The sequence below is a fragment of the Ranitomeya variabilis genome, chromosome 6 (assembly GCF_051348905.1).
Source record: "Ranitomeya variabilis isolate aRanVar5 chromosome 6, aRanVar5.hap1, whole genome shotgun sequence".
In the NCBI taxonomy this organism is placed as follows: domain Eukaryota; kingdom Metazoa; phylum Chordata; class Amphibia; order Anura; family Dendrobatidae; genus Ranitomeya; species Ranitomeya variabilis.
The window spans coordinates 464211466-465364898 of record NC_135237.1 but is presented as its reverse complement, the minus strand read 5'-3'; the positions used below and the strand labels follow the sequence as shown (position 1 = coordinate 465364898).

The 1153433-nt window shown below is 43.5% G+C and overlaps 3 protein-coding genes across 3 annotated transcripts; 2 read left to right on the top strand and 1 right to left on the bottom strand.

The window, feature by feature from the left end:
- Positions 1 to 50944: 50944 nt before the first annotated feature.
- TTPA (alpha tocopherol transfer protein) lies at positions 50945 to 88012 on the top strand. The gene is made up of 5 exons (XM_077270571.1): positions 50945 to 51581; positions 74171 to 74324; positions 79498 to 79691; positions 80551 to 80661; positions 84750 to 88012. The coding sequence occupies exons 1-5, from the start codon at positions 51378 to 51380 to the stop codon at positions 84921 to 84923; spliced, it is 837 nt and encodes a 278-aa protein (XP_077126686.1). The 5' UTR covers positions 50945 to 51377; the 3' UTR covers positions 84924 to 88012.
- A 77887-nt stretch (positions 88013 to 165899) lies between these two features.
- On the top strand, positions 165900 to 207341 carry GGH (gamma-glutamyl hydrolase). The gene is made up of 9 exons (XM_077270569.1): positions 165900 to 166287; positions 186171 to 186285; positions 189411 to 189461; positions 195986 to 196070; positions 200030 to 200168; positions 202754 to 202860; positions 204778 to 204868; positions 205244 to 205381; positions 206968 to 207341. The coding sequence occupies exons 1-9, from the start codon at positions 166017 to 166019 to the stop codon at positions 207084 to 207086; spliced, it is 1116 nt and encodes a 371-aa protein (XP_077126684.1). The 5' UTR covers positions 165900 to 166016; the 3' UTR covers positions 207087 to 207341.
- Positions 207342 to 244491: 37150 nt separating this feature from the next.
- NKAIN3 (sodium/potassium transporting ATPase interacting 3) lies at positions 244492 to 1109089 on the bottom strand. The gene is made up of 6 exons (XM_077270570.1): positions 1108734 to 1109089; positions 630641 to 630778; positions 626628 to 626708; positions 442438 to 442635; positions 291232 to 291292; positions 244492 to 245123 (listed from the first exon to the last, which is right to left on the bottom strand). The coding sequence occupies exons 1-6, from the start codon at positions 1108785 to 1108787 to the stop codon at positions 245110 to 245112; spliced, it is 546 nt and encodes a 181-aa protein (XP_077126685.1). The 5' UTR covers positions 1108788 to 1109089; the 3' UTR covers positions 244492 to 245109.
- Between the last annotated feature and the right edge of the window lie 44344 nt (positions 1109090 to 1153433).

The window sequence follows — 1153433 nt, the reverse complement described above, 5'->3', positions numbered from 1 at the left end:
TCCCCATCCTGGTTCCAGTACCGTCAGCTGGTTCCGGGCAAAGCCTTTGGCTTAGGTGCCTCCCTCTGGGTATCCGAGTTCCACCAACGTCAGGTGGTCCTTGGTAGTGCTTTCAGGCACGGGTACCTCCTGCTTAGTAACCTGGTTCCAGTAACGTCAGCTGGTCCTCGGTAGTTCCATTGGCTCTTGGACCTTCGGGTAGCCATCCGAGTTCCAGTTCCATCAGCTGTTTCTCGGCATTTTCTGAGCCTTCTTGTACCTTCTGCTACATTTCCAAGTTCAAGAGACTAAAGACGATGACCCGGAAGACCACCCCTAAGATGACGACGACACCAGAGACGACAACCACTGAGATGACGACGACCCTGGAGACAATGACCCTGAAGACCACCCCGATGACGACGACCCCGGAGACGACGACCCTGGAGACGACGATGACCTGGAAGACCGAGAAGCAGAAGAACAAGAGGCTGCAGAACAAAGAGCAGAAGAACATTAAGCATAAGACTAAATATCAGAGCAAAAGATATTATCTAAATTATAAGCAGAAGAAGACTAAGCAGTGTATGGGGGTGAGTCCGTTCCTCCTCGTGGTACCCCTGGATAAAGCCTGATGCTGCAGGCCAAACTGAACGCGGACAAATGTAACTCTTTTGTGACAGGCAGAACGGAAGGTGTAATCTTCAAACTTTTATAGATAACAACTACGGGAATGCCTGTCACAAATAAGAATATCATGAAGAAGTTGAATATGAAGAAGATAATAGTAAAATAAAAAGAATATGAACAATGTAACAAAAAAAATAATAGGTAGAAGATGAAGAAGAAGATGAATAAGGTGAAGAAGTTGATGTCAAAGAAGCTGATGATGAGGATAATGAAGAAGAAAGTGTGGGAGAAGTAAAAAAGAAGGTGAAGGGCGTGGAAGTAGTGAAACATCAATATCTGACAAAATAAAAAAAAAAATAACAGTCAAAATCTTTCTAACGCCGAACGTTATAAAAAAAAATAAAATTCCTGCTATTCTATTTGATTGGGCTAAACCTCTGTGCCTTTAATGTCTCCGCCACCTCCCCCAATACATCCTACATTATTCTTAGTTGTTTTCCTTCATGTAGAATGAACCTACAAGGAAAGAAAGGGTTTATTTTAATTCCGATATTTTCGTCCCATTGACTTGCATTGGGATCGGGTATCGGTATCGGATTAGATCCGATACTTTGACGGTATCGGCCGATACTTTCCGATACCGATACTTTCCGATATCGGAAGGTATCGCTCAACACTACTTAACTCCCATTAAAAACTTCATCATTGCAATTGGATGTTTCCATAGCTCCCAACCATCTCCGATATAACAGGAATGTCCTGGGATGTCAGGACTGTGTCTCTACTTCCAATTTGTTCTGCCCTCCTTTCGTCTTCATTACTCCATAGCGCTTCTTCCTTGGGGGATGGGACTGAAATCTCTCTATTTTCTACATACTTACAAAGACAGAAACATAATGATTAAATACCCTGCAGTAAATAAATAACATGATGCATGGAAATAACACAGGGTATTTAGTTAATATGTTTTTTGATTTTAAAAAAAAAGTGAAAGCCATCCCACCACTTCACGGTGACCCTAATTGGGGCAGTCCTAACTGTAATATTAAAACCCTTACCGTTTGTCAAGTAATATGCATTTGGATAAGGGCTGAGAAGGACTGGGCCCAGGAAGTAGACACACAGCCATGGGGAACCACATCAATATACCACAATGCTCAGCTCAAAGGAAAAGGCAGGCCACACCTTTTATATGCATATGGTGCAAACAGACTGGAAAAAAACTAAAAGTATGAACTGGTGTGTATGCAGCATGTAAGCGCAAGTTCACATCGGCCACTGAACAGAAAAAAAATTAAGACAAAAATAATGAGTGAATACCCTGCAGTAAACAGCAATAGTGCATGAAAATAATATAGGGTACTTAGTTAACATGTTTTTTGATCAAAAAAGTACTTACATTCAAGTATGATCTGGTTTCCACGGGATTCAAACACCCAACCTGTATCACTGTCGGCAGCGAGTGCTCCTAAATTAAAGGCAGATTGTACTGGTACATAGAGCTATATATCTATATACTAGTGAATTTCTTCGTCCCTATATTCTAGAAGTAAAATAAAAGTCAGACTTTTTTTTCATATAAAATTGCTAAAAAAATAATGAAAAACAATTACAATAATGAGATTTTTAATGCACTTAGAAAAAAATAAACATCATAAACCCTATATTAAGGGTCATCAATCTAACCCAAGAAGAGGTGCGAAACCCGCTAAATGAGATTAAAATAGATAAATCTCCGGGTCTGGATGGCATACACCCACGAGTACTAAGAGAGCTAAGTAATGTAAAAGTCAAGCCATTATTTCTTATATTTAGGGACGCTATAGCGACGGGGTCTGTTCCACTGGACTGGCGCATAGCAAATGTGGTACCAATATTCAAAAAGGGCTCTAAAAGTGAACCTGGAAATTATAGGCCAGTAAGTCTAACTTCTGTTGTTGGTAAAATATTTGAAGGGTTTCTGAAGGATGTTATTCTGGATTATCTCAATGAGAATAACTGTTTAACTCCATATCAGCATGGGTTTATGAGGAATCGCTCCTGTCAGACCAATCTAATCAGTTTTTATGAAGAGGTAAGCTATAGACTGGACCAAGGTGAGTCATTGGACATGGTATATTTTGTTTTTATAAAGCATTTGATACCGTGCCGCACGAGGTTGGTACACAAAATGAGAATGCTTGGTCTGGGGGAAAATGTGTGCAAATGGGTAACTGGTAGTGTTGAGCGATACCGTCCGATACTTGAAAGTATCGGTATCGGAAAGTATCGGCCGATACCGGCAAAGTATCGGATCTAATCCGATACCGATACCCGACACCAATACAAGTCAATGGGACTCGAGTATCGGACGGTATCCCTCATGGTTCCCAGGGTCTGAAGGAGAGGAAACTCTCCTTCAGGCCCTGGGAACCATATTAATGTGTAAAATAAAGAATTAAAATAAAAAATATTGATATACTCACCTCTCCAACGCAGCCTGGACTTTACCGCCGTAACCGGGAGCCTTCTTTGCTTAAAATGCGCGCGTTTAATGGTTTCCGTGATGCCATGGCTTCTGATTGGTCACGTGCCGCCCATGTGACCGCGACGCGACCAATCACAACAAGCCGTGACGTAATTTTCAGGTCCTGAATGCCTAATTCTAGGCATTCAGGATTTGAAAATTACGTCACGGCTTGTGATTGGTTGCGTCGCGGTCACATGGGCGACGCGACCAATCACAAGCCGTGACGTCACGGGAGGCAGTAAACGCGCGCATTTTAAATTTACGTCACGGCTTCTGATTGGTCGCGTGCCGCCCATGTGACCGCGACGCTACCAATCACAAGCCGTGACGTAATCTTCAAATCCTGAATGCCTAGAATTAGGCATCAGGACCTGAAAATTACGTCACGGCTTGTTGTGATTGGTCGCGTCGCGGTCACATGGGCGGCACGCAACCAATCAGAAGCCGTGACGTCACGGAAACCATTAAACGCGCACATTTTAAGCAAAGAAGGCTCCCGGTTACGGCGGTAAAGTCCAGGGGCCTCCGGACAGGTGAGTATATCCCTATTTTTTATTTTAATTCTTTATTTTACACATTTATATGGATCCCAGGGCCTGAAGGAGAGTTTCCTCTCCTTCAGACCCTGGGAACCATACACTGGAAACTTCCGATTCTGATTCCCGATACCACGAAAGTATCGTATCTCGGTATCGGAATTCCGATACCGCTAAGTATCTGCCGATACCCGATACTTGCGGTATCGGAATGCTCAACACTAGTAACTGGCTTAGTGATAGAAAGCAGAGGGTGGTTATAAATGGTATAGTCTCTAACTGGGTCGCTGTGACCAGTGGGGTACCGCAGGGGTTGGTGTTGGGACCTCTTCTCTTCAACATATTTATTAACGATCTGGTATAAGGTTTGCACAGTAAAATATCGATATTTGCAGATGATACAAAAATATGTAAAGCAGTCAATACAAGAGAAGATTGTATTCTGCTACAGATGGATCTGGATAAGTTGGAAACTTGGGCTGAAAGGTGGCAGATGAGGTTTAACAATGATAAATGTAAAGTTATACACATGGGAAGAAGGAATCAATATCACCATTACACACTGAACGGGAAACCACTAGGTAAATCTGACATGGAGAAGGACTTGGGGATCCTAGTTAATGATAAACTTACCTGGAGCAGCCAGTGCCAGGCAGCAGCTGCCAAGGCAAACAGGATCATGGGGTGCATTAAGAGAGGTCTGGATACACATGATGAGAGCATTTTACTGCCTCTGTACAAATCCCTGGTTAGACCGCACATGGAATAGTGTGTACAGTTTTGGGCATTGGTGCTCAGGAAGGATATAATAGAACTAGAGCGAGTACAAAGGAGGGCAACAAAATTAATAAAGGAGATGGGGGAACTACAATTCCCAGTAAGATTAGCAAAATTAAGATTATTTAGTCTAGAAAAAAGATGACTGAGGGGCAATCTAATAACTACGTATAAGTATATAAGGGGACAATACAAACATCTCTCCGAAAATCTGTTTATAGGAAAAAGGAAAGTGACGGTCACAAGGGGGGATTCTCTGCGTCTGGAGGAGAGAAGGTTTTCCCACCAACATAGAAGAGGATTCTTTACAGTCAGGGCAGTGAGAATCTGGAATTCCTTGCCTGACGAGGTGGTGATGGCGAACTCAGTCGTGGGGTTTAAGAGAGGCCTGGATGTCTTCCTGGAGCGTAACAATATTGTATCTTACAGTTATTAGGTTCTTTACAAGGACGTAGATCTGGGGATTTATTCTGATGGAATACAGGCTGAACTGGATGGACAAATGTCTTTTTTCGGCCTTGCTAACTATGTTACTATGTTATACGTCCAGATCACATAGTACATAGCAGTCTTGAACGTATGAATACTTCCTGCCGATTTTGCGCACACAGAGGCTGTGTGTGCGCGATTGCCGCCAGCTGTCAGTGCCAGCTGTGGTGCCCGCACTTTAACCCCCTAAATGCTTTGATCACTGCGATCTCAGCATTCGACGAGCGCGCAAAAAGAAGAAAGCCCCTCTGCCCTTGAATTGGTGCTCCCGCGACGTCATAGCGGGGGCCGATCGTTGGCATGGTGACACGATGTCATGATGACATCCGGGTCACCAGGCACTAGCAAGTTAGTTAGACCATTCGTGAACACAATAAAAAACTAAATAACAAATGTGGCAAAAAAAAAATGCTTTATCATCAAACCGCTGAACAAAAAGTGGAATAAAGCGCGCTAAAAAAGAATGTAAATAAAAATGGAATAGCAGAAAACGTAATCTTGTCCCACAAAAAATAAGCCACCATACAGCTCCATCAGCAGAAAACAGAAAAATAAAAAGTTATAGCTCTCAGAATAAAGAAGTGCTAAAATAATTATTTTTTTCTATAAAATAGTATTTGTTGTGTGAAAGCGCCAAAATATAAAAAAAACTATATAAATGAAGTTTCGTTGTAATCATACTGACCCGAAGAATAAAGCTGCCTTATCAATTTTACCATACATGTATCGGCAAAAAAAATAAAAACAATTCCTGAATTGTTGTTTTTCATTTATTCTGCCTTCAAAAAATTGGAATAAAAAGCGATCAAAAAATGTCATGAGCCTGAAAATGGTACCAATAAAAACGTCAACTCGTCCCACAAAAAAACAGCCCTCACATGACTTTGTCAGCAGACATATGGAAACATTATTACTCTCAAAATGTGGTGATGCAAAAACTAGTTTTGGAAAAAAAAGCGTCTTTTAGGGTGTGACAGCAGCCAAACATAAAAACCAAATATAAATCTGTAATCGCACCCACTCAAGGAATAAAGTCTTCTAATCACTTATATCACATGAGGAACAGCGTAAAAAATAAATAAAATGAAGTTTTCACCTGCTGTTGATTTGTTCATTCTGCCTTCCAAAGATAGCAGTAAGGCTCTGCTCATATTTATCTTGCGCTCTGCACTGAGCACTTACACCAGGGTTTCCATGTAAATTTCTGAAAAATGTTATTCAGACAGAACCTCCAGCTGAAGATTCCTTATAACGAGGCAGATGGAGACACCCTGGACGCCGTCTGACCAGTGATCCGGCAGTGTCCATCTTTTTATTAGGAGTGTATAAAAGTGCTGTCTGCCACAGTTTTGTGCGCCTCTGAAAAAGGACATCACTGAACAGAGACCAGACAGACTCCAGAGTAACTCTGCTGCTGCATTATAGTGAATAGATCCCTTGGGGGTTTCATCTGAATTACCAGACTTCTCTTGGAGATTTAAAGGGAAGCCCCAACGTAAGTGCTCAGTGTAGAGCGCCGGATAAATGTGATACACAATGTTATGTTAAATGTTCCAAATAAAAGCTTCAACTCAATCTACAAAAAAGCAAGTCCCCACTCAGGTTGGTCATCTGTTTACAGAAATATAGGGGGCTTCCATGTTACTGGTAGCACAAAGGCTCTATAACAGTGAAATGGCCCTCGTCCAACAAAAGAAATTCAGCAAATTCTGTGATCTTGAATCTAAATGCTCCCTCCTTACTGAGCCCTAGTGTGTCTAAACCGCAGTAAGTGTCCACATAATTGGCATTTCTGTAGTGATGAAAGCCCGCCTAATTTATAGGTGCATGAGTTGGTCACAATGTACTGGCACTACAACTTACTGATCACTACAACGTACTGGTCAAAACGGCAGTTTGCAATTTTCACTCAGCAACATCCACTGCTGCTTGTTTCTGGAAAACACCCATGGAGTCAAAATCATAATGACACTTGGAGATAAATTCCCAAAGGGGTATAATTTCCAAAATGGGGTCACTTGAGGGGGGATTCTGCTTTTCTAGCACATAGGGGCTCTTCATATTGAGTTTGCAAACTATTTTAGCAAATTCGGCGCTCCATGATGCCTCCTGTATAGCTTTGCCAATAGCGCTCCAAACCTCCCGAGCCTCCCTGTATAGCTAAGGAGTACTGTACAGCCACAAACAGGGTATTTGTACATTGAGCAAATTTTAGTGCCATTTTTTACCCATTTTTGAGTGTGAAAATGTGAAATCTGGGGCTAAAGCAAAATTTTGTTGGTAAAAATGTAATTCTTTTTTTCTTCATTGTCCAATGGTATAAAATTCTGTGACCCACCAGGGGTGTGAATATGATCCCTGCACCCCTAGATTAATTCATTGAGAGATGTAGTTTGTAAAATGGGTTCTCTTGTGGGGGTTCTGTTGTTCTAGCACCTCACGGACTCTACCAATGTGATATGGCACACTCAAACCAGTCCATCAAACTGTGAACTCCAATATGGCGCTTCTTCCTTTGCTGAGCTTTGCACTGTGCCTCAAATGTAGTTTTTAACCACATACGGGGTATCAGGGTACTCAGGAGAAATTGCACAACAAATTTTGGGGTCTATTTTCTCCTGCTATCCTTGTGAAAATAAAAAATGGGGCTAAAATAACATTTTTGTGGGAAAAAATGTGATTCTTTTATATTCACGGCTCTATGTTTTAAACTTCTGTGAAGGAGCTGGGGGTTCAAGGTACTCACCACAAATCTAGATACATCCCATGAGGTGTATATATTCCAAAAAATGATGTCAATTGTGTGGTTTTCCACTGTTTAGGCACTTCAGGAGCTCCTGAAATGAAACATGATGCTGGCAAACCATTCCATCAAAGCCTGCATTACAAAATGTCACTTCTTCTTTTCTGACCCATGCCATGATCCCAATCAGTAATTTACCCCCACACATGGGGTATCAGAGTACTTAGGAGAAATTGCACAACAAATTGGTTGCATTTGTTTGAAAAATTTGATTTTATTATTTTCACTGCTTTTTGTTAGAAACTTCTGTGAAGCAGCTGGGGGTTAAAAGTGCTCATCACAAATGTAGATACATTCCTTGAGGTGTCCAGCTTCCAAAATGGTGTCACTTGTGAGAGTTTTCCACTGTTTAGGCACATTAGGGCTTTTGAAACAAGAAATGAAACTAGCAGACCATTCTATCAAAGTCTTCGTTCCAAAATGTCACTCCTTCCTTTTTGAGCCCTGCCATGAGGTCAAACAGTAGTTTTTCCGCACATATGGGGTATCTGCCTACTCAGGAGAAATCGCACAACAAATTTTGTGGTCCATTTTCTCCTTATAGTCTTTCAATAAAAAAAAATTGGTGCTAAAATAACATTTTATGGGAAAAATTGGATTTTTTTACTTCAATGCCTCTACGTTATAATTTCCTGTGAAGCACCTGTGGATTCCAGGTGCTTACCACACATCTAGATAAGTTCCCTGAGGGATATAGTTTCCAAAATGAGGTCACTTGTGGGGGGTTTCCACTGTTTAGGTATATCAGGGGCTCTACAAATGCAACATGGCATCTGCTAATTATTCCAGCAAATTTTAAATTTGAAAAGTCAAATGGTGCTCCTTCCCTTCCAATCCCTGCTGTGCGCTCCAACAGTAGTTTTTCCCCACATATGGGGTATCAGACAGAGTACTCAGGAAAAATTGCGCAACAAATTTTAGAGTCTATTTTTTTTCCTGTTACATTTCTGAAAATAAAAAAAATTGGGTCTAAGATAAAATTTTTGTGACGAAAAGTTAAATGTTCATTTTTTCCTTCCACATAACAAAAATATTTGTAAAGCACTTGAAGGGTTAATAAACTTCTTGAATGTGATTTGAGCACCTTGAGGGGTGCAGTTTTTAGAATAATGTCACTTTTGGGTATTTTCTGTGATATAGACCCCTCAAAGTCACTTTGTATGTGATGTGGTTCCTAAAAAAATAGTTTTGTAAATTTTGTTGGAAAATTGAGAAATCGCTGGTCAACTTATAACTTCCTAACAAAAAAAAATATGTTTAAAAAGTTGCACTGATGTAAAGTCAACATGTGGTAAATGTTATTTATTAACTGTTTTGTGATTTAACTCTCTGATTTAAGGGCATAAAAATTAAAAGTTTGAAAACTACAAAAGTTTTGCCAAATTGTATGCAAATATACACCCAAAATTCATCAAATATTGGGGAAAAAGTATTAAAAAATATAGCAAAAATGCGATAACCATAGAAGATTGTTGCAGAAAAAAAAATCAGTAATTACACTATGTATGAAGCCAGATGTCATATAGTGAAGTGTTCGATGACCGGCCGAATTTTGAACAGTCTATCAAAATTTGGGTCATCGCGATGAAGGATGTCCATATTGTCCCTAAAATGGAGAAACTTATGAATCACCTCAATACGTTTGTGATATAAAATATCAGTACTCCTTTATTGGGGAATTTCTGGTTTCTTCACAATCCCCATGTGAAGGACCAGTCCAATGTTTCATCATTTCTACTGAGTCAACGAGACTCCATGTAGAAAATGATGAATTAGGGTTTTCGGCAAAAAATTGCAGGGCATACAAGTTGGTTTGAATGGTCCTCAATACAAATGCACAAGCAGGGTGCAGCTGACCCAAACAAAATAGCAAATGCACAGGTGCAATACCTAATGAAACAGCCAGCCTTCAATCAGGGTTTGGCCGTGTGGTACACCAATGCACTGAGATACATATGTATCTCAGTGCATTGGTGTACCACATGGCCAAACCCTGATTGAAGGCTGGCTGTTTCATTAGGTATTGCACCTGTGCATTTGCTATTTTGTTTGGGTCCGCTGCACCCTGCTTGTGCATTTGTATTGAGGCCCATTCAGACAGGTAAGCATCTCTGTCTGTTTTTGGTGTATTTTCTCGAATTTTTCCTTTTTTGGTGTTTTTCATACAAGTTGGTTTGCTCCACCATAAGACTGACAATTGACTCAGAGAAAAAGTCTGTTTCCCTAAGGCTAGCAGTCTCGAACTGGATTCCTGATCGGGGAAGGAAATCAGGAATTCGTGGAGCAAATTTTTCAGGGACAGAGGTCCAGATGGGGGGTACTATTGCTAGGTTGGGCTGACTAGCACTAGGTTGGGCGTTACTCACACTTGGCTGTGGGTCTTCTCCCCCGGCCTCCAGCTCTTCTTCTCTGGGCTCCGGACGAATAATTGTTCTGTGACATCTTTGTGGTGGCGAATCCGTGTCATTGGAGGAGGAAAAGTGGGAGGAATAGAGAAAGGTGGGGTTCTCTCCCTCACTATCAGCTTTGGAGGCAATAAAGGAATATGCCTTCTCAGCTGAGTACACCCTTTGTGACTGGGATGAGCGGGACATTGTGTGTGTGGTGTGTGTGCATGTGTAAAAAAAATCGAAACTTTATTATAGTGTGCGTGTGTATGTGCGAGTGTTTGGTGAAACTTTCTACTACAGGAGGGGGCTGTCAGGCGCGGGGGGCAGGAGGGGGCTGAGGAGATGCAGGAGCCGGCAGCAACCGCAGCAGGGGGGTGATCAGGGGGGCAATCAGCGGGGCACGGGGGTGATCAGCGGGGCACGGGAGGCTATCAGGCGCGGGGGGCTGAGGAGATGCAGGAGCTGGCAGCAGCAAGGGGGCGATCAGCAGGGCAGGGGTCGATCAGCGGGGCACAGGGGCTATCAGCGGGGCAGGGGGGGCTGTCAGGCGCAGGGGGCTGAGGATATGCAGGAGCTGGCAGCAGCAGCGAGGGGGTGATCAGCAGGGAAGGGGGTGATCAGCGGGGCACGGGGGCTATCAGCGGGGCAGGGGGGGCTGTCAGGCGCAGGGGGCTGAGGAGATGCAGGAGCCGGCAGCAGCAGCAAGGGGGCAATCAACGGGGCAGGGGGGTGATCTGCTGGGCAGGGGGCAATCAGCAGGGCATGGGCGTGATCACCGGGGCAGGGGGGCTGAGGAGATGCAGGAGCCGGCAGTAGTAGCAAGGGGGGCGATCAGCGGGGCAGGGGGGGATCACGGGACAGGGGGCGATCAGCGGGGGGCTGTCAGGCGCCGGGGGCTGAGGAGATACAGGAGCCAGCAGCAGCAGAGGGGTGATCAGGGGGGCAGGGGGTGATCAGGGGGGCAGGGGGTGATCAGGGTGATCACTGGGGCGGGGGGTGATCACCGGGGGCAGGAGGGGGCTGTCAGGAGTGGGGGGGCAGGAGGGGGCTGAGGAGATGTAGGAGCCTGCAGCAGCAGGGAAGGATGATCACTGGGGCAGGGGGTTATTACCGGGGCGGGGGGAGGGAGCGGAGGTCAGGGGGGAATCGGACAGCGAGGACAGCGGGGGGCAGCAGAGGGGAGTACTGGATGGCGGACAGGCGGCAAACAGGTGGCGGCGGTCAGGCAGCAGTCAGGTGGCGGCAGCAGGCAGGAACCTCACTCTTCAGCTTCATCCCTTCCGTGGAGAGATGACAGCCATATTTCACTCCGCCCCTCCACATCTGATTGGAGGGATAGTGTCACATGGACGCTAGCTCCAATCAGATCTGGGGGGGGTGAAACAGATCACGGGAGCGATTGTGGCCACCCCCCTGGGGTCAACTAGAGGTCCTCACGTACCTGCGAGTCAGGTGACATTTCAGTGACCCCGGTCACCCGACACGCAAGGAACGTGATCCAACCATGACGCATATGCTGCTTCACAGGTCGGATTGGAACCGACTTTCATGACGCATGCGCTGCATCATAGGTTGGGAAGGAGTTAAAAGAAAGTGAGGAGCATGCAAATGTGCAATCACCCAGTGAGTTCATGAATCCAGGGTCACCACTACTGGGGCACTTCTGTACCTCGGGCTCTGAAACTATACAGCCCATGAGTTTGAACCTGGGGGTTGGGGTCTCCTGACAGGATGACTATTTTAGCGAGGCAAAAGCCTAAGTTCCTTTGCAGAATTCCAAGAAAAAAAAGAGTAGAAATATAATACAGCAGACTGAAAAAAAAAGTAATGATTAGCTTTTAGCCTAGTGAGATTCTGGATGTTCTTTTCTAAATTGGATATTGGCCAATAACATTAATGTGGTGGGTCTGTCACACTACAAACTCACAAGTGAACTGATTATATTAATTTATTGACTTTAGGCCATTTTACACAGCGTTTTCTTCTACGCTCAGTGGCCCCATATGGTGCTTACCTCCTGCAAAATGGGATTTGGTTGTATGCGCTGACGAGTCCGTTGACTATAATGGTGCAGACAGAGTCACCGTGTGCTCTGTTGTGAATGACTTTCTGCCATGCGTCTTACAGCCCATCTCCGGTAGGTATATATGGCCTAAAATGATGTACGACAGAGCACATGATGACTCTGTCTGCACTATTATAGTCAAAGGACTCATCTGCGCATACAACCAAATTCATTCTTGCAGGGAGTTTGGACATAAGCGCATACTGGGCCAATGAATATAGGACAAAACTCTGTGTCAAAGGGCCCACAGAAGTGCTTTACATTACTTGTTTCCCACGTCATCATAGTAACATTGGCACTAAGCATGTCTGAGAATTTGTGACACTTGGCAACTTTTGCAGCACTGTTATCACCATATGTAACATTACCCTTCCTTCCAGAGTTCAGACACAATAACAGGTCACTTGGATTCTGAAATAAAATTACCCGTATATACTCGAGTATAAGCCGATCCGAGTATAAGCCGAACCCCCTAGTTTTGCCACAAAAAAACTGGGAAAACTTAATGACTCGAGTATAAGCCTAGGGTGGAAAATGCAGCAGCTACCGGTAAATGTCAAAAATAAAAATAGATACCAATAAAAGTAAAATTAATTGAGACATCAGTAGGTTAAGTGTTTTTGAATATCCATATTGAATCAGGAGCCCCATATAATGCTCCATACAGTTCATGATGGGCCCCATAAGATGCTCCATACAAAATACGCCCCATATAATGCTGCACAAATGCTGATTATGGCCCCATAAGATGCTCCATACAGTCATTTGCCCGATGTAATGCTCCATAAATGCTGATTATTGCCCCATAAGATGCTCCATACAGACATTTGCCCCATGTAATGCTCCACAAATGCTGATTATGTCCCCATAAGATGCTCCATACAGTCATTTGCCCCATGTAATGCTCCACAAATGCTGATTATGTCCCCATAAGATGATCCATACAGTCATTTGCCCCATATAATGCTGCACAAATGCTGATTATGGCCCCATAAGATGATCGATACAGTCATTTGCCCCATGTAATGCTCCATAAATGCTGATTATGGCCCCATAAGATGCTCCATACAGTCATTTGCCCCATGTAATGCTCCATAAATGCTGATTATGGCCCCATGAGATGCTCCATACAGACATTTGCCCCATGTAATGCTCCATAAATGCTAATTATTGCCCCATAAGATGCTCCATACAGACATTTGCCCCATGTAATGCTCCATAAATGCTGATTATGGCCCCATAAGATGCTCCATACGGTCATTTGCCCCATATGCTGTTGCTGCGATAAAAAAAAAAAATCACATACTCACCTCTTGTCGCTCAGGCGCCCGGCACTTGCTATATTCACCTGCTCCCCATTCCACCATCGCCGGCCCCCGCTACGTTCCCCGTCCACTGCACTGACTGCTCAGGCAGAGGGTGGCACGCACTAATCGCGTCACCGCGCCCTCTGAACTGAGCGTCAGTGCAGAGGACGGGGAAGACGCAGCGGGGGCCGGCGATGGTGGAACGGGGAGCAGGTGAATATCGCGCACTGCTTATACTCACCTGCTCCTGGCGCGGTCCCTGCTTCCCCGACGCCGGAAGCTTCTTCCTGTAGTGAGCGGTCACATGGTACCTCTCATTACAGTAATGAATGTGCGGCTCCACCCCTATTGGAGTGGAGTGGGGTCCATATTCATTACTGTAATGAGTGGTACCATGTGACAGCTCACTACAGGAAGAACCTGCCGGGGAAGGAGGGACTGCACCAGGAGCAGGTGAGTATGCTTAGACCACTGCCACTCCCCCTCCCCTGCCAACCTCTGCGTATGACTCGAGTATAAGCCGAGAGGGGCAATTTCAGCCTAAAAAAATGGGCTGAAATTCTCGGCTTATACTCGAGTATATACGGTAGCTATAATTTATTGGTCTTGAACATTCTGACCTTCTCTAAGCGCTCAAGGAGTTTACAGCGGCATGCATGCAAACATATGTTTTTAATAGAACATTGTAACATGGTGCCAGGGAAGCGAATAATAACCGGAATGTTAAAAAATAAGTCCACAATAGAAAGTGAGATGATGTAAAATGTGACATTAGAGGTCATAGCTTAATATTTAAACCAATTGCAGGGCATTGACAGGAACAGAATCAATCATTTATCTACAGACTGTTGACCAATACTATGCTAGGTTGATCATCTTTAAAGGAACCTGTCACCAGGTTTTTCCCATATAAAGTAGGGCCAGTACCTGTACGCCCTCATACACAGCATTCTATAAAGCTAGATATGTCCACAATGCACTCTACATAATACAAAAAAGTAAGCACAATGCAACAACCCATTTCCTTTATACCAAGGATGAGCAACACTCCAATCTTAATGAAAACATACTGACAATAGAGTTATTAGACTCCACATAGTCATGAAGCGTTAAACTTTGAAAAATACCTTTATTAACATACAAAACACACACAATTAAAAAATGCCTCACAATCAGAAATAATAATGACATGACAGAGAACAGCGGAGAAAGGGCTATACCCATCCAGACAAAAATCAATCCTGTTACGCTGTATACATAACATGCACTTCTCCCACTATAATATAGCAAAAATCGGTTTGTTAAAGTGACAGTGCAAACTAATAACTACAGGGCCACATCACCTGAAGGTGCCAGCACATACTAATTATTCATGTCTCCTTCTAGTGACGCCAGAAAACTTGTCCCGAAGAAAAATGATTATTCCTCCATTATATAGGGCAACTGCCCAGCATAAAATGTTCCACCACTAATCTAAATATATTGTGCTCCTGAGCCCCATAACCGCTCAAAAGCCTGGCCAAGTCACCAAAGAATCACCCGCTAATTGCGCGTGCACTCGCAGGGCAAAAAATTCACCCAGACGCAGGAAAAAACCAACCAGGCTAAAGCTCTAACCCGTCCCCTATTGCACCTTCCGTTCGGCCCACGCACCAAACACAGTGGAGAGTGAAGAAAAATCAGTATAATATCCTGTCTAATACATAATACCTGGATGTGTCCGCCAATATACCAGCCTCGTGGCACGATGAAGCTCCATTACCCCGACGCGCGTTTCGCATCTGCTTCCTCCTGGGGGAGTGTCTCAGGTAAGGCGTCACTATGTTCTTATGAGCTAAGACAACCAATCAGGTTGCCCGCACGGGGCTTCCCCCAATGAGTCATATTACACCAGAATCCTCCACCAGTCAGATATTGAATGCACGGCACCTCCCAGAACGCCTTCAGAACCGCAGCTGACAAAACAGCGTGAACATTCCCAAAGCTCATGCATATTGTGGCTATACCGAAATTAGACACAGCCCATCCGACTTGTCAATGCTAAATGAGGCGTGGAAAGCGCCGATGGTAACCAATGGGTGGTGATAAAACCTCACCTGCAGAAATATAGCGCAAGAACCCGGAGTCACGCAATGGACAGCGAGGTACGGCCGGAACCTCCCCTGCAGCATGGGGTGCCAGCAGTCACCATCGCCCCCTGCATGATCCCACAAGTTCACATATGTGCAACGAATATGATACCCAAACTCAAATATAAACGCACAGAAATCTGATGCCAGTATAAAAACACGGATCCACAGTATACCCCTCCATTTCAATAGTGATGATGAATCTGACATCTCTGAATGTAGCCTGCCTTTAAACGCTGTATTCCATTCACTTTCTATTACATCACCCCCAAGGAGCTGAAGGAGAAGAACTCTAAGATCCTGTGTTCAGGACAGTGGATTTCCAGTTCAGCTACAATTGACTCTGGTGCAGGTGGCAATTTCATGGATATCGCATTTGCCAAGGAACATGGTATTAAAATTCAGCAAAGAGCCTCTCCAATTACCATGGAAACAGTGGATGGGTCACCTTTAATCTCTGGGCCTGTGGATCAGGAGACCTTACCCTTGAAATTTTGTTGGAGCCTAATCATCAGGAGCAACTTTCTTTCTTGCTAATTTCTTCTCCTAATTTTCCTGTGATTTTAGGCATTCCTTGGTTGCGTTCTCAGAACCCAATTATCAACTGGGAGACCAAGGAGATTTTCTTTCCAACAAGGAGCAGCTCAGCGTTAACAGAAGCTGTCCCTGAGTCCACGGCTACGGAACCACATGTACAGGTATTTTCTTTACCTCCAGCATATAAAGAGTTCTCTGACATCTGTGACAAGAAGAATGCAGATCAGCTTCCTCCACACAGGCATTATGACTGTCCCATTGAGCTGCTTCGTGGGGCAGCTATTCCTTTTGGTAACGTATACCCTTTGGCGGCACCTGAGCTTCAAGCCATAAAGGAGTATATTGATGAAAATCTGGCCAAAGGCTTCATACGTCCTTCTTCCTCACCAGCAGGGACACCTATCTTTTTTGTAAAGAAGAAGGATGGGACCCTAAGACCCTGTGTTGACTATCGGGAACTCAATAAGGTAACCGTACGAAACCGTTACCCTTTGCCTCTGATTCCCGAATTACTGGAAAGAGTCCGCCATGCTAAGGTGTTCTCTAAACTGGATCTTTGTGGGGCTTATAATTTGGTGCGTATTCATCCAGGGGATGAGTGGAAGACAGCATTCAGATGCCGGTATGGACACTTTAAATCTCTTGTGATGCCCTTCGGGCTTTGTAACGCCCCTGCAACATTTCAGCACCTTGCTAATGACATTTTCAGAGATTTGTTGTACCAGATTGTAGTGATCTATTTGGACGATATACTAATCTTTTCTGACTCTCTACAGGAACATGAAGAACATGTCAAAACTGTTTTAAGATGTCTGAAAGAGAACTATCTGTATATTAAGCAGGAGAAATGCGAGTTCCATCGTTCTGAGATACAGTTCTTAGGTTATATCATCTCTCCCCAGGGGCTGAACATGGAATCTGGTAAGATTCAGGCTATCCTTGACTGGCCGGTACCCAAGAACGTTAAGGAGGTCCAACATTTTATTGGTTTTGCAAATTTCTACAGACGCTTCATTCAAAATTTTTCTGATATTGTCCGTCCCATTACTTTCTTGACAAAGAAGGAAAAGCCCTTTAAGTGGTCATCACAGGCTCAAGAAGCTTTTGATCGGCTTAAGATCTGTTTCACATCAGCACCGCTATTGATACATCCAGATCCAACACTTTCTTTCATTGTGGAGGTGGACGCTTCTGATAATGGTTTGGGGGCTATTCTCTCCCAAAGAACTGGAGAGAAGGGTCTGCTACATCCTTGTGCTTTCTTTTCCCATAGACTAACCTCAGCAGAGAAGAATTATGACGTGGGAGACAAGGAATTGCTGGCTATTATTGCGGCTTTCAAAGAATGGAGGCATCATCTGCAAGGAGCTGCACAACAGATCATAGTGCTAACTGACCATCGCAATTTAGAGTTCCTCAGATCCGCTAGATGTCTTTCTCCTCGTCAGGCTCATTGGAACTTATTTTTAAATCAATTTAACTTTGTTATCTCGTACCGTCCAGGTTCTCGTAATGGGAAGGCAGATGATTTATCCCGAATCCATGCTGCGGATTCCGTACCTGGAGCCCTGTCCAAGACCATTCTAGCTGATGCCAATTTCATCGGAGTTATCCACGATCAGGACTTGTGGAAGGAGTTCAGGGAGGCCTATGGCGGTGATGTATTTCTGGCCAACCCACCTGTGGATATTAATCTTGTCTTTAAGGGTGGCATGTGGTTCAAAGATTGACGTATCTACGTCCCTGAGGTCGTCCGTCTGCAGATCCTCAAGTTGGTACATGACTCCAAGTTGGCTGGTCACAGGGGGGTACAGAAGACACAAGCGTTCCTGAGCCGATTCTTCTGGTGGCCAACTTGCCTGAAGGATACCAAGGACTATGTTCTCTCTTGCGAGGTATGTGCTCCTTACAAGACTCCTCATGTGGCACCTACGGGTCTTCTACAACCATTACCTGTTCCGTCCTGCCCTTGGGGGTCTGTTGTGGATTCTGTTTGTGGGCTCCCTCTGGTGGTTACTGCTGGTACTGGGTGACTTTGGTGGGTTGCGGCCTTTGGTTTCCACCTGTCCATCAGAGGCTGGGTGTTTCCTATTTTACCTGGCCTTTCTGTCATTCCCTTGCCGGCTATCAATGTATTCAGATGTGCTCTGTTTGGTTCCTGCCTACCTGCTCCCAGATCTTTCAGGATAAGCTAAGTGCTGATTTTCAGTTGTTGGTTTTTTTGTCCAGCTTGCTTATTATGTCTCTATGCTAGCTGGTAGCTCTAGTGGACTGAGGTTCTCCCCATGTGCCATGAGTTGGCACATGGGTTCTTGTAATCTCAGGATGGTTTTTTGATTAGGGTTTTTTGCTGACCGCTCAGACCCCTTTTGTATCGTTCTGCTTTCTAGTTTACAGCGGGCCTCAATTTGCTGAACCTATATATATCATCTCTATGTGTGTGCCTTCCTCTCATTTCACCGTCAATACATGTGGGGGGCAACTATACCTTTTGGGGTTCATTCCTCTGGAGGCAAGTGAGGTCTTTATTTTCTCTGCAGTACTAGTTAGCTCTTAGGCTGGTGCGTGGCGTCTAGAACCAACGTAGGCACGCTCCCTGGCTATCTCTAGTTGCGTTTGTCAGGCGTAGGGCAGCGGTCAGCCCAGGTTCCATCACCCTAGAGCTCGTCCGATATTTTGTATTACTTTGCTTGTCCCTTGCTATCCCTAGCCATTGGGATTCATGACAGTATAGCCGGCCCACAAAGTGTTAATTGTTTGGGCTGAAGCAGGAGAAAAAGAAGTGTTTAAGGGAATTTTTTTTTTTTTATTTATTTTTTATTTTTTTTTCCTTCAGAGTTTTGCTGCCTAGCCCTTAATTGCTGTCTAGCTGCTTCTTACCTCCTCTTAACCCTTGAATGGCTCTGATATTAGCTGTTTAACATGGATGTCCAGAGTTTGGCTTCCAGCCTGAGTAATCTCGCGGCAAAAGTTCAAAACATACAGGATTTTGTTGTTCACACTCCCATGTCGGAACCTAGAATTCCTATTCCAGAGTTCTTTTCTGGAGATAGATCTACCTTCCTGAATTTCAGGAACAATTGTAAATTGTTTCTTTCTTTAAAATCTCGCTCCTCTGGAGACCCTGCTCAACAGGTCAAGATTGTAATATCTTTCCTGCGAGGCGACCCTCAGAATTGGGCATTTGCATTGGCACCAGGGGATCCTGCATTGCTCAATGTGGATGCGTTTTTTCTGGCATTGGGATTGCTCTATGAGGAACCCAACCTGGAGATTCAGGCTGAATTAGCCCTCTCTCAGGGGTATGATGAAGCGGAAATATATTGTCAAAAATTTCGGAAATGGTCGGTGCTTACTCAGTGGAATGAGTGCGCCCTGGCTGCAAACTTCAGAAATGGTCTTTCCGAGGCCATTAAGGATATTATGGTGGGGTTCCCTACGCCTACAGGTCTGAATGAGTCGATGGCTATGGCCATTCAGATTGATCGGCGTTTACGGGAGCGCAAACCCGTGCACCAGTTGGCGGTGTCTTTTGAACAGGCACCTGAGACTATGCAATGTGATAGAATTCAGTCCAGAAGTGAACGGCAAAATTATAGGCGGAAAAATGGATTGTGTTTTTATTGTGGTGATTCAGCTCATGTTATATCAGCATGCTCTAAACGCACAAAAAGGGTTGATAAATCTTTTGCCATTGGTACTCTGCAGCCTAAGTTTATTTTGTCTGTGACTCTGATTTTTTCACTGTCTTCCATTTCCGTCGATGCCTATGTGGATTCGGGCGCTGCCCTGAGTCTTATGGATTGGTCATTTGCTAAACGCTGCAGTTTTAGTCTGGAACCTCTGGAAGTTCCTATTCCTCTGAAGGGAATTGACTCTACACCATTGGCTATGAATAAACCGCAGTATTGGACACAAGTGACCATGCGCATGACTCCCGTTCATCAGGAGGTGATTCGCTTCCTTGTACTGTATAATTTACATGATGTACTAGTGCTTGGTCTGCCATGGTTACAAACTCATAATCCTGTCCTGGACTGGAAAACAATGTCTGTGTTAAGCTGGGGATGTCAGGGGGTTCATGATTATGCACCTCCGATTTCAATCGCTTCATCTACTCCTTCTGAGATCCCTGCGTTTTTGTCTGACTATAGGGATGTTTTTGAGGAGCCTAAGCTCAATTCGCTCCCTCCGCATAGAGATTGTGACTGTGCTATAGAATTGATTCCTGGCAGTAAGTTCCCTAAGGGTCGTTTATTTAATCTGTCACTGCCAGAGCATACTGCTATGCGGAATTATATTAAGGAGTCCTTGGAAAAGGGACATATTCGTCCATCTTCGTCCCCTCTGGGAGCAGGTTTTTTTTTCGTGGCAAAAAAAGATGGTTCCCTGAGGCCTTGTATAGATTATCGCCTTCTGAATAAGATTACAGTCAAGTATCAGTATCCATTGCCATTATTGACTGATTTGTTTGCTCGCATTAAGGGGGCTAGGTGGTTCACTAAGATAGATCTTCGCGGTGCGTATAATCTGGTGCGGATAAAACAGGGTGATGAGTGGAAAACCGCATTTAATACGCCTGAGGGCCATTTTGAGTATTTGGTAATGCCTTTTGGACTCTCCAATGCTCCGTCAGTCTTTCAGTCCTTTATGCACAATATTTTCCGTGAATATCTGGATAAGTTTATGATTGTGTATTTGGATGATATTTTGGTGTTTTCTGATGACTGGGAGTCTCATGTTCTACAGGTCAGGAAGGTGTTTCAGGTTCTGCGGGCCAATTCTCTGTTTGTGAAGGGCTCAAAGTGTCTCTTCGGAGTCCAGAAGATTTCTTTTTTGGGGTACATTTTTTCTCCTTCTACTATTGAGATGGATCCCGTCAAGGTTCAGGCGATTTGTGACTGGACACAACCTACATCTGTTAAGAGCCTTCAGAAGTTCTTGGGGTTTGCTAATTTTTATCGTCGGTTCATTGCTAATTTTTCCAGTATTGTTAAACCTTTGACTGATTTGACTAAAAAGGGTGCTGATGTTGCTGATTGGTCTCCTGCGGCCGTGGAGGCCTTTCAGGAACTTAAGCGCCGGTTTTCTTCTGCTCCTGTGTTGTGTCAACCAGATGTTTCACTTCCTTTTCAGGTTGAGGTTGATGCTTCCGAGATTGGAGCGGGGGCGGTTTTGTCACAGAGAAGTTCTAATGGCTCGGTGATGAAGCCATGTGCATTCTTCTCTAGAAAATTCTCGCCCGCCGAGCGCAATTATGATGTGGGTAATCGGGAGCTTTTGGCCATGAAGTGGGCATTTGAGGAGTGGCGTCATTGGCTTGAGGGTGCTAAACATCGTGTGGTGGTCTTGACTGATCACAAGAATCTCATTTACCTTGAGTCTGCCAGGCGTTTGAATCCTAGACAGGCTCGTTGGTCGTTGTTTTTTTCTCGTTTCAATTTCGTGGTTTCATACCTGCCAGGTTCAAAGAATGTGAAGGCAGATGCTCTTTCCAGGAGTTTTGTGCCTGACTCTCCTGGAGACTCTGGGCCTACTGGTATCCTTAGGGATGGGGTAATATTGTCCGCCGTATCCCCAGACTTGCGACGTGCATTGCAGGAGTTTCAGGTGGATAAACCGGATCGTTGTCCACCAGAAAGACTGTTTGTTCCGGATGATTGGACCAGTAGAGTCATCTCCGAGGTCCATTCTTCTGTGTTGGCTGGTCATCCTGGAATATTTGGTACTAGAGACTTGGTGGCCAGGTCTTTTTGGTGGCCTTCCTTGTCTAGGGATGTGCGTACCTTTGTGCAGTCTTGTGAAGTGTGTGCTCGAGCTAAGCCTTGCTGTTCTCGGGCCAGTGGGTTGTTGTTATCCTTGCCCATCCCGAAGAGGCCTTGGACGCACATTTCCATGGATTTTATTTCTGATCTCCCGGTTTCACAGAAAATGTCCGTTATCTGGGTTGTGTGTGACCGCTTTTCTAAGATGGTTCATTTGGTGCCCTTGCCTAAGTTGCCTTCCTCCTCTGAGTTGGTCCCTTTATTTTTTCAGAACGTGGTTCGTTTGCATGGGATTCCGGAGAATATCGTTTCTGACAGGGGATCCCAGTTTGTGTCTAGATTTTGGCGGACGTTTTGTGCCAAGATGGGCATTGATTTGTCTTTCTCGTCTGCATTCCATCCTCAGACGAATGGCCAGACGGAGCGAACTAATCAGACCTTGGAAACTTATTTGAGGTGTTTTGTTTCTGCTGATCAAGATGACTGGGTTGCTTTTTTGCCACTGGCCGAATTTGCTCTTAATAATCGGGCTAGTTCTGCCACGTTGGTCTCTCCTTTTTTTTGTAATTCGGGGTTTCATCCTCGTTTTTCCTCTGGTCAGGTGGAGTCTTCGGATTGTCCTGGAGTGGACGTGGTGGTGGACAGGCTGCATCAGATTTGGAACCAGGTAGTGGACAATTTGAAGTTATCTCAGGAGAAGACTCAGCAGTTTGCTAATCGCCGTCGCCGCGTGGGTCCCCGACTTCTTGTTGGGGATTTGGTGTGGTTGTCTTCTCGTTTTGTCCCTATGAAGGTCTCTTCTCCTAAGTTCAAGCCTCGGTTCATCGGTCCTTATAGGATCTCGGAGATTCTTAACCCTGTATCTTTTCGTTTGGATCTCCCAGCATCGTTTGCTATTCATAATGTGTTCCATCGGTCGTTGTTGCGGAGGTATGAGGTGCCCGTTGTTCCTTCGGTTGAGCCTCCTGCTCCGGTGCTGGTGGAGGGAGAATTGGAGTATGTTGTTGAGAAGATCTTGGATTCTCGTGTTTCCAGACGCAAACTCCAGTATTTGGTTAAGTGGAAGGGTTATGGTCAGGAGGATAATTCCTGGGTGGTCGCCTCCGATGTTCATGCGACTGATTTGGTCCGCGCCTTCCATAGAGCTCACCCTGATCGCCCTGGGGGTTCTCGTGAGGGTTCGGTGACCCCTCCTCAAGGGGGGGGTACTGTTGTGGATTCTGTTTGTGGGCTCCCTCTGGTGGTTACTGCTGGTACTGGGTGACTTTGGTGGGTTGCGGCCTTTGGTTTCCACCTGTCCATCAGAGGCTGGGTGTTTCCTATTTTACCTGGCCTTTCTGTCATTCCCTTGCCGGCTATCAATGTATTCAGATGTGCTCTGTTTGGTTCCTGCCTACCTGCTCGCAGATCTTTCAGGATAAGCTAAGTGCTGATTTTCAGTTGTTGGTTTTTTTGTCCAGCTTGCTTATTATGTCTCTATGCTAGCTGGTAGCTCTAGTGGACTGAGGTTCTCCCCATGTGCCATGAGTTGGCACATGGGTTCTTGTAATCTCAGGATGGTTTTTTGATTAGGGTTTTTTGCTGACCGCTCAGACCCCTTTTGTATCGTTCTGCTTTCTAGTTTACAGCGGGCCTCAATTTGCTGAACCTATATATATCATCTCTATGTGTGTGCCTTCCTCTCATTTCACCGTCAATACATGTGGGGGGCAACTATACCTTTTGGGGTTCATTCCTCTGGAGGCAAGTGAGGTCTTTATTTTCTCTGCAGTACTAGTTAGCTCTTAGGCTGGTGCGTGGCGTCTAGAACCAATGTAGGCACGCTCCCTGGCTATCTCTAGCTGCGTTTGTCAGGCGTAGGGCAGCGGTCAGCCCAGGTTCCATCACCCTAGAGCTCGTCCGATATTTTGTATTACTTTGCTTGTCCCTTGCTATCCCTAGCCATTGGGATTCATGACAGGGGTCTATATCAATGGACTTTATTGTGGAGCCGCCTACATCGGGGGGCATGAATACAATCATGGTGGTAGTTGATCGCCTGACTCTCCTCAGCTAAAGATACAGTGAACTTGGTTATACAGAATGTCTTTCGGTTGCATGGGGTTCCGGATGAGATTATCTCTGACCGTGGAGTGCAGTTCACTTCAAGATTCTAGAAGGGGTTTTGCTCTGCACTCAATATTAATGTCTGTCTCTCTTCCACTTACCATCCCCAGACAAATGGTCAGACTGATCGTACCAACCAGACGCTGGAACAATATCTAAGATGCTATGTCAGCCGTCTCCAGGATGATTGGTTGGAGTTGCTGCCGTTAGCCGAATTTTCATATAACAATTCTCAGAGCGCCTCCACTAAATTTACACCTTTCTTTGCCAATCTGGGTTATCATCCGTGTATCTTAACTAGGTCTCCAATTAATTCTCCAGTTCCGGCAGTGGAGGAAAGGCTGAGTGCGATGAGACAAAATCTGGAGGTTCTGAAGGAATCCCTGACCACAGCTCAAGAACGTTATAAGAGATCGGCTGATAGATTCCGTAAACCTGCACCCATGTTCAAGGTAGGAGATTCCGTGTGGTTAGCAACTAAGAATCTGAAGATAAACATTCCATCACAAAAACTTGGACAGAAATTCATTGGCCCTTTCAAGATCAACGGTATTGTGAGCTCTGTGGCCTGTCAGCTGAAGCTGCCTAGGACTATGAAGGTACACCCAGTTTTTCATGTATCTTTACTAAAGCCTGTATCTCCTAATATCTTCCAGGGACATGTTATGCCACCTCCGCAGCCTGTGGTGATTGATGGGCAAGAACAATTTGTGGTGGAGGAAATTATTGATTCCAGGATTCGCAGGAATCGGCTCCAATATCTGATAAGATGGCAGGGATATCCCCCTGAGGTTTTCATCCAGGATATCTCTGTACTTGGCAGTATTCATGTTTCTTTCAATGACAACCAGTCGTTCTGTCCCTGCAGCTGAAAAACACCCCCCATAGCATGATACTGCCACCACCATATTTCACGGTTGTGATTGTATTGGGCAGGTGATGAGCAGTTCCTGGTTTTCTCCACACATACCGCTTAGAATTATCACCAAAAAGGTCTATCTTTGTCTCATCAGACCAGAGAGTCTTATTTCCCATAGTCTGGGAGTCCTTCATGTGTTTTTTTTAGCAAAGTCTATGAGGGCTTTCATATATTTTGCACTGAGGAGAGGCTTCCGTCTGGCCATTCTAGCATAAAGGCCCGACTGGGGGAAGGGCCGCAGTGATAGTTTACTTTGTGGAACTTTCTCCCATCTCCCTGCTGCATTTCTGGAGCTCAGTCACAGTGATCTTGTGGTTCTTCTTTACCTCACTCACCAAGGCTCTTCTCTCACAATTGCTCAGTTTGGCTGGACAGCCAGGTTTAAGAAGACTTCTGGTAGTCCCAAACTTCTTCCATTTAAGGATTATGGAGACCACTGTGCTCTTAGGAAAACTTGAGTACTGCAGAAATTCTTTTGTAACCCTGGCCAAATCTGTGCCTTGCCACAATTCTGTCTCTGAGCTCTTTGGTCATTTCCTTTGACCTCATGATTCTAATTTTGTCTGACATGCACTGTGAGCTGTGAGGTCTTATATAGACAGGTGTGCGCCTTTCCAAATCAAGTCATATCAGTTTAATTAAACACAGCTGGACTCCAAAGAAGGAGTAGAACCATCTCAAGGAGGATCACAAGGAAATGGACAGCATGTGCCTTAAATATGAGTGTCTGAGCAAAGGGTCTGAATACTTATGACCATGTGATATTTCATCTTTTTCTTTTTTCATAAATATGCAAAAATGTCTACATTTCTGTTTTTTTTCAGTCAAGATGAAGAGCAGAGTGTACATTAACGAGAAAAAAATGAACTTTTTTGAATTTACCAAATGGCTGCAACGAAACAAAGTGTGAATACTTTCCGTACCCACTGTATGTTTTGTAACATGGCCGCCGGACAGGTCCTTGAGGGGAGATATGTATCATTGAGCTTGGTAGCTTCGGTGGTGTAAGCCCAGGAAAAGCATGCTCCAGCATGTATAGGGCTGAGAGGGTTAATAGGGCGTTTCAGGGCCGGGTTTTACGAGCAGTCAAAAGATATACAGTAGATGGGAATTATTGCTTACATATTCCCACCCCGCAGACGTGGTTTGGCAGATAGAATGGAGACCAAGCATCTCATTTAGTGTCTGTAGATGTGTGTATCTCCTGTGTTTTAGTCTGTGCTAAGGCCTTAAGAACAGAACACTAACCTGAGCGGGCGAACCTGCAATATTGTATGGACTTTTTACTTTGTGTTTTCACTTTGTGCTGGAAAAAGCTGATCTTTTGTTTGGTTTCCTGAGCAGTTTACTCAGTTCTACTAAACCTGCCTTGACATTTTAACGAAGCCGCTTCCTGTCCCTACCTCATCCGCTGCTGAGCGAGAAGAAAACCTCTAAATATAAGTATATATATATATATATATATATATATATATATATATATACACATATTAAAAATAAGGATGGGAGGTGGCACAGTCCAAGTCTTGCACTAGGACTGATGAGACTCCAGTTACTCCACTGTGAGTGGGCACATAGTGAGTGGTTTAATGGCTGTTTGTCATCCCCAAAATGACAATAAAAGCACTTATACAGGTACTAGATGGTGGCCCGATTCTAACGCATCGGGTATTCTAGAATATGTATGCGTAGTGTATAGCACAGCCCATGTAGTATATTGCACAGCCATGCAGTACATTGCGCAGCCCACGCAGTACATTGCGCAGCCCACGCAGTACATTGCGCAGCCCACGCAGTACATTGCGCAGCCCACGCAGTACATTGCGCAGCCCACGCAGTACATTGCGCAGCCCACGCAGTACATTGCGCAGTCCACGCAGTACATTGAGCAGCCCACGTTGTACATTGCGCAGCCCACGTTGTACATTTTGCAGCCCACGTTGTATATTGCGCAGCCCACGTTGTATATTGCGCAGCCCACGTTGTATAATGCGCAGCCCACGTTGTATATTGCGCAGCCCAAGTAGTACATTGCGCAGCCCACGTAGTACATTGCGCAGCCCACGTAGTATATTGCCCAGCCCACGTAGTATATTGCACAGCCCATGTAGTATATTGCACAGCCCACGTATATAGCAATGTGGGCATGATATCCCTGTTAAAAAAAAGAATTAAAATAAAAAATAGTTATATACTCACCTTCCATTGGCCCCTGGATCCAGGAAGCGGTTACCGATGCTCCTCGTGTGCTCCGGTCTCAAGAGTGCATTGCGGTCTTGTGAGATGAAGACGTAGCGGTCTCGCGAGACCGCTATGTCATCATCTCGCGAGATTGCAATGCATGGAGCGGTTACCGAAGCGTTGCAAGGAGCGGGAAAGGCGCCGGAAGGTGAGTATATGATGATTTTTTATTTTTTTATTATTTTTAACATTAGATTTTTTTACCATTGAAGCTGCATCGGCAGCCTCAATAGTAAAAAAGTTGGTCACACAGGGTTAATAGCAGCGTTAATGGAGTGCGTTACACCGCGGCGTAACACGGTCCATTAGCGCTGCCATTAACCCTGTGTGAGCGCTGACTGGAGGGGAGATTGGAATGGGCACTGACTGCGGGGAGGAAGGAGCGGCAATGTTGCCGTCGGACTGTGCCCGTCGCTGATTGGTCGTGGCAATGGTCGTGGGCGTTTTGCCACGACCAATCAGCGACTTGGATTCCATGACAGACAGAGGCCGCGACCAATAAATATCTATGACAGACAGAAGGACAGACAGAAAGAAAGACGGAAGTACCCCTTAGACAATTATATAGTAGATGTAGAGGACTTAGTCCCTATAAAAATCATACCTGAATTAAAATATTAGCAATCATTCTATACATCATTCTATCCATTGGTTTGTCTAAATAAACCAGTAAAGTACCGCTGATTGGCTAAATACTAGCCAATATATACTATTTGATGGCCTATATTTGCTCATGTAAAAAAATATAAGTACAGGTACATGCAAAAGATTAATCTGAAGATGAGGGTGGCAAACTCTTTCCTTTATTTTGAAATTTGGAAGGAAAAATCTGCGTTTCGTTCACTGCATGTGAAAATGTATTTATTTATTTAATCGTATGAACATATATTTAAACATCATGTAAGAATAAATAAATGATAAACAGTGATTGAAAAGAACAAAGGAACAGAAATCAGAGTCGGATATCAAGATTTTCTATGTATGCAATAACATTGTCATTTCCAGTATAGAAATCATTCTTGTCACCAGTATAAGATCTGAGGGGACATTCCTCGACAATGTGCTGAATTGTTTGATGGTCAGCTCCACAGTCACAGGCAGGAGAGTCAGATTTCCCCACTTATGCATAAGATTTGCACAGACACCAAAGTTTGTTCTGATACGATTCAAAGTGACCCAGGTTTTCCTTGGCAGATTGAAGCCTGGTGGTGGATTTTAAAAGTGAGGAAACATTTGAGGCTCACCGTCTACTGCACTGACCCAAAGTTCACGCCATTTCTCTTCTAAATTGAAATCATGTTCATACGGGGTAATTGCTGTTCGGATGGGTGGATGTCTTGATTTCAGTTGCTGTATTTGAACATCTTGGATATTTTGATGTATTGGTAGATTTTCATTATTCACTACTTTGGTGTATTCTTTAAGTAGGAGCTTTTGTCTTCTCAGATTTGCAGTTGCGATATGGGTCAAGACAGGTAACCAGTGGACGGGCGTAGGTCTGATAGCACCAGAAATTATGCGCATAGAGTTGTTCAACTAATTGTCGATTGCATTCACATGACAACTATTCAGCCATACTGGAGCACAATATTCTGCGGCAGAGTACACCAAGGCAAGGGTAGACGTTCGCAAGACAGGTGTGGAGGAACCCCAGGAGGATCCGCAGAGTTTCTGAATAATATTATTGCGTGCTTTCAGTTTCTGTGCTGTCTTTTCCAAGTGAGATTTGAAGGTTAGGCTTCTATCAAGGATTATGCCTAAATACTTGGGATTGAAGTTGTGTTTGACAAGTTGACCTTCAAAATGTACTTTGAGTTCAGTCTTAGCACTTGCGTTGTGTAAATGAAAGCAACATACTTCCATTTTTGATGGATTGGGCTTTAGCCTCCATTGCCGAAAATACTTTCCCATTACACTAAGATCTTCTGTTAGAACCTCCTCTGCTTTCTCCATTGTTTTGCTCACTGTAGCAAGTGCCCAGTCATCGGCGTATCCAAATTTCCATGATATTGTGTCAGGAATGTCAGCTAGGTACAAAGCAAACAGGAGAGGTGGCAGCACTGATCCCTGGGCCAAACCATTGTTTAAGGTTTTCTTACAACTGGTTGAATCACCCATGATAAGTTGAAAGGTTCGATTTGCAATCATATTATTCAAGAGGTACATAATTTTCTTACATGGAATCACCTTCAGAAACTTATATAGAAGTCCTTCCCTCCACACAGTGTCATATGGGGCAGAAAGATTGATGAACGCCACTGAAACCTTCTTGTTCTTTTGAAATTCAGCTTCAATTAAAGTTGTCAAGGCTAAAACTTGGTCACTGCAGTTTCGAGCAGGTCTAAAGCCGGCTTGCTCTGTAGGTATTGAGTCAAAAATCTTTAAATTGATCCTGTTATAGATTAAGCGTTCTAACAGCTTGTAAAATTAATGTGAAATGTGAAAATTACAGGTGCTTCTCACAAAATTAGAATATCATCAAAAAGTTAATTTATTTCAGTTCTTGAAACTCATATATTATATAGAGTCAATACAAACAGAGTGATCTATTTCAAGTGTTTATTTCTGTTAATGTTGATGATTATGGCTTACAGCCAATGAAAACCCCAAAGTCATTATCTCAGTAAATTAGAATACTTTATAACAGCAGCTGGCCTACTGCAATGTATGTTCAGTAAATGAACTCAATAGTTGGTTGGGGCTCCTTTTGCATAAATTACTGCATCAATGCGACGTGGCATGGAGGTGATCAGCCTGTGGCACTGCTGAGGTGTTATGGAAGCCACGGGTTGCTTTGATAGCAACCTTCAGCTCGTCTGCATTCTTGGGTCTGGTGTCTCTCATCTTCCTCTTGACAATACCCCATAGATTCTCTAGGAGGTTAATGTCAGGCGAGTTTGCTGCCAATCAAGCACAGTGATACTGTTGTTTTTAAACCAGGCATTGATACTTTTGGCAGTGTGGACAGGTGCCAAGTCCTGCTGGAGAATGAAATTTCCATCTCCAAAAGGCTTGTCGGCAGAGGGAAGCATAACGTGCTCTAAAATTTCCTGGTAGATGGCTGCACCAACTTTGGTATTGATAAAACAAAGTGTATCTACACCAGCAGATGGCATGGCTCCCAAAACCATCGCTGATTGTGGAAACTTCACACTAGACCTCAAGCAGCTTGGATTGTGGCCTCTCCACTCTTTCCCCAGACTCTGGGACCTTGATTTTCAAGTGAAATGCAAAATGTACTTTTATCTGAAAGCAACACCTTGGACCACTGAGTAACAGTTTTTTTTCTCCTTGGCTCAGGTAAGAAGCTTCTGGCATTGTCTATTGGTCATGAGTGGCTTGACACAAGGAATGCGATACTAGTAGCCCATGTCCTGGATACGTCTGTGTGTGGTGGCTCTTGAAGCAATGACTCCAGCAGCAGTGTACTCCCTGTGAATCTCCTCCAAATTTTTGAATCGCCTTTTCTTTACAATCCTTTCAAGGCTGCAGTTATCCCAGTTGCTTGTGCACCATTTTCTACCACACTTTTTCCTTCCACTCAACTCTCCATTAATATGCTTGGATATAGCACTCTGTGAACAGCCACTTCTTTAGCAATGACCTTTTGTGGCTTACCCTCCTTGTGAAGTACTGTATGTCAATGACTGCTTTCTGGACATCTGTCAAGTCAGCAGTCTTCCTCATGATAGTAGAGCCTACTGAAACAGACTAATGGACATTTTTAACTGCTTAGGAAGCAGGTGTTTTAGTAAATTTTTCTACTTTACTGAGATAATGACTTTTGGGTCTTCATTGGCTGTGTCACGACATAGGGCCAGAGGCTCCTTCTCTGTCGCTAACACTAGGGGGCGCCCTAACTCGACCTACTCCCCGGGATACTGGGATACTTTTGAAGGTGAAGATGCTCGGGCTGCCACCCTTTGCCTTATCTCCTGAGTTAGCCCTCCATCTGTTATCTTCCCCCACCCAGGGAAGAGGGGCACTACTGTGCATCATAGCACACCAACTTGACAAACAAGGCAACACAAACAAGGGTTCAACAGAAACTCCAGGCATGCAAAATATTCACTCACATATAACAGAGGAATGCACCCGGGCGTAGAGGTAGGGGAATAAACCAAAATAGAGAAGGATAGGGAATTACCAAACATATAAACCAAGCAACAGTTACTGATAACTCCTCCAACTTTACTTCTCATATGAACTCCTCTACTATCGTTAGCCATGCAGCAAAAGCTAGCTCTGATAAGGATTTGTAGCAGTGCTAAGTTTATAAAGGTGAAAGGATTGGCTAACTGAGCTTAGGTGTGAGCACACAGATTTCAAAGATGGCTGATTAACCCCTGTTTTGCCAGAAGGAATAAACACATTTAAAGTGAAGGAGGAGTGCTTCTTCTCAGCGCCAGAGTAGGAGCAATCAGATGCTGTGGTCTTCTGGCTCCACACTGTCGCAGTAACCCTGTGACAGGCTATATAAGTCATAATCATCATTAACAGAAATAAACACATGAAATAGATCACTCTGTTTGTAATGGCTCTATATACAGTGGATACGGAACGTATTCAGACCCCTTTACATTTTTCACTCTTTGTTTCATTGCAGCCATTTGGTAAATTCAAAAAAGTTCAATTTTTCTCATTAATGTACACTCTGCACCCCATCTTGACTGAAAAAATACCAGAAATGCAGAAATTTTTGCAAATTTATTAAAAATGAAAAAATATCACATGGTCATAAGTATTCAGATCCTTTTCGGGTCTCTCCAGAGATGCTCAATTGGGTTTAGGTCAGGGCTCTGGCTGGGCCAGTCAAGAATGGTCACAGAGTTGTTCTGAAGCCACTCCTTTGTTATTTTAGCTGTGTGCTTAGGGTCATTGTCTTGTTGGAAGGTGAACCTTCGGCCAAGTCTGAGGTCCAGAGCACTCTGGAAGAGGTTTTCATCCAATATATCTCTGTACTTGGCCGCATTCATGTTTCCTTCAATGACAACCAGTTGTCCCGTCCCTGCAGCTGAAAAACACCCCCATAGCATGATGCTGCCAACATCATGTTTCTGTGTTGGGATTGTACTGAGCAGGTGATGAGCAGTGCCTGGTTTTCTCCACACATACTGCTTAGAATTATCACCAAAAAGGTTTATCTTTGTCTCATCAGACCAGAGAATCTTATTTCTCATATAGTCTGGGAGACCTTCATGTGTTTTTAGCAAACTCTATGCGGGCTTTCATATGCCTTGCACTGAGTAGAGGCTTCCATTGGGCAACTCTGCCATAAAGGCCCATCTAGTGGAGAGCAGCAGTGATAGTTGACCTTGCGGGACTTTCTCCCATCTCCCTAGTGCATATCTGTAGCTCAGCCACAGTGATCATGGGGTTCTTCTTTACCTCTCTCACCAAGGCTCTCCTCTCACGATTGCTGTTTGGCTGGACGGCCAGGTCTAGGAAGACTTCTGGTGGTCCGAAACTTCTTCTATTTAAGGATTATGGAGGCCACTGTGCTCTTTGGAACCTTGAGTACTGCAGAAATTCTTTTGTGACCTTGGCCAGATCTGTGCCTTGCCACAATTCTGTCTCTGAGCTCTTTGGTCATTTCCTTTGACCTCATGATTCTCATTTGGTCCGACATGCACTATGAGCTGTGTTATCTTATATAGACAGGTGTGTGCCTTTCCAAATCAAGGCCTATCAGTTTAATTAAACACATCTGGACTCCAATAAGGGAGTAGAACCATCTCAAGGAAGATCACAAGGAAATGGACAGCATGTGCCTTAAATATGAGTGTCTGAGCAAAGGGTCTGAATACTTATGACCATGTGATATTTAAGTTTTTCTTTTTTAATACATTTGCAAAAATTTCTACATTTCTGTTTTTTTCAGTCAAGATGGGGTGCAGAATGTACATTAATATGAAAAAAAACTTTTTTGAATTTACCAAATGGCTGCAATGAAACAAAGAGTGAAACATTTAAAGGGGTCGGAATACTTTCCGTACCGACTGTAATATATGAGTTTCACTTTTTGTATTGAAGAACTGAAATATTAACTTTTTGGTGATATTCTAATTTTGTGAGGAGCACCTGTATATGCAGTGCCCCAGAGTCCTGGTTGTTGCAGTAATGTCGCTCTGCCACTAAGGGGAGTGATGGTACGTCTGATTGCACTAAAGGAGTTCACCTGGCCAGGTATCACAGTCACACATTACACTTCACACTCTGGCCACCAGGGGGAGCAAAGGTGCTATGTATTAGGCCACTCCTCACACTCTGGTAAAACTGGGGGTTGGATAGGAAGTTAGAGAAAAGCTGACTGGGTTTTACCCGGGCAACATCTAGTGAGAGGAGAGCGTTGCTTGGGAAGATTCAGGGGGGTCCCTGTCAGGGGTGGGATCCTGGCAGTGGCCTAGCAAAAGGACATATCGTTACGGAGCCGTGCCTGCACCTCATTGCGGCGGCATCTTAAGAAAGGACACGAAGCGAAGTATATTGTGGAGAAGTGAGAAACGAGATCACAGCACAAAGGCGATAGAACCAGAAGGAGATCGGCATCAATCTTCTGAGGCGCGTAGCCGGTGGCCGGAACGCCGAGGAAGTATTAGGCTCTACGCATTACTTCAAACCAACGGCAGGGCAGTTAACTTTAGGTTGGCTGCCTCACCTTAATCACCTAATGAAGACAACGGAGGCAATTGTGGGAGAGGGGCGTCTCTAGGGTCCCAGAATAACTCCAGGCCTACCCCGTCATACGGGTGCGTCCTATCCATATCATCTGGGGGACGGAGAGAAAGAACATCAGAAACAGATACAACAGTTGTGAGGACTATCCCGTGGTGCTCAGCAGGGAAGTACTACAACACGCAGGCGCTAGTAGGTAGGCACAGATTTCCACCTGCAAAGGGAACTCTGGATGTGCCTTCGGACCGGCCGGTCTCAGCCAGCCCTGTTAGCAGTGCTCTGGATTGCGGATGCCGAAGCCTTCAGTAAAGAGGTAAAGAGACTGCAACCCTGTGTCCTCGTTATTTACTGCGACCTACACCTGCACCTACATCTTTAATTGGGCGCCCCTTAGCAGGGCCACGGACCGGGTCAGGCCACCGTGACATCCCCAGAACCGAGAGAGACCCGGTACCGAGTACCCCGCTGCCCTGCGTTTGGGGGCCGCTCCATATATCTATACATCTCATGCTTCTGCCACCTACAAAGCCTTTGCAGAATTCTATGAACAAGTAAAGGCCCACTATCCATAAGTAATGCAGGTGACTGAATGCAATGCACAGAAAACGCAAGGAAGGAATGTTCAGCGAACAATATAATTCTGTTTAAATACAATAGTAATTTACAGTAATTCTAAACAGTTTGTAATAACAAGGCAAATCAACAATAAACCAAATAACGATATGAGTGAAATTGAAACGAAAGTTCTTCACTATATAATACTAATATTCTCTTTCCGAAGGTGGTATGCCCTTTCAAGGGAATTACCACTTAGGTTCTCTCTTTAACTCTGGCCCTAGTGGGGGGTCACCGAGTCTTCTCTTTAGGCTGTAAGTCTTTCTGACAAAGTCTATTTTAGTGCGTTGAACCTCCCACACACCAACCTGCCCCCTTCCAACCTGTTGTCCTTACCCCAGCCTGTCCCGGAGCCATATGTTAAAACTGCTCACTCACGCTGTCCCCCTGCAATTGCAGGCCTTTCCCTTTGTTGTTTTCTTGCGGATCTTCGATGTTAGTACGTCTCCTCGGCATGGAGCGGAGAGGACTGGGGCTCGGCTCTTCACAGGCAACATCTTGTCTTTACGTCTTGACCGGCATAGGGCGCAGGTCCTGGTCTTGACCGGCTTAGCTGGAATTCTGGATCTTCCCAGACGTAGTCTGAACCTTCAGCCTGGAACACTATTAAGAAAAGAAATCCTCACGAAGGACAACATGATAACCAACCACCTTCTAAAAACATATCCCACCAATTCCGAGACGCACGAACCAAAAACCGCCTACCAGGATAAACTATTCAGGATATACACAATAGGAGATTATAATCAATATTTAATCCACCCGGCTGGCGAGAACCCAACCTAGAAATTCATTTAAGTTCTTTCTTTTTAAGTAACTTAACCCTATCCCCACCTCTACGGAGAGGAGGTACACTATCGATAACTCTAAAACGTAATTGACTGACAGAATGTCCACATTCTACAAAATGTTTAGGTACCGGTAATTCCACTTTTTTTGTTCTGATAGTGCTCTTATGCTTGCCAATCCGAGATTTAATCTCCATAGTGGTCTCACCCACATAGGTGAGTCCACAAGGACAAACAATAAGATAAACAACAAAACTAGAGGTACATGTATATCTCTCTCTAATATAAAACCTCTGTCCCGTGTGTGGGTGACTAAAATAATCTCCCTTAATCATATTCCCGCAACATGCACATCCCAAACAGGGAAAGTTACCTAATCTCGGAGGGCCCAAAAGTCTCTGTATCCCACCTACTGACGACCCAATATCAGACTTTACAAGTTTGTCCTTTAAATTATGTCCTCTCTCATAGGATAGAATCGGTGGTAAAGCAAATTCCTCAATATTAGGTAAACCTTGATGTAAAATATGCCAGTGCTTAAAAATCATATTTTTCACATATCCACTGGCCGTATTAAATGTAGAAACAAAGGGAATTCGCTTTTGCTTTACCCTCACCTTCTTTTCCCTTACCAAAGCTCTCGGTGTCTCCTTAGCCCTGTTCACAAAATTTTTTACACCATACTCAGGATACCCCCTTCTCAAAAATTTATTGCACATTTCATCAAGTCTAATGTCCAGACGAGACTCATCCGAAACTATTCTCCTTACTCTGAGCATCTGACTCCAAGGTAGTGACTCCAGCATATTCCTCGGGTGGTGACTATTGAATTGCAACAAGCTATTCCTGTCCGTCGTCTTCACATATAAATCCGTTTTTACAGAAGACCCATCCTTGTACACCATTGTGTCCAAAAATTGAACCTGCTCTTGAGAGTGTGTTATAGTAAAGCTGAGTTCTGGAAATATGTCATTGAGTTCATTATGAAAATCTAAGAGTTCCTTCAGTGATCCCTCCCAAACTACAAACACATCGTCAATGTAGCGCCACCAGGCCCGAACCTGGGGCCAAAACCGGGAGGCATACACGTACTGGTCCTCAAGCACCGCCATATAGATGTTAGCATAAGTGGGGGCCACAATTGCGCGATAGGGGACATGCGCTAGGGGACATGCGCGATAGGGGTGAGTCCTGTTCTTGGATTAGAACAGTCATCGCTGCCGACGCTGCGGCGCTGTTTTTGTTTATATACAGCGCTGCCATGGAGACGGTGGGCGTGCGCGTTAGCGATAGTTCCTGTTTCCGGCTCATGGTCAGTCATGTGAACGCTCGCTGACTCCGTCATCAGGTCCTGCGGGCCGCTGGTTATAATGCAGGTATTGAGCCATGATTGGCTGTAGGGTTAAATAACAGACCATATGATTGGCCTTCTATATTGGCGGGCTATCTGGGGGGGATAAACAGATGCTGCTATTGGCGGTTTAAACTTATGGGTGATTATGCTGATAGGTTTGGAACTGACAGCTAACATTGTTTATTTATGTTGAACCTGATACATGTGCTCACTAAACTGATCATGGATGGATTTTCCAACTAATGTATTTCTTACGGACATCATGATGTGTTTTTAATCATGTATATGTTATTATTTGCACAATTTTGTATTTTGATCACTGGTTATGTTATATGTAAATTTTTATGGGCGGACCTAATTGGGGATAGGTGTCTACTCCCTATATAAGGCCGCCATGATCACTGTTATGTATGCTTGACAAAGACCCTTAGGGGTTGAAACGTTGCATTATGGCACAATAAAATATCTATGATCTTCACCTGGATTGGATGCTGTCCTTCACTTTGAACTAGTAGTCTGAACCTTGTCAGGTGGTGACTGGCACCCTGATGGCTCAGCACCATCCCTGGTCCATGTTTGCTCCTCTCTCTCTTGGCACCAAATCTGCCTGCGGTTTGGCACACATGGCTTTTAGATTTCAGATTTCAGAACTCTTTCCTGCGAGTCACCTTGTCCAGCACAGGAAGCTGCTCCTCCTGCAATTCTTCTGGTACAAATTGGTTCCACCTGATTGCACCCGGCCAGCAGATGGCAGTTTTTCCTCACTATAGTCACATCCTGCAAGGGCTATTCAGGGGTATCACTGCTTCCTCTTACACATACACCAATAAAAATCCTCCCACCTATCATCACAATTTCAGCAGTATCCACATCCTCAGGAAGCTGGCTGATATTGTTGAATTGAATGGTGGATCAGGGCTCCCTGATATACTCTCCTGCCTGCACCCGTTGATCTAAGATTCCGGGCACTACATGCGCAATTACATCAACAGATATCGTGTGCAGTGTGGTACATCATTGCTGCACAGACCACAGCTGTATGCTGGGGGAACAGAGTGAGGTGAGTATCATTTAGTGTTTTTTTTATGTCAGTACCCGTGGGGACCCCTATACTAAGTGGGGGATATGGGGAACCTTATACTGCATGGGAGGCTGTGCGGACCTGCATTCTGGTTGAGGGATTGGCATTAGGGGCCATCATGCTGAGTGGGAGACTGGCATTGGGGGCCATCATACGGAGTGGATGGCTGGAATTAGGGCCATCATACTGAGTAAGGGACTGACATTGGGGGTTATCATACTGAGAGGAGGGCTGGAATCGGGGGCCAGCTTATAGAGTGGGGACCTGGAATTGGGGTTCACCATTCTGAGTGGAGGGCTGTGAGAGCACAATAATGAGTGGCCATCATGCTGTGTAGGGTGATGTGTGGACCATGATATTGTTTGAGGTGGGGGCTGAGGGGTGGGCAATTATACTGTGTAGTGGCTTCATACTGAGTGGGGCCCATCATAATTGGTGTCTGTGGGTGCATCTTATTAACAGGCAGCGTCAATAGTACAAAGTTGGGGACACACAGAGTTAATAGCGGCGGTAATGGAGTGCGTTACCCGCGGCATAACGCGGTCCGTTACCGCCGGCATTAACCCTGTGTGAGCGGTGACCGGAGGGGTGTATGCGGGCGCTGGGCAGTGAGTGCGGGGAGTAAGGAGCGGCCATTTTTTCCCAGACTGTGCGCGTCGCTGATTGGTCGCGGCAGCCATGACAGGCAGCTGGCGAGACCAATCAGCGAACGAATAACTGCGACAGACAGACAGAAGGACAGACGGAAGTACCCTTAGACAATTATATAGTAGATGTCATGTTTATTGGTCTCTTTATTTGGCGCCTAGGGATGTTTTTGTATTCTTCGTTTATGACAATATATGTATTTATGACTATAAATTGGGATATAGTCGCACCTACACTTAGTAATATTTTTCCAAGGATTTTCTACAAGGATCTTCAAGATATTTTTCTTTCCTGTTTTCTTACAAACTTGGAGGCAAAAATGGTGATGTAACTGAAATGATCCCTAAGATCACAATACTTCATGACTATTTCAATTCCACATATCTGATGTGGATAATCTCTGTATAATCTCTCGTTCTGAGCTCTCATTTGGCTCAGAGAGCGGGAGCTGTTCTCTCTATGTGCTTCCTAATGATGGATGCACAATAATCATTCTTTCTGTCTTGAAATGCAAGGCATCTGTCAAGTTGTATATTTTTGGGCGTTTCTGTAGCTGCATTTTTTGCTGCACTGTAGTATTTGTTGCAGTTAGAGGTTATTTTTAGTGATGAGCGAACGTGCTGGGATAAGGCGTTATCCGAGCATGCTCGGGTGCTGGGTATCTTCAGTGTGCTCGAAAAATATGTTTGAGTCCCCGCGGCTGAATGTCTCGCGGCGGTTTGATAGCTGCAACATATGTATGGATTGCCTAACAGACAGGCAATCCCCTGCATGTGTTGCGGCTATCTAACAGCACGAATCATGCAGACGCGTGGACTCAAACATATTATTCGAGCACACCAAAGATACCCAGCACCCGAGCATGATCGAATAACGCCTTATCCCAGCACGTTCGCTCATCACTAGATATTAGAACTATTGCATGGTGGCATTTGCTTGGCACTGCTGGGGAAATATTGGCAATGTACAGCAGTATTTTCTAGTTTGGCCAAGTAAGCCCAGCATTAATGGCCCCAATATACTGTACATCAGAGAAAAGTGTTCAAATTAATGTGCATTGGGTCTTCTCAAGGGAAGAATTGGCTTTTTAAAATCCTAATCTTTTTGTTCTTGCAGGTGATAAGCGCCTGTCAGAGCTATTGTTTCACAGTGCCTTAGGGTGGATATACACTGGCCAATTATTGTGCATAATCATTCCTAGGAACACTCATTTCGCATGTAAATAAGTTGCCAAACGCCCAATGAATGAGCAAAAGGCTAATTTTTCGGAGGCACATTGTCCTGTGTAAATAGATATGCTGCCGAGAACAATGGAGGTCTATGCTAATAGAGCGGTCTATTATTGATCATTGTGTGTGAATGGAAATGTGGACGGCCTGTATAAACAGTCTATTAATTGACTGCTAATCAGATTATAGGTAGCTGATCAGTAGTTGGTTAATGACCACCATTGATCCTTAGGGTATATGTCCACGAGGCGTAATGGCTGCGCTTTGGACGCAGCGGAAACCCCGCTCCGCTCAAAGCGCCACCCCCTTTGTACGCATGGTGATTCCGCATGTGTTCATTGAACACATGCGGAATCACCGCATCCTATCCATAGACTGGGTTATTTATATTGCGGAGACAGAGCATTTCCGCAAGATAAATAGACATGCTGCGGTCTAGAAAGACGCGCTGCATGTCCGGCTACACAGGGCCGCTGGATGCGGCCGTGCGCACATAGTGGAGACAGGATTTCATAAAATCCCCTCCACTATACTGTAACATCTGAATGCTGCGGATTGGACGCTGCGGCTGTACGCAGCGTCCAATCCGCAGAAAATCCTGATGTAATACGTCCAGTGGAAACATACCCTTAAGCCACCTTCACACTTTCAGTATTTGGTCAGTATTTTACCTCAGTATTTGTAAGCCAAAACTAGGAGTGGAACAATCAGAGGAAACATATCATAGAAACACATCACCGCTTCTGTTTTTTTCACCCACTTCTGGTTTTGGCTTACAAATACTGAGGTAAAATACTGACCAAATGCAGAACTTGTCAGGCCAATGGTTATTATGTAAGCTGAGACTACTCATTGACTATGGCAGCAAAACACGTCATGTGGCCAAATATTGCGCTATACCGTCAATATTTAGCAAGATGTGCTCTATGTGTGGACTGGAAGTCTCTGCCCTAACTCTGAGAGCTCTCATAGCACTGCACCAAGAACATAACTTGTAATCCCCAGAGAAGAGGGTGCATGATTCGGGGAGTCAAGGGCTGGTTTCCATGGTACAGCGGAGGACCAAAACAGAGCACATAACGCAGGGATTAAGCCATCAGAAAGCAGATTAATGTCAGTACTAGAGATGATCTTTTGAAATTCAGTCTCGCCAGCTTCACTACATTTTCCCAAAAATTAGATTTGCGAATAAATTTGCTTGGATTAGAGAAAGATCTCAAAATGTATAAATTTGCACGAGAACCGCAAATGTCAGGAAATTCGACTCTGCGGATCAATCCACTCATATCTAGTCACTACTAATCTTAGTTACATTACAAAGCACCTTACAAGATCATGTCTTGTCTGCTAGTGCTTCTTTCATTTAACGGGTTTGTCTTCTAGTAAAATAAAATCATCCTTTATAAACCTAAACTTCAAACTTTTACATTTAAGAGGTGAAGGAGCAAATTCCTGCACAATCTGAGCCCCTCTAATCTTACGTAACCACCCGCTGCTTGTATCTACTGTATGTTTGGTTTGAAGTCCAGCTTTTTTGTTGTCCTGTTATTTGCAGAAGTGAATTCCTGGAAGACAAATATACCTTTACCCAGCAGTGGTGATCCGGGGCTTGTGGTGTCAGTGTTGCTGTTACCAGGCATCTGATTTATGTTTGTTTTATTGGAATATACAGGATAGTAAAGACTTGTCTTTAATAGAGATGAGCGAATCCGAACTTTAAAGTTTAAGGTCGTCCAATGCTGAACTCTGAACACTGACATCTCTCCGAAGTCCTTTTTACAGTTGGGGAGTCTGGAGAAAGAGACAATTCCCAGCTCCAAAGTTCAGGTCTACATTGATTTCAATGGGGTTCGGGTTCAAGTTTGGGTAACCAAACTTTGGACTAAAGTTCGGTTGGGTACCAGAACCCGAACTTCCACTGGACTGCTCATCCCGAGTCTTCATCTTTCTTTAGGTTTTAAAATTGGTTCTATCAGGTGCATATTCCAGGCAGTGAAGAAATTGTGTTTGGATCAGGGCACCCTGCATCAGAGCCCAACGTGTAATGGCATGAACACTCCTTGTATTTATGTCAGAATGTCCTGTTTGCGTCTATTCACCTGATTGTGGCCAAAACAGTGGTCTCCATCAGGGTCGTATGCAACAATTACAACGTAAAAAAAAGTGCAGCAATCTTAATTTTCTTACATAGATGCAGAAATATATATCCCATGCAGTATACGTTTTCTCATATCGTTAGCCTATCAGTGATGTATGCCACTTTATGCTTATATGGGGGCACATGACTGAGCCATCACTCGGAGGTCTATGACATGAGTGTATACTGTATATTCAATAGAAGGAATGAACGCTGTTTATGCAGAACCCAAAATAAGTTCATAGAGTATTTAGAGTGTTTCTGAACGATCCTTCAGTGTTCTGTTCTCCGGCTCCACTTCATCTCCTCTTCCTCTTACTGTCGGGGTACCTCAGGGCTCAGTCCTTGGCCCCCTTCTCTTCTCCCTCTACACGGCCCCAATTGGACAGACCATCAGCAGATTTGGCTTTCAGTACCATCTTTATGCTGATGACATACAACTATACACGTCATCCCCTGACCTTACCTCCCGCTGTACTACAGAACGCCAGTGACTGTCCGCAGTCTCCAACATCATGTCCTCTCTCTATCTGAAAATCAACCTCTCCAAAACTGAACTTCTGCCCCTGCCATCTACCAACCACCCTAAATCTGACATTTCCCTCTCCGTGGGTGGCACCATAATAACACCCTGGCAGCAGGTGCTGTCTGGGTGTTATGGTTGACTCTGATCCCTCCTTCACCTCCCACATACAATCTCTTGCCCGCTCGTGCCGCTTACACCTAAAGAACATCTCTAGAATCCGCCCTTTACTCACCATGGAGACATCAAAAACCCTCACTGTCGCCCTGATCCACTCCCGTCTGGACTACTGTAACGCTCTATTAATTGGCCTCCCCCTCACGCGACTTTCCCCTCTCCAGACTATCCTTAATGCAGCAGTCAGGGTCGTCCATCTGGCTAATCGTTACTCGGACGTGTCCACTCTTCGCCAGTTGTTACACTGGCTGCCCATTCATTACAGGATACAATTCAAAGTACTTGTTCTCACCCACAAAGCTCTCCACAGTGCGGCACCCCCTTACATCTCCTCCCTCATTTCTGTCTATCGGCCTAACAGACCGCTGCGCTCTGCAAACGCCTTTCGACTAACCTCTGCACTAATCCGTACCTCCCACTCCCGACTCCAAGACTTCTTCCGTGCTGCGCCAATCCTCTGGAATGCTCTACCCCAAGATATTAGGACCATCCACAACTTGCATAGTTTTAGGCGCTCGCTCAAAACTCATTTGTTCAGAGCGGCCTATCACGTTCCCTAATCAAACTCATTTTATGTTTGTGTGTGTGTAGCCCATTCACTATCTCCATCTACTACCCACTCCCTGAAGATGGCTGGACCATCATTGTAAATACATCATTGTAAATACACACCTGTACTTTGTATCTCCCCCACCTCATTGTAGATCGTAAGCTCTCACGAGCAGGGTCGTCTTATTTTGCTTTATTACTGTATTGTTATCATTGTTACCTATGACTGTTGTGTTTGAAACTGTTAAACTGTAAAGCGCTGCGGAATATGTTGGCGCTATATAAATAAAGATTATTATTATTATTATTATTATTTGTCTGGTTTAGGTTGGAATGGAGGTAAGTTAATAATTGTGCACCGAAAGGGGAACCAAGCAAGAGTCATAGCAGAGGAAATCCCAAAGGTCTAGAAATAACATGGGGAGCGTCCGACTGGGCTGAGACAGATTCCTAATGAGTGACAGATAGTGGACCTACATTGGATAAGGGAGGGAGGCAGGGACACTTTGTCGCCCGCCAGACACTTGGCGTCTTAGAGCGCAAGGAATTAGTACGTTATCCGTTAAGGAGCACGATCAGCGACATCAGTATAATAGCAGCAGTCGTATTGGGGGTTGGTCAAAACTGGCAACAGAGTCACTTTAAAGGGAACCCGTCACCTGAATTTGGCGGGACCGGTTTTGGGTCATATGGGCATGGTTTTCGGGTGTTTGATTCACCCTTTCCTTACCCGCTGGCTGCATGCTGGCCGCAATATTGGATTGAAGTTCATTTTCTGTCCTCTGGAGTACACGCCTGCGCAAGGACATATTGCCTTGCGCTAGTGTGTACTACGGAGGACACAGCATGAACTTCAATGCAATATTGCGGCCAGCATGCAGCAGTGGCTAAGGAAAGGGTGAATCAAACACCCGAAAACCCCGCCCATATGACCCAAAACCGCTCCCGCCAAATTTAGGTGACAGGTTCCCTTTAAGAAATCCCAAGAAAATGCACATCGATGAACAATAAATACTTTCAGAACACTAAGGGTATGTTTCCACGTTCAGGAAACGCTGCGTTTTTGACGCTGCGTTTTTCTGCTGCGTCAAAAACGCAGCGTCCAGATGTTACAGCATAGTGGATGGGATTTTATGAAATCCAGACTCCACTATGCGTTTAAAAACGCATGCGTTTTTGCCGCGAAAACGCATGCGTTGTGCGTTTTTCCAAAACGCTGCATGTTGCTACTATGAGCAAAACACGCAGGTACACCACAGGTGACCTGCCAGTGACCTCAGGTGCAGTTTTGGTCAGGATTTTACTTGCATAAAATCCTGACCAAAGACTGATGCAATCCTGAACGTGGAAACATACCCATAGGGTATGTGTCCACGTTCAGGATTACATCAGGATTTGGTCAGGATTTTTCATCAGTATTTGTAAGCCAAAACCAGGAGTGGGTGATACATACAGAAGTGGTGCATATGTTTCTGTTATACTTTTCCTCTAATTGTTCCACTCCTGGTTTTGGCTTACAAAAACTGATGAAAAATCCTGACCAAATCCTGATGCAATCCTGAACGTGGACACATACCCTCAGGCATTGTGCACAGGTTGCGGGTTTTTTTGCTGCATTTTTATGCACATTTTCAGCTGCGTTTCACAGTACCAGCAAAATCTATGAGATTTCAGAAATCGCATGCACTCACCTGTGTTATTTTTCCTGACTGTTTTGTCAAAGAGCTGCATTTTTTCAAAGTGCAGCATGTCACTTTTCTCAGCGTTTTATCAGCGTTTTTCACCCACTGAAAGCAATGGGTAATGCAAAAAATACTGCAAAAAAGGCAGATATCAGGTTTTACTGCATTTTTGGTGCCAAAACCTGATGACGTTGAATGAGATTATTTTTTATGCACTAAACATCATCAGCATGGACAAGAGACAAATGGACCATGACAAAAACTCTGGAAAAAAGCACCAAAAACTCGGCCAACACTCAGCAATATCTGCTTTTTTACGTTGCTTCTTTACTGCCAAGAGAGCAGGTTTTGCCTCCGGAAAAAAAAAGCATAAAAAACGCAATGTGTGAACATAGCCTTAGAGCCAGATGCAGACGGCCATAGATCTTCTCATCAGAGAGAATCAGGACAATTATGCAAATGACGCTCTGATCAGAGTTTGTTCAGTGTGATCCAATTCTCTCGGATAAGGAGACAATGGTGAAAAAAATGTTTCTATCTTCCCCATTGTGCCAGTCCATGGAAATCAGACTACACTCAGATGTCATGCGAGTGCAGTCCTATGATTTCTATGCACTCATTCATTTGCATGGCTGGGTGCCATCAGAATTCAGAATGAACTCAGACATGCAGCGATATTTTTCCTCGGAACAACTGTCCAAGGATAAAAATTGGGCATATGAACAGTATCATAGAATAACACTGGTCTTTTGTCGTATCACACTCCTATGGAAAATACAGTGGTGTGAGCGAGCCCTGAGGGCGGATGGAGATGACTGTATTAGGCTTCTTTCACACTAGCGTCGGTCTGACGTGCCAACGCACGTTGTGAAAGTAATACCCGACGTGGACAGCGGAAGCAATCTTACGACGCTTCCGCTGCCCCATTGTAAGGTCCAGGGAGGAGGGGGCGGAGTTTCAGCCGCGCATGCGCAGTCGAAAATGGCGGACACGACGCGCAAAAAAAGTTACATGGAACGTTTGTTTGTGCCGACAGTCCGCCAAAACACGACGCAACCGTCGCACGACGGTTGCGACGTGTGGCCATACGTCGCAATGCGTCACTAATGTAAGTCTATGGGGAAAAAACGCATCCTGCAGACAACTTTGCAGGATGCGTTTTTTCTCCTAAACGACGCATTGCGACGTATTCAAAACGACGCTAGTGTGAAAGTAGCCTTATCCCATCATCAAACATTGGATCCCACCCAGACCAATGTTAGTCTATGGGGCCATGCACTTGGCCGTTTTTTTTCCTCAGAGTTGGTCTGATGAGAAAATTGCTGCATGTCTGAGTTTGATGCAATATTCTGGTCACACTCGGCCATGCAAGTCAATGAGTGCGAGGAAAACATAAAAAGAAATATTAACCCCTTTCTGTCATTGGACATACTATTCCGTCCACGTGGGGTGGGTCCTACTTCCCAAGGACGGAATAGTACGTCCAGCGCGATCGGCCGCGCTCACGGGGGGAGTGCAGCCGGGTGTCAGCTGACTATCGCAGTTGACATCCGGCACTATGTGCCAGGAGCGGTCACGGACCGCCCCCGGCACATTAACCCCCGGCACACTGCGATCAAACATGATCGCAGTGTTCCAGCGGTACAGGGAAGCATTGCGCAGGGAGGGGGCTCTGTTGTGAATTCTGCTCTTGGGCTCCCTCCGGTGGTTATAAGTGGTAGCGCTGCTGTCTTTGGATTTCAGCATTCATCAGGTGTGTCCACTTTTTGCAATTCTGACTGGGCTATTTAGTCTTGCTTGACCCTTTAGTCAGTGCCAGTTGTCCATTGTTCCTGGAGGATTCACATCCCTGCCTGGTCTCTCCTGCTTTGCTGTTCATTTCAACAAAGATAAGTTCTGCTTTGTTTTTTGCAGTCCACATGCTGTGGGCCTTATAGTTCAGTTCTTTTCCATGTTTTGTCTTGTCCAGCTTGGTCTGTATAAGGATTTGATCAGCCAAGCTGGTATCTCTGGAGATGCAGATATACCCTCCATATCTTTAGTTAGATGTGGAGATTTTGTATTTTCTGTGGTGGATATTTTCTTGTGTTTTAATACTGACCGCATAGTACTCTGTCCTATTCTTTCTATTTAGCTAGAGCGGCCTCCTTTGCTAAATCCTGATTTCAGTCTGTGTATGTTATTTCCCTCTCCTCTCACAGTCAATATTTGTGGGGGGCTGTCTATCCTTTGGGGATTTTCTCTGAGGCAAGATAGTTTTCCCTTTTCTATCTCTAGGGGTATTTAGTCCTCCGGCTGTGTCGAGGTGTCTAGGGAGTGTTAGGTACATCCCACGGCTACTTCTAGTTGCGGTGTTAAGTTCAGGGTCTGCGGTCAGTACAGGTACCACCTTCTCCAGAGTACGTCTCATGCTGCTCCTAGGCCACCAGATCATAACAGGGCTCCCTGCGTGCTTCCCTGAGACGATCGGTACAAGGCGATGTGCTCACCTTGTACCGAGCATCTCCTCCCTGCAGTCCCCGGATCCAAAATGGCCGCGGGGCGGCATCCGGGTCCTGCAGGGAGGTGACGTCACAGCGCCTGCTCAGAGCAGGCGCTGGGAAGCCTCCCTGCTGTGCTGTGTGATCGCCGATCTGACACAGTGCACAGCAAAGTGTCAGATCGGCGATCTGTCACTTTACTGTGATGTCCCCCCCCCCCGGGGCAAAGTAAAAATGTAAAAAAAAAAAAATTACATGTGTAAAAAAGAAAAAAAAATATTAATAAAAAAAAATATTGTTCCAATAAATATATTCCATTAGCTAAATAAAAATAAAAAAACAATAGAAGTACACATATTTAGTATTGCCGCGTCCGTAACGACCCGACCTATAAAACTGTCCCACTAGTTAACCCTTTCAGTGAACACCGTAAAAAAAAAAAAAAAAACGAGGCAAAAAACAACGCTTTATTATCATACCGCCGAACAAAAAGTGGAATAACATGTGATCAAAAAAACAGATATAAATAACCATGATACCGCTAAAAACGGCATCTTGTCCCGCAAAAAATGAGCCACCATACAGCATCATCAGTGAAAAAATAAAAAAGTCCTCAGAATAAAGCGATATTTTTCTATAAAATAGTTTTTATCGTATAAAAGCACCAAAACATAAAAAATGATATAAATGAGGTGTCGCTGTAATCGTACTGACCCGAAGAATAAAACTGCTTTATCCATTTTACCAAACGCGGAATGGTATAACCACCCCTCCAAAAGAAATTCATGAATAGCTGGTTTTTGGTCATTCTGCCTCACAAAAATCGGAATAAAAAGCGATCAAAAAATGTCACGTGCCTGAAAATGTTACCAATAAAAATGTCAACTCGTCCCGCAAAAAACAAGACCTCACATGACTCTGTGGACCAGAATATGGAAAAATTATAGCACTCAAAATGTGGTAACGCAAAAAGCATTGCAATAAAAAGCGTCTTTTAGTGTGTGACGGCTGCCAATCATAAAAATCCACTGGAAAACCCGCTATAAATAGTAAATCAACCCCCCCCCCCTTCATCACCCCCTTAGTTAAGAAAAATTTAAAAAAATTATTTATTTCCATTTTCCCATTAGGGCTAGGGTTAGGGCTAGGGTTAAGGCTAGTGTTAGGGTTAGGGCTAGGTTAGGTCTAGGGTTAGGGTTGGGGCTAGGGTTAGGGCTACAGTTAGGGTTAGGGTTGGGGCTAAAGTTAGGGTTAAGATTACATTTACAGTTGGGAATAGGGTTGGGATTAGGGTTAGGGGGGTTTCCACTGTTTAGGCACATCAGGGGCTCTCCAAATGCGACATTGCGTCTTATCTCAATTCCAGCCAATTCTGCGTTGAAAAAGTAAAACAGTGCTCCTTCCCTTCCGAGCTCTCCCGTACGCCCAAACAGGGGTTTACCCTAACATATGGGGTATCAGCGTACTCAGGACACATTGCACAACAAATTTTGGGCTCCAAATTCTCCTGTTACTCTTGGGAAAATACAAAACTGGGGGCTAAAAATTAATTTTTGTGTAAAAAAAAATATTTTTTATTTTCACGGCTCTGCGTTATAAACTGTAGTGAAACACTTGGCGGTTCAAAGTTCTCACAACACATCTAGATAAGTTGCTTGGGGGGTCTAGTTTCCAATATGGGGTCACGTATGGGGGGTTTCTACTGTTTAGTTACATCAGGGGCTCTGCAAATGCAACGTGACGCCTGCAGACCAATCCATCTAAGTCTGCATTTCAAATGGCTCTCCTTCCCTTCCAAGCTCTGCCATGCGCCCAAATGGTGGTTCCCCCCCCCCACATATTGGGTATCAGCATACTCAGGACAAATTGGTCAACAACTTTGTGGTTCAATTTACACTGTTTCCCTTGGAAAAATACAAAACTGGGGGCTAAAAAATCATTTTTGTGGAAAAAAAAAGGATTTTTAATTTTCACAGCTCTGCGTTATAAACTGTAGTGAAACACTTGGGGGTTCAAAGTTCTCACAACACATCTAGATAAGTTCCTTGGGGGGTCTAGTTTCCAATATGGGGTCACTTGTGGGGGGTTTCTACGGTTTAGGTACATTAGGGGCTCTGCAAATGCAACGTGACGCCTGCAGACCATTCCATCTAAGTCTGCATTCCAAATGACGCTCCTTCCCTTCCGAGCTCTGCCATGCGCCCAAACGGTGGTTACCCCCACATTTTGGGTATCAGCGTACTCAGGACAAATTGGTCAACAACTTTGTGGTTCAATTTACACTGTTTCCCTTGGAAAAATACAAAACTGGGGTCTAAAAAATCATTTTTGTGGAAAAAAAAGGATTTTTTATTTTCACGGCTCTGCGTTATAAACTGTAGTGAAACACTTGGGGGTTCAAAGTTCTCACAACACATCTAGATAAGTTCCTTGGGGGGTCTAGTTTCCAATATGGGGTCACTTGTGGGGGGTTTCTACGGTTTAGGTACATTAGGGGCTCTGCAAATGCAACGTGACGCTTGCAGACCATTCCATCTAAAGTCTGCATTCCAAATGGCGCTCCTTCCCTTCCGAGCTCTCCCATGCGCCCAAACGGTGGTTCCCCCCACATATGGGGTATCATCGTACTCAGGACAAATTGCACAACAACTTTTTGGGTCCAATTTCTCCTGTTGCCCTTGAGAAAATACAAAACTGGGGGCAAAAAAATAATTTTTGCGGGGATAAAAAAGAATTTTTATTTTCACGGCTCTGCGTTATAAACTGTAGTGAAACACTTGGGAGTTTAAAGCTCTCACAACACATCTAGATGAGTTCCTTAGGGGGTCTACTTTCCAAAATGGTGTCACTTGTGGGGGGTTTCAATGTTTAGTCACATCAGGGGCTCTCCAAACTCAACATGGCGTCCCATCTGAATTCCAGTCAATTTTGCATTGAAAAGTCAAACGGCGCTCCTTCCCTTCCGAGCTCTGCCATACGCCCAAACAGTGGTTTACCCCCACATATGGGGTATCGGCGTACTCAGGACAAATTGTACAACGACTTTTGGGGTCCATTTTCTCCTGTTACCCTTTGTAAAATAGAACAAATTGGAGCTGAAGTAAATTTTTTGTGTAAAAAAGTTAAATGTTCATTTTTATTTAAACATTCCAAAAATTCCTGTGAAACACCTGAAGGGTTAATAAACTTCTTGAATGTGGTTTTGAGCACCTTGAGGGTATACAGTTTTTAGAATGGTGTCACACTTGTGTATTTTCCATCATATAGACCCCTCAAAATGACTTGAAATGAGATGTGGTCCCTAAAAAAAATGGTGTTGTAAAAATGAGAAAATGCTGGTCAAATTTTAACCCTTATAACTCCCTAACAAAAAAAAATGTTGGTTCCAAAATTGTGCTGATGTAAAGTAGACGTGGGAAATGTTACTTATTAAGTATTTTGTGTGACATATGTCTGTGATTTAATTGTATAAAAATTCAAAGTTGGAAAATTGCAAAATTTTCAAACTTTTCGCCATATTTCCATTTTTTTCACTAATAAACGCAGATAATATCAAAGAAATTTTACCACTATAATGAAGTACAATATGTCACGAGAAAACAATGTCAGAATCACAGGGATCCTTTGAAGCGTTCCAGAGTTATAACCTCATAAAGGGACAGTGGTCAGAATTTTAAAAATTGGCCCGGTCATTAACATGCAAACCATCCTTGGGGGTAAATGGGTTAATATTTTCCTAAAATTAGGAAGGATAAACCAAGATCAAACTCCGCCAAACTGGTCACGTCGTTGTATGCTAAACCTGGAGACATTCATCAGACATTGTTCTTCCTTCTCACCAGCTCCTGCCGCCACTAAAACCGCTGCAGTCTGCATCACTTCATAACCGCGCGACTTTTTCTAAACACAATTTCTGAGAAACTTCTTCTTTGCAGAACATAATTGTCTCTTTGTTTCTTATCCTCTATATGAACAAATGCCTCCAGTAAGAGCATATGACCGTGATGTTAGTAGCTGTCCCCAGCCCCCCAGTCACAGTGTACTCCCACCGGGGATCTCTGGGCTCACAGCACTGTCTGCAGCAATGTGTGATGAGGCTCTGCTGGGACATCGCACTGGTCACTGTGCACACAGGTCTCTGTCGCTTTAACAGCGGGCGCACAGGTCCCAGCAGCAGAGGGCACAGCCCAGCAGAGCTGCCTCCCTCCCTGCAGCAGGAGGAGGATCGTTCCAAACTTCTCCGGGCTCTGCTGGAACATGTCGGAGGCTCAGGAGGACTATGAGAAAGGGAATCCAGCACTGAACGAGCTGCCCGACCATTCCCCGGTGGTGGCAGAAGCCATCGGGATCATCCGGCGGAGGGCGGAGGCTGAGAGCGGGCACTGGCCCCTGGGGCTCTCCGACCACTTCTTACTCAGGTTTCTCCGAGCCAGAGACTTCTGCATGGAGCAGGCACTGAGAGTAAGTGTCCGTGTGTGCCGGGTGTAGTGTGTGCTGTGCTGGGTGTACTATGTAGTGTGTGCCAGGTATAGTGTGTGTGTGCTGGGTGTAGTGTCCATCTGTGCCTGGTGTGCTATGTAGTGTGTGCTGGGTGTAGTGTCTGTGTGTCGGGTGTAGTGTGTTTGTGTGTGTGTGTGTGTGTGTGTGTGTGCTGGATGTGCTATGTAGTATGTGCTGGGTGTAGTGTGTGTGTGCCGGGTGTAGTGTGTGTGCCGGGTGTAGTGTGTGTGTGCCGGGTGTAGTGTCCATGTGTGCTATGTAGTGTGTGCTGGGTGTAGTCCGTGTGCCGGGTGTAGTGTGTGTGTGTGCTAGGTGTAGTGTGTGTGTGCCGGGTGTAGTGTGTGTGTGCCGGGTGTAGTGTCCATGTGTTCCTGGTGTGCTATGCAGTATGTGCTGGGTGTAGCGTGTGTGTGCCGGGTGTAGTGTCCATGTGTGCCTGGTGTGCTATGTAGTGTGTGCTGGGTGGAATGTCTGTGTGCCGGGTGCAGAGTGTGTGTGTGTGTGTGTGCCAGGTGTAGTGTGTGTGTGTGTGCCGGGTGAAGTGTCCTTGTGTGCCTGGTGTGCTATGTAGTGTGTGCTGGGTGTAGTGTCTGTGTGCCGGGTGAAGTGTTTGTGTGTGCCGGATGTGCTATGTAATATGTGCTGGGTGTAATGTGTGTGTGCTGGGTGTAGTGTGTGTGTGCCGGGTGTAGTGTGTGTGCCGGGTGTAGTGTGTGTGTGCCAGGTGTAGGGTCCATGTGTGCTGGGTGTAGCGTGTGTGTGCCGGGTGTAGTGTCCGTGTGTTCCTGGTGTGCTATGTAGTGTGTGCTGGGTGTAGCGTGTGTGTGCCGGGTGTAGTGTCCGTGTGTGCCTGGTGTGCTATGTAGTGTGTGCTGGGTGTAGTGTCTGTGTGCAGGGTGTGTGTGTGTGTGTGTGTGTGTGTGGCGGATGTGCTGGGTGTAGTGTGTGTGCCGGTTGTAGTGTGTGTGTGCCGGGTGTAGTGTGTGCTGTGTCGGGTGTAGAGTGTGCCCGGTGTAGTGTGTGCTCTGCCGGGTGTAGTGTGTGCTGTGTCAGGTGTAATGTGTGTGTGCTGGGTGTAGTGTGTGTGTGTGCCGGGTGTAGTGTCCATGTGTGCCTGGTGTGCTATGTAGTGTGTGCTGGGTGTAGTGTGTGTGCCGGGTGTAGTGTCCGTGTGTGCCTGGTGTGCTATGTAGTGTGTGTGTGCCAGATGTGCTATGTAGTGTGTGCTGTGTAGTGTGTGTGCCGGGAGTAGTGTGTGCCGGGTGTAGTGTGTGTGCCGGGTGTAGTGTGTGTGTGCGGGGTGTAGTGTGTGCTGTGCCAGGTGTAGTGTGTGTGTGCGCCGGGTGTAGTGTATGCATGCCGGGTGTAGTGTGTGTTTCGAGTGTAGCATGTGTGTGTCCCGGGTGTAGTGTGTGCTGTGCCGGGCGTAGTGTATGTCGGGTGTAGTGTGTGTGTGTGCGCCGGGTGTAGTGTGTGTGTGCTGGGTGTAGTGTGTGTGTGTGTCGGGTGTAGTGTGTGCTGTGCCGGGTGTAGTGTGTGTCGGGTGTAGTGTGTGTGTGTGTGCGCGCCGGGTGTAGTGTGTGTGTGTGTGTGTGCTGGGTTTAGTGTGTGCTTTGCCGGGTGTAGTGTGTGCTGTGTCGGGTGTAGTATGTGTTTGGTGAGGCAGCTGCTATCATAGAAAGGGTTGTTCTCCGGCTGCAAGAATGCAGACATTGCTGAATTTTCATCACTTCTGGGACAGAAACATCGCATTTGAGATGGGTAAAGAAACTACTGCACTTTTCTGTACCTTTTATTTGTAGTGCTGCCCGACCCTGTATATAGTGCACACAGGTCTGTGTCTAGGGACATGCACCCCATAGTCTGCAGTTCTTTCTTTATTTCTTCTCTCTATCTTTCTTACTTTGTCTTTCTGTCTTCTTTGTCTTTTTCTTTCTGTCCGTCTTTCTTTCTTTTTACTTTCTTTCTTTTTGTCTGTTGTTCTTTCTGTCTTCTTTCCCATACAGTTCAATGTTCAAACGTTTACATACCCCGGCAGAATTTTTGTTTTCTTGGCCTTTTTTCAGAGAATATGAATGATAACCCCAAAACTTTTTCTCCACTCACGGTTAGTGGTTGAGTGAAGCCATTTATTGTCAAACTACTGTGTTTTCTCTTTATAAATCATAATGACAACCCAAAACATCCAAATGACCCTGATCAAAAGTTCACATACCCTGGTGATTTTGGCCTGATAATATGCACAGAAGTTGATGCAAATGGGTTTGAATGGCTACTAAAGGTAACATCCTCACCTGTTTGCTTGTAATCAGTGTGTGTGCATAAAAGCTGAGTGAGTTTCTGGGATCCAGACAGACTTTTGCATCTTTCATCCAGCCACTGATGTTTCTGGATTGTGAGTCATGGGGAAAGTAAAAGAATTGTCAATGGAACTACGGGAAAAAGTAGTTGAACTGTATAAAACAGGAAAGGGATACAAAAAGATATCCAAGGCTTTGATAATGCCAGTCAGCAGCGTTCAAACTGTGAAAATGTAAAATCAGTGGCTCTGTAAAAACAAAACCATGATCAGGTAGACCAACAAAAATGTCTTCCACAACTGCCAGGAAAATTGTTTGGGATGAAAAGAAAAACCCAGAAATAACATCAGCTGAAATACAGGACTCTGAAAACCAGAGGTGTGGCTGTTTCAAGATGCACAATAAGGAGGCACTTCAAGAAAAATGGGCTGCATAGTCGAGTCGCCAGAAGAAAGCCATTACTGCGCAAATGCCACAAAGTATCTCACAAAACAGCACAGAGACAAGCCTCAAAACTTCTGGAACAAGGTAATTTGGAGTGATGGGACCAAAATTGAACTTTTTGGCCACAACCATAAACTTCACATTTGGAGAGAGGTCAACATGCCATCTATGATGAAAGGAACACCATTCCTACTGTAAAGCACGGAAGTGGATCGCTGATTTTTTGGGGATGTGTGTGTTACAACCGCCACTCTCCTGCGGCGCGGTTCTCACCTCTCCAGCGTTGCGCCTGTTACAACCGCCACTCTCCTGCGTTCTCATTCCACCTCTGCTGCGTCCCGGTTTGCACGCTCCTCCGCCTTCCCGGCACTTCCGGTCTCCAGGTCCTCGGCTGGTGTCCTGTCTCAATGCAGGCGCTCTAGCTTCTCTCCTGGACGCAGGTACAGCCTCTCGGCCACCGCCCCCTGAGGTCATGGGGTCTCTCTCATCCTATCCTGTTCTTGCTCCTGCTACAAAAGGCTGCTTCACCTGTTCCTCTGTGCCTGATTGTCATTAGCTTTTGCTTGTGCGTCTGGCCCCTTCCGCTACTGTGCTGTGTACCTACTCCGTTTGGTTCCTCGTCTAGTCTCACCATTGCCCTCCTTTCCCTTCCAGTACCCGCTCCTTCCTTCCCTTGTCTTTGTTCCTTTGTTTCTTTCCTTCAGTCTCCCTGCTCCGGTTTCCAGCCTTTCAAAACACCTTCAGCCTTGTTCTCCTCCAGCCTCTCCCGTCTTCCTTCCTGGAGCCGTCCCTCTTGGTACTCCACCGTGGGTAAGAGACCTCTGGGCTTGCTCCTAAACGATCCCTGTATAGGGGTTGGTTTCCTATCTAGGTCCGCTCGCCCAGGGGTAGTTCCCCCACGGTCCAGAGGGTCCACTCTTGTTTCGTTCCTGCTCGTAATAGTACAATCAGGCCATGGACCCCGCAGGTACCGCTTTTTCGGCCCAGAAGGAACTGGCCCATTTACGTGACAACCAGCAGCGTATCATGGCTTTTTTGAAAACTATGGAGTCACGCTTATCCGCTCTGCAAGCTGCTGATCCCGTAAATGCCGCTCAGCTTACTAGCCTCCAACAGGAGCTCTCGCAGCAGCGAGATACTCAGTCCCGCATGCTTAGCTACATGGCGTCGATTGATGACCGCCTCTTTAATTTACAGTCCGCTCCCACTGCCTCTGCTCAGAATGACTCCAGTCCCTCGGGCACCCCTCATCCCCCTCCTCGTCTGGGAAAACCTCCTAGGTACGGTGGCGACCCTAAGCTCTGCAGAGGGTTCTTGAACCAATGCCGCCTCCATTTTGAGCTTCTGCCCCAGCAGTACCCATCCGATCGAGCCAAAGTGGCATTTATTGTATCTCATTTGGAAGGAGAGGCCCTAGCTTGGATTAATCCTTTGTGGGAACGTGATGATCCCGTTGTTTCCCACTTAGAGAATTTTCTCGAGACCTTTCGCAAGGTCTTTGACGAACCCGGACGTTTGGCCTCTACCACGGAGTCCCTCTTTAATTTACGCCAGGGACCCTTATCCGTCGGACAATATGCCATACGTTTTCGTACTTTGGCTTCAGAGCTTGGGTGGAACAATGAGGCTCTAGTGGGTGCCTTCTGGCGGGGTTTGTCCAGCCGAATTAAAGATGAGCTTGCCGGGCGTGACACTCCGACCACTCTAGAGGATCTTATCTCCCTCGCCACTCGGATTGATCTCCGCTTCCAAGAGCGGTCTCGTGAGTCCGCAAGAGAGAAGAGACCTAATTCCTCTGCTTCCACCTTTTGCCAGCCTAGTAGTCCTCGTGCTCCCGTCTCTCCCTCTTCTACCCCTCCTGCTTCTGAACCCATGCAAGTAGATCGAGTAAAGATGGCAGAGCAGCGCCGTAAGGAGAGACGTACCCAGGGTCTCTGTTTTTACTGTGGTAGTGCCGCTCATTTGCTTCGCAGTTGTCCTGATAGGCCGGAAAACTCCTCCGCCTAGGGCAGGTAAGAGAGGCCCCCCTAGGTGATCCTGTTTCCTCTCTACCTTTGACTCTTTCAGTTTTACTTGTTTCCAACCAGGATCGGTTCTCCGAGGTCGCGTATGTGGATTCGGGCGCGGCAGGCAATTTTATCAGTCTTGAGGCGGTTCGGAGGCTTCGCATCCCAGTAATCTCGTTGGACTTCCCTCGCCTGGTTGCATCGGTGGACGGAAGACCGCTACAGGAGACTATTTCGTTAGTCACTGAAGAAGTTGAGCTACAGATCGGCGCTCTTCATCAAGAGAAAATTGCCTTTTATGTTTTACCAAGTCTTTCCCACGCCTTTTTGCTTGGTCTTCCGTGGCTCAGACTTCATGAGCCCACTCTCAATTGGCGGTCCGGAGATGTTCTACGATGGGGTCCTTCTTGCCATGATCGATGTCTTCGGTCGGTGCGTCCTGTGCTCCTTACTCAATCCACTAGTGTTCCGGTTGGTTTACCTTCACCCTATTGGTCGTATGCTGATGTCTTCGACAAGAAAGAAGCAGAGAGTCTCCCGCCACATCGCTCCTACGACTGTCCGATTGATCTCCTCCCTGGCTGCTCTCCTCCAAGAGGAAGAATTTACCCTCTCTCTGCTGTAGAAACTAAGTCCATGTCCGAGTATATTCAAGAAAATCTTACAAAAGGATTTATCCGAAAGTCTTCCTCCCCTGCAGGAGCAGGTTTTTTCTTTGTAAAGAAAAAAGATGGTTCTCTACGACCTTGTATAGACTATCGTGGGCTAAACAACATCACAGTCAAGAATAGGTATCCTCTGCCTCTGATACCCGAGCTCTTTGACCGCCTTCGAGGAGCCCGCATCTTTACTAAACTTGACTTGCGTGGAGCTTACAATTTAGTCCGAATCCGCTCCGGCGACGAGTGGAAAACCGCCTTTAACACTCGGGATGGACACTACGAGTACTTGGTCATGCCTTTCGGCCTGTGTAACGCTCCCGCGGTTTTTCAGGAATTCGTTAACGATATCTTCCGAGACCTCCTCTACATATGTGTAGTGGTTTATTTGGATGACATTCTTGTATTTTCTCCAGACCTTCCATCTCATCGAAGGAGTGTGCGCAAAGTTCTGCAACGTCTGCGAGATAACCGCTTGTATGCTAAGTACGAGAAATGCGTCTTCGAGCAAACTTCCTTGCCTTTTCTTGGATACATCGTTTCGGATTCTGGTCTCAAGATGGATCCCGAGAAGGTGAATGCCATTCTCAACTGGCCACAACCCTGCGGAGTAAAAGCCATCCAACGCTTTATTGGTTTCGCTAACTACTACCGGCAATTCATTCCGCATTTCTCTTCAATCATCAGACCTCTTTCTGCTCTCACTCGAAAAAACTCCAGCTCCAAGAAGTGGTCACCAGAAGCTGAAAAGTCTTTTCTGTTGCTTAAAAAATCTTTTTCTTCCGCTCCAGTTTTGCATCACCCGGAGGTAAACAAGCCCTTCGTCCTGGAAGTAGACGCCTCTTCTTCAGGTGCTGGAGCTGTGCTCTCTCAGAGGACTTCCGAAGGTCAAATGGTTCCCTGCGGTTTCTTCTCTAAGGTCTTTTCGACTTCAGAACGGAACTATACTATAGGAGATCGAGAGTTGTTAGCCATCAAGTTGGCCTTGGAGGAATGGAGATATCTTCTTGAGGGATCTGTACATCCGTTCGTAATCTATTCCGATCATAAGAACCTTGCTTATCTGCAAACTGCGCAAAGATTAAACCCCCGACAAGCCAGATGGTCCCTGTTTTTCGCCCGTTTCGAGTTTGAGCTGCGCTTCCGGCCTGGCTGTAAGAACATTAGAGCGGATGCTCTGTCAAGGTCTTTTCAGCCACCTGATACTGAGGAGGAACCTTCATACATCATAGATCCTTCTAAGGTCTTAACTGTTGCTCCTGTACAGTTGATTCACCCCCCACCGGGAAAAACCTTAGTCTCGGAAGCAGACACAAGAAGAGTGTTAACTTGGGGTCATTCTTCTAAACTGGCGGGGCATGCTGGTTCCAAAAAGACTTTTCTCCTGATCTCTCGGTACTACTGGTGGCCTACTCTGCGTCAAGACGTCAAAGAATTTGTCGCTTCTTGTCCCTCGTGTGCCAGAAACAAGGTGCCAAGACAACTACCATTTGGAAATCTGCTTCCTCTTCCTGTGCCATCAGCACCTTGGCTACACATTGCCATGGATTTCATTACCGACTTACCCACCTCTTCCGGATGTACAGTCATACTTGTTGTGGTGGACAGATTTTCGAAGATGGCTCACTTTATTCCGCTGCCCGGTTTACCCTCTGCTCCTGACTTGGCGGACATTTTCATCCTGAACATCTTTAAACTACATGGTCTACCACTACACATTGTGTCTGACAGAGGTGTACAATTTACTTCCCGTTTCTGGAGAGCTATGTGCAAACTTCTAGGAGTGACTCTGGACTTTTCTTCCGCGTATCACCCTCAGACTAACGGTCAAGTTGAACGGACCAATCAGACTCTAGCCGCCTATCTACGACATTTCACTAATGCTCATCATAACGACTGGGTAAACCTTCTTCCTTGGGCTGAGTTTGCCTACAATAACCATTCCAGCGAAGCCTCTGCGAGAACTCCCTTCTTCATTGTATTCGGACAACATCCTGGTGTGCCTCTACCTGTTTCCTCTACCTCCGGTGTTCCGGCAGCCGATTCTCTGGTCTGCGAGTTTTCTACTATCTGGAATGAAGTCAAGGAAACGCTCGACAAAGCATCTTTAAGAATGAAAAGGCAAGCAGACAAAAGGCGTTTAGATCCACCTTCTTTTCTACCAGGTGACAAGGTCTGGCTCTCCTCAAGGTACATCAGACTCAAGATTCCGTCCTACAAACTTGGGCCACGTTTTATAGGTCCTTTCGAGATTCTGCGTCGAGTCAACGAAGTCGCTTACAAGCTGAAATTGCCTGCCTCGCTCCGTATACCCAATACTTTTCATGTCTCTCTTCTCAAACCCACTGTCTTTAACCGCTTTCATCCCTCATCTCGCACGTCCCCTCTACCAGTTAGCTCTGACAACGTCTTTGAGGTAAAGGATATTTTGGCTGTTAAAAAGGTTCGGGGTAAAGAGTTTTTTCTGGTGGATTGGAAGGGGTTTGGTCCAGAGGAGAGGTCCTGGGAGCCCTTGGAGAACATTGATGCCCCCCGTATTCTTAATAAATTCCTTGCTACTCTTCGTAAAGGGGGGCGTAAGAAGGGGGGTACTGTTACAACCGCCACTCTCCTGCGGCGCGGTTCTCACCTCTCCAGCGTTGCGCCTGTTACAACCGCCACTCTCCTGCGTTCTCATTCCACCTCTGCTGCGTCCCGGTTTGCACGCTCCTCCGCCTTCCCGGCACTTCCGGTCTCCAGGTCCTCGGCTGGTGTCCTGTCTCAATGCAGGCGCTCTAGCTTCTCTCCTGGATGCAGGTACAGCCTCTCGGCCACCGCCCCCTGAGGTCATGGGGTCTCTCTCATCCTATCCTGTTCTTGCTCCTGCTACAAAAGGCTGCTTCACCTGTTCCTCTGTGCCTGATTGTCATTAGCTTTTGCTTGTGCGTCTGGCCCCTTCCGCTACTGTGCTGTGTACCTACTCCGTTTGGTTCCTCGTCTAGTCTCACCATTGCCCTCCTTTCCCTTCCAGTACCCGCTCCTTCCTTCCCTTGTCTTTGTTCCTTTGTTTCTTTCCTTCAGTCTCCCTGCTCCGGTTTCCAGCCTTTCAAAACACCTTCAGCCTTGTTCTCCTCCAGCCTCTCCCGTCTTCCTTCCTGGAGCTGTCCCTCTTGGTACTCCACCGTGGGTAAGAGACCTCTGGGCTTGCTCCTAAACGATCCCTGTATAGGGGTTGGTTTCCTATCTAGGTCCGCTCGCCCAGGGGTAGTTCCCCCACGGTCCAGAGGGTCCACTCTTGTTTCGTTCCTGCTCGTAATAGTGTGAGCTACAAAGGCACAAGAAACTTGGTCAAAGTTGAAGGAAAGATGAATGCAGCATGTTATCTGCAAATAATGGAGGCAAATTTGCAATCATCAGCACGGAAGCTGCGCATGGGACAGACTTGGACATTCCAACATGACAACTATCCAAAATACAAGACTAAGTCGACCTGTCATTGGCTACAGCAGAACTAAGTGAAGGTTCTGGAGTGGCCATCTCAGTCTCCTGACCTCAGTATCATTGAGCCACTTTGGGGAGATCTCAAGCGCGTATTTCATGCTAGACAGCCCAGGAATTTACAGGAACTGGAGGCTTTTTGTCAAGAAGAGTGGGCAGCTTTACCATCTGAGAAAATAAAGAAATAAAGAACATCACCCACAACTACCACAAAAGACTTCAAGCTGTCATTGAATGTTAGAGGAGGCAATACACGGTATTAAGAAATGGGGTATGTGAACTTTTGATCAGGGTCATTTGGATGTTTTGGGTTGTTATTGTGATTTAAAAAGAGAAAACACAGTAGTTTGACAATAAATGGCTTCACCCAACCACTAACCATGCGTGGAGAAAAAGTTTTGGTGTTATCATTCATATTCTCTGAAAAAAGGCCAAGAAAGCAAAAATTCTGCCGGGGTATGTAAACTTTTGAGCACAACTGTATGTCATCTTTCTATTTCCTTATATGAGGATTTTAAAGTCATACCGACAGATTTTTAGAATAAGTTTAATCGCCTCATCAGGTCTGATATATATTTTTAATAATATATGTAGTCTCTATTATTAAATGGTGATGGATCCGCTTTATGGGGTTGTCCAGCACTATGGGCATTCGCCTGTTTCAGATCGGGGAACAGTCTCCATACACTTGTATGGAGTGAGGCTACGCCCTCTAGTCGTATACGCAGACTGCTTGGGGCGCGGCCTCGGCTCAATACAAGTGTATGGAGTGAAGCTGCGCTCACTGGCTAGGGGTATCTATAACTCATATATACCCTCCATTCCCTGGTCTGAAACCATAGAGTGACTGACCGGACAACCCCTTTAAGGAAATGAAGAATAATGTTGCATGACACAGAATGTACAGCTGTCAGTGAATCAATCAAAAGTAAGTTCGCAAGTATGTAGAACAGTGTAAATTATGAGAACCAACTTCTCTGGTGGTACGTACTTTTTGTAGATAGAGAGTGACATGGCGTTGGTGCCGCTGCTGTAGGGATGCACTGCCTATTTGCTGAGGTGAAATTTGCCTTATAATGTCTTTGCTTTTCAGATTTTTTCAGTATGTAAAGATCCATGCAAGATTTTCTTTTAAAGAGAACAGTCAGGTCCGATAACGCTACTAATGTGTAGATATAGAAGTAATGTGCAGGTTAGTAGCATTACAGAGGTGCCTGGCCGCTGTACTGCAAGTGCGGCACCCGGGAGAAAATGAATGTTATTTCTCCTGTCAGCTTTCAGTAATGCAGGCGTGCCCGGAGTAATTACAGTCACCGCTCGGTATACTGTGAGTGTGGCAACAGTACGCACGCCCAGGCTCTGACTGACGGCTCTGCATAGATGCACTGCACCTCGGCCTGTCAGTCAAAGTCCCGGGGCGTGCTTTATAGCATTATCAGACATGATAAATTACCTTTAATGAATTGCCATGTATGCAGTGGCCCTTATAGGGAATCTGTCGCCACCAGTCTGAGGCAGCATGAAGTAGTGACAGACTCCCTGATTTCAGCACTATGTCCATTATTGGACGCAATTCTGTCTTAGGCTGCTTTCACACTAGCGTTGGTAAGGGGCCGTCGCGCTGCGTCGGCCCGACGTACCGACACATACTGTGAAAAAAAATGCCAGACGTGGGCAGCGGAAGCAGTCTTATGACGCTTCCTCTGCCCCATTGTAAGGTCCGGGGAGGAGGGGGCGGAGTTTCGGCCGCGCATGCGCGGTCAAAAATGGCGGTCTCGACGCACAAAAAAAGTTACATGTAGCGTTTTTTGTGGCAACAGTGCGCCAAAACGCGACGCAACCGTCGCATGACGGTTGCGACGTGTGGCAATACGTCGCAATGCGTCGGTAATGTTAGTCTATGGGGAAAAACGCATCCTGCAGACAACTTTGCAGGATACGTTTTTTTCTCCTAAATGACGCATTGCCACGTGCAGCCAAAAACGCTAGTGTGAAAGTAGCCTTAGTCACAGCAATGTGATGCCAGGAGTCTGATGTATTCATGAGACACGGGCTCCGCCAACCCACCCAGTGCTGACTGACAGCTTCCTTCCTATGTACAGTAATAGAAGACAGCTGTCCATCATCTATGGGTGGGTCGGGGGAGCCCACTTCTCACGAGTACATCTTACTCCTGCCTCACAGCACTGGCATCACATTGCTATGATTAAACTCGTATTCTCAAGTAACGGACATGCTGCTGAGGTCGGGGGTCAGTCACCGCTTCCTGATGCCCTCAGACTGGTGGTGAGAGGCTGCTATCGGAGCAGTGTGTCTGCAGACAGCATGAGACTAATCTGGTACAGAGGTTGCATCATATGCTGTGCTGCACTGTTAATACTGGGAGCAGGAGAAAACCTTAGTAACTCCAAACACTGGAATACATAGGCAGAGAAAGTCATTTTTGTCAGTTGTTAGAATTAGGTCTGCACTAGCCATTTACAGTGGCTTGCGAAAGTATTCACTCCTGTGGCTTTTTACCTATTTTATTACATTATAACTTGTGTTTAAATATTTTTGTAATCCGATTTGTGTGCAATGCATCAGCACTAAATAGTCTCAGTTGGTGAAGTGAGAAAAATATTGGCATAAATTAAATTTCTGGGATCAATTAACTAAAAATTGACATGTGCATATGTATTCACCTCTTTTGCTATGAAGGCCCTAAAAATTTTTGGTGCAAGCAATTACCTTCTTGAGTCACATGCTTTGTCACAGAAAGTTCACCTGTGTGCAGTCTAAGTGTCACATTGTCTGTCAGTCTATACACACCTTTTCTGAAAGGCCACAGAGGCTGCAAAACCATTAAGGTGAACATGTCTGTAGCATTGTGCTGAGTTACGCACAGACAATGTCAGGTTGCCGCTGTTACACTTATTAATATGATACCTTGGCTGATGAAATACGTCTTGTGGTTCTTGTTTAATTTGTGTTACAAGTTTTGAGGTAATGAGATGCTCGTGTTTAGGGGCGGCTTGTGTGTGGCTCCTTTTCCTGCCTGTGGGCAGCTTTTTTCCTGCTCTGGCCTTCTCATCATCATTGTGGCTTAAATGACAGGCCTGCCTCCTATTTTAAATACTGCGCTTGCATGGTTAATAAAAAAAATATATAACTCCAGCAAAATGGCGTAGGCATCGTCACATGCACAGTAGCATCTATCAGCTAGCGATGTTCTCACTCTGCACAATCGCTGCCCACCAGTTGGTGAGGTTTGCACAGATTATGAGCATTGCTTGCCGATAGATGCTACTGCGCATGCACCGCTGCCATTTTGCTGGAGCCAATTTTTTTTTGCTCCAACAACATGGTGGTGGTGCATGAGCAGTAGCATATATCTGCAAGTGATTATCTTAATCTGGTGGGAAGTGCTTGCACAGATTGAGAGCATCTCTAGCCAATAGATCCTACTGTGCATGTGCCACCTCCATTTTGTTGGAACAAAAATTTTGGCTCCACCATGTTTCACACCATCCTCACAGTGAAACATGGTGGTGGCAGTATTATGCTGTGGGGATGTTTTTCGGCAGCAGTGACAGGGAATACCATCCAAATTGAGGGGGAGATGGATGGTGCGAAATACAGGGATAATCTTCAGCAATACCTGGTTCAGTCTGTCAGTTATTTCAGACTGGGACAGAGGTTCACCTTTCAACAAGACAATGACCCAAAGCATACTGCTAGAGCAACACTCGAGTGGTTTAAGGGGAAACGTGTAAATGTTTTGGAGTGGCCTAGTCAAAGCCCAGACCTTAAAGGGAACCTGTCACCTCGTTTTTTCAGTATGAGATAAAAATACCGTTAAATAGGGCCTGAGCTGTGCTTTACAATTAGTGTATTTTTTGTCCCCTGATTCCCCACCTATGCTGCCGAAATACCTTACAAAAGTCGCCGTTTTCGCCTGTCAATCACGCTGGTCTGGTCAAAAGGGCGTGGTGAAATGGCTGTTTCTCCCCCACCTCTTGCTTATCTTCCCGGCGTTGGCGTAGTGGTTCGCGCATGCGCAGCAGCCAAATGCACTGCGCAAAGGCCGAAAAAGAGCGCGATGTGTGCTATTCCCCTGGTTATCGGTGGGGGCGGCCATCTTCCTGAGGCCGCGCGTGCGCAGATGGAGTGCTCTGCTTCCCGGGGCTTCAGGAAAATGGCCGCGGGATGCCGCGCGTGCGCAGATGGAGATCGCGACGGCCATTTTCCTGAAGCCGAGTTCTGGGGTGAAGCCGAGGTGGGGGTGAAACAGCCATTTCACCACGCCCTTTTGACCAGACCAGCGTGATTGACAGGCGAAAACGGCGACTTTTGTAAGGTATTTCGGCAGCATAGGTGGGGAATCAGGGGACAAAAAATACACTATTGTAAAGCACAGCTCAAGCCCTATTTAAAGGTATTTTTATCTCATACTGAAAAAACGGGGTGACAGGTTCCCTTTAATCTAATTGAGAACCTGTGGTCAAACTTGAAGATTGCTGCTCACCAGAGGAAACCACCTAACTTGAAAGAGTTGAAGCAGTTTTGCCTTGAGGAATGGGCAAAAATCCCAGTGACAAAATGTGGAAAGCTCAAAGAGATATATCCAAAGCAGCTATAATTGCTGTAAAAAGAGGCTCTACAAAGTACAGGTCCTTCTCAAAAAATTAGCATATAGTGTTAAATTTCATTATTTACCATAATGTAATGATTACAATTAAACTTTCATATATTATAGATTCATTATCCACCAACTGAAATTTGTCAGGTCTTTTATTGTTTTAATACTGATGATTTTGGCCTACAACTCCTGATAACCCAAAAAACCTGTCTCAATAAATTAGCATATTTCAACCGTCCAATCAAATAAAAGTGTTTTTTAATAACAAACAAAAAAACCATCAAATAATAATGTTCAGTTATGCACTCAATACTTGGTCGGGAATCCTTTGGCAGAAATGACTGCTTCAATGCGGCGTGGCATGGAGGCAATCAGCCTGTGACACTGCTGAGATGTTATGGAGGCCCAGGATGCTTCAATAGCGGCCTTAAGCTCATCCAGAGTGTTGGGTCTTGCGTCTCTCAACTTTCTCTTCACAATATCCCACAGATTCTCTATGGGGTTCAGGTCAGGAGAGTTGGCAGGCCAATTGAGCACAGTAATACCATGGTCAGTAAACCATTTACCAGTGGTTTTGGCACTGTGACCAGGTGCCAGGTCGTGCTGAAAAATGAAATCTTCATCTCCATAAAGCATTTCAGCCGATGGAAGCATGAAGTGCTCCAAAATCTCCTGATAGCTAGCTGCATTGACCCTGCCCTTGATGAAACACAGTGGACCAACACCAGCAGCTGACATGGCACCCCACACCATCACTGACTGTGGGTACTTGACACTGGACTTCAGGCATTTTGGCATTTCCTTCTCCCCAGTCTTCCTCCAGACTCTGGCACCTTGATTTCCGAATGACATGCAAAATTTGCTTTCATCAGAAAAAAGTACTTGGGACCACTTAGCAACAGTCCAGTGCTGCTTCTCTGTAGCCCAGGTCAGGCGCTTCTGCCGCTGTTTATGGTTCAAAAGTGGCTTTACCTGGGGAATGCGGCACCTGTAGCCCATTTCCTGCACACGCCTGTGCACGGTGGCTCTGGATGTTTCCACACCAGACTCAGTCCACTGCTTCCTCAGGGTCCGGTCACCTCTTCTCGTTGTACAGCGTTTTCTGCCACATTGTTTCCTTCCAACAGACTTACCATTGAGGTGCCTTGATACAGCACTCTGGGAACAGCCTATTTGTTGAGAAATTTCTTTCTGGGTCTTACCCTCTTGCTTGAGGGTGTCAATGATGGCCTTCTTGACATCTGTCAGGTCGCTAGTCTTACCCATGATGGGGGTTTTGAGTAATGAACCAGGCAGGGAGTTTTTAAAAGCCTCAGGTATCTTTTGCATGTGTTTAGAGTTAATTAGTTGATTCAGAAGATTAGGGTAATAGGTCGTTTAGAGAACCTTTTCTTGATATGCTAATTTATTGAGACAGGTTTTTTGGGTTATCAGGAGTTGTAGGCCAAAATCATCAGTATTAAAACAATAAAAGACCTGACAAATTTCAGTTGGTGGATAATGAATCTATAATATATGAAAGTTTAATTGTAATCATTACATTATGGTAAATAATGAAATTTAACACTATATGCAAATTTTTTGAGAAGGACCTGTACTTACTTTGGGGGGGGGGGGGAGTGAATAGTTATGCACACTAAAGTTTTTTTTTATTTTGTCCTATTTGTTGTTTGTTTCACAAAAGAAAGAAAACCAAATGTTCACAGTTGTAGCCATGTTCTTTACATGAAATGATACAAACCCTCAAAAAAACGAGTAAAACTTCAGGAAGTGAGGAAACAAAACACGAAATATGCAAAGGGTGTGAATACTTTTGCAAGCCACTGTATGTAGGTTGTCTAATAGTATATTATTGCAGTGTTAGTGTAATATTTTAATGCAGTAAAAATAATAACATGTTACTTTGGGTGTTATGGTTACACCTGGAACAAAGCAATGAATAGTCAGTCAATAAGTAATAGTAATACATGTAAATAACACTTAGTTGACACTATTTTGATGAAAAGAGTGTAAAATCTCTAATAATAATAATAATAATAATAATAATAAAATCTCACCCATCTGTCACACACCTGTCCTGGGTCCGGGCTCCCTTCACCCCGTTCCTCTGACCTGTGTTGTTTTCCACGTCAAGGTTGCTCGGCGTGTGACATCCCTAGACCCATTAGGACACACACTTGTGTCTTCGTATTGTTAGACTTGGTTTGTTTTCTCTCCAGTGCACACCCACCATGTTTTTTGTTGTCTGCAGACTTCACTGCATTCGTCCACCTCGTTGCTCCACAGGCGTGTGTGCCTCTTCCTTGCTCCCTACTTACTGTCCTGCCTGCCGCATCGATGCCCGGGAACCGTGTCCCCACGCGGACGTGGATTTAGTGTGTCCACTTCACAAAGTGAGCCTAACACCACTGTGACTCGATGTACCCAATCAGGATGGTCCATCGTCTCACTTTGTGCCAGCAGGCCTCAAAATATGCGAGGCTAGCAGGACCTAGACCTGACTGTTACACCTGCCTTGTGCACAACCCCAAACTCAACCGTCTAATAGTATTTTAATTCAGTATTAATGCAGTAAAATTCATGAAATTTTACCCTCTACATTACAGTGACAAAGATTTGGGAAAATATTTGAATGTAAAGGATGTGACTATTTTAACTTTACTTGCGAGGCCATAGCATTGGACGACTTGTCTGATCAAATGATATTGATGAGCGAAGTCATCAGTATTAGATTGCTGGGAGTCACACTGATCAGCTGTTACAGGCTTTGGCAGCGCTGTACTGCACACTCCGTGAATTCTGTGCGGTGGTTCCTGCCGAGCACTGAAGATCAGCTTTTACTACAGACAACAGGGAGCTGTTCTGCAGTAACCGACAGCGGCTGCTACACAGTGATTTGGAGCGGCACAGTGCATCTACAGTATGTTCCATGATTACATCCGGATGGATCCTGCTGGTCGGTGGGGTACTGGGTGCCAAACGCCCACTAATCCAATGTTGAAGACTTATCCCATGTGATGTGATGTTCAGGTATGAAGTGATCCAAGGATGGACATTCCATTAACTTCTAATGGGATCATAGGCGACCGTGAGTCATTGACATATTTAGAGAGCTAAGGCTACTTCATCTTGTCTTATCAGAGTGCCATTTTTGACCTCTGTCCAACATCAAAAGTGCATTAAATAGGTATGGGAGAATCAGCAGTAGACCACGGAGCAATGCAATGTGGTGGCCTGGTCTGATGATCATGTGAATGACACATGTGCATCACTTACCTGGCAAAGAGTTAGCACCAGGATGCTCTGGGTAATGTTTTGTTGAGAAATTAAGGGTCCGAAAATTCATGTGGATCCTACTTGGATACTACTGCGACACATATTAGCCAAGCATTGTTCTAGACCAAGTACACTCCTTCTCGGCAGGGCTATTCCTTAGTTGCAGGGGTCTCTTTAACACTGTAAAATTGAATTCAAGCTGTTGACTTGGCCTCTAATTTACTCAGATCTCAATTTCATCATGTATCTGTGTGATGTGCAGAAAAACAAGTTCACTTCATGAAGGTCGCACCCCAAGATTACAAGACGTAAATGGGTTATCCGGGACCTTTGTATTTTTTTTCTTATGGGGTTAAGAACTTACAGGCAGTACGTTCTTATCCCCAGAAGAAAAAAAATACAAATGTCTTGGATAACTCCTTTAAAGGATCTGGTGAATGTGATGGGCTTGTAAATGCTCAACAGAGCATAGGTGAAAATGTCTGTGGTGGCTGCAAGATCCTCATCATGTGTTTTATATTGGAGAACTTGGCGAAATCTCCAATGGTGGACAAGTGGCCGTGAGCTAGTAATGAGGAGCATCTTCAGTAAATAAAGCAAAAACACAGAATCCTCCGGTGGCCCCTATGCAGGGGTGCGCCATCACCCTCTTATATGAGCAGTGTTTGGCACAAATGAACAAAAAGGTCATTGTTATAGAAATCGGTACTTCTTGTTTCATTTTCTTACTTACTGTTTCTAAATTAGTGATCCTGTGTAGATCCTAATATTACGTAGATCCTAATCCTGATCCTGATATTACTTAGTCCCCAGACCATCACAGGATATAAATAAAATAACATACAAAATAGACTGATCTGCAGTTACTTTCCCGTCACAACTTTACACTACAGCCGGTGCTGTCTATTTAAGAAACTAGCTTTTCGCTTTTCTCCCTGTAGGGATATCCTTGGGAAAGTCATGTGGATGCTTATACTATATCAAGGGTTAATAAATCACATGCAAACACAAGACAGCGTGCTGCTAAGAATGGCATTGTACTACAGGATAAGGCTGTATATAGAGGAGAAGAGTCATATAATGCAGGATGGGGCTGTATGTACAGGAGAGAACAAAGAGACATGACATACTGTAGGGTAGGGTGTATACAGAGAGGAGAGATATACTGCAGGATGGAGCTCTGTGTTCAGGGGACAGAAAGGAGGATATAATGAAGGATGGGATGCATATTGAGGGGCCCCAGAGGAGAGATATACTACAGGATGGGCTATATATTGATGGGACTAAAAGGAGAGATATGCTTCAGAATTTACTGTATATAGATGACACCAAAAGGAGAGATATAGTGCAGGATAATCTTTATATAGAGGGCACAGAAATGAGAGATTTAATCTCAAAATTAACTGTTTACAGGGGTCTGAAAGAAGAGGTATATGGCAGTATGGGGCCCTGTGTACAGAAGCTGAGATTATTTGAGCCGTGTTTGTTGCCTGATGCTGAGTGTTCATTGATGTGGTACTGCACATTTTGCTCTATTGAGGCATATGACACAGGCTTTATCCCTTCACCCCCAGCCTGTTTTCACCTTCCTGATCAGCCCAAATTTTACAATTCTAACCAGTGTCACTTTAGGAGGTAATAGCTCTGGAACCCTTCATGAATCCCAGTGATTCTGAGACTGTTTTGGTGACAATTTATGTTAGTGGTACAAAACAGTTTTGTTTAGGGACCACATCACTTTTGAAGTGACTTTGAAGGGCCTATATGACAGAAAATACTCAAAGTGACACCATTTAAAAAACTGCACCCCTCAAGGTGCTCAAAATCACATTCAAGAAGTTTATTAACTCATTTGATGCTTCACAGTAATTAAAGCAATGAAGAAGGAAAAAAGGGACATTTTCATTTTTCCAACAAAAATGTTGCTTTAGACTCAAATTTTTCATTTTCACAAGGGTAACATGAGAAAATGAACTGTACAATTGCTCCCATATGTGGAGGAGGAATGCTACTGTTTGGGTGGTCGGCAGGGCCCAGATTGAAGGGGCGCCATTTGACTTTTGGAGCAAAAAATTGGCTGGAATAGCAGATGCCATGTCGTGTTTGCAGAGCCCCTGATGTGCCTAAACTGTGGAAACCCCCACAAGTGACCCCATTTTGGAATCTACACCCTCAAGGAACTTATCTAGCTGTGCAGTGAGCACCTTGCACCCACAGGTGCTTTACAGAAATTTATAATGCTGAGCCGTGAAAATGAAAAAATACATTTTTCCAGCAAAAATGTTGCTTTAGCCCCCAATTGTTTTTTTATATTCACAAGGGTAACATGAGAAAATGGACCATACAATTTGTTGTGCAGTTTCTCCTGAATATGCCGATAATCCGTTTCTGGTGCAAAACATGTGACGGACAGTATGCAGATGTCATACGTGTGGTCACATGACTGCCCGCCCACAGGCGGAATCCCGGGGAATCGTGACAGTGTGCAGCGTGCTTGGGTTTCCAGTCTGCAGTCACATACTGGAGGGACATGGTATCCAACACATATGGATGACCATCTTGTTTCACACCAGGAAATACATTTCAGTCTTAGGGTATGTGTCCACGTTCAGGATTGCATCAGGATTTGGTCAGGATTTTCCATCAGTATTTGTAAGCTAAACCAGGAGTGGAACAATCAGGAAAAGTGTAATAGAAACATATGCTCCACTTTTGCATTTATCACCCACTCCTGGTTTTGGCTTACAAATACTGATGGAAAATCCTGACCAAATCCTGATGCAATCCTGAACGTGGACACATACCCTAACACTGCGAGAAAGGAGTGGCACGCTGGCAATAATGCAACACATACATGTGAAGCCAGCAAACAAAGGTGGAGCTGGGCAGACGCAAACACTGTACCTCTGTCGGAGACATCCGATCCTAAGCTGGAGTGTGTGATTGTAGAACCAAAGATTCCAGCGGTGTCATATAACAGCGCTGGAAATGGAGCTTTATTATCCTGGAGCAGATTAGTACACTCTATAAATGATCATTTATGTTGCAGCCGATCTGGGGCTGCTATAACTGTGACACAGGCTTAGGCCGGGGTCACACTTGCGTGTGCAATGTGAGAAACTCGCACAAGTCTCTGGCATCAATACCGGCACTGCTGCGGCACTCGGGTCCGGAGCGTTCAACTGCATAGAAATACATACAGCCACACACTCAGTCCCGAGTGCCGGCAGCAGTGCCGGGTATTGATGTGTGAGTTTCTCACATTGAACTCACAAGTGTGACCCCAGCCTTAGAGTTACATACAGACACGTGGTTGGTCACGGTATCTGGTGCATGGTGCCCACTGAGCCCCGTGTATTTAGTAGTTGGAATAGTAGAGATGGTACGAAACCACTTCTGACGTCTCTATGGGGTGAATTTAAAGGGAACCTGTCAGCAATAAAAACAAACGGTATTTACCTGCTGCTATAGTGGTTAACCGCAGGTAAGTACACTTTTAGACATGTGTAATGCCACATCCAGAATATGGGATCCAGTTTTAGGCTCCACATTTTAAGGGCTGCGTAACATGGACAATGATCACATCGCAGTGCTTCGACTGGCCGGTGGATCTCCTGACCGAGTGTGACAGTATGTGTTTCTATGTACCATATTTTTCAGACTATAAGACGCACTTTTTTTCCCACAATTTTTTGGGGAAAATGGGGGTGCGTCTTATAGTCGGAATGTACTTACCAGTAGTGTTGCAACAGCAGGAGTCGGGCAGTTCTGCGGGGGTCCGACGCCGCAGGGCGATGATCTCACTGCTATCCCAGGCTGGTGCTCGGTGGTGCAGGGGCTCCGTCGACATCTTATGAAAGCTCAGAGCCCCCGTACTTCCATTACGGTGATGCTGCAACTAGATAGTTACAAGGGATGGAAGGCCTCTCACCTGATGAGAGGTTGGAAAAGTTGGCCTTGGGTAGCTTACAAAAAAGGCGTCTCAGAAGAGATCTCATTTATATGTATAAATACATGAGTGGTCAAACAGTCACATGGATTATTCTTTCCAAAGACCATACTAAGGACAAGGAAATTTGGAGAAAAGGCGATTCCGGCAGCTAAATAGGAAAGGCTTCTTTACAGTTAGAGCAGTCAGACAGTGCATTCCTCTACCACAAGAGGTAGTAATGACACTATAACAGATTGGATGCTTTTATTACAATGAATGGGATTGTGGGCAATAAATCTAGCGATAGAGAATGTATAATTGGTGGAGAAAGGTTGAACTTGTTGGTCTTGGACCTTTAGTCTTTTTTCAACTTATGTAACTATGTAACAGTCTCATTATAATTGGAAAAAGTGATAAAAGTTCTATTCTCCATGCAGCTGCTCACTTCTAGCTGTCAGGACAGCACTGGTTCTGTGAATGTCAGCGGTAAGTGATAGAACCTCCCACTGGACTCCTAGGCCCAGAATGAGCAGAGGTGTACTCGCACTCAGTGAGTGCGCAGTAATCATACCCATTCCAACGATTCCGGACTGTCATCCTCTGCTGGGAGAATATAACTTTATTTTCTCACACTTTGAATTCAATACATGCACATGTCTAAAATAGTATTTTCCTGCAGATTACCACTGTAACTACAAGTAAATACTTTTTTTGTATTTCATTTTGCTCATCGGTTCTTGTTAAGCGGTTATAAGACTGATTGTTTTAATTTTGAAAACAGTGATGCCTTTCTCTATGGGCCTCGTCAGGCACTGCAAGTCAGATCAGGGATGAGCTGCAGTATCCAACACAGTCCATGCCAAGCATTTTTTTCAAAAGCATTGAATAATTAAAAATGCCCTCCAAAAAGTTTCTCGCTTGACGTGGAATCTGCAGAGCATGGCTTCTCAACATTTGGCCTTCCTAATCAAAACATGGTGAATGCTTGGGATCAAATGTCAAATGATCTCAGTTTAGCCTTCATTTTTCCCTAGAACCCAATATAACCAACATAAACTAACTTTGATGCTAATCCAGAGATTGGTGCAGCTATCGCTGGCCATTCCTCCCTCCGCAACAACTTCCTTGTTGATGATTTATAATAAATATGTAAAAGTGTGATCATCAGGGCCAAGATGGAAAAATATAACTGTAGTAGGCCTAGGTATACACGGCCCTGATAGTGTTAATGGAACTTGTCACTTAGAAAATGCACTAAATACAGTAAATGATTCTCGTGGACCCAATGGTGGCTCTGTGCTGACTGGCCGTGACCCCCACAGAGTTCAAAACAGTAAAAATTCCACCAAAGATTCGGAGGCGCCAGGAAGTTTGTATTGGGATAAGATGTAGCTTTTAATTCATCCTTAAAATCACGTGAAGAAAATACTAAAATGAGGAAGACAATGCAACGTTTTTGGACATAATAGGCCTTTATCAAGCCAGAAATACAAATGGTAGAATGTACAAACGTAATAAAAGCTACAGGTTATCCCTGGGTAATTTTTGTGGTCCCTCGGAATCTTTGGAATTTTCCTCACTTTGAAAATGCAGCCGTATCTATAGGTAGAATCCTGTAGAGGAGCAAACTAGAGAGATCTCTGCTCGTTCTGGGCCTAGGAGTCCAGTGGGTGGTTCTATTCAGTGATTGGTGGTTTATTTTTCATTGTTTTATGTCAATGAATATTAAGATTTGCTACATTAGAAAGCTGTGAACTCTGAGCCTGTATCACCCCAATGCACAGCAGTGACCTGCCATGCTCTACATTCACTCTTACATTTCTGTTCATGTTTCAGTTGTTGAAAAATTATCACAAGTGGAGGAAAGAATGTCCGGAAATCAGCGCTGACTTGCGCCCATCTCCTCTCCTGAAGCTGTATGGTGCCGGTTACCATGCTGTGCTGAAGTCCAGAGATGCTTATGGAAGCAAAGTTCTTATTTATAGAATTGGTAAATATAAATGCTATATGTGTATAAATATCTATGATATTGATATGTACAGCATTGTCAGATTAATAAGAGACTTATTCATTCTGAAAAATTAAAATAAGGCCATAACTATAAATCACAGCCTAACCATAATTCCCCTAGCCCCACCCAAAAGATATGAAAATGTTTTTCATAAAAAAGCATCTGATCTGTCATTGGGAAAATGTCACTGTCCGGCTGATTTTAAAAGTTTCGTACAGAAGCACAAAATCATGACCAATGCTGTCTAAGAGTAACGAACGTATTCATTTCCATTATGCAAGGAGTTTGGATGTTCTCCCCGTGTTTGCGTGGGTTTCCTCCGGGTTCTCCGGTTTCCTTCCACACATACTGATAGGGAACATAGATTGTGAGCCCCATTGGGGACAGCAATAATAACGTATGTAAAGCGCTGCGGAATATAATAGCTCTTTATAAGAGTGCATAAAAAAATAAAGAAGGTCTATGACATCACATGATTAAAAACAGGAGAGAACAGCTGGGTCAGAGTTGAAGAGGGTGATGACTCATGCAAGGAAAAATGACTGTTTCTACATAGAAAAGAGAATAATTAGCTGGGTAGAAAGGCAAAATGAGCAATTGTAAGTACACAGTGCCATATAATATGATGAGTGCAACATATTTAAAGGATAAAAACTTTGATGGCAGGAGGCGGAGTTCTCCTTTAACATACGTGTACTAAACAGCCAAACCTAGCAAGTGATCATATGATCCCAAAAGTTCAGTTTTTTAAAAAACTAAACATGAGATGTCATCTCATAAAGCATGTGTATGTGTTGGCCCATAATTGTTTTTGCCATCCAACTCATTCCCCCTCCTTGCCTGTCTATTTTTTTTTTTACTTAAGTGACCAACAACGAGGCAAAACATCGGGTCCATTTTTTCTGGCCAGTTGTAAACTGATTCAAACATACAGAAAAATGGCTAAAATGAATGGATCACATGATTGCTTCCCTGATCTGGTGATAAGAACATCTTTGCTAATGAAAACTAATTAGTAAACACTTTAATAACATTGTAAAAGCGACTGTCATGTTTTTTGGCTTCCATATCCCCCGTAAACATTTGTAGGAGCTGAACATTTTTAATGTTAGCTTTCAGGTAAAGTGTTTTTCCCAAAAATCAAGTCATTCCCTATCTGTTGGTGTCAGAGTTTTATTTCGGGAACCCCAGCTTCCATGCATTCCAACCTCCCCTTCATTCAGGATAGGGATGCAGACCCTCGTTCTCATGGCCCCAGAGCTTGATCTCTGCAATATTGGCGTCCCAGCAGTCGGACCCCCAACAATCAACAAGTTATTCCCCGATCTTGTGGAATGGGATAACTTGATTTTTTTGGTATGACTCTCTAAGGGTAATCTGTTGGTAAGATCAACCACCAAAACCACATATGTGGTAATGCAGGTATATGGGATTATGAGATGTAAAGCCATTTACACGATTATATCTTCTATCTGTTACTACTTTCCCAAGTAGTTAGAGTTTTCATTCATATGCAGATGATGCCCTTGAATCTCTTTAATGCTAATCATGCTTAACCCTTTAAGCCAATTTTGCCACAAGTCCACAGGATAGGTGATAAATCCGTGATTGTTAGGGGTCTGCATGTTAGGATCCCCCTTGATCAAGAAAGCGAGATCCTGTTTTCCCATTGTGAATGTTGTGGCAGTGCACATATGTGACTTCTGCTCTACAGTGTGTCCGTAAAGTCATAGTGCACTTTTGACCAGTCACTGGAAAGCAACAAAAAGCAATAGAAATGTGAAATCTGCTCCAAATAAAAGAAAAACTCCCAGTTTCATACCTATTCAGTGTAGTTCGATGTGGGCTCCATTTGTTGCCCTACACACATTCAAACAATAGTGAAGTTCTTGCCACACACGGGTAAGGACGTCTGGTGTAACAGAGTGAATAACGTGTGTGATTCTCTGTTTTAAGTGATTAATGTCGTTGATACGTTCAATGTACACATGTTGCTTCACATAACCCCAAAAGTAAAAGTCTAAGGTTGTCAGATCCGGAGATCGTGGTGGCCCTGGCTTGACAGAACCCCTGCCTGCCTATCCACTGCCGGGGGAATGTTCTATCCATACACTCACGAACAATGGTGGCGTAGTGTGGAGGAGAGCCGTCCTGTTGAAAGATGACACCTTCTGGAAATTGTGACACTGCATACAATTCCAACATGTCACGTAGCACTTTGGTCACGGATTCAAATTTTATCGAGCCACAGAACACACTGAACTTTCCTCTGTACCGTTCACATCTCGACTGGCATGGAAAACGACACAGCTGGCATAAGCTTGTGGTTGCATGATGTCACAGACCTGGCAGTGTATTAATCAGAGTTCAGTTTATCAGGGGTTAATCTAACTAGGGGTTCAGCAACAGCTTAAATGAGTTTGTGTTGTTTGATTGGTTCTTGTTATCTACCCTCATGAACAGGTCTGATATGATTGGGCCAGAGAAAGGGCTCCAAAATGTAAACTATGAATCGATCCTGTGTCTGGTCAAAAGTGCACCATGACTTTACGGACACACTGTATTTACTGTCCATGAGAGCAGTGTTCACGCAAGCACACCAACGTTATTGTGATTGGTCCATCAGTTGGACACTGCGATCTTGAATTTGTCTCCTATTCTGTTCAAAAAATGTCTGTGGGATAACACCTGTAAATCAACCATACTAAGCGTCCTTTTTGGGGTCAATGTGTCTCACTATGTACAGTTAGGTCCAGAAATATTTGGGCAGTGATCGAATCTTCGTGATTTGGGCTCGGTATGCCACTATTTTGTATTTAAAATGAAACAACTGAGATGCAGTTGAAGACTTTGTGATTTAATCAAAGGGGTTGAACAAAAATATAAAAATGAAGCGTTTAGAAATTGCAACCATTTTTCTAGAAAGCCTCCTCAACTCGGGGGCTCAAAAGTAATTGAACAAATTTAGCTTTACCATAAATAGTGTCCATTTTTAATAGTTTGTAGAGAATCCTTTGCAGGCAATGAAACCTACTTCCTAGAGAATATTCTTCACTTGGGTTGATGTTGTCGAGGGGTTTTTCTTCAACATGGAAAGAATTCAGCAATCATCCACCACTGTTGTTGTTCATGGACGTCCAGGATATTTTGAGTTCCCCAGCCTACAGTGCACTATTTATTTGCAGAATGTACCAAGCTGTTGATTTGGTTACTCCTCACATTTCTGTTAACTCTCTGATTGATTTCCTCATTTTTCAGCCTAATGATGGTTTGATTTTTTTTCCGTTGAAATCTACTTTGACCGCATTTTGTGGGTTCACAGGAACAGCTTTGAGATGCAAATGCCACAGCTGGAATCAGCTCCAGAACTTTTACCTTCTTAATTGATGATGGAATAACAATGGAATAGCCCATGCAGCCCATTAAAGAGGTTTTGAGATAATCGTCCAATTAATTTTGGCCCTTTTAAAAAGAGGCAGTTACATATTAGAAAAATCAACTTAGAAAATGGATATGAAATATCCGTATTCGCGCTGATAGAACCCTAATGGTAGAATATAAATAAATGAATGCCAAAAAGGTGCCGCCTATAATCAGTTCATAACCAAAGAGCACACCTCTTCTATCAGCTCGAATACGGATATTTCATATCCATTTTCTAGGTTGATTTTTCTTCACTACACAGTCAATGGTGGTGACTGTTTTATTCGCAGCAGGAATAGTAACCCTTTAATACCGGGCGCCTCTCAGGTTGTTTTTATAGTTACATATTAGAGAACTGTAATTTCTAAACTCTTACTCGTATTAAGATGTGAATAACCTCAAATTAAAGCTGAGAGTCAGCACTTTAAGGCCATATTGATGATATAACTGTATTTTGGATATGTTTTGGTAAACAGGTAAAATGCAAAAACTTGTGTCACTGTCCAAATATTTCTGGACCTAATCGTATGTGGTAATTGTAAGTATATGGGGTATTTGACATTGAAGTATTTGGGAGGCTTTGTAGCTTGCACTACTTTATGGCAGGCACTGAGTGGAGGCTGTAATCAGCTCCTCAGATGCTGGAGATCTTGTCTTACAAATGAACTGGACACTTCATATTATCTATTTAAAGGGAACCTGTCAGAAACGTTAAACCTCCGCCCCAGCACCAGTAATGTGATTGTGACCCCAAAGCAATGACCCCAGAAAAATGCTCCTTCTGCAAGAAATTGTATTTTGAAGATGAGTCTGGAAGTGCATTGGGGCGTGATGATACTCTTCTATCTTTTTAGTTTCATACTGTATTTCCTTTCTAGCAGCGCCCTTCCCTGGCTGCTTGAGAGATCAGATGCTCTGGTATATGGCCACTGACTTGTCAATCACACAGGGGAGAGTGCTGCTAGGTAGGAAATAAAGCATGAGGCTGAGAAGCTAGAAGAGCATCATCACGCCCCAGTGCACTTCCAGACAACACTACAAATTGAGATTTCTCCATGATGGAACATTTCTTTGGGCCATAAAGGTATCAACTGGCCTATGTTTTAAAGGGCTACACAGTCATATAAATGATTTTGAGAGGGTTAAAGTTTCAAACAGGTTCCCTTTTAAAAAGAAGTTTTGTATCACCTGAGTATTTTAAGAGGTAACATACTTCATCCTATAGAATAGTCAAAATATGAGAATTATAAGTGTATGTTCACACGTCGCGTTTTTGCAGCAGTTTTCCTGTGCTAATAACCAGAGTGATGTCGGGAAAAATGCATCATACAATAGGCGCGTTTGTGTTGTGTTTTTTTTGTGTGTTTTTTCTTATGTTTTTTACCCATTGAATGGGTGAAATGTGCTACAAAATCGCTGAAAGAATAACCATACTGCGTCTTGGTAAAAACGTAGCAGGGCTCAGAATTTGCGCAGAAAAAACTGAGCTTGTGCATGAGATTTCACAAATCTTATTGACTATGCTGATACTGTAAAATGCTGAATGCATGAAAAGTGCAGCAAAAACACCACATGTGAACGTACCACCAAGACTTCCCTAAGTTTTATGTGATTCTTGACTTTTAATTTACAGTATCCCATACACAATAGCATTGTACCCTCCCAGAAATATATTACTGTTTATGAAAGGAACTTCTGTTTATAACCATTTTTTTTTTATCTTTTGAAGAAAAATGGGACCCAAAGCAGTTTACAGCATATGAGGTATTTCGGGTGAGCCTCATAACATCTGAGCTTATCGTACAAGAAGCAGAGACTCAGAGGAACGGCATAAAGGCTATATTCGATCTACAGGGATGGAGAATAGTTCACGCATTTCAAATCACCCCAACTATTGCCAAAAGGATCGCCGCAGTCATGACCGTAGGTGGCAAATGGGAAAATAGAAAGAAAGTCTTATAAGGAACACAGAAAGACAAAGACGTATAGACATTCGCATAGCGAGTGAATGTCACTGTAGAAACCAAAACTTGCTTTTTATTTATTAAAATTAGGTTCGCAAGTGCACACATCAGTGCACTTGCAGTCTAGGGCTCACCTTTGCCTAGTCCTGTTGGCGTCACTCCTTGCTTCTTGATTATCCGTGGAGGTAACGTTATGCTGTAAAGTCTCTGTCACCACTGTCAGTCAAGAATCGGACGGCACTGGTTTGGAGAAGCACAGAGGAGCCATATACTGCAAGTGTGCTGATATGCCCAGCCGTGAACTTGCATATCTAATTTATATATCAAAAAATGGTGACTTTTGGTGCAGCAGATGGCGCTGTAATGGGTATCTATGCTACTGTTATGTACTACCCTATTCCGCACTACCTAAGAGTAGTCTTTAGGTTTATGTTTCATTCACACACCTGAAAATACTGACTATTCTGAAAATGATATAACTTTTGGTGGTACATTTAAAGTTTCTGATGGTGAAAGCTGGGGTCACCTGGGGTGGGGTGAGTGAACGTGAGTTGCAGTAAAATCACAGGAATAAAGCAAAAATATCATGACCTCAGTGTCCTTGTGGCCTTGCAATCCGAGTCTGAATTGAGTTAGTGCAGAAAATAGAAAAAGAAATGTCACAAAAGAGTGAAAGAGTGAAAACTGAGTATTTAAGTGATAGAAAGTAGGGGCAAATTGGTGCAGGAAAACTGTACAAGGTGAAATGAGTATGTCTTGTGAAAACCGGCATATGCTGACAAGGTAATTAACATTTTGTGATCTGTTTATTCCGTCAGGACTCTTTCCCACTTAAAGTCCGAGGGATACATCTTCTGAACGAGCCTCTCTTCTTCTATCCTGTATACTCATTAATCAAGCCATTTCTCCCTGAAAAGATCAAGGAAAGGGTGAGTGAGCTGGAATGGCGCAGCAGGGATACCGTATGGCGGACACTAGTCTGAGGACACTGTTGCTGACGCTTAGGTTATGTGCACAGTTTTTTGAGGAGTCATTTGGTCGGGTCCACTCAAAAAAATGTTTGAAGGACTCTTCCTATTGATTTTCTTTAAAAAGCAACTTCCTGGTCATATTCTCATTGTTATGGTTTTTAAATATCTTCAGGTTTTCAAAAAAATGCCAAATGTTAAAAAAAAAAAAAAAAAAACTACTGTGCATGTGTGTTATTGTCATGTTTTTGTTGTGTTTCTTTCAATGCAGATTTGTCAGAAAACTTTATTTCGTAGCACTAGCAAAGTGAATGAGATTCCTGAAGTCTCATGCACACGGTGCTTATTTTTTCCTTGCAGATTTAAGGGTATGTTCACACGATCCTGATTTCAATCCTTTTTTTTTCAGGACAAAAACCGCAGCTCTTGGCAGAAAACGCAGGTGCGTTTTTGGTGCGTTTTTGGCGCGTTTTTGATGCGTTTTTGATGCGGTTTTTGATGCGGTTTTTAGTGCGGTTTTTTATGCAGTTTTCTCTGCAGATTGTCTGTGTTTGACACAAATAAAGCTTTAACTGCAGTGGGGGAAAAAAAAAAAAGAAATGATGTCATTTCCTTGTCCAACCCTTTTCTTCTTCCATCCTCCATTTTGGGACTAAACACCAAAATGAGTGGACGTGTTTTGAATGACAGCGCTCCGCAGAGTGCGGAGCGTAGGCCAGATCACAGCCCGCGGATCCAGCTCTATCCAGCTATGCGTCATGCGCCCCTATATTTAACATGGGGGCGCATGGACATGCGTCGCACTTGCGTTTTGCGCCGCATGCGTCACTGCAGCGCACGCATCCGGGCGCAGAGGACGCAGCAAGTTGCATTTTTGCTGCGTCCAAAATCAATCAAAAAAAGGACGCATGCGGCGCAAAACGCAGCGTTGTGCATGCGTTTTGCTGCGTTTTTGTTTGCGTTGTGTGTTGCGGCGCCGACGCTGCGGCGCACAACGCAAATGTGAACATAGCCTAAGTGCCACGTATTTAAGTGCCACGTATTACGTATTTCAGTGCCACGTATTTAAGTGCCACGTATTTCAGTGCCACGTATTTCAGTGCCACGTATTTCAGTGCCACGTATTTCAGTGCCACGTGCCACGTATTTAAGTGCCACGTGCCACGTATTTAAGTGCCACGTGCCACGTATTTAAGTGCCATGTATTTAAGTGCCACGTATTTCAGTGCCACGTATCACGTATTTCAGTGCCACATATTTCAGTGCCACGTATCACGTATTTCAGTGCCACGTATTTCAGTGCCACGTATTTAAGTGCCACGTATTTCAGTGCCACGTATTTCAGTGCCACGTATTTCAGTGCCACGTATTTAAGTGCCACGTGCCACGTATTTAAGTGCCATGTATTTAAGTGCCACGTATTTCAGTGCCACGTATCACGTATTTCAGTGCCACGTGCCACGTATTTCAGTGCCACGTGCCACGTATTTAAGTGCCATGTATTTAAGTGCCACGTATTTCAGTGCCACGTGCCACGTATTTAAGTGCCACGTATTTCAGTGCCACGTATCACGTATTTCAGTGCCACGTGCCACATATTTAAGTGACACGTATCACGTATTTAAGTGACACGTATCACGTATAAGTGCCACGTGTCACGTATTTAATTGCCACGTATTTAAGTGCCACGTATCCCACGAAGATTTTCCATGGAGAACAGACACATCCAGAGACATGTCTGCTCTCCACGGCTGCAGCAACACACTGACAGGAGCCATAGTTCCTGTCGGTGTGTCACTGCGCATGCGCGAGCGAGTTTACCGGCGGTCATTGACCCCGGCACTCTCGCTTAACGGCAGTGCTGCGTGGGAAAGCTCAACGCAGCTGTACTGCCGTTAACCGAGACGCCGGAGTCATTGAACTCCGGAACAGTACGCGATACACTGCTAGGAGCTTCGCTCCTGGCAGTGTATCGCCGGAGAGCAGGGGATCGGCGTGGGACACTCGTTTTATGGATTCTGCGGACAGGGAGTATGAATTTGATTTTTTATTTTGTGATTTTTTCCTGGAGGATCGAGGGCTTCGCCTACAAGTGTGCTGTTGGTGAGTATATACTCTATGTTATGTGTTGTATGTACTGTACTGTGTGTCATGTATGTGTATTGTGTGTAGGTGTTTTGTGTAACTTTACAACTGTGCTAAGTCGCCGGACACAGGGACAACTCTCCCATCCTAATACCGGATGGGAGTAGTAGTCCCATACGGCGACTTAGCACAATGGTGGCACTAGCGTTGCATGGGGACACACACACACACACACACGCACACACACACACACACACACACACACACACACACACACATACCAATTCAATCAAACGGCCGACACGATCCCCATGCGACGGTACGCCTCCATGTCTCTCCGCCCAAGCACTTCCGCCCACGCACTTCCGGCCGCTTCCCCGCACTTCCGGCTGCATCGGTTCTGCACCACAAACCGCAATAAAACCCGCAGATATATTTTTGATCTGCGGGTTTGACCTCACAATGGAGGTCTATGGGTGCAGAACCGCTGCAGTTTCGGGGAAAGAAGTGACATGCTCCTTCTTTTTTCCCGCACCGATTCATCGCGGCTTTTTAAGGGAAATTCAGGACCGTGTGCACAGTGGTTCCTGTTTTCCATAGGGGTACATTGTATTGTACCCTGCATGGAAAACAGCTGCGGAACCGCAGCGGCAAAACCGCTGCGGTTCTGCAGTAAAAAACGCACTGTGTGAACATGGCCTTAGTCAGTTTTTGCTGCAGATTTCACACGTACTAATGAGTGAGGACAAATCTGTAACAAAAACGGATGTAAAATACACGAGTAAAAATGTAACAAATATTTGGCACTAATGTGCATATTGCGTATATTACGCTGCATTTTTCCTGCCAAGAGCTTCAGAAATGGTGTAGAAATTTCTGCTGCAAATACTTAACCTATGCACATACCCTAACATACCATTTCTGCAGGCATTTTCAGCAATAATAATAATAATAATTTTTATTTATATAACGCCAACATATTCCGCAGCACTTTACAATTAAGATGAAGTTGCTCCATACGTTACAATAGAAATCAATGGGAAGACCACATAAATGCCAAAAACATACCTGAGCGTTTTTTTTAAGCATTTTGGAGCTGCTTTTGCTCCATAAAATGCTTGCGTTCTACTAATTGCTTAATCAAATTTTTTAAAAAGTGAGAAGTTTGCTAAAAAAATGCTTACAAAACATAGAAAAAGATTGAGGAAAATGTTAGCAGAACAGTAACAAAAAACTATTCTGGCAAAAAAAAATCCACAAAAAAGTGCATTTTCTAAAGTGGTTTTCTCTTGAATAACTCACCGTTTTTGGACTGCCTAACAAAAAGCTCCACGTGCACATACCCTTATGGATGCTATTGTGGCATGCGTTCCACCTCACTTTCATTATTGTCAACAGCACATCTCCTGTCTGGACCAGTGATGATTTTTAGACAGTATAAAATAATAGAGCATTTGCACATTTATTTGATCGCTGGGTGGATTTACATTAGGTGATGATCATCAACTTTTTTTCTTGCGATCATTGTCCCCATGCCCATACTCAAATAAGAAGAGTTGGCCTGACCTGCAAATTTCAGCAGAAATAGCAGAGCTTCTGTTGTGTAACTGGGACCTTTTGAAACTTTATACTTCCTATATTTTTCATTTTCCCATCCATTTTTATACCCTTAAATTTAATTAGGCAAATCTATGATTACGGTACATATTGTAGGTAACCCCTACAAAGCGGGAATCTCCTGGGACTCGCAGACCAACTGTGGGTCACAAGGTACAAGAGGTTGGAATCTTGTAGATAACAAGTTTGTAGTTAGACAAAGAGCAAACTGAGTCCCAAGTGCAGATTTTGTTACTGATTTGCTGAGAAAATCTGCAAGAGGAAATATCGGCCACATCTGATCTCACACTAAGAGTAGATATGAAAAATATATTGTCATTGTAATATCCTTTCTTATGTTCTTTTAGGTCCATTTGCACGGTAGCAATTACATACCAACTCTTCATCAACATTTTGCAGAGAATATCCTCCCCCCAGAGTATGGAGGCACGGGGCCGTCAATGGATGACCTTTGTAAGGAGTGGACTGACCACATCATGAACTGTGAAGACTACCTGCTCAGTATATCTGAGACTGTATAGTCTCTGGCTCTTCCTCGGACTTGAAATGGAAGCACAATTCACGGAGGTTTCAGTAAAGATTCCAGAATAGTGGAGAATTCCGGTGCTTTACTCTGTAAGGCCACGTTCACATGTTCAGTATTTTACATTAGTCTTTGTAAGCCAAAACCAGGAGTGGAACAATCAGTGGAAAACTATAATAGAAACACGTCACCACTGCTGGTTTTGGCTTACAACCACTGACGTAAAATACTGACCAAATACTGAAAAGATGGTAACAAAATTAAAAGGTATCAACCACTGAGGACTCTAAATTCTAACTATTTTTCTATCCACTGGCTAACATGGTACCAAGATACATATCTTTCCTGACCAAATGCTGAACATGTGAACATGGCCTAAGAAGAGTAATGATACATTCACATGGTTTCATGTGTCCAGGTCTGGACGTTTCTGTCACATGAAGCCAAGGTGTCACGTATAACATTCCACTGTGGAAACAAGGCTTAGAAACATATTTTTACCAGTGGTAATCGGATCCTAATGTGAAAACATTTGTATTGTGTAGATGTCTTTTCGTTTCCTTATAACATTTCTGTGTTGTTTTTCTATTTTGCATTTGATAGGTGCTTATTCTGTGCCACTAAATCATCTCAATTTTAATAGGATTTTATGAAATCTGAAATGAAGTTACAATCTAATTTATGGTGCTGCAAATTTTGTGCAGCGTTTCTTTTTTTAATTCTTCTACTTTTCTATTTCGTTTTTTACATGCATTTTTATCACATTTTTGACAATACGCTTTTGGTCTCATTTTACGTCTGTCATGTTTTAAACAAAGCTGCTTTGTTTTTGATACTTCCTTGTATCTTGTGACTTTGACAATATTTTATTGATACAGTCATGTGCGGATTACATGCGTTTTTAGTGCTGTTGAAATGCACTAAACTCATATGCATTTTTACCTGTGGATTTTCTGCCTCTAATGAAACACTTTGGGAAAATCCACACCGAAAACTCAACTTAATTGTAAGAGAGATTGACGTGTTATGGATTTCAAAAACGCACACAAAAAAGACTCAGGTCAGTTTACTCTGCGTAAAAAAAGCACAGTGTGTGCAGGAGATTTCTATAAATCCCATCCACTTTGATGGAACTGGAAAAACGCTGCGTTTTTTGAGCAATGGAAGTAAGCAGCGTGAATAATTCAGGGTTGGAAGTCTACCTGAACCTCATGATAGTTGGGGTTTAATGAGCACTATCCTCTAAAATATAACAGAAGACATCATATCTGATTCCGGGTAAGTGACAACCAATATGGATACTCTCGACGGAGCAGATCCTGGTTGGTGGTGTTCCTTCCCTATGGCAAAAATGTGATGGTGGTGTGAAAAGAAGAAGAGCCCTCCAACCCTTAATAATGAAATATTACGATAATTGTGAGCTGCTGGGAAGAGATGGAGGGAAATTGCACTTTTTGACCTTCCTATAATCTATCCGACCCTTTACTCTTGAATGGCAAATCTGCCTGGATAAATAGTGAAATAAACCTGCTCTTGTATAACTAGGCAGAATTATTAACTAATTGGGTGACAACCCCTGAGGGAGCTGTACAATTCTTGACTGTTTTGTCACATGTTTATTAGAACAAATATATTTGGTAATTTTAAAGGATACTATAGGTAAGAATTAAAATTAGTTTTAATTTCTTGCACCCAAAATCATACTTTTTATGTGGCAGAATACAAAAATCCAGGAGTTTCGTTACCTACTTCAGACCATAACAACATAAAAGCCTCTATAGATGTTGGCATGTTTGATGTAAGCCTCTCAAGATACTTTAGTATCCTTGAGGGTGTACTTATCTATACAAAGAATTGGATCATGACCCCATTTTTGTGCATTTACAAAGCATACTTTGGTTTACAATGGTTTCAGTGACACAAGTTGTACAGAAATATGACATAGAGAACAAACAGGGTATCAGTGATAGGACCAGTAAATGACATGTATACAAAAATATATATAAAAAATAATTATCACATGATGAGCTGTGAAAGTGCCTAATAAAGTAAAGCACCTTGTAAGGCAGTGGTCCCTAACCAGGGGGTTACACATGGCTAGAGACCGCCAAATGTTTTGCTTGCCATCATCGGAGAACTCTGCTGATATGTACTATTGCTGATACATTACCCATTCTTACAATATGATACAGACATATATTAACTCCTTAGTGTCATGATCCGTTCCAGGGTTTATTAGTTTCTGCCTTTTTTGGACGGATCATGTCAAGGGTTAACTTTGCTCTGCCTCGTTCTGGGTTCAGGTTGGCTATTTAGCTCCCAGGAATCTTGCTGGCAGTGTCAGCTATAGTTCTGTCTTCGGCTTGTGAACCTGACTCTGGAAACCCTTGGTTTGTCCTGCTGTGAACCCTGACTTGTCCTGTGTCTGTTGTCTCCCTCTGTCTGCCCTTTCCCTGCGTTTGTCTGTTCTGCTTGATTCCCTGATTCTGATCTCCTGGCTTTGCTATTGACTCTGTTTGGATTTGTCCCTTTGGTACCGTATTTTGCTCGTCCCAGTTTACTGATCTCTTGCTACGTCCTGACTATCCTTTCTGTTTTAATCCTTTTTGTACTGACGTGTTATCTTGTGCCCTGACTCGGCTTTTTCTGACTACTCTCTTGCCACTTGGTGGCATCTGTTCAGCTGCTCAGTGTGTGCAGTCTCGCTTGCCGATAAAGCTCCCCCTGGTGAAGGTTGCGCTGTACTGCACTGCAGCTGCATGACATTTAGCCATTCGAAAAGTCTCAATTTGGAAGGTATAAAACCTACATGCCAATATTTAACACCACTACATGCCAATATTTTATTATTTCTTACAAATTCATGTTTAAAATGCATCACCTCCATTTTTATTGAATTATTCAAGGTTCAATTTAGCTTTTAAGGCACAAAAGGTTGGGGACCACTTCGCCAAGGTTTGCTTAAACAAGTGAGTAAGCAAATCATACAATTTGCTATTTGTTGTTACCATTGTGCCTGTAATTTTTAAATGTAGAAATACTGTATTTTATAGAATGAATGAATAAAGATTTTATCATTTGAGAATATTTAACATTTTCATAAATAAAATACAAACGAGACTCCAAAGCTCAATTATAATATGTGATAGGAGCTGTTATAATGTTGTTAGTAATGGAGGCCACATGTGTGAACAGAGCCTAAAAACTGTAGACTATAAATGCTGATATGACCTGATTGGAAAGGTTTAGTCCACCTTGGCTACATTTTAAAATATTCTTGATTTATAATCTACATGTATATACAGTTCCTATGCGGATCTATGTTTTCCAAGGTCACAAACAAACCTTGTGAAGTCAGATCCTCCATTTATACTTCCTTCCATCTGACCACTGCTAACTAATGTACATTTGATAAGTATTGATACTGTACGTACTATCAACTGAGGATGCTGGGACCAGATGCTAAATCCATATTACAGCATTCCACCTACCATACATGATTTATAGTGCCTTAGGTTCCTTCAGATACCAGAGCGTGCATGTGACTGCTCCTCTGCACCCCAGTAGCGATTCTCTGGGTACACTGCCTCCTATTTAGATTCCTAGCTTTTTTCTAGTTGCATGTATAATAACTAATTAGAGATCACAGATAATTTAATAGTAATGGGGCTAGGGTGGTGTAATCCTTGCTTACCAGTTTGGGTCATCTTTCCAGATGGTGGAATACAATCACACAGTGCTGAAGTTTGTATCTCATGGGTGGTGGTGATGACCTATACTTGGGATCTCACCATAATTTCACATGCCTCAGACAGCACTTTAATCATGTGATTTCATTCTATGAATACCTAGTGTGATTGGTCCTCACATCCCTGTCCTTCCTCTGATGACTCTGATCTTATGGTTGAGGCTGGCTTATTGGCCCCTACATTTTGTTGCCTAGATGTGATTGGTACCTCTACAACTCCAACAACTACGCAACAACATCCACCATGGAACAGAAAAGTGATGTAGTAGTTGTATCATTCCCGTAAAGAATTTGGCGCATCTTAATCCGGCAGACTCTGCAAGAAGACTAACGTCTAAATCACCGGTCTTAAAGGGAACCTGTCATGTCCTTTGTAGCATGTAAACTGTCCCCAGTGCGTTGTTAGTGATGCAATCTGCATCACCAACACATTTTTTTTCATTAAACGGTCTAATCATCTGGAAAAAGCATTTTTTACAGTTACATTGTACCTGTTACATCGTGACGAGCGTCTCTCAGCACGTTCGCCCTAAAGCTGTGTGTAGTACCCAGCTTCACTGAGTGTGCAGCGGTAACCACTCGTCACGGCATATGCGCGGCTCCCCAATCAACACTCCGCAAGTTAGGCTCCATGATGCACTGCGCTAGTGCAGGACTTTCAAATCGCATTTGAGTGACGTCGGCACAACCCCGAGAACATCATTCAAATTGCATGGTCAGCAACAACTGTATCTGAACCCAATGAAGCACTTCCCTATGATAAAACGAGCATGTACGATATAACTACTACTCATATAAAGTGCTTTTTCTACATGATTAGACCACCATTTTTGATGAAAAAACGTATTAGTGATGCACATTGCATCACTAACAACACTGTAGGGACAGTTTACATGCTACAAAGGACATGACAAGTTCCCTTTAATAAATTAGCTCCTTAGTGTTTTTAACAATTAGCGGAGACACAGTTCAGCACCTAACTGCTTCACAACATTCACACCCATGAGAAATCAGTATGGTCCTCCCCTATGGAAGGTACATTATTCTATTTAGTTTCTGTGGCTGCTTTCTGTATCTAGCGATTAGTAGTTTTCATCTTTGTTGTCAGGCAGTTTATTTTATTATTTTAAGTTACCGTTCTTCTGATCTGGAACTGACGGAGTTGAGCTTGTAAAGCAAGTTGGTGATCCCAGTAAGGCAGCTTCCCGGGAGGTCAAGATGTATGGGATGGCCATCTGTGTTGGGGGAAGCTACCATCCTTCTGAGGGTCTGGAACTGACTGAGTTGAGCTTGTAAAGCAAATCGGTGCTCCCAGTAAGGCAGCTTTTCTGGAAGTCAGGACCCATGTGATGCCAGCCGGCGAAGCCTGCAATGCTGCCAAGCAAGTAACCCAGAGCATGTGATACTGTGCACTGACGAGTGCCAGTGAAAGAAGTGTGTGGACATAATCGCAGTTGAGAGTGGACTGAATGTAGGTCTGTGATGTATAACATGGCCTACAGTGGTTTATAAGCACATAATAAACCGCATGGACTGATTTAAGTGAAAAATCGTTCCTGTGTGCCTTAATCCCGCTGCCAAGTGAGGGTTTCCCAACACATTCAGTGAGCACTGCACTACAAAACGAATCGGTATATAACATATACATAACATTTCAAGATGCCCAAACAGCAGAAACTGTCACAAGTGGCCACAGTATGGAAGCTACACCTCGCATGGAATTTATCTTGTGGAATAGTGTACTTTTTGGATCTACAGATGTTTTACAAAAGTTTATAACATCGGAATGTAAACATGAAAAAATACTTGTTTTCAACAAAAATGATATTTTAGCCCCAAAGGTGCCAGAAAACAGCTGATACAACCCAAGATGAAGAACTCCGGGACTCCCAACTAAACAGTACAACCCTTGCAGCACCAGAGCAAAGAAAGTCAGAACAGCTAATAGGACGGTGAAGCCATTCAAACTACTGCAGGTGTATGTGTTACCAGACGCTGCGATCTTCTGACCTCATTCGTGATACCCGTGACAGCATCCCCCTTCTAAAAAGGGACTCCAGACACTCAGAACCCAGTTTATCAAGATGAGAGGTGTGATCGCCTGAACCAACCTGGTCGCATGAACATCTGACACTGGTACACATAGTCTTTCCTCTGGACCGTAACCCTTCCAATGCTCTAAATATTGACAAGATCCGAGAACCAAGTGAGAATCAACAATTGTAGCTATATGGAATTCCATGACATCTATTAACAATGACAAGGGAAGGTTGTGGTAGGGATGGTACTGAGGAGGCCTCATTATTTTGAGAAGATAACAGTGAAATACATTATGGATCTTAACCTCTTCACAATATGCGCCGTACATCTACTGCACATGTTATGTCTCCCCCTTTGATGTGGGCTCCGACGCTGAGCCCACATCTTTCCCGGCACATGTCAGCTGTTTTGAACAACTGATGTGCTCTAACAGCCGCGGGTGGAATCACAATCCACCCGCCGCTGTTAACTAGTTAAATGCCGCTGTCAATCTCTGACAACGGCATTTAACTCGCGCTTCCGGGAAGCGCGCCGGAAATCTCACCCATCGGTGACCCTGTCAAGTGATCACGGGTCACCGATGGGTTGGCATGACAACCAGAGGTCTCTAGCAGACCTCTATGGTTGTCATAGCCAGATTGCCAGACCCGTAGTGTCTTCCAGGGAATTGATAGATCGGGCGATTCTGAACTTGGCGATTCGAAATATGTGTAGGTTTGATTTTTTTTTTAATTGTTTTATTTTGGATGGGGCGAAAAGCGGGTTTATTTTTTTCAGATTTTTAAAAACATTTTTTTTAACTTTTGCCATGCTTCAATAGCCTCCATGGGAGGCTAGAAGCTGGCACCATCAGATTGTTGCTATGTAGCTGAAATGCAGGCTTGCTATGAGCGCCGACCACAGGGTGGCGCTCACAGCAGGCCGGCATCAGTAACCATAGAGGTCTCAAGGACCTCTATGGTTACCATCCTGACGCATCGCCAACCCCCGATCATGTGACGGAGGTCGGCGATGCGCTCATTTCCGGCCGCGCGGCCGGAAGCAGTAGTTAAATGCCGCTGTCAGCCTTTGACAGCGGCATTTAACAGGTTAATAGCGGCGGGTGAATCGCGACTTCACCCGCCGCTATTGCGCGCACATGTCAGCAGTACAAAACAGCTGACATGTCGCGACTTTGATGTGGGCTCACCGCCGGAGCCCACATCAAAGGGGAAGACACGTCATGCGCCGTACTAGTACGGCGCATGTCGTGAAGGGGATAATGTCATTGATCACTGTATTACCTGCACACTCTATGCAGAGCTCCTGTGTATATTGTCACTGGTGATCACTATTACCTGTACACTATATACAAAGCTCATGTGTACAATATAATTGGTGATCACTCTATTACTTGTGCACTGACACTATATATACAGAGCTCCTGTGTATAATGCCGAAGCAGATGTTAAAGGGGTTGTCCACTACTTTCAATTAACCCCCCTATGTATCCCCCCGGGGCCCCTGATGATTTGTGTAAATACCTTCTTTAGCCGTTTTCGCCTGTGAGAGGCGCTATGCTGGTGCCTGAGTCCGGGTCACGTGACCCCCAGGCTTCAGCCGCCGCTCATTTCCGCCGACGTCATGTCAATTTCCAGACTCTGGAAATTGACGTGACGTCAGTAGCAGGCGTGTCCCCAGGCTCCACAGACAGCAGTCACTCATAAAGAGTGACTGGGCTGTGGGCGGGGCTGAGGCTGCCTGCGGGGCTGTGCTGGGGGCGTGCGGGGCTAGGCAGAGATGTGCGGGCGGGCGCCGGTGCTGTGCGGTCCCCGGCGCTGTGCAGTCACCGGCGCTGTGCGGTCCCGGGCGCCGTGCGGTCACCGGCGCTGTGCGGTCCCGGGCGCCGGCGATGTGCGGTCACCGGCGCTGTGCGGTCCCGGGCGCCGTGCGGTCTCGGGCGCCGGCGATGTGCGGTCACCGGCGCTGTGCGGACCGGTATGTGCTGGGGGGTGTTGTGTGTGTGTGTGTATGTCTCTGTGTGCAGGCATCGTCCGATGGGACAACAAGTCCCATCGGGCTCTGCCTGCTACAGTGGCAGTGAGTGACACATTAGCCAATGATGGGACAGTAGTAGTCCCATCATCCGGCTAATGTGTTGAATGTAATAAAAAAAAAAAATACACATATACATATACAGTACATACATACAACACACACCATGTGACGACATGCGACAACACTCACCATGCGGCGACATGCGACAACACACACCATGCGACGACATGCGACAACACACTCCATGTGATGACATGCGACAACATGCGACATGCAGCATGCAACGACATGCGCCATGCAACTACATGCACCATGCAACTACATGCAGCATGTGACGACATGCGCCATGCAACGACATGCGCCATGCAACAACATGCGAGACATGCAGCATGCGACGACATGCACCATGCAACGACACTCACCATGCGACGACATGCGCCATGCGACGACATGCAGCATGCAACGACACTCACCATGCGGCGGCATGAGCCATGCGACGGCATGCGACATGTACCATGCAATGCCATGCGGCGACATGCTGCATGCGACGACATGCTGCATGCGACGACATGCTGCATGCGACGACATGCGGCATGCGACGACATGCGGCATGCGACGACATGCGCCATGCGACGACATGCGCATACAGTACATACATACAATACATACATACAGACATACAGTACATACATACATACAGTACATACATATAGACATACAGTACATAAAACATAGAGTACATACTCACCATCACTTGTCACTTTGATCCCCGAAGCCAGTGTCATCTGTAAAAAATATTAAAATAATAACCAAACAATATACTCCCTGATCCGCAGAAATCCAATTAAAACGAGTGTCCCACGACGATCTCCCGTGGAGAGCAGGAGCATCTGCTGACCCAACCACTCTCCAGGGGCTCCAGGAACACAATGAGGGGAGGAAGGTATCCTTCCACAATGTATTCCCCACAATGTATTCCTACGCCCCTGTGAGAAAATAGTCCCTAGTCTCACTTTATGGCATGCTGTATGAGAAAGTTCCCACGCAGCTTTTTGCCATAAAGTGAGACCAGTGAACTTTAGTAACCTCAGTGATGCACTACAGGAGCCATTGTCTCCTGTCAGTGTGTCACTGAGGGTCCTATAGAGCAGTGACATCACCCGATGTCACTGCTCTATAGGGGGGATCGTCGTGGGACACTCGTTATTAATTGGACTACAGCAGACAGGTAGTATACGGTTTATTATTTTACGTTTTTTGCAGGCGCTGAAGTATGGTAAGTATGGTTAAATGAAGAATATTAAAATACTTTTTCCTAATGTGTGTGTGTTTTATTAACCCTTTTTTAGTATTGGATTAATAATGGATAGGCGTCTTATTGACGCCTCTCCGTTATTAACCCGGCTTAATGTCACCTTACAATAGCAAGGTGACATTAACCCCTTATTACCCCATATTCCACCGCTACATGGGAGTGGGAAGAGAGGGTCTAAGGCTGGTTTCACACTTGCGTTTTTATCTGCATGCGTTTTTTTTAAAAACGCATGTGTGAAAAAACGCATGTAAACGCGGTAAAATGCTGCGTTTTTTAGACGCATGCGTTTTTGCATGTAGAAAAAAAAACGCGGCGTTTTGCCGCGTTTACATGCGTTTTTTCATGCGTTTGCGTTTTTAAAACGCATGCTGAGAAGTGTGTGACAGCTGCCAATCATCAAAATCCACAAGAAAACCCACTATAAATAGAAATAGCTAGGGTTAGGGGTAGGGTTAGGACCTAACCCTAACCGTGACAGAAATATGTGGCACTTAAATCCGTGGCACTGAAATACGTGGCACGTGGCACTTAAATCCGTGGCACTTACATACGTGGCACTTACATACGTGGCACTTACATACATGGCACTTATATACGTGGCACGTGGCACTTACGTACGTGGCACTTATATACGTGGCACGTGGCACTTACATACGTGGCACTTATATACGTGGCACTGAAATACGTGGCACTGAAATATCGTGGCACTATGACTGTCAGAAAATGTTCATTAAACGGTTAGGGGTGAGGTTAGGGGTAGGGTTAGGGTTAGGGTTTGGATCCCTTTATCACCCTGATGGTGGTGGGTGGTTTTTCAGTGTTTTTTCTGTTTTTTTCTATAAAAACGCATGCGTTTTTAACGCAAACAAACGCATGTGCTTAAAAACGCATGCGTTTACATAGACAGCAATGCATTTTTTTTGCCGCAAATAAACGCATGCGGCAAAAAAATGCCGCTAAAAATTACTACAGGTTGCATTTCTGCAAATGAACACGCGCGTTCAAAAACGCATGCGTTGCCGAAAACGCGTCAAAATGCATGCGAAAAATGCATGCGTTTTTAATGTTAAGTATAGGGAAAAAAACGCATGCGTTTTTAGCGCTAAAACACAGCGTCCAAAACCGCAAGTGTGAAACCAGCCTCAGTGCCGGAATTGGCGCATCTTACAGATTCGCCATTTCTGGGGTGGCTGCGGACTGGTATTTGTAGCCGGGGGGACCAATATCCATGGCCCCTCTCTAGGCTATGAATATCAGCCCGCTATCTGCGTAGCCTTTCTGGCTATAAAATATAGGGGGACCCCACGTCATTTTTTTTGGGGGGGGTCCCCCTATTTTAATAGCCAGTAAAGGCTACGCAGACAGCTGCGGGCTGATATTCATAGCAGGCTACAAATATTGGCCCCCGGCCGTCGGCTTTCCCCCTCTTGCGCAGAAAATTGCCCGGGAGCCCACGCCGTTTTTTTCAGTTTTTTATTAAATTAAACGCTCATTAAGGCCTGTTTCACACTTGCGTCGGCACGGGTCCATCGCTATGCGTTGGGCCGACGTACCGATGCACGTTGTGAAATTTGTGCACGTCGTGGGCAGCGGATGCAGTTTTTCAACGCATCCGCTGCCCATTCTGAAGTCCGGGGAGGAGGGGGCGGAGTTTTGGCCGCGCATGCGTGGTAGAAAATGGCAGACGCGACGGACGTGCCAACGGTCCGCCAAAACACGACGCATCCGTTGCACGAAGGACGCAACGTGCGGCCATCCGTCGCGATCCTTCACTAATACACGTCTATGGGTAAAAAACGCATCCTGCGAGCACATTTGCAGGATCCGTTTTTTTCCCAAAAAGACGGATTGCGAAAAATGCAAGTGTGAAAGTAGCTTTATAGAAACATCGGCCTTTCTACTATATATCTATGGATATATCTATCTATAGATATATTTATAGATAGATATATCTATAGATACATAGATGTATCTATCCATATATTTGGCTGCTTTCACACATCAGATTTTTGCCGTGAGGCACAATCCGGCGAGTTTTGAAAAAAACGGATCCATTTTTTTCCGTCGGATCCGTTTTTTTCTCATAGAGTTTCATCTGTTTTTTGCCGGATCCGTCAAAAAAGCTGTTTCCGCCGGATGGAAAACACATACAGAGGAACGTTTTTTCTGTCCGGCGAAAAAACGCACAGCGACGGATTGAAATTATGAATCCGGCCTTGGAATCCGTTTTTTCATGCATGTTTCCATTCAAATCATGCACATTTTCCGTTTATTTACTTATTTCCAAAAACGGCATTAAAACCGCGCATAAACCGCACCAAAAAAAGCATCAAAACTGCACCAAAAACTGCATCAAAACTGCACCAAAAACTGCATCAAAACCTGGTGCAGTTTTGGTGCGGTTTTAATGCAGTTTTTGGTGCGGTTTTGATGCAGTTCTTGGTGTGGCTTTTTCCGCAGCATGTGCACAACAAGTCTGCGGCTCCCATAGACTTACATTGGTTGCGCACTACACTGCGGATTTGATGCAATTCAGTGCAGCAAAAAACGCTGCGGATCTGCAATCAGATCCGCAACGTGTGCACACAGCCTTAGCATTTAGCGAACCTAGCAAAAAAGCCAAGCAAAAAACAAGTGTCGGATTGCACTTTTTTGCCATTTCATTGCACTTTGAATTTTTTTCACATTTTCTGCTACACGACATGGTAAAATCAATGGTTTCGTTCAAAAGTAGAACTTGTCCCGCAAAAGATAAGCCCCCACATGGCCATATTGACGGACACATTATGGCTCTGGAAAGAAGGGGAGCGATAAACGAAAACAAAAAAGCTCCAGGGGGTGAAGGGGTTTAGAAACATGGATATGGACATATATATAGAAATAGACATCTATCTATCTATCTATCTATCTATCTATCTATCTATCCATCCATCCATCCATCCATCCATCCATCCATCCATCCATCCATCCATCCATCCATCCATCTATCTATCTATCTATCTATCCATCCATCTATCTGTGTGTAATGGAGTGTGGGTTGGACAAATGTAAAAGAGGAGGTTGGACAGAAATGACATCACAAATCTTTTTGAAGCTAGAGGGGGGAGAGGAGGGAGGGGTTTGGGTGTGTTTTGGAGTGGGTGTGGTAGGTTCGTGCTTAGTAGCAGTGCAATGCATCATGGAACTTGTAGTACTAGAGCACAGTAACTCAGGAGAAAGGAAGTTGTCGATTAACCCCATGAGAGCTGAATCCAGCACTAAAGATGTGCTGCTACAGCATGATAAAAGGTAATATTGCTAAAATAAACACAGTAGATGTTTTCAGTGGCCCATAATAGCAAGATTTATGAAAAAAAAAAAAAAAAGGTTATAGTAGTGGACAACTTCTTTAAATGTCACTGTCAGAGTTGGAACATGATTCCACCCGCAGGTGCTCCGGGCACATGTCAGTTGTTCAAAACAGCTGACATGTGCCCGGAAAGATGTGGGCTCACCGCTGGAGCCAACATCAAAGGGAGAGAGTCCAACATCAGCGTACTATTATGCCCGATGTTGGATAGGGGTTAATGCACAGCCCATAGTCATCCATGTAGTATAATGAACAGCCCGTAGTCATCCATAAAGTATAATGCACCCCATAGTCATCCATAAAGAACAATGCACCCACATAATCATACTTAGTAGTATAATGCACCCCCATAGTAATACATAGTAGTATAATGCACACCCATAGTTATACATAGTAGTCTAGCACACTCCCATAGTCATAGATAGTAGTATAATGCACCTTCATGGTCATATATAGTAGTATAATGCAGTCCCTAGTAATATATAGTAGTATGGCCACTTAATAAAAAAATACATAAATAAATACTCTCGTCAACTTTTCTTTATTCCCATGCTGCGCATGTCCTCTTGTGAAGCTGGCAGTTGACTTCGGCCGACAGAAGCGTATGATGTCACTGCCATGTGCCCCTTCACGTGCACGCTGACGTCAGCTGCTGGTCTCTGATTGGTCAGCAGCATGTATTGTCCCAATGGGTCTGTCCACAACCATACACTGCTTCTGAGAATGCACATCCAGTTGAAGTTTCTACTGGCATTGGCGGGCCTCTAATCCGCGGTCGTTACGCCACTGCAGCCCGCCATACCTGGTGATCCAGAGGCCTTTAATCAGCTTGATATCATCATGGTTGCCATCTGTACAGTGCAATTGAATGGGGCTTCAACAGGTTAATAGAGTCAGCCCAAATCCCTTAAAAAAACCTAGATGCTGTTTTTATTGACAGGTTGTAAGTAGTGGTGACAGGGCTGCCATCAGGGTATTACTGCCTTGACTGATGTATGGGGCCTGATGAGCAGAGGGGGCCCATATTGGGCCCTGTCTCATCTGCTCACTGGGCCCTAGCAGGATTCTGCCAGTGCAAAAACTGAACCTGCATCCGAGTCACAGGTTCAGTTAAACTCTATTGCCGTGCGGGCCAACCAGCCAATCGGAGGCTGGTAGCTGACGTCAGCACCACGTCGCCGGCGTATGACGTCATTGTCATTCACCGGCAACTCCAAGCTGGAAATGCCTGGAGGGAGCATCGCTAGCAGGAACGCGGCCAGGTAAGGAGAAACATTTTTTTACATTTTTATTGAAAGTGGCAAGCCACAATATGTTTCAACAGCAGGATGGAGACACATGGGCCATGCATCTCCATCCTGCCCATGGCACAATGGAGAAAAGGGGCACAATGGAGACAAGGGACAGAATGGAGACAAGGGGTAGGATGGTGACAGGGCCGGACTGGGACTAAAATTCAGCCCTGGCATTTGAAGTCACACAGGCCCACTTGTCACATGGTGACTGTATAATATCTTTGTACACTTGTAGGTTACAAGAAGTGAGGGGAGTATAACACGACTATATAACATATAATCACAGCTGTATCCAGCATTACAGCTCAGCCCCCATAGAATATAATACAGCACAGCCCCCATAGAGTATAATACAGCACAGCCCCATAGAATGTAATACAGCACAGCCACCATACAATATAATGCAGCACAGCCCCATAGAATGTAATGCAGCACAGCCACCATACAATATAATGCAGCACAGCCCCATAGAATGTAATGCAGCACAGCCACCATACAATATAATACAGCCCAGCCCCATAGAATGTAATGCAGCTCAGTCCCATAGAATGTAATGCAGCCCAGTCCCATAGACTGTACTACAGCCAGCCCCTATAGAATGCAATGCAGCACAGCCCCCATAGAATGTAATGCAGCCCAGTCCCATAGACTGTAATGCAGCCGAGTCCCATAGACTGTAATGCAGCCCAGTCCCATAGACTGTAATGCAGCCCAGTCCCATAGACTGTAATGCAGCCCAGTCCCATAGACTGTAATGCAGACCAGTCCCATAGACTGTAATGCAGCCCAGTCCCATAGACTGTAATGCAGCCAGTCCCCATAGAATGTACTGCAGCCCAGTCCCATAGACTGTAATGCAGCCGAGTCCCATAGACTGTAATGCAGCCCAGTCCCATAGACTGTAATGCAGCCAGTCCCCATAGAATGTACTGCAGCGCAGACCCATAGACTGTAATGCAGCCCAGTCCCATAGACTGTAATGCAGCCCAGTCCCATAGACTGTAATGCAGCCAGTCCCCATAGAATGTACTGCAGCCCAGTCCCATAGACTGTAATGCAGCCGAGTCCCATAGACTGTAATGCAACCGAGTCCCATAGACTGTAATGCAGCCCAGTCCCATAGACTGTAATGCAGCCAGTCCCCATAGAATGTACTGCAGCCCAGTCCCATAGACTGTAATGCAGCCGAGTCCCATAGACTGTAATGCAGCCCAGTCCCCTAGACTGTAATGCAGCCCAGTCCCATAGACTGTAATGCAGCCAGTCCCCATAGAATGTACTGCAGCCCAGTCCCATAGACTGTAATGCAGCCGAGTCCCATAGACTGTAATGCAGCCCAGTCCCATAGACTGTAATGCAGCCCAGTCCCATAGACTGTAATGCAGCCAGTCCCCATAGAATGTACTGCAGCCCAGTCCCATAGACTGTAATGCAACCGAGTCCCATAGACTGTAATGCAACCGAGTCCCATAGACTGTAATGCAGCCCAGTCCCATAGACTGTAATGCAGCCAGTCCCTATAGAATGTATTGCAGCCCAGTCCCATAGACTGTAATGCAGCCGAGTCCCATAGACTGTAATGCAGCCCAGTCCCATAGACTGTAATGCAGCCCAGTCCCATAGACTGTAATGCAGCCAGTCCCCATAGAATGTACTGCAGCCCAGTCCCATAGACTGTAATGCAGCCGAGTCCCATAGACTGTAATGCAGCCCAGTCCCATAGACTGTAATGCAGCCCAGTCCCATAGACTGTAATGCAGCCAGTCCCCATAGAATGTACTGCAGCCCAGTCCCATAGACTGTAATGCAGCCGAGTCCCATAGACTGTAATGCAGCCCAGTCCCATAGACTGTAATGCAGCCAGTCCCCATAGAATGTACTGCAGCCAGTCCCCATAGACTGTAATGCAGCCGAGTCCCATAGACTGTAATGCAGCCCAGTCCCATAGACTGTAATGCAGCCCAGTCCCATAGACTGTAATGCAGCCAGTCCCCATAGAATGTACTACAGCCCAGCCCCATAGAAAGTAATGCAGCCCAGTCCCATAGACTGTAATGCAGCCCAGTCCCCATAGAATGTACTACAGCCCAGTCCCATAGACTGTAATGCAGCCAGTCCCCATAGAATGTACTACAGCCCAGTCCCATAGACTGTAATGCAGCCCAGTCCCATAGACTGTAATGCAGCCAGTCCCCATAGAATGTACTGCAGCCCCTCCCCCCCATAGCCCCACAATCCAGTTATCATAGACAGTCAATGATATATAATAATAATAATAATAATAATAATTAAAAAAAAAAACACTCTACTCACCTCTCTCCTTGTGCCCCGCGCTGCTCCTGGCTCCGGTCTCAGCAGCTGCAGTCTGCCCGCCCGGTCACACAGCAGGTGCGCGATGATATGACGTCATCGCGCACCTGCAGTGTCAGCGGCAGGCAGAGTGGGGAATGATGGGAGAGGGGGCGTCAGCAGACGCACTCTCCTCCATCATTGCATTCAACTGTACCGGCGTCATAGACGCCGGTATAGTTGAATGCGGGGCCGGGAGTGTGGGGACAGCGGGGGGAGTGTGCCGACAGCGGCACACTCGAGTGGCCCACTACTGCCATCGGCCCTTCTGGCATTTGCCAGAACTGCCCGATGGCCAGTCCGGCCCTGGATGGTGACAAGGGGCAGAATGGAAACACGGTGTAGAATGGAGACGCAGGGCAGAATGTAGACACGGGGCACTGGCAGAATGGAGACATGGGGCAGGATGAGGATGGAGACACGAGGCAGAATGGAGACATGGGGCAGAACGGAGACACGGGGCAGGATGGAGACACAGGGAGCAGGGTGGAGACACGGGGCAGGAATATGGGGCAGGATGGAGACAGATTGGGCAGGATCATGGAGACAGTTAGGGAAGGATCATGAGACAAATGGGGCAGGATCATGGACAGATGGGGCAGGATGGAACAACAGATGGGGTAGAATGGACACTCATGAGAGCAGAATGGGAGAACATATGGTTGGAGTCAGGAATGAGACACATGGGGGGCCAGGATGGGGGATATTATTACAACAGGGGCTAATTAAGGGATATTATTACTGCAGTGATGTATTTATTTTATTTTTTGAGGATACTGTTTTAAATGGGGAGACGGTCCTGTTACTGTGCAGAGCAGCCTTTTTTCTTCATCTGGTGTAGTTTAGAAGTTGGGAAAAAATTAAGTAATGTGTTCTGCAAGATGTGCTTTAGATTACTGGGATATTTCCTACAGAGACGAGTCCTGGCTGGAAGAAGTGATGCTGGATGAAGATGAAAAGCGAACATGAAGGACTTCACCTAGAGAGATCACTGGTGAGTCCATGTGTTACTTGTACTCTGACACTATACATAGTATACTACATACAGCGGTCCTGTGTACAATGTCACCAGTGATCACTGTATTACCTTCACACTGACACTATATACAGAGCTCCTGTGTATAATGTCATTGATCACTGTATAACCTGTACAATATATACAGCACTCATGTGTATAATGTCACTCTTGATCACTGTATTACCTGTACACTGATATTGTGTACAGAGCTCCTGTGTATAATGTCACTATTGATCACTGTATTACCTGTACACTATATGCAGAGCTCCTGTGTATAATGTCACCGGTAATCACTGGATTATCTGTACACAGACACTGTATACTAAGTGCAGATCTCCTGTGTATAATGGCACTTATGGTGATTTTAGTATTGTGTTTTTTTTATTAATGATCAGTAATGTAGAATTCAGTCACTATGTGGTAATATGTTGTCCGGCCATGGTGTGGCAGTATTTGTTCCTTGTATGTGCTATTATTTGATCACTATGTGGTGGTAATATGTGGTCTGGTCATGGTGTGGTGGTATTTGTTCCTTATATGTGGTATTATTGGTCACTGTGGTGGTAATATGTGGTCTGGACATGGTGTGGCGATATTTGTTCCTTGTGGTATTATAGGTCACTATGTGGTGGTAATATGGTGTCTGGTCATGGAGCAGTATTTGTCCCTTGTATGTGATATTATTGGTCATTTTAAAAATTGAAAAATAAATAAAAATATACCTAAATTTTATTCGATATTTTAACATGTTTAATAGGTTAGAGTAGGGCCCAGCCAAAAGAGTCTACCTTGTCGTGGTGGCAGCTTAAAAAAATCTTTTGACCAAAGCAAAAGCTGCTGACTATATGTGTGATCTGTTGATGGGAACTGTTAATGTGTGATTGGTGAGAAGTGGAGTGAGCGGTGGGACTGTTGACAGTTCGAGGGGTGGAGGCGGGCTGGGGTGGAGCCTGGGCAAAGTCTCAAGGGGACCCCGAAAATTTTGCCAGTATGGGGCTCCGAAATTCCTAGTGGCAGCCATGAAGGGTGAACCAATACATTATTTATAGCCAAAACAGGGTTTGGAAACAAGTCCGTTGGTGGCACAGCTGTGCCTGCAGATCAGGCAGTTTCCCTGGAGTTGCTGCAGGAGCCAGCGTTGGTGGCTAAATGGGAGATACTGACACAGACGTGTCTGAGCAGAAGGAGCAGCTTCTCTCTTTTGGCTATAAATCCTCCTTGCCTTGATATATATCTGAGCATTTCCACTGTATCTCTAATGCCGACCAGCACAGTAACTTCATTTAAACACGGACGTGTCCTTTTTCCAAAACCAAATACCAATCTTATTGACTGTTGGTGCACACTGTATGCATTCCTACCTTGGCATCTTTTGGACCCCAGTGCAAAAAAAATGTTTTTCCCTCAGTGTGGATTGTATTTATACACCCTCATATTTATCTACCTCAACGATACTATATGATCAAATTCTAGAAAAGAACCTACGAAAGGCGACATTGTGATCAAGGCCACTGATTGGCCGAAACGTTACATTTTTTTCCTGTAGCCTCACTTTTCACCAATAAATCATCCACTTGAAGCAAAACTTATCCTGTATGAGTGCAGTGATTATATATTTTATCATTGATGGGACTACTGGCTCTGTTCACTAGCACCGTCACCTCCACAGGAGTCGGGTGCTAGCCTTCTTCTTCTGCCTCAGATTTTCAGTTGACTTCATCATCTTAGTCATATCAGTTAATGGTTTGGCAATCTTGGAAACAATTTTAATAAATTTACTATGGTAGTTACTGAACCCCACAGAACGCTGCAAAGCCTTTGGCAATTTGGATTTCACCCAACCCTTAATACTTTAGACCAAGGGGTGTAATTTAGTCACAGGGAGTGCAACCACGACCGGGTCCGTGCGGGAGGGGTACACACTAATGCCAGCAGCTATTTCAGCTGGATGTGTGTTTGAGGATGTACATTTAGCTGAAAGGTATTGTTGCGCAGAACCACACTGGATCCCTGCACTGCAATATTAGCTGCTGGCAAGTCAGAGGTCGGCAGCTGAAATCAGCATGCAAGTCACTGGCCACACATGGGGGACATATATATCAGGATGGGGGACATATATCCAATGGAGAAAATAAGTATTTGATACACTGCCAATTTTCCAAGTTTTCTCACCTACAACAATGGGGATAATAAGTATTTGATACACTGCCTATTTTGCAGGTTTTCCCACCTACCAAGAATGGAGAGGTCTGTAATTTTTATTTAAGGTACACTTCAACTGTGAGAGACAGAATCTTTAAAAAAAACCAGAAAATCATATTGTATTATTTTTCCATATTATTATGAAGGGCTGAGTCCGGCCCACAACCGGGACCTTGGGAGGTAATCATAGAGGAGTGTGTGGGTGTGACTCACGGTCTCATAAAAGATCGATCCCAATTGTCATCATTGTTCGTACAGAGCGTTACATGCCCTGTGTATGTAGGGACCATGTTGATCAACAGACCAATCGAAGCGTTCTCCTTCAGCTAAACTGAATTGTCTCTGCGATTGGTGTAGTAAGTTCTCCTGTTAATCCCTTTAATTTTATGTAACTGTTTATGCTGTATTGTTTTGTCCCCCTTGTAAAATCTTTTGTATATTTTTCAAAAACACTTGCCTCCCTTTGGATTAAATATAACATTTAATAACTCTGTTCCTTCTGTAAACTACGCCTAGAAGCTATAAGCTACCGTTTATCATTTACGGTTTAATGGTGTCTAATCGACCGAAACAGATTAGTGGTGACGGCGAGTAGTCTGGGGTTGTCAGAGTTAGCTGTGATCGTACCGGAGCATGTAAACATATTCCATGTGTTGGAATCTAGAGGTGTATGCTGTAGCCTCCTCAGTTGATCGTTGGCCAATCGTGTAATTGTCCGAACAATAGGAGGCAGCAGAGAGATGTTTGATCCAAAGGTCACAGCTGGTGGTACTCGTGACATTCCCGGCCTGTAATATCAGGGATTTGTGGGATTAAGAAAGGCCTGACAAATTTTCTGGATTCCTGACAGCAACCATGATGTCATAATAGGTTGCCATGGAGACGCTAATGTGATAATGGTTGCCATGGCAATGATGTCATAATGGTTGGCATGGCGACGATGATGTCATAATTGTTGCCATTGCGATGATATCATAATGGTTTGCCATGGCAACAATGATGCCATAACAGGTTTACATGGCGAAGATGATGTCATAATTGTTGCCATGGTGATGATTATATCATAATGCCTGCCATGGCAACGATGATGTTATAACGGTTGCCATGGCAACAAAGATGTCATAATAGGTTTCCATGCTTACGATGATGTCATAATGGTTGCCATGGGGATGATTTCATAATGGTTGCCATGGCTACGATGATGTCATAATAAGTTGCCATGGCGACAATAGTGTCATAATAGGTTACCATGGCGATGATGATGTAATAATGGGTTGCAATGGTGACATTGATGCCATAAAAGATTGACATAGCGAAGAAGATCTCATAATTGTTGCCATGGTGACGATGATGTCATAGTAGGGTTGCCATGGTGATTATGTCATAATGGCTGCCATGGCAATAATGGTATCATAATAGGTTGCCATGGCCACGAAGATGTCATAATAGGTCGCCATGGTTATGATGTCATAATGGTTGCCTTGGCGAAGATGATGTCATAATGGTTGCCACGGTGATGATTATTTCATAATGGTTTGCCATGATGACAATGATATCATAATAGGTTGGTATGGCAGCGATGATGTCATAATGGTTGACATGATGAAGATGATGTCATAATAGGTTGCCACCATGGCGATGATTATGTCATAATGATTGTCATGGTGATGATGTCATAATGGTTGCCATGGGAACAATGATGTCATAATGGGTTGCCATGGTGACAATGATGCCATAAAAGGTTGACATGGCAAAGATAATGTCATAATGGTTGCCATGACGATTATGTTATGATGGTTGCCATGGCAACAATGATGTCATCATGGTTGCCATGGTGACAATGATATCATAATAGGTTGACATAACAAAGATGATGTCATCATTGTTGCCATGGTGACGGTGATGTCATAACAGGTTGCCATGGTGATGATTGTCATAATCGTTGCCATGGCGAAGATGTCATAATAGGTTGCCATGGTGACAATTGTCATAATGATTGCCAGGGCGACAATGATATAATAATGGATGCCATGACGTTAATGATGTCATAATAGGTTGCCATGGCGATGCTGTTGTCATAATGGTTTGCCACGGTAGCAATGACCCCATAATATGTTTACATGGAGAAGATAAAGTCATAATGGTTGCCATGGTGATGATGATGTAATAAATGGTTGCCATGGTGATGATTATGTCGTAATCGTTGCCACAGCGATGATTATGTCATAATGGTTGACCTGGCGACCTGGCGACAATGATGTCATAATAGTTTGGCATGATGATTATGTCATAATAGGTTGCCATGGTGACGATGATGTCATAATGGTTGCCATGCAATCTTGATGTCATAATAGGCTGCCATGGTGAAAATTATGCCATAATTTTTTCAATGGCAATGATGATGTCATAATGGGTTGCCTTGGCAAAAACGTCATAATAGGTTGTCATGTTGATGATGATGTGATAATGGTTGCCATGGCGATGATGTCATAATGGTTGCCATGGCGATGATGATGTCATAATGGTTGCCATGGCGACGATGATGTAAAAAAAAGGCTGCCATTAGGACGATGTCATAATGGATTGCCTTGGCAACAATGATGCCATAATAGGTTTGCATGATGAAGATGATATCATAATGGTTGCCATGGTGACGATGATGTCATAAGAGGTTGCCATGATGATGATGATGTCAAAATGATTGCCATGGTGACTATGATATAATGGTTGCCATGGCGACAATAATGTCATAATAGGTTTCATGGAGACAGTGATGTCATAATGGTTTGCCATGGTGACACTGATGCCATAATAGGTTTACATGGCGAAGATGATGTCATAATGGTTGCCATGGTGACGATGATGTCATAAATGGTTGCCATGGTGATGATTATGTCATAATGGTTGCCACAGCGATGATGATTTCATAATGGTTGTACTGGCGACAATGATAACCTACAAAATAGTCCTCCAAAAACAAGATAATATAAAAGTAATTTTTTATTGAGCAATATTAAAACATGATTAAAAAAGGGATGACATTTGTACAAAAAGGACAAGCAAACATTGAGCAGAAATATGCACAAGGTCCAAAAGTAATAATATTCAATAATGAGCCATCATAGATAAATAGCACAATGCTAGAGAGTAGAACAAGTGATAGAGTGCATATGCATTTGGACCCATAGCAAAACAAAGATCAAGGTACAACTATTTCTATAATGAAATGTAGTATATAATGAGCACAGTTGCTTAGACGTCCTATATAGAGATATTCCTCTGCACATCATAATCATATATGGACTAGAGTAAGAAAAGAGTATTTAAGCTAATGGAAAACCATAGTTACCCATGATCCAGACTGCCACAACGTACCCCCTGACGCGCGTTTCGAGAATCTCTTCCTCAGAAGGGGTGCATGGTTTACATGGCGAAGATGAGATGATTATATCATAATGGTTGCCACAGCGATGATGATTTCATAATGGTTGAACTGGCGACAATGATGTCATAATAGCTTGACATGATGATGATGTCATAATAGGTTGCCATGGTGACGATGATGTCATAATGGTTGCCATAGCGATCTTGATGTCATAATAGGTTGCCATGGTGAAAATGATGTCATAATGGTTGCCATGGAAATGATGATGTCATAATGGGTTGCCATGGCGACAAAGATGCTGTAAAAGGTTGACATGGCGAAGATGATGTCATAACGGGTTGCACTGGCTACAATGATATCATAAAAGGTTGTCATGTCGATGATGTGATAATGGTTGCCATGGTGATGATGTCAGAATAGGCTGCCATGAGGATGACGATGCCATAATGGGTTGCCTTGGCAACAATGATGCCATAATAGGTTTACATGACGAAGATGATATAATGGTTTCCATGGTGACGATGATGTCATAAGAGGTTGCCATGATGATGATGATGTCATAATGAATGCCATGACCATGATATAATAATGGTTGCTATGGCGATGATGATGTCATAATAGGTTTCCATGGCGACAGTGATGTCATAATGGTTTGCCATGGCGACAATGATGCCATAGTAGGTTTACATGGCGAAGATGTCATAATGGTTGCCATGGCGATGATGATGATGTCATAATAGGTTACCATGGTGACGATGATGTTGTAATGGTTGCCATGGTGACAATGATGTCATAGCAGGTTGACATAATGAAGATGATGTCATAATAGGTTGCTATGGCGATGATGATGTAATATGTTGTCATGGTGACAATGATGTCATAATGGGTTGCCATGGTGACAATGATGCCATAGTAAGTTGACATGGTGAAGATAATGTCATAATAGGTTGACAGGGTGATGATGTCATAATGCTTGCCATGGTGATACTTATGCCATAATGGTTGCCATGGCAACGATGACGTTATAATGGTGCCATGGCGACGATAATGTTACAATAGGCTGCCATGGTGACTATGATGTCATAATGGATTGCCATGATGACAATGATGCCATAATAGCTTTACATGGTGAAGATGATATGATAATGGTTGGAATGGTGATGATGGTGTCATAATAGGTTGCCATGGTGACGATTATGTCATAATGATTGCCATAGCAATGATGATATAATAATGGTTGCCAGGGCGACAATGATGTCATAATAGGTTGTCATGGAGACGGTGATGTCATAATGGTTTGCCATGGTAAAGATGATGTCAAAATGGTTGCCACAGCGACAATTATGTCATAATGGTTGCCATGGCAAAAATGATGTCATAATAGGTTAACATGATAGTAACGATTCAGAAGAAGGGTTTTCCTAGAATGGACCCTCAGGGCCATGGTACCGAACTTCCCCTGGGTGAGACAAACCTAGTGGATCGACCCCTATACAGGAACCATCAGTTCAAATTCAGGTGACTCAAATACCATGACAGTCAGTACCAAGAGGGCGACTTGTAGGGACCGGGGCACTGAGGGTAACAGCTCGTGAATCTGACAAAGAGGCTATGGGTGCAGAGGAATTAGGGATCCAGGAAACGGGCGAGTTCCAAGAGCGAAAGGCGAGAGACTGGAGGCAAAAAGCAGGGTCCGGGGACCACCAGAGATTGGGACGGCAGGAGACACTGTGGAGGAACAAGGGCAAGGCACGGTTAAGCAGGTACTAAGCTCATGGTACAGGGCAGTACAATAGGGGCCTGAGTTAGCAAGAACTAACACAATAGTCAGGCACCACCCAGGGGAGGAAGTGGAAAGAAATACCTCATACGTTACCACCATTGGTGGAAAGGCAAATCCGGGTTAGGGCACATCAGCCCCATAAAGAATGGGGGACGCGCATGGCTGCATGCTTAGCCAACCAGTGAGTGTGCGTGAGCACCGAAACCAGCAGCCGGCTGAGAAACAGGAAATGCGGAGACGTGTGGCAACAGCCCCGACCAGCAGCGCACTGAGATGTCGGAGCAGGCAGCACGGGGTGAGTAGTGGGGGACTGGTGGGCTGCCGCCAGTGTAACAATGATGAAGATGATGTCATAATAGGTTGCCATGGTGACGATGATGTCATAATGGTTGCCATGGCGATGTTGATGTCATAATAGGTTGCCATGGTGATGAAAATGTCATAATGGTTGCCATGGCGACAATGATGTCATAATGGTTGCCATGGGGACAATGATGTCATAATGGTTGCCATGGCGATGTTGATGTCATAATAGGTTGCCATGGCGACGATAATGTCATAATGGTTGCCATGGTGATGATGTCATAATGGGTAGCCATGACGACAATGATGCCATAATAGATTGACATGGTGATGATGATGTCATAATGGGTTGCCATGGCTACAATGATGTCATAATAGGTTGTTATGTTGAATATGTCATAATGGTTGCCATGGTGACAATGATGTCATAATGGTTGCCATGGCAATGACGATGCCATAATAAGTTGACATGGCGAAGATGATGTCATGATGGGATGCTATGGCAACAATTGTGTCATAATAGGTTGCCATGTTGATGATGTCATAATGGTTGTCATGACTAAAAATAATGTCCTAATGGGTTGCCATGGCTACAACAATGTCATAATAGGTTGCCATGTACTGTGGATGATGATGTCATAATGGTTGCCATGGCGACAATGATGTCATAATGGGTTGACATGGCGAAGATGATGTCATAATGGTTGCCATGGCTCAGAGGTTAGCTAGGGCTTAAGCTTGGGGGGCGAAAAACCTGAGTGGTCCCCTAACCAGGTAATCTTGACTACAGCTACGTGGCGCACCCTAATTGTAAGTAAAGGGGAACATCGACAAATGACCGCTCTGTGTTTGAAAATAAATCTATATACAAAAACAAACTCTGATATTACTATATATATATATACACTCACCGGCCACTTTATTAGGTACACCTGTCCAACTTCTTGTTAACACTTAATTTCTAATCAGCCAATCACATGGCGGCAACTCAGTGCATTTAGGCATGTAGACATGGTCAAGACAATCTCCTGCAGTTCAAACCGAGCATCAGTATGGGGAAGAAAGGTGATTTGAGTGCCTTTGAACGTGGCATGGTTGTTGGTGCCAGAAGGGCTGGTCTGAGTATTTCAGAAACTGCTGATCTACTGGGATTTTCACGCACAACCATCTCTAGGGTTTACAGAGAATGGTCCGAAAAAGAAAAAAAATCCAGTGAGCGGCAGTTCTGTGGGCGGAAATGCCTTGTTGATGCCAGAGGTCAGAGGAGAATGGGCAGACTGGTTCGAGCTGATAGAAAGGCAACAGTGACTCAAATCGCCACCCGTTACAACCAAGGTAGGCCTAAGAGCATCTCTGAACGCACAGTGCGTCGAACTTTGAGGCAGATGGGCTACAGCAGCAGAAGACCACACCGGGTACCACTCCTTTCAGCTAAGAACAGGAAACTGAGGCTACAATTTGTACAAGCTCATCGAAATTGGACAGTAGAAGATTGGAAAAACGTTGCTTGGTCTGATGAGTCTCGATTTCTGCTGCGACATTCGGATGGTAGGGTCAGAATTTGGCGTAAACAACATGAAAGCATGGATCCATCCTGCCTTGTATGGAGCATCTTTGGGATGTGCAGCCGACAAATCTGCGGCAACTGTGTGATGCCATCATGTCAATATGGACCAAAATCTCTGAGGAATGCTTCCAGCACCTTGTTGAATCTATGCCACGAAGAATTGAGGCAGTTCTGAAGGCAAAAGGGGTCCAACCCGTTACTAGCATGGTGTACCTAATAAAGTGGCCGGTGAGTGTATATATATATATATATATATATATATATATATATATATATATATATATACTTCCTGGTCTCTTGTCCTGCCCCCCCATATATCCATCCTGGCTTCACATACAGTATATGCAACCTGCCCCCTACATATATCCATCCTGGCCCCTCCCCATATATCTATCCTCCCCCATATATATGCATCCTGGTCCCTTGTCCTGCCCCCTCCCCCATAAATCCATCTTGGCCCCCCCATATATACAGTATGCATTCTGGCTGTACTATATATATGCATCCTGGCTCCCTATATATCCATCCTGGTCAATTAGCCTGCCCCTCCCCACATATATCCATCCTGCAATCTGGTCCCTCCCCATATATCCATCCTGCCCCTCCATATATATGCCTCCTGGTCCCTTGTCCTGTCCCCCTCCCCCATAAATCCATCTTGGCCCCCCATATATATGCATCTTGGCTGTACCAAATATATGCATCCTGGCTCCCCATATATCCATCTTGGTCCCTTGTCCTGCCCCTTCCCCATATACCCATCCTGGCCCCCGATATATTCATCCTGTCCCCCCCACCATATATCCATCCTGCTCCCACCCATATATGTATCCTGGCACACCATATATATGCATCCTGGTCTCTTGTCCTGCTTCCCCCATAAATCCATCCTGGCCCCCATATATATGCATCCTGGCTCCCCCATATGTCCATCTTGGCACCCCATATATCCATCCTGGTCCCTTGTCCTGCCACCCCAATATATCCTTCCTGGCCCCCCATCTGTGTATCCATCCTGGCCCACCATATGTGTATCCATTCTGGCCACCCCCAGTGTTGTGAATTAGACTTTTTGGCTCCCTCTTGTGGTCACTAGTGATATGACACTTTGATATTCATTCCCTTGCTTGGTACCCACCTGGCCTCGTTAGTCCAGGGGTGTCGCTATTTGAACTTCCTGGATTTTCAGTCTGGTGCCTGGCATCGTTGTAATCAGATCCTTCTGTTTGCTTGTTGAGCCTCCTGCTCCGGTGTTGGTTGGGGGCGAGTTGGAGTACGTGGTGGAAAAGATCTTGGATTCTCGTCTCTCCAGGCGGAGGCTTCAGTATCTGGTCAAGTGGAAGGGCTATGGTCAGGAGGATAATTCCTGGGTGGTCGCCTCTGATGTGCATGCGGCCGATTTGGTTCATGCCTTTCGCGCTGCTCATCCTGATCGCCCTGGTGGTCTTGGTGAGGGTTCGGTGACCCCTCCTTAAGGGGGGGTACTGTTGTGAATTAGACTTTTTGGCTCCCTCTTGTGGTCACTAGTGATATGACACTTTGATATTCCTTCCCTTGCTTGGTACCCACCTGGCCTCGTTAGTCCAGGGGTGTCGCTATTTGAACTTCCTGGATTTTCAGTCTGGTGCCTGGCATCATTGTAATCAGATCCTTCTGTTTGCTCCTTTCTGCTGGTCCTGGTTCTTTGCAAAATTAAGCTAAGTCCTGCTTTCTTGTTTTTGGTTATTTACTGTGCTCTTATTTTTGTCCAGCTTGTACTAAATGTGATTCCTGATACTGCTGGAAGCTCTAGGGGGCGGATGTTCTCCCCCCGTGCCGTTAGACGGTTCGGGGGTTCTTGAATATTCCGCGTGGAGTTTTTGTGAGGGTTTTTGCTGACCATATAAGTCATCTTCCTATATTCTGCTATTAGTTAGTGGGCCTCTCTTTGCTAAAAACCTAGTTCATTTCTTGTGTTTGTCTTTTCTTCTTACCTCACCGTTATTATTTGTTGGGGGCTTGTATCCAACTTTTTGGGGTATTTCCTCTGGAGGCAAGAAAGGTCTTTCTTTTCCCTGCTAGGGTTAGTTAGTTCTCCGGCTGGCGCGAGACGTCTAGAATCAACGTAGGTACGTTCCCCGGCTGCTGTTATTTGTGTGCTAGGTTCAGGTATATGGTCAGCCCAGTTACCACTGCCCTATGAGCTGGGTTTTATGTTTGCAGACTTCGCTATTTGTCTTTGAGACCCCCTGCTATTGGGGTCATAACACCCCAGAGAGAGAAGAAAAACAAATTCCTTTTACCTGCCTGCGCTCCCAGCGGCGGCGGCCTCCTCCTCTGCAGGTCCGGCGTGCTCATTGTAAAATGGCCACTGACATAGCAGAGGCCGGCGGTGAATGTGTGCCGGTGAAGACGGGCGCACACTTGCCAGTATCGTTCGGGATGTGCACCGCGGTGGTTCACGTAATGAACACTGCGTGTGCGTGCCCCAGGACATACGTGGCCTGCACTATTAAAGGGCCCGTGCCCCTAAAAACCGCAGCTTTTTTTTTTCTTCTTCTTCGCTTATTCACACAGACAAGGGCCCGCTGGGGAAATCCCCGGTAATCGTACAGGCCAGCCAAAACAATGCTCGTAAACGACCCAGCTGGTAAGCATCAAAAGCCCTCTATCTCCAGCCCCCCAGACAGCAACTATTACATGCAATAGAGTGCATATAATCTCCTAATAAAACAGTATATTAATCAGCCCCCCAGTACCCTGTTGCCCCTCTCACACCTCAGCCCCCACAATAACCCATCCTCTCATATTCATCCCCAGTGCCCTTTCCCCCTCTTCAGCCCCCACAATACCCCATTCTCTCACATTCACCCCCCGGTGCCCTGTCCCCCCTTCCCCACAATACCCCATCCTCTCACATTCACCCCGGTGCCCTGTCCCCCCTTCCCCACAATACCCCATCCTCTCACATTCACCCCCAAGTGCCCTGTTCCCCCCTTCCTCACAATACCCCATCCTCTCACATTCACCCCCCCTGTGCCCTGTCCCCCCTTCCCCACAATACCCTATCTTCTCACATTCAGACCCAGTGCCCTGTCCCACCTCCCTCACTTCAGCCCCCACAATACCCCCATCCTCTGACATTCACCCCACAATGACCATGGCATACCTTCATTTAATCAATCTAATAAATTCCATCCCCACTTACCGATGGAGTTTGCAGGCAGTGAGGCAGGAGCAGGAAGTGTCAGAGATGGCATTAGGACCCAGCGTGCCTGAGCCAATCCGAGCATGCACAAAACTGCAGCCTGACAGAAGCTCCTCAGGTCAGTAAACCTGCACCATACAGTGCAGGAGGGAGACTCTACAACTGGCCATCGTGCTACCAGCATGCAGTCTCTATCAAGTATGGGAGCAGGCATTTTCCTGCTCTCCTCCTGTGCTGTGTTCTGCATTATGACTCCTGGTGGGCCCCTTGATGTGACAGGGCCCGAGGTGATGACCCCCTCTGAAACCCCAGTAGCTACACTACTGCCATGCCTACAATGATGTCATAATAGGTTGCCATGTTGATGATGATGTCATAATAGGTTGCCATGATGACGATTATGTCATAATGGTTGCCATGGTGATGATGTCATAATAGGTTAACAAGGCGAAGATGATGTCACAATGGTTGCCATGGCGACAATGTCATAATGGTTGTCATGGCGACAATGCCATAATAGGTTGACATGACAAAGATTATGTCACAATGGTTGCCATGGTGATAACACAATAGGTTGCCATGGTGACAATTATGTCATAATGGTTGCCATGACAAAGATGATGCCATAATGGTTGCCATGGCGCTGATGTCATAATAGGTTGCCATGATGACGATGTCATAATGGTTGTCACAGCAACAATGATGTCATACTAGGTTGACATGATGAAGATGATGTCATAATAGGTTGCTATGGTGATGATTATGTCATAATGGTTGCCATGACGACAATGTCATAATGGGTTGTCATGCGACAATGATGCCATAATAGGTTGACATGGTGAAGATGTCATAATGGTTGCCATGGTGATGATGATGTCAGAATAGGCTGCCATGGCGACGATGATGTCATAATTGGTTGCCATGATGACAATGATGCCATAATAGGTTTACATGGCGAAGATGATGTCATAACGGTTGCCATGGTGAAGATGATGTCATAATGGTTGCCATGGTGACAATGTCATAATAGGTTGTCATGGTGGCAATGATGACATAATGGTTGCCATGGCAACGATGATGTAATAACAGTTGCCATGGTGACAAAGATGTCATAATAGGTTGCCATGGTTACGATTATGTCATAATGGTTGCCATGACAAAGATGATGTCATATTGGTTGCCATGGTGATGATGTCATAATAGGATGCCATGGCGACAATGATGCCATAATAGGTTGCCATGGTGAAGATAATGTCATAATGGTTCCCATGGTGACAATGTCTTAATAGGTTTCCATGTGTAACAACTCTGCTGGCATCACGGCATGGCCTCGCATCTCTCACACTATCTTACCCACTGCTCCAGGTCATGATGTGGTTTCTGTTTCATGCCAACTCCATATTCTGTGTCTCTGCTCTCTGCATGCTTTCTGGCTGTGTGTATAGGGGGGCGGCGCCTGAACTCTCTGGTTCTTATAGGAATCAGGTGCATCTGTCTAATCTGTTCCTGACCAATTGCCAGGAGGCCTCCAGTATTTAGTGCAGCTCCAGCCAGTGGTCTGGGCCTGTGCAATGTGTTAACTCAGTTAGTGTTTAGCTTCTGAGTTTGCCAGGCCTTGCTCTGTGTTACTCCCTCTCTGGAGGCTTTTCTCTGTGCTATTGCCTTGATCTTGTTGTCCGCCCTCCAGGAGGCAGAATATCCTGGTCCCTGTGTCTTTGTCCTTGTTTCTTGTCTTGCTCCAATTCCTTGTCTGAACTTAAAGGAAAAATAGCACCAGAACAAAAGATTGGACCAATAAGAAAGTGACAGAGAATAATTATCACAAAATTATTTTTATTTATTTATAGCAATAGTGACAAGCATAAAAAAATATATATATAAAAAAAAATGTATTAATCATATATAGTACAATACAAAAATGTGCACAAATAAAGCCGCATATAGTAGGGCAAGCCAGTTAATATAATAAATAATAGTAAAAAGCAATCTATAGCTTGTATTATCCTGACACAATGGACAAAAATATATATATGTGCAGGGTAGCAGCCAGGTAAAAAAATGTGATAAAATAGTGTAAACCAAAATATATATAATTATATGAAAAAAGTGCTATGTGCAATAACTAATTCCCACCAGAAGGTGGTGCTATAGACCGAATCAGGACAAAGTGATAGAAGAAAAAAAGTGCTATGTGCAATGACTAATTACCATCACAAGGGGCATCTCAATCCAAGGGCCAAATAAGGAGACAAGTAAGGTGCTATGTGCAATGACTGGTTACCATCACAAGGTGCATCCTAATATAAGGGCCAAGTAAGGTGCTCAGTGCTGCATTAGAAAATACGCCAGATTACTTACAATTTATCAGGGAAAATTCCAAGGCTGCCAACGGCTAATTATGTGCACCCCGACGCGCGTTTCGGACGCACAGTCCTTCGTCAGGGGGTACCCCCTGACGAAGGACTGTGCGTCCGAAACGCGCGTCGGGGTGCACATAATTAGCCGTTGGCAGCCTTGGAATTTTCCCTGATAAATTGTAAGTAATCTGGCGTATTTTCTAATGCAGCACTGAGCACCTTACTTGGCCCTTATATTAGGATGCACCTTGTGATGGTAACCAGTCATTGCACATAGCACCTTACTTGTCTCCTTATTTGGCCCTTGGATTGAGATGCCCCTTGTGATGGTAATTAGTCATTGCACATAGCACTTTTTTTCTTCTATCACTTTGTCCTGATTCGGTCTATAGCACCACCTTCTGGTGGGAATTAGTTATTGCACATAGCACTTTTTTCATATAATTATATATATTTTGGTTTACACTATTTTATCACATTTTTTTACCTGGCTGCTACCCTGCACATATATATATTTTTGTCCATTGTGTCAGGATAATACAAGCTATAGATTGCTTTTTACTATTATTTATTATATTAACTGGCTTGCCCTACTATATGCGGCTTTATTTGTGCACATTTTTGTATTGTACTATATATGATTAATACATTTTTTTTTATATATATATTTTTTTATGCTTGTCACTATTGCTATAAATAAATAAAAATAATTTTGTGATAATTATTCTCTGTCACTTTCTTATTGGTCCAATCTTTTGTTCTGGTGCTATTTTTCCTTCCAGGTAGTGGTTTTACACTATAATTCTGGCACACGGGTGACCCACTTATTATAAATTTATATATATTTTCTTATATCTTTATTTGGATTTTATATATTGGTGTCATCTCTGTGTCTGTTACTAACTTGTCTGAACTTAGTCTTATCTCGGTCTCCTTGTCTGTGGCTTCCTTCCCTGCTGTGTCTTTCCTCGTGTTCTCAGTCTGCTTACACTCCGCACTCTTGCGGCTCTGCCTGCTCTGTACCTTTGTGGCTTTACCTCTGCTCCGCACTCCTGCGGTTCTGCTCCTTTCTACTCTGCTTATCTTCTGCTGCTGCAGTTATCCCTTGCTGCAGCTCCTCTCCACATTCCTTGTGGCTCCGCTCTGCTTTGCTGCAGAAACCTCTCGCTGCAGCTCCTCTCCGCATTCCTTGCGGTTCCACTCTGCTTAGCTTCTGTTGCTACACTATCTCTTGCTGCTCTACCATTCCTATCCACAGCCTTGCGGTTCTCTTCCTGTGTGAACAGGTCCCTACCTGTTCCTTCATATTTCATAGCCGTTCCTGGCATAGTAGCCAGTCCTGTGTTCCTGCCGTCCTAGCCAGTCCTGTGTTTCCTGCCGTCCCTGCCAGCCCTGTGTTCTCTGCCGTGTCTCTGCCAGCCCTGTGTTCTCTGCCGTGTCTCTGCCAGCCCTGTGTTCTCTGCCATGTCTCTGCCAGCCCTGTGTTCTCTGCCGTGTCTCTGCCAGCCCTGTGTTCTCTGCTGTGTCTCTGCCAGCCCTGTGTTCTCTGCCAGCCCTGTGTCTCAGCCGTGCCAGCCTACTCGTCTGAGTTTCAGCCGTGCTCTTCTGCCAGTCCTGCCTGATGTCCGCACCAATCCCGGTGTTCCTGTCTCCCAAATGGGATCAGCAGCCACAGCCAGACACCACCCTGGAGTAGCACCTGGCAGCTGCCTGCTGCACAAGCCTGACCTCACCATCAGGGGCTCCAGTGAAAACCCAGGCAGCTGTCATAGTCACGCCCCTTCCAGGGTAGTCTGGTTTGTGTCACAGTGGGGTCACAAACCCCCTGAGCTCACGCCTACCAGTCAGGGCGTGAGCGTGACACCATGATGTTATAATAGGTTGCCACGGTGACGATTATGTCAAGAGTGCCATGGCGACGATGATACAATGGTTGCCATGGCGACAATGATGTCATAATAGGTTGCCATGGCGAAGATGATGTCATAATGGTTGCCATGGTGAAGATGATGTCATAATGGTTGCCATGGTGACAAGATGTCATAATGGTTGCCACAGCGATGATGTCATAATGGTTGCCATGGCGACAATGATGTCATAATAGGTTGACATGATGATGATGATGTCATAATAGATTACCACGGTGACAATGTCATAATGGTTGCCATGGCGATGGTGATGTCATAATAGGTTGCCATGGTGACGATGATGTCATAATGGGTTGCCATGGCGAAGATGATGTCATAATGGGTTGCCATGGCTAGAATAATGTCATAATAGGGTGTCATGGTGATGATGGTTGCCATGGCGATTAAGATGTCATAATAGGTTGCCATGGCGAAATGATGTCATAATGGTGTAAGAGCAAATAAAACAGTAGTGCAATAAACGGTGCACACACCCACAACAGAAACATGAAAAAGCCTTTATTGAGATACCAATGAACATGAGCAACGTTAAAAGCAATTACACATGCACGGAGGATCAATGAAAATCTACTGAGGTGGTATATCATTCATATTGCAACACTATATATCTATATATAAAAATTGAACATATATTATCAATATATATTTTTTGTATATGTAATAAATATCAATAATAATAGTGTTGCACATATACAAATGGACAAATAGAAAAATGTGCTAAGGATTAAATGCCAAATGCAGAGAAAATTCATCTCAAATAAGAAATCCACAACATGACCATTGTAGTGAAGGTAAGTAGAAGTGTCTAAAACATGATATAACCAAAATCCATTCTTGCCTCATTGGATAAAAACTTACCAACGTCCATCTGGTCAAAGTAAATGATTGCGCGTGCGCAGTGAGTCAGTCTGTGTTCCAAGAGCGTCACAAGTGAGTAAATGCGCTCCACCGAAACGGAAATCAAAGACTGCGCATGCGCAAGACGGAATCTACCTCCCAGCAACTACGCAGACGCACACAACAGCATGTCTGGAACATTCATTCGGCCAAACAAGATTTGGCCAAGGGTAAAACCATCTCCACGGTTGCGTCTCATTTTTTGCAGGTTCGCTCTGCAATCACACGTGGTCTGAGGGTAGTGGGCTTGCAGAGGATCCCACCCAATATTCACAAAACTGATCGCAGGGGCGAGCTATTAAGGTTGGAGTCCCGCTGGACCTACAGGCTTGATGCCGTCACCCCATAGGGTTTCAACGAAGACCTTCTGTTCACAGGTTTTTTAATGCCTTAAGGTGGGCTTTCTGTTTATTTTCATACGCTTTTAAGTTTAGTATTTTCTTTGGATTTTGCTATTGTAATTTTTTTAGATGTATTTTCATTTCTTTGCTGCTTCATGTGGTAGATTTTCATTGATCCTCCGTGCATTGTCCAATATTTGTTCATTGTACGTTCATTGGAGCCTCATTTTCAATGATATTGTAAAATTAATCTCTGGTTACTTGACCTCTTTTTTCAGCCTGTTTTTTGTGCTCCTTATTACAGATGCACTTTTGTCTTGTGTGTTTTTTGTTTTTAACGTTGTTCATGTGCATTGGCATTTCAATAAAGGCTTTTTCATGTTTTATTGTGGGTATGTGGACCGTTATTGCACTACTGTTTTCTTTGCTGTCACACACATTTTGTAGCGCATTTGGTTGCACCTCCGTTTAATTATTAATTATACATCTCGTGGTGCCCGCCTTTCTTTTGATATTGATGATGTGATAATGGGTTGCCACGGCTACAATGATGTCATAATAGGTTGTTATTATGATGATGTCATAATGGTTGCCATAGTGACGATGATGTCATAATGGTTGCCATGGCAACGATGTCAGAATGGTTGCCATGGAGACGATTATGCAATAATAGGTTGACATGGCGAAGATGATGTCATGATGGGTTGCCATAGTGACAATGATGTCATAATAGGTTGTCATGGCGAAGATTATGTCATAATGGTTGCCATGGTGAAGAAGATGTCATAATGGTTACCATGGTAACAATGATGTCATAATGGTTGCCACAGCGATGATGTCATAATCGTTGCCATGGCGACAATGATGTCATAATAGGTTGACATGATGATGATGTCATAATAGATTGCCATGGTGACTATGTCATAATGGTTGCCATGGCGATGATGATGTCAGAATGGTTGCCATGGAGACAATTAAGCAATAATAGGTTGACATGGCGAAGATGATATCATGATGGGTTGCCATGGTGACAATTATGTCATAATAGGTTGTCATATTAATGACATCATATGGTTGCCATGGCAACCATGGTGCCATAATGGGTTGCCATGTTGATATGTCATAATGGTTGCCATGGTGATGTCATAATAGGTTGCCATGCTGACGATGTTGTCATTATGGTTGCAATGGTAATGTCATAATAGGATAACATGGCGAAGATGATGTCATAATGTTTGCCATGGCGACAATGTCATAATAGGTTGCCATATTGATGATGTTGCCATAATGGTCGCCATGACAACAATGTCATAATGGTTGCCATGGTGACAATGTCATAATAGGTTGCCACGGTGACAATAATGTCAAAATGGGTTGCCATGACGACAATGATGGCATAATTGGTTGCCATGGCAATGATGATGTCAGAATGGTTGCCATAGAGACGGTTATGCAATAATAGATTTACATGGTGAAGATGATGTCATGATGGGTTGCCATGGTGACAATGATGTCATAATAGGTTGTCATATTGATGACATCATATGGTTGCCATGGCAACCATGGTGTCATAATAGGATGCCATGTTGATTATGTCATAATGGTTGCCATGGCAACAATGTCATAATAGGTTGACATGGCGAAGATGATGTCATAATGATTGCCACGACGACGATGATGTCACAATAGGTTGCCATGGCGACGATGATGTTATAATGGTTGCCATAGCGACTTTCATAGACAATATTAAAAATCCTTGATGTTTTTCATGTCACTACCCCCCTCCTTCTTTTTCTTTCATGTACTATTTGTTATGACGAGATATTAGCGTGCCTTTCATGCTGTGTTTATGTAAAATGGCAGGGTACAGAGCTGTGAAGCTGCTTAATTAAAATGTGAGGATCCCTTTGATGTCTATATGATTGACATCCCTCTGATGTCTATTGCCCCAACTGAGAGAGACAGAAAAAGGTAATTAGGATGCAAGTGGCTCAAAGAAGATCTCACACCCTTTACAACTAGCCGCTGTGACAGTACAATAAATCAGCAGACACTATGGCTCCGGGAGAAAATATGGAATATCGGAATTTCTATCTATCCGATATTAATGAGACGTATATTGTCGGCACTAGGACAACCAGGCAATCATACACATAGTTTCTCATAACCACAACCCCCACCAAAGGGCCCCAAATCCATAGGGGCCATATGACCACCAGTAGCTAGGCCATGTTTGGTTTCTAAGCATAGGTAAAATAGAAAAGATGACATCAGTCTCGACCTTCGGTGATCGCTCTATGAGGAGTTATTATATAAATTGGGATTTCCTAAAATAATTAGTTTGCATTTTATTGCATGAAATAAGTATTTGATAAATAGAAAAACAGAACTTAATATTTGGAACAGAAATCTTTGCTTACAATTACAGAGGTCAGACATTTCCTGTAGTTTTTGACCAGGTTTGCACACACTGCAGCCGGGATTTTGGCCCACTCCTCCATACAGATCTCCAGATCTTTCAGGTTTTGGATCTTTCACTAGGCAACATTGAGTTTCAGCTTCCTCCAAATATTTTCTATTGGGTTCAGGTCTGGAGCCTGGCTAGCCTTGAAATGCTTCTTACGGAGCCACTCCTTAGTTGCCCTGTCTGAGTGTTTCAGGTCATTGTCACGCTGGAAGACCAGCCATTACTCATCTTCAATGCTCTTACTGAGTGAAGGTGGTTCTTGGCCAAAATCTCACTATACATGACCCCATCCATCTTCCCTTCAATACGGTGCAGTTGTCCTGTCCCCTTTTCAGAAAATCACCCCCAAAATATGATGTTTCCTCCACCATGCTTCACGGTTGGAAAGGTGTTCTTGGGGTTTTTCTCATCCTTCTACTTCCTCCAAACACAGTGAGTGGTGTTGATATCAAAAAGGTCTATTATGGTCTCATGTGACCACATGACCTTCTCCCATGCCTCCTCTGGATCATCCAAATAGTCATTGATGAACTTCAAGTAGTGCTGGACATGTGCTGGTGTAAGCGGGGGCCCTGTGTGCCCTGAAAAATTATAATCCATGACGACATAGTATGTTACTCTCCAGTCGCACAGTGTCACCTATAATGGTGCCAACCACACATTATATTATTAGCTCTATTTACATGTCAATTTGTCATCCATTGGCAACAGATCTTTAAAAACAGATTCATTGCAAATGGAAAAAAGTAATGGATCATGATGCCAAATGGAAATGGTGTTTGAATGGATCCATCTTTAAAGAAAATGTTTTTTTTTCCCCAACAATACAACCACAGCATAGTTCTATCAGAATAGAAATGAGTGCTATTGTTATTGTTTTGCATCTGTTTTTATTCATTTTCTAATGGATCCGTTTTTATGGAACTCATATAGAGTTCTGAGCATGTGCGGCTCTAGAAAACATATATGTTTCTGGATTACATAATGGATAAACGTGATAAGCATACGTTGTATTCTGTCACAGACAAAAAAGCTGTGCAAACTACATTTTCTGTTGCAGCTAAAAAACGGCGAAAAAATGGAAAGACGGCAAATGGACAATATTTTATGACACTTATGTTTCCATTCAAATGAATAGCTCATGTTCTAGAACAGTTTATTTCAGTTTTTATGATCCCAAAATAGATCAAAAAATGGAAACAACCACTGGACATATCAACAGAGCCTTACGTTTCTCTGCTCCAGTGCTAACTTTCTCACTAACCTGAAAATGCACGAGTAGCCACTAGAGGGCCCCCAAATGTAATCTTCCATTCTGCAGAGATGTTCAGCACACAGAAGAGAATGGAGATGGCGGCTTAGGCCACGTTCACACGTTCAGTATTTTACCTCAGTATTTGCAAGCCAAAATCAGGAATGGAGCTATAACACAGACTCCTGTACAACTTAATGTTTGTCTAAGACACTACAGTGGTTTCCTTTTCTGACACTGACAGAATATGACAAATGTACTCATTAGATCCAATGTTTTTCATGAATAGTGTATTTCTTAAACAAAGAAAGAGAAGGATAATTCCAGTTTCTTAATCAATAAAATATTTTTTCAAGTTTGTTCAAAAGATTAAAAATTCCATGCGGATGCAAGCTGGGGACAGGAAAGCAATATGGCGATGCATTTTGAATGCAGCCAGCGTTCTTCCTCAAGGCCTGGTGGGAATTAATTACCCATGAGCCTTATATACAACTGGAAGTGATTCCAACTGGACAACAAATCACATGACATTTAAGGCCAGTCTCACACGTCCAGATAATTCCGGTACCGGAAAAAAATCGGTACCGGAGGTGTCCGTGAGCTCACGTAGGCCATCCGTGTGGCACATGTGCGGCAGCCGTGTGCCGCCTGGGTACCACACGGACCGTGCAGGAGAGACAGCACTACAGTAAGCGCTGTCCCCCCAGCATGGTGCTGATGCCGCCATTCATCCATTCTCTCCAGCGCTCGCTGGGGAGAAGGGATGAAAAATCTTTTTTGTTTTTGTTTTTCCCATAGGGGTGGAGCCGCATATTCATCACTGTAATGGGCGGCACCACGTGACCGCTCATACAGGAGAAGCAGCGGGGCGGAGAGCAAGCGTCGAGGGAGGCGGGTGAGTATTTTAATGCCGGCGGCCGGGCGCACAGGGGGTGGGAGGGGGGAGGATGCCCGAAAGCTTATTTTAAACACATAAAAACAAAAACAAAAAAGATTTTTCATCCCTTCTCCCCAGCGAGCGATGGAGAGAACGGATGAATGGCGGCTTCAGCACCATGCTGGGGGGACAGCGCTTACTGTAAGCGCTGTCTCCAGTACGGCACACGGACTGCACACGGAAAACATCCGTGTGCGTTACGTGTTTTACACGGACCCATTGACTTTAATGGGTCCGTGTAATATGTGCGCTCCCACGAACACTGACATGTCCGCAAAAAATCAATGACATCTGCACAGATGCATTGATTTCAATGTGTCTACGTGTGTCAGTGGCTCCGGTACGTGAGGAAACTGTCACCTCACGTACCGGAGCCACTGACGTGTGAAACCGGCCTAAAACAGACATTAAACAGTGATGAATACGTTTAACATAAAATGTGTTTTTTTGTGTGTTTCCCATATTTTATGTTACATGCGTTCATTACTGTTTATTGTCTGTTTTAACTATCGTGTGATTTGTTGTCCAGTTGGAATCACTTCCATTTGTATATAAGGCTCATGTGCTGCAATACAATCACAGGCCGGCCGCTGATGTCTGTGTGCCTGTCACAGGCTTCGCATGGCAGTGAGGTCATGCACCATACCAGGAAATCTGACATCAGCTGCTGGGCATTGAGTAGGGCTCTGTGCGGCGCGGGAGCGGAGGAAGGTGAGAAGAATCATTTAAATGTGTTGAAGGGAATATTATTACTAGTGGAGGCCTAGGATGGGGGACATTATTATAGAATGGGATCCAGGATGGGGGACATTATTATAGAATGGGGTCCAGGATGGGGGACACTATTATAGGATCGGGCCCAGGATTTGGATCATTATTATAGAATGTGGCCCTGGATTGGAGACATCATTATAGGATGGAGACCAGATTGGGGGATATTATGCCAGGATAAGGGTCATGATTCTATGGGAGGACGAACAGATATGTCTTTCTAGAATCTACAGTAGAATGCTGTAAGGGCCCATACATCTGACCAACATGCAAGTGGGTGCCTGGGTCCAAATTATGCTAAGTACCTGATAGCATCTTCTCCCATCCTCCAATTCATTTTAAGACCCCCATAATGTTATCTCCCACCTCCTAGTCCATTATGACCATTATAACCCTATCAAGGACTTATAAATGTGTGTGTGTGTGTGGGGGGGGCATACAGGACAGCGACTGAGACTATGTGCACATGTTCAGGATTTGCAGCAGAAAATTCTACTGCAAATATTAATGTATTGGCAGCAAATACTCAGCACAAAATAAGTGTATTTGCTGTGTCTTTTACATGCGCTTTTGTTGCATACTTTTCCCCACTCATTAGTATCGGTGAAATACACGGCAAAAGCTCTGCAAGAATTGACATGTTACAGATTTTAATCTGCTGCAAATCTGCAAGGAAAAACTAAACATCGTGTGCATGAGACTTCAGGAATCTAATTCACTTTTCTTGTAGTCAAAAATGCTGTGTATTTTCTGCAACAAATCAATGGAGAGAAAAAAGCAGAAACACAATGTGTGCACATAACCTTACAATGAAATGGGGGGAGAATCTGATTAATTCATAACTATTAGGATGCAGAAATTATAGTTAATGGGGCTCATAGTGCTGGCTAATCATTTTACACCTTGCATGGTGTGTGGCTAATAGCATATTAACCCCTTAAGCCCCGAGGGTGGTTTGCACGTTAATGACCGGGCCAATTTTTACAATTCTGACAACTGTCCCTTTCTGAGGTTATAACTCTGGAACGCTTCAACGGATCCTGATGATTCTGACATTGTTTTCTTGTGACGTATTGTACTTCATGATGGTGGTAACATTTCTTTCATATTACCCGCGTTTATTTATGAAAAAAACGGAAATGTGGCGAAAATTTCACAATTTTCCAACTTTGAATTTTTATGCCCTTAAGGTCTGTCCCACACGTCCAGATAATTCCGGTACCGGAAAAATCGGTACCGGAGTTATCCGTGTCCGTGTGCTCACGTGGCACATCAGTGTGGCATACGTGCGGCAGCCGTGTGCCGCCCGTGTGCCGACTGGGTACCACACGGACAGTGCAGGAGACAGCGCTAGAGATAAGCGCTGTCCCCTGCATCTGGTGCTGAAGCCGCCATTCATTTCTTCTCTCCAGCAGCGTTCGCTGGAGAGAAGATATGAAAAATCTTTTTTTTTTTGTGTTTAAAATAAAGATCCATGTCACCACCCCCCTCCCACCCCCTGTGCGCCCGCCCGCTGGAAATAAAATACTCACCCAGCTCCCTCGATGCGTCCTCTCCGCGCCGCAGCTTCTCCTGTATGAGCGGTCACGTGGTGCCGCTCATTACAGTGATGAATATGCGGCTCCACCCCTATGGGTGGAGCCGCACGGTGGTGACAGGGATCTTTATTTTAAACACACAAAAAAAAAACAAACAATGATTATTCATTTCTTCTCTCCAGCGAACGCTGCTGGAGAGAAGAAATGAATGGCGGCTTCATCACCACAAGCTGGGGGGACAGTGCTTACTGTTGCGCTGTCTCCTGCATGGCACACGGACAGCATCCGTGTGCGGTAAGTGTTTTACACAGACCCATTGACTTTAATGGGTCCTTGTGATCCATGCGCTCCCACGAACACTGACATGTCTCCGTGTTTTGCACACGGACACACAGTCCGCAAAAAATCAATGACATCTGCAGAGACACATTGATTTTAATGTGTCTACGTGTGTCAGTGTCTTTTTGTTAGGGAGTTATAAGGGTTAAAAGTTGACGAGCAATTTCTCATTTTTACAACACCATTTTTTTTTAGGGACCACATCACATTTGAAGTCATTTTGAGTGGTCTATATGATAGAAAATAACCAAGTGTGACACCATTCTAAAAACTGCACCCCTCAAGGTGCTCAAACCCACATTCAAGAAGTTTATTAACCCTTCAGGTGTTTCACAGGAATTTTTGGAATGTTTAAAAAAAAATTAACATTTAACTTTTGTTCACAAAAAATTTACTTCAGCTCCAATTTGTTTTATTTTACCAAGGGTAACAGGAGAAAAATGGACCCCAAAAGTTGTTGTACAATTTGTCCTGAGTACGCCGATACCCCGTATGTGGGGGTAAACCACTGTTTGGGCGCATGGCAGAGCTTGGAAGGGAAGGAACGCCGTTTGACTTTTCAATGCAAAATTGACTGGAATTGAGATGGGACGCCATGTTGCGTTTGGAGAGCCCCTAATGTGCCTAAACATTGAAACCCCCCACAAGTGACACCATTTTGGAAAGTAGACCCCCTAAGGAACATATCTAGATGTGTGGTGAGCACTTTGACCCACCAAGTGCTTCACGGAAGTTTATAATGCAGAGCTTTAAAAATAAAAAATCATATTTTTTCACAAAAATTATCTCTTTGCCCCACATTTTTTATTTTCCCAAAGGTAAGAGAAGAAATTGGACCTCAAAGGTTGTTGTGCAATTTGTCCTGAGTACGCTGATACCCCATATGTTGGGGTAAACCACTGTTTGGGCGCATGGCAGAGCTCGGAAGGGAAGGAGCGCCGTTTGACTTTTCAATGCAAAATTGACTGGAATTGAGATGGGACACAATGTCACGTTTGGAGAGCCCCTGATGTGCCTAAACATTGAAAACCCCCACAACTGACAACATTTTGGAAAGTAGACCCCCTAAAGAACTTATCTAGATGTGTTGTGAGAGCTTTGAACTCCCAAGTGTTTCACTACAGTTTATAACGCAGAGCCGTGAAAATAAAAATTATTTTTTTTTCTTCACAAAAATTATGTTTTAGCCCCCAGTTTTGTATTTTCCCAAGGGTAACAGGAGAAATTGGACCCCAAACGTTGTTGTCTAATTTGTCCTGAGTACGCTGATACCCCATATGTGGGGGGAACCACCGTTTGGGTGCATGGCAGAGCTCGGAATGGAAGGAGCGCCATTTGGAATGCAGACTTAGATGGACTGGTCTGCAGGTGTCGCATTGTGTTTGCAGAGCCCCTAATGTACATAAACAGTAGAAACCCCCCACAAGTGACCCCATATTGGAAACTAGACCTCCCAACGAACTTATCTAGATGTGTTGTGAGAACTTTGAACCCCTAAGTTTCACTACAGTTTATAATGCAGAGCCGTGAAAATAAAAAATCTTTTTTTCCCACAAAAATGTTTTTTTAGCCCCTCACATTTTTATTTTCCCAAGGATAACAAGAGAAATTGGACCCCAAAAGTTGTTGTCCAATTTGTCCTGAGTACGCTGACATCCCATATATTGGGGTAAACCCCTGTTTGGGCACATAGGAGAGTTCAGAAGGGAAGGAGCACTGTTTTACTTTTTCAACGCAGAATTGTCTGGAATTGAGATCGGACGCCATGTCGCGTTTGGAGAGCCCTTGATGTGCCTAAACAGTGGAAACCCCAATTCTAACTGAAACCCTAATCCAAACACACCCCTAACCCTAATCACAACTCTAACCATAACCCTAACCACACCCCTAACCCAAACATGCTCCTAACTAGGGTTGAGCGACTTTCATTTTTTTAAGATCGAGTAGGGTTTTGGGAAACCCGATTTTGTCCAGAGTCGAGTCGAGTGCAGTCGGCCGATTATCGCTAAAAATCGGGGATCGACCGAAACACGAAACCCAATGCAAGTCAATGGGGAAGCATAGTCGGCAGTGAGTGGAGGCCAGGAAAACACCTACAGTGCCCATTTTAATGCCAAAAACATCCATTCTTGTTTCTGAAGCTTGCCAATCTTAATTAACTGTATAATAATAGTTGGGCATAGGGAATTGGGGGAAAGTTGTGGGGGGAGTAGGGCTGGCTCAAGTTTTTCGTGGGCCCAGGAAATGCGGACTACGTCACGGCGGTGTTGCAGGGAAAGGTAAGTATTTAAAAGTTGCAAGTGCTGTGATCCTGAGCAAGCAGGGGGGGCCCACTCGTTCGCATTGCCACTGGCACAGGGCCCCTCAAAGTACGGCGGTGTGTTTGCATGGCGGGGGCGCCTCCCACCAGCAGCGACACTTTTGCGTACTCTGAGGGGCCCTGTGCCAGTGACGTCGCCAACGAGTATGCCCCCCCACCTGATGAAGGAACCTGCACTTTCATCTGCACCTTCCTCTTTGTCCCTGTGTAAGGTGGTATAACATGCGGGAAGGGGAACCTTACTTTCAGCAGGGACAGATTCTGGCTGTGTAGAGTACAAGGGGAATGTAGTGGTCTAGGTCAATGTACCAGCAGACTCATTTAGCAGTGGCTGGGCAATGGGCAGGATGAGGAGGAAACAGATATAGGGCCAAAGAATAAAGTAGGCTACATGCAGTTCAAAATTGGTAACAGGACTAAACAGGCGGCATTGCTTTGTTCAGTGGAGTAGCAAACCCAAGAGCAGCAGACACTGTTTCAAGGGCCTAACCACACTAGTAGGCCAAATGCAGTTTAATATCTGATAGTATAGGGCGAAAGCCAGAATGTGGAAGCTCAGCTTTGTTCAGTTGAGGACAACACCAGGGAGGGGCAGACACCTTTAGTAGGCCGGAAAAGCCTATTGCATTTTTTAAAATGGTAATTTGGAGCAGAAGGTTGAAGCTCAGCTTTATTTAGTTGAGGGCAACACCAGGGAGGGGCAGAAGCCGTTAGTAGGCCCTAACCACCATTTTTTTTTTTTTTAAAACCACTTAATGAGAGCCGGAAGGTTGAAGCTCAGCTTTATTTAGTTGAGGACAACACCAGGGAGGGGCAGAAGCCGTTAGTAGGCCCTAACCACCATTTTTTTTTTAAAACCACTTAATGAGAGCCGGAAGGTTGAAGCTCAGCTTTATTTAGTTGAGGACAACACCAGGGAGGGGCAGAAGCCGTTAGTAGGCCCTAACCACCATTTTTTTTTTTTTTAAAACCACTTAATGAGAGCCGGAAGGTTGAAGCTCAGCTTTATTTAGTTGAGGACAACACCAGGGAGGGGCAGAAGCCGTTAGTAGGCCCTAACCACCATTTTTTTTTTAAAACCACTTAATGAGAGCCGGAAGGTTGAAGCTCAGCTTTATTTAGTTGAGGACAACACCAGGGAGGGGCAGAAGCCGTTAGTAGGCCCTAACCACCATTTTTTTTTTTTTTAAAACCACTTAATGAGAGCCGGAAGGTTGAAGCTCAGCTTTATTTAGTTGAGGACAACACCAGGGAGGGGCAGAAGCCGTTAGTAGGCCCTAACCACCATTTTTTTTTTAAAACCACTTAATGAGAGCCGGAAGGTTGAAGCTCAGCTTTATTTAGTTGAGGACAACACCAGGGAGGGGCAGAAGCCGTTAGTAGGCCCTAACCACCATTTTTTTTTTTTAAACCACATAATGAGAGCCGGAAGGTTGAAGCTCAGCTTTATTTAGTTGAGGACAACACCAGGGAGGGGCAGAAGCCGTTAGTAGGCCCTAACCACCATTTTTTTTTTAAAACCACTTAATGAGAGCCGGAAGGTTGAAGCTCAGCTTTATTTAGTTGAGGACAACACCAGGGAGGGGCAGAAGCCGTTAGTAGGCCCTAACCACCATTTTTTTTTTTTTTAAAACCACTTAATGAGAGCCGGAAGGTTGAAGCTCAGCTTTATTTAGTTGAGGACAACACCAGGGAGGGGCAGAAGCCGTTAGTAGGCCCTAACCACCATTTTTTTTTTTTTTAAAACCACTTAATGAGAGCCGGAAGGTTGAAGCTCAGCTTTATTTAGTTGAGGACAACACCAGGGAGGGGCAGAAGCCGTTAGTAGGCCCTAACCACCATTTTTTTTTTTTAAACCACATAATGAGAGCCGGAAGGTTGAAGCTCAGCTTTATTTAGTTGAGGACAACACCAGGGAGGGGCAGAAGCCGTTAGTAGGCCCTAACCACCATTTTTTTTTTTTTTAAAACCACTTAATGAGAGCCGGAAGGTTGAAGCTCAGCTTTATTTAGTTGAGGACAACACCAGGGAGGGGCAGAAGCCGTTAGTAGGCCCTAACCACCATTTTTTTTTTTTTTAAAACCACTTAATGAGAGCCGGAAGGTTGAAGCTCAGCTTTATTTAGTTGAGGACAACACCAGGGAGGGGCAGAAGCCGTTAGTAGGCCCTAACCACCATTTTTTTTTTTTTTAAAACCACTTAATGAGAGCCGGAAGGTTGAAGCTCAGCTTTATTTAGTTGAGGACAACACCAGGGAGGGGCAGAAGCCGTTAGTAGGCCCTAACCACCATTTTTTTTTTTTTAAACCACATAATGAGAGCCGGAAGGTTGAAGCTCAGCTTTATTTAGTTGAGGACAACACCAGGGAGGGGCAGAAGCCGTTAGTAGGCCCTAACCACCATTTTTTTTTTTTAAACCACATAATGAGAGCCGGAAGGTTGAAGCTCAGCTTTATTTAGTTGAGGACAACACCAGGGAGGGGCAGAAGCCGTTAGTAGGCCCTAACCACCATTTTTTTTTTTTTTAAAACCACTTAATGAGAGCCGGAAGGTTGAAGCTCAGCTTTATTTAGTTGAGGACAACACCAGGGAGGGGCAGAAGCCGTTAGTAGGCCCTAACCACCATTTTTTTTTAAAAACCACTTAATGAGAGCCGGAAGGTTGAAGCTCAGCTTTATTTAGTTGAGGACAACACCAGGGAGGGGCAGAAGCCGTTAGTAGGCCCTAACCACCATTTTTTTTTTTAAAACCACATAATGAGAGCCGGAAGGTTGAAGCTCAGCTTTATTTAGTTGAGGACAACACCAGGGAGGGGCAGAAGCCGTTAGTAGGCCCTAACCAAAGTTGAAGGCCAAATGCAGTTTAATTTCTGATACTATAGGCCGAAAGCCAGAAGGTGGAAGTTCCGATTTAGACAGTGGAGGACAATTTGAATTAGGGACTGCAGACAGACTTAGTAGGCTGTCCCCTGTGGACCATGCATCCACCACATTAACCCATTGCGCCGTAATGGACACGTAATCTTCCGTGGCCATGCCTACAGGTCCATGCGTCTGTTGTCAGGTGCACCTTTGTACTCACAGATTGCCAGAGTGCATGGACAATGCGGTCTTCTACATGCTGGTGGAGGGTTGGGATGGCTTTTCTCGCAAAAGAAGTGTCGACTGGTTAGCTTGTAGCGTGGTACAGCGTAGTCCATCATGGCCTTATTAATAGTAAATAAAATATATAACTAGGCTCTATGAACTTTTAAATAGGTTCCAGGGGTACACGGGCAGCATTGGTGTGGTCAGTGGAGGAGTATTGCAAGTAGGGGCTGCAGACAGGCTATCAAAGGCCTAAAATAACAAACAGTAGGCAGTCATGGCAGTTTTACATCGGTTACATGGATACACAGGCAGGCACTCCAGGCAGCATTGTGCTCAGTGGAGGAGTATTGCAAGTAGGGGCCGCAGACAGGCTATCAAAGGCCTAAAATAACAAACAGTAGGCAGTCATGGCAGTTTTACATCGGTTACATGGATACACAGGCAGGCACTCCAGGCAGCATTGTGGTCAGTGGAGGAGTATTGCAAGTAGGGGCCGCAGACAGGCTATCAAAGGCCTAAAATAACAAACAGTAGTGTTATGGTTACCCCAATGACCATGGGAAAAAAAATGCAAAACGGACTAGCTCTCGGGTGATGGAAACTAAGGTCGACCGTGACCTGAACCTGACCCAACACTTACAGTAGCCGGGGGATGTACCTACGATGCCCTAGACACCACGCGCCAGCCGGAGATCTAACTACCCCTATAAGAGGAATATACAGGCCTGCCTTACCTCCAGTGAGGAACCCCAAAAGATGATAGTAGGCCCCCACAGATATTGACGGTGAGTTCAGAGGAAATGACATACGTAGGATGAACAGCAGATTTAGCACAGTGAGGTCCGCTTACTAGATAGCAGAAGGACAGGAAAGAGTTACTTCACGGTCGACCTAAAAATCACTATTCAAAAACACCATCCAGAAATTACTTTAAACTCCAGTGACAACTCATGCCACTGGAGTAGTAATTTTCTGTCCACAAGAGCTTCCAGCACTGAAGAGTCACATTGCAGATAGCTGGACAAAAATAGCAAAACAAGAAACAAAATTCAACTTAGCTGAACTGGAACTTGAGGCAGGTGAATACAACAGAATGCTACTAGCACATTGTTGGCCGGCATGTGACTAACAGCCAAGCAGCCTTAAATAGGAAACTCCCCAAGAGGGTGGCGACAGGTAATCAGAGATGGAGGAAGGCACATAAGAGACACTACCATAACAGACCACCGGGGGAGCCCACAAACCGAATTCACAACAGTACCCCCCCCTTAAGGAGGGGGCACCGAACCCTCACCAGAACCACCAGGGCGACCTGGATGAGCACTATGAAATGCACGAACCAAATCGGGAGCATGAACATCGGATGCTGTCACCCAAGAATTATCCTCCTGGCCATAACCTTTCCACTTAACCAGATACTGAAGTTTCCGTCTGGAAACACGGGAGTCCAAGATCTTTTCCACCACATACTCCAATTCACCCTCAACCAACACAGGAGCAGGTGGATCAGCAGAAGGAACAACCGGTACCTCATACCTCCGCAATAATGACCGATGGAAAACATTATGGATATTAAAAGATGCTGGGAGGTCCAAACGAAAGGACACAGGATTAAGAACCTCCAGAATCCTATAAGGGCCGATAAACCGAGGCTTAAACTTAGGAGACGAGACCTTCATAGGAACAAATCGAGAAGACAGCCACACCAGGTCCCCAACACAAAGACGAGGACCAATACGCCGATGACGATTAGTGAACTGTTGAGTCTTCTCCTGGGACAACTTCAGATTGTCCACAACCTGTCCCCAAATCTGATGCATCCTATCAACCACAGCATCCACTCCAGGACAATCCGAAGACTCCAATTGACCGGACGAAAACCGAGGGTGAAACCCTGAATTACAAAAAAATGGAGAAACCAAAGTGGCAGAACTAGCCCGATTGTTAAGGGCAAACTCTGCCAATGGCAAAAAGTCAAGCCAATCATCCTGATCAGCGGACACAAAACACCTCAAGTAAGTCTCCAAGGTCTGATTAGTACGCTCAGTCTGGCCATTAGTCTGAGGATGGAATGCAGACGAAAAAGACAAATCGATACCCATCCTGGCACAGAACGTCCGCCAAAATCTAGACACAAACTGAGTACCCCTGTCAGACACTATATTCTCAGGAATACCATGCAAACGCACCACATTCTGAAAAAATAGAGGAACCAACTCAGAGGAGGAGGGCAATTTGGGTAAAGGTACCAAATGAACCATCTTGGAAAAACGGTCACAAATCACCCAGATGACAGACATCCTACGAGAAACCGGAAGGTCAGAAATAAAGTCCATAGAGATGTGCGTCCAAGGCCTCTTAGGAATAGGCAAGGGCAACAACAACCCACTGGCCCTAGAACAGCAGGGCTTGGCCCGAGCACAAACATCACAAGACTGCACAAACATGCGCACATCTCGAGACAAAGAAGGCCACCAGAAGGACCTAGACACCAAATCCCTGGTGCCAAAAATTCCAGGATGACCTGTCAACGCGGAAGAATGAACCTCCGAGATAACTCTACTGGTCCAATCATCAGGGACAAACAGTCTACCAGGCGGACAGCGATCAGGCCTATCCACCTGAAACTCCTGCAAAGAACGCCGCAGGTCTGGGGAGACAGCTGACAATATCACCCCATCCTTCAGGATGCCGGTAGGTTCGGAATCACCAGGCGAGTCAGGCTCATAACTCCTAGAGAGGGCATCCGCCCTCACATTCTTGGACCCAGGCAGATATGACACCACAAAGTTAAATCGGGAGAAAAACAACGACCAGCGCGCCTGTCTAGGATTCAGACGCCTGGCCGACTCAAGATAAATTAGATTCTTGTGGTCAGTGAGGACCACCACCTGGTGTCTAGCACCCTCAAGCCAATGACGCCACTCCTCAAACGCCCACTTCATGGCCAGAAGTTCCCGATTTCCCACATCATAATTTCGCTCAGCGGGCGAAAACTTTCGGGAGAAAAACGCACATGGTCTCATTACTGAGCAGTCAGGATCTTTCTGCGACAAAACTGCACCTGCTCCGATCTCCGAAGCATCCACCTCAACCTGGAACGGAAGTAACACATCAGGTTGGCGCAACACAGGAGCGGAAGAAAAGCGGCGCTTAAGCTCTTGAAAGGCCTCCACAGCCGCAGAGGACCAATTAGCAACATCAGCACCCTTTTTGGTCAAATCAGTCAAAGGTTTAGCAATGGCAGAAAAACCCGCTATAAATCGGCGATAGAAATTAGCAAAACCCAAGAACTTTTGCAGACTCTTCAAAGAAGTAGGTTGCATCCAATCACAAATAGCCTGGACCTTGACAGGGTCCATCTCCATAGATGAAGGGGAAAAAATATATCCCAAAAAGGAAATTCTCTGAACTCCAAAACTACACTTTGAGCCCTTTACAAAAAGAGAATTAGCTCGCAAAACCTGAAAAACTCTCCTGACCTGTTGAACGTGAGATTCCCAGTCCTCCGAAAAAACAAGAATATCATCCAAATACACAATCATAAACTTATCCAGATATTCACGGAAAATATCGTGCATAAAGGACTGAAAAACGGAAGGGGCATTTGCGAGACCGAAAGGCATTACCAAATACTCAAAATGGCCTTCAGGCGTATTAAATGCGGTCTTCCACTCATCCCCCTGCTTAATCCGCACCAAATTATACGCACCACGTAGATCGATCTTAGTGAACCACTTAGCCCCCTTTATACGAGCAAACAGATCAGTCAGTAAAGGTAACGGGTACTGGTATTTAACTGTAATCTTATTCAAAAGTCGATAGTCGATACAAGGTCTCAATGAACCATCCTTTTTACCTACAAAGAAAAATCCTGCCCCTAGTGGAGACAACGAGGGGCGAATATGACCCTTTTCCAAGGATTCTCTGATATACTCCCGCATAGCAGTATGTTCAGGTACAGACAAATTAAACAAGCGACCCTTAGGAAACTTACTACCGGGGATCAATTCAATAGCGCAGTCACACTCTCTGTGGGGAGGGAGAGAATCAACTTTAGGCTCTTGAAAGACATCATAAAAATCTGACAGAAATGCTGGGATCTCAGAGGGAGTAGATGAAGAAATAGGAACCAAAGGTGCATCCCCATGAATACCCCGACATCCCCAGCTCAACACAGACATAGATTTCCAGTCCAAGACGGGATTATGAATCTGTAACCATGGTAATCCAAGCACTAAGACATCATGTAGGTTATATAATACAAGGAAACGAATAATCTCCTGATGGTCTGGGGTGAGACGCATAGTCACTTGTGTCCAATATTGTGGTTTATTGCTAGCCAAAGGTGTAGAATCAATACCCTTCAGGGGAATAGAAACTTCCAACGGCTCCAAATCAAACCCACAACGCTTGGCAAAGGACCAATCCATGAGACTCAGAGCGGCGCCAGAATCCACATAAGCATTCACAGTCACAGATGATAAGGTACAAATCAATGTCACGGACAAAAGAAATTTTGACTGCAAGGTACCTGTAGAAAAAGATTTATCAACCTTTTTATCAACCTTATTTATACGTTTAGAGCATGCTGATATAACATGAGCTGGATCTCCACAGTAGAAGCACAATCCATTTTTGCGCCTGTAATTTTGACGTTCGCCTCTAGACAAAACACGATCGCATTGCATATGCTCCAATGCCTTTTCAGAGGTCACCGCCAAATGGTGCACAGGTCTTTGCTCAGAAGACACCGCCATATGGTGCACAGGTTTTTGCTCAGAAGACACCGCCATATGGTGCACAGATTCTTCCTCAGAAGACCCCGCCATATGGTGCACAGATTTGCGCTCCCGCAAACGCCGATCAATCTGGATAGCCAATTTCATGGCATCATTCAGACCTGTAGGCACAGGGAACCCCACCATGACATCCTTCACGGCATCAGAGAGACCTTCTCTGAAATTAGCTGCTAAAGCGCACTCATTCCATTTAGTAAGCACCGACCATTTACGGAATTTCTGGCAGTATATCTCAGCTTCATCTTGCCCTTGGGAAAGAGCTATCAAGGCTTTCTCAGCCAAAATCTCTAAATTAGGTTCTTCATAAAGCAACCCCAAAGCCTGAAAAAACGCATCTACATTTAACAACGCAGGATCCCCTGGCGATAATGCAAATGCCCAACTTTGTGGGTCGCCGCGCAGTAGAGAGATAACAATTTTAACTTGTTGAGTCTGATCACCAGCAGAGTGAGATCTCAGAGACAAAAACAATTTGCAATTTTCTCTGAAACTCAAAAACCGGGATCTGTCTCCGGTAAAGTATTCAGGCAGAGGAATCTTAGGTTCAGACATTGGAGCACGTATAACAAAATCTTGTAGGTTCTGTACTTTTGTCGCAAGGTTATTCAAACCCGCAACTAAACTCTGTGGATCCATGTTTCAGATGGGTGTAACCCAAGCATTCAGAGGTTAAGAGGAGAGGAGAAAAAAAAAAGGCTGAAGACTGCAGTTTAAGCAAGAAATACAAATGATCCAACTAAGGTGCACTTTCAAACACAGAAAAAAAACCTTTTCTTCTCCTTCCTACTTTAGTGCATATTTTAACACATAGATTTTTTATATGGCCGGCCAAACTGTTATGGTTACCCCAATGACCATGGGAAAAAAAATGCAAAACGGACTAGCTCTCGGGTGATGGAAACTAAGGTCGACCGTGACCTGAACCTGACCCAACACTTACAGTAGCCGGGGGATGTACCTACGATGCCCTAGACACCACGCGCCAGCCGGAGATCTAACTACCCCTATAAGAGGAATATACAGGCCTGCCTTACCTCCAGTGAGGAACCCCAAAAGATGATAGTAGGCCCCCACAGATATTGACGGTGAGTTCAGAGGAAATGACATACGTAGGATGAACAGCAGATTTAGCACAGTGAGGTCCGCTTACTAGATAGCAGAAGGACAGGAAAGAGTTACTTCACGGTCGACCTAAAAATCACTATTCAAAAACACCATCCAGAAATTACTTTAAACTCCAGTGACAACTCATGCCACTGGAGTAGTAATTTTCTGTCCACAAGAGCTTCCAGCACTGAAGAGTCACATTGCAGATAGCTGGACAAAAATAGCAAAACAAGAAACAAAATTCAACTTAGCTGAACTGGAACTTGAGGCAGGTGAATACAACAGAATGCTACTAGCACATTGTTGGCCGGCATGTGACTAACAGCCAAGCAGCCTTAAATAGGAAACTCCCCAAGAGGGTGGCGACAGGTAATCAGAGATGGAGGAAGGCACATAAGAGACACTACCATAACAGACCACCGGGGGAGCCCACAAACCGAATTCACAACACAGTAGGCAGTCATGGCAGTTTTACATCGGTTACATGGATACACAGGCAGCTAGGTGGTGAGTGGAGGAGTATTTAAAGTAAGGACCGCAGACAGGCTATCAAAGGCCTAACATAACAAACAATAGGCTCATGGCAGTTTTACAGCGGTTACATGGATACACGGGCAGGCAGCTTGGTGGTGGTGAGTGGAGGAGTATTTAAAGTAGGGACCGCAGACAGGCTATCAAAGGCCTAACATAACAAACAATAGGCTCATGGCAGTTTTACAGCGGTTACATGGATACACGGGCAGGCAGCTTGGTGGTGAGTGGAGGAGTATTTAAAGTATGGACCGCAGACAGGCTTCGAAGGCCTAACACAATAAAATGGGCTGGCTGTAGGCACTTTAAAATTGGTTCCAGGGGTACACGGGCAGCAGTGGTCTGGTCAGTGGAGGCCTAGTGGAAGTATGGACCGCAGACAGGCTTCGAAGGCCTAACACAATAAAATGGGCTGGCTGTAGGCACTTTAAAATTGGTTCCAGGGGTACACGGGCAGCAGTGGTCTGGTCAGTGGAGGCCTAGTGGAAGTATGGACCGCAGACAGGCTTCGAAGGCCTAACACAATAAAATGGGCTGGCTGTAGGCACTTTAAAATTGGTTCCAGGGGTACACGGGCAGCAGTGGTCTGGTCAGTGGAGGACTAGTGGAAGGAGGGAGCGCAGAAAGGCTTCAAAGGCCTAAAATAACAAACAATAGGCTCATGGCAGTTTTACAGCGGTTACATGGATACACGGGCAGGCAGCTTGGTGGTGGTGAGTGGAGGAGTATTTAAAGTAGGGACCGCAGACAGGCTATCAAAGGCCTAACATAAAAAAACAATAGGCTCATGGCAGTTTCACAGCGGTTACATGGATACACGGGCAGGCAGCTTGGTGGTGGTGAGTGGAGGAGTATTTAAAGTAGGGACCGCAGACAGGCTATCAAAGGCCTAACATAACAAACAATAGGCTCATGGCAGTTTTACAGCGGTTACATGGATACACGGGCAGGCAGCTTGGTGGTGAGTGGAGGAGTATTTAAAGTATGGACCGCAGACAGGCTTCGAAGGCCTAACACAATAAAATGGGCTGGCTGTAGGCACTTTAAAATTGGTTCCAGGGGTACACGGGCAGCAGTGGTCTGGTCAGTGGAGGACTAGTGGAAGTATGGACCGCAGACAGGCTTCGAAGGCCTAACACAATAAAATGGGCTGGCTGTAGGCACTTTAAAATTGGTTCCAGGGGTACACGGGCAGCAGTGGTCTGGTCAGTGGAGGACTAGTGGAAGGAGGGAGCGCAGAAAGGCTTCAAAGGCCTAAAATAACAAACAATAGGCTCATGGCAGTTTTACAGCGGTTACATGGATACACGGGCAGGCAGCTTGGTGGTCAGTGGAGGAGTAGGGACCGCAGACAGGCTATCAAAGGCCTAAAATAACAAACAATAGGCTCATGGCAGTTTTACAGCGGTTACATGGATACACGGGCAGGCAGCTTGGTGCTGAGTGGAGGAGTAGTGCAAGGAGTGTCTGTCCCAGTACTCCCAAAATATAAATAGATGTTAATGTCTCGCAAAACAACCAAAACAAAAAAAAAGATGGCATACTTAGGTACAGGGGTGGGCTCATCTGCTGTGTTTCTGACATAGTAATTTGGCAGTAACTATTTAATGGTGCCAATATAGGACACAGACACAGACTACTTTAAGTTGCATCATAGATGTCTACAAATTTGTATTGTCAGTGCCAGACATTGAATGATGTCAGCGAATAGACTAAAGATTGGTGGAGCTGTGCGACATAATTTTGCACGTAGTAGAGCCCAGTTTGAGCTGGGGTAGGGGGGAACTCTCTTGAGGCCGGCGGGACCGCCCCAGGGCCACTCATGTTACAACGGTGTGTCTGACGTTGGGTGCGCACCACCACCGCCAGAGACACTACATTGTACTATGAGGGACCCAGTAGCAATGCCGTCAACCAAAAGCGAGCACACCCACCTCTTCAGACAAACAGCAGTCTCACGGGTGCTTGCGCCAAGTCGCGATACCACGGCCCCGTGTGGGGAGTTTGGCCATTTAGGGAGGTGTAAACATGTCGTATGCTGTACAATCTGCAGCAGCAAATTAGACATTAGAAAAGTAATTCACAGGCAAGAGCTTTTCATAGGAAAGCTAGGTGTCGGCCGGGCAAGGTGGGGCAAAAGATTTTGAAATCCAGTTGTGGTTCATTTTAATGAATGTTAGATCGTCAACATTTTGGGTAGCCAGACGAGTCCTTTTTTCGGTTAATATTGACCCTGCAGCACTGAATACTCTTTCTGATAGGACACTTGCTGCCGGGCAAGCAAGCTCCTGCAATGCATATTCTGCCAATTCTGGCCAGGTGTCTAATTTGGAGGCCCAGTAATCAAATGGGAATGACGGTTGAGGGAGAACATCGATAAGGGATGAAAAATAGTTAGTAACCATACTGGACAAATGTTGTCTCCTGTCACTTTCAATTGATGCAGCAGTACCTGTCCTGTCTGCGGTCATAGCAAAATCACTCCACAACCTGGTCAGAAAACCCCTCTGTCCAACGCCACTTCTGATGTGTGCACCCCTAACACTCCTAGTCTGCTGCCCCCTGGAGCTCGTGTGAGAACGATCACGTGCGCTGTGTGCTGGGAATGCCTGAAGCAAACGGTCAACAAGAGTTGATTGTTTGGTTGCTAATATTAGTTCCAAGTTCTCATGTGGCATAATATTTTGCAATTTGCCTTTATAGCGTGGATCAAGGAGGCAGGCCAACCAGTAATCGTCATCGTTCATCATTTTCGTAATGCGTGTGTCCCTTTTTAGGATACGTAAGGCATAATCCGCCATGTGGGCCAAAGTTCCAGTTGTCAAATCTCCGGTTGTGATTGGTTGAGGGGCAGTTGCAGGCAAATCTACGTCACTTGTGTCCCTCAAAAAACCAGAACCCGGCCGTGACACGCAACCAATTTCCTGTGCCCCCGTGAAAGTTTCCGCATTAAAAATATACTCATCCCCATCATCCTCCTCGTCCTCCACCTCCTCTTCGCCCGCTACCTCGTCCTGTACACTGCCCTGACCAGACAATGGCTGACTGTCATCAAGGCTTCCCTCTTCCTCTGGTGCAGACGCCTGCTCCTTTATGTGCGTCAAACTTTGCATCAGCAGACGCATTAGGGGGATGCTCATGCTTATTACGGCGTTGTCTGCACTAACCAGCCGTGTGCATTCCTCAAAACACTGAAGGACTTGACACATGTCTTGTATCTTCGACCACTGCACACCTGACAACTCCATGTCTGCCATCCTACTGCCTGCCCGTGTATCCTCCCACAAATAAATAACAGCACGCCTCTGTTCGCACAGTCTCTGAAGCATGTGCAGTGTTGAGTTCCACCTTGTTGCAACGTCTATGATTAGGCGATGCTGGGGAAGGTTCAAAGACCGCTGATAGGTTTGCATACGGCTGGCGTGTACAGGCGAACGTCGGATATGTGAGCAAAGTGCACGCACTTTGAGGAGCAGGTCGGAGAACCCAGGATAAGTTTTCAATAAGCACTGCACCACCAGGTTTAAGGTGTGAGCCAGGCAAGGAATGTGTTTCAGTTGGGAAAGGGAGATGGCAGCCATGAAATTCCTTCCGTTATCACTCACTACCTTGCCTGCCTCAAGATCTACTGTGCCCAGCCACGACTGCGTTTCTTGTTGCAAGAACTCGGACAGAACTTCCGCGGTGTGTCTGTTGTCGCCCAAACACTTCATAGCCAATACAGCCTGCTGACGCTTGGCAGTAGCTGGCCCATAATGGGACAACTGGTGTGCAACAGTGTCATCTGCCGATGGAGTGGTTGGCCGACTGCGTTCTGTGGAAGAGCTGTAGCTTCTGCAGGAGGACGAGGAGGAGGAGGAGGGGGTGCGAACGCCTACAGCCAACTGTTTCCTAGACCGTGGGCTAGGCACAACTGTCCCTAAATTGATGTCGCCTGTGGACCCTGCATCCACCACATTCACCCAGTGTGCCGTGATGGACACATAACGTCCCTGGCCATGCCTACTGGTCCATGCATCTGTAGTCAGGTGCACCTTTGTACTCACAGATTGCCTGAGTGCATGGACGATGCGCTGTTTAACATGCTGGTGCAGGGCTGGGATGGCTTTTCTGGAAAAAAAGTGTCGACTGGGTAGCTCGTATCGTGGTTCAGCGTACTCCATCAGGGCTTTGAAAGCTTCGCTTTCAACTAACCGGTAGGGCATCATCTCTAACGAGATTAGTCTAGCTATGTGGGCGTTAAAACCCTGTGTACGCGGATGCGAGGATAAGTACTTCCTTTTTCTAACCAGAGTCTCATGTAGGGTGAGCTGGACTGGAGAGCTGTAGATCGTGGAACTTTCGGGTGTGCCGGTGGACATGGCAGACTGAGAGACGGTTGGAGACGGTATTGTTTCCGCCGGTGCCCTACATGCAATATTTCCTCCTACAAAACTGGTGATTCCCTGACCCTGACTGCTTTTGGCTGGCAAAGAAACCTGCACAGATACTGCCGGTGGTGCGGAAAATGGTGGCCTTACAGTGACGGAAGGGATGTTGCGTTGCTGACTAGCTTCATTGGCCGAGGGTGCTACAACCTTGAGGGACGTTTGGTAGTTAGTCCAGGCTTGAGAATGCATGGTGGTTAAGTGTCTATGCATGCAACTAGTATTTAGACTTTTCAGATTCTGACCTCTGCTTAAGCTAGTTGAACATTTTTGACAGATGACTTTGCGCTGATCAGTTGGATGTTGTTTAAAAAAATGCCAGACTGCACTCTTCCTAGACTCTGATCCCTTTTCAGGGATTGCAGACTGAGCTTTAACCGGATGGCAACGCTGTGCTCCAACAGGTTTTGGCTTTGACACGCGTTTTGGTCCAGATACGGGCCCGGCAGATGGAACCTGTTGCGATGTTGATGCCTGCTGCGGCCCCTCCTCCACCTCCGCTTCTGAACTACTGCCGCCTGCACCCTGTTCCCCCAATGGCTGCCAATCGGGGTCAATAACTGGGTCATCTATTACCTCCTCTTCGAGCTCGTGTGCAACTTCGTCTGTGTCACTGTGTCGGTCGGTGGTATAGCGTTCGTGGCGGGGCAACATAGTCTCATCAGGGTCTGATTGTGGATCTGTACCCTGAGAGGGCAATGTGGTGGTCTGAGTCAAAGGAGCAGCATAGTACTCTGGCTGTGGCTGTGCATCAGTGCACTCCATGTCAGAATATACTTGTAATGGGCATGGCCTGTTAAATGTTTCACTTTCTAAGCCAGGGACGGTATGTGTAAAGAGCTCCATGGAGTGACCCGTTGTGTCGCCTGCTGCATCCTTCTCTCTTGTTGTAGTTTTTGCTGAGGAGGACAAGGAAGCGACTTGTCCCTGACCGTGAACATCCACAAGCGACGCGCTGCTTTTACATTTACCAGTTTCGGAAGAGGAGGCAAAAGAGCTAGAGGCTGAGTCTGCAATGTAAGCCAAAACTTGCTGTTGCTGCTCCGCCTTTAAAAGCGGTTTTCCTACTCCCAGAAAAGAGAGCGTTCGAGGCCTTGTGTAGCCTGACGACGAAACTGGCTCCACAGCTCCAGACTTAGGTGGAATATTTTTATCCCCACGACCACCTGATGCTCCACTACCACTACCATCATTACCAGCTGACAATGAACGCCCACGACGACCTCTTGCACCAGACTTCCTCATTGTTTTAAAATCTTAACCAAAGTAACTTTATTTGTTGCTATCAAACAACTTACACGGTGAGCTATAACTTCAGTATGATTTCAATATCCCTTAACAGGTTGGTGAGACCACAAGGAAAATCAGGCACAATGTTACACACTCTGTTTTCTGTGGCACAAAATCACAGAGATGACACACACGCAGGACTGTCACTCAAGCACTAATGTCAATATTAATCTCCCACCTAATTTATTTATTTTTTTTTCTCAGGGAGACTTTAGAAACCAAATAATATTAAAAAAAAAAAAAAAAAAGGCTTTCTATGGCCCACAATTAGAGAGAGAGAGGTGGCACAACCAGGAGTCAAGACTGGCGCACAAGCTGAAAGGGCAATATTACTCTCCCACTGTTTTTTATGTTTTTTTTGTTTTTTTCAGGGAGACTTTAGAAACCAAATAATATTAAAAAAACCAAAAAAAAAAAAGGCTTTCTATGGCCCACTGAATGAGAGGGAGAGAGGTGGCACACCCAGGAGTCAAGACTGGCACACAAGCTGAAAGGGCAATATTACTCTCCCACTGTTTTTTTATGTATTTTTTGTTTTTTCAGGGAGACTTTAGAAACCCAATAATATTTAAAAAAAAAAATAAATAGGCTTTCTATGGCCCACTGAATGAGAGGGAGAGAGGTGGCACACCCAGGAGTCAAGACTGGCACACAAGCTGAAAGGGCAATATTACTCTCCCACTGTTTTTTTAGGTTTTTTTTTTTTTTTCAGGGAGAATTAGAAACCAAATAATATTAAAAAAAAAAAAAATAGGCTTTCTATGGCCCACTGAATGAAAGGGAGAGAGGTGGCACACCCAGGAGTCAAGACTGGCACACAAGCTGAAAGGGCAATATTACTCTCCCACTGTTTTTTTATGTATTTTTTGTTTTTTCAGGGAGACTTTAGAAACCCAATAATATTTAAAAAAAAAAATAAATAGGCTTTCTATGGCCCACTGAATGAGAGGGAGAGAGGTGGCACACCCAGGAGTCAAGACTGGCACACAAGCTGAAAGGGCAATATTACTCTCCCACTGTTTTTTTAGGTTTTTTTTTTTTTTCAGGGAGACTTTAGAAACCAAATAATATTAAAAAAAAAAAAAAAAAAAAAAAAATAGGCTTGCTATAGCCCACTGAATGAGAGATAGCACACACAGCAGTGGCACACAAGCCCTGACTGAGGCCAATATTTTTCTCCCACTGATTGATGTAGTGTTTTTGTGTTGAGGTAGAATTTAGAACACAAATCACGGAAAAAATAAATAGGCTTTCTATGGCCCACTGAATGAAAGGGAGAGAGGTGGCACACCCAGGAGTCAAGACTGGCACACAAGCTGAAAGGGCAATATTACTCTCCCACTGTTTTTTTATGTATTTTTTGTTTTTTTCAGGGAGACTTTAGAAACCCAATAATATTTAAAAAAAAAAATAAATAGGCTTTCTATGGCCCACTGAATGAGAGGGAGAGAGGTGGCACACCCAGGAGTCAAGACTGGCACACAAGCTGAAAGGGCAATATTACTCTCCCACTGTTTTTTTAGGTTTTTTTTTTTTTTCAGGGAGACTTTTGAAACCAAATAATATTAAAAAAAAAAAAAAAAAAAAATATAGGCTTGCTATAGCCCACTGAATGAGAGATAGCGCACACACAGCAGTGGCACACAAGCCCTGACTGAGGCCAATATTTTTCTCCCACTGATTGATGTAGTGTTTCTGTGTTGAGGTAGATTTTAGAACACAAATCACGGAAAAAATAAATAGGCTTTCTATGGCCCACTCAGTGAGAGATGGCACACACAGGGATGGCACTGTAGCAGAAATGCCAATCTTAATCTCCCACAAAAAAAAAACAAAAAAAAAAAAAAAACTGTCCTACAATTACTATCTCCCTGCAGTAATGTAAGCCAGGTATGGCAGGCAGCAATAGGAGTGGACTGATGCACAAATTAAATAAAAAGTGTGGACAAACAAAAAAGATAGCTGTGCAGAAAGGAAGGAACAAGAGGATATGTGCTTTGAAAAAAGCAGTTGGTTTCCACAGTGGCGTACACACAGCAATACAGCTATCACGGAGCCTTCTAGGGCAGCCCAATGAGCTACAGCGCTGAGGGGAAAAAAAAAAAAAAATAGCTTCCACTGTTCCTGCACACCGAAGGTGGTGTTGGACAGTGGAAATCGCTGCAGCACAAGCGGTTTGGTGGTTAGTGGACCCTGCCTAACGCTCTCCCTGCTTCTGATGAAGCGGCAGCAACCTGTCCCTAAGCTCAGATCAGCAGCAGTAAGATGGCGGTCGGCGGGAACGCCCCTTTATAGCCCCTGTGACGCCGCAGACAGCAAGCCAATCACTGCAATGCCCTTCTCTAAGATGGTGGGGACCAGGATCTATGTCATCACGCTGCCCACACTCTGCGTTCACCTTCATTGGCTGAGAAATGGCGCTTTTCGCGTCATTGAAACGCGACTTTGGCGCGAAAGTCGCGTACCGCATGGCCGACAAGCACAGGGGTCGGATCGGGTTTCATGAGACGCCGACTTAGCCAAAAGTCGGCGACTTTTGAAAATGATCGACCCGTTTCGCTCAACCCTACTCCTAACCCTAATCCCAACCACAACCCTAATCCCAACCACACCCCTAACCCCAACACACCTCTAACCCTAATTCCAACCCTGACCACACCCCTAACTCCAACACACCCCTAGCCCTAATACCAACCGTAACCCTAACCACACCCCTAACCCTGACACACCCCTAACCCTAATCCCAAAAGTAAATGTAATCCAAACCCTAACTCTAACTTTAGCCCCAACCCTAACCCTAACTTTAGCCCCAACCCTAACTTTAGCCCCAAACCTAACCCTAACTGTAGCCCCAACCCTAACTGTAGCCCTAACCCCAACCCTAACCCTAACCCTAGCCCCAACCCTAACCCTAGCCCTAACCCTAGCCCAAACAATAACCCTAGCCCTAACCCTAGCCCCAACCCTAAACCTAGCCCCAACCCTAACCCTAGCCCCAACCCTAACTCTAACCCTAGCCCTAACCCTAGCTCCAACCCTAACCCTAATGGGAAAATGGACATAAATACATTTTTTTATTTTAAAATTTTTCCCTAACTAAGGGGGTGATGAAGGGGGGTTTAATTTACTTTTATAGCGTGTTTTTTAGCGGATTTTTATGAGTGCCAGCTGTCACACACTAAGACGCATTTTATTGCAAAAAATAGCTTTTGCATCTCCACGTTTTGAGAGCTATAATTTTTCCATATTTTGGTCCACAGAGTCATGTCAGGTCTTATTTTTTACGAGACGAGTTGATGTTTTTATTTGTACTATTTTTGGCCACAAGACATTTTTTGATCGCCTTTTATTCCGAATTTTGTGAGGCAGAATGACCAAAAACCAGCTAATTATGAATTTCTTTGGGGGGGGGGGGGGCGTTTATACCATTCCACGTTTGGTAAAATTGATAAAGCAGTTTTATTCTTCTGGTCAGAACGATTACAGCAATATGTCATTTATATAATTTTTTAATGTTTTGGCGCTTTTATACGATAAAAACTATTTTATAGAAAAAATAATTATTCTTGCATCACTTTATTCTGAGGACTATAACTGTTTAATTTTTTTGCTGATGATGCTGTATCGTGGCTGTTTTTGGTGGGACAAGATGATGTTTCCAGCGGTACCATGGTTATTTAAATCCGTGTTTTTGATCGCGTGCTATTCCACTTTTTGTTCAGCGGTATGTTAATAAAGCGTTGTTTTTTGCCTCGTTTTTTTATTTGTTCATTTTTTTTACGGTGTTCACTGAAGGGGATAACTAGTGGGACAGTTTTATAGGTTGGGTCGTTACGGACGCGGCGATACTAAATATGTGTATATTTATTGTTTTTTGGGGTTTTTTTTAGATAAAGAAATGTATTTATGGGAACAATATATATATATATTTTTCATTATTTAGGAATTTTTTTTTTTTTTTACATATGTGAATTTTTTTTTTTTTTACTTTACAACATTGCCCCGGGTTCTGGCATCATGTTATAGGGTTTGATCGCTGATCTGACACTTTGCAGTGCACTGTGTCAGATCAGCGATCTGACGTGCACTGCTGGAGGCTTGCAGGCGCCTGCTCTGAGCAGGTGCTTGCAAGCCACCTCCCTGCAGGACCCGGAAGCAGCCCCGTGACCATACTGGATGGAGGGCATGCAGGGAGGAGGAGGTAGGAGACGCTCGGTACAAGGTGAGCACATCGCGTTGCTCCGAGGGTCTCAGGGAAGCACGCAGGGAGCCCCCTCCCTGCGCGATGCTTCCCTGTGCCGCCGGAACGCTGCGATCATCTTTGATCGCAGTGTGCTGGGGGATAATGTGCCAGGAGCGGTCCGTGACCGCTCCTGGCACATAGTGCCGGATGTCAGCTGCGATAGTCTGCGCCTACTGGACACCCAGACGTGGTAGACTGTGCCAGAATCCTGTTTTGTGGGTGTCCGGATGTAAGCCCCGATGGGAGCCACTAACCTAGTGCTTGAATGCTGTGTGAAAGTGTTTTTATTGTGATCTGTGTATTAGGATGAAACTTTAATACTCTTTTGTGTATGAGCAAAATTTTAATAAATATTTTGAATGCAATTTTCATTCATTTTTTGGTCCCTGTGTCACTTTTTACATACAGTGTGCTATCTGTTTCTTACCGACTACAATGTAAAAAGCAGACAGCACTCGGGTGACACACATGGATGACATCCCTGTGATGTCTGGTTTTTTTCCTCACGCTCAATGACCTGAATGAATGATTTTTAACCACAAATTGGATTAAAAAAGGACGTGTATCAGACACGTGAACAGCCATTTACTGTAACAGGTAGGTGCTGTAACCATGAATAAGGCCGGGGTCACTTGTGAGTGTGATGCAAGTCTCTCGCACCACACTCACAAGTGTGACCCGGCCTAAGATGTAGAATGCACAAAACAGTGTTATGTGACACAAAAGACGCCTCAAGGAAAAAAAAAGCATCTTCTGCTTCAAAAACTTGGTGGGTTCACCTCAGATTTAAAGACATTGTTCATTATGCAAATTATCCGTTCAGAGAGGAAGAGAACTAGAACTCTAGTGCCACCTATTGGAGACATTGTTTGCACTTGATCTGCTGCCCTAGGTGCCTGTGTGATCACTATATGGATTGTTTGTAGTCCCTTCTCTAGGATAACAAAGACAAAGAGAAGGCACTGATAGAGGAGAGCCGCCACAGATGGGGAGAGATACCATGAGCTTGCTGGCTCCAATAAATGGATCACTATCTGCTCTACAGCTGGAGACCGGTGCCAGTCTGTCCGGAGCTCCTGTAGACCAGTAGTAGATAGAGGCACATGAAGAGGCTTTAGGCCATGTGCACACGTTCAGTATTTTTCGCGTTTTTTCGGTATAAAAACATGATAAAAACACGAAAAAAACGCTTACATATGCCTCCTATTGTTTACAGTGTATTCCGCATTTCTTGTGCAAATGTTGCATTTTTTTCCGCGAAAAAATCGCATCGCGGAAAAAAAAGCAACATGTTCATTAAAAATGCGGAATTGCGGGGATTCTAGGAATGCATTGATCTGCTTACTTCCCGCACGGGGCTGTGCACATCATGCGGGAAGTAAGCAGATTATGTGCGGTTGGTACCCAGGGTGGAGGAGAGGAGACTCTCCTCCACGCACTGGGCACCATATAATTGGTAAAAAAAAAGAATTAAAATAAAAAATAGTGATATACTCACCTTCGATGGCCCCGGAGGCATGCTGCCGCTTCCGTTCCTTTAGACGGTCTGTGTTCAGGACCTGCGATGACGTCGCGGCCTTGTGATTGGTCGCGTGACCGCTCATGTGACCGCTCAGCGACCAATCACAAGCCGTGATGTCATCGAAGGTCCTGAACACACACAGCATCTATAGGAACGGACGCCTGCAGGTGAGTATAACCATTTTTTTTATTATTTTTAAACATTCTATCTTTTACTATTGATGCTGCATAGGCAGCATCTATAGTGAAAAGTTGGTCACACTTGTCAAACACTATGTTTGAGAAGTGTGACCAACCTGTCAATCAGTTTTCTAAGCGATGCTACAGATCGCTTGGAAAACTTTAGCATTCTGCAAGCTAATTACGCTTGCAAAATGCTAAAAAAAAACGGGAAAAAAACAGAAAAAAACGCAAAAAAAAAAATGCAGATTTCTTGCAGAAAATTTCCGGTTTTCTTCAGGAAATTTCTGCAAGAAATCCTGACGTGTGCACATACCCTTAAGTAGGATTTACTGACAGTATTTCATATCCATTGGTTACACCATGGTAAGTAGCGTATTACATAACGTTTCGTGTGAAAACCCTTCATCAGACTGTACAAAAATGTACACATACACAAGCACATTAATATGGTGGGAGAAGAGTAGTGTTATTTAAAGGGAACCTGTCACTAGGTTTTCCCATATAAAGTATTGCCAGCATCTTTCAATTGTCTATTACAACATTCTAGTATTCTGTACACTGTATATGTCCCCAGTCCCCTATGCAGGCACAAAAAGGCCTTTTATTATACTCGCAGACCCAGTCTGATGGGCGTCTCTGGTCTTGGTCCGATGCCTCCTCTCTTCTTGCGATGCCATCCTCCTTCCCTGCTTCATGTGGATGACGTGTCCTACGTCAGCCACACAGTGTCCAGCATCAAGCTCCTGCGCAGGGGCACTACTCTCTACCCTGCCAAGGACAGAGCAAAATACCCTAGTGAACATGCACCATCTTTACATACGGATCATCTGAGCTCTTTGGCCTTTGCTGGTGCATCCGCACTACAGTACTTTGTTCTGTCCTCTGCAAGGAAGTGTGCCTGAACAGGAGTGCAATGGGGAACACTGTTTGAATGACGTAGGATTTGTCATCTGCATGAAGCAGGGAAGGAAAACAGTGATAACAAAAATAGAGGAGCCGGATCAAGACCAGAGACAGCCATTGGACCTGGCCGCGCCGCCAGTGGGTATAATAAAAGCTATTTTTTGTTCCTTGCAAAGGGGATTAAAGACTTATATACAGCATTCTTGTATGCTGTAACAGAGGGCTTAAATGGCTTTATATGGGGAAGAGCTGATGACAGGTGCTCTTTAAACACCATGAGTAATTTCACATCTAAAGCTAAAGACTGAGGTGGGATGAGAAAAATCCCTAGTGAGGGAGAATTACATATCCAGTCGCAGGAAACGCTCAGTCCATCAAGAATAAATCACACATGAGGAGTTATATTGACTGAATACAAAGTGTGGATAAGGCCTCTTTCACACTAGCGTCGTGCACTGCACGTCGCTATGCGTCGTTTTGTAGAAAAAACGCATCCTGCAAAAGAGCTTGCAGGATGCGTTTTTTCTCCATCGACTTGTATTAGCGACGCAGTGCGACGCATTGCCACACGTCACAACTGTCCTGTTGCGTCAGACCGTCGCCACCAAAAAACGTTACATGTAACTCTTTTTGGTGCGTCGTGAGCGTCTTTTCCGGCCGCGCATGCCCCGCACATCACAATGGGGCAGCGGATGCGTTGTAAAACTGAACCCGCTGCCCCCGTTGTGCGGCGCTTTCACAGCTAGCGTCGGTGCGCCGCAACGTCGCATAGCGACATGCAGTGCTCGACGCTAGTGTGAAAGAGGCCTTACATAGATCGAAAAAAGGGGGTGGAATTTATTTGGGATGTCAGCTCATAGAGAATAGACGTATGGTGGAAGGAAAATACGAGCACATCGGACAGTCAGGAGAAATTCAGTGTATATCTGGCTTCAGAGGTGCAATGACGTGGGTGAAGAAAGACAAGTGAGATTTGCATCGCACTGGTGATTACTCTGGCTCTTGCAAATCATTTTCCAAATATAAAGCATAGCACTCCTATTTCATAAGACAATATATTAAATCAAATATCTCAGACAAAGTAGGGTGGTCTCCGACTATTTGTGACTGCTCGGCGATTTAGTTTTTGTTGACGCAGCTGCATGATTTACGGCTGCTAGCCAGCCTGAGTGCATGTGAGGGTTGCCTGGTTGCTAGGGAATTCCCACATGTAATCAAGCTGGCTAATAGCTGTAAATCATCCAGCTGAGGTGAAGAAAACTAAATCACCGAGCAGTCATAAATACTCGGAGAACACCCGAGCAACGAGTATATTCGCTCATCACTACTAGTAAGGCCAGTCTCACACGTCCAGATAATTCCAGTACCGGAGAAAACGGTACGGAGTTATCCGGGGGTCCCTGTGCTCACGTGGCACATCAGTGTGGCACACGTGCAGCAGCCGTGTGCTGCCCGTGTGCCGCCTGAGGACCACACGGACAGTGCAGGAGAGACAGCGCTTCACTAAGCACTGTCCTCTGCGTGTGGTGCTGAAGGCGGCATTCATCTCTTGTCCCCTGCTGCGCTCGCGGGAGAGAAGAGATGAAAAATCAATTTTTTTTTTGTTAAAAATAAAGTTTTGGGGTCACCTCCCGCCTCCCACCCCCTGTGCGCCCGCCCGCTTGCAAAGAAATACTCACCCAGCTCCCGCGATGCCTCCTCTCAGCGCCGGCAGCTTGTCCTGTGTGAGTGGTCCTCCCTCTGGGAGGGGTGTAGCGCTGTTTCTCCTGCGGCGGTACGTGCACATGGAGGAGAGTGCACACTGTTCTCCGTGTGCACGTGTGCGGGACGCTTTGCGCACCGTGCTGCCAGAGAAAAACAGACATGTCTCCGTGTTTTGCACACGGACACATGGTCCATGAAACCTCACAGGCATGTGCATAGACCCATTCATTTGAATGGGTCTACGTGTGTCAGTGTCTCCGATACGTGAGAAAACTGTCACTACACGTAGCGGAGCCACTGACGATTTAGAAGATTCTTAAATATTCTTGTGTGGCTGTTGCATATGTAGAAAGCATGCCCAAAGGGAATAATTCAAGACAGAGGGGGAAAAAACGGGGCGAGAGGCGGAAGAGGAATGGGGGAGGGGTTGATACACTTTGCATTTATTTCTAAAAATATCATAAATTTGCCAAAAATAAACAAAATGCCAATTTTCAAACATTGAATTATTCCCTTAATCCAGACACTCATACCACAGAAAAACATTAATAAATAACATTTCCCTCATGTCTGCTTTACATCAGCACCATTTGTAACATGTTGTTTTATTTTATTTGCATTTTAGAAGGTTTAATAATGTAGCAGTCATTTTTCATTGTTTCAAGGAAATTTACGATGTACAATAACAAATTGTATTGTGGTACCGTGTTAGCCAGAAAAACTCCTAGAATACTTCTGTCATCATTGGAAAGGAAATTTACAAAACTTATTTTTTTAGTTACCTGTTCAGTTTTGAAGTGACCCTGGGGGTCCTATATATTGGAAACCCCCAAAAGTGACACCATTTTTAAAAACCGCACCCTACAATGTATTCAAAATTGCTTTCTTGTAGTTCATTAACCCTTCAGGTGCTATTCAGGAATTAATGCAAGGTGGCATGACAGGAATTAAAAAGTTTATATTTACCACCTGAATTTTGATAACTTCTGAACAGGCCGCTACTGCTGGCGGACTCTAAGGGTACGTGTCCACTTTCAGGATGGCTGGCGGTTTGGACGGAGCGGCAAACCCGCTCCGCCCCCTTCTGTGACGCGATGATGCCGGATGTGTTCATTGCACACATCCGGCATCATCGCACCCCACACATAGGGCCCTGTGATTTACCTTGCGGCGGCGCAGCGTCGCCGCAAGGTAAACGGACATGCTGCGATCTAAAAAGACGCGCCGCATGTCAGTAATCGCAGGGCCGCCGGATGCGTGGTACCACGCATAGTGGAGACGGAATTTCATAAAATCCCCTCCACTATGCTGGAACATCTGGACGTTGCGTGTTTGACGCTGCGGATCTGCGCAGCGTCAAACACGCAGAGTTTCCTGAACGTGCAAACATACCCTAAGGGCTCATTTCCACATGCGAGGCACACGTCCGTATCTCGCATGTGGAAACCAAGCTGTGGAGCCGGCACTCCAGAGCGGAGCGTGCGGCCGCATAGGAACACATGGAGCCGCACAGCTCCGCTCCAAAGTGCCGGCGCCAGAGCTTGGTTTCCACATGCGAGATACGGACGTGTGCCTCGCATGTGGAAATGAGCCCTTAGGCCGCTATTTGGCCGTGGCAAACATCAGGATCACACGATCAAGATCTCAGGGTGTGAATGGTGTAAAGGTACCTTCACACTAAACGACTTTGCAACGATAACGATAGCGATCCGTGACGTTGCAGCGTCCTGGATAGCGATATCGTTGGGTTTGTCACGCAGCAGCGATCTGGATCCTGCTGTGATATCGCTGATCGTTGCTGAAAGTCCAGAACTTTATTTGGTCGTCAGATCGGCGTGTATCGTCGTGTTTGACAGCAAAAGCAACGATGCCAGCAATGTTTTACAATGGTAACCGGCCTGCGCTCACAGTCAGTGCGGGAAGCAGACGGCCAGGGACCTGACGGACATCAGAAGGTGAGTATGTACTGTTTTTGTTTTTACATTTACAATGGTAACCAGGGTAAACATTGGGTTACTTAGCGCGGCCCTGCGCTTAGTAACCTGATGTTTACCCTGGTTACCCGGGGACTTCGGCATCGTTGGTCGCTGGAGTGCAGTCTGTGTGACAGCTCTCCAGCGACCACACAGCGACGCTGCAGCGATCGGCATCGTTGTCGATATTGCTGCAGCGTCGCTTAATGTGACGGTACCTGTAAAGAGGAAGCCCCCACACTCTGTTAACCATTTAGATTCCGTAGTCACTATTGACAGCAGCATTTAAGGGGTTAAACGGCCATAGTTGGTGCCAACACTGATAGTCGCTGATGTAGCAGGGTGTCGGCTATAGTGTACAGCTGACAGGTACAGAACTGTCACCCGCCGGGGATGCTAGACTCTTTATATGGCAGGTCAGTAAAAAGACGTATTGATGGTCACTGCGGGGCAAGGGTAGCGCTCCCACTGTCGCAGGGCCGAGGGGTACCCGGTACCGGGCCTCTGAGTGTCTGTTCTGGGGTTGTCACGGTGGCTAGACCCGGTCCGTGACCCTGCTGAGGGGCGTACAATAAAGGTGGAGGGAATGGTGATGATGTTGTGGTGGTGCAGCGCAGGTCGGTCGCAGTAAATAACGAGGACACCAGGTTGCAGTCTCTTTACCTCTTTACTGAAGGTCTCAGGATCCTCAATCCGGAATACGGTTAACCGGGCTGCGCAAGTCCGGCCGGTCCGATGGCACCTCCAGAGTTCCCTTTGCAGGTGGAAATCTGTGCCTACCTTCTAGCGCTTGTGTGTTGTGGTCCTCCCCTGCTGTGCTTACGGGATAGTCCCCACAACTGTTGTGTCTGTTTCTGAAGTTCCCTCACAACTCGATTATGATGTTCTGCTTCGTCCCCCAGATGATATGGCTAGGACGCACCCGTATGACGGGTAGGCTCGGAGTTCTTCCGGGACCCTAGCGTCGCCCCTCTCCTATTGTTGCCCCCTGTGTCTTCGTAGGTGATTTGTGTGAGACAGCCCGCCTATAGCTGACTGTCCTGCCGTAGGTTTGAAGTATTGCTTGGAGCCTAGTACTTCCTCGGCGTTCCGGCCACCGGCTACGCGCCTCAGTAGGATGTTGCCTCGTCTTACAGCACGACTCCTACTGGTATTTCTCCTTGTTGCGTTGATCTCGTTTCTCACTCAGCACAATGAACCTCGCTTCCTGTCCTTTCTTGGGGTACCGCCGCTATCTCGTGCAGGCGCGGTCCCGTAACGTTCTCTCTGTTCGCTAGGCCTCTGTCAGGATCCCACCCCTGACAGGGACCCCCCTGAGTCTCTCCCCGCAACACCCTCTGCCACAGGGTGTTGCCTGTTCGATTCCCAGTCAGCTTCTCCCTAACTTTCTGCCTATCCCCCAGTTTTACCAGATTGTGAGGAGTGGCCTAATACATAGAACCCTTAGCTCCCCCTGGAGGCCAGACTGTGAAGTGTATTGGTGACTGTGATACCTGGTCAGAAGAACTCCTTCAGTGCCATCAGACGTACCATAGCCCCCCTTAGCGGCGGAGCATCAGTACTGCAATGACCAGGACTCTGGGGCGCTGCACAAGCATGGTAGTACATTTACCAGTATTATGCTGCCGTCACACGTTCAGTATTTGGTCAGTATTTTACATCAGTATTTGTAAGCCAAAACCAGGAGTGGGTGATAAATCCAGAAGTGGTGACGTGTTTCTATTATACTTTTCCTCTAATTGTTCCACTCCTGGTTTTGGCTTACAAATACTGATGTAAAATACTGACCAAATACTGATAGTGTGACTGTAGCCTTAGACGAGAGCGGCGAGAATTGTGTCATATGTATTGTATCACAGCTGAATTGTATTTTTTTTTAAATTTTAGCGGAATTGCATCTTGTTAATTATTATACTTCCCAATGTTAGAAAAGAGCCGGAGACCAAATGCTGAACATTAAGGGCTCATACTCACTTGCGAGAAACTCGGATGAGTCTCGCATGGCAATACCCGGCGCTGCTGCAGGCACTCAGGAGCGGCGCGTGCGGCTGCATGTATTGCTATGCGTCCGCACGCTCCGATCTGAGTGCTGGGTGCAGTGCCGGGTATTAGGGCTTGTTTCCATTTGCGAGAAACACGTCCGTGTTTCGCATGTGGAAACCAAGCTCTGGTGCCGGCACTTGGGAGCGGAGCGTGCGGCCGCATAGGAACACATGGAGCTGCACGCTCCGCTCTGGAGTGCCGGCGCCAGAGCTTGGTTTCCACATGCGAGACACGGACGTGTTTCTGGCAAGTGGAAACAAGCCCTTAACATAAGACACTCATCCGAGTTTCTCGCAAGTGAGTATGAGCCCTAAAGTAGAATTTCGCACAAATTGCAACCTTCTTATGCTTGTTAAAAATGGTTGTAATTTAAATGTATTAAATGGTGTAAAACATTGATACATTGAAACATTAGGGTTTTTCTATCATACCTGAAAACAGCCCATGATCATTTACTGCTGTTTTCTGTGATGTATTTCTCCATGAAACAGTTTATGAAGCAATAAAGCTGGGAGACGCTCAGAGATGTCCGGACATCTGTTCTCCCTCCCACTGATATGTATTGTGAGGTAGAGAGCGGAGAACTCCTGGAGAACGAGCCACTCACTTCTTTTAGCCACTTGGTGTCTTTGGAAACCTAAAGTGGTTAAAAGGCGCTCAGGAGCCGGAACCTACGAGCAGCGAGTGCTGGATACATACACAGAGAGCGGCGAGTGCTGGATACATACACAGAGAGCGGCGAGTGCTGGATACATACACAGAGAGCGGCGAGTGCTGGATACATACACATAGAGAGCGGCGAGTGCTGGGTACATACACATAGAGAGCGGCGAGTGCTGGATACACACACACAGAGAGCGGCGAGTGCTGGATACACACACATAGAGAGCGGCGAGTGCTGGATACACACACACAGAGAGCGGCGAGTGCTGGATACACACACAGAGAGTGGCGAGTGCTGGGTGCATACACACACATAGAGAGGGGCGAGTGCTGGATACATACACACAGAGAGCGGCGAGTGCTGGGTACACACACACAGAGAGCAGCGATTGCTGGATACATACACATAGAGAGCAGCGAGTGCTGGATACATACACACAGAGAGCGGCGAGTGCTGTGTACATACAAACAGAGAGCGGCGAGTGCTGGGTACATACACATAGAGAGCGGCGAGTGCTGGGTACATACACACAGAGAGCAGCGAGTGCTGGATATATACACACAGAGAGCGGCGAGTGCTGGATACATACACACAGAGAGCGGCGAGTGCTGGATACATACACACAGAGCAGCGAGCGCTGGATACATACACACAGAGAGCAGTGAGTGCTGGGTACATAGACACAGAGAGCGGCGAGTGCTGGGTACATACACACTGAGAGCAGCGAGTGCTGGGTACACACATATCGAGAGCGGCGAGTGCTGGGTACATACACATAGAGAGCGGCGAGTGCTGGATACATTCACACAGAGAGCAGCGAGCGCTGGATACACACACATAGAGAGCGGCGAGTGCTGGATACACACACATAGAGAGCAGCGAGTGCTGGGTACATACACACAGAGAGCGGCGAGTGCTGGATACATACACACAGAGAGCAGCGAGTGCTGGATACATACACATAGACAGCGGCGAGTGCTGGATACATACACACAGAGAGCAGCGAGTGCTGGGTACATACACACAGAGAGCGGCGAGTGCTGGGTACACACATATAGAGAGCGGCGAGTGCTGGGTACATACACATAGAGAGCGGCGAGTGCTGGATACATACACACAGAGAGCGGCGAGTGCTGGGTACATACAAACAGAGAGCGGCGAGTGCTGGGTACATACACATAGAGAGCGGCGAGTGCTCGATAGATACACATAGAGAGCGGCGAGTGCTGGGTACATACACACAGAGAACAGCGAGTGCTGGATACATACACATAGAGAGCAGGGAGTGCTGGATACATACACACAGAGAGCGGCGAGTGCTGGGTACATACAAACAGAGAGCGGCGAGTGCTGGGTACATACACATAGAGAGCGGCGAGTGCTCGATAGATACACATAGAGAGCGGCGAGTGCTGGGTACATACACACAGAGAACAGCGAGTGCTGGATACATACACATAGAGAGCAGGGAGGGCTGGATACATACACACAGAGAGCGGCGAGTGATGGGTACATACACACAGAGAGCGGCAAGTGCTGGGTACATACACACAGAGAGCGGCGAGTGCTGGATACATACACACAGAGAGCGGCGAGTGCTGGATACATACACACAGAGAGCAGCGAGCGCTGGATACATACACACAGAGAGCAGTGAGTGCTAGGTACATAGACACAGAGAGCGGCGAGTGCTGGGTACATACACACTGAGAGCAGCGAGTGCTGGGTACACACATATCGAGAGCGGCGAGTGCTGGGTACATACACATAGAGAGCGGCGAGTGCTGGATACATTCACACAGAGAGCAGCGAGCGCTGGATACACACACATAGAGAGCGGCGAGTGCTGGATACACACACATAGAGAGCGGCGAGTGCTGGGTACATACACACAGAGAGCGGCGAGTGCTGGATACATACACACAGAGAGCAGCGAGTGCTGGATACATACACATAGACAGCGGCGAGTGCTGGATACATACACACAGAGAGCAGCGAGTGCTGGGTACATACACACAGAGAGCGGCGAGTGCTGGGTACACACATATAGAGAGCGGCGAGTGCTGGGTACATACACATAGAGAGCGGCGAGTGCTGGATACATACACACAGAGAGCGGCGAGTGCTAGGTACATACACACAGAGAGCGGCGAGTGCTGGGTACATACACACACAGAGAGCGGCGAGTGCTGGATACATACACACAGAGAGCGGCGAGTGCTGGATACATACACACAGAGAGCGGTGAATGCTGGGTACATACACACAGAGAGCGGCGAGTGCTGGATACATACACACAGAGAGCAGCGAGTGCTGGATACATACACACAGAGAGCGGCGAGTGCTGGATACACACACATAGAGAGCGGCGAGTGCTGGGTACATACACACAGAGAGCGGCGAGTGCTGGATACATACACACAGAGAGCGGCGAGTGCTGGATACACACACATAGAGAGCGGCGAGTGCTGGGTACATACACACAGAGAGCGGCGAGTGCTGGATACATACACACAGAGAGCAGCGAGTGCTGGATACATACACATAGACAGCGGCGAGTGCTGGATACATACACACAGAGAGCAGCGAGTGCTGGGTACATACACACAGAGAGCGGCGAGTGCTGGGTACACACATATAGAGAGCGGCGAGTGCTGGGTACATACACATAGAGAGCGGCGAGTGCTGGATACATACACACAGAGAGCGGCGAGTGCTAGGTACATACACACAGAGAGCGGCGAGTGCTGGGTACATACACACAGAGAGCGGCGAGTGCTGGATACATACACACAGAGAGCGGTGAATGCTGGGTACATACACACAGAGAGCGGCGAGCGCTGGATACATACACACAGAGAGCAGCGAGCGCTGGATACACACACATAGAGAGCGGCGAGTGCTGGATACACACACATAGAGAGCGGCGAGTGCTGGATACACACACATAGAGAGCGTTGAGTGCTGGATACACACACAGAGAGCGGCAAGTGCTGGATACACACATATAGAGAGCGGTGAGTGCTGGATATACACATATAGAGAGCGGCGAGCACTGGATACATACACACAGAGAGCAGCGAGTGCTGGATACACACATAGAGAGCGGCGAGTGCTGGATACACACACAGAGAGCGGCGAGTGCTGGATACACACACATAGAGAGCGTCGAGTGCTGGATACACACACACAGAGAGCGGCAAGTGCTGGATACACACATATAGCGAGCAGCGAGTGCTGGATACACACATAGAGAGCGGCGAGTGCTGGATACACACACAGAGAGCGGCGAGTGCTGGATACACACACATAGAGAGCGTCGAGTGCTGGATACACACACACAGAGAGCGGCAAGTGCTGGATACACACATATAGAGAGCAGCGAGTGCTGGATATACACATATAGAGAGCGGTGAGTGCTGGATATACACATATAGAGAGCGGCGAGCGCTGGATACATACACACAGAGAGCAGCGAGTGCTGGATACACACATAGAGAGCGGCGAGTGCTGGATACACACACAGAGAGCGGCGAGTGCTGGATACACACACATAGAGAGCGTCGAGTGCTGGATACACACACACAGAGAGCGGCAAGTGCTGGGCACATACACATAGAGAGCGGCGAGTGCTGGATACATACACACAGAGAGCGGCGAGTGCTGGATACACACATATAGAGAGCGGCAAGTGCTGGATACACACATATAGAGAGCGGTGAATGCTGGATATACACATATAGAGAGCGGCGAGTGCTGGATACATACACACAGAGAGCGGCGAGTGCTGGATACACACACATAGAGAGCGTCGAGTGCTGGATACACACACACAGAGAGCGGCAAGTGCTGGATACACACATATAGAGAGCGGCAAGTGCTGGATACACACATATAGAGAGCGGTGAGTGCTGGATATACACATATAGAGAGCGGCGAGCGCTGGATACATACACACAGAGAGCAGCGAGTGCTGGATACACACATAGAGAGCAGCGAGTGCTGGATACACACAGAGAGAGCGGCGAGTGCTGGATACACACACAGAGAGCGGCGAGTGCTGGATACACACACATAGAGAGCGTTGAGTGCTGGATACACACACACAGAGAGCGGCAAGTGCTGGATACACACATATAGAGAGCAGCGAGTGCTGGATATACACATATAGAGAGCGGTGAGTGCTGGATATACACATATAGAGAGCGGCGAGCGCTGGATACATACACACAGAGAGCAGCGAGTGCTGGATACACACATAGAGAGCGGCGAGTGCTGGATACACACACAGAGAGCGGCGAGTGCTGGATACATACACACAGAGAGCGGCGAGTGCTGGATACATACACACAGAGAGCGGTGAATGCTGGGTACGTACACACAGAGAGCGGCGAGCGCTGGATACATACACACAGAGAGCAGCGAGCGCTGGATACACACACATAGAGAGCGGCGAGTGCTGGATACACACACATAGAGAGCGGCGAGTGCTGGATACACACACATAGAGAGCGTTGAGTGCTGGATACACACACAGAGAGCGGCAAGTGCTGGATACACACATATAGAGAGCGGTGAGTGCTGGATATACACATATAGAGAGCGGCGAGCACTGGATACATACACACAGAGAGCAGCGAGTGCTGGATACACACATAGAGAGCGGCGAGTGCTGGATACACACACAGAGAGCGGCGAGTGCTGGATACACACACATAGAGAGCGTCGAGTGCTGGATACACACACACAGAGAGCGGCAAGTGCTGGATACACACATATAGCGAGCAGCGAGTGCTGGATACACACATAGAGAGCGGCGAGTGCTGGATACACACACAGAGAGCGGCGAGTGCTGGATACACACACATAGAGAGCGTCGAGTGCTGGATACACACACACAGAGAGCGGCAAGTGCTGGATACACACATATAGAGAGCAGCGAGTGCTGGATATACACATATAGAGAGCGGTGAGTGCTGGATATACACATATAGAGAGCGGCGAGCGCTGGATACATACACACAGAGAGCAGCGAGTGCTGGATACACACATAGAGAGCGGCGAGTGCTGGATACACACACAGAGAGCGGCGAGTGCTGGATACACACACATAGAGAGCGTCGAGTGCTGGATACACACACACAGAGAGCGGCAAGTGCTGGGCACATACACATAGAGAGCGGCGAGTGCTGGATACATACACACAGAGAGCGGCGAGTGCTGGATACACACATATAGAGAGCGGCAAGTGCTGGATACACACATATAGAGAGCGGTGAATGCTGGATATACACATATAGAGAGCGGCGAGTGCTGGATACATACACACAGAGAGCGGCGAGTGCTGGATACACACACATAGAGAGCGTCGAGTGCTGGATACACACACACAGAGAGCGGCAAGTGCTGGATACACACATATAGAGAGCGGCAAGTGCTGGATACACACATATAGAGAGCGGTGAGTGCTGGATATACACATATAGAGAGCGGCGAGCGCTGGATACATACACACAGAGAGCAGCGAGTGCTGGATACACACATAGAGAGCAGCGAGTGCTGGATACACACAGAGAGAGCGGCGAGTGCTGGATACACACACAGAGAGCGGCGAGTGCTGGATACACACACATAGAGAGCGTTGAGTGCTGGATACACACACACAGAGAGCGGCAAGTGCTGGATACACACATATAGAGAGCAGCGAGTGCTGGATATACACATATAGAGAGCGGTGAGTGCTGGATATACACATATAGAGAGCGGCGAGCGCTGGATACATACACACAGAGAGCAGCGAGTGCTGGATACACACATAGAGAGCGGCGAGTGCTGGATACACACACAGAGAGCGGCGAGTGCTGGATACACACACATAGAGAGCGTCGAGTGCTGGATACACACACACAGAGAGCGGCAAGTGCTGGGCACATACACATAGAGAGCGGCGAGTGCTGGATACATACACACAGAGAGCGGCGAGTGCTGGATACACACATATAGAGAGCGGCAAGTGCTGGATACACACATATAGAGAGCGGTGAGTGCTGGATATACACATATAGAGAGCGGCGAGTGCTGGATACATACACACAGAGAGCGGCGAGTGCTGGATACACACACATAGAGAGCGTCGAGTGCTGGATACACACACACAGAGAGCGGCAAGTGCTGGATACACACATATAGAGAGCGGCAAGTGCTGGATACACACATATAGAGAGCGGTGAGTGCTGGATATACACATATAGAGAGCGGTGAGCGCTGGATACATACACACAGAGAGCAGCGAGTGCTGGATACACACATAGAGAGCAGCGAGTGCTGGATACACACACAGAGAGCGGCGAGTGCTGGATACACACACATAGAGAGCGTCGAGTGCTGGATACACACATATAGAGAGCGTTGAGTGCTGGATATACACATATAGAGAGCGTTGAGTGCTAGATATACACATATTGAGAACGGCGAGTGCTGGGTATATACTGCAGTTTCACTTCAATCTTTTTAGTGTTTCTTTTGCTCTTTTTCAGGTGGGTTTCAGAGTGGACGGCTCTGAAATAGACATTGTGGACACACACACTAAGGCCGGCGTCACACTGGCGACTTAAACAGACGAGTGCAATGCGATAAAAAAAATCGCATTGCACTCGGACCAATGTTACACTATGGGGCAGCTCCCAGCAGTCGATTTTTTGTTGGCCGTTTTCCTCGGTCCGAGACAATCGCTGCATGATGTGATTGTCACGGACACTCGGCCGACTCTCTGCTCACTCGCACCCACATAATCGAAAATGGCGGACGCGACGCACAAAAAAAGTTGCATGTAACTTGTTTTGTGCCGACGGTCCGCCAAAACACGACGCAACCGTCGCACGACGGATGCAACGTGTGGCAATCCGTTGTAATGCGTCGCTAATGCAAGAGTATGGAGAAAAAACGCATCCTGCGGGCAACTTTGCAGGATACGTTTTTTCTCCAAAACGACGCATTGTGACGGACATTACCCGACGCTAGTGTGAAAGTAGCCTGAGATATCATCCGAGTGCTGTGCGCTAAACGCTGACCCCGGCAATGGAGGAGATGGAGAAATTAGTTTCACCGCCTCCTCCACAGCTGTGCTCCGATCCTCCCTGCACGAGAGGCTCGGGGCACAGACGCATGACACTCGGCCCCCGCTGACAGCACAGCAGGAGCCGAGGGGCATTAGCATATCGCAGCCGATGCCATACGCTAGTCTGACCCCGGCCTAATAGGGATATCTGTGAATAGCAAACATGGGCACCTGGTGCTGGCACACTGTTATTGGCACACTGTTATGGGGGAACCTGTCCCTGGCATGCTGTTATTGGCACACTGTTATGGGGGAACCTGCCGCTGGCACGCTGTTATGGGGTCACCTGCTGCGGGCACACTGTTATGGGGGAACATGTTGCTGGCACACTGTTATGGGGGCATCTGCTGCTGGCACACTGTTATTGGCACACTGTTATGGGGGAACCTGCTGATGGAACGCCGTTATGGGGGCACCTATTGCTGGCACGCTGTTATGGGGGCACCTGCTGTGGGCACGCTGTTATTGGCACACTGTTATGGGGGAACCTGCCGCTGGCACACTGTTATGGGGGCACTTATTGCTGGCACGCTGTTATGGGGTCACCTGCTGCGGGCACACTGTTATGGGGGCACATGTTGCTGGCACACTGTTATGGGGCCATCTGCTGCTGGCACACTCTTATGGGGGCATCTGCAGCTGGCAGTTATGGGGGTGGGTGGGTTCATGTAACGGTGGGTGGGTGTACTACTTGTGTGACCCTCAGAAGGAGGAAGTGGCCGGCGCCGCCTCAGCCTCCACTTCCTCTGTAGTGCGGGGACCGGACGGTGATGCAATGCGGGCTTTTCGGCTGTGACTCGGGGAGGAGCAGGGGGCGCCGCTGCCCGGTGCCTGCGTGTCTGTCTCCGCACCGCCGCTGCCCCCTCCCCTGGAGGCCGTGCCCGCGGATCAGGAAGGAGACGCTCGTCAGATGCAGTGCTGCCATCATGGGCACAGCTGCTGTGCTGGGGCTGCTGGCGGCTCTGCTGCTGCCCATCACTAGGACACGGGGCTCCACCATCATCAGCGCCAAGCCGTCCATCAATGACAGGCCGGTCATAGGTGAGCGCTCCCCATCCTCTCGTGGGTCGTAGATAGATGCACGTCTGGTAGTGGTGTGGCCACTCTGGGACTTCTAGTTCTCCAGTATACATGGCATATATGTGTAGGTCACACTCCTTATTACCATGGGTAATGTACACACGGCCCTGACTGTGCCAATCCTGGGGCGATGGCAGATCCTGGTCATCTACTGAGCCCCGACACGTCCTTGTGGTTGGATATAATGTGCCGCCTTATGGTACTACAGCTGGGTGTGAACAGCGGCCAATGTGACACGGATCAGTGTTGGCCGAATGTCTCGTGGCTCCGACTCTCAGGCTCCTATTTGTACCAGAAATCATCATTAATACTGAGCCGCTTTATATGGACGATATTCAGCGTTACGTGACATCTCGCCTGCGGTCTGCAGAACCGGACTTTACCGGAAACTTCCATCAATCAGTGCTTTGATCTCTGTACAAAGTGTGAGCCATGTAGATCTGAGGTTTTATCTGCCCACAGTCTCCGACAATGGAGGATTACGTCGTATCTTGACCCATCACATTTGTGTAAGCCGTCCTTCATCACTTCTGCTCCCGGTACGTGTGGCGTGTTCTCACAGATACCGCACGTGCCCGTTATAACCTATGGTGTGACCCGCACTGAGACATGTCTGTGTTTCTCCAGAAGCACGGATGACAAGGGATAATACAAGTCTACGGGTCCCTGAGAAAACACGCACAGCACGTGGATGGTGTCGGTATGCTTATATGTGTGCTGTGCGGGGTTAACATTGCAATGTATAGGGGAAGCTTCGTCATTTCATTCTTTAGCCGTATCGGAAAAATCACTGATGATGCAGTGACCCAAAATACTGATGATAACGGCACTGTTTTTTCCCGGTACCTGCCTTATACGGACGTATGAAGGAGGCCTAAGATTGTATTTGTTTAGGACCTCCGTCACTTCTAAAAATGTATATATAGGGTATATATAGCTTTATGCATTTTCTTTCCTTATCCCGGTGGTGTCCGTCTCCTGTGTCTTGTGTGGCAGCGGGTGTTTGATAAGACATCTAGTCACCCACCCGGTCTGCCCTCCTGCATATAGCGGGGTGACGATGACTTTCAGTCTTCAATCCTTGACAGCTACCAATATAATCACTTCTTCTTCTGTTTTCTCAGAGCTCTAAACCTAGAATCCCATTTTTTCCTGTCAAAGATTTCTCTTGTGTAATCAGTGGGGGACTTTCTAAAAAACCTATGGCTAAGATAAAATATGATTGTTATCCATATTAACCAGCTCTCGCTTCTTATAGGGTTATTTTGCTATCCCTATAATAACGTTGTTCATAATTTTCTCTCATAGCTTGTTGTGGAGATCTTCAAGATCTGCCCGAGTTTGGTCATACATCCTGATCTTCTGACACGCAGACTTATAAAAGTGAACCTTCTCTTTGAAGTTTGTAGTATAGTTTGTTAGAAACGGATCACTAATGGCCACCTTCTCCACCGTCAGGTCAGTAAATGGAGCAGGGTCTTAATAAGCGGTCACCATGGCCGTTAATCATCAATTGAGACTGAGCCATGTTGTGACCAGTATATAGGACCCGGCCCTGAGAACATGGAGGAGGCTTCTAACAGTCCGTGTGGGTGAAGTAACTATAGGTAACCTGAGCCATGCTTGGTTTAGGTCACTGTTAGATGGCCCCTATTATGGCTGCAGTGTCTGGACCAACCTCCTGCAGTTCTACTAAACTGGACCCACCGTCTTCCTGATCTGGTTCGGTCCAGTACTAGAAATATTGTGGCCATAACATAGACGGTCTGGTATCTTATTGGTGAGATATTTGTCGGATTACAACCAAATACAATCCAGGCCCCTTCCTTCTGGTCACTTGCAGGTCTTGGCTTCCACAGTAATGTTATGTTTCTCTGGCCATAAATGACAGTAGATGATGGGACACTCCTTCACGATTGGACATGAACAGTGTTGTCAGAAGTAAATGACGATGTCAGAAGATGTACTAGAAGTGCCACATCAGCCGGAAGAAAACATTTCTGACTCGTGATGACGGAAACAAGTAGAACAGGTTCCAGGAGAGATTCCCATTTCAGGATTCATCTTGATTATTTTTTCACGTCTACACTGTTGGCAGCAAATTACATGGGTATAAATAAATGTCACGTGGATGATTAATCCACTAATTAAGCATTATTTCCATCCTAATAAAACTTAATGAGTAAGATAAGTGACACTTTAACTTTACATAGTCTAGGATAAAAACAAAATGAGCAAATCCTCCTCAGAAAATAAATAGTAATAATACTTGTAAATAACATAGGGGACTTACTTGACTATTTTGTGAAAAAAAAGCATAAAAGCCACATTAATTAGAACCTATCCGTATATGTAGTAGTAATAATACATCAGCATGGCGGCTCAGTGGCTAGCGGGGTCGTGGGTTCAAATCCCACCAAGGACAACATCTGCAAGGAGTTTCTATGTTCTCCCTGTGTTTGCGTGGGTTTCCTCCAAGTTTTGTGGTTTCCTCCCACAAAAGACATAATGATAGGGAATGGAGCTCCAATGAGGACAGTGATAATAAAGTCTGTAAAGCGCTGTGCAATTAATGGAGCTATATAAGTGAGTAAAATAAATTATAATAAAAATAAATAGTAATTTTAGCAAATACCTCCAATTAGAAATGTAATACAGTTTTTCTGATTCACTGTGTCGCTTGCAGGGCATTGCAGTAGCTTAGGTATCCCCGGTTACAGCCACTCATATACAGGTGTTTCTCACAAAATTAGAATATCATCAAAAAGTTATTTATTTCAGTTCTTCAATACAAAAAGTGAATCTCATATATTATATAGAGTCATTACAAACAGAGTGATCTATTATATGTGTTTATTTCTGTTAATGTTGATGATTATGGTTTACAGCCAATGAAAACCCAAAAGTCATTATCTCACTAAGTTAGATTAATTTATAAAAAACACCTGCAAAGGCTTCGTAAGCGTTCCCTAAGTCTGTTTCAGTAGGCTCCACAATCACGGGGAAGACTGCTGACTTGACAGATGTCCAGAAGGCAATCATTGACACACTCCACAAGGAGGGTAGGCCACAAAAGGTCATGGCTAAGGAAGCTGGCAGTTCAGAGTGCTGTATCCAAGTATATTAATGGAAAGTTGAGTGGAAGGAAAAAGTGTGGTAGAAAAAGGTGCACAAGCAACCGGGATAACCGCAGCCTTGAAAGGATTGTTAACAAAAGGCCATTCAAAAATTTGGGGGAGATTCACCAGGAGTGGACTGCTGCTGGAGTCATTGCTTCAAGAGCCACCACACACAGACGTATCCAGGACATGGGCTACAAGTGTCGCATTCCTTGTGTCAAGCCACTCATGACCAATAGAAACGCCAGAAGCGTCTTACCTGAGCCAAGGAAAATAACTGGACTGTTACTCAGTGGTCCAAGGTGTTGTTTTCAGATGAAAGTCAATTTTGCATTTCATTTAGAAATCATTGGTCCCAGAGTCTGGAGGAAGAGTGGAGAGGCCACAATCCAAGCTGATTGAGGTCTAGTGTGAAGTTTCCACAATCAGTGATGGTTTGAGGAGCCATGTCATCTGCTGGTGTAGGTCCACTGTGTTTTATCAAGACCAAAGTCAGCGCAGCCGTCTGCAAGGAAATTTTAGAGCACTTCATGCTTCCCTCTGCTAACAAGCTTTATGGAGATGGAAATGTCATTCTCCAGCAGGACTTGGCACCTGCCCACACTGCCAAAAGTACCAATACCTGGATTAAAAACAACAGTATCACTGTGCTTGATTGGCCAGCAAACTCGCCTGACCTTAACCCCATAGAGAATCTATGGGGTATTGTCAAGAGGAAGATGGGACACCAGACCCAACAATACAGACGAGCTGAAGGCTGCTATCAAAGCAACCTGGGCTTCCATAACACCTCAGCAGTGTCACAGGCTGATCGCCTCCATGCCACGCCGCATTGATGCAGTAATTGATGCAAAAGGAGCCCCGACCAAGTATTTAGTGCATTTACTGAACATACATTTCAGTAGGCCAACATTTCGGATTTTAAAATCATTTTTCAAGCTGGTGTTATAAAGTATTCTAATTTATTGAGATGATGACTTTTGGGTTTTTATTGGCTGTAAGGTATAATCATTAATCATAACATTAATAGAAATAAACACTTGTAATAGATCGTTCTGTTTGTAATGACTATATATAATATATGAGTTTCTCTTTTTATATTGAAGAACTGAAATAAATTAACGTTTTGATGATATTCTAATTTTGTGAGAAGCATCTGTAGTAACAGTTAGTTAGTTGTTTGTGGCCGTAACCATGGATGCCCAAGCTACTGCAATGTCCTGCACATGGGGCAATCGGCATAGCAAATTAGAAAAAGTATACTACATTTTTAATTTGAGGTATTTGCGAATATTATTACTAGCAAAATACCCGCGGCTTCACTCACAGAAAATATGTTATTGTTGGTTACGCTTGCTAAAGCTAATGGGGTTGTCCAGTCCAAGTCAATTAGTCTGCAGTCACTCTGTGTGGCTGCAGATTTAGAGTCCATTCCAGTGGGCGAGACCTCGCTCCATACATTTGGATGGCTGAGTCATTAGTCGAGGCGCTGCCTTGGTCCATACAGATGTATGGAGCGAGGGCATGCCCACTGGATGGGCTCTGGCCGAGAGTATATATAACTCCAACATACCCTCCGTTCCCAGCTCAGCCGGCGAATCTCGTCAGCGCACAATGCATACCGTGGGTATTTGAGACACAGGAGAACATGATCACGGATGGTTTTTACGGCGCTCTGTCTTGTGAATAACAGAAATCACACAAAAATAAATTAAAATTAATTTCTCTCTCCTCTCTGATATGGTAGATCATATCATAAGAGAGAAATGGGGTCCCCCAATACCTCCACCATCCCCGGACCTTCCTGCTCCATCCCTCAGCCCTCTGTGTCATCTTCCTGGAAAAAAACTGCCAAGGTCTGCCGGCCGATACCCGGCAACAATAGGCCATTTTTCCTATTGGTTCCTTTTGATCATTGTGATAGACCTCATCACAGTGATCAAAAGAAAAAATACTAAATAATATCCCTCCTTGTCACCCCCTTAGTTAGAAAAAACATTATAAAAGAAAAAAAATTGTCATTTTTTTTCATTCTTTGAAGTTGGGATTAGAGTTGTGTTGGGGTTACGGTTTGAGTTAGAATTGGTGTTTTTTTTAAAAGTAAAAAATGATGATATGACAACACTGTGTGCAGAATTATTAGGCAAGTTGTATTTTGATCTCATGATACACGGGCAACACGGTGGCTCAGTGGTTAGCACTGCAGCCTTGCAGCACTGGAGTCCCGGGTTAAAATCCCACCATGGACAACATCTGCAAGGAGTTTGTATGTTCTCCCCGTGTTTGCGTGGGTTTCCTCCGGGCACTCCAGTTTCCTCCCACATTCCAAAGACATACTGATAGGGAATTTAGATTGTGAGGCCCATCGGGGACAGCGATGATGATGTCTCTAAAGCGCTGCGGAATATGTTAGCGCTATATAAAAATAACGATTATTATTATTATGATACTTTTTATACATGTCCTACTCCAAGCTGTTCAGGCTTGAGAGCCAGCTACCAATTAAGTAAATCAGGTGATGTGCATCTCTGTAATGAGGAGGGGTGTTGTCTAATGACATCAAAACCCTATATAAGGTGTGCTTAATTATTAGGCAACTTCCTTTCCTTTGGCAAAATGGGTCAGAGAGATTTGACGGGCTCTGAAAAGTCCAAAATTGTGAGATGTCTTGCAGAGGGCTGCAGCAGTGTTGAAATTGCCAAACTTTTGAAGCGTGATCACCGAACAATCAAGCGTTTCATGGCAAATAGCCAACAGGGTCGCAAGAAGCGTGTTGGGCAAAAAAGGCGCAAAACTGCCCATGAATTGAGGAAAATCAAGCGTGAAGCTGCCAAGATGCCATTTGCCACCAGTTTTGCCATATTTCAGAGCTGCAACGTTACTGGAGTAACAAAAAGCACAAGGTGTGCGATACTCAGGGACATGGCCAAGGTAAGGAAGGCGGAAAAACGACCACCTTTGAACCAGAAACATAAGATAAAACGTCAAGACTGGGCCAAGAAATATCTTAAGACTGACTTTTCAAAGGTTTTATGGACTGATGAAATGAGAGTGACTCTTGATGGGCCAGATGGATGGCCAGAGGCTGGACCAGTAAAGGGCAGAGAGCTCCACTCCAACTCAGACGCCAGCAAGGTGGAGGTGGGGTACTGGTATGGGCTGGTATCATCAAAGATCAACTTGTGGGACCTTTTTGGGTTGAGCATGGAGTGAAGCTCAACTCCCAGACCTACTGCCAGTTTCTGGAAGACAACTTCTTCAAGCGGTGGTACAGGAAGAAGTCGGTATCGTTCAAGAAAAACATGATTTTCATGCAGGACAATGCTCCATCAGATGCCTCCAACTACTCCACAGCGTGGCTGGCCAGTAATGGTCTCAAAGAAGAAAAAATAATGACATGGCCCCCTTGTTCACCTAATCTGAACCCCATAGAGAACCTGTGGTCCCTCATAAAATGTGAGATCTACAGGGAGGGAAAACAGTACACCTCTCGGAACAGTGTCTGGGAGGCTGTGGTGGCTGCTGCACGCAACGTTGGTCGTAAACAGATCAAGCAACTGACAGAATCTATGGTTGGAAGGCTGTTGAGTGTCATCATAAAGAAAGGTGGCTATATTGGTCACACTTTTTGGAGGTTTTGTTTTTGCATGTCAGAAATGTTTATTTCTAAATTTTGTGCAGTTATATTGGTTTACCTGGTGAAAATAAACAAGTGAGATAGGAATATATTTGGTTTTTATTAAGTTGCCTAATAATTCTGCACAGTAATAGTTACCTGCACAAACAGATATCCTCCTAAGATAGCCAAATCTAAAAAAAAACCCACTCCAACTTCCAAAAATGTTAAGCTTTGCTATTTGAGTCTTTTGAGTTGATTGAGAACATAGTTGTTGATCAATAATAAAAATAATCCTCTAAAATACAACTTGCCTAATAATTCTGCACCCAGTGTATTGTTGAGCGCAAGTGCTTGCTGCTCGAGTTTGCATCAGGTGGTTGGGTATTCATGGATTATTGCGGATTCTTGCATGTTTTTTTTTTTTTGGTGTCTGATGTTAAAGGTGTGACAGGACTCGATCATGTCACTCGAGCTCCCGCGATATTTGGTGCATACCTGAGCACCCGATGCAAACTGGAGAAGCGAGCCCTTGTGTTCAACACTAATGACAACATATTCAATATGACAATATGTTATCAAATTCTGTGTCGTACCTGTGGGTTCAAAATGCTCACTATATCCCTGGATAAAATCCATGATGGTTGTGGTTTCCAAAATGGGGTCACTAGGGGTTTTTCACTGTTTAGGCTAATAAAGGGCTCTGCAAACGTAACATAACATCCACTCTCGACATTGTTGAGTTCAAAAAGTCAAATGGCGCTCCTTCCCTTCCGAGCCCTGAGGTGAGCCCAAACAGTATAGTTCCTCCATAAACTGGGTATCAATGTACTCAGGAGAAATTGCACGACAAATTTAGGCTTCCATTTTCTCCTGTTACCCTTGTGAAAATAAAAAAAAAAGTTTGGGTCTAAAGTAATTTTTTAGTGAAAAAAAAAAAATTAAATGTTCATTTTTTCCCCACATTGCTTCAGTTCTTGTGAAGCACTTGAAGGATCAATAAACTTCTTGAATGTGGTTTTGAGGACCTTGAGGGTTGCAATTTTTAGAATAATGTCACTTGTGGGTACTTTTTGTCATTTGGACCCCTGAAAGTCACTTCAGGTGTGAGGTGGTCCCAAAGAAAAAAATGGTTCTGTAAATTTTGTTGGAAAAATGAGAATTCGCTGGTCAACTTTTAACCCTTCTAACGTCCTAACAGCAAAAATTTTTTCATAACTGTGTTGATGTAAAGTAGACATGTGGGAAATGTTATTAAATATTCTGTGTGAAAGTTTGAAAATTGCTACATTTTTGCCAAATTTGCATTTTTTTCTCAGAATTGGTGGGATCCGTTGAAGAGTTCCAGAGTTATTACCTCATAAAGTGACAGTGGTCAGAATTGTAAAAATTGACCTTGTCATTAAGTTAAAAATTAGCTCTGTCACCGGTCACTAAGGGGTTAAAAACAGTCCTTAGTATTATGACCCTTAGTAATTAAAGGGAACCTGTCACCACGTTTTTGGAAGATGGGATAAAAATAGCGTTAAATAGGGGCAGAGGTGGGCGTTACATTAGTGTGTTTGTTATGCGTTTATTACCCACCTAAGTTGCCGAAATACCTTTGCAAAGTCTCCGTTTTCGCCTGTCAATCAGGCTGGTCTGGTCAAAAGGGCGTGTTGTCTTCCCCCAGATTTTGCGTAGTTTTCCGTTGGTGGCGTAGTGGTGTGCGCATGCCCAAGGTCCCGAATCCTCTGCCAGGGGATTTAAAAGAGCGCGCTGTTCGTTATTTCATTGGTGATCGGTGGGCGCGGCCATCTTCCTTTGGCCGCGCGTGCGCAGAAGCGGCGCTCTGCTGGCCGCGGCTTCAGGAAAATGGCCGCCGCGATAGCCATCTGCGCACGCGCGGCATCCCGCGGCCATTTTCCTGAAGCCGCGGCCAGCAGAGCGCCGCTTCTGCGCACGCGCGGCCAAAGCAAGATGGCCGCGCCCACCGACCACCAATGGAATAACGGACATCGCTGCTATTTTCACACCCCTGTGCAAGATTCGGGACCTTGGACATGCGCACACCACTACGCCACCAACGGAAAACTACGCAAAATCTGGGAAAAGACAACACGCCCTTTTGACCAGACCAGCCTGATTGACAGGCGAAAACGGAGACTTTGCAAAGGTATTTCGGCAACTTAGGTGGGTAATAAACGCATAACAAACACACTAATGTAACGCCCACCTCTGCCCCTATTTAACACTATTTTTATCCCATCTTCCAAAAACGTGGTGACAGGTTCCCTTTAACCTCACACTGATCAGAGATCTAATAGGTGATTATATACCGTATATACTCGAGTATAAGCCGACCCGAGTATAAGCCGACCCCCCTAATTTTGCCACAAAAAACTGGGAAAACTTATTGACTCGAGTATAAGCCTAGGGTGGAAAATGCAGCAGCTACCGGTGAATTTCAAAAATAAAAATAGATGCTCCATACCGTTCATTATTGCCCCATAGCTGTGCCATATAGTGCTCTGCACCATTCATTATTGCCCCATAGCTGTACCATAGAAAGCTGTGCCATATAGTACTCTGCACAGTTCATTATTGCCCCATAGCTGTGCCATATAGTGCTCTGCACCGTTCATTATTGCCCCATAGCTGTGCCATATAGTGCTCTGCGCCGTTCATAATTGCCCCATAGCTGTGCCATATAGTGCTCTGCACCGTTCATTATTGCCCCACAGCTGTGCCATATAGTGCTCTGCACCATTCATTATTGCCCCCATAGCTGTGCCATATAGTGCTCTGCACCGTTCATTATTGCCCCATAGCTGTGCCATATAGTGCTCTGCACCGTTCATTATTGCCCCATAGCTGTGCCATATAGTGCTCTGCACCGTTCATTATTGCCCCATAGCTGTGCCATATAGTGCTCTGCACCGTTCATTATTGCCCCATAGCTGTGCCATATAGTGCTCTGCGCCGTTCATAATTGCCCCATAGCTGTGCCATATAGTGCTCTGCACTGTTCATTATTGCCCCACAGCTGTGCCATATAGTGCTCTGCACCGTTCATTATTGCCCCCATAGCTGTGCCATATAGTGCTCTGCACCGTTCATTATTGCCCCCATAGCTGTGCCATATAGTGCTCTGCACCGTTCATTATTGCCCCCATAGCTGTGCCATATAGTGCTCTGCACCGTTCATTATTGCCCCACAGCTGTGCCATATAGTGCTCTGCACCGTTCATTATTGCCCCCATAGCTGTGCCATATAGTGCTCTGCACCGTTCATTATTGCCCCATAGCTGTGCCATATAGTGCTCTGCACCGTTCATTATTGCCCCATAGATGTACCATAGAAAGCTGTGCCATTGCTGCTGCTGCTGCAATAAAAATAATAAATGACATACTCACCTCTCTTGCTTGCAGCTCCTCAGCGTCTCGTCCCGGCGTCTCTCTGCACTGACTGATCAGGCAGAGGGTGGCGCGCACACTATATGCGTCATCGCGCCCTCTGACCTGCACAGTCAGTGCGGAGAGAGAGACGCCGGGAAGATGGATCGGCGCCCTGCGTGTGGAACGCGGACAGGTAACTATGAGATACTTACCTGCTCCCGGCGTCCCGCTCCTTCCCCCAGACAGCTGGTCTTCGGTGCCGCAGCCTCTTCCTCTGTCAGCGGTCACCGGCACCGCTGATTAGAGAAATGAATAGGCGGCTCCGCCCCTATGGGAGTGGAGTCCATAGTCATTTCTCTAATGAGCGGTCCCACGTGACCGCTAAACAAGGGAAGAGCTGCGGCACCCGGAGACCGTGGGACGGGCAGGGGGAGCGCCAGGAGCCCCGGAAGCAGGTAAGTATGCCTCAGCGCCCTCTCCCCCTCACCCGCCGACCGTGACTCGAGTATAAGCCGAGAGGGGCACTTTCAGCCCAAAAATTTGGGCTGAAAATCTCGGCTTATACTCGAGTATATACGGTATATATATATATATATATATATATATATATATATATATATATATATATATATATATATATATATATATATTTACTTTTGAGTAAAATGTCAATTGTTCTTTTATTCTATAAACTACTGACATGTTTCCGAATTTCCAAGCAATACATTTTGTATTTATTTTCTGAAAATTAGAAATGGTCAAAATTACAAAAAAATGCATTGCTTGCAGACCTCAAATAGTGCAAAAAACAAGTTCATAATCATTTAGAAACAACAATACTAATGTTTTAACTCAGGAAGAGTTCAGAAATCAATATTTTGTGGAATAACCATGATTTTTAATCACAGCTTTCATGTGTCTTGGCATGCTTTCCACCAATATTTCATACTGCTTTTGGGTGACCTTATGCCACTCCTGGTACAAAAATTTAAGCAATATGAATCAAGCCGCATACAAGGTTATCCTGGAAAAACAGTTGATTCCTTCTGCTCAAGCAATGTTCCCCAACTCCGAGGACTGTTTTTTCCAGCAGGACAATACGCCATGCCACACAGCTAGGTCAATCAAGGTGTGGATGAAGGACCATCACACCAAATCCCTGTCATGGGCAGCCCAATCTCCAGACCTGAACCCCATTGAAAACCTCTGGAAGGTAATGAAGAGGAAGATGGATAGTCACAAGCCATCAAACAAAGAAGAACTGCTTACATTTTTGTACCAGGAGTGGCATAAGGTCACCCAAAAGCAGTGCGAAAGACTGGTGGAAAGCATGCCAAGTCGCGTGAAAGCTGTGATTAAAAATTATGGCAATTCCACAAAATATTGATTTCTGAACTCTTCCTGAGTTAAAACATTAGTATTGTTGTTTGTAAATGATTATGAACTTTTTTTTGCATTATTTGAGGTCTGCAAGTAATACATTTTTTTGTTATTTTGACCATTTCTCATTTTCAGAAAATAGATATAAAATTTATTGCTAGGAACTTCGGAGACATGTTGTCAGTAGTTTATAAAATAAAATAACAGTATGCCTATAAAGCGAAAAATCAGACAAACAAATTTTACAGTGGTCTCTTAATTTTTGCCAGAGCTGTATATATCAGAAAATGTGTGTCCTCAAGGATCTGAAATCTCCGTTTTGAAAACTGCGTCACAGTCAGACTGTTGTAGTTGTCCATAGCAACCAATCAGATCTCAGCTTTCACTTTACCTCAGGAGATTCAATGCTGAAAGATGCACTCTGGTTGCTGTAAGCAGCCAGAACAATCTTACTGTGAGGCAATTCTCATAAATGAGGCCCCATTTACTTCTGCAGCAGCCGTTGCTATAATTACAGATGTTAGAGCAACTTGTCCGGTTGCCCCACCTTAGCGACTATGAGGTTGCTGCCCCTTTAAGTGCGACTCTTCAGGCACTGTCGTTTTAATTCTTTAAGACGCTTTGGGCAAAAACTGTGGTTCTGCATTCAACAGGCAGACACCCATTTTCTCCTTTTTTTCTATAAAACCTGAAGGTCATGAAGGTGTGGATATTTCCAGTTTTAATGTTGGCAGTCTTTTTTGTCTGGTGATAAAGACGGGCTGTGCAAAATTTCACTTAAAATTTTTGGGTCAAAAAATGTGTTTTTTTACTCAATGGGCTACCACATACAAATTCTCTGCTTTATACAAGTGCTTCTCACTAAATTAGAATATCATCAAAACATTATTACCGTACATACTCGAGTATAAGCCGACCCCCTAATTTTGCCACAAAAAACTGGGAAAACTTAATGACTCGAGTATAAGCCTATGGTGGAAAATGCAGCAGCTACTGGTAAATTTCAAAAATAAAAATAGATACCAATAAAAGTAAAATGAATTGAGACATCAGTAGGTTAAGTGTTTTTGAATACCCATATTGAAATCAGGAGCCCCATATAATGCTCCATATAGTTCATGATGGGCTCCATAAGATGCTCCATACAAAATAGGCCCCATATAATGCTGCACAAATGCTGATTATGGCCCCATAAGATGCTTCATAGACACATTTGCCTCGTATAATGCTCCACAAATGTGGATTATGGCCCCATAAGATGCTTCATACAGATATTTGCCCCATATAATGCTGCACATGGCCCCATACAGATATTTTTCCCATATAATGCTGCACATGGCCACATAATTGCCCCATATAATGCTGCACATGGCCCCATAAGATGCTCCATACAGATATTTGCCCCATATAATGCTGCACATGGCCCCATAAGATGCTCCATACAGATAATTGCCCCGTATAATGCTGCACATGGCCCCATACAGATATTTTTCCCATATAATGCTGCACATGGCCCCATAAGATGCTCCATACAGATAATTGCCCCATATAATGCTGCACATGGCCCCATACAGATATTTGTCCCATATATTGCTGCACATGGCCCCATAAGATGCTCCATACAGATAATTGCCCCATATAATGCTCCACATGGCCCCATAAGATGCTCCATACAGATAATTGCCCCACATAATGCTGCACATGGCCCCATACAGATATTTGCCCCATATAATGCTGCACATGGCTCCATACAGATATTTGCCCCATGTAATGCTGCACATGGCCCCATAAGATGCTCCATACAGATATTTGCCCCATGTAATGCTGCACATGGCCCCATAAGATGCTCCATACAGACATTTGCCCCATATGCTGCGATTAAAAAAATCACATACCTCTCAGGCCCCCGGCACTTGCTATATTCACCTGCTCCGCGTTCCACTGCCATCCGCCGCTGTGTCTTCCCGTCGACGTTCAGTCAGAGGGTGGCGCGCTCTAATCGCATCATCGCACCCTCTGATCTGAGCGTCACTGCAGAGGAAGCGGAAGAAGCAGCGGCGCCGACGGTGGAATGGGGAACAGGTGAATATAGTGCACTGAGTTATACTCACCTGCTCCTGGCGCCGTCACTGCACGTCTGTTCCCCGGCGCCAGCAGCCTCTTCCTGTAGTGAGCGCTCATTTCAGTAATGAATATACGGCTCCACCCCTATGGGAGTGGGATCCATATTCATTATGTAATGAGCGGTACCATGTGACTGCTCACTACAGGAATAAGCTGCCGGCGCTGGGGAAAAGATGTGCAGGGACTGCGCCAGGAGCAGGTGAATATTATTACACAGCTCCTCTCCCCCTCCCCTGCCGACTCCTGCGTATGACTCAAGTATAAGCCGAGAGGGTTACTTTCAGCCCAAAAAAGTGGGCTGAAAATCTCGGCTTATACTCGAGTATATACGGTATAATTCAGTTCTTCAATACAAAAATTGAAACTCGTATATTATATAGAGTCATTACAGAGTGATCTATTACAAGTGTTTATTTCTTTTAATGTTATGATTAATGATTATGGCTTACAGCCAATGAAAACCCAGCTTGAGAAATGATTTAAAATCCGAAATGTTGGCCGACTGAAATGTATATTCAGTAAATGTACTCAATACTTGGTCATTGCTCCTTTTGCATCAATTACTGCATCAATGCGGTGTGGCATGGAGGTGATCAGTCTGTGGCACTGCTGAGGTGTTATGGAAGCCCAGGTTGCTTTGATAGCAGACTTCAGAGCGTCTGCATGGTTTGGTCTGGTTTCTCTCATCTTCCTCTTGACAATTACCCCATAGATTTTCTATGGGGTTAAGGTCAGGCGAGTTTCCTGGCCAATCAAGCACAGTGATACTCTTGTTTGTAAACCAGGTATTGGTACTTTTGGCAGTGTGGGCAGGGAGAGTGTGTCAATGACTGTGGTTCTGGACATCTGTCAAGTCAGCAGTCTTCCCCATGATTGTGGAGCCTACTGAAACAGACTAAGGGACCTTTTTAAAAGCTTAGGAAGCCTTTGCAGGTGTTTTTTGTAATTATTCTAATTTAGTGAGATAATGACTTTTGGGTTTTCATTGGCTGTAAACCATAATCATCAATATTAAGGCCGGGGTCACACTTGAGTGTCCAATGCGAGAAACTTCATTGAGTTTCTCGCATCAATACCCGGCACTGCTGCCAGCGGTTCGGACCGGAGCGTTCAGCTGCATAGAAATACATGCAGCCTCACACTCCGATCCTGAGTGCCGGCGGCAGTGCCGGGTATTGATGCGAGAAACTCGCACACGCAAGTGTGACACCGGCCTAACAGAAATAAACACATGAAATAGATCACTCTGTTTGTAATGACTCTATATAATATATGAGTTTCTCTTTTTGTATTGAAGAACTGAAATAAATAACTTTTTGATGATATTCTAATTTTGTGAGAAGCACCTGTAGTAACAGTTACGGTAGTTAGTTGTTTGTGGCCGTAACCATGGATGCCCAAGCTACTGCAATGTCCTGCACATGGGGCAATCGGCATAGCAAATTAGAAAAAGTATACTACATTTTTAATTTGAGGTATTTGCGAATATTATTACTAGCAAAATACCCGCGGCTTCACTCACAGAAAATATGTTATTGTTGGTTACGCTTGCTAAATCTAATGGGGTTGTCCAGTCCAAGTCAATTAGTCTGCAGTGTATATACAGATTATACCTATTACGTGTTGGAATAGGATCTTGGAGATGGGAATACTCCTTAAGTCTATGGGTTGGTGCAATTACAATAATACCAAATTGCGGAATTTTTTATATATATATATATATATATATATATATATATATATATATATATATATATATATATTTCTATTTTTAGGCAATAATATCCTTTTTTTAATGTTTTTGTGTCCAAGAGCCACATTTCTATATTTATTTTTTCATTTTACATTGCTGGGGCTGTATAAGGTCTTGTTTTTTGAAGGATGAGATGTTGTGTTCACTGGTACAATTGCAAATGTGGCATTTTTAAAGCAGGGGTCGTTTATAGATGTGACAATATCAGTTATTTGTGTTTTTTATTTTTTTTTACATAAAAATAGAAATAGAGGGGTAGACGGGGATTTCATTTCATTTTTATTTTCTTTTTTTAACTTGTGCACTTCGGAGTTTGTCGTTGATCTCTTCAATACTCTTGTGATGCAAGTTCACATGAGTCTATAACAAAATGTCCATTTTTTTTCCGTATTGTCTTCTATTTTCAATCTGTCTGCCATTATTTTATTTTTTTTATATAAACTTTACAAAACCAAAGTAATTTTCCTAGGTTAAAGAATTGCAATGCATCCATAAAAATCAGATGCTGCACAGTTGATCATGGTTGATCGGTACGATACTGAGAAGACTAGTGCATGCTGCGATTCCTTTTTATTACTTGGACACTCAGTCCGTGAAAGAAAAACTTATGATTTAATCTGAGCAGCCTATGGAATAACAATGGTCTGACTGCTGTTATTTAATCATGGGCGGTGACTGGAAATATAGTGGTGTGAGTGTAGCCCAGCGCTGACGGGCAGTAGAGTAGACCCAGCCTCTAGTGGGCACAATGTCCTCAGCATCTAGGGGCCTAATCTGCAGGATCAGTGTTTCAGCAGAATCCTGGCTATGTCAGCCATCCTCCTGCAGCGGATCGCATGGATACAGAGGCGGTATCTCCCATCAGCATGACGGATAGATCTATCATGGAACATTAATTTCCCAGCGCTCATGAGGGATATATCCATGATGTAGTGTTAAGGGGCTGTGAAGATCTGTTTTCTTATACTTGTACGACTATGTTCCCACAAGGAGCTTTTGGTGAGGTTTTTTTATGCTGTTTATTTTCAAAAAAATACCTAATTTCCGTAATAGGAGCAGAAAGCCTGCAACATCAAATACTCCCCAATAGCTCATTGTGAGAACGTAGAGATGTTTTGGATCCTTTTCCGCCAGTCACTGTATAGAACAGTTATTAATTTAAAAGATCTGCATGACGCTTAAAGGGATATCCGCGACTTTACAAAAAACAAATCTATCTAAGCACTATCGGGCAGGTAATTGCAGCTTACCTGCCTGTCGTGCCCGGCGCCGTTCTTCCCCGGCACAGAGCGGTCACAGGTCGCTCCTGCCGGGGATTCAGAAGCCTGTGCTGAGCAGAGACTTCTTTTTCACTCCGCTCTGTAGACTCTGCGGGACTCCCTGCGTCATTCTGATTGAGAGCCTGATCCCCCCCTGCCTAACTGGGCGATCCGGCTGTTGATAGTCCCGCCCCATCGCGTCAGCAGAGGTAGCTGAATCCCTGGCAGGACTGCTATGTGACCACTCTATGCCGGGCACAACTGGCAGGTAAGTTGCAGTTATCTGCCTGTTAGAGCTTAGGCCCTTTAACGGGGTTTTCCCATCTCCAAACTCCTATCCCAATAAGTAGTGGTGGTGGTGGTGATGTTAGCAAATACCACCAATTAGAACTGTAGCATAGTTCTTCTGATTCGCCATGTTGCTTACCCCATGTGCGGGGCATTGCAGTAGCTTAGGTATCCATGGTTACGGCCACTCATATAGTGACAATTATTGGCCATGGATACCTAAGCTACTGCAATGCCCTGCACATGGGGTAAGTAACATGGCGAATCAGAAGAACTATGCTACAGTTCTAATTGGTGGTATTTGCTAATATTGTTATTATTACACCTCCTATACATCCCTGTAAAGAGGTTTTCCATATAAATACATGTATCTCCTATCCACACGATCGGTTATAAATATATGATTGCTGGTGTGGCTAACAACCACAGGCTTCTCTGAGCCCTCTGTGACAATGCAGTTCATGTGACCCCTGGGCTAGTCACTTTTATTGTATTGACTGATCTCAGTCCTATAGAAGTGAATGCATTTAGTGGAAATGGTCCCATAGCTTTCAAAGCTGAATGAGTATGTGAGCCTATCCTGACCCTACCCTCGGCTGTGTGCCCGCTAATCCATTGCGTCCAGTACTGGCACCATTCTAACCAGTATTCTCACATAAATCACTTGCAGTCACTGCGTGTTGGCTCCGGGCACATGTTTATTTTTCCATGAATTGTATGGTTTGGTATAAATGGCTCCTGTTGGCGTAATCTATTCATTATTCATTAGTGTATCTAGCTCAGCGCTGTGTGACGTACTCGCCTTATCCAGCGCCGCCTTACACAAACAGACTACATGTTTAGCCTATTGGTAAATACATGTCTTTTAAAGGATTTTTTTGACATCCTTTAAAAAAAAGAAAAAAAAATGAAAGAGGGAATGCTATAAAATAACACCTGGAAGATGCAGACACCTTTTTTTTTCTTTTTCCTTTAGGTTTGTTCATCTCTTACTTCCAGGAGCCACAACTTTTTTCAATTTGTCTTTTTACCAGCCGTATGAGGGCTGTTATTTTTTTTTATTTTGTTGGATGACTTATATTTTTTAGTGGTGCTTTTCAATATACCATGTCATTTATTATTATTAAAAAAAAGAGAAAAAATTGCTTGGTGAGATAGAGGGAGTGATGGTAATTCTGCCATGTTTTTTTTTTTTGGGGGGGGGGGTTACTGTCTTCAAGATGTTGACTGTGATGAAAAGAAAAAGATATTAGGGTAAGTTCACACAGGGTGTTTTTGTTGCTTTTTTATGCTAATTTTCAGCTGCTCTTTACAGTACCAGCAAAGCCTATGAGACTTCAGAAATCTCGGCACACACATTGTTTTTTTGTGTCATCAGTATTTTGTGCTTTGCTGCTTTTTTGAACATAGAGCATGTCACTTCTTTTAGCGTTTTTGCTGCGTATCATTATTTGCTGCGTTTTTGCTGCTGAAAATTCAAGGACATTAGCATGGACAAAGAGAAGAAAAAACGCACCAAATACGCAACAAAACCTGCGTTTTTGGCACAGCTTCTTTCCTGCCGAGAAGATCAGGTTTGCTGCAGAAAAAAAAAGCAACAAAAACGCCCTGTGTGAACTTGCCCTTAACGTTTATTTTGCAGGTCAGCTTGGATTTGATAAGGGGGGGAAAATGTTTTTCTTTAATTTTATTAAAGGGATCCTGTCAGCTGATACATGCTGCCCAAACTAGGTCCCCAGTGACTTCTCCCTCCCACTGCCAATGACTGACAGGTCTCTGCTTAATACACACCCGTAGGCAGAGAGCGGTCAATCCAGGTCAGAGGGTTTTGGAAGCCACCGGGGACCCAACTATCCGCCTAGTCTTCAGCAGCTGTTACAGTATTCTTTCCTCTGTAATGCCTCAGCGCTTCAGAGTCAGAAACACCAGTCTGAGATCACACAGCCGGTGTCTGATACATGATGGCCAAGGATTTAAACACATACATGAAAAAAATGGTACCATCAGTGTCATCAGTGATTTTCATGGATGGATAAATAAATGACAGCACTTCTCCTATACTTTGTAATGTTACATACGGCCAGCACACGGTCTGTACCCTGAAGCCATCCGTGTGCTCTACGTGTTTATCACAGGCCTACAGGCTTGCACTGGCTTTTTTTCAGTACTTGACGGCCCCATGAAAAAACGGACATGTGAATGGCCCCATAGACTATAATGGGTATGTTTTGGATCTGTGAAGTAGAACGGATTGAACACGTATGTGGAACATTGGCGTCTGAATGAGGCCTTGTTGTGGGGGAGGCAGGGTGACAAAAAAGAGCAATTCTGGCATTTTGTAGAATACAGAACATACAGCTGTATCAATTAGGAACTTTACAGATGTGGAAACGTACTTATTTTGTATATAATGTAAATTGTTACACACACTCTTTATATAGAATTATAGCCTTCCTGACTGGGAATAGAGCCCAAGGCTTCAGATCTACCACAGACATTTACATGTCAGCCCAAACGCTGGTTTCTCAGTAATGGAGGAACGGACCGGCCATGTAAAGGTATTGCTGGATTTGTCTAGGAAAGAGCTACATGTACATATTAATAGTTTGTGGTGTGACCCCTGCTTTTAAGCTTTTCCTGATGGGATGATAGGCAGCCTCTCTTTTCCCCTCCCCAAAAACAGACCTGTCTCAGTGATTTTTTTTTTTTTTTTTGCGGACACCGTCAACAAAAAAACCTGGCTTAGGACGATCCTACTGACAGATTTCTTTTAACAGCAAATCAAAACACAGAAATCTGACTTGACATAAGATATCTCTCGGACTTTTTAATTTCTAAGTTATTGTATTCAAGTGTTGCTTCTGCATATAACCAATGACATAAATTTTGTATATAATAGTGTATTGTTTTGTATTTTACACTCGCAGGCGTTTTGGCACAGGAGACTCACTTTGAAAACCTTCAACATTTAGGCTCATCCTATTTGGCTGCTTCTTATGTGAAGACACTTGAATCGGCTGGAGCTAGAGTCATCCCCATAAGGTAACCTGAGCCTGGTTGGAAAGATGTCTGTTTGTCTGTTCTTTGTGACACATAATAGTGCAGTATAGTGATTGTCCTGCCGAGAAACAAGGCCTCCATACAGTTAAGGTACCTTCACACTAAGCGACTTTGCAGCGAGAACGACGACGATCCATGACGTTGCAGCGTCCTGGATAGCGATCTCGTTGTGTTTGACACGCAGCAGCGATCTGGATCCCGCTGTGATATCGCTGGTCGGAGCTAGAAGTCCAGAACTTTATTTCGTCGCTGATCACCCGCTGTCCATTGCTGGATCGGCGTGTGTGACGCCGATCCAGCGATGTGTTCACTTGTAACCAGGGTAAATATCGGGTTACTAAGCGCAGGGCCGCACTTAGTAACCCTATATTTACCCTGGTTACCATTGTAAAAGTTAAAAAAAAACACTACATACTCACCTTCTGATGTCTGTCACGTCCCCCGGCGTCCACAGGGTTACGCGCTGCTGCTCAGAGCTTCCTGCACTGACTGTGTCAGCGCCGGCCGTAAAGCAGAGCACAGCGGTGACGTCACCGCTGTGCTACTGCCGGCGCTGACACATTCAGTGCAGGAAGCTCTGAGCAGCAGCGCGTAACCCTGTGGACGCCGGGGGACGTGACAGACATCAGAAGGTGAGTATGTAGTGTTTTTTTTTTTTACTTTTACAATGGTAACCAGGGTAAATATCGGGTTACTAAGCGCGGCCCTGCACTTAGTAACCCGATGTTTACCCTGGTTACCCGGGTGCTGCAGGGGGACTTCGGCATCGTTGAAGACAGTTTCAACGATGCCGAAGTCGTTCCCCTGATCGTTGGTCACTGGAGAGAGCTGTCTGTGTGACAGCTGCCCAGCGTCCACACAACGACTTACCAACGATCATGGCCAGGTCGTATCGCTGGTCGTGATCGTTGGTAAGTCGTTTAGTGTAACGGTACCTTAAGGTCCTGGCGTATAACACGGCTGAGTGCTATCCAGTGTTTTATCAGATAGTACTTAACCCTATGGGGCAGCGCCGGTCTGCGACTATTTTCTTATGCCGATTCGGCAAAACGATGTATTCAGAGAAACGTCAGAGGATGCGCTGTTAAAGTCCCCAGACCATTGCAGCCGATCACAGGCTTCAGCAGCCCTGTGACATCCGGTCATTGCTTCTGAAGCCAGTGTCATAAACCCAAGCTGCTTGCATTGGACTCATGGGTGTGACAAGAAATTACTATGTCCCCCATATATGTTATTATAGTACACTAGATGGTGGCCCGATTCTAACGCATCAGGTATTCTAGAATATGCATGTCCATGTAGTATATTGCATAGCCCACGTAGTATATTGCCCAACCACGTAGTATATTGCCCAGCCACGTAGTATATTGCCCAGTCAAGTAGTATATTGCTCAGTTACGTAGTATATTGCCCAACCACGTAGTATATTGCCCATCCACGTAGTATATTGCCCAGCCACCTAGTATATTGCCCAGCCACCTAGTATATTGCCCAGCCACCTAGTATATTGCCCAGTGACGTAGTATATTGCCCAGTTACGTAGTATATTGCCCAGTGACGTAGTATACAGCACAGAGCCACCTAGTATATTGGCCAGTCAAGTAGTATATTGCCCAGCCACGTATATCACAGGTTAAAAAATAAAAAATAAACATATACTCACCTTCCGAGGGCCCCTTGTAGTTCTGTCGCCTGTGTTCGGTGCAAGCGGCAGCTCCCGGTCCCAGGGTGTGATGACGTCGCAGTCACATGACCGTGACGTCATGGCAGGTCCTTCTCACGCAGGTGCGCATGACATGTGATGACGTCGCGGTCACATGACCGTGACGTCATGGAAGGTCCTTCTCGCATACCATCCTTGCTACCGGAACGTGCCGCTTGCATGGAGGGGTCACCAGAGCGTCGCGAGGAGCGGGGAAGGTGGCGGAAGGTGAGTTAATAATGATTTTTTTTTTTTTTTTCTTTTTAACCTTATATGTTTTTACTATTGACGCTGCATAGGCAGCATCAATAGTAAAAACTTGGTGACACAGGGTTAATAGCGGCGTTAACGGAGTGAGTTACCCACGGCATAACGCGGTCCGTTACCGCTGGCATTAACCCTGCGTGAGCGGTGACTGCGGGGAGTATGGAGCGGGCGCTGGGCTCTGACTGCAGGGGAGTAGGGAGGGACTAATTTGGACTGTGGCCGTCGCTGATTGGTCGCGGCAGCCATGACAGGCAGCTGGCGAGACCAATCAGCGAATTGGATTCCATGACAGACAGAGGCCGCGACCAATGAATATCCGTGACAGACAGAAGGACAGACAGAGAGACAGAAGTACCCCTTAGACAATTATATAGTAGATGCCTAAAACGAACAGTTAAAAGTTAATACCAGGCAACCCCTTTAAAGTCAGGCAGCCCTGCTGATTTTTGTGGAACCAGCTTGCCATCAAACCAAGTGTGTATGGAGCCCCCTAACTGATGAGATAAGCCACAGCCAAATCGATTTGCAAGTCAAAGTGTATCTGCCATGATGGTGGTCTGTGGCCACGGGACTGGAGCGGGAGAACCTCCTCTTACCTGACGGCATATGCGGCTATTCCTTGATTAGGCAGCTTGGCACAATGTCATCGTTGTGTATCACATATACGTGACGTCTTGTCAGTCTGGCTAATCAGAAGAGCCGCCGATGCCATGAGGTAAGAGATGGTTCTCCCAACCCTAACGATCGGCCACAGACCACTGTTGTGTCCAATGGACTGGGATGTGCACATGCTACTGTGCAGTGCTCCATCTCCAAAACAGACGGCATTTCTTATCGACTTTGTATCTGTAGAGCGTGATCCAGTTTGTGCTGCAGTACACACGACTAGGGCCTGCACCCCATACATTGGGACACTGCGTGATCTCCTCGTCCTGTCCATTGCTTGTACATGTGCTACAATGCTGAGTGGTCTCCATAAGCGGTACAAGAAAGGAAACCCAAACTTGTGCAAGTGCCAATAATGAGAAAGCTTTGTCTTTACATCTGTTCATTTTTATACTTGCAGTTTATATTAATGGCAGGTTCTTCCAGGTGAAAACTAAACCATTATATAACAACTATGTATTTTCCTTTTCAGGATCAATCTTGCTGAAGAAGAGTATGTGAAAATCTTCAATGCCATTAATGGGTATGTGTTACGTATACCAGTTTAGGAAATAGCTCAGGAATCGCATACAATCCTTCTGCTAGTTTGTAGATCAGTCCAATAGTCCAGTTAGTTAGGTATCAGATTATGAGATTTATGTATGAAATATTCTTAGACATTTTCAGTATACATAAATCAAAACCTCTGAAAGCGTAAAAGATCTCATGTTTTCTTCGTATTCTTCCCTCTTTATTATTCCTACGATGTAATTTTGTTACCGATATCTAGGTGACAAATTGTATTGTACAATCACAACTTAACTTTCCAAAGCTAAAGAGAAAATATCCATAATGTGTAATGGTGTATAAGGTTGTTCAGTGAAAACAAGTTATGGCTTCCCCAACTTGCCGATCGGTGGGTGTCCGACCGCTGGTACCCGCATTAGGTATTTGTATCTCTATGACGAAATGGAGTGTCAGGTCATACACCAAAACGCCGCTCCAATCATTCTTTATGGGGCTGCCAGAAAAAGTTAAATCCAGCACTTGGTAGCCCCATAGGGAGGGAATGGAGTGGAGGACGGGCATGTGCACTGTCACTCCATTCTAACGGGGATAAAAGTTCTCCATTTTGCCAATCCGCCGGGGTCCCAGCAGTCGGATCCTATTCTGTGGATAGTTGATAACTTGTTTAAACTGAAGAATCCCTTCAAGGTCGGACTCGCCAATTTCATCAAGACCAGCCAACCATCTGATGTGTATGGAAGCCTTCCGACGGTTCCCTGACTGACGATGTGGAAAGGGAGAAGTATTGGGCAGTTGGAACTGCAGCAGCTGATCTTTTTTTTCCAGTGGAGATAAGCCTCCGTTGGCAGCAATTTTTCTCCTCTCTTCCCATAGAAAAGACATGAGTGCTCAGCCATTCCTTGTGTTCATGTATATAAGCAAGTCAGAGGAGATGGCTGTATGCCGAATGAACTTTCGACTGACAGTTGTCTTGTGTATGACTAGCCTTACAGGTCCCTTCATATCTATGTTATTGTCAGGGAGAGACTAGGTGAGCGAGAGCTAATAACCCGGGCCCCTGCAGATTCCCTCAGACTAGGGAAATCCTGACTGACCCTCTACCTGGAGTTTACACTGAAGGTGTGCATGTCCAGGCCTCGAACCTCACCCTGTCTCTTGAGCTCAGCCCTAGGCTGAAAACTCCGCCCACCACCCAGTGAAGATGTTATTCCCCAATACCCACAGTTAGCACAGACAAGGATAAAGGAAAATATACACCACGCCGCAGTCACTCAGGAATACACTATAAATGTGCAGGGCAAAATAAATACAAATATAGGAAGGAGTAAATAAGACAAAGGAAAATACACCACCAGCAACGAATCTCCAACCACCAGCTCTCCTCACCAGACCGAGATAACAACGCACAAGACAAAAGCTATAATCAGGAGAACTATTTAAAGGCAGTGGGCATGGCCCCGCTTCCAATCCAAGGATTAGGTAAATTAACCCCGGAACAGCTAGATAAAATCTAGCAGACGCCAATGAGCAAATAGTGGTCAAAAGCGGAATTACCGCTGTCTGTCGGACTACCTGATCTGAACAGCGTCCGACATGACAGTACCCCGCCTTCTACAAGGGACCCCAGGGCCCTCACGGCTAATAGGACCCGGCTTGTCCGGATGACGGTGGTGAAACAACCTGACCAGCCGGTCAGCGTGAATGTCCGAGGCTGGTACCCAGGACCTCTCCTCAGGCCCATAACCACGCCAAAGTACCAAGTACTGTAAAGTGCGACGCACTACACGAGAGTCAACCACCTTGGAGACTTCAAACTCCAAATTACCATCCACCAAGACTGGAGGTGGCATAGGCGCCGCGTCCACAGAACCCACCACCTTCTTTAGAAGAAACCTGTGGAACACGTTGTGTATCTTATACACCGTAGGGAGCTCCATTTGGTACGCTACTGGGTTAATGACGGCGGTGACCCTAAATGGACCAGTAAACCGTGGACCCAATTTAAGGGATGGTATTTTGAGTCTTATGTTTTTTGTGGATAACCACACCCAGTCATCCACACTCAGGTCCGGACCTGGCACACGCCTACTGTCAGCCACACGTTTGTACCTAGCACCCACACTCAACAGGCGCTGTTTAACTCTCCTCCAGACTGGTGACAATTGTGTTCCTAACTGGTCCTCCTCCGGAACGCCGGAAGAGCCCCTCTGACTCAAGGTACAAAATTGAGGATGTAGCCCGTAAACACAAAAAAACGGAGACTCCCCAGACGACTCCTGGTGGTAATTATTGATGGCAAACTCAGCCAAAGGAAGAAAGGTAGACCACTCCTCCTGGTTATCAGAGACAAAGCAGCGTAAGTACTGTTCAAAATTTTGGTTCATACGCTCAGTCTGACCATTTGACTGAGGATGAAACGCCGAAGAATGAGAACTTGATTCCCAGCCGTGAGCAAAACGCTCTCCAAAATTTTGCCACAAACTGAGACCCCCTATCAGACACGATGTCAGACGGAACCCCATGAAGTCTGACCACCTCCTGAACAAATACTTGGGCCAGAGTCTTAGCGTTAGGCAACGCAGGCAAAGACACAAAGTGCGACATTTTAGAAAACCGATCAACAATCACCAAGATGACCGTGTTTCCAGCTGATGAGGGTAAATCAGTGATGAAATCCATGGAGATTTCCGTCCATGGCTTACTAGGTACCTCAAGAGGAAGTAGTGTGCCAACAGGACGGAAGTGAGGCGTCTTAGCCCTAGCGCACGTGGTACAAGCTGACATGTATGAGACCACGTCCTGTCGGATCTTAGGCCACCAAAACTGACGTGACACCAACTCCAAGGTACCTCTAACCCCTGGGTGACCAGCCACGACAGCATCATGATGCTCCGCCAAAACCTTTAGGCGGAGATGAAGCGGTACAAAAGATTTGTTGATGGGAAGCTCAGATGGTACCTCCTCCTGAGCCTCGGCAATCTCAGCCTCAACCTCGGTAGTGAGAGCCGAAACCACAACACCCTTTTGGAGGATGGGTACTGGATCTTCCCGAGGCTCTCCCCCCAGAAAACACCTGGACAGAGCATCCGCCTTAGTGTTTTTAGACCCAGGTCTGTAAGTGACCACAAAATTGAACCGCGTGAAAAACAATGCCCAGCGAGCCTGCCTGGGAGACAGACGCTTGGCAGACTCCAAATACAGCAGATTCTTATGATCGGTAATAACAGTTACCTGATGTACCGACCCCTCCAAGAAGTGTCGCCATTCCTCAAAGGCCAACTTAATTGCCAACAACTCCCTGTTGCCGATATCATAGTTACGTTCGGCGGACGACAGTTTCTTAGAGAAATAGGCGCACGGACGTAAACCACTCAAAGATGAGCCTTGAGATAGTACCGCCCCCACACCTACCTCAGACGCATCGACTTCCACAACAAAAGGTTTTGATACGTCTGGCTGCACAAGAATGGGGGCTGAAACAAAACTGTTCTTAAGAAATTCAAATGTGCGCACAGCAGCCTCAGGCCAAATGGAGAAATTGGTACCCTTTTTAGTCATGTCAGTTAGCGGTTTAGCAATGATGGAAAAATCCTTGATAAATTTCCTATAGTAGTTAGAAAACCCAAGGAACCGCTGAAGTGCTTTCAGGTTATCAGCACGTTCCCAACGCAGCACCGCCTGCACCTTAGCGGCGTCCATTTTAAAACCAGAAGCAGACACAATATAACCCAAGAAAGGCAACTCTTGAACAGAAAATACACATTTTTCAAGTTTAGCATACAGCTTATTCTCTCTGAGAATCTGTAACACCTGCCTGACATGATCTAAATGAGTATCACGGTCGCAAGAATATATGAGAATGTCATCTAGATACACGATAACGAATTTCCCCAAAACATGCGAGAACACATCATTGATGAAATGTTGGAACACTGCAGGTGCGTTAGTCAACCCAAACGGCATCACCAAATTTTCAAAATGACCCTCAGGGGTATTAAAAGCCGTCTTCCACTCATCACCTTGACGGACTCTTATGAGGTTGTACGCCCCCCTGAGGTCAAGCTTGGTAAACCACTTAGCACCCGCCACCTGGTTGAACAAATCTGGTATCAGTGGCATCGGGTATGGATCACGAACCGTAATCTGGTTCAACTCCCTGAAATCCAAACACGGGCGTAATCCGCCAACTTTCTTCTTCACGAAGAAGAACCCTGCTGCCACCGGCGAGGATGACGGCCTGATGTGCCCTTTGCTCAAGCTTTCAGCAATGTAATCTTTTAACGCTTGTCTCTCCGGACCAGAGATGTTAAACATCCTTGCTTTAGGCAATTTGGCCCCTGGTTTAAACCTGATAGAACAGTCATAGGGACGATGTGGCGGCAACTCTGAACAACCCTTCTCAGAGAACACATCCACAAAATCCAGAAGTGACTCCGGAACGCTTGAAGTCACCGCAGCCACACATGTGGCCAGGCAATTCTCCTGGCAGAACTCGCTCCACTGAATTATGTCCTGAGTTTTCAAGTCAATTACCGGGTTGTGCATGGACAACCAAGGAAAACCCAAAACCACCTGAGCAGGAAGATTCCTGAGCACCTTACATGTAACCCGCTCGTAATGTAGAACCCCAATGTGGAGTTTCACCTCAGCCACAAATTCAGTAATCTCCCCCTGAGAGAGAGGAGCAGCATTGATGGTGACCACGCGGATAGGATGAGACAGTTTTTCAATCCTAAAACCTGCTGTGCGCGCAAACTCCTCATCAATGAGATTTGTGGCTGAACCACTATCCACAAAAACAGTAATTGGCAGCTCACTGCCAGCAACAAAAACCTTAGCAGGGAGCATGCACTGAGAAACCACCATGGAGGATATACATAAGCTCAGACTGGTCTCCTCCACACCCTCTGAGCTTAGAAGTTTTCCGCCGTTGCTTTTTTCTTAGGCAGCAGAGGACAGATGTTAATAAAATGACCCGTTTTACCACAGTAAAAACAGGCTCCTTGCTTCCTGAGCTCAGGGACTGGACGCTTCACATGTGACACCCCTGCGATTTGCATAGGCTCCGTGGGCTCACCTGCAGCAACCTCACGTGAACCTAAACCCTCTCCCATAGGCGGTGTCACATGTTCCCCCTGACGCAAACGGCGATCAATGCGGACAACCAGACTCATGGCAGAATCTAGAGAAGCAGGAGTCTCGTACATCAGAAGGGCTTTTTTAACCCTTCCAGAAATCCCATGTATAAACTGACTCCGCAATGCTGGATCATTCCATTGTGTATCGATCGCCCAGCGACGAAATTCAGAACAGTAATCCTCTGCAACTCGCTCCCCCTGGCGAATAGAGCTTATCTTAGATTCTGCTAAAGCCATTTTGTCAGGTTCATCGTAGATTTTCCCAAGACAGGAAAAAAATCTCTCCACAGAGTCAAATGCAGCAGAATCAGATGGCAAAGAAAACGCCCATGCTTGGGGATCCCCACTCGACAATGACAACACCAGGCCCACACGCTGATCCTCATTACCTGAAGATATCGGGCGCATACGGAAATATAGTTTGCAAGCTTCACGAAAAGAAACAAATTTACTGCGTTCCCCAGCAAATTTTTCAGGCAAAGGAAATTTAGGCTCAGCAACTCTTCCTGTCGCTCCAGCTTGCACATTAGACACTGCTAGTCCCTGTTGCTGTACTGCCCCCCTTAACTCCGTGACCTGTAGGGACAGCGCCTCCAACTGGCGGGTTATGGAAGTCATGGGATCCATGACAAAACACAAAAAAAAGAACCCCCTTTTTTTTTTTGTGTTGTTGGGCCGATTATAATGTCAGGGAGAGACTAGGTGAGCGAGAGCTAATAACCCGGGCCCCTGCAGTTTCCCTCAGACTAGGGAAATCCTGACTGACCCTCTACCTGGAGTTTACACTGAAGGTGTGCATGTCCAGGCCTCGAACCTCACCCTGTCTCCTGAGCTCAGCCCTAGGCTGAAACCTCCGCCCGCCACCCAGTGAAGATGTTATTCCCCAATACCCACAGTTAGCACAGACAAGGATAAAGGAAAATATACACCACGCCGCAGTCACTCAGGAATACACTATAAATGTGCAGGGCAAAATAAATACAAATATAGGAAGGAGTAAATAAGACTAAGGAAAATACACCACCAGCAACGAATCTCCAACCACCAGCTCTCCTCACCTGACCGAGATAACAACGCACAAGACAGAAGCTATAATCGGCGACACCCAAAGATCAGGAGAACTATTTAAAGGCAGTGGGCATGGCCCCGCTTCCAATCCAAGGATTAGGTAAATTAACCCCGGAACAGCTAGATAAAATCTAGCAGACGCCAATGAGCAAATAGTGGTCAGAAGCGGAATTACCGCTGTCTGTCGGATGACCTGGTCTGAACAGCGTCCGACATGACAGTTATGGGCTGCACAAGGGACTAGTTATCTTGTTTCTTTTTTATATATTGCCTCTTGGGAACTCTGTGTGACGAACACTAATCGGAATATCTGATTTTTTTTTTTATATTCCAGGGTTCTTCTTCCTGGGGGTGGTGTTGACCTTAAAGATTCTGGATATGCGAGAGCCGCCAAGATTTTCTATGATTTAGCGCTAGCGGTAATTTTATTTTTACTTCAATATTATATACAGTATTCTTTTAATCAAGGTAGATTCTCATACAGCAGATATAAAAAAAAAAAAAAAAAAAAAACCTACACACCCCTGTTAAAATGGCAGTTATTTGTTATGTAAAAAAATTATACCAAGAAGAATGATTTCAGAACTATGTCCACCTTTAAAGGGAATCTGTCAGTAGGATAAACCCACTTAATCAGTCTATATGGGAATGTATGTCATAGGAGCCTGAATAAAGGATACCGTGATATCTGTGTTTCTATGTCTTTTTCCAGAGTAATTCACATTTTTCTTATTATATAAATGAGCTATTAAGGTTTATGTGCTGATGTCATAGCAGAGCTGTGTGCGATTATAACTGTCAGTCATTCCATGTCTCACACTGGTAACTTTCCATTTCATTTACAATAATCTCTGGAGGCAGATTCTGAGGCAGATCTCGTCCGGCCAATAGATCATTACACCTCATTTATATATAAGAAAAACGTGGATTTTTTTTGAATGAGACATTGGGTCGCAGGTATCAAGTTTTCATTGTATTCACCTTCTTATGACCTGCTTGTAGACAGCTTGGGGTTGACCCTACTGCCAGATTCCCTTTATTGTCACCCAGAATTTGTACAAATCCAACAGACTAAAATGTTTTGGTGGAAAAACAAAAATTAAGAAATAAAATATTGTGGTTTCATAAAAAAATGAATATATATAGATATCGTTTAATGACCTTTTGGGAAATTAATGTAGCTTAAATATACACTTACATAAGTGTGTACAGTACTTTTTACTTTATTGATTCATAAATATAGATTTATAAACTTTTTTACTTTTGAAATTATTCTATTGCAGTTTTTTTCCTCACCTGCCTAAACTTTCACAGTACTGTATAAAAATATTAATCATTTATTTTTTAATCAATACAACTAGAAAAGCAAGAAAAATCTCCCCCCAATCCCAGTCCTATCTGTCACACACAAACATACTTTGGTAGGCAATCAAAATAAAAGTGTTATGGCTATTAAACTATACATGTGGGATCCACCACTGAGACCTGCATATCTTCCAAAAATTGGGGCCCATGCAAATTGTCTCTTCAGAGAGGACGAGGACTAGCACTCTAGCGCCACCTATATGAAGTAGCAATCCTAAAAGTCAATGTCGACCCTTTAACGAGCCTTGTCACACGACTTAGGACAAAAGCCAAAATCTGAATTTGCAAATACTGTGTCTCTCCTGGTACTGCCTCTCATCAGTGTAAAGTGTGAGATCTGGTTTAACAAGGTAAGAGGCGTCTGACCAGGATCCAAGGGGTAACGTTTCTCCTGGTGAAGAGTGACAGGTCAAGCCTGACATGTCGAGGTGAGGAGACTTTTAAGCCTCAGTGCTTCTCTGGGAAATATGCAAATTGTCTCTTCAGAGAGGAAGAGGACTAGATCTCTAGTGCCACCTATGGGAAGTAGCAATCCTAAAAATCCCTCTGTCTTCTGCTTTCATTGGTCACAAGCACATGCCCGATACTGGGCTATGATGTGCGGTGAAACTCCGCCCACAGCCCAGTCAGTCAGAGGGGTGTTGTGACTGGGTCACGCCTGGGTGATGCAAAGGATTCTGGTACTTGATGCGACGTCAGCGGCAGTTGACGTGATGCGGACCGAGCTGTAAGCAATAGCGCCGCTCAGAAGAACATATGGCAACAGAATGTATTTGCAAAAATACTTATTTACAAGGTTTAAATCGATGGGGGCATTATAAAATATAGTATATTTTTGCTTCTGAGTTTCAAACTCCATCTGAAAGCGATGAAAATACACAAAAAAATCTATTCCATCATTATTTGGTCCTGATGAAGTTTGAAAATCTTGAAATGCTTTGACGTAAACTGCATTCATTCTTCACCTTTGAACCTTGGGCAGCGTGGACTCTGAACCATCGTATTCCTAATTTTTTGCAAAAAACAATTATTCCAGAGCTTCATGGATTGGTGTTTCATGGATAAAAATCCTCCAACAAGTCTGAGATCTCCGTGTGAAGACACAAGCGTTGGTTGCGGCTGTTTATTATACACCACAATTGTACTTTGGAGAAGTGAAAAATGCGCTGTAACAAAATGACGGAAAATCCTAATGTTCCATGTGCAGAAAAGAGGAAGGGCGATACCCACTACAAAGCTACAAACACCGACTGATATTGCTCAACACAAAACGATTCACTTATAAAAAAGCATAACGAAATTCTGGGAAATAGGGAAGTTACATGGTGACGTCGATATTAGTAAAGATATTATGTACTAAAGATAATATTACGTAATTTTTATTTTTTATGAATCTACGTGATGACTATAAAAGATAGTTATGCAGCATACAACATAAATATGGCAGTATAAACTAAACACATAGCCCTGTAGGGACCATATAAAAATAAAAATTGTGGGAATGGACTTGATGACCACCGCTCCATTCACAGAAGCCCCAGTTCTCAGGATTGGTGGGGTTCCAGTGGTTGGATCCCAGCAAAGGAGACGTTGTTCATATCCAATGTATGGACTCAGCAATTGTTACCCACTGAATAGAGAATACAACCACATCTAATGGACCCAACAATGACATGATGGCAGGGTCCCCGATCCTTCCATCTCCTCTAGCACGGCAGAGCTGTTGGGCTTTCCCCAGTAACTAAACTCTCATGGCGAGTTAAAAAAATAGAAAAAAAAAAAACCACCCGAACCACTACAATTTCTTTTTTTACTCCTTGAAGAAGATTTACTCTGAATACAACTGAAAAAAAAATTCTGTAAAAAGAAAACAGATCTACAATTTAGTTTGGTGGCCCAAGTATTTTGGTAGCCTAAGGCTGGCTTCACATGTCAGAGTTTCATAGTCAGTGTACGAAGCGTTATGACCGTACCAGCTTCAGGTCTTCTGAGCTGAACTCCTCATACTCATGTAGATCTGTCAGTTTTTCGAGGTCTGCTCAGAAAACCTGCACCAGGACAAGAAACTAGGATGCATGAAGCTGGCCTAGTCATCCCACAAATAAGAGAGGAACTTGTGGAGTACCTAGTGTCTTATGTAGCTGTTCGGTTTGGGACTTTGAAGCAGTAAAAGCACATTCTCTGGAAAGATGAATCATGCTTGATAGTCTGTTTGGGTTTATATAGGACGTGTTTCTCTTACTATGGTACCAGAGATCATGGACCAGTTTGCATATATTAAATTACTTGAAGAGGTCATGTTGCCTTGAGCTGAATATGCCCTTGAAATAGGTGTTTCAACAAGACAACGACCCTAAACACACCAGTAAACGAGCAAAATCTTGGTTCCAGTCCAACAAAATTGAGGTTATGGAGTGGCCAGCCCAATCCCCGAACCTTAATCCGATAGAACACTTGTGGGGTGACATTAAAAATACCATTTCTGAGGCAAAACCAACAAATACCAAAAAATAGTGGGATGTAGTCCAAGCATCCTGGGCTGGAATAACAGGTGACAGGGGCCAGAAGTTAGATGACTCTAGGCAACATTGATGTGAAGCAGTTCTAAAAAACTGAGTATACAACTAAATATCAGGTTAGTGATTGACAGGAATGATAAATCGTCAAGACAAATGCAGACACAGCTATTTTTTTTAGAAAGCTCAGTGTTCATTTTTTGTTACTTTCTGTAAAGTAATAAAAAAAATCTACATTTCTCTTCATGTTTTGAATTAGAAAACAGCGTGCAATGTTCCCAATGCTGGAAATAATAACTGGTGTAAAGATTTTGTGATGAACTCCTGTTTTTGGACACTACTGTACGTAACTACTCTACACAGACCTCTTACCTCAACCTTCTCTGACGGCTTTTGATTCAGTGAAGATTGTGGAGGACTGTGGTGTGAATGGATCATGACTTGTACAGTAATTTATTTGCTTCTGTTCTAATTCTGGGAATTTTTCTGTCTCTCAGGCTAATGACAAAGGTGATTACTTTCCTATCTGGGGGACCTGTTTAGGATTTGAGCAATTGACTGTACTGACAAGTGGAGAACTGTTACTAACACTGACCCAGACAGAAGACATCTCGTTGCCTCTAAACTTCACTGAGAGTAAGTACATTGTGTAGTATGTGCTATACGTCGTAGCTTATGCGTACACTGGCTTATTAAAGGGATTGTACAGAGTTTGGAAGTTGTCCCCTATCCATAAAGATCTTCAAAGCCTCGTGTAGAGAGCAGTACAGGAGATGGAGCACAGTATTCATCTGTACAATGCCTCAGTGATACGGCCCCATCGATTCTCCACAATTTGCCCTTAATTCACAGGGTTTTTCTGGTTGGCTGAATCCTCCTGTCAGTCATATGCCTCACCAATTGTCACTGTCTGTTTACTGAGTTTGTAAATTGAATGTGGTTTTAGAAGCCTAGGAAAAGCCATTCTACATTTATAAGTCCATCACTTTTTTCACTGGAGGTAAGTGGCAGTAATGATGTTGTATCAGCAGATACTTGCCAAAAATTGTGCGTGTTCGACAAGTATTTTGTACCTGAGCTCAGGGCTGTATAGTTGGGAAGCCATACCACTAATGCCGACTACTCCATTTCCCTGACTCATGACTCCGACCCCACAGTACTTGTCACTACTGAGCATGTGCATGAAGTGCAGCACAGATTCATCACATTCCCAAATTCTCATGAAAACACTTACAGCACATCCTGCACTGTACTACTGTACCCAATTTATTATATATTTTAGGAGTCGGTGTCAGTCCATTTTATACCGACTTATACCGAACTCAGACTCCACCAAAATGGACCCGGATTCCGACTCCACGATTCCGACTCCACAGCCCTGCCTGTGCTATTGATTAGGATGGGAAAAACGCATCCTGACAGGTATTATCAGTGCCATTCACCTGTGTAAGTGAGTGTCACTGAACAACCCTGTTAAGAGCATTGTAAGTTGAAGGATCGATATTCACAGTTCAGTAATCCAAATTATATGAATATCAGTCTGTGATTAAGGGAATCTGTCAGCAGGTTTTTGCCATGTAATCGGAAGTCAGCATGCTTGTAGGGCTTAAAACACAGATTCCAGGGATGCCTCTCTTCTGAAGCTCCATGCTTTTGTGTGCTTGCAATGATTGTTTTAGCACCAGGAGCTTATCATTGCTGGGACACAGCAGCATATGCATGCTACTCTAACACTCCCCCTCCTGTGATGGGTAACTCACAGTCTTTGGTCATTGTATATACAAAAAACCCAAAGGTAAGAACTGGGATGTAAACTGGTGTGCATGCAGCATGTAAGCGTACGTTCACACTGGCCACTGAACTGAAAAAAATAAAACAAAGACAGACATACTGATTAAATACCCTGCAGCAAATAAATAAGCAGCATAGTGCTTGAAAATAATATATGGTACTTAGTTAACATATTTTTTTTATCACAAAACTGTGAACGCCATCCCACCACTCCACGGTGGCCACAATTGGGACAGTCCTAACTCTAATATTAAAAACTTTACCGTTTGTCAAGTGACATGCATGTGGATAAGGGCTGAGTAGCGCTGGGCCTGGTGTGGGCAGAGTTAGCTGTATGGCCAAATCTAAACACTGTGTCAGAACTGCTGCACCCGGTAAACTAATGCATTGTTTGATCCGACTTCTCTTTGCCTGCATTAGGCTGCTTTCGGATGAGGGAGCAAAAACCTGCTGACTGATTTCCTTTAAAGGGAATCTGTCACCCCTAAAAATGGCCTGTAAACTAAGCCCACCGGCATCAGGGGCTTATCTCCAGCATTCTGTAATGCTGTAGATAAGCCCCCCGATGTAACATGAAAGGTAAGAAAAAAAAGGTAGATTATACTCACCTGGGGGGGGCGGTCCCGCTGCCGGCCGGTCTGATGGGCGTCGTAGTCCAGGTCCGGTGCCTCCCATCTTCATCCAATCACGTCATCTTCTTGTCTTTTTTTTTTAAATTCACCGGATTGTGCCTGACGGCAAAAACCTGATGCGTGAAAGTAATGAATCGGGAGCATCTGACTCCATCACGCCTCCTCATCAAGCGTTATACGGAATAGCACTGCTCGCCATGAATTGGACAAGCTGTGGCGTCGCTCCCTCGTCCCTCCCAGGCTCCACTCCCTTCCATATAACTGGGAGAAACTTGTGAAAATGCCAAACATGCAACATATTATGTGACTTTTCAAATCAAAATAGTGGCCAAATTTCTTTTGGTAAAAAAGGCAATGTCTGGGGTTTTATATAATTTATTAGTGCTAACAAATACTGATCAGTCTGGTGTCCTGTACGCTGCCCATGATGGGAGCAACATATGAGCGAGACATAGGGGAGAATTTATTATTCCTCTATGCCAAAAAGTCTCAACATTTGGTGTAAGGGGTGCTTGTGTAAAAATCTTGCTGTTTTTAAAAATTGGGCTAATTGCAGTGTGACAAATTTACTAGAATTTGCCAGAAAACGAGCATAAATTGTAAGTGAAATGTGCGCCAGTTCGTGGCTGCCACGGGTATGTTCCCGTGTACCTATAGCTGAAGCTGCACCTGTATTTCCTACGCTGCCTTCAGGTAGGGTGTAATGGGAGACTTAACTGGTTCGCTTTTCATGCATTTTAGATGAAAATGGAAGGAAATTACATTTCTGTACCCTAAACCTTTTTTTTTCTTTTCTAGATGTATTAAGTAGCAAATTATTCCGGAACATTCCACGTACGTTATATAAAGCCCTCTCCACCATGTTTATTACGGCAAACTTCCACTCCTGGAGCCTCTCCATCCAGGTACAGATATCATTCTATCCAGATAATGACTCGTTAAGCTTGCCCTGATCATTTCTTGTTCTTAGCTTTTAGTTGTCCAGAAATCTGTAATCAAAAGCAGATACCGGTATTTACCAAGAAAAGAAGGAATGGCGGAATATGTTTGAGATTTTCTTACCATAATGTTTTTTATGACCTATCAGTAGGATATAAATGATTATAATTTTTTTATTGTACTAAATGGCTCCATTCTTGGCTGCATGTTGTCTGAACGGCTTCTCTACTTTTTCAGAGTCTGTTAGCACATAACGACCATTCACACCAAGTGCAGGCGCTCGGTGCACTGTGGCGGGGCCAAACATTTAAGTGCAGCCTCCCACCTGCTTGTTTTCATCGCTTTCCTCCCTTCCTTTTCTTTGACAGCTCTGGGTTGATGGAGCCGGAGAAGGGTGGAGGTTGGGAGGAAAACAAATAGGTGGGAAGGTGCACATAAATGTTTGACCAAACCGCGTTGCACAGAGCGCCTGTACTTTGAACACCGGATAACAGTTATATCCGGGTCCCCCTTAAAAATGTGATAGGGTGCTGAGATGAAATACCGCGCCGCCCATGGCAAAGAGGAGCACAGAGGAAAAGCAGACCCTTTTTCTCATTTCAGAAATTTGTGGTGTTCCTACCCCTATTGTTGTTCTCACCAGCTGCTGTCGTCTTCTGTTCTCAGCGCCGCTCCAGTCCATTTACAGCAGTTTGTGACCTACCAGATCTCTCCAGTGTTTGGGCAATTCGGAAGTCACTCCACAATGTAAATCTATGAGACCCACAATGAGGCTGTCATAGAATTACTGTGAGAACTTGTGACCATTACTCTGATTTCCGGAGCGGCGCCAGGAACAGCTGAAGACGGCAGCTGGTAAGTATAAGACTAAGATCAGGAAACTTTCATTAGTGGCACCGCTCCAGCGCTGAAATGAAAACAAACCCTGGAATGGAGCTTTAAATGCACGTTCTTGCAAAAAGCTGATTCACTGTTATACTTCTACCCAGAGATGCAATGACTTCAGCAGCTCAGGCCCTGCAGTAGGCATAAGTGTTTTTTTTTCGTTTTTTTTTCCTACAGCATTACATTTAAAGGGGTTTCCTCATATCACAAATTAATGGCATATCATTAGGATTTGCCATAATTTTATTATTTGTTGGTAACCCACCTTTGGGACCCCTATGATCGCAAGAACAATGGGGACGTCTTTTCTCACCTTCATTGTTTTTTTTTTTTCCTGCACTCCCAATAGTCATCTATGACTTGGACTAAGGGCAGGTGCTGACGACCGTATTTTTGGTCCGAGTGCGAGCCAACAAAACACCGGCTCACACTCCAATCAATGTTATTGTATGGGGCTGTTCACATGCCAAGTCGGTTCGAGGGAAAAAAGTTCCGTATTTCCGAGTTTTGATCAGATATTCAGATCACACGATACAAGTCAATGAATCTGGAAACTATCGGACTGCACTTGGATGACATCTGACTGCAGTCCGATGTCTGAGGTAAACTAAGAGAATCGGAGCACAATATAATCACACTCTAATCAAAGTGATCAGAGTGTGATTTGCATAATTTACCTGATTCTTTCAAATGAGAGAATACAGTCACCTGCACCTGCCCTAACATCGGCCCATCCTTGGGACTCTCGATAATAATTCTCCTATGGCCTTTCCTATTTGTCATGTAACATTGTGATAAGTAAACCCCTTTTAGTTTCCGCTTCCAAGACTTTCTAATAACTGTGTGCACATCGATCAGAATACGACGTGAGGTTGTTACCCGTATCGGATGGCTCAAATCTGCCTGGTTTCTATAGGCAATGGCTAATATTCACTAAACCCCTTATTCTTGTACCCTTCATGTATTCTAACATTATTTTGGTTTCTGCGTTTTTACAGAACTTTACAGCTAATGAGAAGCTACACAAATTCTACAACATCCTGTCCACTAACTCTGACGGTGTTCTGGAATTTATCTCCACATTTGAAGGTAGTAATTGATGTCTCCTCTAGAAATGTCCTTTGTATGTGATATGTGCACAGAGTCTATACTATGGGGGTATTCTTTTTAGTAACTCAGATTTTGTATAAATCTAAAAGAAAAAACCTCTGTATGAAAACCAGAGGATATTGGTCCATAGACGTGTATAAGCGCCATTCCCTGAAGTCGGACATTCTCCTTCTTTTTACACCATTACACTTTATAGCACAAATTCTTTGTTAATCTGAAGAAGGACAAAGATGATGACCAAAACATTATGGATTGGATTGTATGAAAATTCTGACATATTTCACAAGTGCCAAGTCCTGTATTTGATTACCCTATTGAACTCGCTCCTGAGTTTTGCCACGTTGTGTTTTGCAGCGTATCATTATCCTATTTATGGCGTCCAGTGGCATCCAGAAAAAAATCCATTTGAATGGAAAAAAACTTCCGATATTTCCCATGTTGCAGAAGCCGTGCACGTGGCTTTTTATATGGCTGACTTCTTCGTTAATGAAGGTAAGAACGTTATAGAAAAATGGGGTCCACAAGACCCCACTGCCTCCATGGGCACCAGTGAATTTGTAATCACTGCTATGGTCTGATAACAGCTGGAGATGTGAAAAGTGCAAGTCTGCTTTAGTGGCGCTTTATATCTATTGCTTTTCATTATGTAAAAACGCAAACTCGTAAAGTGTATGATGTGTGCTTTGCAGCAGTGGCACAGCGCTCAATGCTATAACTTGTGAGCTCCATTATAGATGGCATGCAGCGCTTCTACATGGCTGTACCCTCATGCATGACTCTGGGGTTGGAAGCACAATTGGCTGCTGTCATCCACTGTCTTAGTGATTTACTCAGTCTGGCTACACATATTACTGTCAGAGCAATGGCAGCCATCTCTCCCAACTCCACCATACACAGAAGCAGTTTCTAACATTCATGTGTTGTCAATGGGGAGAGAGAAGAATGCCACTACCAGATATCTCTAATAGCTTGTAAACTTTCCTGAAAACAGAAGGTTGAGGTGTTGAAATTTCAATGTCCCTATCCTTTTTTTTCTTGCTCTCGATATATGGTCGTCAGATCCCACCAACGTCAGTAGATTTGAACAACTTTTATACTAAGTTTATGGGGGCCGTAAAGGGGCACAATCACACCCAAAACCGCAATTTCAGCTGCTTAAATGTTTATACTGTATAGGGAACACAGCACTTATAAGAATCATACCAGTAACATACATTTTACTGAAAAATTTACTTTTAATCCATATGCAAATAAGGGTACAGGGAGAGATCTGTAAACACAAATCCTTGTTACTGCGCCTGCGCACTGATGCTGGAAGAGCCCAGCGACACCCTCAGAATCAGTGCAGGTCACACTCAATGTAGGTACATGAACATTCTGGTCTACACTTCTGGGTGTAGTGAGCCGCGGCCATATACTGGAAGGAGAAAAATACTCATTCATCAGGTGTAATGGTTGAGTGAATCATCGTTCTCGGTGGCACCTCCTCCTGTTTAAACAGTACAGTATAGATCACACAGTGTGCCTCATTTCATTTGGTCTGCCAGTGTAAACAGGCATTTAAACAACTGCTGACTGATGTAAGTTTACCGATCGGTGGCACGGATTGTGCTGCAGGATGGTCAGTGAAAATTGACCTTCAGTCCATTTTGTAAATAGGTTCTCTTTAAAATTTCACCAAATTTTTCACGGTGAACTAGACACACAATGTAATATTGGCTGCGGAGCGATATGAAACTTTTTTTTTATTTGACCTCTGATTGCTAATATCTTTACAACAAAGTATGTCACCTAAAGAGTTGACACCCACTTGGACTTTACCAAAGTTGTCAGATGGCAGTTCCCTACAGGGACAAGAAGTGCACCCCTCCAGGGTTAAACACCCACTTTCACTTATCTAAATATAACCACTATGGAGGGGTGAAATTAAGAAAAAAAGGTTTTATTCCACTCTTATAACTCTTACAAGAGAGAAGTTTCTGTTTTTTTCCTTTTTTAGAATTGGGTCACTTACTTTTATTGGTGCCTGGAGTTATTGTACATTGTGTCTAATACTTTTTGTTTTTGTACTTTTGCAGCCAGGAAAAGTCAGCACCAGTTTTCTGAGGACGCGGAAGCACAATTCCCACTAATATATAACTACTGCCCAAAGTACACAGGAAATATTTCTGTTTTTGAGCAAATGTATTTTTTCTGAAGACATTTTAAAGCTTAATGTGGTGCAATTCATTCTGAGAATATATTTTTGCTATGCACTTTGTATTGTTTGCAGCTAATGTGATGGCAAAAAAATGTTTTTACTTCACAATTCAATCCGCATTCGCCATTATTGGAACAGATATTAATGTACATGTTGCTCGAATTACACTGAATGTATTTCATCCTTGCCCTGCAGAGTGCGGCGCCTCCTGTTCACTCCTGGAAACTGCATACAATTAAATGTTGACTTGAATATTCTGGCTTTGTCCTCCATGCTCTGGTCTTCACTTCTTAATAGGCATTGCCAGCAATATTGTATATCTAATAAGGATGTATGAAAAGATCTTGATGTGGTAAGAATTCCCTAAGGCTGGATTGAGACGTTTGGTACCATTTTCCGCAATGTTTTCAGTTGGGTTTTCCAACACCTTTTATTGGAAAACCCTTAACACGTGATGTTTCTGGTGGCAGATATCTTGCTGCATCATGAAGTGCCCATACATGATTGGGATGGTGCCCGTTCCATCTTCACTAGAAGCTCTTATTGCAGTTGCCATGGCCATAACTAGTTCTGATCCCAGCAGCTGTACACCTCAGATTCCGCAGTCAATAATGACAATAGCATCTGAAGTGTGACAGAGGATGAGTACTCCCTCTGTTAGCCCATCGCCTCTCGCAGCATGATCTTGAGGTTCATAGTCGAAGGAGATATAAAAAATGCCACAGAATCAAAGAAGTGAACTCAAAGATCCTTATATAATTGTGTTGAATAAAAAAAACATTAAAAATAGGTGTTTCATCAGAAAGTGACATGGACTAAGCCTGATCAGACAAGCGTGACATAATATAGCTGAATGAAGGTACCAGTAAACTAAATAAATTAAATTAAATTTACCACCATTATTTAAGTCTACCAAAGTTCCAAGTACAATGTAGGTGCAGTATAATAATATTCATATATGGGTAGTAATACGTTATAAAATAAATCTTTCTCTACAGCAATGTGTTAGGAACTGCATCTCTCTACCCATTGAGTGTTTCGCCCAGCTTCTTGTGGGGGCATTGGAAGGTGATGTATCTATTGTATTGAAGTGCTATCCAAGACCTTCTTATGATAAGGGCACCTTTTTATTGATTACTGAGCATGAGTGTGCAAATGGCTCCAGAGGTCTGACAATGGCCTCTGGGTCTGTATGGGCCATCAGGATATAGCAATACATAAATACTATATTTGTGTAGCAGGTGAAATGTCTGTGCTCTGTAACTTGCCATCCATTCCTGGACCTTCAGGAGGGGAACACCTGGCATTACCTCCTTGACTAGGTGTCCTTCTCCTGAAGGGGTTAAATGGTGGGAAAGTATCTTTCTCACCAATTCTGCTAAGACACCTACAAGAGTGCCCAACAGGTGATTAGATGATATACCCAGCTAGTCAGGGGGCCATAGCAGGAGAAGGTTAAGTTTTCTTCCCTGTGTACACCCCCTGATTGGATGTAGGTGTTTGTAAATAGACGGAGCGGGGGTTAAAAAAGGGGAGCGCTGGAAGCCCACATCCGATGTCTGGAGTTTTTCTTGGGGAACTGCTGTACGTTTCCATGATGGACGCCCTCCTGGATGAGCTGAGGAAGAAGATGGAGCTATGGCGGGCCTACAGAGATGTCTGGAGTCCCTGCCGTGAGATGCTGTCGGTCCGTTGGAGCGTGAATGAGCGGTGACCAGGAAGCAGGGAGCAATGACTCGGCCGGAGCCAAAGAAGGTTAGATGACGTCATCTGGAGGCGCAGACATGTGTAGTGGTGCTCGCTTGAAGAAAAGGAAGATCTTTTCTCCTTCACCTTTGAGGAGGACCAGGAGAACAGGGCGAAGACGTAAAACAGAGGTTAGCGTGCCAGTCAGGGATTGGTTAACCACCGACTCTTGCTGGTCCTGGGTCAGAAGGCATGCATGCTGGAGGTCTGGACATGAGTCAGCCTTTCGGGCCGAAATGAACACAATAAGAGAAATCGAGTGGCGAGTACAACTCCTTGCATAACCAACTCCCCACTGCCTTATCACAGTTATTTAGATTGTTAATGTTCTTAAAAGGTATGCTAAACCACCCACCCCCTCCCAATCAGACCAGCTGGCTTCTGTCAGTCAATCTTCTCAAGCCCCAGATGTGGCGGAGGTTTGGAAGCACCTTCATGAGTGCCTGGAAGGATCGGCGGGGGAGCGTGACTCAATAGTGATGCCTATAGCCTCAGGTTTTAAAGGGGTGGGGGAGGTGTGCTATAAAGAAGTCATAACCTGTGCGGTTTCCCCGCTAGGTTATCACTTAATTTCTATAAAGGAAAAGATCTGGCACAATGAATTTGTTGATTTACTGTCATTGCTGCCAGCATCAATAGCGTTGTTAGCCAAAATAGAAAGGAAAGAGGATGAGGATAGGCGTAGACCTATACCTAGGTCATTTAACAATGAGGTCACAAAAGGCCCTCAACAACATCGTGGGAAGCATCACCATGGGAAAAAGCCAGTGATTAGGTCACTGCAGTTCAAGCTCAGTGTCTTCACAGCAGATCACGGTGAGAATTTTTCACGGTGGTTCTCGGTCTAGACGGTCGCATCTTGGCACCATCCAGGTTCAAAACTGTGTTTTGTTTTTTTCTTTCTAATAAAAGACTTTATTCTGGCTGTGTGTTTATTTACCATATAGCTATAGGATTAGTAATGGATAGGTGTTTTATAGACGTCTCTTCATTACTAAGCCGTGGGCTTGATGTCACCTGACAATATAAAGGTGACATCAACCCCACAAATATGAACCCCACTCGCAATCGCTACAGGACAAGTGGGAAGAGCCAGGCAAAGAGCCAGAATTGGTGCATCTAATAGATGCGCCTTTTTTGGGCATCTGCGGGCTGTTATTTTAAGGCTGGGGGGGCTATGTCAATGGCCCCTTACCAGCCTGAGAATGCCAGCCCCCAGCTGTCAGCTTTAGCAAGGCCGGTTGTCAAAAATGGGGGGGGACCTCACACCATTTTTAAATTATTTAAAAACTGCATGGGGACACCTCTATTCTTGATAACCAGCCATGATGAAATTGACAGCTGAGGGTTGCAGCCCCAGCTGTGAGTTTTGCCTGGCTGGTTATAAAAAATAAAGGGGAACCCAAGCCCGTTTTTTGATTATTTATAGTACAGGTGGCGGGTGAGGAATACTTCCATCAGCCGCTCCTGCTGTTACTGATATTAGCGGCGTCAGGGGTAGGCTGATGGGAGTAATAGTCCCATCATCCGCCGCCTGCAGTCATTATTCTCACTAGAATATAACTCATCATTTTCCCCTGCTTGCACTGATTGCTAGCAGAGCAGGGGGAAATTATGAGAACTGTCCTCAGCACCCGGCGCCGGGGAACAGCGCTTACTGTAGCGCTTCTTCCCTGGCACCCGTCCGTATGGTACTGATGTGGCACATGGTTGCCACACGTGTGCCGCAAGAATTACACAGACACTGACATCTGACGTTACTGTTTTTTCCGGTACCGGAAATATGAGGAAGTGTGAAAGCGGCCTCAGTTATATTGTGTAATGCCAATTTGTTTTCTCTCACTTCTCAGTATTCACTGATTTTGCCATTGCTGAATGTCTTGCCTGTCTTCAACTGAACTCTGTTACGCCTGTATGCAGTTTGTCTTTGTTTTTTGTCTTATTTTTAGATAAAATGCAAAAGCGTAATAGGGTCTTATTCAAGTAGCACAGAGGAAGAAAGAGGTAAAAGTGCTCACCATATTGGGTTGTGTGTGAAACCACCACTAAAATAACTTACAGTCCAGATGCTGCCGGTTCCATACAGTTGTGTCAGGAAATAAATTGTCAGGGCTTTGGAGGTATTTTGCGCTTACTGGAAAGATGAAACCCACGATCGAATATAGAATTCTGGTTTATTGGCAACGCTTTTCAGTCACACCGCCTCCTTCAGGACACTATACATACATGATTTCACAGCCCTGAGGATTTGCTTCCTGTAGATTTTCTCTGTGCCTCTGCTGTAGAGATGGATTACAATTGACAGCAAGCAGTGGGACAGTAAAGGAAAGGAAACATTGAGTAGAAGTGATTATTTTTTGTTTTTTCTTTTGTTGGGAGTTGAGGGGGGATGATGGAGGTAAAAAATGCATAATTAGCATATTATGTAATTTAGTATCAAATGAGTTTGAGTTACCTGAAAGTGCATTTAACCCCTTCCCAATATCTGACGTATATGTATAGCGTAAGTTGGGTGTCGGGATGTATAGAGTCGATGCAGGAGCTAAGCCCTGAAAGATGCTATGCTAGCTGTGTTAGGTTACTTTCACACTAGCGATATTAGCTGTACGTCGCAATGCGTCGTTTAGGAGAAAAAACGCATCCTGCAAAGTTGTCCGCAGGATCCATTTTTTCCCCATAGATTTACATTAGCGACGTATGGCCACACGTCGCAACCGTCGTGTCGTGTTTTGGCGGACCGTCGGCACAAAAAAAGTTTCATGTAACGTTTCTTGCACGTCGTGTCTGCCATTTTCGACCGCGCATGCGCAGCCGAAACTCCGCCCCCTCCTCCCTGGACCTTACAATGGGGCAGCGGAAGCGTCGTAAGACTGCTTCCGCTGCCCACGTCGGGCATCACTTTCACAACGCGCGTCGGCACGTCGGGCCGACGCACAGCGACGGCCCCGTGCCGACGCTAGTGTGAAAGAAGCCTTACTCAGCCACCATCTGCCTTTAACACCAGAAGCAAGATAAACATATACCCATCTGTAAGTAAATAATAAAAGCAATAGTGCATAAAAATAACAGTGGGTACTTGGTAAACACTGTTTTTTATTTTAAAAAAATGAAAAAGCCATCCCATTAACATCAAAGGGTCCCAAATTCGGGATGGTCTTAACTTCTAGTTTTAAAAACTTGCCATGTGTTATAGTTATGTCTCTGTGAATAAGAGCTGAGCAGGATCGGATCCCGAACATGGACACACAGCAAATGACATGTCGGTAAATGGAAGGAAGAGAGGCCACACCCTTAGGCTATGTTCACATTTGCGTTGTGTGCCGCAGCGTCGGGCGCTGCAGCGTCGCCGCATGCGTCATGCGCCCCTATATTTAACATGGGGGCGCATGGACATGTGTTGTGTTGCGTTTTGTGACGCATGCGGTTTTTTGGCGCAAGCGTCAGGGCGCAGAGGACGCAGCATGTTGCATTTTTTTGGCGCTATAAAAATGAACGCATGCGTCACAAAATGCTGCGTTTTGCATGCGTTTTTGCGTGCGTTGTGCCGACGCAGCACACAACAACGCAAATGTGAACGTAGCCTTACCTGCACTAAATGCAGAAACCTAAAGATAAACCGAAAAAAAAATGAACTACCAGCAGTTGGATGTTAAACCCTTAAATGCTGTTGTAAATCTCTGACAGCAGCATTTTAAGGATCGCAGTCCAAGTTTACATTCTTGTTGTCCATCAGCCATCCTGAGTCACAGTCGCGGGGTGCCGATGGGTTGTCATTAGGGTATGTGCACACGTTGCGGATTTCTTGCAGAAATTTCCTGAAGAAAACCGGAAATTTTCTGCAAGAAATCCGCATTTTTTTTTTTGCGTTTTTTTTCCGTTTTTTTCGCGTTTTTTTAGCATTCTGCAAGCGTAATTAGCTTGCAGAATGCTAAAGTTTTCCAAGCGATCTGTAGCATCGCTTGGAAAACTGACTGACAAGTTGGTCACACTTGTCAAACATACTGTTTGACAAGTGTGACCAACTTTTTACTATAGATGCAGCATCTATAGTAAAAGAGAGAATGTTTAAAAATAATAAAAAAAATAAAAAAATGCTTATACTCACCCAGACATCTCATCAGCGGCGTCCGTTCGTCTTCCTATAGCTGTTGTGTGCGTGCAGGACCTTCCGTGACGGCACGGTCACGTGAGCGGTCACATGACCGCTCACGACCAATCACAGGACAGTGTCATCGGCAAGGTCCTTCGCCGCACATCAGCTACAGGAACCGAAGCGGCAGCATGCAGTGGAGGCGGGAAGACATCGAGGGTGAGTATATCGCTATTTTTTATTTTAATTCTTATTTTTTGACCACTTATATGGTGCCCAGTGCGTGGAGGAGAGTCTCCTCTCCTCCACCCTGGGTACCAACCGCACATAATCTGCTTACTTCTCGCATGGTGTGCACAGCCCCGTGCGGGAAGTAAGCAGATCAATGGACCCCTAGGTGTGCGGAATCCCCTGCAATTCCGCATTTTAATGAACTTGTTGCTTTTTTTTCCGCGATGCGATTTTTTCGCGGAAAAAAAGGCTACATTTGCACAAAAAATGCGGAATACACTTAAAATAATGGGAGGCATATGTAAGCATTTTTTTCGCGTTTTTATCACGTTTTTATAGCGAAAAAACGCGAAAAAAACGCGAAAAATACTTAACGTGTGCACATGGCCTTATAGCCGAGGCCTGATAAAGCTCCAAAAGTTGACATACTGGTATTCCTGTGAAGCCAAGCCACTCGTCATTTTAACTACCATATATACTCGTGTATAAGCCTAGTTTTTCAGCACATCTATTTGAAGAATGCGCCAAAGAAAGTCCATTAAGTACCAAGACTGTGTCCAAAAGAGGATTTAGCTACAGGATCAGTTCAACACCATTGCAGAGCTTGCTCAAGAATGGCAGCAAGCAGATGTCAGTGTTTCTCCATGAACAGTGAGGGCTAAGGCTTATTGAGGTTGGTCTTGTGTCATGGGCATCAAAAAGCCACTTTGTTCCAAGGAAAACATCAATGACCATGACATTCTGGAGGAAGTGCAGGGTTTGGACTACAGAGGACTGGGGTAAAGTTATTTTCTCTGATGAAGGCCCTTTCAGAATGTTTGGGACATTTGGAAGAATGACTGTCTGGAGAAGAAAAGATGAGACGTACCATGGGTCCTGTGTCATGCCAATAGTAAAGCATCTTGAGAAAATTCATGTGTGGGGTTGCGTTTTCTCCAGGGAAGTGGGCTCACTCACAATTTTATAAAAGCACACTGCCATGAGTAAAGAATGGCATTATAAACCTCATAGAGCAACTTCTCCCCATCATCCAAGAGCAACTTGGTGATGATTTAATGCTTTTTCCAGCATGGTGGAGACAATGTCACAAGGCAAAGGTGATAACGAAGTAGCACTGTTAAAACATTGAAATTTTATGTCCATGTCTTAGGAAACTCTCCTGATTTGAGTCCAGTTAAGGCTACTTTCACACTAGCGTCGTGCACTGCACGTCGCTATGCGTCGTTTTGTAGAAAAAACGCATCCTACAAAAGTGCTTGCAGAATGCGTTTTTTCTCCATTGACTTGCATTAGCGACGCAGTGCGACGCATTGCCACACGTCGCAACCGTCGTGTGACGTCGGACCGTCGCCACCAAAAAACGTTGCTTGTAAAGTTTTTTGGTGCGTCGTTCCCATCTTTTCCGACCGCGCATGCCGGCCGGAACTCCGCCCCCGCCTCCCTGCACCTCACAATGGGGCAGCGGATGCGTTGAAAAACAGCATCCGCTGCCCCCGTTGTGCGGCGCATTCACTGCTAGCGTCGTCGTGGGTCGTCCGACGCTAGTGTGAAAGTAGCCTAAAGGTACCGTCACATTAAGCGACGCTGCAGCGATATAGACAACGATGCCGATCGCTGTTTCGTCGTTGTGTGGTCGCTGGAGAGCTGTCACACAGACAGCTCTCCAGCGACCAACGATGCCGAAGTCCCCGGGTAACCAGGGAAACATCGGGTTACTAAGCGCAGGGCCGCGCTTAGTAACCCGATGTTTACCCTGGTTACCAGTGTAAATGTAAAAAAAAAAAACGACAAAAACACTGCGCTCACAGTCAGTGCGGGAAGCAGACGGCAAGGGACGTGACACCGGAATGTGAGTATGTACTGTTTGGTTTTTTTTACATTTACGATGGTAACCAGGGTAAACATCGGGTTACTAAGCGCGGCCCTGCGCTTAGTAACCCGATGTTTACCCTGGTTACAAGCGAACACATCGCTGGATCGGTGTCACACACACCGATCCAGCGATGACAGCGGGAGATCCAGCGACGAAATAAAGTTCCAAACGATCTGCTACGACGTACGATTCTCAGCGGGGTCCCTGATCGCTGCTGCGTGTCAGACACTGCGATATCGTATGGATATCGCTGGAACGTCACGGATCGTGCCGTCATAGCGATCAAAGTGCCACTGTGAGACGGTACCCTAAGGCCTCTAGGCCTCTTTCACACTTCAGTCTTTTTGCTTCTGTCAAAATACGTCGTTTTGTGAAAAAAAACGGATCCAGCTCTATCTCTCTGTCCAGAATTTTGTTCCTTTAAATTCAAGCAGCAACTGCTTCGACGCATCCGTAAAAAAAAAACGATCCAGTGCATCAGTTTTTTACAATCAGCACAGGATCCATCTTTTCAATACTTTGACGGATTGTGACTGATTCTAAAAAACTGATGTGTGAAAGAGGCCTTAGTGTCCCTTGTTTGCATTAAAATTGTCAATTGTGCATTTTTGTTGCGGAATTGATGCAGATTTTGTGCGGATTTCATGCGTTTTTTACCACTGCGGATTTCTATAATGGAAGGGTGCAGAAATGCTGCAGATCCGCACAAAAGAAGTGACATGCTACTTCTTTTGATCCGCAGCATTTTTCATGCGGAATTTTCCGCACCATCAGCACAGCATTTTTTTTTCTATTGATTTACATTGTACTGTAAATCACTTTGCGGATCTGCAGCATTTCTGCGCGGAAAAAAACGATGAGGATCCGCAGTAAATCCGCATCGTGTGCACACAGCCTTACGTTTACACCTGTTTTTTTGTTGAGTTTTTATTGTTTCGGATCTTTCCTTTTAATTGTTCCATATTCAACTTTAAATGTGGTGGGTGCAGCATGTGTCATCTACACAAAAAAACCCTCTAAAAATTGGTACGATACATCACACAGTGAGAGACTTTATAACCTGTAAAAGTAAATTTTTGGTATATGTAATTTTCTGTCCTTGTAACCGATTTTACATCGGGAAGACAATTAGGCCCCTAATGGTACGATTCCGGGAGCACTTCAACTCCATTCTCACAGGGAAGGGAAGAGTGCGTTTAGTCAAGCATATACAAGAAATGCATGGCGGTGATCCAAGCTCACTGAGCTTTGCTGGGCTAGAGATAGTTAAATCCCCTCAGCAAGGCGGTGATCACAATAAGCTTTTGCTACAAGGCGAAGCTCGTTGGATCTTAAGAACAAACGCACAAGGTCCCTGGGGGCTTAATGACAAATTGGATATGGCAGTCTTCCTGTAATCCGCATAGAATGCAGAGATAAAAGTTTGTTGTTGTTTTTAATTGTTTTAATTGATTGCACATGTTATATGTCTGGTGTCTAACCCTACTAAAGGAACTGACCTCATAAGCACAACTCACATGGACCCGTAGAAGCGCCTGAGCGTGAAACGGCCGTCGTCCGTCTTGTCTCTGCACACTCCCCCACTGCTCCCTCCTCATGCCTTAGGCCGGCGTCACACTGGCGAGTTTTACGGACGTAAGAGCGCAGAAACTACGTCCGTAAAACTCGCATTACATACGGCACAATTATTCTCAATGGGGCTGCTCCTATTAGCCGTATATTACGGTTCAGTATTATACGGCTTTCTACCGCCGTACAAAATCGCAGCATGCTGCGTTTGTCAGCGTATTGCGCAAATAATACGCCAATGAAAGTCTATGGGGGCGAGAAAAATAGGGATTCCACACGGACCTGCAGTGTGACTTGCGAGAAATACGCAGCGGTGTTAGTGAAAAGTCGGTAATTCAATTGCCGGCTTTTTCCTTCTCCTTCACAAACCCGACATGATATGAGACATGGTTTACATACAGTAAACCATCTCATATCCCCATTTTTTTTGCATATTCCACACTACTAATGTTAGTAGTGTGTGTATGCAAAATTTGGGCGCTGTAGCTGCTAAAATAAAGGGTTAAATGGCGGAAAAAATTGGCGTGGGCTCCCGCGCAATTTTCTCCGCCAGAGTGGTAAAGCCAGTGACTGAGGGCAGATATTAATAGCCAGGAGAGGGTCCATGGTTATTGGCCCCCCGTGGCTAAAAACATCTGCCCCCAGCCACCCCAGAAAAGGCACATCTGGAAGATGCGCCTATTCTGGCACTTGGCCACTCTCTTCCCACTCCCTGTAGCGGTGGGATATGGGGTAATGAAGGGTTAATGCCACCTTGCTATTGTAAGGTGACATTAAGCCAGATTAATAATGGAGAGGCGTCAATTATGTCACCTATCCATTATTAATCCAATTGTAGGAAAGGGTTAAAAAACACACACACACATGATTAAAAAGTATTTTAATGAAATAAACACAGCGGTTGTTGTAATAATTTATTGTTCTCGCAATCCATTTGCAGACCCTCGCTTGGAAAAATAATAAACGCACAAGATACATACCTTCTGGTGAACCGTCTCGTCCCACGAGGTAATCCATCTGAAGGGGTTAACTAATATTACAGGCAGGAGCCCTGCAAATGCAGCTGTGCTCCGTGCCTGTAATCCCCGGCGAATGAATGAAATGTAGGTCATTGACCTACATTTCCTTCAGTCGCGGTGATGCGCCCCCTGGTGGATGTCCTCATATGACCTGGAGCGTGGGAAAAAGTTCCCAGGCTGCAGTTCATGAGAACATCCAGCAGGGGCGCATCACCGCGACTCAATGTAAGTACAGATCCTGCTTTCCTTTCAGCACCCGGGGATTACAGGCACGAGCGAGTGGTTTATCGCAGCTCTGCCTGTAATATTAGTTAACCCCTTCAGATGGATTACTTCGTGGGACGTGATCTGACATCAGAAGGTATGTATATTGTGCGTTAATTATTTTGCCAAGTGAGGGCCTGCAAATGGATTGCGAGAACAATAAATTATTACAACAACCGCTGTGTTTATTTCATTAAAATCCTTTTTAATGTGTGTGTGTGTGTTTTTTAACCCTTTCCTACAATTGGATTAATAATGGATAGGTGACATAATTGACGCCTCTCCATTATTAATCTGGCTTAATGTCACCTTCCAATAGCAAGGTGGCATTAACCCTTCATTACCCCATATCCCACCGCTACAGGGAGTGGGAAGAGAGTGGCCAAGTGCCAGAATTGGCGCATCTTCCAGATGTGCCTTTTCTGGGGTGGCTGGGGGCAGATGTTTTTAGCCAGGGGGGCCAATAACCATGGACCCTCTCCTGGCTATTAATATCTGCCCTCAGTCACTGGCTTTACCATTCTGGCGGAGAAAATTGCGCGGGAGCCCACGCCAATTTTTTCCGCGATTTAACCCTTTATTTTAGCAGCTACAGCGCTGAAATTTTGCACATACACACTACTAACATTAGTAGTGTGGAATATGCAAAAAAAAAGGGGATATGAGATGGTTTACTGTATGTAAACCATGTCTCATATCCTGTCGGGTTTGTGAAGGAGAAATGAAAAGCCGGCAATTGAATTACCGGCTGTTCACAGATATCGCGCTGAATGAAATATAAATACAGAATATATATACAGTATGTGTCTCAATGACATATATATATATATACATACTGTATATATGTTTTAATGAACATTTGAGCACATAAATCCATTAGATGTCGGTTTTGCAAGCCTGCGCGAAAATCTCGCAGTACGGATGCCATACGGATTACATACGGAGGATGCCATGCGCAAAATACGCTGACACACCCTGCCTACGGATCACTATTTTGGGAACATTTCACCGTATTTCGGCCGTATTACGGCCGTAAAATACGGACCGTATTGTCTTACGCCGAGTGTGACGCCGGCCTTAGCCTGTATTGTGCCGTGTTTAACATGGATTGCCACGCTCAATAAAGAATGAAGTACAGTGGAAGAAACCGGGTGAGTGCCGCATTCTTTCTTTATCTTCATTCTCATGTGAATCATTGACTTTAGCTGCAGAGCACCGCCCCCACTTCACTAGTAGCTGACTCCGTCTGACTTGTGAAGAAGCTATTAGCCTCGCAGCTGGATTGCTTTATGACAGCTCGTTCAGTGCCGATCTGATACTGTCTTTCTTTCTTGCGCTTGTTCCATATTCATGTTTCCATTTGCTCATTTTTTTAAAGTCTATTTTATGTGTTCACTTTTTTAGGTTTGCTATTGTGTACAGAGTTTGGAGGTTTTTAGATTTTTTTTTTTTTTTTGCCTGATCCTTCATTTGTGACTGTTTGGATATGCTGTGAATGTGTGTGTTCCAGTCCCCCCCACCCTCCCCGGAATGATTTTATGTGCACCAATTTAATTTTTGTGCAACTTTCTTGCGCTGTTTGTGAGATGCGCACATTTTTCACTTCAAAGATTTAAACACAAAAATGAAAACCATTTTTGACTTTGCACAAAATTCATGAACGACGTGCGCCATTTTGAAGGATTTGGTGCAAAAAAAATGGCAATGAATCCAAGACAAAAAAATGACTTAACCCCATAAATGATGAAGTGGGGCCAAAGTATGTGCCCTGACCTGAACAGAAGGAATGTCTGTAAATTCATCACCCAGACACCACACTACTGATGATAAAGACCACTATTAAACCTTATCTCAGTAAGCTGAATAGTGCGATCCACAGACTGTAGATTTCACAAATGTGTTAGTGAGAGACAAATTATGCAAGTAATTTTCACTCTATTTTCTTGTGGCATTGGTGTGCGATCATGTGTCTGTTGCAGATTTGTTCGCCTTCAACAGAAGTAACAGCAATTAGACATTTGTGGGATAAACCAGAGTTTACTTGTGACATATAGGATCTGTATACAACATACAGGATCATATAGGACATAAATAGGATCTAGGACATACAGGATCTGTATACAACATACAGCATCATATAGGACATAAATAGGATCTAGGACATATAGGATCTGTATACAACATACAGGATCATATAGGACATAAATAGGATCTAGGACATATAGGATCTGTATACAACATACAGGATCATATAGGACATAAATAGGATCTAGGACATACAGGATCTGTATACAACATACAGGATCATATAGGACATAAATAGGATCTAGGACATATAGGATCTGTATACAACTTACAGGATCATATAGGACATAAATAGGATCTAGGACATATAGGATCTGTATACAACATACAGCATCATATAGGACATATATAGGATCTAGGACATATAGGATCATAGGACATATAGGATCTGTATACAACATACATACATAATATCTGTATACAACAAAGATGACTGCTATACTAGGGAGTGACAGTTTAAACAATGGAAACAGATACATTACATATTATTAGGGATGAGCGAACGTGCTCAGATAAGGTATTATCCGATCATACTCCAATGCTAACCGAGTGTCTTTGGCGTCCACAAAAAATATGTTAAGTCCCTGCGCCTGCATGTCTCGCAGCTGTTCAACAGCCACAACACATTCGGGGATTGCCTGTTATGCAAGGCAATGCAGGCGCGTCGAATCAAGCATATTAATTGAGCACACCGAATTCACTTTGTTAGCACATGGGCATGCTCAGATAACACCTTATCCCAGCACGTTCGCTTATCACTAATAGTGATGAGCGAATATACTCGTTGCTCGGGTGACCTCAGAGTATTTGTTAGTGCTCTGAGATTTAGTTTTCATCACGGCAGCTGAATGATTTACAGCTGCTAGCCAGGCTGAGTACATGTAGGGGTTGCCTGGTTGCTAGGGAATCCTCACATGTAATCAAGCTGGCTGATAGCTGTAAATCATGCTGCTGAGGCGATGAAAACTTAATCTCCGAGTAGTCATAAATACTCGGAAGTCACCCGAGCGTGCTCTGGAAAACCCGAGCAACGAGCACACTCGCTCAACACTAATTATTAAGCATCAACATACAACAGCACCATCTGCTGACACTGCAATGTATCTCCTCCATCGTATAAGTCTGTAGCTTGTTACATGTATTTCAACAGTGTCTATTTCTGATAATTGCAGCAAGGGCTTCCCTACACACAGATTACTATGCAGCAATTTTGATTATCTTTTGAACAGAGGAAAAAAAAAACCTTGGCATCTCCCAAGTGTATCAAGGCTTTAAACTACAGTTTTGTCCGAACCCTGATCCTGTGGGTTAATATTGCCTTAATGCGGAGTATATATGTTCCTTTAAAGGCTTTGATTACATAAGAGTTGTAGCAATTTTTTTTTTTTTTAATGTAAAAAAAAAAATAATAATTTAAACGTGTTCAACTGCCCTAACCCACCCGCCCCCGTCAGTCTATAGAGGATTCTTCCACCACTAATATTTGTTTTATAAACTGGAACAATTATGTGCCCTACTGCTTGGAAACACCAGAACTAATGTGCCCGCTAACTGGCTATAGCGACTGGCATAGAGATGTGCTGTATTAACACAAATTGAAGATGTGAGAAGGCTACAAACAGATAACAAAGGAACTGATTGATCCTAGAGATACAGTTGGAAGCAAAGTTCTCAAGCTCAAAGGAACTCCAGCTACACTATCTGAATGTGGCAGAAATAGGAATCTATCACCCACTGTCTCGACTCCTCAGGAGACAAGTGATCAAAAACCCTTGAGTGATTGCAAAAGACCTGCAGCAAAATTTGGTGTCTGCAGCCACTTATATTTCAGTTTGTACAGTAAGGGTACCGTCACACAGTGCCATTTTCATCGCTACGACGGCACGATCCGTGACGTCGCAGCGTCGTATGATTATCGCTCCAGCGTCGTAGACTGCAGTCACACTTTGCAATCACGGCGCTGGAGCGATGCCGAAGTCCCCGGGTAACCAGGGTAAACATCGGGTTACTAAGCGCAGGGCCGCGCTTAGTAACCCGATGTTTACCCTGGTTACCAGCGTAAACGTAAAAAAAACAAACAGTACATACTTACATTCCGGTGTCTGTCCCCCGGCGTTCTGCTTCTCTGCACTGTGTAAGCGCCATAGCCGGAAAGCAGAGCGGTGACGTCACCGCTGTGCTCGCTTTCCGGCCGGCAGGCGCTCACAGTGCAGAGAAGCTGAGACGCCGGAGGACAGACACCGGAATGTGAGTATGTACTGTTTGTTTTTTTTACGTTTACGCTGGTAACCAGGGTAAACATCGGGTTACTAAGCGCGGCCCTGCGCTTAGTTACCCGATGTTTACCCTGGTTACAAGCGAACACATCGCTGGAACGGTGTCACACACAACGATCCAGCGATGTCAGCGGGTGATCAAGCGACGAAAGAAAGTTCCAAACGATCTGCTACGACGTACGATTCTCAGCAGGGTCCCTGATCGCTGCTGCGTGTCAGACACTGCGATATCGTAACGATATCGCTAGAACGTCACGAATCGTACCGTCGTAGCGATGAAAATGGCACTGTGTGACGGTACCCTAAGGTGTATATAAAATCATGGAGTTCAAGATGTTCACATTTACTGATCCAAAAGCACAAAAAAAGTCATCTCCAATATGTTCTACAGCACATAAAAAGCCACAGAAGTTTTTGGAATCTGTTATATTGTTCAATGAAACAATAATGAAACCTTTCAGGCCTATGGATCTGCAGTAGGTTTGGAGGAGGAATCATATACTGAAAAAACACTGTACATACAGTGAAACGTGATGGTCACTACTTCCGTGAAGCATGGTGGTGGCTTGATGCTGTGGGGCTGCTTTGATTCCTCTGACCCTGGAAAACTACATACATCTGGGGATGCTTCAGCAAGGCTAGAATTGGGCAGGTTGTTCTTTGCGAATTTCCCTGTCATGGCCAGTCCAATTTCCAGACCTGAACCCCATTGAAAATCTCTGGAATGTAATCAAGAGGAAGATGGATAGTCACAAGCCATCAAACGAAGAACTGGTTACATTTTTGTACCATGAGTGGCATAAGGTCACCCAAAAGCAGTGTGAAAGACTGGTGGAAAGCATGCCAAGATGCAAGAAAGCTGTGATTAAAAATCATGGTTATTCCACAAAGTATTGATTTCTGAACTCTTCAGATTACAAAACAACCAATAACATACTCATATTTGGTATCCACATAAATGTAGCACAATGTTATAAATCTAAAACATTTAACATTTATTAATTAGTGTAAAAATAAATAGCAAAAAGTATGGAAAAGATAATTTTTTTTGCTTTTGTGAAAATATAAATTAACTACCATTAAATATGGATCCGAAATGGCACCAAAGTACAGCTAGCTCCACAATAATAAAGCCTCATCAAAGCATCTTAACCTAAAATTAAAGTTAAAATAATTGTCATTTCTATAGCGTCAACATATTCCGCTGCACTTCATAATTCAATTTGTGACCGTTGGTTCCAATGGCCAAGAATTTCTTGATCTTCAGAGGTTTAAATCCTCCCATCAAAGTTTTTATCCACTGACGTCCATGTGTGACAGTCATAACACATGCATGGAGAGCCTGTGTGTTTTGACTGTCATACAGCATCGAAAATGAGAGTAACCGTGGCACAACCGTGCAGGTGCACAAGTAGAGTCCCAAACCAGTGAATATAATATAATAAAACTTGGCACTCAGCTTAGGTTTTTAGAGTACATCTGTTAAACGTTTCAGTCATATAGTGACCTTCCTCAGTGTACCGACTGCTAAGAAATGAATGGCGACGAAGAATTTTGCCAGAACAGGCTTGTAATAATTCTTTTATAGGTGTAATGAACCTCAATAAATATGATGATAGGGATATATGTATCCGGAGTAAGGATCCGGTGATCTATAGCTAGGGGACAAATTGGCAAAGGATTGCACCCTCTGATGTTTTATTTTTAACTGATCCCATACAAGAATGTATACCAAAATCAAAGGCCATCATAGCAAAAATCAATTTCCTGCCTTGAACTCAATGTACTATGTCTTAAAAAAAGTTGTAAATATTCAGCATTCTGTGTTTAGATCGAAAAGATTAGAAAAGGGTAGTCCGATACCTATAATGCCCTTTAAAAATATCTACTTTTAATACCTAAACACTTTGTAATTTGCTTTATAATAAAATTATCTACTATTCTCCCCCTACCGCTATTTGCTATATTTGGCTTTTTTTCTTCACTTCCTGTAACGCTTCATTTTAAAAGAGACGTCATCAGTAGTGATGAGCGAATATACTCATTACTCGAGATTTCCCGACCACGCTCGGATGTCCTCCGAGTATTTTTTAGTGCTCGGAGTTTTAGTTTTTATTGCTGCAGCTGAATGATTTACATCTGTTAGCCAGCATAAGTACATGTGGGGGTTGCCTGGTTGCTGGGGAATCCTCACATGTACTTATGCTGGCTAACAGATGTAAATCATTCAGCTGCAGCAATAAAAACTAAAACTCCGAGCACTAAAAAATACTCGGAGGTCACCCGAGCGTGCTCGGGAAATCTTGAGTGACGAGTATATTCGCTCATCACTAGTCATCAGGAGTCGATGCTACAGTTAGGCCATGTGCACACGTTCAGTATTTTTCGCGGTTTTTTCGCTATAAAAACGTGATAAAAACGCGAAAAAAACGCTTACATATGCCTCCTATTATTTTAAGTGTATTCCGCATTTTTTGTGCAAATGTAGCCTTTTTTTCCGCGAAAAAATCGCATCGCGGAAAAAAAAGCAACATGTTCATTAAAATGCGGAATTGCAGGGGATTCCGCACACCTAGGGGTCCATTGATCTGCTTACTTCCCGCACGGGGCTGTGCACACCATGCGGGAAGTAAGCAGATTATGTGCGGTTGGTACCCAGGGTGGAGGAGAGGAGACTCTCCTCCACGCACTGGGCACCATATAAGTGGTCAAAAAATAAGAATTAAAATAAAAAACAGTCCTATACTCACCCTCGATGTCTTCCCGCCTCCACTGCACGCTGCCGTTCGGTTCCTGTAGCTGGTGTGCGGCGAAAGACCTGCCGATGACGTCACTGTCCTGTGATTGGTCGTGAGCGGTCATGTGACCGCTCACGTGACCGTGACGTCACGGAAGGTCCTGTGCGCACAGACCAGCTATAGGAAGAGGAGCCGGACGCCGGTGAGATGTCTGGGTGAGTATAAGCATTTTTTTATTTTTTTTATTATTTTTAAACATTCTATCTTTTACTATAGATGCTGCATAAGCTGCATCTATAGTAAAAAGTTAGTCACACTTGTCAAACGCTATGTTTGACAAGTGTGACCAACCTGTCAGTCAGTTTTCCAAGCGATGCTACAGATCGCTTGGAAAACTTTAGCATTCTGCAAGCTAATTACGCTTGCAGAATGCTAAAAAAACGCGAAAAAAAACGAAAAAAACCGCAAAAAAAAAAAATGCGGATTTCTTGCAGAAAATTTCCGGTTTTCTTCAGGAAATTTCTGCAAGTAATCCTGAACGTGTGCACATACCCTTACTCACCACAGCTTTCTCACTGCTGTCCCTTGATGACATCCTGAATCAATTGTGGTGAAAGAGGCTGTGGGAGAGGTGATTTTAGCGCCGCCACACTTCATCTGTCCTGTCTGTCCACAGCTTGTTTCTCTAAAACATGATCTCATCAGAGGGCAGGAACAGAAGCAGTGTGACAGCACTGCCATCTCTTGATGACAATTCATTTCAGAGCAGTGATAGAAGCAGAATGAGTGACACCAGTATTGCCATAGAGCTTTCATCACCTTATAAAATCGACATCAGGGTGCCGCGCTGGTGTCACTCACCCTGCTTCTATTACCATCCCCTGATGAAGTTCTGCTTCAGAGAAGAAAGCTGTGAGTCATTTCTCCTACAGTCTCTTTCACCGCCCCTGATGATGTTATTAGTATCGATCAAAACTTTTAATTCTAAGTTAATGATGCATGTCTGTGGATGTAGTCCACGCTGCTGACTAGAAATGAGATGTAGATCCAGGTATGATGAACTGTAAGGTGGTGGTTTATTCAATGCTTTTTAAAGTATACAATTACTTCTTCATCAGGAAATGACCTCATATCCAGCAGCATGGACTACATTCACAGACATCCTTTTAATCTGATTTTGATATGGTCACTTGCTGATCCGTGGATCTGCTGCAGCTGACTTTCCTATTATATACATTTTCACTCTTACAAAGGATTGGCTAGTATAATCTGAGAAATAGTTTAAACTGTCTATCGGATAAGACCCTATTTCGCTATGATTTCTCCTACAGCTTTATTGAAATCTACATGAAGATTATTTGGTGCATTTTGATTAGCAATTCTGCACCAATTAGCATTTATTCACATGCACTTTAATTGTATTTTTAAGTTGCTCTTTTATTTTTCCTTCTTGTTTGTCATAGTTTACATAAAAGTGCTTTGTTTTGGATTCTTCCAGTTAGCACTGATAAAACTTTATTGATAAAGTCATGTGTGGATTACATGTGTTTGTAGGGCATTTCTGCTGCATAAATGTGATAAAAATGCATGTAGACTTTCTGCAGACTTTCCTCATCTGTGTCAAGACTATGAGGAGAAACATGTTGCAAATTTCTAAAATATACTGCGCTGGCAGTGAATATTAATTTATCTGTAATAGCGTGCACAGTGTCACTCGCAGCCGCCGACTTCCTGCAGTGGCCGGGTGATCACAGGTGCCTGCAACTTAAGAGAAATGAATGTTCACTTCTCTCCCCTCCCATAGGTGTGAAGTGCAGTGAATATTCATTACCTTAAGTAGCGTGGACACATGATCGCCCGGCCGCTGCTGGCACTGGAACAAGATGCTGCAAAAGGAGCCCAGGAACTGTAAGTGGGATGGCTTATTTTTTTTATGCTTTTCTGATGGGGGGCATACATACAAGGATAGGAATGAGGAACCATGCATACCAGGATAAGGATGAGGAACCATGCATACCAGGATTGGGATGAGGAGGCCATGTGTGACAACCCAGGGTCCTGGTTGTCACAGTGGCATTGCTTTCCTCACGGCGGGAGTGATGTCTCGCTTGGAGGCGAAGGAAGATAGGAAGATCTTCTCTATCAGGTAGACACAAACATGCAACATGTTCACACTCCAGGCCAGAAGGGGGAGCCCTGAACCCAGTTTTCAGGGGAACTTCCCTATATATATACAGTTAAGTCCATATATATACATATATATGAAATAGCCTTGGAGTCAATTGTCCAATTACTTTGGACAAAAACAGGGTGGCACATGTTAAAGAGCTGAAACTCCTAAACCCTTCATCCAATTTTAATGTGGATACCCTCAAATGAAAGCTGAAAGTCTGAACTTCAACTGCATCTGAATTGTTTTGTTTAAAATTCATTGTGGTAATGTCTATAACCAAAATTAGAAAAATGTCTCTGTCCAAATCTATATTGACTTAACTGTATATTCTGGTCTGGAGGGAAAGTCAGTCAGTTCCTGTCAGAGAGACAGAGCGGAGAGAGAGTTATTTCCAGACAGGTAGTGCCAGACAGCAGACTGGACCAGTCCAGTCTGAAGTAGAAAGACGTGTGGCTTCTAACTCCACCTGGTAGAGGGGACTCTGAATTCGCTTCCAAGCCAGCTGGACCCTGCCTGTACCTGTGATCTGGTGCCCTGGACTGTGGCTGCCTGAAGTCTTCAGTAAACCAAGTAAAGAGACTGCAACCCTGTGTCCTCGTTCTTTATTGCACCACTCACCATCCTAATCTCATCACCACAAGCCCTGGGGACCTACTTCACCTGTGGGGAGTTATACCATCTTAGCTGCCATAACATCACCCCAGTGGATCCCTTTAATCAGCGTCTGTCCCCTCTGACCGAATACCACAGGTGGCGTCACGAACACAAACTTTATACAAAAGCCTTTAAAGACATTCCCTTTTACATGGGCACCCAGAGCCATGGACCAGGTCGCCACCACCGTGATATCCCACTTTAAGTACCGGACCGAGTATCCCCAGGCCCTGGCGGGCGACTCACATGCGTACCAGGATAGGGATGAGGTACCATGCACACCAGGATAGGGATGAGATGGCCATGCATACAGGATAGGGATGACATCGCCATGCAAACAGAAATGGGGATGAAGGGGCCATGCATGCAAGGATGAGAATGAGTAGGCCATGCATACAAGGATGGGGATGAGCAACCATGCATACCAGGATAGGAATGAGGAACCATGCATACCACAATAGGAATGAGGAGGCCATGCATACCAGGATAGGGATGAGAAACCATGTATACCAGGATGGGGATGAGGGGACAATGAATACCAGGATGGGGATGAGGGGACAATGAATACCAGGATGTGGATGAGGGGACAATGTATACTCGGCTTATACTCGAGTCAATAAGTTTTCCCAGTTTTCCCAGGCTCAAAATTAGGTGCCTAGGCTTATACTTGGGTCGGCTTAGGCTACTTTCACATTAGCGTCGTGCACTGCACGTCGCAATGCGACGTTGCAGCACACCGATGCTAGATGTGGAAGCGCCGCACAATGGAGGCAGCGGATGCTGTTTTTCAACGCATCCGCTGCCCCATTGTGAGGTGCGGGGAGGCGGGGGTGGAGTTCCGGCCGCGCATGCGCTGTCGGAAAAGACGCTCACGACGCACAAAAAAAGTTACATGTTACGTTTTTTTGTGCCGACGCAACACGACGCAACCATCGCACGATGGTTGCGACGTGTGGCAATGCGTCACACTGCGTCGCTAATTCAAGTCTATGGTGAAAAAACGCATCCTGCAAGCAATTTTGCAGGATGCGTTTTTTCAACAGAACGACGCATAGCGACGTGCAGTGCACGACGCTAGTGTGAAAGAGGCGTTATATGGTAATTTATTTCATCTTTGAATAAAGAGTGCAGTGAATTACTCTCTTCAATCATAAGCCGCAGACATCATTTAGGGGAGAAAAAACCATGCCCTCTTCTCAATGATCTCTGCAGCTACTGTATAGAGATACAGCATGGCTGAGCTATGTATCATTACAAACACTTCTGGATCTCATGGCAGCCAATATGGGGACAGGATGAGATACTGTAAGATGAGATCTGGAAGTATTTGTAATGATACAGAACTCTGCTCTGCTTAATCACTGCATGGTCAACCTCCAGCTGGCGAAGAAGTGTTCTGTGCAGGTGCAAGTGAGGTCAACAGAGTCATGCACTGTTGATCACCTGTGTGCCTGTGCAGAGAACCTATCTGTGTGCCAGGACACCTGAAAGTCCGGCACATCGCAAAAGGATCAATGATTGAAGTGCGACTGGAGGGGGATCGGGAGATGCAGCGAGGACCAATCGGGTGGTGGTGAGTAAAGGAATGGCCGAAGAGGTAAGCAGTGAGGTGAGTATAATGATTTTTTAACCTTTTAATGGTCCATTAAGGTTTAGAAAAATGGCAGCCAGTGGCCGACATTTTGCTGAATTTGCTCAATAAATTACAAATAATCAGTGTTTTGGCAAATGAAATTTTTTTTAATATTCAAGTAGAATTCAATTACACTCAAATTAACTCACTCATCTGTAAAAACTGCGTTTTATTCTGCTCTGCAGCGACTTTTCCATGGTATGGTCAGATTTATATGCTCAAACTGATTGAAAGGTTCTCTTTAAATGTTAGGAATTACCCTTTAAATCAGTGCTTCCCAAACTACAATTTTCAAGGCCCCCACAGGTGCAATACTAAGGAAATCCTGAAAACATGATGACGTGGGAAGCACTCTCCCATTCACAAAGAACAGTTGTATCCTTTCTATCCATATATTATATACACGTTATATCAGTCATGTAGAAATAGCACTGAACACCAGGTGGCAGCGTTGCTTTGCATACTTTTATTACATTCTCTACAAGGCCTATTTACTGCACAGAGTGCCAAAAGTATTAATTATTTAGATTGGCTGAAAATCCAATAACATGTTGCTGAAAAGAAAAAGTTTGTGACGCAAATGCATCTTTAAGAACATTTTTATTGCAGAAAAAAGGCATCAAGTTCTGGCAAACATTGCAACAAGCCATTGAACAGCATGCATCCAAATATCCCTATGTGCTGTGTCTCTAAAACATGATCTCATTAGAGACAGGGCCGGTTTTAGACAAAATGGGGCCCTGGGAAAATTCTAAGTGGGGCTTCCAATCCTGAAATATTCCACTAACAACACTGTTAGGCCCCCTTCACATGTCCATATAAAACACGTACATGTTACACCAATATCGATGTCACCAGTGTTTTCAATCATTGTGTCGTCCTTGTGCCAACCATGTTTTTCCAGTATGGATACTGGAAATGAAATTACAAAGCGAATCATATACTTTCCATGTTAAACACAGACGGCACTCGTACAGCACACGGATGGCACTCATACAGCACACGTACAGCACACGGATGGCGCTCGTACAGCACACGGATGGCACTCGTACAGCACACGGATGGCACACGTACGGCACACATACAGCACTCGTACAGCACACGGATGGCACTCGTACAGCACACAGACAGCACACAGACAGCACACAGATAGCACACAGACGGCACTCATACAGCACACGGACGGCACCCATACAGCACACGGACGGCACTCGTACAGCACACGGATGGCACTCGTACAGCACACGGATGGCACTCGTACAGCACACGGACGGCACTCGTACAGCACACGGATGGCACTCGTACAGCACACGGATGGCACTCGTACAGCACACGGACAGCACACAGACAGCACACAGACAGCACACAGACAGCACACAGACAGCACACAGACAGCACACGTACAGCACACGTACAGCACACAGACGGCACTCATACAGCACACGGACGGCACTCATACAGCACACGGACGGCACTCGTACAGCACACGGATGGCACTCGTACAGCACACGGATGGCACTCGTACAGCACACGGACGGCACTCGTACAGCACACGTACAGCACACGTACAGCACACGTACGGCACACGTACGGCACACGTACGGCACACGTACAGCACACGTACAGCACACGTACAGCACACGTACAGCACACGTACAGCACACAGACGGCACTCATACAGCACACGGACGGCACTCGTACAGCACACAGACAGCACACAGACAGCACACAAACAGCTCACGGATGGCATGTATACACAGACCCATAGACTTGTATTGGCCCTTGTCTTCTCTGCTGTTAGGAAAACATGGACATGAGTGCATCACCATAGGTTAAATAGGGCACACGTGGCATCCGTGAAAAACATGATGCACGATTGTGTGAAGGGGCCGTACAGTCAAATAATAGAAACATTTGCAGAATTGCCATCTTTTTCTACATTTTACCTCACAAACAGCAGAATAAAAAGCAATTTAAAAAGTCCTACATGTCCCCCAAACTCCTCTTCTAAATCCTCTCTGGCTCCATGGCCGATGGTTCGGGGTCCCTGATGGTTATTATTATTCATTTTGCACCTATAATGTAAGGTGCAGCCACAAGACCCCTGCACCCCAGTGTTAAGACTGGCAGAGACCCCCAGAGCATCAATGCTAGAGCCGCTTGAGATTTATCATTTCATGCTAATTATACATTCTCAGAAAAACCCTGTAGACACAGTTCACACCCACCATTTTTGCTGTGGATTGATCTACAGTGTTGGCAGGAAATATTCTGCTTTTTTGCAGCCTTTTCACTTGCATCTTTGTGTCCCCTTCAATTGAATAGGGAACAAACCCTGCAGAAATGCTGAAAGACGATGTGCAACAGATTTACAGATTTTGCACCGTATATTGGCCGAGAAACGCCAATGAAAGTCTATGGGTGCGAGAAACTCGCACACCACACGGACCATCAGTGTGACTTGCGAGAAATATGCACCGGTGTCTTTTCGAAGAGCAGGCAATTCAGTGCGGTGTACAGTAAAATCACACTGACAGTTTACAATAGAATAGATAAAATAAATGTCTACACATAGTATAGGTAGATAAACAGTACAGACCAAAAGTTTGGACACACCTCATTTAAAGAATTTTCTGTATTTTCATGACTATGAAAATTGTACATTCACACTCTAGGCATCAAAACTTTTGATGCCTTCAGTGTGAATGTACAATTTTCATAGTCATGAAAATACAGAAAAATCTTTGAATGAGAAGGTGTGTCCAAACTTTTGCTCTGTACTGTATATTGCTCCATACAGTATAATGTGCCCCATTGAATGCTCCATACAGAATAATTGGCCTCATACACTACCGTTCAAAAGTTTAAGGTCACTTAGAAATTTCCTTTTTTTTTTTTTAAAGAAAAGCATTTTTTTCCAATGAAGCTAACAGTAAATGATTCAGAAATACATTCTATACATTGCTAATGTGGTAAATTCCGTGTGCATATTCAGAAACTTTCCCACTCTAGTTCATATGAGTTCATGCCGCCAGCGGGTGCAGCTTCGGTGATGGCACCTCTAGAAGCTCCGCCTCCTGCATTTCATTCATTCCCCAGTTATTTACTGCCAGGAGTGGTTGCATTAGCAGCGCTCCCTGTTGTAAATGTAAATTCCCCCAGATATGGATTACTGCATGGGACTGACTGTACGGTGGACAGGTATGGGATATTGTTGCTTTTTTATTTTGGAATTTTTTACAGGAGAAAGGGCTTCGCTTGGATTGAGTGTGCAATAAAGATATTAAAATCCTGTGTGTTTCATTATTTAATTAAAATATTTTTTTTTCTTAGTGTGTGTGTTTGTGCTTTATTAACTCTTTCATAACTCTCCATTACTAAGCCGGATTAATGTCACCTTACAATAGCAAGGTAACATTAACCCCTTATTACTCCATATGCCAATGCCACAGGGCAGTGGGAAAAACCGGGCAAAGCTCCAGAATTGGCACATCTAATAGATGCGCCTTTTCTGGTCAGCTGCGGGCTGCTTTTTTAAGGCTGGGGGGCCCATAGCCATGGCCCCTTACCAGCCTGAGAATAGCAGCCCGCACCTGTGAGTTTTGCGAGGTTGGTTGGAAAATATAGGGGGGGGACCGCACGTCGGTTTTTCTTTCATCCTTTCTCCCCTGCTCGAGCTGCTTTCGACCGAGCAGGGGAGAGCGGATGACAGCCGGCTTCAGCACCACACGCAGAGGACAGCAGCTTACTGTAGCGCTGCTTCCCAGCAGCGATCCATGTGGTCCTGATGCGGCACATGGGCGGCACGATGTACCACATGAGCACATGGACACGGAAATCTCCGGTACAGATTTTTCCAATACCGAAAATATCTGGACGTGTGAAATCGCCCTAACTGTGTAAGAAGGCTAATGGATGGTTAGAATACCCTTGAAAACCCTTGTGAAAGTATGTTAGCACAGCTGAAAACAGTTTGGCTGATTAGAGAACCTATAAACCTGACCTTCCTTTGAGCTAGTTGAGAATCTGGAGCATTACATTTGTTGGTTCCCTTGAACTCTCAAAATGGCCAGAAAAAAATTACTTTCATTAACTTTTATGTTAAACTCGACAGTCTATTCTTGTTCTCAGAAATGAAGGCTATTCCATGCGCGAAGTTGCCAAGAAACGGAAGATTTCCTTCAACGGTGTGTACTACTCCCTTCAGAGGAGAGCACAAACAGAGTCTACCAGAGTAGAAAGAGAAGTGGGAGGCCCAGCTGCACAACTGAGCAACAAGACAAGTAAATTTTTTTACTTTATAGTGCTTGGTAGGACTAGACAGAAGAACTTCAGCTAGGTTCAGGTTCCTTTTAATTAGGCCCAGATCTCATAGAGACTTGTTAATTTCCGCCTAAAATGTTCGCAGCCTAGGACAATGCCAAAAAATATGTGACAGGTTTCCTGTACTGGTACCACCATGTCCAGCACGTATTAGTATCAACGAGGCCAAGGTGGTATAAGAATTCAGGGGTCCTGTACCAATGGGTCCATATCTTGTAGTGGAGAGAAGCTGTGTGAAACACAGAGAATACTACTGACTTCAGTGTCAATAAAACTGATACATAATTATTTTTCCCAGGAAATAAAAAAAGCTGGTTTATAGGGTACATAATTAATGAAAACAAATTTTTATGGTATATTTTTTTTCTGTAAATTCTGACTTATTCCTATATACCATCAATCTTTCATAAGCAAGCTTTGACATATTGCAGCATCTAACTTTTTCATTCTTCAAGAACAACCTATTTTAGAGCCTGAATGCTGGATGGAGAGTGATGCTCAAGTTGTGCCTTCAGAAATCACCATTGGTGTTCGGTTGGGTTCAGATCAGGAGACACTTAGCCACTGAATCACTTTCACTCTGCTCTTCTACAGAAATGGAACATATGTATGTTTTGGATCATTGTCTTGTTTACCAAGCTATATCGAGCAGTATATTTGTGAATTAATAATACCATCAATGAAATGTACCTCTCTGATGCCAGGAACACTCATGCAGCTTTACATAAAGACCCTACCCCCACCATGTTTCACTGTAGGCACCATGCATTGTTATGATGTTAGTTTTCATTTTTTCATGGAATTGTATTAACCTTTTAGGTGCTTTTCAGGAATTAATGCAAAGTGGCATGGCAGGAATGAAAAGCTATATTTTTACCACCTAAATGTTACTAACATCTAAACAGGTTACTTTAGCTGGCAGACTCTAAACCCACTACTTGGCCATGAATTGCCATGAAAACCATCAGGACCACACAATCACGACCACAGGGTGCTGATGGGGTTAATGAGAGAAACCCCATGCTGGATGCTGTAGTTACTATTGTCAGCAGTAATAAGGGGTTAAACAGCCATGGTCGAAGCTATTGTGACTGATGATGAAGCACAGTGCCCTCTGTAGTGTACAGCTGACAGCTGCTGCAATATCACCCATTGGGGCGATGCTAGTCTCTTCTTTCTCAGGTCAGTAAAAAGGCACATTGGTGGAGCAAGATTTGTGGCACTAAGGCAAACGCCACTTGTCAGAAGCTAATTATTCATTAAGAGACATGCGCCTCTTAATGAATCAGGCTTGTATGACTCCTACATGCTTCCTCATCAAGACTGGAGAGAAAATCATCAATCTTGATGAATCGGGGCCAATGTGTCTTTTCTGCCATATAGTTCTATTGAAAAACATAATCTATATTTTACAGCTGAAAAGAATGGTATATTGACAATTTACCACAAAATGTCTGACAAGGGTACACTCTTTTGATGTAGGACTGAACTTTATTCAGAAGTATTTATTGGGAGCATTTCCTAATGTGTACGACAAAATTGTAGTCTGAACATTGTCAGACTGAAGATACAACTGTCACATGCAGAAAAAAGAGAAACAACTCACCTTGGTCAATCATTCTTAAATGGTGGCCCCTGCACAGCGGTCAGATAATTTCCATGAACCTATTAAACTTTGCCTAAATTTAGTTTTTTTGTTCTAATTCTGTATAGCACAAAATGACTGTTCTAACCAGACACAGGCTCTACCCCTTACTTTTCCCTGTAAAGCAAGAAGGAATCAGGGAAGAGATCATTGGATAAAGATGCAAAACACGTAGGTGAGAAGATGCACTGAACGGTTTAGCCATGTTAAGGGTGCTATGAGCACCTGTGCTTGGTTTGAACAGTGATATTCTGCTGGCAGACTCCCTTTAACCCCTTTCTGCCATCTGACTAAGGCTACGTTCACATTAGCGTTAAGCTAATGTGCGTCGGGTTTGCGTCGGCGACGCAGCGGCGACGCATGCGTCATGCGCCCCCTATACTTAACATGGGGGACGCATGCGTTTTTTTGTGTTGCGTTGTGCCACACATGCGTCTTTTTTGCCGCAAGCGTCGGACCAAAAAAACGCAGCAAGTTGCATTTTTCTTGCGTCCGATTTTCGGCAAAAAACGACGCATGCGTCGCAAAACGCAGCGTTTTTGCGTGCGTTTTGCCGCGTTTTTGCGTGCGTTGTGCATTGCGTCGCCGACGCAGCGGCGCACAACGCTAGTGTGAACTTAGCCTTACTATCCCGTCGAGGTGACCTGGGACTTAATTCCCAGGGAGAGGATAGTACGTCATAGGCGATCTGCCGCGCCCACGGGGGGAGCGCGGCTGATCGCGGCCGGGTGTCAGCTGATTATCACAGCTGACATCTGACACTATGTGCCAGGAGCGGTCACGGACCGCTCCTGGCACATTAACTCCTGGAACACTGCGATCAAACATTGCATTCCGGTGGCATAGGGAAGCATCGCGCAAGGAGGGGCTCCCTGCGTGCTTCCCTGAGACCCTCGGAACAACGCTATGTGATTGCGTTGTTCCGAGCGTCTCCTCCGTCCTCCTCCCTGCAGGCCCCAGATCCAAGATGGCCGCGGGGGTCCTTCCGGGTCCTGCAGGGAGGAGGCTTGCAAGCGCCTGCTGAGAATAGGAGCCGGCAAGCCTCCTGCATTGCTTGTCAGATCACAGATCTGACACAGTGCTCTGCAAAGTGTCAGATCAGCGATCTGACACTATACAATGATGTCCCACCCTGGGCCAAAGTAAAAAAGTAAAAAAAAAAATAATTAACATATGTAAAAAAACCAAAAAACCTAAATAAAGAAAAAAAATATATATACCGTATATACTCGAGTGTAAGCCGATATTTTCAGCCCATTTTTTGGGGCTGAAAGTCCCCCTCTCGGCTTATACTCGAGTCATACCCAGGGGTCGGCAGGGAAGGGGGAGCGGGGCTGTCTAATTATACTCACCTGCTCCTGGTGCGGTCCCTGCAGGTCCCTGGCTCCCCGGCGCCCCAGATTCTTCCTGTACTAAGCGGTCACATGGTACTGCTCATTACAGTAATCAATATGCTGCTCCACCTCCCATAGGGGTGGAGCCGCATATTCATTACTGTAATGAGCAGTAACGGTGACCGCTCAGTACAGGAAGAAGCTGCGGTGCTGGGGAACCATGGACTGCACAGAGCCAGGAGCAGGTGAGTATAACGGGGAGGGGGAGCGCTGCACTGCGCAATATTCACCTGCTCCTCATTCCGGCGCCGCTCCGTCTTCAGCGTCTTCAGCAGTGACGCTCAGGTCAGAGAGCGCAGTGACGTGGTTAGTGCACGCCCTCTGCCTAAACGTCAGTGCAGAAGACGCTGAAGATGGAGCGGCTCCGAAACGAAGTCAGGTGAATATTGAAAGTGCCGGGGGCCTGAGCGACGGAGAGGTGAGTATGTGATTTTTTTATCGCAGCAACAGCAAATGGGGCAAGTGTCTGCATGGAGCATCTTATGGGGCCATAATGTTTGTGCAGCACTATATGGGGCAAGTGTCTGTATGGGGCCATAATCAACATTTGTGCAGCACTATATGGGGCAAGTGTCTATATGGAGCATCTTATGGGGCCATAATTAACATTTGTGCAGCATTGTATGGGGCAAATGTCGGTATGGAGCATCTTATGGGGCCATAACGTTTGTGCAGCACTATATGGGTCAAATAGCTTTATGGAGCATCTTATGGGGCCATAATTAACGTTTGTGGAGCATTATATGGGGCAAGTGTCTGTATGGAGCATCTTATGGGGCCATAATCAAGGTTTGTGCAGCATTATATTTGGCAAATGTGTCTATGGAGCATCTTATGGGGCCATTATTAACCTTTATGCAGGATTATATGGGGCATATTTTAATATGGAGCATCTTATGGGGCCATCATAAACTTTATGGAGCATTATATGGGGCTCCTGATTCAATATGGATATTCAAAAACACTTAACCTACTGATGTCTCAATTAATTTTACTTTTATTGGTATCTATTTTTACTTTTGACATTTACCGGCAGCTGCTGCATTTCCCACCCTAGGCTTATACTCCAGTCATTAAGTTTTCCCAGTTTTTTGTGGCAAAATTAGGGGGGTCGGCTTATACTCGGGTCGGCTTATACTCGAGTATATACGGTATTGTTCCAATAAATACATTTCTTTATGTAAATAATAATAAAAAAACAATAAAAGTACACATATTTAGTATCGCCGCATCCGTAGCAACCCAACCTAGAAATCTGTCCCAATAGTTAACTCCTTCAGTGAACACCGGAAAAAAAAAACCGAGGCAAAAAACAATGCTTTATCATCATACCGCCGAACAAAAAGTTGAATAACCCGCTATCAAAAAGACGGATATAAATAAACATGGTACCGCTGAAAATGTCATCTTGTCCCGCAAAAAACGAGCCACCATACAGCATCATCAGCAAAAAAAATAAAAAAGTTATAGCCCTCAGAATAAAGCAATGCAAAAATAATTATTTTTTCTATAAAATAGTTTTTATTGTATAAAAGCGCCAAAACATAACGAAATGATATAAATGAGGTATCGCTGTAATCATACTGACCCGAAGAATAAAACTGTTTTATCAATTTTACCAAATGCGGAACAGTATAAACGCCCCTCCCAAAAAATAAATTCATGAATTGCTGGTTTTTGTTCATTCTGCCTAACAAAAATCGGAATAAAAAGCAGTCAAAAAATGTCATGTACCCAAAAATGGTAGTAATAAAAACATCAACTCATCCCACAAAAAACAGGACCTCACATGACTCTGTGCACCAAAATATGGAAAACTTATAGCTCTCAAAATGTGGTAACGCAAAAACTATTTTTTGCAATAAAAAGCGTCTTTTAGTGTGTGACAGCTGCCAAACATAAAAACCCGCTATAAATAGTAAATCAAACCCCCCTTTATCACCGCCTTAGTTAGGTAAAAATAATAAAATAAAAAAATGTATTTATTTCTATTTTCCCATTAGGGTTAGGGCTACAGTTAGGGTTAGGGCTACAGTTTGGGTTAGGGTTGGGGCTAAAGTTAGGGTTAGGGTTTGAATTAGTATCACAGAAGCAATTAATGTAAGTGCCCACAAAGACAATTATTTCACCGACTAAAGCACTAGATTATCAAATAAGTCCAATACACATTAAAACGTAACATTTACTAATATTAAAGATAAAAATTACAACACACACGACCTAAAAAGGCTACTGCTTGGCTAAATATAGATACAGGGTGCTCCCAGTCCCTAATGCGTGGGCTGTCTAGCCCTACCTTGGTGCGGAGGTTGGCACCCTTATGAAAACCTGCGCAATGGCGCCCCCGCTCAACGTGGACTAACCCTAATTCACCCTAAACAACCCTCAAGTGCGGAGTGATAGGCAAACAGCAGACCATACAAACAGACAAACAAATAACAATGACAAGGCTGAAGGCTGACCTGTACCTGTGGTTCTGGGATGGACATTGTTCTCCACCACTGTACCGCACGTTACTTCTAAGCGGTTTACCTCCTTATTCTTCATTCAGATAAGTGATTGATTTTTTTCTAGTATGTCTCCTGATGAAGCGACCTCGGAGAAACGCGTCGAGATGAACATACTGTTTAACTATATGCCTATATACTAGAGTGTGGGCTTACACTTATTTTGGTGTATTCTTATTTATTTGATTGGGTGCCATAGTCTTTTAGCCTCTAACATGTTCTTCCCTGTCTAGCAACTAGTTTGCAATTTTGCAGTGGTTACCATCTGGCAGAGCTAGGGCACATTAGGGCCAGCCAACGGGAGCGGGGGCGCCAATTGCGCAGGAATTGTAGGGTGCCAACCCCCGCAGACAGGCAGGGCGGACATAGGTACAGTTTATCCCATAGGGATTCTATAGGCTGGATAGGGTTATGTGCAATCATGTACTAAATGTGTTACTGTTGATTCAGAAAGAACACACGTATGCACTAGTTTATGTGCGTTTAGTACAAGACACACCAGTCATTGTTATTTGTTTGTCTGTTTGTATGGTCTGCTGTTTGCCTATCACTCCGCACTTGAGGGTTGTTTAGGGTGAGTTAGGGTTAGTCCACGTTGAGCGGGGGCGCCATTGCGCAGGTTTTCATAAGGGTGCCAACCTCCGCAGCAAGGTAGGGCTAGACAGCCCACGCATTAGGGACTGGGAGCACCCTGTATCTATATTTAGCCAAACAGTAGCCTTTTTAGGTCGTGTGTGTTGTAATTTTTATCTTTAATATTAGTAAATGTTACGTTTTAATGTGTATTGGAATTATTTGATAATCTAGTGCTTTAGTCGGTGAAATAATTAGGGTTTGAATTACATTTACGGTTGGGATTAGGGTTAGGGTTGTGTTGTGAATTCTGTTCTTGGGCTCCCTCCGGTGGTTATAAGTGGTAGCGCTGCTGTCTGTCCTTCACAGCAGTTATCAGGTGTGTCCACTCTGGACTGGGCTATTTAGTCTGGCCTCACCCTTTAGTCAGTGCCAGTTGTCCATTGTATTCTGGAGGATTCACATCCCTTCATGGTTTCTCCTGCTTCCTGGTCTTTTCTCCAAGATAAGTTCTGCTTGTTTTGCAGCCCACATGTTGTGGGCCTCATTGTTCAGTGCATTTCATGTTTTTTCTTGTCCAGCTTAATCTGTGTAAGGATTTATGCAGTCAAGCTGGAATCTCTGGAGAGGCAGATATACCCTCCATATCTTTAGTTAGATGTGGAGTTTTTTTTGTATTTTCTGTGGTGGATATTTCCTAGTATTTTAATACTGACCGCATAGTTCTCTGTCCTATCTTTCCTATTTAGCTAGATTGGCCTCCTTTGCTAAATCCTGTTTTCAGCCTGTGTATGTTTTTTCCTCTCTTCTCACAGTCAATATTTGTGGGGGGCTGCCTATCCTTTGGGAATTTTCTCTGAGGCGAGATAGTTTTCCCTTTTCTTTCTATAGGGTTAATTAGTCCTCCGGCTGTGTCGAGGTGTCTAGGATCAGTAGGTACATCCCACGGCTACTTCTAGTTGCGGTGTTAAGTTCAGGGTCCGCGGTCAGTATAGATACCACCTTCTCCAGAGTACGTCCAATGCTACTCCTGGGCCACCAGATCATAACAGGGTTGTGTTGGAGTTGTGGTTACACCCAAAACAGAGGTTTACCCCAACATATGGGGTATCAGCATACTTAGGACAAATTGGACAACTTTTGGGGTTCAAGTTCTTCTGATACCCTTGGTAAAATAAAAATTGGGGGGCTAAAAAATCATTTTTGTGGGAAAAAAAGATTATCTATTTTCACGGCTCTGCGTTATAAACTGTAGTGAAACACTTGTGGTTCAAAGTTCTCACAACACATTTAGATAAGTTCCTTGGGGGGTCTAGTTTCCAATATGGGGTCACTTGTGGGGAGTGTCTACTGTTTAGTTACATCAGGGGCTCTGCAAACGCAACGTGACGCCAGCAGACCATTCCATCTAAGTCTGCATTCCAAACGGCGCTCCTTCCCTTCCGAGCTCTGCCATGCACCCAAAAGGGGTTTCCCCCCCACATATGGGGTATCAGCACACTCAGGACAAATTGCAAAACAACATTTGGGGTCCAATTTCACCTGTTACCCTTGGGAAAATACAAAACTGGGGGCTAAAAAATCATTTTTGTGAAGAAAAAAAAAGGATTTTTTATTTTCACTGCTCTGCGTTATAAACTGTAGTGAAACACTTGGGGGTTCAAAGTTCTCACAACACATCTAGATAAGTTCCTTATGGGGTCTACTTTCCAAAATGGTGTCACTTGTGGGGGGTTTCAATGTTTAGGCACATCAGGGGCTCTCCAAATGCAACATGGCGTCCTATCTCAATTCCAGTCAATTTTGCATTGAAAAGTCAAACGGCGCTCCTTCCCTTCCGAGCTCTGCCATGCGCCCAAACAGTGGTCTACCCGCACGTATGGGGCATCAGCGTACTCAGGACAAATTGCACAACAAAGTTTGGTGTCCAATTTCTACTGTTACCCTTGGGAAAATAAAAAATTTGAGGCAAAAAGATCATTTTTGTGAAAAAATATGATTTTTTTATTTTTACGGCTCTGCATTATAAACTTCTGTGAAGCACTTGGGGGTTCAAAGTGCTCACCACACATCTAGATACGTTCCTTAGTTCCTTTCAAAAATGGTGTCAATTGGGGGCGTTTCACTGTTTAGGCACATCAGGGGCTCTCGAAACGCGACATGGCTTCCTATCTCAATTCCAGCCAATTTTGTATTGGAAAGTCAAACGCCTCTCCTTCCCTTCCGAGCTCTGCCATGTGCCCAAACAGTGGTTTACCCCCACATATGGGGTATGTGCGTACTCAGGACAAATTGTACAATATCTTTTGGGGTCGAATTTCTCCTGTTACCCATGGTAAAATAAAAAAAATTAGATCTGAAGTACATTTTTTGTGAAAAAAAGTTAAATGTTCATTTTTTTTTAAACATTCCAAAAATTCCTGTGAAACACCTGAAGGGTTAATAAACTTCTTGAATGTGATTTTGAGCACCTTGAGGGGTGCAGTTTTTAGATTGTTGTCACACTTGGGTATTTTCTATCATATAGACCCCTCAAAGTGACTTCAAATGTGATGTGGTCCCTAAAATAAAATGGTGTTGTAAAAATGAGAAATTGCTGTTCAACTTTTAACCCTTCTAACTCCCTAACAAAAAAAAATGTGGGTTCCAAAATTGTGCTGATGTAAAGTAGACATTTGGACATGTTACTTATTAAGTATTTTGTGTGATATATCTCTGTGATTTAAGGGCATGAAAATTCAAGTTTGGAAAATTGCGAAATATTCAAAATTTTTGCCAAATTTCCATTTTTTTCACAAATAAACGCAAGTAATGTCAAGGAAATTTTGCCACTAACATAAAGTACAATATGTCATGAGAAAACAGTGTCAAAATCTCTGGGATCCGTTGAATAGTTCCAGAGTTATAACCTCATAAAGGGACAGTGGTCAGAATTGTAAAAATTGGCCTGGTCATTAACATGCAAACAACCCTTGGGGGTTAAGGGGTTAACGGCTTATACAGACAACCATATTATTGGTCATACTTGGATCAATATTAGTCTATGTGGCTGTGCACATGTCAGAAGTTGCAGCATGATCTGAGTTTTGGATTGTACTCGGCCATGTAAGTCAATGAGTGCATGGAAAACATGCAATGCACTCGGATGACATCTGAGTGCCGTCCGATTTCCATGGACTAACAGAATGGAGAAGATGGAGAATTTTTTTTCTCCATCTTCCCCTTATCCGAGAGAATCAGATCACACTTTAATCACAGTGATCAGAGTTTGATCGGAGTGTGAGTTTTCTAACTGACCCAATTCTCTTAGATGAGAGAATACTCGTGTGACCATAGTCTAAAACATACTAATGTATTCCATTTTTTAAATTGTCCATTAGAGAGACCACAATACACTGACATATCTTGTTTTGTACAGTGTACTTATCAGTTTTGCTGTACAGATTGGGGCAGAGCTCATATTTGCATGTTATGGCACTACAGAGTGCGGCCTTTTTTGTTTGAGTGTATATGAGTTGGTGACTCTAGGTTAGCACCTGTTTACACTTAGTCTATGTTTGGATGTGACGGTCAGTTTTTTGAGGTTTGTATTCATTAGCCTTCTGACTGAGCACTCCGCCTTTTAGCCACAGGTGTTTTTAATCACAGCAGGACCACTACCCCTCCACATAGAGAGAGATTTTAGTCTAAGAGAGGATTCATGTTCCCATACAGATGAAGACTTTATTCTAAGAGAGGAAAGGCATTGTTAGGTCCTGGAAACGAGAAACGCCTTAACATGGCTTCCAGGTACACATAAATTGGCCAATTTATACCCTAAGCTTTCTCAATTTTTCATATTTCTAGTGCAGTAATGCAATCAATTTTCATATTTCATATTTACATGCTATGGCATTACAGAGTGCTGCCTTTTTTGCTTGAGTGTATATGAGTTGGTGACTTTAGGTTCAGCACCTGTTCACACTTAGTCTATGTTTGGATGTGACAGTCAGTTTTTACAATTTTGGGGCACAGTAAGAGTAATCTCGCCAATACCTTCAATAAAGCACACACATAAGGTAAAAAATAGCAACAGCAATTAAAGAGAATCTGTCACCAGGTTTTGCCACCTAATCTGAAAGCAGAATAATATTGAGACAGAGACCCTGATTCCAGTGATGTGTCACTTACTGGGCCGCTTAATATAGTTTTGAAAAAATCACTCTTTTATCAGGAGGAGATTATCATTATAGGACTAGTAAACCTGTCACCATGTAGTCCTACATATTCATGAGCTCTGTATTACCCCCGCCTCCACTACTGATTGGCAGCTTTCTGCATATGCACACTGTTCAGGGGCAGAAAACTTTCAAACAGTGGTGGGGTTGGTGTTATACAGACCTCAGCATTCAGAGAACTGCTAGACCTGCAGCAGATTGAACAGTGATTTTATCAAAATGACAGTTAGCAGCCCACTAAGTGACATAACTGGAATCAGGGTCTCTGCCCCTACATCATAGTGCACTAGATGGGGTATAAAAATCAGGTGACATAATCCCTTTAAGGCAAAAACATAAAACCCATTAATCAAATTTGTCAATAATTTATTTTTTAAATTAAATACAAGAAAGCCGTTTATATTCATTTTATTATTTACAACTATGTCATTAGTCACAGATGTCGAATGATAGAGTCTTAAAAACATGTAAACCTGTGTAGGAAATAAAATGCACCACTTTACTCAGCATACAGATAACTGTACTTGTATTCCGTGTAGTTTTACAGTACACTTGATTTTTTTTCTTTTTTATTATTATTATTATTATTTGTATGTATATTACATTCGGAAAGCATGTGTCTTCCATCACATAAAATAAAAAAAACAACCAGTTTCGTACACTCTCTATGTATCACATTACCTGTATATTTGTGGAAGTAAAAAAGGAAAAAATACCCACCGTCCATACTGAAAACATCACTTTTCACCAGATCCATTGGTTTCATGCTACAAAGAATAAAGAGAAATTGTACAAGTGTGTCCAAGTGTCCGGGTAACTGAAATAATGCTAGAAATCCTAGCCATCATTAGAAAGAGTGCGGCCTTGTATTGTTGCATTGTCAGAAGTCAATCTCCTGAATGTAATGTTCCCATTCACAAAGAAAAATCGGTGACTGTTCTTCCATGGTACAATTTTTTTTCCTTGGTTTGTACGGTAATATTGCAGAAACTTGAAGATTCCTTTCCATGTCACTTGTGCCGACCTAACAGAGAAAAACAGTATAAATGTTAGACACATAACTTAGCATGAGACCTTACAAGTGCTAATTTATCAGCTAATCTGCTTTGTTGTGCTATCACAATCACTGAGTTATGCCAGAAAGCCCCAAAAAGGTTTAAATACTATCCTTATATATTATTTCTAAACACTCTTTTTCGGTGATTACTTTGTATCTCCGTTCATACTGCACCCACACACAAATGATACACCATTTGAAAGGTAAACTTGCCCCCTTCAGCAAGAAAATAGCCAAACAAACCACACATCCACAATGTGATTACAAAATACAGTTTAAACATTAATTTTCATAAACCTGCAGTAAGGAAAAATGACCTGCAGGTGGCACCACACTACCCCAAAGCACACTACCACAAAGCTGCTTGCAGACATCACAAATAAATCCTAACATTTGCCTTGGGGGCTTTCCAGCTTGCCGAACTCCTTGCCCAGCCGATTTCAGGCACACTGGAGGATTGCACACTTCACTGCAGGTGAGTCACATATGCAAACACATTTGTAAACATGCACTGCCTATTCAATTGCATACTTGCTCTGTTTATACTCCACCGACATACACAAATGATACACCATTTCAAAGGTCAAATAACCTGCAGATGGCATTTGCCTTGGGGTCTTTCTAGCTTGCCGAAGTGCTTGCCCAGCCTATTTCAGGCAAATTCGAGGATTGCACACTTCACTGTAGGTGAGTCACATATGCAAACACATTTGTAAACATGCACTGCTTTTTCGCTGATTACTTCGCCCCACACACACAAATAATACACCATTTGAAAGGTAACCTTGCCCCCTTCAGCAAGAAAAGACACAAACAAACCGCACATTCACAATTTGATCAATAAATACAATTTAAACATTCATTTTCAGAAACCTGCAGAAAAAAACAATAACATGCATGTGGCACCACAACCGCAAGACTTTTTTAGCCTCTACTTATCAAACCAATTTATTGTATTACCAGTCTACATATATAAATACCTCTGTGTGTTCATCATCTCATTAAATACATTAACATTTGACCAGCTTGATTTTCCTGAAATTGCTTGCGCCCCTGACAACCATTATGCGAAAATTTTGTACGGGCCAACTAGTAAACTAGAATTTGTAAACCTCAATTAAAGGGAATCTGTCACCAAATTTTTGCTACCACATCTGAGAGCAGAATAATGTAGGGGTAGAGACCCTAATTCCAGTGATGTGTACATTTCTGGTTGCTTTCTGTGGTTCTGATAAAAACACAGTTTTATTTGCTGTTGCAAAAATTTAAGTTCTTTGTTTGGTGGCTTGTGGCTATCCATCTTCCTCTTGATTACATTCCAGAGGTTTTCAATGCCAGTTAATTTTTGCCAGAGCTGTATATATGTTTGCGGACATAGATTCAGCAGATCATGTAACCTGCTCAGTCTGACAGTCCAGCTTGAGAGTCCGGTGGGCGGTCCTATCAGTGATTGATAGAATTTCCTGTTTGATAGACAGCTGTTAATCAGTGAGTAAGACTGCGACAGAACACCATAATCATTAGTTGGCAATTTAAATTAATTGGTTATAGGATTTACTGGATATTTTCCCACTAGATTAATCAATTAACAAATATCAACCTTCTCAGCTAATCCGTCTCTAAACCATGCTGCTAGGAGATCACACTGATTATTTAATATAACAGTTTCCATTTAAACGAGATATTAACCTTTGAAATTATTTTTTTCCTTATTGCTCCAAAGCAGGTGACATTAAAGGGATTTTCCTCTCCTAGGACAACCCCTTCTGGATCTGAATGTTTGCCGACACCGGAGGTGAATATAAGTGTTTTTATTTTCACAGGGGCAAACATTCAGATCCAGGAGGGGTTGTCCTAGTAGTGGACAACCCCTTTAAAAATGTAAGCACATGTGCTATAGGTCTTCATGGAAAATGTCCTATTGTTTCTAATGGCATAGGACAATACAGGAAATTATATTTCTATTACTATTTCCATTATTATTTCCCAAACTACCCACATTTTTGTATTATGGATCAATCAAAATGCCTGAAATATGAACGGGTTTTAAATGGTATTTTGACTTTCCACAACCAGACTGGACAGCCTTTTGGTGGTTAATCCAAAATACTGATGCATCTAAAATGAGAAATGAAGCACCTTTGAAATAGGCCTTAAAGAGATTGTCCTGAGGATAGGCCATCAATATCTTATCCTAGGTATCCCCTTTAATTAAAACTATCTTCAAGGACTCCTACATAGTCATACGAATGTGACTGTAACAAGCAAACTCTGTGATCCTACAGATCTACTAATTCCCTTTGTGAATGTAGCAGTTTATCATGATGTACAGGACAGATGAAAGAGAGTGTGACCATGAAGATGCAGAGGTGGGAATAAAAGCTGCTGAAAAAACTATATTAATTATTATTTTAATTATTCATTTGACATTATTATTCATTTTTTATTTTATTGGTTGTAACTTGGACATAGTTTCATACTGGAAGGTTAGGAAACTAGTTTACAGTAAAAGGATGTTTGCACAGAACAGAGGTTTTTATGCCTCAATATATCTGAAAAATAGTTACTAAGTACTTGATATACTCTATGCAATCAGGACATTTTACAAAACAGTAGAGAACCAGTGGGCAGAGAAGGGATTGCCCCAATTAAGGGGGTTTCCCAGCTTTACGGTACAAGTCTCCCGATGTAACTGCAGATTTGTGAATTCTTCCATGGCTTTCACTGTGCGTTGGGAGGATTCTCCAGTGTCACCTCCATTCCAGGGGAGTCGGCACTGGCTCTCTCCTGGATCCTGTAACATTGTTATGTAATGTGATCCCTATGGACAATCAACGCTGGGTTCACTTTCCAAATCACATACATCTGTAGAAAGTGAGAACTGCTGGTATATATGGTTCATCCTCAGGTGGGAGAGTGAAGCCAGCACTAATTGGCTGAGTATAGGTGTTCTTATCTTACAAGGGGTAAACAGGGATCCACTACTAGGACAACCCCTTTAATAGATCCGGGGTGCAGCAAAAAATAAAAAAATGTTTTATTTACCTCTTGGAGCAGCGCTGAGATCGAAGGAACAGGTCATGTAAAGAATGTCATGTGACCACTGCATCCAATCAGTGGCTACTGATCAACTGCAGCCTTCACATTTTTGTAAGGGCTCATTCCCACTTGCGATGAAATCGGACGAATGCAATCCGCTGCTTGTTATAAAAGTAACCATTACTGACTACCACATTTTTTGTTCTTGATTTCTTTTAGTGTTTATTAAAGCCAGAAAGTTGCCATTTGAAATTACTTTAGTTTTGGGCCATGTCTGTGATCTGCTTTTTTTCTACAAAATTAAACAACTGAATGAACATCCTCCAAGGCCGGTGATTCCATAATTTTTGCCAGGGGTTGTACACATAGAATACATACAGCTCTGGCAAAAATTAAGAGACCACCACATCAAAGCCCTGTCATGGGCAGCCCAATCTTCAGACCTGAACCCCACTGAAAACCTCTGGAATGTAATCAAGAGGATGATGGACAGTCACAAGCCATCAAACAAAGAAGAACTGATTAAATTTTTGCGCCAGGAACTGTGTGAAAGACTGGTGGAAAGCATGCCAAGACGCATGAAAGCTGTCATTAAAAATCATGGTTATTCCACAAAATATTGATTTCTGAACTCTTTCTGAGTTAAAACATTAGTATTGTTGTTTCTAAATGATGATGAACTTGTTTTCTTTGCATTATTTGAGGTCTGAAAGCACTGTTTTTTTTTTTTGCAATTTTGACCATTTCTCTTTTTCAGAAAAAAAATACTAAAAAATATACCTGTAAATAGAAAAATCAGACAAGCAGAACATTTTTCAGTGGTCTCTTAATTTTTGCTAGAGCTGTGTGTATATATATATATATATATATATATATATATATATATATATATATATATATATATATACACACACACACACACGTCAGTGACACATATATTTGTATTTATATTACATACATAGAAGAAAAACCGTTAATTCATCTGCCGGCTTCTGTAGAATCACAGCAGAAGCTGACAGGATAGAAGAGATGGATTACATACAGTAAATATACATAGAATAGGTAGGTATATTGATGTCTGTAACAAATACATACAATTAGTACAGTGTGTGTGCAACTTACTGTATATGTAGTTAATTAAAGGGTTTTTTTCCGGAAAAAATGGCGTGGACTCCCGCCAAAACCAGCAGAGGGAAAGCCAGCTACTGGGGGCAGATGTTTATAGCCTGGGAAGTGGGTAATACCCATGGAGCTTCCCAGGCTATTAATATCAGCTAACAGCTGTATACTTAGCCTTTACTGGCTATTAAAATAGGGGAGCCCCCCAAAAAATGAAAAGGGGTCCCCCCATAATTAGTAACCAGCAAAGGCTATGCAGACAGCTGCGGGCTGATATTAATAGCCTAGGAAGGGGCCACGGATATTGCCCCCGGCTAAAAACATCAGCACTCAGCTGCCCCAGAGAAGGCGCGTCTGTAAGATGCGCCAATTCCGGCACTTAGCCTTGCTCTTCCCACTTGCCCTGTAGTGGTAGGAAGTGGGGTAATAGTTGTGGGGGTTGATGTCACCTTTGTGACATCAATCCCTGAGGTTAGTAATGGAGAGGCATCAATAAGACATCCCTATTACTAACCCCATAGTCAAATTGTTAAGAAAACACAGACACCCAGTAAAAAAATCCTTTAATTTAAATAAAGACACAAACTCCTTTATTATTCTTAATTAAACCATACTTCCAACCACACCCAATTCCCTGACACCCTCGATCTCCAATACTAAAAGTAAAATAATAAACCAACAATATACCCATACCTGTCTGTCATTGTGTCCCACACAGTAATCCATTTCTGGGGAATATACAGTTTTCAACGTAGACGGTGCCAAGATGTGACCGTCCCGGCTGAAAACCACTGGTGAATGAGATGCTGCGAGCGCAGCTTCAGTGATGCCACTGCTAGTCAGTGAAGCTGCCGCTCGCAGCCGTGCTGAACTGGGATGACCTCTGGACCGTGGGAAAATGCCAGTACATTTTCCCACTGTCCAGCGGTCAACGCAGTTCAGGCTGTGAGGGAGCGCATAACACTTGCTTGACAGGAAAAACACATGACACTTGCATTACACACTCGTCCGACTCTCCTGCATCAAAATTGGACCGATTTTAAAATCGCTAGTGTGTCTCCAGCCTTAGAGTGGAAAAAACACCTTTCTTCTGCTGAGATAAAACTGCGAAGGCTGACAGTCGAGGAACTAAGTATATATATTTTTTATTTTATACTGCACCATAGGGCTATTAACAAGGGGGTAGATCAATAGTGGACTCCAGAATCCTTAGACATGTATATCAATATATACTGTACATTTTGCTAGTAGTTATTATTTTGGCCTTGGGTATTTCAGATAGAAAGTAAATAGTGAAAATAGTATCCAAATAAGGTATAAAGTTGTGTTGCGCTGCTTTATCCTATAGTTCTGGTATAATGTGTCGCGGTAACCTCTATTGATCACACACTTGAACCTGATAAAACAAGTTCTGCACAGTATTCCTGAGTACATGATAGTTTTACTGAGCAGTGCCCTGGCATCTGATGTCTGCTAGGATTTATGTGCTTGTTTTAGGATATTACAGTATGAAGGACTTTTACTGATTTATTGATTCACTTGAGGAATCTGTTTGCCTGTAGTGCCAGAGACATCTGCCAGAAAGAAAAAAAACTGTAGGAGATTTCTAATAACTATGTTCAATTTTTCAGCCTTTCATCTACAACTGTAAGGTAGAGTTTCAGAAAGCAGAAAAAAAACCAACTCAACAAAGTTCTTTAATATTTCTCCATGTCCATGTTCACATTTGCAACTTTTTTTCTGAAAGAATACTACATGTAAACGGCAAAGTGTGTGATCATGCATGTACAATTATGGTCCATTCATACAGGATTCCCAGTAAAGCTCCCTTGTTATGACATGCTGCACACGTGATTTATTGGCCACTTAATGCATTGATATTCTTGGGTTTATGTAAGCTCCTTCTGAAAATCTCATTAAAGATTTTCTTTGTGGTTTGGGCTAGCATTGCCCTGTTGAAATGAAAGGTTCGAAGATGCCCAAGCTTCAGCTTCCTCACAGAACGCACAACGTTTACACCTAGGATTTCCTAATACTTGATTGAATTTTTCTTGCCCTCCACACGCTGCCAACTTACAGTACCAAAGCAACCTCAGAGCATCAGTGAAACACCACTATACTTTACGGTAGGCATGGTGATCGTTTCAGTATATGCTTCATTCTTTCTTCTACAGACACATCCAAACACCCATAAAGTTCCAGTTTCGTTTATCACTCTTTAGAACAGAATCCCAAAATGTCTTATTTATATAGTTTTCAGTGTACTAAAGCAGACATTTTTGTGCTTTTGGGTCAATAGAGGTGTACTTTTTGGATATCTGGCATGTAGACCATCACCTGAAATGTCAGTGCCTGCTGCCACCAAAAGCTCCTGCAGGTCTTTGGCAGTCACACATATGTTTTTGACCCTCTGCATCACCAGGAATCTGGTGATAGCTGTACATTTCTGCGACTTCTAGGTTGCATATATCAAAAAATCTGAGGCACCAGATTATTTCTTTTTGGAAGAAAATATACTTTTATTTCCTACTTGTTAGCCACAGTTGCCATTTCTCAAGTAGATATACTGTAGAAAAGATATATTACAGCCAATTCTATTTCTAGTTAGTGTAGCCAGAGTTCGTATTTGCAGAAGTCAGTAAAAGTGGCATTTTGTGTTGAATTTTGAGAAACCACTTGTTACCTTAGTTGTGCTGAGCTATTTACAGTATATTTTGCCAAAGAAACTAATTTGTAATTGAAATATTTTGATTGCAACTGTAATGTCTTCAGAAGAGACTTTTCTTATAAGAGCGTATTTTTATGGTAAAATTATTTTAAAGAGTTGTTATTTATTTAACTCAGATGTTCTATAAAACCATCCATGTGGCTACTTGTCTAGTATTTTTCCAAGCATCGATAAAATGACCAGGGGGTTTTACAGAAAGAGTAAAGCAACATTTTGGCAGAAATATAAGTTGCACACCACACTTTCTGGCACACTGACCTGTGAAGGAGGCCTAACACACATTCTGGTTTGTGTCACACATTTCTTTACTCCTTGTTTCCATATGTGCCCTTTGTGGTTTTGCTGCTTTCAGTCTGAATCTATAATGTGCACTTTCTAAAGGCCCCGTCACACACAGCGACGCTGCAGCGATACAGACAACGATGCTGATCGCTGCAGCGTCGCTGTTTTGTCGCTGTGTGGTCGCTGGGGAGCTGTCACACAGACCGCTCTCCAGCGACCAACGATGCCGAAGTCCCCTGGTAACCAGGGTAAACATCGGGTTGCTAAGCGCAGGGCCGCGCTTAGTAACCCGATGTTTACCCTGGTGACCAGCGTAAAAGTAAAAAAAAACAAACAGTACATACTCACATTCCGGTGTCCGTCAGGTCCCTTGCAGTCTGCTTCCCGCTCTGACTGAGTGCCGCCGTAAAGTGAAAGCAGAGCACAGCGGTGACGTCACCGCTGTGATCTGCTCTTACTTTCCGGCCGGCAGTCAGTCAGAGCGGGCAGCAGACTGCAAGGGACCTGACGGACACCGGAATGTGAGTATGTACTGTTTTTTTTTTTTTACATTTACGATGGTAACCAGGGTAAACATTGGGTTACTAAGCGTGGCCCTGAGCTTAGTAACCCGATGTTTACCCTGGTTACCAGTGAAGACATCGCTGAATCCGTGTCACACACACCGATTCAGCGATGTCAGCGGGGCCTCAACGACCAAAAAAAGGTCCAGGCCATTCCGACACAACCAGCGATCTCACAGCAGGGGCCTGGTCGCTGGTACGTGTCAAACATAGCGAGATCGCTACTGAGGTCGCTGTTGCGTCACAAAACTTGTGACTCAGCAGCGATCTCGCTATGTGAGACGGGGCCTTAATAAGAACAACGTAAACAATTGCATGGAGAGTCCGAACTTTTTTCCGGTACTGTATAAGCCTATGCTTTGTAGGCAATGCAATAGAGTAAAAGCAATTTTTGACCAATTAGCTGCAATGAAGCTTTTTCTCCACCTTCTGTAGATGAAATCCATTATACGTTACAGTACGCTGTATCTGCTTAGAAATTCTTCTATTCTAAGTTCGGTCTCGTACATTAAAACTTCATTTTTTCCTGGTGATTGAACGGATTTCTGCACCAAACGTAAACAATAATTTTCCCTGCAGAACACACCGCTGATTTACAGTGTTAGAAGTTGGACGGTGCAGCAGCAGAAACAATAACCCATATCATCCATCTGTACAATGGCTAATGGAATAGTTTTCTTTTTATCAGTTGCAATATTTGAAAAAGCGTAAACATTTCCTTCCTTATGACATTAACATTTAAAAGCACTTAATGCCGGGAGCGGTACAATCATTATTGCTCTGCGGAATGAGGGATTTCTGTTTTCCTGACTCCTACCTATGGCTGAATCGAGCAGAACAACATAAATCTGAATGTTTTATCGTTTTAACTGTGAAAACGCCTGAAGCACATCTGACTTCAACACAAAGTAAGACTAAACAGGCAAAACTGATCTATAAGCGTTCGCTTGTGGGACCAAAACCAGCCGTTATACAATATATACACATACAGATAAAGAAAGCAAAGCTTCACCTGTCATTCAGCACGACGTATGATATCAGGAATATTATATGAGCGTTATCTCAAAGTCAGGTCCCAAATTCGGCTCTGATACATGTGTTACAGGGTGGAGGTGACCCTAGCACCTCCTGAAGAATGCCTGCATTTCTGTATTCTGTGGACATACCACGGGTGCAACCAGCGACCCAAGAGGTAAGGGGGCCACTTCTACCTCCAGCGCAGGAGGAATGGTGCATTATGGACTGCAAGGGTCCATATATTCTTCCTGTCTGTCTGTGTCCGCTCCCGATTACATGCCTAAAAGAGGTGGCGTTACAATAGAAATTATTCAACCCCCAATCTCCATTGCAGATAAGGTTTATTTGCAAGTGTTCTGCTGTTTGTAATAAGCCAAAAGAAGCAAGAAGTATTTAAATAACTCACAAGTGGTTTGACAAAATTCATCACAAAATGCTGGTTAATGATTGCTGCAGTCTCAGCATTACTCAAATCCTTCAAGACAAAGGTCTCTAATACCATTCTTGTTTGATTAGTTTATTGAAAACAGCAGAAAGTTTGTACTTTTTTCTAATGATCCTAATAAGCAATGGGGGGTGAATAATGGTGCCTGCCACTGCCGCTCCCCATCTGCGGGGCCTGGTAGGGAGGTTTGGGCTCCATCTACTGGTCACTGTAGCACATTGAGGCATGACTTGACAATTACCTACGATCCAGAGAGGGAATTGATTCTGCAATAGTTTCTAGAAGAAGGGCGATGGTTTATGCGATAAATAGACATCTGGTTGAGTTTCACTGTGTGAAATGGATCAGTGGTAGCAAGTCGCTGCAGCTGAAAAGGAGATCAGAGAATTGTAGTGAAGTGAAGGCAGAAGTTGTTGGAGGAGGATACCCGAAAGAAGATTGCGGGGGAATGGAAGTGAAACTGTTAAACCTTGTTCAGCCACCTGAAACCATTAAAGAGGTTGTCCACTACTTTTACATTGATGACCCATCCTCGATGACCGATCAGCTCTTATCAGTGCCGTCACTTGCCGAGTTTTCCGTCTTCTTATAGAGGCCGCCGCAGGGTACTACACATCCACCTCCTTTGATTTGAATAGGAGGTGTAGTACCAAGCCTCGGCCACTACCAGAAGACGGACCAGCTCGGCAACTGAGTATTTCCGGCCTGTGACACCAATAACAGCTGAGTAGCGGGGGTGCCGGACCCCGGCCGATCAGACATTAATGACCTATCCTAATGATAAAGTAGTGGATAATCTCTTTATGCTGGTACATTTATATGTAACAGAAGTTGTTTTTTCAAAGATCTCTGCCTGCCAACTGTGTTTTTTTTCTGATCAAATTCTTCAATACTGGAAAATAGGTATTTAACAACTATGGCGCCTGTCTTGTTCTTTTGAGAGTAACAGCCAACAAGGGATGCCCTGTGCTAGAACAACTGACCACCAACACAGTAGTAATACCACGGTGAAGCCCTACATACATCCACATGCACTTTACCCATAAATGTGGGAGAATTGAAGACTTTCATGGGGAAAGCTAGGAAAACATAGAGAGGATACAATTTTTATGCAGATGTTTCAACTCATGAGTGTTAGCCCCTGAGCCACCAACCTGCATTCCAATACACATATCTAAGGACAGAAAGGGACTTCTGGGATATAGAGCAAGTTCATTCTTATTAGTGATCTTATAAAGAAAAGCATTTATCAACTGAGTGAAATTTAGGTTCTGCTTTGAATGTAAACATGAAGCAATTAGCTGCCGAACAAGCAAGCGTTAGTTCATCAGTTGATCGCATCCTTTATATAGGCTAAAAGATAATCCACCAAGGAAACATCTGTAAGGAGTTTGTATGTTCTCCCCGTGTTTGTGTGGGTTTCCTCCGAGTTCTCCGGTTTCCTCCCACACTCCAGACATACTGATGGGGAATCTAGATTGTGAGCCCCATCGGGGACAGCGATGTAGAATAAGATAACGCTAAGCATAATAAATAAATAATGATTTGGTACAGCACATCTCTCTCTGTAAACAGGGAATGTGCTCCCGACAACATGCAAACTCCATGGGGAACAATTTGTATAAACCGTATACATCAGCCATGTAAAAGGGCCTTACATAAGCACCTATCAACATGCCACTATCAATCAACACCCACTAAAGGGAATCTATCACTGGGTTTTCATTATCTAATCTGAGAGCAGCACAGTATAGGGGCAGAGACTCTGAGTCCTACAATGTGTCACTTAGTGGGCTGTGTGTTGTTTCAGTAATATCAATCTGTGTAACACCACTTCCATCTTTTGTCTGCCTATGCACAGTGTACATGGAAAGCTGCCAATCAGTGATGTGGGTGGGGTTATACGAAGTTCAGCATGCAGAGAACTGGTATATCTGCCACAAAGAAAACAGTAATTAAAAAACTGCAGCAAGCAGCCCAGTAAGTGATACATCGCTGGAATCAGAGTCTCTGTCCCACATTATGCTGCTCTCAGATAGGACAGAAAAAAACTGGTGACAGAGTCCCTTTAAGGGCAGAAATCTGCCACCGTAAACCTGCCTTTTCTTTAAAAAAAAAAAGTCCAAATGATGAACAAAACAAGGAAATGAAGAAAGATGTGCTCAGACAAATTACATTGTATGGTCGATAGGAGAACTACTACAATTCGATATTGCAATGTATTAGTAATGTAATGTTTTATCATTACTTAGAAATAAATTACTAAGAAATACTCGGATTTGAGAATCTTGTTTTTATTACACTACCAAATGATTTTATTTCAACTTCACTTATTAATCCAGTGCATCCCTCTGTGATATGCAGGTTTTGCTCCCACATTAATCTGGTCTACAGATTTGGACCCTGTGACATTTACAGCATTTGCTGATGAGGAATATTTTTTTTCAAATGAATTTGGCAGCTTGATGTAGATGACCTAGGCTCAGTGTTGACAGCAATACCTGCTAGTATGTCACACAGTGTAACATCTTTGGGCCGATTAAGACTGGAATAAAATGCACCAAATTTATTGAGACGCACTTAATGAATTAGGCAAATCTTACAAGTGGTGCGCGTCAGTAATGATTCTCCAGTCAGGGGTCGGCACACGTATCTGGTGTAATGAATGCACCCAAAGTGGCTTACAGTTTTAAAAATTTGCTAGGCGGGCTTTGTCCTGTCCCGCATCAGGTCTGCCCACTTTGGCAAAGTCGACCAGGACTATGGTAAAAAAGGTAAAAATCACAACATTTTTGCACAACTTTCAGTGTTGAAATATTACTAAGTTTTCAGATATGAATTCCTTGAAGAATCAGGCTCCTGTAGACTCTACTCTTCTCTGCTCATGTATTGTTGGATCCCAATTGTTACACAAAGGTACACAAGAATAGCAGAACTTTTTTTACAAGTGGTATTGTATCTAAATAGAAATCCTTGTCTGCAGATAAGAATATTTCTAGACAATAACAAATGTGTGAACTACCAAAATGCAAATGACCATTGGGTTATGTTAGTAGAAGAAGTAATCTTGGCTTAAAATCACTGGATAATGAAATTTATATATGATAAGAAGGTGACTTAAGCTGATGTTCATTTTTCCCAAGCCCAGCAATGTAAAGCAGATAAGAGCTGATATATATATATATATATATATATATACATATATATATATATATATATATATATATATATATATATATATATATATATATATATACAGAGTATTTACCTTTTCTGCTAAGCATTTTCTTATTACATTCTACATCTAATGTAATGATTAGTGTTGAGCATTCCGATACCGCAAGTATCGGGTATCGGCCGATATTTGCGGTATCGGAATTCCGATACCGAGTTCCGATATTTTTGTGATATCGGAAATCGGAATCGGAAGTTCCCAGTGTATGGTTCCCAGGGTCTGGAGGAGAGGAGACTCCCCTTCAGGCCCTGGGATCCATATTCATGTAAAAAATAAAGAATAAAAGTAAAAAATATGGATATACTCACCCCTCCGACGGAGCCTGGACCTCAGACGTGCAACCGGCAGCCTCCGTTCCTAAGAATGAGCGAGTGAAGGACCTGCGATGACGTCGCGGCTTGTGATTGGTCGCGTGAGCGGTCACATGAGCAGTCACGCGACCAATCACAAGCCGCGACGTCATCGCAGGTCTTTCACTCGCTCATTCTTAGGAACGGAGGCTGCCGGTTACAGCGGTTACTACCAGGGCGCGTCAGAGGGTGAGTATATCCCTATTTTTTATTTTTATTCTTTATTTTACACATGAATATGGATCCCAGGGCCTGAAGGAGAGTTTCCTCACCTTCAGACCCTGGGAACCATCCAGGATACCTTCCGATACTTGTGTCCCAAATGACTTGTATTGGTATCGGGTATCGGTATCGGCGATATCCGATATTTTTCGGATATCGGCCGATACCATCCGATACCGATACTTTAAAATATCGGAAGGTATCGCTCAACACTAGTAGTGATACTACTGTAGTTTGTAGGAGGGTTAATATAAGTAAAATATCTTCCTCTTACAAGTGATGTTCTGGTTTATGCACCATTTTTCTCTAATTGCTTTTGAGAGCAATATATTGCCTATTGTGGCATATTGGTATTTCTATGTTGGGCATGCTCCTCTTTGAGATGACGAATAAAGAGTAATGTCTGTGGTGAACTATATTTGCTGTAGGGTGAGTATCGGGCCCGCAGATGATAACAGTAGTGCTGCCTGGCCGCTACAACCTTGGTTAGTTTGCCTCCCAAAGCCCCGAGGAAACTGAACTGCTGCTCTTTAAGACACAAGTTTTTGTTACAAGAGTGAAGGCAGCAAGGATAACGGATTAGCTGGATTCATTTGATGAATCAGGTCCTGGGAAACAAAGGATCGATGTTAGCATGCATTCCAGAACGTGATAGTAGGTGGGAATAGTTCTTCCTTCCATTTGGGGTCAGATTCAGAGAGAATGTGAATAGTGCCCTAGAAAACAGTGCCCATATATTGCCCCCTAGAAAGTAATATTGCCCTGTGTGTGCCCCTTTGACAGTCACAATAACCTGAGTTCCCCTATAACAATAAGTGCTCACTTTACATTTAATAATGTCCCAAGTCTCCCCCCCTGTACAGCTCCCCTATACACAGTATGATGCTCTCTTATACACAATATACTGTATAGTAGCACTCACACAGTATACTGACCCCTTAGTAGCCCCCAAACTGTTTGATGGCTCCAACACTGTATGATGGCCCCTTCAATGTAATCCCCACACTGTGCGATGGCCCCCTCACTGTAATCTCCACACTGTATGATGGCCCCCTAGATAGCCTCCATATAGTATAATGCACCAGATCGTCCTACATATAGTATAATGCACTCCCCATAGGCAGACTCTATAGCACAAGGCAGCACCCATAGGCAGACTCTATAGCATAAGGCAGCCCCCATAGGCAGACTCTATAGCACAAGGCAGCACCCATAGGCAGACCCTGTAGTATAAGACAGCACCCAATAGGCAGACCCTGTAGTATAAGGCAGCACCCCTATCGGCAGACTCTGTAGTATAAGACAGCACCTCATAGGCAAACCCTGTAGTATAAGGCAGCACCCCATAGGCAGACCCTGTAGTATAAGACAACACCCCATAGGCAGACCCTATATTATATGGCAGCACCACGTAGGCAGACCCTGTAGTATAAGACAGCACCCCATAGGCAGACCCTGTAGTACAAGACAGCACCCCATAAGCAGACCCTGTAGTATAAGGCAGCCCCCATAAAAAACAGTAAACAAATACTCACCTCTCTTCCTCCTTGTTCCCGCGGTGCTCCGAGCTCCCGCTCATCTCCTGACAGCGGGCGCCGGGTAGTGATGTCATCGCGCCCTGTTATGACCCCAATGGCGAGGGTCTCAGAGGAACGTGGAAGTCTGCAGAATACAAAAATCCAGCTCATAGGGCAGTGGTAACTGGGTTGACCATATATCTACTCCTAACGCCAACACTAGAAGTAGCCGGGGATCATTCCTACGTTGATTCTAGATGACACGCGCCAGCCGGAGAATCTAGCTACCCCTAGTAGAGGAAAACAAAGACCTTTCTTGCCTCCAGAGAAGGGGACCCCAAAGCTGGATAGAAGCCCCCCACAAATAATGACGGTGAGGTAAGAGGAAATGACAAACACAGAAATGAACCAGGTTTAGCACAGAGAGGCCCGCTTACTGATAGCAGAATAAAGAAAGGTAACTTATATGGTCAACAAAAACCCTATCAAAATCCACACTGGAAATTCAAGAACCCCCGAACCGTCTAACGGTCCGGGGGGAGAACACCAGCCCCCCTAGAGCTTCCAGCAAAGGTCAGGATATAGATTTGGAACAAGCTGGACAAAAATACAAAACCAAAACAAATAGCAAAAAGCAAAAGGCAGACTTAGCTGATATAACTGGAACCAGGATCAGTAGACAAGAGCACAGCAGACTAGCTCTGATAACTACGTTGCCAGGCATTGAACTGAAGGTCCAGGGAGCTTATATAGCAACACCCCTAACTAACGACCCAGGTGCGGATAAAAGGAATGACAGAAAAACCAGAGTCAAAAAACTAGTAACCACTAGAGGGAGCAAAAAGCAAATTCACAACAGCGCCCACTGTCAGTGTCAGCGTTGGTGATGTCAGATGTTGACAGGGGGATGATGGGAGAAGGAGCATAGCGCTCCTTCCCTCATCAATGCAGTCAGCTGTATCAGCTAAATGCTGAAACAGCTGACCTTGCGATGATGGGCGGGGGGCCCACTACTAGCACCGGTGCCCCACCTGCCCAGGGGTCCCAAAGCGGCAGAGCAGGGAGATCGATTCTCCCTGCTCTGCCACAGAATGTAATTGTATCGGCGCGCAGCGTGCCGATACAGTTACAGTAGTGTAGCTCTGGGTGGGCCCCCTCTGAGCACTGGGCCCGGGTCGATGGCCCCATCTGCCCCCTGGTAGCTACGCTACTGGTTCAGGGTCAAGTTAAGGTACTCGAACCGAACTTTGGAATAAATTCAGTTGAACCCGACAAATCCGAACTTCCCTAAATGTGAACATTCTGGACCAGCGCCACTGCCTATTTGGCCTCTGTTTGATAGAAGTGAGGAATAGCCACTTCCATGTTCCCTATTTAGGTCAAAGCAGGATAAAGGAGTGTCAGTGAGACCCATATAATAATGGTTAGACAGCTGGTGATAACCACGGTAAGTGTGCTGAGAGATTGGAGTGATTGCCCCTGAGAGTAACAACTGAGAGCAAGTGGTTGAGGAAAAAAAGGACAGTATGCTATCTAATTGTATCGCCTTGTAAATGGTTGGGTAGCACTTCAATCCCGTACCTCCAATCTGGAGTAACATTTCCAATGAACTGTTCTTCTGATTCCAGTATGTTTTATTCATAAGGCTATGTTGCTTGATGTTTATTGGGGTGTACATCTCCCCTTAGTGCACCCCCTTACAAGTCTGTTAAACTAAGTAAAACAAACATATGACGGTATGGACTTGGCTATAAGGCACAATGGAAACAGATACTAGGCTAAACTTTACTGTAATTATGTGATATACTTTGATTTAATGATTTAAGAACATACATGTCCAACCTGTTGTACACTAGTTGATATCTGATAAATGCATCTATTTTTCTGGGAGGGCTGTAGCTTTAGGTTGCAGTTATGTCAGTGACTTGAAGCCTCAGGGAAGTCGAAAGGTCCCTTTGCCCCTATAATGACGTGATGGTTGGAGAGACCTCTTACAGTTTTTGCATTGAGGCAGATTTGTATGATCAGAGGCATTTCTTCTGTAGCGACACCTGTTTGACAGATAAAATACCTACAGAAAGGTAAGTTTCATTAATATCTACTGTGTGTTGTGGAACTATGTATACATAAGCTTCAGAACACTTGGAAGGGAAGGGTAAAAATCATCATGGCTGATATAACGCGAGGAACTCTAGGATAGCGCATTACATACACAGATGTAGTCATTTGTGAGATATGATACATATTCACTATACACATCTGTATGTAAGTGATCCCCTATTGTAGTTGCAGTTCTGAAATCAACTTTTACATATTAAGGAGAATTTTTGCCTAAAATTTTTGTTTGCTATATCACATTTAAAAAAAAAAAAAAATTTAATTTTTTTTTATTTTATTTTTCATTTGATTATTATTATTGAAATATTTTTTTGTAAAAAAATTGCAATTTATTATACTGGAAATTAGGCATAATATTGGACTCCTATTTCCTGTGGTGCACATGGACATCAGAAGCAATAGACTAACTCAGACCTTGCTGAATTATTATTATTATTAATTTAATTTTAAAGCACACTTAATTCCATAGAGCCGTATCTTTAAAGGGGGTTTACATAAAAAATACACACATAAAATACAGTGAACATTGACAGACTGGTCCAGAGGGGGAGAGGACCTTGCCCTCATGGGTTTACAATCTGCAGGAATTACAGAATATACTGCATTGTATTGAAGTATTTAACCCCTTCACCCCCAAGGGTGGTTTGCACGTTAATGACCGGGCCAATTTTTACAATTCTGACCACTGTCCCTTTATGAGGTTATAACTCTGGAACGCTTCAACGGATCTTGGCGATTCTGACTGTTTTCTCGTGACATATTGTACTTCATGATAGTGGTAAAATTTCTTCGATATAACTTGCGTTTATTTGTGAAAAAAAACGAATATTTGGTGAAAATTTTGAAAATTTCGCAATTTTCCAACTTTGAATTTTTATGAATTTAAATCACAGACATATGTCACGCAAAATACTTAATAAGTAACATTTCCCACATGTCTACTTTACATCAGCACAATTTTGGAACCAAAATTTTTTTTTGTGACGGAGTTATAAGGGTTAAAAGTTGACCAGCAATTTCTCATTTTTACAACACCATTTTTTTTTAGGGACCACATCTCATTTGAAGTCATTTTGAGGGGTCTATATGATAGAAAATACCCAAGTATGACACCATTCTAAAAACTGCACCCCTCAAGGTGCTCAAAACCACATTCGAGAAATGTATTAACCCTTCAGGTGTTTCACAGGAATTTTTGGAATGTTTAAATAAAAATGAACATTTAACTTTTTTTCACACAAAACTTATTTCAGCTCCAATTTGTTTTATTTCACCAAGGGTAACAGGAGAAAATAGACCCCAAAAGTTGTTGTACAATTTGTCCTGAGTACGCTGATACCCCATATATGGGGGTAAACTACTGTTTGGGCGCATGGCAGAGCTCGGAAGGAAAGGAGCGCCATTTGACTTTTCAATGCAAAATTGACTGGAATTGAGATGGGACACCATGTTGCGTTTGGAGAGCCCCTGATGTGCCTAAACATTAAAAACCCCCACAAGTGACACCATTTTGGAAAGTAGACCCCCTAAGGAACTTATCTAGATGTGTTTTGAGAGCTTTGAACCCCCAAGTGTTTCACTACAGTTTATAACGCAGAGCCGTGAAAATAAAAATTCTTTTTTTTTTCACAAAAATGATTTTTTAGCCCCCAGTTTTGTATTTTCACAAGGGTATCAGGATAAATTGGACCCCAAAAGTTGTTGTCCAATTTGTCCTGAGTACGCTGATACCCCATATGTGGGGGGGAACCACTGTTTGGGCGCATGACAGAGCTCGGAAGGGAAGGAGTGCCATTTGGAATGCAGACTTAAATGGATTGGTCTGCAGGCATCACGTTGCATTTGCAGAGCCCCTGATGTACCCAAACAGTACAAACCCCCCACAAATGACCCCATATTGGAAACTAGACCCCCCATGGAACTTATCTAGATGTGTTGTGAGAACTTTGAACCCCCAAGTGTTTCACTACAGTTTACAACGCAGAGCCGTGAAAATAAAAAATCCTTTTTTTCCCACAAAACTTATTTTTTGGCCCCCAGTTTTGTATTTTCCCAAGGGTAGCAGGAGAAATTGGACCCCAAAAGATGATGTCCAATTTATCCTGAGTACGCTGATACCCCATATGTTGGTGTAAACCCCTGTTTGGGCACACGGGAGAGCTCTGAAGGGAAGGAGCACTGTTTTCCTTTTTCAACGCAGAATTGGCTGGAATTGAGATCGGATGCCATGTCCCATTTGGAGAGCCCCTGATGTGCCTAAACAGTGGAAACCCCCCAATTATAACTGAAACCCTAATCCAAACACACCCCTTACCCTAATCCCAACAGTAACCCTAACCACACCTCTAACCCAGACACACCCAACCCTATTCCCAACCGTAAATGTAATCCAAACCCTAACCCTATCTTTAGCCCCAACCCTAACTGTAGCCCCAACCCTAGCCCCAACCCTAGCCCTAACCCTAGCAATAACGCTAGCCCTATCACTAGCCCTAACACTAGCCATAACACTAGCCCTAACCCTAGCCCCAACCCTAGCCCCAACCCTAGCCCTAACCCTAGCCCTAACCCTAGCCCCAACCCTAGCCCCAACCCTAGCCCTAACCCTAACCCTAGCCCTAACCCTAATGGGAAAATGGAAATAAATACATTTTTTTTATTTTTTTATTTTTCCCTAACTAAGGGGGTGATGAAGGGGGGTTTGATTTACTTTTATAGCGGGTTTTTTAGAGGATTTTTATGATTGGCAGCCGTCACACACTGAAAGATGCTTTTCATTGCAAAAAATATTTTTTGTGTTACCATATTTTGAGAGCTATAATTTTTCCATATTTGAGTCCACAGAGTCATGTGAGATCTTGTTTTTTGTGGGACGAGTTGACGTTTTTATTGGTAACATTTTCGGACACGTGACATTTTTTGATCGCTTTTTATTCTGATTTTTGTGAGGCAGAGTGATCAAAAACCAGCTATTCATGAATTTCTTTTGGGGGAGGCGTTTATACCGTTCCGCGTTTGGTAAAATTGATAAAGCAGTTTTATTCGTCGGGTCAGTACGATTACAGCGATATCTCATTTATATCTTTTTTTATGTTTTGGCGCTTTTATACGATAAAAACTATTTTATAGAAAAAATTATTATTTTGGTATCGCTTTATTTTCAGGACTATAACTTTTTTATTTTTTTGCTGATGATGCTGTATGGTGGCTCGTTTTTTGCGGGACAAGATGTCGTTTTCAGCGGTACCATGGTTATTTATATCAGTCTTTTTGATCGCGTGTTATTCCACTTTTTGTTCGGCGGTATGATAATAAAGCGTGGTTTTTTGCCTCGTTTTTTTTTTTTTTTTTCTTACGGTGTTTACTGAAGGGGTTAACTAGTGGGGCAGTTTTATAGGTTGGGCCGTTCCGGACGTGGCAATACTAAATATGTGTACTTTTATTGGTTTTTTTTTTTCATTTAGCTAAAGAAATGTATTTATGGGAATAATAAATATATATTTTTTTCTTTATTTAGGATTTTTTTTTTTTTTTTTTATACACATGTGGAGAATTTTTTTTAAACTTTTTTACTTTGTCCCAGGGGGGGACATTACAGATCATTGATCTGACAGTGTGCACAGCACTCTGTCAGATCTGCGATCTGCTGTGCAGGGCTGCAGGCTTACCAGCGCCTGCTCTGAGCAGGCACTCGGTAAGCCACCTCCCTCCCTGCAGGACCCGGATGCCGCGGCCATCTTGGATCCGGGACCTGCGGCGAGGAGGGAGGTAGGAGACCCTCAGAGCAACGCGATCACATCGCGTTGCTCCGGGGGTCTCAGGGAAGCACGCAGGGAGCCCCCTCCCTGCGCGATGCTTCCCTATACCGCCGGCACACCGCGATCATGTTTGATCGCGGTGTGCCGGGGGTTAATGTGCCGGGGGCGGTCCGTGACCGCTCCTGGCACATAGTGCCGGATGTCAGCTGCGATATGCAGCTGACACCCGGCTGCGATCAGCCGTGCTCCCCCCGTGAGCGCCGCTGATCGGTGATGACGTACTATCCCGTCGGTGGTCATACGGGCCCATCCCACCTCGACGGGATAGTACGTCAGATGTCAGAAAGGGGTTAATGAGCAATGCTTTAATTACAGCAAATGTCATTGTAAAGGGAGAAGGTGGAGGTGAGCTGTAACATTTTCTATTGTGAATGATGGATCCTGTGTTATCAGCTGTATATGATTTGTCATGTACACAATTATGCGGTAAACAGGTATCATTTAGGCTTGGACATCATGAATGTATACTGCCAGGGAAATTTTTACTAATACAGTATATTTCAACTGAAAAAAAAAAAATTCCAAGCATGTAAATTCTGACACAGTGAAACCAATAATAAGACCATAAAGGGAATTGGTCAACATGTTTTTGCTACCTAATCTGAGAGCAGCATGATGTGGGCAAAGAGACCCTGAATCCAACAATGTATCACTTTCTGTACTGGGTGCAGCAGTTTTTACCGTTTTTAGTCTTAGCAATGCAGCAGGGCTGTGGAAGCTGCCCCCACCCACACCACAGATAACCCTGCCCACACAGGCTCTATATGTACATTGTCTATTGACAATGAGCTGCTTATCACAGGAGGGGGCGGAATAATATGAGTGGCCACGCACCAGTTAGTCACAGCAATGATAATGTCCTGGTGATAAAACCATCTCTGTAAGTAAACAACAGCACACAACGTGACACAGGGTTTTAACCCCTACTTCATGCTGTCCTCAGATTACATAACAAAAGCCTGCTGACACATTCCCTGTAATGATCAAGTTATTTATATTTTATTTTGTTGCTTCTGTCTTACTTTCTTTTACCAACCATCAAATGTAGTAAGAAGGATAATGGCGGAGGACATGATAACCCATGTGGAATAACTCTAAAATAGCAGAGGACTTATTTCTGTGTGTGGACTATAAATACCTGGCAGGATATCAGAGCACCTGAAAATGACAGAGATAAAACATCTCTGCTAGAGAGGACGGCGGTAATTCTGTATAACGGAAAGATCAAGTTTTCCATTTTACAACTTAAAGGCTATCTCCTGACCTACTGGACTATGGATGATCTCCAGAGTGTGGGCCATTGTTGACCATGGGTCCAGGTAATGAAGCACTGGGAATAGTCTTGTGAAGTTGCCATAAGGTTTCCGTACGACATATGGTCTTTATTCTTGTTTTCACTGTTGGCCCAAACACTTTGGCAGTCGTCCAAGTTCGTGTAACGTGCAATCTTCCTGCCACAAAAAAATAGTCTGTACTCAATGAATTTTATTGGAATCCAACTTCTTCAACTTTAATCCCAGTAGGTAATCAGTGGTTTATATGATTGATTATATCTATGAAGGCACTATATCTAGGATTTATGGTACAGCTTCCTTGTAAGGACACCGTGTTTTCCAAGAAAGCTTTGAAGACTGCCATCAACCATTCGGTGAAGCTTTGGCGCTAAAGATGATGTGTGTGATAAGTTCTAGAAGAGGTTTCTATGTAATAAATAATCTGATTTCTTATTTCAGTTTTTATAAAGGGACTTTGGAGAAAATAATACATTTATTGCGGCAGTAAAATGTAAACGTAAGGTTTATGTTACTGCAGAAAAATGATGTATGTGATCCGCTCAATACTCCTCAATCTTACAGTAATGGGTGTATATAACACAATAAATTCTGAGTAAAAAATTTTTTTTTACATATGATAGTTGGGGGGTGAATAGATTTTATATCGGGGTCGAGGAGTTACAAATCAAGTTACGTCTCTGCTAAAATTGAATTATTAGAAATATTTACACATTGTGCTGTAGTTTATTATATCACAAAATATTACAGTTGAAAAGGATTGCCCAACACTTTTGTTTTGGAAGTAATGGCCAAGCATGATCCATAAAGACAAATAAGGTATACTCATCTCCTGATGACCTCGGCTCCTCTCATAGATCTGCCCGGGTGTCAGCTTAGTGTGGTAGAAATGTGTAATGTGATGATGTTGACCAAGTGCTTGCTGCCTCTTGTATCATTGCCCTAGGGTGGACGTATGAGCAGCAGATGAGGCCGATTACGTACTGTACATCTCATCGCACAGAGTCGGTAGAATTGGTGTAATACACACGTAAGGGCTAGTGTTGAGCGATACCGTCCGATACTTGAAAGTATCGGTATCGGAAAGTATCGGCCGATACCGGCAAAGTATCGGATCCAATCCGATACCAATACCCGATACCAATACAAGTCAATGGGACTCAAGTATCGGACGGTATTCCTGATGGTTCTCAGGGTCTGAAGGAAAGGAAACTCTCCTTCAGGCCCTGGGATCCATATTAATGTGTAAAAGAAAGAATTAAAATAAAAAATATTGCTATACTCACCTCTCCGACGCAGCCTGCACCTTACCGAGGGAAGCGGCAGCGTTCTTTGTTTAAAATTTGCGCTTTTCTTTCCTTACGTGAAGTCCCGGCTTGTGATTGGTCGGATGCCGCCCATGTGGCGGCGACGCAACCAATCACAGCAAGCCGTGACGTAATTTCAGGTCATTCAGTATTTTAAAATTACGCTCCGGCTTTGTGATTGGTTGCGTCGCAGTCACATGGGCGACGCAACCAATCACAGCAAGCCGTGACGTAATTTCAGGTCCTTAAGGATTTTAAAATTACGTCCCGGCTTTGTGATTGGTTGCGTCGCAGTCACATGGGCGACACAACCAATCACCAGCCGTGACGTCACGGGAGGCTGGACACGCGCGCATTTTAAAATGGGCGCGTGTCCAGCCTCCCGTGACGTCCCGGCTTGTGATTGGTTGCGGCGCGGTCAACCAATCACAAGCCGGGAGGCTGGACACGCGCGCATTTTAAAATGGGCGCGTGTCCAGCCTCCCGTGACGTCCCGGCTTGTGATTGGTTGCGGCGCGGTCAACCAATCACAAGCCGGGAAGCCATTTTAAAATGCGCGCGTGTCCAGCCTCCCGGCTTGTGATTGGTTGACCGCGCCGCAACCAATCACAAGCCGGGACGTCACGGGAGGCTGGACACGCGCCCATTTTAAAATGCGCGCGTGTCCAGCCTCCCGGCTTGTGATTGGTTGACCGCGCCGCAACCAATCACAAGCCGTGACGTCACGGGAGGCTGGACACGCGCCCATTTTAAAATGCGCGCGTGTCCAGCCTCCCGTGACGTCACGGCTTGTGATTGGTTGCGTCGCCCATGTGACTGCGACGCAACCAATCACAAAGCCGGAGCGTAATTTTAAAATACTGAATGACCTGAAATTACGTCACGGCTTGCTGTGATTGGTTGCGTCGCCGCCACATGGGCGGCATGCGACCAATCACAAGCCGGGACTTCACGTAAGGAAAGAAAAGCGCGAATTTTAAACAAAGAACGCTGCCGCTTCCCTCGGTAAGGTGCAGGCTGCGTCGGAGAGGTGAGTATAGCAATATTTTTTATTTTAATTCTCTCTTTTACACATTTTTACATTAATGTTGTTTCGATACCGATACCCGATACCACAAAAGTATCGGATCTCGGTATCGGAATTCCGATACCCGCAAGTATCGGCCGATACCCGATACTTGCGGTATCGGAATGCTCAACACTATTAGTAACTGTTTCTTTTTTTATTATATTCTATATTTTTCTTTTGTAGAGGAAGAGGAGTGACATCTGCCACCAATTAGATTGCTACACTTTTCCCTTGCCGTCTCCGTTACCTCGGCACTACCCCTGGAGCAGACTGAGCACTTTAACTACACAGACTTAGATATTCGTCGATGCCAATAAATAGATGCCTGAAAATATTTTCTTTGTGACCATCTGCAATAATGCTTGGAATTTATGAGAGAAAATGATTTCCCATGTAATCTCAGGAACATTTAACGGGAACCTGTCACCTGAATTTGGCGGGACCAGTTTTGGGTCATATGGGCGGGGTTTTCGGGTGTTTGATTCACCCTTTCCTTACCCGCTGGCTGCATGCTGGCCGCAATATTGGATTGAAGTTCATTCACTGTCCTCCGCCTCCTTGCGCTGGCGTGTACTCCGGAGGACAGAGAATGAACTTCAATCCAATATTGCGGCTAGCATGCAGCCAGCGGGTAAGGAAAGGGTGAATCGAACACCCAAAAACCCCGCCCATATGACCCAAAACTGGTCCCGCCAAATTCAGGTGACAGGTTCCCTTTAAGATGTAAGCTTAATGAAGGGACAGTTTGGTCCTGAACGCTTTTTTATGTTAGCTCACCATTAAACCGTATTGAACTCAAAGTACATTTGTCATCAGTTTGGCAACAAGCATCCAAGAGCTTAGGAAAGAGTCTTCATTAGTTTCTAGTAAGTGCCACCATCATTATATCTGTAACGTCCGGCGCAAGCTTCATAGATTGTGCTTCTAAGGGCAAGCATAGATGAGACTTCATCATTAGCCATCATTATCCTTTGTAAGTGAACCCCGGACCCTGATGTTTAGGTGTTGTCTTCTTTCAGAAAAGTAAGACATAGTAAACATTCTTCACAGGAGGAACACAAGACTTCATTAGTAACTGTCATATACAGGTGCTTCTCACAAAATTAGAATATCATCAAAAAGTTAATTTATTTCAGGTCTTCAATACATAAAGTGAAACTCATATTATATAGAGTCATTACAGAGTGATCTATTTCAAGTGTTTACTTCTGATAATGTTAATGATTACGGCTTACAGCCAATAAAAACCCAAAAGTCATTATCTCAGTAAATTAGAATAACTAACAAAAAACACCTGCAAAGGCTTTCAAAGAGTTTAACCCCTTAACCTCTGGAGCGTTTTTCGGTTTTATGTTTTCGTTTTTCACTTCCCTCCTTCCCAGAGCCATAACTTTTTTATTTTTCCATCAAAATGGCCATGTGGGGGCTTATTTGGTGAAAAAAAATTCCAAACTTTGCTAGAAAAACAAAAAAAAATCGCGCACTTTTCCAATACTCGTAGCGTCTCCATTTTTTGTGATCTGGTGTTGGGTGAGGGCTTATTTTTTGCGTGCCGAGCTGAAGTTTTTAATGATACCAATTTGGTGCAGATACATACTTTTGATTGCCTGTTATTGCATTTTAATGCCATGTCGCAGCGACCAAAAAAAGTAATTCTGGCGATTTGAATTTTTTATCGCTACGCCGTTTAGTGATCAGGTTAATCCTTTTTTTTATTGACAGATTGGGTGATTCTGAATGCAGTGATACCAAATATGTGTAAGTTTGATTTTTTTTTAATGGGGCGAAAGGGGGGTGATTTGAACTTTTATATATTTTTTTATTTTTTTCATATTTTTAAAAACAGTGTTTTTTACTTTTGGCATGCTTCAATAGCCTTCATGGGAGGCTAGAGGCTGCCACAACTTGATCGGCTCTGCTAAATAGAGGAGACGCTCAGATCACCTCTATGTAGCTGAATTGCAGACTTGCTATGAGCGCCGACCACAGGGTGGCGCTCACAGCAATCTGGCATCAACAACTATAGAGGTCTCAAGGAGACTTCTGGTTGTCATGCCGACGCACCGATGACCCCGATCATGTGACAGGGGTCACATTTCCGGCCGAATAGCTGGAAGCGCATGTTAAATGCCGTTGTGTTGTGAACTGTGTTTCTGGGCTCCCTCTGGTGGTCACTAACGGTATTGTGTTAGGTATGTCTTGTTACAGGCTTGAGCTCCAGCTGTGTCGTTAAGCAGCGGGTGTTTCCTATTTGAGTCTCCTCTGGACTCAGTCTCTTGCCTGGCATTGTTGTATCCAGACCTATTTGGTCTCCTCCGGATTCCTTTCAGTCTGCCTCATGCAAGAAAAGCTAAGTCTGTTTTGTACAATTTGGATCGTTTGCATTATTCAGTGTTTTTGTCCAGCTTGCTTTACATTTGATTTTTGACTCGCTGGAAGCTCTAGGGGGCTGATATTCTCCCTCCACACCGTCAGTCGGTGTGGGGGTTCTTGAATGTTCAGCGTGGATGTTTTGTAGGGTTTTCTGCTAACCGCATAGTCCACTATCTATTTTCTGCTATCTAGACTATTGGGCCTCACTTTGCTGAATCTAGTTCATCTCTACGTTTGTGTTTTCCTCTTGCCTCACCGTTATTATTTGTTGGGGGCTTTCTATATCTTTGGGGTTCAATTTCTCTGGAGGCAAGCGAGGTCTTATTTTTTCCCTCTAGGGGTAGTCAGTTCTCCGGCTGGCTCGAGACGTCTAGAACCAACGTAGGCACGTTCACCGGCTACTTTTAGTTGTTTGTGTCAGGATCAGGTATGCGGTTAGCCCAGTTTCCACCTCCCTAGAGCAGTATTTATATTTTTTCTATCTTGCCGGAATATCAGAGATCCTCTGCCATTGGGATCATAACAGAATGCCAGGCCAAAAAGAAAATGTTTAATGCATCGCAGAAGCGGGATTAAAAAGAAGTTCTGAGTTGTTTTTTTTTTGTTTTTTTTTTGCTGCAGTTTGCCTAGCTTCTTCCATCCCCTTTTTCTCTGAGTGGCTGAAACTCTGCTGCAGATATGAATGTCCAGACTCTGACTTCTAGTGTGGATCAGCTTGCTGCTAGGGTGCAAAGCATTCAGGATTTTGTTATCCATAGCCCTATGTCTGAACCAAAAATACCTATTCCTGAGCCGTTTTTTGGAGATAGATCTAAATTCCTGAATTTTAGGAATAATTGTAAATTGTTTCTGTCTCTGAAACCTCGTTCCTCTGGTGATTCCGCTCAGCAAGTTAAGATTGTTATTTCCTTCTTGCGCGGCGACCCTCAGGATTGGGCCTTTCTCTCTGGCGCCAGGAGATCCTGCATTGGTGAATGTTGATGCGTTTTTTCTGGCACTTGGTTTGCTTTATGAGGAGCCTAATCTTGAAAATCAGGCTGAAAAAATGTTGCTGGTTATCTCTCAGGGTCAGGACGAAGCTGAGGTATATTGCCAAAAATTTTGGAAATGGTCCGTGCTTACTCAATGGAATGAGTGTGCACTGGCCGCAAATTTCAGAAATGGTCTTTCTGAAGCCATTAAAGATGTGATGGTGGGGTTTCCTATCCCTACAGGTCTAAATGATTCAATGGCTCTAGCCATTCAAATTGATCGATGTTTGCGGGAGCGCAAATCTGATAATCCTTTGGCGGTGCTGTCTGAACGGTCACCTGATTCTATGCAATGTGACAGAATTCTGACCAGAGCCGAGCGACAAAGTCATAGACGTCAAAATGGGTTGTGTTTCTACTGTGGTGATTCAACACATGTTATCTCAGCATGCTCTAAACGTTTAAAGAAAAAAGTTAATCCTGTCGCCATTGGTACTTTTCAGCCTAAGTTTATTTTGTCTGTGACTTTAATTTGTTCATTATCTTCTTACTCAGTTATGGCTTTTGTGGATTCTGGTGCTGCTTTAAGTCTGATGGATTTGTCGTTTGCCAAGCGCTGCGGTTTTGTCCTGGAGCCTTTGGAAAATCCTATTCCTCTTAGAGGAATTGATTCTACGCCATTGGCAGAGAATAAACCTCAGTATTGGACGCAGGTGACCATGTGCATGACTCCTGTACATCAGGAGGTGATTCGTTTTTTGGTACTGCATAAAATGCATGATGTTGTCGTTTTGGGTCTGCCATGGTTACAGGCCCATAATCCAGTTTTAGATTGGAAAGCTATGACTGTGTCTGTTGGGGGTGTCAGGGGATTCATGGCGATTCTCCATTGGTGTCTATTGCTTCTTCTACTCCTTCTGAGATCCCTGAGTTTTTGTCAGACTTTCAGGATGTATTTAATGAGGCCAGATCCAGTGCCCTTCCTCCTCATAGGGACTGTGATTGTGCTATAGATTTGATTCCTGGTAGCATGTTTCCTAAGGGACGACTCTTTAATTTATCTGTGCCAGAGCATGCCGCGATGCGGAGTTCTATAAAGGAGTCTTTGGAGAAGGGACATATTCGCCCATCCTCGTCCCCTCTTGGTGCGGGATTCTTTTTTGTGGGCAAGAAAGACGGGTCTCTGAGACCTTGTATTGATTATCGTCTTCTGAATAAGATCACTGTTAAATTTCAGTACCCTTTGCCATTGTTGTCTGATTTGTTTGCTCGGATTAAGGGATCCAGTTGGTTCACCAAGATAGATCTTCGTGGTGCGTATAACCTTGTGCGCATAAAGCAGGGAGATGAATGGAAAACGGCATTTAATACGCTTGAGGGTCATTTTGAGTACCTGGTGATGCCTTTCGGATTATCTAATGCTCCTTCTGTGTTTCAGTCCTTCATGCATGACATCTTCCGGAAATATCTGGATAAATTTATGATTATTTATCTGGATGATATTTTGGTTTTTTCTGATGATTGGGAGTCCCATATGAACCAGGTCAGGATGGTGTTTCAGGTTTTGCGGGAGAATGCTCTATTTGTGAAGGGCTCAAAATGTATCTTTGGGGTACAGAAGGTTTCTTTTTTGGGTTTTATTTTTTCCCCTTCTACTGTGGAGATGGACCCAGTTAAGGTCCGTGCCATTCATGACTGGACTCAGCCCACGTCTGTTAAGAGCCTGCAGAAGTTCTTGGGCTTTGCTAATTTTTACCGTCGTTTTATCGCTAATTTCTCCAGCGTGGTTAAACCTTTGACGGATATGACCAAGAAGGGTTCTGATGTTGCAAATTGGTCTCCTGCGGCCGTGGAGGCCTTTCGGGAGCTGAAGCGTCGGTTTACTTCAGCGCCAGTCTTGTGCCAGCCGGATGTCTCTCTTCCCTTCCAGGTTGAAGTTGATGCTTCTGAAATTGGTGCAGGGGCTGTTTTGTCGCAAAAAAGTTCTGATGGCTCCGTGATGAAGCCATGCGCCTTCTTTTCAAGGAAATTTTCACCTGCTGAGCGGAACTACGATGTTGGTAATCGGGAGTTGTTGGCCATGAAGTGGGCATTTGAGGAGTGGCGACATTGGCTCGAGGGAGCTAGACATCGTGTGGTGGTCTTGACTGATCATAAAAATCTGATTTACCTCGAGTCTGCCAAGCACCTGAATCCTAGACAGGCCCGTTGGTCGTTGTTTTTCTCCCGTTTTGACTTTGTGGTCTCGTACCTACCTGGTTCGAAGAACGTGGAGGCTGATGCACTTTCTAGGAGTTTTGTGCCTGATTCTCCGGGAGTCTCTGAGCCGGCTGGTATTCTCAGAGAGGGAGTAATTTTGTCTGCCATTTCCCCAGATTTGCGACGAGGGCTGCAAAAATTTCAGGTTGATAGGCCTGATCGTTGTCCACCAGAGAGATTGTTTGTCCCTGATGGATGGACCAACAGAGTTATTTCTGAGGTTCATTCTTCGGTGTTGGCGGGACATCCTGGGATTTTTGGTACCAGAGATTTGGTGGCCAGGTCCTTTTGGTGGCCTTCCTTGTCGCGGGATGTGCGTTCTTTTGTGCAGTCCTGTGGGATTTGTGCTCGGGCTAAGCCTTGCTGTTCTCGTGCCAGCGGGTTGCTTTTGCCCTTGCCTATCCCAAAGAGGCCTTGGACGCACATTTCCATGGATTTCATTTCGGATCTTCCGGTGTCTCGGAAGATGTCTGTCATCTGGGTGGTGTGCGATCGTTTTTCTAAAATGGTCCATTTGGTGCCCTTGCCGAAGTTGCCTTCCTCCTCTGATTTGGTTCCTTTGTTCTTTCAGAATGTGGTTCGTTTGCATGGCATCCCTGAGAATATTGTATCTGACAGAGGATCCTAGTTTGTGTCCAGATTCTGGCGATCCTTTTGTGCTAAGATGGGTATTGATTTGTCTTTTTCGTCGGCTTTTCATCCTCAGACCAATGGCCAGACCGAGCGAACTAATCAGACGTTAGAGACTTATTTGAGATGTTTTGTTTCTGCTGATCAGGACGACTGGGTTACCTTTTTGCCACTGGCCGAGTTTGCCCTTAATAATCGGGCTAGTTCTGCCACCTTGGTTTCACCCTTTTTCTGCAACTTTGGTTTTCATCCTCGTTTCTCCTCGGGTCAGGTTGAACCTTCTGACTGTCCTGGGGTTGATTCTGTGGTGGATAGGTTGCAGCGGATTTGGAACCATGTGGTGGACAATTTGAAATTGTCACAAGACAAGGCCCAGCGGTTTGCCAACCGCCGCCGCGGTGTGGGTCCCCGACTTCGTGTTGGGGATTTGGTTTGGTTGTCTTCTCGGCATGTTCCTTTGAAAGTCTCCTCTCCTAAATTCAAGCCTCGCTTTATCGGTCCTTATAAGATTTTGGAAATCCTTAACCCGGTGTCTTTTCGCTTGGATCTTCCAGCGTCTTTTGCTATTCATAATGTGTTCCATAGGTCCTTGTTGCGGCGGTACGTGGTGCCTATGGTTCCTGCTGTTGAGCCTCCTGCCCCGGTTTTGGTTGAGGGTGAGTTGGAGTACGTGGTGGAGAAGATTCTGGATTCTCGTATCTCTAGACGGAAACTCCAGTATTTAGTTAAGTGGAAAGGCTATGGTCAGGAGGATAATTCCTGGGTTGTCGCCTCTGATGTTCATGCGGCTGATTTGGTTCATGCCTTTCACGCTGCTCATCCTGATCGCCCTGGGGGTCTTGGTGAGGGTTCGGTGACCCCTCCTCAAGGGGGGGGTACTGTTGTGAACTGTGTTTCTGGGCTCCCTCTGGTGGTCACTAACGGTATTGTGTTAGGTATGTCTTGTTGCAGGCTTGAGCTCCAGCTGTGTCGTTAAGCAGCGGGTGTTTCCTATTTGAGTCTCCTCTGGACTCAGTCTCTTGCCTGGCATCGTTGTATCCAGACCTATTTGGTCTCCTCCGGATTCCTTTCAGTCTGCCTCATGCAAGAAAAGCTAAGTCTGTTTTGTACAATTTGGATCGTTTGCATTATTCAGTGTTTTTGTCCAGCTTGCTTTACATTTGATTTTTGACTCGCTGGAAGCTCTAGGGGGCTGATATTCTCCCTCCACACTGTCAGTCGGTGTGGGGGTTCTTGAATGTTCAGCGTGGATGTTTTGTAGGGTTTTCTGCTAACCGCATAGTCCACTATCTATTTTCTGCTATCTAGACTATTGGGCTTCACTTTGCTGAATCTAGTTCATCTCTACGTTTGTGTTTTCCTCTTGCCTCACCGTTATTATTTGTTGGGGGCTTTCTATATCTTTGGGGTTCAATTTCTCTGGAGGCAAGCGAGGTCTTATTTTTTCCCTCTAGGGGTAGTCAGTTCTCCGGCTGGCTCGAGACGTCTAGAACCAACGTAGGCACGTTCACCGGCTACTTTTAGTTGTTTGTGTCAGGATCAGGTATGCGGTTAGCCCAGTTTCCACCTCCCTAGAGCAGTATTTATATTTTTTCTATCTTGCCGGAATATCAGAGATCCTCTGCCATTGGGATCATAACACCGTTGTCAGAGTTTGACAGCAGCATTTAACTAATTAATAGGTGCAGGTGGATAACGATTCCATCCACGCCTATTGTGGGCACATGTCAGCTGTTCAAAAAAGCTGACATGTCCCGGCTTTGAGGTGGGCTCACCACCGGAGCCCACGTCAAAGTGGGAGACACTGCCATCGGCAGTAAGGGGTTAAAAAGATCCCCTAGTCTGTTTCAGTAGGCTCCTCTATCATGGGGAAGACTGCTGACTTGACAGATGTCCAGAAAGCAGTCATTGACACACTCCAAAAGGAGGGTAAGCCACAAAAGGTCATTGCTAAAGAAGTGGCTGTTCACAGCCTGCTGTATCCAAGCATATTAATGGAAAGTTGAGTGGAAGGAAAAAGTGTGGTAGAAAAAGGTGCACAAGCAACCGGGATCACAGCAGCCTTAAAAGGATTGCTAAGAAAAGGCCATTCAAAAATTTGGGGGAGATTCACAAGGAGTGGACTGCTGCTGGAGTCATTGCTTCAAGAGCCACCACACACAGACGTATCCAGGACATGGGCTACAAGTGTCTCATTCCTTGTGTCAAGCCACTCATGACTAATAGACAACGCCAGAAATGTCTTACCTAGGCCAAGGTGAAAAAGATCTGGACTGTTGCTCAGTGGTCCAAGGTGTTGTTTTCAGATGAAAGTAAATTTTTCATTTCATTTAGAAATCAAGGTCCCAGAGTCTGGAGGAAGAGTGGAGAGTCCACAATCCAAGCTGCTTGAGGTCTAGTGTGAAATTTCCACAATCAGTGATGGTTTGGGGAGCCATGTCATCTGCTGGTGTAGGTCCACTGTGTTTTATCAAGACAAAAGTCAGTGCTGCAGCCGTCTACCAGGAAATTTTACAGCACTTTATGCTTCTCTCTGCCGACAGTGTTTTTGGAGATGGAAATGTTATTCTCCAGCAGGACTTGGCACCTGTCCACACTGCCAAAAGTACCAATACCTGGTTTAAAAACAACAGTATCACTGTGCTTGATTGGCCAATAAACTTGCCTGACCGTAACCCCATAAAGAATCTATGGGGTATTGTCAAGAGGAAGATGAGAGACACCAGACCCAACAATACAGACGAGCTGGAGGCTGCTATCAAAGCAACCTGGGCTTCCATAACACCTCAGCAGTGCCACAGGCTGATCGCCTCCATGCCACATTGCATTGATGCAGTAATTGATCCAAAAGGAGCCCCAACCAAGTGTTGAGTACATTTACTGAATATACATTTCAGTAGGCCAAAATTTCGGATTTTAAAATCATTTTTCAAGCTGGTGTTATAAAGTATTCTAGTTTACTGAGATAATGACTTTGAGGTTTTCTTAAGCCACAATCATCAACATTAACAGAAATAAACACTTGAAATAGATGACTCTGTTTGCAATGGCTATCTAATATATGAGTTTCACTTTTTGAATTGAACTGAAATAAATTAACTTTTTGATAATATTCTAATTTTGTGAGAAGCACCTGTACATTTATATGAATGTCCTTATGTGAAAATCCATGTGAATTTTAGGACTGCTTTTTATGCATGAACACTGACATTGTAGAGAAAGTTACCCATTCCTGCTTGTCCACATCTATATATCAGCCTTATGTCCACTGAGTTTCATTCTTGTCATTCCAGTCTGGATTCATTGGATTTCACACTGGTTTTGTAGCCCATGCATGGATCCATACATCTTTTCGTAGTTCTCCAGAATGTAATTATAATGATATGTAGTATGGACAACTACCAGGTAACCATTACATCTCAAGTTTGGTGTTTCTCACCTGGGAAATGCAACTCATTATCAGAACTAGATTGCATGGAACTCAACACACCATGTCCAACCACATATGACTTTGTGCAAAATTATTAGTCATCCTGTGGTTCCACCCTGTGCACTTTCCCTTTCTGATCTCCGCATCTAATTAGTGAACATGTAGAGATAGAAAAGTTGATGTCTCAATTGTTAAGGATTTAAAGAAATCACTGAAGATATAAAAAATGAACTCATATATAAATATGAATCAAGATGGTGATTAAGTGTTAAGTCATACCTGCTATTGAATTAGAATACTTCTGTGGACTTTGACGTTAATGTTCCAGTGTATCCACTTTTTGCTAATAAAGTATGAGTAATGCATAGAATCATAAAAGGTAATGAATATTGATTAACCCCCTCCTGAGGCAGGAGAAATTACAGTTTTTTTGTAACGATCAAGATGATAAGTGATAATCTATATAAGTATGTGCTTTTTCAGCAATAAACCAGATTTCTGCTTGTGACTATACCAGACAGTCATGCGTGTTTTCTCTGTGTACATTCAACATTTGAAACATAATTTGGCAGCAGACAATTAAGATGATCACACAATGGTAGCGTGACCCTAACACAATGTTTGAAAGCACAAATATTCAAAGAAATGAAAAAGATAATGAAAGTATTTAGGAATGATGTACTGTAGCTGATGATGGAAGTAATCACTCATCCAGTAACATACTCTCAGCTATTTCATTTTGTTAGTAGAAATATACTGTACAGTTGTGCTCAACAGTTTACATACCCCGGCAGAATTTTTGCTTTCTTGGCCTTTTTTTTTTCAGAGAATATGAGTGATAACACCAGAACTTTTTCTCCACTCATGGTTAGTGGTTGGGTGAAGCCATTTATTGTCAAACTACAGTGTTTTCTCTTTTTAAATCATAATGACAACCTAAAACATCCAAATGACTCTGATCAAAAGTTCAGGTGATTTTGGCCTGATAACATGCACAGAAGTTAACACAAATGGGTTTGAATGGCTACTAAAGGTAACATCCTCACCTGTGACCTGTTTGCTTGTAATCAGTGTGCGTGCATAAAAACTGGGTGAGTTTCTGGGATCCAGACAGACTCTTGCATCTTTCATCCAGCCACTGACATTTCTGGATTGTGAGTCATGGGGAAAGCAAAAGAATTGTCAACGGATCTACGGGAAAAGGTAGTTGAATTGTATAAAACAGTAAAGGGATACAAAAGATTTCAAGCTGTCATTGAAGCTAGAGGGGCAATACACAGTATTAAGAAATTAGGTATGTGAACTTTTGATCAGGGTCATTTGGATGTTTTGGGTTGTCATTATGATTTAAAAATAGAAAACACAGCAGTTTGATAATAAATGGCTTCACCCAACCACTAACCATGAGTGGAGAAAAAGTTTTGGTGTTATCATTCATATTCTCTGAAAAAAGGCCAAGAAAGCAAAAGTTCTGCTGGGGTATGTAAACTTTTGAGCACAACTGTATATATACACTCCCTGAGAAAGCTAAGGCGAAACATGTGGTCAATGTCTCTTCATGCATATGGTCAGTTTACATTGGACACTTGTACTGCATTGCTATCTGATTACATAATCATGATAACATGTTATACTACTTAGGGCTTTTTCTATTATTATTATTATTATTATTATTATTATTAACACTGTGTGACTAATGCACAGCCACTTTACTTACTATAGATGTTGGATACTGATCATTTATATTATAACGATATCTGATTTTCTATGTAGTTTTTTTGGGTGACGCTCCCCACATATTTTAATGCAATTTTTGTGATATCACTGATATGTAATACTTTAATAAAACAGAATTTGTACTTATTTTTATGAGCGGCAATTTATTCTTTGTAGGTTTTCATTGAAGTTTACATGTGAACATGACCTAAGTGTAACAAAGTTCTTGGGCCCTGGTGCAAAATCAGTGTAAGGCCACATTCATATGCTCAGTATTTGGTCAGTATTTTACGTCAGTATTTGCAAGCAAAATACTTACAGATACTGATATAAAATACTGACCAAATACTGAACATGTGAAGTATATGGAGAGGGGAGTTGGAATTCAGAAGACACAGAAATTCATAGACCCAAGTGTTTCATCACACCCTAATGCTGTTCAGTACTGCTGTATAATGGTCCTCCTGGCTGCTGCTGTTTCTTCTGAACATGAGCTATATAGAGAGAGGAGAACAGCAATCCCTCGTGTGTATGTATATATATATATATATATATATATATATATATATATATATATATATATATATATATATGTTAGGGTTGGCAGGACGCACCGAGTATAAATATATGTAATAATAGGTGCGTTTGCAACCCGGGGCCCACCGTGCAGGAGAGGAACCTGCTGCTAGCAATAGGCGGCGCTATATGGCGGTATTAGGGAACTCTGTTACTTCACAGAATCGCTAGGATAGGGAAATGTTGTGCCCTGTTAACCTCACAGAGGAACACAGCTACCAAACAGAGCAAAACTGTGGCCATGCAGTCAGCATAGCACACAAACAACTCCTCACCGGAGGTGCCGGTATTCTATAGGCTTATTTCAGCCAAGACCTGAATCCAAACACACACAACTCCTCACCGGAGGTGCTGGTATTCTAGTGGCTTATTTCAGCCAACCCTGACCTCATGCAAACATGACCACACAGTAGCAAGGTTCAAAACATAAGTTGATACTAGCGCATGGCCGTGGGGCCATGTGAACCTTTTATATCTGTAGCAGACATGGACCTTCCTAGTGGTCCAATAGAAGCTGCTACAGGACCTGAGCGTGTGACCCCAGACCGCAAAGAGTGTGCAAAGCAGTCATCAAAGCAAAAGGTGGCTACTTTGAAGAACCTAGAATATAAGACATATTTTCAGCTGTTTCACACTTTTTTGTTAAGTATATAATTCCACATGTGTTAATTCATAGTCTTGATGCCTTCAGTGTGAATGTACAATTTTCATAGTCAAGAAAATACAGAAAAATCTTTAAATGAGAAGGTGTGTCCAAACTTTTGGTCTGTACTATATATATATATATATATATATATATATATATATATATATATACACTCACCGGCCACTTTATTAGGTACACCATGCTAGTAACGGGTTGGACCCCCTTTTGCCTTCAGAACTGCCTCAATTCTTCGTGGCATAGATTCAACAAGGTGCTGGAAGCATTCCTCAGAGATTTTGGTCCATATTGACATGATGGCATCACACAGTTGCCGCAGATTTGTCGGCTGAACATCCCAAAGATGCTCCATACAAGGCAGGATGGATCCATGCTTTCATGTTGTTTACGCCAAATTCTGACCCTACCATCCGAATGTCGCAGCAGAAATCGAGACTCATCAGACCAAGCAACGTTTTTCCAATCTTCTACTGTCTAATTTCGATGAGCTTGTACAAATTGTAGCCTCAGTTTCCTGTTCTTAGCTGAAAGGAGTGGTACCCGGTGTGGTCTTCTGCTGCTGTAGCCCATCTGCCTCAAAGTTCGACGCACTGTGCGTTCAGAGATGCTCTTAGGCCTACCTTGGTTGTAACTGGTGGCGATTTGAGTCACTGTTGCCTTTCTATCAGCTCGAACCAGTCTGCCCATTCTCCTCTGACCTCTGGCATCAACAAGGCATTTCCGCCCACAGAACTGCCGCTCACTGGATTTTTTTTCTTTTTTGGACCATTCTCTGTAAACCCTAGAGATGGTTGTGCGTGAAAATTCCAGTAGATCAGCAGTTTCTGAAATACTCAGACCAGTCCTTCTGGCACCAACAACCATGCCACGTTCAAAGGCACTCAAATCACCTTTCTTCCCCATACTGATGCTCGGTTTGAACTGCAGGAGATTGTCTTGACCATGTCTACATGCCTAAATGCACTGAGTTGCCGCCATGTGATTGGCTGATTAGAAATTAAGTGTTAACAAGAAGTTGGACAGGTGTACCTAATAAAGTGGCCAGTGAGTGTATATATACATACACACATGTAGAAACAGAGAGAACAAAGCATGTCCATCTGTGCAGTGCATGGGGGACACTAGCTCAGAGACAGCTGAACAATAGAAGAGGTACAGCCTTTACTGTTGAAAAATATAGGTTACGAGTCTTATCCTGGCCAGAAATAGTATTATTCCTCAATTACAGATGCATGACAAGCTTATTCTAATAAATGACCTGAAATGACAAGTATACCTGACAGATATAGTTGAATTTAGAATTCTATACAGTGTATTTATTTTATGGCATCACTGCAATATATAAAATCTTATCAGATTGAGTTAATACAGCAATAAATGATAGTATTCTAGATAATTAGAAAGCATTCCCTTGTCTTTTCTGAATTGTTCATATATACTATGTAACATAGAAAGTAAATAAATGCATATATCCCTAAAATGAAGTGCTTTCCTTTTGTTGTTTTGATTTTTCCATATAATTTGTTGCCATGCGTCCAGTGCCCAATTGCAAATAATTTCCTCGTCCTCATTTCTTAATGAGAGAATGTGTACAAGAATAATTTCTGCTTCATTTGTAAAAATAATTGAATTTTGACAATGACATCTTGAGAAAACCCTCAGGTTTCTAGTGGTGGATATGGAGTGAAGTATATAGTACTGAGGATGAGAACAGCTATGCACCATCTGGAGATAGGCATGTAACCTTGAGATTGTTGATATTGTTGAAGAAATTTGGTTCTCAAGTCTTCAGACAGTTCCCTTCTCATCTTTCTGTTTTCCATGCTTAGTGTGACACACACAGACACCCAATGCAAAGACCGAATCAACTTATCTCTTTTTTATCTGGTTTAAGGTGTGAATTTCATATTGTCCACACCTGTTACTTGCCACAGGTGAGTTTGAACGAGCATAACATGCTTGAAACAAAATTGTTTACCCATCATTTTAGAAAGGTGGCAACAATTTTGTCTTGTTGATTTTTGCGGTTTTATCTGAGACTATGTCCAATTTGCCTTTTTTTCTCTGTTTTTTGTGTTGTTTCAGTACACGCAAAGGAAATAAACATGTTTATAACAAAACATGTAATTGGAATAATTTTCTGGGAGAAATACTTCATTTTTTGGAACATTTTCAATTGTGCCAACACTTTTAGCCATCACTGTATATATGTGTATGCATATGTATATAGACAGTGGGGAAAATAAGTATTTGACAAACTGCCATTTTTGCAAGTTTACCCTCCTACAAAATACGTAGTGGTCTATCATTTTTATTGTAGGTACAGTTCAATTGTGAGAGACCGAATCTTAAAAAAAAATGCAGAAAATCACATTGCATGATTTTTACATAATTAATTTGCATTTTATTGCATGAAATAAGTATTTTCACACTGGTACTAGGACTATTTAATATTATAATTTCCTGTTGTCTCAGGAAACAATATGTGTACATAGCCACAAAGAACAGCCTCCAACTCTATCTTTTGTATTGAAGCATCTAATAACCCTGTTCAAAGGCCATTATGAAGGGAAGGGAGGCAGAGTCAAGTGTGAACTCAGACTATTGTGATTGGTGGATCCTGTGTTATTGGCTGTGTATAGAGGTCTTACCTATCAGTGTAATGCAACTTCTGATAATATGGAGCCTTGCTGTAATCTCTTACTAAAAAGATAAAACGTCTGAGTCCAAAAAGCTCCAGTGGCCAGTGTGAAAATTGAAAGATTACTATATATTTTATTTTAAAAATAAAGATACAAAGGACGAAAAAACATTGCCAAATTAAAAAACAAACAAACACGTAACACAAAAATCTGATTTAAACAATAGGTAATTTTGGGATGATAACTTCCCTTTAAAAAATCTTAAATTATACATTTCTGAACTCAGTATAGATTTAATAAACTTTTTCAGAGAAAAAGTGGAAGAGTTGCTCATAGAAACCGATATATTCCATTCTCATGTTTCAGAGACCCTTTGGACAATGAGCGCGGTGACCTGATGACCCAGTTTTTCTCTGTACTTGTTGTTATAAATGTCATTCAATGTATGAAACACATTCACCCACTTAGATAAGCTTTACATTTCCAAGTAACTATATACTTAGGTCTGCAGAAAGAAGAAAATAATATTCTATTATATTTATTGTTTATAAAATAAGGCTTTTATAGGAACATAAAATGATATTGCCTTTTAAATCCATCTTCTTAAAATGGAAATGTGCTGTTTAGTATTCCAATGGAAATGACTTAGATTACTTTTGTAATATCTTGTAAGCTTCCTGTATGATTGGACATACATAAATTATGTAGACGCACTGTTATTTTATTTATCCTAGAACACTGCAGATAATTCGAGTTCAAGATGGGTGCAGAGCTCTGCTTATTACTATCATATTGTCCATTTTCATGGTTGTCATTATTATATTATGATAGTTATTAAGCATTTGTTAGGCTCACATATGCCTAGAGGTCCCCCATGAAGCGGACACTGAGGGGGAACCTTACACTTTATTGTAAAGACTTTATGATAGGATAAAGAGTATATAAAAGAAATTATATGAGCTTTGTGCATCCTTAAAGGAGTTGTCCCTTTAACAATACAGATAGATTATTATTATTATATTATATTAAGGAAAATGTACTGTAAATGTCTAATTGCTTAGATTACCAAAGAGGGATGGTGTGTAAAGACACCAATACACATTAGATGTTGATGTCAAACCCACTCATTTCATCTGACCATACTAATGTGCATGGGGGCCTTCTGACTTTTCCCTGACAGGAAAGGGTCAGGCAGTTGAAATTTCACTTCCAAATCCATTTTCCTTACTAAGTCGGTGGGGAGATTGTCTGGCGGAAGCTCTTTCTTCTCTTTCTCTGTTGAAAATACATCAATGCTCAGTACAGTTGAATGCTCATGTGTATATAAGTCAGGAAAAATAGAGTTGTGTGAAAAAGTGTTTGTCCCATTCCTAATTTCCTATTCTTTTGTATATTTGTCACCTTTAAATGTTTCAGATCACCAAACAAATTTAAATATTAGACAACGATAAAGTAAACACAAAATGCAGTGGTCTTTATTATTAAGGGAAAAAGAAGACCTTGTGTGAAAAAGTGACTGCTCCCTAAACCTAATAACTATGTTGGGTCATCCTTAGCAGCAATAAGTGCAATCAAACATTTGCGATAACTGGCAATGAGTCTTTTACAACACTCTGGAGGAATTCTGGCACACTCATTTTTGCAGAATTGTTGTAATTCAGCCACATTGGAAGGTTTCCAAACATGAACCGCTTTTTTAAGGCCATGCCACAGCATCTCAATTGAACTAAGGTCCTGACTTTGACTAGGCCACTCCAAAGTCTTAATTTTTTTTTTAAAGCCATGCAGAGGTGGACTTCCTGTTAGTATCAACTTTTGGATCCATTCTTTGCACGTATGCCCTTTCCTCGTGGTTTAGAGTGTCTTTTAATTGTCTGTATATCTAATCTAAGTATATATTTATATATACATTTTTTACACCTGTGTGGGTACCTATTCTCTCCATTGCCACCATTTAGCCAATTGTCGGCTAAAGAAAACCTTACTTTGTTCTGACACCTTGCTGACCATTTGTTTGATGTTTTCATTTTTGGGTTTTCTATATTTTCGAATGGTCTGCCATTAACTTCTTAGCAGGTAATGTTGAGACTACCTCTCTCTCATATTTTGTGTATGATTTGATTCATATTATCTGCTCATTTCTGGAATCAGATTGTTTAATTAAAGACATAGGAATAAACGCAATGGTACAAGTGTGTGTCATGATCTAACCCTCCCAAAGGGGACATATAATAAGTGGGAGTCCGCTACTATTCACAGCAAAAGAAGATATGAACACCAACCCTATAAGAAAAGTAATGAAAGATGCATATACAGAAAGCAACATTTGGATACAATGCTTTTATAGACTGGTATAAACAGCTAGTTACTTGCTTACTGTTTTCCTATAATATACTGGCACTTACAGCTGTCATATAATACAGTGGTATCTATACCAAACTCTGGATTTCCATAAAGGTTTATTCCCAAAGTAGCAAGTTATCCCTATGAAAGGTATAAGGAATGCAGCATTGGGGTCCTGGGTGCAAATCCCACCAAGGACAACATCTGCAAGGAGTTTGTATGTTCTCCCCGTGTTTGCGTGTGTTTAATCCGGGTTTTCTGTTTTCCTTTCACATTCCAAAGACATACTGATAGGGAATTTAGATTGTGAGCCCCATTGGGGACAACGATGATAATGTGTGCAAACTGTAAAGCACTGCAGAATATGTTAGGGATATATATAAATAAAGATTATTATTATTATTATTATTATTATTATTATTAAGGAATAATTTGCTGGGGTCCAACCACTGGGAACCTGAACAGTCCTGAGATCAAGGCTTCAAAATCCTGAGAATGGAGCTCTGCACACTGGTCCTGAATGAAGCAGAGGTGCACATGCTCAGCCTCTGCTCCAATAATAATCCATGGAACTGCCAAACATAGTGCTTAGCTATATCTGGCAGTCCCATATACGATGAATGGAGCACAGGCCGTGATGCATGCACACCTAAGCTCCATTCAGGACAAAGCTGCAGGAGCCCAATCTTGGGGTTACAAAGCGACAACACCACCAGTGATCAATAACTTATCCCATATTCTATGGATATGGAATAACCTTTATTTTGGAGGGGGATAAGACTTTAAGGAAAAAGCTTTTCCATTTTTTTCTACAACTATGCCTTTTTCGATTTGTATTCTCCCAAAATACATCCTCTTTGTGTGATGTATTACATTTTGTGATGCAAACTTGTCTTTTAGTAGCTTCATTGATATAATTGGTGTACAGCTGTCGTCTAATACATCAGCATTTACAAATATTTTCTTATGCACTGGTACTTACTGTATAGCAGTCCTCTTACAATATATACAATGCTACTAATAGCTGTCCTTTTATACACTGGTACTTAAAGCAGTTCACTAATATATTTGTACTTACAACTGTCTTCTAACACATTGGTACTTACAGTATAGCTGTGCTCTAATATATTTGTACTGATAGTTGTCCTCTAGTACATTTGTATTTACTGCAGTCCCATACATTGATACATTCTCTTAATACTATTGTATCACTCTGGTCCTCTAATACATTATTACTTTTAGCTGTCCTCTAATACATTGGCACTTAAACGTCTCCTCTAATATATTGATATTTACACACAATACATTGCTTCGTACAGCAGCCCTTTAATACATTAGCACTTACAGCTGTCATCTAATATATTGGTACTTATAGCTGCTGTCTACTAAAGTGGTACTTAAAATAATCCCATTATATTAGAGCACTTATAGCTTACTCATTATATCTCGTAATATACATCCCTGATATATATTAGTACTTACAGTTGTCCTCTAATACATTGGTGCCTATAACCCCCGATAATTCATTGGTTCTTAGACCTGTCCAATAATGCATTAGGTCCAACTCTGTTACATCTGGATGCATTGCTGAGCGGTGGCATGATGTAGCTGCTCAGCCCGACATCCGGGATACACCAAGCAGAGTGTGGGAATGCGGCTGTGTAAGACTGGCGGTAATCTTAATGACGTCACAGCTGGTCACACAAAGCCAAGTTATCACGCTCAGCTCAGTGTTTCCAGGATGTCGGGCTGAGCATCTTGCCATTGCTCAGCAGTGCATCCAGATATAGCAGAGTTGGACCTCGTCGTGGGTCATATGGATATATCAGTAGTCAGGAGATTGTAAGTTTGCTTTTCTACATTAATTTTTTGTGAGTAAATGGGTAAAAGAGGAGTTTTATTTCAAATAAAGGACTTTACTCTGGCTTTATCTTTATTACAATCTGACTAATGGAGACGCTGCCATTACTAACCCCTGTGCTTGATGTCAGGGGTCATAAAGCAGCTGAAATCCACCACAACCCTTTTACCCCACTTGCCACCGCATCAGAGCAAGTGAGAATATTCAAGGCTAGATGCGCCATTTCTGGGGCGGCTTAGAGTTGATGTTCTTAGTCTTGGAGGGGGACAATGTACATGGCCCCTTCCTAGGCTATTATTATTAGGCTGCAGGTGTCTGTTTAGCCTTTGCTGGTTAGTAAATATAGGGGGGACCCTATGTCTTTTTTTGGGGAATTCTCCTATAATAACCAGGCTAAGCAAACAACTGTGAGCTGATATTAATAGCCTGGGAACCTTTATTGCTATTGGCCCTTTCCCAAAATAACAACATCAGCCCCCCAGCCATCGGCTTTCACTCAGCTGCTTGTGAAAATTGCTGGGGACCCCACACCTTTTTTTAATTTTTTTTAATTCATTAACAACCTTAGTTCACAGCCTCCAGGTGTTTCAGCAGCTGGATACTCCAGTGACCTTGTAATGTCCCTCTAAGATTCCCATGAGGTTTCTGGGCCTTGCAGCTGCCAGGAGACCTGGTGACCTTTAAGGTCACCTGAGTTCACAGCCACTGGGTTTCACGGTAGTTCAAGTGCCAGACTGAATACTGGAGTGCTGATTGCCGAACTTGCAGCCGTTCATTAGTCTGGCACTGTCACTTGAAAACCAAGAGAAACAGCTGCTATGAACTCAGGTAACCTTAGTGTAACTTTTTAATCAATAATAAAAAAAGCAGTGTAGAGTTCCCCATAATTTTCATAACCAGCTAAAGGAAAGCCGACGGCTGGGGGCTGATGTTAATATTCTGGGAAGGGGCCAATGGCCATAAAGGTTCCCAGGCTATTAATATCAGCTCACGGGTGTTTGCTTAGCCTTTACTGGTTCTTATAGCAGAGACTGCCCCCCAAAAATGATGTGAGATCTCCCCTATATTCAATAACCAGCAAAGGATAAACAGACAGCTGTGGGATGATATTAATAGCTTAGGAAGGGGCCATGGATATTGGCTCCCTTCCATACCACATTAATGGCGCATCCATAAGATACTTACAGTTGTCCCATAGAATGATGCTTACAGTTGTTTAATAATACATTGATACTTATAGCTGTTCTATAATACATTGGCACTTATGGATATCCTATAATTCAGTACATTCGTCCTTACAGTTGCCATATTATACATTAGTACTTATACTGCAGCTGTCCTATAACACATTGGTACTTACATCTGTCGTATACTACAATGGAACTTACAATTGTCCTATAATACATTAGCAATAACAGTTGTCATATAATACATGAGTCCTTATAGCTGTTCTATAATGCATTGTTTCTTACCACTGTCCTATGATACATTGGTTCTCCAGCTGTCCAATAGTATATTGGTACTTATACTGCCACTATCCTATAATACTTTGATAGTTACAGCTGTCCTATTATACATTGGTCCTTACAGCTGTCCTATAATGTATTGCTCCTTACAGCTGTCTTATAATACTCTGTTGCTTACCTCTGTCCTATTATACATTGGTACTTACAGCTGCCCTATAATACATTGGTTCTTACAGCTGTCCAATAATACATTAGTTCTTATAGCTGTCCTATAATACGTTGGTTCTTACAGCTGTCCTATAATACATTGGTCCTTACAGCTGCCCTATAAAACATTGGTCTTTACAGCTCCCCTATAATACATTGGTCTTTACAGCTGCCCTATAATACATTGGTCTTTACAGCTGCCCTATAATACATTGGTTCTTACAGTTGTCCTATAATACATTGGTCCTTACAGATGTCCTATAATGCATTGGTCCTTACAGCTGTCCTATAAAATATTGGTTCTTAAAGCTGTCCTATAAAATATTGGTTCTTACAGATGTCCTATAATACATTGGTTCCTACAGTTGCCCTATAATGTATTGGTCCTTACAGCTGTCCTATAATACATTGGTCCTTACAGCTGTCCTATAATATATTGGTCCTTACAGCTGTCCTATAATACATTGGTCCTTACAGCTGTCCTATAATACATTGGTCCTTACAGCTGTCCTATAATACATTGGTCCTTACAGCTGTCCTATAATACATTGGTCCTTACAGCTGTCCTATAATACATTGGTCCTTACAGCTGTCCTATAATACATTGGTCCTTACAGCTGTCCTATAATACATTGGACCTTACAGCTCCCCTATAATACATTGGTCCTTACAGCTGCCCTATAATACATTGGTCTTTACAGCTGTCCTATAATACATTGGCCATTACAGCTGTCCTATAATGTATTGGTACTTATACTTTTGTTATCCTATAATACTTTGATAGTTACAGTTTTCCAATTATACATTGGTACTTACAACTATCTTCTTCATCTGTGAAAACACTGATCACGTAACAGGCATAGACAAAACCGATGAGCTGCATAGAGAAAGCAAAAGAGATCTCAGTTAATAGGGCAATTATGAGTAGAATTTATAAAGTGGAGAGAATGAACATTGGCATTGTGAATAAGAAGGTATTAAAAGCTCATTACGAATACTCTGAAACATACAAAAACAATGCTGCACTATAATAAACCTCTGAGAATGGAGATTTAGCTGAAGAGGTTACTTGTTTTCATCATCAAGAAATATAACAAAGACCATGATGAAAAGACATAGGGCCGGATGCAATAAGACTTGCGTTTGTGCACCAGTCCTAATGATGGGCGTACAGGAGTAAGATGCACCAAATTCCTTAAGAAGGCTCTGCGACTCTGAAGACTGGAGACACCTTTCTGGTGAACCTTATGCCAGAAATGTGCTTAATGTATTTGTGTGGGCTTCACCATGCCCCATCTCACCCCAACTCAGCCCAGCCTTATTAGCCTCGTTTTATTTGGACAAGTTGTAGTTGTGACTGACGCCATTCATTTTACCATAAAATATACTGAAAATGGGAAGAAAAATTCCAAATGAGGAAATGGTTAAAATACGCAATTCCGCTATTGTTTTTTGGGTTTCATTTTTACAGCGGTCAGTGTGTGGTAAAAATGACCTGACAATATTATTCTCTGGTCAGTACAATTCCCACAATACCAAACTCAAAGTTTTTCATACAATTTGAAATAAATCTGAAGTTTAGAAAAAAATTGTTTGTGTTGTGAATTTCTGAGACCTATAACTTTTTTATTTTTTCATCATTGGATCTGTACGAGGCTTTGTCTTTTGCTCACTGAGCTGGAGGTTTTATTGATACGATTTAGGTGTGTATACAGCACAAAATTATAATCAATTTTTAGGGCATTTCTTTTTTGGGGGGTTGTATTGCAACGGATAAGTCTGAAATGTTCTTTTTCTTTTTGGTGTAATGTGTAAATAATTTTATATTTGATAGAATGGACTTTTACTACATGATGATTTCAAATATATTTATTTTTGAAAAAAATATATTTTTGAATGAGGAAAAGAGGAGTGATCAAAACTTTATTTTTTTTTATATTTTCATAGCAAGTTTTTTTTTTAAATGTTACTTTTTTAGTCTCTTTAGGAGGCTTTGATCTGAGATTGTTCGATCATCCATACTTTGTACTGCAATGCAATTGTTGTTGCGGTATGTATTGTAACTGCTGCACTAAGATGGCAGCCTACAATTGCATTGTGAGGAGCAGGTGAGCGCACACAAATCACAGCATGCACTAGTTCCTTCCGTAAATTGGATGAGACTCACCCATCCAAGTCAATGGGTGCACAAACAAAAGTTAGATGCCATACGGAACCAACAGTATAACATCCGATTTTTACGGATGCATTGCAATTCTGTAACACAAGAAATATAAATGGTCTTGTAAATGATTAATAGCTGATGCTGAATAAAAATGACTTGTAAACGTATGTACAAGAAGAAAACTGTCCCACTTTTCTGGTTCAAAATCTGACCAATTTTTTTTAAATATAAAAATTGAAAAAAACAAAGCAGCAGCAAAGCAAAAGGGGTGCAAAGCCTCCCTGTCAACAATCAAACCATCCAGACAAGAAAAGTACCTGGAGGCAGCACACCAAAAGTCTTCTTGACTAATGCTTTTGTCAACCTTCTCAATCTCAAATGCCCCTGTCACAGTCTGACAGCATCATATAAATGGTAAACAGCAGCAAGTGGAGCTAGCTCTAGTTGCTGTTACAGGCATGATGGTTGTGTAACAGAGTCAATGTCAGCCTCGTGTGGAGCGCTTGAGCTCACTCCGAACACCTTCACTTAACCTGCGACAAAAATATACGTCACACGTCATCAAAGGGCTAAATTACAAAAATAATAATATTATAATAATTAAAAACCGTAACAGTGTTTAAAAGGGTTGTCTTAAAACATTATCCTATATCCACAGGTTAGTTAATAACTGACCAACTGCTGGTGACCGCAGGACTGAGACCAAAATGGTGATCTAGAGATCCTTGTTTTTACAGAATAACCATAGTGAGGTGCATTTTCTAATGAGTTTGTGTATAATCTCTGCTACTCTATTCAGTGCCTGTGAGATTGCTAGAGTACGTCCTTGACCATCTTTGCATTCCCTTTTGCGATCATGCCGTGTGGAAGAACAGAGGGGATCAGGACCCTGGTCCTAGTGATTGTTAGGGATTAACAAAGTCAATGGTCTGGGATTCTTAGCATTTCACTAGGCATTTCTTATCATACAAAAAAAGGACTATTCAATATTTTTATTTGCCAATTAAAGTTATGTGAACTGTTAGAACCATATAAATATTTTTTTTTAAGTTACTGATCTGTGTATAATAGGGAATAATTACATTATAAAATTGTTTTTGTGAGCATAAAAGACAAACGCACTCACTATGAATGACTTTCCAGCAAGCAATAGTTTATTAACAGCATCAAATAGACAAACATGTAGAATAAAGAGTAATGTCCCTGGAAGAGCATGAAAAATAATAAAATCTCTAACATCATTATCAGAATACAAATTAAATTTTAATTCAGGACATATTTCTTTTATAAAGCGAGGAATTGATAAAAAGTAACTGCTGGGTGCTTTGGGAACTCAATAATATGTATTAGAAATGTGAAAAAAGTTCTATGCTACTTATAGAATTATAAACTATAAAGAAGGTTAAACTAAGAAAAACAAGCAATCCTATAGTTAAGATACTTGCCAATGCTGGTTGGTACTGTTGGTATCATAAGGTGGGTGAGATTATATGGATCACATTTGGGGGGATGCAGCTGCAGTTTCTTATTGAAGTGACATTAAGCAGAAGTAGGAGGAGCAGCAGTAGCAGCAGCAAGGGAATCAACTGATTGGTTCAATGCATACAGTACACCCCGGACATCATAAACATGACAGAGAAAATAAGCAAATAAGCTGTTGAAGATTCCAGTAACGGAAAGATAAAAAATTGCTACATATGCAGGTTAGAAATAAAATTTCTGAATGTTTTTAACCCTTTTACCCCCCCTCCAACCCCCCAAGGTGGTTGGCATGTTAATAACCAGACCAATTTTTGCAATTCTGCCCACTGTCACTTTATGAGGTTATACTCTGGAATGCTTAAACGGATCCCATTGATTGTAAAAATGTTTTTTCAAGACATACTATACTTCATGATAGTAGTACAATTTCTTTGATATAATTTAGCAATTTTCAAACTTTGAATTCATTTGCCCTTAAATCAGAGAGATATGTCACACAAACTAGTTAATAAATAACATTTCCCGCATGTCTACTTTACATCAGCACAATTTTTGATACAACATTTTTTTGTTAGGAAGTCATAAGGGTTAAACGCTGACCAGCGATTTCTCATTTTTGCAACATTTTCCTGAGGGCACCTATACCTTACATGTAATCGGGAAATATTTTTCAGGCACAGTGCAAACCTCAGAAAGGAAGGCACGCCATACTATAGTGCAGATTTTACTGTAATGGTTTGGGGGTGACATGACCCACTGGGAGAGCCCCTGAGTTGCCAGAACAGCAGAAACCCCCATACGTGACCACATTCTACAAATTACATCTCTCAACGAATTCATCTAGGGGTGCAGTGATCACATTGACACCATGAGTGTGTCACAGAATTTTATACTATTGGGCAGTGAAGAAAAAATAATTACATTTTTACCACCCAAATTTTGTTTTAGCCAAAGATTTTAAATTTTCACACAAGAAGTGGGTAAAAATGGCCCCATAATTTGTCCCACAATTTCTACTGAAAATGGCAATACTCCATATGTGGCTGTACAGTACTGCTTTGCCATATGGAGAGACTCGGGAGGGACTGAGTGCTATTTGCCTCCTGAAGCACAGATTTTCCTGGAATAGAGCCCCTAAGTGCTAGAAGAGTAGAATGCCTCTCTCAAATTACCCCATTTTGGAAATTATCACTTTGGGAATTTATCCACAGGTGTAGTGACTATTTTGACTCTGTAATAGAGTGCAGGGTTGAGTATGTCACCACGGAACAGACAGACCAACTGTTGAGGGGAATTTATTAACGGGAGTAAGATTCTCCTCGCAGGGAGTAAACAGGGGGTTAATAGAGATAAATCAAACAGTTAAGCGGAATCAAAAGGGTTAATGATTGTTCTTGTAACTTATCAGTCCAGGGAGGTCCTGACTGACTAATTCCAACATGGGTACAGTCACCAGCAGCGCTTGAGATCCTGAAGTCTCTCCTCTGTCTCCTGGGAACTGGAGACTCCGGGGTTAAATCTTTTCTTCCAGTGAAGCTGAAAGCAGGAAGTAACTCAGCCACTCTGCTGTGAGTCTCTGTATATCAGGCTGGCAGGCTTTCTGCAGTAGCAATGCTACACACACACTGAGCAGTTTACTTGTCACACTCAAGGGTCCTGGCTTGTCACTGCGGGGCTGTGCGCCCAGGTCACTGTCAGGGGATACTGTTATGATCCGGTGACCTTGGAGCCACATGAAAACTTTCTCTGGAGTCAGTGGAACCTGTAGTGACCGCAAATCCTGAACTAACACCGCAACTAGAAGTAGCCGTGGGGTGTGCCTAACAAACCCTAGACACCTCGACACAGCCGGAGGACTAAATACCCCTATAGATGGAAATAGGAATGCTATCTTGCCTCAGAGCAGACCCCAAAAGGATAGGCAGCCCCCCACGAATAATGACTGTGAGTAGGAGAAGAATAGACACACGCAGGTAGAAAACAGGATTTAGCAAAAGAGGCCACTCTAGCTAAATAGGAAAGGATAGGACAGATTACTAGGCGGTCAGTATTAAAACCCTTCCAAAAATATTCACAACAGATAATACAAAAAGTTCCACAATCTAACTAAAGACATGGAATGTATATCTGCCACTCCAGAGAATCCAGCAAGACTGAGAAAATACTGACACAATCTAAGCTGGACAAGAAAACACAAAGAATAGCACTGAATTGTGAGGCACACAGCATGTGTGCCACAGGAAAAAAAAACAGACACTTATCTTTGCTGATTTGGCAGAAAGACAGGAGGAACCAGGCAGAGGTCCACACCTCCCAACAAAAATTGTCAACTGGCAAGGACTAATGAATCCTGCACACCTAAATACCCCAGTCAGAACTGCAATCAGCAGACACACCTGACCAGGACTGCAACCCAGGGACAACTGCATTACCACCTACTACCACCGGAGGGAACCCAAAAGCAGAATTCACAACAGGATACGTCTTCTCTGATTACGGAGGCTTCCAAGTCCACAGTCTCACATCCAGCCTCAGTGCCCTCATGGGGAGCACTCTCTTTCTGGGAGCGCGGTGCTGCAGCCTTCTCTCTGTCTGGCACGTTGTCCCCTCTGTCTGGCGCACTCGGCTCTCCCGCTCTTTTCTGACCACACCCCCCTCTCTTCCTCTCAGTCCCCAGCAGTCACATGGTCCCTTCTTTCCAGGGCAGAAAGTCTTCCCCCCGACAACCCAGCTGTCTGACTAAGTGGTTCCAGGTAAGGAGCAGGGAAAGCAACCTCCATGAGTGCTTTCAAGAAACAAGCAGCAATGAATGTTTCCAAGTGAAAATGGAAATTTGCCTTTGTAGTGACCAGTATGATGTAGTGACCAGTATGTTCTTGTGACCAGTTCCTTATAGTGACCAGTATGTTATCCCCACCTCATGCTTCTGGAGACATGCACCCTTAGGTGGGTTCTCTTTGCTTCAGAAATGTGGATGCTATATGTGGTTTAGGTATAATGTGGGGCACAGAAGGGAGGGATTTGGATTTGGGAGTGCAGAATTTGCTGAATTTCTTTTGAGGGGCGAGGAGCCATTTTGCTTTTCCAGAGCCTTCATGCTACCACTACCGTGGAAGCCCCTATATTTCCGTTACCAGATGGACCTGAGTGGGAACTTGCTTTTTTTGTGGATTAAGTTGAAGCTTTTGTTAGGAACATTCTACATAACATTTGGGATCACATTTATCCAGCACTCTACGCTGAGCACTTATATCAGGGTTTCCATTTAAATCTCTGAGTGATGTGATTCAGATGAAACCTCGGAGGGATCCATTTACTATAATGAGGCTGCAGAGTTACTCTGGCCTCTGTTCAGTGGTGTCATTCTTTTCAGAAGTGCACAAAACTGCGGCCGATGGCACTTTTATGTAATCCTTAAGAGACAGACACCGCTGGATCACATGTCCTATTGCGTTCACATTTCCTCCATCTGCCTCATTATAGGGAATCTTGCTACAGTGGTTTCAACTGAAACATGTATTTCAGAGATTTATAATAATAATAATAATTTTTATTTATATAGCGCCAACATATTCCGCAGCGCTTTACAACTTATTGAGGGGACTTGTACAGACAATAGACATTACAGCATAACAGAAATCACAGTTCAAAATAGATACCAGGAGGAATGAGGGCCCTGCTCGCAAGCTTACAAACTATGAGGAAAGGGGGAGACACGAGAGGTGGATTTAAATGGAAACCCCTGGTGTAAGCACTAGCGCAGAGTGCAGGATAAATGCGTCGTTCCTTGTGTGGTATAAGCGTCTGCAGCTGACTTTGTGGCTGCATCCCGTTCCGGAATTGCGGAGTCCTCTGGACAAAAAGTGAGTGTTATCCGCATCTACCATTCATGGGGAGGAGGTATTTGCCTTGTATTACAAATATACATTGATAAGGCTTGTATAGGGCGTCTGCCACATTGATAAGTAAAAAGCACAGTGTCTGGCTTACAGATTATTGTTGACAATAATACTAATAGATCAGGCATGCTGCCCAGCACTATATAAGTACACTCCACTAGAACAGACACTTTATCGCTGGGGTCTTTGGCATCCAAATTGTACCAAAATAAAAATACAACTCATCCCACAAAGGACAAGCTCTCATATAGTTATATAGCTAATGCAGTTGAAAAAAGATAAGCCCAGCAAGTTCGACCAAGGGATGCACAACCACAATGCATGATCCAATCTGTCCCAAAAGAGCTAATCTTCCTCTTCTGATCCAAATTGTCGACTCGCTGGACCAAATATTCAGAAAAGAACTTTACATATTTACATAAGCATTTATGTTATTATCGTCTAAAAAAATATTCAAGCTTTTTTTAAACCATCTACGGTTCAGTCTGTGACCACGTCTTGAGGTAGACTATTCTACAGATTAATAGTTCTTAAGGAAAAGAAGCATTGTCTCCTCTGGAGATTGAACTTTTCTTTCTCCAGATGGAAGAAGTGTTACATGAAAAAACTTTTGACCATAGTTTATGTATGGGTCATTTATACCCTGTGGTAGAGCATCTTACTCAGCTGACACAGAGATAGACACATTCACCCATACATACAGACATTAGCCTTCGGTAAGTGTTCACATTTAGACAGGGAGATCAGGGACCCATCAGATTAATGAGACCACCTTGACGATGGTTGATGGGCTCACACTATTTGGCCAAATTCTGTGCAAAGCGTCTCATAAATATTTTTTTCTAATGTTCAAAAAGCCATTTTGCTATTCATATTTCATGTATTTCATATTCGACATGCTTTGGCACGATAGAGTGCAACCTGTTTTTGTATATTGTATATGGAGGTAGCTGCTCCTGGTATGCACCTATTCACACTAGTTTGGATGTGCCAGTCGTTTTTCTGTCATTCATATTTAAGCCCCAGACCACATCCTGGGGTGGAAATAAGGTGGACAACCTCCCACCCGCTCTATGGTTGTCCACAAAAAAAAGCCCATCAATAAATGACTAGTTAACCCCTCGCAACACTTAATGTGCTGGAAGAAAAACTTCTGGGTTTTACTTCACTAAATCCATTAGCCTCGACGAAACATATCTCCCCTCCAGCACCTTGCCAGTGACTTTGTCACAACACGTATACAATTTAATCATGCTAACTCCCCCCCTAGATGTTTCTTGTTAGCTAAATACATTTAATTACTTTAATTTTCCTCCTGTGAACAGCAATTTACAAGTCTTGCCACAGATTCTCGATGGAATTTTGATCTTGACATTGACTGGGCCATTTAAACAAATGACTATGCATTGATCTAAACCATTCCATTGTGGCTCTGGCAGTATGTTTACGGCTACGACCATGTTTGACGATGAGGATGGTGTTTTCAGAGTGATGTGCAGTGTTAGTCTTTCACCACACATAGTGTTTTGCATTTAGCCTCCAAAGCTCTACTTTGGTCTCATCTGACCAGAGCACCTTTTTTTACATGCTAGCTGTGTCCGCTACATGGATTTTTGCAAACTGCAAAAGTAAGTTCTTTTGGCTTGCTTTAAAATGGCTTTTTTCTTGCCACTCTTCCATAGTCATCTAGTGAACAGATTATCTCACATGAGCTGTAGATCTCTGCAGCTCCTCCAGAGTGACAATGAGCCTCTTGGCTGTTTCTCTAATTAGTGCTCTCTTTGCTTGAGATGTCAGTTAAGGTGCATGGCCATGTTTTGGTAGGTTTGCAATTGTGCCATACTCTTTCCATTTTTGGGTGATAGATTGAACAGTGCTTTGTGAGATGTTCAGAGCTTGGGCTGTCCTTTTATAACCTAACTCTGCTTTACTGTTTTCCACAAGTTTATCCCTGGCCTGTGTAATGTGTTCTTTGGCTTTTATGATGCTGTTTGATCCCTAATGTTCTCAAACCAACCTCTAAGGCCTTCAGAAAGCAGCTGTAGTTATACTGGAAATAAGCTACACACTGGTGGACTCAATTTACTAATTTCAAAAGACTGACCGTCACTTCCAATCAGAAATCAGGTGTGTACAGGTGCTTACCAAGAGTAGCCATCTCTATATATAACTAACAAAATAAAGTAGCACTCTGTAGCTCTTTAGCATGAAAACCTGAAATATATGAAATTTAAATGTCAATACTGCTCTAGAAAATATGGAAAAGTTGAGAATACTTAGTGCATAAATTGTCTAATTCATGTGGGCCCGGTGTTAGGGCTCGAGTACCCGCCTCTGCACAGGGGGAATCTTGAGCCATCTCCGTTGCAGTCTCCCATTTTTCTCCAGCCGCAGTGGAGCCTGCTCAGCGGAGACGTCGGTCCCAGCATCTGGCTCAGGCAGATACTCTGCATCTGGCTACTGCTGTTCTTCCAGGCTCTGCCATTATAGCTAGTACTGGTCAGCGGCGAGGACTCGCTTCTGGGACTAAGTCCTGCTTTCTCCCTTCTGAGCATGTCCAAACGAAGACCTCTCATTGGAGGTCAGGGGTCACATGCTCAGGTCCTGAAGCAACTCCCATTGGTCCTCTAGGAAGGTCCTGAAGTTACTGCAACTATAAAACGTTTGCACGGTCGCGCGGCCATGCGCTAGTATCAATCTTTGTTATGAGCTTTGCGCCAGTGTGGTCATGTATGCTTGTGGTCAGGGCCCGGCTGAAATAAGTCACTAGAATACCGGTACCTCCGGTGAAGAGATTGTTTGCATGTATTTAGGGCCCGGCTGAAATAAGCCACTAGAATACCGGCACCTCCGGTGAGGAATTGTATGTGTGCTTCTCTGACTGCATGACCACTGACTGCTATCAGCTCAGCAGTTAGCTGTGTTCTGCTGTGAGCTTTACAGGACACAGTGCTTTTCTTTCACGGCTACTCTGTGAAGAAACAGAGCTCGCTTATACCGCCATATAGTGCCGTCATTTGCAGGAGGTTCCTCCTGCACTGTGGACCCCGGGCTGCGAACTCACCAATAATAACATCTATATTTACTCGGTGCATTCCGCCAGCACTAACACTCGGCAGCTGTGATAACGGGATTCTCGTTACTGGGACCCATCCTATTTGAGAGTCCTCTCATGGGCTGATAGCCTACATTTATGTGGGAAGGTAGGATCCTGCTGTAATTAAAACCGACAGTCTGATTATTCTTAATTTTTTCATATTTGCTAGAGCAGTAATGTAATTGAAATTTCATATGTTTCATATTTGCATGCTATAGCGCTACATAGTGCTACTTTATTTTGTCAATTTACAAATTATTTGATGTCTGGAGGCAATTCGTCACTCAGGATTTTGTTTAGGGGCATCAGACTACAGGGGGCTGAATACAAACGCACTACACAATTTTCAGATTTATAAGTTTAAAATAATTAGAAAGTTATGTATCATTTCCTTTACACTTCACAAATACTTCCTACTTTGTGTTAGTATATCACATAAAGTCCCCAAAATATACATTTAAATTTGTCGCTGTAAGTGAAAAAATGTGTAAAATTCCCCACGTCTTATGAATACTTTTTCAAGGCACTGTTTGTTGATTAAAAAATGAATTAAAAATGAAAGCTCTTGAATGATGGGTAGAAGAAAACAAAAGCAAGATTATGAAAATTGCTCATGATGGGAAGAGTATGAAAATTATAATGTACACTGGGCATTTATTTGTTAATGGTGAAAGTGGAACATCATTTTTACATGTAAGCATCAGCAGGTGGCTTCTTCTATTCTACATAACTTAGTTTGGCATTCCACAGCTCATTTGCATTCTCATTAAATATGCAGATGACACCTGTCAGCTACATGCATATTAATAAGGTGATCAGGTTACATTTACACATTCCCAAATGTACAGTACTTGCAAATGGTTGCTGTAAACAGGCAGCACAGAAACATGCTGTGCAAAAGTATCTTATCTCTTCGTTCAAGATATCAGGTTACTGCCTTTACAAGCCAATATATTATTACCACATTTTTGCTATTAACTTTTTTTTAACCAGGCATAGATTAAAACAATATCTGAAGAGTCACATGAACATATGAGCAAATTTGTTAGAGTATTTGAAGCTGCCTCAATTTAAAAAAAATAAAATGTTATTCTCCTGAATACCATTTTTTTAGAATTATCTTTAAAAAAAAAAGAATATTCACTTTGCCAATCAATTGTCTTTGACTTAATCGCATCCGAGGCCTAGTCAGCGCTTCTGTTTGAAGACTTCCAATGCCACCTGGACCTTCTGCAGATTACCCAATCTGGGCTGAGGATCACAATATCATAGAATCATAGAATGTTAAGGTACCTTCACACTGAGCGACTTTACAACGATAACGATCCGTGACGTTGCAGCGTCCTGGATAGCGATATTGTTGTGTTTGACACGCAGCAGCGATCAGGATCCTGCTGTGATATCGCTGGTCGGAGCTAGAAGGCAGAACTTTATTTGGTCGTCAGATCGGCGTGTATCGTTGTGTTTGACAGCAAAAGCAACGATGCCAGCAATGTTTTACAATGGTAACCAGGGTAAATATCGGGTTACTAAGCTCAGGGCCGCGCTTAGTAACCCGATATTTGCCCTGGTTACCATTGTAAATGTAAAAAAAACCAAACACTACATACTCACCTTCTGATGTCTGTCACGTCCCCCGGCATCCGCGCTGCTGCTCAGAGCTTCCTGCACTGAATGTGTCAGTGCCGGCCGTAAAGCAAAGCACAGCGGTGACGTCACCGCTCTGCTTTAGGGCCGGCGCTTACACAGTGCAGGGAAGCGGACGCCGGGGGACGTGGCAGACACCGGAATGTAAGTATGTAGTGTTTGGTTTTTTTTACATTTACACTGGTAACCAGGGTAAACATCGGGTTACTAAGCGTGGCCCTGCGCTTAGTAACCCGATGTTTACCCTGGTTACCCGGGGACTTCGGCATCGTTGGTCGCTGGAGAGCTGTCTGTGTGACAGCTCTCCAGCGACCACACAACGACGAAACAGCGACGCTGCAGCGATCGGCATAGTTGTCTATATCGCTGCAGCGTCGCTTAATGTGACGGTACCTTTAGAGTTGGAAGGGACCTCCAGGGTCATCATATCCAACCCCCTGCTCAATGCAGGATTCACTAAACTATTTCAAACAGATGTCTGTCCAGTCTTTGTTTGAAGACTTCCAGTGAAGGAGAACTCACCTCTCGTGGCAGCTTGTTCCACTCCTTGATCACCCTCACTGGCAAAAAGTTTTTTCTAATATCTAATCTGTATTCTTCTCCCTTTCAGTTTCATTCCATTGCTTCTCGTGTTTCCATGGCAAAAAGTTTTTTCTAATATCTAATCTGTATTCTTCTCCCTTTCAGTTTCATTCCATTGCTCCTCGTGTTTCCATGTGCAAATGATAATAAGGATGATCACTCTACACTGTGTCATCCCTTCAGGTATTTGTAGACAGCTATTAAGCCTCCCCTTAGCCTTCTGTTTTGCAAGCTAAATATTCCCAAAGCCTTTAACCGTTCATCGTAGGACATACTTTGCAGTCCGCTTACCATGCTGGTAGCTCTTCTCTGAACTTGCTACAGTTTTTCAATGTCTTTTTTAAAAGGTGGTGCCCAGAACTGGACACAGTTTTCCAGATGAGGCCAAACCAACGAGGAATAGAGGTGGATAATTACTTTGCATGATCTAAACTCTATGCTTCTCTTAATACATGCTAGGACTATGTTTGCCTTTTTTGATGTTGCATCACACTGTTGACTCATGTGCAGTCTGTGATCTATTAGTATACCCAAGTCTTTTTCACATGTGCTGTTGCATAGTTCTATTTCTCCCATTCTATAGATGTAGTTTTTGTTTTTCTTGCCCAGATGTAGAATCTTGCATTTTTCCCTGTGAAATATCATTCTATTAGTCACTTCCGATTGTTCAAGCTTACCCAGATCCCTCTGAATCCTTTTTCTGGCTTCTCTAGTGTTAGCTATCCCTCTTAATTCTGGATCATCTGCAAATTTGATTAATTTACCTTCAGTTCCCTTATCTTGATCATTTATAAAAATGTTGAACAACACTGGGGCCAGGAGAGAGCCTTGTGGTACCCCACTTGAAACACTTTTCTAATTGGATGTGCAACCATTTAATACCACTCCTTGAGTATGGTCACTGACCCACTTATGAATCGATATAACTGAAGCCTTGTCAATCCCATACTTGGTCATTTTTTCAATAAGGCTAGTATGAGATAATTTATCAAATGCTTTGCTGAATTCGTGATATACTGTATCTACCGCATTTTCCTGATCCACCCTGTCAGTGATTCTATCATAGAAGGAAATTAGATTAGTCTGGCATGATTTGTTTGCTATAAACCTGGCTCTGGTTAACTACTGTATTCTTATCCAAGTACTTACATAAATGCTCTTGAATAACTTGTTCAAATATCTTTCCTGGTATTAAAGGCTCACTGGCCTGTAATTTTCTGGCTCCATCTTCTTTCCTCTTTGAAGATAGGGATAATATTTGCCATACTTCAATCTTCTAGGACTTCTCCTGTTTGCCAGGATTTTTCAAAGATTCTGGCTAGTGGTTCTGAAATTTCCTCTGCTAACTCTTTCAGTACCCTAGGATGTAATTCATCTGGACCAGGAGATTCCAATTCATTTAAATTAGCTAAGTGTTCCTTCACCATCTCTGTTTATTGATAGTGTGTTTTCTTTAATTCCTTCGATGACACCGTGAAGATCAGTTGATGTTACATTTGCTTTCCTAGAGAACATAAATAGATGCAAAATAGGAATTTAAAAGTTCGGCCTTCTCAACATCATTTTTGACCACTTCACCATTTTCATCCTGTAAAAATCCTATAGGATCTATGAATTTTATTTTGCATTTGACATGCCCCTAAAATCCTTTTTTTCTTCTTTTGATCTCCCTTGCAAGCCTTACTTCATCGATCAGTTCAACTCTTCTAACTATTGCCCTGCATTCCTTGCAAACAGCATTATATTTTTCTTTAGATATTCCCCCTCTTTTCATTTGATATACATTTCTTTTTTCCTTTTTAAGAAGTGATAACGTTCTGTGTTCATCCATCCTGGTCTCTTTAAATGCTTTCACTCCATGTTGAAGAAACCTAAAACATTGCTCAAGCCATCATTGACATAGCCAGTTGTTCACACGTAGAATTCTGTTTAATCCCCTTGTCCATGTCATCCAATGGGAGGATGGATGAGAAGATGACCTGCGCTCCCAGTTCCATCACTTTCAGGCCTAGGTCTTCAAAGTCTCTGCCTATAGTTTCCAGGTTCTTTCTTGCTGTGTCATTTGTTCCTACGTGGTAGGATTTTGTGCGTTAGGACCTGTTTGGTAACGTTGAGGTCATGAGTTAAAATCTCGGGAGAGCCTATTTTACATCTACTCACAAAGAAGCTGTCTTTATGGGCAGCATGGTGGCTCAGTGGCTAGCTCTGTTATATTGTAGCGCTGGGGTCCTGGGTTCAAATCCGCTGGGGTCCTGGGTTCAAATCCCACCAAGGACAACAACTGAAAAGCGTTTGTATGTTCTCTCTGTGTTTGTGTGGGTTTTTTCTTGTTTCCTCACACATGCCAAAGACCTGCTGATAGAGAATTTAGATTGTGAGTAGAGATGAGCGAATATTTCAAAAATCAGTTCAGATTATGATCACCGTATTTGCAATATTAGACGAACGCCATTGAAGTCATTGTGAGTGCAGATGAGCGAATATATTCAGAAATGATTGTCAAACATAAATTCAGCACCAATATGGAATGAATATGGCAAATTTGGATTTGACAATCGTTTTCCGAACATATTCCCCCATCTCTAATTGTGAGCACCATTGAGGATTGTAACAACCATGCCGGCATCACTGCATGGCCTCTCATCCTCCACCTGCATTACACACAAACTCACTTACTTCTCTGGGCCATGTTGTGAGTTCTCTCTGCTGCCAGCTCCATGCTGTGTGCCTCATGTCACCTGCTTGCTCTGTGTATGCCTTCTGTCTGTGTGCATAGGGGGCGGCGCTAACAACTTCAGTTTCTTATGGAGACTGTGTGCACCTTGCTAAGGTGTCCCCAGCCAATTGCCATGAGGCTTCCTATACTTAAGACTTCCCCAACTATATGTGGGGGCCTGTGCAACTTACTCCCTCAGTCAGTATCTTGCTGCTGAGGTGCCAGGTCCTGTCTCTATGACTTATGTGTCTGCCACCCAGTGGGGCATTGTACCCTGGTCTGTGTCCTGTGTCTGTCACCCAGTGGGGCGTTGTACCCTGGCCTGTGTCCTTGTCTGCCACCCAGTGGGGAAGCGTACCCTGGCTTGTGTCCTTGTCTGCCACCCAGTGGGGCATCGTACCCTGGCTTGTGTCCTTGTGTCTGTGCGTTGTTCCATTTCTGACTCTGTCTTAGTCTATTCCTGTTCCTGTGTCCATTTATATCCCTGTCTTGATTTGCTCTCTCTGCTGTACGTACTTTGTGTCTTGCTTTGCTCTGTTCCCGGCTCTGCACTCCATATCTAGCTTTGCTCTGCTCTTGGCTCTGCATTCTGTGTCTTGCTTTTCTCTGCTTTCAGCTCTGCATTCTGTGTCTTGCTTTGCTCCGCTCTGGGCTCTGCACTCTGTGTCTTGCTTTGCTCTGCTCTCGGCTCTGCACTCTGTATCTAGCTTTGCTCTGCTGCCTGCTCTGTACTCTGTGTCTTGCTTTGCTCCACTCTTGGCTCTGCACTCTGTGTCTTGCTTTGCTTCGCTCTCAGCTCTGCACTCTGTGTCTTGCTTTGCTCTGTTCTCGGCTCTGCACCCTGTGTCTTGCATTGCTCTGCTTTCGGTTCTGCACCCTGTGTCTTGTTTTGCTCTGCTTTTGGCTCTGAACCCTGTCTCTTGCTTTGCTCTGCTTTCGGCTCTGCACTCTGTGTCTTTGCTCTGCTCTCAACTCTGTACTCTGTAGCTTTGCTCTGCACTCGGCTCTGCACTCTATGGGTTCGCTCAGCTATCGCTCTGCAGCTTCGCTCCTTGCGGTTCTTCCCTGCTCCGCTCCTGGCGGTTCTATCTGGCTCCGTTTCTACTCCTCAGATCTTGGCTACGCCTCCTGTGTTTCTGTTCTTGGCTTCGCCTCCTGTTATTGGCTCTGCCTCCTGCGTTTCCGTTCTTGGCTCCACCTCCTGCTTTTGGCTTCACCTCCTGCATTTCTGTTCTTGTATCTACCTCCTGTGCTTCTGCTTTGCATCCACTCTTGCGGTATTTCTTTACCTCCGTTCCTCCTGTCTGAACAGGTCCTTACCTGTTCCCATATACCAGCTGCCTGCCTGTATAGTGGTCCCTACCGGTCCTGCCAGTGTACCAGTTCAGTCCTCTTGTCCTGCCAGAGCATCAGCCATGTCTGCCAGTGACCCAGCCGTGCCCACCTGTCTGCCAGAGTGCCAGCCATGCCCGCCTGTCTGCCAGTGTCTCAGCTGTGCCCATCTGCCTGCCAGTGTCTCTGCTGTTTTCCGTTCCTCTGATGGGATCAGCAGCTACAGCCAGACACCACCCTGGAGTAGCACCGGGCAGCTGCCTGCAGCACAAGCCTGACCTCACCATCAGAGGCTCCAGAGAAGACCAAGGCAGCTGTCCTAGTCACGCCCCTTCCAGGGTAGTCTGGTGTGTGGTCCAGTGGGGCCACTCCCCTCACACGCCCGCGCCAACAAGTCTGGGAGCGAGCGTGACAGTTTGCACTGGCCATGGTTCCCGCTGAGTCCTATGTCCTTTCACTCTTGGAGCAAGATGCACCAATCATTGTCTCTGATGCTATCTATAATCTACTTCTGGCCATCAAAAAGCAATCTCCTGCGGATCCACCAAGGTACTGTGGGGATCCAAAAGTGTGCCGTGTGTTCCAGGAGCAGTGTATGCTGAACTTTCAATGCTATACTTCTGATTTCCCCTCTGATCTTTTCAAGGTGGGATACATAATTTCCTACCTAGCAGGAGATGCTTTGGAATGGATCACCCCCTCTTTGAAGCAGGGGATCCCATCATCACAACTTGGAGGCCTTCCTGGCGGCCTTACGTAAAGTCTTCAAAGTGCCTACTTCTGCATCTCCTGAAAAGTCTTCCCCTCCAAGCTCACAGAGACGGTCCAGACGAAAGAAACCTGTGGGTAAACCGTCAGTTCCGTCCAAGACTGACCTGTTCCACAACCTGTCGAAGCAGCCACCGAGCAAGATCCAAGAGGTCTAATAAGAGGGGGCTGGCAAATCTGCAGTCTGAATCTTGTGCTGAGATTGAAATATGGTATAGCTGTGGTTGTAAAGAACATTCAGATGGTCTCTGCCCCATGAAGCCTGTACTCCAAAAACCATGGGCCAGTAGGAGAGGCTGCCCCTGGTGAGAGTACTTCCTCCCCACCAAAGTTAATGACTGTTTCTCTACCTTCTGGAAGCTTTGGTGTGTTTAAGCCACCAGCCATACGGAGTCAGTGTATGATCTCCATCCTACAGCTCCAAGACCCAGTGTGGGCATTGTCTGATAATGGACAAGCCCTGCTAAAGAGCAGTCTAGTCCTGCAAGGACAACTACAGCTCCAAGTTGGGGCCTTATACACGAAGAAGTTTGCTTTCCGTATGCTGTCTGTTATGCCCATAGGTCATTCTGAGCCATGGGCTCTACCACCCGCTCTGGTCAAGAATTCCAGTAAAGTGCTTTGTTTGAATTTACCCAGTCTTGAGAAGTGTTTGGGCCCCATGCGTCAAAGACAGTCAGCAGTCATCTACTTCTTCAGCTGGTCTGCTAGTCGTTGAGTCAAGATGTAGTGATGTCACCAAAGATGTGGAAGCGGTGACAAACTCTCCACACATCTCCAGCGACTAGAGCAGCAATCTGTTCCCAGGAACATCCCCGCCGCTTGGACGATTTCTTTTTGATAATGGGCAGAAGATTGTTCCTATGTGGATACCTTCAGCATCCTTATGGCCGGTTGCTGAAACAGAAATTTACTCACCTCAGCTTCCCTCTGACTCGGTGGAGGTGACGTTCCCTTCACTCAACTCCAGTGTCTTTTCTTGTGAACAGTACCCAGGAACATCTCTGTTACTTGAAAAATTCTTACTGGATAACGGGCAGAAAATCAATCCGGTGAGAGTTCCCACAGCTTCCGTGTGGCCGGCTGGTGAAGATTTCAAAACAGAAGTTTATTCACCTCAATTTTTCCCTGACCTGGTGGAGGTGTTGTTCTCCACACTCATCTCCAATGACTTTTCCTGTGTTCAGTATCCAAGAACATCTCTGCTATTTGTCGGACAAAAGTTGAACCACGTGGGAGGGTTTCCAGTTTCCAAGTGTCCGGCTGGTGAAGATGTCAAGACAACAGCATTCAAGTCCCTGCTACCTATTTACTTGGAGGAGGTGGTCCAGCTTATTGTGGAAGCTAACCCTGTTTAGCACCAAGAGACTTTGTTTTCTAAGATTCCTGGTGACCCGCCTGCCTTTTTCTACCCTGAAGATGTCATGATGGCCTGGTCTGTGTGTGGACCTATTCTTCTTCTGCAGATCATCCTGGCGAGCTTGAAGAGGAGGGGCCATAAAGGGGAGGTACTGTAACAACCCTGCCGGCATCACTGCATGGCCTCCCATCCCACACCTGCATTACACACAAACTCACTTACTTCTCTGGGCTATGTTGTGAGTTCTCTCTGTTGCTGGCTCCATGCTGTGTGCCTCATGTCACCTGCTTTCTCTGTGTATGCCTTCTGTCTGTGTGCATAGGGGGCGGCGCTGGCAACTCCAGTTTCTTATGGAGACTGTGTGCACCTTGCTAAGGTGTCCCCAGCCAATTGCCATGAGGTTTCCTGTACTTAAGACTTCCCCACCCATTGGTGGGGGCCTGCGCAACTTACTCCTCAGTCAGTATCTTGCTGCTGAGGTACCAGGTCCTGTCTCTATGACTTCTGTGTCTGCCACCCAGTGGGGCATTGTACCCTGGCATGTGTCCCGTGTCTGCCACCCAGTGGGGCGTCATACCCTGGCCTGTGTCCTTGTCTGCCACCCAGTGAGGCATCGTACTCTGGCTTGTGTCCTTGTCTGCCACCCAGTGGTGCATCGTACCCTGGCCTGTGTCCTTGTGTCTGTGTGTTGTTCCGTTTCTGACTCTGTCTTAGACTATTCCTGTTCCTGTGTCCGTTTATATCCCTGTCTTGATTTGCTTTCTCTGCTATGCATACTTTGTGTCATGCTTTGCTCTGTTCCCGGCTCTGCACTCCATCTCTAGCTTTGCTCTGCTCTCGGATCTGCATTCTGTGTCTTGCTTTGCTCTGCTTTCAGCTCTGCACTCTGTGTCTTGCTTTGCTCTGCTCTCCGCTCTGCACTCTGTGTCTTGCTTTGCTCTGCTCTCGGCTCTACACTCTGTGTCTTGCTTTTCTCTGCTTTCGGTTCTGCACCCTGTGTCTTGCTTTGCTCTGCTTTCAGCTCTGCACCCTGTCTTGCTTTGCTCTGCTTTTGGCTCTGCATCCTGTGTCTTGCTTTGCTCTGCTTTCCGCTCTGCACCCTGTCTCTTGCTTTGCTCTGCTTTCGGCTCTGCACTCTGTGTCTTGCTTGGCTCTGCTCTCGGCTCTGCACTCTGTGTCTTTGCTCTGCTCTCAGCTCTGTACTCTGTAGCTTTGCTCTGCACTCGGCTCTGCACTTTGCGGCTCCACTCCTTGTTGTTCTTCCCTGCTCCGCTCCAGGCGGTTCTACCTGGCTCCATTTCTATAGGCCCCGTCTCACATAGCGAGATCTCTAGCGAGATCGCTGCTGAGTCACAAGTTTTGTGACGCAACAGCGACCTCCATAGCGATCTCGCTATGTGTGACACGTACCAGCGATCAGGCCCCTGCTGCGAGATCGCTGGTCGTGTCAGAATGGCCTGGACCTTTTTTTGGTCGTTGAGGCCCCGCTGACATCGCTGAATCGGTGTGTGTGACACCGATCCAGCGATGTCTTCACTGGTAACCAGGGTAAACATCGGGTTACTAAGCGCAGGGCCGCGCTTAGTAACCCGATGTTTACCCTGGTTACCAAAAAAAACAAACAGTACATACTCGCCTTCTGATGTCCGTCAGGTCCCTTGCCGTCTGCTTCCTGCTCTCACTGACTCCCGGCCGTACAGTGAGAAGTGAGAGCACAGCAGTGACGTCACCGCTGCGCTCTGCTCTCAGTGTACGGCGGCTCAGTCAGAGCAGGAAGCAGACGGCAAGGGACCTGGACACCGAAAGGCGAGTATGTACTGTTTGTTTTTTTTGGTAACCAGGGTAAACATCGGGTTACTAAGCGCGGCCCTGCGCTTAGTAACCCGATGTTTACCCTGGTTACCCGGGTGCTGCAGGGGGACTTCGGCATCGTTGAAGACAGTTTCAACGATGCCGAAGTCGTTCCCCTGATCGTTGGTCGCTGGGGAGAGCTGTCTGTGTGACAGCTCCCCAGCGACCACACAGCGACTTACCAACGATCACGGCCAGGTCGTATCGCTGGTCGTGATCGTTGGTAAATCGCTTAGTGAGACGGGGCCTTAAGTCTCTGCTCTTGGCTCCGCCTCCTGCGTTTCTGTTCTTGGCTCCACCTCCTGCTCTTGGTTCCACCTCCTGCGTTTCCATTCTTGGCTCCCCCTCCTGCTCTTGGCTCCACCTCCTGCGTTTCTGTACTTGGCTCTATTTCCTGTCCTTCTGCTTTGCATCCGCTCTTGTGGTCTTTCCTTACCTCCGTTCCTCCTGTCCGAACAGGTCCTTACCTGTTCACATATTCCAGCTGTGCCTGCCTGTATACCGGTCCCTACCGGTCCTGCCAGTGTACCAGTTCAGTCCTCTTGTCCTGCCAGAGTGCCAGCCGTGCCCGTCTGCCCCCAGTGTCTCTGCCGTGTTCCGTTCCTGCGGTCGGATCAGCAGCCACAGCCAGACACCACCCTGGAGTAGCACCGGGCAGCTGCCTGCCGCACAAGCCTGACCTCACCATCAGAGGCTTCAGAAAAGACCAAGGCAGCTGTCCTTGTCACGCCCCTTCCAGGGTAGTCTGGTGTGTGGTCCAGTGGGGCCACTCCCCTCACACGCCCGCGCCAACCAGTCTGGACGCGAGCGTGACAGGGATGGCAATGATAATTTATGGCGGAATATGATGGCGCAATATAAGCAGAACATAATAATAAGTGAGCTCTGCATCTAAAATAGAGATGCTTGTGGCTTCTATTACAGTGGTTCATCTGTAGAGGGAAAATCTGCCCAGGTTTTCCACAGATTTTCTATCTGTTGAACTAGATGGACTATTTGTCTATGTGTCAAATTGAACTGCTTTGTGCGATGATATCCCAGTGCTGTGTTATCACTGATAAGGTAAACTGCTATATCTGTAAATGCAGCCTGGGATTTATTGTAGGAAAATAATTAATCTCAATGATTATAACAGAGAATTAACCAACATCTGGGACCTTCCCGAAGGAAAATGGTTAATCACAGGTATAACAGAGAAGTAAATGCATTCTGATATCTTCCAACAGCAAAAATGGTTAACAGCAGTGATATATGGAAACTGTATCTTGTAGTAAGGAAATGGTTTATCATAGGATAACAGTGTAGTATAGCCAAACTGGAGATTTGCTTGAAAAATGTAATGCCTTGATTGCAGAGGCCAGGTATCAATAGGACCAAGAACAATTGTGAAACGTTGGTGACTCGCCGAGAGGTTGGTATAGAAAACACGAAGAAAACTGCACTGAGCTTGTAAATAACTCTGGTTGTAGCATAGAAGTCAGGAGAAGCTGCTGACACCTGGCAGGAGCTGAGCCAAGAGAAGTTACGGCAAATTGTTGACAAACTTGATGAAACTGGGAATAATGCTAGTTAATACCCAAGCCCATGGCCTCTGTTAGAACATGCCTAAAAGACCCAGGGTCATGATGTCAGAAGAGTTTCCTGGGCTACCTGAGAAACCAGGTTTGGACTACTACAAACGAAAGCAGACATAGAAGCATTTTTTTCCAGAAACAACACCACACCTGCCAATAGGTTGTGTCTACTATTGAAGCTCAGCTCCATCAAAGTATATAAGGCTAAGCTTAAAGGGGTATTCCCATCTCCAAGATCCTATCCCAATATGTAGTAGGTGTCATAATAATAACATTAGCAAATACTGTACTTCCAATTAGAAATGTTTCGTTTTTCTGATAAGCTATGTCGCTTACCCCATGTGCAGGGAATCGCAGTAGCTTAGGTATCCATGGTTAAGACCACTCATATAGTGACAGCTAGTTAGCTGTTAGTGGTCGTAACCATGGATACCTAAGATGCTGCAATGCCCTGCATATGAGGTAAGCAACATAACTTATCAGACAAACTATGCTACATTTCTAATTTGAGCTATTTGCTAACATTATTATACCTACTATGTATTGGGATAGAATGTTGGAGATGGGAATACACATTTAAGCTGTAATACTTCACACAACATGCTCATAGGTTTTGCACTGTATTTTTAAGAGAGCAGCAGGTTGGACCTCTTGGCTAATCATGCCCTTTGAATTCTCTCCTGTTGCCGTATTTTTATATAGAAGCTCTGCAGATAAGGTCATACAGTGAGAGACGGACAGTAATCCTCCTAGGATTATTCATCACAAACCGTTTGAAAGCAGCATATGGATTTCTGAAATATATATGTGAAGTCAAATAATGAGCATTGACTTCTTTTAAATACCACAAGCAAAGGGAATAGTGAAGTCTTTAAATCTAGAAGTTTAATATTTCCCTATTTAAAGATGTGACACTTTATTCTTCCCAGCGGGGCTACAACATTATATTTCTTTGTTTCTGAAAATGGTAGAATGATGTAATTCTTAGATGACTGAAATGTTCACATGAAGAGGTGTGTATTTTATGGAATAAATTCCGCGCAGTTACTTCTCGAGCTCAAAATATAAAATGGCAAATATATTTCTTGCTTTCAAGCCAATAAATCCACATCTAAAACTTTTGTAACAAACCTGTTTTTTCAATAGACCATACTTACCCAGGTCATCATTGGTGTCAAAAGCCTCCAATACCAAGCATCTGTCAAGGTGTCTGTCATGCAAATGCCAGCCCTGGGGGACAGTTGGGGGATACACCTATGAATAATGTTTTGTCATATGGCTAGATGACAGAACAGTAGTGATGATTGAGCACTAAAATGCTCGAATCCTTGGTACTCGAATCCAGCAGGTTGGACGCTCAGATGTGCTCAGCTTGAGTTCCGAGTATAATGGAAGTCAATGGGAAACTCAAACATTTTTTTGGAAGACCCTAAGTAGAGGGCTGGGGAGGCAGGATAATCGCTGAAATGGATAGAAACAGCCCTCAAATGGAATAGGAAGAGCATGTGGAAGACACCTGGACACACATCTGACCCCCAGGTCGCTGCTGGGAACAAGGGTGGGGAACCTCAGGCTCATGGGCCATTTGTGGCCCTCGGGCAGATTCTTCGGAACCACAGTGTTTGGGCTTAGTTTGACGGCCACCAGCCCTTTAATTTCTTCTTGCTCTGTGAGCAGTAAAAAGGTGCATGGGACACACGGAAAAGAGCTGAAATTTAAATTATATATATGAATTATATATACGAATAAGAATAGCTAGTGGCCAGTGACTATCACACTGGCAGCTATTATTACAATGTTGGATATATTTCCAATCCCTCTATAGACACCAAGTGGCCTGGTGTAAATAAATCAAGCCAACATAATGGCATGGCAATATGGCCATTAGCACAGGCATGGACTGCATGGAACAATTAAACAGAGTGGTACCATACCTTGAGAAGGACACCGTAAAGGGGGAGGCTCAGTGTATGTGTACGTCTGCTGTCAGACGTGCCAATACTGGTGCTTTTCCCAGCTCTTCCCGATTTCCCTGGTGTGGTGGCAATTGGGGAAATGATAGTTGGGGTTGATGGCAGATGTGAGGTAAAAAAATCACAGCTACCATCAACCTCTGAGGTTAGCAATGGAGCAGTGTCTATCAGATTACTAACCCAGTAATCAAAAATAAGAACACACAGAAAAAAAAACACTTTATTTGAATAAAGACTCCCCCACACTATTCCTCATTCAACAAATTAAAAAAAAGAAATAAACAAATCCCATGCAGGTCTGAAGTAATCCAATGAATCTGAAGTAGTCCAGAAAAGGATACCTGAAAGACATAAAAATACAGGAATAAAGACAATAGACAGTCCCTTATTCACCTATTGCCCAAAATGTTGCTGCCCAGGTCCGATGTAGTTCACATTGAGCAGTAAAGTGACCGCTATTCACAAGTGGCGGGTAGTTACTATGATGCTCATCAGAGCTACCAAGTCTCACTGCGCTCAGCGAGACCCGGCAACGATGATGAGTATTGACGTCACTACCCGGCACCTGTGAATAGCAGTCATTTTATTGCTATTCACAGATGCCGGAGACATCAAGGAACGTGGACTACATCGACTTGCATGGCAACATCTTGGTAATAAATTGGTGAGCGAAGGACAGTTTTTGTCTATATTTTTGTCTTTTTATATCTTGCAGGTATCCATGGATCAACATGTTAGGGCATGTTAGGTTAGGCTATGGGTTGAACTAGATGGACTTACAGTCTTCCTTCAACCTTAATAACTATGTAACTATGTATTTCTGGACTACTTTGGATTCGTTGGACTACTTCGGACCTGCATGGGATTTTTTTTTAATAAATTGGTGAATGATGGACATTGTGGGGGAGTTTTTATTCAAATAAAGAGGTTTTTTTCTGTGTGTGTTCTTATTTTTTTTATTACCGTGTTAGTAATGGGGGTGTCTGATAGACACCTCTCCATTTCTAACCCCAGGGGTTGATGGCAGCTGTGATTTTCGACAAATCACAGCTGTTATCAGCCCAACTAATATTACCCCAATTGCCACTGCACCAGGGCAGTTGGGAAAAGCTTGGAAGCAGGCCAGAATTGGTGTATCTCATGTGTTGTGAATTTGGATTCTGGGCTCCCCCGGTGGCCGCTTGTGGAATTGGACTTGTCATCCTCTTTCCTGTTTCACCTGGTTCCATCAGTAGTGGGTGTCGCTATTTAAGCTCATTTCTCTGGTGGTTTCTTGCCGGTCAACAATGTTATCTGATGCCTCTCAGTGCTTGTTCCTGCTTCTAGACAACTGCTAGATAAGTTGGACTTTTGTCCATGTTTTGTTTTGCCTATTTGTTCCAGTTCACAGCTGAAGTTTTGTTACTGTGTCTGGAAAGCTCTCGTTGATCAGGGATTGCTACTCTGGCGTTATGAGTTAATGCCAGAGTTTAAGGTAATCTCTGGATGGGGTTTTTGTTAGTGTTTTTCTGCTGACCATGAAAGTATACTATCTGTCTTCTGCTATCTAGTAAGCGGACCTCAAATTTGCTAAGACTATTTTCCTGCTGCGTTTGTTGTTTCATCTGAACTCACCGTCATTATATGTGGGGGGCTACTGTCTTCTTTGGAATATTTCTCTAGAGGTGAGCCAGGTCTTATATTTCCCTCTGCTAGCTATTTAGGTCTTAGGCCAGAGCTGGGCATCTAGCGATAAATAGGAAATGCTACCTGGCTATTTCTAGTTGCGCGGCAGGCTTAGTTCATGGTCAGTATAGTTCCATCTTCCGAGAGCTTGTCCCTCTATAGGCTTGCTATGATCTCTGCTTGCAGAGATCATGACAGTTTGACCGGCCAATAAAGTGTTAAAGACCCAGGTTGAGAAAGGAGAGTTATAAGTAGTCTGCTGGAATTTTTTTTTTTTTTTCCTCCAGTCTGCCTTGCTGCAGTCTTTTTTCTCTCTCTCCTCCTAATCTCTGTATGGCTCTGTGTGCACCTGACAATAATGGATCTTCAGAGTGTAACTGCGGGTTTGAATAATCTCATCACGAAAGTACAAAATTTACAAGATTTTGTGGTACATGCTCCGGTATCTGAGCCGAGAATTTCTTTGCCGGAGTTTTTCACAGGGAATAGAGCTAGCTTCCAGAATTTCCGAAATAATTGTAAGCTTTATTTGTCCCTGAAGTCTCGTTCAGCTGGAGACCCTGCTCAGCAGGTTAGGATTGTGATTTCCTTGCTCAGGGGTGACCCTCAAGATTGGGCCTTCTCATTGCCAGCAGGGGATCCTGCGTTGCGCGATGTGGATGCGTTTTTTCTGGCCTTGGGCTTGCTTTATGAGGAACCTCATTTGGAACTTCAGGCAGAAAAAACTTTGATGGCACTATCTCAGGGGCAAGACGAAGCTGAAGTTTACTGCCAAAAATTCCGTAAATGGTCTGTGCTGACTCAGTGGAATGAGTGCGCCTTGGCGGCAACTTTCAGAGAAGGTCTCTCTGATGCCGTTAAGGATGTTATGGTGGGGTTCCCTGTGCCTACAGGTCTGAATGAGTCCATGACAATGGCTATTCAGATTGATAGGCGTCTGCGGGAGCGCAAACCGGTGCACCATCTGGCGGTGTCTATGGAAACGCCAGAAAGTATGCAGTGTGATAGAATTCTGTCCAGGAGCGAGCGACAGAATTTTAGACGGAAGAATGGATTGTGTTTCTATTGTGGGGATGTAAGGGTATTCATGGGGACTTACCTTTGGTTTCTATTTCTTCGTCCATTCCCTCTGAAGTCCCTGAGTTCCTCTCTGATTATCAAGACGTCTTTGACGAACCCAAGCTTGGGTCGTTACCTCCGCACCGTGAGTGCGATTGTGCCATAGATTTGATACCGGGTTGTAAATATCCAAAGGGTCGTTTGTTTAATCTGTCTGTGCCGGAACATGCTGCTATGCGGGAATATATAAAGGAGTCTTTGGAAAAGGGACATATTCGTCCATCTTCTTCTCCCTTGGGAGCTGGGTTTTTCTTTGTCTCAAAGAAAGACGGCTCTTTGAGACCATGTATTGATTATCGGCTTCTGAATAAGATCACTGTTAAGTATCAATACCCATTGCCATTGCTTACTGATTTGTTTGCTCGTATAGAGGGGGCTAAGTGGTTCTCTAAAATTGATCTTCGTGGGGCGTATAATTTGGTGCGGATCAGGCAGGGGGATGAGTGGAAGACCGCATTTAATACGCCCGAGGGCCACTTTGAGTATTTGGTCATGCCTTTTGGTCTTTCTAATGCCCCTTCAGTTTTCCAGTCTTTTATGCATGATATTTTCCGCGATTTTCTGGATAAATTTATGATAATATATCTGGATGATATTCTGATTTTTTCTGATGACTGGGACTCTCATGTCCAGCAGGTCAGGAGAGTTTTTCAGGTTCTGCGGTCTAATTCTTTATGTGTGAAGGGGTCTAAGTGCGTTTTTGGGGTCCAGAAAATTTCCTTTTTGGGGTATATTTTTTCTCCCTCTTCCATTGAGATGGATCCCGTCAAGGTGCAAGCTATTTGTGACTGGACTCAGCCCTCCTCTCTTAAGGGTCTTCAGAGATTTTTGGGCTTTGCCAATTTTTACCGCCGATTTATTGCTGGTTTTTCGGATGTCGTTAAACCACTGACTGATTTGACCAGACAAGGCGCTGATGTTGCTAATTGGTCCCCTCATGCTGTAGAGGCCTTTCAGGAGCTTAAGCGCCGTTTTGCCTCTGCCCCTGTGTTGCGTCAGCCTGATGTGAATCTGCCTTTTCAGGTTGAGGTTGACGCTTCGGAGATCGGAGCTGGGGCAGTGTTGTCGCAGAAAGGTTCCGACTGCTCCGTCATTAGGCCTTGTGCCTTCTTTTCTCGCAAATTTTCGCCCGCAGAGCGGAATTATGATGTTGGGAATCGGGAGCTTTTGGCCATGAAGTGGGCGTTTGAGGAGTGGCGCCATTGGCTCGAGGGGGCTAGGCATCAGGTGGTGGTATTGACTGACCACAAAAATTTGATTTATCTTGAGACTGCCAGGCGCCTGAATCCTAGACAGGCGCGCTGGTCTTTATTTTTTTCTCGCTTTAATTTTGTGGTGTCATACCTACCGGGTTCTAAGAATGTTAAGGCAGATGCCCTTTCTAGGAGTTTTGACCCGGACTCTCCTGGTAATTCTGAACCCACAGGTATCCTTAGGGAGGGAGTAATTTTGTCGGCCGTTTCTCCTGATCTGCGGCGGTCCTTGCAAGAGTTTCAGGCGGATAGACCGGATCGTTGTCCGCCTGATAGACTGTTTGTTCCGGATGATTGGACCAGTAGAGTCATCTCTGAGGTACATTCTTCTGCATTGGCAGGTCATCCCGGAATTTTTGGTACCAGGGATTTGGTGGCAAGATCCTTCTGGTGGCCTTCCCTGTCACGAGATGTGCGAGTCTTTGTGCAGTCATGTGACATTTGTGCTCGGGCCAAGTCTTGTAGTTCTCGGGCTAGCGGACTGCTGTTGCCCTTGCCTATTCCTAAGAGGCCTTGGACACACATCTCGATGGATTTTATTTCAGATCTGCCTGTTTCCCAGAAGATGTCTGTCATCTGGGTGGTCTGTGACCGTTTCTCTAAAATGGTCCATTTGGTTCCTCTGCCCAAGTTGCCTTCTTCTTCTGAGTTGGTTCCTCTGTTTTTTCAGAATGTTGTCCGATTGCACGGTATTCCTGAGAATATCGTTTCTGACAGAGGTACCCAATTTGTGTCTAGATTTTGGCGGGCATTCTGTGCCAGGATGGGCATAGATTTGTCTTTTTCATCTGCTTTTCACCCTCAGACTAATGGCCAGACCGAGCGGACTAATCAGACCCTGGAGACATATCTGAGGTGTTTCGTCTCTGCCGACCAGGATGATTGGGTTGCTTTTTTGCCATTGGCAGAGTTCGCCCTCAATAATCGGGCCAGCTCTTCCACCTTGGTGTCCCCGTTTTTCTGTAATTCGGGGTTTCACCCTCGATTTTCCTCCGGTCAGGTGGAATCCTCGGATTGTCCTGGAGTGGATGCGGTGGTGGAGAGATTGCATCACATCTGGGGGCAGGTTATGGACAATTTGAAGTTGTCCCAGGAGAAGACTCAGCGTTTTGCCAACCGTCATCGTCGTGTTGGTTCTCGGCTTTGTGTTGGAGATTTGGTGTGGTTGTCTTCTCGTTTTGTCCCTATGAGGGTCTCTTCTCCTAAGTTTAAACCTCGGTTCATCGGCCCTTATAGAATATTGGAGATTCTTAATCCTGTTTCTTTCCGTTTGGACCTCCCTGCGTCCTTTTCCATTCATAACGTTTTTCATCGGTCGTTATTGCGCAGGTATGAGGTACCTGTTGTGCCTTCAGTTGAGCCTCCTGCTCCGGTGTTGGTTGAGGGTGAGTTGGAGTACGTTGTGGAGAAAATTCTGGACTCTCGTGTTTCCAGACGGAGACTCCAGTATCTGGTCAACTGGAAGGGTTACGGCCAGGAGGATAATTCTTGGGTCAATGCATCTGATGTTCATGCTTCTGATCTTGTTCGTGCCTTCCATAGGGCTCATCCTGGTCGCCCTGGTGGATCTGGTGAGGGTTCGGTGCCCCCTCCTTGAGGGGGGGGTACTGTTGTGAATTTGGATTCTGGGCTCCCCCGGTGGCCGCTTGTGGAATTGGACTTGTCATCCTCTTTCCTGTTTCACCTGGTTCCATCAGTAGTGGGTGTCGCTATTTAAGCTCATTTCTCTGGTGGTTTCTTGCCGGTCAACAATGTTATCTGATGCCTCTCAGTGCTTGTTCCTGCTTCTAGACAACTGCTAGATAAGTTGGACTTTTGTCCATGTTTTGTTTTGCCTATTTGTTCCAGTTCACAGCTGAAGTTTTGTTACTGTGTCTGGAAAGCTCTCGTTGATCAGGGATTGCTACTCTGGCGTTATGAGTTAATGCCAGAGTTTAAGGTAATCTCTGGATGGGGTTTTTGTTAGTGTTTTTCTGCTGACCATGAAAGTATACTATCTGTCTTCTGCTATCTAGTAAGCGGACCTCAAATTTGCTAAGACTATTTTCCTGCTGCGTTTGTTGTTTCATCTGAACTCACCGTCATTATATGTGGGGGGCTACTGTCTTCTTTGGAATATTTCTCTAGAGGTGAGCCAGGTCTTATATTTCCCTCTGCTAGCTATTTAGGTCTTAGGCCAGAGCTGGGCATCTAGCGATAAATAGGAAATGCTACCTGGCTATTTCTAGTTGCGCGGCAGGCTTAGTTCATGGTCAGTATAGTTCCATCTTCCGAGAGCTTGTCCCTCTATAGGCTTGCTATGATCTCTGCTTGCAGAGATCATGACACTCATGTGATGCACAAATTCTGGGGTGGCTGTGGGCTTGTACTGTATTTTTAGGCTGGGAAGGGCCCAATAACCATGGACCTTATCAGTCTGATAATGTAAGTCTGCAGCTGTCTACTTTACCTTTGCTAGTTATCAAAAAATATGAGGAACCCTTACTTGATTTTTTCATTTGTTTGTTAGATTATTCCAAGTACAGTAAACTGCATATACATGGCACTATATCTCATGGATATCTATCTAGCGATCTACCTACATCATATATATCTAACTAACTCATATCTATCTATCTATCTATCTATCTATCTATCTATCTATCTATCTATCTATCTATTTATCTATCGATCTATCTATCTATCTATCTATCTAAAAACACATTCATAAACCCTGAGGTGCAGGTTTGATGCGAAAATTAAGCTGCGTGAAGGCCTGAGCAAACAGGGGCAGATGATGTGAAGTGAGGAGTCTGGACTATGTAAAGACTGTTTGCTACCGGCGTGTTTGTGAGGGTGTTAACCTTCTTGTGAACCTGTGGTTCTGCTGTGAAACAAGTACAGAGCATTCTTGAGAGCTGTGTGACTTTGGAGCTCTGTGGATTCCCTGCTGTCCTGAGCTGAAAAGCAACAGTATCCTGTACCATCCGTATTGAGAGGGATCCTGCCAAGTCCCGTGGAAGTGCTATTCCGGACCGTACACTGAGGCATCAGAACTGTAAGTCCCTGGCGTGTGGGCTCAGCATCGGCCGACATGACCCTGATCCTTGTTTTTCTGTAGTTATTTTGGAGCCAAAGTTTTTTGGGACTGGCTGCAGCCGATGCAAAACATATACCTGAGTGGAAAATCACCTCAGGTTAACGGTACCGTAACAATAGATCCCCAGCTATCCCTAGACTAAGTGTGGCACCCCAGGGTCCTGGTTGTGACAGTAGCATTGCTTTCCTCACGAGGAGAGTGATGTTACATTTGGAAGCAATGAAGCATATATTTTATAAGGTAACCACCATACACACCACATGTTCACACTCCAGGCCACAAGGGGGAGCTTTTGATCCTATTTAATAGGTGACTCCCCTATATATATTGTGGTTTCGAGGGAAAGGGAGTTCAGTTTCAGTCAGATTGTCAGAGAGACAGAAGGGAGCAGACCGACGTAGAGGGTCAGAAGGTCTGAAGGGGCCGTGTGGTCTGAAGTACCACAGCTCCTGGAAAGAGACATACAGAAAGCCGAACATTGTTCAGTGAGCGTGAAGGAGAGAGAAGCACAGGAGAGTAACATCAGGGGAGACCAGCTAAGAGCAGGCTGCTTCCTTCTGATGCACAGATAACCGGTAGCCGGACCACCGAGGTTGTAAGGACTCCACGACTTACATCAGAGACCGGCAGGACAGCTGAACTGCAAGTTACCTGTCCGCCTTAATTCCCAGGAGACACGGTGACACCTATAGAGCCCGGGGCATGCTAGAGTCCCTGTAAAAAGGCTCAAGTCACCAGTCATATGGGTTATGTCCTATCCTATATGGGGGACAGAGAGAAGAACTGTGAGGACCTTATCTGAAGCCATAGGCAGTAAGGGACTACAACACCACGGCGCAAAAGGAAGGCTTTTAACTCCACCTGGTAAAGGGGATTCTGGATTCGCTTCCAAACCGGCCAGACCCTGCCTGCCCTATGATCTGGTGCCCTGGACTGCGGCTGCCTGAAGTCTTCAGTAAACCAGGTAAAGAGACTGCAAACCTGTGTCCTCATTCTTTACTGCGCCATTCACCATCTTCCATCTACACACCGGGAGCCCTGGGGACACACTTCACCTGTGGGAAGTTATACCATCTAGCTGCCATAACATCACCGCAGAGGACCCCTTAAAGCAGCGTCGGTCCACACTGACCGAATACCACAGGTGGCATCATGAACATAAACTCTACCCACCAAATCCCTTTAAAAGACTTTCTCCTTTTACATGGGTGCCCAGGGCCACGGACCGGGTCACCACCCCAAGGCCCTGGCAGGGCGACTCATACGTATATAAGAACGATTGTTATATTTACATATATATTCATATTGTCGGTTTTTGATAAGTTTATAGTCAGTGTGCCATCCCAGAGGCTCCCCTTAAACCTCTTCATCAGATTTACACCTGCTTCTCAGTTTATTAAGGACCTTGTTTAATTTAGTGGTTAGGTAAATTACTCCTAAAGCCTTAGTGTAATACACACACATTGGAGACTTTGGGATTGGCACAATGATTTCAGCCCTGGCTGATTGAGTGTAAATAATAGGGGAATCTCAGGCTGTTTCATACAATCGTGAATTTCACTTCAACTGCTATTTTAGTAAAGGAAGTGCTGTTATTTCTGTTTCTGTCTCGGTTTGTGACTCACTGGATCTTTCTCGGACCTCTGGTCATTACACTCACTCATCACTATAGGGCAGAAATGAAAAACTATAGTGAAGTCAACATTTCTAAGAAAAATCATTAGAAAAAGGAATTCTACATGTTAAACATGGTAACAGTCAGCTATGTAATACATTGTGTAATAGATTCTAATGAATTAAATACACTTCACCTTACATTTGCTGTATGAAGTCTCATAGTAATTAAATAATAATAGTGAATTACTTTTTCTCCCCTCTTTAAACCTTCCCTGCTTATTGTAATACTCCTGAAAAAAATGTCCTTTAAACTCATAATCACTGAATTGTTGTATTAGTCTAATGAGGAAAAAAAAAATCTTCATTTAATTTTAAGTCTTCCTAAAACAGAGGTTTACTGTGTGGCCTTAACAGGAAATTCACATTTACCGACCTGATTATTTTCTTAAGAAGTTGAATGAAGTAATTTTCTCCATTAAATCTTATAATCCTTCTTAAGGAGAAATTGCACTGCTTACACTCATGTTTTCACCTGCTAAAGGATATGCCTTCTCAGCAACCAACCATTACTATGTAGAATTTCCCACAACTATCAACTGTTTGAGGATCAGCTTCTGACTCCATTGGTTAACAGCTTTTTTAGAAAAAGTTATAGTCAACCTGAAAATTTAGCAAATGTGGTATAATATGGTGACCATTAAGATAAATGTGTGTCCATGTAATACGAGGACGTCTGGAGGCTGCTACAGTGAGAACTGATCCTTAATAGTGGCTCTGTTCTCTGGCTCCTAGTAGCTAATTTTAACTAATGCTGCTTGAAACCTACTTTTGTGTTCTACACTAAGAGAGAAATCCTTTGATAGTTACTATGGGTAAGCATTGACCTGGTTGTAGAGGGAATACCTAACCCCTTTCTGACGTTGGGCGTAATAGTACGCCTATGTCGGACTCCCCCGTTTAGTGTGGGCTCCGGAGCTGAACCCACACATTACAGGCACATGACAGCTGAACTATACAGCTCATATGTGCCCGCAGCAGCCACAGGTGGAATCACGATCCATCTGTGGCTGTTTACTAGTTAAATGTCACTGTCAATCTCACACAGCGGCACTTAACTTATGTGCCCTGTTGTCGGCCCTCATAGCAAGTGAGCATTTCTGCTACACACAGGCGATCTGATCATTGCCTGTGCGTAGCAGAGGCGATCGAAGTACTGCAGCTTCTAGTCTCTCATGGGGACTATTGAAGAATGCAAAAAGTAAAAAAAAGATTTTAAAAATATTTAAAAAAAGTACAAATCACCCCCATTTCGCCCCATTCAAAATAAAACAATAAAAAAATCAAATATACACATATTTGGTATCACCGCATTCATAATCTATCAATATAAAAAAAGAATTAACCCGATCGTTAAACGGCGTAATGAGAAAAGAATTTGAAACACTAGCATTACGTTTTTTCGGTCATAGATACATTGCAATGAAATGCAATAACGGGCAATTAGAAGATCATATTTACACCAAAATAGTATCTATAAAAATGTCAGCTTGGCGTTCAAAAATAAGCCCTCATCGAGCCCCAGATCAGGAAAAATGGAAGTGCTACAGGTCTCGGAAAATACAAATTTGGATTTTTTTTCACCACTTAAATAAAAAAGAACCTAGACCTGTTTGCCATCTTTAAACTCGTAATGATTTGACCTGAATAATCCTAATGGCAGATCAGTTTTAGCATTTAGTGAAAAAAAACTAAAAACAACTGTGGAATTGCACTTTTTTTTGCAATTTCACCACACTTGGAATTTTTTTTACATTTTCCAGTACACGATATATTAAAATCAATGGCATTGTTCAAAAGTACAACTTGCCCTGCAAAAAAGAAGCCCTGACATCGCCATATTGACAGAAAAATAAAAAAGTTGTGGCTCTGGGAAGAAGGGGAGCAAAAAAATAGAAATTTAAAAACTGAAATACCCCTGGTTGTTAAGAGGTTAAAGTATAACTGTGACGGATTGTACAGGGGAAGGGGTGTGTCGACTTCACTCACCTCTGGGGAGGGGAGAGAATGACCCAGCAGGGATCGGCTCTCTGATGCCACCACTTACCCCAGGTCAGTCAGGGAACTTCACCGAGGGCAAATAGTTGCCGAAGAGGCTTCCCTAATAGGTATGAGTTATTGAGGAGCTCCCAGTAAGGGGGGATATATATCACCAGTCCAGGCTGGGCATATATATGTAAGTCTCCTGGCCATCACTGTCAGAGTTCCTCACTAACACAGTACGGTATGCTGCCACCAGTTCCTAGTTAAATATAAGTCCCTTCTGACAACAGGCTTATATCGGGTCAGAAATCAACCCCAGGTAGCGTGTAATAACCGAGCATGTGGATGTGGGGATTCGTGTATTGAGATAAAAGAGCAGCCCAAGATTAATTCAGCATTTAATCACCGAAAGGCACACTAGAAAGATACAGGTATATATATACAAAAACAATAAACAAGTATACAGTCAGGAGTGTAGTACAAGGGTCAGATACAGATAGATTACAATTACTGTGTTATGTAGCATATGACAACAGGGAGGCACTGATGAATCACAGGTCCAAATCTTTGTTACATGATTCTTTGGCCATGTCAGCTAATGGGCCTCCTGCCAGTAGAAAAACTCAGTCCAAAATGAGGAGCTGCCTATTATCCCCTAGCCTACTCCCTCCCACATGCTGTGCCAACCCCTGGGCTGTGCAGCCTCTCTCCTCCCATATCTGAGAGCATGGCTTTCCAGTCAGAACCGTGGATGCCCATAACTTTCTGCCCAAAGCTCTAAATGGGGTGGCGGCAGCGCCACTGGGTTCTGCTGGATTTCATCTGTGCACGGAGACCAAATATGGCTACCATATTTAATTTCTGGTAGCTATGCTTTATAACTAGTGTTGAGCATTCCGATACCGCAAGTATCGGGTATCGGCCGATACTTGCGGTATCGGAATTCCGATACCAAGATCCGATACTTTTGTGGTATCAGGAATCGGTATTGGATCCATATTACTGTGTAAAATAAAGAATTAAAATAAAAAATATTGATATACTCACCTCTCCGGAGGCCCCTGGACATCACCGCTGGTAACCGGCAGCCTTCTTTGCTTAAAATGAGCACGTTTAGGGCCTTCCATGACATCACGGCTTCTGATTGGTCGCGTGCCGCTCATGTGACCGCCACGTGACCAATCACAAGCTGTGACGTCATTCTCAGGCCCTAAACTCCTCATTCTAGGAATTTAGGACCTGAGAATGACGTCACGGCTTGTGATTGGTCGCGTGGCGGTCACATGAGCGGCACGCGACCAATCAGAAGCCGTGACGTCATGGAAGGCCCTAAACACGCTCATTTTAAGCAAAGAAGACTGACGGTTACCAGCGGTGATGTCCAGGGGCCTCCGGAGAGGTGAGTATATCAATATTTTTTATTTTAATTCTTTATTTTACACATTAATATGGATCCCAGGGCCTGAAGGAGAGTTTCCTCTCCTTCAGACCCTGGGAACCATCAGGATACCTTCCGATACTTGGTGTCCCATTGACTTGTATTGGTATCGGGTATCGGTATCGGCGATATCCGATACTTTTCGGGTATCAGCCGATACAATCCGATACCGATACTTTCAAGTATCGGACGGTATCGCTCAACACTATTTATAACTCAATAACGTAAAGAGTTCTAGAAGTGGCTGCATAGTATGGGCTTGTGGGGAAAGGAATGCAGATTCAGATTATCTGCTCGGCTAGGTTCAGAGATATTGCATTCTTTTATTATAGTTTATTTTCTAGATTCAGTATCTCAGAGCCTTGTGCTGTTGAGCCTGGAATCTGAGGTGCCAATATGTCTGCGTGTCAGCCTCAGTCCAACAAAGGAAGCCAGTTAGCTGGTAACTGCGCAAGATATCACACCCCTGTGATAATTGCTGGACTTAGTCCTGTGGGACACAGGGTCTATGCCTTATGAGAGTTTCAAAGGCTTTTTTGCTGAAGCTAATTAAAAAAAAGCCATTGGTCCGCCCAATCGAAGGAAGTGCCTTCGCTGGATAATGCGGTCCCATTGTTTGATATGTATTTTACTTCCCTTTTGGACTGGAGGGAATGCCAAAGGTGGGGGCTGAGTTTTGGAGCAAGTATTTTGGGCCAAACTGTGTCTGATAGGGAATTCCATCAGATATCAAAATGATATCAATTAGATATCATTTTCCCATATCTCACAGTAACCCTAGTTGTTTTTTCATAAATCAATAGTACAGATGAAAATAACAAACTTTGTAATACAATTGCTTCTCACAAAATTAGAATATCATCAAAAAGTTAATTTATTTCAGTTCTTCAATACAAAAAGTTAAACTCATATATTATATAAAGTCATTAAAAACAGAGTGATCTATTTCCAGTGTTTATTTCTGTTAATGTTGATGATTATGGTTTACAGCCAATGAAAAACAAAAGTAATTATCTCAGTAAATTAGAATAATTAACAAAAAACACCTGCAAAGGCTTCTGAAGCATATAAAAAGGTTCTTTAGTCTGCTTCAGCACGCTCCACAATCATGGGGAAGACTGCTGACTTGACAGATGTCTAGTAGGCAGTCATTGACACACTCCACAAGGAGGGTAAGCCACAAAATGTCATTGCTAAAGAAGCTGGCTGTTCACAGAGTGCTGTATCCAAGCATATTAATGGAGCGTTGAGTGGAAGGAAAAAATGTGGTAAAAAAAGGTGCACGAGCAACAGGGATCACCGCAGCCTTGAAAAGATTGTTAAGAAAAGGCCATTCAAAAATTTTGGAGAGTTCACATGGAGTGGACTGCTACTGGAGTCATTGCTTCAAGAGCCACCACACACAGACGTATCCAGGACATGGGCTACAAGTGTCATATTCCTGTGTCAAGCTACTCATGACCAATAGACAATGCCGGAAGCATCTTACCTGGGCCAAGGAGAAAAAGAAGTGAACTGTTGCTCAGTGGTCCAAGGTGTTGTTTTCAAATAAAAGTAAATTTTGCATTTCATTTGGAAATCCAGGTCCCAGAGTCTGGAGGAAGACTGGAGAGGCACATAGTCCAAACTGCTTGACGTCTAGTGTGAAGTTTCCACAATCAGTGATGGTTTGGGGAGCCATGTCATCTGCTGGTGTAGGTCCACTGTGTTTTACCAAGACCAAAGTCAGGGCCGCTGTCTACCAGGAAATATTACAGCACTTCATGCTTCCCTCTGCCATCAAGCTTTTAGAGATGGAAATTTCATTCTCCCGATTGGCATGGCGCCTTTCCACATTGCCAAAATTAACAACAAATGGTTTAAAAACAACAGTATCAATGTGCTTGATTGGCCAGCAAACTCACCTGACCTTAACTTCATAGAGAATCTATGGGGTATTGTCAAGAGGAAGATGAGAGACACCTGACCCAACAATGCAGATAAGCTGAAGGTTGCTATCAAAGCAACCTGGGCTTCCATAACACCTCAGCAGTGCCACAGACTGATCGCCTCTATGCCACGCTGCATTGATGCAGTAATTGATGCAAAAGAAGCTTTGACCAAGCATTGAGTACATTTACTGAACATATATTTCAATAGGCCAACATTTCAAATTTTAAAATAATTTTTCAAGCTGCTATTATAAAGTATTCTAGTATACTGAGATAATGACTTTTGGGTTTTCATTGACTGTAAGCCATAATCATCAACATTAACAGAAATAAACACTTGAAATAGATCACTCTGTTTGCAATGACTCTATCTAATATATGAGTTTTACTTTTTGCACTGAAGAACTGAAATAAATTAACTTTTTGATGATATTCTAATTTTGTGAGAAGCATCTCTATCTGGTATAGTCGCATCCAGAATTACCCGACCTATAAAACTGTTATATTAGTTGATACCTTCAGTGAACGCTAAATAAATAAACAAAATACGTGGCAAAAACTATCCTTTTTTCATCATACCGCCAAAAATAAGGTGGAATAAAACGTGATAAAAAAATTGGAATGTAAATAGAAATGGTATTCATCAAAATGACATCTTGTCCTGCAAAAAACAAATCGCCATACAGCTCCATCAGCAGAAAAATATAAAAGCTATAAATCAAAGACTACAGCAATGCAAAAACAATTATTTTTTCTATAAAACAATCTTTATTGTGTAAAAGCATCAAACAAAAATAAAAATGTGGTATTGTTGTTGTCATACTGACCCGAAGGCTAAAGCTGTCTTATCACTTTTACCAGACGGTGAACGGCAAAAAAAACCCCAAAATTCCAGTATTAGTGGCTTTTCTTCATTTTGTCTCCCAAAAAACAGGTCCTCACATGACACGGCAGAGATATACAAAAATCATAACTCTTAAGATATGGTGATGCAAAAACTTTTTTTTTTAAAAAGCATTCTCTAGTGTGTGATTGTAGCCAAACAGCTATAAATCTGGTAATGCTGTAACTGCAGAAGAACCCGTAGAATAAAGTTGCCTAATCACTTATACTGCATGAGGAACAGTGTAAAAAATAAATAAAACCATCTCCTCACCTGCTGTTTTTTGTTCATTCTGCTTCTCAAACCCAGCACTAAAGCCCTATGCACATTTATCCTGCACTTTATGCTTAGCGCTTACACCGGGGTTTTCATGTAAATCTCTGAAATACGTGATTCAGAAGTAACCCCCAGAGGAAGATTCCCTATAACAAGGCAGATAGAGACACTGTGTATTCTGTCTGGCCTATAATCTGGTGGTGGACATCTTTTTAAGTGTGCATTCTCAGATTTAGATGAAAACCCTGATGTAAGTGCTCAGCATAGAGCAAAGGATAAATGTGATCCTAAATGTTATGTAAAATGTTTCTAATAAAAGCTTCAAATCAATTCACAAAATAGCAAGTACATATTCTTTCATCTGTCAATAGAAATACAGGGTGTGGCCACGTTACTGGGAGCACAAAGGCTTTGGAAAAGTGCTATGGCTCCTCTCACCACAAAAGAAACCCCACAATGTGTCTAAACATTTAGAGACCACATCTTTGGCATTTCTAAAGCGATGAGAGCAGACTTAATTTACAGGGTCCATAGCTACAGAAGCAAAAGCGGGCCACAATGTATGGGCACAACAATGTGCTGGGCACTAAAATGGCAGATTTGAAATTCTCAGTCAGCAACATCCACAGATGCTTGTTCCTGGAAAACACCCATGAAGTAAAAATTGTCTACTACACCTGTAGATAAATTCCCAGAGGGGTGTAATTTCCATAATTGGGTCACTAGAGAGGGTATTCTCCTATTCTGCCACTTAGGGGCTTTGTATAAGGAGTCCACAAACTATTCTATGATAATCTGTTCTCCAAAAGTCAAATAGCGGTCCTTCCCTCCCGAGTCTTGCCATGTGGCTAAGTAGTACCATGCAGCCAAGTATAGCAGAAATTAGGCTACAAATTTTTGGTGCCGTTTTTACCCACTTTCCATGAAAAGATGTAAAGTCTGGGGCTAAAAGATTTTTTTGTGTGGCTAAAATGTAATTATTTTTTCTTCACAGCCCAAATGCATAACAATCTGTGACACACTCGTTCGGTCAATATGATCACTGTAGCCTTTGATAAATTAATTGCAAGGTGTAGTTTGTAAAATTAGGTCACTTATGGGAAGGTTCCACTGCTTTAGCCTCTCAGGGGCTTAATCAGTTGGTCATGGCACCTCCAAACCAAATCTGCACTCTAATATGGAGCTCTTTCTCTTCCGAGCTGTTCCCTGTGCCTGATAAGTAGTTTTTGATTACACATATGGCATTGGTGCACCCAGGAGAAATTGCGCAACAAGCTGTGAGGTCCATTTTTTCCTATTAACTCTTTTAAAAATTAAAAATTTTGGGCTAAACCAACATTTTAGTTGCAAAAATTAAATTTTTCTTTCTTCACTTCCCAATGGTATAAAATTCTATGAGTCACCTGTGGTGTCAACATGCTCACTGCACACCTAGATGAATTCTAGCTTAGTTTGTAACACCTCAGGGGCTCTGCCATTGAGACATGGCACCCTGAAACCATTCTAGCCAAATATTAACTCCAATAAGGCACCCCTTCCTTCTGAGCTTTGCACTAAGCCTCAAAAGTAGTTTTCGAACACATATGGGGTATTAGCATACTTGGGATAAATTGTATAGTTCATTTTCTCTCATTTTAGCTTTTGAACTTTGAAAGTTTGGAGTCAAAGCAACATTTTAGTGAAAAAATTTAATTTTCAATTGACTCAGCCCAATGTTATACAATTCTGTGAATCTCTGGAGGGTTAAAATGATCACTACACCCCTAGATTAATTCCTTAAGGCCGGGTGCATGCGGTCAGTAATTGGCATCACTTTGGATGCAGCACATGTCCGCTGTGTCCAAAGCGCTGCCGGCTTTTGAACGCAGGTGATTCCACATGTGTTCATTAAACCGTGCAGAATTTCAGCGTCAAATACATTGTACAATGTAAGGGTGAGATTTATCATGTGGAGACGCGAGTCTCCACAAGATAAATTGACATGCTGCTGTCTGGAAAGACGCGCCACATGTCTGTCTCCGCGGGTGAGCTGCAGGTGTCGGTGTATGCATAGTGGACATGGGATTTCTTGAAATCCCATCCACTATGCTGTAACATCTGGACACTGCGGGTTGGACGCTGTGGATGCATGCAGCATCCAACTCACAGTGTTAACTGACCGTGTGAACGTACTCTAAAGGTTCCTTCACACGAAACGACATCGCTAGCGATCCGTGACGTTGCAGCGTCCTGGCTAGCGATATCGTTTCGTTTGACACGCAGCAGCGATCAGGATCCTGCTGTGATGTCGCTGGTCGCTGAATAAAGTCCAGAACTTTATTTGGTCGTCCGATCGCTGTGTATCGTTGTGTTTGAAAGCAAAAGCAACGATACCAGCGATGTTTTACACTGGTAACCAGGGTAAACATCGGGTTACCAAGCGCAGGGCCACGCTTAGTAACCCGATGTTTACCCTGGTTACCAGCGTAAAAGTAAAAAAAACAAACAGTACATGCTCACCTGCTCGTCCTCCAGCGTCTGCTTCCTGACACTTACTGAGCGCCGGCCCTAAAGTGAAAGTGAAAGCACAGCGGTGACGTCACCGCTGTGCTGTTAGGGCCGGCGCTCAGTCAGTGTCAGGAAGCAGACGCTGGGGGACGCGCAGGTGAGCATGTACTGTTTGTTTTTTTTACTTTTACGCTGGTAACCAGGGTAAACATCGGGTTACTAAGCGCGGCCCTGCGCTTAGCAACCCGATGTTTACCCTGGTTACCCGGGGACCTCGGCATCGTTGGTCGCTGGAGAGCGGTCTGTGTGACAGCTCTCCAGCGATCAAACAGCGACGCTGCAGCGATCGGCATCGTGTGAAGGTACCTTTAGAGCTGTAGTTTTCAAAATGGGGTCCCATGTGTGGGTTTCTGCGGTTTTAGTATCTCAGGGGCTCTTCAAATCTGACATGGCATACACAATCTATTTCAGCCATAATTGCGCTCCAGAATTCAATTGGCCCTGCCGTGTGCCTAAACAGGAGTTCTCCACCACATATGGAGTATTAATGTACTCAGGAGAAATTGCTCTTGAAATTGTATGTATCCATTTTCTTCTTTTACCGTTGTGAAAAAATTTTGGGGGTCTAAAGCAACATTATTGTGAGAAAAGTATATTTTCTTCATTTTCATGTCTCAACATTATAAAATTCTGTGAAGCACCTTAGACAGCTTAACAGCAATGCAGGCAAGTTTGTCCCAATACAAACCTACATAAGAAGGAAATACCAACATTTCATTTTATTATATACAAGCCTATAGATACACCAGATAATAAACCCAAAAACCAATACCCAAAAATAGGCAAAAAAATCAATGGTAAAATATATATTCCTTTATTTAATCAATTTAAAAAGACATGGAACACACAATTGAATATTAAAAAAGGAAAAAAGGATGGAGGCAGTGAGGTAGCTTTTAATGGCATGAGAATTGCTAGGGCATGACTAATTATATATGGATCCTAATTTTAACAATCTTTCTACATCTTAAAAGCCTGAGCAGTTATATGCCTGTACATACTTCTTATATTTGATCATCTATTTACAACATCATGGTTTTTACAGTTATATGCCTTTGCACATTTCTATAAAAAAGTAATTAATTTTTGTTAATTTTATTGTTTTTCACAATTTCATCAATTCATCACTATTTTATTTCACATTATTTTCATTTCTTGGTTTTCCATCTTTCTCTTCCCTTTTGTTTCCTTTTTCTTGTGTCACACTTACATTTTTCACATCATCATGTTTCCTTGCACCATTACTGTTCTCACACGTATATTACTCATACATTACCTTTCCAAGATTTTAAATGCCCTTTGATATATTAATCATTGTTTCTTTCCCTCTTTTTCACTTTATTTCAGTGTTTTTCACATATTTTAGTACTATATGTGTGGTTTTCCCTCACTTATTCTCTTTTTCAATATGCTTGCAGGTTTGCTGAGCACTGCTCTTGTGCTTGCTTCCCTGACATGCATCATTGGACCACGACCTAGGTCACATTTCAGTGACGTATGTCTGGCTATGGGTGGGACAGCAGTCTAAAGTGTGTATTCCTCCTCTGCCTCACTCCCTGATGAAGCAGGAAGCGAAACGTGCGTAGGAGGAGGTGGAGGAGGCTGTGATGTGCTTTGGGTCAGTACATGGCATACAACAATAGGATTTTACTACTCGATTTTTATTTTGGTTTGTAATTTGGCTTCACTGTTTAATATCATGCATTGGGCAGTTATTTAATTCATTTGTGGATGGTTATACATATCAATATCTACTTCTTGGCACTAAGCAATTCATTTTATAAAAGATTATGCATACTTATCTATTGCACATGCATTTTTCTTGGATTATGTCTATTTAATGAATTGGTGTGTTTTGAAGTAGCCATGGATTTACGTCAGCAATTATTGTAACACTGTGTTGCATTTAATTAATTCACCATTTATCGACTTTTGCATTGGTGACATTTTTTCATGGCAGCATTATAGTATAATAATCAGCTATTAAACATATTTGAGATTTTAAATGGATTTTTCACTGTGCTGTGCACAAAGCACTTTATTGTGATTTATTTCATTATTACTTTTTTATATTTATTTATCATGTTACAGTATATTATCATATACTGACCTTTTTGTACAGTGAATTTGAGATGTATACATCAATCTGTGCGCATCCATCGCCTTCCTCATTTTTATCTTTTCCCACCGTTCCCCTTTGCCCCCCTTTTTTCCCTTTTTTAATATTCAATGTTGTGTTCTTTGTCTTTTTAAATTGATTCAATAAAGGAATGTATTTTACCATTGTGTCTTTTGCCTATTTTTGGATATTGTTTTTTGGGTTTATTAGGTTTGTCACAATGGCTAAGCTTTTCTTTATTGTGTACCAAAACTTGATTGGCTTATTTCATTGCTTGAAGTGTGCAGTTTTACAGCCCTATTTTTTTGGACATTGGTCCCTAAAATTGAATATGAGGTGACCAATGTTGCTCTCGCAGATTCCTCTGGAGCAGTCCTACACATTATAGTCTGGATGACCCATCACCACCCGAAGTCCACTAAGTCAATCATTCCTCAAAAAATGAAATTAACAGACTGTCCAGCAAATTGCAAAGCTTTCTGTCCAGATCTACGTGACCTCCAATACTTACAAGAGTACATGGTACGATTGAACTTATTTTCAATTGCACTTATTGCCCCGATAGGCTGAGGCTTCCTCCCATGGCCTCCAACAGTATGTACTCACTTCTTGTGGAAGCTCTTCTATTTTATTTTTAGTATCCACATACGTAGATGTATTACATTTTTCTATAAATTTGCCCAGGAATGAGTTCAGATTCGTCCATAATTCCCTATTTTTCTTTTCTTTTTTTTTAACCAATATATGTCTTTTGTTTCCTATAACTCTCCACTCGACTGGGGTTTATCTTGTTTCTCCTTTTTATTGGTAGTTTTTTTTATTTGTAATTGTACAAAACTTTGTTGTTTTTTTATAAATTCAGGCACCAAATTTGTAGTAATGTAAAATAAATAAATCACTTTAACATGAATAATCTAGCTATAAAAATAATAGACACATTATTTATGTTCCATATACACGAAACATTTCCTTTTCCAACATTTCCCCACCCATTTCCTACCAATTGAAAGCTAGTGATGAGGAAAAATGGGTGAAATTAAAAGGCAAAATTATTTTTTCACCGTAGCTTTCTTATCTTCTTTCCAGATTTCAGACTTGAAGTTTCTTATCTATTTTTGGTTAGGAGAAATCATAATTTTATCATCATAGGAAATAATAATAAAACCATAATTATATTGCTTTTAAGAAGAAATGACTTGTAAGCAAATACATTATACTATATATTTTACAGCAGGATGTGGGAAGCTATAAAATGATACCATATGTTGAGGAAATTGTTCAGTAATTTTCCAAGAAGTCATAGAATAAAATTTAGAACAACATTTGCTAAAGTGCATTAATTTGTCATCCAAATAATATTCGAAAATCCGAATCACAAGAGTCTGAGGCACAAAACATTAGCTGTGTTGCTGAACAAATGGTATATAAGAAATACGACACAGCATGTGTGCTAATAAAAGTGTCAGGTAACACAGAGGAAAGATCCAGCATAAATCTCCTATTAGTTATTGCAGTTTAAAATGTTTCTTCAGAATAAGCAACAAACTAGAATGTGAAGTTTATCACCCAGGTAATGGCAGAAAATACCATTTCACCAAAGTATTACCTGCAATTACTAATGCCTCATGCACACCTGTATTATTTATGGAGCCATAATAGGTCTTCCATTTTAGTGCACAGCATGGGACATATACTATACCTCCATATGCTTTGAATTTCATATGTAAGTACATAGAGAACTTATCTGAATAAAAATTGTGGCATTCTCCATATGATAAACTCCTCTCCCAATATAATCATTGCTGGGAGTCATAGTTCATATTCAAACCATAATGTATCATTTGAACTTTTTTTCCTAATTAAAGGGGACCTGTCACCAGTTCCAGAGATAGGGACCGTTTATTTGTTGCTAATTTTTATGGTCTCTACCAATCAATGCACAGCAGCCTAAAGACACGCCCCAGAGGATCCTATGAGCCACACCCTCTTGTAAGGACCATACAACAATGACATTAAATAAAAGGTCCATATCTCTGGAGGATTTTAAGAAAACAAAAAAGATAATATTCACGGGAGTAGAAGAATAAAATAAAAGCAAAGATTGGCCACATTTGATCTGGTGGCATGTCTGCGTTAAATTACTGTCAAATTGTCTGAGCTGCTAAATAGTGGCTACAGTTATTTGCTTTACAACAGGTCATTACATTACTTCATAATTATTCAGAATTTTCCTCCATCAAGCCTAGGCTTCCAACACGACTTTCTCATCTCTGCAGTGTCTGCCATCCAGATGTTTTTGACTTCTTACAGCATATCTCAATACTGTATAACTACACAAATGCCTCAAAATGCCACACAATGTGCCTTATTTAAATGTCACACACTCTACTCTCCAAAAATAAAAATGTCACACACTGTACACTCTAAAAATAAAAATGTCACACACTGTACACTCTAAAAATAAAAATGTCACACACTGTACACTCCAAAATTAAAAATGTCACACACTGTACACTCTAAAAATAAAAATGTTACTCTACCATCTAATAATATACATACCACACACTGTACACTCTAAAAATAAAAGTGTTACACAATGTACTCTCTAAAAATAAAAATGTCACACACTCTGCCATCTAATAATATAAATACCGCACACTGTACCCTCTAAAAATAAGTGTTACACAATTATTTTTGTTTATAATAACATTTACAGGAGCATCATTTTGATACCGTCATATGGGGAAGGGTGTTATGTTTTCATGGTTTTAATTGATTTTATACTTTCTTATGTGTCGGTGTTATTGATATAATAAAGCTTTGCATTTTGGTAAATATTCAGCAGGTGTGCACATGTTTATGCATTGGCTGTTCTTCTTTGTTTTGGTTTTTATGCAGCTGAACGCTCCGGTCCGAACTGCCAGCGGCAGTGCCGGGTATTGAGGCGAGAGACTTGCGCGAGTTTCTTGCATTGCACTCGCAAGTGTGACCCCCAGCCAAATAGTAATACTTCTTTAAGAATTCACTTTAAGAGGCACAAAAGGATCCAGATCCATATAAAGGAAGTACTTTATGCTGGACCCAATTCTTACCAAAAGCATGGTGCGTGAAAGCATCCTGAGTGTATACTTTACCAAAATCATTAAGAAGCTTCTGTCTATATAGATTTTTGGGGTGATGCAACACTATCCATCTCAAGAAGATAGGTAAAGAGAGTGCAGGAACAGACGTCAACATGTATCCTGGTGCTTTAGAAAGCCAAAGAACCCTCAGCAGACCCTCAGAAGACACTAGTGATACCATTTTAAAATCCGCACCACTCAACATATTCAAAATTGGTTTGTTTATTAACAATTTATTTCCAAGAATTAATGCAAAGTGGCATGACTGGAATGAAACAGTTAATTTTTACCACCTAAATTTTGATAACTTTTGAATAGGCCACTGTAGCCGGCAGTCTCTAACGCCATTATTTGGCCATAAACTGCCATGGTAAACATCAGGACCACATGGCTAAGATATCAGGGTGCCAATGGGATTAAAAAGGGAGCCCCCACACCCTGTTAACCATCTAGATGCTGTAGGAATTGCATTATTTTCATCATTTCACACATTTGGAATATTTTCCTGTTTTTTAAGTACATTATATGGTAAAATTAATGGTCTCATTCAAAACTACAACTTGTCCAACAAACAAAAAAAACAAGTACTCATATAGCTATGAAGAGAAAAAATTAAAACAATTCTGACTCTTGAAAGAACAGGAGGGTAAAAATACTAAATTGCCAAGTCTTGAAAGGGTTACAATGTGGATTAAATGATTCCACCAGCCATTGAGATTCCAAATCTTATGCTATCAACTAAAGCATAGTTGAATGGCGTACAGTGAAAATGATGTGCGCGACAAAAACCTTTTCTAACATGCACTAGCAGACATTTTATTGGCCTGCATATTACTTTTGTCAAACTTCTCCTTAATTTACAACAACCTGCAGTGGAGAATGGATTTAGTGTCCGTAGGTAATAGTAACTAAAAAAACCTGTATAATTACCATCATTCTGATTTATGTAACTGGGGCATCGGGCGCAGGCTATATCTTCTCAATGAAGACCAAGAATAACTGTTACACTGTTTCCAGTGTTCACAGCTTGTTCTCAATATACTTGTACTAGTATCTATCCATAGCATCATTTATTATGTGTTGCTGCGCTTATCAGTATGAAGTGTTTGGAATGGAAATTATTTAAAATGTGCACTAGAACGCAGATAAAATACGAGCAAAAATGTTACCCGGAAATTTACAGATTAGCCATTTGTAATGCAAACAAATGTTTCAACGAGAAAGTCGGAACAAGTTTTGGAGAAATGCTTTTATTCCTTGTTCTTACAGAAGTGCTTATTTATTTTGCATTAAATTAAACACTTTTATTTGAATCACCTTTTCTTCTGTGCACATTCAGATGTAGACAAAAGATCCATTCCAATACAGAGTTTCCATTACTCAACCTCTGCTGTATCAGAGGTGAAACTACAGAAATCTTACTTTGGAGTGCTTCAGCTTAAAAAGATTTTTTTTTCCAATTCTATAATATTGATTTCTTACCTATAGAACAGGGGGTCTGACTTCAAGCATCGCTTTGTATTTTTGGTAGTTACCATGCCTGGTACTGCAGATCTCTGCCGCTCAGCCCCAATCAATTAATTACTTTTTGTTCATGATTAAAAAACTAATGACAGAATTATTAATAATAATATTTTTTATTTATATTGTGCCAACATATTTAATAGCACTATACAATTCAGAGGGTACATGTGCAAACAATATTACACATTACAAAGTGACTTATGCTTCAAAAATTGAACAAGAGTAGTCGGGGTCTTGTATGCATGAGCTTACAATCTACAGGAAAGATACAAATGACAGAAAGTGCTTGTAGGATATGGTCTAGCCATCTTTCATATTAAATACTGGTAGAATATGTAAAGCTGATTGAACCAGGTCTTGGCCAGCGTATGTACAGGGTGGGCCATTTATATGGATACACCTAAATAAAATGGTAATGGTTGGTGACATTAACTTCCTGTTTGTGGCACATTAGTATATGGGAGGGGGAAAAATTTGCTGAACACTTTATTTCACCACAAGGAAGAGTAGACTGGCAGGATGATAGAGTTTGAAAAATTTGCCTTGGACCTTGTTACTAAAAGTATTTGACCTTGTTTTACTCAAAGTATTGTACCTGGTTGGGTTTTTCCCAAAGTATTGTATTTTTACCCAAAGTATGGTACCTGGTTGGGTTTTACCCAAGGTATTGTACCTTTTTACCCAAAAGTATTGCACCTGGTTGGGTTTTCCCAAAGTATTGTATTTTAACCCAATGTACTGTACCTTGTTTTACCCAAAGCATTGTACCTTGTTTTTGTCACGGCCGCCGCTCCCTGCTGCCATGCCCGCCACTTCTTCCTCTGCTCATACTTACCAGCTGCGACACACTCCTCCTGCAGGCGCATGTCCTCTTCATGACTCACCGCTGCATCCTGGGTCTCGTTGGACGCGCACTTCCCCTTTCTGGTTTACTGGCACTCCGTTCCTCCTTTCTGTGTTCCTGGGAGATCCTGACCTGGAAGTCCTTCAGCACGTCTTGTATTTAAGGTGATTACTTCCTCTTCTCCCTGCCTGTCTGTCATTTGTGTTACTTTTGACCCAGGTCCTCTCCTGCCTCCGCGTTGTCAGTCCTGTGTCTCGTTTCAGCCCAGCCAGCCTGGCTTCTCCACTGTAGTTAGGGTTCCTTTCCTCTCCTTCCCGTCCAGTTAGTCTTGTGTCTTCTCCGATCCCTGTCTGCCTAGTGCCTCGGTCCTTCCTAGTCTTCTCTGTGTCTCCGCTATTCCCAGCTTTCCTCGAGTCTTGCCTGTACCCAGTCCTTATCAATCTGTACTGTGTCCTTTTTTGCACAGTCCGTCCTACGCTTTGCTACTCTATTTGGCATCTCCTACTTCCCGTCCCCGGGTCCCAGCTTCTGTGGCAATAGTCTCCCTCAGGCCTGCCCCTAACGCTCCCCCTATAGGGGGTGGTCCATCTGGCTAGCTCGCCCTTGGGAGGTTCACTGTCGCAGATCTGCGTGTTCACTCTTGCAGATCAAAAACCTCACAGTTTTACTCAAAGTATTGTACCTTGTTTTACCCAAAGTATTTAACCTTATAATTTAATAAATGAAAGACAACATTTTTAAACCAAGTGTGTGGGGTGGAGATAATACTGGAGGGGCTGTCAGATTGGGACACTTCGACAGTGGGAGTGTGGAGAGAGGATTGTGGTGGTGACGGATCAGAAGGTAAAACAGAAGGTGAAGGGCCAGAGAAAGAAAGAGAACTGGTGGACATAAAACCGGGAGTAGTGTTGGGAATTTGGAAGGTTTGAGGGGTGAAGTGGAGGGATTGGGAGGCAGAAGAGGTGGTGGGTGGAGAAGAGGGTTGTGTTTGGGGCATGATGGGTGTTGAAGGAGACTGGTGGTAGTGGGCAGGTAGTAGAGGTTGGGCAGGGAGTGGAGGCACAGATGATGTGGTTGGGAACTGATATGGGGCTTGAGGCTGGTACGAGGCTTGAGGCTGGTACGGAGCTTGAGGCTGGTACGGAGCTTGAGGCTGGTACAGGGCTTGAGGCTGGTATTGTATAGGAGGGGGCGGAGGGACAGTGACTGGAGGGGGGCAGGTGCAGGAGGAACTACCGTAGCGGGTGGAGGGGCTTGGGAAGTAATATGCGCTAGGGCAAACTGGAAGGCTTGCATTACATGCATCTGCTGGTCAGGAGATAGCTTGTCTATGCGCTCGAGTACTACCTGGAAAAAGGAGTGATTTGGCGATTTACTTGCATCTGAACGCATCCTATCCAGACGTGTGTGCAACTCAAGAATACTGTTGTTGAGCAAAGTAAATCCTGCAGTCATTTGCTCAGACAACACTTTGAGACAATTCTGGAGGGCTGCATTCAGATGCAAGAGCTCTTTTCCTGACCCCTCTGGTGCTGCTGCCCAGAACCCACAGGTGTTCTAGAGGTGGCAGCATTGTCAGAGGGGTGGGGTAAAGGCAAAGCTATATCCTCACCAGCAGCTTCATGTAACGAAGACGGCCACGATGCTCCAGCGCTGGTGGATGGGACCGAGGGACTAGATGTGAGGGAAGGCTGGGAATTTGTAGATGGGTCGGGTCTGTCGAAGTGTCCCAAGGTGGCAGACTCCTGAGACTCCAGAAGGGTTCAACTCTGCAGGCTCCCGAGTGCTGCAGACGATGCTGTGGAACAAAGAAAAAAAGGTAATTAATATATTGATATTGCTTGGCCCTGGCTGTACCCAAAAAAAAGTGTTAGACATGTAAACATTTTTCATTAAATGGGGTGGGTAATATTTACATTCTGCTCACCATCGTCGACCGGAGAAATGACAGGGCTCTAGCATATTTGTATTTGCTCCTGCGTCTTCCTGGTCCACTCAGGGCCTGCATCTCCTTGGTGATCTCCTTCTTGCAGCGATCCCCGATTGACCGCCACCACTTCACAACTCTTTTGTCTGTAAAGTGAAAGCACAAATTGGTTAGTATTAGTGTTGAGCATTCCGATACCACAAGTATCGGGTATCGGCCGATATTTGCTGTATCGGAATTCCGATACCGAGTTCCGATATTTTTGTGATATCAGAAATCGGAATCGGAAGTTCCCAATGTATGGTTCCCAGGGTCTGGAGGAGAGTAGACTCTCCTTCAGGCCCTGGGATCCATATTCATGTGAAAAATAAAGAATAAAAATAAAAAATATGGATATACTCACCCCTCCGGCGGACCCTGGACCTTAGCGATGTAACCGGCAGCCTCCGTTCCTAAGAATGCAGTGAGTGTAGGACCTGCGATGACGTCGCGGCTTGTGATTGGTCGAGTGAGCGCTCACATGAGCGGTCACGCGACCAATCACAAGCCGCGACGTCATCGAAGGTCCTTCACTCACTGCATTCTTAGGAACGGAGGCAGACGCTTGGACCGGTGAGAGGCAGGGGCCGTCCGAGGGGTGAGTATATCAATATTTTTTATATTTTATACATGAATATGGATCCCAGGGCCTGAAGGAGAGTTTCCTCTCCTTCAGACCCTGGGAACCATTCCGATATTTTGTGTCCCATTGATATGCATTGGTATCGGGTATCGGTATCTGCGATATCCGATATTTTTTGGGTATCGGCCGATCCAATCCGATACCGATACCTTTGCATATCGGAAGGTATCGCTCAACACTAGTTAGTATACAGCACATTACATCCATCAACATAACTGAACTGTGAATACTTATGCGCTTGATTCTGGGCTCAAACATCAAGGTCCTCCGAGTGGTCCACAAGTTGTTGGCATACTTCCTCCCAGAGCTGACGGGTAACACCAAGATCTGCGTGGCGGCAGTCCCCCATATTCCACAGCGGCTCCCTCTCTTGGATTAGATCAATGAGGAGGTCGATGTCTAGCCCGGCCTCCTCACTGTCCGAGTCAGGAGCACGCTGTGAAGCCTGTTAAAAAAGACAAAAACCAAAGACATTAGACTCAAAACAACAACATAAAGTGGAAAAAAAAGTACTTACTCCATGGCGACCGCCCTGACGCTCACGCTGACGACCCTGGGAGGCGCTTTGAGGACCTCTAGATTGAGCCCCAGAATCAGAAGACTTAAAAAAAAACCTGTACTGTGATGTCTGTAATGATCTGTTTTTGTGTTGTGTGTACTGTGATGTCTGTGATGATGTGGTTCTGCGATGCATGTAAGAAACTTACCAATTGGGAGCCCACTCCGGGTATTTCCTCACCCCGTCCGCCTCCTTCTGGAAGAAAGTCTGATGCTGCAGCTTCCTGTTATACAAAAATTATATATTGATATTATATATTAATAAAATAATATATCATATATATATATATATATATTAATAAAAATAATAAAAGAGAAAAAATTATTTACATCACAGCACTGATGACTCGGGGGAGGGCTCCCAGAAGAAAACATGTCTGGCGACGGCTGGCTGCTGGCAGGCTGTGGCTGGCTGGCTGTCTTCAGGCTGTGGCTGGCAGCTGGCAGGCTGTGGCTGGCTGGCTGTCTTCAGGCTGTGGCTGGCTGCTGGCAGGCTGTGGCTGGCTGGCTGCTGGCAGGCTGGTGGCAGATTGTGAATGGCTGGCCTGGGGCAGGTTTCAGCTCTGGTGGCAGGGTCAGCTCTGGCAGCAGGTTCAGCTCTGGCAGCAAGTCTGTGTCTTGCTGGCTGGCTGGTAAATGGATGAATGAAGGCCTACTTTGCAGGCTTTTTATCTGTTTCCTAATTGGGGGCTGGCCAATTGTATCGGAGCATGCTCCGTTACAAAAATGGAATCAGGCACTGGAATCCGTCATTTGACGGATCCTGCGCCTTACGGCGCCCATAGGCTTCCATTCTAGGAAAAAGTTGTAAGCGCCAGCGCTGTCCGGTTTTTCGCCGCAGACAAAAAACGTAACTTTGTACATTTTTTCCAGACGTAGGACAAACAATTTTCACTGGATCCAGCGAAAGAAGAATGAAACGTGAGGCCATCTGGCGCAATCCGGCGCTAATACAAGTCTATGAGAAAAAAAACGGATCTGGCGGCATCATTCGCCGGATCCGTTTTTTTCAAAAATCGCCAGATTGAGCCTGACGGCAAAAACCTGATGCGTGAAAGCAGCCTAAGACAGCAGACACTGGCAATTAATCTAAATATATATAACGCATTCCAGAAAACTGGTGAAGCATGGAAAAAGTCAAAGAACCAGGAGTGGGAGGCTCACATTATAGAAAATGTTAGGCCATGTGCACACGTTCAGTATTTTTCGCGTTTTTTTGCGTTTTTTCGCTATAAAAACGTGATAAAAACGCGAAAAAAACGCTAACATATGCCTCCTATTATTTACAGTGTATTCCGCATTTCTTGTGCAAATGTTGCATTTTTTTCCGCGAAAAAATCACATCGCGGAAAAAAAAGCAACATGTTCATTAAAAATGCGGAATTGCGGGGATTCCGCACACCTAGGAGTGCATTGATCTGCTTACTTCCCGCACGGGGCTGTGCACACCATGTGGGAAGTAAGCAGATTATGTGCAGTTGGTACCCAGGGTGGAGGAGAGGAGACTCTCCTCCACGGACTGGGCGCCATATAATTGGTCAAAAAAAAGAATTAAAATAAAAAATAGTGATATACTCACCTTCGATGTCTTCCCGCCTCTCAGGTGCATGCTGCCGCTTCGGCTCCTATAGCTGGTGTGCGGTGAAGGACCTGTGATGACGTCGCGGTCCTGTGATTGGTCGCGAGACCGGTCATGTGACCGCTCATGGAAGGTCCTGCGCACACACACCAGCTATAGGAACGGACGCCGCTGAGGAGATTGGCTGTCTGCAGAGGGTGAGTATAACCATTTTTTTTATTTTTTTTATTATTTTTAAACATTCTATCTTTTACTATAGATGCTGCATAAGCAGCATCTATAGTAAAAAGTTGGTCACACTTGTCAAACAGTATGTTTGACAAGTGTGACCAACTTGTCAGTCAGTTTTCCAAGCAATGCTACAGATCGCTTGGAAAACTTTAGCATTCTGCAAGCTAATTACGCTTGCAGAATGCTAAAAAAAAGCGAAAAAAACGAAAAAAAAAACGCAAAAAAAAAATGTGGATTTCTTGCAGAAAATTTCCGTTTTTTTTCAGGAAATTTCTGCAAGAAATCTGGACGTGTGCACATACCCTAAGTCTCAGATCATTATCAGGATGTAGAACACAAATAGAATGGTAGACAGAGATAAACGAGATGTACAGCAATACAGCACTGTGGGGAGCTTTGTGTGTGAGAGTGAAACATTTATAATGTACAATACTTGGTAGAGGGTAGGTAAGCAGTGCAATGACTGGCACAAGGTCCAGGGATCAGTATAATAATTGGAGGGAAAGATTTTGCAAGTGCTAAAAAAAGGTTAATTGAACATTTGTTCTGTGTTATCGCAAGCTATGCTATTTGTGTTGGTGAGCACTATAATAGAAAGTTAGTGGGTGGCCAAGCTATACAGATAGAGTAGGGCAAGTATGAGTAATCATTAGTGAGCAAGGAAAGTTCGCTTGGCACTTGCTACATCTGTTGGGAAAGTTACGTGGGAAAGTAGATACATCTTTTATAATATTAAGGTCAAGTTCATGTTTTTTTCATGGAAAGCACACAGATGCAACACGGATGGCATGTTCTATTTGTGAAAAAGGATAGACCACAAGTGAAAATTGGAAATGTGAATGGAGCCAAACTCTGCTTCTCTGAATCACTGACAGTTAAAAGGGGCTCTCTAGACATTATATATAAAATAACTACAGACATAAAGTAGAGCAATTACTTGAAAACAAAGCAATAATGAAGCATATGTTTTCTTACTGCAGATTATTAAACATTCACATAGTTAGTAAATAAAATATCTATTATTAAATAATAACATTAGATTGTAGAACTACCGTATGAACTCGAGTATAAGCCGAGATTTTCAGCCCAAAAAAATGGGCTGAAAGTGCCCCTCTCGGCTTATACTCGAGTCATGGAAGGCGGGGGGGGGTCGGCGGGTGAGGGGGAGCGACGCCTGTCAAATCCTCACCTGCTCCTGACGCAGTCCCCGCATGTCCCACGGTCTTCAGGCACTGCAGCTTCTTCCCCTGTTCAGCGGTCACTGGTACCACTCATTAAAGTAATGAACATGGACTCCACTGCCATAGGGGTGGAGCCGCATATTCATTACTGTAATGAGCGGTACCATGTGACCGCATACTACAGGAAGAAGCTGCCGCTCCCGAAGACCGTGGGACATGCAGGGACCGCGTCAGGAGCGCCGGGAGCAGGTGAGCATTTCATATTCACCTTTCTGCGTTCCACTGCCGCCCCTCTGCAGTGACTGTTCAGGTTAGAGGGCACGATGACGTATTAGTGTGCGCGCCGCCCTCTGCCTGAACAGTCAGTGCGGAGAGACGGGACGCTGAGGAGTAGCGACGAGAGGTGAGTATGTCATTTTTCTTTTTTTTAGTGCTGCAGCAGCATTACATGTGGCACAAAGCTATATGGAGCGTCTATGGGGCCATAAAGAACTGCATGGAGCATTATATGGGGCATCTATGGGGCCATAAAGAACTGCATGGAGCATTATGTGGGGCATCTATGGGGCCATAACTGCATGGAGCATTATATGGGGCATCTATGGGGCCATAAAGAACTGCATGGAGCATTATATGGGGCATCTATCGGGCCATAACTGCATGGAGCATTATATGGGGCATCTATGGGGCCATAAAGAACTGCATGGAGCATTATATGGAGCATTATATGGGGCATCTATGGGGCCATAACTGCATGGAGCATTATATGAGGCATCTATGGGGCCATAAAGAACTGCATGGAGCATTATATGGGGCATCTCTGGGGCAATAAAGAACTGCATGGAGCATTATATGGAGCATCTATGGGGCCATAACTTCATGGAGCATTATATGGGGCATCTATGGGGCCATAAAGAACTGCATGGAGCATTATATGGGGCATCTATGGGGCCATAATGAACTGCATGGAGCATTATATGGAGCATTACATGGGGCCATAAAGAGCTGCATAGAGCATTATATGGGGCATCTATGGGGCCATAAAGAACTGCATGGAGCATTATATGGGGCATCTATGGGGCCATAAAGAACTGAATGGAGCATTATATGGGGCTTCTTATGGGGCCATAAAGAACTGCATGGAGTATTATATGGGGCATATTTGTATATGGAGCATCTTATGGGGCCATAATGAACTGTATGGAGCATTATATGGGGCTCCTGATTCAATATGGATATTCAAAAACACTTAACCTACTGATGTCTCAATTAATTTTACTTTTATTGGTATCTATTTTTATTTTTGACATTTACCGGTAGCTGCTGCATTTTCCACTCCAGCTTATACTCGAGTCAATAAGTTTTCCCAGTTTTTTGTTGCAAAATTAGGGGGGTCGGCTTATACTCGGGTCAGCTTATACTCGAGTATATACGGGTATTTACTAAATCAATCTTCATTTCCATATTGTATTAAAAAAACACCCCCATCAAAGTTTTTATCTTCTTATTACACTGCAATCATCATATTATATAGCACTATATACTTACAATTGCTCATTTTGCCTTTCTACACAGCTAATTATTCTCCTTTCCATTAGGTCTATGACATCACGATTAAAAACTGACTAGCTGAATCCATCTAAGCTCTATGTAGAAACAGTATGTCTCTTTTCCCTGTATGAGTCATCATTAGACCTACAATTATCCCTTACTGCAAAGTCCCTAGCAGGGTAGAGGAGAGGAAAAGCTGGGTCACAAGTTGAGGAGGCGATGGAGCTTGGCAGCAATAGACTTTGCAGTGATATAGTATTGTAATTCTAATGATGACTCATGCAGGGAAAAGAGACTTACTGTTTCTACATAGAGCTTAGTAGAATTTAGCTAGTCAGTTTTTAATCACATAATGTCATAGACCTAATGGAAAAGGGAAGAATTAATTAAGTAGAAAGGCAGAATGAGCGTTTGTAACAACACAGTACTTTATAAAATGACAACTGTGATATAGTAAGAAGATAAAAAACTTTGATGGGAGTGCTTCTTTATGTGTAGAATTGAAAGATGTAATATTGCAAGCTGAAAAATGTTCAAGACATGAATCGCTTTGTACATTCTCTGGCATCTCTGTGCTTAAAACAAGATCAGCCTTTTGTCAGCTGCCATTCACCGCACCTCACGAATCCACTACAAAAGTAAATCTTGCTAAAAATAAATTGTCAAAGAACAGTATTTTCTAGGGTCACATGGGAGAGAACTGCGCTTTTCAATAATGCTTTTCATTTGACAGTCCTATGAAAATATTGCTAATGTCACACTGGGTGTTATGATTTTTGATGTATAATGTACAGTGCACTGATAATAAAATAGCAAATGTGGATCTGAGATTTTAATCCTCTCTTTTTTCTGGTCTTGCAGAGAGATAGAAATGTTGTTAGATAATAGTGAGGTCAAATATCCAAAGTCTACCTTAAACACTTGGTGCAATAGTATCTGGTAGAATGGTGGAGCTGTTAGGAAGGAAATTTCTTGTATTCACATAATATATCAGACGAGCATAATAACAATTATATTACATCCACTGTACATGAACTCTAAGAGATCAGCTGAATAAACTAGAGCAAATTATCCCTTCCCCTTCTAAATAACTCTATGGGCGTGGTTAAGATTGAGTAGAAATAGGTCTGCCCACCTTTTAAAGGGGTTATCCGGTTTTAAGCTAAGTCTGCAGTCACTCTACATGGTGGGCCATTTATATGGATACACCTAAATAAAATGGGAATGCTTGGTGATATCAACTTCCTGTTTGTGGCACATTAGTATGTGGGAGGGAGAAAACATTTCAAGATGGGTGGTGACCATGGCGGCCATTTTGAAGTCAGACATTTTGGATCCAACTAATGGCCTGTAAAAAGGTTTCTTATTACCAAAGTGCCACACAAGAAACAGCTCATGATGGAAGAAACCAGTGAGCTGTCTCAACACTTTTGCAACTTTATTGTTGCAAAACATACTGACTGCAGTGGTTACACAATTTCTAAACTACTGAAGGTTCTAGTGAGCACTGTTGGGACCAAAATCCAACAGTGGAAAAAAAATCATTTAACTTTAAACAGGGCACAACCAGGTTCTCCCTGCAAGATTTCAGACAGAGGAGTTAAAATAATTATCAGAAGAGTTGTCCAACAGCCAAGTACTACCTGTGGAGAACTACAAAAAAATTGGAATCAGCAGGTACAATTGCTTCAAAGAAAACTATAGTAATGGTGAGTTACCTTGCTTAATAATTTTTATATTTGATGTGTTTTAAATTTGTTTCAATAAAATTATATTTTTAATATTTTGAGGAATTTGTTTCACTCATTCTAGCCTGAGGTGACTCTCAGTGCCTGTCATTCATATAAGTAATGCACTTAACCTCCATGGCCTGTATTCACACTCACCATGTAAGACTCCATTGCTGAACAAAAAGCATGTCCAAGCACATTTAAAGTTTGCTCAACAACATTTAGACAAGCATGTGAATTACTGGGAAATTATAGTCTGGTCAGATGAGTCCAAATTTGAACTCTTTGGAGGCCGTTATGCATACACCATATTTGAAGGCCAAAAAGAACTGCTTATCAGCCCCAAAATACCATATCAATAGTAAAGTTTGGAGGTGGGAACATCATGATGTGGGTGTTCATTTTCAGCATACGGCAAATGATTGAAGGAAGCATGGAAGGACAAATGTACTGAGACATTCTTGGTAAAAATCTGCTGCATCTACCAGGATGATGTCAGCATGACAATGATCCTGAAAACACAGTCAAGGTGTTAGAATCTATTTCGTTGTGACCATCCACCATCTGGTTGTGGTTTTCTGACTGCTGGTCTTTTTCCTCTGGTGCTGGGTTTGTCCTAGGTCAGGTGATTGCATCACCCTTTATTACCCAGCACCTGCTTCCCAGTCCTTGCTGGACAACAGTGTTAATCCGCTAGTGTTCTGGCTTGGTGCCTTGTTAGCTTTCTGTGTTTGATTTTGTGCAGTTCTGGGATCTCTAGTTCTGCCAGTTTTTGTTTTTGTTTTTCCGTACATTTCTGCAGCCGCCTCTATTTTCCTACTAGGAAGTTACCTGTTTTTGTTCCCAGTCCCTAGATCGTTCAGGGACACCCTTCCCCCCTACCTGTAGGTCTTCGTTTGAGCTTAGCCTAGGAAACGTCGGTGGGTCTATTCACAAGGAATAGGTCGCCCACTCCATCGTAGGGTTTCAGCTTAGTCCTAGTACAGGGTCAGCAGTTCCCCCTTCTACCCTAGTCCTGAGCTGCAGATCCGTAACACAATGAAACTTTCAATTGGTTTCAGAGAAGGAAAATTAATTGATAGACAGAATGGTCCAGCCAATCACCTGACCTGAAATCAATAGAAAATTTATGGAATAAACTAAAGCTCAGAGTTCATAAAAGGAGCCCACAGGATCTTTAGTATTTGAAGAGTGTGTGGAAGAATGAGCCAAAGTCTCACCTGAGCAATGTATGCCACTAGTTTCTCCATACAGGAGGCACATTGAAGCTGTCATCACCAACAAAGGCTTCTATACAAAGTATTAAATACATTTCATTAAGCGTGTTCAATACTTTTTCCCTGAGTCATCTCTTATGAACTAAATTTATGGACATCTATGGTTTGATTTCTTTGTCTGTGTGGATTGGATGGGTTGTTACTAGTGTTGAGCGATACCGTCCGATACTTGAAAGTATCGGTATCGGAAAGTATTGGCCGATACCGGCAAACCGATACCCGATACCAATACAAGTCAATGGGACACCAAGTATCGGACGGTATCCTGTATGGTTCCCAGGGTCTGAAGGAGAGGAAACTCTCCTTCAGGCCCTGGGATCCATATCAATGTGTAAAAGAAAGAATTAAAATAAAAAATAGGGATATACTCACCTCACCGGCACAGCCTGGACTTTACCGCCGTAACCGGCAGCCGTTGTACCTAAGAATGCGCGCTTGAAGGGCCTTAGATGAGGTCACTGCGCTCTGATTGGTCCGTAGTGGTCGCGTGACCGCTACGCGACCAATCACAAAGCCGTGACGTCACCTAAGGTCTTTCAAGCGCTTGAAATACCTTAGAAGACGTCACGGCTTTGTGATTGGTCGCGTAGCGGTCAAACGACCGCTACGCGACCAATCAGAAGCTGCGGACGTCTTCTAAGGTATTTCAAGCACTTGAAAGACTTTAGGTGACGTCTTATAATCTTATAATCTGAAGGTTGCTTACCAAGGGGGGTTGGCTGCGGTGGAGCGTGGTCACAGGAGACAGGGCGGCTGCTTCAGTAGGCCGGCGGTAACAGGTGGGCTTTGGGAAAATAGTTGCTGGACACAGCGCATGCACAGATTGAGATCTTGGGAGACAAGATTATAAGACGAACCACCATTTTATTTAAACATTTTCTTTCCTATTTTCCACCCCAAAATTTGGGTTGCGTCTTATGGTTCGGTGCGTCTTATAGTCCGCAAATTACGGTATAAATTTAGACGTTGCTAGATGTTTAACTAGTTCACTTTCTGATACAATGTTAATGCATATATAGAAATTGTGTGTCTACAAACTGAGTTGGACTTATAAATATATATTCTTGAGTGGTACCACAGTTTAATAGATGGTGCTGATTACTGTCTTAGACTCCAACATTATTATGTAACCCTTGGTGCTGTCAGCAATTTAGACGGCACCAAGTACTGTCTGTTGATATCTATTAATAGGATAGTTTTGTCCTTTTTGTCTGTTTTGGTTGTATGTTTTAACCCCTTCCCGACCTTTGACGCCACGTAGGCGTCATGAAAGTCGGTGCCAATCCGACCTGTGACTCCTATGTGGCGTCATGGAATGATCGCGTCCCTGCAGATCGGGTGAAAGGGTTAACTCCAATTTCACCTGATCTGCAGGGACAGGGGGAGTGGTACTTCAGCCCAGAGGGGTTGGCTTCACCCCCCCGTGGCTACGATCGATCTGATTGGCTGCTGAAAGTGAAACAGCCAATCAGAGCGATTTGTAATATTTCACCTATGAAAATGGTGAAATATTACAATCCAGCCATGGCCGATGCTGCAATATCATCGGCCATGGCTGGAAAACCTAATCTGCCCCCCCCACCGCCACCGATCACCTCCCCAGTCCTCCTTTCTGCCCCGTACTGTGGTCCGCTCCCCTCCATCCTCCTGTCCGCTCCCCCATCCTCCTGTCTGCTCCCCTGTGCTTTGATCCACCCCCTGTGCTCCAATTCTCCCCATGCTCCGATCTCCCCCCCTCATACTTACTGAGTCCGTCCGTCTTCTTCATGGGCGCCGCCATCTTCCAAAATGGCGGGCGCATCACAGTGCGCCCGCCGAATCTGCCGGCAGGCAGATTCATTCCAGGTACATTTTGATCACTGTGATAAAACCTATCACAGTGATCAAAATAAAAAAAATAGTAAATGAACCCCCCCTTTATCACCCCCATAGGTAGGGACAATAATAAAAATAAAGAAAATATATATTTTTTTTTTCTTCCCCCACTAGGGTTAAGGTTAGGGTTAGGGCTAGGGTTAGGGCTAGGGTTAGGGTTAGGGCTAGGGTTAGGGTTAGGGTTAGGGTTAGAATTTTGGGTTAGAACTAGAGTTAAGGTTAGATTAGACTATGTGCACACATTGTGCGGATTTGGCTGTGGATCCGCAGCGGATTGGCAGCTGAGGATTCGTAGCAGTTTTCCATCAGGATTACAGTACCATGTAAACCTACTGAAAACCAAATCCGCTGTGCCCATGGTGCAGAAAATACCGCGCGGAAACGCTGTGTTGTATTTTTCGCAGCATGTCAATTCTTTGTGCGGATTCCGTTTTACACCTGTTCCTCAATAGGAATCCGCAGGTGAAATCCGCACAAAAAACACTGGAAATCCGCGATAAATGCGCAGGTAAAACGCAGTGCCTTTTACCTGCGGATTTTTCAAAAATGGTGCAGAAAAATCTCCCACGAATCCGCAATGTGGGCACATAGCCTTAGGGTTAGGGTTGGAATTAGAGTTAGGGTTGGAATTAGGGCTAGGGTTAGAAATAGGGTTAAGATTAGGCTTGTGGTTAGGGTTAGAGTTAGGGGTGTGTTGGGGTTAGGGTTGTAGTTAGGGTTGGGATTAGGGTTAGGGTTGGGATTAGGGTTAGGGGTGTGTTGGGTTAGGGTTGTCGTTAGGGGTGTGTTGGGGTTAGGGTTATATCTAGAGTTGGGATTAGGGTTTGGGGTGTGTTGGGGTTAGTGTTGGAGTTAGAATTGAGGGGTTGCCACTGTTTAGGCACATCAGGGGTCTCCAAACGCAACATGGCGCCACTATTGATTCCAGCCAATCTTGAGTTCAAAAAGTCAAATGGTGCTCCCTCCCTTCCGAGCCCCGCCGTGCGCCCAAATAGTGGTTTACCCCCACATATGGGGTACCAGCATACTCAGGACAAACTGGGCAACAATTATTGGGGTCCAATTTCTCCTGTTACCCTTGCGAAAATAAAAAATTGCTTGCTAAAACATAATTTTAGAGGAATGAAAAATTATTTTTATTTTCATGGCTCTGCGTTATAAACTTCTGTGAAGCACTTGGGGGTTCAAAGTGCTCACCACACATGTAGATAAGTTCCTTGGGGGGGTCTAGTTTCCAAAATGGGGTCACTTGTGGGGGGTTTCTGCTCTTTAGGCACATCAGGGGCTCTGCAAATGCAACGTGACACCCGCAGACCATTCCATCAAAGTCTGCATTTCAAAACGTCACTACTTCCCTTCCGAACCCCGACGTGTGCCTAAACAGTGGTTTACCCCCACAAATGGGGTATCAGCGTTCTCTGGACAAACTGGACAACAACATTTAGGGTCCAATTTCTCCTGTTACCCTTGGGAAAATAAAAAATTCCGGGCTAAAAATCATTTTTGAGGATAGAAAAATTATTTTTTATTTTCACGGCTCTGCATTATAAACTTCTGTGAAGCACCTGGGGGTTTAAAGTGCTCACTATGCATCTAGATAAGTTCCTTGGGGGGTCTAGTTTCCAAAATGGGGTCACTTGTAGGGGAGCTCCAATGTTTAGGCACACAGGGGTCCTCCAAATGCGACATGGTGTCAGCTAACGATTGGAGCTAATTTTCCATTCAAAAAGTCAAATGGCGCGCCTTCCCTTCCGAGCCTTGCTGTTCACCCAAACAGTGGTTTACCCCACATTTGAGGTATCTTCGTACTCAGGAGAAATTGCCCAACAAATTTTAGGATCCATTTTATCCTGTTGCCCATGTTAAAATGAAAAAATTGAGGCTAAAAGAAATTTTGTGCGAAAAAAAAGTACTTTTTCATTTTTACGGATCAATTTGTGAAGCACCTGAGGGTTTAAAGTGCTCACTATGCTTCTAGATAAGTTCCTTGGGGGGTCTAGTTTCCAAAATGGGGTCACTTGTGGGGGAGCTCCAAAGTTTAGGCACACAGGGGCTTTCCAAACGCGACATGGTGTCCGCTAACGATGGAGATATTTTTTCATTCAAAAAGTCAAATGGCGCTCCTTCCCTTCCGAGCCTTACCATGTGCCCAAACAGTGGTTTACCCCCACATATGAGGTATCAGCGTACTCAGGACAAATTGTACAACAACGTTAGTGGTCCAGTTTCTCCTTTTATCCTTGGGAAAATAAAAAAATTGTTGCTAAAAGATCATTTTTGTGACTAAAAAGTTAAATGTTCATTTTTTCCTTCCATGTTGCTTCTGCTGCTGTGAAACACCTGAAGGGGTAATAAACTTCTTGAATGTGGTTTTTAGGACCTTGAGGGGTGCAGTTTTTAGAATGGTGTCACTTTTGGGTATTTTCAGCCATATAGAACCCTCAAACTGACTTCAAATGTGAGGTGGTCCCTAAAAAAAATGGTTTTGTAAATTTTGTTGTAAAAATGAGAAATCACTGGTCAAATTTTAACCCTTATAACTTCCTAGCAAAAAAAAATGTTGCTTCCAAAATTGTGCTGATGTAAATAGACATGTGGGAAATGTTATTTATTAACTATTTTGTGTCACATAACTCTCTGGTTTAACAGAATAAAAATGCAAAATGTGAAAATTGCGAAATTTTCAACATTTTCACCAAATTTCCGCTTTTTTCACAAATAAACTCAGAAATTATCGACCTAAGTTTACCACTAACATGAAGCCCAATATGTCATGAAGAAACAATCTCAGAACCGCTAGGATCCGTTGAAGCGTTCCTGAGTTATTACCTCATAAAGGGACACTGGTCAGAATTGCAAAAAACGGCCAGGTCATTAAGGTCAAAATAGGCTGGGTCATGAAGGGGTTGAATAATAGTAATGAATAAAAGTTGTTTTTAATTTAATTCTCACATACTTTCTGTACTATTGTAATTTAGGATGGCAACCTCCGCAGTCAGTCAGGGACAAATCAGGGGCAAGTTAGGGATTCACCTAGTCTGTATAGGAACCTGTGTTGTGTAGGTTTAACATCTCTCCTGGTTTGTACATCCTTGTGCAAGTATTATGCCTCAGTCATAACAGCATCATGCACCTTTCTGTCCATCACACGACTGGGACAGATTCTAATCTTAAACTTCAACACTCAATTATTTTAATTAGAAATTTTTAAAACTGTGAGAAAGTTATAGAAAATACATATCTATTGTAAAATACTGTATATAACTTTATGAATAACCTGTACTTGCTGGAACTGTAATAGCCACTTAAAATAAGAAATAAAAGGTGACAGCCGGTTGTCTCTAAAACTATATATATATTGAATGAATATTGCTGCAATGTAAGGTGTGAAGACATGTCGGCAAAGTTTATTTAAGCCATTACTCATTCACCATGTGCATTTTTAAGCTTCATGGAATCTCTACATAAAACCAAGTATAAAAATTCTTATTAAAATACAAACACACAGTGCTTCTTCATTCTTTGAAGCTGATGGCAGATGGTAATCTATTTTTCAAGAGTGGTTGTGGAAATTTTCTGGCAGCCTATATAACTTCCTCGGTCTTGTAAAGTAGCGTCTTCCAATGCGATTCCAGTTACAGTCTTTAAATATGCCACAAAACAGCAGATTACAACAATGCGCTGTCATTTATTCTAAGGTGCCAGACAATCAAAGTCTGTTCCTGCCATCAAGAGCCCTCTCCGCTTCACACGCATTGCTGTAGTAAGAATGCGCTTGCTGCTGACTTGCACATAAGGGAATATTCATCTCTGCAGATGAAGACGCTTTAAAATATATGTAATTGGAGTGATTTTTTTTGGAGGTGAAAATGAAAAGAGCTTTTTTTACAGTGTTACTGGATCTTTCTGAAATTGTACAATAATAACAGTATAAGAGCCTTATCTAGTTACACCTAAGGAGGAAGTCGCTTTTGTGTGAAACTTGCACACACTGACGATTATGACTAGGTGCAGGATTTTTGCTTTCTTTTTTGCTACCAGGAAGACCAAGCACATGGTGATGAGAATAGTAGTCATTAGGGATTAGCGAATAGATTTGGATAATTCCTTACCAAATAGCTGCATCGGGAACCCGGATACCTGAAGCGCTCCCGATAATCAGCTGTTTGGAGCCGCAGCAGCATGTGTCGCGGCTGTGTGACAGTCACAACACATGCATGGATAGCCCAACAAATAGGCTCTCCATGCATGTGGAGTGATATATAGTGATATAGAGTCATCAGTGCTGGCCATGCTGCTAGAATATTCAAAGCAGCGCAACACAGCACACACGTCCCGCATGGCAGCCCACTCATTGGTGGTGAAGTGGGGTTGTTCTGCAGAACGACTCACTCATTCCACTACTGTTGGTTACTGCTCACACAGCCTCTCCAGCATATGCAATGTTGAGTTCCACCTTGTTGGTGTGTCGCATATGAGTCGGTAAGCAGGAAGACAGAAGTGACTCTGCAGCATAGACAGGCAAACATCAGCAGGATGAAAACGCCAAAAGTGCACACACTCTGCCCTCACTTTCACCAGTAGATTGGACATATCTGGTTAATTTTTTAAGAAGCTGTACACCACCAAATTCAGCAAATGTGCCAGGCAAGGGTTGTGCGTCAAACCAGCTAGGACTAGAGCTGCTATGAGATTTCACTCGTTATTGCACACCACCAGGCTGGACTTGAGGTTCAGCGCCACCAACTACTCATCTGTTTGCTGTTTGATCCCCGTCTACAGCTATTATGGGATCTGGCCCCCAAATAGATTAGTTTCAGAACAGCCTGCTGTCATTTCTCTCTGGCTGTGTTCAAGTTGGTGGTCTAACTGTGAGCAGATGATGAATTGGTGGAGGAAGCGGAGTAAGAGGAAGAGGCAACCTGGCCAGAGGAATGTCCAGCAATCCTCAGTGGTGGTAAGACATGCACCAGAACCTTCTGTCTTTGGCCCAGCCGCCACTACATTTACCAGTGAGCAGTTAGGGAGATGTAAGTTCCCTGCCCATGCTTACTGGTCCACGTATCAGTGGTTATGTGCACCTTGCGCAATGCACACCTGATTTGGTCAACCACATATACAGTATGTGCAGGGCAAGGATGGCCCACCTGCAAAAGTAGTAGCGGCTGGGAAAAATATACTGTAGGACAGCCACTGCCATCAGGTTTTTTAACCAGTCCATCTTCACCAGTCGGAATGGCAGCATTTCAAAGACCAGTAATTTGGAAATGTTGGAATGGCTCGTGGGTTGCAAGGAAGGTTTGAGGTTTGGAAAGCTAAACATCATGGGATGGTGTGCAGATGCTCGGTGACAAAGAGGCAGAGATCACAGCAGAGGAGGGAGCAGGTGGATGCTCAGATCTGTCATTCTTTTTAAGATGTGTACTCCACTACACCTCACGCTTAGATTTCAGATGCCTCATCATGAAAGTTATGCTCAGGTTCAGAAGATTTATGCCTCGCTTTAGGCTCTAATTGCACAGTTTGCAAACCACCTGTTTGTCGTCATAACATTTCCTGGAGAAATCCCATGGCAGGGAGCTCCTTTGAGCTACCTTTGTTGTCCTCATTTCCTTGGCACGGTGGGCAGTAGGAGGGGTCACACTAGCTATGGGCTGGCCGCTTTGATTTTCTAACCTGCTCCCTCTTTTGCGGTGCTGCCGAGGCAACATGACAACCTCCTCTTCCTCCGAACCGAGCATGTCATTATGATGGCCTTTTCTCCATCTGGGATCTAAAACCTCAACATCTCCCGCATCATCTTCCATCCACTCCGCATCCCTGCCCTCCTTGCTTCTCTGCACAATGCAGACAAACGGAGCAGTTGGCAACAGTGTTTCCTCATTCTCAGAGATGTGCTGTGGTAGTTCGCTAACAGTGTATACTGACATTCGCACAAACTCATCTTCCCACATAACAAGTGGTTGGGCATCAGTGCACTCAGTATCTTCTACTTCTGGGGCAGGGCAAGGCAAGGTGGATGGGTCAAAGAAGCCTGGCCAGCAGAGTCATCAAAAAGCAAAAGAGACTGCTGCATGACCTTATGCTCAGAAAGCTTGGCTGTTTTGCAGGGAAGGGGAGGTGGAAGAATAATGACCATGGTCCTCAGGTGCCAAATATGCCCTTTCTGCTGGAGACTGGGTGGAAGACACCATTCTGGCACTGGTACTCAGGCCTATGAAATGACACAGAGAATCCTGTGGCAGCCATGCACCTGAGGAACGTGTTTTACTTGGGCATTTAACAGGCACAGAATAACCACATCCTCTCCTTGTAGCAGTTCCACCATCACCACTAGCAGCACCATGGCCATGTCCCCTATTTGATGCTCTTCTCTTGTTTATGAGCATTATACACCAGTAACTGCACTGTGCACCAGGTTGTTAGGATACTAAGCATCAGGCTTTATAGGCAGTGTGCACCATGTTGAGAATAATTAAACAGTATAGAGAGCTCAAACATCCTAATAATAATATGGATTATCCACCAGTAAATTCCAAAGACTTGTTATGCCAAAAAGTAAAAAATATTTTATTTATCCAAAAGTACACAAATAAGACAATAATAGTGTAAAGAGACCCATATACCGAGTTACATCAGATAAAAACAGGCGGACAACAGTGCAACCATGGAGCAATTGGAAAGACATGCAGTGTCAGAAGGAGACAATGGGAGACCAAAAAGTGGGATCTTAGAATATAGACCACATCATACATTGCGATGTGCTGTAGTATGGTACCCTCCAAAATCCTAGGACAAGAAAAGAGGCGACAGCTATGTGCTCAAATCATCTCAAGTCTCTTCTATTATGGCCTAGTTAGTATATAGACATGAAGATGTAAAGATGTAAATGAGCACACAGTCGTCCTTAAAGTTATAACAGATAATACTGATCAGGTACGGACTGGGGCTGAAATTCAGCCCTGGCATTTGAAATCACACTGGCCCATGGTGTTCGAGTCCCCGAGTACCAGATGGGTATATATTACTAATATTACCCTGGATGGTGGAGAGAAAGATTTACTACAAGACCAATTCACCGTCACAACTCTTTACAATATGGATGTCTTGAGAACACAGATTCTGCTAACAACGTAGCAGACGAGGCAGTCCACAACCAGACCAGCCCTTCTGGCATTTGCAAGAATTGCCAGATGGCCAGTTCGGCCCTGATACTGATATACGTAGGAGGATAGTGGTAAACCTCTTACCCATCAAGTGTTATGCCTAACCGTTGCTCAGGAGCCCCGACGTGCATTTCGCTATGGCATCCTTGGGGTGCACCATGTTATATAGGCACTCTACAAAGGCTATAAGTGCACTGTGCCCCAGGCTGTACAGACACTCTACAAAGTCTGTACGTGCACTTTGCTGGATGGACACTCTACAAAGGCTGTGCGTGTACTGTGCACCAGGCTGTATGGGCACTCTACAAAAGCTGTACATGCACTGTCCACCAGTCTGCATGAGCACTCTAAAAACGGCTGGAAGTGCACTGTTCGCCAGGCTATACGGCCACTCTACAAGGAATGAAAATGTGCACCAGTCTGTATGGGCACTCTACAAAAGCAAGCCGAAAAAGCCAGTCAAAGCACAAGAATTGGCAAATTTAATGGATGCGCCTTTTCTGGAGCGGTTGCGGGCTGCTATTTTTAGGCTGGGAAGAGACAAATATCCATAGACCTTCCCAGCCTAAGGATGCCAGCCGACAGCTGTCTGCTTTACTTTGGCTAGTTATCAAAAATAGGGGGAACCCCACATCGGTTTTTAAATTATTTATTTAAAATTTAAAAAAAAATAAAGTGGGGCCTCTGTATTTTTGATAACCAGACAAGATAAACCAAACCGCTGAGGACTACAGCCCACAGCTGTGTTTTATCTGCTCTTGTTATTAAAAATAGAGGGGATCCCACCTCTTTTTATATTATTTATATATTTTTTTACATATTGCACCATCTAATCACAGCCATGCCAATAATTGGCATGGATGTGATGGAGCTGAAAATGTGCACACCGGAAAAGCTTGTTGATTGGGCTTTATTCTGGCTGCTGAACCCAAACAGTAGCATGGACTTCCATGAGAAGGTCTTGTGAGGGGCCTGGGCATTGGCACTAGGTGTCCAGTAAGGACCCTGCAGTTTACTGTTCAGGTTTGCCCATTACTAATTGCAATCACTTTTCAACAAAGCCTCCTCATTTCAGGGGCTCAAAAGTGATTGGACAGATGAACGTTACCATAAATAAATAAATGAGCCTTTCGAACCCTTCTCTATACTTTCTTCTCCCATCATTCTGGCACAGGTTGATCTTAGATTCACCTGTCCAAAGAATGCTTTTCCAGAACTGGGCTGGCTCCTTTAGATGTTTTTTTTTGGCAAAGTTTAATTTGGCCTTTCTATTTTTAAGGTTGATTAATGTTTGTACCTTGTGGTGAACCCTCTGTATTTGATCTCATGAAGTCTTCCCTTTATGGTAAATGTAACTACTGAAACATCTAATTCCTGGAGAGCATTCTATGCTTAGGTGCATGCTGTGAAAGGGATTTTCTTCTTCATGACAAGGATTCTGCGATCATCTACTACTGTTGTTTTCCGTGAAAGTTCAGGTATTTTTGTGTTACCAAGCTCTCCAGTTCACTTTTGTTTTTCATAATGTACCAAACTGTTGATTTTTGCCACTCCTAACATATCTAGATAGAAGAGAGAACAAGAGGATCTGCAATCTTGGACCTAATTCTCACCAACAGGGAGGAAACTTTGGAGGCAGCGATCATGCTATCCCTGAATTTTGGATTACAAGAGGAGGAAGAATAGCGAGGACTCAGACTTTAAGGCTGGACTTCAGAAAGGCAGATTTTAGTGGATTCAGAAAGAGGGTAGGAAAGGTCCAACGGCTAGATGTTCTAAAGGACAGAAATGTCCAAGAAGGATCGGAAATTTTGCTACATTAAATTCTCACTGCACAACTGGTAAAAATCCCGAAAAGGATTGGAAGCATTTAAAGAGCCCTGGGTCAATTAGCACAGAACTTAATCACTTGTTAAAAGGAAAAACATGTATATCAAGTGGAAAGGGGGGCATATCCAAAGAAGAATATAATGCTGTTTGCAGGGAATGCAGGGCAACTGGTAAAAGAGCTAAAGCCAGTAAGGAAGTGAGGCTTGCAAAAGAGACCAAAAGCAGTAAAAGGATTTTTGGAGGTATGTCAAAAGCAAAAGAAAAGTCAAAGCTGCTAAAAGATTTCTACAGGATGAAGTGGTTGAAGTGGTCAAAAATGATGTTGGATGTTGAGAAGGCCGAACTTTTAAATTCTTCTGGACCTGCACTGTAACAAGTCCATCTAGACTCTGTGCTTCTCTTAATATATCCTAGAACAGTGTTTGTACAGTCTGTGCAGTCTGTGATCTATTAGTATACCCAAGTCTTTTTCACATTCTGTATATGTAGTTTTCTTTTTCTTGCCCACATGTAGAATCCTGCATTTCTTCCTTTTAAATATAATTCTATTAATCGCTACCCATTGGTCAAGCTTATCTAGATCCTTCTCAATCATTTCCCTGTCTTCTCTAGTATTACCTATCCCTTCTAGATTTCAATAATCTGCAAAGAGATCTGATTAGTTTACATTCAGTTCCCTTATCTAGATCATTTATTAAAATGTTGAACACTGGACAGAACCGCTTATTACCACTCTTTAAGTACGATCACTGAGCCAGTTATGAATCCACCTAACCGTAGCCTTGTGAAACCCATATTTTAGTCATTTTTTTCAATAAGGATAGTATGAGATAGTTTATCAAATTCTTTGCTCAAGTCGAGATATACTACAGTCATGGCCAAAAATTTTGAGAATGAGACAAATATTAATTTTTCCAAAGTCTACTGCTTCATTTTTTCTAATGGCAATTTGCATATACTCCTGAATGTCAGAGTGATCAGCTTAACAGCAATTACTGTACTTGCAAAGTCAATATTTGCCCAGAAAATGAACTTTAACCCCCAAAACACATTTCAACATCATTGCAGTCCTGCCTTAAAAGGAGCAGCTAACATCGTTTTAGTGATTGATCCATTAACACAGGTGTGGGTGTTGATGAGGACAGGGCTGGCGATCAATCAGTCATGATTAAGTAAGAATGACATCACTGGACACTTTAAAAGGAGGCTGGTGCTTGGTATCATTGTTTCTCTTCAGTTAACCATGGTTATCTCTAAAGAAACACGTGCAGCCATCATTGCACTGCACAAAAATGGCCTAACAGGGAAGAGTATCGCAGCTACAAAGATTGCACCTCAGTCAACAATCTATCGCATCATCAAGAACTTCAAGGAGAGAGTTTCCATTGTTGTCAAAAAGGCTCCAGGGCGCCCAAAAAAGACCAGCAAGCATCAGGACCGTATCTTAAAACTGTTTCAGCTGTGGGATCGGACTACCAGCAGTGCCGAGCTTGCTCAGGAATGGCAGCAGGCTGGTGTGAGTGCTTCTGCACGCACTGTGAGGCGGAGACTCTTTGAGCAAGGCCTGGTTTCAAAGAGGGCAGCAAAGAAGCCACTTCTCTCCAGAAAAAACATCAGGGACCGACTGATATTCTGCAAAAGGTACAGGGAGTGGACTGCTGAGGACTAGGGCAAAGTCATTTTCTCTGATGAATCCCCTTTTCGATTGTTTGGGACATCTGGAAAATAGCTTATTCGGAGAAGAAGAGGTGAGCGCTACCACCAGTCTTGTCTCATGCCAACTGTAAAGCATCCTGAAACCATTCATGTGTGGGGTTGCTTCTTAGCCAAGGGAATCGGCTCACTCACAGTCTTGCCTAAAAACACAGCCATGAATAAAGAATGGTACCAGAATGTCCTCCAAGAGCAACTTCTCCCAACCGTCCAAGAGCAGTTTGGCGCCCAACAATGCCTTTTCCAGCATGATGGAGCCCCTTGCCATAAAGCAAAGGTGATAACTAAATGGCTCATGGAACAAAACATAGAGATTTTGGGACCATGGCCTGGAAACTCCCCAGATCTTAAGGTACCGTTACACTAAACGACTTACCAACGATCACGACCAGCGATACGACCTGGCCGTGATTGTTGGTAAGTCGTTGTGTGGTCGCTGGGGAGCTGTCACACAGACAGCTCTCTCCAGCGACCAACGATCAGGGGAACGACTTCGGCATCGTTGAAACTGTCTTCAACGATGCCGAAGTCCCCCTGCAGCACCCGGGTAACCAGGGTAAACATCGGGTTACTAAGTGCAGGGCCGCGCTTAGTAACCCGATATTTACCCTGGTTACCATTGTAAAAGTAAAAAAAAAAACAGTACATACTCACATTCTGATGTCTGTCACGTCCCCCGGCGTCCACAGGGTTACGCGCTGCTGCTCAGAGCTTCCTGCACTGAATGTGTCAGCGTTGGCAGTAAAGCAGAGCACAGTGGTGACATCGGGTGATCAGCGACGAAATAAAGTTCTGGACTTCTAGCTCCGACCAGCGATATCACAGCGGGATCCAGATCACTGCTGCATGTCAAACACAATGACATCGCTATCCAGGACGCTGCAACGTCACGGATCGTCGTCGTTCTTGCTGCAAAGTCGCTTAGTGTGAAGGTACCTTTAATCCCATTGAGAACTTGTGGTCAATCATCAAGAGATGGGTGGACAAACAAAAACCAACAAATTCTGGCAAAATGCAAGCATTGATTATGCAAGAATGGACTGCTATCAGTCAGGATTTGGTCCAGAAGTTGATTGAGAGCATGCCAAGGAGAATTGCAGACGTCTTGAAGAAGAAGGGTCAACACTGCAAATATTGCTGAAATCCGCTGCCTCGGGGTAACTCTTGACTCTGCCCTGTCCTTCAAACCTCACGTCCAAGCTCTTGCCATCTCCTGTCGCCTCCAACTCAAAAATATTGCCAGAATCCGTTCCTTCCTCAGCCCACAATCTACCAAAACTCTTGTGCATGCTCTCATCATCTCCCGCCTCGATTACTGCAACACCCTCCTCTGTGGCCTCCCCGCTAACTCTCTTGCACCACTCCAGTCTGTCCTCAACTCTGCTGCCCACCTAATCCACCTCTCTCCTCGCTACTCCCCTGCTTCTCCCCTCTGCAAATCCCTCCACTGGCTCCCAATCCCCCAACGAATCCAGTTCAAACTACTAACACTGATCTACAAAGCCATCCACAACCTGTCCCCTCCCTATATCTCTGAACTAATCTCCCACTATCTTCCCTCATGTAATCTTCGTTCATCCCAAGACCTCCTACTCTCCTCCACACTTATTCGTTCCTCACACATTCGCCTCCAAGATTTCTCCCGAATATCCCCCATCCTCTGGAATTCCATGCCTCAACACATCCGATTATCCACCACCCTCAGATCCTTCAGACCAAACCTGAAAACCCATCTCTTCAGGAAAGCCCACAGCCTACAATAACCAAGCCGCTGCCTCACCACCACCAGGGCCGCCACCGCCTCACCCCTACCTTCTGTCTCTTCCCCACTATCCCATAGAATGTAAGTCCGCAAGGACAGGGTGCTCTCCCCTCTGTACCAGTGTGTCACTGTAAACCTGTTTACTGTAAATGATATCTATAACCCTGTTTGTAACCCCTTTCTCATGTACAGCACCATGGAATTAATGGTGCTATATATATATATATAAATAAATAATAATAATAATAATATTGACTTGCTGCATTAACTCATTCTAACTGGCAATATAACCTATTGGTACTCATAATATGATTGCAATTATATTTCTGTATGTGATATAAACATCAGACAAACACTAATAAAAACCAGAGGGCAGCAGATCATGTGAAAATATAATTTTGGTGTCATTCTCAAAACTTTTGGCCATGACTGTATATCTACAGAATTTCCCTGATCCACCCAATCAGTGATTCCATCATAGAAGGAAATTAGATTAGTCTGGCATGATTGTTTGCTACAAACCCATGCTGGCTCTGGTTAATTACTGTATTCTTATCCATACATACATGCTGTTTAAAAATTTGTTACAATATCTTTTCTGGTATAGAAGTGATTCTCACGTGCCTGTAATTTCAAGGCTCCTTCTTTCCTATTTTGAAGATAGGGACAATATTTGCCGTACTTCAATCTTCTGGGACGTCTCCTGTTTTCCAGGATTTTCAAAGATTCTGGCTAGTATTTCTGCAACTTCCCCTGCTAACTTTTCAGTACCCTAGGATGTAATTCATCTGGACCAGGAGAATTACATTCATGTAAATTTGGTAAGTTTTCCCTCACCATCTTTCTGTTTATAGTTAGTGTGGATTGTTTTATTCCTTTGATAGCACTGTGAAGATCATTTGATTGTACAATTGCTTTCTTAGAGAACACAGATGCAAAATGGGAATTTAAAAGTTCGGCCTTCTCAACATAATTTTTGACCACTTCACCCTATTCATCCTGTAAAAATCATATAGCATCTTTGACTTTCCTTTTGCTTTTGACATACCTCCAAAATCCCTTTTTACTGCTTTTGGTCTCCCTTGCAAGCCTCATTTCCTCACTGGCTTTAGCTCTTCTAACACTTGCCCTGCATACAGCATTATATTCTTTTTTAGATATGCCCCCTTCTTTCCACTTAATATACATTTCTTTTTTCCATTTTAACAAGTTTTTAGGTTCTGTGTTTATCCTTCCTTGTCTCTTCAAATGCTTCCAATTCTTCCTTCTTTTTGGGATTGTTACTGATTGTGCTGTGAAAATTTGATTTAGCAAAATCTCCCATCCTACTTGGACATTTCTGTCCTATAGAACATCCAGCCATTGGACCTTCTATCTCCTCTAATCCCTTTTATATTCTACAAAAATACTGCTCTTATCTGCAATTTGTCCACAGTGAGGTGTGGCAGTAGGGATAGCGTATTACAGGAATCTAGTCAGGGATTATTGCCTTATAAATTATAATCCTCGCTGCAGCTTTTTTCTATGCACTCATTGAGAGATTCATACTTTTTACGGTGATCTGTATTCAGAAATTCATCAAAGCTGGCAGTGTTGCTTGCATTCCTCCAGATTTTGCTTCTGCCACATATATGAAAATATTTTTTCAGTGCTGGTTCAAATCACTTCTATATTCTACAATAATACTGCTCTTATTTGCAATTTATCTATCATGAGGTGTGGCAGTAGCTATAGCATATTACAGGCATCTAGTTAGGGATTATTGCCTTATAAATTATAATCCTTGCTGCTGCTTTTTCCATACACTCATTGACAGATTTGTGTTTTTTTATGGTGATCTGCTCAGTAGTGTTGAGCATTCCGATACCGCAAGTATCGGGTATCGGCCGATACTTGCGGTGTCGGAATTCCGATACCGAGTTCCGATACTTTTGTGATATATATGGATACATATATATATGGATATACTCACCTCTCCGGCGGCCCCTGGACCTTACCGCCGTAACCGGGAGCCTCCGTTCCTAAGAATGAGCGCGTGAAGGACCTGCGATGACGTCACGGCTTGTGATTGGTCGCGTGAGCGGTCACATGAGCGCTCACGCGACCAATCAGAAGCCGCGACGTCATCGAAGGCCCTTCATGCGCTCATTCTTAGGAACGGAGGCTCCCGGTTACATCGGTAAAGTCCAGGGGCCGCCGGAGAGGTGAGTATATCCATATTTTTTATTTTAATTCTTTATTTTACACATGAATATGGATCCCAGGGCCTGAAGGAGAGTTTCCTCTCCTTCAGACCCTGGGAACCATTCCGATACTTTGCGTCCCATTGAAATGCATTGGTATCAGGTATCGGCGAGATCCGATATTTTGCCGGTATCGGCCGATACTATCCGATACCGATACCAATGCATATCGGAAGGTATCGCTCAACACTACTGCTCAGTAATTCAGCAAAGCAGGAAAAATTAACTGATTTTATGTGTACATTTGCAATTTCTCTGCACACTACTAGAGATGGATTTACCACTTCTGAACTCTCCAGTGCTTTGCTGCCATCCATTTCTGGGTGTTTCTTGATGTATGTTTGAGGTCATTGTTCCACTGGAAGACCCATAACCTAGGATGCAAATCCAGCTTTCTGACACTGGGCACTACATTGCGACCCAAAATCTTTTTGTAATCTGCACATTTCATGATGCCTTGCACACAGTCAAGGCACCCAGTGCCAGAGGCAACAAAATAACTCTAAAATATGTTTGAACCTCCACCATGTTTGACTATAACTACTGTGTTCTTTTATTTATAGGACTCATTTCTTTTACAGCAAACAGGAAAATGATGTGCTTTACCATAAAGCTCTAAGTTGGTCTCATCTGTCCTCTATAAATTGTGAGGGCCGTCTGCTGGCCCTCCAAGTTTCAAACTTTACAGTATTACTGCTAAAAAGAAAATGTACCCACCTCAGATGGATAAATTATTTTGCAGTACCAATATACGTCTATGCAAATCATAGCTGTCTGCTGGCATTCCAAAAATACTTAGGGATGGCTGGCTGCTGGCCCTCTAAAATTAGATTGAGGGCAGCCTGATGGCCCTCTTACAATAGTGAGGGCCATCTGCTGGATCTCTAACAATAGTGAGGGCCGACTACTGGCCCTCTAACGTGAGGGCTGCCTGATGGCCCTCTACAAATAGTGATGGCTATACATATTAGTCCATAAATTTACCAAAGGAACACATTCAAGATACCATAAACACACTAAAGCTTATTAGAGAAATTAGACAGGCCACATGAATCAAAATTCAAAATTCAATAATTTTATTAGTACAAAATGATTAAAAACTCAAACAATTATATACAGGCCAAATAATTGTTAAAAGATACCTCCGATCAAATAATAAACAGGTCGCATGTAAGTACCACCTTATACCTAAAAGCAAAAGCTTTACGGCACACTGCAAACGTAGTGAATTCCCTAATATATCATGATGGTAATAGGTAAAATGTATGAGGAATCTTCATAAGCACCGCAGTGCAAGCTGCTAAATATGTGCGTATAAGGTAATCATGCCAGAATAATAAGTGGGCTAGATATGGCTACAATTATAATGGCACACTAAATGCTGAAACAATGGGGCCCTTATGCCAAGCAAAAGCTGCCACTAAATACGCTATTAAAGTGGATAAATGCTAATTAGCTAAAGTGAGACCTCAAAACAATTACCAAGGTGGGAGCTAAAGTTAGATTGAGGGCAGCCTGATGGCCCTCTTACAATAGTGAGGGCCATCTGCTGGATCTCTAACAATAGTGAGGGCCGACTACTAGCCCTCTAACGTGAGGGCTGCCTGATGGCCCTCTACAAATAGTGATGGCTGTCTGATGGCTCTGAAAAACAAACTTTGTGACTTTTAGGGTCCCTACTTCAGAAATTAAACAGAATGTGTATGATCATGTCTCACATACCACATAATGAAAAAAAGTAGTAAAATGTTAAAATTACATTTGCTGCTGATTTTTTATTTCACCATTGAAAGCAATGCAAACAATACTGCGTGTGAACATAGCCCAAGGTGTGGAAGACTTTTTTTCTATTATTTATTTTGCCTTATATACAAGTTATTATCCTGGAAAGAATGTGTTACGCTTCAGGATTCTGCCTCTGCACAGGAGGAATCCCAAGCCATGTCTTCTCCTGCAGTCTCCCATTCAGTCTCGGCCACAGCAGATCCTGCTCAGAGACATCGGTCTCAGCCTATTGCTCAGACCCGTGCTGTGCAATTGATTGCTGCTGCCTCTCCAGGTTCAGCTATAGCAATCAACAGTAAACAGCAGCGAGCAGTTATTCCTGAGACTAAGACTGGGTTTTGCCGTAGTAAGCTTGCTCGTGAGGTGGCAACCTCTCATTGGTGGTCAGCTGCTCGGGTCCTCAAGCGAGCCCGGATTGGTCTGCTAGCAAGGTCCTGGCAGACTGGGATCTGTAAAAGGATCTCATAGCCACACGGCCATGTGCTAGTATAGACCATGAAATGTAATTTGTATGCATGAATGATTGTCTCTGGTGAAAGCTTCTAATTTATCCTCTACCTTTGGTTGTGCATGAGTTCAGAGGAGATTGAAGATAGAACCAGCGCCAAGTAGCGGCGTCGCTTGCACGACACAGTGCACATTGTGGGTTCGGTCAGTCACTTACCCCAGTGTTCCAGGGGCTGAGCTTAGGGACCTCATTAGCGCCATTTCTGCTGTGCCCTGTGATTCTTAACAGGGAACAGCATTCTATTGCAGAGTTTGCTGCGGCTCTGTGGTGCAACAGAGTTTGCTGCTGTTCACACCGGGTGACCTTTAACCTGTGTGTCTTCGGTGCTCTACTGCCATCTTGTGTCCGCCATTACTTAGCAGCAGGTTCCATCACTGCACGGTGGACCCCTGGTTGCGAACACACCTTACTATTATATTTTATTAGGTGCATTCCGCCAACTCTAACAATGTTTCTACACATTTTTTCCATTAAAGTCCATTTTATCTTTGGTTTTGTAGATTTTATTCTCAGTCTGTAAAAGTGGCGCAATACTCTGATAACATTGTTCCCAGCAGTCTTCCCTATGCTGCTACCATGTCATTTTAGTACTGTTTCCATCGATTTCAGCAATTGTTACACCCGTCCAGACCTTTGGGTGGGGGTGGATTGCTGGAAAAATGCCCGAGTTTCCCATTGACCTCCATATGCACCTAAGTATTATGATTTGCTCAACCCGAGTAACGACCACCTGAGCATTTTAGTGCTTGCTCATCACTGGAAAACATCTAAAATGCCAAAACTTGGGTCACTGTCCAAATATTTCTGAACCAAATTGTGTATTAGTATTCACAACCTCACACTGTGTGATAGTAATGAAAATTATTTCACCTCTTACTTTTAGATTTAAACAAATATTCTGATGACCTATATCAAGTACTACACAATCATCACTACTCAGACTGGCTGATGGAGCTACTAATGGAGATTCTTTATTTTTACTACAGTCAGATCCATCTGTTTAATTGTCTCTATGTCTATTCCTAATTAAATAATTGATATGTTATTCAGATCTATACAACATGTACATTCGGCGTTATAATTATGTTTATTTTCAGAAGTCTTTCATTAAATCTTCATAAGAATCAATAAACATTGGATTTGCATTTCTAAATAGTGTATTAACTACTAATCACATAATTGTAAATCATACTGAGAAGGCTGGATAACTAAGAAACCTTACATAATATCAAATCAAATAATCATGTTTCTCCATCTTCATGGTTTCATAAATGAAAATTAATATCCCATTGTCATACACTGCCATTACAATGCATTACGACCTTTTACCATGGTTTACAAAAATTGTTTGTATTTGATTATTCAAATTTATTATCCCCAGGATAAAAATAATAAACAGATATAAACAACAAAGTTCCTCAAAGGTTCTTTTTTTCTTTAAAAGATCTATCTAGCATGCAGTGTGTTAGGTGTCGAGTTCCCACTGCTGCACAGGGGGAATCTCGAACCATTTTTCCCCAGGCGCAGAGAAGCCTGCTCAGCAGAGACGCCGGTCCCAGCATCTTGCTCAAGCTGATGCTGTGCATCTGGTTACCACTGTCATTCCTGGTTATACTATTATAACCAACAGTGGTCAGCGTCGAGCAGTCATTCCTAGGACTAAGTCCTGCTTTTTCTCAACTGAGCATGCCCATGGAGGTCGGGGGTCACATGCTCAGGTCCTGAAGAGGCCCTGATTTGACCACTGGGAAAGTCCCTGAAGGACGCCGCTATAAAAGGTTCGCATGGCCACTCGGCCATGCGCTAGTATAAAACTAAAATTGTGTGTGTGTTGATGTGTGTATGTTATCTGGTGAAAGCTCCTAGTCAACCTCTTCCCTAGTGTAGTTGTATGTGGTTGGGTGTTTGGAGCTGACTAGCGCCAGTTAGTGCCATCCAGCACGAGGCATGATACTACAGTGTCAATAGCTAGTGCACTTATCGGTCCCTAGTTAAGGCGGTTAGTGCCATCTGCCAGAGCGGCGCTGTTTGTACTCAGTGCGCTACATCTTTAGCGTTTAGTTCTCCCTGTGTCCTTGGAGCAGAGTCCTGTGAGCAAACACTAGCGTTCACTGCGGTATTGCGGCCCTGTGACACAACAGGGTTCACCTCCTTGGGTGAAGTTAACCCATGTGTGTTCACATTATACTGCCATATAGTCTGCCATTACTAAGCATCAGGTGTCATCTCTGCACGGTGGACCCCGGGCTGCGATCGCACCTTATATTCTCTTTAGTATTATTTGGTGCATTCTGCCAGCCCTAACACAGTGATATAAGGGAAAACAATACATCACAAGGCAGATTTAGACTTTCCAATGCCAGGTGATCATATGTGACGAGCGCTATAGGATTTGTAATGGTTACTTCTTTTCGAAAACATAGAAAGGAAGACTGTTACGAAGCTACAATGCCCAGGCCTGTAGCACCACAAAATGCCTGCATGTGTGATATACTTATATATGTATTGCCAGCTATGGCACATATAAGGACGCATAAGAAAGAAAAAGGCAACAAAATAACAACAGAGATGCTCTGTATGCATGTATAGGTATGGTATACATACAGATTAATCATCTTTTAATCTAAATAGGTACACAAATCTGCAATATGAATGGGGTTGGGACTTTTTCATGTAATACAGAACTCCAAACTCCCTGTTTCTCTTCACTTAGTAAGAGATAACACATGCCTGTTATTTTACTGTAAAAGGGTATGTGCACACGTCAGGATTTCTTGCAGAAATTTCCTGAAGAAAACCGGAAATTTTCTGCAAGAAATCCGCATTTTTTTGTGTGTTTTTTTCCCAGTTTTTTCGCGTTTTTTTTTAGCATTTTGCAAGCGAAATTAGCAAGCGATCTGTAGCATCGCTTGGAAAACTGACTGACAGGTTGGTCACACTTGTCAAACATAGTGTTTGACAAGTGTGACCAACTTTTTACTATAGATGCAGCCTATGCAGCATCAATAGTAAAAGATAGAATGTTTAAAAATAATAAAAAAAATAAAAAAAATGGTTATACTCACCTGCAGACAGCCGATCTCCTCAGCGGCGCCCGTTCCTATAGATGGTGTGTGTGTGCAGGACCTTCGATGACGTCGCGGTCACGTGAGCGGTCACATGAGCGGTCACGCGACCAATCACAAGACCGCGACGTCATCGCAGGTCCTTCACACACACCATCTATAGGAACGGAAGCGGCAGCGTGCACCGATGAGAGGCGGGAAGACTGCGGGGGCCATCGAAGGTGAGTATATCACTATTTTTTATTTTAATTCTTTTTTTTTTACCAATTATACGGTGCCCAGTCCGCGGAGGAGAGTCTCCTCTCCTCCACCCTGGGTACCAACTGCACATGATCTGCTTACTTCCCGCATGGTGTGCACAGCCAGCTGCGGAAAGTAAGTAGATCAATGCATTCCTAGGTGTGCGGAATCCCCGCAATTCCGCAAATTTAATGAACATGTTGCTTTTTTTTCCGCGATGCGATTTTTTCGCGGAAAAAAATGCAACATTTGCACAAGAAATGCGGAATACACTGTAAATAATAGGAGGCATATGTAAGCATTTTTTTCGCATTTTTGTTATGTTTTTATAGCGAAAAAAAGCAAAAAAAACGCGAAAAATACTGAACGTGTGCACATGGCCAAACAGTGTAGATTTCCTATTTAAAAGACTCTGTAGAACTCTCCCATTGATTTTGAAATTCCACTAATATCTAAATATCTTATATAACTGTCCCAATGTGATTGAAATGTTATTGTTATTTAAATTACTCTGTAGAACTCTCACATTGTTCTCATATTTCTACTGTAGTTAAAATATACTGTAGAACTCACCAATTGTTCTTGGAATTCTACAGTAGTTTAAATATCTTGTAGAACTCTACCATTGTTCTCAAAATGTTTCTAATATATAAATTACTCTGTAGAACTCTCAAACTGTTCTTGTAATTCTAATCTAGTTTAAATATCCTGTAGAACTCTCCCATTGTTCTTGAAATGTTATTGTTATTTAAATTACTTTGTAGAACGCTTCCATTGTTTTCTGAATGCTATTGTTCTTTATATTACTTTGTAGAACTCTCCCATTGTTCTCGGAATGCTATTGATATTTACCTTACTCTGTATAACTCTCATTATTTTCATAATCTTATTGTTCTTTAAATTACTCTATATAACTCTCCCATTGTTCTCAGAATTCTACTGTAGATTAAATATCCTGTAGAACACTTCATTTGTTCTTGAAATGTTATTATTATTTAAATTACCCTGTAGAACTCTCCTATTGTTCTCAAAATTCTACTGTAATTTAAATATCCTGTAGAACTCTCCCTATGTTCTTGGAATGTTATTGTTAAATCAATTACTCTGTAGAGCTCTCCCAATGGTCTTGGAATTCTATTGTTGTTTAAATATACTGTAAATATCTCCCATTGTTCTCGGAATGTTATTGTTATTTAAACTATCCTGTAAAAGTCTTGCATTGTTTCTGAACGTTATTGATATTTAACTTACTCTGTAGAACTCTCCAATTGTTCTTGGAATTCTACTGTAGTTTAAATATCTTGTAGAACTCTCCCATTGTTATCGGAATGTTACTATGTAAATTACTCTGTTAGATCTCTCCAATTGTTCTTGGAATTCTACTGTAGTTTAAATACCTTTTAAGGACTCTCCATTGTTCTCAGAATGTTATCGTTATTTAAGTTACTCTGTAGAACTCTCCCATTGTTCTCGGAATTCTACTGTAGTTTAAATATCCTGTAGAGCTCTCCCATTGTTCTTAGAATTCTACTGTTGTTTAAATATTCTGTAGAATTCTCCCATTTTTCTTAGAATGTTATTGTTATTTTAATTACTCTGTAGAACTCTTCCATTGCTCTCGGAATGTTACTGTTATTTAAATTGTTATGAAGAACTCTCCCATTGTTCTATGAATATTGTTATTTAAGTTACTTTGCAAAACTATCCCATTGTTATCAGGATTGTACTGTAATTTTAATATCCTGCAGAAGTCTCCCATTGTTCTCGAAATTCTACTGTAGTTAAAGTACCCTATAGAACTCTCTCATTGTTCTCGGAATATTATTTTTACTTAAATTACTCTGTAAAACTCTCACATTGTTCTCGGAATGTTACTTTTATTTAAGTTACTCTGTAGAACTATCCCATTGTTCTTGGAATTCTACTGTAGCTAAAATATTCTGTAGAATTCTACCATTGTTCTCGGAATGTTATTGCTATTTAAATTACTCCGTAGAACTCTTCCATTGTTCTCGGAATGTTACTGTTATTTGAATTGTTATGTAGAACTCTCCCATTGTTCTATGAATATTGTTATTTAAGTAACTTTGCAAAACTATGCCATTGCTATCGAAATTGTACTGTAATTTTAATATCCTGTAGAAGTGTCCGGGGGACCCTGCTCCTTTTCCCCGGTGCCCCGGCTCCCGCGCCCCGGCTGTCCGCACATGCAGGACTCCGGGTGCCCGCACACAATACATCGTCACAGGCCAGCATTCTCGCAGCCCCCTCTACCCTCCACTCTTTGCCCTCTCCTGGTCCCCGGCTTCCTCCCCGCCTCCCTCGCTCACCCGGGACGGTACAAGCACTGTCCAGACACCTCCATGTTCCCTCCTGGATGGTACACTGTCCCACTCCTCTCTCCTGTACACCGGCAGAGAAGGTGGAGACCACACCCCTTCCTGGAAATCCCGCGTCGCTGATTGGTCAGGGCCCAGTCAGCTGCGACCAATCAGTGACGCAGGATTTCTGGGACAGACAGACGGAAGTGCACCTTAGACAATATTGTATAATTCTCCCATTGTGATTGGAATGTTATTGTTATTTAAACTATTGTGTAAAACTCTCTATTGTTTTCGGAATTCTACTGTTGGTTATAAATCCTGTAGCACTCTCTCATTATTCTCAGAATTTTATTATTTAAATTAATCCATAGAACTCTCCCATTGTTCTCTGAATTCTACTGTAGTTTAAATATCCTGTAGAACTCTTTCATTGTTCTCGGAATGTTACCTATATTTAAATTACTCTGTAGAACTCTCCTACTGTTCTTGGATTTCTATTATAGTTTAAATATACTGTAGATCGCTCCCATTGTTCTCATAATATTATTGTTATTTAAGCTATTCTAGAGAACTCTTCAATTGTTTTCTGAATGTTATTGACATTTAAAATACTCTGTAGAATTCTCCAACTGTTCTTCGAATTTTACTGTAGTTTAAAATCCTGTAGAACTTTCCCATTATTCTCGGAATTCTATTGTAGTTTGAATTTCTCTTTAGGACTCTCCCATTGTTCTCAGAATGTTACTGTTATTTAAGACACTCTGTAGAACTCTCCCATTGTTCTCGGAATTGTACTGTAGTTTAAACATCCTGTAGAACTCTCCCATTGTTCTCAGAATGTTATTGTTATTTAAATTACTCTGCAGTACTCCCCCACTGTTCTCAGAATGGTACTGTTATTGAAATTACTATGTAGAACTCTTTCATTGTTCTATGAATATTGTTATTTAAGTTACTTTATAAAACTCTCCCTTTGTTCTCAGAATTATACTGTAGGTTAAATATCCTGGAAAAGTCTCTCACTGTTCCTGGAGTTCTAGTAAGATTATTGTTACATAAACTACCTTGTAGAACTCTACAATTGTTCTTGAAATTCTACTGTAGTTTAAATATCATGTAGAACATTTCTATTGTTCTTGGAATGTTACTATTATTTAAATTACTTTGTAGAACTCTCCAATTGTTCTAAAAATTCTACTGTAGTTTAAGGCCATGTGCACACGTTCAGGATTGTTAGCGTTTTTTTCGCGTTTTTTTCGCTATAAAAACGTGATAAAAACGCGAAAAAAACGCTAACATATGCCTCCTATTATTTACAAGGTATTCCGCATTTTTTGTGCAAATGTTGCGATTTTTTCCGCGAAAAAATCGCATAGCGGAAAAAAAAGCAACATGTTCATTAAAAATGCGGAATTGCGGGGATTCCGCACACCTAGGGGTCCATTGATCTGCTTACTTCCCGCACGGGGCTGTGCCCACGATGCGGGAAGTAAGCAGATTATGTGCGGTTGGTACCCAGGGTGGAGGAGAGGAGACTCTCCTCCACGCACTGGGCACCATATAATTGGTAAAAAAATAGGAAATAAAATAAAAAACAGTCCTATACTCACCCTCGATGTCCGGCGCTGTGTTCCCGCCTCTGTGCTGCACGCTGGCTGGTTCCTGTAGCTGGTGTGCGCTGAAGGACCTCGCCGAATGACGTCACTGTCCTGTGATTGGTCGTGAGCGGTCATGTGACCGCTCACGTGACCGGACCGTGACGTCACGGAAGGTCCTGTGCGCACACGCCAGCTAGAGAAAGAGGAACGGACGCCGCTGAGGAGATGTCTGGGTGAGTATAAGCATTTTTTTATTTTTTTTATTATTTTTAAACATTCTATCTTTTACTATAGATGCTGCATAAGCTGCATCTATAGTAAAAAGTTGGTCACACTTGTCAAACGCTATGTTTGACAAGTGTGACCAACCTGTCAGTCAGTTTTCCAAGCGATGCTACAGATCGCTTGGAAAACTTTAGCATTCTGCAAGCTAATTACGCTTGCAGAATGCTAAAAAAACGCGAAAAAAACGGAAAAAAAACGCAAAAAAAAAAATGCGGATTTCTTGCAGAAAATTTCAGGTTTTCTTCAGGAATTTTCTGCAAGAAATCCGCAACGTGTGCACATACCCTAAATGTCTCCTTAGGACTCTCCCATTGTTTTCGGAATGTTATTGTTATTTAATTTACTTTGTAGAACTCTTCCATTGTTTTCTGAATAATGCTGATATTTAAATTACTCTGGAGAACTCTCCCATAGTTCTTTGAATGTTACTGTTATTTAAGTTACTCTGTAGAACTCTCCCAATGTTCTAGGAATTCAACAGCAGTTTAAATTACTCTGTAAAACTCTTCTATTGTTCTCGGAATAATATTCTTATTTAAATTACTCTGTAAAACTCTCCCATTATTTTAGGAATTCTACTGTAGCTTAAAAATCCTGTAGAACTCTTCCATTTTTCTTGGAATGTTATTGTTATTTAAATTACATGGTAGAACTCTCCCATTGTTCTCAAATTTCTACTGTAGTTTAAAATGTTTCCTCATAGTTTGTAAGCTTCTGAGCAGGGCCCTCATTCCTCTTGGTATCTATTTTGAACGGTGATTTCTGTTATGCTGTAATGTCTATTGTCTGTACAAGTCCCCTCTATAATTTGTAAAGCGCTGCGGAATATGTTGGTGCTATATAAATAACATTATTATTATTTATTATTATAAATATCCTGTAGAACTTTCCCATTGTTCTCAATATGTTACTGTTATTTAAATTACTCTTTAGAACTCTCCCATTGTTATTCTCGGAATTATACTGTAGTTTAAATATCCTATAGAACTTTCCTATTGTTCTCGGAATGTTATTGTGGTTTAAATTACTTTGTAGACCTCTCCCATTGTTCTTGGAATGTTACTGTTATTTTATTTACTGTGTAGACCTCTCCGATTGTTCTCTGAATTCTACTCTAGTTTAAATATCCTGTAGAACTCTACCATTGTTCTTGGAATGCTATTGGTATTTAAATTATTCTGTAGAACTCTCCAATTGTTCTCCGAATTCTACTGTATTTTAATCCCTTCCCAACATGCAATGTACTACTAGTGCTCTGCAGGAATTGTGTTCCTGCAAACAGCAGTACTAGTATGACACACAGATTGTCTGGGAACACGCTGAGTGCCACGGTGATCAGGTGTGGTGTCAGCTGTATGTGACAGCTGACACCCCGCAGCAATGCACACAATCGGTGCTAGCACCGATTGCTGGCATTTAGCCCCTTTGATGCCACTGTCAGCAGTGACATCGACATAGAGGGGCATCCATCAGAACAACGCCATGCGATCACGTTGTCCTGATGGTTTCCATGAAGACCCCCGACCCCAAGATGGCCGCAAGGTCCTGAGACGCCTCCTTCCCTGCCTGTCAGATTGCTGATCTGATGCTCTGCATTGCAGAACATCAGATCAGTGATCTGATTTTATTAATTAATTTCCCTTCCTGGGACAATGTAAACAAGTAAAAACAATATTAAAAATACTTTTTAAAAAATCCATATATTAAGAAAAATAGAGGAAATAAATAGTTTACAATAAAATAAAAAAACAATAAAAGTACACATATTTGGTATCACTGCTTCCGTAATGACCCACTCTATAAAACTGTCCCACTAGTTAACCCCTTAACACCGTAAAAAAATAAAAAATGAGGCAAAAAACAATGCTTTATCATCATACCGCTGAACAAACAGTGCTATAAAACCTGATCAAAAAGATGTAAATAAAAGTGTCATCTTGTCTTGCAAAAAACAAGCCATGATACAACTCCATCAACAGAAAAATAAAAAGAAAGCTTCCAGAATAAAGCGATGCAAAAATAATTATTTTTTCTATAAAACAGTTTTTACTGTGTAAAAGAGCGAAAACAGAAAAACTATATAAATGAGGTATTACTGTAATCATAAGGATCAGAAGAATGAAAGTGCCTTACCAATTTTATCACACACCAAATGGTATTAAAAAGAAAACCCACAAAAACAATTAATGAATTGCTGGTTTTGTTCATTCTGTCTCCCAAAAATCAGAATAGAAAGCGATCAAGAAATGTCATGTGCCCGAAAATGGTACCAATAAGGCTGCCGTCACACTATCAGTATTTGGTCAGTATTGTACATCAGTATTTGTAAGCCAAAACCAGGAGTGGGTGATAAATACAGAAGTGGTGCATATGTTTCTATTATACTTTTCCTCTATTTGTTCCACTCCTGGTTTTGGCTTACAAATACTGATGTAAAATACTGACCAAATACTGCTAGTGTGACGGCAGCCTAAAAATGCAAGCACATCACGCAAAAAGCAGGCCCTCTCATGACTCTCTCAGCCAAAATATGAAAAAATTATAGCTCTCAAAATATATGGTAATGCAAAAGCTAGTTTTTGCAAAAAAAAGCGTCTTTTAGTGTGTGATATAAATTTGGTATTGCTGTAATCACACCTACCTGAAGAATAAAGCCGCCTAATCACTTATACTGCACCAGGAACGGCATAAAAATAAAGCCAATTGTTCACATGCTGTTGATTTTTTCATTCTGCCTTCCAAAGATCGCAGTAAGGCTTGGTGCTCATTTATCGTGTGCTCTATGTGCTCTATGCTGAGTGCTTACACCGGGGTTTCCATGTAAATCTCTGAAATGCGTGATTCAGACAGAACCTCCGATGGAAAATTCCCTATAATGAGGCAGCTGGAGGTACTGTGGATGCCATAGGACCTGTGATCTGGCATTGTCTGTCTTTTTAGGGATGTATAAAAGGCCACAGTTTTGTGTGCTTCTGAAAAGGGCACTGCTGAACAGAGGCCAGACGGAGTCCACAGTAACTCTGCTGACTCATTATAGTGAATGGATCCCTTGGGGGTTTCATCTGAATTACATCACTCATAGATTTAGATGGAAACCCCAAAGTACAGTGAGTGGTCAACATAGAGCACTAGACATATATGATCCCAAACATTATGTAAAATGTTCCCAATAAAAGCTTCAACTGAATCCACAAAAAAGCAAGTCCCCACTGAGATCTGTCATCTGTGAATGGAAATATTGGGGGCTTCAATGTTACTGGTAGCACAAAGGCTCTAGAAAAGCTAAATAGCCCCTCACCCTCCAAAAGAAATTCTCTGCTCCCAAATCCAAATCCCTCCTCCCTTCTGAGCCCCAGTGTGCTTAAACAACATTTTGCGCCCACATGTTTGGCATTTCTGTAGTGATGAGAGCCGCCTAATTTACAGGTGCATGTCTCCAGAAGCATGAGCTGGGCAAAATGTACTGGTGACTGCAACATACTGCAACTACTAAAGCATACTGGTCATACTACAGCAAATTGGTCACTACAATGGCAGTTTGCAATTTTCACTAAGCAACATCCACTGCTGCCTGTTTCTTAAAAGCACCCAGGTGTCAAAATTGTCACTACATCTGTAGAAAAATTACCAAAGGGTGATCATGTCCGAAATGGGGTCACTTGAGGGGGGATTCTGCTTTTATAGCACTTAGGGACTCTTTATATGGAATCTGAAAACTTGTCTAGGAAAATCTGCGCTCCAGGAGGCAAATAGCACTCTGCCCCACCGAGTCACTCCGTATGGCAGTAGTAGTACTGTACATCCACATATTGGGTATTTCTACATTCAGCAGAAATTATGGGACAAATTTTGGTGCCATTTTTACCCATTTCCCCATGTGAAAATGTAAAACTTGGGGTTAACACAGAATCTTGGTGGTAAAAATGTTAATTATTTTTTCTTCACTGCCCTATGGTATAAAAGTCTGTGACACACCTGAGGTGTCAATATAATCACTGCACCCCTAGATGAATTCATCGAGAGGTTTAATTGGTAAAATGGGGTCACTTAAGGGGGTTCTGCTGTTCTGGCACCTCAGGGGCTCTGTCAATGTAACATGGCACCCTCAAATACATCTGCACTGTAATATGGTGCTACTTCCATTCTGAGCTTTGCACTGTGCCTCAACAGTAGTTTTTGACCACATATGGAGTGAACTCAGGAGAAATTGCGCAACAAACTTTCGGGTCCATTTTCTCCTTTTGCCCTTGTGAAAATATAAAATGTGTAGCTAAAAAAGATTTTTCTGGGAAAAATTAGATTTTTTTTATTTTCACGGCTTAACGTTATAAAGTTCTGTGAAGCACCTGGGAGTTCAAGGTGCTCAATACACATGTAGATAAGTTCCATAAGGGGTCTAGTTTTCCAAAATGGTGTCACTTATGGGGTGTTTCCACTGTTTAGGCACATCAGGGGCTCTTCAAACGTGACATGGCATCCGCTAATTATTCCAGCAAATCTTGCATTCCAAAAGTCAAATGACGCTCCTTCCCTTCCAAGCACTTCCGTGCACCCAAACAGTTGTTTTTCTCCATTCATTGGGTATTGACATACTCAAGAGAAATTACAGAACAAATTGTATGGAGCAATTTCTCCTGATACCCTTATAAAAATGCAAAATTTGGAGCTAAAAAAGATTTGGGATCTGGCAAAAATGTGATTTTTTTTAATTTTCACAGCTCTATGTTATAAACTTCTGTGAAGTACCTGTGGGATCCCATTGAACTTTAAAATATAGTATTCTTCACTAGGTTTTAACCCCTTAACGACCGCCAATAACCATTAAAATAGTTGTCGTTAAGGGGCCTTATTCCCTCATCGCCATTTTAAAACATCGAACGGGACCAAGGAAATAGTACCGCCTGGTGGCCACAATTCCCGTGGATGTCAGCTGTGCATGACAGCTGACATACTGCGGTACCTGCCCTGCTGGTTTTGAAGCCAATCGTAGCCGATTAATCAATTAAATACCGCTGTTAATAGTGATAACGATATTTAATTATTTACAAGGGGGTTACAAAATCTCCTTTGTATCCATCGGACCCCTGACATCAGAATCACAGGTGCCGATGGTTACCATGGTACCTTGAGGTTATGTGATTACCCCAGGGTACGGTGGTCTGTGAGATCAGCTATATGCTCGGTCTCACAGGCTGAGTCAGTGAAACCCTGACAGTTTCATGTACTGCAGTACACGAATACTGCAGTGAATGAGACCAGCGATCGAGAAATAAATTATATATGTCCCACAGTGGGACTAAGTAAAAAAGTGAAATAAAGTATGTGAAAAGTAAAAAGACATAAAAAAAAGCAGACACAAATCACCAAAAGCAGTTTCGCCATTTAAAAAGCAGTGTTTGTGATAAAACAAAAAATAAACAAAAAAAGTACACATAATTGGTATTGCCACATCCATAACAACCTGCTCTTTAAAACTGGAATGTTATTTATTCCGTAAGGCAAACGCTGTGAAAAAAATTAAAAACACACAAAAAATGTTGATTTTTCATCATACTGACTCACAAAAAAGTGAATAAAAGTGATCAAAAAGTCATATGTAAAAAGCAATGGCATAAATGAAAATCCCAAACTGTCCTGTAAAAAGCAATCCCTAATATGGCTCATTTGGCAAAAAGTAAAAAGTAACAGCTTTCAAAATATGACAATGCAAAAATAAATTCATTTTTGTAAAATATAGTTTTTAGTCTGCAAAAGAAGCAAAACATAAAAAAATATAAATCTGGTATTGTTGTAATCGTACCGACCCAATGAAAAAATCGGTGTTATCACTTGGTTGGTGAAAAGCCAACCCCCCCAAAAAAAAAACAGAATAGCGGGGTTTTGTTAATTCTGTGTCTGAAAAATCGGAATAAAAAGTGATAAAAAATGGGAGATGAGACGCCACCAGTGAATCTGGCAGTGGCTGTCTCATGGAGAACACAGGATTGCTCGGCCAAGCTGAACATTTCTGTATAATGAGGGAGTCAGGGGAGAGAGCTGTCTGACAATCATTCAGCCAACAGTAGTCTAATGTGTATGGGGGACTTTGTGCTAGCTTTTGCTAGTCTTGTCTAAGTTTATACCACTTTTTAGTTTGATTTTTTTTGTGCCAGAAATCTGCACCACAATTTTGGTACATTTTTGCTCTGTTTATATTAGGAAACCCCTCCTTTCATTAAGCCTCACACCTTATGTGAAACCATGCAGCTTGATGAGCAGGCCCTAGAAAGTGTGTAAAAAAAATTATACATTTGGTGTAAGGCATGTAAGACAGTTTTTGTTTGTTTATTTAGCTCAGTAATTCTCCCATTATCTCTGCTCATTGAGCACTGTCAGTGTTTTCATGATTATAGATATACTCAGCACTAACTTTTCTGTGATATACAAACACAAAGTAGGACACATTTGTGAAGTGTTAATTAAATGATACATGTTTTTCTAAATATTTTACAAATATAATTCTGAAAATTGTGACTTGCATTTGTATTCAGCCCCACTTGAGTCAATACTTTGTAGGACCACCTTTCACTGCAATTACTGATGCAAGTCTTTTGGACTATGTCTCTACCAGCTTTGCACATCTAGAACCAGAAATTGTTGCACATTCTGCTTTTGTAGAGTACTCTAGCTCAGTGAGATTGGATGGAGATGTCTGTGAACAGCAATTTTTATGTCTTGCCAAAGCCAACAGTCTAATATGCATATGATTCTTCCCCAAATGATGATGTTGGGAAGGAGAAGGATCCAAAATGTTCAATTTCACACTGGAGATTCTTTACAGGAGAGGAGTGGTCCTGTTCGTGGTGAAATTGGGAAATACAGTTGTGGCCAAAAGTATTGACACTCCTGCAATTCTGTCAGATAATACTCAGTTTCTTCCTGAAAATGATTGCAAACACAAATCCTTTGTTATTATTATCTTCATTTAATTTGTCTTAAATGAAAAAACACAAAAAGAATTGTCCTAAAGCCAAATTGGATATAATTCCACACCAAACATAAAAAAGGGGGTGGACAGAAGTATTGGCACTGTTCGAAAAATCATGTGATGCTTCTCTAATTTGTGTAATTAACAGCACCTGTAACTTACCTGTGGCACCTAACAGGTGTTGGCAATAACTAAATCACACTTGCAGCCAGTTGACATGTCCTGTGTCCTTGTGTGTACCACATTGAGCATGGAGAAAAGAAAGAAGACCAAAGAACTGTCTGAGGACTTGAGAAACCAAATTGTGAGGAAGCATGAGCAATCTCAAGGCTACAAGTCCATCTCCAAAGACCTGAATGTTCCTGTGTCTACCATGCGCAGTGTCACCAAGAAGTTTAAAGCCCATGGCACTGTGGCTTAAGGTCGAAACGACTTTGTAACGATATCGCTAGCGATCCGTGACGTTGCAGCGTCCTGGATAGCGATATCGTTTAGTTTGACACGCAGCAGCGATCAGGATCCTGCTGTGATGTCGCTGGTCGCTGAATAAAGTTCAGAACTTTATTTGGTCGTCCGATCGCCGTGTATCGTTGTGTTTGACAGCAAAAGCAACGATACCAGCGATATTTTACACTGGTAACCAGGGTAAACATCGGGTTACTAAGCGCAGGGCCGCGCTTAGTAACCCGATGTTTACCCTGGTTACCAGTGTAAAATGTAAAAAAAACAAACAGTACATACTTACATTCGCATCCCCCGCCGTCTGCTTCCCACACTGACTGAGCGCCGCAAAGTGAAAGTGAAAGCACAGCACAGCGGTGACGTCACCGCTGTGCCCTGCTACTGCCGGCGCTCAGTCAGTCAGTGCAGGAAGCGGACGCCGGGGGACGCGAATGTGAGTATGTACTGTTTGTTTTTTTTACATTTTAAGCTAGTAACCAGGGTAAACATCGGGTTACTAAGCGCGGCCCTGCGCTTAGCAACCCGATGTTTACCCTGGTTACCCGGGGACCTCGGCATTGTTGGTTGCTGGAGAGCAGTCTGTGTGACAGCTCTCCAGCGACCAAACAGCGACGCTGCAGCGATCGGCATCGCTGTCGCTATCGCTGCAGCGACGTTTCGTGTGAAGGTACCTTAACCTCCCTAGATGTGGACGGAAAAGAAAAATTGACAAGAGATTTCAACGCAAGATTGTGCAGAAGTTGGATAAAGAACCTCGACTAACATCTAAACAAGTTCAAGCTGCCCTGCAGTCCGAGGGTACAACAGTGTCAACCCGTACTATCCGTCGGCATCTGAATGAAAAGGGACTGTATGGTAGGAGACCCAGGAAGACCCCACTTCTTACCCCGAGACATAAAAAAGCCAGGCTGGAGTTTGCCAAAACTTACCTGAAAAAGCCTTAAAACGTTTTGGAAGAATGTTCTCTTGTCAGATGAGACAAAAGTAGAGCTTTTTGGGCAAAGGCATCAACATAGAGTTTACAGGAGAAAAAAAGAGGCATTCAAAGAAAAGAACATGGTCCCTACAGTCAAACATGGCGGAGGTTCCCTGATGTTTTGGGGTTACTTTGCTGCCTCTGGCACTGGACTGCTTGACCGTGTGCATGGCATTATGAAGTCTGAAGACTACCAACAAATTTTGCAGCATAATGTAGGGGCCAGTGTGAGAAAGCTGGGTCTCCCTCAGAGGTCATGGGTCTTCCAGCAGGACAATGACCCAAAACACACTTCAAAAAGCACTAGAAAATGGTTTGAGAGAAAGCACTGGAGACTTCTAAGGTGGCCAGCAATGAGTCCAGACCTGAATCCCATAGAACACCTGTGGAGAGATCTAAAAATGGCAGTTTGGAGAAGGCACCCTTCAAATATCAGGGACCTGGACCAGTTTGCCAAAGAAGAATGGTCTAGAGTTCCAGCAGAGAAACTCATTGATGGTTACCGGAAGCAGTTGGTCGCAGTTATTTTGGCTAAAGGTTGTGCAACCAAGTATTAGGCTGAGGGTGCCAATACTTTTGTCTGGCCCATTTTTGGATTTTTGTGTGAAATGATCAATGTTTTGCTTTTTGCTTCATTCTCTTTTGTGTTTTTTCATTTAAGACAAATTAAATGAAGATAATAATACCAAAGAATTTGTGATTGCAATCATTTTCAGGAAGAAACTGAGCATTATCTGACAGAATTGCAGTTGTGTCAATACTTTTGGCCACAACTGTATAGCTATCAGCTAAACAATCAGTTAAACCATTATTCTGTCGACATTTATCTATTGTGTATGGGAGGTTTGGCCTCCCTCTAGTGTAAGGACCAGGTGGCAATAATGGTATCACTTAAACTGGCCCACTTCATCAAGATACTGTATGTGGTCAACAAAAAATGGCATCCTTTCTCAAAAGCCCCCCATGCCTTCTCAGAGCCAGAATGGTATTGTGGACCATGGCTATCCAAATATAAATGGCATCCATGAAATGTTACATGTTTCCTACAATGGTTGATGAAGGGTGAATGACTGCTTAGAAGTGGCTTCTCCTCACAATAACAGATGAGCACTAGAGAGTAAAAGAAAAATATGGTTGTCTTCATTAAATAGTCCCTTTAACTGCTTGTCCCTGTTGGGGATTTGGAGATAGGTGTTAGGCATTGGGATTCTTCCTCTGCACAGGATAAATCCCAAGCCTTATCTTCCTCTGTGGTCTCCCATTCAGTCTCAACCACAGCGGATGCTGCTCAGCAAAGACATTGGTCTCAGCATCTTGCTCAAACTCGGGCTGTGTGCATTGTTACCACTGTCACTCCAGGTTCAGCTATGGTAACTAATAATAGACAGCAGCAAGTTGTCATTCCTGAGACTAAGTCCAGGATTCGCTCTACTGAGCATGCTCATGAGGTACCAACCTCTCATTGGTCGTCGGTTGTCAGCTGCTCAGGTCCTGTGCCGGCTTCGGATTGGCCCGCGAGCAAGGTCCTGTCTGATTGGCACAATCTATAAAAGGATCTTTGGTGTGCCCTTCGGTGCGCTAAGATCATTTATTTTTGTGAGTGTGTGGAACCTAACTGTAGTGTGGACTTGTCTGCGTGTGCTAAGGGCAGGCATATAGCCTTTAGAATTCCGACAACTCCGGAGAGGAGTTTGAGTGAATTCAGGGCAGGCGTTAAGCCTTTAGAATTCCGGCACCTCCGGAGAGGAGTTTGTGTGTGTGCACATCCTGTGTTTGTGCCCACTACCTGTTCCCTTGTCCCAGTGAGGGTAGTGTTCTCCTGTGGAGTTAACAGGGTTCGCGTTTATCACCATTCCTGCTCTGTACTGTGTGTGAGTGACGCAGCTCTACTGCAGAGCATCTTTTCTGTTGCTGTGTGCGATTAACACAGCCACGTGGACTATACACTGAGTGACATTTAACTCAGTGCGAGCTAACTAACACTTGTTGTCTTGTTCTGCCATTGTTCATACTAGCTGCAGTTTTCCATCTCTGCACGGTGGACCCCGAGTTGCGATCCCACTTCATCTTAATTTATATTTAGTGCTATCCGCCAATCCTAACAATATGTATCCTTAAAATGGAGCCCGATATCCCACATATAGTAAGAAATGAATCAGCATGGTGTACTAGACTTAAATCTGACAGGATGGTAGAAGATGAAGATTCATATTAAAACTTGAGATCCTTATGTCCCTGGGGCCCCAATACTAACTTTATTCTTTGGTAATAAAATATTATTCGGGAATCAGGATATAGCAGCAATTCTGCATTTTATTACGGATAAAGAACTGTAATTCTTTGTTCTTAATACAGGTAAAATGTTTTTTCTCTGTGACCTGGCAGACCACCAAGAAGACATTTATGACTTTATGACTCTGCTCCTGTATTTTCAGGAACCTGTCACACATACTGATAAATGAGAAAGCTTTCATAGGGGATGATATACGGTTTATGAGAAGGACAGCATTTATCCCGGAATACATTATGTTCACAGTTGTAAACCACTTTTAAGATATGTCATATAATATTATAGCAGTATTAGTAATAATAGCAGTATTAGTAATAATAACAAGAGAATTATACTCATAAGGATATTAACCAGTTCAAGGCCAGCCCACTTAATACCCATTCTTGGCCAGGCACATTTTCAGGTTTTTTTTGTTCATGCAGTTTAAAGAATTGTAAAAAAAAATGTATAGTTGGCATATTCAAATATTTTTTTTTTACGTGATACATGTAGTTTCATATTTATGTTATTTTTCATACTTTTTTTTTCCCGATACTGAGTGACATTGTTGGGCAAATATTGGAATTACATGTTTGTTTTTCTCATTTTTAGATTATTTTTAATCAATAAATCACCATTAGAACACATTTTAAAATGTGTTTCTTTTCCATTTCAATTATTTTTATATATTGTAAACATTTTTTTTTTAACAGGGGTAGCACCAGCAACTTGGATAGGCAGTGGCTTTTTAAAATTTATTTGTTACTGTTTATTTTAATGTATTTACTTACTTTTTAGTTACAGTATTTCACATAAAATAAAAATTAGAAGGCATTTGAACATTTTAAATACTTTTTTAAAATCTGTGTTCCCTTGTAAAGAGGGCTGTTATATTACCCACAGTTACAGGGGAAAATTAGCTTCCTGGCTGCATAGCAGAGCTGATTTAAGGCCCCGTCTCACATAGCGAGATCGCTAGCGAGATCGCTGCTGAGTCACAAGTTTTGTGACGCAACAGCGACCTCCATAGCGATCTCGCTATGTGTGACACGTACCAGCGACCAGGCCCCTGCTGTGAGATCGCTGGTCGTGTCGGAATGGCCTGGACCTTTTTTTGGTCGTTGAGGCCCCGCTGACATCGCTGAATCGGTGTGTGTGACACCGATCCAGCGATGTCTTCACTGGTAACCAGGGTAAACATCGGGTTACTAAGCGCAGGGCCGCGCTTAGTAACCCGATGTTTACCCTGGTTACCAAAAAAAACAAACACTACATACTCGCCTTTCGGTGTCCAGGTCCCTTGCCGTCTGCTTCCTGCTCTGACTGAGCCCCCGTACACTGAGAGCAGAGCGCAGCAGTGACGTCACTGCTGCTCTCACTTCTCACTGTACGGCCGGATCTCAGTCAGAGCAGGAAGCAGACGGCAAGGGACCTGGACACCGAAAGGCGAGTATGTAGTGTTTGTTTTTTTTGGTAACCAGGGTAAACATCGGGTTACTAAGCGCGGCCCTGCGCTTAGTAACCCGATGTTTACCCTGGTTACCCGGGTGCTGCAGGGGGACTTCGGCATCGTTGAAGACAGTTTAAACGATGCCGAAGTCGTTCCCCTGATCGTTGGTCGCTGGGGAGAGCTGTCTGTGTGACAGCTCCCCAGCGACCACACAGCGACTTACCAACGATCACGGCCAGGTCGTATCGCTGGTCGTGATCGTTGGTAAATCGCTTAGTGAGACGGGGCCTTTAGTCTCCTGAGACCCAACAGCTACTGCTCCCTCCCTACACCAATTGATCACATAACTGTTGGGTCTGAAGGAGGAAGTGTTGTCAACGCTTCCTATTACTGTATACACAGAGCTTTTTGAGAGTGATTGGGAAGGCAGAGAGGGTAATAAACCATCTCTACCTTCTCTATGTAGATGCTCTACTCTAATATGTAATGACATTGTAGAAAGTCATGACAAAATGTTATATCATTCATTATAGAAAGTTTTGCTATTACAGTAAAACAGTACAGTCCAGTTCTAAGAGCCCTTACAAAATTGTAGCAGACAGTATGACAGTATTATTCAACTTTAGGCAGCACAAATTCACATATTTCCTAAATATCCTTTTAAAGTATTTTGACAACTTTTAAATTGTGTATTTTACTATTACTTCCAATGTACAGTGATACAGTGGGGATCAATTATTATTGCAGCAAGTAACCCAGAGTCCATTGGAACCCCTATCAATTCTGAAAATGGGGCTCTGCAGAATCCTTTCTGAATAAAGCAGAGGTCCAACATTCACACCTCTGCTACATTATTTGCCTTTAGGATTACTTCCATAAACAATGAATGGAAGGATGGCGCTCATGTGAGACTTCTGCTTTGTTCAGTAATTTATTCCATATTCTGTGGCTAGGGAATAACTTTCACTTTTGGGAAAACCGTTTTAAGTTCTGAGGCTAGCAGAGCTTTAATGTTCTTGACAAAGTAGCAAAAAATAGGGGTTCTGTTAGGGGTTCTATGGGTAAAACATACTATTAGGTTTAATCCTTCTTTTGGGTTACTACAAAGCAGGATCATCATACACAGAATATGTTTCATACAGAAACTATTCAATTAATGACAGCAAGTATGGATCTGTAATAGGGCCTCATATATGCTTCCAATTTCATATATAGATCCATAGATGGATTTTGTCTGATCCCACAGACTCCCCTAGAAGTATTGTGTTTATAGGCCTGTACTATGGTATATGGCAGCTGTGCAGCACCACACTAAGGAGCCATGAGGGTTCTGCACACTATGGTGGTTTCCATGCCAGAGGGCATAAGCCCAATAATAGACAATTAAATAATATATAGTAATCGAATAAAAAAAGGGTCGTTCCCAAAAATGGAGGAGCAGTTTCAACATCGTAAGAGACTTCATTGTGTCGTACATTTCCAGTAAGATATGTAAATGATAAACATTATTAGACACCATTTAAAGTCTTGCTCATTCACCATGAATTACAAAGTGTAATTAGAGCATGTCCAAATACGCTTTCTGTGAAGAATAATTCATTCCAACAGGCTGTACTTACAGATTAATAATGACCTAAAAGTCGGCAGAAAATTAATTGACTATCGCAGCGGCGGCTTATGTTTTTAAAATCTCTCTCATGTATCTGAAATTCCTTTGACAAAGTTGTATTTGTTATGTATGAGATATTAAATTCTGAAAGCTATTTCTTAGGAGCCTAACTAAAGCATCATATTTCATCAGCTTAAGGGAAACATATCAGGACATAATTAAGGCTGTGAGAGTACACGAATGTATAATTATAATGTATAATTTGCTCTTTTTTCCTAAAGTGAAAAAAGTGAGTACAAGACAATAGTAGAAGTCCTTCCTTAAAGAGTAACCGTCGGTTTAATTTTAATTTTTATTTCATAAATCAATAGTACACATGAAAATAAGCAACTCTGTAATATATCGTTCTGTCAGAACTGAACATTCATTATCAAAATTCCCAATTCTGAGGTAAAAATCCGTATTAGTTGCTATGGATACAATTCTACGTAGGTGGAAAGAAGGAGGAGCTAGTGAGAGCTTCTCCCTCCTCTCCTCACGCCTACATAGAATATTGTCAGCATTAACTGCCATCTCCTATCTCAGTATTAGGAAAATCCATCTTCACTGAACACAGATTTTACCTCAGAATTGGGAATTTTGATCATGAATGTTCAATTCTGACAGAAAGAAGCAGATTCCTCTAATAAGATATATTTCAAACTTGCCTATTTTCGTGTGTACTATTCATTTATGAAATAAAAATTTATTCTTTAAACATTACGACTATAAATGATTTTTGAAGAATGAGCACATTCTTAAGTAAATTTTTATGCTGAGACAGGTAGCACTGCTTAGACTCTTCCTGCAGAACCAATTATCCACAGATCGCTTACACATCTGCGTCAGCTATGGATCCACTGGGTCACTAAGGGAATCTGCACACAATGTCTTGTAGATGTTGACATACACACTGAGTTTTTGAAACAGAAAACGCTTCTTGAAAACAACAGCTGAAGCGTATTTACTTTCATATTCATATTTCATATTCATATTCTTATGTCACTTCTTGCGGCATCTTTGCAGCCGGTATCTTTTTTTCTTCAACTTTACATAGAAAATAAAATGATGGTGGCTTTCAAAGCATGAAAAAGTTAAAAGTTAAAAATTGCTTTTGACACTGCTGTGCATATGCTCCTAATTTTAAACATTTCTTAAGTGATTTTTCAGGCGGGTTCGAGGTGTGTCACACAGTAGGTGTAGTAATAGGGACACAAACAGCAGTATCGGCTCAGCAATGGGGAATAAGCAGAATGAGGAATTTGTGCAGGTTGTGAATCGATGTGGACAATGCTGGACTTGTGAGAAGTCAAATGTGTCTTTGCTGTAATCTCTGCAGCTGAGTCCTGGCTGGGGAAGTTGTCATGTCGGTCTGGGTCAGATGGAAAAAGTGTGAAAAGTGAACAATTCCTTAAGAAAGAATGTCAGCTTTAAGTTACCATCTATACCTGTACCGTAATCACTTGTATGATCTGTAGGACTAGTACTTACCACTTTATGGTCGCCAAATGGCAGTAATATCAATGCTAGGTTTTGTATAAAGATTTAATTTCAATAACAGCCCTGCCATCTGCTGAGGTTCCCTATACCCACAATTAGGGTGCGCCACCATAGTTGTAATCAAGGTTAGCCAGTTAGGGGCCCACTCAGAGGTTTCGCCTTCCCCTGAGATGCCTCTGATAGCATACCTTCATAATATATATAAAATAGAGTATGCCATGATTTAATTTATAGGGATTTCTGTCAGTGTTGGACTGGGATGCCAGTAACATTGACTCTGGTGGCCACTGTTCAGCTACATGCAAATATTACATGTATTAAAGCCATGTTCATTCAAAAAAATTTCCTTTTTACTAGATTATAATATACTGGGTAGTTAAATGAATGCTGAGATCCTGCTTTTTTCTGTACAAATTGAATCACGTGTATTGTATAACTATTGCTCATGTAAGGAGGTAGGGGCCCCATTTGTGAAAAGGGGCCCACCGGGGAATTTACCTGCTCACTTGTGGTCCAGTCCAAGCCTGCTTTCTGTATAGGCCTCAAGCATTACAATCATGGCTTTGTGCATGTGTCCTTAGGATCAGTCAAACATAACTTTTTGAGACTAGTATGAAAAATATTTGTCATAGGTAACAATGTTTAATTTCTCAACATGCATTTTGGATCGGTTATAGAGGACCTTACACCCGTATGAGCATGTTAAATTGGCCACAACACAAAATAGTGGCTGCAAAGCTGAATTATCTGTAGTTTTTATTTTCTGTAATTTCTCATCTCCATTGTGGAGATTTTAGCTTGTAAAGTTTATATGCTAATTTCCACTATAACCCAGTGGGCGTTAGCACAGTAATCAATCATAAGCAGGCACCATGTAGGAAAAAAGAGGTGAAAAACATAAAAAATTGTTAAAAAAAAGATGCAGGGAGAACATTGGCGGACTCATTGCCAAGTCCAGTTTTTTTTGTTTTAAAGCACTGGTAAATGGTGGTGTCAGCTTGGGATCAGTGCACTCACTTTTGCATGAAACTGAATTATACAAAGTCACATTTTGGAGTTTCAGCTGCCTGAAGTACCTTAGATTCATAAGAGACTTGTAACACATGAAGAAAGCGCTGTTTGAACTAATATGATTGAAATGTAACTTGGCAACGCATGAAACAAATTCTATGTGTCCTTTCATTCTAAAATTCGGAAAAATATGTCTGCCATTGCACAAATTATTTTACAAGATATGCCTGCATTACATGTAATTAAATAGAAAGTCTTGTCATCTTTACTCACATTTTCTGAGTTACATCCTGCTGCACTGGCTGCTAGGAAATGAAAATGATCAAATACCAATATGATAGAAAGGCTGACTTTACTGCAAGATCAAGTCTCAATGTTAAACTCTGCAGACAGGTCTGCTTTAATGAAGCAAAAATGCTTAACAATACTTGAACAATGATACAGCTTTTAAATAAGGCAAGAATGGTGTGATAATAACCAGGAAGTTAGAAGGAAAAGTATTGGAAATGTAACTGTAAGTGAATATGAAGAAGGGACATATGTTTTCAACATTCTATCATCAGCCTTCTGCTACCCCATCTGAGAGCAGCAAAATATAGAGACCGAGACCCTAATTACAGCGATATGTTACTTACTGGGCCGCTTTCTGCAGTTTTGATAAAATTACTGTTTACTTGCTGCATATTTAGCAGTTCTCTGAGTGCGGAGCTCTGTATAACCCGCCCACGTCACTGATTGACAGAGTTCTGTGTAAACTGTGCATAGGCAGGAAGCTTCCAGTGATGGGGGAAGGATTATACAGATCTCGTAAATATGGAGAACTACATGGCAGCAGCTTTACTAGTCCTCTAATGATAATCTCCTGATAAAAAACTAATTTTATCAAGACTACAGTGAGCAGCCCAGTAAGTGACCCATCACTGGAATTAATCGGGTTCTCTGTCTCTACATCATACTGCTCTCAGATAAGGTGTTAGGGCTAGCGGAACGCACCGAGTAAATATAGAGGTTTTATTATAATAGATGCGTTCGCAGCCCGGGGTCCACCGTGCAGGAGAACCTGCTGTTAGCAAACTGCGGAACTATATGGCGGTATGAGCTAACCCTGTTACTTCACAGAGTAGCCGAAACTCAAAGCACTGCGCCCTGTTAGACTTCACAGTGGCACAGGCTAACTACTCAACTGGGAGCAGTCAGTGGTCATGCATGCACACAAACTCCTCGCCGGAGGTGCCAGCATTCTAGGGGCTTATTTCAGCCAGGTCCCTGAATACATTCACACAAAATCTCCTCGCTGGAGGTGCCAGCATTCTAGGGGCTTATTTCAGCCGGGTCCCTGAACACAAACTCACATGACCACACTGGCGCAAAGCACATAACATAGAACAATACTAGCACGGCCATGCGGGCCTTAAATAGTTGCAGCACGTACAGGACCTTCCTAGAAGGACCAATGAGAGGCTGCCACAGAGCGTGAGCCACTACAGGACCTTCCTGAAAGACCAATGGCCTTAGTTGCAGTATCTGATCATGTGACCCTCGATCTCCACTGAGAGATCTTACTCTGGGCATGCTCAGAACGAGAAAAGCAGGACTTAGTCCCAGAAGCGTCTGCTTGCCATTGCCCAACACTGACTTCCATGGCAGAAGCAGGAAAGCAGCAGTAACTCTTTGTACAGAGTCAGACTGAGCGAGACGCTGGGACCGATGTCTCCACTGAGCAGGCTCCACTGCAGCAGAAGAAGAATGGGAGACCGCAGCGGAGATGGCCTGAGATTCCCCCTGTGCAGAGGCTGGAACTCGACCCCTAACATAAGGTGGCAAAAACCTGGTGACAGATTTCTTTTAAGAACATCACTTTGTTTTTTTTACTGTACATTATAAGGGCCTAAACTTTTTTAAGTCAAAATATATGTGTTTTTGTTTTTTTTTCCCTGTATGAGTTATATTTTAAATGTATGAGACCTTGCGTTAGGTGTTGAGTTCCCACCTCTGCACAGGGGGAATCTCAAACCATCTCCACTGCGGTCTCCCATTCTTCTCCAGCCACGGTGGAGTCTGCTCAGCAGAGATGTCAGTCCAGGCATCTTGCTCAGACACACTCTGTGCATAGAGTTACTGCTGCTTTTCCAGCTTCTGCCATTAAAGCCAATGCTGGGCAGTGGCGAGCAGACGCTTTTGGGACTAAGTCCTGCTTTTCCCCTTCTGAGCATGCCCAGGGCAAGATCTCCCATTGGAGATCGAAGGTCACATGCTCAGATACTGCAGCTGATCCAATTGGTCCTCCAGGAAGGTCCTGAAGGTGCTGAACTTCTGTGGCAGCTTTCCATTGGTCCTTTTTGAAAGGTCCTGTACGTGCTGCAGCTACATAAGCTTCGCATGACCGCACGGCCATGCGCTAGTGTACATTTGTATATGTGTGTGTGTTGATGAGTGCAAGTCGTTCTTTAATATCCCCTCCCTTGTGTATGACTGCTCGCGAAAGGTGGATGCTTGCTGTCTAGCGCCCGACTAGCTGTCAACATAAAGACACACGATACAGCGTCTACTGCTGTAGCCGCCAGTGCAGCGCCGTGCGCTTATAGAGCGCTTTCCTATCCTAAGTCTGGGTGGTTAGTGGCATCCGCCAAAGCGGCACAGCACACACTCTTGTGCTTTAAGTTATTCTGTTACTTTGACACCCCAGTTGCGGTGTCGAGCGCAAGTGGTCTGTAAGTACTCTAATCCAGTATCTTGGGATAGAGTCCTGAGACTCCTTGCTTGCGCTCTTGGTGCGGTACCGCGGCCCTGTGACGCAACAGGGTTTGTTTCCTTCACACAGGGTGAAGTTAACCCATGTGTGTATCCACATTGTACCACCATATAGTCCGTCATTACTCAGCAGCAGGTTCCATCTCTGCACAGTGGACCCCGGGCTGCGAACGCACCTTATACCATCTCTCTTATAATTTGGTGCATTCCGCTAGCCCTAACATTACACTAGCGCCAGGGTCTGGCTAGTAATGACGGACAAACATAAATCCTTGCTGTACATCCAGCAGCTGGAGGGTAGGTTGGCGGCTCTCGAGCGCACAACCTCAGCTGTGGATGTAACCGCAGTTGCTGTTCAGGCTGCTAGCGTGGCTGCAGCAACCTTGTCCACTGCCACCCCTGTTCCGACTCTATCTCGCCTCCCGCTGCCAGAAAAATTTTCTGGTGATAGTAAGTCTTGTAGGGGTTTCGTGAGTCAGTGCTCTATACATCTCGAGCTTCTGGCCGCACGTTTCCCCACAGAGCGGGCTAAGATGGGATTTATTGTGTCTCTCCTGTCGGACAGGGCGTTGGTGGGCTACGCCGCTGTGGGAGCGTGGCAATCATGTGGTGCAGAGTGCCTCGTTGTTCCTGAGCACTCTGAAACAGGTCTTTTTAGGACCTCGTGCCACCCATGATACGGCGCTCCAACTGTTGGCATTGACTCAGGGCTTGTCCTTGGTCAGCCATTTTGCCGTCCACTTTCGCACCCTAGTGTCTGAGCTGGAGGGGTCGGATAAAGCCCTTATTCCAATATTTTGGAGGGGGCTGGCTGACCATGTGAAGGACGCTCTGGCCACTAGGGAGATTCCCGCCACACTGGAGGAGTTAATAGCAGTGTCCACTCGTATTGACCTCTGTTTTCATGAGCGGAGGTCAGAGCGAGCCCAATGTAGGCAGAGGTTTCGGCTGGCTCCCACCTTCGCCAAACCTTTGGAATCTCCAGTCCAGGCCTCTGAGTCACATGAAGCCATGAAAGTGTCATGAGCAGGATCTAAGTCCCGGACCGCTCGTGCACTCCAGGTTTGTCATTTTTGCCAGCAGTCAAGACATCTTGCCACCAGATGTTCCCAGCGGTCGAGGAAACGTCAGCATCTAGTGGTAGTAGGTGGAGGTACACTAGACACGGCGACGTTTTCCTCCAAATTGTCCTTTAAGGGGACAATTACTATAGGTCCATTTTCCCACTCGGTAGAGCTCTGCGTGGATTCTGGGGCGGAGGGCAATTTTATGTCATCTGCCTTCGCCCAACGTCACGCAATTCCCCTGGTAATGTTAGCTCAACCAGTGACCATACGAGTGGTAAATGGGTCGACACTGCCTTCACAGATAACACACCAGACCATCCCTTTCACTCTGTCCATGTCGCCATCTCATCAGGAGATTATATCTCTGCTTGTCATTCCTTAAGGAATCGACGAGATCCTGTTAGGGATGCCTTGGCTACGGTACCATTCTCCTCATATTGAGTGGTCCACAGGCAGAATTTTGGGATGGGGTGAATCTTGTGGGGGTAGATGTCAGAGGGAATGTGTTCAGGTTGCTACTACTGAGGTACCCGCAGATCTATTCTCTCTCCCCAAGCAATATTGGCCCTATGCGGACGTGTTCTCCAAAAGAGCTGCGGAGACCCTTCCCTCACGCGACCAATCACAAGCCGCGACGTCATCGCAGGTCCTACACTCACTGCATTCTTAGGAACGGAGGCTCCCGGTTACACCGCTAAGGTCCAGGGTCCGCCGGAGGGGTGAGTATATCCATATTTTTTATTTTTATTCTTTATTTTTTACATGAATATGGATCCCAGGGCCTGAAGGAGAGTCTCCTCTCCTCCAGACCCTGGGAACCATACACAGGGAACTTCCGATTCCGATTTCCGATATCACAAAAATATCGGAACTCAGTATCGGAATTCCGATACAGCAAATATCTGCCGATACCCGATACTTGCGGTATCGGAATGCTCAACACTGTTGCAGAGTCTTCGACCTCTTGCGGGCAATTTCCCTCTACGCAAAGTTGGAGAAATGTGTGTTTGAGCAGGAATCCTTACCTTTCCTGGGCTACATCATCTCTGCCCAGGGATTGGCTATGGATCCTGCCAAACTACAGGCTGTGATGGACTGGCAGGAACCCCATTCTCTTAAAGCGGTGCAGCGCTTTATGGGGTTCATTAATTACTATCGCCAGTTCATTCCACACTTCTCAACTTTGGTAGCTCCCTTGGTTGCCCTCACCAAGAAGGGAGCAAATCCCAAATTGTGGTCTGAGGAGGTCTCCAAGGCCTTTAACTCCATTAAGTCACACTTCGCTAGCGCTCCCATCCTACATCGCCCCGATGTAGATAAGCCATTTATTATGGAGGTGGATGCCTCATCTGTTGGTGCTGGAGCAGTCCTTTTCCAAAAGGATGCTCAAGGTCAGAAGCATCCTTGCTTCTTCTTTTCTAAGACCTTCTCACCAGCAGAGAGGAATTATTCCATCGGGGACAGGGAGTTGCTAGCCATGAAGTTGGCCTTCTCGGAGTGGAGACATCTCTTGGAGGGAGCTCGTTTTCCCTTCCAAGTCTTCACAGATCACAAGAATTTGGTATACCTGCAGACAGCCCAGCGGTTAAATTCTCATCAGGCAAGGTGGTCCTTGTTCTTCTCCCGGTTCCATTTCACCCTCCATTTTCTTTCCGGGGAGAAGAACATTCGTGCCGACGCTCTCTCTCGCTCCGCTGTATCATCTGAGGAGGAGGAAGAGGAGCCTCGGCTTATTGTCCCCACCGAGAGTCTGAGAACTGGGGCCCCGGTTTCGCTCGCGTCTGTGCCTCCGGGCAAGACTTTTCTGCGTCCGGAGGTTCTCTCTTGGGCTCACTCGTCCAGGGTGGGTGGACATTTTGGGTCCAAAAGGACATCTGAGCTACTGGCGAGGACATATTGGTGGCCGCATATGGCTCGCGACGTTGCAGACTATGTTCGGGCGTGTGTCTCTTGCGCCAAAAACAAGTCTCCTCGGCAACGGCCAGCAGGGTTGCTTCACCCCCTGCCGGTGGTGGACAGGCCCTGGGAGATGGTCGGGACGGACTTTGTGGTGGGCTTTCCCAAGTCTCGTAACTGCACCATTATATGGGTGATCACCGACCATTTTTCCAAGATGGTGCACTTGGTGCCTCTTCCACGGCTACCTTCTGCACGGGCTCTGGCAGTGTTGTTTATCAAACATATTTTTTGCCTACACGGTATGCCGGTCAAAATTGTCAGTGACCGGGGTCCCCAGTTTGCGTCTCGATTCTGGAGAGAGCTTTGTCGTCTTCTCAGTATTGAGTTGAATCTCTCCTCGGCTTATCATCCCGAGACGAATGGGTTGGTTGAGAGGGCCAACCAGACCCTGGTCACATATTTACGAAATTTTGTTTCTGCCAGGCAGGATGACTGGGCATCCTTGCTACCGTGGGCAGAGTTTGCGCTTAACAACGCTGTAGCCGACTCCACCGGTCAGACTCCATTCCTTCTAAATTACGGCCAGCATCCACGTGTCCCTGTGCCCATGCCTGTGTCTTCCGCTGACTCCAGGGTGGCAGACTGGGCTGTGGAGGCACGGGACATTTGGGACCGCACTCAGTATGCCATTCGGGCCTCCAAGGAGAGAATGAGGTCCTCCGCCGATGCTCATCGGCGCCCCGCTCCGACCTTTGCTCCTGGCGACTTGGTGTGGCTCTCCGCCCGTAACATCAGGCTGCGAGTTGAGTTCACTAAGTTTGCACCTCGCTACTTGGGTCCCTTCAAGGTTCTCGAACAGGTTAACCCTGTGGTCTACCGTCTGGCCCTTCCTCCACGCCTGGGTATCACCGACACCTTTCATGTGTCCCTCTTGAAGCCCGTATACATGTCCCGGAGTCATCTGCCGGGACATCGGGTTCGTCTACAGACGATTATGAGGTGAACGCTATTTTGGGGTGCAAGGTGGTACGTGGCAAAAAATTCTATTTGGTGGATTGGAAGGGTTATGGCCCAGAGGACAGGTCCTGGGAGCCTGCTGAACACATTCGAGCTCCTGAGCTCATTGCTGCCTTCGAGCGTAGCGAGGTCCAAGGAGGGGGGGTAATGTTAGGTGTTGAGTTCCCACCTCTGCACAGGGGGAATCTCAAACCATCTCCGCTGCAGTCTCCCATTCTTCTCCAGCCACAGTGGAGTCTGCTCAGCAGAGAAGTCGGTCCAGGCGTCTTGCTCAGTCTCACTCTGTGCATAGAGATACTGCTGCTTTTCCAGCTTCTGCCATTACAGCCAATGCTGGGCAGCGGCGAGCAGACACTTTTGGGACTAAGTCCTGCTTTTCCCCTGCTGAGCATGCCCAGGGCAAGATCTCCCATTGGAGATCGAAGGTCACATGCTCAGATACTGCAGCTGATCCAATTGGTCCTCCAGGAAGGTCCTGAAGGTGCTGAACTTCTGTGGCAGCTTTCCATTGGTTCTTTTTGGAAGGTCCTGTACGTGCTGCAGCTATATAAGCTTCGCATGACCGCACGGCCATGCGCTAGTGTACATTTGTATACGTGTGTGTGTTGATGAGTGCAAGTCGTTCTTTAATAATGGATGCTTGCTGTCTAGCGCCCGACTAGCTGTCAACATAAAGACACACGATACAGCGTCTACTGCTCTAGCCGCCAGTGCGGCGCCGTGCGCTTATAGAGCGCTTTCCTATCCTAAGTCTGGGTGGTTAGTGGCGTCCGCCAAAGTGGCACAGCATGCACTCTTGTGCTTTAAGTTATTCTGTTACTTTGACACCCCAGTTGCGGTGTCAAGCGCAAGTGGTCTGTAAGTACTCTAATCCAGTGTCTTGGGATAGAGTCCTGAGACTCCTTGCTTGCGCTCTTGGTGCGGTACCGCGGCCCTGTGACACAACAGGGTTTGTTTCCTTCACACAGGGTGAAGTTAACCCGTGTGTGTATCCACATTGTACCGCCATATAGTCAGTCATTACTCAGCAGCAGGTTCCATCTCTGCACAGTGGACCCCGGGCTGCGAACGCACCTTATACCATCTCTCTTATAATTTGGTGCGTTCCGCTAGCCCTAACACCTTGTTTATTATTTATTTATTTTGGGGCGATGTATATGGGAAACAATTTTTAGTATTATCCAAAAGGTAGGTTAGGGTTGAACACTGGACAGATACAATCTTTTCATCAGTCTATCTAAAGTATAAGCAGTGTGCTTTTGCATTTAGAGACTGCATTACTCCTCAGTCCCCCATACACAATAGACCAGCCGGTCAATGTTGGTGGACTCAGCCGACAACTTAATGTATATGGGGCCTTACGACTCACAACCGATTGCCAAGTGCATAAGGATCTGCATTTCCAATTTCGGACTGTTGATCTTTTTGTTTCTGGCAAGTTAAGCCACTGCCTAAACAGCCTGGCAGCATCTATATCAGTGTTCCCCAAGTCCGGTCCTCAAGAGCCACCAACAGGTCATGTTTTGAGGATTTCCTTAGTATTGCACAGGTGATAATTGCATCACCTGGACAGGCAAGCATTCAATGACCTGTGCAATACTAAGGACATCCTCAAAACATGGCCTGTTGGTGGCTCTTGAGGACCGGAGTTGGGGAACACTAATCTATATCATGGAGAACACAAGAGCAGAGCAAAGGACTACTATGTATGGTGGAGTCAGGAGGAAGCAGGTGGCCAAACCTTTGGCTGCACCATCCTTCAGCAACTATTTATTGGGATTTGGAGACTCTTCTCACACTGATATTACGATGGCAGTAAAAATACTTAGAAACAAAGTTTACCAATGGGAGATTAACCTTGGCTGTGGTTAAGGAAACATAAGGTCTTGTTTTTGCTGAGCCAGTCTTACCAATTAAACTACATGCAAATATTGCTCAAAACTTGGTGTTCATGGGCATTAGGGGATGATCCTTTGTCATTCCTGGGGCAGGGTTTTAATGAATCAATTAGGGTAATTGATATTTGGTGAAAAGACTAATTATATCTCAGGTGAACCCCACTGACTGTGATGTTGAGTTTATGGTGAAGCATCAAAGAGTCACCTCCCTTACTTAACATAATAGTGAATTAGCATTAACTGCAGTGTTTAATAAGGTACATCAGTTGTTTTTGTAAAGCAGGAGGCTGAATGCAATGCGCAGGAGTCACGAGGCGGGAACAGTCAATTAACTATTTATTTCTATTAACAGTTAATAATATGAAATAGTGTAAATAGCAGTAAACCATATGACAATAAACATACAATGAATTTGAGAATACAATGCAATGTCCTTATTACAAGTGTGGTACACCCATTCCTGGAAGCTACTACTTTAGCTCTTCCTGCAACAATGGCCTTAGCGGGATTCACCAGGTTTTCCCACTAGGTCTTAAGTCCTTCTGACAAAGTCTATCAAGGAACGTTGAGGTTCCTGTGTACCAACCGGTTGGCCCCCTCCACACCTGTTGTCCTAACCCAACTCCTGTCCCATACATTATTGCTGAAAGTGATGGGCAGGCTCACTTCTGTCACCCTCCTGTAACCGCAGGCATCCTCCTCTGATCAATGTCTCCTCACGGATCTCTGGACCATGACCGTCGACGGGTATCTCCTAGGCCTGGGGAAGAGAGGGCTGGGTCCTGGCTCTCGACGTGCATCATATGAGCTCTGGATCTTTACCAATGGAGGGCGAAGGTTCTGATGTTGACAGGTGCAGTCTGGCATCTGCATCTGGGTCTTATCCATGTGGTTCGGGTATTTGGGTCTCAATTGGCGTAGTCTGCATCGACTCTGGCTCACGTCTGCACCGCTCCTCTTTTCGGCACCAAATCCCACCGAGGATTGGCATGCAGAACTTTTATATCCAGGAACTGCGTCATCCCAGACACCTGACTGGGACACAGGTCTAAGCACAATAATAATATTAGCTCCTTATCCTCGTCAGCTTCAGTTTTATTGTACTCTTTCAATATTGCAGCAAAAAAAGCAACCTCACACAGCAGCATTAGTGTTTGCTCAGTTCAGACCAGTGGTACATCAATGCCACTGATCCATACCATTAAATAGGAGCACACATGCCAAACAAGCTGGGGCTGGGAGCTGTGCCTTCCTGCCGAAGAGCTTAGGATAACTTCTTTAATTATGACTTTCAATACGCATAAAACACTTTGTCCAACAATTTATTCTTTATTTCATAACCAAACATTAAAATCCACTTTTCTTGTCTGACTACTCCAACATATGAAGTGACTGTAGTGAGCACTGAGCCTGTATAACTGCAAAAAAAGGAACCTAAAGCATATCTCACATAATTTAAGTTTTCAGATACAAATCTAAAAATCTAAAAACCTAGTACTCCTTAATATTTGCACTTAGTTTTATTTTTTACGCTGTATAGCATGTCACTTGAGTAAAAATTTATTGAATTGAAGCATTACTACTTAAAAAGAAAAAAAAAGAAATTGTCACTTGATTATGTGCATTTGCTTTCTGAGTTGTTTGTTCCCCAGACAACATCTGAAGACTTTAGCTTCTGGAGCACCTTGTCCGCCATGTTATTGCTCATAGTTACATTTTTTCTGTCACTTAGGTTTCCTGTCTATGCTTTCCTGTCAAGCAAGTTACAGAGCTGTCCATGACAACTGCTGGGCAGTAGAATACTGAGAAAAGCAATTAGCTTTTTCTACTTGTGTGTTGTGTTTTAATAGAAAGTAAAGGGATTGTCCAATTCAGAAAAGACACTTTCATGTATCAGGAAATTCAGAGTTAATGGAGTAGGGCCCTCTATTCACCATCATCACCTCTTTACAGAAGTGGAGAGTGGTTATAAAGAGTGTTTTTTCGCTCTGGAGGACCAGTACACTCCTACAATACACAGACAATCCATTGATTTCAATAATAACTGCATAATGCTTGATTTAACCTGTGTTGGAAAAACAAATTCGAGATTATAAATTGATATCATGCAAATCTAAGGGGTTGTCTAAAACCATGATATACGTGCCTTTAATCTATGTTATGTATATTTAATGTTGATTAAGGTTTACTGTATGATTTTTATATGTTTCTACATACTGCAAATGTACTGTTTATAGTATTTCTATAAGGAAAGCGTAGTACCCTATTTGGCCCATTAGATGGGGATATAGTGATGCTCAGAGTGCAAATAGTTAATGTAGGAGGGGCTAGCTGTGGTTAAGCCGAGGAGTATCTGGCATTTCAGTCAGTTGGGCCAGGGAGCCCTGACAGGACAGTCAGCCCTATAAAGTTTTAAGACAGGAGCCCACCCATTCAGGGCCTGAGGGCCACAGATGGCAGCACAGATTACAGCAGTGCAGATTATAACAGCGCAGATGGTAGTGAGACAGCTAACAGCTGGACAGCAACACAAGGTCGCTCATCATGTGGCAGCTTGCTACGTGGACAGATACCCTTTTGTCTGGGGTAAAGCGGACAGGGGAGTATCTGAGTGTGGTGAAGCTAGACAGAGAGGATGCTGTGATGCTGGACAGGATGACCTGGGTACATTCTGAAGGATGACCAGGAGAGCACAGGGAAAGTGAAGGAGACAAACTGTGTGGAACCCGAAGAGTTTGCTGTAATTGATGTAAATGGACTGAGAACATATAATAGTAAAGTTACCCTTTTAAAGTTTGAACTGGACTGTGTCTCTGTTTCTGAACAAATGCCTGGAGGAAAGCCTCTTCCACCTAGAGGAAACCCTAATTGTGTGAAGAATGGAGCAACAGGTATGCTGACTGAGAATCGTAAAATGCATGTGACGGGAGACCAGGGCGTGTTGGAGTCATTTACATCAGCCACAACTACAGCCCTGGTTGACCCTCACACAAAGTGTAGTCTTCTGCATGAAAATGAAAGTAAAACATGGAGACTTAAACAGGATTGTCTCATCTTCTTTCTTCATGAATATGCTGTTCCCCTGCCTCCCAGTCTCCTGTTTACCAGAAGATGGTGTTCTCTTGAAGATTGACCATTTGCACCAGTTTCATGGTCAGAAGTCTGGTGCAAACTGTGTGTTCTCTCATGCTTCAAGCCGAAGCAAATTTGCCTCTGCAGCATCATAGGAGCACAGGGGCACTGAATTTGGCCAGAGCACCACTTGCAATCCTGTCAACAAGTAGTACACTATAGAATTAAAAATCCCTATGTTCTTGACAATGGAAGGATTAATATGCTCCTAAGAGGTAAACTTGAAAAGTTGCTTTTTAAGGAATTTTACATTTTAAAGGGAATCTTTCAGAAGGTGTAAGCTACCTAGCCCTGTCAGGACCCTAATACTGGTCCCTACCTGACAGCGGAGGTTGGCACCCTAAGTTTCAGCGGTAGGTGCCCCCACTCGACGACGGCTTACCCTAATAACCCTAAGTAGCCCCTACAGTCTTTAATGTACAAATATAGCCATTACCCCCCAAAAAACGAAATAAATAAAAAAACAAAGGAAAATAGAAAAAATATCAAGAAAAAATAAAAAAACACAACTCAGCAAAAAAACCCAAAAATTGTCTTTTCACAAAACAGACCCTTGATAGGGTACTGATAAACATATATACATAGATTCAGAGGTAATAAGTGTCACAATCTTCTCTATCCAAGAAATGATTCAAAGACTAATGAGGAAACTGCTCCAAACAGATTAGGTGGAGTACAGACAATGTCTCAATTACACCTAAGGATATATATCCAACATGTAAAAATAATTAAATAACTTTTTTATCCTGATGATGAATAAAAAGAGCAGTAACCTAAGAAAAAATAAACCCCAATCTCATTGAACAGATTTCACAAACATATCTCTAGATGATAGTGCCCTATTTTCATGGCTTAAACAAAAAACGCAAAAAAGATAAAGCGCTTTTACTCATCTGTTTTTCAATATTCCATTATGAGCACTGGGGGCATCCATCAAATCATCTAGGCGATCTCCAATGGGGGCATGATCCCTCTCTATACCCGACACGTTTCCTCCCCGTGGGAATGGCGGGGGTTCATCAGGGGATATAGACCATCCAAGCAATGAGGAGGTAAAGGAGACACTCACCCGTATCTCATATATACCCTCGTTCCTTCCGGGTACATTAGCACGTGGGGCGGATGCAGCAGGCCGGCGCACCGAGTGCACGTCACCACACCGCGCCTCATTCCGACTCATTTCTCCCCTCTCCTATTCCCCTACTGATTGTCAGAGTGTCTTTTGTAATTTGGAATAAATCTAATTTAATTTGAAATAATTAAAAGTTACATTTTAGGGTTTCTTGGTTTTTCTTGGTTCTTTGTGCATTCTAGGATCCCGTCTGTTATTTTAGGAGTGGTCTTTCAATCTTTCAGAAGGATCAATCCTCCTAAGATTTCTATAAAGGCCTACAGGTCATAGAAAGTTAAATAAAATGATATCTTGATATCTGTGATCCATTGACCTAATCCAGAAAAATCAATATTTTTCTTAAAGAAATTAAGATGTTAAGATCTTTGGGCGGGACAGTGCTCTTTCTGAGAGTCTGTCACACTAGCTAATTTTAAAGCTTAGTGATGCCTCTGAATATAAATTGATCCCCTCACTGTTTCATTTATGGAATCTTGGGTGTGCGCAGATAACCACTGTGATTGCTTCAGTCTCCTTTTGTGGACCACCACTCAGTCACGTAAGAGGAAGTTGAAGCCAGCTCTGGAGGCAGAATCTCAGAAAATCCTCTGCTTGCACACATTATTTACATATTAACAAAAATGTGGATTATTCTGGAATAAATCAACGATGGCAGACAAGACACTATCAGTTTATTCAACTTTCTATGACCTGCATACCAGTATAGACTACCATTCAAAAGTTTTGGGTCACTTAGAAATTTCCTTATTTTTGAAAGAAAAGCACATTTTTTTCCAATGAAGCTAATGTTAAATGATTCAGAAATACACTCTATACATTGTTAATGTGGTAAGTGACTATTCTAGCTGCAGACGTCTGGTTGGTAATGCAATATATTCATAGGTGTATAGAGGCCCATTTCCAACAACCATCACTCCAGTGTTCTTATGTACTTTGTGTTTGCTAACTGTGTAAGAAGGCTAATGGATGGTTAGAATACCCTTGAAATCCCTTGTGCAAGTATGTTAACACAGCTGAAAGCAGTTTGGCTGATTAGAGAATCTATAAACCTGGCCTTCATTTGAGCTAGTTGAGAATCTGGAGCATTACATTTGTTGGTTCCATTAAACTCTCTAAATGGCCAGAAAAAAAGAACTTTCATGTGAAACTCGACAGTCTATTCTTGTTCTTAGAAATGAAGGCTATTCCATGCGAGAAATTGCCAAGAAACTGAAGATTTCCTACAACGGTGTGTACAACTCTCTTCAGAGGAGAGCACAAACAGGCTCTAACCAGAGTAGAAAGAGAAGTGGGAGGTCCCGCTGCACAACTGAGCAACAAGACAAGTACATTAGAGTCTGTAGTTTAAGAAATCGACGCCTCACAGGTCCTCAACTGGCAGCTTCATTAAATAGTACATGCAAAACGCCAGTGTCAGCGTCTACAGTGAAGAGGCGACTCTGGGATGCTGGCCTTCAGGGCAGAGTGGCAAAGGAAAAGCCATATATGAGACTGGCTAATAAAAGGAAAAGATTAACATGGGCAAAACAACACAGACGTTGGACAGAAGAAGATTGGAAAAAAGTGTTATGGACAGACAAATCCAAGTTTGAGGTGTTTGGCTCACATAGCTGAAAAGATGCTGGAAGAGTGCCTGACGCCATCTGTCAAGCATGGTAGAGGTAATGTGATAGTCTGGGGTTGCTTTGGTGCTGATAAAGGTAAAGGTAAAATGTATATTGAATAAGGAAGGCTATCACTCCATTTTGCAATGCCATGCCATACCCTGTGGACAGTGCTTGATCGGAGCCAATTTCATCCTACAACAGGACAATGACCCAAAGCACACCTCCAAATTATGCAAGAATTATTTAGGGAAGAAGCCGGCAGATGGTATTCTATCTGTAATGGAGTGGCCAGCGCAGTCACCAGATCTCAACCCCATTGAGCTGTTGTGGGAGCAGCTTGATCCTATGGTACGCAAAAAGTGCCAATCAAGCCAAACCAACTTGTGGGAGGGGCTTCTGGAAGCATGGGGTGAAATTTCTCCAGATTACCTTAGCAAATTAAGAATGCCAAAGGTCTGCAGTGCTGTAATTGCTGCAAAGGGAGAATTCTTTGACGAAAGCAAAGTATGAAGGAGAAAATTATTATTTCAAATAAAAATCTTTTTTTCGAACCTTGTCAATGTCTGGACTAAATTTTCAATTCATTTGGCAACTCATTTGATTAATAAACGTATGAGTTTTCATGGAATACACAAAATTGTCTGGGTGACCCTAAACTTTTGAACGGTAGTGTAAATGACTTAGAAAGGTGGACTCTTCTGACAAATTTCCTTTCAAAGTGGTTGCCCAGTGTTCTGCTAAAAAGTCTGCCGGACCTGGGCTTGTCAAACACATCTCCAGTCTCTTCAAATCTTTTTTTAAATTCTTTGTACTTGACACTGAGACACATTAAAGGTGCCAGCCACCTCTGCAGTGGATCTGGTCTTCAGCCTCTTGATAATCCAGGCTTTGCTTGCAGGGTGGATTTTTGGCGTGTTGTCAGAGCTCAAGTTGCAGTTCAAGTGAAGGTCTGGGGTGCAGGGTTTCTTTTTATACACACACACTAATTACCCGATCATTTACTGAGCACAGGTGAGGATGTAAACTTTTGTCTTGCCAAAATCTGACCATTCTGTGTCCATTAACTGATCAATATTTCTGCATTGATGCCAATTTATTTTCTTAACCTAAACCACATTTCGGAGGGTTTCAGCTTTCAAAAGAATAATTTATACCACCATTTATTTACATAACATGGATAAGCGACATAACTTCTGTCAGGGAGTGTAGGCCCCTCAAACACACTTCAGAAGTAAAGTGATCAATAAAAATTCAGGTTTTGTAAATTTTATTGAAAATAAAAATGAAAAATCAAACATATCTAACATCCTAACAAAAAATTATTAAAAAAACGATATTGATATCAAGTAGATATGTGGTACATTTTGTCAAATTTAAGATATGTTCAAATATTAATGCAAATTAAGATGATCTAAATGTACCACTGACACAAAGTACAATGTGCCACAAACAAACAAATCAGAATCACTGAATTTTGTGGAAACTTTGCAGAGTTATTACAGCATAAAGTGACATGTCAGATTTGACAATTTGACCTTATTAGAAAGAGAAAAACAGGCTTAAACAGTAAGAGGTTAAACCAGATTTATGAAAAAATTGAAAATGAGACTGGTCAAGAATGTTAGAAAATGACCTGAGGCAGGAAAAACAGACAGGGAGTCTCTACGTGAGTAGTATCCAGCTGGAATACAAGCAAGTTTGCTAGCATGTGTTTGGTGGGTGCCGATCCTGCTGGTGCATTCAGCAAACATAGGAAAAGGAAAGGATATGTTTCCGGCACAGCGACCGATTAAAATTAAAAAAAGTTTATTTGGACATGATTAAAAATAAAACAATAAAAACAACCTTACGTGTTTTTGTGCCACAACAGTGCACCCTTAGTCAAAGGCTATAGTGAGAACATACAGCCAGATATAAATAAGGAATAAGCACCAATCAGAGCAAAGAAAAATAATTGATTAATGAAACGCAGCAGCTGTAACACAAAACAAATGAGGACTGGACGTTAAATTGTTAATAGAATCAATAGATATAGAACAAATTGTTTTTAGAATTCATTCCTTTGGGGAATTTCTTATCTAGGCGCAATATCCAATAAAGATTCCCTCATCAATGAATGTTTATGCCAGTCCTCTGGCATAACATGTAAAATTAGTGAGGTCACCCTTATGGGTAGAAACAAAATGTTTTGTTGATCCAGAGTAGGAGCAATTGTTGGCGCTGATGTTAGCGATATGATCGGCGATCCTCTCTTTAAATTTACGGATCGTGCAACTGATATATTTAAATTGGCACGAAGAGCACTGGATGCAGTTCACCACGTACTTGGTATCGCAATTAATAAAAGTGAATATCTGATGATTTATTGTGGGGGATATTAAAAATGTTTTTTTTGCGGTCCAACGCAAAGGGGCATACATTACACCTGGTGCCGCCACACTTGTGGAAGCCTTTTTACTGTTAACCAATTAGAGGTGGAATCAGAACATCTGGGAAAGCTAGGTGAGAATAAGAGTAATGTCTCGCCTGGCAACACCTCTATAGCCACCATCAATTATATTGTGCAGTGTGTCCTTCTGATTTACAACAGGTAAGTACTTGCAGATAATGTCTTCTATTTGTTTGAACTGTGGGCTGTAAGGAGTCAAAAATGTGATAGAGGATCAATTATCTTGAGGGAGAGAAAAATCAGTTTTATTAGATAAAGAGGGTCTTAATAAAGTTTTTAAAGTGTTTTTAACCTGCAGGTTATTGTAGCCCCTTTCTATCAAGCGTTTTCTAACGACCACACCACTGCTGATGAACCAACTGAGCTAAGGGATCTAATGAAACAGCTTGAAAAATTGTCGAGCCAAGAACAGCAGACCTGGTGGGATCATAACACCCTCACAAAATACCTAGAGAAAAATGTGATCCCCTGTGGCCTACGATTTAAAAAAAAAATCCCGACAATAATAAATAAATAAACTTTTTTTAATTTTAACTGGTTGGTGTCCCGGAAACATAGCCTTACCTTTTCCTAGAAAATGACCTGATCTTGAATTGCTTAACGAACAAAAGCGGCACACTGCGAGACACATTCTCCGAACAGTATTTTTATGAATCACAAGTAATATGTCTTTATATTTTAATCTGTGTTTTAATAAGTTTGTTTTTTTTTCTTATATGTTATTTGATGATAAGAAGCTTAGAATCGGGAGCGTAGCGAGAAGTTATCATTAATATTCAAAGAAGTAGGATGTATGCAAGTTTTATCAGACTAGAAAGCTAGGTTTAATCCCAACCCTAATTGTACCTGCCCTGCAGAGAAGACTGAGACCCCTGGAAAGAGTCTGATAACTGAAAGTACTAGAGAAAGATAAAGAGACATTTTAGTAACTCAGAACCACAGGAAACTTTGGACTCTTATTAGTACATTGCTTAAAAACTCATTGGTGCTGAGCTGACAGTACAGAGTTTATTAGAGAGCAGGACTCCGATAAACCACAGGAGGTTGCACATAGAGGATGGAGCTGGAATGGCTGTGATGATACTCCGAGAATGTTCTTCCTCACAGCACAGCATTTTTATTATTACGATGAACTGACTTACAGAACTGGGTTATTTATCAGTTTAATAATAGCACCCGGAGTGGTAAATAATGCTCTGAAATCTGCTACATTACATTTTTCCTGGAGCCTATTTATTTTTTCATTTTCCTTTACGTATTCCTGAAAATGATAGAGTGGGTTTATATGAATATATGATTTAATGACATGAACTGTGGCACAAACTGTAATCCAGGTTTTTCTTGATTTTCTCAATTGGGAGTAAAAAGGTTACATAATTTAAATGACTAACTAGAGTAAAAGGGATTTCATTGCTGGCCAAATGGTGTAGCAAAATAATATACTTCTAATATATCAGGTCTCAAAAGGTCTGGTAAAAGAAAACCTCACATGGAGTTGAGTTTGGAACCAATTGAGTAAAATATTTATGTCTTTATGTAGAGCAATGTAAAGAAAAACGTACTCTATAAAGGATGTGCAAGTTTTCCATAATAATCTGAATCTGAAGTGAAAGGAATTTTGTGTACAGAGTTTATCAGTAAATTCAGAGTGAGTGGACATGATTAATTTTAAGTACAGTAAGAGATTTTTTTTCTGTAATATGATAGATATTTCTTCTTTTGGAAGAAGATACAGGTTTAGGAAAATTGTTACAGTTACTTCAGCTTTAAGCAGCTTATAATGTCTGGACTGGAGTTTATATGAATACTTGGTGGGTTACTTAAAATTTACCAGATGAACAGTTGTACACTTTGAGTTGTCTTCGCAAATAGCAGTCTCTTACTGGGGCTAACAGGACCATGTTCCCCTTCTCATGTTCCACAGGAAGTCAGTGATATAAAAGCTCTTGCCTAAACATTCTGTACCACTCTTCTCTCCCTCTGCCACAGCCTATCCATCCTAGACATACCACTTTTCTATGAGAGCCAACTGTCTACATGGGTCCTTGAAGTAGCTAAGCCATAAGAGTTCATGGAATCACTTCCAAAACCACCCTCGGCTGCATACTTATAAGCATGCAATCTACCCAACACTTTATGCCACCTATGTTCCCTCACTCCCATGTGGTTCCAAGCCGTTTGTGACTAATTATGATGTTCTTGAACACTGTCTCTGTAAGAAGACCATTTGCCCACAAACGCACACACTACCACCAACAAAATAAATAATTAACTTAACTTGACCTTGACACAGAAATTGTGTTTCGCTAAAGACATTTTAGTCTGTCTTATAGATATGTAGTTATAATTTGTACTTTGCCGGAGAGGACTATACTGGCATGTACAGTTGAACCAATTGCTGACTCATGCCCATTTTCCTTTATCTCTGACTCATACACACAACTTGGGTATTATTTCTACAGAGTCCCTGCTAGGCCACTGGGCAACTAGTCCTTACTCCGTATGTTCACTGATGGTGACTAGTGATGAGCCAGTGTACCCGTTGCTCGCGTTTTCCCGAGCACGCTTGGGTGACCTCTGAGTATTTATGACTGCTCGGAGATTTAGTTTTCATTGCGGCAGCTGAATGATTTACAGCTACTAGCCAGGCTGAGTACATGTGGGGGTTGCCTGGTTGCTAGGGAATCCCCACATGTAATCAAGCAGGCTAGTAGCTGTAAATCATGCAGCTGCCATGATGAAAACTAAATCTCTGAGTAGTCATAAATACTCGGAGGTCACCCGAGCATGCTTGAGAAAACCCGAGCAATGAGTACACTCGCTCATCAGTAATGGTGACTGATAGGTTCCTCAGCTCAATGCAACTCAGCTTCTGCCTACCTATAGACTACAGTCGATGGACTCACCCAACCATATGGCTTCCTTAAGTAGTGCTCCTGAGGTCTTACTGTGCATTCGCATTGTTTCTATGAATTCATGGATCTTTCTATTAATTTGCACCAGTTTACTTTGGGACCTTATTGCTCACAGCATCTCACAGATTCTCCACCACTCACAGATATCACTCAACCCAGCAGTTTACCTCTTTGTGGCAGGTCTCCCAAACATACTCACTTATTACCCCCCAAATTTTTTTTTTATGTACATGTACTTATACCCACACCTAGCAGTATTGTGGCACAATGTCTCACCGCTATGTAAGATGCTCAGGTGAAACAGCCCAACCCCTTTTGGTAAATTCTATTCAGGAAGACTTATTCCTGGTGCTAACTATGCAGAGTACACAATGCACAGCAATCTTCAACCAGCTCGTAACAAACATGGGCTAGCAGCTACTAAGTCTTGGTGGGATACATCTCCATGTATCAGTCATAACTTCCTGATATATATTTCTGCATGTCACTATATTGCACTATCCACAAACAGCTAGATGAAACAATTGATGAAAACTGTAGAATATCTTTTTTTCTGAGAGGATTCTGTGCTTTTTTATCAGATTTTTGTAAGGCAGCAATAATCACCTTTCTTCACCACTTTTGAGCAACAGTAATTGGTATTAGTGTTTCTTTCACAATGGATTCATGCAAACATAGAAACGGCAAAATCCATGGAGCATATTGAATGCCTGTTTTGATCTTGCAATAAATCATTAATGCAAAATATGGATCAATAGCCTCTATGGTATTGAGCTTAGGGAAAGCCCAGACAGTTTGTATTATGCAAGTGTCACAAGATGAGCTAAAAGGAGATCAAAAGTCCTTCACTGTAATGACAAAAAGTAGGACTGTGGTGATATCAATATATTCACAGAAACCGTCAGAGGAATTATGTAAAAAGCAAAGAGATATACATCAGTAGTGAGGGTGGGCACACGCAACACAAAGAACAGCTGGAAAATTCTATTGCTCCATAATCCCTCTGCTCTCAGTGTATAGCTAGTCTCATGGAAGGGATGTTCTGTATCGTCTACACTTTCAGCATAAAACTGTGAGTCTGTGAGATGAATACAAAATCAGATTGTCTGTGAAGTATGGAGCTTTAGTTAACAATTCTCTTCTTGTCTTTCAAAAAACATCAGTCAGAACCTTGGTACTGCCAAAAATGAATCCAATACAAAGCACTAATGCTGTCAGAGTGAATGGGCAGTGCCCTCTCCCCATTAGAGAGCATCATTACCATTCCATCTGTAATTCCTTTAAATCATTTGTATACCTATGTATATGAAAAAAAATGCATGGACGTATTGAAGGGTGCAGGTTTTGCCGGTAGGCTATAAATATTTAGTACTCAGTTCCAAAAACATTTACAAATATCTCATTGATTATTCATCTATCTCCCTGCTCAGAGAGTCTGCCATAGCATGAATATAAAGGCCCATATATTGATCATAGGTTTGCCACTATTGTACGTCTTAAACTTGATGCATGTTTATACCCTTCCGAACTGTGCAATTTTTCATTTTTGTGCTTTTGTTTTTTCCTCTTCTTCTACATAGTTATAACTTTTTTTAAATGTTTTGCCAACATAGACATAGGAGGGCCTGTTATTGGCACAATAAGGTGTAGTTATGAATGACATCTCAAAACATTCCTATTGGATGAAATGGTGGAAAATTTCTTAAATAATTATAATTACCTGGAAACATGATTCTCCAGGTCAGTATGATTACGTGTAGCTTTTTTAATTAATTAATAAATTAATTTTTTAAAGTGATCTATTGATAGTAAAACAAATTGGATTTATGCCGCCATTTTCCAATATCTGTAACATTTTTATTTTTTTGTTAATGAAACTGTGTGAGGGCTTGTTTTTTATATGGTGAGCTGATGTTTTTATTGATACTATTTTCAGGTGCATACAAGGTTATTGTTGCTTTTTTATATTTATTTTTAGGGAGGTATGGTGATAAGAAAAAGCAATTCTGACTTTTTTAATTCTGTTCTCATTACAGTATTTACCATATGGGTTAATTAATTTTATAATTTGTTAGCCTCGTTTTTTACAGATGTGGCAATTGTCGGGTTAGTGATGGATGCTGGCTATGTAACACAGCTGGTATCTACCATTCAGGTGCTGAGCTCCCTCCACACCTGATGACCCCAGCGCAGGATATATACCGTATTTTTTGGCATATAAGACGCACTTTTTCCCCCCCCAAAAAAGGGGGGAAAATGGGGGGTGCGTCTTATATTCGCAATGCAGGCTTACCGTGGACCGTGGCGGCAGAGGTGCGGTGGCAGAGGTGCGGCGGCAGAGGTGTGGAGATGAGGAGGCGCAGTGAGCGGGGTCCCTTTCCCCGGAGAGGTGATGCAGCAGCCCGGTAATGCAGCAGAGCTGGGTGAATCCTGTTGTTATCGGTGCGCGCGGCCATCTTCCTGAGGCCGCGCGTGCGCAGATGGAGGTCTCTGCTACCCGGGGCTTCAGGAAAATGGCCGCGGGATGCCGCGCGTGCGCAGATGGGGATCGCAGCGGCCATTTTCCTGAAGCCGAGTTCGCATCTCGGCTTCAGGAAAATGGCCGCCGCGATCCCCATCGCGGCTATTTTCCTGAAGCCCCGGGCAGCAGAGACCTCCATCTGCGCACGCGCGGCCTCAGGAAGATGGCCGCGCGCACCGATAACAACAGGATTCACCCGGCTCTGCTGCATTACCGGGCTGCTGCATCACCTCACCGGGGAAAGGGACCCCGCTCACTGCGCCTCCTCATCTCCACACCTCTGCCACCACGGTAACAACAGGATTCACCCGGCTCTGCTGCATTACCGGGCTGCTGCATCACCTCACCGGGGAAAGGGACCCCACTCACTGCGCCTCCTCATCTCCACACCTCTGCCACCGCGGTAACAACAGGATTCACCCGGCTCTGCTGCATTACCGGGCTGCTGCATCACCTCACCGGGGAAAGGGACCCCTCTCACGCCATACCTCTCACTGTGCCTCCTCATCCCAGCACCTCTGTCGGTAACCACTGCTGCCACCCTCCCATGGACACCAGGCCGTGGCGTCGCCCACCTAAGCAGGAAGGGACCCTGCTCAGGTGCACGCCGTACCGCCTCACCCCACCTCTGCCGACACCATGCCTCCTGTGACCCTGCTCTGCCACCACCAGCTCACAGGTAAGATACTGTAAATTCGGACAATAAGACGGACCCCCATCTTATAAAAAATCTTTTTTTCTGCAATTTTCACCCCAAATTTGGGGTGCGTCTTATGGTCCGGTGCGTCTTATATGCCGAAAAATACGGTACTGACACACATGCACAAACAGGATAAGCTGAGCTTTATGTGAAAAAAATAATATCTAACCATACAGCCAACATTTACCAATAGTAGACATTATAAATATAAATATAGATCTTTTATAGTGGATTTGTTACAAACAAGATGAACTGCAATTTACATATTATTACTTTCACCAAATTATTTATGTTTTCATGTAACCACCGATCGACCAAACCACTGCATGACCAGCTCTATCCTCGCCTACTGTATTCTCACATATCCCTTGTAGATTGTGAGCCTTCGCGGGCAGGGTCCTCTCTCCTCCTGTACCAGTTATGACTTGTATTGTTTAAGATTATTGTACTTGTTTTTATTATGTATACCCCTCCTTACATGTAAAGCGCCATGGAATAAATGGAGCTATAACAATAAATAATAATAATAATAATAATAATAATAATAATAATGTTGAACTGGACATATGATGTTATAGTTTTTGTAGAGCAGAATAAAATGTTTATTTATTTGTGTTGCTATTATTATTATTATTTTGTTTCTCCAATGCAGAGATATTAGCTATAAGACATTAGCAATCAAGGTATTTGGCAACTAATGAGTTAACTTTTCTTAACTCCAAGTGGGTGTTATAACTGGGGGAGTGTACTTATCATAGAATCATAGAATGTTAGAGTTGGAAGGGACCTCCAGGGTCATCATGTCCAACTCCCTGCACAATGCAGGATTCACTAAACCTCCTCAGACTGATGTCTGTCCAGTCTCTGTTTGAAGACTTCCATTAAAGGAGAACTCACCATCTCTTTTCCCCCTATATAATGTTGCAAAATCTTAAGCAGGCAACAACACTTAGCAAAATGGAAAACATGCCACCATCATAGCTTAGAGCAGGTTTCTCAGTGTGTGAGATGTAATGATACAGCTCTGGTCTCCTGTATCATGAGAAAGGGCTAGGAGTGGAACACAGATGTTTAGCACCTTCCAGGTAAGGTACTGGTGTTCTTGGTGGGGGAAGGGGCAACACAGCTGAGTATAGCTGTATCACATTACAAACCCTTCTATCAGCTCTTCTTCTAGTCAAGTTTAGAAGTGAGCTCAAAGGTGTCGGTATCACTCATATCTGTTTTGCTTAGAGAAACTTGTAATCGATCTGCATTTAGGGCAGAGCAGGTTACTCCTGTGTGAGACATATAATAGCAGCATGTTCTGCTCATAGAATGACCTTTTCTAAAAATCATTAGACATCTGTATTCTACTCCCAGTGCTTACTAATCATGCAGGATGAACATTTGGTGTTGGTGCTGTGTGGCGGCCATTGTTGCTGTGGTTTTGTGCTGGTGGGATGAAGTCATGGAGTCTTGAATCATGGGGACTCAGTCTTGCAGCATGGGCGCTGTTAGGCACCAGGCTGTCCACCCTACTGGTGCATTGTCACTGCGACGGTGTTTAGTGCATGATACCGCTCCTTTAAGGCGATAGGGATCCACTAAGAGGTTCACCATGATATGGCAGTGGACTTCATACAATCTGATCAGAATGTTAAACCTCATGTTCAGTTACATATATTTCTGCCTAGTGGCATTAGATCAATGTATGATTTTTGCAGGTGCGGTCATGATCTTTTTTTCCATAATATATATAGAAGTCTCCAAATCACACTCCAACACTTACATTGGAAAAGAAGGATTTGGTCCATTGAAATGACTGTGAAGGCTTGGTTGTGAACATACACTTATAGTGAAGTTATCTATAACACCTGTCAAAAAAATGGTAATTTACTGTATTTTTCGGACTATAAGAAGCACCGGACCATTAGATGCACCCCAAATTTTCAGAAGGAAAATACGGAAAAATATTAATATGTTAAATGGGGGTCCGTCTTACAGTCCGAAATGAGCTTACCAGGGAGGATTGGCAGCACTGGTGCCGAGATCTCTGTGCCGAGACCTTGTTTCCTGAGATCTTGTGATGAGATCTCGTTGCCGAGATCTCAATCTGAGCATGGGCCGCCCCAGCCACCGCATCGCAGCAATGGATGTGCGGGGGCCTCCGGGCTTTAACAAAATGCTGGCAGAGCCCCCCCGCACCACAGAGCACCACTGAACCTGCCGTACCAGCCTTGGAAGGGAGTGTGATCATTGCCCTGCAGCATCAGACCAGGACCGCCGCAGAATCGCCAGACTCATGCTGCCACCACACTACTTGTAAGTATATTCTGACTATAAGATGCACCCCCATTTTTCCCCATATCTTTGAGGGGAAAAAGTGCATCTTATGGTCCAAAAAATAATGTAATAGACATTAAATGGGGAGCATTATTTATATTAATAGAGATAATTGTACAAAATGTAGTATTACGATGAGGCTCACAATATCATTTCCTTATTACAAATAGAAAACAACTGAGGGCACTACAAAAAAATAAGGGATCAGCCAATAAAACACTAAAAAGCTAACCAATGAATATGGGTAAGAAAGTGTGCTGAAAAATTGGGATCACCGAGTTAAATACAAGATTAGTTTATTAAACAAAACAAGCCAAACAGTGACATGTACCACTAAAAACATTTAAAGAGCAAGACAGCTACAATATTAATGAGCCACCGTATGTGTCCATGTTGGGACTCACACCCCTTCTCCAATGTCCACCACAGAGTTTCCCACTCTACAATTAGAATAACAGCCACACTCAATATAAAGTGATGACTAAGAGTCAGGTTAATGATATTCAGCTCTGGCAAAAATTAAGAGACCACTGCAAAATGTTCAGTTTGTCTGATTTTTCTCTTTATAGGTATATTTTTTAGTAAAATGTAAATTGTTCTTTTAGTCTACAGTATAATCATCTGACATGTCTCTGAATTTCCAAGCAATGAATTTTGTATTTTTTTCTGACAAAGAAAAATGTTCAATATAACAAATCCCAGTGCTTTTAGACCTCAAATAATGCAATGAATACAAGTTCATAATCATTTAGAAACAACCAATAATACTAATGTTGTAACACAGGAAGAGTTTGAAATCAATATTTTGTGGAATAACCATGATATTTAATCACAGCTTTCATGTGTCTTGGCATGCTTTCCACCAGTCTTTCACACTGCTACTGGAGCAAAAATGTAAGCAGTTCTTCTTTGTTTGATGGCTTGTGACTATCCATCATCCTCTTGATTACATTCCAGATGTTTTCAATGGGGTTTCAGGTCTGGAGATTGGGCTGCCCATGACAGGGCTTTGATGTGATGGTCTCTTAATTTTTGCCAGAGCTGTATATAATGGCACAGTCAAAAATGGCAGGGCTATGCACTTTATATCAAAAGAGATACTGCATAAACAGCTTAATATACCACACATGAGCAAGAGAAAATCCAAAAATATCACATCTGATACAATAAATAGAACCTAAAGCAAAGGCTCAACCTAATGCTCAAACGAAAGTGTATAGCCCATGTAGTGGTAGGACCCGCAATATTATGAGGACCCTTGACGTTGGGTTGCGGGCTTACTTTATTTTGGCCAAAATATTAAACCAATACCTCATATAGTGTATGTGTTTATCATATGCATACATTTTTTGCACTATATCATATCTTTTTTTGCAGGATATGGCCAGGCCTTTTTATGTTGCTTAGGTTTTTCTGGGGCATCTGTCACTGTGTGCTGCATATTATAGTGCTGGGCAGCCCGCCTGTTAATACAAGGGGCGTCATTAATAGGTTGCATACAAGACACTGTGCACCACACTTATCAGTGTGACTGGCGTCCTATGTGAGTTATATCAATGTGCATTTTTTCTACTAGGCAGCCAACCCCTGCAATGTTTGGAGGGTGGGGGTGGTTGTTTTTATCAAGTAGTTTGCACTTATGCCGCTCCTAGCCTTTATCAGTGGAGGCCTGCTGCATCCTGCTAAGTGTGCATTTGTCATCAGACAGGGTTTTGGGAAGGCCGTATCTCATTGTATGTATTTTTTGTGTATAGCCCATGTACCAATGTTAATAGATCAAAAGTAACATAAACTGAGCATAAACTGCAATGCTATATGCCTATGTGGGTGTAAAGAAAAAATAAATACCCAAAGGACCAAATGTCACAGAGAAGTGGAAACCCAATGCAGATTTAGTTTCATTGAAATGCCTGTGAAGACTTGGCTCTGAATATATGCTTATTGTCAAGTCTTCTGTAATACCCGTCAAATAAATGGTCATTTAATAGACATGTGAATAGTGAGCATTATTTATATTAATAGAGATAATCATGCAAAATGTAGTATTATGATGAAGCTCACAATATACTTTCCTTATTATGAATAGACACATACACATTGATGCTAATTTAAAAGGAAACCAATTAACCTATGTTTTGACATGTGGGAGGAAACCCACGCAAATCTGTGGACATTATATGTGCATCTCTTAGTAAATGACTGTATTCCAACAAGAAAGCATAGATCTGTACAGCAATGGGTTATTCTGTAAGCAGACATTTTCTATAGACTACATTAATTCTTCATACACAGTTTCTTCTGCGCTGTCCAATGCGTTTGTCTTAGCGAACAGTTGCCGATATCACAGGAACAGCTATCAGTCATCAGAAACCTTCCATGCATCTTTCTTTTTCTTACATTTACTATTTTTATTATATACTATAAATACCAATTTTTCGGCAAACCACATTTTCAGTTTTGACTACTTCTCTACAAATGTTATACATTTTTACCACTTTACCATTAAACCACCACTATAAGCCAAGAAATCATTTTGATAACTTCATGTAAAGATGTAGAATGACACAAACCAGGCCCGGCCCGAATGTATAGGCGAACTAGGCGGCCGCCTAGGGCGCTGACCCTAAGGGGGCGCCAGAGAATAAATAGAAAAAATTATAAAAAATCTTTTCAAAAGGCAAAAGGTGTATGGAGCAGAGCTGAATGTGTATGAGGTGTATGGAGTGGAGCCGTGTGTGTATGAGGTGTACGGAGCGGAGCCGTGTGTATGAGGTGTACGGAGTGGAGTCGTGTGTGTATGAGGTGTATGAAGCGGAGCTAAATGTGTACGAGGTGTACGGAGCGGAGCCGCGTGTGTACGAGGTGTATGGAGCGGAGCGCATGTGTACGGAGCACAGCTGCGTGTGTAGGAGTAGCTATGTGTGGCCATTATACGGTACGAAGTACCATGTGTGGCCAATATACAGTATGGAGCATCATGTGTGGTCATTATACAGTATGGAGCATCATGTGTGGCCATTATACAGTATGGAGCATCATGTGTGGCCATTATACAGTACGGAGCACTGTGTGGCCATATTTTTTTGTTTATAATTATTCTTTATGAAACAGTGTGATCAGCAGTGCTAAATGGGTGTGGTTGGGACGTGGATATGGGTGTGGCTAGTTATGAATGGGTGTGGTCAGAGGCGTGGCCTAAAATTTGCCACGGCGCACATTCTTTGCCAACCATGTATTATAAATGGGTAAGAGGAATAAGTACTGACGGACACTTCAAGTAGAAACTTGTCTCCTGTGAAAACAAAGGATCAGACACGTTAAAATAAATCGTGCCTTAACCTTTATTCTTCCAGCAATGCCTTTAAGAAAGATTCAGGACATCCACATATACATTAGATCTATCATGAATCACATATAAATGGGATAGAGGGAGTTAACTGCTAGAAAAAGAAATGCTCTCCCTTAGTAGAACCCAGCCCATCTATGAACACCCATTGACTAATATTCTGCTCCATTTTTGTACTGTGACAGGGTCACTGGCACAGAATATGAGGGGAGATATGTGTCATGAAGATTGCTTTCTTCTGTGATCTAGAAACCCATAAGTTTCTCTCCAGCATGTGCTGAAGTAGTTATTCAGCCATGTTATGGGGCCGGTTTGTATGAGAGTAGGTAAAAGATGTATGGGATGCCTACTCACTAGTGATGCATGAGCACTAAAATGCTTGGGTGCTCGTTGTTCGGGTCAAGCAAATTGGAATACTCGGGTACTCGGAGAGAACAACGAGCCCAATGTAATTCTATGGGAGACCCGAACATTTAAATCGCGATCCCCCGGGGGACCTTTCAAGGTCTTAAAATGTCTGAAAATGATGTAAACACTGCTCAAATGACATGAGAACATCATGGGAATCGCCCCTGGAAGCATTCCTGACTCCTAGGTTACAGCTGTAAGCAATGTTGTCAGAGTTTCACGCCATTTTTACAGGTGCACCAAAAAACATACAAAAAACAAACCAAAATGGATTTTGCTGGGAAATATGTTAAGGTACATGCTTTCCAGGGTAATGACTTGTATAAAAGGCAAAATAATTAACCCCAGACCAAAATGTTCCTCCACCACTTGGGCTATGTTCACACGCAGCGTTTTTGATGCATTTTTCAACTTTAACATTGTTTTCAACCAATACAAATGCATTCACTGTGAAATATCATTGTAACATTTAACAACCCTAGCTGGCCATGTGGTGTGTGACACATAAGCAGACACATCTTGTTTCATTTATGAAAAAGGGACTCTTAAAGTCACAAAGCCTATTTTTCGAGGGGCATCAGGCGTCATTAACCCCTTCATGACCCAGCCTATTTTGGCCTTAATGACCTTGCCATTTTTTGCAATTCTGACCAGTGTCCCTTTATGAGGTAATAACTCAGGAACGCTTCAACGGATCCTTGCGGTTCTGAGATTGTTTTTTCGTGACATATTGGGCTTCATGTTAGTGGTAAATTTAGGTCGATAATTTCAGAGTTTATTTGTGAAAAAAACGGAAATTTGGCAAAAATTTTGAAAATTTCGCAATTTTCACATTTTGAATTTTTATTCTGTTAAACCAGAGAGTTATGTGACACAAAATAGTTAATAAATAACATTTCCCACATGTCTACTTTACATCAGCACAATTTTGGAAATAAATTTTTTTTTTGCTAGGAAGTTATAAGGGTTAAAATTTGACCAGTGATTTCTCATTTTTACAACAAAATTTACAAAACCATTTTTTTTAGGGACCACCTCACATTTGAAGTCAGTTTGAGGGTTCTATATGGCTGAAAATACCCAAAAGTGACACCATTCTAAAAACTGCACCCCTCAAGGTGCTCAAAACCACATTCAAGAAGTTTATTAACCCTTCAGGTGTTTCACAACAGCAGAAGCAACATGGAAGGAAAAAGTGAACATTTAACTTTTTAGTCACAAAAATGATCTTTTAGCAACAATTTTTTTATTTTCCCAAGGGTAAAAGGAGAAACTGGACCACAAAAGTTGTTGTCCAATTTGTCCTGAGTACGTTGATACCTCATATGTGGGGGTAAACCACTGTTTGTGGGCACGGCAGGGCTCGGAAGCGAAGGAGCGCCATTTGACTTTTTCAATGAAAAATTGGCTCCAATCTTTAGCGGACACCATGTCGCGTTTGGAGAGCCCCCGTGTGCCTAAACATTGGAGCTCCCCCACAAGTGACCCCATTTTGGAAACTAGACGCCCCAAGGAACTTATCTAGATGCATAGTGAGCACTTTAATCCCCCAGGTGCTTCACAAATTGATCCGTAAAAATGAAAAAGTACTTTTTTTTTCACAAAAAATTTCTTTTAGCCTCAATTTGTTCATTTCCACATGGGCAGCAGGATAAAATGGATCCTAAAATGTATTGGGCAATTTCTCCTGTGTACACTGATACCTCACATGTGGGGGTAAACCACTGTTTGGGTGCACAGCAAGGCTCGGAAGGGAAGGCGCGCCATTTGACTTTTTGAATGAAAAATTATCTCCATCGTTAGCGGACACCATGTCGCGTTTGGAGAGACCCTGTGTGCCTAAACATTGAAGCTCCCCCACATGTGACCCCATTTTGGAAACTAGACCCCCCAAGGAACTTATCTAGATGCATAGTGAGCACTTTAAACTCTCAGGTGCTTCACAAATTGATCCGTAAAAAATGAAAAAGTACTTTTTTTTCACAAAAAAATTTTTTTAGCCTCAATTTTTTCATTTTCACATGGGCAACAGGATAAAATGGATCCTAAAATTTGTTGGGCAATTTCTCTTGAGTACGCCGATACCTCATATGTGGGGGTAAACCACTGTTTGGGTGCACGGCAAGGCTTGGAAGGGAAGGCGCGCCATTTGACTTTTTCAATGGAAAATTAGCTCCAATCGTTAGTGGACACCATGTTGCGTTCGGAGAGCCCCTGTGTGCCTAAACATTAGAGCTCCCCTACAGGTGACCCCATTTTGGAAACTAGACCCCCCAAGGAACTAATCTAGATGTATAGTGAGCACTTAAAACCCCCAGGTGCTTCACAGAAGTTTATAACGCAGAGCCATGAAAATAAAAAAATATTTTTCTTTCCTCAAAAATGATTTTTAGCCCGGAGTTTTTTATTTTCCCAAGGATAATAGGAGAAATTGGACCCCAAATGTTGTTGTCCAGTTTGTCCTGAGTACGATGATACCCCATATGTGGGGGTAAACCACTGTTTGGGCGCACGGCAGGGCTCGGAAGGGAAGGCACGCCATTTGGCTTTTTGAATGGAAAATTAGCTCCAATCATTAGCGGACACCATGTCGCGTTTGGAGAGCCCCTGTGTGCCTAAACATTGGAGCTCCCACACAAGTGACCCCATTTTGGAAACTAGACCTCCCAAGGAACTAATCTAGATGTGTGGTGAGCACTTTGAACCCTCAAGTGCTTCACAGAAGTTTATAACGCAGAGCCATGAAAATATAAAATTATTTTTCTTTCCTCAAAAGTGATTTTTTAACCCACAATTTTTTATTTTCCCAAGGGTAACAGGAGAAATTGGACCCCAAAAGTTGTTGTGCAGTTTCTCCTGAGTACGCTGGTACCCCATATGTGGGGGTAAACCACTGTTTGGGCGCACGTCAGGGCTCGGAAGGGAAGTAGTGACATTTGAAATGCAGACTTTGATGGAATGGTCTGCGGGCGTCACGTTGCATTTGCAGAGCCCCTGATGTGTCTAAACAGTAGAAACACCCCACAAGTGACCCCATTTTGGAAACTAGACCCCAAAAGGATCTTATCTAGATGTGTGGTGAGCACTTTCAACCCCCAAGTGTTTCACATAAGTTTATAACGTAGAGCCGTGAAAATAAAAAATAATTGTTCTTTCCTCAAAATTATGTTTTAGCAAGTATTTTTTAATTTTTGTAAGGGTAACAGGAGAAATTGGACCCCAATAGTTGTTGCCCAGTTTGTCCTGAGTACGCTGGTATCCCATATGTGGGGGTAAACCACTGTTTGGGCGCACGTCGGGGCTTGGAAGGGAGGGCGCACCATTTGACTTTTTGAACGCAAGATTGGCTGGAATCATTGGTGGCGCCATGTTGCGTTTGGAGACCCCTGATGTGCCTAAACAGTGGAAACCCCTCAATTCTAACTTCAACACTAACCCCAACACACCCCTAACCCTAATCCCAACTGTAGCCATAACCCTAATCACAACCCTAACCCCAACACACCCCTAACCACAACCCTAACCCCAACACACCCGTAACCCTAAATCCAACCTTAATCCTAACCCTAATCCCAACCCTACCCACAACTGTAACCCCAACACAACCCTAACCCTATCCTTAACCCTAACCACAAGCCTAATCTTAACCCTATTTCCAACCCTAGCCCTAATTCCAACCCTAAGGGTACCGTCTCACATAACGATTTACCAACGATCACGACCAGCGATACGACCTGGCCGTGATCGTTGGAAAGTCATTGTGTGGTCGCTGGAGAGCTGTCACACAGACCGCTCTCCAGTGACCAACGATGCCAAGGTCCCGGGTAACCAGGGTAAACATCGGGTTACTAAGCGCAGGGCCGCGCTTAGTAACCCGATGTTTACCGTGGTTACCAGCGTAAAAGTAAAAAAAAAAACGTACATACTCACATTTTGGTGTCCTTCAGGTCCCTTGCCGTCTGCTTCCCACTCTGACTGAGTGCCGCCGTACAGTGAGAGCAGAGCGCAGCGGTGACGTCACTGCTGTGCTGTGCTCTCACTTTCCGGCCGGCAGACAGTCAGAGCGGGAAGCAGACGGCAAGGGACCTGAAGGACACCGAAATGTGAGTATGTACGTTTTTTTTTTTTTTTTTACTTTTACGCTGGTAACCACGGTAAACATCGAGTTACTAAGCGCGGCCCTGCGCTTAGTAACCCGATGTTTACCCTGGTTACAAGTGAACGCATCGCTGGATAGCTGTCACACACAACGATCCAGCGATGACAGCGGGAGATCCAGCGACGAAAGAAAGTTCCAAACGATCTGCTACGACGTACGATTCTCAGCAGGGTCCCTGATCGCTGCTGCGTGTCAGACACAGCGATATCGTATGGATATCCCTGGAACGTCACAGATCATACCGTCGTAGCGATCAAAGTGCCACTGTGAGACGGTACCCTAACTCTAATTCCAACCCTAACCCTAAGGCTATGTGCCCACTTTGCGGATTCGTGTGAGATTTTTCCGCACCATTATTGAAAAATCCGCAGGTAAAAGGCACTGCGTTTTACCTACGGATTTACAGCGGATTTCCAGTGTTTTTTTGTGCGGATTTCACCTGCGGATTCCTATTGAGGAACAGGTGTAAAACGCTGCGGAATCCACACAAAATTGACATGCTGCGGAAAATACACAGCGTTTCCGCACGGTATTTTCCGCACCATGGGCACAGCAGATTTGGTTTTCCATAGGTGTACATGGTACTGTAAACCTGATGGAAAACTGCTACGAATTCTCAGCGGCCAATCCGCTGCGGATCCGCGGCCAATCCGCTGCGGATCCGCGGCCAATCCGCTGCGGATCCGCGGCCGATCCGCTGCGGATCCGCGGCCGATCCGCTGCGGATCCGCTGCGGATCCGCGGCCGATCCGCTGCGGATCTGCGGCCGATCCGCTGCGGATCCGCGGCAATCCGCTGCGGATTCGCAGCCAAATCCGCACTGTGTGCACATGCCCTAACCCTACCCCTAACCCTAACCCTACCCCTAATTCTAACCCTAATTCTAACCCTAGTTCTAACCCTAACCCTAGCAGAAAAAAAATATATATATTTTATTTATTTTTATTATTGTCCCTATGGGGGTGATAAAGGGGGGTCATTTACTTTTTTTTCATTTTGATCACTGCGATAGGCTATATCGCAGTGATCAAAATACTTCTGAAATGAATCTGCCAGCCGGCAGACTCTGCGGGCGCAGTGCGCAGGCGCCCGCCATATTGGAAGATGGCGGCGCCCATGGAGAAGCCGGACGGACATCGGGAGGCCCGGTAAGTATGAAGGGGGGGTGATCGGATCACGGGGGGGGGACCGGAGCACAGGGGGGGGGGACCGGAGCACAGGGAGGGGGCACCGGAGCACGGGGGGAGCGTACAGGAGGACGGAGGAGCGGACAGAACTTATTAGGGGGGCGGACCGCGCACCGGAGCACTGGGGGGGCGATCGGTAGGGTGGGGTGGGGGCAGATTAGGTTTTCCAGCCATGGCCGATGATATTGCAGCATCGGCCATGGCTGGATTGTAATATTTCACCGTTTTTTTGGGTGAAATATTACAAATCGCTCTGATTGGCAGTTTCACTTTCAACAGCCAATCAGAGCGATCGTAGCCACGGGGGGGTGAAGCCACCCCCCCTGGGCTGAAGCACCACTCCCCCTGTCTCTGCAGATCGGGTGAAATCGGAGTTAACCCCTTCACCCGATCTGCAGGGACGCGATCATTCTGTGACACAGCATATGCGTCACAGGTCGGGAAGGCACCGACTTTCATGATGCATACGCTGTGTCACAGGTCGGGAAGGGGTTAATATTCTTAAAGGGCCAGTATTAAACAGTGGGTCTCCTATGCTGTTATTGCCTATGCAGTGAGTGGCTGGGCTGCCAAGAATTATGACACACCCCAATACCCCTTTCATGAGAGGTACATGAGGGCTTTCTGAAAAATGTTGCATTGAATGCAAGGCCTGCCCTGCTATCAAGCCATATGCACCCCAAGAATCCTTTGAACCCAGGTACGGGATGGCCACAGGAAAACCCACTTCACATTATTCATTTTGTATTCCCATACTGTTTTCTTATGCATTGACTGCAAGGCCTGCCCTGCTACCAAGTCATATACACCCCAATAAGCCTTTGAAACAACATACTGGATGGCCACAGGAAAATCCACTTCACATTATTAATTTTGTACTCCCATACTGTTTTCTCATGCATTGACTGCAAGGCCTGCCCTGCTACAAGTCATATGCACCCAAATAAGCCTTTGAAACCACATAAAGGATGGCCACACACAAGAAGCCTTTGAACCCAGGTACTGGATGGCCAAAGAAAAACCCACTTCACATTCTTCAGCTGGTTCTGCCATACTAATATATTATGCATTGAATGCGAGGGCCACCTTTACCCAAATTTGCAATGACCCAATCCCCCCTTGGAAGAAACATGGAGGAGGGCCTCATAAAAAAACTGTCCTATTACAAAGGAGTGGGTCTCCTAGACTTGTAATGCCCATACACTAAGTGTATGGGCTGACAAACATTTTCTCCTTGGGGGTACACATCAACATACTGTGTAAATATTTTTATTAAGGGCATCATAAACACCCTTGCAAAAAACTAGAGTGGCTGTAGCAGCACGGAACACGTTAAACCTGGTGATCTAGTGGCAGTGGATGATGAGACATGCAGGAAGGCCTCATTAGAAAATAGGCCCAATTTAAAGGAGCGGGTCTCCTATACTTGGAATGCCCATACACTAAGTGCATAGGCTGACAAACATTTCCCCATGGGGGTACATTTTTTACATTTTTTTAGGGGGATCATAGACACCCTTGCCAAAAAATTGACTGGCTGTAGCAGCGTAGAACACGTTCACCCTGGTGTTCTAGTGGTGGTGGATGATGAGGATAAGAACAAGGACGAGGAGTACACCAAATAGCCAAAATCAGGAAGTGTATACTCATGTGACGTGAAGAGGTGCATGGGAATACACCTCCCAAAAAGACTCTGTATTGGAGGTTATGTTTCGCTGTCATTTGGTGGTGTAGAGAAATCTGGCCCAATCCAGCCCTTGTTCATTTTTATAAAGTCAGCCTGTCTGCATTTTCCGTTGACAGGTGAATGCGCTTATCTGTGATAATTCCACCAGTGGCACTAAAACCAGCTCTGACAAAACACTAGCGGCAGGGCAGGCCAGGACCTCCAAAGCATAGAGAGAAAGTTAATGCCACGTGTCCAGCTTGGATACCCAATAATTAAAAAACACAGAGGAATCACGGAGGACATTGGTACAGTCAGCAAGGTACTCCCTCAGCATCTTAAAAAACATTCCATTCCTTGTGACATTACCCCACGCCTCAGGGCCAGGGCGATGGGAGGGTCTGAGAAAACTGCCCCAGAACTTTGCTAGTGTTCCCCTGCCTCTGCTGGATTGGAGTTGTGTCTCTCTCACCTGTACTGTACACTTGTCTTCCGCCACCGTTCTGAGATGGGAATTTGTTAACTAATTCTGCAACCATGGCCCTCTGGTAATGCATTTTAGTACACCTGTCTGCCTCTGGAAGAAGAGATTGAAAGTTCTCCTTGTAGTGTGGGTCTAAAAGTGTCACTACCCAGTAATGACTGTCACCCAAAATTTTTACAATACGAGGGTCACGATAAAGGCAGCGCAATATAAAGTCAGCCATGCGTGCCAGACCGGTAACAGGCAAGCCTTCCGTGTCCTCACCAACAGGACAACTGACCAAGTTGTCCTCCTCCTCTTCCTCCCTGTCCTCAGGCCATCCATGCTGAACAGACGGTATGACAGTTGTGCTTGTAGTACCGTCTACAGCACATGAAAGTAGCTCCTGTTCTTCCTCCTCCTCCTCTTCCTCATTGTCAAACAATCCACATTGGGATGACATGAGGCTGGGCTGTGGGTAATCACCCTGTATGTTTCCTTGCTCCATGTCCTCCTGCTCCACCTGCAATGCATCCTCTTTCATTATGAGCATAGAGCTTTTCAGAATGCAGAGTAGCGGGATGGTGACTCTAATTATGGCGTCATCGCCACTCACCATCTTGGTGGACTCCTCAAAGTTTTGGAGGATTTTACATATGTCTGACATCCATGTCCACTACTGAGGTCTTATGTGTGGAGTCTGATCTGAATAATGACGGCCTTGTTGATGCTGCCCTCTTCTGCTCACAAATCCTTTCCATCATCTGCAGTGTATAGTTCCAATGCGTGGGGACATCACACACCAGTCTTTGAGCTGGAAGCTGCAATCACTGCTGAAGCACGGCAAGGGCGGCTGAAGCTGTAGCTGACTTTCTAAAATGAGCACACAGGCGGCATACTTTCACAAGTAAATCCAGCAGCTACGGGTAGCTTTTTAGAAACCGTTGAACAACGAGGTTAAGTACATGGGCCAGGCATGGTACGTGTGTCTGTTTGCCTCACCTCAGGGACGCCACCAGGTTTCTGCCATTGTCACACACAACCATGCCTGGCTGGAGCTTCAGCGGTGTCAGCCACAGATCTGCTTGCACTTTCAGAGCTGTCCACAACTGTTCAGCATTGTGTGGTTTGTCACCTAAGCAGATTAGCTTCAGCACTGCCTGTTGCTGCTTGGATTTGGCAGTGCTGCAGTGCTTCTAGCTTGGGACTGATGTGCTAATTTCAGAGATGGATGCTGAAGAGGAGGAGGAGGTGCAGGAGCTGTAGACTATGGGGGCAACCTTGATTGATGTAGGGCCCGCAATCGTTTGCGTTGGGAGGACTTGTTCCATCCCAAGATCTGACTGGGTCCTGGCTTCCACTATGTTAACCCAGTGTGCCATCAGTAAAGATGTACCTTTCTTGGCCACAAGCACTTGTCCACGTGTCCGTGGTTAGGTGTACTTTCCCAGTAACTGCATTTTTGACAGCACGGGTAATGTTGTGGGACATGTGCTTGTGTAATGTCAGGACGGCACAGCAGGAGAAATTGTGGTGGCTGGGGACTGAGTACCTTGGGATGGCCGCCACCATCAGGTATTGGAAAGATTCCATCTCCATGAGCCTAAAAGGCAACATTTCCAGGGCAAGTAGACGAGAAATGTGCAAATTTAGTACTGTGGCCTGTGGGGCGTTGGCTGTGTATTTCCGCTTGCATTCCTATGACTGGGGTATGGACAACTGACGGCTGCGCTGGGACAAGGATGTGGATGTGCTTGATGATAGTGCTATTTGAGTGTGGGCAACGGCTGGTGCAGGGCAGGAGGCATCTTTGCATGCACCGTGGAGAGGAGATTGGCTTGCACGCACAACAGTGGAAAAGCAGTGGTGTCACCTTCAGACATTGTTCCTGGAGCCTGGGGTTGGGCCCACAAATTTGGCTGCTTTGCTGCCATGTGCCTTATCATGCTGGTGGTGTTAAGGCTGGTAGTTTTGCTACCTCTGCTTATGCTGGCATGACAGGTGTTGCAAATGGCCTGTTTGGGGCTATCGGCAGAGTCTTTAAAAAATAACCATGTAGAATAGCTGCGGAGACACCATCACGTGTTTCTCAACGCAAGCAATGAATAGCCAGGTCTTTCACCGGGAAGGAACAACCACGGGAAGGGCAGCATCCAATAAAGGAAAACCACCTATGCCAAAACATGGTATCCATCCACAGACAGCTGTTTCGGGGTATTTGCCCCTCATCAGTGTGTAAGAGACAGGAAAAACACTGTAATAACAGCCTAAAATGCCCAAACTTGGAGCACGCAGATATATGAGGCTTGTCATGGAAATACCACACTGCCAAATATGTGGCCTGTATTTTTTGGGGGGTCTGCAAAATAGTGTTGTAATATAACTAAAATAACAGACAGCAAAAAATGGAATTTAGGTCTAAAATGCCCAAATTTTTAGCACACAGATGTATGAGGCGTGTCACAGATATACCACACTGTAATATATGTGGCCTGTATGTATTTTTGGGGGGTTCAACAAAATGGTGTCAAGAAATTGTGCAAAACACTCAAAAAAGATTCTACCCTACCGTACCACAAAAAAATGAAAGATTTGTGACCCCTTTAAAATTGCTGGATTTTCACGCTGTGCTAGAAAACGGATCTGCCTGTATTGTGCACTGTCAAAAAGCAAATGGAGAAAGAAAAAGGGCTCTGGATTGCTTTGCAATAAAATATTCTCTATTAACCTGGCAAAAACTTTTTCCTAGCCAATTATACCTGGGGCTAGGTACAGTATATATGGTCAATATATGCTATAGGAAGCAGCAGTCACTAATGGAATGGACCCTCTTGATGTATGCAATGATATCCATATACACACATACAGTGCCTGCAGGCCTTACACTGATATCTACAAAGCAACATACACTCCCCTGCCTACCTAAGACTGCAGCCTATATACTCCGGAATTAGTCCTTAGAAGGACTGTTAGTTTAGCTGGATTTGAGTAGTTTAGGATGGTAGACCCCACACTGACTAAGAAATCCCCAAATCAGACCTTATCTCAGAAGCAGCTCTCCCTACATTGTCTGATTCCGGAGCTGAATGCGCCGAGCAGGGCGGCGTCTGGTCTCTTATACCCCTTATAATGCTGTGCGGCCAGCCAATCACTGCAGGACCACAACAAAGTTGGCTGCAGGGTAAAAATGCAGGGTGGAGACCCGAGTTCCCGCCAAGTATTCCCGGAAATGCTCGGTGCTCACCGAGTACAGTGATACTCGGGCGAGTAACGAGTAGTGGCGAGCACGTTCGCTCATCACTAGTGTTGAGCGATACCGTCCGATACTTGAAAGTATCGGTATCGGAAAGTATTGGCCGATACCGTCACAGTATCGGAATCCAATCCGATACCGATACCCGATACCAATACAAGTCAATGGGACTCATGTATCGGACGGTATCCCTGATGGTTCCCAGGGTCTGAAGGAGAGGAAACTCTCCTTCAGGCCCTGGGAACCATATAAATGTGTAAAAGAAAGAATTAAAATAAAAAATATCGCTATACTCACCTGTCCGACGCAGCCGGGACTTCAGCGAGGGAACCGGCAGCGTTGTTTGTTTAAAAATCGCGCTATTACTTGGTTACGTGAATTCCCGGCTTGTGATTGGTCAGGTCGGCCATGTTGCCGGGACGCGGACCAATCACAGCAAGCCGTGACGAAATTACGTCACGGCTTGCTGTGATTGGTCCGCGTCCCGGCAATATGGCCGCCCTGACCAATCACAAGCCGGGACGTCACGGGAGGCTGGACACGCGCTCATTTTGAAATGGGCGCGTGTCCAGCCTCCCGTGACGTCACGGCTTGTGATTGGTTGCGCCGCGATCAACCAATCACAAGCCGGGAGGCTGGACGCGCTCATTTTGAAATGGGCGCGTGTCCAGCCTCCCGGCTTGTGATTGGTTGACCGCGACGCAACCAATCACAAGCCGTGACGTCACGGGAGGCTGGACACGCGCCCTTTTTAAAATGAGCGCGTTTCCAGCCTCCCGTGACGTCACGGCTTGTGATTGGTTAATGGCGGCCATGTTGCCGGGACGCGGACCAATCACAGCAAGCCGTGACGTATTTTCGTCACGGCTTGCTGTGATTGGTCCGCGGCCCGGCAACATGGCCGCCCTGACCAATCACAAGCCGGGACTTCGCGTAACCATGTAAAAGCGGGAATTTTAAACAAACAACGCTGCCGGTTCCTGCGCTGAGGTCCCGGCTGCGTCGGACAGGTGAGTATAGCGATATTTTTTATTTTAATTCTCTATTTTACACATTTTAACATTAATGTTGTTCCGATACCCGATACCCGATACCACAAGAGTATCGGAATCCCGGTATCGGAATTCCGATACAGCAAGTATCGGCCGATACCCGATACTTGCAGCATCGGAATGCTCAACACTACTCATCACTACTACTCACCATATCTGCACCTCAAGGGTGTGGCTTGGATGTTAAATGTACAGCCACTGTTGTTTTCCCTCTATGTTGTGCTTTGGAGAGGAGAGACTCCAGACATGGCTCCACGTGGAGCTGAAGACACATGGTGGTCTGAATGGAAGAACCCCTCAGACATATGGACTTTGCAATACATAATCTTTTTGTTTTGTCCTTATTCCAGAAAGGCCATGTTCACTTTGCTGAACTCTGCTATGGTTTATGCTGTTTCATAATAAACCACAAGGTGATTTACCATAAGAAACATTCCTGTGTCTACCTTTGCAAGCCCTCACAGTATGTACAAATTCCTGTGCCATCATAATTAATTGGAAAACCCTTTCTAAATAAAATTTTAATGTTGTTCAAAAAATTATTTCCTTTAACCCCTCAACAACTAGTAATGACCATATCAGTTGTTGGCATGTGCGCAACTGACCGCAACAGAAATATCAGTTGAACCAGAGAAAAAGTGAACGGCACTGTCCAACATTTGTTAGTTAAGAAGCCGGTGTTTAGAAATCAACTGAAGGCAAGACAGCCACACTGAACGATTCCGGGTGCAAATCCATAGAAAAATAGGTACGTTCCATGTGATGAATAGAAGAAGAAGCGGAATGTACTCACAAATCTTTGAAAAAACCGGTTGAAGCGCCAGCACTGCGTGAAATGGCCGTCGTCTCCTCCTGCTCGCCTGAGCTCCACTCCTCCCCTCCCGGCCATGAAGTTTTATCTATGAAGATGCAATAAAGCTGTTTTTTCGAAGATTGGTGAGTGCATTCCGCTTCTTCTTCTATTCATCACAAGAAATATCAGTTGATGGGATATCAGAGGTCCTGTCCAGTGTAGTCACAAAATTTGGTTATCATAGAAGCTATACGCTAAGGGCCCCCATGTTTGCCAATTGTATCTCCATACTTGGTCATGCCAGACGAACTGATGGGCCATTATATTTTGGAATAATAGCAAAGCATTATTTTTGCAATCAAATTATCTCAACTTCAAGTTCCCTAGAGGGAAAAATATTTGGTACAATAAAGCATTACATAGTTTTATAAATTAAAAAAATCTGTTTCCATTTAAAATGAAGCACTAAACATTAAGAAGATATGTATTTTATTTGGTACTTTTGTAATCATACCTACCTTTACAAAAACTATAGCATGCTATTAAACCAATATATACCAGATAGTGTATGGTATGCAAAAAACAATGGCAATTTTTTTTCTCATTCACCTTCAAAATATGTACTAAAAGTTAATAAATAATTTATATGTAGCTAAAATAATGTCACTAAAAATTACAAACTGTACCACAAAAACAAGCCTCCATCCTTCTAAGCTACAGTATGTCAGTGGAAACTCTAGAGAGATAGTTGTTCCCACATATGTAAGTCTTCCATCAACTGGAGAAACATGAACACAAGCCCCGATTTATAAAGACTGACATTCACGCCGGTCTTGATGAGGGGGCATGCTGGAGTCAGACTCTCCTGTGTCACGGGGAGACTAGGTGAGCGAGAGCTACTAACCCGGGCCCCTGCAATTTCCCTCAGACTAGGGAAATCCTGACTGACCCTCTACCTGGAGTTTACACTGATGGTGTGCATGTCCAGGCCTCGACCCTCACCCTGTCTCCTGTTTCAACCCTAGGCTGAAACCAACCGCCCACCACCCAGTGAAGAGGTAATACACCAATACCCACAGTTAGCACAGACAAGGATAAAGGAAAATATACACCACGCCGCAGTCACTCAATGGTCTGAACAGCGTCCGACATGACAGTACCCCGCCTTCTACGAGGGACCCCAGGGCCCTCACGGCTTATAGGACCCGGCTTGTCTGGATGGCAACGATGAAAAAACCTGACCAGTCGATCCGCATGAATATCCGAGGCTGGTACCCAGGACCTCTCCTCAAGCCCATAACCACGCCAGTGTACCAAGTACTGTAAAGTGCGACGCACTACACGAGAGTCAACCACCTTGGAGACTTCAAACTCCAAATTACCATCCACCAAGATTGGAGGTGGCATAGGCGCCGCGTCCACAGAACCCACCACCTTCTTTAGAAGAGACCTGTGGAACACGTTGTGTATCTTATACACTGTAGGGAGCTCCAATCGGTACGCTACTGGGTTAATGACGGCGGTGACCCTAAATGGACCAATAAACCGTGGACCCAATTTAAGGGATGGTATTTTGAGTCTTATGTTTTTTGTGGATAACCACACCCAGTCATCCACACTCAGGTCTGGACCTGGCACACGCCTACTGTCAGCCACATGTTGGTACCTAGCACCCACACTCAACAGGCGCTGTTTAACTCTCCTCCAGACTGATGACAATTGTGCTCCTAACTGATCCTCCTCCGGAACGCCGGAAGAGCCCCTCTGACTCAAGGTACAAAATTGAGGATGTAGCCCGTAAACACAAAAAAACGGAGACTCCCCAGACGACTCCTGGCGGTGATTATTGATGGCAAACTCAGCCAAAGGAAGAAAGGTAGACCACTCCTCCTGGTTATCAGAGACAAAGCAGCGTAAGTACTGTTCCAAATTTTGGTTCATACGCTCAGTCTGACCAATTGACTGAGGATGGAACGCCGAAGAATGAGACAACTTGATCCCCAGCCGTGAGCAAAATGCTTTCCAAAATTTTGCCACAAACTGAGACCCCCTATCAGACATGATGTCAGACGGAACCCCATGAAGTCTGACCACCTCCTGCACAAATACCTGAGACAGAGTCTTAGCGTTAGGCAATGAAGGCAAAGACACAAAGTGCGACATTTTAGAAAACCGATCAACAATCACCAAGATGACCGTGTTCCCAGCTGATGAGGGCAAATCAGTGATGAAATCCATGGAGATTTCCATCCATGGCTTACTATGTACTTCAAGAGGAAGTAGTGTGCCAACAGGATGGGAGCGGGGCGTCTTAGCCCTAGCGCACGTGGTACAAGCTGACACGTATGAGACCACGTCCTGTCGGATCTTGGGCCACTAAAACCGACGTGACACCAACTCCAAGGTACCTCTAACCCCTGGGTGGCCAGCCAGGACAGCATCATGATGCTCCGCCAAAACCTTTAAGCGGAGATGAAGCGGTACAAAAGATTTGTTGATGGGAAGCTCAGATGGTACCTCCTCCTGAGCCTTGGCAATCTCAGCCTCAACCTCGGTAGTGAGAGCCGAAACCACAACACCCTTTTGGAGGATGGGTACTGGATCTTCCCGAGGTTCACCCCCTGGAAAACACCTGGACAGAGCATCCGCCTTAGTGTTTTTAGACCCCGGTCTGTAAGTGACAACAAAATTGAACCGCGTGAAAAACAATGCCCAGCGAGCCTGCCTGGGGGACAGACGCTTGGCTGACTCCAAATACAGCAGATTCTTATGATCGGTAATAACAGTAACCTGATGTACCGACCCCTCCAAGAAGTGTCGCCATTCCTCAAAGGCCAACTTGATTGCCAACAACTCCCTGTTGCCGATATCGTAGTTACGTTTGGTGGACGACAGTTTCTTGGAGAAATAGGTGCACGGATGCAAACCACTCAAAGATGAGCCTTGAGATAGTACCGCCCCCACACCAACCTCAGACGCATCGACTTCCACAACAAAGGGTTTTGATACGTCTGGCTGCACAAGAATGGGGGCTGAAACAAAACTGTTCTTAAGAAATTCAAATGCGCGCACAGCAGCCTCAGGCCAAACGGAGAAATTGGTACCCTTTTTAGTCATGTCAGTTAGCGGTTTAGCAATGATGGAAAAATCCTTGATAAATTTCCTATAGTAGTTAGAAAACCCAAGGAATCGCTGAAGTGCTTTCAGGTTATCAGGACGTTCCCAATGCAGCACCGCTTGCACCTTAGCGGCGTCCATTTTAAAACCAGAAGCAGACACAATATAACCCAAGAAAGGCAACTCTTGAACAGAAAATACACATTTCTCAAGTTTAGCATACAGCTTATTCTCTCTGAGAAGCTGTAACACCTGCCTGACATGATCTAAATGAGCATCACGGTTGCAAGAATATATGAGGATGTCATCTAGGTACACGATAACGAATTTCCCCAAAACATGCGAGAACACATCATTGATGAAATGTTGGAACACTGCAGGTGCGTTAGTCAACCCAAAAGGCATCACCAAATTTTCAAAATGACCCTCAGGGGTATTAAAAGCCGTCGTCCACTCATCACCTTGACGGACTCTTATGAGGTTGTACGCCCCCCTGAGGTCAAGCTTTGTAAACCACTTAGCACCCGCCACCTGTTTGAACAAATCTGGTATCAGTGGCATCGGGTATGGATCACGAACCGTAATCTGGTTCAACTCCCTGTAATCCAAACACGGGCGTAATCCGCCATCTTTCTTCTTCACGAAGAAGAACCCTGCTGCCACCGGCGAGGATGATGGCCTGATGTGCCCTTTGCTCAAGCTTTCAGCAATATAATCTTTTAACGCTTGTCTCTCCAGACCGGAGATGTTAAACATCCTTGCTTTAGGCAACTTGGCCCCTGGTTTAAACCTGATAGAACAGTCATAGGGACGATGTGGCGGCATCTCTGAACAACCCTTTTCAGAGAACACATCCACAAAATCCAGAAGTGACTCCGGAATGCTTGAAGTCACCGCAGCCACACATGTGGCCAGGCAATTCTCCTGGCAGTACTCGCTCCACTGAATTATGTCCTGAGTTTTCCAGTCAATTACTGGGTTGTGCATAGACAACCAAGGAAAACCCAAAACCACCTGAGCAGGAAGATTCCTGAGCACCTTACATGTAACCCGCTCGGAATGTAGAACCCCAATGTGGAGTTTCACCTCAGCTACAAATTCAGTAATCTCCCCCTGAGAGAGAGGAGCAGCATTGATGGTGACCACACGGATAGGATGAGACAGTTTTTCAATCCTAAAACCTGCTGTGCGTGCAAACTCCTCATCAGTGAGATTTGTGGCTGAACCACTATCCACAAAAACAGTAATTGGCAGCTCACTGCCAGCGATAAAAACCTTAGCAGGGAGCATGCATTGAGAAACCACCATGGAGGATATACATAAGCTCAGATTGGTCTCCTCCACACCCTCTGAGCTTAGAAGTTTTCCGCCGTTGCGTTTTTCTTAGACAGCAGAGGACAGATGTTAATAAAATGACCAGTTTTACCACAGTAAAAACGGGCTCCCTGCTTCCTGAGCTCAGGGGCTCGATTCTTAACATGAGATACCCCTGCGATTTGCATAGGTTCTGTGGGCTCACCTGCAGCAACCTCACGTGAACCTAAACCCTCTCCCATAGGCGGTGTCTCATGCTCCCCCTGACGCAAACGGCGATCAATGCGGACAACCAGACTCATAGCAGAATATAGAGAAGCAGGAGTCTCGTACATCAGAAGGGCTTTTTTAACCCTTCCAGAAACCCCATGAATAAACTGACTCCGCAATGCTGGATCATTCCATTGTGTATCGATCGCCCAGCGAAGAAATTCAGAACAGTAATCCTCTGCAACACGCTCCCCCTGGCGAATAGTGCGTATCTTAGATTCTGCTAGAGCCATTCTGTCAGGTTCATCGTAGATTTTTCCAAGAGAGGAAAAAAAAACTCTCCACAGAGTCAAATGCAGCAGAATCAGATGGCAAAGAAAACGCCCATGCTTGGGGATCCCCGCTTAACAATGACAACACCAGGCCCACAGGCTGAGCCTCATTACCTGAGGAGATCGGGTGCATACGGAAATATAGTTTGCAAGCTTCACGAAAAGAAACAAATTTACTGCGTTCCCCAGCAAATTTTTCAAGCAAAGGGAATTTAGGCTCAGCAACTCTTCCTGTCGCTCCAGCTTGCACATTAGATACTGCTAGTCCCTGTTGCTGAACTGCCCCCCTCAACTCAGTGACCTGTAGGGACAGCGCCTCCAACTGGCGGGTTATGGAAGTCATGAGATCCATGACGAGAGAGAAAAAAAAAAAGGAAACCCTTTTTTTTTTGTTGTTGGGCCGATTATAATGTCACGGGGAGACTAGGTGAGCGAGAGCTAATAACCCGGGCCCCTGCAATTTCCCTCAGACTAGGGAAATCCTGACTGACCCTCTACCTGGAGTTTACACTGATGGTGTGCATGTCCAGGCCTCGACCCTCACCCTGTCTCCTGTTTCAACCCTAGGCTGAAACCAACCGCCCACCACCCAGTGAAGTGGTAATACAACAATACCCACAGTTAGCACAGACAAGGATAAAGGAAAATATACACCACGCCGCAGTCACTCAGGAATACACTATAAATGTGCAGGGCAAAATAAACACAAATATAGGAAGGAGTAAATAAGACAAAGGAAAATACACCACCAGCAACGATTCTCCAACAACCAGCTCTCCACTCCGGACCGAGATAACAACGCACAAGACAGAAGCTATAATCGGCGACGCCCAATGATCTGGAGAACTATTTAAAGGCAATGGGCATGGCCCAGCTTCCAATCCAAGGATCAGGTAAATTAACCCCGGAACAACTAGATAAAATCTAGCCGACGCCAATGAGCAAATAGTGGTCAAAAGCGGAATTACCGCTGTCTGTCGAACGACCTGATCTGAACAGCGTCCGACATGACATCCTGATTCAAAAAGGGGTGAATGCCTCCTGATGAAGCAGGAGCGTCTGACAAGTAGTGTGCTCCTCCATGTGCTTCGTCACAAAACTTAATCCAGGTAGCGACTGGAGTAAGATTTCTGGCTTAAGTAACACCACAGCTCATCATGAATTAGACGAGCTCTGGTGACATGTCCCTGTCACACCACTGTTCCATCAGCAGGTATTAGAACACTTTGGTGGACTTTGGTATGACAACGTGTCCACTGAACTAATCAAGAATGAAGTAATACTTAGGAGAAAAACAGAATTATAAAAGCGAATGAGTATTGACTAAAGATCTCCTGAAGGAGGTGGACTTAGGAGGTTTAAGCACAGATTCACATTGATAAGTAATTAACTATAACAGGATGTGCCTTCCGATCAATAAAACAGTTTCTCTACTAGTGTTGTCAATCACGTGTGTTTTTTTCTCCATGTGCACGTAAAATCTCTCCGAGAGATACAATTTGGCCACAGACAATTAAGAAGATCACACCCTAGTGTGACCCTCTAACAGTCCAAGATACTTGGATAACGCCCGAGTATGTTCAGATAACACGTTATCCAAGCACGTTTGCTCATCACTAGTTCTCACTCAATCTAACCCCAGTGCATCTAGCGCAAACTGTTAGAGAGGTCTACGGTGGGACAGCAAATGGTGACATCCCATTCTTGAGTCACTAGAGAGCTGAGGCAAATAATTAGTTGCAGTATTCAGGTGTACATCCAATGATCTGTCATTTCAGTCACTGGACTACTGCAGCCAATCACCAGCCTCAGCACTTCCTGTCCTGTCGTAGCCGACGGTGTAAGATCAAGTGAACGCACATACATTTTTGTATTTGTACCCATTCGACAACCCCTTTAAAGCAAGATTATGCACATTTAAAATCTAAAATAGAAATAGCTTTCATTTTCTTTAATATTTGTAAAATATAAGTCATATATTACAGAACAAAAACTGTATAATAAAATGACTTACAGAGAGGAGTATCTGAAAAGCACTGTGGATGACCTCTAGGTACTGAAACTCAATGATGCATCCTGTCACCGAGATGAATGAGTGATCTCCAAGGCTCCTGCTGGCTGGAGCAGGCACTACTCGTCGCACACAGCCAGGCCCATGTTCTCTCCACCATGAGCGATGAATGGAAATGTTAAATGTCATAAGATCTGTCTCCTACAAGAAGAAGTACAGAGAATTAATACATAGCCTGCAGGAAAAATAGTTTCTTCTAGTAGAATATCAAAATATTATGTTAAAACAAAAAACACACACTTCAAGTGTAATTTTTCCAAAGCTGTATAATAAGGATAACAGTCACATTCTACATAATACTATTAATAAATCAAATTTGAAATCATTAGTTTTTATGTTTATTAATTCATTGAAAATCTACTTTAATTTCTATAGAAGATAAAACATTCCCTTTAATTATGCAGTTATTATAAAATAATTATTAGTAAATTTGCTTTCGGTTTGGTAATTGAAAATTCTACAGTTGCTTAAAAGGTTTGTCTAGGATTAAAGAAAAATGTCTGGTTTCTTCCAGGAATAGCACCAATCATTTTATGGGTTTTGTGTAGAGTTACAATATCACATAAAAATCAGTGGACAGGTATGGTTCTCTCTTTGGAAGAAGACAATCATGTTTTTCTAATCCTTATTAACACTATTAATCTACTCTGTAATGCTCAACCCGACTCCAGTTCCAAAAATGTTGGTGCATTGTGTAAAATGTAAAAAAGACAAGAATGCAACGATTTGGAAATCTCTTATAGCAATATATTATTCACAACAGAACATAGGAGACAGATCAGAAGGTAAAAGTTAGAAATTGTTCCATTTTATTTGAAAAAATTAAAACTTAGGAATTGATGGCAGCAACACATTTAAAAAAAGTTGGAGCAGAGACATGTCCACCATTGTGCAGTACCCCCTCATTTTTTTTACAAAAGTCTATAGATGTCTGAGAAGTGAAGAAACCAATTGCTATAATGTTGAGAAATGAATGCTGTCCCAATCTTGTCTGATGTAGGATTCCAGTTGCTCAAAAGTGCTATGTCTTCTTTGTCGCATATTTGTTTCATTCTTGTCCCATTTTAGTCCTATTCTATCTGTTTAACTGTCCTGGGTCTTTTTTAGATTTTTCATTTCATAATGTATCAAATGTTTCGTATTGGTCAGGACTGCAATAAAGTGTGGGAGTCAATTTATCACACCGCAAACAATGAACTTTGCTCCAGATCCAAGATATATAGTAAATATTGCGAAGGTAAAACTTAACTTTTACTTTACGTTTTTTTTAAACGGCTATCAGCCTGATAAAAAAGAACTAAACACACAGAACAGACATAACATTAAAGTGCTCAAAAGTGCCCAAATCCCTGTTTGGGAATTTGTCAACAGTGGTTGACCCAGGACTCATGTTATGTCATGTTATGTCTGTTATATGTGTTGATTTCTTTTTTTTATGGGGCTGATAGCCATTTAAAAAACTAAGTAAAAGTTAAGTTTTACCTTTGTGATATTTACTATATACCTCTGCACTGCAGGAGGCAAGTTCATCATCTGAACTCTTCTTCTGCAAATCTATTCTATTGTAATGGATACAGTATGTGGTTTAGCATTGTCTTGCGGAAATATGCAATGCTTTCCCTGAAATAGATTGTGAAAGTTAGACATTATTCCATTTTAGTTAACTCATTTGCAAATTGATAGCAGCAACAGAGTTCAACTTGACATGTGTATAACATGACTGTGAATAAAAAGAGCATTTTATAAAGGCAGAGTTTCTCAGAAGCAAAGATGGTCAGAGGTTCATGAAGCCGTGAACAACTTTCTAAAAATTATGGAACAACTTCAGAGAAATGTTCCTTAATTTAAATATCCCACCCTCTAGTACATAATATCATCAAATGATTCAGACATTCTTGAGCACTCCATATGCACAAAGACAAGGCCGACAGTCAGTATTGGATGCTCTATGGGCCTTCAGGCAGGTCAACATTAAAAATAGGAATGGTTCAGATGTGAAAATCACTCCTGTGAACCAAAGCAATTTTAAAAAAGACTGCAGGGCATTATGGGGAGGCCCACATGGGGACATGTAAGGCCACAATGGTAGTTATGGTCATGGGGCTGCGTTCCCACGCCCTGGCACCCCACAAATAAGTCCTAGTGTGCTATGTCATGTAGGGTACATTACACTGACTTGATGGCCATGGGCCTCCACTGTCTTCAGATCTGCATACTCAAGAACAGCCACATATAGATCAGGGGCACCCAGTTCGCTTCAACATTTATCAGTTTACTTTACAGTTGCAGTCCATCAGAAAGTATCAGGCACAGGACTCTCCTTTTCCTGTTTCAGTAACACAGTACATTTCCCTCTTTACTTTCCATTCCACCTGAACTATCCCTGCTGTAACAGTTCATGTCAGCCCCAGAGATTTTTTGTCTGACCCTGTTGTGTTGCCGAGATCCATAAACTTTCCCTCACACAGTTCCATGTCCATCTTCCTCTGTACGGAAGGGATGTCAGTGCTCTCCATAACCACCAACTCGAGTCTTGAGCTCCATAGGTTGCAGAAATATCCACAGGGAGTTAGGTAAGGCCTCATAACGCCCTGCACAGCTTGTATTTGCTTCTGCTAGCAGCCCACTGCTCCTTGAACTAGCTCTAGCAACTGTCAACAGTGATGTCTACTTACTAAACCAAGAACTGGTCGTTTTTTTACTGGCCCTAATCTCTCCCACTTTGGGCCAGACCAATCATTAATTGTCTCTTTACTCTGCAGTCTGCTGCTGGGCAAACTTAACCTACTTTTTTTATTATTATTATGCATTTTTATAGCGTCATTTATTCCATGGCGCTTTACGTGTGAAAAGGGGGCAAATATAGACAAATACATTAAACATGAGCAAAAAACAAGGCACACAGGTACATAAGGAGGGAGGACCCTGCCCGCAAGGGCTCACAGTCTGCAGGGGATGGGTGAGGATAAACTAGGAAAGGGTAGAGCTAGTTGTGCAGCGGTTCAGTAGGTTGAGGATCACTTAATTACAGTCACTATCGTCTAACAGTATGCACTAAGAATATTGCACTTACAATGCTTATCACTGTCTAACCTGCTCTATGTCCTAAGCTATAAGCTATATCCTATATTTTCCCTACACCTGAGCACAAAAGAAAGCACTGTGCCCTGTTAGACTCACAGGAGTATACAGCTAACTGCTGAGCTGATAGCAGTCAGTGGTCTTGCACACCCACAATCTCCTCACTGGAGGTGCCGGTATTCTAGGGCTTATTTCAGCCAGGGCCCTGAATACATACACACAAAACTCCTCACCGGAGGTGCCGTATTCTAGGGGCTTATTTCAGCCGGGGCCCTAAATACATACACACAAGACCACACTGGCGCAAAGCACATAACATAATTTGATACAAGCGCATGGCGGTCATGTGTACCTTTTATAGCTGCAGCAACTACAGGATCTTCCCAGAAGGACCAATGGGAGGCTGCCACAGAACTTGAGCAACTTCAGGACCTTCCTAGAGGACCAAAGGGAGTTGTTGCAGTACCTGAGCATGAGAAAAGATTCAGAAAAATTCCCACGCTCGAGTTCATATGAGTTTATTCCAGCAGGGGGCGCCCTGCTTCCCATTCATTCCCCAGATTTTACAGTCAGGAGCACAGCTGCATTAGCAGAGCTCCTGGCTGTAAAAATCTTTAACCCCTTCAGATGGATTTACATCGTGGGACATGACTGAACGACGGAAGGTATGGGATACTGTTGTTTTTTATTTTAACTTTGTTTCAGGTGACAAGGGTCTTCAATTGGATTGAGACTATAATAAACTATTCCAACACCCTGTGTCTTTATTTCATTAAAATAATTTTTCCCTAATGTGTGTGTGTTTTATTAACCATTTACTACTATTGGATTAATAATGGATAGGTGTCTTATTGATGACTCTCCATTATTAACCTGGCTTAATGTCACCTTACAATAGCAAGGTGACATTAACCCTTTATTACCCCATATCTCACCACTACACGGGAGTGGGAAGAGAGAGGCTAAGTGCCAGAATAGGCGCATCTTACAGATGTGCCTTTTCTGGGGTGGCTGGGGGCAGATGTTTTTAGCCAGGGGGGGCCAATAACCATGGTACCTCCCTAGGCTATTAATATCTGCCCTCAGTCACTGGCTTTACCACTCTGGCGGAGAAAATTGCGCGGGAGCCCACGCCAGTTTTTTTCCGCGATTTAACCCTTTATTTTAACAGCTAGAGTCCTCAAATTTTGCACACATACACTTCTAATATTAGTAGTGAGGAATATGTAAAAAAAATAAGGGATATGAAATGGTTTACTGTCTGTAAACCATGTCTCATATCCTGTTGGGTTTGGGAAGGAGATAGCAAAAGCTGGCAATTGAATTACCGGCTTTTCTGCTATCTAGCGCTGTATGAAATATAAATATATGTATATATATGTCTCACTGACATATATATATATCTACCTATACTATGTGTAGACATTAATTTTATTTGTTCTATTCTAACCTGTCTGTGTGATTTTACTGTACACTGCGCTGAATTGCCGGCTTTTCTATAGAACACCGCTGCATATTTCTCGCAAGTCACACTGATGGTCCGTGTGTAATCCGATTTTTTCTCACCCCAATAGACTTTCATTGGCGATTCTCGGCCGAGATACACTGACAATCGCAGCATGCTGCGATTTCACTTGGATCCTGAATACGGCAGAGAAAACAACGGATAATAGGAGCTGCCCCATAGATTAACATTGAGCCGAGTGCTATGCACGGTCTAGTGTGACTCCGGCCTTAGGGATAGGACGGAAGTAGAAATGGGATGGTGGGTTTCCTCTGCGCTGCTGATCATTCCGGTAAATAATCCACAGACCAGAAGATAATTCAAAGTGGTTTAACCCCTTCACTATCTTGCAATTTTCCATTTTATACACTTTGGGTTTCTTGCTCTCATTCTTCTCAGTCATAACTTTTTTATTTTTCAGTCAATACAGCCATATGAGGGCTTGTTTTTTGGGGGGATGAGCTGTATTTTTGAATGAAAAAAAGTGGCATTCCACACTTGTTTTTTTTTTTTTTACCATATTTACTAAATGCTAAAACTGACCTGGCAATATGATTCCCCAGGTCAGTACGAGCATGCTAATACCAAACACGTATAGTTTTTTTTTTTATTTAAGTATTGAAAAAAAATACGAAATTTGTAAGAAATTTATTTTTTTTGCTTATGTTGCCATTTTCCGAGACTTGTAGCTTTTCCATTTTTTGTGATTTCTGGATGGGTGAGGGCTTATTTTTTTTAACTCTGTGCTGAGGTTTTTATTGATATCATTTTGGAGTAGATATGATATTTACATTGCCTGTTATTGCATTTTAATGCAATGTTGCGGTGAACGAAAAAACATAATTGTGGCGTTCCGATTTTATTTCTCGTTACGCCATTTACTGATCAGATTAATTATTTTTATATTTTGATAAATCAGACATTTATGAATGCAGCAATACCAAATATGTGTACTTTTTATTTGTTTTATTTTAAATGTGGTAAAAAGGGGTAGATTTTAACTTTTGTGTTTTTTTAAATATTTCTTTAAACTTTGTACTGACTTCAATAGTCCCCATAGGACATAGTCCCCTAAGCTGTGATCTTCTGATCACCTGTGCTACACCTGGTAATGCTTCAGTCCTGCTATGTGCAGCAGAAATCACGATCTCCTATGAACACTGGCCACAGGCCAGCGTTCATAGAATATTGACAACGACAGGAACGGGAGTCTTCTGTAGACCCCCATCTGTCATGACAACCCATCGGAGCCCTGTGATCATGTGACAGGCATGCCGAGATGGGAGAGATTGTGTTAAATGCCTAGAGCATGTTAAATGCCGTCGTCAATGATTAACAGCAGCATTTAACATATTAACTGCCGCAGGTGGATCGCGTATCCACCCACGACTATAGAGGCACAGGACACCTGATCAGATCAGCTGTCGTGTGAGAAAAGATGGGTGCTCAGCATCGGTGTCTGCATCAAAGGGACGGACATGACCTTGGATGAACTTATACGTCTAAGGTCGTGAAGGGGTTGATGTCAATGCGTTTCAAAGGCATCAGACTTGTTCCACAGGACAAACATTGGTACATATAATTGTCTTGAGGAAAATGTCAAATTACTTTGAAATGGGTTAGCATTAAAGTACTTTGAATTACCTTCTGGTCCGTGGATCCTTTAACGGAATTATCACTCAGCGCATAGAAAACCCAACATCCCATTTCTACTACAGTTTCTTCACATGGACATTTGCTCTGGGTGCCAAAAAATCACAGCAGTGCACTATACTCTTCAGTATTTCATATGATACTCGCCTATTCAAGCATATGAGTCTGCAAAAAAAATTGAATCCCAAAACTATCCAATGTATCCAATTTTTACCAAAACATTGCAATTCTTAACTGAGGAAACTATACTTAGTCTTATACATTTTTGAAATGTTGATGTATAAAAACAGAAGCCTTATGGATGTAAAAATAGGACACAGGATGACTGACTATATGGATGAAATTCATTTGTTTTTTTCTGGAAATCAGATGATTTTTCATACGTTTGTCTGAAGCCGGCCTAAGGAACATTCCTGTTTCATGTGTGGTTCCTTCAAAGATTAGCTGAATGAACCAGCTAAAAAACCTGCACATTTCCTATGAGCTATATGATCAGGCTTTATGCGGTATTGACACAATTAGTTTGAACTATTAGAATAGGAATAGTGTTCCCCAACTCCGGTAATCAAGGCCCACTAACATCATATTTTCAGGATTTTCTTAGTATTGAACGTGTCAGAATTTCACCATCTTTGCAATAATAAGAAAATCCCAAAACCATGATCTGTTGGAGGGCCTTGAGGACTGTACAAAAAGTGGTACCAAATTTAAAAAAGGCAGCAAAAATTCTTGTTAAAGAAACGCATTTAAAATCTCTTATAATGCGTGGATTTTTTTTTACATACGTTTTGGAAGTGTCATTAGCAACTTATTTTTGTCAATCATTTCTAAATTCAGTGTTCCTGTAAGAATTGCACAATATTCATTCCTAACCCAAAAGCTGAATTTACACAAGGATTTTCGCGTGTTTGAGGGATGTTCTAAAAAATATTTAAAACTTGATGAAAACCATTGATTTTAGCGCAAATATACCTGCGCTTTTTCTTCATTTCTTGTTCAGCTCATGCTTCAAATATGGATGAGGCCAAGTACAGAGATATCCTGGATGAAAACCTCTTCCAGAGTGCTCTGGACCTCAGACTTTGCCGAAGGCTCACCTTCCAACAAGACAATGACCCCAAGCACACAGCTAAAATAACAAAGGAGTAGCTTCAGAACAACTCTGTGACCATTCTTGACTGGCCCAGCCAGAGTCCTGACCTAAACCCAATTGACAATCTCTGGAGAGACCTGAAAATAGCTGTCCACCAACATTCACCATCCAACCTGACGGAACTGGAGAGGATCTGTAAGGAAGAATGGCAGCGGATCCCCAAATCCAGGTGAGAAAAACTTGTTGCATAATTCCCAAGATGGCTGTACTAGATCAAAAGGATGCTTCTACTCAATACTGAGCAAAGGGTCTTGAATACTTATGACCATGTGATATTTCAGTTTTTCTTTTTTAATACATTTGCAAAAATTTCTACATTTATGTTTTTTTTCAGTCAAGATGGGGTGCAGAGTGTACATTAATGTGAAAAAAAAAATAAACTTTTTTGAATTTGCCAAATGGCTGCAATGAAACAAACAGAGAAAAATTTAAAGGGGTCTGAATACTTTCCTTACCCACTGTATGTATTCAACCCTCTTGCTATGAAGCCCCTAAAAATTCTGAGGCAAACAAATACCTTCCTGAGCACCGGAGCTCAAACTGTGAACAGTACTCCATGTACGGTCTAACCAGGGATTTGTACAGAGGCAGTATAATGCTCTCATTATGTGTATTCAAACCTCTTATAATGCACCCCATGATCCTGTATGCCTTGGCAGCCGCTGCCTGGCACTGGCTGCTCCAGGTAAGTTTATCATTAACTAGGATCCCCAAGTCCTTTTCCATGTCAGATTTACCCAGTGGTTTCCCGTTCATTGTGTAATGGTGATATTGATGTTAGGGCTGGCAGAACGCACCAAATAATTATAAAGAAGCAATAAGGTGCGTTTGCAGCCCAGGGTTCACCGTGCAGGGATGATACCTGCTGCTAGGTAATGACGGACAGTAATTGGCAGTATAATGAAAACACACATGGGTTAGCTACACCCGGTATGAATGAAGCGAACCTTGTTCTGTCACAGGACCGCAATACCGCAAAGGAAACGCAAGTATTGAGTCACAGAACTCTGCCCCAAGATGCGGGGTTAGAGTCCTTCTCTAAGGGAATCTCCTGCAAACGTTGGAGTTTTCCATGACAGTTAGTCATCCTTTAGCCTCTTTTATAAACATTTATTTTGCACCTCTCTTTGCTAATATGTTCAGGCATCAAGATAAAATATAAAATGTCCAAATATTAGTACAGCAGAAACCAGAGCCAAAATTAGTTTATTTTACTTGCAGAAGTATCACATAGTTTAATGATGAAGCATTTTTCATTTTTGTTAAGGCACCAATTCTACAAAAGTGAGAGTATTGACATATTCAATGTCACTTTTGAGTTAGATTTTCAGAAACAATCTGACATTTTGGCAGTAAATTCGATCAATAATAAGATGACCTATTAACTATCTGTTTCGGAGATGCTAATTTAAAAGTGACAAACAAATCGGGTTGTCACTTCTGCAAACATCAACTCTGCAATAAATTAAGGTAAATACTTCTCTTTAACAGGTCAATCCACATCCAATAATCAGTTTATTAATATACCCTGTCTGCTCAGACTGACGAAAGGACAAATATGTTTTTAACACCCTAAATCAGAATTGTAACATTGCTGATGGCAATGTAGAAATTTTTAAGTTCTGACCCAGTATAGTCTGGAGATGCTTTCAATCTCCCAAGACATGCTACAAGACTAGACAGGACAACACATTTGGGGGGAGGTTACATCAACACTGCTCCTATTTTGCCAAGGACTTGTCTGTGATTTAGGGATGTCAAAAATATTGTAGACGGACACCAGCAACAGTTCAAGTAGGGTTTTACTCAATCGGAAAGAACAAGCTTGATAGCTAAAAAATCTCTTTAAAGAGTAACAGGCTTGAACAGAAGCAGATCATTGATATACAGAAATGATTGGCGACCCTTTGCTTATACTTCTTACAATTTGCTGACAAACACCTCATTTGTACTTCCTTCAAACAGACTTAATGAGGTTGGCCACTCTTTTTCATTGATGGCTTATCCCTTGGAAAGGCCATCATTTTCTAATTGGTGGGCATGCGACACCCAACACCCCCACCAATCAACTCTTACCAGTGCCCGCTGGAGGTTCGCAAATGCTTCTGGAACACAGAAGCTGTTACACCTATACTGGCCACAGTTTAGTCATACAGATCTACCCCCTATTCATTGTAAAACAGAGTGGATCTGTAATACCCATCCACAGCCACTATAGATATGACAGAACTCCTATGTTCCTAAAGCATCCGAGAACTTCTAACCACCACCAGTAACAGCTCATTGGTGAGAGTACCAGATGTCGCACCCCAACAATAAGATATTCATTAAGAATAAGTTATTGATAGAAAAAAGTAGTGGCCAACTCATTTATTCATTTAATTCATGAGTCTCCTTCAGTATAGCACAGCAGACATCCACAGTGTTGGTCACAGCCCCTTCTCCTGGTAAACTCTTTTAGCAGTAGTACCCCGAAGAGGCTTTTGCCTGGTAACTTGCAAACTCCTACAGTCTATTCACTCAGTTACAACATTACATTTCCTCACATGCAGATATACAGTATCTTCAGCTGTCCTTGTTGTGGTAATTCTCTTCACAGTGAGGCTTCGGTACTCAAGATGCTTCTTTTATGGCAGTCCACATAATAAGAAATGTGGAAATTTCACCTCCAGTAGCGTGCAAGCCTCCACAGATAAAAAGCTTGCAGCTGCCAGTCCCAGCCCCTTTGCCTTGGGACACCTCCCCAATGCTCTTGCCTTAGAGTCCTGGGGGCCCAAAGTGTTTCCCCTGAAAAATTGAGTATTGAAAGCTGGCAACCATGACTGAATATTTTAGCTAGTGATAAAGGAATTGTACTCCATTTTCTATTTGCTTGTTTGTTCAAACAGGGGCCATGATTAAGAGGGGACCCAGTGGAACACAAAGTGAAGGAACTGGAGGCACTCTAAGCCATCCAATCTCAAATCGCCCACAGGTAGGGTTGCAGAATACACATGGGTAATGGAGAATCAGGGTTCTATTCCGTAGAGGCAGCCGGATAAACATGTGCCACATTCAATGGAGGCAGAAATCAAGCAAACTAGCCAATTCTTAGCTGAGTCAGCAGTTGATTTTGCAAGACAGAATAGCCATCCATGACAATTTGAAGGCTCTGCAATTGGAATGAGTAGTTAAATTCTTTAATGAGCATTAGGACCTGCCACAAAGATAGAGTCAAATTGTTTTTTAAGCACACTACTCCTACTGACACAGCGGCAGACTTCTCCTATAGATACTGCTGCAGAGTAAACAGATGCTTTGGAGCACACAACCCCCAAAGAAGCTAATAACAAATTTCACCCACAAAGCATGTGTTAGGACTGGCGGAACGCACCAAGTAAAAGATGTAATAATATTGGTGCGTTCGCAGTCCGGGGTCCACCGTGCAGGTGAAAGCCCGCTGCTAGCAAATGGCGGCGCTATATGGCGGTGGAAGCGAACCCTGCTAAGCCACAGGTCCGCAATACCGCACAAATGAGTGCAAGCAAGGAGTCGGCGAACTCAATCCCAAGACTCAGGGTAGAAGTCCGTTCAGACAACTTGCTCACCACACCGCAACTGAGTGTGTAGGAATAGCAAGAGCACCGAAGTGCAAACTGTGCCGTGCTGGCAAACACCACTAGTACCCAGACGTGGGTTAAGAAGCGCACTACTGGCGCGTGGCGCTGCACTGGCGGTCACAGCGATAGACGCTGACTTGTGTGTAACACGTGGAGTGTTTAGTCGGACGCTAGGTAGCAGTCATACACCTTACGCGAGCTTTCATACAATAGGGTAGGGGTAATTAATGAACGACTTGCACTCACAACAAACACACGTATACAAATGTACACTAGCGCATGGCCGTGCGGCCATGCGAGCCTTATATAGCTGCAGCAAGTAAAAGACCTTCCTAAAAGGACCAATGAGAGACTGTCATACCAGAGCATGTGACCCTAAATCTCCACTGAGAGATCTTGCCCTGGGCATGCTAAGTGTGTGCAAAGCAAGACTTAGCCTTTGCACTTAAAGGACCTTCCTGAAAGGACCAATGAACTTAGCTGCAGTGTCTCACCATGTGACCCTCGATCTCCACTGAGAGATCTCACTCAGGGCATGCTCAGAATGAGAAAAGCAGGACTTAGTCCCACAAGCGTCTATTCGCCGCTGCCCAGCACTGACTTCAATGGCAGAAGCCAGAGAAGCAGCAGTAACTGTTTGTACAGAGCGGGACTGAGCAAGACGCTGGGACCGACGTCTCTGCTGAGCAGGCTCCACTGCGGCAGGAGAAGAATGGGAGACCGCAGCAGAGACGGCCCGAGATTCCCCCTGTGCAGAAGCGGGAACTCGACCCCTAACAGCATGTTTCCACATTTCACCCACAGAAGTCGGTAACAAATTTCACCCACAGAGCATGTTTCCACATTTCACCTAGAGAAGCTGATAAGTGATAACAACTTTCACCCACAGTGCATATTTCCACATTTCCATGAGAAAGCTGATTAGAAATGTCACACCCAAACAATGGGGAACAGTGCCCCCACAGACAGAGTTGCAGAGTATACACAGCAGCTTCAATGCACAGTATTCCCACAGATATGTGTTAAAGAATACACACAGCGGCTCTTGGCAAAGTACTCCCACAGATATGTGTTAAAGAACAGCGGCTTTTCGCATAGTACTATCACAGACATGGTTGCAGAAGAGTAGAAAAATATGTTTAGGCACACATCCCTGTTGATGTTTGAGATGGAGCACCATCCTGCTGCAGAATTTGACCACTTTTATGATTTGGAATATAAAAGGTAGCTAATACTTCTTGATATTTTAGGCTATTGATATTGCCTTCCACCTTGCAAATGTTTCGCACACCCCCATACTAAATGTAACCCCAGACCATGATCTTTCCACCACCAAATTTAACTGTTTTCTGGGTGTATTTTGGATCCATACGGGCTCCAGTAGGACTCCTGCAGTATTTGCGGCGGCTGTGGTGTAATTCTACTGAAGATTCATCAGAGAAATCCACCTTCTGCCACTTTTCCAGCATCCATCTGTTTAGCAGGCTGTGCGACTTTGCAAATGCCACATGGTTTTTTATTTGCCTTTTGTTTAGTGCTGGCTTCTGGGCACTGATTCGACTATGGAGGCCATTTTGAGACAGAATCCTACCAACTGTTCTAGTTGACACAGGTACTTGAGGTGACCAGGCCTGTTGGAGCTCTGCTGCAGTGGAAGAGGGGCTTGCTTTGGACTTTCTAACTAACAAACGTTCCTCCTGAGCAGTTGTCTTGTGGGGTCTGCTGGACCTGGGCTTGTGAAACATCTCCAGTCTCTTCAAATCTTTTTTTAATTCTTTGTACTTGATGCTGAGACACATTAAAGGTGCCAGCCAACTCTGCAATGGATCTGGTCTTCAGCCTCTTGATAATCCAGGCTTTGGTGGCAGGGTGGATTTTTGGCATGTTGTCAGAGCTCAAGTTGCAGTTCAAGTGAAGGTCTGGGGTGCTGGGTTTCTTTTTATACACACACACTAATTAACCGATCATTTACTGAGCACAGGTGAGCATGCAAACTAGGATTGGGTGCATTATATGACCAGGCGACAAAACTTTTGTCTTGCCAAAATCTGACCATTCTGTGTCCATTAACTGATCAATATTTCTGCATTGATGCCAATTTATTTTCTTAACCTAAACCACATTTCGGAGGGTTTCAGCTTTCATAAGAATAATTTATACAACCAATGGATGAAAAGAATGTCATGTTATAAGCTTTTATTTACATAACATGGATAAGCGACATAACTTCTGTCAGGGAGTGTAAGTCAAACTGGCTAGGCCCAGACCTGCTATGAGATTTCTCCCATTATCGCACACCACGAGGCCGGGCAAGAAGTTTTCTGGGAACCAACTACTCATCTGTCTGCTGTTTGATCCCAGTCCACAGCTCCTGCACTTTGTTGGATTTGTTCCTCAAATAGAGGAGTTTAAGAACAGCTTGCTGTTGTTTCCCTTCGGCTGTGTTCAAGTTAGTGGTGCAGGTCTTCATGTCACTGAGGAGGCTTTGGAGGAAGCGGAGCAGGAGGAGGAAGAAACCTGGACAGGGAAATGCCAAGCAATACTAGGGGGTGGTAGGACATGAGCTATAATGCCTTCTGCCTCTGTCCCAGCTGCCACTGCATTTACCCAGTGGGCAGTTAAGGATATGTAACGTCCGGGCTGTGCTTACTGGTGGACCTTGCCACTGATGGCGCTGCGCAGTGCACACCTGATTTGGTTGGCAACAGTAGTGGCAGCTGGGAAGAAAGTACTGCAGGGCATCAGCATTTAAAAGGCCAGTAATTTGGAAAATACTGTCATTCTGGACCATGGCTCGTGCATAGCTAGGGGGTATGACTGGACCCGTTGAAGCGTCTGATCGATGCGAGACAGCCGTCATCCTCCACTGCACCTGCTCCCCTGCATTCATGTACTACTTGCAGTGAATAAAGAGAGGATTGTTTTACTGCCACCTATTTTTTCCTCCTTGGCCTGGACTAGGGGGGTATATCCTCTTTCTATCAAGAATTTGGGGGATGGAAAGCTGAACACTTCCATGAGATGGTAAGAAGATGCTCGGGTACACTGGTGGATGCTGTCACATCCTCTCTTTGTGGGGAGGCAGGTGGCCCCATGGATCATAAGCAGAAGGAAAAGGCAGAGAACACAACAGAAGAGGGAGCAGGAGGAGGCTCAGATTGGTCATGCTCTTTAAGGTGTGTACTCCACTGCACCTCGTCCTTGGAATTCAGATGCCTCATCATACAGGTGGTGCTCAGGTTCAGAAATGTATGCCTCGCTTCAGGGTCTGATGGCACAGAGTGCAGACCACCCGTCACTTGATGGCAGCACATTCATTGAAGAAATGCAATGCCAGGGAGCTCTTTTGAGCTGTCACTGATTTCAGCGGCTTGGTAGACAGTAGCAGCCAACCTACTGGCTAGAAGCTGCCTGCTGTGCCTTTGCACACTGCTCCCTCTTTTGCTGTGCTGCTGCGGCAACGTGGCCATCTTCAAACTACACAAGTCACTAGGATGGCCTCTGCTCCCTGTGGGGTCTAGGACCTCATCATCCCAGCAGGATCTTCCACCAACTCATCAACCCTGCCCTCCTTGCTGGTCTGCACACTGCAGAAAGACTCTGCAGTTAGCAATTTAGTTTTATCATCATCTGACATGTCCTGTGATGGTCCACAGACCATGTGCACTAGCCCTCCCACATACTCATCCTCCAACATAACAAGTGTCTGGGCATCAGTCAGTCTCTTCCACTTCTGGGGCAGGGCTACATGGATGAGCCACAAAACCATAGTCAGCGGAGTCATCATAAAGCAGAAAAGACTGCTGCATGACTTGGAACTCAGACTGCTTGACTCATTTGCAATGGGGTAAGGTGGAAGATGGCTGACCATGGTCCTTAGGTGCCAACTGTGCACCTTCTCCAGTGGATTGAGTGGAAGATAATGTTAAAAGAACTGGAGCCACTCTCAGCCATCCAATCTAACATCTTTTCAACATCTTGTGACCTCACCATTCGTGCAGCAGTATTTGGGCCTACGAAAGGACAGTACTCCCACAAGTGGGGTGCTGCAGAGCAGAGTACACATAGTGGCTTGAGGACAGTACTTCCACAGGTGGGGATGCAGATTACCCTCCCAGTTACTTAAAGGACACTAATCCCACAGGCAGGGGGGTGCAGAATACACACAGCAGCTTAAAGGACAGCATTGCATCAGATATAGGTTCAGAGTACACACATCGACTTTTAGGATAGTAGTAGCACAGCACTATTACAGGTATAGTTTACAGAGTACACACAGCATTTTTGGTTTTGCAGAGTGCGCAGTCACAATCTGTTCCACACTCCAGCTGTGTCCTATCCCTACACTAATAAGCGCATAATGGCGGCGGCATTCGTGATCCGTACTTTACACAGGCCGGGTCATGTGCTGTGGTGACCAATCACTTGTCATGACTGTGATGGCTGCAGAAGTACCCACAGTCTAAAAGAATGTTGAATGGTTGCGCTGCAGCCTTTAAACAAGCTTTATTAGACTGCTGAACCTGAAAACTAGATATTTCGGTTCGCTCATTCCTACTTGCTAGCTCAGATAACTTTGTATGTGGGCTTTTTTATTCAAGTAGCTTGCCTGCAAAATCCTTCTCTTGTGTAGCCTAAAACACCACACTTCCCTCTGTATATATTCAGGAGGTATGGGCAGACATGCAAATGCTAACTCTGCATTCCCATTACTCAACATTTCACACATGAGTTCAGAGTGTTAAATCTACATACCCTAAATTCATTTTAGACATCACTCATACCATCCAGTGGCATACTGTCTGTGTATATTAGACTTGAGGTATACCTCTTACAAAATTCATCGATCCACAAACACACTTGCAATCATTCTTTGGATCTGTCACATAGTTCTTGTGGCATACATATAAAAGCATGGTTTAGTATGAATCATTGCATTACATATTACAACAAATAATAACATGGTGTAAGCATAGTCCACTCCTGGACAGTTCAACAGGTAGCAATGAAGGTTCACACATCAACAATCTGTGATATTTGTAAAAAAGTGAAGAACCCATTTTTAATTCTCTTACAAAGGCAGTCTTTGCAAATTCGAGAGACTGTTGGCATCTATGCTAAAGAAGGGTAAAGCAGATCCAACTGTAAACACCATGCCTGTTGAATTGCTCACTGCCAAGGTAAACTTCTGTCAAGGAGCAGCTACCTCATCGAAAACCTCAGTTAGCTTCAAATTAGAGATGCCAGGATTTCATGTCTGCTGGTTGGCATACTGTCTTTCTTATGAATAGGGGTTGTTTTCAAGTGACAACTTTAATTTTTAAAGTTTGCAATCTATTAGCATTATTATTGTCTATATTCTCATTAAAACTGAATTATTCTGTATTAAAGGCATCAAGTTAAAGTGTTCACTGCACGTACTTGACCTCTAGCGTCTGACTTAACAGAACAGCACCACTAGTATTCTGTCTGCTGATAAAAGCTTAGCCACAAATCAATACTTGCATACATCAAAATCAATCTGGTGCAAGAACCAGAGCTTACCTCCCATTTACCTTCTTGGAAACCTCTGTGTAGGATTGTAAGATGCCATCAAGAAATCTATTACCACATGAATTTATTATCATTTACAGGAATGTATCTCAAAAAAATCTGCAGAAAAGTTAATGGGAAATTACTGCAAATCATCTTGTAAGGTTGGAATGTCAGCTGAAAAACATCATAAGTAATTCTGAGAGGTTGTAACCTCTGATTATTGTTCACACATTATTGAGAAATGTCACTGTACTGGTCAGGGCCGGACTAGGACTAAAATTCAGCCCTGGCATTTGAAGTTACACAGGCCCACTTGTCACATGGTGACTGTTTAATATATTTGTACACTTGTAGGCAGGGCCGGTTTTAGGCAAAGTAGGGCCCTAGGCAAAGTTTCAAATGGGACCCCAAATGCTAACATATTGCACATCACACAAAAGCATTTCGGTTGTATTTACATGCGCTGATCTCAGGCCGCTAAATGAGTTTGATCGACAATACTGAAGTTGTTTAACGCTTGTTTCCTGGCCTCTTTCCACCAGCTGAGGAATAATGATGGGACAGAACGATCACTAATAGATCACTAACAGATCACCATACAGTATCATGTTATCAGCAGCACAACTACAGTTTACGCCAGCAATGTGCTGCTGAGAACAATGATTTTTCTTTGGGCAAAAACAATCTGAATATGCAGCGTTTTACTTGTTTAGTAAAATACACCCCATAGTCCTCCATATATTATAATGTGCACCACAGTCCTCCATATAGTATAATACACTCCCTATAGTCCTCTATATATTAAAATACACTGCTAAGTCCTCCATATAGCAAAATGCACTCCTCATAGTGCTCCATATAGTATAATGCACTGCCATAGTCATCCATGTAGTACAATTCTCTTCCCATAGTATAATGCACCCCATAGTTCTTCATATAGTATAAAGTATTCCCCATAGTCCTCAATACAGTATAATGCAGCCCGCATATAGTATAATGCAGCCACCACTCTACAGAATATAATGCAGCCACCCCAGAGTATAATGCAGCCAACCCAGAGTATAATGCAGCCACCCCATAGAATATAATGCAGCCTCCCTCATAGTTTAATGCAGCCCCTCATAGAGTATGATGCAATCACCCCTCAAAGAATATAAATAAAATACAGCCCCCCATAGAATATAATAAAGCCCCGAATAGAATATAATACAGCCCACCTCCCCACAGAATATAATGCAGCTCCATCAAAGAGTATGATGCAATCATCCCTCATAAAATCTAATACAGCCCCCCATAGAATATAATACAGCCCACCTCCCCATAATGTAGCCTGCATAGAATATAATGCAGCCCCCCATAGTATATAACACAGCCTCCCCCATAGAATATAATATACCCCCAAAATAGTATATAACACAGCCACATAGTATATAACACGGCCTCCCCATAGAATATAATATACCCCCATAGTATATAGCAAAGCCCGCATAGTATATTTCAAATCCCGCATAGTATATAGCACAACCCGCAAAGTATATAGCACAACCTGCATAGCATATAGCACAACCCGCATAGCAGATAACACAGCCCACGTAGTAGTATACAGCACAGCCCACACAGTCGTATACAGCACAACCCACACACTACTATACAGCACAGCCCACACAGTAGTATACAGCACAGCCCATGTAGCAGTATACAGCACAGCCCACGTAGCAGTATACAGTACAGCCCACGTAGCAGTATACAGCACAGTCCACGTAGCAGTATACAGCACAGCCCACATAGTAGTATACAGCACAGCCCACATAGTAGTATACAGCACAGCCCACATAGTAGTATACAGCACAGCCCACATAGTAGTATATAGCACAGCCCACATAGTAGTATACAGCACAGCCCGCATTTTCTCCTCCCCCCCGAGAATGGCCCCACAGTCCAGTAAAAAAAACAAAAAACACACTTCTCACCTCTCCTCGTGCCCGCGTTGCTCCCTGCTCCTGTCTCGGCGGCTGCCGCTGCACTGCCTGGGACACAGTGAGTGCGCGCGCACCCACAGTGTCAGAGGCAGAGCAGGGAATGATGGGAGAGGGAGCATCAGCAGATGCTCTCTCCTCCATCATTGCATTCAACTGTCCCGGCAATGCGGCGGTGGCGCAGGTGGGGAGGTGAGTCGGCGCGCAGCGGCCCACTACTGGCACCGGCCATTCTGGCATTTGCCAGAACTGCCCAATGGCCAGTCCGGCCCTGGTACTGGTACTAAAAAACTACTTTTACATTTACAGTTATATTGAGCATGTATAGTGAGAAGATTTAAGGTTCTATGAGTACCTAAAAGGTTAATTACAACATTGTAAATTATCAACTACCCAAATGATTGCAAGTTATCATCTATTCAAAAGGTTGAACGGTCTATAAACACCTAAAGAGTTACTCCTAACACTGCAAATTATTTATTACTTCTACACAGGAAACAACTTGCTGATTAATGGGGTCTGAGAGCTGGGATCCCCACCAATCCCAAGAAATGGGTTCTGAAATTCCTTGTTGCAATGGAGTTCTGGCTACACATGAGCACCTATTAATTTTATGGACTGGCAGAGCTATCTGGTGCAGACCCACAGACAATGAAGAGAGTGGAGGTGCTCATGAGCAGTCACAGCATGTCCAAGAAGGACCCACTTTGGCATTCTCATTTTGTTGCGTGAAGAATTAATGTTTTTTTTTTTTATAACATTATGGAAGTTTTCTAAGATCTTAAAAAATGTAGTTAAAGGAAGGCAATGTGGTAAAAAAAAACACATCTACTCATATCCCATGCTGGTCCTTTGGAGCCTCAATGGTGCATGGCGAAAAACAGGAGGCGTGGTGCTGGTGCATCTGGGGATACAACATGTGATTATAGATTCTTTTGTACTTTGCTACATTGCCTGTGTCTGGTCATTTTTTTATAACATGGAAAACCTCCGTAATGTGGTCTCCCAATGCTCTTCCCCTCTTGAAGAAATCAACTAAGCTTCAGAAAAACCTCATGATCAGCTTTTATATCTGAAATGAGCTGCAGTCGGCCTTTATGGAGGTGTTATTGGTGTAGTGTTATATGTTGGCCATGTTACCTGTTCTCTGCTCCGGTTCAGAGAGGAGGGCTATCTGAATGATAAGAAATGGAAAGGGGATATTTTCATGATACAAACCCTTTAAGTTAATGTTACATCTGGTCGGCTATGTTACATTTTATAATTCTTTTACAGTTTAAGTTTTCGCTTTCATTCTGACTTCATTTATGAATAGTCATTATAAGTAAACCATTCTCTTTTAGTCATTCGATAACTTTCAAGTTTTTCATTAGAGCACTACAGTCGAGTATTTTAAGGCAACAAATGAAAGCTTAGAATTCCTACTGTAATAATAATAGCCATAAAAAGAACAGTATATTCAGAGCAAAACTTGAAAAGTTTAGGTAAACTTTTCAAAAGTATTTTTTCAGTTTTTACTGCCAAATGAATCCATTTCCTACACTTTATATTTTATCTCAGCTGGAAGCAGCTGTCAGGATCCTTTACTGCAGCATGATCTCCATTGTCACTTGCCAGTCTACTGGTTTTCCCAAGGTGAAGGTAACTTCTGAAATTAAGTGCTGGACACTGGAAAGCAAGACAAATTTGGCCACTACGGAATGGAAAGATACACCATGGTGGGGTGACACTAGTAGGAAACGGCTTATAATCATTTAAAAAAAAAAAATCACAGGTGATTTGTAGATTTATTTTATGTTTTCCTTATCCATTCTACAATGGCATTTTTGTTGGCTATGTAAACTGATATTTCTGACATAGTAATTCCATAACAATATATAATTTCTAATACAATGCATATAAGAATTAGATCTGTGTCACTTTTTTATATACACATCTTGTATCTACACCTTCTTTTGGATTCACCTATTTTTAGATGTAACCCAAATATCACATCATTCAGGGTATATTTGTTAGTCTAAATTTACGCCTTTTGTCTTCATCACTTCCTGGCTATATGTCTAGCTTATTTGTCACTCCTGTCATTCTCACCATGTACCTGCTGTGCTTGGATAGAAAAGCAGCATGAGTTCTCCTAACAGTTACACGTACAAGTTATATTGTCATCAGTTACTGCAGACATTGACAAAGAACCAATTCTGTCATAATATTAAAGGTTATACTAGTTTTCCTGGTAAGTTAAATGGCTTTTTACCTCCATTAAAGGTTATTTTCAATGGGCCCAGTGTGGGGCAATAAAAATAAATCCTATACACACATCCTATTTCCTGAATATCTGAAGGGGGCATCACATGACTACTGAAGCTAATCAGTAGTAAGTGGGGAGGAGCAACACTGGTCTAAGAGGTAAGTATAGTTTTTTTTTAGTTACTCAACTCTGGGCCCATTGAATATAAGTTTTAAAGTAGTGGAAACCACTTTAATGTGTTTGCAATGCAACATGTCAGTTATAATGCATCAGTTCTGCTGCCTTTTAATCAAGTTTGTTACCCTAGATTTATTTTAGGATTTGTGTAATAATTAAGACCAGTGTTGCACACTATAATACATTGCTTAAGTTAGTTATTGACCGGTATTGGTAAGGTTAATATTTGTAGGATGCAGTGTACCCTATGTTATATTTACAGTATATAATACATATGATTTAGAAGTAATGCTTGATGAGTTAATGCACATATTTTGTTTTGTGTATTGTACCTGTAGATAGGCCACCATATTGGAAAAAATTTTCTTTAAAAAATAAAAATAAATAAATGTTAGGTGTTTTTTCAGTCTTTAATTTAGACCATGGCTTTGATTGCACAGCTATTTCAAGTGCCATCTTGTGAGGACGACAACATCTGATTGGTCCAGTGATGACGCGGTGAGGATGGTTTGGGCATGACATGGGGTGATATTACTGTAAACTACTGTAAACAATGTTTCTGTTTGTTATCACTTTCACCCCTATAATCCTTCACTTTCTGCTAAGTCCCCTGATCCCTACACCAAGTAAGGAACTGTTCATCTCTTCTTCAATCCTCCCCATCCATCTCACCTCCTCCTCAGAACTGTTCCTTAACCTACAATCCTCTGTCTCCAAACACAGACAGCCCCCTCATGCCCTCTCCTGCTCCCACCTGCTAACACTTTCTCTGCTCCTTCTCACCGCTGGTGATATCTCTCCAAATCCTGGTCCTCCTCGCCACATTCCCACAGTCATTTCTACCTCCCATCCACGCTCTATCACAACCTTCCGTAACCTCTCTAACCTTACACCCATTCACCCAGCCCCCGCTTCCCCAGTCCCACTAACAGGAGCTCTATGGAACGCTCACTCTGTCTGCAACAAGCTTTCCTACATCCATGATCTGTTTGTTACTACCAAACTTTCCTTCCTCACCATCACCGAAACCTGGCTCACCCCTTCTGACACAGCCTCTCCTGCTGCACTTTTGTATGGTGGCTTCCAACTTTCTCACACCCCCCGCCCCAGCAACAAGCATGGCGGAGGAGTTGGTCTTCTCCTGTCAGATACCTGCTCCTTCACCCCAATCCCACTGCCACCCTCTGTTACCCTCCCTTCCTTTGAAGTGCACTCTGTGCGTATCTACTCCCCCTCCAACCTCCAACTGGCTGTCATCTACCGCCCCCCAGGGCCAGCCACCACCTTCTTTGACCACTTCACCACCTGGCTACTTCATTTCCTTTCCGCGGACATCCCTACTATCATCATGGGCGACTTCAACATCCCCATTGACACTTCCCTCTCAGCTGCCACTAAACTTCTATCTCTCACTTCCTCCTTCAGCCTCACTCAATGGTCTTCTACAGCCACCCACAAAGATGGCCACACACTGGACCTCATCTTCACCCGCCTCTGCTCCCTATCTAACCTCTCTAACTCACCTCTTCCTCTCTCTGACCACAAACTTCTCACATTCTCTTCCCTCTCCACTCCATGTCTACAATCCCCACCCCACAAACTTTCACACCCTCGCAGAAATCTTAAACACCTTGACCTACACTCATTCTCTGAATCCCTCCTCCCTCTCACAGATATAAGTTCCTTACACAATGCGGATGACGCTGCCGCTCTATATAACACCACAATAGCTGCAGCTTTGGAATCTGCTGCCCCACTTACACATACCAAAGCTCGCAAAATCAACAGACAGCGCTGGCACACCAGCCTGACCAAAGAACTGAGGCGAGCTTCCAGGGCTGCTGAGCGCAGATGGAAAAAATCCCACTCCAACGAGCACTTCATCTCATTCAAACAGTCCCTCACTACTTTCAAGACCACACTCGCCACAGCTAAACAAACCTACTTCTCATCTCTCATATCCTCCCTGTCTCACAACCCTAAACAGTTATTCAACACCTTCAACTCTCTCCTCCGTCCCCCAGCACCTCCTCCCTCCCCACTCATCTCAGCTGAAGACTTTGCCTCATTTTTCAAGCAGAAGATCGATAACATCAGAGATAGTTTTGGTCAACAACCCCAAGAGCCCTTCCTCCCGACTTCCCAGCCCTCCACCTCCAAAACCAACTTCTCCAACATTACAGAAGATTGACTCTCCACTCTACTCTCAAGATCACATCTCACCACCTGTGCACTTGACCCGATCCCATCCCACTTCATCCCAAACCTCACCACAGTCTTCATCCCAACCCTAACCCATCTCTTCAACATATCACTAACAACTGGTGTTTTCCCCTCAAGCTTTAAACATGCCTCCATCACACCTATCCTCAAAAAGCCCTCTCTTGACCCATCCTCTGTATCTAGCTATCGCCTTATATCACTTCTCCCCTATGCCTCAAAACTACTGGAACAACACGTCTACCTTGAACTGTCCTCCCATCTCTCTTCTTGCTCCCTCTTTGACAGCTTACAATCTGGCTTCCGGTCACACCACTCCACTGAAACTGCCTTAACTAAGGTCACCAATGACCTCTTAACTGCCAAGAGCAAGCGACACTACTCTGTCCTCCTCCTCCTGGACCTGTCGGCTGCCTTTGACACAGTGGACCATTCCCTATTATTACAGACCCTCTCATCCCTTGGTATCACAGACTTGGCCCTATCCTGGATCTCATCATACCTAACAGACCGGACATTCAGCGTCTCCCACTCACACACCACCTCCTCACCTCGCCCCCTATCTGTCAGTGTCCCACAGGGTTCAGTCCTAGGGTCCCTGCTCTTCTCCATTTACACCTTTGGACTGGGACAGCTCATAGAATCTCATGGCTTTCAGTATTATCTCTATGCTGATGACACACAGATCTACATCTCTGGACCAGATATCACCTCCCTACTAACCAGAATCCCTCAATGTCTGTCCACTATTTCATCCTTCTTCTCCGCTGGATTTCTGAAAACTTGCATAAAGACAAGGATTGAGCGGGCACCATCCAACTCAGATGATGAAAAATGGGGGGATCACCTGATGCATATCAATGTACACTAACAACACAAAGGAAAAAGTTTATGCATCAAAAAATGGGATCACCACACAAATTAATACAAAAGGATAGCAAATTTTTATTTAGAAAACACCACACTAAAGACTGTAAACATTAAAAACAATTAAAAAGCTCCCCTACACACATTGGGAGGTTAGGGTCCATACAAAATATGAGTAAAATACTCAAAAAAACATTGCACAGTCTAGATCAACTTTGTACACATAGATATATCATAATGTGACCAAACACACGATCATGTAGGCCAGACAATATATGCATGCTGTTTCCTCCATCAAAAAATGAACAAGAAAAAAAGAAAACAATGTTCAAAATAGATTATTCATCAAAAAACCATATTGAGTGTGGAGGCCATATATAGACTCATGTGGCAGTACCTCCCACAGACTGTGGGTATATTTCGGTATCCAAAAAGGGCACAGTACAATCAATTGTTATAAAGCGTATGTCCCAATGCCCAAAAGTGCTGCACCTAAGGATACACTATCTCACCACTACAACATCAGGCAGGCCACCTCCATAATCAGCAAAGTAGACTGTGGCAATGTATGACTATGGAGGTGGCCTGCCTGATGTTGTAGTGGTGAGATAGTGTATCCTTAGGTGCAGCACTTTTGGGCAATGGGACATACGCTTTATAACAATTGATTGTACTGTGCCCTTTTTGGATACCGAAATATACCCACAGTCTGTGGGAGGTACTGCCACATGAGTCTATATATGGCCTCCACACTCAATATGTTTTTTTGATGAATAATCTATTTTGAACATTGTTTTCTTTTTTTCTTGTTCATTTTTTGATGGAGGAAACAGCATGCATATATTGTCTGACCTACATGATCGTGTGTTTGGTCACATTATGATATATCTATGTGTACAAAGTTGATCTAGACTGTGCAATGTTTTTTTTGAGTATTTTACTCATATTTTGTATGGACCCTAACCTCCCAATGTGTGTAGGAGAGCTTTTTAATTGTTTTTAATGTTTACAGTCTTTAGTGTGGTGTTTTCTAAATAAAAATTTGCTATCTTTTTGTATTAATTTGTGTGGTGATCCCATTTTTTGATGCATAAACTTTTTCCTTTGTGTTGTTAGATTTCTGAAACTTAACATGGACAAAACAGAATTCATCATCTTTCCCCCATCTCATGTGACCCCCCCAACGAACCTATCCATTACAGTAAATGGCTGCCCACTCTCTCCAGTCCCACAAGCTTGCTGCCTTGGGGTAATCCTTGACGCTGATCTCTCCTTCAAACCACATATCCATGCCCTTTCCACTTCCTGCCGACTTCAACTCAAAAATATTTCACGAATCCGTTCATTCCTCAACCAAGAATCTGCAAAAACCCTAGGCCATGCCCTCATCATCTCCCGCCTCGACTACTGTAACCTCCTGCTCTGTGGCCTCCCCTCTAACACGCTCGCACCCCTCCAATCTATTCTAAACTTTGCTGCCCGACTAATCCACCTGTCCCCCCGCTATTCCCCGGCTTCTCCCCTCTGTCAATCCCTTCACTGGCTCCCCATTGCCCAGAGACTCCAGTACAAAACCCTAACCATGACGTACAAAGCCATCCACAACCTGTCTCCTCCATACATCTGTGACCTCGTCTCCCGGTACTTACCTACACGCAACCTCCGATCCTCACAAGACCTCCTTCTCTACTCCCCTCTTATCTCCTCTTCCCACAATCGTATACAAAATTTCTCTCGCGTATCACCCCTACTCTGGAACCCTCTACCACAACACATCAGACTCTTGCCTACCATCGAAACCTTCATTGTATTGTATTGTTCAAGGTTATTGTACTTGTTTTTATTATGTATACCCCTCCTTACATGTAAAGCGCCATGGAATAAATGGCGCTATAACAATAAATAATAATAATAATAATAATAATAATAGGTGAAGAAGATCATTTAGAGGCACTGCATCATTTACATGGGTCTGTAATGGATCTGTTAAAAGTACAGCTTTTCCCACTTTTGACAGTAGACAGTTATGTGTTGAGTTCAGTTGGTACCAACTGACACATTTAGGATGCCTGTGTGAGGGACAGCTGGAGACCAAGGTGTATTGTAAATTTAAATGGAAGCAATTATCAGAGAATGACCTATTGTTGAAATTAGCGTTTTCTGTTAAATACATTTAAAAACAAAAATTGGCATTGGAGTGTTTTATACTATACTTTCTATCCTTTCAGGTATAGTTTTCAGCAAGGCTTTTTATCATAAAGGCAGGATTTTAATGATGGGTAACACCTCTGCTAAGCCGCTAACAAAGGATCTACCAATCACAATATGCAATGTCACAACTGAACTTGTTTCCCCTCACTTCACAATGACTTTTAGACATGATCATTAAGTGCTTCAATATAAGTTAGGGTCACGGGACTGTTCATTGTGTGCATATGTTGTTTCCTGAAACAACAGGAAGATAGAGTCCAAAAAATCCCCAGTGGCCAGTATAAAATCTGCAAATTTATAAACATTGCAAAAAAATAAATAAATAAATAAATACATTTTAACACAAAAAAACTAATTTAAATAGTTTTTTTTCTGATGATAGGTTTCCTTTAATTGATCAATTTGATTCTGCCACTTTAATTTTCTATTTTCTGCTTTAATTTAGCCTATTGCTATCAGGGAGATCAGGCACTGCAAGGTACATGGGTACATTACAACATTTCAGATAAAGACTTTCAAAAGTGCTTAGCATAGAGTTTCTCAAACAGATAACACCAATCCACTGTTTAGAAAAAGGTTTTAATAACACAAGGGGGTGTCATAATGTTACAAGGGTATAATAGAGGTTAGTCAAAGGGAATTCAGTTCAACTGAAATTGCAGAATGAAAAGTTTACTCTGGTGTCCATCTAGGTCTATTCTTGTGAGGGGTCCCTAGAGATGAAGGCTGAGAATAATATAACCTTATCTATTACACTGGCTACCCATTCGCTACAGGGTCCAGTATAAACTCATCTCTCTCACCCACAAAGCTCTCCACAGTTCTGCACCGCCTTATATCTCCTCTCATCTCTGTCTATCGCCCTACACGTGCCCTCCATTCTACAAACGACCTAAGACTAACATCCCCTGTAATCCGAACCTCACACCTCCGTCTCCAAGACTTCTCTCGTGCTGCGCCAGCTCTCTGGAATGCACTTCCCCAGACAATCAGACTGATACCTAGCCCCGACCTATTCAAGCGAGCTTTAAAAACCCATCTCTTCAAACAAGCCTACCACACCAACTACTCAGTAAACTAACTTTGCCCTGTTCCCTCCTTCCAAATATTACTCTGAATCTGCACCCTACTATTCATCTGTCTCCACACCCTCCATGCACACGATTAACTGCACTTGATACTTGACTATTGCACTTAAACACATGGGCTGATGACCGGATCATGCAGCTTTGTATAAAAATCTGTTGTGAATTTGGATTCTGGGCTCCCCCGGTGGCTACTGGTGGAATTGAACTTGTGACATCATCTTCCCTGTTCACCTGTTCTGATTAGATCTGGGTGTCGCTATATAACCTGGCTTCTCTGTTAGATGCTTGCCGGTCAACAATGTTATCAGAAGCCTCTCTGTGCTTGTTCCTGCTCCCAGACATCTACTAGATAAGTTGGACATTCGTCCATGTTTTGTTTTTGTATTTTGGTTCCAGTTCACAGCTGCAGTTTCGTTACTGTGTCTGGAAAGCTCTTGTTGATCAGGAATTGCCACTCTGGTATTATGAGTTAATGCCAGAGTCCTAAAGTGATTTCTGGATGTGTTTTGTTAGGGTTTTCTACTGACCATGAAAGTATGCTTTCTGTCTTCTGCTATCTAGAAAGCGGACCTCAAATTTGCTAAAACTATTTTCCTGCTGCGTTTGTTATTTCTTCTAAAATCACCGCCAATATATGTGGGGGGCCTCTGTCTCCTTTTTTTTTGGGCATTTCTCTAGAGGTGAGTCAGGTCTTATATTTCCCTCTGCTAGCATTATTTAGTTCTCCGGCCGGCGCTGGGCATATAGGGATAAAAAGTAGGACATGCTACCTGGCTACTTCTAGATGATGCGGTAGGTTTAGTTCATGGTCAGTATAGTTACATCTTCCAAGAGCTTGTTCCTATAGAGGCTTATGCTAGTTCTCTGGCCATGGAGATCATGACAGTTTGACCGGCCCACTAAAGGGTTAAAATCCTTGGCTGAGAAAGGAGAGAAATAAGAAGTCTGCTGAGAGTTTTTTTTTTTTTTTTTTTTTTCTCTGTGCTCTTAATTGGATCACTTGCCAGTCTGTCTATGCTGCAGTCTTTCTTTTTTTTCTCTCTCCTTATAATCTTTGAATGGCTTTGTGTTCACCTGTTAATAATGGATCTTCAGAGTGTAACTGCAGGTTTGAATAATCTCACCACGAAAGTACAAAATTTGCAAGATTTTATTATTCATGCTCCGGTATCTGAGCCGAGAATTCCTTTGCCGGAATTCTTCTCAGGGAATAGATCTAGCTTTCAGAATTTTAGAAATAATTGTAAGCTATTTTTGTCCCTGAAATCTCGTTCTGCTGGAGACCCTGCACAGCAGGTTGGGATTGTGATTTCCTTGCTCCGGGGCGACCCTCAAGACTGGGCTTTTGCATTGGCACCAGGGGATCCTGCGTTGCGCAATGTGGATGCGTTTTTTTTGGCCTTGGGCTTGCTGTATGAGGAACCTCATTTGGAACTTCAGGCAGAAAAAAACTTTGATGTCCCTATCGCAGGGGCAAGATGAAGCTGAAATTTACTGCCAAAGATTCCGTAAATGGTCTGTGCTTACTCAGTGGAATGAGTGTGCCTTGGCGGCTACTTTCAGAGAGGGTCTCTCTGATGCCATTAAGGATGTTATGGTGGGGTTCCCTGTGCCTGCGGGTCTGAATGAGTCCATGACAATGGCCATTCAGATCGATAGGCGTCTGCGGGAGTGCAAACCAGTGCACCATCTGGCGGTGTCCACTGAGAAGACGCCAGAAAGCATGCAGTGTGATAGAATTCTGTCCAGAAGCGAGCGGCAGAATTTTAGACGGAAAAATGGGTTGTGTTTCTATTGTGGGGATTCTACTCATGTTATATCAGCATGCTCTAAGCGTACTAAAAAGCTTGATAAATCCGTTTCCATTGGCACTTTACAGTCTAAATTTATTTTGTCTGTGACCCTGATTTGCTCTTTGTCATCTATTACTACTGACGCCTATATCGACTCTGGCGCCGCTTTGAGTCTTATGGATTGGTCCTTTGCCAATCGTTGTGGGTATGATTTAGAGCCTTTGGAAACTCTTATTCCTCTGAAGGGGATTGACTCCACCCCATTGGCTAATAATAAACCACAATACTGGACACAAGTGACTATGTGTATTAATCCGGATCACCAGGAGACTATTCGTTTTCTGGTGCTGTATAATCTACATGATGATTTGGTGCTGGGATTGCCATGGCTGCAGTCTCACAACCCAGTCCTTGACTGGAGAGCTATGTCTGTGTTGAGCTGGGGATGTAAGGGGACTCATGGGGATGTACCTTTGGTGTCCATTTCATCATCTATTCCCTCTGAAATCCCTGAGTTCCTGTCTGATTATCGTGACGTCTTTGAAGAACCCAAGCTGGGTTCACTACCTCCGCACCGTGAGTGCGATTGTGCTATAGATTTAATTCCGGGTAGTAAATACCCAAAGGGTCGTTTATTTAATCTGTCTGTGCCTGAACATACTGCTATGCGAGAATATATAAAGGAGTCCTTGGAAAAGGGACATATTCGTCCATCGTCATCTCCCTTAGGAGCCGGTTTTTTCTTTGTGTCAAAAAAAGACGGCTCTTTGAGACCATGTATTGATTATCGGCTTTTGAATAAAATCACGGTTAAATATCAATACCCATTGCCGTTGCTGACTGATTTGTTTGCTCGCATAAAGGGGGCCAAGTGGTTCTCTAAGATTGATCTCCGTGGGGCGTATAATTTGGTGCGGATCAGGCAGGGGGATGAGTGGAAAACCGCATTTAATACGCCCGAGGGCCACTTTGAGTATTTGGTGATGCCTTTTGGTCTTTCTAATGCCCCTTCAGTCTTCCAGTCCTTTATGCATGATATTTTCCGCGATTTTTTGGATAAATTTATGATAGTGTATCTGGATGATATTCTGATTTTTTCGGATGACTGGGACTCTCATGTCCGGCAAGTTAAGAGGGTTTTTCAGGTTTTGCGGTCTAATTCTCTGTGTGTCAAGGGTTCTAAGTGCGTTTTTGGGGTTCAGAGAATTTCCTTTTTGGGATATATTTTTTCTCCCTCTTCCATTGAGATGGATCCTGTCAAGGTTCAAGCTATTTGTGATTGGACGCAGCCCTCTTCTCTTAAAAGTCTTCAGAAATTTTTGGGCTTTGCCAACTTTTATCGTCGATTTATTTCTGGTTTTTCGGATGTCGTTAAGCCATTGACCGATTTGACTAGACAGGGTGCTGATGTTGCTAATTGGTCCCCTGATGCTGTGGAGGCCTTTCAGGAGCTTAAGCGCTGTTTTTCTTCTGCCCCTGTGTTGCGTCAGCCTGATGTGACTCTTCCTTTTCAGGTTGAGGTCGACGCTTCTGAGATCGGAGCTGGGGCAGTGTTGTCGCAGAAAAGTTCTGACTGCGCCGTGATGAGGCCTTGTGCCTTCTTTTCCCGTAAATTTTCGCCCGCTGAGCGGAATTATGATGTTGGGAATCGGGAGCTTTTGGCCATGAAGTGGGCGTTTGAGGAGTGGCGCCATTGGCTCGAGGGGGCCAGACATCAGGTGGTGGTATTGACTGACCACAAAAATTTGATTTATCTTGAGACCGCCAGGCGCCTGAATCCTAGACAGGCGCGCTGGTCATTATTTTTTTCTCGGTTTAATTTTGTGGTATCGTACCTACCAGGTTCTAAGAATGTTAAGGCGGATGCCCTTTCTAGGAGTTTTGAGCCTGATTCACCTGGCAACTCTGACCCCACAGGTATTCTTAAGGAGGGAGTTATCTTGTCAGCCGTTTCTCCAGACCTGCGGCGGGCCTTGCAGGAGTTTCAGGCGGATAGACCGGATCGTTGTCCGCCTGATAGGCTGTTTGTTCCTGATGATTGGACCAGTAAAGTCATCTCTGAGGTGCATTCTTCTGCGTTGGCAGGTCATCCTGGAATTTTTGGTACCAGGGATTTGGTGGCAAGATCCTTCTGGTGGCCTTCCCTGTCACGAGATGTGCGAGGCTTTGTGCAGTCTTGTGACGTTTGTGCTCGGGCCAAGCCTTGTTGTTCTCGGGCTAGTGGATTATTGTTGCCCTTGCCTATTCCTAAGAGGCCTTGGACACACATCTCGATGGATTTTATTTCAGATCTGCCTGTTTCTCAGAAGATGTCTGTCATCTGGGTGGTGTGTGACCGTTTTTCTAAGATGGTTCATTTGGTTCCCCTGCCCAAATTGCCTTCTTCTTCCGAGTTGGTGCCCCTGTTTTTTCAAAATGTTGTTCGTTTGCATGGTATTCCTGAGAATATCGTTTCTGACAGAGGAACCCAATTTGTGTCTAGATTTTGGCGGGCATTTTGTGCTAGGATGGGCATAGATTTGTCTTTTTCGTCTGCTTTTCACCCTCAGACTAATGGCCAGACCGAGCGGACTAATCAGACCCTGGAGACATATCTGAGGTGTTTTGTGTCTGCTGACCAGGATGATTGGGTTGCTTTTTTGCCATTGGCGGAGTTCGCCCTCAATAATCGGGCCAGCTCTGCCACCTTGGTTTCCCCGTTTTTCTGTAATTCGGGGTTCCATCCTCGATTTTCCTCCGGTCAGATGGAATCCTCGGATTGTCCTGGAGTGGATGCGGTGGTGGAGAGATTGCATCATATCTGGGGGCAGGTGATGGACAATTTAAAGTTGTCCCAGGAGAAGACTCAGCTTTTTGCCAACCGTCACCGTCGTGTTGGTCCTCGGCTTTGTGTTGGAGATTTGGTGTGGTTGTCTTCTCGTTTTGTCCCTATGAGGGTCTCATCTCCTAAGTTTAAGCCTCGGTTCATCGGTCCGTATAAAATATTGGAGATTCTTAACCCTGTTTCCTTCCGTTTGGACCTCCCTGCATCCTTTTCTATTCATAACGTTTTTCATCGGTCGTTATTGCGCAGGTATGAGGCACCGGTGGTGCCTTCCATTGAGCCTCCTGCTCCGGTGTTGGTTGAGGGTGAGTTGGAGTACGTTGTGGAAAAAATCCTAGACTCCCGTGTTTCCAGACGGAGACTCCAGTATCTGGTCAAGTGGAAGGGATATGGCCAGGAGGATAATTCTTGGGTCACTGCATCTGATGTTCATGCCTCTGATCTGGTTCGTGCCTTTCATAGGGCCCATCCTGATCGCCCTGGTGGTTCTGGTGAGGGTTCGGTGCCCCCTCCTTGAGGGGGGGGTACTGTTGTGAATTTGGATTCTGGGCTCCCCCGGTGGCTACTGGTGGAATTGAACTTGTGACATCATCTTCCCTGTTCACCTGTTCTGATTAGATCTGGGTGTCGCTATATAACCTGGCTTCTCTGTTAGATGCTTGCCGGTCAACAATGTTATCAGAAGCCTCTCTGTGCTTGTTCCTGCTCCCAGACATCTACTAGATAAGTTGGACATTCGTCCATGTTTTGTTTTTGTATTTTGGTTCCAGTTCACAGCTGCAGTTTCGTTACTGTGTCTGGAAAGCTCTTGTTGATCAGGAATTGCCACTCTGGTATTATGAGTTAATGCCAGAGTCCTAAAGTGATTTCTGGATGTGTTTTGTTAGGGTTTTCTACTGACCATGAAAGTATGCTTTCTGTCTTCTGCTATCTAGAAAGCGGACCTCAAATTTGCTAAAACTATTTTCCTGCTGCGTTTGTTATTTCTTCTAAAATCACCGCCAATATATGTGGGGGGCCTCTGTCTCCTTTTTTTTTGGGCATTTCTCTAGAGGTGAGTCAGGTCTTATATTTCCCTCTGCTAGCATTATTTAGTTCTCCGGCCGGCGCTGGGCATATAGGGATAAAAAGTAGGACATGCTACCTGGCTACTTCTAGATGATGCGGTAGGTTTAGTTCATGGTCAGTATAGTTACATCTTCCAAGAGCTTGTTCCTATAGAGGCTTATGCTAGTTCTCTGGCCATGGAGATCATGACAAAAATCCCTATGTATTATAATTTCCAGACCTGAAATAACGAGCACTTTTCACCTATTGTGTCCCACCATTTCCTTGTAGATTGTAAGCTTGCGAGCAGGGACCTCACTCCTAATGTCACTGTTTAAATTGTCTTAACTCGTACCGAATTTATTGTTTGTACATGTCCCCGCTTAATTGTAAAGTGTTGCGGAATATGTTGGCGCTATATAATTAAAAATTATTATTATTATTATTGCCCTGTATTATGTTGTAAATCTGTTGATATCCTGTATACTTTGTATTGTCTTTAGTGATGGGTGAACCCCTGAATGATCAGGTCTGGCGGGTTCGGACGAACAGTTGAAAAAAGTTTGGTTCGGCTACCAGAACAGTACTCGAACCTGAACCTGGACCCCATTCACTTGAATGGGGGGCCTGAACATCCAGTGTTTGCAATGCTGTCATGTGCATAACAGCATGGCAAACACTATTACTCCCATCAGCCTACTCCTGCTGCCACTAAAAGCAGCAAGAGCAGGTGGTGGCAGATGGGAGTATTCATCAGCCTGTGCTATAAATAAATATATATATATATATTGTTTTTTTAAATGGCATGGGTTCCACTGTATTTTTGATAACCAGCCAGGCAAAACTGACAGTTGTGGGCTGCAACCCTCAGCTGTCAGCTTTAGCAAAGTTGTTTATCAAGAATAGAAGGGTTCCCACACTGTTTTTTTTACATTATTTAACTAATTTTAAAAACATAGCATTGGTCGCTCCCATTTTTTGACAATCAGCCAAGCTAAAGGAGACTGCTGAGGGCTGGTATTCTCAGGTTGGTAAGGGGCCTTGGATATTGCCCCCCAGCCTAAAAATAGCATCCCCCAGCTGCCCACAAAAGGCGCATCTATTAGATGTACCAATTCTTGTGCTTTGCCCGGCTCTTCCCACTTGACCTTGGTGGTGGCAAATGGGGTTCATATTTGTGGAGTTGATGTCACCACTGTATTGTCCAGTGACATCAAGCTCATGGATTAGCAATGGATAGGCATCTATAAGACACTTATCCATTACTAATCCTATAGTTGTATTGTAAATAAGCACACAGCATAAAGTCCCTCCATTTGAAATAAAAAAGCACACTTTTACTTTTTTAATTAAAACTAACAGACACAGTTATACTCTAATAGATGCACCTTTTCTGGGTGACTGCAGGTTGCTATTTTTAGGCTGGTGGGGGCAATAACTGTCTGATTTAGCTTGGTTGGTTGGCAAAAATGGGGGGGACCCCACGCCGTTTTTATTTATTATTATACATTTTTATAGCGCAATTTATTCCATGGGCTGTACATGTGAAAAAGGGGGCAAATATAGACAAATACATTAAACATGAGCAAAAAAAAAAACAAGGCACACAGGTACATAAGGAGGGAGGACCCTGCCTGTGAGGGCTCACAGTCTGCAGGTGATGGGTGAGGATACACTAGGAGAGGGTAGAGCTGGTTGTGTGGCAGTTCAGTAGGTTGAGGATCACCGCAGGCTGTAGGCTTATCGGAAGAGGTGAGTCTTCAGGTTCTTTTTGAAGGTTTCTATGGTAGGCGAGAGTCTGATGTGTTGGGGTAGAGAGTTCCAGGGAATGGGGGAAGCACGGGAGAAGACTTGGATGCGGTTGTGGGAAGAAGAGATGAGAGGGGAGCAGAGAAGGAGATCTTGAGAGGATTGGAGGTTGCGTGTAGGTAAGTAACGGAAGACCATGTCACAGATGTATGGAGGAGACAGGCTGTGGATGGCTTTGTATGTCATTGCAAATGTTTTGAACTTGAGTCTCTGGGCGATAGGAAGCCAGTGAAGGGATTGGCATAGGGGAGAGACTGGGGAATAGCGGGGAGACAGGTAGATTACTTGGGCAGCAGAGTGTAGGATGGATTGGAGTGGTGCCAGAGTGCTAGAGGGGAGGCCAGATAGTAGGAAGTTGCAGTAGTCAAGGCGGGAGATGATAAGGGCATGCACTACATTTTTGTGGTGTCGTGGTCAAGGAATGCGTGGATCCGGGAAATATTTTTGATTTTGAGATGGCAGGAGGAGGCAAGAGCTTGGATATGTGGCTTGAAAGAGAGGGCAGAGTCAAGGATCACCCTGAGGCACTGGGCGTGTGGGACTGGGGAAAGTGAGCCGCCATTGACATTGATGGATAGGTAGAGTGAGATGGGGGAAAGATGATGAATTCTGTTTTGTCCATGTTCAGTTTTAGAAAGCGGGCAGAAAAGAAGGCCGAGATAGCAGACAGACAGTTTGGGATTTTGGTAAGTAAGGAGGTGAGGTCAGGTCTGGATAGGTAGATCTGTGTGTCATTGGCGTAGAGATGATACTGCATACTGTGGGATTCTATGAGCTGTCCCAGGCTGAAGGTGTAGATGGAGAAGAGTAGGGGTCCTAGAACAGAGTCATGAGGAACACCGACAGACAAGGGGCAAAGTGAGGAGGTGGTGTGAGGGAGGGAGACACTGCATGTTCGGTCTGTCAGATATGACCAAGTCTGTGATGCCAAGAGATGAGAAGATCTGTAGAAGGGAGTGGTCCACAGTGTCAAAGGCAGAAGACAGGTCCAGAAGAAGGAGGACAGAGTAGTGTCACTTGCTTTTGGCAGTTAGTAGGTCATTGGGGACTTTAGTTAGGGCAGTTTCAGTTGAGTGATGGGGTCAGAAGCCAGATTGCAACCGGTCAAAGAGGGAATAGGAGGAGAGGTGGGAGGACAGGTCAAGATGGACGTGTTGTTCCAGTAATTTTGAGGCATAAGGGAGAAGAGATATTGGGAGATAGCTAGACACAGAGGATGGGTCGAGGGAGGGCTTTTTGAGGATGGGTGTGATCTTGGCATGTTTGAAGGATGAGGGGAAGACACCTGTTGTGAGTGAGAGGTTGAAGAGGTGTGTTAGGGTTAAGAAGAAGACAGTGGCAAGGTTAGGGATGAGGTGGGATGGGAGCGGGTCAAGCGTGCAGGTAGTGACGTGTGATCTTGACAGGAGGGTGGAGAGCTGATCTTCTGCCAAAGCTGGAAAAGCTGGTTTTGGAGGAACAGGGTGGAGCAGCTAAGAGGGGCGTTGGGCGCTGAGGGCCAAAGCTTTCTCTGATAGTATCAATCTTCTGTTTAAAGAAAGAGGCAAAGTCTTCAGCAGAAAAGAGAGGAGAGGGAGGGGGTGCAGGGGACGGAGTAGAGAATTGAAAGTGCTGAAAAGCTGTTTAGGGTTGTGAGACAGGGTGGATATGAGAAATGAGAAGTAAGTTTGTTTTTCAGCAGTGAGCGTGGACTTAAAGCTGGCGAGGGACTGCTTGTATGCAATGAAGTGGTTGGCAGAGCGGGATCACTTCCATCTCTGCTCAGCGATCCTGGAAGCCTGCCTCAGTTCTTTGGTCAGGCTGGTCAGCCAGGGCTGCCTGTTGAGTGAACGAGGTTTGCTATGCATGAGTGGGGTGGCGAATCGAGTGTTGCTGTTAGGCCATGTGCACACGTTCAGTATTTTTCGCGCTTTTTTTGCGTTTTTTCGCTATAAAAATGTGATAAAAACGCAAAAAAACGCTAACATGTGCCTCCCTCCCATTATTTTCACGGTATTCCGCATTTTTTGTGCAAATGTTGCATTTTTTTCCGCGAAAAAATCCCATCGCGGAAAAAAAAGCAACATGTTCATTAAATTTGCGGAATTGCGGGGTTCCGCACACCTAGGAATGCATTGATCTGCTTACTTCCCGCACGGGGCTGTGCACACCATGCGGGAAGTAAGCAGATTATGTGCGGTTGGTACCCAGGGTGGAGGAGAGGAGACTCTCCTCCATGGACTGGGCACCATATAATTGGTAAAAAAAAAAAAAGAATTAAAATAAAAAATAGTGATATACTCACCCTCTGATGGCCCCGAAGTCTTCCCGCCTCTCAGGTGCATGCTGCCGCTTCGGTTCCTATAGCTGGTGTGTGGTGAAGGACCTGCGATGACGTAGTGGTCTTGTGATTGGTTGCGAGACCGGTCATGTGACCGCTCACGTGACCGCGACGTCATCGAAGGTCCTGCACACACACATCATCTATAGGAACGGACGCCGCTGAGGAGATCGGCTGCCTGCAGGTGAGTATAACCATTTTTTTTATTTTTTTTATTACTTTTAAACATTCTATCTTTTACTATTGATGCTGCATAGGCTGCATCTATAGTAAAAAGTTGGTCACACTTGTCAAACACTATGTTTGACAAGTGTGACCAACCTGTCAGTCAGTTTTCCAAGCGATGCTACAGATCGCTTGGAAAACTTTAGTATTCTGCAAGCTAATTTCGCTTGCAAAATGCTAAAAAAAACGCGAAAAACCCGGGAAAAAAACGGAAAAAAAAAATGCTGGTTTCTTGCAGAAAATTTCCGGTTTTCTTCAGGAAATTTCTGCAAGAAATCCTGACGTGTGCACATACCCTTATTGTGGTGTTATAGAAAGTGGAAGCCGCATCTGTGTCATGAAGGGAGGCTATGTCTGTAAGAGGGAGAAAGGACTCAGAGAGTGATTGTAAGTTGAGGTGTTTGAGATTTCTGCGAGGGTGAGTGAGTTTGTGGAGTGGGGGTTGCACACTAGGAGAGGGAAGAGAATATCATTAGGCTGTGGTCACACAGAGGGAGGGGTGAGTTAGTGAGATTAGTAAAGGAGCAGAGGCAGGTGAAGATGAGGTCCAGCATGTGGCCATCTTTGTGAGTGGCCTCAAAGGACCATTGAGTGAGGCCAAAGGAGGCAGTAAGCAATAAACGTTTAGAGGCAGCTGAGGTGGAAGAGTCAATGGAGATATTGAAGTCACCCATGATGATAGTGGGGATTTCAGCAGAGAGGAAATGAAGTAGTCAGGTGGTGAGGTGGTCGAGAAAGGTGGAGATGGCTAGTTCTGGGGGGCGGTAGATGACAGCCAGCTGGAGGTTGGAGGGGGAATAGATGTGGACGGAGTGTACCTCGAACGAGGGAAGAGTAGGGGAGGGTAGTAGCGGGATTGGAGTAAAGGAGCAGGTGTCGGACAGGAGCAAGCCAACCCCTGCACCATGTTTGTTGCTGGGGCGAGGGGTGTGAGAGAGGTCGAATCGGCCATAGGAAAGTGCAGCTGGAGACGCTGACTCAGAGGGGGTGAGCCAGGTTTCAGTGATGCCAAGGATGGAGAGTTTGTTGGTGATGAAGAGGTCATGGATATATGGCAGTTTGTTGCAGATAGAGCGTGCATTCCATAGTGCTCCAAGTAGGAACACCAGGGGAGTGAGGCCTGGATAAATGGGTATGAGGTTATCATGGTTGAGAAAACGAGCAGAGGATCGTGGCAGGGGGTTAGGAATGAGTTTGGAAATGTGTTGAGGAGGGCCGGGATTTAGGGATACGTCACCAAAGATGAGGAGTATCAAACAGTGCGTTAGAAGGTGGGAGCAGGATAGGACATGAGAAAAAGGATTGTATGTGGATAAACAGTTCTGAGGAGAAGGTGAGATGGTTGGGGAGCATGGAGGGAGAAATGAGTAGTTCTTTACTAGGTGGAGGGATTGCAGGAGATTGTAAGAAGGAAAGTAGTATGGGAGTGAAAGAGAAGAGAAACTGAAACATTGCAGTGGTTTGGTATTCTGTTACCTTCCAGTCAATTCCAGTCCAATTCAGTCTAATTCAAAGTAATTAAAAATATGTAATTTGAAAGATGGAATTTGGAAGATGCATGGACCAGACTGTGTCTGGAGCAGACTCCTGCATCTGAATATATGTGCTGCTAAGAGGAATCAGCTGTGAATGCATGTGGGTGTGTGTGGCCAGAACACATGTTCAGAGTTGAACAAAACTCATAAAAGGGGGGAGGCGTTAGACTGACCACTCAGAGGTATGCATGGAAGACACCAGAGAAGAGAAATACATTATGGAGCAAAAGTAAAGGTTGAGCAGTGCATACCAGAGAAAAAAATGCAGTTCAGATACACATTCAGGATCAGGGAGAGCTGGGGACATTCAGTGCATACTAGAGAAAAAAAATGCAGTTCAGATACTACACATTCAGGATCAGGGAGAGCTGGGGACATTCAGTGCATACTAGAGAAAAAAAAATGCAGTTCAGATACACATTCAGGATCAGGCAGAGCTGGGAACATTCAGTGCATACTAGAGAAAAAAAATGCAGTTCAGATACATATTCAGGATCCAAGCAGAGCTGGAGACATTCAGTGCATACCTGTGGGAAGATTTATTGAAATAATTAAAAAAAAATGGTGTGGGGACCCCTCTATTCTTGATATCCAGTCTTGCTAAAGCTGACAGCTGAGGAGGGTTGCAGCAAGCTGGTTATCAAAAATACAGGGGAATCCATGTTTTTTTTTTTAATTATTTAGAGCGCAGAAGCTAGCTGATGAATAGAGAATAAACACAGAGTATAAACACAGTTATACTTTCATAGTTGCACCATTTCTGGGCAGCTGCGAGCTGCTATTTTTCAGCTGGGGGGCAATAACTTGGTTAGCTTGGTTGGTTGTCAAAAATGGGGAGAGACACCATGCCATTTTTTTTTAATTGAAATAATTTAAAAAAAAAAAGACGTGGGGACCCCTCTATTCCTGTTAACTAGCCTTGCTAAAGCTGACAGCTTAGGGCTGCAGCCTGCTGGTTATCAAAAATACAGGGCAACCCATGCCATTTTTTTTTTAATTATTTTGAGTGCAGGAGCTGGTTGATGAATAATCCCATCAGCTGGCGCCTGCTCTCGCTGTCATTAGTGGCAGTAGGCTTAGGCTGAAGGGAAAAGTAGTCCCATTACCAAACACCAGTGACTAGAGGTAAACTTTTTACCTCTGGTAAAAGCTGCGGGCTCATGCTGTCATCTAACAGAGTGGGAGTCGCAGCACTCAGACCAATGGTAATGATCTTACTGCTTATCAGAGGCCCCAGTGTTTCTCACACTGTCATGCAGATGACAGCACAAGAAACCTCCTTTGTTCGGGGTGCCGAACCCGAACAGTAAAAGGGACTTCATGGTGAAGCCCGTGTTCAGGGTCCGTGCCCGAATAGTAGGTGTTCGGTATGGACCCTGAACTTTACTGTTCGGGTTCGCCGATCTCAAAATGTCTTGTATACTATGAAGACCAGAAGGATAAAAATACTTTGAACTTTTGATTTTCAAGCTCCAAATCTCACCATCCACTACTGCTTTGATCGTTAGACTACCAGCATTTTATAGACAATCATCTTGGCTATATCATGCATAGATTTGACTTGCAATTATTTAGCATATGATTAGTTATGCAAATTCTTGTCATGTTACTGCATTGTTACTGTTTTGCTCCTGGTAGTGGAAAATATTTTTCTTCCTGAGTACTACAAAATATAACCTGTTCTCACATTCCCTAATAGCTCAGTATATTATTAGGATGATTCCTAAGTGAAAGGACATTGGTTCGATTCGAGGAGCAGCCATAAATACAATTTCCCAAGAAAAGAGAAACAGCATCACCCAGGTTATCAATATCATTCTCTTGGCAAAAAACAAATGCCAAACTGTATCATGTGAGTGCTATGATAGTTGGAAGAATAGGAAATGAAGTCTGTCCATTCAGAAGCCAAAAAGTGGACATCCAGGTAAAATATCGCAGTCAACAAGTTGGCTCCTCACAAGGTCTATCAGTTCTGGTGCGACAAACACGCCAGTGGAGGTGGCTCATATGCTTCATAATAGTGAGATCACAGATGTTGATGCACGCGCTGTGCAACACACTTTACACAAGTCTGGAATAGTGGCCTGAAAAAAGGCCAAGTAGTCTCAACTTCAATATTATCATAAGAAATGTCGGTTCAAGGTTGCAAAGTATGAAAAGTGGACATTTAAAGATTTGAAAAAGGTGATTTGGAGCGATGACACAGAAGTCAATAGATAAGGTTCTGATAGGTGAAAATGGGTCTGAAAGAAACAAGGGAAAAGGGGGATATCGGACTGAGAAATTGTAGGAAATGTCAAGTTCGGTAGAGGAAGCCTGATGATATGGGGTTGTTTCACAGCAAAAGGCATTGGATACTTGACCAGGATTGATGGTGGTCTCAATGCTCAGCTATATGTGAGTATCCTACACGATGAGTTTCTTCATGCACTCAAGTACTATGGGTGTGAAAAGGAAGACATAGTGTTCCAACATGACAACAACATGAAGCATTCATCAAGATTCGTGAAGAAATGGTTCAATGACGATGAAGTAGAGGTGCTGGAATCACCCCCTCAGTCCGCGGACCTTAATCCAATGAAACACTTGTGGGTAGAATTGAAGAAAAAACTGTATACATACCCAAGTGAGTCGACCAGTATGCACCAACTTTGAAAACATGTAGAAGAGACCTGAGATCAAATTACGGTTGACATGTTTGAATCTGATCAAGCGCATACCCAGAATGATTCAGGCACTGTTGAAAGCCAAAGGTGGATTTACAAAATACTAACAAAATAATAAAAATTAAAATGTAGATTTTTAGGAGCAAAACAGTAACAATGCAGTGACATGACAAGAATCTGCATAACTAATCATATGCTAAGTAGTTGAAAGTCAAATTTAAGTGATATCCAAGATGATTGCCTAAAAAAGATGGCAGTCTCACGTTCAAAGCAGAGTGGATAATGAGAAATGGAGCCTGAAATTCAAAAGTTCAAGACATTGCTACGCTTTTGCTGTTCACTGTACATCTTTTGCTATCCTTTTATGTATATAAATTTTTATTGCATGTATTATTTTATCATTTCGGTAAATTGTATTACTATCATTTGGCCACTATCTATGAATCCAATTACCTTGGATCTTCAAGTTCATTATAAAACACAAGTCTAAACCTGTTCTGCCTCTTTTCTTCATTGTCCATCTATCCATTCGATGTACTGTATACTGCATGTTTGGTCCCTATATCTTTAATATATATCTACTTATCTGTCCATCTATCTATCTAGTGAATAAATCTATAGCATAGCTGATACAGCCTCCATAATACAAGTCAACACTCACGGGATTTTAGTTATTTTAATTAAAATATTACATTTATATGTATTCAATAAAGAGTTCAAAGTTAATTTTTGACTCCTCATATATATTTTAATATATTCATGACCGATGAATATTTAATAGATCACATTAAAAGTGCATTTCCAATCTTTATTTGTGCTGTTTGCTGGTGGAAGATGAAGTGTGTAAGAGTATGTGAGGACAAGAAGGAGAAAGACAATGCAGTATGATGCGCACACCTGGAGTATGAAGTATACAAAAAAATGAACAACTTTATTACACAAAAAAACAGACAATTAAAACCACATAAAAATTATATCACAAAGGAGAGTGATATGCGTGTATTTCCCTGGTGCAAGTGCAATGAATGGAAAACACTGGAAAGTGGCTAGCTGCAAAAGATCACAAACTCTAATGTGTGCGAGTATAAATGGTAGTGAACATGTGAATATATATGAATAAACTTAAAAAAATGTACCTACACATATATCATACAGTAGTGGGTGTCCCAACATCAAGAATTCAGTGGTACCACAAAATCACCCCTATGACCATTAAAATAAAGTCTAAATGACTATGGCGTAGGGCTAGTGTAAGACCCAGTAACCATGAGATGAGCGGTATATCAGGCGAGGCACAGAAAAAATATCATGTAAAAAGCTATGATAGCGAGGGGAACACATGTATATAACTCTCCTTTGTGATATAATTTTGGATGTGGTTTTAATTGTCTGTTTTTGGTGTAATAAAGTTGTTAATTTGATATACTTCATACTCCATGTGTGCACATCATACTACATGGTCATTCTCCTTCTTTGATTTACTTAATTGCTTCATGCAGGACACATCAGACATCACCCAATCTTCAACTTATTGTCTGAATAGTGGTGCACCCAGTACTCTTTACATATTTCTTTAAGAGTATGAGAGGGACAAGTAAGCTCTTCGACCCTTCCTAATAAAACAGGTACGCTTCTTGATATGAAGTGAATATTGCTGTAAATATTAAGGTTGTGGATGGTTCATTTGTACTTTGTTAGCAATGATGTAATTGTATTTCTATAACAGTGTGTTAATGTATTAAGACTAGAGAAAGTATTAGGGTAAGAAATTAGGACATAGATTTCGGAGTAAGATAGAGCGATAGGCATAGTAAAAATTGGGAAAGTACAGTGGAGGGCACTGTAGTTCAGGAACTAGTTAGGTGCAGTAAGGTAATAGTTAACATAGATAGGAACAGCCCCAATTAGGGAGGGGCACGTGTAATATAAGGGGACCTATTTCCTGGTTATAGTCAGAGATGGAGATAGTGTTTATCTTACCAGATAAGAGTTAAAGAAGGAATGGTTCAGGGCCAGAGGACTGAAGGTCACATGGATACTAAGGGTACTGTCACACTCTGCAACTTTCCAACGATCACGACCACCGATACGACCTGGCCGTGATCGTTGGAAAGTCGTTGTGTGGTCGCTGGAGAACTGTCACACAGACTGCTCCCCAGCGACCAACGATGCCGAGGGCCCTGGGTAACCAGGGTAAACATCAGGTTACTAAGCGCAGGGCCGCGCTTAGTAACCCGATGTTTACCCTGGTTACCATCGTAAAAGTAAAAAAAAAAAAACAGTACATACTCACATTCCGGTGTCCGTCAGGGTCCCTCGCAGTCTGCTTCCCGCACTGACTGAGTGCCGCCGTAAAGTGAAAGCAGATCACAGCGGTGATGTCAGCGCTGTGCTCTGCTTACTTTCCAGCCGGCAGTCAGTCAGTGCGGGAAGCAGACTGCGAGGGACCCTGACGGACACCGGAATGTGAGTATGTACTGTTTGTTTTTTTTTACTTTTACGATGGTAACCAGGGTAAACATCGGGTTACTAAGCGCGGCCCTGCGCTTAGTAACCCGATGTTTACCCTGGTTACAAGCGAATGCATCGCTGGATCGGTGTCACACACATCGATCCAACGATGACAGCGGGAGATCCAGCGACGAAAGAAAGTTCCAAACGATCTGCTACGACGTACGATTCTCAGCAGGGTCCCTGATCGCTGCTGCGTGTCAGACACAGCAATATCGTATGGATATCGCTGGAACGTCACGGATCGTACCGTCGTAGCGACAAAAGTGCCACTGTGAGACAGTACCCTAAGAAAACGTAGGGATAATGCAGCATGAGAACGGGTGTTACAAATTTTGGTGAACATCCCTTAGCATCCGAGGCCTGGAAACTGCAGTGAAGAGCTAGCCTTGTTTTTATCCCCAAAGGGGAAAACGGATGGACATACACAGACAGAAATCATCTTTTTAAGCGTGCACTAAAAACTCATTTGTTCAGATTGGCCTACCGCCTCAACGCATTAACCTAATTATCCCTGTGTGGCCTATTAATAAAAAACAACAACATAATCACGTTCCTCCATCATGTTCTCATACACTTTATGCAGTTAATAGCCTCTGTGTCTGTACTGTTACATACTTAGGCAGTTAACTGGTTCATGCAGCTTTACATGAACACCCGAGCCTTACACTATGGCTGGTCCAAATAACTAAAGCAATTGTTACCATCCACCTCTCGTGTCTCCCCTTTTCCTCATAGTTTGTAAGCTTGCGAGCAGGGCCCTCATTCCTCCTGGTATCTGTTTTGAACTGTGATTTCTGTTATGCTGTAATGTCTGTTGTCTGTATAAGTCCCCTCTATAAGTTGTAAAGCGCTGCGGAATATGTTGGCGCTATATAAATAAAATTATTATTATTATTATTATTATTATTATCTTGGAATTCTGGGAAGCTGTGGTGCTGGGCGGAACATCCCAGGGGCAAGGAATGCCAGCAAAGAAAGGGATAGCACATGCTGAAGGAACTGTTACCAATCTAACATACTGTGCTGTATCCATGACAAAGAATGCACTACTCAGTAAAGTTGAACTGTTGAAAATAGATAAAGAGTCTGTTATTGACTGTGTGGTTGCATCCGAATCCGGGCTCGTGGAACAAACTGAGTCTTCAGGACCAAAAATGAGTGTTAGCACACTTTACACAAACCACACGACAGACGAGACATTATTGGCTTGTCAGGTGCCAGGGTGTGGGGGAACAGAAGACCCTCGCCCATGACTACCGCCTAGTGCACCTTACATACAGCCATGGTAGAGCCATATGAATTGAGCCTGTGTATTAGTTCACAATAGTAGAGTGAGGTCCAGCCTCAATGTTCTGCTGAAGAGACTCTTTTAAATTAATATGTTCTGTGTTATTCTCACCTCAAAACAATTAGCCTCATCTTTCAACCTACTGCCAATTTGGTCTTGTATCCAACATTATAATATAATTATTATTATTTCTATAGCATTAACAAATACCACAGCACTTCACAATTCTGAGGGAACTTGTACAAACAAGATAAGACAATACAGAGTAAAGGTACCTTCACACGAAGCGACGCTGCAGCGATAGCGACAACGATGTCGATCGCTGCAGCGTCGCTGTTTGGTCGCTGGAGAGCTGTCACACAGACCGCTCTCCAGCGATCAACTATGCCGAGGTCCCCTGGTAACCAGGGTAAACATCGGGTAACTAAGCGCAGGGCCGCGCTTAGTAACCCGATGTTTACCCTGGTTACCAGCGTAAAATCTAAAAAAAACAAACAGCACATACTTACATTCACGTCCCCCGGCGTCCGCTTCCTGACTGACTGAGCGCCGTACAGTGAGAGCAGAGCGGTGACGTCACCGCTGTGCTGCTTTCACTTTCACTTTGCGGCGCTGAGTCAGAGGAGGAAGCAGACTGCAGGGGACGCAATGTGAGTATGTGCTGTTTGTTTTTTTTACATTTTACGCTAGTAACCAGGGTAAACATCGGGTAACTAAGCGCGGCCCTGCGCTTAGTAACCCGATGTTTACCCTGGTTACCAGTGTAAAATATCGCTGGTATCGTTGCTTTTGCTTTCAAACACAACGATACACAGCGATCGGACGACCAAATAAAGTTCTGGACTTTATTCAGCGACCAGCGACATCACAGCAGGATCCTGATCGCTGCTGCGTGTCAAACGAAACGATATCGCTAGCGAGGACGCTGCAACGTCACGGATTGCTAGCGATATCGTTATAATGTCGTTTCGTGTGAAGGTACCTTAACACATAGTTCAACACACAGCAAGAGTGCTGAGGCTCGCAAGCTTACAATCTATGAGGAAACAGGAGAGACACAAAAGGTAAAACGAAATTGCTTGTCGGAGACGGTCCAGCCATCAATATAATAACTAGGGGCATTCAAATAATTCTGCAACCGGTCACCAACCAGTATGTGCACAAGTACAGATATAAGGTGCTACTAAGTGCGTGGGAGAGAGAAGAGGGAATAGTTAATTAGATTAGTGAGGTGAAGTGATAGGCCAGTCAAATGAAATGTGTTTTTAGGGCATGCTTGAAATTGTGGATGCTGGAAATTAGTCGGATTGTCTAGGGTAGGGCATTCCAGAAACCTGGTGCAGCAGAAGAAAAGTCATAGAGACGGAATTCGGAGGTTCGGATTATTTAAGATATTAGTGGAATGGAGTGGATGGGTAGGGAGGTGGAGCGCCCCCACACCGCCGCAGGGCCGAGGGGTACCCGGAGCCGGGCCTCTGAGTCTCAGTTCTGGGGTTGTCACGGTGGCTAGACCCGGTCCGTGGCCCTGTCTGTCAGTGGGGGACGTCCGGTGAAATAAGTGGTGTTGTAACGGTGCAGTTGTGGGGTGCAGGTCGCGGTAAATAATGAGGACACCAGGTTGCAGTCTCTTTACCTCTTTACTGAAGGTTTTGGAGACCTCAGTCCAGAGCGCTGTTAACTGGGTTGTTAGAGACCGGCCGGTCCAAAGGCACATCAGGAGTTCTCTTTACAGGTGGGAATCAGTGTCTACCTTCTAGCGCTATGTGTTGTAGTTCTTCCCTGCTGAGCTCCCGGGATAGTCCTCACAACTGTTTCTGTCTGTCTCTGATGTTCGCTTTCTCCGTCCCCCAGATGATATGGTAGGACGCACCCGTATGACGGGGTAGGCCTGGAGTTCTTCCGGGACCCTAGAGTCGCCCCTCTCCCACAGCTGCCTCCGTTGTCTGCTTAGGTGTTAAGTGAGACAGCCAACCTGTAATTAGCTGTCCAGCCGTGGTTTGCAGTAGTACTTAAAGTCTCTTACTTGCTCGGCGTTCCGGCCACCGACTGTTTGCGCCTCAGAAGGATGTTGCCTCGGTCTAACAGCACGACTCCTTCTGGTTCTAATTCCTCTTTACTGTATTCCCGTTGTTCACTGGTTTGTTCTGCTCTGAGGAGTCTGCCAGGATCCCATCCCTGACAGGTCCTCTCACTAGCTCTTCCCAGCTACTTCTCCCTGTCTTCCTGTCCAACCCCCAGTTTTACCAGAGTTGTGAGGAGTGGCCTACTAGATAGGACCACCCCCCCTGGTGGCCGGAGTGTGAAGTGTGGTGTGAGTGTACCTGGTCAGAGAAACTCCTTAGTGCAATCAGACGTACCATAGCTCCCCATAGTGGCGGAGCCACAGTACTGCAACAACCAGGACTCTGGGGTGCTGCACTCCCCCCCGGTTAAATCCAGTACTCCGGGACTGGGAAAACAAGAACAATAATACATGTTAACAGGAAACACACAAATTTTTGAAATAGCATAACAATTGAACATAACTATGCTTCCCTTTACGGGAGGTGAGGATTCTTGAACGTTGCAAAAGTTAGGTCATGCACAGTTTATGACTCTCAGTTCAGTGGTTGAAACAGCGGGGACCCCGGGTAAACAAAGGGGTCCCCCTTATGAAAGTTTTTGAGCAATTCACCGTCCATTACTCTAGTGTCCATTTAAAAACCTGTAACAAAAAGATATGCATACAAACATTTTCAATTAAATAGCAGCCCTTATCAATACCTCCAAGTTTTGTAGCGGAGGGGAGTTTGATTTTGAGTGCTGCGTGTGGACCTTCGCAGCGCAGGGGTTGCTATTGGCCTAACAGGGCCCGCTATGCTTGCTACCGCTGGTGTAGTGCACTGTCTTCTAACTACACTTCTAGTGAGTCTGGGTAGCACTGGCAGGTTGGGGCTCTCAGAGCTGCGGTTATCAACAGTGGGTACAGCAGATTCACTGATAGCAGAGGGAGGATTTGCCGGCTCAATGGTTGGCATGGCTTCATCAGGTAAGGCTTGTTGAGGTAGCGGGGCCAGATGATCTGGTACCACCATCGTTTCTGGCGGGTCTGGCTGTTGAAACATTATGACAGGTACCACGACGGCTTGGTTTATCTGAGTCCAGGACTGGGGAAAGTCACCAAGGACAGTATGGAACATCTTCTCCTTTTCCACCGGCGGGGAGATTTCTGGGGCCGTGCCCCTCTCTTTTAACTTATCGGGGCAGACCTTAAGGTGATCCCTGGATACCGCTGTCGAGGTCTCCCCTCTGTCCTTGCTGATGAGACAGACCTTTGTGTTGTCGAAGTCGGATGGCAGGATGGTATACGGTTCTGCTTCCCATTGGTCATCGAGCTTGTGTAATCTCCTCTTTCGTTTAAGTACTTGCTCACCAGGTGACAGGGGAATCGCAGGAGCGTGTTGGTTGTAGTCCCTTTCTTGCTTCTGCCTAGCCTGGGCGAGACTTCTCTCTACACACTCCTGTACTTCGCGGTACCTTCGCTGCCTTTCTGCATCCCAATCTGCATCCGGCGAGGTATCTTCGGGTACTAGGACCCCCATGTCCAGATCAACGGGTAACCGACTAGACCTTCCTCGCATCAGGTACGCTGGAGTACAGTTGGTGGAACTTACTGGGATGTGGTTGTACATATCCACCAAGTCAGGCAACTTTGTCGGCCACAGGTTCCGTTCCTCCACAGGCAAGGTCTTCAATAAATCGATTACTACCTGGTTCATCTTCTCGCACATCCCGTTGGTTTGAGGGTGGTACGGTGTAGTTCTGATCTTCTTACACCCGTACAACTGGCAGAATTCTTGGAACACTTCCGCTTTGAATGCAGGCCCCTGATCGGTCAGTACTTTCTCTGGGTAGCCATGGGGCCTACAAAAGTGCTGCTGGAAGGCCCTGGCGGCAGTCCTAGCTGTTAGATCCTTGACAGGCACAACCACCAAAAACCTGGAGTAGTGGTCCACGATGGTAAGGGCGTAGATATAGCCCGACCGGCTAGGTGTCAGCTTCACATGATCCAGCGCGACCAGTTCGAGCGGCCGTTTGGTGATGATAGGCCGCAGGGGAGCCCGTTGACTGTCACGGTCCTTCCTGCGCAGACTACATGGACCACACTCCCGACACCACTTCTCAATGGTTCTCTTCATGCCAATCCAATAGAACCTCCCTCGGAGCAGCTTCTCCAGCTTCCTCCATCCGAAGTGTCCGGCTCCATCATGGTAGGCTCCCAGAACCATGGGCGCATCTCGCCTTGGCACCACTATCTGCCACACCAATTCATGAGTACGTGGGTCGATGCTCCTCCTGCACAACTTGCCATCATGGATAAACAGTTTGCTTCTCCCCTTCCACAGCTGTTGGGTTTCTTGTGGATCATCTGGGCCAGGGTGCAACCCAGCCTGCGTCAAGAGTTCCTTCACCTGACGGACCGCGGGGTCACTATCCTGGGTTTCTGCCCATCCGTGGTGGGGCAGGGGATTCAGCGTGGCATCCGGTTGGTTCTTGTGCCTGTTCTTCACATGGTGAGAGTTCTGAGTGGCTTTGGGGCGATGGAAGGCAGGCAGCTCCACCTCTTCAAGTGCCTCCGGGTCTTCTCCCACTTCTGGTAAATTGGGCATTCGGGACAGAGCATCGGCATTGGCATTCTGGTGTCCTGCCTGATATTTGATGGTGAAATCATAGTTGGACAGCCGGGCCATCCACCGCTGTTCCAAAGCCCCGAGTTTGGCAGTATCCAGATGCGTTAGCGGATTGTTGTCCGTGAAGACGGTGAATTTCGCGGAGGCCAGGTAGTGCTTAAACCTCTCTGTCACTGCCCAGACAAGGGCAAGGAATTCCAGTTTGAAGGAACTGTAGTTGTCAGGGTTCCTTTCCGTGGGACGGAGTTTCCTGCTGGCGTAAGCGATCACTCTCTTTGCCTTTCTGGACTTGAGACAGCACGGCTCCTAGTCCCACATTACTGGCATCTGTGTACAGCACAAACGGTTGGTCGTATTCGGGGTAAGCCAGTACCTCTTCTCCCGTCAGCACCGACTTCAAGCAGGTGAAGGATTCCTCCAGCTCCCTGTTCCAGTCAAAGGGGGTGTTCTTCCCCTTGGTCTTCTTTGGTTGGCCCACCAACAGGTTTTGCAAGGGTGCGGCCTTCTTGGTGAAGTCTTTAATGAACCTCCGGTAATAGCCTACCAGCCCGAGGAACTGCCGGACTTCGTGGAGGTCACTGGGCTTTGGCCAGTCCTTGATCACTGTGACCTTGTCGGGGTCTGGGGCCACTCCTTCAGCGCTCACCACATGGCCCAGGTACTGCACTTTAGGTTTCAGCAGATGACACTTGGACGGTTTCACTTTTAGGCCGAAGTTGGACAAGGCTTCAAACACCTCAGCCAGGTGCTTCAGATGGTCTTCGTAGGTTTTAGAGAAGACTATGACGTCATCCAGATATAGCAGCACGGTTTCAAAGTTCAGGTGTCCCAGGCAGCACTCCATCATCCTCTGGAACGTTCCGGGAGCATTGCACAATCCGAAGGGCATGTAGTTGAACTCACAGAGACCCATTGGCGTCGTGAAGGCCGTCTTCTCTTTGTCCGCCTCCGCTACAGGAACCTGCCAGTACCCACTGGTGAGATCTAAGGTAGAGAAGTAGTTAGCAGATTTTAAGGCAGCCAGAGACTCCTCTATCCTGGGCAGTGGGTATGCGTCCTTATGTGTAATGCGATTCAACTGCCTGTAATCAACACACATACTCATTGTACCATCTTTCTTTTTAACCAGGACTAATGGAGCTGCCCAGGGGCTACAGCTGTCTCTCACCACCCCAGCCTCCTTCATTTCCCGTAACATGTCCTTGGCACACTGGTAATGAGCTGGGGGTACAGGGCGATATCTCTCTTTTATGGGTCGGTGATCTCCCGTGGGGATGTGATGTTGGATCCCTTTCACCTGCCCAAAATCTGAGGGGTGTTTGCTGAATACCTGCTCGTACTCGTGTACCACCCTGTAAGCCCCCTGTATTTGATGAGATGGGGTAGAGTCAGTGCCCACATGCAATTCCCGACACCAGTCTTTCGAGTGCTCTGCAGAACCTTTGTTCTCCGCCACGTTTGACGGGACCAAGGGTTCAGGTGTCTGTATTACACTATTATTGACAGTGAACAGTTTGGCGAGCGTGGTATACTTGGTTAGGTGGACCTCTTCCTCCCCACAATTGAGGACACGTACGGGCACTCTCCCCTGTCGGACGTCGACCACCCCCCGGGCTGTCAGAACAGTAGGCCTATTGTCTGAATATACGGGTTCTACCAAAGCCTGGTAGTCCTTACCCCTGAGGCCTATGGCTGCTCGACACCATATTAACATTTCACTCTTGGGGGGTATCGCGATGGGGTTTGAATCACTCACAGTGACACGACCAATCTCACCACCAGTCAGCTCTACCTGCTGTCTCTGCATCAGAGCTCTGATTTCCTTCTGCAGGGCACGTTGCTCACTGTGGCCAGCGGTTTCTGCCACCTGTTGCAACAAAACAATCACTTCTGCAAGACAATTTTCTATAACATTAGTACCAAGAGTCATCATGGGATTACATTCTCGACGATCAATATCTACAATCACAATCCCTTGGGCTTTCAATTCCACCCGCCCCACTTTGATGGTGACCTCCTTATACCCCACTTGTGGCAACGGCTGACCATTACTGGCGATTATGGTGAAATCATCGTCAGGGCCACGAGTAATATCAGCGTCCTCCCAATACCGTTTGTAGAGCACGTAAGGTATAGTCGTCACCTGAGAACCGGTGTCCAGCAAAGCGTTCAAGGGGATTCCATCAATCACTACAGGGAGAACTGGTCGTCCTCCAATATACTTGGTTCTCCAATGCTGCGGGCCTGACCGTCCTACTCCTGGGGGTTGGCCCTTTGCCCCAGGGGTTGCTCGTTTAAAGGACAGTACCTTGCAAGATGGCCCACCTGGTGACAGCGGCGGCAGATGGGTCGTCCATCCTGGTGGAAGCGATCGTCGGGCCGGCTCCTGGTCGGCGGAGTCCTCCTCTGTCGCATCCAAGGGACATCCTCCGGGCTGGAAGCCAACTGGATCTTCTCTTTGGGGGCCTCCTGTAGGGACTGCACCGTCCGGGCCAGGGCAGCAACGCTCTTGGTTAGCTCTTGCATCTGGAGACGGAGTCCTGCAGGGGAGTCGTCCTCGAAGCTCTGGGCGTCGGCCTCCGCGGCAACTGGGGTATCCGATGCCACCTCCTGGTGGTATGTGAGAGCGGGGCGCCTGGGTGGTACTGCGCGGCTGGGCTGTCGCTCCTGCAATGCCTGGATAGCTTTATCTTTAAACTGCGCAAAAGTCAAGTCTGGATTTTGCATGGCCAGGAAGTGCAATTGGCCCCGCTGGTGACTGCACAGGAGCCCCTCAATGAACCGCTCCTTCAGGATTTTATCCTCATCCTGCATGCTGCCGGGGTCACTCTGCTTAATGGCCCGCATCGCTTCCTGGAGATTAAGGGCATAGTCCCGTAAGCTATCCTGTGGCCTTTGTTTGCATCCATAAAAAGTCAGTTTAATTTCTGTAGCAGTGCGAGTATCAAAGGTGGCTTTAAGCTTGGCAAAAATCTGTTGTGCAGTTTCTTTATCCTCAGCGGGCCAGGATTTCAATTCTCTCAGAGCCGCCCCAAAGAGTTGGCCGGTTATCATATGGACCTTCTGAGGCTCGGTTAGGGGATAGAACTCAAGCAGGCTGCAGAGCCCCTCTTTAAAGTCAGTGAACGTATGCGACTCCCCAGAGTATCGCGGAAGCCAAGCCGCTCCGGGCAGGTACGGCATAGAGAAGGGCATTATGGCTTTTGTGTTAGCGGCAGCGTCCGGCTGGTTGGGAGGAACAGCGGGTTCTGCGGCTACCGGTGGTGGTATTAGGGCTGCGGCTCCGTCCGCTGCGGGGACCGGAGCTGCCCCTGCGTCCGCGGCTGCGACCGCCACCTCCTCTCCTCCCGACTCAGACATGGCTGTCCCTTCCTCCCACGAACCTGCTGGAGGTCGGAGTTCCTCTTCCGGGATTGGCGCCTTACCGCGCTTTCCGTTCCGCGCTTCTTTTGGCTGATTCCGCCCACGTAGCTAAGGCTCCTCCCTCCGTGCGCGGCAATGGCGAATTTTGGCGGTAAATGGCAATACACAGTCTTTTCAATAAAGTACAATTCAAGCGCAATAAATCACAGTTCCAAGGCACACATGACCTGATTCTTCAGGCTTAAGTAGATCCTGTTCGTGACGCCAAATTGGAGCGCCCCCACACCGCCGCAGGGCCGAGGGGTACCCGGAGCCGGGCCTCTGAGTCTCAGTTCTGGGGTTGTCACGGTGGCTAGACCCGGTCCGTGGCCCTGTCTGTCAGTGGGGGACGTCCGGTGAAATAAGTGGTGTTGTAACGGTGCAGTTGTGGGGTGCAGGTCGCGGTAAATAATGAGGACACCAGGTTGCAGTCTCTTTACCTCTTTACTGAAGGTTTTGGAGACCTCAGTCCAGAGCGCTGTTAACTGGGTTGTTAGAGACCGGCCGGTCCAAAGGCACATCAGGAGTTCTCTTTACAGGTGGGAATCAGTGTCTACCTTCTAGCGCTATGTGTTGTAGTTCTTCCCTGCTGAGCTCCCGGGATAGTCCTCACAACTGTTTCTGTCTGTCTCTGATGTTCGCTTTCTCCGTCCCCCAGATGATATGGTAGGACGCACCCGTATGACGGGGTAGGCCTGGAGTTCTTCCGGGACCCTAGAGTCGCCCCTCTCCCACAGCTGCCTCCGTTGTCTGCTTAGGTGTTAAGTGAGACAGCCAACCTGTAATTAGCTGTCCAGCCGTGGTTTGCAGTAGTACTTAAAGTCTCTTACTTGCTCGGCGTTCCGGCCACCGACTGTTTGCGCCTCAGAAGGATGTTGCCTCGGTCTAACAGCACGACTCCTTCTGGTTCTAATTCCTCTTTACTGTATTCCCGTTGTTCACTGGTTTGTTCTGCTCTGAGGAGTCTGCCAGGATCCCATCCCTGACAGGTCCTCTCACTAGCTCTTCCCAGCTACTTCTCCCTGTCTTCCTGTCCAACCCCCAGTTTTACCAGAGTTGTGAGGAGTGGCCTACTAGATAGGACCACCCCCCCTGGTGGCCGGAGTGTGAAGTGTGGTGTGAGTGTACCTGGTCAGAGAAACTCCTTAGTGCAATCAGACGTACCATAGCTCCCCATAGTGGCGGAGCCACAGTACTGCAACAACCAGGACTCTGGGGTGCTGCAGAGGTAAATAGAGATAAGGGAGGAGATGTAGGATGGTGCAAAACTAAGGAGAGCTTTGTGAATGGGATTAATAAGTTTATATTGTACTCTGTAGTGGATGGGCAACAAGTGCAAAAACTGGCACAGAGTGACAGCATCAGTGTAGAAGTTGGACAAAATTTGAACCTGGTTGCTATATTTAGGATCGATTGGAGAGGGGAGAGTTTAGTATGAGGGAGACCAATTAGTAGAGAGTTGTAATAGTCAAGGTGAGAATGAAAAAGAGCTACAGTAAGAGATTTTGCCAAGTAAGAGGAAGAATTCTAGAGATGTTTTTGGGGTGCAGGTGACATGAACAAGTGAGCGATCGGATATACAAAATGAAATATCTGAATCAAATATAACCCCAAGATATCGAGCATGCTGCTTGGGAGCTATACTATAACCACAGACAGAAACAGCAATTTCAGGTTTAGGTAAGTTTGTAAGTGGAGAAACAATAGAAACCGATCACAGAAAAGCTCTCATATTTTCAGAGAAGTCTAAAGGGGTTTTCCAGTTTAAATAAAGTGGACTCCTAAACGATTGTTTAATAATAAAAAAATAGGCCCAGACAGGGTGAAGACATGACTACAGCGTTCATCACTGCTGGATCCTATCATTGAGCTCTGAGTAACAGCACACAGAACAGAGCAGCAGTGGGGAGCTGGCGTTGGATCAGGTAAGGGTGTGTACTGTCTACATTTATGTTTTACAAGTATCCAATCAATTGAGGACCATTTTTTGAGTAGTGGAAACCAGTTCTAATTATATGATGGACTATGCACAATTTTGCAGTAGTACAGTTTTTCTAATTAAGGCCCGATGCTTCTAGAGCTGAAGACAATTGTACACACAGGTATTGATAGAAAGGACATAGTTGCCAATATTCCCAAATTTTTGGGTAACAATTCCAGAGAACTTGGATTTGTATTGGACTGAAAATGGATTGAATTACACAAATCCAGGCCAGAAATTATTGATTTCACTCAAAAGTGGGTGCTCTTATTTATTTTTGGGGTGTTCCTATTTTACCAATAAACATATTGTTACATATGTGAGGATAACAACTGATGTTTTGACAAATACAGTGGATTCAGAAAAGGGAAGGTGTTCTGCACTCACAAAGATCAGCAGGTTCATCAAAATAGTAGGTAAGTTCTTTAAAGGGAACCTGTCGCCTGAATTTGGCGGGACCAGTTTTGGGTCATATGGGCTGGGTTTTTGGGTGTTTGATTCACCCTTTCCTTACCCGCTGGCTGCATGCTGGCCGCAATATTGGATTGAAGTTCTTTCTCTGTCCTCCGGAGTACACACCAGTGCAAGGCAATATTGCCTTGCGCAGGCGTGTACTCCGGAGGACAGAGAAAGAACTTCAATCCAATATTGCGGCCAGCATGCAGCCAGCGGGTAAGGAAAGGGTGAATCAAACACCCGAAAAGTCCGCCCATATGGCTGAAAATTGTTCCCTCCAAATTCAGGTGACAGGTTCCCTTTAATATAGGTCAGTCTTCAAGATGTTTTCCTATATATCATAAAATACATACTGGTGAATGTTTTTAGGCCTGAAAACTGCACAACTTATTAGAAGTAACTTAATACAAACAGCAGGTAAAATATATTGAGGAAATGACTGTGAAATGCTCTAAAACTCAACATACACTGTTAAGATGCTGGGTGGGTGATTTATAGAATTTGGTAGTACGTTGTATGTTGCCATAGGCTAATCTACAGTCTAAGCTGTTTCTAAGTTACAACTTTAAAGAATTATTGTTAAAAAAAAAATTGCAATTAGAGATAAACAAATCGAATTTGCTTTGAATTTCACAAAAATTACAGATTTAACAGAATTAGATTTTTTTGTGATGCACTTTGTGCAGATCCAGCAAATTTTTAAGATACTGAGTAATAATTATGAGATAGTAAGTCACAATTACGAGAAAAAAAGAAAAAGTATCATCATAAGCAAAATCTTGGAAACACATTGGGTAACCCATTATCCAATTAATTATATTGCAATATTACTTACAGTGGGGAAAAAGTATTTGGTCAGCCACCAATTGTGCAAGTTCTCCCACTTAAAAAGATGAGAGAGGCCTGTAATTTACATCATAGGTAGACCACAACTATGAGAGTCAAAATGAGAAAACAAATTCAGAAAATCACCGTGTCTGATTTGGCAAGATTAATTTTGCAAATTATGGTGGAAAATAAGTATTTGGTCATTAACAAAAGTTCATCTCAATATTTTGTTATATATCCTTTGTTGGCAATGACAGCGGTCAAACTTTTCTGCAAGTCTTCACAAGGTTAGCACACACTGTTGGTGGTATGTTGGCCCATTCCTCCATGCAGATTTCCTCTAGAGCAGTGATGTTTTGGGCCTGTCGCTGGGCAACATGGACTATCAACTCCCTCCAAAGGTTTTCTATGGGGTTGAGACCTGGAGACTGGCTAGGCCACTCCAGGACCTTTATATGCTTCTTACGAAGCCACTCCTTCGCTGCCCTGGCGGTGTGCTTGGGATCATTAACAATACATGGCCCTATTCATTCTTTTATGTATACGTATCAATAGTCCTGGTCCCTTTTGCAGAGAAACAGCCCCAAAGAATGATGTTGCCACCTCATGCATCACAGTAGGTATGGTGTTCTTTGGATGCAACTCAGCATTCTGTCTCCTCCAAACACGATAAGTTTTGTTTCTACCAAACAGTTCTACTTTGGTTTCATCAGACCATAAGACATTCTTCCAATTCTCTTCTGGATAATCCAAATGCTCTCTAGCAAACTTCAGAAGGGTCCGGACATGTACTGGCTTAAGCAGGGGGACACGTCTAGCACTGCAGGATCTGAGTCCCGGCGTAGTGTGTTCCTGATGGTAGCCTTCGTTACGGTGGTCCTAGCTCTATCCAGACCTATGCAGGTCATATACTAGGTCCCCCCATGTGGTTGTGGGATTTTTGCTCACCGTTCTTGTGCTCATTTTGACCCCACAGGGTGAGATTTTGCATAGGGCCCCAGATCGAGGGAGATTATCAGTGGTCTTGTTTATCTTCCATTTTCTTATTATTGCTCCCACAGTTGATTTCACCACACCAAGCTGTTTGCCTATTGCAGGTTCAGTCTTCACAGCTTGGTGCAGGGCTACAATTTGTTTCTGGTGTCCTTTGACATCTCTTTGGTCTTCACCATGGTGGAGTTTGGAGTGTGACTGTTTGTGGTTTTGGACAGGTGTCTTTTATACTGATAACAAGTTCAAACAGGTGCCATTACTACAGGTAATGAGTGGAGGACAGAGGAGCCTCTTAAAGAAGAAGTTACAGGTCTGTGAGAGCCAGAAATCTTGCATGTTTTTAGATGACAGAATAATTATTTTCCACCATAATTTGCTATATAAATCTTGCCAAATCAGACAAGGTGATTTTCTGGATTTGTTTTCTCATTTTGACTCTCATAGTTGTGGTCTACCTATGATATCAATTACAGGTCTCTCTCAACTTTTTAAGTAGGAGAGCTTGCACAATTGGTGGCTGACTAAATACTTTTTTCCCCACTGTAAATGTCCCAATTAAGTCTTCATGCACGCTGCAGGCATGGACATGTTACAAAATGTTTTACAAAATCTAATTAAAAACAATACAGAAAAATGTGACAATAATAATAATTTGCATTTTAGCAAATATAGAGATTTGCAATATAATAATTACCCTAATTAGTAACTATTTGTCTGAATTTCTGGAAGAGCTGGATTGGCATCAGTGCAAGGTAATATAAGTGATTTATATAATAGCGACATGCAGCAAATGATGCTATGGGCCGATGCCAAGCTGGATGGCCCTCGTTTGTGAGAAGTGAAATTAATGATCCTTGTAGTTGGGAGATTGGAAGCTATGCAGTCCTATGGGATTTAATTAGAAATATAGCAAAGTGAGTTTTGCCAAATGCAGGGCAACGAGGAGAGGCAAAATATAGAGTTTTTCACTAGGTAATGTCAGCATCGACATCATAATTAGAAGTTTCCAAAAGTCAATGTTTGGCTTGATTACTTGGTAATCAGTGATACATCATATTATATGGAATACCAGAGAGGTGAAAATCGATAAGCTGAGTTAAACATTATCATTTTTCTTCTAGGGAGTTTAGAAGTAAGGGAAGAGCATCATTACAAACAGCAAGTACTGTAATCTTTTGGCAAATCACAAAGTAATATGATACAATGTCACTTTCTATGTCATAAAGCAAATTCAAAGAGTACCGATTATTTTATAATTTTTAATTCATGAAATTGCATGGTGGTGCCATGTGATAATGCCAGGTTGTATTGCTGTCATATGTAAGAGAAGGGAAAGGTGGTCCTAATTATTAGAGAGAACATTGTTGTATTTGTGTAGGTGATTGGAATAATAATAATGATAAGAGCAACAATATATGTATGGTAGTTTGCGTGAATACACCTCCCGCTGCGCTGTACATGTATTGCGGATGTCATGAAGAGGTTAAAATTCCCCATGATCTTATAGGCCTTTTTTCAGCAATTCCAGTAATATGCTTATTGATTTATGGAATTGGACATATTAGAGCAAAATTAACAGATATATAGCACCTAACTCTATGCTAATGAACCAGAATTAGTTAACACATGACATAACACACTGCATCAGTTGGGAACATAACTTTAATACTACATTTGTACTGTATATACACCAACCCGAATATAAGTCGAGGCATCCTCATCATTGTATGCATGGCCTCCTCATCCATATACTGGTATGCACAGCCTCCTATCCCTATTATGGTATACATGGCTCCTCATCCAAATCATGGTATGTACGGCCTCCTCATCCCCATCCTGGTATGCATGGCCCCCTCATCCCTACCCTGGAATGCATGGCCCCCCTATTCCTATCCTGGTATGCATGGCCCCCTCATCCCCATCCTTGTATGCATGTTCTCCTCATCCCTATCCTGGTATGCATGGCCTCCTGATCAATATACTGGTATTCAAATCCTCCTCTTCCCTATCCTGGTATGCATGGCACCTCATCCCCATCCCGGTATGCAAGACCTCCTCATCACCTCCTGGTATTCATGGTCCTCTCATCCCCATCCTGGTATACATGGTCTCCTAATCCCCATCCTGGTATGCTTAGCCCCCTCATCCCCATTCTGGTATGCATGGCCTTCTCATCCCCATCCTGGTATGCATGGACCACTCATACCTATACTGGCATGCATGGCCCCCTCATGCCTATCCTGGCATGCGTGGCTCCTCATCCCCATCCTGGTATGCAAGGCCTCCTCATCACCTCCTGGTATGCATGGTCCTCTCATCCCCATCCTGGTATGAATGGATCCCTCATCCCTATCCTGCTAAGCAAGGCCCCCTCATCCCTGTCCTGGAATGTATGGCCCCTTCATCCCCATCATGGTATGCATGGTCTCCTCATCACCATGCCAAGTATTATGCATGGCTCCCTCATCACCATCCTGGTATGCATGGCTCCTCATCCCCATCCTGGTATGCATGGCCCCTTCATCACTATCCTGATATGCATGGCCCCCTCATCCCTATCCTGGTATGCATGGCTCCTCATCCCCATCCTGGTATGTATGGCCTCCTCATCCCTATCCTGGTATGCATGGCCCGCTCATCCCTATCCTGGTAGGCATGGTCTCCTGATCAATATACTGGTATTCAATTCCTCCTCTTCCTTTTCCTGGTATGCATGGCTCCTCATCCCCATCCTGGTATGTATGGCCTCCTCATCCCTATCCTGGTTTGCATGGCCCCCTCATCACTATCATGGTATGCAAAGCTCCCTTATCCCTATCCTGGTATGCATGGCACCCATCAAAAAAATTTTTTAAAAACCCATCCTGTTTACCGTCCCTGTGCTCCCTTGCAGCGTCTTGTTCCTATGCCAGCAGCTGCAGGGGCCGGGCGATCACATGTGCCTGCTACTAAAGGAAACGTATATTCACTGCACTCCACGCCCGTGGGAGTGGAGAGCAGTGAATATTAATTCTCTTAAGTAGCGGGCACACGTGATCGCCTGGCAGCTGCAGGAAGCTGGCGGCTGCGACTACTGTGCCCGCTATTGAAAAGAAAAGAATATTCACTGTGAGCGCAATGAATATTCATTTCTCTTTAGCAGCGGGCACAGGAGATAGCCGCAGTAGCCGACTCCTGCCTCTCCCCCTCTGTCTTCTGGAACCCTCACTCGAGTATAAGCCAAGTTGGGCTTATTCAGCATAAAAAATGTGCTGAAAAACTCAGCTTACACTCAAGTATATTCGGTAATTATTTTCTATAAATTTAAATTTTAAATCTTATGACCTCTTGTGTTATTATTTTTTTCTTTCTCTTTGCTCATTTGCTGAGTTTTGGTCACTGCAATAGTAAACTAGTGTTACAGTGTAATAAATGGAGTTAAAAAAAGTCATCATACATATCCAACTTTTTTCTTTTTGTATTGCAGTTTCTTTCCATTGACTTTAACCCCTTAGTGACGGAGCCAAATTTTTTAAATCTGACCAGTGTCACTTTATGTGGCAATAACTCTGGAACGCTTCAACATATCCCAGTGATTTTGAGACTGTTTTTTTGTGACACGTTATACTTTACGATAATGGTAAATTTAGGTCGATATGTTTTGCGTTTATTTATAAAAAATATCAGAACTTTGAGAAAAATGTTAAAAAATTATCAATTTTTAAACTTTTAATGATTATCCCTTTAATCCAGATAGTCATACCACAGCAAAACAATAAAAAATAACATTTCCCACATGCCTGCTTTACACCAGCACCATTTGTAAAATATTACTTTATTTTATTAGCATTTCAGGAGGTTTAAAAATGTAGCAGTAATTTTTCATTTTTTAAAGGAAATTTACAAAATTTATTTTTTTAGAGACCTATCCATGTTTGAAGTGACTGTGGGGGTCCCATATATTGGGAAACCCCCAAAAGTTATACCATTTTAAAAACAGCACCCCCTGACATATTGAAAACTGCAGTCAGGTAGTTTATTAACCCTTCAGGTGATTTTCAGGAATTAATGCAAAGTGGCATGACAGAAATGAAAATGTGTATTTTTACCACCTAAATGCCTCTAACTTCTAAACAAGTTATAACAGCCGTCAGACTCTAAGGCCGCTATTTGGTCATGAATTGCAATGGCAAACATCAGGATCACACAACCATGATCTGAGGGAACCAATTGGGATAAAGAGGAAGCCCCGACACTCTGTTAACCATTTCTAATGATGTAGTATTTATTGACAGCAGCATCTAAGGGGTTAAACAGGTTTGGACGGTGCAAACACTGATCGTGGCTGATGCAGCAAGTTGTCAGCTATAGTGTACAGCCGGCAGCTCCTGGATTATCACCTGTATGGGGACGCTATTCTCGTATATCTCAGGTCAGTTAAAAGACGTATTGGCGGTCATTAAGGGGTTAATTAGGCTAAATTGCAGCATACAGAAATACATAGAGAAGCAGCAATTTCAGCAAGTTTTACTTGTGCTATGTTTCTATAAAAGCATTACTGAGAACATTTTTATGACCTGAAGAAGAGGGGAATTAGGATTTATAACAAGAATTTAAATAGTTATTACAATCTCAACTCACAGATGTATAGATATGGCATCAATTTCAACAAGGGAAAACCCATTTAAGGTGATCAAACACAGTAGAGCAAAAAATAGCTCTATCTGACAATTTACTAGATCTTAAGATGAGTAAATAAAAGTTATTTTTTATAAGTGATTTTTTTGTTTTGTATTTTCTTCAATTGATGGGGCCCTGCAGTATCAATAGTTTTAGAAAGGTTATCCCACGAACAAAAGTTCATTTCAATCAATAGATCTTATAATAATAATAATTTCCACAATTGAATGTGTTTAAATAAAATGTTCCTGTGCTGAGATAATCTTATAAATGTGCCCCTGCTGTGTACTGTGTAATGTCTGTGTCTGCCCATACAGGAATATGTTCAAACACTGAAATATCCCTATAACAATGGGGTTAATATAGGCAAAACTCAATGCAGATTAAACAAAACCAACAACCCCCAATAGTCAGTCAGGACAAGGAGGAAGAATAGAGTATCTTATACCAAGTAATAATTTTATTTTGATAAAATACACACAATAATCAATAAACAGAATAAAAATCACTGCTGAAGCAGGAGTATAGGGGAATACACAATGAATCTTAAACAGTAATTTAAATTGTATAATCTAATACCTCAAATGAATACACATGGAGGAAACCTTAAAGGTGATTAGGGTATTAGTAGTGTTGAGCATTCCGATACCGCAAGTATCGGGTATCGGCCGATACTAGCGGTATCGGAATTCCGATACCGGGATTCCGATACTTGGCGCGTATCGGATACCGGAATCGGAAGTTCAATGATTCAAAATTCAGAAATTCAGCCAATGAGAAAGATTCCAAGTGTGGGCACATCCTGTTTAGCATGGAGGGCATGAAACTACTGGCAAGGCTGTGATTGGCTGCTGAAATGATGTCATGATGCAGTTTAAAAGTCGCTGGCGCCATTTTCCGATCACTCTGCTGTGAATTCAGTTAGTGACAGGACGCTGTTTGCTGACTGAGGGACAGTTTAGAGATAGCGATTTGCTTCTTTGTGCTTTCCAAAGGCTAATTTAGCAACCGCTGTGTTCACCTACTATTCACCTTGCTTTTGCCTTGTAGCGCTGTTTTCACAGCGATCTGCAAGGTCTGTGTGTGTGTGTGTGTGTGTGAGTGCAGCCCACTCTCTAGTCTGAGTGCAGCCACATAGGCCATCCATAGCTGGTTGTATTCAGTTCAGGGAGGGTGGTTCATTGCCTCATACTGTCCTTTTTTTTTTTTTTTTTGAAGTAGTGCAGGCTGCTGCACATTTTTTCCAAAAATTCCTATTAGTGTCTTTCCACCCGTCTCCAGCTAATTTGTGGAAAAACACTACATAGGATAAAGTAGAGGAGGGTTTTTGGGCCTTGCAGCGCCGTTTACGGCTGTCTGCACGGTCTCCGTGTGACTGCAGCTCGCCCTGTAATCTGTGAGCAGCTATAGCCTGGTTGTCTCCAGCTCAGGGTTTTTCACTGCGTCATACCGCCAAATCAATTTTCTTTTTTTTCAAAGTAGTGTAGTCTGCTGCTAATTTATTTTAAAAAATCCTATTAGTGTCTTTCCACCCGTCTCCAGCTAATTTGTGGAAAAACACTACATAGGATAAAGTAGAGGAGGGTTTTTGGGCCTTGCAGCGCCGTTTACGGCTGTCTGCACGGTCTCCGTGTGATTGCAGCTCTATCCGTTGTCAGTTCAGCCCCCAAAAAATAAATAAATAATAAAGTTCACCAAACACACCAGTTACACACCACTTTACATTTGTGTAGGCCACATTAGCTCATATTCAAGTCTAGTCCACACTTTAGAAAATTAGTGTGTCTTATACCTGTTAGGAGGAGTTGCTCAGGAATAAGCACACAAAGCCGTTAGTACTTTTCTGCTTATCTTTATCAGTCAACCAAGATGAAGAAGGCAGTGAGTAAGGCACGTGGGCGTGGGCGTGGGCGCGGAGCAGGGAGGGGACGTGGGGATTCTGTGCCTGCTGCGGGCACCGGTGAGTCATCAGCACCCACTTTCACAAGGGAACAGTCGTTCATGCGCAGCTTTGTCGCCGAGCGCCGTACACCGCTGCTGCGTGAAGACCAAATTGAAGCCGTTGTGGGATGGATGGCAGCTAATGCATCAACTTCCATTAGTGCCACATCCTCTCAGACACAGAGCACTGGAGAGCAGCCATCTGTCTCTTCACCACCTGCAAAATTGCCCAGGCAGACAGAGATCCCAGGACAGGAGCAGTCTCTACTTCTGTTCTCTGAATCATCTCTTGGCTTGGAAACAGGGGGCCAGCCAAGCAGCATTGGAGAAATGGAAGAAGAGGCAGGGTGCAGTGATGCCCAACAGCTTTTTCTGTCTTCCTCTGAAGAGGCGGGTGGGCCAGTGGCTCCGGTCACCACCTCGCAGGCCGCATCAGCTGATGATGACACTCAGGTGCCACTTACTGGTGCGTGCTCTGCTGCTGAGACTACCCAGGAGGAGCAGTTGGGGGCAGAGGGTAGTGTAGATGATGAGGTCCTTGACCCATCTTGGCGTCAGGGACAGGAAGGTGGTGGGAGCAGCTCTGAGGAAGAGATTCCCCGTACGGCCCAAAGAGGGAGAGGGAGGGGGAAGACTGCGGATCCTGCAGCCTCCGCTTTGGCACCCGTAAGGAGCATGTCTCTTCCAAAAGTCAAAAGGGGGGCTCCCAAGACTTGCAGTGCCTGGTCCTTTTTTGACACAGTTGCAGATGACATTTGCTATGTCAGATGCAAGGTGTGTCATCAAAAAATCAAAAGAGGTCAAAAAGTCGCCAACCTCAATACCTCCAACATGTGGAAACATGTGCGCAACAGGCACCCGGCGGAGTTAGACAAACACACTGAAGAGCTAGGCCAACCAACAGCGGCAGCTACCACCTCTTCAGCTCGTGTTGCCTCTTCCTCTAGCTCACACGCAGCTGGTTCGGCTTCCTCCCAGGATCGCCGTGGAAGAACCTCTGGCCCTGTTGTCCAGAGACCCGCTGTCATTCCACCCGCAGCACCACTTTCCCAGTCAACCACACACTCCCAGCCCAGTCTACAGCCATCGGTAGTACAGGCATGGGAGAAAAGGCGGCCTTTCTCGTCAAACCACCCACGAGCACAGGCTCTGACTGCAGGCATTGCCAAACTTCTGTCACTGGAAATGCTGTCATTCAGGCTGGTGGAGACTGACAGCTTCCGTGACTTGATGTCATTGGCAGTCCCACAGTACAGTGTGCCCAGCCGCTTTTACTTCAGCAGGCAAGCCGTCCCTGCCCTGCACAAGCATGTGGAGGGACACATAAAACACGCGCTACTGAACGCCGTCAGTAGCAAGGTCCACCTCACCACCGATGCGTGGACCAGTCAACATGGACAGGGGCGATACCTTTCCCTCACTGCCCATTGGGTTAATGTCGTTGAGCCGGGTACAGACCGTGCGAGAGGCGCAGGACGTGTCCTGCCCACTCCAAGGATTGCAGGAATCCATTCTGTACGCATTGACTCCTCCTCTTACACCAGTTCCTCAGAATCATCGCTGCAGGAGCCGTCACAGTCCACCTCCACATGGACCCGTGATGAACGTGTACCTGTTACGACTGACATGAGCACAGCCGTGGCCAAACGTCAACAGGCCGTCTTGAAATTAATTTTTTTGGGGAATCGTAGCCACACAGCGCAGGAGCTCTGGAATGCCATCAAGCAGGAGAGCGATGTGTGGTTTGAGCCAGCGAATCTCCAGCCAGGCATGGTAGTGTGTGATAATGGCCGAAATCTGGTGGCAGCCCTGGGCCTCGGCAACCTCACTCACATCCCATGTCTGGCACATGTGCTCAATTTGGTCGTGCAGAGTTTTTTGAGGGACTATCCGGATCTTGATGCACTGCTGCACAAGGTCCGCCTAGAGTGTGCTCACTTGCGGCGTTCCAGCACGGCAAAAGCGCGCATTGCGGCTCTGCAGCGCCGACACCGCCTGCCGGAACATCGCATCATATGTGACCTACCTACCAGGTGGAATTCCACGTTACATATGTTGGAGCGGTTGTGTGAGCAGCAGCAAGCTGTAATGGAGTACCAGCTGTATCAGGCGCAAAAAAGTCGCAGTCAGCGCCGTACAGACTTCACAACCACAGAGTGGGCCACTATGAAGGATGTCTGCCAGGTTTTGCGTCCCTTTGATTATTCCACGCGGATGGCGAGTGCAGATGATGCACTAGTCAGCATGACTGTCCCCCTTATCTGCCTGCTTGAAAAATCACTGCAAGCGCTAAGGGATGATGTTGTGGAAGAGGTGGAGGATGAGGATTCACCACTTCCATCATCTTCTGGACAGTCAGCGCCACGTGGTTCCTCACAAACGCGTAGGCAGGGGACAGTTTGTGAGGAGGATGAGGAGGAGTCAATGGAGGAGGAAGACATCCGTCCAGAGGAGGGAGTTCCCGAATTGTCCAGTACTCAGTGTGTACAGCGAGGGTGGGGTGATGACGAGCGGGCAGAGATCACGCCTCCAGCTGGGGACAGCGTTTCTTGGGCAGTTGGCAGTCTGCAGCACATGGTGGATTACATGCTGCAGTGCCTGAGAAACGACCGCCGCATCGACCACATTCTCAACATGTCTGATTATTGGGTGTTCACCCTCCTCGATCCTCGCTACCGGGACAACGTAGAAAGCCTCATCACACCGTTGAACCGGGAGCGAAAAATGCGGGAGTACCAAGACACACTGGTCAGTTCCATCATCTTCTCCATTCCAACTGAGAGAAGTGCTGCTAGTGCATTCCAAAGCAGCTCAGTGCGTCCAGGCAGTGGTGGAGGCTCTGCACAAAGAGGGAGCAGAAGCAGTGCCTCTGCCCAAGGCAAGACCAGTATGGCCGAACTGTGGCACAGTTTTCTGTGCCCGCCACAAAAGTCTACACCATCACAGACGGCTCCAGTCAGCAGGAGGCAACGGTTCCGTCAGATGGTGACAGACTACATGTCTTGCCCTCTTGCTGTACTCCCAGACGGCTCTTCCCCTTTCAAGTTTTGGGTCTCAAAGCTGGATACATGGCCAGAGCTAAGCCAGTATGCATTGGAGGTGCTGTCTTGCCCTGCGGCCAGTGTATTATCGGAACGTGTCTTTAGTGCTGCAGGTGGTGTACTAACTGACCGTCGCATGCGACTATCCTCCGATAACGTTGACCGGCTTACTTTCCTGAAAATGAACAAGGCCTGGATCTCGCAGGAATTTGCCACTCCTCCTCCTGATTAAATAATTAGGTCACTGTATACGTTATCCAGGTCTCCTGTTGTGTTCATCTTTCTACCACCTGAACTTAAATTCCTGGGCTCCAACACCGCCAGTTGAGGCTCAGATGTGCCGTCTGCACAGTCAAAACATACGACCCAGTGTTATTGGGTTTCAGTAACGTCAGCTGATCCCCAGCTGTGTAGCCGGCAATGTGTCATGCGACCGCCACGCTGACACAACAACTGAAATGTAAGGGAATCTGTCCCCCCCCCCCCAAGGCGTTTGTTACTGAAAGAGCCACCTTGTGCAGCAGTAATGCTGCACAAGGAAAAAGGTAGCTATTTTGGTTTTGCTCCTTGCACACGCAAAACTTAACACTTATAAAATGTGTCCACTGATACCGTAAAACCGTCCCGGAGGTGGGACTTTCCTTCGTAATATGACGCAGCACAGCCGTCATTCCTACCCCCCCGGCGCCGCGCCCCGGCTCCTCAGCGTTGTTTGATTCCGTCCCGGAGCCTGCGCTGTTATGTTATCCCGTGGCCAGGCACACTTAGCGCTGCCCGTCTTCTGGCATCATTTGGTGTCAGGCTGGCTGCGCCTGTGCGGCCACGCTGGCCGAGAGCCCGCCTCGCAGTGTCTTCTGATTTAATCCCACTGGGGGCCTGGGATCTATGGACATGCGCAGTGCATATCTGAACCTCCACCTCTCACTCATCTCCCTATGGCTTCTTCAGACTGTTCGGTGTCAGCTGGTCCCTAATAGCATGCCACGGCCGTGACACCGCACAGTCTGAAAAAGAAGCCGTAGGGAGGGGAGTGAGAGGCGAGGATATGCACTGCGCATGGCCATGGATCCCAGGCCCCCAGTGGGATTACATCAGAAGACACTGCGAGGCGGGCTCTCGGCCAGCGCGGCCGCACAGGCGCAGCCAGCCTGACACCAAATGATGTCAGAAGATGGGCAGCGCTAAGTGTGCCTGGCCACGGGATAACATAACAGCGCAGGCTCCGGGACGGAATCAAACAACGCTGAGGAGCCGGGGCACGGCGGCGGGGGGGTAGTAATGATGGCTGTGCTGCGTCATATTACGAAGGAAAGTCCCACCTCCGGGACGGTTTCACGGCTTCAGGGGACACATTTTAAAAGTGTTTAGTTCTGTGTTTGCAAGGAGCATGATGAAAAGAGCCACCTTTTCCTTTTGCATCTTTTGTGCTGCACAAGCTGGCTCTTTCAGCTACAAACGCCTTGGGGGGGGGGTTAAAGGTTCCCTTTCGACTTTCTCAGGCTTCGGCCTACATTGTGTTCCTCTGCTTTTCCACCTGCCCCTGGGCTCCAACACCGCCAGTTGCCGTCCAGAAGTGCTGTACGCACAGTCAACAGTCCCTCCTCTGTTATTGGGGTTCAGTAACGTCAGCTGTTCCCCTGCTGTGTGTGTGGCAATCCCTCCTACCTCCTCCTACCTCCTCCAACCTCCTCCTCCTCCACCTGTCCCTGGGCTCCAACACCGCCAGTTGCCGTCCAGAAGTGCTGTACGCACAGTCAACAGTCCCTCCTCTGTTATTGGGGTTCAGTAACGTCAGCTGTTCCCCTGCTGTGTGTGTGGCAATCCCTCCTACCTCCTCCAACCTCCTCCTCCTCCACCTGTCCCTGGGCTCCAACACCGCCAGTTGCCGTCCAGAAGTGCTGTACGCACAGTCAACAGTCCCTCCTCTGTTATTGGGGTTCAGTAACGTCAGCTGTTCCCCTGCTGTGTGTGTGGCAATCCCTCCTACCTCCTCCTACCTCCTCCAACCTCCTCCTCCTCCACCTGTCCCTGGGCTCCAACACCGCCAGTTGCCGTCCAGAAGTGCTGTACGCACAGTCAACAGTCCCTCCTCTGTTATTGGGGTTCAGTAACGTCAGCTGTTCCCCTGCTGTGTGTGTGGCAATCCCTCCTACCTCCTCCAACCTCCTCCTCCTCCACCTGTCCCTGGGCTCCAACACCGCCAGTTGCCGTCCAGAAGTGCTGTACGCACAGTCAACAGTCCCTCCTCTGTTATTGGGGTTCAGTAACGTCAGCTGTTCCCCTGCTGTGTGTGTGGCAATCCCTCCTACCTCCTCCTACCTCCTCCAACCTCCTCCTCCTCCACCTGTCCCTGGGCTCCAACACCGCCAGTTGCCGTCCAGAAGTGCTGTACGCACAGTCAACAGTCCCTCCTCTGTTATTGGGGTTCAGTAACGTCAGCTGTTCCCCTGCTGTGTGTGTGGCAATCCCTCCTACCTCCTCCAACCTCCTCCTCCTCCACCTGTCCCTGGGCTCCAACACCGCCAGTTGCCGTCCAGAAGTGCTGTACGCACAGTCAACAGTCCCTCCTCTGTTATTGGGGTTCAGTAACGTCAGCTGTTCCCCTGCTGTGTGTGTGGCAATCCCTCCTACCTCCTCCTACCTCCTCCAACCTCCTCCTCCTCCACCTGTCCCTGGGCTCCAACACCGCCAGTTGCCGTCCAGAAGTGCTGTACGCACAGTCAACAGTCCCTCCTCTGTTATTGGGGTTCAGTAACGTCAGCTGTTCCCCTGCTGTGTGTGTGGCAATCCCTCCTACCTCCTCCAACCTCCTCCTCCTCCACCTGTCCCTGGGCTCCAACACCGCCAGTTGCCGTCCAGAAGTGCTGTACGCACAGTCAACAGTCCCTCCTCTGTTATTGGGGTTCAGTAACGTCAGCTGTTCCCCTGCTGTGTGTGTGGCAATCCCTCCTACCTCCTCCTACCTCCTCCAACCTCCTCCTCCTCCACCTGTCCCTGGGCTCCAACACCGCTAGTTGCCGTCCAGAAGTGCTGTACGCACAGAGCCAAACACCTCGCCAATGTGTTAGTGGGGTTCAGCACCGCCAGCTGTTCCCCTGCTGTGTATACGGCAACGTGTACTGCGACCGCCACGCAGACACAACAAGTTAAATGTAAGGGAACCTGACCCCCCCCCCCCCCCCCCAGGCGTTTGTTACTGAAGGAGCCACCTTGTGCAGCAGTAATGATGCAAAGGGAAAAAGTGCCTCTTTTCGTGATGCTCCTTGCACATGCTGAACCAAACACTTATGAAATGTGTCCCCACACAGCGTTAAACCGTCCGGTAGGTGGAACTTTCCTTTGTCGTGTGACGCAGCACAGCCATCATTTTTACCCCCTTGGCGCCGTGCGCCCCCTCCTCAGCGTTGTTTGAATCTGTCCCGGAGCCTGCACTGTTAGGTTAGCCCTTGGCCATGCACACATGTTGCGCTGCCCGTCTTCTGACCTCATTTGGTGTCAGGCTGGCTGCGCCTGTGCGGGTGCGCTGGCCGAGATCCCGCCTCGCAGTGTCGTCTAATGTAATCCCACCGCGGGCCTGTGATCCGTGCCCGTGCGCAGTGCATATCCTCTCCTCTCACTCCCCTCCCTACGGCTTCTTCAGACTGTGCGATGTCAGCTGGTCCCTAATAGCATGCCACGGCCGTGACACCGCACAGTCTGAAAAAGCCGTAGGGAGGGGAGTGAGAGGAGAGGATATGCACTGCGCACGGGCACGGATCACAGGCCCGCGGTGGGATTACATTAGACGACACTGCGAGGCGGGATCTCGGCCAGCGCACCCGCACAGGCGCAGCCAGCCTGACACCAAATGAGGTCAGAAGACGGGCAGCGCAACATGTGTGCATGGCCAAGGGCTAACCTAACAGCGCAGGCTCCGGGACAGATTTAAACAACGCTGAGGAGGCGGCGCACGGCGCCAAGGGGGTAAAAATGATAGCTGTGCTGCGTCACACGACAAAGGAAAGTTCCACCTACCGGACGGTTTAACGCTGTGAGGAGACACATTTCATAAATGTTAGGTTCCGCATGTACAAGGACCATAATTAAAAGAGCTAAGTTTACCTTTTCCAGCATTAGTGCTGTACACAATGGCTCTTTCAGCTACAAACGCCTGGGGGGGGGGGGGGGGTTAAAGGTTTCCTTTCAACTTGCTCGAGTGCAGGCTTCGGCCTACACTCCGCTCCCCCTGCTCCTCCTGCTGACCCTGGGCTCTAACACCGCCAGTTTTTGCCCAGATGTGCTAGCTGCACAGAGAAAAACACCAGCCAATGTGTCAGTGGGGTTCAGCACCGCCAGCTGTTCCCCTGCTGTGTAGCCGGCAACGTGTCCTGCGACCGCCACGCAGACACAAGAACTGAAATTGAAGGGAACCTGTCCCCCCTCCCCCAGGTGTTTCTATGTTTTACAGCTACCTTGAACAGCAGTAATGCTGCATGTGTTCAAGGTGGCTCAGAAACGTATTCTCCTCGCACATGTGGAACTGAAAACACGTCTGAAATGTGTCCTCTGTGTGACCATTTAACCGTCCCGGTGGTGTGACTTTCCTTTGTAATGACACGCTGCAACCCCCTTGGTAGCGCTGCCCGTCTTCTGGCATCATTGTTTGGCTGGCTGCGCCTCTGCGGCCGCCCTGACCCACACAACGCCCCTCGGTGTCTTATTTATTGGGACTGCGAGGGTGTGATTGATGGGCAGGATCAGTGCATCAGTTCGCCTGTCCCTCCTCTCCTTCCGCCTTCTTCGGACTGTGCGGCTTCATGGCCGTGGCATGCGATAAGGGATCAGATGACGCCGCACAGTCTGAAGCGGGTGTAAGGACCCGAGTGTGAGAGGCGAACATATGTGCTGCGCCAGGCCCTGAATTCCAGCCCCGCAGTGTTTTAACAATGTTAAGACACTGCGGGGCTGGGATTCAGGGGCATCGCGAACCGCACCGGCCGACATTACATGATGCCAGAAGATGGGCAGCGCTAACGGCGCTAGGCCAGGGGATAACACGACAGCGCAGACTCCTGTACAGCAAATAACAACGCTCGGGAGGCTGCACCCAGCACCAAGGTGGGATTCTTGACACCTGTGCTGCGTCTCATTACAAAGGGAACTCTCGCCTCCATTACACAGTTTGACTGTATAAAGGGCTAAATGTTATACGTGTTCCATTCAGCGTGTGCAAGGAGAAAAATTACAAGAGCAACCTTTGACTTGCGCAGCACTGCTGCTGCATAAGCTGTGGCTCTTCTACTTTGTAACCCCTGAGGGGGGGTTAAAGGTGACTTTTGAAATCGGTTCAATTAGGCTTCGGCCTACACTCTGCTCCACCTGCAGAGCCCGGGCTCCAACAACGCTAGTTGCTGTCCGGAAGTGCTGGCTGCACAGAGCCAAACACCTCGCCAATGTGTCAGTGGGGTCCAGCACCGCCAGCTGTTCCCCTGCTGTGTAGCTGGCAACGTGTCCTGCAAAAGCCACGCAGACACAACACACCCAAAGCTGCCGCCTGTGCAGGCTTCGGCCTACACTCCCCTCCCCCTGCTCCTCCTCCTCCTGCTCCTCCTCCTGCTGTCCCTGGGCTCTAACACACCGCCAGTTGGGGCCCAGATGTGCTAGCTGCACAGAGAAAAACACCAGCCAATGTGTCAGTGGGGTCCAGCACCGCCAGCTGTTCCCCTGCTGTGCAGCCGGCAACGTGTCCTGCAAAAGCCACGCAGACACAAGAACTGAAATTGAAGGGAACCTGTCCCCCCTCCCCCAGGCGTTTTTACGTTATCCAGCCACCTTGTACAGCGGTAATGCTGCATGTGTGCAAGGTGGCTCAGAAACGTATTCTCCTCGCACATGTGGAACTGAAAACACGTCTGAAATGTGTCCTCTGTGTGACCATTTAACCGTCCCGGTGGTGTGACTTTCCTTTGTAATGACACGCTGCAACCCCCTTGGTAGCGCTGCCCGTCTTCTGGCATCATTGTTTGGCTGGCTGCGCCTCTGCGGCCGCCCTGACCCACACAACGCCCCTCGGTGTCTTATTTATTGGGACTGCGAGGGTGTGATTGATGGGCAGGATCAGTGCATCAGTTCGCCTGTCCCTCCTCTCCTTCCGCCTTCTTCGGACTGTGCGGCTTCATGGCCGTGGCATGCGATAAGGGATCAGATGACGCCGCACAGTCTGAAGCGGGTGTAAGGACCCGAGTGTGAGAGGCGAACATATGTGCTGCGCCAGGCCCTGAATCCCAGCCCCGCAGTGTTTTAACAATGTTAAGACACTGCGGGGCTGGGATTCAGGGGCATCGCGAACCGCACCGGCCGACATTACATGATGCCAGAAGATGGGCAGCGCTAACGGCGCTAGGCCAGGGGATAACACGACAGCGCAGACTCCTGTACAGCAAATAACAACGCTCGGGAGGCTGCACCCAGCACCAAGGTGGGATTCTTGACACCTGTGCTGCGTCTCATTACAAAGGGAACTCTCGCCTCCATTACACAGTTTGACTGTATAAAGGGCTAAATGTTATACGTGTTCCATTCAGCGTGTGCAAGGAGAAAAATTACAAGAGCAACCTTTGACTTGCGCAGCACTGCTGCTGCATAAGCTGTGGCTCTTCTACTTTGTAACCCCTGAGGGGGGGTTAAAGGTGACTTTTGAAATCGGTTCAATTAGGCTTCGGCCTACACTCTGCTCCACCTGCAGAGCCCGGGCTCCAACAACGCTAGTTGCTGTCCGGAAGTGCTGGCTGCACAGAGCCAAACACCTCGCCAATGTGTCAGTGGGGTCCAGCACCGCCAGCTGTTCCCCTGCTGTGTAGCCGGCAACGTGTCCTGCAAAAGCCACGCAGACACAACACACCCAAAGCTGCCGCCTGTGCAGGCTTCGGCCTACACTCCCCTCCCCCTGCTCCTCCTCCTCCTGCTCCTCCTCCTGCTGTCCCTGGGCTCTAACACACCGCCAGTTGGGGCCCAGATGTGCTAGCTGCACAGAGAAAAACACCAGCCAATGTGTCAGTGGGGTCCAGCACCGCCAGCTGTTCCCCTGCTGTGCAGCCGGCAACGTGTCCTGCAAAAGCCACGCAGACACAAGAACTGAAATTGAAGGGAACCTGTCCCCCCTCCCCCAGGCGTTTTTACGTTATCCAGCCACCTTGTACAGCGGTAATGCTGCATGTGTGCAAGGTGGCTCAGAAACGTATTCTCCTCGCACATGTGGAACTGAAAACACGTCTGAAATGTGTCCTCTGTGTGACCATTTAACCGTCCCGGTGGTGTGACTTTCCTTTGTAATGACACGCTGCAACCCCCTTGGTAGCGCTGCCCGTCTTCTGGCATCATTGTTTGGCTGGCTGCGCCTCTGCGGCCGCCCTGACCCACACAACGCCCCTCGGTGTCTTATTTATTGGGACTGCGAGGGTGTGATTGATGGGCAGGATCAGTGCATCAGTTCGCCTGTCCCTCCTCTCCTTCCGCCTTCTTCGGACTGTGCGGCTTCATGGCCGTGGCATGCGATAAGGGATCAGATGACGCCGCACAGTCTGAAGCGGGTGTAAGGACCCGAGTGTGAGAGGCGAACATATGTGCTGCGCCAGGCCCTGAATCCCAGCCCCGCAGTGTTTTAACAATGTTAAGACACTGCGGGGCTGGGATTCAGGGGCATCGCGAACCGCACCGGCCGACATTACATGATGCCAGAAGATGGGCAGCGCTAACGGCGCTAGGCCAGGGGATAACACGACAGCGCAGACTCCTGTACAGCAAATAACAACGCTCGGGAGGCTGCACCCAGCACCAAGGTGGGATTCTTGACACCTGTGCTGCGTCTCATTACAAAGGGAACTCTCGCCTCCATTACACAGTTTGACTGTATAAAGGGCTAAATGTTATACGTGTTCCATTCAGCGTGTGCAAGGAGAAAAATTACAAGAGCAACCTTTGACTTGCGCAGCACTGCTGCTGCATAAGCTGTGGCTCTTCTACTTTGTAACCCCTGAGGGGGGGTTAAAGGTGACTTTTGAAATCGGTTCAATTAGGCTTCGGCCTACACTCTGCTCCACCTGCAGAGCCCGGGCTCCAACAACGCTAGTTGCTGTCCGGAAGTGCTGGCTGCACAGAGCCAAACACCTCGCCAATGTGTCAGTGGGGTCCAGCACCGCCAGCTGTTCCCCTGCTGTGTAGCCGGCAACGTGTCCTGCAAAAGCCACGCAGACACAACACACCCAAAGCTGCCGCCTGTGCAGGCTTCGGCCTACACTCCCCTCCCCCTGCTCCTCCTCCTCCTGCTCCTCCTCCTGCTGTCCCTGGGCTCTAACACACCGCCAGTTGGGGCCCAGATGTGCTAGCTGCACAGAGAAAAACACCAGCCAATGTGTCAGTGGGGTCCAGCACCGCCAGCTGTTCCCCTGCTGTGCAGCCGGCAACGTGTCCTGCAAAAGCCACGCAGACACAAGAACTGAAATTGAAGGGAACCTGTCCCCCCTCCCCCAGGCGTTTTTACGTTATCCAGCCACCTTGTACAGCGGTAATGCTGCATGTGTGCAAGGTGGCTCAGAAACGTATTCTCCTCGCACATGTGGAACTGAAAACACGTCTGAAATGTGTCCTCTGTGTGACCATTTAACCGTCCCGGTGGTGTGACTTTCCTTTGTAATGACACGCTGCAACCCCCTTGGTAGCGCTGCCCGTCTTCTGGCATCATTGTTTGGCTGGCTGCGCCTCTGCGGCCGCCCTGACCCACACAACGCCCCTCGGTGTCTTATTTCTTGGGACTGCGAGGGTGTGATTGATGGGCAGGATCAGTGCATCAGTTCGCCTGTCCCTCCTCTCCTTCCGCCTTCTTCGGACTGTGCGGCTTCATGGCCGTGGCATGCGATAAGGGATCAGATGACGCCGCACAGTCTGAAGCGGGTGTAAGGACCCGAGTGTGAGAGGCGAACATATGTGCTGCGCCAGGCCCTGAATCCCAGCCCCGCAGTGTTTTAACAATGTTAAGACACTGCGGGGCTGGGATTCAGGGGCATCGCGAACCGCACCGGCCGACATTACATGATGCCAGAAGATGGGCAGCGCTAACGGCGCTAGGCCAGGGGATAACACGACAGCGCAGACTCCTGTACAGCAAATAACAACGCTCGGGAGGCTGCACCCAGCACCAAGGTGGGATTCTTGACACCTGTGCTGCGTCTCATTACAAAGGGAACTCTCGCCTCCATTACACAGTTTGACTGTATAAAGGGCTAAATGTTATACGTGTTCCATTCAGCGTGTGCAAGGAGAAAAATTACAAGAGCAACCTTTGACTTGCGCAGCACTGCTGCTGCATAAGCTGTGGCTCTTCTACTTTGTAACCCCTGAGGGGGGGTTAAAGGTGACTTTTGAAATCGGTTCAATTAGGCTTCGGCCTACACTCTGCTCCACCTGCAGAGCCCGGGCTCCAACAACGCTAGTTGCTGTCCGGAAGTGCTGGCTGCACAGAGCCAAACACCTCGCCAATGTGTCAGTGGGGTCCAGCACCGCCAGCTGTTCCCCTGCTGTGTAGCCGGCAACGTGTCCTGCAAAAGCCACGCAGACACAACACACCCAAAGCTGCCGCCTGTGCAGGCTTCGGCCTACACTCCCCTCCCCCTGCTCCTCCTCCTCCTGCTCCTCCTCCTGCTGTCCCTGGGCTCTAACACACCGCCAGTTGGGGCCCAGATGTGCTAGCTGCACAGAGAAAAACACCAGCCAATGTGTCAGTGGGGTCCAGCACCGCCAGCTGTTCCCCTGCTGTGCAGCCGGCAACGTGTCCTGCAAAAGCCACGCAGACACAAGAACTGAAATTGAAGGGAACCTGTCCCCCCTCCCCCAGGCGTTTTTACGTTATCCAGCCACCTTGTACAGCGGTAATGCTGCATGTGTGCAAGGTGGCTCAGAAACGTATTCTCCTCGCACATGTGGAACTGAAAACACGTCTGAAATGTGTCCTCTGTGTGACCATTTAACCGTCCCGGTGGTGTGACTTTCCTTTGTAATGACACGCTGCAACCCCCTTGGTAGCGCTGCCCGTCTTCTGGCATCATTGTTTGGCTGGCTGCGCCTCTGCGGCCGCCCTGACCCACACAACGCCCCTCGGTGTCTTATTTATTGGGACTGCGAGGGTGTGATTGATGGGCAGGATCAGTGCATCAGTTCGCCTGTCCCTCCTCTCCTTCCGCCTTCTTCGGACTGTGCGGCTTCATGGCCGTGGCATGCGATAAGGGATCAGATGACGCCGCACAGTCTGAAGCGGGTGTAAGGACCCGAGTGTGAGAGGCGAACATATGTGCTGCGCCAGGCCCTGAATCCCAGCCCCGCAGTGTTTTAACAATGTTAAGACACTGCGGGGCTGGGATTCAGGGGCATCGCGAACCGCACCGGCCGACATTACATGATGCCAGAAGATGGGCAGCGCTAACGGCGCTAGGCCAGGGGATAACACGACAGCGCAGACTCCTGTACAGCAAATAACAACGCTCGGGAGGCTGCACCCAGCACCAAGGTGGGATTCTTGACACCTGTGCTGCGTCTCATTACAAAGGGAACTCTCGCCTCCATTACACAGTTTGACTGTATAAAGGGCTAAATGTTATACGTGTTCCATTCAGCGTGTGCAAGGAGAAAAATTACAAGAGCAACCTTTGACTTGCGCAGCACTGCTGCTGCATAAGCTGTGGCTCTTCTACTTTGTAACCCCTGAGGGGGGGTTAAAGGTGACTTTTGAAATCGGTTCAATTAGGCTTCGGCCTACACTCTGCTCCACCTGCAGAGCCCGGGCTCCAACAACGCTAGTTGCTGTCCGGAAGTGCTGGCTGCACAGAGCCAAACACCTCGCCAATGTGTCAGTGGGGTCCAGCACCGCCAGCTGTTCCCCTGCTGTGTAGCCGGCAACGTGTCCTGCAAAAGCCACGCAGACACAACACACCCAAAGCTGCCGCCTGTGCAGGCTTCGGCCTACACTCCCCTCCCCCTGCTCCTCCTCCTCCTGCTCCTCCTCCTGCTGTCCCTGGGCTCTAACACACCGCCAGTTGGGGCCCAGATGTGCTAGCTGCACAGAGAAAAACACCAGCCAATGTGTCAGTGGGGTCCAGCACCGCCAGCTGTTCCCCTGCTGTGCAGCCGGCAACGTGTCCTGCAAAAGCCACGCAGACACAAGAACTGAAATTGAAGGGAACCTGTCCCCCCTCCCCCAGGCGTTTTTACGTTATCCAGCCACCTTGTACAGCGGTAATGCTGCATGTGTGCAAGGTGGCTCAGAAACGTATTCTCCTCGCACATGTGGAACTGAAAACACGTCTGAAATGTGTCCTCTGTGTGACCATTTAACCGTCCCGGTGGTGTGACTTTCCTTTGTAATGACACGCTGCAACCCCCTTGGTAGCGCTGCCCATCTTCTGGCATCATTGTTTGGCTGGCTGCGCCTCTGCGGCCGCCCTGACCCACACAACGCCCCTCGGTGTCTTATTTATTGGGACTGCGAGGGTGTGATTGATGGGCAGGATCAGTGCATCAGTTCGCCTGTCCCTCCTCTCCTTCCGCCTTCTTCGGACTGTGCGGCTTCATGGCCGTGGCATGCGATAAGGGATCAGATGACGCCGCACAGTCTGAAGCGGGTGTAAGGACCCGAGTGTGAGAGGCGAACATATGTGCTGCGCCAGGCCCTGAATCCCAGCCCCGCAGTGTTTTAACAATGTTAAGACACTGCGGGGCTGGGATTCAGGGGCATCGCGAACCGCACCGGCCGACATTACATGATGCCAGAAGATGGGCAGCGCTAACGGCGCTAGGCCAGGGGATAACACGACAGCGCAGACTCCTGTACAGCAAATAACAACGCTCGGGAGGCTGCACCCAGCACCAAGGTGGGATTCTTGACACCTGTGCTGCGTCTCATTACAAAGGGAACTCTCGCCTCCATTACACAGTTTGACTGTATAAAGGGCTAAATGTTATACGTGTTCCATTCAGCGTGTGCAAGGAGAAAAATTACAAGAGCAACCTTTGACTTGCGCAGCACTGCTGCTGCATAAGCTGTGGCTCTTCTACTTTGTAACCCCTGAGGGGGGGTTAAAGGTGACTTTTGAAATCGGTTCAATTAGGCTTCGGCCTACACTCTGCTCCACCTGCAGAGCCCGGGCTCCAACAACGCTAGTTGCTGTCCGGAAGTGCTGGCTGCACAGAGCCAAACACCTCGCCAATGTGTCAGTGGGGTCCAGCACCGCCAGCTGTTCCCCTGCTGTGTAGCCGGCAACGTGTCCTGCAAAAGCCACGCAGACACAACACACCCAAAGCTGCCGCCTGTGCAGGCTTCGGCCTACACTCCCCTCCCCCTGCTCCTCCTCCTGCTGTCCCTGGGCTCTAACACACCGCCAGTTGGGGCCCTAGGAAGACAAGCTTGAATAGGTCCCCATCCGGGTTCCAGTACCGTCAGCTGGTTCTCGGCAGTGTCTTTTGCTCTTGTACCTTCTGCTCCCCATCCTGGTTCCAGTACCGTCAGCTGGTTCCGGGCAGAGCCTTTGGCTTAGGTGCCTCCCTCTGGGTATCCGAGTTCCACCAACGTCAGGTGGTCCTTGGTAGTGCTTTCAGGCACGGGTACCTCCTGCTTAGTAACCGGGTTCCAGTAACGTCAGCTGGTCCTCGGTAGTTCCATTGGCTCTTGGACCTTCGGCTACCCATCCGGGTTCCAGTACCGTCAGCTGGTTCTCGGCAGTGTCTTTTGCTCTTGTACCTTCTGCTCCCCATCCTGGTTCCAGTACCGTCAGCTGGTTCCGGGCAGAGCCTTTGGCTTAGGTGCCTCCCTCTGGGTATCCGAGTTCCACCAACGTCAGGTGGTCCTTGGTAGTGCTTTCAGGCACGGGTACCTCCTGCTTAGTAACCGGGTTCCAGTAACGTCAGCTGGTCCTCGGTAGTTCCATTGGCTCTTGGACCTTCGGCTACCCATCCGGGTTCCAGTACCGTCAGCTGGTTCTCGGCAGTGTCTTTTGCTCTTGTACCTTCTGCTCCCCATCCTGGTTCCAGTACCGTCAGCTGGTTCCGGGCAGAGCCTTTGGCTTAGGTGCCTCCCTCTGGGTATCCGAGTTCCACCAACGTCAGGTGGTCCTTGGTAGTGCTTTCAGGCACGGGTACCTCCTGCTTAGTAACCGGGTTCCAGTAACGTCAGCTGGTCCTCGGTAGTTCCATTGGCTCTTGGACCTTCGGGTAGCCATCCGAGTTCCAGTTCCATCAGCTGTTTCTCGGCATTTTCTCAGCCTTCTTGTACCTTCTGCTACATTTCCAAGTTCAAGACCCGAAAGACGATGACCCGGAAGACCACCCCTAAGATGATGACGACACCAGAGACGACAACCACCGAGATGACGACGACCCTGGAGACGATGACCCTGAAGACGACCCCGATGACGACGACCCCGATGACGACGACCCCGATGACGACGACCCTGGAGATGACGACCCTGGAGATGACGACGACAACCTGGAAGACCGAGAAGCAGAAGAACAAGAGGCTGCAGAACAAAGAGCAGAAGAACATTAAGCATAAGACTAAATATCAGAGCAAAAGATATTATCTAAATTATAAGCAGAAGAAGACTAAGCAGTGTATGGGGGTGAGTCCGTTCCTCCTCGTGGTGCCCCTGGATAAAGCCTGATGCTGCAGGCCAAACTGAACGCGGACAAATGTAACTGTTTTGTGACAGGCAGAACGGAAGGTGTAATCTTCAAACTTTTATAGATAACAACTACGGGAATGCCTGTCACAAATAAGAATATGATGAAGAAGTTGAATATAAAAAAGATAATAGTTAAATAAAAAGAATATGAACAATGTAAAAAAAAAAATATATATATACGTAGAAAAGAAGAAGATGAATAAGGTGAAGAAGTTGATGTCACAGAAGCTGATGATGAGGATAATGAAGAAGAAAGTGTGGGAGAAGTAAAAAATAGGGTGAAGGGCGTGGAAGTAGTGAAACATCAATATCTGACAAAATAAATAAAAAATTAACATAGTCAAATTCTTTCTAACGCCGAACGTCATAAAAAAATTAAAAATACTGCTATTCTATTTGATTGGGATAAACCCCTGTGCCTTTAATGTCTCCGCCACGTCCCCCAATACATCCTACATTATTCTTAGTTGTTTTCCTTCATGTAGAATGAACCTACAAGTGTATAAAGGGTTTATTTTAATTCCGATATTTTCGTCCCATTGACTTGCATTGGGATCGGGTATCGGTATCGGATTGGATTCCGATACTGTGACGGTATCGGCCGATACTTTCCGATACCGATACTTTCCGATATCGGAAAGTATCGCTCAACACTATATACAAGCTGTCGCAAAATTAAAAGCTAGAGCGTGCCAGGCAACTGTTATATTATCTGCATCACAAGGCAATGCTCCACATAGGAACCGGGTAGTAGCACAAAAAGGCTCTGTGTGGTAGACGATAAAGGGTAAAGTGCTAAATAGTGCTAATAGCACTGAGCCATATGTGAGCTAGAGTGAATTATAATGTACAAATACTTACTGGTGAGATCTAGTGAAAGGACCCCTGACTGCCGCCCCTACGCTTTTCGCTTGTGTCTTCATCAGGAAACGTACAGGAATATGGTCTGATCATAACACAGCTCCTGGGCAGGGGATAAAGTAAAAGAATATACAGACATTACAGTATGGGATCACAGCTGATTCATTCTGTGAGGTAAAACATTTTCCTTCCTGTTTTAAACAAAGTTTCACTTCAAAGAAAGAATCAGCTGTGATCCCATGCAGCCATGTCTTTATACTCTTTTGTGTCTTCTGCCAAGGAGAAGTGATATGATCAGACCATATTCCTGTACGGTCAGACACGGCAATTACACAGTACACAGCAGGGGCACATTCATACAATTATCTCAGCACAGGGACATTTTATTTAACCCCTTTCTGAGATATAACGTACTATCCCATCGAGGTGGGGTGGGCCTGTATGACCACCAACGGGATAGTAAGTCATATGCGATCGGCCGCGTTCCCCCCTTGAGCGCGGCTGGGTATCAGCTGATTATCGCAGCTGACATCATGCACTATGTGCCAGGAGCGGTCACGGACCGCTCCTGGCACATCAACCTCCGGAACACCACGATCAAACATGATCGCATTGTCCCGGCGGTATAGGGAAGCATCGCGCAGAGAGGGGGCTCCCTGTGTGCTTCCCGGAGACCCTCGGAGCAACACGATGTGCTCGCGTTGCTCCGAGGGTCTCCTACCTCCTTCTCCCTGCAGGCCCCAGATCCAAAATGGCCACGGGGCTGCTTCCGGGTCCTGGAGGGAGGTGGCTTATCAGCGCCTGCTCAGAGCAGGCGCTGGTAAGCCTGCAACCCTGCCTGTCAGATCGCTGATCTGACAGTGCTGTGCAAAGTGTCAGATCAGTGATCTGACCCTATAGCAAGATGCCCCCCCCCCCCCCCGGAGCAATGTTATAGTGTAAAAAAAAATAAAAAAATTCCTAAATAAAGAAAAAAAAAATATTGTTCCCATAAACACATTTATTTATCTAAATAAAAAACAAACAATAAAATTACACATACTTAGTATCACCGCGTCCGGAAGGACCCCACCTATAAAACTGTCCTGCCAGTTAACCCCTTCAGTGAATGCGGTAAAAAAAAAAAAAAAATGAGGCTAAAAACAACGCTTTATTATCAAACAGCCAAACAAAAAGTAGAATAACACGCGATCAAAAATATGGTTATAAATAACCATGGTACCGCTGAAAATGTCATCTTGTCCCGCAAAAAACGAGCTGCCATACAGAGTCATCAAAGAAAAAAGAAAAAAGTTATAGTCCTCAGACTAAAGCGATGAAAAAATAATTATTTTTTATACAAATCGTTTTTATCGTATAAAAGCGCCAAAACATAAAAAAATTTATATAAAGGAGGTATCGCTGTAATCATACTAACCTGAAGAATAAAACTGCTTTATCAATTTTACAAAACGCGGAACGGTATAAGCGCCACCCCCCCCCCCAAAAGAAATTCTTGAATAGCTGGTTTTTGGTCATTCTGCCTCACAAAAATCAGAATAAAAAGCGATCAAAAAATGTCACATGCCCAAAAATGGTACCAATAAAAACGTCAACTTGTCCTGCAATAAACAAGACCTTACATGACTCTGTGGACCAAAGTATGGAAAAATTATAGCTCTCAAAATGTGGAGATGCAAAAACTGCTTTTTGAAATAAAAAGCGTCTTTTAGTGTGTGACAGCTGCCAATCATAAACATCCGCTAAGAAAAATGCTATAAAATTAAATCATACCCCCCTTCATCACCCCCTTGGAAAAATATTAAATTTTAAAAAATGCATATATTTTTACATTTTCCCATTAGGGTTAGGGTTAGGGCTAGGGTTAGGGTTATGGTTGGGGCTAGGTTTAGGGCTAGGGTTAGGGCTAGGGTTAAGGTTGGGGCTAGGGTTAGGGTTGGGGTTAGGGCTACAGTTAGGGTTGGGGCTAAAGTTAGGGTTAGGGTTGGGGCTAAATTTAGGGTTAGGGTTGGGGCTAAAGTTAGGGTTAGGGCTAAAGTTAGTATTAGGTTTTGGATTACATTTACAGTTGGGATTAGGGTTAGGGGTGTGTCAGGGTTAGGGGTGTGGTTAGGGTTAAGGTTGGGATTACTGTTAGGGGTGTGTTGGATTTAGGAGTGTGGTTAGGGTTGGGATTAGTGTTAGGGGTGTGTTGGAATTAGGGGTGTGGTTGGGGTTAGGGGTGTGGTTGGGATTAGAGTTAGGGGCATGTTCGGGTTAGAGGTGTGGTTAGGGTTATGGATAGAGTTGGGATTAGGGTTAGGGGTGTGTTTGGGTTAGGGTTTCAGTTAGAATTTCCACTGTTTAGACACATCATGGGCTCTACAAACGCGACATGGCGTCCGATCTCTATTCCAGCCAATTCTGCGTTGAAAAAGTAAAACAGTACCCCTTCCCTTCCGAGCTCTCCCGTACCCCCAAACAGGGGTTTACCCCAACATATGGGGTATCAGCATACTCAGATCAAATTGGACAACAACTTTTGGGGTCCAATGTCTCTTGTTACCCTTGGGAAAATAAAAACTTGGGGGGCTAAAAAACCCTTTTTGTGGGAAAAAAATATTTTTTTATTTTCATGGCTCTGCATTATAAACTGTAGTGAAACACTTGGGGGTTCAAAGTTCTCACAACACATCTAGATAAGTTCGTTGGGGGTCTAGTTTACAATATGGGGTCACTTGTGGGGGGTTTCTACTGTTTAGGTATATCAGGGGCTCTGCAAATGCAATGTGACACCTGCAGACCATTCCATCTAAGTCTGCATTCCAAACGGCGCACCTTCCCTTCCGAGCTCTGCCATGCGCCCAAACGGTGGTTCCCCCCCACATGTGGGGTATCAGCGTTCTGAGGAATAAGTGGATAACAACTTTTGGTGTCCAATTTCTCCTGTTACCCTTGGGAAAATACAAAACTGGGGGCTAAATAATAATTTTTGTGAAAAAAAAAGAATTTTTATTTTCACGGCTCTGCGTTATAAACTGCAGTGAAACACGTGGGGGTTCAAAGCTCTCACAACACATCTAGATAAGTTCCTTGGGGGGGTCTAGTTTCCAATATGGGGTTACTTGTGGGGGTTTTCAATGTTTAGGCACATCAGGGGCTCTCCAAACGCGACATGGTGTCCCATCTCAATTCCAGTCAATTTTGCATTGAAAAGTCAAACGGCGCTCCTTCCCTTCCGAGCTCTGCCATGCACCCAAACAGTGGTTTACCCCCACATATCGAGTATCAGCGTACTCAGGACAAATTGCACAACAACTTTTGGGGTCTAATTTCTTCTGTTACTCTTGGGAAATTAAAAAATTGGGGGCGAAAATATCATTTTTGTGAAAAAATATGATTTTTTTATTTTTACGGCTCTGCATTATAAACTTCTGTGAAGCACTTGGTGGGTCAAAGTGCTCACCACACATCAAGTTCCTTAGAGGGTCTACTTTCCAAAATCGTGTCACTTGTGGGGGGTTTCAATGTTTAGGCACATCAGGGGCTCTCCAAACACAACATGGCATCCCATCTCAATTCCAGTCAATTTTGCATTAAAAAGTCAAACGGCGCTCCTTCCCTTCCGAGCTCTGCCATGCACCCAAACAGTGGTTTACCCCCACATATGGGGGTATCGGCGTACTCAGGACAAATTGTACAAGAAATTTTGGGGTCCATTTTCTCCTGTTACCCTTGATAGAATAAAACAAATTGAAGCTGAAGTAAATTTTTTGTGAAAAAAAAGTTAAATGTTCATTTTAAGCATTCCAAAAATTCCTGTGAAACACCTGAAGGTTTCCACCTGTGGCAACTTTCTACGCACTTCCCAAGCTACACTAGGGCACTAGTCCCTTAAAGGGATGCCCTATTGTATCAGGGGTGGATGCTCTCTCTCAGAATTCAAGCATTTACTTGGATAAGCTATTAAGGTCCATTGTGACTGCTCTACCCTCATACATCAGGGACACGAGTGACCTGACCAAATTGGAGGGTATTGTGGTGGAACCAGATACTATCATTGCTTCCATTGATGTAGAGGCACTGTATAGCAGTATCCACCACCAGGATGGTCTTAGAGCCATTAAGCACTTTCTGAGTAGTAGAGGCACCCACTTCGCACCACATAATGCTTTTCTGATTGAGATTCTCGATTTCGTACTTCAACAGAATTATTTTCTTTTCAACGGGAAGTGTTACCACCAGCTCAGGGGCACAGCAATGGGTAGCCCTTGTGCTCCCACATATGCTAATTTGCTCCTGGGCTGGTGGGAGGACATTTTTTTCTTTAGAGACGAGGATGACACATGGTGCCCCAGGATTATCTTCTGGGGCAGATATATTGATGACATCCTTGTCTTGTGGAAGGGTGATGCTGGCTCATTTTATGACTTCCTGCAGTATTTGAATACCACACTGGAAGGTCTGTTCTTTACCTTTGAAATAGGTGGGGACAGTATCACCTTTCTGGATGTCTCCATAAAGAGACTTAGTGATGGCTCTCTTGGTACGTCTATCTACCGTAAACCATCGGCTACAAATAGCCTTTTGAGATGGGAGAGCCATCACCCTTTTCCGTTGAAACGTGGTATCCCTAAGGGACAGTTTCTCCATTTACGAAGGAACTGTTCATCCCTGAGCGATTTCAGAACTAGATCAACTGAACTTAAATATCGCTTTAGGGATAGGGGATACTCCGATGATGTGATTGTTTCCGCCTATGATACTGCCTTGGACTCAAATAGGACATCACTCCTGTCACCAAAGACTGACACTGATTCAACATCCATCACACGCCTAATTGGTACTTTTGATGATCAGTCTAGGAGAGTGTTTGATATCTTCAGGAGGCATTGGCAGATATTGAAATCTGATCCGGATGTAGGCGGATTTATTTCTTCACATCCATCGATCACATACAGAAGGGGGAGGTCAATCAGGGACAGCGTTGTCCAGAGCCATTTTGTGTCTCCTAAAAAAGAGGGGACCTGGTTGGACAATAGATCCACTGGTACATTTAGGTGCGGACATTGCTCCTTTTGCAAGCATATATGTGTTTCTAGTACCTTTAAAAGTTCGGCTACCAACAGGACATTTTCCATGAGACAGTTTGCTAATTGCAGAACTGTAGGTGTTGTGTATCTCTGCACGTGCTCTTGCCCCAAGGATTATGTGGGCAAAACCAAACGTGAACTTCGCGTTCGTATGAGTGAACACCTTAGTGATATCCGACACTGCATGCATACACCAATTGCGCGACATGTCATTCAAGAACATGGAGGTGATCCTGGTTCTCTAAGTTTCAGAGTTATTGAGGTTATCCCCCCCTCGGTGAGATGAGGTGATTGGGACAAAAAATAGTACAGCGTGAAACAAGATGGATTTATATATTGAGATCCATGAGCCCTTTGGGCTTCAATGAACAATTGACTTTCGCTAGTTTTATCTAGCCACCTGTCAGGCTCTGTGTTATTTGAGCTATAGCCATGTATATTGATACAGTATTTATTGTCTATCTCATCTTTGTGATATAATATTGTTTTATTCCTCTTTTCATTTTTTCTTTATTGTCCATACAATTTATATTGCTGTGGGTACTTTTCTGGTCCATGACTGCTTGTGGATCGTTCCCACTTTGGCGTGTATTTATGATCTGTATGTGATTATCCGGAATATTTGATTTATTTTGGTTTATGTGTGTGGCACTTAGAGTATGCGCCGTGTGTGCGAGTTTATTTTTATTCTGCACACATTGTTTTGACTCATTGGTACTGAACAAATTACCCTTTTGTGCTGTAATCTGCGCATGCGCTACTTGCCTTGTTTCCACTTGGATTGACAGTGCTCCTCCTATGTTTGATCATTTCCGGGGGCGGCTCCTATGTGGCGTGTTTTGCATTCCTTCATGCCATTCTGTTTTGTGCATGCGCCTGTCGCCATTGTGCTTTCCCCAGTGTGGAACGCATTATGCGTTCCACCTGTTTAGACGGCGCTTTTGCTGGTTTTGATTACGTCACTTCTGGGAGCCGTTCTGACTCAGCGTGCTCCACATTCTTCCGGGTTGTCCACGTGTATATATAAGGAAACATATGGTGAGTTCACCACAGCTCCTATTTTTGTGCGGCTACATAACCCCTGATGAACCCCTGTTATATCCATGGGGGGTAAACGCGTCGGGCATTGTATGGGGAGACTGTTGTCTAGCGCTTGATGTGATATCCGAATCCAGCGGTGCTTCAAGCTTACTACAAGCCTGCAGATGAGTAACAATGCTATGGTATTATCTTTATGATGACGGGGATGATTGTGTCCCTACCTAAGAAACATTGCCTCTTTGGGGGCCCCAGGCTTGTGGGTCGTGTTAGACATATTATATTGCAGTAAGCATCTTAAGCAGTAATAGTATTATCTGCTGCTTTATGTGTATGTCCTGAGCACCTGCTTATCGCTATTAATATTGAATCCTGATTTAGCGCTTTGTGTCCTTGGGTTTTAGGAGTTAATATTCTAACTGTTATTGTTAGTATTCCATCATTACTAGAGTATGATGTATGTATCCTTATATCGTATATTGGTGGCCTGTGTGGCTCATGTTTGGTGACTAATGGGTGACCATTCACATGTATTTTAGCATGACGGCATCTTCTATTTACCTACTCCTTTACCCAGGAAGTTGAATATATGTTTCATCTTGGACAATATTGATATTACTGCATCTCATTCACCTATCTTTTGTAATTTTTTGTGGGGCATATTCTGTTCTATCTACAGATGCCTGATATATAAATATTCTTAGTGTATTTACACAAGAGGTGAGACACTGTTTGATTATTTTTCTCTTAATTTTTTGTTTTTGTTATCTTGTTTTCTAGATTTTTGGGTGTTGGGGTGCTTTGGGACATTTATTCATTTTTCTATCCCCATTTCGGGACTTTGTAGGGACTCTAGGGTCAGTCGACGTGAAGTGGGGGCGCCTACTGCTTCACATTAGGGCGCTTACCCCCACTGTTAGGTAGTTTCTTTCCCCATTGGGATTTTCTAGTGTTTTTCAGGATTCCTAATTTAGGGAATTCTAGGGATTTTTTGGGGTAACTCGATGCTGTGTGGGGGCGCCTACCGCAGTAAAATAGGTTGCCAACCCCCACTGTCAGGTAGGATTAAGCGCAGTGACTCCCTAGGACCTAATAGGTACATAACTTGTTGCTTTTTTATTATTTTCTGATTGGTTATGAAAAGAGATTTTTTACTGTTGTTTAATAGAAGTTATATTTTAGGGATCCTTGTGGTGTTTAGGTTTTGTGAAACACCTGAAGGGTTAATAAACTTCTTGAATGTGGTTTTGAGCACATTGAGGGGTTCAGTTTTTAGAATGTTGTCACACTTGGTCATTTTCTATCATATAGACCCCCGAAAATGACTTCAAATGAGATGTGGTCCGTAAAAATAAAATGGTGTTGTAAAAATGAGAAATTGCTGGTCAACTTTTAACCCTTATAACTCCCTAAGAAAAAAAAAATTGGTTTCAAAATTGTGCTGATATAAAGTAGACATGTGGGAAATGTTACTTATTAAGTATTTTGTGTGACATACAGTATAAGGGCATAAAAATTCAAAGTTGGAAAATTGCAAAATTTTCAAAATTTTCGCCAATTTCTGTTTTTTTCACAAATAAACGGAGGTAATATCAAAAAATTTTTGCTACTGTCATGAAGTAAAATATGTCACAAGAAAACAGTGTCAGAATCATCAGAATCCATTGAAGCGTTCCAGAGTTATAACTTCATAAAGGGACAGTGGTCAGAATTGTAAAAATTGGCCCGGTCATTAACGTGCAAACCACCCTTGGGGTAAAGGGGATAAACACGTTCAATTGAGGAAGTTATTATTATTCCAAGATATATTGATTAAAATCAACCCTTTTAATTCCTGGTATTAGAGTAGTGGTGGGAAACCTCAGGTACCACATTGTTTACAGCCCTCAATGACAATTCATCTGCCCCCCAGGTAGATTCCCAGGATCATAGTGCTTGGTCCAGCAGTTGTAGTTTGCCAACCGCCAGCCCATAAATTTCTTTCTTTTGTGAGCACTCACACGCAGTGTTCACTATTGATCACCTGGGTGCGTGCTATAAACTATTACATCCTGATACCACTGCCAGGGAGTTATAAATATCCAAATGGTCTTTGGCAGAAGAAAGATTCCACACAACTGCATTAAAGTAATCACCATACTGTACCCCGTCACTTTTAGTTTGTAATGTCATCATAGCGAAGGTTGGAGTTGCTTTGCAACTGAACTAATACATATATTAGGGATTATGGTTCCATGTTCAACATAGTTGATTCGATTTCTCACACTAGGCACCACCATTGAGCTGAGCTGTATACTCTCCCAATATTAAAATATTTGCTCATTAATTTATAGTGGGTGAAATAAGTATTGAACATGTCATCAATTTTTAAAATAAAAATAAGCACAGAACTACAAGGGAAGACCTGCTCAATGTGCTGACTAGATAAGAGCTGGGACCACAGTGTCAAACATTACCATTACTAACACACTACACCACAATTGATTAAAACCCTGCAGGGCACACAAGGTCTCCCTGCTCAAGCCAGCACGTGTCTAGACCCATTTGAAGTTCACCAGTGACAATCTGGACAATCCAGAGGAGGCATAGGAAAAGGTCATGTAATCAGATGAGACCAAAATAGAACTTTTTGGCAGCAACTCCACTTGCCCTGTTTGGAGGGAGAAGAAGGATGAGTACAACCCCAAGAGCACTGTCCTAACTGTGAAGCATGGAGGATGAAGCATCATACTTTGGGGGTGCTTAAGGGGACAGGACAACTGCACAGTATTGAAGGGAACATGGATAGGGTCATGTATCACGAGATGTTGGTCAACAACCACCTTTCGACAATAAGAGCATTGAAAATGGGTCATGGCTGTTAGGTGTCAAGTTCCCGGCACTGCACAGGGGGAATCTCGAACCATGTCTGCTGTGGTCTCCCATTCTCCTCCAGCTGCAGTGGAGCCTGCTCAGCGGAGACGTAGGTCCCAGCGTCTGGCTCAGGCTGATACTGGATGACTGGTTACTATTGCCCTTCCAGTCTCTACCTTTGTAGCCAGCAATGTTCAGCAGCAAGCAGGTCTTTCTGGGACTAAGTCCTGCTTTTCCCATTCTGAGCATGCCCACGGGACAACCTCCTATTGGAGGTCAGGTGTCACATGCTTAGGTCCTGTTGCGGATCCTATTGGACCACTAGGAAGGTCCTTGTCTGCTGCAGCTATAAAAAGTTTGCATGGCTGCCCGGCCATGCGCTAGTATCAACCTATGTCATGAGCTTTGCTGCTTTAGTGGTCATGTCTGTGCAGCGCCCCAGAGTCCTGGTCGTTGCAGTACTGATGCTCCGCCGCTAAGGGGAGTGATGGTACGTCTGATGGCACTGAAGGAGTTCACCTGACCAGGTATCACAGACACCAATACACTTCATAGTCTGGCCTCCAGGGGGAGCTAAGGGCGCTATGTATTAGGCCACTCCTCACAATCTGGTAAAACTGGGGGTTGGATAGAAAGTTAGAGAGAAGCTGACTGGGTTGGAACCAGGCAACATCCTGTGGCAGAGGGTGTTGCAGGGGAAGATTCAGGGGGGTCCCTGTCAGGGGTGGGATCCTGACAGAGGCCTAGCGAAAAGGAAAGAACGTTAAGGAACCGCGCCTGCACTACATCGCGGCGGTATCTCAAGAAAGGATAAGAAGCGAGGTTTATTGTGGAGAGTGAGAAACGACATCAAAGCAAAAAGGAGATAACACCAGTAGGAGTCGTGCTGTAAGATCGAGGCAACATCCTATTGAGGCGCGTAGCCGGTGGCCGGAACGCCGAGGAAGTATTGGGCTCCAAGCATTACTTCAAACCAACGGCAGGACAGTTAATTATAGGTTGGCTGTCTCACCTAAATCACCTAAGCAGACATAGGGGGCAACTGTGGGAAAGGGGCATCACTAGGGTCCCGGAAGAACATCAGGCCTACCCGTCATAGGGGTGCGTCCTATCCATATCATCTGGGGGACGGAGAAGAACATCAGAACAGACATAAGTTGTGGGAAAGAACATCAGAAACAGACACAACAGTTGTGAGGACTATCCCGTGGTGCTCAGCAGGGAAGTTCTACAACACACAGGCGCTAGAAGGTAGGCACAGATTTCCACCTGCAAAGGGAACTCTAGAGGTGCCATCGGACCGGCTGGTCTCAGACAGCCCTGTTAACAGTACTCTGGATTGAGGATCTTGAAGCCTTCAGTAAAGAGGTAAAGAGACTGCAATCCTGTCTCCTCGTCTTTCATTGTGACCTGCACCACGCACCACCACCTACACCTTTCACTGGTCGCCCCTTAGCAGGGTCACGGACCGGGTCTAGCCACCGTGACAACCCTAGAACCGAGACAGAAAGGCCCGGTACCGAGTACCCCGCGGCCCTGCATCTGGGGGCGCTCCATCTGCATGAGGTCAGGGTTTGGCTGAAATAAGCCCCTAGAATATTGCACCTCCGGTGAGGAGTTTTGTGTGTTTGAATTCAGGGCTGGCATATTGCCACTAGAATTCTGGCTCCACCGGACAGGAGGTGTTTGTGTGCTTTGCTGTCTGCGTGACCACTGGTTGCTCTCTGCTCAGTTAGGTAGCTGGGATGCTCTGTGAGGTTAACAGGGCACAGCGTTTTCCTATCTATGCGATTCTGTGAAGTAACAGAGTCGCTTATACCGCCATATAGTGCGGCCAATTCTAGCAGTAGGTTACTCTTCTGCACGGAGGACACTGGGTTGTGAATACCTCTATTATTACTTATATATATACTCGGTGTGTTCCGCCAACCCTAACATAATACTAGCACCAGGGTCTGGCTAGAAAATGGTGGACGATCAGCATCTACAGCGGTACATCCAGCAGCTGGAGGGTAGGTTGGCGGCTCTTGAGCACACAACCTCAGCTGTGGATGTCACCACAGTTGCTATACAGGCTGCTAGCGTAGCTGCAGCCAGTTTGTCCTCTGCCACCCCTGCTCCGACTTTATCCCAACTTCCACTTCCAGACAAGTTTGCTGGTGACAGTAAGCTCTGTCGGGGATTCATGAGCCAATGCACCATACATCTTGAGCTTCTGGCTGCATGTTTTCTTACGGAAAGGGCTAAAGTGGGATTTGTCATATCCCTTCTGTCTGGCAGGGCATTGGAGTGGGCAATGCCGCTGTGGGAGCGTGATGATTGTGTGGTACAGAGTGCTCCTCGCTTCCTGGACTCTCTGAAACAGGTCTTTTTAGGACCTCGTGTTACCCACGATATGGCGCTCCAACTGCTGGCATTAACACAGGGTTCGTCCATGGTCAGTCAATTTGCCGTCCACTTCTGGACTTTGGCATTAGAGCTGGAGTGGCCGGATTAAGTCCTTATTCCTGTGTACTGGAGGGGACTGGCTGACCATGTAAAGGACACCATGGCCATCAGGGAGATTCCCACCACACTGGAGGACCTCATAACTATATCTACCAGCATCAACCTCCGTTTTAACGAGCGGAGGTTGGAGCGGATCCAGTGTAAGCAGAGGTTCCGGTTGGCTCGTACCTTTGCTAGTCCTCTGGAATCTCCCATTCAGGCATCCGACTCCCATGAGGCCATGGAGGTTTCTCGAGTGGGACCTAAGTCCCGGGCTGCTCGACTACCCATGGTCTGTAATAACTGCCAGCAGAAGGGACATTATGCCAATAAATGTCCTCAGCCGTTGGGAAAGGATCGCGTCTAGTAACCATAGGAGGAGGTTCACTAGACACAGCGGTATTTTCCTCCAAGCTGTCCTTTAAGGGGACAATCACTTTAGGCTCTTCCACTCTCACAGTCGAGTTTTGTGTGGACTCTGGAGCGGAGGGGAATTTTATGTCCTCTGCCTTCGCCCAATGCCATGCTATACCCCTGGTGATGCTCGCCAGGCCAGTGATGTTTGAGTGGTAAATGGGTCAACACTACCCACACAAATTACACATCAGACCATCCCTTTCACGTTATGCATGTCTCCTTCCCATCAAGAGATTATCTCCCTGCTTGTCATTCCCGAGGGAATGGATGAGATTCTTCTGGGGATGCCCTGGTTAAGTTTCCACTCTCCTCATACAGAGTGGTCCTCAGAGAGAATTTTGGGTTGGAGTGAATCCTGTAAGGGCAGATGTATGAGGGAGTGCATTCAGGTTGCCACTACAGAGGTACCCGCAGATCTTACTTCTCTCCCCAAGTGCTATTGGTCCTATGCGGATGTGTTCTCCAAGAAGGCTGCGGAGACTGTTCCGTCTCACCGTCCCTATGACTGTCCTATTGATCTCATGCCTGGAGCAGAGCCTCCCCAGGGTCGGGTCTATCCTCTCTCCCTCCCGGAGACGGAGGCTATGACTCAACATATTCAGTAGAATTTGGCTAGAGGGTGCATTAGGAAGTCAGTGTCACCTGCAGGGGTGGGGTTCTTTTTCATGCAGAAGAACGGATAACTTCGTCCATGCATAGATTACAGGGGTCTTAACACCATCACCGTTAAGAATAAGTACCATTTGCCCCTGATATCTGAGCTCTCCGATAGGCTACAGGGAGCAAGGGTATTCACCAAATTAGATCTGCGGGGTGCTTACAACCTGATTCCCATCCGTGAGGGGGACAAATAGAAGACAACATTTAACATCAGGGATGGGCACTATGAATATCTGGTGATGCCCTTCGGCCTCTGTAATGCCCCAGCTGTTTTCCAAGACTTTGTAAATGACATCTTCCGGGATATGCTCTCCACCTCGGTCATAGTCTATCTGGATGATATACTCATCTACTCTCCAGATATTGACTCTCACAGGAGAGATGTTTGCAAAGTCTTCGATATCTTACGGGCAAACTTCCTCTACGCAAAGTTGGAGAAATGTGTGTTTGAGCAGGAGTCCTTGCCTTTCCTTGGTTATATCATCTCTGCCCAGGGATTGGCTATGGATCCTGCCAAACTACAGGCTGTGATGGACTGGCAAGAACCCCACTCTCTCAAAGCGGTGCAGCGTTTATGGGGTTCATAAACTACTACCGCCAGTTCATTCCGCATTTCTCAACTTTAGTAGCTCCCTTGGTAGCCCTCACCAAGAAGGGAGAAAATCCCAAATTGTGGTCAGAAGTGGTCTCTAAGGCCTTCCTCTCAATTAAATCTCATTTTGCTAGCGCTCCCAATCTACATCGCCCCGATGTTGATAAGCTGTTCATAATGGAGGTAGATGCCTCATCCGTTGGTGCTGATGCAGTCCTCTTCCAAAAGGATGCTCAAGGTCGGAAGCATCCTTGCTTCTTCTTTTCCAAGACCTTCACACCAGCGGAGAGGAATTATTCCATCAGGGACAGGGAGTTGCTAGCCATGAAATTGGCTTTCTCTGAGTGGAGACATCTTCTGGAGGGGTCTCACTTTCCCTTCCAGGTTTTTAATGACCACAAAAATCTGGTATACTTACAGACAGCCCATATACCCAAAACAAAGGCCTATATCAAAGGCACTTCCATATTGCACAATATATCAAAATAAAGAAAAAACGGAAGCTTAATGCCAGTAAAAACACTAAATTTTATTAATACACATTAAAAATCTAAACAAGTCCAATAGCAGTCAGTGTAGACACATAAGACAGAACATACTGTCTGCATAGAATAAATACACCAGAGAAAAAAGCCTATAAGCAATCAAGTGATCCCCAGAAAACATGAGGTAATAAGATCTAGTTCACATAGCTGTCATGATCTCTGCAGGCAGAGATCATAGCAAGCCTATAGAGGGACAAGCTCTCGGAAGATGGAACTATACTGACCATGAACTAAGCCTGCCGCGCAACTAGAAATAGCCAGGTAGCATTACCTATTTATCGCTAGATGCCCAGCTCTGGCCTAAGACCTAAATAGCTAGCAGAGGGAAATATAAGACCTGGCTCACCTCTAGAGAAATATTCCAAAGAAGACAGTAGCCCCCCACATATAATGACGGTGAGTTCAGATGAAACAACAAACGCAGCAGGAAAATAGTCTTAGCAAATTTGAGGTCCGCTTACTAGATAGCAGAAGACAGATAGTATACTTTCATGGTCAGCAGAAAAATACTAACAAAACACCATCCAGAGATTACCTTAAACTCTGGCATTAACTCATAACGCCAGAGTAGCAATCCCTGATCGACGAGAGCTTTCCAGACACAGTAACAAAACTTCAGCTGCGAACTGGAACAAATAGGCAAAACAAAACATGGACAAAAGTCCAACTTATCAGTAGTTGTCTAGAAGCAGGAACAAGCACTGAGAGGCATCAGATAACATTGTTGACCGGCAAGAAACCACCAGAGAAATGAGCTTAAATAGCGACACCCACTACTGATGGAATCAGGTGAAACAGGAAAGAGGATGACAAGTCCAATTCCACAAGCGGCCACCGGGGGAGCCCAGAATCCAAATTCACAACAGTACCCCCCCCTCAAGGAGGGGGCACCGAACCCTCACCAGATCCACCAGGGCGACCAGGATGAGCCCTATGGAAGGCACGAACAAGATCAGAAGCATGAACATCAGATGCATTGACCCAAGAATTATCCTCCTGGCCGTAACCCTTCCAGTTGACCAGATACTGGAGTTTCCGTCTGGAAACACGAGAGTCCAAAATTTTCTCCACAACGTACTCCAACTCACCCTCAACCAACACCGGAGCAGGAGGCTCAACAGAAGGTACAACAGGTACCTCATACCTGCGCAATAACGACCGATGAAAAACGTTATGAATGGAAAAGGACGCAGGGAGGTCCAAACGGAAAGAAACAGGATTAAGAATCTCCAATATTCTATAAGGGCCGATGAACCGAGGTTTAAACTTAGGAGAAGAGACCCTCATAGGGACAAAACGAGAAGACAGCCACACTAAATCTCCAACACAAAGCCGAGAACCAACACGACGATGACGGTTGGCAAAACGCTGAGTCTTCTCCTGTGACAACTTCAAATTGTCCATAACCTGCCCCCAGATGTGATGCAATCTCTCCACCACCGCATCCACTCCAGGACAATCCGAGGATTCCACCTGACCGGAGGAAAATCGAGGGTGAAACCCCGAATTACAGAAAAACGGGGACACCAAGGTGGAAGAACTGGCCCGATTATTGAGGGCAAACTCTGCCAATGGCAAAAAAGCAACCCAATCATCCTGGTCAGCAGAGACAAAACACCTCAGATATGTCTCAAGGGTCTGATTAGTCCGCTCGGTCTGGCCATTAGTCTGAGGGTGAAAAGCAGATGAAAAAGACAAATCTATGCCCATCCTAGCACAGAATGCCCGCCAAAATCTAGACACAAATTGGGTACCTCTGTCAGAAACAATATTCTCAGGAATACCGTGCAATCGGACAACATTCTGAAAAAACAGAGGAACCAACTCAGAAGAAGAAGGCAACTTGGGCAGAGGAACCAAATGGACCATTTTAGAGAAACGGTCACAGACCACCCAGATGACAGACATCTTCTGGGAAACAGGCAGATCTGAAATAAAATCCATCGAGATGTGTGTCCAAGGCCTCTTAGGAATAGGCAAGGGCAACAGCAGTCCGCTAGCCCGAGAACTACAAGACTTGGCCCGAGCACAAACGTCACATGACTGCACAAAGACTCGCACATCTCGTGACAGAGAAGGCCACCAGAAGGATCTTGCCACCAAATCCCTGGTACCAAAAATTCCGGGATGACCTGCCAATGCAGAAGAATGTACCTCAGAGATGACTCTGCTGGTCCAATCATCCGGAACAAACAGTCTATCAGGCGGACAACGATCCGGTCTATCCGCCTGAAACTCTTGCAAGGACCGCCGCAGATCAGGAGAAACGGCCGACAAAATTACTCCCTCCCTAAGGATACCTGTGGGTTCAGAATTACCAGGAGAGTCCGGGTCAAAACTCCTAGAAAGGGCATCTGCCTTAACATTCTTAGAACCCGGTAGGTATGACACCACAAAATTAAAGCGAGAAAAAAATAAAGACCAGCGCGCCTGTCTAGGATTCAGGCGTCTGGCAGTCTCAAGATAAATCAAATTTTTGTGGTCAGTCAATACCACCACCTGATGCCTAGCCCCCTCAAGCCAATGGCGCCACTCCTCAAACGCCCACTTCATGGCCAAAAGCTCCCGATTCCCAACATCATAATTCCGCTCTGCGGGCGAAAATTTGCGAGAAAAGAAGGCACAAGGCCTAATGACGGAGCAGTCGGAACCTTTCTGCGACAACACTGCCCCAGCTCCGATCTCCGAAGCGTCAACCTCAACCTGAAAAGGCAGATTCACATCAGGCTGACGCAACACAGGGGCAGAGGCAAAACGGCGCTTAAGCTCCTGAAAGGCCTCTACACGAGCAAACAAATCAGTAAGCAATGGCAATGGGTATTGATACTTAACAGTGATCTTATTCAGAAGCCGATAATCAATACATGGTCTCAAAGAGCCGTCTTTTTTTGAGACAAAGAAAAACCCAGCTCCCAAGGGAGAAGAAGATGGACGAATATGTCCCTTTTCCAAAGACTCCTTTATATATTCCCGCATAGCAGCATGTTCCGGCACAGACAAATTAAACAAACGACCCTTTGGATATTTACAACCCGGTATCAAATCTATGGCACAATCGCACTCACGGTGCGGAGGTAACGACCCAAGCTTGGGTTCGTCAAAGACGTCTTGATAATCAGAGAGGAACTCAGGGACTTCAGAGGGAATGGACGACGAAATAGAAACCAAAGGTACGTCCCCATGAATACCCTTACATCCCCAGCTCAACACAGACATAGCTCTCCAGTCCAAGACTGGGTTGTGAGACTGCAACCATGGCAATCCCAGTACCAAATCGTCATGTAGATTATACAGCACCAGGAAACGAATAATCTCCTGGTGATCCGGATTGATACGCATGGTTACTTGTGTCCAGTATTGTGGTTTATTATTAGCCAATGGGGTGGAGTCAATCCCCTTCAGAGGAATAAGAGTCTCCAAAGGCTCTAAATCAAAACCACAACGATTGGCAAAGGACCAATCCATAAGACTCAGAGCGGCGCCAGAGTCAACATAGGCGTCCGTGACAATGGATGACAAAGAGCAAATCAGGGTTACAGACAAAATAAACTTAGACTGAATGGTGCCAATGGAAACAGACTTATCAAGCTTCTTTGTACGCCTAGAGCATGCCGATATAACATGAGTAGAATCCCCACAATAGAAACACAATCCATTCTTCCGTCTAAAATTCTGTCGCTCGCTCCTGGACAGAATTCTATCACACTGCATACTTTCTGGCGTCTTTTCCCTAGACACCGCCAGATGGTGCATAGGTTTGCGCTCCCGCAGACGCCTATCAATCTGAATAGCCATTGTCATGGACTCATTCAGACCTGCAGGCAAAGGGAACCCCACCATAACATCCTTAACGGCATCAGAGAGACCTTCTCTGAAAGTTGCCGCCAAGGCGCACTCATTCCACTGAGTAAGCACAGACCATTTACGGAATTTTTGGCAGAAAACTTCAGCTTCGTCTTGCCCCTGAGATAGTGCCATCAAAGTTTTTTCTGCCTGAAGTTCCAAATGAGGTTCCTCATAAAGCAAGCCCAAGGCCAGAAAAAACGCATCCACATCGCGTAACGCAGGATCCCCTGCTGGCAATGAGAAGGCCCAATCTTGAGGGTCACTTCTGAGCAAGGAAATCACAATCCTAACCTGCTGAGCAGGGTCTCCAGCTGAACGAGACTTCAGGGACAAATAAAGCTTACAATTATTTCGGAAATTCTGGAAGCTAGCTCTATTCCCTGTGAAGAACTCCGGCAAAGGAATTCTCGGCTCAGATACCGGAGCATGTACTACAAAATCTTGTAAATTTTGTACTTTCGTGATGAGATTATTCAAACCCGCAGTTACATTCTGGAGATCCATTATTGTCAGGTGCACACAGAGCATACAGAGATTAGGAGGAGAGAGAGAAAAAAGACTGCAGCAAGGCAGACTGGAGGAAAAAAAAAAAAAAAAAAAAAAAAAAAAATTCCAGCAGACTTCTAATAACTCTCCTTTCTCAACCTGGGTCTTTAACACTTTAGTGGCCGGTCAAACTGTCATGATCTCTGCAGGCAGAGATCATAGCAAGCCTATAGAGGGACAAGCTCTCGGAAGATGGAACTATACTGACCATGAACTAAGCCTGCCGCGCAACTAGAAATAGCCAGGTAGCATTACCTATTTATCGCTAGATGCCCAGCTCTGGCCTAAGACCTAAATAGCTAGCAGAGGGAAATATAAGACCTGGCTCACCTCTAGAGAAATATTCCAAAGAAGACAGTAGCCCCCCACATATAATGACGGTGAGTTCAGATGAAACAACAAACGCAGCAGGAAAATAGTCTTAGCAAATTTGAGGTCCGCTTACTAGATAGCAGAAGACAGATAGTATACTTTCATGGTCAGCAGAAAAATACTAACAAAACACCATCCAGAGATTACCTTAAACTCTGGCATTAACTCATAACGCCAGAGTAGCAATCCCTGATCGACGAGAGCTTTCCAGACACAGTAACAAAACTTCAGCTGCGAACTGGAACAAATAGGCAAAACAAAACATGGACAAAAGTCCAACTTATCAGTAGTTGTCTAGAAGCAGGAACAAGCACTGAGAGGCATCAGATAACATTGTTGACCGGCAAGAAACCACCAGAGAAATGAGCTTAAATAGCGACACCCACTACTGATGGAATCAGGTGAAACAGGAAAGAGGATGACAAGTCCAATTCCACAAGCGGCCACCGGGGGAGCCCAGAATCCAAATTCACAACACATAGCCCAGCTGGTATCAATTAGACAGAAAATAGCCAATAGTTTATAAGCACATATATACTACATATTCAAAGTGTACATTCAGTTTAAATGTCATTCATATGTCTCAGTGGACAATAATAAGAATGTATATTGTATAAGCGCTAAAAAAATATATAAGTAATTTCTATCCAATTTATATCTAAGATATATGGGCTATAAAGAATACGCCTACTAGCATACGAGAAAAAGACCTAGACTATTAGCAGAGGATACCATAAAGTGGCCTTGGTTTTAAAGAAAATGTGGCAAACAATGCCTACAGCATAATGTACACAGGACCTTATAATCCTAAATGGGGCTAATAAGCCTCCCTATATGATAAGCACAAAGTGCATATAGTGCTAAAGTGCAAGGCATGGGGGAAGGTCAAGGTGTATTTACCTAGATTGCAGATCAGCAGATGGACCCCGACGCGCGTTTCGCGTTATGCTTCATCCAGGGGGATAGTCACAACGACAGTGGCCATGTGGGGGTTTATATAGCGGATGTAAGCAGTGGTGGCAGCGGTTAGTCATGGCACTTGCTTCAACACGCCGGCTCGGACGTCACTGCCGGTCAGCGTCACATGGAGCCTGTCCACTCCCCAGCCCGATGCGTCAGAGCAGGGGGGCGGAGTCAGCCACATTCAAGACGCATCACCACAGCAACCCGATGCCGGCGGTCTCTGCGAGCGCACACCGCAGAAAATGATAAGAGCTGAAATCTAGGAACGTAAAGCCCATCTATGAGAGTGGTTAAGTGCAAGACCTAAAGTCAGCAGTGCTTAAAAAGTGTAATATAACATATACTAGAGTACACTAGAAATAAATTGATGACCTACAAATAGTGTATACTATTAGATACTATTGAAAATATGATAAAAAAACAAAGGTGAAGTGCGCATATGCTCAAGTGTATTAAACACTAATCATAAGGAACAAATAAAAAGCTTTAAATATATGAACATGAATACATGTTATCTGTGATATAACACACTAGAAATAGAATAAAAGTGTGATGCGCATATACTGAGGTCTATAAAGTGCAAGTTGTTAAAAAATAAAAAAATATATATATGAAAAATAAATGAAAATAAATAATAAATAATTAACAATAAAAAAAAAGAAAAAGAAGGCCCTAATACATATACATATCTGCACCATAGTGTGAAGAAAACTACTATATTTGCACAATATTCCATACCACACTAAAATATAAAAAATTCATTCATTAGACATATACTAAATATATGCCTAAATATTACCATAGTGAAATATAAGTAAAATTATTACCAACAACTAAAATAAATATAAACACAATCATATATGATATATAGGTAGAAAAAATATATATATCAATAGTGCATAAATGATGAACCAGTGTCTAGTGTTATAAACATACACCAATGTACATATAAAGTACATTGTATAAAGTATGTGCCCCCGGGCAAGACTTTTGTGCCATCCCATTTGTGACCGGAGGTTCTCTCTTGGGCTTATTCGTCTAGGGTGGGTGGACATATTGGGGCCAAGAGGACATCTGAGCTGCTGGCGAGAACATACTGGTGGCCGCATATCTCGGGGACTATATTCGGGCATGTGTTTCCTGTGCTAAGAATAAGTCTCCTCAACAATGACCACCAGGATTACTTTATCCTTTACCGGTGGCAGACAGGCCCTGGGTGATGGTTGGGATGGATTTTGTGGTGGGCTTACCCAAGTCTCGTGGCTGCACCATCATTTGGGTAATCACCGACCATTTCTCTAAAATGGTGCACTTGGTGCCTCTTTTACGGCTGCCTTCTGCACGGGCGCTGGCGGAATTGTTTGTAAAACATATTTTCCGCCTACATGGTATGCCAGACAAGATTGTCAGTGACCAGGGTCCCCAGTTTGCATCTCAGTTCTGGAGAGAGCTTTGTCGACTACTCAGTATCGAGTTGAATCTCTCTTCTGCATATCATCCCGAGACAAATGGGTTGGTAGAGAGGGCCAACCAGACCTTGGTCACATATCTGCAACATTTTGTTTCAGTCAGGCAGGATGACTGGGCATCCTTGCTACCGTGGGCGGAGTTTGCGCTAAACAATGCTGTAGCCGATTCCACTGGCCAGACCCCATTTCTCCTTAATTACGGTCAACATCCGTGGATTCCTGTGCCCATGCCTGTCTTCTGCCGACTCCAGGGTGATAGACTGGGCTGTGAGGCACGGGACATTTGGGACCGTACTCAGGATGCCATCTGGGCTTCCAACCAGAGAATGAGGTCCTCCGCCAATGCACACCGGCGTCCCGCTCCAACCTTTGCTCCTGGCAATTTAGTGTGGCTCTCCGCCCGTAACATTAGGCTGCGTGTTGAGTCCTCTAAGTTTGCACCTCGCTAATTGGGTCCCTTCAAGGTCCTCGAACAGGTTAACCCTGTAGTCTACCGTCTGGCCCTTCCTCCATTCCTAGGTATCACCGACACCTTTCATGTGTCCCTCTTAAAGCCCGTATACATGTCTCGGTTTTCTGAGTCATCTGCCGGGTCATCGGGTTCATCTACGGACGATTACGAGGTGAATGCTATTTTGGGGTGCAAGGTGGTACGTGGCAAAAAATTTTATTTGGTGGACTGGAAGGGTTATGGCCCAGAGGACAGGTCCTGGGAGCCTGCTGAGCACATTCGAGCTCCACAGCTCATTGCTGCCTTCGAGTGTGGGAAGGTCCAAGGAGGGGGGCCCTAGGAGGGGGGGTAATGTTAGGTGTCAAGTTTCCACCGCTACACAGGGGGAATCTCAAACCATGTCTGCTGTGGTCTCCCATTCTCCTCCAGCGGCAGTGGAGCCTGCTCAGCGGAGACGTCGGTCCCAGCGTCTGGCTTAGGCTGATACTGGATGACTGGTTACTACAGCCCTTCCAGGCTCTACCTTTGTAGCCAGCAATGTTCAGCAGCAAGCAGGTCTTTCTGGGACTAAGTCCTGCTTTTCCCATACTGAGCATGCCCACGTGACGACCTTCCATTGGAGGTCGGTGGTCACATGCTTAGGTCCTGTTGCAGTTCCTATTGGACCACTAGGAAGGTCCTTGTCTGCTGCAGCTATAAAAGGTTTGCATGACCACACAGCCATGTGCTAGTGTTAACCTATGTCATGAGCTTTGCTGCTTTAGTAGTCATGTCTGCATGAGGTCAGGGTTTGGCTGAAATAAGCCCCTAGAATACCAGCACCTCCGGTGAGGAGTTTTGTGTGTTTGAATTCAGGGCTGGCATATTGACACTAGAATTCCGGCTCCACCGGAGAGGAGGTGTTTGTGTGCTTTACTGTCTGCGTGACCACTGGTTGCTCTCTGCTCAGTTAGGTAGCTGGGATGCTCTGTGAGGTTAACAGGGCACAGAGTTTTCCTATCTATGCAATTCTGTGAAGTAACAGAGTTCGCTTATACCGCCATATAGTGCGGCCAATTCTAGCAGTAGGTTACTCTCCTGCACGGTGGACCCCGGGTTGCGAACGCACCTATTATTACTTATATATATACTCGGTGCATTCCGCCAACCCTAACAATGGCTGGGTCTTCAGGAATGGCCCGAATCACACAGGCAAGGCAACTATGTAGTGGCTCCATAAAAAGCATTTCAAGGTCCTAGAGTTGCCTAGTCAGTCTCCAGACATGAACCCAATAGAAAATCTTTGGAGGGAACTAAAACTCAATGCTGCCAAGCAACAGCTCCAAAACTGGAAAGATCTGGAGAAGATCTGTATGGCAGAGTGGGCCAAAATCCCTGCTGAATTGTGTTCAAACTTGGTCAAGAACTACAGGAAACATCTAAACTCTGTAATTGCAAACAGAGGTTTCTGTACAAAATATTAAGTTCTGTTTTCTATTGTATCAAATACTTAATTCATGTAACAAAATTCTAATTAATTATGTAAAAATCATTCAATGTGATTTTCTGGATTTTTTTTTTAAGATTCTGTCTCTCACAGTTGAAGTGTAAGTACGAAAAAAAAAATAGACCTCTCCATTCTTTGTTGGTGGGAAAACTTGCAAAATCAGCATTTTATCAAATACTTATTTCCCTAACTGTAAATGTTTGGGCACCCCTGGACAAAATTACTGCTATTGTGAACAGTTAAGCAAGTTGAAGATGAAAGATGACATGATCTTTAAAAGGCTAAACGTTAAAGATGAAACATTTCCTTTGTATTTTAGGAAAAACAAATATATATACTCATACATATATACTGTACATACATATATATTCATATTTAACATTTTAAAAATTAGAAAAAGGAAAATGGTTCATTACAAAAATTTGGGCTCTCTTGGAGATTTGTGGGCTCAGATTACTTTGTTCAAGGTATCAGGCCTTAATTAGCCTGTTAGGTTTATGACTTGTTCACTATCATTGTTAGGAAAGACTAGGTGATGCGCATTTCCACAGCTTTATAAAAACCCAGCCTCCTCTAACAATCAGCAGGCATGGGTTCTTCGAAGCAGCTGTCTAGCACTCTGAAAATGAAATTGGTGGAGGTCCACAAAGCAGGAGAAGGCTATATGGGTATGTTTCCACATTCAGGAAACGCTGCGTGTTTGACGCTGCGTAGAGCCGCAGCGTCAAACACGCAGCGTCCAGATGTTACAGCATAGTGGAGGGGATTTCATGAAATCCCATCTCCACTATGCGGTAAAACACGCAGGCTGCAGACCAGCGTAAATGGACATGCGGCGCGTCTTTTCAGAACGCAGCATGTCTGTTTACAATGCGGCAACGCTCCGTCGCCGCGCTGTCTATTTATCATAGACTATCATTAGATGCGGTAAAACCGCATCTAATGATTAGTCACATGCGTAGAAACTCCGTAACCGCAGCTTACTATGCATGTCACAGGCCGGCTCACCTGTCCCGCTGCCGGAAGTCCCTCGTCCACTGCAGTTCTCGCGATAACTTATGTTATTGCGAGAACTGCCGTGCACGTGACCAGGAGTTATCTCCGGTCACTAGTCTGGTTCTCACAAACAGCTGATAAGCTGATTGTGAGAACGCTGCAGTGTAGGTGATCGCTGGAGTGTTATCTCCGGCGATCATCTACAGGCTCTGCTACATCTGGATGTCAGGCATCCAGATGTAGCAGAGCCGGACTGTGAGCACATACAACACACAACATACAACATACACCATACAACATACAAAATGCAACATGCGGCATACTACATGCGACATACAACATGTGACATGCGACATACAACATGCAACATACAACATGCGGCATACGACATGTAACATGCGACATACAAAATGCGACATTCAATGTGCAACATGCAACATACAACACGCGACATGTGACATGCGACATGCAACATTCTACATAAAACATGTGACGTGCGACATACAACATGTGACGTGCGACATGTGACGTGCAATATACAACACGCAACATGTCACATGCGTCATGCAACATGCAAAATGCTGCATGCGATGTGCAAAATGCGACATACCACATGCGACATACGACATGCAACATGCGACATACCACATGCAACATACGACATGTAACATACTGTACATACATACAGAACATGCAACATTCATAACATACATACAGTACATACATTTAGACATACAGTACATTAAACATAGAGTACATTGTCACCCTGATGCCCGAAGACATTGTCACCTGTCACAAATAATAAAATAAAAAACATACAATATACTCCCTGATCCACAGATATTCAATTAAAACGAGTGTCCCACGACGATCTCCCGTGGAGAGCAGTCACATCAGCTGATGTGACCGCTCTCCAGGGGCTCCAGGAATACAATGATGGAAGGTATCCTTCCACAATGTATTCCCCACAATGTATTCCTCCGCCCCTGTGAGGAAATAGTCCCTAGTCTCACTTGTGGCACTGCTGTGTGGGAAAATTACCACACAGCTTTGCCATAATGTGAGACTCTGAACTAAGGTAACCTCAGTGATAAACTGCAGGAGCCATTGTCTCCTGTCAGTGTGTCACTGTAGGGCCTATAGAGCAGTGACATCACCCGATGTCACTGTTCTATAGGGGAGATCGTCGTGGGACATTCATTATTAACGGACTACGGCTGAAAGTAAGTATACGGTTGGTTTATTATTTTTACTTTTTTGCAGGCGCTCAAGTATGGTAAATATGGTTAAATTAAGAATAATAAAATACTTTTTTTCTGGCTGTGTATTTAGGTTTTTTTTTACACTTTCACTACTATAGGATTAATAATGGATAGGCGTCTTATTGATGCCTCTCCATTATTAACCGGGCTTAATGTCACCTTATATTAGCAAGGTGACATTAACCCCTTATTACCACATATCCTACCCCTACAGGGAGTGGGAAGAGAGGAGCTAAGTGCCGGAATTGGCACATCTTACAGATGTGCCATTTCTGGGGCGGCTGTGGGCTGGTATTTGTAGCCGGGGGGGGGGGGAATATCCATGGCCCCTCTCTAGGCTATTAATATCAGCCCACAGTTGTCTGCGTAGCCTTTCGGCTATAAAATATAGGGGACCCCACATCATTTTTTGGGGGGTCCCCCTATTTTTATAGCCAGTAAAGGCTACGCAGACAGCTGCGGGCTGATATTTATAGCCTGGGAAGCTCCATGGCTATTAACCCCTTCCCAGGCTACAAACATCAGTCCCCCAGGCTCTGCCTTTCCCTCTCTGGTGCAGAAAATTGCGCGGGAGCCCACGCCATTTCTTTAAAAAAAAAAAAAAAATTTAAATGAAACATATTGCATTTAAGGCCGGCGTTAATACCCGGCGCTGCCGTGGGTACTCAGTACTGGAACGTTCAGCTGCATAGAAATACATGCAGCCGCACACTCCACTCCCGAGTGCCGGTGGCAGTGCTTGGTATTGAAGCGAGAGACTTGTGTGAGTTTCTCGCGAGTGTGACCCCGGCCTAATGCAGATTTCATGTGTGAGTCTTTATTTAAGGCCGGGATCACACATGTGAGAAACTCGGATGAGTCTCGCATCTTAATATCCGACACTGGTGCCGGCAGTCGGGAGTGGAGCGTGCAGCTGCATAGAAATACATGCAGCTGCACGCTCCGCTCCCGAGTGCCAGAGGCAGTGTCGGGTATTAAGATCTGAGACTTGTCCGAGTTTCTCGCTGGAGTGATCCATCTATCGTATCTATCTATCGTATCCATTTATCTATCTATCTATCTATCTATCTATCGTATCCATCAATCATCTCTTTATCTATTATCTATCTGTCTATCTATCTATCTATCTATCTATCTATCTATCTATCGTATCTATCTATCTATCTATCTATCTATCTATTATCTATTTATCTATTATCTATCTATCGATATATCTATCGATAGATAGATATATTTATAGATAGATATATCGATAGATAGATACGATAGATGGATAGAATAGATAGATAGATACGATAGATACAATAGATGGATGCAATAGATAGATATGATAGATATCTATCGTATCTATCTATCGTATCCATCTATCTATCTATCTATCTATCTATTATCTATTTATCTATCAATATATCTATCTATCAATCTATCTATATAGATAGATATATCGGTAGATAATAGATAGATATATCGATAGATAAATACCATAGATAAATATGATAGATAGATCCATAGATACGATAGATAGACAGATACGATAGAAATGTATTGTATCTATGTATCTATTGTATCCATCTAACGTAACTATCTATCTTTCTATCTATCTATCTATCTATCTATCTATCTAGCTGTGTGTGAATATTCTTCAATGGAGTATGTAAATGAAGAGGTTGGACAAGAAATGACATCACAATTCTTTTTTTTGTATATCTTTAATGAGCTTACAAAAACACATACAAATCCGCATGAAAAAACGCATGAAAAACGCATCAAAAACACATCAAAGAAGCATGAAAAACGCAGGTGACCTGCCAGTGACCTCAGGTGCAGATTTGGTGCAGATTTTACCTGCGTCAAATCCTGATTAAATCCTGATGCAATCCTGAACGTGGAAACATACCCTGAGAAGATAGCAAGGTGTTGTCAAACTGTCCTTTCTTCAGTTTGAAATGTAATTACAAGATGGCAGTTAACAGAAACAGTGGAGGTCAAGATACGTTCTGGAAGACCAAGCAAAATGTCAGCAAGAGCTGCTCACAGAATTGATAGAGAGGTACATCTGAACCCCCACTAGACTGCAAAAGACCTTCAGAAAGAGTTAGCAGACTCTGGAGTTGTTGTACCTTGTTCTACTATTCAGAGACACCTGCACAAATGTGGCCTTCATGGAAGAGTGAACAGAAGAAAACCTCTCCTGAGTCCTCATCAAAAACTTCAGCATCAAAAGTATGCAAAAGAACATCTACACGAGCCTAATGCATTTTTGAAAAAACAAGTCCTGTGGACTAGAGAGGTTAAAATAGAACTCTTTGGCCACAATGATCAAAGTTATGTCTGAAGAAGAAAGGGCACAGAATTTCAGGAAACAAACATCTTGCTAATGATTAAGCATGATGGTGAATCAGTCATGCTTTTAGGGTTGTGTTGCAGCCAATGACATGCAGAACATTTCACAGATAGAGGGAAGAATGGATTCAATGAAATTTCAACAAATTCTTGATGCAAACATAACCCCATCTGTAAATAAAGCTGAAAAGAGGATGGCTTCTATAAATGAATAATGATCATAAACACAAGTTAAAATCCACTTACTAAAAAGTTGCAAGCTGAAGGTTTTACAATGACCCTCACAGTACCTTGATTTGAACATCATTGAAAATGTGTGGTTAGACCTCAAAATAGCAGTGCATGCAAAACAACCCAGGAATCTCACAGAACTGGGAGAATTTTCCAAAGAAGAATAGATGAAAATTCAGTAGGTTGATACTACAGAGTGGGCCATTAATATGGATACACCTAAATAAAATGGAAATGGTTGGTGATATCAACTTCCTGTTTGTGGCACATTTTTCTATGGGAGGGGGGGAAAGTTTTCAAGATGGGTGGTGACCATGGTGGCCATTTTGAAGTTGACCATTTTGGATTTTACAATGGGAAGAGGGACATGTGACACATCAAATTTATTGAGAATTTCACAAGAAAAACAGTGGTTTGCTTGGTTTTAGCGTAACTTTATTCTTTCATGACTTATATACAAGTTTATGACTTCTTTTAAAATGTGTTCAAAGTGCTGCCCATTGTGTTGGATTGTCAATGCAACCCTCTTCTCCCACTCTTGACACACTGATAGCAACACCACAGAAGAAATGCTAGCTAAGGGGATCAGATTCCTTGTAGGAAAGCTCGGACCTGACAGCCATAATGTAGTGGTGCACCATCTTGCTGGAAAAACTCAGGGAACATACCATCTTCAGTGCATAAAGACAGCAACACATCATCATGTAGCAATTTCAGATATCCAGTGGCATTGAGGTTTCCATTGATGAAGAATGGCCCTACTATCTTTGTACCCCATATACCACACCATACCATCAATTATGGGTGTCATATCTGAGCAATCCTACATGAACAGTTTCCTGGAAAGTGGATTGGTCATCGTGGGCCAATTCAATGGCCACCAAGGTCTCCCGATCTGACCACCTCAGACTTTTATCTTTGGGGTCATCTGAAGGCAATTGTCTATGCTGTGAAGATGTGCAGCATCTGAAACAACAGATACTGGAAGCCTGTGGTAGCATTTCTTCTGTGGTGTTGCTATCAGTGAGTCAATAGTGGGAGAAGAAGGTTGCATTGACAATCCAATGGGCAGCTCTTTTAACATTTTTTGAAAGTGGTCATGAACTTGTAAATAACTCATGAAAGAAAAAAGTTACGTTAAAACCAAGCGCACCATTATTTTTCTTGTGAAATTCTCAATACGTTTGATGTGTCACCTGACCCTCTTCCCATTGGAAAAAATAAAGTTGGATCCAAAATGGCCTCCATGGTCACCAACTGTTAGGGTTCAAGTTCCCGTCTCTGCACAGGGGGAATCTCAGGCCATCTCCGCTGCGGTCTCCCATTCTTCTCCTGCCGCAGTGGAGTCTGCTCAGCGGAGACGTCGGTCCCAGCGTCTCGCTCAGTCTGACTCTGTACAGAGAGTTACTGCTGCTTTTCCTGCTTCTGCCATTAAAGTTAGTGCTGGGCAGCGGCGAGCAGACGCTTCTGGGACTAAGTCCTGCTTTTCTCGTTCTGACCATGCCCAGAGTAAGATCTCTCAGTGGAGATCGAGGGTCACATGATCTGACACTGCAGCTAAGGTCCTGTAGGTGCTCACGCTCTGTGGCAGCCCCTCATTGGTCCTTCCTGGAAGGTCCTGTACGTGCTGCAACTATTTAAGGCTCACATGGCCGCACGGCCATGCGCTAGTATTGCTCTTTATTTATGTACTTTGCGCCAGTGTGGTCTTGTATGAGTGTGTTCAGGGACCCGGCTGAAGTAAGCCCCTAGAATGCTGGCACCTCCGGCGAGGAGTTTGTATGCATGGGTATTCAGGGACCTGGCCGAAATAAGCCCCTAGAATGCTGGCACCTCCGTCGAGGAGTTTCGTGTGCATGACCACTGACTGCTCTTGTTTAGGGAGTTAGCCTGTGCCTCTGTGGAGTCTAACAAGGCGCAGTGCTTTGAGTTCACGGCTGCTCTGTGAAGTAACAGAGTAAGCTAACACCGCCATTTAGTTCCGCTATTTGCTAGCAGCAGGTTCTCCTGCACGGTGGACCCCGGGCTGCAAACGCATCTATCATAATAAAATCTATATATTCATTTGGTGTGTTCCACTAGCCCTAACACCAACCATCTTGAAAAGTTTCCCCCCTCCCATATACTAATGTGCCACAAACAGGAAGTTGATATCACAAACCATTTCCATTTTATTTAGGTGTATCCATATAAATGGCCCACCCTGCAGTTACTAAGCTTGCAGTGTGTGTAAATTTTAGCACTGGCCCATCTTCCTTTTTATACTTTTTTAAAAGGTAAAAGCTAAAAAATATATATATATACAGTACAGATCAAAAGTTTGGACACACCTTCTCATTTAAAGATTTTTCTGTATTTTCATGACTATGAAATTCACACTGAAGGCATCAAAACTATGAATTAACACATGTGGAATTATATACTTAACAAAAAAGTGTGAAACAACTGAAAATATGTCTTATATTCTAGGTTCCTTTTGCTTTGATGACTGGTTTGCACACTCTTGGCATTCTCTTGATGAGCTTCAAGAGGTAGTCACCGGGAATGGTCTTCCAACAATATTGAATGAGTTTCCAGAGATTCTATTGTTGGCCCTTTTGCCTTCACTCTGCGGTCAAGCTCACCCCAAACCATCTCGATTGGGTTCAGGTCTGGTGACTGTGGAGGCCAAGTCATCTGACGTAGCACCCCATCACTTTCCTTCATGGTCAAATAGCCCTTACACAGCCTGGAGGTGTGTTTGGGGTCATTGTCCTATTGAAAAATAAATGATGGTCCAACTAAACGCAAACCGGATGGAATAGCATGCCGCTGCAAGATGGTGTGGTAGCCATGCTGGTTCAGTATGCCTTCAATTTTGAATAAATCCCCAACAGTGTCACCAGAAAAGCACCCCCACACCATCATACCTCCTCCTCAATGCTTCACGGTGGGAACCAGGCATGTAGAGTCCATCCGTTCACCTTTTCTGCGTCGCACAAAGACACGGTGGTTGGAACCAAAGATCTCAAATTTGGACTCAACAGACCAAAGCACAGATTTCCACAGGTCTAATGTCCATTCCTTGTGTTCTTTAGCCCAAACAAGTCTCTTCTGCTTGTTGCCTGTCCTTAGCAGTGGTTTCCTAGCAGCTATTTTACCATGAAGGCCTGCTGCACAAAGTCTCCTCTTAACAGTTGTTGTAGAGATGTGTCTGCTGCTAGAACTCTCTGTGGCATTGACCTGGTCTCTAATCTGAGCTGCTGTTAACCTGCGATTTATGAGGCTGGTGACTCGGATAAACTTATCCTCAGAAGCAGAGGTGACTCTTGGTCTTCCTTTCCTAGGGCGATCCTCATGTGAGCCAGTTTCTTTGTAGCGCTTGATGGTTTTTGCAGCTGCACCTGGGGACACTTTCAAAGTTTTCCCAATTTTTCAGACTGACTGGCCTTCATTTCTTAAAGTAATGATGGCCACTCACTTTTCTTTACTTAGCTGCTTTTTTCTTGCCATAATACAAATTCTAACAGTCTATTCAGTAGTACTATCAGCTGTGTATCCACCAGACTTCTGCTCAACACAACTGATTGTCCCATCCCCATTTATAAGGCAAGAAATCCCACTTATTAAACCTGACAGGGCACACCTGTGAAGTGAAAACCATTTCCGGTGACTACCTCTTGAAGCTCATCAAGAGAATGTCAAGAGTGTGCAAAGCAGTCATCAAAGCAAAAGGTGGCTACTTTGAAGAACCTAGAATATAAGATATATTTTCAGTTGTTTCACACTTTTTTGTTAAGTATATAATTCCACATGAGTTAATTCATAGTTTTGATGCCTTCAGTGTGAATTTACAATTGTCATAGTCATGAAAATACAGAAAAATCTTTAAATGAGAAGGTGTGTCCAAACTTTTGATCTGTACTGTATATACTGTATATATATATATATATATATATATATATATATATATATATATATATATACTTATTTAACTAAAAGACAAAGGAAATGTGTAATCTTTAACTTCAGGGCTTTTAGAGATCATTTCATCTTCAACTTGCTTAACTGTTCACAATAGCAGTAATTTTGACCAAGGGTGCTCAAACTTTTACATGTCATTTTAACAAATGCAGTCAGATGCATATACATGTATTGCATCTGTTTTGTATGGTTGCAAAATGTTTGATTCATGCATTGATACAATATATAAAAAGATAACAGTGGTACATAGAAGTCCATAAAAAGCTGCTGATGAAACTATACTTCCAGCGTCATATGAGGATTATACTTGAAAAGTGGCATAAGTAATTCTCTGTAACATGGATAATAACCGTGCGTCAGAGCTGAAGAATGTCACATAAATCAGGATTGTTTTAGGTACTTTTTGCTTTCTGTCAAATATATTTTTACTTGCAATTCTATCTTTCAAGCTCTGGATATGGTGGCAGAAAACAGAGCATTCAGCCCCTTGTTATGCAAATAAAAGTAGAAAATGTGAATAAAAATGCATTGACAAGATGGAAACAGTAAAAAGAAAAACATATCAAAGTTTCTGTTAAAAAGGCTTTCTCACCCTAGGGAAATTACATTTGCAAATGTATTCTTGGTGCTTTTGAAACAGATACAATTTTCATCATATGTTGGTAGAAAATCAAGCAAAGTATTGATATGCAAATTCAGTTTAAAATATAGTTATTATTGGAAATCAAAGTAGCAGTGAGCTTTTAGCTTGGTTAAAAAAAGACCTGATTAAGAATTGAAATAATGACAAAGCTGACATGCTAATAGCCTCCGACATATTTATTGAGTTTGCCCATGCTCTCTCAAGCGCGGTTATGACCAAAACAAATCTAAATAGTTAGGTGTGAAAAATGCCAAATACAAGAACATATCTGAGAAAAAAATGTATTCATGACAATGTGGCACCTTACACTTTTACTCAACATTTGCATATACATCTCATCATCGCACGTCTTGAAGCTCCCGTGCAAAAATGCAATTTCTGTAACATGTTGCTCCCCCAGATATGTGTCATTTACAATACTAGTGTCTTTTTAGCTATAAAGGTCTGAGTGCTGAGTATTAGAAAATGTCCCAGTATGTGATCTATATTTTACCCTGACTGGTATCAGTGAGAACTAAGTAAAGTGGCATATTTTGTGAAGATGCTGATATTTTCATCTTGGGTTGAGAACTGCACTATTGAATTAGACATGAATTGGTGTTAGTAAATGGTCGAACTTAATGGACATATATCTGCAGATCCTATACAGTCTGAATGTGTGTAACAGTGCCAGACCAAACCCTGTGGAGGCCTCTAGGCAGTCGAATTCTTGGTGCCCCTCCATCAAGTTATTTGCTAATACGTTTTTACATTTACTAACAACAGTTTCAATACACCTATTACATTTTATGAAACAGAACTAAAATTAAGTTCATAAAATTTCATTATAACCCAGAAAAGGTAATTAACTAATGTGGATCTCGGATGTAGGTCTATATATACTCACATCTGGTCCTGAAGCTTCTACACATGAATGTTCTATTATGATCTAGAGTCGGCGCAATCGCACAGCCATTTACCGCTCCTCCATTCCCACTCCACATTCAAGCCAATGACACAATTGCCACACCCGATCCCATAGATGCCCCAGCTCTACTACTTCTGGATTCTCAAATATACCCGAAAACAGTCGAAACATCCATTTCACTGCCATTTACTGTAATATTCAAATTGTAGCTTCGTTGCTCCTGCTGACCTTCAATTTTAGGTGCCTGGGTCGGCACGTTAATTGTAAATTTTATTTCAATATCAAAACAATATTAATTTTCAGTGACTGCGTGGGTGCTCATTATACTGTGTGGAGCACTATGTGGGGCCCATTATACTGTATGGAGTACTATGCAGGCCAAGTGTACTGTATGGAGCACTATGTAGGCTCATTATACTGTGTAGAGCACTATGTGTTGTCATAATACTGTATGGAGTACTATATGGCTCCGTTTACAGTGTTTGGAGCAATATATGAGGCCATTATACTGTATGGAGCACTATGTGGGGCCATTATACAGTATGGAGCACTATATAGGGCTCATAATACTGTATGGAGCACTATATGAGACCATTATAATATATTGAGCACTAAGTGGGGCCATTACACTCTATGGAACAGTATGTGGGGCCATTGTACTGTGTGGACCACTGTCTGAGGTCATTATACTGTATGGATCACTAAGTGGGGCTATAATACTGCATGGAGCACTATGTGGGGCCATTCTACTGTATGGAGCACTATTTGTGGCCACTATACTGTATGGAGCACAATGTGGGGCCTATTATACTGTATGGAGCACTATATGGGGCAATTATACTGTATAGAGCACTGTTTGTGGTCATTATAATATCTGGAGCACTTAGTAGGCCATTATACTGTATGGAACACTATGTGAAGCCATTATACTGTATGGATCACCAAATGGGTCTATTATACTCCATGGAGCATTATGTGGGGCCATTACAATGCATGGAGCAATAAGTGGGGCCATTATACTGTATGGAGCACTTTGTGGGGCCATTATACTATATGGTGCACTATATGGGGCCATTAAACTGTATGGAGTACTGTTTGTGGCCATTATATTGTCCAGATCACTTTTTATGGCCATTATACTGTATAGAACACTATGTGGGGCCATTATATTGTATGGAAGGCAATGCAGGGCCACTGTATACTTTATAGATGATTATGTGGGGCCTTTATAGTATATGGAGCACACTGTGGGGCCATTATACTGTATAGTGGACTTTCTGGAGTCTATTATAATTTATGGAGCACTGTGTGGGGCCATTACACTATGTGGAGCACTATGTGAGGCCACTGTACTATATGAAACACTAAGTGGGACCATTACACTGTATAGAGCACTATGTGGGGCCATTATACTGTATGGAACACAATGTGGTGCCTATTATAATGTATGGAACACTGTGTGAGGCCATTATACTGTATGGATCACTAAGTGGGGCTATTATACTCTATGGAGCACAATGCGGTGCCTATTATACTATGCGGAGCACTGTGTGGTTCTCGTTATACTGTATGGAGCATTATGTGGTGCCCATTATACTGAATGGAGCATTATATGGGGACATTATACTGTATAGAACACAATGTGGGGCAATTATACTGTATGGAGTACTGTTTGGGGCCATTACACTGTATGGAGCATTGTCTGTGGCCATCATAATGTCATTATATCATCATACCGTGTATGTGGAGGGCACTGTGGAGGAATTTACTGTGGGGGGTATCATACTGTGTTTGGGTACACTTTTGTTTGCATCATACTTTACTATCTGTATTATTCAAGGTTTTTTATCCTTTCCTATTACATATTTAAATTAGGCCATTGGGCCATAACCTTTATACTTTTCTTTTTTACATAACATATTATATTATCCCAATATTCTAAGATCTATTAATTAAAATGTACTTTATTTGTGGGACAACCCTTTAATTTTGTTTCCATATGAAAAAGTTAATTGTTATATTTGATGATAAGGGAAAACTTTTTATTATAAAAATTATAGACATTTTTTTAATAAATATCAAGGTTGGCCTGCACCTTTGTCCAAGCTTTTAATTTTGGTCCTCTGTGTATTTGAGTTTGACAATCCTGCTTTAAAGGGAACACCCACTGAAGACATAGCAGGCAGCCTGACATATCCAAGAAATCAGATATTAGAATCAATGAACCATATGATGACAATAATTATGCTAATAACTTTGTTTATACAGCGCCAACATATTCCACAGCACTTTACAATTAAGCAGGGGCATGTACAAGCAATAAAGACAAGTTAACACAAAATTGAACAGTTGCAGTACGAGTGGGGGCCCTACTTGCAAGCTTACAATCTATAATCATAATAAAAAGGGCATTTCAAATAAATTGCATGATCGGGTCATCAGACAATATCTGTCTGAGTACAGTCACCAAGTGCTATAGGATGCATAGAGAATGTGGAGACAGATGAATAGGAAGGACCAGATTCTGATGAAAATTTAGTAAAAGGGAACAGAGGAACATTAGGTTTATGAATTGAGGGGATTGGCCTGTCTAAAGAGATGTGTTTTTAAAACATGGCTTAAAAACATAGGGACTAGGAATTTGTTGTATCGTCCGAAATAATGCATTCCAGAAAACTGGCACAGCAGGAGAAAAGCCTTGGAGACTGAATTGGGAGATTCAGATTATGGAGGATGTTAGTTTAAGATCAGCAGCGGAACGAAGAGCACGGATAGGGTTCTAGACAGGGAGAAGATATAGGACACTGCACAACTGTGGAGAGCTTTGTATGTGGGAGAGATAAGTTTGTATTGAATTCTGTTGCGCATGGCCAACCAGTCCAATGACTGGCACAAGGTGAAGGCATTGGTGAAGAGGCTGGACAGAACTATGACCCTGGTTGCTGCTTTCAAGATGGTTTGGAGAGGAGAAAGTTTGGTTAGAGGGAGACTAATCAGAAGAGGGTTGCAGCAAAAGGTCAGATTTTGGATGTGTTTTTTAGATACAGGAAACATGAGCAAGTGAGTGATTGGATGTATGATACAGTATATGATAAAACTGGAACCTCTCCGGGTGCTCCAATATATATCTAAAAATCATTTATTTTTCATGACAAAACGACTACAGTATACTACTGGCTTAAAGAAGAACCTAGTGTTTAATTAAACAAATGGAATCTTTCCCTTCGCAGAGAATTTTCTACTGTAACGAAGATAAATGTGTAAGCATTGCTACTGAATCCCAATTGGTTGAATACTGCCTTATTGCTTAAAAAAAAGTAATTTGCATCTAAGTTATCAGCACTTTATATCAAACAATAAGATTTACTGCTTTCCACAAGAAAATGCATGCATCCACATTTACAGTATACAATAATGAGGATTTATTATCTAGCAGAAGACAGACTCAAAGATCAGGTAAAGCAATGTGTCGCCCAACAGAGGAAAATACAGGTTTTTTTTGTTGTTGTATGAAATAAAATGATCACTTTAAGGAACAAATATACATATTTTTATCAATCAAATTATAATATATCACTTGCATATCTGTTTACTTTCACTGAATGAAAAAAATCTTTTCATCCAATGACTGAAAAAATATTAATAATCTAGGTTAGCTTTCATTTAAAGCGGTTTTCCCACAAACAAAAGTTGGTTTTAATCAATAAATCTTGGAATAATACAGTGCTCAAAAAATAAAGGGAACACTTAACCCCTTCACCCCCGGAGCTTTTTCCGTTTTTCCATTTTCGTTTTTCGCTACCCTCCTTCCCAGAGCCATAACTTTTTTATTTTTCCGTCAATTTGGCCATGTGAGGGCTTATTTTTTGCGGGACGAGTTTTACTTTTGAACGACATCATTGGTTTTAGCATGTCGTGTACTAGAAAACGGGAAAAAAATTCCAAGTGCAGTGAAATTGCAAAAAAAGTGCAATCCCACACTTGTTTTTTGCTTGCCTATTTTGCTAGGTTCACTAAATGCTAAAACTGACCTGCCATTATGATTCTCCAGGTCACTACGAGTTTATAGACACCTAACATGACTAGGTTATTTTTCACCTAAGTGGTGAAAAAAAATTCCAAACTTTGCAAAAAACAAAACAAAACAAAATTGCGCCATTTTCCGATACTCGTAGCGTCTCCATTTTTCGTGATCTGGGGTCAGGTGAGGGCTTATTTTTTGCGTGCCGAGCTGGCGTTTTTAATGATAGCATTTTGGTGTAGATACGTTCTTTTGATCGCCCGTTATTGCATTTTAATGCAATGTCGTGGCGACCAAAAAAACGTAAATCTGGCGTTTCGAATTTTTTTCTCATTACGCCATATAGCGATCAGGTTAATGCTTTTTTTTTATTGATAGATCGGGCGATTCTGAACGCGGCGATACCAAATATGTGTAGGTTGGTTTTTTTTTTTATTGATTTATTTTGATTGGGGCGAAAGGGGGGTGATTTAAACTTTTATATTTTTTTTATTTTTTTCACATTTTTAAAAACTTTTTTTTTTTACTTTTGCCATGCTTCTATAGCCTCCATGGGAGGCTAGAAGCAGGCACAGCCCGATCGGCTCTGCTATGCAGCACCGATCATAAGATCGCTGCTACACAGCAGATTTGCAGGTGTGCTGTGAGCGCCGACCACAGGGTGGCGCTCACAGCCACCGGCAATCAGTAACCATAGAGGTCTCAAGGACCTCTATGGTTACCTTCCTGACACATCGCCGACCCCCGATCATGTGACGGGGGTCGGCGATGCGCTCATATCCGGCCGCACGGCCGGATGCGGTAGTTAAATGCCGCTGTCTGAGTTTGACAGCGGCATTTAACTAGTTAATAGCGGCGGGTGATCGCGATTTCACCCGCCGCTATTGCGCGCACATGTCAGCTGTAAAAAACAGCTGACATGTCGCGACTTTGATGTGCGCTCACCGCCGGAGCGCACATCAAAGCGGGGGTCCCGACATGTGACGTACTATACCGTCACATGTCGGGAAGGGGTTAAACAACAGAATATAACTCCAAGTAAATCAAACTTCTGTGAAATCAAACTGTCCACTTAGGAAGCAGCACTGACAATCAATTTCACATGCTGTTGTGCAAATGGAATAGACAACAGATAGAAATTATTGGCAATTATCAAGACACACTCAATAAAGGAGTGGTTCTGCAGGTGGGGACCACAGACCACATCTCAGTACCAATGCTTTCTGGCTGATGTTTTAGTCACTTTTGAATGTTGGTTGTGCTTTCACACTCATGGTAGCATGAGATGGATTCTACAACCCACACAAGTGGCTCAGGTAGTGCAGCTCATCCAGGATGGCACATCAATGTGAGCTGTGGCAATAAGGTTTGCTGTGTCTGTCAGTGTAGTGTCCAGAGGCTGGAGGCACTCCCAGGAGACAGGTCAGCACACCTGGAGAAGTGGTGGGGGCCGTAGGAGGGCAACAACCCAGTAGCAGGACCGCTACCTCAGCCTTTGTGCAAGGAGGAATAGGAGGAGCACTGCCAGAGCCCTGCAAAATGACCTCAAGGGGGCCACAAATGTGCATGTGTTTGCACAAACTGTTAGAAACCGACTCCATGAGGATGGTCTGAGTGCCCGACATCCACAGATGGGGGTTGTGCTCACAGCCCAACACCGTGCAGGACGCTTGGCATTTGCCACAGAACACCAGGATTGGCAAATTCGCCACTGGCAACCTGTGCTCTTCACAGATGAAAGCAGGTTCACACTGAGCACATGTGACAGACATGACAGAGTCTGGAGATGCTGTGGAGAGCAATCTGCTGCCTGCAACAATCTTCAGCATGACCGGTTTGGCAGTGGGTCAGTAATGGTGTGGGGTGGCATTTCTTTGGAGGGCCGCACAGCCCTGCATGTGCTTGCCAGAGGTAGCCTGACTGCCATTAGGTACCGAGATGAGATCCTCAGACCCCATGTGAATACATATGCTGGTGCGGTTGGCCCTGGGTTCCTCCTAATGCAGGACAATGACAGACCTCATGTGGCTGGAGTGTGTCAGCAGTTCCTGCAAGATGAAGGCATTGAAGCTATGGACTGGCCCTCCCATTCCCCAGACCTGAATCTAATCAAACACATCTGGGACATCATGTCTCGCTCCATCCACCAATGTCACGTTGCACCACAGACTGTCTAGGAGTTGGCGGATGCATTAGTCCAGGTCTGAGAGGAGATCCCTCAGGAGACCATCTGCCTCCTCATCTGGTGCATGCTCAGGCATTGTAGGGAGGTCATACAGGCACGTGGATGCCACACACACTACTGAGCATCATTTCCTTGTCTTGAGGCATTTCCACTGAAGTTGGATCAGCCTGCAACTTGATTTTCCACGTTGATTTTGAGCATCATTCCAACTCCAGACCTCCATGGGATATTAGTTGTGATTTACATTGATCATTTTTAGGTTTTACTGTTCACAATGCATTCCACTGTATAATGAATAAAGATTTACAACTGGAAGTGATATCTTGGATGTGGGATTTTAGTGTCCCCTGTATTTTTTTGTGCAGTGTAATAAGTTCCACAATTGGATGTGTTTAAATAAAATGTTCCCGTGCTGAGATAATCCTATAAATGTGCCCCTGCAGTGTACTGTGTAATGGCGGTATCTCTCCTGGGCGTGTGGGGGGGGGGGAGTAAAAGAGTATACAGACATTACATCATGTGATCGAAAATAAATTATTTCTTTAAAGTAAAACATTGTTTAAAACAAACAGGGAAATGTTTTAGCTCACAAAAACAATCAGCTGTGATCCCATCTTGCGCTATCTGTATACTGTCTATTGTGTCCCCCCTGCCCAGGAGCTGTAGTATGATCAGACCATGTTCCTGTACGGCCAGACACAGACATTACACAGTACACAGCAGGGGCACATTTATAAGATTATCTCAGTGCAGGATCATTTTATTTAACCCCTTCATGACCGTGGGATTTTTCGTTTTTCCGTGTTCATTTATCACTCCCCTCCTTCCCAGAGCCATAACTTTTTTATTTTTCCATCAATTTGGCCATGTGAGGGCTTATTTTTTGCGGGATGAGTTGTACTTTTGAACGACATCATTGGTTTTACCATGTCCTGTACTAGAAAACGGGAAAACAATTCCAAGTGCGGTGAAATTGCAAAAAAAGTGCAATCCCACACTGGTTTTTTGCTTGGCTTTTTTGCTAGGTTCACTAAATGCTAAACCTGACCTGCCATTATGATTCTCCAGGTCATTACGAGTTCATAGACACCTAACATGACTAGGTTATTTTTTACCTAAGTGGTGAAAAAAAAATTCAAACTTTGCTAAAAAAAAAAAAAAATTGCGCCATTTTCCGATACTCGTAGCGTCTCCATTTTTCATGATCTGGGGTCGGTTGAGGGCTTATTTTTTGCGTGCCGAGCTAGCGTTTTTAATGATTCCAATTCGGTGCAGATACGATCTTTTGATCACCCATTATTGCATTTTAATGCAATGTCGCGGCGACCAAAAAAACGTAATTCTGGCGTTTCGATTTCGATTTTTTTTCTCGTTACGCCATTTAACGATCAGGTTAATGCTTTTTTTTATTGATAGATCGGGCGATTCTGAACGTGGCGATACCAAATATGTGTAGATTTGATTTTTTTTTTTATTGATTTATTTTGATTGGGGCGAAAGGGGGGTGATTTAAACTTTTATTTTTTTTTATTTTTTTCACATTTTTTTAAACTTTTTTTTAACTTTTGCCATGCTTCAATAGCCTCCATGGGAGGCTAGAAGCAGGCACCACTCGATCGGCTCTGCTACATAGCAGCGATCATCAGATCGCTGCTATGCAGCAGAAATGCAAGTGTGCTGTGAGCGCCGACCACAGGGTGGCGCTCACAGCTGCCGGAGATCAGTAACCATAGAGGTCTCAAGGACCTCTATGGTTACCATTCTGAAGCATCGCCGACCTCCGATCATGTGACGGGGGTCGGCGATGACGTCATTTCCGGCCGCCCGGCCGGATGCGGTAGTTAAATGCCGCTGTCTGCGTTTGACAGCGGCATTTAACTAGTTAATAGCGGCGGGTGAATCGTGATTTCACCTGCCGCTATTGCGGGCACATGTCAGCTGTTCAAAACAGCTGACATGTCCCAGCTTTGATGCGGGCTCACCGCGGAGCCCTGCATCAAAGCAGGGGAACTGACATCGGACGTACTATGCCGTCCGATGTCAGTAAGGGGTTAAACACATCCAACCAATTGCGGAAGTTATTATTCCAAAACCTACTGATTAAAATGAACTTTTGTTTGTGGGAAAATCTCTTTCAAGGATTTGTAACAATTACATCCAGGATAGACAATCCTCTGTGGGCTAAATACAATAGCAGAAAATTTCTCTCTCCCCTCTTTTTACAATGAGCAAAAATGTAACAGTCTATTTTTGATAAAATTGAAGAAAATGCTTTGTGGTACAGAACTTTAAGTTCCTATCATAAAGAGTATGAAATAAAATGATGACTTTAAGGAACAAATATACATATTTTTATCAATCAAATTATATCACTTGCATATCTGTTTACTTTCACTGAATGAAAAAAATCTTTTCATCCAATGACTGAAAAAATATTAATAATCTAGGTTAGCTTTCATTTAAAGCGGTTTTCCCACAAACAAAAGTTGGTTTTAATCAATAAATCTTGGAATAATACAGTGCTCAAAAAATAAAGGGAACACTTAAACAACAGAATATAACTCCAAGTAAATCAAACTTCTGTGAAATCAAACTGTCCACTTAGGAAGCAACACTGACAATCAATTTCACATGCTGTTGTGCAAATGGAATAGACAACAGATAGAAATTATTGGCAATTATCAAGACACACTCAATAAAGGAGTGGTTCTGCAGGTGGGGACCACAGACCACATCTCAGTACCAATGCTTTCTGGCTGATGTTTTGGTCACTTTTGAATGTTGGTTGTGCTTTCACACTCATGGTAGCATGAGATGGATTCTACAACCCACACAAGTGGCTCAGGTAGTGCAGCTCATCCAGGATGGCACATCAATGTGAGCTGTGGCAATAAGGTTTGCTGTGTCTGTCAGTGTAGTGTCCAGAGGCTGGAGGCGCTCCCAGGAGACAGGTCAGCACACCTGGAGAAGTGGTGGGGGCCGTAGGAGGGCAACAACCCAGTAGCAGGACCGCTACCTCTGCCATTGTGCAAGGAGGAATAGGAGGAGCACTGCCAGAGCCCTGCAAAATGACCTCAAGGCGATGACGTCATTTCCGGCCGCCCGGCCGGATGCGGTAGTTAAATGCCGCTGTCTGCGTTTGACAGCGGCATTTAACTAGTTAATAGCGGCGGGTGAATCTTGATTTCACCTGCCGCTATTGCGGGCACATGTCAGCTGTTCAAAACAGCTGACATGTCCCGGCTTTGATGCGGGCTCACCGCGGAGCCCTGCATCAAAGCAGGGGAACTGACATCGGACGTACTATCCCGTCCGATGTCAGTAAGGGGTTAAACACATCCAACCAATTGCGGAAGTTATTATTCCAAAACCTACTGATTAAAATGAACTTTTGTTTGTGGGAAAATCTCTTTCAAGGATTTGTAACAATTACATCCAGGATAGACAATCCTCTGTGGGCTAAATACAATAGCAGAAAATTTCTCTCTCCCCTCTTATTACAATGAGCAAAAATGTAACAGTCTATTTTTGATAAAATTGAAGTAAATGCTTTGTGGTACAGAACTTTAAGTTCCTATCATAAAGAGAAACATGAAATTATTTGATTACCAATATTACATTTCTCAAACCTCATTACCTCAGTGATATCCTGCAGGGATATCTTATTAATGTCCTACAATTCTGGATGGCACAGCACTGTTTAAGGAGTGTGCCACTGACTGCAGTGCCCCCCCTCACCCATTCAATTCACTTGGCCCCTCCTCTCCCTTCCCCCCTCTTTTCGTTTATGTGTTAAATGAATTGGTTGGTTTTTTGGTTGGCCAATGGTAGCTCTTAGAGCTACTTTGAGCCCCCCTCTCACTTGTACCTGGTATAAAACAGCAGTAGCTGCATGGATCCTCCTCTTCCCCATTGGGTCCTGGAGGTGCTCGTCTGCGCTGTCTGGTGAGGAGTGGTTTGATGGCCGATCCTATCTTGGACATGCTGCGCGTCAGGGCGTCGCTGGAGGGTGAGCACTAGGTGCAGGCTCTGATTTTAGGACTTAGTGCCTGTCTTCCTCCTCCGGCTGCCGCAGTATCTGGAGGCCGGCAGTCCACGAGGTGCTCTCGCCCTCCTGTCCACCTCAGCCCTAGCCCCAGCCCCATTCCTTCTCCTGCTCTGCAAGCTTGGCGTTCATGTGACCGCAGGGCAAGCAGGGCGGTCCCGCCCACACCAGCTGTCTGATGTAGCTCCGCCCCCTGTCTTTCAGAGCGCAGTAGATCCGCCCCCTATCTCTATGATCATTGCTGCTCAGCCTGCCACTACTAATGTTTTCATTCCTTCTGTCAGGCGCTCACATGCGCACAATTCAGAAGGAGGGAGCAAACATAATCTTTCCCTGGCCATTCTCCCTGCTCTGCAGCCTGCTGAGTTAGTAATGATACACTCAGGCCGGACAGAGAGTGTGGCTCCACCCACTGTGCCCCAGCCCAGTGTCCCCACCCTCCCACAGGTCGGCGTGCAGGGCACTGTGGACTCCATCACTGAGGCTCCAATCTTAACCCCTCGGCCTCAGTATTTATTATTACAGCCCCCACATAGTTTACAGATGGGGTCCAGAGGCAGTACCTCGGCCTCTGCAGATGACTCTACTGAGCCAATAACAGTAAGCACGCAGCAAGGCACGCAGCAAACTTCGGGGAGGCCCCCCTGCCTGAAGGTGCCGTATCCGGCACGGTTGCTGATAGTAATGTTGATCTTGGGATGGTTGTAGCCCCTGCTGTGCCTCAAAGGGCTTCCTCAATTTTGGCTACTGCCACATCTATCGAGGCTGTATCACATAGGCGTAGACACCGTGATTCTAGTTTATCATCATCACCACAGCATCATCGTCGCCATGGACACCGCTCCTCATTCTGGTGTAGCAAGCATTCCACGCATGCACGCTGGAGGTCTGGATCTCACAGGAGGGGTCATAGGTCACGGTCCTCAAGGTGGCGCTCTCCATCATCATCGGAGTCTTCGAGCGCATCGGTGAGTCCCGATTATCGGCGTTGTTCTCGTGGCGAGAGGCGTGAGCCAAGTTCAGCTTCCAGGGCATCCAGCCTGGCCGAGCCGAGAGCGGCGTCCAGGGCTGCCAGCCTGGCTCTTACTCACCCAACCATCGATCCAGGGGCTGGAGTTCCTCCATCAAGCGGAGTCCCTCCTCCTACGCCAGATTTGGGTGAGTGCAACTTTTCTTTTGCAGGTAAAAATGTGAATTCTGATTTGTTACCGGCCCTTAAAACTTTGATTGAGCAATTTGTGATGCTGGTTGGGGACACACTAGTAAATCAGAAGAATTCAGTTAAAACGGTTGAGCCACCGTTAGCCAGTATATTTAAAGATTCCCTTTATTGCGGGATTAGCCCACTTGGTTCTCATTTACAGTAGATAGTGAAACTAAGAATAAAATATGGTCAAATGATTATATAGATATATGGTCATTAGTATCAGTGGATCAGCATACGATCGATAAGGAGAGGCGACTTAATGATAGGCCGTTTGATAGGAGCAGGCAGAAGGTCGCAAAAACCATGAGTAATTGGTTACAGGCTTTTGCGGTTTTGGTCTGCGTCATGGGCCAGAAACATCCGGAACGGTGTTCTGATTTGTTCATTTATCAGGACATGATTTACACTTCTTACAAGGCCCACGGCGGTTCCGCCTGGTGGCGCTACGATGAGGAGTCTCGGAGGCGGCTGGCCCTGCAGCCTGAAATAGGTTGGGGGTAAAAGCTACGGACGTGTGGATCAGGTTAATGCTTTCCCAGAAACAGCCCCCCTTTCCAACAGCGGCCACTAGTCACCCCACAACAGCAGGTCACAACTCAGTGGTCGTCCGGAGAACTGGAGCCTGCAAGTTTTTCAATGAGGGACACTGCCATTTCTTTGGGTTATGCAAATACAAGCATGAATGCTGCTCCTGCGGAGGAGCTCATCCTGCGGCCCGCTGTCCCCTTCCAACAAGCAAACTGCCAGTCAAGCCTGCCTCTAGTGAAAGCAGAGAACATAAGGACCCGCGATGGGCCCTTGGCTAGACCGTTATCCTAATAAAGACGCGGTGGGCCAACTTCGATTTGGTTTTTCATATGGGTTTTGTATCCCTTTCAAATTTAGTAGATCCTCTTCGTTTGCTGCAAATTTGAAATCTGCCCGGGACCACTCTGAGGTTTTATGCGAGAAAATCGTCAAAGAAGTGAAGCTAGGCAGGATTTCGGGCCCGTTCGAAACTCCTCCTTTTTGGAACTTTAGAGTTTCCCCTTTGGGTTTAGTTCTGAAAAAGGAACCTGGTAGTTTTCGTCTTATACACCATCTATCCTACCCCAAGGGTGAGTCTGTTAATGACGGAATTCCCATGGAGGACGCATTGGTATCATACATTTCGTTTGACATGGCGGTTGCCTTGGTCCGCCAGAGTGGCGCCGGCGCCCTCCTTGTGAAGTCTGATATCGAATCTGCCTTCCGTCTCTTACCAGTTCACCCTGATTGTTTCCACCTTTTGGGATTCCAGGTGGATGATGGTTTTTATTAAGTCATGTGCCTCCCGATGGGTTGTTCCATATCTTGTTATTATTTTGAACTCTTCAGTTCCTTTTTGGATTGGGTTGTTAGATCCGGAATGGGTTAGAGGTCTGTCACACACTACTCGGACGATTTTCTGTTTGTGGGTCCTAAAGATTCAACTGTTTATGTGCAGTTTTTTCAAAGAAATAGCACACCAGTTTGGGGTCCCATTATCTGCAGAACAAACTGTAGGCCCAGTTACAACCCTGTCGTTCTTGGGGATTGAAATCGACACTGTGAATATGGTTTATCGTTTACCTGTGGAAAAAGTGAAGAAGCTGATGTGCATGATTGAAGGTTTTTGTTCAGTTAAAAAAGTTACCCTCCAACAAATGCAATCCTTACTCAGGCTATTGGTTTTTGCCTTTGTCATTAACAACAAGAGGGGCTACCGTTCCCGGTCATAAAATCCGGTTAACAAGAAGTTTACGGGCTGATTTGGCGGTGTGGAAAACTTTTTTGATTTCATTCAATGGCCGTAATTGTTTTATGTCCTCAGAAATTTCTAGCCAGGAGTTAAAATTATTTTTGGATGCGGCCGGGTCGGCTGGTTTTGATACCATTTTCGGAGATCAGTGGTGTGCGGCTGCTTGGTCAGAGTCATGGAAGTTGCAAGGGCTTTGCAAAAACCTTATGCTATTGGATTTTTTTCCCATTGTAGTAGCTGTGGAGATATGGGGCTCTCAATTTGCCAACAAAGAAATATGCTTCTTGTGCGACAATCTCAGCGTGGTCCATTGTCTTCATCTTCTCCTCCGGTTCTTAGCCTACTTTGTCACCTAGTCCTTGTCTGTTTAAATAAGAACATATGGTTTGGGGCCCGACATGTTCCAGGAGTGGAAAATGATATTGCTGATGCTTTGTCGTGTTTTAATTGGCAGGTCGCGTTTTAATTGGCAGGTCTTCAGGGAGCTTCTCCCCAGTGCACAACAGGAAGGATTGCTGTGCCCTTCTTCCCTATGGGACATTGTGGCCAACAGTTAATCCCATTGGTCCGTTCGTCAGTGGCTCCCTCTACTTGGCAGTCATACGGTAAGTCTTGGGTGGAATGGTGTCATCCGATCAATGGGAAACCAGTTCATTCTCGCTGCCAGGCCAGACTTGAGGTAACAGTTGAATTTTTGTTGTTACTCTGGAATTCCGGAATGATGGGTTTTTCAGCACAACAACGGCTATCTTGTTTGGCCTTTTATTTTCAGTTGCTAGATTGGCCAGATGTTACAAAGGCCTTTATAATCAGGCAGGCCTTAAAAGGGTGGAAGAGAGTTCAACCCTGTAGAGAAAGTAGATGCCCATTTCCATTTCCTTATTATATCAGTTCATCTACCCCTGTTATTTGCTCTTCGCAATTTGAAGCTGCTCTTTTTCTGCTGCGTATGTCATCCTGTATTTTGGAGCTTTACGCATTAGCGAGTTAGTCCCTAGATCGAAAAATATGCCAGATAAGGGTTTATTGAGCGAATACTTGGTGGTAGTAGAAAATGTGATACGTCTCCGTATTCGCAGATCAAAAACAGACCCTTCAGGAAGGGGTGCCTGGATTCTGGTAAGCACAGTTTCAGGATGCCCAGTTTACTGGTTAAGACGGTTTTAAAATATCTGGAATTCATAAATAACGGAAAATTTTTCCTTGCACATGCGGATGGGTCCCTGTTGACTAAATTTCAATTTCAGTCGGTTTTTCTCAAGGGCCTACAGGCTTCCGGCGTCCAACCTGGGGAATATGGGACACACTCCTTTCGTTTAGGGGTCGCCACGGAGGCTGCAAAAGTGGGTTTACCAGTGGCAGAGGTCCAAAGGATATGCAGATGGCGCTCTGCTTGTTATGCTAGGTACATTACTAATTTGATTTTTTTTCTTTTCTTTTGGTTGTTTAGGTCGTTCCAGGCCAACAGTGTGGCTCCTAGGCCATTCATATATTTTCTGGGCTGCTCAGAGAGCGGAATGCCGTCCTGGAGGAAGAAATATGGGTTTTCAGGGTTTGGATGTTAATTGGAGGGGCATTCAGGGTCTGAGATGGCCTCAGGTGCTACAAGAAGTGGTTGATATCGGGAGGAATATGTTTGGGCCAGTAATTCTAGTTTTGCATGTTGGTGGGAGTGATTTGTGTTCCTACAAGGTTGCTGAGCTGCTGACTATGATGAGGTCTGACTTGGCAAGATTTCCTAGTTTTTTCCCAGAGCTCATACTAGTATGGTCGGAGATAGTACCTAGAGCTGTGTGGCAGGGTGACCGGGATGGGATGGCAGTAGAGCGGACTAGACGCACTATAAACGCACGTATGTCAAAATTTGTGAGGGATAGGTTCGGTGTGGTGGTGAGGCATCGCCAACTGGAGGGTAACAATTCAGTTCTCCTGAGGTCAGTTGGCATCCATCTCACTGATATCGGCTTGGATATCCTGTTGTCGGGGCTTCAAGATGGGATAGAACAAGTGTTGTACTTGATGGGTGGGGGTTGGAGTCCCATGTAGGACTACACGAGATCCTCCATGGCTGTTTCAACAATAGGAAGCACCGGAAGGTTGAGGCTAAGTAGGCTGACTTGCCTGTAAATGTTACAGGGGATTTGGCTACTGGTCTGTTGTGAATTTGAAAGTGCTTCCTTCCATTGTTATATACACTCACCGGCCACTTTATTAGGTACACCATGCTAGTAACGGGTTGGACCCCCTTTTGCCTTCAGAACTGCCTCAATTCTTCGTGGCATAGATTCAACAAGGTGCTGGAAGCATTCCTCAGAGATTTTGGTCCATATTGACATGATGGCATCACACAGTTGCCGCAGATTTGTCGGCTGCACATCCCAAAGATGCTCCTTACAAGGCAGGATGGATCCATGCTTTCATGTTGTTTACGCCAAATTCTGACCCTACCATCCGAATGTCGCAGCAGAAATTGAGACTCATCAGACCAAGCAACGTTTTTCCAATCCTCTACTGTCCAATTTCGATGAGCTTGTACAAATTGTAGCCTCAGTTTCCTGTTCTTAGCTGAAAGGAGTGGTACCCGGTGTGGTCTTCTGCTGCTGTAGCCCATCTGCCTCAAAGTTCGACGCACTGTGCGTTCAGAGATGCTCTTAGGCCTACCTTGGTTGTAACGGGTGGCGATTTGAGTCACTGTTGCCTTTCTATCAGCTCGAACCAGTCTGCCCATTCTCCTCTGACCTCTGGCATCAACAAGGCATTTCCGCCCACAGAACTGCCGCTCACTGAATTTTTTTTCTTTTTCGGACCATTCTCTGTAAACCCTAGAGATGGTTGTGCGTGAAAATCCCAGTAGATCAGCAGTTTCTGAAATACTCAGACCAGCCCTTCTGGCACCAACAACCATGCCACGTTCAAAGGCACTCAAATCACCTTTCTTCCCCATACTGATGCTCGGTTTGAACTGCAGGAGATTGTCTTGACCATGTCTACATGCCTAAATGCACTGAGTTGCCGCCATGTGATTGGCTGATTAGAAATTAAGTGTTAACAAGAAGTTGGACAGGTGTACCTAATAAAGTGGCCAGTGAGTGTATGTTATATATGAAAAATTAAAGCTGTGACCCTCACCCAGCAAATACTTGTGTTGTCTCTTTATTGGGAGATGGAATCCGATGTGGGGGGGAGAGAAGTTTTGCTGGGGGGTGTTTATTGGGGGTCGCTGCACTCTTGAATTTGCTAGGGTTATTCCTCATTGTATAAACACACATCTGACAGTCAGCAGACAAAACAAAAAGGAAGGAGGAAAGACAATAGATCTCAAAAGTGATGAAAGTTACAAAATAATCTTATGATTTGTAACACATAAATGCATGTATTTAAAACAGTGTTATTGCTATATAACAATATTTTTTAAAAATCCTGAATTGCTGTTTTTAGTTCATTCTGCCTCCCAAAAATCAGAATAGAAAGTGATCAAAAAATGTCATGTGCCCGAAAATGGTACTAATAAAAACGTCAACTGGTCCCGCAAAACACAAGCACTCACATAATTCTGCAGGCCAAACTATGGAAAAATTATAGCTCTCAAAATATTGAGATGCAAAAAATAGTTTTTGCAATAAAAAAGCATCTTTTAGTGTGTGACTGCAGCCAAACATAAAAACCCAATATAAATCTGTTATTGCTGTAATCGCACCAATGCGAAGAATAAAGTCGCCTAATCACTTATACTGCATGAGGAACGACGTAAAAAATAAATAAAACCAATTCTTTACCTGCTATTGATTTTTTTATTCTACCTCCCAAAGATTGCAGTAAGGCTCAACGCACATTTATGCTTTGCTTTGTGCTGAGCACCTATTCCAGCAGGGTTTCCATGTAAATCTCTGAAATACATGATTCAGACAGAACCTCAGGCGGAAGATTCTCTATAGTGAGGCAGATAGAGACACTGGACACCATAGGACCTGTGATCCAGTGGTGTCCATCTTTTTTAGGATTGCATAAAAGTGCCACCGGCAAAAGTTTTGTGCACTTCTGAAAAGGACACCGCTGAATAGAGGCCAGAGTGACTCTGCTGCCTCATTGTAGTGAATGAATCTCTCAGGGGTTTCATCTGAATCACATCAGAGATTTGGATGGAAACTCCAAAGAAAGTGCTCAGCGTAGAGCGACGGATAAATGTGATCCCAAACGTTATCTGAAATGTTCACAATAAAAGCTTCAACTCAATCCACAAAAAGAAAGTCCCCACTCAAGTCTTTCAACTGTTAATGTAAATATAGGGGGCTTCCACATTACTGGTAGCACAAAGGCTCTGGAAAAACGAAATGGCTACTCACCCTCCAAAAGAAATTCTGCAAATTTTGCACTCAAAAATCCAAATGCCCCCTCCTTTCTGAGCCCCACAGTGTACCTAAACCACATATGACTTCCACGTTTGGCATTTCTGTAGTGATAAGAGCCCACCTAACTTACAGGTGAATGTCTCTAGAAGCACGGGCTGGGCATTCTGTACTGGTGACTGCAACGTACTGGTCACTACAGTGTACTGGTCCCTACAATGGCAGTGTCACAATACAGCTGTCGGGTGACCCAGGACCAGGGGCTCCTTCCCTGTCTCTAACACTAGGGGCAACCTAGCTCACTCCGCTCCCCGGGATATTTCAGATGGTGAAGATGCCGAGGCCTCTGCCCTTGCCTTATCTCCTGAGTTAGCCATCCATCTGTTCTCTTCCCCCACCCAGGGAAGAGGGGGCACTACTGTGCACCATAGTACCGCAGCCCGACAAACAAGGCAACACAAACAAGGATTAACAGAAAACTCCAGGCATGCCAAATATTCACTCACGTGTAACAGAGGAATGCACCGTCGTGTGAAGATAGGGGAATAAACCAAAACAGAGAATGATAAGGATTTACAAACCAAGCAACAGTCACAAATAACTACTTCAACTCTCCCTCTCATATGTACTTCTCTCCCACCATTAGCCATGCAGCAAATGCTTGCTCTGACAAGGATTTGTAACAGAGCCCAGATTATAAAGGGAAATGGAGTGGCTAACCGAGCTCAGCTGTGCACACAGGGATTTTCAACATGGCCAATTAACCCCTGCTCTGCCAGAAGAAATAAGCATATTTAAAATGAAGGAGGAGTGCTTCTTCTCAGTGCCGGAGTAGGAGCAACCAGATGCTCCAGTCTTCTGGCTCCACACTGTCGTGGTAACCCCGTGACAGGCAGTTTGCAATTTTCACTCCACACCATTCATTGCTGCTTTCTCTGTAAAATACCCATGGAGTCAAAATTGTCAATATACCTGTAGATAAATTCCCAAATGGGTATAATTTCCAAAATGGGATCACTTGAGTGAGGATTCTGCTTTTCTAGCAATTACAGTCTCTGTATATGGAGTCCACAAACTCTAGGAATATCTGTGCTTCAGGAGGCAAATAGCACTCCTTTCTTCCTGAGTCTCTCTGTCTCTGTATGGCTAAGTAGCATTGTACAGCCACATATGGGGTATGGCCATGTTCAGTAGAAATTATGGGACAAATAATGGTGCCATTTTTACCCATTTTTTATGTGAAAATGTAAAATCTGGGGCTAAAACAAAATTTTGGTGGTAAAAACATAGTTATTTTTTTCTTCACTGCCCAATGGCAGAAAATTCTGTGACACACCCGTGGTGTCAATATGAAAACTACACCCATAGATGAATTCATTAAGAGTTGTAGTTTGTAAAATAGGGTAATTTATGGGGGGTTCTGCTCTTCTGGCAACTCAGCGGCTCTCCCCCAATGAGTCATGTCACCCGCAAACCATAACAGTAAATCTGCACTATAGTATGGCGCTTCTTCCCTTCTGAGTTTTACACTGTGCTTGAAAAATATTTTCCAATTACATGTAGGGTAATAAGGCACACTTAGGAAAAAATGGACCTCAGTTTTCAGTTTTTTGTAAAATAATTTTGTATTAGTCCTTAGAAAAATTTAAAATTTGGGGCTAAAACAACATTTTAAAATTTAAGGATAGTAACATGGGTAGTTGAGTGCAAGGAAGTGGAAGCCTGATGGTCTCGAAGGCCTACTGCTACAGGCATCATGCATGTATTGGCATACACCACCAAAGTGGCATCAATTTCACCACAGTAGAAATAGAAGAATAGGGACCAACAGGTCTTTCACTACATCCAGTCCAGCAGATGGACACTCAGCAAGGAGTGTTCACATTTCCAAAAATTATTGGCATACACCACCAAAGTGGCATCAATTTGACCACAGTAGAAATAGTATAATAGGGAGCAACAGGTTTTTCACTACACCCAATCCAGCAGATGGACACTCAACCATGAGTGTTCACATTTCCAAACATTATTGGCAGATACCACCAAAGTAGCATCAATTTCAACACAGTAGAAATCATGTAATAGGGACCAACAGGTCTTTCACTACACCCAGTCCAGCAGATGGACACCCAACTTGGAGTGTTCATTAGGGTTGAGTGAAACGGATCGGACAAATTGAAAAATCTCCGACTTTCGGCAAAGTCGGGTTTCATGAAACCCGACCCGATCCCAGTGTGGGATCGGCCATGCTGTTGGCGATCTTCGCGCCAAAGTCGCGTTTCGTATGACACTTCCAGCGCCATTTCTCAGCCAATGAAGGAGGACGCAGAGTGTGGGCAGCATGATGACATAGGTCATGGTCCCCACCATCTTAGAGAAGGGCATGACCGGCGGTGCTGCGGGTGTCCGGCGCTGCTACCCAGTGCTCTGCTAGTGTCTCCGGTGCCCGGCAGCGCTGCAGGGGTGTCTGGTGGTGCTACTGCGGGTGTCTGGCATTGCTTCCCGGTGCTCTGCTGGTGTCTCTGGTGCTGCGGATGCGCAGCTGGCGCTGCCCGATGCTGCTGCGGCAGTCTCCAGTGCTGCCGGGGTCCACCCTGGCAGTCCCATGGTTTCCTGTGTGATGGACTCCTGGAAAATGGCCTCCGGATAGGGCGACGCATGAGCAGATGGAGATCTCAGCACCGAGATCTCGGAAGATGAGATTTCAGAGCTGAAATTTCATCTCCTGAGATCTCGGTGCTGAGATCTCCATCTGCGCATGCGCTGCTCCTCGGAGGCCATTTTCCTGGAGTCCACCACACAGGAAATCATGAGACTGCCGGAGCTCTGGCCTTTCACAAAATGTCAGCAGAGCCCCAGCAGCACCAGAGACCACCTATGCAAAAGGCAGTGCCCTCCGGGCACCCGCAGCGTGGGAGACACCAGCAGAGCACCAGGCAGCAGCACCGGACACCCACAGCAAGACCGCTGGACTCTCCGGCAGCGCCGCAGGGCACTGGAGACACCCTCAGAGCACCTGGCAGCAGCGCAAGACACCAGCAGCATTGCTGGACACCCCTTCATCCCAGCCTGTAGCATTACCCCACTCCTGCCTCCTCCAGCAGCAACCCTGGGTGCCAGCTTCAGCACAGCCACAACACCCATTAAGCAATAAGACACATGGATTATAAGAAGCACCTCAATTTTATTAAAAAAAATTCCTATTTTTCTCCTTAAAATTTGGGGTGCATCTTGTAATCCAGAGCGACTTATAAAACAAAAAATACGGTATTTGATCACCTACCAACCAGCGAGAATTCTGGCTCCCTACTACTCTGCACTCATTACCTGCATTAATTGCACTTGTTTGAACTCGTCACCTGCTTAAAAGACACCTTCCACACACTCAATCAATCACGCTCCAACCAAGGGCTGCCATTAGGACATGGGCAAGACCATGGCCAAGACTAAAGAGCTGTCTAAGGACACCAGGGACAACATTTTAAACCTGAACAAAGCTGGGATGGGCTACAGTACAAAAGGCAAGCAACTTGGTCAGAAAGCAACAACTGTTGGCACAATTATTAGGTCTCTCCTCGTGGAGCAAGGATGATTCTGAAAAAGGTCAGGAATCAGCCCAGAACTACACAGGAGGACCTGCACAATGACCTGAAGAGAGCTTAGACCACATACTGAAAAATTACGGTCAGTCTTCCAACATGACAATGACCCAAAGCAAACAACCAGGGCAACTAAGTAGTGGCTCCGTAAGAAGCATTTCAAGGTCGTGGAGTGACCTAGCCAGTGTTCAGACCTGAACCCAACAGAAAATCTTTGAAGGGAGCTGAAACTCTAACTGCAGACAAAGGTTTCTGTACTATATATTAAGTTCTGTTTTTCTACTGTATCAAAAACGTAATTAATTCAATAAAGTGCAAATTATGTAAAAATCATACAATGTGATTTAATCATTTTTTTAAGATTCAGTCTCTCACAATTGAAGTGTACCTACCATATAAATTAAAGACCTCTCCGTTCTTTGTAGGTGGGAAAACTTTCAAAATCTGCAATCAAATATTTATTTTCAACCACTATATACTGTAGTACTCCTGCTGCCTAGGTTACCATTGCTGGCCCTAAACTGCCAAGTATCATCTTGCCTGCCCCGACTTAACTCTCTACCATGCTGTTCCTGCCATAGCCACTGAACAGCCACGCCAGCCAGATACCTGCTGGCTGCCTACTGTGTTCCGTAGTGCTAGACTGTACTGCTGCTGGTGGCACTGCCATTGCTGGCACTAAACTGCCAAGGATCTCCTTGATTGTCCTAACTTTCTACCATGCTGCTCCTGCCGCAGCCATATTGAGTAGTCACGCCAACCACACACCCTCTTGTTGACCAATGTTTTATAGTGCTAGACAGTATTACTGATGCTGGGAAATGTACTATGATGTTTTTGTGCCCTCATGAAACATTTTTTTTTAAAAAAAGGATATTTTTTTAAAAAAGGCTTGGTGACAACAAGCCATAACTTGCTCATGCTCAAAACTGAGCAACTGTTTTGTCTGCAGAAAAAGGGGGATAATTTTTGGAAGATTTGATAAAAAGCCTTAGTAACTGCCTATTTATTTTGTGATTAGCAAACAAAAAAAAAGCTATGATTTTTTCACTTATATTTGAGAGGCGATTACTTCTTCACATTCGAAGCAGTGTAGTATACCTGTTTTATCTCCCAAATTAAAAGGGTACTTTTTCCACAGCTTATTAAAAATGCTATGGTTTCTTCATTTAGCAAAGTGCAAAGCTCTTTATACTCCCAAATGGATAATTGTGCCCAGTCATATAAAAATGCCATGGCTACTTCCGGTTGCACCACTTGTCTATAAACAACTGCAATGCATGCATCTGCCTCTCACCAAAAGGGATTATTTTTAGATCATTTATACAAGTTAGGTCACCTAAAAAGTCTACAGATACTACAGTGTGTTGTTAAATATTTGAAATAGGAATTTTCCCTAGCAAGAAAGGAAGAAGTAATTTGTACATTAAAACGTATGTGTTTGCATTACAGAGCTCAAAAAGTGTTCAATAGACTCCAGGGGGAGTTCACAGTGTTTCATACATATTTTCAAGGCAATTAGAAACATCTTAATTCTGCAATTTGCAGAAATTTATTTCCCTCAAATCAAATTTTTGGGTAAAATTTGTCAAGTTCAAAATTTCAAAAGAACAGCTCATCGCTATCTAATGTCAGTTCTGGGAATGAAACTTTGTATAAATACATAAAGAGGTCAACTCTAGACAGATGAAACAAGGTCAACAACGTTTGTTATCTCCCTGAAACCACCCAAAAAAGTGTTCTTAAAAAAAAAAGAAAAGATTGTTACTTTATCTCCTTGACTGTGTTGGTTTGATTGACGAAAAAACAATGTATAGTGATAATTTATTCAACATTGTATACTCATTTAATATGTATAATAGACACAGAAAATACAATTTTTTTTCAAGAATAGGTGAAAATTAATAGAACACTTTGGAAGGTGAAAATTATCAGGTTGCTGTAAGGAGAAAAACTTTTAAACTTCCCTTAAGGGCCTCTCTTTTTAAAACTTAATTTATGCAGCCTTAAAATAACCTAAGTTAGCAATGGGATACCTTTTTTATCATTATGGATTTTTTGTATTATGTCAGTGTATCTGAAAATCCCAGAATATTCATTATCCAATGTAGTTTGCTTCGGAAAGAATGAAGCAGCAATTGATCACTTCCTTCTGACAGCTAATGATGAAATAGTGTAAGAACACAATATATTTATAGCAGTACTGAGAAAAGCATTGCACCGATAAAGCACTGAATCTACTGAAATATGGCAGCGGATGTGGCTCTGTTACTTAGAAGATTGTGTTTCAATAACCAATTTAAATAAGTTAATTAAATCACTTCATTTTTTTTTACATGAGATGTTTCAACAAAATATATCTTAATTGTGTGCCACCTTTTTAATTTCCTTACGAAGGTAAATGTAGATATATTTTATAGGCTTCACCACTGTTAATTATACAGGGTGATCACATGTGCAAAATTGTTAGGCAAGCGAGTACTTTGACCTTATTATCATTTTATTCAGATTTTGCAACTCCAAGCTGTATAACCTTGAATACTTATTGGTTGAAGTATATCAGGAGATATGTATTTGTGCAATTAGGATGCAACACCCTATATCAAGGTGTGCAGAATTATTAGGCAGCTTGTTTTCCTCATGCAAAATGGGCCAAAAAAGAGATACGGACTCTGAATTGTCAAAAAATGTTACAAGTCTTATAGAGGGATTCAGCAATCCTGAAATTGCTAAGATATTGGAGAGTGATCACAGAACCATCAAAAGTTTTACTGCAAAAAATGTGTTAAGAAAAAAAGACGCCCATTAGCTGCCAAAGATTTTACATAGTTACATAGTTACATAGTTATTAAGGTTGAAGGAAGACTGTAAGTCCATCTAGTTCAACCCATAGCCTAACCTAACATGCCCTAACATGTTGATCCAGAGGAAGGCAAAAAAAACCCATGTGGTAAGAGTAAGCTCCACCATGGGGAAAAAAATTCCTTCCCGACTCCACATACGGCAATCAGACTAGTTCCCTGGATCAACGCCTTATCAAGGAATCTAGTGTATATACCCTGTAACATTATACTTTTCCAGAAAGGTATCCAGTCCCCTCTTAAATTTAAGTAATAAACCACTCATTACAACATCATACGGCAGAGAGTTCCATAGTCTCACTGCTCTTACAGTAAAGAATCCGCGTCTGTTATTATGCTTAAACCTTCTTTCCTCCAGACGTAGAGGATGCCCCCTTGTCCCTGTCTCAGGTCTATGATTAAAAAGATCACCAGAAAGGTCTTTGTACTGTCCCCTCATATATTTATACATTAAAATAAGATCACCCCTTAGTCTTCGTTTTTCCAAACTAAATAGCCCCAAGTGTAATAACCTATCTTGGTATTGCAGACCCCCCAGTCCTCTAATGACCTTGGTCGCTCTTCTCTGCACCCGCTCCAGTTCAGCTATGTCTTTCTTATACACCGGAGACCAGAACTGTGCACAGTATTCTAAGTGTGGTCGAACTAGTGACTTGTATAGAGGTAAAATTATGTTCTCCTCATGAGCATCTATGCCTCTTTTAATACATCCCATTATTTTATTTGCCTTTGTAGCAGCTGCCTGACACTGGCCACTGAATATGAGTTTGTCATCCACCCATATACCCAGGTCTTTTTCATTGACGGTTTTGCCCAGAGTTTTAGAATTAAGCACATAGTTATACATCTTATTACTTCTACCCAAGTGCATGACCTTACATTTATCCCCATTAAAGCTCATTTGCCATTTATCAGCCCAAGCTTCTAGTTTACATAAATCATCCTGTAATATAAAATTGTCCTCCCCTGTATTGATTACCCTGCAGAGTTTAGTGTAATCTGCAAATATTGAAATTCTACTCTGAATGCCCCCTACAAGGTCATTAATAAATATGTTAAAAAGAAGAGGGCCCAATACTGAACCCTGTGGTACCCCACTGCTAACCGCAACCCAGTCCGAGTGTGCTCCATGAATAACCACCCTTTGTTTCCTATCCCTGAGCCAGCTCTCAACCCACTTACACATATTTTCCCCTATCCCCATTACTCTCATTTTATGTAACAACCTTTTGTGTGGCACCGTATCAAAAGCTTTGGAAAAGTCCATATACACTACATCCACTGGGTTCCCTTGGTCCAGTCCGGAACTTACCTCTTCATAGAAGCTGATCAAATTAGTCTGACATGAACGGTCCCTAGTAAACCCGTGCTGATACTGGGTCATAAGGTTATTCCTCTTCAGATACTCCAGTATAGTATCCCTTAGAATGCCCTCCAGGATTTTACCCACAGTAGAGGTTAAGCTTACTGGCCTATAATTACCGAGTTCAGTTTTTGCCCCTTTTTTGAATATTGGCACCACATTTGCTATACGCCAGTCCTGTGGTACAGACCCTGTTATTATGGACTCTTTAAAGATTAAAAATAATGGTCTATCAATGACTGTACTTAGTTCCTGCAGTACTCGGGGGTGTATCCCATCCGGGCCCGGAGATTTGTCAATTTTAGTTATTTTTAGACGCCGCTGTACTTCCTGCTGGGTTAAGCAGGTGACATTTAATGGGGAATTTTTATCACTAGTCATTTTGTCTGCCATGGGATTTTCTTTTGTAAATACTGATGAAAAAATGTCATTTAGCATATTGGCTTTTTCCTCATCCTCATCCACCATTTCCCCCAGATTATTTTTAAGGGGGCCAACACTGTCATTTTTTAGTTTCTTACTATTTATATAGTTAAAGAATATTTTGGGATTATTTTTACTCTCTCTGGCAATGAGTCTCTCTGTCTCAATCTTTGCTGCCTTGATTTGCTTTTTACAGAATTTATTTAATTTTCTGTATTTATTTAATGCCTCCTCACTACCTACTTCCTTTAATTCTCTAAATGCTTTCTTTTTGTCCCTTATTGCGCCCCTTACAGCTCTATTTAGCCATATTGGTTTCCTCCTATTTCTAGTATGTTTATTCCCATACGGTATATACTGTGCACAGGTCCTATCCAGGATGCTAATAAACGTCTCCCATTTTCTTTGTGTATTTTTGTGTCTCAGGATATCGTCCCAGTTAATTGCACCAAGATCCTCTCTCATCCGTTGGAAATTTGCCCTCCTGAAGTTTAGTGTCCTTGTCACCCCCCTACTACCCATCTTATTAAAGGTTACATGAAAACTTATTATTTTGTGATCACTATTCCCCAAGTGACCCCCAACCCTTATATTTGATATGCGGTCTGGCCTGTTGGTTAATATTAGGTCTAGCAGTGCCCCCCTCCTTGTTGGGTCCTGAACCAGTTGTGAAAGGTAATTGTCTCTCATAGTTGTCAAAAACCGATTACCTTTGCTGGAACTGCAGGTTTCTGTTCCCCAATCTATTTCAGGGTAGTTGAAGTCCCCCATAATAATGACTTCTCCTTGAGTCGCAGCTTCATCTATTTGCTTTACGAGGATATTCTCCATTGCTTCCATTATTTTTGGAGATTTATAACAAATCCCTATCAGTAATTTATTATTTTTTCCCCCTCCCCTTATCTCCACCCACAGGGACTCTACATTTTCATTAAATTCACCTATATTATCACGCAGGATGGGTTTTAAGGAAGATTTTACATATAGACACACCCCTCCCCCTCGCTTATCTGTACGGTCATTTCTGAACAGGCTATAGCCCTGCAAGTTAACAGCCCAGTCATGGCTCTCATCCAGCCACGATTTTAGAAGAATCAAATGTGAAGTCACCAGGAAGCCATGACACTGCTGTCTTACTCCACAACCACGGCCTCCCCGGAGTGCCCTTAAGTACCATATGTTCAGTGCTCAGAGACATGACAAAGGCAAGGGAGCTGAAAACTGACCACCACTGAACAAGACACAGAAGTTGAAACATCAAGACTGGGTCCAGAAGACAAATTTTTCTGGACTGATGAGATAAGAGTGAATATTGATGGACCAAATGGATGGACCAGTGAGTGGATCAGTAATGGCACAGACCTCCACTTCAACTCAGATGCCAGCAAAATGGAGGTGGGGTACTGCTATGGGTTGGTATTTTTACAGATGAGCTAGTTAGACCTTTTTGGGTTGAAGACTGACTCAAACTCAACTTCCAAACCTATTGCCAACTTTTAGAAGACATATTCTTTAAAGATTTGAGAAATATCAAACATGAAAAGACAAACAACCAATTATCCTCCAGAGCTGTCATATTCATGAGCTGCAACCTCTCTGAAGTGGCTGAGGTAAGGAAGTCTGAAACCTGACCACCACTGAACAAGACACAGCAGTATCTGAAGCCAAATTTTCAAAGGTTTTATGGATTGATGAAATGACAATCACTCTTATCGTACCAGATGGATGGGAGCAGGACTGAATCAGAACTGGCACAGATGTTGTGAATTCTGCTCTTGGGCTCCCTCCGGTGGTTATAAGTGGTAGCGCTGCTGTCTTTGGATCGCAGCATTCATCAGGTGTGTCCACTTATTGCAATTCTGACTGGGCTATTTAGTCTTGCCTGACCCTTTGGTTAGTGCCAGTTGTCCATTGTTTCCTGGAGGATTCACATCCCCTGCTTGGTCTCTCTTGCTTGCTGTTTATTTCAACAAAGATAAGTTCTGGCTTTGTTTTTTGCAGTCCACATGCTGTGGGCCTGATCGTTCAAGTTATTTTCCATGTTTTGTTTTGTCCAGCTTGGTCTGTATCAGGATTTGTTCAGCCAAGCTGGTATCTCTGGAGATGCAGATATACCCTCCATGCCTTTAGTTAGTTGAGGTTGACGCTTCTGAGATTGGGGCAGGGGCCGTTTTGTCTCAGAGGAATTGTGATGGTTCCTTGTTGAAACCGTGTGCCTTCTTTTCTCGAAAGTTTTCACCTGCGGAACGCAATTATGTCATCGGCAATCGTGAGTTGTTGGCTATGAAGTGGGCATTTGAGGAGTGGCGTCATTGGCTTGAGGGGGCCAAGCACCGTATTGTGGTCTTGACTGATCATAAGAATCTGATTTACCTCGCGTCTGCCAAACGGCTGAATCCTAGACAGGCCCGATGGTCCATGTTTTTCTCCCGCTTTGATTTTGTGGTCTCGTACCTTCCGGGTTCTAAGAATGTTAAGGCGGATGCCCTCTCTAGGAGCTTTTTGCCTGATTCTCCTGGGGTCCTTGAGCCGGGCGGCATTCTGAAGGAAGGGGTGATTCTTTCTGCCATCTCCCCTGATTTACGACGGGCTCTTCAGGAATTTCAGGCTGATAAACCTGATCGCTGTCCAGTGGGGAAACTGTTTGTTCCTGACAGATGGATTAGTAAAGTGATTTCTGAGGTTCATTGTTCTGTGTTGGCTGGCCATCCTGGGATTTTTGGTACCAGAGATTTGGTTGGTAGGTCCTTTTGGTGGCATTCTTTGTCATGGGATGTGCGTTCTTTTGTGCAGTCCTGTGGGACTTGTGCGCGGTCAAGCCTTGCTGTTCCCGCGCTAGTGGGTTGCTTTTGCCTTTGCCGGTCCCTGAGAGGCCTTGGACGCATATTTCTATGGATTTTATTTCAGATCTTCCGGTTTCCCAGAGGATGTCGGTTATCTGGGTGGTTTGTGACCGGTTTTCTAAGATGGTTCATTTGGTACCTTTGCCTAAATTGCCTTCCTCTTCTGATTTGGTTCCGTTGTTTTTTCAGCATGTGGTTCGTTTGCATGGCATTTCGGAGAATATCGTGTCCGACAGAGGTTCTCAGTTTGTTTCTAGGTTTTGGCGAGCCTTTTGTGCTAGGCTGGGCATTGATTTGTCTTTTTCTTCCGCGTTTCATCCTCAGACAAATGGCCAAACCGAGCGAACTAATCAGACTTTGGAAACTTATTTGAGATGCTTTGTGTCTGCTGATCAGGACGATTGGGTGGCTTTCTTGCCATTGGCCAAGTTTGCCCTTAATAATCGGGCTAGTTCTGCTACCTTGGTTTCACCCTTCTTTTGTAATTCTGGTTTTCATCCTCGTTTTTCTTCAGGGCAGGTTGAGCCTTCTGATTGTCCTGGGGTGGACTCTGTGGTTGACAGGTTGCAGCAGATTTGGGCTCATGTTGTGGACAATTTGGTGTTGTCTCAGGAGGAGGCTCAGCGTTTTGCTAACCGTCGTCGGTGTGTTGGTTCCCGGCTTCGGGTTGGGGATTTGGTCTGGTTGTCTTCCCGTCATGTTCCTATGAAGGTTTCTTCCCCTAAGTTCAAGCCTCGGTTTATTGGTCCTTATAGGATTTCTGAGATTGTCAATCCGGTGTCTTTTCGTTTGACCCTTCCGGCCTCTTTTTCCATCAATAATGTTTTTCATAGATCTTTGTTGGGGAAATATGTGGTGCCTGTTGTTCCCACTGTTGATACTCCTGCCCCGGTGTTGGTTGATGGGGAATTGGAGTATGTGGTTGAGAAGATTTTGGATTCTCGTTTTTCGAGGCGGAGGCTTCAGTATCTTGTCAAATGGAAGGGTTATGGCCAGGAGGATAATTCTTGGGTTGTTGCGTCCGATGTTCATGCTGACGATTTGGTTCGTGCCTTTCATTTGGCTCATCCTGATCGGCCTGGGGGCTCTGGTGAGGGTTCGGTGACCCCTCCTCAAGGGGGGGGTACTGTTGTGAATTCTGCTCTTGGGCTCCCTCCGGTGGTTATAAGTGGTAGCGCTGCTGTCTTTGGATCGCAGCATTCATCAGGTGTGTCCACTTATTGCAATTCTGACTGGGCTATTTAGTCTTGCTTGACCCTTTAGTTAGTGCCAGTTGTCCATTGTTTCCTGGAGGATTCACTTCCCCTGCCTGGTCTCTCTTGCTTGCTGTTTATTTCAACAAAGATAAGTTCTGGCTTTGTTTTTTGCAGTCCACATGCTGTGGGCTGGATCGTTCAAGTTATTTTCCATGTTTTGATTTGTCCAGCTTGGTCTGTATAAGGATTTGTTCAGCCAAGCTGGTATCTCTGGAGATGCAGATATACCCTCCATGCCTTTAGTTAGATGTGGAGATTTTGTATTTTCTGTGGTGGATATTTTCTAGTGTTTTAATACTGACCGCATAGTACTCTGTCCTATCCTTTCTATTTAGCTAGAAGTGGCCTCCTTTGCTAAATTCTGATTTCAGTCTGCGTATGTTATTTCCCTCTCCTCTCACAGTCAATATTTGTGGGGGGCTGTCTATCCTTTGGGCAAGATAGTTTTCCCTTTTCTATCTCTAGGGGTAATTAGTCCTCCGGCTGTGTCGAGATGTCCAGGGAGTGTTAGGTACATTCCACGGCTACTTCTAGTTGCGGTGTTAATTTCAGGGTCTGCGGTCAGTACAGGTACCACCTTCTCCAGAGTATGTCCCATGCTGCTCCTAGGCCACCAGATCATAACACACAGACCTCCATTTCAACATAGACGCCAGAAAGGTGGAGGTGTGGTACTGCTATGGACTGGTACTTTTAAAGTTGAATTAGTTAGACCATTTCAAGTTGAAGATGGACTCAAACTCAACTCCCAAAACTACTGCCAGCTTTTACAAGACACTTTCTTCAATTAGTGGTATAACAAAAAGTCTGCATCTATCAAGAAAACCATGACTTTTATGCAGGACAATGCTCCATTGCAGCATCAAAGTCTCCACTGTTTAGCTGCCAGTAAAGGCGTTAAAGATGAAAGAATAATTACATGGTCCCTCTCTCACCTGACTTAAACCCTATTGAGAACTTTTGGGCCCTTCTTCAATGGGAAACGTATGGTGAAGGATAACGGACTCTGAAAAATGTCTGGGAGGCTGTGGCTGGTGCTGCCCAAAAAGTTGATCATCAACAGATTAAGAAACTGACAGACTCCATGGATGGAAGACTTATAACTATTATTGATAAGAGAGGTGGTAATATTAGTCACTGATATTTGTTTTTGAAATGTCAGAAATGTATTTTTGTACGTTTTGAGTTGTCTGGATATTATTCATTTTATATATGAATATGTATGTATTTATAAAGATGAAAATAAACAATTGATTTGAAAAATTAAAAATTTTCATTTAGTTTCATAATAGTTTTGCCACACAGATAATATTATTCTCCTAAAAAGACAAAACCTCACTTTCACTTTTCTTAAATATTCAGGTTTCAGGTTTATTAACCTTTTGGATTGATCGATAGCCCTGCAGTTGTTCAATAATAAAATTAATCATCAAAATGCAAATCGTCAAATAATTGTGCACACGGTGTACATATTTCAAGTTAGTTCTTTACAGCTGTATTGTACTTTTTCACTCAATACTTAGTACAATTGATGGAAATTTGCTTACAGACTGGGTGAAGTGTATCAGAAGTATAAAGAGACATACACTTTATGCATAACAGTCCAATATATGCCAACATACTGTAGGTTTAATTGAAAAATTGAGTTGCCAACCACATTTACTAGGAATCCAATAGGGTAATCAATCAGCATGGTTATTGAATGAATATACTTCCATAGTGTCTTTGAAAAGCAGCTAACGTTTGTAATCAAACTTCCAATATACAATAAGCGGCAAATTAGTAAAATTACCAAAAATGCTCATAGACATCTTTCATGCACACTACCACTCTTTATGGTCTTGTGGCTACAGATTGGTTGTCAGGGAATGTGTTATATATAATACATTCTGAAGTCAAGAAAGTAAAGACTATGTGCCATCCAGACTGACATCACCAACAAGACCACTCATTAAAAGGTTCTTTAATTAACAGCATACATCGCTTGTCTACATGTTAGGTGATAGATGTAGCTTTCAACCTCTGGAATCAGAAATTGTAGTGCATACGGGAGGCGTCTTGAGAGGTTCAAGTAGAGTGGGGTGTATAGCCCCTCAGACAATAATCTGAATAAAGATTCACTGCACACTACATATCATCTGATGGAAAAGTGATACTTCATTGTGAAACACTCCGATTATAGTATAGCCCATAATTGATTGACTTCAATGGCAACCTGGGCTCCATGAGCTGTCCTAGCTCCTTTTCAAAACTGATTTAATTTTACCTAGCAATCTCTATAAAAAAGACCATGGAGTGTCGAAACATTGTGCTACGCATTTCACTGTCGGAGAAGACAATAATTTCTTGCTGACCCAATTGAACTATACTGTTACCTGAGTGTTTCACAATAAAGTATTACTTTATCACTTTCACAACAGATTATACAGTGTGCATGAATCTTTAAAATAAGTGTTCCAACCGCTAGACTGCCCACTAATCATGAGAATGGGTATTCCAAAGTCCCCTGTGTGAATGAGGCAATAGTGAGCATGTGCAACCATTGCTCTACAAACGCTCTTTGACTCAATAGGGGTCTAGGTGGTCAGATCTGCTTCAATCAAAATTTTTTTTATCTATTCTGTGGATAGATGCATAATGTTTATGCGACAACCCATTTTATTGCTATGGTCTCATGTGTCATTAACAGCACATTATTAAGAGGGCAGATAAATAAATACCGCCAGGGAATCCCATGACTGTTTCCAGGGGAGTGGTGGGGAAAGTGATAGCTGAGTATATGATAGTTGGTATTTTTATCCATGTATAGGTTGCATTCTTGGTTTTCTAAAGCCCACAGTTAATATTAATTTATTCCTGCAATGTAAAACATCGTTCCACGCTTGTGAATGTGAACAAGTCCTTACAAGTCCTGTTTTGGTGAATGAATGGTTTAAGCTCATTTGGGGGCATGTAGAAACGAATTGCAGACTCGAGAAGAAACATAGGAGGAGTTTTTGATACAAAAGTATAAGGAAGTGATTAGAAAGGCAAAAAGCGGAATGATGTTGTAAAATACATTATTGTATGTGAGGTGCAGTATGACTCTTATTGACACAATGTTAGAAAAGCCACAAAAATTAGTAGATAAATGATCAGTTATGTGGCCAAAATGGAGAGAAAAACAACTTTTTAAAGCCAATCAGTATGAGCATTTTGGGAGTGACAAATGATTGACATAATCTTAATTTATTTTAAGCATGGCTGTCAAGCAATAGAAAGCTAATACTCAACAAATTATTTACCTCCACACTTCACATATACGTTTAATGACTATTACACAGTGCAACAACTTGTGATACTGCAAGTTATAATGTCAGATCAATATCAGCATAAACTCCATTCATTTGTATTAGTCAGCTAAGCTTTTTAATGAAAATATTACCTCTCTTGATGAAACATTCTCATCCAATGTGATACTCCTTAATTATTATGGTAAAGAATTTAGCATTTAGGAAACAATGTGCCAATGCTGATTCTTTCCACTTAAAGAGAAGGTGCCACCAGTTTTCTAGTAGCTTGTTTTTTGTGAAATTAAGCTTAAAATAGTAATTAAAATGTATTAATGCAATGTTTGCACTGTTTGCAAACATTTCTATATGAAAAATATTATATATTTTCTTACAAATACACCGTGTTCCAAATTATTATGCAAATTGGATTCAAGTGTCATAAAGAATTAATTGTTTTGTTTTTCAAATAAACTCATGGATGATGTTGTTTCAGGACTCAATGGATCACTGAAATCAATCTTAAACACATGTGATAATTATTTTTCCAGGTGATTTTAATTAAAGGAAAACTACTGAAAAATTATGTTCCACATTATTAATCAGGCCACAGTTTTCAAGTAACATGGGAAAGAAAAAGAATCTCTGCTGCTTAAAAACATCAAATAGTGCAATGCCTTGGTCAAGGGATGAAAACATTAGTTATTTCCTGAAAACTTAAGCATGGTCATTGTACTGTTAAGAGATTTGTGGCTGAATCTGAGCACAGACGTGTTCATGCTGATAAAGGCATAATGAGGAAGGTTTCTGTCAGGCAAGTTTATCATATTAAGAGAGCAGCTGCTAAAAAGCCATTACAAACCAGCAAACAGATATTTGAAGCTGCTGGTGCCTCTGGAGTCCCTCGAACCTTCAAAGGCTTGCTTTAGTTCATAAACCTACTATTCCACCACCCCTAAACAGTGTTCACAAGCAGAAATGGTTGCAGTGGGCCCAGACATACATGAAGACTAATTTTCACTGATGAAGACTGATGAGTGTCAAGCAACCCTGGATGGTCCAGATGGATGGAGTAGTGGATGGATGGTGGATGGCCATCATGTCCCAACAAGGCTTCGACATCAGCAAGGAGGTCGAGGAGTCATGTTTTGGGCCAGAATCATGGGGAAACAGCTGGTTTGGCCCTTTAAGGTTCATGAACGTGTGAAAATGACCTCTGCAAAGTATATAGAGATTCTGACAGACAACTTTCTTCCATGGTCTAAAAAGCAGAAATGTGCTTTCAGGAGCACAATCATCTTCATGCAAGACAATGCACCATCTCATGCTGCAAAGAATACCTCTGAGACATTGGCTGCTATGGGCATAAAGGGAGAAACTCATGGTGTGGCAACCATCTTCCCCTGACCTCAACCCTATAGAGAACCTTTGGAGTATCATCAAGCAAAAGATCTATGAGGGTGGGAGGCAGTTCACATCAAAACAGCAGCTCTGGAAGACTATTCTGACTTCATGCAAAGAAATACAAGCAGAAACTCTCCAAAAATTCACAAGTCCAATGGATGCAAGAATTGTTAAAGGTGATATCAAAGAAGAGTTCCTTTGTTAACATGTAACTTGGCCTCTTAGGATGTTTTGGAGTTAAATAGCTTTTTTGTTTAGTGTATATGACCTCCTAATGCTGCAAATTCCACAAATGAGCATTTTCAGTTCTTTAAAACATATCAAATGTTTAGAAATTCTACTGTAATTAATAATACTGGAACAGTGCATTTTAAGGTTTTATTCATTTTGGAGATTATACTGTTATCATTGGGAGGTTTTTTCAATAAAATTCGATGTATACTCTAACGGGTGATGACTTTTATTAGACTGACTGTCATTTGCACCGACCATTTAGGAAAATCCGGGAAAAATATAATTTGCATAATAATTTGGAACATTATGCATATAAAATTACCACTAGGGGAAGCATTTTCCGTTTTTGACCTCAAAGAGCTATAGTAAGACTTACCAGCTTTACTGTTAGCTGGAAAATTGGGGCAGTAACTGCTGACATCACCATTTCCTCCCCTTTTGGGTGGTCTAGTATCCCTGGGGCAGTAGGAAGAGTAGCATCACAGGGCAGTGCCATTTTGTGGGTGACTGCCCTGTGATCTATCACCAGTAGTGTTGAGCATTCCGATACTGCAAGTATCGGGTATCGGCCGATATTTGCTGTATCGGAATTTCCGATACCGAGATCCGATACTTTTGTGGTATCGGGTATCGGGTATCGCAACAACATTAATGTAATAATGTGTAAAAGAGAGAATTAAAATAAAAAATATTGCTATACTCACCTGTCCGACGCAGCCTGGACCTCAGCGAGGGAACCGGCAGCGTTGTTTGTTTAAAATTCGCGCTTTTACTTGGTTACGTGAAGTCCCGGCTTGTGATTGGTCAGGGCGGCCATGTTGCCGGGACGCGGACCAATCACAGCAAGCCGTGACGAAATTACGTCACGGCTTGCTGTGATTGGTCCGCGTCCCGGCAACATGGCCGCCATTAACCAATCACAAGCCGTGACGTCACGGGAGGCTGGACATGCGCGTATTTTAAAAAGCGCGCGTGTCCAGCCTCCAGTGACGTCCCGGCTTATGATTGGTCACGGCGCCATGTTGCCGGGACGCGGACCAATCACAGCAAGCCGTGACGAAATTACGTCACGGCTTGCTGTGATTGGTCCGCGTCCCGGCAACATGGCCGCCATTAACCAATCACAAGCCGTGACGTCACGGGAGGCTGGACATGCGCGTATTTTAAAAAGCGCGCGTGTCCAGCCTCCCGTGACGTCACGGCTTGTGATTGGTTAATGGCGGCCATGTTGCCGGGACGCGGACCAATCACAGCAAGCCGTGACGTAATTTCGTCACGGCTTGCTGTGATTGGTCCGCGTCCCGGCAACATGGCCGCCCTGACCAATCACAAGCCGGGACTTCACGTAACCAAGTAAAAGCGCGAATTTTAAACAAACAACGCTGCCGGTTCCCTCGCTGAGGTCCAGGCTGCGTCGGAGAGGTGAGTATAGCAATATTTTTTATTTTAATTCTTTATTTTACACATTAATATGGTTCCCAGGGCCTGAAGGGGAGTTTCCTCTCCTTCAGACCCTGGGAACCATCAGGAATACCGTCCGATACTTGAGTCCCATTGACTTGTATTGGTATCGGGTATCGGTATCGGATTGGATCCGATACTTTGCCGGTATCGGCCGATACTTTCCGATACCGATACTTTCAAGTATCGGACGGTATCGCTCAACACTAATCACCAGCAGTTACTGTCTCTCTCCCATCAGTCTCTCTCACCCAGATTACATCATTCTCTCACCCTCCTCCACAATGCCTGGCCATTCACTGCAGACCCTTATCTTATCTTATTGAGAGATGAATCACAACTCCTGCGGAGCAGCTGACAGCTCCTGTTCTGATTATCCTAATGGTACACTGTTCCTCCTTAATGTCTCTGCTATTCTGCCCATACTTTTCTCCTGCATTTTATTTCCCTCAGCTGTCAATCTAGGATCTGTTCTGCTGGAAGCAGTACTGCTTATGTTAGCAAATCCAAGGGCTTCATGAATATGGCAGCAGAACACTCCCACTACTGTGAATTATGCAGCGCACAGAAGCATGCCCAGTTCACAGCAGTGACTGCTCCATTACAATAGATAGGGTCAGCGGCGGTCTGTTATCTCCTATGACCATGGGGTGCCATATTATGACACTGATAGTGTCATGCTGCTACTGTGAAACCAAGATGTCAGCCGGCAGTGTCTTCTTTAAATTCCTATAACACACAAAATATGTTGCAAAAGCAATAAAATCTTGGTTATAACAGCATGTTATGCTACATTACATTGATTTATTAATGATCTACAAACATGGTACCTTCCCTTTAACAAGTTCCATGAATAACTTATGCAGCTTTACATGAACACCCGATTCTTACACTATGGCTGGTCCGAACAATGAAAGCAATTGTTACCATCCACCTCTCGTGTCTCCCCTTTTTCCTCATAGTTTGTAAGCTTGCGAGCAGGGCCCTCATTCCTCTTGGTATCTGTTTTGATCTGTGTTTATTGTTATGCTGTAATGTCTATTGTCTGTACAAGTCCCCACTATAATGTAAAGTGCTGCGGAATATGTTGGCGCTATATAAAAAAATTATTATTATTTACATGCCTATGGATGTGACATGGTAAAAACAGAACACTTATACAATGGCAGCTAGGTTAGAGAGTAGACTTGTCGATGGAAAAGGGGGTAGCGGCTGAACCCAAGCAATGGTGCTTTGGAGGGCTTAAAAGTCCCACTGTGATGAGGTGAGGTGAGGGGTGAAGGGGTTCTGGTACCAATTTTATATTGAAACTCAGATATGAATGGGTATTGTTCTGAGTACACCAGCTGAATCTTACTTTGATCAGTGTATCTTGATCATAACAGTAGTGTGTTAGGGTTGTAGACTCCCTAATGCCACCAATTGGTTGCTTTCAAATACATCTCTGCCCAACCCTTGAAATTTTACTTAGGATATCAGCCTAACCATAGACATTCATTTGTTTAGGTACAGACTGTCCTCTCTCCATCTGAGAAAATCGGTCCGATTAGAGTTCCATCAGACTTTGACCAGAGTGAGATCCAATTTTCACAGAGGTGGAGAAAAAAAAAAGTTTATCCACCTTCTCCATTTTTTCTGTCTGTGAAAATTGGACCGCGCTCGGATTTTTTTCATGGACCCATAGACTTGAATGGGCGAGTGTCATCTGATTCTTATGCATGCTGCAACTTTTTTACTTGGACCACTCGTTCCAAGGGAAAAATCAGACAAAACCATGGATAGCACTCACCAGATTTAAATGGTTGTGCGCACGAGCCCTTTCAGAGTCTTTGTTCCTTCTCAGTGAAGAGTAGATGTATGTTTGCTGGATGAAATGCCATGCTATGTAGTCATATTTCAAGGAAAAAGCAAAATAATAAAACACAAATCCAATAGCTATACGTTATAGCTTTGTTTTTAAAGATAGGTTAAACCCATGATGAGATTGAGCATTATTTAGATTAGACTTTGAGAAAAATCGCTTGTACAGATTCCTAAAATAAAGTGAATTTGAGACAATAACTTTAATTACAGCTTTATGAGATGTGAACTTTATACCTGCTGTTTTCGAGGCATGAATAAGATTTGAAGAAATACATTGCTTTCTACAATTGACTGTCTAATGCCACATAAAACATGAATGACAAGCCGCAGGTTATTGCTGCTCTAATAAGTATGTATAATAGTTGTGTGCCGCAGTAACAGTGACTGCAGACAACTAGATGCAGCCACAAAAGATAGCAGTGATTCTGCTTCTCACATTACAAAACTATTAGAGTGGATTATGTTTGACAGAACATTGAGCATAACCTCCATACTTCTAAAGGAATGGGTGTTGCAAATCTTACACAAACTTAAGATGTCACAAATCTTCTGTGCTACAAAGGAACTTTGCATATCAAAAAGGGAAAAGCAATGCAAGAAAAGGGAGACTATAGCTCCAATACCAGTTAATTTTATTTACATATTGTAAAAAAAAAGCGTATATCGGTGTGTCATCTCTACAGACTATCACTTCTTGGCCTTTTGACTAATAAGGGTACTGTCACACAGTACCATTTTGATCGCTACGACGGTACGATTCGTGACGTTCTAGCGATATCGTTACGATATCGCCAGGTCTGACACGCAGCAGCGATCAGGGATCCTGCTGAGAATCGTACGTCGTAGCAGATCGTATGGAACTTTCTTTCGTCGCTTGATCACCCGCTGACATCGCTGGATCGTTGTGTGTGACAGCGATCCAGCGATGTGTTCGCTTGTAACCAGGGTAAACATCGGGTAACTAAGCGCAGGGCCGCGCTTAGTAACCCGATGTTTACCCTGGTTACCAGCGTAAACGTAAAAAAAACAAACAGTACATACTTACATTCCGGTGTCTGTCCCCGGCGTCTCAGCTTCTCTCCACTGTGTGAGCGTCTGCCAGCCGGAAAGCGAGCACAGCGGTGACGTCTGACGTCACCGCTGTGCTTTCCGGCTATGGTGCTTACACAGTGGAGAGAAGCAGAACGCCGGGGACAGACACCGGAATGTAAGTATGCACTGTTTGTTTTTTTTACGTTTACGCTGGTAACCAGGGTAAACATCGGGTTACTAAGCGCGGCCCTGCGCTTAGTTACCCGATGTTTACCCTGGTTACCGGGGACTTCGGCATCGCTCCAGCGCCGTGATTGCAACGTGTGACCGCAGTCTACGACGCTGGAGCGATAATCATACGATCGCTGCGACGTCACGGATCGTGCCGTCGTAGCGATTAAAATGGTACTGTGTCTTTTGAAAAGGCGGCTTTTGCCTGGGCTGCCCTTGTGGATGGATACATTATGCACACTGGTTTTGGTGCACTTATTAATATGCTGTGTGACTTATTCAGTCATCTGGTGGAAAGTATAGCCCCCAGGATCGACGCCATTAGGCTGGGAAAGTTTAAAAGACTAAAGCACGAAGTGTCCCAGGAGTGGTGATGACCCCAGGGTGCCTTAATTCACTGTATTTGGGTAGCCCACCTAAGTTTTGGCACATCTGCACAAGCAATTCACAATTTCATACTTATTAAGCACACAACCTTTTACAGGTCTTCTGGCAATGATGTGGGATTTTTTAAATTCCTGGTCAAAGGTCAGGCTAGTATTACACTAGAACCAGCTTAAATATTTTTATATTTATTTTTCACTGTGTCACCCTATTCACGTGTGTCTTTTGTCACTTGGATTTGTTAGGATGCGGTTACCTTATTGGTTCCTCTCATGACAGGTCTAGGGGGAAGTGTGTGGCCATAAGGTTCTGCTCCCCCTTAGTCCTGGCTCTCCTCTATTGGGAGGGGAGCTGACAGTCCATGGATCCTAGTTCACACTTGGGTGGGAACACAGACAGATGCTGGGAGCAAGATTCGTTTTCCTTCGACTTCGGCTAGGGGAGTCCACTTGTCCCTTACCATCGCTGTGGCCTTCTGGCTCGTAGGAACAAGGAACAGCTACTGGTAGCCATTTCTCCTTTTTGGAGAAGTCTGCAATAGACTGCTTCCCAGTGCACTTTTATTGTGGCACTTATCACTTGTTTAAGTGCACTCAGGTTTCGAGCACGATTTTAGGATTAAAAAAAGGAAAACATATCTCTATAGAATATATATAACCCTTCACCAAATATCAAGGGTCCCATGGCCTTGTTGTCTTTAGGATGAAAATGGAAAAGCAAAGAGGTGAAGGAGACGGGAGTAATGACATTCTCAGTACAGAGCTGTGAAAAATGTTGCTGCTATACAAACAACAGCAAGTAAAACAGAAGGTGACCTGAAGTTTATGGAAGACAGCTGAACAGTCCAGCATGTCAAGCTCTTTCTTCATTTGCTTCCATTTGCCTTCGGCTAACATAGCTAAATGGAGAGCATAAAATGTCTGTTCTTCAATAGGAATTTGGAACTGCTATAATTGTCTCTTCTCTGAATACCATTTACCATAAATTGCGCTCAGTTTGCCACCTGAGTAAAGATGATATTAAGGTTAAGAGTGTACAAATAGGCAAATAGTTTAACTCAACACATGTGATATGAAGGAGGGTCATAATAGAGTTAATGGTCATGATACTATATATTATAGTCTGACTTTTGCTTCCATCATAACCCTGGAAGGAACAAAAGTGAAAATTCTGAAATTCACATAAAACAAACCTTCTCTTCAAAGTGAAACTTTTGGAAGTTGGCTTTGTACTAGAAAAATAGATTCACGCTCCTGCTAGTTGCGTAGATAAAACAATCATTAACACTGTATTGTAGCGCCCAAGCTGCGTAAATAGCATATGGAGCCATAGCATGCATCATCATTTGTTTTACGATTCCCCCTCCCTGTATGCATGGGTGGCTCATCTTCCCCCCCTCCCTGTATGCATGGCTCATCTCCCCTTCCCTGTATGCATGGGTGGCTCATCTTCCCCCCCTCCCTGTATGCATTGCTCATCTTCCCCTCCCTGTATGCATGGGTGGCTCATCTTCCCCCTCCCAGTATGCGTGGCTCATCTCCCCCTCCCTGTATGCATGGGTGGCTCATCTTCCCCCCTCCATTTATGCATGGCTCATCTCCCCCTCCCTGTGTGCATGGGTGGCTCTGGCTCACCTCCCATCTCCCCCATATGCGTGGATCATCTCCCCCTCCCTGTATGCATGGGTGGCTCTGGCTCATTTCCCATCCCCCTGTATGCATGGCTCATAGGCTCCCATCTTGCATGGCTCATCTCCCCCTCCCTGTATGCATGGGTGGCTCATCTTCCCCCCCTCCCTGTATGCGTGGCTTATCTCCCCCTCCCTGTATGCATGGGTGGCTCTGGCTCATCTCCCATCCCCCCTGTATGCGTGGCTCATCTCCCCCTCCCTGTATGCATGGGTGGCTCTGGCTCATCTCCCATCCCCCCTGTATGTGTGGCTCATCTCCCCCACCCTGTATGCATGGGTGGATCTGGCTCATCTCCCATCCCCCTGTATGCATGGCTCATCGGCTCCCATCTTGCATGGCTCATCTCTCCCCCCTGGCCCCCTTCATGCATGGCTCATCAGCTCCCTGCTGCTCGCATCTTGCATGGCTCGGCTCCCCATCCTCCTTCATCCTCCCCCTGTCCTCTCTGTCTGTTATCATACTCACCTTTTCCACACCGCGCAGAAAGGAATCCTCCACCTCTGTCCCGGCGCAGCACCCTCGTCCTGTGTGAGCGGTCACGCTGTACCACTCATTAAGGTCATGAATATGCGTCCATATTCATCACCTTAATGATCGGTACCACGTGACAGCTCACAGAGGACGCGCTGCCATTGCTGAGACCAGACCAGGCATCGTTGGAGTAGGTGAGTATAAATCATACTGTATGATGTCGGCAAGGAGGCAAGCGGGCGGGCAGGGGGGTTAAGGTGACCCAGGCCTGGACTCTATATAAAAAAAACCTGCTCAGGTGCCGCCCCCCCGCATCGTCTTGCCCTTAGGCACGTGCCCTCAAGTGCCTTGTGGCAAATACAGCCCTGATGACAGTGTATCAACTTGGGACAATAGTTATCACACTGAAAACTACAGCAGACCTTGCCTGTTCCTGTACAGACTAGAAATCCTGGCCCTGCAGTCCCTAGTGGTTCCTGGGTAAGCTGAGAGAACCCTAACCGCAGAACAGACTACACAATTGCAACTAAGACCTAGGCAGCTAGAGCACTTCACTTTCCTCTTAAAGAGCCATAGGGCAGAGCAGAGAGTAAATTACTTACAGAAGGAAAAGTGTGCTGAAATAGCAAGAGATCCGAGAGTTGCGTAAAACAAACTATGAATTACAAAATAAATGATGAAGTGCACACTGTTAGAGAATATGCCATCTACTTCCTAAAAAGAAACAGATGATAGGTGCAGAGTAAAGGACATAAACAGCAGAGAGATAAACCCTAGCTTTTCTTTCAGTAACTGGCTTAAACTACAGCAGTATGGCTAGGCATCTAAATGAGAGTATCACCAGCAGAAAATACCAGAAGTGGGAAAGTATATAAAGCTGCACCAGAAAGGTGATAGGGCAGACAAATGAAAATACCTGTCACCCTAAAAAGACTGAAGCTAGGCTAACAGAAACTAAACACCAGGAGAAAAGGTGTATCTGCTGTGGCTCGGTGGACACAGAAGCTGACCTCAAATTACAGGCTCAAGGGTTAGCACCCAGATGCGTGACACCTGTGAGCTCTGGTGTCCTCTCACATATTTAACCTTATACAGGGTATGATTGTCCCATCTGATTGGCTGCGCTATATCATGTGATATGATAGCTGGAAGACATTGTGGGGAAGCCTGCGGGGTCACCCCTGAGGTCATGTCCATTTTCTGCATCTGATATAACCTTCTGCGATATGTAAGAAGTCAGCATGATTTTTTTTTACGATTTGCACAAATTGAATTGAAAATTTGCCGGTATCTGTGAATTTCATAAATGTTCAATGAAATGCAATTTGCATCAAATTGATTCACTCATCTCAAATACATACTGTAGATAGAAAGACAGAAGGATGAAAATTATGCATGTTGCACTGTGATTACAATTCTATACCTGTAATACAGAGTATTATTTTTTCTATTATTTCCCTAATATGCCCATGGTTTAGTTCTGTATAATAGAACAGTTAGCTTTGTCTTTCCAAACAACAAACTACCGTATATACCGTATATACTCGAGTATAAGCCGACCCGAGTATAAGCCGAGACACCTACTTTTGCGACAAAATACTGGGTAAGCTTATTGACTCGAGTATAAGTCAGGTAAGCATTGTCCCCTCGTCCCTATCATGGTATACATGGCTCCCCCGTCCTTGTTATTGCATGCATGGCTCCCTAGTCCCTGTCCTGGTATGCATGTATCCCCAGTCCCTGTGATAGTATGCATGGCTCCCCAGTCCCTGTCCTTGTATGCATGGCTCCCCAATCCCTGTCCTGGTATGCATGGCTCCCCAGTCCCTGTCCTGGTATGCATGGCTCCCCAGTCCCTGTCATTGTATGCATGGCTCCCCAATCACTGTCCTGGTATGCATGGCTCCCCAGTCCCTGTCATTGTATGCATGGCTCCCCATTCCCTGACATGGTATGCATGGCTCCCCAGTCCCTGTCCTGGTTTGCATGGCTCCCCAGTCCCTGTTCTGGTATGCATGGCTCCCCAGTCCCTGTCATTGTATGCATGGCTCCCCATTCCCTGTCCTGGTATGCATGGCTCCCCAGTCCCTGTCATTGTATGCATGGCTTCCCATTCCCTGACATGGTATGCATGGCTCCCCAGTCACTGTCCTGGTTTGCATGGCTCCCCATTCCCTGACATGGTATGCATGGCTCCCCAGTCCCTGTCCTGGTTTGCATGGCTCCCTAGTCCCTGTTCTGGTATGCATGGCTCCCCAGTCCCTGTCATTGTATGCATGGCTCCCCATTCCCTGTCATGTTATGCTTGGCTCCTTATCCCCTTATACCTTTGATTCCTGTTAAAAAAAACATCTTATTTACCCGCATGCACTCCCGCGGTGGCACTGCATCTTGTTCCGGCTTCCAGAAGCTCTTCCTGCAGAGCGATCACGTGGCCCTGCTCATTAAGGTAATGAATATGTGTGCCATGCCTATTGGAGTGGAGAGGCATGCGTATTCATTACTTTAATTAGCAGATCGCTCGGCTGGAAGAGCTGCAGGTGCCACAGGCCGGAACGAGGCGCAGTGCCAGCACGAGGGCGCGCGGGTAGGTGAGTATGATGAGTGCTGGAAGCCGGAGGCTGCAGCTGGCGCTGTGCGCTATTACAGCAGTGGCACAGGCTTTAGCCACAGCCGCCAGCTCCGGCCTCGGTGACCTGCTGCTCCGCCGCTCCCCCTCCCACACCCGCTTTCTGGGACCGTTACTCGTGTATAAGTCGAGGGGGGGCGTTTTCAGCACAAAAAAATTGCTGAAAAACATGACTTATACACGAGTATACGAGTATATACGGTATATATAGTAATAATAAAAATGGAAGAGCAGAAGCTTTTCATGCAAAGTAGTTAACCTCTTTGCTGGTAAAATAATCTCTCGCTATTCAGCTCATTTGAAAAGAGAAAAATTAGGAAGTTTTACTGCTCAATTAATGAGATAAAAGAAACATACACAGAGCTGAAATGTACTTGAAAGTTATGGAAGCTTTCAAGAAAAGGCAAAATAAAATGGCCTCTATCTGACCAAATTATTGTGTAGCAAATTGGCTGCAGATTTATAGTCTGGATTCCATACTGAAATATTAATTAAATTACAGTATTATGAAAAGTAATGGAGATTTAAAATAATTGAAGTTCAGTTCTGATGAAAAATCTACACAGGATTGAGGGCATGTCCAGGATTGAGGGCTGATTTAAAAAAAAAAAAGAATTCTGATTTTTGCAAAACAAGAGGTGAGATCTTCTGCAACAAATTAGGTTATATAAGAAGGTTTCTAGCATTCCTTGTCATCAGCCCGCTGTAGTTCCAGATAGAGACAGTGCATTTTGCAGTCGTAAGTTGAAGGGAATCTGTCAGCAGGTTTTTGCATCCTCATCTGAAAACAGCATGATGTAAGCAAAGAGACCCTAAATCCAACAATGTATCACTTAGATTACTGGGTGAAGTTTTTCTGACACAATCAGATTTCTGATATGCAGCATGTAGCAGAGCTGAAGAATTTACTCAGACACACACACCAGGCTCTGTATGTACATTGTCTATAGACAATGAGCTGCTTATGTGGTGCCCCAGGGTCCAGGTCGTCGCAGTGGTATTGCTTTCCTCTCGAGGAGAGTGATGCTACGTTTGGAGGCAAAGAAGGATAACTGCATCCAGGTATCACAAACATGGAACACATTTCACACTCCAGGCCACCAGGGGGAGCTTCTGCTCCTATTTATTAGGTCACTCCCCACATAGGTAAAACTGGTCGCCTGTAGGGAAAGTGAGTTAGTTGCTGGCTGAGCTCAGCTCAGTTAGTTGGTCCCTGACAGGGGTGGGATCCTGTCAGAGAACGAAGGAGACAGGACACGGAGCTGTGCATGCCCCAGAGCTGCAGCTCCTAGGAAGAGACACACAGAAGGCAGAACTGTATTGCAGCGAGCGTGAAGGAAGTCGTAGCAAAGGAGAGGATACCAGAAGGGGGCCAGCCCTACACAGGCTGCCTCCTTCTGAGGTGCAGAAGCCCGGTAGCCGGAACACCAAGGGAGTAACGACCTTTATGCTTTGCTCCAGAGATCGGCATGACAGCTAATTGCAAGTTACCTGTCCGCCCTACACCCAGGAGGCACGGTGGCAACCTTTGGAGGCCAGAACGTGCTAGAGTCCTTATAAACAGCCTCAAGCCACCAGTCATACAGGTTTGTCCTATCCTATATGGATGACAGAGAGAAAGACATTACATCTGTGAGGACCTTATGTGAAGCCTTAGGCAGTTAGGAACTACACCACTGCAGCACAAGGGAAGGCTACTGATTTCCACCTGGACAAGGGGACTCTGGACTTGCCTCCAAACCGGCCGAACTCTGCCTGCCCTGTGATCTGGTGCCCTGGACTGTGGATGCTGAAGTCTTCAGTAAAGGTAAAAAGACTGCAAACCTGTGTCCTCGTTCTTCACTGCGCCATTCATCATTCACCATCTACACACTGGGAAGCCCTGGGGAAACACTTCACCTGTGGGAACTTATACCATCTAGCTGCCATAACATCACCCCAGCGGACCCCTTAAAGCAGCATCGGTCACCCTAACCGAATACCACAGGTGGCATCAAGAACACAAACTTTATCCCCTTAAAGACCTTTCCCTTTTACACGGATGTCCCAGGGCCACGGACCGGGTCAGCCACCGTGACATCCCCTGTGAACCGCAGGACCCGGTACCGAGTACCCCACGGCCCCATGGGGGCGATCCAGTTATCACAGGAGTGGGCGGAGTCAGACTAGCATGTACGCTCTGCTGTAGTCTAATCAATGATAATCTCCAGGTGATAAAACCTTCATTGTTAGTAAACAACAGCACACAGCCTGACATTTGACACATCATTGGAATCTGTGTTTTAACCCCTACCTCATGCTGTCCTCAGATTACATAACTAAAACCTGCTGACAGATTCCCTTTAATGTACTCCTGCCACAGGATACTTTGGTATAAAATGGACATTTAGGACTTGACTCCAGGGATTCCATGGGAAGGGCTTGAACACTTGTTCAGCCAACACATATGACTCCCAACTCCACTGTACATATAAGGGTAAAACGTGGTTAAGTGCTCATGTGTTTTCAATTTGGAGAGCAGAGCAAGCTGTTACCAGACACCTTTGGCAGAGGTTTATCCCTAAAGACAGCAAAAAAAGATTATGGTCCAATTGATCAAGACCGGCATTGGTCACGCACACCTCTTCATGAAGCATCTGGTGAGTGGTGTGCATCATGCTAGAAATCTAAACCTTACTCCAATCAGGTACTGCAGTGAGATTTTTGGCATAGAGAATGCCAAATGTCATCATATATTAAATGAGCTGTGATGTCCCACCCTTCTGCTTCCCCATCTCTCTCCAGTCCCGTAAATTTTGTCAAAGCTGAGAGAAACTGGGGTGAAAAAGCCAAAAGTTGAAGAATTTTTAAGCAACTCCAAGATGCTCAAAAAATGTTAAGACTTTCAAAGCTTTTGTGGCAGAATTCTGTCTTGAAAGCTTTGATGAATCAGGCCTTGTGTGTTTAAATTCCATCTGCAAGACTCTTCTCTTTGCCAACAATAACTGTTTAGAAAATGTTTAAGCTAGCACAAACATTGTAAGGTTTACTGGTCCCACTGAATTGGTGGGTTTGATCAACTTCAATCTAATGCGTATGGGAGCTATAACAGCTTAAGCACTTCATGACCTTTGACGTACCTATATGCTATGTTCAGGAAGGAGTTTCTGCCCAATAACGCACAGTTATGTTTTGGTGATCATGCGAAGTACAGGAGCTGTGCCCATACAATCACAGTCGGGGAGCTAGCTTTAAGTGATAGACGAGCTCCGGCTGTCACAATCAGGGATGGGGCCCGCACCGCACCCCGACTGTTTAACAGCCTAAATAATGCAATCTATAGTGATTGCAGCATTTAGAAGGCTAGGAAAGGGGGCTCCCTCTCCAACGCGATTAGCAATGTAATTGCGGGCTGACAATACCTCTGGGTCTAACAGATATGGTGGCCTGTTAGACCAATGGTCTAAAAAGCGCTATGTTAATGTTACAATGACATGTATAATGCAATTCAATGAATGGGCATTGCCATGCATTATACCAGTGATCAGATTAATAAAGTTTCATTGAGGGGCTAAGTAAGAAATGTAAAAAAAAAAAAAAAAAAAACAGTTAAAAAATCTGTAAAAATATTTTTTTAAAATGTCAACAGAAAAAAAATATTATACAAACACGTTAATTAAAAAACAAAAAAAAACAAAACAGTACACATATTTGGCATCAGCGCATCCAGAATGACCTGATCCATAAAACTGTCACAGAATTTAACCCCTTCAGTGAACACCGTAAAAAAGATAAATAAAAAAACATGGCAATGTTTTTTCATCATACCGGCAAAAAAAAAGTGGAATAAAACACAATGAAAAAGTCAAATATTATAAATAAAAATGATATAGCTGAAAATGTCTTCTTGTCCCACAAAAAAAGAGAAATAAAAAGCTATATCTCTCAGACTGCAAAAAGAATTCATTTTTCTATAAAATAATTTGTATAGTGTAAAAGCGGCAAAACATAAAAAAATATAAATGTGGTATCACTGTAATAGTACTGACATGAAGCATAAAGCTGCCTTATCACTTTTACCACACAGTCAAGGCATGAAAAGATAAATCCTGAATTGCTGATTTTTGTTTATTCTGCCTCCCGAAAATTGGAATAGAAAGTGATCAAAATAATGTTATGTGCCTGAAAAGGATATCAATAAAAACGTCAACTCGTCCCGCAAAAAAACAAGCTCTCACAAGACTATTTCGGAACAAATATAGAAAAATTATAGCTCTAAAAATATGGCAAAGCAAAAAAAAGTTTTTTTCAGTGTGTGATAGTAGTCAAGCATAAAAACAACTATATATCTATACATCTGGTATTGCTGTAATCACACCGATGCAAAGAATAAAGTTGTCTAATTATTTATATAGCATAAGGAACAGCGGAAAAAATAAGTAGAACAAATTCTTGACCTGCTGCTGATTTATTCAATCTGTTTCCCAAAGATCATAGTAAGGCCCAACTCATATTTATCCTGCGCTCTACGTTGAGCACTGACACTGGCAGAAGATTACCTATAATGAGGCTGATGGTAGCACTGTGGAGGCCATCTGGCTTATGATTCAGTGATGTCCGTCTTTGTAAGTGTGCAAAAAGCATGGTTGGCAACAGTTTTGTGTACCTCTGAAAAGGACATCACTGAACAAAGGCTAAAAGGAGATCAGAGAAACTCTGCTTCCTCATTATAGTGAATGGATTCCTCAGTAGTTTCATCTGAATCACATCATTAGGAGATTTAGATGGAAACCCTGAATGTAAATACTCAAAGTACAGCTTTTGTTAAATATGATCTAAAATATTATGTGAAATGATCCCAATAAAAGCTTCAACTCAATCCACAAAAAAAACAAGTCCCCACTCAATGGTAGCACAAAGACTCTGGAACAGCGCTATGTCTCCTTATATCCCAAAAGAAATCCAGCAAAATATAAATGTCCCCTCCCTTCTGTGCCCCACAGTGTGCCTAAAACACATTTAGCATCCACATGTTTGGCTTTTCTGCAGTTATGAGAGCCAGCTTAATTAATAGGTGCACGTCTCTAGAAGCATGAGCTGGGCATAATACAGAGGCACTCCAATGTACTGGGGACTACATTGTATGGGCACTACGATGTACTGGCACTACAATGGCAGATTTGGCACTACAATGGCAGATTTACAATTTTAACTCAGCAACATCCACTGCTGCTTGTTTCTGGAAAACAACCATGGAGTCAGAATTGTCACTACATATGCAGATTAATTCTCAAGGAGTGTAATTTCCAAAATGGAGTCACTTTAAGGGATATTATTCTCTTCTGGCACTTAGGGCTTTGTATATTGAGCCTGTAAACTATTCTAGGAACATTTATTGTCCAAGAGTCAAATAGTGTTCTTTCCCTCCTGAGCCACATTCTGTGATTAAGCAGTAATATATAGCTACATATGGTGTATTGCCATATTCAGAAGAAATTTTGTGACATATTGCGGGCTGCAACCCTCAGCTGTCAGCTTTAGCAAGGTTGGGTATCAAGAATAGAAGGTTCCCATGCTGCTTTTTTTTAATTATTTAAATAAATAATTTAAAAAAATGGCATGGCTCCCCCCCATTTTTAAAAACCAGCCAAGCTAAAGCAGACAACTTTGGGCTGGGATTCTTAAGCTGGTGAGGGGCCATGGATATTGCCCGAGCCTAAAATAGAAGCCTGCAGCCACTCAGAAAAGGTGCTTTGCCCAGCTCTTCCCATTTTCCCTGTGGCAGTGGCAAGTGGGATTCAAATTTCTAATCTCTCCCGGTGAACTGCGGGAGACACCTCTCCATTATTAAGCCATGGGCTTGATGTCACCAGACAATACAAAGGTGACATCAACCCCACCACTATAAACCCCACTTGCCTCTACCACAGGGCAAGTGGAAAGAGTCAGGCAAACTGCCAGAATAGATGCGCCTTTTCTGGGTGGTTGTGGGCTGCTAATTTTAGGCTGGGGTGGCCAATATCCATGGTCTCTTACAAGCCTGAGAATACCAGCCCCCAGTTGTCAGCTTTAACTTGGCTGGTTTTCAAAAATGGGAGGACCCCATGCCATTTTTTTACATTTATTTAAATAATTAAAAAAACAGCATAGGGACCTCTATATTCTTGAAAACCTACCTGGCTAAGGATGACAGCTGAGGGTTGCAGCCTGCAGCTGTCAGTTTTGCCTGGCTGTTTATAAAAAATACAGGGGAACTCACGCCATTTAAAAAAAATATTTATTTCGAGCACAGGTGTTGGCTGATGAATACTCCCATAAGTCGCCGTCTACTCTAGCTGTTATTAGCAGCAGCAGGTGTAAGCTCATGGGAGCAGTAGTCCCATCAGCCGACGCCAGTGACCGGAGATAAAATGTTTTTCTGTGGAATCACGCTATCATTTGACAGTGTGGTAACTGCGGCTGTCTAACTGGCAGCAATGATTTTACTGCCAGTCAGAGGCAGTGTTTGCCGAACTTGAACAGTAACAGTGTTAGGTACGGATGCAAAACTTTACTGTTTGGTTTCACCCATCTCTGCATGTGAGGTATCGGTGTACTGAGGAGAAATTGCACAACAAATTGTACAGTCCTTTTCTCCTGTTACCCTTGTGAAAAAGAAAAATTTGAGGCTAAAGCAACATTTTTACTAGAATAATGTATCTTTTCACTTTCACAACTCGATGTTCTAACATTTTGTGAAGCATCTGTGGTTTCAAGGTGATCGCCACACCTCTCGGTAAGTTCCTTGAGGGATGTAGTTTCCAAAATGGTGTCACATATGAGGTGCTTCCATTGTTTACGCACATCAGAGGCTCTGCAAATACAACATGGCATCTATTATCTATTCCAGCCAATTTTGAGCTCCAAAAGTCAAATGGTGCTCCTTCCCTTCCGATCCCTGGCGTCCAAAGAGTAGTTTTCCACCACATATGGTATATCACCGTATTCAATTGTATTGTCTATTTTCTCCTGTCACTCTTGTGAAAATTATAAATTTGGGGCTAAAGCAACATTTTTATGGGAAAAAGTAAAATTTAAATTTTTTTTCCACATTGCTTTAATTCCTGTTAATCACCAAAAAGGTTAATAAACTTCTTGAATGTGATTATGAGCACTTTGAGGGGTGTAGATTTTAAAATAGTGTTAATTTTTGGTATTTTATGTCACATAGGGCCCGCAAAGTCACTTTAAATGTGATGTCCCTAAAAAATTTGTTTCTGGAAATTTTGTTGGAAGAATGAAAAAAAGTTGATTCATTTTTCACCCATCCTACTTTCTAACAAAAAAAATGAATTTAAAAAATAATGCTGATGTAAATAAGAGATGTGCTAAATGTTATTTATTATCTATTTTGTGAGGCATAATTAGGATATCTGGTTTAAGGGCATAAAGATTCATAGTTTGAAAATGGCTAAATTTTCACATTTTTAGTTACATTTTCAATATTTTCATAAATAAACACAAATCATATTGACTAAAATTTACATTTACTAATATCATGAATTACAATGGGTCATGAAAAAAAAAATCTCACAATCACTGGGATATGTCTAAGCATTCCAGAGTTATTATTTCATAAAGTTTTGCTGGTCAGAAATGTGAAAACAGGCTTGGGGCTGAAGGGATTAATTTTAGCCTTCACAATTGGAATAGAGTTATTCACTGGAAGATGTCTTCTTCTGAAGTGCCATTGCAATGTCCTTTGAGAAAATCTACGTGGAGCACTAGATATAAATATCAAGTTCGTAGGCAGGAACATTGCGTAGTGTGCTGTTCAGAAACTGGTTTAAACTTTTTTGGGTATATTATAGTGTATATGCCCTAAGGACAGTGATGTAACTAGAGTCTGATGGGTCCTGATGCAAAATGTGTATTCCTAGGCATGTTGGTCAAATGTATGGGCCCCTGTGGCGTTCTAAATCCCATAAGTTGCATCCCCTCCCCCATTATGTAGTAATGTCCGTCCTGGTATATATGTCCCCCATCCTGGGCCTATCCTTCTATATATGTCCTCCATCGTGTTATATATGTCCTTCATCCTGGTCCCATTGTGGTGTATATATATATATATATGTTCTCCATATATGACTGTGGTAAATTTTTATGGGGGGAGACTTAAAATATTATACAGCTAAATGTGTAAATTCTCACAGGTCTGGTATAAATTAGGACACTGACCACTTTACTTACACTACATGCACTCTAAACTTCTTGGTTGGCCAATTGACCCAAACCAACGACATTGTGTGCTTTCCCTTAGGAACTATCTGTAAATTAGCTACAGGGCTTTCTAAAGTATTCTCAGTTCTTGCCTAAAAGCAAAACCTTTCCCAAAATTCCTTTTCATCTGGATGCAGACAGGATGTATTATCCCGAAACCTCTGGTACTGGGAGCTGTACTTTAGATTTAACTGTCAAACCCTTTATATTTCTATTTTGGAAAGTACAGCAAGATATAAAACACCAGACTGACTTTCTTATTCAACCATTTGTAAATATTTTTTCATAACTTAAGAAAAAAAATCGAACAATACTGAATGTGCAGACATAATTAATTGTTCACATCTATACCTCTAAGAGCTTACCTCAATTGGAGCAATTGAAAACCATAAAAAAATGGCAATGATCAAAGATGTATTGGCTTCCTAGCCACAAATGAGTACTTCAATATATTACTTAATCAATACATGGAAGAGTTTCAAGTTTCAATTTAATTCTCCATCTTTGGAAGGTTGCCATATACTAATTGTGAGAATTACACGTCCGCTACTTGGCTTGACTTTTTGCATGCATGACTTGAGACAGTGGGATGTTAATATTAAAATGTTTCATCAAAGCAGCACAGAAGGACATTTTATGAAGATCAATATGCAGCTTACACGATTTCCAATAATCTACTTTGATGTTAAACTTTTATTGAAATCACTCCCCCGAAGCATTCACACCCTTTACATATTTTTTAAAAAGAAATGCAGTACATACTACCTAAAAGTTTAAAAATTCATATTCATGGATCATTTGACCTTTATACTGTAAATTCCCCCTTTCAACAAATGCAACATAAGTAGCACAAGTACAGTATCAGTTCTTCTGTTGTATACAGTAGCTTTATCGGGTACAAATAAATAATCTCCCCCCTAGCCCAGAAATGTTCTCAAAGATTAACACTTCCTTTCCCCCCATAGAACACTATGCATTTTGTCTCTATGAAAATGCAATGAAGAGCAAAATCATTTTAATACTTTGTACTCGTGTAATCTGTTTATAACTTTAGAGAAAATCATGTAATTTTCTCAGCACTTAGACCCCATAAATAATTAGCTTGCATGATCCCCAAATTGAGTGATAATAAAGTGAAAATAAACATTTTACAACGTGTTGTCATTTTTCTTCCAAGATTAGGCAAGAGTGACCACATCAATCTAGGAATTTGTGGGGGAAAAAGTGGTTTTACCTTTTCTAGTAGATGCCATAAAATACCTTTGTTGGATTGACCATATTCAACAAAACTTGACAACGATATTACTGAGTCTTGTACAAGCAAATCTAATCAGAGAGGCAACATGTTACTATTCAGACCTAAATCTGTGCTTAAACGGTGGTCCATAGTAAGGTACGTTAACGTTTTAAAGCCTTATGTTTAATAATTTTAACATGTTAAATTACTATGTTGCTTGGTCAATCGACATGTTAGATATAGGCAATTCTATATTGATTATTACCGTATATACTCGAGTATAAGCCGAGATTTTCAGCCCATTTTTTGGGGGCTGAAAGTCCTCCTCTTGGCTTATACTCGAGTCATACCCAGGAGTCGGCAGGGGAGGGGGAGCGGGGGGGTGTCTAATTATACTCACCTGCTCCTGCTGTGGTACCTGCACGTCCCTGGCTTCCCCGGTGCCGGCAGCTTCTTCCTGTACTGAGCGGTCACATGGTACCGCTCATTACAGTAATGAATATGCGGCTCCACCTCTATGGGAGGTGGAGCTGCACATTCATTACTGTAATGAGTGGTAACGGTGACCGCTCACTACAGGAAGAAGCTGCCGACGCCGGAAAGCAGGGACCTGCAGGGACCGCACCAGGAGCAGGTGAGTATAATGGGGAGCGCTGCACTGCGCGATATTCACCTGCTCCCCATTCCGGTGCCGCTCCATCTTCAGCGTCTTCTACAGTGACGCTCAGGTCAGAGGGCACGGTGACGTGGTTAGTGTGCGCCCTCTGCCGGAGCAGTGCAGGAGATGCTGAAGATGGAGCGGCGCTGGAATGAGGAGCAGGTGAATATTGAATGTGCCGGGGGCCAGAGCGACGGAGAGGTGAGTATGTGATTTTTTATTTTTTTATCGCAGCAACAGCAAATGGGGCAGGTGTCTGTATGGAACATCTTATGGGGCCATAACGTTTGTGCAGCACTATATGGGGGCCATAACATTTGTGCAGCACTATATGGGGGCCATAACGTTTGTGCAGCACTATATGGGGGCCATAATGATTGTGCAGCACTATATGGGGCCATAACTTTTGTGCAGCACTATATGGGGCAAGTGTCTGTATGGGGCATCTTATGGGGCCATAACGTTTGTGCAGTACTATATGGGGCAAGTGTCTGTATGGGGCTATAATCAACGTTTGTGCAGCACTATATGGGGCAAATATCTTTATGGAGCATCTTATGGGGCCATAATCAACATTTGTGCAGCATTATATTGGGCAAATGTGTCTATGTAGCATCTTATGGGGCCATTATTAACCTTTATGCAGGATTATATGGGGCATATAATGAACTGTATGGAGCATTATATGGGGCTCCTGATTCAATATGGATATTCAAAAACACTTAACCTACTGATGTCTCAATTAATTTAACTTTTATTGGTATCTATTTTTACTTTTGACATTCACCGGTAGCTGCTGCATTTCCCACCCTAGGCTTATACTCGAGTCATTAAGTTTTCCCAGTTTTTTGTGGCAAAATTAGGGGGGTCGGCTTATACTTGGGTCGGCTTATACTCGAGTATATACGGTAATTACTTTGGAAATGTTATATTCCTAAAACATTAATATGCTGTCTAAAAAAAAATTGAATAAAAAATAAAAATTATAAATTCTTTATTGTTTTATCCTGGCTCAGGTAAACTCTATACAACTATGAAGGTTGATTGGGGGCACATAGCCATTTATTGCCTGGGTGTCAGGGAAGAGTGAAGGTTACTAAGCAGCAAGACGATCTAATATTACTGTTTACTGTACACTGAAACTAAGGCTAGAAAAAACTAGACTTCATAGTTGCCTGGGGAAGTCATGGGTGGAATATAGCTACATTGTTACTATCACTAGACACATGTCCATCAAGTTCAACCAAAAGATGGGATATGATAAAGAGAATGAGGTATATGTACAACCATAATGCATGGTTTATTTTGCCCTAAAAGAGCAAAATTTTCAGTTTTTTATACTGAGAATCAATCTAGACCGTCTGATTGACTGGCTGTTCAACAGATTAATAATTCTCAAGATAAAGAAAACATCTTTTGTCTTTTGAGGGGGTGTTACACGAAACAGCTTTTGACATAGTTTTTAAATTAACCTTTTATGTTAATGAGTAAGTTAATCATGTCCCCTCTCTCAGACGTCTCTTCTCCAGACAAAATACAATTATTTGCAATATTTCCTCGTAACTAAGATCCTGCATGTCCCTTATCAGTTTTGCAGCTCTTCTTTGTATCTTTTCTATCTCCAGGGCATTCTTTGCATGAATTGGTGCCCAGATCAGAACTGCATATTCCAGTTAAGGTTGCACCAGTCCTTTGTATTATGTCCCCGTCCAGCAACTTCATGCCTCTTTTAATACACAGCAATATCCTGGTGGCTTTAGAAGCTGCTGATTCATATTGCAGGCTGTTATTTAGGGTGAGATCTACATGTACATCCAGTTCCTTTTTTACAGAGACTTTCCTAGTTTACTCCCTCTAAATTATGGCCATATATTATTAACCCTTTAAAACAATTTTACGTACATGTATGTAATTGCTGGACTAATTTTGTGTTGAGAGGGCTCCAGAGATGAGCTCTTTTAACACTGTCTCTTACAGCCACACTGCAGATGAGCTCTGGCCTGCATCTTTTAATCATTTAAACTGTCACGACTCGGGTGTCAGGTGTTTGGGGACAAGGGCCTCCTTCCCTGTCCCTAACGCTAGGGGCACCCTAGCTCACCCTGCTCCTGAGATTACTTCTAAGAGTGATGATACCGGGGCCACATACCTTATCTTAGCCCCTGAATCCACCCTCAGTCTGTACCCTTCCCTCGCCCAGGGAGAGGAGAGTAGTAGTGTACTGCAGTACACCAACCAGACTAACAAGGTAATACGAACAAGGGTAACGAAATATACCAAACATACAAATATAATCACAAAGATAACAGAGGAATGCGTCGGGGGGTATAGAATGGGGTAAAACCAAAGTAGAAGAAGAAAGTGAATTATCACACACTCAAAACCTAGCAACAGTCACAGATAAACCCACCAAACAGCTTTCTCCTATTATAACCAACATCAACCTCCAACTCATGCAGCAAAAGCTACCTCTGACAATGAGTGCTAGCCAGGACCCAGATTATATAGGAGATAGGAATGGCTAACAGTGAACAGCTGAGAGCCTTAAGGCTCCAGGAGCTCTCAAAAAAGCAGATTAACTACTGCAATGTCAAAAGAAATGTACACCATTTAGTAAGAAGGTGTAGTGCTTCTAAACAGTCCAGGAGTAGGAGAAATCGGAAGCTGCAATCTTCTGCCTCCTCTCTGTTGCAGTAAACCTATGACATAAATGCGCTGTGTATCTCTGACAGTAGCACTTAAATGGAACGTGCCCCAATGCTTGCGCTTACTGACTCCCATCAGTACCCTGTGAAAAGATCTCAGGGCATTGATGGGCTTCTGTGTAGCAGGTGGCCTTCTGAAGGATCTCATCTCAGCCATCTTGGTAGTCCTCTGAAGCTCAGCTATATGCAGAGGTTCAAAGGAGACAAAGATTTACACTGTATACTGCAATATAATGGTATTGCAGTGTATGATATAAAAGATCGGAAAGTCACAGGTAAGTAAAAAAAATATATATTTATATAAAAGTTCAAATAAACCCCCTTTTTCCCTTTGAAAATAAAGAAATTTAAAAGATAAACATATTTAGTTTTGCCACGATCATCTATCAAAATATAAAATTAATTAACCCAATTGGTAAACACCATAATCAGATCAAAATGCCAGAAATGTGTTTTTTGGTCACTCACTATTCCTCCCTAAAAAAATGCAATGAAAACAGATCAAAATGTCTTGCCAAATGTGATATCAATAAAACCATCAGCTTGTCATGTAAAAAAACAAGCCCTCGCAAAATTTAATTGATATGGCGTTAAAAAACCTCGCATTGTTTTTTACAAATTTCTACATTTTTTTCTCCACTTAAATTAAAAAAACGCATACAAGTTTGGTATGGCAGTAATTGTGCTAACTTGTAGAATCACGATTCAAAGTAACTTTTATCACAGAATGCACATAATTAGAACACTAGTAAATTGATTTTTTTCCCAATTTTATCACATTAGATATCGTAGACAGAAAAATAAATAAAAAGTAGTTCTCGGAAGAAGAGGAGGAAAAAAAGGACACAAATGAAAATTGGCTGCGGAGGAAAGGGGTTAATACAAAATGTATAACTTTACAGTTATATCCACATTGAATCTCATCTGTTAGATGGATTCCAAAATTCTCAGTTTGTAGAAATCAGCCTGTAACTTATGAGCATCTTCCACTATACTAAATAGTTTGGCGCCATCTGAAAAAATGGAAGCAACACACAACACATCAAGACCAGCGTTGATTGCACTGATCTTGATGATGGGACATGCTGGATTCAGATGCTCCTGATTCTTTAAGAGGTGTATGCCCCATGACCATGCTGGAGTAAGATTTGGGGCATGCAATTACTGGTAATTACGGGGCATACTCAAGTTTTTTGGCTGGAAGTTTGCTAACTGTTCAGAGTAATGTCATGTAATTATTTCATTTTGAAAATAATTATTACAATTGTAAATATTAAAAATATAAAAGTTAGGCTGTACATTTTTATTACTGAGTCACCATATCAATCTGTAAGTCTAAAAACATACATTGGTCTGAGATTCAGGTGCCTTCCCTATGAATAAAATACAGCATTATATTATATGCCCTTCTGACACCTGGTATCACAAAATATGCCAGTTATGTAAGGAAACGGGACTAATCCTTTCTGTAAATTGCTGCCTGCGGTATTGAAAAACACAGTAGATTGCTGACAAGGGACACAGCAAGGATAACCCGACTTTTACAACTTAACCATCTCTTAAATAATTCATGTATATTATGCAGACTTCATGCAGTTTGACAGCCATTGATTTCACAGAGACCCTGTCTGCAGTTTTATGCACATAAAACACACCATTTCTGATAAGAATGAACAATCTTTGTAGGTTGGTAGGAAATTCAATCAACCTGGAAAAGACATAAGTGATGATGGAAAAATCAGTACAACTAATTCATTAGACATGTCCTCCAGGGTCATGTAGAGGTAACGGCATCGGAGCAATTGTAGTTAGTGCTTCCTACAAGTAAATTGCCACATGCTGCATCGGGCACTCATCTTCTAATTGTGTTGTGTGTATTATTTGTCATCAATGAAGTCTTAAGCCTACTAAGCCTAGCTTTATACGGTCTACCAGTTAAAAAGTCCCAAAATTTGTATAGACCGTTCATGACTACACTTTGGTTTGGTTCAATGCGAAAACCAGAACCACTGTGCCAGATCAGTCATACGACAAATCTCAATGGTACGCAAAGAAGCAAAAAAATTCTAAGAACTCTCATGTATAGTAAAGTAGTAAAAAGTAGTAGTAAAGTAGTTTTTAGTAAGTGGCAGCTTACACTCCGACATGGTAATTGCAGCTCGCTCTATTATTTACCATTATGATGTTAATAGTCCGGTAACAAAGCCACAGAAAAAAAGGAAAAAAGGTGGATTTTCATAGAAGCTCTATCATCAATGAACGATTTCATCACAATAAAATTTTCCAAAAGATCTTGTTTACTCATTTTTTTAAATAATTTTAATGACCACTGGACAAATTATCAAGACCTTAAGGAAAAAAATTTTGAGTAGAACCTATAGTTAATGACTGCACTTGTATAAAAAATGCTGTTATCCTCCCGTATAGTGCATTTGATCCCATTGACTTATAGCAGAGTACTTCTGGGATTCCATTGTGCTTTCTATCATTTTAATTGAAGAATATTAATGAATGCTGAGCTACTCTTGTTCTCAAATCTAAGGAACCTGCGTATACAGCCCTAAAAGCAGTGTAAGCATTGTGTTTCATACAGTACTTTAGGTATAAATCTACTTTCAGAAAGATTTTGTCAGAACTTTTGATCAGTGGGGGTGCGGCTGCTGAAACCCCCACAGATAGTTATAATGAAAGGGCAGAAGCATTCTGCCTAATGCTGCTCTACACTTATCTGAAGGCAAACTCATACATTTTCTATTAAGCCCATCTTGAGCTTTACAGGAGCACTAGGCTATGAATTTCTGACCCTACATTTTATTGATTGATGTTCTCACGCTGTTTGAACCACCAAAGCAAATGCTTCATCAGTACACATATCTAGATACTCAACTGTTATGGTTCTCAATGGCAAGAGAACATAGCCCAGCAAACATACGAACTAGCTCTTGGAAGGATGGAAACTAAACTGACCATGAACTAAACCTGCCGCACAACTAACAGTAGCCGGGTAGCGTAGCCTGCGTTTTATCCCTAGACGCCCAGCGCCGGCCGGAGGACTAACTAATCCTGGCAGAGGAAAATATAGTCCTGGCTCACCTCTAGAGAAATTTCCCCGAAAGGCAGACAGAGGCCCCCACAAATATTGGCGGTGATTTTAGATGAAATGACAAACGTAGTATGAAAATAGGTTTAGCAAAATTGAGGTCCGCTTACTAGATAGCAGGAAGACAGAAAGGGCACTTTCATGGTCAGCTGAAAACCCTATCAAAATACCATCCTGAAATTACTTTAAGACTCTAGTATTAACTCATAACATCAGAGTGGCAATTTCAGATCACAAGAGCTTTCCAGACACAGAAACGAAACTACAGCTGTGAACTGGAACAAAATGCAAAAACAAACAAGGACTAAGTCCAACTTAGCTGGGAGTTGTCTAGCAGCAGGAACATGCACAGAAAGGCTTCTGATTACAATGTTGACCGGCATGGAAGTGACAGAGGAGCAAGGCTAAATAGCGACTCCCACATCCTGATGGAAACAGGTGAACAGAGAGGATGATGCACCCCAGTTCAATTCCACCAGTGGCCACCGGGGGAGCCCAAAATCCAATTTCACAACAGTACCCCCCCCTCAAGGAGGGGGCACCGAACCCTCACCAGAACCACCAGGGCGATCAGGATGAGCCCTATGAAAGGCACGGACCAAATCGGAGGCATGAACATCAGAGGCAGTCACCCAAGAATTATCCTCCTGACCGTATCCCTTCCATTTGACCAGATACTGGAGTTTCCGTCTGGAAACACGGGAGTCCAAGATTTTTTCCACAACGTACTCCAACTCGCCCTCAACCAACACCGGAGCAGGAGGCTCAACGGAAGGCACAACCGGTACCTCATACCTGCGCAATAATGACCGATGAAAAACATTATGAATAGAAAAAGATGCAGGGAGGTCCAAACGGAAGGACACAGGGTTAAGAATCTCCAATATCTTGTACGGGCCGATGAACCGAGGCTTAAACTTGGGAGAAGAAACCCTCATAGGGACAAAACGAGAAGACAACCACACCAAGTCCCCAACACAAAGCCGAGGACCAACCCGACGCCGGCGGTTGGCAAAAAGCTGAGTCTTCTCCTGGGACAACTTCAAATTGTCCACTACCTGCCCCCAAATCTGATGCAACCTTTCCACCACAGCATCCACTCCAGGACAATCCGAAGATTCCACCTGACCAGAAGAAAATCGAGGATGAAACCCCGAATTACAGAAAAAGGGAGACACCAAGGTGGCAGAACTGGCCCGATTATTGAGGGCAAACTCCGCTAAAGGCAAAAAAGCAACCCAATCATCCTGATCTGCAGACACAAAACACCTCAAATATGTCTCCAAGGTCTGATTCGTCCGCTCGGTCTGGCCATTAGTCTGAGGATGGAAAGCAGACGAAAAAGACAAATCTATGCCCATCCTAGCACAGAATGCTCGCCAAAATCTAGACACGAATTGGGTACCTCTGTCAGAAACGATATTCTCCGGAATACCATGCAAACGGACCACATTTTGAAAAAACAGAGGAACCAACTCGGAAGAAGAAGGCAACTTAGGCAGGGGAACCAAATGGACCATCTTAGAGAAACGATCACACACCACCCAGATGACAGACATCTTCTGAGAAACAGGAAGATCCGAAATAAAATTCATCGAGATGTGCGTCCAGGGCCTCTTCGGGATAGGCAAGGGCAACAACAATCCACTAGCCCGAGAACAACAAGGCTTGGCCCGAGCACAAACGTCACAAGACTGCACGAAGCCTCGCACATCTCGAGACAGGGAAGGCCACCAGAAGGACCTTGCCACCAAATCCCTGGTACCAAAGATTCCAGGATGACCTGCCAACGCAGAAGAATGAACCTCAGAAATGACTTTACTGGTCCAATCATCAGGAACAAACAGTCTACCAGGTGGGCAACGATCAGGTCTATCCGCCTGAAACTCCTGCAAGGCCCGCCGCAGGTCTGGAGAAACGGCAGACAATATCACTCCATCCTTAAGGATACCTGTAGGTTCAGAATTACCAGGGGAGTCAGGCTCAAAACTCCTAGAAAGGGCATCCGCCTTAACATTCTTAGAACCCGGCAGGTAGGACACCACAAAATTAAACCGAGAGAAAAACAACGACCAGCGCGCCTGTCTAGGATTCAGGCGTCTGGCGGACTCAAGATAAATTAGATTTTTGTGGTCAGTCAATACCACCACCTGATGTCTAGCCCCCTCAAGCCAATGACGCCACTCCTCAAAAGCCCACTTCATGGCCAAAAGCTCCCGATTCCCAACATCATAATTCCGCTCGGCGGGCGAAAATTTACACGAGAAAAAAGCACAAGGTCTCATCACGGAGCAATCGGAACTTCTCTGCGACAAAACCGCCCCAGCTCCGATTTCAGAAGCGTCGACCTCAACCTGAAAAGGAAGAGCAACATCAGGCTGACGCAACACAGGGGCGGAAGAAAAGCGGCGCTTAAGCTCCCGAAAGGCCTCCACAGCAGCAGGGGACCAATCAGCAACATCAGCACCCTTCTTAGTCAAATCAGTCAATGGTTTAACAACATCAGAAAAACCAGCAATAAATCGACGATAAAAGTTAGCAAAGCCCAAAAATTTCTGAAGACTCTTAAGAGAAGAGGGTTGCGTCCAATCACAAATAGCCTGAACCTTGACAGGATCCATCTCGATGGAAGAGGGGGAAAAAATATATCCCAAAAAGGAAATCTTTTGAACCCCAAAAACGCACTTAGAACCCTTCACACACAAGGAATTAGACCGCAAAACCTGAAAAACCCTCCTGACCTGCTGGACATGAGAGTCCCAGTCATCCGAAAAAATCAAAATATCATCCAGATACACAATCATAAATTTATCCAAATAATCACGGAAAATGTCATGCATAAAGGACTGAAAGACTGAAGGGGCATTTGAAAGACCAAAAGGCATCACCAAATACTCAAAGTGGCCCTCGGGCGTATTAAATGCGGTTTTCCACTCATCCCCCTGCTTAATTCGCACCAAATTATACGCCCCACGAAGATCTATCTTAGAGAACCACTTGGCCCCCTTTATGCGAGCAAACAAATCAGTCAGCAGTGGCAATGGATATTGATATTTAACCGTGATTTTATTCAAAAGCCGATAATCAATGCACGGCCTCAAAGAGCCATCTTTCTTAGCCACAAAGAAAAAACCGGCTCCTAAGGGAGATGACGAAGGACGAATATGTCCCTTTTCCAAGGACTCCTTTATATATTCTCGCATAGCAGCATGTTCAGGCACAGACAGATTAAATAAACGACCCTTAGGGTATTTACTACCCGGAATCAAATCTATGGCACAATCGCACTCCCGGTGCGGAGGTAATGAACCAAGCTTAGGTTCTTCAAAAACGTCACGATATTCAGTCAAGAATTCAGGAATCTCAGAGGGAATAGATGATAAAATGGAAACCACAGGTACGTCCCCATGCGTCCCCTTACATCCCCAGCTTAACACAGACATAGCTTTCCAGTCAAGGACTGGGTTATGAGATTGCAGCCATGGCAATCCAAGCACCAACACATCATGTAGGTTATACAGCACAAGAAAGCGAATAATCTCCTGGTGATCCGGATTAATCCGCATAGTTACTTGTGTCCAGTATTGTGGTTTATTGCTAGCCAATGGGGTGGAGTCAATCCCCTTCAGGGGTATAGGAGTTTCAAGAGGCTCCAAATCATACCCACAGCGTTTGGCAAAGGACCAATCCATAAGACTCAAAGCGGCACCAGAGTCGACATAGGCATCCGCGGTAATAGATGATAAAGAACAAATCAGGGTCACAGATAGAATAAACTTAGACTGTAAAGTGCCAATTGAAACAGACTTATCAAGCTTCTTAGTACGCTTAGAGCATGCTGATATAACATGAGTTGAATCACCGCAATAGAAGCACAACCCATTTTTTCGTCTAAAATTCTGCCGTTCACTTCTGGACAGAACTCTATCACATTGCATATTCTCTGGCGTCTTCTCAGTAGACACCGCCAAATGGTGCACAGGTTTGCGCTCCCGCAGACGCCTATCGATCTGGATAGCCATTGTCATGGACTCATTCAGACCCGCAGGCACAGGGAACCCCACCATAACATCCTTAATGGCATCAGAGAGACCCTCTCTGAAATTCGCCGCCAGGGCGCACTCATTCCACTGAGTAAGCACAGCCCATTTACGGAATTTCTGGCAGTATATTTCAGCTTCGTCTTGCCCCTGAGATAGGGACATCAAGGCCTTTTCCGCCTGAAGTTCTAACTGAGGTTCCTCATAAAGCAACCCCAAGGCCAGAAAAAACGCATCCACATTGAGCAACGCAGGATCCCCTGGAGCCAACGCAAAAGCCCAATCCTGAGGGTCGCCCCGGAGCAAAGAAATCACAATCCTGACCTGCTGAGCAGGATCTCCAGCAGAGCGAGATTTCAGGGACAAAAACAACTTGCAATTATTTTTGAAATTTTGAAAGCAAGATCTATTCCCCGAGAAAAATTCAGGCAAAGGAATTCTAGGTTCAGATATAGGAACATGAACAACAAAATCTTGTAAGTTTTGAACTTTCGTGGTGAGATTATTCAAACCTGCAGCTAAACTCTGAATATCCATGTTAAACAGGTGAACACAGAGCCATTCCAGGATTAGAAGGAGAGAGAGAGAGAAAGGCTGCAATATAGGCAGACTTGCAAGAGATTCAATTACAAGCACACTCAGAACTGAGAAAAAAAAAAAAAATAATAAAATCTTCAGCAGACTTCTCTTTTCTCTCCTTTCTCTGTCAATTAATTTAACCCTTTTAGGCCGGTCAAACTGTTATGGTTCTCAATGGCAAGAGAACATAGCCCAGCAAACATACGAACTAGCTCTTGGAAGGATGGAAACTAAACTGACCATGAACTAAACCTGCCGCACAACTAACAGTAGCCGGGTAGCGTAGCCTGCGTTTTATCCCTAGACGCCCAGCGCCGGCCGGAGGACTAACTAATCCTGGCAGAGGAAAATATAGTCCTGGCTCACCTCTAGAGAAATTTCCCCGAAAGGCAGACAGAGGCCCCCACAAATATTGGCGGTGATTTTAGATGAAATGACAAACGTAGTATGAAAATAGGTTTAGCAAAATTGAGGTCCGCTTACTAGATAGCAGGAAGACAGAAAGGGCACTTTCATGGTCAGCTGAAAACCCTATCAAAATACCATCCTGAAATTACTTTAAGACTCTAGTATTAACTCATAACATCAGAGTGGCAATTTCAGATCACAAGAGCTTTCCAGACACAGAAACGAAACTACAGCTGTGAACTGGAACAAAATGCAAAAACAAACAAGGACTAAGTCCAACTTAGCTGGGAGTTGTCTAGCAGCAGGAACATGCACAGAAAGGCTTCTGATTACAATGTTGACCGGCATGGAAGTGACAGAGGAGCAAGGCTAAATAGCGACTCCCACATCCTGATGGAAACAGGTGAACAGAGAGGATCATGCACCCCAGTTCAATTCCACCAGTGGCCACCGGGGGAGCCCAAAATCCAATTTCACAACACTCAACACATTTCATTATAATAAAGATCAGACCCACTGGACAGTAATCAATAAAATAGCTAACTCAGATACATCAAACAGGACTACTCATATAAACCTCCAAAAAGAAGGTAAGCAGGCAAGTGAAACCTCATCATCAATGTTAGATGTTGAGATTAGGTCTCCTGGATTGCATATGCACTGTTTTGTGAAAATGTTATGTAATCTAATCAGAACCAGATAATCTGATCTGATAATAAATAGTGATGAGCGAATATACTCGTTACTCGAGATTTCCCGAGCACGCTCGGGTGACCTACGAGTATTTTTTAGTGTTTGGAGATTTAGTTTTTATCGCCGCAGCTGAATGATTTACATCTGTTAGCCAGGCTGAGTATATGTGGGGGTTGCCTGGTTGCTAGGGAATCCCCACATGTACTTATGCTGGCTAACAGATGTAAATCATTCAGCTGCAGCAGTGAAAACTAAATTTCCGAGCACTAAAAAATACTCGGAGGACACCTGAGCATGCTCGAGAAATCTCGAGTAACGAGATGAGTTGGCTCATCACTAATAATAAACGCTGTTACAATACCATTGGTGTTAAAGGGTTTGTCCTACCCAGTGCAAATTTTCTGCAAGCACTACAGCTTGCAGAATCATGTAATAAAACCGCTGTGTAATATACACACTATTAGGATTTTACTCTGCTTTTGAACGTTCATCACGGGAACACTAGTTAGAGTTTTGCATACTTGAGCAAGTCATATTCTGACTAGTTTCTCATCTGCTTCTATCAATAGAACATTGATAGAAGTGGAGAAACAAATGAGAAACTAGTAGGCACGTAAGTACTAGTATGCAAAATGCTTTTCTGTGATCACGTGATGATCGCTCGAACCGATAACAGAGCCAAATTCTAACAGTGTGTATATTACACATTGTTAGGATTTGGTAAGCTGCAGTGCTTGCTGAAAATTTGCACTGCGATGAACATCCCATTTACATTGCAGAATTGCAATGATTGTTAACAGGTATGTCTGTTTTACAATAATTTGCCAAAAGACCTGATTTATTTTTTTTAAATCAGCCTTACTTATTCCATGTGCTCCACGGCCACCTCTCCAGCCACGTATTCTTTGCTGACATGGCTGCAGCAGTGACTTCTATTTACTGCAAATTACTGTTGTAGTCAATCACTGGGCTAAGTGGTCATTCTGAGGAAGATACCACAAGTCAGCTGATTCAGGTGATTAGCTGCAGGGGTTATGTGCTGTAGATGTAATGTCACTGCTGAAGTCATTTCAACAAAGACTGGCAGGCAGCAGAGGAGAGGCGCACTGGAGCAGCAGTAGGTAAATAAAGCTTATTTTGTTATATTCAAGACTTTGGGCAATTTTATTGTAAAACGGACAACACTTTTAATTTTTTTTTTCCTTTCCTTATTTCAAGAGCTATAACTTTTTTTTTTTCATCGACTTAGCCATAGAAGGGCTTGCTTTCTGCTGGCTTAGTTGTAGTTTTGAATTTCACCATTCACTTGATCTTATAATATACTGATAATGAGGACGTGACCGAAAATAATACTTGTAGTGTTTTGATTTTTTTTTTATGCATAGGACGTTTACTATATGTGTTAAATACTTTACTGTCTTGAACTCTTATGAATGTGGTTATATTAAATTTGCCTATTTTTCTTAATTTTGGTGTTTTCCAACTGAGAAAAGACTTTTGATTTAAACTTAGTTTTTTTTCTTTATTTCTTACATTTATTAAAAATATTTAAACAGGTCCTTAGGGGACTTGAACTTGCAATCATTATATCTGTACATTGAAATATGCTACAATCATCTATAAAGATAGTAGAAAGATGGAGCAAAAGAAGCCTCCAGTACGTAACCTGTGGTAACCTCATCGATTCCCTGTGGTTGCATCATACAGGGTGGGATGATGGATATTATTACTTACGTACAAGAAATCAAGCAAATGTTGCAGTCGGAGTTTGACAGTGGTATGTGGGTGGTTAAACATTAGCGAAAGGCAGGTGTTGGCTGTATAATATGGTTGTCCGGCTTCACTTCATACTTATAGATCACTTCCTGGATGGGGTTATGGTTAGCATTCCTACCATCTCTCTCTTAAATTGTATCTGTCATTTTCTTTCAGATATGTTGGTAAAAGCAATAGCATTATCAATTTTTCAAGAATAGAAAATCAAAACAAGGAATTTTCTCAAAAACATTATAATTAAGGTATAGCAAATGTTGGGAGTACAAAATAACATATAGAAGACACATACCAGTAGGTGATGTCTCAGCTCTGCCGACTATTTGGTATAAATTTTACAAAAATGTTACCAAAATATATTTGTATTGGGTATATCTAAAGACTCATATTTCCAAAACAATACAGTTGAAAATCAATATATGCCTCATTTCTGTATTCTATATAAAGGAATGGTCTCACACAAATTACAGGCATCCAACACATCTTAGTGTTTCCACAGGAATGAGAGCATTGTATTTGCCTAATATCATCTTTTCATGGACCAGGAGGCCATAGTGTCCACCTCAAAGACTACCTCCCTTTTATATACAGTACATAAATGAGGTATATATTGATTATCAACTGTATTGTTTTGGAAACACGAGTCTTCACGTATGTTGGTAACTCTGAAGATGTCAAAGACGTTGGAAAGAAAAATGTCAAAATTTCAAGGGTTATTCAGCCTTAAAAAATTAATAAATGAGCTTCCGCTCAATCCATTAGGCAAATGTAATCTAAGTGACTGGCAGTGTGGTGATAAGGACAAAGTTTCATGAATATTGACTATTAAATCACTGGTTTGAATAAACAGATGTCCATCTTGCCCATCCACAGCCTTTTTACCAATCAGGTCCAGGTGTTTAGGTCACTTTCTGTCTTTTCTGAGTGATAAAGGATTTATTCTCTTACTTAAAGAATCATCCCTGATGTTTCCAACTATATACAGTACAATCTCAACACCTTTTCATTCCAGTGACAGGTGTGCTTTTTAATATTGGTAATGTCCAATTCCTTCCATGATCACATGGAACAAAATGCATTGAATATTTCTCATTTTAATAGTAGCTTCCTCTTACCTTAGAGAGTCCTCCTACTTCCAAATAGAAACAGATGACAAACACATTCCACGCCACCCAAAAGGCTGTCCAGACTGTGTACTGAAGAGAAAAAAATATCTATAATCATGATCTTAAAAAGTTACTAGCAAGAAGAGACTTTTTCACTTAATTGGAGTCATTGGAGGTTTAGCAGATTATTATTATTATTATTATTTATTATTATAGCGCCATTTATTCCATGGCACTTTACATGTGAGGAGGGGTATACATAATAAAAACAGGTACAATAATCTTGAACAATACAAGTCACAACTGGTACAGGAGGAGAGAGGACCCTGCCCGCGAGGGCTCACAATCTACAAGGATACAAGTCAGGATACAGTAGGTGAGGATAGAGCTGGTCGTGCAGTGGTTTGGTCGATCGGTGGTTACTGCAGGTTGTAGGCTTGCCGGAAGAGGTAGGTCTTCAGGTTCTTTTTGAAGGTTTCGATGGTAGGTGAGAGTCTGATATGTTGTGGTAGAGAGTTCCAGAAAAGGGATGATGTGCGAGAGAAATCTTGTATGCGATTGTGGGAAGAGGAGATAACAGGGGAGTAGAGAAGGAGATCTTGTGAGGATTGGAGGTTGCATGGAGGAAAGTACTGGGAGACAAGGTCACAGATGTATGGAGGAGACAGGTTGTGGATGGCTTTGTATGTCATGGTTAGGCTTTTGTACAGGAGTCTCTGGGTAATGTGGAGCCAGTGAAGGGATTGACAGAGGGGAGAGGCCAGGGAATAGCGGGGGGACAGGTGGATTAGTCGGGCAGCAGAGTTTAGAATAGACTGAAGGGGTGTGAGAGTGTTAGAGGGGAGGCCACAGAGCAGGAGGTTATAGTAGTCGAGGCGGGAGATGATGAGGGCATGGACTAGGATTTTTGCAGATTCTTGGTTTAGGAATGTATGGATCCGTGAAATATTTTTGAGTTGAAGGCGGCAGGAAGTGGAAAGGACTTGGATATGCGGTTTGAAGGAGAGATCAGTGTCAAGGATTACCCCGAGACAGCGAGCTTGTGGGACTTGGGAGAGTGGGCAGCCATTTACTGTAATGGATAGGTTCATTGGGGGGGTCGCGTGAGATGGGGGGAAGACAATGAATTCTGTTTTGTCCATGTTAAGTTTTAGAGATCTAGCGGAGAAGAAGGATGAAATCGCGGATAGACATTGAGGGATTCTGGTTAGCAGGGTGGTGATATCTGGTCCAGAGATGTAGATCTGTGTCTCATCAGCATAAAGATGATACTGAAAACCGTGAGATTCTATGAGCTATCCCAGGCCAAAAGTGTAAATGGAGAAGAGCAGGGGCCCTAGAACTGAACCTTGCAAGACTCCAACAGATAGGGGGCGAGGTGAGGAAGTGGTGTGTGAATGGGAAACGCTGAATGTTCGGTCAGTTAGGTATGACAAGATCCAGGATAGGGCCAAGTCTGTGACACCAAGGGATGAGAGGGTCTGTAGTAATAGGGAATGGTCCACTGTGTCAAAGGCAGAGGACAGGTCCAGGAGGAGGAGGATAGAGTAGTCTTGCTTGCTCTTGGCGGTTAATAAGTCATTGATGACCTTAGTTAGGGCAGTTTCAGTGGAGTGGTGTGACCGGAAGCCTGATTGTAAGCGCTCAAAGAGGGAGCAGGAAGATAGATGGGAGATGGACGTATTGTTCCAGTAGTTTTGAGGCACAGACGAGAAGTGATATAGGGCGATAGCTAGATACAGAGGATGGGTCACGAGAGGGCTTTTTGAGGATAGGTGTGATTGAGTCATGTTTAAAGCTTGAGGGGAAAACACCAGTTGTTAGTGATAGGTTGAAGAGATGGGTTAGAGTTGGGATGAAGACTGCAGATGCTGTCTGTCAATAGAGAATGTGAATGCGAACATCCCAATGTAAGAGCAAAGAGTGAATCATACATAAAAATGACATCAGTGACAATGAGTACAGCTATTTTATAATTCTATCTAGTGGCAACCATCTTGGAATTTCATTTTTTGGTGGACTTTCCACTTTTGTGATGGATAATTATCACACACACCAAAATGGTTATTGGTTGTAGGGTATTTGTCCATGCCAAAAGATATATATTTGGATGTAGTCTAGAAAGACATTTCCCATTACTGAGTTATAATGAGTCTAACACAGCTTCTTACTTTTAAAAATAACAAATTAGTTGTGAAAATAATAATTTAGGATGAATATGAGGAAATCTGCCAGAATTCGAATTCAGTAAATTCACTTGAATTCGGCCAGGATATTTGGTCAGCTTTATGTAATGGATATTGAATTGCCAGTAAAAGATGTTTATTATGCTTTCAGCTACCAGAGGAAAATAATGGGTAAGAAACTAATAAGTAATAAAAAAAAACATTATACTCACCTTGCACCTCATACGTCCTGGTGCTGCAGCTCACCGCTCAGTTCTGTGCTATCTTGATATTTCCTTTTGGCAGCATTCTTTACTTCTGTCTTCATGCCTCAATACCTCTGGTGCTAACTAGGCCTCAGGCAAACTTATGATGTCACTTGAGGGATGGTCAATCAGGAATTAGTGTGAAAACTGCAGCCATAAGGTGGGAGTACAGAACCAGGCCATGAGCTGCAGCACCAGGACAATAGAATGCCAAAGTTAGTATATAATTTTAACCCCTTCCAGCAGCCAGATTGTTTGCTTCAAGCAAATCAACTCTAAAAAATTTGAAATTTGATTTTGAATCAAATTTGATTTGCCTCAAAGGAATTCATTCATCTCTAGTTATTATTATTTTATTATTATTTATTATTATTGCGCCATTTATTCTATGGCACATCTCATGTGAAAAGGGGTATACATAAAAAAACAGGTACAATAATCTTTGAACAATATAAGTCACTGACTGGTACAAGTGGAGAGAGGACCCTGCCCGCGAGAGCTCACAGTCTACAAGAAACGGGTGAGGATACAGTAGGTGAGGGTAGAGCTGGTCGTGCAGTGGTATGGTGGAATGAAGGTTACTGCAGGTTGTACACTTGTTGGAAGAGGTGGGTCTTCAGGTTCCTTTTGAAGATTTACACAGTAGGCAAGAGTCTGATATGTTGGGGTAGAAAGTTTCAAAGTAGAGGGGATGCATGGGAAAAATCTTGTGAGAAGAGGAGATAAGAGGGGAGTAGAGAATGAGATCTTGTGAAGATGGGAGGTTGCAAGAAGGTAAGTATCGGGAGACTAGGTCACAGATGTATGAAGGAGACAGGTTGTGAATGGCTCTGTAAGTCATGGTTATGGTTTTGAACTGGAGTCTCTGGGCAATGGGGAGCCAGTGGAGGAATTGACAGAGGGAAGAGGCCGGGGAATAGCGGGGGGACAGGTGGATTAGTTGGGCAGCAGAGTTTAGGATAGATTGGAGTGGTGGGAGAGTGTTAGAGGGGAGGCCACAAAGCAGGAGGTTGTAGTAGTCGAGGCAGGAGATGATAACGGCATGCACAAGTGTTTTTGCAGATTCCTGATTAAGGAAGATTAAGGAATGTGCGGATTCAGGAAATATTTTTGAGTTGTGTCAGCAGGAAGTGGAGAGGACTTGGATATGAGGTTTGAAGAAGAGATAAAAGTCAAGGGTTACCCCGAGGCAGCGAGATTGCAGGACTAGGGAGAGTGAGCAGCCATTGACTTTGATGAATAGGTCTGCTGGGGGAGTCGAGTGAGATGGGGAAAGATGATGAATCCTTTTATATCTATGTTTAGAAATCTAGCAGAGAAGAACATTGAACATCCTTAATTGGTTCTGTGTTGAAATGTAATCTCAGGGAGAATAGTAACATAGACAGGACTTTCAAACTTCTACTTTATCTACAATAAAATGGTGATATCTGTCCCTCACTTAGTCAGAATTAAAAATATTAATAGATTAAAAAAACATAACCCTATAAAATAAGAAAAACAATACAATTATGTAAAATACTTCTTTTTAACAATTTTTTTTTCTTTATTTTGGTATATAGAATAGTAAAAAAAAATGTTTGAAACTTACCACTACTATGTATCTCGGTCTGTACTGTATAGTGCCAAACAATCCCAATATAACAACTATTATATGAAGAAAATTTGCAAGGATTGGTGCCCACTGGTATCCAAGAAAGTCAAATATTTGCCTTTCCAATGCTGCCAACTGTAAAAAAAAAAAGGGAATCATGAAAAATGAGAAATTAAGGAAAGCTAAGTGAAATATTTATTTTGGTTACTCATAGTCATGTGATATAAAAAGGAGTTCATATCATACAGGTGATACATGGAACACAATAATAAAATCATATGTATTGAGCGCCGCATAGTGGTGGCTGCTGACAGTACAAAACTGTTAAATGGTGGTGATTAACTTTAAAGGTAACCTGTCACCCGGTTTTTCCCATATGGTAAGGCCTGTAAGCCCTAATATACAGCATTCTGTGAAGAAAGAATCTGGCACTCATTGAGTTGCAGAAAAATAATATCAGATATGATTTTCTTTGAATAGGCACTGAATCTGTCTGAAGAAGGACCTTTGGACCGAAACGTCACTGTTTTTGGATTGCTTTGCTAAAAATCCAATATTATTTTTCTACAACTCAATGAGTGCCGGATTCTTTCTTCATTGAGTATATGGAGTGGTATCCTATCCTGGCACTGTACTTTTGTACAGAGTGACTTATATTCTATCTATTTATACAGCATTCAACAATGCTGTATATATGCTTCCAATCTGGCCATTAAGACAAGTAAAAGACCTTTTACTAAACTCGTCTACAGGGCGGTCTGGTCCAGTGGACATTACTGGTTTTGATCTAGTGCCTCTTCTTTCGAACACCATCCTCCTTCCCTGTTTCATGTGGATGACGTGTCATAATTCATCCGCACAGTGTCCAGCATTGCGCTCCTGGGCAGGTGTACTTCTCCCTGCCCTGTAGAGGGCAGAGCAAACTACTGCAGGGCGCATGAGCAGGAAAACTCAAAGAGCGTTGGCGAACGAGCACTGCAGTACTTTACTCTGCCCTCGACAGAGCAGAGTGAAGTAGGCCTACGCAGGAGCGCGATGCTGGACATTGTGTGGATGACGTAGAATGCATGATCCACACGCAGAAGAGAAGGATGAATGAGTATAATAAAAGGTATTTTTCCTGTCTTGCAGGCAGGATTGGGGGCATATACACAGCATATTGGAATGTTGTATATGAGGGCTTACATGTGCTGACCTTACAGCATATGGGAAAAAACCTGTTGACAGGTCCCTTTAAAGACATGTTGATGAAATAAATATTCAGGTCAAAGAAATTTTTCAGCAAATGTATTATTACCACCAGCTATTAAGAAAGAATAAACCAGCAGACAAGGTAATGATTGTACATGTACAGTATGGATAAAAAAATTACAAAATAAAGGGGGCAGTTATATAGTTCAAAAATATAAATCTTTATTAATAATATAATCAGAATTAAGACAACAAGGGGATGAATGTAACTGTAAACAATGTTTCTGTTTATTTTCACATTCACTCCTATAATCCTTCACTTTCTGATAACTCCCCTAATCCCTACAACAAGTAAGGAACTGTTCATCTCTTCTTTCAATCCTCCCCATCCATCTCACCTCCTCCGCAGAACTGTTCCTCGAGATACAATCCTCTGTCTCCAAGCACAAACAGCCACCTAATGCCCTCTCCTGCTCCCACCCGCTAACACTTTCTCTGCTCCTTCTCACTGCTGATGATATCTCTCCAAATCCTAGTCCTCCTCACCACATCCCCACAGTCAGTTCTACCTCCCATCCACGCTCTATCACAAATTTCCGTAACCTCTCTAACCTTATACCCATTTGCCCGGCCCCAACTTCCCCAGTCCCACTAACAGGAGCTCTATGGAACGCTCGCTGTCTGCAACAAGCTTTCCTACATCCATGATCTTTTTATTACTAACAAACTTTCCTTCCTCGCCATCACCAAAACCTAGCTCACCCCTTCTGACACAGCCTCTTCTGCTGCACTTTCGTATGGTGGCTTCCACCTTTCTCACACACATCGCCCCAGCAGCAAGCATGGCAGAGGAGTTGGTTTTCTTCTGTCAGATAACTGTTCCTTCACCCACACCCCACTGCCACCCTCTGTTACCCTCCCTTCCTTTGAGGTGCACTCTGTGCACATCTACTCCCCCTCCAGCCTCCAACTGGCTGTCATTTACCGCCCCCTAGGGCCAGCCACCACCTTCTTTGACCACTTCACCTCCTGGCTACTTAATTTCCTTTCTGCAGACATCCCAACTATCATCATGGGTGATTTCAACATACCCATTGACACTTCCCTCTCAGCTGCCACTAAACTTCTATCTCTCAGTTCCTCCTTCAGCCTCACTCAATGGTCTTCTGCAGCCACTCACAAATATGGTCACACACTGGACCTCATCTTTACCCGCTTCTGCTCCCTATCTAACCTCTCTAACTCACCTTTTCCTCTTTATGACCACAATCTACTCACATTCTCTTCCCTCTCCACTTCTTGCCTACAAACCTCACTCCACAAACTTGCACACCCTCGCAGAAATCTTAAACACCTTGATCTACACCCACTCTCTGAATCTCTCCTCCCTCTCACAGACATAAGTTTCCTACACAATGCGGATGACGCTGCCGCTCTATATAACACCACAATAGCTGTAGCTTTGGAATCTATTGCCCCTCTCCCACATACCAAAGCTCGCAAAACCAACAGACAGCCCTGGCACACCAGCCTGACCAAAGAACTGAGGCGAGCTTCCAGGGCTGCTGAGCGGAGATGGAAAAGATCCCACTCCAACCAGCACTTCATCGCATTCAAACAGTCCCTCACTACTTTCAAGACCACACTCACCACAGCAAAACAAACCTACTTCTCATCTCTCATATCCTCCCTGTCTCACAACCCTAAACAGTTATTCAACACCTTCAATTCTCTCCTCCGTCTCCCAGCACCTCCTCCCTCCCCACTCATCTCAGCTGAAGACTTTGACTCATTTTTCAAGCAAAAGATTGAGAGCATCAGAGACAGTTTTAGTTGACAACCCCCAGAGTCTTTCCTCCCAACTTCCCAGCCCTCCACCTCCAAAACCAACTTCTCCACCATTACAGAATATCGACTCTCCACTCTACTCTCAAGATCGCATCTCACCACATATGCACTTGACCCGATCCCTTCCAACTTCATCCCAAACCTCGCCACAGTATTCATCCCAACCCTAAACTTCAACCTATCACTAACAACTGGTGTTTTCCCCTCAAGCTTTAAACATGCCTCAATCACACCTCAAAAATCAAAAATCCCTGTCTTGACCCATCCTCTGTATCTAGCTATCGCCCTATATCACTTCTCCCCTATGCCTCAAAACTACTGGAACAATAAGTCTATCTTGAACTGTCCACCCATCTATCTTCCTTCTCCCTCTTTGACCGCTTACAATCAGGCTTCCGGTCACACCACTCCACTGAAACTGCTGCAACTAAGGTCACTAATGACCTATTAACCACCAAGAGCAAGTGACACTACTCTGTCCTCCTCCTCCTGGACCTGTCATCTGCCTTTGTTACAATGGACCATTCCCTGTTGCTGCGGACCCTCTCATCCCTTGGCATCACAAACTTGGCCCTATCCTGGATCTCGTCATACCTAACTGACCAGACATTCAGCGTCTCCCACTCACAAATCACCTCCTCACCTCGCCCCATATCTGTCGGAGTCCCAAAAGGTTCAGTTCTAGGGCCCCTGCTCTTCTCCATTTACGCTTGTGGCTTTGGACAGCTCATAGAATCTCATGGTTTTCAGTATCATCTCTATGTTGATGACACACAGATCTTCATCTCTGGACCAGATATCACCACCCTACTAACCAGAATCCCTCAATGTTTATCCGCTATTTCATCCTTCTTCTCTGCTACATTTCTAAAACTTAACATGGACAAAACAGAATTCATCGCCTTTCCCCCATCTCACGCGACCGCCCCAACAAACCTATCCATTACAGTAAACGGCTGCCCACTCTCCCCAGTCCCACAAGCTCGCTGTCTCGGGGTAATCCTTGACACTGGTCTCTCCTTCAAACCACATAGCCAAGCCCTTTCCACTTCCTGCCGCCTTCAACTCAAAAATATTTCACAGATCCATACATTCCTAAACCAAGAATCTGCAAAAACCTCTATGCCCTCATCATTTCCAGCTTCGACTACTGTAACCTCCTGCTCTGTGGCCTCCCCTCTAACACTCTCGGACCCCTCCAATCTATTCTAAACTCAGCTGCCCGACTAATCCACCTGTCCCCCCGCTATTCCCCAGCCTCTCCCCTCTGTCAATCCCTTCACTGGCTCCCCATTACCCAGAGACTCCAGTACAAAACCCTAACCATGACATACAAAGCCATCCACAACTTTTCTTCTCCATACATCTGTGACCTTGTCTCCCAATACTTTCCTGCACGCAACCTCCGATCCACACAAGATCTCCTTCTCTACTCCCCTCTTATCTCCTCTTCCCACAATCGCATACAAGATTTCTCTCGTGCATCACCCCTACTCTGGAATTCTCTACCACAACACATCAGATTCTCACCTACCATCGAAACTTTCAAAAAGAAGCTGAAGACCCACCTCTTCTGACAAGCCTATAACCTGCAGTAACCACCAATCAACCAAACCACTGCATGACCAGCTCTATCCTCACCTATTGTATCCTCACCCATCCCTTGTAGATTGTAAGCCCTCGCGGGCAGGGTCCTCTCTCTTCCTGTACCAGTTGTGACTTGTATTGTTCAAGATTACTGTACTTTTTTTTATTATGTATACCCCTCTTCACATGTAAAGAGCCATGGAATAAATGGCGCTATAATAATAAATAATAATAATAATAATGTGCAAACAAAACCAGCATCTACGCAAAGAGCGGGTAGGATCACATACTGTGTATTAGAGTTGAAAGGAATACACGAGTCTCATAAGGGACACATTATTTATTAGATATTCATATATATATATACAGAAAAGTATCCAGACATGCACATTACCTCACAGTATGTAATCGCAGGATAGCAGGAGATCCCCAGCCCACCCCGACGCATGTTTCGGAGGTAACGCCTTCCTCAGGGGTCACATATATATTTATAAGATATAAGATATATATATATATATATTTATTTGTTTATGTACTGTATGGAGGTATCAGCTTCATCTGATATGAGAGCTATTTGTACTGAGTAAGGCCGGGGTCGCACTTGCGAGTGCAATGCGAGAAACTCACACGAGTCTCTCGCATCAATACCCAGCACTGCCGCCGGTACTCAGGACCGGAGCGTTCAGCTGCATAGAAATGCATGCAGCCACAGACTCCGGTCCCGAGCGTCGGAAGCAGTGCTGGGTATTGATGCTAGAGACCCGTGCGAGTTTCTCGCATTGCACTCGCAAGTGTGACCCCGGCCTAACTCTTTAGTTTGACACACAAACCCCTTTAACAGTTTACTAAGAGAAATCTTTTGGAAAGACCACTCTATTCTCAAAGGCTTTAGATATATTTTTCTTGTGTATCAGCATTGAATCACTTGGAATTTAATTAGGCTCTTTACCACTGATAAAAACACTATTAGTGTGATCTGGGTTCATTACAGCAGTCATTAAACACAAAATAATTTAACGGCATAAATATTCACCTCTGTCCCTATGACAGACCTATGCTGTAAATCATGACAGGAACAGCCAATTAGTCTGAGAGGTCACGCAGTTAGTCAAACAGCGTTTTAAGTCATTGCGGTATAAATACCACTTAGTAAGATGTAGAAAGTGATATTTAGTTTTAGACTCAAAATTACACCATGAACTCCAAAGAATACTCCAAATAATCCCAAAATATAACTGAAATGTACCAGTCAGGAGATGGAAACAATTTTTAAAATCAGTTAAAAAAGTTTTCTCATCTTTCCATTTGCCATCACTTTCGATCAGTAAGGTCCAGTGTCTGGGATTCCCACCAATCTTGAGAATGATGGGAAAGTAGTACTGTCTTAGCACCAAATAACTGTAACACAAGGAGAATATGGCACACCAGTAGACCTTTCTCAAGCACCATCAGGGTGGACACTGTGCAGGACTTTTGTCAAGGTCCCACTTGCTCTTTGTCAGGAATATCTGAATATTCACATGTACCTTTACATGCATATTCACAATACACATACAAATGTATGCACTATATACATATCACACTACACATGCATATACATAGTACAAACAAGCACATAATTATATGCAAAATATGCACATATACTGTACACATCACATTTTTATGATGCACTTGTTTAGATGACCAGATTATTTTTTATTCAATCACTTATTGTTGTATAATTTCACTATACAAGGTATTCTTTTTTGTGAGATGAGTTGTAGGTTTTTTAGGTGCCATTTTGCAAAACACATCTGTAAGCTTCAGATTTTGTGTTAACTTTTTAGGGGTTTAATGGACAAAATAACGATCACAACATTTGTTTCTATCATTTACCCATCACCATAAAGGGATACCAACTATGTCTATATTATTTGCTGATTTTTGACACTTATTTTGAAAAGTGTTTTTAAAAACTTGATTATTGTTTTTCATTATTTTGTAGTAATTTTATAGAAAAAAACATGACTTTTATATTACCCTTAATATACAGGTATATAGAGATGTACTGCTATATTAAAAATATGTCTGTAATTAAGAATACTATTTAGGTCTTTAGGCAGAGAAAATTAATCTATACATAACAGTGCAGTTCACTGATATATTTTCTGCTTGCAATGGTAGAGGTTGTTGGTTTGAATCCTGGGAAAAACAAATCTTCAAGAAAAACATTTACTGAAATACATATATAGACAATGTTCTGAATTAAAAGAGAGATCTAGAGTGTAGATCACAAAATGATCACTAGGTGCTTGCAGTGTGATTGGGCTCCCCTGTCCAACAGATCCCTGTGCACATGGAGGTATGTATGAGAACGATGTAATTTAACAAGAATGGCAGTACTGAGACTTATGACAACCCTGAACGTGTTCAATGCTTCCATATCAGGACTTAGAGTTCCCAATATGAATTTATCTTTTTTTCCTGGACAACTTATCAACAAAAACAAGGGGCAGGTATCATTTATATGGACACCATAATAAACGATAAAGGTTGTTTTTTTATACAGACCATGTTGGAATTTATGGATAGTTAGCATGTTTGCAAAGAGACTGTGCAATGTTCCCCAGGTGCTTCACTGGCCACAGTGCTCTGTAAGAGTGTAAGGGATCATTCAGACCAGGATAGCATACAGCCATGTGCTGTTCAACTCTAAAACAAATAGCAAACAGACAGCACATAGACCAATACAAGAGACCTGTGGTCTCTGTGAAAAAAATCACTTTGATCCATTTTTTTAATCAGACTCATCCATCAAACTCAATGGGTGTGTTAAAAATGGGTGTCACGTGGAGACATCCATTTTCCATTTATTTTTACACATCTATTGTAATTTTGATGCTGGCCATTTCCTTGTGAACCTCCCTGAGATGGTTCTACTCCTTCATTGGAGTCCAACTGTGTTTAACTAAACTGATAGGACTTGATTTAGAAAGGAACACACCTGTCTATATAAGACCTCACAGCTCACAGTGCATGTCAGACCAAATGAGAATAATGAGGTCAAAGGAAATGACCAATGAGCTCAGAGACAGAATTGTGGGAAGGCACAGATCGGGCCAAGGTTACAAAAGAACTTCTATAGTGCTCAAGGTTCCTAAGAGCACAGTGACTTCCATAATCCTTAAATGGAAGTGTAGCGCCCCCACTGCCGCAGGGCCGAGGGGTACCCGGTACCGGGCCTCTGAGTCTCTGCTCTGGGGTTGTCACGGCGGCTAGGCCTCGGTCCGTGACCCTGCCGTGGGGCGCTCAGTGGAAAATAGACGGATGTCGATATGAATGATGGTGGTGACACTGTGGTGGTGCAGTGCAGTAATTAACGAAGACACCAGGTTGCAGTCTCTTTACCTCTTTACTGAAGATCTCTGAGTCCTCAGTCCGGAATACGGTTCACCAGGCTGCACAAGTCCGACCGATCCAATGGCACCTCCAGAGTTCTCTTCACAGGTGGAAATCGGTGCCTGCCTTCTAGCGCTATGTGTTGTGGTCCTTCCCTGCTGTGCTTACGGAAAGTCCCCCACAACTGTTGTGTCTGTTTCTTAAGTTCCCTCACAACTCGATTAGATGATGTTCTGCTAATCCTCCGTCCCTCCCTGATGTTCTGGTTGGGACGGCACCCGTTTGACGGGTAGGCTCGGAGCTCTTCCGGGACCCTAGAGTCGCTCCTCTCCACAAGTTGCCCCCCAAGACTGCATAGGTGATATATGTTAGACAGCCCGCCTTAGACTGACTGCCCTGCCGCTGTTTGGAGTATTGCTTGAAGCTGAATGTTATGATACTCCCTCGGCGTTTCCGGCCACCGGTCGTGCGCCTCAGTAGGATGTTGCTTCGGTCTTACAGCACGACTCCTACTGGTATTTCTCCTTTGCGTGATCTCGTTTCTCACTCAGCACAATCTATCTCGCTTCTAATCCTTCCTTGGGTACCGCCGCTACCCGGAGCAGGCACGGTCCCGTTACGTTCTTTCTTGTTGCCAAGCCTCCATCAGGATCCCACCCCTGACAGAGACCCTACTGTATCTTCCCCCACAACACCCTCTGCCACAAGGTGTTGCCTGGTTCCAACCCAGTCAGCTTTCTGATCTAACTTCCTGCCTGACCCCCAGTTTACCCACTATGGTGGGGAGTGGCCTAGTGAATAGAACCCTTAGCTCCCCCCGGAGGCCTGGCTGTGAAATGTATTGGTGTCTGTGATACCTGATCCGACGAACTCCTTCAGTGCCATCAGACGCACCGTAGCTCCCCATAGTGGCGGAGCCACAGTACTGCAACGACCAGGACTCTGGGGCGCTGCACTCCCCCCTGGTTAAACACAGTACTCCGGGACTGGGAAGAAAACAACAATACAAATTAGCAAAAAGACATACAGTTTTGTTGAGTGCAATAACAATAAGTATACTTGAACAAGCTTCCCTTTATGGGAGGTAAGGACACTTGAACGTTACAAACATGGTTAAATATCATAGCAACATGCTATAAATAACTCTTCTTACCCAACCGGGTATTCTACTAAGTGCAAAATTGTTGAACAATAATTTAACATTGCCTTTAAGGACATACACTCTAAATCCACTAAAGACCTTCCTATAATCACATTATAAGGTAATTTAACTTTTTCCATTCTCCTTTAAATCTGCAGGACCGCCTGTCCTAACGGCACCAGACCTACTGCCTCTCCTTTCTATGCAGGACCGCCCCGTTCAGCCCGGGCCTACTGCCTTTTCAACTACTATACACAGTATAGAACATAACATTACTTTCAGTTTAAGAGCACTGAGCCATCTCTACATGACTCCTTTGAGGACTCAGGGTTTACCTTCTATCCTAACTACCTATCAACATTATCAGAACCTTCTCTACTAAACATTAAGCCTTCTCATTGTCTTTTATTTTTTTCTTTTCAGGGAACATCATCAGTATTTCTTCACAATTAACTAGTCAAATACATATAACTTACTCACATAAACATTATCATCACTTTCTTTGGTCAAGACATTATTGCTTCCAATCTTAAAGCAATATCACGGTTTAAGCGCAACAAATGAACATCCCCTTTAAGAGAGGACCAAGTCTCTATGAAGTAGCGTGTCTTCTCAAGCTACCAGTCCATACTCAGCAAAGGTTCCAGTGTGGTATCTTCACAAAGAGTCCTTCTTTAAGTAAAACCAGTAGGGAGCACCTCTAATAAGGTGCAAACTATTTACAAAAAGTTTGTATCATGCACTGTTAATGATTCCAGCAGTTCTTTCAGTAATGAATAAACAGGAAACAAAACAAAAAGCAGAAGAAGGGATCCCGGGTAAACAAAGGGATCCCTTTAAGAATAACCCAGGTCGGGTTTAAAGTAGCAAAAAGCAAGGAAACAAACAGTTAACTATGTACAGTTTCAGGTTTCCGAGGTTTAGTTGGACGGCTTCCAGGGCTGCACCTGGCACTTAACCCCTCTTGGCCCGGCAAGGGTGAAGTCCAGGGTTGCACCCAGTGCTGGACAAACGCCGTTAATCGGTCTTTCATGTACGGTTAGGTCATGCACAGCGATGGAGGTCTGCGCAGCTTGAGTAGGGGCATTTGCTGCAGCAGAGGTAGCGGCTGCTGCAAGATCAGTCACTGGAACGGAGTCAGCAGCTGTGGCACTAGCGGTCGCGGGAGTGGTGTCAGTCATCAGGGCAGGGTCGTCCTTCATACCTGCTTCAGATGCGGTCCCTCCGGTGCCGGTCTGCTCTGCCTCTGCTGGGGTCTGGAATGCTGGCTGCAGGGCCTCGTGCTGCGACGTTGTCATCTCTGCTCGCAGCATCTCGCTTTCCGGCAGGGCCTTGCTTTCTGGCTTCGGAGCTCTGGAACTTCTTTCTTGCTCCGGACCAGACGAGGCTGCCGACAGATGTCTGGTGAGGCTCCAGATGATGGTCTTCTTCCACCCGGCCTCAGTGCTCAGCTGCGTCTGCGGACGTTGGTGGATCAACTCGTCCGCTCCGGTCTGCAGGAGGTCAGCGTCAACTATGGAGGTCTGGCTGCGGTGCCTCTCCGGGTAGCTGGGGGAGTCCTCGGCTCCGACCCCACGCTCCGGCTCTGGGTGGCTGGCCATGGCGTCCTCCATGTCGCTGAATTCTTCTTCCTGGTCCTTTTCCCGCTCTCTCCTTCGTGGGCGGTTTCGTTTTCTCTGTCTCTGCCCACCATTGAGGATCAGGAGGCGGATCTCGGCTGCTGACGGACACGTCCTCAAGGGGCCGGAATGTTTAGACTGGGCGGCCATTGTCTTTCGCGCTCTTCAGCTTGTTCACGCCCACTTCCATGCCCTTCTTCTTCTCCTGCGCTCTCCTTAGCGCTGTAATGGCGGCGGTTTTGGCGGGAACTTTTGGCGGCAAGTGGCAATCCACAGTCTTTGCAATAAAGTACAGTCCAAGCACAGTAAATCACAGTTCCAAGGCACACATGACCTGATTCTTCAGGCTTAAGTAGATCCTGTTCGTGACGCCAAGTTGTAGCGCCCCCACTGCCGCAGGGCCGAGGGGTACCCGGTACCGGGCCTCTGAGTCTCTGCTCTGGGGTTGTCACGGCGGCTAGGCCTCGGTCCGTGACCCTGCCGTGGGGCGCTCAGTGGAAAATAGACGGATGTCGATATGAATGATGGTGGTGACACTGTGGTGGTGCAGTGCAGTAAATAACGAAGACACCAGGTTGCAGTCTCTTTACCTCTTTACTGAAGATCTCTGAGTCCTCAGTCCGGAATACGGTTCACCAGGCTGCGCAAGTCCGACCGATCCAATGGCACCTCCAGAGTTCTCTTCACAGGTGGAAATCGGTGCCTTCCTTCTAGCGCTATGTGTTGTGGTCCTTCCCTGCTGTGCTTACGGAAAGTCCCCCACAACTGTTGTGTCTGTTTCTTAAGTTCCCTCACAACTCGATTAGATGATGTTCTGCTAATCCTCCGTCCCTCCCTGATGTTCTGGTTGGGACGGCACCCGTTTGACGGGTAGGCTCGGAGCTCTTCCGGGACCCTAGAGTCGCCCCTCTCCACAAGTTGCCCCCCAAGACTGCATAGGTGATATATGTTAGACAGCCCGCCTTAGACTGACTGCCCTGCCGCTGTTTGGAGTATTGCTTGAAGCTGAATGTTATGATACTCCCTCGGCGTTCTGGCCACCGGTCGTGCGCCTCAGTAGGATGTTGCTTCGGTCTTACAGCACGACTCCTACTGGTATTTCTCCTTTGCGTGATCTCGTTTCTCACTCAGCACAATCTATCTCGCTTCTAATCCTTCCTTGGGTACCGCCGCTACCCGGAGCAGGCACGGTCCCGTTACGTTCTTTCTTGTTGCCAAGCCTCCGTCAGGATCCCACCCCTGACAGAGACCCTACTGTATCTTCCCCCACAACACCCTCTGCCACACGGTGTTGCCTGGTTCCAACCCAGTCAGCTTTCTGATCTAACTTCCTGCCTGACCCCCAGTTTACCCACTATGGTGGGGAGTGGCCTAGTGAATAGAACCCTTAGCTCCCCCCGGAGGCCCGGCTGTGAAATGTATTGGTGTCTGTGATACCTGATCCGACGAACTCCTTCAGTGCCATCAGACGCACCGTAGCTCCCCATAGTGGCGGATCCACAGTACTGCAACGACCAGGACTCTGGGGCGCTGCAGAAGAAGTTTGGGACCACCAGAAGTCTTCCTAGTAGTGTTGAGCATTCCGATACTGCAAGTATCGGGTATCGGCCGATACTTGCTGTATCGGAATTCCGATACCGAGATCCGATATTTTTGTGGTATCGGGTATCGGTATCGAAACAACATTAATGTAAAAATGTGTAAAAGAAAGAATTAAAATAAAAAATATTGCTATACTCACCTCTCTGACGCAGCCTGCACCTTACCGAGGGAAGCGGCAGCGTTCTTTGTTTAAAATTCGCGCTTTTCTTTCCTTTACTGAAGTCCCGGCTTGTGATTGGTCGCGTGCCGACCATGTGGCCGGGACGCAACCAATCACAGCAAGCCGTGACGTAATTTCAGGCCCTTCAGGATTTTAAAATTACGTTCCGGCGTTGTGATTGGTTGCGTCGCAGTCAGATGGGCAACGCAACCAATCACAGCAAGCCGTGACGTAATTTCAGGTCCTTAAGGATTTTAAAATTACGTCCCGGCTTTGTGATTGGTTGCGTCGCAGTCACATGGGAGACGCAACCAATCACAAGCCGTGACGTCACGGGAGGCTGGACACGCGCGCATTTTAAAATGGGCGCGTGTCCAGCCTCCCGTGACGTCCCGGCTTGTGATTGGTTGCGTCGCGGTCAACCAATCACAAGCCGGGAGGCTGGACACGCGCGCATTTTAAAATTTTAAAATGCGCGCGTGTCCAGCCTCCCGGCTTGTGATTGGTTGATCGCGACGCAACCAATCACAAGCCGGGACGTCACGGGAGGCTGGACACGCGCCCATTTTAAAATGCGCGCGTGTCCAGCCTCCCGTGACGTCACGGCTTGTGATTGGTTGCGTCTCCCATGTGACTGCGACGCAACCAATCACAAAGCCGGGACGTAATTTTAAAATCCTTAAGGACCTGAAATTACGTCACGGCTTGCTGTGATTGGTTGCGTTGCCCATGTGACTGCGACGCAACCAATCACAACGCCGGAACGTAATTTTAAAATCCTGAAGGACCTGAAATTACGTCACGGCTTGCTGTGATTGGTTGCGTCCCGGCCACATGGTCGGCACGCGACCAATCACAAGCCGGGACTTCAGTAAAGGAAAGAAAAGCGCGAATTTTAAACAAAGAACGCTGCCGCTTCCCTCGGTAAGGTGCAGGCTGCGTCGGAGAGGTGAGTATAGCAATATTTTTTATTTTAATTCTTTCTTTTACACATTAATATGGTTCCCAGGGCCTGAAGGAGAGTTTCCTCTCCTTCAGACCCTGGGAACCATCAGGAATACCGTCCGATACATGAGTCCCATTGACTTGTATTGGTATCGGGTATCGGTATCGGATTGGATCCAATACTTTGCCGGTATCGGCCGATACTTTCCGATACCGATACTTTCAAGTATCGGACGGTATCGCTCAACACTACTTCCTAGACCTGGCCATCCAGCCAAACTGAGCAATCATGGGAGAAGAGTCTTTGTGAGAGAGATAAAGAAGAACCCCAAGATCACTGTGGCTGAGCTCCAGAGATGCAGTAGGGAGATGGGAGAAAGTTCCACAAAGTCAGCTATCACTGCAGCCCTCCACCAGTCGGGCCTTTATGGCAGAGGGGCCCAACAGAAGCCTCTCCTCAGTGCAAGACATATGAAAGCCTGCATAGAGTTTGCTAAAAAAACATATGAAGGACTCCCAGACTATGAGAAATAAGATTCTCTGGTCTGATGAGACGAAGATAGACCTTTTTGGTGACAATTCTAAGCGGTATGTGCTCCTTCCTGGTCAGACAAAGATTCAGTTAATCCTCCAGGACTGGTTGGACATGTTGTTGATAGTCAACTTCTCACTAGCTGCCTATGGGAATCTCGCCTTGGTCATCTCTATTTAATGCCACTGCAGGTACTCACAGAAAGTGAAGACTCTTCCTCGTGTATTTGTCACATGGGTCAATGTGAGTCGCTGTAACCTCCTTTCTTACCTCTGTACACAAGCTGATAGATGGTAACTGGCTTCTGTAACACCATTCTTCACTTTAACCCTTTGATTCTTTATCGCAGCACATTTTCACTTGCAAAATGCAAAGTGGCTCCTCTGCACCTGGGGTGACACTAACTGTTAACCCTTTCACAGCCTTACAACTGCTACACATAAAATCACCAGACTGTCACAAAAAACACTAGATTCACATAGTAACATTAGAAAAATCTTCAGAAAGGTTGTTTGGATGACTTCTCCACTTTACAGTGTCACTGGTCTGAATAGGGGTCTCTCCCCGTCTACTAGCACATGCAGTTTTTCCTTTGCAGCATGAAAGAAGTGCAGGGGACTGAGGCTCGTCGGATCGAGCAATTCAGACAGCTTTAGAGATGCACGAGTAGGCTATAAATCAGAGAACCTGCTCGTGCCTCATGCTCTTTACCTGTTAGGTACCCAGAGGGCTTCCTCACTGCAGGGTAGCTGGTACACTAGACAGCAAGATGAACACTACAAAATTAATATTTCCTTCATTCTTAAGATTAGATAGGAATTTTAATAAGGGGTAAATTGCGAAGTTGCTCATTTTTACAAGCACTTTGCAATTTTATGCATTTATGATCTTGAGATAATCATTTTCATATAGGAGGATGTGTTTGGTCTTGTAAAATTTTTCAATTAATGACGTATAATATTGAATATCATATAGATGTAAAAAAAAACACAACATAAATTGATGACATACAAACGAAAAATCTGAATGAAAAACTGATCATTTTAGAAAGGCTCATCTGAACCCGCCCTAAGGCCTCCTTCACACATCCATTTTTTATGTCCTTATGTGATCCGTTTTTAAGGACCACAAATACGGACATGTGCACACCCATTGTATTCAATGGTCATGCGCACATATGAGGATTTTCACACGGACCGTGAGTCGTGAGAAAAACCTGCAGACGTCCTTTTTTAACACTGCATGGACAAAATGTGTGTTGCACACGTGCACACGAATGATGCTATATGGTAAAATCAATAGTGTCATTCAAAAGTACAACTTATCCTGCAAAAAACAAGCCCTCATGCGGCTATATAGATGGAAAAACAAAAAGTCATGGTTATTGGAAGAAGGGGAGGAAAAACTGAAACAAACAACAAAAAAATCGCCCTCTGGGGTGAAGGAGTTAACATTTACTGCCTACAGCTGAGTGTAACCTTTCCACATGTAGGCATACTTCTATACATGTTACATTTACTCTCTCGTCTTATTGTTTTGCGATGATAAATAACCTTTCAGAGTTCAAACCACTCTCTTTCCATTAAAAATCTGCATTTTGCGGTATCTCGTTAAGGTGCTGAGAGTCATCCCCTCAGATTCACACAGATAACGAGTAACGTAATGAGAAATAATGTCCATTTGAGATTCCTTTAAATCATTTTATTCACTGAAGAGTTTGGAGAATGAAAATATAGCATTAGTCAGCAGCATGAAAGTCAGCACGCCGTAATATAGGGACAATGTAAATGTTAATTACGCTCTGTAGTGCTAATGTATCATTCGCTAAGTCTCATTGCTCGGCTTATAATGAGCTGCTCAATCAGATAAAATGAAAACTCTGCATCTCTGATCAAAAATATGTTTTGAAAGAGGAAACAAAGCTTGTGAATAGCAATTATGTATGGTACACAAAGCGATGTCACCACTTCAATCAGTATGTAATAAACACAGGAATGGACATACGTTATTTATAGGAAAAGAACTAACATTTCACCCAGTGAGTGAGTAATTATGTGATTTTGATCTGTTGTGGCCGCGTAAGGTTTAGAAATGCTCCATCCCTAAATTTATTGCTGTATTTTGTTCTAAATATTAGATACATAAAATGTTGATTTCATTGCAAAAAAAATCAATGCCATCACTTTTGTGCTGAGAATATGACAAAGAAAGAACAAACACTAATGCCCCAAATCAATAAACTTGGGGTGGGTGCTCTCGAGTAATATGCACCAAAATTCATTAAAATGCTTGCACTTTTTAACCCCCTTTTAAAACTTTATATGGCACAAGTCGGTTGAAAGTCACAGGCTGAGCCGTCCACATACCCTGCAGATAATAACAGTGCGTCACAACCAGGATCTGCCTCTAAAAGTTACGCTTGCGACTGTTGACCTGTAAAATGCTAACAGAAGCATTAACAGTGCAACTACATGGGCGTGTTCAATGAAGAACATGAATTTTACTATATACAGGAATACTTAACTGTAGCCGCATACACTGTGTGCACAATTATTATAATTATTATAATTATTGAGTATTTTGACCATATCATCATTTTTATGCAGATTTTCCAACTCCAAGCTGTATAAACTTGAATGTTTATTGGGTGAAGCAGATCAGATGATGTGTATGCGTATACTGAGGAGGGTGAGGCCTAAGGATACAACACCCTTCATCAGGGTGTTCAGAATTATTAGGCTGCTTATTGTCTTCGCACAAAATGGGCCAAAAATGGAAATTTAAATGACTGTGAAAGTCAATAATTGTTAAAGTGTAACCACTGTTTTCACTTTCATTGACAAAATCAATAGTACACATGGAAATAGGAAACTTTGCAATAAATCTTATCATAGACGTCTGCTTCTTTCTCCTCCAGGATTGATCAGTCATTTTCAAAATTCTCAATTGACAGGTAAAAGTTGTATTCAGTAAAGACAGTTTGTTCCATTACTGAGATAGGAGATGACAGTTACTACTGAAAAGATTCTTTGTAGAGGAAAGAGAGGGGAAGGAGGAGGAGGGAGGAGCCTTGTCTCTAGCTCCTCCCTCCTCCTCATCATCTCTCCTCGATAAATAGAATCTACAACTGGCATCTCCTATCTCAGTAATGGAACAATCTGTCATTACTGGATACAGATATTACCTGTGAATTGAGAATGAGTGATCAGTCCTGGTGGAGAAAGAAGCAGAATTCTCTAATAATATATTTTACAAAGTTGCTTATTTTATTGTGTACTATTGATTTATTAAATAATAATTAAAACTGTTTTATAAGATACTTTCTTCAAGAACTGGCACAGGAAAAGATCTAATTTTTCCAAGAAAACCATGATTTTTATAAAAGACAATACTCCATCACATGCATCAAAGTATTCCACTGCTTGGCTGCCAGTAAAGGCCTTAAAGATGAAAGATTAATGACCCTTTCTCATCTAACCTAAACCCTTGTGAGCCCTTCTTAAACCAGAGATTTATGGTGAAGAAGAACAGCCACCTCTCTGAACAGTGTCTGAGAGGCTGTGGTTGGTGCTGCCCAAATAGTTGATAGTCCCCCAGTACCTCCGCTATCCCCTAGTCACTCCTGATCAGTCCCCCGCCCAGCATTATCTTCCTGGAAAAAAAGTGGCGTGTGCAAATGGAGTGCGCCTGCATTGATCTGCCGGCCAGTACCCGGCAACAATAGGAAATTTTCCCTATTGGTTGCTTTTGATCACTGTGATTGACCCTATCACAGTGATAAAAAAAAAAAAAAGTAAGTCAAACCCCACTTTGTCACCTCCTTAGTTAGATAAAAATGATAAAATATTTTTTGAATTTTTTCATTCTCTGCAGTTGGGGTTAGGGTTGGGACTGGGGTTGGGGTTGGGCATCCGATACAAACTGGAGTAGCGAACACTTGCGCTCAACACTAATGACGACATATTCAATATGGCAACCTAATGTTATCAAATTCAGTGTCGTACTTGCTGGTTCAAAATGCTCACTATACCCCTGAATAAAATCCTCGAGGGATGTAGTTTCCAAAATGGGGTCACTTGTGCGGGGTTTCTATTGCTAAGGTATATCAGGGGCTCTCCAATGCAACATGGCGTCCGCTAATTATTCCAGTAAATTTTACATTTAAAAAGTCAAATGGCGCTCCCTCCTTTCCGAGCCCTGCCATGCACCCAAACAGTAAATTTACAACCAAATAAGGTATCAGCATACTCAGGAGAAATTGCACAACAAATTTTGGGGTCCATTTTCTCCTGTTATCCTTGTGAAAATAAACAAATTTGATTCTAAATTTAATTTTTTTTTTTTTTAAATGAAATGCTCATTTTTTCCTTCCGTATTGCTTCAGTTCCTGTGAAGCACCTGAAGTGTTAATAAACTTCTTGAATGTGGTCTTGAGCACCTTGGGGGGTGCAGTTTTCAAAATCCTGTCACTTTTGGATATTTGCTGTCATATAGGCACCAGTCAAAATCACTTCAAATGTGATGTTGTCCCTAAAAAAAAAGGTTTTGTAAATTTTGTTGGAAAAATGAGAAATTGCTGATCAAATTTTAACCCTTATGAATTCCTAACAAAAAAATTGTTTCCAACATTGTGCTGATGTAAAGTAGACATGTGGAAAATGTTATTTATTATCTATTTTGTGTGATATAACTCTTTGATTTAAAGGCATAAGAATTAAAAGTTTGAAAATTGTGAAATTTTCAAAATTTCCATTTTTATCACAAATAAATGCAAGTCATACCGAAGAAATTTTACCACCATCATGAAGTACAATATGAAACAAAAAACATTCTCAGAATCAGTGGAATCTGTTGAAGCATTACAGAGTTATAAACTCATAAAGTGACACTGGTCAGAATTGTAAAATTTGGCCTGGTCATTAAGGTCAAAATTGGCTCAGTCACTAAGGGGTTAAAGAGAATCTGTCCACATAATCTGAAGCCTGCGTCACTCCAGCTCTCTTGCTCATCCATCGCCACCTCCTCTTGCTCAACTGATAACTTCTATGCTTTGTGACTTCAGGCAATGGAGCTGTCAGTCAAGCAGGAGGAGGAAGAAGTGCTTTGTGTGGAATAGAGCTGGAGTGACAGAGGCTTCACATCTACCAAAGCTATTTGCATATCAATTAACATTTTTTCAGTCATGGAAAAACATATTGGCCATGTAAAGGTATTGCTGGACTTGTATCTGAAAGAGCTACATATAAATAGTTTAGGAGTGAAATCCTGCTGACAGATTCCTTTGAAAATGGAATTTCTGTGAGTTTAATATTGATGTTCTCCTCCCATTAATTCTGCTGACAACAGTGCTCCACTCAAAGCTTTACTTATTCCTTCTCTTATTGTTGTTCCTATTCTGTCTTCCTTTAATTATTAGCTATTTTTTCTTTGTTGTTTTCCTGGACATGATTTAATGTTTTTTTCTTTCTGACAGACTTTTTAAGATCATATGAATAGATTTACTCCTTATCTTAGCAAAGATAACACAAGCCGCAGAACTGGATATGAGAAAGGGCTATTTGTTTCTTGAATGACCTTCATTCTTCCTGTTTATTCACATGAACATTTTATTCATTCTTCTTGAAAGCAAACAGATAGTGAGCTACCTAAAAATGTAACTGTCACTGGGTTCATTGATTCTTATTACATCCACTCATGTCCACTTATATCTGAGGATCTTCCACATGAGTGCTCTGGGAGGAAACCAGAAGTAATATGACATACTGTCCTTTAGATCCCTTTCCAGTAATGCTTGGTTTATTCTCACACATGACAATAATATAAACAGCATGGAGTTATGTGTTTCTGTACACAATACGTAATAGTTTTCTGCTTCATACTAATATATACTTACCTTGTAATGTCTTCACATCCTGTTCCATCCAGATGTGTCCGGATCCCAGAATTCCAAGTGGCGGAAGTTCACCGACCTCCATATTGGGACACCCAAGTGATGGATGTCTCAATATGGAAACTGCTGGTGGTACCAGCTTCTTGCGCGGTACCACCAGTGGAACACCACCATACCACACACACGCACACACAAACACACACACACACTGTATACACCGTACGCACCACACACACACTGACACACTGTTTATGCTGTACGCACCACAAACACACATACACGCACACTGTATACGCCATACACACCACACACACACTGCATACGTCGTACACAGCCTCTTGCGCGGTACCACCAGCGGAACACCGTTGAGAACACATCGACGATGAGATCAGCTGAATGATTCACTGACCGCCACCATCTTTGTACAGGAGGAGCGCATAGTACATGGGGTAGACAGGTCAAAGAAGAGAGCACAGATGGGAGAAGTCAGCACATGGGGAAAGAGACAGTGGATAGGTGGGTGAGCACATGGGGGGAGAGATTCTCAATGCTGAAAAGCCTGCCCCATTGTGACATTACCGTCCTCCTGTTGTGATAGCACCAGGCCTCCACCTAGTCTTAATATATACTTACCTTGCAATGTCTTCACATCCTGTTCTGTCCAGATGTGTCCGGATCCCAGAATTCCAAGCGGCGGGAGTTCACCGACCTCCATATGGGGACACCCAAGTGATGGGTGTCTCAATATGGAAACTGCTGGTGGTACCAGCCTCTTGCGCAGTACCACCAGCGAAACACCATCGCACCACACACACACACACTGTATACGCCATACACACCACACACAACCACACACTGTATATGCCATATACAACACACTCACACACTGTATACGCCGTACGCACCACACACACACACATACTGCATATGCCGTATGCACCACACACACACACACTGTATACGCCGAACACAGCCTCTTGCACGGTACCACCAGTGGAACACCGTCGCAAACACGCTGCCGCCGAGATCAGCCGAATGATTCACTGACCGCCGCCATCTTTGTACAGGAGGAGCGCATAACACATGGGGTAGACAGGTCAAAGAAGAGAGCACAGACGGGAGAAGTCAGCACATGGGGAAAGAGACAGTGGATAGGTGGGTGAGCACATGGGGGGAGAAATTCTCAACGCTGAAAAGCCTGCCCCCATCGTGACATTACCTCCCTCCCGATGCGATAGCATCGGGCCTCCATCTAGTGTATAATAAAAGGGTTTCTGTCATAAAATATTAATAGGATGGGTTACCCACATCTATCTCAAGAATAGATTGTCAGGCTCTCATTAAAAGGAACCTGTGATCTGACTCATGCTGCCTGAACCACAGGCAGCATGAATGTGTCTTGTCGGTGTTCTTGCAGAAGAGTATATTTTACTCTGAAACACTGTGGGTTTCTCCCTATGTGTGAGCATAGAGAGAGATGTGTCAGTGAAAGAGATCTGGGCGGGTATAAGCAGCTAGGGACCTCCCTCGGACTAGTCAACCAGCACGCATAGTCCCTGGCCAGCTTCTCAAAGTATATTTTCTCTGAAATTCCACAGCATAAGTGAAACATACACAGCTGTAATTGCTCAACTAGTGTCTCATTCATGCTGCCCATGATTTGGGCAGCATTTTTCAGAGGACAGGTTCCCATTAAAGAGAGCATGTTAAACTGGTCACATCATGGAAGGGCTAGAAAGTAAAATAATGGTATGGCTAGAAAGTAAAATAAAACATTGGTTTTATTTTTTCATTCCTCCTTTCCGTTGTGGAGATATTAGATGTCAACGTTTAGATTATAATTTATGGTAAGTCCAAAGTGGCATGATCATGCATGTACAGTACTTCCCTGCATGAGGCTGACCAGTTATAGGGAGGCAGCAACACACAGGGAAAAAAAGAACACCTCCCACAAAAGCTTAGAGAAAGTTTCTCGGTCTGAAACATAAAAATTGTGACACATCCAGCTTTTCATTTTTACAAATTACATTTTTTTTACACTAAAATAATAAAAAAAAACTTGCACAAGTTTGGTATCACTATAGTCTTAATAACCTGGAGAACCATATTGCCTGGTCATTTTTACCAAACAGTGAATGATGTAAAAATGAAACCTAAAAAACAATGGCAGAATTGTGGATTTTTTTTCCCAATTTCACTGCACTTGGAATTTATTTTACTATTTTTCAGTAAATTATCTGGTAAAATGAATGTTGTCAATTAAATCTAAAACATGTCTTGCAGAAAAAAAGCAATCCATTATATTTGCATGTCTTCTGAAAATGTAAAAAAATATAGCTCTTAGAAAAAGAGGAGGAAAAAATAAAAGAACAAAAATTCCTGGGTCGTTAAGGATATAAATATCTTCATGGATATTTACTTAAATTCATGTATTTTGGGCTAAAGGTAATTTTTACAGTAGGGTTTCATATAGAAAAAAATTTCTTTCATGGCTGTTTGTTTTTTTGCACAGAGTAGACATAATTGGTTATGACCAAGGGCTATTTGTTCCTTGAATGACCTTCATTCTTCTGGTTTATTCACATGAAAAATGTTTAATTCTCTTAAAAGCAAACAGATAGTGAGCTCAGAGGTGTATCTCGCCCCGGGCGCAACCAGCAGGGGAGAGCCATCACGCTGCCTGATGCAGCGGTCCGAGGTGTCTCTCTGGCATTTGCATTTTGCTGCTCCCTATAGTGGGAGTCCCAGTTCTCAGATCCGACTGTGAAAATGACCACCTGCTCACAGAAGGTGCAGCACCCCGGCTCTCAGTGATTTATTGTACTTGCGTCTTTCAGCTAAATGGGATGGGTGTGGACACAGTATGGGGAGCAAGGGGGGATGGATGTGGCCACAGTGGAGAGTGAGGAGGATAGGATGGATGCAGACGCCATATGGGGAGCGGAGGGGAAGTATGAAGAAACAGTCTGAGGGCATAATGGGTGCGGACACAGTATGGGGAGTGACGGAGGATGTACGAAGAAACAGTATGAGAGGGGAGGATGGGTGTGAACATAGAATGGGGCGTGAGAGGTGGGGACAGGTGTGGACGGGTGCCAGGCAGGTTAATAATGCTATTAATGTGCAGATTAACCCCATATCTGTAGGTTAATAGTGTTTTTCTGGTGACAAGTTCCCTTTAAAGAAGCACTTCCATCAAAGTTTTTATCATCTTACTATATTGCAATTATCACATTATATAGTACTGTGTACTTACAATTGCTCATGTTGCCTTTCTATCCAGGTAATTCTCTTTTTTTTGCTTTATGTAGAAACAGGAAGTCTGTTGTTCTTGCATTTATTATTCCCTTTTTCAACTCCTGACCCACCTGCTCCATCCTCCCCCTTACATAGACTTTTGCAGTGACTGCATAGCGGTCCTTACATTTTATAAGGGCCCCAACAGTAGTCCCTATAATGTATGAGGGCCCCTCACTGTTTCAGGGACATCCATTGTTTTTGATGCTCCCACAAGTTTTAATTAAAATAAAAAAACATCATGTTCCCCTAATTTTGGATCTTGACAACTCCACTGGCTAGGATTGGGTGGACCAACACTTTGAAATCTCGCATACACACAGAACTTCAGAGTCGCAGCACGATAACATCAGTGCACTGGGACTTTGATGTCCTGTGGATACATCGTCACCTTGGCCGTTCTTTAGACCGCAGGCTTTAAGCGACCTGCGGCCTACAGAACGGAGAGCAGTAGTGCAGGGGGATCATGGCTCCATACTCTACTGCGGGGCTTAACTATCGGTGAGCTGTGCACACTGATACAGTTAAGGGTAGTGTAGCTTCGCGTGGGTCTCTCCAAGCGCAGGGCCTTGGGCAACCGCCCCCTCTGCACCCGGTAGCTATGCTACTGACTAGCCACTATATTTATTACTAATCGCTGCTCGGCTGCTAGAGTCTACTATGCTTGCTGGATACAGCTCCATCGCTAGGCCTGGCTCTGCTACTAGACACCATTGCTGCTGAAAAACACATCTCAGCTACCGTACACTGCTTGGCTTACTAGTCACTACTTTGCTACCAAGACACTGCAATCTTCTGGAAATCAGAGGAAAATACTAGCTCCATAATGAAGGAGAGCAAAGAAGCAGTGGAGACAGCAGGCATAGAAGAGGTATTGGATGTGCGTGGGCTTCTACTTAAGGGAGGGGGAACATCAGAAGATTCATGTGTTGTACTTATTGTGATTGCTTGTCCACCATTCAAGATTTTGCTATGTCATGCAAAAGGGAAGACCATGTATTTCTGATGTTCAAATTATTCTAACATACATGAATGATTTTAGACATTTGTTTTTGGACTGATATAAATCTGCTGTGATCCTGACTCACCAACATCCAAAGATGTTTTTATGTATTATCTTTGGATTTATGCAAGTTGCTAATTTTCAAGGCCTAGAATTTGGGTTCACAGTGGCATAATCCATATCACATGCCATATACGCTTTAGAATTCAATGCCTAATTTGGACCCTGTTGACAATATGTATTATAGCGTGTTTTATCATAGGTCAACCTTACATAAAAAAATATAGAGTATCAGTCTCACAACAATTGTAACTACATTTATAGCATATATGTCCTTAAATATAGATTTTTAGGAACTTAAAAAATATATAAAATAAATAATGTTATTAATGATTATTCTCCTTTAACCCCTTCACGACATGCGCCATACTAGTACTGCGCATGTCGTGTCTCTCCCTTTGAAGTGGGCTCCGGCGCTGAGCTCACATGTTTCCCGCACATGTCAGGTGTTTTGAATAGGTGACTCGGGCCCTTAACAGCCGCTGGTGGAACTGCGATTCACCCACGGCTGTTAAGCCATTAAATCCCACTGACAGCGGCATTTAATGTGATTGCGCTGGAAGAGCGTCACTAATCCCACCCATCGTTGACCCGTCACATGATCACTGGTCACCGATGGGTCTACATGACAACCAGAGGTCTCCAGAAGAACTCTATGGTTGTCATTGCTGGATTTCTATGAGCGCCGCCCAGTGGTCGGCACTCATAGCAAGTGAGCATTTCTGCTACATACAGGCTATCTGATCATCGCCTATGTGTAGCAGAGGCAATAGGGTTATCACAGCTTCTAGCCTCCCATGGACACTATTGAAGCATGCAAAAAGTAAAAAAAAGTTTTTAAAAATATAAAAAAAATTAAAAAAAATAAAAGTTCAAATCACCCCCCGATTCGCCCCATTCAAAATAAAACAATTAAAAAAATAAAATATATACATATTTGGTATCACTGCATTCAGAATCACCCAATCTATCAAGCTATAAAAAGAATTAATCCAATCGGTAAACGGCATAACAAAAAAAAAAGTAAAAACACCAGAATTATGTTTTTTTGGTCGCCACAACATTGCATTATATTGTAATAACAGGCGATCAAAAGATTGTACCCACACCAAAATGGTATCATTAAAATTGTCAGTTTGACATACAAAAAATCACCCAACTCGAGATCACGAAAAATGGAGACGCTACGGGTCTCGGAAAATGAAGCAATTCTTTTTATTTTTGAACTTTGGATTTTTTTTCACTATTTAAATAAAAAACAACCTATACATGTTTGGTACAGTATATACGAACTTGTAATGACATGGAAAATCATAATGGCAGGTCCATTTTAGCATTTGGTGAAAATTATAGAAAAAATTCCAAAAAAACAGTTGTGGAATTGCACTTTTTTGCAATTTTGCCGTACTTGGAATTTTTGTCCTGTTTTCGAGTACTCGACATGATAAAACCCATGATGTCATTCAATAGTACAACTCATCCCACAAAAAACAAGCCATCAGATGGCCATATTGACAGAAAAATTCAAAAGTTATGGCTTTGGGAAGAAGGGGAGAGAAAAACAGAAACGCAAAAACAGCTGAGGCGTGAAAGGGTTAAAGTACACAGTTAGCATGAACCCACAAAAATGAATGTGCTTTGAAGAGCCTGTCATTTTACAGGCTTGTTCTTCATCTTAGTAGTAGTGAGGAGGATAATAAATAGATGCAGTAAAAAAAAGACAAATCGTCAAAAACACCTTTGAAATAAAATGCAGGCACTTAAGGAGAGCAACATAAAATGTATGCTATCTCAGCACTTTTGCCTTTGCTTCATAACAGGGTCATTGCAGGCATTGGAAATAGTGAACAGCCATCTGTGATCTGGTAATACAGGTCCATTATTTGTATTCTCACCTATTACCTTAGAGGAAATTTGGTCTTTTCTTCAAAATAAAAAAGCCCCATCTGCGGTCGTTTTTTTCAGGATTTTGGCGCTTTAGTGACCTTTATAGACATTTTTCATATTTAAATTCTTTGCATGACTTACTGTAAAACGTACAAAATAGCAAATAAAGCGGAAATGCTTAGTTGTATATTCCCCAGCCACCAAAAATCCGCAGTTTAGTCAGAGGAATAGCAGAAATGTGGAGATAAAACTTAACCTTTACAAAATTATTTTTAAAAGAAGAAGTAGAAAGACTTACAAACAAAAAATCAGTGCAAATAGTGATACAAACCACATAAATATCACATTTAAACATATACAAGGCCCATCTTCCTGTCTGGGAAGAAAGAGTATGACGATGGTCATACGATATAAACGGCTAGTATGTCAGTTTCTTAATATTAAGGAATAGCATGCGAATGAAATCTGACTCCAGGAACCAGACACACATTATAAGAAATGGCAGAATAAAGGAACCATCTCCCCAAATGTTATGCTTTCCGAGATTCTCCTCTCCGTTTTCTTCTGCCACCTCCAGGGAAGGTCCTGGTATTGTCCCTGTCAGTCCCTGCTCACATGCTGACCCAGATACCCCGAAACCCCTGCCATTACAAGGGCTGTTCACAGCTAGCCCTTATGATGCTAGCCAACCCTGGACTGACCCTTTGTGACTCCTGACGTGTTTTCTTAAAAAGTTGATTCATCAGAGGAATGGCACACGTAGTCTTGGGCATAGCTTCATGCACCGTTATCTTTCACTATATACTTAGTAATTTGCATATTATTTTAGGTTTCTTGGCTGAAATGTTTTCACTTTTGCCCAGGTCTTCACATTAGTTTTGAGACTGATAGAACAGTATCTTGGTTAGTGAAAAATTTAACTTTGAGAAGCTGCAAAAGTCATATGATTGTATAAACCCACATTTATGTAAATAAATCTTAAGTGGGCATCGAACTTTTATAAAACATTCCATAAACCAATAGTACAAGTGAATATAAAAAACTTACAAAATTACAAAACAACTAAAATTATAGAAAAATGCCTCTTCTCCACTTATTAGGTTCCTTTTATCTTCCTTCCTCTACTAAACTGTTTATGTATTCTGACAATAATGTTAAAGGGTTTTTCGAGATAAAATAAGTTTTTGTCCTATTCACACAATACCTGAAAACCTGGTAATTGCTGGGGTTCCAATTGAAAGGAGACATTGAGTATTTGCACCACGAACCCATTCATTGTCTATGGTACTGCTGGAGACAGTCGAATAATGTACTCAACTATCTTTGGTAGAGCCATAGATCGTGAGTGTAGAAGTTGTGTGCATGCTCTACCACCATTCCATTCACATTCACAGCACAGCCCCTGATATACTTTAACAGAGCTACTAAAGTTTCCTTCTAATGGCTTATATAGTTAAAATGTGGATGTCATTTGATGTGCTGCTTTTCTTAGCTTTCAAAGCCATACTGAAATATTGTTAATTTTATTTTAGTGAAATTTGCATATATGCAAATACCCAAAACTTGACTAACTTCTGTCCACATCTCTACTTCTTGTTGTGCAGTTCGTGAACATTCTTGGTGATTGCTGTTCTGGCCGCAGTACAATATAGATAATTTACAGTAAACTGCATCTGGCTGACAGCTCTACAATGTGGGCACTAAGCTATTCACAGATGCTTGGCAGTAGTCACTGTGCAGTGTGGCCTAGAGTACTCAAGGTGACATATAAAAGTAACAAAGTTTGGCACATAGTCATGTAACATATTTGACGCTGCTTATTGCCTTTCTTATTGCCAGCAAGCATAAAACCACCTAGTGAGGTTGAAAAGATATATAATGTTGTAAACAGGAAACGTGATATGTGAGACGACAGCCTATAATAAAGCGGATATCAGAAGTAAAGTGTGTGCCATTTTGTCTGCACATTTCCACAGCCTTAAATCCCTTGCCATCCAGATGTTAATTATGTAGTCAAAGAATGGTAGGAAAACATCTGATGTTCCCATTTAACAGATGGCATTCAAGGATGTTTGCAACTTGTGTTGGCAACTGTCTCTGACAACAATACTTTCTGAAAAGTCGCTTTCAATGCCAAAATCCTTACTGAACTTTAGAAGCACATTTGAAAAGTATAAAATCATTGCGTAAGCCTGTATGTTGATTAAAAGTGCATTTGTGACACTAGTCACTACTCACGGACAAGCCGTGAGGCAGGGTAGTCAAAGGTTCTGGAGTCACAAAGCAAGAGAGCATGTTGAAAACTAAATGGGAAAGACAAAGTCGTAGTCAGGTCACAGTCCAAGGTCACAATACCAGAAAGATAATGAATCAAAGACAAGGAACTAGGCAATTGGATCTTCAGAATGAGGTGTAAGGTCAGGCAGCAAAAAATCAACAGAGAACAAGAATAAAAGCCAACCATGCACCACAGAGCAAATGCTATGATTGAGTTCTGGGACTGACAGCTAAGCTAGGTAGCTGGGTAATCACTTAGAAGAGAGAGCACCTGAAGGAACTTTAGCACCTTCCAGTTTCAGATTGGATATCTGAGCTTTGTATCAAAATAACGACAGATCAGCGCGCCCTTGCACGAGGTTGGACGACTGAGCTGTCACTCACTGCATTCAGGACACTTTTTTGTAAGGTTTTGTCCTGAGGAAGAGGTCCTGCATGACCTCGAAACGCGTTGACTATTAACCTGTTTTAAATAAAGCTATTCATCTTTATCAGCAGCGCAGATTTGGACACATACAACCTGTTTCACCTTGATATCTTTTGATAGCTTTCTCCCTTTTTTAAGTACAGAAGTATAGCTTTCATCAGATAGCACAGACAATTCTACACATAATGCCACCAATTTGTGTTTTTTTATGCAATACCAGGATTTTCTTGACACCCCTCCACTGATGTAAGCAGTAACGGCTAAAACTTCATGGTGACAACACTGAAAAGTAGCAGATTGATCCATATCAACCTCTACTGCCTGGTTAGTTTAGGGAAAGGTAAGAGCATTATGATTCAAAATATAATGGTCAGTCTAGCTGGCAATGTGATAGGATAAGGTTGATGGCACCATCACGGGGCACTATGGCTGGCATTGTGTTGAAGCACTGTGACTGGCAGCATTGGAAACTTCAGCTAGCATTGTGATGGGGCACTGTAGCTGGCATTGTAGTGGGGCCCTGTGGCTGGAAATATGGTGGGACACAGGGGCCGACTTGACACTGTGTGTAGGTTACTGTGCACAATGCTGCTGACAGGTTCCCTTTAAGGAGTAAAATTTCAAGACTTTGGACTTCTTTTCAGCATATTTTCTTTTCTTGTTTCTTATCTTGACATATTATCAGATAAACTGAGATCAATAATCCTTCCATGTCCGTTCCAGTTAAAGTAATTGTAGTTTTACCAGCCGTATCTCTAGAGCTTGTCATACGTTGATTGGTCAAGACAGGTTCTTAACAAAGATGTGCAGTGAAGCAAATGACTCTGCTTTTTAAATGCCACAGGTGGGTCTGCTAACTAACCTGTGAAATGCACAGACTGGCTGAAGATCATGTTTAAAGCTCCCATGTGCCCAGGTTAACCCACCACAGTTCTGCTCCTAGCCAGAGGAAATCTTAAATAATGATGTCTGTTTTTTTCACTGATATTTTTACTTCCTTTAAGCAAAAATCCACCTTTTCACATAACTAAAAGGTTCTTAAAAAGATGCTTATCTTAGCAATTTCCAATGGACCATATGACATACACCAGACCATAAGAATCACCCATATTGGAAGAATAACACAGTAAAAAAACACTATTACTGTGCATTTTATATGGGTGACATTCAGGTGACATAACACCGTGTCCCTATGCCCCACTAGATTTCCAGCCACAGGGCCCCACTACAATGTAAGCTACAGTGCCTTATCACAATGCTAGCTGAAGTTTCCAAAGCCAGTCACAGTGCTCCAACACAATGCCAGCCATAGTGCCCCATGATGGTGCCATCAACCATACCCTATCACATTGCTAGCTAGACTGCCCATCAAATTTTGAACCATAATCTTACCTTTCCCTAAACTAAGCAGTCAGTAGAGGTGTGGAAAACATTAAGTTAATATGGATCAATCTGCTACTTTTCAGTGTTGTCAACATTAAGTTTTAGCTTCTACTGCTTACATCAGTAGAGGAGTGTCAAGAAGATCCTGGAATTGCATAAAAAACACAAATTGGCAGCATTATGTGTAGAATTGTCTGTGCTATCTGCTGAAAGTTATACTTCAGTACTTAAAAAAGGAAGAACGCTATAAAAATATATCAAAGAGTTTAAAAAAAATAGCATTTGAAATATAATTAAGAAATGGCAGTTAACAGGAACAGTGGAGGTAAAGATAAGGCCTGGAAGACCAAGCTAAATTTCTGTGAGAGGTGCTCATATGATTGCCGTTATACTGATTACAATGATACCTTGGTGGATGAAATCCATCTTATCGTTGTTCTTTAATCTTTATTTTCAGTTTGTAGTTAATGAGATTCTCGCGCCCTAAGGCGGGGTTGGTGCATGTGGTGCTCTGATCAGATATTCATAATGCAGACTGCTGACAGGTCACTGATTCCTCAGAGACCTGCCCGCTAGTTTACATTTAAACTGTAAAGCGCTGCGGAATATGTTGGCGCTATATAAATAAAGATTATTATTATTATTATAATGAATACCTAACATAATCAAGAAAGAGACAAAAAATACCTCCGCAGGCAGGTGCCAGCCATGCCAGCATAATCGCATGTTCAGTGTGCCAATAATACATTTTCTTGATGTAATTCAGCTAGGGAAAAAAAATCAATTTGAAAATGGCACCCGCCGCCACTGCGCAGTAGCAGCTATCGGTGTCTAGCTGTGATCCAATAGCTACTACTGCTCATGCGCCGACGGCACCATCTTACTGGAGAAGAAAAACAAATTACTCCTCCAAGGCACTGACCTAGGAGCTCAGAGACAGAATTGTGGCAAGGCACAGATCTAACCAAGGTTACAAAAGAATGTCTGCAGTACTCAAGGTTCCTAAGAGCACAGTGGCCTCCATAATCTTTAAATGGAAGAAGTTTGGGACCACCAGAAGTTTTCCTAGACCTGGTTGTCCCGCCAAACTGAGCAATCATGGGAGAAGAGCCTTTGTGAGAGAGGTAAAGAAGAACCCCAAGATCACTGCGGCTAAGCTCCAGAGATGCAGTAGGGAGATGGGAGAAAGTTCCACAAAGTTATCTATCATTGCAGACCTCCACCAGTAGGGTCTTTATGGCAGACTGACCTGACAGAAGCCTCTCCTCAGTGCAAGATATATAAAAGCCCGCATAGAGTTTGCTAAAAACGCATGAAGGACTCCCAGACAATGAGAAATAAGATTCTCTGGTCTGATGAGATGAAGATAGACCTTTTTGGTGATAATTCTAAGCAGTATATGTGGAGAAAGCCAGGCACTGCTCATCATCTACCAAATACGATCCCAACAGTGAAACATGGTAGTAGCAGCATCATGCTATGGGGGTGTTTTTCAGCTGCAGGGACAGAACGACTGGTTGTCATTGAAGGAAACATGAATGCGGCCAAGTTTCTCCTGGAAGAAAACCTCTTCCCGAGTGCTCTGGACCTCAGACTTGGCTGAAGGTTCACCTACCAACAAAATAATAACCCTAAGCACACAGCTAAAATAACAAAGGAGTGGCTTCAGAACAACTCTGTGACCATTCTTGACTGGCCCAGCCGGAGCCCTGACCTAAACCCAGTTCACCATCCAACCTGAAGGTACTGGAGAGGATCTGCAAGGAAGAAGGGCAGAGGATCCCCAAATCCAGGTGTGAAAAACTTGTTGCACATTCCCAAGAAGATTCATGGCTGTACTAGCTCAAAAGGGTGCTTCTACTCAATACTGAGCAAAGGGTCTGAATACTTATGACTAGTGTTGAGCGATACCGTCCGATACTTGAAAGTATCGGTATCGGAAAGTATCGGCCGATACCGGCAAAGTATCGGATCCAATCCGATACCGATACCCGATACCAATACAAGTCAATGGGACTCAGGTATCGGACGGTATTCCTGATGGTTCCCAGGGTCTGAAGGAGAGGAAACTCTCCTTCAGGCCCTGGGAACCATATTAATGTGTAAAAGAAAGAATTAAAATAAAAAATATTGCTATACTCACCTGTCCGACGCAGCCGGGACCTCAGCGAGGGAACCGGCAGCGTTGTTTGTTTAAAATTCGCGCTTTTACTTGGTTACGTGAGGTCCCGGCTTGTGATTGGTCAGGGCGGCCATGTTGCCGGGACGCGGACCAATCACAGCAAGCCGTGACGAAATTACGTCACGGCTTGCTGTGATTGGTCCGAGTCCCGGCAACATGGCCGCCATTAACCAATCACAAGCCGTGACGTCACGGGAGGCTGGACATGCGCGTATTTTGAAAAGCGCGCGTGTCCAGCCTCCAGTGACGTCCCGGCTTATGATTGGTCACGGCGCCATGTTGCCGGGACGCGGACCAATCACAGCAAGCCGTGACGAAATTACGTCACGGCTTGCTGTGATTGGTCCGCGTCCCGGCAACATGGCCGCCATTAACCAATCACAAGCCGTGACGTCACGGGAGGCTGGACACGCGCGCTTTTCAAAATACGCGCATGTCCAGCCTCCCGTGACGTCCCGGCTTGTGATTGGTTAATGGCGGCCATGTTGCCGGGACGTCACTGGAGGCTGGACACGCGCGCTTTTCAAAATACGCGCATGTCCAGCCTCCCGTGACGTCACGGCTTGTGATTGGTTAATGGCGGCCATGTTGCCGGGACGTCACTGGAGGCTGGACACGCGCGCTTTTCAAAATACGCGCATGTCCAGCCTCCCGTGACGTCACGGCTTGTGATTGGTTAATGGCGGCCATGTTGCCGGGACGCGGACCAATCACAGCAAGCCGTGACGTAATTTCGTCACGGCTTGCTGTGATTGGTCCGCGTCCCGGCAACATGGCCGCCCTGACCAATCACAAGCCGGGACTTCACGTAACCAAGTAAAAGCGCGAAATTTAAACAAACAACGCTGCCGGTTCCCTCGCTGAGGTCCCGGCTGCGTCGGACAGGTGAGTATAGCGATATTTTTTATTTTAATTCTCTTTTTTACACATTATTACATTAATGTTGTTGCGATACCCGATACCCGATATCACAAAAATATCGGATCTCGGTATCGGAAATTCCGATACAGCAAGTATCGGCCGATACCCGATACTTGCAGTATCGGAATGCTCAACACTACTTATGACCATGGGATATTTCAGTTTTTCTTTTTTAATAAATTTGCAAAAATGTCTACATTTCTGGGGGGGTTTCAGTCAAGATGGGGTGGACATTAATGAGAAAAAAAAATAACCTTTTTAAATTTACCAAATTGTTGCAATGAAACAAAGAGTGAAAAATTTAAAAGGCTCTGAATACTTTCTATACCCACTGTAGATTAATGTGGCAAACAAAATGTGTGTGAAATTTTGAGCTCCATACAAACTTTCCTTGCATTTTTGGGCAACACGTGGCTTTGCAGCGCTGGGGTGCAGGTTTCAAATCGCACCAAGGACAACATCTGCAAGGAGTCTAAATGATCTTCCCGTGTTTGTGTGGGTTTCCTCCGCCACTCAGTAGCAAATTAATTTTTGTTGCAGCAATATGCACATACGCACATACATACATGTCAATCACTTAGTAGTATCGCCAACTTGATTCGTGGACCAAGACTTCATTTGGATGTAAACTCACATTCAAAATGTTTCTACAAACTATGTCAACCTGCAGAGCTCCTTCTGCTCTTTAATTTGTTGCACAATGATCAGACAGCTTATTTTAGCATGACAGGTTCACCCTAAACGTCCTTAATTACCATTTTCTGCTTACCTTTTAAGTTTCATCGTGCATATTAATGTAACCCATACTATTGCATTCTTATTGTACTTATTGATAAATTTTACTGTTGCCTTGATTAAAAAAAAATAAAAAAGAAGCTTTTTATTTATTACATTTTGGTATTTACATTCTAATGATTAAGTTACACACTTGCAAGTGTCCACTATTAATTTTTTTCCTATTACAAATGGTGATATTGTATTAGGTATGAAACTAATAACTAATATGTTTTTCTCACCATTACTGCATTAATGTGCCTAGAAGGCTTTCAGTAGATTTCTCATTTTCTAGTAATGAGGAGAATGCACACTGACTGGTTTTGTTTATTAGGTTTATCTAACATAGCTCAATTTTGACCTCTTGAAATGCAACTATGGCCTTCAGTAAATTACTATTTATGCCCTATGTGAGACATAATCTACGGTTCATTCCCTCCTCAAAATTGAAAATATTTAGTTCAGAAACACATTAACAGTACGTACCCAGTATATAGATGAAGAATAAGGACAATTTCTATTTTTGATTTAAGTTGTTCTTAATAACAGGTAGTAGTATAACCTGCCCTCTTGTACTTCTGGAGACAGGTGGGATACAACCCTGATCCCATGGGATTAAGATAGTACAGCTCTGTCACCCGCTGGTTCCAGCAGCCCTCGCTAGACAATAACTGACATATTTAGACTAAGAGCATTGTGAATAGCCTTATTAGAGCATATGGCCACCACAGATAATACATGGAACTTTATTTGTTCCTCTAATTAAAAATAAGAAGATAAATGTTGTATGGAAAGTGAACCTAGAACTGTTCTTATTTGTGCACAAACTATATGCAAATTGTCTCTTCAGAGAGGAAGAGGACTAGATCTAGAACTCTAGTGCCACCTACTCTCCGCAAGGAGAAATGATACTTCTTGGATCCCGGTCAGAACCCTCTCAATCAGCCAAACCAGATCTCCACTTTGCACTGACGAGGGGCAATACCCCGAAACACAGTGTCTGCAAATTGAGATTCTGGTTTGGCTATTATCCTAAGTCATGTGACAAGGCTCGTTAAAGGGTCGACGTTGAGTGTTAGGATTGCTACTTCCAGCAGGTGGCACTAGAGTTCTAGTCCTCTTCCTCCCTGAAGAGACAATTTGCATATTTCCCAGAGGAGCATTGTGGCTTTAAGTCTCCTCACCTCGACATGCTTATCATATCACTCGCCGCAAGGAGAAATGATACTTCTTGGATACTGCACAAACTATAAGAATTCTGTTATTATACAACCATTATAAGTAGAGCTGAGCAGATCTGACAAGATTTGAACTTACCAAATCATGGATTTTACAGGGAAATTCAACTTGTAGTGCATCTATTTGATGCAAACTAAAGGGCCTTATCATGTTCTGGGGTCTCTCCATACCTCAGAGAAGAATAAATGTTTGATGTTCCTTTGTTCCCACAGCCCACAATCTGGTCCTCTGTACTTCTACTTCTCCTCCCTTTCCCATGGCCACACTTTTTCTCTTTAGCTGCTTCCCTCAAAGCCATATTTTCAGTGAGTCTAAGCCTCAATGTCGCTGTGTGTCCGCTATATCTGTCAGAGGCCACAGGCTCAGACTTGGCAAAAGCCACTCTGGTAGTTTGCAGAGGCACCACAGCCTTCACCCTTTAACCTTACTATGAGGTCCACTGGATTTCTTCTATGGAAGAGATGCCGTCCACAGGAGCAAACCTGAGGCAACAGAATGGTCTGGAAGCCAGACTGGAACCAGGAGGTCGGTGTAGGGACAAAATCTTAAAGGAGTAAAATAGTCACAAATGAGCTGAGGTCAAAATCAGGAATGTCCGCTGGGAATACAGCAAAGCACAAATAACAAAGGAGCAAGTAAGTTTATAATTCCGGGGGTGGGTGTACACAGCGCCACTTCCCGTTGGTGTGACGTATGAGCGTTCCATGTGTGCCCGACTCCGGAAGTTTTGAACCGAGTGGCAAGCGCTGAAGGGGTATATATGGAGCAGGTGATTAGGCGTTTTTCAGCCTTGTTCCATTTGGATGGCCAGCACCCTCTGATGAACTCCCGTTATTCCCATGGAGGGGAAACACATTGGGCATTGTTAGGGATGTCGTTCATATGAAGCCTCACTGGTGACTAAGGTCGGACGGTGATCTCCGTGCTGATGGTGCTGCAATGTAGCACAGATGAATATATGATCATTTGCACCATTTATGAGAACTTAAACATTATCATAATCATTCCCTATGTGCGTATATGAAGTCCTATTATGGACAATATAGGGTGAACGAGCTATGACTGTGGAGCACTGTCTTTGCCACTACTATGTAAAAGTATAACCTCTATAGAAATCTTACTGGTGGCTTTATCTGGATGCTCTTTCTGCTATGACTGTTACCCATTATAGTCTAAAAGGTCATTATACCATGTCATATCTAAGTGAGATGCCACTGTGAATAGCTTTTTTTCTATGGGTATTAACAGTTAAAGAATATTTGTTGCGGAGCTTCACTCTTTTTCGAATATTAGGACAAATGAGACATATGCAATTTTTTGCCCTAATTGTATTTGAATCCTAATATGGATATTTAGAGGTAAAAAAACTAATAAACCCACTATACAAAACATTCTCATTTAATTATCATTTTTTGTTGGTTTTTTTTCATTTTTTAATAATTTTTTTTGTTGTTGCAATTTTGCTTGTTTTTTTGTCTTTTGTTTTTTTGGGGGCATTGGGTGTATTGGGACACAATTTTAATTATCATAGGGATTTATAGGGTTATCAGGGCAAGCCGCCGTTGAGTGGGGGCGCCTACCGCTGAAACTTAGGGTGCCAACCTCCACTGTTAGGTAGGGTGCCAGTATAGTGGACCCGCAGGGCTCAATAGGACACATTATGTGTTTTTCTTTCCCCTATGATAAATTACTGGTTGCATTGTCGTCAATTTTGGAATACTCTTTTAACTTTACTTAGTAAAAGTTATATTTTAGGGATCCTTGTTTTTCTGGTTTGTGTGTTAATCTAGGATCTCAATATATTTGCTTTGGTTGATATATAGTAGTATAACCTGCCCTCTTGTACTTCTGGAGACAGGTGGGATACAACCCTGATCCCATGGGATTAAGATAGTACAGCTCTGTCACCCGCTGGTTTCAGCAGCCCTCGCTAGACAGTAACTGACATATTTAGACTAAGAGGGTTGTGAATAGCCTCATTAGAGCATATGGCCACCACAGATAATACATGGAACTTTATTTGTTCCTCTATTTAAAAATAGGAAGATAAATGTTGTATGGAAAGTGAACCTAGAACTGTTCTTACTTGTGCACAAACTATAAGAATTCTGTTATTATACAACCGTTATAAGTAGAGATGAGCAGATCTGACAAGATTTGAACTTACCAAATCATGGATTTTACAGGGAAATTCAACTTGTGGTGCATCTATTTGATGCAAACTAAAGGGCCTTATCATGTTCTGGGGTCTCTCCATACCTCAGAGAAGAATAAATGTTTGATGTCCCTTTGTCTCCACAGCCCACAATCTGGTCCTCTGCACTTCTTCTTCTCCTCCCTTTCCCATGCCACACTTGTTCTCTTTAGCTGCTTCCCTCAAAGCCATATTTTCAGTGAGTCTAGGCCACAAATGTCGCTGTGTGTCTGCTACATCTGTCAGAGGACACAGGCTCAGACAGACTTGGCGAAAGCCACTCTGGTAGTTTGCAGAGGAACCACAGCCTTCACCCTTTAACCAGGGTGCAGGGATCTGCTCTTACTATGAGGTCCACTGGATTTCTTCTACGGAGGAGATGCCGTCCGCAGGAGCGAACCTGAAGCAACAGAATGGTCTGGAAGCCATGTTGGAACCAGGAGGTTGGTGTAGGGACAAAATCTTAAAGGAGGAAAATAGTCACAAATGAGCTGAGGTCAAAATCAGGAATGTCCACTGGGAATACAGCAAAGCACAAAAAAACAAATAGCAAGTAAGTTTATAACTGGCAGTGGTCAGCAGGAATTCAGGAGTTTAAATAGCTTGCAGCCCCAAACAGCATGGAGCAGCAATGAGAGAAATTAACCCTATTTCTCTGAGCCTGGATTAAATTACAGGCGTCAAAGTACACAGAACTAGAACTGTTGCCTCCCATTGCCTGCAGTGAGAGCATGGCATCACACAGCAACAGAACTCTAGACAGAAAGGACAGGAACCGATAAAGATGTCATTGCACCATGCCGTCACTTGGGTGATAAATGTCGTAACGTCATGAAGTCTTGGCCTGGAGTGAAAAGGCCAAAGAGATCATGTGTCATAAGGAAAAGAGAAAATAAGTGGTGCGAAGGACGAGGCAGTGGGCAACAAGGTGGTGGGACAGGTAAACAGTTAGGTGATTATTAATATTTAGTGTTTTTATTTTGCTGGATGCACAGCCAAGTGGCTATTATTGTCAGTCGACATTTTGCTAACTTACAAAAAAATTAATATTCTGGAAAACAGAACTTTTTGTAAAATTTAAGGATAATTGAATTTTGTTCAAATACATTTGCATATCTCTTGCTTTCATAAACTTTTGTAAACATTTAGTTTCAAGAGGCTGAACATGACCCTTGGAAAGAGTTTAACTCCTTTTGCTTGTATGCTCTTTTACAAGTAAGTGGAAAAAACATTGTAGTTCACCTCTCCAGAAGAGCTGTGGAACTGCAAACAAGATTGGAAGAATTGGGGTAAGGCTCATAAAAATTGCCTGAATTGCAGAAAACACTCCAGACTCTTTTCTGACTTTGGTGACAACATTTGAAAGAGTAATGAGCCAATGTTGTTTTTGCAATAGGACACCCTGTCTTTTACATAAGCCATGGTCTATCAGTAATGCATTATTATTCTGCATTGCGCACTTTCCTTAGGCACCAAAACTGCAACTATTGCTATTTTTTAGAGCTAAATACATTTTAGACTCCTTTAAAAGGGTTGTCTGTGACTAAACTATTAATGGCGTATGAAAAGGTCACAAATATGAGATCAGTGGGGTTGCGACACCTGGCAGCCGGATTGGTGGTGGTCTGACTTCCATCCTAATGAGAGGGAAATAAAGCTATTGCACCCAACAGTACCGCTAAACAATGTACAAAATTGTGGTGTTCGGCTCCATTGTTTACAGCAGGCTGCTGCCACAGCAAATATCAATCACATGTTGCTCAATACTTAGATATCAATAATTTAGTCTTTTAAAACCACTTTATGCAATTAATAAAAATGACAAGTTTTTGTTTGTTATAATGTCAGTCTTTTCCATTGACAAAGCCACTTGTCGAGGATCCAGTCCTGGAACCCCAGGCTATCAGATATAACCATAGGTGGAAATATTGACCAAAATGGCTGAAAATTAGAGACGAGCAGATCAATCATCAGAGGATCAAGTTGAAGTCGAATTTCTTGAAATTCACGATTTCAATAGAGTTCAAACATTTTGAGATTTCATTTGCGGTTCAGAAAAATAAAACTTTCATTTTACAAACTTCTGAAGCATCAGAGAGCTGGTTAACGTCAGTTTGCTTTGCATCAGTACCTGGGCCATCTGGGATCAGATTCCCAAATGAGCACAGTTTGTACGGCAGTCAATATCCAATTACTGTGTGAGCCTCTCTATTCTGTAGATTCGCTAAATAGGAAGATTTGTGGATTATGATCCGCGCTGCCAGCTGATCCAAAACCAGATGAAATGTAAAATTGAACAGTGGTTTATTTAACGCCTTTCGGATTCCACATGACTCCTTCCACATAATCCACAAATCTTCCTATTTAGCAATCTTGCTACGGTCGCGTGCCGACTGGTGGATCTGCGGCAGCCGACATTATATGTTTGTGAACATATCTACATCAGGTGAGCAGTTTTTTTTACTGTTAAACCTTCTATTAATTGTGAGATAAGACACTATCTGCGCTTTTTTTCCTATAAGTTATATTACTAGTATTATGTAGAGTGTAAGCTCTAATGGTCAGCAGGGTCTTCTCTCTCTCTCGTATTCTCTTCTGTAGAGTGTAAGCTCTTATAGCTAGTGTTGTCCTCTCTATTGACTGTAGAGTGTAAGCCCTTATAGTCAGCAGGGTCCTATTTCTCCCCCTATAGAGTATAAGCTCCTATGATCAGTGGGTTCGTCTCTCTCTCTCACCCACATGTATTTCCTGAACAATTACAAGCTTTACATTGCTGACTTTTGTTCAAATTTATTCGCTGCAAATCAAATATTTGAAGGAAAACTTGGCAAAGTTGGCAAATTAGTATTTCAAAAGATCAGCTCAATTTTACGGACAATGTTATAACATGCATTGTTCTTAACAGCTATCCTGTATGTGGGATCCCCATCAATTCCATTCGTAAACCCAAATTGCCCAAATTATTTAATGAGGCGTCTCCTTTATGACAAGTTTCAAAACTTTTCTCTTTACACACAGATGTTTTAAGCAGATTTTTATATTTAGTAAACTGAATGATTCATTCTCTTTTTAAAGTTAAAAAAATATTCAGAGTGGCTTCAGTATAATCTTGAATAAAACATTTTCATATGTATTCTCTCAATCAATGCTTACTCCCTGAATTATACTCAGCGACCCTACAGCGAAGTGTTATAATATTTAGTCGTGAAGACATTTTTAGAATAGTACATGATAAAAAAGGATGGCCTTCACTGTGAAATGTTAATAATTCAATAGAAATCCATCAGCTGTCCCCATGAGAACCATCCTGACAAGTATATTGAGTGCCTCTTATCACGTCCCAAAAATGTCCTTCATTGCTGCCATGGAGGGTGGATTAGGCCATGCAGGGCTTAAGTAAACAGAAAGTCGGCAAGCTAGATTAATTAAATGCACACTTTAACGCATCTGAATCACTGAATTTAATTACAATTTGTCAAGTTATTTGTAACATGTTGGAATACTCTCCATAAAACATTCATGAATAAATATTTGAAATGTTTAATTTATAAAACGCATATACATAATACAAAATCAACTGAAATGTTTACTGTCAAACGCACGAAAAAAAAAACATTCATGAAAAAGATTACCAAAATTACTTTGAAACAGATATACTGATGTGAACTACAGGAGAATTGTGGTCATACCAAATGCAGCAAGCTTGATGCAAACATAACTGTGAGAGATAGAGAAAAGTTTGTTTTAGGGCTGGTGCAGATGCCATATAACTCGGACGAGTGCTATCCGTCGTTTTGATTGCGTTATTCAATGTTATTCAATGAGGCCATGCACAAGTCTAATTATTTCCTCGGACCAAGTAATCAAGGTAAAAAATTGCAGCATGCATGACTTGCCCCTAATAATGTGATTGCACTTGGCCATTCAAGTCGATGAGTCCATGGAAAACATTAGACTGCACTCAGCCGAGTGCAGTCCGATTATCACAGAATGGAGAAGGTGGAGAAATTGCTTTTTTTTTCTCCACCACCAAGATAATCGAATCACATCTGATCACCCTCTAAGCACCTTTTTTTCCTAAGGTAAACAAAAACAAAAAACAGTACATGGGTGACAAACACTGACATATAAATCAGTCTTAAGGGTACCGTCACACAGTGCAATTTTGATCGCTACGACGGTACGATTCGTGCAGTGTCTGACACGCAGCAGCGATCAGGGATCCTGCTGAGAATCGTACGTCGTAGCAGATCGTTTGGAACTTTCTTTCGTCGCTTGATCACCCGCTGACATCGCTGGATCGTTGTGTGTGACAGCGATCCAGCGATGCGTTCGCTGGTAACCAGGGTAAACATCGGGTAACTAAGCGCAGGGCCGCGCTTAGTAACCCGATGTTTACCGTGGTTACCAGCGTAAAAGTAAAAAAAAACAAACCGTACATACTCACCATCTGATGTCCGTCCGGTCCCTTGCCATCCGCTTCCCGCTCTGACTGTCTGCCGGCCGGAAAGTGAGAGCAGATCACAGCGGTGACGTCACCGCTGCACTCTGCTCTCACTGTACGGCCGGATCTGTCAGAGCAGGAAGCGGACGGCAAGGGACTGGACGGACATCAGATGGTGAGCATGTACGGTTTTTTTTTTTTAACGTTTACGCTGGTAACCACGGTAAACATCGGGTTACTAAGCGCGGCCCTGCGCTTAGTAACCCGATGTTTACCCTGGTTACCCGGGGACTTCTGCATCGCTCCAGCGCCGTGATTGCAACGTGTGACCGCAGTCTACGACGCTGGAGCGATAATCATACGATCGCTGCGACGTCACGGATCGTGCCGTCGTAGCGATCAAAATTGCACTGTGTGACGGTACCCTTAGGCTGCTCTCAGATGCATATATGGACTCAAATGCAAGGACCAACTGAGGGCCTCCTGACCTGAACTATAGCCTCTTAAATAGCTAGGAGATAGTTCGGGTCATTAGGCCTACGTCCAGTCAGGGCATTGTGATCCATATGGAATTTACTCACCTAAAAGCAGCTTATTTCCTTTCCTGTTTTCATGAGGCTAGATTTCTCTTCCTCAGGCAGGCATGGACGAGCGTGTATTCTTTCATCAGAGAGAATAGGGTTGATTATGCAAATTACATATCTGATCAAACTTTAATCAGAGTTTGATCAGCGTGTGAGCATAGTGTGATGCAGGAAAAAAGGGAAAAGAGGTAAATAGATGGAGCTCACTGTGAGCAGATTGCGGGATGCAGTAACGGATAGGAGGCAGAGCAAGGGTTAAAATAAACGTTACTCTAACAGGGATATACTCCACGCAGGGAAAAAGGAAGGTAGAGAGAGGTAATGAGGGAGGAAGGTATAACAAATGTTCAGTAATAGTAAACTTATCAGTCCGACGGCTTCAGAGTGAAGGGTCTCAGATGCGCGTGGAGGTGCCCAGACGGTCCGCACTTGTTGGATATCATGTAGGCCAGTAGGCGTCGATGTGCTAGTTCCTGGCGGTGAAGATGAGTCTTTGATGTCTGTCTCAGGGTCCCTAACAGGGAGAAGAGCAGTCCTTGGCACTAACAGGGCTTGACAGAGCCCAGCAGAAATAAGCTGGTGAGTAGGGCGTAAAGTTCTTGATAGGTCACCCGGTTTCTTTTATGCAGCACGAGCGCGTTATACGGTGGCCCGAGATGTAGAGCAACTTGGGCAGTGTGAGTCAATGGGTGGAAAATGGTTCTCTGGTCACAGTCTTTGCAGGGAGCAGCTGGGACAAGGTAGTGCGGTCCTGCGATGTCACGGTGCTCAGAGGACGGAGCACCTAAATTCCTCTGCTGTGCGCTGCATCTTCCCGCCAAGTCTGCCTGCTGTTTTGTGCTCTCTGCCATTTTTATCCTCACTCTGCCCGCTGCTGCCCAGTGCAAAGGTCGGTCCGGGTCTCTAAACTTTCCCCCAGACAACAAAAGGTGGCAGTCCCGACAATTCCAGCCCCAGCACGAAAAAGGTACCCCCAATCTGGGCTGTCTTCTTATACTACCCCTATCCTATTGCTCGCCATTCCACGGGCGAGAGTTCTGGTGGTTTGCGTCGACATTCTGCTGGACCTTGAATGACTTGTTGCCAAACAAATTGATCCTGATTGTATCTATTGAGGGGTATCCTGTCTGGGGCCCACTCAGAGCACCTTAAGTCAGAAGGGGTAGTTGAATCAGGTTGTGTAGTCGAGTCGGGATGAATGAATTGACGAGGGCGAGGACCACTAATTTCCACAGGAACTATCATTTTGGGAGCTGCAGGAACTTCAGGAATCTGTTCCACTTCTGAATCTTCAGGCAACTCTTCGTCTTCGCAATCAATAACAGGTGGAGGGGCCATTTCAGGAGAACTTTTCACTTCTTCAATTTGATCTGGATCCCTTGATAGACAAAGACGTAGCATATTACTGTGGACTACTCGAGTGGGGGCATCTTCTCCTTCAGGTTGGATTTCATAGACGGGCCCATCCAAACTGATCCTCCGTTTTACTGGATATGGGATTTTTTCCCACCAATATTCCAGTTTGTCCTTTGGACACTTGTCTCGAATTAACACTCAGTCTCTGGCCTGAAGAGCTGTCCCTCACAGAGGAGTTGTTTCTAGATGTTTGAGTTCCTGGAATCTGGTCTGCACTAAGCGTTGTAGTATCTGCAAATGATGACGATGTATGAGACACTGGTGGACACCCTCGTCTTTGGGTGGTCCTCCTCTGGATCCAATTCTAGCTCAGTGATCTCTCTTCCCAGCCGGCCAAACAGTAGGAAATATGGTGTGTACCCAGTGGTGTGGTGTACCCAGTTATCATATACCCACATGAACTCAGCTACAAATTCTGGCCATCGGGCGTTTTGATCTTCCTCCAGTGTCCTTAACATTTGGATAAGAGTCCGACTGAACCGTTCACAGGCTCCATTTCCCTGAGGGTGATATGATGTTGTCCGTGATTTTTTGATTTGGTACAAGCTGTGCAGTTCTTTCATTACTCGCCCTAGGAAACAGAGTGCATTCTCTTTGGGCAGCTGTACACTTGGATGAAATTTTTGCAGATGGCATATGCCGCAAACTCTGTAGTCTGGTCAAGTGTCAGAGTCACAATGGCGAATTTAGTGAAATGGTCCTTCATCACTAGACAATGCTTGTATCCCTGGTGGGCCGGACCTATCGTGAGATAATCTATCATCAAAACTTTCAGAGGTGCGTACATCACGATGGTTTGTGTGGGGGTTCTTTGTTCCGGAGGCTTATCTAATTCGCAGTTTCTACATTGCTGACAGGCCTCTTACACCACAGCTTTTAAACGGGGATGGTAAACTAGCTTTTGTAGCCACTGAAAGATCTTCTCTTCACTGAAGTGAGCTCCTCTTATGTGTGCTTCCTTAGCTATCTGAGGCAACTGCATCTCGGGGATGACCACCTGCCAGGTAACCCCCAGTTCCCATTGTAGCTGAATCTCCTGGTACAATAGCCCATTCTTCAATTGTAATCTTTCCCACTGCCGTAGGATTTGCAGAGCCCCTGAGAATAGGGCATCCCTCTCTCTTTGACTGGATAATTGCTTTAGAGTCACCCATTGTCTCATCTGAGCAAGCTCTACATCTTCCTGTTGTATCCAGACCCACTCATCCTGGGACTGCCCTAGTATGCCTTCTCGAGTAACTTCCTGTACCTGATCCTGCGTAGCTGCCAATGTCGTGGCAGAATCATGGATCTCAGGGACCTCTTGTACAGGTATCCCATGGGTCACTCTGGATAGGGCATCGGAGTGCATATTCTCAGCTCCCTCTTGTAGGTGATCTTATATCGGAACTTCGCCATCCGAGCCACCCATTGCTGCTCCATAGAAGCTGGCTCTATCTGGATCTCCACTCCTTTCAGAGGGGTACAAGCTCGAACAGGCAAGGTAAGCACGACCTGACCAGGAGGTAGTATCAGGTTGGCTGCAGCAGGGACAATCACTTTCCCCAGCATCTTCCATCACCAGAAGTTTCTTGAGCTTGGGCCATCCGGATTAGCTGTTGGAACACCCTCCTTTGGGGAGTTTGTGTTTTAGGAAAACATCTGGGTTCTCATTAATGAAAAAACTTCCGAATTCCTTCCATATGTTCATCCCTAAAGTGACAGCATGTCCGTTACCAGCATCTCCGACAGTTCACTCCACTCCCTCTCAGCCCAGATCTTTACCACAGACGGTGATTTGCATCCAGACCACCCCTGCAACCGGGATGGGTAGGTGATTGGCAGCCATCAACTTTATTACCAAGCCACATTCGGGCCGCATCGCTTCAGGAAAATGACGGCGAAAGTATGCTTCAGGCATTGTGGTCACCTGTGAGCCAGTGTCAACCAGACATCGGATGGCCCGACCATCCATCTCAGCTCAGACGAGAGGGCACATGGACACTAAACTTGTGGGTTTTCTGACTCTCTTTCTTGACTGTTCAGGCTCCGGGAGGCATCCCCAAGCCTCGGAGCCCACTAGTTTAATAGGCGGCGCTGCTGAGGTTGGCTTCGTTGTTTACAGCCCCGTGCTATATGTCACAGCTCACCACAGTTGTAGCATGTAGGGGGTTCTGCTCTGGGAGACATTCTAACTTCACAACGTGGTTCAAAAACAGTTTTTCCCCTGGGCGGGTTGGATGCAGCTGCTTTCCTCTGAGAATCAGCCAACTCTTCTCGTATTCCCTGGATTTTTTTCTGCAATTCTTCTACCCATCTTGGTTTGGTGGCCTTTATCATGGATACCTCCCCGCTCTGAACCTTCCCCGCCAGGACTGTCACCCCCTGCTCGTACGTGCACACTTCACTCCCCACTTCAGAGAAGGTCATACGTGGATTCACACGTAAGCACTCATGCAAGGCCTGCTTCAGTAGTACATCTCTCAAACCTGTCACCAACTGATCTCGCAGCACTATGTCTGTAGACCCTATACCCTTGCCGTCTTTCCTAGTAATGGCAGTGTAGATCTCCTGTAGTGCGTTCTTGTACTGGGTCACCATGTGCCCCTCCCTTTGCACCCGGCAGAAAAAACACTTGCATAACTCCCCTACGTCCGTGGGGTCCCCGTGTGTCTCCTCTAGTATCTGTAACACCTTATCAAAAGTGTCCTGTTCTCGGGAGGAGCGCAGCAGGAAGGCATCATGGGGTGCATCCTCATCATTCCTTGTATGCGCTCAGTCCAGCTCCACAACATGGTACTATTTCCAGAAAACTTTGGTAGGTTATTATTATTATACATGGCTCCTAGAGATATGCTGGACCTTGGCTCCCTCCTACTGCTTGGTCTGCCACCTCCGTGCTGTTGGACCGCATACTGCTGACTACGCCAAGTGTGAGCAGGTTGCAGGAGGCAGAGCAAGGGTTAAAATAAGCTTTACTGTAACAGAGATATACTACGCACAGGGAGAAAGGAAGGTAGAAGGAGATAATGAGAGAGGAAGGTATAACAAATGTTCAGTAATAGTAAACTGTCCTACAGCTTCAGGGTGAAGGGTCTCAGATGCATGCGGAGGTGTCAAGACAGTCAGCACGTGTTGGATACGATGCAGGCCTGCAGGCGTTGATATGCCAGTTTCTGGCGTTGAAGATCAGTCTTCGATGTCTGTCTCAGGGTCTTGAGTAACCGGGAGAAGAGCAGTCCTTGGCACTGCTGGGGCTGGACACAGCCTGGCAGAAATAAGCAGGTGAGTAGGGGTAAAGTTCTCGATAGGTCACCTGTAGTGTTGAGCATTCCGATACCACAAGTATCGGGTATCGGCCGATACTTGCCGTATCGGAATTCCGATACCGAGATCCGATACTTTTGTGGTATCGGGAATCGGTATCGGGATTAATATCAATGTATAAAATAAAGAATTAAAATAAAAAATAGGGATATACTCACCTCTCCGGCGGCCTCTGGCGGTTACCGCCAAAACCGGGAGCCGTTGTACCTAAGAATGCGCGCTTGAAGGGCCTTAGATGAGGTCACTGTGCTGATTGGTCGCGTAGCGGTCGCGTGACCGCTACGCGACCAATCACAAAGCCGTGACGTCACCTAAGGTCTTTCAAGCGCTTGAAAGACCTTAGGTGACGTCACGGCTTTGTGATTGGTCACGTAGCGGTCACGCGACCGCTACGCGACCAATCAGAGCGCAGTGACCTCATCTAAGGCCCTTCAAGCGCGCATTCTTAGGTACAATGGCTCCCGGTTACGGCGGTAACCACCAGAGGCCGCCGGAGAGGTGAGTATATCCCTATTTTTTATTTTAATTCTTTATTCTACACATTGATATGGATCCCAGGGCCTGTAGGAGAGTTTCCTCTCCTTCAGACCCTGGGAACCATCAGGATACCGTCCGATACTTGGTGTCCCATTGACTTGTATGGGTATCGGGTATCGGTATCGGATTAGATCCGATACTTTGCCGGTATCGGCCGATACTTTCCGATACCGATACTTTCAAGTATCGGACGGTATCGCTCAACACTATTCACCTGGTTTCTTTTAGGTGACACGCGCGCTATGCGATGGCCTGGGATGTAGAATAACTTTGGCAGTGTGGGCCAACGAGCGGAAAGCAGTTCTCCGGTCACAGTCTTTGTAGGGAGCAGCCGGGACAATGTAGCGTGGTCCTGCACTGTCACGGTGCGCAGAGGACAGAGCACCTAAATTCCTCTGCTGCACGCTGCATCTTGCCGTCAAGTCTGCCTGCCGTTTCACGCACTCTGCCCTTTTTATCCTCAGTCCGCCCCCTGCTGTCCAATGCAAAGGTTGGTCTGGGTCTCTAAATTTTCCCCCAGACAACAAAGGTGATAGTCTCGACAGCTTCGGCCCCGGCGCAAAAAGGTACCCCCAATTCAGGCTCTCTTCTTACATTCACCATGCTGAAAAATAATCAATATCCAGGATGGAGATACACGTGGAGGGTGCTGCTTCTGCTGGTGAGGCACAGCCATGAAGAGGAGGAAGAAAAAAGGAATCTGACACAACCATCCAACGTTAAAACCCAGTTTATTCACAAGCCATTAAAAACAAGGATTCAGGAAATCATTTAAAACCTGACAGGTTTCTGGCGCAACACAGGCACCCTTAGTCAAGTTTATACGGATTCCTTGGATTGCTGATGTGTAAAAATGAAGCCACCAATCCAATCAAAAATAATATATAGCAAGGTAGTACTGTTATTAGTTAAAAAATAACTTTTAATATAATCCTTAAAAAAGGCCTCAAGCCTCAAAAAATTACCAAAGAAAGAAAAACAACAATCCACATACAATATACATATACTGCCAGACGCTCCTGCCGAGCGCTGCAATTCTTATAGCATGGTGAAACACCCTTTCTTTAAAACATTACACTATCATAGAATATACCCATCAAAATCTTAATCACTTGTCTTGTGCTCAGCATGCAATTTTTCAAATCTATGCACAGCAAATGCTAAAATGTTTTTTCAGTATAAGGTATAAAACAGGAAAGGTCTCACCAGACTCTAGAACCCTTCCTTTACAGAGATCATTCCATGCGTCCGATGCACTAATTCTGGGGGAGGATTCTCCACAGATCTTGCTTACCGCCCCTTTTCTCTAAGATACATACGGACCCCATGGGAAGCCTCCTTCCTTAATCAATCTCCCGACGCGTTTCTTTAGGCTCTATCATCAGGGGAGAAGCCAAGTATATCAAAGACTTCGTGTGTGCTGTTCATCGCACATCACAGTGGAGGACCGATCCTCCACAGAATGTGCATGGAAGCGTAGTGAGGCCATGAGGGCGTACTACAGACACAGGTGTGGCTGTAATTAGTATAGTGAAGCAGTGACTGATTTAAAGGCCCTGTAGTAGTGGGGGAGGTGTGTCAGTGTGCTCTTGGAAGCAGACAGGGCAGTTGTCTGCAGAGCTCTCTCTGTGTGAAGCAGCACAGAGGCTAATGGAACCAGAGAGACTGACACCCTGCGTCTTGGGCTGTCTTATGTGTACCCGGCTGCACTCCAGAGGATAAAGAGTGCAGTGTGCTGAGTGAGTACAGAGACTTGTTACCGGAGTGCGGTCAACCAGGGAAACTGAACAAAGGGAAGTTCTACCTGTGTATTGACTGCGTCATATAGCCATGCATTATTAATGGACTGTATGAAGAAGCCGTATACTATATTGATTGTGTGAAGTAACTGTTATGATCTGGTGGCCTAGGAGCAGCATGAGACGTACTCTGGAGAAGGTGGTACCTGTACTGACCGCGGACCCTGAACTTAACACCGCAACTAGAAGTAGCCGTGGGATGTTCCTGTCACTCCCTAGACACCTCGTCACAGCCGGAGGACTAAATACCCCTAGAGAAAGAAACGGAAAAACTATCTTGCCTCAGAGAAAATCCCCAAAGGATAGACAGCCCCCCACAAATATTGACTGTGAGAGGAGAGGGAATAAACACACACAGACTGAAATCAGGATTTAGCAAAGGAGGCCATTCTAGCTAGATAGAAAGGATAGGACAGAGTGCTATGCGGTCAGTATTAAAATACTAGAAAATATCCACCACAGAAAATACAAAATCTCCACATCTAACTAAAGGTATGGAGGGTATATGTGCATCTCCAGAGATTCCAGCTTGGATGAGCAAGTCCTTGTACAGACCAAGCTGGACAAGACAAAACTGTTATGGACCAGATGGTTAGGAGCACCCGGAATGACCTGATGGTAAAACTATAAAACTGTACAAGCTCTGGGAAGTGGGAGCTCTGTTGACCGCAAACCCTAATCCTATCACACACACTAGAAATAGCCGTGGAGCGTGCCTAACTCTGCCTAGATGCCTCTTCACAGCCTAAGAGCTAACTACCCCTAAAGATAGGAAATAAAGCCTTACCTTGCCTCAGAGAAATTCCCCAAAGGAAAAGGCAGCCCCCCACAAATATTGACTGTGAGTTAAGAGGAAAATCACAAACGCAGGAATGAAACAGGTTTAAGCAAAGGAGGCCAGTCTTCACTAAACAGACAGAGGATAGGAAAGGTATCTTTGCGGTCAACACAAATACTACAAAAAACCACGCAGATTGTGCAAAAAGACCCCCGCACCGACTCACGGTGCGGAGGTGCCACTCTGCACCCCAGAGCTTCACGCTAGCAAGGCAATATCATGATAGCAAGCTGGACTAGAAATTAGCAAGTACACAATGAACGAAAATGAACTAGCAGGGACTTAGCTTCTGCTGGAGTAGACAGGTCATCAGAAAGATCCAAGAGAGATCTGAACCAGTACTAAGACATCGACAGCTGGCATGAAGTAACGATCTGAGTGGAGTTAAATAGAGAAGCCAGCCTAGCAATAAACGAGGGCAGCTGAGGAAGGAACCTCAAGAACCAGTAGCTCCACTCACAGCCACCACAGGGAGTTCACAGACAGAACTCGCCGAAGTACCATTCATGACCACAGGAGGGAGTTCGAGAACGGAATTCACAACAGTACCCCCCCTTGAGGAGGGGTCACCGAACCCTCACCAGAGCCCCCAGGACGATCAGGACGAGCCATATGAAAGGCACGAACTAAATCGGCAGCATGGACATCCGAGGCAACAACCCAGGAGTTATCCTCCTGACCATAGCCCTTCCATTTGACCAGGTACTGAAGTTTCCATCTCGAAATACGAGAATCTAAAATCTTCTCCACCACATACTCCAACTCCCCCTCGACCAACACCAGAGCAGGAGGGTCAATGGAGGGAACCATAGGCGCCACATATCTCCGCAACAAGGACCTATGGAACACATTATGGATGGCAAAAGAAGCTGGAAGGGCCAAACGAAATGACACAGGATTGAGAATTTCAGAAATCTTATAAGGACCAATGAAACGAGGCTTAAACTTAGGAGAAGAAACCTTCATAGGAACATAACGAGACAACAACCAAACCAAATCCCCAACACGAAGTCGGGGACCAACACAACGACGGCGGTTGGCGAAACGTTGAGCCTTCTCCTGGGACAATGTCAAATTGTCCACTACGTGAGTCCAAATTTGCTGCAACCTGTCCACCACAGAATCTACACCAGGACAGTCCGAAGCTCAACCTGCCCTGAAGAAAAACGAGGATGAAAACCAGAATTTCAAAAAAAAGGCGAAACCAAAGTAGCCGAACTGGCCCGATTATTAAGGGCGAACTCAGCCAATGGCAAGAAGGTCACCCAATCATCCTGATCCGCAGAAACAAAGCATCTCAGATATGTTTCCAAAGTCTGATTGGTTCGTTCGGTTTGGCCATTTGTCTGAGGATGGAAAGCCGAAGAAAAAGACAAATCAATGCCCATCTTAGCACAAAAGGACCGCCAAAACCTTGAAACAAACTGGGAACCTCTGTCCGACACGATGTTCTCCGGAATGCCATGTAAACGAACCACATGCTGGAAAAACAATGGAACCACATCAGAGGAGGAAGGCAATTTAGGCAAGGGTACCAAATGGACCATCTTAGAGAAGCGATCACAAACCACCCAGATGACCGACATCCTTTGAGAGACAGGAAGATCTGAAATAAAATCCATGGAAACATGCGTCCAGGGCCTTTTCGGGACCGGCAAGGGCAAAAGTAACCCACTGGCACGAGAACAGCAGGGCTTAGCCCAAGCACAAGTCCCACAGGACTGCACAAAAGAACGCACATCCCGTGACAAGGAAGGCCACCAAAAGGACCTAGCCACCAAATCTCTGGTACCAAAAATTCAAGGATGACCAGCCAACACCGAACAATGAACCTCAGAGATAACTCTACTAGTCCATCTATCAGGGACAAATAGTTTCTCCGCTGGACAACGGTCAGGTCTATCAGCCTGAAACTCCTGCAGCACCCGCTGCAAATCAGGGGAGATGGCAGACAGAATTACCCCCTCTTTAAGAATACCAGCTGGCTCAGGAACTCCAGGAGAATCAGGCACAAAACTCCTTGAAACGGCATCAGCCTTCACATTCTTAGAACACGGAAGGTATGAAACCACAAAATCGAAGCGGGAGAAAAACAGCGACCATCGAGCCTGTCTAGGATTCAACAGCTTGGCAGATTCGAGATAAGTCAGATTCTTGTGATCCGTTAAGACCACCACGCGATGCTTGGCTCCTTCAAGCCAATGTCGCCACTCCTCGAATGCCCACTTCATAGCCAACAACTCCTGATTGCCAACATCATAATTACGCTCAGCCGGCGAAAACTTTCTAGAAAAGAAAGCACATGGCTTCATCACAGAGCCATCAGAACTTCTTTGAGACAAAACAGCCCCTGCTCTAATCTCAGAAGCATCAACCTCGACCTGAAAAGGGAGCGAAACATCTGGCTGACACAACACAGGGGCCGAAGAGAAACAACGTTTTTGAACTCCTGAAAAGCCTCAACGGCCGCAGAGGACCAATTCACCACATCAGCACCTTTCTTGGTCAAATCAGTCAACGGTTTAACAACACTAGAAAAATTAGCGATGAAGCGACGGTAAAAATTAGCAAAGCCCAGGAATTTCTGAAGGCTCTTCACAGATGTAGGCTGAGTCCAATCATAAATGGCCTGAACTTTAACAGGATCCATCTCGATAGTAGAAGGGGAAAAAATTAAGCCCAAAAAAGAAACCTTCTGTACTCCGAAGAGACATTTACACCCCTTCACAAACAAGGAATTAGCACGAAGGATCTGGAACACCATTCTGACCTGCTTCACATGAGACTCCCAATCATCCGAAAAGACCAAAATATCATCCAAATATACAATCATGAATCTATCCAGATACTCTCGGAAGATGTCATGCATAAAGGACTGAAACACAGATGGAGAATTAGAAAGCCCAAATGGCATCACCAGGTACTCAAAATGGCCCTCGGGCGTATTAAATGCTGTTTTCCATTCATCGCCCCGTTTAATACGCACAAGATTATACGCCCCTCGAAGATCTATCTTGGTGAACCAAATAGCCCCCTAAATCTGAGCAAACAAATCAGACAGTAGAGGCAAAGGGTACTGAAATTTGACCGTGATTTTATTGAGAAGACGGTAATCTATACAAGGTCTCAGAGAACCATCATTCTTGGCCACAAAAAAGAACCCTGCTCCCAACGGTGACGACGACGGGCGAATATGCCCTTTCTCCAAGGACTCCTTTATATAACTCCGCATAGCGGCGTGTTCTGGCACAGATAAATTGAAAAGTCGGCCCTTAGGAAACTTACTACCAGGAATCAAATTAATAGCACAATCACAATCCCTATGAGGAGGTAGGGCACTGGATTTGGGCTCATCAAATACATCCCGGTAGTCCGACAAAAACTCAGGGACTTCAGAAGGAGTGGAGGAAGAAATTTACAACAATGGAACATCACCATGTACCCCTCGACAACCCCAACTGGACACAGACATTAATTTCTAATCCAATACTGGATTATGGACCTGTAGCCATGGCAACCCCAACACGACCACATCATGCAGATTATGCAACACCAAAAAGTGAATATCCTCCTGATGTGCAGGAGCCATGCACATGGTCAACTGAGTCCAGTACTGAGGCTTATTCTTGGCCAAAGGCGTAGCATCAATTCCCCTTAATGGAATAGGATACTGCAAGGGCTCCAAGGAAAAACCACAGCGCCTGGCAAACTCCAAGTCCATCAAATTCAGGGCAGCGCCAGAATCCACAAATGCCATAACAGAGTAGGACGACAAAGAGCAAATCAGAGTAACGGACAAAAGAAATTTAGGCTGTACAGTACCAATGGTGACAGACCTAGCGAACCGCTTAGTGCGCTTAGGACAATCAGAGATAGCATGAGTGGAGTCACCACAGTAAAAACACAGCCCATTCTGACGTCTGTATTCCTGCCGTTCAGCTCTGGTCAAAGTCCTATCACATTGCATAGGCTCAGGCCTCTGCTCAGAGGATACCGCCAAATGGTGCACAACTTTGCGCTCCCGCAAACGCCGATCGATCTGAATGGCCAAGGACATTGATTCATTCAGACCAGCAGGCGTAGGGAACCCCACCATAACATCCTTAAGGGCTTCAGAAAGACCCTTTCTGAAAATTGCTGCCAGGGCACACTCATTCCATTGAGTAAGCACAGACCACTTTCTGAACTTCTGGCAATATACCTCCGCTTCATCCTGACCCTGACACAAAGCCAGCAAAATTTTCTCTGCCTGATCCACTGAATTCAGTTCATCATAAAGCAATCCAAGCACCAGAAAAAACGCATCTACATTACGCAATGCAGGATCTCCTGGCGCAAGGGAGAATGCCCAGTCTTGAGGGTCGCCACGTAACAAAGAAATAATGATTTTTACTTGCTGAATGGGGTCACCAGAAGAGCGGGGTTTCAAAGCAAGAAACAATTTACAATTATTTTTGAAATTCAGAAACTTAGATCTATCCCCAGAAAACAAATCAGGAATTGGAATTCTAGGCTCTAACATCGGATTCTGAACTACATAATCTTGAATGCTTTGTACCCTTGCAGTGAGTTGATCCACACAAGAGGACAGACCATGTATGTCCATATCTACACCTGAGTCCTGAACCACCCAGAGGTTAAGGGGAAAAGAGAGACAAAACACACTGCAGAGAAAAAAAAATGGTCTCAGAACTTCTCTTATCCCTCTATTGAGATGCATTAACACTTTGATGGCCAGCTGTACTGTTATGGACCTGGTGGTTAGGAGCACCCGGAATGACCTGATGGTAAAACTATAAAACAGGACAAGCTCTGGGAAGTGGGAGCTCTGTTGACCGCAAACCCTAATTCTATCACACACACTAGAAATAGCCGTGGAGCATGCCTAACTCTGCCTAGACGCCTCTTCACAGCCTAAGAGCTAACTACCCCTAAAGATAGGAAATAAAGCCTTACCTTGCCTCAGAGAAATTCCCCAAAGGAAAAGGCAGCCCCCCACAAATATTGACTGTGAGTTAAGAGGAAAATCACAAACGCAGGAATGAAACAGGTTTAAGCAAAGGAGGCCAGTCTTCACTAAACAGACAGAGGATAGGAAAGGTATCTTTGCGGTCAACACAAAAACTACAAAAAAAAAACGCAGAGTGTGCAAAAAGACCCCCGCACCGACTCACGGTGTGGAGGTGCCACTCTGCACCCCAGAGCTTCCAGCTAGCAAGGCAAAATCATGATAGCAAGCTGGACTAGAAATGAGCAAGTACACAATGAACGAAAATGAACTAGCAGGGACTTAGCTTCTGCTGGAGTAGACAGGTCATCAGAAAGATCCAAGAGAGATCTGAACCAGTACTAAGACATCGACAGCTGGCATGAAGTAACGATCTGAGTGGAGTTAAATAGAGAAGCCAGCCTAGCAATAAACGAGGGCAGCTGAGGAAGGAACCTCAAGAACCAGTAGCTCCACTCACAGCCACCAGAGGGAGTTCACAGACAGAACTCGCCGAAGTACCATTCATGACCACAAGAGGGAGTTTGAGAACGGAATTCACAACACAAAACATAGAAATGCACTGAACTATAAGGCCCACAGCATGTGGACTGCAAAAAACAAAGCCAGAACTTATCTTTGATGCAATGAACAGCAAAGCAAGAGAGACCAGAAGAGATGTGAATCCTCCAGGAACAATGGACAACTGGCACTGACTGAAAAGTGAGGCAAAACTAAATAGCCCAGTGGATAGCATTAAGTGGACACACCTGATGAAATGCTGTGATTGAAGACAGCAGCGCTACCACTTATAACCACCGGAGGGAGCCCAAGAGCAGAATTCACAACAGTACCCCCCCTTTGAGGAGGGGTCACCGAACCCTCACCAGAGCCCCCAGGCCGATCAAGACGAGCCAAATGAAAGGCACGAAACAAATCGTCAGCATGAACATCGGAGGCAACAACCCAAGAATTATCCTCCTGGCCATAACCCTTTCATTTGACAAGATACTGAAGCTTCCGCCTCGAAAAACGAGAATCCAAAATCTTCTCAACCACATACTCCAACTCCTCATCAATCAACGCCGGGGCAGGAGGATCAACAGAGGGAACAACGGGCACCACATATTTCCGCAACAAAGATCTATGAAAAACATTATGGATGGAAAAAGAGACTGGAAGGGCCAAACGAAAAGACACTGGATTAATAATCTCAGAAATCTTATAAGGGCCAATAAACCAAGGCTTGAACTTAGGGGAAGAAACCTTCATAGGAACATGACGGGAAGACAACCAGACCAAATCCCCAACCCGAAGCCGGGAACCAACACACCGACGACGGTTAGCAAAACGCTGAGCCTCCTCCTGAGACAACACCAAATTGTCCACCACATGAGCCCAAATTTGCTGCAACCTGTCATCCACAGAATCCACCCCAAGATAATCAGAAGGCTCAACTTGCCCTGAAGAAAAACGAGGATGAAAACCAAAATTACAAAAGAAAGGTGAGACCAAGGTAGCAGAACTAGCCCGATTATTAAGGGCAAACTCGGCCAATGGCAAGAAAGCCACCCAATCATCCTGATCAGCAGACACAAAGCATCTCAAGTAAGTTTCCAAAGTCTGATTAGTTCGCTCAGTTTGGCCATTTGTCTGAGGATGAAATGCGGAAGAAAAAGACAAATCAATGCCCAGCCTAGCACAAAAGGCCCGCCAAAACCTAGAAACAAACTGGGAACCTCTATCGGACACAATATTCTCCGGAATGCCATGCAAACGAACCACATGCTGAAAAAACAACGGAACCAAATCAGAAGAGGAAGGCAATTTAGTCAAAGGTACCAAATGAACCATCTTAGAAAACCGGTCACAAACCACCCAGATAACAGACATCCTCTGGGAAACCGGAAGATCTGAAATAAAATCCATAGAAATATGCGTCCAAGGCCTCTCAGGGACCGGCAAAGGCAAAAGCAATCCACTAGCGCGGGAACAGCAAGGCTTAGCCCACGCACAAGTCCCACAGGACTGCACAAAAGAACGCACATCCCGTGACAAAGAAGGCCACCAAAAGGACCTACCAACCAAATCTCTGGTACCAAAAATCCCAGGATGGCCAGCCAACATAGAACAATGAACCTCAGAAATCACTTTACTAGTCCATCTATCAGGAACAAATAGTTTCCCCACTGGACAGCGGTCAGGTTTATCAGCCTGAAATTCCTGAAGAACCCGTCGTAAATCAGGGGAGATGGCAGAAAGAATCACCCCCTCCTTCAGAATGCCGACCGGCTCAAGGAGCGCAGGAGAATCAGGCAAAAAGCTCCTAGAGAGGGCATCCGCCTTAACATTCTTAGAACCCAGAAGATACGAGACCACACAATCAAAACGGGAGAAAAACAGAGACGATCGAGTCTGTCTAGGATTCAGCCGCTTGGCAGACTCGAGATAAATCAGATTCTTATGATCGGTCAAGACCACAATACGGTGCTTGGCCCCCTCAAGCCAATGTCGCCACTCCTCAAATGCCCACTTCATAGCCAACAACTCTCGATTGCCGACATCATAATTGCGTTCTGCAGGCGAAAACTTTTGAGAAAAGAAGGCACACGGTTTCATCAAGGAACCATCAGAATTCCTCTGAGACAAAACGGCCCCTGCCCCAATCTCAGAAGCGCCAACCTCAACCTGAAATGGAAGAGAAACATCCGGCTGACGCAACACAGGGGCAGAAGTAAATCGGCGTTTAAGCTCCTGAAAGGCCTCAACAGCCGCAGAGGACCAATTCGTCACATCAGCGGCTTTCTTCGTCAAATCGGTCAGGGGTTTAACCACACTGGAGAAGTTGGCAATTAAACGGCGATAAAAATTAACAAAGCCCAAAAATTTCTGAAGGCTCTTCACAGATGTGGGCTGAATCCAATCATGAATGGCCTGAACCTTAACTGGATCCATTTCTATAGATGAGGGCGAAAAAATGAAGCCCAAAAAAGAAACCTTCTGCACTCCAAAGAGGCACTTAGACCCCTTCACAAATAAAGCATTATCAAGAAGGATCTGAAATACCATCCTGACCTGTTTCACATGAGATTCCCAATCATCGGAAAAAATCAAAATATCATCCAAATATACAATCATGAATTTATCAAGATAACTCTGAAAGATATCATGCATGAAGGACTGAAACACAGATGAAGCATTAGATAGCCCGAATGGCATCACAAGGTATTCAAAATGGCCTTCGGGCGTATTAAACGCAGTTTTCCATTCGTCACCCTGCTTAATACGAACAAGATTATATGCCCCTCGAAGGTCAATCTTAGTAAACCAACTAGCCCCCTTAATCCTAGCAAACAAATCAGAAAGCAAAGGCAAAGGGTATTGGAATTTGACCGTGATTTTATTCAAGAGGCGATAATCAATACAGAGTCTCAAGGAACCATCCTTCTTGGCAACAAAAAAAAGACCTGCTCCCAATGGTGAAGAAGATGGCCGAATATGCCCCTTCTCCAAAGACTCCTTCACATAACTCCGCATGGCGGCATGTTCTGGCACAGACAGGTTGAAAAGTCGGCCCTTAGGGAACTTACAACCTGGAATCAAGTCAATAGCACAATCACAGTCCCTATGCGGTGGAAGGGAACCGGATTTGGGTTCATCGAATACATCCTGGAAATCTGACAAAAACTCAGGAATTTCAGAAGAGGGGGAAGAGGAAATTGACATCAAGGGAATGTCACCATGAACCCCCTGACAACCCCAACTAGTCACAGACATAGATTTCCAATCTAACACCGGATTATGTACCTGTAACCATGGGAAACCCAGCACAATAGCATCATGCAAATTATGCAACACCAGAAAACGACAATCTTCCTGATGGGCTGGCGCCATGCACATGGTCAGCTGTGTCCAAAACTGAGGTTTATTTTTAGCCAACGGTGTAGCATCAATCCCCCTCAAAGGAATAGGGTTCTGCAAAGGCTGTAAGGGGAAACCACAACATTTGGCAAATTCTAAGTCCATTAAGTCCAAAGCGGCGCCTGAATCCACAAATGCCATGACAGAAAATGACGATAATGAGCAGATCAGGGTCACAGATAACAGAAATTTAGGTTGTACAGTACTGATGGTAACGGAACTAGCGATTCTCTTTGTACGCTTAGGACAATCAGAAATAACATGAGCAGAATCGCCGCAGTAAAAACAACCTATTCTGACTTCTGAATCCTTGTCATTCAGCTCTAGACAAAATCCTATCACACTGCATAGGCTCAGTACTCCGCTCGGAAGACAACGCCATATTGTGCACAACTCTGCGCTCGCGCAAGCGCCGATCAATCTGAATGGCCAGAGACATAGAATCACTCAGACCAGCAGGTGTGGGGAACCCCACCATAACATCTTTAACGGATTCAGAAAGACCCTTTCTGAAAATTGCCACCAAGGCATCCTCATTCCATTTAGTCAGCACAGACCATTTTCGAAATTTCTGGCAATAGGATTCTGCCGTTTCTTGACCCTGACACAGGGCCAACAAGGTCTTCTCAGCATGATCCACTGAGTTAGGTTCATCATACAATAACCCTAGCGCCTGAAAAAAGGTGTCTACATTAAGCAAAGCCGGATTCCCAGATTCCAGGCAAAATGCCCAATCCTGAGGATCACCGCGTAGCAGAGAGATGACAATTTTAACCTGCTGAATGGGATCACCAGAGGAACGGGGTTTAAGAGCAAAAAACAGTTTACAGTTATTTTTAAAGCTCAAAAATTTGGACCTGTCCCCAAAAAACAAATCAGGAGTTGGAATTCTAGGCTCTAAAACCGGAGTCTGAACGATATAATCGGAAATACCCTGTACTCTAGCAGCAAGCTGATCCACACGAGAAGCCAATCCCTGAACATCCATGCCAGTGCCAAACTCCTGAGCCACCCAGAGGTAAAGAGGGAAGAAAAGACACAACAGACTACAGAAAAAAAAATGGCTCAGCACTTTCCTTCCCTTCTTTTGAGATGCAATTAACTCATTGTTGGCCAGTTGTACTGTTATGATCTGGTGGCCTAGGAGCAGCATGAGACGTACTCTGGAGAAGGTGGTACCTATACTGACCGCGGACCCTGAACTTAACACCGCAACTAGAAGTAGCCGTGGGATGTTCCTGTCACTCCCTAGACACCTCGTCACAGCCGGAGGACTAAATACCCCTAGAGAAAGAAACGGAAAAACTATCTTGCCTCAGAGAAAATCCCCAAAGGATAGACAGCCCCCCACAAATATTGACTGTGAGAGGAGAGGGAATAAACACACACAGACTGAAATCAGGATTTAGCAAAGGAGGCCATTCTAGCTAGATAGAAAGGATAGGACAGAGTGCTATGTGGTCAGTATTAAAATACTAGAAATATCCACCACAGAAAATACAAAATCTCCACATCTAACTAAAGGTGTGGAGAGTATATCTGCATCTCCAGAGATTCCAGCTTGGATGAGCAAGTCCTTGTACAGACCAAGCTGGACAAGACAAAACATAGAAATGCACTGAACTATAAGGCCCACAGCATGTGGACTGCAAAAAACAAAGCCAGAACTTATCTTTGATGCAATGAACAGCAAAGCAAGAGAGACCAGAAGAGATGTGAATCCTCCAGGAACAATGGACAACTGGCACTGACTGAAGGGTGAGGCAAAACTAAATAGCCCAGTGGATAGCATTAAGTGGACACACCTGATGAAATGCTGCGATTGAAGACAGCAGCGCTACCACTTATAACCACCGGAGGGAGCCCAAGAGCAGAATTCACAACAAGTAACACAATAAAAGAACATTTTGTTTGAACTTGTTTGGGTCACTGATGTTTCACTGTGTATGGTCATACCGCTGCATCACACATGATAAAGATGGTAAGGATTTAACACTGGAGATGGCTACTTTATTTATCTTTCTGAATTAAACATGAGTTTTCAGAGTCTGGAATCGGAGTGCTGGACTTTACTTCTTCAAATACAAATTCTGTACTCATAGAACTGCACAGAGGGGGAGGATTCACTTTAAGAGCAGTGAGCTGGGAAGATGTGACTTTTGTTCTTAAGTAAATGTTATTCATAGCTTTATATGATTAGCTAATATATAGCTATATTTAATGCTTCAATACGATGTTTGGTGCTGATAAAGATGTTCAGAAAATTAGTAGGTACATCATGAGTGGCTCACGTGACAATTCATGGGAAAAACACCTCAGTTCAGATTTACCCAACAGGATATATTAGGTAGCAGTTTAGAGGTCTGCGGTGCTGTGTTTTCAGCGTTACTAGGCTGAGTATCTGCATCCTCAATTCTGTTGACATTAAAAGGTGCTGTGGCCTGCCATTAAAGGTAAAACGCACACAGACAAATAGCAAGGCAGAATGGTGGAGAGCTGTTGAATCCAGCAGAAAATGTCTGCGATGTAGTTAGCTAGCAGTGGGGGTGAGTAACATTCCATATGTATAGCGCTATAATAAGGGCCGCAAAGCTAAAAGCTCCAGTTTATACTGTCTTGCATTCTATGTTGTTAGTTCCTGGTGATGGAGACCAGTCCAACCACAAGAGAGAGTACCGCATTTGTGGAGGAAGGGAGAGAATTGCCACAACACAGGAGAGCACAGAAGCTTAGTGCTGTGAGTGACAGGTGATGAGTAACCCTATGTAAGGTGCGAAGCGCAGCCACATCACATGAGGTCTGTATGGTTATGAGGTTTGCCAGCACAAAGATGGCCATCAAACCGGTGTCTCAGAGTGAAGGACTAGTATATGGTATGGTATCTGGGTGTGAAGGCTGCAGGAATAAACAAAGCTGCCAGATGTGCTATTGCAGTGCATTGCTTTCAAGAGACACTCATAGGAAAAAGGACTAAACTAAGCATTGAGAGAAAGTGTGCCCTGGTGCATTGAAAAAAAATAGAAACTTATAACATTTCCTCTACGTTCCGCTCATTTTTTCTTTGTAACTAAGCTTCTTTTCTTCCTCATTTGAATCTATTTGAACTACCCTTCACTGCTGAAACACTTAAAATAAAGTGAAAATGTAAAAAAAAGTAATAGAGAAAAGAAAACAATCACTGCTTAAAATATGGATTTATCGTCCTCATACAAAACTACTGCATTGGGTAGAAACTGCACTTAAATTGTGATCTTAGAGACATCTTTCATTTTATTTAGCTCCCATCGGAGCATTTAAGAATCATCCATAACTGAGAAGAATTATGTAAATTAAATATCTCTACATTTCAGGATTGTAATTGCAAATACTGTATAAAACATTCTCTTTCCATGCTAAGTGCACTGGGAATATAAACCAAATTTTCACTTACAAACAATTTCCTATTATATAACAACATTTAGATGCAGAAGAAAGTCTAACAAAATGAGTATATACCCTAGCTGTAGAGCGAGATATGGACCGCACATCCCAAAACATCATACATTGATGTTATGCCTCTAGGCAAAAATTAACAAAACTGAACATGAGGTTCTTAATTTAACATTCTGATCAGACTGTATGAAGCCCACTGCCACGTCACGGCGAACCTCTCAGTGGGACCCTGACCTGAAAGGTGCCACAGACCACCACCGAAGTGAAGTGACAGCGCACTAGAAGAGGAAGTGACCTGCGGCCCCACAGCATCCATACTACTGCAAGGCAAAGCCCCCATGGCCCTAGGTCACACCACCCCACAGGCACAAAAACACAGAAATAACTGCCACCAAATAGCACCAACACCAAGTGAAAAGATTTTAAAAAAACTCACCTCCCACATGTTCTCAGATTGAGAGCTGAGAGCAAAAATGGGAGGAACGCCTCTTGCAGTCTCGTGCTAATTTAAAAACACCTGGGCAAATTGGAGGGGTTACAAATATGGTCATGTGACTTCAGAGATCAGCTGAAAACAGCGGAAGCTGGCGATTAATGAGAATCTAACTGCGCTCATTACACATTGTGGGAGTTTTGGCTCTCTAGTAGGCATTTGGATATTCACAAGCACAGGGTTTGTATATCAAAACAGAATAAAGTTTATAGCCCTTCATAAACTTTACAGCTCCAAAAATGAAATCAACCTTTCTTCAGCACAAAATGAGCCCTTTCTTAGGGTAAAGCAAAGTAAATCAAATGATCTTATCAAATTGGTATTACAGGCATGCACTTCTCATTCTCTAGCATAGACTATCCACCATGATCAGTCTTTCTCCAGCTCCAGATCCAACACAACACACTTTGCTAAGCTATTAGGTCTGTAAGACACGTACTGGAGTATAGGAGCAACCTTTCCCACCCAGGTTCTTTTGGTTGCTCCTAAATCCCGGACCTCAAATCCAGTCAAAATAAAAACCATCTCACTCCTGCCATCTAGGACCTTACCTTCTGCTTTCTTACAACATAAACACACATACATACATCATTGCTACCAAAGGAAGAAATAACAAAATTAGCAGGACATCTGGCCCTAGTGCTTAAACTGCCATGCCACTCAATATTATTGTAAATGTTAAAATCTTCAAGCAGTCAGTTGTGCACATTTTATTTTATAGTTCTAATTAATTATAAACTAATGAACTATGCAGAAAGACATGGCTTATTAACTAAAGATGTACTTACTTTATCTATACCTCAAAATCAGAAAAAAAAATTGTGCTCTTTTATAAATACATAAGTCATACCACAAAAAAATGAGTTGACCATAAAGTATTCATCCATTAAAAGTAAAACTCATAAAAAGGTCTATTGAAAATACAATAAAATAAAGCTCAAGTGCATCTTATATTCAAGCAACCCTCATAAAACACTTGAGAACCATTACTACGTTGCCGTTTAAACACAGCAGAGCAGAGGAACATAGTAAATCACAAAGACAGAGTAAAGCGCACTCCTATAACAGCCTTCATATACAAGTTCTAACTGGCTCACATTGAAAAGAAAATGGCTTACTTGAGACGGCACTGGGATAAAAAGAACGACTTAAAGTGAAGGTTTACTTTAAGAGCTGAAGGACGCTGATGGAAAAAGCAATGGGTTCAGTGGGTGAATATTGATTCCAATGGCCTTCTTCCAGCAATACACAGAAAACAAGTACGGGTATCTAGATTACAGTGCTCTATAAATAGCAGATGATTGTGGGGTTCACAGCAGGCGACCGTGTCTGAGCGCGACTGGCAATATAAAGAACCGTTGTTACAAATAGACTGTTACCGGGAACCTTTTTTTCGCGTTTTTACATATAGAAGTAGCTGTATGCATGTATAGGTCCTTGTCTCCTAATAAAACTGATACCGTTGTGCGCCAGTAAGAAAAAATATAGGGTAGAAGCCATGTGGAAATCAGGCTGGAAGTGCATAGGGGGAGTGGTAGCGCACTTGGACTGCTCCATCCAGGAGCACAGATACCTCCCTCCATACCCTTCCAACCTTATTTGCATACAGCTTCTATCCTAAATTTCTCATGACTGGCATATTGGATTTCTACAAATAAGGTATCATTGTTATTGGGGAGCAGGCATCTATACATCCATATCACGACTTTTATGTGTACAAACATGTTGACAGGTTCCCTTTAAAATATAAAATAATAAAATAAAAACTGGTATTTCTTTATTTTACGCCCGTATATAGCACTGTCATGTTTCACAGAACTTTACAGACATTACCATTGTTGCCCCCATTGGGGCTCACAATCTGCATTCCCTATCAGTATGTCTTTGTAGTGGGGGAGGAAACTAGAAAACCCAGAGAAAACCCACGCAAAGATAGGGAGAGCATGGAAACTCCTGGCAGATGCCCTTGGTGGGATTTGAACCCAGGATCCCAGCGCTGAAAGGCTACTGTGCTATATCAACATACGTACTTATAAATCCCAGCTAGCTAGTCCACGTAATAATTTGTAGTGCTAACTTAAAATAAATAGGGGTTTTGTACAGTAACCTAGTGTAAAGCACCTTCCTGTACTATGAACAGCTTCCTAATATAGTGGTTATATAAGAATTAGTTCCTGCCAGGGAAGATCTTAAGGAGGTGGAAGGTGGAGCACACTTGTCACTGCTAAAATGGGCACCACGGGCCTTGATGGCATGTTCACTAACAAATGTATCTGCTATGTATTGATTAGATTATTGATTTGGCAGTGCTGTATATAGAACTTTCTGTCACTGTACAGTACACTTAAGCTACTTTCACGTTTCCATCAGTACAGGGCAGGGCCGTCGCAAACCGTCGGCCCGACGTACCGACGGACGTTGTGCTAAATTTAGCACAACGTGGGCAGCGGATGCAGTTTTACAACGCATCCGCTGCCCATTGTGATGAGCGGGGAGGAGGGGGCGGAGTTCCGGCCGCGCATGCGTGGTCAGAAATGGCGGACACGTTGCACAAAAAAAGTTACATTGAACTTTTTTTGTGTGTCGCGGCCGCCAAAACACGACACATCCGTCGCATGACGGATGCGGTGTGTGCCCATCCATCGCGATCCGTCACTTATACTAGTCTATGGGCAAAAAACGCATCCTGCAAGCACATTTGCAGGATCCGTTTTTTGCCCATAACGACAGATTGCGACGGATAATAAAAGACAGAAGTGTGAAAGTAGCCATAGTTGTACACTTTAATATTTAATTTAGGCAGATTCACTCAATTCAGGGGAAAATTCAATATGCATTAGAAGCCTCTCCTTGGCCCTCCCTGTACCTGTCCATTGCCAGTCCAATGATTGGCATTTCTACATTTTACCTTCTGCCTCAATCCTCTGCCTCAGCATCAATAACTTTGGGACTTAATGAACAGAAGATCCAACGGGTCAGAAGATAGAAAGTAGAAGGCCTTCTACTTTCTTTCTTCTGACCCGCTGGATCTTCTGTTCATTAACCCCCAAAGTTAATGATGCATATAAAGCAGCATGCAGTCATAATGATTGACAACTTGACTTTTTATTTTTCATGGACAGCTTATCAAAAAATCACAAACAGACAATATTTTTTATGGACACCATGGAAAACCATAATTAGTCATTATGATTATAAGTGATCCATGTCTACAGCCCATAATTCTGACATGAAGACACCACACCAGTTCAATTCACTGTAAAATGATGATAATTATCTGTATAAGTTTCTTCACCTTCAAAAAACTCACAGACACATTTTTTTTACGGACAGGGCAAAAAAGTTCCCTATGTTTATGGACTGTCCTGAAGTTTCTGGACGTTGGTAACCCTCTCAACCATGCTGGGTGTAACCCACAAGCCTCATGCCACAGTGTAGGTCCTGGTGAATAGAAGACCTGAACAGAGGGAAGACAGACAGAAAAAAGGAGTAGAAGAGGAGAGCATAAGATTTTATTGAACTCTTTCTTTGCCCTCTGTAATCCAGCAAAAATGGTGACTGGTTGAGTTTGCTGGATTTTCAAAATGGTGGCTGGATTTGGATTTGCTCAAAGTAAATCCCTAAAAAATTTGGATTCTGATTGATCTAAATTTTTGTTAAAATTCAAGGCAAATTCAATTTGCCTGGAATCAATTTGCTCATTGCTAGTATTTAACTGTTCATTTGGTACTCACATTTAGATGATGTATTCATCTCCAAATAAAAATAAATTCCCAAAGCCGTACTTTCCTATGATTATGTTTATGCATGCATGCATATCTTAGCTGAACTACTGTGACAACATCCTTCATGGTTCACTGACAGCCAAACACCTCACCAAACTCTGCTTACAATTCGTCTATCGCTGATCCTGTCTTTCTAATGACCCCCCCAGTTTGTCTGTCCCTCCACATATAGTTAATCACACAATGAATTAAATATGTGAGCTTCACTCACTTCAACCTACACATTATTTAGCAATTATTTTTTGTCCTATATTTCTTCTCTAATTCACAGATAACACCCCAGGCACAAATCTGATCTCCGAATGACAAGCTCTTCTTTATTGCTTGAATCAACGTCTCACACTTTTCCATAAAAGACTTCTCTCCTGCATCTCCTCTCTTCTGAACTCCAGTCTTCATTTCATCTGACATCCTCCAATTGTTCAACTAAACAAAATAATCCAGCTCACTCTTTTCCAAAATTAATCCAGTCAGTGGGGATGTCCAAAAATGGTAAAGGATCCACCTTCCAGTATATATATATATATATATATATATATATATATATACATATATATATACATATATATATATATATATATAAAATCAATTTTTGATTGGGAAGAAGTATGGCTTCAAAGAGCGCTTGAAAGATTGTACAATTGAAGGGTATGTCCAAGAAAGATAAAGGATCCAGCTAGTATATATCACATCATCAAATTTTTTTTTAATCCATTAATGGAGTGAAAAATATACATACTTTGAAAAAAAATTAAGTAAATACCCTCCAGAAAATATGTATGTATATTTTTTCACTTTTTTAAATGGATTAAATAAAATTTGATGCTTTTATATATATATATATATATATATATATATATATATATATATATATATATTGGAAGCTGGATCCTTTACCTTTCTTGGACATACCCTCCAATTGTACAAACTTTCAAGTGCTCATTGAAACCATACCTCTTCTGACAATCATTTAACCCATCATCATGTAGTACGCCGATGTCGGACTCCCTCTCTTTGATGTGAGCTCTGGTGCTGAGCCCACATCTTTTCTGGCACATGTCAGCTGTTTTGAACTGCTGACACATGCCTCTAACAGCCTCGGGTGGAATCGCGATCCACCCACGGTTGTTAAATGCCATGGTCAATCTCTAATAGTTGCATTTAACTCGCGCTTCTGACAAACGTCCCGGAAATCACGCCCATCGTTGTCACGTTATCGTGGGTCACCGATGGATTGGCATGACAACCAGAGTTCTCCAGCAGACCTCGATGGTTGTCATAGCCAGATTGCTATGAGCGCCGTCCACCAGGTGAGCATTACTGCTACATAAAGGCAATCTGATCATCGCCTGTATGTAGCAGAGCCGATCAAAGTACTGTAGCTTCTAGTCTCCCATGGAGACTGTGTGCAAAAAGTTAAAAAAAAAATGTTTTTAAAAATATCAAAAAATAAAAAAATATAAAAGTTCAAATCACCCCCCTATCGCCCCAATCAAAATATACTGTAACAATAAAAAAATCAAACATTCACATATTTGGTATCATCGCATTCAGAATCGCCTGATCTATCAATATAGAAAAAGAATTAACCCTATCATTAAATGGCGTAACGAGAAAAATTGACAAAACGCCAGAATTACGGTTTTTCGGTCACTACAATATTGCATTAAAATGTAATAACGAGTGATCAAAAGATCATATCTGCACTAAAATGGTATAGTTAAAAATGTCAGCTCAGCACGCAAAAAATAAGCTGTCACCCAACCCGAGATCCCGAAAAATGGAGACGCTATGGGTATCAGAAATGGTGCAATTTCTTTATTTTTTTTTACAAACTTTGGAATTTTTTTTCACCACTTAAATAAAAAAGAACCTAGACATGTTTGGTGTGTATGAACTCGAAATGACCTGGAAAATCATAATGGTATTTCAGTTTTAGCATTTAGTGAACATGGTAAAAAAAAAAAAACAACTGCGGGATTGCACTTTTTTTTGCAATTTCACAGCACTTGGATTTTTTTCCCTGTTTTCCAGTATGTGATATGTTAAAACCAATGGTGTCTTTAAAAAGTACAGCTCGTCCTGCCAAAAACAAGCCCTCAAATAGCCATTTTGACCAAAGAATAAAAAAGTTATGGCTCTGGGGAGAAGAAAAATTAAAATGCAAAATCAAAAATACCTCTGGTCATTAAGGGGTTAAGGATGATAAAGAGCCCTTCAACTGATATTCTAACACTGATCCTACCTGGCACATCTATTGTTGCACTCACTCCTTCCCTCCATTTCTCCTCTTTATACTTTGTGAGGTTGCATGTATGGGGCTCTCCACATTCCCTGCCACCACACTGACTTTTGTAACTGATACAATGTGTTCCCCCAATATTGCATAACTATAGGGGTTGTCTGGTGAGTAAAAATGTTTACAAGTGCTGATCTCTAATACTTTTTGTAGCGATACAGTCATGACACAAGGACATTGTGCAGCCAATCACTGAGCTGGAGAATCATCTAATCTAAAGTTGGGTCTGAGTTTCAGCTCACCTAGTGAGGTGTATCCTCTGAGCCCTAGCTCCAGGTGGGCACATAGGCCACAGGCGTCAGTGCAGAAGGCAGATAAACCATGCAGGAAGCAGGTAGTGGAATCACTGGAGAATGCAGGCAGACAGGACACCGGGAAGAAGATACTGGAAGTACTGGAAGCCGCAGGCAGACAGGAATCAGGTGTGTGTCTTGGTGAGCCTGATATAGGCTTAGGCGGACAATCACATGAGATCATGCTAGGCCTCTTGCAAAGCCCAACGTGGAGCACAACAGAGTTCAGTGGACCAGGATGAATGAGGCAGAGCCCAGACTTAGGACAGGTGTGCAACACTCTGCTTCATGTACAAATAGTACTGTTCATTGCTGGTGAGAAACCGCATAGAATTAGCCAACTCTGATTAGCAGGAGTCACTCCACTATCCTGTATGGATGGAAGGGTTAAATTACTGGCCATGGGTCTACGCATTTCTAAAGTGAATCCAAAGAACAAGAAGAGACACATTACAAGTTTTCCTATTATTTTGCGTGACATTTTGGGGATGATAATGTTATGTATATAATATATAGTAAGCTCCAGAGTAAACTAAACAATAAATTAAGGGAATTATTTTACAACAGTTTACTTTATCCAGCTATTAGTATATGTTAGTCAGTAGCAGTTACAAATCCATGTAAGATTTTTCCTTCTTCTTCATCGGTTCCTACTACATTTATTAACGTCCCTTGTGGATAGGCATTTAATCTTATGACCATTTTAAAGCAGACAAGGTAGTAAAGCAGTGTCTGAAAACACCGAAAAGAACAAAAAGTCACATTTCATTTCCCTTCATCTGATGTTTGGTTTCTTCTTTGAAGGTAATGGTGGGGAAATAATTGCAGGATCGCTGCTCCCTGCTCATCAGAGATGTAACTTGACATTACCGATAGCAGAAAAGGTGAAGGCACGAGTTAAAGCCCTGTCATTCAGGTATAGTTTTATCGCAAGGACAAATGTATTGTGTTAACATTGCAGTGATAGAAAGCTTCCAGAGAGATTTGAACATCACAGTAGAATTTTTATCTGATGGACAAAGATATAATGGCAAAACTTTCGGACGTGCTCAGAAAATTTGACCTTTAACGCTTTGAAGGATTAATTCATTTTTCATGCTTTAATACTCAGGCGGATTAAAATTTTTAACAATCTTAACAGCCAAGTAGCAGCAGAAAGCAAACGTAAAGCTAGTCTCATACGTTATATCAATCAACAATATTAATGATTCACCAATAACCTAATTAGATTTGGTGCAAATCGATTTGCATGTCCCATTCCATCGGCCATCACAGTAGTCAGTGGCTGCTGCATGGAAGTAGGCGCACTGCCTCTTGCCTACTGGCATACGCAGCTCTTGTCTTGATTAGCTGGCCTGGGGCGCTATCAACTTTGCAATGTGACGCAAATAGTGACGTCGCGCCAGGACAGCTCATGGGGTTGCAGACAGTTCATCAATATCTTCTAATTTGCAAATTGTTATTAGCAAGAGCCAATCCATCACCATTTACAAGAAAGACTAGATGATTGGTTACTGGCCATGGGTGTCTACTGACACTCACCATGTTTTAAAGGGAAGCCAAGGAACAAGAGGCACATATAACAAATTTTCCTTTTATTTTGCTTGACATTTTGGGGGCTTAAGAACCAGTTTTTATTTTTCCATAGAATTATTTATATATTATAAAGTAAGTTCTAGCTATAAGTACATCGGGGGAAATCAGGAACGTACTTGTTGGATTTTATGTATTCTGATAACTTCTCATTACATCCTCCTTAGTGTTTGTTAATTGACACAATGGGACAGATTAAAGGGAATCTGTCACCAGGTTTTTGCTAGCTCATCTGAGAGCAGCATAATGTATGAAAAGATACCGTGATTTCAAAGATATATCATTTTGTTTACTGGGTGCAGCAGTTGTGATACAATCAGAGTCCTTAGACGTAGAATGCAGCAGAGCTCAAAAGCTAATCCCACCCACACTTTCTGTTTACATTGTCTATTGTCAGTGAACTGCTTATCCGAGGTGGGGGCGTGGTCGGTCTAGCAGTCCTAAGCTGTACTCAAGGCAGTGCTAGTATGATGAGAAAACCTTCACTGTAAGTAAACAAAAGCACACAGCCTGATAAGTGACACATGGCAGAATTCAGTATTTTAACCCCTACATAATGCTGTCCTCAGATTATATAGCAAAAACCTGCTGACAGATTCCCTTTAATATTATGGTAAAGCTAGAAATGGTAACAGGAGATAGGCATAAACTGCACAAAATTAACCAAGATGGTGCACAGAAAATAGATTAATATTCTAGGAGACCAAAACTGTACCATGTCTTTGGTGCTTTTTGGTGCACCTTAGTTCAATAACTTTAATACTGACGTATGAAATGCCAGTCTTGATAAATTTTCCACTTCACATAATTTATAATTTTATACTGTAAAGTTGACATTTTTTACAACACTTTAAAGTCAGACCTTTAAAAACAGCCAAGGAAGATGCAATGCCCATGTCATAGCGATATTTCATATACAAATTCTACACACACCTGTTAAAATGCCAGTTTTTTATCATGTAAAAAAATCATACCAAGGAAAATCATTTCAGAACTATTTCCACCTAATGTTACCCATAATCTGTACGAATCCATTAAGAAACAAACTGAAATCATTTTGAGGGGGAGAAATAACAAAATTTAAATAATGTGTTTGCTTATGTGTGAAAAAACCCCTCTTTTATAACTGGGGATATGGATCTGTTCAGAATTAACAAATCACATTTAAACTCATGTTTTATAGTAGTCAGTATATAGCTAACATCATTTACAGTGATTCTGATTAACCCCTTAGTTTATCTGTTCTAGTAGGATATTTCTGACATTTACTTAGTTGCATTTTACAGCACAAGCCATGGTCAATAAACAGCTTGCAGCATAGCAAAGGGATCTAATTGTTTCGAGTTATTAGTCAGGAGAAAGATACATAAAAATTGCAAGGCATTAGATATACTTAGAAATATTGTGAAGACAGTCATCAAGAAGTGACTTTAATTTGTCACAGCAATGACATTAAAACTGGACGTCCCACAAAAATAGATGAAAAGACAAAAAAAAATAATCCGCAAGGCTGCCAAGAGACTTACAGCAACATTAAAGGAGCTGCATGAATTTCTGGCAAGTACTGGTTGTGTAATATGTGTGACAACAATTCCTCATATGTCTGACCAGCGGTTATACTGTATAAGGCAAGATAATTACCTTTTCTTACAAAGAATAATTTCCAAGATAGCTATGGTTTGTTGAAACCTACATTAAGTCTACATAAAGCATGGGGGAAAATGTGTTATGGTCTGATGAGAACAGGACTGAACTTTCTGGTCATAATTCCAAAAGGTATGTTTGGTGCTAAGCCAACAGTGTGCATCAACAGAAGACCACCATAGAAAAAGAGAAGCATGGTGGAGGCAAAATTATGGTTTGGGGATGTTTTTCCATAGTTGCAATTAGGGCTTTAGTTAAGGTGGAGGGAATTATGAACAGTTCCAAATATCACCCAACTTTGCAATATAACCTCTGCTAAAAGCTGAAGATGAAAAGGAATTTCACTTTATAGCATTACAAGGACCATAAGCATACAGTATATTCAAATCAAAAAAGGAATGGCTTTGCCATAAAATCAATATTTTGGGATGTCCCAACCAGAGCCAATAACTGAGTCAAATTGAAAATCTGAAGGTGACCTGAAGAAGGCGCTCTACACAGGAGATGCCCTCATAATCTGACAGATTTGGAGTGATACTGCAAGCGAGGGAATTGCAGTGCTACACACAGTAATAAGCTGAAACAGCGGTGAAAATTCAGAACTTGACCCAGGATTTTATTGATTTTTTACTTTTTTTTAAAACACACAGTTGTTTTCTAAAAGCAGAAAACTCCTTTAACCCCTTCCCGACATGTGACGGTATAGTACGTCACATGTCGGGACCCCCGCTTTGATGTGCGCTCCGGCGGTGAGCGCACATCAAAGTCGCGACATGTCAGCTGTTTCTTACAGCTGACATGTGCGCGCAATAGCGGCGGGTGAAATCGCGATCACCCGCCGCTATTAACTAGTTAAATGCCGCTGTCAAACACAGACAGCGGCATTTAACTACCGCATCCGGCCGTGCGGCCGGATATGAGCGCATCGCCGACCCCCGTCACATGATCGGGGGTCGGCGATGCATCAGGACAGTAACCATAGAGGTCCTTGAGACCTCTATGGTTACTGATTGCCGGTGGCTGTGAGCGCCCCCCTGTGGTCGGCGCTCACAGCACACCTGCAATTCTGCTGTGTAGCAGCGATCTTATGATCGGTGCTGCATAGCAGAGCCGATCGGGCTGTGCCTGCTTCTAGCCTCCCATGGAGGCTATTGAAGCATGGCAAAAGTAAAAAAAAAAAGTTTTTAAAAATGTGAAAAAAAAAAAAAAAACATAAAAGTTTAAATCACCCCCCTTTCGCCCCAATCAAAATAAATCAATAAAAAAAGCGCCCAACCTACACATATTTGGTATCGCCGCGTTCAGAATCGCCCGATCTATCAATAAAAAAAAAGCATTAACCTGATCGCAAAACGGCGTAACGAGAAAAAAAATCGGAACGCCAGAATTACGTTTTTTTGGTCGCCACGGCATTGCATTAAAATGCAATAACGGGCGATCAAAAGAACGTGTCTGCACCAAAATGCTATCATTAAAAACGCCAGCTCGGCATGCAAAAAATAAGCCCTCACCTGACCCCAGATCACGAAAAATGGAGACGCTACGAGTATCGGAAAATGGCGCAATTTTGTTTTGTTTTGTTTTTTGCAAAGTTTGGAATTTTTTTTCACCACTTAGGTGAAAAATAACCTAGTCATGTTAGGTGTCTATGAACTCGTACTGACCTGGAGAATCATAATGGCAGGTCAGTTTTAGCATTTAGTGAACCTAGCAAAATAGGCAAGCAAAAAACAAGTGTGCGATTGCACTTTTTTTGCAATTTCACTGCACTTGGAATTTTTTTCCCGTTTTCTAGTACACGACATGCTAAAACCAATGATGTCGTTGAAAAGTACAACTCGTCCCGCAAAAAATAAGCCCTCACATGGCCATATTGACGGAAAAATAAAAAAGTTATGGCTCTGGGAAGGAGGGGAGCGAAAAACGAAAACGGAAAAACGGAAAAAGCTCCGGGGGTGAAGGGGTTAATGGACTAAGGAAGTGACAAGGCAATGCAATGTAACATATTGCTGTATTATAGGATACAATGTAGTTAATAAGATTACAATCAACTTGTATAATTTGCTTTTTTGCTTTGGCAGCTCTCTTGCTGAATTTCACTCAAATCTAATCTCATCTGCAAAATCCAATTTTATACTACTCTTTTGGGAATCTAAGCTTGCACATGACAATCTTCAAAACACCTTTTCAAGCATTTCATGATCTTTTGAAGTGTTTTAGGAGGTTCAAACCAGGAACATCTGAATGTGGGACTACAGCAGAAGAAGCCTAAATTAGTAGAGGTGTCCAGCTTTCAGTTACAAACTTTACAAGCCAGAGAAGTCTAAGTGCTATTAGTGTGAGTGAATGATTTGAGAAGTCTGACAATGGCGGCTTATTACTGCTCAAGATATATTAGTATTAAAACACACTGAGAATGTCTGTGAATTGCTTTTATTGGGTATTTTTGCTCTACGTTAACAATGTTCAGTGTTGGCCCTAAACCCACACCAAGGGGGTAATTCATTAAGGTGCTTAAAAATATTAATAATCTGCAATAGTTTTGCATAACTTGGCATTAGCACAAAAATATTACACTGGTGATTTATCAAAGCTTTCTGCCCAGATTTCTTTGAAACGGCGCAATTTTTTTTGCCTAACGCGAGGTTGCACAAAAAAATACAACTTATAGTGTTTTCATGCCATTCCTCCAGCAGCTTAAACAAAGTTGGCAAAATTTGGGGGAGACAGAGCGTGGTGACCTCCTTTCGTCACATTCATGGTGAGCGGCGGCGTTTGCTGCACCACAAATTTTACCACGTCTCTTCAGGGAAAGATGCCGTAAGTACCGAGTGACAAATCAAGAGTCAGCATGCTGCCCCCTTTAAGACACAGAAGCGGCAGCAGGAGCCGGTGAGCAGCCATGGCAGTGATTAGTCGGCATCCCTGCTGGAGAGAAGGTCTCAGGCTGTAGCCATTTTTGCACCAGGTGTAAGAGGTCAAACATCTGGGACCAGGGTAGTTTGTTGCATTGTTAGTGCTAGAGGTGAAGTCGTTGTGCTCGGACACCAACGGTGACACCCAATCATGTCATAATCTCCTCCTTCAGCTCATCATACTCCTTGTCAACCTGCAGGGCAAGGTCGTAATACGCTTTCTGCAGTTCCCCAGTAAGTTATGGAGCTAGGACCCCTGCCCATTGCTCTGCGGGCAGTTTCTCTCTGCCACCCTCTCAAGTACAGTCAGGAAAGCCTCAATGTCGTGCTCTAGAGTCATTTTCTGTAAGACCTCCAGTAACATTCGCCTCACCCGATCATCCTCGTTTTGGCTAGTGGAAGATGCCATCTCCCTGGCCAGACAGTTTATGTCAGGAGAGCCTTCTGTTGCTGCTGCTGCTTAACCTGCTATAACTGCTGCTAATGCTGAAACTTCTGTAACTTCTGCTGCTGTGGCCATTGCAGGGTCAGGACTTTGTTAATCTCCTGTTGAGTCTGTTGCTGCTGGTGTTGTTGCTTCACAAGCTCCTCCATTACCATGCAGTTACTCTAACTCTAACAGTATATATCAATGTCAAGAAGTATGAGGGCTTCTTGCTCATTAGTGTAGAACAGAATTTGGAAGGCTCAGTGAGACACCTTTAAACCAAAAAGAAAAACAGAGAAAAAAGCCATTTTAAAGAACTATTGATTTACATACTGATTGTTAGGATATTGCAGATACTGCAGATATTGACATCATGGGTGGACACACCGCAAGTTCAGCCTGTGCAGCTGCACAGGGGCCCAGGAGGACAGGGGGCCCGATCAGCTGCTCAAATATCTTACTCTCTCATAGACCCAGCGGCTGCATCTACACTAAGAGGAGAGGAAGGGGCCATACCCGAGTCTTTTGCTGTCAGAGAGGGGCCTCTTCCTCTCCTCTGAGTTGATGCTGCCGCTGGCTCTTTGATATGATGAAGGAGCCCGGGATCCCTGGACACGCCCCCCCAGAATCCTTGGACACGCCCCCAGCTTCTCTTCCTGGTGCAGGCAGGAACAGGCCTGGTAAGTATGGCTGATCTCAGCCAGTCCTGTCTCCTGCCTCCTCCTCACTGCCTCTGACTGCTGCTGGGAACAGCCTCTGAGCAGTCAGTACATCTGACACCTCTGCTGCCTCCTGAGCAGTTCTGACAACCGCAGTCACTGTCCCCGGCGCCCGCTCCATACTCCCCTCCGGTTACCGCTAACACAGGGTTAATGTCGGCGGTAACGGACCGCATTATGCCGCGGGTAACGCACTCCGTTACCGCCACTACTAACCCTGTGTGTCCCCAACCTTTTACTATTTATGCTGCCTATGCGGCATCAATAGTAAAAAAAGTAATGTTAAAAAAAAAAAAAACCTGCTATACTCACCCTCCGTTGTCCGCTCGCGCCTGCCGCCATCTTCCTTTCCCAGCGATGCTTTGCGAAATTACCCAGAAGACCTAGCGGTCTCGCTAGGAATGGAAGATTTCACGTCCATCGGCACAGCACCGTTGGATCCCAAGAGGCGGAGAGACGGGACGCTGAGGAGCAGCGACGAGAATGGTGAGTATGTTAGAACTACAAGGGGCCCTCGGATCCGAAGGTGAGTATGTTTATTTTTTATTTTTTAACCTGTGACATACATGACTGGGCAATATACTACGTAGCTGGGAAATATACTACGTGGCTGGGCAATATACTACGTCACTGGGCAATATACTACGTCACTGGGCAATATACTACGTGGCTCTGTGCTGTATACTATGTCACTGGGCAATATACTACATCAATGGGCAATAAACTACGTGGCTGGGCAATATACTACGTGGCTGGGCAATATACTACGTGGCTGGGCAATATACTACGTGGCTCTGTGCTGTATACTACGTCACTGGGCAATATACTATGTGGCTGGGCAATATACTACGTGACTGGGCAATATACTATGTGACTGGGCAATATACTATGTGGCTGGGCAATATACTACGTGGCTCTGTGCTGTATACTACGTGGCTGGGCAATATACTACATGGCTGGGCAATATACTACGTGGCTGGGCAATATACTACGTGACGGGGCAATATACTATGTGACTGGGCAATATACTAAGTGGCTGGGCAATATACTACGTGGCTGGGCAATATACTACGTGACTGGGCAATATACTACGTGACTGGGAAATATACTACGTGGCTGGGCAATATACTACGTGGCTGGGCAATATACTACGTGGCTGGGCAATATACTACGTGGCCTGTGTTATATACTACGTCGCACTACATGCATATTCTAGAATACCCGATGCGTTAGAATCGGGCCATCATCTAGTGTATGTATATGTACCTATGCACAGTGCTCATATGTATCTGTGGGACACAAAGATAATCACAGTACACTATATATATATATATGTATATACTGTATATATATATGTACGTGTGTGTATTAGAACCTGAGTGTACAGTAGTTATCTGTGTGTCTATAATTATATATATACAGTATACTGTATATGCTACATATAATGCACACACATACACACAGTCATGGCCAAAAGTGTTTTCATGTATCGATGTGTACTTTGGTTATCTATGCATGTATGCACTATATATATATACACTCACTGGCCACTTTATTAGGTATACCTGTCCAACTTCTTGTTAACACTTAATTTCTAATCAGCCAATCACATGGCGGCAACTCAGTGCATTTAGGCGTGTAGACATGGTCAAGACAATCTCCTGCAGTTCAAACTGAGCATCAGTATGGGGAAGAAAGGTGATTTGAGTGCCTTTGAACGTGGCATGGTTGTTGGTGCCAGAAGGGCTGGTCTGAGTATTTCAGAAACTGCTGATCTACTGGGATTTTCACGCACAACCATCTCTAGGGTTTACAGAGAATGGTCCGAAAAAGCAAAAAAATCCAGTGAGCGGCAGTTCTGTGGGCGGAAATGCCTTGTTGATGCCAGAGGTCAGAGGAGAATGGGCAGACTGGTTCGAGCTGATAGAAAGGCAACAGTGACTCAAATCGCCACCCGTTACAACCAAGGTAGGCCTAAGAGCATCTCTGAACGCACAGTGCGTCGAACTTTGAGGCAGATGGGCTACAGCAGCAGAAGACCACACCGGGTACCACTCCTTTCAGCTAAGAACAGGAAACTGAGGCTACAATTTGTACAAGCTCATCGAAATTGGACAGTAGAAGATTGGAAAAACGTTGCTTGGTCTGATGAGTCTCGATTTCTGCTGCGACATTCGGATGGTAGGGTCAGAATTTGGCGTAAACAACATGAAAGCATGGATCCATCCTGCCTTGTATGGAGCATCTTTGGGATGTGCAGCCGACAAATCTGCGGCAACTGTGTGATGCCATCATGTCAATATGGACCAAAATCTCTGAGGAATGTTTCCAGCACCTTGTTGAATCTATGCCACGAAGAATTGAGGCAGTTCTGAAGGCAAAAGGGGGTCCAACCCGTTACTAGCATGGTGTACCTAATAAAGTGGCCGGTGAGTGTATATATATATATATATATATATATATATATATATATATCTATAATATAACGCTGGGAGCGTCACTCTGTCCGAAGCCTCTATAGACTGCGCAAGCGCAAGCGCCGGCGCAGTCTGGACCGCACAGAGCGACGCTCCCAGGAGATCGCGGTATGCGTAAGCGCTGAACGCACACCGCGATCTCCACCGGACAAGCAGGGACGAGCCAGGAGGCGGAGGGTGAGTATACTTACCTGACCCGTTCCACCGACGCGCTTCCGGGCCGTGACTGTCCCCCTGCTCCCGGAATCGGCGCCTGCGCAGTCCGCGCTTTCCGGCGCCATTTTCTTGAAGACACATTGCAGTGTCTTCAAGAAAATGGCGCCGGAAAGCGCGGACTGCGCAGGCGCCGACTCCGGGAGCAGGACCAAGAAAATGGCCGCACCCAGCACAGCCGCCGCGCCCAGCACAGCCACGCACAGCCGCCCACAGCAACGCACAGCCGACCATAGCCGCCCACAGCCACGCACAGGCGCCCACAGCAACGCACAGGCGCCCACAGCCACGCACAGGCGCCCACAGCCACGCACAGGCGCCCACAGCCACGCACAGCCGCCGCACCCAGCACAGCTGCCCACAGCCACCCATAGCCACGCACAGCCGCTGCACCCAGCACAGCCGCCGCACCCAGCACAGCCGACCACAGCCGCCGCACCCAGCACAGCCGCCCACAGCCACGCACAGCCGCCCACAGCCACGCACAGCCGCCGCACCCAGCACAGCCGCCCACAGCCACGTACAGCCACCCATAGCAACGCACAGCCGCCGCACCCAGCACAGCCGACCACAGCCGCCGCACCCAGCACAGCCGCCCACAGCCACGCACAGCCGCCCACAGCCACGCACAGCCGCACCCAGCACAGCCGACCACAGCCACGCACAGCCGCCGCACCCAGCACAGCCGCCCACAGCCACGTACAGCCACCCATAGCAACGCCCATAGCAACGCACAGCCACCGCACCCAGCACAGCCGACCACAGCCGCCGCACCCAGCACAGCCGCCCACAGCCACGCACAGCCCACAGCCACGCACAGCCGCCGCACCCAGCACAGCCACCCACAGCCGCCGCACCCAGCACAGCCGCCGCACCCAGCACATCCGCCGCACCCAGCACAGCCATGCACAGCCGCCACAGCCACGCACAGCCGCCTACAGCCACGCACAGCCGCCGCACCCAGCACAGCCTCCCACAGCCACGCACAGCCGCCCACAGCCACGGACAGCCGCCGCACCCAGCACAGCCGCCGCACCCAGCACAGCCGCCGCACCCAGCACAGCCGCCGCACCCAGCACAGCCGCCCACAGCCACGCACAGCCGCCCACAGCCACGCACAGCCGCCCACAGCCACGCACAGCCACCCACAGCCGCCGCACCCAGCACAGCCGCCCACAGCCACGCACAACCGCTGCACCCAGCTCAGCCACCCACAGCCGCCGCACCTAGCACAGCCGCCGCACCCAGCACATCCGCCGCACCCAGCACAGCCACCGCACCCAGCACAGCCACGCACAGCCGCCACAGCCACGCACAGCCGCCCACAGCCACGCACAGCCGCCCACAGCCACGCACAGCCGCCTACAGCCACGGACAGCCGCCGCACCCAGCACAGCCACCGCACCCAGCACAGCCGCCGCACCCAGCACAGCCGCCCACAGCCACGCACAGCCGCCGCACCCAGCACAGCCTCCCACAGCCACGCACAGCCGCCTACAGCCACGCACAGCCGCTGCACCCAGCACAGCCGCCGCACCCAGCACATCCGCCGCACCCAGCACAGCCTCCCACAGCCGCCCACAGCCACGGACAGCCGCCGCACCCAGCACAGCCGCTGCACCCAGCACAGCCGCCGCACCCAGCACAGCCGCCCACAGCCACGCACAGCCGCCCACAGCCACGCACAGCCGCCCACAGCCACGCACAGCCACCCACAGCCGCCGCACCCAGCACAGCCGCCCACAGCCACGCACAACCGCTGCACCCAGCTCAGCCACCCACAGCCGCCGCACCTAGCACAGCCGCCGCACCCAGCACATCCGCCGCACCCAGCACAGCCGCCGCACCCAGCACAGCCACGCACAGCCGCCACAGCCACGCACAGCCTCCGCACCCAGCACAGCCGCCCACAGCCACGCACAGCCGCCTACAGCCACGGACAGCCGCCGCACCCAGCACAGCCACCGCACCCAGCACAGCCGCCGCACCCAGCACAGCCGCCCACAGCCACGCACAGCCGCCGCACCCAGCACAGCCTCCCACAGCCACACACAGCCGCCTACAGCCACGCACAGCCGCTGCACCCAGCACAGCCGCTGCACCCAGCACAGCCACCGCACCCAGCACAGCCGTCCACAGCTGCCGCACCCAGCACAGCCGCCCGCACCCAGCACAGCCACGTCACATACAGCCGCCCGCACTCAGCACGGCCACATACAGCCGCCCGCACTCAGCACAGCCGCCCGCACTGATGGGGGCGCAGGATGGAGCAGCACGTGATAGGATGGGGGCGCAGGATGGGAGCACATGACAGGATGGGGATGAGGATGGAGCAGCACATGACACGGTGGAGTGGCACATGACAGGATGGGGGCGCAGGATGGAGCAGCACATGACACGGTGGAGCAGCACATGACAGGATGGGGGCGCAGGATGGAGCAGCACATGACACGGTGGAGCAGCACATGACAGGATGGGGATGCAGGATGGAGCAGCACATGACACGGTGGAGCAGCACATGACAGGATGGGGGCGCAGGATGGAGCAGCATATGACAGGATGGGAGCAGCACATACCAGGATGGAGACCATATTCCAATATAAATGCTCGCCACCCGGGCGTAGAACGGGTTCAATAGCTAGTATGTATATATTAGTATCTGAGACACAGTAGGTAGTAAGTGTAAAGGTAAATATCACTTAAAGGGAACATGTCAGCAGTTTTGGCCGCTATAAGATACGGCCACCACCTTTCAGGGCTTATCTACAGAATTCTGTAATTATGTAGATAAGCCCCCGATCCAACCTGAAAGATAAGAAAAATAAGTTTTATTATACTCCCCTGGGGGGCGGTCCGGTCCGATGGGTGTCGCAGCTCAGGGTCCGGGGCCTCCCATCTTCTTGCGATGCCGTGCTCCTGTTGCTTTATGGCTCCCCGGAATCGTGCTCCTGCACAGGCGTACTTATCTGTCCTGTTGAGGGCAGAGCAAAGTCATGCAGTGCACAGGCGCTGTGCCTCTCTGACCTTTCCTGGCATCTGCGCACTGCAGTACTATGCACAGATAAGTACGACTGCGCAGGAGCGCAATGCCGGGGAGCCATGATGCAAGCAGCATGGCGGCGATCATAAGAAGATGGGAGGCGCCAGACCCGGAGCTGGGACACTCATCAGCCCGGACCGCCCCCGGGTGAGTATAATAAAACTTATTTTTCTTCTCTTACAGGTCGGATCGGAGGCTTATATACAGCATTATAGAATGCTGTAGATGAGCCCTGAAAGGTGGTGGCTGTATCTTATATCTGCCAAACCTGGTGACAGGTTCCCTTTAGCGGGGCATTCCCGGGGCCAGACAAGTCGCAGCTGCATTGGGCCCAGAAGTGGAGTGCAGCCACTGACACCAGCGAATATTTCAGCTCGATCTGCATCCTTGGACTCACATTCAGCTGAAATATATTGCAGCACCGGTGATCCGCCAGTTCCGCTGCAGTACACGCTGCTGACCAATTTGCATCCAGCATCTGACCTCGGTGTGTCCATGACTGGGGGGCATATGGCAGTGACGACAAGTCAGCTGGCGGCTCTTGCGCCGGTTGCAGAAGAGGACGCCGTGTGGCATGGGAGCGGAGAAAGGTGAGTAGAATCGAGTTTTTTTCCATGTGTTGCAGAAGAACAAGACAAATTATCAGAGAAAGGGGCATGTAACACTAAGCCTGACATGGTGTCCCCTCCTCCCTCTATGCAGGGACACCAGCTTACTCACCGGCCCATGGCACTGTCTCCACCATGCTCCTGCCTTCTACCTCCACTATGCATGCTGCACTGTGTCCCGATGGGGTGCCTAGGGTGCATCTGTGTGCACTCCCCTGTTCTAAAAGGGGCAGCACATACACATGGTAAATGCTCAGCTGGGAGGCATTTAGTTAAATGTGTGTTCACTTGCAACGTGTCTCCCAGCCAAAAGCATGGAGACATCTTGTATAAAAAGCACCCTCCTCAGTAGGGAGGTGACTGAGCAATGCCTATAGTTACAGTATGTTAGGTAGTTGGTGTGTATGCAACTGTATGTTGCCAGGTCCCCCATCCCTAGTCTGATATAGTATCCCATATCCCATACCCTGTGTACTGTTATTAGTGCTCGCTTCCTGTGACTGCTTCGGCGGTGACCGTATCCTAAAATCGCATCTGTGGTATCGGTACCCTCCCGTCCCTTATTACGTAACATCCTATTTATGTATGGTGCCGTCCTTTATTATATAGCCTCTAGTGATGAGCGAATATGCTCGTTCCTCGAGATTTGTCGAGCATGCTCGGGGGTCCTCCGAGTATTTTTTAGTGCTCGGAGATTTAGTTTTCTTCGCCGCAGCTGAATGTTTTACATCTGTTAGCCAGGCTAAGTACATGTGGGGGTTGCCTGGTTGCTAGGGAATCCCCACATGTACTTATGCTGGCTAACAGATGTAAATCATTCAGCTGCGGCAAGAAAAAGTAAATCTCCGAGCATTAAAAAATACTTGGAGGACCCCCAAGCATGCTCGAGAAATCTCGAGTAATGAGTAGATTCGCTCATCACTAACAGCGTCCTGTTATGTGGAGCGCCGTCCATTATTCCCCAGTATCATCTCTTGCCATCTACAGCACCGTCCCTTACATTGAGTATTCTCATTATTTTTGTTATTCACAGCGTCTTCTCTTTATTGCATAGTGTCCTCTCCTGTAAAATGTAAAATGACTGCTGAGGGAGCAGCATCTGACCAGAAGACCAGTCCGTCAGCCGCATCCATCACAAAAGAAGCTTTCCCATGCTCCATCAGCCATCATTTCAGTTTATATCTAACAGGAGTGGATGATATGTAATAAAGAACAGGGAGGTATAAATAACAAAAATAATGAGAATCTGATATGTAAGGGACGGTGCTGTACATAACAAGAGGGAACTATATTATAAGGGACAGTGCTATACATAAAGAGAGAGCACTGTATAATAAGGGGCAGCAATATATATGAGAGGAGACTGTAAAAAAAATATGTATATCTGTAGCTTGGTCGCGATGAAAGGAGGGGGGGGGGCAGATACATTTCTTGCACAGGGGCCCTAAGCTGTCTGTGTCCGCCCCTGATTGACATTATAACAACTTCATGGAAAATACACCATTAAACTTTGCTTTGATGGTAATATAATATCACATGATACCATAAATCTGGATGAAAAGTCATGATGGGATAATTGCAGACATTAATGAATAAACCATAGAAAAAAAAACACCCAAAAAATTAAATAGAAAATGCAAAATACTTTATAAAATATTCCAAGGTATTTGGCAAAAGGGAAAAGGATCAAAGCCAAGTTGCACATGTAGGAAAAGCAGGGGTACACACAAGTGGGTAAAAAATGGGAAACATTGAATGAGATTCACATTCAGTGAAATGCTACAAGTGTAGACTCAGATGCGTATTATACCGTCCCAAATAGGCCTGCATAGGTTATAAAGCAAACATTCTTTTATAGACTTATACGTATATACTAAAGTCACAATATTACATTACATAGTTACCTGTGCAGGCTATCAACCAAACCCACGGGGTGCACCCGCCCCGACGCGCGTTTCGGTGTGATGGCCTTTTTCAAGATATTGACATTGCAGAATTTATACAGTCAGTTCTAGAATATATTAGGCAAGCGCAAAACATCCACTGTGGACATCACTTCGGTACCACCCCTAGAGCTGTTCATATTGCATATGAAAGGCAAAGTACAAAGGCATTGCTAATAGATCACCTTATCCAAATCATTGCCCATGGATGTTCATTTTCTAACTATTGATTACTCTGCATCTTTTTTGAGCAAAATGTTTACTGATCTGATCTGAAGTCATCAGATTTCAGTATAACAACACTCATGTGGCACTATAGAATGAAAAGTGGTGCAATAAAATGTAAATCAAGCCCTGGACATATTGCTGTTCATTCAGATGGCTCTGCGGCATTATAAATTTGAAGGTTAATTGCGGTATAAATTCCGTATAAGTATCAAAGACCATTGTCTGGTCTCCTTGGGAGTCATAGTGGTACTTTATACTGAAGTAATGATTAGTGCATCTGTGTTAGCAGAATGCTTTACCTCCTAGTGGATGGATTTTGTGGCAGTCATTTAGGAGGATGAGTTTTTCAAAACTATTAAGAGTGGCATATGGACGGGACAGCATCATTTATTCTAATGCTATTCTCATTATCCCCAGGCACAACAAAATGCAAATTGTCATGTGTAATGGTGTATGAACTTAGCACTTTCCAAGTGTTATTTAATGTGTAATTGATCTCATGCTAACTACAGATGGGAAAGAGAATGCAAGTAATCAAACAACATAAGCTCTATACAGAAAGACGGCTTTCCAACTAATTGTATAACAAAACCTTTCTGGCATCAAATCCATGATAAGTCAAGGACTTTGGGATCATTTACAGACAATTCTGATTGGATCTCTGATAAATATATTTCGACTGTGCTTTATAGACTAAAAGAAATGTGAGCCGAGATCCCTTGAGTTAAAGAGAATATGTCAGAAGGTTTTTACTATGTAATCTGAGGGCAGCATGATCTAGGGGCTGAGACACTTATTTCAATGATGGGTCACTTATTAGGCCCTGTGCAGACGTTGCAATACAATGAGTGTTTTATCAGCAGGAGATTATCACTGCCAGACTAGCTCTCACGTGCATCCTGGTCCAACTCCGCCCCCACCACTGATTAGCAGCTTACTATACATAGAAAGCTGCCAATTAGTGGTGTGGGCGAGGTGAACTATCTGAGCTCAGCTACTTAATAATTTATTGTATCACAACTACTACACCCAGTAAACTAAGAGATACATTGCTGGAATCAGGGTCTCTTTCTCTACATCATGATGCTCTCAGATGAGGTAGCAAAAACCTGGTGACTGGTTCCCTTTAAAACACTGCTTCTTATAAAGAGGCAAGAATTGCACAAATACTTGCACCATAATACATTTGTAAAATAAATGACTAAAATAAATACCAAGATGGTAAACTGAGGTTTGCCTTATACAGGACCTCATGTGCAGAAGGTAAAAAGCGCTATACAACATCTGATGGCACATGCCCCCTGAAAGACCTACTGTTAGCAAACTGGTTAGTAGTCATAGGGGGGACCCCACATCATTTTTCCCCCATAAACCAACCAGACGCCGGTACGTGTCACACTGATGTCACCGTGTGTCAGTGTGCATGCGCATGTGTGTGGAATGCATTTAGTTCGTGGTGCTGATAAGAAAACGGACATGTCTGCGGGTTTTCCACACGGATACAATGTGGAAAAACTTGACGTGAGCACCACCATTAAATACAATGGGTCTGCATGTGTCCGTATTTGTGCTCCTGAAAAAACAGACAGCATACGGACGTGGGAAGGAGACCTGACGTAGCTTTTCAAATCTGTACTGATAAAACCGTGGGCAGATTACATACGTTTTTAGTGAAAAGAAGACATATGCATTTTTTTTACCTGTGGACTTTCCTCAAGTCTATAGGGAAAATCTAAAAAGAAAACGAATATTTACATTAAGGGGAATTGATATGCTGCAGATTTCAAAATCGCATCACAGGTCACTTTACGCAGCGTAAAAAGAAGCGCAGCGGGTAGGAGATTTCTAGAAATCACATCCACTTTGCTGAAACTGTAAGATGCGGCATTTTTTGGCATCGACAATATGCAGTGTCAAAAACGCACCAAATACTCCTCATGGGAACGTAACTTTACAAGGTACAAAATGATCATTGTATCTGCAATTGTGTAATGTGCCATTTGTGACACTTCTGCCATCCCATCCTGTTATGTTACAGCAGGCCTTCCCAGCCACGGGTACATTACATACTGTACCTATACACCGATGATCGCTGCCGCAGAGGGAGTGACAGCGGCTGCTGACCCAGCGCATACTTCAGCTGTATGTTTGTCTCACCGTATACCGAAGTCAGCTGCCAGGAAGGAGCCAGGACATTATTACAGCCAGGTGGCCATGATATGGAACATTATAACAGCAAGGTGGCCATGATATAGGACATTATTACAGCCAGGTGGCCATGATATGGGACATTATTACAGCAAGGGGCCATAATGGGGACATTATTACAGCAAGGCGGTCATGATATGGAACATTATTATAGTAAGATGGCCATGATATGGGACATTATTACAGCAAGGGGCCATAATGGGGACATTATTACAGCAAGGCGGTCATGATATGGAACATTATTATAGTAAGATGGCCATGATATGGGACATTATTACAGGAAGGGGCCATAATGGGGATATTATTACAAGATGAGGACATTGTTAATGGAAGAGCCTAGTATCGGGGACATTATTTCAGGATAGAGGACATTATTACATGGGAGGGGAAGGGTGAACATGTATGTTCTTATAGGATCTAAAACGCTACAAGGGATCACACATCTGATCAACATGCAGCTGTTTGCCAAGGTCCAAATTTTGAATCGTTGCATCGGGGCTAGTGATGAGCGAATATACTTATTACTGGAGATTTCCTGAGCACGCTCGGGGGTCCTCCGAGTATTTTTTAGTGCTCGGAGATTTAGTTTTCTTCATCCTTGCTGAATGATTTACAGCTACTAGCCTGCTTGATTACATGTGGGGGTTGCCTAGCAACCAGGCAACCCCCACATGTACTTATGCTGGCTAATAGCTGTAAATCATTCAGCTGAGGCGATGAAAACTAAATCTCCGAGCGCTAAAAAACACTCGGAGGACACCTGAGCGTGCTCGGGAAATCTCGAGTAACGAGTATATTCACTCATCACTAATCGGGGCCCATCGGACTCCAGTTAAGCCACTGTATACTTCCCTTATTGCTAACCTCGACTCCATTCATGTGAATATTTTTGGACATAAGAGGGGCTGCTGGTCACATCTGGGTCTAAGAGACCCACTTTTCTTAAAAAAAAAACAAAACAAAACAGTGGCTATTTTAAAATCAAGTACCATGACTGTGCTACTAAAGACATATTATAGTAGTTCAATTCATTACAATTTGGCATAGTGTCACATACATGGGGGATCGGACGTGATCTCTCCTGAAGTACTGGGCCTAATAAATTCATGAATTTCACCATTGTAAGCATTTCCAGCGTTCATTTGCATTCAGCATGTTGCACTTTATAGATATGTTAATCATCCATCATTGAACGCTTTTATGGCTCCCACATAGGTGCATTTCCCAGCTCAGCAGATTGCGGAGAGTATTATACAAATCACGGGCAAACACCTAGTGCCTTTTAGCTCGCATAAATATCCTTGTTATCTTGTAAATCACGTCAAGAGAGATGTTAATGTAATCTTAAAGTACCTGAATACAAAACACCATAAATCACAGAGGAAAGAGGTTTTACTCTTAGAGCCCATCAAATTATTTAACCTCCCTTCTAATTTTTCAAGATGTAAAAGCTAATGGAATAGGAAAACAATGACACAAATGTCCAATCTACTAATAAATCGTCATTGCATAATGCCGGTAATTTGTAGGACCCCCATGCAAAGCAAAATCGTCTTGAATATTTTACCCTTTTTATAACTTCATTATAATGTTACCAAGTATCTAGAAATGGGTCGGTCATATGGATAGCGAGGACGAGACTGCACATGGATCCTGTATGGTGGCACAAGGAGCCACAGGCAACCATGTGTTCAGCCATATCGTGCCTCAGTACTCCGACACAGGGAGAAATGTCCCCAGAAACTGACTTGCATTGTTGGTGTGTGTCACATTCTGTTTGAAATCAGTGGCATACATGGATGCAATATGGTGCCATAGGCATAACTAGAATGATTGCATATTGTGACTTTGTATAAACATACATTATATAGAAACATAATACGGAATTGCATATGAAAACTTAATGAAATAAAGGGAATCTGTCACCAGACCTGAGAGCAGCATGAAGTAGTGGCAGAGACACTGATACCAGCGATGTATCACTTACTGGGCTTCTTGCTGCAGTTTTGATAAAATTACTGTTTTCTCTGCTGCAGATCTATCAGTTCTCTTGAATGCTGAGCCCTTTATAACCCACCCACACCACTGACTGTGTACACTGTGCATAGGCAATAAGATACCAATCAGTGGTGGGGGCAAGGTTATGCAGAGCTAATGAATATGGAGGACTACATGGCAGCAGGTTTACTAGTCTTTAAGTGATAATATCATGCTGATAAAAGAGTGATTTTATCAAAATGACAGCAAGCAGCCAAGTAAGTGACAGATCGCTGGAATCTGTGTCTGTGTCTTTACATCATGATGCTCTTAGATTAAGCGGCAAAAACCTGGTGAATTCTTTTTTTTAAAGGGGTTGTCTGGCTTTAGGGTCCAAGTCTGCAGCCACCCTATGTGACTTCAATCTTGTGAATCTTCACTGCGTGCTATGAGGATTCTCCTGAATAGTTGGCACATCACTGTGTTTATTGAAATCACATATGTCCAGTAACAGACATGGCAACCTCGTTCAATACAAGTGAATACAGCGAAGCCGGACACGTCTAGTCGGATTGTGGCCAGAAGTATGTAAATTACATACTTGCAGTCACAGAACCACACGCTTCTAGTGCCTGAGGATAGTCACAGCATGCAAACAGTCGGACAACCCTTTTAAGTCCCTTTTAAGGTAAAGTTGGCTATTTACAAAGATAAAGGTTGGCTGACAAACAATAGTGGGTAATTTATCAAGGATTTTGCTGCAAAAAGACACATTCTATATGAATGGTAATTTTTCAAAAAGTCACAGAATAAAAGTTGGAACCTTAACTTAAGAGGGGACTTGTCACCAGGTCAAAAGTGGACATTTTTGTATTCCTGAAACTCCCATGAGTATGTTGTAAATTTATTTATTTTTATGATCTGACATTCGACAGAGAAATTGGCTTTTTTATTTAGTGCTAGTGTTTGTTGTTTGCCAGGATTCTTCAAAGGTTCCCTGCATTATTACCCTGTGGGCCCCAACCCCATGATAAAGAATGTAATCATTACAACTAAAAAACAACACATCTTTGGAACCGTATGATGCATTTAAAGGAAAAATAAAATAAAAAGCACAACATACTCAATGAAGCAGAAATAAGAACAAAAACTGCACTCTTTTGACCTAGTGTGATATATTTGATTACCTAAAGATTAGCCAAATTTATCAAACATTGTGCAACACAATATAAGTTTGGCACAAATAACGACAATGCAGCCACAAGCAAAACTCTCAAGATAAATTCCACCGAAAAATAATCACGTATCCATACAATAAATTAATTTGTACCACCAATCATAAGAACGATGGACCGCCAGTTTAATGGGATGATGGCCATGCATGCACACTACTGCTTTAGTCACTGTCTATGGGACTGATGGTGACTGTCATTGTCCTCAGGACTATCACCCTATCTAAATGTGATGGTTGGGGACCTTTGTTTTACTGATTGGTGGAATCCCAGTAGTCAGACTCCCAGCAATCAGACATTTTCACCCATCCTGTTGAAAAGTGATTAAAGTTGTTTGCAAACCAACCACTTTCAGATGCCCATTTGACAATCATGTTCATTCTTACGGTGTAAAGAGAAGAACTGCCTGACACCTCTGACACTGCATCTCTACTTGATGACACTTTTCAGGCCAGTAACAAAATGCTTCTCCACTGCACAAGTAATCAAATTAAGGCATAATTCAAGATGAATGCTTTCCATCAGATCACCATATACACTCGAGTTTAAGCCGACCCGAGTATAAGCCGATGCATCTAATTTTACCATGGAAAACTGGGTAAGCATACTGACTCGAGTATAAGCCAGGTATATATTGCCCCCTCATCCCTGCCCTGCTATGTGTGGCTCCCCCAGTCTCCTAGTTGTATGTATGGCTCGGCGTCCTCCCCCATCCTCCCCCATGTATGCATGGCTAGGTGTCCTCCCCCTTGTATGCATGACTCAGCGTCCTCCCCCTTCTATGCATGGCTCAGGATCCTCCTCATCATACTCACCTTCCTCGCACGGTCGCTGCACGTCTCTGCATCTCCATTGCCCCGGTGCGGCAGCTCTTCCTGTGCTCAGTGGTCACATGGTACCGCTCATTAAAGTAATGAATATGCGTTCCACGTCTATGGGAGCGGAGACACATGCATATTCATTACCTTAATGAGCGGTACCACTTGACCGCTGAGCACAGGAAGAGCTGCTGTGCTGGGACAACAGAGATGCAGAGACTTGCAGCGACCGCGCGAGGAGGGTGAGTATGATGTCCCAGCCGCCAACTCTTGCCACTGCTCCACCGCTTCCCCTCCCCCGCCAGCTTTCTAGATAATGACTCGTGTATAAGCTGAGGGGGGTGTTTTCAGCACAAAAAAAGAAACTGAAAAATAAAATAAATTCTAATTTTGTCCAAAAATAAGGGGAGTTTTGTAAATTATCACCAGAATTCCAGAATTTTTCTGCTCTTTTTTTGTTGACTTTTACACAGGGGCAGAGTTAACTAGAGTAAGAAACAATGAAGGATGATACATCATATGCTCAACGAGCCTTAACCCCTTTCTGACCTCGGACGTACTATGCAGGGCTCCGGCGGTGAGCCTGCATCAAAGCCGGGACATGTCAGCTGTTTTGAACAGCTGACATGTGCCCGCAATAGAGGCGGGTGAAATCGCGATTCACCCGCCGCTATTAACTAGTCAAATGCCGCTGTCAAACGCAGACATTTAACCGGCGCTTCCGGCCGGGCGGCCGGAAATGAGCGCATCGCCGACCCCCATCACATGATCGGGGGTCAGCGATGCTTCTGCATTGTAACCATAGAGGTCCTTGAGACCTCTATGGTTACTGATCCCTGGTAGCTGTGAGCGCCACCCTGTGGTCGGCGCACATAGCACACCTGCATTTCTGCTGCATAGCAGCGATCTGATGATCGCTGCTATGTAGCAGAGCCGATCGCGCTGTGCCAGCTTCTAGCCTCCCATGGAGGCTATTGAAGCATGGCAAAAGTAAAAAAAAGGTAAAAAATGTGAAAAAAATAAAAAAATATAAAAGTTGAAATCATCCTCCTTTCGCCCCATTCAAAATAAATCAATAAAAAAAAAATCAAACCTACACATATTTGGTATCACCGCGTTCAGAATCGCCCGATCTATCAATAAAAAAAGCATTAACCTGATCGCTAAACAGCGTAGCGAGTAAAAAAAATTAGAAACGCCAGAATTAAATTTTTTGGGTCGCCGCGACATTGCATTAAAATGCAATAACGCACCAAAATGGTATCATTAAAAACACCAGCTTGGCATGCAAAAAATAAGCCCTCAACCGACCCCAGATCATGAAAAATGGAGACGCTACGGGTATCGGAAAATGGCACAATTTTTTTTTTTTAGCAAAGTTTGGAATTTTTTTTCACCACTTAGATAAAAAATAACCTAGTCATGTAAGGTGTCTATGAACTCGTACTGACCTGGAGAATCATAATGGCAGCTCAGTTTTAGCATTTAGTGAACCTAGCAAAAAAGCCAAACAAAAAACCAGTGTGGGACTGCACTTTTTTTGCAATTTCACCGCACTTGGAATATTTTTCCCGTTTTCTAGTACACGACATGCTAAAACCAATGATGTCGTTCAAAAGTACAACTTGTTTCGCAAAAAACAAGCCCTCACATGGCCAAATTGGCGGAAAAATAAAAAAGTTATGGCTCTGGGAAGGAGGGGAGCGAAAAACTAACACGGAAAAACGGAAAATCCCAAGGTCATGAAGGGGTTAAAGTAGTTTTTATTTATCTAGTATAAAATTGAATTGAAAGTGAAAAATGTGTATGGCTTTATTAACATCTTGGTCGAGGATGATGACAAAATGGCCCGCTATTAAAGGATCATAGTGTGCTGAATTTATTATTTATTACAGCATCATGGTTTTATATAATACCTAAAACAATAGTTTTATAGGAAATCTGTACATTTTCTCTGTATCAAAAAATAAATCAGTCTATTCCCATTACTGGAAAAATAACATATTGATTTGGGCAGAAGACAAATTACTTATACTAAGTACAGCAGAGAAATGATTAAAATGTGTTATATCCCATAAACAACAAATTTACGGAAAAGAAATATGAATATTATGATTTTTTTATTAGATTAGAGATATTGGTCCTTATTCAGTGTAAATCATGGACAACTTTTTTGACAAAGGCTTTTTCTTGCGATAGAAAAATGTTTGAGGTGAAGTACAAAACTAATATTAAATCTACCGTGCAGGAATACTTCAATTTCTGTCAGAAACAGGTACAAAAAAAAATCATTGGTAGGCAGAAAATCAGGTCACTAGACAAACAACAGGACCACATCATCAAGATTCTGTTCATGTAGAGAGTAGTAAACCATCGATCACAGGGATCATTCAGCTTGTGTTTCTTCAGAATGCCCTCTCCTCCGATTTTTAGTTTTTTGATGATCATGGATAAATAGTTTATATTACAATCCTAACTCGTCAGTATATTTCTGTAACTTGTTTCACAGTCACCATTGCAAGGTGAAGACACTCTAAACATTAGACAATACTTTATGGAAAAATAATAGTTTTGCACCCCGAAAGTATGTAAAAACGTTGTAAAAGTGTTTGAATTAGAATGTTCATGTTTAGAATTACTGTTGTTGCTATGATATAAAAAACTCTGTCTGGTTTTAGATGTGGCAATATCTCATGCTCTAGTCAATAATGTTTTTTTCGTAACCCGCATGGTAAGTCTATTTTGGATAATGATAATTCCTTATCAAAACTACTGTCCCTAGAACATGTTTGACGAGCTCTCACAACTTCACTGACTGGGAGATAGTTAAAGGGGACATTGGAGACTTTACAAAAAACAAAAAATGTACCTAAGCACTAACAGGCAGGTAATTGCTGCTTCCCTGCCTGTTGTGCACGGCGCCGTTCTTCCCTGGCATTGAGCGGTCACAGACTTCTCCTGCCGGGGATTTAGCTGCCTCTGCTGACGCAATGTGGCTGGACTTCCAGTGTCATTCTGACTGACAGCTGGCTCCCCCAGTTAGGCAGCGGTGATCTGGTTGTCAATCAGAATGATGCTGGAAGTCCCGCCTGTTGTGAATTCTGCTCTTGGGCTCCCTCCGGTGGTTGTAAGTGGTAGCGCTGCTGTCTCTGAATCGCAGCATTTATCAGGTATGTTCACTTTTTGCAATTATGACTGGGCTATTTAGTCTTGCTTGACCCTTTAGTCAGTGCCAGTTGTCCATTGTTCCTGGAGGATTCACATCCCTGCCTGGTCTGTCCTGCTTTGCAGTTCATTTCAACAAAGATAAGTTCTGGCCTTGATTTTTGCTGTCCACATGCTGTGGCCTTATTGTTCAGTTCTTTTCCATGTTTTTGTCTTGTCCAGCTTGGTCTGTATAAGGATTTGTTTAGCCAAGCTGGTATCTCTGGAGATGCAGATATACCCTCCATATCATTAGTTAGCTGTGGAGATTTCGCATTTTCTGTGGTGGATATTTTCTAGTGTTTTAATACTGACCGCATAGTACTGTGTCCTATCCTTTCTATTTTAGCTAGAAGTGGCCTCCTTTGCTAAATTCTGATTTCAGTCTGTGTATGTTTTTTCCCTCTCCTCTCACAGTCAATATTTGTGGGGGGCTGTCTATCCTTTGGGGATTTTTTCTGAGGCAAGATAGTTTTCCCTTTTCTATCTCTAGGGGTAATTAGTCCTCCGGCTGTGTCGAGATGTCTAGGGAGCGCTAGGTACATTCCACGGCTACTTCTAGTTGCGGTGTTAAGTTCAGGGTCTGCGGTCAGAACAGGTACCACCTTCTCCAGAGTACGTCTCATGCTGCTCTTAGGCCACCAGATCATAACACCCGCCCCATCGACAGAGTGGAACGGAAAAGACGTCTCCACTCTGTAGACGTGACATCAGCACAGACATCTGAATACACTTCAGGCGCGGTCTGTGACCGCTCTGTGCTGGGCAAGAAAGGCGCTGTGCACAACAGGCAGGTAGGTACATTTTTTGTTTTTTCTAAAGTCCCGGATATCCCTTTAATAACATGCAATGGATGATGATGACTACTGGCATGTAAAATGAAATTGCCATTAATCGGTTTTCTATATGTTTCAGGATCAACTTTTTTAGTGAGAGGATCCCCCCTGAGAATAACATCCAAATAGGGAGTGGTATGCGTATGACTAAGGAACTACTGGGAGTTGCAGGTACACATGACACAAGCGTAAATGTGGCTGACCTGAAACTGCAATTGATCACTGTACAAAGCTTGGTGATGTATTCATGTACTAACGACAGTTTTGGTGCTGCATTCATGTTCTGACAGTAGTTCTGGCACTGAATTCATGTACTGATGGTGCACCTGGTACTGCATTCATGTACTAACTGTGGCTCTACTCATGTAGCTATCCATAATGTGCTTCATGTAAAAACTGAAGAATCCTCAAAACTTAGTTTTGAGATTGAGATTATTAAGTGGATTTGGTTGAGTTTATGCTCTACGTTTGTATGTGCTCGCACTAATTTGGGAGAAAAAACTGAGCAGAAGCTCTCCAAATCCTTCTCAAATACTCAAAACTCAATTTTGATGATGCATTAATATACTGATGATGGTTCTGGTGGTGTATTCATGTAAATATCCCTATGACGACACAGCATTTCATCTTAATTAACCAGATGTCTATTTTCAGTAAGCCAGGAGGACTAAACTGTTATCTATGTGTTGACTTTTGAATTTATGAGTTTGTTCTTTGGTTGGTCAAGAAAACAAATACCTTTGTTAATATAAGCCTGCAATATTGGCTAAGTTGACATTTGTTGTACCATATTGTGCTGTTATCCTGGATGACAGAGAGGCAGGGTAATTGAACAATGATGTTTGCTGATATGTTGATTACACATTGTCCAGGCTAGGTAGCTTGTTTACTTGCAAAACAGAGGAGTAAAAACTATGGAAATTGATTAAATAGTCAAACAATGTGAGTTAATCTCATCACATCTTCCTCTTGACCTCTGGATGCTGGCTTGAAGGACAACAGTTGTGAGCTATAAAATTGGGATATGCCTCTAACAATATACATCCAGACATCCAGATTTCAAGACAGCCAAGAGATCCAGAGAGCCAGAGATTCTTTACTAAACCACAGCCAGGAACACTATACAGGATAGCTGCCAGAAAATGGCGCCAACACGAGGGACACAGATATGACATTCTACAGGATGCCAGCTTAGGGGACCACGGCCCCAGCTGAAAGAATACAGATCTGCTCCTTTGATCCTCACTGAACACATGGATACGTTTGGGGTAGTCAGGATGTGACTATCCGGTCACCTGGCCTTGTACCTCAATGGACTGTCAGCTTCTTAAGCTTGCCGTTGCCACAAGTGGGCCCTGGAAGCTCTGAAGTCACAACTGCTTTTATCCCGGCGAATCAGAGGAAGGGTGAAACTCTGTAATTTTCCACCATCTCGAGTATTCGATGTGTTATTTGTCTGTTTTGTGATTCAATAAAGTATTGCCACACCGTTTTACCCTCACCCTGTGTTGTCTGAGTAGTATTACGCCCAGGGTAAAAGGAGAGCGAGCATTCGGAGGTATGATCCCTGGTCCATGAGGTTTCGGCTAGCAGACTAGAACACCCACTGACTCTCGTGTCTCCACAATCCCTTGAAATGTTATTTCAGCCCTTTGGATTGGTTCTGTATGACAATGTGGCCTTTGAACCAAAAAATTTTGTACGCCCCTGGTTTAGGATCTAAAAACCTGCTCACAGGTTCACTTTATGTTAACTCTTAAACTAGATCTCCTTCTATGACAAATTATTTTAAAGATGGTGCATTGCAATTCATGGCAAGCTTTAGCTACATGTGTTAATGTGAAAAATACATTTAGTATTATGACTGAGTTCATAAAGTTACATTTGAAGTTGGTTATCTTTTTGCATTTCGCAGTATCTTTTAGACTACCTCTTGGCCATGTTGGAAAGTCTTTGTAGGTGGATAAAATAATCCCTGATGCAACTTATTCTTACTTTTTCATTACTTTAGTTTCGCTAATAACATTACAATGCTCCATTTATTTCTTTCCACAGATTATCCTTCCCTCTAGAGCAAAAATGATAATTGGGTTTCCCCACACTGAGCTTACATAGACTGTCTTCCCATTACAATGCACAGCGTGATAACTGTCATCTGCTATAAATCTTATGTACTGCAGGCTTCATCTGTAGGCATCTATTCATTATTATAATGATATAAGGTAATGATAGGTTACACCTTAATGCTGCAGCCTCTTCAGTTTTTGTAAGAACACTACTAAACATGATTTAAGAATAGATTTTTTTAAAGAAGTTAAAAAATATGTTATTTTTTTTCTAGAAACTGACACATTTGTCCACATGTGTATGATTTTACATTTTAGTTTCAATTACGCCTAAAATGGGGCAATAAATGAACACTATTATCCTGTACCAAACCAATACTGGCTACATACATACCACATTACTACACAACCAGATATGCTACAAAATAGAAAATGCATATTATTCATCCATTACCATAAATTGTTTTCACACAACACAATCCAATATTAAAATCACTAAAACAAAATGCTCTACACAAAAATGCTCTAAACAAAAAAATATAATGGTAACAAGACTCACCACTGCATGTTACATCGTTATGTAGTTAAAGGGAACCTGTCAGCTGCTTTGGCTGCTATAAGATATGGCCACTGTCTTTCAGGGCTTATCTACAGCATTCTATAATGCTGTAGGTAAGCCCCAGATTCAAATTGCAAGATAACAAAAATTAGTTTTATTATACTCACCCGGGGGGGTGGTCCGGTTCCATGGGTGTCGCAGGTCCGGATCCGTGCCTCCCATCTTCTTGCGATGCCACCCTTCTGCTTGCTTCATGGCTCCCCGGCATCGCGCTCCTGCGCAGGCATACTTTTCTGCCCTGTTGAGGGCAGAGCAGATTCCTGCAGTGCGCAGGCACTGGGCCTCTCTGACCTTTTCTGGGGCCTGCACACTGCAGTACTTTGCTATGTCCTCAACAGGGCATATAAGTTTGCCTGTGCAGGAGCACGATGCCAAAGAGCCATGAAGCAAGCAGATGAGCGACATCACAAGAAGATAGGAGGCGCCGGACCAGGACCTGCGACACCCATCACACCGGGCCGCACCAGACCGCCCCCTAGGTGAGTATGATAAAATGTATTTTTCTTATCTTGCAGGTAGGAGCGGGTTATCTACAGCATTATAGAATCCCATGGACGCATCTTATAGAAGCCAAAACAGCTGAAAGGTTCCCTTTAATATGATTAAAAAAAGAAAGACAAATGTCCATCAAATTCCACCTAGGCATGGGAAAGGAGATAGGAGCAGATGCACAACCATAATGCATGATTTGGTCTGCCCGAAAAGAGCTACCCTTTCAGTCCTGATCTCAATTGTCAATCCACTTGACCAAACATTCAGAAAAGGACTTTATGCCTTTATATAAGCATTTATGATATTTTATTCTAAAAAAAAAACAAACATCCAAAAGCAACAGCGAATAGATATAACAATAACAGAAGGTTGCATTTCCCAACAGAGACAGAGAGAGACATGTATTGCAGCAGTACTCTCCCCACACATAGTGTGATGTCCCCATACTGCCTGCAACACGATGATTTCCCCATAGTTCCTCAGACACACTATGAGGCCCCCAGTGATAGTTTGATGACCTCCAAAGTCCCACAACACATTGTAATGACACACACAGTCCCACAAAAAATATGATGGCCCTATGGTCCCAAAATACAGTTTGTTGATCGCCTACAGCCCAAAAACACAGTTTAATGGTTCCCCACAGCCCTCCAAACAGTATAAGGCCTCCACAACCCTTCACACTTTATAATTGCCCCCACACAGCTTCCACACAGAATAATGGTCCCACATAGTCCATTACACAGTATTATGCCTCCCTCAGATTATAATGGCCCTTTCACAGTATACAATACTTTGCGAAAGTATTTGGGCCCCAGGAACTTTTCAACCTTTTCCCACAAATCATGCTTTAAACGTAAAGATACCAAATGTAAATTTTTGGTGAAGAATCAACAACAAGTGGAACACAATTGTGAAGTTAAACGAAATGTATTGGTTATTTTACATTTTTGTGGAAATTCAAAAACTGAAAAGTGGGACATGCAATATTATTCCCCTTTAACTTAATACCTTGTTGCACCACCTTTTGCTGTGATTACAGCTGCAAGTCGCTTGGGGTATGTCTCTATCAGTTTTTGTTTTTAAATTCTTGCCCATTCTTCCTTGGCAAACAGCTGGAGCTCAGTGAGGTTTGATGGAGATCATTTGTGAACAGCAGTTTTCAGCTCTTTCCACAGATTCTCGATTGGATTGAGGTCTAGACTTTGACTTGGCCATTCTAATACCTGGATACGTTTATTTGTGAACCATTCCATTGTAGATTTTGCTGTATGTTTGGGATCATTGTCTTGTTGGAAGACAAATCTCCGTCCCAGTCTCAGGTCTGTTGCCGACTCCAACAGGTTTTCTTCAAGAATGGTCCTGTATTTGGCTCCATCCATCTTCCCATCAGTTTTAACCATCTTCCCTGTCCCTGCTGAAGAAAAGCAGGCCCAAACTATGTTGCTGCCACCACCATGTTTGACAGTGGGGATGGTGTGTTCAGGGTGATGAGCTGTGTTTACGCCAAACATATCGTTTGACATTGTTGCCAAAAAGTTCGATTTTGGTTTCATCTGACCAGAACACCTTCATCCATGTGTTTGGTGTGTCTCCCAGGTGGCTTGTTGCAAACTTTAAACAACACTTTTTATAGATATCTTTGAGAAATGGCTTTCTTCTTGCCACTCTTCCATAAAGGCCAGATTTGTGAAGTGTACGACTGATTGTTGTCCTATGGACAGACTGTCCCACCTCAGCTGTAGATATCTGCAGTTCATCCAGTCTTCTCCTTGCCTAAGATGAAAGTTTAAAGGGACGGCCGGGTCTTGGTAGATTTGCAGTGGTATGATACTCCTTCCATTTCAATATGATCACTTGCACGGTGCTCCTTGGGATGTTTAAAGTTTTGGAAATCATTTTGTATCCAAATCCGGCTTTAAACGTCTCCATAACAGTATCCCGGACCTGCCTGTTGTGTTCCTTGGTCTTCATGATGCTCTCTGTGTTTCAAACAGAACCCTGAGACTATCACAGAGCAGGTGCATTTATACGGAGACTTGATTACACACAGGTGGATTATATTTATCATCATTAGGCATTTAGGACAACATTGGATCATTCAGAGATCCACAATGAACTTCTGTAGTGAGTTTGCTGCACCGAAAGTAAAGGGGCCAAATAATATTGCACGCCCCACTTTTCAGTTTTTGAATTTCCACAAAAAAATTTAAATAACCAATACATTTTCTTCAACTTCACAATTGTGTTCCACTTGTTGTTAAATTCTTCACCAAAAATTTACATTTGATATCTTTATGTTTGAAGCATGATATGTGGGAAAAGGTTGAAAAGTTCCAGGGGGCCGAATACTTTTGCAAGGCACTGTAATGGACCCCAGACAGTCCTCTACTCAGTACAATTGCCCAAACCACTCTCAACACAGTATAATAGCCCCTCATAGCATAATAGCCTCTCAAACAGCCCAGTACATAGTATAATGGGCCCCCCAAAATATATTGGCTCTATTCTTGATATCCAACCTTGCTAAAGATGACAGCTGAGTGTTGCAGCCCCCAGCTATGAGTTTTGGCTGTCTGGTTATCAAAAATAGGGGGGAACCCACATCGTTTTTTTTTTTAGTTACAGTATTTATTTACAGCGCAGGAGCAGCAGATGAATACTCCCATCCGTCGCTCCTGCTGTCCCTGTTATTAGCAGCATCTGGGGTAGTCTGATGGGAGTAATAGTCCCATCAGCTGCCGCCTGTTGTCTCTTTTATTACTTAAATGAAACTCTCATCATTCACCCCTGCTCGCGCCAATCACCGGCAGAGCAGGGAAGAATGAGGAGAGACGTGTTCAGCACCCCGCGCTGGGGAACAGCGCTTATTATAACTCTTCTTTCCTGGAGCCGATGCATGTCACATGGATGACATCCATGTGTGTTATGTGTACGTGTGCGGGACGTTTTATGGTCCGTGCTGACATTAAAAAATGGACATGTCATGGTCCGTGGAAACACACTGACATGTGCACAGACTCATTCACATGAACAGGCAAATAGTGGTCCTTTCCTCCCGAGTCTCTCCGCATGGCTAAGTAGCACTGTACAGCCACATATGGGGTATTGCCACATTCAGTAGAAATTGTGAGACAAATTTTGTTGCCATCCAACTTCTTCTGTAAAAATGTAAAATCTTTGGCTAAAACAAAATTTTGGTGTAAAAATGTAGTTATCTTGCCCTCACTGCCCAATGGTATAAAATTCTGTGACACACCCATGTTGTCAATGTGATCACTACACCCCTAGATAAGTTCATTGAAAGGTGTAGTTTGTAAAATGGGGTCACTTATGGGGGGTTCTCCTGTTTTGGCACCTCATGGGCTCTCCCAGGGGTCATGGCACCTGCAAACCATAACAGTAAAATCTGGTGCTCCTTCCCTTCTAAGATTTGCCAGGCACCCAAACAGTGGTTTACCCCCACATATGGGGTATCAGCGTACTCAGGACAAATTGCACAATAACTTTTGGGGTCCAATTTCTTTTGTTACCCTTGTAAAAATAAAAAATTGGGGGGCAAAAAGATCATTTTTGTGAAAAAAAATATGATTTTTTTATTTTTACAGCTCTACATTATAAACTACTGTGAAGCACTTGGGGGTCCAAGGTGCTCACCACACATCTAGATGAGTTCCTTAGAGGGTCTACTTTCCAAAATGGTGTCACTTGTGAGGGATTTCAATGTTTAGACACATCAGGGGCTCTCCAAACGCGACATGGTGTCCGATCACAATTCCAGCCAATTTTGCATTGAAAAGTCAACGGTGCTTCCCTTCCGAGCTCTGCCATGCGCCCAAACAGTAGTTTATCTGCACTTATTGGGCATCATCGTACTCAGTACAAACTGCACAACATCTTTTGGGGTCCAATTTCTCTTACCCTTGGTAAAATAAAAAAAATTATTACGTTTTGTGTGAAAAAAAGTTAAATGTTCATTTTTTTTAAACATTCAAAAAATTCCTGTGAAGCACCTAAAGGGTTAATAACATCTTGAATGTGGTTTTGAGCACCTTTAGGAGTGCAGATTTTAGAATGGTGTTACTTTTGGGTATTTTCTATCAAATAGACCCCTCAAAGTGACTTCAAATGTGAGGTGGTTCCTAAAAAAAAAAAAAAAATGGTGTTGTAAATATGAGAAATCGCTGTTTAATTTTTAACCCTTATAACTTCCTAACAACTAAAAAAAATTGGGTTCCAAAATTGTGCTGATGTAAAGTAGACATGTGGGAAATGTTACTTATTAACTATTTTGCGTGACATATTTCTCTGTTTTAAGGGCATAAAAATTCAAAGTTTAAAAATTGCAAAATTTTTGCCAAATTTCCGTTTTTTACACAAATAAATGCATCTTATATTGAAGAAATTTTACCAGTAACGTGAAGTTCAATATGTCATCAAAAAACAATCTAAGAGTCTCCAAGATCTGTTGAAGCATTCCAGTGTTATTACATCATAAAGGGACAGTGTTCAGAATTGTAAAAATTGGCTTGGTCATGAACATGCAAACCACTCTCGGGGGTAAAGAGGTTAATATTTGCAAAATGCCAGAATAATGAGAGAGAGAGAATGATTTAAGGCATTTTTATTACTTATTGCAAAGTCAAAGGTTTACATACGCTAAGATTACTATGCCTTTAAACAATTTTGTAAACAAAAAAACTCTATAGTGCATGTCAATATGAAATATATGAAATATGAATAGCAATACTGCTTCTGGATAATAGGAGAAAACTGAGCTGCTTAGCACATAAGGCTACTTTCACACATCACTTCTTTTGTTTCAGGCAGAATCCGGCAAATTAAAAAAAAAACGGATCCGGCGCCAATAGTGAAAAACTGATGCGGCAGTTTTTCAGCTGGATCCGGTTTTTGCTTTTTTAACCCGGGAATAACCTCCTGTTCCGAGAAAGAAAGAGAGAGAGAGAGAGAGAATGATTGCATGGAGAATGCATGTAAAACCGGATTCGGAGGCCGGATTCATCATTTCACATGTCAGTTTCAACCGTTCAACGCTGGAACTGACGATGGGCGTTTTTTCGCCGGACAGAAAAAAACATTCATATGGACGTTTTCTCCATTCGCTGGAAAATAAATTTTGGACGGATGCGCAAAAAAATGGATGAAACGTCTGGCCATCAGGCGCAATCCGGCGCTAATACAAGTCTATGAGATAAAAAGGATCCGGCAGAAAAAAAACGGATGCGTTTTTTTCAAAACTCGCCGGATTGTGCCTGATGACAAAAAACCTGATGTGTGAAAGTAGCCTAATTTGGCCAATTCATGCATGTCCAGTGGCCAAATTATGTGCAAAGGGTCTCATTATTTTCCTGTTCATACTGACATGCTTTAGCACTACAGAGGGCAACTAATTTTGCTTATTGTATATGGAGATGGCTGCTCCTAGTATGCACCTGTTCACAGTAGCTTGGAAGTGATAGTCAGTCTTTTGTCATTTTTATATTAGCTCTGTGACCGTTCACTCCGCCCTTCAGCATGTGGTGGATTTTAATTGCAACAGGATCATGCTTACCCATAAATTCAGGCGTTAAAGAGAGGTATTCACATCTACCCAGAATTACAAACTTAGTCTTAGAGCAGTGTTCACACTAGACACATACGTTCCCAGCAGTTCTGAGATTGCCTTGTCGTTGGCTGCTGGGCATGCATGAATTGGCCACATTATGTGCTAAGCGTCTCAGTTTTTTCCTATTATCCAGAAGCAGTATCGCTATTTATATTTCATATATTTCATACTGACATGCTTTAGCACTACAGAGTGCAACTTTTTCTGTTTATTGTATATGGAGATGGCTGCTCCTAGTATGCACCTGTTCACAGTAACTTGGAAGTGCTAGTCAGTCTTTTGTCATTTAAACAATTCTGGACTGCCCATATGATGATGTCATGTGTTTGAAACCTTCTGATAGTTTTTTTTTTACAACATCTGAGTTAATTAGAGACACACCTGTGGATGTATTTTAATGCACACCTGAAACAAAACACACTGCTTCTTTGTGTAACATCATGGGAAAGTCTCAATAAATCAGCCAAGATATTAAGAAGAAAACTGTGGACTTGCACAAGTCTGGCTCATCCTTGGTACAATTTCAAAATGCCTGAAGGTGCCTTGTTCATCTGTAGAAACAATTATACGCAAGTACAAACAAGATAGGAATGTCCAGCCATCATACTGTTCCTAATTGAAATAAAAGAGGAAATTGTTATTCTGATTTCATGTCATATACTGTGTGTGTGTATATATATATATATATATATATATATATATATATATATATATATATATATATATATACTGTATATATATATATACAATATATATATATATATATATATATATATATATATATATATGTATATACATTTAGAGAGAGGTATACACGATATCTATGTGTTATTTGACTGTACTATCCCCTTCATCAATACAATACACCAGTAACAACTATGGTATTTTGTAATACAATTTTGTTTTTATTATTGACGACTTTTGTCCTGACTAAGGGACAAGTATGATCCATACCCTACTGGATTCCTTAAAAAACACAGTGCCATTCCAACTCTCCCCACTATTTCTTGTACCTGCTGACACTGAATACTTGTACTCGGCAGGATTACCAAGGAGAGGGAGTGCTTTTATCAGAATGGTAACTATTGTTATCATCTTTTCCTGTGCATAACACCATCCATTAGAACATAGTTCTTTCTTATGTATAGTGCCATCACTTATTTCACATTGTCCACTATTTTGCATAGTGCCATACATTATTACATAGGGCACTCTTTTAAAAATATTGCCATTCTTTATTACATAGTGTCCTCTCTTATTAAGTATAACCGTATACCTTATTACATAGTTTCTTCCCTTATTATATATAGCATCGTTCCTTATTACATGGAGGTCTTATCTTATGTATAGTGCTGTGATTTATTACATAGGTGTCCTTTCTTGTTATGTATGGTACCGTTCCATATTATAATGTGTCCTCTCTTATTATGAAAAATCCCAACCTTATTGCATAGTGTCTTCCCATATTATTTATAGACCCATCACTTATTGCATAGTGTCCTCCCTTATGTATAACCCTATCCCCATTACATAGTGTCCTCTTTTATTATGTATAGTGCCATCCCTTTACACAGTGGGTACGGAAAGTTTTCAGACCCTGTTAGGGCTAGCAGAACGCACCGAGTATAGATAGGTAGCTACAAGGTGCATTCGCAGCCCGGGGTCCACCGTGCAGAGCTATCTGCTGCAAAGTAACGGCGGGTAACCTCTGAGCTCACACGCGGGTTAAGCTTCACCCCGTGTGAACTGGAAGTGATCTCTGTTGACTCGCAGAGTCGCGCTGTACACAAAACTATTACCCTAACTAAGGGTTGTGCTTGCTCTAGAACTCTTCTGTGCTAACCGCACACATGAAGGAACCAGATGCTAAGCCAAGGCTAATTGCCCCCACTGACACTAGCTGCCTGCATTAGTGTACAGTCCCAAAGCTACAGCCTCACACCACATATGAATAGAGTGGTATAGTATCCACTGGCATAAGCCAAACACATTTGATACTAGCGCATGGCAGTGCAGCCATGCAAACCTTTTATAGTTGCAGCTCTACAGGACCTTCCTGGTGGACCAATAGGAGCTGCAACAGGGCCTGAACGTGTGACCCCTGACCTCCAATGAGGTCCTCCCGTGGGCATGCTCAATGCGTGAAAAGCAGGACTTAGTCCCAGAAAAGCCTGCTCACCACTGACCAGTGCTGGCAACAAGGGCAGAGCCTGGAAAGGCAACAGTAACCATTTGCACAGTATCAGGCTGAGCCAGACACTGGGACCGACGTCTCCGCTGAGCAGTTTCCACTGAGGCTGGAGGAAAAGAGGAGAACGCAGCAGACATGGTTCGAGATTCCCCCTGTGCAGCGGCGGGAACTCGACATCTAACAGACCCCTTTAAATTTTCACTCTGTTTCATTTCAGCCATTTGGTAAATTGAAAAAAGTTCATTTTTTCTTACTAATGTACACTCTGCACCCCATCTTGACTGAAAAAAAAACAGAAATGTAGACATTTTTGCAAAATTATTAAAAAAGAAAAAAAAATCACATGGTCATAAGTATTCAGACCCTTTGCTATGACACTCATATTTAAGTCACATACTGTCCATTTCCTTGTGATCCTCCTTGAGATAGTTCTATTCCTTCATTGGAATCCACCTGTGTTTAATTAAACTGATAGGACTTGATTTGGAAAGGCACACACCTGTCTATATAAGACCTCAAATATCACAGTGCATGTCAGACCAAATGAGAATCATGAGGTCAAAGGAACTGGCCAATGAGCTCAGAGACAGAATTGCGGCAAGGCACAGATCTGTCCAAGGTTACAAACGAATTTCTGCAGTACTCAAGGTTCCTAAGAGCACAGTGGCCTCCATAATTCTTACATGGAAGAAGTTTGGGACCACCAGAAGTCTTCCTAGACCTGGCCGTCCAGCCAATCTAAGCAATCGTGGGAGAAGAGCCTTGGTGAGAGAGGTAAAGAAGAACCCCAAGATCACTGTGGCTGAGCTCCAGAGATGCAGTAGGGAGATGGGAGAAAGTTCCACAAAGTCAACTATCACTGCAGCTCTCCACCAGTTGGGCCTTTATGCCAGAGTGGCCAGACGGAAACCTCTCCTCAGTGCAAGACATATGAAAGCCCGCCTAGAGTTTGCTAAAAAACACATGAAGGACTCCCAGACTATAAGAAATAAGATTCTCTGGTCTGATGAGATGAAGATAGACCTTTTTGGTGATAATTATAAGTGGTATGTGTTGAGAAAACCAGGCACTGCTCATCACCTGCCCAATACAATCCCAATAGTGAAACATGGTGGTGGCAGCATCATGCTATGGGGGTGTTTTTCAGCTGCAGGGATAGGATGACTGGTTGCCATTGAAGGAAACATTAATGCAGCCAAGTACAGAGATATCCTGGATGATAACCTCTTCCAGAGTGCTCTGGACCTCAGATTTGGCCAAAGGTTCACCTTCCAACAAGGAAATGACCCTAAGAACACAGCTAAAATAACAAAGGAGTGGCCTCGGAACAACTCTGTGACCATTCTTGACTGGCCCAGCCAGTGCCCTGACCTAAACTAAATTGAGCATCTCTGAAGAGACCTGAAAATGGCTGTCCACCAATGTTCACCATCCAACCTGATGGAACTGGAGAGGATCTGCAAGGAAGAATGGCAGAGGATCCCCAAATCCAGGTGTGAAAAACTTTTTGCATAATTCCCAAGAAGACTCATGGCTGTACTAGCTCAAAATGGTGCTTCTACTCAATATTAAGCAAAGGGTCTGAATACTTTTGACCATGTGATATTTCAGTTTTTCCTTTTTAATTAATTTGTCTACATTTCTGTTTTTTTCAGTCAAGTTGGGATGCAGAGTGTACATTCATACGAAAAAAATAAACTTTTTTGAATTCACCAAATGTTTGCAATGAAACAAAGAGTGAAAAATGTAAATGGGTCTGAATACTTTCCGTACCCACAGTATATAGTGTCTTCCCTTATTATATATACCCCCATTAAAATGGGTGCATATGGTGCATGATTGTTGCAGACAATCTGTAGCCGTAATGGTGGCACTTTGGTTTCTAATTGACTGAAAATCCTGTGACTTCCTCTTCAGTTCTTGGAACTACAAGTACTAGCATTTGGTGACATATGTATTAATTTGGGACTTGCTGGCAATTGTAGTTTTCTAAACGCAAACATTTCACATTGCAGAGTAGCAATAAGGTGGGACCCGAAAATGAATTCCATCTATGGGCTGAGCGGAATTATCACACATAACCTGTGCACAGGTGCGGCACTGTACATGTCATTTCTAGTTCTGTGCAATACATTTTATTCAAAAACAATAGTTAATGTAAATGCCACTAAATCACCACCTGCTGATGGCTACAGCAGAAATATATTTTTAAGGCCACACTTCACAAAATGCAGAAGACTTAGTTCACAAATCTTGTCGAGCAAGTCACATCTCCAGCTGAGCAATGGAGATAGCAGAAGACCTGTCACTAAAGTTTAATTATCCAAAATGCCATTTAGACATCTGCTCTCATAACAAAGCAAGTGACACAGACACAACCTGTCCACAGTTGTTCATTTTGTTTATAATATAAAATTAATATATTATTACTGTAGATTATAGATGTCTTTCCTACTCCATAACACTATCCTTTTTAACCTATGTATAAGGGATATAGAAAAAATTGGAGACCGGCTCAACAGGACAGGATTTTCCTTTTGTTTTTCTTTTTCAAAAGAAAATATAGTGCATACAAAAGAAAAATTTACATGGTCGACATGACCCAGTCGACGCATTTCGACTGCACTAGGCAGTCTTACTTATGACACGACTGCCTAGTGCAGTCGAAAAGCGTCGACTGGGTCATGACGACCATGTAAATTTTTCTTTTGTTTGCACTATATTTTCTTTTGAAAAAGAAAAACAAAAGGAAAATCCTGTCCTGTTGAGCCGGTCTCCAATTTTTTCTATTTTGCTGGATGTGAGGCCAGGGCGAGGCCGGTGTCTGAGCCCCATGTGGATGACCATAGAGCAACTGGGTGAGCTAGAATCAAGTTTCTATACTATGTATTAGGGATGACCAATTTTTTTCTTTCCGCGAGACCTAATAAAGCAATGACAATAAGACATGGGTCACACAAGCATATATTCTATCATCTGAGAGAATTGGGTCAATTATGAAAATCACACTCTAATCAGACTCTGATCAGTGTATAATCTAATTTCTCGGATGAGGAGGACATGAAGAAAATAATTTCTCCATCTGTTTCTCCATATCTGTTAACAACATAGCAGACAAGGCAGTCCACGACCAGACAGGCATTTGCCAGAGATGCCAGATGGCCAGTCCGGTCATGATGGAAAGAATCCGACATGTGCACAGTCCCATAGAATAACAATGTTCCTAGTGCTATCCGGTGTTTTGTCAGATCGCACTCATTCCAAAAATACAGCCATGTCCACGATCCCTAAGTGACATTCATAATAACTACATTTCAATCTTTTATATACCCTCTGAAACACCAGATACTTCTGCCCCTAGCGGATTAGCTGCAGTGGTCAAATGACATAACAATGTCTAGTAGGAATTACAGAACTGACATCGCAGGAGTGTCGCTGGTCTGGGAGATATTTTTTTTTTTCATCTTCTGTTGGGGCACCTAAGCAGCTAAGGGGTCATCCACCAGTGGACAACCCCTTTACTCTCTTCATCTCAGGTCACAAATCAACAACTAGTCTGCAGGCACCAGTTGGGAGTTTATGCAGCAAAGTATAGATTGTTGCAAGGGTTAATTGCTGAATAACACAATTTTTTTAAAATTCTGCTAAACAAAGTAGCCTTCGCCAAGTCTGCTGTGCTAATGGGAATGAGTCCTGTGTACTATTAGGTTGTGTGCACACGTTCAGGATTTTTCGCGTTTTTTGTCACAGTTTTTCGCTTTAAAAACACGATAAAACCGCAAAAACACCGCAAAAAAAACGCATACATTAAGCATCCTATTATTAAAATGCAATCCGCACTTTTTGAGCACACGCTGCATTTTTTTCGTGGCGGAATCTCATTCTGGAAAAATACACAGCATGTTCATTCTTTGTGCGGAATCGCGGGGATTCCGCACACATAGGAATGCATTGATCCGATTACTTTCCGCATGTGGCTATGCCCACCATGCAGGAAGTAAGCGGATCATGTGCAGTTCCAGGCCCTGGGAACCATATAATTGTTAAAAAAAAAAAGAATTAAAATAAAAAATCATGATATTCTCACCTTCCGGCATCCCCGGTAGCCTACCCGCTCCTCGCGATGCTTCCATTCCCAATAATGCATTGCGAAAATGACCTGTGATGATGTAGCGGTCTCGCAAGACCGCTACATCATCTCAGGGTTTTGCCACAATGCATTATTGGGAATGGAAGCATCGCGAGGACCAGGAAGGCTGCAGGGGACGCCGGAAGGTGAGAATATCACGATTTATTATTTTTTAAATTATTTTTAACATTCTATATTTTTACTATTAATGCTCCATAGGCAGCATCAATAGTAAAAAGTTGGTCACATTTGTCAAACACTATGTTTGACAAGTGTGACCAACCTGTCAATCAGTTTTCCAAGCGATGCTACAGATCGCTTGGAAAACGCTAGCATTCTGCAAGCTAATTACGCTTATTAGTGTTTAGTGGGAATATGCATGCCAAATCCGCATGCGATATACCCGCGGTAGGAGTTGCGGAATTGCCGCGGAAATTTCCAAGGCAATTCTGCAACATGTGCACTTAGCGTTACAGTTCTTTCTATCCAACACATTTCAGGATACATCGGAACCAGGCAAGAGAAGAGTTTTGTTAATGGATATTACAGTTGGAAAGAGAACTTCTCAATCTTAAGAAAAAAAAAAGTTTACATTGATGTAGTAATAATTTAAGTATGTTCAAGTTTTACATGTTAATAACAAAGATGTGCGAATCTCATTAAAATTGATTCAGACCATTTTGCTCGAATTGGAAAGCAGATTTGATTCAGTTAGAATAAAATTTGGTCTGAATCAAAGATGCCTCAATTGCCATGAAAAGGTGTTTATTATGCTCGATGGTCTATCCAGGCCTCCAAATTTGATAAATGGAGAGGTGCTGCAGTCTTCATTAGCTCATATATCAGCACAGCCTCTATTCCGGGCTTATTTTATTTTCATGTGCTTTCCTCTTTAACTATAGATTGTTTTTTCTATCCTCCCTGAGACTGTACATGCTTCCTTCCCTGCCCACACTGTGCAGATCTCTGTATAACTTTCTCCCCATATGTATTGCTATCTCTAACTTTAAGAAAAGGAGCAAAAATCTGAAGCAAGACTCTGATCAATTTGTAACATTTTTGCAGATCATTAAGCTTTATAAAGGACACTTTGCAAAATGGTAGAAAATGTTAAATGAGGACTATTTAGAATATAGCTTGACTTTATATTTAGGAATTTTCCCCTGATTTCTAGTAGGCAGAGGGTGATTAAATTCCCTGGTGTCCAGTTGGTGTGGTGGGTTGTGCCCCTGAAGATGAGCTATATTCTACATCAAGCTATAAAAATCAAACAATTATAATAAAAATCTTAAAACATTTACAGCTCCTCACTGAATATAACAGCTGGGTCCAAAGATTATACACAGAGCTATTAATCTCTCACAAAAAGAATTATTGTAACAGATTTGATTGAGGATTACCTTGTGAACAAAATTATAAAGCCATGGGTTTAATAATAATTCATGTTTAAAACTCAGAAATGATATTTTCCTCCTGCACGGTTAAATTGGAAGTTTGGTTTAGGTTTTAAATTGCAGAATTAAGAACAGTAGGAATAAATTCCATTGTGTTTTTTTGTGAAGTCAATTTAAATAGGTTTTTTTGTTAAAGAGTAACTAAACCTTCCTAATGTTTTTTTTTTCATATTTTATTGCCCTTAAGTTTAAAAGCAGATCAGTGGGGGTCTAGGTCCTGAGACCCCCGCTGATCACTCAAAATACCTCTAGATGGAATTGGCCCAGGCGATAGGAGCGCACATCTCCTGGCTGAGAACACATATGGAGCAGGGTATGCATTTAATAGAGGGCACTAACTTTGCAACTGTATGCATGCTCAGGAAGGAGCTGTGTGCTCCAGTGGGGGTCTCAGAACACAGACCCCAATTGATCTGCTTGTAAGTAAAGAGCAATGAAACAAAAAAATTTTAAAGTTTATTTACTCTTTAAGGGTCTGTTAATGTGCATAGGTGAAGGTAAGACTAGGATTAAAGTTAGTCTGTCGGCACAAATTGACTGTTCAAAAGAAGCATAAGCACTCAGTGCACTGTAGGCATGGCCAAACCCTTCAGTGCACCTGACATCCATACAGTACAATGCACCCCATAGTCATCCATAAAGTACAATGCACCCCATATCTCATCCATAAAGTACAATGCACCCCATAGTCACCCATAAATTATAATGCACCCCCATAGTTATTCATAAATTATAATGCACCCCATAGATATTCATAAAGTATAATGCACGCCATAGTCATCCATAAAATATAATGCACCCCATATCTCATCCATAAAGTACAATGCACCCCTTAGTCGCCCATAAAGTATAATGCAACTCCATAGTTATTCATAAAGTATAATGAACCCATAGTCATCCATAAAGTATAATGCACTACATAGTCATCCATAAAGAATAATGCACCCCCATAGCCATCCATAAAGTACAATGCACCACATATCTCATCCATAAAGTACAATGCACCCCATAGTCACCCATAAAGTATAATGCACCCCCATAGTTATTCATAAAGTACAATGCACCCCATAGTCATCCATAAAGTATAATGTACCCCATAGTCATCCATAAAGAATAATGCACCCCCATAGCCATCCAAAAAGTATAATGCACCCCATAGTCATCCATAAAGTACAATGCACCCCATAGTCACCCATAAAGTATAATGCACCCCCATAGTTATTCATAAAGTACAATGCACCCCATATCTCATCCATAAAGTACAATGCACCCCATAGTCACTCATAAAGTATAATGCACCCCCATAGTTATTCATAAAGTATAATGCACCCCATAGTCATCCATAAAGTATAATGCACCCCAATAGTCATCCATAAAGTATAATGCACCCCCATAGTCATTCATGCACTACTGGCCACTGATTTAAAAGAAAATACTCCACTCACCTTTACTTCATTCCCCTTCAGTGCACGTCCTCTTTTGAAGCTGGCAGCTGACTTTGGTGTGCGACGGGAGGATGTGACATCACTGACATGCACCCCATCACATGCACATTGATTGGCCAGCAGCATGAACTGTGGTGAGCGGACCTGATGTGTCTGTGCTCCACAATACACTTTAACTGGATATGCATCTGAGGATGCATATTCTACTGAAGTTTTTGCTGGCTTCGGCGGGCCCCTGACCAGCTGGGCACAGCCACAGCGGCGACCGCTGCTACCACATAACGTTATCTTCAGGGGAGAGGCATATGATCTTCCCTGTCACACCCTTACAAGCTGTTAATGTACCTGGAATGAAGACTAGAGGGGTCTGGATACCATACATTATGCCACCCCACACCATAATCTCGGGAGTTAGACCAGTGTGACATCCCCTCATGAATGCCCATTCATGGTGTTGCCCATGTGGTCTAGTCTGATTATAAGAAAAATTTGCAGTGATCCATTAGGTGCTGCAAGATAAATAGATATCACATACCAAGCCTAGGGCATTAAACAGTGTCTACACAACCGATCAAAAATCATTTGCACCACACTGGGCTACGAGATAGATGTACAGTTACAGTTGTCCCATTGACTTTATGTCACTTTTCTCAAATGTAAGACAGCAATAAAGGCTGAAATGGTGGTCTAGTCTCTCAGAAATAAGTCCCGCATTTGTCTTGAATGCAATGATAACTGGAGATTGCTCCAGAGACCGTGTGGGCAACACCTTGTAATCTTGCTTCCAAGGAAGCGGGAAAGTGTCCCAGGAACCATTTTTTCAACACAACAACACCAGATTTTCAGCATTGCCATATCAATACCATGTCTATCCATTCTGTGATTTTCATAATTCCATGACTTTTCCTTCTTGGTGTTGAAGTTTTAATATTGAAGGGTGCACAGTATAATGAGCTGACAAGACTGAGATTATGTAGACCTATTGTGTGTGTCTGAGAAACAATGGTGAATATGTAAGCAGGTACAATGATGCAGTAACGCAGGGAAAGCAGAGCAAGGGTTAACAAAAATGCAGTTTAATTTACAACAACAATAAACTCTTTGCAGGGAGGTAACAGATAGTTAACAATAGGATTATGGTTAGTGTTGAGCATTCCGATACCGCAAGTATCGGGTATCGGCCGATATTTGCTGTGTCGGAATTCCGATACCGAGTTCCGATATTTTTGTGATATCGGAAATCGGAATAGGAAGTTCCCAGTGTATGGTTCCCAGGGTCTGGAGGAGAGGAGACTCTCCTTCAGGCCCTGGGATACATATTCATGTAAAAAATAAAGAATACAAATAAAAAATATGGATATAATCACCCCTCCGGCGGACCCTGGACCTTAGCGATGTAACCGGCAGCCTCTGTTCCTAAGAATGCAGTGAATATAGGACCTGCGATGACGTCGTGGCTTCTGATTGGTCGCGTGAGCGGTCACATGAGCGGTCACGCGACCAATCACAAGCCGCGACGTCATCGAAGGTCCTTCACTCTGCATTCTTAGGAACAGAGGCAGACGTGTTGTGAATTCCATTCTTGGGCTCCATCCTGTGGTGATGAATGGTATTTTTGGGAGTTCTGTTGTGAATTCCGTTCTCGGACTCCCTCCTGTGGTCATGAATGGTACTTTGGTTAGTTCTGCTCTTGGACTCCCTCTGGTGGCTTTGAGCGGAACTGCTGGTCACTGAGGTTGGCTTTGTCAGCTGCTCTCGTTTATTGCTTGCTGGCTTCCTTATTTAACTCCACTCAGATCGTTACTTGATGCCAGCTGTCGTTGTTTCAGTATTGGTTCAGATCTCTCTTGGACTTCTCTGAGGACCTGTCTACTCCAGCAGAAGCTAAGTCTTTGCTAGTTCATTTTTTGTTACTGCTTCCTGAATATATTTCTTAGTACTGCTACTTCTAGTCCAGCTTGCTATTATGATATTCCCTTGCTAGCTGGAAGCTCTGGGGTGCAGAGTGGCACCTCCACACCGTGAGTCGGTGTGGGGAGTCTTTTTGCTTACTCTGCGTGGCTTTTTGTAGTCTTTTGTGCTGACCGCATAGATCCCTTTTCTATCCTCTGACTAAATTAGGGAAGTCTGGCCTCCTTTGCTAAAACCTGTTTCATTCCTGTGTTTGTGACTTTCCTCTTAACTCACAGTCAATATATGTGGGGGGGCTGCCTTTACCTTTGGGGAATTTCTCTGAGGCAAGGTTAGGCTTCTATTTCTATCTTTAGGGTTAGTTAGCTCTTAGGCTGTGAAGAGGCGTCTAGGGAGAGTTAGGTACGCTCCACGGCTATTTCTAGTGTGTGTGATAGGAGTAGTGTTTGCGGTCAGCAGAGTTCCCACTTTCCCAGAGCTTGTTCCGATTTCTAGTTTACTCATCAGGTCATTCCAGGTGCTCCTAACTACCAGGTCCATAACAGAGTTCTGCTCTTGGGCTCCCTCTGGTGGTTTCAAGTGGAACTTAGCAGCTGCTTTCACTAATCGGTGCCCTGGCCTTGTTATTTAACTGGGCTTTAGGCTGTAGTTGATGCCAGCTGTCAATGTTCCTTCCTGTGGATTCAGTCCTTTCCTGGAAGTTTTCTGTTGGCCAGTCCATTTCAGCTTAAGATAAGTTCTGCTAGTTTTTGGGTGTTTCCCTGCCTATGACCTTTTGTTCAGTTTAAGTTATGTCTCTTTTGTCCAGCTTGTCATCATGAAATATTCCGGCTAGTTTGAAGCTCTGGGGTTGCAGATTTGCCCTTCCACACCGTGAGTCGGTGTGGAGGTTATTTTTGTAAACTCTGCGTAGACATTTAGTTTTTATACTGACCGCACAGTAGCCTTTTCTTTCTCTGTCTATTTAGATAGTAGTGGCCTCCTTTGCTAAAATTTAGTTTCATTTCTGAGTTTGTCATTTCCCTCTTCACTCACCGTCAATATTTGTGGGGGGCTATCTTTCCTTTGGGGGTTTCTCTGAGGCGAGATAGTTTTCCGTTTCCATCTTCAGGGGTAGCTAGTTCTAAGGCTGTGAAGAGGCGTCTAGGGAGAGATAGGAACGCTCCACGGCTATTTCTAGTGTTGGTGTTAGGAGTAGGGATTGCGGTCAGTAAAGTTACCACCTCCTCAGAGCTAGTACATTATTTGTTTTACCCACTAGGTCATTTCAGTGCTGCTCCGTAATCACTAGGTCATATAGGTGATTACTATCTGTAGAGCTGCCACCTCCTCTGAGCTTGTCCATGTTTGGTTTTACCCACCAGGTCATCTCAGTACCACTCCGTAATCACCAGGTCATAACAGTACAGCTGGCCCACAAAGTGTTAGATGCATCTCAAAAGAGGGAAGAGAAAGTTCTGAGTCATAGTTTTTTTTTCCTTGTTGCTTGTTTCGTCTTTTTTTTCCCCTTGATTTTTGGATGGTGCAGGAGCTTGGTACTGATATGGAGGTTCAGGGTCTGTCTGCGCGTGTTGATCATCTCGCTGCAAGGGTTCAGAGTATCCAAGATTATGTTGTTCAAACTCCTGTTTCTGAGCCTAAAATTCCTATCCCTGATTTGTTTTGTGGGGATAGATCTAGGTTTTTGAATTTTAAAAATAATTGCAGATTGTTTTTTGCTCTGAGACCCCGTTCCTCTGGTGACCCCATTCAGCAGGTGAAGATTGTTATTTCTCTGCTGCGTGGTGACCCGCAGGATTGGGCATTCTCCCTTGAGCCAGGGAATCCTGCATTGCTCAATGTAGATTAATTTTTTCAAGCACTTGGATTGCTTTATGACGAACCCAATTCTGTGGATCAGGCAGAAAAATTTTTGTTGGCTCTGTGTCAGGGTCAGGAAGAGGCAGAGATATATTGTCAGAAATTTAGGAAGTGGTCTGTGCTTACAAAATGGAATGAGGATGCCCTGGCGGCTATTTTCAGAAAGGGTCTTTCTGAAGCTCTTAAAGATGTTATGGTGGGGTTTCCCACACCTGCTGGTTTGAACGAATCAATGTCTCTGGCCATTCAGATTGATCGGCGCCTACGTGAACGTAAGGTTGTGCACCATATGGCGGTGTCCTCTGGACAGAGTTCTGAGCCTATGCAATGTGATAGAGTTTTGACAAGAGCAGAACGGCAGGAGTTCCGACGTCAGAATGGGCTGTGTTTTTACTGTGGTGACGCTACTCATGCTATCTCTGATTGCCCAAAGCGAGCTGTGAGGGTTGCTAGTTCGGTTACCATCAGTACTGTACAGCCTAAATTTCTCTTGTCTATTACCCTGATTTGCTCATTGTCATCCTTTTCTGTAATGGCATTTGTGGATTCTGGCGCTGCACTGAACTTAATGGACCTAGAATTTGCCAAGCGCTGTGGTTTTTCCTTGGAGCCTTTGCAGAGTCCTATTCCCTTAAGGGGGATTGATGTTACGCCATTGGCCAAGAATAAACCTCAGTACTGGACACAGTTAGCCATGAACATGGCTCCAGCACATCAGGAAAATATTCGTTTTTTGGTGTTGCATAATTTGCATGATGTGGTTGTGCTGGGGTTTCCATGGTTACAGGTACATAATCCAGTACTGGATTGGAAAGCTATGTCTGTGACTAGTTGGGGTTGTCAGGGGATACATAGTGATATTCCTCTGATGTCAATTTCCTCGTCCCCTTCTTCTGAAGTTCCTGAGTTTTTGTCGGATTTCCAGGATATATTTGAGGAGCCTAAATCCAGTCCTCTGCCTCCTCATAGGGACTGTGATTGCGCTATTAATTTGATGCCTGGCTGTAAGTTCCCTAAGGGTCGACTTTTCAATCTGTCTGTGCCAGAGCATGCCGCTATGCGGACTTATGTAAAGGAGTCCTTGGAGAAGGGGCATATTCGCCCGTCTTCGTCACCGTTGGGAGCGGGATTCTTTTTTGTTGCCAAGAAGGATGGCTCCTTGAGGCCCTGTATAGATTATCGCCTTCTCAATAAGATCACGGTCAAATTCCAGTACCCTTTGCCTTTGCTCTCTGATTTGTTTGCTTGGATTAAAGGGGCTAGCTGGTTTACCAAGATTGACCTTCGAGGGGCGTATAATCTGGTCCGCATCAAACAGGGTGATGAATGGAAAACAGCATTTAATACGCCCGAAGGCCATTTTGAATATCTTGTGATGCCTTTCGGGCTCTCTAATGCTCCATCTGTGTTTCAGTCCTTTATGCATGATATTTTTCGGGAGTATCTGGATAAATTTATGATTGTATATTTTGACGATATTTTGGTTTTTTCCGATGATTGGGAGTCTCATGTGAAGCAGGTCAGGATGGTATTTCAGATTCTTCGTGCTAATACACTGTTTGTGAAGGGGTCTAAGTGCCTTTTTGAAGTTCAGAAGGTTTCTTTTCTGGGGTTAATTTTTTCTCCCTCGGCTATTGAAATGGACCCTGTTAAGGTCCAGGCTATTTATGATTGGACGCAGCCCACATCTGTGAAGAGCCTTCAGAAGATTTTGGGCTTTGCTAATTTTTATCGCCGCTTCATTGCTAATTTTTCTACTGTGGTTAAACCTCTGACCGATTTGACCAAGAAAGGTGCAGATGTGGTGAATTGGTCCTCTGCGGCTGTGGAGGCCTTTCAGGAGCTTAAGCGTCGTTTTACTTCTGCCCCTGTGTTGCATCAGCCAGATGTCTCTCTCCCTTTTCAGGTTGAGGTTGACGCTTCTGAGATTGGGGCAGGAGCTGTTCTGTCTCAGAGAAGTTCTGATGGCTCTGTGTTGAAACTGTGTGCTTTCTTCTCCAGAAAGTTTTCGCCTGCTGAGCATAATTATGATGTTGGCAATCGGGAGTTGTTGGCTATGAAGTGGGCATTCGAGCAGTGGCGACATTGGCTTGAGGGAGCCAAGCATCGTTTTGTGGTCTTGACCGATCATAAGAATCTGATTTACCTTGAATCAGCCAAGCGGTTGAATCCTAGACAGGCTCGTTGGTCTTTGTTTTTCTCCCGTTTTGATTTTGTGGTCTCATATCTTCCGGGATCTAAGAATGTGAAGGCTGATGCCCTGTCTAGGAGTTTTTTGCCTGATTCTCCTGGAGTCCGTGAGCCGGCTGGTATTCTTAAGGAGGGGGTGATTCTTTCTGCTATCTCCCCTGATTTACGGCGGGTGCTTCGGGAGTTTCAGGCTGATAGACCCGACTGCTGTCCTGTGGGGAAATTGTTTGTTCCTGATAGATGGACTAGTAAGGTGATTTCTGAGATTCATTGTTCAGTGTTGGCTGGTCATCCTGGGATCTTTGGTACCAGAGATTTGGTTGCCAGGTCCTTTTGGTGGCCTTCTTTGTCACGGGATGTACGTTCCTTTGTGCAGTCCTGTGGGATTTGTGCCCGGGCTAAGCCCTGCTATTCTCGTGCTAGTGGGTTGCTTTTGCCTTTGCCTATCCCTGAGAGGCCCTGGACGCATATTTCCATGGATTTTATTTCTGATCTTCCTGTTTCTCAGAAGATGTCTGTCATCTGGGTGGTTTGTGACCGTTTTTCTAAAATGGTCCATTTGGTACCTTTGCCTAAGTTGCCTTCCTCCTCTGATTTGGTTCCTTTGTTTTTCCAGCATGTGGTTCGTTTGCATGGTATTCCGGAGAATATTGTGTCTGACAGAGGTACCCAGTTTGTTTCTAGGTTTTGGTGGTCCTTTTATGGTAGAATGGGCATTAATTTGTCTTTTTCTTCGGCGTTTCACCCTCAGACAAATGGACAGACGGAGCGAACCAATCAGACCTTGGAAACCTATTTGAGATGCTTTGTGTCAGCTGATCATGATGATTGGGTTACCTTCTTGCTGTTGGCCGAGTTTGCCCTTAATAATCGGGCTAGTTCTGCTACCTTGGTTTCGCCTTTTTTTTGTAATTTTGGTTTTCATCCTCGCTTTTCTTCAGGGCAGGTTGAGCCTTCGGACTGTCCTGGGGTAGATTCTGTGGTGGACAGGTTGCAGCGGATTTGGACTCATGTGGTGGACAATTTGACATTGTCTCAGGAAAAGGCTCAACGTTTTGCTAACCGCCGTCGGTGCCTTGGTCCCCGGCTTCGGGTTGGGGATTTGGTCTGGTTGTCTTCTCGTCATGTTCCTATGAAGGTCTCTTCCCCTAAGTTCAAACCTCGTTTTATAGGTCCTTATAGGATTTCGGAAATTATCAATCCGGTGTCTTTTCGTTTGGCCCTTCCAGCTTCGTTTTCCATTCATAATGTGTTCCATAGATCTTTGTTGCGGAGATATGTGGTGCCCGTGGTTCCTGTTATGACCCCAATGGCAGAGGGTCTCAGAAATAATTACTAAGTCTGCAAACACAAAAAACCAGCTCATAGGGCAGTGGTAACTGAGCTGACCATATATCTAATCCTAGCACCACAAATAGCAGCAGCCGGGGAACGTGCCTACGTTGGTTCTAGACGTCTCGCGCCAGCCGGAGAACTAACTAACCCTAGAAGGGAAAAGAAAGACCTTTCTTGCCTCCAGAGAAAAGACCCCAAAAGTTGGATACAAGCCCCCAACAAATAATAACGGTGAGGTAAGAGGAAAAGACAAACGTAAGAATGAGCTAGGTATTTAGCAAAGAGAGGCCCACTAGCTAATAGCAGAATATAGTAAGATGACTTATATGGTCAGCAAAAACCCTATCAAAATATCCACGCTGGATATTCAAGAACCCCCGAACCGTCTAACGGCCCGGGGGGAGAACACCAGCCCCCTAGAGCTTCCAGCAAGGTCAGGAATCACATTTAGTACAAGCTGGACAAAAATGAGAGCAAGCAAATAACCAAAAAACAAAGAAGCAGGACTTAGCTTAATTTTGCACGAACCCGGACCAGCAGACAGCAGCAAACAGAAAGGATCTGATTACAACGATGCCAGGCACTGGACTAAGGATCCAGGAAGTTTATATAGCAACACCCCTGGACTAACGACCCAGGTGGGTGCCAAACTGAGGAAAGACAATCCCAGAGTCATATCACTAGTAACCACAAGAGGGAGCCAAAAAGTCTAATTCACAACAGTACCCCCCCCTTAAGGAGGGGTCACCGAACCCTCACCAAGACCACCAGGGCGATCAGGATGAGCAGCGTGAAAGGCACAAACTAAATCGGCCGCATGCACATCAGAGGCAACCACCCAGGAATTATCCTCCTGACCATAGCCCTTCCATTTGACCAGATACTGAAGCCTCCGTCTGGAGAGACGAGAATCCAAGATCTTCTCCACCACGTACTCCAACTCGCCCTCAACCAACACCGGAGCAGGAGGCTCAACAGAAGGAACCACAGGCACAACGTACTGCCGCAACAAGGACCTATGGAACACGTTGTGAATGGCAAACGACACCGGAAGATCCAAGCGAAAGGACACAGGATTAAGGATTTCCAATATCTTGTAAGGACCGATGAAGCGAGGCTTAAATTTAGGAGAGGAGACCTTCATAGGAACAAATCGAGAAGACAGCCATACCAAATCCCCAACACGAAGTCGGGGACCCACACCGCGGCGGCGGTTGGCAAAACGCTGAGCCCTCTCCTGTGACAACTTTAAGTTGTCCACCACATGATTCCAGATCTCCTGCAACCTATCCACCACAGAATCTACCCTAGGACAGTCAGAAGGCTCCACATGTCCCGAGGAAAAACGAGGGTGGAAACTGTTGTGGATTCTGTTTGTGGGCTCCCTCTGGTGGTTACTGCTGGTACTGGGTGACTTTGGTGGGTTGCGGCCTTTGGTTTCCACCTGTCCATCAGAGGCTGGGTGTTTCCTATTTTACCTGGCCTTTCTGTCATTCCCTTGCCAGCTATCAATGTATTCAGATGTGCTCTGTTTGGTTCCTGCCTACCTGCTCCCAGATCTTTCAGGATAAGCTAAGTGCTGATTTTCAGTTGTTGGTTTTTTGTCCAGCTTGCTTATTATGTCTCTATGCTAGCTGGTAGCTCTAGTGGACTGAGGTTCTCCCCATGTGCCATGAGTTGGCACATGGGTTCTTGTAATCTCAGGATGGTTTTTTGATTAGGGTTTTTTGCTGACCGCTCAGACCCCTTTTGTATCGTTCTGCTTTCTAGTTTACAGCGGGCCTCAATTTGCTGAACCTATATATATCATCTCTATGTGTGTGCCTTCCTCTCATTTCACCGTCAATACATGTGGGGGGCAACTATACCTTTTGGGGTTCATTCCTCTGGAGGCAAGTGAGGTCTTTATTTTCTCTGCAGTACTAGTTAGCTCTTAGGCTGGTGCGTGGCGTCTAGAACCAACGTAGGCACGCTCCCTGGCTATCTCTAGTTGCGTTTGTCAGGCGTAGGGCAGCGGTCAGCCCAGGTTCCATCACCCTAGAGCTCGTCCGATATTTTGTATTACTTTGCTTGTCCCTTGCTATCCCTAGCCATTGGGATTCATGACAGTATAGCCGGCCCACAAAGTGTTAATTGTTTGGGCTGAAGCAGGAGAAAAAGAAGTGTTTAAGGGAATTTTTTTTTTTTTTTTTCCTTCAGAGTTTTGCTGCCTAGCCCTTAATTGCTGTCTAGCTGCTTCTTACCTCCTCTTAACCCTTGAATGGCTCTGATATTAGCTGTTTAACATGGATGTCCAGAGTTTGGCTTCCAGCCTGAGTAATCTCGCGGCAAAAGTTCAAAACATACAGGATTTTGTTGTTCACACTCCCATGTCTGAACCTAGAATTCCTATTCCAGAGTTCTTTTCTGGAGATAGATCTACCTTCCTGAATTTCAGGAACAATTGTAAATTGTTTCTTTCTTTAAAATCTCGCTCCTCTGGAGACCCTGCTCAACAGGTCAAGATTGTAATATCTTTCCTGCGGGGCGACCCTCAGAATTGGGCATTTGCATTGGCACCAGGGGATCCTGCATTGCTCAATGTGGATGCGTTTTTTCTGGCATTGGGATTGCTCTATGAGGAACCCAACCTGGAGATTCAGGCTGAAAAGGCTTTATTAGCCCTCTCTCAGGGGCATGATGAAGCGGAAATATATTGTCAAAAATTTCGGAAATGGTCGGTGCTTACTCAGTGGAATGCGTGCGCCCTGGCTGCAAACTTCAGAAATGGTCTTTCCGAGGCCATTAAGGATATTATGGTGGGGTTCCCTACACCTACAGGTCTGAATGAGTCGATGGCTATGGCCATTCAGATTGATCGGCGTTTACGGGAGCGCAAACCCGTGCACCAGTTGGCGGTGTCTTCTGAACAGGCACCTGAGACTATGCAATGTGATAGAATTCAGTCCAGAAGTGAACGGCAAAATTATAGGCGGAAAAATGGATTGTGTTTTTATTGTGGTGATTCAGCTCATGTTATATCAGCATGCTCTAAACGCACAAAAAGGGTTGATAAATCTTTTGCCATTGGTACTCTGCAGCCTAAGTTCATTTTGTCTGTGACTGATTTTTTCACTGTCGTCCATTTCCGTCGATGCCTATGTGGATTCAGGCGCTGCCCTGAGTCTTATGGATTGGTCATTTGCTAAACGCTGCGGTTTTAGTCTGGAGCCTCTGGAAGTTCCTATCCCTCTGAAGGGAATTGACTCTACACCATTGGCTATGAATAAGCCGCAGTATTGGACACAAGTGACCATGCGCATGACTCCCGTTCATCAGGAGGTGATTCGCTTCCTTGTACTGTATAATTTACATGATGTACTAGTGCTTGGTCTGCCATGGTTACAAACTCATAATCCTGTCCTGGACTGGAAAACAATGTCTGTGTTAAGCTGGGGATGTCAGGGGGTTCATGATGATGCACCTCCGATTTCATTCGCTTCATCTACTCCTTCTGAGATCCCTGCGTTTTTGTCTGACTATAGGGATGTTTTTGAGGAGCCTAAGCTCAATTCGCTCCCTCCTCATAGAGAGTGTGACTGTGCTATAGAATTTGCAGTAATATGTGAAGAGAAACAGATAGGTCTTATAGATGGGAGTCACCACCAATACTAATACAAAACATAGCTTTATTAAACATGGAAAAAAGAGACAGAACACTTTAAAAGCATTTAAAACCAAAGAGGGATACAAGATACCCCCATAATTGCAGACAAGCCCAGAATAAGGCAAAAAAGCCGCACCTCCCCAATTAGAGTATAATACACATGCCCAAAAATTGTGACTACAATAAAAAATGAATATATGAATGCCCTGAATGCCGCAATAATACACAAGTGGCAATAAATACACACAGTACAAAACCAGTCAAACAGTTGGTGAGGATAATGCACATCCGGCTGATAAGAAAATGCACAATCGGCTGATAAAGAGGTAAGTATACTAACCAATATTAATATCCACCATGTATACAACCGACCACCTGGACGCATATGAGCCCCAAATGAGGTCTCAAGACTGGCAAATCCTATGGGTGCCACTGTGAGGCAGAATCAGGCAGAGTCAGCTAGCATAAATAGGGCATGAGTACCCCAAAGGGAATGGAGGTGCGGACAGCAGGCACCCAACGCGTGTCGCCACACACTGGTGGCTTCGTCACCCCTGACGAAGCCACCAGTGTGTGGCGACACGCGTTGGGTGCCTGCTGTCCGCACCTCCATTCCCTTTGGGGTACTCATGCCCTATTTATGCTAGCTGACTCTGCCTGATTCTGCCTCACAGTGGCACCCATAGGATTTGCCAGTCTTGAGACCTCATTTGGGGCTCATATGCGTCCAGGTGGTCGGTTGTATACATGGTGGATATTAATATTGGTTAGTATACTTACCTCTTTATCAGCCGATTGTGCATTTTCTTATCAGCCGGATGTGCATTATCCTCACCAACTGTTTGACTGGTTTTGTACTGTGTGTATTTATTGCCACTTGTGTATTATTGCGGCATTCAGGGCATTCATATATTCATTTTTTATTGTAGTCACAATTTTTGGGCATGTGTATTATACTCTAATTGGGGAGGTGCGGCTTTTTTGCCTTATTCTGGGCTTGTCTGCAATTATGGGGGTATCTTGTATCCCTCTTTGGTTTTAAATGCTTTTAAAGTGTTCTGTCTCTTTTTTCCATGTTTAATAAAGCTATGTTTTGTATTAGTATTGGTGGTGACTCCCATCTATAAGACCTATCTGTTTCTCTTCACATATTACTGGCGTTTTTTCAGGTCTTGGTTTGAGTCCCATTGACTGTGGTGCCCCCATTTTTTCTTTGCTTGTGCTATAGAATTGATTCCTGGCAGTAAGTTCCCTAAGGGTCGTTTATTTAATCTGTCACTGCCAGAGCATACTGCTATGCGGAATTATATTAAGGAGTCCTTGGAAAAGGGACATATTCGTCCATCTTCGTCCCCTCTGGGAGCAGGTTTTTTTTTCGTGGCAAAAAAAGATGGTTCTCTGAGGCCTTGTATAGATTATCGCCTTCTGAATAAGATTACAGTCAAATATCAGTATCCACTGCCATTATTGACTGATTTGTTTGCTCGCATTAAGGGGGCTAGGTGGTTCACTAAGATAGATCTTCGCGGTGCGTATAATCTGGTGCGGATAAAACAGGGTGACGAGTGGAAAACCGCATTTAATACGCCTGAGGGCCATTTTGAGTATTTGGTAATGCCTTTTGGACTCTCCAATGCTCCGTCAGTCTTTCAGTCCTTTATGCACAATATGTTCCGTGAATATCTGGATAAGTTTATGATTGTGTATTTGGATGATATTTTGGTGTTTTCTGATGACTGGGAGTCTCATGTTTTACAGGTCAGGAAGGTGTTTCAGGTTCTGCGGGCCAATTCTCTGTTTGTGAAGGGCTCAAAGTGTCTCTTCGGAGTCCAGAAGATTTCTTTTTTGGGGTACATTTTTTCTCCTTCTACTATTGAGATGGATCCCGTCAAGGTTCAGGCGATTTGTGACTGGACACAACCTACATCTGTTAAGAGCCTTCAGAAGTTCTTGGGGTTTGCTAATTTTTATCGTCGGTTCATTGCTAATTTTTCCAGTATTGTTAAACATTTGACTGATTTGACTAAAAAGGGTGCTGATGTTGCTGATTGGTCTCCTGCGGCCTTGGAGGCCTTTCAGGAACTTAAGCGCCGGTTTTCTTCTGCTCCTGTGTTGTGTCAACCAGATGTTTCACTTCCTTTTCAGGTTGAGGTTGATGCTTCCGAGATTGGAGTGGGGGCGGTTTTGTCACAGAGAAGTTCTAATGGCTCGGTGATGAAGCCATGTGCATTCTTCTCCAGAAAATTCTCGCCCGCCGAGCGCAATTATGATGTGGGTAATCGGGAGCTTTTGGCCATGAAGTGGGCATTTGAGGAGTGGCGTCATTGGCTTGAGGGTGCTAAACATCGTGTGGTGGTCTTGACTGATCACAAGAATCTCATTTACCTTGAGTCTGCCAGGCGTTTGAATCCTAGACAGGCTCGTTGGTCGTTGTTTTTTTCTCGTTTCAATTTCGTGGTTTCATACCTGCCAGGTTCAAAGAATGTGAAGGCAGATGCTCTTTCCAGGAGTTTTGTGCCTGACTCTCCTGGAGACTCTGGGCCTACTGGTATCCTTAGGGATGGGGTAATATTGTCCGCCGTATCCCCAGACTTGCGACGTGCATTGCAGGAGTTTCAGGTGGATAAACCGGACCGTTGTCCACCAGAAAGACTGTTTGTTCCGGATGATTGGACCAGTAGAGTCATCTCCGAGGTCCATTCTTCTGTGTTGGCTGGTCATCCTGGAATATTTGGTACTAGAGACTTGGTGGCCAGGTCTTTTTGGTGGCCTTCTTTGTCTAGGGATGTGCGTACCTTTGTGCAGTCTTGTGAAGTGTGTGCTCGAGCTAAGCCTTGCTGTTCTCGGGCCAGTGGGTTGTTGTTATCCTTGCCCATCCCGAAGAGGCCTTGGACGCACATTTCCATGGATTTTATTTCTGATCTCCCGGTTTCACAGAAAATGTCCGTTATCTGGGTTGTGTGTGACCGCTTTTCTAAGATGGTTCATTTGGTGCCCTTGCCTAAGTTGCCTTCCTCCTCTGAGTTGGTCTCTTTATTTTTTCAGAACGTGGTTCGTTTGCATGGGATTCCGGAGAATATCGTTTCTGACAGGGGATCCCAGTTTGTGTCTAGATTTTGGCGGACGTTTTGTGCCAAGATGGGCATTGATTTGTCTTTCTCGTCTGCATTCCATCCTCAGACGAATGGCCAGACGGAGCGAACTAATCAGACCTTGGAAACTTATTTGAGGTGTTTTGTTTCTGCTGATCAAGATGATTGGGTTGCTTTTTTGCCACTGGCCGAATTTGCTCTTAATAATCGGGCTAGTTCTGCCACGTTGGTCTCTCCTTTTTTTTGTAATTCGGGGTTTCATCCTCGTTTTTCCTCTGGTCAGGTGGAGTCTTCGGATTGTCCTGGAGTGGACGTGGTGGTGGACAGGCTACATCAGATTTGGAATCAGGTGGTGGACAATTTGAAGTTATCTCAGGAGAAGACTCAGCAGTTTGCTAATCGCCATCGCCGCGTGGGTCCCCGACTTCTTGTTGGGGATTTGGTGTGGTTGTCTTCTCGTTTTGTCCCTATGAAGGTCTCTTCTCCTAAGTTCAAGCCTCGGTTCATCGGTCCTTATAGGATCTCGGAGATTCTTAACCCTGTATCTTTTCGTTTGGATCTCCCAGCATCGTTTGCTATTCATAATGTGTTCCATCGGTCGTTGTTGCGGAGGTATGAGGTGCCCGTTGTTCCTTCGGTTGAGCCTCCTGCTCCGGTGCTGGTGGAGGGAGAATTGGAGTATGTTGTTGAGAAGATCTTGGATTCTCGTGTTTCCAGATGCAAACTCCAGTATTTGGTTAAGTGGAAGGGTTATGGTCAGGAGGATAATTCCTGGGTTGTCGCCTCCGATGTTCATGCGACTGATTTGGTCCGCGCCTTCCATAGAGCTCACCCTGATCGCCCTGGGGGTTCTCGTGAGGGTTCGGTGACCCCTCCTCAAGGGGGGGGTACTGTTGTGGATTCTGTTTGTGGGCTCCCTCTGGTGGTTACTGCTGGTACTGGGTGACTTTGGTGGGTTGTGGCCTTTGGTTTCCACCTGTCCATCAGAGGCTGGGTGTTTCCTATTTTACCTGGCCTTTCTGTCATTCCCTTGCCGGCTATCAATGTATTCAGATGTGCTCTGTTTGGTTCCTGCCTACCTGCTCCCAGATCTTTCAGGATAAGCTAAGTGCTGATTTTCAGTTGTTGGTTTTTTGTCCAGCTTGCTTATTATGTCTCTATGCTAGCTGGTAGCTCTAGTGGACTGAGGTTCTCCCCATGTGCCATGAGTTGGCACATGGGTTCTTGTAATCTCAGGATGGTTTTTTGATTAGGGTTTTTTGCTGACCGCTCAGACCCCTTTTGTATCGTTCTGCTTTCTAGTTTACAGCGGGCCTCAATTTGCTGAACCTATATATATCATCTCTATGTGTGTGCCTTCCTCTCATTTCACCGTCAATACATGTGGGGGGCAACTATACCTTTTGGGGTTCATTCCTCTGGAGGCAAGTGAGGTCTTTATTTTCTCTGCAGTACTAGTTAGCTCTTAGGCTGGTGCGTGGCGTCTAGAACCAACGTAGGCACGCTCCCTGGCTATCTCTAGTTGCGTTTGTCAGGCGTAGGGCAGCGGTCAGCCCAGGTTCCATCACCCTAGAGCTCGTCCGATATTTTGTATTACTTTGCTTGTCCCTTGCTATCCCTAGCCATTGGGATTCATGACAGGAAACCAGAGTTGCAGAAAAATGGCAAAACAAAAGTAGCGGAACTAGCCCGATTATTAAGGGCAAACTCAGCCAACGGCAAGAAGGTCACCCAATCATCCTGATCTGCCGAAACAAAACACCTCAAATGAGCCTCCAGAGTCTGATTAGTTCGCTCCGTTTGTCCATTAGTCTGAGGATGAAAGGCAGACGAAAACGACAAATCAATGCCCATCCTAGCACAAAAGGATCGCCAGAACCTGGAAACAAACTGGGATCCTCTGTCAGACACAATATTCTCAGGAATGCCATGTAAACGAACCACATTCTGAAAGAACACAGGAACCAGATCGGAAGAGGAAGGCAGCTTAGGCAAAGGCACCAAATGGACCATTTTAGAAAAGCGATCACATACCACCCAGATGACAGACATGCCCTGAGACACCGGGAGATCTGAAATGAAATCCATGGAAATGTGTGTCCAAGGCCTCTTCGGGACAGGCAAGGGCAAGAGCACTCCGCTGGCACGAGAACAGCAAGGCTTAGCTCGAGCACAAGTCCCACAGGACTGCACAAATGACCGCACATCCCGTGACAGGGAAGGCCACCAAAAGGACCTAGCCACCAGATCTCTGGTGCCAAAAATTCCCGGATGCCCTGCCAACACCGAGGAATGAACCTCGGAAATGACTCTGCTGGTCCACTTATCAGGAACAAACAGTCTGTCAGGTGGACAAGAGTCAGGTCTACCAGCCTGAAATCTCTGCAACACACGTCGCAAATCAGGAGAAATGGCTGACAAGATAACTCCCTCTTTAAGAATACCAACTGGTTCTGCGACTCCAGGAGAGTCAGGCACAAAGCTCCTTGAAAGAGCATCAGCCTTCACATTCTTTGAACCTGGTAAATACGAGACCACAAAGTCAAAACGGGAGAAAAACAATGACCAGCGGGCCTGTCTAGGATTCAGGCATTTAGCAGACTCGAGATACATCAAATTTTTGTGATCAGTCAAGACCACCACACGATGCTTAGCACCCTCGAGCCAATGACGCCACTCCTCAAATGCCCACTTCATGGCCAGCAACTCCCGATTGCCAACATCATAATTCCGCTCAGCAGGCGAAAACTTCCTAGAGAAGAAAGCACATGGTCTCATTACCGAGCAACCAGGGCCTCTCTGCGACAAAACGGCCCCTGCCCCAATCTCAGAAGCATCCACTTCGACCTGAAAGGGAAGTGAGACATCAGGCTGGCACAAAACAGGCGCCGAAGTAAACCGTCGCTTCAACTCTTGGAACGCCTCCACGGCTGCAGGAGCCCAGTTAGCAACATCAGAACCTTTCTTGGTCATATCCGTCAAAGGTTTAACAACGCTAGAAAAATTAGCGATAAAACGACGGTAGAAGTTAGCAAAACCCAAGAACTTCTGAAGACTCTTAACTGACATGGGTTGAGTCCAATCATGAATAGCTCGGACCTTGACTGGGTCCATCTCCACAGCAGAAGGGGAAAAAATAAACCCCAAAAAGGGAACCTTCTGTACTCCAAAGAGACACTTTGAGCCCTTAACAAACAAAGCATTCTCACGCAAAACCTGAAACACCATCCTGACCTGCTCCACATGTGAGTCCCAATCTTCAGAGAAAACCAGAATATCATCCAGATAAATAATCATAAATTTATCCAGATACTTCCGGAAAATATCATGCATAAAGGACTGAAACACTGAGGGAGCATTAGAGAGCCCAAAAGGCATCACCAAGTACTCAAAATGACCTTCGGGCGTATTAAATGCAGTCTTCCATTCATCTCCTTGCTTAATGCGCACAAGGTTGTACGCACCACGAAGATCTATCTTGGTGAACCACTTGGCACCTTTAATCCGGGCAAACAAGTCCGACAACAGAGGCAAAGGATACTGAAATTTAACAGTGATTTTATTCAGAAGCCGATAGTCAATACAAGGTCTCAAAGATCCGTCCTTCTTGGCCACAAAAAAGAATCCCGCACCAAGAGGGGAAGAGGATGGGCGGATATGCCCCTTCTCCAGAGACTCCTTGATATACGAACGCATTGCGGCATGCTCAGGTACAGACAGATTAAATAGTCTTCCCTTAGGAAATTTACTACCTGGAATCAAATCTATGGCGCAGTCACAATCCCTATGAGGAGGCAGAGCACTGGACCTGGACTCGCTGAATACATCCTGATAATCAGACAAATACTCAGGAACTTCCGAAGGAGTAGAGGAAGCAATAGACACCGGAGGAGAATCAGCATGAATTCCCTGACAGCCCCAACTTGACACAGACATTGCCTTCCAATCCAAGACTGGATTGTGGGTCTGTAACCATGGCAGACCCAAAACGACCAAATCATGCATCTTATGCAGAACAAGAAAACGAATCTCCTCCCGATGCTCAGGAGCCATGCACATGGTTACCTGCGTCCAAAACTGCGGTTTATTTTCCGCCAATGGCGTAGCATCAATACCTCTAAGAGGAATAGGATTTACCAACGGTTCAAGAACAAAACCACAGCGCTTGGCAAATGACAGATCCATAAGACTCAGGGCGGCGCCTGAATCCACAAACGCCATAACAGGGTAAGAAGACAATGAGCAAATTAAAGTCACAGACAAAATAAATTTAGGTTGCAAATTACCAATGGCGACAGGACTAACAACCCTTGTTAGGCGTTTAGAGCATGCTGATATAACATGTGTAGAATCACCACAGTAAAAACACAACCCATTCTGACGTCTATGATTTTTCCGCTCATTTCTAGTCTGAATTCTATCACATTGCATTAAATCAGGTGTTTGTTCAGACAACTCCACCAGAGGATTAGCGGTTTTGCGCTCCCGCACACGCCGGTCAATTTGAATAGCCAGCGCCATGGAATCGTTCAGACTTGTAGGAACCCACCATCACATTCTTAATGGCTTCAGAAAGGCCATTTCTGAAATTTGCGGCCAGAGCACACTCATTCCACTGAGTAAGCACGGACCATTTCCGAAATTTTTGGCAATACACTTCAGCTTCATCCTGGCCCTGAGAAATAGCCAGCAAGGCTTTTTCTGCCTGAACTTCAAGATTGGGTTCCTCGTAAAGCAATCCGAGCGCCAGAAAAAACGCATCAATATTTGCCAATGCCGGATCTCCTGGCGCTAGCGAGAAAGCCCAATCCTGAGGGTCGCCCCGTAAAAAAGAGATAACAATTTTAACTTGCTGAGCTGAATCTCCAGATGAACGGGGTCTCAGTGATAGAAACAATTTACAATTATTCCTGAAATTCCTAAACTTAAATCGGTCTCCAGAAAACAGTTCAGGAATAGGTATTTTAGGTTCAGACATTGGACTACTGGTAACAAAATCTTGTATGCTCTGCACACGAGCAGCAAGCTGGTCTACACTTGTAATCAAGGTCTGGACATTCATGTCTGCAGCAAGCACAAGCCACTCAGAGGTAAAGGGGAGGAAGAGAGGAGGAAAAAAAAAAAAAAAAAAACTCAGAATTTCCTTTCTTATTATCCCACTTCTGCAATGCATTAAACATTCAATGTTGGCCTGGCATACTGTTATGACCCCAATGGCAGAGGGTCTCAGAAATAATTACAAAGTCTGCAAACACAAAAAAACAGCTCATAGGGCAGTGTTAACTGAGCTGACCATATATCTAATCCTAGCACCACAAATAGCAGCAGCCGGGGAACGTGCCTACGTTGGTTCTAGACGTCTCGCGCCAGCCGGAGAACTAACTAACCCTAGAAGGGAAAAGAAAGACCTTTCTTGCCTCCAGAGAAAAGACCCCAAAAGTTGGATACAAGCCCCCAACAAATAATAACGGTGAGGTAAGAGGAAAAGACAAACGTAAGAATGAGCTAGGTATTTAGCAAAGAGAGGCCCACTAGCTAATAGCAGAATATAGTAAGATGACTTATATGGTCAGCAAAAACCCTATCAAAATATCCACGCTGGATATTCAAGAACCCCCGAACCGTCTAACGGCCCGGGGGGAGAACACCAGCCCCCTAGAGCTTCCAGCAAGGTCAGGAATCACATTTAGTACAAGCTGGACAAAAATGAGAGCAAGCAAATAACCAAAAAACAAAGAAGCAGGACTTAGCTTAATTTTGCACGAACCCGGACCAGCAGACAGCAGCAAACAGAAAGGATCTGATTACAACGATGCCAGGCACTGGACTAAGGATCCAGGAAGTTTATATAGCAACACCCCTGGACTAACGACCCAGGTGGGTGCCAAACTGAGGAAAGACAATCCCAGAGTCATATCACTAGTAACCACAAGAGGGAGCCAAAAAGTCTAATTCACAACAGGTTCCCTCCGTTGACCCTCCTGCTCCGGTGTTGGTTGGGGGGGAGCTGGAGTATGTGGTGGAGAAGATTTTGGATTCTCGTCTTTCAAGGCGGAAACTTCAGTATCTGGTCAAGTGGAAGGGTTATGGCTAGGAGGATAACTCTTGGGTTTTTGCCTCCGATGTCCATGCTGCCGATTTGGTGCATGCTTTTCATTTGGCTCGTCCCAATCGGCCTGGGGGCTCTGGTGAGGGTTCGGTGACCCCTCCTCAAGGGAGGGGGTACTGTTGTGAATTCCGTTCTTGGGCTCCATCCTGTGGTCATGAATGGTATTTTTGGGAGTTCTGCTCTTGGGCTCCCTCTGGTGGTTTCAAGTGGAACTTAGCAGCTGCTTTCACTAATCGGTGCCCTGGCCTTGTTATTTAACTGGGCTTTAGGCTGTAGTTGATGCCAGCTGTCAATGTTCCTTCCTGTGGATTCAGTCCTTTCCTGGAAGTTTTCTGTTGGCCAGTCCATTTCAGCTTAAGATAAGTTCTGCTAGTTTTTGGGTGTTTCCCTGCCTATGACCTTTTGTTCAGTTTAAGTTATGTCTCTTTTGTCCAGCTTGTCATCATGAAATATTCCGTCTAGTTGGAAGCTCTGGGGTTGCAGAGTCGGTGTGGAGGTTATTTTTGTAAACTCTGCGTGGACATTTAGTTTTTATACTGACCGCACAGTAGCCTTTTCTTTCTCTGTCTATTTAGATAGTAGTGGCCTCCTTTGCTAAAATCTAGTTTCATTTCTGAGTTTGTCATTTCCCTCTTCACTCACCGTCAATATTTGTGGGGGGCTATCTTTCCTTTGGGGGTTTCTCTGAGGCGAGATAGTTTTCCGTTTCCATCTTCAGGGGTAGCTAGTTCTTAGGCTGTGAAGAGGCATCTAGGCAGAAATAGGAACGCTCCACGGCTATTTCTAGTGTTGGTGTTAGGAGTAGGGATTGCGGTCAGTAAAGTTACCACCTCCTCAGAGCTAGTACATTATTTGTTTTACCCACTAGGTCATTTCAGTGCTGCTCCGTAATCACTAGGTCATATAGGTGATTACTGTCTGTAGAGCTGCCACCTCCTCTGAGCTTGTCCATGTTTGGTTTTACCCACCAGGTCATCTCAGTACCACTCCGTAATCACCAGGTCATAACACAGATGCTTGGACTGGTGAGAGCCAGGGGCCGTCCGAGGGGTGAGTATATCAATTTTTTTTATTTTTATTCTTTATTTTATACATGAATATGGATCCCAGGGCCTAAAGTAGAGTTTCCTCTCCTTCAGACCCTGGGAACCATTACGATATTTTGTGTCCCATTGATATGCATTGGTATCGGTATCGGCGATATCCGATATTTTTTGGGTATCGGCCGTTCCAATCCGATACCTTTGCATATCGGAAGGTATCGCTCAACACTAATTATGGTATAACACAACAGTCTTGTTGTTAAACTCCACTTATCGTGACTTGACTGTTCCTTAGTCGCGTGCAGTCTGATGACAGGAGAAATACCGGCTGTGTCTTCAGTCGTACTCCTCCAACACGCAATCCAGCTTCTGGCGGCAACGGGCGGTCCCCAGTTTTGCCCGTTGAGCCCCGAGTCCATTAATCTGTGTAACTGAACTGGGAAGCGCCGTAAAAATCTGTGTCCGCTGCATGCTCTGCTGTACACCCAGCAATAGGGGAGGTGAGCACGCCTCTGAGTCGTGATCCTGCACCTGGTACTCACTTCTCCATGGGATCACCGCACGCTGCCTCGCTGAGCGCCCAACGCCCCACACACTCACTGGCTTTCGGGGGCCCTCACTTAATCTTTCCCGCGTCTCAGCTCCGCACTCACTCTCACTCTGCAGAGCGCGGATCACCCCTGCTTCCTCTCTCTGATGGCGGGAAACTCTGCGCTTTTTCTGCGCTGTCCACTTGCTCTCCTGTCTCGCCACGCCCCCTCTCACCAGGTCATGGGTTCTGTCCGGCTTCCCATTCTTTCCCCCCAGCAACACTGGATGCAGCCTCAACAGTTCCAGACCCTGCATTGCGCAGGTACTTGCAGCCCGGTCTTCCTTCTTACAAATATTCGATACACTCTACCTTCTTTATAACTTTTCACTGGCATTCTGTGTGTCAGCAAGAACCCTGAATGGTATGCACTGAATATCCTCAGCTCTCCCTGGATCCTGAATGTCTTTGTATATTGCAATGATTTTCTGTGTCAGCAAGCACCCTGAATGGTATGCACTGAATATCCCCAGCTCTCCCTGGATCCTGAATGTCTTTGTATATTGCAATGATGTTCTGTGTGTCAGCAAGCACCCTGAATGGCAATTTCACGTCATTCAACTCCTTTGATAGAATTCATAATCAGTTACATGGTTTTCAGTACTCACTGTTGTAACTCTGGGGGCGTCTCTGTAGATGTTTATTACAGGAGAGGTGTTTAGTATAGAGATGTAATCAGGACTGCATCTTTGATCATCTATCCACACCAGGATGTGTTGAGCAGCTGTCCCTAATTTATAACTAACCAGCTCCCATAATCCTGCTGTCCTCTCTCTGCACTGGGGGCCTAGAAATTTAGATTAATTCTTAGGGGTGCACGCATGTGTGGGGTCGCACGCATTCAGCAATGCATCGCATTAGACAAGCATCAAGTTAAAGGGCAGTTAGTCAGGGCAGGAGTCAGGTAACCCACACTCTGCTCTCCCTTCTATCCATGTGCTATATTCCTATCCTCCTATGCTCCCTTGCCATTCACATTCACCGTGCCATCACCCCTCCATCACGATTCATATACATCAGCTCCTCTCTCGAAATGCCTATTTCTGCATTGAGGACCTGAAATTACGTCACGGCTTGCTGTGATTGGTCGCGTCGCGGTCACATGGGCGGCACGCAACCAATCACAAGCCGTGACGTAATATTAAAAATGCGCGCGTCTCCTGCCTCCCGTGACGTCACGGCTTGTGATTGGTCACGTCGCCCATGTGACCGCGACGTGACCAATCACAAGCCGGAACGTAATTTTAAAATCCTGAATGCCTAGAATTAGGCTTCCAGGACCTCAAAATTACGTCACGGCTTGCTGTGATTGGTCACGTCGCGGCCACATTGGCGGCACGCGACCAATCAGAAGCCGTCACGTCGCGGGAGGCAGGAAACGCGCGCATTTTAAGCAAAGAACGCTGCCGGTTCCCTCGGTGAGGTCCAGGCTGCGTCGGAGAGGTGAGTATAGCAATATTTTTTATTTTAATTCTTTATTTTACACATTAATATGGATCCCAGGGTCTGAAGGAGAGTTTCCTCTCCTTCAGACCCTGGGAACCATCAGGAATACCGTCCGATACTTGAGTCCCATTGACTTGTATTGGTATCGGGTATCGGTATCGGATTAGATCCGATACTTTGCCGGTATCGGCCGATACTTTCCGATACCGATACTTTCAAGTATCGGACGGTATCGCTCAACACTACTCACCGCTTCCCCTCTCTGACCACAAAATTTTCTCCTTCATGCTCACAAATCTTTGCTCACCCCAGCACCCTCCTACCTACCATTCAGTCAGAAATCTACAAGCCATTAACCCTCATACACTTTCAGACCCTTACACTCATCACTGTCCCCAATCTCCTCTTTTTCCTGTCCTGATCTGGAAGTACATCACTACAATGACACTCTTAGAAGCACCCTGGACCAAGTAGCTCCCCTCACCATCAGAACCTTCAAACACAGAGTAAAACAGCCCTGGCTCACATCGCAAACCCGATTTCTCCAGCAATGCTCTATGAGTGCTGAACGCTTATGGAGGAAAACTCGCACACCAGAAGACTTCATACACTTCAAATTTATGTTAAAAACCTATAACTCTGCCCTTCACCTCGCCAAACAGACCTACTTCACCACCCTGATCTCCTCACTATCCAACAACCCCAAGAAACTTTTTGACACCTTTCACTCCCTCCGAGTCCTCAGGCCAAAAGCACAAGCCCCTATCACAGACATTTGTGCTGATGACCTGGCCTGCCACTTTATAGAGAAAATAGACAATATCCGTTGGGAAATCTGCTCCCAATCACCAAGTTCAGTGACTCCCATCCCTCCCTGCATCTCTCCTGGCTCACTCTCCACATTTGATCCCAGCACAGAAGTCTCCAGGCTCCTCGCTTCTTCTTGTCTGATTACATGCACTACCGACCCCATTCCCTCTCATCTCCTCCAGTCTCTCTCTCCAGTCATCACTACTCACCTAGCTACAATTTTTAATCTCTCTCTCCCCTCAGGCATTTTCCCATCCTCCTTCAAACACTCTATCATTACTCCGTTACTAAAGAAACCCGCCCTCGACCCATCCTGCACAAAAAACTACAGACCGGTCTCCAACCTCCCCTTCATCTCTAATCTCTTGGAGCGCCTAGTCTACTCCTGCCTTACCCGTTACCTCTCCATTCACTCCCTCCTAGACCCTTCACAGCCCGGCATCTGCCCCTACACTCGACAGAAACTGCACTCATCAAAGTGACCAACGACCTTCTGACAGCAAAATGTAACGGTGACCATTCTCTGCTCATTCTTCTCGATCTTTCTGCAGCTTTTGACACTGTTGACCACCCTCTCCTACTCTCTAGGCTCCAGTCACTAGGCATTAAGGACACTGCTCTCTCCTGGTTCTCCTCCTATCTTTCTGACCGCTCCTTCAGTGTTCTGTTCTCTGGCTTCACTTCTTCTCCTCTTCCTCTCACTGTCGGGGTACCTCACGGCTCAGTCCTTGGCCCCCTTCTCTTCTCTCTCTACACGGCCCCAATTGGACAGACCATCAACAGATTTGGCTTTCAGTACCATCTTTATGCCGATGACACACAACTATACACATCATCCCCTGACCTTACTCCCGCTGTACTACAGAACACCAGTGACTGTCTGTCTGCAGTCTCCGACATCATGTCCGCTCTCTATCTGAAACTCGACCTCTCCAAAACTGAACTTCTTCTGATCCCACCATCTACTAACCTCCCTAAACCTGATGTTTCCCTTCTCCGTGGGTGGCACCATAATAACACCCCGGCAGCAGGCTCACTGTCTGGGTGTTACGTTTGACTCCGATCTCTCCTTCACATCCCATATACAATCTCTTGCCCGCTCATGCCACTTACACATAAAGAACATCTCTAGAATCCGCCCTTTTCTCACTATGGAAACAACAAAAACCCTCACTGTCGCCCTGATCCACTCCCACCTGGACTACTGCAACGCTCTATTATTTCGCCTCCCCCTTACTCGACTTTCCCCTCTCCATTCTATCGTTAATGCAGCAGCCAGGGTTGTCTATCTAGCTAATCGTTACTCGGACGCGTCCGCTCTTCGCCAGTCGTTACACTGACTGCCCATTCATTATAGAATCCAATTCAAAGCACTTGTTCTCACCTACAAAGCTCTTCACAGTGCAGCACCCCCTTACATCTCCTCCCTCATTTCTGTCTATCGGCCTAACTGACCTCTGCGCTCTGCAAATGACTTTCGACTAACCTCTGCACTAATCCGTACCTCCCACTCCCGACTCCAAGACTTCTCCCGTGCTGCGCCAATCCTCTGGAATGCTCTACCCCAAGATATTAGGACTATTCACAATTTGCATAGTTTTAGGCGCTCCCTCAAAACATATTTGTTCAGAGCAGCCTATCACGTTCCTTAATCAGTCATTTTATGTTTGTGTGTAGCCCATTCACTATCTCCATCTACCCCCCACTCCCTGAAGATGGCTGGACCATCATTGTAAATACATCATTGTAAAAACACACCTGTACTTTGTATCTCCCCCACCTCATTGTAGATTGTAAGCTCTCACGAGCAGGGTCGTCTTATTGTGCTTTATTATTGTATTGTTAACATTGTTACATATGATTGTTGTGTTTGAAACTGTTAAGCTGTAAAGCACTGTGGAATATGTTGGTGCTAAATAAATAAAGATTATTATTATTATTATTGGCATGCATGCTAAGATGCTGTGAATATATCGGTAAATGATTTTTAAGTTCACGTCATGAAGACGTGCTCTGTGTGCATTTTTTGTGATTGCAGAATACTCAAGGGACTGAAAGGAACAAAAGAAGAGCAAACAGTTGGCACTTTAGACCCGGTGACAGGTCCTCTTCAACACAACAGTACATTTTTAACATAACATAATTATATGACATTGGACAATATTTAACTGCTAATTTATATGACATTTGGTTAAATCACTCTTAAGGACGACAGTAACTTGTGGTGGATTTCCAGTCACTGCCTAACTTTAGTTCCATTCCCATTGAATACATTGCATGTCTAGTGAAAAAGAATATATAGTGCTATTACTTATGTGTCCCTCTAATAATATCGCAGGAAATGTAACGATGGCCAGGAACTGAAATGAGCAGAGCTTCTCAGTGATGCCACCAGCCACAATGCAGCAATAAAACTATATTACACCAATGCAGTCAAGTTTCCAGGGTAAATTGCAGAGATAGATTTTCCAAAATGACATTGTAATTCACTCATGGATGTGTCCCTGTGCATTTAAAGCTGCCTGGACTGTACAGTACGTGGTATTAACAGCTAGTTACAATACAGAATACAGGCAAAGTTAGAATAACACGCTCTACACAAATCTATGCTACCCTAGGTAATTTCAGCCGCTCAGGAGAAAATATAGTTTGCTTACTCCACAGTAAAAGTAAATTTTTAAAGAAGATTTAAACAGACAAAGTCTGGCCAACTGCTTATAAAATATATACATGAGTAACACAGAGACTTATGTGCATAAAACTCTGATGACTCTTATATAATGTAAAGCAATGCCAATGTAGCACTGTGGCCTTAACCATTTAATGCAGCCTGCTCACATATTAACCTACTGTAGGCAGTAGCCTACAGAATTAAAGAGGTGGTCTGAAATACAAATTAATTTTCAGCCTAAATCCCTATCTATTGTATTTAATGCAATAAAAACTATTTCCTAACATATTTGAATTAAAAATTCCCTATTCTTCCCTAAATACACTATATAACTCTTTTACAGTGCATTTAAATACTCAAACAAAGTTTTATAAGTAGGTAGAGGCTGCAGTCAGTGCTGTAGCCTCTACCTCCTCCCTAAAACAAACAATCATCAGTTATCTTTGTTTCAACGGCTGGGCTAGCTACGTCATTTGTGGAGGTGGAACTGATCTTGGCATGTCGGGTATTCTGACATCGAGTACTGACAGTGTGCTCTATTGCCGCCTTATAACTGCTGATCTGAGCCAGCAAGAGAGTGCGCTGTCATTGTGCACATCGTATAGTGCACATCGTGAAGACACTAGCCCAGCCCCTGAACAAAAGTCACTGACGTTTTAGTGAGGGGGCAGAGTCTATGACAGTGACCGCAGCCTCTGCCCTCCGATGACTCTTTGAGTATCCTGGCATGCACTGGGAATTTTCAAATGAAGCGTCATCAAAAAGAAAGTAGGGAAAAAAAGAAAAGCAGTTAGTGTATTTAGGGAAAGATAGAGAATTTTTAATTAAAGTATATTTGAAACAAGTTTAGATTATGGCATCAAGTAGATAGGGATTTTCGGATGGAAATTAATTTGTATTTTAGACCACCCTCTTAAATTTTAAAATGTAAATTTTTGCTGGGGTGAATTTAATTCTGCAGAGTATAAAAGTATGATAGAATTTTATAATAATAAATAATATAATATAGAATATTAAATTAAACAGTTTGTTCAATTTTCTTTCTGCAGAAGCGCAATCTTTCTCTGCCTCCCAGTTTCCTGCTTGTCGGGTTAGCCCCTGAAGACTGACCGTTCCGACCAATTGGATGGTCGCACTACATGTCTGAACTGTGAGCTGTCTGATGGTTCAAGCAGCTTCTACAGCATTAGAGCAAAACAGTGACAACTATAACAAATGTTGTAAGCTCAACCAAAAAGAAACTGCAGAGGAGGGCGATAACATAGGCAATGAGCAGTAAATTATAAAATTAAAAATCCCCTTATTGTTAAGAACATAAATGCAATTTGATTAGAGATAAATTACAAAGTTGCCCATTTTTACAAGCACTTAGTAATTTTAACTAATTAAGAAGTTGAGACATCACATTTAAGACCGGCTGATCAATGTAGGCCTGAGTTCTGGAATCCCAAGTAGCTGTTACACAAAGGAGAAGGTGTCTATAAATCTTTCCCTGCAACACCACTTTAGGAGTCAGCGGAAAACATTGGACTACACTTGGATGAAATTGGATTGCAATCCGATTTCCATGGACTGACAGAATGGAGAATTTTTTCCCTCCATCTTCTCCCTCATTCAAGAGAATCGGATCTACATAAGTGACCAGATTCTGTTGGATGAGAGACTTTACACCCATCTGACCCAAGCCTTAGGCTGACAAGCACCCTTGGCAGTATGTTATAGTTCAAAAGGAGGTGAGCATAATAATATATAGATTGGTGGGATCAGATCCCATATCATGTGTAACTTATTGTTGGAAATCCATGCTCATTGTGGACTTAGAAGTTCAGTGGTGGTCTCATTAAATGTGTCACAGGACAAGGGACTGTGGGAACCGACCCGGTCTCTCAAACTAAGGGCGCCGTAGGCTATCCCTGTCCCCCGAATTACCCCAGATGGTGGAGATGTTGGGGTCTCATACCTTGCTATGTTCCTATCTTATGCTTTTCTGTTCTCTCCTAGGGAGGTGTGAGGCCAAAGTGAATATGCAAACACTAAACAAACAGACAGGGGTAAGCAGACAGTGATAATAGAAAACTACAATCATACAAATACACTCACAAAACAACAGAGTGGGAAACAGGAGAAGAATAGGAAGCAAGAAACCAACACCACGCAGCAATCTCCTGAAAAACTCTTCAACCGCCTACTCTAAACACTGAACTTTCTCCTTCAACTGCAAACCAGATAGTGGTAACTATCACTGGCAAGGCCAGAAGCAAGGAGGAGGGTTCTTATGTCTGCTGGCAGTGACAAACTCAGAACAGCTGATACAATCCAAGATGCAGAAATCCAGAAAACTAAGCAGTTTAACCTTTGCAGCACCAAAACAAAGAAAGCCAGAACTGCTAATAGGACAGTGAAGCTGTTCTAACTACCGCAGGATTTTCTGACCTCAGTCTATCTCCATAACAAAATGATTGTAATCTGTGATCGCTGGACGGGCAGCTCGCAAATTTTCTTACCTTTCGACATTTTTGTTTCTACTCTTATGTGCATCACGTGGCAATTATGATGTCGCACCAGCCCAGCTAATCAAATGAAGAGCTGGGGATGGTGAGGGGTAAGGGGATTCACAGGCATTCTTATCTAGCAATCACAGATTACTGACTAAACGATTGACGAGTCCTGTGAATCGATTCTCCCATCTCTATTGACAATCATATCTTTATGAGAGATAGCAATCAATCAGGTTAATGTATTTGTATTGTTGCTATGGAGACAGTACACAATTCTACAGCACTATGTGATGCAGCATGGATTCATTCAGGAAATCATGGTGATCCGCTGCTTTCTATAGCAAGATTACCCTGCACTTCATAAGAGTCTTTACTGGATGTAATCGCTAAATATGTCAAATGTTTGCAAAGTCTTTAAAAATACATGAAGAGGGATGATGCATTAGTTCTGCTCGGCTGGAAAGAGCAATCACATTGGGTTACTTGTGACTTAGAACTGCCCTTGGCATGTTTCCACTGAGAGGCAGAAAGGAAGTGTTATTGTTGCTGCAATTATATTTACTCTCCAATAGTTTGTTGAATAGCAGGTAAATACAGAATGCTGAAATCACATACTAGTGCTTCTCACTAAATAAGAATAACACCAAAAAGTTAATTTATTTCAGTTCTTCAATACGAAAAGTGAAACTCATATAGAATCATTACAAACAGAGTGATCTATTTCAAGTGTTTACTTCTGTTATTGTTGATGATTATGGCTTACAGCCAATGAAAACCCAAAAGTCAATATCTCAATAAATTAGAATTATCAAAAAAACACCTGCAAAGGCTTCCTAAGCATTTAAAAAGGTCCCTTAAGGTACCGTTACAGTAAACGACTTACCAACAATCACGACCAGCGATACGACCTGGCCGTGATCGTTGGTAAGTCGTTGTGTGGTCGCTGGGGAGCTGTCACACAGACAGCTCTCTCCAGCGACCAACGATCAGGGGAACGACTTCGGCATCGTTGAAACTGTCTTCAACGATGCCGAAGTCCCCCTGCAGCACCCGGGTAACCAGGGTAAACATCGGGTTACTAAGTGCAGGGCCGCGCTTAGTAACCTGATATTTACCCTGGTTACCATTGTAAAAGTTTAAAAAAAAACAGTATATACTCACATTCTGATGTCTGTCAGGTCCCCCGGCGTCCACAGGGTTAAAACTGCTTTCGACAGGAGCGCTGGTAATGCACGCGCTGCTGCCGTGAGCTTCCCTGCACTGAATGTTTCAGCGCCGGCCGTAAAGCAGAGCACAGCGGTGACGTCACCGCTGTGCTCTGCTTTATGGCCGGCGCTGACACAGTCAACCCTGTGGACGCCGGGGGACGTGACAGACATCAGAATGTGAGTATGTACTGTTTTTTTTTTTTACTTTTACAATGGTAACCAGGGTAAATATCGGGTTACTAAGCGCGGTCCTGCACTTAGTAACCCGATATTTACCCTGGTTACAAGTGAACACATTGCTGGATCGGCATCACACATGCTGATCCAGCGATGACAGCGGGTGATCAGCGACCAAAAAAAGGTCCTGATCATTCCCATCGACCAACGATCTCCCAGCAGGGGCCTGATCGTTGGTCGCTGTCACACATAACGAGTTCGTTAGCGGGATCGTTGCTTACGTCACCAAAAGCGTGACGTTGCAATGATATCGTTAACGATATCGTTATGTGTGACTCAGCCTTTAATCTATTTCAGTAGGCTCCATAATCATGGGGGAGACTGTGACTTGACAGATGTCCAGAAGGCAGTCATTGACAAACTTCACAAGGAGGGAAAGCCACACAAGGTCATTGCTAAAGAATGTGGCTGTTCACAGAGTGCTGTATCCAAGCATATTAACTGAAAGTTGAGTGGAAGGAAGAAGTGTGGTAGAAAAGGGAGAACAAGTAACCGGGATAACCACAGCCTTGAAAGGATTGTTAAGAAAAGGCCAAAAATGTGGGGGAGATTCAGAAGGAGTGGACTGCTGCTGGAGTCATTGCTTCAAGGGCCATCACACACAGAGATGTATCAAGGACATGGACTACAAGTGTCGCATTCCTTGTGTCAAGCCACTCATGACCAATAGATAATGCCAGAATCGTCTTACCTGGGCCAAGGAGAAAAAGAACTGGACTGTTGCTCAGTGGTTCAAGGTGTTGTTTTCAGATGAAAGTAAATTTTGCATTTCATTTGGAAATCAAGGTCCCAGAGTCTGGAGGAAGAGTGGAGAGGCCACAATCCAAGCTGCTTGAGGTCTAGTGTGAAGTTTCCACAATTTGTGATGGTTTGGGGAGCCATGTCATCTGCTGGTGTAGGTCCACTGTGTTTTATCAAGACCAAAGTCAACGCAGCCATCTACCAGGAAATTTTAGAGCACTTCATGCTTCCCTCTGCTGACAAACTTTTTGGAAATGAAAATGTTATTCTCCAACAGGACTGAGCACCTGTCCACACTGCCAAAACTACCAATACCTGGTTTACAAACAACAGTATCATCGTGTTTAATTGGCCAGCAAACTCGCTTGACCTTTACCCCATGGAGAATTTATGGGTTATTGTCAAGAGGAAGGTGAGATACACCAGACCCAACAATGTAGATGAGCTGAAGGCTGCAACTAGGCCCTCCATAACACATCAGCAGTGCCACAGGCTGATCGGCTCCATGCCACGCCGCATTGATGCAGTAATTGATGCAAAAGGAGCTGCGACCAAGTATTGAGTACATTTAGTGGACATACATTTCAGTAGGCTAAAATTTTGGATTTTAAAATCATTTTTCAAGCTGATGTTATAAAGTATTCTAATTTACTGAGATAATGACTTTTGGGTTTTCATTCGCAGTAAGCCATAATCATCAACATTAACAGAAATACAGAAACACTTGAAATAGATCGCTCTGTTTGTAATGACTCTATATAATATATGAGTTTCACTTCTTGCATTGAAGAACTGAAATAAATTAACTTTTTGATGATATTCTAATTTAGTGAGAAGCACTTGTAATATAAGATTCTCTATTGTTATCCGTTCTAAGATTCATGTCAAAATGTCTGCTTGCTGCCATTGAAGGGTTGAAGAAGACCATTCTGTTTATGGCCTGCAGACCCAGCTACAGGACTCAATATAAGGTCACGTTCACATTATCAGTATTTGGTCAATATTTAACATCAGTATTTGTGAGCCAAAACCAGGAGTGCGTGAAAAATGCAGAAGTGGTGCCATGTTTCTATTACATTTTCATCTGGTTGTTCCACTCCTAATCCAGAAGGTCTGAGTCAGCCATAGGTCCCCTGAACTGAGATCAACAGCTTCATATATGCCTATAAGGTGTAGAGTTTGGGTTAGGAGACGCACAGCCGATCCATATTTGGTTTACGAATGTTGGACGCTGGAATCCAGTCTTAGGCCACGTATACACGTTCAGCGTACAACCTGCAGTAACCACCAATCGACCAAACCGCTGCACGACCAGCTCTACCCTCACCTATTGTATCCTCACCCATCCCTTGTAGATTGTGAGCCCTCGCAGACAGGGTCCTCTCTCCTATTGTACCAGTCGTGACTCGTAATGTTTAAGATTATTGTACTTGTTTTTATTATGTATACCCCTCCTCACATGTAAAGCGCCATGGAATAAATGGCACTATAATAATAAATAATAATAATATTTGGTCAATATTTTATATCAGTATTTGTAAGCCAAAATGATAAGTGGCACAATCAGAGGAGAAGTATAATAGGAGCACGTCACCAGTTCTGCATTTTTAACCTACCCCTCATTTCGGATTACAAATACTGATGTAAAATACTGATGTAAAATACTGAATGTGTGAACGTGGCCACAAATGAAGCTCCAAAGCACGGCTACATTGTAAGAGCATTTTGATGCTTCAGCACATCCCATTAGGATCAGCCACTTCTCTTCTGTAATGCTACAGTATATTCCCGAGAGTCTATAAAAAATTGTCCAGCAAAAAGTAACACCCACATGCCATCCTTATGTCTGTTTTTTATATTCGTATGTCATTCGTTTTCATACATCACTAGTTAACAAGATATATAAGTGCAATGGATCTGTTAAAAACCGATGCCATGTAGATGGTATCCATAGTCCATCTTTTTTTAATTTTTTTGTGTTCACATTGAAGTATTTACAGTAGGTGTCTCCCAAAAATGGATGAGACCAATGCGTGCTGCTAATATTTTTCACAAGGACCACTGGTTAACATTAGTCCATGTGTTGTCTACAGTGTGTTCTTCATCTGGATAGCACTTGGTGCACATGTTTCTAATACACTTTTCCTCTGATTCTTCCACTCCTGGTTTTGACTTACAAATACTGATGGTAAAATTCTGACCAAATACTGAACATGTGAACGAGGCCTAACAGGGACACACCTGATATTGTCATTGACGGTTTTACAGAAGTCAGATTTTTCTAATCAGATTTTTAAAGTATAGCCAGTTATGTACTTTTAAATACAGACATTATTGGACTGGGTTTCAGCCTTAAAATAAAAACAAGTAAGCTTTCACTTATTGACTGCAAGCAGACACATTGATGAGAAGGATGCACATTATTAGAAAGATGTTTTCATTTTGGTGTTTTGTGGCAGAGTTTTCAACAAGTTTTTCTAGCAGAAACCATTTCAGAAAACCACTCCTTCTTTGAAGAGTTTTTTCATCCTTTTCACTAGGCAGAGCCCAGTTTGGAACATTTTTCTTCAGAATCTGTTTCTTAGAAGTGACATGCACTTTATTTTTCCACAAGCCATTTTTCAATATAAAAAAAAGCTCTAAAAAATTCCTCATTTGATCAGCAAAGTGGATTCCCCATAGAAATTAATAGGAAGAGTTTTCCAGACATGGCACACACAGTGTCTTTTAGATGTACCTGCTAAGTTTTGCTACAAAAAGACGTTTCAGTAAAGCACCAGCGATGTTTTTCCTGATGTCTCCTTTAGGGTTTTTTTGTTGTTTATGCTGTGGCTTTGCAGTTTCCATATTTTTCAAGTTGTAGATATAAATTAGTGAGAAAAGAATGGATTGGTCAGTTCTTTTGACCTCTTCAGGTTTCCAAAGGTGTGAAGCGGATAAAAGAAGCTGAAAAGATGGAACATATGCACAGCAAGTTGTTTTTACATTGCAGTGCAGATGTCCATTCTTTCTTACATTTATTGAGTGCTTTTTCAGGTAGGTTATGGGCTTACGCATGCAACATTTTTCCTGCCAACACTCTGTTGTTTCTAAACCATAAGGGTTCATGCAGACGTGGTTGGATCTCTCTCCGATCACAAACTGGATGCACAGATGGGTTGTGGGTCTCCCAACTTGAGCATGACAGTTTTCAGATATATATGATTCTGCAGAAACAGCTAGAATTTAGGACAGAAAGAAGGACCATAGTACTTAAATTGGGGAACTCCCAATAGAATTATAGCAATGAAAAAGAACATATGGATCATATGTACATGAAAATTAGTGGAAAAGTAATCAAAAGACCTGTATATCATAAAATGTTCACATTTTATTGAAATAATCCAAATATATGTAAAAACAAGTTTCAAAAATATAAAAGTCACCAATAGTAGACAAATTAGATTAGTGAAGACACAATTGTGAAGATAACGACATAGACCATGAACAGATATTAAATGAGGGCAGTTAAAAAAATGTCTTATGGTGACATAAATAGTAATTAATAGTTATGAACATGTATTAGCAGGAAAAAAACAAGAAAAACTGAAACAAAAGTTGAATAAACTGAGTAAAATGAAAAAAATGTATATACATAGACCAATGCAAAGTAGTCAGAAATGGGGTGAGGAGCCCTACAGTATGTTACACTTATGGTACAACAGAATAACAGTAAAGACAGGTAAATACCAGTGTAACAAGGTGCCTAACAAGGTGCCTGGACATGCACCATGGTTGTGCTCCATGTATAACCCAATGTATTGATGGAGCACTGGTTAGTAAACAAAGATATTCAGAGAAGATGATGGTTTTTACTCATAAAGTCCAAATGTGCCTGTGTGCGTCAACAAAAGCCCCGACGCGCGTTTCACTTTGACTTCCTCAGGAGAAGGGGGGGGGCATTTTACTCAGCTTTTTCAACTTTTGTTCCACTTTTTCATGTTTTTTTCCTGCTAATGCATATTTATAACTATTGATTACAATTTATGTCACCATAACACATTTTACTAACTACCCTCATACTAACATCATGGCCTGTGTTGTCTTCACAATTGTGTCTTCACCAGCCTGATTGTTTACTATTGGTGACTTTTGTGTTATTGAAACTTGTTTTTACATATATTTAGATTATTTAAATAAAATTTGAACATTTTATGATATACAGGTTTTCTTGACTATTTTTTCATTAATTAATATGTGCTCCATATGTTCTTTTTCATTACTATAGACATATAAGAAACTGTCACTCTCTGGTCAGAAGACTTGCAGCCAGTTTGTGCATTACAGTCCATGACTGGACAGAGATCCAGGGATGACACCAGGAGTCTGTAGACTGTTTTTATTTTTTTTAACAATCAAGGACAACTCATTTAAATTCCCTTCATTCCAAGGTGTTTTTTTGAGGAAGCAAAATATTTATGCAGCAAAAGCAGGTACCATCTAAAACACTACAAGGCAGAATAGGAGATGCTTGTCTAATCAGATTAAAATCATTTTATGGAGATTGGAAGTTTAATATAAAAAAAGTGAAGCATAAATAATTAAGCTGTGAAAAAATAACCCTTTGCATAATTTGTTACTGTCATTGTACTTGAAAGCCAAATTTATAATGTGCAGAATTTTAACGTACAAATTGTATCTGTTTTCCATGTTACAAAATACAATAATTATCATCTCCCAGCATTTATTCTGTAATTCTTTTTATTAGTTTTAACTAATTAAATTAATGCGGCATCTAGCTCCTCAACGGGTTTTCAATTAATCTACTTCCTAGTGTCAGAATCTAAAATGTAAATACAATCATTTATATTTATACCCGCGTGAAATTAATGTGCTGTAATTATTAAAATATTCATAAACTTCATTTCAGGACACAGCGGACTGAAATAAATGCTTCTTTGGAAAATAACGTATTAATGAATATTATTATGAACTGAATACATTTTCAATTCCTTCCTACTTTGTAGGAATACATTCATAAACATAGTGCCCTTTAAAAATCAGAGCTCACAGAAAACGGAGTCGTTTGTCCCAGCAACTAATCAGATTATGTATTTTATTTTCTAACCGCCATAAAAAAAATATAGCAAGAATTTTATTAAAACGGAGCGGTCTTCTTCAGTCACCACTTTTATTTCCCAGGAAACAACAATTATCCGTGTCAATGGAGCTGACAACTCTTTACTTTGCTCTACCCAAAAATCCTCTATGTAGGAACGTTAAAGGTATTTTTCAGTAAAAACAAGTTATCACCTACTGTATATAGATAGGTGATAATTTGCTGAGCGGTGGATGTCCCACCATTAGGACCTGCAGCAGATTGGGAAATATTTCTTCCTGACAAGGAACCTTTATCCACATTACAAAATGGAGCAGCAGGCCAGGCCCTCAACTCCTATTCCATTCATTTTCTATGGGACTTCAAGAAAAAGCCAAGCGCATTGCTTGGCAGCCTCATTGGGAGTTAATAGAGCGCAGGTCACACACGCACACTATTGCTCTATTTTAATGGGAATAAAATGTCTTTGTTCTACTGATCAGTGCTGGTTCAACCAAATGATTAATGAGTTATTACCTATCCATTATCCAAGAAGTATTGTTTCTCCTTGCGGAGATCGACATGCTAAGCATGCCAAGATGAGGAGACTTAAAGCCGCAATGCTTCTCTGGGTAATATGCTAATTATGCAAATTGTCTCTTCAGAAAGGAAGAGAGTTAGAACTCTAGTGCCACCTATTGGAAGGTAGCAATCCTACAAATCAATGTTGACCCTTTAGCGAGCCTTGTCACATGACTTAGGATAATAGCCAAACCAGAATCTCAATTTGCAGACACTGTGTTTCGGGGTACTGCTCCTCGTCAGTGCAAAGCGGAGATCTGGTTTGGCTGTGTGAGAGGCGTCAGACCGTTATCCAAGAAGTATCGTTACTCCTTGCGGAGATCGACATGCTAAGGTATACCGAGATGAGGAGACTTAAAGGGAACCTGTCACCCCAAAAATCAAAGATGAGCTGCGGCCACCGGGATCAGGGGCTTATCCAATGCTGTAGATAAGCCCCCGATGTATCCTGAAAGGTGAGAAAAACAGGTTATATTATACTCACCCAGGGGCGGTCCCGGTGGGGTCCGGGTCCGATGGGCATCGCAGTCCAGTCCGGGGCCTCCTATCTTCTTACAATGACGTCCTCTTCTGATCTTCACACTGCGGCTCCGGCACAGGCGTACTGATTTGCCCTGTTGAGGGCAGAGCAAAGTATTGCAGTGCGCAGGTGCTGGGAAAGGTCAGAGAGGCCCAGCGCCTGTGCACTGCAGTACTTTGCTCTGCCCTCAACAGGGCAAACAAAGTACGCCTGTGCCAGAGCTGCAGCATGAAGAGGACTGCGATGCCCATCAGACCCGGACCTCACCAGGACCGCCCCTGGGTGAGTATAATATAACCTGTTTTTCTCACCTTTCAGGTTACATCGGGGGCTTATCTACAGCATTACAGAATGCTGTAGATAAGCCCCTGATGCCAGTGGCCGCAGCTCATCTTTGATTTTTGGGATGACAGGTTCCCTTTAAAGCTGCAATGCTCCTCTGGGTAATTTGGTAATTATGCAAATTGTCTCTTCAGAGAGGAAGAGAGCTAGTACTCTAGTGCCACCTATTGGAAGGTTGAAAGGGTCAACATTGACTTGTAGGATTGCTACCTTCCAATAGGTGGCACTAGAGTTCTAGCTCTCTTCCTCTCTGAAGAGACAATTTGCATAATTAGCATATTACCCAGAGGAGCATGCGGCTTTAAGTCTCCTCATATCGGTATGCTTAGCATGTCGATCTCCACAAGGAGAAACGATACTTCTTGGATAACGGTCTGACGCCTCTCACACAGCCAAACCAGATCTCCGCTTTGCACTGACGAGGGCCAGTACACCAAAACACAGTGTCTGCAAATTGAGATTCTGGTTTGGCTATTATCCTAAGTCATGTGACAAGGCTCATTAAAGGGTCAACATTGACTTGTAGAATTGCTACCTTCCAATAGGTGGCACTAGAGTTTTAGCTCTCTTCCTCTCTGAAGAGACAATTTGCATAATTACCTATCCATTATTACATACCTTCCTACAGAGAGGAGTCTTCTTTGCAACCAGCAGTTATCTCATAAAACATTGACATTCTAACAGTCTTGAATGCCTTTTAGTAATTGTTTTAAAGCTTAAAACATTCTTTTCATTATTTTTCATTTTTCATGTATCCACCTGGGTGTAGGTTCTGCTGGGGTTAGACTTTTGGGTAAATCAGTCTCCTTCTCCCTCTGGCAGCTGCAGAAGGAGATCCTATAGTCCCTGTAGAAGGAGCTTTCTCAGATACACCATCATACTATTGTAGACGTTCTACTTACAAGTCAAGAAAATCTGAATTTTGTGCTATGTGGTGAACAGGGAATCATGCTGAGAATTGGCTTATGTGGAGAGTGACTGAGCTTGTTTTAACCAGGTGGCACCATCTTTGCTGGATCATTTTTTTAAAAGTATGGGAATTAAAATTATTGTTAAATTTTATGGTCTTGTCAATTATTGTATTTACTGACTGGACAACACCGTTAAAACAAGACTCTTGCACACAATAAAACCACCTGAAAAACCTATCGGGAAATGCACCAAAGAATGAACATAGTCATTTCTATGGAAAAACGGCACTTCACATATTCAGTCTTATGAATGAATGTAACTGCTTCTGGTTTCCAAAACTGCCAAGCGTTACAAGGAGTGACATGTCCATTCTTCAAGCACTTTCCACTCGGAAGACGCTCTTGTACCTTTCAATGCAAGTTAATTAGAAAGCTCAAAAGACGATATAAAAGGAAATGTCTATGACCGGTATGATCATTCAGTGCTCTATTCTGCTGGAACTATGCAAAGGTAGGTTTCTAATTTGTGATTTTGTCATTTTTCTATGCCTTTTCAGTGCACTCTGTATGCATAAAATGATTTTTATCATAAATGAAGATACAGTCCTATCGGACATTTCCACCGGAAACCTCCCACGCCAAAAAATTCACATCTAAATCAGCTGTAGTAAATAACTCTGTGGTTTGTTTCTAAAGGTACCTTCACACTAAACGATATCGCTAGCGATCCGTGACGTTGCAGCGTCCTGGCTAGCGATATCGTTTAGTTTGACACGCAGCAGCGATCAGGATCCTGCTGTGATATCGCTGGTCGTTGAACAAAGTTCAGAACTTTATTTGGTCGTCAGACCAGCGTGTATCGTCGTGTTTGACACCAAAAGCAACGATACCAGCGATGCTTTACCCTGGTAACCAGGGTAAACATCGGGTTACTAAGCGCAGGGCCGTGCTTAGTAACCCGATGTTTACCCTGGTTACCAGTGTAAAATGTAAAAAAAACAAACACTACATACTCACCTTCGCATCCCCCGGCGTCCGCTTCCCACACTGACTGAGCGCCGTAAAGTGAAAGTGAAAGTACAGCACAGCGGTGACGTCACCGCTCTGCTGTTAGGGCCGGCGCTCAGTCAGTGCAAGAAGCGGACGCCTGGGGACGCGAATGTAAGTATGTACTGTTTGGGTTTTTTACATTTTACGCTGGTAACCAGGGTAAACATCGGGTTACTAAGCGCGGCCCTGCGCTTAGTAACCCGATGTTTACCCTGGTTACCCAGGGACCTCGGCATCGTTGGTCGCTGGAGAGCGGTCTGTGTGACAGCTCTCCAGTGATCAAACAGCGACGCTGCAGCGATCGGCATCGTTGTCGCTATCGCTGCAGCGTCGCTTAATGTGAAGGTACCTTTAGTAATCGCAATGTTTCTTGACAATCCAACCTTTTTCCATGGTGAAGGGTGAAATCAGTAATGGTACCTGCGGCTTACATGTTGCATTTTTCAAACATTCTTGGGGATTCTTACCCCAATGTGTGAATGTTGCTTTAATAAACAAATTTTCATGATTCAATTCTGCTTTGTAAAATTAGTTGAATGTATGGCCCATGGGAACCTACTTAATGGAATTGATTAGAGATGACTGAGTCTGCCAATCATGCAAATTTAAAAGAGAAATTCAATATTCTATGCAAATTGAATGTTCCTAATTATACTCTGGGGTCTCCCCAGACTCCAGAGCATAATAAACACAAATTAAAATTTTTTTTTTAATACCTTACTGTTCTCTGTCCTTATCCTGCAGCCCACCATTCAGCCCTCCATGCCTCTTTTTTTTGCCTTCCCTTGTAGAGTGCATCCTCTTTGGCCAGCTTAAATCTACGAGAGGGCTTCCGACGCTGATTAGGCCTTGGGTGTCACACTGCACCGTGACGTCACTGTGCATGTCATAACATCACAAAAGTGCATCCCTCTAGGCGCTAGGCCTCTGGTGATGTACTTTATTATGTCACGATGTCATGACGTGAGCGGCAGCAGCATAGTGCACTGTGCCGTCAGAATCCTACTTGGCACTGAAGACGATGCATGCAATGGGGAAAAGCAAAATGAAGAGCCGTGCAGGACTGGTTGGTGAGCTATGGGACAGGTAAGTGGTGAGGTGAGGTTTTTTAAAACTTTTGATGGCCCTCTACTGTTTAGCAAAATGGCGGCTGCAACCACAACGTGAATGGCAAAGAATCCGTATTCTGGAGAAAAGGAATTTTTGCAAAATTTGAGAATTCAATTTCACTAGAATAAAATCGTCCATCTCCACAACCAGTGCAAACTAATAATCAATTTGAGGATGAATTTTACCATACAAAGGAATGGAAGACACAAAAAGATCATTTCCTTTACATTCTTGAAAGAGATAAGGTCATATTTATCCAAAGTGGCAATTCTAGTCCAAGTTTAAACTTGCCTAATTTATTGGCATAAATTGTGATACATTTTAATAATAAGCTCCAACGTGAGCAAGAAAAAGAGGAGAGACCACCCAGGAGCTAAGACCAGGCAAGCAAGGACTCTGCATCATATAAACAAAAGGAACAAAAATTAAAAGGAGGGACCTGGAAAACACTGACCACCCAGCACAAGAAGAGAAGGTTGCAGTACATTCTGCTGACTTTGATAGCTGTAAATATGCTATTATCATGCAGTTTACCTATGAGACTTCAATCTAGCAAGGAGAACCAATCACGACTAGAGAACGAACATCTATTGCCCAAAAGTGAGTCCAAAAGAACCATGTTTTGTAAATGTATCAGTCGCATGACGGGCAGTGAGAGCCTCCTTGAGGTCACACCACACCACTGAGAATCGGGCCTATTATGCTAATCACACTCTCATCAAACTCTGATCACAGTGTAATCAGAGTGTGATTGTAGTGTGATCAGATTTTCTCACATATGGAGAAGATGGAAAAAAATGTCTCCATTTTATCTGTCCATTAGAATTGCATCCAAGTCATCTGAGTTCAGTCTGATGTTTTCCACGAACTCATTGACTTGCATGGCGAAGTGCGATCTGAATATCATGCATGCTGCAATTTTTTACTTGGACAGGCTCAGTCCAGGAAAAAAAATCAGGTATGTGCACGGCCCCATAAAATAACATTGTTCCAAGTGTGATCCGATGTTTTGCCAGATCATACTCAGACTGAAAACACAGTGGACTGCACCTGCCCTTCCACTTCATTTTTATCATATTACTGATTGTATTAATCCTTATGAGTAATAAATGACTACTAATTGGTGCATGTACATATATGTGCCAGCAATTATTTTTATGTAATACAACATTGGTGTGCCTGGTAAAAGCACATCCATACAAGGTGAGTTTACTAGCCTATGACTACTATCCTCATCATTATCATTGGAGGTCTCTACACCACGGAGCTGATTGCGGTTTTATCATTTATAGGCATGCATGTTTAGCAGAGTCGGAGACAAAGTAAAGCTCAATCTTAATGTTGGCTTAGGCCTCTTTCACATTTCCGTTGTTTTGGAACCGTCACAATGCGTCGTTTTTGAGAAAAAAAGTTGCCTGCAGGATGCGTTTTTGCACCATAGACTTGCATTAGCGACGCATTGCGACGTATGACCATACGTTGCATGCGTCGTCCACTGGATGCGTCGGGTTTTGGCGGCCCATCGTTTTGAAAAAACGTTCAAGGGAACGTTTTTTCATACGTTGCATCCTGCATTTTTAACTGCGCATGCGCGAGCGGAGATCTCTCTCTCCTCCCCAGGACTTTAGAATGGGCAATGGACGCGTTGAAATAATGCGTCCGCTGCTCACGTTATGCACAAACTCACAAACATACGTCGGTACATCGCGCCAACGCTTTGTGACAGCCCCGTACCGACGTAAATGTGAAAGAAGCCTTAAAAGATCTTTTGCAGCACAAAGAACATGAAGTATGGGCTGAACCATACACAGGTGTTACTTGGACTCGATGTACAACGTATTGTACAGAACAGTAATTGTGTTCCACATTCCTGATTTCTGATAGAGAAGTCACAGAATTCAATCACTACAGATTATACAATTTTTCAGGGTCACTAGATGGCAGCAAATAATACAACTTATAAATGGATTTGTTTGGACGACCTATGCTCCAGCAAATATTACCACATCCGACAATGCATGAACTGTGTCCAGACCTTGTAGCAGCCACAGAGCGTCTGTAACCAACATTGACCAATGTTCAATCAATGATTAACATTTACCGTCATGTCAGCAAAGAAAAACGTAGTCCGGATCACACACATGCACTGATGTTCTTAAAGGGGTTTCCAGGTTTAGCATGAAAGTCTACGTCACTCTGTGTGGCTGCAGATTTGTGGATCCTCGCATCGCGTATAATATGAGCTTTCAGGATTCTCTGGCACCAGTGCTGGGAGCGTGCGGTCATGTGTTATGCATAATCCTAGCCACATACCGACTAGACTATGCGGACTCTCTCAATACAAGTGAATTGAGCGAAGCCACGCACAGACAGTTAGAAAATGGCCAGAAGTAGGCATATCACAAACCTGCAGCTACATAATATTAATCTTTATTTTTATATGGCCTTAACATATTCCGCAGTGCTTTACAGTTTGCACACATTATCATCACTGTCCCCAATGGGGCTCACAATCTAAATTCCCTATCAGTATGTTTTTGGAATGTGGGAGAAAACCGGAGAACACGGAGGAAACCCACGCAAACACGGGGAGAACATACAAACTCCTTGCAGATGTTGTCCAAGGTGGGATTTGAACACAGGACCCCAAGGCTGCAAGTGCTATCCACTGAGCCACCATGCTGCCCGTTACATGACTATCCACTCACGGTGCCCACACCGAAGAATCCTAACAGCCTACACTATACAAAAAGTGAGGATTAATAAGTCTGTGCAGTCACATAGAGTGACTGCAGACTTTCGGGCCTAACTTGGAATCCCCCTTTATGGGGTTTTCATACAAAAAAGTACATTTTAATCAATAGTCTTTTGAATGATAATAATTTCCACAATTGGATGTGATTAAATAAAATGTTCCTGTGCTGAGATAATCTTATACATGTGCCCCTGCTGTGTACTGTGTAATGGCTGTGTCTGACCGTACAGGAATATGGTCTGATCATATCACAGCTCCTGGGAGGGGATGAGAAAAAAAGTACACAGACATTACAGCAGGGATCACAGTTGATTTTTTTTGTGAGGCAAAACATTTCCCTGCCTGTTTTTAAGTAATGTTTTATCCCACAGAAAGAATCAGATGTGATCCATGCTGTCCTGTCTGTATCCTCTTTTGATCCCCCTTGCCAGGAGCTGTGGTATAATCAGACCTTGTCCCTGCACAGTCAGCCACAGCCATTACACAGTACACAGCAGGGGCACATTTATAAGATTATCTCAGCACAGGAACATTTTATTTAAACACATCATATTGTGGAAATTATTATTTCAAGATCTAGTGAATAAAATGTACTTTGCTCAAGGGAAAACCCTTTTAAGTTTGAGTCTTCTGTTATCGGTGAGGAATGTTTCTTTCTGCATTGTGACATATGTGATTCTTAGTATGCTGCTGCCTCCACTACCACTCTTTCCTTAATGATGGCTATAAACTTTGGACCCGTCTCACTAAAGTTTTTTTCTGAAACTGAAGCCAAAACTTTTATCAACAATGACTAACCCCCAAAAGAGTCATAGACTCTGTGCTTAAACGGAGGAGAGTGCAGTATGTGAAACTCTGTGTGAAAAGTGGTGCCTACAAGTTGAAAATGCTGTTGCCCAGTAAAGTTACGTTGCTTGAGAAGACTTGTGACTCTGGGATATTTTATTCAGCCATAGGGACGGGACCTGAGAAGAATCTGACAGGGACCGTAAGTGTTTTGTCACATACACCACAGAGAGGACTTGTTTAATCTGTGAGGTGTCAGGGTGTGGGAACCGTAAGGCCAGATGCCACGACTACCACCCTGGCCTCCTTACAGCTATGCCAGGTCCCTGACGCACTGATGGAGTGGTGGACACATGGTAGTGAATGTGCAGGATGATATCAGCATTATTGTTATCTTATGGCTAGATGGTTAGTGGCATTCCCATGATGGTAGTATAGAGAGGAAACCTTATAGAATTTTCAGACATTATAGTAAAACAGTTGAAAACTTAACTTAAACAGCAGCAGGTGGTAACAGCAAATGCTAATATATTTTCTTGATGGTTACATGTCTGACAACACAGAGGCAGATTCCATATTTATCAATAACAGCAGCAGATATTGGCAAATTAGAAATACGTGAGGCACATTAGGCAGTCCATCCATCTGTGGCAGGTGCTGGAGTCCTATAGTGACACTGAATTTCTTCCACCTCACATGGTCCGTGTACCCCAATGGGCCTCCATATCTCCATTCCCTCTGACTATCATTGTTATCATTTCCATGTTTATTATGGGTGACTTACTTCTGAGTACTCCTCCTGCGTCCACGGCACACTGTGTGCTCTAGGGGACCAAGGCATTCCTCCTTTTTCATTAGTACATTCTTTGTGATGACCTACATTTTTTTTTCTCAGGTGAATCTGCTCTGTCGGCCTACTGAAAGAGGGAGCTCTGGCTCTCCTTACATCTTTGCTGGTGGCTGCTCTTCTAATACTCTCTTCAGACTACTCTAACTTAGCAACCATGGTTGTTGTATTGTATGAACCATGTAAATTGAGGGGGCACCACAGACTAGTCCCAAGAGGGATCCAACCTCGACCTATACAAAAATATGTCAAACCATGATTAAAGAGAAAGGAATAGGCCATAGAGAGGGGATCACCTGAGGCAGAGATAAAGCGTAAAATTGATATACATTTATTGAATTAAACACACAAAAAACATGCACATTAAAAACACTAAAAATGGTCACACCTGTGACCTAACACCTGTTAACCAAAAGCTCATAATGGGGCTAACCACCTTAGCTGAACTCCAAAAAAGTGTATGTGCTATGCACAATGGTCTGATGCCTATATAGACAGCATATGAAAAATAAGGTTCCCCATGCACATCACCTATCTACCTGTGCAATGTTGTGAACAAGGGACTTCTCTACAGAAAATTACTGCCTGAACGTGCCCACCTGTAGCTCAATGCAACAGAGACAGTACTGATGTAGCCAAACCATACAACAGTGTGACATGCTATAATAAACGCAGTTTTATAGCTCAAATAGATTCACGTGTACACACACCGCTGGGTGCTGCTTACTAATATAAAGTGCACCAATGTGAGAAAAATATACAAGTTCAGATAACAGTCAATGTATAAAGAGGTAGAAAGTATGCAAAGAGCGAACTATATATTATGCCCCAGGATAGGTACATAAGGGTTACAGGCACAAACCGGGCTAGCCCCCCATGTCCAATGAATCGGCCGTTAGTTGTAAAAGCCCATAAGGAGTGGAGCAAAGGTGGAGCGGATGCCCAACGCGTGTCGCCACCTACAGTGGCTTCGTCAGGGGTCATTCTATGAACCAGTACTCCACCCACATAACTATTTCCTCTCTAGCAGCTAAATGATGGGATTAACATCTTAGTGTGTGCTGCAGATTACATGATACCAGTGCAACATTTCAAGTATTCAAAAGCATATATAAAATATACTTCACATTATAAAACGCTACTATAATTGATGTAGGACCAGGGATATCAGCTAATCCAGAGACACCCATCTGTAGACAGCACCTTTTGCCTCGACGCCAGTGCAGAATAAGATTCTAGGTGAGATTCACAATGGTCTGCCATGCTTTCGTGCACAAATGAAAAAAAAATGAACGCTGTAAGGACTGAGGCCAGACACTCTCCAAATGACGACGTCAGCCTCATAAGAGTGAATGGCTCTGTGGGGGCTTTGTCTGGGTGTCTGTAGAGAATCGCCTAAAAATAGGATTATTAAGGAAACCTCAAAAGAGCCCCAACAGACCCATTCAATACTATAATGCTGACACAGTTCTCAGCAGAGAACACTGATGTGTATGTATCTAGCCTAAGCTAGGAAAAATGTATTTGAAGGGACAGATTTTTCTTCCTAAACACCTGATAGTAAGAAGACTTACTAGCAATGCTCAAGGAGGAAAACGCCTGCAAATTTGCTCTCCTCTAGAAGGAAGAAAACTATCTCTCTAGCGCCACCTTTGGGTAGCTACCATATCAGACCAATAGTCGGGAGTAGGGATGAGTGAGTATATTGGTTAGGATTCGGTACTCGGCGAGTAATGCGGTACTCGAATCCTAGCAAGTATTTCACTACTCGCCTTGCAATATTCGTATCTCCTGCCCAGCATTAGCCAATCACAGTAATGCCGCAGCTTCTTGGTCGTGGGCGGCATTACTGTGATGGGCTGGCTGCGCAGCGTCATAGACAAGTCATCATAGTAGGCTATGACTCCTAAGCTCTATACATTTTCTGACGGCGCCATTTTCTGCTCATTGCATGTGGAACACAGCTAGTGCTAGCGAAGGGAGAGTGTGAGCAGCCGCTAAGGAGAGTTGTGCTTTTGGAAATCGTCCAGAAATCATCTAAAAAAAAACCAAAAGCTCTTGTGAGAGCGATTCTAGTAGTAGGTGACTGTAGTAGTACAGGGAGACAGGCAGGAGAGTTACAGTACATACATAGCACCACAATATCTCTGCTCTTGCTGAAAGTACTGTATAAGGTCAGGGAGTAGTGTCAGTTTTCCCAGTTATTTTTGGGGTCACATTTACCTTTGCAGGCCAATTTTTTTGCTCTTGCAGTGCTGTTTGCACACTGAATAGCACACAGGGTACTGCACAACTGACACGCAGCCAGCACATTGTGCAGTGGCAGTGGAACAACAAGGACCATAGTCCAACCTTTAGAATTGTGAACCCCTTGTGATGATGATGGGTGGCTTCTTCCTGCGTTAACCAACACACAGCTTTTTACCGCCTGCTTTTAAACAATCATGCACCCATTTCAGCCTTTTCCTCAGGCCCCCAGACCGCTTTGTAGGGTCTAGCATAAAATTACTCGCATTTCCCATTGGCTTGCATTGGACTCGCTACTCATTACGAATACCCGAGTATTAAGACCTACTCTTTACGACTCGAGTATAGCAAGTCCGAATATTTCACTACTCGCTCATCCCTAGTCAGGAGGTTAGAGATCCATATCACAACAAATTGCGATTTTTATTTATTTATTTTTTTTAATAAAATTAAAAAAAGGGGACAAGATGTAATCAAAATTACTAGTGATTTTCTGCTTTCTTTTCAGAATGGATCTGCAATCCCACACCATCCAGAATGCCGAGTAGAAATAATGACAAAGCATTGCTTTATGCTATCAGTTTTATTGGAAAATCTATTGCGCTGTTAAGCAAATTACCTGTCACCCTTGTTGCAGTACATTAAATTTTACATTAACAAGGATCTTGCTTTGTACCCTTGTTTGAGACACTTCTGTCCCAGGACTTGGCGCTAGTAATGGCAGAATTAATTTGGGAGTTAATGGACATGAAATGCCATCTGCAGTATTGGGTTAGAAAGACTAGCCATAATAAATTAAACTCATTAACACACATTACCATTATTTATATATTATATTAGAACTATGGGGATACTGAAGCCTGGCTAATTATCTGTGGCTTTGGAACTCAGCAACAAAGAATCCATTGTATCAATATGTTCTTGGTGAAAAATGGTTCGGGGCTGTAATTACAGGCGTGAAAATCACAGAAGTTGCAGTGATAAATCGCATTCTTTACAGTGTTAGTAAACAGCAAGTGCAAATAAATATAGGAAAAAATACCCGTAAATTTAACTAATTGATTTCCCCTGCTTGCAAACGCTCACATACTTTTCACCTCTCCATTGAACTTCATAGAGACTACATTGTTAATTGTGCCTAACTGGTAATACTTAAAGGTAACCTGTCAAGAGGAACGTTTTCCCGCTGCTTAACCGTTACCACCACATTATTTATCATCTAATCAGGATGTTAATAATCTATCGCTTACACAACCTATGCCACCTTAGAAAATAATCTTAAACCATCACTCACATGATATGCCCTTAAAGAGAACCTGTCAGCAGGATTTTGCTAAGTAAACTACAGGCATTGTCAGGTTGGCGCTGTTACACTGATAAAAATGATACCTGCGGTGAAGAAATCCGCTTTGTGCTTCTTGTGTAATGTTTGTGTGAAGTGTTCAGTTAATGCTATGCTCTTGCTCCGGGACTGTAGACAGGTCTTATCTTGATGCTCTAGGCCAGAGAAACCAAGAAGAGACCTGCCCCCCCTTTTCTCCAAAAATAAAAATTGAAATGTAAAGAGGAAAAAGATAAATTTAGAATTGCTATGTGAATAACTAATAAAATATAAAAATACTTATCCAAAATGTTGAAAATCAAAATGTTACCATAATTCAAATGCCATAAATGGTATTTTTCAGTCACTGGAATTCCTCTAAGGCTATGCTGCGTTTTTGCTGCTCTTTTTATGCAAATTCTTAAGCTGCGTTTTTTATGCAAATGTTAAGCTGCATTTAAGCTGCTTACAAAAAGCAGGTTTTGCTGTATTTTGTTGCTGCATTTTGATTGTCATATTTTTGTTATCTCTTTAGCATGTTGATAGAGTTTAGTGGCCCAGAAAAAGAATGAAGACCCTCAAGAGTTCTGTGACACTTCTGTAAACTCTGTGATTTCTATATGTGCATGTGAAAAAACACATACATGATTGGCCACACAGAGTGTGTATGTTTTTGATGCAGTAATTAATAATGGCTATATCAGCTAAATGAGTCTTAAAGGAGTACTCTCAAGTTTGATAGTAATCCCCCCTCCATGAGGTTAGGGGATAACTTCCCAATGATAATTGAAGAGAAAAGAATATGCGGCACTCACCAATTCAATAAATGTGAAAGTCCTTTATTCCGTATTCCAGGACATGGACAAAGTTATGGTATGCAGGTTACAGAGGAATGCGGTGAGAGGCAAGCAGGGCGACGGCTGTTTCACGCAACAACGCTTCAACAGGTCCAGGTGCAACACACGCCATAACTTTGTCCATGTCCTGGAATACGGAAAAAGGAATTTCACATTCATTGAATTGGTGAGTGCCGCATATCGTTTTCCCTTAAGTTATCATTGACAACCTCTTTACTGTCGAGCACCTAATACCATTCACTGTACAGCGCTATGTATAAAGGTCCATTTTTCACCATTGAAGCATCAGATTACTGGTGCCGCTACTCTCTCTTATAACTGATATCTTCCCAATCACTGAGGGTTTGATTACAGGGACCAGCATGGATTGTGATAACTGGGTCTCTGAAGAGACCCATGTGAATGCAGTGGTGGTCCATTCATTCTTAATAGGACCGCCGGAGACAGTCAAATGCTGTGCCTAGGCTCATCTTTGGTACTCCTATAAGCATGAATTGAGCAGTAATGATTGGCCGCTGCTCCATTTACACAGGAAGAGCCCTGATTCTCTGGATTGATGGAGTCATGCTGCTGCAGTGCAGTATAGTGCAACCTCCACCAGGAGGAGCTTGAGAGGGAAGTGAGACTGCACACACAGAGCAGCAGCACAGATGCCACCAAGTGGCGCGAGAGTGGTCAGACAAGCCAAGTCAAAAAAACATCAGAAGCAGAAGTACCAATAGTAGCAGCAGTATACGTGGTCAGGAACAAACCAGAAGGTTCAGCAATGGTCAGAAGCGGACAAGACAAAGACAAAAGGCAGAAGCAAGTCCGAATACAAGCCAAGTCAAAAACCAGAGAATCAAACCAACAAACAGGGAAACACTGGAAAAAGGGCAGACAGAGGGAGTCACCAGACACGGGGAAAGTCAGGGATCACAGCAGGACAGATCATGAGCTACCAGAGTCAGGTTCACACGCCATAGGAAGAACTATAGCTGACACCGCCAGCAGGATGCATGGGAGCTAAATAGCAAACCTGAACTCAGAATGAGGCAGAGCAAAGATAACCCTTGACATGATCTACCCGGAAAAAGGGCAGACAGGATTAAACCCTGGAATGGATCATGACAGATGGGAGTCCCAGTAGTCAGGCTCTGAGGAAGGAAAGGGAAGTTGTTCCCTATCCCAAGGATAGGAGATAACTTTCAAACTTGAGAATACTCCTTTAAGGCTCCCTGTCACATTAGATGAAAATCACAGAAACTATGAATGGGGGTCTCATGACTCTCCCCTAAATAGAAATCCAGATGCTCCCACCAAGTTAGGATTTCCAAACAGCTGATCCGTTCACTCTTCCCTGAAATAGGATGCTGCCAGAGGACCTGGCAACATTTCTCACATGACGAGCACGGGAGCCATCGGCTGAGGCGAGTGTTTCTTTATATGGGGAGTTGGCAGAGATCGCTGTCACCTGAATGAGGACAGCTATCTAATGTGCATGAGGGCTTTCGGGCAGACTTATTTTGTGTGTATGTGGAGTGCCTGCTAGGACTGTGGGATACTCGGTACTGAGCCGGTTCTGTTCTTAAAGGGGTGGTCACGGTGGTGGTGACTCGGTCCGTGGCCCTGGGCATCCAATAAAAGGGGACTTAAAGTTTATGAAAGTTATTTGTTCGCGACGCCACCTGTGGTATTTGGTCAGGGTTGACCGATGCTGCTTAAAGGGGTCCACTGGGGAATGATGGTATGGCAGCAGGGATGGTATGGCTTTCCACAGGTGAAGCTGGATCCCCAGGGATCCCGGTGTAGTAGGCAAAGGTGGTGTGGTGCCAGAAAGAATCAGAGGACACAAAGTTGCAGTCTCTTTACCTTTTACTGTAATCAGCCACAGTCCAGGGTACGGATCACAGGTGATGGTGAGGTCCAGCCGGCCTGGAAGCGATTCAGAGATGCCCCTAACCAGGTGGGGTTGGAAGCCTTCCTCACTGAGCTGTGTTGTAGTTCCTTGCTGCCTAAGGCTTCACACAAGGTCCTCACTTTCTCTCTGTCCCTTTAGGTAAGACAATACTCACATGGCAGCAAACTAGAGCCTTTTTACAGGTGTCTCTAGGATGACTCCGGGCTCTATGTGCTGCTGTGCCTTCGGGTGTAATGGTGGACAGGAGCCCTGCAATCTCCTGCCCGCCGGTTTCTGCTGTGGGGCATACAGTTACCCCCACAACCTTGGTCTTCCAGCCACCAGTTCCTGCACTTCAGTGTGGAGGGAGCCCAGTCGCAGCCCCCCTCCAGCTCTTTACTTCTCCTGTGCTTCTTCTCCCTATGAGTCTCCTACAGAGTGCTCTGTTTCTCTCTCCTTCCAGGAGTTGCAGAACCACTTGTCTGCACGGCTCCAGCTTTCCTCTCTCAGACTCTCTCTGTTTGACTCTTCTCTCCTCTGTCCCTCTGACAGACTGACCACTAACTCCTCCTCCAGCCAGAATATATATAGGGAAGTCCCCCTGAATCCGGGTCTCAAGCTCACCCTTCTGGCCTGGAGTCAGAACAGTGTTGCATGTACTGGTTACCTGTTAAAGGGATCCTTCCTCGCTTTAAAGCATGGCATCACCCTCCTCGAGAGGAAGGTAATACCACTGTAACAACCGGTTACCCGCTGTGTTACATATGCTAATTATACATCACCGTAAAGGCTACTGCACTGTAGTCTAAGAGATACATTGGACTGTCAGCAACAGGACATTTCTATGGGAAATATATTGCAAATATTCTCTTATGGTTCAGTGAAAGGATGGGAAACCCCTTCACAGTTTTCTTTAATGGTTTAATAAGCCTGAATGTTTAATCATCTGTCATCTACCATGTTCCCCGAGAATATAGGTAATGACTGCAATTAGTATATGCACCAATGAAAACTCATTCTGATGAACTGGTAATTTGTGATACACTACTGGTACATGATGGACCATCCAGTAAAATATCCTGTTCTGCAGTGTAAGCAGATGTTAATGTAAATGTGTAATTTTGGCACATGATGCTCAGAGGCTTATTTTACTTGTCCTGACATCAGCGGAATCAAACAATCCAACACACTGATGCAGTGTCAATATAAAACCAACACAGCAGCATAAAAGATAATTGAAAATAAGCGTGTTACGCTGGGTGATAGTGGTGGCTCCAACTGCAGCACGATCTGCTGGGCGTCTTATTAGCTGGAAATATCATTTTGTTTTACTCCTTGAAGCAAAACACAATGGTGATACAATTCCAGTTCCTTCACCTTAACCAGGCTATTGTACCTAATAGATTTACAGAAGCGGAGCTCGAGCTAATCTCCTGCATTTTGCCTCCAGTGATCTGAGGTCAATACGTTATTCTGGGACCCATATAACTCAATTATTTTTCTTGGTGCTTCATTGTAGGAAGAGGCAAGGTGACAAGATGACACTCACTTTATTTTACTACTGTATACGTGGAAAAGAAGAGAGAGAATAAATATAAACCACTGTTACTTTGAGAAACATGTATAAATAATTGCTGAAATCGCTCCGTAATATGATAAAATTATTCACGTCTTTTATTGTGTCGTTCTGTCTTGTTCTTGCACGTTTCTATTTTTTACTCCAGTGAGTTCTAGTACTGATCCCATATACCGTAGCTGTCACACAATTTGTTCGGACACCCAAATATAAATTATGCACAGAGTACAAGCAAACATACACGCATATCTATCAATATGAGAAGATGTATAACTATAAATATGTAAGCTGTGGAGGTGATCTGTCTCGATTCAGTTGTATTGTTAGATAAAATGTACGCTTTAAAGCTGTGTCATGTATGTGAGTGTCTATAATGTGTTGAATCGCTATTCCTGTGCAGGAATTATTTGTGGGCTTGTGGTCCTCTCCACAATGGCATCAAGAAGGATAGGCTTTTGGCACCATGTTGACTGCAGCAGACTGAATATGAAATTGATAACATACAGTATGGGCAGCACAAAGGAAAATACAAATCAATAGGGTAGTTCTAGAGATAAGCAGATCGATTCACAAGAGTATCCATTTTGAGTGTGAAATTCGCTGTTTCATGCAAATTCGAGCATTTTGGGATTCAATTCACAGTTTGAAAGAAAACAAATTTGCCTGGCACCATTTCTCTCACTGCTGAAGCATCAGAGGGCAGTCAACATCATTTGACATTTTCGCGCGGGCCTCTCCATAATGTCCTGCAGCTATGACATTTTGCAGATTATCATACCTTGTACAGTGGTGGTCAGTACCTGAGTCATCACAGATCAGCATTTCCCAGTTTACATCGCAGAGTTACTGGAAAAGTCTCTCTCCTGTAGAGTGTAATCTCTTATGGTCAGCAGGCTCCTCGTGCTCTCTCTCTTTCTCTCCTGTAGAGTGTAAGCTCTTATGGTCAGCAGGGTCCTCATGCTCTCTCTCTCGTTCTCTCCTGTAGGGAGTAGGTTCTTATGATCAGCAGGGTCCTCGTGTTCTCTCTCATTCTCTCCTGTAGAATATAAGCTCTTATGGTCAGCAGGGTCTTCGTGCTCTCTCTCTCATTCTCTCCTGTAGAGTATTAGCTCTTATGGTCAGCAGGCTCCTCGTGCTCTCTCTCTCATTCTCTCCTTTAGAGTGTAAGCTCTTATGGTCAGCAGGGTCCTCGTGCTCTCTCTCCTGTTGAGTGTAAACGGTTATGGTCAGCAGGGTCCTTGTGCTCTCTCTCTCATTCTCTCCTGTAGAGTATTAGCTCTTATGGTCAGCAGGGTCCTCATGCTCTCTCTCTCGTTCTCTCCTGTAGAGTATAAGCTCTTATGGTCAGCAGGGTTCTCATGCTCTCTCTCTCGTTCTCTCCTGTAGAATATAAGCTCTTATGCTCAGCAGGGTCTTTGTGCTCTCTCTCTCTTTCTCTCCTGTAGAGTGTAACCTCTCATGGTCAGCAGGGTCCTTGTGCTCTCTCTCTCTCTCCTGTAGAGTGTAACCTCTCATAGTCAGCAGGGTCCATGTGCTCTCTCTCTCGTTCTCTCCTGTACAGTATAAGCTCTTATGGTCAGCAGGGTCCTCGTGTTCTCTCTCTTTCTCTCCTGTAGAGTGAAACCTCTCATGGTCAGCAGGGTCCTTGTGCTCTCTCTCTTTCTCTGCTGTAGAGTGTAACCTCTCATGGTCAGCAGGGTCCTTGTGTTCTCTCTCCTGTAGAGTGTAAGCTCTTATGGTCAGCAGGGTTCTCGTGCTCTCTCTCTCTTTCTCTCCTGTAGAGTGTAAGCTCTTATGGTCAGCAGGGTCCTCGTGCTCTCTCTCGTTCTCTCCTGTAGAGTGTAAGCTCTTATGGTCAGCAGGGTCTGTGCACTCTCTCTCTCCTGTACAGTGTAAGCTCTTAAGGTTTTGGCGTTTTTTTGCTCTCTTTTTCTCCTCTCCCACACATGTATTTTCTGACTGACTATAAGCTTTCAAGTATTTGTGCAAATCAAATTTATTAGCCATAAATCAAACTTTGGTGGAAAATCTGGCAAAGCCGGAAAATTTGAGTTTCAAAAGATCTGTTCATCTCCTGGTAGCTCACATGAAGGACTGATGCCCATGGAAAAGAAATTGCAACATCATTTTTCGGATCAGACATCCCCATTAAGCTCAATGAGTGAGTTAAATAAAAGCAGGTGACACCTGAATGCTTTTGAAGGAAACATTGCAATCATTATGGGAAACTGTGATGGCCTTGTATAATTTTTCAATTGTTGATGTATAAAACGACTGTCATACAGAGATCAATGGTTGACATAGAGATTGCATACAGGTGAAAAGTCGCCTGTTTTTTTCTGGATGAAAAACATTATTTTTTATCTTCTCATCTGAATCAGACCCAAAGAATGTAGAACACACCACGATGCAGACAAATGTTATTTATTTATATAAAAAAGGAAAAAAGCGGAATGCAAAAATAAAAAAAAACACTTAAACATGCAAATCTTCATTAGATAAGGAATAAGTACAACAGCCAATAGTAAAGTGCCAGTATGTACAGGATATCAAACCCAAGGCAAAAATAAGGAATGTTGTAGTATAGGAACAAGTGGCGCTCTCTAACCATAATGTGATCTCCTACAAACGCCAACCAAGACCAATCACATAACAAAACGATGAGCATGGACAGAATAATGCACAAAGTGCATGGTGAACCCAAGAAAAACATCTGCTGCTGTAGAATACCGAGGTGTGAACCCGCAGTCATCACTAACGAGACAGTCACATGATATCAAAGAGGCACAAATAAGTACAAAACTAAGCAAGAAAAATAGTGCAGAAGTCAAGTGGCACATCAGTATATCAGGCCCATGACGGTAATCCAACTCATGTCCCCTTTCATATTACTACTCTGCAGCTTCATCACTGGAAGGGCCATGACGTTGTTGCACTTAGTGGAGAGAGGGGGAGATCTATAAATCAGATGAGGTCTGAGTAGTGGGGGATCAGTGAGCAAAAAAGTGCAATGCAATTCACAGCAAATGATATGGGTTAGATGCAGATTTAGTTAAGCAGTGGAAACTTTGCACAATTGAGTCTTAAAGGAGTTTTTCACTTTTAGATAAATTGATCCCAAGCATTGAGTATTGTTTGATTTTGTTATTTTACAATGCAAGCACTCTCCACGGGTCCATCGCTGTTCTCCTTCTGCTCTGGCCTCAGCGTCCTGGCTGCAAGGATGACGTCACTTCGACAGCTCATAGGACCACTGCAGCCAATCACTGAGCTCAGTGACTAGACAGCACAAGCTACTAAGCTCAGTGATCAGCTGCAGCAGTGATGTAAGCTGTCAATGTGATGTCACCAATGCAGCTAATAGACAGAGCCCAGAGCAGCCAATCCTGGGACGGCCTCATTCTGATATTTTACATAACAGGCAAAGTTTGGGGTCCACTTTTATAAAAGTGGAAAATTCTTTTAATGGGCAACATTTATACACCATTATATCTAACACAGGACCTGAGGATGACAGAAACACTTTTTTTTACAGTTCTTCTAATCTCGGTGTGCCCTTGACATTGGTGTATAGAAATAATGTGAGAGGCTCAATAAGTGAAACTGAATGTGTCCAAAAATCTGAGGACCCTCAATCACAGCAAGGCCTAATGCATGGCCTGACCACCCATCTTTGCCCCTACATTTCAAGGGAACCTGCCACCAGGTTTGGCCGATACAAGTTACGGCCACCTCCTTTCAGGCCTGATATACCACATTCTATAATATCTGCACCCAACCCGACCTGTAAGAGAAGAAAAATAACTTTTATTATACTCACTTGTGGGGTGGTCCAATGGGTGTCGCTCTTCTTGGTCCGGTGCCTCTCATCTTCCTACAGTGCCATCCTCCTTCTTGGTCCGTGTGGATGAGCACTCTGCTGAACAGACTGTGTGGATGATGTAGAGATGTGTCAACCACATGAACCAAGAAGGAGGACGGCATCCCAAGAAGATGGGAGGCACCAGAACAAGAAGAGCAACACCCCTCAGACCGGACCGCCCCGCAGGTGAGTATAATGAAAGTTATTTTTCTTCTTTTACAGGTCGAGTTGGGGGCAGATATACAGCATTATAGAATGCTATACATCAGCCCTGAAAAGCAGTGGCTGTGACTCGTATCGGCCAAATCTGGTGACAGGTTCACTTTAAAAGAATAATAAGCTGTTGTCGCACTTTTCTTCTTCATTTTCGCATGTTAAATCAGCTTCTGTAATCTGGGTCAAAAGCAGGAGTTAATAAAACTACACATGACTTCTTGGATCTCTCGACAAAGCCTAGTGCTTTATTCTTATGACTATCAATATAATTTTAATGACAGAAAAAGCCATTACTGATAGATTTGTAACACCATAACATTCACTGTAAAAAGACCGTGTCTTTCAGAAATAAAATGACCTGAGGGACTTTTAAATCTCATAGACCATATCCAGTGCCTATTATTCAGTAATGTGCAGTCTAAGAATGGGCAAAAAGAAAGTGTCTGCTCGCTTACACATCTAAAAAAAGAGCCAATTACACATAAAACGCCATGCAATCCTTGAAATGGGCTTTTTCACCTTTCTTAATTTAGAGATTTTGTCATTTTCGCACTTTGATATTTGGAGTTATTTTTTGGATAACTTTAATTATTGTACAACATTGCATTACTTTATTGCACTGATTATTGTACTATTTGGTATTTAAACAGATATTCCCATCACCAAAATCCTATCCAAATATACAGTAGGTGTAATACTAATATTAGCAAATACCTGGAATTAGAAATATAGTATAGTTCTAATTAGTTATGCTGCTTAAAACATATGTAGAGCATTACAGTAGCTTAGGTATCCATGGTTACGACCACTCATATAGTGACAGTTAGTTGTTTGTAAACAACATGGGTTAAACAACATAGTGAATCAGAAGAACTATACTACATTCCTAATTGGAGGTATTTGCTAATATTATTATTATTACTGTACCTTGCTAGGAAGATAACTTTTTGCTGTCTTCCTGAACAAATGGAATAGTTACTTGATCTGTCCTTGTGAATAACTTAGCAATAGATAGTACTGCTTCCCAGTCTCATCCTGAAAATGGTGTAGACACCGATAGTGCTACCTTCCTAGTTACCTGTAAATTATGTGGTTGCAGGTTTTATCTACTTCCATGTTTCTTTATGTAAAAGAAAAAAAAACGACATGTAAAGATGGCTTTATTTTTCTTATGCTAATCGTTTTGGGAACATTTTACTCCCAAGACTAGCTGAATCTTTCTAAGCTCTATGTAGAGACAGGAGGTCAATTTTCCCTGCATTAGTCATAATCACTGCAAAAGTCAATGGCAGGGGGGAGGGGGAGCAGCTAGGTCAGGAGTTGGAGAGGAATGATTTCTGCAGGGACAAGACATTTTCTGTTTCTACAGAGATCAAAAAAAGAGAGAATAATTAGCTGAGTAGAAAAGCAAAATGAGCAATTGTAAGTACACAGTGGTATATAATATGATGACTGCAATATATTAAGTTTTGATGGGAGAGCTTCTTTATAATAATATAATAATACTAATTTTATTTATATAGCGCCAACATATTCCACAGCGCTTTACAAATTATAGAGGGGACTTGTACAGACAATAGACGTTACAGCATAACAATAATCACAGCTCAAAAGTGTCACGGGGGAACTAGGTGAGCGAGAGCTAATAACCCAGGCCCCTGCAATTTCCCTCAGACTAGGGAAATCCTGACTGACCCTCTACCTGGAGTTTACACTGATGGTGTGCATGTCCAGGCCTCGAACCTCACCCTGCCTCCTGTTTCAACCCTAGGCTGAAACCTCCGCACACCACCCAGTGAAGAGGTAATACACCAATACCCACAGTTAGCACAGACAAGGATAAAGGAAAATATACACCACGCTGCAGTCACTCAGGAATACACTATAAATGTGCAGGGCAAAATAAATACAAATATAGGAAGGAGTAATTAAGACTAAAGAAAATACACCACCAGCAACGAATCTCCAACAACCAGCTCTCCACTCCAGACCGAGATAACAACGCACAAGACAGAAGCTACAATCGGCGACGCCCAATGATCAGGAGAATTATTTAAAGGCATGGCCCAGCTTCCAATCCGAGGATGAGGTAAATTAACCCTGGAACAGCTAGATAAAATCTAGCCGACGCCAATGAGCAAATAGTGGTCAAAAGCGGAATTACCGCTGTCTGTCGAACGACCTGGTCTGAACAGCGTCCGACATGACAAACAGATACCAAGAGGAATGAGGGCCCTGCTCGCAAGCTTACAATCTGTGAGGAAAAGGGGAGACACAAGAGGTGGATGGTAACAATTGCTTTAGTTATTCGGACCAGCCCTTATTGGAAGAAACATTGCTAACTAAGCTACCAAAGTACATAGGATGTTTAATGTTGTGTATTTACTGTGTTTTGTAATAGTGAGATTATATATTTCCTTCCTTTCCAAAACTATAAATTTTATTACATTTTATTGGGATAATTTGGCCCTACCAGTAATTGGGTAACATTGAGTATTTTTTGGTGGACCACATAGGGTGGGGTGAATATGCAGTGTGCCCCCCTTTGTCTCTAATCGGTGATACCAAGGTTCAAAAATTAGAACAACAGGCTGGCAGTGTGACATCGATAGTGCCAGGGAATTGACCCTGAGATGTTGAAGAAATGCAACATATGCAGGGATTACCAGAGCCCATGACATCGATCAGCTCCAACTAAGAGAGCTGCTAGAGAGAGAGCTAGCACCAAAGCTTTTCTCTGCAACAGGTTGAAGTGGTGGCCCATGCACCAAGTCCCTGCTATTTAGTGTGGCTAGTAAGAGGTAAATGCCATCTGTAATGACCCAGTGACAGAGACTGCCTAGCTGCTGTACCCAACACATGCAAACACTGTAAGTATGGAGGCCCTGTATTTCCATGGTGCAAAGTTCAAGCGATGGACCATCTATGAAGAGAAAACTTTGCATCCACTAAGTAAATGTGGAGGTTATTAGCACAATTTCAGGTCTCTAAGTTGTCATTGCCACTATGCTTAGGTAGTAAGCACACAACACTGACAGCCATCTTACAATCTTATATCTGTCTCATCCAAAAAATGCTATTAACCTGCAGATATGGGGTCAATCTGCAGTTTAATAGTGTTTTAGAGCCGTGTGGCCACAGCACTGAATGCCCGGCTACTGGGAGGAAATTATTTTTTTTAATTCTTGGCCGTCTACAGCTTTCAGTCATACAGGAGCAGCTGGCACGGCTTCAGCCACCTCTCAGAACACAGCGAGCAGCGCCTGTAACCCAGCCCTGACACTGACTGACAGCTGGCTCTGTACTGATGAACTGCTGAGCCGACGGTCAGTCAGTGTTGGGGCGTGCTTACAGCCAGCGTTCACTAAGGGGTGACTGAAGCCTCGCCGGCCGCACCTGTATGACTGAAAGACAGAGGCTGCAGGAGGAAGTTACGGTACTTTCCTCTGGTATCCGGGCTCTCAGTGCAGCAGACGGTCACATATGGATGTTCTGAAAAGTGTCAGGTTCCCTTTCAATAAGTAAAAAAAAAAAAACATTTAGACTGCAGGATCTGAGCATTGTGATCTACATTGTGCAGTCTAAATAAGAAAATGAAAAAATACACTAAAAATTGTAGACTCAAGGCATTACAGGCTGGCAAATGTCACCTTGCTTGACCACGGCCACCAGTTACTTTAGTAAGGCGTGTTGTGTCTACATTAAATAATTATGCGTAGATTAAAATACGTGCTAAATCATTCAATCAAACATAATTTTCATAGCAGCAGAAAATGTGCTCACGAAAATGTGTGATGTCAAGGGCAAAGTAGCTTCATCTTGATGATAGCCCATCTCTGTTTCCTCTGTGAAGCTGACTGATTAACTCGCTGATTTGGGCTGATATTAGTTCCAGCATTCACACATAGGGATGTTGGCACTAACCTCTGGCAACAGCCCAAATCCACAGCTAAAGTCCTGACTTTTTCAAAAGTTGTATATCATGAGAAACTCTGGGTGGAAGAAAATCCCAAATTCTCATTTTTACCTTTGACTGAGATGAGTGAATTAAGGTGCAATTACCATGATTGCTGGATGGGTGCTCTGCAAACCACCTCCTACCTGCTGACATCTTCAGCGCTTATTCCGATTTGTAGCCTGGCATGACATCATTGTTGTGCCAAGACATGAATGGGGTCTACTAATCAGGAGAACTCTATATACTTTCATAGTAATGTAATACCCCTCTTCTTTACACTTACATCTGTTCACATTGAAACCATTTTTTCACACCACACAACAGCGCACCAATTATTTTTTCTCATTTTCTCATATTTTTCACATCACTATACTTTGTATATTCTTTTATTAGGATCCTTCACATTCCTTCACATTTTATGTATCATTAATTAATATCATCCAGTAATTTTTCACAATATCTCACCTGTTTTCAACACTACAACCTGACTAGTACATTTATCTATACTATATATTTACACATACATTTTGTGCATACCAGAAAGTAATGTATTGGAGAGGGTTTCCTCAGTTGGGTCGACGTGCAGCCTGGATCCAAGCAATGGGTGTTTACCTTTAGGGTATGTGCACACGTTCAGGTATTTTTTTGCGTTTTTTTCGCGTTTTTTCGCGATAAAAACGCTATAAAAACTTATTAAAAATGCATACATTATGCATCCTATCATTTAGAATGCATTCTGCATGTTTTGTGCACATGGTACGTTTTTTTTCCGTGAAAAAAACGCATTGCGGTAAAAAAAGCAGCATGTTCATTAATTTTGCGGGTTTTTTGCGTTTTTCCCGCTATTCTATGCATTGGGAAAAAACGCACAAAAAACACAGAAAAGCATTAAGCATTACAAATGGAGTGTTTTGTGCACAGTGATCTAATCTGATACAGGTGCGTGTCTTTACCTTTTCGCAATAGGCAGTTACATATTGATGTCTTGCTGCTAACACGGGCTGACAGTACAAGGGGACACTCTCTAATACAGAACTTTCTGCTACACACAAAAGTTATTTCCTTTATGTGGGACATTGCACCACTTCGATGTATTGAGCTAATAATGATTAGATCGTCCTCCTCATGTACATGTCATTTGTCACTTTTGATACATGTGTTTCTTTTTTATGTTTTAATTGTAAAATAATAAAATGTGATATGTTATTAGTAACATGGACGCTTGTTCACTATTTTATATCTTATTGAGTTGCTACAAATAGATAGGCACTATTGATTATTGATCAGTATGTTAAACAGGAGTAATTTAAAAAATTATATTATCGTAATAATATTATAGTATCATTAGTTGAGCTTACTACCTTACCTTACTACCTTGATACAGGAACATGACCAAGCTTACTGCATAGAAATGGGAAGAGAATCAAACTTACTACATAGGTAAAGGAACAAAACCAAGCTTAATACATAGATACAGGAACAGAACCAAGCTTACTACATAGCTAGAGGAACAGAAACCAGCTTACCACATAAATATGGGAACAGAACTGAACTTACTACAAAAGTACGGGAACACACCCAAGGCGACTACATAGATATGGGAACAGAACCAAGTTTACTACATCAGCACTGGAACAAACCCAAGCTAGCTACAGTAAATATAAGCACCTTAACAGAACAAAGTTTAACACATTCAGTACATGGGAAAACATATAAGATTACTGTATATATAAATAAATATATACAGTATATATATACACAGTGGGGAAGAAAAGTAATTGATACACTGTCAATTTTGCAAGTTTTCCCCCCTACAAAGAATGGAGATGTCTGCAATTTTTATCACAGGTACCAGTGATGAGGGAACGTGCTCGGATAACGAGTTATCTTGAGGATGTTTGGGTCTTATCATAGTATCTTGGGCGTTCTTCAATAATATATTCGAGTTCCTTAGGCTGCATGTTTTGCAGTGGTAGACAGACGCAACACATCCAGGGATTGCCTAACAAACAGGCAGAATCTAAAAATAAAATCCAGAAAATCACATTGCATGATTTTTAAATAATTAAATAGCATTTTATTGCATGAAATAAGTATTTGATCACCTAACAACCAGCAAGAATTCTGGCTCTCACAGACGTTTTTCTGTAAGAAGCCCTCCCACTCTGCACTCACTACCTGTATTAACTGCAACTGTTTGAACTTGTTACCTGTATAAAAGAAACCTGTCCACACTGTTATGATCTGGTGGCCTAGGAGCAGCATGAGACATACTCTGGAGAAGGTGGTACCTGTACTGACCGCAGACCCTGAACTTAACACCGCAACTAGAAGTAGCCGTGGAATGTACCTAACACTCCCTAGACATCTCGACACAGCCGGAGGACTAAATACCCCTAGAGATAGAAAAGGGAAAACTATCTTGCCTCAGAGAAAATTCCCAAAGGATAGACAGCCCCCACAAATATTGACTGTCAGAGGAGAGGGAAATAACATACGCAGACTGAAATCAGGATTTAGCAAAGGAGGCCACTCTAGCTAAATAGAAAGGATAGGACAGAGTACTATGCGGTCAGTATTAAACACTAGAAAATATCCACCGCAGAAAATACAAAATCTCCACATCTAACTAAAGATATGGAGGGTATATCTGCATCTCCAGAGATACCAGCTTGGCTGAACAAATCCTTATACAGACCAAGCTGGACAAGTCAAAACATGGAAAAGAACTGAACAATAAGGCCCACAGCATGTGGACTGCAAAAAACAAAGCCAGAACTTATCTTTGTTGAAATGAACAGCAAGCAGGAGAGACCAGGCAGGGATGTGAATCATCCAGGAACAATGGACAACTGGCACTGACTAAAGGGTCAAGCAAGACTAAATAGCCCAGTCAGAATTGCCCTAAGTGGACACACCTGATGAATGCAGAGATACAAAGACAGCAGTGCTACCACTTATAACCACCGGAGGGAGCCCAAGAGCAGAATTCACAACACCACACACTCAATCAATCACACTCCAACCTCTCCACCATGGCCAAGACCAAAGAGCTATCTAAGGACACCAGGGACAAAATTATAGACCTGCAAAAGGCTGGGATGGGCTGCAGGACAATAGGCAAGTAGCTTGGTGAGAAGGCAACAAATTTTGGCACAATTATTAGAAAATGGAAGAAACACAAGATGATTGTAAATCTTCCTCAGTCTGGGGCTCCATGCAAGATCTCACCTCGTGGGATAAGGATGATTCTGAGAAAGGTCAGGAATCAGCCCAGAACTACATGGGAGGACGTGGTCAATGACCTGATGAGATCTGGGACCACAATCTCAAACATTACCATTAGTAACACACTACACCATCATGGATTAAATTTCTGCTGACACATGACATATTTAAAGATACAGTGCCAGTCGCAGCTTCTAAAGCAGCAGAGGACTTTGCATCCCTTAACAACTGCTTTGGAACCCGGCCCAGGGGGCATGTACCCCTATGCCACACGGCCCAGTCCGCCCCTGAGTATAGAGAATGATAAAAAATCTAATGTTATATTCACCTTTGGTAAGAAAAAACAGGCAGCGCAGTTGTCACATCTGTAGCAACCCTGCAGAACTGAAGATAGTCACATTGTTGGTTTGGAGAGGGGTGGGGAAGTGGCTATGCAATAACCTATCCCTTAGGGTTTGCAGTACATATAATTTGGTGGTAGCTGTTTGTTTTTAGTATGACCCTGAATGGGATATTTTGAATTAAATAATTAAAAGTTACAGTATATTTTACTTACTTTATTGCTAGTTCCATCAAGAAATGGCTTAAATTACCTACAACGGGATTTCCCCCATCAATTAGTGAAAAGGCAAGAAGCAAATTGGTCCAGTTGACAGCCAAAAGGCTTACAGCAACATAAAAGGCAATTACTGGTGTACAGCATGTGATAATAATCTCCCCTATCCTTTATATGTCTGGCTTGTAAAGTACTGTAGGGGGGAAAAAATATCCAAGCTTGGCTACTTTTTTTCTCTTTTGCTAGAACCTACATCAAGTCTACAAAAAAATATGGGAATATGTGTTATGGTTTGATGAGACCAATTGTGAACTTTTTAGCCATAATTCCGAAAGGTATATTTGGCGCAAAGCCCACACTGCGTGTCACCAAAATAACACCCTACCCAGTGTGAAGCAAGGGCCCAATCCGTACCCCAACAGGGCTCAAGTGAGGGCCTGATGGCTCAGGATGTTTGCTAGGCTTGAGTTTTGGATGATAGGGGGTTAATGTAATATGATGAGTATGAAGTGAGAAGATTAAAAGGTAGGGGGATAGGGAATTCCAAGGGCATGCGGCTTACCTTATTGGTTGGTGGGGTTGGTCTCCAAGACGGGGTATTTAAGGGCTTATGTCTAGGGGATGACCATCTTCTGTGGTGGCCTTTGTACCCGGAACATCCCACTCGCCCCATTTTTAGTTCATTTTAATACTAAATTGGGGAATTTAATGATTTGTCACAGCGGTTGGCGTAAAAGGAGGGGGGTTTTGAAAGAGGTTGGTTGCACTGAAGGACGGGGAGCCCAGTGCGGGGATGGGTGATTCTCATCGGTTTTAAGGTTCTTACAGGATTGTATGCGGGTCCCTAGTGGGCTAGGTCTCAGTGGGACATTTGAGTACGGGCAACATTCAGATGGGGCCACCGAGCCAGAGAAGTGCAGCTGGGGGCTGGTATGTTGGAGCTGTTTTGTTGCAGTTTTAAGAATGGTTTTTGGAACCTTCAATCCGCCACTCCATCCTGGTGGTCAGTTTGATATGAAATTATTATTATTGTTTGATGTTTTTATGTTTTATTATATAAAATGAGGCTGCTGTGGCCTTTATATCCAAAGTCATGCAATATGGTGTCTTATTTATTAGATAAGAGATGGCAGTCAGGTCTGGGCTGCCTATAGGTTTAGTAAGGCCTTATAGTCACACATTCTGAAGTCAAGCATGATGCTTTAGGACAACTTTTCAGCAGCTGCAACTGAGCCTTTATTTAAGATAGAGGAAAATATGAATGATTCCAAATATCAGTAAAAAAAAAAAACTTCAAGTCTCTGCTAAAAAGCTGAAGATGAATGTCACCTTTCAGCACAGTAACGACTCTAAGCATGCATCCAGATCAACAAAAGAATGGCTTTGCCAGAAGAAGATCAAAGTTTTGGAATGGCCCAGATTTGAGTCCAACTGTGGACGCTGTGCACAGGAGATGTTCTTGCAATCTGATAGATCTGGAGCACTACTGCAAGGAAGAGTGGGCAAAGATTGCCAATTCTATATGTGCCTTGCGGATAGACTCCTACCCAAAAAGAGTTATTGCTGTCATACGTTCCAAGGGTACTTAAACAAAACATTAGCTTAAATGTATGCATATTTATGCAACCACATTATGTTAATTCTTTATTTTTTATTTTTCTACTCCAAAAGATTATTTTTCAAATGAATTGTACAGATTATGGGTGATATTAAAGGTGTTGTCCTTTCTAAGATGAAAAGTCTGCAGTCACTCTGTGAGGCTGCAGATCAGGAATTCTGCATGCAGTGTGCACTGTGAAGATTTGCGGTTGTCTGCCCTGGGAACAGTGGTCAAGTATTCGATATGCATACTCCCGGCCAGGACCCATCTAGTGAGCATGGCATTGCTTATTTCAAGTGTATTAAGCAAGGCTGTGCCCACTAGACGGGTTCTGCCAGGGAGTATGCATATCGCATACTTAACCACCGTTCCCGGGGCACACACTGGCGAAGCCTCATAGTAGGCGAATCCTCACAGAGTAACTACAGCCTTTTTACTTTAGACCAGACAATCCCTTTAAAAGTAGAAAAAGGTATGAAACTATTCCTCTTTTTATTTTTGCATGACAGAAACCTAGAATTTTAACAGGGATGTGTAGACTTTTTATATCCCCTGTATTTGTCTTCCAATGTCCTTACTCATTGGTGGAAAGTATTTCCACTGTCCAACGCCTTGATCTCTCAGGCAATTTGCCTCTATAGTGTTGTGGGCCCTGGTACCTCTCTCTAGCATACCGTGGATTGACATCATGATTTGATGCTTGGGGCCGATCCCAGCAATAGTATACATGCACCACAATAGTGGCAAGTGCTGGATACAGCTGCTCCATCAATGGTAAGTGTCATGTAAGGCATCACTATTTAATACTCTCATTCTACATAAACCTTCAAGCCCCTTTGAAGGCATTGAACATGAAACGCGTATTGGGGTGCTCTGGGCTATGCACTATATACCTCGTATAATGTGAGTGCATTTGATTTACTTCTTGTGGTTATTTTCAGTCTTTTACTCTGAAACTTTGTTTCCATTAGTTCATCTACTTGATTGCATAAGCTTTTGATTACATATTTGATTTTCATTATTTATAGATCACAGTACTGTTTTTGTATACATGCTTATGATCCTATATTCGAGATTCACATGCACTTGCACGATCACAATGGATGATCAATAGGTTTTTCAATTCCTTCCTGTATCATATTATCTTTATTTTAGATTTTGTATTGATTTTTATGTGCATTATATCTTAATATAGTTTATGTACTATATTTCAATGAATATAGTCCCCTGGATATGGTTGGTTGTTATTCAGAAGAGGTGAGAGAGAGGTAAGATGTGTCAGACAGTCAGATAGGTAAGAGGTCATTCACATTGTTTCGGTCCGGCGGCCACAGGCTATTGACGTTGTCACTGGACCAAAGTCCAGTTAGTCAGTTTACTCATCTGTACTATGCAACCTTGTTAAATTCTGATACAACCATATTCCTTGCCGGATTATATGATGATGATGACAAGAAGCCCTGAAGCATCCACCATTTAGGTTCCTTCACCAACTTCTTCAATGCCAGAAGTGAATGCTATCTGCAGTCAGTAATCAATTTTTGCTCTACGGTCAGCCACTAATGAGCAGCCCTGGGAATTCCTGTTTAGATTGCCACTAGGTGTACTGTAAAATAAATCACTGCAAGACAAAGGTGAGCCATTAGCCCCAGACACAAAGTAAAGTATATTTCTCTATTGAAATTGAAGTACCGTACATTATAGAAAACTACTGAATGCCTGAGAGAATCTGCAAATTTCAGGAAATTATTTTTAAACCTTCATCCACCACCCTCACTAACACTATTTTGCAATGATAATGGCACTACTTCAGGATAGTGTTATGCTGTATGCTGTTCAATATTCATGTTTAGCCTATATTCAGAATTTTTGGAGTTGGTCTATCATCTGGTTTTCTTAATAAAAAAGGAAATACACAGGAGTAAAACAACCTAAATCATATATCTAAATATGAAAGGTGAATGTATCCAGCAGCAAGCCTAAAACTGTGTGCCCAATGTAATACTGACTGGCACAATGCGCTACAATACTCTAGTATTGCTATGTAATATCAGATGTCCACCATTGATAGTGAAAAAGAAATCCTAAACGATTTAAGATAAATTTAAAAAAATATATTAAAACACCTTTTCCACTTTCCAAAGCTATTTACTAACGTTAAGAAAAGTAAAATAGGCAGCAGAAATTGGTTTTCATCATGAGACTTTTTCTCACAGTGCTTGCAGTGATCTCACTGAGGTCACCGCAGTTCATCAGCCCGGCTCACGCAGAAGTGAGCTGGAAATGCAGCCTCAGTGACTTATAGTAACCTTGATGACATTTCTGCTAGTCACTGATGCTGTGCTCGCAGCAGCTCATGCTCCCGTGGTTTTCAGCCTGGATGGTCGCATCTAGGTTGAAAACCACTTATCGCAAACATGGATTATGACGTGACAGTATGTCAGACAGTGAGGGATACTGTTGTTTTTATTTTTGTTTTTTTACAGGTGACTGAGGCTTCAATGGAATGGGCATTAGGTGACTATTTTTGTTGTTTAATATTTTTTGTTTTTTAGAGAAGACCAGTGTTGTGAATTCTGTTCTCGAACTCCCTCCTGTGGTCATGAATGGTACTTCGGCGAGTTCTGTCCATGGACTCCCTCTGGTGGTTGTGAGTGGAGCTGCTGGTTCTGAGGTTCTTTCCTCAGCTGACCTCGTTTAGTCCTAGGCTGGCTGCTGTATTTAACTCCACTCAGATCGTTACTTGATGCCAGCTGTCAATGTCCTAGTACTGGTTCAGATCTCTCTTGGATCTTTCAGATGACCTGTCTACTCCATCAGAAGCTAAGTCCCTGCGAGTTTATTTGCTAATCATTGTTTTTTTGTCCAGTTTGCAATCATGATATTGCCTTGTTAGCTGGAAGCTCTGGGATGCAGAGTGGCACCTCCACACCGTGAGTCGGTGTGGGGGTCTCTTTTGCGCACTCTGCGTGGTTTTTTATAGTTTTTTGTGCTGACCACAAAGACACCTTTTCTATCCTCAGTCTGTTTAGTGAAGTCTGGCCTCCTTTGCTGAAACCTGTTTCATCCCTGTGTTTGTGACTTCCATCTTAACTCACAGTCAATATATGTGGGGGGCTGCCTATTTCTTTGGGGAATTTCTCTGAGGCAAGCTAGGCTTAATTTCCTATCTTTAGGGGTAGCTAGCTCTTAGGCTGTGAAGAGGCGTCTAGGCAGAGTTAGGTACGCTCCACGGCTATTTCTAGAGTGTTGTGATAGGATTAGTGTTGCGGTCAGCAGAGATCCCACTTCCCAGAGCTTGTCCTGTATTACTAGTTTGCTCTTCAGGTCATTCTGGGTGCTCCTTACCACCAGGTCATCATAACAGTACAGCTGGCCTTAAAGTGTTAATGCATCTCAATAGAGGGATAAGAGAAGTTCTGAGACCATTTTTTTTTCTCTGCAGCGTGTTTTGTTTTTCTTTTCCCCTAAATCTCTGGGTGGTTCAGGACACAGGTGTAGATATGGACATTCAGGGTCTGTCCTCTTGTGTGGATCAACTCACTGCAAGGGTGCAAGGCATTCAAGATTATGTAGTTCAGAATCCGATGTTAGAACCCAGAATTCCAATTCCTGATTTGTTTTCTGGGAATAGATCTAAGTTCCTGAATTTCAAAAATAATTGTAGACTGTTTCTGGCTTTGAAACCCCACTCCTCTGATGACCCCAGTCAGCAAGTAAAAATCATTATTTCTTTGCTACGTGGCGACCCTCAAGACTGGGCATTTTCCCTTGCGCCAGGAGATCCTGCATTGCATGATGTAGATGCGTTTTTTCTGGCGCTTGGATTGCTTTATGATGAACCAAATTCAGTGGATCAGGCTGAGAAAATCTTGCTGGCTTTGTGTCAGGGTCAGGATGAAGCGGAGGTATATTGTCAGAAGTTTAGAAAGTGGTCTGTGCTTACTCAGTGGAATGAGTGTGCCCTGGCAGCAATTTTCAGAAAGGGTCTTTCTGAAGCCCTTAAGGATGTTATGGTGGGATTCCCCACGCCTGCTGGTCTGAAGGAGTCTATGTCCTTGGCCATTCAGATCGATCGACGCTTACGTGAGCGCAAAACTGTGCACCATTTGGCGGTATCTTCTGAGCAGAGGCCTGAGTCTATGCAATGTGTTAGGATCTTGACCAGAGCTGAACGGCAAGAATACAGACATCAGAATGGGATATGTTTTTACTGTGGTGACTCCACTCATGCTATCTCAGATTGTCCTAAGCGCACTAAGCGGTTCGCTAGGTCTGCCACCATTGGTACGGTACAGCCAAAATTTCTTTTGTCCGTTACTCTGATTTGCTCTTTGTCATCCTATTGTGTTATGGCGTTTGTGGATTCAGGCGCTGCCCTGAATTTGATGGACTTGGAGTTTGCCAGGCGCTGTGGTTTTTTCTTGGAGCCCTCGCAGTATCCTATTCCATTGAGAGGAATTGATGCTACGCCTTTGGCCAAGAATAAGCCTCAGTACTGGACTCAATTGACCATGTGCATCGCTCCTGCACATCAGGAGGATATTCGTTTTTTGGTGTTGCATAATCTGCATGATGTGGTCGTTTTGGGTTTGCCATGGCTACAGGTCCATAATCCAGTATTAGATTGGAAATCAATGTCTGTATCCAGTTGGGGTTGTCAAGGGGTACATGGTGATGTTCCATTGTTGTCAATTTCGTCTTCCCATCCTTCTGAAGTCCCTGAGTTCTTGTCGGATTACCGGGATGTATTTGATGAGCCCAAATCCAGTGCCCTACCTCCTCATAGGGATTGCGATTGTGCTATTAATTTGATTCCTGGTAGTAAGTTTCCGAAGGGCCGACTGTTCAATTTGTCTGTGCCAGAACACGCCGCTATGCGGAGTTATATAAAAGAGTCCTTGGAGAAAGGGCATATTCGCCCGTCGTCGTCACCGTTGGGGGGCAGGGTTCTTTTTTGTGGCCAAGAAGGATGGTTCTCTGAGACCTTGTATAGATTACCGCCTTCTCAATAAAATCACCGTCAAATTTCAGTACCCTTTGCCACTACTGTCTGATATGTTTGCTCGGATTAAGGGGGCTAGTTGGTTCACCAAGATAGATCTTCGAGGGGCGTATAATCTTGTGCGTATTAAACAGGGCGATGAATGGAAAACAGCATTTAATATGCCCGAGGGCCATTTTGAGTACCTGGTGATGCCATTCGGGCTTTCTAATGCTCCATCTGTGTTTCAGTCCTTTATGCATGACATCTTCCGAAAGTACCTGGATAGATTCATGATTGTATATTTGGATGATATTTTGGTCTTTTCGGACGATTGGGAGTCTCATGTGAAGCAGGTCAGAATGGTGTTCCAGGTCCTTCGTGCTAATTCCTTGTTTGTGAAGGGGTCTAAATGTCTCTTTGGAGTTCAGAAGGTTTCATTTTTAGGCTTCATTTTTTCCCCTTCTACTATCGAGATGGACCCTGTTAAAGTTCAGGCCATTTATGATTGGACTCAGCCTACTTCTGTGAAGAGCCTTCAGAAATTCCTGGGCTTTGCTAATTTTTACCGTCGCTTCATTGCTAATTTTTCTAGTGTTGTTAAACCATTGACTGATTTGACCAAGAAGGGTGCGGATGTGGTCAATTGGTCCTCTGCGGCCGTTGAGGCGTTTCAGGAGTTGAAGCGTCGTTTTTCTTCTGCCCCTGTGTTGTGTCAGCCAGATGTTTCGCTCCCATTTCAGGTCGAGGTGGATGCTTCTGAGATTGGAGCAGGGGCTGTTTTATCTCAAAGAAGTTCTGAGGGCTCGGTGATGAAACCATGTGCTTTCTTTTCTAGAAAGTTTTCGCCTGCTGAGCGCAATTATGATGTGGGCAATCGAGAGCTGTTGGCTATGAAGTGGGCGTTCGAGGAGTGGCGTCATTGGCTTGAAGGAGCCTAGCATCGCGTGGTGGTCCTGACGGATCACAAGAATCTGACTTATCTCGAGTCTGCCAAGCGGTTGAATCCTAGACAGGCTCGGTGGTCACTGTTTTTCTCCCGCTTCGATTTTGTGGTTTCGTACCTTCCGGGTTCTAAGAATGTGAAGGCTGATGCCCTTTCAAGAAGTTTTGTGCCTGATTCTCCGGGAGTTCCTGAGCCGGCTGGTATTCTCAAAGAGGGAGTAATTTTGTCCGCCATCTCCCCTGATTTGCGGCAGGTGCTGCAGGAGTTTCAGGCTGATAGACCTGACCGTTGTCCAGCGGAGAAACTGTTTGTCCCTGATAGATGGACTAGTAGAGTTATCTCTGAGGTTCATTGTTCGGTGTTGGCTGGTTATCCTGGAATCTTTGGTACCAGAGATTTGGTGGCTAGATCCTTTTGGTGGCCTTCCTTGTCACGGGATGTGCGTTCTTTTGTGCAGTCCTGTGGGACTTGTGCTCGGGCTAAGCCCTGCTGTTCTCATGCCAATGGGTTGCTTTTGCCCTTGCCGGTCCCAAAAAGGCCCTGGACGCATATTTACATGGATTTTATTTCAGATCTCCGTCTCTCAAAAGATGTCGGTCATCTGGGTCGTGTGTGATCGCTTCTCCAAGATGGTCCATTTGGTACCTTTGCCTAAGTTGCCTTCCTCCTCTGATTTGGTTCCATTATTTTTCCAGCATGTGGTTCGTTTGCATGGCATTCCGGAGAACATCGTGTCGGACAGAGGTTCCCAGTTTGTTTCAAGGTTTTGGCGGTCCTTTTGTGCTAAGATGGGCATTGATTTGTCTTTTTCTTCGGCTTTCCATCCTCAGACAAATGGCCAAACCGAACGAACCAATCAGACTTTGGAAACATATCTGAGATGCTTTGTTTCTGCTGATCAGGATGATTGGGTGTCCTTCTTGCCTTTGGCTGAGTTCGCCCTTAATAATCGGGCCAGTTCGGCCACTTTGGTTTCGCCTTTTTTCTGTAATTCTGGTTTCCATCCTCATTTTTCTTCAGGGCAGGTTGAGCCTTCGGACTGTCCTGGTGTGGATTCTGTGGTGGACAGGTTGCAGCAAATTTGGACTCACGTGGTGGACAATTTGACATTGTCCCAGGAGAGGGCTCAGCGTTTCGCTAACCGCCGTTGCTGTGTTGGCCCCTCGACTTCGTGTTGGGGATTTGGTTTGGTTATCGTCTCGTTATGTTCCTATGAAGGTTTCTTCTCCTAAGTTTAAGCCTCGTTTCATTGGTCCTTATAAGATTTCTGAAATCCTTAATCCTGTGTCATTTCGTTTGGACCTTCCAGCTTCTTTCGCCATCCATAATGTGTTCCATAGGTCATTATTGCGGAGGTATGTGGCTCCTATGGTTCCCTCCGTTGATCCTCCTGCCCCGGTGATGGTTGAGGGGGAGTTGGAGTATGTGGTGGGGAAGATTTTGGATTCTCGTGTTTCGAGACGGAGACTTCAGTACCTGGTCAAGTGGAAAGGTTATGGTCAGGAGGATAATTCCTGGGTTGTTGCTTCTGATGTTCATACTGCCGATCTGGTTCGTGCCTTTCATTTGGCTCGTCCTGATCGGCCTGGGGGCTCTGGTGAGGGTTCGGTGGCCCCTCCTCAAGGGGGGGTACTGTTGTGACTTCTGTTCTCGAACTCCCTCCTGTGGTCATGAATGGTACTTCGGCGAGTTCTGTCCATGGACTCCCTCTGGTGGCTGTGAGTGGAACTGCTGGTTCTGAGGTTTTTTCCTCAGCTGACCTCGTTTAGTCCTAGGCTGGCTGCTGTATTTAACTCCACTCAGATCGTTACTTGATGCCAGCTGTCAATGTCCTAGTACTGGTTCAGATCTCTCTTGGATCTTTCAGATGACCTGTCTATTCCATCAGAAGCTAAGTCCCTGCGAGTTTATTTGCTAATCATTGTTTTTTTGTCCAGTTTGCAATCATGATATTGCCTTGTTAGCTGGAAGCTCTGGGATGCAGAGTGGCACCTCCACACCGTGAGTCGGTGTGGGGGTCTCTTTTGCGCACTCTGCGTGGTTTTTTATAGTTTTTTGTGCTGACCGCAAAGACACCTTTTCTATTCTCAGTCTGTTTAGTGAAGTCTGGCCTCCTTTGCTGAAACCTGTTTCATCCCTGTGTTTGTGACTTCCATCTTAACTCACAGTCAATATATGTGGGGGGCTGCCTATTTCTTTGGGGAATTTCTCTGAGGCAAGCTAGGCTTAATTTCCTATCTTTAGGGGTAGCTAGCTCTTAGGCTGTGAAGAGGCATCTAGGCAGAGTTAGGTACGCTCCACGGCTATTTCTAGTGTGTTGTGATAGGATTAGTGTTGCGGTCAGCAGAGATCCCACTTCCCAGAGCTTGTCCTGTATTACTAGTTTGCTCTTCAAGTCATTCTGGGTGCTCCTTACCACCAGGTCATCATAACAGACCAGGTCTTCAATGGAATGGGCATCAGGTGTGTATAACTATTCTTGTTATTGTTAAATTAATTTGTAAAACTGTGCATATTTTTATTTCAAATAAAGAACTTTATCCTGAGTGTTTTTTAATTGACAATATGACTATGGAGTTAGTAATGGATAAGCGTCTTATAGATGCCTCTTCATTACTAACTGCTGGGCTTGATATCACTTGAAAATACAAAGGTGACATCAACTCCACAAATATAAACCACCACAACGCAAGTGAGAAGATCCGGGCAAGGCACCAGAATAGAATCTAATAGATGCTCCTTTTCTCAGGCAGCTAGAAACTGCTATTTTTAGGCCGGGAGGAAATATCTATAGCCTGAGAATACAAGCCCCCATCTGTCTGCTTTAGCTTGGCTGGTTGTGAAAAATGAGGGGAAACCTGATTTTTTTTTTATTATTTGCCTAAGTAATTAAAAAAATGGCAAGGGGACCCCTCTATTCTTGACAACCAGCCATGATAAAGCTCAAAGTTGAGGGTTGCAGCCCATTATCAAAAATAGAAAAACCCAACATCATTTTTTAAATTTAATTATAGTGCATGCGCCAGCTTATTAACCCCTTCACCCCCAAGGGTGGTTTACACGTTAATGACCGGGCCAATTTTTACAATTCTGACCACTGTCCCTTTATGAGGTTATAACTCTGGAACGCTTCAAAGGATCTTGGCGATTCTGACATTGTTTTCTCGTGACATATGGTACTTCATGATAGTGGTAAAATTTCTTTGATATAACTTGCGATTATTTGTGAAAAAAACGAATATTTGGCGAAAATTTTGAAAATTTCACAATTTTCCAACTTTGAATTTTTATGCCCTTAAATCACAGACATATGTCACGCAAAATACTTAATAAGTAACATTTCCCACATGTCTACTTTACATCAGCACAATTTTGGAACCAAAATTTTTTTTTGTGACGGAGTTATAAGGGTTAAAAGTTGACCAGCAATTTCTCATTTTTACAACACCATTTTTTTTTAGGGACCACATCTCATTTGAAGTCATTTTGAGGGGTCTATATGATAGAAAATACCCAAGTGTGACACCATTCTAAAAACTGCACCCCTCAAGGTACTCAAAACCACTTTCAAGAAGTTTATTAACCCTTCAGGTGTTTCACAGGAATTTTTGGAATGTTTAAATAAAAATGAACATTTAACTTTTTTTCACACAAAATTTATTTCAGCTCCAATTTGTTTTATTTTACCAAGGGTAACAGGAGAAAATAGACCCCAAAATTTGTTGTACAATTTGTCCTGAGTATGCTGATACCCCATATGTGGGGGTAAACCACTGTTTGGGCGCATGGCAGAGCTCCGAAGGAAAGGAGCGCCATTTGACTTTTCAATGCAAAATTGACTGGAATTGAGATGGGACGCCATGTTGCATTTGGAGAGCCCCTGATGTGCCTAAACATTGAAATCCCCCACAAATGACACCATTTTGGAAAGTAGACCCCCTAAGGATCTTATCTAGATGTGTGGTGAGCACTTTGACCCAACAAGTGCTTCACAGAAGTTTATAATGCAGAGCCGTAAAAATAAAAAATCATATTTTTTCACAAAAATGATCTTTTCGCCACCAATTTTTTATTTTCCCAAGGGTAAGAGAAGAAATTGGACCCGAAAAATTGTTGTGCAATTTGTCCTGAGTACGCTGATACCCCATATGTGGGTGTAAACCATTGTTTGGGCGCAGGGCAGAGCTCGGAAGGGAAGGAGCGCCATTTGACTTTTCAATGCAAAATTGACTGGAATTGAGATGGGACGCCATGTTGCATTTGGAGAGCCCCTGATGTGCCTAAGCATTGAAATACCCCACAAGTGACACCATTTTGGAAAGTAGACCCCTTAAGGAACTTATCTAGATGTGTATTGAGCACTTTGACCCAACAAGTACTTCACAGAAGTTTATAATGCAGAGCCGTAAAAATAAAAAATCATATTTTTTCACAAAAATGATCTTCTCGCCCCCAATTTTTTATTTTCCCAAGGGTAAGAGAAGAAATTGGACCCCACAAATTGTTGTGCAATTTGTCCTGAGTATGCTGATACCCCATATGTGGATGTAAACCATTGTTTGGGTGCAGGGCAGAGCTCGGAAGGGAAGGAGCGCCATTTGACTTTTCAATGCAAAATTGACTGGAATTGAGATGGGACGCCATGTTGCGTTTGGAGAGCCCCTGATGTGCCTAAACATTGAAACCCCCCACAAGTGACACCATTTTGGAAAGTAGACCCCTTAAGGAACTTATCAAGATGTGTGTTGAGCACTTTGACCCAACAAGTGCTTCACAGAAGTTTATAATGCAGAGCCGTAAAAATAAAAAATCATATTTTTTCACAAAAATGATCTTTTCGCCCCCATTTTTTTATTTCCCCAAGGGTAAGAGAAGAAATTAGACCACAAAAGTTGTTGTGCAATTTGTCCTGAGTACGACGATACCCCATATGTGGGGGTAAACCACTGTTTGGGCGCATAGCAGAGCTCGGAAGAGAAGGAGCGCTATGTTACTTTTCAATGCAAAATTGACTGGAATTAAGATGGGATGCCATGTTGCGTTTGGAGAGCCCCTGATATGCCTAAACATTAAAAACCCCCACAAGTGACACCATTTTGGAAAGTAGACCCCCTAAGGAACTTATCTAGATGTGTTTTGAGAGCTTTGAACCCGCAAGTGTTTCACTACAGTTTATAACGCAGAGCCGTGAAAATAATTAAAAAAATTTTTTCACAAAAATGATTTTTTAGCCCCCACTTTTGTATTTTCACAAGGGTATCAGGATAAATTGGACCCCAAAAGTTGTTGTCCAATTTGTCCTGAGTACGCTGATACCCCATATGTGGGGGAAACCACTGTTTGGGCGTATGACAGAGCTCGGAAGGGAAGGAGCGCCATTTGGAATGCAGACTTAAATGGATTGGTCGGCAGGCGTCACGTTGCATTTGCAGAGCCCCTGATGTACCCAAACAGTACAAACCCCCCACAAGTGACCCAATATTGGAAACTAGACCCCCAAGGAACTTATCTAGATGTGTTGTGAGAACTTTGAACCCCCAAGTGTTTCACTACAGTTTATAACGCAGAGCCGTGAAAATAAAAATTCTTTTTTTTTTCACAAAAATGATTTTTTAGCCCCCAGTTTTGTATTTTCACAAGGGTATCAGGATAAATTAGACCCCAAAAGTTGTTGTCCAATTTGTCCTGAGTACGCTGATACCCAATATGTGGGGGGGGAACCACTTTTTGGGTGCATGACAGAGCTCGGAAGGGAAGGAGCGCCATTTGGAATGCAGACTTAAATGGATTGGTCTGCAGGCGTCACGTTGCATTTGCAGAGCCCCTGATGTACCCAAACAGTACAAACCCCCCACAAGTGACCCCATATTGGAAACTAGACCCCCCAAGGAACTTATCTAGATGTGTTGTGAGAACTTTGAACCCCCAAGTGTTTCACTACAGTTTATAACGCAGAGCCGTGAAAATAAAAATTCTTTTTTTTCACAAAAATGATTTTTTAGCCCCCAGTTTTGTATTTTAACAAGGGTATCAGAATAAATTGGACTCCAAAAGTTGTTGTCCAATTTGTCCTGAGTACGCTGATACCCCATATGTGGGGGGGAACCACTGTTTCGGCGCATGACAGAGCTTGGAAGGGAAGGAGCGCCATTTGGAATGCAGACTTAAATGGATTGGTCTGCAGGCGTCACGTTGCATTTGCAGAGCCCCTGATGTACCCAAACAGTACAAACCCCCCACAAGTGACCCCATATTGGAAACTAGACCCCCCAAGGAACTTATCTAGATGTGTTGTGAGAACTTTGAACCCCCAAGTGTTTCACTACAGTTTACGACGCAGAGCCGTGAAAATAAAAAATCTTTTTTTTCCCACAAAACTTATTTTTTGGCCCCCAGTTTTGTATTTTCCCAAGGGTAGCAGGAGAAATTGGACCCCAAAAGATGATGTCCAATTTGTCCTGAGTACACTGATACCCCATATGCTGGGGTAAACCCCTGTTTGGGCACACGGGAGAGCTCTGAAGGGAAGGAGCACTGTTTTCCTTTTTCAACGCAGAATTGGCTGGAATTCAGATCGGATGCCATGTCCCGTTTGGAGAGCCCCTGATGTGCCTAAACAGTGGAAACCCCCCAATTATAACTGAAACCCTAATCCAAACACACCCCTTACCCTAATCCCAACAGTAACCCTAACCACTCCTCTAACCCAGACACACCCAGCCCTATTCCCAACCGTAAATGTAATCCAAACCCTAACCCTATCTTTAGCCCCAACCCTAACTGTAGCCCCAACCCTAGCCGCAACCCTAGCCCTAGCAATAACCCTAGCCCTATCACTAGCCCTAACACTAGCCGTAACACTAGCCCTAACCCTAACCCTAGCCCCAACCCTAGCCCCAACCCTAGCCCCAACCCTAGCCCCAACCCTAGCCCCAACCCTAGCCCTCACCCTAGCCCTAACCCTAGCCCCAACCCTAGCCCTAATTCTAACCCTAGCCCCAACCCTAGCACCAACCCTAGCCCTAACCCTATCCCTAACCCTTGCCCTAACCCTAACCCTAGCCCTAACTCTAGTCCTAACTCTAGCCCTAACCCTAACCCTAACCCTAATGGGAAAATGGAAATAAATACATTTTTTAATTTTTTTATTTTTCCCTAACTAAGGGGGTGATGAAGGGGGGTTTGATTTACTTTTATAGCGGGTTTTTTAGCGGATTTTTATGATTGGCAGCCGTCACACACTGAAAGACGCTTTTCATTGCAAAAAATATTTTTTGCGTTACCACATTTTGAGAGCTGTACTTTTCCATATTTGAGTCCACAGAGTCATGTGAGATCTTGTTTTTTGCGGGACGAGTTGACGTTTTTATTGGTAACATTTTCGGACACGTGACATTATTTGATAGCTTTTTATTCCGATTTTTGTGAGGCAGAGTGATCAAAAACCAGCTATTCATGAATTTCTTTTGGGGGAGGCGTTTATACCGTTCCACGTTTGGTAAAATTGATAAAGCAGTTTTATTCGTCGGGTCAGTACGATTACAGCGATATCTCATTTATATCATTTTTTTATGTTTTGGCGCTTTTATACGATAAAAACAATTTTATAGAAAAAATAATTATTTTGGTATCACTTTATTCTCAGGACTATAACTTTTTTATTTTTTTGCTGATGATGCTGTATGGCAGCTCGTTTTTTGCGGGACAAGATGACGTTTTCAGCGGTACCATGGTTATTTATATCAGTCTTTTTGATCGCGTGTTATTCCATTTTTTGTTCGGCGGTATGATAATAAAGCGTTGTTTTTTGCCTCGTTTTTTTTTTTTCTTACGGTGTTTACTGAAGGGGTTAACTAGTGGGGCAGTTTTATAGGTTGGGTCGTTACGGACGCGGCGATACTAAATATGTGTACTTTTATTGTTTTTTTTATTTTATTTAGCTAAAGAAATGTATTTATGGGAATAATATATATATTTTTTTTTCTTTATTTAGGATATTTTTTTTTATTTTTTTTTACACACATGTGGGGATTTTTTTTTTTACTTTTTTACTTTGTCCCAGAGGGGGACATTACAGATCATTGATCTGACAGTGTGCACAGCACTCTGTTAGATCGACGATCTGCTGTGCAGGGCTGCAGGCTTACCAGCGCCTGCTCTGAGCAGGCACTCGGTAAGCCACCTCCCTCCCTGCAGGACCCGGATGCCGCGGCCATCTTGGATCCGGGACCTGTGGCGAGGAGGGAGGTAGGAGACCCTCGGAGCAACGCGATCACATCACGTTGCTCCAGGGGTCTCAGGGAAGCCCGCAGGGAGCCCCCTCCCTGCGCGATGCTTCCCTAACCGCCGGTACACCGCGATTATGTTTGATCGCGGTGTGCCGGGGGTTAATGTGCCGGGGGCGGTCCGTGACCGCTCCTGGCACATAGTGCCGGATGTCAGCTGCGATATGCAGCTGACACCCGGCCGCGATCAGCCACGCTCCCCCCGTGAGCGCGGCCGATCGCGTATGACGTACTATCCCATCGGTGGTCATACGGGCCCACCTCACCTCGACGGGATAGTACGTCTGATGTCAGAAAGGGGTTAATACTCACATCAGCCGCTCCTGCTCTTGCTGATATTACCGTCAGCATGTTTAGGCTGATGAGAGCAGTACTCTCTCATCAGCTGATGCCACTGTGACCAGAGGTAAACTTTTTACCTCGGGCCACGGCAGTTGGTTCATGCTGTTATCTGACAGCCGGTAATAATCTTACCACCGATCAGAGACAGCTGTGCCTTCTCTCACTGTTATTAGCTGCAGCAGGTGTAGGCTGATGGGAGTAGTACTCTCTCATCAGCCGACAACTCTATAACCGAAGGAAAACCTCCAGTCACAGCTGCTGGCTGTCAAATAAACCACAGCTATCTGACTGGCATTAATGATCTTACCACCGATCAGAGCCGATTGTGATTTTCATGCTGTCAAGCTGAACCTGAACAGTAACACGGACTTCCTGGAGAAGTCCATGTTTGGAATTGGTGCCCGAACTGTAGGGGTTTGGTACAGATCCCGAACTTTACTGTTTGAGTTTGCCCTTCACTAGTCACATATAAGTCCAATCACTATAACAACAAGTATGATAAAATGGCACATTATTTATTCAGCAAGGAAAGCACAGAAATTCCTTCCTCGCAAATATAAATGATTTCTACCTCAAAAAACTCATCATTTAAATTGACACAGAAAGATGCTACAAAAAATAAATCCATCAAAACAACGTTTTTAGTGTAAATAAATAAAAACAAAAGAAATGCCAGGAAAACAACGGAAGATCATGCAGATCCCATCGCTGCCACCAATTGTTAAGGAAACACAGCTGGGGAATCATGCAGATCTCCTGGCTGGTACAAGTTTTTCAAGGACCAACACTCCGATGGCTCCAATCATCAGGACAATTACGTGATCAACTGATGAGTAATGGACGAGGCTCCTAGGCCGGTTATTGGGGAATGTATGGTATATACACCTCCGATTCCATGGAATATACAGTATAAAAAGCATATGCCATACATCAGCAGCCCGGCTAAATAGAGGCTATTCTAGCATGCATATGTATACAGCTCTGGCAAAAATTAAGAGACCACCACATCAAAACCCTGTCATGGGCAGCCCAATCTCCAGACCTAAACCCCATTGAAAACCTCTGGAATGTAATCAAGAGGATGATGGATAGTCACAAGCCATTAAACAAAGAAGAACTTAAATTTTTGCACCAGAAGCAGTGTGAAAGACTGGTGGAAAGCATGCCAAGACGCATGAAAGCTGTGATTAAAAATCATGGCTATTCCACAAAATATTGATTTCTGAACTCTTCCTGAGTTAAAACATTAGTATTGTGGTTTATAATTGATCATCAACGTGATTTCTTTACATTATTTGAGATCTGAAAACACTGGTTTTTTTTCTATTTTGACCATTTCTCTTTTTCAGAAAAAAATTACAAATTTTATCGCTTGGAAATTCAGAGACATATCAGAAGTCTATAGACTAAAAGAGCAACTTACATTTTGCTCAAAAATATACTTATAAAGAGAATAATCAGACAAACTGAACATTTTGCAGTGGTCTCTTAATTTTTAGCCAGAGCTGTGTGTGTGTATATATATATATATATATATATACATATATATATATATATATATATATATATATATATATATATATATATATATATATATATATATACATATATATATATATATATACATATATATATATATACACATACACACATATATATATACCCCGGTGTGGTCTCTGCCAAACTCAACAATAACAAAAGTAACTAGCTGCTGCCACACCGACTGTTTGTACAGGCAAATTGGACACCCGTTACAGACAATGTATGGCTTCAGGTGCAGTTTATAGAGCAAGATGAATAAAGCTACTAAATTTGATATATTTAATTGGAAAAGTAGGCTGTGTTTCTAAATATATACATAGATGTTACAAAATGTATGAAACAATACAGTACATCAAACTACATAAAATGAAAAGGGATAACAAAAGAAGTACTAAACCCCTGTCACGGAAATGGCATAGATCATAATGGAGGGAAGCACTCCTTTTTTAGGGAAATGGTGCAGCACCACAGTGAACTGTGCCTTTCAGGACTGACAGTGACAAAAACTCAAAATCTTCTTTTATTGAATAAAAGCCATGCCCACATACTTCTCTTCAGTGAGCTCATATGGAGGCCAGCTATGGGATGTGGCTAGGGTCTCAAAAATTAAGATACCTCAATCTGTCAGTATATCTTTGCACCAAAGGGTCCCAAGAAGAAGATATTAATGTAATATTTCCTATTATGATTTTAGCTTTCCATAGATAGGAAACATGGCATATATATATTGTTGCCCATCTCTCAGATTTTAATTTGGGGCCACTTCATCACGACGATGGAAATATGCCTGTCATAACTGTAAGACCCTTGCTGTTCATAGAAAAACCCAATATTCATAATTTGCAAAAGGAACAAAGGAGCTCACAGCAGTCTCTTTGCAGTTCTGTGACATAGGGATACAAGGACCATAAATCTGTTACCTCCCACATTCTTCTACAAGCTGTGCCTTGGAATTAATTTCTTCGATCCATCAAATAACCTACTTTAATTACCTGTTTGCTGAAGGAGGGTCCCAGCCGATTTAAGGTCATGTTGAAGTTAATATAGTGCTAGTCTTGCTCCAATGTTCACTATGAGAACTATAAGATGGCTGTGATGACACAGCATTTAATCTTAATTATCTATCCAGATATCTACTGTATTTTCAAAAACCCAGGAGGCATAAACTGTTATCTATATGTTGACTTTTGAATGTGTGTTTCTTTCTTTGGTTGGTCAAGAGTCTGAAATGTTGACTTTTCTTGTAGGTTAAATTGATAATTGTAAATTGACTAATGGTTGTTATTTACCTCTTATATCAGCTCCTACAGTTTATTGTATTGTTATCTTTGCAAAACAGGGATGCAGGGTCACTGAACAATGTGAACAATGATGTTTACTGATATGCTGATTACACATTATACTAGGAAATGCAGTTTGTTGACTTGCAAACATTGAAGGATAAACTAATCAAACAATGTCAGTTAATTTCATCACCCCTTCCCCTTGGCCTGTGAATAATGGCTTGAAGAACAGTTGTGAACTATAAAAATGGGATATGCCAAGGGATCCATACATCCCAACAGAACCAGAGGCTCTTTACAAAACCGCAGCCAGGAATACTACAAGACAGTAGCCAGGACATCATCATTGCTCCATCACGAGGGACATAGATTTGACATTCTACAGGATGTCAGCTTAGGGGACAATGGCCCCGGCTGAAAGACCTACTCCATTGACCGTCACTGAACCCATAGATATGTTTGAGCTAGTCAGGATTGAACTCTCCAGTCACCTGAGCCCCAGAGATACATTTGGTTAAGCCAGTATCGGGATCCACCATTCGCCTGGTCTTGTAACTCAATGGGCTGCCAGCTTTCTAAGCTTGTCATTACCTCACATCTGTGCCTGCCACAGGTGGGGGTAGTCGGCCCTAGATGCTCACTAGTCACAGCTGCTCTTTTCCCGGAGAATCAGTGGAAGGGTGAGACGCTGTAATTTTGCACCATCTTGGTTATTTTGCTGGGACTGTTCTATGTGTTATTTGCCTATGATGTGGGTCAACAAAGTACTACCACACTGTTATACCCTCACCCTGTATTGTCTGATTAGTGTTATTCCCATGGTAAAAGGTGAGGGGGCATTTGGTGGGATGAGCGCTGGTCCCTGCGGTTTCAGACTAGCAGACTAGAGCACCCGCTGATGTCTGTGTCTTCACAATGGCTTTATAGATTTTACTATTATAACTATGACAATAAAAATCGCAGTTATGCAGCAAGTCAAGGCAAAAGTAAACTGTGCAAAAGTCCTTTCTACCATATGGATAACACAATAAAACAAAATCACAAAAAAATGGCAAAATTGTCTCACAAGCCTTTATGTGACTTCTATGATGAAAAAAAAAACTTCTGAATTGCAGAATGAAGAGATGATAAAATGAAAAAAATCACTGTTCTGAATGTCAAACTATCTAAACCATTAAAGTGAGTGAACCTGTCAGCTGATACATGCTGCTCGATCCACAGTCCAAAAGTGTAGTAGAAAAAGGTGCACAAGCAACCGGGATAACCGCAGCCTTGATAGGATTGTTAAGAAAAGGCTATTCAAAAATTCGGGGGAGATTCACAAGGAGTGGACTGTTGCTGGAGTCATTGCTTCAAGAGCCACCACACACAGACGTATCCAGGACATGGGTTACAAGTGTCGCATTCATTGTATCAAGACACTGAAGACCAATAGATAACGCCAGAGTGTGTCTAGTATGAAGTTTCCACAATCAGTGATGGTTTGGGGAGCCATGTCATCTGCTGGTGTAGGTCCACTGTGTTTTATCAAGACCAAAGTCAGTGCAGCCGTCTACCAGGAAATTTTAGAGCACTTCATGCTTCCCTCTGCCATAAAGCTTTTTGGAGATGGAAATTTCATTCTCCAGCAGGACTTGGCACCTGTCCACACTGTCAAAAGTACCAATGGTTTAAAAACAACAGTATCACTGTGCTTGACTGACCAGCAAACTCGCTTGACCTTAACCCCATAGAGAATCTATGGTGTATTATCAAGACAAAGATGAGAGACACCAGACCCAACAATGCAGACGAGCTGAAGGCTGCTATCAAAGCAACCTGGGCATCCATAATTTCTCAACAGTGCCACAGGGTGATCGCCTCCATGCTAAGCCATACTGATGCAATAATCGATGCAAAAGGAACCCCGAGCAAGTAATGAGTGCATTTACTGAACATACATTTCAGTAGGCCAACATTTCGGATTTTAAAATCATTTTTCAAGCTGGTGTTATAAGGTATTCTTATTTACTGAGATAATGATTTTTTGTGGTTTTCATTGGCTGTAAGCCATAATCATCAACATTAACTGAAACAGATCGCTCTGTTTGTAATGACTCTATATGAGTTTCACTTTTTGTGTTGAAGAACTGAAATAAATTAACTTTTTGATGATATTCTAATTTTGTGAGAAGTACCTGTACATAGTTTAACAGCTGATAGGGACAGAGCCGCATGGGAGACTAGTTGAATAGTTGAAAAGGTGTATCCCCTCTTGTTCTTCTCCCCTCTCCCTCTTTGGGTAATGGGTCTCTCCCATGTGTGTATAGGGAGAGACCTATCAGTTATTGGCAGCAGGGGGGAGCAGCCTCCGGGGACCCATCTGTCTGACTGGACCCCTTGCAGCTTGGTCCAAGAACGACCTGTAAAATATGTTGTAAGTTTGAATCTGAAAAATTGTGGCATTTCAGAGAACATGGCTGAAGTCATACAGCCAGTGCCTGATATATTCTGTCCATGGATCAGGCAGCATATATCTGCTGTCAGGTAGCCTTAAGGCTATATTCATGCATCAGTAATTTCCATTAATATTTGTAAACCCAAACCAGAAGAGGCTCATAAAATGCAGAAGTGAAAATGTTTCTATTATACTTTTCTCTGAGTTTGACTTACGAATACTGCTATAAAATACTGAATAAAATACTGACATGTGAACATGGCATAAGGGATGAAAAAAATCTTGGTCAGATGCAAGCGCATCCTTTTCATTCTTGGAAATGTTTTTCCTTCCTAATTCTTTAATGAAAAGGAAGCGTGTTTCCAATTTATTGCCATGTGTGACACACAAATGCTTTTCATGTTAGACATGTGTCCAAGCTGAACAAATGTTCTCTATAGTAACCCCCTCCCCCCCAAAAAAAAACAACAAAAACAACAAATTGATGCTATCGAAGAAAAGCTTTTTCTTAAGCTGCCTGCCTCATCTTGAGGGAGTAAAAATATTCTCCATTAGATTCATTGTTCTTCATACTGCTTTCTCTACTTTCGCAGAATTATCCAGTTGAATGAAGATGAACTATCCCAACATGATGTATGCTATGAGTGATGAAAGTTCTAGTAAAGTGCTATCAAAGCTTTCACTGAGCTGATCAGTTCTAGCATTTAATGGGAACCTGTCACCCCCAAAATCGAGGGTGAGCTAAGCCCACCAGCATCAGGGGCTTATCTACAGCATTCTGGAATGCTGTAGATAAGCCCCCGATGTATCCTGAAAGGGAAGAAAAACAAGTTAGATTATACTCACCCAGGGGCAGTCCCACTGCGGTCCGGGTCCGATGGGTGTCACAGTCCGGTCCGGCGCCTCCCATCTTTATCAGATGACGTCCTCTTCTGGTCTTCATGCTGCGGCTCCGGCTCAGGCGTACTTTGTCTGCCCTGTTGAGGGCCTCTCTGACGTTTCCCGGCACCTGCGCACTGCAGTACTTTGCAGACAAAGTACGCCTGCGCCGGAGCCGCAGTGTGAATACCAGAAGAGGACATCATCCTATGAATATGGGAGGCGCCGGACCGGATTACCCGCACAGGTGAGTATAATCTAACCTCTTTTTCTCATCTTTCAGGATACATCGGGTGCTTATCTACAGCATTACAGAATGCTGTAGAAAAGCCCCTGATGCCGGTGGGCTTAGCTCACCCTCGATTTTGGGGGTGACAGGTTCCCTTTAAAGTGCTCATGTTTGCATTAACCCGAAACTAGGTTTACCCCACGGTAACACCATAACACATGGTAGACGATCTCATTCACTTCCAGCAAAGGAAGGCTCTATGAACTGAGAAACAGTAAGGCTATGTTCCCACAATGATGTTTCGGTGCCTTTCTGATGTGTCAAAAATGCAACGTCTTACAGTTCCAGCAAAGTGGAGGGGATTTATAGAAATCTCATGCCCGCTGTGCTATAATGTTACTCAGTGTAGACTGACCTGTGATGCATATTTTAAGTCTGCAGCGTATCAATTTTTCTTGTGTATACGTTGAATTTTCCAGATAGACTTTTCATTAGATGCAGAAAATCCACAGGTAAGAAACATACATGCATTTTTAGTGTGTTTCCGAGGCAGAAACTCATCAAAAACACATGTAATCTGCACCTACTTATAACATTTTGTGATAGCCAAATATCAGGAAGCATAAAAAACAAAACAACTTTATTTAAAGCATGACATACCAAGGAGAGCTAAAAACTTCAGTATTAAAAGTGCGATAAAAACGCAGGTTCAAAAAATGCACACAAAAACGCAATGAAAAACGCAAGTAGCCTAATTTAAATAACAGGTGCAGAAATTGACTGTACCCCTCAAATACTTCAAAACTGCTGTCAGGAATTTTTATAACTCTTCATGTGCTACACAGGAATGAATGAAAAGCGGAATGAAAAAAGAATAAATTGTTATTTTTCCTCTAAAATGTTGCTTTAGCCCCAAAGTTTTCACTTTTACAAGGTATAGCATGAGAAAATGGACTCAACAATTTGTTACCCAGTTTCTTCTGAGCATGCTGATACCACACATGTGGTCGGAAGACGGCAGGGCTCGGAAGAGAAGGAACATTATTTGAATTTTGAACACAAATTTGACTGATATAGACTGAGGGCACCATCTCACCCCTTGGGTGCCTAAACAGCAGAAACATCCTAAGTGTGAACCTATTTTGGAAACTATGCCCTTCAAGGATTTTATCCAGGGATGGAGTGAGCATTTTGAACTCACAGGCATTACACAAAATTTGATAACATTAGGTCATCATATTGAAAATTTTCATTTTCTCACGAAATTGTTTCTTTAGCCCCAAATTTTTTCACTTTTTCAAGAGATAACATGAAAAAAGTGGACCGTACTGTATGTTTCCCACTTTCTTTTGAGCTCAGCAATACCCAACATGTAGTCAAAAACTTCAGTTTGGACACACAGCAGGGTTTGGAAGCGAAGATGCCACATTTGGTATTTGGAATGTTAATTTTTCTGCAATAGATTGCAAACGCCATGTGCAGAGCCCCTGACATACCAAAACACCAGGAACCCCAACAAGTGACACCATTTTGGAAACTAAACCCATCACGGAATTCATCTAGGGGCTGGGGTTTCTTGAACATGTAGGTGCTTCACAAAACTTTTTAAAATGTGGATGTGAAAAAGAAAATACATTTTCTTCTGCTAAAATGTTGTTTTAGCCCCAAATTCTAATTTCCACAATAGATAATAGGAGAAAACGTACCCTGTTGTGAACTCTATTTTTAGGCTCCCTCTAGTGGTCACAAGCGGTACTGTGTAGTGTTGTCTTTCTGCAGGTTGGCTGCATCAGCTGGTTCGTTATCCTTGGTTGGTTTCCTATTTAGCTCACCTGGATACTCAGTTCCTTGCCTGCTATCAATGTATTCAGTGCTCTTCAGATTCCTTGTGACTACCTTGCTCCCAGTCTCTCCAAGACAAGCTAAGTTTTTGTTTGTTCATTTTTTGATTATCAGCATTCATCATGTTTCTTGTCCAGCTTGCTAAAATGTGATCTCCTTGCTTGCTGGTTGCTCTAGGGGACTGAGTTTCTCCCCCCACACCGTTAGTTGGTGCGGGGGTTCTTGAAATCTCAGTGTGGATATTTTGTAAGGGTTTTTTACTGACCGCACAGACCCCTTTTCTATTTTCTGCTATCTAGTATTAGTGGGCCTCATTTGCTGAATCTGTTTTCACCCCTGTGTATGTACCTTCCTCTTACCTCACTGTTATTACATGTTGGGGGCTTCTATATCTTTGGGGATTATTTCTCTGGAGGCAAGAGAGGTCTTTCTTTCTCTCTAGGGGTAGTTAGTTCCTCAGGCTGGCTCGAGACGTCTAGGATTTTTAGGCACGTTCACCGGCTACCTCTAGTGTGTTTGGATAGGTTCAGTTTTGCGGTCAGTCCAGTTTACCACCTCCCTAGAGCTTGTCCTATGTTTGTTACTTAGCTGGAGTAATTTGTGATCCTCAACCACTAAGGATCATAACAGTACCCCATAATTTGTTACACAATTTTTTCTGATTTCCCCTCCCATATGCTGTCTCATCAAATAGCAGGGCTTGGAAATTAAGGAGCACTATTTGATTTTTGAATGGAAAATTTGTCTGGAAAAGATTGTTAATGCCATATAGCAGTTGCAGATCCCCTGACATGCCAAAACAGCAGGAAACCCCCCCTCCCCCAAAGTGACATCATTTTGGAAACTAGACCCCTCAAGGAATTCTGCATTTTGTGTACTGAGCATTTCAACCTACAGGTCATTCACAAAACTTTATATCATTTAGATGTGAAAAATAATTACATTTTTCCACTAAAATACTGTTTTAGTACCAAATACTTCATTTCCACGAGGAGTAATAGGAGGAAATGGAACCCATAATTTGTTATGCAATTTTTTACTGAATGTGGCAGTACCTCATATGTGGCAGTACATTACTGTTTAAAAAAATGGTAAGGATCAGATGGAAAGGAGCGCTACTTGGCTTCTAGGACACAGATTGTGTTTTAATAGATTGTGGGCTCCAATGGTTGAGTCCCTGAGGTACCAAAACAGCAGAACCCCCCACACAAGTGACCCCATTTTTTAAACTAAACCCCCCAAAGAAATAATCTGTTAGTGTACTGAGCATTTTTAACCTACAGGTGATTCACAAAACTTTATAACATTTAGATGTGAAAACAAAAAAATTACACTTTTTCTACTAAAATACAATTCTAGTACGAAAATTATTATTTTCGCAAAGGGGAATAGGAGAAAATGGACCCCTTAATTTCTTATGCAATTTTTACCGAATGTGCCAGTACCCCATATGTGGTTGTACACTACTGTTTCACCACACCGCAGGAATTGGATTGGAAGGAGAGCTACTTGACTTTTAGAACACTGATCCCATTTGAACAGATTGAGGGCGCCATTAGACGAGCCATTAAGGTGCCAGAAACACCCAAAAATGACCCGATATTGTAAAGCTCACTGCTTATAGAATTCATCTAGAGGTGAGGTGAGTATTTTTAACCCCACGTGTGCCTCACAAATTTTATAATTTTGGGATGTAGAATTGTAATATTTTACTGGTAAAAATGGAATTTTTTGTATTTTATGCAAATTTCGCATTTAGGCAAGGGTTAATAGGTGAAACTGGATCCCACAATTTATTGTGGAATTTATCTCGAAGGTGATGAAGCCCCATATGTCATCAGAAACTATTGTTTGGATGCATGTCAGGGCTGAGAAGGAAAGAGCGCTTATTGGCAATTGGATTACAGATTTTGCTAGAATAGCTTGCAGACAACATTTGCTGAGCCCCTAAGGTTACAGAAAACCCCCCAAAGTGAACTCATTGTAAAAATTTCACCTCTCAATGAATTCATCTATGGCTGCATTGACTATTTTGCTACATCTACCTTGTTCTTTTTTACTCTAGAGTCTAGAGAATTGCAAATCTGACAGTTTAGTGCAAATTCATTGTGCCCCCATACAGTGTAATGCCCCCATATATTGTGGCGCCCCCATACATTTTGTCCAGCTTGTGCTTCTAGAAACATGAACCCCTTAAATTGCATGCCTAAAATGATGGGACACTGCCGGAACATAAACCAGACGGAGTCCAAAGTGACTCCATCTGCCTCATAATTGATTGATTCCATCGGGGGTTCCATCTAAATTCCATCTGTTGGGAGTCACATGGAAACCTCGATGTAAGAGCTCAGTGGAGAGTGCAGGATACATGTATTCCGAGTTTTGGGAATTAAAATGAACAATTAGACAATAGAAAAAGAAAAGTTCTTATTTTCATTTTTGCACTGCTCACTGTGTGGTAAAAGTGATAAAATAGCTTTATTCTTCGGGTCGGTGAATTTACAGTGATACTGGATTTATATCGGGTTTTTTATGTTTTGCTGCTATCACGCAGTAAAAATTATTTTTTTTTAAAAATTGTTTTTTCGTTGCCATATTCTGACAGCTGTAATCCTTTTATTTTTGGCAAGCAGCTGTATGAGGGCTTATTTTTTTCCTGACGAGTTGGAGATTTTTTGGTACCATTTTGGGGTACAGAACAATTTTTCATTGCTTTTTAATCAGATTTTCAGGTATAGAAATAACAAAAAACAGTAATTTGGTTATTACTTTTATTTTTTTGCACAGTTCACCATGCGGTAAAAGTGATAAGACTGATTGATTCTGCAGGTCAATGTGATTACAGAGATACCAGATTTATATATATTTTTTTATGCTTTGCTAATTTTACAGACTACAGCCAATGTTTTATAAAAATGAATGTATCTCATTCTCTACATCACCATATTCTGAGAGCAGTAACGTTTTTATTTCTTTCCTGAATGAGCCATATTAGGGCTTGTTTTTGTGGGATGGTTTGGTGTTTTCATTTATAGCATTTTTTTTCTACATATGACCTTTTGATCACTTTTATTCATTTTTGGCATGTTTTTTTCTTACTGTTTTTATGGTGTTCGCCACACGGAATAAAAAACATGTTTTATAATTCAGGGTTTCCAGACGCGGCAATTATGTGTGCTTTTTTTGTTTATTTTTACATAAATGCAGCATTCTTAGTGGCTTTTTGTGAATTGTGTGCACTTTTTTAGCTTTTTTACACATCTTATTTTACTTTATTTCATTTATCCACTTAATCTCACTGTGGGACATGCATATTTATTATTTTGATCACTGGTCTCATGCATTACAGTTCTCATGTGCTGCAGTTCGTGAGATCTGTATCTTACTGATACAGCCACTTAGACTTTGCTTATAGCAGGATCTTACAGGACAGTGTACCTTGGGGTCATCAGATGACCTCAGGGTACCATGGTAATGATCAGCACCCGCAATTACAATCCTGAGGGGTCGATCCTTTGAAAGGGGATCTTTTAACCCCTTTTAACCACATACACACTGGTGTCAGTGGTAATTAGGGGGTTATTTAGCTCCAATCAGTTCCTAAACCGATCGGGGTCAATGCTGCAGGATGTACAGCTGTCTGGGTGGTGCTATTCACTTATTCCTCGCTGAGGAAAAAAGGCCCCTTAGTGATCGCTATTTAAGCGCATTTCAGTTGTCGTTAAGGGGTTAAGTGTTCAGCAAGTCATCCCCTATCAGGATTACCTTTACCCACCTTCCTCCAATCCTGTGGGACAATGCCCTAAAATGAGAGCTGTGGGATATAAAAGGGCCCTGCTCCTGTCACCAATGTGACTTGATAGGACATCAGCCCAAGAATCATGGTTCCAGCTGGTGGAATACAGATCTGCTCAATGCCCATAACTGAGCCCACAAAGTCATTTGGGGAACCCAGGTTGGGACAATTAGGTCACCTGGCCACATACTTTGCTGTGCTCGGTCAGCTTCCTAAGCTTGCCGCTACCTCTTCTCTGCTGTGGGTGCCCACCAAAAGTGGGGTGCTACTGGTTGAGGTAGTTGGTCCCGGACACCCCTAAGTTATGGAGGTTCTAATCCCCGGTGAACCAGAGAAGGGTGAGACTCTGTCATTTGCACCATCTTGTGTACTTGCTTGGACTGTATTATATGCTGTTGACAATTGGTTGACAATTGGTGATCCAACAGAGTCTTACTGGAGTATGGTACCCTGACCCTGCTTGTCTGAGTAGTTTTCTGGGGGAGTAGCGGCATTCAGTTGGATGAGCCCTGGCCTGTGTGGTCTTTCTAAAGAGGACATAGGATGAAAGCACCCACTGACTCCAAGTCTCCACAACAAATATTCCTTTTAATTGTAGCCACTATCCATGATAATTAGCTGATAGCTTTTTACTTTGACTTTTTAAAATCTTTGCTATACCCCTGGTATGATATGTATATTTGTCTACAAGTATATCCAGCACACAATACCTGTTTATGAGTCAAACAATAAGGATTCAACAGATTAATATTAATATACACAGAAGAGGGTGGTTAGAGACTCCTATATTATATTAATAGTAATAATTATTATTATTATTATTTAAGGGATAGCATAATAAAAAGAAGATTAAAAAGTTATTTTTGGCCCAACATCTTTCCCATGTTACAGAATATCTGAAATGAAAGGAACAAGTCAAGGCTCACCTGCTTGATTATGTGATTTACTACACACTGGCTTACTGTTCAATAAAAGGTTCATTATTTAGCCTTGAATAGCCCCTGATTCTACGCCCACATATTATTGTGTGTATTGATTACTACTATAAGAGCCGGCCATCTAGGTCAGCTGGATATATGTAGACACAGTTCATTTGTTTCTAATTATGGTGTGTCAGTGTTTCAATTAAATGGTAAATCTATATTAGTAAGTGCAGTTTACAAGTGGAAATTGTAGATCGGTATTTTTTCCAAGGAAAACTCCTCTTGCCTGGATTTGACTTTATTAAAAATGGATTTTTGCCATTCTTAAAGGTGATCCCTCATCAATACAGACCTGTTAGAAACTGTATCAGTCATAAGTCATGAAGCTCTTAAGAATGAAAAGTGTTACTCCACTCATTAGGCCGGAGCTTCAAAGCCGACAGTAAATTTCAAGAGCTTTTAGGGTATGTGCACACGTCCGGATTTCTTGCAGAAATTTCCTGAAGAAAACCGGAAATTTTCTGCAAGAAATCCGCATTTTTTTTTTGCCTTTTTTTTGCGTTTTTTTCGCGTTTTTTTAGCATTCTGCAAGCGTAATTAGCTTGCAGAATGCTAAAGTTTTCCAAGCGATCTGTAGCATCGCTTGGAAAACTGACTGACAGGTTGGTCACACTTGTCAAACATACTGTTTGACAAGTGTGACCAACTTTTTACTATAGATGCTGCTTATGCAGCATCTATAGTAAAAGATAGAATGTTTAAAAATAATAAAAAAATAAGAAAATGGTTATACTCACCCTCTGCAGACAGCCAATCTCCTCAGTGGCGTCCGTTCCTATAGATGCCGGTGTGGTTCAGGACCTGTGATGACGTCGCGGCTTGTGATTGGTCGCGTGAGTCACATGAGCGGTCACGCGACCAATCACAAGACAGCGACGTCATCACAGGTCCTGAACCACACCATCTATAGGAACGGAAGAGAGAGCATGCACTGGAGAGGCGGGAACACTTCGGGGGCCATCAGAGGGTGAGTATATCACTATTTTTTATTTTAATTCTTTTTTTTTGACCAATTATATGGTGTCCAGTCCGTGGAGGAGAGTCTCCTCTCCTCCACCCTGGGTACCAACCGCACATAATCTGCTTACTTCCCGCATGGTGGGCATAGCCTCGTGCGGGAAGTAAGCAGATCAATGCACTCCTAGGTATGCTGAATCCCCGCAATTCCGCATTTTAATGAACATGTTGCTTTTTTTTCTGCGTTGCGATTTTTTCGCGGAAAAAAATGCAACATTTGCACAAAAAATGCAGAATACACTGAAAATAATGGGAGGCATATGTTAGCGTTTTTTTCATGTTTTTATCACGTTTTATAGCGAAAAAATGCGAAAAAAACGCGAAAAATCCTGAACGTGTGCACATGGCCTTACTCTTACTTCACAAGTCAAATGTCCACATGCATGGATACAATAACATTTTTCATGCGAGATAATAATATTCAGAGCTTCTCAAGGTGCATTTACAGTAGTTGATTATCAGGAATTACAATTTCTAGGAACATTCATTCACAATAATTTGGTAGTGTAATCAAACTGCTGATCACCTGGAATTTTGCTCTTTTGTCTAGTGAAATTATTTTTAAGGTTGGTTAAAAATAATTCTCGTCAGCACATTATGCTGTGAACATGTGCTACAGAGAACAATGTCAGTCAATGTGTACAGAACGATTGGGATCATTCTATGTGCATGAAAGTGCTTTCTCCCTGTCAAAACAGGATACTAAATGGCTGGCAAATGTCTAATATGTCGCCAAATGGCGGTTGTTTAATGATCAAAATTGTGTGGTGTAGTTGGACACTTAGGCCACATTCACACATTCAGTATTTTACATCAGTATTTGTAAGCCAAAACCATATCACCGCCGGGGTGAGGGGATGCCGCGAGCACCAGCACCAGTATAAAGTATTATTATGCCTTCAATATGTTTTGATTGCACCAGCAGGGTTTAATATCTCCTTTTTTGGTTCACACTGCATTTTTGCCCTTTCACATGAGGATTGCTATTCTTGGAGAGTTTATACAGACTTGTAGGTTGGTCAATGAGGGTCCATATTTATGAGGGTATTTTAACAAAATTTAAGATGGTTTTACCACTATGATTATCATAAAGAATTTATATATCCTCTGTAGTCATCATACCTTCTGAATACATATGTATGGAACTTTCTGTTTATTGTGCATATAATTATGGCCTATGTACTTATGTACTTACCCCTGTTAAGGCCATTTCAGTATTTTCTCAGGGTGTGAACATATATGGTTATTGGTCTGGTATCTTGTGGTGTCCCCTATGGCATTTTTTGCTTTTTTACTTTTCCGTATGTATTTTATAATTATGCATTAATAAATATGATTTTATTATATATGGGATCTCTGCTTCTTTCCACATCTATACATATGTGGGAATAGTTGTGTCAGTATTGTGAAGTGCCCCCTATTAGGACAAGCATTGTATTGATTAACATTTCCCACATGTCTACTTTACATCAGCACAATTTTGGAAACATAATTTTTTTTTGTTAGGACGTTATAAGGATTAAAAATTAACCAGCGAGTTCTCATTTTTCCAACAAAATTTACAAACCATTTTCTTAGGGACCACATTTGAAGTGAGTTTAAAGGTAGCGCAAAACCACACTCAAGAAGTTTACTAACCCTTCATGACTAAAGCATGTGGAAGGAAAAAATGAACATTGTACCTTTTTCACAAAAAATTTACTTTGGAAACAAACTTTTTTACTTTCACAAGGGTATCAGGAGAAAATGGACCACAAAATTTGTTGTGTAATTTCTCCTGAGTACGCGGATACCCCGTATGTGGGGGAAAGCCTCTGTTTGGGTGCATGGCAGGGCTCAGAAGGGAGGGAGCACCGTTTGACCTTTTGCACTCAAAATTGGCTGGAATCAACGGTGGAGCATCATGTCACGTTTGGAGGCCCCCTGATGTACCTAAACAGTGGAAAGCCCCCAATTCTAATGCCAATCCTAACACAGCCCTAACCCCAACACACCCCTAACCCTAACCCCAACACCACACTACAACTGTAACCCCAACCCCAACCATAACCCCAATACAACCCTAACCCTAACACCACCCTAACCCCAACATCACCCTAACCTCAACACCACCCTAACCTCAACACCACAGCCATAACCCCAACTGTAACCCCAACAAAACCCTAACCCCAACACAACCCTAACCCTAGCCCCAACCCTAACTACTGAACCCTAACCCTAGCTCTAACCCCATCCCTAACCCTAGGCCTTACCCTAACCCTAGCTCAACCCTAACCCTAGCTCTAACCCCAACCCTAACCCTAGGCCTTACCCTAACCCTAGCCCAACCTTAACCCTAGCCCAAACCCCAACCCTTACTGCAAAGAATGGAAAAAACACATTTTTTTATTTTGTTATTTTTATCTAACTAAGGGGGTGACAAAGGGTGGTTTGAGTATTTGGTTTATTTTGATCACTGTGGTAGGGTCTAACACAGTGATTAAAATGAACAAATAGGGAAACTATCCTATTGTTGCCATGTGCCGGACGGCAGATCTCAGAAGGCGCACTGCGCATGCGCCTGCCATTTTCTTCTGGGAAAATTACACTGAGGGCCAGGGGGCGGAGCAGGAAGGTCCAGGGATGCGAGAGGTACCAGGGGGGCTTGGGGGACCCCAATTCTCTCTCTACTCTGACTTTATTTTGCGATTGTCATTATTTGGTGAATAACAGCAATCACAAGACTGGGGACGGTAAATAACACCCAAATCATGTTCTCTGGGGTCTCAGCTAGTCGAGACTCCGGAGATTTTCTGATGCTGTGGGGCGCTCTACACTTATTTCTCAGCGCTGTTGAAAAAGTACCCTTAACTGCCACCGTTAAAAGGTGTATCGGCGGTTGTTAAGGGGTTAATAATATGCTTGTTTATTGGGTAAAATGATTTTTAAGCTTCTATAAAAAATATGATTCTCGGCAGAACATCATATTGAATAAACAGGTCATGTGCTGCCGAGAACAATGATGATATTTGTGCACAGACAGATCTATTATCGATTGTTCTGTATGCCTATAGGCTAATAATGTCCTCCGATCAGCAAACGTGTTGCCAATAGGCAGTCGTTTAATGCTGCAAGTTGGCTTGTGTAAACCAACTTTTATTAATATGAGGCTATATAGGTAAGGAAAGTGACTTTACAGGCTGCTTGCTTAAAGGGGTAATCAAGTTAAAAATGTTATAACTGGAGAATAAATGATAATTCACTGATCAGTGTGGAGCTGACCACTGGGACGCCTATGGATTGGACTCAATAGAACATTTATGTATCTCATTGTCCTACAGCTGCAAGATCACAGTCATGACAAGGAAAATACAGCAGCAGGACAATCCGTTAGTTCCATTCACTGTATATTGAAGTGTCTTTGATAGGCAAGCATAGTGTACAGAGCCTTAGGTATGTGTACTTTGGTGTTTTTTAAGGAGGTTTTGGAGCAAAAACTGAGCGGTGTAGTGCAGCAGTGTCAACACTGTGCAGTGATGAGGCAGTGACCCAGGAAAGTTCAAAGTAAACGTAGGTTTAATGTCCAAAAATGTACAAACAAAAGAAGCGGTATCCTCCGGATTGCAGCCGGGAAACAAAACAGTCCATAAATGCGTCCGGTTGGTGAGGGTGACCGTACCACCATATTACGCTGCGGGGTGCCAGGAGTTCGCTCCGCTGGGCTCTGTGTTCCCTCACACAGGCAGAGCTTTTGCAGAGCTATCTGCTCTACACTATGCAAACTCCACATTGACACTCCCAAATCCTTCCTGCAGGGTTTTTGTCTCAAACTGCAATCTGTGGCCATAAGCCACTTGCAAGACCCAGCATAGAGGAAATTGGCCGGCCCCACTCCCTTCCTGCAGTCCGTTTAAAAAATAAAAGCCCATACTGGCTTTTCCAGAACAATGCCCAGGCCAAATAGCTTGACCAGGTCCACGCTTACTTATATTTTCGCCCTCACAGGCATCCTGCTGTGACCACAAGGCACTCCAGCAGGTCTGATAGGACTCCGTCCTTATCATGGGGAATACATATCGACCCTCGCATATGGCACCGGTCACTGCCTCACAGCGGTAACTGAGCAGAAACTCCAAATCCTCCTCAAAATAAAATATAAAACTCAATAGCTTGGAGGTTCTGTCTAATTACTGCTCTATAAACTCTGCAAAACTCTGCAAAAAGACTCAACATGCACGTAACCTAAAGGTGTGTACAGCTGACTGCTGCAAAAAGTGAACATAATGCACAGCAATGTAAAAACGCCAGCGTTTGTTTTCCTGAAATCATCACCTCCGTCTTTATCATCATTTTTGCAGCTGATCTGTATATAAAACAGTGGAATCTTCCAAGCCGAAGCCGCATGAAGAATGTTCAGGTTTCTTATTTCAGCCAGCTTCAAAGCTTTTGAAGCATGTAGAGATTAAATGAAGTTAAAAAGATGGAACTTGTGCACAGCAAGTCGTTTTCACATTGCTGTGCATATGTTGATCATTTTTAATGTTTGAGTGCTTTCTTAGCCACCTTCCGGGCAAAATCTGCCTCAAAAAGATATCATGTGCACCTTTAAATAGTTTTTGAGAAGGATTTTGGTGTAGATGAACTCAAAACTTCCTTTTTGTATGTAGACTAAATTAAAAGGCAATTGCATTCTATGTAACCCTGAGAGTGCCATTAATCTCCAGCATGAATATAAGACTGTATGCCCACGATCAGCTTTTGGTGAGTTTAGGACGCTGCAGATTTTCTACACCTATTATGCCAGTAAGGCTAGGTGCCCACGATCCCGAAGTAGCAGAGTATTTCCGCTACATCCAAAATGCTGCATTCTATTGAACACAGGTAAACCCGCATGTGTTCACTGAAACGTGAGGATTTACTGTGTTCAATACATTCTATTGATACATTTTTGTTGCGGTGACTAGCATCTCTGCAAGAGAAAATGCTGCGGTCCTGAAAAACGCACCGCATGGCAGTTTCCACAGGTGATCTTCAGGTGCACATACATAGTGGACATGGGATTTCTAGAATTCCCATCCACTATGCTGTACCATCTGGCCCTGCACAAATACGCAGCGTCAAACCCGCAGTGATTCCTGATCGTGGGCACGTACCCTAAGAGTATAGATATGCTCTGGGAACCAGGCAGAAGGAAGGCTCATCTCAGGTTGATCACTTACTAATTTCCATTGAATGGTAAAATCTAAGAAACACAACCCATCTACAAAGCAATGGCAAAATTCACCTACAAAGGATCACACTATCGTTTTCTTCCTAGTACACAGACTTTGATATCACTATAATGATTTGAGCCAGTGACAGGAGGGGACCTAATTTGATTTCTGGTATGGGACCTTCTGTACTCAATGCTTGACTATGCATATTTTGATTTGGCAATGGGGTTGATGCCACCAGTCTTCTTAAGACATTCTGTGGATTACAATCACCAAATACAGCAATGCCTTCTTATACTCACACATATCTACTATTGCAGCAAGATATGTGATAGATATTGATGTAGATGATAATTTAAAATAGAATCAGTCTCCATTTGTCCCATTCTCCTATTTGGTGATCTAAAACAAAACAGAGAATGACTCCCTCCTGATGTTAGTAAGAACCGAAACTTAGCTAAATGGTCTTGGTAAAACATATATTCCCATAAAATTTCTGAAAAAGTGCTGAAAATGCAAAAAAGAACACAATTACTAAGCACATACGATCAATGTTAACACGTTCACTCTTCAGTCAGCCGTAGAAAGTTATCTCCTGTCCACAAGATACACAGTATTGCTGCGCTATAGGTTCTGTTGCTTACATTTTTACTACAGGAAATTAGGCCGTGATCATATTTTCAGAAGAGGCACACATCATTGTTAGTAACCGTGTGCTCTGAATGTCAACCATCAGGACTACATTGATCCAGAAATAAAACTGAGAGCGATGATTCTCTCAATGAAAAGTAATTTTGTTGGTTATGAGACCTAATTGACAAATTCATCATTTCAGCTTTATATTAACTTGACAATCAATAGTGTTAGACACATAGGACCTCCAAATTATCACAGAATCAATGACTGTTATCAAACTGTCATATGGCTTAAAGCAGTGGCTTAGAAATCACAGGGCCACATTTCAAAATCTCCCCCCCCACTAAAAAAAAATGATTTTATATAGTGAAACAAACAAGAGGTGCCACGCTGCACAAAGGCTATAGTCGCATGGTAAGTAAGTGAATTCCAATGTCCTACCTCACAGACGTAGTGCAATAGTCCCCTAAACGCTCGCCGCTGGAGATCCCGGCTGGCCGCGTCGGCCGATGGCGCCGCCGAACAGTAGCGAAGCGAAAAGGGGGCGTGGCTAGATGGTGACGTCGCCATCTAGCCACGCCCCCTTTTCGCTATGCTACTGTTCGGCGGCGCCATCGGCCGACGCGGCCAGGCGGGATCTCCAGCGGCGAGCGTTTAGAGGACTATTGCACTACAAGAGGACGCTCCCTTTTGAGTTATGTACTGCTGACGCCGCAGCCCTCTCACACTTCAGAGGATACAGTTTTGTGGCAGCTACCTTCTAATCCAGGACATTCGTCAGCTTCCGTCTGTGAGGTAGGACATTGGAATTCACTCACCATGCGACTATAGCCTTTGTGCAGCGCGGCACCTCTTGTTTCTTTCACTGATTTAGTTCTTGTTTGGCAGGGTTTTGCACACAGTCCGCCCAGGTGCCTGCAGCTTCATTTCGGGGTGTTTATCTTAGCGCCAGTGTGTTTATTTATTGCTGATTTTATATAGTGTTCTCACCATCAATATCTCTTTTATGGGCATTTTAGAGTTTGAAGCCCCCAAAAATTCAGCCACCCCAACACACACTGAATATGGTATCCTCACAGTGAATCCCTCCCTCCTACACAGTTTCACCCCATACATACAGTGTAGGACCTGTCAGTATGATGTCTCCACTCAGTATGAGGGTCCCCACAGTCCTCTACTCAATATGATGGCCCCCCATTCAATAAAATAACCCCCACAGCACCTCACACAATATAATGGTCCACTAAACTCTCCATTCAGTATAATGGCCCCCTACAAAATGAGGACATCCACAGCACACCACTCAGTATGAGGGTCTTTTCCGTGCACAACTCCATATGAGGGCATCACGCAATATAATGTCCCCCACCAGCTCCCCACACAGTATTATGGCTTCTACCAGCCCCTATTCAGTTTTATGAACCCCATGAACACCTCACTCATTATTATGGCCTCCACCAACCCCCACTTAGTATTATGTTCCCTACCAGCCCCCCAATCAATATAACTTGTCCCAAATAGTGCTCCAATCAATATGATTGGCCCCCACCAACACTCCACTCATTATTATGGCCCCCACTAACCCCCTCACTCAATATAAAGCCTCAGACCAACCTCCTACTCAGTATTATGGAACCCACCAATCCACAATCAGTATGATTGGCCCCCACCAGTCCTCCATTCAGTATGATTGGCCCCAACAATTACTTACATTAGCAAAACACTATTTACCTTGCCCTGTTCCCCCAAAGCACTGCTCTGGTCTGCGCAATGGGAGTACTGATGCTCCACACTGCAAATTCGATGGATGGATGGTGGATCATGGAGCTTCTGGCTATCTGATCCACTATTTTATTCAATGGTATCCGCTCCCTGAGAATGCAGATACTGAATACAAGCAAATTAAAACATTTCTTGAACTTATGCAAATAAAAAGAAGCAGCTAAAAAAGAACTCCCTGAAAACTTTTTTCAATATGGACTGTATAAAAGATGCGGTGGGTATATTGATGCACATTAAATCAGGAGAAGCAACATGATACATTTAATGAAAATCATTTGTCTTCTGGTATAAAAAAGCAACAGCAATAATTAAGTGAAACAACATGTGTTAATTAAACATGATGGCTCTTGAATGCACGCACATTATTTCACATGATGCTACAACCCTCTTCTGTGTCTTAATATTGCACTCTACAACAGATGCCTCGCTCACATCAGTCCATGTCCCTAGTGGGGTCCAAATCTAATTTTAACATCTCTGGTATACATAAAAAAGCACATTCACTACAGCTAATTGTGAAGTAACTAAAAGGAAAGCCACAATTTTATATTAACTCATTGCTTCCTTACATTTTATAAGAATTGATAGCAAAAAAAACCAAACGGTCATATCTGTACATAGAAACTACGGCCATAATTTATACAGAAGGGGAGGCAGTGGGTCTACATAGTGGAACAGGTTAAAGAGTGCCATATACTTTGGACAGCCATTAGAAAAATGCTTCTTAGGTTGACAGTAGAGATGTGCAATTCTTTTTTTTTAATTAGAGATTCTTCATTAACATTTTGGATTTTTAACAAAATAAGTATAAATAAAGTAATATAAACCCTCCCCACCCCCGCCCTCCTAATTTGCTAACTCCCACCCCAAATACAGCAATGTTTGCACTGCAAATCTCAGTGATGAAATGATACAATCATATTAATGCTACTTATGTTTGTTTTCCAGATTTTATATAAGGAATGTCATCTTGAATTCTGTAATAATAATATATATGTTTCAATGTTTTGTTGAATAGCATTCAGACCAATATTATACTATGGGGCAGTGCTGATCAGTATTTTTTTCTACTACGGATTCGGATGACATCCGAGTGCCGTCCTATTTCCACGGACACATAGAATGGAGAAAATAGAGAAATTTCTCTATCATTTCCTCACCTGTGCCACGGTTCACTCATCCAAGAGAATCAGATCATACTAAGCTGACACTCGAATCAAACATGGATCCGCATTTGATTGGCGTGTCATTAACATAATCAATCTGATTCTCTTGCATGAGAGAATCTATACTCGTGTGAGCGAGTCCTTAATGTCAGTTAAGTCAACTGATACATTGCTACATAGAAGCAAATAACTAGATTTCTCTATTCAGACTAGTTTGACATTTCCTCCTGAAGATATTCTTCTTCATGACATTGCCTATGTGGACACCAGATTCAAAGAATGGAGCCTAGTGATCCATTCTGTACTGCAAGAGAAAATAGACATCATATACCAAATGTAAGGTATCAAACAATCAGAAAACATTTGCACAATATTGGTCAATAACCCAAATACCCAGCTATAGAGGTGAAATGATGGTCAAAGATTGGTCTAGAGACAATGGGCAATGCCATGGAGATGCCTTCCTAAGGAAATATGAATGTGTTCAATGATCGATTTTTCAAAAAGCCAATGCCAGGCCACATGTTGCTCATGCTACTGATAGCAGCCTGTAAGGCATACACCCGTGACCATGGACTGCAGAGTCTTCTAACTGGTCTCTACATGAGCACATTTGGGATGTCAATGGTCAATAATTGTAAAGGGAGCTGTAAGCAGTGGATTAGCCTTGCAGCGCTGTGGCCCTGGGTTCAAATCCCACCAAGGACAACATCCGCAATGAGTTTGTATGTTCTCCCCAAGTTTGCGTGAGTTTCCTCCAGGTTCTACGGTTTCCTCCCACACTCCAAAGACATGATGATAGGGAATCTAGATTGTGAGCCCCAATGGGGACAGTGATGATAATGTCTGTAAAGTGCTGAGAAACAAATGGCACTATATAAGCAAAGCATAATAAATAAATGCCCAATAAGTGCCCAATTGCATTCAGCATTGCAGCTTGTTCCTCAGACAATCACTAATAACCTCATTGATAGCTCCCAAGGCGTTCTGCATGTGACTCTCATACCAATCAAGATGTTTCAGAAATGTTTTTATTGTTTCATCATTTTTATATCATTAACATGTTTATTGTTCTTGGTAATTTTATTATTCCACAACTTTTTTTTTTCTTGATGTTGAAGTAACCTGGAATAAAGGTGAGGGGGAGGTTGGTGTCAGTGCAGTAAAATATTAGCATTAATATTAATATTTCAAGGTGAAGATGAGGATGAGCGGTGGACGCCGCATCCAGACACGTCACTGTGGCACTCCACACCTGTCTCCACCTGAAGAGCAGGCACCATTCCTCTACCTACCTAGAGTTTGACGGATAGATATACTGATCAAGCTTTTACCACATAAAACCTATCGGTTGATTCAACCCAATAGATGCAATGGTAACGGTAACTGAAGAAGGTCTGAAGTAAGACCGAAACGTTTTGCTACTACAGTGGACAACAATAAACAACCACTTGTTAACTTTATGTGGTAATAACTCTGGAATGCTTCAACGTATCTCACTGATTCTGAGACTGTTTGTTCATGACACATTGAATTTTATGTTAGTGGTAGATTTAGGTCAATATTTTTTGCTTGTGTTTTTGGAAAATATTGTAATTTTGGTGGATATTTTGCAATTTTTCCACTTTTAATTTTTATGCCCTTAAACCAGAGCTATTACATCACACAAAATAGTAGTTAAATAAATAAAATGTACCAAGTCTACTTTACATTTGCATCATATTTTAAACATAATTTGTTTTTTAGTTGATCAGCAATTTCTCATTTTACAAGACCAATTTTTTTACGGACCACATTACATTTGAAGTGACTTTGAGGGGCCTATGTAACAAAAAAATACCCAAAAGTGAAACCATGATAAAAACTGCACCCATCAAAGTGTTTGAAACCTTATTCAAGAAGTTTATTAACCATTCAGGTGTCTCACATGAATTACAATAATTTAGAAGGAAAAAATGAAAATGTTACTTTTTCCCACAAAAATGTTGCTTTAGCTGCAAAATTTGCATTTTCCCAAGATAACTGGAGAAAATCAATCATGCAATTTGTTATGAAATTTCTCCTGAGTACAGTGTGCTGATGCCTTATATGTGGTGGAAAATTACTGTTTGGGGGCATGGCAGAGCTCCAAAGAGAAGGATCACCTTTTGACTTTTTGAACGCAAAATTTGCTGGAGTATATACCAGCCTCCATGTTGTGTTTGCAGAGTCCCTGATGTGCCTAAACAATAGAAACCCTCAACAAGTGACCCCATTTTGGAAGCTTCACCCTTCAAGGAATTTATTTAGAGGTGTAGTGAGCACCTTGAAACCACAAGTGCTTCACAGAATTTTATAACGTTGAGCCATGAAAATGAAACAATACATTTTTTCCCATAAAAATGCTGTTTAGCCCCAGGTTTTTAATTTTTATAAGGGAAAAAATGGATTTCAGTTTGTTGTGCAATTTTTGCCTGAGTGCGCCAATACCCTACATATAATCGGAAAATGCTTTTCAAACACAATTGAAAGCTCAGGAGGGAAGGAGCGCCGTATTATAGGGCAGATTTTGTTGTTATGGTTTGCGGGTGCCATGTCATATTGACAGATCCCCTGAAATGCCAGAACAGCAGAATATAATACCTGTGAAGAGATCTTAAAATCTGCAAAAGAAAAGTGGTTGAAAATTCTAGTTGAGAGGTGTAAGAAGCTTGTTGATGGTTATAGTAAGCGATTGATTGCAGTGATTTATTCCAAAGAGTGTGCAACCAAATATTCAGTTGAGGGTGCCAACAATTTTGTCCTTACCATTTTGGGGGTTTTGTGTGGACTCAAGTCCAATTTGCCTTTTTTTCTCATTTGTTTGTGTTGTTCCAATACACATAAATGAAATATACAAGTGTATAACAAAATGTGTAATTGCAATAATTTTCTGGGAGAAATACTTCATTTTCTGGAACAATTTCAAGGGTGCCAACACTTTTGGCCATAACTGTATGTATTTAAAGGTACAATATTTTTTTCCATTTTTTTCAGTTTTTATTTTGTGATTTTTTTTTAAATATATTTTTACAAATTTTTAAAACTTTCTTTTTACTTTATTGCTTAGTCCCTCTATGGTACTTTAACTTTCATTACTCTGCTGCTGGCATGGTCTAACAATGCCACCGTAGCTGGCAGACCCAGAGATTATTATGATGACCTCGGGTTGCAATGGCAACGATAAGACCCTCACAATGACGTCACTGGAACACTGATTGGAAGGAAGAGGAAGCCCCCTCCCTCTCCAAGCCTGTTAAATGTTACAATCGATATCGATCACAACATTTAGGGGGTTAAATGGCCTGGAGTACTGCGGGCATCACTCCTGGCAGCGACATCTGAGTTTCAGCTATTCCTTTTGCAGAGCTCCCAGTGGCAATCGCACAGGCACTGCTCCTGAGTCTGCACGATTGCCATGATTAATTTTTATGTCATAGATCGTAAACTCCTTCCCAACCATGACGTAATCTTACGTCAAAGGTCATGAAGAGGTAAAGTTTGATTTTTCTTTATCTTGCATTTTCAATATTGAAAGAGGAAAAAAATCACCACAGTACAGTGACTTATATTATGCCAAATAAATGACATCAATTCAGTAATATATCAACTTCAGTATGTTTGCTCCTGTGATAGATCATTTCTTTTTATGAATTCAGTGGGAAAGAGTCCATTTGAAAGTCAGAAATTAAATGTCTTTTATCTGCACATAATGATGTTGTGTCCTCTGTAGGGCTATAAAATGAATAAGTATGCAAAAAAGGTTTTAGTATTAGCTGGAAAAGATCATCTCCGCCAAAAATACAATTATAAATGAATACCTTCAGCACAGATCAGGATAACTCTAGTCTCTGTCACCATTTTATAAGGAGAGGAGAAGTGGTAATCATATTTCTAGCTCTCAGCAGTGAATATCACTTCAGCTATCCAGGTCAATATTGGTGACGAAGATGGCATGGAGACAAGGAGGCACGTTTCATTTTTAATGTAGGGACTAAAGTACCTAGTTATTTTGAAAACTAGAAAACAGATTTAAAAACTTTGGATAATAATTATCAGAGAATGACACAATGTGCCACGTCCCATTGAATATCATGACACCGAGCAATTCTTCTGTATTAGCAAATGGGAGCCACTATCTCCAAAATGTACGTCAGGACTTTATGACACATTTACTTATCCAGTCCTATACCTGTATTTAGACAGTGTAAACTTAAACTTTACAGTCTAAAATGCACCAAATTTAGCCCAAATGAAAACACCCCAACAGATTTGTCAGAAAATCTCTAATATCCTTTCAGAATCAACATTTACTATGGAATACGATGCTACAAAATACTCCCACCAATAATTGAAATCAAAATTTGCTATTTTGCATACCTTAACAAGTAATTTTCCTGCTAAATTCATTCAAGACCATATTGCAAAAATGAGTACACCCCAATGAAAGTCTTAGGAGCAAAGCTAAAGTTAAGACTACAAAATTCTAATGAAGAAGAATTTAACTACAGATAAATGTAATCATTCCTTAAACATGTCCGGCAGACATTTGACTATAAAAGGGTATTACTTAACATATAAAACCCATCCATTTTATTCTGCCAGCACTGGCACCAAGTGGAAGAGAAATGTTACAAGACCTGAGAAAGAAAATATTTTCTTTACTTAAGAAAAGTGAAGGCTACAAGAAGATCAACAAGTCTTTATCAGTCATAATACTGTAGCAAAAGTAATACAACAATGTAACAAAGATGAAGCTGCAGCCATCTCACAGAGACGTACAGGCTGACCACAGAAGTTAACACCTAAGCAGGAGCTTTTTCTGATGAGAAGGGTTGAAGAAAATTGACATGCAAATTCACTTCAGTTAGGTGAAGAAGCAGAAAGGCTACCTGGGTTAATGGTTTACTGTGACACAATATAGTGTACACTGCAGAAGAATGACATGCATTGGTGTTGTTCACAAAGGAAGTCTCTCCTAAAGGTCCATGCACAAAAAGGCCCCCCACAATTGTCCAGAGCCCACGCTGAAAAATAAGTAAATCTATACTCTGGAATTGTGAGACCAAGATAAATGTTTAACTGCTGACTTCAAAACTGTATGGCATTGTAAAGAAAACTGCATGGCGCCTGCCGTGAAACATGGTGGTGGCAGTGTCCTTATGTTGGGCTGCATGAGGACTGCTGATTTGAGGGAGCTACATTTCAGTGATGGTAACATGAATTCACAGATGTGTTCTATAAAATATTTTTTCCCTGAGGAAGCCGCCACAGCAGCGGCGATACGCGTGGGTTTGCACCCCACATCCCTTTCCTCCCTTCCATTTGTTTTTTCTCCCATCAGCTTGCACATGACTGGTATTTTACCTCTTCTCTTTTTGGGATCTACAGGGCGTATGTATATATTCATTCAGGCATAGACTGTTATTTTGTTCAGTTTTCTTCTGGTGGGCCTTATAATACTTCTTTGGCCGCACAGACCTGGTCTATTGCATGCCTGTATGCACTCTCTCTCTTTTTTTGCGTATCTTTTAAGGCCATGTGGTACTATGATATTAATTAGTTTTTGCATATGTTTATATTTGCCATTTTTTCAGCTGTGTGTTCAGAGTTACATATTGATTATTTACTGCCTTTGATATAATAATTATAAAGTGTTTCTGGTTATATTACCCTATTATAGGCTATTGCACTTTATATATTTATTCTCATCCTTTGGAGGGGGCAGGGATGTGGTTTGTCATTTTCCCTATACTAGGAGATGACTAATGTGCAACGTTGTGCTGCATATTGCACTTTTAAATGTTTTTAGTCTTGTTTTCTGTGTGAAATGTTATTGCTGTGCTATTTATCAATAAAAACTTTAATTCTTTGGTATATATATATATATATAATTTTTTCTTATATTTGTTTGTGGTGCTCCCATATATATGGACACAATCTTTTGCTTTCTCTGGTCATTATCTATATTGAAAGAGACAATGCTACAATCACTACGTGCCTTTGGTAGATGTGCATTTTTCCAACATGACAATGGCCCAAAACACACTTTTGTTGTATTTCTGAAGAAGAACAGGGTGGACGTGATTCATTGTCCATGTGTCTCTTTTTCTAAACCCAACCAAAACACAAATGTGAATTATGAAGAATCCAGTTGAGCATCACTCTCCATCCAGTAACCAGGCTATAAAAGAGGTCATTTTTGAAGAATGGAATAAAAGACAGATTTTGCAATATGTTGCCAAACTGTTCATTCCTTGCCTAAAAAACTTGGTGCTGTTGTTAAAAATCATGGAGGTCATGAAAAATACTAGATGTAGTTGAATCTGAGGTGGGTGTATTCATTGAAGTTCAAGTTAAAATATGTTCTATGAAACTCAGTATTGACAAAATGTTGGAAATTGTTTTTGTGTTCAGTGAGATTGTTACATATAGCAGGCTCACACAATGAGGTGGATCCTCTAAGCCCAATGTTCCAGATGGGCACATGGGCCATGGGCGTCAGTGCAGCAGACGGGTGTAGCACGTGAGAAACTGGAAGCAGAATCACTAGAGACCTCAGGCAGATTACAGAGTTACTGAAAAGTAATAAACCAAAAGAAAAATGGACATCAAAGCTAAAAATAACAATTTTATTGAAAACCATTACATCAGTAAGCAAATTGTATAAATGAAATACATAAAGAGACAAAATAATAAGAAAATAATAATAATACAGAAGAGAGGCAACACTAGTGCCGCATACAAATGCAACCTGCTAAATAACAGAGTGAAAGAACAAGAAGGAGGTGTGCCACAGCAAGGTATCCAATAAATAAAAAGAAAATAAATATAATGCTATAAAGTATTCATGGTGACACAGATCCAATAAGTGGTCTAGCAGCAATGAGATATTCTCTCACAGGTGGAGAGCAGGTACAAGGGACAGAGAGTGTGCATGTAAGTAGCAGACAGATAAAAATAAAGTGTCTCAGCGTAATACAGTGTGGCAAAATAACCCTATGTATCTATATTAAACTCAACACATGTGTGCGAATATACCGGAAAAACTCCCATAAACATATGTGGCAAAAGAACCCCATATACCTATGTTAGTCTTTAACACATGTGTGCAGATATACCGGAAAGAATCCCATAGAGATACATAAGTAGGGCCGTATTATACTTACAAAGAGTAGAAAAGTTGTAGGCACACGCAGAGTCCCACCCTGTGGCAGTATGCGGGAAGAGGGGCTCCTCTTCCCGCATACTGCCACAGGGTGGGACTCTGCGTGTGCCTACAACTTTTCTACTCTTTGTAAGTATAATACGGCCCTACTTATGTATCTCTATGGGATTCTTTCCGGTATATCTGCACACATGTGTTAAAGACTAACATAGGTATATGGGGTTCTTTTGCCACATATGTTTATGGGATTTTTTCCGGTATATTCGCACACATGTGTTGAGTTTAATATAGATACATAGGGTTATTTTGCCACACTGTATTACGCTGAGACACTTTATTTTTATCTGTCTGCTACTTACATGCACACTCTCTGTCCCTTGTACCTGCTCTCCACCTGTGAGAGAATATCTCATTGCTGCTAGACCACTTATTGGATCTGTGTCACCATGAATACTTTATAGCATTATATTTATTTTCTTTTTATTTATTGGATACCTTGCTGTGGCACACCTCCTTCTTGTTCTTTCACTCTGTTATTTAGCAGGTTGCATTTGTATGCGGCACTAGTGTTGCCTCTCTTCTGTATTATTATTATTTTCTTATTATTTTGTCTCTTTATGTATTTCATTTATACAATTTGCTTACTGATGTAATGGTTTTCAATAAAATTGTTATTTTTAGCTTTGATGTCCATTTTTCTTTTGGTTTATTATATATTTTGATGGCGGAGCTTGTACTTGGAGTGCCCTCCTTATAGGGTGATTACTGAAAAGTAAGACAGATTGCAGAGTTATTGAACACCACAGACAAGCAGGAGGCATCATGGAGACGCAGACAGGTAGCAGGCAGGACTTCGGAGTAACATGAAAGTCTAATACCATGAAAACAACACACAGTAAGGAAGACGTCCTGAAAACTGAAGGCAAACACATACATGGGGTCCCAGAAAACCAGGGACATGTAGCAGGAAGAACTACGAATAAACTATAAAGTCTAAATACCTAGGAAGCCAAAGACTGCCAGGAAGATGTCCTGGAAACCACAGACAAGTAGCTCAATTCCTGAAGACCACCGACAGGTACCAAGGTTACTGGAAACTGCAAACAAGGAGGTTAGGTCTTTTACTGACTGGTAACAAGGTTATTGGAAACTGCAGACAAGTGGGTGAGATCCCCCACTTACAGGTAGTAACGTTACTGGAAACCACAGACAAGTAACTCGTGGATGGGAACTCACAGACAGCCGGGAGAGGTCCTAATCACTGTGGACTAGAACTGTGCACAGACAACAAGGGAGTTACAAGCAAGTCTTAGAGCAATATCAAGAAAGAGGTGTGTGTCTTGGGAGATCTTATATAGGCCCAGGAAATACAACACATGGGAGCACACCGGCCCACTTGCAAAGCACAACATGGAGCACAAGAAAATCAAGTGAACCGGGGCATGTGTGTAACAAAGATATTGATTAACATCTTACTTTTCAAAGGGGGTGTGCTCATTTATGCAAACAACTGTATATGTAGGGGAAGAGAAAGGCAAGTCCCATTTTAGCTAAGCTATGCCCCTCCTAAAAGTCAAGTCCCATGTTGAATAAGAAGTAAAGAGTGTTTGAAAAACACAAATAGGTCTAAAATGAGATGCAACACTTTTCATCAAAATGCACCAAATTGTGGTACATTTTTTAACAAAGTCTAGGAGCAAGCACATAATTTAATTTAAACAGTATGTATTTTTCCAGTATTTTCCTATAATAAATATAACAGATAATATTGTCAGTGATCTACAGATTCAGTTTTAGGAGGATATACATAAAAGGTCTATTCAGAGGAATGGAGGAACGGAGTTCTATTTTTAAAAAAAATGTGTCATCTGAAAATGACGTATTGTTTAAATCAGAATATGCCATAAATGTAGAGCAGATGTAAATCCAATCAAAGGGACCTATATTTATCTCAGAAATAGAGCCCTGTCTCACGCTGTCACAGAGGAGAGGAGGTGGGAATATGTGCACAAATCAAAATGAATTCCAAACACCTCCCCACTGACTGTGGCTCTGTAAGCAGGTTGCGGGATGCAGTGACAGACAGAAGGCAGAGCAAAGATTAACGAAATCTAACAATTTGATAGAACAGGGTATTCACTCCTCGAAGGGAGGTAAATGGTTAAAGAATGAAAAATAAGAGAAATGGTAGTAAAACAATAGCAGTCCAGTTAAGGAACTTATTGTGTCCTTTACGCTCCTCCTCAGCAGGTGATCCCACAGGGGGTTGTAACACCGGCAGCGTCTGGGAAGATGTCCTAAGATAGGGTCCTTGAAACAGTGGTCCATCTTCTGGCAGCAGCGGTCGGTCTCCGGTACCTTCCGCTGAGCCCCTAGTCCATGAACTGAGGCGGCTGAAGCAAACAAGGCAAGGAAGGCTGCAGGAATATGTCCAGTACCCGGCCTTCTTTATTCTGCACGTGCACTGTACTCATGGTCACCGAGTGCACGGCACCTCACTCTCTCACGGTTCCGCTGGTAGCGGCGGGAGCCGGCAGGCACAATACTTCACAGCACCGATGCTCAAGGGATGGAGCACGCTGTTCACCCGTCTGCTGCCGCACGTGCTTTTTTCTAGCCATGCCGCCTGCCTCCAGGTCACCTGGTCTGTGCCGCTCACTATCCTTTCCCCCAGGCAACCTGAGATGCAGCCTTGATGGTTCCGGACCTGGCGCAGCACAGGCACCCGCAGCCCGGTCTTCCTCCTTACAGCTCCATTCTCATCAGGGCTCTTTTCTCAAGATAATACAGGAATGAGTATATGATAAACTCATTGTGTTCGCCCCTATATGGAATCAGTTTGTTATCACTCTTAGATTGCTATTTCGCTCAAAACTTCTACCAAGCTGTAAAGCAACCATGAGCAAAAGTCTGAATATTAGTGCAGACTATAAACTCTTGGGATGTGATATCTATAGTAGGAATGGTCAATAAAATAGCAAACAGATGCTAGGTACATTTACAATTTTATATCAAGCAATAGCCATTTGTGGATAAAAAGAGCGAGACGTCAGTTCTTCTATGACCTTCTAGATGCCCACAGGCACTCAATGCACTTTCATTCTATTCTCTTAAGTGGCTCCGGAGTTCAATCCTGATGCCAATAGCTGTGCCTTTGGCAAAATGCAAAGTATAATACTTAAATCACTATAGTTATATGGTATGAGTAAATGTTACAAAAATGACAAAATGACATTGTGCTATTCATAGATGGAAACATTTGATGATGCTTCATGTTTAAGTTATATCCCAATAATATGCATTCACATAAAAGTAAAAAAGACACTTCCTTTTGTCAGAATTAAGTAGACCACAAACACCACTAAAATGGAATACAAACACCAACACATTAACTGGTAGGACATTACCTGGCACCTAGATATGTGTGAAGGGAAACCCCAAGATCAAAATTTCACATGCGTGTTGGCATGTGCATATTACTGCTTTAATATAGTGCCCTATAATTGCAGCGCCCCAGAGTCCTGGTCATTGCAGTAATGTCACTCTTCTACCAGGGGGAGTGATATTGCGTCTGATGGTACTAAAGGAGATCACCTGACCAGGTATCACAGTCACACACTACACTTCACACTCCAGTCCACCAGGGGGAGCAAAGGTACTATCTACTTGGCAACTCCTCACACACGGGTAAAACTGATGGGTTGAATAGGAAGTCAGTCAGAAGCTGCCTGGGTTAGACCCAGAGAGGACATGTCAGGCAGACAGGGGGAGAAGGAGGACCATCTGAGCTGCAGACAGAGGGTCCCTGTCAGGGGTGGGATCCTGACAGAGGCCAAGCACGAGATAGAATGTTACGGAGCTGCACCTGCACTTCATTGCAGCAGTATCCTAAGAAAGGACACAAATTGAAGTATATTGTGGAGAGTGAGAAATGAAGTCACAGCACAAGGAGATAATACCGGGAGGAGTTCTGCCCCAAGATCAGCAGCCTCCTTCTGAGGCGCATAGCCTGTGGCCGGAACACCGAGGGAGTAATAGGCTCTACGCATTACTTCAGAGACCGGCAGGACAGTTGATTCCAAGTTGGCTGCCCAACCTTAATACCTATGAAGACACGGAGGCAAATTGTGGGAGAGGGGCGTCTCTAGGGTCCCTATAAAATAGCTCCAGGCCTACCCCGTCATACGGGTTGTCCTATCCATATCATCTGGGGGACAGAGAGAGAGAGAACATCAGAAACATCCACGAAAGTTGTGAGGACTATCCCATGGTGCTCAGCAGAGAGGTACTACAACACACAGGCGCTAGTAGGAAGGCTACTGATTTCCACCTGGATAAGGGAACTCTGGATGTGCCTTCAGACCGGCCGGACTCTGCCTGCCCTGTGAACAGTACTCTGGACTGTGGACTCTGAAGTCTTCAGTAAAAGGTAAAGAGACTGCAACCTTTGTGTCCTCGTTATTCATTGCGCCTTACAACGTCCACCATCAACACCTACAGTATACAACAGGGAAGCCCTGGGGACATACTTCACCCGTGGGAAAGTACACCATCTAGCTGCCATTCCATCAACCCAGCGGACCCCTAGCAGCGTTGGTCGCCCTGACCGAATACCACAGGTGGCGTCACGAACACCGTACAAACAACTACACCTTTAAGTGGATGCCCCTCAGAAGGGCCACGGACCGGGTCGGGCCACCGTGACATCCCCAGAACCGAGAGAGATAGACCCGGTACCGAGTACCCCATTGCCCTTAACGTGGGGGCGCTCCATCTTTTTAGCGTCATGAACAGGATCTACTTAAGCCTGAAAAATCGGGTCATGTGCGCCTAAGAACTGTGTCAGAACTGTATTGGAACTGTGATTTGCTTAAAGACTGTGTATTGCCATTTGCCGCCAAAATTCCCGCCAAAACTGCTGCCATTATAGCGCCACGAGGAGCGCAGAAGAAGAAGGGCGTGGAATTGTGGGCGTGAACGAACTGAGAAGCGCGAAAAATAATGGCCGCCCAGTCTAAATATTTATGTATCCTGAGGACGTGTCCGTCAGCAACCGAGGTCCGCCTCCTAATTCTCTATGGCGGGCGGAGCCCGAAGAAATGAAACCATGACTCAGAAGGAATGGAGCTGGAGACCAGAGGGGACCTCCAAAAAAGAATGGCCCCGCACCGACCCCCGTCACCGGAGGACTACTCCAATATGCCACCGCTGGAGAGCCTGGACCCCTGGGAGCTGCCTATGGGAGGTCCACTGCCTGCGCCATCGCCAGACCTGGCACCTTCCTCAGAGGATTGGAGTGGCGCTGAAGGAGTCGCTTCAAGCGCAGGTACCCGGTGCCGCGGTTACCAGGAGTACCGTCTTCCCTCCGCACCTGATCCGTTCATCACCGCGACTACTGGAGCCATGGCATTCCTGTCGCCTGACCCCAGACCACCGGGGAGGCCTGACCTTGGGCCCTTCCCATGGGGGGAATACCGGAGGCACCTGATTGCTGAGTACGCGAGAGAAGTGGAGCGGGAAGTTCGAGGCGAGTTGCTGGATGGCTCCTTGCCGAAGTGGGGTGTCGTGATCATCTACCAGCCTCAGAGAGGGAAGGTGTTTGTACAGGAGATCGGGTCATCGGTGAGGGTCCACATCACCAGGGAGGAAGTAGAGTCCTGCCTATGTGGAGATGGTGAAAACCCCATCCTGAAACCTGGAGACGTGGTAACCTACCGCCGGTACCAAAGAGGGAACGGCTGGTGGGCCTGGGATGTACAGCGATGCACAGCCCTCTTGGCGGTATCCAGGACCCTGGAGGAAGAACTTACCGCTGAAGCAGCTGCAGCAACCCCTACCATCCCTGGCATCATCGACCTGACCACACAGACTTTCATTGCCACACACGACCTGACCGTGCAGGGAGAACAAACACATGGAGTGCACCTGGTGCTGAGAGTGGACTCGGATTTGAGTCTTCCTAAGCTGCAGGGGGCTACCTATCAGGTAAAGCCCTGGTGGAGACCGCCAGAATAAACCTCGGAAAACCGAAAAATGTACATAGTTCATTTAAAACTGTTTGTTTTCCTGTTTTCTACTGCTAAAACCCATCTAGGGTTATTCTTCTTAAAGGGATCCCTTAGTTTACCCGCGATCCCTATTGTTTCAAGTTAAGTTTTTCTACTTTTTCTAAAAGACTGCCGAATCATGGACGGTGAATGGTTCACAAACTGTTGCTGTACATAGTTGGCACCTTCTTAAAGGTGCTCTCTACTGGTTTTACAAAGAAGAGCTTTTTGAAGAGACTGTTCCTGATTACATCGTGAAAGTTCTTGCTTAAAAGTTAATAACTGACTTGTTGATTATTTGCACTACCTCAGAAGAGACTTGAGATTTCCTCTTAAAGGGAATGTTTACTTGTTGCACTTAGTCAAAACATGATAATGTTGCCTTAGATAGATAGATAGATAGTAATAATGTTTTACATAGAAGTAGTATGTAGCTAAAAGGTTAAATAGTGATAATGTTGAGAACACAATGCTGAGCTCTTAAGAAGAGAAATGCAGTAGGCCCGTAGGGGTAGACAGATAGTCCTGCATACGTGAAAGTGAAAGACGTTTTATAGTACACCCTCAGAGGGTCCTTGCACTTAGTAGAAAGAATACCTGTATGGGTAATTGGTTTCATAGATAGATAATAACTGTTTCCAATTTGCTTTTGCACAATGTAAATATGTTTTTGTTTGCAACGTTCAAGTGTTCTCACCTCCCATAAAGGTAAGCCTTGTTAAATTTACTTGTTTACAGCATTCCAAAAATGTTGTATGTCTTTTGCTAACATGTATTGTTGTTCTTCTTTTCCCAGTCTGGGAGTACTGGATTTAACGGGGGGGAGTGCAGCGTCCCAGAGTCCTGGTCGTTGCAGTAATGTCGCTCTTCCACCAGGGGGAGTGATATTGCATCTGATGGTACTAAAGGAGTTCACCTGACCAGGTATCACAGTCACACACTACACTTCACACTCCAGTCCACCAGGGGGAGCAAAGGTACTATCTACTAGGCCACTCCTCACACACGGGTAAAACTGGTGGGTTGGATAGGAAGTCAGTCAGAAGCTGCCTGGGTTAGACCCAGAGAGGACCTGTCAGGCAGACAGGGGGAGGAGGAGGAACATCTGAGCTGCAGACAGAAGGTCCCTGTCAGGGGTGGGATCCTGACAGAGGCCAAGCACGAGATAGAATGTTACGGAGCTATGCCTGCACTTCATTGCGGCAGTATCCTAAGAAAGGACACGAAGTGAAGTATATTGTGGAGAGTGAGAAACGAAGTCACAGCACAAGGAGATAATACCGGAAGGAGTTCTGCCCCAAGATCGGCAGCCTCCTTCTGAGGCGCATAGCCGGTGGCTGGAACACCGAGGGAGTAATAGGCTTTACGCATTACTTCAGAGACCGGCAGGACAGTTGATTCCAAGTTGGCTGCCCGACCTTAATACCTATGAAGACACGGAGGCAAATTGTGGGAGAGGGGCGTCTCTAGGGTCCCCATAAAATAGCTCCAGGCCTACCCCGTCATACGGGTTGTCCTATCCATATCATCTGGGGGACAGAGAGAGAGAGAACATCAGAAACATCCACGAAAGTTGTAAGGACTATCCCATGGTGCTCAGCAGAGAGGTACTACAACACACAGGCGCTAGTAGGAAGGCTACTGATTTCCACCTGGATAAGGGAACTCTGGATGTGCCTTCAGACCGGCCGGACTCTGCCTGCCCTGTGAACAGTACTCTGGACTGTGGACTCTGAAGTCTTCAGTAAAAGGTAAAGAGACTGCAACCTTTGTGTCCTCGTTATTCATTGCGCCTTACAACGTCCACCATCAACACCTACAGTATACAACAGGGAAGCCCTGGTGACATACTTCACCGTGGGAAGGTACACCATCTAGCTGCCATTCCATCAACCCAGCGGACCCCTAGCAGCATTGGTCGCCCTGACCAAATACCACAGGTGGCGTCATGAACACCATACAAACAACTACACCTTTAAGTGGACGCCCCTCAGAAGGGCCATGGACCGGGTCAGGCCACCGTGACATCCCCAGAACCGAGAGAGAGATAGACCCGGTACCGAGTACCCCATTGCCCTTAATGTGGGGGCGCTCCATAATAATAATAGTCTTTATTTATATAGCGCCAACATATTCCGCAGCACTTTACAGTTTAACAGTTTCAAACACAAGTCATAGGTAACAACGTGAACAATACAATAATTAAAGCAAAAATAGACAACCCTGCTCGTGAGAGCTTACAATCCACAATGAGGTGGGGGAGATACAAAGTACAGGTGTGTATTTACAATGATGGTCCAGCCACCTTGAGGGAGTGGGGGATAGATGGGGATAGTGAATGGGCTACACATAATAATATAATCTTTATTTTTTATATAGCGCTAAAATATTTACAGTTTGCACACATTATCATCGCTGTCCTCGATGGGGCTCACAATCTAAATTCCCTATCAGTATGTCTTTGGAATGTGGGAGGAAACCGGAGCCCGGAGGAAACCCACGCAAGCACAGGGAGAACATACAAACTCCTTGCACACTTCCACATAAAATGACTTTGATTAGTGAACGTGATAGGCCCTATATTATACAGTACCCTCCTCTTGTGTACTAATGCAACTCTTCATGCAAGGCTAATATAATGATAAAAGCACAGAGCATAAAAGCAGAAACAAACAAGGTTGTGTTTATGTATACTTCTATGATAGGCGACCAAGACTAACAATAGCTATCAATACTCTCTTTACCTCTCTATAATGGCTGACTATGTGTATCCCTTTATTGCTAATTACAATATATCTGACACATATAAAAACAATCAGGAGAATAAGCTCTGGGGAAATAAGTGTTTAATTGACATATACATGGACATGGATACATGGCACTGATTTTCCTTATTTTTATTGGTATACGCATTTTGTAGATTTAGACAGAAGATCCTGCACAACTAGCGGTTGATACCGTGTTGGTACTGGAACCTCCACTTCCTCTTTCACGGACACGTGGATTGAGCTATAAACCAGCGGTGGACTCCCCGGTCATAACTGTGATCACTACACTAATATCTTCCTTGGATATTAGACATACGGCCTTACCTTTAAACGGCAATAGACACCGCATAGCCACTGAAGCTCCAGTCTTTCTCATTAGTTTCGATTCCACTGAAACGGACACTGTGTCCGTACAATATGTAAACTTCTTAAACATAAAACAGTCAGTACACTGAGGAAGGCCTTATTGACCGAAACGTCTGTTGTTTTTGTACTATGGTGGACTGCATTAAAACTTAGCTTTAAAGCATCCATTTGAGTGCCAGATTTATTCTACTATATACCGGTTTGGGACCCCTACCTGAGCACCTCATCCAGTAGTGCCACGGTGGGAAACAAACAAAGAGAATTGGAGCTGGTAACAAAGGAAGAGATATATGATGTCATACAAACCTTGAAGGCTACAACTTATTTATTAGAAACAGGATTAACAAGAAGGGAGGGGGTGATGCATTGTATGTTAGAAAAACATATATCTCCACAGAGATCCAAGCTTCAGAGACTGGTAGCTCTGTAGAAACTGTTTTTCGTAAAAATTCAAGGAGAGAAGAACAGAAAGGACACTATAGTAGGTGTTTACTATAGGCTACCTGGACAGACTGAAGATATGGATGAACTCTTTTTATATCAGATGTCTCTGTTCTCATAATAGTATGACATAGTGATCATGGGAGACTTTAACTTTCCAGATATTTGCTGGGAATCTCTCTCAGGCAAAAGTACTGGGTCCAGAAAATTCTTATCTTCTCTTGCTGACAACTTTATCTTTCAAAAGGTAGAAGAGAGAACAAGAGAATTTGCAACCTTAGACCTAATTATTTCCAACAGGGAAGAAATGGTTGAAGAAGTAAAGCTGGCTGGGAATTTAGAAGGCAGCAATAATGCTATCCTTGAATTTTACAAGAAGAGGAAGACCAGCGAGTACTCAGACTTTAAGGTTGGGCTTCAGAAAGGCAGATTTTAATGGACTTAGAAGTTAGGAAAGCTCAATGCCTGGATGTTCTAAAGGATAGAAATGTCCAAGAAGGATGGTAGATTTTGCTAAATGAAATTTTCACTGCACAATCGGTAACAATCCTGTAAGGAAGGAAGAATTGGAAGCATTTAAAGAGACCAAGATGGATGAACACAGAACTTAATCACTTGTTAAAAAGAAAACAAGAAATGTATATTAAATGGAAAGATGGGGCATATCTAAAGAAGAATATAATGATGTCTGGAGGAAATGCAGGGCAATATTAGAAGAGCTAAAGCCAGTAATGAAGAAAGGTTTGCAAGGCAGACCAAAATCAGTAAAAAAGGATTTTGGGGTTAGCTCAAAAGGAAAAAAAAATCAAAGATGCTATAGGATGTTATGTTATGTTGAGAAGGTCAAATTTTAAATTCCTATTTTGCATCTGTGTTTTCTAAGAAATCAATTGTAATATCACCTGATCTTCACGGTGCCATCGAAAGAATAAAAAAAATCCATACCATCTATAAGCAGAGAGATGGTGAGGGAACACTTAGCTAATTTAAATAAATTTAAATCTCTTGGATTTGATGAATTCCATCCTAGGGTACTGAAAGAGTTAGCAGAGGAATTTGCAGAACCACTAGCCAGAATCTTTGAAAAGATCCTGGAAAACAGGAAAAGTTCTAGCAGATTGGAGAAGGGCAAATGTTGCCCGTATCTTCTAAAAAGGAAAGAAGATGGAGCCAGGAAATTACAGACCAGTGAGCCTTACTTCTGTACCAGGAAAGATATTTAAACAAATTATTAAACAACTGCATGTATGTAAGTACTTGGATACAAATATAGTAGTTATCCAGAGCCAGCATGGGTTTGTAGCAAACAAGTCATGCCAGACTAATCTAATTTCCTTGTATAATGAAATTATTGACTGGGTGTATCAAGGAAATGCTGTATAGTATATCTCGACTTCAGCAAAGCATTTAATAAAGTATCTCATACTATCCTTATTGAAAAAATGACCAAATATAGGATTGACAAGGCTACGGTTAGGTGGATTCATAACTGGCTCAGTTATCGTACTCAAAGATTAGTAATAAATGGTTGCACATCCAATTGGAAAAGTGTTTCAGGTGGGGTACCACAAAGCTGTGTCCTGGCCCCAGCGTTGTTCAACATTTTTATAAATGATCTAGAAATGGGCACTGAAGGTAAACGAATCAAATTTGCAGACGATGCAAAACTAGGATGGATAGCTAACATTAGAGAAGACTGAGAAAGGATTCAGAAGGATCTAGATAAGTTTGAACAATGGGCAGTGACTAATAGAATGGTATTTAACAGGGAGAAATTCAAGGTTCTACATCTGGGCAAGAAAAATGCAAATTACATCTATAGAATCTGTGAGTACTCCTTCAATGGAAGTCTTCAAACAGAGGCTGGACAGACATCTGTCTGAGATGAGTTGGAAACGATGACCGTTGACACCCCTTCCAACTCTAACATTCTATGATTCTATGACCTTCATGATGGACTGCTGTTTCTCTTTACTTGCTTTAGCGTTTCTTGCCATATTTTGAATTAGAACAGTTGTGGAATATCACCACTATATGAAATCATAAATGGTGTCTGCAAAACAAACCAGATGGTTGCAAAACTTTTCTGAGGGCTGGTGATTCTACAAATGAACTCTTGATAAGGCACAAGTGTTCTTTGAAAGCCAGAGGGTGACCTGATGAAGCTGATTGAGAGAATGTCAAGTGTGTTTAAAGCTGTCATCAGAGTAAAATGGGAGTACTTTGAGGAAGCTAAAGATTAACACATTCAATTTGCTTCACATGCGTTTCCTTGCTCCTTGCTTCCATATGTGTTCCTTCTTGGATTTCTCTCTTCAGTCTGAATCTGCAATGTGCACATTCCAATTAGAACAAGTAAAAGCATTGCATGAAACCATGTGTTCACACTATTTACCAGTATTGTTTAGTGTTGGTATTGGATTTTTATGGTTTCCTGCAGTATCAGCATTGATCATCACTATATTTAAATTCTCATTGTTTGGTTATGTTTTAGCTTTTTCCTGAACCATCCAGGAATGCCTACTGAACTTTACAGATATACATCAAACATCAAAGAGTGGGGTCCATTCTATTAGCTAGAGTGGACAACCACTTCCAGGAAGGGCTCTAACTCAGGAGGACTTGATACAACCATGTGCTACATTACACACTGATTTCAGAGGATGATGTGAAATATCTCCCTTATATCTTATTATACTGTATGTATAGTAAAGAGTTTTCGGCAAAGCCACCTTTGGACCTTAAGGAAGACACATGTGATGTCGAAACATGTCGTCCATAAGGGATTGAATGTATGCAATATTTTTACTGAAGAAATCTGGAACTTTTTAATGGATAAATAAAAGGTATATTTTACTCTACCATTGGACTGATCGCTGGAGAAACAAAAAGTTTTTTCTTTACTGTATGTATAGTATAACATAGTGTAGTATGATGGGATTAATTTGTCTTTTTTGGGCATCCTCATACTTTTTTAATCATCTTCATAGAATTTTCTATTAGGAGTATCATGGTCATTTATTTAAAAAAAAGGGGGGGGGGGCATGCACGTATTCCATATTTATAACACATGGCCCGCAATTTTTCAAGTCTTACATTTGTCTGATTGATTTCTGCTTATTTGCATGGCTGAGAATGATGAGTCTCACACACACAACAAGTGCATTATTTTCCTTAGCTGTTGGCCAGTTAATGGCAGCTCTGAGCTGTCATGCATTGTAGAATGGTGTTTCGGAAGGTTGAAATGTCTCACGGTGTCCCTGTAATATATGACTTTTCATTTATTTTGTGACATTTCATTCATCACATGCCAAATAAGTATAGCAGGTGTATTCTTCACTGACAGGTATGTGTGAGGGAAACGCAAGAACATCGTCATACCTGAAGGAACATTATTTGGAAGCTTTGCTGCCCTTTATCTCCTGAACATCAATGAATATGTGTTGGGTCTGGGTAACATATAGCAGTATATTCAGTATATTCAATGTATGACATTGACACATAGAGTATTTTCAGTATATTCAATGTATGACATCGACACATATGACAAGTAGAAATGTAGAAAAATGGACTTGACTTGGTAAATCTGTTTGTTTTACTTGTCAACCACCTCACAGTTGAAAGCCATCAATAGTTTTCACATCTCACATTTATTTCATCTTTTGTATAGAAATATATGGGTTTTTTTTCCACAGTTGAGGCTAAAAGTAGCTAAATCTATGTTTGCATGCAGTCATTTGCGGAGTTTATCTCTTCTAAAACCCTGTAAAAATGCTTGAAAATATTTTACTTATTTCTATGTGAAATTTACTTTGCTGTTCACATGAGGGGGTTTTTTTTAATGCTTTTTTTCTTGACAAGGGTTTGAAAACTGATTGGTGAAAAAAAAAAGTGCATGTCACCTCTGTGAAGCAGATACTCACTAAAGTAGGCAGGCACTGTTTATTCAAAACGCAGAAAAAAAAACTTCAGGAAAAGTGAAACTTTTCCAAAACTCTTCAAAGCCACTTTAAGAAAAGATAAACTCCTGTGTATCAGGTGTCAGGTTCTCTTTCAGCTCTTTGGATAAGTTTATAAATAGCCTTTTCACAGAGTTTGTATGTGTTTTTACAGTCTTTTTCCTGAAATCTGGAGAAAAAAACAGGAGTGAAAATTAGCAGAGTAGAGATGAATGAAGAAGTTCGAATGGAATTTAATTCTACTTTTACAAAAATTTGCATTTGCCGAAATGAGGATTTTTTTTGCAAATTGCTTCCACACAGATTCAGCAAAATTGTGGTCGCTGGCCACAATTTTTCTGAAGCATAAATAGCCATCAAAATGTTTAAAAATAAAAAAAGAACACTTCTACTCAAGTTACCACTCATCTCTCTGGTCCCTCCGCGTCACCCATCTGGTTCTCGCCACATCTTCGCATCGGATGGGTGACGGTGAGTAGTGGATGGACCGGAGAAGTGAACAGTAAGGTGAGTATAGGTATTTTACTTTTTACAAATCATGCTCATTATGGTCTGGTGAGAACTCAAAGCATAGGAGACATTAAATTTGCAGAAAATGACATCTCCACGAATCAAACTTCCAGTGAAAATCCGAACGAGCATGTGAGTTAGAAGTTTGACTCATCCACTCTTCTCTACCTAAAAGACATAACTCTAAAATATGGTACCACCAAATAAATGGTGCCTATGGCTCCATAGTACTCCATGTGCCTTATTCATTATCCTTTCACAGAATATTTTATAATAATTTCTATTAGCTTGAAACTGCTTACAATTCACATTGGTTACAGTAGGAGGAAACATTAATATAGTATTTCTTGCCTACAGGAAAGGATTCAGTGCAGCTGCACTCATTATGATGCTGTCTTGTCAAACTTCTTCGGGTAATGGCAATTCCTTCTGTTCAAGGGTCTATTGAGATAGCAAGGTTATTCTCTATTCATTACATAGAACTGCAGCTACAACATTTTCTGCAGTGATGCCGCCTTGCTATAATTACGCCAGTTTAGCTGCCACCACAGGTGTTCCACCTGCATTAATCATTGTCCTCTGACGATTAATCAAGGAAAAAGAAAAATCTGCAAAGTAAAATAATTAATCCAAAATATCTCTCATCGTTTGATAAAACTGCCAAGTCTAATCATGTTCAATCTCCTTGATTTCATATTTCAAGCAATATCTCAGACAGGCTCGGCACAAAACATCACATGTCCTGAAGTACAATTACCGTATTGTAAGCTTTCCAACTAAACTGCCATCAAGTGCAGATGATTTAATCATGAGCCATTCATTTTCTAAACACTTTACTTTTTGGAAATTTTAACCTTTTCTTATTGAATTAACCACTTGCTTTGGTGGGAAATCTCATATTTTTCAGATCTAAATGGAAATTTTTGCTAATGATTTAGCAGATGGTAAAGAAGCCTGTGAAGGTTCATTAAGAAAAGGTCATAATAATAAAGACCGGAACTGTCAAAAATGTCTTTTAGCATAATGTAAAGTAGTGAAAAGGAAAAAAAAAAACTGTACTCTGAGTTGAGATATATTATTTCAAGCTTCAGTACATTAAATCATACTTGTCTATGTAAAGAATCATTGACACAGAGGCCTACAATGGTTAATTGGTCACTGTACTTTCAGACAACATGAATTTAATATTATCGATCACGGGACGAATTCATCAATACTGATTGGTTTATATACAAGCTGCGCCACTATCAGGGCATTACTACTCTTACTGATGTATGGGCCACGGGGAGCAGAAACAAAGAGGAGGCCAGGACTTTGCTTCACCCAGTCAGGGCCGCCCTGCTTCTGCTGACTGGTCCCCATGGTCAGAGGTGGGTTGGGCCAGTTCAGTATTCAACTGAAAGTTCTTACCCCAGATGCACTTTCTGTTTAAATATATTGCTGTGCAGGAGGCCACCGGCTTCCTGCATGGCAATAGTTAACAGCTGCCAACCAGAGGCCAGCAGCTGACCTTGGCGCGCACGTCGCCAGCGTATAACTTCACTGCCATGTGCTGGCTAGTCTGCACCGCACATCAAGAAAACATTTTTCTATTTACTTGCAATGAAAAGCCACAATATGGGGACCAGATATATAAGACATGTGAAGGCCAGGAATGAGACACATGGGGACCAAGATGTGGTTATTACCTGAACAGGGCAGATGTGGGACATTATTACAGGAAAGGGCCAAAATGTGCAACATTATTACTGTAGAGGCTAATTAAAGGATATTATTACTGCTGCGATGCATTTTATTTTTGAAAATACTTTTTTCAGAGGGGGTTCTGTGTCATGATCTCAATGGCAAGAGAACATAGCATAAGCATATATAGGAACTAGCTCTTGGAAGATGGGAACTGAGCTGACCATGAACTAAACCTAACGCACAACTAGCAGTGGCCGGGTAGCATGCCTACGTTGATTCTAGATGCCCAGCACCAGCCGGAGGACTAAATAAAACTAGCAGAGGAAAATATTAGTCCTAGCTCACCTCTAGAGAAATACCCCGAAAGGAGACAGAGGCCCCCCACATGTATTGGCGGTGAGTTGAGATGAAATAACAAACGTAGTATGAAAATAGGTTTAGCAAATTTGAGGTCCACTTACTACATAGCAGAAGACAGAAAGGACACTTTCATGGTCAGCTGAAAACCCTATCAAAAAACACCATCCAGAAATTACTTTAAAACTCTGGCATTAACTCATAACACCAGAGTGGCAATTCCTGTTCACAAGAGCTTTCCAGACACAGTAACGAAACTACAGCTGTGAACTGGAACAAAAATGCAAAAACAAACATGGACAAGAGTCCAACTTATCTAGTAGTTGTCTAGGAGCAGGAACAAGCACAGAGAGGCTTCTGATAACATTGTTGACCGGCAAGCAACTAACAGAGCAGCAAGGTTATATAGCGACTCCCACATCTTGATGGGAACAGGTGAACAGAGAAGATGAAGACACCAGTTCAATTCCACCAGTAGCCACCGGGGGAGCCCAGAATCCAAATTCACAACAGTACCCCCCCCTCAAGGAGGGGGCACCGAACCCTCACCAGAACCACCAGGGCGATCAGGATGGGCCCTATGAAAGGCACGAACCAGATCGGAGGCATGAACATCAGATGCATTCACCCAAGAATTATCCTCCTGGCCGTATCCCTTCCACTTGACCAGATACTGGAGTCTCCGTCTGGAAACACGAGAGTCTAAGATTTTCTCCACAACGTACTCCAACTCACCCTCAACCAACACCGGAGCAGGAGGCTCAACGGAAGGCACAACCGGTACCTCATACCTGCGCAATAATGACCGATGAAAAACGTTATGAATAGAAAAGGATGCAGGGAGGTCCAAACGGAAGGAAACAGGGTTAAGAATCTCCAATATCTTATACGGGCCGATAAACCGAGGCTTAAACTTAGGAGAAGAGACCCTCATAGGGACAAAACGAGAAGACAACCACACCAAATCCCCAACAGAAAGCCGAGGACCAACACGACGGTGGCGGTTGGCAAAAAGCTGAGTCTTCTCCTGGGACAACCTCAAATTGTCCACCACCTGCCCCCAGATCTGATGCAATCTCTCCACCACAGCATCCACTCCAGGACAATCCGAAGATTCCACCTGACCAGAGGAAAATCGAGGATGAAACCCCGAATTACAGAAAAACGGGGACACCAAAGTGGCAGAGCTGGCCCGATTATTGAGAGCGAACTCCGCCAATGGCAAAAAAGCAACCCAATCATCCTGGTCAGCAGACACAAAACACCTCAGATATGTCTCCAGGGTCTGATTAATCCGCTCGGTCTGGCCATTCGTCTGAGGATGGAAAGCGGACGAGAAAGATAAATCTATGCCCATCCTAGCACAGAATGCCCGCCAAAATCTAGACACGAATTGGGTCCCTCTGTCAGAAACGATATTCTCAGGAATACCATGCAAACGAACAACATTTTGAAAAAACAGAGGAACCAACTCGGAAGAAGAAGGTAACTTGGGCAGAGGAACCAAATGGACCATCTTAGAAAAACGGTCACACACCACCCAGATGACAGACATCTTCTGAGAAACAGGCAGATCTGAAATAAAATCCATCGAGATGTGCGTCCAAGGCCTCTTAGGAATAGGCAAGGGCAACAATAATCCACTAGCCCGAGAACAACAAGGCTTGGCCCGAGCACAAACGTCACAAGACTGCACAAAGCCTCGCACATCTCGTGACAGGGAAGGCCACCAGAAGGATCTTGCCACCAAATCCCTGGTACCAAAAATGCCAGGATGACCTGCCAACGCAGAAGAATGAACCTCAGAGATGACTCTACTGGTCCAATCATCAGGAACAAACAGTTTATCAGGTGGGCAACGATCAGGTCTATCCGCCTGAAACTCCTGCAAGGCCCGCCGCAGGTCTGGAGAAACGGCTGACAATACCACTCCATCCTTAAGGATACCTGTGGGCTCAGAGTTACCAGGCGAGTCAGGCTCAAAACTCCTAGAAAGGGCATCCGCCTTAACATTCTTAGAACCCGGTAGGTATGACACCACAAAATTAAACCGAGAGAAAAATAATGACCAGCGCGCCTGTCTAGGATTCAGGCGCCTGGCGGTCTCAAGATAAATCAAATTTTTGTGGTCAGTCAATACCACCACCTGATGTCTGGCCCCCTCAAGCCAATGGCGCCACTCCTCAAAAGCCCACTTCATGGCCAAAAGCTCCCGATTCCCAACATCATAATTCCGCTCAGCGGGCGAAAATTTACGGGAAAAGAAGGCACAAGGCCTCATCACGGAGCAGTCAGAACTTTTCTGCGACAACACTGCCCCAGCTCCGATCTCAGAAGCGTCGACCTCAACCTGAAAAGGTAGAGCAACATCAGGCTGACGCAACACAGGGGCAGAGGAAAAACGGCGCTTAAGCTCCCGAAAGGCCTCCACAGCATCAGGGGACCAATCAGCAACATCAGCACCCTTCTTAGTCAAATCGGTCAATGGTTTAGCAATATCCGAAAAACCAGCAATAAATCGACGATAAAAGTTAGCAAAGCCCAAAAATTTCTGAAGACTCTTAAGAGAAGAGGGCTGCGTCCAATCACAAATAGCTTGAACCTTGACAGGATCCATTTCAATGGAAGAGGGGGAAAAAATATATCCCAAAAAGGAAATCCTCTGTACCCCAAAAACACACTTAGAACCCTTCACACACAAAGAATTAGACCGCAAAACCTGAAAAACCCTCCTGACTTGCTGGACATGAGAGTCCCAGTCATCCGAAAAAATCAGAATATCATCCAGATACACAATCATAAATTTATCCAAATAATCGCGAAAAATATCATGCATAAAGGACTGGAAAACTGACGGAGCATTAGAAAGACCAAAAGGCATCACTAAATACTCAAAGTGGCCCTCGGGCGTATTAAATGCGGTTTTCCACTCATCCCCCTGCCTGATTCGCACCAAATTATACGCCCCACGAAGGTCAATCTTAGAGAACCACTTGGCCCCCTTTATGCGAGCAAACAAATCAGTCAGCAACGGCAATGGGTATTGATATTTAACAGTGATTTTATTCAAAAGCCGATAATCAATACATGGTCTCAAAGAGCCGTCTTTTTTTGACACAAAGAAAAAACCGGCTCCTAAGGGAGATGACGATGGACGAATATGTCCCTTTTCCAAGGACTCCTTTATATATTCTCGCATAGCAGCATGTTCAGGCACAGACAGATTAAATAAACGACCCTTTGGGTATTTACTACCCGGGATTAAATCTATGGCACAATCGCACTCTCGGTGCGGAGGTAACGAACCAAGCTTGGATTCTTCAAAGACGTCACGATAGTCAGACAGGAACTCAGGAATTTCAGAGGGAATGGATGATGAAATGGAAACCACAGGTACATCCCCATGAGCCCCCTTACATCCCCAGCTCAACACAGACATAGCTCTCCAGTCGAGGACTGGGTTGTGAGATTGCAGCCAAGGCAATCCTAGCACCAAATCATCATGTAGATTATACAGCACCAGAAAGCGAATAATCTCCTGGTGATCCGGATTAATACGCATAGTTACTTGTGTCCAGTATTGTGGTTTATTATTAGCCAATGGGGTGGAGTCAATCCCCTTCAGAGGAATAGGAGTCTCCAAAGGCTCTAAATCATACCCACAGCGTTTGGCAAAGGACCAATCCATAAGACTCAAAGCGGCGCCAGAGTCGACATAGGCGTCCGTGGTAATAGATGACAAAGAGCAAATCAGGGTCACAGATAGAATAAATTTAGACGGTAAGGTGCAAATGGAAACAGATTTACCAAGCTTTTTAGTGCGCTTAGAGCATGCTGATATAACATGAGTAGAATCACCACAATAGAAACACAACCCATTTTTCCGTCTAAAATTCTGCCGCTCGCTTCGGGACAGAATTCTATCACACTGCATATTCTCTGGCGACTTCTCAGTGGACACCGCCAGATGGTGCACTGGTTTGCGCTCCCGCAAATGCCTATCGATCTGAATAGCCATTGTCATGGACTCATTCAGACCCGCAGGCACAGGGAACCCCACCATAACATCCTTAATGGCATCAGAGAGACCCTCTCTGAAAGTCGCCGCCAGGGCGCACTCATTCCACTGAGTAAGCACAGACCATTTACGGAATCTTTGGCAGTAAATTTCCGCTTCATCTTGCCCCTGAGATAGGGACATCAAAGTTTTTTCTGCCTGAAGCTCCAAATGAGGTTCGTCATAAAGCAACCCCAAGGCCAGAAAAAACGCATCCACATTGAGCAACGCAGGATCCCCTGGTGTCAATGAAAAAGCCCAGTCTTGAGGGTCGCCCCGGAGCAAGGAAATCACAATCCTGACCTGCTGTGCAGGGTCTCCGGCAGAGCGAGATTTCAGGGACAAAAATAATTTGCAATTATTTCGAAAATTCTGAAACCCGGATCTATTCCCCGAGAAAAATTCCGGCAAAGGAATTCTCGGCTCAGATACAGGTGCATGACAAACAAAATCTTGCAAATTTTGTACCTTCGTGGCGAGATTATTCAAACCTGCAGTTACACTCTGAAGATCCATTACAAACAGGTGGACACAGAGCCATTCAAGGGTTAAGAGGAGGTAAGAAGCAGCTAGACAGCAATTAAGGGCTAGGCAGCAAAACTCTGAGGGGAAAAAAAAAAAAAAAAAAAAAAATTTCCCTTCAACACTTCTTTTTCTCCTGCTTCAGCCCAAACAATTAACACTTTGTGGGCCGGTCAAACTGTCATGATCTCAATGGCAAGAGAACATAGCATAAGCATATATAGGAACTAGCTCTTGGAAGATGGGAACTGAGCTGACCATGAACTAAACCTAACGCACAACTAGCAGTGGCCGGGTAGCATGCCTACGTTGATTCTAGATGCCCAGCACCAGCCGGAGGACTAAATAAAACTAGCAGAGGAAAATATTAGTCCTAGCTCACCTCTAGAGAAATACCCCGAAAGGAGACAGAGGCCCCCCACATGTATTGGCGGTGAGTTGAGATGAAATAACAAACGTAGTATGAAAATAGGTTTAGCAAATTTGAGGTCCACTTACTACATAGCAGAAGACAGAAAGGACACTTTCATGGTCAGCTGAAAACCCTATCAAAAAACACCATCCAGAAATTACTTTAAAACTCTGGCATTAACTCATAACACCAGAGTGGCAATTCCTGTTCACAAGAGCTTTCCAGACACAGTAACGAAACTACAGCTGTGAACTGGAACAAAAATGCAAAAACAAACATGGACAAGAGTCCAACTTATCTAGTAGTTGTCTAGGAGCAGGAACAAGCACAGAGAGGCTTCTGATAACATTGTTGACCGGCAAGCAACTAACAGAGCAGCAAGGTTATATAGCGACTCCCACATCTTGATGGGAACAGGTGAACAGAGAAGATGAAGACACCAGTTCAATTCCACCAGTAGCCACCGGGGGAGCCCAGAATCCAAATTCACAACAGTTCTGTTACTGTGCAGGGTCACACTATATCACTTTTTTTTCATCTGGTGTAATGTGGAAGTTGTATGGAAGTGGTGCTCTAGATAAGAGTGTGTAATTTTCTGCAGATGAGTCTTGGTTGAAAGAAATTATGGTAATCTGCAATGGACGAAGAAGAAAAGCAAAAATGAAGGACGTCAACTAGAGATGTCACTGGTGTGTCAGTGTGTTACCTGTACACTGACACTATACACTGTATACTATGTACAGAGCTCCTGTGTATAATGACACTTATGGTAACATTAGTATTGTGGGGGTTTTTTTTATTAATGATTAGTATTGTAGTATTCGGTCACTATGTTGTGGTAATATGTGGTCTGGTCATGGTGTAGCGATATTTATCCCTATATGTGGTATTATTCAGTCAATATCTGGTTGTAATATGTGATCCGGCGAAGGTGTGACAATATTTTTTCCTTGTATGTGGTATTATTCGGTCACTATGTGGTGGTAATACTGTATGTATATAAATATAACCATAAGCCTCACAATATACTTGTTGTTGAGGGTAAATACCCCTCCCTGGATACCTCAAACAGGTCAAATAAAGAGGATAACTCCGATTAAATATAAAACACAAAAAAAGGAGTATAGAAATCCAAATCATCATTAAAATACAAACAAACCTTTATTATTCAATTGACAAACAATTTAAAATACACATATCATCATCATATATAATACACAATAAGGTAGAGAAATCAAAAGGGAGACTTTGAAGGTAGCCGGGTCAGGTACACACTGCAATATACATCCCAAACCAGAGTATCAGTGCAAAAAGTGGGAAGGATTATCTATGCCAGCTGGGACACAGTCATAAATAGTGTGATCCACTCTATTCACTGCCCATATAAAACGCTGCATACATAGCCCACCATTATAGTATCCTCATAGTAGTGATTATACACTTACCCATTGGTAGTTTTTAGTGGGGAGCAATCTGTACTTCACCCGGCGGCCCCGGACGCGCGTTTCGCGGAATGGCTTTCTCAACAGGGTTCACCTATTTCCTAGTCCCCTGTGTTTATATCTACCGCACACCGGAAGCGTGCATGATGATCGGCGCATGCGCAGTGGCTCCCCACATCAGCGACACCTGTAGACCGTCAATACAGGGCGCACAGGGGCGGAAGTCCGCCGTGTGACGTCATAGACTGTGCGTCCTGCATGCTAGAGACGGTCGCCAGGGGAAGCCGATGCTAGGGGTATCCACCGCGCATGCGCACATACTAGCGGCCATTTTTATGTAGCCCAAAGGACGTGGCTATGTCTATAAAGGTATGGAAGCCTAAGTTATACTAAAGGGAGACCCATTATACTCTGCCGATGTGAAAAAAGTGCAGATGCAATGTAAATATCGGTATGAAACCACAATGTGCATATAACAATGGTGAAAAATCCTAACATAGTAGTTCTACTAACGAAAAAAGAAGAATATAAAGTGCAGTGCTGTGTCTCCATACAAACATATATATAAATACTTTAAAAACCATTAAGACCATAATAACAAATGGACACTACCAATTAAAAAGTGCCAAAGTGACAATAAGGTCTCCAAAAATCTTCAGCTTCACTCCAAAGCCTCCTTTCCTGCCACTATATCCCGTACGTGTTCGCGTGTCCTAACTTTCAATTCCCTAGATGTGAGACCAATATAAATAAGTTAGGACACGCGAACACGTACGGGATATAGTGGCAGGAAAGGAGGCTTTGGATATATCCAGTTTAAAAACTCTTCCTAGACATTTCCGTTTGTGTCACGGGTCTAATCCCACCGGCCTTAAAGTTAGAGGTATTGATAGGGTCCATGGTGGTATCAGGGGTGGTAACATGGTTAAGATCCTTGCACAACGCGAGTGCAAGTGGATCATCACCCTGGACACCATGGCCCCCAGAGGGCTGAACGAACAGCTCAGCTTTGTTCCCTTCCTATGAGACCAAGGAGGTTATGGTGTCCCCCTTCTGCCACTGCTCCGTCCGTTCTTTATATGCCAAAATTCAGTAGGGGCGGACACGGATTTCCTATCTCTATGTTTATGTTTATGTATATCTCCAATCTCATTTTAATTTGTCCTTCTGTTCCTTGTGTTTTTTAGCATATTGTTATTATTTATACATGATGGCCTAGCATCCCATGACGCATTCGGACGTCAGCTACGTTGTTGGATGGCCTTGGAGTGAAGCTGAAGATTTTTGGAGACCTTATTGTCACTTTGGCACTTTTTAATTGGTAGTGTCCATTTGTTATTATGGTCTTAATGGTTTTTAAAGTATTTATATATATGTTTGTATGGAGACACAGCACTGCACTTTATATTCTTCTTTTTTCGTTAGTAGAACTACTATGTTAGGATTTTTCACCATTGTTATATGCACATTGTGGTTTCATACCGATATTTACATTGCATCTGCACTTTTTTCACATCGGCAGAGTATAATGGGTCTCCCTTTAGTATAACTTAGGCTTCCATACCTTTATAGACATAGCCACGTCCTTTGGGCTACATAAAAATGGCCGCTAGTATGTGCGCATGCGCGGTGGATACCCCTAGCATCGGCTTCCCCTGGCGACCGTCTCTAGCATGCAGGACGCACAGTCTATGACGTCACACGGCGGACTTCCACCCCTGTGCGCCCTGTATTGACGGTCTACAGGTGTCGCTGATGTGGGGAGCCACTGCGCATGCGCCGATCATCATGCACGCTTCCGGTGTGCGGTAGATATAAACACAGGGGACTAGGAAATAGGTGAACCCTGTTGAGAAAGCCATTCCGCGAAACGCGCGTCCGGGGCCGCCGGGTGAAGTACAGATTGCTCCCCACTAAAAACTACCAATGGGTAAGTGTATAATCACTACTATGAGGATACTATAATGGTGGGCTATGTATGCAGCGTTTTATATGGGCAGTGAATAGAGTGGATCACACTATTTATGACTGTGTCCCAGCTGGCATAGATAATCCTTCCCACTTTTTGCACTGATACTCTGGTTTGGGATGTATATTGCAGTGTGTACCTGACCCGGCTACCTTCAAAGTCTCCCTTTTGATTTCTCTACCTTATTGTGTATTATATATGATGATGATATGTGTATTTTAAATTGTTTGTCAATTGAATAATAAAGGTTTGTTTGTATTTTAATGATGATTTGGATTTCTATACTCCTTTTTATTTGTAATACTGTATGTAGTCCGGCCATGGTGTGATAGCATTTGTCCCTTGTATGTGGTATTATTGGTCATTTTAAAAAATGTATGTGACACATTCACTTAAAGACAAATAAATAAAAATATACATAAAAAGAGTATTGAAGATCTAAAGAATGTTTTAATAGGTTAAATTAGAGTAGGGTCCTGCCAAAACAAAAGCTAATGGCTATATATGTGATATGGTGCTTGATGGGAACTATTAGGCTAGCTTCACATTAGCATTCGGCAGGGCTGCGGACGAAAGCCTTCTTCCTCTGTGAAGCCCCGCCCACTGACTCTCCTCTTCCTTCAGCTCCGCCTACGTCTGCATGCATCCTGCGTACCCTATCTTTAACATTGGGTACGCAGGTCATGCAAATGCATGCAGATGCCTCCACATGCGTTGTTTTGAAGCTGCACCGACCGCAACAAAATCCAACATGTTGCATTTGACGCAGGTCAGCGCAGCGTCAAAATGATGCATGTGGAGGTATCCGCATACATCCGTATGGCCTGTGTACCCAATGTTAAAGATAGGGTACGCAGGACGCATGCAGAAATAGGCGGAGCTGAAAGAAGAGGTGCGACAGTGGGCGGGGCTTCATGGAGGAAGAAGGGTTTCGTCCTCAGCCCTGCCGAACGCTAGGGTGAAACTAGCCTTAATGTGTGTTTGGTGAGGACGTAGTGTAGAAGTTTTTCCAAGAGGGGGCAGTGGGACTGTGGAAAGCTTGAGGGATGGAGGCGAAGCTGAGGTGGAGCCTTGGTGGATTCTGAAGGGGGCCTGAAAATTTTGCCAGCATGGGCCCTGAAATTCCTGGTGGCAGCCCTGTATACCAGGCTTGAATTTACAACCCAGTGGGTTATGGGCAGTTTTGTGCCTCTTATGGGCCGTCCTTGTTCAGGAAAATGAAGTTTACACCAGAAAAATCTGACATGGATTTCAGCTACAATGTAAAGTGCACAAAACAATACTATTCAAATAGATGAAATCTGCAAATCCTTTTTTTTTCAATCAAGACAAAGTGCTAACTATTACTGTCTCCCTTCTTTATAAATAATAGTCCACTGCTTACTGTCAAGTGTAATTCACAAAGATGAGTGAATCTTTTGAAATTCAAATTCGCCTTCTTTGCCAAAATTTCCTAAAAGATTTGGCAGTAAATACATTTGCAGGATTCTCAATACTAGAAAGCTTGTGATTGCATGAGGGGAGAGGAAACAGAATGAAAGAGAAAGCCCCACTGACCATAAGAGTTTACATTCTACATGTAGAAGATAGAGGTCTCTGCTGACCATAAGAGTTCCACTCTGCATGTAAGAGAGAGACCTTTCCCGTGACTCAGGAGATGGAAAACTAATCTACAATGCAAACTGTGCTCTATTGGGAATCGCTGATCTGTGATAGCTGAGGCAGATTTGAGGAAATTTTACTTGAACTTAATACTGTCAGAGGGATACCATGACAGAGAGGGGCCAGAAAATCATGGCATCTGGTTACATGAACTCCTGCACTTATTATAACTACTTCACCATCCTATTAAACAGTGCAGGTTTTCCTTGCTCTGTCATGGCAAGGGTTACTCAGTTCAGTTGATCTCCTGGAGCTTTCCATCCTGATTTGTCCCAGCTGTTCTGTGTTGGCCACTCCACTCTGGTATATACAGCTCTAGCAAAAATTAAGAGACCACCGCATCAAAACCCTGTGTTGGGCAGCCCAATCTCCAGACCTGAACCCCATTGAAAACCTCTGGAATAAAATCAAGAGAGTGATGGATAGTCACAAGCCATCAAAGAACTGCTTAAATTTTGAGCCAAAAGCAGTGTGAAAAACTGGTGGAAAGCATGCCAAGACGCATGGAAGCTGTGATTAAAAAACATGGTTATTCCACAAAACATTGATTTCTGAACTCTTCCTCAGTTAAAACATTAGTATTGTTGTTTCTAAATGATTATGAACTTGTTTTCTTTGCATTATTTGAGGTCTGAAAGCACTGGGGTTTTTTTTTAAATTTTGACCATTTTTCTTTATCAGACAAAAAATTCAAAATGTATTGCTTGGAACTTCGGAGGCATGTTGTCAGAAGTTTATAGAATAAAAGAACAATTTACATTTTATTAAAAAATATACCTATAAAGAGAAAAATCAGACAAACTGAACATTTTGCAGTGGTCTCTTAATTTTTGCCAGAGCTGTATGTTCAACACTGGCACTTGGGAGCTGCCAGTGATAGTTCTCCTTCCTGGTTTGGAGTTGAAGGAGAAATTTTAGTGTTTGGAGTAGGCAGATGGAGAGATTTTCTGGAGATTGCTGCGTGGAGTTGGTTTGCGTGTTTATACTTGTCCTCACACATTTGGTTTCCCCTTCCTATACCTCCCCTGTTTCCCACTCTGTTGTTTTGTGAGTGTATTTATATTATTGTAGCTTTCCTTTAATCATGCCTGTTTACCCCTTTCTGTCAGGTTAGAGTGTTCCTATACACATCAGCCCATCACCTCCCAGGGTGGGGGAAGGATCACATAATAGTTAAGGAGCAGAGCTAGGCACGAGACCATGGTGTCTCTACCATCTGGTGTAATCCAGGGGACAGGGATAGACTAGGGCGCCCCTAGTTCGAGAGATCGGGTCAGTGCCCACACTCCATAGTTACTACATGACAGATACTCAGTGGATCAATCAGCTCACCTTTTGCAATTTGTCTTCAGGAACCGAGATATGAGATGGATTTAGGAAGTGATTTGGGGATTTCTCTTTGCTCCTGTTCTCCTGTCTTTCAAACTGCATACAGGAATAACAGAAAGGCGGGCTTTCATGACAGGCAAGGCATTTTGCAATGGCCAGAGCATAGATGCTGGGAAGTGAGAAAAATAATGTTTTTGCATCTCTATAGTTCAAACTATAGCAACCACTCACTTGGTAAGAATGGATTGTTAATTACAGAGCAGGAACATTTAAATAAATATCGATGGATGTAAGAATAAGATAGAGTTTTTGTTTAAAAAGAGTGGTCCAAAATCGTTTAGCTTACCTCTGAGTGTGCATGTATCTGAAGGTGTCAGGAGGAATCATGGGTGGTGCCCAACTACTTAAAGGGAACATGTCAGCAAGGTTGTGCTGAGTAACCCACAGACAGTGTGAGGTTGGCGCCATTATACTGATTAAAATGATACCTTGGTTGATTAAATCAGTCTTGTGGTTGTTGTTTTACTTGTTTTATGTTTATTTTCAGTTTTGAGTTAGTGATATGCTTGTGCTCTGGGGCAGGCCTGTGGGGGGTCTTCATGTGGTGCTCTGATTAGGTTTTCACCAGTGTGGCTTATGCCAGGTCACTGATCCCTTTGTGACCTGCCCCCTAGTTTACATAATGAATATTATTATTTTTTTTTTTTAAATCCCCTACTACGCAGGTGCTGGCAGCACTATCTTGGAGGAGGAATTTTTTTTTTTCTCTAGCAAGATTGCGCAGTAGCAGCTATCGGGTTGCCGATAGCTGCTACTGCATAGGCGCGGCCGGCACCATTTTCAAACTGATGTTTTTTTTAAATTAATTTATGGATACATGCGATCATGGTGCAGCGCCGGCACCTGCCTACAAAAGGGGATTTTTTAAAATATATAAAATATTCATTATGTAAATTACAGGCCAGGTCATTGAGGGATCAGTAACCTGTCAGCAGGTTGCATTATGAATACCTAATCAGAGCACCACATGAAGACCCCCACAGGCTGCCCCGATGCACGAGCATATCATTAACTCAAAACTGAAAACAAAGATTAAACAACAACCACAAGACGGATTTCATTAACCAATGTATCATTTTAATCCGTATAACAACCCTGACCTGACACTGTCTGCAGGTTACTGAGCACAATGCTGCTGACAGGTTCCCTTCAACCCCTTCCCGACCTGTGACACAGCGTATGCGTCATGAAAGTCGGTGCGAATCCGACCTGTGACGCATATGCTGTGTCACAGAATGATCGCGTCCCTGCAGGTCGGGTGAAAGGGTTAACTCCAATTTCACCCGAACTACAGGTACAGGGGAAGTGGTACTTCAGCCCGGGGGGGTGGCTTCGCCCCCCCGTGGCTACGATCGCTCTGATTGGCTGTTGAAAGTGAAACAGCCAATCAGAGTAATTTGTAATATTTCACCTATGAAAAGTGGTGAAATATTACAATCCAGCCATGGCCGATGCTGCAATATCATCGGCCATGGCTGGAAACCCTGATGTGCCCCCCGCCACCGCCACCGATCTCCCCAGTCCTCCGTTCTGTCCCGTACTCCCCTCTGTCCTCCTGTCCACTCCCCCGTTCTCCTGTCAGCTCCCCCTGCTCTGATCCACCCCCGTGCTCCGATCCACCTCCCCCCCGGTGCTCCGATACCACCCCCTCATACTTACCGAGCCTCCCAGTGTCCGTCCGTCTTCTCCATGGGCGCCGCCATCTACCAAAATGGCGGGCGCATGCGCAGTGCGCCCGCCGAATCTGCCGGCCGGCAGATTCGTTCCAGGTACATTTTGATCACTGTGATCAAAATAAAAAAATAGTAAATGAACCCCCCTTTATCACCCCCATAGCTAGGGACAATAATAAAATAAAGAAAATATTTTTTTTTCTCCACTAGGGTTAGGCTTAGGGTTAGGGCTAGGGTTAGGGCTAGGGTTAGAATTAGGATTATGTTGTGAATTTGGATTCTGGGCTCCCCCGGTGGCTACTGGTGGAATTGAACTTGTGACATCATCTTCCCTGTTCACCTGTTCTGATTAGATCTGGGTGTCGCTATATAACCTGGCTTCTCTGTTAGATGCTTGCCGGTCAACAATGTTATCAGAAGCCTCTCTGTGCTTGTTCCTGCTCCCAGACATCTACTAGATAAGTTGGACATTCGTCCATGTTTTGTTTTTGTATTTTGGTTCCAGTTCACAGCTGCAGTTTCGTTACTGTGTCTGGAAAGCTCTTGTTGATCAGGAATTGCCACTCTGGTATTATGAGTTAATGCCAGAGTCCTAAAGTAATTTCTGGATGTGTTTTGTTAGGGTTTTCTACTGACCATGAAAGTATGCTTTCTGTCTTCTGCTATCTAGAAAGCGGACCTCAAATTTGCTAAAACTATTTTCCTGCTGCGTTTGTTGTTTCATCTCATATCACCGCCAATATATGTGGGGGGCCTCTGTCTCCTTTTTGGGCATTTCTCTAGAGGTGAGTCAGGTCTTATATTTCCCTCTGCTAGCATTATTTAGTTCTCCGGCCGGCGCTGGGCATATAGGGATAAAAAGTAGGACATGCTACCTGGCTACTTCTAGATGATGCGGTAGGTTTAGTTCATGGTCAGTATAGTTACATCTTCCAAGAGCTTGTTCCTATTGAGGCTTATGCTAGTTCTCTGGCCATGGAGATCATGACAGTTTGACCGGCCCACTAAAGGGTTAAAATCCTTGGCTGAGAAAGGAGAGAAATAAGAAGTCTGCTGAGAGTTTTTTTTTTTTTTTTTTTTCTCTGTGCTCTTAATTGGATCACTTGCCAGTCTGTCTATGCTGCAGTCTTTCTTTTTTTTCTCTCTCCTTCTAATCTTTGAATGGCTCTATGTTCACCTGTCTATAATGGATCTACAGAGTGTAACTGCAGGTTTGAATAATCTCGCCACGAAAGTACAAAGTTTGCAAGATTTTGTTGTTCATGCTCCGGTATCAGAGCCGAGAATTCCTTTGCCGGAATTCTTCTCAGGGAATAGATCTAGCTTTCAGAATTTTAGAAATAATTGTAAGTTATTTTTGTCCCTGAAATCTCGTTCTGCTGGAGACCCTGCACAGCAGGTTGGGATTGTGATTTCCTTGCTCCGCGGCGACCCTCAAGATTGGGCTTTTGCATTGGCACCAGGGGATCCTGCGTTGCGCAATGTGGATGCGTTTTTTCTGGCCTTGGGCTTGCTGTATGAGGAACCTCATTTGGAACTTCAGGCAGAAAAAACTTTGATGTCCCTATCGCAGGGGCAAGATGAAGCTGAAATTTACTGCCAAAAATTCCGTAAATGGTCTGTGCTTACTCAGTGGAATGAGTGTGCCTTGGCGGCTACTTTCAGAGAGGGTCTTTCTGATGCCATTAAGGATGTTATGGTGGGGTTCCCTGTGCCTGCAAGTCTGAATGAGTCCATGACAATGGCCATTCAGATCGATAGGCGTCTGCGGGAGCGCAAACCAGTGCACCATCTGGCGGTGTCCACTGAGAAGACGCCAGAAAACATGCAGTGTGATAGAATTCTGTCCAGAAGCGAGCGGCAGAATTTTAGACGGAAAAATGGGTTGTGTTTCTATTGTGGGGATTCTACTCATGTTATATCAGCATGCTTTAAGCGTACTAAAAAGCTTGATAAATCCGTTCCCATTGGCACTTTACAGTCTAAATTTATTTTGTCTGTGACCCTGATTTGCTCTTTGTCATCTATTGCTACGGACGCCTATATCGACTCTGGCGCCGCTTTGAGTCTTATGGATTGGTCCTTTGCCAATCGTTGTGGGTATGATTTAGAGCCTTTGGAGACTCTTATTCCTCTGAAGGGGATTGACTCCACCCCATTGGCTAATAATAAACCACAATACTGGACACAAGTGACTATGTGTATTAATCCGGATCACCAGGAGACTATTCGTTTTCTGGTGCTGTATAATCTACATGATGATTTGGTGCTGGGATTGCCATGGCTGCAGTCTCACAACCCAGTCCTTGACTGGAGAGCTATGTCTGTGTTGAGCTGGGGATGTAAGGGGACTCATGGGGACGTACCTTTGGTGTCCATTTCATCATCTATTCCCTCTGAAATCCCTGAGTTCCTGTCTGATTATCGTGACGTCTTTGAAGAACCCAAGCTGGGTTCACTACCTCCGCACCGTGAGTGCGATTGTGCTATAGATTTAATTCCGGGTAGTAAATACCCAAAGGGTCGTTTATTTAATCTGTCTGTGCCTGAACATACTGCTATGCGAGAATATATAAAGGAGTCCTTGGAAAAGGGACATATTCGTCCATCGTCATCTCCCTTAGGAGCCGGTTTTTTCTTTGTGTCAAAAAAAGACGGCTCTTTGAGACCATGTATTGATTATCGGCTTTTGAATAAAATCACGGTTAAATATCAATACCCATTGCCGTTGCTGACTGATTTGTTTGCTCGCATAAAGGGGGCCAAGTGGTTCTCTAAGATTGATCTCCGTGGGGCGTATAATTTGGTGCGGATCAGGCAGGGGGATGAGTGGAAAACCGCATTTAATACGCCCGAGGGCCACTTTGAGTATTTGGTGATGCCTTTTGGTCTTTCTAATGCCCCTTCAGTCTTCCAGTCCTTTATGCATGATATTTTCCGCGATTTTTTGGATAAATTTATGATAGTGTATCTGGATGATATTCTGATTTTTTCGGATGATTGGGACTCTCATGTCCGGCATGTTAAGAGGGTTTTTCAGGTTTTGCGGTCTAATTCTCTGTGTGTCAAGGGTTCTAAGTGCGTTTTTGGGGTTCAGAGAATTTCCTTTTTGGGATATATTTTTTCTCCCTTTTCCATTGAGATGGATCCTGTCAAGGTTCAAGCTATTTGTGATTGGACGCAGCCCTCTTCTCTTAAAAGTCTTCAGAAATTTTTGGGCTTTGCCAACTTTTATCGTCGATTTATTTCTGGTTTTTCGGATGTCGTTAAGCCATTGACCGATTTGACTAGACAGGGTGCTGATGTTGCTAATTGGTCCCCTGATGCTGTGGAGGCCTTTCAGGAGCTTAAGCGCCGTTTTTCTTCTGCCCCTGTGTTGCGTCAGCCTGATGTGACTCTTCCTTTTCAGGTTGAGGTCGACGCTTCTGAGATCGGGGCTGGGGCAGTGTTGTCGCAGAAAAATTCTGACTGCGCCGTGATGAGGCCTTGTGCCTTCTTTTCCCGTAAATTTTCGCCCGCTGAGCGAAATTATGATGTTGGGAATCGGGAGCTTTTGGCCATGAAGTGGGCGTTTGAGGAGTGGCGCCATTGGCTCGAGGGGGCCAGACATCAGGTGGTGGTATTGACTGACCACAAAAATTTGATCTATCTTGAGACCGCCAGGCGCCTGAATCCTAGACAGGCGCGCTGGTCATTATTTTTCTCTCGGTTTAATTTTGTGGTATCGTACCTACCGGGTTCTAAGAATGTTAAGGCGGATGCCCTTTCTAGGAGTTTTGAGCCTGATTCACCCGGCAACTCTGACCCCACAGGTATTCTTAAGGAGGGAGTTATCTTGTCAGCCGTTTCTCCAGACCTGCGGCGGGCCTTGCAGGAGTTTCAGGCGGATAGACCGGATCGTTGTCCGCCTGATAGGTTGTTTGTTCCTGATGATTGGACCAGTAGAGTCATCTCTGAGGTACATTCTTCTGCATTGGCAGGTCATCCTGGAATTTTTGGTACCAGGGATTTGGTGGCAAGATCCTTCTGGTGGCCTTCCCTGTCACGAGATGTGCGAGGCTTTGTGCAGTCTTGTGACGTTTGTGCTCGGGCCAAGCCTTGTTGTTCTCGGGCTAGTGGATTATTGTTGCCCTTGCCTATTCCTAAGAGGCCTTGGACACACATCTCGATGGATTTTATTTCAGATCTGCCTGTTTCTCAGAAGATGTCTGTCATCTGGGTGGTGTGTGACCGTTTTTCTAAGATGGTCCATTTGGTTCCCCTGCCCAAATTGCCTTCTTCTTCCGAGTTGGTGCCCCTGTTTTTTCAAAATGTTGTTCGTTTGCATGGTATTCCTGAGAATATCGTTTCTGACAGAGGAACCCAATTTGTGTCTAGATTTTGGCGGGCATTCTGTGCTAGGATGGGCATAGATTTGTCTTTTTCGTCTGCTTTTCACCCTCAGACTAATGGCCAGACCGAGCGGACTAATCAGACCCTGGAGACATATCTGAGGTGTTTTGTGTCTGCTGACCAGGATGATTGGGTTGCTTTTTTGCCATTGGCGGAGTTCGCCCTCAATAATCGGGCCAGCTCTGCCACTTTGGTGTCCCCGTTTTTCTGTAATTCGGGGTTCCACCCTCGATTTTCCTCCGGTCAGATGGAATCCTCGGATTGTCCTGGAGTGGATGCGGTGGTGGAGAGATTGCATCATATCTGGGGGCAGGTGATGGACAATTTAAAGTTGTCCCAGGAGAAGACTCAGCTTTTTGCCAACCGTCACCGTCGTGTTGGTCCTCGGCTTTGTGTTGGAGATTTGGTGTGGTTGTCTTCTCGTTTTGTCCCTATGAGGGTCTCATCTCCTAAGTTTAAGCCTCGGTTCATCGGTCCGTATAAAATATTGGAGATTCTTAACCCTGTTTCCTTCCGTTTGGACCTCCCTGCATCCTTTTCTATTCATAACGTTTTTCATCGGTCGTTATTGCGCAGGTATGAGGCACCGGTTGTGCCTTCCGTTGAGCCTCCTGCTCCGGTGTTGGTTGAGGGTGAGTTGGAGTACGTTGTGGAAAAAATCCTAGACTCCCGTGTTTCCAGACGGAGACTCCAGTATCTGGTCAAGTGGAAGGGATACGGCCAGGAGGATAATTCTTGGGTCACTGCATCTGATGTTCATGCCTCTGATCTGGTTCGTGCCTTTCATAGGGCCCATCCTGATCGCCCTGGTGGTTCTGGTGAGGGTTCGGTGCCCCCTCCTTGAGGGGGGGGTACTGTTGTGAATTTGGATTCTGGGCTCCCCCGGTGGCTACTGGTGGAATTGAACTTGTGACATCATCTTCCCTGTTCACCTGTTCTGATTAGATCTGGGTGTCGCTATATAACCTGGCTTCTCTGTTAGATGCTTGCCGGTCAACAATGTTATCAGAAGCCTCTCTGTGCTTGTTCCTGCTCCCAGACATCTACTAGATAAGTTGGACATTCGTCCATGTTTTGTTTTTGTATTTTGGTTCCAGTTCACAGCTGCAGTTTCGTTACTGTGTCTGGAAAGCTCTTGTTGATCAGGAATTGCCACTCTGGTATTATGAGTTAATGCCAGAGTCCTAAAGTAATTTCTGGATGTGTTTTGTTAGGGTTTTCTACTGACCATGAAAGTATGCTTTCTGTCTTCTGCTATCTAGAAAGCGGACCTCAAATTTGCTAAAACTATTTTCCTGCTGCGTTTGTTGTTTCATCTCATATCACCGCCAATATATGTGGGGGGCCTCTGTCTCCTTTTTGGGCATTTCTCTAGAGGTGAGTCAGGTCTTATATTTCCCTCTGCTAGCATTATTTAGTTCTCCGGCCGGCGCTGGGCATATAGGGATAAAAAGTAGGACATGCTACCTGGCTACTTCTAGATGATGCGGTAGGTTTAGTTCATGGTCAGTATAGTTACATCTTCCAAGAGCTTGTTCCTATTGAGGCTTATGCTAGTTCTCTGGCCATGGAGATCATGACAGGATTAGAACTAAGGTTAGGGTTAGGGTTAGGGTTAGGGCTAGGGTTAGAATTAGGGTCAGAACTAGGGTTAGGGTTAGAATTAGGCTATGTGCACACGGTGCAGATTTGGCTGCGGATCCTGTTGTGAATTAGACTTTTTTGGCTCCCTCTTGTGGTTACTAATGATATGACTCTGGGATTTCCTTCCCTCAGTTTGCACCCAGCTGGGTCGTTACTTCAGGGGTGTTGCTATATAAACCTCCTGGAACCTTAGTCCAGTGCCTGGCATCGGTGTTATCAGACACATTCTGTTTGCTCCTGTTTGCTGGTCCTGGTTCGTGCAAAATTAAGCTAAGTCTTGCTTCTTTGTTTTTTGGATTATTTGTTTGCTATCATTTTTGTCCAGCTTGTACTAAATGTGATTCCTGACCTTGCTGGAAGCTCTAGGGGGCTGGTGTTCTCCCCCCGGGCCGTTAGACGGTTCGGGGGTTCTTGAATTTCCAGTGTGGATATTTTTGATAGGATTTTTTGCTGACCATATAAGTTATCTTTCTATATTCTGCTATTAGCTAGTGGGCCTCTCTTTGCTAAATACCTAGCTCATTCTTATGTTTGTCTTTTCCTCTTACCTCACCGTTATTATTTGTGGGGGGCTTCTATCCAACTTTTGGGGTATTTCCTCTGGAGGCAAGAAAGGTCTTTCTTTTCCCTTCTAGGGGTAGTTAGCTCTCCGGCTGGCGCGAGACGTCTAGGATCAACGTAGGAACGTTCCCCGGCTGCTGGTATTTGTGGTGCTAGGATTAGTTATATGGTCAGCCCAGTTACCACTGCCCTATGAGCTGGTTTTCTGTATTTACAGACTTAGCATTATTCCTGAGACCCTCTGCCATTGGGGTCATAACAGTATGCCAGGCCAACATTGAATGTTTAAAGCATTGCAGAAGTGGGATAATAAGAAAGGAAATTCTGAGGTTTTTTTTTTCTTTCCTTCTCTTCCTCCCCTTTACCTTTGAGTGGCGTGTGCTTGCTGCAGACATGAATGTCCAGACCTTGATTACAAGTGTAGACCAGCTGGCAGCTCGTGTGCAGGGTATACAAGATTTTGTTACCAGTAGTCCTATGTCTGAACCTAAAATACCTATTCCGGAATTGTTTTCTGGAGACCGATTTAGGTTTAGGAATTTCAAGAATAATTGTAAATTGTTTCTTTCTCTGAGACCCCTTTCATCTGGAGATTCAGCTCAGCAAGTTAAAATTGTTATTTCTTTTTTGCGGGGCGACCCTCAGGATTGGGCTTTCTCGCTAGCGCCAGGAGATCCGGCATTGGCGAATATTGATGCGTTTTTTTCTGGCGCTCGGATTGCTTTACGAGGAACCCAATCTTGAAATTCAGGCAGAAAAAGCCTTGCTGGCTATTTCTCAGGGTCAGGATGAAGCTGAAGTGTATTGCCCAAAACTTCGGAAATGGTCCGTGCTTACTCAGTGGAATGAGTGTGCTCTGGCCGCAAATTTCAGAAATGGCCTTTCTGAAGCCATTAAGAATGTGATGGTGGGTTTCCCCATTCCTACAAGTCTGAATGATTCTATGGCGCTTGCTATTCAAATTGACCGGCGTTTTCGGGAGCGCAAAACCGCTAATCCTCTGGTGGTGTTGTCTGAACAAACACCTGATTTAATGCAATGTGATAGAATTCAGACTAGAAATGAACGGAAATATCATAGACGTCAGAATGGGTTGTGTTTTTACTGTGGTGATTCTACACATGTTATATCAGCATGCTCTAAACGCCTAACAAGGGTTGTTAGTCCTGTCGCCATTGGTAATTTGCAACCTAAATTTATTTTGTCTGTGACTTTAATTTGCTCTTTGTCTTCTTACTCTGTTATGGCGTTTGTGGATTCAGGTGCTGCCCTGAGTCTTATGGATCTGTCATTTGCCAACCGCTGTGGTTTTTGTTATGGTTCTCAATGGCAAGAGAACATAGCCCAGCAAACATAGAACTAGCTCTTGGAAGGATGGAAACTAAACTGACCATGAACTAAACCTGCCGCACAACTAACAGTAGCCGGGTAGCGTTGCCTACGTTTTTTATCCCTAGACGCCCAGCGCCGGCCGGAGGACTAACTAATCCTGGCAGAGGAAAATATAGTCCTGGCTCACCTCTAGAGAAATTTCCCCGATAGGCAGACAGAGGCCCCCACATATATTGGCGGTGATTTTAGATGAAATGACAAACGTAGTATGAAAATAGGTTTAGCAAAATTGAGGTCCGCTTACTAGATAGTAGGAAGACAGAAAGCGCACTTTCATGGTCAGCTGAAAACCCTATCAAAACGCCATCCTGAAATTACTTTAAGACTCTAGTATTAACTCATAACATCAGAGTGGCAATTTCAGATCACAAGAGCTTTCCAGACACAGAAACGAAACTACAGCTGTGAACTGGAACAAAATGCAAAAACAAACGAGGACTAAAGTCCAACTTAGCTGGGAGTTGTCTAGCAGCAGGAACATGCACAGAAAGGCTTCTGATTACAATGTTGACCGGCATGGAAGTGACAGAGGAGCAAGGCTAAATAGCGACTCCCACATCCTGATGGAAACAGGTGAACAGAGGGGATGATGCACACCAGTTCAATTCCACCAGTGGCCACCGGGGGAGCCCAAAATCCAATTTCACAACAGTACCCCCCCCTCAAGGAGGGGGCACCGAACCCTCACCAGAACCACCAGGGCAATCAGGATGAGCCCTATGAAAGGCACGGACCAGATCGGAGGCATGAACATCAGAGGCAGTCACCCAAGAATTATCCTCCTGACCGTATCCCTTCCATTTGACCAGATACTGGAGTTTCCGTCTGGAAACACGGGAGTCCAAGATTTTTTCCACAACGTACTCCAACTCGCCCTCAACCAACACCGGAGCAGGAGGCTCAACGGAAGGCACAACCGGTACCTCATACCTGCGCAATAATGACCGATGAAAAACATTATGAATAGAAAAAGATGCAGGGAGGTCCAAACGGAAGGACACAGGGTTAAGAATCTCCAATATCTTGTACGGGCCGATGAACCGAGGCTTAAACTTAGGAGAAGAAACCCTCATAGGGACAAAACGAGAAGACAACCACACCAAGTCCCCAACACAAAGCCGAGGACCAACCCGACGCCGGCGGTTGGCAAAAAGCTGAGTCTTCTCCTGGGACAACTTCAAATTGTCCACTACCTGCCCCCAAATCTGATGCAACCTCTCCACCACAGCATCCACTCCAGGACAATCCGAAGATTCCACCTGACCAGAAGAAAATCGAGGATGAAACCCCGAATTACAGAAAAAAGGAGACACCAAGGTGGCAGAGCTGGCCCGATTATTGAGGGCAAACTCCGCTAAAGGCAAAAAAGCAACCCAATCATCCTGATCTGCAGACACAAAACACCTCAAATATGTCTCCAAGGTCTGATTCGTCCGCTCGGTCTGGCCATTAGTCTGAGGATGGAAAGCAGACGAAAAAGACAAATCTATGCCCATCCTAGCACAGAATGCTCGCCAAAATCTAGACACGAATTGGGTTCCTCTGTCAGAAACGATATTCTCCGGAATACCATGCAAATGGACCACATTTTGAAAAAACAGAGGAACCAACTCGGAAGAAGAAGGCAACTTAGGCAGGGGAACCAAATGGACCATCTTAGAGAAACGGTCACACACCACCCAGATGACAGACATCTTCTGAGAAACAGGAAGATCCGAAATAAAATCCATCGAGATGTGCGTCCAGGGCCTCTTCAGGATAGGCAAGGGCAACAACAATCCACTAGCCCGAGAACAACAAGGCTTGGCCCGAGCACAAACGTCACAAGACTGCACAAAGCCTCGCACATCTCGAGACAGGGAAGGCCACCAGAAGGACCTTGCCACCAAATCCCTGGTACCAAAGATTCCAGGATGACCTGTCAACGCAGAAGAATGAACCTCAGAAATGACTTTACTGGTCCAATCATCAGGAACAAACAGTCTACCAGGTGGGCAACGATCAGGTCTATCCGCCTGAAACTCCTGCAAGGCCCGCCGCAGGTCTGGAGAAACGGCAGACAATATCACTCCATCCTTAAGGATACCTGTAGGTTCAGAGTTACCAGGGGAGTCAGGCTCAAAACTCCTAGAAAGGGCATCCGCCTTAACATTCTTAGAACCCGGCAGGTAGGACACCACAAAATTAAACCGAGAGAAAAACAACGACCAGCGCGCCTGTCTAGGATTCAGGCGTCTGGCGGACTCAAGATAAATTAGATTTTTGTGGTCAGTCAATACCACCACCTGATGTCTAGCCCCCTCAAGCCAATGACGCCACTCCTCAAAAGCCCACTTCATGGCCAAAAGCTCCCGATTCCCAACATCATAATTCCGCTCGGTGGGCGAAAATTTACGCGAGAAAAAGGCACAAGGTCTCATCACGGAACAATCGGAACTTCTCTGCGACAAAACCGCCCCAGCTCCGATTTCAGAAGCGTCGACCTCAACCTGAAAAGGAAGAGCAACATCAGGCTGACGCAACACAGGGGCGGAAGAAAAGCGGCGCTTAAGCTCCCGAAAGGCCTCCACAGCAGCAGGGGACCAATCAGCAACATCAGCACCCTTCTTAGTCAAATCAGTCAATGGTTTAACAACATCAGAAAAACCAGCAATAAATCGACGATAAAAGTTAGCAAAGCCCAAAAATTTCTGAAGACTCTTAAGAGAAGAGGGTTGCGTCCAATCACAAATAGCCTGAACCTTGACAGGATCCATCTCGATGGAAGAGGGGGAAAAAATATATCCCAAAAAGGAAATCTTTTGAACCCCAAAAACGCACTTAGAACCCTTCACACACAAGGAATTAGACCGCAAAACCTGAAAAACCCTCCTGACCTGCTGGACATGAGAGTCCCAGTCATCCGAAAAAATCAAAATATCATCCAGATACACAATCATAAATTTATCCAAATAATCACGGAAAATGTCATGCATAAAGGACTGAAAGACTGAAGGGGCATTTGAAAGACCAAAAGGCATCACCAAATACTCAAAGTGGCCCTCGGGCGTATTAAATGCGGTCTTCCACTCATCCCCCTGCTTAATTCGCACCAAATTATACGCCCCACGGAGATCTATCTTAGAGAACCACTTGGCCCCCTTTATGCGAGCAAACAAATCGGTCAGCAGTGGCAACGGATATTGATATTTAACCGTGATTTTATTCAAAAGCCGATAATCAATACACGGCCTCAAAGAGCCATCTTTCTTAGCCACAAAGAAAAAACCGGCTCCTAAGGGAGATGACGAAGGACGAATATGTCCCTTTTCCAAGGACTCCTTTATATATTCTCGCATAGCAGCATGTTCAGGCACAGACAGATTAAATAAACGACCCTTAGGGTATTTACTACCCGGAATCAAATCTATGGCACAATCGCACTCCCGGTGCGGAGGTAATGAACCAAGCTTAGGTTCTTCAAAAACGTCACGAAATTCAGTCAAGAATTCAGGAATCTCAGAGGGAATAGATGATGAAATGGAAACCACAGGTACGTCCCCATGCGTCCCCTTACATCCCCAGCTTAACACAGACATAGCTTTCCAGTCAAGGACTGGGTTATGAGATTGCAGCCATGGCAATCCAAGCACCAACACATCATGTAGGTTATACAGCACAAGAAAGCGAATAATCTCCTGATGATCCAGATTAATCCGCATAGTTACTTGTGTCCAGTATTGTGGTTTATTACTAGCCAATGGGGTGGAGTCAATCCCCTTCAGGGGTATAGAAGTTTCAAGAGGCTCCAAATCATACCCACAGCGTTTGGCAAAGGACCAATCCATAAGACTCAAAGCGGCGCCGGAGTCGACATAGGCATCCGCGGTAATAGATGATAAAGAACAAATCAGGGTCACAGATAGAATAAACTTAGACTGTAAAGTGCCAATTGAAACAGACTTATCAAGCTTCTTAGTACGCTTAGAGCATGCTGATATAACATGAGTTGAATCACCGCAATAGAAGCACAACCCATTTTTTCGTCTAAAATTCTGCCGTTCACTTCTGGACAGAATTCTATCACATTGCATATTCTCTGGCGTCTTCTCAGTAGACACCGCCAAATGGTGCACAGGTTTGCGCTCCCGCAGACGCCTATCGATCTGGATAGCCATTGTCATGGACTCATTCAGACCCGCAGGCACAGGGAACCCCACCATAACATCCTTAATGGCATCAGAGAGACCCTCTCTGAAATTCGCCGCCAGGGCGCACTCATTCCACTGAGTAAGCACAGCCCATTTACGGAATTTCTGGCAGTATATTTCAGCTTCATCTTGCCCCTGAGATAGGGACATCAAGGCCTTTTCCGCCTGAAGCTCTAACTGAGGTTCCTCATAAAGCAACCCCAAGGCCAGAAAAAACGCATCCACATTGAGCAACGCAGGATCCCCTGGAGCCAATGCAAAAGCCCAATCCTGAGGGTCGCCCCGGAGCAAGGAAATCACAATCCTGACCTGCTGAGCAGGATCTCCAGCAGAGCGAGATTTCAGGGACAAAAACAACTTGCAATTATTTTTGAAATTTTGAAAGCAAGATCTATTCCCCGAGAAAAATTCAGGCAAAGGAATTCTAGGTTCAGATATAGGAACATGAACAACAAAATCTTGTAAATTTTGAACTTTCGTGGTGAGATTATTCAAACCTGCAGCTAAACTCTGAATATCCATTTTAAACAGGTGAACACAGAGCCATTCCAGGATTAGAAGGAGAGAGAGAGAGAAAGGCTGCAATATAGGCAGACTTGCAAGAGATTTAATTACAAGCACACTCAGAACTGAAGGGAAAAAAAAAAAAAAATCTTCAGCAGACTTCTCTTTTCTCTCCTTTCTCTGTCAATTAATTTAACCCTTTTGTGTCCAGTCAAACTGTTATGGTTCTCAATGGCAAGAGAACATAGCCCAGCAAACATAGAACTAGCTCTTGGAAGGATGGAAACTAAACTGACCATGAACTAAACCTGCCGCACAACTAACAGTAGCCGGGTAGCGTTGCCTACGTTTTTTATCCCTAGACGCCCAGCGCCGGCCGGAGGACTAACTAATCCTGGCAGAGGAAAATATAGTCCTGGCTCACCTCTAGAGAAATTTCCCCGATAGGCAGACAGAGGCCCCCACATATATTGGCGGTGATTTTAGATGAAATGACAAACGTAGTATGAAAATAGGTTTAGCAAAATTGAGGTCCGCTTACTAGATAGTAGGAAGACAGAAAGCGCACTTTCATGGTCAGCTGAAAACCCTATCAAAACGCCATCCTGAAATTACTTTAAGACTCTAGTATTAACTCATAACATCAGAGTGGCAATTTCAGATCACAAGAGCTTTCCAGACACAGAAACGAAACTACAGCTGTGAACTGGAACAAAATGCAAAAACAAACGAGGACTAAAGTCCAACTTAGCTGGGAGTTGTCTAGCAGCAGGAACATGCACAGAAAGGCTTCTGATTACAATGTTGACCGGCATGGAAGTGACAGAGGAGCAAGGCTAAATAGCGACTCCCACATCCTGATGGAAACAGGTGAACAGAGGGGATGATGCACACCAGTTCAATTCCACCAGTGGCCACCGGGGGAGCCCAAAATCCAATTTCACAACAGGTTTTGTTCTTGAACCGTTAGTAAATCCTATTCCTCTTAGAGGTATTGATGCTACGCCATTGGCGGAAAATAAACCGCAGTATTGGACACAAGTGACCATGTGCATGACTCCTGAACATCGGGAGGTGATTCGTTTTCTTGTTCTGCATAAAATGCATGATTTGGTCGTTTTGGGTCTGCCATGGTTACAGACCCACAATCCAGTCTTGGATTGGAAGGCAATGTCTGTGTCAAGTTGGGACTGTCAGGGAATTCATGCTGATTCCCCGCCGGTGTCTATTGCTTCCTCTACTCCTTCGGAAGTTCCTGAGTATTTGTCTGATTATCAGGATGTATTCAGTGAGTCCAGATCCAGTGCTCTGCCTCCTCATAGGGACTGTGACTGCGCCATAGATTTGATTCCAGGTAGTAAATTTCCTAAGGGAAGATTATTTAATCTGTCAGTACCTGAGCATGCCGCAATGCGTTCATATATCAAGGAGTCTCTGGAGAAGGGGCATATCCGTCCATCCTCTTCCCCTCTTGGTGCGGGATTCTTTTTTGTGGCCAAAAAGGACGGATCTTTGAGACCTTGTATTGACTATCGGCTTCTGAATAAAATCACTGTGAAATTTCAGTATCCTTTGCCTCTCTTGTCGGACTTGTTTGCCCGGATTAAGGGTGCCAAGTGGTTCACCAAGATAGATCTTCGTGGTGCGTACAACCTTGTGCGCATTAAGCAAGGTGATGAATGGAAGACTGCATTTAATACGCCCGAAGGTCATTTTGAGTACTTGGTGATGCCTTTTGGGCTTTCTAATGCTCCCTCAGTATTTCAGTCCTTTATGCATGATATTTTCCGGAAGTATCTGGATAAATTTATGATTGTTTATCTGGACGATATTCTGGTTTTCTCTGAAGATTGGGACTCACATGTGGAGCAGGTCAGGATGGTATTTCAGGTTTTGCGTGAGAATGCCTTGTTTGTTAAAGGCTCAAAGTGTCTCTTTGGAGTACAGAAAGTTCCCTTTTTGGGGTTTATTTTTTCCCCTTCTGCTGTGGAGATGGACCCAGTCAAGGTCCGAGCTATTCATGAGTGGACTCAGCCCACGTCAGTTAAGAGTCTTCAGAAGTTCTTGGGTTTTGCTAACTTCTACCGTCGTTTTATCGCTAATTTTTCTAGCGTTGTTAAACCTTTGACGGATATGACCAAGAAAGGTTCTGATGTTGCTAACTGGGCTTCTGCAGCCGTGGAGGCGTTCCAGGAGTTGAAGCGCCAGTTTACTTCGGCGCCTGTTTTGTGCCAGCCTGATGTCTCACTTCCCTTTCAGGTCGAGGTGGATGCTTCTGAGATTGGGGCAGGGGCCGTTTTGTCACAGAGAAGCCCTGGTTGCTCGGTAATGAGACCATGTGCTTTCTTCTCTAGGAAGTTTTCGCCTGCTGAGCGGAATTATGATGTTGGCAATCAGGAATTACTGGCCATGAAGTGGGCATTTGAGGAGTGGCGTCATTGGCTCGAGGGTGCTAAGCATCGTGTGGTGGTCTTGACTGATCACAAAAATTTGATGTATCTCGAGTCTGCTAAACGCTTGAATCCTAGACAGGCCCGCTGGTCATTGTTTTTCTCCCGTTTTGACTTTGTGGTCTCGTATTTACCAGGTTCAAAGAATGTGAAAGCTGATGCTCTTTCAAGGAGCTATGTGCCTGACTCTCCTGGAGTCACAGAACCTGTTGGTATTCTTAAAGAAGGAGTTATTTTGTCAGCCATTTCTCCTGATTTGCGACGTGTGTTGCAGAGATTTCAAGCTGGTAGACCTGATTCTTGTCCACCTGACAGACTGTTTGTTCCTGATAAGTGGACCAGCAGAGTCATTTCCGAGGTTCATTCCTCGGTGTTGGCAGGTCATCCGGGTATTTTTGGCACCAGAGATCTGGTGGCTAGGTCATTTTGGTGGCCTTCCTTGTCGCGGGATGTACGGTCATTTGTGCAGTCCTGTGGGACTTGTGCTCGAGCTAAGCCTTGCTGTTCCCGTGCCAGCGGGTTGCTCTTGCCCTTGCCAGTCCCGAGGAGGCCTTGGACACATATTTCCATGGATTTCATTTCTGATCTCCCGGTGTCTCGGGGTATGTCTGTCATCTGGGTGGTATGTGATCGCTTTTCAAAAATGGTCCATTTGGTGCCTTTGCCTAAGCTGCCTTCCTCTTCCGATCTGGTTCCTGTGTTCCTTCAGAATGTGGTTTGTTTACACGGCATTCCTGAGAATATTGTGTCTGACAGAGGATCCCAGTTTGTTTTCAGGTTCTGGCGACCCTTTTGTGCTAGCATGGGCATTGATTTGTCGTTCTCGTCTGCCTTTCATCCTCAGACTAATGGACAAACTGAGCGAACTAATCAGACTCTGGAGGCTTACTTGAGGTGTTTTGTTTCGGCAGATCAGGATGATTGGGTGACCTTCTTGCCGTTGGCTGAGTTTGCCCTAAATAATCGGGCTAGTTCCGCTACTTTGGTTTCGCCATTTTTCTGCAACTCTGGTTTCCATCCTCATTTTTCCTCGGGACATGTGGAGCCTTCTGACTGTCCTGGGGTAGATTCTGTGGTGGATAGGTTGCAGCAGATCTGGAATCATGTGGTGGACAACTTAAAATTGTCACAGGAGAAGGCTCAGCGTTTTGCCAACTGCCGCCGCGGAGTGGGTCCCCGACTTCGTGTTGGGGATTTGGTGTGGCTGTCTTCTCGATTTGTTCCTATGAAGGTCTCCTCTCCTAAATTTAAGCCTCGCTTCATCGGTCCTTACAAGATATTGGAAATCCTTAATCCAGTGTCCTTTCGCTTGGATCTTCCGGTTTCGTTTGCCATTCACAACGTGTTCCATAGGTCTTTGTTACGACGCTACGTTGTGCCTGTGGTTCCTTCTGCTGAGCCTCCTGCTCCAGTGTTGGTTGAGGGCTAGTTGGAGTACGTGGTGGAGAAGATCTTGGATTCTCGTCTCTCCAGGCGGAGGCTTCAGTATTTGGTCAAGTGGAAGGGTTATGGTCAGGAGGATAATTCCTGGGTGGTTGCCTCTGATGTGCATGCGGCCGATTTAGTTCGTGCCTTTCACGCTGCTCATCCTGATCGCCCTGGTGGTCTTGGTGAGGGTTCGGTGACCCCTCCTTAAGGGGGGGGTACTGTTGTGAATTAGACTTTTTTGGCTCCCTCTTGTGGTTACTATTGATATGACCCTGGGATTTCCTTCCCTCAGTTTGCACCCAGCTGGGTCGTTACTTCAGGGGTGTTGCTATATAAACCTCCTGGAACCTTAGTCCAGTGCCTGGCATCGGTGTTATCAGACACATTCTGTTTGCTCCTGTTTGCTGGTCCTGGTTCGTGCAAAATTAAGCTAAGTCTTGCTTCTTTGTTTTTTGGATTATTTGTTTGCTATCACTTTTGTCCAGCTTGTACTAAATGTGATTCCTGACCTTGCTGGAAGCTCTAGGGGGCTGGTGTTCTCCCCCCGGGCCGTTAGACGGTTCGGGGGTTCTTGAATTTCCAGTGTGGATATTTTTGATAGGATTTTTTGCTGACCATATAAGTTATCTTTCTATATTCTGCTATTAGCTAGTGGGCCTCTCTTTGCTAAATACCTAGCTCATTCTTATGTTTGTCTTTTCCTCTTACCTCACCGTTATTATTTGTGGGGGGCTTCTATCCAACTTTTGGGGTATTTCCTCTGGAGGCAAGAAAGGTCTTTCTTTTCCCTTCTAGGGGTAGTTAGCTCTCCGGCTGGCGCGAGACGTCTAGGATCAACGTAGGAACGTTCCCCGGCTGCTGGTATTTGTGGTGCTAGGATTAGTTATATGGTCAGCCCAGTTACCACTGCCCTATGAGCTGGTTTTCTGTATTTACAGACTTAGCATTATTCCTGAGACCCTCTGCCATTGGGGTCATAACAGGATCTGCAGCGGATTGGCCGCTGCGGATTCTAACAGTTTTCCATCAGGTTTACAGTACCATGTAAACCTATGGAAAGCCAAATCCGCTGTGCCCATGGTGTGGAAAATACCGTGCGGAAATGCTGTGTTGTATTTTCTGCAGCATGTCAATTCTTTGTGCGTATTCTGCAGCGTTTTACACCTGTTCTTGAATTGGGATCCGCATCTGAAATCCGCACAAAAAACACTGGAAATGCATGGTAAATCCGCAGGTAAAATGCAGTGCCTTTTAGCTGTGGATTTTTCAAAAATGGTGCAGAAAAATCTCACACGAATCCACAACGTGGGCACATAGCCTTAGGGTTAGGGTTGAAATTAGAGTTAGGGTTGGAATTAGGGCTAGGGTTGGAAATAGGGTTAAGATTAGGCTTGTGGTTAGGGTTATGGTTAGGGGTGTGTTGGGGTTATGGTTGTGGTTAGGGTTGGGATTAGGGTTAGGATTAGGGTTGGGATTAGGTTTAGGGGTGTGTTGGGGTTAGGGTTGTGGTTAGGGGTGTGTTACATAGTTACATAGTTACATAGTTATTAAGGTTGAAGGAAGACTTTAAGTCCATCTAGTTCAACCCATAGCCTAGCATGCCCTAACATGTTGATCCAGGGGAAGGCAAAAAAAACCCATGTGGTAAGAGTAAGCTCCATCATGGGGAAAAAATTCCTTCCCGACCCCACATACGGCAATCAGACTAGTTCCCTGGATCAACGCCTTATCAAGGAATCTAATATATATACCCTGTAATATTATACTTTTCCAGAAAGGTATCCAGTCCCCTCTTAAATTGAAGCAATGAGTGTTGGGGTTAGGGTTGTGATTACGGTTATGGCTAGAGTTGGGATTAGGGTTAGGATTGTGTTCGGGTTAGTGTTGGACTTAGAATTGAGGGGTTTCCACTTTTTAGGCACATCAGGGGTCTCCAAACGCAACATGGCACCACCATTGATTCCAGCCAATCTTGCGTTCAAAAAGTCAAATGGTGCTTCCTCCTTTCCGAGCCCCGACGTGCGCCCAAACAGTGGTTTACCCCCACATATGGGGTAACAGCATACTCAGGACAAACTGGGCAACAATTATTGGGGTCCAATTTCTCCTGTTACCCTTGCGAAAATAAAAAATTGCTTGCTAAAACATAATTTTAGAGGAATGAAACATTATTTTTTATTTTCACGGCTCTGCGTTGTAAACATCTATGAAGCACTTGGGGGTTTTAAGTTCTCACCACACATCTAGATAAGTTCCTTGGGGGGTCTAGTTTTCAAAATGGGGTCACTTGTGGGGGGTTTCTACTGTTTAGGCACATCAGGGGCTCTGCAAACGCAATGTAATGCCCGCAGACCATTCCATCAAAGTCTGCATTTCAAAAGCCACTACTTCCCTTCCGAGCCCCGACGTGTGCCCAAACAGTGGTTTACCCTCACATATGGGGTATGAGTGTACTCAGGACAAACTGGACAACAACTTTTTGGGTCCAATTTCTCCTGTTACTCTTGTGAAAATAAAAAATTGCTGGCTAAAAAATAATTTTTGAGGAAAGAAAAATGATTTTTTATTTTCACAGCTCTGCATTATAAACTTCTGTGAAGCACTTGGGCGTTTAAAGTGGTCATCACACATCTAGATTAGTTCCTTGGGGGGTCTAGTTTCCAAAATGGGGTCATGTGGGGGAGCTCCAATGTTTAGGCACACAGATGCTCTCCAAACACGACATGGTGTCCGCTAACGATTGGAGCTAATTTTTCATTCAAAAAGTCAAATGGCGCTCCTTCCCTTACAAGCCCTACCGTGTGCCCAAACAGTGGTTTACCCCCACATGTGAGGTATCAGTGTACTCAGGAGAAATTGCCCGATAAATTTTAGGATCCATTTTATCCTGTTGCCCATGTGGAAATGAAAAAATTGAGGCTAAAAGAATTTTTTTGTGAAAAAAAAGTACTTTTTTATTTTTACGGATCAATTTGTGAAGCACTCGGGGGTTCAAAGTGCTCACTATGCATCTAGATAAGTTCCTTGGGGGGTCTAGTTTCCAAAATAGGGTCACATGTGGGGGAGCTCCAATGTTTAGGCACACAGGAGCTCTCCAAACGCGACATGGTGTCCGCTAACGATTGGAGCTAAATTTTCATTCAAAAGTCAAATGGCACTCCTTCCCTTTCGAGCCTTGCCGTGTGCCCAAACAGTGGTTTGTTACCACATATGAGGTATCTGTGTACTCAGGAGAAATTGCCCAACACATTTTATGATCCATTTTATCCTGTTGCCCATGTGAAAATGAAAAAATTGAGGATAAAATAAATTTTTTGTGAAAAAAAAGTACTTTTTCATTTTTACGGATCAATTTGTGAAGCACCTGGGGGTTTAAAGTGCTCACTATGCATCTAGATAAGCTCCTTGGGGGGTTTAGTTTCCAAAATGGGGTCACTTGTGGGGGAGCTCTAATGTTTACGCACACAGGGGCTCTCCAAATGCGACATGGTGTCCGCTAAAGATTGGAGCCAATTCTTCATTGAAAAAGTCAAATGGCGCTCCTTCCCTTCCGAGCCCTGTCGTGCGCCCAAACAGTGGTTTCCCCCCACATGTGGCGTATCGGTGTACTCAGGACAAATATTACAATTACTTTTGGGGTCCAGTTTCTCTTTTTACCCTTGGGAAAATAAAAAAATTGTTGCTAAAAGATCATTTTTGTGACTAAAAAGTTAAATGTTCATTTTTTCCTTCCATGTTGCTTCTGCTGCTGTGAAGCACCTGAAGGGTTAATAAACTTCTTGAATGTGGTTTTGAGTACCTTGAGGGGTGCAGTTTTTAGAAAGGTGTCACTTTTGGGTATTTTCAGCCATATAGACCCCTCAAACTGACTTCAAATGTGAGGTGGTCCCTAAAAAAAATGGTTTTGTAAATTTCGTTGTAAAAATGAGAAATTGCTGGTCAAATTTTAACCCTTATAACTTCCTAGCAAAAAAATGTTGTTTCCAAAATTGTGCTGATGTAAAGTAGACATGTGGGTAATGTTATTTATTAACTATTTTGTGTCACATAACTCTCTTGTTTAACAGAATAAAAATTCAAAATTTGAAAATTGCGAAATTTTCAAAATTTTAGCCAAATTTTAATTTTTTTCACAAATAAATGCAAAAAATTATCGACCTAAATATACCACTAAACATGAAGCCCAATATGTCGCGAAAAAACAATCTCAGAACCGCAAGGAGCCGTTGAAGCGTTCCTGAGTTATTACCTCATAAAGGGACACTGGTCAGAATTGCAAAAAACGGCCAGGTCATTAAGGTCAAAATAGGCTGGGTCATGAAGGGGTTAAAGATGTTGTCCACTGCTTTAACACTGATGACCTATTGCCACGGCCATTGCTGGACTGGCCATCTGTTGGAGGAGGGTTTCTAAAGGCCCCGTCTCACATAGCGAGATCGCTAGCGAGATCGCTGCTGAGTCACAAGTTTTGTGACGCAACAGCGACCTCAGTAGCGATCTCGCTATGTGTGACACGTACCAGTGACCAGGCCCCTGCTGTGAGATCGCTGGTCGTGTCGGAATGGCCTGGGCCGTTTTTTGGTCGTTGAGGTCCCGCTGACATCGCTGAATCGGTGTGTGTGACACCGATCCAGCGATGTCTTCACTGGTAACCAGGGTAAACATCGGGTTACTAAGCGCAGGGCCGCGCTTAGTAACCCGATGTTTACCCTGGTTACCAGCGTAAATGTAAAAAAAAAAAAACAGTACATACTCACCATCTGATGTCCGTCAGGTCCCTTGCCGTCTGCTTCCTGCTCTGACTGAGATCCGGCCGTACAGTGAGAGCACAGCACAGCGGTGACGTCACTGCTGCGCTCTGCTCTCACTGTACGGCGGCACTCAGTCAGAGCAGGAAGTGGACAGCAAGGGACCTGACGGACATCAGATGGTGAGTATGTACTGTTTTTTTTTTTTGGTAACCAGGGTAAACATCGGGTTACTAAGCGCGGCCCTGCGCTTAGTAACCCGATGTTTACCCTGGTTACCCGGGTGCTGCAGGGGGACTTCGGCATCGTTGAAGACAGTTTCAACGATGCCGAAGTCATTCCCCTGATCGTTGGTCACTGGAGAGAGCTGTCTGTGTGACCACACAGCGACTTACCAACGATCACGGCCAGGTCCTATCGCTGGTCGTGATCGTTGGTAAATCGCTATGTGTGACGGGGCCTTTAGCCATTTTTTTCCAGTAAACTCCCTTCATTGAAGCAGATCCTTTAAAACTAGGCACTGTCATTTCAAAAGGGTGTAAAATTTGATTCAAAGAAAAAAAGCTCTTCCAAAAATCTTCAAAAACAGCTTCATGACTTGCTCCATTGAAACAAAACTCCCCCACAAACACCACCCAAAAAGGAGCGCTTTCTTAAATGGTTTGTACTTTTAAAACTTCATTTTTAAATCAGTCAAAAAAAATCCATTTGCACATAGCTTAAAGGGAACCTGTCACCACGTTTTTGGAAGATGGGATAAAAATAGCGTTAAATAGGGGCAGAGGTGGGCGTTACATTAGAGTGTTTGTTATGCGTTTATTACCCACCTAAGTTGCCGAAATACCTTTGCAAAGTCTCCGTTTTCGCCTGTCAATCAGGCTAGTCTGGTCAGATGGGCGTTGTCTTCCCCCAGATCTTGTTTAGTTTTCCGTTGGTGGCGTAGTGGTGTGCGCATGCCCAAGGTCCCGAATCCTCTGCCAGGGGATTTCAAAGAGCGCGGTGTCCGTTATTGCATTGGTGATCGGTGGGCGCGGCCATCTTCCTTTGGCCGCGCGTGCGCAGAAGCGGCGCTCTGCTTGCCGCGGCGCTCTGCTGGCCGCGGCTTCAGGAAAATGGCCGCCGCGATATCCATCTGCGCACGCGCGGCATCCCGCGGCCATTTTCCTGATGCCGCGGCCAGCAGAGCGCCGCTTCTGCGCACGCGCGGCCAAAGGAAGATGGCCGCGCCCACCGATCACCAATGCAATAACGGACACCGCGCTCTTTGAAATCCCCTGGCAGAGGATTCGGGACCTTGGGCATGCGCACACCACTACGCCACCAACGGAAAACTACGCAAAATCTGGGGGAAGACAACGCCCATCTGACCAGACTAGCCTGATTGACAGGCGAAAACGGAGACTTTGCAAAGGTATTTCGGCAACTTAGGTGGGTAATAAACGCATAACAAACACACTAATGTAATGCCCACCTCTGCCCCTATTTAACGCTATTTTTATCCCATCTTCCAAAAACGTGGTGACAGGTTCCCTTTAAGTTATTAAAACTGGAGTTCATTTGATGCACAGATCGTGTGTTGATTCATCTCAATAAAGATGTCACTTGTCAGAAGCTTTTTTTCACCTTTTCAGAAGATCAATGGACTGATATCTATAATTTCACAATCCAACCTCTACACTCCTCAGTGACTTTAGCTATACAGATCTGTCAGAGAATAGGAAACAGACATGGGTGGCCTTTTCACAGTGTGACTCCAGGGAATGGAAGTTTCTTCCTTATCAGTGAGATACACATGGATGAACTAAGAGGATTTCAGTGCTTTCTTGAAGCCTACACAGACTTAAAAACAAACAGGGAGCTTTAGAAGAATATACAACATTCCCGTATTATAGACTCTTGCCAGTGGCAGACCATTCATCAAAGAAAGCAAAAGGTGATTCATTCAATGTTGAATAATAATAATAATAATAATAATAATAACAATACATATTTTTATCTATAGTTATAATGCTCTGGAATGACTGTCTATTTATATGTGCACTGCTATAATCTTACATTTTAGTTAATGCAGCTGAAAGGTGCCGTAGAAAACTTAGTAATTCAGCAAAAATATCAAAGAGTAGTTACTATGACAGTTTAAAGATTTAGCATTTTTACTATCATATCCTACTTGGCGACCAACCATTGAGAATCTTTTCGTGTTTATGCATTAGTCTATCAGCGGGGTAATTCATCTTTTCTCTATTGTAGCCATCTTATGCATGATGGTTAAATAGTTAAATGCTTGAAAAGATATCTCACCAAGAAGGATTAATATGGAGGACACTACGGCCAATTCATCATTGTTTTTGCACAATTCTGTCTGGTGTAAAAATGGTTCTAACAGTGACATTTTTGCATTCATGCCTTATTAATTATTTAATTTGTGCATTCTTTTAAGTTATCTTTACTTGTTTTCACCTTTTTTTTTTCATATAAAAAGCCATTTGGCTATCCAGATGTTTTATCCTAATTCATCATTTGTGACTTTTTGGAAATGCTGAAAAATGTTCTGCAATTGTACTAGTATCCTAGTAAGGCCGGGATCACACTTGCGAATGTGATGCGAGAAACTCGCTCGAGTCTCTCGCATCAATACCCGGCACTGCCATCGGCACTCAGGATGGAGTTTGTGACTGCATGTATTTCTGTGCAGCTGAATGCTCCAGTCCCGAGTGTCGGCGGCAGTGCCCAGTATTGATGCGAGAGACTCGTGCGAGTTTCTCGCATCACATTCTCAAGTGCGACCCCGGCCTAAAGTTCACAATCTGTATTTTTTATTTTTTGTATTTTTGCTTATTTGGCGACTAACATTGGACATTTTTATGCTTATTGAAAGGATCATGTTTTTGTTTACTTTAAAAAGGTGAAAAAGAAAAAAAACAGACATCTTATTTTGAATTCATCAATCATTTTCCATCCCTTTTCCTGAATTTGTTACCCAATCTGCTAAAGCCAAAATAAAAAAAGACCGGACAAAACAACAGGCTTAAAAAATGCAAAAAATTAAGGAAAGAACAAACTATGGATTCCAAATGTTTAAAACATTGAGACCTGGGGGCAAATGCCATAAAATAATGAAAGGCCTATTACTTATCTGATAAATTCTGATAAATTCCCAGCAACATGGCTTCCCAGTAGTCTATGTTTATTTCACTGCAGTAATGAAATGTATGAGTACAACTGACCACTGCAGCCGATCACTGACCTCAGTGGTGTACCAGCACTAACTTGAGCTTGTTCCATCTTCACTTGCATCAGCTAATGAGAAAATAAGCAGGACCTGGACATGGTACAGAATCAACAGGCAGAAGATGTAATGAGACGGGCAGAGGTCTACACTGGCAGAGCTTATATACGACAGTAAACAAGCTGTTTTCAGGCCACAACTGTAAATTGGTAGTAAATCAGGATGGGTAGCAGTCAGGTAGACATGGTCAGTGGACAAATGCTGGTTCAGAACAAGAGAACATCTTGATATGTTCTGGTACACAATGGACCTTACTGCTTAGGCACATGGAGATAATGGAAAGGTGTTTATGAAGTCTTCTCCAGTTGGACATTGGTGGAGTGCAAAAGGTAACATGACAAAAAATATCCCTTTGTTTTGGTCACATTTTCAATTCGCTTTTTATCTTTTAATGCCCACTACGGTTTAAGGTTTACTTATGCTTTATTTTTTTATTTCATCTAGCTGATTGGAACCTCTTCACAGATTAGTTGGGGTTTCGAATCTTCAGACCTCCACCTCTTACTCAAAAACCTCGTCAAATCTGCGCTGCTCAGGAAGGAGTGCTCTGCTCCTGGCACAGCACACACATTGCGGAAAATCTATGAGCACGTGCACAGAGTGAAGCATAGTCCTGATAGAAAGTCTTTTAGCTCATATTCCACTTTTGCGTAATGGTTGGTTCCTAACCTTTCTGTTGGGCCCGTGCACCGTTTTGACTGTGTGGTCAAGGAGGAGCAAAATGCTATTGCTTACAGAGCAGTGTACATCAGAAAGGTGTTTTCAGCCATTAGTTGGGGCCTCAAGATCTGAATAACCAACACACTGCACTGCATTCCAGCACTCATCACAATAGTTAAAAAATAATGTATAACATTACCTGTCAAATGTAAAGGAGGATCACAACTATGGAAGGTTATGGACAGTGCTACAACTTAAAGGGAACTTTACAGCTGATCTATGCTACCAAAACCAAGGGGCCCATGTATCAGGCTCTGTCTTTATCATTTCTGCCAGGTAGCTTGGTATATTTACTCTGAAATGTTGCATTTTAGCGAAAAACAGATATTTCAAAGCTGGCAGGGGATCATGTCCAAGAGGCTGGTCCCTGGCGGCTTCTCCCTATACAGTTCCCCTTACGTGACAGGTCTCTCCTAGTACATACACATAGGGGGAGACTTATAGCTCAAGGTGAGAAAAGTGGTGAAATCTTGGACTAGTCACTCAAGTTGCATACTCTTCTAGATTTTGAATGAATATTTTTACTTGAAGCATTGCAGCTTTTCACTGTAAAACATACCTGGCTGAAATGATAGAGCCAGTGTCTGATACACGCTCTCCATGATTCAGGTAGTAAGTATCAGCTGTCAGGTTCCCTTTAGTTATTAATACCCTTGAAAGCTACACTATTTTTTGCATTTAAGGGTTTGGCCACTACAATTTTTATTGATTTCATACTGTATATCTAGGATAGATCATCAGTATCTGATCGGTGGAGGTGTGACTCCTGGCGTCCCTCGTGAATCAGCTGTTACCCACAATGACTGGAAGTTCTCAGATGCTGCCAGAACACAGCAGCGCCGTCATTTCAATAGTGGATGCGGTTGGGTACTGCAGATTCACCCATATTCAAATGAATAGGAGGTAACTCTGTAGTACCAGTCATGGGCACTATAGTTTTGATGGAGCTGATGTGTTCCAGCAGCATCTGAGAACTTCCAACCTCCCTTGCCTCCGGTAACAGCTGATCAGCGGAGGATACCAGGTGGCGCACCCCCACGGGTCCGATACTGATGGCCTATTCAAACCCTTTAAATTATAATGTAAAGTATTTCCATTCACTATATAAAACATTTTGTCATGAGTGCGCCTGCTTCCTCTTTTCCATTAATTTTCACATTTTCATTGCTGTACCTGCCATTATGTGTTCTTAAATGTAAAAATGCTGCGCTCACACTGAGATCAGCAAAGAACAGCAGAAGTAGAGTAGCAAGCATGCAGTGCTACCCTTCTCACGACTAAATGAATCAGAAACTTCTATTTTATAAATGAGAGGAACACAGCTTCTCTCATCCCCTGCTCTTTCCTTGCAGAATATCTTACATGCGAAAAGAGATGGACCAAAACAAAATCAATAAAACTCTCCACATGACTTTATTGAAGACTGGAATTTTTAGAGGAAAATAACATTTTTACCTTCAACATTCCATTAAGAGGTTCCAGCCACTGCAAAGGCAGTAGGCAAAAGTGATGAAGATGAGCACTTGAGCAGTGCCTGTCACAACCAACACTGGCTCACCTCGTCACTAAAATCACAAAACAATTAAATTTCTCGTAAATCCAAATTTTATGGGAAATTTGTAGCAAATAAGTTTTGCTTTCAATTGATCTCTATCAAGAGCTGAAATGCTTGGCTACAAAATATCTAAAAAGCTGCCTTGCTCTGTAATAAGTCTGTATTGAAAGGTATGAATTTGATCTTGTACAAGAATTGTAGGAAGAAAAAAGCATTATCTGAAGCATACCCCAAAAATCTGTCAAACATAGGGGGCAGCACGGTGGCGCAGTGTCCTGGGTTCAAACCCCACCAAGGACAACATCTGCAAAGAGTTTGTATGTTCTCTCCGTGTTTGCGTGGGCTTCCTCCGGGTTCTCCGGTTTCCTCTCACATTCCAAAGACATACTGACAGGGAATTTAGATTGTGAGCCACATCGGGGACAGCAATGATAATGTGTGCAAACTGTAAAGCGCTGCGGAATATGTTAGCACTTTGGAATGCCCGCTCTGTCTGCAACAAGCTCCACATGGTCCATGATCTCTTCACTTCCCGCAACCTTTCCTTTCTGGCCCTCACTGAGACCTGGCTGACACCCCCTGACACTGCCTCCCCTGCTGCACTGACGGTGGCCTTCAATTTACCCACACTCCTCGCTCTGGCAACAGACATGGTGGAGGAGTGGGTATCCTTCTTTCTAAAAACTGTTCCTTCAACCCCATCCAACCCCCACCCTCCCTTATCCTCCCTTCCTTCGAGGTTCACTCTGTCCGTATCTACGCTCCCTCCAATCTCCAAATGGCTGTCATATACCGACCACCGGGCTCAGCCACTGCCCTCATTGACCAATTCTCCACCTGGCTCCTTCACTTTCTCTCTGCTGACATCATCATGGGTGACTTTAATATCCCTACTGACACCCGCCAGCCAGCAGCCTCCAAGCTCCTGGCCCTTACTTCATCCTTTGGACTCACTCAGTGGTCCTCCACAGCCACCCACACAGACGGACATACACTAGACCTCATCTTCACCCGCCTCTGTTCCTTATCTAACCTCACAACCTCTCCCTTCCCCCTATCTGACCACCATCTACTCACCTCATCCTTGTCCACCTCACCGGCCCCCCTGTCTAGCCATTACCACATCCTCGCAGAAACCTCGCACATCTAGACATTCACAGACTTTCAGACTCTCTTCTACCTCTGTCCTCCATATCTTCACTCCACGACACGGACAGCGCCACTGCTTTTTATAACTCCACCCTCACATCAGCCATAGACTCAGTCGTCCCTCTCATGCATGGCACAGTGCGACGAACCAATAGGCAACCTTGACATAACAATCTCACAAAAAACTTCGACAAGCATCCAGGGTTGCGGAGCAGCGTTGGAAGAAAACACGCCTGCCAGATGACTTCACTGCTTTCAAACAAGCTACATTTGACTTCAAATTAGCCCTCACCTCCTCTAAACAGACCTATTTCACTAACCTTGTATCTTCACTATCCTACAACCCAAAACAACTATTCAGCACATTTACCTCCCTCCTCCGCCCACCACTGCCACCTCCAACTCCCCTCATCTCTTCCGAGGACTTTGCCACCTACTTCAAAAACAAGATTGACCAAACAAGGCAAACCCTAATTGTTCCACCACCCCAACCACTCCATATACCAGACCTCTGCCCTTCCCTAATAACCTCCCTCTCCAACATCACTGAAGGAGAGCTTACTCGCCTCTTTTCCAAATCGCACCTCACCACCTGTGCACTTGACTCCATCCACTCCCACCTGCTCCCCAACCTCACTAACATGCTTATTCCAGGCCTAACCCATCTCTTAAACCTATCGCTATCTTCTGGTACCTTCCCCTCTGCCTTCAAACATGCCACCATCACACCCATCCTCAAAAAAACTAACCTTGACCCAACTGCTATGCCCAGCTACCGCCCCATATCACTGCTCCCGTTTGCTTCGAAACTCCTTGAGCAGCATGTCCATGCTCAAATTTCCTCCCACCTCTCATCTACCTCTCTCCTTGACTACCTCCAATCTGGCTTCCGCCCCACCACTCCACCAAAACTGCTCTGACCAAAATTACTAATGACTTAGTCACAGCCAAAGCTAACAGACAGTTCTCCATCCTCCTCCTTCTTGACCTGTCCTCTGCTTTCGACACAGTCGATCACTGCCTACTGCTACAGATTCTTTCTTCCCTTGGCATCAAGGACCTTGCCCTGTCCTGGATTGCCTCATACCTTTCCGACCACACATTTAGTGTTTCCCACTCCCACACCACCTCCTCATCCCGCCCTCTCTCTGTTGGAGTCCCTCAAGGCTCTGTCCTAGGGTCCCTACTTTTTTCCATCTATACCCTTGGCCTAGGACAACTCATAAAGTCCCATGGCTTTCAGTACCACCTGTATGTGGACGACACTCAGATCTACCTCTCTGGCCCAGATGTCACCTCTCTGCTGTCCAGAATCCCGAAGTGTCTGTCAGCCATATCCTCCTTCTTCACCTCTCGCTTCCTAAAACTCAATGTAGACAAAACCGAACTCATCATCTTTCCCCCATCTCACGTATCCCCCCTACCTGACCTATCTATTATGGTAAACTGCATCACGCTCTCTCCCGCACCTGAAATCCGCTGCCTCGGGGTAACTCTCGACTCTGCCCTGTCCTTCAAACCGCACGTCCAAACTCTTGCCACCTCCTGTCGCCTCCAACTCAAAAACATTGCCAGAATCCGTCCCTTCCTCAGCCCACAATCTACCAAAACTCTTGTGCATGCCCTCATCATCTCCCGCCTCAACTACTGCAACACCCTCCTCTGTGGCCTCCCCGCTAACTCTCTTGCACCACTCCAGTCTGTCCTCAACTCTGCTGCCCGGCTAATCCTCCTCTCTCCTCGCTACTCCCCTGCTTCTCCCCTCTGCAAATTTCTCCACTGGCTCCCAATTCCCCAACGAATCCAGTTCAAACTACTAACACTGATCTACAAAGCCATCCACAACCTGTCCCCTCCCTATATCTCTGAACTAATCTCCCAATACCTTCCCTCACGTAATCTCCGATCCTCCGAAGACCTCCTACTCTCCTCCATACTTATTCGTTCCTCACACAACCGCCTCCAAGATTTCTCCCGAATATCCCCCATCCTCTGGAATTCCATGCCTCAACACGTCCGACTATCCACCACCCTCGGATCCTTCAGACAGAACCTGAAAACCCATCTCTTCAAGAAAGCCTACAGCCTGCAATAACCATTCTGCCGCCTCGCCATCGCCAGAGCAGCCGCCTCACCACCGCCAGAGCTGCAGCACCTCTGACTTTCTGTCTCTTCCCCACTATCCCATAGAATGTAAGTCCGCAAGGACAGGGTCCTCTCTCCCCTCTGTACCAGTCTGTCACTGTAAACGTGTTTACCGTTATTGATATCTGTAACTCTGTTTGCAACCCCTTTCTCATGTACAGCACCATGGAATTAATGGTGCTATATAAATAAATAATAATAGTAATAAATAATAATATATAAAAATAAAGATTATTATTATTATAAGGCAGTGTTATGGATTGGGCATACATGGTTACTAATGTCACTTACTGACCCTCAAAGGTGTCACTTTGCATTGCTTTGTTCTTTGTAATTTATCTTGATTAGCTCACCCACCCCCTCTTTTCTGTGTTTGCTAGGCTTCTTTCACACATCAGTGTGTCCAGTACATGTGGTGACAGTTTTCACACATATCAGAGACACTTACATAGTAGACACATCCATGTGTCATCAGTGGGACACATACCAGTGCCTGGGAAAAAGCAGTACAGTTTGCTCTGTTCCCAGGCACCAGGTGATGAAGACAGCTCTGATCATTGTCGCCTGGTTTCCTTGAGGTCAGCGCGACCAGGCGACTATGATGAGAGTTGTGTTTAGCACCTGTTGTGTACATCGTGTGTAAAATAAATAATAAAAGAATGGTGTGGGCTTACGCATGATTTCCAGAACCAGCAATAATGATCTAATAATCTGGGAAAGGGGTAAATATCCCAAAAGATTCCCAGGCTATTAAAAACAGCTCACAGCTGTTTGCTTAGCCTTTTATTTATTTTACACATGATGAACACAGTGGGTGCTGAATACAACTCTCATCATTGTTGCCTGATCGCATTGATCTCAGGAAGACCAGGCGACAATGATCCGAGCTGCCTTCAGCTCCTGGTGCCTGGGAGCAGCGTGAACTGTATCACTTTTCCCAGGTGCCATTACGTATCACACTGATGTGGCATACGGAAGCCACATGTATGCCACACGTACACTACGGTTCCAAAGTTTAGGGTCACCCAGACAATTTTGTGTTTTCCATGAAAACTCATACTTTTATTAATCAAAAGAGTTGTCAAATTAATTGAAAATCTAGTCCAGACATTGACAAGGTTCGAAAAAAAGATTTTTATTTGAAATAATAATTTTCTCCTTCAAACTTTGCTTTCATCAAAGAATGCTCCCTTTGCAGCAATTACAGCATTGCAGACCTTTGGTATTCTAGCAGTTAATTTGCTGAGGTAATCTGGACAAATTTCACCCCATGCTTCCAGAAGCCCCTCCCACAAGTTGGTTTGGATTGATGGGCACTTTTTGCGTATCATACGGTCAAGCTGCTCCCACAACAGCTCAATGGGGCTGAGATCTGGTGACGGCGCTGGCCACTCCATTACAAATAGAATACCAGCTGCCTGCTTCTTCCCTAAATAGTTCTTGCATAATTTGGTGGTGTGTCCTGTTGTAGGATGAAATTGGCTCCAATCAAGTGCTGTCCACAGGGTATGGCATGGCGTTGCAAAATGGAGTGATAGCCTTCCTTATTCAAAATCCCTTTTACCTTGTACAAATCTCCCACTTTACCAGCACCAAAAGCAACCCCAGACCATTACATTACCTCCACCATGTTTGACAGATGGCGTCAGGCACTCTTCCAGCATCTTTTCAGTTGTTCTGCGTCTCACAAATGTTTTTCTGCATGATCCAAACACCTCAAACTTGGATTCGTCTGTCTATAACACTTTTTTCCAATCTTCCTCTGTCCAATGTATGTGGTCTTTTGCCCATATTAATCTTTTCCTTTTATTAGCCAGTCTCAGATATAGCTTTTTCTTTGCCACTCTGCCCTGAAGGCCAGAATCCCTGAGTCGCCTCTTCAAGGTAGATGTTGACACTGGCATTTTGCGTGTACTATTTAATGAAGCTGCTATTTGAGGACCTGTGAGGCATCGATTTCTCAAACTACAGACTGTAATGTACTTGTCTTGTTGCTCAGTTATGCAGCAGGGTCCTCCTACTTCTCTTTCTACTCTGGTTAGAGCCTGTTTGTGCTCTCCTCTGAAGGAAGTATTACAAACCGTTGTAGGAAATCTACAGTTTCTTGCCAATTTCTCACATGGAATAGCCTACATTTCTAAGAACAAGAATAGACTGTCGAGTTTCACATGAAAGTTCTTTTTTTCTGGCCATTTTGAGAGTTTAATGGAACCAACAAATTTAATGCTCCAGATTCTCAACTAGCTCAAAGGAAGGTCATGTTTATAGGTTCTCTAATCAGCCAAACTGTTTTCAGCTGTGCTAACATACTTTCACAAGGGATTTCAAGGGTATTCTAACCATCCATTAGCCTTCTTACACACTTAGCAAACACAAAGTACCATAAGAACACTGGAGTGATGGTTGTGGAAATGGGCCTCTATAGACCTATGAAGATATTGCATTACAAACCAGGCGTTTGCAGCTAGAATAGTCATTTACCACATTAACAATGTATAGAGTGCATTTCTGAATCATTTAATGTTAGCTTCATTGGAAAAAACTGTGCTTTTCTTTCAAAAATAAGGAAATTTCTAAGTGACCCTAAACTTTGGAACGGTAGTGTATGTATAACATGGACACAAGAACACAGATAGCTCCAGTACTGGTTTTTCCAGTATCAGAAAAATCAGGGCATGTGGAAGAGCCCTTAGGTCATTTATTTTCTTTTAATAATTTTTGAAAAAATATTCTTTGACTACATTTTACCTATTTAATTCAGTCTTTGGACGTTCTTTTTTCCTTGATTTTGCATTTGATTGGTGCTTTTGGGACAATTGTTTTGGTCAGGGTCACAATCCCTATTTCTTGCAAATAGAAGTAGCCAGATAAATACTAAAAGACACAGAGTTATCTAAGTGCTTATATTTAGTCAAAGACTGTCGTCCCAGAAAGAAGCCTCTTCTAAAGATGATGCACAAGAAAGCCTGCAAACAATTTGTTGAAGACAGGCAGACCAAGGGCATGGATTACTGGACCCAATTCCTGTGCTCTAATGAGACCAAGATAAAGTTATTTGGTTCAGCTGGTGTCAAGCGCATGTGGAGGAAATCAGTTGAGGAGCACAAAGACAAGTGTGTCTTGCCTACAGTCAAGCATGGTGGTGGGAGTGTCATGGTTTGGGGCTGCATGAAGCTGCTGGCTGTGGAGACCTACAGTTCATTGAGGGTACCATGAATGTCAGCATGTACTATTATATACTGAAGCAGAGCATAATCCCCTCCTTTTGGAAACTGAGTTACAGAGCAGAGTTCCAACATTATAACAACCCCAAATACACCTCTAAGTCTACAACGCCTTGCCAAAGAAATGTCTCCAGACATAAACTCTACTGAGCATGTGTGGAGCATCCTCAAATGGAAGTTGCAGGCACACAAGATAACATCCACCAGCTCCATGATGTTATCATGGAGGAGTGGAAGAGGATTCAAGTGGCAACCTGTGAAGCTCTAGTGAACTCCATGCCCAATAGAGTTAAGGGAGTGCTGGAAAATAATGGTGGCCACACAAAATATTGACACTTTGGGCACAATTTGACCATTTTCACTTAAGGGTGTACTCATTTTTGTTGTCTTTAGACATTAAGGACTGAGTGGTGAGTTATTAAGAAGGCACACCAAATTGACACTGTTGTACACGCTGTACACTGACTACTTTATATTTTATCAAAGTATCATATCTTCAGTGTTGTCCCATGAAAAGATATAATTAAATATCTACAAAATGTGAGGGGTTTATTTACTTTTGTGGGATACTGTGCACATATATTTATATATATACAGTTGTGCTTAAAAGTTGACATAACCCAGCAGAATTTTTGCTTTCTTGGCCTTTTTTCAGAGAATATGAATGATAACACCAAAACTTTTTCTCCACTCATGGTTAGTGGTTGGGTGAAGCCATTTATTGTCAAACTACTGTGGTTTCTCTTTTTAAATCATAATGACAACCCAAAACATCCAAGTGACCCTTATCAAAAGTTTACATACCCTGACAGCTTGAAGTCTTTTGTGGTAGTTGTGGATGAGGTTCTTTATTTTCTCAGATGGTAAAGCTGCCCACTTTTCTTGGCAAAAAGCCTCCAGTTCCTGTAAATTCCTGGGCTGTCTAGCATGAACTGCGCGCTTGAGATCTCCCCAGAGTGGCTCAATGATATTAAGGTCAGGAGACTGAGATGGCCACTCCAGAACCTTCACTTTGTTCTGCTGTAGCCAATAACAGGTCTACTTGGCCTTGTGTTTTGGATTGTTGTCATGTTGGAACGTCCAAGTACATCCCATGCGCAGCTTCCAGGCTGATGAGTGCAAATTTGCCTCCAGTATTTGCTGATAACGTGCTGCATTCATTTTTCCTTCAACTTTGACCATGTTTCCTGTGCCTTTGTAGCTCACAAATCCCCAAAACATCAGCGATCCACCTCTGTGCTTTACAGTAGGAATGGTGTTCCTTTCATCATAGGCCTTGTTGACCTCTCTCCAAATGTGCCGTTTATGGTTGTGGCCAAAAAGTTTAATTTTGGTCTCATCACTCCAAATTACCTTGTTCCAGAAGTTTTGAGGCTTGTTTCTGTGCTGTTTTGCATATTGTAGGCGAGATACTTTGTGGCATTTGAGTAGCAATGGCTTTCTTCTGGCGACTCGACCATGCAGCCCATTTTTCTTCAAGTGCCTCCTTATTGTGCATCTTGAAACAGCCACACCGCTAGTTTTCAGAGAGTCCTGTATTTCAGCTGATGTTATTTGTGGGTTTTTCTTTGCATCCCGAACAATTTTCCTGGCAGTTGTGGACATTTTATTTGGTCTACCTGATTGTGGTTTTGTTTTTACAGAGCCCCTGATTTTCCATTTGTTAATCACAGTTTGAACGCTGCTGACTGGCATTATTAAACCCTGGATATCTTTTTGTATCCCTTTCCTATTTTAAACAGTTCAACTGCCTTTTCCCATAGATCCGTTAACAATTTTTTTGCTTTCCCCATGACTCACAATCCAGAAACGTCAGTGGCTGGATGAAAGATACAAAAGTCTGCCTGGATCCCAGAAACTCACTCAGCTTTTATGCACACACACTGATTACAAGCAAACAGGTCACAGGTGAGGATGTTACCTTTAGTAGCCATTCAAACCTATTTGTGTCAACTTCTGTGCATGTTATCAGGCCAATACCACCGGGGTATGTAAACTTTTGATAAGGGTCACTTGGATGTTTTGGGTTGTCATTATGATTTCTAAAGAGAAAACACAGTAGTTTGACAATAAATGGCTCCACCCAACTACTAACCATCAGTGGAGAAAAAGTTTTGGTATTATCATTCATATTCTCTGAAAAAAGGCCAAGAAAGCACAAATACTGCTGGGGAATGTAAACTTTTGAGCATAACTGTATGAGCCTTTTAATTTAGTGTAAGTGTATTTTAGTTTTTACAAGGGGGTGTGTCTCATAGGGGCGTGTCTTTAGGCTGCTTTGTAAGTCATACCCCATTAGTAAAGACTATAAAAATTAGCACTGAATAAAAAGGCCAATTTCTCTGAATCGGTAGTGTAGATTTAAAAAAAAAAAAACAGATTATTTTGAAGAACAGCTAAAATAAAATAAGAGCAAAAACTGGCCTGGCCACTTTTTCCATTTCTCCTTTTTCCATTTCTCTGTAACCATTTGGTTAAAAAAAACACACCAAAAAAAGGGAATACTCAGGGGAGCAGCTTTTAAACTGCACCCACCCCCTTTTTAGATCTTTATTCAGCTATCCGAAGGTCTAAGAGTCGCCTGGCCTTAACTTGATCAAGTATGTTTTTCATCTAATAAATGAAGAACTAATGGCAGAAAGACCCATGAACAAGAACAAACTGATTGCGGCTGCAGTAAAGTCCTGGTAAACATCTCAAAGGAAAAAACTCAGTATTTGTGATGTCCATGTGTTTCAGACTTCAGGTAGTCATTAATAAAACAGAACCCGGCACTCAACTTTGCATTAAGGGTAAAGGTGATTTTATTCAATCCCAGTATGTGACAAGACGTTTCGGTCCCAACCAGAGACCTTCATCAATTACAGTACATACAGAGGGATGCGATATGATGAGTGAAAAGTGGCTATTCAAGGCAATAATGTGGATAGAAGATACTTAGAAGTCATCTGTGTGGGGTGGATGCAGCCTATATCGTGGCTGTAACCGTGACGTCCACCGCTGTACTGTTTTATTTGTAACAACTGTTTGGGAACCTACCCGAGCACCCTCTTGTTGTTGTGCACACGTTCTTCCTACACATTCAGATAGTCATTGACTGCAAAGTATTTCCATCCAAGTATTGAAAAAAGTTATTAAATTTTTCTAATTATGTTACTTTTTCTAATTCCTTTAAACCTGTAAAAAAGGAGAGGCCATGTAGAAAAATAGTAAAGATTCCTAAAAGGATTGCAAAACCCTTGAATTAAAGCTGAAAGTATACACTTCAATCACATCTTGATTGCGTTATCACAAATCCAGTGTGATGGCGTACAGAGGCAAATTTCCAAAAATTCTTTCAGTGTACAAAAATTCTGTATCTAACTATATCTAGACATCAAAGTAAATAAGCATCAAAATCAAGTATCAAGGGAACGTATCAGACTGAAATGTGCGCACAGATCTCTGTACCAGTCATTTCATCTTATTACAGGGTTTCTACAGCTCCATGTCTTAAAAAAGGAATGCTACAATTTGCACAGCAATCAGAGATGAAAATTTCAGTGATAAAACGTTTATATGTATGAAGGGTATATTTCCATTCAATGACAGGAAAATTACCGTTGTTCTCATTCTATCCACATTCCTATGGAGACTGGTGAACTCTATAATTTCCAAACCATATAAATTGTTTACCAAAAATAGCCATGTTCTATAAAGCATTTTACTGTATAACCAGTCTCTGAATATCTCAATGGAGGACACACGGAGAGTGGAAAACAAAGTTAGTAACCAGTATGATTTGGTAGTTTGGACACAGGATGACTTGGTATAAATCTTTACAAGGGTCCTAAATAAATAACTTTAAAAATACAGAGTGGGTCTTCTAACAATATGTCACACATATGTATTGAAAACTACCGTGTTTCCCCGAATATAAGCCAGTGTCTTATATTCTTTTTACCCCCAAAAGTCCCACTATGGCTTATTTTCGGGGTATGGCTTATATTAGCCAAAAAAAAGCGACTTTTTTTTTTTTTTACCAAAAAGTTAGTGCTCTGCACCATTATTGCCCCATAGCTGTGCCATACAGTGCTCTGCACCATTATTGCCCCATAGCTGTGCCATACAGTGCTCTGCACCATTATTGCCCCATAGCTGTGCCATATAGTGCTCTGCACCATTATTGCCCCATAGCTGTGCCATACAGTGCTCTGCACCATTATTGCCCCATAGCTGTGCCATATAGTGCTCTGCACCATTATTGCCCCATAGCTGTGCCATACAGTGCTCTGCACCATTATTGCCCCATAGCTGTGCCATACAGTGCTCTGCACCATTATTGCCCCATAGCTGTGCCATACAGTGCTCTGCACCATTATTGCCCCATAGCTGTGCCATATAGTGCTCTGCACCATTATTGCCCCATAGCTGTGCCATACAGTGCTCTGCACCATTATTGCCCCATAGCTGTGCCATACAGTGCTCTGCACCATTATTGCCCCATAGCTGTGCCATATAGTGCTCTGCACCGTCCATTATTGCCCCATAGCTGTGCTGCTGCAATAAAAATAATAAAACACATACTCACCTCTCTTGCTTGCAGCTCCTCGGCGCCATCTTCCCAGCGTCTCACTGCACTGACTGATCAGGCAGAGGGCGGCGCGCACACTATATGCGTCATCGCGCCCTCTGACCTGCACAGTCAGTGCGGAGAGACGCCGGGAAGATGGCGCGGCGCCCGGCGTGTGGAACGAGGGAAGGTAAATATGTAATACTTACCTGCTCCCGGCGTCCCGCTCCTTCCCCCGGACAGCTGGTCTTCGGTGCCGCAGCCTCTTCCTCTGTCAGCGGTCACCGGCACCGCTGATTAGAGAAATGAATTATGCGGCTCCGCCCCTATGGGAGGTGGAGCAGCCTATTCATTTCTCTAATGAGCGGTCCCACGTGACCGCTGAACAGGGGAAGAGCTGCGGCACCCGGAGACCGTGGGACGGGGAGGGGGAGCATCAGGATCGCCGGGACTAGGTAAGTATGCCTCGGCGCCCTCTCCCCCTCACCCGCACACAGAAAGTTAACCCTGCACTCGGGGCCACTAGAGAGAGGACAGAGGGGACTGAGGCAGTCAAAAGGTACCATGGCTTATATTTTCCACGTGTTTCCCACTACGGCTTATTTTCGGGATATGGCTTATATTAGCCGCCCCTTCTCTACCCCCCACTATGGCTTATTATCGGGGGTGGCTTATTTTCAGGGAAACACGGTAAATATAAGTAGGTACCGTAAATATGGCACTCCTAGTTGAGGAGGGTGCTCAGATAGAATCCCATCCCCTAATAATATAGAAAGAGGAAGTATCTGAAACTCAAATTTCAAGTAAATGATTTTTATTATATGATGTGGTCCACTATTGTGCAATTTGTGATGTTTCAGTCTAATTTGACCTTTTTTAAACATGCACAAAAGATAGTACAACAGAGGGTTAACGTGGGCTGTATGGCGCCTAAAGAAATGCGACCATCATCACTGTCAGCAGGGCGCTCCACCACACAGCCCAGGTGAATCCTCTGGCGTACTATCTTTTGTGGACATTTAAAAAAGGTCAAATTTGACTGAAACGTCACAAATTGCACAATAGTGGACCACATCGTCTAATAAAAATCATTCACTTGATATTGGAGTGCCGAATTCTTCCTCTTTTGAAAACCAAACAGTTGGGCCAATATTGATTCAACTGTGGACCTTCTGAAGAAGTCAATGGGCCTTCTTCAGGTTCTTTAACCTGATCCATAAAGTAATGGACCACCAGGGCAATAGAGTCCTGAAGTTTTAGAGGTCCCAAAAGGTCCCTCTGCCCTGTATGAAATGTCCAGTACAATAAATGCTAATTGGAAAGCCCTATAAAATATTTTCCATTAGGCCCCAAATGGGTTTTCAAGAGCTTTAATATCAATTGCCTATCCTTAGTATTGGTCCTTAATATAAGATTGGTGGGCATCCAGCACCCAGCATTCCCACAGATCAAATGTTGGCAGCTCTAAAAGTGGCCACATGTACACAGTGTACACAGACGTAGCTGCACAGCTCCACACACTGCTTTGTGGCCAATTTTGGGTACAGCAGCTCAGTTTCATTCACTCAAATTAGCCAAACTATACCAATATCAGGAAAGTCTTTATCACAAAGACTAAAAAAGAACAATATCTACCAAGAGAGAGACTGATATCTTCAGAAGTGCCAGGATGTCTGATTACCTGAGAATGGAGCCATGCTGGCAATCAATGCTCTAGCCCATCTCCTTGGAAATCAGCTGATAGTGGCAGGCAAAACTTCAAATTACAAGTGGTTTATTCATAGTACATGGTCACAACAAGTCTTCCAGAGGAGGAGCCACTGTTTCCGGTGACTCTCCCCACTCGCTGACAAAGCAGGTCATAAATGGGGGACTTCTTTAATGATGCCAGGGGTGTCATTATAGTAGATGCAGGGGTAGCAATTGCACCTGGGCCCTGGAGCCTAAGGGGTCCAAAAGGTCCCTGTGACCCATTTGAAAAGACCACTACTATTAAAGACTTGCCATAGTTTGAGCTTTTGCATTGGGCCCCGGGAGCTTCATGTTACGCCACTGATGATGGCTTATGGGAATGCATTATAATGGTGAATATGGGAACATTACTAAAATGTCTTGTTTCTCAGGAAAACATTTTTTTAATCTATTCACAGAGCCATAACAAAACATTAAGATGATGCATTCTAAATCAAGGGACCTTCATGATTTCATGTTAAAACATTTCTCTGCTATTAGGAATGTCATGTAACATTCGCTGCAAGTTCCATTTGATCCCAAAATCTATCTAAAGTAGTTGTTGTCAATGTGCTGCATAGCATCAAGAAACACAATGCTATCAGTCAGGTCTTCTACCTTGTAGACAGATGGAAGAATTAGAAGTTGCTGCTATCAGCATCTCCTGTCACCCAGACTAAAGATTTCATCACGAAGCTCTGTAATAAAATACAGGTATAATGTAAATGCGAGTCTCTGTGTCACCTCTGAATGCTAATGGGAAAAAACATGGTTTGGATTTGGCTTATATTGCATTTTACACCTTATCGCTTAGCATTGAAGCACACTGAATACCTTAAACTATAATGTGCAATTGACCTGCATTGCTTGTGAGTTTTTACCGTTTTGGGTCTTTGCTGAAAGGTGCAGAAGGGTCTAATTAGCTGCTAAACTTTCAAACTGCAGAGCATGAAATCGAAAAACTTCAATTAGTTTCCTTTCTCCATTTAAAAATGAAACAGATGCACCAATTTTCCTAATTAAAGTGATGTTTAAAGGAGTATTCCAGCCTAAGCAAATTAATACCGGATTGGTGATTGATAACTGTTAATGTGGGTCCTTCTTCAATTGAAGATATTATGGATTTCTCAGTTGCGGACCCAAAGCCACACAACCGCAGCCAGAAGGAAATGAATAACGCAGCTGTTTGCCAGTTTAGTCTATGACATGAAGAAACTTGAAGATAGCCACTGTGACCTGTAGCATCAATCATCTAAGGCCGGGGTCACACTAGCGTAGAATACGGACAAGTGCTATGCGAGAAAACATCACATAGCACTCGGACCAGTGTGAATTTATGGGGCAGATCACATCTGCAATTATTTTCTCATGCCGAATCGGCATGCGAGAACAATGGCGGCATGCTGCGATTGGCACTGAGACTCGGCCGAGTCTCGGCTCACTCACTCCACGGCCGGCTCCAGGTTTTTGAGGGCCCCGGGCGAAAGAGTCTCAGTGGCCCCCCCCCTTTAACACATACCACGATTCATGATGCCCAGATACAGCAGAGAAATATAGCTATAGTACAATGCCAGATTTCACTTCTTACATGAGTGATAGCTATTGTAAATTCTGCAGTGTATATATACAGGACACGAGGAGCGGTACTGTGCAGGGTATATATACAGGACACGAGGAGTGGTACTGTGCAGGGTATATATACAGGACAGGAGGAGGGGTACTGTGCAGTGTATATATACAGGACAGGAGGAGCGGTACTGTTCAGTGTATATATACAGGACAGGAGGAGTGGTACTGTGCAGTGTATATATACAAACAGGAGGAGTGGTACTGTGCAGTGTATATATACAGGACAGGAGGAGTGGTACTGTGAAGTGTGTATATACAGGACAGCAGGAGTGGTACTGTGCAGTGTATATATACAGGACAGGAGGAGTGGTACTGTGCAGTGTATATACAGGACAGCAGGAGCGGTACTGTGCAGTGTATATATACAGGACAGGAGGAGCGGTACTGTGCAGTGTATATATACAGGACAGGAGGAGTGGTAGTGTGCAGTGTATATATACAGGACACGAGGAGCGGTACTGTGCAGTGTATATATACAGGACAGGAGGAGGGGTACTGTGCAGTGTATATATACAGGGCAGTGATGGTACTGTTCAGTGTATATATACAGGACAGGAGGAGCGGTACTGTGTAGTGTGTTATGATCCCAATGGCAGAGGATCTCTGATATTCCGGCAAGATAGTAAAAATATAAATACTGCTCTAGGGAGGTGGAAACTGGGCTAACCGCATACCTGATCCTGACACAAACAACTAAAAGTAGCCGGTGAACGTGCCTACGTTGGTTCTAGACGTCTCGAGCCAGCCGGAGAACTGACTACCCCTAGAGGGAAAAAATAAGACCTCGCTTGCCTCCAGAGAAATTGAACCCCAAAGATATAGAAAGCCCCCAACAAATAATAACGGTGAGGCAAGAGGAAAACACAAACGTAGAGATGAACTAGATTCAGCAAAGTGAGGCCCAATAGTCTAGATAGCAGAAAATAGATAGTGGACTATGCGGTTAGCAGCAAACCCTACAAAACATCCACGCTGAACATTCAAGAACCCCCACACCGACTGACGGTGTGGAGGGAGAATATCAGCCCCCTAGAGCTTCCAGCGAGTCAAAAATCAAATGTTAAGCAAGCTGGACAAAAACACTGAATAATGCAAACGATCCAAATTGTACAAAACAGACTTAGCTTTTCTTGCATGAGGCAGACTGAAAGGAATCCGGAGGAGACCAAATAGGTCTGGATACAATGATGCCAGGCAAGAGACTGAGTCCAGAGGAGACTCAAATAGGAAACACCCGCTGCTTAACGACACAGCTGGAGCTCAGGCCTGCAACAAGACATACCTAACACAATACCGTTAGTGACCACCAGAGGGAGCCCAGAAACACAGTTCACAACAGTAGTGTATATATACAGGACAGTAGGAGAGGTAGTGTGCAGTGTATATATACAGGACACGAGGAGCGGTACTGTGCAGTGTATATATACAGGGCAGTGATGGTACTGTGCAGTGTATATATATTTCAACAGCCGTGCAGCCCAGGCCCCCAGCAACTGTCCTGTATATATATTATATATGCTGTCATACAGGCTGTATAGATACAGTATATACATATACAGGACAGGTGCTGGGGGCCTGGGCGGCTGCTGAAGTATATAATATACAGTATATCAGCTGTGGCCACCCCAGGTCACCCAGACTGTCAGAATACAGCGATACATCGCACTGACTCAGGGCGGTTAGGAGCTCCTCCAGAATCAGGCTGCCTGACTCTGAAGTTCAGCAGTCAGTGAGTGCAGCCAGCAAGGGACGGGCGGGAGAGCAGAGCACGAGAACGTGCTCTCTCCGCCCACAAACAGTGTCACGCTGGCTGCCTTCTTAACCCCTATGTGCCTGGCCCTGCACTGACAGTGAGAAGATGCTTGTGCCAGCACAAATTGAATGGCCAGATGGATCTCTGACAGCGTGAGTGGGCCCCCCTGTCTCGCCAGGGCCCCGGCACTTGCCCGGGTGCTGACGCCGGCCCTGAATCACACCCATATAAGCCTATGGGTGCCAGTGACACAACGCACATCACTCGGATATCATTTGAGTGATGCGCGATATACGCCGACGCCGGCAGCGGAGGAGATGGAGAAATTACTTACTCCGCAGCTGTGCTCTGATTCTCTCTGTGCGAGCGGCTCGGAGCACAGAGCAGGAGCCGAGGGTCATCAGCATATCGCATGCGATGCTCTCGCATCAAATGCCATATGCTAGTGTGACCCTGGCCTAGTTCTAACTAATTGTGGCCAGAGGAGAATAAAGGACAGAAGTCCCGCAATCTGGTTATCAGTGAGGGTCCTGATCTGAAACGTTTAACCTATCCTGTTCAGAGGGGATAACTTGTTTTGGCTGGAAAACCCCTTTAATTGTATGGTTAGTTTCACATAAAAAAAGTTTTCCTGCAAATTACCACTTTTTTGCTGTTTGATTAGCGAGCATAATATTTTTTTTTACAAGCAAAACATCTAAAAAATGAGTATTGTCTGGAAAAACTGTGTGGAGATCAACACATTAAAAAAAAAGAAAACAAAGCCATTTATATTGAAACGGTGTTTTGCAGCACATAAAATTAGTGCAATTTGTGAGCCTCACCTGAGGGTATATTGACATGATACAGATAAATTGCGATTTACAGTCTAATTAGCATGGAATTACATAGATTTACCAAACTGAACATTAATTAAAACCTGTGTTAAGTGGGATTGGCACAAAAAATATGAGGAAAGTATTGGCAAGGGAATCATTCTGGAATTTAGAATTGGAGATCAGGCATCCCAAATGATTACTGTTTATTAGTGTTGAGCATTCCGATACTGCAAATATCGGGTATCGGCCGATATTCGCTGTATCGGAATTCCGATACCGAGTTCCGATATTTTTGTGATATCGGAGATCGGAATCGGAAGTTCCTATAAGTTCTCAGGCGTGTGCGGTGCGTATGGTTCCCAGGGTCTGGAGGAGAGGAGACTCTCCTTCAGGCCCTGGGATCCACATTCATGTAAAAAATAAAGAATAAAAATAAAAAATATGGATATACTCACCCCTCCGACAGACCCTGGACCTCAGCGGTGCAGCCGGCAGCCTCCGTTCCTAAGAATGCAGTGAGTGTAGGACCTGCGATGACGTCGCGGCTTGTGATTGGTCGCGTGAGCGGTCACATGAGCGGTCACGCGACCAATCACAAGCCGCGACGTCATCGAAGGTCCTTCACTCTGCATTCTTAGGAACGGAGGCAGACGCTTGCAGCGGTGACAGCCAGGGCTCGTCCGAGGGTGAGTATATCCATATTTTTTATTTTTATTCTTTATTTTTTAAATGAATATGGATCCCAGGGCCTGAAGGAGAGTTTCCTCTCCTTCAGACCCTGGGAACCATCCAGGATCACTTCCGATATTTGTGTCCCATTGACTTGTATTGGTATCGGGTATCGGTATCGGCGATATCCGATATTTTTGGGATATCGGCCGATCCAATCCGATATCGATACTTTCAAATATCGGAAGGTACGGCTCAACACTACTGTTTATATTTCAGCGCTATAGTTGTGCCACTATTGTAAGTTCCCAGTCCTTAGTATTATACTTACCAGCTGCCATTTTAACCTCTCCTCTTCTGGCGCCGTTCCTGTCTCAATCCTCAATCTTGTGACGGCAACTTCTGATGTCAGAGGTAATGGTCACAAGCTCTCAATGCAAGTATATGAAAACCGTGTTCTGGCAACTAAACTGAGAAGTGACCTCCAGCTCGCCCAGCAAACAGTGGAGTGATCCAGGAGGTCACAACTTGCAGAAGCTGACTGGAGTGGTGCCGATAACAGACAAAGATGGTGACTGGTAAACGCACAATACTCGAGGCGGGGAACTTAGATTAGGCTTCTTTCACACTAGCATCGGCACGAGGCCGTTGCAATGCGTCAATGTGAAAGTGATGCCCGATGTGGGCATCTTACGATGCTTCCGCTGCCCCATTGTAAGGTCCAGGGAGGAGGGGGCAGGTCGAAAATGGCGGTCACGACGCGCAAAAAAAGTTACATGTAACTTCTTTTGTGCCGACGGTCCGCCAAAACACAACGCAACCATCGCACGACGTGTGGCAATACGTCGCAATGCGTCGCTAATGTAAATCTATGGGGAAAAAACGCGTCCTGCGGACAACTTTGCACGATGCGTTTTTGCTCCTAAAAGACGCATTGCGACGAATGCAAAACAACGCTAGTGAGAAAGTAGCCTTAGTGACACCTCTCCAGTAGTGAAATAAAAACAAAACGTTGGAGTGGTTCTCCATACATTTTATGGTCTACGTAATATACATAGTCTACCTAATCATACACATATGATCCCTAATTCTTTACATACAACTAGAACATGTAGTAGGAATATGAGGTTCAATTCTTTTATACAAATGGAAGACAACACAAACTCTAATCAAATGTATTCACTTCATCTGTCTGGTGTTAGTATCATCTATGTTTATAAAGAATCAGGCCAGTAGCTCACTTAAGGTACCGTCACACTAAACGATATCGCTAGCGATCCGTGACGTTGCAGCGTCCTCGCTAGCGATATCGTTTAGTTTGACACGCAGCAGCGATCAGGATCCTGCTGTGATGTCGCTGGTCGCTGAATAAAGTCCAGAACTTTATTTGGTCGTCCGATCGCCGTGTATCGTTGTGTTTGACACCAAAAGCAACGATACCAGCGATGTTTTACACTGGTAACCAGGGTAAACATCGGGTTACTAAGCGCAGGGCCGCGCTTAGTAACCCGATGTTTACCCTGGTTACCAGCGTAAAAGTAAAAAAAACAAACAGTACATGCTCACCTGCGCGTCTCCCAGCGTCTGCTTCCTGCTCTGACTGAGATCCGGCCCTAAAGAGAAAGTGAAAGCACAGCGGTGACGTCACCGCTGTGCTGTTAGGGCCGGAGCTCAGTCAGTGTCAGGAAGCAGACGCTGGGAGACGCGCAGGTGAGTATGTACTGTTTGTTTTTTTTACTTTTACGCTGGTAACCAGGGTAAACATCGGGTTTCTAAGCGCGGCCCTGCGCTTAGCAACCCGATGTTTACCCTGGTTACCCGGGGACCTCGGCATCGTTGGTCGCTGGAGAGCGGTCTGTGTGACAGCTCTCCAGCGATCAAACAGCGACGCTGCAGCGATCGACATCGGTGTCGCTATCGCTGCAGCGTCGCTTAGTGTGACGGTACCCTTAGTATGCCATGATTAAAGAAGGCAGATAAGAGACTGGGAACAAAAGAAAGCGCAATAGGGTCTTAACTGATAAAAAATAGAGGTGATAAGGAAAGAAATCCACTCACCTAGTGTGGTTGTTAAAAGCAACCGGTGACTAGCGTAGAATTGTATATGTCAGCCACCGCAAGGACACCAATCACTGGAAAAACCAAACAGTAGAAATCTGGAAGGAGATGTCACTCATGCGCTGCTGCTGCTGATGAATCCATGAAGCATCAAACGAAAGGAATGTTATAACATTTATTACAGGTTTACATGGTCAATGCATTTCAAAACGCATTGACCATGATTGAAGAAGCACTCCCATCAAAGGTTTTATCCTATAAATATATTGCAGTCATCATATTATATGGCACTGTGTACTTACAATTGCTCATTTTTTCTTTCGACCCAGTTAATTCATCTCTATTCTCTGCCCTAAGTAAAAACAGGAAGTCTCTTTTGCTTCATGAGTCATCCTCCTCTACAACTCCTGACCCAGCTGCTCTGCTCTCCTTGCTAGAGACGTTTGCAATGATTAATCATATTCTCCTATCAAAAAGACTTAGAGAACTCTTAATAAAATCAACAATTCTTTATAAAACACAATAATTCATAAAACATACAATTTGTAAGCAGTACATGATCAGACAATACATGTACTATATAAAAAATCTCTTTATTGATTTTGTATGAATAAACTGTGGAGATTTGTGACTGAAATTTTTGAGAATGTTATGGTGAATATAGTTCCATAGTCCAATATAATGAGGATGGTTTGCGTAAGGATAATTATGTATTTTTTAAGAACTACCTAATATTTGTACCACTTCTTATTTGAAGGTACCAAGTATTGTCTGATCATGTACTACTTACAAATTATTGTGTTTAATAAAGAATTGTTGATTTTATTAAGAATTCTCCAAGTCTTTTTGATAGGATAATTTAGTTGATTCAGGAGAATTAGTATTTTGTGCCCAAAACTATCGGATATACAATGATTAATCATGCAGGGAAAAAAGACTTCCTGTTTCTACATAAAGCTTTGAAGGATTCAGCTAGTCAGTTTTTAATCATGTGATGTTATAGACCCAATGGAAAAGCAAAGAATTATCTGGATAGAAAGGCAAATTGAGCAATTGTAAGTACACAATACTATATAATATGATGACTGCAATATTTTAGAGGATAACAATTTTGATGGGAAAGCTTCTTTAACCACTTCACAACATGCACTGTACTAGTACAGTGCGTGCCATGTCCCTCCCTTTGATGTTGGCTCTGATGCTGAGCCCACATCTTTCCCTGCACGTCAGCTGTTTGAAACATGCAAAAAATAAGCCCTCATCCAGCCCCAGATCACGAAAAATGGAAACACTACCGGTCTCGGAAAATGACGCAATTTTTTTTAACAAATTTTGGATTTTATTTTCACCATTTAAATTAAAAAAAACATACATGTTTGGTAGCTACGAACTCATAATAACCTGGAGAATTACAATGGCATGACAGTTTTAGCATTTGGTGAACATGGTAAAAAAAATCCAAAAAACAGTTGTGGAATTTCACTTTTTTTGCAATTTCACGGCACTTGGATTTTTTTCCCCATGTTTGAGAACAGAAATGGTAAAACCAATTGTGTTGTTCAAAAGTACAACTCATCCTGCAAAAAATAAGCCCACACATGGCCATATTGACGGAAAAATAAAAAAGTTATGGCTCTGGGAAGAAGGGGAGGGAAAAACAGAAACGTAAAAAACGAAAAAGGGCTGCGGCATGAAGGGGTTAAGAACTGTTCATATCATCTTGCGAGCATGTCCTGTTCTTAAATCGAGGGATTTTTTTTAACTATTAATGGATTGAATAAAGCTATGTTTTTAATTATTTTTTTTGGAATTTGAGTGGGGACTACACACCCCTTGTTCTCTTGTGAAATTTGTTCACTGTTAGGATTCCACATGTCAACCATTGAAATCCATCATTACTTTATGTATATGGTACCAATGATTCTATTTGGGGGTTGAAAATAAAGTTTGAAAAAGTTTATTTTTATGAAAATGGCTTATGTAACTGTCATACAGTGTTCACAGTTTTTGTCAACACAAGATGCTATTTGATGAATAGGGCAAAACTATGAGTATAAAGGCAATTTCCAAGAAACACACTTTTCTTTACAACAACAATTTATGTCCCCATCTCTATTATGATGCTGTGGTAGCACCGTATGTAGTGAAGAGGCAGTGACCCACAAAGTTCACACAAAAAGGTGCATAGCATTTTATAGTACACGTCTTCAAAGTTCAATGCACACAGTTGCATCTCGTCTTAGTGCCCGTTTCATAACACTACACATCATATGACTTTTAGATTTCAGTCCCTAAACATGCCGGACCTCTCCTTGTCCAGTATCCATGGGGCGACCGCACCCATATTACAGTCTCCAAACACAGTTTCACATGTTGCAGACGATACACATGCCAGTCCTCCTCTGACTAGTTCCTGTGGGTGTCCTGCACCGCTGTATCACACTCTTTACTCACACAGCCATACACAGCCCACGATATCCTCCGGATAGCAGCCGGGCACCATATCCACCTATTTGCAATCATTACACATGCCACTCCTCTTTTGGGCACAGGACATCCACCTCTGGTACACCTCTGGGCACAGGACTGTCCACATCCGAGACCAGTTACCATGGATGACTTGCATCGCTGTGAACACTGCGGGTGCCAGGCTATTCAGCTGCTGTAGCTGCTGGCTCCGCTGGCCTGTGCTGCTTCACACACAGCCAGCGCTCTGCAGGCCTCTGCTCTGCACAACAGCACACACCAGACTGACACTAACTTGCACCTGACACCTGACACACCCATACCCCTTACTACAGGGTTTTTAACAAACAAACCTGTGGCTTTCAGCCACATGGAAAACCCAGACCAGAAATCCGTGACTGCCATGCACACCTATGGACTTCATATGTCTCCATGCACAACCTGGGGAGAACACACAGCGACCCCTACCTGTGACACGAGTCACTGCCTCACACTATATAGTAAGCTATTATTTTTTCTATGTAGTAATCTTGGCTTTGTTTCCTTACTTATTTTGTAAGTTTTAATCTGTTATGGTTTCAATGAAATCAGATTGATTCCGTTCCTGTATCTAAAGTATATAGTTAGCTTGATTCTGTTATAGTATCTAAATAAAATGTTTGGTTTTGTAATTGTGTCTTTGTATAAGCTTGGTTCTGTTGTTATCTATGTAGTTAGCTTCTTTGTGCTCCTATATCTATGTAGTACATTTGGTTCAGTTCCTGTAGCTATGTATTAAGGTTGGTTCTGTTCCCATATATATGTAGTAAAGTTGGTTCTTAGACTACAAGATTTGGGATGCTGATATTTCATGTCTGAGACATTTTTACAACTAGTATCTTATAAGTAGAGATGGGAGAACCCAATACTGAACACCTACTGTTCGGGACCAAACACGGACTTCATCGAATCTGTATCTCAAATCTGCCAAACCTGGTTCCCTTTAACAAATGATTTGCCTCAACATTTTATGGGAAATAGAAATACTAGAACCCAAGTTACATTTTTTTTCAGCAGCAATTGAATTAGTTGCTTTAGGCAACTGATCCAGTTTTGGTAAATTTTTCCATTGGAATGTAAATAAATATTCTAAGATTCCTTTTCTATTAAGGCATCAGAAGAACTGTTATTCTGCTACATTTTGATTTTATTTATTTCTTAATTTATAAGACTTGTTATTTTCTGGCCTGCAAAACAGCAGAAATCACAGCTCATTTAGTGAGGCTGAGCCACAATGCATCAATGACCATTGGCACTGGACACATTAGTTGGACGTTCTGAGAAGCAATCAAAAGAACAGCAAGGGGCAGCATCGTAAGCCTGTAATGGCAATATCTAGACACAGGAGCATTTTATTTAAATACTTCGAGTACAAAAATTGCTATATTTTATATACAAAATGTAGATTTTAAAGAATCTCTTAAACAGTAATTTGAAGGAGTCTCTAGAGTTCTGATGTGTCTCCTTTATTTAATATGTGTCACGCCCAATAAATCACAATTCTAGAACCTCATTACTCAGAATTCATATTGGTTATTCCTCTTGGAAATTCATGAATAAATGAATACTGGGTGCTACCATTTCCATTGTCAAAGGGACATATAAGAAAACACCTTAATTACAGGCAGAATACTAAGGCTAGGGTCACACGACCGTATTTTCTCTCATCTGAGAAAATCGATCCGATTATGCTAGTCACACTTTTTATTTAACTCTGGTCAGAGTTTGAGCACAGTGAGCACAGATCCTTTTCATGGGTGCGGCATTTTTTTCTTCAGGCAGACTCGGTCCAAGGAAAAAAATCAGACATGTGCACAGCCATCCATATAATAACATTGGTCCGAGTGTGATCTGATGTTTTGTCACTTCGCACTGAGACTGTCTGCATGAGGCCCTTACATCTAGTAATTAATTTATTTATACATGTCAAGAAAGAATAAGGCTGAAGACATAAGGTACAGGGGAATACATAGAAATCATGGGGCCTCGGAACAGAAGTACTAATTGGACCCCCTCACAAAAAAAAATAATGTTCATCAGGGTCACAGAAGTCCACATCTCACAACTTTGACATTCTTACAAAGTAATTTTACTCTAATTGAAGCCCTTAATATTCAAACACACTATGTTTGCCTTCCAAACAGTATAATGAACCCCAAGTAGCCTTCCAAACAGTTTAATGGCCCCACATAGGTCTCCAAACAGTGTAATGGCCCCCACATAGGCCTCCAAACTGTGTAAAGACACCACCGGAGCACTAAGCAGAGGAGGACATGACTTTGGGAGGGGTGGACCTTTAACTCCTGAACCTTTGTTTGCAAAGTGGTATAGACTTTAAGCAAGAGTGATTTTGCTTTAAGAGGAAGGAGCCCAGTATGACTATGCCTAGTGTGTTGTGAGGACGGTGGAGCTTATATAGAGGATGTAACTCTGTCTCTCTCTCTCTTTCTCTCACCGTATGAACCGTCCTAAACTATTTTCTTTAATTATTGCTTGTATAATGATTAATGATTTATTGTATTTGTTTAATTAGCCATTGTATATCTTGTACCAGGTCCAATTTTATCATGACTATAAAGATAGAAAGGGCGGGCACAGTGGTTAAGCACAGGAGTGAGGATAATAGGGTCATTGGCACCCTGAAAGTTTTCTGGCTCTGCTTGAATGGCAAGCCAGTGAGTGCCGCCCCTTTATGGCTGTCTGTCCTGGTGCTGTATGCCAGATAGCTGGGGATATCACAGTACCTGTGAATCCCAATGTACTAGCACTTCACCTGACTCCTACTGTGAATGTTTTAATCCTGTGATTTAAATAAAGCTGTGGCCATTTTGACAACCGAAATAATGTATTTTGTGTATTTATTCCAGTGTCTAGGTTTACTGTAGTTATGGTTGTTTTAAGATGGAGTCATATATCCAAAAGTCATGGCCACCACATAGGCCTCTGAACAGTGTAATGGCTCCCATGTAGGGCTCCAAACAGTGCAATGGCCTCCACACAGCCTTCCAAACAGTGTAATGGCCCCAGATAGGCCTCTAGTGTAATAGCCCACACACAGCCCTCCAAACAGTGTAATGGCCCCCACACAGCCCTGCAAACAGTGTAATGGCCCCAGATAGGCCTCCAAACAGTGTAATAGCCCCCACACAGCCCTCCAAAAAGTGTAATGGCCCCCACATAGACCTCCAAACATTATAATCACCACCACATAGCCCTTCAAATAGTAAAAAAAAATACTGACTTCTGCCCATTACCCCTTTAAAATATTCATCCACTCTTTGATCTCTTCAAATTAATATTAATCAACCATATTGAGGTCAACTTACCGTAGTATTATAGTACTTAATCCTGTGTTCCTAAATAATGCCTATCAATTTTTCCTGCCTGAGATCACTTAGTGTAAATGTTGCATTTTTACCACAGCATTTTTTATAAAAAATCTGCAGTGTTTAATAGTTTGTGCAAAGTGGATGTGAATTCATCAAAGCTCCTGCCCACTCTGCATTTTTGTTGCTTTTTTTACCATAGAACTTTATGAGTGACAAAATGCATATAAAATTACAATTCAGCTTTTCGGTGAGGGATCGTTGTGTTTCTGCACTATAAAAAAACTCAAAAAAAATTGGCATCAAATCCGCATTAAAGATGCATAAAAAAGGCAAAAACAACAAAAGATCACAATGAAACCACAATAAAAGGTGCAGATTGCTATTGTGTATCTTACTGCGGAAAAACACAACTTGTATACAAAGCGGAAACTTGGCGATATAGAAGTGAATGCACAAAAGGCTGTTACAACTGTTTACCTGGCAGATTTTGTGCTGCACAACTCAGATTAGAGATGTGCCAGGCTGTACAAACATTGAGATGAAAATTACTGGGACATATGAAAAAGAGCTCTTCTTTTCTCTCTGACAGTTCGGGACGTCTTGAGAAGGTAATCATCTCTGTTTGTCAGACTCAATGCACAATACTGAAACTCTGTAAAAAATCCTCCGATTCTTCTCACATTGCACAAATATCAACATTTTTCCAGTGACAAGTGACAGTCGGAATATTCCCTACATAATATACTATTCTATTCTGCTTAGAGTCAACTTTTGACAACTACGTGACTTTATTGGAAATTGCTCACTTTTCAGGGAAAAAGTTTACCTTTTGCCACTTACCAGTCATTTATTTAATACAAGTTTTGAGCTCTATTCTACTATCTACTAGCTCCTATGAATCTGTCTCAAGGTGATGTGTCATTTAGGCCAGCGTCACATTTCGCGTAGGGAAATGCAGTCCGTTTTTTACAGGCGCAATACGCAGAAAAGTTCCTGTATTCAGTATACAGTGATCCGTATTCAACGCGAGGATGCGATTTTTTCTCAAAAAATTATCCATGTGTCATCCAATCTCGCCGGCTTGCAAAATGGACATAGAATGGATCCATGGGCTCAAATATTCGTGAAAACATATATACAGGCTATATATATTTACAGTACATTTAATACAGCGCTAGATAGCAGAAAAGCAGGTAATTCAATTGTCGGCTTTTGCTATCTCCTTATCAAACTCGACAGAATATGAGACATGGTTTGCACACAGTAAGCCATTTCATATCCCTTATATTTTTACATATTCCTCACTAATAATGTTAGTAGTGTCTGTGTACACAATTTGGGAGCTCTGGGTGTTAAAATACAGGGTTAAATCACGGAAAAAACTGGCGTGGGCTCCCGTGCAATTTTCTCTGCCAGAGTGGTAAAGCCAGTGACTGAGGGCAGATATTAATAGCCTAGAGAGGGTCCATGGTTATAGGACCCCCCCTGGCTAAAAACATCTGCTCCCAGCCACCCCAGAAAAGGCAAATCTGTAAGATGCGCCTATTCCGGCACTTAGCCTCTCTCTTCCCACTCCCGAGTAGTGGTGGGATATGGGGTAATAAAGGGTTAATGTCACCTTGCTAATGTAAGGTGACATTAAGCCTGGTTAATAATGGAGAGGTGTCAATAAGACACATTTCCATTATTAATCCAATATTAATTAAGGGTTAAAAAACACACACACACACATTAGGAAAAAAGTATTTTAATGAAATAAATACACATGGTGTTGTAATAGCTTTATTATACGCTCAATCCAAATGATGGCCCTTGTCTTCTGAAAAAAAGGAAAAATAAAAAAACCACAATATCCCATACTTGTCCCACGATGGAAATCCATCTGAAGGGGTTAAATAATTTTACAACCAGGAGCCTGCTAATGCAGCTGCCCCTGGCTGTAAAAACTGGGGAATGAATGGAAAGCAGGGGAACGTAGCTACCTAGAATTGCGGTGCTGTGCCCCCTGCTGGCATAACCTCATATGAACTCTAGCGTGGGAAAATATTCTGAAAAATTCCCACGCTAGACTTTCATTGGCGGATTATTTGCGCAATATACTGACAAACGCAGCATGCTGCAATTATCTCAGCCCGTAAAATAAGGCCGAGAAATATACGCCAGATAGGAGCTGCCCCATAGAGAATCATTGGTCAGTGTGCAGTGTGCAGTGTGTTGCGCCTCTCATATGTCTGTATTCCTCTCTATTGTGACCCTGGCCTTACTGGGCTGCTTTGTGTGTTTTGATAAAAACAGTGTTTTAGCAGCAGGAGATTATCACTAGAGGACTAGTAAAGTTAACCTATAGAGCAGATTTTTTTTTTTTATTAGAGCCTAAGGTAGTCTGCTTCAAACCACAGCAAGCCTGCTGGTATAGGAGGGTTCTCCACACCACAGAAACAAAATTGTCGCCATAGTGGGCACTGCAGCCTACACAGCCAGCCCACTATTATACTTGGTGGTGTAGGCTTTAGAGCAGCCAATTATTATTTGGACTGCAAAATCTTGAACTTTCAGGGCCCAATTTATCAACCTTTCACTCCAAAAAACTGACAAAAAAGCTTCGAAAAGATGTAAAAATTTGGCAAACCTTGAAGTTGCAGCAAAACTTTGCGACTTTTGGAATTTTCACGCCAGTTGCTCCCAGGTTGGGCAAAATGGTCAAAGCTGGGGCGGAGCTGGGGAAGGATGGTGGCACTCCCTATGCCAGAAATATCACTCCAGTCTCTGACTGGGATAAGATTTCATGGATAACTCACCATGGCATTTCCTGTGGGTTGGTATTCAAGTAGGATCCTATCCCGCTAATCATAAAATACAAACTTGGTACTCGCTTGTGATTCAAAAAGGATTTTTATTTTGTGATGGTAATCCAGAAAAATGTATGAGATGTTTCGCTCTATAAGGTTGACCTTCATCAGTCCGAATGCTGCAGCAGCACTGTATGGGCCAGCGCAAGGAGGACAGTGCAGTATCCACAGCTATGTGGAGAGCAAAATACACTGCTATGTGTAGAGCACCGTTTCCACATAGCGGTTGATACTGTACTACCCTCTGCTCGCCCAGGGGCAGACATATCATTGATGCAAACTGTATGACTGCACAGGGGCCAAAGAGGTAAGGGGGACCCATTTCTACCTCCAAAGCAGGTGCAAATTTGCAATTTTCGGATCTCTTGGGCTGCAAAGTGCCCACATATTATTCTTGTACAAAAGCCCTTTTCTGTCTGTGTTCGCCAATGCGCTGGCCTGTACAGTGTTGCTGCAGCATTCTGACTCATGAAGGTCAACTTTATAGACTGAAATGTCTCATGCACTTTTTAAATTGCTATCACAAATAAAAATCATCCTTTTGGAATCACAAGCGAGTGCCAAATTTATATTTTATAGAGTTAGATTTTAGGTGTGGCGCATGGAGGCGCATGCTACTCGTCAAGCGCTCCAGATCCATGAAGAGACGTGCATCTCTTTATGATTCAGGAGGAGTGTCTGACTCCACCATGCCCTTTCATCAAGACTAGCAAGAAAATCACCAGTCTTGATGAATCGGGGCTTTAATCCAATAGTCTGAAAAATGTGATATTTTGGCATATCGGCGTGTCATCAGTTATAATATGATCTGGATGTCACTAGTAAATACATATCTCAACCAAGTCAGAAAAGTAAGGTGAGGGATCATCTAGAGGGATGATTTAGGAGAGCAGCACCACTCTACGATAGGTCCACCAAGAATCATGGCTACCTTGGAAAACTTGCAGAACCGTTCCCACCTAGGAACGTTGTACCAGCAGAGCCCACAGACCAGAAAGATACTGCCAGACAGGGGTTCTGAGAATCTTTCTGCTCAGCTCTAATTACCTTACACATTTATGTGGAGTACTAGATGGTGGCCCGATTCTAACGCATCGGGTATTCTAGAATATGCTATTGCCCAGCCATGTAGTATATTGCCCAGTCACATAGTATGTTGCCCAGCGACGTAGTATATTGCCCAGCCACATAGTATATTGCCCAGTTACGTAGTATATTGCCCAGCCACATAGTATATTGCCCAGCCACATAGTATATTGCCCAGCCACATAGTATATTGCCCAGCCATGTAGTATATTGCCCAGCCACGCAGTATATTGCCCAGCCACATAGTAAATTGCCCAGCCACGTAGTATATTGCCCAGCCACATAGTATATTGCCCAACCAAATAGTATATTGCCTAGCCACATAGTATATTGCCCAGCCACATAGTATATTGCCCAGCCACATAGTATATTGCCCAGTTACGTAGTATATTGCCCAGCCACATAGTATATTGCCCAGCCACATAGTATATTGCCCAGCCACATAGTATATTGCCCAGCCATGTAGTATATTGCCCAGCCACGCAGTATATTGCCCAGCCACATAGTAAATTGCCCAGCCACGTAGTATATTGCCCAGCCCCGTAGTATATTGCCCAGCCACGTAGTATATTGCCCAGCCACGTAGTATATTGCCCAGCCACGTAGTATACAGCATATCCCTGTTAAAAAAAAGAATTAAAATAAAAAAGGGTTACATACTCACCCTCCGTTGGCGCCCAGATCGAAGCGGCCGGTTACCGATGCTCCTCGCGCGCTCCGGTCTGAAGTGTGCCTTGTCTCGTGAGACCGCTACGTCATCATCTCGCGAGATCGCAGCATGGACCGGTTACCGGAGCGTCGCGATCGGAAAAGGCCTGCTGTCGATCCGGGGGCCAACGGAGGGTGAGTATGTAACTATTTTTTTTTTTTTTAATTATTTTTAACATTAGATCGTTTTACTATTCATGCTGCATAGGCAGCATGAATATTAAAAAGTTGGTCACACAGGGTTAATAGCAGCGTTAACCGAGTGCGTTACACCGCGGTCAACGCTGCCATTAACCCTGTGTGAGCGCTGACTGGAGGGGAGTACGGAGCAGGCACTGACTGCAGGGAGGAAGGAGCGGCCATTTTTCCGCCGAACTGTGCCCGTCGCTGATTGGTCGTGGCTGTTTTGCCACGACCAATCAGCGACTTGGATTACATGACAGACAGAGGCCGCGACCAATGAATATCCGTGACAGACAGACAGAAGGACAGACGGAAGTGACCCTTAGACAATTATATAGTAGATTGTCAATCCCTGGGTGACACTTATTGACATCTGATGTGACATCATTTTCCAGGTTTATGTGTAAGTATAAGGTTTTTTTTCCTCTATTACATCACTATTTTGTCATTTATTACATGTGTGTTTATTTTATTAGTAATTAATAAATATTATTGCGCTACTGATTTTGTAGTCGACTCCATTCCTCAATAGTTTTGTGTTGCACAACCTAATCAATAAATGCCCTGAATAAATTGTGCGACCGAATTCTTGAGCACATAATAGATTCAGACAACCCTAACACAAGTAACCCCTCTAATGTAACTTGGCTTTTTCTACAAAAAAACACATGAATTGTTTATCTACACTTATTTTTAATAGTATGGAGAGGGTTAATGTGACAAGGGATAGAAATTGGAAAAGACACCTACTTAATCACAATACTTTTTTTATGTCTTTGCTACATGTATACATCTATAATGCTGTAGCTAAGCCCCTGATGTAACCTGAAAGATAAGAAAAACAGGTCAGATTATACTCACCCAGTCCCGGTTCAGTCCGGTCCAAAGGGCGTTGCGGTCCGGGTCATGCGCCTCCCATCTTCATACGATGACTCCTCTTTTTTGCTTTTTGCCACAGCTCCTGTGCAGGCGTACTTTGTCTGCCCTGTTGAAGGCAGAGCAAAGTACTGCAGTGCGCAGGTGCCGGGAAAGTCAGAGAGGCCCAGCACCGGCGCACTGCAGTACTTTGCTCTGCCCTCAACAGGGCAGACAAAGTACGCCTGCACAGGAGCTGTGGCAAAAAGCAAAAAAGAGGAGTCATCGTATGAAGATGGGAGGCGCATGACCCGGACCGCGATGCCCATCGGACCGTACCAAACCGGGACCTCCCCTGGGCGAGTATAATCTAGCTTGTTTTTCTTATCTTTCAGATTACATCGGGGGTTTATCTACAGCATTATAGAATGCTGTAGATAAGCCCCTGATGGCGGTGGCCTTATCTTATAGGCCTAAAATGGTGTGACAGATTTCCTTTAATAATCGAGGAGACTTCCAATTGTCCCATTAGATTATGGGACCTGTAAGGCCAAAAATGCATCAGCAATTTTATTTGTCTCATTTGATTATGTTTGCTTTGGGTGAAATGGGGGGAAGCAGGTGCAGACATACCATTCATTAAACTGGGGCAGCCATACAAGGGCCCAAAAGGTATGGGGGCCACTTCTACCTCCAAAGCAGGTTGAATAGTGCATTATGATGAGCTACCCATATATTGTACCTGCAGAGGGGCCCTCTTCAGTCTGTATTCACCTGGGGTGAAGTTTTAAGGAGCCAGTTGCTGAAAGCTTAAGCCCAATTCATCAGGACTGTTGCTTCGTACAGCAGTGTTAATAACAGATTTACGGGAGTCAACCTCTGATATAACATGTGCCGGTAAAAGACCACGTCATTCCACGCTACTATTGGCACCACCATGACGTGATCCCATTAAAAATAAAATAATTTTAAGAAAAATACTCATATTTGGTATAGATGCTTTTGTAAAAGTCTTATCTATCAAAATATAACATAAATGAATCAGATTGGTAAACGCTGTCACGAGAACGCCAAAATTACATTGTTTTTTTGGCCGTCGCAACATTGTAATAAAATGCAATAAGAGGCGATCAAAACATCCCGTCTACCCCAAAATGATATTTGTAAAAACGTCAGCTCAAGACGCAAAAAATAAGCTCTCACACAGCCCCATATCCCGAAAAATGAAAATGTTAACGGTCTCGGGAAATGGCGACACAAGCAAAACAAAATTTTCTTACAAGTTTCCTAATTTCTTTCACCACTTAAATAATACAAAAACTATACATGTTTGGTATCTGCGTAATTGTACTGACCTGGAGAATCATATTGGCAGGTCAGTTGTTCCATATAGTGAACATGGTAAACAAAAACCAATTGTAGAATTCAACTTTTTTACAATTTCAACGCATTTGGAATTTTTTTCCACTCCATTTTAGACAATCACATGATAAAATGAATTGTGTCATTAAAAGTACAACTCGTACCACAAAACAACAAGCCCTCATACGGCTATGGTGATGGAAAAATAGAAAAATGATGGCTCTTGGAAGAAGGGGAGGAAAAAACAAAAACGAAAAACTGGAAAATAAGACAGGAAAGAAGAGGTTAAATTAAAACCATAGCGTGTTCAGTAAAAATAGCGTCGTATGCTGAACTAATCTTGTCATCAAATCGGAAAGAAATGAAAATGCAGCCGCCGATGCAAATGGAACATAATATAGTGTGTCTGCAGGCTAGCCTTAAAAAAACCTGGAAGAGGCGCTACTGGTCACAGACAGCATAAAATGGGCCTCTATTATCTTAGAAATGATTTTATTGTCTAGCCTGTTTTATACGTACAATTTTAATACCATTAATATTCTGTAGTATCCAATGGCCCATGGGAGAAAGAGATAACAATTCATATCTGTGTATGTACACAGCGGAATGAAAAATGTATGGATCAATGATTTACACAGTCTCTAATGAGCAATTAATTTGTAAAAGATGAAACAAATATGAAACCCCAGTTTCTGCCTAATTCTGTTCACTTTGTATCCTATCTGCACGTTGGCGCAGGAACTAATTAAACATAAAATGAGCACAACCTCCGAGGAGAATTAATGGTTTGTGCACTTTCATATCTTCATTTATAGAAAACTAATAAAACAGTATTCTGGTGAATTGCGATGTAGTGGATTTCGTAGGGAATGATTATTACCTCTGGTGCTAATGCCATAGTGGAAACATAGGACCACCATTGTGTATGGCACCCCTGTAGTCTGTAGCCTAGGGCGCTAGACACATACAATGCATTATTTTCTCACTTCATTTTCAGAGATGTCAAAATGTCCATTTCTCGGTTCCCAACCAGTAACCTTGGCTTTTTCACTTGACCTGATTAACACGTAGAAAACAAGTCTTGTTATATGTTGCATTCTGGTCCAGATAAAATAAAAAGGCAAGAAAGAGATAAAAGTAAGGTAGGTGTTATAAGGGTCATACTGACACCTACCCATACGGGCAGACAGATATCGCAGGTGTATGGGACATATAGTAACCCTTTCACTGCTGCTTTTTCACACTGATTGACAAGAACATTTCTGCTTTTCCACTGAACTCTCATCTTACTGCCTATTTTTTTTTCATCTGGAGCCTGTGCACATATGAACTGGAGACCGAGACTCTACCCATCAAGTAACACCAAAACGCAGATACATGGGGTTAAAGTCAGTAGGCCGTAACCTGGCTATGATAACAACAAAATCACACGTACTTGCAGGCAGACATTGTTTTCAAATTTATCAGTAAATAATTATTGGTAACTGTTTATTGTTAATGGCAGCATTGTTTTATTGGTAGACTTAGAACCCAACTTGTTTTTTGTTTAAACTTTTTCTCACATTAGTTTTCAACATATTCACTGGGGAAAATAAGTATTTGATACACTGACAATTTTGCAAGTTTTCCCAGTTATAAAGAATGGAAAAGTCTGTAATTTTTGTCATAGATACACTCCAACTGTGAGAGATAGAATCTTAAGAAAAAAATCCCAAAAATCACATTGTATGATTTTTACATAATTAAATTGCATTTTATTGCATGAAATAATTATTTGATAATCTACCAAGCAGCAAGAATTCTGGCTCTCACAGACCTGTTAGTTTTTTTATTAAGAAGCCTCCTACTCTGCCCTCATTATCAGTACTAATTGCACCTGTTTGAACTGGTTACCTGTATAAAAGACACCTGTCCACGCACTCAATCACACGCCAACCACTCTACCATGACCAAGACCAAAGAGCTGGCTATGGACACCAGGGATAAAATTGTAGACCTGCACAAGGCTGGGATGGGTTAAAGGACAATGGGCAAACAGCTAGGTGAGAAGGGTCATGCATCACAAAATTTTGGCCCACAACCCCGTTCCCTCCATAAAAACATTGAAGATGGGTCGTGGTTGAGTCTTTCAGCATGACAATGACCCGAAACATACAGCCAGGGCAACTAAGGAGTGGCTCCATAAGAAGCATTTCAAGGTCCTGGAGTGGCCTAGCCAGTCTCCAGATCTCAACCCTATAGAAAACCTTTGGAAGGAGTTGAAAGTCCGTGTTGCCAAGCGAAAAGCCAAAAAATCACTGCTCTAGAGGAGATCTGCATGGAGGAATGGGCCAACATACCAACAACAGTGTGTGGCAACCTTGTGAAGACTTACAGAAAACGTTTGACCTCTGTCATTGCCAACAAAGGATATATTACAAAGTATTTTGGCCCACAACCCCGTTCCCTCCATAAAAACATTGAAGATGGGTCGTGGTTGAGTCTTTCAGCATGACAATGACCCGAAACATACAGCCAGGGCAACTAAGGAGTGGCTCCATAAGAAGCATTTCAAGGTCCTGGAGTGGCCTAGCCAGCCTCCAAACCTGAACCCAATAGAAAATCTTTGGAGGGAACTGAAACTCAATGTTGCCCAGGGACAGCCCCAAAACATGAAACATCTGGAGAAGATCTGTATGGAGGAGTCGGCCAAAATCCCGGCTGCAGTGTGTGCAAACTTGGTCAAGAACTACAGGAAATAAAAGAAAGTCAAAACCGCACCCTTTCATATATAAATTAAAGGTCTCAGCGGACACAAGGGCGCACGTCCAAAACCAGGGAGCCCATCCCGCCAGTATCAAGACCACAAAGAACAAAAAGACAGCGCCACAGTGGATGGTGAAAAAATAGGAGCTTACATTTATTCTGCCTCCTGTAGCGACGTTTCGGTCTTAATAAAGGTCTGTTGACCGAAACGTCGCTACAGGAGGCAGAATAAATGTAAGCTCCTATTTTTTCACCATCCACTGTGGCGCTGTCTTTTTGTTCTTTGTGAACTACAGGAAATGTCTGACCTCTGTAATTGCAAAGAAAGGTTTATGTGCCAAATATTAAGTTCAGTTTTTCTATTGTATCAAATCCTTATTTCATGCAATTAAATGCAAATTAATTATGTAAAAATCATACCATGAGATTTTCTGTGTTTTTTACGATTTTGTCCCTCAGTTGAAGTGTACCTGCCATACAAATTACAGACCTCTCCATTCTTTGTAGGTGGGAAAACTTGCAAAAATCGGCAGAATATCAAATACTTATTTCCATGTAGTTGGTAGCCCACAATATTTGCCACCCCACTCGGCCACTGGTGCCTCTGAATGTGGCAGTTGGGCCCTTTCACACGCTATGTTATACTTATTATATTGGGGCTAAAAAATGTCCCCACGTATACAGGCCATGAAGCTAAGTTCACACATTCAGTATCTGGTCAATTTTTACCTGAGTATTTGGAAGCCAACATCAGGAGTGGAACAATTAGAAGAAAAGTATAATATAAAATACGGCACAACGTCCGCCTTTTTCACCCACTCCTGGTTTTTGGTCTGCAGCAGGACAACAACCCCAAACGTACAATCAATATCATTAAGAACCATGTTCAGCCTAATGAAGAACAAGGAGCCCTGGAGGTGACTATATGGCCTCCACGGAGCCCTGATCACAACATTAAGTCTGTCTGGAATTATATGAAGTGACAGAAGGATTTGCACTAGCCCACATCCACAAAATATTAGTGGTTAGTACTCCAAGATATCTGGAATAACCTTCCTGCAGAGTTCCTACAAAATCTGTATCCAAAGTGTACCTGGAAGAATTGACATTTTAAAGGGCTGGTCCAGCACCTAAAACATATTTTCTAACTATTGACCCTTACAAGCTAACTTCCTTTATCACACAATTTCCTACACTTCTATCTAATCTCTAAATATCTTGTTTTAATGTTCTTCCAGTGATGTTTCATTTAAGAGGAATCTCAAACGTCGTGTCACAGGAGGCTGGGGCAGCACTCTCTCCCCACAGTTTCCATCGCCACTCCTGGAACAATGCATCATCAGGGATCAGGGCTGCACTTACTCACTGGTTTCTTGCACCACAGCACCCTCTGAAGGCATCCTGGATTCTGGGTGCTGAACACTGTGGTTGTTGTGAGTGCAGCGCCGGCTCCCTGCTTCTATCTCCACCGCTGCCATCACTTCTCTGAATGAAAACTTTTACAGTTATAGGAGGCAGAGAGAGCAGCAGCTTCACAGGCTGCCACTACGAATATTGATTTGATTTACCTTTTTTGTTTGTTCATTCACTTTGAATTTTATTAACCGATAAAAAATAAACTTTTATCAATTTTATTGTTGTAAATATTCTTACTTTGCAGCATTATTCCACACCTTCCTACATCTTTTGCACGGCATTGTACATCTCCCTTTAAAACTGATCGACAATGAACCTGCAGCTGAAGCTGGGCAGGAGTATACAGCAGCTTTTGTAAATCACAACTATTATATTGTGATATTTTCTGAAAAATCCAGAAACATTATATGCCTGACACAAACAATCCAGCAGTCGTAATGAAAACCTTATTCACTTTATCACTTTGGTCATAGGCAAAGAGGCTGCCGAAGTATTATCTACCCCAAGACATGAGCCGAGACACTTTACCTTCTGACAGAAAAACCTGAAGTAATTTAAATGGAGAAATATTTTCCATTAAACGTCTCTCCACCATTTTCAGTCCCAGGTAACATTCAGCCTCATTAAGAAATTCATGAGGATGAGTGTAAGCGGGGGTTAATGTGCAGAAAGTATCACCTATTATAGCTAACGTTTTGTCCAAGAATATAATTGATGGGTCTGGATTCAAGTCTAAGTGATAGAATTGAGATAGTGTGGTTGGAGCAAAGTGCTCTGCTCTCCTCTCTCTTCCTCGCTTTTATTCATTGTTGGATTATATAAATGCATTTTCCATGGTTATTTCCTCACTACATTATGACACACCAATCTGCGTCATTCCAATCCCACTTTTCAGTGAAGTCCTGTGCTTAAACAACAAGAAAAGGAGAAAGCAGAGAATACAATAGAAAAGCGTTTAAGGAAGAACATGGAGCATGTTTAATTGTAAAATAATAATAATGATACTTCAACTTCATGATATTCTAGAATCATAGACGTTTTATAAAGGAAACTTAAAGGGATGCTCCAAAATACAACTGAATTTTCATCCTAAATCCCTATCTATTTAATGCCATAATTTAGACTATTTTCTAATATTCTTGAATTAAATATTCCCTATCTTTCCATAACTACACTATCTAACGCCACTTTTTTTGTTACAACTTCCTTTTTAGTGGCGCTTCGTTTGCATGCAGGAGACTCAAACAAAGCATCATCAGGGGGCAGATGCTGTAGTCACTGCTGCAGCCCTTATCCTCTCCCTGAAATGAAGTGTCAACAGTGCGCTCTCTCTGGCTTAGATCAGTAGTAACAAGCACCAGAGCGCACTGTTAGTGTGTGTTGTTAGACCATCCAAAGTACACAGATCAGTGCCACCTCTACAAGTGACAACACTTGTGGGGTGACACTGGTCTCTGCAAGCCAGGTATTAGTATTACAATTAACATTAACAGTGCACTCTGGTGCCGGCTTGTTAATGCTGATCAAAGCTGGTGAGAGAGCGCACTGTCTTTGTGCACATCGCGCAGGGACTAGCCCAATCCCTGAAACGAAGGTCACTGATGACGCTTCATTTCTTGATTTTAGGGAGAGGGCAGGGGCAGCAGTAGTGACCGTAGCCTCTGCTCTGTGCTAATGCTTCATTTGAGTATCTCAGCATGCACTGGAATTGTCAAAGGAAGCACCACCAAAAAAGAAAGTTGTGAAGAAAAAAAAAAAAAGACGTTAGAAAGTGTAGTTAGGGAAGGTTATGGAATTCAACTATATTAGATAATAGTTAAGAATATGGTATTAAATAGGTAGGGATTGAGTGTGAAAATTAAGTTGCATTTCAGACCACCCTTTTAAAACATGAGCAATTGATAACTGTATCGGATTAAACTATGCTCTAATTTAAAAAATCTTGGTAAAACTTAAAAGAATAGGATCATCAAATGTTCTCATTGACGAATGTTAATGTTAAGGGCTCATGTAAACAACGTGGATCTCGGTATGATCACGAACCACAATGCATGGACTGTCCGCGGGTCACCCGACCAGAGCATGACAACTTCATGCATTTCTATGGCCATTATGTGCATTGCTTTCCGGGATCAGACCAAGAGCCACGGATTCTGCAGTCCGCTGTGTACAGTCATATTTAGAGGCTGTAGAAACCAAACAGTACAACATTTTATATTCAAACATATTGCAAAATGCTTCACAACCCAAAAAAATACATGTATTTACGTTAAAAAAAAGTGCATATTCTTTAATTCTACCTACTCCTGTTTTTGGCAGCACTTAATACTGCTTACACACTTTTTGGCAGCATGTTTTTGGAGGATTAGAAAATTAGTGTAACTTGACGGTGTTTTTACATGTTTTTTTTTCAGCCTTTTTTGGTTCCTTTCTGTAAAATCAATATTTTTAGCATCCGTGTTTTTTTTTTACTTACATTCTTTGCACTATAAGTCATGTGATTCATAGATTATGTGATTCCAATGCAGCTTTAATGTTGCACAGCAAACAACACAGATCAATATACATTCCCTAAGCCTAAGCCAAATCAGTGGAGGTGTACGGAATAAAAATACTATCTGTTTGAAAAAGGAAGGTAAAACGACAAAACACTAAATATATATATAACTAGCTGTTTCCAGCCAGCTAACGCTCGGCACGCGCATTGCTATCTAACTAACGCTGCTGGGTGTGGTAATGTGTGGGGACAGAGCCTCGTATGGTAATGTGTGGGGACGCAGCCTCATGTGGTAATGTGTGAGGATGGAGCCTCGTGTGGTAGTGTGTGGGGACAGAGCCTCGTGTCGTAATGTGTGGGGACGAAGCCTCGTGTGTTAATGTGTGAGGACGGAGCATCGTATGGTAATGTGTGGGGACGCAGCCTTGTGTGGTAATGTGGGAGGATGGAGCCTCATGTGGTAGTGTGTGGGGACGGAGCCTCGTGTCACAATGTGTGGGGACGAAGCCTCGTGTGTTAATGTGTGAGGACGGAGCATCGTATGGTAATGTGTGGGGACAGAGCCTAGTGTGGTAATGTTTGGGGATGGAGCCTCGTGTGGTAATGTGTGGGGACAGAGCCTTGTGTGGTAATGTGTGGGGACACAGCCTCGTGTGGTAATGCGTGAGGACGGAGCCTTGTGTGGTAATGTGTGGGGACGAAGCCTCGTGTGGTAATGTGGAGGGACGGAGCCTTGTGTGTTAATGTGTGAGGATGGAGCATCGTATGGTAATGTGTGGGGACAGAGCCTCGTGTGTCAATGTGTGGGGACAGAGCCTCATGTGGTAATGTGTGAGGACGGAGCTTTGTATGGTAATGTGTGGGGACAGAGCCTCGTGTGATAATGTGTGGGGACGCAGCCTTGTGTGGCAATGTGTGAGGATGGAGCCTCATGTGGTAATGTGTGGGGACGGAGCCTCGTGTGGTAATGTGGGGGGACGGAGCCTCATGTGGTAATGTGTGGGGATGGAGCCTCGTGTGGTAATGTGTGGGGACGGAGCCTCATGTGGTAATGTGTGGGTGGGTGGGGACGGAGCCTCGTGTGGTAATATGGGGGGGCGGGATTATGTGTGGTAATGTGCTGGGGTGGCGGGATTATGTGTGGTAATGTGGTGGGGGGCCGGGATTATCTGTGGTAATGTGGTGGGGGGCAGGATTATGTGTGGTTATGCGGTGGGGGGCAGGATTATGTGTGGTGATGTGCGGATTGTGTGTGGTAATGTGGTGGGGGGATTATGTGTGGTGATGTGGTGGGGGGCGGGATAGTGTGAGGTGATGTGGTGCAATTGTGTGTGGTAATGTGGTGGGTGGCGAGATAATGTGTGGTGATGTAGTGGGGAGCGGGATTATGTGTGGTGATGTGGTTGGGGGCGGAATTATGTGTGGTGATGTAGTGGGGGGCAGGATTATGTGTGGTAATGTGGTGGGGGGCGGGATTATGTGTGGTAATGTGGTGGGGGGCGGGATTATCTGTGGTAATGTGGTGGGGGGCGGGATTATACAGTGGGACAAAAAAGTATTTAGTCAGTCAGCAATAGTGCAAGTTCCACCACTTAAAAAGATGAGAGGCGTCTGTAATTTACATCATAGGTAGACCTCAACTATGGGAGACAAACTGAGAAAAGAAAATCCAGAAAATCACATTGTCTGTTTTTTTATCATTTTATTTGCATTTTATGGTGGAAAATAAGTATTTGGTCAGAAACAAAATTTCAGCTCAATACTTTGTAATATATCTTTTGTTGGCAATGACAGAGGTCAAACGTTTTCTGTAAGTCTTCACAAGGTTGCCACACACTGTTGTTGGTATTTTGGCCCATTCCTCCATGCAGATCTCCTCTAGAGCAGTGATGTTTTTGGCTTTTCGCTTGGCAACACGGACTTTCAACTCCCTCCAAAGGTTTTCTATAGGGTTGAGATCTGGAGACTGGCTAGGCCACTCCAGGACCTTGAAATGCTTCTTACGAAGCCACTCCTTCGTTGCCCTGGCGGTGTGCTTTGGATCATTGTCATGTTGAAAGACCCAGCCACGTTTCAACTTCAATGCCCTTGCTGATGGAAGGAGGTTTGCACTCAAAATCTCACGATACATGGCCCCATTCATTCTTTCATGTACCCGGATCAGTCGTCCTGGCCCCTTTGCAGAGAAACAGCCCCAAAGCATGATGTTTCCACCACCATGCTTTACAGTAGGTATGGTGTTTGATGGATGCAACTCAGTATTCTATTTCCTCCAAACATGACAAGTTGTGTTTCTACCAAACAGTTCCAGTTTGGTTTCATCAGACCATAGGACATTCTCCCAAAACTCCTATGGATCATCCAAATGCTCTCTAGCAAACTTCAGATGGGCCCGGACATGTACTGGCTTAAGCAGTGGGACACGTCTGACACGGCAGGATCTGAGTACATGGTGGCGTAGTGTGTTACTTATGGTAGGCCTTGTTACATTGGTCCCAGCTCTCTGCAGTTCATTCACTAGGTCCCCCCGCGTGGTTCTGGGATTTTTGCTCACCGTTCTTGTGATCATTCTGACCCCACGGGGTGGGATTTTGCGTGGAGCCCCAGATCGAGGGAGATTATCAGTGGTCTTGTATGTCTTCCATTTTCTAATTATTGCTCCCACTGTTGATTTCTTCACTCGAAGCTGGTTGGCTATTGCAGATTCAGTCTTCCCAGCCTGGTGCAGGGCTACAATTTTGTTTCTGGTGTCCTTTGACAGCTCTTTGGTCTTCACCATAGTGGAGTTTGGAGTCAGACTGTTTGAGGGTGTGCACAGGTGTCTTTTTATACTGATAACAAGTTTAAACAGGTGCCATTACTACAGGTAATGAGTGGAGGAAAGAGGAGACTCTTAAAGAAGAAGTTACAGTTCTGTGAGAGCCAGAAATCTTGATTGTTTGTTTCTGACCAAATACTTATTTTCCACCATAAAATGCAAATAAAATGATAAAAAAAACAGACAATGTGATTTTCTGGATTTTTTTTTCTCAGTTTGTCTCCCATAGTTGAGGTCTACCTATGATGTAAATTACAGACGCCTCTCATCTTTTTAAGTGGTGGAACTTGCACTATTGCTGACTGACTAAATACTTTTTTGCCCCACTGTATGTGGTGATGTGTTGGGGGGGCCAGATTATATGTGGTAATGTGGTGGGGGGCGGGATTATGTGTGGTAATGCAGTGGGGGGCGGGATTATCTGTGGTAATGTGGGGGGCGGGATTATGTGTGGTAATAATAATGTCCGTGTTTATTGTTATCTAATATATAAAGCTGAATGTGTGTATGTGTGTATGTGTGTATGTCCGGGATTGGCATCTGAACCGTCGCAGCTACAGCCACAAAATTTTGCACAGTCACACGTCTGGACCCCGAGAGCGTCAAAGCTATGTTGTAAGGAGAAATTTTAACCCCGCGCTTTCCAATTCACCAAACAATTTTGCCCCTATCTACATAATGGGGAAAAAGTGAAAGGAAAAGTGTTGGAGGCGTCGCAGCTACAGGCACAAAATTTTGCACAGTCACACATCTGGACCCCGAGAGCGTCAAAGCTATGTTGTGAGGTGGAATTTTAACCCCGCGCTTTCCAATTCACCAAACAATTTTGCCCCTATCTACATAATGGGGAAAAAAGTGTTGGAGGCAAATTAACAGCTGCCAGATGTGAACAAGGGGGACTTAAAGAATGAGAGCGATGGCGCCAAAGAGTATATACTGTACAGTTGCTAAGGTGGGGCCCCGACATGGGATAATCACCACACCACCACGGGGATATGAACACACACACAAAATGCGCCACACACTACCACGTGCTCGAACACATATACCACCCTCAGCGCACATTTCACCACACATACACCAACCTCGCCACATAAAAGTCGAAACACAAAAGTCGCCGCTCAAAACTCGCCACGCACAAAACTCTCCACATGCAAAATTCGCCACACGTGCAAAACTCACCTCATGGAAAACTCGCCACACGCAAAACTTGCACATGCGGGAAAATTGCCACATGCACAAAAGTTGCAACACATGCAAAAGTTGCCTCACACAAAACTTGCACATACTCAAAAGGCACCACACATAAAACTCGCCACGCGCAAAACTCGCCATGCGCAAAACTTGCTGCACACAACTTGCTACACTAACCTGTCACATGCAACTTGACACACAAAAAGTTGCTACACGCATGTCGCCACACAAAACTCATCTCACAAAAGTCGCTACATACATGTCGCCACACGCAACTCAACACACACAACTTGACACACGAAACTCGCCCTAAAACACACACAAGTCTGGTATTATCCTTCAAAAATAAAAATCTGATTAATAAGCAGACAAACTACAAGAGCAACAAATGTACCATATAGGAATCCGGTAGCTGTCAGTCACATGACCAGTCTATTATGTGTATGTGTGAGCTAATATATACTGCCAGGGGGTGGGCTTACTGTTGGCTGGGGATTTATCAGGCTGCCAATTTAGCTTACAAATACTGAGGTAAAAATACTGACCAAATAACGTGTGAACGAGGTCTAATACAGGAGGAGATGACATACAGATATATACTATATACAGGAGGAGATGACACACAGGTATATACTATTTACAGGGGAGATGACACACAGGTATATACTATATACAGGAGGAGATGACACACAGATATATACTATATACAGGAGAGATGACACACAGGTATATACTATATAGAGGAGGAGATGACATACAGGTACATACTACATACAGGAGGAGATGACATACAGGTATATACTATATACAGGAGGAGATGACACACAGGTATATACTATATACAGGAGCAGATTACCTACAGGTGTATAGTATATACAGGAGGAGATGACATACAGGTATATGCTATGTATAGGAGGAGATGACATACAGGTATATACTATATACAGGAGGAGATGACACACAGATATATACTATATATAGGTGAGATGACACACAGGTATATACTATATACAGGAGGAGATTACATACAGGTATATACTATATATAGGAGGAGATGACATACAGGTATATACTATATACAGGGGAGATGACACACAGCAGGTATATACTATATACAGGGGAGATGACATACAGGTATATACTATATACAGGAGATGACATACAGGTGTATACTATATATAAGGGAGATGACAAACATGTATATACTGAGGTGAAAATGAGAGGTGTAAGGTGAAAATGAAAAGGTGAGAGTGCAAAATGAGAGGAGTGAGGGAAAATAGTGGAGTGATCGGAAAATGACAGATGTGAGGTCGAAATGACAAGTGTTAGGGGGGAATGAGAGGAGTGAGGGGGAAAATAAGAGGAGTGAGGGGGAAAATGAGAGGTGTGAGGGAGAAAATGAGGGATGTGAGGGGGAAAATGAAAGATGTGATGGGGAAAATGAGAGGCGTGATGGGAAAATAAGAGAAGTGAGGTACTATAGCTAACCACAGATATTTACTATGCCCAGGCAACGCCGGGCTCTTCATCTAGTAAATTATAAATTACAGAAATTTCAGTCTGAAATTGGAGGAACCAGTATGATGCAGAGCGCAGTGCAGTCCTCATGTAACCAACCTACATCATGGCGACTGCCTGTCCCGGCGACACTTCTGTGATAGGCGGGGTCAGACACTCTCTACATCCTCATTGGCTGCTTAGATCGTCGCTCAATCGGATGCGCTGATGAGAGCGGAAGTCCCGCCTCCTCACTTCCCTGCCCACACTAAATATGGCGGGTGAGTGCGCAAAGGAGCCTCCTGTGGTAATGTGTGGGAACGGAGCCTCGTGTGGCAATGTGTGGGGACAGCGCCTCGTGTGGTAATGTGTGGGGACGGAGCCTCGTGTGGTAATATGGGGGGTGGGATTATGTGTGATAATATGGTGGGGTGGTGGGATTATGTGTGGTAATGTGGTGGGGGGGCGGGATTATCTGTGGTAATGTGCTGGGGGGCGGGATTATGTGTGGTTATGTGGTGGGGGTGGGATTATGTTTGGTGATGTGGTGTGGATTGTGTGTGGTAATATGGTGGGGGGCGGGATTATGTGTGGTGATGTGGTGGGGGGCGGGATTATGTATGGTGATGTGGTTGGGGGTGGGATTATGTGTGGTGATGTGGTGGGGAGCAGGATTATCTGTGGTAATGTGGGGGGTGGGACTATGTGTGGTAATGTGGTGGGGGGTGGGATTATCTGTGGTAATGTGGTGGGGGGCGGGATTATGTGTGGTAATGTTGTGTGGGGAATTATGTGTGGTAATGTGGTGGGGGGCAGGATTATGTGTGGTGATGTGGTGGGGGGGCAGGATTATGTGTGGTAATGTGTAGGGGCGGGATTATGTGTGGTAATGTGGTGGGGGGCGGGATTATCTGTGGTAATGTGGTGGGGGGTGGGATTATGTGTGGTAATGTGGTGGGGGGGCGGGAATATGTGTGGTGATGTGGTGGGGGGTGGGATTATGTGTGGTGATGTGGTGGGGGGCGGGATTATGTGTGGTAATGGGGTGGGGGCGGGATTGTGTGTGGTGATGTGTTGGGGGGGCAGGATTATGTGTGGTGATGTGGTGGGGGGCGGGATTATGTGTGGTGATGTGGTGGGTGGGATTATGTGTGGTAATGTGGTGGGGGGGCAGTATTGTGTGTGGTGATGTGGTGCGGATTGTGTGTGGTAATGTCTTGGGGGTGGGATTGTGTGTGGTAATGTGGTGGGGGGCAGGATTATGTGTGGTAATGTGGAGGGGGGCAGGATTATCTGTGGTAATGTGTTGGGGGGTGGGATTATGTGTAGTAATGTGGTGGGGGGTGGGATTATATGTGGTAATGCGGTGGGGGCGGGATTATGTGTGGTAATATAGGGGGGGTGGAATTATCTGTGGTAATGTGGGGGGGCGGGATTATGTGTGGTAATGTGGTGGAGGGCGGGATTATGTATGGTAATGTGGTGGGGGCTGGGATTATCTGTGGTAATGTGGTGGGGGGCGGGATTATGTGTGGTAATGTTGTGGGGGGAATTATGTGTGGTAATGTGGTGGGGGGCAGGATTATGTGTGGTGATGTGGTGGGGGGCGGGATTATGTGTGGTAATGTTGTGGGGGGCAGGATTATGTGTGGTAATGTGGTGTGGGGTGGGATTATCTGTTGTAATGTGGTGGGAGGCGAGATTATGTGTAGTAATGTGGTGGGGGGGCAGGATTATGTGTGGTGATGTTGTGGGGGGGCGGGAATATGTGTGGTGATGTGGTGGGGGGCGGGATTATGTGTGGTGATGTGGTGGGGAGCGGGATTATGTGTGGTAATGGGGTGGGGGGCGGGAGTATGTGTGGTAATGGGGTGGGGGCGGGATTATGTGCGGTAATGGGGTGGGTAGGGTGGGATTATGTGCGGTAATGGGGTGGGTAGGGTGGGATTATGTGCGGTAATGGGGTGGGTAGGGTGGGATTATGTGTGGCAATGTGTTGGGGGGGTGGGATTATGTGTGGTGATGTGGTGGGGGGCGGGATTATGTGTGGTGATGTGGTGGGCAGGATTATGTGTGGTGATGTGGTGGGGGGACGGGATTGTGTGTGGTGATCTGGTGCGGATTGTGTGTGGTAATGTCTTGGGGGGTGGGATTGTGTGTGGTAATGTGGTGGGGGCAGGATTATGTGTGGTAATGTGGTGGGTGGGCGGGATTATGTGTAGTAATGTGGTGGGGGGCGGGATTATGTGTGGTGATGTGGTGGGGGGGCGGGATTATGTGTGGTGATGTGGTGGAGGGGTGGGATTATGTATGGTGATGTGGTGGGGGGCAGGATGTGTGGTAATGGGATGGGGGGTGGGATTATGTGTGGTAATGGGGTGGGGGGTGGGATTATGTGTGGTAATGGGGTGGGGGGCGGGATTATGTGTGGTAATGTGGTGTGGGGGTGGGATTATCTGTTGTAATGTGGTGGGAGGCGAGATTATGTGTAGTAATGTGGTGGGGGGGCGGGATTATGTGTGGTGATGTGGTGGGGGGGCGGGAATATCTGTGGTGATGTGGTGGGGGGCGGGATTATGTGTGGTGATGTGGTGGGGGGCGGCATTATGTGTGGTGATGTGGTGGGGTCGGGATTATGTGTGGTGATGTGGTGGGGGGTGGGATTAAGTGTGGTGATGTGGTGGAGGGGTGGGATTATGTCTGGTGATGTGGTGGGGGGCAGGATTATGTGTGGTAATGGGGTGGGGGGCGGGATTATGTGTGGTAATGGCGTGGGGGGCGGGATTATGTGTGGTAATGGGGTGGGGGGTGGGATTATGTGTGGTGATGTGTTGGGGGAGGGATTATGTGTGGTAATGGGGTGGGGGGGCGAGATTATGTGTGGTAATGTGGTGGCGGGGCGGGATTGTGTGTGGTAATGTGGTGGGGGCGGGATTATGTGTGGTGATGGGGTGGGGGTGGGATTGTGTGTGGTAATGTGGTGGCGGGGCGGGATTGTGTGTGGTAATGTGGTGGCGGGGCGGGATTGTGTGTGGTAATGTGCTGGGGGCGGGATTGTATGTGGTAATGGGGTGGGGGGCGGGATTGTGTGTGGTAATGTGGTGGGGGCGGGATTATGTGTGGTGATGGGGTGGGGGCGGGATTGTGTGTGGTAATGTGGTGGCGGGGCGGGATTGTGTGTGGTAATGTGGTGGCGGGGCGGGATTGTGTGTGGTAATGTGCTGGTGGCGGGATTGTATGTGGTAATGGGGTGGGGGGCGGGATTGTGTGTGGTAATGTGGTGGGGGCGGGATTATGTGTGGTGATGGGGTGGGTGTGGGATTGTGTGTGGTAATGTGCTGGGGCGGGATTGTGTGTGGTAATGTGGTGGGGGCAGGATTGTGTGTGGTGATGTGGTGGGAGGCGGAGCTACTGTGCATGGGGCGGGATTAGCGAGTAATCACGATGCCTCATATATGTATAGATAAAACATGGGATTCTGGAGTATACACAGAAAGGACCATTGAGCATAATGTTGCCGACAGAGTCAATGTGAGCTCTGTTGTGCATAATTTTCAGCATATATGCCTACTGGAGGCCGTCACTCAGGCGTAGTAGACCGTGTCTAGGTGTCCACCTCCAGTAGATGTATATGCTCAAAAATGAGGCATGACAAAGCGAACATTGACTCTGTCAGCACCATTGCAGCCAATGGCTCCGTCGGCACATGAGCCCAAATCCTGTTTTGCAGGGGGTTCAGATTCAATCCCTGAAGGGAACACTGAATGTCGGCAAGAATGCAAGGTGAACGTACACTATGTCCAAAGCCCTGAAAGTTGCGGATCATGGGCTCCTGGCCTTAGAAGCCTTTCTGATTGCAGCACAAAAAACGCATTTATACTGGCCTACTGGTTCCATTTCGGTAAGAAGGAAGCCTAAGAAAACAAAAAAAGGTTTGGCAATTACCAAGCAGAGCCTTTTTGCTACATTCCCACGATGAGTATTTGCTGCAGTTTTGCTGCTGCGTACCTCGGTGTGTAAATGTATTTAATTATTTAACAGCCTTCGGCTTCATCTTGAGTCGTGCCAACGTGATGGATGAACAATCTGTAGGAAGATCAATCTTGTAAAAGCTTAGATAGGTCTACCAGGGTCTTCTCCATGTGCAAAAAAACTTTGCATATTACCAATCCAGCAAAGTATATGTGATTTTTCTAAATCTCATACCCACTGTGCATTTTTTTACACTACGGAAACTGACCCCAGGGGCATCCAGGAAGTCAGGAGACTGCAAAGCTGTGAACTGCTCAAAAGACAACTTGGAAATACTACTTTAAGCCTGTAAAGTTAAAAATCATTTGGACATTTTTTTATATCTTCAGTCGTATCTACATATTTTTGGACAATTATTTCCCTCAGCCACAATAAATCATTTGCTATTATGGCATTAGCTTTGTTTGGAAACATATCTCCTTCAGAAAACACATGAGAAAAATGTATTTATTAGCCCTCACTTCTCAAAGTCACCTCTGAGCAAATTAGTTTTTATATTGTTTAGGGGAATCTTTAATTCTACCATTATTACATTTAATATATATTTCGTGATTTGTTTTACTCTTTTACAATCTTGACTGATTTTCTACATTAGTCAAATTTAACAAATTACTAGCAGAGAAAGGCTGAATATGTTACATTGGAGTTCTATTTCTCAAATGCTTTGTATTTTGCATTGATTTTGTTTTACCCCGATCTCTTCAAATATTTTTGTTTTCAATGTCCTGTTCTCTTGTTTATAGACCCCAGTTATGCCCTTGGGAAATTCACCTTTTACAATGAAATGTGTCCGTTCTATACACCAGCCTTTCTTCACTGTAACTAAATTCCAAAGTGATTACTTGCTGATCACTATTCTTCTCTTTCCATCTTGACTAGTTATCATTAAACCTCTACATTCTTGTTAGAAAACATAATCTACTAGGTATATATTTGTAAATAACATCTAATATGCTTCAAACCTGGCTGCGAATTGTTTTGTCCTTGGCATTAGATTGGATTCAGTAATTTAAGTTATACCCTTGAAGCCTGTCCATATGTAGTGTGAAGGATGAACAGCTAAATTCATCTCTGACAGCTTCACTCCTAAAGGGTTGGGCTAACAGTAAAATATGCCCGTATGAAGTGACGATGAATGTACGACAGGACGCCAGGGCTCCATGTACTGATGGAGTATCCCCGCGTCACACACAAGAAACCTCCGCAAAGTACCGATTATATTGGAAGGTTTGCCAACTGTTCTAGTAGGCTAGTAGGTCTCACGTTTTTCTGGAATCTCCAAGATGTTTGTGGTGCGTAGGCAAGCATGATTAAGGTAGTGATTGAGGGCTCATAATGACTGTCCAGTGGGAGAACTGAATAATTATGTTAAACAATCAGAAAAATGGCTATACTAAGTGCAACAAAAATGATGATGTACAAAAAGTAAGATTAAATATTTGTGAAATTATGTACTATATATTATTCAGCTTAAAACTTGGGATATAAGGCTGGGTCGAGAAGAACGCATTTTCGGTCAGTGGCTGTTCCTCTGCTTAAAAGGATAACTGTTAGTATAATCAACTCTCCTGAGCCGTCTATATGGGCATGTAGGTCATAGAAAGCTGAATAAAATGATACTTTGATATCTGCAATCTGAGTTTTTATTCCAGGGAAATCCATGTTTTTCTCAACATGTAAATGAGCTGGTAACATAAATGGGCCGGACACTGATCTACATGAGAATCTGTCTCCAGAGCTTATTGTAAATGAAAGGAGGAGTTACCAGTGTGAGACTTATAGATCAGGAGAGCAGACTGTTATTTAAAAGAAGCCCTGGAAGCAGATTCTTGGGGAGATCTATATCCAGCCCATAGATCTTAACAGTTAATTTACATATTAAGAAAAATGTGAATTTCTCTTAAATAAGACATCTGATCCCAGATATTAAGATATCCTTTTATTCAGTTTTCTATTACCTGCATGCCCACATAGACGGTTTAGGAAAGCACAGACAGATAGCATATCGTACTTATCCAGTAATAATAAGTGTCCCTGTGTACACTCAGTTTTTCACGTGGACCAATAGTGACAGATGATGACAGATCTACTATATTGTGCAACATGCAAAAATGCTGACAGATCCTCTATACTAAATAACACAGGAGACCTGTAGATCCTGTGAACATTACACCACACAAGAGACCTGCAGATCCTTTGTATATTACATAATATAGGACAGGTGAATGATCTTCCATGTACTACAGCATCCAGGAGAGCTAACAAATCTGATATACTGCACCACACAAAAAAGCTGAAAAAATACTCTATACTACACAACAGAAAAAGCTAGTTGAAGAATGCAGATTATGTATCACTAGAAGCAGATTTTTTTTAATTCATTGATTTGTCGGTGCATTTCGGAGCAGAGACCAGCTGGGTCCTGGAACTGTAATACAAGCTGCGACCAATCAGAGGCCAGTAGCTAACGTCAGTGTTCCCGTGCCTGTGGGCGCATGGCAGTGATGTGATGCGCTGCCTGTCACTTGCACACTCAAGACAGCTGCCGGCCACAGAAGAAGACACCATGTGACGTGGGAGCAGGGGCAAGGTGAGAAAAATAATTTTTTTAATGCGTTAAAGAACAGCAGTACCAAGGGGAACATATATATCAGGATGAGACCAGGATATCGGACATATATTCCATGATGTGCAGAGGATGTGGAATATATACCAGGATGTGCAACATATATACAAGGATGGTGAAAATATGCACCATGATGGACCGAGGATGGGGAACATATATACCAGGGAGGGGGGCATATATACCAGGATGGAGGACATACACACCAGGATGTGAAACATATATACCAGGATGAGAAACAAATACACTAGGATAGATCCAGGATGGGTGGCTTATATAAAAGGATGGGGGGCATATATACCAGGATGAGAAACATATATACCAGAATGGGGGACATAGAAACCAGGATGAACCCAGGATGGGGAACATCTATACCAGGATGGGGGACATATATACCAGGATGGGGGACCTATATATCAGGAAGGGGCCCAGGATAGAGGACATACAGTATATAGTAGGAAGGGGCCCAGGATGAGAGACATACTATATATACAAGGATGGGGGACATATAGTCATGGCCGAAAGTGTTGGCACCCTTGATATTGTTCCATAAAATTATTGTAATTATACGTTTTGTTCAACACATTTTTATTTTCTTTGAGTGTATTGGAACAACACACACAAAAAAAGCAAAGAAAATTAGGCAAATTGCACATAGTTTCACACAAAACCCCAAAAATTGGCCGGACAAAATTGATGACACCCTTAATTTAATATTTGGTTGCACGCCTTTTGGAATAAATAACTGAAATTATTTGCATCCTATAACCGTCAAGAAGCTTCAAATGGAATTTTGGACTACTCTTCTTTTGAAAACTGCTCCAGGTCTGTCATATTTGAAAGGTGCCTTCTCCCAATAGCAATTTTACGATCTCTCCACAGGTGTTCAATGGGACTTAGATCTGGAATCATTCCTTTCCACTTCATAACTCTCTAGTGATTTGCTTCCATCTATTTCCAGGTGCTTCTTGCAATATGTTTGTGGTCATTGTTCTGCTGGATGACCCATGACCTAGGACACAAAGCAAGCTTTCTGACACTGGGTATTACATTGAAACCTAAAATCCTTTGGTAAGGATTTCATTATGCCTTGCACACAGTCAAGGCACCCAGTTCCATAGGCAGCAAAATAACCTCAAAACATCTTAGAACCTCCACCATATTTGACTGTAGGTATAGTGTTCTTTTGTTTGCAGGCTTCATTCCACTTTCGGTAAACAGTAGAATTATGTGATTTACAAAAAAGCTCTATCTTGGACTTATCTGTCAACAAGACATTTTTCCCAGAAGGATTTTGGTTTTCTCTTGCACATTTTGACAAACTTCAGTCTAGCGTTTTAAAGTATTCTTATCAGCAATGAGGTCCTCCTATATCTCCTGCCATAGCATTTCATTTCATTCAAATATTGACGGATAGTTCACACTGACACTGACGCACCCGGAGTCTGCAGGGCAGCTTGAATTTCTTTGGAAGTTGATTGGGGCTGATTATACACCATCCGGACTATCCTGCATTGCAATCTTTCATTAATTTTCCTCTGCAATCCACATCCAGGGAGATTAGCTACAGTGCCATTGGTTGTAAACTTCTTGATTATAACGCGCACCATGAACAAAGGTACATCAAGCTCTCTAGAGATGGACTTGTCACCTTGAGATTGTTAATATTCTTTGACAATGTTGATTTTGAAGTCCTCAGACAGTTCTCTTCTCCTCTTTCTGTTCTCCATCTTTATTGTGGCACACATTGACACACACTGCAAAGATTGAGTCAACCTTTCCCCTTTTTATCTGGTTTAAGATGTGATTTTCATATTGCCCACACCTGATACTTGCCAGTTTTGAGGTTTTGTGTGACATTATGTCCAATTTGCCTTTATTTCTCGGTTGTTTTGTGTTGCTCCAATACACACAAAGGAAACAACATGTGTATAACAAAACATGTGTAATAATTTTCATTTCATTTTCTGGAACAATTTCAAGTGTGCCAACCCTTTTGGCCATGACTGTATATACCAGAACGGGGGACATAACTACATAGTGGAGGAGGGGGGCAAAATGTATGTCCTGATAGGACTTAGAATGCATGCAACAAGGGCCAATGCTTGTGACCAACATTATGGGGTGGGGGCAGGTCCAAGTTCTGCACCAGAGCCCATCAAACTCCAGTTATGCCACTGCTATCCCTGCCTATGTGATCATGTGCTCCTATGATATACTTTTACTCTTTTACCGATACTCTGATTTACATATTTAGTGGTGAAGGTGGTGTGGTGAGGGTAGTAACCAAACAAAGAAAGATTTTACTTTTGAATCTACCTCTAGGTTTTCGAAATAGGACACATTAACTTAAACTCGAACACTGAAGCTATGCCCATTGGATTTTCTGTGGATGTGATGTAGATGTGCAACATATCCACAGCATATTTCTACAAGGATTATCCCCGTCATAACGTAATTACTTCCACACAAATTTTTTAGTCCACCCCGCAGTCAGAAATCTGCATGGAAATTTTCTGACATTTGAGAAGGAAGTTACAGAAAAAGCCGTCCGCCTACATAGGATGCAGATGTCACAAATTTAGTAGCAGCACCGCATGTCATCCTAACAACCATAAATCCAAACAGCATTTCATGCCATTGTTTAAACTCCTGGTCAGGAAACAGAGCAACAAGTAGACAGGAGTCATTACATTTTAGAATGTTTGTAAAGTAATAACAATTTAAATATTGTTTTCTTATAGAAAAAATATGAAAGAGAAGACGGTGGGCGCTGACAGCATAGAGCCATGAGAAAATGGTAAAAACCATTGTAATATTTGAATGCCTGGAACTGGGGATGTCTGCAGTCCAGTGAGGCATAGCGTCTCTCAGACAGACATTTAATCACAACCATTCACATCATAACACTTTCCCCATTCCTTCTCAACACACCAGAGAAATTAAGGGACCAGAGAACATGACTAATCCATGATTCATCCTCTCCCTCTGCGTTATATATATTTAACTTATCAGCATCACTTGGGCATCAGCGGCACATTAGTAACAAGTCACAAATGTCTTCACACAGCTAGCAATAGCTTAGTACTGTACATAGTACTCATAGAAACAGTATCAGCTTAGCAATGTGTACAGTATTCATGCAACTAGTAATAGCTCAGTGATATGCACAGTATTCACACAATAATAAAGTCATATGTACAGTACTCACACAATAATAAAGTAATATGCACAGTATTCACACAATTAATAATAAAGTAATATGCCCAGTATTCACACAATTAATAATAAAGTAATATGCACAGTATTCACACAATTAATAATAAAGTAATATGCACATTATTCACACAATTAATAATAAAGTAGTATGCACAGTATTCACACAATTAATAATAAAGTAATATGCACAGTATTCACACAATTAATAATAAAGTAATATGCACAGTATTCACACAATTAATAATAAAGTAGTATGCACAGTATTCACACAATTAATAAGTAATATGCACAGTATTCACACAATTAATAAGTAATATGCACAGTATTCACACAATTAATAAGTAATATGCACAGTATTCACACAATTAATAAGTAATATGCACAGTATTCACTAGTGTTGAGCATTCCGATACCGCAAGTATCGGGTATCGGCCGATACTTGCGGTATCGGAATTCCGATACCGGGATTCCGATACTTGCCGCGTATCGGATACCGGAATCGGAAGTTCCCAGATTCAAAATTCCGAAATTCAGCCAATGAGAATGATTCCAAGTGTGGGCACATCCTGTTTAGCATGGAGGGCATGAAACTACTGGCAAGGCTGTGATTGGCTGCTGAAATGATGTCATGATGCAGTTTAAAAGTCGCTGGCGCCATTTTGCGATCACTCTGCTGTGAATTCAGTTAGTGACAGGACGCTGTTTGCTGACTGAGGGACAGTTTAGAGATAGCGATTTGCTTCTTTGTGCTTTCCAAAGGCTAATTTAGCAACCGCTGTGTTCACCTACTATTCACCTTGCTTTTGCCTTGTAGCGCTGTTTTCACAGCGATCTGCAAGGTCTGTGTGTGTGTGTGTGAGTGCAGCCCACTCTCTAGTCTGAGTGCAGCCACATAGGCCATCCATAGCTGGTTGTATTCAGTTCAGGGAGGGTGGTTCATTGCCTCATACTGTTCTTTTTTATTTTTTTTTATTTTTTTTCAAGTAGTGTAGTCTGCTGCTAATTAATTTTAAAAAATCCTATTAGTGTCTTTCCACCCGTCTCCAGCTAATTTGTGGAAAAACACTACATAGGATAAAGTAGAGGAGGGTTTTTGGGCCTTGCAGCGCCGTTTACGGCTGTCTGCACGGTCTCCGTGTGACTGCAGCTCGCCCTGTAGTCTGTGAGCAGCCGTAGCCTGGTTGTCTCCAGCTCAGGGTTGTTCACTGCGTCATACCGCCAAATCAATTTTAATTTTTTTTCAAGTAGTGTAGTCTGCTGCTAATTAATTTAAAAAAATCCTATTAGTGTCTTTCCACCCGTCTCCAGCTAATTTGTGGAAAAACACTACATAGGATAAAGTAGAGGAGGGTTTTTGGGCCTTGCAGCGCCGTTTACGGCTGTCTGCACGGTCTCCGTGTGACTGCAGCTCGCCCTGTAGTCTGTGAGCAGCCGTAGCCTGGTTTTCTCCAGCTCAGGGTTGTTCACTGCGTCATACCGCCAAATCAATTTTAATTTTTTTTCAAGTAGTGTAGTCTGCTGCTAATTAATTTAAAAAAATCCTATTAGTGTCTTTCCACCCGTCTCCAGCTAATTTGTGGAAAAACACTACATAGGATAAAGTAGAGGAGGGTTTTTGGGCCTTGCAGCGCCGTTTACGGCTGTCTGCACGGTCTCCGTGTGACTGCAGCTCGCACTGTAGTCTGTGAGCAGCCGTAGCCTGGTTGTCTCCAGCTCAGGGTTGTTCACTGCGTCATACCGCCAAATCAATTTTAATTTTTTTTCAAGTAGTGTAGTCTGCTGCTAATTAATTTTAAAAAATCCTATTAGTGTCTTTCCACCCGTCTCCAGCTAATTTGTGGAAAAACACTACATAGGATAAAGTAGAGGAGGGTTTTTGGGCCTTGCAGCGCCGTTTACAGCTGTCTGCACGGTCTCCGTGTGACTGCAGCTCGCCCTGTAGTCTGTGAGCAGCCGTAGCCTGGTTGTCTCCAGCTCAGGGTTGTTCACTGCGTCATACCGCCAAATCAATTTTAATTTTTTTTCAAGTAGTGTAGTCTGCTGCTAATTAATTTAAAAAAATCCTATTAGTGTCTTTCCACCCGTCTCCAGCTAATTTGTGGAAAAACACTACATAGGATAAAGTAGAGGAGGGTTTTTGGGCCTTGCAGCGCCGTTTACGTCTGTCTGCACGGTCTCCGTGTGACTGCAGCTCTATCTGTTGTCAGTTCAGCCCCCAAAAAAGAAATAAATAATAAAGTTCACCAAACACACCAGTTACACCACTTTACATTTCTGTAGGCCACATTAGCTCATATTAAAGTCTAGTCCACACTTTAGAAAATTAGTGTTTCTTATACCTGTTAGGAGGAGTTGCTCAGGAATAAGCACACAAATCCGTTAGTACTTTTCTGCTTATCTTTATCAGTCAACCAAGATGAAGAAGGCAGTGAGTAAGGCACGTGGGCGTGGGCGTGGGCGCGGAGCAGGGAGGGGACGTGGGGATTCTGTGCCTGCTGCGGGCACCGGTGACTCATCAGCACCCACTTTCACCAGGCAACAGTCGTTCATGCGCAGCTTTGTGTCAGAGCGCCGTACACCGCTGCTGCGTGAAGAACAAATTGAAGCCGTTGTTGGATGGATGGCAGCTAATGCATCAACTTCCATTAGTGCCACATCCTCTCAGACACAGAGCACTGGAGAGCAGCCATCTGTCTCTTCACCACCTGCCAAATTGCCCAGGCAGACAGAGAGCCCAGGACAGGAGCCGTCTCTACTTCTGTTCTCTGAATCTCTTGGCTTGGAAACAGGGGGCCAGCCAAGCAGCATTGGAGAAATGGAAGAAGAGGCAGGGTGCAGTGATGCCCAACAGCTTTTTCTGTCTTCCTCTGAAGAGGCGGGTGGGCCAGTGGCTCCGGTCACCACATCGCAGGCCGCATCAGCTGATGATGACACTCAGGTGCCACTTACTGGTGCGTGCTCTGCTGCTGAGACTACCCAGGAGGAGCAGTTGGGGGCAGAGGGTAGTGTAGATGATGAGGTCCTCGACCCATCTTGGCGTGAGGGACAGGAAGGTGGTGGGAGCAGCTCTGAGGAAGAGATTCCCCGTACGGCCCAGAGAGGGAGGGGGAAGACTGCGGATCCTGCAGCCTCCGCTTTGGCACCCGTTAGGAGCATGTCTCTTCCAAAAGCCAAAAAGGGCGCTCCCAAGACTTGCAGTGCCTGGTCCTTTTTTGACACAGTTGCAGATGACATTTGCTATGTCAGATGCAACGTGTGTCATCAAAAAGTCAAAAGAGGGAAAAATGTCAGCAACCTCAATACCTCCAACATGTGGAAACATGTGCGCAACAGGCACCCGGCGGAGTTAGAAAAACACACTGAAGAGGTAGGCCAACCAACAGCGGCAGCTACCACCTCTTCAGCTCGTGTTGCCTCTTCCTCTAGCTCACACGCAGCTGGTTCGGCTTCCTCCCAGGATCGCCGTGGAAGAACCTCTGGCCCTGTTGTCCAGAGACCCGCTGTCATTCCACCCGCAGCGCCACTTTCCCAGTCATCCACACACTCCCAGCCCAGTCTACAGCCATCGGTAGTACAGGCATGGGAGAAAAGGCGGCCTTTCTCGTCAAACCACCCACGAGCACAGGCTCTGACTGCAGGCATTGCCAAACTTCTGTCACTGGAAATGCTGTCATTCAGGCTGGTGGAGACTGACAGCTTCCGTGACTTGATGTCATTGGCAGTCCCACAGTACAATGTGCCCAGCCGCTTTTACTTCAGCAGGCAAGCCGTCCCTGCCCTGCACAAGCATGTGGAGGGACACATAAAACACGCGCTACTGAACGCCGTCAGTAGCAAGGTCCACCTCACCACCGATGCGTGGACCAGTCAACATGGACAGGGGCGATACCTTTCCCTCACTGCCCATTGGGTTAATGTTGTTGAGCCAGGTACAGACCGTGCGAGTGGCGCAGGACGTGTCCTGCCCACTCCAAGGATTGCAGGAATCCATTCTGTACGCATTGACTCCTCCTCTTACACCAGTTCCTCAGAATCATCGCTGCAGGAGCCGTCACAGTCCACCTCCACATGGACCCGTGATGAACGTGTACCTGTTACGACCGACATGAGCACAGCCGTGGCCAAACGTCAACAGGCCGTGTTGAAATTAATTTTTTTGGGGAATCGTAGCCACACAGCGCAGGAGCTCTGGAATGCCATCAAGCAGGAGAGCGATGTGTGGTTTGTGCCAGCGAATCTCCAGCCAGGCATGGTAGTGTGTGATAATGGCCGAAATCTGGTGGCAGCTCTGGGCCTCGGCAACCTCACTCACATCCCATGTCTGGCACATGTGCTCAATTTGGTCGTGCAGAGCTTTTTGAGGGACTATCCGGATCTTGATGCACTGCTGCACAAGGTCCGCCTAGAGTGTGCTCACTTGCGGCGTTCCAGCACGGCAAAAGCGCGCATTGCGGCTCTGCAGCGCCGACACCGCCTGCCGGAACATCGCATCATATGTGACCTACCTACCAGGTGGAATTCCACGTTACATATGTTGGAGCGGTTGTGTGAGCAGCAGCAAGCTGTAATGGAGTACCAGCTGCTTCAGGCACAAAAAAGTCGCAGTCAGCGCCGTACAGACTTCACAACCACAGAGTGGGCCACTATGAATGACGTCTGCCAGGTTTTGCGTCCCTTTGATTATTCCACGCGGATGGCGAGTGCAGATGATGCACTAGTCAGCATGACTGTCCCCCTTATCTGCCTGCTTGAAAAATCACTGCAAGCGCTAAGGGATGATGTTGTGGAAGAGGTGGAGGATGAGGATTCACCATTTCCATCATCTTCTGGACAGTCAGCGCCACGTGGTTCCTCACAAACGCGTAGGCAGGGGACAGTTTGTGAGGAGGATGAGGAGGAGTCAATGGAGGAGGAAGACGTCCGTCCAGAGGAGGGAGTTACCGAATTGTCCAGTACTCAGTGTGTACAGCGAGGGTGGGGTGATGACGAGCAGGCAGAGATCACGCCTCCAGCAGGGGACAGCGTTTCTTGGGCAGTTGGCAGTCTGCAGCACATGGTGGATTACATGCTGCAGTGCCTGAGAAACGACCGCCGCATCGCCCACATTCTCAACATGTCTGATTATTGGGTGTTCACCCTCCTCGATCCTCGCTACCGGGACAACGTAGAAAGCCTCATCACACCGTTGAACCGGGAGCGAAAAATGCGGGAGTACCAAGACACACTGGTCAATTCCATCATCTTCTCCATTCTAACTGAGAGAAGTGCTGCTAGTGCATTCCAAAGCAGCTCAGTGCGTCCAGGCAGTGGTGGAGGCTCTGCACAAAGAGGGAGCAGAAGCAGTGCCTCTGCCCAAGGCAAGACCAGTATGGCCCAACTGTGGCACAGTTTTCTGTGCCCCCCACAAAAGTCTACACCATCACAGACGGCTCCAGTCAGCAGGAGGCAACGGTTCCGTCAGATGGTGACAGACTACATGTCTTGCCCTCTTGCTGTACTCCCAGACGGCTCTTCCCCTTTCAAGTTTTGGGTCTCAAAGCTGGATACATGGCCAGAGCTAAGCCAGTATGCATTGGAGGTGCTGTCTTGCCCTGCGGCCAGTGTATTATCGGAACGTGTCTTTAGTGCTGCAGGTGGTGTACTAACTGACCGTCGCATGCGACTATCCTCCGATAACGTTGACCGGCTTACTTTCCTGAAAATGAACAAGGCCTGGATCTCGCAGGAATTTGCCACTCCTCCTCCTGATTAAATAATTAGGTCACTGTATACGTTATCCAGGTCTCCTGTTGTGTTCATCTTTCTACCACCTGAACTTAAATTCCTGGGCTCCAACACCGCCAGTTGAGGCTCAGAAGTGCCGTCTGCACAGTCAAAACATACGACCCAGTGTTATTGGGTTTCAGTAACGTCAGCTGATCCCCAGCTGTGTAGCCGGCAATGTGTCATGCGACCGCCACGCTGACACAACAACTGAAATGTAAGGGAATCTGTCCCCCCCCCCCCAAGGCGTTTGTTACTGAAAGAGCCACCTTGTGCAGCAGTAATGCTGCACAAGGAAAAGGTAGCTATTTTTGTTTAGCTCCTTGCACACGCAGAACTTAACACTTATAAAATGTGTCCACTGATACCGTAAAACCGTCCCGGAGGTGGGACTTTCCTTCGTAATGTGACGCAGCACAGCCGTCATTCCTACCCCCCCGGCGCCGCGCACCGGCTCCTCAGCGTTGTTTGATTCCGTCCCGGAGCCTGCGCTGTTATGTTATCCCGTGGCCAGGCACACTTAGCGCTGCCCGTCTTCTGGCATCATTTGGTGTCAGGATGGCTGCGCCTGTGCGGCCGTGCTGGCAGAGAGCCCGCCTCGCAGTGTCTTCTGATTTAATCCCACTGGGGGCCTGGGATCCATGGACATGCGCAGTGCATATCTGAACCTCCACCTCTCACTCATTTCCCTATGGCTTCTTCAGACTGTTCGGTGTCAGCTGGTCCCTAATAGCATGCCACGGCCGTGACACCGCACAGTCTTAAGAAGCCGTAGGGAGGGGAGTGAGAGGCGAGGATATGCACTGCGCATGTCCATGGATCCCAGGCCCCCAGTGGGATTAAATCAGAAGACACTGCGAGGCGGGCTCTCTGCCAGCGCGGCCGCACAGGCGCAGCCATCCTGACACCAAATGATGCCAGAAGACGGGCAGCGCTAAGTGTGCCTGGCCACGGGATAACATAACAGCGCAGGCTCCGGGACGGAATAAAACAACGCTGAGGAGCCGGTGCGCGGCGCCGGGGGGGTAGGAATGACGGCTGTGCTGCGTCACATTACGAAGGAAAGTCCCACCTCCGGGACGGTTTTACGGTTGCAGGGGACACATTTTATAAGTGTTTAGTTCTGTGTTTGCAAGGAGCATGATGAAAAGAGCCACCTTTTCCTTTTGCATCTTTTGTGCTGCACAAGCTGGCTCTTTCAGCTACAAACGCCTTGGGGGGGGGTTAAAGGTTCCCTTTCGACTTTCTCAGGCTTCGGCCTACATTGTGTTCCTCTGCTTTTCCACCTGTCCCTGGGCTCCAACACCGCCAGTTGCCGTCCAGAAGTGCTGTACGCACAGTCAACAGTCCCTCCTCTGTTATTGGGGTTCAGTAACGTCAGCTGTTCCCCTGCTGTGTGTGTGGCAATCCCTCCTACCTCCTCCAACCTCCTCCTCCTCCACCTGCCCCTGGGCTCCAACACCGCCAGTTGCCGTCCAGAAGTGCTGTACGCACAGTCAACAGTCCCTCCTCTGTTATTGGGGTTCAGTAACGTCAGCTGTTCCCCTGCTGTGTGTGTGGCAATCCCTCCTACCTCCTCCAACCTCCTCCTCCTCCACCTGCCCCTGGGCTCCAACACCGCCAGTTGCCGTCCAGAAGTGCTGTACGCACAGTCAACAGTCCCTCCTCTGTTATTGGGGTTCAGTAACGTCAGCTGTTCCCCTGCTGTGTGTGTGGCAATCCCTCCTACCTCCTCCAACCTCCTCCTCCTCCACCTGTCCCTGGGCTCCAACACCGCCAGTTGCCGTCCAGAAGTGCTGTACGCACAGTCAACAGTCCCTCCTCTGTTATTGGGGTTCAGTAACGTCAGCTGTTCCCCTGCTGTGTGTGTGGTAATCCCTCCTACCTCCTCCAACCTCCTCCTCCTCCACCTGTCCCTGGGCTCCAACACCGCCAGTTGCCGTCCAGAAGTGCTGTACGCACAGTCAACAGTCCCTCCTCTGTTATTGGGGTTCAGTAACGTCAGCTGTTCCCCTGCTGTGTGTGTGGCAATCCCTCCTACCTCCTCCAACCTCCTCCTCCTCCACCTGCCCCTGGGCTCCAACACCGCCAGTTGCCGTCCAGAAGTGCTGTACGCACAGTCAACAGTCCCTCCTCTGTTATTGGGGTTCAGTAACGTCAGCTGTTCCCCTGCTGTGTGTGTGGCAATCCCTCCTACCTCCTCCAACCTCCTCCTCCTCCACCTGCCCCTGGGCTCCAACACCGCCAGTTGCCGTCCAGAAGTGCTGTACGCACAGTCAACAGTCCCTCCTCTGTTATTGGGGTTCAGTAACGTCAGCTGTTCCCCTGCTGTGTGTGTGGCAATCCCTCCTACCTCCTCCAACCTCCTCCTCCTCCACCTGCCCCTGGGCTCCAACACCGCCAGTTGCCGTCCAGAAGTGCTGTACGCACAGTCAACAGTCCCTCCTCTGTTATTGGGGTTCAGTAACGTCAGCTGTTCCCCTGCTGTGTGTGTGGCAATCCCTCCTACCTCCTCCAACCTCCTCCTCCTCCACCTGTCCCTGGGCTCCAACACCGCCAGTTGCCGTCCAGAAGTGCTGTACGCACAGTCAACAGTCCCTCCTCTGTTATTGGGGTTCAGTAACGTCAGCTGTTCCCCTGCTGTGTGTGTGGCAATCCCTCCTACCTCCTCCAACCTCCTCCTCCTCCACCTGTCCCTGGGCTCCAACACCGCCAGTTGCCGTCCAGAAGTGCTGTACGCACAGTCAACAGTCCCTCCTCTGTTATTGGGGTTCAGTAACGTCAGCTGTTCCCCTGCTGTGTGTGTGGCAATCCCTCCTACCTCCTCCACCTGTCCCTGGGCTCCAACACCGCCAGTTGCCGTCCAGAAGTGCTGTACGCACAGAGCCAAACACCTCGCCAATGTGTTAGTGGGGTTCAGCACCGCCAGCTGTTCCCCTGCTGTGTATACGGCAACGTGTACTGCGACCGCCACGCAGGCACAACAAGTTACATTTAAGGGAACCTGTCCCCCCCCCCCCCAGGCGTTTGTTACTGAAGGAGCCACCTTGTGCAGCAGTAATGATGCAAAGGGAAAAAGTGCCTCTTTTCGTGGTGCTCCTTGCAGATGCTGAACCTAACACTTATGAAATGTGTCCCCTCACAGCGTTCAACCGTCCGGTAGGTGGAACTTTCCTTTGTCATGTGACGCAGCACAGCCGTCATTTTTACCCCCTTGTCGCCGTGCGCCGCCTCCTCAGCGTTGTTTGAATCTGTCCCGGAGCCTGCGCTGTTAGGTTACCCCTTGGCCATGCACACATTTTGCGCTGCCCGTCTTCTGACATCATTTGCTGTCAGGCTGGCTGCGCCTGTGCGGGTGCGCTGTCCGAGATTCAGCCTCGCGGTGTCGTCTAATGTAATCCCACCGCGGGCCTGGGATCCGTGTCCATGCGCAGTGCATATCCTCGCCTCTCACTCCCCTCCCTACGGCTTCTAAAGACTGTTCGGTGTCAGCTGATCCCTAATAGCATGCCACGGCCGTGACACCGCACAGTCTTAAGAAGCCGTAGGGAGGGGAGTGAGAGGCGAGGATATGCACTGCGCATGGACACGGATCCCAGGCCCGCGGTGGGATTACATTAGACGACACCGCGAGGCTGAATCTCGGACAGCGCACCCGCACAGGCGCAGCCAGCCTGACAGCAAATGATGTCAGAAGACGGGCAGCGCAAAATGTGTGCATGGCCAAGGGGTAACCTAACAGCGCAGGCTCCGGGACAGATTCAAACAACGCTGAGGAGGCGGCGCACGGCGACAAGGGGGTAAAAATGACGGCTGTGCTGCGTCACATGACAAAGGAAAGTTCCACCTACCGGACGGTTGAACGCTGTGAGGGGACACATTTCATAAGTGTTAGGTTCAGCATCTGCAAGGACCATAATTAAAAGAGCTAAGTTTACCTTTTCCAGCATTAGTGCTGTACACGATGGCTCTTCCAGCTACAAACGCCTGGGGGGGGGGGGTTAAAGGTTTCCTTTCAACTTGCTCCAGTGCAGGCTTCGGCCTACACTCTGCTCCCCCTGCAGAGCCCGGGCTCCAACACCGCCAGTTGGGGCCCGGTACTGCTAGCTGCACAGAGAAAAACACCTCGCCAATGTGTCAGTGGGGTTCAGCACCGCCAGCTGTTCCCCTGCTGTGCAGCCGGCATCGTGTCCTGCAAAAGCCACGCAGACACCAGAACTGAAATTGAAGGGAACCTGTCCCCCCTCCCCCAGGCGTTTGTACGTTTTTAAGGCCACCTTGTACAGCGGTAATGCTGCATGTGTGCAAGGTGGCTCATAAACGTATTCTCCTCGCACATGTGGAACGGAAAACACGTCTAAAATGTGTCCTCTGTGTGACCATTTAACCGTCCCGGTGGTGTGACTTTCTTTTGTAATGACACGCTGCAACCCCCTTGGTAGCGCTGCCCGTCTTCTGGCATCATTGTTTGGCTGCCTGCGCCTCTGCGGCCGCCCTGACCCACACAACGCCCCTCGGTGTCTTATTTCTTGGGAGTGCGAGGGTGTGTTTGATGGGCATGAGCAGTGCATCAGTTCGCCTGTCCCTCATCTCCTTCCGCCTTCTTCAGACTGTGCGGCTTCATGGCCGTGGCATGCGATAAGGGATCAGCTGACGCCACATAGTCTGAAGCAGGTGTAAGAACCCAAGCGAGAGGCGAACATATGTACTGCGCCAGGCCATGAATCCCAGCCCCGCAGTGTTTTAACTATGTCAATACACTGCGGGGCTGTGATTCATGGGCATCGCGAACCGCACCAGCCAACATTAAATGAGGTCAGAAGATGGGCAGCGCTAACAGCGCTAGGCCAGGGGATAACACGACAGCGCAGACTCCTGTACAGCAAATAACAACGCTCAGGAGGCTGCACCCAGCACCAAGGTGGGATTCTTGACATCTGTGCTGCGTCTCATTACAAAGGGAACTCGCGCCTCCAACACAGTTTGACTGTATAAAGGGCTAAATGTTATACGTGTTCCATTCAGCGTGTGCAAGGAGCCAAATTAAAAGAGCAACCTTTGACTTGTGCACCACTACTGCTGCATAAGCTGTGGCTCTTCTACTTTGTAACCCCTGAGGGGGGGTTAAAGGTTACCTTTGAAATTGGTTCGATTAGGCTTCGGCCTACACTCTGCTCCCCCTGCAGAGCCCGGGCTCCAACACCGCCAGTTGGGGCCCGGTACTGCTAGCTGCACAGAGAAAAACACCTCGCCAATGTGTCAGTGGGGTTCAGCACCGCCAGCTGTTCCCCTGCTGTGCAGCCGGCAACGTGTCCTGCAACAGCCACGCAGGCACAACAGACCCAAAGCTGCCGCCAGTGCAGGCTTCGGCCTACACTCTGCTCCCTCTCCTCCTCCTGCTGACCCCGGGCTCCAACACCGCCAGTTGGGGCCCGGTACTGCTAGCTGCACAGAGAAAAACACCTCGCCAATGTGTCAGTGGGGTTCAGCACCGCCAGCTGTTCCCCTGCTGTGCAGCCGGCATCGTGTCCTGCAAAAGCCACGCAGACACCAGAACTGAAATTGAAGGGAACCTGTCCCCCCTCCCCCAGGCGTTTGTACGTTTTTAAGGCCACCTTGTACAGCGGTAATGCTGCATGTGTGCAAGGTGGCTCATAAACGTATTCTCCTCGCACATGTGGAACGGAAAACACGTCTAAAATGTGTCCTCTGTGTGACCATTTAACCGTCCCGGTGGTGTGACTTTCTTTTGTAATGACACGCTGCAACCCCCTTGGTAGCGCTGCCCGTCTTCTGGCATCATTGTTTGGCTGCCTGCGCCTCTGCGGCCGCCCTGACCCACACAACGCCCCTCGGTGTCTTATTTCTTGGGAGTGCGAGGGTGTGTTTGATGGGCATGAGCAGTGCATCAGTTCGCCTGTCCCTCATCTCCTTCCGCCTTCTTCAGACTGTGCGGCTTCATGGCCGTGGCATGCGATAAGGGATCAGCTGACGCCACATAGTCTGAAGCAGGTGTAAGAACCCAAGCGAGAGGCGAACATATGTACTGCGCCAGGCCATGAATCCCAGCCCCGCAGTGTTTTAACTATGTCAATACACTGCGGGGCTGTGATTCATGGGCATCGCGAACCGCACCAGCCAACATTAAATGAGGTCAGAAGATGGGCAGCGCTAACAGCGCTAGGCCAGGGGATAACACGACAGCGCAGACTCCTGTACAGCAAATAACAACGCTCAGGAGGCTGCACCCAGCACCAAGGTGGGATTCTTGACATCTGTGCTGCGTCTCATTACAAAGGGAACTCGCGCCTCCAACACAGTTTGACTGTATAAAGGGCTAAATGTTATACGTGTTCCATTCAGCGTGTGCAAGGAGCCAAATTAAAAGAGCAACCTTTGACTTGTGCACCACTACTGCTGCATAAGCTGTGGCTCTTCTACTTTGTAACCCCTGAGGGGGGGTTAAAGGTTACCTTTGAAATTGGTTCTATTAGGCTTCGGCCTACACTCTGCTCCCCCTGCAGAGCCCGGGCTCCAACACCGCCAGTTGGGGCCCGGTACTGCTAGCTGCACAGAGAAAAACACCTCGCCAATGTGTCAGTGGGGTTCAGCACCGCCAGCTGTTCCCCTGCTGTGCAGCCGGCAACGTGTCCTGCAACAGCCACGCAGGCACAACAGACCCAAAGCTGCCGCCAGTGCAGGCTTCGGCCTACACTCTGCTCCCTCTCCTCCTCCTGCTGACCCCGGGCTCCAACACCGCCAGTTGGGGCCCGGTACTGCTAGCTGCACAGAGAAAAACACCTCGCCAATGTGTCAGTGGGGTTCAGCACCGCCAGCTGTTCCCCTGCTGTGCAGCCGGCATCGTGTCCTGCAAAAGCCACGCAGACACCAGAACTGAAATTGAAGGGAACCTGTCCCCCTTCCCCCAGGCGTTTGTACGTTTTTAAGGCCACCTTGTACAGCGGTAATGCTGCATGTGTGCAAGGTGGCTCATAAACGTATTCTCCTCGCACATGTGGAACGGAAAACACGTCTAAAATGTGTCCTCTGTGTGACCATTTAACCGTCCCGGTGGTGTGACTTTCTTTTGTAATGACACGCTGCAACCCCCTTGGTAGCGCTGCCCGTCTTCTGGCATCATTGTTTGGCTGCCTGCGCCTCTGCGGCCGCCCTGACCCACACAACGCCCCTCGGTGTCTTATTTCTTGGGAGTGCGAGGGTGTGTTTGATGGGCATGAGCAGTGCATCAGTTCGCCTGTCCCTCATCTCCTTCCGCCTTCTTCAGACTGTGCGGCTTCATGGCCGTGGCATGCGATAAGGGATCAGCTGACGCCACATAGTCTGAAGCAGGTGTAAGAACCCAAGCGAGAGGCGAACATATGTACTGCGCCAGGCCATGAATCCCAGCCCCGCAGTGTTTTAACTATGTCAATACACTGCGGGGCTGTGATTCATGGGCATCGCGAACCGCACCAGCCAACATTAAATGAGGTCAGAAGATGGGCAGCGCTAACAGCGCTAGGCCAGGGGATAACACGACAGCGCAGACTCCTGTACAGCAAATAACAACGCTCAGGAGGCTGCACCCAGCACCAAGGTGGGATTCTTGACATCTGTGCTGCGTCTCATTACAAAGGGAACTCGCGCCTCCAACACAGTTTGACTGTATAAAGGGCTAAATGTTATACGTGTTCCATTCAGCGTGTGCAAGGAGCCAAATTAAAAGAGCAACCTTTGACTTGTGCACCACTACTGCTGCATAAGCTGTGGCTCTTCTACTTTGTAACCCCTGAGGGGGGGTTAAAGGTTACCTTTGAAATTGGTTCGATTAGGCTTCGGCCTACACTCTGCTCCCCCTGCAGAGCCCGGGCTCCAACACCGCCAGTTGGGGCCCGGTACTGCTAGCTGCACAGAGAAAAACACCTCGCCAATGTGTCAGTGGGGTTCAGCACCGCCAGCTGTTCCCCTGCTGTGCAGCCGGCAACGTGTCCTGCAACAGCCACGCAGGCACAACAGACCCAAAGCTGCCGCCAGTGCAGGCTTCGGCCTACACTCTGCTCCCTCTCCTCCTCCTGCTGACCCCGGGCTCCAACACCGCCAGTTGGGGCCCGGTACTGCTAGCTGCACAGAGAAAAACACCTCGCCAATGTGTCAGTGGGGTTCAGCACCGCCAGCTGTTCCCCTGCTGTGCAGCCGGCATCGTGTCCTGCAAAAGCCACGCAGACACCAGAACTGAAATTGAAGGGAACCTGTCCCCCCTCCCCCAGGCGTTTGTACGTTTTTAAGGCCACCTTGTACAGCGGTAATGCTGCATGTGTGCAAGGTGGCTCATAAACGTATTCTCCTCGCACATGTGGAACGGAAAACACGTCTAAAATGTGTCCTCTGTGTGACCATTTAACCGTCCCGGTGGTGTGACTTTCTTTTGTAATGACACGCTGCAACCCCCTTGGTAGCGCTGCCCGTCTTCTGGCATCATTGTTTGGCTGCCTGCGCCTCTGCGGCCGCCCTGACCCACACAACGCCCCTCGGTGTCTTATTTCTTGGGAGTGCGAGGGTGTGTTTGATGGGCATGAGCAGTGCATCAGTTCGCCTGTCCCTCATCTCCTTCCGCCTTCTTCAGACTGTGCGGCTTCATGGCCGTGGCATGCGATAAGGGATCAGCTGACGCCACATAGTCTGAAGCAGGTGTAAGAACCCAAGCGAGAGGCGAACATATGTACTGCGCCAGGCCATGAATCCCAGCCCCGCAGTGTTTTAACTATGTCAATACACTGCGGGGCTGTGATTCATGGGCATCGCGAACCGCACCAGCCAACATTAAATGAGGTCAGAAGATGGGCAGCGCTAACAGCGCTAGGCCAGGGGATAACACGACAGCGCAGACTCCTGTACAGCAAATAACAACGCTCAGGAGGCTGCACCCAGCACCAAGGTGGGATTCTTGACATCTGTGCTGCGTCTCATTACAAAGGGAACTCGCGCCTCCAACACAGTTTGACTGTATAAAGGGCTAAATGTTATACGTGTTCCATTCAGCGTGTGCAAGGAGCCAAATTAAAAGAGCAACCTTTGACTTGTGCACCACTACTGCTGCATAAGCTGTGGCTCTTCTACTTTGTAACCCCTGAGGGGGGGTTAAAGGTTACCTTTGAAATTGGTTCGATTAGGCTTCGGCCTACACTCTGCTCCCCCTGCAGAGCCCGGGCTCCAACACCGCCAGTTGGGGCCCGGTACTGCTAGCTGCACAGAGAAAAACACCTCGCCAATGTGTCAGTGGGGTTCAGCACCGCCAGCTGTTCCCCTGCTGTGCAGCCGGCAACGTGTCCTGCAACAGCCACGCAGGCACAACAGACCCAAAGCTGCCGCCAGTGCAGGCTTCGGCCTACACTCTGCTCCCTCTCCTCCTCCTGCTGACCCCGGGCTCCAACACCGCCAGTTGGGGCCCGGTACTGCTAGCTGCACAGAGAAAAACACCTCGCCAATGTGTCAGTGGGGTTCAGCACCGCCAGCTGTTCCCCTGCTGTGCAGCCGGCATCGTGTCCTGCAAAAGCCACGCAGACACCAGAACTGAAATTGAAGGGAACCTGTCCCCCCTCCCCCAGGCGTTTGTACGTTTTTAAGGCCACCTTGTACAGCGGTAATGCTGCATGTGTGCAAGGTGGCTCATAAACGTATTCTCCTCGCACATGTGGAACGGAAAACACGTCTAAAATGTGTCCTCTGTGTGACCATTTAACCGTCCCGGTGGTGTGACTTTCTTTTGTAATGACACGCTGCAACCCCCTTGGTAGCGCTGCCCGTCTTCTGGCATCATTGTTTGGCTGCCTGCGCCTCTGCGGCCGCCCTGACCCACACAACGCCCCTCGGTGTCTTATTTCTTGGGAGTGCGAGGGTGTGTTTGATGGGCATGAGCAGTGCATCAGTTCGCCTGTCCCTCATCTCCTTCCGCCTTCTTCAGACTGTGCGGCTTCATGGCCGTGGCATGCGATAAGGGATCAGCTGACGCCACATAGTCTGAAGCAGGTGTAAGAACCCAAGCGAGAGGCGAACATATGTACTGCGCCAGGCCATGAATCCCAGCCCCGCAGTGTTTTAACTATGTCAATACACTGCGGGGCTGTGATTCATGGGCATCGCGAACCGCACCAGCCAACATTAAATGAGGTCAGAAGATGGGCAGCGCTAACAGCGCTAGGCCAGGGGATAACACGACAGCGCAGACTCCTGTACAGCAAATAACAACGCTCAGGAGGCTGCACCCAGCACCAAGGTGGGATTCTTGACATCTGTGCTGCGTCTCATTACAAAGGGAACTTGCGCCTCCAACACAGTTTGACTGTATAAAGGGCTAAATGTTATACGTGTTCCATTCAGCGTGTGCAAGGAGCCAAATTAAAAGAGCAACCTTTGACTTGTGCACCACTACTGCTGCATAAGCTGTGGCTCTTCTACTTTGTAACCCCTGAGGGGGGGTTAAAGGTTACCTTTGAAATTGGTTCGATTAGGCTTCGGCCTACACTCTGCTCCCCCTGCAGAGCCCGGGCTCCAACACCGCCAGTTGGGGCCCGGTACTGCTAGCTGCACAGAGAAAAACACCTCGCCAATGTGTCAGTGGGGTTCAGCACCGCCAGCTGTTCCCCTGCTGTGCAGCCGGCAACGTGTCCTGCAACAGCCACGCAGGCACAACAGACCCAAAGCTGCCGCCAGTGCAGGCTTCGGCCTACACTCTGCTCCCTCTCCTCCTCCTGCTGACCCCGGGCTCCAACACCGCCAGTTGGGGCCCGGTACTGCTAGCTGCACAGAGAAAAACATCTCGCCAATGTGTCAGTGGGGTTCAGCACCGCCAGCTGTTCCCCTGCTGTGCAGCCGGCATCGTGTCCTGCAAAAGCCACGCAGACACTTGCTCTTGTACCTTCTGCTCCCCATCCTGGTTCCAGTACCGTCAGCTGGTTCCGGGCAGAGCCTTTGGCTTAGGTGCCTCCCTCTGGGTATCCGAGTTCCACCAACGTCAGGTGGTCCTTGGTAGTGCTTTCAGGCACGGGTACCTCCTGCTTAGTAACCGGGTTCCAGTAACGTCAGCTGGTCCTCGGTAGTTCCATTGGCTCTTGGACCTTCGGCTACCCATCCGGGTTCCAGCACCGTCAGCTGGTTCTCGGCACTGTCTTTTGCTCTTGTACCTTCTGCTCCCCATCCTGGTTCCAGTACCGTCAGCTGGTTCCGGGCAGAGCCTTTGGCTTAGGTGCCTCCCTCTGGGTATCCGAGTTCCACCAACGTCAGGTGGTCCTTGGTAGTGCTTTCAGGCACGGGTACCTCCTGCTTAGTAACCGGGTTCCAGTAACGTCAGCTGGTCCTCGGTAGTTCCATTGGCTCTTGGACCTTTGGGTAGCCATCCGAGTTCCAGTTCCATCAGCTGGTTCTCGGCATTTTCTCAGCCTTCTTGTACCTTCTGCTACATTTCCAAGTTCAAGAGACTAAACACGATGACCCGGAAGAACACCCCTAAGATGACGACGACACCAGAGACGACAACCACCGTGATGACGACGACCCTGGAGACGATGACCCTGAAGACCACCGTGATGACGACGACCCCGGAGACGACGACCCTGAAGACCACCCCGATGACGATGACCCGGGAGACGACGACCCTGGAGACGACGACCCTGGAGACGACGACGACCTGGAAGACCGAGAAGCAGAAGAACAAGAGGCTGCAGAACAAAGAGCAGAAGAACATTAAGCATAACACTAAATATCAGAGCAAAAAATATTATCTAAATTATAAGCAGAAGAAGACTAAGCAGTGTATGGGGGTGAGTCCGTTCCTCCTCGTGGTGCCCCTGGATAAAGCCTGATGCTGCAGGCCAAACTGAACGCGGACAAATGTAACTGTTTTGTGACAGGCAGAACGGAAGGTGTAATCTTCAAACTTTTATAGATAACAACTACAGGAATGCCTGTCACAAATAAGAATATGATGAAGAAGTAGAATATGATGAAGATAATAGTAAAATAAAAAGAATATGAACAATGTAACCCAAAAAATAATAGGTAGAAGATGAAGAAGAAGATGAATAAGGTGAAGAAGTTGATGTCAAAGAAGCTGATGATGAGGATAATGAAGAAGAAAGCGTGGGAGAAGAAAAAAAGAAGGTGAAGGGCGTTGAAGTAGTGAAACATCAATATGTGGCATAAAAAAAAAAAAAAAATTAACATAGTCAAATTCTTTCTAACGCCGAACGTCATCCAAAAAAAAAAAAATCCTGCTATTCTATTACATTGGGCTAAACCTCTGTGCCTTTAATGTCTCCGCCACGTCCCCCAATACATCCTACATTATTCTTAGTTGTTTTCCTTCATGTAGAATGAACCTACAAGTGTATAAAGGGTTTATTTTAATTCCGATATTTTCGTCCCATTGACTTGCATTGGGATCGGGTATCGGTATCGGATTGGATCCGATATTTTGACGGTATCGGCCGATACTTTCCGATACCGATACTTTCCGATATCGGAAAGTATCGCTCAACACTAGTATTCACACAATTAATAATAAAGTAGTATGCACAGTATTCACACAATTAATAATAAAGTAATATGCACAGTATTCACACAATTAATAATAAAGTAATATGCACAGTATTCACACAATTAATAATAAAGTAGTATGCACAGTATTCACACAATAATAAAGTAATATGCACAGTATTCACACAACTAGTAATAGGCACAGGAGACACACGACTAGTAATAATAACTTAGTAATTTACTTTCTATTCATACAACTAGTAATGATGGGGTCCGTACAAGTGAATTGGTCACATATGCCGGACCGATTGTAGCTTTCCTGCTGCCTGAGACAAAAATTGAAATGGTACTCATCCCCACATTGTAGACACCTACAGTGAATAAGTGCAATTCTGCCATTGTGTGAGCTTTGTGAAAACTTTTTTTTTGAATGGCAAGCTGACATTTTTATTGATACCATTTTTGTAGTATTTGCCGTATTTTTATTGCTGTTTACTGATTTTTTTAGGGAGGTGTGGTGACTAAAAAAATTACAATTCTGGTGTTTTTTTTTTTTTGCTCTTTATGGCATTTAACATAGTAAAATAATTTTATATATAGCTAGACTGGACTTTTACGGAAGCAGCAATGCTGAATAAGTTTATTGATTTATTATTTTATATTTTATTTATTTCTTACAGTAAAAAAGAGGGGGTGAGTCAAATTGTCATACTTTTTAAATTGCTTTCTTTTTATATATTTTTAAAAGCTTTTTTTTTTAAATCTTTTAGTCCTTCAACAATTTTTGAACCTGTGATTGTCTGATTGCTTGTACTTAATGCTGCAATATCAAAGTATTGCAGGATATAGGACTAAACATGGACTCCTATGGCTGAGTTTCACAGTAGAACCAAAATTGTAGGGATGGGGAATTTCAGCAGCCCCCTGGTCACCATGGCAACTCATCAGCACCCAGCGATCAAGTAGTGGGGGCTATTGGGAGCTGGTACGCACGCACACCGATGACCACTCCATTTAAATGCCACTGTGAGGGATTGACAGTGATATCTAAATGGTTAACAGCAGCAATTGGAGCTCAACTCTAGTTGCTGCTAGCAGAGACAGATACAGTGGGGCAAAAAAGTATTTAGTCAGTCAGCAATAGTGCAAGTTCCACCACTTAAAAAGATGAGAGGCGTCTGTAATTTACATCATAGGTAGACCTCAACTATGGGAGACAAACTGAGAAAAAAAAATCCAGAAAATCACATTGTCTGTTTTTTTATCATTTTATTTGCATATTATGGTGGAAAATAAGTATTTGGTCAGAAACAAAATTTCAGCTCAATACTTTGTAATATATCCTTTGTTGGCAATGACAGAAGTCAAACGTTTTCTGTAAGTCTTCACAAGGTTGCCACACACTGTTGTTGGTATGTTGGCCCATTCCTCCATGCAGATCTCCTCTAGAGCAGTGATTTTTTGGCTTTTCGCTTGGCAACACGGACTTTCAACTCCTTCCAAAGGTTTTCTATAGGGTTGAGATCTGGAGACTGGCTAGGCCACTCCAGGACCTTGAAATGCTTCTTACGAAGCCACTCCTTCGTTGCCCTGGCGGTGTGCTTTGGATCATTGTCATGTTGAAAGACCCAGCCACGTTTCATCTTCAATGCCTTTGCTGATGGAAGGAGGTTTGCACTCAAAATCTCACGATACATGGCCCCATTCATTCTTTCATGTACCTGGATCAGTCGTCCTGGCCCCTTTGCAGAGAAACAGCCCCAAAGCATGATGTTTCCACCACCATGCTTTACAGTAGGTATGGTGTTTGATGGATGCAACTCAGTATTCTTTTTCCTCCAAACACGACAAGTTGTGTTTCTACCAAACAGTTCCAGTTTGGTTTCATCAGACCATAGGACATTCTCCCAAAACTCCTCTGGATCATCCAAATGCTCTCTAGCAAACTTCAGACGGGCCCGGACATGTACTGGCTTAAGCAGTGGGACACGTCTGGCACTGCAGGATCTGAGTCCATGGTGGCGTAGTGTGTTACTTATGGTAGGCCTTGTTACATTGGTCCCAGCTCTCTGCAGTTCATTCACTAGGTCCCCCCGCGTGGTTCTGGGATTTTTGCTCACCGTTCTTGTGATCATTCTGACCCCACGGGGTGGGATTTTGCGTGGAGCCCCAATCCGAGGGAGATTATCAGTGGTCTTGAATGTCTTCCATTTTCTAATTATTGCTCCCACTGTTGATTTCTTCACTCCAAGCTGGTTGGCTATTGCAGATTCAGTCTTCCCAGCCTGGTGCAGGGCTACAATTTTGTTTCTGGTGTCCTTTGACAGCTCTTTGGTCTTCACCATAGCGGAGTTTGGAGTCAGACTGTTTGAGGGTGTGCACAGGTGTCTTTTTATACTGATAACAAGTTTAAACAGGTGCCATTACTACAGGTAATGAGTGGAGGAAAGAGGAGACTCTTAAAGAAGAAGTTACAGGTCTGTGAGAGCCAGAAATCTTGATTGTTTGTTTCTGACCAAATACTTATTTTCCACCATAATATGCAAATAAAATGATAAAAAAACAGACAATGTGATTTTCTGGATTTTTTTTTCTCAGTTTGTCTCCCATAGTTGAGGTCTACCTATGATGTAAATTACAGATGCCTCTCATCTTTTTAAGTGGTGGAACTTGCACTATTGCTGACTGACTAAATACTTTTTTGCCCCACTGTACCTGCTATGCAACATAGCTGTTTGCTACCCTATGTGGAGTGCACACACCATCTTAGCCCTCTCTACACACCTTGACACTCTCCTTGATGAATATATTCTGAGGCTGAGTTTTAGGTGCAGATCTTAGGGAATTTTGAGACAGCTTAACCACCACCTGAGGTGAGATGCTCATCTCACAACATGGTACTTGACCAGTCAGTGACTGAAATCAATGACTGCTACAGCGTACTGCCATGGGCCCACAACAGCACAACTGACGTCCCAGAGTGTGCAGGGAGTATAGGGAGGCAGAGGGGCTTCTTCTCCTCTTCTCCTCCTTCTCTCTGTGCTCCTCTACATACTGGGATGCCAGTTATGTCATTGTGGATGTGATTTCAGGGTCTGTAGCAATAATTGAGAACAATTTCTGCTAGGCTTCAACAGCCAGACAGGGGGTAACCAGGAGGAATTAACATCCAGGTGTAGCGTTTAGGTATAACACAGGGATAATTAACATTTAAAGGCTGAAAAGTGCTCACAGTACTCCTGTCACGCTGCAGCTATGCAGGTAACGGCAACTTCTAATAGATGGCGATAGAGTAGAAGAATAGTAACAAGTCTGCAAGGGCATACCTGCAGTGCTGCAGCGAAGCTACCACCAGGTGGCAGCAGTAAAGGAGTACAAAGAGAAAAAACAAGCACAGAGTCAGAGGAGAGCCAAAGGGTCAATACCAGACAAAAGACAGAAGTACCAGAGACCAAAGGCAAAGCCAAGTCAGAGTCAAAGCTGAGTCAAACACCAGGAAATCCAAAAGCAATCAGGAAATACTAAGACAGGACATGCAGGGAAGGAGGAATAGACATAGGCAAGGTCAGAAAGTGCAGCAGGACCAATCAGGGTACTACTAGAGTCAGATACTCACGCCGTAGGCAGAAAATACAACTGACACCGTGTGCAGGATGCAGTAGAGCTAAATAGCAAACCTGAACCCAGAATGAGGCAGAGCAAAGTTAACCCTTGCCATGATCAGCTCGGTAAAAGGGCAGACAGGACTCAAAACCTGGATTGGATCATGACAACTCCTTTGGGATAAATCCTGCCTCTAAGTTCCCTATATTTACTGTTAGGGATGCCGCAGCATTTACAAAAAAATGCACTCTAAATAGCATTAATACGCTATAAAAATCGTTTTGCAGTATAAAATGTCTTTTAGTACAATCTCAATAACAATTCATTATTTTGTCTATTACCATATACAAATGAAATGTCCTTAATCCTCTTTTGGCAATTGTAAACATTTTCTTTTGGCACAAAAGCCTCCAATATGAGATCCAGACTCCAAGACATATAGCAGACACAGAAGCAGTCAGTTCCAAATGCACTGAGTTAGGCTACGTTTCGGGGGAGCGCCTCCTTTCTCAGGCATTGGGCAGCATGGCCAGGCTATTCCATATGAGTAGTGTGAAAAAACAGGTAGACGTTAATGAATCCACTGAGAGATTTGTAAAGTAAAGGGGTTTCCAGCATTATAAAATTGATGGCTTATTTGTGGAATATATTGACTTCACTTGGACCAGTGTTATTCAATTGGGCTGCTCAGATGTGCTCTAGTCTTCTATGTATTTCAGGGAGTCTATAGTTATTCAAAATAAAAATTAGATCATGTACAGATCAACTATATAGCTTCCAAATGTTATTTTTATTTTCTTTGAAATTCTGAACACAGGAAATAGTTTTTCGTCTTGTACATTTTATTCACTGCTGGTGTATAAAATAAATGCCATATGGATGACAATAAAGGTGAAATCGTTTGTTCTTTTCTGGATGTATAGCATACAATTTTTTATATGCTTGAATATACGTAGCCCTAGGATATCAGATTGTGAGGATCCCACTACCAGCAGTACTTTCAATTAACTGTTTACCCGGCACATCTCTACACCTTCTGTAGCTCAGCTATTGTAGCTCAGTGCAGATCCATGTCTGGTGAACACGATAATTTAAATATCAAATCATTCTTAATATTTCTGAAAAATTCCTCATGTCAATGTCACTAGTGTCCTGCGTCCTTTTCCAGACTCAGCAAGCACACAGTGTCCTTACTGTAATGAAGTCTATTTGGGCGATTTTGTGATCAAGGCCACGGGCTGGCCGAAATGTTATTATCGCCTGTCGCTATTTGCACAAACTTTTATCCGAATAAACTTTTGGCATAAGCATCTTGAAATATACGAGTGCAGTGATCTTTTTTGTACATGATTTATGGGACTTAAAGCCCCTTTCACTGGCACCATGAACCACATTGATTGAGTGCTAGCTTTTCATATACTTTGATATAATGTCACAAGTGTGTCACGTCCTGATGTGTCTCTGGTGTTCCCCTCGTGTCGCTCCACACGCTCGGTATCTTCTCGCCTCCAGCGTGACAGTCAATGGCTCAATGTTAAAGAAGTTTTCTTGTAAGTCCTATCAATATCCCTGTTAGGGCATATGGCTGCTCACCTGCTCAGGATACTCCACTAGGAGCCAATTTGAAAAGTTCAGGAGGAGGACATGTCCATCAATTGAATGGTGGCCATGCGAAGCTATAACTCCTCAGCATCAACTACAGTATGAAGGAGGACAAAAACTGACCGACCATAAAAGCCCAGTATAAACAATAACATATTCAAATATAATTAACCTTTATTAAGGATTAAGAAGGCACAATATGAATGCAAAAAAAACATAATTACAGGGGCGCACACCCATAATTAGTAAAAAAGTGTATCATGGGGATCTCATATCCCGAGATCTTGGTGCTGAGGTCTCCATCTGCACATGCGCCACCCCTGGCAGCCATTTTCCCGGAGTCCACTGCAATGTAAACCATGGAAATGCGGGGGCTCCGGGCTTTCACAAAATGTTGGCGGAGCCCCCGCACCATTGAGCACCCACAACGCCACACATCCAATCACCCCCCTCATCCCAGCCTGCAGCCTGCCGCAATGCTCCACTCTTGCCTCCTCCAGCAGCAACCCTGGGACCCTGCTCCACTGCGGCCGGTAAGGTATATTCGAATTATAAGGCGCACCCCCATTTTCCAAATTTGAAGGAAAAAAGTGTGTCGCTGGTTTCACACTTGCGTTTTTGTCTGCAGCGTTTTTTGCACAAAAAACGCATGCGTTTTTTTTCCTATATTTAACATTGAAAACGCATGCGTTTTTTTGCACATGCGTTTGGTCACGTTTTCAAACGCATGCGTTTTTTGTCTGCATGCGTTCATTTTCAAAAATGCTACCTGCAGTATTTTCTTGCGCGTTTTTTTGCCGCGAAAAAACGCATGCGTTTTTTCGCGGCAAAAAAATGCATTGCTGTCTATGTAAACGCATGCGTTTTTAAGCACATGCGTTTGTTTGCGCTAAAAACGCATGCGTTTTTATAGAAAAAAACCAGAAAACACACTGAAAAGCCACCCACCACCATCAAGGTGATAAAGGGATCCAAACCCTAACCCTAACTCTACCCCTAACCTCACCCCTAACCGTTTAATGAACATTTTCTGACAGTCATATTGCCACGTATTTAAGTGCCACGTATCACGTATTTCAGTGCCACGTATGCCACGTGCCACGTATTTAAGTGCCACGTGCCACATATTTAAGTGCCACGTGCCACGTATTAAAGTGCCACGTGCCACGTATTTAAGTGCCACGTGCCACGTATTTAAGTGCCACGTGCCACGTATTTAAGTGCCACGTGCCACGTATTTAAGTGCCACATGCCACGTATTTAAGTGCCACGTGCCACGTATTTAAGTGCCACGTGGCACATATTTAAGTGCCACGTGCCACGTATTTAAGTGCCACGTGCCACGTATTTAAGTGCCACATGCCACGTATTTAAGTGCCACGTGCCACGTATTTAAGTGCCACATGCCACGTATTTAAGTGCCACGTGCCACGTATTTAAGTGCCACATGCCACGTATTTAAGTGCCACATGCCACGTATTTAAGTGCCACGTATTTAAGTACCACGTATTTCAGTTGCACGTATTTCAGTGCCACGTATTTCAGTCACGTTTAGGGTTAGGGTTAGGGGTAGGGGTAGGGTTAGGGTTTTCTTGTTTTTTCTTGTGTTTTCTTGTGTTTTCTTGTGTTTTTCTATAAAAACGCATGCGTCTGAAAAACGCATGCGTTTTACCGCGTTTACATGCGTTTTTCACACATGCGTTTTTTTTAAAAACGCATGCAGATAAAAACGCAAGTGTGAAACCAGCCTTATAATTTGAAAAAATACGGTAATTATATGTTAATATATTTTTGTTAATGGGCTTTTATGGTCAGTCAGTGTTTTGCCCTTTTTCCTATTCTAATTATACATACTGTCCGTTTTTTCGCCATCACTGCCCTGTGCATCGCTTGTTGTGGAATTATTTATATATACTTGTTCACCACATTAATTGTGTCACATCCATATGACAATTTCCTTTCTCCTCCATTCTTATCAATTGCAGTATGTATATCCATGTACTGCACTGACTTCTGTTTAAAAAGTGATAGTCTTCATAAGATTTATTATTACTGTGGCTGGAATGATTGTGACGGCGTGGATAAATTCATTAATTTAAGCAGTGTCCCTAATACTAACAAGTGCTCTAAACTTGTCACCAGGTTTTCATTTACGATCACACATTTACTTCACAGCTGTTAGACAATGATAGTGATAACCATAGTTAATATTTCCATGAAAAGAGGAAAAAACCATATGTGTCTCTAAAAAAGCAAGTACAAAAAATGCAACAATAAAGAAATTCCTCTATATTAGATTAAATCATTTTCCCAACAGTTTCATCTTGGTTGGTAACACATTAGAAATATTATTAGAATAGTTGTGTATTTTTAAAGCACAGAGGGTGAAGAATTGCTGCTAACCTGTAATCTCTCCACATCTTTTTCTACAGCTCTGGCAAAAATTAAGAGACCACTGCAAAATGTTCAGTTTCTCTGATTTTTCTCTTGACAGGTATATTTTTGAGTAAAATGTAAATTGTTCTTTTATTTTATAAACTTCTGACAACGTCTCCAAATTTCCAAGCAATAAATTTTGTATTTATTTTCTGAAAAGGAGAAATGGTCAAAATTACAAAACAAAAACCCAGACCTCAAATAACGCAAAGAAAACAAGTTCATAATCATTTACAAACAACAATACTAATGTTTTAACTCAGTAAGAGTTCAGAAATCAATATTTTGTGGAATAACCATGATTTTTATTCACAGCTTTCATGCGTCTTGGCATGCTTTCCACCAGTCTTTCACACTGCTTCTGGAGCAAAAAATGTAAGCAGTTCTTCTTTGTTTGATGGCTTGTGATTATCCATCATCCTCTTGATTACATTCCAGAGGTTTTCAATGGGGTTCAGGTCTGGAGATTGGGCTGCCCATGACAGGGTTTTGATGTGGTGGTCTCTTAATTTTTGCCAGAGCTGTATATCCGTATTGCTTAAAGCACCACTCCAGCAGGTTTTTTTCAGGACTGGAGTGGTGCTTTACATGTAAGCTCCTTGCCCTCCATCATATACTCACCCTCCGGCGTCTTCACCGTTTTTCAGCAACGCTCCGATCCCAAGGAGCCATCTTGTAACAGTAGCTCCTGGCTGTTCGAAACTCAGAAGGTATGTCACAAGCTCTAAATGTAAGTCTATGAGAGCCAGAACAAGGCCAGAATGAGGTTCTCATAGAGATGTATTGAAAACTGACCTCCCCGCAGCTCTATCAAACACTGTAGTAGCTGATGGGTCATGTTTCGCAGTAGACTGACCAGGGCAGCAATGAAAACAGATGAAAACGCGACAGAGTGAGTATCAGACAGGGGGTAAGAGATTTATATTTAAAGCACTGTTGTGAATTTGCTTTTTGCTCCCTCTAGTGGTTACTAGTTTTTTGACTCTGGTTTTTCTGTCATTCCTTTTATCCGCACCTGGGTCGTTAGTTAGGGGTGTTGCTATATAAGCTCCCTAGACCTTCAGTTCAATGCCTGGCAACGTAGTTATCAGAGCTAGTCTGCTGTGCTCTTGTCTACTGATCCTGGTTCCAGTTATATCAGCTAAGTCTGCCTTTTGCTTTTTGCTATTTGTTTTGGTTTTGTATTTTTGTCCAGCTTGTTCCAAATCTATATCCTGACCTTTGCTGGAAGCTCTAGGGGGCTGGTGTTCTCCCCCCGGACCGTTAGACGGTTCGGGGGTTCTTGAATTTCCAGTGTGGATTTTGATAGGGTTTTTGTTGACCATATAAGTTACCTTTCTTTATTCTGCTATCAGTAAGCGGGCCTCTCTGTGCTAAACCTGGTTCATTTCTGTGTTTGTCATTTCCTCTTACCTCACCGTTATTATTTGTGGGGGGCTTCTATCCAGCTTTGGGGTCCCCTTCTCTGGAGGCAAGAAAGGTCTTTTGTTTTCCTCTACTAGGGGTAGCTAGATTCTCCGGCTGGAGCGTGTCATCTAGAATCAACGTAGGAATGATCCCCGGCTACTTCTAGTGTTGGCGTTAGGAGTAGATATATGGTCAACCCAGTTACCACTGCCCTATGAGCTGGATTTTTGTATTCTGCAGACTTCCACGTACCTCTGAGACCCTCGCCATTGGGGTCATAACAGTTTGCCAGGCCAGTATTAAATGTTTAATGCGTTGCAGAAGAGGGATTATAAGAAAGAAGATTCTGAGTTTTTTTTTTTTTTCTTTCTTCTTCCCCTTTACCTCAGAGTGGCTATGCTTGCTGCAGACATGAATGTCCAGACCTTGATTACAAGTGTGGACCAGCTGGCTACTCGTGTGCAGGGCATACAAGACTATGTTATCAGAAATCCTAGGTCAGAACCTAAAATACCGATTCCTGAACTGTTTTCCGGAGACAGGTTTAAGTTTAGGAATTTTGTGAATAATTGTAAATTGTTTTTGTCCCTGAGACCCTGTTCATCTGGAGACTCTGCTCAGCAAGTAAAAATAGTTATTTCGTTCTTACGGGGCGACCCTCAGGATTGGGCTTTTTCGCTGGCGCCAGGAGATCCGGCATTGGCTGATATTGATGCGTTTTTTCTGGCGCTCGGTTTACTTTATGAGGAACCCAATCTTGAGATTCAGGCAGAAAAGGCCTTGCTGGCTATGTCTCAGGGGCAGGACGAGGCTGAAGTGTATTGCCAAAAATTTCGGAAATGGTCCGTGCTGACACATTGGAACGAGTGTGCACTGGCCGCTAATTTTAGAAATGGCCTATCTGAAGCCATTAAGAATGTTATGGTGGGTTTTCCCATTCCCACAGGTCTCAATGATACTATGGCACTGGCTATTCAAATTGACCGGCGGTTGCGGGAGCGCAAAACCGCAAATTCCCTCATGGTGTTGTCTGAACAGACACCTAATTCGGTGCAATGTGATAGAAAAACCGCAAATTCCCTCATGGTGTTGTCTGAACAGACACCTGATTTAATGCAATGTGATAGAATCCTGACTAGAAATGAGCGGAAAATTCATAGACGCCGGAATGGCTTGTGCTACTACTGTGGTGATTCTACACATGTTATCTCAGCATGCTCTAAACGTATAGCTAAGGTTGTTAGTCCTGTCACCGTTGGTAATTTGCAACCTAAATTTATTCTGTCTGTAACTTTGATTTGCTCACTGTCGTCTTATCCTGTCATGGCGTTTGTAGATTCAGGTGCTGCCCTGAGTCTTATGGATCTGCGACGCGTGTTGCAGAGATTTCAGGCTGATAGGCCTGAGTCTTGTCCACCTGACAGACTGTTTGTCCCGGATAAATGGACCAGCAGAGTCATTTCCGAGGTTCATTCCTCGGTGTTGGCAGGTCACCCGGGAATTTTTGGCACCAGAGATCTGGTGGCCAGGTCCTTTTGGTGGTCGCCTCTGATGTTCATGCGGCCGATTTAGTTCGTGCCTTTCATGCCGCTCATCCTGATCGCCCTGGTGGTCGTGGTGAGGGTTCGGTGACCCCTCACTAAGGGGGGGGTACTGTTGTGAATTTGCTTTTTGCTCCCTCTAGTGGTTACTAGTTTTTTGACTCTGGTTTTTCTGTCATTCCTTTTATCCGCACCTGGGTCGTTAGTTAGGGGTGTTGCTATATAAGCTCCCTAGACCTTCAGTTCAATGCCTGGCAACGTAGTTATCAGAGCTAGTCTGCTGTGCTCTTGTCTACTGATCCTGGTTCCAGTTATATCAGCTAAGTCTGCCTTTTGCTTTTTGCTATTTGTTTTGGTTTTGTATTTTTGTCCAGCTTGTTCCAAATCTATATCCTGACCTTTGCTGGAAGCTCTAGGGGGCTGGTGTTCTCCCCCCGGACCGTTAGACGGTTCGGGGGTTCTTGAATTTCCAGTGTGGATTTTGATAGGGTTTTTGTTGACCATATAAGTTACCTTTCTTTATTCTGCTATCAGTAAGCGGGCCTCTCTGTGCTAAACCTGGTTCATTTCTGTGTTTGTCATTTCCTCTTACCTCACCGTTATTATTTGTGGGGGGCTTCTATCCAGCTTTGGGGTCCCCTTCTCTGGAGGCAAGAAAGGTCTTTTGTTTTCCTCTACTAGGGGTAGCTAGATTCTCCGGCTGGAGCGTGTCATCTAGAATCAACGTAGGAATGATCCCCGGCTACTTCTAGTGTTGGCGTTAGGAGTAGATATATGGTCAACCCAGTTACCACTGCCCTATGAGCTGGATTTTTGTATTCTGCAGACTTCCACGTACCTCTGAGACCCTCGCCATTGGGGTCATAACAAAGCACCACTCCAGCAATGAAATTATAATAAATCAATCTCTTCACTGGCTCCCATTCCCTCAGAGTATCCAGTTCAATACTAACCTACAAAGCCATCCATATCCTCCATATGTCTCCTCCATATATCTCTGAACTAATCTCCCGATATCTTCCCTCACGTAATCTCCCGTCCTCCCAAGACCTCCTTCAATCCTCCACACTTATTCGCTCCTCACCCAACCGCCTCCAAGACTTCTCCCGAATATCCCCCATCCTCTGGAATTTTTTGCCGCAACACGTCCGACTATCAACCTCATTCGGATCCTTCATACGGAACCTAAAAACCCATCTCTTCAGGAAAGCCTACAGCCTGCACTGACCCTGCTTGCTCCTCACCACTACCGAAGCTACCGCCTCACCGACACCAGAGCTCCTGCAACCCTCAGCCTATTGTCTCCTTCTCCATCATCCTATAGAATGTAAGCCCGCAAGGGCAGGGTCCTCGCCCCTCTGTACCAGTCGGTAATTGTTAGTTTGCTTACTGTAAGTGATATCTGTAATTTGTATGTAACCCCATCTCATTTACAGCACCATGGAATCAATGGTGCTATATAAATAATAATAAAAAATCCTGAAGTGGTGCTTCAAAGGCATTGTCCTAGGCTCAGATATTGTTGGCACCCCCTTAAGGCAGGTCATCAATATCAGAGTTTTGGGCCTCCAATTCCCCAGCTCCCCTATATAGTCTCACAAACCGACAAAGTCAGAGATAAGGTAACATTTTACCTGTTGTGTCCCTCCTCTCACAGCATATATACAAAGAGGGAGAGATTCTACAGCTGTTTCCTTCACCTTTATGCCTTTTATTTATTACATTATAGCAGACTGATATTTGAAGGATATTTGTAAACAGATCTTTCAAAAAAGGAAAGTGCACTGCAGGCTGCTGAACGCTCAGGAAGAAGCTATTTCTGCATTTTAATATATTACAACATTTCACATATTGTCATGTATTACATGTCAAAGTTAAAAAGATTTCCATTCATGTAACTAGAAACTAGGGCAATTTATTCCTTTGCATTAAGTATTTCTGGGGTTGGTCTCCAAAATGGCACCAAAAAGGATAAATCTTTGGACACTCCCTTGAGAAAGCAGCCTCTAGCTGCCGCAAAACACACATCGGGACCCTCCATCCACCCCCTCCTTGTTTCCACTCATCTGTTGGTAAGCGCTGCATTTCTTGCCATGCACTATTGCACCTTAGATGTTAGATAGACGGGTGTAACTTTATTCCCGATCATCTGGTTCATGCATGCTGCTTCCCCGACGTCCATGTTTGGACGCACTATCTTTTCCCTGAGTTACGGTCTTTGGACCTTTATTTATTTATTTTTCCAGGGACTGAAGTGTATATGTGGGGTGGGGATAGGTGTGGGTGGGGTTCATAAGTCTGCATTGCTTTTTGGTGTTCTATATATTGTTGTGACATTTTACCTTTTCTATGATATAATAAAATGATATGATATCTTTTAGATATAATCAGTTTGCTCTTTTTTGTCCTCCTGCTGTTATCTGATACTGTTTGGAGCTGATTTTTGATTTGGGTTTGCAGACAGATATTCTCTGCCACCCTAGTCTCTAAGTATGTACATGGGATTTTGGTTGCTAGTTATAGAGATGAGTAGATCGTTCCGCGGAGGATTGAGTTTGAGATGAATTTCCTGGAATTTGCAATTTCACATGAATTCAAATAGTTTAAGATTTGATTTGCGGTTTGCAAAAAAAAAATGTAGCCACTAGCCAGAACCATTTCTCATACTGCTGAAGCATCAGAAAGCGGACTAATGTCTTTTTATGTGGACTCCCCATAATGATCTGCAGCTATGACATTTGGTTGATTATCATACCTTGCACAGTGGTGGTCAGTACCTGGGCCATAACAGATCAGGGGCTCCAAGTGGAGCACAGTTTATACAGCACAGTCGTTTTCCATCTCCAGAGTCACTGGGTCAGTCTCTGTAGAGTGTAGGCTCTTCTGGTCACCGAGGTCCTCTCTATTCTATAGAGTGTAAGCTCCTATGGTCAGCAGGGACCTCTCTCTTCTGCAGAGTGAAAGCTCATATGGTCAGCGGGGTCCTCTTTCTTCAGTGGAGAGTAAGCTCTTATGTCCTGGAGTGTTCTTTCTCTCTCTTTCTATCTCTCCTGTAAAGAATAAGCTCTTATGGTCAACAGGATCCTCTGTCTACAGTATAAGCTCTTATGGTCAGTTGGGTCCTATCGCTCTCTCCTGTGGAGTGTAATCTCTTATGGTCAGCAGGTTCCTCTCTCTTCTGTAGAGTGTAAGCTCTTATGGTCAGCAGGTTCCTCTCTCTCTCGTGTAGAGTGTAATCTCTTATGGTCAGCAGAGTCATCTCTCTCTCTTCTGTAGAGTGTAATCTCTGATGGTCAGGAGGGTCATCTTTCTGCTATAGAGTGTAAGCTCTTATAGTGAGCAGGATCCTCTCTCTCTCCTGTAAAGTGTAAGCTCTTATGGTCAGCAGAGTCCTCTCTCTCTCTCTCTTCTGTAGAGTGTAGGCTCTTATGGTCAGCAGGGTCCTCTCTCTCCTGTAGAGTGTAGGCTCTTGTGGTTAGCAGGATCCCCTCTCTCTCCTGTAGAGTGTAAGCTCTTATGGTCAGCATGGTCCTCTCTCTCTTGTAGAGTGTAAACTCTTATGGTCAGCAGAGTCCTCTCTCTCTTTTCTGTAGAGTGTAGTATTTTATGGGCAGCGGGGTTCTCTTTCTCTCTCCTCAGTCACCTCTCCCCCACATGCATTTTCGAGCAATTACAAGCTTTCCGGTATTGAGATTTTCAAGAATTTATTCTTAGCAAATAAATATTTTTAACAAAATTCATCAAAGTTGTCAAATTCAAATTTCAAAAGATTCACTCATCTCTACATATAACCCTTTTAGTATCATTTCATAGACAGGTGAAGATTCACTTAAAGTGATTATTCAGGTTAATCACCTCTGTTCCAACTGATGCTGGCATTAAAGATTTATATTACATGACTTACATTCAATTGCACACAAGTAATAAATATATGATTGTGCCAAGTTTGCCAAATTTAGGGTCATTTTTTTTACAATCCCGCAATAGCAGTTTTTGATGAAAAGAATAGTTGAGCATGTTGGAGTTAAACATACCCTAAATGATCATCATAACGTCCAAACTGTCAGGAGCGTTAGGTGCCACCCTCCCCTCTGAATTCATAGACCCCCAATCTGAGATTTCAGTAAATGCCTTCTGTTCTATAAGTTATACTCCCTGCTCTATAACATGCTGCCTGCAGATCAAACTGCCTCTTTTGTGTCTATTATTTCCAAAACTAAATGTTCTATAATTTGCTTACTATAAGTCTTAAATCTTGCAGAGCGCCATAAAAGCTTATTGGAACATTTATGTTCAGTTATAAGTTAATGGTTTCAGGTCTGGCAAGTCTCAAAGTAAATGATGCCAAGAAAATGTATCCCTGTAATATCAAGAAACAAATTAAATGTGTGACCTTTAGAGCATTTTTCACAACAACCAAATATAACAGCGTGAAGAGCTGTCTGTTGTCCGCATGAATGGAAAAGCCTATTCAGTGCGTATCCACATCTGAAAAGATTGAGTGCAGAACTCGTACAGCAGGAAATTGCCTAGGAGACAAAATCTGCCAATGGCACATGCGGCTCTGACCACTGTACAGATGAGAAAAGGCTAAGAAAATGCTACAAACAAAACTTGCAGAATTGTAAAAGAAAAAAGCATGCTGATTCTTCAGAATGTCTGGCTGTAATTAAACTCACACATTAAAACACATTTCATGTGTAGCCATATATCTGATAAAATTATATTTACTGAAATACTGTACGTCATTGTTAATAACAATCTTAGCTCCATCATAAAGTGGATATAATTCTTTGTATAACGAAGTCATACAATTATCTAATAAGTTTATCAATTCACAAATCTCAAGATTACTGTTTTCTGTCATTACAAAAAGGAACTTTATTGTTTACTTGCACTGGATGAGTATCTGGTTATGTTAAAGGGAATCTGTGACCAGATTTTTGCTATGTAATCTGAGAGCAGCATGATATGGGGGAAAGACCCTGGTTCAAGTGATGTGACACTTACCGAGCTGTGTTTTGCTGTGTCAATACAATCAATGATTTATCAGCAGGAGATTATCAGGACAAGACTAGGTGCCTTGTGCCTCCTAGTCCAGCTCCGCCCCAGCACTGATTAGCTGCTCTCTGTCACTATACAATGTACACAGAGCGGCGCAATAATACAAGGCTCAACAACTGAGCTCTTTTCAGCACAGAAAACTGTGACTCTGTGATAGCTGTGCACCCAGTAAACTGAGTGACACATCGGTGGAATCAGTGTCGCAGCCCCTATCTTGTGCTGCAGTCAGATTAAATAGCAAAAACCTCCTGACAGATTGCCTTTAACAGCTCATTCATCTGAACTGTGTATTGCAATGAGATAGGCACCTGTCCAAGTGGCATAGCTATAATAGGTGCATAAAGCAGAGGTGGTGCCTGAACATGGTCTGACAGGTCCCACTGCCACGAGACGATATTACCAGATACCACGAGTATTATAAATGGTATCTGGTATGTAGGAGACCCTATTACTAATTCTTCATTTATGTCTAGGATTCGAGGTTATGTTGTTGTACCTGCACTACATAAGCAGGACATAAAATGACAAAATATCAATACAGCAGTACTGTTAGGTCCAGTGACAGAATTGTCAGAATTTTTCCTCTTTGCACCACTACATTGGATCTGCAGCAATGGAAGCAAGATGTGATTGAGATGTAAACTTTCAGCTTTAATTCAACATTTTTTACAAAAATTGTGAATTATCTATTTCCACTTTGCATAGCACCTCCATTATCAGAGGCTCAAAGTACTCATAGAGTTGACTGATAAATCACAGCAAAAGAGCAACAACAATGTTGTCTGCTACTGGGCAAAAACCATGTGTCCTACACTAAATCGAGTGTGCATATTCCAAATCTGACGTCAGAATTGTTGTAACACATCAGGAAATTCTGTTATGTATAAGTTGGAAAGCATTGAATAATTTTGTACAGAACGAGTTTTATTCAAATAATTACCATCAGAGTAGTAAACAGTATATGAAAATGGAATGGATTACGAAAAATTTCAAAAAGTCTCGTATTCCAGTTTAAGTCTTACAAAGGCCCAGTATGTTAAAAGTGCTTCAGGCATCTGCTTTTGCGTTTGTGAGAGATCATATGTGCCCGTTGCAAAAAACAGCAGCAGTCCTCCATCATGTTGGGATTCCAGAGGTCTTGATATCAGTTCTCCATTGTAGAAATATCTTTATAGGACCTCTCTCTATGTTTGTCACTTACGACTCCCAAATAGGGTGGAAAAAAGTCAAGAAGGGAATGTAAGAAATGCATTTTAAATGACAGTCAAGTTGTTCATATTCTTTAAGCATGTTTACTATTTCAGCACAGTTTTCAGCTCGTCTGTTCCTAGGAAAGTTCTGCGCTACTAGTACAAATGCATCCCAAGGTGTAAGATCCAGAGGGTTGAGTTTTGTTCTGAATGTGTCATCATGCATTCGTTTGTTGATTTCGGGGCCAACACAAATTGTGGCCTTTATTTTAGTCTCAGTTTTCTGTGTGCTAAACGTCTCCTTCAAATACTGGAAGCCATTTCCATCCTGATCAATTCCAAGTACAACATTTTTTAAGTGGTAGAAGATAAACTGGAAGTGGATTGACCAGTGATTTGTGTTGTACATTGTACCAACCAACAGTGTGCTCGACTCCGAGAGGCCACTTTGTAATTATTGCTGTCATCATAGGTGCAAGAAACAAATATGCCTAATGTATCCTAACTGTAGACCAAGCAGCACTCTCAGGGCAGCACAAAATTTCCATTTATGTTCTGAGTATTTGACCATTTTCAAAATTACCTCCACAGAAGCATGGGTCTCTTTCATCTGAACCTCATGAGCCAATGGAACAGATAGTTTTTCCTTACCATTGTGAACCAAGGCAGCTATCAAACTTGTTTTATTAGAGTCCATGAATAGCCTCCATTCATCTTGAACATGTGCACCATCTCACTCCATCATAAGAACATTTACATGAGTACAGATACAGACATCGCTTTCCATTGCACAGTGTGCAGCTAACTTGGTGTGTCATGTTGTGGTACCTCGTTGTAGCAAATTCCATTCCCGAAGCCTAGAATCTAGCAGTTCTTACTTTTGTTTAGATAATGACAGATCTATTACCAGATCATCTAAATCTGATTGGCTCACAAGTGTGGCTGACCCTCCGGTTGTACTGGATCAGGAAAATCATCATGCCATCTTCTTCTGTATCAGGATCAGAATCATCAGTAACTGCCATTCCTGCTGTGAGAAGGGCAGGCCCTGGATTCTCTACATTGTGTGGTACTGGTTTAAAAGGGATTTGATTTTAATCAATGTATCTTAGAAGAATAATAATTTCCACGATTAGATGTTTACATTTTTTTCCTGTGCTGAGATAATCTGTGCAGGAACATGGTCTGATCATACCACAGCTCCAGGAAGAAAAAAAGAGTATACAGACAGAACAGCATAGGATCACAGTTGATATTTTTTTGTGAGGTAAAGCATTTCTGTCACAATTCTTGTTTGAGGGATTTTCATCCATTCTTCCTTGGAAAATTCTTCCAGTTCTCAGAGATTCCGGAGTCGTCTTGAATGCACTGCTATTCTTTGGTCTGGCCACATATTTTAAATGATGTTCAGCTCAGGAGACTGTGAAGGCCATTGTAAAACCTTCAGCTTGCGAATTTTGAGGTAGTCTGTTGTGGCTTTTGATGTGTGTTTAGGATCATTATGCATTTATAGAAGCCATTGTCTTTTCAACTTCAGCTTTTTTTACAGATGGTGTAAGGTTTGCATCAAAAATTTGTTGAAATTTCATTGAATCCATTCTTCTCTCTACCTGTGAAATGTTCCCTGTGCCATTGGCTGCAACACAACCCCAAAGCATGATTGCTCCACCCCCATGCTTAATGGTTGGGGAGGTGTTCTTTCCCTGAAATTATACGTTTTTTCTTGCCACACATACCTTTGAACATTGTGGCCAAAGAGCTCTATATTAACCTCATCGGTCCACAGGTCTTATTTCTAAAATGCATCAGGCTTGTTAAGATGTTCTTTTGCATACTTATGTGTCATGAATCCCAATGGCTAGGGATAGCAAGGGACAAGTAAAGTAATACAAAATATCGGACGAGCTCTAGGGTGATGGGACCTGGGCTGACCGCTGCCCTACGCCTGACAAACGCAACTAGAGATAGCCAGGGAGCGTGCCTACGTTGGTTCTAGACGCCACGCACCAGCCTAAGAGCTAACTAGTACTGCAGAGAAAATAAAGACCTCACTTGCCTCCAGAGGAATGAACCCCAAAAGGTATAGTTGCCCCCCACATGTATTGACGGTGAAATGAGAGGAAGGCACACACATAGAGATGATATATATAGGTTCAGCAAATTGAGGCCCGCTGTAAACTAGAAAGCAGAACGATACAAAAGGGGTCTGAGCGGTCAGCAAAAAACCCTAATCAAAAAACCATCCTGAGATTACAAGAACCCATGTGCCAACTCATGGCACATGGGGAGAACCTCAGTCCACTAGAGCTACCAGCTAGCATAGAGACATAATAAGCAAGCCGGACAAAAAAACCAACAACTGAAAATCAGCACTTAGCTTATCCTGAAAGATCCGGGAGCAGGTAGGCAGGAACCAAACAGAGCACATCTGAATACATTGATAGCCGGCAAGGGAATGACAGAAAGGCCAGGTAAAATAGGAACCACCCAGCCTCTGATGGACAGGTGGAAACCAAAGGCCGCAACCCACCAAAGTCACCCAGTACCAGCAGTAACCACCAGAGGGAGCCCACAAACAGAATCCACAACACTTATGATGCTGAATTTTATAGTGAGGATGCAGATGAGGTTCTCTTCTGATGACTCTTACCATGAAGGCCATATTTGTGCAGGTGTCTCTGAACAGTAAAACCATGTACCACAACTCCAGAGTCTGCTAAATCTTTCTGAAGGACTTTTTCAGTCAAGTGGGGGTTCTGATTGGCCTCTTTAGCAGTCCTACGAGCACCTCTCACTGAAATTTGACTTGGTCTTCCAGATCGTATTTTGCCCTCCATTGTTCCTGTTCACTGCAATTTCTTAATTGCATTTCAAACTGAATAAAGGGCAACTGCAAAACTCTTTACTATCTTCTTATAGTTTTTCTCATGCTTTGTGGGCCTCCATCGTTTTTATTTTGAGAGTGCTAGGCAGCTGCTTAGAAGAACCCATGGCTGCTGTTTTTTGGCACAAGGTTAGAGGAGGTTGGGTTTTTATAAAGTTGGGAAATTTGCATCACTTGACCTTTCCTAATGATGATAGGGAACAAGCTATATCCCTAACAGAACAGACTAATTAAAGTCTGTAAGCTTGGTCAAAGTTATGAGCCCCCAAATCTCCAAGGGCGCCAAAACTTTTGTATCTGCCCATTTTCCTTTTTCTAATTTTAAAATGTAAAAAATTAAATTTTTTTGTTTTCCTAAAATACAAAGGAAATGTGTTATTTTTAACTTGAGCCCTTTTATAGTTAATTTCATTTTCAACTTGCTTAACTGTTCACAATAATAGTAATTTTGACCAGGGGTGCCAAAACGTTTGCGTACATTATACACAAATACACCGAAAGGTGTGATTGATGAGATCCAGCAAGGATACAGCCAATAATTAAATCACATTGTGCAAAATAATGTAGAAAGTTCTGCAGATTATTAAAGATATTCCACCATATGCAGCTATGTATTGTGCTGATGCAGACTTACGTAAGAACTAGAAAGCAGAACGATACAAAAGGGGTCTGAGCGGTCAGCAAAAAACCCTAATCAAAAAACCATCCTGAGATTACAAGAACCCATGTGCCAACTCATGGCACATGGGGAGAACCTCAGTCCACTAGAGCTACCAGCTAGCATAGAGACATAATAAGCAAGCCGGACAAAAAAACCAACAACTGAAAATCAGCACTTAGCTTATCCTGAAAGATCCGGGAGCAGGTAGGCAGGAACCAAACAGAGCACATCTGAATACATTGATAGCCGGCAAGGGAATGACAGAAAGGCCAGGTAAAATAGGAACCACCCAGCCTCTGATGGACAGGTGGAAACCAAAGGCCGCAACCCACCAAAGTCACCCAGTACCAGCAGTAACCACCAGAGGGAGCCCACAAACAGAATCCACAACAGTGCCCCCCCTTGAGGAGGGGTCACCGAACCCTCACGAGAACCCCCAGGGCGATCAGGGTGAGCTCTATGGAAGGCGCGGACCAAATCAGTCACATGAACATCGGAGGCGACCACCCAGGAATTATCCTCCTGACCATAACCCTTCCACTTAACCAAATACTGGAGTTTGCGTCTGGAAACACGAGAATCCAAGATCTTCTCAACAACATACTCCAATTCTCCCTCCACCAGCACCGGAGCAGGAGGCTCAACCGAAGGAACAACGGGCACCTCATACCTCCGCAACAACGACCGATGGAACACATTATGAATAGCAAACGATGCTGGGAGATCCAAACGAAAAGATACAGGGTTAAGAATCTCCGAGATCCTATAAGGACCGATGAACCGAGGCTTGAACTTAGGAGAAGAGACCTTCATAGGGACAAAACGAGAAGACAACCACACCAAATCCCCAACAAGAAGTCGGGGACCCACGCGGCGACGGCGATTAGCAAACTGCTGAGTCTTCTCCTGAGATAACTTCAAATTGTCCACCACCTGATTCCAAATCTGATGTAGCCTGTCCACCACCACGTCCACTCCAGGACAATCCGAAGACTCCACGTGACCAGAGGAAAAACGAGGATGAAACCCCGAATTACAAAAAAAAGGAGAGACCAACGTGACAGAACTAGCCCGATTATTAAGAGCAAATTCGGCCAGTGGCAAAAAAGCAACCCAGTCATCTTGATCAGCAGAAACAAAACACCTCAAATAAGTTTCCAAGGTCTGATTAGTTCGCTCCATCTGGCCATTCGTCTGAGGATGGAACGCAGACGAGAAAGACAAATCAATGCCCATCTTGGCACAAAACGTCCGCCAAAATCTAGACACAAACTGGGATCCCCTGTCAGAAACGATATTCTCCGGAATCCCATGCAAACGAACCACGTTCTGAAAAAATAAAGGGACCAACTCAGAGGAGGAAGGCAACTTAGGCAAGGGCACCAAATGAACCATCTTAGAAAAGCGGTCACACACAACCCAGATAACGGACATTTTCTGTGAAACCGGGAGATCAGAAATAAAATCCATGGAAATGTGCGTCCAAGGCCTCTTCGGGATGGGCAAGAATAACAACAACCCACTGGCCCGAGAACAGCAAGGCTTAGCTCGAGCACACACTTCACAAGACTGCACAAAGGTACGCACATCCCTAGACAAGGAAGGCCACCAAAAAGACCTGGCCACCAAGTCTCTAGTACCAAATATTCCAGGATGACCAGCCAACACAGAAGAATGGACCTCGGAGATGACTCTACTGGTCCAATCATCCGGAACAAACAGTCTTTCTGGCGGACAACGATCCGGTTTATCCACCTGAAACTCCTGCAATGCACGTCGCAAGTCTGGGGATACGGCGGACAATATTACCCCATCCCTAAGGATACCAGTAGGCCCAGAGTCTCCAGGAGAGTCAGGCACAAAACTCCTGGAAAGAGCATCTGCCTTCACATTCTTTGAACCTGGCAGGTATGAAACCACGAAATTGAAACGAGAAAAAAACAACGACCAACGAGCCTGTCTAGGATTCAAACGCCTGGCAGACTCAAGGTAAATGAGATTCTTGTGATCAGTCAAGACCACCACACGATGTTTAGCACCCTCAAGCCAATGACGCCACTCCTCAAATGCCCACTTCATGGCCAAAAGCTCCCGATTACCCACATCATAATTGCGCTCGGCGGGCGAGAATTTTCTAGAGAAGAATGCACATGGCTTCATCACCGAGCCATTAGAACTTCTCTGTGACAAAACCGCCCCCGCTCCAATCTCGGAAGCATCAACCTCAACCTGAAAAGGAAGTGAAACATCTGGTTGACACAACACAGGAGCAGAAGAAAACCGGCGCTTAAGTTCCCGAAAGGCCTCCACGGCCGCAGGAGACCAATCAGCAACATCAGCACCCTTTTTAGTCAAATCAGTCAAAGGTTTAACAATACTGGAAAAATTAGCAATGAACCGACGATAAAAATTAGCAAACCCCAAGAACTTCTGAAGGCTCTTAACAGATGTAGGTTGTGTCCAGTCACAAATCGCCTGAACCTTGACGGGATCCATCTCAATAGTAGAAGGAGAAAAAATGTACCCCAAAAAAGAAATCTTCTGGACTCCGAAGAGACACTTTGAGCCCTTCACAAACAGAGAATTGGCCCGCAGAACCTGAAACACCTTCCTGACCTGTAAAACATGAGACTCCCAGTCATCAGAAAACACCAAAATATCATCCAAATACACAATCATAAACTTATCCAGATATTCACGGAAAATATTGTGCATAAAGGACTGAAAGACTGACGGAGCATTGGAGAGTCCAAAAGGCATTACCAAATACTCAAAATGGCCCTCAGGCGTATTAAATGCGGTTTTCCACTCGTCACCCTGTTTTATCCGCACCAGATTATACGCACCGCGAAGATCTATCTTAGTGAACCACCTAGCCCCCTTAATGCGAGCAAACAAATCAGTCAATAATGGCAGTGGATACTGATATTTGACTGTAATCTTATTCAGAAGGCGATAATCTATACAAGGCCTCAGGGAACCATCTTTCTTTGCCACGAAAAAAAAACCTGCTCCCAGAGGGGACGAAGATGGACGAATATGTCCCTTTTCCAAGGACTCCTTAATATAATTCCGCATAGCAGTATGCTCTGGCAGTGACAGATTAAATAAACGACCCTTAGGGAACTTACTGCCAGGAATCAATTCTATAGCACAGTCACAATCTCTATGAGGAGGGAGCGAATTGAGCTTAGGCTCCTCAAAAACATCCCTATAGTCAGACAAAAACGCAGGGATCTCAGAAGGAGTAGATGAAGCGATTGAAATCGGAGGTGCATCATCATGAACCCCCTGACATCCCCAGCTTAACACAGACATTGTTTTCCAGTCCAGGACAGGATTATGAGTTTGTAACCATGGCAGACCAAGTACTAGTACATCATGTAAATTATACAGTACAAGGAAGCGAATCACCTCCTGATGAACGGGAGTCATGCGCATGGTCACTTGTGTCCAATACTGCGGCTTATTCATAGCCAGTGGTGTAGAGTCAATTCCCTTCAGAGGAATAGGAACTTCCAGAGGCTCCAGACTAAAACCGCAGCGTTTAGCAAATGACCAATCCATAAGACTCAGGGCAGCGCCTGAATCCACATAGGCATCGACGGAAATGGAAGACAGTGAAAAAATCAGAGTCACAGACAAAATGAACTTAGGCTGCAGAGTACCAATGGCAAAAGATTTATCAACCCTTTTTGTGCGTTTAGAGCATGCTGATATAACATGAGCTGAATCACCACAATAAAAACACAATCCATTTTTCCGCCTATAATTTTGCCGTTCACTTCTGGACTGAATTCTATCACATTGCATAGTCTCAGGTGCCTGTTCAGAAGACACCGCCAAGTGGTGCACGGGTTTGCGCTCCCGTAAACGCCGATCAATCTGAATGGCCATAGCCATCGACTCATTCAGACCTGTAGGCGTAGGGAACCCCACCATAATATCCTTAATGGCCTCGGAAAGACCATTTCTGAAGTTAGCAGCCAGGGCGCACTCATTCCACTGAGTAAGCACCGACCATTTCCGAAATTTTTGACAATATATTTCCGCTTCATCATGCCCCTGAGAGAGGGCTAATAAAGCCTTTTCAGCCTGAATCTCCAGGTTGGGTTCCTCATAGAGCAATCCCAATGCCAGAAAAAACGCATCCACATTGAGCAATGCAGGATCCCCTGGTGCCAATGCAAATGCCCAATTCTGAGGGTCGCCCCGCAGGAAAGATATTACAATCTTGACCTGTTGAGCAGGGTCTCCAGAGGAGCGAGATTTTAAAGAAAGAAACAATTTACAATTGTTCCTGAAATTCAGGAAGGTAGATCTATCTCCAGAAAAGAACTCTGGAATAGGAATTCTAGGTTCAGACATAGGAGTGTGAACAACAAAATCCTGTATGTTTTGAACTTTTGCCGCGAGATTACTCAGGCTGGAAGCTAAACTCTGGACATCCATGTTAAACAGCTAATATCAGAGCCATTCAAGGGTTAAGAGGAGGTAAGAAGCAGCTAGACAGCAATTAAGGGCTAGGCAGCAAAACTCTGAAGGAAAAAAAAAAAAAAAAAAAAAAAAATTCCCTTAAACACTTCTTTTTCTCCTGCTTCAGCCCAAACAATTAACACTTTGTGGGCCGGCTATACTGTCATGAATCCCAATGGCTAGGGATAGCAAGGGACAAGTAAAGTAATACAAAATATCGGACGAGCTCTAGGGTGATGGGACCTGGGCTGACCGCTGCCCTACGCCTGACAAACGCAACTAGAGATAGCCAGGGAGCGTGCCTACGTTGGTTCTAGACGCCACGCACCAGCCTAAGAGCTAACTAGTACTGCAGAGAAAATAAAGACCTCACTTGCCTCCAGAGGAATGAACCCCAAAAGGTATAGTTGCCCCCCACATGTATTGACGGTGAAATGAGAGGAAGGCACACACATAGAGATGATATATATAGGTTCAGCAAATTGAGGCCCGCTGTAAACTAGAAAGCAGAACGATACAAAAGGGGTCTGAGCGGTCAGCAAAAAACCCTAATCAAAAAACCATCCTGAGATTACAAGAACCCATGTGCCAACTCATGGCACATGGGGAGAACCTCAGTCCACTAGAGCTACCAGCTAGCATAGAGACATAATAAGCAAGCCGGACAAAAAAACCAACAACTGAAAATCAGCACTTAGCTTATCCTGAAAGATCCGGGAGCAGGTAGGCAGGAACCAAACAGAGCACATCTGAATACATTGATAGCCGGCAAGGGAATGACAGAAAGGCCAGGTAAAATAGGAACCACCCAGCCTCTGATGGACAGGTGGAAACCAAAGGCCGCAACCCACCAAAGTCACCCAGTACCAGCAGTAACCACCAGAGGGAGCCCACAAACAGAATCCACAACACTTATGATGCTGAATTTTATAGTGAGGATGCAGATGAGGTTCTCTTCTGATGACTCTTACCATGAAGGCCATATTTGTGCAGGTGTCTCTGAACAGTAAAACCATGTACCACAACTCCAGAGTCTGCTAAATCTTTCTGAAGGACTTTTTCAGTCAAGTGGGGGTTCTGATTGGCCTCTTTAGCAGTCCTACGAGCACCTCTCACTGAAATTTGACTTGGTCTTCCAGATCGTATTTTGCCCTCCATTGTTCCTGTTCACTGCAATTTCTTAATTGCATTTCAAACTGAATAAAGGGCAACTGCAAAACTCTTTACTATCTTCTTATAGTTTTTCTCATGCTTTGTGGGCCTCCATCGTTTTTATTTTGAGAGTGCTAGGCAGCTGCTTAGAAGAACCCATGGCTGCTGTTTTTTGGCACAAGGTTAGAGGAGGTTGGGTTTTTATAAAGTTGGGAAATTTGCATCACTTGACCTTTCCTAATGATGATAGGGAACAAGCTATATCCCTAACAGAACAGACTAATTAAAGTCTGTAAGCTTGGTCAAAGTTATGAGCCCCCAAATCTCCAAGGGCGCCAAAACTTTTGTATCTGCCCATTTTCCTTTTTCTAATTTTAAAATGTAAAAAATTAAATTTTTTTGTTTTCCTAAAATACAAAGGAAATGTGTTATTTTTAACTTGAGCCCTTTTATAGTTAATTTCATTTTCAACTTGCTTAACTGTTCACAATAATAGTAATTTTGACCAGGGGTGCCAAAACGTTTGCATACATTATACACAAATACACCGAAAGGTGTGATTGATGAGATCCAGCAAGGATACAGCCAATAATTAAATCACATTGTGCAAAATAATGTAGAAAGTTCTGCAGATTATTAAAGATATTCCACCATATGCAGCTATGTATTGTGCTGATGCAGACTTACGTAAGCACTTTTGCACATTTCATTTTATGATATAATTAGTCACTAAGGCTTTTCCAGATCTTGCTAGTCAGAATTAAATCATTCAGCTTTGATTATTATCAGAGTATACCCTTACATGATGCTTACCAACTGCTAATGATTATCTTATAAGCCCATTCCCCATATGATTCCGTATCATCCAAATGTCTGAACAATTTAGAAACTGCCTTAGTACAAAGTACAGCATTCTGGGCTAAAAACCTTCCTATCAATTCCTTAACGCATACATGTCGATTGACAGAAATTGTTGCTGAAAAGTAATATTCTCATCTTTCACATTTATGACATAGTCACCACTCACCAGACCTCAGAATTGGGACCGCACCCATGTCCAAAATTGATGACCTCTGACTCCCCCAACCTCTCAGGTGCTGCTGCTTGACATTCTTAATTTCCCTTTATGGGAATTGTGAATGTAGCCAAGCAGGTGACTGATTGTAGCCAAGCATGTGGCATTTTTAAAGCATCTTCCGGCTAGAATTACACAGGATCGGAAGGTAACACAATATAAATAAGGATAGAAACCTTATTGTCACAATGAAGTAACATCTTTTAATTAAAAGCAAGATTAGCTGAACTATGTGCACCTTCTCCCATAAGGGCTGCCTTTATAGTATATAAATCCAATTAATGCCATCTTTATAAAGGCAACTGTACAATAAAGATGCAGCGCAGCACCCAGAAAACACATTAGTGTTTGTCGCTTTTGTCTCCAATCTCACAGCAGATACAGACAGGATAATTAGAACGCCTTTGGCAGATTTCCATTATTGACAAGAATATTTTCTATCTATACTGTACGGATTTTCTGTATAATACACATATGTATGTTGTCATGACATAAGCAAGGAATAAATGACCACGTGCAGTGTACAGTTCTAAAACCTCTTTTCTGTAGTCTAATAGCAATGAAAAGTCTTGCAACGGGCTGCCTTGTGTTTTCTACTAGTAGCCTCCTTTCTTTGTCTTATGTTTCCAACTTCCATGTTGTCAATGACTTCTTTTAGCTGTTACCACCCTGAATACACAGATAGTAGACAGAATGTCTGACTGTCACGATTCGACTGGCGAGTGACCTGAGACCAGAGGCACCTTTCCTGGCCCTAGCACTAGGGGCACCCTAGCTCGTCCTGTTCCCCAGGATACTTCAGATGGTGAAGACGCCAGGGCCTCTGCCCTTGCCCCATCTCCTAGATTGGCCCTTCGACTGTCCCCTTCCCCCACCCTGGGAAGAGGGGGCGCTACTGTGCACTGCAGTACACCAACCCGACAGAGACAAGGGTAAACTGAAAACTCACACACACATAATATACACTCACATATAACAGAGGTATTCACCAGGGTGTGTAGGGAAAGGGAAGAAAGGAAAAACAGGAAAGGATAAAGAATTTCCAAGCATACAAACCAGGCAACAGTCGCTAATAAATTTCTCCAGCACTCCTTCACAAAACCAACTTCTCCCACTCCTATGTCTTGTAGCAATTGCTAACTCTGATGATGACTTGGTAATCAAGCTCAGATTTTATAGGGAAAAGGAGTGGCTAACCGAGCACAGCTGAATGTAGTGGTTTTCCAAGATGTCCTCTTCTGCTGGAAGAAATAAACACGTTTAATACACCGGAGAAATGCTTCTTCTCAGCATAGTAGGAGCAAGCAGACGCTGCGGTCTTCTGGCTCCACTCCGTTGTGGTAACCCCGTGACACTGACATTGTTCTATACAGCACAGAGGCGTGATATCTCACCAATTGGGATGTATTTTCAAATCCATAGGCCAAGGTTAGCAGCACAAAATAGTGGGGATCTTGCAGAGGACTAGCTGAACCACATGCAAAACAGTGAGGACCTGTAGAGTTAACTATCCAGGATGGCAGCTGGACAAGCGGAGCTGGAAGCAGTAGATGCATCAGAGCCAAATATGTGGATAGCACTAAAATAGTGTGAAAACAAACCGTGCAGCAGGATTGAAGGGTGTTCAGCACCAAAAATGCTGAGAGGAGCGTATTATCAGATAACTTGATACAATAGAATTGAAGGTGTGGTGAGCACCAGGAATGATGAGAGGATTTAGTTATCAGGTGATTTGACTCAGTAGAGTTATGAGGCCATGTGCACACGTTCAGTATTTTTCGTGTTTTTTTCCGCGTTTTTTCGCTATAAAAACGTGATAAAAAACGCGAAAAAAACGCTTACATATGCCTCCCATTATTTTCAGTGTATTCCGCATATCTTGTGCAAATGTTGCATCGCGGAAAAAAAAGCAACATGTTCATTATATTTGTGGAATTGCGGGGATTCTGCACAACTAGGAATGCATTGATCTGCTTACTTTCCGCATGTGGCTATGCCCACCATGCGGGAAGTAAGCAGATCATGTGCGAATGGTACCCAGGGTGGAGGAGAGGAGACTCTCCTCCACAGACTAGGCACCGTATAATTGGTAAAAAAAAAGAATTAAAATAAAAAATAGTCATATACTCACCTTCGATGGCCCCCGCAGTCTTCCCGCCTCTCAGGTGCACACTGCCGCTTCCGTTCCTATAGCTGGTGTGTGTGAAGGACCTGCGATGACATCGCGGTCACATGACCGCGATGACGTCGCGGTCACGTGACTGCGACGTCATCGAAGGCCCTGCACACACCATCTATAGGAACGGACGCCACTGAGATCGGCTGTCTGCAGAAGGTGAGTATAAGCATTTTTTTTTAATTTTTTTTTTAATTATTTTTAACATTCTATCTTTTACTATTGATGCTGCATAGGCTGCATCTATAGTAAAAAGTTGGTCACACTTGTCAAACACTATGTTTGACAAGTGTGACCAACCTGTCAATCAGTTTTCCAAGCGATGCTACAGATCGCTTGGAAAACTTTAGCATTCTGCAAGCTAATTACGCTTGCAAAATGCTAAAAAAAACGGGAAAAAAACGCAAAAGAAACATGCGGATTTCTTGCAGAAAATTTCCGTTTTTCTTCAGGAAATTTCTGCAAGAAATCCTGACGTGTGCACATACCCTTAGAGGTGTAAAATCCACCATTCTGGTGATAAGAGGCAAGACTGTGCAGGTACATTGGTTCAGCAGAGCTGAAGGTGTGAACAGGAACAGGAATAAGCAGAGAAGAATATGACTTAGGAATCTGAACAGCTGAATTGAGGATGGCATCTGGAAAGCAGGAGTGACATACTAGTAGTAGCTGGTTGCTGGACAGTAGTTTAGATCAGCTAGAGAGATAATGAGAAATCTAGATTGAGCAGAATGAAGAAGTGTGGCTGTGTGCACACGTTGCGGATTGTGATGCGCTTCTGCAGCATTTTTGGACCTGCGGAGTTCCATCAAATCCGCAGTGTAATACAGTAACAATGATAGTCAATGGGAATTTGAGAATTGCTGTGCACATGCTGCGGAAAATCTGCGCGGATTCGCTGCGGATTTTTTTCTGCATCATGTCAATTGTTTGTGCGGAAACGCAGCATTTCTGCACCCATTGACTATACATTGAGTAAGGATAAATTTAATACACCGCACACTCTAGGGGTATAATCTGTGACAAACTCAGAATTTATTGAAGTGCTATAAGTTTATTATTCTACAATGCGGAAGGCGACCAGAAGTCAAACTGACAACGTTTCGACTCTTCCCGAGTCTTTATCAAAAAGGTCGCTGAAAAGAACAAAACATATATAAGCAACTGTAAAGAAAACATATACAATAAACGTTACATTCCATAGTGTAGTACACAAAGCCCGGAGTAGGGAAGAAAAATACACATATATACATATATACAAAACATAGCATATAACAGGTATTATATCCTGTCCCGGGTGAAAGAAAGATAATTCCTCAGTGGGTAGGACCATGGTTCTGTGTAAGCCGAAGATGGACTCATGCAGATTAGAGGACGGGGGACCCAAGAAAGTACCAAACCGAAGATTACCTTAGCAAGGTGAATAAAGGAATAGCATGAATGGTATCCTTGTGGCTCATAGAGTATCTATAAAGGATAGAAAGTGTTAGTAGGGACCGTATATAAGAAACAACTACAGTCTTGATAATAGAAAGGGTTTACCTCATAGAGTATAATAATAATATGTAGGTGGTCTTAGCTTGTTGTATCGCAAATGTAATCTGTTTAGGATACACATGGAAAGGATATAAATAATGTGGGGATCAATAATATGGTAGGACACACAAAACAAGGGGTGCTTATAGGTGATAGTATATGAAGTTACCTGGCAATGCTGGTGGGCAAGAAAATTATCTATTCTTATGCAGCGTGCTAGTAGTGCAGACCTAAATTCATCTTGTTAAACCGCAAGTGGAACCTAATTACAATGCATAGGGTTAAAGTGTGTACAGGGAAGGACGCAAGTAGAGAGACATATCAGGTGTATGTCTCTCTACAAGCTAAGACCACCTACATATTATTATTATACTCTATGAGGTAAACCCTTTCTATTATCAAGACTGTAGTTGTTTCTTATATACGGTCCCTACTAACACTTTCTATCCTTTATAGATACTCTATGAGCCACAAGGATACCATTCATGCTATTCCTTTATTCACCTTGCTAAGGTAATCTTCGGTTTGGTACTTTCTTGGGTCCCCCGTCCTCTAATCTGCATGAGTCCATCTTCGGCTTACACAGAACCATGGTCCTACCCACTGAGGAATTATCTTTCTTTCACCTGGGACAGGATATAATACCTGTTATATGCTATGTTTTGTATATATGTATATATGTGTATTTTTCTTCCCTACTCCGGGCTTTGTGTACTACACTATGGAATGTAACGTTTATTGTATATGTTTTCTGTACAGTTGCTTATATATGTTTTGTTCTTTTCAGCGACCTTTTTGATAAAGACTCGGGAAGAGTCGAAACGTTGTCAGTTTGACTTCTGGTCACCTTCCGCATTGTTGAATAATAAACTTATAGCACTTCAATAAATTCTGAGTTTGTCACAGATTATACCCCTAGAGTGTGCGGTGTATTAAATTTATCCTTAGTGTATCAGGACGATCAGTCCTCTACACCTGCACCTCGCCCTATCCCTATCCCTAGTGCACACCATTTTCTTTCCATTTATACATTGAGTAAGGCAAATCCGCACATCAAAAAATGCATGACAATCCGCAACAAATCCGCAAGTAGTCCGCAAGAAATCTGCATCAATTCCGCATTAAGGGTATGTGCACACGTTGCGGATTTGGCTGCGGATCCGCAGCAGATTTGGCTCTGCGGATCCGCAGCAGTTTTCCATGCGGTGTACAGTACATGTAAACCTATGGAAAACCAGATCTGCAGTGCACATGCTGCGGAAAATTCCGAACAGAAACACAGCGGTTTATTTTCCGCAGCATGTCAATTCCTTGTGCGGATTCTGCAGCGTTTTACACCTATTCCTTTAGAGGAATCCACAGGTGTAAAAACGCAGGTGAAATCTACACAAAATCCGCAGAAAACCGTCAGGGAATCTGCAGGTTAAACGCTGGTCATATTACCTGCGGATTCTGCAGAATCCACGCGGAAATATCTGCAATGGAATCCACAACGTGTGCATATACCCTAAGAATATGTGCACACGTTGCAGGTTTGCTGCGGATCTGCAGTGTTTTTTTCCACACAGAAATGCTGCAGATCCGCAAGTGATTTACAGTACAATGTAAACCAATGAGAAAAAAAATGCTGTGCTAATGGTGTGGAAAAATCCACATGGAAAACGCAGCAGATTCAAAAAAGGACAGTGTCAATTCTTTTTGCAGATCTGTGACGTTTCTGCACCCATTGACTTCCATTGTGTCAGGCCAATCCGCGACAAAACCGCAGGTCTAAAAAAAAGGTCTGCGGATTTGCTGCGGATGTGCCTGCGAGAAATGCTGCAGATCGGAAGGGGGAAGACTGTGTGGGCAGGGTGTGGGCGGAGACTATGTGTGTGGGCGGAGACTGTGTGTGTGCGGAGAAGATGAGCATGTCTGTGTGAGGGTGTTTGTGTGTATCTGTGTGTGTCTGCAGGGGCCAGGCTGTGCAGGGGTCTACAGGGCTGTGCCGGGATCTGTGGGGCTGTGTCGGGCTGTGCAGGGGTCTGAGGGGATGTGCCATGCTGTGCGGGGGTCTGCGGGTCTGTGCTGGGCTGTGTGGGGGTCTGCGGGTCTGTGCCGGGCTGTGCGGGGGGTCTGCAGGACTGTGCCGGGTTGTACGGGAGTCTGTGGGTCTGTGCCAGGCTGTGCAGAGGTCTGTGAGGCTGTGTCAGGCTGTGCGGGGGTCTGCGGGTCTGTGCCAGGCTGTGGGGGGGTCTGTGTGCAAGAGTCTGCTGGGCTGTGTGGGGGTCTGCGGGGCTGTATGTGTGTGTGGGCCTGTCCCATCTGGCTATGCCTGCTACAGTGACAGCTAGCCAATGATGGGACAGTATAGTCCCATCATCTGGCTACTGTGATAAGTGTATAAAACAAACAAACACATACACACATATAGTACATACTCACCACACAGCTAATCCCCAAAGCCATCTATCACTTGTAAGAAATCTATATATTGTGGTGTAGTGACCCCTGCTACAGGTAGGGGGTGCTGTATGGGCTTCCCAGAGTGCGCATGGAGGCGTATTGAGGCCATAGGAATGCATGGCAATCGCAGATATAACTGTGGTGATGAGTCAAAGTCCAGCATTATTGTGAATGGCCGGTATGTGTGTCGCAGAGGAAGACTCTCTGCACTGTCAGCCTGAAGTAAGGATGTTCTGGGACCTGTAGTCCTACAAGTAAATTGTGTTGTTTAACTAGGGAGGCTGGCAGGGCTAGTTCTGAGAGATGGGCAGGTCAAACTAGCCACACACACTCCCAACTAGGGGAGTGGTTACAATCATATTATGTGACTGAGGTATGGTCACATGGTCTCTGAGTGTGGACCTGAATGGTCTGAGCTGGAAGGTCCTGGAGAGCCTATGTGTTGGGAGTGTCGTCTCCCTGAAGAGCACGTGGTGGGGCTTTGGACCTGGCACATGCCAGTGTGTTGAACATTCTAACAACAAATGTCTAGATTATAAGGCTGGCACTTCTAGATACATACCAAGCAAAAAAAGCGGTCACACCTTAAAGGTAGCCACAAAGAAGAGATCCAGAGTAAATTGAATTTAAGGCTTTTATTGGAAAAAATTATAAGAAATGCATAAATGCTCTAGCACCATAACATAAGGTGGAAAGCTGGATATTATACACCATTAAATAATGATAAATGCAAAGTAGTAACTATATAACTTCCTGCTGCCCGATGTACCTCTAGCTGCCTAAGCATGCTCCTAATACAGAAAAAATTCTAGTGCATATACATCCAGACATAATAATGATATCTACCTGCAGTGAGCACAGCGTTCCACCTCACCCCAACGTGCTTTTAGCAATAAGCTTCTTCTGGGGGCGCTCCCGGAAGAAGCTTATTGCGAAACGCGCGTTGGGGTGAGGTGGAACGCTGTGCTGACTGCAGGTAGATATCATTATTATGTCTGGATGTATATGCACTAGGATTTTTTCTGTATTAGGAGCATGCTTAGGCAGCTAGAGGTACATCGGGCAGCAGGAAGTTATATAGTTACTACTTTGCATTTATCATTATCTAATGGTGTATAATATCCAGCTTTCCACCTTATGTTATGGTGCTAGAGCATTTATGCATTTCTTATAATTTTTTCCAATAAAAGCCTTAAATTCACTTTACTCTGGATCTCTTCGTTGTGGCTACCTTTAAGGTGTGACCGCTTTTTTTGCTCAGTGTGTTGAACGGTCTGATAACCGTGTTATACTGAGCAGGGTCAGTGAGAACATCTGTGGGATATCTCTGAGGAAGAGACGTATCCGAAAACCTGTGTGGCACCAACAGGTAACAGAAAGGGATCCGTGTTATACTGACCGGGGTCAGAGAGAAAGAAAGAAAGAGACACTGTGCTTACTCCACTGTATGGGACACCTCTGAGGATAAGAGGCATCCGGGAACCTGTGAAGGTCGCCAACAGGTAACCGGTAGGGATCCGTGTGTCATGCTGACCGGGGTCAGTGAGGGACTGTGGTAAAGCTGAATATGTACAGACGGTGTTCAGGCTGTTGCTAATTACCAAGTTCCTGAGGATGTGGTTTATAGTGTTGTGAAATAAACCTAAGAGACTGTATTTTTGTAAGAAAACCGTGCCTGAGTGCGTTAATCCCGTGCCAAGCGATTGTCCCCCAAGACACGTAGTAGGCGCTACGCTACAATATATAATCGTCTAAGGTCCATTTCCGTCTGTTTGACTGTAACGGAAATCTCGCTTCGCTGATTGGTCGCGCCCAGCTGGCCGCGATCAATCAGCGATATTGGGGCGGGATTTAAACACCGCTTCACGTTTTACTATTGATGCTGCCTATGCAGCATCAATAGTAAAAAGATATAATGCTAAAAATAATAATAAAACAAAAAGCTTTTCCTGCTCCTCGCGATGCTCCAGTCCCAGTAATGCTTTGTGGTAATGACTCCAGATGACGTACACATCATCATTCCCGCAAAGCATCACCGAGAATGGACCTGGCGGGAGCATCGCTAAAGGCCTGGGCAGGATCCAGCGGCTGCCGGCAGGTGAGTATATAACTAGTTTTTGTTTTAATTCTTTTTTTAACAGGGATACGGTGCCTACACTGCTATATACTGCGTGGGCTGTGCTATATACTACATGGGCTGTGCTATATACTATGTGGGCTGTGTTATGTACTATGTGGGCTGTGTTATATACTACATGGGCTGTGCTATAAGCTACGTGGGCTGTGTTATATACTATATGGGCTGTGTTATATACTACGTGACTGTGCTATATACTACGTGGCTGTGCTATATACTACATGGCTGTGCTATATACTACGTGGGCTGTGTTATATGCTATGTGGGCCATGCAATATACTACGTGGCTGTGTTATATACTACGTTGCTGTGCTATTTGCTACGTGGGCTGTATTATATACTACATGGGCTGTGTTATATGTTATGTGGCAGTGCTATATACTACGTGGCTGTTACATACTACGTGGCTGTGCTATATACTACGTAAGCTGTGTTATATGCAACATGGCTGTGCTATATTTCTCTGCTGTATCTGTGCATCATGAATCGTGGTATGTGTTAAAAGGGGGCCCACTGAGACTCTTTCGCCCGGGGCCCTCAAAAACCTGGAGTCGGCCCTGGCTTCACTGATTGGACACACCCGGCCGGCCGCGAACAATCAGCAACAGGCGCAGTACGGCCGTGAATTGGCGCGGAATTTGAACCACGCTTCGCTGATTGGTCGCGCCCGGCCGGCCGAATACTGTGTATTTATTGCATTATTCTTAAATCTTCATAAATAAACTACATTCATATTCTAGAATACCCTATGCATTAGAATTGGTCCACCATCTGGTATAAAAATAATCAACCAACAGTATACTCCCTGATCCGCAGTAATCTATGTAATGACGAGTGTCCCACGACGATCTCCCATGGAGAGCTGTCAAATCGGCAAATGCGACCTCTCTCTCGGGGCTCCGGTGATAAAATGATGGAAGGTATCCTTCCACACTGTATCCCTCCGCCGCTGTGAGTACAGTTAAGTTCATACTGTCACTTGCAGCACAGCTGCATGGTAAAATTCTCACGCAGCAGTGCCATAAAGTGAGAGCAATGAACTCATTGAACCCCCAGTGATAACACTGCAGGAGCCATTGTCTCCTGTCAGTGTGTCACTGGAGGCCTATAGAGCAGTGATATCACCCGATGTCACTTCTATAGGGGAGATCGTCGTGGGACACTCGTTATTAATTCGACTGTGTCGGACTGGGAGTATATGGTTGTTGTTTATTTTTATTCTTTGCAGGTGACGATGGTGGTTGTAAGTATGGTGAAATTAAGAATATTAAAATACTTTTTCCTGGTTGTGTCTTTTTTTAACTCTTTCACTACTATAGGATTAGTAATGGATAGGTGTCTTATTGACGCCTATCCATTACTAACCGGGCTTAATATTACCTTATAATCAAAGGTGACATTAACCCCTTACTACCCCATATGCCGCCGCTACAGGGCAGTTGGAAGAGAGAGGCTAAATGTTGGAACTGGCGCATCCTACAGATGCGCCATTTCTGGGGCAGCTGGGAGCTGGTATTTATAGCTGGGGGAAGCCAATATCCATGGTCCCTCTCTAGGGTATGAATATCAGCCTGCAGCTGTCTGCATAGCCTTTCTGGCTATAAATTATAGGGGGACCCCACATCATTTTTTTTGGGGGGTCACCCTATTTTAATAGCCAGTAAGGGCTAAATATACAGCTGCGGGCTGATATTCATAACTTAGGAAGCTCCATTGGTATTAACCCCTTCCCAGGCTATAAAAATCATCCTCTAGTCGCTGGCTTTCCCACTCTGGACTTGAAAATTGCGCGGGAGCCCACAAAATTTTTTTTTCCTTTTTTTTAAATTAAACAGATTGTGAGGATTCACAAGGGAAAAGATGGAAAGTGGACCCACTGGACCGTGATGATGATCCCCTCACGGACGAGCTGACCAGGTGGACCGCCCCTATACAGGGAGAGTTAGGGGCAGGCCCGTGAGGGACTATCACCACGGAAGCTGGGGAAGCAAGACGGAACTGACAAAAGGAAACGTGGGACCGGGGGACACAAAAGAGGCACCAGACTGACGGGAGCGGGAGAGACACAGGACTGCAATGATACCGGAATGAAGAGACTGGGGCAGCAGACACACAGAACCGCAGGAACTAGGAATGGCGAGCGAGTAACAGGGACTCAGGACTGCTATGGAACAGGACTGCGGTGATACAGGACTGGCAAGACAGGTATAGCAGGAGGACTGCGGTGATACAGGACTGGCAAGACAGGGATGGCAGGAGGACTGCAGTGATACAGGACTGGCAAGACAGGGACGGCAGGAGGACTGTGGTGATACAGGTCAGGCGACACAGGGACGGCAGGAACACTGGAGTGCGGGGTCCAGGGCTGCAGAGACACAGGAACGGTACTGGAAGAGGCAAAGGGAGAACCAGAATCAAGGAGCATACAGCACAGACGAGAGGCCAAGAGCACTAGCAGAACACAAGCGATCTTCAAGCACAGAGGGGCGGATGGAAGCAGCTTACATACCAGCGCAGCACAGCACTTCCAGGTGAAGATCCTCCAAGACGATAGACAGGATGGAAGGAGCGCCAGCATGAAGGTTAGAAGTGCGCGCGTGCAGTGCTGAATCTAGCGTGCGTGCGCGCCCGACGAGCATCAGAGGTCGGGAGCAAGTGCAGAGGGGAAGACACCGCAGGAGAGGAGGCGTGCCGGAACGCCGAAGACAGGTGAGTATAATAAAATAAACATAATAAAATGGCACATAAGAGTAAAATAAAGACACACACACAAAATCTGCGTTGGCCAGGGTCACACTTGCGAAAAACTCATTATGCCTTTATCTTCACAAACCTGTCTGTGCTCTGTATCAGTCACAAATCTCTTAACAGTATGATGATCATGCTTAAGATTTCCTGAAATATCTAATGTTTACATACCTTGTCCAAGGTATTGCACTATTTGACATTTTTTGGCAGCAGAGAGATAATTTTCCTTTACCATATTGCTTGAAACCTGTAGCCTTCGTAAAAATGTGGAACGTCTTCCTTAAGTAGTTTTCCTTTAACTGGGCTCACCAATTATCATAGTTGTTTGAGATTGATTTCAGTGATGCAAATAGTCCTGAGACATAATACCATCCATGTGTTTATTACGAAAACAAAAAGCCACATCTTTATGACACTTAAATCCAATTTCCATAATAAATTGGAACCCAGTGTACAGAAAGCAAGAGATATATATACTAGATGGAGACCTGATGCTATCGCATTGGGAGGGTGGTAATATCACGATGGGGGCAGGCATGCGGTGCTGTTGCCTAATGGCATCCTGTGATAATCTAATGACTTTTGCATCAGGGGACTCATGTGCTTGACCCCTACGCTTATATGCATTGTTTTTGTCCCAGCGATGCTGTTGCTCTTCAAAAGTCTCATTTGCCCTTTGTTGTCTTCGATGTTGTGCCTTTGCTGCTTTCCTTTCATTATCATTGGCATACTTTTTAGGAGGAGCTATGTTGGCATTGATATTTGCTTTTTAAAGGGGTTTTCCCACGAAAAAAAGTTCATTTTAAAAATTGTCTGTGTCTGACCGTGTACAGAACATACCACAGCTCCTGGGCAGGGGAGGAAGCAAAAGACAATACTGACATTACAGCATGAGTAAGACTGCCTAGTACAGTCGAAACGCGTCGACTGGGTCATGTCAATCATGTAAATTTTTCTTTTGTATGCACTACATTTTCTTTTGAAAAATAAAAAGAAAAGGAAAATCCAGTCCTGTTGAGCCAACACTCCAAATTTTTCTATCTTCCTTGATGTGAGGCCAGGGCAAGGCCGGTGTCTGGGCCCCTGGTGGATGAGCGTGGAGCAACTGAGTGAACTAGAATCAAGCCTCCAAAGAAATGCCACCCCACACCATTACTGACCCACTGCCAAACTGGTCATGCTAAAGGATGTTGCAGGCAGCAAATCACTCTCCACAGCATCTCCAGACTCTGTCATGTCTGTCACATGTGCTCAGTGTGAACCTGCTTTCATCTGTGAAGAGCACAGGGCACCAGTGACAAATTTGCCAATCCTGGTGTTCTGTGGCAAATGCCAAGCATCCTGGATGGTGTTGAGCTGTGAGCACAACCCCCATCTGTGGACATGGGGCACTCAGACCATCCTCATGGAGTCAGTTTATAACTGTTTGTGCAGACACATGAAAATGTATGGCCTGCTGCAGTTTATTTTGCAGGGCTCTGGCAGTGCTCCTCATGTTCCTCCTTGTACAAAGGCAGAGGTAGCAGTACTGCTGCTGGGTTGTTGACCTCCTATGGCCCCCTCCACGTATCCCGGTGTACTGGCCTGTCTCCTGGTAGCGCCTCCAACCTCTGGACAGACACAGCAAACCTTCCTGCCACCGCTCGCATTGATGTGCCATCCTGGATGAGCTGCACTACCTGAGCCACTTGTGTGGGTTGTAGAGTCAGTCTCATGCTTCCACGAGTGTGAAAGCACAACCAACATTCAAAAGTGACCAAAACAACAGCCAGAAAGCATTGGTACTTAGATGTGGTCTGTGGTCCCCACCTGCATAACCACTCCTTTTTTGAGTGTGTCTTGATAATTGCCAATAATTTCCATCTGTTGTCTATTCCATTTGCACAACAGCATGTGAAATTGATTGTCAAACAGTGTTGCCTCCTAAGTGGACAGTTTGATTTCACAGAAGTCTGATTTAATTGGAGTTATATTCTGTTATTTAAGTGTTCCCTTTATTTTTTTGTGCAGTGTGCATATATATATATATATATATATATATATATATATACATATATATATATATATATATATATATTGTGGTAGTTAAACTCACTCGGCAGTACGTGGAGATAGGAGACACGAACACTATCTCTTTAACTCTTCGGTTGGTTTATTATATGGAGGCATAAACCAAAAAGAAGGGGAAAGTAAAACACAGCCTTTCAGGCAGAAACAGAAAAACAGGTTCAGTCTTTCCTCCTCTGGACGCAAACCACTGGAGGCTATCCCTCCAGTCCTGCTGAACAAAGACTGCCTCTGTAGCCCAACTATTTAGGCCCCAGACCATACCCTGGGGTGGAGATAAGGTGGACATCCTCCCACCCGCTCTATGGATGTCCACATAAAAGCCAGCCCATTACGAAAATTAGCTAAACCTCTCACGGCACTTAGTGTGCTGGAGGAAAATACTCTGGATTTTACATCACATACCTCCCCTCCAGAACTTAACCAGTGACTTTGCGACATATCCCCCCTCTGCCCAAAGCCAGGGGTTTTGGCACCTTCACTCGCTAAGCAGGGGAGTCTGGACAGAGCATATAACCAAAAAAAACTACCTGAAAATATTACTGATGACACAAGATTTATAAAACCAAATATTTTATTGTATAATATAAAGACACCAAACAAAACAAAACACAGAAATCCGGAGGAGGCACAAAATATAATTCACAGAAATAATTGGTGCAAAGGCAATTCACTACAACATTCAATATACAGTATAATAATTAGTAAAGCTCTTGCCTCCAATTCATGTGTCCATACAAACATGAGCCACGGTAAGAAACAACCAGCAAAAAAATGCCAATAGTGTATTCAAACCTCGTGGATTTATTGTCCACTTCTCTAGGTAATCCAAATATAAAGTGCACAGTGCATAATGCTAATGGCACTTACTGCCAATGTAAAATAATAATGAGTCTGGACAGAGCATCTGCATTCCTGTGCAAATTCCCTGGCCTATGCTCGATGTGAAATGTGAAATTCTGGAGGCCTAAGAGGGACCTTATACAACTCCCTCATTACATTGCTCATGAAAGGGGTTCCCTGGTCTGTCAAAATCACCTGTGGCAGACCCATCCTAGCAAAAATATGGACAAGTTCCCGGGCGATACATTTGGCCAAGGGGTTTCTTAATGGTACTGCTTCAGGGTACTAGGCCTCATAGTCCATAACCAATAAGATGCATTGATGCCGTCGTGCAGATTTTACTAGAAGACCCACTAGATCCATGGAAATCATCTTAAATGGGACCTCTATCACAGGTAACAGAACTAGGGGACTTTGGAAGTGAGTAGAAGAAGCGGTTATCTGGCAGGTCCTACAATAATTTAGGATTTAGGATCTCCAGTTAACACCTCGGCCAATAGAACCTCTACATTATTCTCTCCTGCATTTTCTCTACCCCTAGATGTCCCTTGGAAACATGTGAATGGGACATGTCTAAAACCTTCTGCTGGTGAGGACTTGGATCCAACAGCTGCTCCACTATCTCCCCTCCCCTCAGAGTGGTCACCCGATACAGTTACTTGCCATTAACGGCAAAGTGTGGGAACCTGGTGTCAGACCCCAGCTCTTAAGCAACCCCATCCATCACAGACACATTTTCGAATTTTCAAAAGATCACTCATTTGAGCAGGGACAAAATTTTCGCCCAGATCAGGATCTTCGGCCTCACTGGTCACAGTCTCATCCTTGTCACCAGCAAGGACAGACAAGGGAAAGTCCTCCACCTCTGGCTGCGACGGGGAGTTATCAGGGTTGGGTTGGATTCTGTCTGAATCACTTAGCATCCCTGATTTTACCCAGAAGTTCCAAAACAGGCTGAAGTCCCGCCTAATTATCACGAGGTGTAGTAAGTCACTCACAACCCCGACCTCATGGGACTCAGTACCCCGGCTTGTTTTTATTAACACTCTGGCAATTGGGTAGTCATTGGCATCCCCTTGACGCGGGTTGCCAGCTTACATATTATGGCCAGAATATCAACCAATACCTAACATATATTGATATGTTTTTTTGCACGTTATATTTTTTTCCAGGTATAGTTGGGCCCAATTGGTTCTGTAAACTGTGGCCTCTGTTCACACAGGATGCATTATAGTGTGCACTGGCAACCTGCCATAGCGCGTCATTAATAGGCTGAGAACCAGATGCTCTGCATTCCTTGTGTGAACATTGCCACATACAGAGTATATTTTTTTGCATCGGTGTACCACATGGCCAATCCCTGATTGAAGGCTGGCTGTTTCATTTGGTATTGCACCTGTGCAGTGGCCATTTTACTTGGGTCCGCTGCACCCTGGTAGTGCAATTGTATTGAGGACCATTTAGACAGGTAAGCATTTCTGCCTGTTTTTGTTTTTTTTTCTTGAATATTGGAGGATTTTTTCCTCTTTTTGTGGTTTTCATCCCCATGGATACTCATCACAGACGCCATTAAGCGCAGTGGCACATGTGTTTGCTAATGTTTCTTTTAAACGGAACCTGCTACTCCACTTGATCCATGCTGCCTTGTGTTTGGAATCAAAGCCGAGTATCGCCAGGTATTTTATTTTCTAAAATGCCCCTGAATATATACAGCTCTGGCAAAAATTAAGAGACCACCACATCAAAACCCTGTCCAATCTCCAGACCTGAACCCCATTGAAAACCTCTGGAATGTAATCAAGAGGATGATGGATAGTCACAAGCCATCAAACAAAGAAGAACTGCTCACATTTTTGCGCCAGAAGCAGTGTGAAAGACTGGTGGAAAGCATGCCAAGACGCATGAAAGCTGTGATTTTCAAATCATGGTTATTCCATAAAATATTGATTTCTGAACTTTAGTATTGTTGTTTCTAAATGATTATGAACTTGTTTTCTTTGCACCATTTGAGGTCTGAAAGCACTGTTTGTTTGTTTTTTTATTTTGACCATTTCTCCTTTTCAGAAACAAAATACACAATTTATTGTTTGGAAATTCGGAGACATGTTGTCAGAAGTTTATAGAATAAAAGAACAATTTACATTTTACTCAACAATATACCTATAAAGAGAAAAATCAGACAAACTGAACATTATGCAGTGGTCTCTTAATTTTTGCCAGAGCTGTATATATATATATATATATATATATATATATATATATATATATATATAGGAAAGATAAAAAGATAAATAAATAATGGATATATGAAATATATATTGGAAAGATAATAAATAGATAAATAAGTAATGGATATATGATCGCCTCCTTGAGCGGATGATATTACTTTGTACCCTCTGAAATACAGGAACTGTTGTATATTATGTACAAATGCCTGGCATTGACCTTCCTTATTATAGTCTGACATTGTATCTACATTGGGAGCATGTGATGATAAAGCATCTTACGTTGTCATTTCAGAAGTCGCTGAGCTTAAGGCGATATCTAATCTTCAGCATCATTAGTGTGTGTACTGTTAAGGGAACTGGTGTAGACACCAGAAGGAAGTCATGTTTTAGAAATGTCATTAGTGCCTTCTAGAACTGTTGGAATGAAAAGCGGAAAAATATCTGAAATTCATATTCCTGATGATTGAGAGCAAACATCAAACGTGGCCAATGCAATGCAATGGACGCATTTATATGTATTAAAAATGTCATATGTTATATTAAAGTTACGGATTGCGAAGGGTGAAATTAACTGAAAATTCCTGGCAAAGGCATGATGTAACACGAAGCTGTAAACCCTGTGTCTGAACCTACTCATTGCTTAAGTTTATCTATTCAGTCTTAGTTTTTACCTTGACTTTTACACTGTCTTTATTTTTGGGTTCCTCGCAGTTGTGGGGGGTTATTCCAAAATCTAATAGTAATATCAGCATCTGATGATTTATAACACAGAATGCCAAAGTAATCCAATGTATGTAGACTACAATGTATCTCTTGGAATCTCCAATCTTCTGCTACATATACTATAATTCAGTACCTTTACTCTGAATTAAGTGTATATCCCCCTCCCCCACCAATCCAGCATCCTGAAAGCTTTAAATGATAGTCTGTGATATACAACTGTTCATGTGAACGTATGATCGAGATTCAGAAAGGAAAGTATATTTAATCTACTGATGTAATGATACTTCCTAAATGCATTATACTAAAAGCAGTGGCTTTGGAAAGTAGCATTATATCAAGCACTATACTCCACAGGATTGTTTCCACCATTAAGTTCCTAATCTTAATTAGATTTTTCTCACAATAAGACAATTATAAGTCTGAAGTAAGTCCATAATCAGCATAGAATAGACTGATACTTAACACCAAGAAAAACCCTTTAAGCTCACTTTCTAAATAAAAAAAAGAAACAAAATGATGATAATTAAATCCTATTAGAGAGAAAGTTAAGTCGAACGAAAGTTAAAACATAAAATAAATGTTGCACAAAGCTATCACTGAAATGCTGAAAAAGGTACAAAAAGATGAGAAAAAAACATTTTACAGAAAAACTTAAAATAGCAGCTTGTTTGAGTCCCCGCAGCTGAATTTCTGGCAGCTTTTCGACAGCTGACAGATTTGTGACGTTTTGGTCTCACACATAGACCTTCCTCAGACGGATTGCTGTGTGATAGGTGCTTCAAGAAAGAAAAGAGCAAGTTGAGCTGGTAATGGGAAAGTTCCCTGTGGAAAGCGCTCACCGGGCCAGCAAGGTGGTTGAACTTTTGGACTAAATGAGCAAAAAAGGGCAACTTTACCTCTGCAGCATCGGATTCAGAGATCCGGCCAGCTGTAGACAGGGTTTACAAGTTCTATAACCAAGAGTTTGCAAGTGCTATGCTGCTTTGCTGGGGGACCGACCAACACTGATAGACTGCAGGGTAGCCAGTAACCTAGCATTATACTATAAAATTAAAAATCTATTTGTACTTCAGAGCAACATTTTTTTATTAATAAGAGGTAAATTGCAAAGTTGTTCGTTCTTACAAGCACTTAGCAATTTTACCCATTTAAGAAGATGAGACAACCCTTTTAAAGATGATTAAATTCTGCAGACATTTAACTACAGGCATCAGTTTCATACAAGGAGTGTTTCTATGGCTACATTGGTCTTAATGACTACTGCCAGGATATCAACCAGTTGTTGTAAAGGAGTTTTACAGGATTTCACAACTGACGGTCTTTAGGGATTTAAAAGGTCCATCACTTGGCACCCATGTTGATCATCTGTTTGTAGGAGCGATGGTGCTTGGGTGAGCGCCGCAGCTTTGTCTTGTTAATATTGCTGAGAACTGCACACACTATAATTTTAATGGTGTTTACCAAACACAGACACTATTAAAAGTATAGGATTTGCAGTATTGATCAATAATACAGGGGAATCAGAGCATTCCCACATCACACAGTTGAGTGGCAGGAGTGTGAGGGTCAAACCTCCACCTATTTAATCTTGATGGCCTATCCTAAAGGTACCTTCACACGAAACGACTTTACAACGAGAATGACAACGATCCGTGACGTTGCAGCGTCCTGGCTAGCGATATCGTTTAGTTTGACACGCAGCAGCGATCTGGATCCTGCTGTGATATCGCTGGTCATTGAATAAAGTTCAGAACTTTATTTGGTCGTCAGACCGGCGTGTATCGTCAGGTTTGACACCAAAAGCAACGATACCAGCGATGTTTTACGCTGGTAACCAGGGTAAATATCGGGTTACTAAGCGCAGGGCCGCGCTTAGTAACCCGATGTTTACCCTGGTTACCAGCGTAAAAGTAAAAAAAACAAACAGTACATACTCACCTGCGCGTCCCCTGCCGTCCGATTCCTGCTCTGACTGAGCGCCGGCCGTAAAGTGAAAGTACAGCACAGCGGTGACGTCTCCGCGCTGCTGTTAGGGCCGGCGCTCACACAGTACAGGAAGCGGACGCCGGGGGACGCGCAGGTGAGTATGTACTGTTTGTTATTTTTACTTTTACGCTGGTAACCAGGGTAAACATCGGGTTACTAAGCGCGGCCCTGCGCTTAGCAACCCGATGTTTACCCTGGTTACCCGGGGACCTTGGCATCGTTGGTCGCTGGAGAGCGGTCTGTGTGACAGCTCTCCAGCGATCAAACAGCGACGCTGCAGCGATCGGCATCGTTGTCGCTATCGCTGCAGCGTCGCTTCGTGTGAAGGTACCTTAAGTTTAGGTCCTCAATTTTACAGGAAGGAATTAGGTCTTTCTTCTGAAAATTACATTATACCTTAGTCAAAGGTTAGAAAAATAGCAGCACTCACTGCTGAAAGTCAATAAGGACAATATCAGTGATATCGAGCACTGGACATACAATTTAATCATTGACATTTGTATTACTCCAAATGCTGTTAAAGGGCCTAGAACATAAAAGTGGTGGACAGCATACTAGTAAGAGTCATAAATTCTCAAATAGAAGGCTTCACATTTGGACGGAACAGGAAATTACAGACATGGGTTTACCGTGACAGAGAGGAGCCTACTACTGCACAGGTTAGAAGCATTTCACCTGCGTATTAAATGATGTAAATTTCTTTTGGCAGTGCAGGGGTAAACCTGCTCTGCTGAGAGCTCCTGGCGAGCTTAGGCTCTCAGCTGTGCACTGTTATCAACTCCCATCTCCTATATAATCTGGGTTCTGGCTAGCACTCATTGTCAGAGTTAGCTTTTGCTGCATCACTGGAGGTTGTTGGTGGTTATTAGAGTAGGCAGTTTGTGGATTTATCGGTGACTGCTGCTAGGTTTTGATTGTGTCATAATTTTGTTTCTTCTCCTACTTTGGTTTAACCCCATCCTCCTCTCCCCGATGCATTCCACTGTTATATGTGTGAGTAATAGAATATTTGAATGTTTGGTATTTTTTGATACCCCAGTTCGTATTAGCTTGTTAGTCTGGTTGGTGTATTAAAGTACACTACTACTCCCCTTTTCCCTGTCTGGGAGAAGGGTACAGACTGAGGGCAGATTCAGGAACTAAGGCAAGATACGTGGTGGCCCTGACATCTTCACCATCAAAAGTAATCTGGAGAACAGGGCGAGCTAGGGTGCCAATAGTGTTAGGGACAGGGAAGGATAGGCGGTTTATCTCAAGCATTTGTCATAAATACATCTAGGTGCTAAATTATTTAATTAGGTGGCATTTTTGTGCTTGCAATGGACAACTGACCTCAGGCCTGTCATAAGAACTTATACGAAGTACAAGGACACCAACCACAGGGAGATTATAAACAATGAAACCATGTACGTAATTGACCCTTAAACCTCTAATCTATTTTGGACCTGAGAGCACCACCTTCAAGTGAGTGTAGAAGTCAGCAGCCATGAGTGTGTTTCTGGAGAATCAGCAAATAGTGACCTGATTGGCAGGTACTGTTATATGGAGGTTTATGGAGGTTTTAAAGGAATGCACAATGTATGGACTAGGCTTGAGTGTTTGGCTGATATAAAGGTAGCACAAAGAGATACAAGTCATTTGTCACCGGTCACTACCCTTTCCTTTCACATTTTAGCCTTGTGCCTTAGTTAGTTTTCCCCGATATACAGTATGTAATTGTAAATTCCCTGACTAAAATAAATACCCTTTTAAAGATCCAGTAGCTCTTGCTAATTTTTAACCAGCACCTCGAAACTCAGAATATGCAACACTAGTCAAAGAAGATTATCATGCTTTCTTCATAATTCTGCATGACAACATAAAGCAGGGCAGGGAGGTGCAGGTATACGTCTAGAGCAAAGGCCGAATAGCATGGACACACATGCTTCTTCTGATACACATCATCATTATATAGGTTCATGTACTTAAACACGCCCCTGATTATTGCCATAGTAATCATAGTTAAGAAGGAGTAGAAGAAAAATATAGACAACTGGTAACAAGTGCACAAGAGCTAGTGTAAAAAAGACCTGGATATATATATATATATATATATATATATATATATATATGTATATATATATATAATTATTTTTTTCCATCTATACCCTTAGCCTAGGACAACTCATAAAGTCCCATGGCTTCCAGTACCACCTGTATGCAGATGACACTCAGATCTATCTCTCTGGCCCAGATGTCACCTCCCTGCTGTCCAGAATCACGAAGTGTCTGTCAGCCATATCCTCCTTCACCTCTCGCTTCCTAAAACTCAATGTAGACAAAACTGAACTCATCTTTCCCCCATCTCAGGTATCTCCCCTACCTGATCTTTCTATTATGGTAAACGGCATCATGCTCTCTCCCGCACCTGAAATCCGCTTCCACGGGGTAACTCTCGACTCTGCCCTGTCCTTCAAACCGCACGTCCAAACTCTTGCAACCTCCTGTCGCCTCCAACTCAAATATTGCCAGAATCCGTTCCTTCCTCAGCCCACAATCTACCAAAACTCTTGTGCATGCCCTCATCATCTCCCGCCTTGATTACTGCAACACCCTCCTCTGTGGCCTCCCCGCTAACTCTCTTGCACCACTCCAGTCTGTCCTTAACTCTGCTGCATGGCTAATCCACCTCTCTCCTCGATACTCTCCTGCTTCTTCCCTCTGCAAATCCCTCCACTGGCTTCCAATCCCCCAACGAATCCAGTTCAAACTACTAACACTGATCTACAAAGCCATCCACAACCTGTATCCTCCCTATATCTCTGAACTAATCACCCAATATCTTCCCTCACGTAATCTTCGATCCTCCCAAGACCACAACCGCCTCCAAGATTTCTCCCAAATATCCCCCATCCTCTGGAATTCCACGCCTCAACACATCCAATTATCCACCACCCTCGGATCCTTCAGACAGAACCTGAAAACCCATCTCTTCAAGAAAGCCTACAGCCTGCAATAACCATTCTGCCGCCTCACCACCACCAGAGCTGCCGCCTCACCACCGCCAGAGCCACCTCCTCACCACCGCCAGAGCTGCCGCCTCACCACCGCCAGAGCTGCCGCTGCACCCCTACCTTCTGTCTCTTCCCCACTATCCCATAGAATGTAAGTCCGCAAGGACAGGGTCTCCGCTCTGTACCAGTGTGTCACTGTAAACTTGTTTACAGTAAACAATATCTATAATTCTGTATGCAACCCCTTTCTCATGTACAGCACCATGGAATTAATGGTGCTATATAAATAATAATAATAAATATATATATATATATATATATATATATATATATATATATACTTACTGGATTTATGTACATTTCCACCTCCATCAATTTCTAGAACAATTCTAGAACATTTTTTCTTTATTTTTTGTGCCCCTCTGTTCCAAAGTTATACAGTATTTCCTGGTAATAAAGATGCTAAACTGTGCTGAAATCTCATCTCTTGAGATCTCAATCCCGAGATCACCATCTGCGTATGCGCCGCCCCCGGCGGCGGCCATATTCCCGGAGTCCTCAGCACATGGAACCGTGGAAGTGTCGGGGCTCTGGCCTGCCGCAAAATGTCGGCAGAGCCCCGTGCAGCGCCGGACACCCACGCAGCCATGCTGGGCACCGGACGCCCCCGCAGCACAGGCCAGCAATCGCCGGGCACCCGGACACCCCCTCATCCCAGCCTGCGGCCTGCACCCATGATCTCGGTAAGGCATGTTCGCTTTCTAAGACGCACCCCCATTTTCCCCCCAAGTTTTGGGGAAAAAAAGTACGTCTTAGGCCGGTTTCACACGTCAGTGGCTCCGGTACGTGAGGTGACAGTTTCCTCACGTACCGGAGCCACTGACACACGTAGACCCATAAAAATCAATGCATCTGTGCAGATGTCATTGATTTTTTGCGAACCGTGTCTCCGTGTGCCAAACACGGAGACATGTCAGTGTTCGTGGGAGCGCACGGATTACACGGACCCAATAGAGTCAATGGGTCCGTGTAAAACACGGACCTCACACGGACATTCTCCGTCTGGGGTCCGTGTGGCGTGCCGGAGACAGCGCTACAGTAAGCGCTGTCCCCCCCACTGGTGCTGAAGCCGCGATTCATATGTTCCCTGTAGCAGCGTTTGCTGCAGAGAAAATATGAATAATAGTGTTTAAAATAAAGATCTATGTGTCCGCTGCCCCCCCACCCCCTGTGCGCCCCCCCGCTGTTCTGAAAATACTCACCCACTCCCTCGTTGGCTGTTGCTCCTTCCTGGTCTGGCCGCGGCTTCCACTGTATGCGATCACGTGGGGCCGATCATTTACAATCATGAATAGTCGGCTCCGCCCCTATGGGAGGTGGAGCCACATATTCATGACTGTAAATGATCGGCCCCACGTGACCGCATACACTAGAAGCCGCGGCCAGACCAGGAAGCAGCGAGGGAGGCGGGTAAGTATTTTCTGAACAGCGGGGGGGCGCACAGGGGGTGGGGGGGCGGCGGAAACATAGATCTTTATTTTAAACACTATTATTCATATTTTCTCTGCAGCAAACGCTGCTGCAGGGAACATATGAATCGCGGCTTCAGCACCAGATGCAGGGGACCAGACGCGTGGGTACCACACGCTCCGTGTGGTACCCACTCGCCGTACGGGCGGAACACGTGTGCCGCACTTATGGCCTACGTGAGTTCCCAGGCACACGGACACGGATAACTCCGGTACCGATTTATTCCGGTACCGGAATTATCTGGACGTGTGGGACAGCCCTTACAAAGCAAAAAATAAAGTATATGGTTTAAGTGTATTGATCTTACTGACCGATTGCTTGTCACCCCTTGTAATATCTATGTACAAAAAAGTAAATATATCTATAGCAAAAAATACATGGAAATCTCTGGTATACCTGCTCTAAAAGCATATGTTCATCTTGGGCCATTTATTACCAAAACCTCCCATTTTTTTTTGTTGCATATGCTCATTTTCAATAAAAACAGCCACATATAATAACGGATATAATGATTATTTTGCAACCACAAAGTTTTGGGGCCTGCCGGGGCCAATACTATATTTATTTATATTCTTTATGAGGGACTTACATACACTCATCAATGCTACTGGACCCATACATCTGAGCAACAAGCTTGTGGAGGAAAAGAGTGGGGAACAGGTCCAAATTTTGCCCTGTGTCACAGAGAACTCTATTAATGCCGCTATATACTGTAACAAAGCAATTCTAAGGTGTACAGTTAAATTATTGCACATCTTACATTAAAAAGCCGAAATTACTTTCGATTATAAGTTAAAATTAACATTTATCGTCAAGCAAGCAGCTGAACTAGCAGCAGGTATTAATTAGATGGCTGAAAGTGAAATGTAGCATAATCTAAATGAACTCTTTAATCAGTTGATAAAGATCCCAGATACCTAGCCAGTATATACTTACAGAAAAAAAAAATATATATATTGCATAAAATGCTATTTCCTCAAATAGGGAATATAATAGGGTTAACAATTTTTATGCAAAAGAGCAGTGATTGGCAGTACTAAGGTGAGAACGAAGCTATCATACAACACTAATGAACAGCACTATCCAATACCTGCACTTATTTATAATAAAATGTTGAGGACCTAAGGACATTGAACCCTCATACATACGAGATGCTACATCATCTGAGGTCATTGCCGCTAGGCATTATTGGGAACGCGAGCATCGCGAGCAACGGGAAGACTGCCGGGGACGCCAGCAGGTGAGAATATCATGATTTATTATTTTTTAAATTATTTTTAACGTTAGATCTTTTGACTATTGATGCTGCATAGGCAGCATCAATAGTAAAAAGTTGGTTACACTTATCAAACACTATGTTTGACAAGTGTGACCAACCTGTCAATCAGTTTACCAAGCAATGCTACAGATTGCTTGGAAAATGCTAGCATTCTGCAAGGCAATTACACTAGTGTTTGGCGGGAAAACACATGCCAATTCAGCATGCGTTTTACCGGCGGCACAGTTGCGGAATTGCCGTGGAAATTTCAGCGGCAATTCCGGACGTGTGCACATAGCCTTATTTGACTTGATAGTAAAATTAAATATGTACATATATGAAAAAGAATAAAAGAGACGATTAAACATCTCCCACATATTTGGTAACCCCATAACCTTAGCAACATATTTGTCGATAATCCTTACAGGAAATATAGTAAACTGCACAAGAGGGGTATTTTTCCCTCTCGTTTTGTCGATGAAAGAGCCTTATCTTAACTGAATTACAATAGCATATCCAGCCAGTCTTCGGTGCTCAGCAATGAAAAGACAATTCCATAATAACGAATAACGAAGAAAAGAAAGAATTGCGGCACTCACCATGCTGAAATAAATCTCAAAGTCCTTTTATTTCACCTGTATGGTACAGACATTGAGCCAGAGCTGGACTTGCCATCTGGCAATTCTGGCAAATGCCAGAAGGGCCTGTCTGGTCATTTGCTCCCTTGTCTGCTATGTTGTTAACAGAATCGGTGTTCTCAAGATACCCATACTGTTAAGAGTTGTGATGGAGCACAAAGTTGCTGACTCTGTCACTTACCCCAGCAGGCCATGGGTATCATTAGAAATATTGGTCTTGTAGAAAATCTTCCTTTCCTCCATCCAGGGTAATATTAGTAAGATATCCCATCTGGTTCTTGGGGATGGGGATAACATGGACCTGTGTGATTTCTAATGCCAGGACTGAATTTCAGCCCCAGTCCGTACCTGCATTGAGCAGGATATGCAAACTAAGGAGGCATGCAGAAGAAGATGCCGAGGGATAGGACCAAGGGATGTGGTTAGTGCCAGAGGTACTGTGGAGCTCTGGGGGACCCTATTTCTCACTCCTCTGAAGTGTTAGATCATTTCAGAGGAGAGAGAAATAAATGGGAAATTGGCCTTTTTTGTGGTCGCTGTTATTCATCGAATTGCAACACTGGGGATGGTAAAAACTGACCCAAATCATGTTCTCCAGGGTCTCCGGGGTCTCAGCTACAACCAGTAGCCGAGACTCCAGAGATTTCTGACGATGGGGGGCGATATAACTGTATTTCTCAGCGCCATTAAAAAGCGGCGCTGAGGAAAAAGTACCATTAACTACCGCCATTAAAAGGCATATCGGCAGTCGTTAAAGGGTAATGTTCATTAGTTCTGCACACAGCTTCATATCACCTCCACAAAATGACAACGAGGGATTTGGCGGGTTGTACCCGGATTGCAACAGAAAAAATTATAATTTTGTTTTTTAAGGTGCAGCTTCATATCACCCCCACAAAACTACAACATGAGCTACAGCAGGCTGTATCACATTTAGCAACAGAAAAAAATTATATATTTGTTTTGTTATGTGTGTGTGGTCTGCAGAGGGTTTCATATCAGCACCAGAAAATGACAACGTAGGATATAGCAGGCTGCATCACATTTAGCAACAGAAAACATTTATATTTTTTTAATGTGCATGAGCTATGCACACTGTTGAATTTCACCGCCACTAAATAACAAGGAGAGATAAGGCATTGTGAATCACGCCATCAACTGCCCCCAAAAAAATATTTCTTCATGCACAACAGCTCATATCACAGAACAATGTCAAAACAGCAATAAATGACAAGGTGGGATATGGTATGCTGTTTCACATTTAGCGAGTGAAAAAATAAGATTTAGAATGCTATACTCGTGCATGAAGCACAATGGAAGCAGTGAACAACACAACTTGTAGGACATGTGCCCTGCTGCCTTTGTCTGTGGACCTCAGTAATGGCAAAAAAAAATTCTGGAAGGCCAATTTCACAACCACACAGGACACTAGCTAGCTAAACTATCTGACTGATAAACAACCGCTTAGCTTACTAGCTAAAATCTTGCTGCTAACAGTGGCAGTGTCAGGAGCAGCCTCTCTGCGCTGTTACAGTGTCAAAATTGCGTGAAAACAAGATGTCCGCTATTTATATGGAAAGGGACATGTGATTTCAGCAGCCAATGACACAAGCCATAGTGTCAGGACATTGTGGATGTTTCCTGCGCCCTGATTGGCTAGCCACAATGTGCACACATAATGTTAGGGGAAAAGAATTACTGTTTACAAGAACGCTGCACCTCTGAGCTCTGCCAACCCCCTCCCCTCATCAAACACATGCCACATACCCATGATACACCACCATTATTGGTGCTAAAGTGCTGAAAATACTTTTCTGACAACGCAAATATTTTCCCTCACTTTTTCCCGAATGTTACCGATTTTTTTCCCGATTTTATAAAATTTTGCTCGTGTTTCCGATCACGAATCCGAATGTGCCATATTCGTGTAGAATTTATGTTTGGCGATCGATTTCAGAACAGTTTTGCTCATCACTAATTATTGTATGCCAAGTATTGGTTTATTAGCGAGAAAAAATAGTTAATCTTTTTATATTTATGAAAATTCAGTTCTGAGAACCTATTACTATATTGTCTAGGCAAACATGCATCTGTAATAGCGGAAAATGGACCTTCTGTTATCACTTTATTTAATTTGACTAAATATCTAAGCGCTGATAAAAGGTAATAGAGAGTGCTGACAGCTCCCTGGCATAAAATAGCTATGCCACATACTGGAGAATCTAGTGAAACCTTTTGTCAAAAACCATCAATTTATATTCTGATTAATCTTTCATCTTATTCGCTATGTGTTGAGCGACATGATCCAAATCATCTGTTTCTTTAATCTGGTGATTTTGCTTTGTGGACGTTTGTCATATCACCACAAATTAACGCCTTCCATGGAAAAAACGACTGTCAAGAACAGTGTCAGACTGGGGTCCCCACATTTCAGCTACATGTAAATGTGACATTATTCTCAATCACAAATTTATATAACAATGAACTGGGTCAATTGTTAAATGAATAAGATGCCACCTTAGTCTATACATAGTGATTCCAGTACATTGTGCCAAGTACTGCTCATATAAGAGGGTGGTGGCGCACTCTTGCACAGGGGCCCACCAGAGGATTCTCCTGTTCTCCTGTGGGCCAGTCCAAGCCTGGTCGAGAAATTGTACTAATTATAATAAGGGAAACTCTTGTAATGGTAATGGTATTGTTGGGCTGGAATTACCGTATTTTTCGGACTATAAGACGCACTTTTTTTCCTCCAAATTTGGGAGGAAAGTGTGGGTGCGTCTTATAGTCCGGATATAGCATGTGGGGAGGGGGGCAGCAGCGAGTGGGATCGCACTGTTATCCCACTTCAGGATGTCCCCGCTGCCCAGAATCAGCTGCTCGGGAAAGCACATGGCCCCGCTGATTAAGTGCAGTGAATATTTATTAGCTTCTCCCTGCCCACCGATCAGCTGAGCGGTGAGCCGGGAGCAGCAAATGAATACTGCACTTAAGCAGCGACACACAGTTTCCCCAGCACTGATTCCGGGGAGAATCTGTGTGTCCTGGGGAGGAGGAGGCAGCAGCGGGGGCCAGAGGAGAGAGGAGATTGCTGCCTACCTGCCTGCCATGCCTGGACGCCGAGTGTTGTGCACAATCAGAACCTGTGATGATGTCAGGAGTGGGCGGGCTGGAGCATCACATGGCAGCTCAGAACCCTCCCTCTTCTGACATCATCATAGGTCCTTCAGACTCCCACCTAGAATCTGCAGCTTCCTCTTATGTCCTGCGCTGTGGAAAGGCACCAACAACAGGGAGGGCTCTGTGTGTGTGCAGCCATGGGATGCTACAGCTTTTACCTCACCACAGTGTGGCTGGCTGCCACAATTAAGAGGTCAGTCTTTCCAAAACACTATAAAGCACTCTGCCACTCCTTTGGTGAACTATAACTCCCAGCATGTACTAGGATCTGCAGGACATGCTGGGAGTTATAGTTCTCCCATGGGATTTTAAAGCAGCACTCCAGTGTTATTTTGCAGTGCTGGAGTGGTGCTTTCACTATAAGCCCTGTGCCCCCATTCTTAGGGCTCATTTCCACATGCGAGGCACACGTCGGTATCTCGCATGTGGAAACCAAGCTGTGGAGCCGGCACTCAGGAGCGGAGTGTGCGGCTGCATAGGAACACATGGAGCTGCACAGCTCCGCTCCAAAGTGCTGGCGCCAGAGCTTGGTTTCCACATGCGAGATACGGACATGTGCCTTGCATGTGGAAATGAGCCCTTATACTCACCCTCCAGCATCTTCATATGGTACTTCACAGACACCACACTGGTCCCGCAGCTTCCAACATAATAACACACTATTATATATAATAGCACCAAATATAATAGTATGTTATTTATGTTATTAAATATTTTACCACATTTTTTTTGCTACAAATATTTTTTTCCCTATTTTCCACCTCTAAAACCTGGGTGCGTCTTATAGTCCGGTGCGTCCTATAGTCCGAAAAATACGGTATCCTACCACTCTTAAAAATATTTTTTTTACGCACTACTCTTGCCAATGAAAAATGGTGCTGTTTATTTTCTCCCTGCTACTGCCCATTTATTGAAGGTGGATTTTAGTTGGACAGCTCACATCACACTTGTCTCTTCACTTTTTCCATCGTCTCTCTCACAATGCAGAGACTGCCTGCTGAAATCAAGGTGGATGTTGCTATTCTCACAACACTTTATTATCTAATGAATTTCAGACACATATATAGCACAAAATTCTATATTTAGGTAGGATATGTAATTATATTCTTCTTAGTATGATTTTTTTTCATATGGCATTTTGTCATGGGTGTGCAGTGCCTTAAAGGGAGGGTGCCGTGATTTTAGTTTTTGTATTAATAATTATTGATTATACAATCAATTATTTTTAATACAAAAGTAAATGTACCTCTTTCATACTTTTTTATTTATTCACTTTTACATTCACCACTGGAGGACGCCATTTTCATTAGTGTGGGTGTAAGTGTCTGGGCACGACACTTGCACACCTCACTTACGGCAGCCATGTACATAGGAGCCAACGGTCGGGCTCCGACCGCATCTCCTCCTGCCTCTCAGCTGTGACTTGGCCACGCCCACTGAGCTGCCACGTCACAGCTGTGAGAGGAGATCGCGGCCATTTTGTTTATTTCCCTCTGCCATCGCACACACAGCTCAGTGCGTGCGATGGCAGAAGCTGCTGCTGGGAGAAGCTGCTGCCGAGGGTCCAGGGTAAATATCTGCAGCGAGGAGCTGTGATTGCAGCCTGTACTTAGTATTACAGTACAGGCTGCAATCACTGCCGACCTGTTCAGAGCACAGCAGGGAGATCGTCGCACTGCTCTGCCCTGAACATGACTCAGCACTTCCTGGTAGAGGAAAGAAGGTAAGTACAGCGTTTTTATTTTCTTATGCATCTACCACTGCTACCAGCCCCTATATACCACCTAGCACTGCCTGCCTCTGTATACCACTGCCTGCCTCTGTATACCACTGCCTGCCTCTGTATACCACTGCCTGCCTCTGTATACCACTGTCTGCCTGCCTCTGTATACCACTGCTACCTGCCTGCCTCTGTATACCACTGCCTGCCTCTGTATACCACTGCCTGCCTCTGTATACCACTGCCTGCCTGCCTCAGTATACCACTATCTGCCTCTATATACCACTGCTACCTGCCTCTATATACACCTACCACTGCTACCTCTGTCCTGGGTAGCTAATCCTGTCCCGTGTACTGTGTCCTCAACAGTCAGTATCACACAGGACAGGAATAGATACACGGCTCAGCAGTCGGTATCACATAGGACAGGATTAGATACACGGCTCAGCAGTCGGTATCACACATGACAGGATTAGATACACGGCTCAGCAGTCGGTATCACACAGGACAGGATTAGATACACGGCTCAGCAGTCGGTATCACACAGGACAGGATTAGATACACGGCTCAGTAGTCGGTATCACAGGACAGGATTAGATACATGGCTCAGTAGTCGGTATCACACAGGACAGGATTAGATACACGGCTCAGTAGTCGGTATCACACAGGACAGGATTAGATACACGGCTCAGTAGTCGGTATCACACAGGACAGGATTAGATACACGGCTCAGCAGTCGGTATCACAGGACAGGATTAGATACACGGCTCAGCAGTCGGTATCACAGGACAGGATTAGATACACGGCTCAGCTGTCGGTATCACACAGGACAGGATTAGATACACGGCTCAGCTGTCGGTATCACGCAGGACAGGATTAGATACACAGCTCAGCAGTCGGTATCACACAGGACAGGATTAGATACACAGCTCAGCAGTCAGTATCTAATCCTCTCCTATGCACTCCTCTCCCCCTGCGTGTCTTTCCCCAATGTGGTTTATTATTTTTGTTGTGGGAGATGTGGGAGTTGAGGATTATGCGTTCGGTATGGTTTAAAAAAGATTAATAAAGGACTTTATTCTGGCCGAGTCTTTATTTACAATACAACTATAGGATTAGTAATGGATGGGTGCCTTATAGACGCCTCTCCATTACTAAGCCGTGGGCTTGATGTCACCGGACAATATGAAGGTGACATTAACCCCACAAATATGAACCCCACTTGCTACCGCTACAGGGTAAGTGGAAATTGCCAGGCAAAGCGCCAGAAAAGGCGGCTGAGAGCTGATGTTTTTAGCCTGGGGGGGGACAGTATCCATGGCCCCTTCCTAGGCTATTAATGTCAGCCCGCAGCTGTCTGCATAATATTTGATGGTTATTAATTATAAGGGGGCCCCACGTCTTTTTTTGGGGGGTGTCCCCCATTTTAATAGCCAGTAAAGGCTATAAGTATACAGTTGCGAGCGTGTGAGTGTGAGCACACCCTCCCACCCACAGACCAGTACACTGCTGTCCTGAAATACTGTGCTCCTGTCACCCTGCTCCTTCCACCATACGTCTCTCACCTCCCTAGAGCAGCACAATACCATATGGATCACATATACTCCCATAAAGACCACACATTATGCCGGGATATTATAATATATATATATAATATCACACATTATGCCGCCAAGTATTGTGTGATCTATGTGACGGTATTATATGTGATCTATATGGCAATATTATGTTTGCTCAGTGTTGTGGAATGATGTAAAAACTATATGACGGTGGTATATGAGAACTATATTGTGGGATTATGTGTGATCTATGTGGAAGTACTAGGTGAGAATTATATGGCGGTATTATTTGTGATCTATATGGTGGTATGTGAGAACTGTATGACAGTATTGTGTGATCTATTTGATAGTATTGTGTGTGATGTATATGGCGGTATTATGTGTGATCTATATGGTGGCATGTGAGAACACTATGGCAGTATTATCTTCAGAAAGCGGACCCATTCTATGGTGGTTCTGGCTGAGCACCTGCACGTGGGTCTGGGGTAATAGAGGGGGCAGCATGACCTTCAGTTAGGTGCAGTCAGGCACATTTCCTTCCCAGCGTCACCCCGTACTTCGCCTGACGTCTCACTTTCACACATCGCCAGGACAGGATGGAGAAGACAGGATCTGAGGAGGGGAATGGGGTCTGCATGCAAAGTCTGGATCAGAACAGGCCATCAATCCACAGAAATGTTTCCTGGATTTCTGTGGAGCAGACGGTCCATCCATGTGTATAAAAGACAGCGCTCTATGTACAATCCCTGGCTGCTCCGCACACTGAACATGGTGCCCCCTCCATAGACCAGCACACTGCTCTCCTGAAATACTCTGTGCTGCTGTCACCCTGCTCCCTCCACCACATATCTCCCAGAATCCTCGGTGACTGTCTACTTGTCAGTACAAGGCTGCCGTCACACATTCAGTATTTGGTCAGTATATTACCTCAGTATTTGTAAGCAAAAACCAGGAGTGGGTGATAAATACAGAAGTGGTGCATATGTTTCTATTATACTTTTCCTCTATTTGTTCCACTCCTGGTTTTGGCTACAAATACTGATGTACAATACTGACCAAATACTGATAGTGTGACGGCAGCCTTACTCTGCAGTCACCAACAAAATGGCTGCTCACTGTGTTCCTGAATATCATCCTCTTATCCCTTAGCAAACGCCCAGAAGGGGAGGAGAGGAGTGACATCACACACGTCAGCAGACTCCGCCCATAATTACTGCAGTGCTGTAATGTGAGCTAGTTGTACACTAGGTTTTTCTGAAATTTCAGCAGCTGCTCCCCCTAGTGTTTAAAAGTGGAAATTCCAAAACTTTTCAAATTATTTTTCATATTTTACTAAATTATAAACAAATGAAAATATTTTTTAAGAAAATTTAAACATTAATTCTTTACATTTTTACAATTGCTGTAAAAAAATTTTTTTTTATGGCACCTTCCCTTTAAAGAATTATTCAAACCCCGTGAACTTTTCCATCTTTTTTTCATATTATACTCACAAAGTAAAATATATTTTATTGGGATTTTCTGTGATATATCAACACAATGTAGCAAGTATTTGTGAAGCGTAAAGGAAATGATACATGGTTTTCTAATTATTTTAAGTTTATAAATGTAAAAATTGTGAGGTGCATTTGTATTGTGCCCCCTCTGCAGTCTGATACCCCTAAACAAAATCCTAAGTGACCAATGGCCTCCAGAAGTCACATAATTAGTAAACTCAGTCCACCAGTGAGCAATGTATTCTCAGTATAACTACAGCTGTTTTGTGAAGGCCCCAGAGGTTTATTTGAGAACATTAGGGAATAAACAGCAACATGAAAACCAAGGAACCCACCAGAAGTTGTGGAGGAGAGTAAAGCTGAATTAGGCTATAAAAAAAATAGCCAAAGCTCTGAACATGTCAACTGTTCAATCCATCATCCAAAAATGGCAGTAGTATAGCACAACTGCAAATCCACCAAGACATGGACATCCACCTAAACTGACATCCCAAGCAAGGAGAGCCCTAATTAGAGAAGCAGACAATCGGCCCATGGCAGAGAAGATACAGAGATCCACAGCTCAGGTGGGAGAATCTGTTCACAGGACAACTAATAGTCATATACTGCACAAATCTGGAGTTTATGGAAGAGTGGCAAGAAGGAAGCCATTTTTAAAAGCAAGCCATAAGAAGCCCCTTTTTTGTTTAACAACACATCATGTAGGCGACACAGCTAACACGTGAAAGTAGGTTATCTGATCAGGTGAGACTAAAGTAGAAATTTTGGGGCTAAACACAAACCGCTATGAGTGATGGAAAACTAACACTGCACATCACCCTGAAAACACCGTCCCTTTGATGGTGGTGGCAGCATCATGCTGTGGGGATGCTTCTCTTCAGCAGAGACAGGGAAGCTGGTCCGAATTGATGGGAATATGAATGAAGCTAAATACAGGGCAATTCTGAAGTAAAACCTGTTAAAGGCTGCACAAGACTTGAGACTGGGCAGTAAGTTCACCTTCCAGCAGGGAAACTAACCTAAACCTACTGCCGAAGCTGCAATTGAATGGTTTAGATCAAAGTATATTCATGTGTGTGAATGGCCCAGTCAAAGTCCAGACCTAACCCTAATTGAAAATCAGTGGCAAGACTTAAAGCGTAACTGTCGTTTTAATTTTTATTTCATAAATTAATAGAACACGTGAAAATAATAAGCTTTGCAATATATCTTATCATAGAGATCGGCTTTTTTTCTCTGCCAGAATTGATCAATCATTATCAAAATTCTCAATTCTGAGGTAAAATCTGTATTCAGTGAAGACAGATTTTCCCATTACTGAGATAGGAGATGGCAGATGCTACAAATGCAATTCTATGTAGATGGAAAGAGGGAGGAGCTAGAGGCGAAGCTCCTCCCTCCTCCTCCTCATATCTGCATTATCTACATAGAATCTAATCAGTTGCAGCCGCCATCTCCTATCTCAGTAATGGGGAAATCTGTCTTCAATTAACACAGATTTTACCTCAGAATTGAGAATTTTGATAATGACTGATCAGTTCTGGCAGAGAAACAAGCAGATTTCTCGGGTAAGATATATTGCAAAGTTTCTTATTTTCACTTGTACTATTGATTTATGAAATAAAAATTGACAGTTATGCTGTAAAAATTGCTGTTCATACACGCTCTCCATCCAATCTCACTGGGTTAAAACTAGTTTGAAAAGTAGAATAGGCTAACATTTCAGCCTCTAGATGTGCAAAGCTGGTAGACAAATACCCCAAAAGACATGCACCAGTAATTTCAGGCAAACATGGTCCCACAAAGTATCGACTCGGGGGAGGGGCTAAATACAAATGCACCTCACAATTGTCAGATTTATATTTTGAAAATATTAAGTAAACCATGTATCATTACATATACATTTCACAAGTACTTGCTACTTTGCATTAGTATATCACATAAAATCCCTATATATACAGTATATACTGTATATACACCCATGTTAAAATGACAAGTTTTTGTATTGTAAAAAAATTCATAGCATAGGACGTTTTCCACAACCATAATCTGTACAATTCAACTAAAAAATAAACTGAACTCTTTTCAAGGAGAAAAATAAAAAGTTAAAATAATGCGGTTGCAAAAATATGCGTTCCCTAACACCTAGTTGAAGTACCCTTTGAATTTATGAAAGCATTTAGTATTTTTGGGTAGGAGTCTATCAGCATGGTGCATCTAGAATTGGCAATCTTTACCCACTCTTCCTTGCAGTAGTGCTTGCATTCTATCACATTGTGTGGGCATCTCCATTTTGAATGATGAAACTCCTCTTATGGCCAAAGAATGTAACCTTGGTCTCATCAGATAATGACAAGTTTTTCCACATGCTTTTGGCAGACTAAATGTAGATTTGGGCATTGATGTTTTTCTTTTAAGAAAAGTCTTAGGCCATGTTCACACTTTGCGGTTTTTACCGCGGAACCGCCGCGATTTTGATGCTGCGGGTACGCTGCAGTTTCCATTGCGTTTACATTTACATGTAAACCTATGGAAACCGCAAACCGCTGTGCACATGCTGCGGGAAAAACCGCGCAGAAACGCAGTGGTTTACATTCCGCAGCATGTCACTTCTTTGTGCAGAATCGCTGCGATTCTGCACCCATAGGAATGCATTGATCCGCTTACTTCCCGCATGGGGCTGTGCCCACGTTGCGGGAAGTAAGCGGATAATGTGCGGGTGGTACCCGGGGTGGAGGAGAGGAGACTCTCCTCCAGGCCCTGGGAACCATATTTGTGTGTAAAAAAAAGAATTAAAATAAAAAATCATGTTATACTCACCTCTCAGCGCTGCACGCGGCCGGCCGGTCAGAGTTGCTGTGCGAACAGGACCTGCGGTGACGTCGCGGTCACATGACCGTGACGTCGCGGTCACATGACCGTGACGTCACGAAGGGCCCTTCTCGCACATCATCTTTGGAACCGGACCGCCGCGTGCAGCGCTGAGGAGATCGGGACGTCAGAGGGTGAGTATATAAACTTTTTTTTTATTTTAACATTACTATTGATGCTGCATATTGCTGCATATGCAGCATCAATAGTATAGGCGGAAACCTGCAGCGGAAACCGCGGAACAAACCGCGATAAATCTGCAGGGATAACCGCAGCGGTTTTGCCCTGCAGATTTATCAAATCCGCTGCGGGAGAACCCGCAGAGGTCACCCGCAAAGTGTGCACATAGCCTAAGGGTATGTGCACACGATGCAGATTTAGTGCAGAACTGCAGCAGATTTTTCTGCTGCAGAAATGCTGCAGAACTGCACTGTGATTTACAGTGCAATGTAAATCAATGTGAAAAAAAAAAGCTGTGCACATGGTGCAGAAAAATCTTCACAGAAACGCTGCAGATTTCAAAGAAGTGCATGTCACTTCTTTTGTGCGTTTCTGCAGCGATTCTGCACCCCTCCATTAATAGAAATCTGCAGTGGTAAAATCTGCACGAAAACTGCACAAAAAACGCATAAAAAACGCACAAAAAACACACTAAAAATGCATAAAAAACGCACCTGCGGATTCTGCCAGGAGATGCAGATTTAGTGCAGAAAATTCTGCACCACATTTCCTACGTGTGCACACAGCCTTAAGGTACCGTCAAATTTAGCAATGCTGCAGCAATCTAGACAATGATGCCGATCGCTGCAGCGTCGCTGTTTCTTCGTTGTGTGGTCGCTGGAGAGCTGTCACACAGACACCGCAGCATGGAGCAGTCACCAAAGCGTTGCAAGCGGGAAAGGCCGGTTCTGGATCCGGAGGCTCCGGAAGGTGAGTATATAACTATTTTTTATTTTATTTCTTTTTTTAACAGGAATATGATGCCCACATTGCTATATACTACGTGGGCTGGGCAATATACTACATGGGCTGGGCAATATACTACGTGGCAGGGCAATATACTACATGGGCTGTTCTATATACTACGTGGGCTGCGCAATATACTACTTGGCTGGGCAATATACGTGAGCTACCGCAATATACAACGTGGGCTGCGCAATATACTACGTGGGCTGCGCAATATACTACGTGGGCTGCGGAATATACTACGTGGGCTGCGCAATATACAACGTGGGCTGCACAATATACTACGTGGGCTGCGCAATATACAACGTGGGCTGCGCAATATACTATGTGGGCTGTGCAATATACAATGTGGGCTGCGCAATATACAATGTGGGCTGCGCAATGTACTGCGTTAGCTGCGCAATGTACTATGTGGGCTGCGCAATGTACTACGTGGGCTGCGCAATGTACTACGTGGGCTGCGCAATGTACTATGTGGGCTGCGCAATGTACTACGTGGGCTGCGCAATGTACTGCGTGGGCTGCGCAATATAATACGTGGGCTGTGCTATACACTACGCACTCATATTCTAGAATATCCGATGCGTTAGAATCAGGCCACCATCTAGTATATATATGTATATATATATATATATATATATATATATATATATATACGCAAATATTTATATGTATACAATACTATGCAGGAGTCGGAAGTGGAAATTTCTGAGCGTTTTAAAAAATAGAAGTATTAATATCAATGATTTTGTGCCAGTGTGCAACAAGAATTGATGCTGTTTTTGAATGCCAGAGCTGGTTACACAAAATATTGATTTGGTCTAGATTTTCTTTTGTTCATTCACTTTGAATTTTGTAAATTGATAAAATACACTATATAAAAACTTAAATTCTCAGAGGAGAATGGTCAAAGATCATTGACAGAATGCTATAAGTTGTCACTATGATATTGTGAACACAAGAGAAATAAAACCCGTTACCTGTGAAATGTATTACTATAATAATTAGAATAAGGCTCTGTTCACGCTTGTGTTAGTTTGTTGGCCAAGTACAGGATTAGGTAATGTTACAACTTTAGATTCAATTTTCATTTTGGGATTACATTTTGGCTCATAAAGTACTCTAAATTCATCAAATTGGATTAGGTAAAAAATTGGCCCAAACTACCATTGTTATCTTCATAGACAGCAAAAGCTAGTACACGGCAATACAAAAAATCAATCCCAGGTCTTCGAGCCTCTAAGTAAACACTTCACAGCTCCCTATCTGCACAGGCTCTGATCCCCCATTCGAGCACCTTCAAAACAACCAGGTCCATAACATTTCTTATCTGCGTAACATTCACCGGTCTTGGCATATCCTTCCTTTTTCCAAACTCGGATCCAAGATGTAAGCACCACATGCCTTTTTAGTGAGCTAACTCTCAAAGCTGGTGAGTAGTGAAGCTCATATAATAGCTCAAATCATGAATTATCTTCATGGAATTGGAGAGGAGCCTTCTCTTTCTATTCCCGCACCTAGTCTCTTACTACTTTACTCTCCTCTCTTCTCTCTTATCTAGAAGGTTTTCTATGGAATTCTGTCATTTTGGTAAAAAAAATTACACGTGTCAATGGGAATATCCGGAACAAAGAAAAACTCGGTATTACAGCCACAGCGGCGATCGCTGATGGCCGCAGGTGGAGTTCCCACAACACTAGCAAACACTTGATATAGAAGAATATATTTAAGAATTGAGTCTACCAGAGAAGAAGTGGCACTTACAGCGCAGCAATCCAATTTAGCTCATTTTAGACATTTATATGCCCTAACGGCGTATATGGCCAAGGGTTGTTTTACAGGGAACCAGCTATTCCAAACAAAGAATGATACAAAAATGTCTGGTCAGGAAATCCTATCTTCTGGTCATATGTGCATTTGTAATGCTCAATCTCAAGAAGATGGTGTTAATGCACGTCAGACATGCACTAATTTGCTAATACATCTGCACAGTTGGCTGCCTATTATCAAATTCTAAGGGCGTCACATAAGTGAGATTTTCTTCAGCCAGACTGGCTGATCACTGGAACGACTTCACAAAAGGGGTTGTCATTATGATTTTACAGGAAATTGGCTATTATATCTAATTCATTATTCACTGACCTAAACCAAAAAGAATCTATTAGGTTAGATAGTTACAACTTTATATCATATACTGATATTTGTTGCATCTGAACTCTCCTGCAGCAAGATGAGGTATGGAAGCTCTGAAGCCAAGCTTAGTTTTTGAATTATCAACCCTTATAATACTCCGAGGATATCACACTCGTATGAAGGTTAGGCAGTTTTTTTTAATATATTTTCATTACCTTCAACTGTAGACTGCTACAGTCAACACAATATATTACAGAATAATAACTAATATACCGCCCAGGGGAGATTGTGGTAGAAAATACTAATAAAGAAGACAGAATAAAGTAGGAAAACAAAGGTTCTTTTGTGTGATTATTTACTGAAGACATCAGGTTGGCATTACAAGATATTACACAATTTATTACTCCCGTTGACAATCTGACTTTGTAAAGGTCACAAAACCTATAAATTTCATCTTCTCATGGTAAGTTGTATTACTCCGCTAATTAACAATATTTGTCTGGCAAATCAATATCAAAGCTTTAATACAGGACTTCATGTGGTTAATCGATAGTGACCGGATTTCACTAAATGTATCTGGGCATACCCTATAAAAGTATATCAGATTTACCAAAGGTGAAGTCTCCGTGACCACTGAGAGCTACATGTGAGTATGTGAGTAGTACAGGACTCTGAAGATATCCATTTCATTGCTATTATTTTACAGGGAGGAAAGCGAGACTTAGTGGTAAAAGCTTTTAGGTATTTATTAGACTCTTCATTGTGAAGAACACGCGGATGTACTGAGAAATGTATTATGAAGTGCTCTTCTGTGACTACTTAGGAAAGAAAGATGAAGTAAGCCCACCAGGGGCGTAACTACCGCGGTCGCAGCGGTCGCCATTGCGACCGGGCCCCGCAGGTCAGGGGCCCCGGGCCGGCAGGTCTGAGCAGGGCCAGGCTGGCCATCGGGCACTTCTGGCAAATGCCAGAAGAGCCGATGCCAGTAGTGGGCCGCTGCACTGTTCCTCCCCCGGAACCCCCCCCAGTGCCGCCGCATTTAACTATACCGGCGTCTATGACACCGGTATAGTTCAATGCAATGATGGGAGGAGAGAGCGTCACCTGACGCTTCCTCTCCCATCATTCCCCGCTCTGCCTCTGACAGTACACTGCGGGTGCGCGATGACGTCATATCATCGCGCACCTGCAGTGTCCTGGGCAGACTGCAGCCGCCAGGAGCAGCGCGGGCAAAAGGAAAGGTGAGGAGAGTTTTTTTTTTTTTTTCTTTTTAACCGGACTGTGGGGCCATTATCGGGGGGGGGGGGGGATGAGATGTGGGCTGTGCTCTATATATCCCTGTGCGGGCTCTGCTGTATATACCCCTGTGGGGGCTGTGCTGGATATACCACTGTGCGGGCTCTGCTGTATATAACACTGTGCGGGCTGTGCTGTATATACCACTGTGCGGGCTGTGCTCTATATACCCCTGTGCGGGCTCTGCTGTATATAACACTGTGCGGGCTGTGCTCTATATACCACTGTGCGGGCTCTGCTGTATATAACACTGTGCGGGCTGTGCTGTATATACCACTGTGCGGGCTGTGCTCTATATACCACTGTGCAGGCTCTGCTGTATATAACACTGTGCGGGCTGTGCTCTATATACCACTGTGCGGGCTGTGCTCTATATACCACTGTGCGGGCTGTGCTCTATATACCACTGCGGGCTGTGCTGTATATACCACTGTGCGGGCTGTGCTGTATATACCACTGTGCGGGCTCTGCTGTATATACCACTGTGCGGGCTGTGCTGTATATACCACTGTGAGGGCTGTGCTGGATATACCACTGTGCGGTCTGTGCTGGATATACCACTGTGCGGTCTGTGCTGGATATACCACTGTGCGGGCTGTGCTCTATATACCACTGTGCGGGCTCTGCTGTATATAACACTGTGCGGGCTGTGCTCTATATACCACTGTGCGGGCTGTGCTCTATATACCACTGTGCGGGCTGTGCTCTATATACCACTGCGGGCTGTGCTGTATATACCACTGTGCGGGCTGTGCTGTATATACCACTGTGCGGGCTCTGCTGTATATACCACTGTGCGGGCTGTGCTGTATATACCACTGTGAGGGCTGTGCTGGATATACCACTGTGCGGTCTGTGCTGGATATACCACTGTGCGGTCTGTGCTGGATATACCACTGTGCGGGCTGTGCTGGATATACCACTGTGCGGGCTGTGCTGGATATACCACTGTGCGGGCTGTGCTGGCACCCAACACCATGTTGCAGTGCAGGAGATTCCTGCAACAGTCCGAGGCGTATCTAGGGGAAGCGGGGCAGGGGAAGGTGGGGGGGTTGTGGGGGCGGGGGAAGGTGGGGGGGGGGTAGGGGGGGGCCCCATTTGGAAGTTCGCACCGGGGCCCATAACTTTGTAGTTACGCCACTGAAGCCCACCATCCACCTCTATGGAGGATCAGTCACAGATATTAAAGGGAACTTGTCATGTCAAGAAATGCTGCAGATACAGGGTTAATCAGCAAGTCAATAGAGATGAAATCATGCCTGGTTGGCTTACTGAAAGAGAGTCCACATGGTAAAAAATGAACTTATACCCTCCCTGCTGCCGCTCACTTCCAAACATCGGGGCGGTACAGTAAGCGGGTACAATCACCGATTACAATACATTGAGTGTGGCTGTAATCACTCTCTGACACTTTCATTCACATCCTGCCCTGTAGCATGTATGTGCAATATGAGTGAGCAGAGCATACTAGGTTTCAATACAATGGACCCGATTAATTGAGACTGGCATTTTGCATGTCAGTCTTAATGAAAGGTGCACTGGAGTAAGATGCACCAGGTTTATTTAGAGACTTTTAATGAATTTGCAACACCCTTCATCAGGCATGCACCTCTGCCAGAAATATGCAAGTAGCCTCTTCAGCGAGGAAGAGGACTTGAACTTTAGTGTCATCTATTAGATTCAACAATCCTAAGGGTACTGTCACACAGTGCAATTTTCGTCGCTACGACGGCACGATCCGTGACGTCGCAGCGTTGTATGATTATCGCTCCAGCGTCGTAGACTGCGGTCACACGTTGCAATCACGGCGCTGGAGCGATGCCGAAGTCCCCGGGTAACCAGGGTAAACATCGGGTAACTAAGCGCAGGGCCGCGCTTAGTAACCCGATGTTTACCCTGGTTACCAGCGTAAACGTTAAAAAAACAAACAGTACATACTCACATTCCGGTGTCTGTCCTCCAGTGTCTCAGCTTCTCTGCACTGTGTAAGCACAGCGGCCGGAAAGCACAGCTTTCCGGCCGGCAGGCGCTCACAGTGCAGAGAAGCTGAGACGCCGGAGGACAGACACCGGAATGTGAGTATGTACTGTTTGTTTTTTTAACGTTTACGCTGGTAACCAGGGTAAACATCGGGTTACTAAGCGCGGCCCTGCGCTTAGTTACCCGATGTTTACCCTGGTTACAAGCGAACACATCGCTGGATCGCTGTCACACACAACGATCCAGCGATGTCAGCGGGTGATCAAGCGACGAAAGAAAGTTCCAAACGATCTGCTACGACGTACGATTCTCAGCAGGGTCCCTGATCGCTGCTGCGTGTCAGACACTGCGATATCGTAACGATATCGCTAGAACGTCACGAATCGTACCGTCGTAGCGATCAAAATTGCACTGTGTGACAGTACCCTAAGCCAATAGTGACCCTTTAAAGGGCATCACTGGATGAGAAGCCAAACCAGAAACTCCATTTGTGAACACATGTTTCAGATTGTTTGCCCCTCATCAGTGCAAAGCAGGAGAAAACTGGTGTAGCTAAGTGAGAAACTTTGACAACCTTCCACCAGAAGTGTTACTCCAGCCTGGGGCTCGTTTACATATCTGGTTTGTTATGCCACTTTTGTAATGCAAATTTTGATGAATTAGCTAGGCGGGCTTACCTATGTCCCATCCCACCTCAGCTCTGTCTAATTTGGCAGAGCTGGCTGAAACTAACGAAAGAATGCTAAAAGTCACAACATTTTTGCAAAACTTTGAGTTGAGGAAATATTATATAACCTTTTAAGGAGTTTTACAGCTATCAATACCTAAAAACAATTTAAATCTAGAGAATTTGTCATTGATAAAAAACAAATCACGCAGCTGTTAAGTCCCTTCAGTATAAGAGAATCCATACAAAAATCCAATATGCCTCTCTTTGAAGTAGACATGTCTTAGTCACATCTTTATTATCGTCTTCATTCTCCTCCATCACCAACCATCTAAGGTCAGATACAAGTGTCTGTTCAAAGAAATGTTTAGCTACCCCAATCTACACTCTCTTTTTCCAATGTGTCAACTTCTTCTTTAGGATGAGGATTTTTTCTCATTTTTTTTCCGCATATCCACATTTGCCGAATGATTTTCATTGAGGCTTGCCTTGATAAACCTTCCAGTCGGAGTTTAATAAAGTGAAACCCTGGATCGCAAATATCAATGTCTTATTCGGATAGAAATCCACACTTTTCTCAATATGTACTGTAAATCTGCTTTTATAATCTATGGGCGGGACACTGATCTGCATGAGAATCTGCCTCCAGAGCTTTTTTTTTAAATAAAAGGGGGAGTTACCAGAGTGAGGCATGAGGATAAGGAGAGTAGACTATCAGGGCCCAATTCATCAAAGCTTTTACACCAGAATCCTAGGGTAAAAATCTTTGCAAAGTCACAAAATTTTGACAAGATACAAGGTTGCGTTAAAATTTTATTTTATAGCTATTTTTCCCAACTCCAACAAAGTGGGTGGAACTTGGGCATGGCAATCCTAGCTCTTTAAATCCATAAAAAGCACCAGTATTCCTTACCATGTTCCTTTTCCTGGACTGGAGTAAGATTTGTGGGTGAAGTGCACATAGGTGAGCATGCAAGTTTGGAGACAAATCGGATTCATTAAGAGGCATGAATCAGGGGTGTCTGACTCCAGCACATCCCCTGGCATGAACATCACCTGTTTTGATGAATGGAGCCCTCAGTCATTACATATCTCACACTGGTGATGTCACCTTTCTGGATGCAGATTCTCAGGGAGATCTCTGTCAGGTCCATAGATCTTAACAGCTCATTTACATTTTCTCTGGACTAAGGGTACTGTCACACAGTGCCATTTTGATCGCTACGACGGCACGATCCGTGACGTCGCAGCGATCGTATGATTATCGCTCCAGCGTCGTAGACTGCGGTCACACGTTGCAATCACGGCGCTGGAGCGATGCCGAAGTCCCCGGGTAACCAGGGTAAACATCGGGTTACTAAGCGCAGGGCCGCGCTTAGTAACCCGATGTTTACCCTGGTTACCAGCGTAAACGTAAAAAAACCAAACAGTACATACTTACATTCCGGTGTCTGTCCTCCGGCGTCTCAGCTTCTCTGCACTGTGTAAGCAGCAGAGCCGGAAAGCACAGCGGTGACGTCTGACGTCACCGCTGTGCTCGCTTTCCGGCTGGCCGGCGCTCACAGTGCAGAGAAGCTGAGACGCCGGGGGACAGACACCGGAATGTAAGTATGTACTGTTTTTTTTTTTTTACTTTTACGATGGTAACCACGGTAAACATCGGGTTACCCGATGTTTACCCTGGTTACAAGCGAACACATCGCTGGATCGCTGTCACACACAACGATCCAGCGATGACAGCGGGAGATCCAGCGACGAAAGAAAGTTCCATACGATCTGCTACGACGTACGATTCTCAGCAGGATCCCTGATCGCTACTGCGTGTCAGACACAGCGATATCGTATGGATATCGCTGGAACGTCACGGATCGTACGGTCGTAGCGATCAAAGTGTGACTGTGTGACAGTACCCTAAGACATTGGATCACAGATATTAAGGTATTATTTTATTCAACTTTGTAAGACCTACAATCATAGAGATGGCTTAGGCGGGTTGAATCTACTCACCCTTTGAACATAAAATAAGCATTAACGCTGGCAAAGGAACAATGAGCTCCAGAAAATACAGAAAACACTTGCAAGATCAATTGAGCAGATAGTGATTTTTTTTCTATCTAGTTTACAACTCTCTCTTGATTTTTGTGCAGTGAAGTCATTACACAAAGTTCTTTATTTAGGAAGTCTCTCTAACTGCCAAATTGATTGTGTTTTTATTTCTTTATACATACAAGCAAGTAAGCAAACCTTGATTTTGACATGTTGCTGCTTGAAGACATATTCATAGTTAATGGACCCCTATATTTATAGAACCACCATCATTAGATGGCCTGGCTCTGTTATAATGCATATAATTACATTTAATCATGTATTTGTGGGATGCCACCATTAAGGAGATGGAGAAGATACTGTGAAGAACATGCAATTCAGTTTTAATTGAATACTAACACTAAGGTTCTTAAAACGTTTTCAATATGCTTTTAGTTGCTTGAAAGCTAACTTGATTGAATAAGTCAGATGCACATCTATTTGGTAGTGTAAAGTGCAGCCATAAGTAAGGTAGAAGTACAGCATGGGACTTAGATTTTGACTTACACTATATTAATGGTAATTTCCAAGTATTGCATTTATAGACCAATGAGCTAAAAAAGTACAGTGCTTAAAAGAGAATCTTAGGCTACTTTCACACGAGCATGGTTTTGCCTACGTCGCAATGTGTCGTTTAGGAGAAAAAAAATGCATCCTGTGTTTTGGTGGACCGTCGGCACAAAAAAAGTTCCATGTAACTTTTTTGTGCGTCGAGTCTGCCATTTTCGACCACGCATGCACGGCCGAAACTCCACCCCCTCCTCCCCGCTCATCACACTGGGCAGCGGATGCGTCGTAAGACTGCGTCGGTTGCACACGTTGTGATTAAATTAGCACACTGTCCGTCGGAACGTCGGGCCGACGGTTTGTGACGGCTCGTACCGACGGACTAGTGTGAAAGTAGCCTTAAGCTCCTTCATTTTAGTGACATATAAAGGTCCAAGGACTTGAACCTGGGTGTCCATGATTGAATGTTATTTTCTAACAGTGGGGAACAATATAAAAAAATCCATACTCACCAGATAAAGAAGCACTCTTCCCATCAAAGTGTTTATCCTCTTAATATATTGAAATCATTGTGTTATATGGCACTGTGTACTTACAATTGATCATTTACTCAGCTAATTCTTTTGTTTTCCATTAGGTCTATGACATCACGTGTTTGAAAACAGACTAGCTGATTCCTTCTAAACTTTATGTAGAAACAGGAAGACTTTTTTCCCTGCATAAGTCATTATAACTATAATTCCACATCACTGCCAAGTCCCTGACATTAGGGAGGAGTGGAGCAGCTGGGTCAGGAGTTGAAGAGGGGGTGGAGCTGAATTGGCGGGGAATTTGAAGAGATGTAGAACTGCAGTTCTAATAATGACTTAGGCAGGAAAAAAAGAATTCCTGCTTCAACATAAAGCTTAGAAGGATTCAGTTAGTCTGTTTTTAATCACATGATGTTATGGACCACATGGAAAATAGAGGCATTAACTGGGTAGAAGGACAAAATGAGCAATTGTAAGTACACAGTACCATATAATAAGATGACTTCAATATATTAAGAAGATAAAAACTTCGATGGAAGGAGGAAGGCTTATTTAATTCTGAGATTATACAGGTATTCTGTCCATGTGACCTGGGCCTTACTTCCCATGGACGGAATAGTACGCCTTATGCGATCAGCCGCGCTCACGGGGGGAGAGCGGCCGATCGCAGCAAGGTGTCAGCTGATTATTACAGCTGACACCCGAGACTAAGTATCAGGAGCGCTCCTGGAACTTGAACCCCCAAAACACAGCGAACAAACAAGATTGCATGCTTCTCTGAGACCCTCAAAACAACACAATGTGATTGCGTTTTTCTGAGGTTCTCCCTGCCTGCAGACCCCCTGGATCCAAGATGGCCACGGGGTCCTTCCATGTCCTGCAGGGAGGTGGCTTGTCAGTGCCTACTGACAGCAGGACCTGAGAAGACTCCTTCACTGCCTGTCAGATTGCTGATCTGACACAGGGCTGTGCAAAGTGTCAGATCAGCGATCTGACTTTATATAGTGATGTCCCACCATAGGACAATGTAAAAAAGTAAAAAAAAATTATACTGTGTAAAAAAAAATTTTTTCAATACCTAAATAAAGAAAAATAAATAAATATTGTTCCAATAAATACATTTCCTTATATAAATTAAAAAAAACAATAAAAGTACACATATTTAGTATCACCGCGTCCATAACGATCCGACCTATAAAACTGGCCCATTAGTTAACCCCTTCAGTGAACACTGTAAAAAAAAAAAGAGGCAAAAAACAATGCTTTATCAAAATACCGCCGAACATAAAGTGGAATAACACACAATCAAAAAGACAGATATAAATAATCATGGTACCGCTGAAAACGTCATCTTATCCTGCAAAAAACAAGCCATGATACAGTGTCCTCAGTGAAAAAATTAAAAAGTTATAGCCCTCAGAATAAAGTGATGCAAGAATAATTATATAAAATAGTTTTTATTGTATAAAATCAGTAAATCATAAAAAAATGATATAAATGAGGTATCGCTGTAATCATACTAATAAAACTGCTTTATCAATTTACCACATGCTGAACGGTATAAACGCCCCACCCAAAAGAAATTCATGAATTGCTAGTTTTTGTTCATTCTGCCTTTCAAAAATCGTAATAAAAAAATGATCAAAAAATTTCATGTGCTCGAAAATGGTACCAATAAATACGGCAACTCGTCCCGCAAAAAACAATACCTCACATGACTCTGTGGGCCAAAATATGTTTTAATAAATTATAGTTCTCAAAATTTGGTGATGCAAAATCTATTTTTTGCAATAAATAGCCTCTTTTAGTGTGTGACAGCTGCCAAACATAAAAACCCGCTATAAAACCCACCACAAATAGCAAATGAAACCCCCTTTTATCACCCCTTAGTTAGGGAAAAATAATAAAATAAAAAAAGTAATTTCCATTTTCCCATTAGGGATGGGGCTAAAGTTAGGGTTAGGGTTGGGGATAGAGTTGGGGTTAGGGTTGGATTACGTTTACAGTTGGGGGTAGGGTTGGGATTAGGGTTAGGGGTGTGTTGGGGTGAGGGGTGTGTTGGAGTTAGGGGTGTAGTTAAGGTTGGGATTAGGGTTAGGGGCGTGTTCAGGTTAGGGGTGTGGTTAGGGATATGGTTAGGGTTGGGATTAGGGTTAGGGGTGTGTTCGGGTTAGAGTTGGAGTTAGAACTGGGGGGTTTCCACTATTTAGGCACATCAGGGGCTCTCCAAATGCGGCATCGTGTCCGATCTCAATTACAGCCTATTCTGCGTTGAAAAAGCAAAAAAGGTGCTCCTTCTCTTCCAAGCTCTGCTGTGCTCCCAAACAATGGTTTACCCCCACATATGGGGTATCAGCGTTCTCAGGACAAATTGGACAACAACTTTTCTGGTCCAATTTCTCCTGTTACCCTTGGGAAAATAAAAATTTTGGGGCTAAAAAATCATTTTTGTAAAAAAAATATGATTTTTTTATTTTTATGGCTCTACATTATAAACTTCTGAGAAGCAATTTGGGGGTTCAAAGTGCTCACCATACATCTAGATAAGTTCCTTAGGGGGTCTATTTTCTACAATGATGTCACTTGTGGGGTTTTTTCGCTGTTTAGGCACATCAGGGGCTCTCCAAACGCGACATGGAATCCTATCTCAATTCCAGCCAATTTCGCGTTGAAAAGTCAAACGCACTCCTTCCTTTCCAAGCTCTGCTATGCACCCAAATAGTGGTTTAACGCCACATATGGGGTATCAGCGTACTCAGGACAAATTGCACAACAACTTTTGGGGTCCAATTTCTCCTGTTACCCTTGGGAAAATAAAAATTGAAGCAAAAAGATCATTTTTGTGAAAAAAATATGATTTTTTATTTTTACGGCTCTACATTATAAGCTTCTGTGAAGCACTTGGGGGGTTCAAAGTGCTCACCACACATCTAGATAAGTTCCCTAGGGGGTCTACTTTCCAAAATGGGGTCACTTGTGGGGGTTTCCACTGTTTAGGCACATCAGGGGCTCTCCAAATGCCACATGGTGTCCAATCTCAATTCCAGCCAATTTTGCATTGAAAAGTTAAATGGCGCTCCTTCCTCTCCGAGCTCTGCCATGCACCCAAACAGTGGTTTACCCACACATATGGGGTATAGGGCATTCTCAGGACAAATTGTACAACAACTTTTGGCATCCAATTTCTCCTGTTACCCTTGGTAAAATAAAACAAATTGGATCTCAATTACATTTTTTGTGAAAAAAAGTTAAATGTTCATTTTTTTAAACATTCCAAAAATTCCTGTGAAGCACCTGAAGGACTAATAAACTTCTTGAATGTGGTTTTGAGCACCTTGAGGGGTGCAGTTTTTAGAATGGTGTCACTTTTGGGTATTTTCTATCATATCAAAGTCACTTCAAATGTGATGTGGTCACTAAAAAAAATGGTGTTGTAAAAATGAGAAATCGCTGGTCAACTTTTAACCCTTATAACTTCCTAACAAAAAAAATTTTGGTTCCAAAATTGTGCTGATGTAAAGTGGACTTGTGGGAAATTATTAAGTATTTTGTGTGACATATCTCTGTGATTTAAGGGCATGAAAATTCAAAGTTGGAAAATTGCGAAATTTTCAAAACGTTCACCAAATTTTCATTTTTTTCACAAATAAACTCAAGTTATATCAAAGAAATTTTACCACTAACTTGAAGTAAAATATGTCATGAGAAAACAATGTTAGAATCACCAGGATCCATGGAAGCATTCCAGAGTTATTATCTCATAAAGGGACAGTGTTCAGAATTGTAAAAACTGGCCCGGTCATGAACATGCAAACCACCCTTGGGGGTTAAGGGATTAAAATCCCGGACAAATCCTTCAAATAATTGTATGTTTATAAGACGTGCGAGATGACGAAAAACTGACAAAAAACAATGCCCTTTAAATGTATACATCTTATTGTAGCCTGATCCTAAGTCTTATCTTACTTCTTTTTGCTTACCTACAGACTGCAAAAGAAAGCAAAGTAACACTTGACTACAGGTTCATACGGCACACTGGATTTGTTGATGTTTGCATGCATTGTGGAACAGATATTATGCAAAGATATTTCAAAAACTACTTATAAAGTTGCTTAATTTTATATTTTTTAACGATTTAAAGGTAACCTGTCACCTTCAAAAATGTGATTCACCTACACATATAATAATTTGTAGGTAAATAGCATTTAAATAAAGGGTAGGCTGGTTTAATGTTCGTGTTGCAACAGGGAGAAAATGAAGCTATATTCTCCAATACCAATCTGTGAGGGTCTCAGTATCTGAACCCCCCCGGCAATCAAAACTTCTTACTAGTCTATATATCAAACGTTTTGTTACAAAATAGCTACACTTTTAAAAAATTGATTTATCAGCCTGAAACATAAGGGGCACTATAGAAATGTATCAAAAGGTTCTTTTCATTGATGTTGTAAAATAATTAAAAGAAATTCTAGCGTTTGATACATTTCTTTCCTTTCTACCTTAAATATAAAAATAAAGCGTAAGCACTGGCAATATAGAGCAGTTATATGAGTACACACCGCTATGTAGAAATATGCTCCTTGTCACAGTCTCCCAGATCAGCATTTAGCATTCTAACAGTGAGACGCATTTACAGGGATTGGGAAACAGTTTTAGTTGAGCACAAAGCCAAGTTGTTAATAATACATGATAACAACAGTCAGCGTGGTGTTGGAGTCTGAGCAAGGTTCAAACGCTAAACCCAATAGTGTTTCATCGTGAATGACATCTGGAATATCACCGATATTACTCAAGGATTCAGAAATCTGGCGTCCCCAAAATCATGATTCTAATCAATCGTTCTGTGTACACGCATCTTGACCCCTTTACTAATTTGTTTACAATCTTATTTTAGCACAAAACATAATTCAGGGAATGATCATTGTTGAATTTTTGGGGCATTTTTAAAAAAAAATTGCAGCGGATCAAAAACGATTAGACAACTAATATCAAATCTTTATCATGTTTTTGTTTTTAAATACAAACATCTCAGAAGGGGTTTGCTAGGTGAGGACTCCCTCCCATGTGCCAAAACAGAGAGATATTTTATTTTGAGAGATGCATCATCCAATCTGGAGGACTCAAGTCACCCATGTACCATTTTCCATCACATTCAGCCAGGGCTGCATTATGTGATAGATTTTGGTAACAGAAAGCTAATTTAATTATCCAGACAGATATAAAGACCCATAACTAGTTGAATGTTTCCAAGAGCATTCATTCAAGATTCAGAAGCAATACTGTACAAAGCATGGTATACTTCATCAGCAAACAGAGAACGAAGTCCTAATAGCTCAGGCCATACCAGCGTGACCTGATCTGAAATTTTTATTTAAAGTGTCAAAAACACCTAAATAAGACATAAGGGTGAACTGTGGTTCATGAGGTTTTTACACTGATGTATTTTTAGTCGATTCATAAACTGAAAATAAGGCCATGTGAATGTGGCCCAATATAAGTTGTATACACATGAATCTCTTATGAACAATATCTTGCCAGAGTCTAGAATAATGTTCTATTATACATGAAAGCTCAAAAACATCTATGACCATAGCTCAGTTGGAATAGAGCAATAATTATTTACCAGACACCAAGAAAGCAAAGTGCGGCATTATTTGATCGTTGTTCTAAAAAAAAAAAATATTTAGTGTTTGATTTTAATTTTGACACTTCTTGGGTATTTTATTTAGTTAGTTTACTCATTTAAATAACGCCTTCATATTCCACAGACATCATCATAACTGTTCCATCAGGACTCAAAAATCTAAATTCCCTATCAGTATATCTTTGGAGTGTGGGAGGAAACTGAAGTACCCAGAGGAAACCTATGCAACACAGGGAGAGCATAGAAATTCCTTACAGATGTTGTCCCCTGAGGGATTTGACCAGGACCCCAGTGTTAAAAGGCTACAGTGCTAACCACTGAGGCAGTGTGCAGGCCATGCTATCTAGAGAGTAGTGTTTCGATACCCAATAATTGAGTCTGTTTTTGTCTTTCATACCTGGATGCATTGTACAGTTTTTAATATTGATAATATATTGATTTTATTAGTGCACCCAGGTTGATAAATGGGTGGTCGGCACCTACAATGTATTTTCTAGCTATCTATCCTTACACCCTAATTACCTTTGCCTAATTAGCTTTTTCTTTACACAATTCCCTACACTTTTCCCTATCTAGATAATCCCTAAATGTTGTTTTTTTCTGCACTTCCTCTGATGTTTCTTTTGAGAGGAGGAGTCTAAAACGCAGCGTCACAGGAGGCTGGGGCTGCACTCACTCCTCACAGTGTCCATTGCCCCTTCTGGAACAGGACATCATCAGGGGGCAGTGCTGCAGTCACTCACTCATTTCTTGCTTTGCTGGTCCCTCTAAAGATTTCCTGAATCCTGGAGAGATGGACAATGTGGGAGATGTGAGTGCAGCACCAGCACTCTGCTTCTATCTCCACCACCGTAGCTTTTAAATGAAAAGAAGTCGTCAGTGAGTGGAGATAGAAGCAATGACTGACACCAGCACTGATTCCTGATGATGATTCATTCAAGGATGGTGCTAGAAGCTGGGGGCAGCGCGGGTGTAACTCGCTGCTGCTATCTCCGTCCCTGATGATGGAGACAAAAGCAGGGAACTGACTCTGCACTCACATCTCCTACAGCATCCATCACTCAGGATCCATGATGTCTTCAGAGGAGTCAGTGATGCAAGAAACTAGTAAGTAACTGAAGAGCTGCCCTCTGGTGACATCCTGTTCCAGGAAGGGCAATAGACACTGGGGAGAGTGAGTGCAGTCTCAGCCTCCTGTGAAATCATGTTTGAGAATCCTCTCAAAATAAAAATCACAGGAAGTGCAGTAAGAAAATACATTTAGAGATTAGCGAGACAGGGAAAACTGTAGCATATTGTGTAAAAGTGGTTAGGGTGTGAGGATAGTTAGAAAATACATTTTAGGTGCTTTAAGGTCTCAGGAGCAAAAAATGCTCTTCTGTCAACTGCTAAAATCATACTTGAAGAGGTTGTCCGGTCTTAGTCTACAAGTCTGCAGTCACTCTATGTGACCGGAGACTTGTGAATCCTTACATCGCGCACACTGGGAGAAGTGAGTATTCTCCGTTGTCAGCACTGGGAGAAGTCGGCCATGTGACCGCAAGTATGCGTTTTGTATATTTCCGGCTACAGCCTGTGTTTGGTCTTACTCAATACACTTGCATTGAGTGATGCCGAGCCCATCTAGTCGGATCATGACCGCATGTATGCAAATCACCAGTGCGTGCGATGTGAGGATTAACAAGTCTACCTAAGGCAAAGAGCAGCGTAGTGCAGCAGAGCACATCTCATGTCTAAGGCTATTTCTACTCTCCACCTCTCTGTTTTTGGCACACTTTTATGGATTGCTTATGAATAAAGAAGATTTTACACCATAGGTGAAGCCCACCCTTTTCTTCACATAAATGTTATGTGAGCACTGCTACTAAATGTGACTGATCACCACCGGTATTGGCTGACATGACCACTATTTGAGAAGTAGTTCCATTACACTTTTTTGAAGGACAATGATCTCTGAGCTAGAAGTGTAGCTTTAGAACCTGTGATTGATAACGATATGAGTGTCTTGGGGCACCTTTATTAATTAAGAAGCAGTAGTAAGTTGTATATTTTGCTATACATCAACACTTTTATAGATATTTTTTTCAAAGTGGAAAACCACATTTAATCTATGAGTAGATGACACCGTGTAGGCTTCTGAAAATTGATGTGTCACACTCTATAATAGGACGGATCAGCACTAGTGACCTGCACAATCCACGCACAATAACTTCCATTATAGCTCCTGGAAGCTCGCTGCTCATCTTTATCCGCCGGCGGAGACGGCTCCATTGCCACGATTAGTGTTGCTAGGAGCACATATTATTTACAATTCTGAAATCAGATAGAAATGTACCTTGCGGTTGCTATTAAGGTGTGACAATGTTTTTATGTACCAAATCTACAAGATAAAGAGATGTTTTTAAGTAATTATGTAACTTTGTGTCTAACTTTATTTGCTGTTGAATCAAGATTGGATATCTTTACGTTCACATATGTAAGAAAAAAAAGATGAAAGAAAACTTTACAAAACGTGTCCTTATTATTAAAGGAAATCCGTCAGCAGGTTTTTGCTATGTAATCTGAGGACAGCATGTAGCAGCTGAGACACTGATTTCATGGATGTATCACTTATTAGGTTGTGTGCTGCTGATTTCATATAATGGCCCTAGTGCCAAGTGGTCCGACTACGCCCACTCCTCTAATAAGCAGCTCACTGTCAGTAGACAACGTATCCATAAAGCTGTGGTATGGGTAGGGTCAGCTTTTGAGCTCTGGTACATGCTACTTCTAAAAACTCTGGACGTATAACAACTTGGACCCAGTAAACTAAGTGATACATCGCTGGAATCAAGGTCTCTTTTCCTACTTTATGCTGTTCTCAGATGAGGTAGCAAAAACCTGCTGACAGATTGCCTTTAACGCGATGGCATGCATCATATAGAAAAAAAAACAGTAATGTTCTACAACTATGGAAACAGGTGTTGTCCTTATGCAATAGATGAAAAAACTAATTCAGATGAGCATTAGGGCCGGGGTGATCGGTTCCATTCCCACTATTATACTTGCTCCTTTCTATCAGCCTATTGACTTGCACATGCTTAACCGATGCTCTAGCCAAAACTTCTCCAGATCCCTTACTAGTAAACATTGGGTCACCATTGATTAAACAGTCAAATTTATTTGGATAGGTGACGCATTTTCATGGAAAACCTGTTACTATCAATACATTATGTCAGGGATGTCATACTCAAATACACAGTGGGCTAAAATGAAAAGCTTGGACAAAGTCGCGGGCCGACCTTGATATTTATTTAAAAAAAAATATCTAGAATTGAGGAAGTTTTTCCTTATCATCAAATATAACGATGAACCCTTTCATATGGACACAAACTTACAGGGTTGTCCCAAGTACAAAATACATTTTAATTAATAGCTCACAGAATAAAATGTTGGCATAATATAATATGTTATGTAAGAGCAGTAAAAAGCATATGGCCCTATAGCCTAATTTAAATATGTAATAACAAAGGATAAAAAAGCTTGAATAATACAGATAATAAAGTATGATGCCAACAAAAGTGCCCCCCAAATCCAGTAAGACAACCCCTACAGTACCCTCCTCCCTCAATCATTCTGATAAAGTATGGTGATCCCATCACAATATGATTCCACAACTGGAATCCTCACAATGGCCACAAAAAGTGCTTCATACAGCATAATGGGCCCACATAGTCCTTCATACAGTATAACGGGGCCCGTTATTGCTTTCTATACAGTATAATGGCCCTGCATAGTGCTCCATACAGTATAATAAGTTCCACATAGTGCTACATACAGTATAATGGCCCCATAAAGTGCTCCATTCAGTATAATGCCCCCCCACAGTGCTCAATACAGTATAATGGCCCCACATAGTGCTCCATACAGTATAATGGCCCAACATAGTGCTTCATACAGTATAATGGCAACATATAGTGCTCCTTACAGTATAATGGCCCCATATAGTGCTCCATACAGTATAATGGCCCCACATTAAAAAAATGAATAAATAGTCATCTCTCCCAGGTCCCACACTGCTCCAGTCTCTTCAAGGTGCATTCTGATCCTCTGTACATCTTGGCACACCAGACGTGTTGTAATGACATCATGGCGCCTGCTCCTCTGAGATGTCAGACGCAGGGGGGGAATGATGAGAGAGGGAGCATCAGCTGACACTCCTTCCTCCATCATTGCTTTCGTCTTTATTGGCACTCAGGATACAATGCCGGCTGGAGAGCCTTGGTTTTACTTATGTGTATTTGGTCATTCCTATTTTCATTTTTTTTCTTATTTCATTCATTTTTTGTGAGGAATCTATTGTGAAACTTGAAATAATAACTTGTTATAAAGCTTCTTATCTAAGCTTCCATCTTTCTTCTGTAAGAGACAGGGGTTACCCCACACTGAACTTGCTGAATATCAATTGCTGCTTTGTCTGATGACAGGACTTCTGTTCTTGCTTTATCTACCAGGCTACAAGGACAGAAAGTTGTCATGCTGAGAAAATCTAGCTAAATCACATTAAACATTACCTTTATTAAGGATCATTTTACTAAAATAAATGTAATATATACAGTATCATGTAGCAGTAGCCTTTATCTTTGATAAAACTGCTGCTTAGATTTATGATTTTATCATAAAAATTAGTGATCTCAGTTTATTCAGAAATCCATCCTCATTCAATGTACAAGTAATTGATAAAGGCACGGCGCCTTTCATCTCTAAAAGGCTTATTTAATTGTATTCGACAAAAACATATTACTAAACTGTACTGAAATGATATATGCAGTTCTGTATCCAAAGTAGCATCTGTATTTCCAGCTTTAGAGATTAAGCCAACATGATTTTAAGGTCTCAAAGTTTACCTGTTCAGTTCATTATAACTGCGAGCAAAATCAATTTCCTTGATTTCGCAAGTATCAATTCTCATGACTATACATACGTGTAGTAGAAGGAGCGTTTCATAACAAAAGAAAGCCTGTAACACAAAACGCTACTTCTATTGCGCATGCGCCGGTCAGGGAGATGAGTGCTTACGCATGCGCCGGTCAGGCAGATGAGTGCTTGCGCATGCGCCGGTCAGGGAGATGAGTGCTTACGCATGCGCCGGTCAGGGAGATGAGTGCTTGTGCTTGCGCCGGTCAGGGAGATGAGTGCTTGCGCATGCGCCGGTCAGGGAGATAAGTGACAGGCACAAAGAGACACATCTTCTGTTTCTTCACTGAGCATGGAATGGGTAATATAATCAGTAGAAACCAAAGATTAGGACTGGAGCGTGTATTGGGACATAGGAGTGTACAATTTGCCTTCCTCCACCAGAGCATGATGTCGGATGGGCAGAAAGCTATGCAATACTACCTGGGTGGTCCCTAACAATGAAAAGCAATGAGTAAATACACATATGATACAGACAAAGCAAATCTTACAGCGGCCAGTGGGTTTATTCCTACATCTTTTATACTAGAGTGTCTTGGATGTAGCTACAATGTCCTGATGCGCCAATCGACTGAGAGGTATGTTCAATAATAAAACAAGGAAAGTTTTTTAATTCAGTGACGTTAATAATAAATTCGGCACTGCCTAGTGGGTGCAGATCACCTGCATCATTGGTTTTCTTAGGGCTGTAAGTATAAGTAATCAATTTTGGTAATAGGTTTTTATTAAAGGGTTATTCCCAGTTTCACAGATGGGTATTATTGGAAAGTGCTTGTAAAAAAGAAGCAGTTTTTTAAAATGTTTGTTAAAATTTCCCTTCATTCTTCTGATAATTCCATTTTTATTTTTTATTGTTTACAACTCGTTGCCTAGAATACCGTCTACTGCTCCTAGACATGCACAGTCCTTACAAGCTCTTTCCAATAGAGCTCGTAAATTACAGCTGGCTGGGATCTCTGGAGTGCAGTGTTAGCTCCTGATTCCAGTCAGCAGCTGCCCTTCCAGCGCTGTGAAGGCAAAGCTGCCTCATACAGCAGCATAGGGAGTGTACAGTTTAAGCCAGCGACACAACAATGCTGCTGACCCAAATGTTCAATCACGCTCATCCACTAGAAATTAGTAAGTCGAGAAGCTGAGAAATGGAGCGCTCCTGAATAGACAACATGGGACAAACCCTATAAATTTATAAAAGGCAGTGTGTTAGCAGTTTCATCACTGAAAATCTGCTGACAGCACTACATAGTAAACGAGTAAGCAGCTTTAACCCTTTCACTCCACAGCCCTTTTTCGTTTTTACGTTTCTGTTTTTCGCTACTCCTTCTTCTCAGAGCCATAACTTTTTTATTTTTCCGTCAATATCGCCATGTGATGGCTTGTTTTTTTGTGAGTTGTACTTTTGAATGACACCATTGGTTTTACCATATCGTGTACTCAAAAATGGGAAAAAAATTCCAAGTGCGGTGAAATTGCAAAAAATAAGTGCAATTCCACAAAAATGTTTTGCCTTTTTTTCTACCATGTTTACCAAATGCTAAAACTGACCTGCCATTATGATTCCCAGGTCATTAAGATTTTGTAAACACCAAACATGTATAGATTGTTTTTTATTTAAATGGAGAAAAAAAAATTCAAAGTTTGTTAAAAAAAAAAAAAAATGCGCCATTTTCTGATACCCGTAGCGTCTCCATTTTTAATGATCTGGGACTGGGTGAGGGCTTATTTTTTGTATACCAAGCTGATGTTTGTAATGATACCATTTTAGTGCAGATACAATCTTTTGATTGCCTATTATTGCATTTTAATGCAATGTTGAGGCGATCAAAAAAACGTATTTCTGGCATTTTTAAATTTTTTACACCGTTTACCAATTGGATTAATTCTTTTTATAGCTTGATAGAGCGGGCAACTCTGAATGTGGCAAAACCAAATATGTGTATATTTTAATTTTTTTAATTGTTTTATATTGAATGGGATGAATGGGGGGTGATTTGAACTTTTAGATTTTTTTTACTTTTTTATATTTTTAAAAAGTTTTTTTTAACTTTTCGCATGCTTCAATAATCTCCATGGGAGACTAAAAACTTCAGTTGTCTGATCGCCTCTGCTACACACAGGCAATGATCAGATCGCCTGTGTGTATCAGAAATGCTCACTTGCTATGAGCGCTGACCACCGAGTGGCGCTCATAGCAATCTGGCTATGACATCCATAGAGGTCTGATGGAGACCTCTGGTTGTCATGCCGACCCATTGGTGAGACAGACAGTGGAATTTAACGGGTTAACAGCTGCGGGTGGATCGCAATTCCACCCATGGCTGTTGCGGGCACATGTCAGCTGTTCAAAACAGCTAAATGTGCTGGGAAAGAAGTGGGCTCAGCGCCGGAGTCCACATCAAAGGGAGGGAAACGACATGCATAGTACATGTACAGCGAATGTCATGAAGGGGTTAAACACACTTTCTCATTCATGCTCAAGCTATACTGAAAGATAACCTTATTTCTGGTGCTCCCTACTTCTGCAAGTGTTCGCTGAGGGGCTCCTACCAATTTTGAGCTCTCAGTTTTCTGTAGGAAGCTCTCTACACTCCTTCCCTTCTGCTCCTGAGTGACAGCTCTAGGATCCAACCAGAAGCCCACTTTAGCTGTCACTGAAGACCAGATGATGTTGTGGAGCGCTTTCTGCAGAAAGGCAAGGTAATTTCAACATTGGGAGCCTTTAAAACCCTTCTGAAATGTATAGATCCTCTGTCTGGTGCTTGTAAAGGAGGAAATTGGCGGACTTCACTTTCCACCTACAAAGACACCCTTCTAGGGTACCACGGAGTGTACATGTGCTTTTAGGAGCCTTGTTGCTTACCCTTTTGCAGACCACAAGTCTTACGATGAAATGGGAACCTTACATTCACGCTATGGATGAGGGAGGCCAATAACTGTTTTAAAAATTTAAAAACCGCTTTACTTGAATTTCTGATAGCACTCTCCAACATCTGATAAACTGCAAGCATTTCTTAAGCCATTTTTTCCACATATTGCAGAGGTTCATAACTTAGTTTCGTGGTAAATGGCATAATGATGGTGTCCAATAGAGATTGCAGAGTAACAGAGTATTTATTTGCCCACTAAATATCCCTAACTATAGAATAGTACCCCGTGATCCTTACTGGTCAGATAAAGATTCAACGTAGTCCTTCAGGAACGGTTTGACATGTTGTCAGTAGCCCACTCCTCACCAGCTGCCTAGGGGAATCTCGCCTCCATCAGATCTATTTAATAACATTGCAAGTACTCATAGAAAGTGAAGAATCTTCCTTGTATATTACGGTAATCGCGTGGGTCAATGTGAGTCGCGGTAACCTCCTTTCCTGTCTCTGTACTCCGGCCGTTAGATGGTAACTGGCTTCTGTAACACCATTCTGCACTTTCCCTTTCGATTCTCTATCGCAGCACACTTTCACTTGTGGCCTGCAGCTATCTAATGCTTCTTGCTACTTCAATAACTCTCTCATAACTAACAAGAATTGGCTTCCTGTAGAAGGTGCCCACATAACTCCTTCCCACTTAGGCTACCTCTAACGGTTAACCCTGTCAGAGGCTAAGCTACTTGCAGACTAATGACTGGAAAATCACATAACTAAGTCAAATAAGACAGCAAATCCATGCAATACATTTGAGAAGTCTTTAGAGAGGATGTTTAGACAACTTCTCCACCTTTACAAGCTGTCAGACCCTGTGTAAACAAGTAGCAGTTGCAGGCATCAGGATGATGATGTTACAGCTTTCTCCCCGTCAGCATGGAATTGGGGGAGAGCAAAACAAAAACGTGAATTAAAATGGTAAGACAAATAAAAATGTTGTTAATAAAATGTGATTATCATCAGATCAATGCTGTTACAGTAGTCTATGGAGACCTCCAACAATAGCTCATTAAAATTCTGAACAATTATACCTACAGACCTTAGATTCTCTTTCTGATCGACCTGTCCCATAATAAGAAATGGGATACAATACAATGAAGGAAGTTCAGCATTATTTTGGGTACAACTAATTAAAGGAACACAGAGGAAGAAAAAGGCATAAAGTAATATTAAACATGTATAATAGAGCTTTGCACATATGGCAAATATGGTCAAACAGTTTACCGTATATAGTTGAGTATAAATCAAGTTTGAAAACGCCCCCCTTGGGTCATACTGGAGTGAGGGTCCAAGAAGATGGAGGGGGAGCGGCAGCGGCTGAGCAGCGGGTCACAGGAGGAAGGAGCCAGCTGCGGCTATAACCAGAGCCCACTGCTAAGAGAAATGAATATTCACTGCATTGGCAATGAATATTCATTTCTCTGTAATAGCGCTCACAGTAGTTGAAGCTACCGGCTACCTGCAGCGGCTGGACGGATAGGAAGTTGGCAGCTGCAGCTGACACTGTGCACGCTACTAAATAGCAATGAATACTCAATGCTCTCCATGCACATATTCCCAGCGTGGAGAGCAGTGAGTATTCCAGCAGCTGTCCTCTGCTTGTAAGAAGAGCATGATGTCACTGCCATGCGCTACTTACAAACATAAATCAGCTACTGTCATAGGAATAAGACGCTGCGAGGGATCACAGGAAAGTAAGTAGGATGTTTGTTTCTTGTATTTTTTGGTGGGGACAAGTAAACAAGGATAGGGATAAGGAGTCATGCCTACAAGGATAGGGATGGGGAGCCATGCAGACCAGGATAGGGATGAGGAGCCATGCATACCAGTATAGGGATGAGGATCCATGCAGACCAGGATGGGGATGAAGAGCCATGCATACAAGGATAGGGATGAAGAAGAGCCATGCAGACCAGGATAGGGATGAGGAACGATGCAGACCAGAATAAGGATGATGAGCCATGCAGACCAGGTTAAGCATGAGGAGCCATGCATGCCAGGATAGGAATGAGGAGCCATGCATACCAGGATGGGGATGAAGAGCCATGCAGACCAGGATGGGGATGAGGGGCCATGCATACCAGGATAGGGATGAAGGGCCAATGCAGACCAGGATGGGGATGAAGAGCCATGCATACAAGGATAGGGATGAGGGGACAACGCATACTTTGCTTATACTCAAGTCAATACGTTTTTCCAGTTTTTTGTGGTAAAATTAGATGACTAGGCTTATACTCAGGTCGGCTTATATGCGAGTATATACAGTATATCCTAACTTACATGGAGTCTGTAATGTAAAATTGTTATATTGTTTATCTGCTGCAGTTTTCTGAGGAATTAAGTGTTTTTCTTTCATATGTAATCTAGGTGTTATGTACTCTGGGCATGGCATAACTCTTAAAGGGATGGTATGAAACTAATATTGATTTAGAGTATATATGTCTTTCTATTTCTTTTAATAATGTAATACTTTTTCTAATATGGTTTAATTAAAAAGTCCCTACCCTTCCTTTCTTGTCAGTGGCCATTGTAAGGAGATAACCCGGTGAGCAGAGATCAGCCCCACCCCCGAAACAGATGTCACTTTCAGTGGCGGTGCTGGTCTCTGTTCACCACATTCTCTTCTTACAAGGCACACTTATAGTGATCTCGGTTGTTGGCTCTTTATTATTACATAATTAAATCTGGCGAGGGAGTGCACTGTCACTGTTCACTGAGAATATTGCAAAGTAAGAAGGGTGCTCGCACTGAACATATGTCAAAATTGATAACTGATGCATGCTCAGTAAAGCAGGGACTAGCCAAGCCCCCGAAACGGATGTCAGTGGCAACAGTTTTCCAGTGGGGAGAGAGGCTGTGGCAGTGATTGTAGCCTCAGTCCCCTGATGATGTCTCGTTTGAGTATCCATGGATGCACTGGGAATTCTCAAACAAAGAGTCAGAAAAATTGAAACAGGTAAAAAAAAAAGATTACAGAGGAATGGGTAGGGACTTTTTTAAATAAACCATGTAAGAGAAATTATTACAGTATTTTTCAGACTATAAGATGCACTTTTTTCCTTCAAAAGTGTGGAGGAAAATGGGGAGTGCATCTTATAGTCTGGATGTACCTACTCTGGCTGTGGTGGGGAGGTGGGGGAGCGACAGCGGTGGAGCAGCGGGTCACAGGAGGCACGAGCCGGTGATTGCGGCTAACTCCTGTGCCTGCTGCTAAAGAAAAATTAATATTCACACCATTCCACGGCCATGGGCTTCATGCAGCTGCCAGGTGTTAGTGTGTGCCCGCTACTTAAGTCAATGAATATTCACTGCTCTCCACTCCTATAGACATGGAATGCAGTGAATATTCATTCCCTTTAGTAGGACACATGTGAACACCCAGCAGCTGCAGGAAGCCTGCGGCTGCAGCTAACACTGTGCCCACTATTAAAGAGCAATGAATATTCACTGCTGTCCACGCACATAGTTCCGGCACGGGGAGCAGTGAGCATTCCTACAGTTGTCATCAGCTTCTAAGCAGCGCATGACGTCACTGCCATGTGTTGCTTACAAGCATAAATCAGCTGCTGGCATCGGAAAAGGAAGCTGTGAGGGAGCGCAAGAAGCCAAATATAATGGTTTGGGTTTTTTCTGATGGAGTCATGCATACCAGGATGGAGATGGGGACCAATCATACCAGGATAGGGATGAGGAAGCCATGCATTCCAGGACAGAGTTGGGGGCCATGCATACCAGGATAGGAATGAGGGTGGCCATGCATACCAGGGTAGGGATGATGGGGCTATGCATACCAGGACAAGGATGAGGGGGACATGCCTACCAGGCTAGGGATGAGAAGGCTATGCATACCAGGATAGGTATGAGGGGCCATGCATACCAGGATAAGGATGAAGGGGCCATGCATACCAGAATAGGGTTGAGGGGGCCATGCATACCAGGACAAGGATGAGGGGGACATGCCTACCAGGCTAGGGATGAGGAGGCTATGCATACCAGGATAGGTATGAGGGACCATGCATACCAGAATAGGGATGAGGGGGCCATGCATACCAGGATAGGGATGAGGGGGCCATGCATACCAGAATGGGGATGAGGGGACCATATATACCAGGATAGGGGATATTAATGCAGAATTGACCACAATTTTTGCTTCAATTTTTTTTCCAATTTCCTCTTCTAAAAGTTAGGTGCGTCTTATTGTCTGGTGCATCTTATAGTCTGAAAAAGGCAGTATATAAAAACAAAATCACTATTAGTTTCGGCCCACCGATTTAAGGAGCCACTGCCTCCCTAGGTTGCTTCCCTGCCTAACAATAGCCTCAAACTTTCCAAAATCATGAGAAGTTCAAAAACTATGAGTTTTGATTGAAGAGTTGGAGAGTATAAAAATATGCTTAGGATATGTTCATACAGTATTTTTTTTAGGTGGATTTGGAACAGGTCCACTTTGAAACTTGCCTGAAAAAACACACTAACAAAAAGCTCAAAACAAGGTTTTTGAGTCTCTTTAAGCTACCTATGTTTTCCAAAGATGCCAAGCAGTTAATATGAAGTGACTTGACAATTCGTCATGCATCTTTATGTTCATACAACATTTCTTTCAGGTGGATTTGGACCAGGTCCACTTTAAAACCTGCGTGACAAAAAGCACTAACAAAAAGCTCAAAATAAGGCTTTTGAGAATTTTTAAGCTACTTATGGTTTCCAAAGATGCCAAGCTGTTAATATGAAGTGATCTGACAATTCTTCAGGCGTCTTTTGTTGTGCAGTCTCTCAATACTTTATATGTCAATAGAAAGGCTCAAAAGAATCCAGGAAGATGCCCAGGCAACTTTTTGAATATTTTGTTATCGAATTTGCTCTAAAATTTGCTACTGGGAAAAATGCTCAAAAAAGCTGTGTGTGGTCAAAAATATTTGAAAACTGCTCAGGAAATGACCAAAAAGCACTTAAAAAATGCTTCCAAAATGGCAAAAAAAATTGTCTCTTGAAGTATCTTCCACTTGAAAGCCGGACACTTTTGGCTGCCTGATGAAGATATTGGTGAACATACCCTTAAAGAGGTTGTAACATGAACAAAGTTAATTTTAATCAATAAATCTTGGAGTAATAATAGGTTCCACAATTGGTTGCATTAAAAAAAATGTGTCCATGCTATGTACCGTGTAATGGCTGTGTCTGACTGTGCAGGAACATGGTATGAGTGTACAATTGGGTAATCCCTGCTTATTTTTAATTTTATGACTTTTTAATATATATGAATCTTCAGTTAAAATGACATATTTTAATAATATTTCAAGCATATGTCTGTTATTAACCAGAAACTATCTCAGGCAGTATGTTAGTATCCTTTTTAAAATGTGGAGCCCAAAACTGGATTCCATATTCTAGATGTGGCCTTACAAGAGATTTATAGAGGAGTAACAAAATGGTGGGATCGTGGGATTTAACATCTCTTTTTATACATCCTAAAATCTTGTTTGCTTTAGCAGCTGCTGCTTGATATTGAGTACTGCTGCTCAGCTTAGTTGTAACCAGAATACCAAAGTCCTTCTTCTGTTCTGTAGTCCCGAGTATACTCCCATTTAATATATATGCAGCTATAGGAATACGCTGTCTTAGGTGCATTACTCTACAGTTATCAACATGAAACCTCACTTGACAAGTGTTTGCCCATTCAGACATCTTATCCAGATCGTTTTGCAATATTGTAATGTCTTTGTCAGATTTTAGCATCCTACATAGTTTGGTGTCTTCAGCAAAGACTGACACTTTACTCTAAATCCCAACCACAGAATTGTACCCTAGCACAGATCCCTGTGGTCCCCACTGTTGACTATATACCGTTTAGAGAATGTACCATTTATGATGAATCTTTGTTTCCTATCTTTTAGCCAATGCCTTACCCATCTGCATATAATTTCACCTAGTCCGTGCTCCTGTAGCTTCAGTGTAAGGGTGTTATGTGGTACAGTATCACAGCACAGGAGCAATTTTATTTTTTACAAATCAAACCGATGTGTTGTAGGCTCATTTCTGCAGATCTGAGCCAACAAGAGAGCGGGCACTGTCACTGTGCACATCATACAGTGTACAGTGTAAAGATAGGATGAGCACAGCTCTTGAAACGAGCATCACTGATGACGCTTCATTTCATAGAGGGCAGAGACTGTGGCTGTGACTGCAGCCCGTGTGCCCCTGCTCTGATGATGCTTTGTTTGAGAATCCAATGATGCACTGGGTGCTCTCAACTTGTCATCTGACACGAAGTAGAAAAAACAGACTAGCGGTTAGACAGTGCAATTAGGGAATAGTAGGGATTTTAAAGCAAGTGTATTAGAAAATACAGCTCTGGAAAAAAAAAAGAGACCACTGCAAAATGTTTAGTTTGTCTGATTTTTCTCTTTATAGGTATATTTTTGAGTAAAATGTAAAATTGTTAATTTATTCTTTAAACTTCTGACAACATGTCTCCGAATTTGCAAGCAATAAATTTTGTTTTGTTTTTTTCTGAAAAGGAGAAATAGTCAAAATAAAAAAAAAACAGTGCTTTCAGACCTCAAATAATGCAAAGAAAACAAGCTCATAATCATATACAAACAACCAACAATACTAATGTCTTAACGCAGGAAGAGTTCACAAATCAATATTTTGTGGAATAACCATGATTTTTATTCACAGCTTTCATGCGTCTTGGCATGCTTTCCACCAGTCTTTCACACTGCTTCTGGCGCACAAATTTAAGTTCTTTTTGGTTTGATGGCTTGTGACTATCCATCATCTTCTTGATTACATTCCAGAAGTTTTCAATGGGGTTCAGGTCTGGAGATTGGGCTGCCCATGACAGGGTTTTGATGTGGTGGTCTCTTAATTTTTGCCAGATTCGTAGCTTAAATTATGTCATCAAATAGAAGGGGATTTAGATAAAATTTGCTTTTGCCTCTGGACCTCCCCCCAATGCTAAATCAAATCAAGACATTTTGGAAACTGTATGCTTACAACTTCTAAGGAACTGTTTGAGGAAGGTCTTTTTCTGTTCCAGCATGACTGTACCCTAGGTACATAAAGGCATGGTTGGATGACCTGCCCAGAGCTCTAATCTTAACACCATTAAGCCTGGGCCTCTCCTCCAACTTCAGTGTATCCAATGTCATAAATGATCTTCTGGATGATTGGGCAAACTTTCCCACAGACAGATCAAAATCTTGTAAAACTCCTTCCCAGAATAGTAGAACTAGTTATAGCTATAATGGGGGAACCAACTCCATATTAATGCCTGTGGATTTAGAATGTAATGCTATAAAATCTCTTGTACATGTAATGTGTAGGTATCCCAATGATTTTTTTCACATATTGTACAGTAGTGTTCAAAATAATAGCAGTGTGTTCAAAAACACGAGTTAATCACAAAATCTTTATACTAGTGTTTACGTCCAGCATTGGGAACATTGCACACTGTTTTCTAATTCAAAAAATGAAGGGAAATGTATATAATTTTTAACTACTTTACAGAAAAAAATGAACATTGAGCTTTCTAAAAAAAAAATAGCAGTGTCTGCATTTCTCTTTACAAACTCACAATATGTACTATTTTTTTGACAATGTATCATTCCTGTGAATCACTAACCTGATATTCAGTTGTATACCCACAGGTTTTTTTCAGAACTGCTTCACATCTACAGTGCCTTGCTAAAGTATTCGGCTCCCTGGAACTTTTCAACCTTTTCCCACATATCATGCTTCAAACATAAAGAAGCCAAATGTAAATTTTTGCTAAAGAATCAACAACAAGTGGAACACAATTGTGAAGTTGAACGAAATGTATTGGTTATTTTAAATTTTTGTGGAAATTCAAAAACTGAAAAGTGGGACGTGCAATATTATTCGGCCCCTTTAACTTAATACTTTGTTGAACCACCTTTTGCTGCGATTACAGCTGCAAGTCGCTTGGGGTATGTCTCTATCAGTTTTGTACATTGAGAGACTGAAATTCTTGCCCATTCTTCCTTGGCAAACAGCTCGAGCTCAGTGAGGTTTGATGGAGATCGTTTGTGAACAGCAGTTTTCAGCTCTTTCCACAGATTCTCGATTGGATTGAGGTCTGGACTTTGACTTGGCCATTCTAACACCTGGATACGTTTATTTGTGAACCATTCCATTGTTGATTTTGCTTTATGTCTGGGATCATTGTCTTGTTGGAAGATAAATCTCCATCCCAGTCTCAGGTCTTTTGCAGACTCCAACAGGTTTTCTTCAAGAATGGTCCTGTATTTGGCTCCATCCATCTTCCCATCAATTTTAACCATCTTCCCTGGCCCTGCTGAAGAAAAGCAGGCCCAAACCACCATGCTGCCACCACCATGTTTGACAGTGGGGATGGTGTGTTCAGGGTGATGAGCTGTGTTGCCTTTACGCCAAACATATCGTTTGGCATTGTTGCCAAAAAGTTCGATTTTAGTTTCATCTGACCAGAGCACCTTCTTCCACATGTTTGGTGTGTCTCCCAGGTGGCTTGTTGCAAACTTTACACAACACTTTTTATGGATATCTTTGAGAAATGGCTTTCTTCTTGCCACTCTTCCATAAAGGCCAGATTTGTGCAGTGTATGACTGATTGTTGTCCTATGGACAGACTGTCCACCTCAGCTGTAGATCTCTGTAGTTCATCCAGAGTGATCATGGGCCTCTTGGCTGCATCTCTGAGCAGTCTTCTCCTTGTTTGAGATGAAAGTTTAGAGGGACGGCCGGGTCTTGGTAGATTTGCAGTGGTATGATACTCCTTCCATTTCAATATGATCGCTTGCACAGTGCTCCTTCGGATGTTTAAGGTTTTGGAAATCATTTTGTATCCAAATCTTGCTTTAAACTTCTCCACAACAGTATCATGGACCTGCCTGTTGTGTTCCTTGGTCTTCACGATGCTCTCTGTGCTTCAAACAGAACCCTGAGACTATCACAGAGCAGGTGCATTTATACGGAGACTCGATTACACAGAGGTGGATTATATTTATCATCATTAGGCATTTAGGACAACATTGGATCATTCAGAGATCCACAATGAACTTCTGGAGTGAGTTTGCTGCACTGAAAGTAAATGGGCTGAATAATATTGCACGCCCCACTGTTCAGTTTTTGAATTTCCACAAAAATTTAAAATAAGCAATAAATTTTGTTCAACTTCACAATTGTGTTCCACTTGTTGTTGATTCTTCACCAAAAATTTACATTTGGTATCATTATGTTTGAAGCATGATATGTGGGAAAAGGTTAAAAAGTTCCAGGGGGGCGAATACTTTTGCAAGGCACTGTATGTTGCATAGAGTCACCAACTTCTGGCCCCTGTCCCCTGTTATTCCAGCCCAGGATGCTTACACTACATCCCACAATTTTTTGGCATTTGTTGGCTTTGTCTCAGAAACGGCATTTTTTATGTCACCCCACAAGTGTTCTATCGGATTAAGGTCCGGAGATTGGGCTGGCCATTTCATAACCTCAATTTTGTTGGACTGGAGTCAAGATTTTGCTCATTTACTGGTGTGTTTAGGGTCGCTGTCTTGTTGAAACACCCATTTCAAGGGCATATCCTCTTCAACATAAGGCAGTATGACCTCTTTAAGTATCTTAATATATGCAAACTGGTCCATGAGCCCTGGTATGTGGTAAATAGGTCCGGCACCATAGTAAAAGAAACATGACCATATCATGATGCTTGCATCACCATGCGTCACGGTCTTCAGAGTCTACTGTGGCTTGAATGCAGAGTTTGGGGGTCATCTGACGAACTGTCTATGGCCCTTAGACCCAAAAAGAACAATTTTACTTTCATCAGTCCACAAAATGTTTCTCCAGTTGTCGTTAGGCCAGTTGATGTGTTCTTTGGCAAATTGTATCCACTTCAGTACATGTCTTTTTTTTAACAGTGCGACTTCTTGCTAAGAGATTAGCTTCACACAGGCATCTTCTGTCACAGTACTCTAACTTGAGACTCTTTGATCATCCTGGAGCTGACCATTGGCAGAGCCTTTGCCAGTCTGGCTATTCTTCCATCCATTAGAATGGTAGTCTTCCGTTTTCTTCCACGTCTCTCTGGTTTGCTTCCATTTTAAAGCACTGGAGATCGTTTTAGCTGAACAGCCTATCATGGTCTGCACTTCTTTATAAGTTTTACCCTCTCCAGTCAACTTTTTAATCAAGGGAAGGTACAGTGTTCTATTGAACAATGTCTCGAACAACCCATATTTCTGAGGCTTCCAAGGAGAAATGCATGTACAACATGTCCTGACTTTAAATAAGGGCCACCTGATTCACACCAGTTTCTTCACACAGTGATTGACCTCACTAATTGATCTCCACACTGCTATTATTTTGAACACCCCCCTTTCAATTAATTATTCTAATACACAGACTCAAAAACCTGCAGATCATGAATGCGGAGTCTAATGGTTTTCTTAGAATCTACTGCCCCAAATGGTAAATTGTTTGCCATGTAGTAATATAATTTATACCAAAAACAGTGATTAATCTGGTTGGTCATATTGGAATTATTTTATACACTACTGTATATGCTAAGTGCACAGATTAACATAACAAAGTATAATAACACCAATAGAAGAGGGTAAATAAAATATTACATTCTGGATCCATGTACATCGCTCACATAATGTAATTCAACTTAGTGCTTGACAAGTCAATTATTTTGCTCTGCCATATTCTAGATGAAGCTAAGATTTGCTCCGCCTGTACATAATCCCCCTATTGCACATTGCATATAACAATGGAATTACATTGAGATGATGTATTAGAAATCCAGTATTAGAGGTGAGAGAATGTTGAAAGCACATTAGGGGAGACAGGGCGATATTACAATATAAATACCAGCTATTCGCTCTGAGAACTAGAGTGTGAGGCTGCATTTTCTTGATAAACACTCCATCACCAGCCAGGGAGGTACGAGACTTGCCATTCATTCTGCATGATTCAAGCCTAATCTGTATTACCGGGTAAATAAAGCCGTGCATTGACCACAGTGCCAGGTGCTGGAGTCACAAACCTGTAGTGACCTGATTAATGCTGAGTGACGAATGTGATAGGATATAACAGAAGCGTGATGTTCTGGGTATGTACTCAAAGGGTTTCTCCGGCCCCGTGTAACTTCTTATAACTGTGTAATTAAACTAGATGCATCACTAATGTACATTTTTGTGATTTCATTGCCCAATAATTGAAATAGGATGTTCACCTCTATTTAAACAAAAACAATTAAAACGTAAAATAAGTAAATAAGAAAAATAAAAAAAATAATATATAGTCATTCTGAAAAATCCCCTGGTTCCCTTCTCCTAGAGCTAGTTAAAGGAGCTGTCTGGTCTTAAGTTACAAGTCTGCAGTCATTCTACGTGACTGTAGACTTGTAAATGCTCACTTTTGAGTGCACTGCGAACTGTGGGTGTTCTCCAGGGCCGGCGCCAAGAGAGGGTGGTCATGTGACTGCAAGTATGCAATTTGCATTCGTCTGACCACTTTCCAACTAGAGCAAGGACGGATATAGTTTAGTCGGCATGTGACCATATGAATGCAAATCCCATTCTTGTAGCCATGTACCTGCCGTTCCCGGCGACAGCACCTAAGAATCTTCACAGCGCGTAGTGTGAGGATTCACAAGTCTGCAGTCACATAGTGTGACTGCAGACTTGCAGTTTAAGACCAGACAAACTCCTGTAAGTTCCCAGCTGGTCTTCAAACTGCAACAAATACAGTGCTAGGAGAAGAGAACTGGGGTATCTAATTAAAAGTCAACTGTCTGCTGGGTATCAGAAGCCAGGTTGTGGCAATCAGCTGATTGTACTTGTGGCCAGCCACATGAAGTGGTTGCCTATGATGGGTTAACCCATTAACCCCTTTACCCCCAAGGGTGGTTTGCACATTAATGACCGGGCCAATTTTTACAATTCTGACCACTGTCCCTTTATGAGGTTATAACTCTGGAATGCTTCAACGGATCCTGATGATTCTGACATTGCTTTCTTGAGACATATTGTACTTCATGATAGTGGTAACATTTCTTTGATATTACCTGCGTTTAATTGTGAAAAAAAAACAAATTTGGCGAAAATTTTGAAAATTTAGCAATTTTCCAACTTTGAATTATTATGCCCTTAAATCACAGAGATATGTCACACAAAAATACTTAATGAGTAACATTTCCCACATGTCTACTTTACATCAGCAAAATTTTTGAACCAAAAATTTTTTTCTTAGGGAGTTATAAGGGTTAAACGTTGACCAGCAATTTCTCGTTTTTACAACACCATTTTTTTTAGGGACCACATCATATTTTGTCATTTTGAGGGGTCTATATGATAGAAAATAACCAAGTGTGACACCATTCTAAAAACTGCACCTCTCAAGGTGCTCAAAACCACATTCAAGAAGTTTATTAACTCTTCAGGTGTTTCACAGGACATTTTGGAATGTTTAAAAAAAAAATAACATTTAACTTTTTTTCACAAAAGATTTACTTCAGCTCCAATTTGTTTTATTCTACCAAGGGTAACAGGAGAAAATGGACCCCAAAAGTTGTACAATTTGTCCTAAGTACGCCGATACCCCATATGTGGAAGTAAACCACTGTTTGGGCGCATGGCAGAGCTTGGAAGGGAAGGAGCGCTGTTTGACTTTTCAATGCAAAATTGACGGGAATTGAGATGGGACGCCATGTTGCATTTGGAGAGCCCCTGATGTGCCTAAACATTGAAACCCCCCACAAGTGACACCATTTTGTAAAGTAGACCCCCTAAGGAACTTATATAGATGGTGGTGAGAACTTTGACCCACCAAGTGCTTCACAGAAGTTTATAATACAGAGCCGTAAAAATAAAAAATCATATTTTTTCACAAAAATGATCTTTTCGCCCCCAATTTTTTATTTTCCCAAGGGTAAGAGAAGAAATTGGACCCCAATAGTTGTGCAATTTGTCCTGAGTATGCCAATACCCCATATGTGGGGGTAAACTACTGTTTGGGTGCATGGCAGAGCTCGAAAGGTAAGGAGCGCCGTTTGACTTTTCAATGCAAAATTGACTGAAATTGAGATGGGACGCCATGTTGCGTTTGGAGAGCCCCTGATGTGCCTAAACATTGAAACCCCCCACAAGTGACACCATTTTGGAAAGTAGACCCCCTAAGGAACTTATCTAGATGTGTGGTGAGCACTTTGACCCACCAATTGCTTCACAGAAGTTTATAATGCAGAGCCGTAAAAATAAAAAAATCATATTTTTTCACCAAAATGATCTTTTCGCCCCAATTTATTATTTTCCCAAGGGTAAGAGAAGAAATTGGACCCCAAAAGTTGTTGTGCAAATTATGCTGAGTACGCTGATACCCAATATGTGGGGGTAAACCACTGTTTGGGCCATGGCAGAGCTCGGAAGGGAAGGAGCGCCGTTTGACTTTTCAATGCAAAATTGACTGGAATTGAGATCGGACGCCATGTCGTGTTTGGAGAGCCCTTGTTGTGCCTAAACAGTGGAAACCCCCAATTCTAACTGAAACCCTAACCCAAACACACCCCTAACCCTAATCTCAACTCTAACCATAACCCTAACCACACCCCTAACCCGAACATGCCCCTAACCCTAATCCCAACCACATCCCTAACCCCAACCACACCCCTAACTCCAACACCCCTAACCCTAATCCCAACCATAACCACACCCCTAAATCCAACACACCCCTAACACTAATCCCAACCATAACCCTAACCACACCCCTAACCCTAATCCCAACCGTAATTGTAATCCAAACCCTAACCCTAACTTTATCCCCAACCCTAACCCTAAATTTAGCCCCAACCCTAACCCTAGCCCCAACCCTAACCCTAGCCCCAACCCTAACCCTAGCCCCTAACCCTGGCCCCAACCCTAACCCTAGCCCCAACCCTAACCCCAACCCTAGCCCTAAGCCTAACCCTAACCCTAACGGGAAAATGGAAATATATACATTTTTTTAATTTTATTATTTTTCCCTAACTAAGGGGGTGAAGGGGGGTTTACTTTTATAGTGTTTTTTAGTGGATTTTTATGATTGGCAACTGCCACATACCAAAAGACGCTTTTTATTGCAAATAATACTTTTTGTGTCTCCACATTTTGAGAGCTATAATTTTTCCATACTTTGGTCCACAGAGTCATGTGAGGTCTTGTTTTTTGCGGGACGAGTTGACATTTCTATTGGTGCCATTTTTGGGCATGTGACATTTTTTGATCCCTTTTTATTCTGATTTTTGTGAGGCACAATGACCAAAAACCAGCTATTCAAGAATTTCTTTTGGGGGGGGGGGCGTTTATACCGTTCCACGTTTTGTAAAATTGATAAAGCAGTTTTATTCTTTGGGTCAGTAGGATTACAGCGATACCTCATTTATATCTTTTTTTATATTTTGGCGCTTTTAAATGCTAAATACTATTTTATATAAAAAATAATTATTTTTCCATCACTTTTTTCTGAGGACTATAACTTTTTTATTTTTTTGCTGATGATGCTGTATGGTGGCTCGTTTTTTGCGGGACAAGATGACGTTTTCAGCGGTACCATGTTTATTTATATCCGTCTTTTTGATCGCATGTTATTCCACTTTTTGTTTGGCGGTATAATAAAGTGTTTTTTGCCTCATTTTTTTTTTACGGTGTTCACTGTAGGGGTTAACTAGTGGGACAGTTTTATAGGTCGGGTCGTTACGGACGCAGCGATACTAAATATGTGTACCTTTATTGTTTTTTTATTATTATTTAGATAAAGAAATGTATTTATAGGAACAATTTTTTTTTTTACACATCTAAATATATATTTTTTTACACTATAACATTGCCCCAGGGGGGAGTAATCATGTTATAGGGTCAGGTTGCTGATCTGACACTTTGCACAGCACTGTGTCAGATCAGCGATCTGACAGGCAGGGCTGCAGGCTTACGAGCGCCTGCTCTGAGCAGGCGCTTGTAAGCCACCTCCCTGGGGGACCCGGAAGCAGCCCCACGGCAATTTTGGATCTGGGGCCTGCAAGGAAAAGGAGGAAGGAGACCCTCGGAGCAACGTGGGCACATCGCGTTGCTCCGAGGGTCTCAGGGAAGCACGAAGGGAGCCCCCTCCCTAAACGATGCTTCCCTATACCGCCGGAACACTGCGATCATGTTTGATCACGGTGTTCCGAGGGTTAATGTGCCAGGAGCGGTCCGTGACCGCTCCTGGCACATAGTGCCGGATGTCAGCTGCGATAGTCAGCTGACACCTGGCCGCGCTCCCCCGTCAGCGTGGCCGATCGCATATGACGTACTATCCCATCGGTGGTCATACGGGCCCAACCCACCTCGACGGGAAAGTACGTCATATATCAGAAAGGGGTTAAAGGCAGTATTATGATCATTTACACAAGAAATTCTTTAGAAGATAATTTCGCTGTGAATATTGTCACAAAGTCACTGGTAAAGTACTGAAGGAGAGATATGTGTCACTATGCTTAATGGCGTCATTGATATAAACCCAACCCAAACCCACCACACTAAAATGTTGTGAAGCTTAAGTTAAAGTTGCATAAATGGGCTGGTTTTATGTGGATATCCACAGAGTGGGTGGGTGTCCACCTTATCTCCACCTGTAGAGCCGGCACCGGTGTACTGACAGGACCTGTGTGATGTCACAGTCATGTGATCAGTCACATGGGTGAGGAGTCACATGGTCTGGGCTTAAATAGCTGGCCCCCAGAGGCAGTCTGTGTGTTGAGTGTCTGGAGATGAACACTCCAGAGAAGTGGTTTGTGCTGTGGTTTAAGCCTGAACTGTGGGTTTCATTAACCCTGAGTGGGCTGACCCCACTACTAAAGGTCTGTACCTAGAGCTACCATTTTGTTTTTTTCATTGCCCAGAGGGCCGTGTTTATTGTGTACTTAACCACTGGTTTATGCTGTATTTAATAAACCAAGTGCATCCTTCAAGCCAAAGTGTTCTTGTGTCTACCTCCGTTTACAGCCGAGTAAGCCGTTATACCACAATATATTCAAACATGATCATTTTTTTACAAAATTTGAAACGTGTTTCAGCCATTTGTAATTGATATGCTCATTTTAATAACTGTGTATAAAACAATACCCTGATGTTGAAGCAAAACTAATCTTTCATTCTAAGTAGGGGATAATAAGGATACACGACTGGCTATGTTCTACATCATGATGAGTCACACTTTTACTGCAAAACGGAAATACATTTCCATAGGCATATTGCAGAATTCGGTATGAGCCTCAATGCTTAAACATTATGCCGTGTGACCTTTAGGTAAAACTAATTTATGGATCTGCTGACAACTCATGAATGCTCCAACTTTTCTGTCTTCTACTTTATAGAAATTGATAGGATTAAAACAGCACAAGATTCTGTTACTGAAGCAATCTCAAGTGAATGCACAGAAACACGGTGCACAGAGTGTATAATACGGACACAGTACCTGTACAATACAGTACAGATAGTAGGTGTAAGTACATACGGTAAGCCAAAGTCCACTATATACAGTGTGTGCACAATTATAAGGCATGTGAATATTTTGACCATATCATCATGACTGTGGTGTTGTAGAGGGTTCTTTCCAACTGACCCCCTTCTATATCAACCCCACCCTTTTACAACCCTGCCCCGCTCCCACGGAACACCTCTTCCCCTCAAATGAACACTCATAACACCTTTTTTCTTTGGATAAATAGGCCAAATCGGCCTTTTATTAACAAACACTGCAATAAATAACTTTTTGTAAGGAGGTTCTTGGAGCTCCTAAACCTGGTGCAAACCAGTAAATAATAATTAACCATCCAGTATTACCCACAGCCACGTCCACAGGCTTGGGGCACCTTTGTTGCTCGAAAACCTTTTCCATGACACCAACTCCCAGGGACCCCACCCTGCAGAGTCCCCAAATCCACCGGGCAATTAACCAAAATTCGAACATAAAGGGGAGGTTACCATCCACCTGATGTACAATCCCCCACCACAATTTTGCCACTAACGCCAAGAACCCCTTCACCGCAGCTCGCTGAAATGACCCAATGACATCATTATCCAACATTCTGATATTTAACCTTGCTTGAACCCCTAAATTAGAGGGCGGGAGGGTGGGACTTTGGCTCTTGTTGCCTTGTGCCGATTGCTAACCCCCCCTTCTCAGAGATAAACCCTGCTCATCTGTAAACATCCCCCCTTACTGTCCAACCCCTCTAAACTTTTGACCCCACAGAGCCCGCGTGTCTACCAGTATTTATTTTTAACCCCTGCTTACTCTACAAATCAAGACATGGGTTACGCTGCCCACGGCTTTGCTGAGGGCGACGTTTTTTCTTTTTTATGCAGGTTTTAAAATTCAACGCTGTATAAACTTGAAAGCAAAAAGACTCCGTGTGAAAGCACCGTAAGGCCAAGTTTCCACGATGAGCTTTTGGTGCGCTTTTGACGTTGCAGAATTTCTTCGCCATTTCTGCACCTATTATTTAAATTAGGTTACTTGCATTTTTTAATGCATTTTGTATGCGCTTTTTTAACATGTGTTTTATCACATTTTGACACTGTGGTTTTTGTCTCTTTTGGCACGTCATGCTTTAAATAAAGCTGCTTTTTATACTACCTGGTATATGGCTTTAAAAAAACTTTATTGATATACTTAGGTGCAGATTACATTCATTTTTGACGCATCTCCACCACAGAAACGCACTTAAAATGCGTGTGCATTTTTACCTGCAAAATTTCCGCACCTAATTCAAGTCTATGGGGAAAATCCACACAGAAAAGTTAGTGTACCTGCAAGAGAAACTGACACGCTGCGGATTTGAAAAACGCATTGCAGGTAAGTTTACACTGCATTAAAAAGAATCACAGTGGGCAGGAGATCTCTATAAATTCCATCCACTTTGCAGGAACTGGAAGATGCTGCATTTTTTATGCAGGAAAAATACGCAGCACCAAAAACTCAACAAAAGCTCATCGAGGGAGCGTAGCCTAAGGGCTTGTTCACACTATCCTTTTTTGCCTGCGGATTTTTCAGGTCCTGATTCTGAAAACCCGCAGTGCAAACCCGCGGTGGTTTACCACTGCGGTTTTTTGTGCGGTTTCTCCTGCGGATTCCACTGCGGGTTTCCAACTGCACTTTCCTATTGGTGCTGTTGGAAAACAGGAGCAGAATCCGCAGAAAGAATAGACATGGTACTTCTTTTTTTCCGCAGAAAATCAGCGCGGATTTTCATGCCGAAAAAAGGATAGTAGGCACAGCGGTTTTTGTTTTCCATAGGGTAACATTGTACTGTACCCTGCATGGAAAAAGGATGCGGATCCGCAGCCTCAAAACCGCTGCGGATCCGCAGCAAAAACCGCAGCGTGTGAACATAGCCTAAGGGTGTATCCATTCTAAGTCAGCAGTGTTCATAGAGAGTTTTGTGAAGCCAGAAAATCTAGTGTGGTTTTCAAGAGGAATCCACTTCAGGAATTGTTGCTTTTTCTTTGTTTTGTAAAGGCTTTTTTACATTTCTTTTTTTATTTGAAACTTTTCAGATGTGATGATATACTGAAGCAATATTTTCTCTATACGTTTTTCGCAGTCTGTTGACTTAACAGTATCACACATTATGGTACAAAAGCATTAGGGCCATCATGGCACAAATTATCATACACATGTGGCAGGGGCACTATGGCACTCATCATGGTACAGATGCAATAGGGGCACTATGGCACTCATCATGGTAAACAAGCATTAAGAGGAATACAGGCACTATGGCACACATTATGGTGCACAAGCCTTAGGGGCACACAGAGGAGTATACAAACACTGGCAATATATAGTATATGAATATTGGTTCCTAATTGTACAGTAGGAGTGGATGCACTATAATACCTATTAACACAACAGTGCTTAATCAATGGAGGCCCTGAAAAACACAATCAGTGGGTTTACAAGTTTACTATATTTTAATTTAGAATTGTGAGGAAAGCAATCTATGTCCTGGTCTTGCCGCATAAACAAATTTGAGCTTGGCAGTTGCCAAAATGTAAAGGAACTTTAATAACTTATTCATGCTGTCCTAACTATGTGCCCAGTTCCGTCATTTTTGGCAGTTATGTTTCATTCTCAAATGCTGAATTTCAGAGAAAACATACATTTAATAGATGTCCAGGAACCATACTGTCCAACAGTCTAGTCCCCAGCGACGTCTCCATGTCCTGTTCTCAGTGATTATAGAGAGACTTGTCAGTCTAGGGGAGCTAGACATCTATTTTCTGTAAAGTCACCTGGCAAAACCTTTTTTGCACCTTGTCTGTAGCTTGCTGTCGCACTGCTACATTAGTGCTCTTATTTTGCTGTAAATTAAACAGCCGAGTTGCAGACAAGTTGCATGATGGATGTGACTTGCATTGAAGTTTATGTAAACTGACTTGCATGCAAATTGCATCCAGTGACTGAAAATCCAACACATTTGGTAATATTTGTGTCTGTCGTAATAACAGTATGTCGCAGGTCACAAAGCGACACCATAGGAAATCATGACATCCATTGCTGTGATGTGTCACTGCAATTTTAGTGCCACGTGACATGTTGCTGTGTAGCCCTAGCCTTAAGGCAACAAAACTGGCTATAAAGTGCACGGTGTAGACTAAGCCTGCTCCATATAATAAGAACATATTGTACACGTGTACAAAACAGCACTTTTCTGCGGATTGTAACCATGCGACATTCTCCTATGGAGGAGAAAACACATGACACCTGGGCCATGCCAGTAAAACAGAACATCTTTATTTAAATGATTTGTATGCATCGTTAACAAGGCTCATTTGGATTTTATTTGGCCATACCAGCAGCCAGATGCTCATCTCCACATGAATGGATAAGCATTTCTGCTCCAGCTCCATTACTATACCCAGTGACAATACATTCCTTCACAGCAACACTGGCAATAATCTCACTGACTGCAACCAGTATGTCCTCCTAAAAAATCATCCAAATGTTCTTTATGATGCCTTCCTTTGTATATACACCATATATATGGTAAATGTCTATATGGCACTTAGAGGGGTTATTCCACAAATGTCATGTATCACCTATTTACTAGAACAAGGAGAATCAATAGTAAAGGAAGAAAAAGAAATAATTAAAATGATACACTAGTCACACTTGCACCCTGCTGTTGACCAAAAATAACCGAGTACAGTAGAGATGAATGGCGCTCAAGGAATAACCTCTTTTAATAAGAAATCTAGCTATACATTACTGTTTCTGTGATAGGTACATGGCAGAAGATCATAAGTCAAGGAGCTCGAACCACAACCTTCTTAGAGTTCTTTGGTAATGAGCTGTTTGCTCATTCTATATAATTCTATGCCAAATATTTCTAGAGTTAGGAGTTCAGTAGGTAATAAAAATTACTGATCCAAGCTTACAGACTCCCTCAGCTTAAAGAGCTTGTCTACTACTCAGACAACCCCTTCTGAATCCCTATGTTCCTCCAGGCAAAATAATGACACCTCTATTCACCTCCGATGCAGGCACAATTCCAGCAGTATTGGCACTAGATCTCCCGGGGATCATGTGACATTGTCTCGCAATCCCTGAGGCCAATTAGTGCTGGCTTCATTTTCCTGTCTTCGGAGAAATCACATACATCTGAAAGGAGTAAGCAGCAGGACTTACACCTAGGCCTGCAAAGATGACATGAGGGAATACTCTACATCTAAAGGAAAGAAGTTTTCACAATCATTACAGGTTCTTTACTGCAAGAGCCATGAGACTATAGGACTCTTGGCCATACCGTGTTATGATGGTTGATTCATTGAATACATTCAAGAAGGGTTTATATGATTTCTTGAAGAATGTAACATTACAATTTATGGGTACAAAATTTCTTGAGAATGGGTTTCCAGGATTTAGTCTGATATTCTGATTGACTCTCACATAGGGCAGTTGGCATTTGCATAGCAGCTTCTGCTTCATGAATATCTGTCTTTTTTGACCCCTTATTGACAGCCGATATGCCTTTTAACGGCGGCAGTTAAGGGGCCTTATTCCTCAGTGCCGCTTTTTAATGGCGCTGAGAAATAAGGGTATAGCGCCCTCCAGTGTCAGAAAATATCCATGGTCTTGGCTAATGGGGGTAGCTGAAACCCCGGACAACATGATTTGGTCGGTTTTACCATCACCAGTCTCGTGATTGCCGTTATTCACCAAATAACAACGATCGCCAAAAAAAAGTCAGATTTTCAATTCATTTCTCTCTTCTCTGATATGATCTAGCATACCAAAGGAGAGAAAAATTGGGTCCCCAAAGTCCCCCCGCTACCTCCGCCATCGCCACACCCTCCGACTCTGTCCCTCAATGTCAACTTCCTGGAAGAAAATGGCAGGGAACATGAGAAGTGCGCCTGCTGAGATCTGCCAGCCAGTACCCGGCAATAATAGGAGATTTTCTTATTGGTTCATTTAAATCAGGTGATAGACCCTATCACAGTGATCAAAATAAAAAAATAGTAAAATCAAACCCCCCTTTGTCACCTCCGTAGTTAGGTAAAAATAATAAAATAAAAAAATATTTTTTTTCCATTCTTTGCAGTTAGGATTAGGGTTGGGCTAGGGTTAGGGTTGGGGTTGAGGTTAGAGCTAGGGTTAGGGTTGGGCTAGGGTTAGAGTTGGGAATAGGGTTAGGGTTGGGATTGGAGCGAGGATTAGGGTTGTGTTAGGATTCGGGTTGTGATGTTGGGGTTAGGGTGATGTTTTGGTTAGAGTTGTGGTAAGGGTTAGGGTTGCTATTAGGGTTAGGCGTGTGTTGAGGTTAGGGTTGGGGTTAGGGCTGTGTTAGGGTTGGAGTTAGAATTGGGGGTTTCCACTGTTTAGGTACATCAAACGTGACGTGGTGTATAAATTCAAGGAGGCGGAGGGCACCACTAATTATAAGAAATTGGGGCTCACCATGGACAGTAAAGCACTAGGAGATAACCAAACAGAAGAAAAAAGGTCATGTCCATATAAGTGGGAGCACCACAACCATATGTCAAAAAATTCAAGAAAATCAAAAAGGTAAGGCTTTTATTGATAAACAAAACAGCAAATAACAATGCACACAGACAACACAATTAAAAACATTTAAAAGTGCAAAATGCAAGACAGAAGAACACTGCAGTCATCTCCTAGTATAGGGAGGATGACAAACCATATCCCTACCCTCTCCAAAACTAATAAATATAAGGTGCAATAACTTGGACTGGGATAATAGAGCCAAGAGCACTTGATGATTGAAAATATAAACAGTCAATCAATGGTACACTCTGAAAACATGACATGAGCAAAACAGAGGCACATGTGTACAGGGCCCCTTTGTATCACAGTACCACATTACCACTGGGTGTGCCAAAGCAAAGAAGGTATCAGCAGACATCTAATAAACAAAGATAAGCACAATGGTGGTCTGTGCCTGGGTAAAGGTCTGTACCCAGGTAGAGGTGTGCATATGCCCCATAAATCCCAAAAAAGGCATAGCAGATGTTGGTCATGCAAACGCTTACAATAAAAAAAAACAGAGCAACGGAGGAGAGGGAAAAGGATGTGGGGTGCAAACCCACGCGTATCGCCGCAGCTGTGGCGGCTTCCTCAGGGACAAAAATAGCATCAAGTAGGGATGTGGTTTGTCATCCTCCCTATACTAGGAGATGACTGCAGTGTTCTTCTGTGTTGCATTTTGCACTTTTAAATGTTTTTAATTGTGTTGTCTGTGTGCATTATTTGCTGTTTTGTTTATCAATAAAAGCCTTACCTTTTTGATTTTCTTGAATTTTTTGACATATGGTTGTGGTGCTCCCACTTATATGGACATGACCTTTTTTCTTCTGTTTGGTTATCTCCTAAACGTGACGTGGTGCCCGCCATTGATTCCAGACAATTTTGCATTCCAAAGGTCAAACGGTGCTCCCTCCCTTCTGAGCCCTGCCATGTGCCCAAACAGTGGTTTTCCCTCAAATATGGGGTATTGGCGCATTCTAGAGAAATTGCACAACAAATTTTGTGGTCCATCTTCTCCTGATACTCTTGAGAAAATAAAAAAGTTTGTCTCTAAAGTACATTTTTTGTGAAAAAAGTAAAATGTTCATTTTTTCCTTCCACGTTGTTTTTGTTCTCGTGAAGCACCTGAAGGGTTAATAAACTTCTTGAATGTGGTTTTGAGAACCTTGAGATGTGCAGTTTTAAGAATGGTGTCACTTTTGGGTATTTTCTGTCATATTGATCCCCTAAACTCGCTTCAAACGGAAAGTGGTCCCTAAAAAAATGGTGTTGGAAAAATGACAAATCGCTGGTCAACTTTTAACCCTTATAACGTCTTAGCAAAAAAATTATGTCTCCAAAATTGTGCTGATGTAAAGTTGGCATGTGGTAAATGTTATTTTTTACCTATCCTATTTTGTGTGATATATTTCTCTGATTTAAGGGCACAAAAATTAAAAGTTTAAAAATTGGAAAAGTTTCAAAATTTTTGACAAATTTCTGTTTTTTTCATAAATAAACATAATTCATATCGAAGAAATGTTACCACTAACATGAAGTACAATATGTCATGAAAAAACAGTCTCAGAATCAGTGGAATCCGTTGAAGCGTTCCAGAGTTATAACCTCATAAGGTGATAGTGGTCAGAATTGTAAAAATTGGCTCGGTCACTAAGGGGTTAAACATTGGTCTAGGAAGGTAAGCTTATCCCCTGAAAGCAGATAGGTATCTTTACTCTAGCTTGGCAAAATATCCTTAATCTACATGTTGCATGGCTCCATAGAGGTTCGGCCTTATTAGTGTAGCTGCCTTCGTTATATGGTACTAGAGATCCAGCTTTCATTCTTGTGATGACTAGTTAATTTGCACCATTTTCAAAGCCCATCAGTTATGTCATTATCCTCATGCACCCTGTCAATGTGAATATTTTTTTTTTAGAGGAACATTCATTATCTGCATTTAAGATTTTACATGTCTGATGTCGCGGCACATTTCAGGAAACAGATGGTGACAATGTAATGAGTGACGGTAGCTGGTTTAGAGCCCGCTGTGCCGTAATATCTATGTCCTGATCAGCACTGCACTTCCATTTGGCTGAAGACATAAATATTCATGTAGCAGGTTTACAATATTTCAGTCATTATCACAATAAATTACACATGCATATGTTAGTTCTATCACTACAAATTGTTCAGCAAATGGAAGTAAATATTAAGAAATATATCATCAAATGCTGATATACACACGAAACAGAAGAAAATGTGCAGAAATAACATACAGTTATAGGTGAAATGCTGATGGACAGGTGCTTCTCACAAAATTAGAATATCATCAAAAAGTTAATTTATTTCAGTTCTTCAATGCAAAAAGTGAAACTCATATATTACATAGAGTCATTACAAAGTGATCTACTTCAAGTGTTTATTTCTGTTAATGTTGATGATCATGGCTTACAACCAATGAAAACCCAAAAGTCTTTTTCTCAGTAAATTAGAATACTTTCTAAGGCTACGTTCACATTTGCGGTGTGCGCCGCAGCGTCGGGCGCCGCAGCGTCGCCGCATGCGTCATGCGCCCCTATATTTAACATGGGGGCGCATGGACATGAATCGCACTTGCGTTTTGCGCCGCATGCGTCCCTGCGGCGCCCGCGTCTGGGCGCAGAGGACGCAGCAAGTTGCATTTTTGCTGCGTCAAAAATCAATGACAAAAAGGACGCATGCGGCGCAAAACGCAGTGTTGTGCATGCGTTTTGCTGCGTTTTTGTTTGCGTTGTGCGTTGCGGCGCCGACGCTACGGCGCACAACGCAAATGTGAACGTAGCCTAACACCAGCTTGAAAAATGATTTTAAAATACAAAATGTTGGCCTACTGAAATTTATGTTCAGTAAATGTACTCAATACTTGGTCCGGGCTCCTTTTGCATCAATTACTGGATCAATGCAGGATGGCATGGAGGTGATCAGCCTGTGGCACTGCTGAGGTGTTATGGAAGCCCAGGTTGCTTTGATAGCAGACTTCCGTTTATCTGCATTGTTGGATCTGGTGCCTCTCATCTTCCTCTTGACAATACCCCATAGATTTTCTATGGACTATAGGGGTAAGGTCAGGCGAGTTTGCTGGCCAATCAAGCACAGTGATACTGTTGTTTTTAAACCAGGTATTGGTACTTTTGGCAGTGTGGACAGGTGCCAAGTCCTGCTGAGAATTAAATTTCAATCTCCAAAAAGCTTGACGGCAGAGGAAAGCATGAAGTGCTCTAAAATTTCCTGGTAGATGGCTGCGCTGACTTTGGTCTTGATAAAACACTGTGGACCTACACCAGCAGATGACATGGCTCCTCAAACCATCACTGATTGTGGAAACTTCACACTAGACCTCAAGCAGCCTGGATTGTGGCCTCTCCACTCTTCCTCCAGACTCTGGGACCTTGATTTCCAAATGAAATGCAAAATTTACTTTCATCTGAAAACAACACCTTGGACCACTGAGCAACAGTCCAGTTCTTTTTCTCCTTGGCCCAGGAAAGATGCTTCTGGCATTGTCTATTGGTCATGAGTGGATTGACACAAGGGATGTGACACTTGTAGCCCATGTCCTGGATACGTCTGTGTGTGGTGGCTCTTGAAGCAAAGACTCCAGCAGCAGTCCACTCCTTGTGCATCTCCCCCAAATTTTTGAATCGCCTTTTCTTAACAGTCCTTTCAAGGCTGCAGTTATCCCGGTTGTTTGTGCACCTTTTTCCACCACACTTTTTCCTTCCACTCAATTACATTAATATGCTTGGATACAGCACTCTGTGAACAGCCAGATTCCTTAGCAATGACCTTTTGTGACTTACCCTCCTTGTGGAGTGTGTCAATGACTGCCTTCTGGACATCTCTCAAGTCAGCAGTCTTCCCCAATATTGTGGAGACTACTGAAGCAGACTAAGGGACCTTTGTAAATGCGTAGGAAGCCTCTGCAGGTGTTTTTTGTTAATTATTCTAATTTACTGAGATAATGACTTTTGGGTTTTCATTGGCTGTAAGCCATAATCATCAATACTAACACATATAAACACTTGAAATAGATTACTCTGTTTGTAATGACTCTATATAATATATGAGTTTCACTTTTTGTATTGAAGAACTGACATAAATTAACTTTTTGATGATATTCTAATTTTGTGAGAAGCACCTGTATTTACCCAGGACAACCATGGGAAAAAACAATGGTAGAGTCAATATACAATGCATTAGTTAGAATTACAGTACGTTATATCACTCATAGAGCTTGATAGGAACAAAATATGAAAAGGGCTACATTAGGGTGTTCTGTGAGCCTTAACAAGGCACTGAAGTGTCCAACAATTGCTAGTTAATTGATTGACTAGGAAATTGTCCTGGAAGTAGGGATTTTCCAAAAGTAGTCTGTGATTGCTGTAATATTATACCCCAACCACTGACAGATGGAAAGAACCATAAGGCTTAGTTCACATGAGGCGTTTTTGCAGCGTTTTTTTAATGCAAATTTTCATCTTCATTTTACAGTACCAGCAAAGCCTATGAGATTTCAGATATCTCATCCACACACATTGTCTTTTGTCATCGGGATTTTGTGCTTTGCATGTTTTTTGCACAATGTAGCATGTCACCTCTGTCACTGTTTTTAGAGGGTTTTTCACTCATTGAAATAAATGGGTTGTGAAAAAACGCACCAAAAAAGCAGGTATGTTTTTGCTTCACTTTTTGTGCCAAAACTTGATTCTATAGAATAGGGCTTTTTTCGACAATAAATTTTATCAGCATGCCCAAGAGACAAATCTAGGATTCCAAAAACCTCTGCAAAAAATGAAGCAAGAAAAAACAAGGAAAACATGCTTTTTTTCTGCAGCTTCTTTCCTGCCAAGAGATTAGATTTTGCTGCAGACAAAAAGGCTGAAAATTTGCCTAGTGTGGACTTACCCTAACATGGATTAATTGATTACAATACAAGGGGTGAGTATATTAGACAGTAAGTGAACAATCAGTTCTTGAAATTAATGTGTTGAAGGAAAGACAAATGGGCAAAATTAAGGGGTTTCCATCATTTGGGAGAAATTTTTCCTTAAGTACTTGTAATTGGGGATAAAAAAAAAAATCACTTTTTTCAATTGGATTTCATTAAAAAAAATGATTCTATTGCTGGCTGCAGAATTAGTTTACTGGGATTTTGTCAGTATGCCCACTGTGGCCATCTGACATGGATTTTGCAACTCTTTTACCAGTGTATTTATAAGATCCAGTTCTAGTTTGCTAATTTATGGCGAACAGACTATATCGATCAAAAACAAAAATACTGTAAAAACTAAACTGTGCAAAATTTTTAATGAAACCCAATTGCTAAAATGATTTTTAGCACTCATTACATGCATATAAGTAAAAAAAAAAAAATGTCCCCAAAGGTGGACAACCTCTTCTGCGTGACTATAACAAAGGACATGCCTTGCTATACAGACGAGAATAACTGCAGAACAAATTGGTGAAAAAGTTAAGGCATGAATAGACAGTGTGCTACAGCTTGCTTGTACAGTAGGAAGAAGGAGGCCTGGTCTGAAGAGTCAGGCGTTCTTTTACATTATTACATGCAGTAGAGCAGAGGGCCATGTGCATGTATTCCTCTTATCTAGGGAAAAGATGGCAACAGGACGCACTAGGAGAAGAAGGTGATGCAGGAGAGGCAGTATGATGCTCTGGGAAATGTTTTACTGTGAAATCTTGGCTCCTGACTTCCTTGTGGATGGCACTCTTAGGCCACGTGCACACATTCACTATTTGGTCAGTATTTTATCTCAGTATTTGTAAGCCAAAATCAGGAGTGAAACATTCAGGAGAAAGACGTCACCATTTCTGTATTTTTCACCCACTCCCGGTTTTGGCTTACAAATACTGAGGTAAAAAAATCACCAAATACTCAATGTGTACATGTGGCCTTACATATATCATCCACCTAAACATTGTTGCAGACCAAGTGTACCCCATCATATTAGTATTCCATAAATAAAGGGCTTCTTTCTGTAGAATAATGTGCCCTGCCACATTGCATGTATTATTCAGGAACATCAATAAAGAGGACAAATTGTTAACTTGGCCACTAAGTACGCCAGATCATAATCAAACGGAGCATCACTGTGATGTACTGGAAAACAAGTCGGAAGGCCCCAACTTACAACTTACAGGAGAAAGGAACCTGACAATGCCATTAAGATACCTAAAAAGAAGCATTATGTAATAGTCCATTGTCCAGGGACATACAAATAGTGGGTGCAGGGGTCGCAGTTGCACCCTGACACTAGAGCTTAGGAGGGTTAAAAGGTCTCTTTGGCCCATACAAGATGATCAATAGTATTAATGACCTGTCATAATTGACCAAGTTGGACATTTTTTAAAACAATCCACAAGCTACAAGTTACACCACTGGTTTGATAAAATGGGCCTAAACACGCCACAGGTTAAATGATGAAGACTAATAAGAAAATTGTTTTTTAAAATGATTATGAGCTGCTTCTTACAGTGGTCAAATGGTCAGTGCTGTAGCAAGGACTAGTCACGATCTCCTCGGTACTAGCCTGCCCACTCAGCCTTAATCAGTATTCCATCAGAGACAGCTTCACGTTTCTGGCAAGACGCTAGTCTTACAAATTCTCCCCTTTGTCTAGTATTGTGCCTACAGGTTTCGACTTCTCAGTGAATTGATGTGGCATCCTATGACAGTTTTGATTAAAGTCACTGAACAACCCAACAGTGAAGCCAAATCTACTGCTAACATTTGCCTATGCCAACAGCATGGGGGTCTACTCCAATTTTTAGCACCATATAGCAAATAATTATTTTTCTGAAAATATAAAATCTATATAATTTTTCCCTATCTCACACATTTTAATACAACTTTTCCATGTCTTTTATAACTACCTGGAAACTAATAACCATGTGTGGTTTACAGACCTGGTAGTATCAATCATTGCCTAATTATGTCCTGCCGTAAAAGAGCTTTTGGTCTAATAAATACATTAATTACATACTTGAATCTGCAAAAGTAATAACCAAGTGGTAACTATTTGATAAAGGAATATTTGGGGAAAAAAGCAAGCTACTTTTTCTGCAACTTTGGAACCTTATTTTCTCTCTTCTCTCTTCAACCTGCAGCATTGTTCTCAGGATACTCCTTTTATTTATAATGGTGCAACTACAATGTTTTTGATGCAATTTTGGAAAATCGCGGCAACATGTTGTGATATCACCATAATTGTGGCAACAAAAATGCAATGTAGCCGCAACGTGTGAATGCAGCCTAATATGTGAATGGATGTTCAAATAGAGGATATATAAAGTCTATACATCCATGTTAAAATGCCAGGATTTTTTCATGTAAAAAAACATACCAAGAGGACTCATTTTGGAACTTAAGTGCACACGATGCAGATTTAGTGCAGAAACGCTGCAGAACTGCACTGTGATTTACACTACAATGTAAATCAATGTGAAAAAAAAGCTGTGCACATGGTGCAGAAAAATCTGCGCAGAAACGCTGCAGATTTCAAAGAAGTGCACGTCGCTTCTTTTGTGCAGTTCTGCAGCGTTTCTGCGCAGATTTTTCTGCACCATGTGCACAGCTTTTTTTTTCACATTGATTTACATTGTACTGCACAGAAACTGCATAGAAACTGCACAGAAACTGCACAGAAACTGCACAGAAACTGCATAGAAACTGCACAGAAACTGCATAGAAACTGCACAGAAACTGCATCAAATCTGCAGATGCAGATTTAATGCAGAAAATTCTGCACCACATTTCCTACGTGTGCACATAGCCTTATTCATCTTTAGGGCTCGATCACACCACCACATTATCGATCTGAGTGCGATCTGACAAAACATCAGTTCGCACTTGGACCAATGTTATTCTAAGAGGCCACGCACATTTCAAATTTGTTTCCATCGATCGAGTTAGTCAAAGGAAAAAATCACTGCATATTCCAGTTTGATCTAATATTTGGATCAGGATGAGAAGGCCATGCATACCAGGATGGAGATGAGTGGACCATGCATACCAGGATGGGGATGAGGAGCCATGCAGACCAGGATAGAGATGAGGAGCCATGCAGACCAGGATAGGGATGAGAAGGCCATGCATACCAGGATGAGAATGAGGGCCATGCATACCAGGATAGGGATGAAGAGGCTATGCATACCTGAATAGGGATGAGGGGGACATGCATACCAGGGTAGAGATGAAGGGGCCTTGCATACCAGGATAGGGATGAGGGGGGCCATGCATACCAGGATGGGGATGAGGGGGGCCATACATACCAGGATGGAGATGAGGGGGGCCATGCATACCAGGATGGGGATGAGGGGGGCCATGCATACCAAGATGGGGATGAGGGGACCATATATACCAGGATAGGGAATATTAGTACAGGATTGACCACATTTTTTGCGAAAAAATATTTTTCTAGTTTTCACCTCTAAAACCTATTTGCGTGTTATAGTCCGGTGCGTCTTATAGTCCGAAAAATACGGTAGTTAGATATACCAAGGAACATTGTTAAGACGGTCATAAAAAAATGGCTTAAATATAGCTCAACAGTGACATTACCTGGAAGTGGATGTCCCTCAAAACTGATGAAAAGACAAGAAGATAATTGGTCAGGGAGGCTGTGAAGAGACGTACAGCAACATTAAAGAAGTTGCCTGTGGGGTAGGGTGGCAAGATGGAAGCCTTTTCTTAAAAAGAAAAACATCCAAGCCCTTCTATGTTTTGCCAAAACCTTCATTAAGTCTACCAAATGCATATGGGAAAATATGTTCTGGTTAGATGAGCCTTTTCTTCCAAAGAAAAACACCCAAACATGGCAATTAGAGATGAGCAGATCAGGCAAAATGCGAATTCGCTTGTTCATACATTTTTTTCCTGGAAATTTTGATTCCTGGGGAAGTTATTCTCAGCGATTCAATATCCCTTATTATGGCCTGAGGTCGTTCCAGACACCAGAGCATAATAAACGTAAGATGTAAAAAATAAAAATAAATCTTTAAAACCACTTCACTACTTACCTCTAGGGCTCCTCATCATTACCTCTCTGGTGCTTGCCACATCTTCAAATTGCTGACGCTCATGGTGAAATCTCTCATACTAGGCAGGAAATGGGTTATAGGTATGGAATTTAAAGATGAAGAGAGGAGCGGACGATAAAAGGGAGGGGCTAGAGAGGTGAGCAGTGAGGTAAGTTTAAGTGTTTTTATTATTTTTTTACATTATGTTCTTTTATGATCAGAAAAATGCTGGCCAGTGAACACTATTCTGCTGAATCTGCACGGAAGTGAATTGCAAAAAATTAGCATTTTGTAATGACATCTCGGTGTGGCCCCTGACCTTAAGGAATGCATGAGCAGAACCCTCTTGGCCCTATCAAACCTAGAATTCCTGGTCCAGAGTAAAAAGGCAAAGTATTTCAGCATATATGATAGTGATCTGAAGATGCAATAAGGACCAGAATAGTGACGGTGAGAAGCAGAGAGGCCAGAAAGGTTAGTAGTGAGGTGCATATAAGGATTTTTTTTTTAACATTCTGATGAACTTTTACAGTTCAGAAATTGCTGGCCAATGGCCCATTTTGCTTAATCTATGTATAAACAAATTACAAAAAATTCACATTTTGGTTCATGCATATTTTTGTAATGCAATTCTACTCAAATTTATTCACCCATCTAATCCAGCTATGTTTTGCCAAAACCTACATCAAGTTTGCCAAAAACATGTGGTAAACCATATTATGGTATGATGAAACTAAGATTGAACTTTTTGGTAATATTTCCAAAAGGTATGTTTGGGGAAAGCCAACAATGCACATCAACAAAAGAACACCAAACCCACAGTGAAGCATGGTGGAGGCAGCATTATGTGTTGATGCTGTTTTTTGGCACCTGGAACTAGGGATTCAGTCAAGGTGGAGGCAATTATGAATAGTTCCAAATATCAGTTAATTTGCTTAAAACAAACATCAAGCCTCTGCTAAAAAGCTGTTTAAGGGTGTGAATATATATATGCAAAAACACATTATTTTAGTCATTTTTCTTTTTCCCCCTGAAAGGATTTCAGTTTATTGTGTTCAATTGAATTGTACAGATTATTGGTGACATTAAAAATGGAAAAAGTTCTGAAATGATTCTTCTAGGTATGATTTTTCTTCCATGATGAAAACTTGGCATTTTAGCAGGGTTGTGTAGACTCTATATATATCCATTGTATACGCATTAGTACATGGATCAAATTATAGTAGTTAGGATGGATAAAACCATAATAAAATCAGCAAGCAGCTCAAAACAGATAAAGGTAAAACTGAATAAATTAAGCTAAAGAATATCAAGAAAGAGTATGCAGATATATCACAAGCATGCAGAATAGAAGCCAGGAAAAGGTATAGGAAGAATTTCCATACACAAGAATGTAATTTTAACTAATGTAGTTTATTAATATAGGAGCATATATGCCAAAAATTAAGGAAATCATAGTTAATTGTAAGATATATTGCAAGATATATTATAACAAAAGGTTGTATTTTATATTGTACGTGTTTAGTAAATGACCCCTAAGTCCATTACTCTAGTTATACCAAGACAAGTCCTGCTGTGGGTGGAAGAAGAATAAATCTTTCTTAATGATGCTAAAAAAGTGGATGTGATTTGCAATAAGCACTTTCCAGCTAGAACTCAGATGACCTCAAGTAAAAGAGTATAAATCTACAGTTTGCCTCTAAAATATCATGACCTTGCTTTATAGTTCAATGCAGTAAGTCAGAGTTACGGTACAAGGTATTAATCACTGAGCTGGACAGAACATGAAAAGGTCTGTGGGATTTGTAAGTGCTGCCTTCCATAAGAATACAAGGTAAAGTAGGCAGTATGGTCATCAAAATCCTACTCTTCTTTATAAAGATCACCACAAAGTGCTTTCTGGACCTGGAGAAAGGTGTGATTTCTGATGGGGAGGGAGTCCTAACAGGCAGGGACCTTCCAATAAATAGACCAAGAAGACAGATATGGCATCATTGCAGCTGTCTGACCACAGAGCATCCACATCAAATGGTTACATATAAAACAACGTGGACTTCTGATTACCCCTTCATGTGCGGCAAAACTGAACTTGTAAGCCCTGTTTGTGCTTCTTCAATCATCCGTGCAGTTCTGTAGCAGTTTCCTCTTCAATGGTATAAGACACAAACACAATATATAAATGTGTACATGCCGACATGGTCACTTTTATCTTTCTGCAAATTTTGTTAGCGACTCCAATATCCACAAATACAAACTCAGTGCACTGTGTTGACGTCTTAGCCAAACCCTGAACAGGCTGTAATTCCCATCAGAAGTAAGTGGCCATTTGGACACATATTATATACATCTCCAGACAGAGTATCGCAATCTATTTTCAAAGCTAGTCAACTTGTAACACTCATTTTTGGATATGAATTGGTTTAAAAAGGGCATATACTATCCTTATACATTACAACAGTACTCCAGGATTGCGGGTAAAGTGCTCTCATTAGGATCTACCCTTAAGCACTATTGTGCTGTACCAATACCTGCTGCAGTCAAGTATTAATTGCAACAGTGATGTCAGTATTTGAGGTACATAAAGACATTGATTGGCTGCAACTATCACGTGTCTATGTAGCACATTATCATAAAGATACAAAGAACCACTGGACTTTGGATGCTGGAATAGTGGGAGATTCAAAACAGAATTAACGCTGGAAAGAATTTTTCAATAAAATGTGAATAAAGTGTATTCCAATCCTTTTTTTATTGAGTTGGGATTACTGAAGGTCTCTTGTCCATTGCTATAACTGTTGTCCTAATGCAATTTAGCTGCATGCCAACATATCTTATGGTTCCCAGCTTAAATTATAAATGTCTACGTGCCAAACCTGAGTGTGGTTTAAAGGGGTATTCTCAAGTTGTCTCTTGAGCAGCTCAGAGCTACAGTCTCCTTACTTCCTGGTTTCAGGCAAGGCGGGCTTTCCTCCTTGAGTGTCAGTTCTGGTGAGCAGAACTGTGGGTGGCTTTTGTATCATTATAAAGCACAGGATGTGTTGTAACACATTCAGCTATTAGAACAAGCACATGGCTCAGTGAGAGCTGTGTTTAGGAGACTTGCTCTGGGAAAAGTCAATGCTGTTGGCTGGTGATTTTTCAATATTTATAACAGCAGCTAGTCAGGAGCTGAGAAAGAGATAAGCAGCTAACTGCTGTGTAGAAATTAATGGGCTGGAGAGATATAGTATGTTAGGAGTTAATCTCACGCCTTGAATTGTAGCTACTGCACTCTGTCAGCCAAGGTCTGGGCAGGCAGTAATGGCCAGGCTCCATAAAAATTAGCTGTGTACTGTGAAATATAAAAACTGTCATTGCAGAAGAATGACGACAGATAGAAAAAGTCAATGTTGCTTCTTTTTAGGCTAATTAAAGCAATTTAATAACTTGAGAATATCTCTTTAAGAAGCCTTGTTATGGAAGCTTATCAGGATATTTCTGAATTAAAGAGGCTTTCAGGTCGAAATGTAAATTCAGCATTGGGCAGACAGGGTGTTAAAGCATTACAGGTGTACTCACCCTCAAGCATGGTTACCTACTCCAGCCATCTCCACCTGGTTGGGTGCGATGAAACCACTGACCACCAGTGACCTCTCATTGTCGCCACGGCTGCAGGGTCAGGATTGGTCAAACTGCATCCACAGATGTTAGGTCACTGGTGGTTGGTGATGTCAATGCTTCAAGCCTGGCAGACATTCCTCAACCAATAATCTGCAAGAACCCTAGTCCATATCCTCATTATCTCCCGCCTTGACTACTGCAACCTCCTGCTCTGTGGCCTCCCCTCTAACACTCTCACACAACTCCAATCTATTCTAAACTGTGCTTCCCGACTAATCCACCTGTCCTCCCGCTATTCCCCGGACCCTCCCCTCTGTCAATCCCTTCACTGGCTCCCCATTGCCCAGAGACTCCAGTACAAAACCCTAACCATGACGTACAAAGCCATCCACAACCTGTCTCCTCCATACATCTGTGACCTCCTCTCCCGGTACTTTCCTGCACGCAACCTCCGATCCTCACAAGATCTCCTTCTCTACTCCCCTCTTATCTCCTCTTCCCACAATCGTATACAAGATTTCTCTCGCGTATCACCCCTACTCTGGAACTCTCTACCACAACATATTAGACTCTCACCTACCATCAAAACCTTCAAAAAGAACCTGAAGACCCACCTCTTCCGACAAGCCTACAACCTGCAGTAACCACCGATCGACCAAACCGCTGCATGACCAGCTCTACCCTCACCTCCTGTATCCTCACCCATCCCTTGTAGATTGTGAGCCCTCGCGGGCAGGGTCCTCTCTCCTCCTGTACCAGTTATGACTTGTATTGTTCAAGATTATTGTACTTGTTTTTATTATGTATACCCCTCCTCACTTGTAAAGCGCCATGGAATAAATGACCCTATAATAATAAATAATAATAATAATAACATTACTGAAGTGGCAGTGCTGTAATGGGGAGACAAGCATATATGGATGAGTATGTTTTTTATATTATTTTAACTCTTTGGATGCCAACTGTTACATTTATCTTTTGACTGGAGAACCCTTTTAATACGAAAGTGTCTGCAAATGAACGCTCACCAACTCAACTTCATTAGTTCATAAAACATTAAATTCATCAATACACAGAAATGCAAGACCTTTTGTGAAAATCAGTGTTTAACATCTACAACGCTTTTTGTTCAATTTGAGAGAAAAAAAGTAAAAAGTTTGGACAAATCTAACATACATAGCCCTAACACCATATGGTTGTGTCCTAAATTACACGGCTAATATAATCTGGTTACGCTCAATGACATATTCATTAGATGGCAGATAAATGAAGGTGGCCAGAACTAGCGGAAGTTGTACAATGTAACAGAGCCATCACTGCTACAAAATAAACACAAAGCCCCTAAACACATTGTGACTATGTCAGTGAATCATCGTACATATCTTCCTCATTCCCATTTAGGTAAATGAACGGTCGCACAATTATAAAGCAATTTCAGGACTATTCTAGTGCGACCTACACACAATGCAGCCGTGAGCAGCAATAGGAGAAAAAAATGACATATCCCTTTATTGTTACATTTATGCAAACTGTTAGGTTAACATAAAGACAATGATACAACACAATTAGAAAAGTGACAGCTCCTTCCCTGGCAGCTGCATCCTCCAGCTCTGACACAATGGACCATGTACATACACTTCAGTAGACAGACCTGGCAGAGCAGACAGACCAGGTACAGACAGGGAATGAAGGGTTTCCACACCCAGCATAGCAATCATAGTGTTAATCACAATAACCCACATTTCTGCCCTTAAGATGCCCATACAGGACATTAAATTCACATAATGCTCAACGGGCAAAAGATAAGATTTTCTATACAATCCATGAGCCAAGACGATGACGGCTGTCGGAAAATAACCAAAAATTGGCATTTTTGTCCATGATTTTGAGGTTATGGTGGAATGCCATGGACTAGAATGACCATGCTTTGGTAACAATGAGTGGAGAAGTATTTTCTCCTTACACGTGTGCGTCTGTGGAATCACTGGGTGTCTCTGATGGACAATGAAGCCAATATGTTGGTACCGGTAAGATGGTTGGCCGCTGGACTTTGCCACACTTTAATGAGTATGGGCAGCTTTACAGACAGAATAGGGGCACGGATCCAGGTCATTTTGTGGATTTTATGCAGAGGTTGTAGTTCTAATCTCTGTGAATAGTCACATGGAAGTGTCAAACCTCCTCCTGGAAGCCAACACCACTTCTGTGGCCAGATTAGAGCCAGTACCTCAGCATTGCATTAATCATGGTGCAGGATGGTCTTCCATTCCTCAGCATGTCACACACTATACTGGGCAGAGTAATACAACACTGCAGCACATTGCAGCCAGGATTGAGAGGCACAAATATTAGGAAATGACATGCAAGTTCCCTGATCATCAGGGGCTTCATAGAAAAGTGCCTGGGTGGGCATTACTCACCATCTGTAAGGTGCAGATGAAGATCAGTGTGCAGCGTCCAGTGCAGCAGCCCATGGTGAGAGGGGTCACTCACTACCTCAGGAGGAGCAGTGCTGGACAGCTCCTTAAGGCGTAGCTGCACTTTCTCAGCTGCCTGGAGATTCAGCACCTGCAGTGCTAGAGATCCCTGTGCAGCAGCAGTATCTCCAATGCCTCATTCAGCAGCACCTCCACAGGAGCAAAGCGGCAATCCTTCTCCCTAATCCCAAACCCTGAGCAGCGAGCCCACAGAACGACCCCAAAAATCCAAGGAAAGCGCAGATCTCCAGGATTCAGACCTCTCCTTCCTTTCTTCTCTTGCTTCACTTTAGGTTGTTGCAATGGGCCGGATGAAGGCTCTCTGCTGCCATCTAGGGCACAGAAGGGGCACAGCCTCAGCAGGTCTAGGGCACCTGTAGTAGAGGGATGGAGGGTTCTGCATGCAGTGTTCCTTCAGTCATTCAGGATGTGGATTTAGAGACTGAAGTCAACTACATGGAGAAATGTGTATGATAGATCAGAGATCTAGCAATGATTCAATGATGCAGGGCAGACACACCATTGGTGCCAGCTGTGTAGCCGCACGGGGGCCCAAGAGGTAAAGCTACGTTCCCACAATGCGCTTTTGGTGCGTTTTTTATTCTGCGCCTTACAGTTTCAGAAAAGTAGATGGGATTTATAGAAATCTCCTGACCGCTGTGCTTTTTCCTAACGCTGCGTAAATTCACAGCGTGTCAATTACTCTTGCAGGTACGCTAAATTTCCCATACAGAATTTCCCCATTGACTGCATTAGGTGCAGCTAAAATACACACACGTGTTTATAGTTTATTTCCACTGCGGAAACGCATAAAAACCTCAGGGAATTCGACCCTAAGGCCATGTCCCACGATGAGCTTTTGGTTCCTTTTTTGATGTCACATGATTTTTTCACCATTCCTGCACCTATTATTTAAAGTAGGCTACGTGCGTTTTTTATTGCGTTTTTGATGCCGCGTTTTTTGTCTCTAGTGCGTCATGCTTTAAATAAAGCTGCTTTGTTTTTGATACTTCCTGTTTTTTTTTTTTTTTTTTTACAAAACTTTATTGACACACTTAGGTGCAGATTACACGTGCTAAATATACATGTGTGTTTTTTACATGAGGAATTTCCTCAACTAATGCAAGTCTATGGGGAAATTCCGCCCAGAAAACTCAGTGTACCCATAAGAAAAATTGACACGCTGCAGATTTGAAACCCGCAATGCCGGTCAGTTTACGCTGTGTACAAAAGAAGAACAGTGGGCAGGAGATTTCTATAAATCTTATCCACTGTGATGGAACTGGAAGATGCTGCGGTTTTGGCTCAGCAAAAATGAGCCAAAAACTCATTGTGGGGACGTAGCCCATTGGTTTCATATATTATAATAATAATAATAATAATATATTGTCCTTGCACACGTCTGTGTCCGCTATGATGTGATGTAAGTGATCTCTGGACAGTTCTCCTGTTGTTACTATATGAGCAATAGACAATAAATCCATTCATAAATTCATTTATTCTTTGATTTATTTATATTTATTTATACATTTTTGAAATCTGACTGGTGTTACTTTATGTGGTAATAACGCTTCAACAAATCCCAGTGAATTTGAGATTGTTTTTTGTGGAACATTATAATTTATGATAAAGGTAAATTTAGGTCGATATGTTTTGTGTTAATTTATAAAAAATATCAGAAATTTGACTAAAATGTAAAAAAAAAAAGCAATTTTCAAACTTTGAATGATTATCCCTTTAATCCAGATAATCATACCACAGAAAACATTAATAAATAACATTTCCCACATGTCTGCTTTACATCAGCACCATTTGTTAGTTTATTAACTGTTCAGGTGCTTTTCAGGAATTAATGCAAAATGGCATAAGGCCGGTTTCACACGTCCTGATATTTCCGGTACCGGTAAACATGGTACCGGAGCTATCTGTGTCTGTGTGACACGTCCGTGTGACACACGTGCAGCAGCTGTGTGCCGCCTGTGTAAGGCATCAGTACCGCACAGACGGCCGCGGGGGAAGCAGCACTACTGTAAGCCACTGTTCCCCTGCGTGTGGTGTTGAAGCCGGTTTTCATTCATCCAATGAATGAAAGAAAAAACGACGTGGGTTCCCGCCTATATTTTACAACCAACTCGGCAAAACTCACAGGTTCGGGCTTCTATTCTTAGACTGGTAAGGGGCCATGGATATGGGCCCACCAGCCTAAAAACAGCAGCACGCAGCTGCCCAGAAAAGGCGCATCTATTAGATGCACCAATTCTGGAGTTTTGCCTGGTTCTTCCCACTGCCCTGTAGCGGTGGCATATGGGGTAATGAGGGGTTAATGTCAACTTCCTATTGTAAGGTGACATTAAGCCGGCTTAGTAATGGAGAGGTGTCAACAAGACAACTCTCCATTACTAATCCTACAGTTGAAAAGGGGTAATAAAACACACACACAGTAAGAAAAAAGTCTTTTAATAATAAATTTAGTGCAGAATTGGTGCAGAACTGCAGCAGATTTACAGTTCAATGTAAATCAATGTGAAAAAAAAAGCTGTGCACGTGGTGCAGAAAAATCTGAGCAGAAACGCTGCAGATTTCAAAGAAGTGCATGTCACTTCTTTTGTGCGTTTCTGCAGCGTTTCTGCACCCCTCCATTAATAGAAATCTGCACTGGTAAAATCTGCACAGAAACTGCATAAAAAACGCATAAAAAACGCACCTGCGGATTCTGCCAGGAGATGCAGATTTAGTGCAGAAAATTCTGCACCACATTTCCTACGTGTGCACATAGCCTAAGGCCGCTATTTGGTCATGAATTGCCATGGCAAACATCAGGATAACACGATTATGATCCCAGGGTGCCAATGGAGATAAACAGGGAGCCCCCACACTCTGTTAACCATTTATCTGATGTAGTCACTATTGACAGCAGCATCTAAGGGGTTAAACAGATATGGACGGTGCCAACACTGGTCGTGGCTGATGCAGCAAGTTGTCAGCTATAGTGGACAGCCGACAGCTGCTGGATTGTCACCTGTATGGGGAGGCTATTCTCTAATATCTCAGGTCAGTTAAAAAAGTATTGGTGTCATTAAGGGGTTAAATATTCAACAAAGAAAAGGGGGCAAACACATGAGGGAATAATAACAATATTGTATTACTATTTTGTATTATTAATATTATTCCATAACAAGCCTCAGATATTTTGCCCTATGTTCCTCTCAGACACAGACAGACCAGACAGCCATTACCTATTAATTCAGTGCAGCAGTTATTTGCAATACACTAATGGCATACATAAGTAACGGGCTACACTAATCATACAGACCTCCTCTCCCCAGCGTCACATTAAAGAAAAAGTATTTGTTGAGATGAAAAAGATTTGGTAGCGCTGACCATAAAAATGGAAAAACCATACATGAATGCTCTTGGGGTTGCAAATGTTGTTTTGTTTCTTTTTTTTTCTTTTTTTTTTTGTTGTCAACTAGGAAGTTAAAATCTCCCACATATTCTTTTAACCCAAAATGAAGAAAACTGATGTGTTTATGCTGGTGTTATTTAGACGCTGTATGGCTGTGTTCACACACAGTGTTTTTGCAGCATTTTTTTCTTTTGCAGCTAAAACCTGCTATATTGGAAGTAAAAAAAAACCCGCTGCATTCAAAATGCACATTTTACTGCGTTTTTGCAGCATTTTTTTTTGTGTGGAACACATGTGTGATTTGTCTGCAGCAAAAAAAAAGCTACAAAAATGCATCAAAACTTGTTTGCTGCATTTTCCCAGTCTTGTTACTTTTTATGACTGCAAAAACTAGGAAAGAATTGACATAGTTCAGGTTTCAAATACTTAAATTTCATCAGGAAGAAAACCAAGCGTGTGCATGAGATTTCTGAAACCTCATAGCTTTTGCTGGTAATATAAAACACAGCTTATTTGCATAAAAAAACAATGCAAAAAAACACTGCTAAAATTCTACAAGTGAATATAGTTTAAAGGAGAACCTATCGGCACAATTTTGCAATGTAAAGTAAAGGCATGGCAGTAATGGGGCCGTAATACTGGTTACGTTGATACCTTTAATGGAGAAAGCCGCTTTGTTGTTCTTCTTTAATCATCATTTAAAGTTTTCCACTAATTCGATTTCGGTGCAAAATTTCAGGTTTTTCTCAGGAATTTTCTGCAAGAAATCCTGAACATGTGCACATAGCCTTAGGGTATGTGTCCACGTTCAGGATTAGCTGCGGATTGAACGCTGAATACAGCCGCAGCGTTCAACCCGCAGCGTCCAGATGTTACAGCATAGTGGAGGGGATTTTATGAAATCCCGTCTCCACTATGCGTGCGAACACGCATCCGGCGGCCCTGCGTTTACGGACATGCGGCGCGTCTTTTTAGAACGCAGCATGTCTGTTTACAGACAATCACAGGGCCCTATGTATGGGGTGCGGAGATTCCCGATGTGTGCAATGAACACATCTGGAATCAGAAAGGGGTGGCCCTTTGGGCGGAGCAGTTTTCCGCTCCGTCCAAAGCGCCGTCATTACGGACCGTGGACACGCACTCTTATTTGTCCATTGAACATTGGTGTTGTTGGTCACTATATAGCAGCATTATTTGGTAACCACGTGTCAGTATAATTTGGGACTGTACAGCAGATGTTTATGCACAGTATGAATTATTGTTAATGCAATGTTGTATGATTACCGATTACAATGTATTTAGTCAACGTCTGGAAATGTTATTTAACCATTGTAGAGGCATTAGTAATTCATCATATGAGGGTATGTTTTGGCTACTTTATCATGGTACTGTTTAAGCACTGCAGTATATGTTGGTATTTGGATACATTATGATACATTTTTTGAGAAGTTGATAACAGTATTATTTAGGTCTACATTTAGGGTAATACATGCAATCATATATGTTAGAATATAGTCTCTCAAGCTAGGGATCCTAATGTCTGTCTCTCTATATATAGCTATACACATCTCTATGTTGTAAGGAGGCTGTCGCACACATAGTGGAGGTGAGATAACAATTCAGTGTGTATGGATATTACAGACCTCCTGGATTATGTGGCTTTGCTAAAAAAATAAAAAGATGGACATTGTGCCAAGTGGGCAAACCAGCACTATAGCATAGACTTGTTACTTTATGTTTCGCAGTGTGACTGCACGTGTGACTGCTACGGAAGAACTGCATGCCGTGGGTGAAGGCGGCTATGTTACAGCAGCGCTGGCGCCCCTTCATGTGTCCTTTTCCTACCCCATGCAGGGGTGTCAGCGTGTGCACTCACCTGTCTATGCACCCTCGGCGACAGTCAGGTGTCCACTTAGTTATGCCCCTCACGGTCCTCCCCGGACTGCTGCACAGTGGTTCCACAACCACCACCATCTAGCACTAGCAACAGTAACAACAGCTACATCTACAGCAATATCACTGCTGAGCATATCACCATGAAAACCCCCTCATTCCCAAATGTTTGATCTGCTGCACCTCATCTAAGTAGTTTCAGCCAGAGTCCTCTACCCCAGCTCAGATGGTAGAATGAGTTGTAATGGGCCAGTTTGTGCACTCATTTCCAAGTCCAATGCAGACTTAGGTTCCCCAGGCAGGTCCCATAAAGTTGATCCAAGGGGGTAGCAGGGGTCATGTCGAGGGTTTCATTGAGGGAAGTAATTTTCTAGAGATGTCACAACCCAGGTCATATTGCTGCTTATTGTCCCCTAACCACTGAGCAAATGGAATGTAGCATGGGAAGTCAGTGTTCATTCTACGCATATCCGGCTTGCAGTGTTAACTGTTCACCCGGTGAGGGACTCCAAGTTTGTACTGTAAAAGTGAATGATCTGTAAATGACTCGACGACTAGACTCGGGGACTTTGATGCTCGTGGGGGCCACACTCCCTCACCAATTGATTCCTGGGAAGAAGGTATCCACTGCATTCATGGGGATGCTAAAGTCTATCTGGTGGCCAGAGGAATCATTGAGATGACCCATGAGGTCAGCGTGGTGCAGAATTTATTGCACCTGATTATCATAGGCTGGGACTTTGTGTTGTTTTGTGGTATAGAAAATGTTCAGCACAGCCTAGAGGGGGAGGTGCACAGTCATAGGTTCCCAAACCTTGATATGTGGAATATAAACAACTAGCACACTCCAATAAATTGTGATGCAAAAAAAGGGGGTTTGTTTAATGTACATACAGTAGTCACAAACGTTTCGGTCTGCACTGGACCTTCATCAGTGTGCTAAATGTAATGGTACACTTGGTAGGACCCCGGTGGTAAATACTTAAATTGCATCCACATAGAACGAACTTAACTGGGAATTATATACCAGTACTGGGCAGCAGGTCAGTCCGACTTGCGGGAGAGAAGGAAGTCTGGACGTTACGCGGTATCCACCGCAAGTAAAGTGAGGGAGTGATGCGCCCGTGTTCTAGGTCAGTCCGACTTGCGGGAGAGAAGGAAGTCTGAAAGTTATGCGGTATCCACCGCAAGTAAAGTGAGGGAGTGGTGCGCCCGTTTTCTATATATAAAACACGGGCGCACCACTCCCTCACTTTACTTGCGGTGGATACCGCGTAACGTCCAGACTTCTTCTCTCCCGCAAGTCGGACTGACCTGCTGCCCAGTACTGGCATATAATTCCCAGTTAAGTTCGTTCTATGTGGATGCAATTTAAGTATTTACCACCGGGGTCCTACCAAGTGTACCATTACATTTAGCACACTGTTGAAGGTCCAGTGCAGACCAAAACGTTTGTGACTACTGTATGTACATTAAACAAACCCCCTTTTTTTGTGTTCTTTTGTGACTAGTGATAAGCGAATATACTCGTTACTCGAGATTTCCCGAGCATGCTCGGGTGTCCTCCGAGTATTTTTTTAGTGCTCGGAGATTTCGTTTTTATTGCCGCAGCTGAATGATTTACATCTGTTAGCCAGCATATGTACATGTGGGGATTCCCTAGCAACCAGGCAACAAGGACCACAAGAACTTGACCAATTGGTAGTCTGCACAGCTCCTAAATTCACGCAAAGCCAGGTGGTCTTTGTTCTTCTCCCGTTTTGATTTTGTTCTTCACTTCCGGGCGGCATCAAAGCAGATGCACTTTACAGGCCTTTTCTGTCTTCTGACCCTGAGGAGGAACCTCAGAGCATCATTGAAACCTCCAAGATGATTACGGTTGCTCCACTAGACGTTTCTCACATTCTAGCTTGAGAAACTTTGGACTCCAAAACAGACAGGAAGCAGGTGCCTCACTGGGGTCACTCATCTAAATTAGTTGATCATGCTGGACAGAAGAAAACGGTTCTCCTCATTTCACGGTACTATTGGTGGCCATCACTGTTCAAGTATGTTGCGGATTTCATGTCGGCATATCCCCCTCTGTGTTCAGAATAAGCTTCCGGCCGGATACTCCACCTGCTCCTAGTATCTGCTCCCAGGCACCATATCGCGATGGACTTTATCACCGATCTTCCAGTATCAGCCAGAAGTACCGTCATCTAGGTAGTTGCGGATCGCTTCTCTAAGATGGCCCATTTAACTCAGCTGCCTGGTCTTCTATCTGCTACTGTGCTTGCCGAGAAGTTCATTCAACATATTTTTTGCCTCCTTGGAGTACCTCTCTATGTTGTCTGTGATAGAGGCATCCAATTTACATCTTGCTTCTGGAGGGCTACCTCAAATCTACTGAATGTCACCTTAGACTTCTTTTCTGCCTACCAGCCGCAGTCCAATGGCCAGGTAGAGCCATTAATCAGATCCTGACCAACTACCTGCAGCACTTTGTCAATGCTCACCACAGTGATTGGGCTGAATTCTCATACAACAACCATGTGAGTGAATCCTCAGCTAAATACCCGTTTTTCGTGGTGTATGTCAACACCCCCAATATTCCGTTTCCTGTGTCTGCTACCACCGACATTCCTGCAGCTAAAAATCTCTTAAAGGTCTTCTCTAAGACCTGGGAGGATACAAAGATTTCTTTATTAAAATCTTTTGAACGGATGAAGAAACATGCGGACAAGAGCCATCTGGACCCGCCTCTCTTTCACCCTGAAGATAAGGTTTGGCTTTCATCAAAATATGTCCATCTCAAGCTAAACTGGTATAAATTGGGTCCTTGCTTCATCAGTCTGTTCGAGGTTCTCAAACAGATTCATTCTGTAGCTTATAAGCTCAAACTCCAGACCTCTCTATGCATCCATAACTCATTTCCCGCATCTCTCCTCAAGCCTGTAGTCTTCAGTCTCATCTTCAAGGACCCAGGTACCACTCCAGCTCCTGTGAGCACACAAGATGTGTTCTAGGTTGAGAATATTTTAGCCACTATGAGGGTAAGAGGAAAAACTTTTTTTGTTGTTGATTGGAAGGGGTTCAGTCCTAAGGAGAGGTCATGGAAGCCCAAGGAGAACATCTATGCCACTCTCCTCTTGAAGAGATTTAATGCAGGCCTGAAGAAGACAGGGTGTAAAGGGTGGGTACTGTAGTGTTGATGTCCCTGCATGTTTCCTTTCTCCCCCAGCATGGATGCTGACTTACCATTGAGGCCCCCGTGCTGCACTCCCTCCTCCTTCTCCTGTTGCTCGGGGTCTGCATACGACTCACATATCCCCGAGCACTGTGCTTAGAGCACACACGAATGCGCTCCTGCCCTCTTAAAAGGACAGCACGCCATCCTAAAGTGTCCTGAGATGCCTGAGCAATGTGTTTAATCATTTAGTCTGCACACTTGCTAGTTCTCAGGTCCCATGTTTATGCATAACTGCTAGTACCTACTAGATCCTGGTAGTACCCGCCTGTATCTGCTTGCTCTGCTCTTTCCTGCTTGTGCCTTCTAGAGTACCTGCCAACACCTGCCTGTGCCCATCTGTATACCAGCCATAAGTGACTGAACCTGCCAGTGTCTGTATACCAACTGTGCTGCCTGCAACTGCCTGTGTCCCCCTGTATACCAGCCAAGTCTGCCAGCAATTCCTGCATTCCTGCCAAGCCTGCCTGTGCCAGCTAAGAATTCCCTTCCCTTAGGGGTCAGCTGTCATGCGTCCAAGGTTTGTCCTGGTGTAGCACCTGGTGTCTGCCTTGAGCCAAGTCTAACCTCACCATCAGGGGCTCTAGTGAAGTGTCAGGTGTTCACCTAGTTAGGCCTCTCCAGGCTCTCCTTGGACCACGACACATATCTTCCATGACTCCCATTACATGGTGGATATTATGAAGAGGAGGAAAGTTGGGTGGGGATATTAAGGAGAGGTATAATGTGGGGGATATTATGGAGAGGGGTAGTGTGGGGGATATTTTGAAGAGGGGCAGTGTGGAAGGATTTTATGGAGAGATGTAGTGTGGGGATATTTTGAAGAGGAGCAGTGTGGGGGGATATTATTGAAAAGAGCAGTGAGGGGGGTTATTTTGTGCAGGAAGCACAGTGAGGGGCAATTGTTTATTGAGGGCCACAGTATAGGAGATATTTATATTTATGGGACAGTATGATACAAATTATACATTTTACTGTTTATTTTCTAAGGGCATCGAGTTGGGGAATGCTGCTGAAGACAGACAAAAAGGAAGTCTGCAGGGATGAACTTTCAGCATGAAATCTCATCCTGGCATCTGTACTACATGGAGATATAAGGGTTGGGTGCGATTTCAATCAGAGAAGATGTCATGTATAAGGTACCTGGTATTAAATGTTTATTTGTCATACTTTTTACATCTCATCAGTACTGTGGTTTCTATATGGCCTGCAGTTTGATGATGACTGGTAACAACATCTCCTTACCGTTGTTAAGGATCCACTGCAAGTTGTAGGTTCATGCAATAAAATTGTATATGGGCCTGAACTGACATTGCAATTGATCACTGTACTAAGCTTGGTGCTGTATCCATGAACTGATAGTGTTCTCACGCTTCATTCATGTATTGATGATGGTTCTAAAACCTCATTCATGTACTGATGATGGTTCTGGCTCTGCATTCATGTACTGATATTGGTTCTGGTGCTGCATTTTTGTACTGATGATGGATATGATGGTGCATTCATGTACTGATACTGGTTCAGATGCTGCAATCGTGTGCTGACAGCTGTTCTGATCTTGGAAATATAAAGCAATCCATAATGTTCTTCATCTATATGTTAAAACTTAAAAATCATCAAAATTTAAAGATTTTAGATTATGAGGAGGATTTGATGAGTTTTAACACCAAAAACTCAGTTTAAGTTAGTGTGTGTTCACACTGATTTTTTGGACAAGAAACTTGGCTCTAGTAAGATATTAATGTACTGATGGTGGTACTGGTGATGTATTCTTGTAAGTACCCCTTTAAATGTTGTTGTGGCCCTTGGGATTGGTTTAGTATGGAAATGTGGAACAAAAAATATTATGAACCCCTGGTCTATGGGACTACTGGAAATTGCTGAGCATTGTAATGGACTTTCTCCGGTACTCCCTCAGGCAATGAGTGGAGCAAAACATGAGCATGTCTGCTCTCTTCAAGAAGAGGCTCTGCAGAGGCTGGTTCCTGGGTTTCAGATCTTTGTACATAGGATCACTGTGGGTTCCTGCATTCGGACCCCCAGAGATGAGTAAGTTGATCCCATATACTATGGTTAAATGATAAGTTACTATGGGAATAACTCATTCATCGATAGTTTTTTGCCCCATGCTGAGTAAAGTTTAAATGTAACTTTGTTCAACTTTGTCAAGTTTGCCCTTATATTTTGTAACATGCTTGAAAGGGTTACAACAATAGCAAAACTGAATCTTTAACAAGCAACATTCAGTTTTACAAACTGATGGCAAGAACAACATGGCACTCAATAATTCAAGACAAAGACTATGTACTGTTCCACTACATAGAAAAGTAATGGATGTAAATGTAAAAAGAGGGATTGCAAATTCTAAATGTGTTTTAGAAATAACATCAGAGTAACATTTCCTTTCCAACTTGGCCCCTTAGCATTTATCTTTGTCACCTCCACTGTAGGAACAAAAATTAGTGTTAGAAATCGCTACCTTGTCTGTGGGTTATATTCACAGATATCTATTTAGGTATAGGGTCACCATGACATGGTGGAATCAACTTCATATTTTTTCAAATCAAAATTATATTAACTAAACATCCTGTGTTATTTTCATGCACTATAGCTGTTTATTTACTGCAGGGTATTTGCATATTATGCTTTATCTTGTGTTTTGTCTATATAAGCATGAGGTTAATACACACAGACTCATTTATGAGGTGTGGTAGATCGGCTCGCTTGGCTTCTTAACCCCTTCCTGACATCAGACGTACTATCCCGTCGAGGTGGGGTGGGCCCCCATGACCGCCGACGGGATAGTACGTCATACGCGATCGGCCGCGCTCACGGGGGGAGCGCGGCCGATCGCGGCCGGGTGTCGGCTGCATATCGCAGCTGACATCCGGCACTATGTGCCAGGAGCGGTCACGGACCGCCCCCGGCACATTAACCCCCGGCACACCGCGATCAAACATGATCGTGGTGTACCGGCGGTACAGGGAAGCATCGCGCAGGGAGGGGGCTCCCTGCGTGCTTCCCTGAGACGATCGGTACAAGGTGATGTACTCACCTCGTACCGAACGTCTTCTCCCTGCAGGCCCCGGATCCAAAATGGCCGAGGGGCTGTATCCGGGTCCTGCAGGGAGCACTTCCGGGTCGGAGCGGGCTGCAGATGAAAGCTGCAGCCTGCTCCGATGAAAGTATGATCGCCGATCTGATAGAGTGCTGTGCACACTATCAGATCTGCGATCTGTGATGTCCCCCCCTGGGACAAAGTAAAAAAGTAAAAAAAAAAATTTCCACATGTGTAAAAAAAAAAAAAAAAATTCCTAAATAAATAATAATAAAAAAAAAATATTATTCCCATAAATACATTTCTTTATCTAAAAAAAACAAACAAAAACAATAAAAGTACACATATTTAGTATCGCCGCGTCCGTAACGACCCAACCTATAAAACTGGCCCACTAGTTAACCCCTTCAGTAAACACCGTAAGAAAAAAAAAAAAACGAGGCAAAAAACAACGCTTTATTACCATACTGCCGAACAAAAAGTGGAATAACACGCGATCAAAAAGACGGATATAAATAACCATGTTACCGCTGAAAACGTCATCTTGTCCCGCAAAAAACGAGCCGCCATACAGCATCATCAGCAAAAAAATAAAAAAGTTATAGTCCTCAGAATAAAGCGATGCCAAAATAATTATTTTTTCTATAAAATAGTTTTTATCGTATAAAAGCGTCAAAACATAAAAAAATTATATAAATGAGGTATCGCTGTAATCGTACTGACCCGACGAATAAAACTGCTTTATCAATTTTACCAAGCGCAGAACGGTATAAACGCCTCTCCCAAAAGAAATTCATGAATAGCTGGTTTTTGGTTATTCTGCCTCACAAAAATCGGAATAAAAAGTGATAAAAAATGGTCACGTGTCCGAAAATGTTACCAATAAAAACGTCAACTCGTCCCGCAAAAACAAGACCTCACATGACTCTGTGGACCAAAATGTGGAAAAATTATAGGTCTCAAAATGTGGAGACGCAAAAACTTTTTTGCTATAAAAAGCGTCTTTTAGTCTGGTTTCACACTTGCGTTTTTATCTGCATGCGTTTTTTAAAAAAACCACATGTGTGAAAAAATGCATGTAAACGCGGTAAAACGCATGCGTTTTTATAGAAAAACACAAGAAAACAAGAAAAAAACAAAAAACCCTAACCCTACCCCTAACCCTACCCCTAACTTGAAATACGTGGCACTGAAATACGTGGCACTGAAATATACGTTTATATACGTATATACGTATATAAGTGCCATGATATTTCAGTGGCCACGTATATAAGTGCCACGTATTTAAGTGCCACGTATTTAAGTGCCACGTATTTACGTGCCACGTATTTACGTGCCACGTATTTTTCAGTGCCTGAAATACGTGGCACTGAAATACGTGGCACTGAAATATCGTGGCACTGAAATATCGTGGCACTGAAATATCGTGGCACTGAAGTATTTACGTGCCACGTATTTTTCAGTGCCTGAAATACGTGGCACTGAAATACGTGGCACTGAAATACGTGGCACTGAAATATCGTGGCACTGAAATACGTGGCACTGAAATACGTGGCACTTAAATACGTGGCTCTTAAATACGTGGCTCTTAAATACGTGGCTCTTAAATACGTGGCACTTATATACGTGGCACTTATATACGTGGCACTTATGACTGTCAGAAAATGTTCAGTAAACGGTTAGGGGTGAGGTTAGGGGTAGGGTTTCAGGTAGAATTGGGGAGTTTCCACTGTTCAGGCACATCAGGGGCTCTCCAAACGCGACATGGCGTCCAATCTCAATTCCAGCCAATTCTGCGTTGAAAAAGTAAAACAGTGCTCCTTCCCTTCCGAGCTCTCCCGTGCGTCCAAAAAGGGGTTTACCCCAACATATGGGGTATCAGCGTACTAGGGACAAATTGAACAACAACTTCTGGGGTCCAAGTTCTCTTGTTATCCTTGGGAAAATAAAAATTTGGGGGGCTAAAAATCATTTTTGTGGGAAAAAAAATATGTTTTATTTTCACGGCTCTGCGTTGTAAACTGTAGTGAAACACTTGGGGGTTCAAAGTTCTCACAACACATCTAGATAAGTTCCTTGGGAGGTCTAGTTTCCAATATGGGGTCACTTGTGGGGGGTTTGTACTATTTGGGTACATCAGGGGCTCTGCAAATGCAACGTGACGCCTGCAGACCAATCCATTTAAGTCTGCATTCCAAATGGCGCTCCTTCCCTTCCGAGCTCTGTCATGCGCCCAAACAGTGGTCCCCCCCACAAATGGGGTATCAGTGTACTCCAGACAAATTGGACAACAACATTTGGGGTCCAATTTATCCTGATACCCTTGTGAAAATACAAAACTGGGGGCTAAAAAATCATTTTTGTGAAAAAAAAAATAATTTTTATTTTAACGGCTCTGCGTTATAAACTGTAGTGAAACACTTGGGGGTTCAAAGTTCTCACAACACATCTAGATAAGTTCCTTGGGGGGTCTCGTTTCCAATATGGGGTCACTTGTGGGGGGTTTGTACTGTTTGGGTACATCAGGGGCTCTGCAAATGCAACGTGACGCCTGCAGACCAATCCATTTAAGTCTGCATTCCAAATGGCGCTCCTTCCCTTCCGAGCTCTGTCATGCGCCCAAACAGTGGTCCCCCCCCACAAATGGGGTATCAGCGTACTCCAGACAAATTGGACAACAACTTTTGGGGTCCAATTTATCCTGATACCCTTGTGAAAATACAAAACTGGGGGCTAAAAAATCATTTTTGTGAAAAAAAAAATAATTTTTATTTTCACGGCTCTGCGTTATAAACTGTAGTGAAACACTTGGGGGTTCAAAGCTCTCAAAACACATCTAGATAAGTTCCTTAGGGGGTCTACTTTCCAAAATGGTGTCACTTGTGGGGGGGTTTAATGTTTAGGCACATCAGGGGCTCTCCAAACGCAACATGGCATCCCATCTTAATTCCAGTCAATTTTGCATTGAAAAGTAAAATAGCGCTTCTTCCCTTCTGAGCTCTGCTATGCGCCCAAACAATGGTTTACACCCACATATGGGGTATCGTCGTACTCAGGACAAATTGCACAACAACTTTTGTGGTCTAATTTCTTCTCTTACCCTTGGGGAAATAAAAAAATGGGGGTGAAAAGATCATTTTTGTGAAAAAATATGATTTTTTATTTTTACGGCTCTGCATTATAAACTTCTGTGAAGCACTTGTTGGGTCAAAGTGCTCAACACACATCTAGATAAGTTCCTTAAGGGGTCTACTTTCCAAAATGGTGTCACTCGTGGGGGGTTTCAATGTTTAGGCACATCAGGGGCTCTCCAAACGCAACATGGCGTCCCATCTCAATTCCAGTCAATTTTGCATTGAAAAGTCAAATGGCGCTCCTTCCCTTCTGAGCTCTGCCCTGCGCCCAAACAATGGTTTACACCCACATATGGGGTATCAGTGTACTCAGGACAAATTGCACAACAATTTTTGGGGTCCAATTTCTTCTCTTACCCTTGGGAAAATAAAAAATTGGGGGTAAAAAGATCATTTTTGTGAAAAAATATGATTTTTTATTTTTACGGCTCTGCATTATAAATTTCTGTAAAGCACTTGTTGGGTCAAAGTGCTCACCACACATCTAGATAAGTTCCTTAGGGGGTCTACTTTCCAAAATGGTGTCACTTGTTAGGGGTTTCAATGTTTAGGCACATCAAGGGCTCTCTAAATGCAACATGGCGTCCCATCTCAATTCCAGTCAATTTTGCATTGAAAAGTCAAATGGCGCTCCTTCCCTTCCGAGCTCTGCCCTGCGCCCAAACAATGGTTTACACCCACATATGGGGTATCAGCGTACTCAGGACAAATTGCACAACAATTTGTGGGGTCCAATTTCTTCTCTCACCCTTGGGAAAATAAAAAATTGGGGGTGAAAAGATCATTTTTGTGAAAAAATATGATTTTTTATTTTTACGGCTCTGCATTATAAACTTCTGTAAAGCACTTGTTGGGTCAAAGTGCTCACCACACATCTAGATAAGTTCCTTAGGGGGTCTACTTTCCAAAATGGTGTCACTTGTTAGGGGTTTCAATGTTTAGGCACATCAGGGGCTCTCCAAATGCAACATGGCGTCCCATCTCAATTCCAGTCAATTTTGCATTGAAAAGTCAAATGGCGCTCCTTTGCTTCCAAGCTCTGCCATGCGCCCAAACTGTGGTTTACCCCCACATATGGGGTATCAGCGTACTCAGGACAAATTGTACAACAACTTTTGGGGTCTATTTTCTCCTGTTACCCTTGGTAAAATAAAACAAATTGGAGCTGAAATAAATTTTGTGTGAAAAAAAGTTAAATGTTCATTTTTATTTAAACATTCCAAAAATTCCTGTGAAACACCTGAAGGGTTAATAAACTTCTTGAAAGTGGTTTTGAGTACCTTGAGGGGTGCAGTTTTTAGAATGGTGTCACACTTGGGTATTTTCTATCATATAGACCCGTCAAAATGACTTCAAATGAGATGTGGTCCCTAAAAAAAAATGGTGTTGTAAAAATGAGAAATTGCTGGTCAACTTTTAACCCTTATAACTCCGTCACAAAAAAAAATTTTGGTTCCAAAATTGTGCTGATGTAAAGTAGACATGTGGGAAATGTTATTTATTAAGTATTTTGTGTGACATATGTCTGTGATTTAAGGACATAAAAATTCAAAGTTGGAAAATTGCGAAATTTTCAAAATTTTCGCCAAATATTCGTTTTTTTCACAAATAAACGCAAGTTATATCGAAGAAATTTTACCACTAACATGAAGTACAATATGTCACGAGAAAACAATGTCAGAATCGCCAAGATCCGTTGAAGCGTTCCAGAGTTATAACCTCATAAAGGGACAGTGGTCAGAATTGTAAAAATTGGCCCGGTCATTAACGTGCAAACCACCCTTGGGGGTGAAGGGGTTAAAGAGGTAGACACAGGAACCTTTTCTATTTAAAGTCTGTCTGGTTTATTGCAATCCTAATAAAATAAAGTAAAAGAAAGTAACAAGTCTATACAACAGTGCTGGTTAGCCCACCTGTTTAGATTTCAGCTTCCATGTCCTTTAGCAAAGGACATTCAATCCAGGAGACCTGCAGTCTCCATAGGTACAGCTTTCTCACAAAAGCACATCTCCAGACCCACACACACAAATGCTCTAAAAAGCTGGGTATTTATCATCTGAACTCCTCCAACACTACAGCTGTTCAATCATCCTAGCCCTAAACATGGCTGATTAACCCTTCTCATCATTAAGTGTGCTGGATGATTTTTCCCCACATTTATATTACTGAAGGTAACAACCTAAGTGCTATATATCTTATATCTCCCCTCTAGTACTTTTCCTGTGAATTTGTCACAGAGGTTACAATGGTATAGGATATAACGTTCATTTTATTAACTGTGTTAGATAGGCAGCACGTTATGTTTACTTCTGATTTGGTCATATAGCATAAATAAAGTAATATTTGCAGTTGTATTAACTTAACATTTATTTTATATAAACGGTACATTAAAAGTTCAAAATCAATACTTTTTTATTTCTTACAATTAATCGGCTAATATATTTCGAAACACTAGACTAAAATTCTATAAAAGATCGGTTTTGTAAACCGCTTAAAAACCTTAATAGTTTGTAATTTACTTCTATCAAGGTACAAGACCTAAACTCATCTTATTTACTGCAAAATCATTACAATTCATAGAGGTACCAAGGAAACAATATAGTGTAACATGAGCTGTAAGGAGTATGTAAATGAACAATATCTCATAGCAGTTTATCAGACACGCTTATTCGAGTAACAGGTAGTAAAAAAAAATCAATACCTAGTTATAGGGCCACATTGTGATTTGTACCTCTTCTTAAATAATATTAGCCTAATGTCCTGTTGGCTCAATAATAGCTTAGTAATTATACAGCAGGTATGTTTTCTTGGTATTATATAGCTAACAAGTCACTTTCACTTAAAATAATTATCAGTACTTTGTTTAATCATGCTAGATCTGGCACATCAGAATTTTAACAAATTGACATGTGACATAGTTGACATCATAAAGTAAATGAGAGGAAATATTGTATATTGAGACAGGCATTTTATACTTAGTCTTAATATCAAGCTAATCAGAGCATAATGAGCCTACTTTTTATATAGGCAAAACAAAATATTAAAACTAAATGAGAAAATATGCTGAAGTAAATAAATAAATAATAATATCACCTGTAAATAACATGTAGTACTAGTTGACACTATTTTGATCTCTCTCTTATCCACTTAGTCGAGTACGATTTTCTCTATTGATCATCGCTTGCCAAGAAGTTATATCCTACGTAGCTTCTTTAAGTTCGGTCATTACCATGTCGCTCTTGATGGTGTCGATCAGCTGTTTCTTGGCTGTCCTCTTCTTCTTTTGCCACAGACTGATCCAAGCATGAGGTCTTTCTCCAATGACTGACTCCTGATAATGTGGGCAAAACAAGCAAATGTTTGCTTGGTTATCTTTAGTGATAGGCGAACACGAAAGCCTAAGTTCGGGCTCTGTACTTGCCAAGTAGTGTCCGAACATGGACTATGAACACGAACTTCTCAAAGAAATCCATGTTACTGTTCGAGTTTGGCAGCTTGAACAAAGCTTATTAAAAGGCTGGAGCTCAGACAATCAACAAACTTTTCCGTCATGGGCACTTCCGGCCCCATGACAGACATGCTATACTTGGCATGGCTGTGATTGGCTGGTGCAGCATGTAAAAAAAAATACTAAAAAAAAGACATGGGCCCCCCCCATATTTTTGATAACAAGCACAGCTAAAGCAGACAGCTGTGGGCTTTATCTTGACTGGTTACCAAAAATAAAGGTGCCTCCATGCCATTTTTTTTAATGGAATAAAATACATTTTATTAGAACAGCGTGGGGTACCCCCCATTTTTCATAACCAGTGTGACAAAGACACTGGTGAAGAACTAGAGGAGAGATATGGGTCACTACACTTAATGGTGCCAGCGATATAAAGCCAGCGATATAAAGCCAGCGATATAAAGCCAGAGTATTTTTCTCCACACACTAAAGTGTTGTGAGGCTTAAGTTAAAGTTGCATAAATGGGCTGGTTTTATGTGGACAACCATAGAGTGGGTGGTTGGGTGTCCACCTTATCTCCACCCGCAGAGCCGGCAACGCTGTGTGCTGAGATGACCTGTGTGATGTCACAGTCATGTGATCAGTCACATGAGTGAGGAGTCACATGGTCTGGGCTTAAATAGCTGTGCTACACAGGCAGTCTGGGTTGTTGAGTGTCTGGAGAGGAACACTCCAGGGAAGTGGTTTGTGCTGTGGTTTAGGCTTGAACCGTGGGTCGTGCTAACCCTGAGTGGACTGACCCCACTACTAGAAGGACTGTACCTAGAGCTACTGTTTTGTTTTACTTTGCTTTTTGCCCAGAGAGCCATGTTTATTTTGTACTTAACCCTTGGTTTATGCCGTATTTAATAAACCAAATGCATCTTTCAAGCCGCAGTGTTGCTGTGTGTACCTCTGTGTGAAAAAAGTATATTTACTATATCGCTGGATTAGTATAAACCACGTCTTACAAAAAACTAATACCATAAAATTATAATTTTATTTAAATTTATTTAAAATGAAACAGTGTCCTAAAAACTTTTAGGACACTGTTTCATTTTAAATAAATTTAAATAAAACTATAATTTTTAGGACAGTTTCATTTTAAATAAATTTAAATAAAATTATAATTTTATGGTATTAGTTTTTTGTAAGACGTGTACCTCTGTGTGCAGCCCAGTAAGCTGATCTACCACACCAGCCAAAGTAAAGCAGACAGCTAGGGATTGGTATTCTAAGGCTGGGAAGGTCCATTGATATTTGGCCCTCCCCAAAATAAAAATAGAAGCCTGCAACAAATGGCGCATCCATTAGATTGTAATCAGAACGTACTGTATTTATTTTTAACTAATAAAAGGGTAAATGAGGTAGTGTTGGGGGTCTTTATTCAAATAAAGTATTTTTTTCCTGTGTGTCTGTTTTTGTTTTAACTATTCATTTACTAAGTTAGTTATGGAAGTGTCTGATAGACATCACCCATTACTAACCTCTGGCCTTACTGTGATGTCAATGGAGATTACACAGCTGACATCAACACCACAATCCTATTACTCCTATTACCATGGCACCAGGGCAATAGAGAAAAACAGAGGCTACATGCCAGAATTAGTGCATCTAATAGATGCATCATTTCTGGGGCAACCGAGGGTTTGTCTCATTATGCAGGTAAAGGGCCAATATCCATGGCCCTTTTAAGCCTATTAATATCAGCCCACAGATGTCTGTTCTGTAGGGTCCTCCACTTTCAATAACTATCAAAGGCAAAGCAGACAGCTGTGTGCTGATATTAATAAACTAGGAAGGTTCATGGATATAGGCCCCCTCCCAGCATAATAAGAACAGCTCACAGCTGTCTGCTTTTCCTTGGCTGGTTATGAAAATAAGAGGGAGCCCAAGTTGTTGTGTTTCATTTATTTGGTAGTATTTTTATTTATTTATTAGGAATAAATAAATCAATGAAAAAAAACAGTGTGTGGTCTCCTCATTTTTGGTAACCAGCCAAGATAAAGCAGACAGCTGGGGCTGGTTTGCTCAGGCTGAGAAGGTCTATGGATATTTGGCCCTCCCCAGCCTAAAAAAAACAGCCTGCAGCCACCCCAGAAAAGGATCATCCATTACATGCGCCAATTCTGGTGCTTTATCCAGCTGTGTAATGTCCGTTGACATCACAGTAATGGAGAGGCGTCTGTCAGAAACACGCATTATTAACCCAGTAAGTAAAAAGAGAAGTAAACACACAAACAATCCCCTACAATTTCCCTCTTTGCCTCATTTATTAAAAAAAAAAATTCACAGGGTCCACCATAATCCAAATGGAGGTCCCACAACAATCCCAGTCTTCGTCATCCACTCTATGGAGCTCTATTGAGAGAGCATATCTCTGTAGACTTGGACAGCAGCCACTGTGCTCTGCAAGAACCCGACTGCTGTGAACTGAAGTGATGTTAGTAGGGCTATCTCAGTTGATAGTGACCAGTTCTCACAAGGGCAGCGCGACTGCCGAACTAATGAGCGACCACTCATCAATTAGGACTGATTAAATAATATATAACAGTCCAATAGCATGGTGAAGAAGAGTAAGGAGGAGGTCCTGGGAGCTGCAGCCTTAGCCTGGAAATGTGCGGGGTGGTTTGACAATCATCAGAGCATGAGGAAGAAGGAAGGATTACTTCGGCACACCTATCCTGATAAAATGGTGGAGTTTATTGATTCAAGCTAAAAAATATAAAATAAACCTGATGCGTTTCTGGCACAGAAAAGTGCCCTTAGTCATAGGATAAGGGGAAAGAAATAAACATTCATGAAATATAAAGAAAAATTTGACCAATTCTTGAAACCCAGCTATTAATTATGAATGCAACAGGTGAGACGAGAACACAGACGGCAGTAGAAGACAAATAGCAGTGAGTAGAAAAAAGCATATACAGTTAGTAGATATGAAACAAATTATTTCTATAATTAATTTTGTTAGGAAACTTAGTATTCAGACATAAATCCAATATGCTTCTCTGAGGGCAAGTTCCCTTTTCAGTTTCCACCACATTTAGAACAAGAAAAATGCACCGAAAAATGCAAAAAAGATCACTGTTGTGAACTGAGACAAAGTGTTTTACATATCCCAGAATATGGACCATTTTTGTTATTAATATTGGCTATGTGCTTTGTAATCCTCAATTTCAATTTTCTTGTTGTGTGTCCCACATAATAAATCACAGGCAATAAAATAAACCAGTCTTTTTCATTTAGTCTATGGAGCCCGGTTCAGAGAACACAGCTCCATAGACTGGAGCAGCAGCCACTGCCGGGTCTCGCTCTGTGCTCCGCGAAAACTTGGCTGCTGTGAACTGAGGTGACGCTAGCAAGGTTACCTCAGTTCACAGTGAGCAGTTCTCACGAGGGCAGAGCGACCACTGAACTAATGAGCGACGGCTCATCAATCCGGCACTGATTAAATAATATATAACAGTCCAATAGTATGGTGACAAAGAGGTATCACACATAACCACCAATGTGATTCATAAATACTAATCAATTATGTCTGAGCAAACAAGCTCCTTATTCATGAAACAAAATAGTACAAACATAGTTCTAAAATACAAAACAGGTGGCTAGGAAACACATGTTTCTATGACTACAAAAAAGCGGGACTGATAAGAGACGCTGCAGAACATAGACAAAGCACTAGGTGAGGCTGGTTTCACACTTGCGTTTTTTGCCGCTGCGTTTTAGCGCTAAAAAACGCATGCATTTTTTTTCTATACTTAACATTAAAAACACAAGCGTTTTTTAGCATGCATTTTGACGCGTTTTTGGCAACGCATGTGTTTTTTGATGCGTGCGTTTAGTTGCAGAAATGCAACGTGTAGTAATTTCTAGCGGCGTTTTTTTGCCGTAAAAAAACGCATGCGTTTATTCGCGGCAAAAAAATGTTTTGTTGTCTATGTAAATGCATGTGTTTTTAAGCACATGCGTTTGCATGCATTTTTAAACGCATGCGTTTCTATAGTAAAACACAAGAAAACACAAAAAACCCTAACCCTTGGGTTACTAGGGATCCTAACCCTAACCCTAAGGTTAGGATCCCTAGTAACCCTAGGGATCCTAACCCTAACCCTAGGGATCTTAACCCTAACCCTTAGGGTTAGGATCCTAACCCTTAGGGTTAGGATCCCTAGTAACCCTAGGGATCCTAACCCTAACCCTAGGGATCCTAACCCTAACCCTTAGGGTTAGGATCCCTAGGGTTAGGGTTAGGATCCCTAGGGTTATGGTTAGGGGTAGGGTTAGGATCCCAAGGGTTATGGTTAGGGGTAGGGTTAGGGGTAGGGTTTGGATCCCTAGGGTTATGGTTAGGGGTAGGGTTAGGGGTAGGGTTAGGGTTTGGATCCCTTTATCACCTTGATGTTGGGGGGTGGCTTATCAGTGACCTGGTGACCAGGACATTCTTCTAATAAAAAGCTACCCCTAACCCTAACCCTAGGGATCCTAACCCTAACCCTAACCCTAGCTAATTCTATTAATAGTGGGTTTTCCAGTTGATTTTGATGATTGGCAGCTGTCACATACTTCTCAGCATGCGTTTCAAAAACGCAAACGCAGGAAAAAACGCATGTAAACGCGTCAAAACGCCGCATTTTTTTCTGCATGCAAAAACGCATGCATCTAAAAAACACAGCGTTTGCATGTGTTTACATGCGTTTTTTCACCACCTGCGGTTTTTTTAAAAACGCTGCAGATCAAACCGCAAGTGTGAAACCAGCCTGACAAGGGTTCATGTAGATAGTATTTTAGGTAAATGAAAATCATAAGCAATATTATGCAGTATATGCAGACATATATATGCCTTGTGAAAAAAAGAAGAATTTGCCAAGATAATAAAGAATAGTCTGAAGGACCTAGAAAAATTAACATCTCAGCTACCTCAAAGATGGTAAGCATAAAGTACAGCTATATACAACCTGGTGGTGGCATGAGAATGACCAATTTGCGTTTCATGTCTGCTTCTTTGGAGGGGGTTTATTATGCTTTTATAAGATTTTCAATCAAAATACATTTTTATTAATCATATTTAAGATGCATTGTCTTATTATCTTTTTGACTAGGTGTGCAAATTGTACCCAATCAAAATGGTACTATCTCTAGTTTTTAACCACTTCATGTGGCAGCAGGCATCAATAGAGAAGCACCAAGGCCTAACTGTTTAACCACCTGCCTATGGAAAGCAATATAGACAAAATGTGTAGCCCAAAAAGGGGGAGCCCCACCCCTGTATGTACAAAGTACAAAAAAACGAAAGAAATACCAAAAAAATGAGCTGGAACACATGATAGTATAAGTGAAATGTGTAGCTGCAAAAAAAAAAAAGAGCAAATACACTGCAGTAAGAAAATGAAAAGGAATAGTACATGTAAATAACAAAAGGTACTTAGTTGACACTATTTTGATTTTTAACCCCTTATTGATGGAACCAATTTGCAGCTTAATGACCAGGCCAAATTTTACAATTCTGACCACTGTCACTTTATGAGGTTATAACACTGGAACGCTTTAATGGATCCCACTGATTCTGAGAATGTTTTTTCGTGACATATTGTACTTCATGTAAGTGGTAACATTTCTTCGATATTACTTGCGTCTATTCATGAAAAAATGGAAATTTGGCAAAAAATTTTAAAATTTTGCAATTTTCAAACTTTGAATGTTTATGCCCTTAAATCAGAGATATGTCACACAAAATACTTAATAAATAACATTTCCCACATGTCTACTTTACATCAGCACAATTTTGGAAACAACATTTTTTTTTGTTAGAAAGTTATAAGGGTTAAAATTGATTTCTCATTTTTACAACAAAATGTACAAAACCATTTTTTTTAGGGACCATCTCACATTTAAAGTCACTTTGAGGGGTGTACATGACAGAAAATACCCAAAAGTGACACCATTCTAAAAACTACACCCCTCAAGGTGCTCAAAACCACTTTCAAGACGTTTATTAACCCTTTACGTGCTTCCCAGGAACTGAAACAATGTGGAAGTAAAAAAACAACATTTAACTTTTTTTTTTACAAACATTTCACTTCAGAACCAATTTTTTTTTATTTTCACAAGTGTAAACAGAGAAAATGAACTACAAAAGTTGCTGAGCAATTCCTCCTGAATACGCCGATACCCCATATGTGGGGATAAACCACTGTTTGGGCGCACGACAGAGCTTGGAAGAGAAGGAGTGCCATTTGACTTTATCAATGCAGAATTGGCTGGAATTGAGATCGGACACCATGTCGCGTTTGGAGAGCCCCTGATGTGCCTAAACAGTGGAAACCCCCCACGAGAGACAACATTTTGCAAATTAGACCCCTTAAGGAACTTATCTAGATGTGTGGTGAGCACTTTGAACCCCCAAGTGCTTCACAGAAGTTTATAACGTAGAGCCGTGAAAATAAAAAATCTTATTTTTCCACAAAAATGATCTTTTAGTCCCTAAATTTTTATTTTCACAAGGGTGTCAGGAGAAATTAGACAAAGAAAGTTGTTGTGCAATTATTTCTGAGTACGCTGATACCCGATATGTGAGGGTAAACCACTGTTTGGGCGCACGACAGAGCTCGGAAGGGAAGCAACTCCGTTTGACTTTTTCAATGCAGAATTGACTGGAATTAAGATTGGACGCCATGTCGCGTTTGGAGAACCCCTGATGTGCCTAAATAGTGGAAAACTCCCACAAGTGACACCATTTTGGAAACTAGACCCCCTAAGGAACTTATCTAGATGTGTGGTGAGCACTTTAAACCCCCAAGTACTTCACAGAAGTTTATAACGTAGAGATGTGAAAATAAAAAAATCTTTTTCATTTTCACAAGGGTAACAGGAGAAATTGGACCCAAAAAGTTGTTGTCCAGTTTGTGGTCGACTTTCTGGACGTCCGTCTTGAGATCGACAACCATCGTCGTATCCAGGTGGATGTCTTCAGGAAGTCGACCTCTGTTAACGCACTGTTGCATGCCTCATCGGCACATGATCCGTCCACGGTTAGGGCCGTTCCGATCGGACAATTCCTGAGGATCCGGCGAATCTGCTCCTCTGAGTCAAAATTTGAGGCACAGGCCTCTGATCTCAGCGACCGATTTTTGGCTCGGGGGTATAGCCAGCGATCCATAAAACATGGTTATGATCGCGCCAGAAAGACCCCACGTGAGACTCTACTGCATCCACGTGACCGGCAGATTGGCAGGGATGGGGCTGGCACCATTCGCTTTATTTCTACGTACAATCATGAGTGGAATGGGATGCGCTCCATCCTTGCTATGCACTGGTCAGTTCTTGGGGCTGAGCCCTCCCTGGCGGCCTCCCTTGGCCCATACCCTCAGATTACCTCTAGGAGATGCAAAAATTTGAATGACCTGCTGGTGCATAGCCACTATGTCCCCAGTCCGAGTAACCCATTTGGTTCGAGGGGCCCCACTTTGGGGTGTTTCCCATGCGGGCACTGTCTTGCCTGCACCAATGTCCTGCGATGCTCCAGTTTCACTTCTACTGATGGAACGAGAGAATTTGACATCAGGGAACGGATCTCATGCAGCACAACTAATGTAATCTACTATGCGACATGCCCGTGTCCTATGATTTACATAGGCCTTACCACACGGGAGCTGAGAGTCCGTGTCCGTGAGCATGTCCGGGACATTGGTGCGGCCAAGACAGTGACCGACACGTCGGACCTTAAACCCATTCCACGACATTTTTTGCAGCACCATAAGTGCAATGCAAATCTATTAAAGGTGAGGGGTATTGATGCCTTGCACTTGGGTATTCGGGGTGGGGACAATAAAAAACTTCTAGCACAAAAAGAAACTAGGTGGATGGTTAGACTTGGTACTATGTCACCAGCGGGTCTGAATGAGGCTTTAAGCTTTGCTCCCTATTTATGAGTACTTAATGGCCACACTAAGCTGAATGTGCCTGTCCTCGTCAGATCGCAAATGCTAAGCAGCTTGAGGCTAGGCAAGGACCAACATGGGAGACTGGCTGGGAATCCTGGGTACCGTTTGTACTCTTTATTGTTTATTCCTTATTTGTGTGTGCCAAGGTGTCATCCTCTGCTTCCTTTTGTATTTAAATATATGACCCTTCCAGCCCTGGGCGTCCTTATCCCCTGTATGGTTCGGGATTTTTTGGTTTTAGCATTTGTTTTTATGTTTGTGTTTGTGATTTTAACCTCTGGTTTATTTACATTATTAGTGATAATAATTGATCCGAGGCCTTAAGGTTTGCCTTTTGAATATGTCCTTGGCTCCGTTCAAGTAACCAGCGTGGATACCATCCAAATCAGGGGAAAGTGGACTCATCAAGACATCTGCTTCAGAGAAAATGGGACAAACATTCTTACTATGGAGACTGTTATACTGAAGCGATGCACCTTTCCCACTATAATGTGAAGCCGATGTATAGAAAACGGCTTAGTTCCACTTTGTATATTTATTTATTTACCGGTTTTTATTATGAGCTGTATTTTTGATGGGTCCTCAATTGTCCTGTACTGGTAGTAGCTATGAGTAGTGGATGTGGAGGGAGTAGCTTTTATATCTATATTGTGCATCTTAGTATCTTCCCTCATCAGTGGCCGTGCGCATCGCGCTGTGATTCGTCCTGTCCCTGTGTGGACCGGCGTCTCAGGGCTCGGTGTGTGCGCTCCGGGCATTTTTTTGCCCTGGGCGTGCGCACCTGGTCTGACGCTGAGTTTCACTGCCGGGACCTGCCGGACACAGTGCGCATGTGCCGATGGTGCCACTGTGATTGGCTGCTGTGTACCATGTGACCGGGGCCAAGGGCTATTTTAAGGTCCTGTTAGGCAGTATATGGTTATCCCCCTGAGGAAGTGGCACTGGTGGCCACGAAACGTGCGTTGGGGACCATCGCCCGACCGCCCCCTCCTACCTCTGTGTAGTGGTAAGTGCTAGCACCTTTTTTCCACCACCATACTTAATGGCATTATTATAGAATCCCACTGTTTTGGGGTGACCTTGGTTGGATAGTGTAGGTGCTTTTCCTTATGCATACCATTACAAGGGTATTTACATCTGGGGGAGTGGGGGGATGGGCGCTTTTCCAGCATTCCTGGGACATTCATCCTGTGCTCTAGTCATTAAATAATGTAATGTTTTGATATATATTTTTGTACTATTTATGGCAATTAAAGTTTTGTTTTATAAATCATTGCTCTGAATTTTTCTCCTTTTGGCATATAAGTGAAATGTGTAGCTGCAAAAAAAAAAGAGCAAATACACTGCAGTAAGAAAATGAAAAGGAATAGTACATGTAAATAACAAAAGGTACTTAGTTGACACTATTTTGATTTTTAACCCCTTATTGATGGAACCAATTTGCAGCTTAATGACCAGGCCAAATTTTACAATTCTGACCACTGTCACTTTATGAGGTTATAACACTGGAACGCTTTAACGGATCCCACTGATTCTGAGAATGTTTTTTCGTGACATATTGTACTTCATGTAAGTGGTAACATTTCTTCAATATTACTTGTGTCTATTCATGAAAAAATGGAAATTTGGCAAAAAAATTTAAAATTTTGCAATTTTCAAACTTTGAATGTTTATGCCCTTAAATCAGAGATGTGTCACACAAAATACTTAATAAATAACATTTCCCACATGTCTACTTTACATCAGCACAATTTTGGAAACAACATTTTTTTTTGTTAGAAAGTTATAAGGGTTAAAATTGATTTCTCATTTTTACAACAAAATGTACAAAACCATTTTTTTAGGGACCATCTCACATTTAAAGTCACTTTGAGGGGTGTACATGACAGAAAATACCCAAAAGTGACACCATTCTAAAAACTACACCCCTCAAGGTGCTCAAAACCACTTTCAAGACATTTATTAACCCTTTACGTGCTTCCCAGGAACTGAAACAATGTGGAAGTAAAAAAACAACATTTAACTTTTTTTTTACAAACATTTCACTTCAGAACCAATTTTTTTTATTTTCACAAGTGTAAACAGAGAAAATGAACTACAAAAGTTGTTGAGCAATTCCTCCTGAATACGCCGATACCCCATATGTGGGGATAAACCACTGTTTGGGCGCACGACAGAGCTTGGAAGAGAAGGAGTGCCATTTGACTTTATCAATGCAGAATTGGCTGGAATTGAGATCGGACACCATGTCGCGTTTGGAGAGCCCCTGATGTGCCTAAACAGTGGAAACCCCCCACGAGAGACAACATTTTGCAAACTAGACCCCTTAAGGAACTTATCTAGATGTGTGGTGAGCACTTTGAACCCCCAAGTGCTTCACAGAAGTTTATAACGTAGAGCCGTGAAAATAAAAAAATCTTATTTTTCCACAAAAATGATCTTTTAGTCCCTAAATTTTTATTTTCACAAGGGTGTCAGGAGAAATTAGACAAAGAAAGTTGTTGTGCAATTATTTCTGAGTACGCTGATACCCGATATGTGAGGGTAAACCACTGCTTGGGCGCACGACAGAGCTCGGAAGGGAAGCAGCTCCGTTTGACTTTTTCAATGCAGAATTGACTGGAATTAAGATCGGACGACATGTTGCGTTTGGAGAGCCCCTGATGTGCCTAAATAGTGGAAAACTCCCACAAGTGACACCATTTTGGAAACTAGACCCCCTAAGGAACTTATCTAGATGTGTGGTGAGCACTTTAAACCCCCAAGTACTTCACAGAAGTTTATAACGTAGAGACGTGAAAATAAAAAAATCTTTTTCATTTTCACAAGGGTAACAGGAGAAATTGGACCCAAAAAGTTGTTGTCCAGTTTGGCCTGAGTACGCTGATACCCCATATGTGGGGGGAACCACTGTTTTGGCAAACATCGGGGCTCGGAAGGGAAGTAGTGATGCTTTAAAATGCAGACTTTGATGGAATGGTCTGCGGGCGTCATGTTGCATTTGCAGAGCTCCTGATGTGCCTAAACAGTAGAAACCCCCCACAAGTGACCCCATTTTGGAAACTAGACCCCCCAACGAGCTTATCTAGATGTGCGGTGAACTCTAGAACCCCCAAGTGCTTCACAAAAGTTTATAATGCAGAGCCATGAAAATAAAAAAAATATTTTTTTTTCCACAAAAATGATTTTTTAGCCCCCAATTTTTTATTTTCCCAAGTGTAACAGGAGCAATTGGACCCCGAACGTTATTGTCAAATTTGTCCTGAGTAAGCTGATGCTACATATGTGGGAGAACACTACTGTTTGGGCACACGTCGGGGCTCGGAAGGGAAGTAGTGATGTTTTGGAATCCATTTGATGGAATGGACTGCGGGTGTCATGTTGCGTTTGCAGAGCCCCTGATGTGCCTAAACAGTAGAAACCCCCCAAAAGTTACCCTATTTTGGAAACTAGATCCCCCAAAGGAGCGTATCTAGGTGTATGGTGAGCACTTTGAACGCCCAAGTGCTTCACAGAAGTTTGACGCGGAGCCGTGAAAATAAAAAAATCATTTTTTTTCCATAACAATGATTTTTTAGCCAATTTTTTTATTTTCCCAAGGGTAACAAAAGTTGTTGTCCAATTTGTCCTAAGTACACTGATGCCCCATATGTTGGGGTATACCACTGTTTGGGCGCGCAGCAGAGCTCAGAAGGGAGCACCATTTGACTATTTCCCAACCCGATCCATAATCTTAATCACAACCCTAACCCCAACACACCCCTAACCCTAATTCCAACCCTAATCATAACCCTAATCACAACCATAACCCCCAATGCACCCCTAACCCTAATCCCAACCCTAACCATAACCCTAATCAAAACCCAAAGCCCAGCACACCACTAATCCTAACCCTAACCACAATCCCAACCCTAATCCCAATACACCCCTAATCCCAACCCTAACCACAACCCTAATCCCAAACCTAACCCTAATCCCAAACCTAACCCTAATGCTAAACCTAACCCTAATCCCAACTCTAACCCTAATCCCAACCCTAACCCTAATCTCAACCCTAACCCTAATCCAAACCCTAATCCCAACCATAACCCTAATCCCAATTCTAACCCTAACTTTAGTCCCAACCCTAGCCCTATTCCTAACTTTAGCCCCAACCCTAACCCTAACTTTAGCCCCATCCCTAACCTTAACTTTAGCCCAACTCACTTTAGCCCTACTGTAACCCTAATTGGAAAATGGAAATAAATACATTTTTTTTATTTTATTATTTTTTCCTAAGTAAGGGGGTGATAAAGGGGGGGTTTATTTGCTATTTTTTTTATTTTGATCACTGTGATAGGGTCTATCATGGTGACCAAAATGAACCAATAGGAAAAATCTTCATCTTATTGCCAGGTGCCAGCCGGCAGATCTCGGCAGGCGCACTGCCCCGCCATTTCTTACCAGAGAAGATGCCAGCGGCCGTGAGGGGAAGCAGGAGGACCCAGGGACACTGGAAGACACTGGTAAGTATCGGGGGCGATTGGGGACCCTATTTCTCTGTCCTTTGATGTGCGAACAGAGACATTAAATAGCATATTGGACTTTTCTTTTGCGGGCACCGGTATACGGTTAATACCGGCGATCACAAAACAGGGGTCGGTAAAAACTGACCTGAATCATGTTCTTTGGGGTCTCGGCTATCCCCGGGCAGCTGAGACCCCAAGATCTGCAGGGTGCCGGCCGGTGGTGCCCACCATTTTCTTCCCAGAAGATGGCGGCGCCCATGGGAGGGAGTCACGAGGGCCGAGGAGCCCTGGGAGGGATCGGGGACCCTATTTCCGAACACATCGGAGGACAGAGAAATTAAAGGCAAATCGAGCTTTTTTTTGCGGTCGCCGGTAAACGGTTAATACCGGCGATCGTAACCCGACTCTGGGGGGTGCTATACACTTTTTCCACAACTCCGTTAATTAACGGCGCTGTGGTTTAAGTACCCTTAACTACCGCCGTTAAAAGGCGCATCGGCGATCGTTAAGCGGTTAAAAAAACTGTAAAAGCCACCTGACCGCGACAAGGTATACCCAATCAAGATGGACCCTAACTCTTGTAGTTCACCTTGCTATGCATCAGCAGACTTCAAAACAGACAGGGGCAGCGCTGGACCCAGACCTGACTGCAGGGCATTTGCTCATTTTGTTTTTATCCTAGGTTTTGTCTGATAACTGGCCAGTGTGAAGGTGAGCCTACACATTACACTTATACCAACATGTGTTTCTGCTCATTTCTTTGGTTTTGTAATTTTTTATATAGGCACAAGTCTCTGCATAAATTTTGCACATCTTTTGCTGTGCTTGCACCAGAAATTGGCTAGAATACATTTGCACTATAATTTACACAAATTTCAGGTGTAAAATACAGTAAATATGTGAGGCTGCAGCAGGCTAACCTCTCCAATTAAACCCTACTCTCTTTTGAAGTAATTAGATAATAAAGCGTAAAATAGAAAAAAGTGCAAATTATTGCACAAAATAAGAGAAGAATGTTCCTTGAAACAATTAACTTTTTATCATTGCTGTTTAAGATAAAAATGTTCATTTTTCAAGAAGCAACTGCTGCTATATTCTTCTCTAGTTTTATGGATATCTTCCTAGCATTGTGCCGAGCAGCCCCCATCTGTGCGAAGATAAACTGTTGAGGAGCGTTATGTTGTAGATGTTTCTGGATATGTCCTGGAAAGCCGCTGGTTGATGAACTTTTCACTGTCGATGAGAAACAAACTTGCCTATATTGTCCAGAATTGTTGTTTGCTATAATTTGCAACGTTTTCACTCCCATTGGCAAATAGTCCAATGAATCCACCCTCTTCTGTATCAGTACTTAAAAATATTTGTCTACATAGAAGACATGACCACGTTCTCGATTTTATACATCTGTTTGCAATGACTGTGTCTGAGACACCTAACTCTAATATTTAGGAGCTGTGTTCAAAAACATATTTTGGCCACACAGATTATTTGTGACCAACATCTTCTAACCATAGAAATCACTCTTTCTGGCTTAAATATAAAAGTACTTTTTCAATTTCAGTAAATCTAAATATACAAGTTTCAGTGAGCCTAAGTGAACCCATGAATAGTTGCTCACCTAGGCAATGTTATATTTACATAGCGAGGAATAGGATCAAACTGGTAATTCAAGTTTTAGATCGGGAACAGTTTCTATCCATGTAATGAATTCTTACATTGTGGATAGAATCTAACCCGCAGCTGTAAATGAGTTATGTCGCTTACTAACTACGTCCGTTGACCTCAACATGATAAAGAGGTCATACACTTTAAATAGATATTTTTTATTACCGACTCCGAAGAAAGCCAATGGAAAGATTCTAGCTACTGATAGATTTATAGAGTCATATAAAAGGCAACTGAATGGACTGAAAATAGTTTATAACCCTATTGGCATATTTTACTGATGTATGAGTATTTCTAGAATTCACTTACATTCCTAAACTCACAAGCTCTCCATCACAAAGTACGTAGCATTGAATAGTGTACTCCATATTTCTTGGCTCATGCTATATATTAGACTTATACCTGACTTTATCCTATTAATACATTTTGCTGAATTTATTTTTGCATTTGCAATTTACATTGCAGCATAAAATTGCTATAGAATTCTGCCTTAGGGCTCATGCAAACGAATGTATAAATCAGATGTGTGCTGTCCGACTTTTAATCGGACAGCACGCTGACTGATGTTATTCCACAGCGCTGTTCAGATTAACTATTTTTCTCTCGGTTCGATTGTGAAAAAAAAAATCGCAACATGCACTACTTTTTCCGAGTTTCGGATGAGACTCAACCATTCAAGTCTATCCGAGTGGTAGACGTTTTTTACGAATATATTTTTATAATAAACCTAGGAATCTGTATTTGATCAAGTACATTTTTTAGGATAGATATGTGTGAAAAAGGAACGCACACAGACAGAGAAATCAGACATAGGGATGAAAATTAGAAAAAAATCGTCAGTTTTCTGGATGACTCACAATTTCTCATGCACCCATCGACAGAAACACACGGATGGTACACAGATGAAAACTAGAAACAAAAAGTCAGAGTTTTCTGGATGAAACTTGGACGATTTCTCATACTCTGACTTGCAAGGGCCTTTATATAAAGATTTTGAAAAAAAATGACACCAATACGCTTCCTTAGCTAATGTCCTAACAAATCATCACCATCTCAGAACAAAGAAATCTAGTATTTTCTAAAAAGAAAAAGCTGCAAATAAATTGGAGACACAAAAATACATTTGGTTTTCTGAGTGTCCAGGATTTTAGGTGATGACCTCCTGTTCTCCATCCGGCTGAGCTTTAGTGACCAAAATATAAGGTAAAAGGAAGAAAAAGAGTTACAAGAATGATGCGCACACCTCAATACAAAATAAATAATGATAAAATATAAAACAGAAATACTTTATTGAAACATCACATACAGTGAAGGAAATAATTATTTGATCCCTTGCCAGTCTCCAGACCTTAATTCCATAGAAAACTTATGGAGTTGAAGCTCCGAGTTGGCAAACGACAGTCTCAAAATCTTAATGATTTAGAGACGATCTGCAAAGAGGAGTGGACCAAAATTCCTCCTGACATGTGCACCTACCTCATCATCAACTACACAAAACATCTGACTGCTGTGCTTGCCAACAAGGGTTTTGCCACCAAGTATTAAGTCTTGTTTGCCAGAGGGATCAAATACTTATTTCTCACTGCAAAATGCAAATAAATTGATATAATTTATGCAATGCGATTTTCTGGATTTTATTTTTGATATTCTTTCAATGTTAAAATTACTGTATTTTTCGGACTTTAAGACGCACTTTTTCCCACCAAAATTTTGGGAAAATGGGGGTGCGTCTTATAGTCGAAATGTACTTACAGTTACAGGTGGCAGCAAGAGTCAGGCGATTCTTCCGGTGGTCCGATGCTGCAGGGTGGTGATCTCGCTCCCATCCCAGCCTGGTGTTGCTGGTGTGACAGGTTCAGCGGTGTTCATAGGTGCGCGATGGTGCGGGCGGCTCCAGCAACATTTTGTGAAAGCCCCTGCACTTCTATTGCCTCGGTGCTGCGGTCTTGGGGGAAAATAACCGCCGGAGGCAGCGCATACACAGATTGAGATCTTAGCTCCGAGATCTCATCTCTCGAGATCTCGGGATGATATTTCATTGCTGAGATCTCAATCTGTGCCTGGGGAATCAATCTTGCCTCTGGAGGCGGCGCAGGCGCAGATTGAGATCATGGCTCTGAGATCCCGTCTCCTGAGATTCTCGTTGCCGAGATCTCAATCTGCGCATGCGCAGCCTCCAGCGGCCATTTTCCTGGAGGTCACAGCATCAAGGCAATAGAAGTGCGGGGGCTTTCACACAATGTCGCTGGAGTCCCCCGCACACCACCGAACCAGCAGCACCAAACTGGGATGGAATTTCCCGGAGACAACCACATCGCAGCAATGAATGTGCTGGGGCTCCAGGCTTTCACAAAATGTCGCCGTAGCCCCCCGCACCACTGAGCACTGCCGAACCTGCGCACCAGTCTGGGTCATATCATAGCCGGACCACCAAACAACCTCTGTGACTCCGCTCCACCAGCGCTGGAGATCCCCCTCGGGAAAGCAGAATTCAGGACTAAGATTGACCCCCATTTGACGCATTCATTTTTTTCCCCATTTTCCTTCTTAAAATTTGGGGTGCGTCTTATGGTCCGGTGCGTCTTATAGTCTGAAAATACAGTAACCTACCCTTAAAATTATAGACTATTCATGTCGTTGTCAGTAGGCAAACTTAGAAAATCAGCAAAGAATCAAATACTTATTTCCCCCACTGTATAGCGAAGAAATTTTACCACTAACATGAAGTACAATATGTCACAAAAAAAAATTGCAGAATCAGTGGGATACGTTGAAGCGTTCCAGAGCTATAACTTCATATAGTGACAGTGGTCATAATTGTAAAAATTGGCTTGGTCATTAAGTACAAAATTGGCTCTGTCACTAAGGGGTTAAGCAATAGGCACCTCTAACCAAACAACACCATGAAGACCCTTGAGATCTCCAAGCACGTCAGGGACAAAGTTGTTTAGAAGTACAAGTCAGGATTGGGTTATAAAAAAAAATATCCCAATCTCTGAAGATTCCCCGGAGCACCATCAAATCCATTATCATCAAATGGAGAGAACATGGTACCACAACATACTGTACCTGCCAAAAAATGTTTACTTTAAAAAATGTGGCCCTTTAGTATAGCTTAAGTTAGTCTATGCACAAGTTTGAATGACCAGTGAATGCAGATTATTCAACAAGAGAGAATGTATTATACTATATAAAAGTACATTCATATGATATATAAATATACAGGGTGGGCCATTTATATGGATACATCAAAATAAAATGGGAATGGTTGGTGATATCAACTTCCAGTTTGTGGCACATTAGTATATAGGAGGGGGAAAACTTTTCAAGATGGGTGGTGACCATGGTGGCCATTTTGAAGTCGGCCATTTTGGATCCAACTTTATTTTTTCCAAAAGGAAGAGGGTCATGTGGTTTTAACGTAACTTTATTCTTTCATGAGTTATTTACAAGTTTATGACCACTTATAAAATGTGTTCAAAGTGCTGCCCATTGTATTGGATTGTCAATGCAACCCTCTTCTCCCACTCATGACACACTGATAGCAACACTGCAGAAGAAATGCTAGCACAGGCTTCCAGTATCCATTGTTTCAGATGCTGCACATCTCATATCTTCACAGCATAGACAATTGCCTTCTGATGACCGCAAAGATAAAAGTCTAAAGGGGTCAGATTGGGAAACCTTGGTGGCCATTCAACTGGCCCACTACAACCAATCCACTTTCCAGGAAACTGTTCATGTAGGAATGCTCGGACCTGACACCCAAGATGGTGCAGAAAAAATGCAATGTAAGAACATAATCAAACAAAGTCCAGCTCACCATAATATACATCCTTGGAAACTCAGAGCACGGAGCCGCTGTGTCAGGGCGTGGAGGAATCAAAAAAATGAAGAATCCAGCTGAACGAGGTAGTGAAAAAAATCTTTTCTTTATTCACTTAGAAAATGTGCTCGGTGGAGGATAAAAACATCAGCAATAACAAGGAGTAAAATGCGATATAAATGCGTTTCTGGTGACCAAGCACCGAGTCGTGACTAAGGGTGCTTGGTCACCAGAAACGCGTTGATATCACATTTTACTCCTTGTTATTGCTGATGTTTTTATCCTCCACCGAGCACATTTTCTAAGTGAATAAAGAAAAAGTTTTTTCACTACTTCGTTGAGATGGATTCTTCATTTTTTTAATGTAAGAACATAGCCTAAAAGAGAATACTCTGCTGCGTTTATTTCATGACCTCCATCAATGATTTAGATAGGTAACTTTGGCCCTGAGGAATAAAGAAATAATAGGATGCTCAAATGATGCTATATTGATCTCCGACCAATGAATACAGACAAAGGTGATACCATTTTGGAAGCTACCTCCATCTATGAATTTAAATCCATTGGTGATTAGTGGAATTGTATAATATTGGGATGTGGAAAGGAGAAATTACCATATATTTTTCCACTAAAATGTTGTTTTAGCCCAACGTTTTTAATTTTCAAAAGCGCTAGTAGGAGAAAATGGACTACATTGGAGTGCAGATTTTACTGGAATGGTTTGTGGATGCATGGTCACATTGACAGAGTTCCTGAGGTACCAGAACAGTAGAGCCCCCCATATATAAGCCCATTTTACAAACTACAGCACTCAATTAATTCATCTAGGGGTACATATTGACACCAGAGCTAATAATAATAATTACATTTTTCCCACTACATTGTTGCTTTACCCCAAATTTATATTAACCCAATATAAACCTGGTATCGCTGTAATCACACTGACCCGAAGAATAAAGTCGTCTAATCACTTATATGCAAGGAGGAATGGCGTAAAAAATAAATAAAACCAATTCTTTACCTGCTGTTGATTTGTTCATTCTGCCTCCCAAATATCGCAGTATGGCTCAGCTCACATTTATCCTGCGCTTTAAACTGAGCACTTACATCGGGGTTTCCATGTAAATATCTGAAATTCGTGATTCAGATGGAATGCCCTGCAGAAGTTTCCCTATAATGAGGAAGATGGAGGCACTGTGAACGCTGTCTGGCCTGTAACCTGGCAATGTCTGTCTTTTTATTAGGAGTACATAAAAGTGCTGTCAGCTACAGTTTTCTGCACTTAAAAAAAAGAAAACGCTGAACAGAGGCCATACGGAGTCCAGAGTAACTCTTCTCCCTCAGGAGTTTCATCTGAATCACGTCACTCAGAGTTTTAGGAGGAAACCCCTATATAAGTGCTCAGCGTCGTATAAATGTGATTCAGATTGTTATGTAAAATGTTCCCAATAAAAGCTTCAACTCAATCCAAAAAAAAAGAAAGTCTCCGCTCTTGCTCGTCATCTGTTAACGGAAATATAGGGAGTTTCCACGTTACTGGTAGCACAAGGCTCTGGAAAAGTGAAATGGCCCTAGCCCCCCAAAAGAAATTCAGCAAATTCTGTGCTCCCAAATCCAAATGCCCCCTCCCTTATAAGCTCCACAATGTGCCTAAATGTCTAAACCACATTTAGCATCCACATGTTTGTCATTTCTTTAACAATGAGAGCCTGCCTAATTTACAGGTGCATGACCTGGGCACAATGTACAGGCACTACAATGTACTTGCCACTGCAACGTACTGGTCACTACAACGGCAGTTTGCAGTTTTCACTCAGCAACATCCACTGCTGCTTGATTCTGGAAAACTCTCATGGAGTCAGAATAGTCACAACACCTATAGATAAATTCCCAAATGGGTATAATTTCCAAAATGGGTCACTTCACGGGGGATTCTGGTCTTCTAGCACTTAGGAACTCTGTACATGGAGTCCGCAAACTATTATAGAAAATTCTGTGCTCCAGGATGCTTACTGTAAAACAGTACTGATTAGCCATACGGCGAGACTCAGGAGGGATGGAGCGATATTTGCCAATAGCACTTCGTCCCTTCCAAGTCCTGCCCTTTGGCTAAGCAGTACTGTACAGCCACATTTGGGGTATTTCTACATTCAGCAGAAATTGTGGGACAAACTTTGGTGCCATTTTTACCAATTTCCTCGTGCTAAAATGTAAAATCTGGGGCTAAAACAACATTTTGGTGGTAAAAGCACAATTATATTTTTCTTCATTGCCCAATGGTATAAAATTCTGTGACCCACCTGTGGCGTTAATATGATCACTGCACCCCTAGATGAATTCATTGAGAGGTATAGTTTGCAAAATGGGGTTTATTATGGGGGTTCTGCTGTTCTGGCACCTCAGGGGCTCTGCCAATGTGACATGGCACCCTCAAACCAGTCCAGCAAAATGTGAACTCCAATATGGCGTTTCTTCCCTTTACAGCTTTACACTGTGCCTCAAAAGTACTTTTCGAACACATATGGATTATCGGCGTACTCAGGAGAAATTGCACAACAAATTTTGGGGTCCATTTTCTCCTGCTATCCTTGTGAAAATAAAAAATTGGGGTTAAAACAACATTTTTGTGGGAAAAATGTTATTTTTGTATTTTCACTGCTCTAAGTTATACATTTCTGTGAAGTAGCTGGAGGTTCAAGGTACTCACCACACATCTAGATACGTTCCTTGAGAGGTATAGCTGCCAAAATGGTGTAACTTGTGTGGGTTTTCCACTGTTTAGGCAAATCAGGGGCTCTTGAAATGAGACATGACACCGGCAGACCATTCCATCACCAGTCCAAAATGTCACTCCTTTTCTGAGCCCTGCCGTGAGACTAAATGGTATTTTACTCCCACATATGGGGTATCAGTGTACTCAGGAAAAATTGTACAACAAATTGTTTGGTGTAATTTTTCCTGTTACCTTTGTGGAAATGAAAAAATTGTGGGTAAAAAATATTTTTGTATGGAAAATGTGATTTTTTAATTTTCACGGATCAATGTTATAAACTTCTGTGAAGCACCTGGGGGTTCAAGGGGTTCACCACACAGCTATATAAGTTCCCTAGGGTGTCTCATTTCCAAAATGGTGTCACTTGTGGGGGGTTTCAATGTTTAGGCACATCAGGGGCTCTCCAAATGTGACATGGCGTCCGCTAATTATTCCAGCAAATTTTGTTTTCCAAGCCCTACTGTGTGCTCAGAGAGCATTTCTCACCACATATTGGGTATGAGAAAACTCAGGAGAACTTGCACAACAAATTTTAGGGTCCAATTTTTTCTGTTACCCTTCCAAAAATAAAAAAATGTGGGGTCTAAAATAAAATTTATGTAAGGTTACTTTCACACTAGTGTTAACTGCAATCCGTCACAATGCGTCGTTTGGCCGAAAAAACGCATCCTGCAAAAGTGCTTGCAGGATGCGTTTTTTCCCCATAGACTAACATTAAGTGACGTATTGCGACGGATTGACACACGTCGCAACCGTCGTGCGACGGTTGCGCCGTGTTGTGGCGGACCGTCGGCACAAAAAAACGCTACATGTAATGTTTTTTGCCGCCGACGGTCCGCTTTTTCCGACCACGCATGCGTGGCCAGAACTCCGCCCCCACCTCCCCGCACTTCCCCGCACCTCACAATGGGGCAGCGGATGCGCTGAAAAAATGCATCCGCTGCCCCCATTGTGCGGCGTATACAACGCTAGCGTCGGTAACCTCGGCCCGACGCACTGCGACGGGCCGAGCCCGACGCTAGTGTGAAAGTAGCCTAACAAAAAGTTAAATGCTCATTTTTTCCTTCCACATATAAAAAATTCCGGTGAAGCACCTGAAGGGTTAATAAACTTCTTGAATGTGGTTTTGAGCTCCTTAAGAGGTGCAGTTTTTATAATGTTCTCACTTTTGGGTATTTTAGGCCCCTCAAAGTCACTTCAAATGTGATGTGGTCCGTAAAAAATGGTTTTGTAAATTTTGTTGGAAAAAAGAGAAATTTCTGGTCAACTTTTAACCCTTATAAGTTCCTAACAAAAAAAAATTCTGTTTCAAAAATTGTGCTGATGTAAAGTTGCCATGTGGGAAACGTTATTTACTAAGTATTGTGTCTGATATATCTCTGATTTAAAGAACATAAAAGTCAAAAGTTTGAAAATTGCAAAATTTTCAAAATATTTGCTAAATTTCCATTTTTATCACAAATAAATGAAAGTCATATCGAATAAATTTTACCATCACCATGAAGTACAATATGTCAAGAAAAAAAAACAGAATCAGTGGGATCCGTTGAAGCGTTCAAGAGTTATTACCAAATAAAGTGCCACTGGTCAGAATTGTAAAATTGTGGCCCAGTCATGAAGTTGAAAATAGGCTCGGGTGCAAGGGGTTAAGTCATTAGTTGTGCGGAATTATTCCATTCAGTATCAATCACTCAAGCAACTATGCAGGGTGTGAAATCTTCACTGTTTGATGAATCCATAGTAAGGGCAGGGACAGACTGCCGTATTTCTCGTGTGAGAATCGCATCACAAACCTCGTACTGGCTGTCGGCTCTCCTGACCTGAGCCTGACAGCTGCATAGAAATATATCATACCTTCTTGCTCAGGTCAGGAGAGGTGCCAGGCCAGTCCGTGCAGTGCAATGCGATTCTCACACAATAAATACGGCAGTCTGTCTCTGCCCTAACTGTCCTGGTCTCCACCAAACCTGATAGATGGAAGCAAAGTGTGGAAAGGCCAAAACCGTTAGTTGATTTTGAAATTTATAGAATAGATCTGCTTTTTGAGTCACTTTATTGGTAAGTTTCTATACAATGTTTTGTAAATCCTATGTAACTTCTGCAAATATGTTAACATTATGGAAAGTTTAAACCTCAAATGTCAAGTATTTTGTCTTTTTTAGATAGAAAAGTAACCAAACAAATAAACTCCTGGTCCTGGCTAAGTGTCCTACCGCTGAGACCTCTAGAAAACAGCTGTTATCTATGGAAAGCCAAATACGCATTACATAATTCATATTAAGACAAACAAAATATCTGTGTAATGCTGTTAATAGGTGTTCTGTGCTAAATGATGTTCCTGAACTGGAGAACCCCTTCTTTTAGAATCAGATAAGTTTTTATTAGGCAATTGAAATAATACAAACAATATTCATTACAATTTGCATACAACTCCAATAACATTTTTTAAATTTTCCCCCTCATAACAACTCAGCCCCTTACCCTCCCCCCCTTAGAGACCCTCCAAGAGCCAACCAATCTTCGTCATCCTGTAGTTTGTAAATCGCTCTCCCAAAAGACCCCCCCAAAATACACTTGAGTTTGGGCCCTCCCCCTTAACTCAAATCAAGCCAAGGTTGCCACAATTTATAGAAAAGGTTTAGTTTCTGCCTCTTAGTATATATACTTCTCTCCAAAGAAATGATGTGTTCCACCTGCGCCAGAAAATCTCCCCTTGTCGGAGGCTCTTCCCTAATCCAAAACTTGGCGATCAGTTTTCTGGCAATAAACAACAACCTGGCGATAGCAGTTTTGAGTGTATTGTCAACAACTATCTCCTCTACATACCCCAAAATACAAACCAGGGGATGTCTGGGAACAGTACAATTATATACCACCTCAATTCTATTTAACACTATTATCCAAAAGGAGGACAATCTAGGGCAAAGCCACATCATATGGAGAATACCTGCCTCAGATTGTGAGCATCTAGGACATTGCGAATCAGGTCTCAACCCAGCCTTGAATAATAGATCAGGCGTTCTGTAGGCCCTATGAATTACAAATAATTGCGACAGCCTTCCTGGCTCACTCATAGAAATCCTAGGCACGTATTCTAAAATTGATTCCCATTTATCTTGATCAATTTCTCCCAATTCCGCATCCCATTTACCTCTAGCCTTAATAGGGTATTTTTCAAGAAAAGAAAAAAGGAGAAACTCAGATACCCCTGAAATCGCCCCCTTCGTGCCACCGTTTTTAAGGATAAAATCCAGCATAAGGTCCACTTGTAACACTATGGGACTCCTTTTATATTGTGTCAAATATGCATGAGAAATGCAGCTATAATGGTATACCTCAGACCGTGGCAACTGAAATTCCTCCCGCAGTGCTTCAAAAGACCTAAGTTTGCCCTGAGACTGCAACTGCACAATCCTATTTATATCAGCCTCCCGCCAAGCTCGGAACCCCTTCAGACACCCAAGTTCTGGTAGATACAAATTTCCCCAAATCGGTGAGTATCTAGTAATGTTCCCCACTCCCCTAATAGTCTTAACTGTTCCCCAAACCTTATGGATTAATCTAATGGTACAGTACTTAGACCCCAATTTCTGAAAGCGACCCCCCTCCAAACTCTCGCTCAGAACCTTCCCTTTGAATAAAGAGCTCAAGCAATTGGGCACAGAGTCCCTCCTCGTATCATCTTCCCACCCCCTAAAATGTTGGCACTGTGCTGCTAGGAAATATAGCCATGGATTGGGAAGGGCCAAGCCACCCTCCTACTTAGACCTTTGTAGTGTCTCCTGTTTAAACCTGGGGCATCTACCCCCCCAAATTAAATCGCCAAACAAGGACCGAATCTTACGAAATCTACACTGCGGGATCCACATGGGAGAATTATGTAACACATACAGAAGCTGTGGCACTACAATCATCTTTATAAGATTTATCCTACCCACTACTGACAAATGCAATTTTTTCCATGCCAAAATTTTGGTGCGAATTTTCTGTAGAAGCGGGTTCAAATTTAGTTCCTCGAAACTAGTTAAAGGGAGAGCAATCTGGATCCCCAAGTATTTAAATTTATGAACCACCCTTAAGCTGGAAAGTGAGGTTCCCCCTTCTTCCCCCACCTTGTCCCCATCAATCCGCATCATACAAGATTTGTCCCAATTAATCTTGAGACCTGAATACCTTCCAAATTCCTCAATAATAGCCACTGCCTTATAAAGGGTCCCCTCCGAGTCTTCAAGAAACAACAAGATGTCATCGGCATACAGGGCCACTTTATCTTCTTTCAAACCGTACACGAACCCTCTCACCTCCTGTGTACCTCTTATCTTAGCTGCCAGCGGCTCCACAGCAAGAGCGAAAAGCAGCAGGGACAGTGGACACCCCTGCCTAGTACCCCTAAACAGGGAAAAACTCTCCGATAGATTATTGTTAACCCTAATTTTGGCCGTTGGGTCAGAATACAGCAACTTTACCCAGGAAATAAACTTGGGACCAAATCCCAACCGGTCCAGCACCGACCACAAATATTTCCACTCTACACAGTCAAATGCCATGTGGGCATCCAAAGACACCACAGCTCTCCTACCAGCATTATCAGAAGGAATCTGCATATTTAAAAATAACCTTCTCAAATTAAGTGCCGTTGATTTGTTAGGCAAAAAACCTGCCTGGTCCGGATGGATCAATTTATCGATCACCTGGGTCAGCCTATTAGCTAGAGCCTTAGCCAGGATCTTAATATCAGCAGTTAATAATGAGATAGGACGGTAAGACTCCGGTAACAGCGGATCCCTGTCTGCCTTAGGGATAACCACCACAATAGCTTCCCTCATAGACGGAGGTAACACCCCCCTCCCCAGCGAATCGTTGAATACCCTTTCCAGTTTAGGCACCAGGTCCTCCTGAAGAATTTTATAGACCTCAGTCGGAATTCCGTCAGACCCTGGGGCCTTACCCCCCACCATACCCAAAAGGGCTGCCCTTAATTCTTCCTCGCCAATCGGTTTATCCATCCATTGACAATCTTCCCTGCTTAGTCTTGGCAAGTCGACCCCATTCAAATAACTAGTCATTTCCTCTTTACCCTTGACCCCCTGAGAGGAGTATAATTTGCTGTAAAATTTCCGAAAAGCTTCTAATACTTGCCCACCCTGGGTAACCACCTTCCCTTCCTCAGTTTTTAAGGAGTAAATATGGGAAGAGTCCCGCTGTGCTGACGCCACTACTGACAAAAAATGCCCCGCCTGTTCCCCCTCCAAATAAAAAGTTTCTTTTTGGAATGCTCTCATCCTATCAGCCTTACGCAGATATAGCTGATTAACCGCTGATTGAGCCAATCTCATACGTTTTTGTGTGTCCCTTGTAGATTTGATGGCCAATGCTTCCTCCGCAGCCTTCAATTCCCCCAACACTTTTGTATCATGGATTTTAGACCTAGTCTTATGTCTAGAGATATCTCGAAATAAGATACCTCTCAGGAAGGCCTTCATAGTGTCCCATACGACATTACTCCCCGCGCTACCCTCATTAATCCTAAAAAACTCAACCACTTCAGCCCTTATCTTTTCCATATTCAAGATCTTTAGCCATGAGGGGTGTAATTTCCATCCCAACCTTCTAGAGCTATCTTGTTCAACTAACTTAAGGGAAACCAAGACCGGGCTATGATCAGATATTACTCTGGGTCTGTAGTCCACTTCTTGTATCAAGTTATTCATACCTTCATT

Bases quoted from the DNA above. Each gene is read 5' to 3' on its own strand.
- NKAIN3 (XM_077270570.1), bottom strand. From the start codon at position 1,108,787: ATGGGCTGCTGCACTGGACGCTGCACACTGATCTTCATCTGCACCTTA. The intron at 630,779-1,108,733 runs GTGAGTAATGCC...TTTTTTTTACAG, and splicing joins TCATCTGCACCTTACAGATG to TTGGCAGCATTGGAAAGGCA. The intron at 626,709-630,640 runs GTAAGTTTCAAA...TTTTCTCTTCAG, and splicing joins GACCGAGATACATAGTAGTG to TACACAGTCTGGACAGCCTT.
- TTPA (XM_077270571.1), top strand. From the start codon at position 51,378: ATGTCGGAGGCTCAGGAGGACTATGAGAAAGGGAATCCAGCACTGAAC. The intron at 51,582-74,170 runs GTAAGTGTCCGT...TTCATGTTTCAG, and splicing joins GCATGGAGCAGGCACTGAGA to TTGTTGAAAAATTATCACAA. The intron at 80,662-84,749 runs GTGAGTGAGCTG...ATGTTCTTTTAG, and splicing joins CTGAAAAGATCAAGGAAAGG to GTCCATTTGCACGGTAGCAA.
- GGH (XM_077270569.1), top strand. From the start codon at position 166,017: ATGCAATGCGGGCTTTTCGGCTGTGACTCGGGGAGGAGCAGGGGGCGC. The intron at 166,288-186,170 runs GTGAGCGCTCCC...TTACACTCGCAG, and splicing joins CAATGACAGGCCGGTCATAG to GCGTTTTGGCACAGGAGACT. The intron at 186,286-189,410 runs GTAACCTGAGCC...TTTCCTTTTCAG, and splicing joins GCTAGAGTCATCCCCATAAG to GATCAATCTTGCTGAAGAAG.